This window comes from Caretta caretta, chromosome 3, assembly GCF_965140235.1.
Source record: "Caretta caretta isolate rCarCar2 chromosome 3, rCarCar1.hap1, whole genome shotgun sequence".
Lineage (NCBI taxonomy): Eukaryota > Metazoa > Chordata > Testudines > Cheloniidae > Caretta > Caretta caretta.
This window is the reverse complement of record NC_134208.1, coordinates 48,028,830-48,893,040: the sequence shown is the minus strand read 5'-3', so window position 1 is coordinate 48,893,040 and position 864,211 is coordinate 48,028,830. Positions and strand designations below refer to the sequence as shown.

At 42.1% G+C, this 864,211-nt stretch overlaps 9 protein-coding genes across 45 annotated transcripts; 4 read left to right on the top strand and 5 right to left on the bottom strand.

The window, feature by feature from the left end:
- Positions 1-22,588: 22,588 nt before the first annotated feature.
- Positions 22,589-25,103, top strand: LOC142071394 (uncharacterized). Its single transcript, XM_075126187.1, has 2 exons — positions 22,589-23,906; positions 24,494-25,103. The coding sequence occupies exons 1-2, from the start codon at positions 23,324-23,326 to the stop codon at positions 25,012-25,014; spliced, it is 1,104 nt and encodes a 367-aa protein (XP_074982288.1). The 5' UTR covers positions 22,589-23,323; the 3' UTR covers positions 25,015-25,103.
- Positions 25,104-38,819: 13,716 nt separating this feature from the next.
- On the bottom strand, positions 38,820-40,330 carry LOC142071473 (uncharacterized). Its single transcript, XM_075126216.1, has 2 exons — positions 39,751-40,330; positions 38,820-39,363 (listed from the first exon to the last, which is right to left on the bottom strand). The coding sequence occupies exons 1-2, from the start codon at positions 40,328-40,330 to the stop codon at positions 38,837-38,839; spliced, it is 1,107 nt and encodes a 368-aa protein (XP_074982317.1). The 3' UTR covers positions 38,820-38,836.
- A 23,017-nt stretch (positions 40,331-63,347) lies between these two features.
- On the top strand, positions 63,348-87,252 carry RAB23 (RAB23, member RAS oncogene family). 4 transcript variants are annotated; one of them, XR_007355929.2, is made up of 8 exons: positions 63,353-63,675; positions 69,328-69,537; positions 70,568-70,653; positions 74,310-74,466; positions 79,797-79,879; positions 81,142-81,234; positions 82,114-82,334; positions 83,819-87,252. XR_007355929.2 is itself a non-coding variant. In XM_048845215.2 (7 exons), the coding sequence occupies exons 2-7, from the start codon at positions 69,383-69,385 to the stop codon at positions 82,251-82,253; spliced, it is 714 nt and encodes a 237-aa protein (XP_048701172.1). In that variant the 5' UTR covers positions 63,348-63,679; positions 69,328-69,382; the 3' UTR covers positions 82,254-87,252. The 4 variants fall into 4 exon arrangements, 3 of the variants coding, with proteins under 3 accessions (XP_048701172.1, XP_048701171.1, XP_048701173.1); XM_048845215.2 differs by having other exon boundaries at positions 63,348-63,679; positions 82,114-87,252; XM_048845214.2 differs by having other exon boundaries at positions 63,355-63,675; positions 82,114-87,252.
- A 3,348-nt stretch (positions 87,253-90,600) lies between these two features.
- Positions 90,601-114,062, bottom strand: BAG2 (BAG cochaperone 2). Its single transcript, XM_048845218.2, has 3 exons — positions 113,612-114,062; positions 96,474-96,583; positions 90,601-93,996 (listed from the first exon to the last, which is right to left on the bottom strand). Exons 1-3 carry the CDS (start codon positions 113,746-113,748, stop codon positions 93,596-93,598), a joined length of 648 nt encoding a protein of 215 aa, XP_048701175.1. The 5' UTR covers positions 113,749-114,062; the 3' UTR covers positions 90,601-93,595.
- Positions 114,063-124,610: 10,548 nt separating this feature from the next.
- On the bottom strand, positions 124,611-203,115 carry ZNF451 (zinc finger protein 451). 7 transcript variants are annotated; one of them, XM_048845222.2, is made up of 16 exons: positions 202,778-203,114; positions 202,509-202,526; positions 201,449-201,535; positions 179,502-179,585; positions 172,611-172,736; positions 166,774-166,885; positions 165,813-165,963; positions 165,177-165,303; positions 161,055-161,208; positions 157,603-157,750; positions 152,384-154,035; positions 148,900-149,034; positions 147,417-147,547; positions 146,939-147,125; positions 135,829-135,900; positions 124,611-125,451 (listed from the first exon to the last, which is right to left on the bottom strand). In XM_048845222.2, the coding sequence occupies exons 1-16, from the start codon at positions 202,778-202,780 to the stop codon at positions 125,399-125,401; spliced, it is 3,240 nt and encodes a 1,079-aa protein (XP_048701179.1). In that variant the 5' UTR covers positions 202,781-203,114; the 3' UTR covers positions 124,611-125,398. The 7 variants fall into 7 exon arrangements, with proteins under 7 accessions (XP_048701179.1, XP_074982596.1, XP_074982597.1 ...); XM_075126495.1 differs by having other exon boundaries at positions 202,936-203,114; XM_075126496.1 differs by having other exon boundaries at positions 203,037-203,060.
- A 12,250-nt stretch (positions 203,116-215,365) lies between these two features.
- On the bottom strand, positions 215,366-256,473 carry BEND6 (BEN domain containing 6). Of its 9 annotated transcripts, XM_075126491.1 has the most exons (10): positions 256,330-256,417; positions 249,786-249,910; positions 239,704-239,932; positions 239,450-239,631; positions 238,815-238,913; positions 238,270-238,447; positions 236,201-236,418; positions 230,270-230,462; positions 226,467-226,605; positions 215,366-218,050 (listed from the first exon to the last, which is right to left on the bottom strand). In XM_075126491.1, the coding sequence occupies exons 3-10, from the start codon at positions 239,897-239,899 to the stop codon at positions 217,774-217,776; spliced, it is 1,482 nt and encodes a 493-aa protein (XP_074982592.1). In that variant the 5' UTR covers positions 239,900-239,932; positions 249,786-249,910; positions 256,330-256,417; the 3' UTR covers positions 215,366-217,773. The 9 variants fall into 9 exon arrangements, with proteins under 9 accessions (XP_074982592.1, XP_048701201.1, XP_048701203.1 ...); XM_048845244.1 differs by lacking the exon at positions 249,786-249,910 and having other exon boundaries at positions 256,335-256,473; XM_048845246.1 differs by lacking the exon at positions 249,786-249,910 and having other exon boundaries at positions 256,330-256,468.
- Positions 256,474-257,262: 789 nt separating this feature from the next.
- DST (dystonin) lies at positions 257,263-743,105 on the top strand. Of its 18 annotated transcripts, none has more exons than XM_048845239.2 (104): positions 257,263-257,443; positions 257,920-257,954; positions 283,006-283,194; positions 337,018-337,225; positions 436,903-436,964; positions 466,957-467,046; positions 467,584-467,682; positions 470,023-470,100; positions 472,668-472,760; positions 508,230-508,396; positions 525,260-525,372; positions 526,524-526,630; positions 527,355-527,474; positions 528,168-528,263; positions 528,520-528,647; positions 532,984-533,077; positions 533,400-533,554; positions 534,574-535,036; positions 535,130-535,258; positions 535,482-535,559; positions 535,648-535,809; positions 535,913-536,017; positions 537,897-537,992; positions 539,446-539,571; positions 539,947-540,099; positions 540,354-540,508; positions 540,749-540,875; positions 543,146-543,329; positions 548,147-548,304; positions 548,652-548,830; positions 549,140-549,278; positions 550,111-550,304; positions 553,458-553,620; positions 556,895-556,978; positions 558,428-558,535; positions 559,684-559,782; positions 572,320-572,454; positions 580,637-580,725; positions 583,543-583,678; positions 584,796-590,702; positions 590,932-591,081; positions 591,276-591,491; positions 591,684-591,830; positions 592,707-592,940; positions 594,052-594,204; positions 597,117-597,350; positions 597,634-597,918; positions 599,871-600,416; positions 607,702-607,878; positions 613,265-613,388; positions 615,415-615,623; positions 618,314-618,631; positions 618,818-618,984; positions 620,562-620,718; positions 621,216-621,342; positions 624,766-624,828; positions 628,563-628,798; positions 631,214-631,343; positions 638,882-639,081; positions 641,062-641,557; positions 642,430-643,898; positions 658,824-658,985; positions 660,255-660,425; positions 662,216-662,382; positions 664,574-664,733; positions 664,971-665,297; positions 665,483-665,567; positions 666,854-667,095; positions 668,151-668,357; positions 674,001-674,120; positions 674,290-674,397; positions 678,036-678,254; positions 687,512-687,715; positions 690,818-691,049; positions 691,431-691,657; positions 692,518-692,640; positions 692,852-692,953; positions 694,590-694,691; positions 695,895-696,068; positions 696,902-697,057; positions 699,518-699,715; positions 700,269-700,397; positions 702,820-702,990; positions 704,242-704,397; positions 704,628-704,834; positions 706,167-706,286; positions 710,784-710,953; positions 711,473-711,632; positions 712,879-713,073; positions 714,063-714,191; positions 723,006-723,149; positions 723,847-724,035; positions 724,784-724,913; positions 726,323-726,486; positions 726,800-726,962; positions 728,187-728,341; positions 728,520-728,594; positions 729,471-729,488; positions 732,847-732,964; positions 735,697-735,765; positions 736,537-736,736; positions 737,199-737,309; positions 740,014-740,137; positions 742,049-743,105. In XM_048845239.2, the coding sequence occupies exons 1-104, from the start codon at positions 257,263-257,265 to the stop codon at positions 742,312-742,314; spliced, it is 23,871 nt and encodes a 7,956-aa protein (XP_048701196.2). In that variant the 3' UTR covers positions 742,315-743,105. The 18 variants fall into 18 exon arrangements, with proteins under 18 accessions (XP_048701196.2, XP_074982579.1, XP_074982581.1 ...); XM_075126478.1 differs by having other exon boundaries at positions 257,920-257,981; positions 467,584-467,619; XM_075126480.1 differs by lacking the exon at positions 467,584-467,682.
- On the bottom strand, positions 322,562-336,610 carry LOC125634460 (E3 SUMO-protein ligase ZBED1-like). Of its 3 annotated transcripts, XM_048845241.2 has the most exons (3): positions 336,521-336,597; positions 335,888-336,261; positions 322,562-326,915 (listed from the first exon to the last, which is right to left on the bottom strand). In XM_048845241.2, exon 3 carries the CDS (start codon positions 326,513-326,515, stop codon positions 324,758-324,760), a length of 1,758 nt encoding a protein of 585 aa, XP_048701198.1. In that variant the 5' UTR covers positions 326,516-326,915; positions 335,888-336,261; positions 336,521-336,597; the 3' UTR covers positions 322,562-324,757. The 3 variants fall into 3 exon arrangements, with proteins under 3 accessions (XP_048701198.1, XP_048701199.1, XP_074982591.1); XM_048845242.2 differs by lacking the exon at positions 335,888-336,261 and having other exon boundaries at positions 336,521-336,610; XM_075126490.1 differs by lacking the exon at positions 336,521-336,597 and having other exon boundaries at positions 335,888-336,503.
- LOC142071357 (uncharacterized) lies at positions 486,118-487,059 on the top strand. Its single transcript, XM_075126165.1, has one exon. The coding sequence runs from the start codon at positions 486,256-486,258 to the stop codon at positions 487,057-487,059; it is 804 nt and encodes a 267-aa protein (XP_074982266.1). The 5' UTR covers positions 486,118-486,255.
- Positions 743,106-864,211: the final 121,106 nt, after the last annotated feature.

The following is an 864,211-nucleotide window of genomic DNA, read 5'->3' as shown; positions in this document are numbered from 1 at the left end:
GTGGCAGGTGTAGGGCTCCAGCAAGGCCTAGGCATAACTAAGAGTATGAACCACAGTAGGCGTTGGCAGAATAGTAACACCCTAGGTGTCAGCTAACCAAGTAAGCATATGCCTGACCAGAGAGAATGGTACAAGAACACACTGACCCCTCTTAAAGATAAGGAGGGGATGACAGGATAATGGATGAGGATATTTTGTTTGAACTAGCGGGAACAAGATACAAGGTGTAACCTTTGTAATGTAATAAGTACACTCGTTTATATCAGTGTTTAAAAGGAGAAGTCATAAATCTGGCCAAGTGCCTTTGCCACCAAACTAAGCCTGTGGTCTTTCCTTATGAAAAACATGGAGGTCTGCTGAATCAACACGCTGCACTATCTGCTAGTTCAGCTAACACCGACGCTCTGAAAACAGCAGCATTAACAACTCTGCAGTGCTAGCAACACTCCGCAGCCCTAACAACACTGGTGACCTCGAACACTGATTTGGTAAGAGGCAAGCTGTTCGTGCTTAGGGTCACAACCTGAGATGGCAGAAAACTTGGAACTAGGGAATCCCCTCATCCCATCGTCAACAAATTCCCACAGAGTTTGATAAAGTATGGACGCACTGGGTAACAAGTAAAGGCAGTCCATGTGAGTTCTAAAAAGAAAGTGGGGAGACATGGACTGAAATTTGTAAGGCAATGGCAGAGACTATAGCAAAGAAGAAGAGGGAAAAGAGGAAGAAGAAGAAATGTAAAATATTACAAACTGTGGCCATGGCTGTTAGATGGGTAAGACAACACCACAAAATTGGCAGGGCGAATAACAGAAACAAAAATAGTTAGAAGAAGCAACAGAAGCAACAGAGCACTGAAAAGCAGCCCAGACACATGATATGTTACAGCAGGCACTGGAATAGAATAGAAAATTCGAAACCACTGTAGAGAACCTGCAAAAAAAGAAGTGCCAACCTCTGCTGTAAAGCTTGGTGGATAACAATAAGCTTCAGGTACTTAAATAGTGCCTGAAGGACGGGGACAGAAATGGAAAAAGGTGGCCCTAGCAAAATGGAGTAACTCAAAGCAACAATCAGCAAGCAGTCCATGGGCAGGGGCCACCACACTGCAACCACCACCATATGATGAGAACCAGGTTCTGGAAAAACTTAAGCTGAAACCTAGAGAGGTACCTGTAAGAACAGAGAAAGTAAGTGCATAGGGAGAAATCAAATAATGTGACTAGATTAGTAGATAAGATGGATGAGGAAACAGTATGGTTAACAGAGCACCTCAAGAGAAAGGCCGTGACTTCTTTGCGGGTGGTTGGAGGAAAGAGGATATAGAAATAATAAACCGACTGCGAGCAGGTTAGAATAGATGCATTAACATATGGAATTAGGGTTCACAACCCTCCAGGATTGTCCTGGAGTCTCCAGGAATTAAAAATTAATTTTAAATTAAAGATTATGTCATGTGCATGGGTGGTGAGTTCTGTGGGCACCACAGGCCCGGCTCCAACACTGCTCTCTCCCTCGGCCCCACCTTCTCCCCCACCTGGGGCAATTTAAAATGGCCCAGGGCCCCCACTCACCACCGGCAGCACAGTGGAGCTGAGCGGCTTCCTGCCTGCTCTCTCCATGTGGCTGCCAGCCCCTCCCTGCAGCCCCTGGGTAGGGTAGGTCTGTGTCCCGCCCCAAGCGCCCCTGCAGCCAATAGGAAGCTGTGGGGGCAGTGCCTGGGTGTAGCAGCACACGGAGGCCCCCAGCCTGCCCTGCCTAGGAGCCCCAGGTAAGCGCTGCACCCCCACCCCTTTTCCACCCACCCCTTCTGGCCCCAAACTCCTTCCCAGAGCCTGCACCCACTCCCGCTGCACCCCCTCCCACCCACAAACTCCCTCTCAGAGTCTACACCTCCTCCCCCTTCCCACACACCCCATCCCGCTCCCAAACTCCCTCCCAGAGCCTGCATCCCCACCCCTTTCCCACACACCCCCTCTGCCCCCAAACTCCCTCCCAGAGCCTGCACTCCCTCCTTCTGCACCATCTCCCATCCCCAAACTCCCTCCCAGAGCGTGCACCCCTCACCCCCTCCTGCACCCAAACTCCCTCCCAGAGCCCCCAGCACCCCCACCCCCTGCCCCACCCGGAGCCTGCACCCAGTATCCAAACTCCCTCCCAGAGCCTGCACCCCAGACCCCCTCCCCCACCCAAACTCCCTCCCAGAGCCCAACCTCTCACCCATCCTGCACCCCAATCCCTTGCCTCAGCCCAGGGCTTGCACCTCAGACCTCCTCCCCCCAGCCAAATTCTCTCCCAGACCGGGGCAGCAGGTGTGGGTGGAGTTTGGGGGGGTTGCAGTTTGGGGGTTGGGCTCTGGGTGTTCTGGGCACCACCAAAATTTCTACAAACCTGCTGCCCCGGTCATGTGATGAAATCTCCAGGAATTCATCCAACCAAAGTTGGCAACTGTACATGGAATTGCCCAGAAATGGTTAACTGCAAAAGAGAAGGGCACTTCTGTAATCCATTTGACATGCAGACAAAAGCAACAGGCAGTGAGAGAACAAATTCAGTTTTGCGGGAGCAGGTAGCAACCCCAGTTCTCTTCCCAGAGACGGGATAAAAACCATCGGTCCAGGTTTCAAAACCCCCTGCTCCAACCCACAGAACCCCACTCACCTCTCAGATACAACCTCCTTTCTCAAATATTATATCCTCTATGTTTTCTAAACTCATTGCTGCTGCTGCCTATACTTTAAATTGACCTCACAGAATTAGTCACTCTCTCTTGGCTCATGTCTCCCTCCCTTCTTAGGTTGCTCTACCCCTCAGCCCCACTCCTTCTGCCCTCTTTATTTTAAAAGTTAGAAGTTATAGTTATTACAGAAACACCCATTGCAGAAAGAGCTAAAGCAACTGAAAAAAAATACAAAACAAAGAAATCAAACAAAGTAAAAACTTAAGATAAAAACATTACCTTTAAATTAGTCCAGTAAATTAACTATTTTAACCCTTCAGGAACAAAACAGCTGAAGAGACTGTTGAAGATATGGTTGCTAAAAAACAGAAATGCTAGCTCTGCTTCTAACCCTAGCCATTAAATAATATCTGAACATGGGTTTCCCTTATTTCTAAATAGTAGCATTTCTAAGATAAAAGTAAAGTAACATAAAGGAATTAAATTAAAACAACAAAGCAGGCAAACAATTTAATAAGAATTGATAAAAAATCCTATTAAAAGTTTTAAATAAAAAGGTAATAACTTGCTTACTTGAAAGTTTAACTCTTTTGTTCACGTGTTTGTTTTCTAAAATGCATTGCCTTAATAACTTGTATAGTTATAAATGCAATTCTGGCACCATTAGTCTTTAAATGTAAGTTTGTCATGTATGTTGTCCTGTGTTATGTGTTGTGTGTGTGTCACATGAGTATTTTTTATTTTGTTTTAATTTTGTTGCATCAAAAGCCAATATTGTACTCATTTTTTAAAAAATATAAGTGGTATCACACTATTTTAAAATTTTGGTTGTTTGATAACCATCATATACCTAATTAATTTTTTTTGCAAAGCTCAAAAAGGCATCAGTCATAAGTATATGTACATATATATCTGCATCAACAAACAATGCAATTGCAAACAAAAAGGGTTTTCTTTTATTAGTCACAGGCTTATTATTCAAAGGGAAAAAAACAGCTGACAACAGACAATATCAGAGCATGATAAAGAAAACCCCAGGCATCGTAAGAAGAAAATATTAAGTGCTTTTAAATAACAAACTGGCCAATGATACATTATTCTACCCTATATGAACAATTAAGTATGCAATAAACTATAAAAATTAGCCAGGCCTGGTCCAACTGTTATTTAAATTGTATATTATTAAGCAAAGTGGCTTCATGTACCTGTGCTTTTAAATCTTTCTTACTGAAACATGGCTGAATTTGGTTATGGTGTAAAGGCAATGTCTCATTACTCTTCTTCTGCTTGCATGGCAAATGTGTAACTACTAAGGATGACAGGCTTCTAAACGATGACGCAGTATAGTTTGTTTCTACCATCTTCATCATAAAGTTTTGAACCTTTAGAGTAGAATGTTTTCTACTTGTTTTTCCTTCCCTAGTGTTAGCTAGATAATACTTAGCCTTTCCATGAGTGCAGGGGACTGGACAAGATGACTTCTCAAGGTCAGTCCTATGATTGTTGCAGAGTTTGTGGAGGAACACCACCCTTGCCACCATGGGTGTATAGGGATGTCAGCTCTCTATACACCGAAATCTCTCCAAACGGCATAGCTGCCTGCCTCAAATATTTACAAGACAACGGACAACCCTCAGATATCCACCCGAACACAGCATCAAATTCATCCATTTCATCCTCACCCATAACACTTTTATATTAAACAATAAACACTTTGGCTAAACCATAGGAACAGCCATGGGTACTAGGATGGCTCCCCAATATGCCAATCTCTTCATGGGCCACACTGAAGAATAGTTTCTGGACAAATGCTGCACAAAACCAATGATATATGTGAGATACATCAATGATATTTTCATCCTCTGGACAGCCACATTAAACTCCCTCATAAATTTCCATCACTAATTCAACAACCACCACTCATGTGTTACACTCTTTCTGGAACACTCCCCCACCACCACCATCATCTTCTTGGACACCACAATCAGCTTCAACAGTGGAACCCTACAGACAACTATGTTCAAGAAACGCACAACTTGCCACACCTGCCTTCAGATCCAGTAACCACCCCAAACACACAGCCAGGCACTAAGAAACCACAGAATATGCTCCCAGGAAAAAGTCCATGATATACATCTTAACACACTCAAAACTGCCTTCACCAAGCAAGGACACTCCACCAGAGAAGTAGATCACATCATGGAAAGTGTCACCCAAATACCCCGAGAAAACCTGCTTCAATTCAGAAATAAAACTCCTTCCAACCACACACCTCTAGTTGTCACCAACGATCCCAAACTGGAACCCATAGGGGTATCATCAAACAACTACAACCCATACTTGATGGGGAATCCCATCCTGAAACAAATCTTTCCTGAACTGCTCTTCTGACCTTCAAACAATGCCCCCAACCTCTCCAAGCTCATCATCAGAAGCAAGCTCCCCAGAGATCAGGACAAACCAACTCAAAGGGTCAGGACTTCTACAGTTACAACATCATGAAATTTCAGATTTAAATATCTGAAATCATTAAATTTATTATTTTTTAAATCTTATGACCATGAAATTGACCAAAATGGACTATGAATTTGGTAGGGCCCTGTCTATAACCCACTAACAACTCCCCCGCAGCTTCTTCCCCCAGCTTCTTTTCCTCCTTATGACTGGAGGGGTGTTAATGGGCCACTTCACCTTGAATGGTCCCTTGATATATGTGTTACCTACTTATGCTAAACAATCTGTTCCATCTTGTACTTGGCTGTGACACTCTGAATTAGTTTCCCAAACCTGAAGAGCTCTGTGTAAGCTTGAAAGCTTTTCTCTCGCACCACAGAAATTGATCTAATAAAAGATATTACTTCACTCTTCTCGCTAATATCCTGGGACCAACATGGCTACAGCAATCCTGTGTATTACAAAAGCAAATTACAAACAGGACAATCTGTGTGGAGCCATGTTGGAAGTTTTCCTTTGAACAACCAAACCTTCCTTGTACTTAACTTGTACCAAAATAGTTAATATTTTGCTGAAGTTTAAAGTTTAGAAGTGGAAAATTAATAGTTTTGTTTGCCTTTACTGCAGGAAATCCAGTAGCTCCCTATCCTCTCACTGTTGGTTTGATTAGTACATTTTTAGAACATCTAGTCTGACCTTCTGCATATTATATTCTACCAAATTTTCAGTTAGCCCCTCCATTGAGACCAATAACTTGTGTTTGACTAAACCCAGAAAGCATTCAATCTTGATTTGAAGACTTCAAGGCATGAAGAATCCACCACTTCCCTTGGTACTTTGTTCCCACAGTTAATCACACTCACTGTTAAAATTTTGTGACTTATTTTTAATTTGAATTTGTCTGGCTTTAACTTCCAGCCCTTGCTAGTGATGACCATAGGCTCAGTCCTTCAAATTGAGGGATAAAGTAAAGGGGAGCATGAACTCACTTCCCTCCCTCCCTTAGATAAACAGCCTTTCCTTCAGCATCCCCCTGCTAGATGGCTGGTGTGGTGAGAACACCAGACCCCATTGCAATCTATTTTAAACACTCCTTCAAACCTTGACTGACACAGACAGACCCACTGAAATCAGTGGATCAGATTCTGATCTCAGTTGTTCTGGTATAAGTCTGAGGTAACGCCTCTGAGATGGATAGAGATCAGAGACTCCAGATTTGGGCCCTTATGCTACAACTTGTTGCACACAAGCAGAGACCTTCATGCAACAGAGCCACACTTACTTTACTGGGTATCTGCATATGAACAAGTGACAGGACTGGGGCCTTACACTGAAAAGCAGAAACTTGTCCCATGGGACCAGATGAACAAAAGATATTTAAACAGATTATCAAGGGCACTGAGGGCCACTTTTATTAGTTGTAGGACAGAATGAGATTTTAAAATGCCTATTTCTTAGAAGACATTAAAATCTATAGGTCTTCATTTAGTTTATACTCAAAAAAAAAACTTACACTGAGGTGAATGGGAGTTTTGCCTGGGCAAGGACTTAATAAGGCCCAAGGATATTGCCCCAAGACAATACTTTGGAAGACTTTAAATTTCTGAAATTCTCAGCAAGAGCTTTTGGATATTGTCCTTGAAACTAATTTTTATTGGTGCAAAATCTACCTCAATTATGGTAGACTTGGATCTGAATATTTCAGCACTCCATTTTCTTGTACCTAAAATACTGCAGAATTTAGTTTTATTCCTATAGATCAGCTATCACTTCTTATACCTTCCAATTATATTATCCTGCTACTTTAAATTGAGGATGGCTTTTCTTAAATTAAATTACTTTCCTCTTCTGCTTGCATAGTAAATGTGCAAGTACCAAGGATGGATGGCTTCTAAACAATGATGCAGGATACTTTATGTCTGCCATCTTCATCATAAAGTTTTGGAACTTTTAGAAGTGACTATGTTTTCTACTTGTTTTCCTTTCCCTAGTATTAGCTAGCTCAAAGTTTCCTGCCTTTTTTTCTTTATGGGTGTGAACCTGGATCTGGTTTCCATGTCTGCAATGACTTGACCTCAGTCTGACAGCACATTATGAGAAGTTGCAAGATTTATTGGCAGGAGAGAGTCCATTGGAAAAAAAGAAGCAGGCTAGTGGTAATTGGAGACTGAGTCTGTGTCTGGAGTCCAGCTGTGCCTTACCCACAGAGTTCCCTATAGATGACTTATTCCAAATTGTTCAACTATCCAAAGCTGACTTTTTTTAAATTATAGAAGAATAGACTGAACGTATGCTGGATACCTTTTCATTTAACAACACAACTAGATATTCTTCTTTAATACAACTGAGTTTAGTTGTACATAAAGCAGTAGAAAGTAATTATTATTCTTAATTTGTACTGCAGTAGCAGGTAGGAGCCTGAGTCATGACCAGGACCCTGTTGTGCTAGGCACTATACAAATGTAACCCTTCTGCCCGTCAGAGTTGGCAGCAACAAGGGCTGGGTTCAGTATCTAGGGGTTCCGTTTCAATAACACAATGCAAAACCGGCTCGAGCCCCCATCCAGTGACCTGGGACAATTACATACCACCCCCCTGAGTGCCTCTTACAGGCAATACTTCCCCTCTCGCAAGCACAGAGTCTGAGAGTAACAAAAGCCTTTTAATAAAGGAGGGAAACAATGCGGCATTATGTTGAGGAAACACCACAAACAAGATTCATAACACCAACCATGAGCAAACGACCCACCCCCAAGTAAGTTTGGCAGTGTCCTTTTCCCCTCAGGATCTTAAGTCCAGCAACCCAATAGTCACCGTCACCCCCACACACATACAGTTTCTGTCCTTGGTCAGTGCAGCCCCCCAGAGTTCAGAAGTTCATCTGCAGAGTTTACCTCCCAGCCTGGATGGAAGAGGAGGGAGGTATGGGGGGGCATCTTACATGCTCCACTGCTCAACAGCCAAGTGCCACGCCTCTCTATGGGGTTCTGCTGCAATCTTCACTGCCAGCTGCACCTCTCCACTAGCCGCCCTGCTATTCACTGTGCTCCACTCTCCCCACCTTTCTGCTAGCTATCCTGCTGTCCGCTCACCAACTTGTTTTCAGGGCCTTCCCTACTTAACACAGCTTTCAGTGATCTCAGTTCTTAGTAACTTCAGTTCTTTAGTGATTTCAGCTCTCAGTGATTTTTATCTGGTAGTAGGGGAGCCCCAGTGCTGGTACACCACTAGCCCAAAGAAAGCCTAATGCTTAGACCTAGATATTAGTGATTTCAGCTCTGCTGCATGTAACAAGACTTCTAATGGAGCCAAAATTAGCTCTGTTATTACACAGTGAAGAGGTCAAAGTAGTATTTCAGACCCTCAGAAGAGGACCCACATTACCAGGTATACATGCCCACCTCCAACCTCTCACAATTCACTGGGTTTTGGAACCCATGTCCCTTGCCTAATGAGTGCTACTTAGTGCCTATTATCTGTTTGACCTAACCATCAGCTATGGTTCAGTTCTGTGACCTCTAATTTAGAAGACCTACAGCCTGATCCTATGGGGGTAATGAGTGCCTCCTGCAAAGGGCTAAGAATCCTCAATTCCTATTGCATTTGCGGGTAGTTCCAGATGCTTAGCAACTTCGAGAGCAGGCCCCAAGTCAATATTGTTATACTTGACAACATAAGACAAATCAGAAGGCCTACTTCATCAATATTATAAAAATTACAATTGCAACCTACAGAATTCATAGTACTTTAAGCCAAAATACTTTTAAAGTCTTTAAAGGAGTATTACCAACTTGAATTTTGATATGTTGTAAAATCAAGCTCTTATCAAGCCAGAGACAAAAAGGTTTCCATGGTGTTTTTTTCTTTTAACATTCTAGTGGAAACATTTGTTTCTAAACAAATAAAAGAAGCACCTGCAGTTTTTGCAATCCAAGCATGGCAGCACTGTGAACCTGCAAGTGAAACTCTGTCTGTAAACAAAAGTGAAATTGTCTTAATTTCATTGTCCCAAACTGAGAGAAAGCAAAAAGTAAATAAACAGTATAAATAGTGAAAAGTAGGTTGGACTTCTAAATTTATTTTCATTTTAATGATTTAAGGCACAGTTTCTCAAACCATGGTTTGCAACCCAAAATTGGGTCACCAGAATATGTCAAAGGGGCATGTGGGAGGCCCTAGCCTTGGTGAGCGGGAGGAGAGGGGGGAAAGAGACGCATCCTGCCCTGGGGAGAAGGATGGAAGGTCCTGGTGGAATGGTTGCAGACCTCCCCCACACTCCCTCTGCAGTGGCAGTTTCTGAGGCTCCTGTCCCACAGGGTTGGCTGGGCTCAGCTCCCTGCTCTGGGCATTGCAACCTGTTGCATGAGGTCGCAGCACCACTCAGGTTTGGCCCAGCTGCTCCTCCAGTGAGTGGTGCTGCAATCCTATGCACCTGGTCACAATGCCACTCGCACAAATTTGGCCTGGCTGGCCTGGCACTGGGGGGCCGGGCCAAACCTAAGGGGCACTACAACCCCAGATGTTCCAATGCTCAGAGCAGGGGAGCTGATCCCTGCCAGCTCCATAGGACAAGAGCTACCACTCTGGTATGTATGATGTGTGTCATATGTACAACTTTGGGTGCTACTGGTCCACAACAACCAGTGATTGTAAAGGCTGGTTCACAGTTTGTCTTGGCTGGGGAATAATTACAAAGGCCATTCATTGAATTCATATGGTTAGCATAGCAGTTGCTGTGGCACATCGACAATTTAGAACCTGAAGTTCTTGCAACAAAAGCTCTATAATACAGTTATTTGAGCAGAAGCAGGTGTCAGTGATTAGCCAATCAAATGCAACATTCCATCATTTTACTTGCAGTGGAGAGTTTGGAGTGTATTTTAGTCAGAAAAGTGAGTCGTCTAATCAATGAAATGGAGACATTTTTAAACTGTCCTGTTGCACATAGCAGTGATAGTGAGAATTCTTCACAGTGTGAAAGGAAAGTAATCATAGGTAAGATCCTGCTTAAGTTTGCGGTTTTGTTTATTGAGGACTGAAAAGGTGAACCTAGGCTGCAGTGCATGATCTGCAGTGACCATTAACTAACGAAAGCCTAAAACCGTCAAAATTATGCAGGCATTTGGAGGCAAAGCACCCAAGCTATAAAGCCAAGGCAGTTGATGTTTTTCAACTAAAAAGAAAAACTAAAAAGATTTGGAAATGTCAAAAAAATTCTTGAATGTGAGTATGCCCTCCAGGCATACTGCATGCCTCTTACCTTGTTGCACACCACACTGCCAAATGTTTGAGCTTTTTTACAATTGCTAAGGAGTTACAAATGGATCCTGAGCCCCCAAAGGGTGAGACCCACTGATCTAAGGTAGTATTAGCAATAAGAAATTTGCTTATAAGATATGGTTTTTAAAGATGTGTCCCTTTAAACAAACAAAAAAAAATCCAGTTGCAATTTTGTGCTGCATAAGACTGGGCCAAGGAGGCTGCAGCAGTGCTGGATAAACCAGAAAAAGTTCACAATTAAATTTCAAAGTACAATGGATGAAGTGGTTGAGCTCTCATGAGATGCAGAAAAAGAATTTATAGAGTCAGCTGGGATTATCTGTTCTGGAAGAGCATTTTGAGGCTTCACACAGATATTCAGGCTCATGTAACTGCTAATGGGATGAAATATGAGTCATTTTCAGTTTGCAAAAGTGCAAGCCATGGGTGCCTACTTTCTTCTTTTACTTTTTGGTTTGGCCATGGAATCTGTCACTGTAGCACCATGTCAGAAGAATAGAATTAAAATTGGGGACCATAAGATTAAAGAACTGTGGTATGCTATATTTGTTACAGGCCCAAATTAACACCATTTCTGGAATTTTAGACCTAATTGATAATTGTAATAAATAAAACCAGACGGTAAAGAAAAAAACAAAGATAATGAGTCCAGTCATCTCCAACCACCTTGTACCGCTCATATGGTGCAAAGTGGTCAGATTCTAGCTGTATGTAGCCACTGGAGAATTTTCATCAAAGAGCAAGTACCCACAGGTGTAAAGCCTCTGTAGGCAAAGGGCCAGAAGAGATCTCAGTGCCGGAGAAAAGGGACCATCACCAAGACTCCTGCTACCCACACAAAAATATCTGCCACCAGATAAAAAGTGGAAGAATTAGTTCCTCTAATCAGCCTCCTACCACCTATGTTTTGAAATGTCCCCTCTCTGAGGGGAGGGTTCTAAACTACCCTTTCCTCAACTTGCTAAATAATTTAGTTAGAGTTCAGTTCTAGCCTGGATTTGGCCAAGTTTCAGTGCAGGAGTCTGTCTTGATTTGAATCAAGCTGGTTTGCCCATTCCCAATGGACACAACATGAACATTATATAGCACTCTCAATTGTATAAGAGTTATGTCTGGGAGAGAACACACGCACACAAGAGGGTCAAATTCTTCCCTCAGGTAAACAATTGGAACACTCTTGATGTGAAGTGAGAGCGATTGCACAGATGTGAGTAAGGGCAGAATTTCAGACAGACAGTAGGCTTCACACAAACACAAGTTCTCACGTCACCGTACCCACCCTAGACTGAGCATAACAGCAGCTTTAATTATTCCAAATTCACACCAACAAGGGAAATGTGAAATGAGTGAATTCTTTTATTCAGTGACAAAAATGTATCCTCACATTTCTCTCTCTAAAAACCAGAGCAATACTGTGTTTTAGGAGAGAAATCAGTGCTCTATGTTGTTAGAGAATGAGCAGGGGGACCCAGAGGCGGATTGAGTAAATGGGCTTCTTTATTGCGGTACTTGTTCCCCTCGATCCAATTGTCGAGTAAGCACTGAGTTAATTACATCACACTCTTTTATCTAAGTTAATTTGTAAATATTTACATTCACTACAACACCCCCAAAACCCTTCTTGAGTAATATGAATGCTCATATAATGAATATTAATAGCTATATACTGAATATAATTATCCCCACCCCTGATTACTATTTACAGCATTAGCATATTCTACAGATAATTGTACCTTGAAGATACATTTCTTTGCAGTAATTGCAGCCTCAAATTCGCTTGATCAGCAGTTTGCAGGGAAGGGAGGAAGGGGCCATGACCCCAAGCTCATTTATGTGGCTGGGAAAGGAAAGGAAAGGAAAGGAAGGGGAGATATCACTGCTTTACATAAAGAGTATTCTTTAGATCCCCATATTCCTTATGCAGCTGCAACACTTATCAATCCTCAACAAGGGGCCTCGGGTGGAAGGGACAGGGCTGGGGGGTCAGAGCCAGCCCCGGCCCACCCTGTACCAGCAAGTGCCTCCTTCTCCCTCCCTGGGATAACAGTGGCAGCTGGGGGATCTGGCAGTGGTTTAAAGGGCTCAGGGCAGTAGCGGCGGCCGGAGCCCTGGGCCCTTTAAATCGTCCCTGGAGCCCCACCGCCACTTTCTCAGGGCTCCAGCAGCAGGGCTCCGGGGACAGGGCTCCAATTGCCACTACCATCCTGGGCCCTTTAAATCGTCCCTGGAGCCCTGGGGAAGCGGCAGTGGGGCTCCGGGGATGATTTAAAGGGCCAAGGGCTCGGCCACCACTACTACCCCAGGCCCTTTAAATCGCCCCCCAGCCCCGCCGCCGCTACCCCAGGGCTCCGGCAGCGGGGCTCCAGCTGCTGCTGGGAGCCACAGGCCCGTTAAATTGTGCCTGGGGAAGCCGATCCACCCCGGTACGGCGCACTGGCTCTTGCCGGTACACCGTACCAGGGCATACCGGCTTACTTTCACCTCTGCTAATACCATGTTAGCGGTTACCCAGGTTTTAATTAACCCTTACATACCCCAACATATATTGCTCAAGGATAGGAGAGGCACGCTTCAAAAAGAAAGACAACATAATAAATCGGAGGATAAAAATAAACTTATACCAATCTTAAGATAACAATCAGTTACGTAGGCAAGGAAACAACACAGAAAAGAAACCTAAAATGCATTCTACAGGGGCTACAGCACTAAACGTTAATCTGAGATAAGGAGGTCTCCAAGCACTAGCCTCACAAGTAAGACATTGCATGAAAATAGCAACTGTCACCAAGGACATCGTAATTATGTAAAAAAACCGCAAAGAAACACAGATACCTCAAAAGGGAGTGAAGCAGCATTGTTTTCCCATTGCAACACTGACATATAAAGTACCGAGCCAAATGGTGACAGCCATCACAAACCACTGACACATCCTCCACAAACCTCCTCCGACATCTGATATTTACCATTCCATGACCGTGATACTGACAGAGCAGGTGCCAGCTCATGCCAAGGCCCCTAGGTTTCCACAGAACACTGAGAAATACATAGCTGGAACCAGTCTTGCTCACCTGTGCGTTAGTATTGTTAAACTAGATATTAGAATTATACACATGTTGTTAGTATTTAGAGTTTATGAAATGCTTGTATGTTGCTGCTGCATTAATCTCACTTATAATATCTGTATCTCATTATATAAGGTTATATTTAAGTGTTTGAATTATAATCCTCTGTATCTGTGTAAATCACCAAACAGAAGAAAGACATTAGCTAGTGTGAAATGCTAGCTCCCAGCAGGTGTTACCTCCTGCCCAACAAAGAAAGCTCATCAACACCAGATGAACTATTGTGGACACCAGAAGACAAAAGTCTTTGTTGATTGCTCCCCCACCCATGAAGAGGAGATGTGCAAATGAATTCCTCCCATCAGCTGAACTGACAGCTCAGTGAAGGGGGAAAGGGAATAAAAATCCTTGACAAGGAGAAACTGGATCTTTATGCTGCTTGGCCTCTCACGGGCAAGGTTTTCTAGGCATAAGCAAGAGATCCCCAGTGTTTAGCCTGGGTTAGCCCTAAAGGACATATAAAGCTTGACTATTATAGAAGCTTCTATTGCCTTTTGAAACTTCAGACTTCATGTTTTGTGTGTTTACCTGCTTTAACCTTGTAAATAACTCTATTTCCTTTTCCTATTAATAAATCTATATATAGTTTATTATAGGATTAGCTATAAGCATTGTCTTTGGTGTGAGATCTAAGGTACAATTGACCTGGGGTAAGTGACTGGTTCTTTGGAACTGGGGGTAAACTGAATATTGTTGTGATTTTTGGTGTTAGGGACCATCTATCACAAAGGCAAACTTGCCTAGTTGACAAGATAGATCAGAGTACCCAAGGGGACTCTCTGTGACTCCATAATTAGACTGTTAGCGTGCCTGAGGAGTTTACACTTGATACTTGACTGGTGAAATCTTAGTATAGAACTCACAGCCAGTTTGGGGTTTTTGCTGTGCCCCTTAGCAGCCTGCCCTCGGGTTGGTACTCACGCTCTTGAGCCACTGCAGGACAGCAGGACAGTGGGGTGGGAGGAGGTATTGTTTCATGATCTCTGTGTGTATATAATGTCTGCTGCAGTTTCCACGGTATGCATCTGATGAAGTGAGCTGTAGCTCACGAAAGCTCATGCTCAAATAAATTGGTTAGTCTCTAAGGTGCCACAAGTACTCCTTTTCTTTTTGTGAATACAGACTAACACGGCTGTTACTCTGAAACCATCCATAGCATTGTACCTGATAAAGTACCCAGCAAGCAAAGTTATTTATCTATTTGTTATTAATCTGCTTTAGAGCAACATACGTTTTATTTACAGTGGGTTTGGGTTGTTGGTTTTTTTGCTAATCATATTTTCAAAGTGTAGAACTACAACACTCTAGTTAGGAGTGGATTATTATAGGGTACTATTGTGATGGGGTATAAGGGAAATGGGTGAAAAAGTGTGAGGAAAAAGAGGCATCCTCTCTCACCTCCTCCCCATTTTAGAATAAAACATTGTAGCACTTTACCATAAAGGACAGCATGGCAGAAAATAAAATTTTTCCCTATGTGAATCCTTTACTGTTTTCTCGTAGTCCCAACTGCTCCCTTGACAACCTAGTTTTTACCTCACAATTCTTCCACCTCCCCCAAACACACACCTACCACATGACTCCATTTTCCCCTGCACTTAACCCTGCCCACCAGCTCAGAACGTCCCCAAGCCCTTTCATCTCCCTCTAAGTCAACCTTCACCAGCTCAGAAACAGCCCCCACACACTGATTAATTTATAAACTGAAAACTCTTCCTCTTCCTATCTAACCTCTCTACACGTCAGAATCACTTAATGAGCTTTGAGCTTTCTGCTACCCAGCACCCCAGAGGGACAGAACACTGCTTCCTGCTCATCCCCAACACACAGGTTTAGGGCAGGGCTGACTTCATTGTCTACAAAGAAGTCTGTATTCCATGTTCTGTGTCTCCTTCATGTGATGCAATAATTCCAAGGGACGAAGGCTATAGGAAGCATGTGCTGAGAGCTTTGTACTCGGCCTTTGTGAGACAAGCCTGAATTAGGCCTATAGAAGCCTCTATATTCTGCTCTGTGCTTCCTCACTATGCTATGTGCAGTCCACGTGCTACACAATCAGATTCCTCCAGTGGTAGCCAAGTCTGCTGGGTCAGCTGCAATACCACTGACATCTACGATATTATCAGTTGAGCTTAGCCCCCTTTGTCCCCGATGACCAGCAGCTCCCAATTAATCCAATACAGGGAACATTAAATTGCATATTCTGCACTGGTATTGCCTCTGTTCCCATCCATCACCACTCAAGGGTATTCACTACAGCCCATTAATTTCTGTTATGTGACCAGAATGGCATGTAAGCATAGCCTTTTCTGAAGACTTGGAAATACTGCAATTGCAGGGAAGTGCAGTTATAGTTAACAGGCATAAAAATGCTTCCTCATCACCCAACAAGGGACACTCTTTCATAGGCATAAGTCAAGGAAGCACTAGCCTAAATTGGGAAGCTCAGTAATATCATTTTTAATAACAGGCAGCTGATACATTTCCTGCATGTTTGGAGTTTCAGTGTGTTAATTTTTGGTTTCTTGGCATGCCACAAGAGTGTATGACAAGCTGTATCCAAAATAAGGTATGAGGGGGAGGAAGAGGGAAGAAATGAACAGCTGTGTGTTTTCTTTGCCAGTCATTTCATCCTATCTTCTCCATTTGTGTCTATTCAGTTGTATGCTTTTCAGGGCAGGAACTGTGTTCTTTTTGTATCTTGTACAGCACTGAGCATACTATTGGTCCTTAAATAATAACAGTCACTCAACAGGAAACATGAAAAAGGGACAAAGAATCTTGGGTATCATGTATTAATCATTCTGATTAATGGTTTTGTTTTTTTCTTGAATTCATTCAAACAAAATAAATTAATTGTTCAACTTTTTTTTAAGAGTTGGAAAAAGAGAAGAGACAGTTATTTCTAGCAATGGGTTTCCCACCAAATAAGCCATGCTAGGCCAGAGAATGAAATAATCAAAGTTCATGGGGGACAGCTCAGATTTGGAAACATCTTTTTACTTGGAATTTGTCCTTGGCAGGCACAGACTTGCACTTCGGGGAGGTGCCGAGAGTATTGGGAGAGTCAGGGCCATGACTTGCCTGCTCTTCATCTTTCCCTTCCCTGTTGGGGAGACAGTTTGCACCTACAGAATACATCTTGAGCAGTGCAGGGACTCCACTGCTGAACAGACAGCATAAAATTCTTCAACCCTGCCACCATTAAGTACCTATGAAGTGGTTATGTACAATGTGGCTCCCTATGCGCCAATAAGTTAATTCTCCTTCAGTCTGTGACAAAGACCATTCAGTGTCTTCCAAATTTGTTTTAATGTGTAGCTGCATCATAAGAAACATTATTGAGTTTAAAAAATATTACCATCAGTACTCAAATTTAAAGACTAAATAACAGATGGCAAGGGAGAGAAATTAGTTAAGCTTCAAAATCTTGACAGGTTGGCTTATGAATAAAGCTTATCCAATCCAAAACATTTCATATGTAAAGAGCTAAACCAGAACAAGAACAGCCCACAAAGCTGAGATGCCTCTTCAAATTATCATGTTAAGAGCTGTTGAATGGCTAGATCCTATGGACATGAAGATCCTGGCCTGTACTGTAGCTGTTTAATGGCTTGATTCTATTAGCATAGTTTTGCCTCCATTAAGATTGAAAGATCAGGATGGTCAGGATAAACAAGCCATAGCTAAGGCTATTTCCCCCATCCCCATTCGACAGCTAACCATGTAAGGGTTTACTCTTTCTAAGGAAGGATACCAAAATTAGCCCCAAAGCTTTGCCTACACAGAGAAATCCTACCAGTTTAAGTAAAATCGGGGTCATACTTTATAGGTACATTTAGAAATAGTTTATAAAAGGTTCATGAACTATTAATACATGTTTTAATAAATGATTACTAACAACTGATTGATTGGCTTATAACCATCTATAATATTTTGCTGATGTGCTTATAGCCATCATTGTCACACACAACTTATATCTATAACATGTTTATAGCATCTATAATCGTTTACCAGTCCTCTTCATAAACAATTTGTAAATGTGCCCTTAATACAAAGTGCAATCACAATCTGTTCAAAATCCAATTTAAACTGGTGCAACATTCTATGTAGACACACTTACATCATGTAAGTGGCACAAAGTGGTCTCAAAACAGATGCAGATGGCCAGCAGAGAATTCCCCCTGCACAATGTCTATCTCTTCCAGCAAAAGGCTGGCACAGTTGGTTCTGCCACTTCATGTGCTAGCCAACTTTCACCTCCAGTTTAAGGAGAAGGAAGGGATGTGTCAGATGTGGGGTCTGGGAGGGATAGGCAGAGAAGATGCGTGGCAGAGCAGAATGGAGATACACCTAATTCTCCACTGATGCAAAGTCCATTGGAGAGTTCACATCACTGGCATAAGCCTTTCTTTCGCTTTTTTGTTTCAAAATTTGTGAGTCATTAAATTGCACCTAAAACACTGCATTGGCACAGCTGTATTACACTTAAGTGAAGACACCCCTAGACCATTGGGAAACCTCCCATCGGTGTAATCCACCTCTGCGAGAGGCAGTAGCAATGTCGATGGGAGAAGCTCTCCCACAAACATAGTGCTGTCTACATTGGAGGTTAGGTTGGTATAACTGGATGTTTCACACCCCGAGCAACATAGTTATACTGAATTAAGTCTGTAGTGTAGACCTGGCCTAAGAAGCAAAGTCAAGAACATAATTTTTTTTTCTTCTATATACCATGTATCACAAAACTATTCTAACCATTATGTACCCTCACCTTCCTCTAGGTCAGCAGTTCTCAAACTTCATTGCACCATGACCCTCTTCTGACCAGAAAAATTGCTACACGACCCCAGTGCCCTGTGTTACTCAGAATAGTTAGTATTTTAAATAAAAAAATGCATTACAAGGCTGTATCCACAAAAAGCAGCCACTTAAATATTTTAATTCACAATATGCTTGCAAGACAATCTTTATAGCCATCAGTAAAAAATAAATATGCACCTAAAGGGAGGAGTGAGCTTGTGTGGATGAACACAAATCCTGAAGCGGGGCTCTGTGTGGCTGAGATAAAGAGGGAGGTCATCTTCAACAGCGAGATGGGCCCTGTATTTGTTTTTCAGTAAAGTCAGTATTGAAAATCCAGCTTCACACAGGTAGGTGGATGAAAATGGCATGAGCGCTTTCAGTGCTGCAGATGACAGCTCTGAATATTCTTCTTGCACAGAAATCCAGAAATTAGCAAGAGGTTGCTCAGAAAATCTCAGCATCAATGTCTCATCATAGGAAAAGTTAATTAATGTTTCTTTCACTGTCAGCAACATATTAGCGCTTGCCGTCATTTCTGCATTAAAGGGATTTCTAATCCATGCCTCTGTTTTCAGGGAAGTATTCCTGAAACTGCTTTCCAGGTGGTTGATGATAAAGGGTTGCCAGTAATGCTTTGGCAAGGCATTTTCATTCAAAAAGTCAACTAGTAAAAAAAAGCTTCAAAACTGCCACTGTCCACACGAGCATCCCACAAGGAATGGCTGCTAAGTAAGCTTGCAAAGCAAGTCCCTTGATAACTGCAAACTTTTCAGCCAGCGGGGAATCTTTGTCTGAAAGAAAAATTCTCACTTCCACTCTGGGCTCAAATGAATGATTGAGAACCTTTCCCCGAGACAGCCGCCAAACTTCTGTGTGGTAAAGTAACTGATGGCACTCAGCTCCGATCTCATCACACAAAACTCCAAACAGACATACACTTGTTGAGCTACTCTTGATGAAGTTGACTGTGCAAACAGCTTCATTGAGAACTTGTTTTAGAATGTGTGGCAGGGTGGGTTTTTGTTTTGGGGGTTTTTTTTGGCAACTAGAGCTTGCCAGTGTATAAAACAGGGAGTCCCAACTGCTTGTGGTGCAACAGCCTGCACTTGGGTGACTGGCCCGCTGTTTCTTCCAGTCATTGCACTGCAAATTTCTACACAGTGCTGCCATTCCAAGCCAAAATCAGAGACAAAAGCATCCAAAAGTGGCAAGAGCTGTTCCCCTGTAGCACACGGTGGTAATGGCCAGCAGAACAGAAATTCCTCTTGGAGAGGGGAAAAAAGGACTTTGCTTGATTTTGGCAATCACTTGTTCAGTCCAGTCATTTGCCATACTGTGAATGTGCCTGGCAATAGTGTAATTAGAGACAGGAATCAAATCAAATTGAGTTGCTCTTACTTTGCCCCAACATAATCAAACCCATTTTCTTGGCACATGGCAGAAAAAAGAATCTGCAATAGTGTGCGGTTTCCCAGTTTTAGCAATCCAGTATGACACAGCAAAAGATGCCTCAAGGGCTTTCTCATTTGCTGTAGCTGCCATTCTCCGTACTGTTTTCTGGCCCTTTAGCTCTCCCAGCTTTCACTGAAAAAAACAAACAATTTTGTTTGGAGGACTGTGCCATGGCTGCAAGTGCTACAGCATGCTTTTAAAGCTCTCCTTTGCCAGAACTTCACCACACACTGTGGCCATGGGTCCTCCTGAAATCCAACTGAATTAAAAAAAGAATAGCATATGTTCCTGGAGGATAGGTCCATCAGTGGCTATTAGCCAAGATGATCGGGGATGCAACCTCATGCTCTGGGTGTCCTAAGCCTCTTAAGTGCCAGAAGCTGGGAATGGATGACAGCTTTTAATACTGTCTCTCACATGACCTTCTCATAAACTAACTAGGGAAATGCAACCTAGACCATTTCCAGAGAGTAGTCATCCTTGCAGGGCATAATGAGTGGGGTCTGGCAGAGATCAGTTCTGGGTCCAATTTGTTCAATATCTTCATCAATGATTTAGATAATGGCATACAGAGTACACTTATAAAGTTTGCAGATGATACCAAGCTGGGAGAGGTTGCAAGTGCTTTGGAGGACAGGATTATAATTCAAAATGATCTGGACAAACTGGAGAAATGGTCTGAAGTAATGAAATTGATGAATGAAGGATGAAATTGAATAAGGACAAATGCAAAGTACTCCACTTAGGGAGGAACAATCAGTTGCACACATATAAAATGTGAAATGAGTGCCTAGGAAAGAGTACTGCGGAAAGGAATCTGGGGATCAGAGTGGACCACAAACTAAATATGAGTCAACAGTGTAATGCTGTTGTAAAAAAAGTGAACATCATTTTCAGATGTATTAGCAGGAGTGTTGTAAGCAAGACACGAGAAATAATTCTTCCACTCTACTCCATGCTGATTAGGCCTCAACTGGAGTATTGTGTCCAGTTCTGGGCACCACATTTAAGGAAGGATGTGGACAAATTGGAGAGAGTCCAGAGAAGAGCAACAAAGATGATTAAAAATGATTAAATGATTAAAGGTCTAGAAAACATGACCTATGAGGAAAGATTGAAAAAATTGGGTTTGTTTAGCCTGGAAAGGAAAAGACTGAGAGGGGACATGACAACAGATTTCAAATCTGTAAAAGGAGGAGAAAGAAAAATTGTTTTTCTTAACCTCTGAGGATGCGACAAGAAGCAGTGGGCTTAAATTGCAGCAAGGGAGGTTTAGGTTGGACATTAGGAAAATCTTCCTGTCTGGGTGGTTTAGCACTGGAATAAATTGCCCAGGGAGGTTGTGGAGTCTCCATCATTGGAGATTTTTAAGAGCAGGTTAGACAAACACCTGTCAGAAATGGTCTCGAAAATTAGACTAGAAAAATCCTGCCATGAGTGCAGGGGACTGAACTAGATGACCTCTCGAGGTCCCTTCCAGTTCTATGATTTTATTATTCCATGACAGGAGTTGGATCAATTGATAATTTCCCTGTTCTGTTCATTCCCTCTGAAGCACCGGGCATTGACCAGTGTCAGAAAACAGGATGCTGGGCTAGATGGACCATTGGTCTGACCCCGTGTGCCTTTGTATGTTCTTATTCTTATGTTCTTATGGGAGGGGAGCTTTAGCCTTAACAATGCTACACAGTGGCCCCAACACTAGTGGCTGTCCAGGACATGCACTAATTGAATTCAGTGGATCCTTACCCTTGCAGTCCTGCCTACACTGGAGGCTGTGTTGACCAGGTCCATTTTCCCAGTGGAAAGGAGGTTGAGGATGGCTTGTGCTGCTTACCAATGTCCTGCCCAATCTGCAAGCTCTTCAATCTCAGGGATGCTCTGCAAAAATGCAAAAAGAATAAAATGTCAATGGTTGGTACTGAAAAGGAACTACCCCAGATTCCCAGTGATGTTTGGTCCTGGCACAGGAAAGCCTTTCTAGTTTGCCTTGAATCCCTATTATGACTCAGTGGCTATGTCTAAACTGCACACTTTTTTCAGTGGCATGTAGAGTATGGACCTAGCACAGGTTTAAGAGACAGTGTAGGTGGCTTAAGCGAGTAGAGTACAGACACGCCTGCCTTCCCATCTACAGCTCCCTGCTGCTAGAGCAGTGGTGCTCAAACTTTTGTACTGGTGACCCCTTTCACATAGCAAGCCTCTGAGTGCGACCCCCCCCCTTAAAATTAAAAACACTTTAAAATATATTTCACACCATTATAAATGCTAGAGGCAAAACAGGGTTTGGGGTGGATGCTCACAGCTCGTGACCCCCCCCATGTAATAACTTTGTGACCCCCCTCAGGGGTCCCGACCCCCAGTTAGAGAACCCCTGTGCTAGAGCCTTCCCCCACTGCAGATAAGGACTCAGACAGCAGGGAGGCAGCAGGGAACGGCTTTGCCAGATCCCCATTGCTAGAGACCTCTTTCCCCTGGCTCCTCCCAGCCAGAGCCTTTCGCTGACACATGTAGCTACACACTGCAGTGTGGATGCAGCTTGCTTTTCACTGTGGTATATAGCTGCACATTTCCTACACACCGCCAAACCTGGTGTGTAGTGTAGATGTAGCCCAAGTGGCTAACTAAAAAAAATGCACATATTAAATGATACTCATAATAGCCAGCACCCTGAGGATGGGGATAAACTCCATTGTAGTCAGTGGGAATATTCCCATGAGTAAAAGCTGAAGGATCAGGTCATTAAATCTTTCTCGACGAAAAGCCCAAATTAAACACATTTGGAAATTCCATGATTGGGCTCGTGGTCTCTAACCTGAAAAGCTACCCAGAGCAAGGACAGTGGGAAAAACACCTTTGTTTTTGGACTCTTACCCTCTAGTATAATTTTATTCAGTGTTTAGTACCACAGTGACAAGTGCTTTGTAAATACCTAATATTAGACAATTTTTTCTTACAGCTTTAATTTTCTTTAGAGTATATTTAGTTAACTGCACTGCAGTGCTTCACCAGGAGTTCTCCATTCTTTCTATGATAGCCCTATGCTACAGCCACTATTTCCAACTGAGGAGCTTGCCATCACAGCTCAGGGCAACCACACCAGTATTCTCCCTCCGTAGGCCATCAATGAAATCCACTCTAGGCTCCCAGCTCCTCAGCCGTCACTTCTCTTAGCCCTGGTCTACACTAGGACTTTAGGTCGAATTTAGCAGCATTAAATCGATGTAAACCTGCACCCGTCCACATAATGAAGCCCTTTATTTCGACTTAAAGGGCTCTTAAAATCGATTTCCTTACTCCACCCCTGACAAGTGGATTAGCGCTTAAATCGACGTTGCTGGCTCGAATTTGGGGTACTGTGGACACAATTCGATGGTATTGGCCTCCGGGAGCTATCCCAGAGTGCTCCATTATGACCGCTCTGGACAGCACTCTCAACTCAGATGCCCTGGCCAGGTAGACAGGAAAAGAACCGCGAACTTTTGAATCTCATTTCCTGTTTGGCCAGCGTGGCAAGCTGCAGGTGACCATGCAGAGCTCATCAGCACAGGTGACCATGATGGAGTCCCAGAATCGCAAAAGAGCTCCAGCATGGACCGAACGGGAGGTACGGGATCTGATCGCTGTTTGGGGAGAGGAATCCGTGCTATCAGAACTCCGTTCCAGTTTTCGAAATGCCAAAACCTTTGTGAAAATCTCCCAGGGCATGAAGGACAGAGGCCATAACAGGGACCCGAAGCAGTGCCGCGTGAAACTGAAGGAGCTGAGGCAAGCCTACCAGAAAACCAGAGAGGCGAACAGCCGCTCTGGGTCAGAGCCCCAAACATGCCGCTTCTATGATGAGCTGCATGCCATTTTAGGGGATTCAGCCACCACTACCCCAGCCGTGTTGTTTGACTCCTTCAATGGAGATGGAGGCAATACGGAAGCAGGGTTTGGGGACGAAGAAGATGATGATGAGGAGGAGGTTGTAGCTAGCTCACAGCAAGCAAGCGGAGAAACCGGTTTTCCCGACAGCCAGGAACTGTTTCTCACCCTAGACCTGGAGCCAGTACCCCCCGAACCCACCCAAGGCTGCCTCCTGGACCCAGCAGGTGGAGAAGGGACCTCTGGTGAGTGTACCTTTTAAAATACTATACATGGTTTAAAAGCAAGCATGTGAAAGGATTACTTTGCCCTGGCATTTGCGGTTCTCCTAGATGTAGTCCTAAAGCCTTTGCAAAAGGTTTCTGGGGAGGGCAGCCTTATTGCGTCCTTCATGGTAGGACACTTTACCACTCCAGGCCAGTAACACGTACTCGGGAATCATTGTAGAACAAAGCATTGCAGTGTATGTTTGCTGGCATTCAAACAACATCCGTTCTTTATCTCTCTGTGTTATCCTCAGGAGAGTGAGATATAATTCATGGTCACCTGGTTGAAATAGAGTGCTTTTCTTCAGGGGACACTCAGAGGAGCCCATTCCTGCTGGGCTGTTTGCCTGTGGCTAAACAGAAATGTTCCCCGCTGTTAGCCACAGGGAGGGGGGAAGGTTGAGGGGGTAGTCACGCGGTGGGAGGAGGCAAAATGCGACCTTGTAACGAAAGCACGTGCTATGTATGTAATGTTAACAGCAAGGTTTACCCTGAAAGACTGTAGCCACTGTTTTATAAAATGTGTCTTTTTAAATACCGCTGTCCTTTTTTTTTTTCTCCACCAGCTGCATGTGTTTCAATGATCACAGGATCTTCTCCTTCCCAGAGGCTAGTGAAGCTTAGAAAGAAAGAAAAACGCACTCGCGATGAAATGTTCTCCGAGCTCATGCTGTCCTCCCACACTGACAGAGCACAGACGAATGCGTGGAGGCAAATAATGTCAGAGTGCAGGAAAGCACAAAATGACCGGGAGGAGAGGTGGCGGGCTGAAGAGAGTAAGTGGTGGGCTGAAGACAGAGCTGAAGCTCAAATGTGGCGGCAGCGTGATGAGAGGAGGCAGGATTCAATGCTGAGGCTGCTGCAGGACCAAACCAGTATGCTCCAGTGTATGGTTGAGCTGCAGCAAAGGCAGCTGGAGCACAGACTGCCACTGCTGCCCGTCTGTAACCAACCGCCCTCCTCCCCAAGTTCCATAGCCTCCACACCCAGACGCCCAAGAACGCGGTGGGGGGGCCTCCGGCCAACCAGCCACTCCACCACAGAGGTTTGCCCAAAAAAAAGAAGGCTGTCATTCAATAAATTTTAAAGTTGTAAACTTTTAAAGTGCTGTGCTTAAAGTGCTGTGTGGCATTTTCCTTCCCTCCTCCATCACCCCTCCTGGGCTACCTTGGTAGTCATCCCCCTATTTGTGTGATGAATGAATAAAGAATGCATGAATGTGAAGCAACAATGACTTTATTGCCTCTGCAAGCGGTGATTGAAGGGAGGAGGGGCGGGTGGTTAGCTTACAGGGAAATAGAGTGAACCAAGGGGCGGGGGGTTTCATCAAGGAGAAACAAACAGAACTTTCACACCGTAGCCTGGCCAGTCATGAAACTGTTTTTCAAAGCTTCTCTGATGCGTACCGCGCCCTCCTGTGCTCTTCTAACCGCCCTGGTGTCTGGCTGCGCGTAACCAGCAGCCAGGCGATTTGCCTCAACCTCCCACCCCACCATAAACGTCTCCCCCTTACTCTCACAGATATTGTGGAGCAAACAGCAAGCAGTAATAACAGTGGGAATATTGGTTTCGCTGAGGTCTAAGCGAGTCAGTAAACTGCGCCAGCGCGCCTTTAAACGTCCAAATGCACATTCTACCACCATTCTGCACTTGCTCAGCCTGTAGTTGAACAGCTCCTGACTACTGTCCAGGCTGCCTGTGTACGGCTTCATGAGCCATGGCATTAAGGGGTAGGCTGGGTCCCCAAGGATACATATAGGCATTTCAACATCCCCAACAGTTATTTTCTGGTCTTGGAATAAAGTCCCTTCTGCAGCTTTTGAAACAGACCAGAGTTCCTGAAGATGCAAGCATCATGCACCTTTCCCGGCCATCCCACGTTGATGTTGGTGAAACGTCCCTTGTGATCCACCAGAGCTTGCAGCACTATCAAAAAGTACCCCTTGCGGTTTATGTACTCGGCGGCTTCGTGCTCCGGTGCCAAGATAGGGATATGGGTTCCATCTATAACCCCACCACAGTTAGGGAATCCCATTGCAGCAAAGCCATCCACTATGACCTGCACATTTCCCAGGGTCACTACCCTTGATATCAGCAGATCTTTGATTGCATGGGCTACTGGCATCACAGCAGCCCCCACAGTAGATTTGCCCACTCCAAATTGATTCCCAACTGACCGGTAGCTGTCTGGCGTTGCAAGCTTCCACAGGGCTATCGCCACTCGCTTCTCAACTGTCAGGGCTGCTCTCATCTTGGTATTCATGCGCCTCAGGGCAGGGGAAAGCAAGTCACAAAGTTCCATGAAAGTGCCCTTACGCATGCGAAAGTTTCGCAGCCATTGGGAATCGTCCCAGACCTGCAACACTATGCGGTCCCACCAGTCTGTGCTTGTTTCCCGAGCCCAGAATCGGCGTTCCACAGCATGAACCTGCCCCATTAGCACCATGATGCATGCATTGGCAGGGCCCATGCTTTCAGAGAAATCTGTGTCCATGTCCTGATCACTCACGTGACCGCGCTGACGTCGCCTCCTCGCCCGGTATCGCTTTGCCAGGTTCTGGTGCTGCATATACTGCTGGATAATGCGTGTGGTGGTTAATGTGCTCCTAATTGCCAAAGTGAGCTGAGCGGGCTCCATGCTTGCCTTGGTATGGCGTCCGCACAGAAAAAAGGCGCGGAACGATTGTCTGCCGTTGCTCTGACGGAGGGAGGGGCGACTGACGACACGGCTTACAGGGTTGGCTTCAGGGAGCTAAAATCAACAAAGGGGGTGGCTTTACATCAAGGAGTATTTCAGGCAGGACTTCACGGAGGGTTCCAATAAGAAATGGTGCACCTAAGTTATTGTCCTTATTGGAACAAGAAGGTTAGCCTGGCCTCTGATTGTTACATGGCTAGATTTACCTCGCTGAACCTTCTCTGTGAGTGACTGCAGTGTGACCTAGAAGAATGAGTCCCCTAGACAGGGGAGGGGGGGAAGCAAATGAGTACAAAACAAATCTGGTCTATTTCTTGTTTTGATCCACTCCATCTATCTTTTACATCTTTGGCTGGCAGCAGACAGTGCAGAAGGACTGCATGCCATCCACATCTCATGGCTGCTCGGCAGAAGATGGTACAGTACGACTGCTAGCAGTCCGTATCGCCTGCCCGCTCACCATAAGACAGTTTAATAGGACTGACTGCAGGACTAAAGAGAATGACCTGGTCAAGTCACTCCAAATTTAGTCCCTGCGCCCATGTCTGCCCAGGCGCTCCCAGCCGACGTGGCCAGGAGCACCTCGGACATGACGATGACGGCTACCAGTCGTACTGTACCGTCTGCTGTCACAAGGCAAGGGGTTGCTACTACTGTGTAGCAATGCCATACCGCGTCTGCCAGCACCCAGGAGACATAGGGTGACGGTTACCTGAGCGGGCTCCATGCTTGCCGTGGTATGGTGTCTGCACAGGTAACTCAGGAAAAAAGGCGCGAAATGATTGTCTGCCCTTGCTTTCACGGAGGGAGGGAGGGAACGGGGGCCTGACGATATGTACCCAGAACCACCCGCAACAATGTTTTAGCCCCATCAGGCATTGGGATCTCAACCCAGAATTCCAATGGGCAGCGGAGACTGCGGGAACTGTGGGATAGCTACCCACAGTGCAACGCTCCGGAAGTCGACTCTAGCCTCGGTACTGTGGAAGCGCTCCGCCGAGTTAATGCACTTAATGCACTTAGAGCATTTTCTGTGGGGACACACACACTCGAATATATAAAACCGATTTCTAAAAAACCAACTTCTATAAATTCGACCTTATTCCGTAGTGTAGACATACCCTTAGGCACAGACTTATGTCTCTCTCCCTCCTCACCAGGGTTTTTCCAGGCTGCACAGTTCCCTGTTTACACAAGAGTTCCCTGAAAGCCAGACTGCCTAAACAGGCCCACATCTGTGCTTTGCTTTCTCCTCAGAGGGTATAAACAGCATAATTGCCCACAGTTATAAGTTATCACATATCCCTGTCTAAACAAGGACATTTATTCTTAAGGTGAAAACATTACAGAGAAAACATTAAAAACAATAAAAGCACCTACATGCATGCTCATAAGCTTATCAGAGATTGTTCCCCCTCCCGACTCCAGAAGGGGCTCTGGTCAATGTCAGTCCTTCCAACCCTTCCTCAAAACAGACTGGAGCCCCTCCTTGAACAGAAGGTCTTGTCCGTTTAATGAATCAGAAAGAAGGCCCTGTGTCAGATTCAATTCAGGCTATTTATCCAAAAGTCCTTTCTTTGTCTGTTGGTCTCTGGAGAATTCAGTCTGAACCAGCATATGCGAGCTTCTCTACGTGGTGGTACCTCTCTGGAGGTGTTACAACCTGAGTGAATTTGCCTTATTACTGTTCTTAGTTCCTGGAGGACTGTGGTCACCCTCCCACATGGAATTACACACAATCCCTGGCCCACAATGGTACATAAATTTAATACAGTAAGATTCCCCAAAGATATTGCAGGATATTGCCATATCTGTCACACTTGCATTCTTAGGAATACTCCTCCCAACCAAAGCTGCTGGTAGATATAATACACTCCTTTTCCTCCAGGTTTGGGAGTATCTCCTCTTCAATACTTCACTTCATGTTGGCTCAGGAGCAAGATATAAACCCAGCTCCCCTCACTGCAGCTCAAGATGATGAAATTCATCCTGATGTACTGGTCTGTGTTAGGGTTGCCAATTTTCTACTTGCAGAAAACAGAACACCCTTGCCCCACTCCCATCCCCCTCCCATCTGTTTCTCGCTCTCCCCCACCCTCGTTCACTTGCTCATTTTCACCAGGCTGGGGCAGGGGTTGGGGGGCAGGGCGGGTGCTGGTGAGAGCTCTGGCTGTGGGTATGGGCTCTGGGGTGGGGCCAGAGATGAGGGGTAGGGGTGCAGGAGGGAGCTCCAGGCTGAGGCAGGGGGTTGGGGTGTGGGAGGGGGCTCTGGGCTGAGGCAAGGGGTTGGGGTGTGGAGGGGATATGGGCTATGGGCTGGGGAGTGTGCTCCAGCGTGGGGCCAGAAATGAGGGGTTCAGGGTGTGGGAGGGGGATCTGGGATGAGGTAGGGGGTTATGGTGCAGGAGGGGGTGAGGGCTCTGGGGTGAGGCTGGGGATGAGGGGTTTGGGGTACAGGAGGGGGATCCAGGATGGGACAGGAGGTTGGGGGGGTGAGGGCTGGGGGTGTGGGCTCTGTGGTGTGGCTGGGGTTTGGGGTGCAGGAGGGGACTCCGGGCTGGGGTCAGGGGTTGGGGTACTGGAGGGGGTGGAGGGGAAGGCTCCAGGTGGCGCTTACCTCAGGCAGCTCCCGGGAAGCTGCCAGCATTTCCCTCTGGCTCCTAAGCAGAGGCGTGACCACGTGGCTCTGTGCACTGCCCACGCCTGTAGGCATCATCCCCTGAGCCCTCACTGGCCACGGTTCCTGGCTAATGGGAGCAGTTGAGCTGGCGCTGGGTGTGGGGACAGTGTGCAGAGCCCCCGTGGCCATCCCTCTGCCTAGGAGCTAGAGAAGATGCCGACAGCTTCCTGGGAGTCATGCAGAGCCGAGTAGGGAGCCTGCCTGCACCGCCAACTGGACTTTTAATGACACTGTCAGCCGTGCAGACCAGAGCCACCTGGATCCCTTTTCGAATGGGCTTTCTGGTCAAAAACCAGACACCTGGCAACCCTAGTCTGTGTAGGCCTTCATGGCACTACTTTAACCTCATGAATGGGCTGTGCTGTGAGGTCTATGGGAAGAACAGCCCTGTGGGAGCCACTGCAACCCCTGTGCACTATGAAGGGAGGTCTCTCTATAGGTTCTGTACAATATCTCTGCATGAGGCAGTGCAGAGGGTGGACTGTGGGCAGGGTGAACTTTGGCCTGGCTATGGGTGTATGGATTTTGTCCACCCCTCACAACCCTTGGACTCATAGACTATCAGAGTTGGAAGGTGTCATAAATATAAAGGGAAGGGTAAACCCCTTTGAAATCCCTCCTGGCCAGGGGAAAGCTCCTCTCACCTGTAAAGGGTTAAGAAGCTAAAGGTAACCTCGCTGGCACCTGACCAAAATGACCAATGAGGAGACAAGATACTTTCAAAAGCTGGGAGGAGGGAGAGGAACAAAGGGTCTGTCTGTGTGCTGCTTCTTGCCAGGGACAGAACAGGAATGGAGTCTTAGAACTTTTAGTAAGTAATCTAGCTAGGTATGTGTTAGATTATGATTTCTTTAAATGGCTGAGAAAAGCATTGTGCTGAATAGAATAACTATTTCTGTCTGTGTATCTTTTTTGTAACTTAAGGTTTTGCCTAGAGGGGTTCTCTATGTTTTGGAATCTAATTACCCTGTAAGATATCTACCATCCTGATTTTACAGGGGGGATTTCTTTATTCCTATTTACTTCTATTTTTTATTAAAAGTCTTCTTGTAAAAAACTGAATGCTTTTTCATTGTTCTCAGATCCAAGGGTTTGGGTCTGTGGTCACCTATGCAAATTGGTGAGGCTTTTTATCCAACATTTCCCAGGAGAGGGGGGGTGCAAGTGTTGGGAGGATTGTTCATTGTTCTTAAGATCCAAGGGTCTGGGTCTGTAGTCACCTAGACAAATTGGTGAGGCTTTTTACCAAACCTTGTCCAGGAACTGGGGTGCAAGGTTTTGGGAAGTATTTTGGGGGGAAAGACGCGTCCAAACAGCTCTTCCCCAGTAACCAGTATTAGTTTGGTGGTGGTAGCGGCCATTCCAAGGATAACGGGTGTAATATTTTGTACCTTGGGGAAGTTTTGACCTAAGCTGGTAAAGATAAGCTTAGGAGGTTTTCATGCAGGTCCCCACATCTGTACCCTAGAGTTCAGAGTGGGGGAGGAACCTTGACAGAAGGGACCTCAGGAGATCATCTAGTCCAACCCCCTGCTCAAAGCAGGCACAATACCCAATTTTTTTTTGCTCCAGATCCCTAAATGGCCCCCTCAAGGATTGAACTCACAATCCTGGGTTTAGCAAGCCAATGCTCAAACCACTGAGCTATCTGTCCCTTGCACAATTCATTTATTACTTCTAGTTCAGCTTGTACAGCTTCTCTTCACTTTTCAGTATTTCTTGTGTAAAGTAAAATAGCACAGATATTTTTCACTTTTAGAGTTTTGTTCTGCGCTGTACCAGCAAAAAAAAATCAATCATCAATTTAAAATGTAACTGCTTCAATGGTTCAGCTACTTTATGACTCTCAAAGCACCATAAAGCTTGCTCTAATGAGCAGGTAGATATGGACAGTCAGGACAATGTCTGCCAGATTTTATCCATATCATCTCACTCCTCAGGATCACTGCATGATTCCGTGCATTTATTTGCAACTTGTACATTTTCTGCAGCTACGGAATGTATAGAAAGAGCATGCATTTTCTCATCCATGTGTGTGATATCTCCTTTCTAACTTTCACTTCTCAAATTAGGGCCACCACTAAGCATTGGCCCAATCCTGGCATTTGCAAATGCCTTTCACCTGTGCTACCCCTCAAGAAAGCTTTAAGGGCCACATCATCCACCTTCCTTTCTTACCTATGTAGTCCGACTGACCACAGTGGAGTTCAGATCCTGAGTTTCCCTTAGATAGATGTGCTAGGCAAATTGGGTGCTGTTTTCTTTACTGTAAGTGGGTTCTTGCCCCTTAAAATTCTGTTGCTATAATACAAACTTTCAATAGTTCACCTTTGCCTTACATATTTGGAAAAGGAAAGTAACCTTGTTGGTGGAACAAGGTTAATTACTTGAAAGGACGGGAAATGGCCTGTTCATAGTTCTGTCAAAAGGAAAATGTTACTGTTGTAACTTCAGCCATATTTTCCGTGGCAAGAGACTGACTAGCACGTACAAAAATATCACAAATATATGTACAATGGGGTATTTAAATGCTCACATATTCATTTGCATATGCAATTCTGCTAAATGTGCACATGGGTGCAGCCATGCAAATGCACAGATTTTGCGCATGGACCTCAACCAGCCCTCTTTGAGAAGAGTAGCTCTCAAGGTTCTGCTCATACTTGAGCCATATGCACAGTCTCTGTTTAAAGTGAGTAATAAGGGAAAGAATATGGGTATTAGCAATCTAATGAACATTCTGATATTAATTCAGTCATTAAGGATCACTGCTCTGCAAACAATGTGGATGGTTATTGTGATCGTTATAACTATTCAGTTTTCTTTCATATTTGATACCATGTTGTGGTTTTTTGGCAGGACAAGTCAAATATTCAAGGAAAAATATGCTTTTAGTTTTACAAATAGTAATAATGTCCTTGTACTATAAATTGTGCTAGTTTGCAAAAAAAAATAGCTTTAGTTTATAAAGAAATTATCTGTGTTGATGCATTTCATAATCTAAAAGTAAAAATAGGCAGAGAATTTATAACTGTGTATGAATCATTAATTTCACTGTGAATAAAGGAAGACATGTAGTCCATTTAATTTCTCTCCTAAGCCTTCACCCCTCTTTTCAAAATATGACATTTGCCTTCAGTGATTTAGCTTCTTGATGAAGAAGTGGCAGATCAAGATATATGTGAATGTGTCCTATATTGTGTCTCTACATTGTCCATCTTCCTATTTCATAACTTCTCTATCTTTATTCTCTTTGACTCTCTTTTTTAAAGCGTTGCTATGACTGTTGGCTATAAAAACCTGGTAGATGAAGCACTTCATTATCCCTCTATTAATTCAGCTACTGAGAACATTTAACAGAGACATTTTCTTTTTTCTCCTGCCACTCCTCAAGAAAAATAGACTCTTTATTTTCCCAATCATCTTCTCTGAGACCAAAATAATGAGGGAGAGATTTATCTGACTCTTATTCTCACAATTAGCTAGTATATTTCCCTATTATTTTTTCTCCTGGGGTAGCCAGAGATATGCAGTAGAAAAAATCATTTAAATATTTTCAGTGTTGCCTATTTTAAAAGATTTTATTTAAGAATATTTCACTGACTTATTAAAATAATGTTTTATTTATGGTCCATACTGTATCATTTCCTATGCTGCTAATGTAATCTTTTACCAGGTTGTGCAGCCACTGATACAATTAAAGACTAAAACAGAAAGTAGACCAGTTCTTCAACCCTGGCACCGAGGCTCCAGACCCACTTCGGATCTATGGGCCATATAAGCAAGAACCTCCACAAGCTCCTCCCATGGTGAGGCCATCTTATAAAATGACCCCAGAAGGAAGAGACCCTGGGCAGCTCCAGGTGCAGCAGCAGAAACAGGATGTCAGGCAGGGAATGAGAAAGAATGAGCAATAAGGCCCTTCTTTCTTCTCTGGTCCCAGACCTAGCTACCCAGGCACCATGTAGGGTAGAAACCCAGTCAACACCTCCTCGGGTTTGGCCTATGAAAGACCCCTGCTGGGAGGAAGAGGCTGCTGGTGGTAACAGCATAAGAAGGATTTGAAACACAATATGGTCCCCAAGAGCCTGTTCTCTCCAGTTGATGTCACTAGAACTTAGCTCAGAAAGGTAAATTTCTCAGTCCTGAAGTCAAGGAAATAAGTTGAATAAGCCCCAGATGTTGTGCACCTATGTTCTCACAGGAAGGGTAGAAAATTTAATGTGCCCAAGACATTTAAATCAACAACAGAAAAGAAAGCTGGGTTCCAGAAGAAAATCAGGATTTGGATTTAGATTTGAATTTTGAACACCTCAAAATTCAGGGGGTTTAGTTCATGCCCATCTCTAATAAAAATAGTAACAAAATTTTCAAGCAGTTAAATCCTTCTGTATAAGCACATATAGATGGTAACTAAATGTCTAAAGATGTGGATATCCAGTTCAAAGGCTAGGTATGCAACTGGCTACTAAATTAATTGGGATACTGTAATTTTTCTTATCTTGTAAAAAAAAAATCATGTAGTTATAATTGGCCAAATTCAAAGCTGTTTGAACTCAGCTGAATGTCAGTTGAGGGAGAGAGGATTGGCTCCATGGATTTCAATGCATTAATAAAATGTGGATTTTCACAGACACTTTCTCTACAAGTGTTTGAAGACACAGCATAGCTATTTAGCAGAAATTCAATGACTCGTGCTATTAAGAATTCAAGCACTCAATTGTATTCATTTCATCAAAGCTAGTTTCAAGGAAAGCCAATCCCTATGTTGATAGGTACTTTTTAGACAACCCTTTTCTATAGATAAGCTGGAGAACTATACTGCATTACCACATCTCTAGATAAAGGGCTGTGCAATAGTTTCCTCCTCTGTTCATTGACATTTTAGTTGACAGCATATGAATTTTATCCTTCCCTTTTGAAGGATAAGTTACACACTGTGCCTAACAGAGTTTGTGGGAAAATACTGTGAATTTGCTCTAGATTTACAGAAAGGTCTCAAAGGTCTCAAATTATATGCATGCTACAGGAAAATAAGGAGACAAGATCTCTGACCAGACAAGCTTACAATATAGACAGTGTACAGATGATGGATAGGAAGCAACAAAAGTAAGTGATTGAGCATTGCTGTTCAGCGGTGACTTGCAGTTTCTTGGGATTTTTTGTTAGTTTGCTTTCATTTCCCTAATACCAGTTCCTTGAACAGATATTTTCACAAGTGGTAAGAGTTTCACTCCATTGATATGCCACTTGTTTTCTAATTATATTTATTATTATTTACTGAGCTCACCTGGGTAAATATGATCCCAGTTCCAGTCCCAAAGAGTTTACAATCTAGTTCAGACACACACACACACAAAAACCAACATTCAGGCAAAAAATTGTTTACATACATATACAGTACTACATTAGGAGAGGATAAAAGTCTGAAATTGCAGAGAAATCCGGCACTGGTCATTGCTGCACACTGTTATTGTAGCCGTGTTGGTCCCAGGATATTGACCTCTGCAGGACTTCTCCACTACCTCTATTTTGTATCCTCCCATGATGTATTACATGTTGCATAATCAGTTCCCTTTTCTAAATTTTGAATAATGGACAGGCTCTGCATCTAAACTAGACCTTAAGTGTAGTACAACTCATTTATCTTGTTGTGGTTATGTGTCGGGCTAGGTGCAGACCTCGTATAAGTCATAATGAGACACATGCAAAACTGGATACCATAACTACCCAATATAGCATCCGAGGGGAGGTTGCAGGCACTTAGGGTATGTCTACACTACGGAATAAGGTCGAATTTATAGAAGTCGGTTTTTTAGAAATCGGTTTTATAAATTCGAGTGTGTGTGTCCCCACAGAAAATGCTCTAAGTGCATTAAGTGCATTAACTCGGGGGAGCGCTTCCACAGTACCGAGGCAAGCGTCGACTTCCGGAGCGTTGCACTGTGGGTAGCTATCCCACAGTTCCCGCAGTCTCCGCTGCCCATTGGAATTCTGGGTTGAGATCCCAATGCCTGATGGGGCTAAAACATTGTCGCGGGTGGTTCTGGGTACATATCGTCAGCCTCCCGTTCCCTCCCTCCCCCCGTGAAAGCAAGGGCAGACAATCATTTCGCACCTTTTTTCCTGAGTTACCTGTGCAGACGCCATACCATGGCAAGCATGGAGCCCGCTCAGGTAACCGTCACCCTATGTCTCCTGGGTGCTGGCAGACGCGGTACGGCATTGCTACACAGTAGCAGCAACCCCTTGCCTTGTGGCAGCAGACGGTACAGTACGACTGGTAGCCGTCATCATCATGTCTGAGGTGCTCCTGGTCGCCTCTGTGAGGTCGATCAGGAGCGCCTGGGCAGACATGGGCACAGGGACTAAATTTGGAGTGACTTGACCAGGTCATTCTCTTTAGTCCTGCAGTCAGTCCTATTGAACCGTCTTATGGTGAGCAGGCAGGCGATACGGACTGCTAGCAGTCGTACTGTACCATCTTCTGCCGAGCAGTCATGAGATGTGGATGGCATGCAGTCCTTCTGCACCGTCTGCTGCCAGCCAAAGATGTAAAAGATAGATGGAGTGGGTCAAAACAAGAAATAGACCAGATTTGTTTTGTACTCATTTGCTTCCCCCCCTCCCCTGTCTAGGGGACTCATTCTTCTAGATCACACTGCAGTCACTTACAGAGAAGGTGCAGCGAGGTAAATCTAGCCATGTATCAATCAGAGGCCAGGCTAACCTTCTTGCTCCAATAAGGACAATAACTTAGGTGCACCATTTCTTATTGGAACCCTCTGTGAAGTCCTGCCTGAAATACTCCTTGATGTAAAGCCACCCCCTTTGTTGATTTTAGCTCCCTGAAGCCAACCCTGTAAGCGCCCCTCCCAGCGTCAGAGCAATGGCAAACAATCGGGCATCTGAGAGTGCTGTCCAGAGCAGTCACAATGGAGCACTCTGATGGGGCTAAAACATTGTCGCGGGTGGTTCTGGGTACGTGTCGTCAGGCCCCCGTTCCCTCCCTCCCCCCGTGAAAGCAAGGGCAGACAATCATTTCGCACCTTTTTTCCTGAGTTACCTGTGCAGACGCCATACCACAGCAAGCATGGAGCCCGCTCAGGTAACCGTCACCCTATGTCTCCTGGGTGCTGGCAGACGCGGTACGGCTTTGCTGCACAGTAGCAGCAACCCCTTGCCTTCTGGCAGCAGACGGTGCAATACGATTGGTAGTCGTCCTCATCGTGTCCGAGGTGCTCCTGGCTGCGTCGGCTGGGAGCGCCTGGGCAGACATGGGCGCAGGGACTAAATTTGGAGTGACTTGACCAGGTCATTCTCTTTAGTCCTGCAGTCAGTCCTATTGAACCGTCTTATGGTGAGCAGGCAGGCGATACGGACTGCTAGCAGTCGTACTGTACCATCTTCTGCCAGGCAGGCAAGAGATGAGGATTGCTAGCAGTCGTATTGCACCATCTTCTGCCAGGCAGGCAAGAGATGGGGATGGCTAGCAGTCGTACTGTACCATCTTCTGCCGAGCAGCCATGAGATGTGGATGGCATGCAGTCCTTCTGCACCGTCTGCTGCCAGCCAAAGATGTAAAAGATAGATGGAGTGGGTCAAAACAAGAAATAGACCAGATTTGTTTTGTACTCATTTGCCTCCTCCCCTGTCTAGGGGACTCATTCCTCTAGGTCACACTGCAGTCACTCACAGAGAAGGTGCAGTGAGGTAAATCTAGCCATGTATCAATCAGAGGCCAGGCTAACCTCCTTGTTCCAATAACAACGATAACTTAGGTGCACCATTTCTTATTGGAACCCTCCGTGCAGTCCTGCCTGAAATACTCCTTGATGTACAGGCACCCCCTTTGTTGATTTTAGCTCCCTGAAGCCAACCCTGTAAGCCGTGTCGTCAGTCGCCCCTCCCTCCGTCAGAGCAACGGCAGACAATCGTTCCGCGCCTTTTTTCTGTGCGGACGCCATACCACGGCAAGCATGGAGCCCGCTCAGCTCACTTTGGCAATTAGGAGCACATTAACCACCACACGCATTATTCAGCAGTATATGCAGCACCAGAACATGGCAACGCGATACCGGGCGAGGAGGCGACGTCAGCGCGGTCCCGTGAGTGATCAGGACATGGACACAGATTTCTCAGAAAGCATGGGCCCTGACAATGCATGCCTCATGGTGCTAATGGGGCAGGTTCATGCTGTGGAACGCCGATTCTGGGCTCGGGAAACAAGCACAGACTGGTGGGACCGCATAGTGTTGCAGGTCTGGGACGATTCCCAGTGGCTACGAAACTTTCGCATGCGTAAGGGCACTTTCATGGAACTTTGTGACTTGCTTTCCCCTGCCCTGAAGCGCATGAATACCAAGATGAGAGCAGCCCTCACAGTTGAGAAGCGAGTGGCGATAGCCCTGTGGAAGCTTGCAACGCCAGACAGCTACCGGTCAGTTGGGAATCAATTTGGAGTGGGCAAATCTACTGTGGGGGCTGCTGTGATGCAAGTAGCCCACGCAATCAAAGATCTGCTGATATCAAGGGTAGTGACCCTGGGAAATGTGCAGGTCATAGTGGATGGCTTTGCTGCAATGGGATTCCCTAACTGTGGTGGGGCTATAGATGGAACCCATATCCCTATCTTGGCACCGGAGCACCAAGCCGCCGAGTACATAAACCGCAAGGGGTACTTTTCGATAGTGCTGCAAGCTCTGGTGGATCACAAGGGACGTTTCACCAACATCAACGTGGGATGGCCGGGAAAGGTACATGATGCTCGCATCTTCAGGAACTCTGGTCTGTTTCAAAAGCTGCAGGAAGGGACTTTATTCCCAGACCAGAAAATAACTGTTGGGGATGTTGAAATGCCTATATGTATCCTTGGGGACCCAGCCTACCCCTTAATGCCATGGCTCATGAAGCCATACACAGGCAGCCTGGACAGTGGTCAGGAGCTGTTCAACTACAGGCTGAGCAAGTGCAGAATGGTGGTAGAATGTGCATTTGGACGTTTAAAGGCGCGCTGGCGCAGTTTACTGACTCGCTTAGACCTCAGCGAAACCAATATTCCCACTGTTATTACTGCTTGCTGTGTGCTCCACAATATCTGTGAGAGTAAGGGGGAGACGTTTATGGCGGGGTGGGAGGTTGAGGCAAATCGCCTGGCTGCTGGTTACGCGCAGCCAGACACCAGGGCGGTTAGAAGAGCACAGGAGGGCGCGGTACGCATCAGAGAAGCTTTGAAAAACAGTTTCATGACTGGCCAGGCTACGGTGTGAAAGTTCTGTTTGTTTCTCCTTGATGAACCCCCCCACCCCTTGGTTCACTCTACTTCCCTGTAAGCTAACCACCCTCCCCTCCTCCCTTTAATCATTGCTTGCAGAGCCAATAAAGTCATTGCTGCTTCACAGTCATGCATTCGTTATTCATTCATCACACAAATAGGGGGATGACTACCAAGGTATCCCAGGAGGGGTGGTGGAGGAGGGAAGGAAAATGCCACACAGCACTTTAAGCACAGCACTTTAAAAGTTTACAACTTTAAAATTTATTGAATGACAGCCTTCTTTTTTTTGGGCAATCCTCTGTGGTGGAGTGGCTGGTTGGCCGGAGGCCCCCCCACCGCGTTCTTGGGCGTCTGGGTGTGGAGGCTATGGAACTTGGGGAGGAGGGCGGTTGGTTACAGAGGGGCTGCAGTGGCAGTCTGTGCTCCAGCTGCCTTTGCTGCAGCTCAACCATACACTGGAGCATACTGGTTTGGTCCTGCAGCAGCCTCAGCATTGAATCCTGCCTCCTCTCATCACGCTGCTGCCACCTTTGAGCTTCAGCCCTGTCTTCAGCCCGCCACTTACTCTCTTCAGCCCTCCACCTCTCCTCCCGGTCATTTTGTGCTTTCCTGCACTCTGACATTATTTGCCTCCACGCATTCGTCTGTGCTCTGTCAGTGTGGGAGGACAGCATGAGCTCGGAGAACATTTCATCGCGAGTGCGTTTTTTTTTTTTTTTCTTTCTAAGCTTCACTAGCCTCTGGGAAGGAGAAGATCCTGTGATCATTGAAACACATGCAGCTGGTGGAGAAAAAAAAAGGGACAGCGGTATTTAAAAAGACACATTTTATAAAACAGTCGCTACACTCTTTCAGGGTAAACCTTGCTGTTAACATTACATACATAGCACATGTGCTTTCGTTACAAGGTCGCATTTTGCCTCCTCCCACCGCGTGAACGGATTTTGGTTGAATGCCAGCAAACATACACTGCAATGCTTTGTTCTACAGTGATTCCCCAGTACGGGTTGCTGGCCTGGAGTGGTAAAGTGTCCTACCATGAAGGACGAAATAAGGCTGCCCTCCCCAGAAACCTTTTGCAAAGGCAGAACCGCAAATGCCAGGGCAAAGTAATCCTTTCACATGCTTGCTTTTAAACCATGTATAGCATTTTAAAAGGTACACTCACCAGAGGTCCCTTCTCCGCCTGCTGAGTCCAGGAGGCAGCCTTGGGTGGGTTCGGGGGGTACTGGCTCCAGGTCTAGGGTGAGAAACAGTTCCTGGCTGTCGGGAAAACCGGTTTCTCCGCTTGCTTGCTGTGAGCTATCTACAACCTCCTCATCATCATCTTCTTCGTCCCCAAAACCTACTTCTGTATTGCCTCCATCTCCATTGAAGGAGTCAAACAACACGGCTGGGGTAGTGGTGGCTGAACCCCCTAAAATGGCATGCAGCTCATCATAGAAGCGGCATGTTTGGGGCTCTGACCCAGAGCGGCTGTTCGCCTCTCTGGTTTTCTGGTAGGCTTGCCTCAGCTCCTTCAGTTTCACGCGGCACTGCTTCGGGTCCCTGTTATGGCCTCTGTCCTTCATGCCCTGGGAGATTTTCACAAAGGTTTTGGCATTTCGAAAACTGGAACGGAGTTCTGATAGCACGGATTCCTCTCCCCAAACAGCGATCAGATCCCGTACCTCCCGTTCAGTCCATGCTGGAGCTCTTTTGCGATTCTGGGACTCCATCATGGTCACCTGTGCTGATGAGTTCTGCATGGTCACCTGCAGCTTGCCACGCTGGCCAAACAGGAAATGAGATTCAAAAGTTCGCGGTTCTTTTCCTGTCTACCTGGCCAGTGCATCTGAGTTGAGAGCGCTGTCCAGAGCGGTCAGAATGGAGCACTCTGGGATAGCTCCCGGAGGCCAATACCATCGAATTGTGTCCACAGTACCCCAAATTCGAGCCGGCAACGTCGATTTAAGCGCTAATCCACTTGTCAGGGGTGGAGTAAGGAAATCGATTTTAAGAGCCCTTTAAGTCGAAATAAAGGGCTTCATTGTGTGGACGGGTGCAGGTTTAAATCGATTTAACGCTGCTAAATTCGACCTAAAGTCCTAGTGTAGACCAGGGCTTAATGACATGGCAGTAGAGTTTTCTCCAAAGTGAAAAGCAGTCAGAAGGAAAAGCTATATGTGGATCAGGTGTCTGAGGTGGAATATGGCCAGAGATGTATGTTGCAGACACTGTATGACATTAATTTTGAAATTTGCTTTTGTTCCAAATTGAAACAAAAACAAAAGTTCCAGTGAAACAACGTTTTTGAAAACATTTCATTTCAGGTCCACTGAAATGTTGCATTTCACCTGTTTATTATAATTTGCAAAATAATAGACATTTTTTAAAGTTGTTTCAAAACAAAATTCAAAGCGTTCCATTCTGAAAATGTTGAAAGAAGAAGTTTCAATATTATCAAAACACTTCCATTCATTTTCTAAACAAAATTGTGTTGAAATAAACACGTTCCTTCAGGAAGTTTTTATTTTGCCAAAATTGCATTTTCCAATGGAAAAACATTTGATTTGAAAATTTTCAACCAGCTCTAATATATATAATATATATTAAATATAAATCTTCCCCAAAACTCACCCTGTTATTTAACAGTAAAGGTTGTTCAAGAACAACCACCACCAACCCAAATATAAAAAGCCCTGCAGGAAATCCATGTCAAACACAATACAGCAACCAATCAACAATTTATGGAAAACACAATGTTCGTCCAGCCACATTCAAAACATGTCTCTTCATCTATCACTCCCCCCTGATACACAGAACAGCCATCAGGACAATTGTGTTCAACCTCTACCAGGTAACTGTGTTTGATGTTCTTTTCAGTGATCACATAATATCGGTTTCACATTATATTAAGGCATAAACCATAATAGTATAAACAGTAATAGATGTAACTACATAGGTACAGGGAGGCACAGCTACAATTGCTGTGGGAAGCATCTTGGAATTTCATGTCTGTTGTGCAGTTATAGCTTCAACCATAATTTTGCATTAATACTGTTTTTTTGCAAAGAATACTAAACAAGCCAACGGAGAAACTTTAGCCATTCCTAATTAAAACACTAAATCAAACATGTCAGAAAACAAATGACTAAAATACACTACTACTACTACAGTAAAATTAATGACGCTGTGCTTATTGTAGCAATATTTCAACTGTTACAATATGGAGCTTTAAGACCCAAATAAATTCTTTCTATACAATTTCCTAAGCTTGAAGTACATTGGCAATGATTCAGCTGAAATTAATATCATCCATTGAATTTTTTCCCATTTATATAGTTTTCTATTAAAATTTAAAATGTTCCTATGAACAAAGAAGCTTGGACTAGACAATGTGGAACCTTTGTATGTAATCTGTATGCTATCATGGGCCTACCCTTCAGTTATGTTTAAACTGGAGAAAGCAACAAACTTTTATAAGTTCTAGTACAAGTGAGAATGAAAATGGTTCACTTGATAGACAAGAGAAATGTCCCAAAAAACCCAAACCAAAACCTGCTGAGTTCTGTAGAATGTGCATACATTTACTCTGGGAAAACTAAAGAGATCTCTTCCTCTCTACTTGTTACGTCATAGTTTACACACACAATATGAAGTATTGTATGTGAACTTTCTCACTGGGTACTCAGCTAAACAGTGCCCAGTCTGTGCACTACCAAGGGACATACTTGTAACTAGTGAGGAGTTCAAAAGACCTACTTCAATTGCATGTGTTATTCATATAAATTGTTTTCATATTTAAGTGCACACATCCACAATATGTGTTTGTACCTTCCTTGGTAAACAAAGACAAATTGTTTGTTGATTGAGTTCACCTACAATAAAAACCTGCCATTCTTGTCCTGACCTAGTAGTTACAGGTATAGGGCTGGGGAAGGCCATGTGTTATGGCTCTGTGGGCTGCTTTCGACCTTTGTTCCACAAGACAGATCCATGCATGGAATAATGGATGGCTCAGGGGACTGATAACAGGTGAGTTAATACATTTGTCCCCAAAGAGTCTGACAAAATTATGGCTATATAGCAGTTTGATAAAATCACAGATAATCAAGATTAGTTAATTGCATTATTTTCTTAACACTTTCCAGGTTCTGCATTTTCACTCCTGTAGAGATACAAGACAGTCTATCTATCTAGAGTCGTACAATATGCACATCACATGCACATCCTGGAAGCAGCGGCTGCGGGGGAAACCAAACTCCTGGGAGTAATTTCCTCACCATAGGAGAATAGGAATGCCCTAACACAAGGCTGTCTCTTAAAGTGTGACCAAGATTTGATACTATCTGGTAACTGCTCGATGCCATGTGAGAAAGAAGTTAGTGGAGTTTAATTCAGTTGCTCTTTTGGATTGGAGAGGACATCATAACTGGCACAAATTAGAGCCTATATTGATAGCCTCCACAGAGAAGTAGAAGACTGAAAAAGCATGGAGAAAAAATTACCCGCTCAGTTCTAGATGAGGGTTCTTTGGGGCACGGTTGAATCAGTGGTGTGCAAATGTGCACTGCTAATGTTTGTATACATTAGTTCTGCAGATAGAGAGCTTCACTCTCCAACACTCAGTCTGGAACTCTTTATAAGCACTAAATTCAGTATGGGATTGATCATGACCCCTCTTAGGCACCCATCCAGGAGAGTAAGGAACACTCTTATGCTCTACCATGACATAACATCAGTGGAGGCTGCTAGCCTGGGGAAGAGACCAGCTGCTGCCAGACATCTATTGTCTCTCTGCAGGTGAGTGAGTAGTGGAGCCTTGGTTCTAACCTCCAGTGTTCCAGACCACACACTGGAGCGAGCAGAGAGGAAGAAACAAAAGTGCTGGGGCAGGTATTTCCCCCTGCAACAAGGCAGAGCAGAAACCAGATTGTGATTCAGAGCCAAGCTACATGATGCCCTTTACCTGAGCTGGAATGTAAGATATTGGAATGAAGCTACTTCCCTCAGTCATTACTGTGCATCTTCCTTCCACCCTGGCTAAGCAGGAGGGATAGAATCCAGTCAATGGAATCAATGGATGGCATTGTGTTACCTAGTTTGACATCCAGACAGGAGAGGGCTCCATAATCCCCTGAGTACAGGAAAAAGGATGTAACATCTTAGGGTTAGAGAGACCCTGATCAGGAGAGAGCCAGAGGCTGCAGGTGAGAAGGAGCAGCAGCTTGAAAGCTGGCTGCAGAGGGAAGGCTGGGTTGCAAGCAGCCTGAGAACTGGGACTGAAAGCTGGACGGGGAACCTCCTGTTGCTGATGGAGCAAGCAGTAGTTGTAGCAGGGGGATACAGAAGTGTGGCCTACAAACAGAAGGTGTAAGGGGGTGACTGCACATATATAGCAGTCATCAGTGTGGAGGAGACCGCAATGAGACTGTAACCTCTAAATGTCTGGGTTGGACTGGCCCTAGGGTCTGGGTTAGGAACCCTTAGGAGGATTTTTAATTATTTTGCCCACTGTAACACAACATTTGGTCTCATTTGCCAAAAGTATTTAAATTTTAGTCAATAAATGAGAATAAAAGTAATTACATATAAATAATTGCAAAAGGCTCCAATGTGATTCAGTTGCTGCTCTATCCCTACTGTGAACGGCACAGTACCCTACTTGAAAGCTTTTTGATAATTATTATAAAGACTTATGCAATTTGCCCTGCACCACCAAGTATTTGTTTTAGCATAATCATTTATATCTGACTGTACTGGATCTGTCTGAGCAGTGCAAAGGGGGAAAAAGTAGAATTCAATTCCTTGAAATAGACAGGTTTTTGTATTTTTACTTATGTATAAAAATATGTCTACAAATCAGTCTAAACCAAGTTTGAGGACGCAGACACAACTTTGTGCATAACTTCCGGAAGTTTTATACTACTGAAAAGATGGCACATGGCTGCAGGCAGTTTCTCTTACTCAACCCTGAGGAACAGAAAATCCAAAGTCCTAACATTGCCCGTCGCTGACTGGATTCTTTCCCTCCAGCTCAGCCAGGGTGGGAGGAAGATGTCCAGTAATGTTTCTGTAAAAACTTGAGAAGCACACTTTCATGACTCTGTCACTGGCATATGTGCTTAATGGTTGCCATGTGGTCCACATTCCAATCTCTATTTGTATTCAGTTTAAGAATTTGATAGAGCAAGATATTCTGAATCTCATAAATAAATTAAATAGTACAAAATATCAGTTTTGTACATAAGTCAAGTGCGCATAGTGATAAGAAGGCAAGGATGGGGAAGTAGGATATGTGGTTTCTATTCCTGGCTCTATTAAAGACATCCTGAAGTGTTGGGGAAGTCAGTACTTCTCATTCTTCATCTATCTCATGGGTCATTGTGGGGCTTAAGTCATTAATGTATGGAGAGTGCGCTGACTGATAAAAGATGCTGTAAGTTCAAAGTATTACTAAGTCTCTGAGAGAGGAAGTGGTGTTTCCATAGAATCTAATAAAGACTAGTCACTGCACCAAGAAGAGCTTACAATTCTTTTTAACCAACAATATCAGTGTGATGGGTTGCCTCCCTTAAGGTGCCATCTGATGTGCTGAGATACCACCGAGCCTGCCTGTTCTGCCAGCCTGGGCAACCCTCTTACCTGTCTTGCTGAACCAAGCTATTAAGCCTCCTTCAGCACACACATAGGCAGGGCCACACCCAACTGCAGAACAAAACAGACACTGAGATAAGGTCTGGGAAGACTCAGCTTAAGGGACTTGCCCCAGCACTCAGGTGTCCACCTCCCTTGGAGTGCAGACCCAAAGGTATATTATGAAATCCACCTCCGCCCTCAATGTAGAAGAAGGTATGCACAGCCTTTTGCCCCTTCCCCCCAATTATTAATTGTACAAATGGGGTTATAGTGTAAAAAAGAAATAAGTTTATTAACTACTTAAAGTGAATTTTAAGTGAATATAAGAGATAACAGACAGAACAAAGCAGATTACTGAGTAAATAAAACAAAATATGCAAGCTAAATACAATATACTTAAGAAACAGGTTACAAAATGTAATTTCGTACCCTAAATGTTGTTTTAGGCAGATTGCAAAGTTTCTGTGGTTTAGAGTTCCAGTTATATTTCTTTTCAGACTGGACCGCTGTCTCAGTCTGGACTCCCCCCTTGCCTTCCCTTCAGGTGTCTTTAGCGGTCTTTCTTCTTGGGCAGACAGGCCATGGAGAGGAAGAGTCCCATTAACCTTCCTCCCCACCCTTAAATAAGATTTACATAAGGCGGGAATCCTTTGTTTCCCAAACTTGACACACACACACCCCGTTCCCTTTCTGTGGAAAGTTACAAGAAATCGCAGATAATGTTTAATATCCAGTGACAAGCCACCTGACCTAGGGCTTGGCTACACTTGCAGATGTAGAGCGCTGGGAGTTAAACCAGCCTTTGGAGACCGCAGCAGGGAAAACGCAGCTGTGTGTTTACACTGTCAGCTGCACGCGCACTGGCATGACCACATTAGCAGCTCTTGCAATGCCACAAAGAGCAGTGCATTGTAGTAGCTATCCCAGTGTCCAAGTGGCTGCAGCATGCTTTTCAAATGGGGGCAGGTGGAGTGTGACAGGGAGTGTGTTGTGTGTATGTGGGGGGAGAGACACTGTGTTTTGGGGGGCAAAGAGTGTGTCAGCATGCTGTCTTGTAAGTTCAGACAACAGCAGACCCTCCGTCCCCCCACCTCTCTCTCTCTCACACACACTCACAGCAGCAGCATTCCACAGTAATGGTTTGCTTTGTCCCAAAGCAGATGAGCATGCCAGCTGTCAGAAACGGAGCTTTAAAAGGGGATATTCGCATGCCTGCAGCCGAGTTCAAAACAATGAGAAGAGTGGCCACTTGACTTCAGGGGATTATGGGATGTTTCTGAAGGCCAATCACAGCACAGTAATGCAACACATCGTCCACACTGACACCCGGGCATTTCAGCCTGGGCGCAGCAAGCTTTATGCATCTCATGGAGGTGGATTACCAGGAGTGCTCCAGCTGCAGAGTCCAGGCACTCTAAGTGCCTTGACAATGTGGACACCTCAGGAGTTAGGGCGCCCAGGGCTGATTTAACGTGCTCTAACTTGCAAGTGTAGCCAAGCCCTTATTAGTGTCACAGTTACATCCCCAGATGCCTCCCAAAATGGAGAGAGATTAGTATCTTCATGATCTTGTTGTTCCTTCCTGACAGCCCATCAGATCTGATGGCCTGTTGTCTGGTGGGTGTCTTCCCAATACACACCCAGCTGTAATTGTTACATAGTCCACATTCCTAACTTTAGATCCAGAAATGATACATTCATGAAAATTGGATAGTCACATTCAGTAAATCATAACCTTTCCAATGATACCTTATAAGACCCATCTTGCATAAAATATATCTCAATTATATCATATTCATATGATAAGCATATTTTCATAAAGAATATGGAGTGTAGCATCACAATCAGATTATTAATATTCAACTGTTTTGATATTTCCATATTTTGTTATATTTGCAGCCCAAGAATCAAGGTATCCATATGTAAGTTGAATAAAATAAATTGGGTACAAATCCAAACAGTGAATAATTCCACCAAATTTAGACTACATGCTCACAAATCTTTTAGAAATTATGGAGCTCAGCAAACATACTGTTAACCTTTAGATTTTGAGTACAAGATTATACTATACCAAATGGCATTTTATACTGAATAAATCTGAAGGTGAAATATTGTGTAAAAAAAAACCCTGCAACATATCCTAAACTGTATAATGCAAGACTTCTACTAAATGTGGTAGAACACATTAATGTTTTCCTCAAATACCATCTGTCATTCTGGAATGCAGCAGTGCAAGATCACTGTGTCTTTGGTTTACCAAGAGACCAACACTGTAGGCACATCACCTAAACAAATTGTTTTTAGATGGTCTAGAACAGGGGTGTCCAACCTACAGCCCACGTAGTGTACACAGCCCACCAGAGCATTTCATAAGGCCCTCAGCCTGCTTAAGTACAATATACTAACGGTAGATTCATTTGCGTTTTGTTGTCATGTTTATATCACTTTACACAAGCGTGTAAACAGACAATGCTGTACATAGGTTTCAGAGTAGCAGCCGTGTTAGTCTGTATTCGCAAAAAGAAAAGGAGTACTTGTGGCACCTTAGAGACTAACCAATTTATTTGAGCATAAGCTTTCGTGAGCTACAGCTCACTTCATCGGATGCATAAAAGTGGAAAATGCCTTTTTGTACATAGGTTGTTTCTATCTCAATATGTATGAAACAAGCTGAACTTAAAATATAAATCAATACAGGCAACTTTAAATCTTATTAAAATATGTAGAATCTGTTTGGCACACAAAAGTTTGGCACACAAAAGTTTATGTGGTCCTCCTGTGTAAGGAGGTTGGGCACCACTGGTCTAGCACATTTCAATTGCTCCATAATTGATTTTTCTAAAAATGGATTAGATTTCACAGGCTGAACAGCCATAATACCCAGTAATCCAGAGAATCCTTTCCTCAGTGGAAGTAAGTCCCACAGAAGCCCCACTGTTGAGATCTTTCATGGATCGGGACCATTTCATATCCTTCTTTAATTACCTCATCCATCACCAGGTATTTGAGCTGCCAAAGTTGAGGGCTGATATCAAACAGCCTCCTGAGACTGACATCTGAAGATCTCCTAATGCCAATGGAAAGGCAGAAAAGCATCGTAAAAAGAACTATCCTCCCCAGGTGCACCACCTGGGGCTTTTGACTCCTGGCATCACAGAGAGATGCAGGGAAGGGCTAATTGAACCTTTTCATGGAACCCCAGCAGGAGAGAAGCCGAGCACCTCCTGCTGCTGCAGGTACCTGTTCCCCTTCCCTATGCAAAACAATGGACTCCCACCTCCACCTCCTGTCACCCTGGGGGTGATTTCCGTTGTGATTTTTAAACAATTTTCTAGAAACAGGTGTGTGTAAGAAAACAATCTAGAAGCAAAATTTGTGATGTGGCGAACAGATGCTTCCAAGGATGAGAAGAGTATGCAGTTACATCTTGAGCTTTAATAGCGAATGCAGTAAATTAATGCAACCAACCTAGAGAGCAGATTTGCAATAAAGCTAACCAGCCTCACCTACTTCCAACCTTAACCCTCCCATGTAGACAGCACTATGTCAGCAGGAGAGCTTTTCCTGACGACATAGCTACCACCTGTCATGTCTCCTATGACAACAGGAGAGCTCTCTCCCGTCAGCATAGGAACATCTTCACTTAAGCACTACAGCGGCATTTTTTGACCTGCTCTTATATGCCTAACTATAGGAATCCAAGTATTAAGATGTTGTCACTGGGTGCTGCCATTCCAAACCCTGGATTCAAAGAGAGCTGAGGTCACTGAGCACCTGGCAGAATCAGGCAACAAAGGGACAAAAACTCACAATGGAACTTCTCAAATTATGTATTTCCTATCAAGCCTTTCAAGATTCAAAAGAGAATCAAAACTGTTGGGGAGCCAAATGTTTCATGATTGACAATGTTAAGTTTCTACAAAGAAAGGAAGTAAATTACCATCTTAGTAAGAGCCATAATAGCCTAGGAGAACTAGATCAGTGCAATTATTTCATTCTCATGATTAAAGTTCCCAAATGACATTAGTTATAACTAGAGAGCTTCCAAACTTGATATGAACATTTTCCTGTAATTTCATATGAGAATTAAAATATGACTGTGACACTGGCAGGCCAGATCTTGCCAGGCATTAGCTAAGAATGGATAACCTCATAGCTGGAGACCAGACCATGTCACTTCAAAATATGTGTTAGTCTTATAAGACTGTATTTAGTGTATAGACTCAATGAAATGCTTGTATGTTGCTGCATGCATTAATCTCACTTATAATATCTGTATCCCATGTTATAAGGAAATATTTAACTGTTTGCTCTGTAACTGTAAAAGTGTTTGCTCTGAAACTGTAAACCCCCAGAGTCAGGAGAGACACATTACCAAGTTTGCACAGAAGGTGTTATCTCCTGACCAACAAAAGAAGGGCCATAGACACCAGACAAACTATTGTGGAACATCAAAGGACAAAATACATTGTTGATGGCTCTCCCCCAAACACAGGAAGAGGAGACATGAATGTGAATTTGTCCCATAATCTTGAACTCTGGGGGAAGGGAATAAAAATCCCCGACAAGAAGAAACTGCATTTTTTTTGGCGGTTTGACCTCTGAAGGGCCAGAGATTCTAAACCGAAGCCAGAGATCCCCAGGGGCTGCCTCCTGGGTCTGCCCTGAAACACACTTGGAACAGACAGATTACTACAACTCTGTCACTCTTAGTATTTAGATTGTAACTCATGTGTGTGTATATTACTCCTGGGGGAAATCTGCGCCAAAAATTTTAAAATTCTTAAACCAAAAATTGAACATTCTGCACACAATATTTTCAAATTCTTCAAAATTCTGCATATTTTATTGTCAAAATAACACAATATAATCACACCAGTTTTGATTTATTTGGTCATTTATTTAAAATACCTGTCAGCAAGTATGTCTGTAACAATACAGACAACAAAAAAGATTCAGGAAATGTTTTTTGACAAATAGATTCCTTTCTAGGCATATTAATATAGAACGCTGAGTAATAATTCATTTAAATTACAATACACAACTGTATTTCCCACACCCCTCAGAAGCAGTGCAAAGGCTTGAGGGTGTCAGGGGTAATGGAGGACCTGAGAGAGAGGGAAGTAATTGCTGGGAAGGAGCCTGGATGTGAACTTGAGGGTTATTCGGTCTGTGGGAAAAGTATGGAACAGGGTTGGGGGGGGGGCTGGGAGGAGGCTGAGCCCTAGCCTCTCCCATTCAGTCAGGCGGCACATCTGCCCCTGTCCACATGTATCCCTCCACCCCCATTCAGACACCCACTCCCTCCATCCCCATGTGGCCCTGCACCCCCTCCCCTTGCCCCCATGTGTCTTTGTGGCCCCACTCAGCCACCCCCTGTCCCTATCTGGCCCTGCACCTCCCTCCCCCCGTGGCCCTGCACCTCCACTCTCATTCAGCCCCTGCCATAGTCTGTCCTCCCTCCCCCACTAGCCTTTATGAGCCCCTGTCTGACCCTCCCACCAACAGTCACATGCTCTTTGTCTCCCCATAGCCCCTGTATCCTGACCTGACCCAACAGGTGCTGTGAAGAAGGTACGTTCTTTCTCTTCCCTAGCTGGCCAGGAGCTGCTGCTCTGTCCTATCACCACAGATCCCTCTGGTGGGCAAAAGATGGAACTGCAGCAACTTTCCAGCTGAAGTTATTTTCTGCTGAGGCGGATCTGTTCTAGTGCCATAGTGTCCTCTAAAAAGGTGGAACTGCAGCAACTTTCTGGCAGAAACTTTTTTCTGCACAAAAAATTAAAAATATGCATGGCTTATTCATTATGCATGTGTGCAGTGGTGCAGAATTTCCCCAGAAGTAGTATATGTTTGCTTGCTTTAACCGGTAAATAACTCGGATTCATTTTTCCTAGTTAAAACCTTTAGATAGCTTATTACAGGACTGGCTACAGGCATTGTCTTTGGTGTAAGATTTAGACTACCAATTGATCTGGGTACCAGTTGCATCTGATGAAGTGGGCTATAGCCCACAAAAGCTTATGCTCAAATACATTTGTTAGTCTCCAAGGAGCCACAAGTACTCCTGTTCTTTTTGTGGATATAGATTAACATGGCTGCTACTCTGAAATTGATCTGGGGTAAGTGACTGGTCTCTTGGGTTTTTACCCACGAAAGCTTATGCTCAAATAAATCTATTAGTCTTTAAGGTGCCACCGGACTCCTTGTTGTTTTTGTGGGTACAGACTAACATGGCTACTCCCTGATACTTGGTCTCTTGGGAGCAAACTGAATATTTTATGATTTTTTTGTGTGTGTAAGTTACCATTTATCACTAAGGCCAGCTGCAAGATAGACTGGAAAGTCTAAGGGGACTGTCTGTGACTCCATGGTAAGACTGTTATAGTAATCCAGGAGTTCACATTTTTTACTGGCTTGGCGAAATCACTTTATGAAATTATCACTTTAAACTTTTTTTTCTCCTGCTGATAATAGCTCAACTTAATCGATTGGCCTCATTAAGTGTTGGTATGGCAACTCCCATTTCTTCATGTTCTCTGTATATATCTTCCTACTGTATTTTCCACTATATGCATCTGATGAAGTGGTCTTTAGCCCATGAAAGCTTATGCTCAAATAAATTTGTTAGTCTCTAAGGTGCCACAACTACTTCTCGTCCTTTCTCAAGCAGACACTCATTGGATGCATCAGTACTCAAAATCATTGGAGGCAGAGCAATAGCAGGAGGGTCTGAGAATATTGCATAAATCCCTGCCATACGAGATGTTTCAGTACCTCTGTAGACATACCTGTCTTTGTGGACCATTCTTTCAGCACCTTCCTCATTTTCTTTCAACATACATGTTTGTGTCTGAAGTACACGGTAGCCAATGCTAAAGATGGAAGCAAAGATTTCAATAATCCTAACCAAATTTGTTAATTTCTATTGTGTCAGTTCTAACGCTGCCTTTACACACTGCCACATCTCTGCTATTTTCATTTTCAGCCCTCAAGAGATATACACTGCATAGAACATGTATTTTGAATCCTAAATTTTCTATTGCCCTCACTAGAGTTAACAAAGATCTCTCCATATTTATAATAAATACTACTTTTATCAGTAAATGACTGATTGCCTGTACTTGATAATGCAACAGCTCCTCTGAATGAGCTGCTATCAGCATGTCATCCAGTTGTATTTACGTCCTTTCTACCTAAGAATAGGAGCACAGAAACTACTGCCTTCAGCAGAATGAGAAATATTTTTGGAGCTGCCGATAACCCAAAAGTTATTACCTTCCACTGATAAATCATATCCTTCTTTTTGAATCCAAATTATTTTTTAAAAGGGCTCTGTACTGATACCCTAAAGACCGCAGTTTGAACATCTACAATATCTTTTTCCGAAAATCCAGTCTCTCTCTCATATATATAATAAGCACATTTACAGAGTTACCATAGTATTCATGGAAGACACAATTATTCCACGCTCAAGCTATTGGTAAGAGTGTGGCTGCCAATGCACCTCTATCTTGACCTTCACTGCTCCTGATATTCTAATCCTGGCCCTGACTGACAATAATATCAAATTGTACCATATGATCAGGTGGGTTAGGGAGTTGTGTTCCATTTTATGAGGACAAAGGGAGATTATTATGAAGCTTCAAAACTCATTTTTATTCACAAACCTGTGACTCTGGCCTCCAGAGGTGAACAATTCTTATACTTCAACAATACCTTCTATCTTGGATAACTACCTTTAAGCCCCTTAAAATGTCCATCCTATAAAAATACATTTCATTTTCTTTCTGTCTTCCCAGCAAGGTCAGGGAGGGCACATAAGTCCTTCTTCCCCTCCCTTGCATAGTCAGGCAGAAGGAGATGTCTCAACAGCATTATAACAAAGCTGGGAAAACAACTAGTATAAAAATGTGTTAATAAAACAATAACAATACTTTGCACTTCAAGAGTACCTTCCTTCAGGGGATTGCAAAACACTTAACAAATATTAATAGGCTAAACCTCACAACCTGCCCTCTAAAATTAATTAGGTTTATTACCCTATTTTATAGGTGGGAAAACGGAAGCACAGATTGACTTGCCCAACACAGGAAGACCCTGGCAAAAGTCAGTAATAGAACTCAGATGTGAAGGACCTGGAAGACACCTGTAATATTTATGACTATTATATGTTCCATTTGCTCACTTATTGTGTTGTTGGCAATGTGATTACCAAGGGTTAATTCCAACAGGAGCTGTCTTGCACACAGGACAGGAAGGGAGACAATAAGCATCAGATAGTATCATTCACTGGTACTTAAAAGCACAATGCAGATGCCAATTCCTTTTAAGTTTACCTTTCACCATGCTGGGTTCAACACCACTGGCTTTGCACAGGGAGGGGGAAATCCAGGTGGGAAACTGAGGCCAGATCTCCACTAAAAAGTTAACACAACCCAGCTTCAGTGCTCAGGGGTATGAAAAATCCACACCCCTGAATGACATAGTTAAGCCAACCTAAGCCCTGGTGTAAACAGATCTAGCTTGATGGAAGAATTCTTCTATTGGCCTAGGCCTTGTCTACACTACGGGGGTAAGTTGACCTAAGTTACGCAACTCCAACCACGTGAATAACATAGCTGGAGTCGACGTAGCTTAGGACCTAGTCCATGCTGGGTCAATGGGAGACACTCTCTCGTCGACTTACCTTACGCTTCTCATTCCAGTGGAGTACCGGAGTCGAAGGAAGAGCAACTTGTGGTCGATTTAGTGGGTCTTCACTAGACCCACTAAATCGACCCCTGGTGCATCGATTGCTGCAGCATCGATCCCCGGTAAGTGCAGACATGTCCTTAGCTACCACTTCTTGATAAGGTGGATTAACTACAGTTATAGGAAAACCCCTCCCATCATTGTAGTGAGTGTCTACACTGAAGTGCTGCAGCAGTACAGCTGTGCCACTGTAGAAGTTTAATGCAGACATACCATGAGGCAAAGAGCTTTGGAACTGCTAACTAGACAACTCCTGAAAGCACAGGGAAGAAAGACATAAGTACAGACTGTCCTCCCAGTCCTAGAAATGGGGTGGATGGAAAAGTTAAACCTACCTACATTTTAGGTAAGAAAAATGCATGTAAACTATTGGGTTGTGTTAAACCCTTCTTATTTATACTTTGTTCCTTCTGTTGAGATTAAGTAATATTTTGTTTGGCAAGGCTGTTTTAGGTCAATGCATTGTGTCACAGCTCTCAAAGGGAAGTCTTGCAGGGCAGCCAAATCCAGCTGGCCCTGCAAAACAATGATAGTGGGTACACAGGGGTTGCTGCACCTGCAGCCCTGTCCAGAGGTGCTGACTTTCTACTGTGTCAGGCCGGGGGTGGGGGGGGGAATAAGTTCAGTTGGAATGCTCAACCCTCTGCTCTGCCCTGGGCCCTGCCCCCACTCCACCCCTTCCCCCAAGGCCCCACCTGTGCCCTGACTCTTCTTGCCCCTGCCCCGCGTCTTCCCACCCCTGCTCCATCCCCACCCCACCTCTTCCCACCCCATTCTGCCCCTTTTCGGTGAGTGCACCCCGCCCTTGCTACTCCCCCTCTCCCTCAGCACCTCCTGCATGTCACAGAACAGCTGATCTGAGGCAGGCAGGAAGTCCTGGAGGGAGGGAGAGGCGCTGATTGGGTTGCTCAGCACCCACATTTTTTTCCCCATGGGAGCTCCAGTCCCGGAGCACTCACAGAGTTGGCACCTGTGGCCCTGTCAAAAGACTAGGTGAATCGTAGAATTCTGCCCCAGAGGGTAAAGCTCAGTGCCTATCCCCTGAAGGGAATGCCCTCAGCAATACTTTAAGGAATCAAAGGTGCAGCCAGCCTTGAACTGTGACATCAGGTCTCCTGATTTCCAATCCTCTCCATTAGTCATGAGACCATCCTTGTATTCTCTGTTCTTAAGCTGAATCTACACTACAAAGTTTGGTCAACTGAAGTTTTTTTGGTGAACAGCTGCTGGCTTTTGTTTGCTCAAGCGTGTGCAGACTTGGCTGCTTGCCTCAGTGCTATGCATCCTCACCACAAGTAGCTGTGTCAACAGAAGATGTGCTGTTCCATGGGGAGATATCTCAGTGTGCCAGAATCATAGAATCATAGAATATCAGGGTTGGAAGGGACCTCAGGAGGTCATCTAGTCTGACCCCCCTGCTCAAAGCAGGACCAATCCCCAATTAAATCATCCCAGCCAGGGCTTTGTCAAGCCTGACCTTAAAAACTTCTAAGGAAGGAGATTCTACCACCTCCCTAGGTAACGCATTCCAGTGTTTCACCACCCTTCTAGTGAAAAAGTTTTTCCTAATATCCAACCTAAACCTCCCCCACTGCAACTTGAGACCATTACTCCTTGTCCTGTCCTCTTCTACCACTGAGAATAGTCTAGAACCATCCTCTCTGGAACCACCTCTCAGGTCGTTGAAAGGAGCTATCAAATCCCCCCTCATTCTTCTCTTCTGCAGACTAAACAATCCCAGTTCCCTCAGCCTCTCCTCATAAGTCATGTGTTCCAGACCCCTAATCATTTTTGTTGCCCTTTGCTGGACTATCTCCAATTTATCCACATCCTTCTTGTAGTGTGGGGCCCAAAACTAGACACAGTACTCCAGATGAGGCCTCACCAATGTCGAATAGAGGGGGACGATCACGTCAGGCACCACCATCTAGCCCAATGACTTGTGGGATATTTTTGCAATGCTTTGTGTTATACCAGCAATTCACCCAAAGATTTCTGTGAATGAGGAGTTAAGTTCCCACAATGCCATTTTCCCCATCCCATGTTTATTCCAGCCCATTATTTTCACGCCTTTTCAAAAATTCCCAGTGTTCAGCGTACCACTTTTCAGTCTCCACCATATCTGTGGCAGAAGCATGGACCCTGCACAGCTCAGTGCAGTTCTCATGTCCATTGCTAATGCAGGATGCAGGATTCTCCTGTTTCTGTAGGACTTCAATGACTGCTCTTACAACTGATGGTGCAGTGATGAAGATGAGATACCCAAGGATAGGGAATGGATTACAGAGACAGCAGATAAAAATGTCAGTTTGCTGCTGGCATTCACAGAGTAGCTCCACACAGGGGATAGGCAATTCTGGGTCCAAAAAACGAATACTGAGTGGTGGGATCGCATTGAAATGCAGATGATGAGCAGTGGCTTCAGAACTTTCAGCTGTAAAAGGCAATAATCCTGGATCTGTGTACTTTATTCACCCCAGCCGTAGAGCACAGGGACCCCAAAATAAAAGCTGCATTGACAGTGGAAAAGCCAGTGGTGATCACACTCGGAAGCTTGCAGTGCCAGATTGCTATTGGTCAGTGGGCAATAAGTTCAGTTGCAAAACACACAGTAGGGACCACTGTCCTCCACGTATGCGAGGCCATTAAGCGTCTGTACAGGACTGTGAATATTAGCAGTGTGCAAGAAATAGTAGCTGGTTTTGAAGCAAATGGGGTTCCTGAACTGTGGTGGGACAGTAGATGAGATGCATAACCCTATTCTGGCACCACCTCACCTTGCCAGTGAATACATAAACCGAAAGGGATATTTTTCCATGTTTATGCAAGAGCTAGTGGATCACTTGGGACTTCACTTCACTACATTAATGTAGGATGGTCAAGGAAGGTGCATGATGCTTGCATCTATAAGAACAGAGGACTCTTCCAGGAGCTACAAGCAGGGACATTCTTCCTTGACCAGCACATTCACACTGGTGAGGTTGAAATGCCAGTAGTGAATCTGAAGGACCCAGCCTACTCCTTGCTCATAAAACTGTATACTAGCTACCTAAACACTGTGACCAGAGACCTCTTTATGCCAACTGTCAGAACGCACAGGGGATACACAGAGATTTACAGCAATCTCCTGGGTCAGAAATATGCATAATAGTTCACCAAAGGGTGGCATGCGAATCTCTACCAAGAGACTTTAGCCCACTAGTCATCATAATCATTGCAAAATGTCTGGATGGATACTAATTAAGGAGTTATGTATCTATACTGCAAATTATGTTCTTAAGATCTTGGAATTAAGGCCGGTCACCAGCAGATGACATGGCTAGGACATGTTCCTTTCAGGCAGGAGATAACAGATGCTTATTTCCCTTCTGGTCATTTGTATATTGTATGCTTCACAAGGAAGGCATATTTGCACACTGAGCTAAGTGCCAATAGAAAGATACAACATCTACAAGCAAGAAAATCTACAGGAAGAAATAAAACAGTGGTGATGTGTCCTGTTTTTAAATGAAGACAAAGGCTGGAACTGATATATCTTGGGGAGAAAAGAGACACACTGGGTCTTTAATCTAGGAGGCAAGCTGTCAGTGTGTCTGTCTCATAAAAGAAGGATCACAGCCAAGCCAGCAAAGTGCTGCAAGGATTTTGGGTTAGCATTATGTTACAATACATGAGAGTATCTAGTTAATTAAGTCTAGGTTCTAGAATGCATATTATGATTTTATTTTATATGTAACCATGTGTTTCCAATATTTCCACTCACTGTTTCTTGAATCTCTGTGCTTTGCTGAATATTCTTATACCTGATTTCACTATAAATATATTAAAATGCTGTGTGTTAAGCAGAGCGGTAGCTGACTGAAGTGACAACTATATATGCATTCCAAAACATTCATTTTAATTGTATTTTAAAAAGGCAACAAATCAAAAGTAAATTCTTTTGTGCTCTAAGTAGGCAGATTGGCGCCACTTTTAAATAAGGGAGAAGGGTCAGGGTAGAGGTGGTTTTAGGCACAGAAAAGAGAAACAAATATGCTTATAGGAACAGGTATAATGCGTAAAGTCAGTTGATATGCATGCAACAGTTTCACTGGTTGTCTTGGGAGATTAGTGTGGATTTCTGCAGGTGGTGAATGGAGGAGGGGTGTGCTGTGGTGGGGGCTATATGAGTTTGCAGTTATTATGTGTGCTGATTACGTTGTTGCGTGGGTGATTTGAAGAAATGTGGCAGTTGTGACATATAATCCAGCATCCAGTCTCCCTCATACTGTTAGGGGAAACACTGAGATTGCAGCAAAACGCCCAGGCCACTGCCAATAATTGGAATATCAATTGCTACACTTATTGCCAAAAGCAGCGAAGCTCATAGGCCTTTGTAGCAGGCCTTACCATAACTAGGCAGGCCAGGAGGAGAGGGGAAGTGACAAGAATTGCGCATGACCCTGTGCCATCCTGTCGGGCTTTCTTTTAAACTGCTGAAGCATGAGGTATTGAAAGACAGGAAGTCTATCTACATTTGACTTCTGGTGTGTGTTTGTTAGGGCCCATGAGACCGTAGACTCTGCAAAAACACATCTGTATAACAGCTTGAAACTTCTTAACAGTTTGTGTTTGCTCCATGGTTATTGGTGATTGACAAGCAATGTGACGCTTTGAGCGTAAAAAGGAGAAAGAGGTCAAGCAGACTTTGCTGTGAATCCATCTTAAGGTTCCCAGCCGCAGATGGAAGGCTGGACACCAGAAGGCTGTCGCTGACCACTCCAGACCTTTGGGATAACTATTGATTTGGGGTTCTCAATAACCTATTGCATTTGTATGTGCTTGAGACTAAATAAAGTAGAAGCTTTAAGTGAAAGCCCTCTTGTTTGTGTTGTTTATATCAATCACGTTTCAGACTGATGTGCTGTGTCCCCATTGATTTATTCCCTGACAGCGCCTTGCAACAAGTAAAGTTACCCAAAGCTTTGGGTTCAGAAAAACCCTAAGTAACACTACAATCAATAAAACTGTTGCATGCAAATTTCCTGTGGAGTAAGGGTGGTGATTGGTTGAATTACCTCTGATATCATAATGATTGTAGACTCTTGGCATGGTACAGATACATGCCTATAGAGGAAAGCCCATGCTCTCACAGGGTGTAATTCATAAAGTCAAAATGGTTGAGAATGTAAAAATTGGACAGTAAAAGGCCATGAATCTCAGTGATGATTGAATTTAGTGGTATTCTAAACAAAAAGAGCTCTCAACCATGCTTGCAGCAGTTTCCATTGCTTCACACTGGCTCAGCAGACATTCTAGGCTTCAGAGTGACACACAGACAGTGACAATCCTGGAACCTTATTTTATATATATTATATAGATAATGCATCAATACACTTACTTTAGCTTCTTTCCCTTTCATCACCAGACTCATATAGCACTCACCTGGTAGGACTTGCTCAATTCCAGTGAAGTTTCAAAAAGCTCCAGGATTGCATCCCCCTCTGCATTCCCTACCCCATCTTCCTCTTTGCTTTGCACAGCAGGGGTTTCCACACCCAGCTCTCACAAAGAGTTCACAGTCATATTTGGGGTGCTGGTGGGGTCTCCACCAAGTATGGCATGCTTGGCATATTTCTCTGTAGAGGCAGCAGGTCTGTGGGGCAGCCCCATATTTCTTGTTGTCCTCCCTTGCCTTCTGATATGCCTGCCAAAGTCCCTTGGCTTTCACTTGGCTTTGCTGCTCATCTCTCTTGTGCCCCAGGCTTAGCATCCTGTGACGGGTTGGACCCCCCTTCTGGGATGCCACCTGATGTACTAGGATTTCACTGAGCCTCTCCCGCTCAACCAGCCTGGGTTCCCTTTCCCTGCTTTGCTGAATTAGGCTCTCCAGGCTCTTGCAGCACACACATAAAGGTAGGGCCACACCCCGCTGCAGACAGAGACTGAAGCCAGCTCTGTATGAGAGGACTCCCCCAGCACTCACGTGCACACCGCTTTTGGGAGATAAACCCAAAATAATACCGTCTTGCGCTGTATTGAAAAATCTGCACAGTGCAAGCTCATAAAAATTTGCCCTCTTCCTCAATGTGAAAAGAGATGTGCATGACTTCTTGCCCTCCCCCCCATTAGAAATTACATAAACTGGGTTATATTATAAACAAGAAATAAGTATATTAACTACAAAAGGTGGATTTTAAGTGGTTAAAGAGATAGCAAACAGAACAAAGCAGATTACTAAGCAAATAAAAACAAACATGCATACTAAGTTTGTTTCACTAAAGAAATTGGTTACAAATAGTAATTTCTCACCCTGATATTGTAGCAGGTAGATTACAGAAATTCTTGAAAAGGCAGCTGCACTGGTCTCCAGTTTAAGACCTCAGGTATTATTACTCACAAGCTAGACGCCCTTCCAGCTTGGGCTCAACCATTCTCCCCCCCAGTTCAGTTTTTGCTTCTAGGTGTGTTTCAGTATCTCTTTGGGTGGGGAGTTAGAGGAGAGAACCATGAAGATGTCACTCCCCAGCTTTATATAACACTTGTGTAAGGCGGGAACCCTTTGTCTCCCAGTGGAAGAACACTGGCATTCCAAAGGGTAAGTCCAGTACCGGGTGACTCAGACCCATGTCTCTGCAGGGCTGTGGCAGCCATTACTTGTAGGCTGTCTGGAGGAAGACTAAGCACTTTTACAGTCCACTGTCTCTTCTAATGGCCCATTAGCACTGTCTGGCCTTTCCATTGTTGTACCTGAAGAGTTGGTTGGGGTGACACCCGAAGTAACATTTTTGAAATACAGATACATAGTTAATATTCCTAACGTCAGATACAGATATGATACAGGCATACAAATTGGATAATCACATTCAGTAAATCCTAACCTTTCCAATGATATCTCACATGAGACATCTTGCATAAAGTATATTTCAGTTATGTTATATTCATTTTATAAGCATATTTTCATAAAGAATATGGAATGAAACATCACACATCCCTTGCACAATATGTGTGTACATATCTATATTCCTTCTGTTGCTCCATAGTTGGGTTTGCACAGCCTCTTTCCCCACAGGCCAAGGAGATCCAGGTGGAAGGTCTAGGTGGAACTCTCTTTGTGCAATGAGTCAGCATGGCTGGATGCTTGCCAAGGTGGGCAACCAGGAAAAGGCATTTCCAAAGCTCCTTGAGATTTTTAAAGGGGAGAAGGGGACTTCTGGTATATGTGACTCCACCCTAGGCAATGGAGTTAGAAAGTGTGATCAGAGTAGCCACTGTCATGGAGATGAGCCATTGTGGGATAGCTGCTAGAGGACTGTTAGAGTCAACACAGATAATGTAGTGTAATGTAATGTCTACATTAGTACTACTGTCATGGGTGACTTTGGCCTACTTGTTTGGGGAAGTGGTGTTATTGTGTTGGTGTAACAGGGTACCTATGTCAGTAGGAGACAAATTTAGATGTGGATGCATGCAAAACTAAGTTGAAACAAGTCAAATTATGTTGACATAACTGTGTAGCGTACTACTCCTACTCAAGATTCTCCTGTTTGTGCATCTCAAGACTGCATTAGCTCTTTTTGTCACAGCTTACCAGTGGGAGCTCATGTTTAGTTGATTATCTACCACAATCCCCAAATCTTTTTCAGTCACTGCTTCCCAGGATAATCTCCCCTTTACAGTAAGTACGGCCTTCTTTCTTTGTTCCTAGATATATATAGTTACATTTAGTCATATTCAAACACAGATTGTTTACTTGTGCCCCATTCACCAAACTATCTAGACTGCTCTCAATCAGTGATGTGTCCTCTTCATATTTACCACTTCCCCTATTTTTGTATCATCTGCAAACTTTATCAGTGATGATTTTATGTTTTCTTCCAGGTGATTGATAAAAATGTTAATTAGCGAAAGGCCAAGAACCAATCCCTGCAGGACAGCACCGAAAACACACCCACTCAATGAAAATTCCCCATTAACAATTACATTTGGAGACCTATCAGTCAGTTTTTAATCAATTTAGTGTGTGCCATGTTAATTTTATATTGTTCTAGTGTTTTAATCAAAATGTTGTGCTGAGAACTAACCATGACAATTGGAATCACAATGGGAGTGTTGTTCTTTACATAATAAGTGCTATATAACATATAGTCTGAAAACTCAGGCCCTAGCTATCTCAAATTGGGCACCCAACATTAACAGACTCTTGACTTTAATCTCTCTGTACTTCGGTTCCACATCTGTAAAAGTGGCATAATAATACCACCTTACTTCATGTGTTGTGAAAATAGATTCATTTGTATCTGTACAGCACTGCAATCCTACAGTAATGAGCACCATAAAAAACATAAAGAAATTAATCATTGTGATTTCAAAGCAGGGTTTGAATAGTGTGCAAATAAGGCTGAGGGTCACACACCAAACAATGTGGATAATCACACATTTTAATAGCATAACAACACAATTCTTCACTTGTCTCTATGTTCAGAAATTAGCACATTTGAGATTTTAGTCATAAAACAGTTTCTCTCCCCTTGTCTGGTATTTTTTAAGGGTCATGAGAGTGAGCGGGTTCAATATGATTCTCCATATTGTTTACTCTGGAGCCAGAAAGCATCACAGGGTTTATATCTACTAGACTTTTGAGGGGCCCTAGACTGGTCCTTACATTTCACACATGTGAAGCCTAGAAGGAAGGAGTCTCAGTGTCCAGATTAGCCTCTACAAACGCATTAGGTGCCTTGTGTTCACTGATAAGAGGATGGAGCTCAGCTGTTTTCAGTGCTGGCAGATGACAGAACAAGGAGCAATGGTCTCAAGTTGCAGTGTGGGAGATCTAGGTTGGATATTAGGATCCACTATTTAACTAGGAGGGTGGTGAAGCACTGGAATTGGTTACCTAGGGAGGTGGTGGAATCGCCCTCCTTGGAGGTTTTTAAGGCCTGGCTTGACAGAGCCCTGGCTGGGATGATTTAGTTGGTCCTGCTTTGAGCAGGAGGTTGGATGGACTAGATGACCTCCTGAGGTCTCTTCCAACCCTAATCTTCCATGATAATCCATTAATTCAAGGCACAGTCTAGTGAGTGCAACCCCATGCAAGCCAGTCCAGTCCACCTGTACCGTCTCACTCTTTTGGATGGTGAGGTAGAGTCGGGAGACCACTAGACTGGGGATTAGGCAGGGCTCACTCTGACTCTACCTCTGGCATTTGGGGAGGATTCATCTACCTTTGGGAGAGTTTTCAAGCATTCTGATCAGCTCTCTCCATGCCCCAAATACCCAGCTGTGAGCAGCGCCCGCCCACCTACTCTCCTCCATTACTTTAGGGGCTGTTGTAGTTTAATGCCACACTCCACAGCCGGTTCTAGTTTATATAACGGGCCTGCACCAGAACCCTGGAGCCAACCTCCTCCGGAGCCACAACCCAGGTCCACCTCAGGGGCTAACCACAGCGAGGGAAGCCCAGGGGCCCTGCTCCACTTTACTCCCTGCGGGGAGGCCGCAGGGGCCGCCGCCGCCGCTGGACGAAGACGCTCCGGCAGGCGGAGGCAACGGGCGGGGACCCCTCCGCGCCGAGCCCGCGGCCCTGACGGTGTTTCCGGGTGCGGGAGCCGGGATGTGCGTCCGGGTTGGGTTGCCTCCGCTGCGCGGCTTCCTCCCGCCTCCGGGTCTCGGAGACGGAGCCGCAGCTGCTCAGCCTGCAGCGGCCCCCCCGCTTCCCACGGCCAGCGCCTCCGAGCGGGTCGGTGAGCCACGGGGGCGGGGGGCGCGGCTGGGGTGCAGCACCGGAGGGGCGCGGAGCCGGGTTTGGGGGAGCGGGGTCGGGGCTGGATTTGAGGGGGAGAGCGGGGCTGGGATGCGCGGAGCCGGGTTCGGGGGAGCGGGGTCGGGGCTGGATTTGAGGGGGAGAGCGGGGCTGGGATGCGGGGAGCCGGGTTCGGGGGAGCGGGGTCGGGGCTGGATTTGAGGGGGAGAGCGGGGCTGGGATGCGGGGAGCCGGGTTCGGGGGAGCGGGGTCGGGGCTGGATTTGAGGGGGAGAGCGGGGCTGGGATGCGGGGAGCCGGGTTCGGGGGAGCGCGGTCGGGGCTGGATTTGAGGGGGAGAGCGGGGCTGGGATGCGCGGAGCCGGGTTCGGGGGAGCGGGGTCGGGGCTGGATTTGAGGGGGAGAGCGGGGCTGGGATGCGCGGAGCCGGGTTCGGGGGAGCGGGGTCGGGGCTGGATTTGAGGGGGAGAGCGGGGCTGGGATGCGGGGAGCCGGGTTCGGGGGAGCGCGGTCGGGGCTGGATTTGAGGGGGAGAGCGGGGCTGGGATGCGGGGAGCCGGGTTCGGGGGAGCGGGGTCGGGCCCGCTGGGATGCCGTGGGGAGCGCGGAGCCGGGTGCGGAGGAGCGGGGTGACGCTCTCGGGTGCGGGGTCGGGGCGGGGATGGGACGGGAGTAGGTGGAGGAGAAGCGGACTGGGCGCGCACGGCTTGGTAACTCCTGGGTGGAGGTGGTGGGGGTGCTGTTGCTGCCGCCTGTGGGGTTGGCAGGCAGCCCCCGCGGGGTCGGGTTGCCCTGCTCTGGGAGGATGCTACACGGCGGTGGGGATGGGCGCTGGTCGCCGTGGGGTCGCACTGTGCCTGATGGGCAGGGCCCTGCCTGCCATGCAGTTTGGGCGGACGGGGCGCGGCGTGGTGTACGCTGGCTGGCTTGCCCTGGACTCGGTAGGGAACGAAAGTGGCTTGTGTGGGGTGCTTGATTTACCTAGGGAAGGGGAGCAAGTGAGTGTGGAAATGCCCTGAAAAGAACAACATAGGGAGGGGTTAAGGAGACCGCATGTATTAGACCGGCTGCGATCATCCTGTTCCCGTAATAGCGGTATTGCTGCAATGGGGAAGCGTAGGATTTATCACAGTTACACTTGGGACCAGCCTAAGCATCCTTTAGAAATCCAATAGTACAAGCGTTTGGACGCTACAGTTTTGTTTGTGCAGATACCTTGATAGTTCTCCCAGATAAATGTCTTTCTGTATAGAGTATAAGCAGTGACTGAAAATGACAAGACAGCTTCCAATGTCTTCAATTTACTTGGAATTTTAGTTATTCTTTGTGATTATTCCCTAAAAATGTATATATGTGTCATAACTATATTTACTACAGTAAGAGATAGTATAGTGGTACTTAAATACTGCTTACATGCAGGGGTGCTGGAGATGGAAGAACTAAAGAGCCATCTCTTCACACTTTTTAGATGTGGGGCATGCCCCCTATTTTGAGAACCTGAACTCAGAAGCAGCACAATGGGGTGGAGGCCAGGGGTCCTGCCCCTGTCCCTTAGCCCCTGACCAGAGCTGGGTGGTGTAACAACTGACACTTTCCCTTGGCCTGGCCACCTTTCTGCCATGTCAAGGGGGCGGGCGCTGGGCCAGTTTTGAGTGGCGTTGCAAACCTGTGCACCGGGTCACCATACCACTCACTGAAATTTGGCCAAGCTGCCTTATGGTCATGATGGGGGGCAGCCAGGTCAAGTTTGGCCCCCAGACTTTTGCAATCCTTGTGGCACCACTGCTTACATGGATGAGAAAAGGGGAAGGGATCAGGCATTCCAGCTCTGCCAGTGTGTGGTCTTGGACAAGTCCCTTTATCACTCTATTTTCCCTTCTTTAAAAATGGGGAAATACTTATCTCACAAAAGGTACTTAATATTATAGAAATGCTAGTTATTCATTTTATAATATCCAAATACTGCAATAAGCAGTGCTTTCATTACTCATAGGAGACTTTGCATTTTATGGGTGTAAATTCAGATTTGTTCATCACCACCCACTGCTAATTTCAAGTGTTTGTGAAGTACTCGTTGCCACCTCAGAATGAAGCATGTTCAGAACATGTTTAACTTTAAATTTTTCTGTGCTTTCACATTAGAAATTTAGTTCATGCAAGAGCTGCACGTTACTAAAAATCTGTCTGTGAGCTTTGCCCATTTACACTAGTAATTTGGTCCTGTTCACAGTTATGGAAATTTGCATCATTGCCATTATGCTGGTGTAAACTCGTAATGAAGAGCTGCTGCCCCAGAGCAAAGCTGATTTTGCAGTGGTGCAGCTTATTTTGGTAACATACCAAAGTTACCTTGATTTTTTAAAAAAACTTTCTAAAGGGAGGGGCAATCTGTGTATAGTGGGCAATGCCTAGCTCAGTGTGGGTGCTAACAGAATATAAATAATAACTTTCACATGGGTTTACATGGTAATTATTCCTTAATCACTTCACTTTTGATTTGAACTTTGTGGAGAGGACATTCTTTAAATTCAAGTCTGACTTCAGTTATTTTCTTGATATAAAATAATTCAGAATTCCCTAATATTTTAAAGGAAGAAAATACAAAATTGACAAAGCATAGAAGCTATTGTGAAGTAAGTGCAGTATCATGATAACATTATAAAAATTGTTTGATAGAAAATTCTGCTTAATATAAAACTGCTGTACAAACATGACAACACAATCCCACATATTATTTTTAAATATACTATAATAAATAACTTGAGTCTTAGTGAGTGCTTATTACCATGTCAAAGGATAAGTAAACCATTTCAGTGCCTAAACTTGCCTGAAAGTGGTATTTGTTCATTCCCTGAGAAAGAATTGCTGTTCAGACTGATTAACAAGAATCAGTATAAGGCACATGGCTTTGGAATCAAAAACTTACTAATTGTATAGTCAAACATTTCCTGAGGAATCCGTATGAGATACATATGTGGGTATTAGAAGCAGAGATAGGGGAAATAGGTGTGAATTTAGGTCCTAATCCTGTTCTTATTGAGGTCAAAGGCAAAAGTCTAAATGAGTTTAGTGGAAGCAGTAGCAGGCCTGGTATACCGATTAGAAATGGAATCTGAGGAGTATAAGCTAAATACATCTCTTGTAACCAAAATGCAGGTATTTGCATAATAGAAGAATATGGTTTCCCCATTTACACAGCCTGCTGAGACCAAAAGATCTTTTTTTCCGTAAACTCTCATTTTAGGCAGCTGTTGGCTTTGAGGCTGCCAAGGAGAAATTCTGTCAATAGGATACCACAAATTCAGTTAAGTTTCTAACTGTAAGAACAAAAGACACCAAAAACTCATGTATTTGCCTGTGTTTATTTTGGATGCATATTTCTTCCTTGTCATAAGGTAATACATTGTAGATTGTGTATTTGCCAAATAGCAGATTTGTAAAGTTCCTTAAGACTAATAGTAGCTCTAGCTTCATAAGCAGCTTGTGGCACATAGCAACATAACTTATTTTTAGAGTTTACACAAAGTACATGTTAGAATAGAAATAATGCTAAACTTTTATCATCTTTTGTAAAAACTGTGTGCTTTCAGCTCTGCCCTGTTGTTACTACGGCTATGTATTATTTGTATCATGGTAGTGCTTAGAAACCCAAACAGAGATAGGAGCCCGTTGTACTGGGCTCTGTACAAACATAGTAAGAAACCATCCCCGCCCTTAACAGTTCAATCTAAATAAGCAAGACAAACAAAAGAAGTATTTTTATTAGAGTTGTCAAGTGATTAAAAAAATCATGATTAATTGCACAATTAATCACGCTGCTAAACAATAATAGAATACCAGTTATTTAAATATTTTTGGATATTTTCTACATTTTCAAATATGTTGATTTTAATTATAACACAGAATACAAAGTATAAAGTGCTCACTTTCTATTTATTTTTGATTAAAATATTTGCACTGTAAAAAACAAAAGAAATAGTATTTTTCACTTCACCTAATACAAGTACTGTAGTGCAATCTCTTTATCATGAAAGTTGAACTTACAAAAGTAGAATTATATACAAAAAAAACCCTGCATTCAGAAATAAAACAGTGTAAAACTTTAGAGCCTACAACTCCACTCAGTCCTACTTCTTGTTCAGCCAATCACTCAGAAAAACAAGTTTATCTCCTGCAAATTGTAATGTTTCCTGCTTCTTGTTTACAAAGTCACCTGAAAGTGAGAACAGGCATTCACATGGCACTGTTGTAGTTGGCGTCGCAAGTTATTTATGTGCCAGATGCGCTAAAGATTCATATGTCTCTTCATGCTTCAACCACCATTCCAGAGGACATTCGTCCATGCTGATGATGGGTTCTGCTTGAGCGAAGCAGAGTGGACTGACGCATGTTCATTTTCATCATCTGAGTCAGATGCCACCAGCTGAAGGTTGATTTTTTTTTTTTGGTGGTTCGGGTTCTGTAGTTTCCACAATTGGAAACGACTGTTTTATTGGAGTGTTGTTCTTTTAAGACTTTTGAAAGCATGCTCCACACCTTGTCCCTCTCAGATTTTGGACGGCACTTCAGATTCTTAAATCTTGGGTCCAGTGCTGTAGCTATTTTTGGAAATCTCACATTGGTACCTTCTTTGCTTTTTGTGAAATCTGCTGTGAAAATGTTCTTAAAACGAACATGTGCTGGGTCATCATCCAAGACTGCTATAACATGAAATGTGGGTAAAACAGAGCAGGAGACATACAGTTCTTCCCCTAGGAGTTAATTCACAAAGTTAATTAACAGTATTTATTTTTTTAACGAGCATCATCAGCATGGAAACATGTCTTCTGGAATGGTGGCCAAAACATGAAGGGGCATACGAATATTTAGCATATGTAGCACGTAAATACCTTGCAATGTTGGCTACAAAAGTGCTATGCAAATGCCTTTTCTCACTTTCAGGTGACGTAAATAAGCAGCAAGTAACAGTATCTCCCATACATGTAAACAAACCTGTTTATCTTAGCGATTGGCTGAACAAGAAGCAGGACTGAGTGGACTTGTAGGCTCTAAAGTTTCACATTGGTGTTTTTTTTTAGTGCAGTTATGTAACAGAAAAAAATCTACATTTGTAAGTTCTACTTTCATGATAAAGAGACTGAACTACAGTACTTGTATGAGGTGAATTGTAAAATACAATTTCTTTTATCATTTTTACAGTACAAATATTTGTAATCCAAAATAATAATATAAAGTGAGCACTGTACACTTTGTATTCTGTGTTGTAATAGAAGTCAATATATTTGAAAATATTTTAAAAATCCAAAAATATTTAATACATTTCAATTGGTATTCTATTGTTTAACAGTGAGATTTAATGGCGTTTGATTTTTTTAAATCATGATTAACTCAAAAAAAATTAATCACGTGAGTTAGCTGCGATTAATTTACAGCACTAATTTTTAGCCCTATTTTATAGCTGGAGAACTGAGGCGCAGAGATACAAAGTGATTTTCCCAAAGTCACACAAGAAGTCTGTAGAAGAACTGAAAATTGAAACCAGATCTTGAGAGTCCAGCCCAGTGCCTATTTACAAGACCTCTTTCTATTTATGATATTTTTATTAACATAATATTTACTTCAATTACAGATTTGGGAGATAAAATTCATGCTCCTGAAGTAACTAGAGGTTCTCAGCTGCAGAGATGTTGGAGGAGGATATGGAGGTGGCCATCAAGGTGGTGGTGGTAGGAAACGGAGCAGTTGGGAAGTCCAGTATGATTCAGAGATATTGCAAAGGAATTTTTACAAAAGACTACAAGAAAACTATTGGAGTAGATTTCCTGGAGAGACAAATTCAGTATGTATTCAGCAGATGTCATGCAACTTATGCCTTTATTTTCTTAGTGCTGTTGTGATTAGCAGGCATGTGGAGATTTGGAACTCAAACCATCTCCCAGACTAAAGCCTGGGGGATTTTTTGTTTTAACGTCTTGTTCAGAGAGTTAAAAGTGAAGCATATGCACAGTAATTGGATCACTCAGTTTTCCACGCAAATACAAGATTTATAATTTGAAATAAAAAATAAAACTCAACCTTTCAGACATACTTGATGACTTGTCTAAGAAGGTTTGTTTGTATATGTGGAACTACTGATTTTTATTTACATTCCTTGTTTAAATACAAGGAAACATTTGTTATAAGTTATGTGGTTAAAAATGAAAGCAGGAGTTTAGTATGTGAAATGGTTTCAAATAGCTGTTTCAGATTCTTACACTATTGATAGTGTAAGCAGATGATATCTAATCATATTTAAAGGAGGGGAAGGTATTAAGGTAATGAAAAACATAAGTTCACAGATCACCTAAGTAGATAAAATAAATAAATGTGTTGAAGGAGCACTGTCCAGGAGCATAGGTTTTCTTTTGACACCGGATTTACAAAACCCAGTATGAATTTTAAAAAACATGATTTTTGTCTGTTTTTTGTCTTTGAACATTTTCTGTACTATTGGAAATTTGAGCTCAACAGCATTGCACTATTGCACTCCATGCATCTGAAGTGGGGTTTTTACCAACGAAAGCTTATGCCCAAATAAATCTGTTAGTCTTTAAGGTGTCACCGGACTCCTCTGAGTCTCTCTATGGCTCATATGATTTAGTGCAATGCTAACGAGACTCGTCCTTTTTTTCTCTGTCCAAGCAGAATGAAGTGCAAAAAAGTAAACAGTATCAATGATGAAAAATAAATTTTTATTTTCCATTCTCATCCAAAATACATTATAAAGAAGAGAAATATTTTAATACATGTGTGCTTTATTCTGAGTGTCTCTTTCATCTTGAGTCTCTGTATTCAGTGTGTTGATGAAATATTTATTCCATTTATTTCAGAGTAAATGATGAAGATGTCAGGCTGATGTTGTGGGACACAGCAGGTCAAGAGGAGTTTGATGCAATAACTAAGGCCTATTATAGAGGTAAAAAACCCTATATTTTACATCTTGATCTTTATTTTTTATAGGTAACTTGAGAAAAATGTAATACAGTTGGCCTAATCAACTTTCTTTTTTGAGTAGTAGGGATGTTTTATATTTAACGGCAATGCGAAGACCAGTTCAGTTATCCACACTATTCCTCTTTTTTTCAAATGGGAGGGAACCTTTTCAGATTCTTGAGCATTTATTTCCAGACATGCAGTATATCAGACTTCATTAAGTGCCATTGAATGCAAAATTCACAGAGCTCCCATTTAAATAGGATAGAACATAATTAGTCTAATGGCTGGATAGATTTCTGAAGCCAGAAGGATAAGGTGAGGGGGGGAGAAGGGAGGATTTGGTGTCAGAACCTTTTTGTGTATGTGTAATTACACAAGTCCTTCTAACACCAGAATTTATCATGGATAAAAAAAGAAAAATTAAAGTGGAAATAATATAGCTTGCTCCTATATCCCACTCATTTAAAAAATAAGTCACTCTAAAAGTACTTAGTGTATAGCGATTTTAAATGGACTTCAGAAAGAATTCTGGTGAGCCATAGCACTCAGTGGAAAAATTGAAAGACATTGGCGTAGACACTTGTTTGATTCTATAGCCATCTTTCTGCATTATCCTGCTATGTGGCTGTTGTTATTGGTGTCATGTCATATGGCAGTTTGCCATCCAGTTCAGGTGCATCAAAATGGATGATGATCTGCCTTGAGATGTGTGAGTGAGGAGTTAATCTATATCTACCTACTTGTAATTTTGTATTTGGTGAGCAGCTCTGTACTGTCTTTTCTTTATAAGGATTATATAGCATTTTGTATACCTTGGGGAGAAATTCTAAGGGTCTCTACTTAATTTTTATTCCAGCCAGCTCTTTTTGACATTAATAGGAATTTGCCTGAGTAAGGACTATATCTGGCCTTTTGTAGTTTTCAGTGAACTCTGATGCCAAGTTAAACTTTAGGCTGTATTTCAGCAATCTTAAAGAAAAATCATGTCTTCACTTGAGGACCCTTCCCTCCCACATTCTCCCTTCAAAAACATGTTGCAAGTCACCTCTGTGCTTAACATTCAGAAGGAAATGGTGCAGGGGTCTCCCAGGAGTCTAATCTGGATGTGGGGATATCTTAAAAGGCTTCTGTAGCCACAGTAACTGTGTTAAAACTGAGCAAGATGTGGCTTCCAGAAGGTGGTGCCTGCCCTGTAGCATTTCTGAGCTTCAAAGACCCCTAACTAAGGTAGGTGAATGGGCAACAAGGCAGATGAAATTCAGTGTTCACAAATACAAGGTAATGACACATTGGAGGGAATAATTTGATCTACACAAAGAAATAATTTAGAATCAAAAAAGTGTATCAGCTCAGGAAAAAGACCTGGACATCACTGTGGATACCTCAATTAAGACCACTGCCCAATATGTAGCTGTGGTCAAATAAGCAAACGAGATGATGGATACATAAGGAATAGGATAGGGAATAATATGGAAAATAATATAATGTCATTATATATCTCAGTGGAATGCCCTTACCTGGTATACTGTGTGGAGTTTTTGTCACTGTATAGGAAAAAAGATATATAGCAGAAATAGAGGGGTGTTGAAGATGGGTGATGAGGATATTTAGGGTCATGGAAAAATCCTCAGGTGAAGATTAGACTGGAAAATTTGTGCCTGTTTCACCTTAGTGAGAAAATGAATAAGGAGGGACCTGAGAAAAGTATACACAATGAATGGTTTAGAAAAACTAGATTGAGACATTCTACTTGCTCTCATACAATAACAAAAGGATATTCAATGAAGCTGAAACTTGGAAGAGTCACATTGATTAAAGGAAATATTTTTCCACAAAGTGCCCAGTAAGATATCTGCCACAGAGTATCCTGGAGGCCAAGCAGAACTCACAAAAATATTAAATATTTATGTGGATAACAAGTATCCAGCATTATAATCGTAACTATTAAACAGAAGTTTTGAAAGGAATATAAATCCTCAAGGTTCCCTATGTGTTCAAGCTTGCTGATGCCTTTGGGCCACTGGATAATCAAAAGACCATTGACTCATATTTTCAGTAATGACTGTCAGCCACTTTACCAGTAACACATTCATTAGCCCATTGACAATCTACTGGCAGTACCATCACAATAGCAAAAGAGTTGCTGCCACTGTGTATAAATGTTGTAAAATTTTGGTCATTTCCTTCCAAACGACATGAGGGAAATGTGCATGAATTAGAAATTAACTTTTTTTTAAAGCTCTTTGGGAAAAATATTCGTTCATAAAACAAAACAGAATCCTGAAAATTTTAACTTTTCAAGCAAAAAACCTCCAAAAAAACAAATTGCTACAGCATTTTTTCACATGAATTTGTAATCTAAATGACAGGTTTCAGAGGAACAGCCGTGTTAGTCTGTATTCGCAAAAAGAAAAGGAGTACTTGTGGCACCTTAGAGACTAACCAATTTATTTGAGCATGAGCTTTCGTGAGCTACAGCTCACTTCATCAGATGTTTACCGTGGAAACTGCAGCAGACTTTATATACACACAGAGAATATGAAACAATACCTCCTCCCACCCCACTGTCCTGCTGGTAATAGCTTATCTAAAGTGATCAACAGGTGGGCCATTTCCAGCACAAATCCAGGTTTTCTCACCCTCCACCCCCCCACACAAATTCACTCTCCTGCTGGTGCTAGCCCATCCAAAGTGACAACTCTTTACATAATCAAGTCGGGCTATTTCCTGCATAGATCCAGGTTTTCTCACATCCCCCCCCCCACCCCCATACACACACAAACTCACTCTCCTGCTGGTAATAGCTCATCTAAACTGACCACTCTCCCAGCAGGAGAGTGAGTTTGTGTGTGTATGGGGGTGGGGGGGGATGTGAGAAAACCTGGATCTATGCAGGAAATAGCCCGACTTGATTATGTAAAGAGTTGTCACTTTGGATGGGCTAGCACCAGCAGGAGAGTGAATTTGTGTTGGAGGGTGAGAACCTGGATTTGTGCTGGAAATGGCCCACCTGTTGATCACTTTAGATAAGCTATTACCAGCAGGACAGTGGGGTGGGAGGAGGTATTGTTTCATATTCTCTGTGTGTATATAAAGTCTGCTGCAGTTTCCACGGTAAACATCTGATGAAGTGAGCTGTAGCTCACGAAAGCTCATGCTCAAATAAATTGGTTAGTCTCTAAGGTGCCACAAGTACTCCTTTTCTTTTTGTAATCTAAATGTAACAATCTCAGAAGTAGATGGCATACTTACAGTATGAAGTATCTTTACAGATATTAAAGATTACCTAGGTACTTATATGGCTCTTACTGTAGTATCTGAGAAGCCTCCCATATTAGTAAAAATGAGCAACAGACAAACACATCTCTTCCCCCCCTCCCCCACCTTTCTCTGCCTGCTGGAGTAGCTTGAAAGGTAGCAGAATGACAACTATCTGGAAGAACAGTATTAATGACAAAATAAGATGACAGTCTATTAATCTTACTTTGAGGCTCCCTAACCATCATTTTGACACAATACAGAAATAAAACTCTGCCCTTCTGAAATGAAATGAAAAGCCACCATATCCCAAATATCTTTTTATAGGTTTGTCTTTATTTTTGTCTTTCTTAATTGATAATTTGTCTTTGTTTTTAGGAGCCCAGGCTTGTGTGCTTGTATTTTCTACCACTGACAGGGACTCTTTTGAAACAATCCCCACCTGGAAGGAGAAAGTAGTGGCTGAAGTTGGAGACATTCCCACGGTGCTTGTGCAGAATAAGATTGACCTCCTGGATGACTCTTGTATAAAGAAGTAGGAGTTTCATCATATTGTCTTCTTAAATCGGAGGATTTATTGCAGTCTTTTATTTTTCAAAATCTATGGGAGTTGATGGTGAAGACTAATGTAATCATATGTTTACTAAATTTCCAAACCTAGGGCCTAATTCTGCAACCATGCTTGGATAATTCCACAAACCTTAGTGGTGCTACTCCCATGAGTAAAGTTATTCATGTACTTATGTGTTTGCCAGATTGGAGACTTAGTGCTCACTTCAAGTTCTCTTTTTATTTTCTGTTGTTTTCTAAGCACCTTCAAAAATGAGCAGGAAACACCACAAATAGTCTGGTTGGGCCAAAATGAGAAATTACTCCATTTTGTACTCAGGCAACTGTAAAATATGCCTTCTCTGCAGCCCAATTTTACAATAGTTGTTAAACTCAGTTGTAGCCCAACCACATTATATACTCTAGTTTGGTTAGTGAATGCACACAGTGGCCAAACTGTGTTAAACAGATTTTAAAATGTGCCTTTATATGTTTGCTTTTGTTTTCTCTTGAAATTGTTCTTTCATATACTCATGTTTTATCAAAGTACTATATTTCCATATTCTAGAAATTTACAACCCATTAACATCCACAAACTCAGTCACTCTCCGCTCCTTCGACTACAGACCCAGACCCTTGGATCTTAAGAACAATGAACAATCCTCCCAACACTTGCACCCCCCCCCACTTTCCTGGGAAATGTTGGATAAAAAGACTCACCAATTTGCATAGGTGACTACAGACCCAGACCCTTGGATCTGAGAACAATGAAAAAGCATTGTTTTCTTACAAGAAGACTTTTAATAGAAATAGAAGTAAATAGAAGTAAAGAAATCACCTCTGTAAAATCAGGATGGTAGATACCTTACAGGGTAATTAGATTCAAAACATAGAGAACCCCTCTAGGCAAAACCTTAAGTTACAAAAAAGATACACAGACAGAAATAGTTATTCTATTCAGCACAATTCTTTTCTCAGCCATTTAAAGAAATCATAATCTAACACATACCTAGCTAGATTACTTACTAAAAGTTCTAAGACTCCATTCCTGGTCTATCCCCGGCAGAAACCAGCATATAAACAGACACACAGACCCTTTGTTTCTCTCCCTCCTCCCAGCTTTTGAAAGTATCTTGTCTCCTCATTGGTCATTTTGGTCAGGTGCCAGTGAGGTTACCTTTAGCTTCTTAACCCTTTACAGGTGAGAGGAGCTTTCCCCTGGCCAGGAGGGATTTCAAAGAGGTTTACCCTTCCCTTTATATTTATGACACGCCCCCCAAATCCCAGCTAGGGTGAAACACTGGCTGGGATTTCTTCCTGGAGCTCTAGGAAAAACAGAGTTAATAAGACACATGCATCTCTAAATATACTACCAAGTACATAAAGACTAACAATATTTTCTACATCTCAAGGACGATTTTAACCAGTTGATTCTGGGAAACTTTCACGGGAGAGTGCATCAGCCACTTTGTTAGAAGCTCCTGAGATGTGTTGGATGTCGAAATCAAAATCTTGGAGAGCTAAACTCCACCAAAGAAGTTTTTTGTTAGTTTCCTTGACGGTGTGAAGCCACTTCAGTGCAGCATGGTCGGTTTGCAGGTGGAAACTCCGTCCCCAAACATATGGGCGTAGCTTTTCCAGAGCGTAGACAATGGCGTAACATTCTTTTTCAGTGACTGACCAGTTGCTTTCCCTCTCAGACAGTTTTTTGCTGAGAAACACTACAGGGTGGAATTCTTGATCAGGTCCTTTCTGCATTAAAACTGCTCCCACACCACGCTCGGACGCATCTGTGGTTACTAGGAACGGTTTGTCAAAGTCTGGGGCCCTTAGTACAGGGTCAGACATGAGTGTCGCTTTAAGCTTGTTAAAGGCCTTCTGACACTTTTCGGTCCGCTGAACAGCATTTGGCTGTTTCTTCTTGGTTAGGTCTGTCAGTGGGGCGGTGATTTGGCTGTATTGCGGTACAAATCGTCTGTAATAACCAGCCAAGCCTAAGAAGGATTGAACCTGTTTCTTTGACTTTGGGACAGGCCACTTTTGGATAGCATCCACTTTGGCCTGTAGGGGGCTGGTAGTTCCTTGACCCACCTGGTGCCCAAGGTAAGTCACTCTGTTTAGGCCTGCCAGTACCCCTTGGTTAAGTCCAAGGTAGAGATGAACTGGGCCCATCCCAGTTTCTCTAATAGTTCCTCTGTGCGTGGCATTGGATAGTTGTCTGGGCGAGTTACAGCATTTAGCTTACGGTAGTCCATGCAAAAACGTATTTCCCCATCTGGTTTGGGAACTAGAACCACTGGAGATGCCCATGCACTTCCAGAGGGGCGGATTACACGCATCTGTAACATATCCTGGATCTCCCGTTCTATAGCAGTTTTAGCTTGAGACGACACCCGGTAAGGTTGGACTCTAATTGGGTGAGCATTACCTGTGTCAATGGCGTGGTATGCCCGTTCAGTCAGTCCTGGGGTGGCTGAGAACATTGGCGCGTAGCTAGTGCACAGCTCCTTGATCTGCTGTCGCTGCATACGCTCAAGGGTCATGGAGAGGTTCACCTCTTCCACACCACCAGCACATTTCCCTTCGTAGTAGACACCTTCAGGCCACTCAGCGTTGTCTCCTCCCTGGGCTGTAAACTGACAAACCTTTAATTCTCTGGAATAAAAGGGCTTTAGAGAATTAATATGGTACACCTTAGGCTTTCGGTTGGAGGAGGGGAATGCTATGAGATAATTAACAGCTCCCAGGCGCTCCTGGACCGTGAATGGCCCTTCCCACGATGCTTCCATTTTATGGGCCTGGAGCACCTTTAAGACCATGACCTGGTCTCCTACTTTGAAGGAATGCTGTCTGGCATGTTTATCGTACCAGGCTTTTTGCTCTTTTTGAGCATCCTGTAAGTTTTCTCTAGCAAGGGCTAAAGAGGTTCGGAGGGTGTTTTGTAGGTTGGTTACAAAGTCCAGAATGTTAGTTCCTGGAGAAGGTGTAAATCCCTCCCATTTCTGCTTCACCAACTGCAATGGCCCCTTAACCTCACGGCCATATACAAGTTCAAATGGGGAAAACCCTAAACTGGGGTGTGGTACAGCTCTGTAGGCAAAGAGCAACTGCTGCAACACTAGGTCCCAATCATTGGAGTGCTCATTTATGAATTTACATATCATGGCCGTGAGGTTAAGGGGCCATTACATGTCATAAATATAAAGGGAAGGGTAAACCCCTTTGAAATCCCTCCTGACCAGGGGAAAGCTCCTCTCACCTGTAAAGGGTTAAGAAGCTAAAGGTAACCTCGCTGGCACCTGACCAAAATGACCAATGAGGAGACAAGATACTTTCAAAAGCTGGGAGGAGGGAGAGAAACAAAGGGTCTCTGTTTGTCTGTATGCTGTTTCTGCCGGGGATAGACCAGGAATGGAGTCTTAGAACTTTTAGTAAGTAATCTAGCTAGGTACGTGTTAGATTATGATTTCTTTAAATGGCTGAGAAAAGAATTGTGCTGAATAGAATAACTATTTCTGTCTGTGTATCTTTTTTGTAACTTAAGGTTTTGCCTAGAGGGGTTCTCTATGTTTTGAATCTAATTACCCTGTAAGGTATCTACCGTCCTAATTTTACAGAGGTGATTTCTTTACTTCTATTTACTTCTATTTCTATTAAAAGTCTTCTTGTAAGAAAACTGAATGCTTTTTCATTGTTCTCAGATCCAAGGGTCTGGGTCTGTAGTCACCTAGGCAAACTGGTGAGGCTTTTTACCAAACCTTGTCCAGGAAGTGGGGTGCAAGGTTTTGGGAAGTATTTTGGGGGGAAAGAAGTTTCCAAACAGCTCTTCCCCAGTAACCAGTATTTGTTTGATGGTGGTAGCGGCCAATCCAAGGACAAAGGGTGGAATATTTTGTACCTTGGGGAAGTTTTGACCTAAGCTGGTAAAGATAAGCTTAGGAGGTTTTCATGCAGGCCTCCACATCTGTACCCTCGCGTTCAGAGTGGGGGGAGGAACCTTGACAACATTATATGCTCTAGTTTGGTTAGTGAATGCACACAGTGGCCAAACTGTGTTAAACAGATTTTAAAATGTGCTTTTATATGTTTGCTTTTGTTTTCTCTTGAAATTGTTCTTTCATATACTCATGTTTTATCAAAGTACTATATTTCATATTCTAGAAATTTACAACCCATTAACATCCACAAACTCAGTCACTCTCCGCTCCCTCTTCCCTGTTCTCTCCTCCATAGACTGAATTGTCAATTCATTCTATTCCATTCTCTCCCTCACCCTGGAATCAAACTCAGAAACTGCAAGTCTCATTCCACCCAGCATCCACTTCCTCTACTCTTATTTGTGCCTGTGGAGAAAGTTGGATGACCATGCTGAATAATTCTACTATTAATTCAGTCTCCCCTCCTTTAGTTCTGTAGTTTTCCTGGTCTAGCTAAACTACTTCTCCCTCTCATTGTTTCCTACGCTGACTGTCCTCGCTTCCTGTTCTCCCCCTTTGATATCCTCCTAAAGCTCAACTTCCCCTTCCTTCACCCACACAGGATATTACTGATTTTCAAAGAGAAAATAAACAAGATCAGATGTGACCTCCTCTTTCATCCGTGTCACCAACACTGAGATTTCTCACTTCTTTTACTTCTGTAAACCTTCCTTCTCATCTCTTCCCACCTCATGACCTCCCTTGTCCCAGTTTTCATGCCCTCTCTCAACTCCTTAAAATTTCACACTCAAGTTTTCCCCTCACAATACAAACATACTATGGTCTCCCCTTATTTTAACAAACCAAAAAACCCACCCTCATCCCTTTCCAGCTACTGCCCTGTCTTCTGCCTTTCCTCTTTAAACTCATTGAAATGCACCCTGTTTAACCTTGCTTCAGGTTTATTTTTTCGAGCTCTTTGGTCCCTTCCAATCTGCTTTCTTTCTCTCCCCCCCCCCCCCCCCGTAAGACCATCTCTAAGATCTTACTTGTCTCTGTCCATATTACTAAAATTTTCATTCAGGCCATCCTAATCTGTTTTCTTGATTAGTTGCAACCTCCTGCCCTTTGGCTTTTATGACACCCATCTCACTACTGCCAGGGAGGTTTTTTTAAAACACAATCAAATAGACATGAAAATGTAACAACTCTTAATTGAAAAGGAATGCTCCAGCAAAACATCTCATTGTTTAAAGTGGACAGGTCATAAAGTAATTAAAGAGTAGCTACCTCCTCACCTGATCTTCTGACTAAATTAATTCCAAATAATTTTGTGTACAGTATTGATACACTGGTATAATATACAAATTAGTATTTACAAGTTTTTTCTGTTGTGCAGTGAAGAGGCAGAAGCATTGGCAAAAAAGTTAAAGTTAAGATTCTACCGAGTGTCCGTGAAAGAGGACCTAAATGTAACTGAAGGTAAGAGATGGCAAATATAGGATTCTGTCCTGTCCTCTGCCATGTAGCATTGCACATCTGTGTAGCCTGGAAACTAATCTACTGGTTTTATAATGTTTTTGGCCACTCTCATTTCCTGGCACTGCACTATAGTCACAGTAGGAATGACATCTTAAATTTGATTGTCACTTGATACAGTTATGTAACATTTTTTTTCTTTACTTGTAGTTCTTCTGTTTTTCTTCCACATTTAAGGTAAAAGTAAAATTTTCAAAACTGCTTAAGTGATTTAGATATCTAAATCCTATTGGCTTTCAATGGGAATTAGGCTCTGAAAATTTTACTGATAAAGCTTAAGTATTTATGGATTCCAAGTTGTTCAACAGTGTACAGTTGAACGTAATTGCTGAAAAACTTTGAACATGAATGCAGCTGTCTGTCAGTAATGTCGTACCAACTTCTATAATACTGCTATTTTTATGCATAAATTCAGTTTCATCATAGTAATATATTCCAGGCAGTGCCTTTCTAGCATTTATAGGGCATTCTGTCATTCTCATTTAATCTCATTTCTTATATCACCACACAAGATCCAGAAGTGCACTATTTCTCCTTTTCACTTAGATTTTCATCCTGGTAAACAAATTTGCAAGGGAAAAATAAACAAATTTAAAAATCTACCTATTTGTGCATTATTAAAGTACATTACTAAACTGCAGATATTTGTTGATACTGTGTATGGCTTCTGAAAATTCCCACATATAGTAGACTACTCACAGTCCTATCCTCATCAATGTAGCAACAGTTAAATTAGTACTGAGAATACTCATTGCCCAATTTTTTTTAAATTCTTTTTAGATCTTGTTTTACATGATTGCTGTTCTATTATAAACACTTGCTGTAAGACCTATGTGTAGTAAATGCTTAAAGATGCTACCTTATTTTAACAGTATCTACAAGTTGTAATCTTTATGACCACATGTATGTACCCGTGCACTGTGGTATAAAGCATAACAAACTATATATAACCCTGATCTTGCAAGTGACTATGGGTAGACCCATGTGGAAGTTAGTGATGCTCTGTATTGGTACAACGATCTGCCTACATGGAATCTGGGACTGGGACCCGTAGTATCAAATCAGGTGCTTATAACTCAGCTTTGTAATCAAAATGAATCTGTAATACTAAGATGAGCTCATCTATTATGAAGCTTTGCAGAGATGTCCATGTGGAGATCCCTATCTTGGATCTCACACTCTAAGTATCTTTTTTTGTATTTCAGTTTTTAAATATTTGGCTGAAAAATATCTTCAAAAGCTCAAACAACAAACAGCTGAAGATCCAGAAGTAGTACATACAAGTAGTAACAAAATTGGTAAGTATGCAACAATAAATTGCAGCAAGTCAGTATTTTATGCTGACGAAGCCTGCTATTAATTACCTACGGATCTGATCCATCTTCCATTGGAGTCACAGGGAGTTGATTCAGGCTCCTAATTAGCTTTTTTCTACCCTACTATGTTGTCTATTATCCTTTTGTAATGTAGTCAAACTAATGTACTAACAATGCTGGCCAATGTTTCTGAACTACCCTTTTTATTCAGTTCTTGGGAAAAACATTGTAAGGACTTGAGAATGGATGTTTCCCTGACACTTGCCTTTTTTTTTTTTTTTAAATGTAATTGGTATTAGTGTTAGTCACGCTGGAGCAGATACACAAGAGACTCACTGTGGAAAGTTCTGGCATTTAATGAGAAGGGCTTTGTAAACTTTGCCTTTTGTGAAGAAACCTTGAACTTTAGTTCTTTAAAGGACTTTTGAGTCCACTGATTTTTTTTCTCCTTAACGCACTCTTTTTATACTACCCTTTTCCTCTCCTTTATCCCAACAAAAGTTGCTAATTTAAAAGCCCTGTCATGTTTGTTTGTTGTATTACTCAACTAAACATAAGTTTGTTGCCATCTGATTAGCATCTGAGTAAGTATGCTACTCTCCAGTTCCTTAGCTGTAAATTTTGTGCTGGTATTAAACCTCACAGTGGCATGTATTTAACTCCAGCTGGCTCTTGTTCAGAAACATAGCTTATTGAACTCTAACTGCAAGTGACCACAAGAATAAATAACTGTTCAGGAATTAAAGAGCTTGTGTTTGAGATGTATTACTACGCATTAGTAAATGCTTTTGCATATTCAACATATAAAAGGTATAAAGAGATTCACAGAAATAGCTGCTTTTTTTTCTTTAAATTATATAGGTGTGTTTAATACAGCTGGTGGAAGTCATTCGGGCCACAATTCTAGTACACTTAATGGTGGAGATGTCATCAACCTTAGACCAAACAAACAGAGGACCAAGAAAAACAGAAGTCCTTTTAGCAGTTGCAGCATACCTTAGAACCACTTTTGGAAGGAAAACGTATGACAGTCATTTGAATGAAGTTGTGCAATTAAATACGGAATACAGCCAGCTATAGAGGTATTTTACCAGTGCTCTCGCAAACCTTGCACCTACAGGATCCTTGACAGATGGTGGATTTAAATAATATTGCTGTTGCAATGTTTATTTTGTATGTAAAGTGAGACCCCGGTGGCAAAAAAATATATATATCGAACCATTGTTGCCCCTGTGCATTTTGTTTAAATTGGATGAGCTTTTCCTGTTTGAAGGACTGTACAAAGCTATGTAATAGGTTTGGCTGAATTGTTAAGCATATTAAAAATGTAAGCATAGTGCTTACAAGTATTGGTACATACTAATATGACCCAAGGTGAAGTAGCTTCCTTCCAACTAAGTTTACCAGCAAATTTGATAGAAGAGTGGTAGTCAACCAGGACTCTGAAAAGTAAAATGAGAAGCAAAAGGCAGACATCATATTTGTCAGATTACACTAATACATATTCTGGCAATTTTACTGGTGCAATAAGTTTTGTATGTTATATGAATGTTAAGTAAGGTGTGCACGTAGATATTTGGTACAAATACTCAGACCACACAAGAGGATACAGTATTGGATTAAAATAGCATCCTTAAAATTATTTTCACTTAAAATTTTGCATTTCAAATAAGACTTTTTCCAAAGGAGTTCTGTTCATTAATTAATTAACTCACTACACTTTGGGCCTTTAAAGCTTAGGTTTAAGAAGAGGTGTGCCAAAAACGTTTTTTCCTTTTTATCTTGTAATGCACTACAGATATTTTTGTAAAGTTTGTTTGTGTCAGTCATAAAAGGGTAAACAGTTAGTATTGTTTCTGATAATATCAGTCCTCTAAATGGAACCCATAAAATTTCAATTGTATTCCTGTCTAAAAATATATTGCTGACATCTAATATGTTCATGCTACATGAACTATGAAAAGTATGTTGAATTTGCAGAGTGGGGTGTCAACAAAATGTCTTAGGTTCTATTGAGAAATAGGTGTAAACTGAGTTCTGGAGGATCCAACAAGTTGTAGCTGAAGACTAAATCACACATTAAACTAATGAGACCCTCTTCTCGTATTCGGAGTTATGCCGCAGGTTAAAAATCTAATTCTGCAATATCCGATCTAAGGGGTAAAGTTTTCAGAAGTGACTTGGGGCTTGCCTACACAGCGCACCAATGCACGTTAGAGGGGTATGATTCCTAAAGCACACCAGATTGCACCTAAGTGACCCATATTCCTGCTAGCATGAACTAAAAATTCCCTAGTGCGCATTAAGATAGACGTGCAGTAGGGAACTTTTAGTTCATGTCAGCAGGATTTGCATGCACAAGTTAGTGCACAACACATTGGTGCGCTTTGGAAATGACATCACTCTCGTGTGCATTGCCATGCTATGTGGACATTCAGGTATCTAAGTCTAATTGAAAGTCAATATAACTTAGGCTTCTAAATCACTAAGATGCTTTTGAAAATTTTCACCCAGTTCTCTCCAAACATGCATTTTAAAAATATCCATTTTGTTTGTTTTTGTGTAGTGTTGTATAATTTTAATTTTCTAGGATTTTCTACAACAAAGCTCTGCCAGCAACAAATGCAAAAATATTCTGCTTTAAGCTATTCAGAATTTTAATAGTTTTTAAACGGATGTACTAGAGTGAAAATTACATGACCTGGAGCTGTAAGTATTCAATATAGATTGCTACACAATTCCTATTAGTAACTGATTTTCATTGTACATTAATGGGTTGGTTTAATAGTTATACTTTCAGTTTAGTCCATCATTTTTCTACTTTTTCCCAATACCATGGGAGAATTTCTTGTGCAGTAAACATATAATGCAGTAAGTCTGCACTCTTGTTAGTACTTTGTATATATGTTGGAGGAGGGACTTACCTTTTCATTAATTCATATAATAAGCGTAACTTGCTAATTTCTGAGACCTTGAGCATGAAAACTGAAATGTACTCTTGGTACCAATCTGATATGTGGGTAAACTGTGTGCGTGGTGATACTTACAGACACTAAAATAATCTGAAGTGCTGCATTGTATGTTCATATAGTCTATTTCCTGTGAAGTATCTTGTTTCTGTGACAAGCTGTTGCTGCATCTCCCATTGCTGGCAATGAGATGGGCATTGAGGCACTCAATCCCTCTTCTATTAAAAAAAAAAAAAAAAAAGGTTCTTACTGCAGTGTTTCTTACATACTCTGTTAGATAAAGGCCTTTATTTTTTAAAAGCGCATTTAATCATTGTATGGATGTATAAATGGGGCCAAATTTTACCTCTTGTCAATTTCATGAGTAAGATAGCAGGATTTGGTAAGAAAGAGAATCAATCTCGTACATAATGTGACATCTCAACATTTTAGGATTTAAGTAGAGTGTATATTTGTGCAGAATTTTGTCAAACATTTTTAATGTTGAATTTTTTACATTATGCCAGTAGCCTGCCAGTTTTACAGTTTTAAAAAAAACAGGACTGTCTATAACTTGAGTTTTTGCCTTATTTCACTTTGTACAAAGTACTGAAGAATAAGAGCCTTTATTACACCTAATTGCCATTTGTACTGTTATGTTTACGGTCTGTCATTATAAACCACTTTTTTCAGGATTGAAAACTTGACAAAAGGTTCTATACCAGGCTGAAACTTGTCAGGCTTACCAAATATGAGGGAAGCTTAAATGTATTACAAGGAGACTACTTGCATGCTTAAAGTTAAGCACATGTGTAAGTGGTTGCAGAGTCAGGTAGTAAGTAGTGTGGTTATTTTCCTTCCCACCTCTCACTGTAAAGTGGCTCTTCATTTTATGTTTTAACGTTGTGGAGAGTCCGTTTGCAATATGGCTGGAAGTGATGCAGAATGCAACAAATTGACATTAGGATGATAGTCTATTGTGCATTTGTGCTAATTAAAAATTTAAAGGATTTTAGCATGCAGATATGCAGCAGCAGACTAGCAAGTTGCAGAGTTCCTTGGGCACTCAACTCTCAGATGTAGTTTCTAACTCTGAAACCAGACATATTTAAATTATTAGTACTCACAGCTCCATATGATTAGTTTATATTAAAAACTAATCTTACAAAAAAAGAAACACATTAATGTGCACTCTCAATTAAAATATTTTGGAGAGACAGTGTGGTTTACTCTCCAAAACTAAGACCTACAGAGCTGGTAACAAAATGCCATCAGTGCATCTCATTGTGACAATGTTGTAGAAAAGGATGTGGTCCTCTGTTAGAAACCTACAGCAGTGGGTATCCTTACGTACTGAATCATGAACAACTGTTCCCATCTCAACAAATGAAGTTCTTTTCTATAGGTACAGTAGGAACTAGGCTCACTGCATTCCAATTACATCTGGTGACCTCTCTTGAATCTCTGCACTGGGTGTATTACTTGCACCCTGTCACAACTGTTTGTGCTGCTATCAACTGATAAGGCCATTAAAGGAAAACTTCAGTAATTAGTTATGCCTTAGCTAAGTGAGTGTTTACTAAACTAGTCTATACACTACAGGAGCAATTTTTAGAAACATCTGTTACTATTTCATTGTATCCATTCAGCGAATGGGCTTGCTTCGTTAGTAAGGCCTGCCTTTTTAATGATACTTTTCAGTAGGGGATGCTATTTGATGCGAAGTAGGATGGCTATGATTCATTTTCCTTTGGAAATAACAAAGCTCTGAGTTACAATTTCAGTCATTTTAAATTTTCTCTTGGTTAACCCAACTTAACTTTTTAAAAATTATAGAATTTATAGCTTCAGAGCTTTCTGATTTTTTCATTGTTTCCTAAAGGCAAAGCTTATCCTTTCAGTCCAAATGTGCATCAGCATATTTTCAAGCTGATTCCCTGGTTTTTGTTTTATTACACTTGTTTTACTCTTCTTTGTAATTAGTGATTAGACTATAGCTTATATTACACTGTAGCTTTTTTGGTCACTTCTACAGATTGTATCTTTAAAGGGAATTCAGCAGTTGAACACATTGTACTGCTAAGAGCTTGTGCCTATATACAGTGCATAATGCTCAGTGAACATGCACTTTGAACATGTTAATTCATAAGTCTGATGGTTATCAGTTAATCAGTAATATGAGAATTCATTATTTGCACTGGTGAACCTGCTTGTGGGTACTCTCGCTTACAACTACACAATGTATAAGTTTATTGTATTCCAATGATAATACCAAAAACTGCATTAGGTTTCTAAATGCCTCTATATAAAATTTTGCTCAGTAACATGAAGAGCAATTATGGTCCATTTAGCTAGCTTCATTAAATTGCCTTACTATATTGCTATAAGGAAAAATCACTTGTACTGATCATTAATGTGTTCAGTAAAATCTGAGGCTCATAAATTCAAGCTGTACTGTATTGACAAATAGTATGTATTGTACTCCTAATACCTAATCAGAATGGGTAAGAAGAATTAACAGTGAGTCTTGCAAGAGTAATAAATTTAAGACTTTTTACACATTATTACAGAAAGATGAGAAGTCTTTCAAACAATTAAAATTCAAAGGTTAATTCCTCTTTGTATGATGGGAGAGACCATGACCTAAAAGCCAAGTGAACCTTATTTAGGTAATACTAAAAATAGTATCAGGTTACCAGTAGAATTAGGGTAATAGTGATATATTATATGTCTAGTGAGCATTCCTTCTCTCTCATTTGAAACAATAGGCTGCTGACTAAACTTGGTCAAAATATATTAATCAAAAAATTAGTTTGGGCCAAAAGGGATATTGCTCTCATCACTAAAATAAAAATCCATTGTTACTAATAAGTGACTTATCTAAGTTGCATATTTCTATGAATCTGAATGGTTAAAACAAATCAAATGTATAACCTTTTATCACCATCATGTACCCAAGTAAATGGAATATACTTATTTTTTTAGAAATTCATGTCAACATGACCTATAGTTCATACTCAGACAAGTGGAAAAATAAATGTTTCAAAATGAATACTTTGTGTGTGCTATTTCTATAAAACCACTGAAAGTTAATTTTAACCTGTTTTAAGTGACATTTAGCTGTGTCACAGCAGTTTGTAAACATTACTTACTTGAATAGTGTTTGGGCTGCATAGCATGTTGCTGCTTCTGTAGGTACATTAAATAGTTGAGGCATCAAATTGCTAGAAATTGCTATACCCCTGTGGCTGTGTAACCAAGTCTGCATCTCCCTAACAGTCCCATGTGAAGCAATGCACTCCAGAGTCTGGTGTGACTGATTCAAATTAATATGCTGTCAACAGTGGAGAGAAAAGGTAGTTATCATAACCATCTTAATGAACAAGTAAGTTTAGGAAGAGAATCCAATAGAACCACCACTTGCCCTTGATTTTAGATAGTAGAAGTTCTATGATTAGACTGGGATAAGACAATCGGCACAATGGAGGGGCTTAGATCACCATTTTAGATCTAGAAGCCTGTGACTGATGGTAGACGTTTAGGGATAAGAAATGTTAGAAATAGAACAGAAGGATGTTTGATTCACTGAAAAGATACCTCCAGACTGATATGAGATGAGCTAGCTGCTGAATCCCTGCTTGTTTTGAGCCTCCAGAGACTGAATAGGATCCAGGCACTGCTGCTGTCTTAGGGTACAGATCTCCTGTCAGGCACCCCTTCTGAGAGTTGCAATCAAGAGGACTGTGGTCAGGCCCTAGAACAGGGGTGGGCAAACTACAGCCTGGGGGCCGCATCTGGCCCTTCAGATGTTTTAATCCGGCCCTTGAGCTCCTGCTGGGGAGTGGGGTCTGGGCTTACCCAACTCCATACATGTCCCCTCTCCGTCTCCTGCAGTAGGGGTAGCCAAGGGCCTCTGCATGCTGCCCCACCCCAAGCGCACCCCCACCCCGCAGTTCCCATTGGCCAGCAACTGGCCAATGGCGTCTCCCTCCCGCCACAACCAAGACAGGCGGAGTAAATCAGGGGGTGGAGGTGGCACTGCCTCCCTGGACCCGCCATATGGAGCTGGCTTGAGCCCTGCTGGCCCCTGCCACCAAAATAGAAATCATACTATGCCTATGGCCGAAGCCCCTCTTCCCCCGGTGGGCCCTGGAGTTTTTGTAGCATGTGGGGGGCTACTGCATAGTTCTGATTGGTTGCCATTGAACTGGCTTGAATTTGAGCAGTTTTACCAGGTGTCCCATATTCAGCATAGGGAAATATGGTCAACCTAAAGACAACAGAGAAGACAAAGAGCTGCATCTTCAAAATGGAATTTGTGGCTTGGTAAAGGTACACAGAGTTCGTAATCTCACTTAGAGTTCACAAGTTGCACAGACATATTCCACAAATTTCAGAGTGACAGCTGTGTTAGTCTGTATTCGCAAAAAGAAAAGGAGTACTTGTGGCACCTTAGAGACTAACCAATTTATTTGAGCATGAGCTTTCGTGAGCTACAGCATCCGATGAAGTGAGCTGTAGCTCACGAAAGCTTATGCTCAAATAAATTGGTTAGTCTCTAAGGTTCCACAAGTACTCCTTTTCTTATTCCACAAATTGTGGAATAATTCCACTACCTTAAGAAAGCTAGCTGTGCTGAGTTCTAGGCCTGGCTTGACCCTGACAACCTGAGCGTAGGGTTGCCAACTTTCTATACACACACACAACTGAACACCCTCTGCCTCTTCTTTGTGGCCCCGCCTCTGCTCGCTCTGTCCCTCACTCTCCCCCACCCTCACTCACTTTCACTAGGCTGGGGTAGAGGTTGGGGTGCAGGAGGGAGCTGAGGGCTCTGGCTGCAGGTGTGGGCTCTCGGGTGGGGGTGGGGATGAGGGGTTTGGGTTGTGGGAGAGGCTTCGGGGCTGCGGCAGTGGGTTAGGCTGTCGAGGGAGGTGGTGGTGAGGGCTCCAGCTGGGGATGTGGACTCTGGGGTGGGGCCAGGGATGAGGGGTTTGAGGTGCACGAGGGGGCTCAGGGCTGGAACAGAGATTTGGGGTGCAGGGTGCTGGGGAGGGAGTTTGGGCACAGGAGAGGGCTCAGAGTTGGGGTTGGGGTGCAGAAGGGGTTCAGGGTGCAGGGTCCCAGGGGCGCTTACCATGGCTCCCAGGAAGTGGCTGCCAGATCCCTAGAGTCCCTAAGCACATAGGTGGCCAGGGAGGGTCCATGCACTGCCCCTGCCCCCTTGTCCTTTTCCAGAGTTAGCGTTCTCCTAAAATCAATAGGTACATTGTATGATGTACAAAACACCTTTCCTCCACTTCCATGGAATGTTTTAGGGTACTGCTCTGCTAGCTGCTTAGCACTTAATGTTGCTACTTGGCTCATTTTTTTGTTTGCTGCTGTTCTCTTGGTCTGTCTTCAAATAAATCGCTGTAACCCCTTCTTGTAGGAGATGTGTGACTCTTTTTTGTGAAATTCCACATTGCTCAGGGCCCTGGTTAGACTCCCTGGGCCAAGCAGAAACTGAGGAGTGAACCCTTAGAGAAGGCACCGTGACCTTTCTGGGGCAGAGCCACCGCTAGGCAGGAAAGTCTGACCCACAAACTGGATGGTGAGTCAGGAGGTGCAGAGGGTGCTCCCTCCCCAAGCCCCAACTCCAGGGGCCTGCCAGCCTCAGTTCCCCCACCCCCAAGAGAGCAGACAATTCCCACCTGCCAGGAAGCTGGCGGGCAACTCCTCTAGCAGTGGACTTGTAGCTCCTGCCTCCTCCCCCCACAGTGGCTGCAGGAGCCATGCAACAGCTGCAGATGAGAGCAGCGGGGTGTGCCACAGGTGGCAGATGAGAGCAGCAGGGTTCCCACCACTGCTCAGATTTGTGAGGCCCCCCACTGCGTATACCCTGGCTACCAGCAATGAGCCCACCCCCTGCCCCCGCTGAAAGCAGCAGCTAAGAGCTGCGGGCCCCACTGGCTGCCAGAGCTGCAGGCCTCCCACCACCAGCCCCAGCTCATAGCAACAGGGCCCCCACCATCCACCTGCCCTGGCTGATAGCAGCGGGGCCCCCGCCCATGGTGGCCAGGAGCTAAGGAGTCCGAGGGCTGGCAGCAGCAGGGCCCCCGCCAGTGCCATCAACTTAGAGCTACCACCCCCGCTGGCAGCTGAGAGCTAATGCCCCTTCATGACTGCTGAGAGCTCTGGGACCCCAGCCGCCTGCAGCAGCTGAAAGCTCCAGGGCCCCCTGCATCCTCCAGCCTCTGAGGGCTTTGGCCCCACTGCCCCAGGCACAGGGCTGGAAGAAGACAATGGCACAGAGGTATCTGGAAGTGACGGAATCCGTGACTTCTGTTACAAAATCTTATCCTTAGTGATAAGGTCACTGTCCTTGTGAGCAAAACCACAAACTGTGTATTATACCAATAAGTGGGGTAACAATGGAACTTAGTTCTTTATTTCATTCCCCACCTCAAACTAGTGCTATACAGAGATGTTATTGAATATTTTACAAGCCCTGTTACATATGTTCTTGCTGCTGGACGTTTCTAAAAAAATCAAATACAGAATGCATTACAAACATTACAACCTCAGTGCATAAAAGAGATTAATTATGTTACCTTATCTGTAAGTGGGAGGTTTGGGAACAAACCTATGTGCTGCAGACCATCATTAGCAGTGGGTTTAGCTATTTAAAAAAGCTGGACAAGCACAAGTCCATGGGGGCGGATGCGCTGCATCCGAGAGTGCTAAAGGAGTTGGCGGATGTGATTGCAGAGCCATTGGCCATTATCTTTGAAAACTCAAAGCAGGAGAGGTCCCGGACGACTGGAAAAAGGCTAATGTAGTGCCCATCTTTAAAAAAGGGAAGGAGGAGGATCCTGGGAACTACAGGCCAGTCAGTCTCACCTCACTCCCTGGAAAAATCATGGAGCAGGTCCTCAAGGAATCAATTTAAAGCACTTAGAGGAGAGGAAAGTGATCAGGAACAGTCACCATGGATTCACCAAGGGCAAGTCATGCCTGACTAACCTAATTGCCTTCTATGACAAGATAACTGGCTCTGTGGATAAGGGGAAAGCAGTGCACGTTATTCTTCGACTTTAGCAAAGCTTTTGACACGGTCTCCCACAGTATTCTTGCCCGCAAGTTAAAGAAGTATGGGCTGGATGAATGGACTATAAGATGGATAGAAAGTTGGCTAGATCATCGAGCTCAACGGGTAGTGATCAATGGCTCCATATCTTGTTGGCAGCCGGTATCAAGTGAAGTGCCCCAGTGGTCAGTCCTGGGGCTGGTTTTGTTCAATATCTTCATTTATGATCTGGAGGATGGCGTGGATTACACCCTCAGCAAGTTTGCAGATGACACTAAACTGGGAGGAGAGGTAGATACACTGGAGGGTAGGGATAGGATACAGAGGGACCTAGACAAATTAGAGGATTGGGCCAAAAGAAATCTGATGAGGTTCAACAAAGACAAGTGCAGAGTCCTGCACTTAGGACAGAAGAATCCCATGCACTGTTACAGACTAGGGACTGAATGGCTCGGCAGCAGTTCTGCAGAAAAGGAGCTAGGGGTTACAGTGGACGAGAAGCTGGATATGAGTCAGCAGTGTGCCCTTGTTGCCAAGAAGGCCAATGGCATTTTGGGATGTATAAGTAGGGGCATTGCCAGCAAATCGAGGGACGTGATCGTTCCCCTCTACTCGACATTGGTGAGGCCTCATCTGGAGTACTGTGTCCAGATTTGGGCCCCACACTACAAGAAGGATGTGAAAAAATTGGAAAGAGTCCAACGGAGGGCAACAAAAATGATTAGGGGACTGGAACACATGACTTATGAGGAGAGGCTGAGGGAACTGGGATTGTTTAGTCTGCGGAAGAGAAGAATGAGGGGGGATTTGATAGCTACTTTCAACGACCTGACAGGGGGTCCAAAGATGATGGATCTAGACTGTTCTCAGTGGTAGCAGATGACAGAACGAGGAGTAATGGTCTCAAGTTGCAGTGGGGGAGGTTTAGGTTGGATATTAGGAAAAACTTTTTCACTCGGAGGGTGGTGAAGCACTGGAATGCGTTATCTAGGGAAGTGGTGGAATCTCCTTCCTGAGAGGTTTTTAAGATCAGGCTTGACAAAGCCCTGGCTGGGATGATTTAGTTGGGGATTGGTCCTGCTTTAAGAAGGGGGTTGGACCAGATGATCTCCTGAGTTTCCTTCCAACCCTGATATTCTATGATTCTAGTGCATCTTACTGAACTATTGCTTCACTCAAACTTCAGAATGAATGCATTTAACAAACTCATTGAAGCATTTGATTTTTCTTGTTATTAAAATTTCATTTAATAATCAACTTCACCCAGCGTTTGACATTATGAAACAGGGTGTACAAATAGGAAGATCTATAAAAGCTTTCTCCTTTATAACAAACACCAGTGATGAACATGAAAAAGATGTCTGTGTTTTGGGAAAACAGGGTCTAACCTCCACTTTGGCATGAGCAGGAGCAATTTACATTGACTTTAATGAGACCAGCATCTGCTTACGTCATAACTGAATATAATCCATTTTAAAATGTTTGTAGATCCAGCTGTTTCACTTTGTTATGCTTCATAGAGGATTAATAGGAAAAAAAGTATCTTTGATTTGCAGGACATGAAAGCATTTCTGCATAACTCCTCTTTTAAGTTACTCTGAAATCATTAGCCCACAGTAGCCCCAAACTGAGCATTAGTTAATAAACAGGCTAGAAGGCAGCAGCATCCAGTGGACAGAGCATGGAACTGTTAGTCAGAAGACCTGGGTACTATTCCCAGCCTGCTGTGTGACCTTGTGCGAGTTATTTTACCACAATGTCTGTAAAATGGGGACAATTCTTATCCTTTTCTGTAAAGCATTTTAAGGTATAGTGCCAAGTACTAATTATCACTAACAAAAGTTACTCATTACTGAAAATAGAGTGTGGTATATCCATTTTTTCTTCTTGTTTATTGCGTGACTTGTCTTTTTCTCATAAGTCTGTTTCATACAAAGTATTCACCAAAGGAAAAAAAATTTTCTAGGTGAAATCTTAGTACATGACACATCAGCTTAAGTTTTCAAAAATTTAAGAGAAAGAAATTAGATTCTGACTAGCTTTAAGAGTGCAGCAGAAGTACATTAATTACAATTTGTAGCAGCAGTACCAATAAAGTTTAAGTCTAGGGGAGCAAACCTGATAGCAGTCTTAGATCACATCTTCATTGTGAAAGAAAATATCTATGTTCTTTCTGATACCTAAGGCAGTGCTATCCGTATTTATTTAATATTTGCACCCAGCACTCTAAAGTATTATTAGTTTAGTGCTAAAAAGTAACATTTTTCTTTGCATTCCGTGCAACCTTTATGGAGACTTAACTTTGATCTGCCCAAATAGCTATCACTACTTAATCCCGTTCGTTGTTGCAAAGCTGTTGGACAGTTGATTTTGGATGTTCTAACAACGTGATTGACTTTTCAGAGTTTTCTGTATTTCTAAGCAGGGTCTCTAGTCTCCTTTTGATTTTCTTTTGATCTTCAATAGCGCATCCAATTACAACAGACTGAAATTTCTGATCAATGGGTCCAGATGGTACCTCAGACGTGCATGCACCATAAAGTGACATTAAACGGCTTTTGGAATCTTCCAGATTGTCAAGAAGTTTATTGACTACTTCATCAATCATGCTTGTGGCATGCAAAAGGGATTCCTGCTGCTGTGGGTTTCGTATTGTTTCTACAGAAACCTCAACAGTGAGGGTTCGGCCCATCAGACGACTGGCAGTCAGGCAAAGTTCTTCTCTTTCACCTACATTTAAAAATAAAATGTTCTGATTTACAACCCAGCCCTTTTAGGTATGAACAATTTCACACATACAATCAAATTACCCTAGTGTACATAGTAGATACACATCTCTGCTGTTGGTTTGCAATAAAAATATTTTTAAAGCAGATCAGAAAGTTAAATTGGTGATTCTATTTTGAACAGTAACTAAAAATAAAGGAGTCCTAAATTTGTCTCTCAACGTTAGACCAAATGTGCTAAGTTTACAGGTACAATCTAACTGCCGGCCTTTCTATCACAGCCTGGTCCTTGAAAGTCAACCTTGGTTCTTCCATCTCGTGCATTATCTCCAATAATAATGGTTCTGCATGCTAAATTGGACCCTCATTGACACCTGGCCAACCTCATTCTTTCAGCTGGCTTGCATGCATATAACCGACTGGAACTTATTAGACAAGTCTGTTGATGATACACAACATGGAATAGAATCCTGCTTCTTAATATTAGCTGTGTTGGCTCTGCAGTGTAAACAGCAGTGAAAAAAAGCAGTAAAAGGTTATGTGTTACTGCAATGAGGCAGTATACTGCTTTTGTTCACTGAATAAGAGTGTGCCACTTTCACAGTCACTTTACCGAGCTGAATTACACTTCAGTGCTTATTTTTCTTCATGATAGGAAAACGTGAACTAAGCCACTAGTCACAGCATCTACGTAAGCTTCTAGCAGAGCTGCAAAAAAAAAAAAAAAATTAAATAAGTATTTTGCTACATAAAATAGAACTGGATAAAGAGCACTTTACTGGAATTATTGCTTTAGTTCTTGCATGCTATGCAGTAGTGCAACTAAGTGTGGAGAGAAGGGGTAGATTGGTTTCTTAATTTATTAATGTTTGTTAATAAAATGAAAATCCAGGAAAGGGATATGATCTGACCTTACGGTGGCTGAGTGAACTGTATTTTTAGAGCACTACTCACAGGAATAACATAAGAGATCCTTGTGGAACCCTACATGAGAGATTTATCAGGGCAGATAAATAACTGAGGCTTGGTCTACACAAGGAACTTATGTCGGCATAACTACGTTGCTCAGTGGTGTGGAAAAGCACTATGTGTCTACACTGTGTAGACAGCACTATGTCGACAGGAGGGCTTCTCCCATCGACATAGCTGCTGCATCTCGGGGAGGTGGTGTATCCACGTAGACAGGAGAAGCTCTCCCATCTAGCATCTTCACTAAATGCTACAGCTGCACCAATGCAGTGCTGTAAGTGTAGACAAGCCCTGACTCAGCATCACCCTCTGCAATCCTTCAATAAAAAGAATGGTACCACTAATGAGCCAGCCAGTTGGCCCCAGTTAGTGTCTGTTAGTTAGATAATATCCCCTCATCAGCTGCTGTTTAGATTTTTTCAGAAGTCCTTAGACTCCTGACTTTTCCTTTTGGCTACAGTGGCAGCAGATGAAATATTTTCTTCTAATGGTATACAGCATATTTTAAGTTTGAGAAGGTATTCCCTGTACTTATAATGGGGAATACTGCTAGCACCAAAAATATCTTACTTTATGTTTTTTACTAATAGGTACATGCACCCATTGTATGAGTGGGTATCTAGTACAGTTTCCATGACATATTCTGTTTAAAAAAACAAATAAAATTAAAGTAACCAGGAAACCAAAGGACGATGTCCAGGTGATATCAGCCTTGCTGTGTCACAACCTTCTTGATACTATTACATAAAAGAAGATGGTTAAAAACAGGGTGACAATCAGCAAGATCAACCCTGGCAAGAGACTTGTTTCTTTAGCTGTCTGCTTAACAACTGCTTGTTTGACAGAAGTTGGTACCCTTTCTGATATTGGAGGACAGTACAGATTGTAACCAATGATTAACAGAATACTTTCCTGCTTGACTTTTAATGAACATAGCAGGCAAGGTCCCATTCATCCAATGGATGGTCACCTGAATATCAAGGTAGGTCACCTGAATATCAAGATAACCTGTGAGGATTACATACAGGAAGAGACTGCTAAGAAACCTCTGTAATAGGAGAAAGGATAAATATGACTGCCTAATAGGCCAATTCTCCCCTTTAGAGACAGCTGAAACTCAATTGTGTCCATCACTTTCTATATGTCTAAATAAAGTTCTCCCTCACCAGGAGCACAGGTGAACTGACCCTGACTTTGAAAAGGTGGTGATGGGCTGGGCATGCCAAAAGGGTAATTTTCACATATGCAATAATGCTTACAGTAGTCCTCTACACTGAACTAGGATATGAATTTGAATAGTCAGGTGTAAAAGGCTACTAAGGTAACAGGATCCATCTAACTAACACTACATTAGCTCAAACAGATTTACATTTATTCTGTTGCCTCACCACTTTCAAACAGTTCAACTGAGCTGCATGTAAAACAGGTATACTAACTGTAATTTAGGATTGTATCCACTGATTTCTCCAAAACAAGTTTCAAATGAGAATCTAGGAAAAGGCAGGCTCTCACCTTCACTGATGTGCCTCATATCTTGGCTGTTCTGTATACCATGGATCATTTCTAGCAGAGTTTCTTTTTCTTGTTCCATAGCAGATGCTGCATCACGCAAGGCTTCAACCCTGAGTAAAGTTGAACCAAGCAGAAGAAAAAAAAATCTATAAATAATAAAGTCATTTCAGCCACATAACATGCTCTCAGTGTTTCCTAGTTTTTTTCCAATCAGCCTTGTGAGTTAGTTTTAGCAACACTGCAGTGTTGTTGGACAAGTCACATGTCTGCCAATTCAGGGCAATATCAGGTACACCTATACCATGATAAAAGACCCACAGCACACCCACTGCTAACCTCGGTCAGCTGACTCGGGCTTAGGCTGTGGGGCTGTAAAATTGCAATATAGATGCACAGGCTTGCGCTGGAACTGAAGATCTGAGGTTTGTGATGCGGGAGGGTCTCAGAGCCTGGGTTCCAGCCTGAGCCCAAATGTCTACATTGCAATTTTTAGCCTGCAGCCTGAGCCCAGGTCAGCTGACCTGGGCTCTGCAAGTTGGAGCCACAGGTATTTCATCAGTGTAGATGTGATAAAAGGACCATCAAGCCCTTCTACGTAAAAATGGGCTAAGAGAAAAACTAGGATTGCCAACCCTCCAGGAATTAAATATTAATCTTTAATTAAAGATTATGTCATGTGATGAAATCTCCAGGAATTCATCCAACCAAAATTGCAACCCTAAGAAAAGCTAGAGAGCTCTCTTCAATTTCCTGTGCAGAAATCCCAGGGTACTACGGGGATAAGGAGTTAGCAGCTGCATGGAACATAAGGATTCCTGGGGCATCTTGGTTCCTCCACAGTTCTCAAGGCATCTGTGTAGAGTCACTGTCAATCACAGCATGGCTCTCTCATGAATATTGTAATCCTTGGTATCTCAGCTACAGCAATACACCAACCAATCTCTCACCCCTCTCAAGAAGGAGAAAAACTATAGAGCCAAAGTTAATGCTGTTCAGCTTGGTATTAACTTCAGATGGAATTTCCTTCTGGATAACACACCTTTTAAGAGGGGAGCATGCTGCACTAAATGTTTGCACCCCAGCTCTACACACTGCCTCCACAATCACTGTTTCCTTAGCAGTAGGTGATGCAGAAGGCGATGAAGAAGGCAAGCAGTTGTAGGAAATGCATAGAGGCCTGTATTTGCCCAGTAGCAGCTTAGGCACGAGCTCACATTCCTAAACTCGAAATGAAGCAGCAAACTAAGTTCCTCCTAAAAAAAAGGAGTACTTGTGGCACCTTAGAGACTAACAAATTTATTTGAGCATAAGCTTTCGTGAGCTACAGCTCACTTCATCGGATGCATGTAGTGGAAAATACAGTGGGGAGATTTTATATACATAGAGAACATGAAACAATGGGTGTTACCATACACACTGTAACAAGAGTGATCAGGTAAGGTGAGCTATTACCAGCAGGAGAGCGGGGGGGGAGGGGGGGAGAGGCGGGAAGGAAACTTTTGTAGTGATAATCAAGATGGGCCATTTCCAACAGTTGACAAGAATGTGTGAGGAACAGAAGGGGGAGGGGAATAAACATGGGGAAATAGTTTTACTTTGTGTAATGACACATCCACTCCCAGTCTTTATTCAAGCCTAAGTTAATTGTATCCAGTTTGCAAATTAATTCCAATTCAGCAGTCTCTCCTTGGAGTCTGTTTTTGAAGATTTTTGTTGAAGAATTGCCACTTTTAGGTCTGTAATCAAGTGACCAAAGAGATTGAAGTGTTCTCCGACTGGTTTTTGAATGTTGTAATTCTTGACCTCTGATTTGTGTCCATTTATTCTTTTACATAGAGACTGTCCAGTTTGGCCAATGTACATGGCAGAGGGGCATTGCTGGCACATGATGGCATATATCACATTGGTAGATGTGCAGGTGAACGAGCCTCTGATAGTGTGGCTGATGTGATTAGGCCCTATGATGGTGTCCCCAGAATAGATATGTGGACACAGTTGGAAATGGGCTTTGTTGCAAGGATAGGTTCCTGGGTTAGTGGTTTTGCTGTGTGGTGTGTGGTTGCTGGTGAGTATTTGCTTCAGCTTGGGGGGCTGTCTGTAAGCAAGGACTGGCCTGTCTCCCAAGATCTGTGAGAGTGATGGGTCATCCTTCAGCATAGGTTGTAGATCCTTGATGATGCGTTAGAGAGGTTTTAGTTGGGGACTGAAGGTGATGGCTAATGGCGTTCTGTTATTTTCTTTGTTGGGCCTGTCCTGTAGTAGGTGACTTCTGGGTACTCTTCTGGCTCTGTCAATCTGTTTCTTCACTTCAGCAGGTGGGTATTGTAGTTGTAAGAATGCTTGATAGAGATCTTGTAGGTGTTTGTCTCTGTCTGAGGGGTTGGAGCAAATGCGGTTGTATCGTAGAGCTTGGCTGTAGACAATGGATTGTGTGGTGTGGTCTGGATGAAAGCTGGAGGCATGTGGGTAAGTATAGTGGTCAGTAGGTTTCCGGTATACAGTGGTGTTTATGTGACCATCGCTTATTAGCACCATAGTGTCCAGGAAGTGGATCTCTTGTGTGGACTGGTCCAGGCTGAGGTTGATGGTGGGATGGAAATTATTGAAATCATGGTGGAATTCCTCAAGGGCTTCTTTTCCATGTGTCTAGATGATGAAGATGTCATCAATGTAGCGCAAGTAGAGTAGGGGCATTTGGGGACGAGAGCTGAAGAAGCGTTGTTCTAACCCGACCCTCTTTCTCTGGTAATCATCATCATACTACACACAAACTGTGTAACATCCTTCTATTTGGGGGACGCGCATGTCACATAAGCTTTGCTCTGTGTGCTCTATGTTTAGTCATATTTGGCCGTTATTTGTGCTCCTTTATTCTCCCCTCCCCCTTTTGCTGTGTACAAGAGAGCTTGATCTGGCCTTCAGATTTGGAAATACTATACTGGAAACCTGGGTTTCAATCCTTCAGTTAATTTCCCAATCCTTCACCATGCCCTGAAGGTTAGGAGTTTGGAATTGATTAAAGTAATTGGGGAACACCACAAATAGACAGAAAATGCACAGTAGAGAATCATTAGCACTGGAGATAAGTGCCAGAAGATAAAATTTTCCCCACTCAGTCCTCCAGTTTCTGCACTTGCCTGAGTAATATTAATGTCATGGTGTAGAGCAGTGGTGGGCAACTCGCAGCCTGCGGGCCACACGCAGCCCATCAGGGTAATCCGCTGGCAGGCAGCCAGACAGTGTATTTACATTTGCATGGCCGCCCGCAGCTCCCCGTGGCCACAGTTCTCCGTTCCTGGCCAGTGGGAGCTGTGGGAAGCGGCGGACAGCATGTCCCTGTGGCCCAGGCCGCTTCCTGCAGCTCCCATTGGCCGGGAATAGCAAACTGCGGCCATAGGGAGCTGCGGGTGGCCATGCAAATGTAAACAAACTGTCTGGCATCCTGCCAGTGGATTACCCTGACGGGCTGTGTGCACCCCGCAGGCTGCCCACCACTGGTGCAGTGGGTTTGTTGAGATTTAACTGGCTGCTAGGATTGTGCAAGAATGATACAAACTCTGCTTTCCCAGTTCCCCCCCTGTCGTATGATGACCATCACATGAATGTGCTGACAGTTCTAGACTCTTCCAACAGACAAGGCAGAAATTTTAGACAATCCCAAATTGAGGTCTGTTTCATTGTGTCTATGGAACCCTTTGTAAAAACCAAGAGAATCCAGCTATCCTGCAATGTTTATTAAACATACTGAAAAAATGTGATCTATTCTCTCTGACATTCACTTGGATATTAGCTACAACCAGAGTGCCAATACCATTAATATTTTTACCTAAAAAAATTCCTATCCCCTGAAAAATAAATACAAAGTAATTTATGATACAATACAAAAAATGGGCAGGATTGCTAGGGCCACATAGCTCTGCATAAATGACCATATAAGTACAATAGGGACAGGTTCTTTTACTTTCCCCCTTATGTAACTGCTTTCTATTTCTAATTCTTCCATCTCAACTAAAGGTGGCAAAGGTAGAGAGATAGATTTTGCTTCGTGGCACTAAGTAACCATTTAGGTTCCAATAATATCTTGACCAAATTCCTTTACATAGTCCATTTTGCACAAACATGTGGCTGCAATTTTTCCGTCTTCTTTTCCTCAAAGTCTAAGTTTTTATTTGTTCTGTTTTTTTTTATTGGGTGCGGGAATTAAAATGGCCTCCCATGTATATCCCCATACTACTCTTGAGCCTAACTTCATTTCAACTCACCCTTCCAACTAAAGGCAGACAATGCCTGGGGAAAGGATGATGGGAGGATTACTTAATAGCAACATGATACATGCCTTTCCAAGAGAGATCAAATACACTATTTCTACAGATCTCCCAGTCTAGGAACTTTAGCTACGAAATTAAATCCCTGATGTTCCCTGGCCTTACATCTCTGAGGTTGCAGAGCATTGTACTAAAATTACACCACTAAATTGTCCTAATTGCTATACATTTGTGGCATTCCAGTCGTACTGCTGTTTTTATAAATCAACCTTCAGTTGTAATTTTACTGACAAATTTTTCTCATCTATCCCGATGTTCATTAACGATAGTACCAAGCACAGTCAGAACACAGCTCACTCTCTCTTTCTGACAGAATCCACCAAGCAGTCAAAATACTTTGTACTCTAGAGCATTACAGGTTGTAGCCACAAGATGGTGATCACTATTCACTGTTTATATGTGTCTGCAGTAAAAAAAGTTACGCTGGTTTAACTCAAGTGATTTAAAATGGAGTTAAAGCAGTGCAACCTCCTAATGCAGATACATTTAAACTGGTTTAACCTTTGCTCAAAAAGGGTTTGATCTGCATTTAATCAATTTTAAATTTAAGTTTAGTTAAAATAGTACAACTTTTCTAACACTCAAAACATTAAGTATATTTGTCTTGATAAACCTGTCATAGTACTAGAAGATGATATACAAATCACTCTTTTTACATCTTTGTAAGTTACAGCTAGGTTGTGTGTGTGTGTTTGGGAGAAGGAGGCAGGATTATGATATTGTCCATCAAAAGAAGCTTACTCAAAAAAAGCAATTTTTCAACATTATTCCCAGGACCATTGTGCAGATGATGAATTCAATCTGGATGTGAGTACATAGGTGCTGGAACTAGCGGGGCTGCTGCACCCCCTGGCTTGAAGTGGGTTTCATCACACACAGGGTTTGCAGTTTTGCTCAATGGCACTCAGCACCTCCCTGATACAAATTGTTCCAGCACCCCAGTGAGTACACACTGGGAGAACTGGAAGCTCTTCAGGGCAGAGATTGTCTGTTTGTATCCAATACAGTGGGGAAACTGGTGATGGTATTAAACAAACACTTTATTTTCTTAAGTTTCCTGTACAGCGAATTCAAAGATGAAGGCATTTATGGTCGTCTCTGAGATAAACATGCATCTACATCACTGCCCCAAAGATTTCAGCCAGAAAATGAGTTGAGAGCAAAAGATGGGTGGAAAAAAGATAGCTTAGATAAAGGAATAAGCAAAAGTTCATTTAGATTTTTTTTTCACTCTTTAAGAGGAGATAATAATAAAATAATCCTGCTATGATGAAAATGCAGAAATATTTAGATACAAATCTAATCATTGTCAGTGAAAGCATATGTTTAAGACGTACTTAAACTTATTTTATTTATGTTTATTGTAACTGGTGAAGGGAAAATAATTTAATATAAATTCTTGACAAAGGCGTTGATTTTTTTTGGGGGGGGTGAGGAAAGTATTGTAAAGTGACTCATTTTCATTATAATAATAAAGATAGTAAAGCAGTGAATTGATTTTGTATCTGAGTTGGTTCCATTTTTACGGCACTTTTACAAGGCCGTTTTAATGATTATATTAAATTACTCAACTATGCCTCTTTTAAAAAGACATTGGTTAAAGTATTTTTCAGAACTTTTGTTAAAAAGTATCCCTTCACTGTTGTTCCCCTTGGAAACTTGAAACTAAAATTAAGAAATTTGGAGAGTTTTTAACAGATTTTTATAGTAATTCAATTGCACGCATACATTGATTCAACACACTCAATAAGAGCCTGATCCAATTCCATCAAAGCCAATGGGATCTTTTTCAATTATGTCAGTGGTTTTTGGATCAAGTCCTACCATCTGACATTGAAAAACAGTGAACTGCATTACAGAGATGCATCTTGAATCAGTATAATTCTAAAGAGGATTTCTAAAATACCACTTCCTTAAAATACTGAGTGATCGTTATGTGACTAGAAGCTGACAGCTTAGTTTAGCAAGATTTTGTAGAGTATCAGGATAATTATAAACATTTCATATTATGCAGTTGATAAAAATGCTCTTTAAAAAGTAATGCCTTGATAAGTGTTACTATCTTATGTCAAATCTGATAACTAGATGTTGAGAATTATTTTATTTGCAATAATTGCTGTTTGGTGGCTACTCTAGACATTTGTGTCTACTACAGTATGTTGCACCACCACAAAGTGGCACTTGTCAGCGAGATTTTTTTTTTTTTGGTATTATCTGCAAAATGCAAGGAATGCATGGCCCTGCAGAGTAATTTATGGCCTTCTCACCTGAGAGGTGACCTCTTGGGGTCAGGACTGAGACATGTTGTGATATTCAACATGGTACACTGCTATTGCTGTTCATGCATTTATTCTTTGGATAAACAGAAGACTTCATTCTCCAGGGCTATTAATCTGGAATGGCACAGCCAAGTATAGGCCTGTCAGCCTTACATCGATTCTGGACAAGATAATGGAACTGCGGATACTGGAATCATTAAATAAAGAATAAATGTGGGACTCTGTCATAAATATAAAGGGAAGGGTAAACCCCTTTAAAATCCCTCCTGGCCAGGGGAAAGCTCCTCTCACCTGTAAAGGGTTAAGAAGCTAAAGGTAACCTCGCTGGCACCTGACCAAAATGACCAATGAGGAGACAAGATACTTTCAAAAGCTGGGAGGATGGAGAGAAACAAAGGGTCTGTGTGTCTGTCTATATGCTGGTTTCTGCCGGGGATAGACCAGGAATGGAGTCTTAGAACTTTTAGTAAGTAATCTAGCTAGGTACGTGTTAGATTATGATTTCTTTAAATGGCTGAGAAAAGAATTGTGCTGAATAGAATAACTATTTCTGTCTGTGTATCTTTTTTGTAACTTAAGGTTTTGCCTAGAGGGGTTCTCTATGTTTTTGAATCTAATTACCCTGTAAGATATCTACCATCCTGATTTTACAGGGGGGATTTTTTTATTTCTATTTACTTCTATTTTTATTAAAAGTCTTCTTGTAAGAAAACTGAATGCTTTTTCATTGTTCTCAGATCCAAGGGTTTGGGTCTGTGGTCACCTAGGCAAATTGGTGAGGCTTTTTACCAAACCTTGTCCAGGAAGTGGGGTGCAAGGTTTTGGGAAGTATTTTGGGGGGAAAGACGCGTCCAAACAGCTCTTTCCCAGTAATCAGTATTAGTCTGGTGGTGGTAGCAGCCAATCCAAGGACAACAGGTGGAATATTTTGTACCTTGGGGAAGTTTTGACCTAAACTGGTAAAGATAAGCTTAGGAGGTTTTTCATGCAGGTCCCCACATCTGTACCCTAGAGTTCAGAGTGGGGGAGGAACCTTGACAGACTCGATTAATAAAGAATTAAAGGAGAGTAATCTAATTAATGCAAATCAACATGGGTTTATTGAAAATGGATCCTGTAAAACTAACTATATCTTTTTTTTTATGAGATTACAAGTTTGGTTGATAAAGGTAATAGCGTTGACATAATATACTTAGGCTTCTGTAAGGCACTCGATTTCGTTCCACACCACATTTTGATTAAAATGAACAATATAAAATTAATACGAGACACAAGGTGGATGAGATAATATCTTCTATTGGACCAACCTCTGTTGATGAAAGAGACGAGCTTTTGAGCTACACAGAACTTTTCTGACCTGAAGAATATATTACCTCACCCACCTTGTCTCTCAAATATCCTGGGACCAAAACTGCTACAATGACACTGCAAACATAAAATTAACATAGCACATATTAAATGGATTAAAAACTGGCTGACTGATAGATCTCAAAAAGTAACTGTAAATGGGGAATCGTCATAGAGTGTTTCCAGTGGGTCCTGCAGGAATTGGCTCTTGGCCCTATGCTATTTAACATTTTTATAAACAAAATCATCACTGATAAAGTTAGCAGACGACACTAAAATTGGGAAAGTGGCAAATAATGAAGAGTACATGTCTCTGATTCAGAGCAATCTGGACCGCATAGTAAAACAGGCGCACACAAACAATATGCATTTTAATACTGCTAAATATAAATAGCTATATCTAGGAACAAAGAATGTAGGCCATACTTATAAGGTGGGAGATGCTATACTGGAAAGCAGTGACTGAAAAAAAAATTGGGGGTAGTGGTGAATAATCAGCTGAAATGGGCTCTCAGTGTGATGCTGTACCCAAAGTAGCTAAAGCAATCCTTGGATGCATAAACAGGAGAATCTCGAGTAGGAGTAGAGGGGTTATTTTACCTCTATATTTGGCACTGGTGGAATACTGTGTCCAGTTCTGGAACTCACAATTCAAAAATGATGTTGGTAGATTTGAGAGGGCTCAGAGAAGAGCCACAAGAATGACTGAATGATTAGAAAACATGCCTTATAGTGACTGAATTCTTTGAGTCTATCTATTTAGCTTAGCAAAGAGAAGGTTAAGGGGTGACTTGATTACACTCTACAAATACCTACAATTTGTAACAAATATTTAATAGTGGGCTCTTTAATCTAGCAAAGAAAGTTATAATATTATCCAATGGCTGGAAGTTGAAGCTAGGAAAATTCAGACTGGAAATAAGGTGTAAATTTTTCACAGTGAGGGTAAACAACCACTGGAACAATTTACAAAGGGCTGTGGTGGAGTCTCCATTACTGATTATTTTAAAATCCAGATTAGATGTTTTCCTAAAATATATGATCTAGGAATTATTTTGGGGAAGTTCTCTGGCCAGTGTTATGCAGTTCAGACTCTATGATCACAGTGGTCCCTTCTGGCCTTGAAATGTATGAATCTATGAGCTCTAAAATATGCAACTTCTCATCCTCACCTTCAAGGCCCTGCACAACTTTGATCCTCACTTTGCTCCATGTACTTTTTATGATGAATTTCCTGTCCTGCATTAGTGAAAGGACGGGACATCAAAACCTGTGAAAATTCATTCGAACACAAGGCACGGCTAATTTCTTCAATGCAGTGGAAATAGCAGCATCTCAACCTTCTGTAACAAGTGCACCGACTTTCATATTCAACTTGGAGAAGGGTGTGAATGTGTCTGGGAAAGAGGTTCAAAAAGGGAGACAGAAGCATGGAGAAAATGATTGCCCGCAAGTGGGAGGGACCTCAGTCTGACATGTAACCAGGCCAATACGAAATAAATCTTTCTAGCTTACTTAGATGCATATATCTGGAATATCACACATTCAAAAAAATACATTATATCTACTAATCTAATACTTTTATTTATTTGGCAGAGGAGCAGATTCTCCCTGTAGTGCAATATAATCACTGTCAGGGATCATGGGATACTAACTTATCTTTTCCCACAATTCTACTGATGCTCCATGAATTGGTCCCAAAAAGAAGTATGGAGTGAAAATTAACTTTTTTTTTTTAAACAGATAAGGTATTAGATTTCTTTTCTCTCACAACATCTTCATAATCTTACAATTCTAATTTTCCTTTCCTTTGTAGTATTTGATGTAAATCAACCATAAAAAGAATTGTGTTAATAAAACAATTCCCTGGACATAAATTAAGTACTGTAACAACACATTAATGCTGATTTGCTAACACACCCAGAAGAGCTCAACTAAGCAAATACATTTTTAATCAAATTGAATATTTGGTACAGTACTAAGAGTGAAAATATTAAGCTTTAACATGTTTGAAAGGGTTCTGATTAGACCTTTGCCACTCAACCAAAACCCAATGGCACCCGACTACAAGTGTTGGGTTTGGGTCTGGTCAGGTGTAATCTGACTAGCATACATTCTGAGTAGTCGCTTATCACTGACTGTGCCAACTATGCTATTCATCGGCAGTGAAAACTAACTTTGAATGTGTGTGCTAAGGTGCACATGGGGGAAGAAGGGGCAGTGGGAGGCCCCAGTTAGAAGCAGAGAGGAGCAGAGGGAGTTAAGGGGTAGTTGGGGTGGGAGGGGGAAAGCTGGGAGATATAAAGGACAGTGGGAGAGCTCAGGAAGGCCTAGGAGCAGAAATGACACCTGCCTGGAAGAGCCCTTCCAGTCCCTACCTCCCACCTACTTGTGCCCAGTTCCTCAGGGGGACAACTCCGTCTGGGTGGCCCTGCTTTCCTGCCCAGTCCTGACTGTAGCCTCCCCAGCTCCCTCTGTGCTGACCGCCACTGAGTGCCCATTGTCCAGGCCTGTTACCAGCACCTGACATCTCAGAGGACTCTCTGCAGCTGGGGAAAGAAAAGGGCTACCTGGCGCAGGACCAGCTCCCCACTACAGGCACTGACATCAGGGCCCTGCTTACCTCAGTTCCTACTCCCTGGTCTGATTCTGGGCATGGCTCTAGTCCCTCCAGTCCTGCTCTTGCCTCTGCCCTCATGGATGTGATGCATGGAGGCAGAAACACAGTTCAACCCCTACAATATTTCAACTGCAGGGAGCTAGCCCCCTCACCCCCCCAAGTTCTGTTGCCCCAGTGCTATTATTTGCAATTTTAAGCCAGTGAGTCCTTCCTTCTTCATTATTTTCTCAGGCCAGGTATGAAAACAACTTGACAGTCTTGGGATCAGGTCCCACTGGCTGTGGTCTAGTTGGGTTTAGTTCAGGATTTAACATTAGGCCTGAGCAGACCTTTGCTATTCATTGGTCCTTCACTGGAGGCATCTCAGTCAAAATAAAAAGGCTGCATAGAGTTCTCAAGACTTCTTTTCTGATCATTAGCTCATTAGAGATACAATAAAATCTTCCACTATGGAGCAGGAATCTAACCAGACTGTAAATCTATAAAAATACAAACTTGAACCCACTCTTTTTACATATATAAATTATTAAACAAAGTATTATACAGAAATGCCATTATACAAACTATAATAATATAAAGGTCAATAGTATACAAAATATTCTTATGCAGAATGAATATATATATGGATATATACACTATCATATTATTCCACTTACTTGTATATTCCATGATCACTTTTGTACAGCATCACTTATTCAAATATCAGTTTTTCACAACACTATAGAATGTAAATTAAAATATAAGTAAACTATGTAGATTGCAATAGTACCTGTAGATTTAGTGGCTTGGGGATTCAAGAGCCAAGTATTGGGAAGAATGAGAGAGGACAAGGAAAAGGGAAAGCACCCAAAACAATACCACTAGTTAGTTTTTGAGAGGTCTGAGTCGAAACACCTCACTTCACTGTCACCTGCTGTCAAGTATTTCATTTTGTATTTACTGGTTTGAGGAGCCATGGATTTTATTCTGAATTTCACCCATCGTTCCCCATATCCTGCTAGTATTTTCAGAAAGGTAACTTGGGCCCCCAATCCTGCAAATACTTATGCACTTGTTAAAAATGTATGTATGTGAACAGTCCCACATGTGTAATGTCAAACAGATACATATGTGTTTGCAGGATTGGGGCTTTGATGTTGATTAACAATTTCAAGACAAATTCTTGTAGTTACAACGGTGACACAGTGTTTTTCTTTCTGTATTTTGCACTCTGACTTCCAATTTATTCATTGTTTTGAATATCAGTTAAGAACACTACATAAAAAAACCCAGTTCTCCTTATTTCTGCTTTTTACTTGGCCTACAAGTGATTGAAAGCAAGTGCAGTGTCTTCCTCTAGTACAGGGGTGGGCAAACTTTTTGGCCTGAGGGCCACATCTGGGTATGGAATTGTATGGAGGGCCATGAATACTCACGAAATTGGGGTGAGGGCTCCGGCTGGGCGTGTGGGCTCTGGGGTGGTGCCAGAAATGAGGAGTTCAGGGTTTGGGAAGGGGCTCTGGTTTGGGGCAGGGAGTTGGGGGGTGGGGGTGAGAGTTCTGGCTGGGGTGCGGGCTCTGGGGTGGGGCTGGGGATGAGGGTTGGGGGTGCAGGAGAGTGCTCCGGGCTGGGACCGAGGGGTTCAGAGGGCGGGAAGGGGATCAGGGCTGGGTCAGGGGTTAGGGCACAGGAAGGGGTCAGGAGTGCAGGATCTGGGCGGTGCTTACCTCAAGCAGCTCCTGGAAGCAGCAGCACGTCCCCCCTCAGGCTCCTATGCGGAGGTATGGCCGGAGGGGGGACATGCCACTGCTTCTGGGAGCCATGGCACATGCGGATGTAGCCCCCGGGCCATAGTTTGCCCATCCCTGCTCTAGTACATGTCACTTATCTGACCACAACATTCCCCCATGGAACAGATAGGCCAGTCTGCACTTTCATTTCCAGATGAGTAATTTGACACTTGCCTTTTTACTGGAGCTGTAATACTTATCTGTATTTTAAAGCATTTTGACTTATTCGAATTGCTCTATATAAAGGTTATGCAGCAAAGTAAACTTTTAAATTGGTTAGTAATTGTTGGTAGGTTTTGTGTGTTTCACTGTGCAGCCTCTTTTGAAACAGTGATAAACACAATGCAGCAACACAAAGTGAAGCTTTTTCAATGTAATATGATGAACTATTTAGCACCTCTGTGTTTCTGTTCTGAGGTATCCTACTTAATAAACACCTACTTAAGAAAAAAAGTTCCCCTGTAGTTTCAGAAGGACAGAGACACACTTTAAGGGAAGCAATAGAGTACTGTAGGGAATGTGATTAAATACTTAGCTTGCATATATTTTTAGAGAGCTCTTAATTCACTTACTTATGGACACCAGAATACCATGACCTATATATAGATGCAGATGAGCTTTTTTGGAGGAAAAGGGAAGTCATGGCAATGGAAAACCTCCAGGCCTGTAGAAATAACAAATATCCAATTTTCTGGCTGGAACAATTCCTTGACAACCAAGCTAGCAAATCTAAGGCCTTGGATCGGCAGGTAGTGATCAATCTATCGGGGATATCCCTCTGCTGTCGATTCCGGAACTCCACCACGGCGAGAGGCGGAAGCGGAGTTGACGGGGGAGCGGTGGCCATCGATCCCGTGCAGCGAGGACAAGACGTAAGTGATTCTAAGTCGATCTAAGATACGCAACTTCAGCTATGAGAATAGCGTAGCTGAAGTCGACATATCTTAGATCGATCCACCCTCACTAGTGTAGACCAGGCCTAAACAACTTCTACCAATGGAGCCCAATTCCAACATATCCTCTCCCCTTTATCTCAGATTTACTAGCTTTTACTTTTGAAGCCTACCCTCAGAACTGGGGTTGGAATAAATGCGGGAAAACTAGTTATGGGTTAAGAATTATATGATTAAACTAATAATTTTATAGTTCTGTGTCCCCAGTGTCATCACTTCAGTGAGAATGGTAGGTTTGTACTGTGTTCAACTGCATTTCACCATTTATATTACCAAGAATAATCCAACAAATAGTTTTATTTCACTCAGTGCAATATGATGTATATTAAATTACACTCCCCAGCCACACTAACACCATTCAAAGAAAGATTGTTGGTGTTGCTGCCTAGAAGCAGCACTTCATTCTTTAAAGCAGTGACTTTTTTTTTAATCCACTGACTACTCTTGTATGCAGAAACCCTACTATTCTCATAGATTGGTGAGACGGGGGATAATCCCTAGTTGTAACAAAAGATGAACTAGTCAACAGTTTCATTTGTGGAACAGATTTTCTTGAACGCAGCAGGGAAGATGAGGAAACTGATATCACAGCAGGGTACTGTCTTTGGGGATGCGGGAGGCCAAGGAAAGAAATCAGTTGAAAACCGTATTCCTGTCTGACAATTTTCACTCCTGTAATTACAAGTAACATCTAAAATTACTACAACTAAAACAAATTGTGAAGTAATGCACACTGGAGGCAAAAACACAAACTACGCCTACACCTTGTACAGTTCTCTTTTAACTGGATCAACTCAGGAAAGGGACTTGGTAATCATTGTGGACAGCTAAACAAAAACCTCTGCTCAATGTGCAGCTGTAGTCAAAAAAGCTAACAAGCTGTTATATGCATAAAAAATGGGATGAAGAACAATAGGGAAAATATATTACAATATTGTATAAATCAATGGTATACCCTCACTTAGAATACTGTGTGCTGTTCTGATCACCCCACCTCAAAAAAGGATACAGCAGAATTAGAGGGGATTCAGGGACGTGGAAAAACTCATTTGAAGAGAGACTGAAAAGATTGGGATTGTTCAATGGAGCTGTCACTGGCCAAACTGCTCAGGACTGGGAGCTGCCTCCTGATCTGCTGCACAGAGGCAGGCAGGGGCTGGTGTCCCCCTCCTCCCGCCCATGTACCCTGTCTTCACTGAGCTGGGGTCGGGGGGACAGGGAGACTCTGTCTGTGCTGGTGCCTCTGGCTCAGGAGCAGGAGCTGGGGCTGAACTGAACAAGCCTTCAGGCTCCTGAGTGTTTGACTTAAAGCGACAGTGCACTCACACACACACACACACTTGTATTATAATTATTGTTGTTGATGGTGTTACTTCTTGATACTTCCTGTCGAAATGCACAATGCACATATATTCTCTAATATTATTCTTTCACAGTTCATTAAGGATTGCAGTACTGTTATTTTAGTTTTGTGACTGGTCTGTGCATTTCATAATTTTATTTCTCTCTTATGCTTAAATTTAATTATTTGAATAGTGAGTTCTAACACACCTAACCTGTCTTGGCTGCAGTAATTATCTTTATTACTTTTATTACCATATTGTGCTTTGTCATTCTTTATTTAAAGTGGTGTAATCAAACAATAGTATCCTTCTAGAACGTATATCCAGCCCCAGGGCACCCAGAGAGTCAGCGCCTATGAACATATATGCCAAAATAAAGAGAAAAAAAATGTAATCACATATGTTAAAGTAAATATGTTTTTAGTGGAGTGAACAACAATGGACTAAAATAGAGTAGATAATGGCAGCAACACAGAGTGTGTCTGTTAGAGAAAGTATGCATATTTTAAGCAGATATTTCTTATTTTTATTTCTCTCCACTAAAGATAGTGTACAAAGGATCAAACTTATGTTTTGATATCTTTGTTAAGGCTCCAAAACTGATACCTCAGGGATTGGGAATATTTTGCTGTATTATCTCCTGATCGTACATATGAACTTAAAATATGGCTTTAACTAGTGTTTGTATATCTTTTTCTTTACATAGGAATTAGATACAGTGCTCCTGACAGCTAATTTCTAAATTATCTGAAGAAAAAACAAAAACAAAAACCCATAATCCTAGAGTTTTCATGTGCCTAACTAGCCCCTGCAATCAGTTAAATTTGCCCTCTCCTACTAAAACCTGAAATGGCACCCTGGCTCCACTGGATTATTGTATCTTCTGTGAAACAAGATGATTCTCTAAGGAAAATGGAGCTCCCCTTATTAAGCAAAGGGCTCCCCTGCTGCCTAACCCTCCAAAATTCAAATATGCTGTGTTCAGTAAGAAGTGTGACCACATGTTTCAGAGTAGCAGCTGTGTTAGTCTGTATCTGCAAAAAGAACAGGAGTACTTGTGGCACCTTAGAGACTAACAAATTTATTAGAGCATAAGCTTTCGTGGGCTACAGCCTACTTCATCGGATGCATAGAATGGAACGTATAGTAAGAAGATAGATATATAGATATATATACACACATATAGATAAGTTGGAAGTTACCTTACAAACTGTGAGAGGCTAATTAGTTAAGATGAGCAATTATCAGCAGGAGAAAAAAACTTTTGTAGTGATAATCAAGATGGCCCATTTAGACAGTTGACAAGAAGGTGTGAGGATACTTAACTTAGGGAAATAGATTCAATATGTGTAATGACCCAGCCATTCCCAGTCTCTATTCAAACCCAAGTTAATGGTATCTAGTTTGCATATTAATTCAAGCTCAGCAGTTTCTCCTTGGAGTCTGTTTTTGAAGCTTTTCTGTTGCAAAATTGCCACCCTTAAATCTTTGAGTGGCCAGAGAGGTTGAAGTGTTCTCCTACCGGTTTTTGAATGTTATGATTCTTGACATCTGATTTGTGTCCATTTATTCTTTTACGTAGAGACTGTCCAGTTTAACCAATGTACATGGCAGAGGGGTATTGCTGGCACATGATGGCATATATCACATTGGTAGATGTGCAGATGAATGAGCCCCTGATGGTGTGGCTAATATGATTAGATCCTATGATGGTGTCACCTGAATAAATGTGTGCGACCACAGGGTCTCTATAATGCCAACTTTCAGAGTAGCAGCCGTGTTAGTCTGTATTTGCAAAAAGAAAAGGAGTACTTGTGGCACCTTAGAGACTAACCAATTTATTTGAGCATGAGCTTTCCTGAGCTACAGCTCACTTCATCAGATGCAACTGAGCATCCGATGAAGTGAGCTGTAGCTCACGAAAGCTCATGCTCAAATAAATTGGTTAGTCTCTAAGGTGCCATAAGTTTTCCTTTTCTTTATGATGACAACTGTGTCTTTCTACCCCCATGAGCCTGGAAACTATATTTAGGTCTCTCCCCAGTCCCCCCTCTCCCCCCGCACTGCAGTGGAAGCAGCTGTGCTCTTCACTCACAGCCTGCTTAAATTCCAGCAGGAGCAAACTTCTTTTTCATTCAAGTCCGGTGGCAGGAATAGACGCACAGATGGGAGACAAGAAATCAGCAACAGCATCAAACTCCTGAGGCGTCCAATACACTCACTCCACCGCCACTGGCTGAGCACATCTCTAGCAGGGCTCCTCTCCAATTGCAGAAACACACTTCAACAGTCCTTACTGCAGCATTAGCAAGATCCCTCAAAAAATGCCCTGCGCACTAGCAGGACATCTTCCCCCGCCCCGCCCCCATACCCTGCCGCACTAGCAGGACACCTTCTCCCCTCCCCAAAAAATACCCTGCCGCACTAGCAGGAGCCCCCAGCCCCCTCTGCACTGCCAGACCCCCGGCCGCGCGCCGGGCCGCGACCCCAGCCGGGCCGTACCTGAGCTCCAGCTCGTCCAGGTTCTGCAGCAGGCGGCCGGAGCAGGCGGCCATGGAGGTGGAGCGGAAGAAGCGCCCGCGGAGCTGCCCCGCCGTCTGTCCCTCGCTGGCCTTAGAGCTGACCCCGGCCTGGGCCATGGCGCTCCCGGGCCTGAGGAGCCGGGGCTGCGGCGGCTGCGGGCTGCGGCTCCGCCTCCCGCTCCCCCCAGAGCGGACCCCGCGCAGCGCCAAAGGAGGAGACCGGCCGCCGCCTGCCGCCGGCGTCCGCCCCCTGCCCCACTGGGGCGACCCCTCACAGGGGTGGGGCGGAGACTCGCCTCCCACCACGGGGAGATGGGGCTGAGACTCGCCCCTCACCCCGCAGTGATGTGAGCCGGTAGCCAGTCACCTCATGGGGGTTGCCTGCCTGCTCCCTGCCAGCTGGATGGGAGAGACAGACTCAGAGTCGCCCGTCCATCGCATCCACACCCCGTGGGGCCGGGCGGGGGCGTGGCCCACAGCACCCCTCCCCAGCCATGGGGCAGGACTCCTTCTGCTGGGGAAAGTGACAGACTCTCCACCCGGCCTCCTGTAGAAGCCCAGGGCAGGTACCCTGCTAGGCGGAGTCTCCCACTGCCCACCTGGAATAACTCTACCCACTGGGTGACGGAGGATAATCCCACCACCTCCCTTGGGACTAGGCGGAGATTTACTCCAGGGGATGAGCTCTAACCCAGCAATGCTCTTCGCGATGGGAGGGCAGATATCGGTTCACCCTGCTGCTCCTTTTGCTGCAGAGAGTTGGGGGCAGACCAGGGCTTAATTTACAATAAAAGGGGTGCTGGGGCTCAAGCAATTTTTTCACATTTATAACCCTTCTGTCAGTCAGAAGTGGCAGCAAGAAGGACTGGGTTCAGTATCTAGGGGTTCCTTTCCAACAATACAACACAAAAGTGACTCGAGGCCACATCTAGTGACCTGAGAATTACACACCACCCCCTGGGCATCTCTAAGAGGTAATACTTCCCCTCTCACAAGCACAGAGTCTGAGTGTAGAAAAAAAAAAACTATAAAAGGAGGGAAATAACTTAGCATTAATTTGGGAAAACACCACAAACAGGGTTCATAAACAGAAACCATGAACAAAAGCCTCACCCCCAAGGAGGTTGGACAGTATTCTTTTCTCTCAGGTTCTTAAGTCCAGCAACCAAAAGTCCCTTTAACATGCCTGTCCCTTCTCTGCACCCCACTCACAGTTACTGTCCTCGGACAGCACAGACCCAAACTTAAGAGGTGCATCTCCAGAGTTCACCTCCCATCCTGGGTGGAGAGGTATACCAAGGCACCTTATTCACTCTGCTACCCTGGCACTCGCTCGCCGCTCCTCTTTGCCAGCTACCAGACTGACACTCCATGCCTCTTTGCCAGCCGCCCTGCTGGTCAAAGGCCGATTGCCACACCTCTCTGTGGGGCTCTGCTCCAGTACTCTCTGCCAGCTGATTGCCAACCCATCAGAACGTCTTCAGGTCCCACCACTTAACACAGCTCTCAGTGATTTCAGTTGTTAGTGGAGGAGCCTCACTGCTGGTGCAGTGCACGCTACTCAGTCTCTTGTATTAGAGACACTATCCCAAAGCAGATCTAATGCTTAGACCTAGATATCAGAGATTTCAGCTCTGCCGTATGTAATAAAACTCTCAATTGAATCTAACTTAGCTCTTTTATTATGCAGTGAAGAGAGGAAAAATCAGATTATGTCTAAAACCCTGATGCTGGCATCTCTCCCTGTGGCTTTTGGAACCCATGTCCCCTGCCTATCAAGTGCCATTTAGTTGAGGGTAAGTCTCTCAATCAGGGTATGCCAAGTACAATTCTGTTGCCCTTGATTCACATAACAAAGATAACAGCCCTTTATTACTCCTGCCCCAATAACAAGGAAACAGGATCCAACACCAGCCAAAAGTGATAATTTTGCAAGCAATCCCATCATGCTAATGAGCACCTAGGTGTGCCCATGCAAATGAGATCAGCTCCTGAAGTCCTCTTCCACAACTCATTGCTAGACGACAGGGGAGAGCTCATTCAGACTCTGTATCAAGCCCATAGGTGCTGAGGCTATGAACTGCCAAGCCTAGAGATGCTGGGGCTTAGCCCTGGTAAGCCCTGGCACAAATTAAGCATTGAAGCAAACTGGTCCCTCTGCTGGTGTGTGTGGGGTGGGGGAGCATAATGAGCCAGACTCATGGCACTGGCGCACAGGGAAAAGACTGTCCCATATTCCCTAGTCCTGGAGGATCCCTCCAACCATACACACCAACTCCATGGGTGCTCCAGGGCTGGAGAACCCACGGGGAAAAAATGGTGGGTGCTCTGCACCTACCAGCAGCCAAGCGCCCCACCCCCGCCACCCCATCTCACCTCACCTCCACTTCCTTCCCTGAGTGCGTCGCTTCCCCACTTCTCCTCCCAGCGCTTGCCACTGCAAAACAGCTGTTTCATGGCGTAACAAGCTCTGGGAGGGAGAGGAGAGAAGTGGGGACGTGGCGCAGTCAGGGGAGGAGGTGGGGAAGAGGCGGGGCTGGGGCAGGGATTTGGGAAAGGGGTTGGAATAGGGGCAGGGAAGGGGTGGAATTGGGGTGGGGACTTTGGGGAAGGGGTTGGAATGGGAGTGGGGCAGGGGCGGGCGGGGCAGGGGTGGAGTCAGGGTGGGGCTGGGGGAAGAGGGGTTGAGCACCCACTGGCGCCTGTAAAAGTCGGCGCCTATGCCTCCAACCCCCAAAAGGGACAATACATTTTACCCCCTGTGAAAGCAGCAGTTTCCACTTTGAGTCCTGTCTGCAGCAGAAACATAGAGCTCACTATCCTCTGTAGTTACTGCTCCAGAAAGGGGTGGGAAGCAAAGTGTCTGGTGATTATTACTAAGGTGAAGGAAGCATATCTCTGTCTGTTCAGATGAAGTTCTTTCTGCCATTGCAGGTACCTCTTTGTCCAGCTAGTGTTAGGCCTGACTCTGACACACCTTAATGTGACTCTTGCTGCTTACCCTACAAAAATGCTCTCTGCACTAAGCACTTCAGGTCCTCTTAGCTCCCTCCCAAGGCCCAGAGGTGGCCAGGCCAAGATGACACAGCACATTGCCAAAGGAGGAGGCTGCTGCCTCCCCTGCAGCACCAGCCAGCCCCTCCTCAGTGACCCACTGGGACAAACTCCCCTGAGAAATGAGCCAGAGTCACCCCACCACCTCTGTCCCCAAAGGAGATGGGACAGAGACTCACCTCATTTCCCCAGAAACTCTCTTTCCCGTAGCTTCAGTGCAGAAACTTCTCAACTCTGCTCTTGCTATCTCTACTCACCTCCATGCCTGAAGCAGCAAGAACCAGATACCAAAGGGCCAAATCCTGGTCCCACTGAAGTCAGTGGGAACTTGCTCATGGACTTCTGGTGGACCAGAATTTGATGCAGAGTAGTATAAGGCTTTTAGTGACATCCTTAAAACCTTTGCTGCTTGTGTTGGGCTGAGTCAGGACTAGAGAGGGGAGCTATCTTCACAATAACATACTGGCCTTCCCAGACCAATTTTAAATTATTTTACCAAGGACCTGAATGAGTTATGGAGATTAAAAAAAAGCCCTGCCAAAAGGAGAAACAAGATCAGGCATCTGAAGGAGCAGAGGAGAAATAAGGGAGCGGGGGGAGGGGGAAGGGAAGACTTTAAAAACCTCAAATTCTGATGCAAGAGAGGAAGCTTGGAGGGAGAAGAAGAAAGAAAGAAAAGCACCAGTTTTGTGCCAACCAAGAAACAACCTCAAACTGTACTCCAGAAATAGACTTTATACTGGCTTGAAGCACTTTTACTGACATAAGTCTTTCTGATTCTAATTCTTAAGGGTCATGTCACCCTGTTAGTTAGCCACAAAGGAGAAGCATTATAATTACTAAATATTTCAGTCCAAGGGCCTGGGAAAGCCACCATCCTTAAAGAAGCTATTATGTAGTAGCATGCATAGTTTGGTAGATTGGGAGCCAGGGATCCTGAGTCCTACTCCCAGCTACACCACTGGTAAACTCTGAGACTTTGATTTAACTTCTGTGAGTTTCCCCATCTGTAAAGTGTGGGGACTCCAAAATGCTTATCTACTTCACAGAGACAGTGTGGATTAATATTTTTAAGTCATAAGAAGATAAGAATGGCCATACTGGGTCAGACCAAAGGTCCACCTAGCCCAGTATCCTGTCTTCTGACAGTGGCCAATGTCAGGTGCCCCACAGGGAATGAACAGAACAGGTAATCATCAAATGATCCATCCCATCGTCCATTCCCAGCTTCTGGCAAACAGAGGCTAGAGCCACCATCCGCGCCCATCCTGGCTAATAGCCATTGATGGACCTATCCTCTATGAATTTATCTAGTTCTTTTTTGAACCCTGTTATAGTTGTGGCCTTCACAACATCCTCTGGCAAAGAGTTCCACAGGTTGACCATGTGTTGTGTGAAGAAATACTTTCTTCGGTGTGTTTTAAACCTGCTGCCTATTATTACACCATACACCACAAAGCCACAATTAGGCTCCACTGCAGCACTTACATGACAGGTGGCAGCTGAAGTGGGCAGGAGTCAGGGAAAACCACTTGTGGTAAATTAATATTGACTAAGGAAACTAACTTCCAAAGACCAGTTTGTACACTTGGGTTCCTACAGTAACAGTGGTGCTGGTAGCTCAAGCCATGTGCAGGGCTCATTTGCCATCACTTTGTGTCTATGGAATATCTAGGGCAACAAGGGCTTGAAAACAAAGCTATCAGTAGGGGAACCCATCTAATCATTACTAAAAGCAGATTTGGGCAGATACTACTTAGCATTCCCTGCCAGACCAACTTTTGGCATTCAATCAATGGGTCTTGTGTTGCACATGGGTGATGTTTTCAGTATTCACAGTAGAATGAGCCAAAATAACTGTTCTCTCAGGCTTGTCCTTTCAGAAAGACATCATGTCCCAAGCTGTCTTGATTTAAAGTAAAATTATTGAGACATTTCTTTCACTACTTTTTATCCTATGTTAAACTAATTGTGCTAGTTTTCTATATACAACAGGACCACTAAGACTCTTTGTCTCCTTCTTTTCTACTACTTATTTATTGAGATTTGTACTAACTAAATAAAAGAGCGCTCATCCCAGGTGGTAGGTGCCTTTGACACACACACACTTAAAATACAACTCATACATAAAGTCAGCAATTAATTCTCTGAGAGTATACTCTGGCAGAGTAAAAATAACCACAATCTCCACCAAATCCTTGTTGGAGTGCTCACTGGTCTCCCAACTCCCTACTAGTCACCTACCCTAAAGGTTAAAATCCAACTGTTGCAGACTAGGGTCAAGGGGAGTGGCGAGTTCCACAGTTGGGTGGCTCTAGCAGTAAATACCAGCAACTCTTTTTTTCTTTTTATACCAATGGAATTTCAGCTCAGATGCCTGCTCTGATCACAGCAGTGGCCTTGTCTCATGAGGAAAGAGGCAGTATCTCAGTTGTCCCAAGTCCTATAGTCCTTTATATGACAAACCAACCTTAAAATCAGTCCAAAAATCAACTGTTCAGATCATAGAGCACAGGTTCTATATGTTCAACAAAATGACATGCTGAGTAACAATTGAGCTGCTGAATTCTGCACCAGCTGCATTTGCCAGAAAGATTTAAGATGCAGGCCCAAGTACAGTGCATTGCAGAACTCCACGGAAACTTGCAGAGGGTATTTTTACACCCTCTTTATTGTTTTTCCTACCTCTTTTGTTATTTTGACATTCTCCTTCTGTCTACTGAGAATGTAAGTTACATTCATTTTGCACAGATACCGATTAAGAACATAAGAATGGCCATACTGAGTGAGACCATTGGTCCCTTTAGCCCAGTATCCTGTCTTCCAACAGTAGCCAATACCAGGCACTTAAGAAAGAATGAACAGAACAGGCAATTGTCAAGTGATCCATCCCGTCGTCCACTCCAAGCTTCTGGCAATCAGAGTCTAAAGACATTCAGAACATGGGGTTGCATCCCTGTCCATCTCGGCTAATCACCACATCTGAAGAAGTGGGTTTTTTACCCACAAAAGCTTATGCTCAAATAAATCTGTTAGTCTTTAAGGTGCCACCGGACTCCTTATTCTGAAAACTGACCATTTATTCCTACCCTTTGTTTCCGATCTTTTAACCAGTTACCAATCCATGAGAGAACCTTCCCTCCTATCCCATGACTGCTTACTTTGCTTAAGAGCTTTTGGTAAGGGGACTTATCAAAGGCTCTCTGAAAGTCCAAGTACATGACATTCACTGGATCACTCTTATCCACATTTGTAACCCCCTCAAAGAATTCTAGTAGATGGGTGAGGCATGATTTCCCTTTACAAAAGCCATGCTGACTCTTAGATAAACATGATTTGTTGGCTATCGGTGTGTCTGATAATTCTGTTCTTTACTATAGTTTCAGCCAATTTGCCAGGTACTGAAGTTCGGTTAATAGTCTAATTGGAAGGATTGCCTCTGCAGACTTTTTAAAAATTGGTGTCACATTAGATAGCCTCCAGTCATCAGGTACAGAAGCAGATTTAAATGATAGGTTACATGGTGCTGTTAGTAGTTCTGCATTTTCATATTTGATTTCCTTCAGAACTGTTGGATGAATACCATCTGGTCCTGGTGACTTATTACTGTTTACCAATTTGTTCCAAAACCTCCTCTATTGACACCTCAATACGGGACAATTCCTCACATTTGTCACCTAAACAGAAGGGACCAAGCGTGGGAATCTCCCTCACAGCCTCTGCAATGAAGACTGATGCAAAGAATTCATTTAGTTTCTCTGCACTGGCAATGACCTTATCTTCTTTGAGTGCTCTCTTATTGTCCATAGATTGCCAAACTAATACAAAACACAACATTTTCTCACACCTTCACCACTGGATCTTACCAGGATGTTATAACTGAATTTTAATTTCTGCAAGAAATATTTAAGAAAACTAGAATCAGTTCAAAGATGCCAAGGAAAAGTAGATAAGATAGATTAAGAACAGACTCTCTTGATTAACTTAGAGCTTGTCTATATGAAGTTAGTTCGTGGCATGCTGGGATTTCAATCTACCTCGCCCTAGCATGCCACACACTGCATGTCCATGTACAGCCTGCTGACGCACCTTAGATGTTCCTTAGTGTGCTTTAACTGAGCCCAGTTTGAAACAGGGCAGATCAAAGCATGCTAAGGAACTGTTAGTGCACATCAGCAAGGTCCACACCAATAGTTACTGCACAGCCCGCTTCTGGGGGGTAGATTTGTGGTAAATACATAGTAGCTATTCATGTAGAGAAGCTGTTAGTGAAAAAGAGCCTTTGTGTCAGGTTCAGCTCCATCTGTTTTGTTTCTATGTTAAATGAATTGTAAAACAGAGATAGCAGTTATTGTAAATATCTCTCAGATAGCATGCAAGGATGATGGAAGACTTTCCTTTTATGAAAGAAAGTATGTTGTGACCTCATTAGTTCTGTAAACTTAACCATATTTGGTAAAGATCAGAAGGGCCTACATGTCGCACAGTATTTACCACATAGAGCCATCTATAGGGATTTCCTCAGACTCCAAAAGGATCTGACCCCTATAAGTAGCTATAGTACTTATTTCTGAGCATTAAGAAGTTGATACAAATAACCCTGTTTGTTACCTAGTCTACAGAGCTATTACATATGAGACAAATAACTCACAGTTAAAAAAAATCCACAGAGAAGAGGCAGTGATCTTAGTTTAATCTTTACAAAAGCAGCCAGAAAGAGATCAAGCTTTACTGGCCATAACAAGTTTCATAACAATTATTATAACTTATTTCTTATTTTCTCTTTGCTCCTGGCAGACAGAGAAATGCGTATGACCAAAGAAAAGTGTGCCGCAAACAAAAATTGAGCATCAAAAGGTAAAGAACCAGTGGCAGGGATTTTAAAGTCATAGAACTAAGTTAATACTCACCAGAGCAAATGTAGGTTTGCAAAACATCTGGAGTCACTAAATTCTTTTGGACATTATATACCATATCTATTCAAATGGCTGTAACAACATTCAATTGGAAGGCAGAGAACACCTATTTGAATGTTACAACATTAAAATGAAAGGTAGGAATTGGCAAGGCAGAGTGGGGCAGTTTTTCCTTTTAAATAGCTATGTGAAAAAGCAAACAAAAGGACTTATTACAAGTATTCTGAGGGGGTGAGAAATGAATTCTAACAATCTTGTAAGTAAATGTCTAATGAACAAGTCACTTGTACTGCTTTATGTTACAAAGGGAAAGGGGCAGTCAAAATTCTTTCACCACATGAATTGCCACCACAATTGCAGATCCAGACCCTTCAATGCTGGGTGTCCGCATTGAGTCTGAGTCAGCTACCTAAGATTTATCAAACAATTTACTAGAAGCAATAAATTCTGAATCAGGTAGATTACAGAACACCTTGTTCTGATTGAAGAATAAAGCAGAGTCCCTTGATATGAAAGTGAATAATCTGGACACACACATTTTGTTGTTTTGAGACAACATACTCGTGAGAATGGAAGAGCTGGAAGATTATGCTGAAGGATGCAGTAACTGAGAAAGCTTTGGAGTGAGGCAGGCAGTCGAGAACTGGTTAGGGATCTTGGAAACCATGGGCAGAAATCAGGATAACCATACTTCTTGACATTCTTTATAACATACATGGCTGCCCTAATTATTAGAGCCTAATTGACTAGGTAGAGAATAGAACCACATGTAGCTAATGAGAGGAAAGACTGTCCCGTTGTTAGGAAACTAGCCTAGGAGATGACACAAGAGGGTTCAACTGCCAACTATACTACAGATATTCTGTGTGACCCTGGGCAAGTCACTTAACCTTTCTGTGTCTTAGGTCCCATCTGTAAAATGGGGATAATAGCACTTACCTACTCATAGGCAAACAGGTATAGTCAGTCTTTATATTTACTGCAGCATTTGCTGGTGTGAGGGATAAAGAATGCAAGTTGGCAGCTGCTCAGAAACCAAGGTACCCGACTCTAGAGGGGAATAAACAGCTTATGTACTTAGGCTTACCCATCGCTAGGGCCCAGAAGAACAAAGTGCATCAGGTGAAGTAAGCTTTCATAATACTCCTCTATACAGTATATTCCCATGTATCTGAAACCCAAATGTACCAAATATCCGAATCCCTTCCTTGTCCCAAGTGTATCTCATGCTGGGGGAAAAGGAAGGGATACAGATAACATGAAACTTTGGACAACAGGGCAGAGACCCCTGGCCAGGAATTGGAGGAGGAAGAGGACAAGCCCCTGGCTGTAGGCCACCCTGCTGCTGAATGACTCCTACAGCTGTACAGGAAGCCTCTGCAGTCCTGCTGTCACAGAAGTGTGAGAGGAGGCCATTACAGCAGAGCTGCGGAGGGCTCCCTGTGCTGCCAATCCCCACAGATGCAATGTACAGAGAAGGCTATAATCCTGGTGGCGCACAACAGAGTCCTGTTCAGGGGTCTCTCTTTTGGCCCACATGGATGAGGTATCACCGGCCCTGCAGCAGTGCTGTCATGGGACTGAGTGAATGGGGCAGAGCAGACACCCCAGCCAGGAATGCAAGAAGGATGACGAATCCCTGGCCAGGGGAGAGGCCCCCCGCTGCTGAATGTCTCCTGCCCCGTTGGTACTCTGAACTCCCGATTATCCAAATAAAATCTATGTCCCCCATGTTATTTGGATACTCAGGAATACACTATGGTTAGAATGGGACTTTCAGCCTAAAATAATTTTACAACCCATTATCTTTTAGTTTGAAAACCTCTTTGGGATGAAAGACCGCCTTTGAATGTATTTTATTACGAAAGCTTGTTTAGTAAGACCATTTGTTCTTCTGGTGACTGAGTCTCATGTTCAGGAGGTTGAAGAGGAGTGTCCTGAACCAGCTTCAAGACTCAAGTGGCACTTCCCTCAGATGGGAGCTGCAGGTGCAGATTTAAATGAGACTAGAGTAAAATAAATTTACCTCTGCTTTCCTAGCAACAGGTCTAATAGAGTAGCAACGTTCTACTTACATTACTGTCACATTCAGAAATTTTCCCCCCACCAACAGCAGTGAAAACCCTTTCCAAAATGTTTACCAGGATTCAAATGAGTTGCATCTTTCAGCTACTTGTATGATTGTTAAAGAGCTGTGAGATTCCTCTCTAGATACTCTAGATGAATGGCTTCAGGTCAGCTTTATTTGCAACAGAGATATCAGATAGCAAACACTGAAGTCCATGTTGCTATTTCATAGCACATTTTTGAAGTTTAAGGAATTACAGCAGTGTGTTATTTTTACTTTTTGTAAGGGTTTACATTCAGTAAAATGTTGTGTTCCTTTTTAATACATCTGGCTCATTTTTAGAGAACAGGTATTTCTGTATATGATGTACTTTAGAGTTACACCAGTTACAGACAAGCTGTCAAGTGCTTATGCAAAAATAAAATGCGGAGATGGTATTTTATTTCACTAAACTTTCCTTCATCTACATCTACAATCAACAGAAGCGAGATAAACTGGGTAAAGCCAGCTGGCATGCACAGGTATTTTTTTCAGAGGAACAGCCGTGTTAGTCTGTATTCGCAAAAAGAAAAGGAGTACTTGTGGCACCTTAGAGACTAACCAATTTATTTGAGCATGAGCTTTCGTGAGCTACAGCACGGTATGCTTCTGATGAAGTGAGCTGTAGCTCACGAAAGCTCATGCTCAAATAAATTGGTATTTTTTTGTGGAGGAAAGGGGATCGAAAAGCTTGAGAAGGGAAAGGTAGAGGCATTTCTCTTAAAAAATTAAGGACAGCATACAAAAACAGTAATGTTTTTAATTATTGTCAAATATTGAAACACCACCTCTTTAAAAACCAACAAATGCATATTATAAAGAGGATGGAATACAGGAAGGACTTGCCTGCTTAAATTATTTCACTTGTACCTCAAACCAAGAGGGATTTTGAAAACAAACAATTTTTGCTTCAGTGTTTTTATTTACAAACTTTGCTTCAGCCTTAAACAAGACAGGGTATTCAGCTGACGAGATTTTTAAACCAACAGGAATAACAAGCTCTCATACTCAAATTAAAATATGCACACTCCTAAAAAATAAAAGTAAAGATAGCAGTAAACAACTGTACATTCTAGGACACCGACCCTGCAATTTACAACTTGTGGGCATACCTCTGTGCTCATGTGGAGTAAAGCTTTGTGCAGGCATAGGGGTGAGCCCATGAATCGTAAATTGCAGGCCTGGAGACTAAGCTTCTCTTTATAAAATTATCAGTAAGGCAAGGTGGTCTGAGATTAACTGAGGTTTACTATTTTTATCTGTTGTAAAGGGTACACTGAAAAAGTAAAATGAGACAATGACATTTTTACAATGGAAGAATTAAATGAACGACCCTTTAAAGATACCACAACATGTATAGGATCAACCTACCTCAAGTTACATGACTAGATCAGAACAAGAATTGAGCTTAAAGTTAGTCATGAATCATTAGAAAAGGAATGTGTAATGCTTTTAACAATTTATTTTCCTTTGTCATATACAGAATGTTGCAACACATACATCCATAAGCTCCATTTGTCAATTTAGTTGCATGACACGATCAGCAACATATTAATTACAAGTTTAACCATTAAAGGAATAAGCACATTTTTAAAGCAGTATTTTCTGACCCTTTGTTAAAGGATGAACAAGCTTCCGCTTCTGAAAGCAGCTTTGATAGCATGCTATTTGCATACAGGAGTATCTTCATTTACATTTCCTCCAGGCTTCTTTTGATAGCTTCTTGTAATTCCACATCTTCCTCTAAGTAAAAAAGATTAGAGTTTCAAATTGTGGTTGGCAACCAACAAATAATGTACATACTCTATGCAACTGAGGAGTAGTTACATCTTTAAAATTGTTGTGTTCAATCATTGTCAATCAAGGATAGAGTACAAAAAGGTGAGCAAGCTAGAAGATACATCATTTTCTTGTTATGCCTCATGCTATCTATTCATAATTCCAAAATATGAAAACAGCCTTTCACTAGATCAAACTAATCCTCATGTCAGGACATCTTTGGTTCAGGTGACAAGTACAAATATAACTATCTAGGTATTTGTTATAAATCATAGAATCATAGAATAACAGAGTTGGAAGGGACCTCTGGAGGCCATCTAGTCCAACCCCCTGCCCAGAGCAGGACCAATCCCAACTAAATCATCCCAGCCAGGGCTTTGTCAAGCCTGACCTCAAAATCTTCCAAGGAAGGGGATTCCACCACCTCCCTAGGTAACGCATTCCAGTGCTTCACCACCCTCCTAGTGAAAAAGTTTTTCCTAATATCCAACCTAAATCTCCCCCACTGCAACTTGAGACCATTACTCCTTGTCCTGTCATTTGCTATCACTGAGAACAGTCTAGATCCATCCTCTTTGGATCCACCTTTCAGGTAGTTGAAAGCAGCTATCAAATCCCCCCTCATTCTTCTCTTCTGTAGACTAAACAATCCCAGTTCCCTCAGCCTCTCCTCATAAGTCATGTGTTCCAGACCCCTAATCATTTTTGTTGCTCTTTGCTGGACTCTCTCCAATTTCTCCACATCCTTCTTGTAGTGTGGGGCCCAAAACTGGACACAGTACTCCAGATGAGGCCTCACCAATGTCGAATAGAGGGGGACGATCACGTCCCTTGATCTGCTGGCAATGCCCCTACTTATACAGCCCAAAATGCCACTGGCCTTCTTGGCAACAAGGGCACACTGTTGACTCATATCCAGCTTCTCGTCCACTGTCACCCCTAGGTCCTTCTCTGCAGAACTGCTGCCTAGCCATTCGATCCCTGGTCTGTAGCGGTGCATTGGATTCTTCCGTCTTAAGTGCAGGACTCTGCACTTGTCCTTGTTGAACCTCATCAGATTTCTTTTGGCCCAATCCTCCAATTTGTCTAGGTCCCTCTGTATCCTATCCCTCCCCTCCAGCGTATCTACCATTCCTCACAGTTTAGTGTCATCCGCAAACTTGCTGAGGGTGCAATCCACACCATCCTCCAGATCATTAATGAAGATAGATACCAGACAACGTGTATAGAGAGGAAACTAAAAAGGAAATATTGTTTTTAAAATTTAAAGTTCCATAAAATAGACAAGCTTTCATATGGTTCAGCCCAGTTCTTAGTCAACAAGTATTGTAATCACAAGACATATAATCTAAGTTGGCACCATTGTTACAAGCCTCATTAGAGAGGCACACGGATGAGTGGGGATGGAGACTGAACTAACTCTCTTGCTCCTAATGTAGTAGATCCAAATCCATCTCAGAACTTAACCACATTGGCAGGGTAGAATGAGAAAAAAAATGGTTACCCACCTTTTTCACAACTGTTGTTCTTCGAGATGTTGTTGCTCATGTCCATTCCATTCGAGGTGTGCGCGCGCCCACGTGCACGATCGTTGGAGATTTTTGCCTTAACGGTATCCATAGGGCCAGCTGTGGCACCCCCTTGAGCGCTGCGCTCATGCGTCAGTATATCAGGCGCCGCCGGCCCTACGGCCTCTCAGTGCCTTCTTGCCGACAACCCCAACAGAGGGGCAGGAGGGCAGGTAATGGAATGGACATGAGCAGCACATCTCAAAGAACAACAGTTACAAAACAGGTAGGTAACCGTTTTTTCCTTCTGCGAGTGCTTGCTCATGTTGATTCCATTCTAGGTGACTCACAAGCAGTGTCAATGCAAGTGGACTCAGAGTTCATGGTCTTGCAGCTTGCAGCACTGCTCTGCCAAAGCCAGCATCGTCTCGAGCTTGCTGGGAAGCGCATAATGAGACATGAGCATGTGGACAGATGACCAAGTAGCAGCCCTGCAGATCTCTTGGATTGGTACCCGTGCCAGGAAAGCCGCTGACAATGCTTGTGCCCTACTCGAGTGTGCAATCACAATCGCTGGCAGAGGCATTTTCGCCAGCTCACAGTAGTAGCGAATGCAGACCGTGATCCAGGATGAAATCCTCTGAGCAGACACTGCGTGACCTTTCATTCTGTCTGCCACCGCAACAAACAACTGCGTTGACTTAGGGAACGGCTTTGTTCTATCTATGTCGAAGACCAGCACCCTCCTGATGTCCAGGGTGTGTAGCCTGCGCTCCTCATCTGATACATGAGGCTTTGGAAAGAAGACTGGTAAGTATATGTCCTGGCCAGTACAAAACTGGGAAATGACCTTGGACAGAAATGCTGGGTGCAGTCACAGCTGGATCTTATCCTTGTAGGAGACCATATAGGGAGGCTCCGAAGTAAGCACTCTGATTTCGGACACCTTGTGGGCTGATGTTATTGCGACCAGGAACAAGACCTTCCAGGAGAGAAGCAGAAGAGAGCAGGAAGCCAGAGGCTCAAAGGGAGAGACCTCATGAGCCTCAACAGCATGACATTCAGGTACCGGGGGGGGGGATGGAATCCCAGACGTGCGTGTAGAAATGCTCCAGACCTTTCAAAAAAAACATGCCATCACGTTGTGAGCAAAGATGGACCTGCCTTGGAATGGAGGATGGAAAGCCGAGATAACAGCCAGGTGGACCTTGATCCATGACAGGGACAAACCTTGGCGTTTTAGGTGCAGCAGATAATCCAGGATCTCCTGCTTGGCCTGAATATGCCATTCCAAGGCCCAAAACATGAATCTTTTCCATCTGGCCAAGTAAGTTGCTCTGGTGGAGGGTTTCCTGCTACCCAGCAAGACCTGCTGGACACAGGCCGAGCAGGCCCGTTTGTCTGTGCTTAGCCATGCAGTAGCCAAGCTGTCAACTGCAGCGCCGCCAGGTTCGGATGTAAAAGACTGGTGTTGTTCTGTGATAGCAGATCCAGCCAGAGGGGCAGCTGGAGCAGGGCGGCTACCGAAAGGCTCAATGTGCCGAACCACTGCTGGTTCGGCCACGTGGGGGCTATAAGAATAACTCTTGCCCTATCTTGCTTGAACTTCACCAGGACCCTGTGAATCAATAGCACTGGCGGGAAGGAGTACATCAGTGCCCCCGACGTCTGACTAGGAGCCTCTGTCCATTTCCCAGATCTAAGAAAACACGTTGCATTTTCTGTTCTGTCTGGACGCAAGCAGGTCCACCTGGACAATCCCCCATCTCTGGAAGATTATGCTGACCACCTCCAAATGGAGCAACCACTCATGACGAGATGAGAAAGTCCTGCTGAGGTGATCTGCCAGCACATTCCTGGTTCCAGGCAGGTGTGCAGCTATCAGATGAATGGCATGCCGCACACAAAAATCCCAAAGGCAGAGAGCTTCTTAACAAAGGGCCGAAGACCTGGCACCGCCCTGTCTGTTGATGTAATTCAGTGGCAGTGTTGTCCATCAGGACCTGCACCACCCTGCCCTTCAGATGGCGCAAGAAAGCCTGGCAGGCCAAGTGAACTGCTCTGAGCAACCTGACACTGACATGGAGAGCCAGATCGTCCTGCAATCAGTGGCCCTGGGTGCTCAGCTCACCCAGGTGGGCTCCCCAGCCCAGGTCTGAAGCATCGGAGACCAGGGTCAGGGACAGGGTTGCGAAGAGGACTCCCTCCAGCACCGACCAATTCAGGAATGACCTGATGTGGTCCAGACCCTGACTACTCGATCTAGGTCATGGCCTGTTGGGGATGTAGATTGATGCCAGCCACGCTTGCAGGCACCAGAGATGGAGCAGAGCATGGCTGACCACATACGTACATGTGGCCATGTGGCCCAACAGCATCAGGCAGGTGTGAGGCATGGTGAATGGATTGTTCTTTACAAGGGAGATCAGGTCCGACACGGCCTGAAAACGCGCTTCCAGAAGGAAGGCTCTGGCTCATGTGGAGTCAAGAACTGCCCCGAGGAACTTTATTCGCTGGATGGCCATTAAGGTGGATTTTTTCTCATTTATTAACAAGCCCAGGTTGCAGCAGGTGCAAAGCACCACATTGAGACTCCTCTGCACTTGCTCCTGAGACCTGCCTTTGATGAGCCAGTTATGAAGATATGGGAAGACCTGGACCCCTCAATGTCTCAGGAAGCAGCCATTGGCACCATACATTTTGTGAACACCCTTGGGGATGATGAGATGCCAAAGGGTAGCATTGTGAATGGAAAATGGCACCCGCCCATTATGAAACGGAGGAAGCGCCTGTGGCCTGAGAATATGGAAATATAGAAATAAGCATCTTGTAAGTTGAGGGCAGCATACCAGTCTCCCGGATCCAAGGAGGGGATGATGGAGGCCAGAGAGACCATGAGAATCTTCAACTTTTTGAGAGATTTGTTGAGGCGATGCAGGTCCAGCATGGGTTTGAGGCTCCCTTTTACCTTTGGGATTAGGAAGTAGAAAGAATAGAACCCTTTTCCTTTCATGTCCCAAGGGACCTCCTCCATCGCCCCCAGGTGCGGGAGGTTCTCAACCCCTTAAACGAGGAGTTGCTCGTGGGAATGGTCCCTGAAAAGGGTTGGGAAAGATTGGGGGGTGGGAGAGAGGGGCGGACAAAAATTGCAGGGTACAGTCCCAAGATACTGTGTCTAGCACCCATCAGTCCGAGGTGACCTGCAACCAGGCCAAATGCTAGGGATGTAGACAGCCAAGGAAAGAACAAGGTGGTTCCTGGAAATTCATTGGCGTGTTGCTCTCGAGCCCACCTTCAAAATGAGCGCTTCTAACCCCTGGGATGCTTCCCAGGGTAAGTGGGAGGAGGAAGGGCGGCGATGACTAAAACATGCATCTCTATCCCTTCTCCTTGCAGACCCCTGATGAGGCTGCCAAAGCCTTGGCAGCGGGGGCAGCCGGAATTGCTTCCATGCAGATTGTGGCGTATGCATGCCCAGTGGGCAAAGGGTGGCCCAAGTGTCCTTTAACTCATGCAGCCTCGCATCCAGCTGTTCAAAGAAGAGTCCACTCCCATCAAATGGGAGGTCCTGGATCAAGGTCTGCATCTATTGGGAAAGGCCGGTGGTTTGAAGCCAGAAGGTGCGCCTCATAACCACCGCCGACATGATCACCCTTGCTACTGAGTCCGACGCATCCCATGCCATTTGGAGGGAGCACCTAGCCACCGCGGTGCCCTCCTCTACTAGGGTGCTGAATTCTTGGGCCAAACCGTGCATGAGGGACTCCTTGAACTTACGGAAGGAGTCCCATAAGTTAAAATTGTATCTGCCCAAGAGACCTGATGGCTTGCCACCCAGAACTGCAGGCTGCCAGTGGAATACATTTTTCTCCCAGAAAGATCTAGTTTTTTGGCCTCTATTTTTGGGAATTGAGCTGGTCTTGTATTTTTCGTTGGCTGCAGAGACAACCAGCGAGCCCAGAGGTGGGTGGATATAAATGCTTTGGCTCGGAGAAAGTACTTCTTTTCGGCCCTTTTGGAGGGGGGGAAGGGATGGATGACGGGGTTTGCCGGAGGGCGTTGGCAATTTTGAGGACCCTATCATGCACTGGTAGTGCAACACAGGCAGCGGTTGAGAGGATTTTGAACAAGGCGTCCGCCTGCTCGGCCATCTCCTCCACCTCTAGGCCCAAGTTCTTGGCCACCCGTCAAAGCAGGGCCTGGTGTTCTTTAAAATCATCAGGCGGGCTGGACCTCGAGGGTCCCACGACTGCCTCGTCCTGGGATGAAGATGACTGTACCACTGGAGGAGGCCCCGGAGCATCATCCCCCATGGGGGAGGGAGGTTTACGGGTGGGTTCAGTCTCCTCTACCCTGACCTCTGAACGCGACTCATGCACTAAGCCTGGTGCTGTTGTTGCCGCCAACTGTTGCTCCAAGTCAGTGGCAGTTGAGCGGTGTGAAGGGGGCACTGTCATGACCAGCATGTCCCATGCACTCCAAAAAGACCACTGTGCTGGTCACTGGCCGGGCTTCCAAGGCAGCTTCAGGTGCCCAGTCGTGCTGGTGGAGTCTGGGCAAGGGGCAGAACTGCCCTTCCGTTCCAGAAGAATCCCCTTCCGGTGACCATGATGGGGCCGCCAACAACTGTGTCTGCCTGCTGACCGTTGAGGCCCGGAGTAAGAGGACCGGCGCCAGTATTGAGGGGACCGGTGCCAGGGGGACCAGAGTCATGACGGGGAGCGCTCCCACGGGGCAGGCGACAGAGAGCTGCGCTGAGAGGACAACTGGCGGGAGGGCGAACGGTACTGGTAGTATGGCACTGGCGCCTCCCCCTAGGAAATCCGCATCGAGTTGGCGGGGACCACGATCACAGTGCCGGTGAGCAAGGGTGAGCCCAGAGAATCTGGGCTGTGACTCCGGAGATCTGCGGCGCGGAGGAGGAGAGCGCTGCCTTGTCTTGGGTGATAAGTGGTGCTCCACTTCCCCCTGAGGGGTATTAGTGGTTGGCTTGCCCTTGTAGGGAGCCTTTGCTGTTTCCTGTGGCACGTCCAGTGCCAGCGGGGCAGGTGCAGGCCACTGCTCTCTTGGCACCAGGGAAGCCAGGGAAGGTGTCGATGCCGTCAGGAATCTGGATCCCTTACCACTCCCGGGAGTCGTTGGTGGATCCTTTAAGGGGTTAAGGACCCCATCTGGGGAGGTACGTACACGTGGCTCCAGAGTGGCCGGGCGGCCCAAACTGGGTCCTTTGCTCCATGTCCCATTGCCCTTCTTGCCCAGTACTGGGGAGCTGTGCTTCTTTGTTTTCTTTTTGGGCACTGGCAATGGGGAGCGGTAATGAGCGGAGCCGGATGCCGGGGGGTGTGCGGAGCACCAAGGCCGATGTATTAGGTGAGTCTTGGCAGGACAGCTCAGAAGCCGGACGAAGGGCAGCCTCCATGAGGAGAGCCCGCAAACGAATATCCCATACTTTCTGAGTCCTGGGTCAAAAAATTTTACAAATACAACACTTGTCCTTCACATGCGATTCCCCCAAGCACTTGTGGCAGCTGCTGTGGGTGTCACTTACAGGCATAGGCCTGTTACAGTCTGGACAGGGCTTAAACCCTGGAGACCGGGGCATGCCCCAACTGAGGCAAAGTCCCCACTGGGACTCTAACTTCTAACTACAATTAACAACTACTTAACATAACTACTATAGACAAGCTATTTACAAGGCCCTAAGGCTCGAAATCAGAAGAGACAAAACCGCTAGCCCTAATCACCACAGGTGATAAGAAGGAACTGAGAGGGCATAGGGCCGGCGGCACTTGATATACCGACGCATGAGTGCGGCACTCAAGGGGGCGCTACAGCTGGCCCTACGGATACCGCTAAGGCAAAAATCTCCGACGACCATGTATGTGAGCATGCGCACACCTAGAATGGAATCGACATGATCAAGCACTCAAAGAACAACTTACATTCTTGTGGCCTGTGATTTGGATAAGGAGAAGACATTAGTTTTCAATGCTGCCACTGCAGCACAAAATTCACTAACAGAAAAACTGTGCTTGAGGTAACCCAAGGCAGTTTTAGTACTTGTTAAGATCACAGGTTAATGAAATAAACGACAATTTAATTTCTCCTCTGTTTAAGGAGGCCAGTCAGATTCACAAGCACATAAAAAATGGGACAAAGGTTGAATAATTTTTCACAGTGATGGAAATCTTGACTATTGCCACAAAAGAAGAGGTATTTGAATTACTATAATACAAGTTTAAAATGTTTTCATTTTTATTCAGTCAGGTTCAGGTTCTAACTAAATCTAATATCCTAGACCCAGCACAGTAGAGAATCAGGCCAGGCCATGGAGCTGAAACCGCTTTAGTGTCATAGATGGATGATCTCCTGCTGTCAATGGATAGAGGACAGACATCCACTCTCATCCTCCTGGACCTCCCTCCAGCATTCTACACTGTCACCCATATGATACTGCTGTCTCATCTGAGAAAGGTACCCGGGGTCCCGGTCGATGTGCTAAAATGGGTTCTGATGGAAAACTGTACCTCTACTACCAGGCCACTCATTTGTGGAATCCCACAAGGATCATTTCTTTCCCTGGTCCTAGTCAACATCTACAAGCAGCCAGTAGGTGAACTGGTCAGACTTACTGGTAAACCCTGATCATTCTCAGTCATTTTTTCTAGCCCTTCTTTATAGTGTGCCCTACAAATAAAGAATTGTTGACTATAGGAAAACAAAATCACTCCTCAGGGGATTTTACAATCTGTTTAAACAAAAAGAGCCTATTTCTTGTTCTATCACATCCCTAAGATCCACAACCATTTTCCTAACAATTTTATCTTGCTCTTAAGTATTGTCTACATGGCAAGCCAGAGTATGACTCTACAGCGCACCAGCTTGTCGTGAAGTACACTAAGCTGCTCTGGGACTTCCAGTGCACTGTAGCAGTGCCTACATGGTGAGTTACTGCACAGCAAGCTGGTGCACTCACCCTGGCTTGCTGGGCACTCACCAGCCGTTTACACAAGCCCCTAGTTTCTCAAAGGGAACCAGTACAAAGCCAATGAGCAACAAAGTGCAGAATGAACACACATATTCTGGAACTAAATTAAGAGGAAAACGAGCTTTACAACCAACTGCCTCCCAGAACTCCATATGCATTTAAATAAGTGATGCTAATATAAGTATTTTTAAAAACAAGTCTAGAATGCTGACCAAGTTAGACTTTAGTAACAACACTTGGTAATATCTGGTAAATCTAATTAAACTATATGTACATTAGATTCAATTACATCTTGACTTTGTTCAAGTCTCAATTACAAAGCGGTCTTATGTTACTGTGTTGTTTTAACTTACACGTATGTTGGAGGCAAGAGGATTGAATCAAACCTTTATGCAACATAGTACTTTGACAGTACATCAGTAATCAACAAAAATGAATAAGTAAAGTACAGCATGCGATGAACAGCAACAATAAGCATGACAGGGAAAGTATCAGAATTATTTACCAATAGGTAAGGTAAGATATATTAATTCAACCTGTTCATGTGTAACTGTGTGAGAGTTTACAGCTCCCCTTCAGGAGACTAGAGTGCCAAGCTGAGATATAGCAACTAACCCTGAACTGACTTATTAAGCCTGTGTAAATCAGTGGAAATAGATTCTTAGCCTGACACATATTTTTCTGGCTGGCATGAAGTTTTTTCTTTATACCTCAACACTATACTCACTACTCATGAGTGTTCAATAAAGCAAAAACAGATACAGTAACTCTTCGCTTAACGTTGTAGTTATGTTCCTGAAAAATATGACTTTAAGTGAAACGATGTTAAGCGAATCCAATTTCCCCATAAGAATTAATGTAAATTAGGGTGGTTAGGTTTCAGGGAATTTTTTTTCCACCAGACAAAGGACTATATTATATTGACAGTATAAGTTTTAAACAAACAAATAAATTTAATACTATACACAGCAATGATGATTTGTGAAGCTTGGTTGAGGTGGTGAAGTAAGAAGGTGGGCTATTTCCCAGGGAATGCCTTACTGCTAAATGATGAACTAGCACTCAACTGAGCCCTCAAGGGTTAACAAGTTGTTAACGTAGTCCCACACTCTACAGGGCAGCACAAATGGAGGGAGGGGAGACAGCATGGCAGACAGAGACACACACCGTGTGTGTGTGTGTGTGTGTGTGTGTGTGTGTGTGTGAGAGAAATGCGCATTGCCCCTTTAAGTATGCTGACTCCACTCTAAGTAGATCAGCAAGTTGAGACAGCAGCTGCTGCCAGCAAGCTCCCTCCATTGACCCAGTTGTATCCCCCCCGCTCTACAGAGATGGGGTAAGCGGGGGACACCCTGACATTAGCCCTCCTTTTCCCCCCGCACAGCAAGCAGGAAGCTCCTGGGAGGAGGACAGGAGCAGCACATGGCACTGGGGAAAGGGACAGCTGAACTGCCGGGAACTGACAGCCTTCTGGGCAGCTGCCGCACAGGGAACTTAGGGGAGCGGGAAGCTAATAGGGGGGCTGCCGGTCCACCCTGGTCCCAAGCCCCAGTCAGCTAGCTGCAGCGGGCTGTTGTTTCTGCAAGCAGTGGACAGAGCACGCAGCTCCCAAACAACGTTATAAGGGAACATTGCGCAACTTTAAATGAGCATGTTCTCTAACTGACCAGCAACGAAACAACGTTAACCGGGACAACTTTAAGTGAGGAATTACTGTACTTAAACATTTTGGACAGTATTCTTTATAGGACATGTCGCATAAAATTAAGTTACAGTTTAGTTTCTTGTACATTCTCTGTCAAAAGGTACTCACAAACACAGAAGAAAAATTAAAATTAAGACTACCTTCCTGTTTCTTTGTTTCTTGAAAACTCATTTGCACTGTTTTAATATCATCATCCTCTTCACTGTCTGAAACTTAAATATACAAATCAAACACACATTATATAGTGCTTCTGAGAAAAATCTTTCGAGCAAGCTAAAGAAAAGCAAACACAGGAACTCTACATAGTGTTCTGTGCTACATTCTCCATGTTTTCCTATGTTCATTCATTTAAATACTTGATATTATACTCACTGCAAACTGTACTATAAAAAATTGATCACAATGGGTTGAACAGACTAGATATGCATATACAAGCACATGCTGGTTAAGAAGGATATTTGCTGCCTCTGTTTCCCAGTGATTTTGAACTGTAGCCTATTATAATTCAATCTGCTAAAATGGAGCGAAGTGTTATCCTGCATTTAGACTATGAAAAGTGGTTGAGTTTAGCTAAGCCCAGTTAGGACAGGTTCTACGCAAATAACCTTCAAATTGCAAATGCACTGTAGGTGGTTTTCTTCAAAATTTGGGTCATTCAAGAGTGCATGTGCATCTTTTAAAATGTGACCCTGAGTGTCTAACACATATCATCATATACCTGGTTTGAATAACAACATGACAGACACTTTCCTAATTAGGAACAGCGGCTTCAACAGACCCGGATCAGGAGCCCAAAGTGATGGCTGAAATACTTTGCTGCATTTATGCATCAGGTACTTGGGGATGGAATGGTCTCTTGCTCAAGACACTTGGCAGACTTAATGGACAGCCCTGGAAAGGATCCAGAATATCTCTAGGTGGTGTCAAGAACGACTACCCAAAGTACAGCCCATTCCTGAGAAACTCATTAAATTCTTTATAAATGAGAGCTAGAGACATAGGAGGCATTGCAAACTCTATAGTGGCTTCTCATTTACCAAGCAACTCTTCTCTCTCAGACTGCATTGCATCCTTACCCATGCAATGTTTTTGGCACCTGCAAAATGGTGAAAGAGTGGAATCAATTTCCCTCTTCAGTTCTTAGGATGAGCGTTACATTAGAATGGAGATGCTGAAGGCTTTGGTTCACAACTGAGATACATAAGTAACTACTAGATCAACATCTTCTATTTCAAGTCAAAATTGCTTTATGATAGCTTTTGTGTGTGTGCGCGCGGGCGGGCAGATTTTGCTTGGGAAACTTGACACAAGATCCTGGTGTATGAATAGGGCCAATTCATGATCATAGGATTTTAAAAGTTGCAAATTTCATGATTTTAGCTATTTAAATCTGAAATTTCACGGTGTTGTAATTGTCGGGGGTCACAAGGTTATTGTAGGGGGGTCGTGTGGAGCACCGCTACCCTTACTTCTGCACTGCTGCTGTTGGTGGCACTGCCTTCAGAGTTGGGCAGCTGGAGAGCGGTGGCAGCTGCTGGTTGGGAGCCCAGCTCTGAAGGCAGAGTCACCGCCAGCAGCAGCGCAGAAGTAAGGATGGCAGGTATGGTATGGTCACCCTTACTTCTGCGCTGCTGCCTGCAGAGCTGGGCCCTCAGTCAGCACCCTCCACTCTCCAGCCGCCTAACTCTGAAGACAGCAGAGCACAAATAAGGGTGGCATGGTATGGTATGGTATTGCCACCCTTACTTATACTTGGTTGGATGCTGCCTTCAAAGCTGGGTGCCTGGCCAACACCTGCCGCTCTCCAACATCCCAGCTCCGAAGTCAGCGCAGAAATAAGGGAGGCAATACTGTGACTCCCCTTCAACTTCCTTGTGTGTCACGACCCCCAGTTTGGGAAACTCTGGTCTCCCCCAGGAAATTTGTATAGGATAGGGTAAAAGCACGCAAAAAAACAGATTGTGTGACGTGTTTTTCATGGCCGTGAATTTGGTAGAGCCCTATGTATGGGTGAAGCCAAAGATTTCAGACTGGTGACCTAAATGTAGGACAAAGGAGCAAGGAGCAGTACCAGTCATACTACAAAATGGTTCAGGTGGGTAGGGATTCGGTAGTCCCCTTTAGATACTAGCTGAAAGAGTAGGCTTGACAGGGCTGGCAGTGGAGTCATAGCTACCATTCCACCCCATAAGGAAGAGCCTTTAGTTCTTGTGTTGGAGTGGCAATCCACTGACATTATCAGATCATGGCTAACCTTTGCAAAATCCTGGCTTTCCATGGTCTTCCTGTGGGCAAATGGGAAATTTGCTTCTTTCAGAGGAATGCTGCAGAATCAGTGACTAAATGGGCTTTATTGATGATCAGTTGCAATAGAGGAGGAGAAGGTGGTACTTGGACTATTCCCATTCATATGTGCTGTCCACTGGCCTGGTAACAGTGTCTGATGTCAAGCGCCTAATGCTGTCCTGTTAAGTCCATCTTAAATGACAAGTTATCAAGACTAGGTGAATGCACCAATTGTGCATTCATATTTGCAGGCACAGGATTATATTCTGGAATATGAATTGGGTCATGCTAAGGAGAGACAGAGTTCATCTGTCGTTTTGTTTGAACATGACACATTTAGAACTTGTCTACATGAGAAAGCTTGACTAGTTATACCCATTTAGTTATACTGCCCTATGAGGACACTCATTTTGGTATAAAAGTGGCTTTTAGCTTAGTTTAACTAAACCCCTTCCCAAGCAACAAACTAAACCAAATAAAGTCACTCATATCAGAATAAGTGTGTCCAGACTGGGGGCTATACTGGTGTAACTATGTTGGTTTAAATTCACACCTTAGATTATACTGAAATATTTTTCCCATTTAGGAAAGGCCTTCCTTATGAAGGCCTCACGGGCACAAGATAGGGTCAGTAACATTTGGAAAAAACTTGTATTCTCTTGGAGCAAATCAGTCGTTCAAAATCTGTCTGATGGCGATTCCCACATATTCTGCAAATAGTCTTCCAAAGAATCATGTTCCTCCTGGTATGAATTGTTGAACTATGTGGGGAAAGGAGATACCTAGACCCAAATGCATCAAGTATCTTGGCATGATTACTAATCCAGACTACTTCAAGGAAACAAAAGGCTGCCGTCCCCCAAAAATGGCAAACCCTGGCATGTCAGCTTCCAGCAAGCTCAGTAATGAAAGTGTGCCTCAACTTCTCAGTGCATTCAGCACCTGTACAGTCCCATCAGCCATAAGACACACATTCCATAGACCACATACCAGTGAAAAGGTATTCTGAACTTGGTTTGACACATTGACTATGACAGGTCAATGGTGTCTGAAAAGCTCTAAGAGACTGGCACAGGTTGAGGACAGTCAAGATGTGCAAGGTGATCTCCAGTTTAGTGGGGGCGAAACCCAACCTAATCTCCAAATCAGAGTCAAATGTGACATGGGACATGTTAAACTCTGCCATTCCCAGAGATTCCATCTCTGACACTGATGATCTGAAGTTCAGTTACCACTTGCAAGACATCTAACCAGCACTGTGGTGCTTAACTTCATGGAAGCAGACTGTTCTGGTGCAGGATTCCACCTCCCAGCAGGGCAGTCATTTGATCATTTCAAATCTATAGGCCTATACAGTCAACTTCTGAGGAGGCCAGGACACACCTAAGGTGCTTTGCCTGGGAACTGGTGGCTCTCAGTGATATCCTGGCACTGACCTCAAATTGCATCTTCCCTGGTGCATATAAACTGCAAAGGGCCTTTTCCAAGCATAACCAATGCAGGAGTTAAAGCAGTTGAGTCAGGTATTTGGTAAAGAACAAGCATGGAAAAGTGCAGATTCTGAAAGGTCATCACAGAGGAAATCCTGAGACAGGACAGACAAACAGACAGGGTTTCTCCCATGAGCAGAAGGAATAGAGAGTTCTCTGTGTTAGAAATACATAAATAAATAGCAGTAGGTAAGGAACAACAACAAAGTACAAAAAAAAATAAAATTTCCATGAGGGGCAAAAAAAATTGCAGAATGGAGCTCATCACTTGTCAGAGTAAAGGAAATGACAGTTGGTTCCATGGATTCCAAGATTTTAAGGCCAGAAGGGACCATTCTGACTTCCTGCATAATAGAGGCCGTATTTCACCCACTACCTCCTACACTGAGCCCAGTAATTTGCAACTGACCTAGGCTATAGCTATTAGAAGGGTACACTCTTGATATAAAGGCTTCTAACAATAAAAAAATCCATCTCATGCCTTGATAAATACACTGCGGTGCCATTACTATCTTCTCCCATCATTTGATGGCAAATGATACCTTTTTGATGAGGAGGTTTAACTTGAGAAATTCAGGAACGTCCTGTGTTTGTCTTATTTTAAATATGCATATTCCAAAGGGACCATTCTGATCATCTAGTCTGACCTCCTGTATAACGCAGGCCAGAGAACTTCCCGAAAATGATTCCCAGAGCTTACCTTTTAGAAAAGCCAGAGCTCCAAGAATAGAAGCACTGAGCAGCTGTAACCCTTTAGCAGCCTGGATAATGTTACCGCAGGAATGACATTCCAGCCCTCGCTTACAGGCCTTCCATCAATAATGTAGATGAAGCAGCCCAACATAATTCCTCCTGGAAGAGTTACTGAGACTTACTCAATTCAGGAAGTGTTATAAGACAAAGAAAGGAAGACTTTTTGGGGGGTTTCTTTGGTGGGGAAGATTTTTTTTTGTTATTTTACACTTTTGTATCTAAACTGGTGTCTCCTAATTTATGTACAGAGCACCCACATGCTAGAAACGTTTAAACAGGTTGTGTTCTCTGGAGCAGGGAATATATCTTGCCCTGTGAGTGCAATGGACATTACTGCACAACATAAGTTATTTTAACATAAATAATAAAAGTCATATGATGAACATGAATCCAGAAGTATGGCTCGATTACACATCACTACAGGCCAGTCAGCCTCACCTCAGTCCCTGGAAAAATCATGGAGCAGGTCCTCAAAGAATCAATCCTGAAGCACTTGCATGAGAGGAAAGTGATCAGGAACAGCCAGCATGGATTCACCAAGGGAAGGTCATGCCTGACTAATCTAATCGCCTTTTATGATGAGATTACTGGTTCTGTGGATGAAGGGAAAGCAGTGGATGTATTGTTTCTTGACTTTAGCAAAGCTTTTGACACGGTCTCCCACAGTATTCTTGTCAGCAAGTTAAGGAAGTATGGGCTGGATGAATGCACTATAAGGTGGGTAGAAAGCTGGCTAGATTGTCGAGCTCAACGGGTAGTGATCAATGGCTCCATGTCTAGTTGGCAGCCGGTATCAAGTGGAGTGCCCCAAGGGTCGGTCCTGGGGCCGGTTTTGTTCAATATCTTCATAAATGATCTGGAGGATGGTGTAGATTGCACTCTCAGCAAATTTGCGGATGATACTAAACTGGGAGGAGTGGTAGATACGCTGGAGGGGAGGGATAGGATACAGAAGGACCTAGACAAATTGGAGGATTGGGCCAAAAGAAATCTGATGAGGTTCAATAAGGATACGTGCAGGGTCCTGCACTTAGGACGGAAGAATCCAATGCACTGATACAGACTAGGGGCCGAATGGCTAGGCAGCAGTTCTGCGGAAAAGGACCTGGGGTGACAGTGGATGAGAAGCTGGATATGAGTCAGCAGTGTGCCCTTGTTGCCAAGAAGGCCAATGGCATTTTGGGATGTATAAGTAGGGGCATAGCGAGCAGATCGAGGGACGTGATCGTTCCCCTCTATTCGACATTGGTGAGGCCTCATCTGGAGTACTGTGTCCAGTTTGGGGCCCCACACTACAAGAAGGATGTGGATAAATTGGAGAGAGTCCAGCGAAGGGCAACAAAAATGATTAGGGGTCTAGAACACATGACTTATGAGGAGAGGCTGAAGGAGCTGGGATTGTTTAGTCTGCAGAAGAGAAGAATGAGGGGGGATTTGATAGCTGCTTTCAACTACCTGAAAGGGGGTTCCAAAGAGGATGGCTCTAGACTGTTCTCAATGGTAGCAGATGACAGAACGAGGAGTAATGGTCTCAAGTTGCAGGGGGGGAGGTTTAGATTGGATATTAGGAAAAACTTTTTCACTATGAGAGTTATGGAATGCGTTACCTAGGGAGGTGGTAGAATCTCCTTCCTTAGAGGTTTTTAAGGTCAGGCTTGACAAAGCCCTGGCTGGGATGATTTAACTGGGAATTGGTCCTGCTTCGAGCAGGGGGTTTGACTAGATGACCTTCTGGGGTCCCTTCCAACCCTGATATTCTATGATTCTATGATTCACTCACCTTTAGAGACAGGTATTTAAACAGGTAAATCAGGGATAGTTCAGACTTCTAAAAAATGAGAGCACCCTCTCTCAATGTCATTAAACCTTTTAGCTTTTGAAAATAGTTAACTAGTTAAATATAGGTTTCAGAGTAGCAGCCGTGTTACTCTGTATTCGCAAAAAGAAAAGGAGTACTTGTGGCACCTTAGAGACTAACCAATTTATTTGAGCATAAGCTTTCGTGAGCTACCTGTAGCTGTACGAAAGCTTATGCTCAAATAAATTGGTTAGTCTCTAAGGTGCCACAAGTACTCCTTTTCTTTTTCGTTATATATATGGAATTAGTTATTTCAGCAGACAATTACAGTATAATCTTTTGACAACAGTTTTCAACCCTCACCCCCCAGCATTTTCTAGGTTTCGAAATGCAGGAGATGAAGCTGCATAGCCATCTGAAGGACAAAGGCCTTCAGTCTTTAGTCATTTAAGCATTTACATGAGTTTAGGAGCCAACATATCCCTTGTTTCCCTCAATTCCCCACCCTTCAAGGAAAATTTGCTTTGGCAGCTGCTAACCCTGGCTGATGAAAAACAAGATAATTAAAAAATATGAACAGCCCAGACTTAGGAAGGTAGAACTCTATTACTCACATCAATAAACACTTTAAACAGGTACATTTGAGCAGTACAACAAAGAAGCTACTGTATGAAAAATATTCAGGTTACTTTGGATGTGTAAGATTCCTTGTGGATTCAATTCTTTGAACAAGTTTAAAACAGGGTTATATAATTACAACACACATTGAGGCTATTATTCTTAGTTGTCTGTTACTCCCCTATAATTATGCAAAATTGTATAATACACAATCAAAGGAACAGAATGGGAATATTTTTGTATTAGTGTCTTAATAACCCAGTCCAGTTACTAAAAGATTTTTTTTCATGTTTGAAAGAGAAATAATAAGTCACGAGAAGGTTTTCTAGAAAACTGTAGGTGTTTGATTTGATTAAACTGGATGTTCTGAAGTTAGTTAGCAAGACTTTCTGTTGCTAAGCATTGTTGGAAATCCCTACTATTAGTGCCACAAAGTTAATTATAAAGACAAACTAAAAAGAAAGCTGGCACCACATTTGTTCTCTCCTTTTTAGCCACCCTCCCCATTGATGCACCTCTCCTCAAAATTTCTATCTCCTGTGATACAACCCTACCTAGTGTTCCAAGAGGAAGCAATCATAGAATATCAGGGTTGGAAGGGACCTCAGGAGGTCATCTAGTCCAACCCCCTGCTCAAAGCAGGACCAATCCCCAACTAAATCATCCCAGCCAGGGCTTTGTCAAGCCTGACCTTAAAAACTTCAAAGGAAGGAGATTCCACCACCTCCCTAGGTAACGCATTCCAGTGCTTCACTACCCTCCGAGTGAAAAAGTTTTTCCTAATATCCAACCGAAACCTCCTCCACTGCAACTTGAGACCATTACTCCTTGTTCTGTCATCAGCTACCACTGAGAACAGTCTAGATCCATCCTTTTTGGAACCCCCTTTCAGGTCGTTGAAAGCAGCTATCAAATTCCCCCTCATTCTTCTCTTCCGCAGACTAAATAATCCCAGTTCCCTCAGCCTCGCCTCATAAGTCATGTGTTCCAGTCCCCTAATCATTTTTGTTGCCCTTTGCTGGACGCTTTCCAATTTTTGCACATCCTTCTTGCAGTGTGGGGCCCAAAACTGGACACACTACTCCAGATGAGGCCTCACGAATGCCGAATAGAGGGGAATGATTACATCCCTTGATCCTCTGGCAATGCTCCTACTTATACAGCCCAAAATGCCATTAGCCTTCTTGGCAACAAGGGCACACTGTTGACTCATATCCAGCTTCTTGTCCACTGTAACCCCTAGGTCCTTTTCTGCAGAACTGCTGCCTAGTTGCTTGGTCCCTAGACTGTATCAGTGCATGGGATTCTTCCGTCCTAAGTGCAGGACTCTGCATTTGTCCTTGTTGAACCTCATCAGATTTCTTTTGGCCCAATCCTCTGATTTGTCTAGGGCCCTCTGTATCCTATCCCTACCCTCCAGGAGTATCTACCACTCCTCCCAGTGTCACTGGGTATTGAAATGTGGGGCCTCAAAGAAAGGAGGTGTGGGACAAATGTATTCATGAGTCCACGGCTTTTTCTTCTCAAAACATCACACACACAAAAACCTCATTACTTCAGCAATACGCCAGTTGAGCCACCAGATGTCTCTGTAGAATGACAGACACAGCGGATTACTAGGTATCCTCTTGCACCAGCTAGAAATTGTTACAGCAGGAGGGTTTTCTTGTTGGTGTTTATTGCTACCTTGATTTAACTGGGAGGAAAAATATAGACAGAAAACTGTGAATGAAAATTGAGTTATTTAAGGAGAGTTTATTAGATGGTCAAAGAGCCAAAATTCCACAACCAAGAGAACAACTTTGGCTAAAAGCCCATCCTAGTTCAGTAGCAAAGTGAAGGCAGCAATTAGAAATAAAGGAATATTTAATAATAAATGGAAAAAGAGGGAAGATAACTTCTCATTTATATCAACTGTTTTGAACTGCAAAAAAATTGAGAAGTGAAGCTCAAGATGTCAGGCAAATATCTCTGGATGGCAGGGCTAAAGCCAATAGGCTGTTTTTAAAAGTACATTGTTATGAACAAAAGAAATCATAGCAATGGTATAGAACCATTATTAGAGGAAGACAGTAAAATTGTTAACAATGATAAGATGCAGAAATGTTCGATAAATATTTCTGTTCTGTAGTTGAAAAGAAGTAGGATGATGTACCTGTACTACATGAGGGTGAAGTACTTTCCAGTCCATTAGACATCATCTATTAGAAGTAAACATTTAAAAATAAGCAGGTACAGATAGCTCGTACCCAAGAATCCTAGAAGAGATGGCTGAGGAGATCTCTGACTTACTGATGTTAATTTTTAATAAATCTTGGAATACCAGGGGAATTCCAGACTGCTGAAATGTTCAAATGTGTCGATGTTCAAAAAGGGCAAGTGGAATGACCCTTGTAAGTAGATGGGCTAACCTCACATCAATCCTGAGCAAAATAATGAAAAAGCCAATACTGGATTTGATTAATAAAGAATTAATGGATAGGAATGTAATTAATGCCAGTCAACGTTATATTACGGAAAAAAAAAATTCAGTCTTGCCAAACAAACCCGATTTCATTCTTTGATGAGATTACAATTTTGGTCGATCAAGGTTATAGTACAGATGTAATAAATTTAGACTTTTGTAAGGTATTTGATTTAGTAGCACACAACTTTCTGATTATGTTTATACAATAGAAACAGAGCACACATTAAATCTATTAGGAATTGGATAACTGACAGAGCTCAAAAAGAAGTCAGTGGGGAATCATCACTGAACGTTTCTATTGGAGTTGCACAGGGATCTGCGTTAGACCCAATGCTATGCCACATTTTCCTCAATGATCTGGAAGTAAATATAAAATCAGTGCTGATAAAATTTTAGCATGACAAAGTTTAGTAGAGTTGTAAATAATGAGACGGGCAGGGCATTCATCTACAATGATCTGGATTGCTTGGTAACATAGGCCCATTCAAACAACACACCCCAGATCTATTCTCAAACTGAAGTTGCAGAAGCATGTCCGATCCGTCTCCTCCCCCCTAAAGCAATCCCCACGCCCCCCTCCTTTATCTCCTCATCCGATCTCAGTCTTCTACCTCACCCCTCTCTGGCTCCTTTTCCCAGTTTCTTTGACCAGTGAGTCCGTTACCTAACTCTTGCCAGCTCTTTGTCTGATCTCTGCATTTCCTTCTCCACAGCCAAGTGGCTACAGAACCCCACTGCCCATGGGCTCCCAGTCCCAGTTTCCATGCTCAACGAGTCCCAGCCTCCCCGCACCAACCGGTACCAGGTTCCCCCTCCAACTTCCCAGTTTCTCTCTTCCCCTCTAATCCATGTCTCACAAGTCTCCTTGTCCCAATCTTCTACTCCTTCACAGTGATCCAACTTTTTCCCCCTCTGCATTCAAACTGGATAGATTCCTGTTCCATGGATGCCATCAGGAGGTCACAGAGCAAAGGAGAGAAAGGCTCTCTCATGTCCAGTGCCCTAGTCCCCCCTGGCCCCGAGGAGCAGCAATTACAGCTAAAGGCCTTCTGAGCCTTCACAGCCCTGGACTAGAGAAAGCATTCCTAATCACTCCGTGGGAATGCTGCATATTCATTCTGTTTAGCACTAGCGCTGTGAGAGGACCAAGTAAATCTTTGGAAACCAGAGGTGATAAAAGTCTACCGACCATGTGCCAACTGAGATTTTTTCAAAGGCTCATAACTTGGCCAAATTTGGGTGGATTTTCACATGGACAGTTAAAGGCACATTCTTAACCACAATGGCCACTCCCTGGCCAAATTTCAAGTCTCTGCTCAAAAGCATTTCAAAGAAAAGGTCTCAAGAAATTATTATTATTATTTTTTTTTAAAAACACAGGAAAAATATTTTCCAGAAGTATTCTGCCTGCAGCCTACACCCAGAACGAATGTAGGCCCAAATGGTTAAAGTTTGGCAAAGTAATATGCAACTGAAAATGGGGTCTTATAATGGGAAGCATTGGGCAACCTTAATAATAGGCAGTGTTACCAGTCCGTCTGTTATCTGTATCCCAGACCATTTCCTTCCAGATGTATTAGTGTGTGTGTTTTTCCAATTTGAATCTCATTTTATTTTCTGTCAATAATTCCAATCTCTAGGATATGTTGAACTATTTCCTTCCTCATTGTTCATGCCTCCCAGTTAAGAATCATATTAGTAAAAAGTGCAATTTTAGCTGTAGATCAATTCATTAAATAAGAATGCTAATTAAAGAAACACTGGGTAACTGTATAGCTGTTACTATCAGCAGTGATGTCTTTCTTTTATTGGTTGGATTCTAATTGTTTATGTACTACCTTTTGTAGTATCTGAAATGCTGTTTAGTAAGGCACACATCATATCTCCATCGATGTCATGAGGGTTTAGGATGTGAGCTGTCCGCTGAGTCTTCTTAAACTGATCCTCCAGTTCTAGAAAGCTTTTGTCTCCAGAGAGAATGGTGAAAGGAATTTGTTTGGGCAGGTGCTCATCCAGACGGCCAGCCTATGTGGGGGTGAGGGAGACATTAAACTAAATATTCAGTTACCAGGTAGCCTTTTGAAACAGAAAACTCCTCTGTAGAAGAAATTTTCCTTTAAGCATTATATTTATAAACCATTTCCCTTTTTCTCTGGTCAGATCCACTATCTGTTCTTCCCATCTGAAGTTTTATTACAGCAATTTTCATCATGACTGTTTTATAATGTACTTTACTGCACACAAATATACCATCCCCATGCACCTTATCACCAACAAAAAAAGTAAACCACAAAAATAGATAGAGCAATGACTTACATGCATGCAGAGTGCGAAGTCTGCTGCTTCCCTTCTGGTACCACAGCGTGGATGAAGGAAGAAACAACCAATCTTATTAAGGTAATTAAAGATTTTGCACTGTTCTGGAGGCTTCCAATTGCTGTGTCCTCCTAAGCAACAAAGGATAAAAGATGCATAACACCACATCTTCATAAGCAACAATCCAACAGTTCAAGGAGAGGAAAATGACAAAACAAATGAATAGGTCTGAAAAATGGAACATCTTATTTTTTGACTAAACATTATATAAAACTAAATACTATTCTCTATTCTCAAAGAGGTTGATGTAGGGGGTAAACTGTGTCTGTATGGTGCCTCTAATATTAGTTTTTGTAAGAGTTATCTTCTCAGGATCAGAAGTGAAGAAAGTCTGAATATTGTTTCCATCAGCATAAATAGATACATCTTGCATCAAAGGCTGCCTTCCACCACAAAAAGCGTTTAACACACTTATCTGAGGGTCATAATCAGAGGCTTCCACAAGAAAATATTAATATATTTGATACATTATTTATATAGGGGACCTCACTACAGTTACTATATAATGTGTACAGTCTGTTTCAACATATGCCTAATATAATTGGGGTATCTATTGGATATTAGTTTATGTCTCACATAAATCCACACATTCTGGAGTTTTCACAACCACCAGCTGGAGTACAAGAAAAGTTTTAATATTTTAAATAAGTTACGAGTACGCAATGCTGTGAGTCAAGAAATCCCTTATTGGTAGGTGTGAATTGTGGAAATGACCAAGAGGGATCCCACAAACCACTTTTTTTTTTACCTTCCTTTCACAGCTCTCAGCTACACATTTAAGTCAAGTCAAACTTCCAGTATGAGAGGGTTAGCTCAGTGGTTCTCAAAGCTAGTCTGCTGCTTGTTCAGGGAAAGCCCCTGGCAGGCCGGACCAGCTTGTTTACCTGCCGCGTCCGCAGGGTCAGCCAATCGCAGCTCCCACTGCCCGTGGTTCACCGCTCCAGGCCTATGGGGGCTGCGGGAAGCGGTGCGGGCCAACGGACGTGCTGGCCACCCTTCCCGCAGCCCCCATTGGCCTGGAGCGGTGAACCACGGGCAGTGGGAGCTGCGATTGGCTGAACCTGCGGACGCGGCAGGTAAACAAACTGGTCCGGCATGCCAGGGGCTTTCCCTGAACAAGAAGCGGACCAGCTTTGAGAACCACTGGGTTAGCTAATATTTACGTTTTCTCTTAAGGAAGTTCTCTAGCTAACAGGCAGCAATGCTCTTTATTAAGTGGGTTTGTGTGTTAGTATTTTAGAACCCATCATCTTAGTTTTCTATAGGTGGCTGCCTGGGAAACACTATGTTGATGCAATAGAAGGTCCACTTTGGAATACAACGAGTATCCTGTTCTTTGCCCAGTCTGGTTCTACGATGTTGTTAGTGAATTTCTTTGGGTTTCTGTTAAGCCCTCCATGCTATTTTCTTTGATAACTTTTACCTTGAAAGCCCCAGACAAATGTCCCTTGGTTCAGGTTGGCTGGCAGATGAATGAAAAACCTTCCCCAGTTGTCTAAGTCCACCAGCACGATGTGAGTCATGGTGCGCAGATAGTCAAAATCTGGCAGTTCACTGTCTTCAAATGGATAAAAATATATATTTTAAATTTACCTCCATTTTTATCCAGCCTGTACATCTCCCAACTCAATTGTGCTTTCAAAAGAAATCCACATAATTTGCTATTCTGTAAGAAATTCTAAGCAATAACTCTTAAAAACTATAAAATATAGTATGATCACTAAATGTAATTTTCATAGCAATTTTTTTAACCACTTGAGGTAACTTTTAGTAATCTGTAAATTTACTAGGCAGAGAACCACACTCAGGATTATATATTTGATGCATGTAATAACCATTTGTTTGAGATGGAACTGTGTTCACAAAGCGTAAAAAATGCCCTTTTTATGCTCTATCAAACTTCCTACAAGACAGTCAAGCTGTTGATCATCCATTTAGTTTTAGAATTTACAACACATTAAAACAAAGTTAATTTTTAACAACTGGTCAACCCCATGATCAGTAAAGACATGGCATATAAACAGGGAGTGTTGGTCATATTATAACAAAATATCTAACATGCATTTACAGAATGCATTTTTTAGTGGGCAAAGAAAAACCCATGCAGTTAATAATGTAAGCTGTGTCAAGTTATTACACGCACAAAACTATGTTAAAGGATCATTATTAAGATTGGAAAGTCAAGCACAGTGTGTGATCATGTAATAAAGGACCTTATCATAATGAACACACGTAAGCGGGCCCAATGAAGGTTACAATAGTCTTAATTCTAGTATTTCCTAACGTTTCAGTGCTTAACTTTGCAACCTTAATACTGTCCCTTTAACATAGGAAATCACCGACAAAAATTAAAAACTAATTAAAAACCTGCAAAACCAAATTCCATCATGTGGCTTCATCTTGACACCCACATGGGCCATCAGGTTGGAACCTTAAAATCCACTGCACAGACTTCTGCCACATGTGTTAACAGAGTAACTGCCAGCTATAGTAGGTTTTCATTCTCTATGTGGATCAGCTACTAGAGGGAGAGATCACAGACTTTGCTAACAAGATGAGGAAAGGAGAAACTCTGGAATTTTGGGTTCCACTCCAGGCGGCACAGACTCTTATACCTCTTTCCCTTAAGCTTGACCCTTTCTGCCCAGTCCCCTCCACATTGTTCCTGTCCCTTCCCACCCAACTCCTTGTCTCAGACCCATTCTCCTTACCTAGTCAATCCTACTCTCTACTCCTCAGGCTTCTCATCCCAGGCCCAGTCTCCTACCCTCCCATCCTACTTTCACCATCTGGACTCTGCATCCCAGTCTCCTTGCCAAGCCACACCCACTCCCCACCAATCCAGATCTTTTTGTTCCCCGCCCTCTCTCCTTGCCCAGCCAGTCCCAGGTCACCTATCTTGGCTCCTCATCTGATCTCTCTCTTCCCTGACCCACTGCCAGTCCCTAGTCACCGCCATACCCACGTCCCTGTCCCCACTGGCTTCCAGTCCCAGTTTCCCTCCATAAACTCTCCATCCAGTTTCAGCGTCCCCCACTCCCACTGTGCACTTGTTCTAATCTCTTAGCCCAGCCAGTCCCAGCTCCCTCTCCACATTATGGCTCCTGCTTGTGTCTCACCCCACTAGTTCCTAGTTCCAGCCTTCTTGCCCAGCCAGTCCCAAATTTCCCCTTGTTCTTCATCCAATCACGATCTCCTATCCCTCTATTTCCCTCCCTAGCTCCCAATATCAGTCTTCTCTTCCCCAGAGGCTTCTTGTCTCATTTACTACTTTTCATCTTCAGATCCAGCTCTTGTCCCCTCTGCATTTGATTCAGGTGACTTCCTCCTCCACACTCCATGGGCCCAGCAAGGGAGTCTCCTGCTCTTAGTTCAAGTGCCAGGACATGGACTCATCATGGACTGAAGCAGCCAGGAAATGCTGTTACTGAAGGGAAAGTCCTGCTCATCCTTCTTTAGCTCTGTGCTGGAGCATGCTCAGTGCAAACAATCTCTGAGGATTTTAGCTGTGACCCAGGATTAAGTGTCGACTGAGCACGTGCAATGGCTTATAAATTGGCTATATTAGGATAGATTTTCATGGGGACAGCAAAAGGCACATTCCTGACACAAAGGACACCCCTTGCTACATTTCAAGTCTCTGCTCAAAAGCATGGGGGCATTTTAAAGAAAAGGTTGCCAGAATTTTTTAATATGGCCATATTTCATTGCTTCATTCTCAGAAATAGTTACAGAATAATTTGTCAGAAAACGTCAGCCTGAGGCACACAACCTGTATAGAAAATTTCAGTGAAAGTGATTATAGTCTGGCAAAAGTTATAAGCAAATGAAACCAGTCTTATAATAGAAGGCATCAAGCAACCTTAATAACAGGCTGGGATACCCTGCATCAGAGTGTGTGTGTGTGTGTGAACACACAAACACACACACAGAGTGTGTGTATATATATATATATATATATATATATATATATATATGAAAATAGAAAAATCTCACTTATGTAGGTACACACACACTTTGTATTCTCATAGGAGACCTTTCTTTACCCACCCTGGTCTTCCAAGGACTTCTATTCCCTGTGAGGACTTCACATTGCAACCATTTGCCTTGGCCAAAGGGAGGGGTTTGGATAGGAATCTGTTTGGATCCCTTTACTGTTGGTCCTTTCATTATGGCAGTGAATTTTTAAGTGATACCAAATGCTACCAAGTCCCTTTTTATCTGATGAGCGATTCTGGGCTCAAGTCTCTCAAAGGGCATCTCCCACTGGGACACCAGCTGTTTGCTCGTTTTTAAACACCACTTAATAGTAGGCAGGGTAGATCAGTGGCGCAGGTTACAAGTAGCTGCTTACGTACACCAGGTTGGGTAGAAGGAATGCTTTTCCTGAATGACATCCATTTTGGAGTCAAAAGCTACCCCCTCTCTCTATGTGGTTCTCACAGCTTCCTTGTGATTTTCCCTAACTTTGACTTAACCTACTACTGAAGTGTCTTCTCCCTTCATAGAAAGGGTGATTGAGAGAAGAAAAAGAGGACGAAGAGCAGCATCTGAAGATTGCTGTCCAATTTCCAGCTAATTCCTGTGGTCAGTACAGAATTCCATGTTAAGCATGGTCCACAAATTCTTGGTAAATTATTTGTATTGTACAAACAAGAAACAGATTTGATAAAGCACTTAGTAATACAAAGTTCAACTTGAGTTCTCGGGATTTGGCACCAGAAACTTACTAAAGTTACAGCTTTAAACATATAACTGAGTTTACATTATTTCATATGTACAGACTGGATATAGGTGCATGGTATATTTACATGTTCTGTTGAACAATTTCTATATGAGCATATTACAACTGTATTTTTTTCCTATTGTGCATTAAAAAACAAACTAAAGACATAATTTCTACATACCTTCTTCACCATGCTCTTCAGAATATGCTTTATTCTCATTTCTTTCTTTCCTTCTATCTTCTTCTCTCTTTAGAGAAGGAGATTCTGACTTTTTTTGAACCTTAGTTCCATTTGCTGGAAACTTTAGTTTATCAGGCTTCTTGTCCACACAAGCACCAGTGGCTGTAAAGTTGAAGACTTTGCTTTCTGATTCTGATCCAAAATGTTTTATATTAGGCTTTTGCAAGAAGCAGTGTTTATCATGATAGTGTTGATGGGCACTCACAATATCGTGGAAATTTTTGTTGCATGCACCACATCTCACAACATACATCTCTTCATGGCTTTTCCTTGGGGTGTGACTTTTGCTGAGATGATCATTCAAGTCTGTGAAATTTTGTGCCGTTGCTGAACAGAAGCAGCAGCGAAACCACAGATTGCCTTTTTCCAGTAGGGCTTTCTGACAATTCCGGTGATCTTCCTTTCTATTTACTCTAGAGATATACTCTTCCCGGCAGCCGCAGGTTAGAAAGTCACCTTTTTCCAATAGTGTAAGGTCGTCTTTATTTTTTATTGACTCTTCAGACACAAACATGTAATCTGTGCTATGGAAACCCTTATAGTGGACTAGAAATTCTTCCTCAACATCGAAAAAGAGATCACCACAAAGGCCACAAAAATATTTAACCTGTATCTCTTGGCTGTGCTGCTCTTGGCAATGTCGGTATAGTGTTTCTGCTTTGTGAAAATGCTTTTTGCACAAGCCACAGCAATACCTGTGAAACTGATGGCTTCCTAAAGACATACAATGTTGTTTAACGCTGTCTTCAGACTCAAACATTTCCTCACAAATGCAGCATTGCCATTTTCCTAAAATAGGACTTCTCTCAAGGGACTGATCCACAGGGCTAGGAAGATGCTCTTCCCATTTGGAGATACTGCACAGTGTGTCAGAAGACGATGCCATAGGTTCATTCTCTAGAGCTTCCTGTTCATAATAGTAAGAATGTCCACCATGAAATTCAGTGACATGTGCCATAATGTTCTCTTCTCTCAGGAGGTCTGTATTGCATGCCCGGCACCAGAAAATGAAGTTAGTTAAGTGTGCCCCTCCGTGGAACCGACTCATATGCAGACGGATGATGCTTGAGTTTTCAGCAAGCTTCCCACATACAGCACACTTGTGACAGATTCTATTTGCTGACAAAACGTGCTTTTCAACTGACTCTTCAGTAGCAAACTTCAGAAGGCATTCACAGAACCAGGCTTTTATTTTGCCTGTGTTGTCTTGATGTAGGCTTACTCCAGCCTCTTGATTTTTTTCTTCTAAATCCTTTTTCCGTTTTGAAATGGCAGACTCATTTTCACAGACAGGCTCACTCAAAGTCAATGGTCTCTTAAGGAGTGAAGACCTTGACTGATTTATAATCTGCCTCAGCTGACATGGGTTTTTATTTCTTTCATTCATATGGCAAAACATCAAGATGGACTCTTCCATTGTGGTAATAATTTTAACTTTGTGTTGAGTTGCACGACTATGCTGGTTGATCTGGCTTTCATCTACAAAGAGTCTGTCACAGTTTTGACAGTGACCTCTTGCTTTAAATATTTCTGCAACCTGGGAGATGCTCTTTTCCGACAGTGATACAGGACCAGCATTACGACAACGAGTTCTAAATTGGATATAAAAACGACATGTTCACAGGTTTAATTATTCCAAACTTCACAGATGTAGCTACAAAGTGATCCTTTAAAATACTCCACAGACATCTCCCGCCACTAACTATATAAATTACTAAGGAAATACTAGAGAGAGACAAGGTGGGTGAGGTAATATCTTTTATTGGACCAACCTATGTTGGCGAGAGAGAGAAGCTTTCGAGCCACACAGAGCTCTTCTTCAGGTCTGGGAAAGGTACTCCCAGTTTCACAGCAAAAGGTAAGTTGGAACAGATTGTTTAGTGAACATAATTAGCTCATATGCTAAGGCAGTGGCTCTCAACCTTTACTGTACCCCTTTCAGGAGTCTGATTTGTCTTGCGTACCCCCAAGTTTCACCTCACTTAAAAACTACTGACTCACAGCACACTATTACTGACAAATTGCTTACTTTCTCATTTTTACGAGATAATTATAAAATGAATCAATCTGAATATAAATATTGTACTTATATTTCAGAGTATAGTATATAAAGCGGTATAAACAACTAATTGTCTGTATGAAATTTTAGTTTTTACTGACTTCGCCAGTGCTTTTTATGTAACCTGATGTAAAACTAGGCAAATATCTAGATGAGTTGATGTACCCCCTGGAAGACGTCTGCATACCTCAGGGGTACACATACACCTGGGTGAGCCACTGTTGTAAGGGACCATCCAAGGTAGAGTGGCCCGTTAACATCTCTGCAGTCATAGCACAAAAGTAGGGGTTAGTGGGTTACAGACTGTTTGTAATAAGCCATAAATCCAGTGTCTTTCTTCAGTCCATAATTTTTAGCGTCTCGCAAAGTAATGAATTTAAGTTCCCAGGCTCATTTTTTGAAAGCGCTGTGTAAGTTTCCTTTGAGGATGACGCTGGGAATACCTTTCCTGGACCTGAAGAAGAACTCTGTGTGGCTCAAAAGCTTGTCTCGATCACCAATAGAAGTTGGTCCAATAAAAGATATCACCTCACCCAACTAGTCTCTCTAATATCTTGGAAATGACACAGATACAACTACACTGCATAGGGAAATACTGCCCTTTTAAAATGCATAGTAACAGGCCCAGTAGATTGTCAAACTGTACAATGCCTACCAGTTATTTATGTAAAAGTCACTACACATTATAGAAAACGAAGTGCTCATTCCAGACAAGCGCCCCCAGACTTTTTAAAAATTGATATCATTTACTGTTTATTACATCAGTATTGAAATGTGGTAGGTGTGGTACATACACAAACATGCCCACTGAATATTCTACATCTAGTGGGTACTTTAAAAACATCTCATTATACATTTTTAATGCTTCAGTAGGCTTGAGAACGGCATACCCTCTCTTGCTTCCAAGACAGGGGAGCTTAGGCCCACAGCAGTGGGGGGAAAAAGACTCAAGGTCAAAGGAGAGTCACTTGCACTCAGTGGCATTGAGTTGAGTATGCCTGTCATTTTGTTGCAGGTGAATGTTTGGTAAACTGAATAGGGATGGCAGCTTGTCTGGGATGGAATAAGTCACTTGAGCAGGGGTGGCCAACCTGAGCCTGAGAAGGAGCCAGAATTTACCAATGTACATTGCCAAAGAGCCACAGTAATATGTCAGCAGCCTCCCCTCAGCTTCACTCCCCTACCCCCCGCTCCCAGAACCTCCTGCCCACCGCCAGCCCTGCCGATCTGCACCTCCCCCTCCCTCCCTGCACCTCCCAATCAGCTGTTTCATGGCGTGCAGGAGACTCTGCGGGGAGGGGGAGGAGCGAGGGCATGGCAGACTCAGGAGAGGGGGTGGGAAGGGGTAGAGGTGGGGCCTGTGGCAGAGCCAGGGGTTCAGCAGTGAGCACCCCCCCCTCCCCAGCACGTTGGAATGTTGGCGCCTGTAGCTCAAGCCCCGGAGTCAGTACCTATACTAGGAGCCGCATATTAGCTTCTGAAGAGCCGCATGTGGCTCCGGAGCCACAGCCTGGCCACCCCTGCACTTAAGTGTGAGAGTTTTGCTCTCCTTGCTACTGCAAGTGGCTTGGGGGCAAATCTTTCCTTTCTCCTGAATGCTATGTGGGAAAGGTCTTTTCCCACTCTAGCTTCTCCTGAAAGCGAGAGGAATTTGGAGTGGGGAAATGAGGAATAATTATACCATCTCATTGCCTGGCGGGGGAAGTGGTGGGATCATCTCCCTAAACTCTCCTTCCTTCAGATGTATAGGGTAGGAATTCCACACAGCTCTCCTCTCCCCAGAAGCTCCATGACTGTTAGGCCAGTTTGCTCACTGATATTTTACGTAAGTGAGCCATACTCTACTTTTTCTGAGTAACCCAGGAAAAGGAAGCAGTACATGAGCCACGGAACTTCAACTGATCCAGCTGTATAAGCAGCATGAGTAGCTCTCAATACTGGGCAGTGGTGGCGAAAAAAAGTCTTACCGTGGGCTAAAACCCCAGTTTTGTGAGATAGCTTTGTGGATTTCACACAGCCCTCATCTAAGGTGTTGGGAGGGATAGAAGACAGACTGTGGACTCTGTAGTGAAGGGCTAAGACATTTCCGAGAACTCCTGCAGCAAGATAGCTGTTTAGACTGTAGAAGATACACCAAAATCCATTCTACGCACCACTAGAACTCTTGTTTATTTATGCCTTATTCTTCTCTCACTTTTAGACTACTGTAACCTTTATCTTTCAGGCCTTTCTTTTTCTGAACACTCTCTCTCATAATGTATCCAAAATGCCTCAGCTAAAATCCTTCCTTTTAAGTAATTCTGACCTTCTTACATGTCTTTCCACACAGAATCCTTCCATTAGCTTCTCCTCTTCTAACCCAAATTCAAGCACCTTGTCCTCCCCACCATCAATGTCCTGTACAGTCTTGCTCTCACTTACATCACTGTTCTCCTTTCCTCCAACTGCTCCATGTGTCCCCTATGCTCTTTCAAATCCTCTCTTCTTACTGCTCCCTTGCTCTCTTTCATGACTTCAGCTATGCCACCCTCTGTGCTTCGAACAGCCTTCCATCTGCTGTCAAACAAGTCCCCTCCTGAAAACCCACTTTTCCAGGAACACTTCCTTTCCACTTCTCCCTCACTAATAACTCTCTTTTGCTTCTCCTTTCTTGAAAGGCGTTCCATCTTGTAACTGTATCTTGTGTATGCTTTCTGGCTGGGAACACGTATTACTCAGTAAAGCACTTAGTAAGGTTGTGGCACTATATATATGATTTGAATTTAAATTATACATAACAATAATTAGCTTTTGACCCATTTCAAAAACAGAGTATGTATTTTCCAGATCTAAAACTATTAGAATCACAACCTCAAATACTTGCAGCCTTTTAATGGCCCTGTGGTGCTCCCTGCCTATCCCCCGGCATTGGCAGTGACTGAAATACAATCCACCATCACCCCATTCAATTATCTGGGGAAAATGAGGAAAAAGGTGGAACTTGTGAGGAATTTGATGCTTAACAACTGTACTGGGCTACTAAGTATTTAAAAATCTCAGAGAAATAATACATACCTATGCAGTCAAGTTCACTGTATATAGACAATAGACTCTCACAAACCTGAAGTGAGCTGTTAGCTCCATATGTGAATGTAACTTCTGGTGGCAGGATGTGCACTTCACTTGGAATGGGACCTCTTTACATAAAGCTATCAGAAGTTTCTTTGCATAAGATGGGAAAGATAAAGGAAGTGGTGTCCCAGTTTCACCTGCAACATGAGATGGTATAAAATGAAGCCACATATCTCAAAGTCAACATGTAGTATTTTATCTCTTAGAACACAACTATTAACAATATGTTCCTTGCCGACCATTATGACCATGTCACCTCTTCCCATTTAAATTCCACCACTTGCTCCCTCTCCAACCCTTTTCAAATTCAAAACTTCTTGTTGCTATCATCAAGGGCCTTATCAATTCCCCTCCTGCTCTTATTAATGCGTTTTAATCAAAAAAGGTATATAATGTATAGAAAAAAAATAGGCCATTTTACATTTAACAAGCGTTTACATGTTTTGATTGTCTCCATCTCTCCCATCTTTCATAGTATTTCCTTCTTAGAGGGTAAACGTTATGGGGCAGGAGAATTGGTGGGTGTGTGCACAAAGTCTAACATGTTGCTGGCATAGAGAATGAAAATAATAGTTTTTAATGTAAAACAAGTAGGAATAGTTTATGAAAATCTTTGTGGCCATCATTATACATCAAAGAGGCAACAAAAGTAATCATTTTCCCCCTTTCAGTTCAGCTTTCACATGTTTAAGTAACAACAACCAATGGGAAGAGCATTTCATGGAAGTTGACACCAGGCCTAGAAGCATTAACTGCCCGGCATGGAGGCCAATATTGCTATTATTAACTACAAAGATATATACATTCCAAGAAAGGAGCTGAGTATTCAACCATTTATGTACCAAAATGTTTAAAATTGGATTGTATCTGATGAAGGATACTGTCTCCTCTTTACATTATTGGTCTTTTCATGGCAGTTAAAGAACAGTAAAACAACAGATTTGAAGATGGGTTTTCAGAGATAAGCACCTGCAGCTCTCATGAGCCTCAAACAGGCCATTAATTTCCAAGGGCCCATTAGATTTAGAATACCTATAAGAGATTAGTCAGTCAACAGCTTCATTGTTGAGTAGTAAGATTATATAACAGGTGACTGTACCAAATCACAATGGATTCCTTGTGACCATATGAACCTTAAAGTGCAGTTCTACCATGAAAAATAACTATATTAATGTGGCTACTTCTTATTCAACTAGTCAACTGTCCATGTGTGTATTCAGAATCTTATTCATTTACTTTTGTCACAAAATAAGCGTTTACTGCTTATTCCTTGTGTTAGAACTCTGAAACCAACATAGCACACATTCAATGAACGACCAAATCATTTCTTGTACATCAACATAACCGATGTCTAAGTTCCAATCTTTACATCTACGCAAGCCTACCTAAGACAATGGAGTTGCACAGATATCACGGAGGGTCTGATATTGCCTGCTAACCTTTGTTACTGGTGGTGTGTGACTAGGACAAAATCCAACTTGACTTTTAGAGACCAGCCTTATTTTGGAAGGTCTGGCAGTTAGAAAAAAAGCTATATTTGAAAATGGAGCACATTTGATATGGGAATCTCTCGTCCCCTAAAGCCCTTACTCTACTTGCGCTATATTGACCCATGGAAAAGAAGCCCTTGAGGAATTCCACCATGATTTCAACAATTTCCATCCCACCACCAACCTCAGCCTGGTCCAGTCCACACAAGAGATCCACTTCCTGGACACTACAGTGCTAATAAACAATGGCCACATAAACACCACCCTATACCGGAAACCTACTGACCGCTATTCCTACCTGCATGCCTCCAGCTTTCACCCTGACCACACCACACGATCCATCGTCTACAGCCAAGCTCTGCGATACAACCGCATTTGCTCCAACCCCTCAGACAGAGACAAACACCTACAAGATCTCTGTCAAGCTTTCTTACAACTACAATACCCACCTGCAGAAGTAAAGAGACAGATTGATAGAGCCAGAAGAGTTCCCAGAAGTTACCTACTACAGGACAGGCCTAACAAAGAAAATAACAGAACGCCACTAGCGGTCACCTTCAGCCCCCAACTAAAACCCCTCCAACGCATTATTAAGGATCTACAACCTATCCTAAAGGATGACCCAACACTCTCACAAGTCTTGGGAGACAGGCCAGTCCTTGCCTACAGACAGCCCCGCAACCTGAAGCAAATACTCACCAACAACCACATACCACACAACAGAACCACTAACCCAGGAACTTTTCCTTGCAACAAAGCCCGTTGCCAATTGTGCCCACATATCTATTCAGGGGACACCATCACAGGGCCTAATAACATCAGCCACACTATCAGAGGCTCGTTCACCTGCACATCCACCAATGTGATATATGCCATCGTGTGCCAGCAATGCCCCTCTGCCATGTACATTGGTCAAACTGGACAGTCTCTACGTAAAAGAATAAATGGACACAAATCAGATGTCAAGAATTATAACATTCATAAACCAGTCGGAGAACACTTCAATCTCTCTGGTCACGCAATCACAGACATGAAGGTCGCTATCTTAAAACAAAAAAACTTCAAATCCAGACTCCAGCGAGAAACTGCTGAATTGGAATTCATTTGCAAATTGGATACTACTAATTTAGGCTTAAATAGAGACTGGGAGTGGCTAAGTCATTATGCAAGGTAGCCTGTTTCCTCTTGTTTTTTCCTACCCCCCCCCCCCAGATGTTCTGGTTTAACTTGGATTTAAACTTGGAGAGTGGTCAGTTTAGATGAGCTATTACCAGCAGGAGAGTGAGTTTGTGTGTGTATGGGGGTGGGGGGGATGTGAGAAAACCTTGATCTATGCAGGAAATAGCCCGACTTGATTATGTAAAGAGTTGTCACTTTGGATGGGCTAGCACCAGCAGGAGAGTGAATTTGTGTGGGGGGGTGGAGGGTGAGAAAACCTGGATTTGTGCTGGAAATGGCCCACCTGTTGATCATTTTAGATAAGCTATTACCAGCAGGACAGTGGGGTGGGAGGAGGTATTGTTTCATATTCTCTGTGTGTATATAAAGTCTGCTGCAGTTTCCACGGTAAACATCTGATGAAGTGAGCTGTAGCTCACGAAAGCTCATGCTCAAATAAATTGGTTAGTCTCTAAGGTGCCACAAGTACTCCTTTTCTTTTTGCGAATACAGACTAACACGGCTGTTCCTCTGAAACAGAGAAATATGGAATTCTAAAACACCTTTTTATACAATCTCTGTCAGAATAGAACAACATATTAACAAAATATTAATCTCAAATGAAGATAACCTGGTAAATGTACACAGTTCGTGTATCTTTTCCCCAATTTCAGACATCTTAAAAGAAATACACGTTTTTTCTTTAATTCACAGCTGAAAACATATTCTCCCACATAGCGTAGATGCATTATCAGAAGGACCTAAAAGATGCTACACTCAAATTACAACGTACCACTCAATTTAAAAACCTGAAGGAAGTGATTCTTTCCAGACATATGCTGCAGGCATTCATCTCTTATGCTGAAAAGGAGGAAGCAGTATGGACATGCAAAGCACTGAATAAGCTGTGGAGGAAGATTTCTTTTATGCCCATCATTTTCATTTATCTGAAAAATAAAACAAATCTGGTTAGTAAAAGGATCAACCTGATTATAAAAATATTTATTTTTCATTTAATAAACACACACATTTTAATGCATATTAGAGATTCTTTATAATTTTATTAGACTTTCTAAAAAACTTTGGACAGAGTTATAGTCACCATAATACAGTCCAGGTGAGATTACTAATTCAATGGAAATTTCAGAGGGCAATGAGTTAAAAGTTTGCTTTGACTTTACTTTTTTTTTTTGTGAAGTCATATTATTGTGTAAATACAATATGAATTATATATTAAAAAAAAATCTACATTGAAAGAAAGAAAGTTAAGGTTACAAACTCAAGCATTCAAAAGTTAGGAAGTACCAGAATTAAGGTTGGTCATTCAGACTTAATTCTGCCCCATTGTGCATTATAACAGAGCCTCTAATTACATGATCATATTATTTCCACTCCCCTAGGACAGGCCCCCACCCCCAGGACCTATCCAGGACATTCAGTGCACAGGATAGAGGGTGCTCACTGAAAGCTATACCACATTTTGTTTTATCCTCATTGTTCAATTTTTATTGCACACTATTCAAAGCTAGTACTCACTCCAGAATTATTAATTTCCTCATGGTCTTTTCCATGGCACTCATTAACCATAACATGGGTGTTTCACTAACATTAATGAATTTGTCTTCAAGAAATACTTGCGAGTTAGGAAGATATTATTCCCATTCCACAGATGGGGTGGGGTGCTAAGACACAGAGATTAAAGCCAAAATTGTCTGAAATTACTACTAATTTTGGGTGCTCACTTTGAGATGCACAGGGCTTGCTTTTTCACTACTTAGCATTTTTATAGCTTTTTATGTATTTAAGATATAGCTCCCTTTAATTTAGTTGACATTGTGAGCTAAATTGACCACAGAATCTCATGTTGGTCACTCAGAAAATAAGAAACACACAATTAGTGGCCACCCTATGAAAACTTCGGTGTGGCAGACAGGGAAAATATCCAATTCTCCCAGGTAGCATGCATCTGTATAAACCACAAGTCCACCCTGTCTCTTTCCAGAATCCCTTGCCTCATAAAGTACACATCTTCCAACTTTTGCAACAAACAAAAGAGGAGTTCTACAAAAAGCCTCATTCACTACACAACCCAGATTGACTCCCTAAGCACCACCGGAGCGATCGAGAAGAGAGTTGTGTGGCTTCTGGAAAAACACTGGTAGATGGATAGATTTGTTAGAGTGGAACTCCAAGAGAGCCTTGGGTAATAATTTAGGATGTGAGCATAAAGAAACATTATTCTCGACGCATACTGTACAAGGGAGGAAGGGATGGAAAACTGGAATCAGACACTAATCTCCCAAACTCTACAGCTGACATGATGGCTACTGAAAAGGCTGGATTCATAGACAAATGGAGTAGAGAATACGTTGCTATACGTTTGAATGGATGTTTCACAAAAGATAGTTGAGTGCCAGATGGAGGTCCCAGGTCAGGGTGGGATCTCTAGTCTGGGGGTAGAGATTCCTGAAATCCTTAACAAATCTAGATGATACAGGATGAGCAAATACGGAAAACCCCTCTACATCAGATGAAAGGCTGATATTGCAGCCAAATGGACCTTAATTGAGCTAATAACCCCAATTCCTTCAGATTCATCGGACAATCCAGGATGACTGAAAGAGGCACAGATCCAGGCAGGAAGTGGCAATGACAGCACCAATGGGAGAATCTCCTGTTTCTGAAGGGAAGTAGTACAGGCTGACTTCTTTTTAGTATTCAATAACTCCTGTTGCACCTCCTCAGAGGAAGAGGATTTTAACCCTGCAAACTATCAAGGAACCACATCCAACAGTAGAGAAGTCCTAGATTGGGGTGAAGCACATGACCCACATCCTGTGAGAAGTGATAAGCAGTGGTCTTGAGAGGTGGATGTACACATAGCTGAGGCAGGTAAGGGTATCAAGCTTAGATCTACAAGCGAAGTCGGAGGGAACCCAAAGAACACACCCTACTTCCAGGACAGAAGTAAAGAACCTCCTCACAAAAATAGTATCTCAGACCTTCTCTTGAGCTGAAAAGAGGACACTTCTTTTTCCCGGAGATTGCAAAGAGACCCAGCTCCGGTAGACCCCTCTCTTTGAAGGACTTGAGCCTAGCTCCAATTTGTTGTCCAGTGAGAAGTGCCTGCTGAGAACACTGGCTGTGGTATTCTGAATGCCTGGGAGGTAGACTGCTGAAATTTGGATTTGATGAACTGTGCACCAGTTCCATAGGTTCGGCGCAGAGAGGGGAATATCCTCCCTATTTTTGATACACAACACGCAGGACATGTTGTCTGTCGTGACCCTGATTGATTCGCCATGATGAGGTAGGAAATGGAGGCAGGTGTTCCTGACAGCCCTGAGCTCAAAAAGATTGATGCGGAGATGTCCTGAGTTGTCCATCTGCCCTAAGACATGAGAGCACTGAGATGAGCTCCCCACCCCAACAGTGATGCATCTGTTGTTCAAGTTAGTGATAGAAGGCGGCAGAAGGGAACACCCGCACAGATTTTGAGTTGATATTTCCACCAATCCAGGGAGTTCCTCACCTGTAGAAGAACTGTCGCTTGCCTGTCCAAGATATCTCTGACAGGAGAATAGATCATTCTGAGCCAAAAAGCAGCAAAGGTGTACCCTTGCATGATTGGTCATGTGTCCCAGGAGTGGAAGATATTTCCTTATAGTGGTCCGAGGATTCCCCTGAATTATCTGTATCCAATCTGACAAGGTTACAAACCTGTCTAAGAGGAGATAGTCCCTGTCTGTCGAAGAGTCCAAAGAAACCTCTTTATATCTTCTTTATGGGGTCAACATGGATTTTGTTACATTTAGCTGAAGACCCAACTCTCGGAACAGAGCAAGGGCCGTCCAGGCAAAAGATAGAATTGCTTCGTAAAAATGGCCAGAATCTAGCTGGCAAGGGCAAAATCAGCCAAAGCCAGGACTATTGGTCCTTGGAGAACTTTCTCCAGCTTTCTCCAGTTTTGATTGGACTTCCTTTGCCCTGTGTTGACTGGCTCTTGGCTCCAACCCTCCCCTCCCTCACAGCCGCATCATCTCAGCTTCACTCTGCCCATGTCACCTTCTCCTCTCCTCCCCTTCCTTTTCCATTTTTCTGATCCCCTCCTAAAAAATAAAATATTGTGGAACTAACATGACCTTTGGCACCTTCACACTGTTCACTCTGCTGGTGTATCACTCCCCCTTCCCCCAATTCCATGGGCTGGATTGTGTTTTTTCTGTTTGTACAGTACCTAGCACAAACGGCTCCTGATCTATGACTAGGGCTCTTGAATGCTAAGAGAATATGAATAAATTAATACATCAATAAAAGGAGTGTGAGAGAAAGACTGGGACAAATGGCTTGCTTAGTTTTTCCTCATGTACCAAGCCAATTGACTTACATTCAGTAATAAATTAATACTCAAGAATTCTTTGGAATTCCCTTCCTTCCACAGACCAAACTGAGTTCCAGGCCCAATCTAGTGGGATACAAAGATCAATTAGTGGTGGTCCATGGAGGTATCAGTGGAGTAAGGATAATGTCAGAATCACCATAGTTGCTTCTCTTTTCCATTGTTTTCCCTCCTTTTTAGCAGTCTGCTTCTTCCCCTTCTCCCATTAGTCTGTACTGCCAGCATCAGAAGAGATGGGGCAGGAAGGAAGGTTTCAAACCAGGTGAACCAACTTTCACATCACACTTGGAATGCAAATCACAACTTAACTGTTAAGTTTTATGGCAATATTTACAGAAATGTTTTCAGGATAATTTGAACTCTAAGAGACACCACCACAATAAAAATTCTGTAAATTAGGAAGGCTTAGTGAACCAGGGGCAAATATAGGTTAACATACAAGATTATCTGTAGCTATAGTTTTTGGAAATTCTACATTATATTCAGTCAGGTGAATACCTATCCATGAGTTCTTGCCTTAGATAAAAGGTGATCACTATACTGCTGTGAGGTGACAAATCTTTTGCAGCATACCACACAGGCAACAGCATTAGTTGGAGGTCCATGCAGTGTAATTGCTGGGTCACATGGAGAATGATCAAACCTATAAAGAAAATAATTACCAACATAATTAGCCCACTCTGTAAGTAACAGAGCAGGGGGTTTTGAGAGAAAAGTGTGTAATCTGAAGAATCAGGCAAAACCACAACCCAACACTACTGACTTTCCATTAAAACAGTGAACATGACAAGACTTTTTAATGTATAGCTTCATTTAATATTGGCTATGTCAATTCAAATATTTGTCAAAGACGTGGTCACAATGGAAGAATATTCACTTTAGGGCCAACTGGAGAGGGAAAAAACAAAAGTGCTTAACCAGTGGAAGAAACCCCCTTTTTGAATTTTAATACAACTGCAGAAAAATATTGGAAAGTTCCTAGCATCAAGTCTGCATAATATCTGTAATAATACACTGACATCCTCTCTTCCCAAGGAACACTGGGATTAAGGGACAGGACGATAGAAACTTGATGCAACATAAAGCAGAGTGCTCTAGGATTAAGATGGATCAGTGGCGTTCTTTATTCTGATCTACAATAAATGTCCTTACCTTTTCAGGTGACCTAACAGAAGATGACCATTATCAAACTTCCTGTTGCAGTGCATTACAGGACATAAAATGGGATTGCTGTTGATTGGTGTTTGGCCAGTTCTGTGGGACACAGCTTTTCTTCCCATGTTAATGGTGCCTGGTTTGAGACCTACATTGTAGAACAAAATACCTAAGTACATACAATTTTGATTATATTTCAGAAGACTTTTTTTTTTTTTTTAAATCAAACATCCAAGGACCAGATTATACTGGCAATACAATACAAAGTAGCCAAGCTGCACAAGAGGAAGCTTGATCTCTTTAGGGCTTTTTTAATTCCACTATTTAGATTAGTTTTACAGTTTTCAATTTTTGTGAGAAAAATGTGATTTGTACACTCGTACTGTATAAAGTGAACCTCTCCATTCAATATACACCATATGATTTAGTAGTGTTGCTCTTTGAAATCTTCTTTGAACTTCCTTGTGTCTGAAGTGTACTTACCAACACTTACATTTATATAGACAAATATTTCTCTTCTGGGTCTCTTACTAGTGACAGTCACACAATATAAAGATTTCCATGCAACAATTCTGCCTTTGCAAGTAGCTATGTTACTGCAGTATTCTTACCACTGGGAATATCATATTCAAGTTAATTGTCTACAAAAACATTTTAGCAACCACTGTGTGGGAAATTTTAAATGCCACACTGCACAAAATTGATTTTGGGGGATCTCTTGGGAGTCATGTATCTGTTCATTGCTGACATTGTTAATGCAATTACTGGGTGATTTATTATGTAATGTAACATTTAAAAATAACCAATATTGACTGAAATAAAAGTGGTGTAAAACACATGTTGCTGATAGTTATTTGACTTCATATTACTGGAGCAATGTTCACTGCTCTTATGAGTATTCGCTGTTCAACAGTTGCGAGTGCCATATTTTAAATTCCCACCCTTTCTAATTAAATACCTGGCATTTTTAGCCACTGGTCTACACACAATCTTGCTGCTTCTGTGTCACTATGTCCCCGGATAAATTCCAACTCCTGCAATCCATGAGCATGCTGGGAGTCCACTTTTTCCTAAAGGGTGAACATATTAGATAAAAAGACAATGAATGGTCTTTATTCTGATTAGACACATTGAATTAGCTTAAGTTAACACTCAGTACTCAAATATGGATGAAAGTTTCTTGATTTACAAGGAAGAGCCTAGAATAACTACAGTCCACTGACAATTATACAATAGACTATAGGTGCTCATACCAAGGTAAGTGAATGACTTATGGTTAATTTCCATGTCCTCAGCAAGATAGGCTCTTGAAAGCTGACACACTCATTCATTACTGGCTACTGAATACAGGAAAAATGACCTCAATTTGACTGCCATTCTTTCCATCATCTATCAACACAGCCACCATCTGTGGTACACTCACCATATGGAATTTTCTCACCTAAAATCTATTATAGACAACTAGTGACTTCAAATGACCTTCATTTCTTCTGAGAGACAGACATGTTAGTTATGAAACTTTCAATTTGGAGAAATTAAGATCAGAAGTCAAAAACTCCATTTCACAGTTCTTAGCTAAGAAAATTATCTAAGGTAAGTGAATACACTGCAGGTGCCAATGCTGAAGAATATAATCCTGCTATGGAATTGGCAGTTTAGGTTTTTATATAACACTTATCACTGTGTTGGAGCGCTCTACAAAGGAGAAGAAACGTAAAATGTATAAATAACCTAGTGATGGTATACTGCTCTTCCTCGGTGATAGAATTACATCTACAATTATTTGAAAGGTGTAAACACCAAGGAGAGAGCAGAATTATTTGGGGCTGGATGGTGGGGGTATAACTAACAGTAATGGGATAAAAGAAAGAAAGGGAAAACTTAGGCTGTTGGTATATATTAGGAGAATCTTCCTGGCATCAAACGCCTGAGGTTGTTTACACCAGAAAGTTGCACTGGAAACATTTCCCCTCCAGGAAGACACTGCCTTGTGTCCACACACTAATTGTCTTGTGTCAGTTAATCTCACCACTCCATCTGAATCTACTTGCTTCTGTTTCTGTGGGAGTTACGCTGGTGTAAAAGCAATGTGGCTGCATTGCCATTCTGATATAACTACACTGATTAATTTAGTCTTCCCCATTGCTATGTGATACTGCATTGGTTCAGATCTGAAGTGATCTGTCTGGTCACGTGTCTGTACTCCATTGCTTCAGGGTAATCTGGACTGGATGTTCCCCTTCTATTTAAATGACACATCCGGGAGTCCCAAAGTCTCTATTTTGGACTTGCTTTTTGGTGCAAGTGCACAGATCCTGAAGCTGCTGCCACCACTACGGTTTGTGTTTCTGTGCAGTCCCATAGAGAGGTCCAGGATTCTTTTGTCCTCTTGGGAGAGGAGCACATCCAGACTCCTCTCTCCAAGAGCGCTAAGATTTAACTGCAGTCATCACAACAAATGAAGGACTTGGGTTACTCCCAGGACAATTTCCTGTGCTGAAGCAAAGCCAACGAGCTGTGACAAAAACCTGTAAAATAGAAAGGAACGCTACCTTTGGCACAAACACTACATGGGCCTATTCTGAAGAGCAGGATACGATTTTGCCTAGAAGGGCACCACTAATCCCTGGTTATACTGAACAGTCTCACTTGGGGCTGCAAGTAAGCCAAAATGGTAGGGGTCTGAACACCCCCTGGACTAGAGAGGATGTCACGTCCCCTAAATAACTAGGGCCTCCTTGAGACATCAGACAGCTCAGCAGCAACAGACAATGCTGACGAGGGGAACTCATCTTGTAAATGTCATTTTAATCAATATGCCCCACTGGTGTGGGTTTTGAGGGGTCCCGGGCACCTTCTTCTAGATTCTGACTGCGTAATGCCATACCTTTATAATCAGGTGAATTTAGCTACAGGAAAGGGCAGAAATATCCATCCTTGTGCACCTCCCTTAGAGTTCTGCTCAGTTGCTATTTTCCCTGCCTCCATCCTTCCCCCCTCCCCAATAGATTGGTCTCTAAAACAAAAACAAACAAACAAACAAAACAACCACCCTCATCACCATTATCCACTACACTCCCACATCGGTTAGGCTCCTCACGCCCCACAAACACCACGTGGCCAGGCACAAAATGGCATGAAAGCAGCAGGAAACATATGGTAAAACACACAACACATCAGAATCCTGTTTATCATGATCTCTCACTGGCCAAGGCATTTCATCACAATTTGGACATTGCCCTGAGCAGACATGGGATTTACAGGATTCAATACATTTATCATAGATAAAAAGTCATCTGAATTTATACAGGTTATAAAAGGCAACTGAGGGTATGCAGTTGTAATGCATAAATCAGTTATTGAAAACATACCAAGCAGTAGTATGGTGCACGTAATAGGCTACTTGTTAAGGTAGCTCTTGTATCCCACACGCTACACCAGGACCACGTGTTGGACCCAGATGATGTTCCTTCTTTTTAAAGAAATATATTACTTGGTCGCTTCCTTATAAGCGCTCTTGGACTTGTAAAGAAAGTATATGCCTGTACCATGAGCACCTTGGATACTGTGCAGTATCTTCTGAAGGGCGGAGGTTCTTCTGGTTGATTTTGTTTGAGTATTATCAACAAATGCTTCTTTTCATGGGAAGCCTGGAAATGTTGGCTTCCAAACTTGTAGATAATTTTCAAAGACATTTCAATAGCTTTGAAAAAACTCACATTAGTCTCACCATAAAAAGTTCAAGTATTCCCATTATACAATTCAGCAAATTCCATGCTGGCTGACAAATGTTGGAAAATAGCAAGGATTAGCAAGAACCAAGCAATGTCCATTCTGCCTGTTATTCTCTTGTAACTATTAAAACTCCATATCCTTCCCCCCCACTACTTCTGTGATTCACTGCTTCCCGTTAGTGATGAATGGAGGAGAGAAGCTGTGCAGCAGAATGAGACATTTCTTACCTCATCATTTTCTGCTAGCATGCTCTGACCTCATTCAACCTACCCTTGTAGTCTGGGAAATGACCAGAATATAATTGAACAAACTGAATTTTTTTCTAAAGATGACATGGACACACAATTGCCTAAAGGCTAATTAATATAGCGTATCACTTTGTTGTCTTAACGCTAAGAATTGGTTGCTTGAGAGTTAGTACAGCTTTGAAGAACTCGCCTGGTGGCCTGAGCTGAAAAGTGAGACTCTAGTTCTGGAGCCTCCAGTGTTGCTGGAGGCTCTAGAACTAGAGACCCACTTTTCAGCTCAGGCAGAATGGACACTGCCCTACATAAAACAAGAGCTTTTTAAGGAATATTGTGGGAACCAGCCCATTAGCACCTTTCTACCAAAGGACGTCTCTGCAGAGAAATAGAAACAAACGAATTGCTGTGCTGGCTTTGGAAGTGAGCATCAAGACACCTCAGCAATCTCAGCTGCTAATTCTCTAATGTTTCCCAGAACAGTTCTTTGCCTGTAAATTTAGATGCACAAGGTATCTACTTATGATGACTGATTGGTATTCATGGGTGTGATTCCTTGTAGACACAGAGTTCTGAGCCACTGCTCTTGTCTCAGATCAGTTTGACCAGGACAGAACTCGAGACATCTCACTTCAAGCAAGGATCAGACCCCTCCATGAAGAGGCATTTATTTGCCATATAATAGGCTCTCTTTAATGAAGTACAGGAAAAACTTTTGGACTGAATGGCTATAGCTGTGGCTTTGAAATTGCAGTGCAGTGTGTCTACATTTTCATGGTTCCTGGGATCTTTTGGAAGCAAGTCCTCTTCTGAAGGTGTGACTGTATTTCAATGGTGGAGCTACTGCTTCACCAATCTTAGGCTCCCAAAATTTATCAAATTTCATTTTTTTAAATGCAACATTTTAATTTAACAATAGTTTTAACCAGAAGATCTCATTTAGATTGAATGAGATCACCAAAAGAGGAGTCTATGGGAAACCAAGTATCCAATAAAATTTGAAGGGGAATATATTTTATTAATATTAATGAGTTCCTTGTAAGCCACAGGCCTCCTGTCCTGGAAAAGTCCTACACTTTTTGTTTTTGTGGGTTTGTGTGTTAGGGTTGGGATTTTTGTTGGGGTGGGTGTTTTTTTTTTTGGTCAGGAGAGTGCATAAGGTACAGCCGAACCTCAGAATTATAAACACCTCAGGAGTGGAGACTGTTCGTAACTGAACAATATGTTATGGTTGTTCTTTCAAAAATTTACAATGGAACATTGACTTCATGCAACTTTGAAACTTTATGAGACAGAAGAAAAATGTGCTGAACAGTATTTGCTTTTATTCTTTTGGGTCACTGCTGCGTGATTGCCTACTTCTGGTTACAAATGAGGTGTGTGGTTGACTGGTCAGTTCATAACTCTAGTGTTCGTAACTCTGAGGTTCTACTGTATTTCTCCTGGATGTTTACAGGAGGAGGTAACAAGCTGGTCTGGGGACCACTCAACCAAGGAGGGGTGCTGGGACAAATACCTCAACTGTGAGAATAGTCTGCTAGATAGCCCCAGGAGCCTGAAAGAGTACATTTCTTCTCCTCCAGGTTGGCATGTAAATATATTAGGAGTGACCTAATAGCACGTGGGGCTTCACTCTATAAAGCAGGAGCCATTTTGAACACCGGAAGGGATTTTTCACCTCCCTGTGATCCCATGATAGTGCAACTGCATGGGAAATAGAATTTCCATGTGCCTCTTCCCTGGTCATAGACTGCCTGAAGTATTCCTTAGGCTTTCACGTGGAGGTAGCGCATAGAGAAGGGAAGGGTTGGAGAGAGACCCCCTTTCAGATTCTGAGCTCTTTTCCCTGGCACAGTGAGGGGCCACAGGGAGGTACAATTCTGATTATACTGCAGCCTGGTGCAGGGCATCATAGGAGGAACAGAAAGAGCTGGGCAGGAACTGGATTTTCTGTTTTGCAGGAAATTCCACAATTTAATTTTTTCCCCTCATTCTGCAACAAAATAAAAAATTTAAAAATTTTTCATGAAATAAAATTGTTTGTTGATTGAAACATTTTTTTTGATAAAATAGAAAACATTTTGTTCTGATTTTTACTTTAAAATGTAAAAATTTGAGATGAAGTGCCATTTCAAGGTAGAAAATTGATATATTACATTACAAAAAAGTTCCACAACAGAATGTTTCAACTTTACAGGAAAGCTCCATTGCATTTTTTTGCCTGAATGAAGTTTTGCTGAAGTCAACTAATTTCTGTGAAACAGTTCACTTTTGACAAATCAGCATTTTCTAACCAGCTCCAGTGACAGGCTTATCTCCATGTACAGACAAGCTTCAAGGTCAGGCGGGGGGTGGTGTGCCTGCTACAAAGCACTGTCAGGGAGCCTCTGTGAGGAGAAAAGCCCCAGCAAACACTCCCTCAGGGTGGGATGGCAAAGAAGAATTTAAACCTTGATTTTATTCCACTATCTCATTAACAATACAAATTGCTGCCTTACTTTTGTCTTTTTTGGGACCTGAAGTCTCTGGAGTTTGTCAGACTGTGAGGGGTTCTCCTCTGTGGGAATCCCCAGATTCCTGATCCAACTTCCCACAGTGGAGTCGTGGCTTTAAGAGAGAACCAAATCCCAATGTGCCTTTTCAACTCAAAGCCCTGACAGAACAAAGACTGGTGGCTTTCTGAAGTAGGCCAACGATATGTCAATTTAAAATATACTTTTAAGTCTCTTTAAAATATTTAATAGATAAAAATGGAACACACACTTGGGGCTCAAACTGTGCAGCAAATGTCTCTATTCAAACAAAATATCCACTGTACCTTGAAAGCTTTGTTTTTCTCTTCTTTTTGTTGTTTCTCTACCTCCACGTGGCGTGCTAGGCGATCTAGGGTTGAAGCAACCCTTTCCTTCTGATAGTCTATGTGGTCTTTACGCTTTACATTTCTCTACAATTAAAAAGCAAGCTTTTATTTTGTAATCTCTAGACAGTAAAAAGCTATAAGTGCAGTCACGCAGAGGTGGTATCCAGGCACAAGACGTAATTCAGTGCAGACACACCAATTTAAGTTTCTATGAGATACCTTGTGACTGGTCTTATCAACTTAGGAGCACCTGTAATGTCTGTAAAAGAAAGAGAGTTTACCCGAAATTAGTATTGGTGATGCTTGCCCTCCCCTAAACTGGCCAGAGGACTGGAAAAGACAGTAGTTTCCAACCGGTGGCAATTTTAGCTTGAGAGAACTGTTGCCAACACCCCAGTAGAACGCAGTCAACCAGAAACAGAAGTTCAGACGTGATACAGTGAAGAGGCAACAGGTTCTCTTGCTTCTCCTTAAGAGGTCAATTACTTCATCTTTTTACTTCATTATACTGGTAAAAAAACAAAAAAAAAACAAACTAACAACAAAGACTAAAGAAAATCATAAGCTTGAAGTAAATGCTTCCCATTTCAAGAAGGTGAAAATCATCCACAGAAGAAGCGAGTAGGATACTTTTGCCTTCAGCTCAACAGTAAGAGGAATTGTAAGTGATTTTAGAGAGCTAGTTTAAACATTACTTGTCCAAAACCAAGATAATATCTATATGTTTTATGGAGTGTCGTAATCATTTTGGTCCCAAGATTTCAGAGACACAACGTGGATGAGGTAATATCTTTTTTTGGTTGGTCCAAAACTCTCTGGACCCCACCTACTAATAAAAACCTCAGAGAAGACTCCATGCCACTATTCACAGAGGAATTTAAGGGTATCATCAAATCCTTCTCCAAACAACTTCAGGAGAAACTCTACAACCTCACCCCTCTCCGCCCCCAATGAACCCGCCCCAAGGATCTTTCTACATGCTTCCCAAGATACCCAAACAAGGGAACCCAGGAAGACCCACCATATCTGATCATGGCAGTCACACTGTAGGAACATCAGGACTCTCAAAAACCATCCTCAAACCACTCACCACACAAAAGGCCAGTTTCCTTCAGGACACAACCGACTTCCTCCAGAAAAGCCGTAACATTAACAACCTCCTTCAAAAAAACCACCCTTACACCATGGATATCACCTCCCTATACACCAATATCTCTCTCTGTAATGGCATTGCTGACTGCCTCAAATACCTACAAGACAATGGACCACACTCCTATATCCACCCCAAACATCGCCATTTTATCCTAACCCTAACACTTTGTCTAAACCCTGGGAACAGCCATGGGTGCTAAAGGATGGCTCCAGGAAGAATTTCTGGAAATATGCACCACTAAACCAATGATATGACAGATATATCAATGAGATGTCCATCCTCTGGAGAGCTGACCTAAACTCCCTCATATATTTTTATCACATCTTCAACAACCAACACCCCCACACCAGCATCAACTTCCTGAATACCATGTTCAGCTTCAACAATGGAACCCTACAGACTATATACAAGAAGCCCACGTGTAAGTGGGGGATTTGTTCCACCACAGTAGGGGAATTTCTCTATTCACACAGTACCACAGCTAACTGAGTGACCAAAAGATCTGAGTCTCTGCCCCAATTAACTTTATCCTGGTACCCGCCCACCTTGACTTTCCCTCTCAGTCCCTGTGTGAGCAGGACTCGCACCACACAGGGAGGGCTGGCCTAGGAGTCCCTGGCTGTTTACCTCAGTCTCTCCATGGGCAACTCTAAGCAGGGACGAGGATGCCCCTACTCACTTGTTACCCTTTTAACCCATAATCAGTGTGTGACACATGGCCAGAAAGGGTTAAGCAACTTGCAGACGAATTGACCCAGATTCAACCTTTAAAGACATGTTAGAAAAATATGTGAATAGTAATTAGGGCCATTCCATGTTAAATAGGTGAGAGCTTTAAAATGTAAACTTGCACTGTTAAAGAATTTTAAGAAGATCGTAACTGTAGTCGTCTATGTTTACCTACAACTTTTTAAAATTTAACCATGTAACCAAACAATTCCTGTCTAGGGCTGTACTCAATTCAGAGATCAAAAGGAAATATTAACATTTAGATGAAACTTGGGTGAAATAATGTCATTGTCTGTATGTCTCTCTAAAGTTTGTGTTAAAAGGTCTATAAACCGCTTAATTGATAATTACCTTGTGTTAATCCATGTAGTTAATTACCACTGATGTTTAGGAAACCGGAGGTTACTTCAAAAGCTTTCACCGAGGACTCTGTATTGCCCAGGAACTGTATCAAGGACTCTTGGGACCCAATCCTTTCATCTCAAATCTGTATATGCTTCATCGGGGGAGCATGAGTTGCAAAATCGAGGTCTCCAACTTCACTTGGATCACTCTGGTATTGGACATTCGACTAAACCTATGGACTAATTAAGGTTGCCAACCCTCCAGGATTGTCATGTGATGAAATATCCAGGAATTTGTCCAACCAAAGTTGGAAACCCTAAAACTAATTCTAAGAACTCTTTGCGACTCCAAAGCTCAGCATCACTACTATGAAACTGATCTCAGAACTGTACTTATGTCTGGATGTATAATGATCTTTGAACCAATATTCTCCCTCTTTTTAAATAAATTTTAGTTTACTTAAAAATTGGCTGTAAGGATGTATTTGGGTAAAATCTGAATTATTCATAAACCTGGGAGGTAGTGTGTCTAATCCTTTGGGATTGGTAGAGCTTTTCATATGATGAACAAGATTTTCAATAATCTCCATCATATTTGACTTGGCTGTCTGGGTGGGTGCCTGAGGCTGTGGTTGCTTTAAGGCAGCTGTGTTTTGGCTTCTGTGTAACCAGTAAGATATTGTAGAAGCTGTTTTGTCGCTGGCTTGAATTTAAGTATTAAAATAACCACCAGTTTTGAGGGATTGTCTGTCCCATTCTTTGCAGTTTGCCCTAATTGAGCATTCCCTCCCACCCCCCAGGACTCTGGTCACACACTGCAGTTCACTTAAACATATATACAATTTATTTACACCAAAAACTATCTCTCTGGGGATTAAAGAGCACGTCACAGCATAAGCACTGCAAGGAAATGGCTTGGGTAAGGTTCAATGCAGCAGTCCCTAAAGTGCAATAGACTTTACATGAACAACAAATTTTCAAGTCTGGTGTCCTCTTCCTGGACCTGGATGTGCTGTTGTGATGCTGTTGGCGTGGCACTCACCCAGGATGGGTTTGGGCTCTGCAAAAGAACCTCTTCTCCACCTTTGGTTCTGGCCACATTCCCCTCTGGGTCTGGTGCTTATGCTCTCTCAACAAATTTTGGGAAAGGGCCTGTCTCCTCCTCATCTCCGCCCCTCCACTACACAAGTACACACAAACCTGCTACAAGAGTGAGAGACTCAACCCAGCACTATCACTCCAATGCTGCTTCATCTTCAGTTACTGCTCTGGTTCCCTGGCTCTGGGCTGCTCCTCTGGCTGTTGTACCCTCCCTGGTTCTGTTCTGGGCTGCAGCTCTGGCTCTGGCCTGCTATGCTCTCCTTGGCTCTGTCTTACTCTGTCCTGGCAGCCCCAGCTCACACAGAGGACAGGCCCTGGGCTCTTGACTCCCTGATTGGCCTGCCTACCCTCTCCATCCAGCTGACTTGGAGTGCTGGCCTCTCTCCACCGGTCCTGGCCTGGGGACCTGTCAGTCTCAAGATCCTGATTCCTCTTTGACCCTTCTCCTTGCTCCTGGTATTGGGAGAGGAGCAACCAAAAAGCCCCACTAACTTTCAGTAAGGGGCCAAAAGCTCCCTTCCACATGAATCACCATACTTACCTGCACAGATCCAGTAACCACCCTATGCACACCAAGAAATTTGTTGTCTACAGCCAGGCACTCAAGATACCACAAAATAGGCTCCAAGCAGAAAGTCTGGGATATACATCTTGACATACTCGAAACCGCCATCACCAAACAAGGACACTCCACCAGAGGAGTAGACTGTATCATGGAATGGGCTACCCAGATATCCTGAGAGAACCTACTTCAATACAGAAAAAAAAATCCCACCAACTGCAAACCACCAGTTGTCACCAATCACCTCACAATGGAACCCATATAGGGTATCATCTAATATATACAACTCCTACTTGATGGGGTCCACACACTGAAAAAACCTTCCCAACTGCCCTCTTCTGACTTTCAAACAACCTTGCCAATGTCATCAGCAGAAGCAAGTTCCCCACAGACCAGAACATACCAACTCAAAGCAGCACCAGACCATGTCAGACCAACAGATGCAAAACTTGCAGATGTATCTCCACCATTAGGTGGATCAACACCCCGCAAAACACACCTTTCAATGTCCCTGGGTCCTACACATGCCTAGCACAACATGTGGTGTACCTTATCCAGAGCATCAGATGCCCAAACAATAACTATGTGGGTGAAACAAGACAATCACTATGCTCTAAAATGCACTCTCACAGAAAAACGATAAGACAAAAATACCCTGTCACCCATGAGCAAGCACTTTTCACACAAGGATCACTCTGTATCTGACCTCTGAGTCCTCATCACAAAAGGAAACCTACACAACACCTTCAAAAGATGAGTCTGGGAGCTGAAATTCATAACTTTGTTAGACACTAAAAACCATGGACTGAACAGACACTCTCATTACGACAAGCCATGATCCACTAACTGTCCTTTGTCATGTGATTGCAAAGGTGTTAGTTGCCCACTTCATCCTGAATAGTCTCTTGCAACCTATGTTAACTCCTTATGCTTAATTGTAGGTTCCACCTTGTATTTAGCTATAACACTCTGAGTACCTTTCCCAGATCTGAAGAAGAGTTCTGTGTAGCTCAAATGCTTGTGTCTTTCACCAGCAGAAGTTGGTCTAATAAAAGGTTATTACTTCACCCACCATGTCTATCCTATGATATGTTTTAGTCTGTGTATTTTGGGAGTGCAGCACTGAAACATCAATAGGAGTAAAACTGAGGATAAAAAGCTATTCCCATTCAAAAAAAATCAAGCAGAAGAACATTCTACCCCCTGCCCATAAACATTTTCCAAAAGTGTAATGTACTAAATTGCAAACTTAAGTGCTGAAACTGAAATGTATTAACAAAGATTAATGACAATATAACTTTAGAATCTGTTACAGTACAACCATTTTGCTTTCCCCTAGTAATATTTTTATTTACACAAACAACAAACAAGCTGTAAATTTGCCATGTGCAAAGTCTTTTATGGATGTAGACTTCACAACATTTCATTCTCTTTATAGCATGTTACTTAAACGCCTTGCCTAAAATACAGTCAAATGAGATTCACAGTATATTACAGTTCTACAAACTACTTCACCTAAATATGTCAATCTGAGCCAGAAGCTACAGTTAGCATTTTTGGAGATGCTTCAGCTATTCATGCTGCTTGTGCTAATGGACTAGCCCTTCTGTCTCTCAAACATACCATCTACTCAGTTTCTACAGAGTTGTAGATGGAGATTTCAGTAATTCAGGGTACGTCTACACTACAACTGGTCGGGTGCCATTGTAGAACTGTAGTGTAGATGATTGCTACACGAACAGAAAGACTTTTTCCATTTATGCAGTTAATCCACGTTTCTGAGATGTGGCAGTTAGGTTGATGGAAGAATTTCTCCATTGACCTAGCCACACTGAGGATTAAGTCATCCTAACTACAGTGCTCAGGGCATGAAATTTTTCACAGCCCTAAGCAACATAGCTAGCTTGATCTAATTTTTAAGTATAGATGAGGCCTCGCTTTGCTCCTTGACTAAGCACTAAAAAAGGAGATCAAAGCTAATCAACCATGTCCTCCCCACAGAGAGTAGGTGCCCCAACTCACCTGTCAAGCTTAATATGAATTGAAGGAAAACAATTTCCACGTTAGAGAGACCATCTCTACACTAAGACATGGTAAAAAAACATCGCTTTTCAGCAAAGCCTTTTCTTGTACTTTTTCTAAACTTCCCTTTCTTTTATTAGTGATCACACTAACACACTTTTGCAAACAAAAGGTTCATCCTTATAATCAATTTTTACTTCCTGTTCAGTTTGTTAAAAGTCATACTTCAGGATTTGAGAAAATATTCCCATATAAGGAATTGATGCTGCAAAAACTGGACTGTGGACCAGTTGAATAAATCAAGAAATTAGGTATAGAAAGATGGGATTTATTCCATTTTGCACATAAGTATCTTGGAACAGTAGTAATGATGGCAAAGGAAATTTAGATAAAACACACAAAAAATTTTTTTTCTGCTTGTTTTTAAACTAGCAAATTATATTAAAAAATCCAAATAAGCAGCACCTCTTTTTAAAGAAAATATCAGCAACCATGGGGGAAGGATGATCAGGTTGCTTTACAATGGGGTTCTATAAATGAGTTACAGAAGACACAGTATTTTTATTTGCACAGCACCAGCGTACCAGGCCTACAACCAGTTGGGAGAAAATAGTGCAGTCTGGTCTATGGAGTAAAAACATTTTCATACAGGGAATGACCATATATTAGCACAAGCTACTAAAATTAATGTGATTCACAATACTCGTGCAGTTAGCTGAGTGAAATGACATCCCCAAGATTAGTATTTATTAACTAGACAAAAGACAGCTGTGACTGCAAATCACCTTACATGTTTTTACTTTGGTTTATACGCAAACACTGAGTCTAAAACTATTAAAATTCTACATAAAGAAAAATACAAAATCAGTTCTGAGTTTGTTTTGGAAGAATCATTTCAACTGATAATGCCCAAGAATGAAATAATATAACATACTCACATGAACATTGGAGCTGCTGCTAGGTTCTTCATCATCACTACTGACAAGGTCAATGCAGTCAAGCACAGGTCTTGAAGGCCCTTCCTAAAAGTGGTTTAAAAAAACATTGTTGTTTTTCTTGAAGTAAAATTTATATAGACTAATATATTGGATCCAGTATATCACATATATGGATACACTGGCCAGTCATTTCATGGCGTGTTCACAAATGCCATTAATGGGCTTCTCAAGCACATGCTGTAATATAATCTTTTTACTTAGCACCCAGAAGCCTGCAATTGGTCTTGGTCTTCCTCTTCTCCATTGCTTCTTCTGTATATAAAAGTCAAATGGTGTAATCAACTTGAAATTGTTCATTTTATTTATCACTCTTCTATTTGTCCCCTCACCACCTCACTTTCTATTACATTCCTTTTTATTGGTTTTTAGTTTACCATGTTCACATGCTTTAAGGAATACCATGTCAGTGAAACAAACATCCCTCCCTGTTTCTCCAACTGCACTTAGGCATCAGTCTATTATCAAGAGATGGAATGCTAGATCTCACTATACAAAGTGAAAAGGAGTACTTGTGGCACCTTAGAGACTAACCAATTTATTTGAGCATGAGCTTTCGTGAGCTACAGCTCACTTCATCGGATGCATACCGTGGAAACTGCAGTAGACATTATATACACACAGAGACCATGAAACAATACCCCCTCCCACCCCACTGTCCTGCTGGTAATAGCTTATCTAAAGTGATCATCAAGTTGGGCCATTTCCAGCACAAATCCAGGTTTTCTCACCCTTCCCCCCCGCACAAACTCACTTTCCTGCTGGTAATAGTCCATCCAAAGTGACCACTCTCTTCACAATGTGTATGATAATCAAGGTGGGTCATTTCCAGCACAAATCCAGGTTCTCTCACTCCCTCACCCCCCTCCAAAAACCACACACACAAACTCAATCTCCTGCTGGTAATAGCTTATCCAAAGTGACCACTCTCCCTACAATGTGCATGATAATCAAGGTGGGCCATTTCCTTAATTTAGGCTTAAATAGAGACTGGGAGTGGCTAAGTCATTATGCCCTTGCTATTTCCTACTTGCTATATACTATTTCCCCTTGCTTTTTCCTACCCTCCCCCACCGCCAGACGTTCTGGTTAAACTTGGATTTAAACTTGGAGAGTGGTCAGTTTGGATGAGCTATTGCCAGCAGGAGAGTGAGTTTATGTGTGTGTGTGTTCCCGGGGGGGGCGGGGGTGAGAAAGCCTGGATCTGTGCTGGAAATGACCCACCTTGATTACCATGCACATTGTAGGGAGAGTGGTCACTTTGGATGAGCTATTACCAGCAGGAGAGTGAGTTTGTGTGGGGGGGGCGGAGGGTGAGAAAACCTGGATTTGTGCTGGAAATGGCCCAACTTGATGATCACTTTAGATAAGCTATTACCAGCAGGACAGTGGGGTGGGAGGGGGTATTGTTTCATGGTCTCTGTGTGTATATAATGTCTACTGCAGTTTCCACGGTATGCATCCGATGAAGTGAGCTGTAGCTCACGAAAGCTCATGCTCAAATAAATTGGTTAGTCTCTAAGGTGCTACAAGTACTCCTTTTCTTTTTGCAAAGACAGACTAACACGGCTGTTACTCTGAAAACTATACAAAGTGATACTCAGCCCACAAAACAAAGACTTCTATCAGAAAAGTTAAGAGTTCAACACTCAGAGAACAAAGCATTACCACAGATTAAACACATAACACAGGAAATAGTACTGTATCACACAGTTGTCCTGCAACAGTTTTTTCAGAAGTCTCCCATAACCATCTTCTGGAAGTGATATACTTCTTACATAATAAGCACTATATATTATTTCTGTCTACATGACCTGTACCCTGACATATGTTTATGTACACAAAAGGCATTACATAAGCCAATGAATAGAAAAAGTTTTCTTCATTTGTTTTATTAAATCTTTATCAGATGTAAGAAGGAATTGGATGAGACACCAGTATGTTATTACAGTCAAAAGTGAGGATTCTGGAAAGAATGCCACTTGCCGATTGCCCACCATGGTAGATCTCTATCCCACAAAGAAAACTGACATGCCACTTGTGGCACCTTAGAGACTAACAAATTTATTTGAGCATAAGCTTTCGTGAGCTACAGCTCACTTCATCGGATGCATTCCACTGCATTCAGTGGAACACATCCGATGAGGTGAGCTGTAGCTCATGAAAGCTTATGCTCAAATAAATGTGTTAGTCTTTAAGGTGCCACTAGTACTCCTTTTCTTTTTGCGAACACAGACTAACATGGCTGCTACTCTGAAACCTGACATGCCACTGTGAGTCTGCACAATGTCAGCGTAACACAAACCAGCACAGAGATGCAGACTGCCAAGGAATGATACAAGTGAACTATCAAAGGGGACAGGAACAAAATTCCAAAGTACAATGCGGGAACAGCAATCAGTATCTTAAATAAAGGGAGTACGTCACTGTTTGAAAAAAAGGTCATCCAAAGTTAAGTCTCGAGCTCCAGGTCTTTCTTGTGACAAAACATTCATAGATTTTAAGGGAAAAGGACCATTATGATCATGTAGTCTGACCTTCTGAACAACAGACATACATACTGTGGTCTACAGTATCCCATATTGTTAGAATCATGCCAGAATAGGATAAGTAAACTTATATATGTAGCACATCAAACATTAATTTCTGCAGAATCTACAATCATTTTTTTTAAAAAGCGTCTAGAGCGTCTATATCTGAAATGATGCAAGATTGTCTTTTCAGTCTCCAGGCAGCTCTAGTGTGTCTGTAGCTATTAATAACTTGTCCCAGAACATTAGAATTTAATTAACAAAAAACTAATTAGTTTCACTGCTACTATTCAGAACCTTATTAGTGAAAAAAAACTCAGCTGCACTTTGCTTAGCCAGAAGGTGGTTAGAAAGACCCTGGAGCAGCCTCTAAGAACTCTAGGGCACCTCCTTTTCAAGACGTTTTTGGAATAGTGGGGTTGGGCTTCACATCATCATTGCCTAAAACTTCAGAGGTGCACTTCGGCCTCTCCCGTTTTCTATCAGCCTCCAGCTAGCAGGTGTCTATTATAATTTTTCAAACCTTTTTGAAAATGTATCTATGTATGCATTTACGTACGTCATCAAATTAATACCTCAGAAACAGCCAGGGTGGATAAAAATCAATGATTTAAAAATAAATAAATAAAATAAATGTTAGATTTTTTTTTTTATTTAAATCTGGTTTTTTTTTATAAAATGCTTTTTGAGGAAAAAAAACCGACCTAAAGATAGTTTTAATTAAGATACATTGTAGCTCAAAGATATCTCATCATGGAATAGGAATTATAAATTCTAATTATATAGTATGAGACAATATAGCACCTTATTTCAATGTGACTAGTTTGGAATGTGAGGAGGTGACCGGTTGCTTCCCAGCTTATGGCTGCCTCTGTTGCTTAGCCAAAGGCCTTAGCCTAAGAACAGGGCCTCAGACTGTCATAAGAGAAGGACCTTACACTGGCAGACAGTCATTTTGATTCTTTCTTTTATACCTCTATAACTAGCCAAGTGATAAGAATACACCTAAATTCTTAGAGTACAGGCCTTTACAGCCAGGCCTGAATATCTATGTGTGATTGGAATAACAGAGACTTGGTGGGATAACTCACATGCCTGGAGTACTGTCATGGATGGATATAAGCTGTTCAGGAAGGACAGGAAGGGCAGAAAAGGTGGGGGAGTTGCACTGTATGTAAGAGAGCAGTAGGACTGCTCAGAGCTCAAATATGAAACTGCAGAAAAACCTAAGAGTCTCTGGATTAAATTTAGAAGTGCGAGCAACAAGGGTGATGTCGTGGTGGGAGTCTACTATAGACCACCAGACCAGAGGGATGAGGTGGACGAGGCTTTCTTCCGGCAACTTCCAGAAGTTACTGGATCGCAGGGCCTGGTTCTCAGGGGAGACTTCAATCACTCTGATACCTGCTGGGAGAGCAATACAGCGGTGCACAGGCAATCCAGGAAGTTTTTGGAAAATGTAGGGGACAATTTCCTGGTGCAAGTGCTGGAGGAACCAATTAGGGGCAGAGCTCTTCTTGACCTGCTGCTCACAAACCGGGAAGAATTAGTAGGGGAAGCAAAAGTGGATGGGAACCTGGGAGGCAGTGACCATGAAATGGTTCAAGTTCAGGATCCTAACACAAGGAAGAAAGGAGAGAAGCAGAATACAGACCCTGGACTTCAGAAAAGCAGACTTTGACTCCCTCAGGGAACTGATGGGCAAGATCCCCTGGGAGAATAACATGAGGGGGAAAGGAGTCCAGGAGAGCTGGCTGTATTTTAAAGAATCCTTATTGAGGTTACAGGGACAAACCATCCCGATGTGTAGAAAGAATAGTAAATACGGCAGGCGACCAGCTTGGCTTAACAGTGAAATCCTCGCTGCTCTTAAATACAAAAAAGAAGCTTACAAGAAGTGGAAGATTGGACAAATGACCAGGGATGAGTATAAAAATATTGCTTGGGCATGCAGGAGTGAAATCAGGAAGGCCAAATCACACCTAGAGTTGCTGCTAGCAAGAGATGTTAAGAGTAACAAGAAGGGTTTCTTCAGGTATGTTAGCAACAAGAAGAAAGTCAAGGGAAGTGTGGGCCCCTTCCTGAATGAGTGAGGCAACCTAGTGACAGAGGATGTGGAAAAAGCTAATGTACTCAATGCTTTTTTTGCCTCTGTCTTCACGAACAATGTCAGCTCTCAGACTACTGCACTGGGCAGTACAGCATGGGGAGGAGGTGACCAGCCCTCTGTGGAGAAAGAAGTGGTTGGGGACTATTTAGAAAAGCTGGACGAGCACAAGTCCATGGGGCCGGATGCTTTGCATCCGAGAGTGCTAAAGGAGTTGGCGGATGTGATTGCAGAGCCATTGGCCATTATCTTTGAAAACTCCTGGCGATCAGGGGAGGTCCCAGATGACTGGAAAAAGGCTAATGTAGTGTCCATCTTTAAAAAAGGGAAGAAGGAGGATCCTGGGAACTACAGGCCAGTCAGCCTCACCTCAGTCCCTGGAAAAATCATGCAGCAGGTCCTCAAGGAATCAATTCTGAAGCACTTAGAGGAGAGGAAAGTGATCAGGAACAGGCAGCATGGATTCACCAAGGGCAAGTCATGCCTGACTAATCTAATTGCCTTCTATGACGAGATAACTGGCTCTGTGGATGAAGGGAAAGCAGTGGACGTGCTGTTCCTTGACTTTAGCAAAACTTTCGACACGGTCTCCCACAGTATTCTTGCCAGCAAATTAAAGAAGTATGGGCTGGATGAATGGACTATAAGGTGGATAGAAAGCTGGCTAGATTGTTGGGTTCAACGGGTAGTGATCAATGACTCCATGTCTAATTGGCAGCTGGTATCAAGTGGAGTGCCCCAGGGGTCGGTTTTGTTCAATATCTTCATAAATGATCTGGAGGATGGCGTGGATTGCACCCTGTCATAACTATAAAGGGAAAAGTAAACCCCTTTAAAATCCCTCCTGGCCAGAGGAAAAATCCTCTCACCTGTAAAGGGTTAAGAAGCTAAAGGTAACCTCGCTGGCACCTGACCAAAATGACCAATGAGGAGACAAGATACTTTCAAAAGCTGGGAGGAGGAAGAGAAACAAAGGGTCTGTGTGTCTGTCGGTATGCTGCTTTGCCGGGGATAGAACAGGAATGGAGTCTTAGAACTTTTAGTAAGTAACCTAGCTAGGTATGCGTTAGATTATGATTTCTTTAAATGGCTGAGAAAAGAATTGTGCTGGATAGAATGACTATTTCTGTCTGTGTATCTTTTTTGTAACTTAAGGTTTTGCCTAGAGGGATTCGCTATGTTTTGAATCTAATTACCCTATAAGGTACCTACCATCCTGATTTTACAGGGGGGATTCCTTTACTCCTATTTACTTCTATTTCTATTAAAAGTCTTCTTGTAAGAAAACTGAATGCTTTTTCATTGTTCTCAGATCCAAGGGTTTGGGTCTGTGGTCACCTGTGCAAATTGGTGAGGATTTTTACCAAACCTTTCCCAGGAAGTGGGGTGCAAGGGTTGGGAGGATTTTGGGGGGAAAGACGTGTCCAAACTACGTTTCCCAGGAAACCCAGTTAGAGTTTGGTGGTGGCAGTGGTTATTCCAAGGACAAAAGATAAAATTAATTTATACCTTGGGGAAGTTTTAACCTAAGCTGGTAAAAGTAAGCTTAGGAGGTTTTCATGCAGGTCCCCACATCTGTACCCTAGAGTTCAGAGTGGAGGAGGAACCTTGACACACCCTCAGCAAGTTTGCAGATGACACTAAACTGAGAGGAGTGGTAGATACGCTGGAGGGTAGGGATAGGATACAGAGGGACCTAGACAAATTGGAGGACTGGGCCAAAAGAAATCTGATGAGGTTCAACAAGGACAAGTGCAGAGTCCTGCACTTAGGACGGAAGAATCCAATGCACCGCTACAGACTAGGGACCGAATGGCTCGGCAGCAGTTCTGCAGAAAAGGACCTAGGGGTTACAGTGGACGAGAAGTTGGATATGAGTCAACAGTGTGCCCTTGTTCCAAGAAGGCCAATGGCATTTTGGGCTGTATAAATAGGGGCATTGCCAGAAGATCGAGGGACGTGATCGTTCCTCTCTATTCAACATTGGTGAGGCCTCATCTGGAGTACTGTGTCCAGTTTGGGGACCCACACTACAAGAAGGATGTGGATAAATTGGAAAGAGTCCAGTGGAGGGCAACAAAAATGATTAGGGGACTGGAACACATGACTTATGAGGAGAGACTGAGGGAACTGGGGATGTTTAGTCTTCAGAAGAGAAGAATGAGGGGGGATTTGATAGCTGCTTTTAACTACCTGAAAGGGGGTTCCAAAGAGGATGGCTCTAGACTGTTCTCAGTGGTAGCAGGTGACAGAACAAGGAGAAATGGTCTCAAGTTGCAGAGGGGGAGATTTAGGTTGGATATTACAAAAAACTTTTTCACTATGAGGGTGGTGAAACACTGGAATGCGTTACCTAGGAGGTGCTGGAATCTTCTTCCCTAGAAGTTTTTAAGGTCAGGCTTGACAAAGCCCTGGCTGGGATGATTTAGTCGGGGATCGGTCCTGCTTTGAGCAGGGAGTTGGACTAGATGACCTCCTGAGGTCCCTTCCAACCCTGATATTCTATGATCTATATCCTAACAAGGACCCCTAACTTAGCAGATTCACTAACTCTCAAGGACCTACTACTTGAGGTACTTTTTAAAGAAATAATTATCTTTATATATTTTGGCTATTCATTCTTCATATTCTTAGTCTCCCATCTTATAAATACTGTGTCCAGTAAGACTATCTCCAAAAGTGAGTGTTTGCAGGTTCTTTATGCAACTATCCTATTAGCATGACTTGGGATAGAGTTCCATTTTTAAAAGAATACTACATCCTGAATAACCTATTTTACTTTGCCATTCAAACAATGTTCATGATTTAACATATTAGTTCTACAGCACAATAAGTATGCACAATGCTTTACAGACAAATGAAGATAATTTCTTGCCCAGGGAAACTGACAGTGAGAATTAGACATAGCACTGTAAGGGCAGGTCTTCACTATCCGCTGGATAGTGATCGATCTATCGGGGATCCCCGAATGCACCCCCGTCGACTCCGGAACTCCAGCTCACGAGAGGCAGAAGCGGAGTCGACGGGGGAGCGGCAGCGGTCAGCTCACCGCGGCCTCACGGCCAGGTAAGTCAACCTAAGATACGCAACTTCAGCTACATGAATAGCGTAGCTGAAGTCGGTGTATCTTAGGTCACCTCCCCCCCCCCCCGCAGTGTAGACCAGGGCTGAGAGATAAATAATTGTTACGGAATTGTTACAGAACAAATTCTCTTTTGTGAGATACACACCTTGTTGATTCCTTTTTATTTTTCTTCTAATATATTATTTTTTGAGGGGGAGCTTTTCAAAGGCCGAAGTGGCAGTTAGACCTCAATTCCCATTTTTCAACAAGAGCTGGGTGCCTCACCCTGTGCTTTTGAAAAAGCTCATTGAAGAAGCAAAATCAGACAGTTCAGAAGACTTGAGTAGAGGTCACCACAAGCCAGCTCAATTAAGTTAATAAAGCTTGAGAAGGAATTTGAAAGAGAGTACCAAGGTCAACCTCACTGTTGTTCTGGAGTACACAAGTTTCCTGTGATTCTGGAAAACCTCCATGTAAATTCTATATATTCTGTCTTTGAGTTTTCATTCAGATTCTATACAACAGTTCCAACTACCGTACTGTAGAGCAAAGAACAAAGAAAGAATGGGAGAGAACCCAATGCCCCACAGAAGAGTTACAGTGTGCATTGTACAAATTCAGACAATTTCTTTCAGATAGGATCATATAGTGTCATAATTTAACGTCATATAGATATTAATTATATGTGGTGCTGCACAAGACGCAAAGGCCACAATCCTGCCAAGACTGACACACAATCTCAACTTTAAGCTGAGCTTCATAGGAGTACTTAGAAAATTAAACACGTTCATAAGTCCTTGCAGGATCAACACCAAACTAAGGCCTGTACTTGCTCAAAGAACTTCTAAACTAAAAGGTAAAGATTAAACAGATAGGATTCTAGAAGATGGAATAATTAAGCTGTGTAATTTTTTACTGTGTTTACCCTTTGCAAAGATAGTTTTTGTCAAGAAGCCCTTAATAGGAGTCCAAAGTTTTTTATTCCTTTTTCAATAATTTAGATATAATTGGTTTCATCAACTAAAAAGAAATACAAAACAAAACCTTCATAAATCAAACTGCACTTCATTATTTGCTTTAAGCAGAGCAAACAATGTGAAAGAGACTGGGGATATGTCTAAGTCAAAGTTTCAACTCCATTTTGTTCCATGAATGACATTTTTAATTGTAACCTTAATGGTGCCTTTCACTTTGCATTGTAACTTCCATGTTGGACTAAGACATCCAGTTTGCGTTGAAAAAACTAACTTGGTTGTGACAAAGCTATCGTAGACCCTATCCTCTTCATGCTAAGGCGTGGGATATCTCAGAGAGGTCTAACAATGAGAGCACCATCAAGGGCCATCAGTGTTGAATGACTTTCCCCAAGTCGAACAGTGGGTTTTCTATCTGTAGAGCCACTGACTTTGAATGACTCTCTGCAAGCCTGAGGGGGGCAGGACTGTAGCCTGGCATGTCCCCAGCTGAAACGCATGGGCAAAAAGGGGCAGAGACTGTTTTAAAACAGGGGTGTTTTCAGACCAAGGGGCCAGACCATCACAACATGCAAGACAACCAGCCTCAGGACACAAAAAGCACGAAGAACTACCTAGTCTAAAAAACACTGACCAAACCCAGGACTCACAGGAGGGATAAAAGTAAAGTAAGGAAGGGTGTCCGTTCAAGATTTTGTTGTTTTCCCAAGATCAGTAGCTCTCTAATATGCTTTATTGATAGTAAAGTGTCTGTGGTTAAGATATCCTTTCCTTAACCTGTGCTCTTCACCCTGCTGTGACACTGTCCCTGACGGATTTAAGAAACCAGAGCTTCCACAGCCAGGGTGACTCTGGAGGAACATGCTTAGCAACTGCAGGCCCATGGGGGGCTAGGGCACTAATTTGGAGATCTAAGGCAGCCAGATCACAGGGTCCTACTGCCCAAGAATATGGATATGGAGTCTACACATGGGTCTATGGATATGGAGTCAGATATGGAGTCTACACCTGGGAGTGCACTTGAGACACCCAGAGCTAGGAACAGTGACTGGTAACGACCAGACCCTGGGGTAGCTTAGAAGCACAAGGGGCACAGGATTCAGGTCCATTTACAAAAGACTGGTGACCGTCCAGAAGAGAGGAGTGGGCCAGGTTGTAATTATTGTAAATGGGTAAAAATCAATTATTACAAAAATAAAAGTTGGATTTTTTTTAATTGAAATTAAATACATTATCTTGTAAAAGGTGATTTAAAAATCAAATTTGAAATTATGACCATGTGTACTAAAGCCTGAAATCACCATAATTATTAAAATTATGTGACAGGGTCGGGCCAGATGGCTATAGGAGTGTAACAGAGGGCAGATATATTAGCCCCAGGCTAAGTAGGTCCCTTTTCCCTGGGTAAGGTAACAGGGAAGGTTTTTTTTTTTTTTTTTTTAGAAACAGAAAGAAAGTTTATTGGTAACGCTTACAAAATTACCAAAGGAAACAAAACAATTATGCAACAAAACAACGCAATCAGAAGGTATAACACAGCAGCTTTCAGGAGGGAGAAGTGTTCAGGCTAGCCTGGGCCCAGAGCGGGGGGGCTTCCTCGACACTCGTGGTCTTCCACCCTCCTGAGTTACCTGGTGGCCTAGAGCGGGGGGGCTTCCTCGACACTCGTGGTCTTCCACCCCCTCGAGTTACCCAGTGCCGCGCCCAGTGTCACCGATCCTCCCTCTCCTGAGAGTGCCCGGTAAGATGGGCACGGCTGCGGGGTGGGCGGTTTGGGGGGGGGATAGACACCCATGTATTATAGGACCCCTCCTAGATGACAGGAATGATGGTATCCACAGCGGCAACGGCTGGGGCTGGCGTCTCTCGCTCTTCCCCTCAATCAAAGGGTCAGACGCAGGGAACCGGACGGGGTCACCGAGCAGAGAACCCCAGACAGCGCCCACCGCTCCTCGAAGGCGTCAAGGGAGTCAGTGGACGCCGCCCAGAGGAACTCCGCCCGGATACGTGAATGTACTGAGGATCGGAAAACGGCCCCACAATCGCAGGACGTTTCATGGGCCAACCTCCTCTCTCTGGTTTTATAAATGGCTGTTTTAGCCAAAGCTAGGAGGAGGTTGACCAGAAGATCCTGCGACTTTGTGGGGCCACGGATGGGAAGTGTATAGATAAAAAGGTGGGGGGAAAAATGAAGCCAGAAGTGTAATAGAATATTTGTGAGGAGCCGGAAAAGGGGCTGCAATCTGGCACACTCTAAATACACGTGCGCCAGGGTTTCCCTCACATTACAGAAAGGACAAGTGTCCGGAATGGGGGTAAACCATGTCAGAAACACACCCGTGCTCACAGCTCCGTGAAGGAGCCGCCAACTGATGTCCCCGACAGGCCTTGGGACCAAGGTGGAGTACAGGCTGGCCCACCGAGGTTGCTCACCCTCCAAAGGTGGCAGGAGATCCCGCCACTTTGTATCGGGGCGGGACACCAGGGTGTGGGCTTGAAGGGTGTGAAGCGTAAGTGTATATAAGTATTTCCGTGGTGCAATTTGAAAGCTAACCGGCTGCAGTTCGTGCAGCCGGCTTGCAGTGAAAGGGTGAGGGGTTTGTTGGGATCTACGGGGTGGGGGCCCGATGGAAAGGTCCGGCGGGCCTGGGGTAAGGGATGGGCGGGGTGCGCCCTCGCACAAGGCTCGGCTAACGTAAGCCCGAGCAGCGGGGGTCAAGGCGGCCTTCACCTCCTGAAGTACGCGCCGGGGGGTACGGAGGCTGGAGAGCCCCATGCGCCGAGCGAGCGTCAGGGGATCCAGCCAGTCTCTCCGGTCGTAGTCCAGGAGGTCTCCGACCCTCGTGACTTCCGCCAGGACCAACCTCTGGCGCACCGAGCGGGACTCCGCCACCTGCACACGGAGTTGGGGGTTGTGTAGCAGGGGCTCCGTGAGGAGATCTGCTCCCACGGTGGCCGCCACGGACCTGGTTGTTAGAAACAGTTTCCAGGTCTGGAGGAGGTCCTGGTAGAAGACCGGCAGCCCGGAGAGGTCTCGCGGAAAACCCCTCGGAGAAAGATAAAAAAGCTGCCGGTCATATCGAAGCCCTTGGAAACGGCGCAGGAAGGCGTGCGCCAGTATGCTCCACGCCGAACTACGTGCACTATAAAAGAGCCTCTGCAGGGCCTGGAGGCGGAAAACGCGGACCTGAGTGTACAGACACTTCAGGCCCTGCCCTCCTTCCTTCAGGGGTAAATGAAGAACTCCAACACGGGCCCAGTGCATTCCTGACCAGAAGAACTCTAGAATCAATCTCCGGAGGTGGGTCAGGAAACCCGGGGCTGGGGCCAGGGTGTTGAGCCGGTACCAGAGCGTGGACAGGACTAGTTGGTTAAGCACCAGTGCTCTCCCTCGGAGGGAGAGACATCGGAGTAGCCTCGTCCATCTCCGGATCCGCTCTATCACCCCGCCCTCTAAATTTTGCCAGTTCTCCGGCGGGGAAGGATGCGTGGCGGAAAGGTAAACACCAAGATAGAGCAGTGGACCCGCACTCCACCGGATGGTCTGAAGTGCGGGTGGGAGGGAGCTTACCTGCCGCCAGTCCCCCACCGCCAAGCCAGAGCTCTTGACCCAGTTGACTCGGGCGGAGGAGGCTGCCGAATAGATGGCTTGGCATGCCTCCACTCGCGTCAAGTCGCCCGGGTCCTGGACCACGAGGAGTACGTCATCGGCGTACGCCGACAGGACCAGCCGCAGCTCCGGCTCCCGCAGCACCAACCCTGTCATCCTCCTGTGGAGGAGACAGAGGAAAGGCTCGATCACCAGAGCGTACAACTGGCCCGAGAGGGGGCACCCCTGCCGCACTCCTCACCCGAAGCTGACCGGTTCAGTCAGGGTCCAGTTGAGCCTAACCAAACACTCCGCGGAGGCATACAGCACCCGGAGAAAACTCACAAACTGAGGTCCAAATCCAAACGCCTGCAGAGTGCTCAGGAGGTACCCATGGTCTACTCTATCGAACGCCTTCTCCTGATCAAGAGACAGGAGGGCAAACGATAGACCATCTCTCCGCCCGAGTTCCAAAAGGTCTCGGACTAGAAAGAGGTTGTCAAAAATGCTGTGACCCGGGACAGTATAGGTCTGGTCTGGGTGGACCACGTCCGCCATCACGGACCCTAGCCGCAGCGAGATTGCTTTCGCTACGATTTTGTAATCCGTGCTAAGGAGTGAGACGGGACGCCAGTTTCGTAGATCGCGGAGGTCCCCCTTCTTCGGCAGCAAGGCGAGCACCGCTCGCCTGCATGACAGAGGGAGGACCCCGCTCTGCAAGGACTCAGCCCAGACGGTGACTAGGTCTGGGCCGAGAATGTCCCAGAACGCGTGGTAAAACTCCACGGGCAGCCCGTCCATGCCCGGAGATTTATTGGTGGGCATGCGACGGAGGGCTTCCAAGAACTCGGCCAGGGTGAGAGGCAGCTCTAGTCGGTCTCGGTCGCCCACGCTGACCGTGGGGAGTTCCTCCCAGAGCACCTCGCAAGCGTCAGGATCGGTCGGGTCCGGGGAGAAAAGGCTTGTGTAGAAGTCACGGGCCCTCCCACACATCTCCTCCGGATCCGTGAGGGGGGTGCCGTCTTCCGCAAGAAGGCAGGTGACATGTTTCTTGGCCCCCCTCGTTTTCTCCAGGGCATAGAAGAAGCGGGAGCCGCGGTCCATCTCCCGAAGGAGGCGGATGCGGGACCGAACGAAGGCACCTCGGGCCCGGTGGTCCTCAAGGGCCCGGAGCTCCTCCCGCTTCTCCCGGCACGCTCCGCAGAGGGACGGGTCCTTGGGATCGGCGGCCAGGCGCCTCTCCATCTCTAAGACCTCCCGTTCCAACTGCTCTATCGCCGCATTTCGCCGTCGGCTGGTGCCCCAAGTGTAGTCACGGCAGAAGAGCTTGGCGCGCACCTTCCCGAGATCCCACCATCGCCGCACCGAGGGAAAGGCACGCCACTGCTCTCGCCAGGCCAGCCAAAACTCCCGGAAGGACATCACAAAGCTCTCGTCCTCCAACAGGCTGTTATTAAAGTGCCAATAGGCCGGCCCCGGTCTCTTTGCACGGAGGGAGACCGTTACAGTGACTAAATGATGATCGAAGAATGGGGCCGGCTGAATGGCGGAGGAGTGGGCCTGTGAAAGATGGAAACGGGATAAGTAAATACGGTCCAACCGAGAGTGGTGTGACCGATGGGCCTCCACCCGGACAAAGGTGAACGTGGAGGTGTCATCTGGGTGATGGTCACGCCAGACGTCCACTAGGGAGTGATGGTCAACTATCCCTTGGAGAATATTCGCAGTGGCCGGGCTCGGTTCGGCCCCTGAGCGGTCCCGTTCCTCGAGGGTGGTGTTAAAGTCCCCTCCCAGGACCAGGCACTCGTGCGAATCCAGGGTGCCAAGAAAGTCGGACACCTGCTGATAAAATTGTGGCCGCCTGGAGCTCAGTTGCGGGGCATAGATGTTAACAAGATTAATCACGAGCCCCTCCATACGGACTCGAAGGTGCAGCAGGTGGCCCGGCACGGCCTCATTGACCCCTAGCACCTCAGGCCGTAGGTTGGGGGAGAACAGGGTCGCCACTCCAGCTTGCCAGGTCGCGAAGTGGCTAAAGTATACCCCGTCCCCCCACTCCAGCCGCCACCTATCCTCGGCGGCCGGGTCCGTATGGGTCTCCTGCAGGAAAACTACAGAGTACCTTCCTTCCCAAAGGTAAGAGAGCACCTGGGACCTGCGGAGAGCCATCCTACAGCCCCTGGTATTCAGGGTCGCAATAATAAGAGGCGTCATGCGGAGGGCTGGGGGCCTCGTATTGGCGGGGGGGTTCAGGGCCCCCGGCGGGTTGCACAGCAACCCGTGACCCATCCCGTGGGTAAGTAGATAGCGTCGGAAGCTGCGGGCTCGCTCGTAGGCCGCAGCACAGCGCCTTCCTTGCCCCCTGCCCTCCTTTATAAGGGCCCTTGTGGCCTGGAGGATTTGATCAAAGTCCCCCCATAGCTGAAGAGCCAGCTGTGCCCTATCGCGGGCGCCACGGGTGTGCTCTAGGAACTTCCGTAGCGCATGCCGCAGCTCATGGGGGGGTGGGGTTACAATTCCCGAGGTGTTCCCTGATGGGCCTCTTAATACAGCCTCGTGGTCCGCTAAGGCGGGTAGACAGGGTGCAGACCACCGACGGGGCGTCTGACAGGCTGGGGTTATTAAATTCATTTCACGCCTTGGGGTGGAGGGGGATGGCAGGGGAAAAATTGCCACTCCTAATGGGTCGCGGCTAGAAAGTGCAAAGACGGCTCCCTGGGGGGAATCTGCAAAAGGCGGAAAGGAAATAACCCCAGGGGCGGCATTAACATTGCAGGAGGAGGGACCTTGGGCAGGGGCAAGGCTCTGGGGTGCAGGAGGCAAGCAGCTAAAGGAAAGTGCCTCCTGAGCAGAGTCAAGGGTTAAGGGGTAAGGGAGGGGGCTCCCAATAATGCTAGGTGCTGGCTCCATGGTGGTCTTAGCGGCCATGGCATCAGGTGGTGGACCACCTTCTGCAGGGTGCTCACCCGGGAAGGCAATTAGGGGGAGGGAGCATGGGGAAAGGGAGGCTGGGGTAAGGCTGCCCAGCTCGAGGCCAGCCGGCAGCAGATCATCCCCTCCCTGGGTGACCGGGGTCAAATATAGGGCCTCAATCTCCGCGTACACGGGGGAGAGGCCAACTCCTGCCACCCCGGGGGCCTCTCCTCTAGGGCCCGCCTCAACGGTCGCCTCGGGGTCCGCGGGGGGTTCGGGTAGCGTCCAGACAGAAGGGGCGTCCTCAGAAGTCTTGGAGGGGAGGGTCTCCCGTGGAGGGGGGATTCTGCCCTCCAATGCCAGTCCATCTTTCCCTCCCGACACCAGCGGATGGATCTCGCTCGTGGCCGTGGCGGGAGGCTCGATAGCAGTGCCTCCTTTCCTGGTCTTCCGGGGGGCTTCCGCGTCGGGTGGATGCAGCGGAGCTCGAGCCTTCCGCTTGCCTCGCTTTCCCTGGACTAGGGTCCAGCCCTCCATAGCGTCATCTGGGGGGTGGTTAGCAGGGGTCGTGTCGGGGGGCGGAGGCGATGATTTAGGGGTTTGGGGAGGTAGCGGTGAGGCAACATGAGGGGCGGGGGTTTCTCCTTGGGGAGGGCCCTCTCCTATACCCGGTAATATCCTTGCCACACCCTCCTCCATAGGCTCTGTTGGATTGGTACTGGCAAGGGTGGAACTCCCTTGCTCGCCCGGGCGTTGTAGGGAAGGTATCTCTTGGGCCCGGACGGGAGCAGCGATGGGTCGAGTAGGAGGAGGGTTGGTTTCAGGTGCTGGGCAGCCAGGGGCATCGGCAGCGACGGGGCCGATGTCCTGCTGGGTCTCGGGGGTTTCGGGTGCCCCTCCCCCCCGGGCCAAAGGGCAGTCTCTGTGGACATGCCCCGCTGAACGGCAGAGGTAGCACCGGGCCTCTCCGGTAGAATAAAAGACCCGATAGCGGGCTCCCTCGTAGGGGACTAGAAAGGACCCCTCGAGCGCCTCTCCGTCACGTGCCCCTGCCGGTGGCAGAAGCTGCACTTGCCGGCGGAACGAAAAAATGTGACGGAGGGTGGGGTCCTTGCAGCCTAACGGGAGAGGGCTGATGACAGAGACAAGTTTCCCCAGAGTGGAAAGAGCGGGTAACAGGGCAGCATTGGGTAAGAAGGGAGGAACGGAGGTAAGGATGAGGCGAACGCCCAGGTCTTCTAACGGTTCTAGGGGGACAAACACCCCCCCCACCGTCAGGCCCCTCTCTACCGCCTCCTGGGCGGCATCCTCCGAGGCTAAGAAAAAAACGACCTTCCCATACATCTTGGAGGCTGCCACAATAGCCGTGGGTCCTACCACCTTCGCCAACGCCTGCACGTATGTCTCCACGTGTGGCGAGGCAGGCACCAGGAGGCAACGGACGCCGTGCTTCCTGGTCAAGGCGGGGAAAGGGCCTCGGCCGCTGGTGATGGTGGCGGAGGCGGGGGGGGGCGAGATGACGAGGCGGCAGGCAGGGGGGAGCCCGCTGCCGCCCAGGCATACGTCCTGGGGGCCGGGAGAGGGACAATCGCAGAGCTGGTGGAGGGAAACGCAGGGAGGGGCGCCACGGTTGATGACGAGGCCGCAGCGGTGGGGGCAGCCCCTGCCATGGAGGGCTCAGTGGTTTTAGCGGGGCCCTTTCCTTTCCACCCGCCCTGGCCCTTCCGGCGAACCGGGGGGGGTTTCCTAGAATCTGGGTGGGCGGTGGGTGCAGCAGCAGCAGCAATCACCCTGGTGCCTCCTGCTACCGGTGCCCCAGCAGGGGGGGTGGCAAGTATCTTGACAATAGTGGCAGGGGGGGGACCCTGGGGGTCGGGCAGGGGTGGTGGTGGGGGAGGGACAACTAATTTTGTTGAAGCAGTCTCGCCCCTCTCGTTCCCCGCCATTGTGAGCAGGGAGAGACAGGGAGACACCGGAAGGAGGAGGGGGGAGGGGAAAAAGCGGAGTAGCCCCTCCTTCCGCTAGGCTGCGGGCAGGAAGGGGCGGAAAGCCGAGGGGGGGGGACTAGGAGGAGGGGGGGAACAAAATCGGGGTCCAGTAATAGGGGCAAGTTGTGGGATAAGCAATCCGGGGGGGGGTGCAGACCCACACACGTTTGTCCAAAGAGTCTCGGTTGGTCGGCTGTTATGTCCGCTCCGGAAGGCAAAGTTCAAAGCGAACAGCTGGATCCGAAGGGAGATGGCAGGTTGCCAGCAGGGACAGACGGCGGGGGGGCCGTGACAGTTGTAATAACGATGGGGGGGTAGGGGCACCGATGGATCGGGGGTGGGGGTCTCCACGCCACACCCCCTGTGCCGCTACAAACGCAAGTAATCACAGTCAAACTCCCCCCCACGAGAGTATAATTCAGAAAATACTCAGTCTTACGGCCCCCTCACGATGATTTATAGCTCTCCTGAATTATTTCTTCTGTCTGCTGAAATCTTCTTCTCCGGCTGTGTTGGCTGTGTTCCAAGGCTTCCGGCATGTTAAGAATGTTGTAAAGTCCGAGCTGCTGGCAAAACGGCTGAGTCTGGGGGTCTCCACTCCCCCCTCCGGACAGCAAATCGGCAATCTTCCCCCCCCTCCTCCGGGGGCTCAGCTGAGGCAAGTAGCTGGCCCGAAAGCAGGCGTGGGGGGGGGGTGCTGGCGAAGGACGTAGACGGGAAAAAAAAAACAAAGAATCAAGAAAAAACAAAAAAGCGTCTGGCCCGGTCGGGGGGGGGACTAAGGCAGGTGCAAAAAGTAAGAAAAATCTGGGCCAGGGGGCTTTAGGAAAGAATAGAAAGCAGATAGCTGAGGAGCAAGCAAAAGACGTTCCGTTTCCCAACAGGAAAGCTTCCAGAACAATCAGGAACCTTCTGGAGACAATTAAGACAGGCTGATTAGAACACCTGCAGCCAATCAAGAAGCTGCTAGAATCAATTAAGGAAGGCTAATCAGGGAACTTGGGTTTTAAAAAGGAGCTCACTCCAGTTTGTGGTATGTGTGAGAGAGGAGCTGGAAGCAAGAGGCACTAGGAGCTGAGAATGTGGACTGTTGGATGACCGAGGTGTGCAAGCATTATCAGACACCAGGAGGAAGGTCCTATGGTAAGGATAAAGAAGGTGCTGGGAGGAGGCCATGGGGAAGTAGCCTGGGGAGTTGTAGCTGTTGCACAGCTGTTCCAGGAGGCACTCTAGACAGCTGCATTCCACAGGGCCCTGGGCTGGAACCCGGAGCAGAGGGCGGGCCCGAGTTCCCCCCAAATCCTCTGAACTCCTGGTCAGACACACGAGGAGTTGACCTGGACTGTGGGTTCAGAAAAACGGCCAAGCTGAGGGTTGCCGTGAAGCTCCAAGGCGAGCAAATCCGCCAATAAGCGCAAGACCCACCAAGGTAGAGGAGGAACTTTGTCACAATTATTTAAATAAAAATTAGTACGAAATGTTTAAATATTTAAATAATAATATAAATTAATAGTTAAAAGTTTAAATGCAAAATCTGTTTTGCTCAAGACAACTATTTATTAAGCAAAGGATGTATTATCTGTAGTTAATTGAACTGATTGTTTTGGGTCCTTCAAATTTTTAAAACTAGTGGATCTCATCCTCTCATACTCTTTTTCATTCATAGCTTGGAAAAGTAAAACAAGCATTCCTACTTCTTCAATTCCCAATTGTTTTCTTAACTTTGAATGAATTAGTCATTGAACTGAACGAACTGAAATGAAGAAAACGTCTCTCTGCACATGCAGATGAGACTACTGCTGCTAAAGGCTTGTTTTGAACTTCAACAAACTCTGGTTGCAGGAGCTCAGCCAGTGACTTCCACCAGTTCAATGGTTTGACTTTCTTTGAAACTTCAGAGAAAAAAAGTATGCAGGAAAAACAAGATTCAAAATCAATTATTTAAATCAAGGTTCCCTACTTGCTGGTTTAAATTATAATTTAATTTGGTGATTTAAATTGCTTTGATTTAAATCAAATCAATCAATCCACCCTGATGTACACATGATTTTGTATTAGTTCAGTGCTCTAGGCATTAGGAAGAGTTTCCACACAAATGCATACAGTATGATTTCAGAAACTGTGCTTAAAACTTTTAAAGTACTTTACATTTATTCAGCAGGTGACAACCCCACATTTACACATTGTAAATTAAGTCTCTGATGAGCAGCCAATCTAAGTCAAGGCCAATGAAAATATAGGATAACATCCTATATTTTAAAAGGGCTGCTGTCACCACCCCTATTTTTCATATTCTATAGTCCTTTTAAAATTAACCCCAAATCTGTTTGGTTTTGTTTTTACTTGTTGTCCACTGACTATTTAGTTTTTAGATCAAGTTTGGAGTTTGTGAAGCTGTCCGTCACTTCCTGATAGAGAGCAAGGTTTGCCTGAGCACCTACTCATGATGACTGGAGCAAGAGAAAGAAGCACCTGCAGACAGGTCAACACCTGCTTACCAAGCTGATAACCTATTTTAGAAAAACAAAACAAAAACAGTCCTCGTCCCCACCCCATTCATGGATCAGCTTGTGTAAGCTCAAACAGGAGGGGGTGAGCACTTCCACTAAACACAAATGCAGATTAGGTATGTGAAACCTGGGCCCATTGCTGGAGAATGGGCCCAGGTTAAAGTCTTTGATCCACCACTAGTGTACAAAGGGAAAGTAAATGCTCTTCTCACAGCTAGTAGTATCGCTTGCCCTCTCTGGGAGAAAGACAGGAAGAAAGATGTTGCCAGGTACCTCCCCAGCCTGACAGAGAGAAAAGCCTGGCTCCCGGACTGGGCTCCAAAGTATGTACCGGTGCCATCCAGGGGTGGGTGGGTAACAGCACAGGCAAAAAATAACATTCACTCTTTACAGAAGACACCCAGTGTGGTACCTCAGACCCTGCCTATCTGTTCCAAGTTACAGCTTCCTTCAGTACCAAACATCATTACTAGGTGTACACAGAGACCACATCCGCAAACAACTGAGGTCAAGAGTCACTGAAGAGGAGACTCATTAAAATCTACACCAGGGTTCTCAAACTTCATTGCACTGTGACCCCCTTCTGACAACAAAACTTACAACCCCAGGAGGGGTGATCAAAACCCGTGCTTGCCTGAGCCCTGCTGCCCCAGGTGGGGGCCAAAGCCCAAGTCCAACTGCCCAGGCGGTGGGGGGAAGGGGCCAAAGCCCACGGGCTGCAGCCCCAGGGAGCCTGTAATCTGAGCCTCACCGCCCAGGGCTGGAGTCCTCGGGCTTCGGCTTTGGCCCCAGGCAGTAGGGCTCGGGCTTAGGCTTTGGCCCCGGCAAGTCTAAGCCAGCCTTGGCAACCCCATTAAAATGGGGTCCTGACCCACAGTTTGAGAACTGCTGATCTACACTATCCACTTTATAATGTTGTGTATTACTGTTTTACTTACAGTTTCCTCACACCCAAATCTGTACTCTATTTCCTTATTGTGTGTGTGCAAGACTGGTCATAAGCTGTTGTCCTGTAAAGAAAAGTTGTCCCTCCATTCTTCCATATTTCCTTCCATCAAAGCATTGCTTCTTTGACAAAGGATTGAGGCCCACTGCCACGTAGTATTATACATGTCCCACTTTCCTCATAAGTTTAGCAATGCATGTTTCTAAAAGTTGTAGTCAGGCTCTGACAGCCTTAAGTAATATGCACACACAAACTACATCAGTGGTTCTCAACAAGGAGTCTGAGGCCCACCGTGGGCCGCAAACAGGTTTCAGGGGGTCTGCCAAACAGGGCCAGAATTAGACTCACTTGGGTTCAGGGCAGAAAGCCACTGCCCCACTGCAGGGGGCTGAAGCCAAAGCTTGAGCAATGTAGCTTTGCAGGGCCCCCATAGCATGGTGCCCCAGCCAACTGCCCTGCTTGCTACCCCTAACGCAGTCCCTGGCTTTTATATACAGAAAACCAGTTATTGTGGCACTGTTGGGCCCCTGTGCAAAATCTGATGTCACAGGAAGGATTCAGAGTCAGAAGCCACATGACAGCATTCTATAATCCATTCTGCACTGTGTGTGTTAAACAGTACTCCACATCCTAACTAAACTGCTAATAGGCTTCTACCCCTATTTGTCTCCCTTATCTCTATCAGGTAACACAGGGTGAGATTCTGGTGCCATTACACAATGAGCTGCACACCTTACTTCACAAGTAGTCTCATTGACTTCAGTGGATTACTCTTGGAGTAATATGCCATTCTACTGCATTAAGGGTATCAGAATATGAACCACAGTCTATCCATATGCACGTCTGACAAAAACTAGCTTTGTTCCCCGACTCTCCTATTCAGCTCTAGTTGAGATGGGTAATTCATTAGGGCCCCAACCTGTAATGAGGTGTGCTAAGGCTCACTGTCTCAGCAGAGCCCACTGAAGCCACCCTTGCCCACCCAGACCCATGTCATTGTAGGACTGGGGCCTCAAATCCAACCCCCTTTTTAATACAGATTCTCTTGACACAGGCATGTCAGCTCAGGTTGAGAATTAAACTGCTTTTTGAAAGCGAAAACTAAACTAGTATTTTCTTCTGCTTTGAAAAGCTGAGTTTTTAATGTAACACCAATATTTTATTTAACACACAGTAAAGATAAACAACATTGCATATTCAAATCTTAGAACATTTTATGTATTTAACTGGCAAAAGTATTTACAGTTATTAAGCCAACACCTACTTACACAGATAAACTCAATGTCATCTTCACTTTCATCCTGCATTGCTGATTCACACTTATGAGCCTTAGCGGAGCTGAGAGACTCCATTATCTGGACAAAAATAAACCAAAATATGCTTCATCATCGACTTGATTTTCTTCACTGCATAACCATACAGTTCTATAACATTTTGAATAGCTTTTCCCCCCATCCAATCTGTATCCCAAAACAAAAATGAACACTTCACATTGTTAAGTGGTAATAATTGAAGATAAACAACAAAAATAGAAAGTTGCAAGTGAACAGGAGAAAACACATTCTTTGAGCTAAAATTTGAACTAAGTGTCTATTCATATCTGCATCTTTCAAGAACTGTGTAAAATATGGCCTTTTCTACACAAGAAAAATAGTAACTGGTACCTGTATTCCAGTGATACCAATGCTGTAAGCTCTACTACAGACAAGGATTGGGCATTTCTACTACCATGTTATGAAAACTCACTCAGTCGTGTTTTCATAACATGGTGGTATAGAAGACCGAGCTCTATCTCTACTAGCAACAGCATCAGTGCAGTTGCATCCTTGCTACAATACAGATACCAAATTTTATAGTATCAATGCATCCTACAACAGCGAAGTTATAACAAGTTGACAGCTACCTAGTGGCTTCATGTTTCTCAGTATGACCACAGCCATTGTGAACTTTATGGCAACCGTCATTAACTTGGATAGCGACTCTTCTTGAAAAAATACAGGGTCTGGCCAGTTGAGCTAAAGGAAAAATTTCTCTATGAGCTTTTAGCAGTAGAGGCCTGGGTCACAAAGGTGAGCAGCTTTGATACTAACAGAACAGAAAGAAAAGGAGTACTTGTAGCACCTTCGAGACTAACCAATTTATTTGAGCATAAGCTTATGCTCAAATAAATTGGTTAGTCTCTAAGGTGCCACAAGTACTCCTTTTCTTTTTGCGAATACAGACTAACACGGCTGCTACTCTGAAACCTAACAGAACAGAGGTACAGATTAACCAGTGCACTGCAGTATTAAACAGCTATAGTGGAGTTTGTAATTTACATTCTCTTACCTGCAAGAACGTATTAGCCTAGAGGGAACAGAGGAAACAATATGATGTGACACAAAATAACAAGGCACCAATAGTTCCATTCCAGTTCTATCAAAACACCTAACACGCTTACTGGGAGGATAAGAAGAGGGAGGGAAGGAAGAGGACAGGGGCAGCAGTGGGAAAGGAAAGCATGAGCCTCTCGCTGCCAGTTAGACAGACCCCAAACTAGTGACCAGGGCAGGTTGCTAAGAAACTGCCCCAGAGTTCATAATGCCGGACCCTCTCACCATAATGCTACGGATGCACTTGGCTGCTGATCGTCAGGCCCTGTCCACAGCTCAGCAGCAGATACGCGGAGACCGGTGGCCGCTGTGCTACAACTACAGGGGACTTTGCAGCAGCCAAGGCTCAGAGAGAGATCACGGCCCCTTAAGCCATCGCTCACCAAGGCACAGTAGCGCCGCCAGGGCCCACCCCGCCGCCGGACGCAGCAGCTCCCTTAACTGCAAGCCCGCGCGCGCCTCGGCTCCCAAGCGGCCCACACACCCCAGCAGGCAGCACCTCCGCGTGAGCGCCGGCCAGCGCGCGCTCCGCTTCCTCCCAACCCCGGGCGGCGGAGAGCCGCGCTGCCTGCTGGGAGTTGTAGTTCCCAGCGCATCCCCGCCCCTCACCACGCTGGAGCGGCGGCTGTCAGTTGCGGTCCTTAGCAGGAGTGGCGGGGCGGGGGCGCTGCCTGCCACTCGCAGCTAGGGCTCCAAACAGCCTGCTCCCCTCCTCCCTCCCTCCCTGGCCCGGCGCTCTTCCCTGCTGCTGGGACTTTTCCTTTCCTAACGTGTTTCCCGTGAAGAGGCAGGCGCCAAGCCGCGGCCGGGAGCATCCTGCCTCCCTGCTGGGCGGGCGCTGCCCGCTCTGTGGGGCGCGTGGGCGGGGACCTGCTCTCCCAGCGGGCACAGACACCGCGCTGAGAGCCTCGTCGCCTAGGTGTGTACAGCTCAGACATCGCAATGCGAGCGGAGAGGTGCATCGGACCACCCTGCCCCGTGAGCTGTATTAACCTAGCCCTGAGGTGCCCCGCATAAGGTGAGCGGTGCATCCGAAGTCAGAACCCGTCCCGAGCTCTTAACTGTTGGTGCCGCTGCAGGATGTAAGCTCCCCAGTGTAGCCATGGATGTTTCTCTTTTGCTTACTACTCTGGCTCTGTCCCATTCTCTTCCCCGGGAAAATCTCACACTGTGGCCAGCAGACACTTTCTGTTCCCCACTATTATTCTACCAAACTCAGAATACATGGCACTGTGTCCACATTTGTTCCACACACCACTGAAGTTTCACAGATGCAGATCCTAGATCCATAGGATTAGAAAGGCTTGCACGAGTCATCTAGTCTAACCCCCTGTCAAGATGTAGGATTTGTTATGTCTAAACCAGCAGTTCTCAACCCCCAGCCTGCGGGCTGCATGCAGCCTAATTAGCACACAGCTGGGGCCAGCTGTGTGCTAAAGGCCACCAGGCCAGGGGGAGTCTGGGTTCCCAGATGCGTGGCCACCCAGTGCAGCGTCGTCCAGGCTGCCTGGCCCAGCGTGGCAGGGTCTGGGGCTGCCGGCTGGCCCTGCAGAGTTCAGGGTCAGGGGCTGCCTGCCAGCCCCGCAGAGTCTGAGGTCCAGGGTCTGGGCTCTGGAGCGGCCAGCCGGCCCCACGGTCTCTGGAGCCTGGAGCTGCCAGCCGGCCCTAGGGGATCTGGGGCCCAGGGGCTGCCCCATGTAGTAAACGGAGGCCCTGAAACATAAATTCTTGTATCAGAGGCCCAGTCTGAGGCCTGAAGCCTGAACTAAAGTAAAGCCTGAACCAAAGTACCTCCAGGCAGTGATAAGCAAAGCTGGGCTGTGAGCCAGAAGCAGGTCCCACTCACAGAAGTTGGCAAGAAAAGGTTATTAGAGGCACGTGCACACACACACATAAGGGCTAATGAGAGAAACTTATGCCAAGACGGTGGCAAGACACTCTGTAGACATAACAAGGAACAGGCAGGTGCATCTTAAAGACAGGATCAAAAGGACAACATGATGGATAGATTCGTTTGAACTATGATGAGTAATCGGTCCTGCAACGGTATAAAAGTAGGTCCCGGAGCGCATATATTTGACCAGCCTAGGGGGCAGTGGAGTGTCTCGCCGCTGTCTGAGCTGTGTCCATTGCCAGGGAGCACAAATTCGTAGTATGCCCCGTAGAGTCTATAGGGAACTATTACTGTGCTTCATTTGACAATAAACCTGTGTGACAAAGTTCCTGCTCTACCTTGGTGGATCTTGCGCTTATTGGCGGATTTGCTCACCTTGGAGCTTCATGGCAGCCCTCAGCTTGGCCGTTTTTCTGAACCCATAGTCCAGGTCAACTCCTCCTGTGTCTGACCAGGAGTTGGGAGGATTTGGGGGGAACCCGGGCCCGCCCCTCTGCTCCAGGTTCCAGCCCAGGGCCCTATGGAATGCTGCTGTCTAGAGTGTCTCCTGGAACAGCTGTGCGACAGCTACAACCCCCTGGGCTACTTCCCCACGGCCTCCTCCCAACACCTTTATTCTCACCATAGGACCTTCCTCCTGGTGTCTGATAATGCTTGTACACCTCAGTCCTCCAACAGTCCGTGTTCTCACTCTCAGCTCCTAGTGCCTCTTGTTTCCAGCTCCTCACACGCACACCACAAACTGAAGTGAGCTCCTTTATAAAACCCAAGTTTCCTGATTAGCCTGCCTTAATTGATTCTAGCTCCTTTGTGCCTTACTAGAGTCTGTGGTTTTGGGGAGTTCTCTCGGAGTCTGCTGTGTTAGCTATCTGTGCAGAGGTGGGGCAGCACACAGGGGGAACACGCACGCAGCTGACTGTTATCATCATTGAACAAGAGTGGAGCACCACACCGGTAGCTACCAACAACACAGCACGGGGTTGCGGGTTGAAGTCGATATCAGGGCTGCCGGCCAGCCCCGCGGGGTTGGGGTCCAGACTGCCATCCGACTGCCCTGCCACCTGGCCTTGCATGGCTGGGTCCAGGGTCGGGGCCGCTGTCTTGCCCTGCACAGCAGGATCTGGGGTCCCTGCCACCCAGCTCCCACCCAGGGCTCCACTTCTGGCCCCACTCTGTGGAGGGGTCTTTGGGCAGGTGGTGCTGGGCATAGGGGTCTGTGGGGGAGGGAGGTTCAGAGGGGCGTGCTGTGATTCTCAAACTGTGGCCCAGTTAACACATTGTGGGCCACATATGTGGCCCACAGTGATAAATAGGTTGAGAACCACTGGTCTAAACCATCCACAATAGATGGCTATCCAACCTCCTTTTGAAAATCTCCAGTGAAGGAGATTCCATGATTTCCCTAGGCAGTCTGCTCCATTGTCCTACTGTTATTACAGTTAGGACGTTTTTCCTGAGATTTAATCTAAATCTGCTATGCTGTAATTTGAACCCATTGCCTCTTGTCCTGCCTTCTGCGGCAAGAGAGAACAACTTTTCTCCATCTTTTTTATGACAGCCTTTCAAGTATTTGAAGACTAATATCATGTCCCCCTTAATCTCTGCTTTTCCAAACTTAAACATATGTAGTTTCTTCAATCTTTGCTCATATGGCTTGCATTCCATCCCTTTGCTCATCTTTGTCACTCACCTCTGGATCCTTTCCAGTTTCTCTACATCGTTTCTATACATCGGTAACCAAAATTGAACACAAGATATTGGGCTTTCTGAGACAAGATGATTGAGGTGCCCATGTAACACTTACCCTCCCATACAAGTCCCCCCTGTTTCCAGGGCTAGCTCCACTCTGCCAGGTTTCCAAACAGAGCAGCTGGGGCTGAGGAATGATATATGGGGAGGCACTAACCATCTACAACTGCTCCCAAGCAGATGGTGGGTACTATCTAGAACTGGTTGGAAAATGATAGGTTTTCTATTGAAAATGTTGATGAAAACGGAAAAAATGTTATTGTCAAAATTTTCTATCAGAAATTTCAATGCTTAAATAAAAATTCAAATACAGAAATATTTTGGCCAAAACAAAAATATTCTTGGAATTGCTGCTTGTCCCCATCCTCTATAAGTTAAATTTCCTGGTCAGACTGCATCTCCTGTACCCGCATGACCTCACAGTATGCCAACGTTTTTATGGCTGATTTAGAACAACGCTTCCTCAGCTCTCGTCCCCTAAAGCCCCTACTCTACTTGCGCTATATTGATGACATCTTCATCATCTGGACCCATGGAAAAGAAGCCCTTGAGGAATTCCACCATGATTTCAACAACTTCCATCCCACCATCAACCTCAGCCTGGTCCAGTCCACACAAGAGATCCACTTCCTGGACACTACAGTGCTAATAAACAATGGTCACATAAACACCACCCTATACCGGAAACCTACTGACCGCTATTCCTACCTACATGCCTCCAGCTTTCACCCTGACCACACCACACGATCCATCGTCTACAGCCAAGCTCTGCGATACAACCGCATTTGCTCCAACCCCTCAGACAGAGACAAACACCTACAAGATCTCTGTCAAGCTTTCTTACAACTACAATACCCACCTGCAGAAGTGAAGAAACAGATTGATAGAGCCAGAAGAGTTCCCAGAAGTTACCTACTACAGGACAAGCCTAACAAAGAAAATAACAGAACGCCACTAGCCGTCACCTTCAGCCCCCAACTAAAACCCCTCCAATGCATTATTAAGGATCTACAACCTATCCTAAAGGATGACCCAACACTCTCACAAATCTTGGGAGACAGGCCAGTCCTTGCCTACAGACAGCCCGGCAACCTGAAGCAAATACTCACCAACAACCACATACCACACAACAGAACCACTAACCCAGGAACTTATCCTTGCAACAAAGCCTGTTGCCAACTGTGCCCACATATCTATTCAGGGGACACCATCACAGGGCCTAATAACATCAGCCACACTATCAGAGGCTCGTTCACCTGCACATCCACCAATGTGATATATGCCATCGTGTGCCAGCAATGCCCCTCTGCCATTTACGTTGGTCAAACTGGACAGTCTCTACGTAAAAGAATAAATGGACACAAATCAGATGTCAAGAATTATAACATTCATAAACCAGTTGGAGAACACTTCAATCTCTCTGGTCACGCAATCACAGACATGAAGGTCGCTATCTTAAAACAAAAAAACTTCAAATCCAGACTCCAGCGAGAAACTGCTGAATTGGAATTCATTTGCAAATTGGATACTATTAATTTAGGCTTAAATAGAGACTGGGAGTGGCTAAGTCATTATGCAAGGTAGCCTATTTCCCCTTGTTTTTTCCTACCCCCCCCCCCAGACGTTCTGGTTAAACTTGGATTTAAACTTGGAGAGTGGTCAGTTTGGATGAGCTATTGCCAGCAGGAGAGTGAGTTTGTGTGTGTGTGTCCCCGGGAAAAAAGGGGGGGGGTGAGAAAGCCTGGATTTGTGCTGGACATGGCCCACCTTGATTACCATGCACATTGTAGGGAGAGTGGTCACTTTGGATGAGCTATTACCAGCAGGAGAATGAGTTTGTGTGTGTATGGGGGTGGGGGGGGGGGTGAGAAAACCTGGATTTGTGCTGGAAATGGCCCACCTTGATTATCATGCACATTGTAGGGAGAGTAGTCACTTTGGATGAGCTATTACCAGCAGGATAGTGAGTTTGTGTGTGTGTTTTTTGGAGGGGGGTGAGGGGGTGACAGAACCTGGATTTGTGCAGGAAATGGCCCACCTTGATTATCATGCACATTGTGTAGAGAGTTGTCACTTTGGATGGGCTGTTACCAGCAGGAGAGTGAGTTTGTGTGTGGGGGGGTGGAGGGTGAGAAAACCTGGATTTGTGCTGGAAATGGCCCAACTTGATGATCACTTTAGATAAGCTATTACCAGCAGGACAGTGGGGTGGGAGGAGGTTTTGTTTCATGATCTCTGTGTGTATATAAAGTCTGCTGCAGTTTCCACGGTATGCATCCGATGAAGTGAGCTGTAGCTCACGAAAGCTCATGCTCAAATAAATTGGTTAGTCTCTAAGGTGCCACAAGTACTCCTTTTCTTTTTGCGAATACAGACTAACACGGCTGTTACTCTGAAACCTGTGATTCACCACAATATCCTCTTTTGGAGGATGAGAGGCAGTGCATCATGGGAATCACTGGGCGTGCTGCAGCATGGGACTTACCCAAAAGTGAATTTGTGATTGTAACTGTGAATTTTAAGAAGAAATAAAGAAGGGAACCCATGTTTTGGAAAAAGAATCCAAAATCTCAATTTTTCCAAAATTTCCAGTTTCATCTTTGTAAAAGTCCTGGAGCTGCTCTGTAATAATTTATGAATACTGTATATGAGCTGATTATTGGAATGTTTACTGTATGAATATGTTGAATTAGTTTATTAGCAGACTGTTGGGGAAAAGAAGCAGGAAGGTAAGACAATGGCTCCACGTAAGACACCTCCAAGTAAACACGACCGGGGAGGATTAAGAGACAATGCCTGAGCTATTCTAGCGAAGTTACACAGCATGTTTTTCAGATGCAGGGAACCAACAGATGAAAATGACTATATATATTTACAATATCCAGAGCTGGAGGCTGTTGTTTGGGAGCTGCTCATGGGGAACAGACTGACAGACACAAACGCCCATGTGGAGTCTAAAAGAACTAGGCTTTCCTCAGTTTCCAGGAGGATGGTAAGCCTCAGGTGAGGGAGACGTGCAAATAGATCATTTGTTGTTTTAAAAATCCTTTTTCTCTTTTGTTATCCCTTGTTTCTAGCGTTAAGATTGAATTATACCTTGTTTTAAGAAGTCTGCTTTGGGTCATTGTATTTATCACTGGTCACACACTCCCAAATGGATGAATCACAGGTATTCAAAACAGTTGAACCTGTTGGGAGTAAACACAACTGATCCATAGGGTACTGTAACCCAGGACCTGGTCTAAGAGTGGGAGAATTGTAGCATTCCACCCCAGGAAAGGCAAAGGCATGAAGTCTGATGTGAATGGGTGCAGTCTGAGATAGCAGAGAAGGGGTCAGTGGTAAAGCTAGCTCTGTACCCATGATAATCATTATTGCCCACATCTGAGGAAATTGGAGGAGAGAGACTTTTCTATAATGGGAGACTTTTCTACAATGCATGAATGTATATTTTTTTCACCGGTCAATGAATACTACATATTATTGTCAGCAGTTTGTAACTCTACAAACTACAAAGTTAAGGAAAAAAATCCAAAGAACTTGAATCTTATATCTTAATAATTGTAAACAAACCTGTGAAAGTCTGAATGGTATTGTAGTAGTGCCTGAAAGCCCCATTATAGACCGGGACTAGGTGCTGTACAAACACAGAACAAAAAGATAGTCCTTGTCCCAAAACTGTTTACAATCTAAGTATAAGAAAAGAGAAAAGAGATGGATACAGAAAGACATGATTATTGTTATTGTGGGAAACATTGATAATATTGGTTAGCATGATAGGCTGTGGTATCAGCACACCAGCTTGCTATTTGTTGTCAAGTTTTTTGTAGGTATCATGGCAAAGGAGAGTTTTAGGTAGGAATTTTAAGATTTTGTAAATATTTATGAATGAAGTGTTTGTTTACAAAATCAGCTACTGTTATTGAAACTATAGAAACAGGATGACAGAGTTAATACTAGTTGTTCATATGGGCGTTTCATTATTTATTTCCTTTTAGGTGTGTATTGTTGCTGCCTATTAAAACGCTTTGTTAAATTGTTCTACTTCTCCCAGTCCTATTGTCCTGACCTCCTGTTTCACCCTATTGTGTTGGTGGTTACTCTTAAACACAAAGTAAACTTTGGTGTTTATGAGCACTAAACTTGCTCCAACAGGAGGTACTGACTACTAGGTAGAACTTCACCCTCTATCTGGCTGAATGACTCCTTGGATAATTCATAACCAGTAATGACCTTGCAATGCTTTCTCTCTTAACTGAAGTGCAAGATGAATGTGATATGCTGCTAAAGGCCTGATCTAAAGCCCACTGAAGTCAGTGACTTTAGGTGAGGCCCAAACTGCAGAGTGATATACAATCAGAGTTTGATTTACTGATCCAATTTAGGAAAAAGGAACAAAACTGAAAAGGTGATTCTACAATGGTAGATATCTTCTATCTGAGAGTGTGTTGAGGGGGAGGGAGGGTTGCGAAATCCAAATGTCAGTGTGAGTTAGCAGTAGCGTGCAAAGGCTTCCAATTACCCCCGGGCCAATTCTGCATTGAAAACCACACACCATGTTGTATTGTGGAAGAGATCTTTTCTTCCTATGTTTGTTTTTTTTCCCTCCTCTATAATAGTAGTTGCTGTGTCACAACAAGGTGATATTTAATCCAGTACCTGTCAAGTTAGTATGAGTTTCAAATACCCAACCTGAATATTTAGATACAACTGCTAGAGCAGATTTTACACATACACACAAAGGCAATTGGTTTTCAGCTACATAGGTGGATATGTATATTGTGGACTACCTCTGGTTGAAAACTGTAAGTAAGATGCCCTCCCTCAAAGTGTGACATATTCCTTTTAACAATTTCCTTAAATTCTAATAAAGATGTTTTGTAATTACTTCCACACCTATCTGGTAGGGTTACCATATTTCAAGTTCCCAAATAGAGAACATTGGTGGAGGGCAGGGGGGCTGAAGGAGGGGTAAAGTTTCTACTGTACAGTTTCTTTCTACTTTGAATATCTAACATTTATAAATAACAACTGTAATAGCCTCAAAAATGAAGGTAAATCACATTTTAATGTACCTTTTTACATGCAGTCAGTCCTTTCCAACTGCACTTCTTCCTGTTGTGCCAATGCATATTTCTCTGTAAAGCATATCTTTCTCAGCAGTGGTTGATTGCTCATCAAGCAGGCATGCAAATCTCTGCAAGATGCGTGCCTGAAGTTGTATTGTACAAGCAGGATCCCTTTCAAAGACTCAACAGTCAATACCGTGCTACCTTTACTTCTGCACTGCTGCTGGTGGCGGCGCTGCCTTCAGAGCTGGGCTCCTGGCCAGCAGCCACCGCTCTCTGGCCACTCAGCTCTGAAGGCAGTGCTGCCACCACGAGCAGCACAGAAGTAAGGGTGGCAAACCAGTAAACACATACGCCCCTATTAGGGCACACCAGGAATTGCAGATCTTCCAAAATCAATGTTGGAAAAAGGATGAGCAAGGAAAAATCACGGACATATGCTCATATTTCAAAAATCCACTCGGACAGAGATCAGAGGACCAAAATAGTATATCCGTATTAGACTTCTAAAATGTATTTACGTAAATATCTAGTGCCTAGTACACAAACAACAACTTTGCCACGTTCATGGACCAAACAGTGAACTTGTAAGTATAACCCACATGCCTCCTGTGTGTGATGTTCTGTCCCATCTAGTGGCACCGAGACCACTTAGAGTGAGAGAGATTAATTACCATATGTAGCCCAGACACCTCCTGGGTGTGGTATTCCGTCCCATCTAGTGATACTGAGACCACGTAGAGAGAGAGAGAGAGTTAATGAGTCTGCTCCACTGCCTGAGCTAAGAGCCATATGGCTTTTATCTCATGCAGTAGAGGCTCATGCATTTAGCTCCAGAGGTCCCGGGTGAGCCCCCACTTGTAACACCAACAGACCCCGGTGGTCGTCGGGTGGGATTGAACCTGGGACCGCTGGAGCTACAGTAATTGTATAGTAATTGTAAAGTTTTTTCTTTTTTATTTAAAGTTGTGCATGTGCGAGTAGTGTGGATGCTGAAACAACTGGTTTTGTAGTACACTTAAATATTTTATTTAATTGTCAATATAATACCCAGGGTGAGCTTATGTGAGAGCAGAAGATCTCAGAAGTCCCAAAGCCTATTTTGATTTTGTAAGATATAAATATATACTGGGGGTTTAGGCCCTGTGTTATATTCTTCATTTTAAAGGAAAAATAACAAATCTCTACTTAGTGATGTTAGTCTAGCTAGGGTGCATTGTAACTGCTGTGCTCTAACGGTTCATACTTAGAGTGTTGTACATAAAAAGGAATTTGAAATTTATTAATTCTGAGTGTGTGTGTGTAACTGTCTTATGGTGAAGACTGGTACTGGATTCCTAATAAGAGAAAGAAAGTCAATCCTGTTATAATTTCCACTTTCGTTTTTGAAAAGTTTCCTATAAAAAATCCAGCTGTCGTCTCTTGCAAGGATAAGAATTCATGGTCTGCGCAAATACTTTGTCAGAGAAAGAAACTATGTACACAGAATTGGAAAATAAATTGATTTTCCTCCCCTCTACATAGGTTACATGAAGGGAACATGCTGTGAGATAAGAATTGCTTCTTAGAAGGAGGGTATGTATTTTCGTATTCTGTTGCTTTGTCTTTAGACAATAAATGTAGCTAAGTTTGGTTACTGAGAATTAACTGTGAGTGTACTCAAACAACCTTTTCCTCAACAACTGTAACAGACAACAGCTAATTTGTGGCATTGCAATTATTATGGCATGAGCTGCTGATTCATGCTGTTTGGTGATGGAATATGACTTTGGCAAGATGTGTGAGCACATTGAGGTTATAGTATATGACTTTGGCTGTTTGGTCCATATTCTGCAGTGCCACCAGCCTCTTTTGTCATCAGTTGCTTTGTGTGGAAAGTGGGGACGTATTCAAAATATGTTACTTTTGGGAGTATGATGAGGACTGTGTGGGGCTAACAGGAGCACTCTGGCCAGTGACAACCAGTCAGAGGGGCTGCTGGAGCGACCAATCAGGGATGAGAAGGGCCACCTAAAAGGAAGCAGCAGCACCAGAGCAGTCAGTTGCTGCCTGGAGCTGGAGAAGAGAGCCGTGTGTTCCTGGTTGGCTGAAAGAGGAGCAGGACCATGGACAGCCCAGTGCTGGCAGGGACTGGGGGAGCAATGGAGCTCCTGGCTGGTTGCTGGGACTTAGCCTCAGACAGTTGCTGGCAGGGACCTGGGGAACAATGAAGGAGCTCCTGGCTGGCTGCTGGGACTGAGTAAGAACTGCGCCCAGGGAGGGCCACAGGAAGGTAGTGTCTCCAGGGAGGAAGTCCTGGGAGTATGGCCCCATGCCAGGGCTGGGACTACTTAAAGATTGAGTCTGGGAAGGGCTAGAGAAACACCGACCGAAGGGTACTGAGATAGGCCCCTGGGGGACTGTACACGCTGGAAGGCGTCTCTTCTGATTCACATACAGACAGTATGTGTGACTTGCCTGAAGGGCTGAGTCGCTGAAAAAACACCTGAGAAACCACCAACAGGGGTCACTGCAGACAAACCCAACTAGAAGGGAGCGCTCACGAAAGATTGGTGCCACCCCATTAATCAGATTATGAATGAATATATTAAATAACACTGGTTCTAATGCAAATGCTTGGAGGCCCTAGAGCTAACAACTTTTGCCATGATGAAAATTGACCACCTATACCTGCTTTTTGTTTTCAGTCGCTTAGACAGTTTCTAATGCATGACTATTTAGTTTTTTAATCATCTAGTGTAAGGAACTTTCTCAAGGGCTTGTTGGAAGACCAAATAAATTATAGCAAAAAGTTCTTCTTTATTCACAGTTTTGTTGTCATACTCAAACAATCATAGTAGATGGGAAAACACATTTTGTTTTTTTCCTCACACAATACCTAGATGGCCATAATTTAACTGCATTTAAATATCATTTCACCAATTTTTCTGGTACTGAAGGCTCAATAGTCTGTAATTCTCAGAGTCACCCCAACATCTTTTAAAAAATAGTTATAATACTTGCAACTGCCCAGTTCTTTTCTAGTGTAAGATGATTAATATGAGCATACTTTCATTTGCAGCTCAGCCACTACATTTTCAAATTTCTTCGGAACACTTTGTCTACCATTCATTCCTGTTGACGTTGCCATTTAGTATATAGGTTTGTTCTAGAACCTCCTCTTTTCGCACGACGATGTGATGTCACCTCATCTTTATAATTTGAAATGAGCATGTTTCTCAACATCCGCTCCATCAATTATCCTCCTGCCCCCCAGGAAAAGCTTGTGAAAAGGGTGCCTGTATCTTTCAGTTTGCCCTGAAGATCAGCAAATCTGGGTTGTTGTGGAGTGAGGAAGTCCTCCTGGATTCCCAGGACCCCCTTCCCCATCATTATTACAAGGGGAACAATGAAGAAATGTGAATAATAAAAATGTACTAACCATGAAGTTGTGTATGTTCAGAGGAGTATCTCTGGCACTTTATTTGAGAGGGAAAAGGAGCTGGCTTCACACATTACTTTGTTCCCTCCTAACCCCAGCGTGGAACCAAGAATTTCCCTGTACTTCCAGCTCTCTCCCTCTGTATCCCAGCATCCTCACTCTCTCACCACGGCCCTCCAAGTTTTCGAGCTCTCTTCCCTCTGCATTGCATCATTATCTCTTCTTTTGCTGCCCACCAGGCTTCTGGATTAGAAGAGCCCTTGGAAATAATCTTGTAGGAGTGTAGCAACATCTTTCAGGGCTGTTATCTGCCTGTGCCAAGAGAAAGTCAGAGCACAGCTATTTGTGTTTGACTCCATCTGTTGTGCTTACTGCCTTCAGATGTTGTAAAGGTCCTTGGCTGAACTGCTGCTGCCCATGTCCAGAAGCCTGGCTGGCAGCTCAGCGAACGAAATGCACCGCAGCCACAGGCAGCCTTTCAGGTCAGGGAGCCTTTATAATCCAGGCTAAGCCCTCCACTGGCCATGGATTTTGTGGGCCTCTAGTTTTGGGGCTTAGTAAGAACTACAGCAAATAGATGAGAGGAGTGTAGAGGACAAAGAAAGAGACTGATGAAAGGAAATAGCCAGACGTAAAAGGAGAATGCAGAAGAAGAACAAAATATGACAGTAAGAACATAGTACGTTTTCATTTTTTTATTTTATAGAAAGTTGCGTCAAAAATATGTTTAAGTATATACATTAATAATGCAATACATACAGGTTCATGTACAATATATACACAGTAGCAAAACATCCTTTCACCTATATTTTATCTCTGGTGGTTAACACCATGAGTCAGAGCCTTCTGGCATGTTGTTTTATCTGCTTTCATCTTAGATCTATCTACAAGGAAAAGCATAGATGTTAAAGATGGAAAAGATCTATTAGAACACCTAGTCCATTCCCCTGCATATGCAAAAATCTTCTTTACAGTGTATTTATTCGTGCATTGTCATATAAACTGGGCTTTCAGCACTTTCCTTGGGAGACCCCAGTTCACAGCCTAATACATCTTACTGTCAGGACATTTTTTTTTTGACGTTCACCCTAAATATTCTCTTTCTTAACTTCATCCTGTTACTTATATTTATATCCCCTTAAACCAATCTAAATAACTTCTCTATCTCCACATTTAGACCCTAACATTTGTAGACTATTAGTATATGCTCTGATCCTTAGTCACTGCTCAGACAGGAAAAAATATACAGCTCTGTTAGTTTTTTCCACTGTAAATGAGTTCTTCAATAACTTTGTTTCTCTTCTGTGAACTCCCTCCAATTTGTCAATATCTTTCTGGGAATGAGATGCTCAAAATTAAAAGTAGTATTTCTGATGTTTCCTGCACCCAAGCTTGCACTGGCCCATATGTCACTAACAGATTTCTTGGGAAGCCAGGAGTCAACAACAACAACAACAAAAACCCTGCAAAGAATTTTGGGAAAAGTCTGTCTCTAAGGTTTTCAAAGACAGAGGTCCCTTTCAATCCTACTATCCCTCCCTATCCTTTCCAAAGTCAAGCTGGCCTGCCAGCTGCTTCTCTTTGATCAGCCACAGTGGAACACTCATAATTCAGTGGACCAGGCTAAAGGGGGTGGTCAGCTCTCAAAGGCAGGTACCATGTTTACTGAGTGGCTACAGCACCCACAGCAGGAACATACTTCCTGTTGTACTGTCTCTCCAAGTCAGACACTATGGGGAGCAGCTGGTATCTTTGTCCTCCACAGTGCCTTCATCAAAAGAACTGCCCTCCAGGTCAAGAGAAGCAGGAGCCCCCCATACCCGCCCCCCTTCATAACCCGCTTTCTAGTCCCTGGAGAGAAAGAGAAGGGACTCCTCATGTTCAGTAAAAAAAGGGATATTTGGGATTTGTGAACCAACTAAACTTTGTAAAGCCAGGGCACTGGCAGAAAGGAGCCCTGAAGAGGAGGTCATCCGGTGTCCATCTCCTGCACCTCCTCTCATGAGGTAAAACGGAATAGGGCAGGTGCAGAAAGAAGAGCCAGAGGGGGCTAGGTGAACAGAGTGGGAGTTGTGGGAAATGTAGTGGAGAAAGACACACAACTTTGTTGAAGTGACAGTTTTTCACCTGAGTGGTGCCAGGTGATTTTATCGGCCTTCGGGTTACTGTAATTTGCGTTTTCTCTCACACCCTTCGAAGAAATACTCTAAAATTCACCAGACCACATATAGAACCCGGTGGGGGCTAATATGGAGAACTGCCCTGGCAAAATGCTTACATGCTGGCAACCACACCCCTAATGTCTCCAGAGGAGAAAAGATGCTCCAGGTCCCCCATGCATCTAGGCCAAAAGAAACCTGAGCCTCCTCCCAACCCCTTAGAGATAAAAGTGAGCCTTAGCTCCCTCTTCTCCCCGCCTCCCCTTAATAGGGCAAAAGAGCAGCAGCTCCTGAGGGAACCACTCCTGCTGATCCAATAGTATCCTCAGCCTGGATCAACAAAGGGAACCCCTTTGGGGTTTAGGTGCCTAAGTCTCTGTAGATCTGGGCCTTTGAGTCCCTGTTTTTTCATCCCTCTGAAGGCTAACACTATCTGCATCCTAACACTGCATTGTTTGTCCTTGTTTTAAACCACTCAGGGTCCCTTGGATTATAGTAAAAAACCTTCTTCTGTCTGGAAGACTAAAGATCTTTCTCTCATATGTATAGATGGGTGTTTGGTCTGGGCTGTGAAGCTCCTCTTGGTTTTATTTTTGGCATTATCTTAAATAGTGTGTCCATTATCTGGTTATTGAGAACATTTGTATTATTTTTGAACAAATGTTAATCCATTCTGAACTACAGTAGGACATGCATATATTTTATAATATCTTAAATCTGAAGATATTGAAGCATTTTGAATTTTTTTTCTATACTGTGGGATTTTAATTACAAATCAGAAAATTGGCCCCAGACCTCTATTCCTCTTCCAGTATCTTTGCCAACTGTTGCTAGGGTCTGAACAAACTATTAAGTGTCACTTCTGTCTGCCCATTTTCTACTGTCCCTATCCTCCAGTGTCTGCCTGAACTGCTATGAAGGGTCCACTTTTACTTCTTGTCAGAACTCCTGAAATCCTGTCTGGAGCCCTGGTTGGAAGTAGGAGCTGGTGAGTTTCTGCCTTGATGAGACTCCATGCTGAAAGAAGTTGGTGTGACACCACTTTGCTGAGCTTGTGTGCTGTGGGGAGGAGGAGCCAGAGAGCTGTCACCATGCTGAACTGGTGTGGGAGAAGCCAGTGAGTCATCATCCTGCTGCTCTTTTGCACTGGAAACAGGAGCTGATGGGATGGTGTCCTGAGTACTGGGAGGAGGAGCTGGCGAACCACTGTTGAGACAATTAATATCTAAACAAGGGGTTATTGAAAATAGTTTTGAGACTCCTACTGCAGCAGAGTCTGTTTGTTTATTTAACTTTAGCTCATGTCCTCCCTTGGCACTGTCTCTTTTTCCTTGTGTCTCCTCAGCCTGATGGTTTTCAGATGAAGTTTTTTTCTCTCCGCTTAGGACCCAGTAGTGAAGCATTTGTAGATCTGAATTGTGGCCTGGATTTTGATGTGGTTTTTTTTATTTGCTCCCTGCTGTGCCACCAGAATGAATTGGTTATTGGCCTGTGCATGAGTTGTTACTGTAGCATTGCATTATCTGCTCTATTTTTCTTGGACTCCCTTCCCGGCACTTAATTTTGGGGACGTGTACTGAAGGGGCTACAGGTCTACTGAGAACTTTTAAATCCCTCTTTTCTAATTCTGGAGTATGGTTTTACATTCTCAATTGATCATTTTGGAAATAATTATCCTGAAAATATTTTTTCCCTTTGGGTAAGCAAATTTTACATTAATGGAAATCTGGGCAGGGCAATGGCCTATATATATATAATAGGAGAATTCAGAGGTTCATCTTGTCCCTACTGCCCAAATATAATATTACTGGAAACTGGTATCCAATCTTTAGTTCTTAGAGGACACCTCAACTAACACTGTTATTTTATTTATGGCTTCTTCCTTCGTTGTTGTAACTGAATCAGTATAGACTTGTGTTTGACCATACAGATGTTGGAAGTACTTTTAAATCAGTGTTGATACAGCCGTTTTAGGGCCAGAAGACTTTAGGAACGAGTGGTCAAAGAATAAAAAAAGACATTTTCGTCTTTAATTTTGTGTATGGCCCAATCCATCTAGGATATTATTACTAAGTACTTTTTAAAGGAAAAATAATCTACATTATAAAGATACTGTGATAGTTAATTATATAATACTCTTTTTTGTTAATAAAATAAAATAACAGTACTTAGCTCTTATACATTCTGATCAGCATCCATTGGATTAGTGGAAATTTTACCATTGGTTTCAGCATTGTATTGGATATAAATGCATTTTTTAAAAGAGATGGTAAGTATTATTTAAAAATACTTACTGCCAAAAGATCTTCCCTTTTAATTATTAAAAAACAATTGGGAAAGTTATGATGGTATTATATCTAGCACTACCTGCCATAGTTTCAGGAATACTTGTATCTTTACTGCAGCAGAGGAAGCAAGAAAGCAGCAAAGTTTGTGGATCATCAGGCCAGAAAAAAGGGATGGATATAAAAGAATCAATTCCCTGCCATTGCAGGGGCCTTGGGCATTAGTACACTTTGATCCCTCCTATTCTCTGCCTGTGGCATGTGATAGATTAGTATTCTGTGGGCTGTAATACTTTGGTCTATTTTCAGTTCTTGGGTTTAGTGTACTGGACTGGGTGGTGTTGGTGACCTGTGATATTCAGGAGATCAGACTAGATGATTTGGTGGTCCCTTCTGGTGTTAAACTCTGTGAGCATTCAGTACTCACAATGGAGACCAAGTGTGTCTCCTTTTCTTATAATGTATATAGTGTTTATATTATTTTTCACAACCTGTGTGAATTTTTTAAAAATATACTTTCCAATTTTCATTTAGTTTTATAACATTGTTTGAGGCTATTGCTGCTTTCATGAAACAAAACAGAATATTACAGTGAACTGACACATGGTTTGTAATACAGCTAACAAAGGGCTAATCTACACATGAAGATTAATCCAGAATAAAGTAGTGTGTGAGTTTAAAACAGATAAACTATTTCTGATTATCTCCATGTGTAGATGCTAATATTCCAGAATAAGAGTGTTTTATCCCAAATTAACGTAACCCACTGTGAATCCATTTTGGAAGTGGATTAAGTTTATTTGCAATAAGGCACTATTCTTATTCTCCATCCACAAATGGAGTTAATCAGGAATAATTTCCCATGTAGACAAGCATAATGATTGTTTTAAGGGGCCTTCTCATCCTTGGGAGAAATAGCAAAAATATACAATACAGTAAGTTGTATTCTGTCCTTGCTGGTGTATTTATATTTTTTGGGTTATGTGTTGCCTTATTGGTTATCCAGTGAGGAAAAAACAAATATGGAAATTCTTTCACTTGCTATTATCTCAGTGGTTCTTAAGTAGTAAACTGGTGGTCAGTGGAGCACTTCCATGAGGCTTGGTGAGTAATAGGTATCATAATAGATTAGTGCAGTGTCTGTTAGTTTTCAAGCTTCTTACAATTTATAGTGCAGTCACATACTGTAATAGGATTTGGATTATTATTGGACCAATTAAACTACAAAATATAGAGTACATCTTTTTATCCTATATGGCTGCTTCATCTCTTTCTTTTGTTGAATATTTCTTTTAGCATAAATTCAACAGCGATCATATTTATAGAGGACACCAAAACTGTAGGGGCAGCAAATACATTATCCATACAGCTGATACTGTTAAACTCAAGCCTCCCTTCCTGGGGTTAATCTTTATTCATAATTAAAATAACAAAACCTTAAGGCAAGACTGCAGTTACCAGTCTAGTCCTGAGAACTGTGTGAGTAAACCCCTATGACCAGTCACAGAATTGCACGATCAGGGTCACAAACCTAAGTCCCAAACCCTCCTGAATGGGGAGTATGGTCTGTCTCTGCTGGAAGTCCTACTCCTCTGTGGATCCCCTCTTTTGTCTCAGAGAGACTCTGGCCTTTTCCATTCCTTAGTGAAGCTAATGAAATCCACTTGTTCTGGACAAAGAGCAGTCAGCAGATCAGCTCTACACTTCCGTACATGGTTTTATAGCCAGACAACAGATTACAGTTAGATTGCCTCAGAATTCTATCTTCTACCTGACTAGAACATTGTAGGGTGAGATCCTTACCTCCTCTCCAGCCCCTTTACACCAGATACAAGGAACAGTGCAGCATAAAGCGTTCCTAAGGCTATGTCTACACAGCAGTGTAAACCTGGGCTTGAGCCTGGGCGCAAGACTAATCCTCCTTGCACCCACCCACTAATTGTATTAACTTAGAGCTCCCAGGTCCCACTGGATGGTCCGAGACAGTGTTAAACTGGGACCTAAGGTCTGAGTCCCATTGCTTTCCTGTGTGCTTGACTCAGGTCCTGGAAGTCCCCTGGGTGTATCCCAGAGTTCCCTGCGGCAGAACAGCAGCACTGCAGGCAGCCAGAGCAGCGACTGGAAGTGCCATTATTGCTTGGCCAAGCGCGCTCCTCATTCCTGCTCCTCTCGTGGTGGTAGCTCCAGCTCCTCCTGGCTGCTGTGCAGAACTTGCCCTGAGCAGGGAGCAAAGCTGACAAGTGGGAGGCAACTCCCAGCTGCTAGGACGCTGGGGTCCATCGCTTCTTTGGCTGTGCTGAGCCAAAAGCTCCGCTGCTTCCCCCTCCCTGCAGGGGAACCACTTGGTTCCTGCTCCACTCTGTCCCTTGCTCCCGGACCCCCCTGGGGTTGTGTGTGCAGAAGGACCTGGACTGTATGCACTGTCAGGGTGGTGAGTGGGAGCCAGCCCCAAAACCTCCCCACAGCCTCCCCTGGTAGTGGCTCTGGCTCCACCTTGCTGTGAGGAAATTTGGGGGCTGGCTCTCACTCGCCTCCCTGGCAGTGCATGCAGTCCGGGTGCTCCTGCACACACAGCCCCCTGGAGGGCAGTGGGGGGGGCAGAGAGCGGAGCAGGGACCAAGCGGCTGCCCTGCAGGGAGTGGGAGCAGCCAGGATGTTGGGGGTCGCCCTCCTCCCGTGCTGAGCTGGGAGCTCTTCTCCCTCTCTCTGGAGGGCAACTGCTTGGTCCCACTCCATTCTCTGGCCCTTGCTCCTGGCCCACCCTGGGGCTATGTGTGCAGAGGTGTCTGGGCAGCATGCACTGTAAGGGCAGAGAGTGGGAGCTAGCCCCAAAACTTCCCTGCAGCCTCCCTGGGAATCCTTTATCCCTGCCTGCCGGGGTGCAGCAGGAGCAGGTATAAGGTTCCCTGGGGTGTGCTGGAGCACACTGTACTGCACCAGACTGGTGTGTGTGTTTTTCCTCTGTTTTTCCATGTTTACTTTGACTCATGCCTGTGCACTGCAGTGTGGACAACAGAGCCCTAGGTTCGAGCATGGGTCAGAAAATTCTTAACTGAGGGTTAAAATGCAATGTAGATGATCAAGCCCAGGGTTCCCTGACCTGACTTGAGTCCCACTTACCCTAGGCTTACACTGCTGTGTAGCATATCCTAAAAGTCTTGTATTTGGTTGCTGGAGTTCCCCTGGTGCAGATCAAAGACAGCTGTATGGCTGCTTTCTAAGGGCCCATTTGTAAGCCCTGGTGTAAAGGGCATGCCAGGGGTAGGACTGGTGAATGTAGAGATGTGTTAGAGGTGAGACCATAATGTACAGTATTGCTCAGATAAGATTCTGAACAGCACTGTGGTTCACACAGCAGCGTGGGGATGCTGCTGTAACACAGACAAGCTTCCAAGGTGGTCTAAATTATGCTGGGGGCCACTCCACTGGAGCAGCCCAGGATCAGGCAAGTCCTGGGCTGTGAATTCTGTGCTGTCCCTCTTAGAGGCGCAGCACAAAATCTCACCTTCAGTGTTTATTCATAGATAGGAGTTGACAATAGACTATATGTACTTTACTGTTAATGCTTTTATTTTTTCTCTGGGACCAGTGAGAATTTTGTATCTGTGAGTTTTTGGTGACTATGGATTGTGTAGTTTTGTTTGTACTACATTGTATGTAATCTCTGTTTTACTACCACACAGAATGTCTTGTAAAATATTCAGATCAATAAAAAGTAAAAAGCCCAAACCCTCGATTGTTTGCCGCTTTGATCAATGTAATATGCAAACTGGGCTACAGAGGATGAAGGTCTGAAAGAATGACTTAAGACTCAGAGATGGAAAGCTGAATTTTGAAGTGGTAGCTACAGAAGAAACAATTGAAACCCCTCTCCCAGATCGAAATATGCCCCCTCCAGCGCTACACTTAAGTGAATAAAAATAATTTTCTTATTATGTTTCAGATGTATTTACTGCCTGCTCACCTGCAGCTCCACTGTGATTCCCCAGAATCCCCTATCCAAGGCCAGAATTTTCATGGCATGGTGCCTCTGTCTAACCCTGTCTGTGAAACCCTGATTTTGTTTAGTGATACAAGTTATTAACATGTGCTGGTTGATATGATATTGAATTAGTTTCCAAGGTATCTGTTAGATTGTAAACTCTTTGGAGCCCGGCCCATTGTTTGGTTATAGTCTTAGCGTTATATATTATCTAGTACAGATGGCCCCTCCAGTCCATAAATAGGGCCTCTTGGCACCACTGCAATACAAACAATGAATAACAATTGAATAATATATTCAGCAAAGCATTTCTGATAAACTTTAGAACTATTTGAATAGAGCAAAATACACCTGGAGAATAAATTATGTGACAAAAACCAGTAAATTTGTCAATACCTTTCATTAATATTATATGACTAATTCTATTTGGTAAGGGGTTCCTTCTAATAATGAAACATAAATTTGGCTCATGGTGAACTTTCAGTCTGTGAAAACATATAACAGTGTTTCTGTCACTTTCTGAAAGGTTTATAGATAATGCTTTGTAGACTGTGATAGTTTGTAACTGCATATAGTTTTTGTTACACAGTATCTAGATTTATGTAGATATTACTGTTCTTGCATTATTAAGGCATACATTGTAATTAAGTTAGGGAGAAGAAAGCAGTTAACAGAAGACTGAATTCTGCAATAATCTACTAGATCTGAAAATGAAAAACATCTAAAGCAGAGGTGGGCAAACTACGGCCCACAGGACCCTCCTGCCTGGCCCCTGAGCTCCTGGCCCGGGAGGCTAGACCCTGGCTCCTCCCCTGCTGTCCTCCCTCCCCTGCAGCTTCAGCTCACTGCGCCGCCGGCGCAATGCTCTGGAGGCTGGGCTGCGAGCTCCTGGGGCAGTGCAGCTGCAGAGCCCGGCCTGACCCGGTGCTGTGCGGTGGCATGGCTGGCTCCAGCCAGGCAGCGCGGCTGTAGCACCGCCAGCCACCGGTGTTCCATGCAGCGCGGTGAGAGGGCAGGGAGCAGGGGGGGTTGGATAGAGAGCAGGGGAGTTCGGGGTGGTGGTCAGGGGGCGGGGGTGTGGACAGGGGTTGCGGAGGTTAGAGGGTGGGGAACAGGGGGGTTGAATGGGGGCAGGGGTCCCGGGGGGGGCAGTCAGGAAGGGGGGGCTTGGATGGGGTGATGGGTGGCAGTCAGGGGCAGGGGTTCTTGGGGCGGTCAGGGGACAGGGAGAAGGGGTGGTTGGATGGGGCAGAGGTTCTGGGGGGCCTTCAGGAATGAGAGAAGGGATTGAATGGGGCAGCAGGGGGCAATCATGGGCGGAGGTTCCGGGGGCGGTCAGGGGACAGGGAGCAGGAGGGTGGATGGGGCAGGGGTCCCGGGGGGGCTGTCAGAGAACAGAGAGGGTTGGATGGGGCAGGAGTCCGGGGGGGCGGGGTGTCAGGGTAAGAAGCAGCTGGGGGGAGGGGGCAGGCCATGCCTGGCTGTTTGGGGAGACACAGCCTCCCCTAACCGGCCCACTATACAATTTCCAAAATCCGATGTGGCCCTTAGGCCAAAAAGTTTGCCTGCTCCTGATCTAAAGTGAAGTAGGGACCCCTATAGGTTGCTCTCAGAAGGTGGCTGGAAACATAGTGAGTTTGCACTTGGTTTGGTATGCCCTATGGTTTTGGAGTGTGGTGATGCCCTGGTGAGCAGCTGTCCTCCCAGCCCTCTCCCTGGCTCCCTAGTCATGGTTCCAGTTCCTCATGGAGCTCTCACAAGAAGAGCTTCCATGAGGCTGGAGGAGAATGCCGAGGAGCCAGTTTCCCATGCCTGTGGAAAATGAGAGGAGAATTTTGACCTACAGATTTTATTACTCGGGTACTTTGTGGCAATCCTACTCTATCACTTTTAACCCAACTGTAACAAGGACAGTTACAGCGCTAAAACAAAAATCCTTATACCACAATGCATCACAATTAAAAATAAAATATTCCAGCATTAGTAACATATTTTTTAAATTGAATGCAAAATGCCATGCAAATAAACATGGCCACTCAGTTTATGATAGTGCTTTGAAGACTGCTTGAGGCATCAAGAAGGCCTAGTGGCTTGAAACACTGGGGTGTGAATCTTTGATACAATTCATCTTGTCGCTGCAATAACAAGATCTTTGGCACAATATAACAGCTCTGATAATGCCTAATCAATATTTCACATAAATTTAAAAGGTGGTGTGAGTCACAGGTATGTAGTATTGATGCCGAAAAACAAGAGGAGTTTGACAGAAGTACTGTATGCAACACAGATGTGTCTGTTCCATTGGGCCTTTATGTGAATTGACTTTTTAGTGGTTGACAGTGATGTAGGAGAATGTGGACCTTTGGGAGGATATTTCTTTCCAAAAGTCCAAACGTAAGGTCAATAGTTTTGTCCCTCGTTAAAGAGATTTTCTCCAAAAATCTCCACTCTTGTTGACTTACATAGTGTCATATAGGTCTCACTTTCTATTAAACTCTATTTGTTTTGAATGACACCTGAAAACATTGTAATAGAAGTTGGTGACTTCATTAAAAACAGGAACAGGTTTAGTATTTTTAGACCATACCTATATATATATTAACTGAGAATAATGCTAATCATTATTAATAGCGCCTATATGGCATTTTTATCAGTAGATCTCAAATTGCTTTATGAAAGAAGTCTGTGGAGTGGGCTCAGAGCAGGAGAAACTACACCTGGAAGGATGGTGTTTCTCGATGACATAATCCCCTCCTCAAAAACACGGGTCTTTAACACGTAAATTAATGCAAATCCTGTCAGTATTATCTTATCCAAGTAGCAGGGGTTTCCCTATCATAGCACTAGAAAATCTTGTTGAAGCACAGAACTTCTGACCCTGTGTCTTTTGGATGTCCTGAGATCTGTGCAGAACTTGAGATCCACTGATGTTGGGGGCTGAACCTTGTGGAAGTTCAAGTCTTATGCTTTTAATTCATATGAAGGGGACAAAATGGCTTTGTAATAGGAAGACTAAATAATGTAGACTCTATAATAGACATATTCATCAAATTAGTCTGTTACTGATTTTGAGGATGTTAAATCTTCTCTCTTTTCTTCCCTTAACTTACTTGCCCTGTGTGGTCTGTCTAGAATGAGAAGTCTGGTTGTGCTGCTATGTAAATAAAGAGTACTTTTGTATTTTGTAAAATTTATACAAGGATATGAAAGGATCTCCATATTGGGCAACTGTATCAATATGAACATATATATGAAAGATAATTTTGAGATGACTTTAGTTTCTGTTACTGCAATGACAGAGACACATATTGAAATACATTTGGAAGGCAGGCTTGATTTTTTTTTAAAGACTTACCAAAAGCTATGCTTCTGAAAAACAACTGAATTAAGATCTTTGCTTAAAATTGGCTTCTTGGTGCAATTGTTTAGCTTTTGCCCCATCATTCTCCTAATTAAAGCATCATCTGTATTTGGAAATAACTGTTTTGTGATTCCTGCAAAATAAAGAGATGACATTTATGGGATCTTCAGATCAGGGCCAAATCAGGGAAAATATTAAGTGTATGATCCAAGTTACATTATTTGGGCTTATGAAATTTAAACATCCAAAAGAGACTTATTCTACTCTTTTCTGTATTTGGCCTCTTTGCTCCCCTTGCCTGGTTTACCAATTTCCGGTCTGGTTTTCTCCTTCCATATTGCCAGTCCTGCTCTAACTTTGTTGGGCAACTCAGAAGGAAGTCCCATGACCTTGATGACTTCCTGTACTATATACTTCCTATATATACTCTGCCTTTCTTCCTTTATCTCTGTTCTCTTCCTGGCCAATTAATCCTAATCCTACCCTCTTATCCACTCTCATGACAGCTCTTCACCACCTTGGTCTCTGCTTACTTCTTCCTCTTCCATTTCTGTTCCTCCTGCTCTGTGTGCTCAGGAGCTGACTGACTTCTCTGAATGCAGCACTCACATGACCCAGCAGGAGTTCTCTACTTCCTGCTCCCCTGACTACCTCATCATCCTCACGTCCGCCTTTGATTTTATCTTCTTTTAACCATGTGTCCCACTATGAAAATCTTCTAGCTTCTATTTTCCTGAAAACTCTTTGATTGGCCAGCTTGTTCCTATCACCTCACACATCCTAAAACATCTGACTTGCTCCTCGTTCCTTCTCTGTCTCTTATCAGTTGCTCTCGCTATTTTGACTCCTTCCCATCTGCATTCAGTCATATTGTTTCCCCTCACCTAACGAAATCCTCCTTTGACTCCTGGTCTCTTTCTATAGTCTCCCCTTTATTTTTGAGCTGCTTGTCATCATCTTTCTTGCCACTTCCCTATTTGGGATCAGTGACTTTATAATCTTCTTCCAAAGTTCATCATTTTATGCCAGTCTGTCAGGCAGATTGATCTCTCTGAGGTACATTGATATTCAGTCCACATACTGAGTCTTTGTTCTCCCCCTTGGTCACCTTCCAGCCACAATTATTTCAGGAGCCATCCTACTGATATAACTCTCCGGGTTCTGCTGGATATGCCCATACTAAAATAGCCTAGTCTCCCTCAACTTGTCTTCAACTGGAGCAACTCACATTAAGCCCCTTCTAAGCTCATTTTGTTTCCTATCACAGTGTTCAACCATTTGACCATCTCAACATCTTCATTTCCGTGGTGGGGAGCATGCTAATTTCCTTTTCTGTGGCTGTCCAAGTCTCTGTTCTGTACATTAAGGTGGGTTGAATTACATTTTATACACTCTACCTTTTACATAAGAACAGCCATACTGGGTCAGACCAAAGGTCCATCTAGCCCAGTATCCTGTCTTTCAACAGTGGCCAATGCCAGGTGCCCCAGTGGGAATGAACAGAACAAGTGATCCATCCCATCGCCCATTCCCAGCTTCTGGCAAATAGAGGCTAGGGACACCATCCCTGCTCATCCAGGCTAATAGCCATTGATGTACCTATCCTCCATGAATTTATCTAGTTCTTTTTCGAACCCTGTTATAGTCTTGGCCTTCACAACAACCTTTGGCAAAGAATTCCTTTTAACTTTATTGGCATCTTTTTGTCATAGAGAACTGGGGTCAGTGCCTACCATTTGCAACATGCAGCTTTAGTACAATGCCTAGCATCTTTCAGGAAAGAACCAGAGTCAGCCATTGATCCTAGGAATTAAAATTTTTTCACCCTTCTAAGCTCTCTGCCTGTGATATCCTTTAAGGTGGGTCCTCCCTCCTCAGGCATTCTCTACTGTAGCTCTATTTAGCTTTGACTCTGGAACTCATTCCATCATACGTATCCTGGATAAGATGGACATATCCTTCTGGCACACTTCTCCATGATTGTACACTTTTTCTAGGTTCACAAAGACCTTACCCAGTGACCATCTCTTTTCTCTGAACTTCTCCATGAGGATTCATAGTGCAAATATAACATCAATTGTGCTCTTTCCCAGCATGTATCCATGCTGACTCATCCAAACCATTCCACATATCTTCAAGCTGCTTGTATAGCTGTCTATTCCCAGTGCCTTCATTCCCTCTCCTCCACCCCCCTTTACAATTCCTTCCTGTTTGACTTCTGCCCACTCCATTCCACTGAACCTGCCCTCACAACAATCACTAATAATCTTTCCCATTCCAAGTCCAAGGTCTGTTCTCCAAACTCACTCTGCTCAAACTTTGCTGCTTTTAACATAATCAAATACCCACCTTTTCGTAACAAACTCTCTTCCTTGGGCATGCTTAGCTGTCATTTTCTTCTTACCTGATTGACTGCTCCTTCGGTGCTGCATTTGGTAGGTCCCCCATCTCCTCTCCCCAATATGCTGGTGATTCTTAGGGGTCTATCCTTTGTCCTCTCCCCTCCTGGCCCTCTCCCCCCACCCACTGGCACTTGGAAAATGGATGAGGTCACCAAGACCTCTCCTCTTACCTCTGTTGATGGCTCCTCAATCTACCCACCCTATCTGTCCAGGCTTGCATCTCTTCCTAGCTCTCTGATACTTCAAGAATGGCCTCATGTTTTTTAAAAACAAAATATGGAAAAGACCTTCTAAATCTTTCCTCCTACAAACACACTTTCTCTATCACTTTTGACAACTCCAACTTCCCTGTCACCGAGTGCTAAAATCAAATAAACAAACAAACTTTGGAGTTATCTTTAGCTGCTCTTTTCTTCTTCTCAATTAAAACTAGGCAATTCCCTTATCTTGTCATTCCTCCCTCTATAACACTTCTAAAATTTACCCTTTCCTCTCCACATGTGCTGCCAAAATGCTCATTCATGCCATGTCTCTATCTCACCTACGCTACTATAACCTCTTTCTCTCTTCCCAGATTGCTTCTCCCTACTTCAGTCTAGCCACCACTTGACAGCTAAAATAACCTTCCTTTCCTGCTATTAGAACCAGGTCACTCCCTCAAGTCTCTTCACTACCTCCCTCTCTCTTTTGGCATACATTTCAAACTCCTTGTCCTCCCTTTTTAAAATGACAACCAGCTCTGCCCTGCCTACATCTCACTGCCTGTTGCTAACCATCTTTCCATCCTACACTTAAAAGAAACAAGGTAGGACAAATAGTTAATCTCCTGCTCCCTCTCTCACATTTGGGTCTTTTTTTTCCACATTACTCCTTAAACCTGAAATGAACCACCCTTTCATGGGCACCAACCATCTTCTGTCTTTAAACCCTTCTATTAAGCCCTACTTTGTTTGTCTTGCTTTCCATTCCTGTGCCTCACCCAATCTTAACCTCTTTCAAAATATCAGAACTTATCACGTTCACTCACTAAAGAATATAGTTGGCATTATTTATATTTATATACACTCTTGTCTTCTCTTTGCCTACCCTTTCCTTTGTCCATTATCTTCAGTCTATGTTTGACTACTTTAGGTGGTATTTTTAGTTTCTGTAGAGCACCATGCAATATTACAGTGCTATATAAATGTTTAATAATAAATATTAATAATCCAAAATCCACATAATAGGAACAAAAGATATTTTGCTTTTTACTGATTCTTCATTTTTAACAGTAATGAGATAAATGTGAAATGACCAAAATAAATAAAAATGAATTAGTAACATGAATGTGGCAGTTCAAAGTGTGATGAAAAATGAGACACAGTGCCATATCAAGTAATATAAACTAGTCATCACCTATGATTTCCTGAACTTCATTCTGATTCATTGCTGGTTTTGCTGCTTTATCCTTCGAAGAGGAGGATTTTGCACCTGTCAGACTATGCGTGGCCATGTATTCGTGTGTATAAAGGGCTTGCATCAAATCATTTATAAACTTTTGAGGCTTGCTCTTGTTACAAAGGGCAATCTGCCATTTTTCAATCTTGAACTGAAAAATACAATAGTCATAGACATGACTGTTCTAATCCTCACAAAATACAACCAAATATAATCATACTTTTCTTAAATTTTTTCCCCAACATTTTAACATTTTCAAAAGCAGCATCTACACCAGTGTACTCAAAACTGGGTGCCCAGTTGTGTGCACATCTAATTTTGGAACTGCACATATAAAATACATTTTGCAGATACAAGGGAGGGGCCAGATTGTGGCGCCTTACTCATGCTGGTGAACGTTTTCTCAAGCAGGCTCATTGGTTTCAATGGAACTACTTGCCTCCGTAAATGCTCACCAATGTTAGCAAGAGCTCCAGAATCTGGACCTAGGCTATTAGCTATCTAATACACCTGCTGTTTACATGTAGAAATCAGAGTACCCTGAGCATGTGGGCAAGATTCACCAGCCAGATACCCAGGAAAGAATTCTCTGTAGTAACTCGGATCCCACCCCATTTAACATCCCATCACAGGCCATTGGGCCTATTTACCATGAATAGTTAAAGATCAATTAATTGCCAAAATCATGTTATCCCATCATACCATCTCTTCTATAAATTTATAGAATTTAATCTTGAAGCCAGATAGGTCTTTTGCCCCCACTGCTTCCCTTGGAAGGCTGTTCCAGAACTTCCCTCCTCTGATGCTTAGAAACCTTTGTCTCATTTCAAGTCTAAACTTCCCGATGGCCAGTTTATATCCATTTGTTCTTGTGTCCACATTGGTACTGAGCTTAAATACCTCCTTGGTATTTATCCCTCTGATATATTTATAGAGAGCAATCATATCTCCCCTCAGCCTTCTTTTGGTTAGGCTAAACAAGCCAAGCTCCTTGAATCTCCTTTCATAAGGCAGGTTTTCCATTCCTCGGATCATCCTAGTAGCCCTTCTCTGAACCTGTTCCAATTTGAATTCATCCTTCTTAAACATGGGAGACCAGAACTGCACACAGTATTCCAGGTGAGGTCTCACCAGTGCCTTGTATAACGGTACTAACACCTCCTTATCTCTGCTGGAAATACCTCGCCTGATGCATCCCAAGACCGCATTAGCTTTTTTCACGGCCATATCACATTGGCGGCTCATAGTCATCCTGTGGTCAACCAATACTCCAAGGTCCTTCTCATCCTCTGTTACTTCTAATTGATGCGTCCCCAGCTATAACTAAAATTCTTGTTATTAATCCCTAAATGCATGACCTTACACTTCTCACTATTAAATTTCATCCTATTACTATTACTCCAGTTTACAAGGTCATCCAGATCCTCCTGTACGATATCCCGGTCCTTTTCTAAATTGGCAATACTTCCCAGCTTTGTATCATCTGCAAATTTTATTAGCACACTCCCACTTTTTGTGCCGAGGTCAGTAATAAAACGATTAAATAAGATTGGTCTCAAAACGGATCCCCGAGGAACTCCATTGGTAACCTCCCTCCAGCCTGACGGTTCACCTTTCAGTATGACCCGCTGTAGTCTCCCCTTTAACCAATTCCTTATCCACCTTTCAATTTTCAAATTGATCCCCATCTTTTCCAATTTAACTAATAATTCCCCATGTGGCACCGTATCAAACACATTACTGAAATCTAGGTAAATTAGATCCACTGCATTTCCTTTGTCTAAAAAATCTGTTACTTTCTCAAAGAAGGAGATCAGGTTGGTTTGGCACGATCTACTTTTTGTAAAACCATATTGTATTTTGTCCCATTTACCATTGACCTCAATGTCCTTAACTACTTTCTCCTTCAAATTTTTTTCCAAGACCTTGCATACTACAGATGTCAAACTAACAGGCCTGTAGTTACCCGGATCACTTTTTTTTCCTTTCTTAAAAATAGGAACTATGTTAGCAATTCTCCAGTCATACGGTACAACCCCTGAGACTCATTAAAAATTCTTGCTAATGGGCTTGCAATTTCATGTGCCAATTCCTTTAATATTCTTGGATGAAGATTATCTGGGCCCCCTGATTTAGTCCCATTAAGCTGTTCGGGAGTTTTGCTTCTACCTCAGATATGGTAATATCTACCTCCATATCCTCATTCCCATTTGTCATGCTACCATTATCCCTAAGATCCTCATTAGCCTCATTAAAGACTGAGGCAAAGTATTTATTCAGATATTGGGCCATGCCTAGATTATCCTTAACCGCCATTCCATCCTCAGTGTTTAGCAGTCCCACTTTTTCTTTCTTTGTTTTCTTCTTATTTATATGGCTATAGAACCTTTTACTATTGGTTTTAATTCCCTTTGCAAGGTCCAACTCTACTTGACTTTTAGCCTTTCTCACTTTATCCCTACATGTTCTGACCTCAATAAGGTAGCTTTCTTTGCTGATTTCTCCCATCTTCCACTCCCTGTATGCTTTCTTCTTTTTCTTAATCACCTCTCTGAGATGCTTGCTCATCCAGCTTGGTCTACAACTCCTGCCTATGAATTTTTTCCCCTTTCTTGGGATATAGGCTTCTGATAGCTTCTGCAGTTTTGACTTGAAGTAATTCCAGGCCTCCTCTACCTTTAGATCCATAAATTCTTCAGTCCAATCCACTTCCCTAACTAATTTCCTTAATTTTTGAAAATCAGCCCTTTTGAAATAAAAAACCCTAGTTGCAGATTTTTTTTTGTTTATCCTTCCATTCAGTTTGAACTGAATTAGCTCATGATCACTTGAACCAAGGTTGTCCCCTACAACCATTTATTCTATGAGGTCCTCACTACTCACCAAATCAAATCTAAAATGGCATCCCCTCTTGTCGGTTCAGCAACTACTTGATGAAGGAATCATCAGCTATCGCATCTAGGAAAATCTGAGCCCTATTATTATTATTAGCACTTGTCCTCCAGTCTATATCTAGGAAGTTAAAGTCTTCCATGATCATACAGTTTCCATTTGTATTTACTTCATTAAAAACATTAAAAAGGGCTCTATCCATATCCAAATTAGATCCTGGCGGTCTATAGCACACCCCAGGCACTATCACAGGGGAGGTGCTAGTAGTTTTCTTCCCCAATGTGATTTTTGCCCAGACGGACTTGGTCTTATCCATTCCATCGCTTCTTATTTCTTTACGTTCTACCTCATCATTGATATATAATGTTACTCCACCACCTTTACCTTTATTTCTGTCTTTCCTAAACAGCACATACCCTTCAATACCTGTAGTCCAGTCGTGACTACTATTCCACCATTTTTCTGTTATCCCTATAATATCTGGTTTCACTTCCTGCACCAGTAGCTCTAGTTCCTCTGGTTTGTTACCTAGGCTCCTCGCATTGGTGTAAAAACATCTTAATTTTTGCTGTTTGGCCTCGCTCACATTCTTTACACAATTAGGCACAGACATTCTACAGCCAGTATGACCTATTAGACTGGTATCCACACTGCCCTTTCTCCTTATGTCCATTCTCCTACCCAGGGCTGTATCCTTTCTTACTTTGTTTTCTTCCCTCTCCATGCTAAAATCCGGCGTGGAGATCACCTGGACATCTCCCAACCATCTCTTCCAAATTCCTAGTTTAAAGCTCTCTTAATCAGTTGTGCCAGCCAACCTAGAAGTCTATTTCCTTCCCTACTCAGATGAAGTCCATCCCGAGAGAACTGTCCTCTGTCCATGAATGCCTCCCAGTGGCCATACTTCCCAAAGTCCTTCTTATAGCACCACTGCCTGAGCCATCTGTTGATAGTCATAATCTTGTCACACTTTTGTTGCCCTTCTCTAGGAACAGGCAGAATCCCCTGAAGATCACCTGAGCCTTGATTTCCTTAAGTGTCTTCCCCAACCTGGCATAGTCTCCCTTGATACGTTCTAGCGAGAATGTACCGGTATAATTTGTTCCCACATGAAGGACGATCAGTGGATTCTTTTGCACTTTCTTTAGGATCCTCTTCAACCTCAGGTCCACATCCCGTATCTTAGCACCTGGAAGACAGCATACCCTTCTATTCTCTGGATCAGCTCTGGTTACAGGCCTGTCCATTTTTCTCAGTAAGGAGTCCCCGATCACGTAGACCTGCCTTTTCCTGGTGACGGTGCAATTCTCTGGTCTATCCCCTGTTCCCTCTGGCTGCAAGTTTTTTCCATTTCTATTCTCCCTTGTAATCCTCTTCAACACATCCTGTATCCTCCAGGGGCTCATATTTGGCATAGTCTGCATTGACTCTTCCCCTTTTCCTGTAGGACTAGCTGTTCTTCTCTTCTTCCTTGCCCTTCCACCTTCAGTGACCACCTGCTGAGTCCCTTCTTCATTTTCCAACTTTGCAAACCTGTTCTTGAGCTCTATTTCTCCTTCACTAGCCTGTCTTTTCCTCTGCCTGTTTCTCTTAGTCACATGCTTCCACTGTCCATTTTCTTCACCCAGCAGTATTCCCTCAGAGTTCTTCAGTCCTGCTTCCATCTGCAAGTCTGAGCTTTTCCCTTCAGCCTCCTCATGTCTTTGCTCCATAATCTGCTCAGACCCCCTTCTAAACTCAACCAGACTTTCCACCTGCATCTCCAATCCTCTGATCTTTTCTTCCATCAGCTCTATCAGGCGGCACTATGCAGATGAAACTCTTTCCAGGTACCCCCTCCAGGATCATGTACATACCGCAGCTTCCACATCCAGTCATCTTCATTGTGTCTTCCACTACATGGGTCACCCCCACTGCTGCCTCTGTATCTGTCATAGCCTTCTCACCTAAATCCTGTTAATCTGGGAAACACAAACCACACCAAAATACCAGCACCAACAGCAAAAACAAACCCCAAACAAGCACCGCAATGCAAACTCCCCTTTCAAACTCCCCTGTTTACCGCTCTGTTTGCTGGCTCTCGTGCCGCTGCAGCTGTCTGTGCCACTGCCTGACTGGCTGGCTACCATTATAGGACCCCTAGTCAGAGAAGCCCCACTCCCTAATCAGGGCTCAGCTTCTCTCCCAGCACATTTTGTACATAACAGTTGTCATATTTAATAAATCGTCATCTCTTAATAGTTTTGAATGGATTTTTCCTGATTTAGGGACATGTGAAATACAATCCATACAACTGATCTGTATGGATTGGCATGACTCAGTACATAGAAACGTTTATGTAAATTATGAATGCAGAAACTAATGGAGTTATTCTTTAATTAAATCTTTAAATTGATATTTCTCCTGTACAGATTCTGTGCCTGTGATCTCTTGATAATGCTCTATTACTATAATGGAGCATCTAGGACCCAGGTCGCTCCATCCAAAATCAGAGTAACTCCAATTAACTTCTGGCCAATCTCTTTAACATGGACAGAAAGACACCCTTTCCCCCTCATTTATTTATTTATTTATTATTTAAAAAAGAAAGATTTAGACCTTCTTTCATAACTTTAAGGTCATATTTTCCCCTCAGCTGTTTGAAGTCAATCAAAGTCCCCCATGTACAGCCAAGCATAGGATTTATTGAAATTGAATTGAAAAGCATTTCATACTGATCCATGCTCTCCTCACCCAAAGACATGAAAATATAATGAAGTCAAGGGAGTTGCAAAATTGCACCTGAGGGCTCACTGTGATTCACTGTGTCTAATGGGAAACCTCTCGCACACAAAAGGATAATGATTATTTATTAATAAATTCCTCAACTTTCCTAATTACTGTCTGATAATAAAATTATCATTACTGAGGTTTACTTTTCTTTACATAGTCTCAATAAATGTTGCAATATATCAACTTTTATTTCACTCTTATTGCTGAAATAAGCTTTCAGCTAACCTGTTTCTCAGGCTGTTGCTCCTCTTCTTCCATATTCAATGCTATCGGTGAATTGGAGTTACTGTGGATAGTTGCATATGAATCTGATAAAGAACTGTTTGATGCTTTCCAGACAGTGTGTGAATGAATACTGGAGGCAGATGTGGTCACTCCCCCTTTGAGCAGGGCCTCAGCCATACCTACCAGTTCCTCAAAATGTGTGACTGCCTGTGGCAACACTGAAATTAGAAAGAGTAATCACTAAGAATAGCCACTGATGCTACTAAACTTTGGTTTAGTTTCATGTATACAGGTATTTTTGTAACCAAACTCTTGTCACAGTAGTCAAAAGAACAGGACTTGCAGTCTCCTTCTAGACCAACCCCAGCAATCAGCAGAGATATCATTAGAATGCTACTTCCTTTTTTTAAAATTCCTTCCCTGCCCTGTCATCAAATGAACCTCACAATGGAGATCAGGTTTCCAGCATAAGCAATGTGCTAGCTGTCTGTGGATTGATAAAAGGAGCCATTGGTTAACACATGCCCACTGTAATGCTGACCTGGCTGTTTTTCTTACACTGTTTTCTCAAAATATGTACAGCACTACAAGATTGAAGAGTATGGGTGAAATTCAGAATAGTTAGAAGCAGGTCCAATTCTATTCACTAGAATGGAGGTATGTCTGGCTGCATTTGACCTTTTATTTCTTGTTATAAGAAATCCTTGAAAATGTCCCCTTATTTGGTCAACATATTATTTACACAGATGAGCTTTTCTGGAGTGAGTCCATTACAGAGATTACATTCAGTGGAGTGGCAAAGCATGATCTAATGAAACACTGTAAGAGATAAAGAGGAAGCAAAAAGCACAGTAATTAAACTAATAGAAATTATACAGCAAAGGGGAAATGTAAGCATTCAAGAGGAAAGTAGAAATTGACCTAGCAATTTAAATGCAATGGACAGATATTAACAGTCTTTTACTGGACCAATTTCTGTTGGAGAGAGAGTAAGCTCTCTCTGGGTAAGCGCAAAACTTGTCTCTCTCACCAACAGAAGCTGGTCCAATAAAAGATATTACCTCACCCACTTTGTCTCTCTACTATCCTGGGACCAATACGGCTACACCACTCTATTAACAATATCCGATTCAACCTAAAATATTAACAATATCAGATATTAACAATATCAGATTCAACCTGAAAAAATCCTACTGATACATTTAGAGAAAAACAATCCAGAACACAAAGGTCAAATGGGTGAGGGAAGACTGAAACAAAGTAACAATGAGAGAGGACTAGGCAGACAATGAACTGAACTGAATATGTGCTTGCAGCATCATATGGTGACCAAGGGGAAAAAAAAGCAATGTTATACTGGGTTGTATATTCGGTGGCATCATGTTACTGATAAGGCAGGTGACAGACCCTATTTAAGGAACATTTGTTCATTTACATTTTGAGTGCTGCATACAGTTTTGGCTGCCCATATTAAGAAAACAACAATGAATTGAAGAGGGATCTAGAGAAGGCCAACTAAGGTGACTAAAGGCTTGGTTAAAAGAGCTAAATGGATATAAATTGGTTAAAAGATTACAAGGCATCACTTAGAAATAACAGATGATTTTCAAAAGGAAGAAATTATTTGGTTCAGGGATGAATAATTAGAAGTTAGGGGATAGAACTAAGTAGGGGAAATTTTAGAATATCAATAATTGCCGAACAATAACATCAGTTAGACTTTGGTCAGTATAGACCCAGTTGCTGGAGTTATTCAAACTTGACCTACACTTATACAAAGCACATGAAAATGTTCTGTGAGGAACAATCCTGCTGATTTAACCAGTTTTTTTTCCATCTTTAAACTCAATGATCTCACAGTCTCTTTTTAAGTTGATTTCATCTATGGGCCAACTGGAATTAAATGCTGTAGTCATACAGAAATGACTTTTTTTTACTAATTTGGGGCTAGATCTTGACAGATGCTTCAGCACTCACAATTCTCACGTAAGTGTCCTCACAACAATCAGGACTTTATGTGCTTTCAGTTCTCCTCTTCATCAAAAAGTGTCCATTTCCCCACAGTTTACCTTGAAGCATGACCAGTGACTGCCGTAGGCGACAGTTTTCTCTCATGGTGTCTGTCAGTTTCCTTTTCAGACTTTTTATTTTGGCACGTAGTTCCACTTTGGATAACTGAAACAAGGGCTCCTCATCATCACTACTGCTTTCGCTGTACAGAAAAGCATTTCCAGAATACGGTTCTCTCTGAAAAAAATAAATTGGGCTAAAAAGCAACAACAGAAAATAAAAGTATCTACTATTAAACTGTTTGGCTAAAGGAGGATATTCTCTTTACAAAGACACACAAAATATAAATATGAGTTCACCTTAATAATCAACTTAACTAACATTGATACTGTAATTCAACTAACTGGTTGACTACAATATTAACAATACTTAGCTCTAATACACTACTTTATATCTCCCAAGCACTATATGAACATATACAAAGATAGCATCTTTCATCGGCACTAATTCACTTAAAATTTTAAATAAATTAATTTTTTTTAAATGTGAACCTCAGCTTTGTTGTGCTGCACAGCTGCAAATTACTGATGACAAGATGTTTTACCTGTTTGTTAATTAAAGATGTTTCAAGTTGACTCAGGATGTTGGCAGAGGCAGAGGCCTGTAATGATTTCTTTCTTTTTATACTCTTCATCATTTTCCCCTGAAAATAACCACATGATAACACATTTGCACTCACATAGTGTTTTCTATCAGAAGATTTCATTGTACACTACAAACATTTATTCATTTTGGCCTTACTATGTCCTTTGAGTAGAAAAAATATGTCTGTATCTTTTGTCAGTTCTGAGATCCATGGATTCTCCTGAGTAATTTGCAGATCTCACTCCATGGCAGACTTCAGAAGCCATGACCCTTGCCCACTTTATGGTGTTGTCAGAGCCCTTTCTCATTGGGGATGATGCAGTGTAGGTGCACAATATCCAAAGCTGTGAAGATTCTACATACATTTTATCCTTCTGCAACTTCTGATAAGGATGGAGGGAAGATCTGGACCCGTGTTATCAATTACCCCAACATGTCATTGAGCTAAGGCATGATGTGAAGATTGCCTTTGTCTCCACTGCCAACATACACATACTGAAAAGTCACGAGCAATGCACTGGAACATTATATTTATATTAGGGCATAAAAGTAACAGGTTCACACTTGGGAAAACAACAGAGACTGAAAACCCACCTGCCCTTTGTCCAGGTCACTATCTTCACTCTCTGAGAATATCATCTCAATCCTCTTCCTCTTGCCTTTTCCAACAACTTGTATTTTTGTAATTTCATCTGCCTGCAATATCTTCTGCATCATCTCAACTAGCTCTTGAGGGTCATCTGAAGTGGAGAAAAGAGAAGTCCAAGCAGATGATACTATTCTGCTAGTCAGCTAGCGACATCTGAAATTAAATTGTTATAAATGGGCTGCTTTGCAGATGGACTCACCACTCATGTACACTACTTTTACTAAATGTTTCTCTGTCTTCCTTTCTCCCACAGGCCAGTTAACTAGCACCTGCTCATTTGGTTTCAGGAGTCCTTCTAGTTCACTGTCATCATTGGGAAGATCCTGAATCCATGAAGTCTCCCCAATTTGTAGCGAATTATCATTTACAAAATCGAACAGCGTGAACTTTTTCATTTTTAAGGGATTTCCTTGTCACACAGCCACAGCCTGAAGAATTTCATAGGAAAAATAACTGTTATTTCATCATGTCACTGGTGTACATGAAGTTTTATAAACAGATTTTTTTTAAAAATCCAGCCCTCTCCTCCTAGAATCTTACAATCTGAGGGCCTCTCTGTGTGAAAATAACCTGTATAGGGGAAGAGAAAACTAGCCCAGTCTCCTGTGAACTCTTCCTTCAAAAGTGGAGAGGGGAAGAGTTTGCCCAGCATACATACAGCCACAGAAGTGGAAAGAGATTTGGTCTCAATGTGCAGCAGCAATCAAAAAAGCAAACAGAATGTTAGGAACCATAAGGAAAGGGATAGATAATGAGAGATAAAATATCATATTGTCTCCATATAAATCCATGGTACACCCACACCTTGAATTCTGCACGCAGATGTGGTCGCCCCATCTCAAAAAGATATGTTAGAATTGGAAAAGGTTCAGTAAAGGGCAACAAAAATTATTAGGGGTATGGAACAGCTTCCACAAGAAGAGAGATTAATAAGACTGGGACTTTTCATCTTAGAAAAGAGACGACTAAGAGGGGAAATGATAGAGGTCTATAAAATCATGACTGTGTGGAGAAAGTAAATAAGGAAGTGTTATTTACCCCTTCTCATAACACAAGAACATGGGGTCACAAAATGAAATTAATAGGCAGTAGGTTTAAAACAAACAAAAGGAAATATTTCTTCACACCATGCACAGTCAACTTGTGGAACTCTTTGCCAGAGGATGTTTTGAAGGCCAAGACTATAACAGGGTTCAAAAAAGAACAAGGTAAGTTCATGGAGGATAGGTCCATCAGTGGCTATTAGCCAGGATGGGCAGGGATGGTGTCCCTAGCCTCTGTTTGCCAGAAGCTGGGAATGAGTGACAGGGAATGGATCACTTGATGATTACCTGTTCATTGCCTCTGGGGTACCTGGCATTAGCCGCTGTCGGAAGACAGGATACTGGGCTAGATGGACCTTTGGTCTGACACAGTATGGCTGTTCTTATGTTCTCCAAACCTATACACTGCAGAGGATCCACTGAAGAAAAGGGGCATTCACACAGAGGATCTCTGCCTCCCCACTACTACCTGGTCTCCTTATCTGTCTGCCACAGACTGACATTATGCCTGGAGTTTGCCTCACCTTATAGTGTCCTGAATGCAGAGGTAAAACCTCTGTGAGATAATACAGACTCAGAAGGCTTAAAGGTACAAAGATGATAAAAACTTCAGACAGTAGTTTACCCTTGCAACTTGAGGTGTATGTATTGTGTATGCTATTTAAAGGGATGTATGACTAAAAGACTATTAATCATCCTTTGGGCAACAAGATGTTCAGTACAATTACAGTCATATAGGAGCAACCCAGAACACCAAGGATAAGGGAGTGGATGAAGTCTGACACATCCTGGCAATGGAAAAGTTGACATATATAAGAATTGACAGTCTCAGGACTATTAGACAGTTGGGCTGCCTTTTATGAACTACAGAATAAAAGCTATAAGGAGAACACAGAACCAACATTTGCATTCCCCCTCCCCCTTTTTTTTTTACACTAGACTCTTAAAACAAAGGAAGGAAAGGACTATTTTAATCCTCTTGGCTGTACTGAAAATTCATGGGCGGGGGAAGGGAAGGAACAAAATGCAAACTGAAGTAGTTTGTATTTTAGTTTGTTCTGTTAAAAACAATGTGACATCTAGGCTGAGAAATGGAATAAGAATTATCATCAGTACTCTGTGAAGAGTTTATCAGTAGTACTGTATAGGACTGGGTTGTACTTCTATTTTACATTTTTTCAAGGAAGTGCAATTTCATGAGATTATATTTTCTTTAATATGAATGCAAAGTACTCCACTTAGGAAGGAACAATCAATTGCACACACACAAAATGGGAAATGATTGCCTAGGAGGGAGTACTGCAGAAAGGGATCTGGGAGTCATAGTGGATCACAAGCTATATATGTGTAACAGTGTAACACTGTTGCCAAAAAAAAAAAGAAAAAAAAAAAAGCAAACATCATTCTGGGATGTATCAGCAAAAATGTTGTAAGCAGGACACGAGAAGTAATTCTTCCACTCTACTCTGCACGATAAGGCCTCAGCTGGAGCATTGTGTCCAGTTCTGGGTGCAACATTTCAGGAAAGATTTGGACCAATTGGAGAAAGTCAAGAGGAGAGCAACAAAAATGATTAAAGGTCTAGAAAACATGACCTATGAGGGAAGATTGAAAAAATTGGGCTTGTTTAGTCTGGAGAAGAGGAGACAGACAGTTTTCAAGTACATAAAAGGTTGTTATAAGGAGGAGGGTGAAAAATTATTCTCCTTAACCTCTGAGAATAGGACAAGAAGCAGTGGGGTTAAATTGCACCAAGGGAGGTTTAGGTTGGACATTAGGAAAAACTTCCCCATTGTCAGGATTTGTTAAGCACTGGAACAAATTGCCTAGGGAGTTTATGGAATCTTCGTCATTGGAGGATTTTAAGAACAAGTTAAACACTCCTCAGGAATGGTCTAATTATCAGGTAGTCCTGCCTTGAGAGAAGGGGACTGGACTAGATGACCTATTGAGGTCCCTTCCAGTCCTATACTTCTATGATTCTCAGAGCAACTAGAAAGCCCCAGATTATATGAAAACACCCAAAACTTTACACGTAAAGTCTGGGGAAAAGGAATCCCCAAGTCATGAATCACTAGGATCCTGATTCTGCCACCCTTACACACGCTGAGTAGTTCTTTAGTCCACAAGAAGGAATCACTCAACATTGGTGTAGGTGGCAGAATTGAGCCCTCAGGTTGTGCTCCTGCTCCCAGTGAAGTTTTGCCATTGACTTCAATAGGAACAGATGAAGTCCAAAATTCACACTAAAATCAGGCCAATGGAATAGAAATTTGGTCAAAGTGAGATATACGAAGTGCAGGGTTTAAAAGAGGTCTGAGTACATCTGCATGCTCTGACAAACCCACCCTGCCTGACAGGGATAATTAGAGCTTTATCACAGCCGTCATGGACTCTGTAGTTTATCATTATTTTAAAAAAATCTGTGACTTCTGAGGATTTTTGCAAGTGGTGGGTGGATATGAGAGTAAACAACTGAACCTATTTCACTGAGAGCCTGCCAACTTAAAAACATGGGACTCTGATAGAAATTAGAAAATAATATTCAGGGCTAGAGATTTGGCACACAGTCATGGATTGCATGACTCCTCTGGTTTTGGGGGGAGAAGTCACAAAGCTTTCACGGCTGCTTTAAAAGGCATCTGTGCTGTGCTGCTGCTCCTGCTGCTTTTGCAGAGGCTGAGGCAAGAAAGCAGTGCTGAAGAGGTGGCAGAGGCTCTCTAGCATCCCTCTGCTGCTACTGCAGCACTGAATCAGCATGCAGTCCAGCTGTTTTAAATATATTAGACATGAAATGGTTTAAATCAGTCTTATTGCAACATAAAGGACACGGAGTAAAATAACACAACCTTGGATTTCTTTGGTATTTTTCTTTCCCCCCACTGATCTCTTCACACAATTTACTGTGACAAGCTAGAGACCCTCAGGGATAAATACCTACCTGTCTGTTGGCATCTTCTTGAGAAAGTAATTAAAGTGGTTGGAAAGGTAGAACGAAACGTCTGTAATGAGGAAAAGAAAAAGTCCAAGATCCTCCACTTATAGAAGGAAACATCAGGGCCAGTCTTGCAGTTCTTTCACGTGCAAAACTCTCACTGGGGTCAGTAAAAACAACAAGGAGTCCGGTGGCACCTTAAAGACTAACAGATTTATTTGGGCTTAAGCTTTCGTGGGTAAAAAACCCACTTCTTCAGATGGAGTCTGTGGGTGTCTTGCTTGAGTAAGGACTGGATGATAGGATGCATCATCTCCAGGAGATGTTCTCTGACAAAACAGATCACCACAAATGTAAAACAAATGTGTACACACCCTGATTAGGGCATCTAGTTGCTGCTTGGGCAGAATAAGACAGAATAATAGTAAAAACTGCCAAAATTTTTCATTTTAAAAAAATGCTGAAATGTGACATTTTGACAATTTATAAACTTTTTTTCCTCAAAACCTTTTCTAAATGGGAGATTTGTTGAAATGGATCTTTTCCAGCAAACAGTTTTAGTTTCAATGAATCAGCATTATCCAATGAAAAAATGTTTAGTCAATAAACTCCAACCAGCTCAACTCATAAGCCTGCACTGTAGAAGAGAGCAGCTTTATAATCTGATCCAGCCTCCAGTAGCTCCACTGGTATAGAGCTCCAGAAAGCGGCTATTTATGCATCTCCCAGCTGACTTAGACCTGTGGTTCTCAAACTTTTGTATTGGTGACCCCTTTCACACAGCAAGCCTCTGTGTGCAACCCCCCTTATACATTAAAAACACATTTTTTTTTATATTTAACACGACAGGTAGTCCTCGACTTTATGATGTTCGAGTTACGACAAACAGCACTTACGGCGTTTATAAATTGTCATTGTGGTTTGACTTTACAACGTTGGTTTTGACTTTACAATGCTCAATCTGACATTGTTCCTCTGGGAAATGACATTTTTGACTTAAGACGTGATTTTCAGGAACCAATTGTGTCATAAGTCTGAGGACTGCCTGCTGGAGGTGAAGCGGGGTTTGGGAGTGGAGCCTGACAGCTTGCGACCCCCACGTAATAATCTCATGACCCCCTGAGGGGTCACAACTGCCAGTTTTAGAACCCCTTCCTTAGACTGTCCCATCCTGACAGGGTCCTGGCCACTTTTGAGGCTGTACCAGCTAAGTCCAGTGCCACCATTTCTGCTGGACTTTCTGCTTTTGGAGCCTGGCGTTTAGAATTTATCAGTGTAGAATGAATCTGGTCTTGTGTTCTCAATCTTTTTTTTCTCTGCTTTGGGAGGCTTTATGTCAGAGTCCTGACATTGAGAGTTTTGGTGGATTAAATCATTTTAACTGGGAGAGATGTAATTGTTCACTAATATTACAGTGTGGAGTTACTAACTACAGAAGGGGGTTTTGTACCATTTATTAAAATCCACACTTGCAGGCTTTTGTAAGCAAGATACTTTACAACTGCCAGATTCTCCATCTGAAAACACAAGCTACCCATTTCAGATCTATTGTTCCTTACATTTATTGTTTATTTCTCTTGAGAGACCCACATCTATCCCTAGTTTCTCTGAAATCAGATAGCCTGTAGAAGAAGAAAAAAGGTGGAAGCAGCCATTTACATGCTGTGTTGAGGAAACATATATTAATTGGATCCCTAATTTTTGCAGACATGCTCACATCTCACATCCTGAACAGACATTAAATATACAATTTTGCACATAGGATACTGTTACTAAGCAACCAGGAAAGCCAGAATAAGAAAAATAAATACAAAAGTCTTTGTAAAGACATCTCTCTCCCTGTGGCTGACACAGTCTGGTCCAGCTCCATTCAGCAGGAGAGCTGGCAGATACCACGATGAGATCACTACTTCTTTTTCCTCTCAGTAAACGTAAAGTATTACAAATTTACAACATGAGATTTTAGCCACTCACTGAATCTGAGTCTGTTCTCCCTGAAGTCAGTGAGAGCTTTGCTATTGATTTCAACAGAAACAAGATCAGGCCCACAATATACAATCCTATACTGTATACCTGTTTCCTATATTTCCAGGATTAATGCCTAGAAAGAAAAGACTGAAATCATGGTATTGTAGTGAAACGTGATCATTCTGAAATTCATACATACTACAATTGTTAACATTTTATATTCACTGCCTTCTGGGTCCAGCCTTTACTAATCCCAGTTCTCACTGGAAAGTCCCTCCGCTAACCAGTTATCAGCAGAAAGGGAGGAAGCTGGGTCTGCTGCAGCCAAAACCACTTCACTCCACACTAGGACACTGGTCCTATTTACAGAGTTTGGTTTTCATTGCTTTTTAAACTGAATTTCCCAAGAAAATTAAAGATATGGGTGCAAAATACCTTGGACTAAAATAAAAACTCAAGAGAATTTAAATGGTCTCATAACAAATTTATAATTAAAAATAAGGCCTTATTAACTATTTTATTTTTCCAGTTCTATGGTCTAATTCTGTTCCCACTGAAGTCAGTGTGAGATTTTATCATTGACTTCAGAGGGAGAAGAATTAGGCCTTTCATGAGGAATGCAGAAGTGCAGTTATTGCTCAAGAGCTTTATAGAGTGATATCATAGTCATTTTATGGGAAAGAATGACTTATGTAGAAGCAAAATCCACAGCTCTCAGGAAAGGTTTACAGAGCCCAGACTTCCCAGAAAAAACAGAGATATTGTGTTGCATATTTAGCTGTAAAATTAGGGGGAAATCTTTCAGAATATCACTACAGAACTTTAAAGTTTGTGTAGATACATTTAAAATTACCCCATATCCACTATCCCAGGGTTTCTCAAACTGGCGGTCGGAACCCCTCAGGGGGTCGCGAGGGTATTACCTGAGGGGTCACAAGCTGTCAGTCTCCACCCCAAACCCCACTTTGCCTCCAGCATTTATAATGGTATTAAATATATTAAAAAGTGTTTTTAATTTATAAGTGGGGTCGCACTCAGGCTTCCTATGAGAAAGGGGTCACCAGTACAAAAGTTTTAGAACTACCGCACTACCCCATATCCACTTTCTCTACATAAAAGAATAAATCAGACATCAGAAATTGTAACATACAAAAGCCAGTAGGAGAACACTTTAATCTTCCTGGACATTCTATAATAGATTTAAAAGTAGTCATTCTTCAACAAAAAAACTTCAAAAACAGACTTCAAAGAGAAACTGCAGAACTACAATTCATTTGCAAATTTAACATTATAAATTTGGGCTTGAATAGGGACTGGGAGTAGCTGGCTCACTACAAAAGCAATTTTCCCTCTCTTGGTGTTGACACCTCCTCATCAATTATTGGGAGTGGTCCACATCCACCCTGATTGAACTGGCCCTGTCAGCACGATACCGTACCACTTGTACGGTAACTCCCTTCTCTTCATGTGCCGGTATATTTATGGCTGCATCTGTAATTTTCATTTCATGCATCTGAAGAAGTGGGTTTTTTACCCACAAAAGCTTATGCCCAAATAAATCTGTTAGTCTTTAAGGTGCCACCGGACTCCTCGCTGTTTTTATGGATACAGACTAACACGGCTACCCCTCTGATATTTAGCAGGGGGTATAACAGTGAAGTAAATTTTCAGGGCAATGTGTGAGGGAATTTAGCTACACAATTCTTACTATCAGTATCTATCAACTGTACTTCTCAATAACTTAATTATAATGGATGGTTAGTCTGGTATAACTGGCTGTGAAAAATTTTGAGATACTTCTGTGTGAACTGATGCTATTCTCAGTAAGCCATATTATCTTATTTACACAGGTAGTCTCACTGATTTCAGAGTCCCATTGGCATTTGAAGTCTGCAGGGTTTGGCCTATACCTTGTACTGGTTGTCAAAAATCTCCTTGAGGAATCTGTGCGATGATTATTATTTTTCACTGGCGTTTCCTGCATGCTGTGGGCTTCAGCAACCTAGAAATACCTTGAAATATTAATAACTCCTAAGTATATTAATGTCCACCACAAGTACAATTCTGTTTTTAATTATAAGGTTGAAGGATTTTCTTTGAAAATGCTCTAGTTCCTTCACCAAACCATCTATCTTCTTTTGTAATCCTGAGAGATGACAAAGGAAAAATAATGGATTTACTAAGCAGAACTATTTAGTAGCTCAAGGATTATAACAATATTTTAAAATTAGTAATTAATTTAGCTAACAGCTCAATATGTTGTGCAGACTCACAGAGACTGTGGAGATGCCTTTACTGAACTCAGAGGTTTACTTTCATTAGTCGACTTTCAAAGAAACTATCAAGCAAAACTAGTAACACTACAAAGAAAGGGATGTGGTACATTATCTTAGTTCTGCATACTGGATAAATATCTTAAATAAATAGATATTTGACAGCTCTATGATGGTATGTCTACAGTCATGTCTACAAGTTCAACATGTATTTGCTCAGGCACAAATTGACAAGGCCATCACAAATACCACATGGCAATGGGTACAGACTGGCAACCAGAGTAACATTGTGAATAGGAGTGTGCAGATGTTCCTTCCAAAGTTCTTCCAGTGGAAGGGCAATGTCACCAGGAGAAGTTTAACCACAGCCAAAATCAGGCACAAGATATAAACTTAGCACTTGCTCTGAAAAATGGCCAATCAAGAGCCATTTCTCTAAACTACCTGTTATAGTATCTGTTCTGGAAAGATGAATAAAAGGCTGAAGAAAACATCAAAACATCTTTCCACACCCTACTAACATACTTTAAAATTTGTCTGGTAAGAACCTATGACGAGACTTTCTGAGGGAGTTTAAGGCTGGTACAGACTAAATACAGTGCTTACCTCCATCTTTCATATCCCACTACAAAATATAGGTGCTCAAATAGTATGGTGATGACTGCAGTACAAGAATATACATAGAACAGAACAGAATATTCTAAATGGCCCAACCCTGTTTTTACATGACAACAGACGCTATCCTATTTTGCTGAGCTACTCCATTTTAAAGCTTTATTAATAGTGACCTACTCCCTTCAATTATAAGAGCACTGCAGCAAAATAGGGGCTAGCATATTCAAGGGTGTGCTCATGTCAATATCAACAGTCCAATGGCACTTTGACTGCCTACACTTATGCATTATTTTTTTGGCTTCCCTTGGTAAGTGATTATACATTTAGAAAGGCTGCCTGGTTAATACTTCCAGTGTCTTCTCTTCTATTCCAAATCCCCTGTCCAAAAGTCCTCTTCATGGAACAATACCAGCAGTAGGGGATTGGTTAACTGGTGTGATCAAGCCTAAGAAAAAAATATTCTGTCCTAGTACCTAGAAGTAGCAAACTTTTTACATGGATCCAAGTCAAAAAATTAAACATAAAAGTGGTCACACTTTTGTTTTGCGCGACCAGAATCCTGCTTTTGTGGTGCATACATGGAGCAGACGCAGCAACGACCATCACTGTAACTTGATGGAACATAAAGGAGCCATATCCTGGAAAGTGTCATTGTAACAGGGTGGCTTGCCTTTAAGAGCTGGAGGGCCTAGGCCTACTAACCCTGATTACAATGGAGTCACGCCTGGCTATAAGAGTAGCAGAAAGCTACAATGAAGAAGCTACAGAGCGAGAAAGAAAGAGAAGATGCAGTGAAGGGAATTTTTGTGAGAGTTTTTGAGATTACCAGAGGTGGGAGGCGTGGCAGTATGCTGTGGAAGAGACACTTCTTAGGTCATAGATCACGACCTGCAGTGTAATTGCTTTGTTGTTGTTTTCAATTGTGTGTTGCTGTATTGGGAACATGAAAAAGGAATAAAAGTCTAGCCAGAAGGGCCTGGAGACTGAAGTCTGGCCAGATGTGGCTGACTGTTTGCTGGGCATGTAATGGGAAAGCCCCGGAGAAGGGAGAAATTGTTAGCAAAGTACTGCAATGGCACCTCTAGTCATGGGGTGTGCTGAGTAAACGGCAACCCTCTACAACTAGTGTAGCTGGCAAGATTCGCAACTCCCCTCCCACCAAAAAGGAAAGTGGAAACTGAAGGGGTAACAATAAAAAAAGAGATGAAGGACACTGTCCCATTATTCGCAGAACAGCAGCAAAAGACTCAGACCCTGCTGCTGACTTTTGCCAAGTGAACAAAAGGTACAGTTTTCCACCCAGCAGCAGTGGCAGGAGTCTCAGTGCCAAAAAGAGGAGCAGTTTCTGCAGTAACTGGAGACATTTACAGGGATGAGGTCAGGGCAGGCCTGGCCCGACATTGGCAAAGCTGGGGTTGAAGGACAATATTGAGGCCTTTCTCTGTACCTTTGAGCGGGTTCCTTGCCTTGCTGGCTGAGAAGACTCCACTTGGGTGGCGAGGGTGGTACCATTTTTGACTGGACAGGCTCAAACCACATTTAGAGCTTTCAGTGAGACAGTCAACTCATACCCTGAATGGAAAGCAGCTATCTTAGATTAGTATTGACACTAGAAGCGTACTGGCATAAATTCTGTATCAAGTCATTTCAGCGGAAAGCCCAACCCCATGTGGTAGCTCACAGGTTGCAGGACCTGGCTGATTGGTAGCTGCCAGAGAACTCTCTGGGGAAAGTCATGGACCTAATTGTTTTAGAGCATTTCTTGCAGGTTCTGCCCATGGGAGCTCAAACGTGAGAGAAGCAGTTTAAAAGCTAACATCAGTGGCAGAAGCAGTGGAAAAGGCAGAGATCCTAGAAAAAACGAGATTGCCTGTGTACTATGTTGAACAAACTGGAAGGGGAGAGAGCCTGGACAATACATTCACATGGTTGGCAACACACATAAATTGCAGGAAGATGGGGAAGTTCTCTTCAGGTAGACTTTGCCCTGGCAAGGCTTTAATGGGGTTGGAGTGGGGAGTGTAACATGGTGGCTAGATCTTAAGGGCTGGAGGGCCTAGGCCTAGTCAACCCTGATTACAAAGGAGTCACACATGGGTTGGATCAGGTGGTTCCACTATAAGAGCAGCAGGAAGTTGCAACAAGGAAGAAGTTGGAGTGCGGGAGGGCAGGCTACAGTGAGGGGGCTTTTGTGAGACTGCTAGAGGCAGGAGGCCTGCCAATAAGCTATGGAAGGGATACCCTGGAGGACAGAGCTCAAGACCAGCAGAGTAATTGCTATGTTGTTGTTTTCAGTTTTGGTTTGGCGTATTGGGAAAGTGACAAAGGAATAAAAGCCTGACCAGAAGGGCCTGGAGGCTGAAGCCTGGTCAAAAGGGCCTGTGAGAGACTGTTTGGTGGGAATGTCATGGGAGAGCGTCAAAGGGGAGAAATTGTTAGTAGGCCATGGCAGACACACCCCTGGCCACGAGGGGGTGCCCAGTAAATGGCAATCCTGCTACAGTCATCAAGCAATACTTGGATTTCCTTCTGAAGGTGATCAGCTTGTTGTCATATTGTCACTCAGTCTCTTAGAGCCTCATGTGTGTTGAAATCACTTTTCTCTTATCAACTACCTACTTAGTAGCATGTTGCAGTAACTGACAAACTTCCACATTTACAGATTTGGTGGAGGCATTATTCCATGCTGTGGGCTTAGTTTACGGAGCATTATCAGTGTCATCTGCATTTCAGGAATTTTGCAAGAGGCCAGCACTCCACTCACTAGTGACTACCGTACAGCTTTAAACCTTGCCACTCCTATCTAACAATTAAAAATCCTTTTTTAATATACCTCATTAAATCTAATTCAAATCAGTAAAATGGTATATGTATTTTATATTTGCTGTATGTAACTCCTTTAATGCTAAAGGATCCCAAAGCATTTTACCATTACATACATATGGTACTTCTGAAGTCCAATTGCCTTGGGGCAGACAATTGCGACAAATGAACATAGCACAATAACGTAGAGAGTGGACAAATTTTAACCAAGGACACAGACACACACAACTACCCTAATAAAAAAACAGCATAGTATCTTTAGTGGTATATTTTCTGCAGGGCTTAGACCAGCTTCTCCGTGTGGAAGCTTAACTTGTATCAGCATTTTTGCAGTCAGAAAATGAATTGTGGGTGCACAACTGTATAAATTCACCTTTATCTGATTTGCACCCATGATCAAGTTGTTAGAGGTGCTGCCTTTTAGATCTGCACCAACAACTGAATTGTGGGCATAAAAATTCTGGTACAAGTTCGGTGTGAGCAAATGGAACTTGCAACATAAGGCCACCTGTCTGAAAAGCTACCCTGTCATGTCCATGGAGAGTAGACAGGACCCTGTTTTTTAAAGTGTCATCTGGAAGGCCTACAGATTGTACTGATGGTTTTCCAGAGGCGCAGTGGTCTGGAGGGATGAGCAAATGTATGGTGTTCAGATTATGTGGCCTGGGGCAAGTCACCTAACCTCTCTGGTTTAGCTTCTCTGGCTGTAAACTGAGGCTGGCAATACTTATTTACCTACTTCACAGGGATATTCAGAGAGTTACTTAATGATTGATTAATTAATTAAGTAATGTGCTCTTTAAACATATAAAAACACTGCACTGAACCCTCAATTTAATTGTCTTGAAAGAATGAAGTGTTGAGGTGACCTTGCTGAGATTTGAACCTATAGTTTCACATAGCATAATTTTTAAAACATTAAGGACATTATTCAGTAATGTGAATGTTGGAAAAATCCACACAGAATAGCACTTTCCTTTTTTGTTTTTGTTGTTTGCGACTTCAGGTTTTCTAGAAGAAAGAAATGAGATTTTATTTAAATGATTAGATAATAATTCTACCAGGTAAGGAGTCTTTTAAACAGAATATAGTACAGTTAAGGGTATGTTAATGTTTACTGCTTTTGATAATAAATTACATTTTAGGCTTTGTATTTTTATTTCTTATCTGTTCAGCAGAAGTTGAATAATCAGAACTCAGAGAATTTCAAATTTTGGCAGTGTAGTTTTTATCAGGTCCTTTAAATAAAACTCCAAACACTCCCCCAGAGACTTACTATACAACAAATAAAGTCACAGTAATATATATGAAAGAAAAGGGTTGTACTTTTTCACTTACTCAGGTTTACAGTAATCTTAAACATATCAATTTCATACATCCAGGTCACCAGATCAGCCAATTATGTGACTTTTTTTTTTTTAGCAGAGAGTCTTATTACTGTAAACTGAAATATACAGGATCTGAATCTGTAAGATGCTAAGTGCCTCTTGTGAAATGCTGAGTGCCCTTATCTCTCATTGATCTAGCTCTGTGATGATCTTTGAAGGCACATGCATCCCTTCATCTATGTATAAATTATCAAGGAACACAGGCTAGACTGTGCCTTGGACTTACAGGCCATCATGTGGGGCCAAAAGGGCAGGGAAAAGGGTGGAAACTTGATCCCAACTTGTCAGCCAGTACTGCCCAGCCAGCAGAAGGGTATGTATGGGGGGCGGGAGAGGGGTAATAAATTGCAGCTGTTTAGGTCAGCAGCAAATTACTACATGTCTGGAGGCAGGAGGATGCAGGGAAGGAATCGTGCCCCAGCATCCCATGCTCAGGGCTGTACTTAAAGGCCCAATCTTCCCATACAACTTTTTTCCCCTTTTTCTTTTGCAAAGAAAACCAACTTTTGGATAAACCAACTGTGTGAAATTATCTAATGACAATGATTCCAATGAGGGGGCCTCCTCCACCACCATCCCATCTCCCTCCTCCATTAAGAACTTCCATTTGCCTTTATTATCCATAATAACCATGGAGTCCCTGGCTGGAACTTGTCTTGTCCTCTCACACTGCCAATGTGAGTAAAACTTTTATTGCCATGCATACCCCACTACTTCTGAACACCTCTGCTGAAATCTTCTCCCATGCCTTTGTTTCCTGTCACCTTGGCCGTTGCAGTTTCCTTTCTCTAGGACCCGCACTAGATGCCAGCTGTCCAGATTCCAGCATGTGCACAATACTACCTCCAACCTTATACATATAAAGAAGTGCAGCCACATCATGCACATCCTAAAACACCAGCTCTTCCCTCCCTTCGTTCCAATTCAAAATTGTTTCCTTGTTCATAAAACCTTTCACAGATTTGCTTCAGCCTCTCTCAAGGGACTTGTTTCTCAGTACTTCTTGTCCCTGCCCCCTCAGCATTGGCCTCTGTCATTCCACACACTGTTGCTACAGTTGGCTCGAGAGACCTTACCCTGCATCTCCTGTTCTGAAACAGCTTTCAGTATCCCTCCACCTAAAGCACTCTCCCTCCGATGTCAAATCTCACCTGAAAGTACAGCTTTTCTCTTGATTTCCTCCCTTTATTTCTGCCTCTTTTCTCCTATCCGATTCTAAAACTCTGTAATTGTATTAAGACTACCTCTCCAAAAAGCATTTTTGAGAAGAAGTTTGTATCAAAGCTGCTGTACAAATAAATATGTTCTTTTTATCTTTCAGATACACACAGGAAATAAAATGGTATATTTTCCAAATAACTACTAACCTTGTTTCAATTTTTTTTTAAAGTGAAATCCCTTCAATGACTTAATTCTTACTGACCATTATAAGTAATGGTAATAATGTTTTAACTCCTGTACAGAAAAGGAAAATGCTTAGCAAAAACAGAATAATGATGTAATATAAATATTGACAGAGGCAGAGCAGAGGCTAATGTAAATGAGGGGAATGACCCAGTTTGCTGGGGCTCAGAAGCCGACAGCCGTCACTATCTGACATTTGTGCATATATTTCTTGAAATAAAATATTCTCTTTTGCATTTTTCAAATGCAAAAGAGAAGTAGATGTAATGAAATGCATTATGCCTCTTTGGCAAAATAATATCCTAATGTGAGGATTGTGCAATAACCCTTAGGAAAAAAATTATAGCTTTTGCCTTCTAAATGAGCCAATATTACAGATTTACTTGCAGCCAGATGCCTTACTTGCAGCCAAATGCCATTTCTATCCAGAGATAACGAGAAAATACCAACATTCCATGGCTCTTATTCACATCAAGGCATTGTGTGGTCATTGTTACAGTACACTTCCAAGGATCTCCCAAGATCTTTCAATAAATCAATACAGAGTGAAAGGAAAAGTTTTTTTGTGACAGCAACATAGTGCAACAAGACATAACAGTAGCGCAGTGTGCTGTAATGGAGAATACATCAAGTTGTCTCGTGCAAGTGAAGCAACGTGGACCTTTTTAATAATCTCCAAGTAATCTGCATTAATACAGCCTTACTGCAGTGTACTGCGGTATCAGGAAACATTTCACTGTTGCATCATGATGCAATGCAACCTGATCACATCTGTTATTTCCCAGATAATGAAGAATGTACTCATGTACTCTCAGATAATGCCTGTACCCTATGCTGTTAAACGTTCTATTTATAATGTAATACTACAGAATAATTCTATCACATTATTAAAAAGGTGGGATGAAATATCTCATAACTAAAAAACCACCACCACTATTCTTTTTCTGGGTTAGACACACCACCCACCATCAGTTTTATCCAGAAAAAAAACCCTAGATCAACTAAAAATGGATTTCCACAATCTTAAAAGTCTACTAAGGAGTTATATAACAATTTAGTGATAAATAGGCTGAATTCCATACATTATTTTATCCATACTTACTCAAGGAATCACAATTAGGTTTCTCTCTATAAACTTAGATGATCTTGTAGTGTATTTTAAATCTAGGCACACACTTGTATCCATACCTTTTGTTATATAAAAGCATAAACAACACTGCAATTTGATTTACATAAAGTGCATTTGATTATTAATAAAAAGTTTGTAAAATATTTCTCTGAATTGTGTGTGTGCATGTAAGCCACATAAAATGAACACAAATTTATTTACCAATGAGTCCTAACTTTTTAGGATCATACTGGTAAATATTATTGCATAATGTTACCTAAATGTACATGTATTTTTCATGGTGTATTTTTACAATGTAATAAGAGATTTGTATTGTACTTGTGCATAATTTCTGAAAGATAATTCTTAAAGTATTATGCCTTCAGTTACAAATACTGAAACATAGTTGTTATATACATTAACAGTACATAGGATCCATTTGGTTTCTTCATCCCAACCTAACAGTGTGCAATGAAGCTCACTGGAGGTGACATTTGCTGCAGCATATTGCAGTTTACTGCAGGAAGCCAGCATACATGGTATTCTGATATAACTGATTTTGCTGCAGCACCCCACAGCACCAGGGAATTTCCCAACGGGCTTTAATAGCTAAAATATTTTAGCTAACTGTGTAAATTATACCTCTCTTACAATATACGCTGCATGTATTTTATAACACTAAAAAACTATATTCTGTATGAAGGACAGCTACACAATCTCTTCAGTACTCAGTCAGTTATTGCACTAAACCAGGCAACGGAAATAAACCTCCCTGCAAAAGATGAGGTATCAAAATGCAGTAATATACATAACAATTATTCATTTAAAATATTTTTTCAATTCCGTGTATATCGTTATAGACCTTTCAGGAAACTGGTTTTGACTTGTGTCCCTGCGTTTGCTCTGTACCCTGCACAGCAAACCTTGTAGCAGTGAAAAGAATACCAGACACTTAGTGAGGCTCTCCCCTCCCCCCAACATTTGCTTAAAACAGAATTGACTCTGAATCCGAATCGAAGTTCTTGGGAATGCAGCTCACACACCAGCACCCTTGAAACCTGCGAACACAGAGAGGGCAAGGGCAGACAAGCTATTTTTTTGTTTTGTTTTAGGATGACACCAAGATAAATCTGCCCCTACCAAAAGGAACTTCTCTTAACGCGTGCCAAAGGCAGAGAGTGGGAGACAAGCGGTCGTAGTGGATTTACTAGAGCAAGCAATGCTTTCGCTGAGCGAAGGGGGGAAAGGAATGAAGGGCGATACGCTACTTCACCGTGTTACTTTCTTGCTTGTGGTTCTGCTTCCCAGCGTCTTGTCTCCTCTTCCGAAGCCGCAAGTGGAAAGATTTTCACCTCCAGAGGGAAGGAAGCAGCCTGCGGGCAGATGCTTTGTCTGGCTGCTTCTCTCTCCACGCCTGGCGGTGGTTCCGCTCGCGGAGCTCTCCGGCTCCGGACACTGTCCCCACACCGTGCAGCGCGGCTCCCGGGAGACACTCCTCCTTGCACCTCCTCTTCATTCCTTACTGTACCTCGCCGCAGCCATGTTCGCTCTCCCCTCTGCAGCAGCTGCAGCTCGTGTGATGTCATCAGCCACCAGCCAGCCAAGTCCAAACCAAAAAAACAAAACCCCCTTGATGAGCAGCCAGAAGCAGCAGCAGCAAACTTTGGGATTCAGCCCCCTTCCTCCTCCTCCTCCCGCCCCTGCTGTAAACTGCCAACCGATGGGCAGCCATCGCCTCAGTGTCAGCAGCAGCATTAAAACAGGGCATTTCTGGGATGCAGGAGCTGGAGGTGCACAGCACGGTGCAATGCCGCGAGACCAGCACAAGCGGGGCCCCCCCTCCATGTTCCAGGGCAGGACTGCGGCTGAGGGCTGCTGATCCATCTGCATCGCCTCGCTCCGCTCGCCCGCTGCTCTCACTTGTGTACAAGCCAGCGGAAAAATCCCCGTTGCTGCTGCGGCTGCTGCCGCCGCCTCCCTCTCGTCTGCTGAGTCATGGACTGAAGCCCTCTCCCCGCTAACTCACCAGCACATCGCAGCAGCGCTGTGTGTGTCTGCTGCAGCCATTCCGGATCCTGATTTCAGGAGCGCGCGGACCAGGAATCATGCCGCTCCTGCTGCCTCGATAAGCAGCCTGCCCGGCGTTGCCCTCCGGGCTGCTTTGCGCTCCAGGCTCAGCCCCGCACACACGCGCTGGAACCATGATCGCCGCAGCGTTCCTGGTTTTGCTGCGCCCGTACAGCATCCAGTGTGCCCTCTTCTTGCTCCTGCTCCTGCTGGGGACCATTGCTACGATTTTATTCTTCTGCTGCTGGCACCGCAAGCTCCAGAAAGGGAGGCATCCTATCAAATCCGTCCTTTCAGGGCGCTCAAGGAGCCGAGGTAAGAGATGCAGCGCCTTCCTTTCCAAGGCAGGAGGAATCTAGTATCTTTAAATACAAATAAATCCCTCTTTCCCTTCCCAGGTGGGCTCATTTTCTACCTTGGATTTTGTTTCTAAAACGACCGCATAGAGCGCCTTAGCCTCAGTTTATTAGGGCAAAGGCTTTAGAGAATTCAAGCTGAGTCCAGGACTGCGGCAGCCTAGTCTCCACCCATCCCTTAACGAAATCTCAGCTGGTGGGAGGAAAGTAAGGGACTCGAACCTCCTGATTTCTCAAGTACACCAGAACTTCGCCATCCACTGCTAGCAGATGAATTAAATATAAACGCCTGAGACTGCTGCAAGTTGGGCTTGGAGACTCAGATCTCACTAAAGAATCTGCACAAGACAACAAGCACTGAAATCAAACTCCTTAATTTAAGTGAATCTGAAACTAAGCCAGATGCAGTCCTATGTCTTTCTCTTTTCCTTCCAGATGCTGTAATGAGAACTCATCACTGTCGCTCCGAGGTAATTTATTTAGCACGCAATTTCAAGGTCAGAAGAAGTTCTCTTACATGAGTACAAATTGTTAAAGTCTTTGTATAAAATCACTTGTTCACTTTTTATTTTGCACGAAAATCCCTATTTTGCATGGAAGCCTTTCACAGAATGTGCCAGTGGTTTATTTAATATTAATTGATATTAATTAATATTAATTGGCCTATTTAATGATCCCTAAGCTTACTTAAATAAGAGCATTGTTTGTTTCATGTACCTGTAATAAGAATGATAGGTAAATACATAAAAAACAGTTGATGCAGGCAATATGGAGATATGCGTGGCTGGTACATATTGACATAGCAGAGCTTCCATTTCTTTGCTGTATTGTCAGTGGTCACCTGTGTTTTGCTGACTTGATATTTCAGAGCTGCCCCCTTCACTTGAAAACTCAGATGGAGCTGAAGATCAGTACTTCAAGTTAGGAATAAGACTTGACAAAATTTTATTTTCAGTCACCATAATTGTATATTAATAGGTCAAGGGTCTCCCAGCTCTCCTGTTTTAATGGTACAGAAATTCAGAAAGAGTTGATTTCCTCTAGCCTGCTGGCACCTATTCATATACATCTTGCGGGAGGGAAGGAAATTCTGTTTCTGGCCCACCTCCCCATAGAGAACCTGCGTCTCCCTCAGACAGAGAGTTTCCACTCTCTTTTCTCCAGACAGTGCATGAGCCAGTGCTGCCGGCAGCTGAGTTCTCAGCAGAGTCCCCTGTTCTCTGCTTTACAGGAACAAACTCCCTGTGTGCTAGGTTGCATCTTCAGTTGGCCCAACTACCCATCTGGATAAGAGGGGCAATCAGGCCAAATTTGAGTGGTCTTGCAACCTTGTTCATCAGATCACATCGCTACTCATGGAAATTTGGCCTGGCTGCCCTTTGGTTTGTACAAAGGGACAGTCAGGTCACATTTCAGTGGCGCTGTGTCCATGCAGCCGCAGTGCCACTCCAGATTATTCCAACAGCAGTCATACTGGTTCACTATGAAACTACTGTTTAAAAGTGGTCAGGCCATGGCCCCTCTGGCTCCGCGGCCTAGAGAACATTGAGCAAGCACTCCTCCACACCTCAGTTGGTGCCAGGGCTCTAACCACAAACAAGGAACATTTTTAGAGGAAGGAAAATAGTATTATCCCTAAAGCTGCTCTCTCTGTGCTTCACTGTAAGGCTTCTGCCTAGAATCTTCCCCAGTCCCTCTCCTGCCTGATTTACTGCTACAGATTTAAAGAAACAGTAGACATAGCTTCATACCCACTTCTGAAGGTACTTGTTGGTTTGGAGCCCCAGAAAGAGTTTTGCATGGACGGACCTATTTTGGTGTTTGCATCCCCCTCAGCCCCCCCAACACACATTAAAAACATGGGTAAAATTTTCAAAAGCGCCTAGGTCTCTTTTTCATGAGGCTTGGATTTCTAATTCATATAGACCTGGTCTACACTTAAAAATTAGATCGACCTAGCTGTATCACTCAGGGCTGTGAAAAGTATAGCACCCTGAGCGCTGTCCTTAGGCTGGTTTACCCCCGTGTGGATGCTGCTAGGTCGACAGAAGAATTCTTCTGTCAACCTAGCTATCACCTCTTCATCCAGTGAAATGATTGGTCTCCATGTTTAAGTATGTCTCCCAGCTAAGACTGGAGAGTGGGTAGGAACTCCTTTAATGTTTTACATTGAATTGAGAGACGTCTTTTCAGCTTACTGTCTTCTCTGTTACAGTGGAAATATGTAGGTATTCAAGGGGTTGTAAGCACTACAGTAATACAAATAATCATAATAATTCACAGTGTAAAGTCAAAACAACAAGGAGTCCTTCTGGCACCTTAGAGACTAACAAATTTATCTGGGCATAAGCTTTCGTGGGCTATAATACACTTCATCAGATTGTTAATCTCTAAGGTGCCACAAGGACTCCTCCTTGTTTTTGCTGCTACAGACTAACATGGCTATCCCTCTGAAACCTGTAACAGTGTAAAGTGTTTAATGCTATTATATTAACCCTGCTGTGTCTATTTGCATTTTACCTCGTGCACAAACTGCATATTTTAAAATTTCCTCTAACTTTTTACTTTACTGGAATCTTATGAGCTGGAATATGAAAAGCTGTATTTTTTTTTTACCCCTTTCCATATATGTTATAATTCAATATCCCCATCACTACTGTTCAACATTATGTTTGTCAGTAGAAATGCTGTTGTTTTTCCTCTTGATCAGATTAAATTGACCTGAGATTTTGTAAACTGAATTAAATTTTAAGATTCTTAGAGAAATAAATTGATTAATTTGACATCATGAAATGGCACTATTTAAAAAATGTTTGAAAATAAATATTTATTTTAAAGAATATTAAAAATTGCTGAATTACAAAATATAATAAGGATCCTTGCACAAACATTAGCAATGCCATATAAAACAAAGTTTAGCATTCTCATTAGTTTAGCAAAGTTTAGCATTTTGTACGATAGCACAAAATATTATGGACTGTACAGATCAATTCACATAAAATCTGACAAAAGACAAAGAATTGTATTTCGCAAGTTGGAGTTTGTAGTTTCTTGCCCAAAAAGTGAATGTAAAGTCATACTACTATGGTTATAATTTTCTACTGCTATTGCTGGCTGGTTCTAGTTGTGATTAGTTATATATTAAACATAGCTATATATGCCTTAATAAATGAGGATGAAAGACAGGTTCTGTGGTAAATAGCAGAATGGGTTTACGCATTAGTTATTCACCTTCTGACATTTACATTCAAATGTGACTTACGTCAGACATGAACATGCATTTGGTGGTCTGATTGTAGTCCTTAGAGAATAGTGATTACCATAATCACAGAACTACTGGCAAATTTTGAATGATTGGCAGTCTTCCAGGAGAGACTCAGATTTGGAAAAATGGGTGTTGCAAATCAGTATTGAAGTTCATTGTCAGGACTATAGCTTGCATGGTACATGCCTATTATGACTGTCTCTAGTGAGCACTATTAATCCCTTGCTGTCTTTAGTACTAAATTAATAAGGACAGCACACTGTAAAGCACTATAATCACATCTCTGATGAGTAATGGAAGGGTAGATACTAACTTTGAACAGTTATTTATACTTCATAACTCATCCTATGCTGAATTTTGTGTTCTGCTGATAAATTTCGTGAGAGTACCGTGCTCCTTTTGGGGGGTAAAATTACCTCCAAGTTTTGAAAGTCTTTGCAAAACACATATCTCAGCAGTATATTATAAGCACTACACAGATATTTCAGATTTTTGTTGTTGGAAAAAAATTACATATTAGGTCAAAGTAGGACGTAAATTGGCATAAGTCCTCGTGAAGGTAAATTGGTATGACATACTCCCTAGGGGGTTAAAAGGAAGGATTGCAGCAGGAAAAGGAACCAGCTGGAAGATAGGAGTAGTTGTAAGATACAACAGATTCCTCTCTCCCCACCTGCCCTGCTGACACTCATTTACAACCAATTTAAGCTGATTTTCAGTTGTGCAACTTTCACTGAGCCCGATTGGCTGTTTTGGCCTTGATAGTTATTGGAACACCAGTTCTTTAAAGCTATTGTTACTGAGGTTGCCCTTAACAGTTTCACTCCGTTTTGAAGCTTCTACCAGTTTGAGTTGGACTCTCTGTTCTTAACATCGGAAACACCACTGGAACTGGAAATGGAATAAACTTGTAAATTGCCTCCTCTAGTCACAAGATCAAGAGAGACCAGCTAATTTCCAAGGGTCTGTATACTCTGCATGAGTGCAAAAATCAGGCACTCATATGCACTATCATATAGATAGGATAACTTGCTTGATGCAGTTATCCTATCTATATGCTTTAAGAAAATTTCAGAGAAACAGCTAGAGAAGCAAATATTTTGGGTTTCATCCCTGCATTCCTTACCAACCCAAACTGCCAACAAAGCTCAATGGGAGTTTTACCCAAGTAAGTATTGAGAAGCATTGTTTGTTTGTTTATTCGTTCATTCAAAACTCCAAATGACAAACCATTCACTTATTTAAGCCGGTTCTGTATTCAGTGGAAGTTTTGGGATCTCTCTCTAAGTAAATACTTCAAGATTGGGCCCATCAAGCCAGTCCATTTTATGCTAGTTTACTTTTTAAAGTTAGATTGGATATGGTAACCATATATTCAAGGATCTAAAAATCGATCATTTAATGGTTTACATTTGACTTGGTAGTGTTGCCAGCTCTTGAGATTTTATGCCAAGTTGTGAGGTATTTGGGTTTTTCTGATAGCTTCAGCTCCTGGAGTCATGAGATCATGTGAGAATCTCACCTTTCATTTTTGAAAAAGTAAGCATCTGCCTCTCATGGTTGTGGAGAAAAGCTTGAAAACATGAATCCCAAAGGCTCAAAAACAAGAAGGCAAATAAAATGAAACCAAATTTATTATTTTAAAAATCTTCTGATTTTTAGGCCACTGATGATATGTCTGGGGGGCTGGCTCATGATTTTTGAATATGTGTGGTTGGCAATACGGTAAAGGGAAAACAATCTTTGTGATAAATGCTACAGTACTGCTTGATGTTTTTCAAATGTAGAGCAAAAAGAATACCATAGATTTAAATCTTTTCTCTGAATATTTTCCCATTTTCTCCACCACTGAATTAGAAAACATGTGGCCTCCAAAATCCATAGTAGGGATAAATGTACTTGTGCCAGAAATTTCGGCATATAGGTAGCAATGCACTGGGTAGTATCACCTGTTCTTTATTTATGATGAACCATCTATCATAAAATATTTGGGGCCACTGGCCAGGGAGTAGCGCCACTGAAGTTGATAAGCCTGATCCTGGTCCTATACAAATCCTTTGGAGTTTTGTAATTCATGGGGAGTTTTGAGTTCAGTGGGATAAGGTGCAGGTCCAATGGAACTAGTCACAGGAGTAAGACAAGTAAGATTTGATCCTTTATTAAGAGCCTGTTTATGGAAGAAGGCAGCATATGTTAACCACAGCTTTAGCAACTGAATAACAATTTGAAGTTTTGATTTCACAGACCTTATATTTTCAGCTTAGAATACTGAATAGTCACTGTCGCTGCAGGATAATATATATTCAGTCTGTCATTTAGATAAGACACATGTGTCTGGTGCTAAAAATAGGTCAGCCAAGTCTAATGGAAATTTTTATAAGAAAAAAAACGAACAGAAATGTTAAAAATGCTTTTTAGTATTATGAATACATATTATACCAAAACAGTGAGTCCTCAGCAAATCTGTACATTACCTTTGCCAGCAACTGTTGTCTTCTTCATTCACATAAAGAAATCATTACTGTGTTTAAACATTTTTTTTTAATCACAATCATCCCACTGCTGAGTCTACTTGCAAGACAACTAGCTAAAAATACAGTTCTGGATATTCTTAAAAACTATAATGAATAGACTTTGAACACTTGTGCTATAATTCATCACAAGAGTTCTACAGTTATTTATAAGCTGCTGAAGATACACACTGCTCCAGTGAAGAGAAAAATCCACAGAGCCTCCGAGGTGAATTACAGTCTTGTATTTGATTGGAGGGAGTATATTCAAGGATAGACAGAAGCATACAATAATAGAGAAATGGATGGATTCACCTATTCAAAGAATGTCTCTTATCCTCGGAGAGCTGAATCAATTTGAAAATATTTTTTCTGTTGTATTTGACATGTTTTTCCCCCAGGATATTTAAACTATTTTATATTAACTGTTGAAGAGTCAAGGAATAGTGTGATGGGAAAACAAAATCAGAGACAAAAATAAAACATTTTCATACGCATGCATAAAAACATTTGTAGGTGGGAAGATGACACTGAGCAAATAACTAGCAAATTATGTACCATTGACAATATGCATGTATCTTGTATGTCCATTTTTGTTTGTCTGTCTTGTATAGATAGATTGTAAATAGTATTTGTATAGTGCCTATCACAATGGGGCCCTGATTTTGACTAGACCCTTCGGACACTATCATAATAATTAGAGTAATGATTAATAGCATACAGTCAGAGGGTTTTCTTATGTGAAGAATCCCACATAGAGGCCAGGAAAATTTGCAAGGTTCCATTTATGGAGTTTCCTCTGAAGGTTCCCATGGGGGAGGATGAAGTTTGCCTTCCTTTGGAAAAAGTAGGCAGTTCTGTGTCTCTGTGCTGGCTTCTAGCCTCCTTGCCTCCTGGAGTGCTCTCCTGGAATGCTGCCAGTGTGGCAGCCTGACCACAGCACGCTGAAACGCCGGAGGGGGTCTCTCAGTTGGCCCTTGTTAAAGTATTGGCATTGCATTACTGCAGCAGCAGCCCCCAGAGGTCTGCACCTCCCACCCTTTGAAAGAGGATTACACTAGAGATGCCTGAACCTCCGTCAGGAGTTCATACAGCCCCAGGATCCTTGCAGGTAAGGGATACAATGCCTGAATAAGGAGAAGAGAATCTGGCCCTTAATTAGCTGCTGTCCCTGTTACTTCATTTTCCATACATGCAGCTTTATAAGTGCCCTCTCCGGTTTTTTAGATGTTTTTACAAAGTCACGTACATCCCTCTAGTAAATCCCATTGTTTCCTTTGCTAGAAAGATATAATTTTGATGAAGTCACAACCTAAGTTATACTGCACACCAGTTGATAATACACACTGAGCTCCTAATACCACAGGTAGACCCTTGTAACACAGTGGCTACCACCCAAGCACTGCCTCATGGCCAGAGGTGCCTCTGCAGCGTCCTGCCTCTGTTTTCCCCTTCATCAGGGCTCCTTAAACAAACCTCCACATGGCATTGCTCATCCAATCACAGCCTTTCTGGGGGGTTGGTTTCTTTATTATCAGAGAGTTCCTAAAACCAAACACAAAAATCAAATCTACCACCCAGCCTTAAGCTGGGTAAAGCCCCTCCTCCCTAGGGTAGTGTCCCTTCCTGCTGTCTGGGCTGCTGGAGAAGATGGAAGGCCTGACCTGCCTTTCCCCAAATGAAAAACAAAACTTTCAGCTGGGTCTTCTTAGCTAATCCCAACTCCCTTCTTCAGGGACCACTGCAGGAGACCTTCTCTTCCTATACCTTCACTCTGCAGTTCCCCTTCTAGCTCTGCCTTTCTTTTAGAAAAACATGCAATCTTGATTTAAAAATTGCCGGTGACTGAGAATCCACCACCACTCTTGGTAAATTGTTCAGTGGTTAATTATTTTCACTGTAGAAAATTTGCTCCTTATTTCCAGTCTGCTAGATTGAGGAGTCCAATATCCAATATTTGTTCCCCATGTAGATCCTTATAGACTATAATCAAGTCACTCCTTATTCTTCTCTTTGGTAAAATAACTGGATTGAGTTCCTGGAATCTATCACTATAAGGCATGTTTACTACTCCTCGGGGCTCTTCTCTAAACCGTCTCCAAATTATCAACATTCTTCTTGAATTGTTGACACCGGACCTGGACACATTATTCTAGTAGTGGTCACACCAGTGCCAAATACAGAGGTAAAATAATCTGTTTACTCCTACTTGAGATTCCCTTGTTTATGTATCCAAGGATCACATTAGCCCTTTTGGCCACAGTGTAACACTGGGAGCACATGTTCAGCTGATTATCCATCCTCTCCTGAAATCTTTTTCAGAGTCACTGGTTCCCAGGATAGAGTTCCCCATCCTGCAAATATGGCCTACATTCTTTGTTCCTAGATGCATACATTTACATTTAACCATTCTAAAACATATATTGTTTGCTTGTACCCAGCAAACCAAGTGATCCAAATCACTCTGTATCAGTGACCTGTCATCTTAATTATTTACCACTCCCCCAATTTTTGTGTTATTTGCAAACTTTATCAGTGATTTTATCTTTTCTTCCCAGTCATTAATAAAATCACGTAACAAAGGGCCAAGAAACAATCCCTCCAGGAGAGGGACACACCCGCTTGATTATTCCCCATTTACAATTACATTTTCAGATTTATCAGTTAGCCAGCTTTTAATCCACTTAATGTGTGCCATGTTAAATTTTATATTGTTGGAGTTTTTCAGACAAAGTGTCTCCCCCGACTGTTCACTTACAATTAGGTGACTCGTCATATTTCTGCTAAATCTCGGGTGAGTTTTCTAGCCATTTTAGTCATAGCAGGGTTATGAGAGGCCACCCATATTTGCAAACTGGGGCATGATGAAGCTCCTCCCTCACCAATAACCTTTCAAAAGGGAAGTACTGGACAGAAGTGTTCCAGACTAGCCTGTTGGATGTGGGTAGCTAGCGCAGTAGCTATGTATTATTACATAGCTATGTAGTGCAGTAGCTATGTCTTTCATTCTGTGTTACATTTGAAATGTTTCCTTGGTCCCTTCCAGTGCTGTATTTTTAACACTTAAAATTCCAAGTTTAATTTATAAAAGGACAAGTTTGCTAGTGAATCCCTCACTCCTGTTTCATGATGCGTACCAGGAATCTCTCAACACTAGGAGAACAAAGAAAAGGGCAGTAACAGAGGACTGAAAGGCCACATTATAAGGGCCTGTGCAGGGCCAGCCAGTAGGCAGCCTACGTGCACAGGCCACATACCAAATTGTGGTCAGGAGATGTGTAGTGGAGTCAGGGTTGAGGGGGGTCAAGATACCAGAAAGTCAGGGTCAGGCACAGACTTACAGACAGGGCGCAAGTAGTGGAATCAGGAACAAGCTGGGTCAGGATGCCAGGAAATCAGGGTCAGGTGCTGAGTTGCAGACAGGAGACAAGTAGTTAAGTTGGGAATGAGCCAGAGTCAGGAGCTGGAGTTTAGGGCTCACAGCAAGTTCTGCAGCAGAGCAAGCAGGCTGCCTGCACTGTTGCAGAGACAGCTTCCTATGCTGTCTTCCTGGTTAATATACCAGCATGGGCCAATCAGTGGGCTGCTCAGTCCGCACTAGGCAGTACTTCCTGCAAGGTCTAGCTTCCCAGGGTCCCCCGGCAGAAACCCAGCCTCAGCATCCCGTGGCAATGCAGAAACGTTAGCAGCCTGGAATCCTCATGAGAACAGGTTCTTACAGCACCTCCTTCTTCAGGTCCCCCTCTTGGGGTGATGCCTGTTTAGGCTTGTTGGGGTGAGTCCTATTGAACACCCTGACTAGGTCAGGGACATGAACATGGGAAGCCGGAGCCCTCCAGTCTATGAACTAATACAGGCAACCATGTCTCTATTGGGAATCAAGGATGGCATGCTCCTCATGACCCTGGATTTTGACTAGTGAAGGCAGGGGTGTGGTTTGGTCGGGAAAGATGCTCTCAGTATAGAGCTACCAAAAGGAAACATAAAAAAGTGGGTGTATTTTGAGGTATTGGGGAAGCTGTAGTTTAAAGGTAACTGGGTTGATCTGTTGGCATATCTAGAAGGGTCCCAGGAACTGGTGGCCCAGTTTCCAGAAAGGTTGACTGGTCTGGAGATGCTTTGTGGCGAACCTTACCTTCTGGCCTATTCTGAACACCAGAGCTTCCTACATGTCTCTACATGGTCTACATGTCTCTTGTAAGCCTTCTTCACCTCTTCTAGGTGGTTCTTGAGCTCCTCCTGTATGAGATGGATGGCTCTGTTGGACCCAGTTGGTGGCGGCTGGGTTTGGGGAGGTTGCTTGTAGTGCCCAGTGAAAATGGGAGTGGAATCTGAGGAATGGGCTCTGACCTGTAGAGGCATGGTTGGCATTGTTATATGAAAATTTTGCATATAGCAGGAGTGTGGACCAGTTATCTTGGTGATAGTTCACGAAATGTCTCGGGTATTGTTCCAGTACTTGGTTCACCCTTTAGGTTGCCCATCTGTTTGGGGGTGGTATGTGGTGGAAGTTGATAGGCAGACATGCAGTAACCAGAATGCTTAGCTCCAAAAGTGAAAGGTAAACTGTGGGGCTTGGTCTGAAACTGTGTATTCTGGAAGTCTGTGAAGATGAACCAGCTCCTGGAGTTTGGCAGTAGCCTCAACAGAGGGTAGGTAGTTGCAGGGGATGAAGTGGGTCTTTTTAGTCAGACTGTCCACAGCAATTGCTGGGAGTTCCACAGTGAAGTCTAAGAGGATGGCAGACCAAGGCCTAGTTGGAGTCTCTAGTATACGAAGGTGCTGAGTGGTCTAGTCTGGAGCATCTTGCTGCGTGCACAGTACTCACAGGAGTCCATGTAAGCTTGGACGTCAGACTGCCAACAGAAAAAATGGGCAAACTGACCCGCCAATGGAGTGTCATGGCATAGCTGTAGCACCTCCAGGCAGGGGCACTATGGGGGGACATCTGTGTGCTTGTCAAAGTATGTTACCCCATCCCACATGGAGCAGAGCATCTTAGTCTCTAATGGCATAGACTAGATTCCTTGGATGAGTGGGTCTTCTTTCAGGGTGGACTGGATGGGGGAGCTCAGGTCTTGATGAATTGTGGCATTGACAAATTTACTAGGCTTGAGGGGGCAGGGGACTCAGAAATAGGTTCCTCGTTTCCACCAGCCTCTCTGGAGCGAACGTGATGTGGGTTGTCAAAGATGGTCAAGAAGGCTTGCAAGAAGGTGTCCCAGTCAGGGAGCACTGGGCTGCTCTGTGCTAATGTTGGGGGAGCCCAGTTGAGCTCTTAGCTGGTGAGAAGGCTAACTACCAGTCCCACCCTTGTGTGGTCTGTGGGGTACGATCTGTGGTGGAGCTGAAAGGACAGCCTGCATTGACTCCGATACCCCTGGAATTTCCAAAGGTTCCTGTCAAGCCGTTTGGGCAGTGGGACCATGGGAGCCTGTTCAGGCGATGGTGGTTTGCTCAGGTACCTAGTGTAGCTGCTTCTCCCTGGGAGCAGGGTAGTTGCTCATGCAGGGTCCGTGCTTCTGTTGCAGACTGTGTAGCTTGGCTCTGTAGTTCGAGGTTCTGTCTGCAGATTAGTGACTTGGTCTTGCAGGTTCTAGGCCCACGGGGAACTGCTGGTCAGAGGGCACCCCACCCCTTCCATCTTCTGTGAAGGATAGGGTTGCCAGGTGTCTGGTTTTTGCCTGGAATGTCTGGTCAAAAAGGGACCCTGGCAGCTCCAGCACTGCTGACTGGGCTGTTAAAAGTCCAGGTGGCGGCAGGGGGATGAGGAGGGGACCTGCAGCAGCTCTCTCTGTGGAACTTGAGGGTGGTGCAAGCCCTGGCGGGCAGGGGGTGGATCCCAGTGAAGGGGCTGGGAAAAGCATTCCGCTGCAGGCTGGGGCTGGCAGGCAGTGGCTGGGGGTTCCTTGCAGAGTGGGCATGGTGGCCTTTAGGAAGTGCCTTCAGCCCCCTCCCTGTCTGGCCCACTGCTCCCCGGGGACTGCTGCACTGGGCTCATCTCAGGGCCATGCAACTAGCAGATAAGGGGCTGTGGGCTTGTCAGACTCCTCGCAGAGATGAATGAGCTGCACGGAAGCATGGGACTAAAGTTGGACTGCTCTCCCTGGGAATGGGTCCGAGCAGAGTTGGACAGCAGCTGGGTGTGGAGGCCCCAGCCAGCGGCTGTCCTGGGGGGGATGAAGGAGAGGGGCTGCTGGTCATTGCAAATGATGTGGGGTTGAGGAGGGAGCCTGCTGCAGCTCTCTCCCTGGAGCTGCTGTGATTTGGGCTACACAGCGAGCCAGGGGCAGCAGTGGGGTATGTATGTGTGTGTCACTTGTGTGGAATTCTCTCCCTGTCTTCCTCCCGCCCTCCCCCCCGCATTCCGGAGAACAGAAAAAAAATTTGCCCTCAGTGCGCTGGCCGAGCCATGTGTCCAGGATTCATGGCAGACAGAACAGCCTCTGAGGCCTGGGAAATGGCAGGGCAGCACTGGTGTGGCTGCTATTTAAGGAGCTACCTGACATCAGTACCTCCCGGAGCCCCCGTGAACTGCACTAGCCAGAGCTGCCCAGAGCCCGAACCCCATCCCGCACCCAAACTCCCTCCTGGAGTCCTCACCCCCTCCCACACCCCACCCCCCTGCCCCAGTCCTGAGCCCCTCCCACACTCTGAACCCCTTGGCCCCAGTTTGGAGCCTCCTCCTACACCCCAAACCCCTCATCCCCAGCCCCACCCCAGAGCCCGCTCCCCCAGCAGGAGCCCTCACCACCTCCCACACCCCAACCCCCTGCCTCAGCCCGGAGCCCCCTCCCATACTCCAAACCCCTTGGCCCCAGCCCTACCCCAGAGCCCACACCCCCAGCTGGAGCCCTCACTCCTTCCCATACGCCAACCCTCTGCCCCAAGCCAGTGAAAATGAGCGAGTGAGCGATGGAGGGAGGGGGAATGGAGTGAGTGGGGGTGGGGCTTGGAGAATGGGCAAGGCCTTGGGGCAGGGGGCAGGACTAGGGTGTTCGGTTTCCTGCAATTAGAAAGTTGGCTACCTTAGTGAAGGAGTTGGAGGGGCAAAGGGGGTCTGAGCAAATTGTCAGGCCCAGAGTCAGGGCTGGGCGGTCGGTGACCTTGGCCAGTTACAATGTTGCAGTCAGGAGATAAGCTTCCTGCAGTTTGTAGCTTCCCAGTGTACCCCAGAAAAAACCAAGCCTGAGCTTCTGATTGCACTCCAAAAGTATGAGTGGCCTGGAGCCCCATGGTCCCAGCTTCTCATCCTGCAAATTCTGACTGATTTGGCTCAGGAAATACTCTAAGCTACTTAAATTCATTCTAGCTCATCAGTGGCCATTGGATCAACCAGATCTGACTCTTTGCTTTCTAATTTTTTAAAAAGATTGTACTGAGGGTAGCAATCCCTGATGTAGGTTTTGAATGCACCAGGGAAAGGGGGAAGACACTTGGACAAGCTGTAACAAAGTCAGTGAAGAAATAGGGGACAGGACACCCTCTCACCTCTGAGATTTTTTTAGGAATAACTTGAGAACAGGCCAGCTTCTAAAATGGCCACACATAGGTAGCTGCCTGATTATTATTAGGATAATTTTAAGTTACTTAGGAAGTATGCAAAAGGTGTGACTACCTGGTATTTTACCACCTGCTTACTCATCTCAATTTAAAGTAAAATTCCACTTCACTAGTTTTATATATCATGCTTATAAGGAATTTGAAATAGAAATGATCATATCCTTAGGGATTCACGTTTTCAGATCACATCTCTTACTGAAGAGTTTTGGGGTCAGGAGGCCGAATCTCATCTCACCCACTTTTTGCTCACTAAACTCCCTTGATTTAAATGGACTTCTTATTTACATCTCTGCAAATGCAATCTCAATAAGGACCATCAGCTCTACTTAAATACACATGTACTGTTCTGTACCTGAAAAATGCATTCATATCCCATTTAAACTTCTTGGCTTGAAGTGTACAGTGTCACCTCAGGAACTGGAGTCCTGATTTTCTAATAACAAATATACTAAGTGCTACAAAAGCATAATGCAGTTAAGCATCACTTCATATAAAGCACCTACAGGTGACTGTACTTCAGTGTGGTTGTTAAATAAGATATCCTAATCCAACAGTTAGATCCTCAAAGTATCCCATACCTTTGTGTTTTGTTTTTATTCACCCTGCAGACCCAGTATAAGTAAGCACATCTTCACTGCCAAAAAAGGTGTGTTCTTAAATAGCAGTGAAGACAGGGCAACTCAGCTTTTAACTTGTGTTAGCTGCTTAAGTTAAAGCCAATCGGGGAGCCTGGGGATGAACTTTGGCTACTAACCCGAGTTAAAAACTGAGTTGCTATATCTTCACTGCTCTTTTAATCCAAGTTAGCTAACACACATTACCTGACCTGAGTTAAGAGCATATATTTTTTGCAGTGCAGAGAGTGAGCTGGTTTCTCTTTCATAAATAGAATTATGTACGAAGTTACAATGTGCAAGCCTCCAAGCAATGGCATGGCCACTGGTGTCACTAAAGGCCTGATTTGGTTTGCAGCACCTTTATTATGAGTGACCATGCATGAGAAAGAAAGAATTCAGTTTGAATCCCAGATCATAGGTTGAGTTTGCAGGGCTGAAAGTTAGATACAATATCTTTCTATTTGTAAACCAAGCACATTCAATGTGTAAATCACTGAGGTACAATAAAGTGGGAAACCCAGAATGATATTTTTACAGTCACTTTTCAGAGTTGAACAGTTCTTTAAAATACACAAATGCACAAAAACTGTATATATAATGATAACTTCCTATGCACTTGAATGAATAGCAGGAAGGCTCTTCAAACTTTCAGTTGGCTGCAGAATATGGTACATTGGAGTTATTTAATAAGACTCCTGCCTTGTTAAGTAGTTACTTCAAGAAAAGTATTTAATTCCATTTTTGCCCATATTCAAGGTTGTTCAGAACTCTGGCGTCTTGAGAATTTTTATAATGGTATGCACATTAGTGTTTCTGGGTCTTAAGAATTTTTAGATTGCATACACATGAAAGTTTCTAGGCCTTAAATAGGCAATAACTGACAATTCAAAGACTGTTTTTGAGGCCATTAGTTGACAGTAATAATAGATAACAGTTCTCATTTGTGCATAACCACTGTCAAAAAGTGAAATCGCACTGTGCTGGGTATTCCATTTGACTTCCTTTGATTCATATATTCATTAGTGCTATTGCAAAAGTGGCTTTAGTCTGATGGGCTCACTCTGATGTCTGGAAAAGTATTTGCAAACACAATTGAGGTCTGTTGCCATTCTTCTTAGTGCCCTCAATGGGCCTGATACCAACCAGCCGTTTTCCTGTAGACTACTGAAGCTCTGCCATAAGGCTTGGGCCCTGATCCAATGCTCATTGATGTCAGCGCAAAGACTTCCAGTTACTTCAATGGACGTTGGATAATGCCCTTAGCGACTCTCCTAGAGTTAATGTTTAGTGCCACTGCAAACACACACAAGCTTAAAGTCAAGCATGTGCTAAATCAGGTTATATTTGTCTCCCATTCAGAATACCCCCCATGGAAAACCCAGGTACTCCCTGGAAAAATCTAGGAAAACAGTATAATTTGGTTTCAAGTCCAGAAATAACCAATAGCCTAAAATGAAGGGAAAGGAAATGGCTGAGAGAGAGAAAGCCAAAGTAAATAAATAAGATGGCACATTGAAAGTATGGAACAGACAAAGATGCAATTCACTAAAGCTACCAAATGAATTGGTGCTAGTGGTACATAGTCATCCTTGCTTCTTATGAAAGTGTTATTTAGAATGTTAGAAGATAAGAAAAAACATATAGTAGAAATGAAGGAGAGGGGGGAAAGGTACAATGCAATATCCAAAACGTCCTCATATGTAAAATATTAACATGACAGCAAAAAGTAAGATAGTTATGAGTCTTTCCACCAAGGTTTAGTGTTGTTTATTATATTTATTAATGATCTAGAAAGGGGGATGATAAGAGAGGGACCAAAATCTGTAGATGTATGAAATATGTGTCACTGGCCACTGAGACACTTCTGAGCTACTACGTCTTTAAGAAAGAAAGACTGTGCAGGTCCTTGTGCCTGTTCAGTCACTACATTAGTGTTTAGAAGAAAACTGATCTTTTTTTTCTCTTGTTTTAAAATACCCTGATACTGCTATGCTTAATGCAAAAAGGCTTCTTTGTTAAGAAACTAAGGAAGAAGCTGTTTGAAACGCTACAACTGCTAGCTATTTCCCTCTATCTCAATAATGCAATAAACAGGCCTCCTGTGTGTCAGAAATACATTATTTAACCTGAAATATAAGGCTTGCCCTTCTGGAAGGGAAATCACAGTGGAAAAATGAGAATCGCACAGGAATTAGTATATTAAAAACAACATGATTCTAGATGTTAAATCAGAGCTCTTGGGAATGTAGCAAAATGTCCCACAGCCTTCAGTGAGTTCATGGCAGAGGATGTCCTTATGTGTATGGGTCTGAGACCAAATCACCAGGGAAAAACGGAGATGCTAAGGGTATGTCTACACTACGGAATAAGGTCGAATTTATAGAAGTCGGTTTTTTAGAAATCGGTTTTATATATTCGAGTGTGTGTGTCCCCACAGAAAATGCTCTAAGTGCATTAAGTGCATTAACTCAGCGGAGCGCTTCCACAGTACCGAGGCTAGAGTCGACTTCCGGAGCGTTGCACTGTGGGTAGCTATCCCACAGTTCCCGCAGTCTCCGCTGCCCATTGGAATTCTGGGTTGAGATCCCAATGCCTGATGGGGCTAAAACATTGTCGCGGGTGGTTCTGGGTACATATCGTCAGGCCCCCGTTCCCTCCCTCCCTCCGTGAAAGCAAGGGCAGACAATCATTTCGCGCCTTTTTTCCTGAGTTACCTGTGCAGACGCCATACCACTGCAAGCATGGAGCCCGCTCAGGTAACCGTCACCCTATGTCTCCTGGGTGCTGGCAGATGCGGTACGGCATTGCTACACAGTAGCAGCAACCCCTTGCCTTGTGGCAGCAGACGGTACAGTACGACTGGTAGCCGTCATCGTCATGTCCGAAGTGCTCCTGGCCACGTCGGCTGGGAGCGCCTGGGCAGACATGGGTGCAGGGACTAAATTTGGAGTGACTTGACCAGGTCATTCTCTTTAGTCCTGCAGTCAGTCCTATTGAACCGTCTTATGGTGAGCGGGCAGGCGATACGGACTGCTAGCAGTCATACTGTACCATCTTCTGCCGAGCAGCCATGAGATGTGGATGGCATGCAGTCCTTCTGCACCGTCAGCTGCCAGCCAAAGATGTAAAAGATAGATGGAGTGGATCAAAACAAGAAATAGACCAGATTTGTTTTGTACTCATTTGCTTCCCCCCCTCCCCTGTCTAGGGGACTCATTCTTCTAGGTCACACTGCAGTCACTCACAGAGAAGGTGCAGCGAGGTAAATCTAGCCATGTATCAATCAGAGGCCAGGCTAACCTTCTTGTTCCAATAAGGACAATAACTTAGGTGCACCATTTCTTATTGGAACCCTCCGTGAAGTCCTGCCTGAAATACTCCTTGATGTACAGGCACCCCCTTTGTTGATTTTAGCTCCCTGAAGCCAACCCTGTAAGCGCCCCTCCCGGCGTCAGAGCAACGGCAAACAATCGGGCATCTGAGAGTGCTGTCCAGAGCAGTCACAATGGAGCACTCTGATGGGGCTAAAACATTGTCGCCGGTGGTTCTGGGTACGTATCGTCAGGCCCCCGTTCCCTCCCTCCCTCCGTGAAAGCAAGGGCAGACAATCATTTCGCGCCTTTTTTCCTGAGTTACCTGTGCAGACGCCATACCACGGCAAGCATGGAGCCCGCTCAGGTAACCGTCACCCTATGTCTCCTGGGTGCTGGCAGATGCGGTACGGCTTTGCTGCACAGTAGCAGCAACCCAATGCCTTCTGGCAGCAGACGGTGCAATACGACTGGTAGTCGTCCTCGTCGTGTCCGAGGTGCTCCTGGCCACGTCGGCTGGGAGCGCCTGGGCAGACATGGGCGCAGGGACTAAATTTGGAGTGACTTGACCAGGTCATTCTCTTTAGTCCTGCAGTCAGTCCTATTGAACCGTCTTATGGTGAGCGGGCAGGCGATACGGACTGCTAGCAGTCGTACTGTACCATCTTCTGCCAGGCAGGCAAGAGATGAGGATTGCTAGCAGTCGTATTGTACCATCTTCTGCCAGGCAGGCAAGAGATGAAGATGGCTAGCAGTCGTACTGTACCATCTTCTGCCAAGCAGCCATGAGATGTGGATGGCATGCAGTCCTTCTGCACCGTCTGCTGCCAGCCAAAGATGTAAAAGATAGATGGAGTGGCTCAGAACAAGAAATAGACCAGATTTGTTTTGTACTCATTTGCCTCCTCCCCTGTCTAGGGGACTCATTCCTCTAGATCACACTGCAGTCACTCACAGAGAAGGTGCAGCGAGGTAAATCTAGCCATGTATCAATCAGAGGCCAGGCTAACCTTCTTGTTCCAATAAGAACGATAACTTAGGTGCACCATTTCTTATTGGAACCCTCCGTGCAGTCCTGCCTGAAATACTCCTTGATGTACAGGCACCCCCTTTGTTGATTTTAGCTCCCTGAAGCCAACCCTGTAAGCCGTGTCGTCAGTCGCCCCTCCCTCCATCAGAGCAACGGCAGACAATCGTTCCGCGCCTTTTTTCTGTGCGGACGCCATACCAAGGCAAGCATGGAGGCCGCTCAGCTCACTTTGGCAATTAGGAGCACATTAAACACCACACGCATTATCCAGCAGTATATGCAGCACCAGAACCTGGCAAAGCGATACCGGGCGAGGAGGCGATGTCAGCGCGGTCACGTGAGTGATCAGGACATGGACACAGATTTCTCTGAAAGCATGGGCCCTGCCAATGCATGCATCATGGTGCTAATGGGGCAGGTTCATGCTGTGGAACGCCGATTCTGGGCTCGGGAAACAAGCACAGACTGGTGGGACCGCATAGTGTTGCAGGTCTGGGACGATTCCCAGTGGCTGCGAAACTTTCGCATGCGTAAGGGCACTTTCATGGAACTTTGTGACTTGCTTTCCCCTGTCCTGAGGCGCATGAATACCAAGATGAGAGCAGCCCTCACAGTTGAGAAGCGAGTGGCGATAGCCCTGTGGAAGCTTGCAACGCCAGACAGCTACCGGTCAGTTGGGAATCAATTTGGAGTGGGCAAATCTACTGTGGGGGCTGCTGTGATGCAAGTAGCCCACGCAATCAAAGATCTGCTGATATCAAGGGTAGTGACCCTGGGAAATGTGCAGGTCATAGTGGATGGCTTTGCTGCAATGGGATTCCCTAACTGTGGTGGGGCTATAGATGGAACCCATATCCCTATCTTGGCACCGGAGCACGAAGCCGCCGAGTACATAAACCGCAAGGGGTACTTTTTGATAGTGCTGCAAGCTCTGGTGGATCACAAGGGACGTTTCACCAACATCAACGTGGGATGGCCGGGAAAGGTGCATGATGCTTGCATCTTCAGGAACTCTGGTCTGTTTCAAAAGCTGCAGGAAGGGACTTTATTCCCAGACCAGAAAATAACTGTTGGGGATGTTGAAATGCCTATATGTATCCTTGGGGACCCAGCCTACCCCTTAATGCCATGGCTCATGAAGCCGTACACAGGCAGCCTGGACAGTAGTCAGGAGCTGTTCAACTACAGGCTGAGCAAGTGCAGAATGGTGGTAGAATGTGCATTTGGACGTTTAAAGGCGCGCTGGCGCAGTTTACTGACTCGCTTAGACCTCAGCGAAACCAATATTCCCACTGTTATTACTGCTTGCTGTTTGCTCCACAATATCTGTGAGAGTAAGGGGGAGACGTTTATGGCGGGGTGGGAGGTTGAGGCAAATCGCCTGGCTGCTGGTTACGCGCAGCCAGACACCAGGGCGGTTAGAAGAGCACAGGAGGGCGCGGTACGCATCAGAGAAGCTTTGAAAACCAGTTTCATGACTGGCCAGGCTACGGTGTGAAAGTTCTGTTTGTTTCTCCTTGATGAAACTCCCCGCCCCTTGGTTCACTCTACTTCCCTGTAAGTTAACTATCCGCCCCTCCTCCCTTCAATCACCGCTTGCAGAGGCAATAAAGTCATTGTTGCTTCCCATTCATGCATTCTTTATTCATTCATCACACAAATAGGGGGATGACTACCAAGGTAGCCCAGGAGGGGTGGTGGAGGAGGGAAGGAAAATGCCACACAGCACTTTAAGCACAGCACTTTAAAAGTTTACAACTTTAAAATTTATTGAATGCCATTTTTTTTGGGCAATCCTCTGTGGTGGCGTGGCTGGTTGGCCGGAGGCCCCCCCACCGCGTTCTTGGGCGTCTGGGTGTGGAGGCTATGGAACTTGGGGAGGAGGGCGGTTGGTTACAGAGGGGCAGCAGTGGCAGTCTGTGCTCCAGCTGCCTTTGCTGCAGCTCAACCATACACTGGAGCATACTGGTTTGGTCCTGCAGCAGCCTCAGCATTGAATCCTGCCTCCTCTCATCACGCTGCCGCCACATTTGAGCTTCAGCCCTGTCTTCAGCCCGCCACTTACTCTCTTCAGCCCGCCACTTACTCTCTTCAGCCCGCCACCTCTCCTCCCGGTCATTTTGTGCTTTCCTGCACTCTGACATTATTTGCCTCCACGCATTCGTCTGTGCTCTGTCAGTGTGGGAGGACAGCATGAGCTCGGAGAACATTTCATCGCGAGTGCGTTTTTTTTTCTTTCTAAGCTTCACTAGCCTCTGGGAAGGAGAAGATCCTGTGATCATTGAAACACATGCAGCTGGTGGAGAAAAAAAAAGGGACAGCAGTATTTAAAAAGACACATTTTATAAAACAGTGGCTACACTCTTTCAGGGTAAACCTTGCTGTTAACATTACATACATAGCACATGTGCTTTTGTTACAAGGTCGCATTTTGCCTCCTCCCACCGCGTGACTACCCCCTCAACCTTCCCCCCTCCCTGTGGCTAACAGCGGGGAACATTTCTGTTTAGCCACAGGCAAACAGCCCAGCAGGAATGGGCTCCTCTGAGTGTCCCCTGAAGAAAAGCACTCTATTTCAACCAGGTGACCATGAATTATATCTCACTCTCCTGAGGATAATACAGAGAGATAAAGAACGGATGTTGTTTGAATGCCAGCAAACATACACTGCAATGCTTTGTTCTACAATGATTCCCGAGTACGTGTTACTGGCCTGGAGTGGTAAAGTGTCCTACCATGAAGGACGCAATAAGGCTGCCCTCCCCAGAAACCTTTTGCAAAGGCTTTAGGACTACATCTAGGAGAACCGCAAATGCCAGGGCAAAGTAATCCTTTCACATGCTTGCTTTTAAACCATGTATAGTATTTTAAAAGGTACACTCACCAGAGGTCCCTTCTCCGCCTGCTGGGTCCAGGAGGCAGCCTTGGGTGGGTTCGGGGGGTACTGGCTCCAGGTCTAGGGTGAGAAACAGTTCCTGGCTGTCGGGAAAACCGGTTTCTCCGCTTGCTTGCTGTGAGCTATCTACAACCTCCTCCTCATCATCATCTTCTTCATCCCCAAACCCTGCTTCCGTATTGCCTCCATCTCCATTGAAGGAGTCAAACAACATGGCTGGGGTAGTGGTGGCTGAACCCCCTAAAATGGCATGCAGCTCATCATAGAAGCGGCATGTTTGGGGCTCTGACCCAGAGCGGCTGTTCGCCTCTCTGGTTTTCTGGTAGGCTTGCCTCAGCTCCTTCAGTTTCACGCGGCACTGCTTCGGGTCCCTGTTATGGCCTCTGTCCTTCATGCCCTGGGAGATTTTCACAAAGGTTTTGGCATTTCGAAAACTGGAACGGAGTTCTGATAGCACGGATTCCTCTCCCCAAACAGCGATCAGATCCCGTACCTCCCGTTCGGTCCATGCTGGAGCTCTTTTGCGATTCTGGGACTCCATCATGGTCACCTGTGCTGATGAGCTCTGCATGGTCACCTGCAGCTTGCCACGCTGGCCAAACAGGAAATGAGATTCAAAAGTTCGCGGTTCTTTTCCTGTCTACCTGGCCAGGGCATCTGAGTTGAGAGTGCTGTCCAGAGCGGTCACAATGGAGCACTCTGGGATAGCTGCCGGAGGCCAATACCATCGAATTGTGTCCACAGTACCCCAAATTCGAGCCGGCAACGTCGATTTAAGCGCTAATCCACTTGTTAGGGGTGGAGTAAGGAAATCGATTTTAAGAGCCCTTTAAGTCGAAATAAAGGGCTTCATTGTGTGGACGGGTGCAGGTTTACATCGATTTAACGCTGCTAAATTCGACCTAAAGTCCTAGTGTAGACCAGGGCTAAGGTTCATCCATGCAATGTAAATCAGTTGCACTCTCATTGATTAGCACTTTGCAACTCTCTCTAGCATGTCTGTTTTGGTTCCACTGTGCATCTTTTCTTGTTCTTTGGGATGAGCTGTAGTTGCAGATTCCTAGACAAAACCTCTACTTGTTTTTTTACCCTGTACATAGGAGGCCTGTTTATTGCATTATTGAGATAGAGGGAAATAGCTAGGAGTTTTAATGTTTCAAACAGCTTCTTCCTTAGTTTCTTGACAAACAAGCCTTTTTTTGCTATAAGCACAACAGTATCAGCTCACATGAAAAAATATGCTGACACTAAAGCCGGTATATTGCATTTTTTCTTTCTTCAATTTTATAACTAAGGAGCCAAATCTTGCAGTTCTTATCCCTTACTCTAGCAAAGTTTCCACTGCAGGACTGAGTAGGCACTGAAGGTTTTGGCTCAAGGACATCTCCTGTCTTTCACTCTCTTTTTTGATAAGGAATTCATTTCCCCCCTGCTTCGTACTTCCCACCTGAAATCATAGTCCTTTGCATTTATCACATCATAATCCTCTCGAGAGCAAGCAGTTGTGATACTGCAAACAGAAGATTATGACTTTAAGTGGAGAATAAGCTCAGAAGCAGATGAGGTCTTAAAGTGACAAAGATCCTGTTTTCTTGCTAATATCCCTACCAATAAACAAGGGAAGATACATATGAGCAGCATTGCCCATAAACAAAATATATTATAGCATTTTCCAAGAGGCATCAGTGGGTCTTTAATATTTAAACAAAATATTTAATTATTAAACCTAGAAGCTCTTTTGACATGAAGTCGTTCAGTGAGAGAGAGCCACACACTTAAATCCCTCTTTGGCACGCATCTCTAAGCACTTTTTGAGCTGCTTAGCTTTTACCAAATATTTGTGTTACATAAATATGCAATCCTGGAGAATTGTATCCGGCTCTGAGGGGACTGGGGGAATGGTTAATGTGCCCTGCATATGACCGGGATTCAACCAGTAGCCAGTCCTGAATCTGTAGCTAAAATTTAGCATATATTTGGAGTTCAAACTCATTCAGAACTCAGAATGGGTTCACTAGTCATATCATCTTTAAAGATTACTTTCCTGACAGTGGATTAAAATTGCTGATGCACATTCCTGTTTTTACAGAAAGAGAAGGTCCTCACCTGGAAACTAAAGATTTGAACAACTGTATAAATAGTTCTGTTTGTACTATATTATTTTTCCTTAATTCATTTAATTTTCACTTTGATTAATTTGACTAGATATCGTAAATTGTTTATATTTGTTATTTATTTCATAGGGCAGGTGAACAGAAACTGGGGCAAAAAGATTTTTCCCTTGCAATAGTATGACATAGCCTTATGGATTTATATCTTTTAATATTTGTGGATCACACAAAATCCACAAGTTTCTTGGCTGCATTACCTTACATTAGGCTGTTTTTTGCTAGCCACTATGGATATGATCCCTCTCGTGTTGAAGGAGTTGGGGACCAAATTCTGCTGTAACTTACACCCTGTGCAATTGGAATTGGATAGGGTATAATTAAGAGCAGAATTTGGCCCTGGTAGTTTTGCCTTTGACTTCAGAGGGAGCAGAATCAAGATCAGTGATTTTTATAAACACCCTGCCTACTCCACAGAAATGAATGTTCTTTAAAGGAAAGTTCCACAGTTTAGTTATAAAAAATCTCTCTTCTCTCACATGCAAAAACTATATTAAAAGAATGTCAGGGTGGCTATGTCAAGTATCTAAAAGTCAGGAAATGTCAGAATTAAGGTTAGCCATGGGACCTCATTTCAGCTCCTTTTGCACTTGTATTATGATAGTCTTGTTCCACATCAGATACGAAGTCTAAGGCTGAACCAAGAATAGAGCCCAACTCTCCAGTGTCCCAGTGGAGTGACTTAAACACAAGTGTAATTCCTTTCTCTTCTTTACAGCTCTCTGCTTCATTCACTGACCATCCTGTGCATTGAATGAGGCATGGGTAAGGGAAAACAAATAGTATGTGATCATGTAATGAAAGACTGTATCAGAATGCATAGGAACAAAGGGAACAAATTAAGGTTGCATAGGGATCCGTAATTCTGGTCTTCCCTAACTTTGCTTGGATTTGCCACCTAAATAACATTTTTAACCTCATTTTTATATGTAATAAACTTGGTTTTTAAAAAATAAAATTGAAAAACCAGACATTACACCCTATGGAACTTTATTCCCCACTCAGCCCTGCATGGGACAAAAGCAGGGTTGGAATCCAGGATCACAGTACAGACTTGCTGGTGGCAATGTTGTTTTCTACATGGGCCAGCCATTACAGGGTGATGAAGCACACACACTGGCATTAGCTCACACAGCTATTTTCTAGACATGTTAAGAATGTTGGGAATTAGGAATTCTTGGTTTTATTTTTGGCTGTGAAATGGAACATGGTCTTTTGATTACAGATAACACAGCCAAGGATGCATATGACACATGCATTGCGAAAAGCAGTGTGACTAGGTGGATGAGATGATAAATTAGGGACCTGGGTTCTATTCCCAGGCTCAGTAAGAGCTGGGGACATACTCAGTGCTGTTGGTGTGTGTTGGGTTGGAGCACGGTCAGTGTGATTGGCTTGTAGGAGCTTCATGATACTGGGAGCATGCTTAATGCAGTTGGCATGTAGGGATTGGGGTGTCAGCCTGGGTGGTGTAGTTGGGCTGTGGGAATGAAGCTTCATAGGGCTGGAAGCATGTTCAGAGATTTTCACAGCAAGCCTCTAATAAACTTTACTGAGCATGTCAAACAACAACTTTCAGAGGCCCATAACTTGAACAAATCTGGGTGGATTTGTGTTGTGACAGCGTAAGACAGTCTCTTTACCTGAGGAATATTCTGCTGCCAAATTTCAAGTTCTTCCGCCAAACCCTGGAAGTGGTAGAGCTCTTAAAAGAAATGGTTGGCAACAAATTAACATTAGCAAACATTGAACCATTTTTGCTGGAATTCTCCAAAACAATTCAGCCTGAGGCAGAGAGCAGGTATAGAAAACTTTAATCTGAATAGAGTTTGGCAAAGATACAAGCAACTGAAAACATAGGCTTATAATGAAAAATGTTAAGCAATCTTAATTAAAGATGTAACAACCAGCTCTGCCTATAATAGTTATAATCTATATCTATATATATAGAGAGAGAGAGAATGTGATGCCTAAACTACTTAACAATGTTCCTTTACTGCTGCATGGTAATTTTATTATTACAATATTTGTAAACCTTCATCGTCAGTGTGTTTTGTCTCTAATCCTAATAATTAATAAAATCCTCTACGATATTTCTTTTTGTTATGTTGCTGCATTCTGAGAATTGTCAAACATTGCTATTGCCTTTTCTATGTCATAGGGTTTTAGACCAAGTCCTCGTCATGCTAGAAGACGTGTAGCACCTCGCCTTGAAGAAACTCAGCCTCTAGCGGAAGTACATCACTTGAGTGAACAAGAAACTTCCATAAGGAAAAGAAAAATCAAGAAAAACAGCAGAGTTCAGCCAGAATTTTACCATTCTGTTCAAGTCACACCAACTCGAAAACCTGTGAGTATTCTACTTTTGTAGTATAATGACACACAAATGTCAGATTGAAGCATGGAATATATTTTTATTTTGTGAGATGTGTATGGGCATTACTCTGTTTATCACTTCAGAAAACCCCCAAATCTCATGACCAACAACTACATATATAAATTTGTTAGTGTTTTTAATGTCAATGCTTAACTGATTGTTTTAACCCAGCTGTGAAGGTTTTTATTTAGAATTTTGACTCTTAGTCAAAAATTAAGTACTGAAATCATCCTAACATAATTTTTGCATGTATTTTTTGACACATGACATATATTCTGATGAAATGCCTCGCAGGATTAGACCTGTCAAAGATTCTAGGTACTGTGCTGAAATTTTGTTTGGTCTCAACACCAGCTACATTTGTACAAAGACAATTTAGAGGTCTCTTCAGCTCTATGCTACGGTTGCCACTTTTCTGTTATGCAAAATTTGGATCAAGCCCCACCTTTCTTCACTCCAAGGCCTGGCCTACACACTTTTTTGTACCAGTATAACTATTTTGGTTAGGAGTGATTTTTTACTGGAATACTTATGCAGGCACAACTCCTAGTGTGGACATGATAGACCAGTATAAAGGTTCTTTATACAGATACAGCTTATTTCCCTTCCTGTATGGGAATGAGCTGTACTGGTGTAAGCACCTTTATATGAATATGACCTGCATCCACAGTAGGGGGACTGTACTTCTTTAACTAGACTGGTATTGTTAAAGCAGTACAACTTTGGTGTGTAGACAAGCCCTAATAAAGCCCCTGTCCTTGTTCCTCTTACTAAACTGCATCCCCTAGAATAAGCTATATATTTCTAACACAGAGCCGAAATGGGCGGGAATGGTATCCCTAGCCTCTGTTTGCCAGAAGCTGGGAATGAGCAACAGGGGATGGATCACTTGATGATTACCTGTTCTGTTCATTCCCTCTGGGGCACCTGGCACTGGCCACTGTCGGAAAACAGGATACTGGGCTAGATGGACCTTTGGTCTGACCCAATAGGGCCATTCTTATATTCTTATGTTCTTAATCGTTATTAAGCACGATAATCAGTGTGAGATCTTCTAGCAGATCTCTTAGTCCCTCCTATCCTCTCCCTTTTACCTTCCCCCAGTTAACTCTCTTATCCCCACTTGTTTCTCTTATCCTCTTATTTATTCTCCCTTTTCATACCATTTTAGTACTTCTCTTCTCCACTGTCCTGTATTCCTTTTTCTCTACTTTCTATTTACCCAAGTCCTTTTTGCTCCGAACACCATCTTGTTCTCACTCTCCTATGCCATACTCCCTTTGTCAATTGGTCTCCCTTGATTTACAGTCCTTTCCCGTTTGCCAGCTCTACCATTCTCTTCTCTTCCCCTGCTCTGTCCTCTTTTAGTCCTTTCCCCCCTTGTTCTCAGCCCTTCCTTCCTTCCCTCCCTCTCTTTCCCCTTTCATCTGCCCCCACTCAACTTTTCTCCCTTTTCCAGATTCCCCTTTCTGCTGCATCATTCTTTACCTCCTTCTAACCCACATGGTATGCTTGTGCTGAAGGAGCACTTAACTATGGTGCTCCTACATTTCTGGGGCTATTGATTGACTACCTCTGATTGCCTGCATGGAGAGCAGAGCACCAGAGGTGCTGGATGAGTCAGTGCCCAAATAAATTTGTTAGTCTATAAGGTGCCACAAGTACTCCTCATTGTTTTTGGACTAGCAATGTGAACTTGCATGAGCAGCAAGTTCATATTGCAAGAAAGAGTTTTCTATGCAAAACCAGCAACACACCATGGAGACCTGGGAACCAGACAAAGGGATACAACAAGACAAAAAACCAGACGAAGGGTAATCTTACCATGTGTCTTTGCCATCCATCTTATTTTAGTGGGTCTGTGCAATATTCTGTAAAACCAGCCATTATGACATTAATACTGTAAATCCCAACTTTAGAGAATATTTCCCTAGGTGCTGTTATGGTTATAGGATTAATTTGATATTATTTTTGTACCCTATAGCTAGTGCTGTGTCTTTGAACGGTGTCCGGTTCCATGTTTTCAGTAAGAACACATGATATAAACATAAATTAGCCCTTTAACTTTATTAAACTGCATGCTACAAGGAAAATTTAACTGACAAAATCAGCTTTTTCTCTTTCATCTTAAATTATGATGAAATTGTTAATAAGTTCCTAATGACATTATGAATAGGGTTGATGCCATGACATTGCATTGCAGCTTTGTGGTGTTTTATGGAATCCCAAAAATTACTTATGGAGATGGAAAGGCTTGTTATGCCATCCTGTCATGCATTTCCCCGTCAGTTCAGGCTTGTTCCCTACAGTACATTTTCTAATACTTTGTTCAGTTTAGTTTTTATGTCTCAAATACTGATGCTTTCTACCACTTCTCTCTCTTCTCTACCATTTCTCATTCCACATTCTAATATACAGTAATACTGCCAGGAGTTTTCTTGATCTTCAGCCTCCAGTTTTCTTTCTGTAATTTTTATGTTGTCGCTCCTAGTTATACCTACTTGTACTGCCCTTAAATAATTTTTCTGCCTTCTTCGTGTTTACACACTATAAATATTTGTAGACTCTTGTCATGTCTCCTCTCTTCCCCCTAGTATCACTTGGACATCTTATACATATTTACTGTTTTAATCTCTCCTCAAAAATGGTTTCCTCCAGCCCTCTGATAATTTTTATTGCTTTTCTCTTAACTTCCTCTACTTTGTCAATATATTTCTGTCAATGAGGTGCTTTGCTATGTGCACAGCATTTCAAGTGTGGTCATGCCAGAACCAAATAGAAAGAAACCACCGTAGAACTTTATAGAAAGAGATTACCAGGGCAGAAAAGGTTGGGGAGCTGCATTGTATGTAAGAGAGCAGTCTGACTGCTCAGAGCTCCGGTATGAAACTGCAGAAAAACCTAAGTGTCTCTGGATTAAGTTTAGAAGCGTGAGCAACAAGGGTGATGTCATGGTGGGAGTCTTCTATAAACCACCGGACCAGGGGGATGAGGTGGACGAGGCTTTCTTCCGGCATCTGACAGAAGTTACGAGATTGCAGGCCCTGCTTCTTATGGGAGACTTCAATCACCCTGATATCTGCTGGGAGAGCAATACAGCGGTGCACAGACAATCCAGGAAGTTTTTGGAAAGTGTAGGGGACAATTTCCTGGTGCAAGTGCTGGAGGAACCAATTAGGGGCAGAGCTCTTCTTGACATGCTGTTCACAAACCGGGAAGAATTAGTAGGGGAAACAAAAGTGGATGGGAACCTGGGAGGCCATGACCATGAAATGGTAGAGTTCAGGATCCTGACACAGGGAAGAAAGGAGAGCAGCAGAATACAACCCTGGACTTCAGAAAAGCAGACTTTGACTCCCTCAGGGAACTGATGGGCAGGATCCCCTGGGAGAATAACATGAGGGAGAAAGGAATCCAGGAGAGCTGGCTGTATTTTAAAGAATCCTTATTGAGGTTACCAGAACAAACCATCCCGATGTGTAGAAAGAATAGTAAATATGGCAGGCGACCAGCTTGGCTTAACAGTGAAATCCTTGCTGATCTTAAACACAAAAAAGAAGCTTACAAGAAGTGGAAGATTGGACAAATGACCAGGGAAGAGTATAAAAATATTGCTCGGGCATGCAGGAGTGAAATCAGGAAGGCCAAATCACACCTGGAGTTGCAGCTAGCAAGAGATGTTAAGAGTAAAAGAAGGGTTTCATCAGTATGTTCGCAACAAGAAGAAAGTCAAGGAAAACGTGGGCCCCTTCCTGAATGAGGGAGGCAACCTAGTGACAGTGGATGTGGAAAAAGCTAATTTACTCAATGCTTTTTTTGCCTCTGTCTTCACGAACAAGATCAGCTCCCAGACTACTGCACTGGGCAGCACAGCATGGGGAGGAGGTGATTAGCCGTCTGTGGAGAAAGAAGTGGTTCGGGACTATTTAGAAAAGCTGGACGAGCACAAGTCCATGGGGCCGGATGCGCTGCATCCGAGAGTGCTAAAGGAGTTGGCGGATGTGATTGCAGAGCCATTGGCCATTATCTTTGAAAACTCATGGTGATCGGGGGAGGTCCCAGACGACTGGAAAAAGGCTAATGTAGTGCCCATCTTTAAAAAAGGAAAGGAGGAGGATCCTGGGAACTACAGACCAGTCAGCCTCACCTCAGTCCCTGGAAAAATCATGCAGCAGGTCCTCAAGGAATCAATTCTGAAGCACTTAGAGGAGAGGAAAGTGATCAGGAACAGTTAGCATGGATTCACCAAGGGCAAGTCATGCCTGACTAATCTAATCGCCTTCTGTGACGAGATAACCGGCTCTGTGGATGAGGGGAAAGCAGTGGACGTGTTGTTCCTTGACTTTAGCAAAGCTTTTGACACGGTCTCCCACAGTATTCTTGCCAGCAAGTTAAAGAAGTATGGGCTGGATGAATGGACAATAAGGTGGGTAGAAAGCTGGCTAGATTGTCGGGCTCAAGGGGTAGTGATCAATGGCTCCATGTCTAGTTGGCAGCCGGTATCAAGTGGAGTGCCCCAAGGGTCGGTCCTGGGGCCGGTTTTGTTCAATATCTTCATTAATGATCTGGAGGATGGTGTGGATTGCACCCTCAGCAAGTTTGCAGATGACACTAAACTGGGAGGAGAGGTAGATACACTGGAGGGTAGGGATAGAATACAGAGGGCCCTAGACAAATTAGAGGATTGGGCCAAAAGAAATCTGATGAGGTTCAACAAGGACAAATGCAGAGTCCTGCACTTAGGATGGAAGAATCCCATGCACCGCTACAGACTAGGGACCGAATGGCTAGGTAGCTGTTCTGCAGAAAAGGACCTAGGGGTTACAGTAGACGAGAAGCTGGATATGAGTCAATAGTGTGCCCTTGTTGCCAAGAAGGCCAATGGCATTTTGGGCTGTATAAGTAGGGGCATTGCCAGGAGATCAAGGGACGTGATCATTCCCCTCTATTCGACATTGGTGAGGCCTCATCTGGAGTAGTGTGTCCAGTTTTGGGCCCCACACTACAAGAAGGATGTGAAAAAAATGGAAAATGTCCAGCAGAGGGCAACAAAAATGATTAGGGGACTGGAACACATGACTTACGAGGAGAGGCTGAGGGAACTGGGATTGTTTAGTATGTGGAAGAGAAGAATGAGGGGGGATTTGATCGCTGCTTTCAATGACCTGAAAGGGGGTTCCAAAGAGGATGGATCTAGACTGTTCTCAGTGGTCGCAGATGACAGAACGAGGAGTAATGGTCTCAAGTTGCAGTGGAGGAGGTTTAGGTTGGCTATTAGGAAAAACTTTTTTCACTGGGAGGGTGGTGAAACACTGGAATGCATTACATAGGGAGGTGGTGGAATCTCCTTCCTGAGAGGTTTTTAAGGTCAGGCTTGACAAAGCCCTGGCTGGGATGATTTAATTGGGGATCGGTCCTGCTTTGAGTAGGGGGTTGGACTAGATGACCTCCTGAGGTCCCTTCCAACCCTGATATTCTATGATTTATTAATTCCTCCTTGTTCCATGATATTTCTGCGTATTCAGCCCTAAATTGTATTGGCCTGTTTTGCTGTCATATTTCAGTATGTGCTCAGGTGCATTACTGTCTGCTATCCCCGATAGGAGTCTTGCACTATTATTGCATTCCAGATTTCTTGTTTCATGCCTACCTTCACAGAAATCAGTTGGAGTAAGGGGGATAGAATGACTCTATAGTTTGGTGGTAAGCGTACTCGCCCAGGATGTGGGAGACCCAGGATCCAGTCCCCTAGTTCTAGTGACCCTCTAATTATTTATCAAAAGTGAAATGCCTTCAACAGGAAAGATTGAGGGAGCCCCACATTAGAATATCCCACAACTCAGTAGTTAGGACACTCACCTGAGAGGTGGGAGACCCCTATTCAAATGCCTTCTCATTAGACAGAAGAGGAATTGAACATGAGTCTCCTGCATCTTGGGTAAGTACCCTAAACACTGGGCTAACAGTTATAAAGAATGTCCTCTTCCCCTGGCCTCTTGCAACAAATGCCTGAATCCAGGAGAGGTTTCATAGCTGAAACTCCCAGGCAGAGATAGGCATCTCCCTCCTTCCTGGATATAGACACCGAACTCCCTGAGTTGGGCAGGGCTTAGGGAACACCCCTCTCCTCTACATCCCCCATGGGCTAGGTTAGGTGATTTCTTGCACAGCATGCTGGCTTTTGTGAATCCCACTCTTGGGTGCCTGTCTCCGCTTGTAGTATAGGGAGTCTGAGCACCTAATTCAGGCTTTGTGAAGCTCAGTGGTTTTCTAGGCACATAAAAGTTAGATGTTGTGATACTCAGTGTCACAATTCCTAAGTCCCTTTGTGAATCTAGCTCCAGATACATTACAACATTGTGTTGGAGGTTGGTTAACGTGCTTCTGTTATGGTGTAAGATAAACAATAACTTTTGTGTCCATTGTGACCCTTAATGGCATCAGTATTACCTTGTGGAGACATTCCGTAAAGGTGGCAGTATTATCTTATGTAGGCTTTAGGCCATGGAAAGCAAACATACATTTTGTTGAAGTGAGCCTTTAGTGAGGTTTTGGACAGAATGTAGAAATCTTGAAGAGAAGTGGGACCTTATTCTCAGGTAGTGTAAACTGGTATAGCTCCTTGGAAGTCAACTGAGCTATGATAATTTACATCTCCTGAGAATATGGTCTGTGATAGACAAGTTTTAAAAATGTAGGTACCTAAGTAAGGGGCCTGATTTTCTGAGGGAATTAAGATCATGCAAGAAGATGAAAAAGCCTAGCTGCTGCTGTGGATTTACTTCTCCGAGGGATGTCTTTTTCCTGACTACTTTGTTAGTGTTTTAAAATCTTTGTTTTTTCAATTACAAGGGGTTTTGTGAATCTTACCTACACTTGTAATGTTGGTACAACCCCATCCTATGATTTAAAAAGCTTTAAAAAGTTGAGATTTGCTTCTTTGTTGGCATGGATCCAAGATAGTATAGGTAATGAAGAGATTTCATGGCTACTGTGCTATGGGGCCAGCTGGATGTGCAGGTCTCTCAAATCATAGTTTCGTCTACATCACCAAACACTTCCCCAGAGATGGATCTCTTGGCTTCTACAGGCAATGGGAAGTGCTTACAAGATGCCTGACTCACATAAACCTAATCAGGCAGGCACCAGGCTCATTTGAAATCTAAAAGCATTGAAACAACACAAAAATGCATGCTAACATTTATCATAACAGGATAATTACAAGACCAAATACTATACAAAGGATGCTACACAAATAACAGTGCAGGCAGTGATCTTCCAAACTCTTAAGCATGTGCAGAAATTTACTGATGTGAAGAGCCCCACTGGGCATCAGTGAGGCTGCTCAGAATAGCAGAGTTATGTACGTGTTTAAGGATCATAGCCTAAAGCAAAGCTCACACCCAAAGGAGTATAGTGATTATGGTAGGGATCCTGACAGCAAGGCTTACCTGGTTGTGGTGTCTGTAGAACCATGAGCTATGCATGCACATCTTTATTCAGATACCCTGTGGTTTTGTTTTTATGTGTGAATTCAAGAAAAAAATTTGTAGATATTACGTGAGGAAAAAAATGTATGGAGTTTTTTAAACACATTGTTTGATGTCAAGAAATTTATGGAAGTGCTCAGTGTGTTAGTATACAGCTGACTTGTCTTTAATTTATTCATATATTACAATCTTATTAAGTTGTTGTAAAAGTTGGCACCTATCTGAATCTTTAGGTTCCTGAATACCTTTTGAAAATCTGGCCCCAAGTGCTTAATCCAAAGACTCCCCTTGACTTTAGTGGGCCAATTGGATCAGCCACTAAGACCTCCATGTACTTACAAAGAGACTCGTTATGTCAGTTTTCTTAGCTTGTATTGTTTTTCACAACTAATGACTCCACACTCAAAGTCTCCTCTCCTGACACTCTGTTTGCTCCAAGACTTTTGTTTTCCTGCTGCTCCGCTAGTGTCTGCAACCTCTTTCCTTGTTGCTTGTCCCTGACTTCCTCTCCAGCTGCTCTTTCCTCTCCACCCTGGAGTTCATTTATTGCTACTCTAACTATTTCTCTGCCATTCTTCCTGCTTTATACATTGCCCCACATTATCTCATCTCCTATTCCTGGGCAGTTTTAATTTTTTGAAGATACCTTTTTTTTTTTAAACTTGCACATGACTGTGGATTTTACTAGGCCAGAACTGTGGCAGTTTCTAGATATTGCTCTGTGATTATTTTTTTTAAATAAAAAAGAAGAACAACAAAAAGTCACATTTTGATTTCACTATCATTTATGGCTCCTTCCAGTATAAGCATTCCATGGGTGGGATACCAAAGCCACAAAATATAATGAAATAATAATAAATATGTTATACAGCTCAGAGGTTGGCTTCTGATCTCAATTCTATGAGTAATACATCTGGAGTAACTATTGACTCCAGAGCACTGGGCCCTACTCTACTAATGCAAGGTACAAATAACTCCCTTTGAGATCAGTGGAGTTATCTATATCTTGTGGTGGGAGAATCAGACATTAGTGGTTTTACTCCTCATTTACAGTGGTGGAAGTGAAATCAGAATCTGATCCATATTGTCTTTCATGCATAATAGCCTTAGTTGATCCCACACCTGTGAATAACAGAGAGGAAGTACAAAAGAATATGTTTTGTCCTCAGGAATTAAACTGGTTCCTTAGTTTCCATTGCTGTCTTTATCAGTTTTCCTTCTGGTTATGATCATGTATTTACTGAAAATGTGCTAAAATTTTCAACTAGAATTAACTGTGTGTGACCTAAGATGCTGAAATAGGGCCAGGCTGTCTGGCCCAAAGTTCCATCACCTTGAAGCTAATACTATTTAGGGAATTAAGGCTGCAGTATGCTCTGCAGGACATGACCTTGCGCTTCCATCATTACTTTGTTCTGCCATAGGTACTTCAGTCTTCAAAAGAGAGAGCTGGGTGCATTTTGACCTCAGTTACATTTCTGTAAGTTGTAGAGCAGTGTTTCATCTGAGTTGCACAGCTTTGATATCACATCCCAATGTAGGGTGATCAGATGTCCTGATTTTATAGAGACCGTCCCGATATTTGGGGCTTTTTCTTATATAGGCACCTATTACCCCGCATTCCCTGTCCCGATTTTTCACACTTGCTATCTGGTTACCCTATCCCAATGTAATGATTTGCCATTTTAAAACTGCTGATTATGTTATAGTTCAGGTTGCAACTTTGGCTGTGTACACTGTCCTGCAGATCAGTCTATAGGGGTGCGAATATCAGCACTCACCAAAGAGCTGTACTGTAATTCCCCCAGGTAGATGCTACGGATGTGAACTAAATGGTTTCTAATTTGCATTAATGTAGACTCTGAACTAGGAACCTTTTAGTTCACATCCACAGCATCCACACAGGGGTGTTACAGCACAGCACTTTGGTGCATCCTACTATTCACACCCCCATAGTCTGAACCGTGGGGGCAGTATAGACATAGCCTTAGGGCATGGCTACACTTGCAGATGTAGAGCGCTATGAGTTAAACCAGCCCTCGGAGAGCACAGCAGGGAAAGCACTGTAGTGTGTTCACACTGTCAGCTGCAAGTGCACTGGCGTGGCCACGTTTGCGACACTTGCAGCGGCATTGGGAGCAGTGCATTATGGGCAGCTATCCCACAGAGCACCTCTTCCCACAAGCAACACCACCAGAATGGGAAGGGGGTGTGGGGTGCGGGGCATTGTGGGTCCTGTCCCAATGCCCTGTGATGCATCGGTTCACATCCCAACAATCCCTGTGCTTCTGTCCACATTTGGCACCATCTTTCAACGTTTTTTTGTACTGTGTGCTCTGTCTTCCCTTTCGTTCGGCGGGAATGGAGCCCGAAGTGCTGAGGAGTATGCTGATGGGTCTCACCAGGGCATCACGTTTGGCAGTTGAGTTACTCCTTAAGATACAAACTGACAGTGAGGAGTCCGACGATGATGTCGACTCGCGTAACACATATGACACGAGATTGCTTGTGGCATTCACAGACATGCTCACCATCGTGGAACGCCGCTTTTGGGCTCAGGAAACAAGCACTGAGTGGTGGGATCACATCGTCATGCAAGTCTGGGATGATGAGCAGTGGCTGCAGAACTTTCGGATGAGAAAAGCTTCTTTCATGGGACTGTGTGAGGAGCTCGCCCCCACTCTGCGGTGCAAGGACACAGGACTGAGAGCTGCCCTGATGGTAGAGAAGCGGGTGGCTATTGCAATCAGGAAGCTGGCAACTCCAGACAGCTACTGATCAGTCGCTAACCAGTTTGGAGTGGGAAAGTCAACCGTTGGAATCGTGTTGATGCAAGTTTGCAGGGCCATTAATCGCATCCTGCTCAGAAGAACTGTGATTCCGGGTAACGTGCATGACATTGTGGATGGCTTTGCACAAATGGGTTTCCCTATCTGCGGAGCGGCGATAGATGGGACGCATATTCCAATGCTGGTGCCAGCCCACCTAGCCTCTGAGTATCTTAATCAGAAGGGATATTTCTCCATGGTTCTCCAGGTGCTTGTGGATCACCGTGAGCATTTCACTGACATTAACGCAGGCTGGCCCGGAAAGGTGCATGATGAATGCATCTTTCGGAACACTGGCCTTTTCAGGAAGCTGCAAGCCGGGATTTTCTTCCCAGACCAGATCACCCTAGGGGAAGTCGAAATGCTCATTGTGCTCCTTCGAGACCCTGCTGACCCTTTAATGCCATGGCTTATGAAACCCTACACAGGGAGCCTTGACAGCAGCAAGGAGCGGTTCAACAACAGGCTGAGTCAGTGCAGAATGACTGTGGATTGTGCTTTTGGCCATTTAAAAGGCCGCTGGCACTCTCTGTATGGGAAGCTGGACCTGGCCAATGACAACATTCCCACGGTTATATCCGCATGCTGTACTCTCCATAACATTTGTGAAGGGAAGGGTGAAAGATTCACTCAGGCATGGAACTCGGAGGTTCAACACCTGGAGGCTGAATTTGAACAGCCAGAGAGCAGGGCTATTAGAGGGTCCAGCGCGGGGCTGCAAGGATTAGGGATGCCTGGAGGGAGCAAATTGAGTCTGAAAGCCACCACTAATGTTTGGTGCCCTGCACGGGAGTGAAGTGCAGTGGTTCCAATGTTAGTAGGAATCTGTGTTTGCTACACTGACTTGCAGTGCCTGTTGCTTTCCTGGGCTAAGGTATCTTTTACTTAATGCAGTAATAAAGAATGTTTTCAAAGCTAAAAAAGCCATTTATTTAAAAGAAAATTCATTTATTGAAAAGAAACACAACTGCTTGGGAAACAGAAAGGGCAAGGGGGTGGGTTGGGGAACGGTTCAATCACAGATTTGCATATGTCCTGTTCTCATATTCAGCCTTCCCGTCTGGAGTGCTGTGCAATGAGTGCTGCACTTCAGGATGGCTATACTGCATGGTGATAGGGGTTGAGTGCAGTGGGTAAGGGTCATAGTTTTCAGGGCTGGGTGGTGAAGCTACAGGTTTTGGAGGCAGCTGATGGTGATAGAACCCGGATGTTGGGGAAAGTGGGTTGGAGGTGACATGGGGGCACAAGGGAAAGAGTTTTGGGACAAGGGCTGCAGGGCAGGGGGTGGGCGCGGTAGCCTGCATGGCTACGAGTGCCTGGATCGAGTCCGCTTGGCACTCCACAATGCTTAGCAGCCGCTCCATGCTTTGGTGCTGGCGCTCCGCATTCTGCTTGCAGAACCTCCTTTCACTCTCCCTCCACTCCTGCGCTTTTTGATTTTCATTCATACAGCGTGTCCTCTTTGCTTCTACATGGCCTCTTCCTAATTCTTTGGAGTCTTTTGGCCGGTGATAACACAGACAGCTGAGATCTCAAGGTTGCAGCTGTAAAGGCAAAATGCAACACTTAACAGAGGCAGATTGTTCACTCCAGACAGAGCAATGATTCGCCCATACTTAAAGACAAGCACAGTGTACACAATAGCAGAAATTACCATTACCAAAGTGAGAGCACATAACCCACAGGAGCCCCAAAATGGTGAGTAAGCACAGGGCCAAGCATGACTGATTGTTTCACAGCTGTACTGTCCTCTGGGGTTCTGTGCCTTGGGGAAGAGCCAACAGCTTCAGCAGGCCCCTATACTGAGCACTGTCCCCACATTTTCCACGGGAGTTTGTCCTGGAAGATATCTCACTGCTGAGGGTGACCTGGGAACCAAGGGAGAGTCTTCTACTACAGTGCATCTTCCGCCCTGGCCCATATGCAGCTTGCCTGTGTGCAGCAATGGTCCTCCTGCCCCCCACGGCACAGTGGTGTGGACGTGTTATCCTGACTGGGACAAGGAGTACAATAGTGCTCCCAAGGAACCTGCGGAAGCACATTGCACAGCTTCTGCATGAGACCTTTTAAGAGATCACTGAGGCCGATTACCATGATGTGAGAGAGCACATCAACACCCTATTCCACATCTAGGCATGCATGCAGCCCTAACCCTCCTTGCCCTAAGAGCCCACACCGAATAACTTCCTTCCCAAAATAAAAGCCACTTACCAGGCACCTCCTCTGGTATTTGTCCTTCTCCAAGCACCAGCCGCTGCGACGAGCTACCTTCCTCCTGGCTTGAGAACAGCTCCTGGCTGCATGCATCTAGGGATGCCGGGGTGTCTTCCTGCTCCTCAGCACCCTCGCTCCCGCTTTCTTCCTCCTCCTCCTGCCTTGTTGAACTGGGCTTTGAAGTGTCCATGGTGGTCCTCTGAGTGGAGGTGGGGATTGCATCCAGCTCTTTGTAGAAATGGCAGGTCGTGGGGACAGTACTGGAGTGGCGGTTTGCCTCGCGGGCTTTGCGGTAGGCATTCCGCAGCTCCTTCACTTTAATCCTGCACTGCAGTGCGTCCTGGTCATGGCCCCTTTCCATCATGTCTCTTGATATCTGCCCGAAGGTATTGTAATTCCTACGGCTGGAACGCAGCTGGGACTGAACAGCTTCCTCCCCCCAAATACTGATGAGGTCCAGCACCTCGCCATTGCTCCATACTGGGGATCGCGTGGTGCGTGGAGGCATGGTCACCTGGAAAGATTTACTGAGAGCATTCCACACCTTGCTGAGCAAATAGGAAGGGGATTTTCAAAATTCCCAGAGAATTTAAAGGGTGGGTCTGACAGTTGGTCACCAGAGGGCAGGGCAGTAGAGTTCAAAGTGATGACCAGAGAGGCTAGAACAGGCATTGTGGGACACTTCTGGAGGCTGATCAGAGTTCATTAACAGACCAGGGCGTCCACACTGGTGCTGCGGCGCTCCAGCCAAGGCGCACCAAGCGTTATGCCTCTCGTCGAGGTGGATTACTAGGAGCACTCCAGCCACGGAGTCCAGGCACTCTACATGCCTTGCCAGTGTGGATGCATTGTGAGTTAGGGCGCCCAGGGCTGCTTCAATGTGCTCTAACTCGCAAGTGTAGCCATGCTCTAAATTTCTATTATAAACCTGATTTTATATCATCCTCTCTAAAATCCACATTGAAAATCATATTTTGGTGTCAAAATTGGTAGGTTAGATCAGGGGCCGTGGTAGAAATTTTCTACAAAAATTAGATGTGACTGGGACAAGGTGCTCCTGAATTGTGACTCCACAAAAATAGAGATGTTAAACTCAGTTCCAAAAGACTTCTATTACTTTTCTGCCACTTTGTAGTAATGATTTCTAACAATTAGGCTTTTGTGCTCACTCAAAAATGAAACTATGCATTATGGATGGATAAAGTATTATGTTCTGATTTTCTCTGGATGTTGCTGCGATGGGGAGATGGAAGATAATTGGAAAGCCTTGTTGAGAGATGCAATTTTAACTCTGCATTTCCTGGATTCTTAAGGTTTTGTTTTCTTTTTTTCTAACTCTGATGTTCTTAAAAGATAATAGTATGCATTCAGACCACTGATATGTGCTTGCAATCTTATCTTGAAGTTTGTTTTGTTTCAGGGTGTATTGGTGTGAATAATCATCTGAGGATGATAAATGCCTTTCAGCAATAGAAGCCACAAACATGAATACAAAAATCTCACATCAGTTTTGATCAGACTGTTATGTTTAATGTTTTCTCAGCACACAATGGATGGCAATTGTTTTGCAGATGCAAAGTGACTACAGAGTCTAATTGCAGACGTTTCCTCTTCCTTGATTGCCATTGGCATCATTCTTTAGGAGTGGACTGTATAACATCCTATTGTAGCTTTTGAACAGTATCTCTTTAAACAGCAAAGAGAACACTTCATACTATCCACCCACGTATATTACATAATTAAAAATAATAATATTTACAAATGGTTAAACATTAATTAATACTAATATTAAGGCTCCAATCGTGCAACTTTTTTGTGCTTTGTAAAACTGGTTTGGAACAACTTCAGAAGAAAAAATAAATGCATAATTACAAAGGTAAAGCATCAGGTTTTGAAACCTTAAAATCCATCACTGAAAAGACCTGTTAAGGGTTTTCATTGTATTATTGCATCAGTTTCTTCAGTCTGCATTAAATTGTATTTATTATTTAAGCTACACATATTCTGCACACTTAAGAGTTTCAAACAACATTCTAAGATCTATTTTGTGCTTTTGTGTCCTATTATGATTTGATGTACTGGAATACACCTTTTATGGCAGAAACTATTAAGTTTACTGTTTAAAAAACCCACAGTTGTTTATTCTTTGGAGATGAACTGCTCTGGTGGGTTGAGAAAAAACCTGGAAGCTAGATGATTTCTGTTCCAGGCCCTTGCACTGTCCCTTGATCAAGTCACTTATATTTCTCTTTTGTAGTTACCTCATACGTAAAATTACAGAGTACTAGGGAAGACTGTGTGAGACATTTGGGCTGAGTATATGAAACTCAGTTCTGTGTCCTCTGCTCGAACCTGGGTTATACAGTTTCATTACCTTTCTAGCACCTGAGGGCTCATCTGCACTTACAGCCTTGCTGTGGCACAGCTGCACTAGTGCACAGTGAAGAGACTACCTATGGGACAGCTTCTCCCAGCAGCATAGGTACTCTGCCTCCCCAAGAGGTGGTAACTGTGTCAACAGGAGAAGGCCTCCCATCCGCAACGCACTGTCTACACGCGGTGTTAGGTCAGTATAAGTACATTGCTCTGTATTTATACTGACATAAGTTTGTAGTTTAGATCAGGGCTCAGATAGAGATCTGCATAGAAACAAATTGACTGCAATTCAAGAATAAGACAGAAATGATATTTGTTGGCAGTGGGAAGCATTTGCAACTGTAGGTGGAGATGGTGCGTGCACCATCTGTTTATGGTATGTGCCTGCCTTTTTGCAAAATGGTTCAAAGTTTTGGGGTCCTATGAGATCTATCACTGATTCAGAATTTTTAGATCCTTCCCCCATTCATATCAAAACGATATATTAATGCTGAAACCTAATAAGAGTAAATGAAATGACAGTGTTATTGCTAATTATGCTGCTGAGGATTTTAGCACAAATATCCCCCAGATGTTCCTATTCCACAATGCAAAACCACCTCCTACACTTTCCCAGGTGCTAAAAGCTCTGAATATTGTTTACCCACCTTCAGAACCTACAGTTTCTCCCAGGCAGCTTCTATAATGTAATTAGACAATTTCAACACCGCATTCTGCAAGTGCATTGAAAAACAGTATTTAGGGGCCGCATAAAATAAACTGAATTTGATATTGAATTAATAACATAGATGACACTATATTAATTATTCATTTTCAGATTTAATTTAATGACTTAATGACCTATTAAAAAAATAAGGCTGTTGCACAACATATAAAGGGCAAAAAAAGAGAAAGCTGGAGGAAATACTGTGGGAAAGTAAATAAAGATATCAATACTTCAGAAGTATACAAGAAACTTAGGAAAATAAACTGAATAAGGACTACGAGCAACAAATGCCAAGTGTTGCAGTGGAAGACCATGGAGTAATAAGCTCCAACAAAGAAAAAACAGAAATTCTGGCTGTCATGTTTCAAAAAGTCAGTTATGCTGAGGATCGGAGGATAGAAATTAGGGAAAGGAAAAGAACATTCCTTAATGATAATTATGAGATGATGAAGAGGTTGAAGGAGGATGTGGATCTTAAATGAACACTTTGGTATGAGGAAATTTCAAAAAGTGATGATAAGAAGCAAAAGCACTGCACCAGACCAGGATGAAATAATATTTGATATATGCAAACACCCAGGTGACAAAACCCTGAGGTTAATACTAAAATAATACAATAGCATATGGAGGAAAGGGAAAATTACCTAGGGACTGGAAACATGCAGTCATTGTTCCAGTGAGGAAACCAGGCAAGATGCGCTCTAGGTCTGAGCAATACAGCCCTGAAAGCACATTTTGGTAAAACTATGGAAAAAACTGTTGAGAGAGAGAGATTAGTACAGGGGTGGGCAAACTACAGCCCGCGGGCCACATCCAGCCTGCCAGCTGATTTTATCCGGCCCTCGAACTCCTGCTGGGGAGCAGGATCTGGGGCTTGCCGTGCTCCAGCCGGGGAGCACGGTTGGGAGGCACTCGGCACGGCTCCCAGAAGCAGCGGCATGTCCCCCTTCTGGCTTCTACACGTAAGGGTAGCTAAGGGGCTCCACACGCTGGCCCCAACCCAAGCGCCACACCCACAGCTGTGGCCAATGGGAGCTGCAGGGGTGGCGCCTGTGGATGGTGCAGCACGCAGAGCCGCCTGGCTGTGCCTCCACGTAGGAGCTGGAGAGGGGAATTGCTACTGCTTGTGGGAGCTGCTTGAGGTAGGCGCCACCCAGATACTGCACCCCTGATCCTCTCGGGCCCCAACCCTCTGCCCCAGCCCTGATCCCCCTCCTGCCCTTAGAACCCCTTGATCCCAGCCAGGAGCATCCTCCTGCACCCCAAACTCCTGCCCCACCCCAGAGCCCACACCCCCAACTGGAGCCCTCACCTCCTCCTGCACCCCAGCCCAGATCCCCCTCCTGCAAACCCCTCGGTCCCAGCCTGGAGCACCTTCCTACACCCCAAACCCTTCATCCTCAGCCCCACCCCAAAGCCCGCACCTCCAGCCGGAGCTGTCACCCCCCCACACACACACCCCAACCCCCAGCCCAGATCCCCCTCCTGCACCCTGAATGCCCACATCCCCAGCCAGAGCCCTCACCCCATCCTGCACCCCAACCCCAATTTCATGAATATACATGGCCCACCATACAATTTTCATACCCAGATATGGCCCTTGGGCCAAAAAGTTTGCCCACCCCCAGATTAGTAGCACACTCAGTAGGCTCAAAGATAGAACACAAAGTGGATTCTGAAGAGGTTGGAGTGTGACTGACCACATTGTATGGTTAGAGACAAAAGCACAAAAAAGCTTGAGAACTGAAGAGTACATGATCGTAACCTTCCTGGACATAGAAAAAGCTTAAGATGTGTTATGGAGAGAGGGACAATTATATCAAGTGGCAGTCACAGGTACTGCAGGACGAATGTACAGATGGATAAGGGATTTCCTAAGCAAAAGAACTGTACAAGTCTGGATAGGGAAGACCTTTTCCACTGTATATTCCATTACAAATGGAACTCACAGGAGAGTGTCATTAGCCCAACCTCTGTTAACATCATGAACAATCACCTTCCAAAGAAGATGAGTGCAGGAATAGGTTTCACATTATTTGCTGATGACTGTGACATATGCACCTGTGACGGGGCAGGGTGATAACACTAAGCTAATATATACTGATTGTTGGGAATTCAGTGGAGACTGGGCAGGACAAAATCTCAAAGTTCCTCATGTAAAGAAATGGATAAAGTTTCTCAATGAAAAGAAAGGCTTAAAAGAGGACAAAATGTATAGCTATGGGAAAATACTCTATCACTGGAAACCCCCCCCCCCCGAGACAGACATGGAATTATATAATAAAATAAACAAAAGGAGAAGAATGATAAATATAATGATAAATGATAAATACAAAATACAGTAAATCAATATATCTGCTATAAATGGGGACACTGTTGTCAAACGTGCTCCAAAGGGGAAGGAACAGGTTGAGTGGGAACAGCTTTCTGTGTGCCCACATTTGGACTCAAGAAATTAGCAAGTAACTAACTTTATCTCTGACTTCATGGCTGAGCTAACAGGGATATTGCTGGCCCTAACTTGGGCCTGAAATGGGCGGCCAACTGCTGTGGCCATTCAGTCTGATTCCTTATCAGGATTGCAGGCACTATAAAATGGCGAGTCTGACAGCAGAAATTATATACGTAATGAAATACTATTGCTAACAGCCGAATTGGTACAATTGGATATGATCATACGAATAGCATGGATCCATGCACATTCTGGGATAGCTGGAAATTAATTTGTAGACAAAGAGGCAATGATGTCATTAAGCATCAACAGGTTGACCTTAAGCAAACTAGAATTCAAACACTTAATCAAAAATGAGCTAAGGAAGGAATGGCAAGAACTGTAGGCACATGCAACGAAGGGGAAAAATTCCATGAAGTATGCCCAATAGTTGAAAATGCTGATATAATGCAAGGGCCTGAAAAGAAGAGCGGAGTGGTTCTATTCAGAATTTTAACAGGTCATTGTGGATTAAATAGTAATCTATTTCTAGTAAACAGCATAAGGATGATAGATAATCTCTTATGTAATTGTAAAGCCTGTGCCAGGGAAAGGAGCAATTTCTATGGAAAACTCAGAATCCTTGGAGTAACAAAATTTTCTTTGCAACTACTGTCCAGAATAGAAGGAAAATGAGGCCCAGTAAAAAAAGCTGTTCTTTAAGAATACTGGGAAGGGTGACAGACTTTAAGTCATAACCTATCTACCAAATTTAGTGAATGGTGGTCATCGACTCAGGAACTGAGTCTGCTGCACCACAAAACCCAAGAAGGAAGAGAATGGTGGGAGTTTGCCCAGTAGCAGGAAGGCTGCTAGGGACTACTAGTGAGCTCCAGTAGCAAGGGGAGCCCAGCCCAAGGCAGTGGCCAACATTTCCTTCAACCCTCTGCCTCCCCACACACACTTCAGTTAGGGCAGACTGATACTATGAGCTTGATATGGGCAAGTGGCCCTGGAGGGCTACTTCACTCCAGCAACCTAGAATGGGACTTGGGGAGCATCTCCAGTTACTCCAGACAAGTGAACTATTGATGAAGTCTAAAAAGACCCTGGGAGTGAGCTGAATTCCCTCTGGGAACAGTGAGATTGTGTAGGAGTGGGGCTCCCATAGGGGACCCAGGGTAAGAGACTCAACATGACTAGGGCTGAGCCCAGGCTGAGGGTCGGCCAACTACAATTTGTGGAGAATGCGAGCAGGAAGCCTTACACCTGATACAGGCCTGGAGACAGAAACAGTCCTTTGAGAGGGCTTGTGATGGGGTGTATAAACCCCTCATTGGCCAGGAAGGGGTTAAGGAGGACCCGTAAGCATGCTTGGACTGGAAGCGGGGTTTAAAAGCCAGCTAGGCAGCTCAGGTTGGGGCTGACCAGGCAGAGAGGAGGACGTACCCTGAGAGCTTCCAGGGTGGACTGGAGCGGACCCTGCTTTGTGCCAGTGAGCAGGAGAGACTCAGTACTGGGAAGCAGGGCACCCAGATGTTCCCCAGAGTCAGGCGGTGGCCAGATGGGACCCGGACTGGAGTAGGAAGTGACCCAGGGAAGCTGATGAGGGGCTGGACACCCTATGGAACAGGTTAACAGCTGAGTCAGCCTCCCAAGGCCCTGGGTCAGAACCCGGTGGAGTAGGGTGGGCCTGGGTTGTCCTATTCCCTCTGAACCCTTGTCATTGGGTGGGCCTGCTGCCTAACAACTCTTGCCATTGGGTGGGACTGTTGCCAACTATACTATCGCCATTGGGCAGGACTACCGAGAATTGAACTATTGCCATTTGGCAGGACTGCTGCCAATGGAACTCTATCCACTAAGCAGAATTGCCACCACTGGAACTATAATCACTAGGCAGGGGATCCCTGCACCAACACCCCCACGATCAAAGGGGGCTTCAGCCAAGATTGATCCTGAGCACTGGTGTAAGTGGATGGCAGAATGGCAACAACAGTAGCCCAACCAGAAACAGCAATTCCAGCAGCAGGTGTTGCAGCAGTGGACAGCCTAGCGACAGGCCAAGCAGTGCAGCAGCAGCAACTGCCAAAGGAGATTGTGTCCCAGCAGCAAGAACTCCAGAAGGACTTTCTGCAACTGTTAAGACGCCCCAGCCACTGCACAGGGATGCCCTGCAGGCCCAATCCACCAGGGGGAGCCCTGCCACCTGTGCTGGTGAAGGTAGCTAAGATGGGCCCCAAGAATGATCTGGAGGTGTTCCTCATCACCTCATCAGTGGCCTCTAAAGCATTGGGCCAAGCGCAGCTGGCCTACTGCAACTTTGATCCAGAGCAAGTTAGAGACTACAGTCAGGTGAAGGCTATTTTAGATTACCCGGATATCAGTGAAGAGACAAATCAGCAGTGCTTTAGAGCTGAGATGTACTCCAAATGGGCATGCCTCCAGAGGGTGTTGCAATGATTAAAAAGCATTGCTGGCAGTGGTTTTGCCCTGAGGAGTGCTCTGGGGCCTAAGTTGCAAAGTTGGTCCAAACAGAGCAGTTTGTATCCATATTTCCACTAAGGAGCTGGGAATGGGTGCTCTGGTATTGCCTGTAGTCATTCTCAAACATGGAGAATTTTCTCATGCCTGATGGGTTGCTAAAGATAGGACCCACACGGCACCTGCCCACTCACCAACTAGGGCTACTGACAATGCCAGGTGTCCACTAGGGGATGATGAACCCTGGGTACGACAGAAAACATGCAATCCAGAGACCCAAGCTACCTGCATAGAGAGAGAAAGGCCATGCAAGACACAGGGCTGAGAGGAGGTATTGCCTGGATAGCTGCTTGATGATACAAACAACAGGGCTGGAGCCCTTGAGCCGAGACACTCATAATTTAAACCCACTCCCCACCAGGAAGGAGCAGTTGGGATACTACTCCTGTGACCCACTACTCCTGTGGGCGAAAGGAGCATATGAGGAAAGAGCATTGATGAGCAAATATGCACAGGCTTGGATGGCAGGAGAGAGGGCACACAGAAGCATTCCCCCCAAGTGGACATTCCCAGTAAGGGTCCAGTGGAAGGAGTTACTGGGGCTTGTAGATTCAGAGTAGAGTGAAACAGTGATGCAGGTTGGCTTAGCGGGCTAGATGATCAACCCAGATAGGACGATTGGCTTGCATTATGTACATGAAGATGTAAAGCCCTATCCCAGTAGGCAACTGGAGCAGATAGTTCAGACCCACACCAATTCGAATTACAGTAGCACTAGCCAATAAATTAGCATACCTAGTGATCATAGGGCAAGATTAGCCCTCCCTTTGGCAAATCATTAATGAACTGACCAGTGCCACAGCCAAGCCCTGTGAGAGGCCCTGGTCTGCAAACACCATGGACCTAGCAGGCCTGGGCAACTCTGATGACCTCTAGAAGGGGACATCCTGGGGACGGGGCCAGCCAGAGATGTCTGAACATCTGGCACCTATCCTGGACCTCAAGGCCCTACTGCAGGTGGGAAGCTTCATCCAAAAGCAGCATGGTGAGGGGACGCTTTGCTGTGCCTACAAACAGGTGGTGTCCATGGAGGCAGCTGATCCCCAGCAGCTGGGACAGTACCCCCACTTTGTGCTAGAGAAGCTGCGGCTATATCATGTAGAGCAGAACCTGCAGTTGGAGGTAATAAGAATGCAGCTGCTGGTACCCCATAAGTACTGCTGGGCTGCAATCCAGCTGGCACACGATATTCCTTGCATGGGGCATCAAGGGCAGAAGACAACCCTGGACCAGTTACTGGACAGCTTTTTCTGGCCAGGGATGCAACATGAGGTTAGAGAGTATTGTTCTTCCTGCTCCAAGTATCAGTATTCAGCAGCTAAGAATGTCTCGAAAGCCTCCTTAGGCCTAGTGCCATTAGTGGAAACCCCATTTGAAAGAACAGGGATAAACACGGTTGGGCTTTTAAAAAAGAGCTCCTTGGAAAACCAATATATACTTGTAGTGAAGACTATACCACTTGCTGTCCCAAAGCCATCCCCTTACATTTAGCTAAGGCCAAAGCCAGCGCCCCTGAGATTTATGAAACCCTTTGCCAGGGTAGGGTTCCTGTGGGAAATATTGATTGCTCAGTTCTCCAATTTTACCTCACATGTGATGCACAAGCTATGCTCCCTCTTAAAATCAAGGCACTAGGAACATTAATGTACCACCCACAAAGGGACAGTCTTGTGGAAAGATTTAACAAGATGTTGAAGGAGCTGTTGAAGTGGTTGTTGGGACTGAGCCTAGGCACTACGACAACTCTTCCTGCTGCTGCTGTTTGCTGTGTGAGAGGTACTCCACACCTCGGTGGGATTATTGCTCTTCGAACTGCTCGATGGATGCCAGCCCTGGGGAATCTAGGAAGAAGATTGAGAGAAGAATGGGAGGAGCAAGATGCAAACATACTCGGTACAACCCAGTATATCATCTGCCTACAGGAGCATCTTAAAAAGTTGAGCATTTTCACAAAAGAGAACCTCATCTGCACTCAATAGAGGCAAGAATTGGGGTATAACCAAGGGGCAAGCCTACAAACTTTCTACCCTGGAGACAGTATTTTGTTACTATTAATATCCTTGATACCCTGGAGGCATGGCTGGGCCAGCTGCTTGTCCTTGCCAACCTGGACTTCTCCTGGGAACGCCTTCTCTATATGGAGGCATCCAATTTGGCCAGGGAGTAGGCTGTTCCAGGACTTTGAGGGTGAAGAGCACCCAATCCTACGTATAAGCAGAAAGTTGGTCCCCAGGAAGAGAACATATTCTATTATTGAGAAGGAAGCTCTGGCTATCAAGTGGGCTGAACTCCTGATTGCCTAGGAGTGGAGACCCAGGGGCAAGAGACTTAACAAGATTACGGCTGAGCCCAGATTGAGGGTTGGCTGACTGCAATATGGAATACAAGGAATAAGATCTCTCACTCTTCTGCTCCTTAAACACATTTCAGTGCAATTTGAGCTACATAAAGTGGAAAGCCTGTTGGCCCTTGCTATACCTCTTATTTTTTTATTTAGCCTTCAAGCCACAAGAGGATGGTGCCACTACAAACCAATAAGTATTTCAGGTTTGACATATCCAGTAGAGGGAAGTGGTACACAAGCTATTACAATACGTTATATAGTGCACTTCCTGCTACCTCCACTATAATTGTCTTTCATCTTTTTATGTATTTCTGTTGTGTGTCTCATTGCTGTGACTTGCAGGTCTGTTCTGGAATAACGTGATGGATGGTCTGTTGTCTCTTATATTAAAGTTAAGGACTGAAAATACATAGTAATTAGGGGGGAACCCTTCCCCCCAAACTAGTGACGTATAAAAACTAGGGCAGTTAACTCACAGGATTAACTCAAAAAAATTAATCATGACTAAAAAAATTAATCGCGATTGATCACAGTTTTAAATTGCACTGTTAAACAATAGAATACCAATTGAAGTTTATTAAATATTTTGGATGTTTTTCTATATTTTCATATAGGATTCTGTGTTGTAATTGAAATCAAAGTGTATATCATTTTTATTACAAATATTTGCACTGTAAAAATGATTAAAAATAGTATTTTTCAGTTCACTTCATACAAGTGCTGTAGTGCAATCTCTTAGTTGTGAAAGTGCAACTTACAAATATAGATTTTTTTATTTGTTACATAACTGCACTCAAAACCAAAACAATGTAAAACTTCAGAGCCTACAAGTCCACTGAATCCTGCTTCTTGTTCAGCCACTCACTAAGACAAACAAGTTTATTTGCATTTACAGGAGATAATGCTGCCCTCTTCTTATTTACAGTGTCACCAGAAAGTGAGAACAGGCATTTGCATGGCACTTTTGTAGCCGGAATTGCAAGGTATTTATGTGCCAGATATGCTAAACATTCATAGGTCCCTTCATGCTTCGGCCATCAAGACATGCTTCCATGCTGATGACGCTCGTTAAAAAAAAATGTGTTAATTAAATTTGTGATAGAACACCTTGTGGGAGAATTGTATATCCCCTGTTCTGTTTTACCCACATTCTGCCATATTGCAGTCTTGGATGATGACCCAACACGTCATTCATTTTAAGAACACTTTCACTGCAGATTTTACAAAACGCAAAGAAGGTACCAATGTGAGATTTCTAAAGATAGCTACAGCACTCGACCCAAGGTTTAAGAGTCTGAAATGCCTTCCAAAATCTGAGAGGGACGAGGTGTGGAGCATGCTTTCAGAAGTCTTAAAAGAGCAATACTCTGATGCGGAAACTACAAAACCAGAACCACCAAAAAAGAAAATCAACCTTCTGCTGGTGGCATCTGACTCAGATAATGAAAATGAACATGCGTCGGTCCGCACTGCTTTGGACTGTTATTGAGCAGAACCTGTCATCAGCATGGATGCATGTCCCCTGGAATGGTGGTTGAAGCAGGAAGGGACATATGAATCTCTAGCGCATCTGGCACGTAAATATCTTGCGACGCTGGCTAAAACATTGCCTGAGAACACCTGTTCTTACTTTCAGGTGACACTGTAAAGAAGAAGCGGGCAGCATTATCTTCTGCAAATGTAAACAAACTTGTTTGTCTTAGTGATTGGCTGAACAAGAAGTAGGACTGAGTGGACTTGCAGGCTCTAAAATTTTACATTGTTTTATTTTTGAATGCCGTTTCTTTTACATAATTCTACATTTGTAAGTTCACCTTTCATGATAAAGAGATTGCAGGACAGTACTTGTATGAAATGAATTGAAAAATACTATTTATTTTGTTTTTATATAGTGCAAATACTTGTAATCAAAAATAAATATAAAGTGAGCACTGTACACTTTGTATTCTGTGTTGTAATTAAAATCAATATATTTGAAAATGTAGAAAACATCCAAAAATATTTAAATAAATGGTATTCTATTATTGTTTAACAGTGCAATTAATCGTAAGTAATTTTTAATTGCGCGATAGCTGTAGTAAAAACAATGAAATAGTCAAAAGCAATAAAATTTTAAAATAGGCAAAATATAACAAGAACAAAAGGAATAGGGAAGGGCATTTAATAAACTAAAAATATACTATATTGCTGGAATTAATATCCTAGGTCTGCTGTCACCTTGATCACTGTACTTGTATGTTGTATCTCTTTACCCTGCCCTTTGCCTGTCTTGTCTACTTAAACTGAAAGCAGTGTGGGACAAGGACTTCCTTTTCCTATGTGTTTTTATTGTGCCTAATACAATGGGGTCCCTGATCCTAACTGGGGCCTTGGGCACTGCCATAATAGAAACAAATAGGAAATTATTATTATATACCCTTCATTCCCACATTATCTGCCTCCCCCCTCTTCCTTTTCCTCCTTCTGCCTTTGTCCTCTCAACTCCCTCTTCTTGCTGCCAGATCACTGCTGGGTGGTGATGCTGTGATTAAAAGGTAAATCAGTCACTCATCCCTCTCTCACTTCTTCTTCTTCTCTTTTAAGTTCATTTGTACAGCACAATCCTATTGGTTAAATCTTATTTTATTTAAAAACCTTTGATCAATGGTTTGCTGATGGCTGCACACTGACAAGCAAAAGGTCAGATTTAAATAAGCATTTTTAATCCAGACTACAACTAAACACAATACAAGAGGCAGCATCAACCACTGCATAAAGCACAGGAATGGGAGCCAAGAGGCTTGGGCCCTGCTGTTTCCAATTCTGTTACTGACTGGACAAGTTCAAGGCTTAACTTTTCAATAACATCCACTAATTTTGGGTGCCTCAGTTTCAGAGTGCCTGAGAAGGTCCTGATTTTTAGAGGTATTTCACAGCTGCTGCTTTGATTGGAATTGTGAATGCCATTGATATCTATAGCTGGACACATCAAAATTGAGGCACCTGAAATTAGAGAAAAGGAGTACTTGTGGCACCTTAGAGACTAACCAATTTATTTGAGCATGAGCTTTCGTGAGCTACAGCTCACTTCATCGGATGCATACCGTGGAAACTGCAGCAGACTTTATATACACACAGAGAATATGAAACAATACCTCCTCCCAGCCCACTGTCCTGCTGGTAATAGCTTATCTAAAGTGATCATCAGGTGGGGCCATTTCCAGCACAAATCCAGGTTTTCTCACCCTCCACCCCCCCACACAAATTCACTCTCCTGCTGGTGATAGCCCATCCAAAGTGACAACTCTTTACACAATGTGCATGATAATCAAGTTGGGCCATTTCCTGCACAAATCCAGGTTCTCTCACCCCCTCACCCCCCTCCCAAAAACCACACACACAAACTCACTCTCCTGCTGGTAATAGCTCATCCAAACTGACCACTCTCCAAGTTTAAATCCAAGTTAAACCAGAACATCTGGGGGGGGGGGGTAGGAAAAAACAAGAGGAAATAGGCTACCTTGCATAATGACTTAGCCACTCCCAGTCTCTATTTAAGCCTAAATTAATAGTATCCAATTTGCAAATGAATTCCAATTCAGCAGTTTCTCGCTGGAGTCTGGATTTGAAGTTTTTTTGTTTTAAGATAGCGACCTTCATGTCTGTGATTGCGTGACCAGAGAGATTGAAGTGTTCTCCGACTGGTTTATGAATGTTATAATTCTTGACATCTGATTTGTGTCCATTTATTCTTTTACGTAGAGACTGTCCAGTTTGACCAACGTAAATGGCAGAGGGGCATTGCTGGCACATGATGGCATATATCACATTGGTGGATGTGCAGGTGCACGAGCCTCTGATAGTGTGGCTGATGTTATTAGGCCCTGTGATGGTGTCCCCTGAATAGATATGTGGGCACAGTTGGCAACGGGCTTTGTTGCAAGGATAAGTTCCTGGGTTAGTGGTTCTGTTGTGTGGTATGTGGTTGTTGGTGAGTATTTGCTTCAGGTTGCGGGGCTGTCTGTAGGCAAGGACTGGCCTGTCTCCCAAGATTTGTGAGAGTGTTGGGTCATCCTTTAGGATAGGTTGTAGATCCTTAATAATGCGTTGGAGGGGTTTTAGTTGGGGGCTGAAGGTGACGGCTAGTGGCGTTCTGTTATTTTCTTTGTTAGGCCTGTCCTGTAGTAGGTAACTTCTGGGAACTCTTCTGGCTCTATCAATCTGTTTCTTTACTTCCGCAGGTGGGTATTGTAGTTGTAAGAAAGCTTGACAGAGATCTTGTAGGTGTTTGTCTCTGTCTGAGGGGTTGGAGCAAATGCGGTTGTATCGCAGAGCTTGGCTGTAGACGATGGATCGTGTGGTGTGGTCAGAGTGAAAGCTGGAGGCATGCAGGTAGGAATAGCGGTCAGTAGGTTTCCGGTATAGGGTGGTGTTTATGTGACCATTGTTTATTAGCACTGTAGTGTCCAGGAAGTGGATCTCTTGTGTGGACTGGACCAGGCTGAGGTTGGTGGTGGGATGGAAATTGTTGAAATCATGGTGGAATTCCTCAAGGGCTTCTTTTCCATGGGTCCAGATGATGAAGATGTCATCAATATAGCGCAAGTAGAGTAGGGGCTTTAGGGGACGAGAGCTGAGGAAGCGTTGTTCTAAATCAGCTATAAAAATGTTGGCATACTGTGGGGCCATGCGGGTACCCATAGCAGTGCCGCTGATCTGAAGGTATACATTGTCCCCAAATGTGAAATAGTTATGGGTAAGGACAAAGTCACAAAGTTCAGCCACCAGGTTAGCCGTGACATTATCGGGGATAGTGTTCTTGACGGCTTGTAGTCCATCTTTGTGTGGAATGTTGGTGTAGAGGGCTTCTGCATCCATAGGAGCCAGGATGGTGTTATCAGGAAGATCACCCATGGATTGAAGTTTCCTCAGGAAGTCAGTGGTGTCTCGAAGGTAGCTGGGAGTGCTGGTAGCGTAGGGCCTGAGGAGGGAGTCTACATAGCCAGACAATCCTGCTGTCAGGGTGCCAATGCCTGAGATGATGGGGCGCCCAGGATTTCCAGGTTTATGGATCTTGGGTAGTAGATAGAATCTCCCAGGTCGGGGTTCCAGGGGTGTGTCTGTGCGGATTTGATCTTGTGCTTTTTCAGGAAGTTTCTTGAGCAAATGCTGTAGTTTCTTTTGGTAACTCTCAGTAGGATCAGAGATGTTCTGGTTTAACTTGGATTTAAACTTGGAGAGTGGTCAGTTTGGATGAGCTATTACCAACAGGAGAGTGAGTTTGTGTGTGTGGTTTTTGGGAGGGGGGTGAGGGGGTGAGAGAACCTGGATTTGTGCAGGAAATGGCCCAACTTGATTATCATGCACATTGTGTAAAGAGTTGTCACTTTGGATGGGCTATCACCAGCAGGAGAGTGAATTTGTGTGGTGGGGTGGAGGGTGAGAAAACCTGGATTTGTGCTGGAAATGGCCCCACCTGATGATCACTTTAGATAAGCTATTACCAGCAGGACAGTGGGCTGGGAGGAGGTATTGTTTCATAGTCTCTGTGTGTATATAAAGTCTGCTGCAGTTTCCACGGTATGCATCCGATGAAGTGAGCTGTAGCTCACGAAAGCTCATGCTCAAATAAATTGGTTAGTCTCTAAGGTGCCACAAGTACTCCTTTTCTTTTTGCGAATACAGACTAACACGGCTGTTACTCTGAAACCTGAAATTAGAGACTACTTTTGAAAATTTGGGCCTCAGTTTCTTCATTTGCACAATATTATTACTCTGTGGCTCCATTTATAGAGCCTGGACATCCTTTGCTGCTCGCAGAATTTGTCCCCACCTCTTTAGGTCAAGGGTATATTTTCCCCATTGATGGTAATTCATATTAAGAGCTCTTAGATCTTGCTCCTTATTATCCCTCCATCTTCTTCTCCTTGACCAGCCACAAGGCTAGACACCATAAGGAAGTTCTTCCAAGAGATGCTTGGCTGTCTGTCTCCTATCATCCTAACCACATGACCTGCCCACTGACGTCATTGGGATATCACTACATTTACTAAATTTGGTTTTCCACAGATCTCCTGCAGTTCCCTATTTAGGTCTTCTTTTCCACACATTTTTCCCTTACTGGCCCAAAAATTCAGCTCAACACTTTATTTTCAAGGGTATCTAGCTAATTCTCACATCCATTTAAAGCACTAGGCCTTATAATGGTCTTCTATATCTGAAGATTGGCCTTTCTCAGTAGTTGTCTGGGGCTGAGAATTCTATACCGAGAAAAGTAACAAGCATTCCTGCTCTGTAACCATGCCTTAATTTCATCCCTCACCAAATTGTTATTGGTAATTCATGCTTCTAGGTATTTAAGATGTCTAGCTTGTTGATATCCATGGTTATTGATTGCTAGGTAAGCTTGTCCCAGATCTGCTTGTTGGTTTACAACCATATATTTGGTTTTATTTTACAAGTTTAATTTAAAAGTTTACAAAAATTAGGTGTGTATTCTGATCATATTCCCATGTTTTCTTGAGTTGACACACTTAAATATTTGATCTACAGTGGACCTATCCTTCTGGAATCCACACTGATAATCTCTACTATCTCTTCTGTGTAAGGATTGCCAAAAAGAGGATTTTATAAGGTGTAATGAGGAGAGAGATGCCACGATAGTGTGTCACCCTTTATTTAAAATTGGGTATCTGACCACCTCCTTCCATTCCTGGGGACTTTTTTCATACCTCCAAACTAACAAAATTAATGTGTAAAGTCTCTGACATAACTTATACCCTCCTGTTTTAATAATTCAATGGGAACGTGGTAAAGATTTGTGGTTTGTTATTCCTGAGCATTGTGATTGCCCCCTGGGATCTCTTCAAAGTTAGGTTCTTTCACAAGTGACTCACCTGTCTGGCAAATGGCCATTTGTGATTTGCCTTTATCAATCTGTTCAGTAAGAGGTTCATTAAAACATTCCTTCCATCTTTCTATAATTACATTTTGTGACTAAAAGACTTCCGTCTTTCTGCTTTATCAGACTCTCTTTAGGTTGAGGACCTTTCTTTCCTCCATTACTTTGATGGGGCGGAGGGGTTCATGCACGACACAGAGAGCTATGTCAGCAGTAGTTTTGCTACCAGTAGGATCTTCCGAGCTCAACAGGTTGTAGGATAGAGCTCAGTATAAGGAGCAATCCACTGGTCCTCCAGGTTCAGCAGAAAGTTAACACCCTTATCCCATAAAAAGTACAGCTGGTAAGAAACTCTCAGATCAGCCTTGGAAAAGCACAAATGATGCATCTGCAGTATAGTATTAAGTAATATTCACATACCTCTCCCAAGTGTTGTGACACTTAATTCATTCATGTTTGCCACAAACTGAGATCCTTAGAAGGAAGGCAGAAAAAATGCAAAGTATTGTCATAGAAGCATTCAGATGGGCCATTGATCATTATCATGTAGCATAATTTTATCATTGAACACCCCATAGATTTGCTTATCAGCAGCAAGCAATATGTCTTCATTCTTCTATATGTGTAATTTTCATGAAATTTAATTAGTCAGATTTTATTTTGTTTTTGCTGTGTGCAATGATGTAAACATTTTTGGCAATATCCTCTGTTAGAAAGCTGTGCGTGCATATTTCACAATTACCAGAGCACCTTCCTGTTTAATCAGGGTATGTATCAATTTGAATTCCCTCGGTTTGGAAGGCAGAATTAGGTGCCCTGGGTCAGGGTGTATCAAGGTTCCTTCCCCACTCTGAACTCTAGGGTACAGATGTGGGGACCTGCATGAAAAACCCCACAACCTTATTTTTACCAGCTTAGGTTAAAGCTTCCCCAAGGTACAAACTATTTTACCTTTTGCCCCTGGTCTTTATTGCTGCCACCACCAAGCGTCTAACAAATACATAACAGGGAAAGAGCCTGCTTGGAAACGTCTTTCCCCCACAAATCCTCCCAAACCCTACACCCCCTTTCCTGGGGAAGGCTTGATAAAAATCCTCACCAATTTGCATAGGTGAACACAGACCCAAACCCTTGGATCTTAAGAACAATGAAAAAGCAATCAGGTTCTTAAAAGAAGAATTTTAATTGAAGTAAAAGAATCACCTCTGTGAGATCAGGATGGTAAATACCTTACAGGGTAATCAGATTCAAAACACAGAGAATCCCTCTAGGCAAAACCTTAAGTTACAAAAAGACACAAAAACAGGAATATACATTCCATTCAGCACAACTTATTTTATCAGCCATTTAGAATCTAACGCATATCTAACTAGATTGCTTATTAACCCTTTACAGGAGTTCTGACCTGCATTCCTGCTCTGGTCCCAGCAAAAAAAACACACAGAGACCCCTTTGTTCCACCCCTCCAGCTTTGAAAGTGTCTTATCTCCTCATTGGTCATTTTGGTCAGGTGCCAGCGAGGTTATCTTAGCTTCTAAACCCTTTACAGATGAAAGGGTTTTTTTCCTCTGGCCAGGAGGGATTTAAAGGTGATTAGCCTTCTCTTTATTTTTATGACAGGGTGTGGGAAGAGTTTTTGGATCTTCTCACCTAAAACAATGTTAGCATGGAACCATTTTCCTAGGATGTTGAAAACAGCTGCTCCACCCCTAAATACATGGAGTGCTTATAATTTTTTCTTGTTCAAAGTATCAAAGTAAAAAACTGTTTTGTAACAACATAAACAGGAGGCAGTTTGATCTAGAACAGTAGTTTTCAACCTTTTTTCATTTGCTGACCCCTAAAAAATTCCAAATGGAGGTGTGGACCCCTTTGAAAATCTTAGGCACAATCTGGGGACCCCCGGTTGAAATCCAATGTTCTATGGTAACAACAACCTTTCGCAGATCCCTTAGACGTAGTCTGCAGATCCCCAGGGGTCTGCAGACCACAGGTTGAAAACCACTGATCTAGAAAATAAGATATTTCAGTAAGTATTAAGTGGTAGCTATCCTTAATGATTTAAAAATAATATACAATAAAAATAAAAATATATGTAAAATAACAAAATAAATTAATATTTTGAGTATTATACGTCATTATATGATGTAATATTATTATGTCGGTAGCAGTGAATTATAACACATGTCCATATTATGACAGCTTGACGTAATGTTAGATGTCTTCAGATGCATTACTACTGATGTGTCATGAAATACTGTAAAAATAATAAAAGTATTCCAAAATTAAGTTTTTTAAATGTAATTATATTTAAATTTAATTTAATTAACTCTTAAAATAACATTTTCCAAAACAAAAAATGTTCAAATTAAATTTTGGGGGGCAAATTTTGTTGAAAGGGATATGATTTCATGAAACATTCTTATTCAATCCAAGTAGCATTTTTTGATGGAAAACAGCTTTGTTTAAAATTTTGGAGCAGCTCTACTGTGCTCTTGACAGAAGATGCCATATTTCATCTTAAATCTGCTTTCATCAATTATGCCATTTGTTTACTTTTTGTATTTTATTCAGATTGGACAGTGAAAATAGATTAGTCACTTTCATTTTTGCTGTTAGGGTATTTCATTTTCTGGCTGCCATTTACCAGCAAAATGCTACAGTGTTTCAGCTGCAAACATTTCAGGGAAACGTTCAAATCCAAACCAAACTGTTTCATAATTTTTTTTCTAAATCCTATAAATATTTCTATTAAAATTTGATTTTTTAAAATATATATATATTTTTAAATCTAAATGGTGGCTCTAAAAGTATCTAAAATTTTCCCTTTTACATCAATTATTTTAGAAGAATTATAATTGAGAGCAATATAAATCTAGTAGCTGAAACACTGTCACACTGGTGTAGTTTGTAAAGTCATGTGTTAAATAAGCCGAAAATGACTGACAACTCAAAAACTGGATTCTTGAATCCCAGGGCTGATTAAACCTGGTGAAATTGTAAACAAAAAGAGGTCTCCATTATGTTTGTAGCTGTTTCCAGCACTTCATACTTAACAGGCATTCTAGCTTCAGAGTGATGTGCAGGCAGAGTGACAACCCTGAAATCTTACTTTAGAGATTATCTGGGACATAGATAATTTATTTTTATAGGCCTTTTTTTCCTTTTACAAGTAATTCTTACATCTCGTATTGGCTGTAGGCAACTGCTTATTTGTGTACACATTGTTCAAAACTCTGACACCCATGTGGCGCTTAGCCACTCACCAGACTGGCTGCTGGATCCAGTGTGTTTTAAACCTCCAGAGTCGAGTCACTGTCCCAGGGTTGGGGTCCCTGGGCACACTCTTGGGGTGCAGATCTTCTATCTGGCACCTCTTCCTGAGAGTTTAGATCACATAGCCCACTGCCCAGTCCCTGGAATCAGTGCTGACCCCTCATATTATCCTGTATCTGAAACACACCTTCACCTAGAATCCCACTGAAGATGTGAGCCTTCTGGATTATAGTTTAACTTTCTCAAGGACTGAGCAATAAGGTGGTGCACATAGCCATACAGACTTTTCCCTGGATTCTACAATGCTATTAATCACGTGAGAAATACACAGCTCTAAAATAATAAACCCTACATGCATTTCCTATGTCAGTTTCCTCACCACTCCAGAGCATTCTTTGGGATGGGGTCAGTATTGAATGGCATGTAAATACAAGAGTGGCAGCCAAAACAATTACATTAATAAACTGGAAGAGTGAGACAATTCTCTACATTGATTTGCAGATTACTGTCCTTCTGGATGTTGTCAAGGTTCCTCCCCCACTCTGAACATTAGGGTACAGATGTGGGGACCTGCATGAAAACCTCCTAAGCTTATCTTTACCAGCTTAGGTCAAAAACTTCCTCAAGGTACAAAATATTCCACCCTTTGTCCTTGGATTGGCCGCTACCACCACCAAACAAATACTGGTTACTGGGGAAGAGCTGTTTGGAAACTTCTTTCCCCCCAAAATACTTCTCAAAACCTTGCACCCCACTTCCTGGATAAGGTTTGGTAAAAAGCCTCACCAATTTGCCTAGGTGACTACAGACCCAGACCCTTGGATCCTGAGAACAATGAACAATCCTCCCAACACTTGCACCCCCCTCCCCTTTCCTGGGAAATGTTGGATAAAAAGCCTCACCAATTTGCACAGGTGACCACAGACCCAAACCCTTGGATCTGAGAACAATGAAAAAGCATTCAGTTTTCTTACAAGAAGACTTTTAATAGAAATAGAAGTAAAGAAATCACCTCTGTAAAATCAGGATGGTAGATACCTTACAGGGTAATTAGATTCAAAACATAGAGAATCCCTCTAGGCAAAACCTTAAGTTACAAAAAAGATACACAGACAGAAATAGTTTTTCTATTCAGCACAATTCTTTTCTCAGCCATTTAAAGAAATCATAATCTAACACATACCTAGCTAGATTACTTACTAAAAGTTCTAAGACTCCATTCCTGGTCTATCCCCGGCAAAAGCAGCAGACAAACAGACAGAGACCCTTTGTTTCTCTCCCTCCTCCCAGCTTTTGAAAGTATCTTGTCTCCTCATTGGTCATTTTGGTCAGGTGCCAGCGAGGTTACCTTTAGCTTCTTAACCCTTTACAGGTGAGAGGAGTTTTCCTCTGGCCAGGAGGGATTTTAAAGGGGTTTACCCTTCCCTTTATATTTATGACAGATGTAGTGAAATGTTTGAGAACTATCTTCATTCCGTTCTCACTAATAAAATAGCATTACAATCTCATCTGGATTTCCGGACTTCATATGAATGCTGCTTGGATCAGCATAAGCTCTGAAATGGATTTCCACTAGGAAAACCCCTACTGCTCCCTGGCCCTGAAACACCCTTTCCCAAACCTTGGTTGCTCTGATATGATTGTTCCAAGAGAAGAAACAGAGAGAGATAGAGTCTTTGTCTATTGTAAAAAGAAAAGGAGTACTTGTGGCACCTTAGAGACTAACAAATTTATTTGAGCATAAGCTTTCGTGAGCTACAGCTCACTCATGAAAGCTTATGCTCAAATAAATTTGTTAGTCTCTAAGGTGCCACAAGTACTCCTTTTCTTCTTGCGGATACAGATTAACGCGGCTGCTACTCTGAAATATGTCTATTGTAGGCTTCATATCCTCAAGTGCCCTTTTACTCTTTTAAATAGTTGCCTCTTTAAGACCATTTCCTGGGTGACTGACCTGATGCCATCTAATAACGACCCTATTTTTTCATGAAGAGGCCTGTGGAATTCTTTGAGCTTGCTTAGTGGTGTCTTTATGACAACAATTATAGAATAAAACTCCATGTTTGTTGTGGTGGAATAAGATATAGAATATTAGGGTTCAAAGAGACATCAGGAGGTCATCTAGTCCAATCCTCTGCTCAAAGCTGGACCAACACCAACTAAATCATCCCAGCCAAGGCTTTGTCAAGCGGGGCCTTAAAAACCTCTAAGGATAGAGATTCCACCACCTCCCTAGGTAACCCATTCCAGTGCTTCACCACCCTCCTAGTGAAATAGTTTTTCCAAATATCCAACCTAGACCTCCCCCACTGCAACTTGAGACCATTGTTCCTTGTTCTGTCATCTGCCACCACTGAGAACAGCCTCACTCCATCCTCTTTGGAACCCCCCTTCAGGTATTTGAAAGCTGCTATCAGATACCCCCTCACTCTTCTCTTCTACAGACTAAATAACCCCAGTTCCCTCAGCTTCTCCTCGTAAGTCATGTGCCGCAGTCCTGTTGCCATTAGAAAAGGAGATAGTAAATTCCCTCTACTGAACAGTAATTTGCCCATATGGCTGGTGAGCCTAAGTGGACATGAAAGTAATTTAATGTTGAATTAGGCCATTGATATTTATGAATTTTAATTTTAGCATTTTTTCCTTCTTTCTGCTTGTTGCTTTATTGAATAAAATGGAAAAATCTGTAGACAGATCTATATGGCCTGATCCTGAGCCACTCTGTGTCTGGATGTCCGTTACAATGATCAGGACACACATATGGAAGAAAAATAGATGGATATTCATATAACGTGATTGGGTCTCTAATATGTGAAGTTTTTCTACTCAGTGTTTTTATTATGCTTTTTTGAGAACAAGACCATTGGTTTTACATTACGCCTGTTTGTAGCCCTTGTTTGCACTGTAATTATTCCTGACACCAGGCATTTCCAGGTGGTTCACAAGAGCTGATCATACACATTTGCTGTTTTGTACTTTGCATCACCCTATCACAACCAGGATTTACGTGGTAAATATTTAACATCAGGAACACTCAGTCCTTCTTGGTCTCATCTTATATTTATTAAGCTACTTTAGCAGACATTTCTCAGTTTGAGATCTCAATTAAAATAAAAATGGACAAAAGTAACTTATCGAATGTTAACAGACTCACTATCCTCCAAACAGGAGAATTATGAAAATATATTAATTCCCTAAAATTATTATTCAAATATTAATTTTTATTTCACAATTCCTTTTATCTGTTTCATTCCTTTATTTCTGGTCGTACTTATCTATTGCCCTTAAAGAACTTGACAAAATAAAGGCAAAATTAAAAAAAGTGTTAGTGATTCCCCGTTAGTTCAATATTACTGAAATATAAATAATACAGGACTAGATTAAAGTTTTAGCCTCAGCCCGGAGTGAACGGCAGCGTATAGCTGTGCTTTCAGCTGATAACCGACAGCCTCACGCTGCATGAAGGGTCCCCCAACGATGGAAAGTCTGTTCGGAGGGAGGCTGTGAAGGTGCAAAATGCATACAGTACCTGCTCCATAATGAGCCTTGAGCCAGCACAACTCCAGAAGCAGTGACACTCCCAAAGGATGGGATGCTTGCATTGATTCAATACAGTCCCTGGACAGCTTCAGTCAGCCAGAATTAAAAGCTGCTCTCCCCTAACAGAATCCCCACTGAAATAGCAGTGCATAACCCCCCTTCTTTTTGGAAGGCTAATCATTGAGTGTGCAGTTTCTCTCTCTAACGTTTGGTGCTACGGTGCCTCAGTTTCTCTGTGGCTGGTTAAATGGATTTTGGTAATTTTGATGCTTTGGACCTCCCTTCCAGAGGGAAAAAAAGAGCCCAGATGAAGGCAAATCCAAATGAAACAAGTTCTTCTACCTTTAGGGGCTAGCTCAATTGGCTTGTCCTCCTTTAGCAGATAGTTTTTTTTGACCCTCAGGGCAGAGGTTTCTGCACTACCTGCCTGTGGGCATTATGAGGCATTGATCTACAAGCCGCAGCCCTGGACCCTAAATCTTGGGGTCTGTCCTAAACCCAAGATTACCTTGCTGTATAGTTTCCTAGAGCCACTTGCAACAGTACCCCTCTATGGTTAGACCTTTTATCTGGCCTTTCTCAAGCAGTCCTCTGTAAGGCCTTGCCCAGGCTCTGTCTCATGCTTCTGCCCCACAGGGAGCCTTTCCCCAAACCCTGGTTACAGGAAAACTCCTTACAGCCCTCCCCCTTACTGAAAACAGGCTTCCTTTTATATGTCCCAGCAGACCTGGCTCTCAGTCAGTTGTTCTTAGTCACATGGTTTCAGAGAAGAACTCAGGCACAGCTCAGAGCTGAGAATTGAATGCTTAAATGCTTGTTAGCCCCGAGACAATCCCACATGGGAAGCAGCTGCCCAGAATTTGTGTGTGCAGTTTGCATCCACCTGTGGTAGTGAAGGTGTATGGACCCACTGAGATCAACCATGCGCTTCTAATGCAAGCAGAACTCCTATTAGATTTGCCTGTGCATGGACTACAGAATTGGATGTGTAAGGAGTTAGATATATAATGAGAGCTATGCTAATTCAGTATTTCACCACTGTTCAACAGTAGACACCACAAATAAGCCTTCAGTCTAATGAGCAGAATGAATGCATAATCAGAGGCATAGAATAAAGCAGCAGTATCATCTTGGTCTGTGACCCCATCAGCTCTCAAGCTAAGCAGGGTCAGGCCCTGGTCCTCATTAAATCTCTAAAACTAAGTTGAGCAGGGATGTTCCTCGTCAATATTTTAATGGAAATCCTAAGGTTCTTCACTCACCTGCCTAAAATATTGTGTATTATTATAATTATTGTTTCTCAGTTGTGTAGAGCAAGGTGTTTTACAGATACATAATAACTAAAGTGACTATATATTTTGGTTTGATAGGACATCCTGATTTTTCATATACTGTTCTGATGTCCAGGGAACTTCTTTCAGGACACCTGAAATATGCTGGGTTTTTTTATTGTATCACTTTTTCATCATACCTACAAAATGTTTATTTAAGACTTATTGCTATGCCAAGGAGAATGTGCTTGCTGGGAACAAACAGTCCAGTGGAATGACTTTTGAGTTTGATGAACAGTGGCTGGGGTGAAGGGAAAAGTTGAATGAGTGTAGACTCCTATCAAACCTGTTCTTTTTCTCAAAGAAAATGTTAGACACTTGGTCAGTGTTTCATGATAAACTCCCTCAGAAAACCAGTACTGGAAAAAAATTCTCCATACTGAGAAATAAGCATATGTTGCTGTTGAGTCAGAAACTAGCAGTAGCAATACCAGACCAGCACACATTTATAGGTGTACATTTGTAGGACTGTTCTAATACCTAGACAAATCCTTTCCCCCAGTCATCCCAGTTTTATTTTGAAAATATGGTCACTTCAGTAATAGGACAGTTGTCCTGAAGAGTTTATATGCTAATGAGATAAAATACATGCACTTGCTGAACGACAGCTAATCAGAAGACATGCAAAGGGTGCCATGCCCCCACCTGTTCATCTCCATAGCTGAAAGGGTTGGACCCTCCTTACATGGGTGCTCTGCCTCCACTGTAGGGTTACCAGTGCAGGATGACTGCCATGTTTCACCCCAGGAGTGGATACGTTTCAGTGACATGGGGGGAGGGAGCAACGTTTCTAATCTCTAAGGATGGAAGGAACTCTAAAAGGTATTATTATTATTATTATTTAGGGCCTTAAGGGTTCGGGTTTTGAAGCAGAGAAAAACTGAAAAATTTGTCAGGGCTCAGTCTGGGAAACAGAGAACCCCGTGGGATTAGCAGGAAGACAGTAACTCAGCAATGAGTTAGAGCTTTTTTTTCCAGAAAGCAGCTATAATAATAATTAATATAATCAAATAATAATAAATATTCATAGCACCTATATTTCAAGCGCGGTACAAACAGTAACAAAAATACTATAATCCTTACAACACATTTGAGATTATAAATGAGAAATAAGGACTATGAGGCAGAGAAATTAAGAGTGAAATCAGGATGATAAAAACCGATGATCTAAAAAAATTTGACTTTTTTAATATAAATTGGGGATTTTGTAATTTAAATTGGATTTTGAAAAATTTAAGTATTTAAAATTAAATGTGAAGTTGCAACCTATGTTAAGGTCTAAACTTTTTAAAATCTTTTAAAATAATTTACATTAATGTTGGGATTCCCTCCAAAACCTCTTTCCAGTTGGCTACCCAAAAACTCCAGTTCAACTCCACGTTTCATCACACAGGTATTTTTATTTGGCATACAGCAAAGCTATGCTGTGTTGCTCAGACTCAAGTGTAGGAGGTGGGTATAGGGCATACCACACATCCAAAGTTACACAGAAAACCTCTTCCTTTATATACATGTACACATCACATTGCATTTACTATACTGTGCATCACATTTTGGGATTGACTTGGTTACTTTGTAGAAACCAATCCCTGTACAGCATGCTCTTTCCATGCATTCATGCATGATCTGACCTCTACCTTATCTTACATTTAGACTCGTTTATTAATACCAGGATGTTCCTGCTGATCTTAGCTAGCTATCCTGACTCCAGCATAATGATTGTTATGGCAACTTAACCTTCCCAATGATGCCCATTAAGAAGTGAAGCAAGATACTTATGTCAAGTCAGGCCTGCAATTAAATGCGAAAATAATATTGATCAGTACACGTTTGCTGTCAAGTTTTGAAGAAATACAACACACTAAACTGGTGGAAATCATTGGTTAAGAACCTGGAACCACAGGTTTTTGAAGTACTGAACCTGTTTTTGACAGTAAGTGTAGAGAAAATATTTTAAACATTTCAGTTTATTCATCTGGTTCAGTTCAATTACGTGTTCACTAAGAACGTAAGAATGGCCATACTAAGGTCAGGCCAATGGTCCATCTAGCTCAGTATCCTGTCTTCTGACAGTGGCTAGTGCCAGATGCTTCAGAGGGACTGAATAGAACAGAGCAGTTATTGAGGGATTGATCCATCCCCTGTCATCCAGTTCCAGCTTCTGGCAGTCAGAAGTTTAGGGATACCCAGAGCATGCAGTTGCGTCCCTGACCATCTTGGCTAGTAGCCATTGATGGACTTATCCTCTGTGAGCTTATCTAATTTTTTTAACTCAGTTATACTTTTAGCTCTGTAGGAATGTGTGGCCATCCCTTCCCTTCAGTCTTGGAAAGAGGCCACACCCCCTCGGGCTCGGGTCCCTACCAAGGCAAGGGTTATTGGGGCAATTAACAGTCTCTAAGACCCTGGGTGTCTAGCCAGGTCAGGTGACAAGCAGTCCAGGGCCATGGTCTCAGGTGGGGCAGGGCAGAAAGTCTAATGAGCTCAGGCCGTCAGGCAGGGTGGGGCACCAAACAGTGAAGGGGGCTCAGGCCCTCAGGCAGAGCAGAGTACAAAACACACGTCCTGATGTTCTGGCTCTTGCGGACAGCAGACAAACACAGGCCTCTTGGCCTAGAGTGGGGAGGTTGCCACCCCAAGGGTGGGATTGGGAGCAGAGGAGTAGGGGAACCTGGGCCCAGCCCAGGGCCCTAACAGTGGCGTAGAGTTCAGCCACTGGATCAGTGGGGATTCAGCTGAAACATGCTGACCTGGATTCAGGCAACGACACAACCAGACGATAGTCTAGTGTTCCAGGGCAACTTCCTACATGCCCTTAAAGTGTATCTGTGGCTCGAGGTCGTCCGCAATCTCCCTGGGGTAATGGCAGTCCTAGCAGCTCCTTGGCGTCCCTGGTGGCAGACAGCTTTGGCAACTTCTCCAGGTCCTCGGCACTGTAGCAGTCTCTGTCTGGCTCGATACACAGCAGTGGACGAGAGGCATCCATCACCTCCAGCGGATCCAACCCAACTGAGCTTCAGGCCCCACCATTTATACTTCTTGTCCTTACCCCTCTGCTTCCAGAGGGGTGGAAAGGGGTTCCTCCCTGTCAGTCTCGGAGAGTGGCCATGCCCTCTCACTATAGGCCCTGAAAACATCCTCTGGCAACGATTTCCACAGGTTGACAGTGCATTGTGTGAAGAAGTACTTCCTTATGTTAGTTTTAGGGCTGTGAAATTATTAAAAAAATGAATTGCTATTAATCACGAGATGAAAAAAATAGTTGCAGTTAATTGCAGTTTTAATCGCACTGTTAAACAGTGCGATTAAGTGGATGTTTTCTACATTTTCAAATATACTGATTTCAGTTACAACACAGAATACAAAGTGTACAGTGCTTACTTTATATTACTATTTTTGATTACAAATATTTGCACTGTAAAAAAGATAAACAAAAGAAGTAGTATTTTTCAATTCACCTCATATAAGTACTGTAGTGCAATCTCTTTATTGCGAAAATGTATAATTTTTTTTTTACGTAACTACACTCAAAAATAAAACAATGTAAAACTTTAGAGCCTACAAGTCCACCCAGTCCTACTTCTTGTTCAGCCAATCGCTAAGACAAACAAGTTTGTTTACATTTACGGGTGATAATGCTGCCCACTTCTTATTTACAATGTCACCTGAAAGTGAGAACAGGCGTTCACATGGCACTGCTGTAGCCGGCGTTGCAAGGTATTTACGTGCCAAATATGCTAAATGTTCGTATGCCCCTTCATGCTTCGACCACCATTCCAGAGGACATGTTTTCATGCTGATGACAGGTTCTGCTCGATAACGATCCAAAGCAGTGCAGACTGATGCATGCTCATTTTCATCATCTGCCACCAATGGAAGGTTGATTTTCTTTTTTGGTGGTTCAGGTTCTGTAGTTTCCGCATTGGAGTGTTGCTCTTTTAAGACTTCTGACAGCATGTTCCAAACCTCATCCCTTTCAGATTTTGGAAGGCACTTCAGATGCTTAAACCTTGGGTCAAGTGCTGTAGCTATCTTTAGAAATCTCATATTGGTACCTTCTTTGTGTTTTATCAGATCTGCAGTGAAAGCGTTCTTAAACTGAATAACATATTCTGGGTCGTCATCTGAGACTTCCATAACACTAAATATATGGCAGAATGCGGGTAGAACCACAGAGCAGGAGACATACAATTCTCCCCCAAGGAGTTCAGTCACAAACCTGCAGGGCTCAAGTAGTGTTTCTAGCTTTTGCAGTTTTTCGAAATCCTTACTTGTTGGCACTGATAGTTTTTGCTTTTGAAGAGCTAATGTGGCTGTGATAGCAGCTTTATTGCAAAGCAGGTGCTGAACCATACCCAATGTGGAGTTCCATCTGGATGAAATATCTTGAACAAGAGGTTCTTGTTTCTGTCCCTTTGCAGCTTGTTGTATTCCTAGCTCTGTACTGTTTATTGGACTGTGTTTGAAATGGCCCACAAGTTTTCTACATTTTTCCAGTATGTTTTCAAAACCACCATCACTGAGCGCGACTGTAATGGATCGTTGCAGACTGTGAGCGATACATGTCATGTGTTCAAAAGGCAAACAGTTGTCTGCTGCTATCATATTATGTGCACTGTCAGTACTAATTGTTGTTACTTTTTCCTGAATATTCCATTCTTTTGCAACATCCAAGAAACACTCTGCACATGATTCAGCATGTCTCTCTTCAGTATGCATTACTGTTAAAGCAAATGACTGCAGTGTCCATGAAGCATCAATCAGGTGTGCTGTGACTCCAAGATAGCTGTGATTGCTCAAGGATGTCCAGTGATCACCAGTCAAAGCAACAGCTAGTGCATTTTTCAAAAGCTCCAACTTGGTAGTCTTCTCGTTGTTATATAGATCATGTATTCGTGATGCAATGGTTCCTTCAGAGGGCAAGGTGTATAACTGATTGGAAGATGCAATTTGAATAACATCTCTTAGCCCTCTGTCATTTACAATGTTGAGTGGTCTGCAGTCCATAGCTATCCACTTTGCAATAGCATTGGTTAAGGTGTTGTACTTTGTTTGATCCATGGGCTTGTAGCGATCCTGAAACTCTGCAAGCGTACTCTGTTGCGGCTGGATGGATTCATTTGCTGTTGGTGGGTTATCTGTAGCACAAGAACTGGAGGCAAAAGCATGTTTAGCACGTAGGTGATACTGCAGACTTGAAGTACTTCGATGGTATTGGAACTCAGCCTTGCAATAGCTACAGATAACTGTTCTTTTATCCAGAGAACCATCTGAAAATTTTTTAAAAATAAACCTCCCATTCAAAAGACCTGATCTTTTGCTGCTTTGCTCCATTAACTTTTTCTGATATTTAATCACTCAGGAGCACAAGAACACAGTAAAACTGTGCCAATGTCTGGAATAATTCAATACATTCTATATAATCAATATATATTTGTGTCTTAGCTGTTGATATGGAAAGATTTTACCTCAGGATTTTAGCATTCAGTAGGGGAGTGAATTGTGCAGGAGGCTTTTTTCCCCTGCTGCTGCTGGATTAGCCTTTATTATTTATATATACTATTTTGTATGTGTCTCCTTTACAGGAGTCTTGGCTCCTTGAAGGGGTAAGATTTTTATCTGAGAAAGTCAGTATTCTGGAGCTGGGAGAGGTGTGAGTTGTGCAGGAGAAGGGTGGATTCTTGATGCTGCTCCTGTTGGGTTGGGTTTCTTCTGAGCTTGTCAGGCTCACCTCCTGTCCAAAGAGGAAGAGTTTCATCTTAGAAATCTGCATTCATTGTTCGGGGGGACAGGAAGGGTGGACTGGGGAGGAGGAGAAAAGGACAGGGAGGAAGCAAGTAATCACTTGTGCAGGAGGAGAAGGAGGGAGGTGTCCTGCTGCTGCTTCTGGAAGGGTGATTTCTGATACTGGGCTCATCAGGCTTCCCTGCTTTTAGAGAACTAGGTAGACTCCGTTCAGCTGAGTGAGCCCTTGTCTGCAAGGGAGGGTGGATTTTACTGCAGGGACTTGGCATGTGCCAGAGGAGGAGAGGCTGATGCCGGGAGGCTGAGCTCACCAGGCCGCTGTTCTCTATGTGGTACTCCTCACTTCCCCCTCTCAGGAGTCCTGAGCAGTCCCCTTCAGCAGCAGGGCCAGCCTTAGGGAAAATGGCACCCTGGGTGTACTTGTATTTTGGTGCCCCTGGCCGCCATGGGCATCCCCCCATTACCCTGGCACCCATGGGCTCCCCATCCCTCCGTTACCCCTGGTCCGCAGGGGTTCTCCAACCCCCATTACCTGCAGGCCCTGCTGCCTCCCCCCAGTGCTTAATTTGTATTGAAAGAAGTGGCAGGGTTCAGTCCTGGTCCAAATTAAGCACTGGCTGGGCGGCAGGTGCTGGCTGGGCACCCAGCTCTGAAGACAATGCTGCTGCCAGCAGCAGCCCAGAAGTAAGGGTGGCATGGTATATGGTGTATTGCCACCCTTACTTCTGCACTTCTGCTGTGGCTCATGGTGCCTGGCACTCAGCCTGCAGCTCAAGGTGGGCTCCATATTGTTACCCATGGCCATGTCGCAGCCCTGTGGTCACTCCTGCCTCACCGGGGGTGCCATTTCAAATTCTGGTTTGGCATGAGTGTGTGTGTGTGTGTGTGTGTGTGTGAGGAGGAGGGGAAAGTGTGTGTTAGGGGAGCCCTGTCTCTTTAAGCAGAGCACTCAGGAGCCTGAACGCTTTTTCAGCCAGCCGCAGCTGGTGTCAGCAGCACTCACTCCTGAGCCAGCAGCAGCAGCAGACAGACTCACCCTATTCCCGGAGCCCAGCTCAGCAGCAACTGGGTAAATGGGGGGGGGGGGGAATACCCTGACATCAGCCCCTTCCACCTCCTGCTCCCACTCTACGCAGCAGACAGGAGGCAGATTCTTGGTCTGGAGCAACTTGGCCAGGGGCGGCTCCAGGGGCGGGGAGGAGGCAGAGCAGCAATGGAGCAGGGCAGTGGGAGAAGAGGCACCTCTGCCCCAGAGGCAGCAGTGGCGCTCCCTGGGTGGTGGCCCCCCAGACCCACACCTAAGCCCAGCCGTGTCCAGCAGGGAGGGGATGGTGCAGGTGGCGGGGGGCTGGTCTCCTCTTTCCCCCCTGGAAGGCTTTTAACTGACTCTCCCAAATCACCCACAGACTGGAGGACCGGGTCATGATTGATAAGTGCAGCAGGAAGAGGGGGAGATGGCTAGAGACACCCAGGGATGGGGTCCTGTGGCAGTAGTTCTAAAGTGCCTTTTCCCTGCTTTGCGACCTTGTGACTGCTGGCTATTGCCCTTACCCCTCCCCTCATATCAATAGATCGTTGTGGGGGGAGGGAGCGCATCTGGTCTGCATATTATGGAGTCTCTTGTGTCTGGCTGCCTCCTGCTGGCTGCCACAACCAGTGCCTCCCTCCCCACCGGGCCGCCGCCTAGTCCCATCTCCAGAGGTGTGTCAGTAACTCTTGTTTAAAAAAAAATGCGTTAATTTGTTTTAAGTTAATTTCATCCGTTAATTGACAGCCCTAGTTAGTTTTAAACCTGCTGCCTACTAATTTCATTGGGTGATCCCTGGTTCTCGTGTTATGCAAAGGGGTGAATAACACTTCCTTCTTAACTTTTTCCACACCATTCAAAACTTTATAGATCTCTATCATAGTCCCCCTTAATTGTCTCTTTTCTGAGATGAACAGTCCCAGTCTTTTTAATTTCTCCTCACATGGAAGCTATTCCACACCCCTAATCATTTTTGTTACCTTTCTCTGTACCTTTTCCAATTTTAATCTTTTTTGAGCTGGGACGACCAGACCTGAATGCAGTGTTAAAGGTGTGGGCATACCATGGATTTATATAGTGGCATTATGGTATTTTTTGGTCTTATTATCTCTCTCTCTTCTAATGGTTCCTAACATTCTGTTAGCTTTTTTGACTGCTGCTGCACACTGAGCAGATGTTTTCAGAGAACTATCAACGATGACTCCAAGATCTCCTTCTTAAGTGGTAATAGCTAATTTAGATCCCATCATTTTGTAAGAAAATTTGGGATTATTTTTTCCAGTGTGCATTACTTTGCATTTATCAACGTTAAATTTAATCTGCCATTTTCATAGAATCATAGAAATTTAGGACTGGAAGGGACCTCAAGAGGTCTTCCAGTATAGTCCCCTGCACTCAAGGCAGGACTAAGTATTCTAGACTATCCCTGACAGCAGTGGGGGATTATCACATGGGCCAATGGGGCCAGTGCCCAGGGTTCAGTGCCAATTTAGGGCACCCGGAAAAGTCTCCCCCTCCTGCAGCCCTGGAGTTGCAGTGGGGGCGCTGAGCTTCTTTAGTCTCGGGGCTGCAGCGATGGGGGCTGGAAAGGAGTGAGTGGGGGAAGGGGCGGAACGGGGTGGGGTCATGGCTGCAGGGGAAGGAGTAGAAGGGGCTGGGGCTGTAGGTGAAAGTGGGCAGAATAGGAGCAGGACCACAGACCCAAGGGATGGGACGAGGCCACAGTTCTGGTGCCAAGGCCCCCACTTGCTCCGGATCAGGGCCCCAGGAGACATTAATCCGTCTCTGCGTGACAGGTATTTGTCTAACCTGCTCTTAAAAACCTCCAATGACGGAGATTCCACAACCTCCCTAAGCAATTTATTCCAGTGCTTAACCACCCTGACAGTTAGGAAGTTTTTCCTAATGTCCAGTCTAAACCTCCCATGCCACAATTAAACCCCATTGCTTGTTGTCCTATCCTCAGAGGTTAATGCCAAAAATTTTCTCCTTCCTCCTTCTAACAACCTTTTATGTACTTGAAAACTGTTACCATGTTCCCTCTGTCTTCTCTTCTGCAAACTAAACAAACTCAGGTTTTTTCAATCTTTCCTCATAGTCATGTTTTCTAGACCTTTAATAATTTTTTGTTGCTCTCCTCTGGACTTTCTCCAGTTTGTTCACATCTTTCCTGAAATGTGGTGCCCAGAACTGGACAAAATACTCCAGTTGAGCCCTTATCCGTGCAGACTAGAGCAGAAAAATTACTTCTTGTGTCTTGCTTACAACGCTCCTGCTAATACATCCTAGAATGATATTTGTTGTTTTTGCAACAGTATTACATGCTGACTCATATTTAGCTTGTGATCTATTGTGACCCCCGATCCCTTTCCACAGAACTCCTTCCTAAGCAGTCATTTCCCCTTTTGTGTGCAATTGATTGTTCCTTCCTAAGTGGAGTATTTTGCATTTGTCCATATTGAATTTCATCATATTTACTTAAGACCATTTCTCCAGTTTGTCCAGATCATTTTGAATTTTAATCCTATCCTCCAAAGCACTTGCAACCCCTCCTTGCTTGGTATTGTCTGCAAACTTTATAAGTGTGCTCTGTATGCCATTATCTAAATCATTGATGAAGATATTGAACAGAACTGGATTCAGGACCAATCCCTGCAGGACCCTACTTGATATGCCCTTCCAGCTTGACTGTGAACCACTGATAAGTACTTTCTGGAACCAGTTTTGTTGTCCGTTCACTCTATTTTGTGAGATCCCTTTGTAACTCTTCACGGGCAGTTTTGTAGTTAACTATCTTGAGTAATTTTTAGGGCTGTCACACGATTAATCGCAGTTTTAATTGCGCTGTTAAACAATAATAGAATACCATTCATTTAAGTATTTTTGGATGTTTCCTACATTTTCAAATATATTGATTTCAATTACAACACAGAATTCTAAGTGTACAGTGCTGACTTCATATTATTTTTGAATTCAAATATTTGCACGTAAAAAAGGTAAAACAGTATGAAGTGAATTGAAAAACACAAGTACTATAGTCCAATCTCTTTATCATGATGTTCTATCTCTTGCGGACAGCAGACAAAGTATGCCTCTTGGCCTAGAGTGGGGAGGCTGCCACCCCAAAAGTGGGATTGGCAGCAGAGGAATAGGTGAATCTGGGCCCAGCCTACTACACCAGGACCCAGCACAAGGCCCTTACAGTGGCAGACTGTTCTGCCACTGGGTCAGTGGGGATTTAGCCGAAACGTGCTGACCTGGATTCCTGCAACGACAGCTAGACATAGTCTACTGTCCCTGCGCTATTTCCTACACTCCCCTTAAGGTATACCTGTGGCTCAGGGTCATCCTCTGTCTTCAGTGTACAGTGCTCACTTTATATTATTATTTTTGATTACAAATAACTGTAAAAAAGATAAATAAAAGAAATAGTATTTTTCAGTTCACCTCATACAAGTATTGTCGTGCAATCTCTTTATCGTGAAAGTGCAACTTACAAATGTAGAATTAATTTGTTTTACATAATACTGCACTCAAAAATAAAACAATGTAAAACTTTAGAGTCCACAAGCCCACTCAGTCCTACTTCATGTTCAGCCAATCGTTAAGACAAACAAGTTTGTTTACATTTACAGGAGTTAATGCTGCCTGTTTATTTACAATGTCACCTGAAAGTGAGACTAGGCGTTCACATGGCATTGCTGTAGCTGGCGTTGCAAGGTATTTATGTATGCCCCTTCATGCTTCGACCACCATTCCAGAGGACATGCTTCCATGCTGATGATGGATTATGCTCGATAATGATCCAAAGCAGTGTGGACTGATGCGTGTTCATTTTCATCATCTCAGTCAGATGTCAGCAACAGAAGGTTGATTTTCTTTTTTAGTGGTTCAGGTTCTATAGTTTCTGAATTGGAGTGTTGCTCTTTTAAGACTTCTGACAGGCTATTTCACACCTCATCCCTTTCAGATTTTGGAAGGCACTAGAGATGCTTAAACCTTGGGTCGAGTGCTGTAGCTATCTTTAGTCATCTCATATTGGTACCTTCTTTGTGTTTTGTCAGATCTTTAATGAAAGTGTTCTGAAATCAAACGACCTATGCTGGGTTGTCATCTGAGACTCCCGTAACACAAAATATATGGCAGAATGCAGGTAAAACCACGGAGCAGGAAACATACAATTCTTCCCCAAGTTCAGTCACAAATTTTATTAACGCATTGCTTTTCTGATGAGCATCGTCAGGATGGAAGCATGTCCTCTGGAATGATGGCTGAAGCATTAAGGGGCATATGAATGTTTAGTATATCCAGCACTGAGTGGACCTGTAGGCTCTAAAGTTTTACATTGTTTTGTTTTTGAGTGCAGTTATGTAACAACAACAAAATCTAAATTTGTAAGTTGCACTTTCACAATAAAGAGATTGCATTACAGCACTTGTATGAGGTGAATTGAAAAATACTATTTCTTTTATCATTTTTACAGTGCAAATAGTTGTAATAAAATAATAATATAAAGTCAGCACTGTACACTTTGTATTGTGTGTTGTAATTGAAATCAATATATTTGAACACATAAAAACATCCAAAATATTTAAATAAATGGCATTCTGTTATTGTTTAACAGTGTGATTAAAACTGTGATTAATTTTTAAATCAGGTTAATTTGTTTTGAGTTAATTGCTTGAATTAACTGAAATTAATTTACAGCCCTAGTAATTTTGTACTATCTGCACCTCTTTTCCAGATCATTTATGAATATGCTGAACAGCACTGACCCCAATACAGATCCTTGGGGGACCCCACTATTTACCTCTCACCATAATGGAAATTAGCCGTTTATTCCTACCCTTTGTTTCCTATCTTTTAACCAGTTACTGATCCATGAGAGGACCTTCCCTCTTATCCCATGACTGGTTACTTTGCTTAAGAGCCTTTGGTGTGGGACCTTGTCAGAGACTTTCTGAAAGACCAGGTACACTATATCAACTGGATGACCCTTGTCCACATGCCTGTTAGCCCCTTGAAGAACTGTAATAGATTGTATCAGAGGGGTAGCTGTGTTAGTCTGGATCTGTAAAAGCGGCAAAGAGTCCTGTGGTGCCACAGGACTCTTTGCTGCTTGTAATAGATCGGTGAGGCATGATTTCCCTTTACAAAAGCCATATTGACTCTTCGTCAACATATCATGTTAATCTATGTGTCTGATAATTCTGTTCTTTACTATAGTTTCAACCAATTTGCTTGGTACTGAAATTAGGTTTACCAGCCTGTAATTGGCAGGATTGCATCTGGAGCCTTTAAAAAAAATTGTGTTATATTAGCTATCCTCCAGTCCTCTGATTTATACAATAGTAGTTCGCAGTTAGTAGTTCTGCAATTTCATATTTGAGCTCCTTCAGAACTCATGGGTGAATATCATCTGGTCCTAGTGACATATTACTGCTTAATTTATCAATTTGTTCCAAAACGTCCTCTACTGGCACTTCAGTCTGGGACAGTTCCTCAGATTTGTCACCTAAAAAGAATGGCTCAGGTGTGGGAATCTCCCTCACATCCTCTGTAGTGAAGAGTGATGTTAAGAATTAATTTACTTTCTCTGCAATGGCCTTATCTTCCTTGAATGTTCCTTGAGGGTGCAGTGGGTCCACTGATTGTTTGAGAGGCTTCCTGCTTCTGGCATATTTTAAATAAACTGTTGTTTTGTTTTTTGCTAATAGCTTTTCAAATACTTTTTTTGGCCTGGATAATTATGCTTTTACACTTGACTTGCCAGAATTTATGCTCCTTTCTATTGTCCTCGGTATGATTTGACTTCCAATTTTTAAAGGATGCCTTTTTGCCTTCTCACTGCCTCTTTTACTCTTTTATTTAGCTATGGTGGCATTTTAAAAAAATCTTCTTACTGTTTTTTTTAATCTGAGGTATAAATTTAGTTTGTGCCTCTGTTATGGTATTTTCAAATAGTTTCTGTGCAGTTTGCAGGCATTTCACTCTTGTACTGTTCCGTTTAATTTCTGTTTAACTAGCTTCCCCATTTTTGTGTAGTTCCCCTTTCATAGTTAAGAAACCAATTGGAAGTTGAGAAAGCGGGAAAGCTTGTTTTCCTCTTCCAGTCTATGAGAGGATGAGATATACTAGTTCTAAAATCTTGAAGCACATGGTGACCAGAAACAATCTTTTCAATTCACTAATTACAGATAATATTTCCTTTGGTTAATAACTCAGGTTTAAACGCAAATCATATTCTGAGAAAAAAAGTTTATATATTCAGCACATTTAGGATAGTTTATTTAATTTAAAAATTAAAGTGCACAAAAACAGCAATTTAAACTGAATTTGAATTTCTAGCCAAATAAAACTTGACAAAAATTACAGATAATAATTGTCATCTGGGACACAAAAAATTAATCATTCACCATTTTGTAACATCATCAAAATGTAAAAATTAAGCATCTGAATAAATGCTGATGAAGTGAGCTGTAGCTCAGATAAATTTGTTCGTCTCTAAGGTGCCACAAGTACTCCTTTTCTTTTTGCGAATACAGACTAACATGGCTGCTACTCTTGAAACCTTAAATAAATGTTTATCCTCCTGGTTATCAAAGAGAAGTACCAAATTTAGTGTAAATGTTATATTTAGTTGCAAATCGACATGTTTTAGTGGTTAGCAACCAATGAGAATCAACCTTTCATTTGCAATATAACTAAAAAGTACAAATGTACAATATGATTACAATCAAAGATCAAAATCAAGATTTCCTGCTTTTTGATTTAATTAATTATTAAAATAGGTGATTTAAGTCTATCCAGCCTGGGGTCAATCCTCTCCCCTTCTCCACAGCTGTGTGAGGAAGCTGAAACCGCTGCAGAAACTGGTGAAGGCCCAATGTGTGTAGGGGGAATGGGATATATGGACCCCATGCATGATGGACATGGCTAGTTGGAAACCATGGAGCTGAGGCCCTTGAGGACTTCTTTTCTTGTTAGTTTCAGAAAAGTCTTTGAAGCTAAGGTCAGGCCAGGAGAAACTGAACTCATGTGGACACAACATTATCTATTAAACCTCTTGTCTGCCAAGAATTGACTAAACCTCCTTACCCCTGCAAGGGGTGCACATAAACGGTAGGGGTAGGGCACCCGTACCTCTACTCTGTGTCCTTTTGGGAAGAATTCCATTTTCCATCAGTACTACAGGATTTCCCCTGCATCAACACCAGTTAGACAGAGAATCATAGCTCTGATTAGATCTTTGAAGCTTTCTGACTCCCAGCACTGTTCAATCTCTTACACCATCATGTTTTGGTGAACAATGCAAGAATTTAGTGAGAGAACTGTTCAGAATTATTGTTTTGAATTCAGTATTTTTTCTGTAAGTTAACAGATGGACCTGTACAATGATAGAAAAGGGAACTAGAGTACACTTGAATATGATCACCCACTGATGTTTGTTCACCCTTTATTAAGAGGATTATTTAACTGTGTAGGATTGCAATTTAGGCTGTAGCATAACATTTTCATTGCATTATTCAATCATTTATGATTCTGGGTTGTGCAGTTTTGATTTTTAAAAGATACCTAAAATGCCAATCTAATAATAATATATCTCGTCAACCAATGCATGATTACAGTGAAAACCATGGAAAAACAGTTCAGAACGTGAAAGAAAAATTATCACCAATAATAATTGAGCCGCAATAAATTATGTTTTAATTCAATAGGGGCACATCTCAAGCCCTTCTAGAGGAGGCAGGCGTCCAAAAAAACCCCAAGTTGAAAATATTAGCAGGCATTTATATCGTCACAGTTTCCTGATCCAAGAAACACTGGAGTCTAGAAGGGCTGAAAATGGACTCTACAAAATAAAGAATACTAATATATAACAAACCAGATTGAGAATAACATGCCACGAAAAATTACTGCCACTAAAATCATACCCTGGGTTGGAGCCAGATTACACAACGCAAGGACTATTGTAAATCTCCATCTTGAATCAGCAAGTATAGCCATTGTTTTCCAACCAGGTGCACTGGCAAAGCCCCAAACATCCTCAAGCAGGAAATGCAGAGAAACAAATAGGAAGGCACACGATCCCGCATCAGCTCCCCAGCACTTGTGTGCGAGGGTCGATCCTGAAGATTTGTTTACCAAATCACCAAGTGTAGACTAAACTGCCACCATTTAAGCATCTCATTTTCCCACTTCCTCTAACAGGGTAGGGAATCCAGAAATGGCACCGCCGGTTCATGTCCCTGCACTGCATCATTTTTATTCCCGGCAGTGATTCGGTTCTGCGTAGCTGCTGTCTACTCTGTTTATTAGAAAAGATAAACAGGCATAAAGGATATAAACGGAGATCAAACGTTTGTTTACTGAAGCTGTCTCAGCGAAGAGCTGCTGAAAACCGCCATTTGTGCACCCAGTGATTGGAGACGAGGCCGTTCGGAGAAACACACATCCTCTCTCCTTCCCTCCTAATCAATGCATTTTCTCTGGGAATTGGCTACTCTGATTAGAAAACTAGGGCTAGAAAAGGGAGTCCCGGAAGATCGCGGGTACAGGGGACTTACCAGGGTGTGGTTTCGGAAACCTACTTGCAGTAACAAAGGCTCAGCATCCTGCGTTTGTTGGTGGGGGTTTTTTTTTAGACAGAGTTACATTAATGATTTAACCAGCAGCCTGGTGATGGTAAATCTTTTCCTTGGCCTGGTGGGGGAGCCAAATGCTATCAGTTTGTAACCGGGAAGCTTTTTGTTGCTGCTGGGTTTATTGTTGGGCAAGTCCGAGATCATTTGTGAGCTGGTTGCCTGACCGCAGGCCACACTTCTTCCGCATAAACCCTCCTAAATGCAGTGTCACTAAATCAGGATATTTTGGGAGTACCATCTGTGGAGTTACACACATACCCATATAAATATACAACGATGGTGAGCGACCTATTTTGTTCAGTATTTTTATTTCTCTGTGGGGTGTTCGTAAAACACTCCAGGCGGACTGGGCTGGCTGTATGGCGACCACACTACATGTTGTATATCCATGCAGTTTCTGTGTATCTCTCTTTCTGTAGAGCTCCGGAAACGCCTCCTACCGATGCTCCATGTCTTCCTCTGCGGATTTCTCCGATGAAGATGATTTCAGCCAGAAATCTGGCTCCGTGTCTCCGGCACCAGGGGACACGCTGCCCTGGAACCTGCCGAAACATGAGAGATCCAAGCGGAAAATTCAAGGCGGCTCCGTGCTGGACCCAGCCGAGAGAGCAGTGCTTAGGATAGCCGGTAAGACCAGGCTCTAGGCAGCCAGTGAGACCCACCAACCCCGCATGTGCCCACACCGTGGGCTTGCATGAAAGAGATCATGTCAATTATTTATGCCGAGGGGGGTTGTTCATTGGAATTGTGAATATAGCCTTTAAAAATCCTGCAGGGCCGTGGAGAAGTGACTGAGCTATTTGGCCATGTTTTCCGGTTGGGTGAATTAATGCTTGTGGGAAAGGGAAAAAAAGGATGAAAAATGTGCAGGTGCGCCCATTAAACTTTCATGTGAGAACGCATTAGCAGTGAGCGGCTCATTCGCAATAACTCTGATTTCACATTGTGCCTACATCTTGATCGGTGTACACACAGGCACACTTAATTGTCTTTTGTATCTTAATGGCAGAGAGGCCACATTAAATCAATGGAGAGGCTGGGATCATCCAGCTGGGCTCTAAATATGCTTTTAGGCGTTGTATGTGGTAACAGTGTCTGTGTAGAACAGCTCTTTGTCCATGTAGGCACATTGGGGGCCGTGCCGCTTAGGAGCCCCTCGATTGAATAATGTAGGAGAGGCACTAATGTGTTCTGATATGTAGATGGTCACTTACAGTGGCAACGAGTGGTATTGAAACAGGGCAGATGCCTTGTTCTCCCCAGCTGAAAATTGACAACACCATGTAAATTAATTCTGGGGAAAGGCAGTGGCCATCTGTGTTATCCACAGAGGTTGTTTTTTTTGTCTCTCATCCCTTCCCTCTTCGGGGTTTATTTCAAAGATGTTTTCACCTAATGGGGCGATTGTGAGGATGCAGGGTCTCGGACCCTCTGTGGGGATGGTTGGTATAGCAGCCAAAGGTCTTTCCTCCCCATCCCGCTGGGTAATCGCTGCCCTTAGCCGGTGTAGTGTGAAAAACTGCTCTGTCTTCATTTGCACCGGCACAGTGCAGAGCCAAGGTTTCTCCAGACCTTGTGTCTGGCGGAGAGGTCTCGTAGGATCCCTGCTGCTGGTACCCGGAGATGGGAGAGGCAGGCAGCAGGGAGCTGGGAATCGTGCAGACAGATAGGCATCCGCGTGGGTCTCATAGGAGTCCTCGGAAATTCAACCGACTACGCCCTACCACGCGGCTGCCCCCCCCCACCCCAGGCCACGGGGGCAGAGCACCCAGGGGCTTGCGCTCGGCCTGGGTGAGGGAGGCAGCAGGGAGTAGGGCCGGACTACGGGCTCTGAGTTGATGGCGAGGGGGGATGGTTTGGACACCGCGCAGCTGCCCAGCCCGGCTGTACATTTCTGCGAGGCAGGGGGCGGTCTGGAGCCTGGGGCCGGGAAAGCCGCGTGCGTGTCGGGGGTGTTGCATGGCGGGGTCAGGGAGCCCGGGATGCGGCGCGGCGCCGACGCCCCCGTGAGGCTTTGCAATGGGCAGGGCAGAAGGGCCCAGCCCGCGCGGACAGGCGCGAGGATCCGGGGCTGGGGGAGAGGCCGGCCGGAGGCGCAGGCGCAGTTGGCGCTCCCTGACACGGCGGCGCGTGTGAGCGGCGGGGACACCTGCTGCAGCAGCAGCGAGCCCCTGGCCCCGCAGTCCCCCGGGCCGTAGGGGGAAATGGGCGCTGCTGCTGAGCATCCCTAACCCGGGGGGTCCCGGCCCGCGGGATTCCCCCCCCGCCCCGGCGCTGCGGCGCGGGAGGCATCGCGGGCTGTGCCAGCCTCTCTTGTCCTGCGCAGCCCACGGTGGTTCAAAATAGAAACCCCCCCCCCCCCCGGCGTGGCACGTCTCGGGGGACGGGGCCCTCTGGCAGAGCAGAGGTGCGGGCGGAGGTGGCAGCTTGCTGCTGTCCGGGCTGGGGCGGAGGGGGAAAGCGGCTTCCCGGGGGTTTGTATGGAAACCGAGACAAGGGAAAGGTCCTGGCCCGAGAAGGGTGCGCGGAGGGAGGGACCCCGGGCAGCTGGCGGCTTCTTAGCGGCACCCTAGTGAGCTTTGGAGAGAAAAGCCGGGCCAGGGCCGCCGAGCCAAGCACAACACGGCAGCTAAACCAGAGCCAGACAGGGAGCCAGACGCCCGGGGAAGGGAGGGCACACGGAGCAATCTCCGGGAAGGGCTCCTGCTGCAGCTCTCATTCCGGCAAAACCCTCAGTGCACTTGCACAAACGGGGCCAGCAGCAGAATCGGGCCCTGCGTGATCAGCCAGGAGCGATTTAACTATCAAGAGGGGTAGAAATGTCTTCATGAAGAAGGATCCGGAGGTCACCTCCGTGGCCGGGCTGTGGCGCCCATGGTGTCCTGGAGCTGCTGCGGCTCTGGCTGCCTTCCTGCTCTCAGGCCGTTAGCCGAGCGCAGGGATTTGCTGCTAATGAAATCCGAGAGGAAGCCCTTGCTATTGGAGCCACACACATGCTCACACACCGCTCGGGAGGGGGCATGGGCGTTTCCTCGGCCAGCTTGCACAGCACCCCTCCTTCCTCCCCCTAGCCTTTTTTTTTTTGCAGTTCCCAAGGCTTCGTGCTGTCTGCAGCCTTGGAGTGAACTGGTCAGTGTTACCCTCTAGCCATGGCTGGTTACCTCTCCCCTGGTGCTTACCACTATACCGAAGAACAGGAGTACCTACAGGCTTACGAAGATGTCCTGGAGAGATACAAAGGTACAGTAGATTAGCGCTGCAGCATGGGCCATGGGTTTATTGGGTATATGCTAATAGTGTAGGGCTTACTTTAAATAGCACTGGTGGTTGCAAGTAAACAAGGGTCAGAATCAGATCCTCTGGATATGTGCTATTCCAGTCCCCTACCAACAAGAGTTTGAAGTTGAAGGTACTGAAACGTCCTTAGACAAGATCCATTGCCTCCTGGAGCGGGTCATTTCTTATGGAGCAGTCTGTTGATTTCTTTCACTAAAGCTCTTAAGTGAAACCTGTCCTTTTCTTGCTGAGTGTGAGGACACCACTGACATTTCAATGAGATTATTCTAAGACTCTACTGACTGATGCTTGTCTGGGGTGAGAACTAGTAAATAAAACTGTATCCTATGGTCCTAATAAATCCAGTAAAACACACCACACCGTTTTTTGAAAGATCCTTTTGTGCTTAAAGCTCTAATATATGTTGTTCTTTTCTATAATTATGTAAGAACGACTGCTTCGTGCAACATTATGAAGCTTTTTCATTTAGTACAGGAAGAAAGATCTTTCTAATGTACATAAGATATAGACAATTCATTTTATTCTATTAGAAATGTTGCTTGTATTATTTTCTTATCCTTGATGGTATGGAAGAGGTACATAGGACACAATTCATTATTTTATATTTTAGTGCATTGTTAATATTAAACCTTAATTAAGATCAGATCTTAAACATTACTTTGATCTAGTTTTTAACAAGAGATGGAATTAAACATACTGAATCTTCATCCTGAAAATAGTCCCTGTGTGTACATTGCAACATATTTGGTATTTGCTGTTTGGAATGCTTTTGCAATACCTCGGGCCCTGATGGGCTAGGTGGTTTCAGTTTTATATCAGAAAGTCTTGACTTTGTGATTTTAAGATACCCAACAATAAATTTCCAAAAAGTTGTAAGGGTGTTAGCTACTGAATTCCCACTTAGTTTAATGGGAGTGGCATAGTTAAAGCAGTTTTATTTGAAGATGTGTTAATTTTATTCTATCCTGATTGTTAATGGCAAAATTAAAAACAAAAATTAATTATCTTCAAATGAGATTTATCAGGTCTGAGAGTGCCTGATTCAGTTGTAGATCATGTATCATTAACACTATTGACAAATGACTCCTTTGTGTCTATTGTGTCAATGTATCTAGGGAGCATGTACGCTATTTCTGTAATAAAATTCATTAGAACATTTTAAATGAGAAATAATTATTATGTTTATTAGATCCTTTAAAAAAGGAAATGTTTGTTCCACTCTGTTTTTTCATCATCAAAAGTGATTTATACACATTTCTGACTAATTTTTTTTCCAAATGTTGATTTTTAAAGCAGGCAGGCTGTGTTCAGATTATCAGATCAAAAGTGTTGAAAACCCTCAAGTGTATTTATTTTTTGCTGCTGTGATTTAAAATTTAGCTGAACAGATTTAAATTAATTTTAAAAAACAACAACAGCAAAAAAAACCCACCAAATTTGCTTCCAGAGACAGATCTGTAGGTTTCAGTCTAGTTTATATAGTCACTTGATAAACCCAGGACAATTCATAATGGATATATTATTTTAGGGCTTGATCCTACCGACCTAAGTCCCCTGATTTCAATGGTAGTTTTGCCTGACAAAGAGCTACAAGGTGGGGCTACCTATTTATTTTTTTAGTGTATTCTGTAATTGTTGAAGTTTGCTACCTTATCTGTGGGGAGGGGGATTGGACACATTCATATTGTATTTTAAAATATGGAAAACTCCTTAAAATGTTTTAGTAAGCATCCAGTTTCTTTTGCTTTCATTTTTTGGTGGTGTACTTAGCAGCTTGTTACATTCAATCACTAGGAAAAACGGTAAAGATTTTAGCTTGTTTTAATGATGAAACATTGAAAAACTGGAAAATTATTTTCCAATGTGTTTTCAAGCCGGTTATGATTTCCCATCAGAGTCCCAGTCGTATGACTTCACTACAGTGATTGTTATCCTGATGACTTGCAATGGGAGCTGATCTAATCAGAAAAGAATGGCTGCAATATATGCTTTAAACAGGGAGTGCCATTTCACAAAACTTTGAAAGAAACTGCATTTGTTGATTTTTTTAAAAAAACCTAACAGAGAAGGTAATAACTTCCGTTTTTGCTTTTTCAAGGTGAAGAGTTTTAATCACTTTAATTCAAACATTTTTTTTTGCTTACAGAATATGCTTGTGTTCATTTGGGACGTTATCAGGGTGCCAAATTATCTATGCCCCAGCTGTTGAATACTGTAACTAGCAGAGTCAGCTGTAGAAAATTCATTGCCTCTCTTGGAAGGCATGGAATCATATGATGCCGTATCATTAAGAAATTCTGGCTATTTGATTTAGAAAAAAGAGGAATCGAAAAATAAGTCCTGTTAAAGTGTAACTGCAAAGTTTTGATCTTCACCTTTTTATATAGCCAGGATAGACCACAGTTGTGGAAGACCTTACATAAACAAGAACTTGATCGCTTTAACAGTTGAAACCAAGGTATCTTGTGTGCCTTGCAAATGCTGCTGTTGACCATGTCTTTAGCTGCGACAGTAAATAATTGGGCAACTGTTCACTAAATCCGAGGTAGCACAGAAGAGCTGTTTGCTGTGGGAGAAAAGGGTGTTGTGTCCTGATTCTTGGTCAGTTCAGTCTCTGAGTAGTCAGTTGTCTCTGACCATCCTTTTTTCCCCATTGATCCTTTTAAAGCTGACTCACAGCAGAATTTCTAAAGCCTTCTGATGAAAAGTAAAAAATCACGTTACCTCAGCTGATACAGAAATCATATTGAATAAAGCCACTTATTCACGGGAAACATTGCTTCTTTGTTCGTAGTTCCTCTAGAAATGGTCAAAGGCAATGCCTTTGTTGTGATGGTGGATATAAAATATCCAGTACATTTTATATGGAAACATACAACAGATTTGTCTTGTTTGTGATTTAGCATGGAAGATGCAAAATGATACAGTATACGTACTGATTAGCATAATTACTAATAGCTATGGGCTTTGTCCTTCAATCCACCACTGACGTTAGTGGGTGTTCCATGTGCAGAGAACTGCAAAAGTGGTCTGTTTTTACCCTTTAAATTATCTTATCAACATGTCTGAAAATGAAGACTGATCAAATTAATCATCTAGTACATCAGTCCTAACCATATATAGTTAATTTGCCATGGTGGTGATTAACCTGTTTTTCCATTATCATTTTGTTTTTAATGAGAATCATTTCAATCTATACCAGTGGTTCTCAAACTTCTTTTTTCGCAGACCACTTGAAAATTGCTGAGGGTCTCGGCGGACCACTTAATGATCTTTCCAGATGTTGTTTGTACCATTAGCTAACTATTGTAAAGTGCTTTGGATAAAAGTGCTATTTAAAAAAAAACGCTTAATAATTTATTTTTTTTGTTCTACAAATAAAAGGACACAACTCATATTTTAATATCAATATTCTTACCTTTCTAATGCAATGGATGTTTCCTCTCTCCCCCGCCTCAGAAGTCCCATAGCTAGGGCCGGGAAGGAGGGGGGGTCTCTCCCCCGCCTCAGCAGCCAGAGCTGCTGAGGCTGGGAAGGAGGGTAGTCTCTCCCTGGCAGCTGCAGCCCTGGGGCTGGTGAAAGTCACCTCTTTCTCTAGCCGCCGCAGACCTTCATGTCCCAAATTCCCTGACCCCCTCTTCTCACCCCACTGCCACCTCCCACCTGGCTCCTATTTCCCCCAAGGCCACCACCTCACCTTACATGTGCGTCTTCTCCAGGGTCCAGGCACCTATTTGGGTGGGTGGCCCTTCATTCTCTCATGTGCGGCTGCCCAGGTGTGCACCTTAGAGGGAACTATTCGCGGACCACAGTTTGAGAACCTCTAATCTGTACATCCTATGTATATCATTTTAATTTACCAGACACTATCACTGTGAATTACTGGGATGGATTGTTCCATCTAACAAAAGTAGTTTAAAATGGGGTCTCTGTCTTTAAATGCATAGCTTTTGAGAAGAGTTACTTTGGTGTAAAACTGGAGTAATGCAACAGGGAATCAGGCCCTACATTTGTAATCCGTCATATTTTATTATCTTTTCTTCTCCCTCTTTTTTCTGGTATGTTAATTATAAATAATTGTTTCATAAAAATGAATTTAGTTTAGTTTTTACAACTATGTAGGAAAGTTTCCTCCCTTATATCACTGTTGAGGTTGTGTCATCTAACAGCTAGTGTGTGTGTCTATTCTGAAACAAAGAGAAAATTCTTAAAATGTTTATAAATACATCGTAATTATAAAGGAACATTCTCAAAAAGATATGTTTTTTAAATAAATGTACACAGCTTCCTGGGCCATGCAGACTCCAGAATGCCATGGATCTTGGCTGGAAAGGAAGCTGCTCTATGTGACAGAAAATTCAGCTTGACAAGGCCATCCATAGAAAAACAGTCCTGCTGCTCTGGGTCTGGAATTTGCTATGGTGATGGTGGTGTCATGTAAATAAGTTCTCAAAACCTTCAGCATTTGATTACTGCTTCCTTTAAAGTCCATATGAATGGCTGTGGAGCAAATAGATTTTTCCCATTTTAAACTGCAGTGTCTGTTCGGGGGGGAGGATCATGGATGGGGAGAGGATGGCAGAATTTAGTACACCATCCTACACCGTCAAAGACATCTAGCATCTAATCAACTGCTTTTCTAGATCTAGATTTGGACTCTATCAGCCTCAAGAAAATTGAAGTGTTTTACTGGCCTGCTCCAGGAAAAATGTTTTTTGCCCCCTAAATTGCAATTGATGATACATTGCTAAATGTGATAAGAAAAATTTTGCTATCTTGACAGCACTTTCGTAATGCCATGATCGATGAAGAAATCACTCAGTGCATTTCTAAAACCAGTTCTGCCTGTGGTCGATTTTGTCACTGCCTATAGTGTGTGAGAAGCATTCAACTTCACACCAAGATTAATGCACGCCTACCATGCAATTCTGTTAAGCACTCTTCTCTATGGCTGTAAAAATGGCACTTGAAGCAACTAGAAGATTTTCACATGCATTGTCTGTGTCTCATCTGTAGCATCAAGTGGTTGGATAGGATACCAAACACTGGAGTCCTGGACCAGTGCTGTATGAGGAGAGTTAAATCCCTAATCATACAGGCTCAACTTCGTTGGTCTGGTCACCTTGTATGTATGGATGATACGCAACTTCCCAATTAAAAATGGAAGCACATACGGTGGAAGGCCAATGAAAATGATACAAGGACACTCTCAAAGCTCACCTAAAAGCTGGGCGCTTCGACCCAAGCACATGGGAAGCTGCTGCTGCTGACAGGTCAGGTTGGCCGCAGACCTGTTGGTCTGTGGCTAAACCTATGTAGAATAGCAGAACAGAAAAAGCTAAAGAGAAATGTGAGCAAAGAAAGCAGGGTCTGGCATGAACATGTGGCCATGTCTGCCTGACATGCGGGACGCATCTGTGGATTCCTCACTGGTTTACATTCATACAAGAAGATGTGCTGAAACAAACTGATTCTCGTATGTCGACTATGTCGGAAGGCGCCAATAGTTCTGTGGGTCTCCATGTATGAGAAAAGTAATCAGAGTTTGGCTCTTTATTTGGAAAACTAATAAAAGTCTCTCATAGATTTTCTGGTACTTCCCAATTCCAACTGGCTCAAAAATACTAAAAGTATTTCATCCTGTCGTGTGCTTATGGTCAGAAAGAGGAGATGGAATGGCATGTGAAAAATTATAATTATAATTTCTCTTAAAAGGCGTGGTTTGGGCTCAGTGCACATTTTGGGTGACGATTTTGGCTGGTTCCTATATAGCTAATTCACTGGTCCCTAATGATAACATTTATTTTTTTTTCATACAGACTTTGATTAGGATTTTTTTTTTCCATTTCCATTAGTTAAAGTACACACTTAAATTTAAGTATGAGCTTAAGTTCCATTGATTTTTATTGTGCTTAAAGTTATGCACATGCTTAAGTACTTCGCTGAATAAGAACGCTTAAAGTTAAGTTTAACTACTTTGTTGAATTGAGGCCTTAAAGAATAATTTTTTTGTAAATGTCAGACATAAATGCAGCCTTATTGCTGCATGCCTGAAATGTTTCTTGAAAAGAATCATTAGAGGCTTGTAATTTAACAAAGCCTTGATTTTTCTGTAGTGGGTGAAAATATTCATCTACTGAATGCTTGTAGTCAACCAAGCTTTCAGACAGGTGAAATAATGCTTACAAAGACATTACAGTTCTCAAGTAAAATCTTGAAGTCCGTATGAAGAGCCAGATCCTGCAAGTAGATGGGTGTAGGCGGACTCTTGTATCTGTGTGGTGACCCAGGGACTTCAGAAGTCCATCTGTGCAGATCAGTTTGTAGGATTGGGGTCTAAGTTATTACTCAAGTCCTTATACATGAAAACTCACTTTGAAATTACTTGTCTTCAGGACATTGGAATATGACCCTAACTGAATTGAAAATGTATTAAAATAGCTCTACATTTCTTATAATATTATTAAATAATAATAATAATAGCATTTGTGCACAAGTCATTTTATCGGTTGATAAGTAATGTCGCAATTTTTAAAATCCTTGCATGTTAAGTACAAATATAGTTTTACTGATAATAATTAGAAATAATTTATTGAAAGGAAAAACGTGTTAAGGATTATATTCTGCTCACTGCAGTCACACAAGTAGTTCCATCAATGATATTGAAACTGTGGGAATAAGATGAGCAGGTGTAGGCTTCTGATGGGTCATATCTGTATCTATATTTTCTGTCAAATACGGCATTTCAAAAGAGTGGGCCAAAATCTGCTGTTAGTTGTTGAACTTGAAATGTCAGTATATTATAAGTGTAATTTCATAATTTATATGCAAAAGTAACTATTTTTCACTCATGTAATGTACCATATACATTGAAATAGGACAGCAATCAGCTATCCTTCGGGTTTAGTACTCTGATTGTGTCAGAAAACTTCATTGCTCTAGACTCAGATTCAGGTAGCCAGTAATCTGCCAGCTGACACTTTATACCACTTCGGTCTAAAATTAGTAGATGTCCTCTGTATTAGCATTAGCAGAAGAGTATATGTTATGGTTCACAAAATGGGTAAAAGCCAGATTCCTTTGTACATGTGTTTGAATTGCCTCTCCAAACAAATGCCATTTGAACATTTAGTGGGATAGAAAAGGGCATAAAAGCCGTGGAAGTGAAATGGGTATTCTTTCATCCCATTTGTGATCTTTTGCTCCAGCTGATCTGGTTACAGTCTAAATGTTCCTCATGTGATCAGATCTCTTCAGCAGAGTAGAAGCAGCTAAACATTGACAAGTGTCTGTGATATTTTGGACAGACATTTTGAAATAATAATACAACCCACAAAGTGCTACTAAAACAACTTTGGTGAAGCAAATGACAGTCCTGATCCTGCAGTCTGTAGTCAGGCAAAACTCCCATTGACTTCAGTGGGAGTCAGGATTGCAGGACTGGACCCCTGATGTTGTTTAATCTAGAGATTGGCAATTCACATATATACTGAAAATTAGGTGTGCCTAAAGCATTCATTTTAGAAGCCACTGCAGTAGAGTCACCCATTACTTATGGGGGTAGAGTATTTTTATCAAGATAGCTCTTGTAACAGAGGTGGATATTTTCAAATGCACAAATAGCAGTTAAGGGCCTAGCTTTCATTTACTTTCAGTAGGAGTCAGGCTCTTAACTGCCATTTGTGCCTTGGAAAATCTCCAGAGAGTATAGTTCAGATTAGAGCTTGATTCCTGAAAACATATTATATTCTGCTTTGCTGATTAATTGTGCAGTTAAGGCTAAGTTTGTTGGAGGGTTTTTAATCTTAAATTCCTCCTTTGGAGGAACATTCAAGATCATCTCCAGAAGGATGGTAGGTTTCATAAGGAAAAAGGGTATCAGAGTTCTCTTTGGTGTTTTAGAGGAAACATTTTTCTCATTACATGGCTTTATGAATTCTACTCGCTTGCTGAAATTTTCAACAAAATAATTAACTGTGGAGAAACATATTTTTGTTTAGATGTAGTTTCACTGACATAGTTATGCTAGGATGAGGATAGGATTTGGCTGTGTGTAGGAGGGAGGGAGGAATGGGCAAAGCTAATTTTATTGGAAGACGGTCAAAATGGATTAGGTTCCTTGATAAAATTATCTGATCATAAAATAATAATTGTTGTCATCATAATGACATTTTGGCACAGTGTTCTCTAGTTCCATTTTTTAATAGTTAACCTTTAATATACAAAAATTCATGCTTGAGATTTTCAAATCTGACTCTCTACACAACTGTAATTAATTTCAGCACGTGGCCAAATCACCTAGCCATCTTTGAAAATCTCAACCCATATGCGTCTTCAATACGGTTTTTTGTTAAGAATTCCATTACTGAGAAACAGTTCACTTTTTCTACATATCCGGTTTCTTCATGTAATCCTTATATATTTATATTTAAATTGTATTGTATTTTTTGCTTCTAGAGCAATAGGCATGGCTGTGCTTCAAGGCTTATATTAAATTGAAAAATATAAACTATTGTAGTTGTAAAGAAAGCCAGAGGTCTGATGTGTTGATTCAGAGTGGGTTTAGAATCATGTGTTGAACGATTGATTCTTGCTGCACATATCATGAGTTCTTTTCATTTGTAAAGATTATATTAGCGTGCCTAAAACAATGCATTGTTTATATGTCCTGACATTTACAGTGTCAAATTGAAACATTTGTTAGACTTTGGTAACCAAGTAGTACCCAAGGGAGCTTAAGGAATGCAGTATTTTTACTGAGGAGTAAATTTGTGTCCACATTGACTTGGAATCTGATATCAAATGTATGGATTAAATTAAATAGCATGAGAAAATAAGAGAGATTCCTTATATTAACCATGAAAGCTTTCTGAATTTGGGGGATTGCATGTTAGAAATGTACTGCTGAGGCTCCCCTGGCTTTAGGCAATAACTTCAGTGTACAATATTATAAAGAGCCTTTTGAAGATTTAGGCATCTAACTTTAAAATGTCAATGGATCTTTTCATATTTTAAGGACAGTGACGTTTTTGCTTATATCTCCACCAAACAAAGTATGCTTCTCCCTGACTGACTCTGACATGTCTCCATCCTCTTGTCCTTCACTTCCCTTCTCAAAACTTATTCATGAAGGTTTCAAACTGTAGTCTTCTCTTCTTAGAAATCATATAAATGAAATGTGGAAGAACAATAACAACAATATAATAAAAAAAAACCCAAACAGAAAAAACCCTGAAAAGCAAGACTCTGAACCTTGATAATGTGTATTTAAGATACAGTGTGACAACTTATTACTGTTACCCTTGTCCTCGACTCCCCCTTCCACCCAGGTTTGAGATCATTACTTTCAAGTTATATTTGGGGGAGATTTTGCACTGGCTTTCTCAGGTGCTTCAAAAGAGGCAAACTCAGCCAGGATTCCTCTTGGGAGCTTTCAGTTAGTGCACACTCACTAAGCCACTGTTGGGAACTGGTATCACAAATAAGGATCTGGGAATAAGGAACCAACCTCCCATCTGTTGGAGAGGGAGTAGCATATTTTCCCTCTGCACTGGTGGTTGGTAGGGAAAGGGGCAGACCCATATTCCTACCCTCACCCTGCCTTTTCCTGCCCCTCATAAAACACAGAGTGCGGGTGGAAGGAGGGAGCAGAAACCACAGATCTTTTGGCATTCTGGACAGTGAATCAAGCAGCTTGAGAAGCATTTAACCTCTTCCCTGTGCCTTGTGCCTCTGCAGAAGGGCTGGCCACAATCCAGTAAACTCAGCAGTTCAAGTTCCTTAGATCAGATTCTGATCTCCGTTACGTGGGTGTAAAGCTGGAGTAACTCCACAGACTTAAGTGAAATTGTGCCACCTCCACTCTTATCTACTTGGATCAAAATCTGGTTTGTCTATTAAATAAAAATTTCTGGAACTATATAAAGAATTACATTAAAAACACACAAAAAACTGTTAGAAGAATGTTAAGGTAGTAAAGTCAAGCACTCAAAAGTTAGAAAATGCCAGATTTAAGGATGCCTGTGCAACTTTAATTTGGACCTCTTGTGTGTTTGGATTATGATACAGTTTTTAATACTTGAACACATGCTGTTTTGTTCTACAGAGCCCCTGCCTCTCTCAGTGAATGAGTAATTATTAAATATTACTTTTCATCCTCATTCAGTGTGTGGCCACATGCCTTATTTACTGTACACTGTATAAACTGTACACTGAATACAAAATTATTAACCTCCTGGGGTATTTATGGTGGTTTTCAGCATAGTATATGGGAATACAGACACGGAGAAATTAAGGCCAGAATTATCAAAAAGCATCCACTAATTTTGGGTGCCCAACTTGAGACAGCTAGGGCCTGATTTTCTAGAGTACTTGCATATTTATAGAACATTATATGTTCAAATCACAGCTCTAGATGTCTTCAGTTGTGAGTGCTCAGCGCTTCTGCAAAACTGTCTCTTGACCCCAGTGGACACCCAGAAAATGAGGAACTCACAACTAGTGATTAACTGAACACTTTCAGTGAGTTGCCAGTTATCACACAGAAGCAGAGATAGAATTCAGTTCTCCAGTATGGCACTCAACTGCCTTAACCCTGGTTAATGAGGTAGGAGATTGCAGTAAGAGAAAGTTGTTATTGTTATTTTGCTCTTAAAGACATTGTCATCAGTCACTCCTCACATACCAGATGATTACTTGTAAATACATTCCAGTACAACCGTTAAAACTATCTTCCTGTAAGTATTCCCTGCTTCATTCACTACACATCTTCCAATTTCTGTAGCTCAGTGGTTCTTAAACTTTTGTACTAGTGATGCCTTTCACATAGCAAGCCGCTGAGTACAACACCCCTTATAAATTAAAAACACTTTTAAATATATTTAACACCATTATAAATGCTGGAGGCAAAGCCGGGTTTGGGGTGGAGGCTGACAGCTCATGACCCCCCATGTAATAACCTCACAACCCCCTGAGGAGTGTCGACCTGCAGTTTGAGAACCCCTGCTCTAGCTAATGAGATAGGGGTCTTACAGACAACAGCCTTATTCAGAGCACAGCCTGGATTCATTCCCAGAGCACTGTCCATATGGACATTGAATGAGGCGGGGTCCTGTAGAAAAAATAGTATGGGATCATGTAATGAAACAGTCATAATGTGCAAATTCAAGGTGTCCAAATCAAGGTTGCAAGGGCTAATTATCACAGCTGTTGTATCATAGAATCATAGAATATCAGGGTTGGAAGGGACCCCAGAAGGTCATCTAGTCCAACCCCCTGCTCGAAGCAGGACCAATTCCCAGTTAAATCATCCCAGCCAGGGCTTTGTCAAGCCTGACCTTAAAAACCTCTAAGGAAGGAGATTCTACCACCTCCCTAGGTAACGCATTCCAGTGTTTCACCACCCTCTTAGTGAAAAAGTTTTTCCTAATATCCAATCTAAACCTCCCCCACTGCAACTTGAGACCATTACTCCTCGTTCTGTCATCTGCTACCATTGAGAACAGTCTAGAGCCATCCTCTTCGGAACCCCCTTTCAGGTAGTTGAAAGCAGCTATCAAATCCCCCCTCATTCTTCTCTTCTGCAGGCTAAACAATCCCAGCTCCCTCAGCCTCTCCTCATAAGTCATGTGTTCCAGACCCCTAATCATTTTTGTTGCCCTTCGCTGGACTCTCTCCAATTTCTCCACATCCTTCTTGTAGTGTGGGGCCCAAAACTGGACACAGTACTCCAGATGAGGCCTCACCAATGTCGAATAGAGGGGAACGATCACGATCCTGGCCATCCGTTCCCTGAGGGAGTCGAAGTCTGCTTCCCTGAAGTCCAGGGTCCGTATCCTGCTGCTTACCTTTCTTCCCTGCGTCAGGATCCTGAACTCAACCAACTCATGGTCACTGCCTCCCAGATTCCCATCCACTTTTGCTTCCCCCACTAATTCTACCCGGTTTGTGAGCAGCAGGTCAAGAAAAGCTCCCCCCCTAGTTGGCTCCTCTAGCACTTGCGCCAGGAAATTGTCCCCTACGCTTTCCAAAAACTTCCTGGATTGTCTATGCACCGCTGTATTGCTCTCCCAGCAGATATCAGGAAAATTAAAGTCACCCATGAGAATCAGGGCATGCGATCTAGTAGCTTCCGTGAGCTGCCGGAAGAAAGCCTCATCTACCTCATCCCCCTGGTCCGGTGGTCTATAGCAGACTCCCACCACTACATCACTCTTGTTGCACACACTTCTAAACTTAATCCAGAGACACTCAGGTTTTTCTGCAGTTTCGTACCGGAGCTCTGAGCAGTCATACTGCTCCCTTACATACAGTGCTACTCCCCCACCTTTTCTGCCCTGCCTGTCCTTCCTGAACAGTTTATAACCATCCATGACAGTACTCCAGTCATGTGAGTTATCCCACCAAGTCTCTGTTATTCCGATCACGTCATAGTTCCTTGACATCACCAGTACCTCCAGTTCTCCCTGCTTGTTTCCAAGGCTTTGTGCATTTGTATATAAGCACTTGAGATAACCTGTTGATCGCCCCTCATTCCCAGTCTGAGGCAGGAGCCCTCCCCTCACAGACATTCCTGCCTGTGCTTCCTCCCGGTATCCTGCTTTCCCACTTACCTTAGGGCTTTGGTCTCCTTCCCCCGGTGAACCTAGTTTAAAGCCCTCCTCACTAGGTTAGCCAGCCTGCTGGCAAAGATGCTCTTCCCTCTCTTCGTAAGATGGAGCCCGTCTCTGCCCAGCACTCCTCCTTCATGGAACACCATCCCATGGTCAAAGAATCCAAAGCCTTCTCTCCGACACCACCTGCGTAGCCATTCGTTGACTTCCACGATTCGACGGTCCCTACCTAGGCCTTTTCCTTCCACGGGGAGGATGGACGAGAACACCACTTGCGCCTCCAACTCCTTTATCCTTCTTCCTAGAGCCACATAGTCCGCAGTGATCTGCTCAAGGTCATTCTTGGCAGTATCATTGGTGCCCACGTGGAGAAGCAGGAAGGGGTAGCGATCCGAGGGCTTGATGAGTCTCGGCAGTCTCTCCGTCACATCGCGAATCTTAGCCCCTGGCAAGCAACAGACTTCTCGGTTTTCCCGGTCAGGGCGGCAGATAGATGACTCAGTCCCCCGGAGGAGAGAGTCCCCGACCACCACCACCCGCCTTCTCCTCTTGGGAGTGGTGGTCGTGGAACCCCCAACCTCAGGACATAGCATCTCATGCCTTCCAACCAGCGGAGTCTCCTTCTGCTTTCTTGCCCCAGACATATCATCTGGTCCACTCTCCGCAACGATACCTGTGGAGAGAACATGAAAGCGGTTAGTTACCTGTGTCTGTGTTACTGGAACCCGGACATTCCGCTTACCTCTTCTGGAGGTCACATGTTGCCAAGCTTCTTCACTGGCCTCTTGGCTTCTCTGTGCAACCTGCTCTATATCTTTAGAGCTTTGTGCCCCTAGAAGCCTATCCTGAGTTTTGTCCAGAAGATCCTCAGTATCTCGTATGCAACGCAGGGTTGTTATCTGTTGCTCCAGACCTTCAATCTTCTCTTCCAATATGGAGACCAGCTTGCACTTTGTACAGACAAAGTCGCTTCTGTTGTGCTCCTATCTGGATGATATAATGAAGGATAGCAGAGGGTCCTCATTGTTTGAGCCATATATTGGCCTGCATGTGATCTGATTTATAAAAGACATTTTCTAGTAGCAAACTCAACAATCAGTTTCCACTCTTCAAAAAATACAGAATGAGTAAAATCTAATATAGTGACTTTTTTTTATGTGTATGCATGTGGAAATTTGACCTGGCCTTGAGGCTCCAATCAAGTTGCTCATGTATTTCTGCAATAATGAATAAAGTCACATTCTGAAGAGTCAATCCCTGCAGAGTTTAATTCAGTTCAATGAAAGCTGCAACAGAGCAAAGTGTTAACGATGCAGAAACTTAAGACAGGGAACTTGTTGTTCTTGCTCTCCCTTCTGTTTTAAAAGATCACAGTTTTCCCAGTCAGAGCTTTAGTACTGTAACTCATATATAGGAACATAGGGATTGCCATAAAGAATCAGACAGTTGGTCTGTATTGTCTGATATCTTGAATTGCTTGTACCTGACACAGCAGATGACAGAAAACATCCCCACTGAACTTGGCCAGGTGTACAATGCTCTGTAGAAATATATTCTGCTGAGGTATAGAAGGCATCAGCATAAGCCTCAAAGACGTGATTTTCTGTGTATTAGTAACTGAACATGTTAATACTGGTAAAATTACTTATTCATTAAAAAAATCCTGTTACAGTATTTATCTCAATGATCTCCCCATCCTGGCAATAAGTAGCACAGGTTGATTACATGCTGTGTTAAGAAGTATATTTTGTTTGCAGTTTACTGTTTTATTATGGCACAAAGTAAGAAAAATAGTCTGATTTATGTTTTCTACAGCTTCATTATTTTGTGTATTTGACTGAGGAGCCCTTTGGTTCTTCTCCACTAAAGGTTTAATAATCCCAGCTTTTGCAGTCTCTTCGCATATGTAAATCCCCTTGCACCATGAAGCTGATAATCATTTTACTTACACTTCTGTGCACTTTTTAATCTCAGTGATATCTATTGCTTGAGGTGAGGCAACAAAATTGAACACAATACTCCAGGAATTATTATTATTTTATAATGTAATACAACAAAATTGTCTTTAGTATTTTTAAATCCTTTTGAAATATAGTCAAGCATTTTATTTGCTTTTTGCATCTTTGCAATGAATTAGGTAATCAGCTTTACTGATCTACATGCAATGACTAGACACTGTTCCTATCAGGACACTATTAGTTCAGACTGTCAGTTTGCCTGAGTCACAAATTGAATGAGGTAATATCTTTTATTGGATCAGCTTCTGTTTTTGAGCTTAGATTCTGCAAAAGTACTGAGAGTGTTACTGCTAAATACAAGGTGAAACAGATCATTAAGCATAAGAAGTTAACACATGTTGCATGAGACTATTCAAGGTGAAGTAGGCAGTTAACATCTCTGCAGTCCTAGGACAAAGGAGAGTTAGTGGATTACAGATTGTTGTAAAGAGCCATAAATCCAGTGTCTTTACTGAGCCTGTGATTTTTAGTGTCTAGCAAAGTTATGAATTTTAGCTCCCAAGCTCAGCTTTTGAAGGTGTTTTCTTTCAGGGTGAAGACTGAGAAGTCAGTTATGGAGTGATCGTTTTGTGAAAAGTATTTGCCCATGGTTGATATGGTATTTTTATCTTCTCCGTTTTTCTTGGTGAGCTCATTCAGGAGATTGTCTGGTTTCACCCACATAGTAGTTATTGGGGCATTTAGTGCACTGGATGAGGTATACCACATGTTGTGATAGGCTTGTGTAGGACTCATAGATCTTAAAAGGTGTGTTGTGCAGGATATTGATCATTGTAGCAGTGAGATAATGTCTGCAGGTTTTACGTCTGTTGTTCTGGCAGGGTCTGGTGCCGTTTTGAGTTGGTGTGTTGGGAGTTTGCTTCTGATGAGCTTGGCAAGGTTGCAAAAGAGGGGGTTGGGAAATATGTCTTTCAGGATGTGGTTCCCACTGAGTCTGGGTTGTAAATTGTTTGATGATATCCTTTATGGGTATGTGTTCATATGAGTAATTTAGATTTTTTATTTCCAAGACTTGTTAATTTACATTTAAATTAAATTTCATCTGCTGCCTTGCTGCCCTATCCTCCAGTGTGAGCAGGTCCTTTTCAGAGTTTTACCGGTTCTTCGCAAATTTTCCCAATATGAATTGTTTTCTGTCACGAGCAAATTTTACCACTTCATTGTTTACTTCCTTCACATCATAAATATAGATAGTAGCTCTGGTGTCAGTGCTGCTGTCTGGGATACCTCAGCTTTCTTTCCATACTCAGAAACAGCTATGGTTTTCCTTTCTGTCCTGTGAATTAGTTTTCAGTCCATAACAGGATTTCACCCTACCCTTTTGTTACTTATTTTTATTGATAGCGTTTTGTGAAGAACCTTGTCAAAGCTCTTAGAAATCCAAGTAAATTATATATAGTGAAAACAACGAGGAGTCCTTGTGGCACCTTAGAGATGAACAAATTTATTTGGTCATAAGCTTTTGTGGGCTAGAACCCACTTCATCAGATGTGTGGAGTTGAAAATACAGGAGCAGGTATAAATACATGAAAAGATGTGAGTTGCCTTACCAAGTGTGAAGTCAGTATATATAGTGAGTTTTCCCTTCAGCCATTATTTTTAACTCTTTCAAAAAAGTCTAAATGGTTAGAGAAGCTTGATTTACCTTCATAGAAACTGTGAGGATTTGATTTTATAATAATATTTGTCCAAATGTTTTATTGTTCTGTCATTAACTACACTTTCAAAATAAAACAGAGTGCCTGTTTCTTATAAAACATAGTTTCCCTTGTTACCCAGATTGACTTCATTCCAAATTTTCCATACAATGTACAAATAAGATATATATGGGAGCACAGTTGTTTTACTTTTAGTTTCTATTGCTTATTTTGTGAGCGATGCACTTCATTTATACTATATTTTATGCTGTTGTACTTGAGTGTATCTATTTTGGCTTAGTTTTAAAATAAGCAATTTATAGACAAAAAAGCTTGTCCTTTTGAAATTGAGCACCATTCTTTTCTCTTTGGTAGCTAGTTCCGTTAAGGTTTTCAACTAAATTGCCCTGTGGTCATTGGTGCCCAGTGGCTGTCTCTCACATAGCCTCCTGAACCAATTTTTAGATTCCGTCCAAGATGAAGACAAGAACACCCTTTTTACTGTGCTCCAAAATGAGCTAATCCAAAATCAGTCATTTTAGATACGAACTATAAAAAATGGCTTGGTTAAAGTAAATCATTATTGTTTTGGTAAGTTTTGCTACATTAATAATCTTTGTGGGACACATCTTGAAGTAGTTTGACTCTGTAAAGTCTGAATAACAACTGAGTAAGGATCTCAAGATTTGGCCCATTAAGATTAGTAACATTATTTATTACTCTTCTGATTTGGAAGCCTATAGGGTAGTGTAACACACTATTTGCATTTTTATTGCATGCAATGACTATATATGCTGATTCTCCTTCACAGTTCCCCATGCTGAATAGCATACTTCATTAAAAATGACATTCTCTCATGTCCTAACCTGTACACCAGGAATTTCTGTATCCCATTAATTGTTGTTACATGAAGTCTTGAAAATAATGACAGTATTTGATTTCTTATGCGCAAACCAAGTTTTCTACCTCACCAATTTGGGTATTTAAGCTTGTGACATTAGTGTAAAGACATCTGAACATTTTATTCCAATTGGTATTGCTGTTCTGTGGCTATTAGGTTCATTTAGTGTGGTCCCAATTTGGCTTCATCTAGTTCCGGAATGTCATCTTTAAATTACCCTTCAGCTACTAATTATTTCCTTTCTTTGGCCTCTCATTTCATGCACAGTAGCCTTTAGCATTAGAGTGCATTTCAGCACCTGCTGGCTTTCTGCCAACTCCTAGTTTGACGGCATACCTTCCTCTAGCACCAGTTGTCCCTGATCAGCTCCTGTTTAAAGTCAGCCATCTGATGAAACTATTCTTTTCTTCTGTTGAAAGACTGTTTTCTGCAAACACAGTATCCATTTTGGATCATGTGAGAAGAATATATCGTTTGAGGCAGTTTCTGTAAATATGAAATGCAGTGAATTTTGAGATATCTTGATTGAAATTTTCTTATAAACAACTGGATAGTATCATTGGTATTGTTTCATATTCTCTGTGTGTATATAAAGTCTGCTGCAGTTTCCACGGTATGCATCCGATGAAGTGAGCTGTAGCTCACGAAAGCTCATGCTCAAATAAATTGGTTAGTCTCTAAGGTGCCACAAGTACTCCTTTTCTTTTTGCGAATACAGACTAACACGGCTGTTACTCTGAAACCTGGGTAGTATCTTCTGGATTAGATTATGGAAAGCTTTCAATTTGGGGGAAAAATTAGGCCTTTTTCCTTCTCTGGCCTTTTAATTTCAGGAAGCAGTATTAGAGATCTTAGTCATTGGACTGGACAGATTATATTCATAGATAATATACTTAAGGACATTTTTCTTGTTAGTCCCTGGAGAAAATGTATGAACAAATAACTTTTTCATCATTTGACCAGCTTTGTAGATCAGATAATATTAATCAGATAAACTAATCACAATGTTTTTGTTTGTCAAATAAATTTATGCGTATGCTTTTGCATTGCTTAGCCATCTCTAGTTAGTATGTTTATCTACATACGACCTCACAAAGGCTGGATACAATAAAAATTTGGCGTGTTAAACAAACTGATTTTTCTTCTAAAAGCATACTGGACAGCTGTTCCCCTTTTCTTGTCTGGTGGGGAGCGCAGTTGCATAAAACCGCTCTTGTGGTTTTTTTTAATTTTTAGGTCTTATGGGCACAGTTATGCAGTTGATGAAGAGTTTCCTGAATGCTAAACCTGATGAGCTAAACTACCTCGATTTTTGTGTATATATTGTACAGAGTGAAAAAACACAACAACAACATTAATGAAGTGTTTCATTCAGGAAGCTTAGATCTGTGGAGAGGTACTAAGAATATGTGTAAGGCAATCAAAGTCTAGGAGGAAATGTCAAAAACTTGAGATAAAGTACTGCCTGAAGGACATAAAAAACCTGTGTGTGGGAGCTTAACAGAAAGATCAAGTGAAGATATAGTTGAAAGTAATGGATGTTGTTGTTAGTGGAGATTAATTGCTTCAGACTAAGACAGTTACAGAGATGCAGCAGCTATAAATTTGAACAAATCCATTCTATCTTGTGTCGTAAGACTAATTTTAACGGAAAGGTGTGTAAAACTCAGGAAGCTAGACACCTCCCTCTCATACATGTTCATTAGCAATTGGCAAAACAATTAGTTAATGTTTAGAGAACACTGAGACCCTTGGAAAAAAGGCAAAATATAAGTCCAGTGTTTTATTATGCTAATTTCAAGCCCAATACTCACAGGCCATCCCAGGCATGGGCAATTCCTTCCTTGAATGGAGGGCTCTGAGGGTTGGTATGCCTCACAGAACTGTTGAGGCTCCTCTTCCGGGACATTATTCATGGTGCTGTGGCATCAGGCTTCAAAACCAGAGCTGAGACCTGACACTTCTGCATTGCCATTCAAGGAACAATACTACTCCTCACAGTCACCAGAGTAAGCCTTCTCCACAGTGTTGAGCAGGGATACTTTCCCACTACTATCTGAGAGTGACCTTAGATCCCGTACCAGAGCTACATTTGAATGTCCTGGAGCTCAGGGCTCTCAGACTGGCCTGTGTGGCATTCCTACCAGTCCTTCAAAATTAAGTTCCAGGACAACACAACATCTGTGCATTATATAAACAAACAAGGGGGCACCTGCCTCTCGCTCCTCACTCTCATGTCGGGAGGCCATTATGTTTTGGGCTTGGTACCATCAGAATAGGGGTGATTCTGATAGCCCTTCACATCCTGGGAGACAGCAACAATCCAGCAGACTTCCTGAGCAGACAATCTGTGACCAACCATGAATGGTCTCTGCACATATCTGTTGTGCAGATAATATTCAATCATTGGGGTTTCCGCTTGATAGACTTGTTTGCCACCAAGGACAAAGCCAAATGTCAGAACATTTGCTCCAGATGTGAACTGAGCTCAGGATCATTACCAGATGCCTTCTTCCTTGAGTGGAATAGAAGCCTTCCCACCTATTCTCCTGGTTCCATGGTCATCACCCAGATCAGGAGAAACAAGGCCGTAGTCATTGTCCCATATTGGCAGAGACAGTTTTAGCTGATAGATCTCTTACAAATATTAATTCAGCTTGTGACCTAGCTCCCAAACAGTCTGGACCTGATCTCACACAGCTTCATGACCAGATACATCAGATCCATGTCAGAGTAGCTGCCCCTGACAGCATGGTGGTTTGCTAGTTAAGTACCACTGCTAGCAACTGCTCCCCATTGTCCAGGAAATTCTAGTTCAGAGAATGAAAATATCTACCAGATGGATGTATTCATCTAAATGGAAGAGGTTCTTGATATAATTGCTAGCATGGTCTGGCCTCAGCTCAGGCCTTGATAGAGAAGATCCTTGAATGTCTTTTACTCTTGAAGCAGGCTGGACTTAAGTTCAGCTCTACTGAAGTCCACCTTGTGGTGATTTCAGCTTGCACCCACTTGTACAGTCCATCTTTTCTCACCCCACAGTGTTGAAATTTCTCAGGGGACTCTTAGATGCCTACCTACCAGTCAGAGGACCTGCTCCTGCCTAAGACTTCAATTTAGTCCTCCTGAGAATCATAGAACTGAAGAGGAAGAACTGAGCCATACGGAACTTCCATTTGAGCCTTTCAGAATGTTCCCTTCCCCTTCTCACTCTGCACTCTGTCTTCCTGATGGCTGTCACTTCAGCCAGGAGAATGAATGAACTTCAGGTGCGTATGGCTGAACCCCCCTACATGATATTTCATAGGGACAAGGTAATGCTGAGACCTCCCCTGAAGTTCATTCCCAAGATGGTCTCAGACTTCCCGCTTACACAGTCAATATACCTTGTCTTCTTCCCAAAATCAGACTTGGCTTTGGGAGAAAAGAAATGACACACACTCAGTGTTTCCAAGGTTTTGGTTTGTTATTGATAGTACCAAAACATTCAGACTGTCATCCTATCTCTTTCTAGTCATACCTGGACATTCTAAAAGCCAAGCCAGCTCCTCACAAAGAATATAAAAAGGGATAACAATGTCTTTTTCTGTGTTACCAGCTGGCATATATACCTCTGCCACTGAATCCAAGGCTCACTGGATCAGAGAGCAAGCAACATCATTTTCTTGTTTCAGGAATGTGCCAGTATCAGAAATCTGTAAAGTAGCAACGTGGAGTAATCCATTAACTTTTTTTAAGCACTATGGCGTAGACTTACCTGCCAGATGAGATGCCATATTCAGGAGAGCAGTACTACAATCACGGTTCAACTGATGCAGCTGGACCTTCTCATTCCCACCTGAGAGGATACTGCTTGCCATTCACCTACAGTGGGATCCACACTAACATGTACTTGAAGGAGAATGAACAGTTACTTATTTTACACTACCTATAGTACTTTGAGACAGGCAGTGTAGATCCTGCAATCTGTCCTCTGTCTCCACTTTTCAGAATCCTCAGCTGCCATGGGCTTCGAATTGTGAGGGAACCAAGGGAGGGTCGCAGCTACTCTGCACTTCATGCCCTTGTACAGGAGTATGAGGAGGCACAGGGTGCATTTGTGTGTGGCCCCAGTTGCTAATGCTACTCAGAATATGCTCTTGTTCTCCTGAGGTGCATGCGTGCCTATGTTGGGATCCACATTGACTATATCATCTCAAAGAACCACTGAAGGGTAAGGAATAGTTTTTTACTGTTTCAGAAAATATTAGACATATTTGAAACTGGCAAGGGGTAGAATCATGGAGTATGTGAAAGTCTTCACTGTGTTTTGAAAGCTGAATTACAAGGCATGGAACAGAAGCTGGTCATGTATAGCTTTTTCTTACAAGGAAAATACCACTATTAGGATATCATAGGGATTAGAGTTGGACATTTAGTTTTTATTCTGATTAAGTAATCAGTTTAAATGTTAATATTGAAACTGAGAGTTCCTGATTTCTAGACTGGGGAAAAGTATATTGTCAGATACAAAAAGGTCTAAAAGTTTCTATTTTGGAAACTAAGTTTTGAAAAAATATTTCCAAGTCAATAAAATGCTTTTTATTTGTTGTGTATAACTCAAAAAACACCCCATTCTTCTCACTTCTGAGGCACAGAAGATCTCTGTATAAGTTGGTTTTCATACCTTTGACTTTGGCCTAGCTATAGATATGGTCTCATACCTGAGGATATTTTAATGCAAGGCTGTAGCAAACTCAGTACAAAATGAGATGATGGGAAGTATTGCAGTAAGACCATGATATAAATAATGGGTGTCATGCCATTACTAAGTACTCTAAGTAATACATAAATAATAAAGAAATCAATATGTAATCATTTGGAAGAAAACAGCTTGATGAATAAGAATTAGCCTGGGATCATAAAGCATATTGTCAAACTCATGTCAAACAAAGGTGATGACTTTCTTTGATGAAGTTTCAGGTTTAATGGGCAACGGAGATGCATCAGACATAGTTATATAGATTTTAATAAGACTTTTCTATTGTCAGTAATATGAAATCTACAGGGAATTCGAAATAATGATGGCTATATGTGGTACAAAATTGGTTAGCAAGCCAAAAGTAGAGAGAAATAATTAATGATCTAGCTGAGTTCCCACAGAGATCAGTACTAAGAGCAATACCATTTAGTAGCAATTTGGGAGAAAACACAAAATGGTTATCAGTCAGATATACATGTACCACTAAGGTCTATATCCTTTAGTGACTTTCACAGGGTCAATGCTAATGAAGCAACAGATAAGTTTACTTATGTTGATTGTGATGCAGAAATGTAACTTCTTCACATGCTGACAATAAGAGGATTTTGCAGTCCGCAGAACACACATGCCATGGCCCAAGCTGATCTCCAAATAGGGCAATGGTGTTGGAAGTAAGAGAAGATTTTAGTCCACTGCCTAATTGATACAGATCCTGCTTTTCAAAAATTGGTGAGAATGGCATGTTAATCCTATACCATTAAAGCAGAGTAACTGCTGATCACAGAGGCAGAGAAACTAGGCACTTGATCACACGGCTACATACCCAGTCACCCTCCCACCCATAGATGTGCCATATTAAAGTCAGTAAGTAAACATTGTCATCTTCAAACCTAATTAATTTAACAAAGTGCAAAAAGTAATCTCAGGTACTTGCCTTTAACCCTCCTTTTCGCTTCTGCAAAATGTTTTTCTCTCTCTGGTTGCTGTGTGGAGGGGAAACTTTGTATCTAATTGACTGTACAGGGAAGTAGTGAAAATGACTATGCTCAAAGTGCTGTCAAATGCATAATGTAAATACATATATTCTATATGTTATACATAAATCTTCCAGGTATAGTATCTTAGAAGTTACTTGCAACAGTAGAAGGTTAAAAAAATCAGACGGAAGTGTGATTTTTTAATTTGATAGTGACCCATGAACAGTGAAGAATATTAAATTGATTGTGGACACTCCCTGTTTTCCAACAGCTTTCCCCTCTTCCTTCCTTTCCCTTCCTCCCCAAAATCATTTTGGTTGTCTGAGAAAATACAATTCCAGTTCTCATTTATCTCATGTTAACCTGCTGTAAAATACACTTGTGTTTCTGTCACTGGCACTCAGAAATACCCAGTTATTTACCTCTCAGCTTGCAGAGATGCAGAACAGTAGATGAAAATGACTGTGCATCATGAGTGAAATATTCACACCCTCGTGAGGAGCCAAATAGGGACAGTCGCCTGTAACTATTTTCATCCACTGCGTCTGAGGGAACCCCATGTTATCACAAATATTATCGGTAATATGACAGTTTCTGGGGGGAATGTGCCATGCATGCCAGTGAGCACAAAAAAAAATGTGGCTTTCCTTGCACTGTAAACTGTTACCTTCACCAAGTCACATTCAACTCACGGAATATAAAATCTTTGTCAGCATATTGCAAACTGAAATCACGCATTTCCAGTCAGTGATATGCCACATAATGCATATTACTATTCTTAGAGGAAGACACATAGATTGTTTTATAAACTACAATAAGTTTGTGTTTGGAAGCATTGTAACCATCTGAAAGTATCAAATGTTCAGCGAGGAAATATCCTGAGACATATTTAAAGAGAACAGTGTATCTTCTAAAGCAGTGAGAATGACCGTGTCATTTTAAAGAGATGTACAGGGATATTGTTTTCAGCTATGGGCTGAAAAATATCTGGTGAGAGTTTTGGATAGACTCTGAATTCCAGAAGAATTTCAAGTAGCTCTAACAAACTGCAGAAATGGCGTGACTCACACTTTGTTGTATGTGTAACAATTGATATCTTTAAGGAACATGTTGACTGCCAAATTAATATTTCTTTAAGTTAATGAAGTAGCACTATGTGGAGCATGTGTGTTTGCATGTGTGTGAGGACCCATACATAATTGAAGAATGAATCAGAAGAGGCCATTTTCTTTGGCACAGAGCCTTGCTGATATGTGTTGGGGCAAAGGTTTGCTTCCTGTTATGGTGGGTATTAGTTCATATGCTCAGTGTTACTTAGTTTATGAGATGCACAATATGTTTGATCTTATTGCTGAAATTTACTCTTTTTGTTTTAATTATGCACAATAATCAGTGTGTGCAAGGTTTTCAGCGACTGGATCTAAATATTTAATGCCAGTGACTGTACCTGATATACAGTACTGTATTTTTGTATCATATTTGCCTAATCTGGGATAAAAGATGTGTAGATCTTCTTTATAATGACATCACACTATTTATATCTAACTGTACTTGCGGACTCTTTTATTTAACCACAGGTAACTTGTGCTAGGTGTATGCAGGCTATACTGCATGTCTTCACTGTGGCATTAACTTATCTATACTCAAGTTAACTCCTGTTGAGTTAACCTAGTTCAAATGAAAGTGGCCACTTCACTTGAGTGACACAGAATTCACGGTCATTGTGTTAGCAGCTGAGGAATTGTGCTAACTCCTGAAGCCATACCTCCTTAACAGACCAATCAACTCGAGTTAAACGTACCCATCACATTTGAGTACCACCACGTTTGTGAGTTTGGATGGGACTAGAGTTAGGGGCAACACTTGAGTTAGAACTCAAGTTAACCCTGCAGTGAAGAGAAGCCATTCGTTGAGAGTGGGGGAGTGGTAACTAAAGAGTACATAATATATATGTGTGTCAACCAAAATACAGTACCTTATCAGAAACATATGTTAAAGATGGTTTCCAGATTGTAGGCTAAGTGTGGTTTGAATTCTGATCACCAGGCAGGCCAGGAAAGACATGGATTCACTTCCCCAGCCCTGCTGCTACACAGTTATTTCACTAACTTTCGGAAGATTTGTAGGCTTTTCTTCCTGAGAGGAGGCTATAGCCCAGGGGTGGGCAAACTTTTTGGCCCGAGGGCTACATCGGGGTTCTGAAACTGGATGGAGTGCTGTGCCGTCCCCATCCGCCTTCTCCCATTTCCCGCCCCCTGACTGCCCCCCTCAGAACCTCTGACCCATCCAACCCCCTCCTGCTCCTTGTCCCCTGACCACCCCCTCCCATTCTCTGTCCCCTGATTGCTCCGACACCCTATCCACACTCCCACCCCCTGACAGGCCACCTGGGACTCCCACACCTATCCAATCACCCCCTATTCCCTGACTGCCCCCCTGGACCCTCCTGCCCCTTATCCAGCCCCCCCGCTCCCTGCACCCTTACCATACCGCTCAGAGCACCAGGACTGACAGCCGCATCGCCTGCCCGGCCAGAGCCAGCCACACCACCGCACAGTCTAGAGCACTGGGGCAGACTGGCAGCTCTCGCAGCCACGCTTCCCTGCAGGAGCTCGCAGCTCTGCCACCCAGAGCACCGGCAGCACGGCGAGCTGAGGCTGCGGGGGGAGGGCGATAGCAGGGAAGAACATAAGAACAGCCATACTGGGTCAGACAAAAGGTCCATCAAGCCCAGTATCCTGTCCTCTGACAGTGGCCAATGGCAGGGACTGGGAGCTAGCCTCCTTGACTGGGAGCTCAAGGACCGGGCAGAATGGTCCCGCGGGCCGTAGTTTGCCCACCTTTACTATAGCCCTAAATTAGAAGGAATTGCCAAAATGGGCAGTGGGCGAGAGATCCAATTTAGATAAATGTTAAATTAATACTCTTGAGAAGAATAAACATGAAGCAGGAGTTCAAAATGGGAGAATGCATTTAAGAGGGCAGCAGAGAAGAGAAGGGTCTGAGAGTTGTAGTGAATATGGAGATATGAACTCAAAGTACCATGCTGCACAAAAAAGGCTAATATCATTCAGGTATGTATTTATAGAAGTGTATGTAGTAGGAGCAGGGAAATATTTTACTAGAGCTCTGTTACAGTTGTATTTGTAGTACTGCAGACAATAATATAGAAAAATCCCCCAAAAAGGGTAAAAACACAGTGTAGCTCAGCTTTAGGCTTTGATGGATTTTCTGTTTCAGCATAGTTAATTTTTTCATCAGTAGTTCTGTATTTTCAGAAATGACATTAAATGACATTCTTTGAGAACTGTGACAGGGAGGGCATCCCCTTGTAGAAATGCTGTGATCACACAAGTGCTTAATTCCTCTTTTGCCCAGAATAGTGCTCCAGAACTACACAGTTAACAGAGTTAATAACAGATATGCACCAAATCCTTAAAGAATCCTTATTGAGGTTGCAGGAAAAAAACATCCTGATGTTTAGAAAGAATAGTAAATATGGCAGGCGACCAGCTTGGCTTAACAGTGAAATCCTTGCTGATCTTAAACACAAAAAAGAAGCTTACAAGAAGTAGAAGATTGGACAAATGACCACGGAAGAGTATAAAAATATTGCTTGGGCATGCAGGAGTGAAATCAGGAAGGCCAAATCACACTTGGAGTTGGAGCTAGCAAGGGATGTTAAGAGTAACAAGAAGGGTTTCTTCAGGTATGTTAGCAACAAGAAGGTGGTCAAGGAAAGTGTGGGCCCCTTCCTGAATGAGGGAGGCAACCTGGAGACAGAGGATGTGGAAAAAGCTAATGTATTCAATGCTTTTTTGCCTCTGTGTTCACGAACAAGGTGAACTCCCAGACTATTGCACTGGGCAGCACAGTATGGGGAGGAGGTGACCAGCCCTCTGTGGAGAAGGAAGTGGTTCAGGACTATTTAGAAAAGCTGGACGTGCACAAGTCCATGGGGACAGATGCGTTGCATCCGAGAGTGCTAAAGGAGTTGGCGGATGTGATTGCAGAGCCATTGGCCATTATCTTTGAAAACTCATGGCAATCAGGGGAGGTCCTGGCTGACTGGAAAAAGGCTAATGTAGTGCCCATCTTGAAAGAAAAGGGAAGGAGGAGGATTCTGGGAACTACAGGCCAGTCAGCCTCACCTCAGTCCCTGGAAAAATCATGGAGCAGGTCCTCAAGGAATCAATTCTGAAGCACTTAGAAGAGAAGAAAGTGATCATAGAATCATAGAATCATAGAATATCAGGGTTGGAAGGGACCCCAGAAGGTCATCTAGTCCAACCCCCTGCTCGAAGCAGGACCAATTCCCAGTTAAATCATCCCAGCCAGGGCTTTGTCAAGCCTGACCTTAAAAACCTCGAAGGAAGGAGATTCTACCACCTCCCTAGGTAACGCATTCCAGTGTTTCACCACCCTCTTAGTGAAAAAGTTTTTCCTAATATCCAATCTAAACCTCCCCCACTGCAGCTTGAGACCATTACTCCTCGTTCTGTCATCTACTACCATTGAGAACAGTCTAGAACCATCCTCTCTGGAACCACCTCTGAGGTAGTTGAAAGCAGCTATCAAATCCCCCCTCATTCTTCTCTTCTGCAGGCTAAACAATCCCAGCTCCCTCAGCCTCTCCTCATAAGTCATGCGTTCCAGACCCCTAATCATTTTTGTTGCCCTTCGCTGGACTCTCTCCAATTTCTCCACATCCTTCTTGTAGTGTGGGGCCCAAATCTGGACACAGTACTCCAGATGAGGCCTCACCAATGTCGAATAGAGGGGAACGATCACGTCCCTCGATCTGCTCGCTATGCCCCTACTTATACATCCCAAAATGCCATTGGCCTTCTTGGCAACAAGGGCACACTGCTGACTCATATCCAGCTTCTCGTCCATTGTCACCCCTAGGTCCTTTTCCGCAGAACTGCTGCCTAGCCATTTGGTCCCTAGTCTGTAGCTGTGCATTGGGTTCTTCCGTCCTAAGTGCAGGACCCTGCACTTATCCTTATTGAACCTCATCAGATTTCTTTTGGCCCAATCCTCCAATTTGTCTAGGTCCTTCTGTATCCTATCCCTCCCCTCCAGCGTATCTACCACTCCTCCCAGTTTAGTATCAGGAACAGTCAGCACGGATTCACCAAGGGCAAGTCATGCCTGACTAACCTAATTGCCTTCTATGATGAGATAACTGGCTCTGTGGATGAGGGGAAAGCAGCAGACGTGTTATTCGTTGACTTTAGAAAACTAGTTAAGTAAGCAGTTTCAATAGTCAAGCAACATGTTCCTTCTGATTATCGATTAACCAGGTGTGGGTTTTTCCAGAGTTTGCAGCCTTGAGGCCCCAATAGACATTCCTGGGGCACATCCTGCTCTTCTAAGATGCATGTATCAGCAACTTCAACATAATTCTTATCAGGAAGGACGCGGGGTCAAGCTGCCCTCTCTGTGGCACCCAAAAACCCCCCTCCCTTCCTACCTTGGTTAAACTAAGCCTGCTGACTTGGCTAATTGTTTCAGGCACTTTACTGGTTTGCCAACGTCTCCCCGTACAAGGGGGCTGGAGCACATGACTTATGATGTGAGGCTGAGGGGACTGGGATTATTTAGTCTGCAGAAGAGAAGAATGGGGAGGGGGAGGGATAGCTCAGTGGTTTGAGCTCTGGCCTGCTAAACCCAGGGTTGTGAGTTCAATCCTTGAGAGGGCCATTTAGGGATCTGGGGCAAAAATTGGGGATTGGTCCTGCTTTGAGCAGTGGGTTGGACTAGATGACCTCCTGAGGTTTTTTCCAACCCTGATATTCTATGATTCTCTGAAATGAGATGTCTTCACTTTAGAGAGGTCACAATAATTCCAGCATGTTGCCTCTGTTTTGTCAGTTAGGATTATAATTCTAAATATGAATAATGTGCTCACTGATCAGTTAATACCTGCTTCTGAAAAAAAATCTCTGAAAAAAATGTTATGTACGGAATGTATGTAACAATAACAGGAAGCCAGTAGAACAAATGAAGCATAAAAATTCATGCAGTTGATTCCGTGAAAGGACTTAAACCCCCTTCTATATAAGTTACTGTAGTTGAGTAGACATATCCAGTCATTTCTGTCTCACTCTGCTTTTGGAGTTACACACAGCATAACTGAGAAATCCTCACGTTGTGTTGAGTGCATGTTGTAGATAGAGGCTCATTGAACTATGGAAAAATAGGCTGAACATTACTTGATACTTATGCACTGAGATTTATTGTTCGAAAAAGAAACAAATGCCTATACGTGCATCTAGGAGCCTTTAACATAGTAAAACACATTCAACTAATACGATATAATGAAACACAACAGCTTTTTAGAAAAAGGAGTAAAACATGAGAAATATACAGAAGTTCATTTTTGTTTTAGAATTAAAAATTGAGTTTTAGTCTCCTAGTCCAATGGTTTACATTAGAAATGGAGCGTTTATCTTATTGCAGTATCAACCTTATCATAATAAGCAATACTTTTTTTATTCCTAGATGTGATATCACAGTGAGCAGATATACAAAAAATATACAAGTATTTCCTTTATAATGTAAACCGCTGATTATATATATATATATATATGCAAGGGCCTGGCACTGAGGAACTTCCATTATAACATTAGACAAGAGACAGAACTGGTGACAGACATGGAGGAATGTGGGTAGGACAGCAGATAATAAGAGGAGGTGGGTACAGAATTTGATGGCATAGTTATCAGCAGAATTGAGTGAGAGGCAACTTGTTGGCAGCTTGGATTTTACATTAGTTAATGTTATTGTATTGTGGTATTTTAGAGTAAAACATGAGGGAATCATCTATATGACAGTGAATGATTTGAGTTGATAGGCATGGCAGAAGTTGTTAATTTTAAAGAGAATTGTACATTGTACTAGGCAACAGTTTTCATGCACTTGTTGACTGCAAGTCTAATTTACGTTATTTCTTAAGAGCATTTTAATGAATGTACAGAGCTTTTAAATTGAGGATTCTGAAAAGGATTGGAATATTTGCCCTATTATTAATTATTCTTGTTGTTGTAATGCTTAGAAGCTCTGATCAGAATCATAGTCATGTTATGCAAGGTGCTGTACAAACAGAGGTAAACATGGTCCCTGCCCTACAGAGCTTGCAATCTAATCTAGATGAGCAACAATCAAATAATTGGAGAGAGAGAGACTATCATACCCATATAGACAGATATAGTTAAAACACTTGTGGTTATATGAATAGATAACTATCAGCATTTCCCAACTGCCCGTTTCAACTGCTCCCATCCTAGCTATTGAAATATTGGCTGATTTCTCATAGTCATTATGGCAGCAGTGGATTTTGAAGTGAACATTCATAGTTAATGTTTGAGCTTGAGAAGTATATTTGTCTTTGATATTTCTTTGCAATAAGTTACTATAGTATGTGCCTAAATGTCCAATCTGTTTTCAGAGTTGTTATTGGTATATTTCATAACAAACATCTATTGTCAATTCAGTTTTGTTTATGGATGGAGGGTTCCTCCACATCTATGCACAGGTTTTCTGGGGCAAAGTATGTAAAGAGCTGTGTTTTGTACAAATGAATTTCAAAGACATGTATGCTAGAGTACAGGTGAGATATACAAGTCTTTTAAAGGTCTTTACTCATAATAAATAAAACATTAGTGAGCACTATTTCAGACAGATTTTTAAACTGTCTTGTTGCTACTTGTTCTAGAAAAATCAATTATAAATAATTCCACTGCACATTCTCTTCTCCCCACCCCCAACAACTGGGTTTATTTTTATATTGCCCTTTGGAATAAACATGGATATATGGGGATTGTCTTTTTGGTCAAGTTTACTTGGCAGTTTTGCTGGTTTCATTTAAGAAACATGCAAGGAGTAGCAAGGATAAAAGGTCAAATCCCACATAAAAGCAATATTAAGGTGGAAAATTCCAACACATTTAGGTTAAAAAAATTCCAAAACCTGAAGATTTTCCTCAGAACATCCCATGAGGTGGATTGGTTTGTCCCCTATCCCACTGAGCAGATGAGGTATATGGCCTGTTTAATCTATGGCTGTTTTGAGTACCATGGGGAAATCATAAAGATGTCAGGGCATATGCAGAGGGCTAGGGTCTTTGCATAGAGGCCCAGTGCCTCCAAGTTATTCCCCAAGCCTCCTATAATATTTAGGCTCTTATGAGAGCCACAAGCTTGCTGATTTTCCATGCATGGTTAGATCCATGCTCCTCCTTCAAGGGAGTTGTGTTTAAGAGGATGGAGGATAGTACAGACAGAGATGGCATAACATTATAGTGGGAAATAGCATGGGTTTGGAGCTAGATGATGTCACAAAGAGCAACACTTCTTTGTTTCATCTTCCTCCAGGGGTCTGCCCCCAAAGTGGTGGTGCCTCAAACACAGATTTTAGAATTTGTTTCTTTACAAAAATCCCTTGCATCACCAATGGACTTAGTGCTTTAATGGTTGTCAAAGAATACTTGGTTTCATTGTGCTGGTAACCATATGAAATAACAGCATATATTTTCAACAAATGATATAATGTGGTGGTTATTTATCTCACAGAAACATGGTTATACAGCAGAAAGGAAGATCAAAACCAGATGTTTTCACAATTCATCACTCCAGGATCATGAATTTAGAGAGTAGGACTCCAGGGATAGGAGGTGAGGGTGGCATTAAATTTTAAGCACAGGAAGCAGCTGATATTCTAAAAGCTTCTAGATATTTATTATAGAAACATAATATCAGAGGAAGCAGACTGTTAACCCATCAAGCTCCGACCCTAAAAGCCTCAGGATACCTTCCATCATCCCTGCTGTCCTAAAGGAGTAGATTCAGTCCCTTCCTTAGAAGCAACTTTCTCTCACCACTGAATTCTCTGCCCACTTATAGGAGCTTTTTCTGGTATGCTTTTCTGCTAGTAGGTCATTTAAACCTGGGGGAGAAAAGCAGTTGCAGCCCTTCGATGGCCATTTTACAACGGACTGCTGTGGACTGCAGCTCCCTCCCTCCCAACTGCCAAGTGTTTTTAGCTGCACTTATGTTTTTGATTTTCATTTTCCCTTCTTCCTGAGAAAATATCACATCCTCACAAGGCTTATCAGTGAGGTTTTTTTATTCACATTATTATATTATCTTTTTAAAGCATCCATGGTAATTAAGGTGCTCTAACCAACTGTCTGTCTGACTTTGTCTACCAAATATTATTGCAGTATGTTAAATAAGACTTGAAAATTCACTGTTGTTCTCTCAAAATATCTCAGGAATTCCTACAAAAAACATGGAGAAATGTTAATGTTAATGTTTGAGAGGTGGTGAGTTTTCATTCAGTGGAGCAATTTTACCTTTATTACATACATACAGTCACTTTGAAGCCTTGACATTGTACTGATGTAACTGGTCGTAGAAATTGGCCCCATATCTTTGGGCACATACTGTGCCATCCATTAAAAATAGTGGCAGCTTGCAGAAGAATGTGCGGGATACCCTAGTCTCACAATCACTGTCAATCCAAAAATTACATGACATGCAAAATTTGTACTTTTTTTTTTTTTAACAAGCTCCCTTCACTTTTAATTGGTTGCTCTGTATGTTTAAGATAGTCTGAACTGAAAAACAACTTCAGGCTTAGCACACACAGGATTGGTCATTAGTTTGGAGAACTGTGTTTTGGCGAAGACCTCCTCGTTCTCCCCCTCTGTCTGACTAGAGTTGCCTGCAATATTTACTGCCAATTGTTTGTGCCCCTTCATCAGTAGAAGAAAAATGGGTTGTGGAAAATAACTTTACATAAATTTGGCTTCAGCAAGTGCAAGTGTTTTCCATTTGGAAGTAAGGTATTGTAATTCATGCAAAAGCTTATGAGGAATTCTACAACTGGAAATTTTCCTTGTGGTGTGAGAAAGTGTGCTTCCAAAGGAAAGGCTTTTTCATTCTGAGATTTTCCACTGCCTTCTGAGATCATGGCATCTCAAGAGAATTTAGGAGGGAAATAGCTGAAGTGGACCAGGATGCTTCCCTCTGATAATGATGCGTCAGGAATATTTTAAGAAGGAGCTCCCACAACATTTTTTTTTAATAACTTGTTATTAAATTATGTCTGTCCACCTGCCTGTACTCTCAGAGAGGTGGCATAGGAGACTGGGGGAAGTGGGAATCTACTTGGTTGTTTTCCCCTTTAAACAAAATCTGTTTCCCATAACCATAGTCAAGGAAGAAGACGGCACTGTCAGATAAACAAATGTGTGGTAAGTGCACTTTGTTGGGAAAATTGATACTTTTGGTGTATCTGTTCAGGAAAGCACCTAAGTATCTGCTTACTTTTAAGCACATGCTTGAGACCCATTGAAGTTCCAGTCGAACTTAAGAACATTCATGCAAGGACTGTCTTTTTTTCTGTGTTTGTATAATGCCTTGCACAGTGGGGTCCTGGGCTATGACTAAGGCTTCTGGCGTTACTGCAATACAAGTAAATAATAGTCATTAATAAACATTCTCCCGAATAGGAATGGTTTCCCTGAAAATGGAGCTGGAGGCACATTACAGGAAAATATTTAAGCAAATGCCTAACTTTAAGCATATGAGTAGCCCTCATTAATAGGGCTACTCACATGTTTAAATGCTTTATTGGATTAGGGCTGGAATGCTGAGCAGCTTGCAGGATCAAGGCCTAAATAATTAGTGTCTACAGTATTATTAATGTTCAGGACAGATATCTTTACAGAACCAGAAGAAGAAAATGTAACTGTCGTACATAATAAAAACACACCACCGAGTAACTTACATTCAATAGTGAAAAACCTTTTTATTAGGATATTGATAATACAGTACTGTCAGCGTTATTGAGAGCTTCACTATTTTTTGTTTCTCTTAGTTTTCCTGGAATTTTGTTTCCTTTTTATGAAGATAACAAAAGAAACAGTGCCTCAAGAATATTTGTAACTTTATCCTGACTAGGTCATGCCAATTAAACATTCTAATATTGGTTCTGAGGGATCCCAGAAATCAGAGGTCAGTTTCTTACCCTAAATTTTCCATGGAAGCACATTTTGCTTTACCTTGTTTTTAATCTCTTCTTTCCTCTTAGCTGCCTACAATGGCTAGAATACCAGTGTTGAATCTTCCCTAAGGTTCTAAGATGATTTTGTTTTGTATCTGTGACTTCACTAATAGTGATAACCACTATCCTATTTATTATTATAAGAAAGAAGTAGGATATTTACTAATTCCTTGCTTTGCACAGGTTTCCGCTGTCAGTATGGAAGACAGCAGCCTTACATTCTTCTCTTCTGCTTCACTGCTTTGACTTCATACAGAGCTCTTTGACTTGATTCAGTGAGAAAGACCTTTTGACACTCACTACATGTAACTTAAGCTAATGCTCATTCAGCAAATATGAAACCACTTGTCTCATATTGAGTTTCAGTTTCAACTGGTAGCGGACATTACTTTTCTTAATAACCAATCTTTGATCAAAAGTTTACATATTTCAGTCGCAGAACTTGAAAATGTTTAGCTGTTTGAAGTGTACACTTGACAGCCAAAAGCATATAGTCAGAGAATATATCGAGCATTACAGAGCAGTTAAACAAGCACATCTTCAACATTTGTCTTCTCTATTACATTTGATAAAAAATTATTATTTAAAAATTGTAATATTTGATGTTATGAATTGCAGTATGCTGCTGGCAGAATTTCAGAGAAGCAGCTGGCAGCATTCTAGCCATAATATAATGTAAGTTAATTACATATTGTACTAAGAAAGAGAGGATTGCTTTTTGTGTAGGAGACTGTTCTCACTGAGTCAGTGAAAGTAATATCAGGCCATAACAGGAAAACATAAAGGTCAAGAAGCAGGAGAAAGACTGAGGGAGTTGGAAACTGTGTACATCATTGGATTTATGTGGTGTGTGGAAATATACTGTATTTTAGGACTGTTTCCAAACTTAAATTATAGCATTTACACATAGCACCTGGATAATAGAAGTTTGCATTTTTCATCTCTTTAATGGAATTAATGTTTCATCCTTTCTATTTATGCCCCATTTAAATTCAAAGGGCCTTATTCTCCACTCAGGAAATTAGGAAAGCCATCTTATCTTCCCCCTGAGAATTACTTCTGTTCAGGGGACTCCCCAGATGGCACCAAGTTACATTGATGACTTTATGCCATTCTCCAATGGCACCCAACATAGAGGCTTTGTTCTGGAAAAGTGGGCATGGCTCTGATCTCCCATTTCTGGAATGGCTCCTAGTTTATGCCAAGGTCTCGGCTGGTCCCTATATTCAGAGAGTTTAAAGTCACATTTGCTTACCACCCTCTGGTCCTCCACAGCGTGTAGCTGAACTGGAAGTTTTGCAGTGGCTTCAGTTAAGATTAAGAAACTGGCACTTTTCCTCTAAATACATGAATGTTTAATAAGCAGTGTTTATATTGGACTTTGAGATTTCACAATTTCACAAGTCCACAGACACTTTTTCACCTTCCATAGAAGTGCGCTTCAGCAAGTTAGGACAGCTGCTAACTTCACCTGACAAAAATAAACTTTATTCTGTAGTCAAAGAGATACAATATAAATTACGGTTAATAAGTGAAGAAAACTTACTAACTAACAAGACTTTCACCAATCTCAACTGACAGTCTTTTGAAATACACTGGTGTAAATCAATGACCAAAATCCTGCTATATGCAGGACCTGTGGCAAAGCCACAACGAAATATTTGTGGTTTTTTAAAGTATGTCTTTAATTACATTTCAATGCTATAGTCAGGATTTTGAGAAGTATTCTTGTTTTGAAAAAAAATCTATAGAGCGAATCACTTTGTGATGGAGTGTACAAAGCTCACACTGGGCCCAAAGGATAGCCCCGCTCCTCCAGACCTGCAGAGCATGCTCCAACTGGAGAGGAAGCTTAAAAGGGAGCAACTCAGCTTAGAAGGGAGAGGAAGACAGACCTACCCTGAGGACTACTGAACTAGGGTGCTGAAGAAGCCTCCTTGTGCAGAAGAAGACTGCCTGCTGAGCCTGATTGGGGATTAAGTTGTCTTTTCTTTTGTTATCTTATATTGGGCTTGAATCAGTGGGAAGAGATGGATGGTAGGAAGAGACCCAGGTAGGTAACTCCTAGGGCACTCCAAGGTGCTGGACACTGTTAGGCCCCAAGATGGAGTACGTTGGAGTGGGAGGGCCTGGGCTCCCCTACTAGCTGCCCTGGATGCAGGAGAGGTATAAGCCTAACTTCCACCCAACTCCTATTCTAGCAAGGAGAGGAAAGGACATTGAAAATCTGAGGTGAAGCTAAGCCCATACAAGGGTTAGGAACTGGACTGAAAGCCCTTCCTGCTTGGAGTTGAAGTTGGAAAGTGAGTATGCTACCCACTAGGCCACCTGTCCCTCCAAGGACTCTATTACACATTTTTACAAACCAATTGTGGAAGGATTTATGTAATGCTCTTGAAGTGGAAGAGTAATTGCATTGTCTAGATCCAGGCATAATGACTTGACTGGCACTGACAGTGCTTCCTGTTCCTGACACACTACACCTTTGCCGTTCTAACTCTGAAGCTCTCATTAATGGATGCTGCCAATCATGCAGAGTTGTGTGTTGCTTTTCAGGAGGACAGATGACCACTGGAGACTAGGATGAGACCACCAACCACACCTTCACATCATTCATGTGATCTGATTAGAATAAAAACAAATTTCTCCATGTGGGAGAGTCAATTCACTTCACCAACTATTCTCTGTTCTCCCTCTTCTCACTGATGGTGAGATATTTCTAGTTTATTTTTCTACATACATTCATATTTTAATGATGAGTATTTAAAAATAGAAAATACTAGAAGCTTCATTTAGAGAAACTGCTGTGTGATGGTTCAGTAATTTTACTGATCACTGTTAATAAGCCAATTCCCAAATCCATTTATTTCCATTGTAAACTTCCTTTTTGGGTAAGTATTCCTAAAAACTTGGGAATTCTTTAGTTCCCAAGTTCTGTTTAACAGAGATAAATTGGTGAATATCTTGTGAGAAATGTCACATTTAAAAAAATGTATCTTTTTTTCTTTCCCCTTGTGGGAGAAGATGATTTGTTTAATTCTGAATTCCATTTAACTGCCAGAGCAAAATGATAAAAATCACTATCAGCATATGTCATCTGCTGTATACATAACAGAGGTACTAAATGGACTGAACATTTTGTGGGCAAAGAGGAAGGACATTGAAACTCTATATTCCTATTGTGCTGTCCTGGGGTAGTGAATTCCCAGTACACTCATGAATAAATTAGGAAAATTGGAAGGCAGAAGCTGGCAGATAAATATAAAGACAAATATATTTTGGCCTTACACATGGCTAAAAGAGAGATCCTTAAAACTGGAAAGCAGAGAGACTGCTAGATAGAGCCATCTCATACCCCTGGGGGAACACCACTCTATATGACTAGATGCAAGATAGAGGATTTTTACTGTATCTGGGAAATCATTTATAGTCTATTACCATCGATCTGAGGATTCAAATGTTCTATCGCATGCACCTAATTTCCATCTCAGCCAACAAACAATAAATGAGACTCACATAGAAAGCCATGATCAATATTCATTTCTTTTATGCTGTGTTTAAAAATAGCATACTAATCTATACAGGGTTTTTATACCATGATCATCACCATAGCATCTGAGTGCCTTCCAGTAGTACATAAGGTGCTACTGGGGGAATTCTACTCCAAAAAGTTAAAAGTTCTGCATACAATATTTTAAAATTCTGCCTAATTTTGCATATTTTATTGTCAAATAAAACACAATATAATCACACCAGTTTCAGCTATTTTGGTAATTTATTTCAAAGTATGTAACAACAGACAACTAAAAAGATTTCCCCGGGAGTAGAGAGTTACAGAAACCCATACGACAACCCAGTTTCTATGTCTCCATTATGTTTTTGTTGGGCACCTCAGTCTGGGTATGTCACCTGTGCCAGCTGGGCAAGTCTTGGGGAAAAACTCTGCCCCTCTGGTTTCAGATACTCATGCCCCCTCCCACCCAGAGCCCAGATGCGTGCCCCCGCCCCCCAGGCCAGACAGTCACACCCTCTACCTCATAGAGCCCAGATGCAGGACACCCTCATCCTAGACACCCACACCCCCTACCCTCCAGAGCCCAGCTGTGAGGCACCCCCCTTCCTGGACTCATGCATCCCCTCCCCACAGTGGTGAGGCACCCCCCCAGCCCAGACACCCGCATCTCCAATCTCCCAGAGCCCAGGGTACCTCCCCAGCACAGACATCGGCACCATCTACCCCCACAGCCCAGCTGCGGAGCACTCCCCCAGCCCAGACACCAGCACTCCCTACCCCCTAGAGCCAGGAACCCTCCATCCTCCTCCTGCTTCCTCCCAGAAGTGAGCTGGAGAGTTGGGCCCTGCTGGGTCCAGCGCCCCTTAGTGGTGGCCAGCAGCTCTGAAGAACCAATTCTGCGGGGGGCAAATGAAATTCTGTACAGAACATTCATTCTGTACAAATTCTGCATTGCGCAGTGGTGCAGAATTCCCACAGGAGTAATTAAGCAGAATTACTATAGGCCTGAGAGCACATCCGTCCGTGTTGTTGTTTGTTCTCTGGTACACAGAGTTAAAATGGAGCCTGAAGTATTTCTGTTGAAGTTAACCTTCTCTTGATATTACTTATTTTTATCACAGCAGTCCATAGAGGATTAAACCCAGATTAGGGCCCCATTGTGCTTGGTTCTGTACAAACACAATAAGAGACAGTCCCTTCTTGAAGTGGGTTTTCTCAAACAGATTTTGAAAGAACAGCACAAGCTGAAATGGAGAATTCAGTTTTTGAAATTCCCATTTTCAAAAGAGAACCCGTACCTTTCTAGGAGGTGGTATCTCTTACCTTATAGCCTGCTTTTTTGTGAGTAAGTGTAAGGGACTGCGGAAGACTCTGTGACGGCCTAGCTAGGGAAGAACGCTTTCTCATGCAGACGGTTACTATCAGTCAGTGTTGGACACGAGGAACCAGTCGAAACTGGTCCTCAACTGGCCTTGACTGCCTCGTGGGGCCCCTTGCCAGTAAAGGAGCACAATCCCTTAGTAATTATACATGAGCTAATAATGTTAAGTGTATAATGCCTGCTATCCGCTCCTTCATTGGACTCTGTCCCAGGCATTGCTCCGGTGCGCTGGGCTCTCTGCCTCCATGACAGCAACGCTTGGTGTCCCCGTTGTGGGTGTGTCACTTACCTTCAATAAAGCCAATAATTTGCCGCTTTGCCGCGTTTGAGCCTCGCTTTTTCGGAGCACCCCTGCTAGGCCTCCCGGGCCTAGAACAGAACAGTAAGGCTATATGCAAAGTCATTTTATTAATCAATCTTGTTGTTATACCACCTTCTGCAGTCTCTGGAATCTATTAATGAAATGCACAAAGGGCATGATCTTGTGGCCATTGAAGTGATTCTCTTATTATTTTAATTGTAGCTTGGCCATTTTATTTGAATGGCACAAGATTAGGCCCAAAGTAAAACATTATAGACCATTGGATGAAGCCACATTACTCTCCAGATAGTATTAGATCACATATTCAGAAAAACAGAAGCATAAAAATGTTTGACTACTGGATCGTAATATGCTACTCTATAGTGATCTGTTATTCAGATAAAGTAACTAGGGAAAACTGCTCTGATATATTTTCATGATGGTTTGTTGGGATTTATACCTTTTTGCACCCTTGTATGCATGAAAGCATATTGATTTCATTAACCTTGCCGTGTGTATATTTCTGAACACACAGTACTGGGCAATTTCAGTTAGTCTAGAACAAAAGTATTTTTCATCATCTGTACTTTTATCCTGCTAGCCATACATTTTTACCCTCTTTATATTAATTTTATTCTAAGTATTATTTATATGGCTATTTGAGTGTTCAGCGTATAGCTTTGGGAACTCATAAAGGTCAAAGGATTTGCAGCTGTAGTTTTGTTTTACCCACAGCTGAGGTACAGTAGAGAAACCGTCCTCTGGCAGCCTATATTAGGGTGCGTTCCCACTCGAGAGGTAATATTTAATTGTCTGGTGAGGCTAGCTGAACTGTCATTTTGCTTAGCCAAGCTGACCATATGGAGCATATTTGTCATGACTGGGACGTGGGCAGTCTGACTTAGTGTCAGAGTGGGAGTGGGGCGCCAAGAGGCAGGCTGGGTCTGGATACCAGGAGACTGGAATCTGAGATGGGCCACAGGGCAGACTGAGAGTCAGGTGTCAGGAATTAGAGTCAGGTTACTAGGAGATCAGAGTCCAAGACAGGCCAGAGAGCAGACTGGGAGTCAGGGCCAATAGGCAGGCCAGGTCAGGATACCAGGTCAGAGTCAGGCAGCAGGTAGCACAGGGGAGGCAATCCTAAGTAGGGAAAAACCCAGTTGCACAGACAACTTCCTGCTCCTTTGCTTGGTTTAAATAGAAGCAGGGGACCAATCAGGGCCATTGGAGTTTTGCCAGTTAGATTCCAGGACTGGAGTCTTCTGCCAAAGCTGAGCTTTGAATTCTGTCAACAGGTCACTGAGTGGTGGGTTGGAACATACTTGCTCCAAAGAGCCCTGTGGAATAAGGTTTGAGACCCAGGCCCTCTGAGCTTTAATAGTCCAAAGATTGCACAGGCTTTCGCAAAAAGAAAAGGAGTACTTTTGGCACCTTAGAGACTAACAAATTTATTTGAGCATAAGCTTTCGTGAGCTACAGCTCACTTCCAGGTGCCACACCAAGTGTTGATCTTTAAAACCTTATGTGATTTAGATTATAGTTACCCGAGATATTGCCTCTTTCTCTGTGCACCATCATGACATTTGAGTTCAGCCGATCTGCTTGTGGTTACAGTCCCTAGACTTGAATGTATGGGGGCTGCTGGCCAGGAATTCTTCTGGCAGGTCTCTGGAAATTGCTTCCTCCCTATTCTGACAGATCCGGAGTCTGTTGACCTTTTGGGTATAGTGTAAAGCCCAACTATTTCCTTAGACTTTTGTGTGAGGGGGTGAAGGTGGGTTATATGTATGCTTCAAAGCTAAATTATGCAGATGAACCTATTTTGGTTTTTGTTAACATTGTTCAATATTTATCTGTGTTGTATTGTGGCTAAAGCTTTATTAATAGTTACCCACAAAGGATTTTTTTCAAGTGTGTTTGTGTCCTTTCTTTATGCTGTGTAATTAAGGTCTCAAAGATTATTTCCTGTTTGCATTTTTATTTAGAGACATCAGGAATGTCAAGTCTGGTCATCCCTAGTTTTGCTGGAAGACTTCTTGGAGGTCTCAGAGATACTCATCATGAGATCTAATTCCTTAGAGAGAAGGAACCAGAGGTGCTATATCTCTAACAAAGACATCCCTTCTCCCAAGGCAAACAAAAGAACAAAGAGTTGTAAAGTATCTGACTGAAAATCCCTTCTCCTTTTAGAAGATCAACTTTCAGTCAATTGTAATGCCATTTCATTAGTTCTTTGGCACAGTAGAGATTTCCATGATAGATAAGATCTGAATTTCTAATGGAAATATAAGCAGAAACTGCATATTTCCTTTGGCCTTCCCACTGCCTTTTTTTCCTGCTTCCATGACACCAACCATAGGATTTTTTGGAAGGAGGGGACTGTGTGGAATTTAGAGGTCAGGGATGGAGGTTTTTGGAGTGTGGAGAAAGCGAACTGCCAAGTTGCTAACAGATATCCGAGCAGTTCTCTCCACTGCTGCTACTGCGGAGCTATGCGGCTTCTGCCAGTGGCAGCGTGGCTCATGTAGGACTTGTGCTGCCTTCTGCCAATTCTGTCGTCCTTCAAGCCCCTCCCCTTTGATGGGAGGCATCTTAGAAAACTGTGTTAGGTAACTACACAGTCCATTTCAACTGTTTTTTCAAGAGAGTGAGTGAACTGGGTCACATTGACTTCTTTGTACAGTTGTGTATATCTGTTGCATTCATTACATGTTGTATCTTCTTCACTGAATCCACTTTTCTGGTGATACTGCTTCACATATGACTCAAACTGCTCAGATCAGGTTCTTGTACAAGGGATCATTCCCATTCCTGGCTATTTCTTTATCCCTTTCATTAGCATGTACTATGTCAGACCAATGCCAGATTTCCACTAGACTAAAACTTTTACAGTTTATAATATTAAACCCCCCAACTTTCTACATTAAAAATACTCAGCAGCATTTCTTGTATTTCATTTACAAAAATCTAAATAAAAGGTAGTGAACTGAATATAAATTTTGTAGATGGTAGCAGGCTATGCTTTCCTTTGTAAATGTTCTTGTTTTTATTTTTTCACTAAGCCATGAAATAACTGTGAAATAGATTTGGTGCACAGTAACAAAAAGTCTGCTATAAATATAAACCTTGTGAGAAGGCAGTGGGAGGAGGACTGAGTTTTTTGTCCATGATTAGTAGCTTGAAACATTTGAAAGATGAACAGTATTAAAGTTAAAAAAGAGAGGATGATTTCATATAGTGAGAATATTGTTGGTCACTATTTCACAAGAATGCTTTAAACTCAGGAAGTTCTACTTAAAGACCAATTTCTAAGATTTAAGTATTACTTTAAGATATGATTTTTCCATTGGGTTTCAGCTGCCTAATTCATTGTTTTCCTAGCAGACCATACGCCTTGTTCTGCTTTCCTTTTGCACCCAAAACTACTGTTGCAGACAATGGGAGTTTTAGGTGTCCAAGCATTGAACCCCAAATGAAAAGTACAAAGAATGCAGAATTAAAAACGAACCCATTCAAGATTGCTTTGAAATATATTTTATCTTTCTTTACCACCACAGTAGGTTTTGTCTGTGTGCTATTTGTTTATTAAATAATTTATGTGCATTTATGTAAAGATAACATGGATAAGGTGCCATCAATTAGGCGGATCAGATTCAGGTATTCTTTGCCTATTGGCTACCAGCGAACCAATAAAAGGTAGGTAGAGTGACTTTAATAGTCAGTCTGAAACTTTAATAGTCAGTGCTCCACTGTACCCAATCCTCCCCTAGCCTAAAGTCCTCGAGGCTGTGGCTGTGTCTACACTTGAAGAGTTTTTGCGCTGTCAGTTTCACCGGTGATAGTGAACTGGTGAAAGAAAAGCACTGGTTTGTGTACTCACTTACTTCCATAGGCATCAGAGAGTGTTTACATTTGCAGCACTTCTTTCGCTGATGAGAGCAGCGCACTGAGGGCAGCGATCCCACTGTGCAGCTCTCTCCATTTTGAGGATAGGTCTCGTGGGAAGGGGGTGTGTGATTGCGGGGCATCCCGGGTCCGTGCACAGCCTCCTCTCCCCAAACACTGATCAGCTCCAGTAGCTCAGCATTGCTCCAGGCAGGGAATCGTTTGCTACCTGGAGCAACCATTGTCACCTGGCCAGATGATAAGTGAGCACTTGCCAAGAAAACAGGAAGGGGAGTTTCAAAGTTCCTGTGGCTTTACGGGGGAAGGGCTGGATGTCTGTTTACCTGGCATCAGAGCAGCAGAGCTGCTGGCCAGAGTGGTCACCTAGGCACTGTGGGATGTCCTGTGGAGGCTAAAAGCTGTGTAAACAGGAAGAACGTGTCTTCACTTGCACATCACCGCAAAAGCATCACTAGTAAGAGCTGTACGCCTCTCATGGAGGTGGTTTTCTTTTTGCGGTGAAACTCCTGAGTTTCACCGCAAAAAGTCATTGGCAAGTGTAGACGCTCCCACAGTTTTTGCGCAAAAAAGGGACTTTTTCCGCTTTAAATGACAAGTGTAGACGTGCCCTGTAACTTCCCTCCCTGCAGCTCTAACTTCCACAAGGGCTGGGTGGTTCAAGATCAGAGAGCCATAACTTGCTCCCTACATTCTCCCCCCCCACCTCCCGATTGGGTGGGGTGGAGAATCTGCCCCATAAAAGATCAGTGGTAATATAAAAGGTGTTGTCATTTTCACCTTCCTTATTTGATTATAAAAAACATACTTGTAATAAACATGCTATTTAAATATAGATTTGAATGTCATTGCTGGGTTGTACACTTGTCACTACTCTTCTTCTCTGAATCATAACCTCATTTTCCAGCTGCTACAAAAAGGCTTATTGTGTGCCCATCACTAAAAATATAATCAATACTATTATCCTTCACTTCATAAGTGACTGCTGTTCTAAGAGAGACAAGGTAAGTGAGGTAATATCTTTTATTGGACCAACTTCTGTTGGTGGGAGAGACAAGCTTCTGAGCTACAGAGAGCTTTTTTTCAGGTCTGGGAGAGTGTCACAGTTAATACAAGGTAGAACAGATTGTTTAGCATAAGTTTCAGAGTAACAGCCGTGTTAGTCTGTATTCGCAAAAAGAAAAGGAATACTTGTGGCACCTTAGACTAACCGATTTATTTGAGCATAAGCTTTTGTGAGCTACAGCTCACCTTCATCTTTAGCATAAGTAGTTAACACATATTCTAAGGGACCATTCAAGGTGAAGTGGCCCATTAACACCTCTGTAGTCATAGGACAAAAAAAGAGGGTTAGTGGGTTACAGATTGTTGTAATACGCCATAAATCTTTATTAAGACCATGATTTTCAGAGTCTAGCAAAGTTATAAATTTAAGCTCCCAGGCTCGATCTAAAACTGTTAATAATTGACACAATATGCTTTTTCTAGTCACTGTTACTAAAAGGATACTTTTCTGTCTTCAGTGGGATATTTTATTCTGACACAACAGCAGAATTCGCAAAAAGAAAAGGAGTACTTGTAGCACCTTAAAGACTAACCAATTTATTTGAGCATGAGCTTTCGTGAGCTACAGCTCATTTCATCAGATGTATAATTGTTAGAGTGTGATATTGAGCTTCTGCTCATGTTGGAGAGTTCCTTCTGTTCCTCTCTCTCCCAGCACCTTTCATTCAACAGGGTCAGGTCCTTTCAAAGGGCAGTAGGACACCAGTATCTTTGGCCCATTTGAAAATAGTGACATTCAGTCAGCAGGGACAGAATTTGTCTCAGTGTCATTCCTATCATACCAATGGCCATATAAGCCTGGAATTTACCCCTGGGCAAGATTCAGTCTCTGTGGTTATGCAGCTGTTGTCACTGTTAATGGTAACTATGTCTGATGAATAATGAGCAGCTTCCATGAGGTGATATTTTTCTAAATAGAACAGTTAGGGCCTGATCCAAATCCTAATAAAGTCAATAGAACCCTTTCCAGGGCCGTCCCTAGACATTTTGGTGCCCTATGCAGGCCCCCCCCCCCCCCGAGGGTGGGGATGTGTGGCCCCAGGCCTCCGTGGGGGGAAGGGGGAAGGAGCAGGCTTGGGGGGCAGGGAGGAAACTGCCCCCCAGGACGAGCTGGCAGAGCGGAGTGGGTTGGGGCCGGGTCGCTCCACTTCCTGCCGCCTGGTGAGTGCAGGGCAGGCCCGACCCCACACTCATGGGGTGGTGGGAAGTGGAGTGACCCGACCCCAGCCTGCTTCGCTCTGCTCCCCTGGCTTGGGACTTGGGGGAAGGGGGGGGCAGGAAGAACCGCCCCCCAGCACTCACCGGTGGCGCGGCTGGCGGCGTGGAGTGGGCTGAGGCCAGGTTGCTGCACTTACCGCTGCCCGGTGAGTGCGCTTAGGGGAAGGGGTGGAGTGGGGGTGGTGTGGGAAAAGGCAGGGTGGGGGAAGAGGTGGGGACATGGGAAAGAGGTGGAGCAGGGGCCGGGGACAGCTTTCCTGGGTGGATCAGGCTGGCTGTTGGAGCAGCATGCAGCTGCGTAGGGCACAAGGAAATTTGGGGCAATTTGGTGCCCCAAATTTCCTGGTGCCCTACGCAGTTTTGTACTTTGCGTATGGGTAGGAACGGCCCTGACCCTTTCCATTGACTTTAGTAAGCTGTGCATCAGGCTCTTATTATTTTAAGGAAATAGTCATAGAAGGTTTCAGAGTAACAGCCGTGTTAGTCTGTATTCGCAAAAAGAAAAGGAGTACTTGTGGCACCTTAGAGACTAACCAATTTATTTGAGCATGAGCTTTCGTGAGCCACAGCTCACTTCATCGGAGGGTTTTTTTCTCCATATCAGGGTTTAGTGACAACTGTTGATAATAGAGATGGTATGAATACTACTGTTCAGCATTCAGCCAGATACCGAGGAATGATCTCCACAATGTTACAATTGTTTTACCTGAGCGTGACTCCACTGAAGAAGCTCCTAATTCCTGCTCCACCCTTTTGGCTTTCTCAGAATTTAATGGCAAAGCCTTCCAAACATAGACCCTGGTCCTTAGACCCTCCCTGTCCTCCTTCTCTAACTCTCTAAGTTCCCTTGTCTACCCCACCCCACCTTCACCCTGTTTCTCCTTCACACTTCCTCTCCTCCCATTTTCCACTCATGCAGTAGCAGCAGCTGCTTTTGCTGGGGCCCACTACTGCAACTCCATTCAAACACTCCAGTTCTCTGCAGCCCTCAGAGTATTTTGCTTTAGCATTTCATAACCAGGTTAGATTGTGCAGCACTATCCGCCCCAAGCATTCAAACATCATCAGGCAGGCCCTGAAAATCATGAAATTGGCTTACAAATCATAAGATTTTAAAAATAATACCTTTGGGATTCTTTTTATTTGCCTTCTGGTATTTGAGCCTGTAGAATTCATGTTTTCAGGCTTTTCTCTGCAACCATGAGGGCTAGAAACTTAGTTTTTAAAAAAACATAAGCTGAGATTCTCATGTAATCACATCGCTCTAGGAGTTCAAGCTTTAAGAAAAACACCAAATATTGTGAGACTTGTAATAAAACTGTAAAAGTTGGCCGTGCCAGTATAGCTTATACTTATAGTTCTTCTGAGCAAAATAAGCTTTACCCGCAAAACTGCCTCTACACTTGGACAGCACAGTTGTGTTGGTTAGGGATCACGCCTCATCACTGCCCAATTGATACAGTTTTTCTGGCAAAAGTTTGTAATGTAGACCTGGCCTGAGAGAGTGCCTGTGTGTCCGTAGAGTCTGAGGGTATCTGAGAAGCTGCCTTATTATCTCCCGCAACTTTGGGGCCAGATATTAGCCCACTGCATTTCCCCACACATAATAAAGAACTAAAAGAGTTGGCATTGGAAATGAATATAAACAGCAAAATGATTTCACACTCGCTGTTATTACTCATTCCGAAAGTGAGAAGGACTATTTAAAACTGCAATAAATGTACAAAATATCAGACTCTGAGCAAACTTAGGTTAAAAAAATAGTTTAAATTTATATAATTACACAATTGTTTAATTTAGAAACATTATATGAAAAACATTACACATTTTAGAAACATGCTGGTGACGATGGGGAGACTCTTGTTTATTTTAGTGAGAGCATGATGGGCCCATTATCTAGGCCCTAGATTTTCTGGGTGAAGTAGAAAATGGTCAAGTTATTAAGCAAAATTAAGGGAAGTCAAAGTTTCACCCAGCTATTAAAACAGGTGCCTATTAGTTTAAGTTCTGGAATAACATAAAGGCACACTGCCTAAACCTGCAGCAGTAAGTTTGTGACTAGCTCTTCAGCCCTATTGATTGATACTAAAAGCTGCATTAAACCTGCCCTTGCTGCTGATGCCCACCACTAGACTTCAGTAGTCTGGATTAATAGTTGTCACGCATAAGAAATTTCTGCAGTGCTTTAAAATCTATATTCTCATCTTACGTGTACATATACTGCCATGTACGCAGCACACCTCAGGCCAATCTCTGCATGCACCAACAACACAATACATGAGTCACTAGAGCTTATATGTGCCCTTCCTTTAGGTTGTATGGAGGGGAGTAAATGGGCCCAGCCAAAACGAATAAAGGGCTAAGGAAGAACAGACTGAGGATAAAAACAGCAAGATGGTGTCATCCCATGTATTATGTAGCCACCACCAGCTGCTTCTTTTTTGGCCTGCCTAATTATATTTCCACACTTGACTTGCCAGGGTTTATGCTTCTTTCAGTTTTCCTCAGTAGAACTGAACTTCCAATTTTTAAAGGATACCTTTTTGCTTCTTTCCCCCCTTCTTTTCTTCTGTTGTTGAGCCATGGTAGCATTTTTTTTGATCCCTTACTGTTTTTTTGGGGGTGGGGTGGGAGGGTCGGTTGGTTTTATTTGGAGTATACATTTTAGTTTAAGCCTCTATTATGGTGTTTTTAAATAGTTCCCATGCAGCTTGTAGGCATGTCATGCTTGTGATTTCCTTTTAATTTCCTTTTTACTAGCTGCTTCTTTTTTGTGTAGTTCTCCTTTTAGAAGTTACATGCAAAGGCAGTTGGTTTCTTTGACATTATCCCCTCTACAAGGATGTTAAATTTAATTACATTGTGGTCGCTGTTACTGAGCAGTGCAGCTATATTCATCTCTTGGACCAGATCCTGTGCTCCACTTAGGACTAAATCAAGAATTGCCTCTCCCCTTGTGGATTCCAGGACAAGCTGGTCTAAGAAGCAGTCATGAATGGTGTTTAGAAATTTTATCTGTGCATGCTGTCCTGAGGTGACATGTACCCAGTCAATATGGGGATAGTTGAAATCCCCGCCACCCCTATTATTGGGTTTTCTGTTTTTGTAGCTTCCCTCACGTCCCTGAGCATTTCACAGTCACCGTCACCATCCTGGTCAGATGGTCAGTGGTATATTCCTACTGCTATACTCTTATTGTTCAAGCATAGAATTTCTGTTCATACAGATTCTTTGGTACAGTTTGATTCATTTAACACTGTTACTGTGCTTTACTCTATGCTTTCTTTTATATAGTGCCACTCCCCCACCAACATAGTCTATTCTGTTATTCCTAAATTTCAGAGTAGCAGCCATGTTAGTCTGTATCCGTAAAAAGAAAAGGAGTACTTGTGGCACCTTAGAGTTTTTTTGTTGAGGAATTGCCACGTTTAGGTCTGTAATCGAGTGACCTATACCAGAAACCTACTGACCGCTATACTTACCTACGTGCCTCCAGACCACACCACACAATCCATTGTCTACAGCCTAACTCTACGATACAACCACATTTACTCCAACCCCTCAGACAGAGACAGACACCTACAAGATCTCTATCAAGCATTCTTACAACTACAATACCCACCTGCTGAAGTGAAGAAACAGACTGACAGAGCCAGAAGAGTATGCAGAAGTTACCTACCACAGGACAGGCCCAACAAAGAAAATAACAGAATGCCACTAGCCATCACCTTCAGCCCCCAACTAAAACCTCTCCAACGCATCATCAAGGATCTACAACCTATCCTGAAGGATGACCCATCACTCTCACGGATCTTGGGAGACAGGCCAGTCCTTGCTTACAGACAGCCCCCCAACCTGAAGCAAATACTCACCAGCAACCACACACCACACAACAAAAACACTAACCCAGGAACCTACCCTTACAACAAAGCCTGTTGCCAAGTGTGTCCACATATCTATTCAGGGGACACCATCATAGGGCCTAATCACATCAGCCACATTATCAGAGGCTCGTTCACCTGCGCATCTACCAATGTGATAGATGCCATCATGTGCCAGCAATGCCCCTCTGCCATGTACATTGGCCAAACTGGACAGTCTCTACATAAAAGAATAAATGGACACAAACCAGACGTCAAGAATTATAACATTCAAAAACCAGTCGGAGAACACTTCAATCTCTTTGGTCACTCGATTACAGACCTAAAAGTGGCAATTCTTCAACAAACAATACTTCAAAAACAGACTCCAAGGAGAGACTGCTGAATTGGAATTAATTTCCAAACTGGATACAATTAACTTAGGCTTGAATAAAGACCGGGAGTGGATGTGTCATTACACAAAGTAAAACTATTTCCCCTTGTTTATTTCCCCTCCTACTGTTCTTGTAAAGTGCTGGAAATGGCCCACCTTGATTATCAGTACAAAAGGTACACCCCTTCCTTTCCCCGCTCTCCTGCTGGTAATAGCTCACCTTTCCTGGTCACTCTTGTTACAGTCTGTATGGTAACACCCATTGTTTCATGTTCTCTGTTTATAGAATCATAGAATATCAGGGTTGGAAGGGACATCAGGAGGTCATCTAGTCCAACCCCCTGCTCAAAGCAGGACCAATCCCCAATTAAATCATCCCAGCCAGGGCTTTGTCAAGCCTGACCTTAAAAACTTCTCAGGAAGGAGATTCCACCACCTCCCTAGGTAACACATTCTAGTGTTTCACCACCCTCCTAGTGAAAAAGTTTTTCCTAATATCCAACCTAATCCTCCCCCACTGCAACTTGAGACCATTACTCTTTGTCCTGTCATCGTCTACCACTGAGAATAGTCTAGAACCATCCTCTTTGGAACCACCTCTCAGGTAGTTGAAAGCAGCTATCAAATCCCCCCTCATTCTTCTCTTCTGTAGACTAAACAATCCCAGTTCCCTCAGCCTCTCCTCATAAGTCATGTGTTCCAGACCCCTAATCATTTTTGTTGCCCTTCGCTGGACTCTCTCCAATTTATCCACATCCTTCTTGTAGTGTGGGGCCCCAAACTGGACACAGTACTCCAGATGAGGCCTCACTAATGTCGAATAGAGGGGAACGATCACGTCCCTCGATCTGCTCGCTATGCCCCTACTTATACAAAATGCCATTGGCCTTTTTGGCAACAAGGGCACACTGTTGACTCATATCCAGCTTCTCGTCCACTGTCACCCCTAGGTCCTTTTCCGCAGAACTGCTGCCTAGCCATTCGGTCCCTAGTCTGTAGCGGTGCATTTCCAGCAGATTGAGGGACGTGATCGTTCCCCTCTATTCGGCATAGGTGAGGCCTCATCTGGAGTACTGTGTCCAATTTTGGGCTGCACGCTACAAGAAGGATGTGAAAAAATTGGAAAACATCCAGCGGAGGGCAACAAAAATGATTAGGGGACTGGAACACATGACTTATGAGGAGAGGCCGAGGGAACTGGGACTGTTTAGTCTGCAGAAGAGAAGAATGAGGAGGGATTTGATAGCTGCTTTCAACGACCTGAAAGGGGGTTCCAAAGAGGATGGATCTAGACTGTTCTCAGTGGTAGCAGATGACAGAACAAGGAGTAATGGTCTCAAGTTGCAGTGGGGGAGGTGTAGGTTGGATATTAGGAAAAACTTTTTCACTAGGAGAGTGGTGAAGCACTGGAATGTGTTACCTAGGGAGGTGGAGGAATCTCCTTCCTTTGAAGTTTTTAAGGTCAGGCTTGACAAAGCCCTGGCTGGGATGATTTAATTGGGGATTGGTCCTGCTTTGAGCAGGGGGTTGGACTAGATGACCTCCTGAGGTCCCTTCCAACCCTGATATTCTATGATTCTATAAACAAATACTAATTCCTATGAAAGATTTTTCCTTAATATTTGCAGAATAGTTTTGATGAATAATTTGCAGTCTGTGGGTTGTTCACAAATGGTTTGCTTTGAATATTTGGTGTTCATTATTTGGGTCATGTGATTGGTCACCCAGGTCCCATGTTATTTCTGCTCCCTATTTGGACACTGTTTTTAATCAGGAGAATGATGAGTAATTAACAACACACTTGCAGTACGCATTTTGGATGGATAGTTATTTGTGCTACAATTCATGACACTTTCTGGATTCATTGAAAGGTTGAGGAATGCCCATTGGTTGTCTGAGTACCATGACTCCACAAATCATAGCAAAATAAACTTGGTGATTTTATTTGAAAAAATATTTGAATCTGTTTTTTTATTCTGTTCATAGGAATGTCATTTAAGAGTTTAGGCCCCAATCCTGCAAACTACTCATCTTGGGTGGCCAGATGATGCCCCACTGGCTTTTTAAAATTTATGTTTTTCTGTCATTCCCCTGAAAAAGCACAGGATAAGGTATGAATCCCCTGCATGTTTTGTTCAGGGGCAGAATTAGCACCTGAATATATTAACTGAGGCTTTCTCCATGAATCTTTGAAAAGAAAAGGAAGCTGTTCCCTCATGGTTTTATTTGGATTCTATAGTAAAACATGCCTTTAGCTTATCCCCTCTTACGGGGCTCTCCTTCAAAGTTATGGTCAGGTAGGCAAAAATGTGCATTTTGGTTGATCTTTTTAGTTTTGTTTTGTTTTGTTAGTAACAAGTGTAATTGACCAGAGTAAGTTGCAGTAAAACAGACTGTTGATGGCTATATATAGCCCTCTTCTGTCTTGTAAACCACATAATCAATATTTAGGCTGCAAATGAAGCAGTTTTAAGGTTTAACAGATATTGGGAATATGTTTAATTCTCTGAAGAGGTGAATAGAGAAGCCAGTACTTCATACCAGTCATTGTGAAACAGATTTGTGTTCTAAGTGAAGCATAGATTTTTTTAAAAAACAAGTTTTGGGTTTAGTACTTTTGATAATGTGACAGCATAAGGACAGATTCTGCCAGCCTTACTTACACTGAGTAGTGCCTTACTCTGTAGATTGTCCCATGGAAATTAAAGGGACTATTAGAAGAGTAAAATACTACTCAACTTGAGCAAGGCTGGCAGAATCAGACCCTGTGTGAAGACCTTGGGGGAGGGATAGCTCAGTGGTTTGAGCATTGGCCTGCTAAACCCAGGGTTGTGAGTTCAATCCTTGAGGGGGCCGTTTAGGGATCTGGAGCAAAAATTGGGGATTGGTCCTGCTTCAAGCAGGGGGTTGGACTAGATGACCTCCTGAGGTCCCTTCCAACCCTAACCTTCTATGAATCTATGAAAAACCTCTTTCATGAATGGAATTGTGCAAACTAATAATTTGCATTTACAGAGCATCTTGTGTTCAGTATCAGAGTACTTTACAGAGGTGGGTAAGTATTATTGCCCCATTTTACAGAGAGGGAATCTGAGGAACAGAGAAGTAAATGAATTGATCCAGGTCATGGAGACTACCAATAAAGCTACTGTCACTAAGAAAGAAAAGGACTACTTGTGGCATCTTAGAGACTAACCAATTTATTGGAGCATAAGCTTTCATGAGCTACAGCTCACTTCATCGGATGCATACTGTGGAAACTGCAGAAGACATTATATACACAGAGACCATGAAACAATACCTCCTCCCACCCCACTCTCCTGCTGCTAATAGCTTATATAAAGTGATCACTCTCCTTACAATGTGTATGATAATCAAGTTGGGCCATTTCCAGCACAAATCCAGGTTTTTTCACCCTCCGCCCCCCCCCCCCCCCCACAAACTCACTCTCCTGCTGGTAATAGCCCATCCAAAGTGACCACTCTCTTTACAATGTGTATGAAAATCAAGGTGGGCCATTTCCAGCACAAATCCAGGTTTTCTCACACCACACAAACTCACTCTCCTGCTGGCAATAGCTCATCCAAACTGACCACTCTCCTTACAATGTATATGATAATCAAGGTGGGCCATTTCCAGCATAAATCCAAGTTTAACCAGAACGTCGGGGGGGGGGGGGGGAAGGTAGGAAAAAACAAGGGGAAATAGGCTACCTTGCATAATGACTTAGCCACTCCCAGTCTCTATTTAAGCCTAAATTAATAGTATCCAATTTGCAAATGAATTCCAATTCAGCAGTTTCTCGCTGGAGTCTGGATTTGAAGTTTTTTTGTTTTAAGATAGCGACCTTCATGTCTGTAATTGCGTGATCAGAGAGATTGAAGTGTTCTCCGACTGGTTTATGAATGTTATAATTCTTGACATCTGATTTGTGTCCATTTATTCTTTTACGTAGAGACTGTCCAGTTTGACCAATGTACATGGCAGAGGGGCATTGCTGGCACATGATGGCATATATCACATTGGTGGATGTGCAGGTGAACGAGCCTCTGATAGTGTGGCTGATGTTATAGGCCCTTTGATGGTGTCCCCTGAATAGATATGTGGGCACAGTTGGCAACGGGCTTTGTTGCAAGGATAGGTTCCTGGGTTAGTGGTTCTGTTGTGTGGTATGTGGTTGTTGGTGAGTATTTGCTTCAGGTTGGGGGGCTGTCTGTAGGCAAGGACTGGCTTGTCTCTCAAGATTTGTGAGAGTGTTGGGTCATCCTTCAGGATAGTTACCTATTACCAGCAGGAGAGTGAGTTTGTGTGTGTGGTTTTTGGAAGAAGGGGGGGGGGGTGGGTGAGAAAACCTGGGTTTGTGCCGGAAATGGCCCACCTTGATTATCATACACATTGTAAAGAGAGTGGTCACTTTGGATGGGCTATTACCAGCAGGAGAGTGAGTTTGTGTGTGGGGGGGCAGAGGGTGAGAAAACCTGGATTTGTGCTGGAAATGGCCCAACTTGATTATCATACACATTGTAAGGAGAGTGATCACTTTAGATAAGCTATTAGCAGTAGGAGAGTGGGATGGGAGGAGGTATTGTTTCATGGTCTCTGTGTATATAATGTCTTCTGCAGTTTCCACAGTATGCATCCGATGAAGTGAGCTGTAGCTCACGAAAGCATATGCTCAAATAAATTGGTTAGTCTCTAAGGTGCCACAAGTACTCCTTTTCTTTTTGCGAATACAGACTAACACGGCTGTTACTCTGAAACCTGTCACTAAGAAATAACATAAACTTGGTCCTTATGCCATTAGAAGCCTGGTGTTGCTGCCTTATTCACTAATAGCAGTGTGTCAGGAATTCCCAATTGATGTTTTGTTACAAGAAGTTACATCCAATGAATCAAACAAATGAGCTTCCAGGAAACATTACTTAAACCATCCACAGGAAATAGAAAAGAAGGAGGGTGAACAGATCTCAAAATGATTAAAAAAATAAGCTTAAAATTGCTTGATGCAATCAAAGGAAGAATTGGAACAATACAAATTGTGCTATTGCTGGATATAATATTACTAGGTATATTTATATAATTAGGCATATTTGTAACTTGACTGCTGACTGTTTGCACAGTGCTGTAAAACCTGGACAAAGACACAGTGTCTACCTTCAAGAGCTTTCAATTAGAATTTGACATGAATGGGACAGTTTACACACAGACTATACAAAGATTAAAGATACAGAGATTGCATTTAAAAAAAAAAATTATCTTAGAAGCGGAGCTTTTGGTGTCATTGACAGTTAAAGTTGCCTGACACTTTGCATTATAAGATCCCGTTTTCAGTTGTTTATAATTTTTCCAGACTTTAACCATTTGGGCTGAAATTTTCCAAGCTACAAATCTATTTTGGGTTGAATTTTGAAAAATGTCAGATAAAAAGTTTCAACTGTTTTCCAAGAATGAGATTAGGGAAAATTACATTGCTTTGTTTCTATGAAAAATAATCTCACAACTGTTTTATTGAGATGCTCTAGTACAGTCGTTCCCAACCTATTTATCATTGTGGGCCGCACATTCAACCCACAGTGTGTTACGTGGACCACAGGTTGAGAACCACAGTGCCCCCCCACCATCCTCACACAGTCCCCTATGCCAAGTGCTCCCCACCCAGAGACCCCTCCACAGAGCAGGCCAGGAGTGGTGATCTGGGCATGGGGCCGGGCAGCTGGGACCTGAGGTGCGGGGCCAGGAGTGGAGCCCCATGCAGAACCTGGGGGTGCTGTAGCACCCCCACAAGCCCCTAGTTCTAGTGCCCCTCGCCCCTTCACTGACCAGAGCACGCCCCCCCCCCCCCCCCAAAAAAAAACCTTCCCAGAGACCCACTCTCCCACATCCTCCCCCCTGTGGCACTCATCAGCCTCCTCCTGGCAGGAGTGCTCCACCAGTCTGCCAGACGCTGTCTCGCCCTGAGCCAGCCCGGCCCCCTTTCAGACCAGAGCAGCAAATTTTGATTTTTTTTTTTTTTAGCTTATAGCTGAGCTTCAGCTGTGTGCTAATTGGGCCACCTGCGGGCTGCAGGTGGAGAACCACTGCTCTAATACTTCTCTGTGTTAGAGGAAGGTCTGGAAATATGTCAGCGAGGTTGCCCTGTTGTCAGGGATGTGCCTTTTGCTGTCCTCATGAAAATTTGTCCAAATATGGCTAATATATGAGCCTCTGAAAAATCTCAGTTAGCACATGACCAATAGAGATTTGTCAGAGTTTGGCAGCTAAAGTCGCCCAAGATTCCATCTGCACTGAACATGGTGCAGCCCCGGGCGACAGTGGCTGAGTAGGACTTTCCCTGTAATTGCTGGGGGATGCTGGGGCATAGGAACTGATATCACGGAGACAGTTTCTCCTGGGCTCTCAGTGCTCCTCCAGTTGATGCCCAGGCAGCATGGAGGAGAAGAAAGAAGAATCCTGATTGGAATGCAGAGGGGTGAGCAATGATGCCGTGGTGGTGTGTGTGTGTGTGTGGGAGGGGAGGGGCGTTGGAGAAGACAGAAGGTGGGGAGGAGCAGGGGGCATGGAAGGATGCGGAGGATCCAGAGACAGACCAGAGCTTGGGAAGGTGCAGCAGAGGGTGAGGAGGTCAGGAGCTGGTGAGAGTGGTAGTGTATAGGAGCATAATGGGAGGGGCTTGGAAGGTATATAGGTGCAGAGGCAAGGGGGCAGGAACCAGGAGATGTGGAGGTAGACAAGAATGTGGAGGGTAGGAAAGGTGGACAAGAAAACAGGAGAAGGGGTGGCATGAGCCAGGACTTGGGGGTGGGTGGGTGGATAGGTGCAAAGGAGCCATGGGATGGGCGGTACTACATTATTGTAAATTCGTGACCTTTAAGTTCATGTCTGCAGCCTCCACATGGGGTGTAACAGTGCAGCACTGCGGTATGCACTGCCTTTCAGACCCCCTTAGTCCATACCGCAGGGCAGTGTAGATGTGCCCTATGTAAGAGTCTCACTGTCCTATGGACTTGTTCCAGGGCATTTTTCTGCTGTATCAGACACTGGAGATGGGTGAAGCTTGAGAAATTGCAAGCGGGTAAACTGCAAAACTGGGAGGGCATATCTAGTGGGGTCCCACAGGGGTTGCTCCTGGGTCCAGTGCTAGTCAATATTTTCATTACTGACTTGGATTATGGAGTGGAGAGTGTGCTTATAAAATCTGCCACAGACCGCAAGATAGGAGGGGTTGCAAGCACTTTGAAAGAGAGGATTAGAATTCAGAATGACCTTGGCAAATAGGAGAAGTGGTGTGAAATCAACAAGATAAAATTCAGGAAAGACAAGTGCATAGTACTACACTTAGGAAGGAAAAATGAAATGCCCAGCTACACAATGGGGAATAACTAGGGAGGTGGTAGTACTGTTGAAAAGGATCTGGGGATCACAAAAATGAATATAAATCAACAATGAGATGGAGTTGCAAAAAAGGCTAATATCATTCTGGGGTGTATTAACAGGAGTATCCTATGTAAGACACAGGAGGTAACTGTCCCACTCTACTTGACATTGTGAGGCCTCATCTGGAGTATTGTGTCTAGTTCTGTGCACTTTAAGAAAGATGTGGACAAGCTGGAGAGAGTTTAGAGGAGAGCAATAAAAATAATAAAAGGTTTAGAAAACCTGACCTATGAGAAAAAGGTTAAAAATATTGGACATGTTTAGTCTTGAGAAAAGAAGACTGAGAGGGGACCTGATAAGTCTTCAAATATGTTTAAGGTTGTTATAAAGAGGATTGTGATCAATTGTTCAGCAATCTGCAGCAAGGGAGATTTAGGTTAGATATTAGGAAAAGCTTTCTAACTATAAGGGTAATTAAGCTCTGGAATAGACTTTCAAGGGAGGTTTAGAATCCCCATCACTGGATGATTTTACGAGCAGGTTAGACAAACACCAGTCACGGCTAGTGTCTAGGTTTACTTGGTCCTGTCTCTGCACAGGGGGCTGGACTTGATGACCTCTCGAAGTCCCTTCCAGCCCTATATTTCTGTGATTCAATGAAATTGCAAACAGGACACTGAGCAGAGGCTGATTGATTGTCCATGTCTAGTCAAGGTCAGAGCAAAAGTAGATGGCAAGATAGTACACATAGGAATTGGTGCTCTGGGGCTTATGGCCCCAGCTGCATGCCCAAGGCGCCTCCCCCCTGAGACTGTCACTGGTCACTCGAACCCTGCTGGCCCCCCACTGGAGGCTGTTGCTGGTCACTTGAACCCTGTCGGCCCTCCAGTTTATATCCATTTGTTCTTGTGCTACCGTTGGCCCATAACTTAAATAACTCCTCTCCCTCTGAAATATTTATAGAGAGCAATCATATCTCCATTCATCTTTCCTTTTGTTAGGCTAAACAAGCCAAGCTCTTTAACTCTACTCTCATAAGGTAAATTCTCCATTCCTCTGATCATACTAGTAACCCTTCTCTGCACTTGTTCCAGTTTGAATTCATCTTTCTGAAACATGGGAGACCAGAACTGCATGCACTATTCCAGATGAGGTCTCACCAGTGCTTGTATATTGATGATAATAACGCTTTCCTGTCTCCCGTGGAGTGTGTGAAGGAGAAAACCCACAGTTGAGCTCAAGTTAAGTCTTCAGTGAAGACAAGCCCACAGCCTGTGTGGGCAGATCATGGCCACATTCTGGGGACACCAGCAAGTCAAAAGTAAAAGTGGGACAGTGTCATGCTGTCTGGAGTGGTTCATGACTGTGAGTGCCAACCTCAGGTAAACTGTCAAGAAGCAGGGCAGAGACCCCAGACTGGTTGTGTTCTGCAATTAGATTGCACCAACCCAGTAACAAATGTCCCTGGGGCATTCCAATCTATCTTGTCCCACAGACAAGCTGAACTTAGTGATGGTTGGTTGGTCACAAAATATTCAAGTTGCTCCCAGTTCCAAGAGACCAGTCACTTACCCCAGGTCAATCTGTACCTTAGATCTCTCCCTAAAGACAACCCTTGTAGCAAATCCTATAGCAAACTAACTAGAGATTTATTAACTTGGAAAAAGAAATGGGGGAGTTACTACAAAATTAAACCAGGCAAGCATACATACAAAAATGAGTTACAATCTATGGTTTGAAAAGGTGACGGAGTTGTAGTAATCTGTCAGCACTGAATGTCTTTTACGGATAACCCAGGTTGACTTTCTGGATTTCTGCTTCTCTTTCATAGCTCCAGCCCAGTGAGAGTCCAAACAGCAAAAGAGAGATCACAGATTTTCTTGTCAGCTATTTTTATTTCTTTCTTCCAGAATTCAAGCTGATGGGATGAGTCCTTTTGCATGGGAGCCTCTTCATGGGTATAAAGGGGCAGTTAACAAAGTCTTTTGTATTGTGATGTCCCATAATGGCTCATTTAGTTTTGATGGGCCTTTGAGCAAGACTGGTTTCAGAGTAACAGCCATGTTAGTCTGTATTCGCAAAAAGAAAAGGAGTACTTGTGGCACCGTCGAGACTAACCAATTTATTTGAGCATAAGCTTTCGTGAGCTACAACTCACTTCATCGGATGCATACAGTGGAAAGTGTAGAAGATCTTTTTATACACACAAAGCATGAAAAAATACCTCCCCCCACCCCACTTTCCTGCTGGTAATAGCTTATCTAAAGTGATCACTCTCCTTACAATGTGTATGATAATCGAGTTGGGCCATTTCCAGCACAAATCCAGATTTTCTCCCCCCTCTTCCTCCCCACACAAACCCACTCTCCTGCTGGTAATAGCTTATCTAAAGTGACCACTCTCCTTACAATGTGTGTGATAATCAAGGTGGGCCATTTCCAGCACAAATCCAGGGTTTAACAAGAACATCTGAGGAGGGGGGAGAGGGTAGGAAAAAACAAGGGGAAATAGGTTACCTTGAATAATGACCCAGCCACTCCCAGTCTCTATTCAAGCCTAAGTAAATTGTATCCAACTTGCAAATGAATTCCAATTCAACAGTTTCTCACTGGAGTCTGGATTTGAAGTTTTTTTGTTGTAATATCGAGTTTCAGAGCAAATTTTTTTTACAATTATAAAGGTATAATTATTACCTTATAGCATGTGATAAAGATATTATAAGTGAGCCTTTAGGGTGCAGTGCTAATGTTTTCAAGCTATTCTCAACCATAAGAGCTAGGAACTTCCTTTTAAAAACAATGAAAGCTGAGATTTTCATACAGTCTCTTGATTCTTGTAGCTGGGAGTTCTAGAAAAACATCAAATATTGTGAGACCTGGAATGGGGATTTGCAATACTGCTATTGTGATCTGATCCAAAAGAGCAGGGTAGAGGTTGATGAAAGAAAATGTTACATTTTTTACTTTGTTCTGGGGACAATAAAAATAGCTAAAATGAGTCCCTTTGTTTTATTTTACCTGGTAGAAAGTCCCCTGAATGTAATGGAAATAATAGATACATTTTTGAAGGCAGATGCACCAACAGTCAGATTTCTAAAGCACTGGGAGTTTTTTTATAAAGGTACGTCCACTGTCAGGCAAGCATTCTTGCTGAGCTGATGTAAAACTGTGGATGGAAATATCGTCAGAGCAATAAACCTGTAGATCTTCGGCATAACACTTCCATCAGAGAACATAACATGAAATAATTCCTGCTAATAGGGTCATATATATATATATATATATAGAGAGAGAGAGAGAGAGAGAGAGAGAGAGAGAGAGATCAGTACAGGGTTCATGATGAAGTTATGTGAAATAGTAACTGCAAGCTATGAAGGTTTGCATCAGGAATTGGTATAATTGATATTAAAGGCCTCTGTTGTTATTTTACAGCCAGAACTACGATGTATGAGTCTGTGGCTGAGACAGACCAGCAGCAGTTGCTGAAGGCATTCTGCCTGCTGACAGCTGAGGTGGTCAGAATACCTCGAGGAATACTTGGTGCTCCTCCAGTAGCAGTATCCAACTGTCATCAAGGTCACAGGACACAGGGCTTTGGGTATGGAGCTCCGCTGGCCACATGGGCTTGTTTGCCCTTTCTCCTCAACCAGCAGTGGCATTCAGAAGGGAAAGGAGGCCAAACTCACACTGGCTTTAAAAGGGCCTGTGTGTTCAGCATCTCTGAAAATCAGGCTAGTTTCTATAGGGGCCAGATTTAAAAATCTTGGGTTTTCGGTCTAATGCTGTATTTCTTAGGCAAGCAAACCCGTCATTGCTTGCCACAGATCTTCAGGAAAAGGCACGCTGCAATCATAGGTTTGCTTTATATCTCTCTCTCTGATTTCACTGGATAGTGCCAAGATGTTAAAATATACATCTTGTTTTATGCTGTGTCGCCTTGTCTAGTTTTATTTCATGATATTCCTTTTTATTATTTGGCAGATTGTGTGGTAGTTTGGGGATGAGTACAAATGGAGGCTAGGAGATTTATTGTCACCTTTATTGTAACCTTTCCTGGTTAGAGGACATGGCTTAAAGAATTTTGGTTTGTGAACTTATTTGTCCAAAGGTAAAAAACTCACTGGGGTAGGAACAGTCTTGTTCTGTTTGCACACTGTCCCTAGCATAATAGGGTACTATTGTATGACTGGGGCTCCTAGACACTACTGCAGTACATAACTAATAATAAAGTAAAAACGAGGAGTACTTGTGGCACCTTAGAGACTGACAAATTTATTTGGGCATAAGCTTTTGTGGGCTAGAACCCACTTCATCAGATGCATGGAATGGGAAAAAAACAGTAGGCACGTAAGATGGGAGTTGCCTTACGAAGTGGGGTGGGGGGTCAGTACTATCGAGACAATTCAATTAAAGTGGAAGTGGGCTATTCTCAGCCGTAGAATACCAAGGGAGGAGAAATCACTTTTGTAGTGGTAATGAGGCCAATGTAAACAGGGTGGCCTATTTCAAAACATTGACAAGAAGGTGTGAGTAACAGTAGGGGGAAATTAGTTTTTGTAAAAAGAAAAGGAGTACTTGTGGCACCTTAGAGACTAACAAATGTATTTGAGCATAAGCTTTCGTGAGCTACAGCTCACTTCATCAGATGCATCTGATGGAGTGAGCTGTAGCTCACGAAAGCTTATACTCAATTACATTTGTTAGTCTCTAAGGTGCCACAAGTACTCCTTTTCTTTTTGCGGATACAGACTAACATAGCTGCTACTCTGAAACCTTAGTTTTTGTAGTGACCCATCCACTCCCAGTCTTTAGTCAGGCCTAATTTGATGGTGTCCAGTTTTCAAATTAATTCCAGTACTCCTCGTTGTTTTTGCTGATACAGACTAACACGGCTACCACGCTGAAACCTGTAATAAAGCAGTATCTTACTCTGGTATCTATGCTCATCCTTCTCCCCTAACTTAAAAAAATCACCCTAATTAAGTTACATGAAAACAAGTGTTAAAAGAAATACATACTATAGTGTTCCATAGGACTGAGCCTAACAATGAAGCAACAGATGTAGACAAATCAAAGTTACCATAAAAGAACAATAACAAATACAGCCAGGCATAAATATAACAATCATGGTTTCCAGGAAAATGTTCAATGAATTTGTGTGCGTGCATGCGTGTGTGTGAATGCTCTTGCTTCATTTAATATCCAGCTAATAATAATAAATGAATATTTGTGTGAGCCTATCATAAGTTGTATGAAAGAAAACAAGAGGATCTCTACATGTTTGCTTTCCTCAGTTGTTTGAGAAATAACTTGTCCTGAAGGGGTTAGTTTAACTTTCAGTGTTTTTTGGCTCAACCTTGGCAATATTAGACAAACACTTTGACAAAAACTGTAGCTCATGAAAGCTTAGGCTCAAATAAATTTGTTAGTCTCTAAGGTGCCACAAGTCCTCCTTTTCTTTTTGCAGATACAGACTAATACGGCTGCTACTCTGAAACTTTTTACTCTGTTGACAAAATATTGTAAAATCATTTTTCATAGCCACTAGTTTGCGCTGTTGTATCAGTAGTTTCATACATATTTACTACTGATGACCGGTAGGATATTTGTTCAGTAAATTGCAATTTTCCTGCAAAATAGTAGATTGATAGCTAGGTTACACTCAACACTTTTCAGAGGAACAGCCGTGTTAGTCTGTATTCGCAAAAAGAAAAGGAGTACTTGTGGCACCTTAGAGACTAACCAATTTATTTGAGCATGAGCTTTCGTGAGCTACAGAAGTGAGCTGTAGCTCACGAAAGCTCATGCTCAAATAAATTGGTTAGTCTCTAAGGTGCCACAAGTACTCCTTTTCTTTTTACTCAACACTTTATTCCTGTTCCTCCTCTGACTCCCTCACCTCAATTTTCTGTGTTTATTTTGGGTCAAATTATGGGTCCTTTTTAGGATTATATTGGATATATTTTATATTTATGTATATTATATTTAGGATTATAACATGATTATAAATCATCCTTCTGTCTATATATATCTCTTCCTTGAATATGATCTCTTTGAATTCTCACCATCGAAAGACCTGAATTCCCAGTGAGTGTAAGAGGTTGTTAGCAACCTCTGATTCTTCTCCAGAATTTTTAACATTGCAAAAATGATAAATTTCCGGTCATTTCAAAGTGTCTAGTCTATAAAATGCTATTCTCAATTTTTTTGCTTCAGTAGAGTTTCATATTGTTTAACCTAAATCTGTAAACCCTCTTGATTATTTTAACATTTAGTTTTGTTATATTGTAACTGGAGCTGTTAACACAGTACAACATTTTCACGCTATATAAGTAAGGAGGCTTTATGCAGCTGTCCTGTGTGGGATTTGATCACACCTACAGTGACTATGTTCCCCTGAAAACCGGGTATGTCAGCGTTACAGGCTAAACAACAACAGGGCACATCTCTGGAATTTGTGAACAGAAAGTTCCACTGTCTGAAAATGTATCCACAGTCACACAGACTGCTTCAGATTGTGGAAGTGTCTTCCCCCAAATCACTACAAACTAAAGGATTAATTAAATAAATAAATAATTGGGTCTTCTGGCCTTACCTTCCATGAAAGACTGTCAGGACAGCTTGGCTACCTAAAGGTGTCTCCAAATATTGTGCAAAGACTATATTTATAGGCTTCCCACACTATAAATCATGCTTTCCCAGAAGGTAGGAATACTAACATGGCTGCCATTGTAAACTGCATTTCCCAGCCTGCCCTGCTTTCCAGGGTCTCAGTACAGTTTCCATGAAGTGTGTTCCTCTCCCCCAGTATTGGCACCCTGTATCCCACAGGGATTTTTGAGGCAGCCCTGGCACAAAGTATAATTGCTAGGGAAAAAGAAAATGAGTACTTGTGGCACCTTAGAGACTAACCAATTTATATGCTTAAATAAATTGGTTAGTCTCTAAGGTGCCACAAGTACTCCTTTTCTTTTTGCGCATACAGACTAACACGGCTGTTACTCTGAAACTTGCCAGGGAAAGGTTTTCCTGATAAGTCTCAAGGAACTTATACACCCTGTCACACTGTCACAGTTCTTGTTCTTCTGACCTGCTCTTTAAACCGTGTTAGTTTTACAAAAACAGTGTTTTTTGCCTGCCCCTGCTGACTGGCCACCTGAAAGCCTGGAAATAAGGTGTAAGTTTTTAACTGCAAGAGTATGTCGATGCAGGAAAACAAAAAGCAAAACCCCCCCGTGGCAGCAGGTCTCAGAGCTGGATCAACTGACTCAGGCTCATGGGGTTCACAGTATGGTCAACTCAGTTAATTCAAAAATCATGAGTCGCACTCCCCAAAGCCCATGAAATTGTCTTAAAAATCATGTGATTCTTATAAAAGATTAAATCATGATTTTTTAACCCACATTCTGCCTTTTGATCTCCCCGTCTGTTCCCAGCGTGTGTGTGACTAGCACAGTACTGCCTATTCAAACATATTTATTGAGAGGAAGAGGATTTTGACTTCTGCTGCAGGAGCTCTCAGAATAATGCAAAGAGCTCTTACCTTTATGCAGTTATGATCTCAGGACCTGCAGGTCCCACTCCATATTTCTTGCCCTTCATGGCCTGGGCAGTCACCTGGTCCAATAGCTACCAAAGTTTGTGCAGCTTCATGCACAGTGTGAAGAAGTCACTAGCCTCCCCTAAATGGTCCCTGTCACTGTTTATGGGGAGGGGGGCAGGACAACTACACGAGGAACATTAAAGACTTGCTCACTCATGAGGAGCTTCATGCATGGAGCTGCAAAAAGCTTTACTTCCCCCCCCCAGAAGTCAATGAATGCCCCATACCTTTTGTGGCCCTACCGTTGCCTCATATCTGCTGCTCTCCTGCAGAAAGCCCTCACAATTGGGGGATGCAGAGGAAGGTGATGGAATCTTAACTCTGCCTTGCTCCTGATCAGAAGCAGCAGCAGTGCTCAGAGCCGGAAGGAAAACTTGGGGGAAATGAGGAGGTGGTGTTTGTGGAAGCTGAACAATTTTGGCAGCCCTGCTACAAGCAGCTTCCAGGAGAGTAATGTGCAACCATGGCAGAGGAGGTGTATTAAAGTGGCTCTCCAAAACTGCGCCTCAGGGCAGTGGAAAGAGGTGGGGGATGGAGGGTTGAGCCAGAGCAGTGGGGTGAGGTGGGAAGGGGCAGAGAAGCTTACCTGAAAGTGGGAGCCCTGCGGCTGGAAAAAAGACACCTGACATTTGAGAGTTCTATCGTGAGCATGAGTCAGGCTTAATTTTACTTAGAAATCTTGTCTCTCGCGATTAATTTGCAAGAATTGGCATGTCTGGATTCAGGGGTCGGGGCTAAAGATAGCCGTGTGGATGTTCAGGCTTGGGTTCTAGCCTGGGCTCTGAGACCCATCCCCCTCACTGTGTTTCAGAGCTGCCAGGGATTTTTTTTTCTTTTTTTCTGTGTGGACATACCTAGTGAGCGCAATTAACCATTGGAACAATTTATCAAAGGTTGTGGTGGATTAGCCATCCCTGGCAATGTTTAAGTAAAGACTGGATGTTTTTCTATAAAACATATTGTGTCATTCACGCAGGAATTTTTTCAGAGAGTTTTGTGGCCTGTGGTATCCAGAAGAGCAAACTAGATGATCACAGTGGTCTCTTTGGGCTTAGAATCTATTAAAAGAGACAATTGTTCTCAAAAATGTTGCTATCCTGCCCTCCTTGAAGTCTCCCAGTCAGACCAGGCCTGCCTAACCTCCAGTGTGTGGAGAGGAGTGGGCACCCTTTTCTCTCTTCCCCTACTCAGCTGCTAAAACCTGCCTATATGCACCTCTCCGATCAAACACAACCCCTGTTCCAAAAACCTGATTCCAATACATGTGTCCTAGTTTTTCACTTGGAAAATCTGGTCACCCTAATTACACTTCAACACAGCAGCAGGGCATGGGGCACTGTTGTAGCCGTTGCTCCTACATGTTCTCTTTTCAGAGTCTCAGAAATGCCATGCATAAGTGTGGATAAAACATTCTCTTTCCTGACTCATGCCAAATACTTTCCTGCTCAGCGGCATATGTGGAACTAGCGCGGAATATACCTCTTCAGCTCCAGGGTGCAAAATCTCCCTGTGCATGGGCTCTACCCAAACTGATTCCATCCCTGGTTCATGGGCTATCTCTGACAATGGGCAAATTTCACTTACCAAATATTTTTATTTGTATTAGCAGAAAACCCCTGTGATGCATACTAAAGCTGTGATATTGAAACTACTGCTTCCATGCTGTGAGCTACCTAGGAGCATAAAGGGGCAAAAGTTCATCAATGTGAATCTGACCCAGATCAGTTTTCCTACTTGTTGATTACAAAATCTCATTTTGTTGCCATTATTTTTTTCAGTGTTAATGGTAAAGTTTTGGATGTATCTGATGTGTTCTTTGCACAAAGGTAACAACGTTGTAAAATTAGCCAATTCATAACTTGTCAACAATTTGTAGCTCAGCAGACTAGCTTCTTTGGTTACAATAATTTCAGATTAATTAATTTGATCCTTTCTTTTCATACAGTAACTATTTGAGGCATACAAGCCAAAGTTTGGGTCTTTTGCCAACTCATTGTGTAATATCGTCTCTTCCCTTTTTTAGAGGAAGAACCATAGATTCATTGGGCACAATCCTGAATCTCTTTCTCGTGTGCATAATGTCACTGAAATCAATTGGACTGATTAAGGGCTAGATCGTGCCTATAGCTACAGCATTGCATAGGGGACAGAGTGAGGCTGCACCACCTCAGTGGTACATTTGGAAACACTGCCTAGGGGAGTTCCTGGTGTGCATAGAGCCACATGCTGCTTCATACCTTTAAGAGGTTGTGTGTCCATCCCCCAGCACATTGCTGCCTGGCATGTATCGGTTGCAGACATGGTTCCATCTATTCCATATCCCTCCCCGTCCTCTGCTGGCTGTATTGTTCCTGAGCAGCACCATCAGTGCAGGAGCTGCACTTCTGGCCTTACAGAGGCTGTGCATGGGTTGTGAGGCTCCTGCCACCCTCTCCACACTGCCTGGCTGCAGGTTGGTCCGTAGTCAGGCCTTAAATGAAGATGAGCTGCAGATCTGAGACCACAGGAAATAGTTAGAAAAGACCTATGAGCCCAGACCTGCTGCCATTAACATCAGTGGAAGTTTTGCTACTGATTTCAGTGCGGGGGGAGGGGGAATCAGGCTCTGTCACTGAAGATCATCTTGTCCATCTCTCTGCCCCATGATTGCTGGTACAGCTTATTAACAACTTTAGTTTTGTGCACTGGAATATTGTTGAATATTGGTCCTGTCTAATTTTAAGTGACCTTAGCAGTGAGATCTCCACCACTTTCTTTGGGAGTCAGGTCCACAGGCTACTAGACCATATTATTAAGATGTTCTCCCTGATTTTAAACCTATATTTTCACAAGATGATTTTTGCCCCCTTGTTCTACTTCCTTATCATCTTACACAATTGTTGTTCTTTACACCCATCAAATACTTGTAGACAGTTACTAAATCCTTGCCTTTTAAACCAGCTGTATGTGTTTAGTTCTGTACATCTTCCCCTCATAAGTCTCGACCTCCACCGCCATAATTATTTGTATTGCTCTTTTTTGAAGTCCCCACACTGGTCGACTTCTTTCTGGTACTAACAGACTCAGAACTTCTGTAGGACTTCGTGTTTGGAACTTCATCTGTGTGTAGCACCCAGTGTCCCACAAAACCCACCTCCTGGTTGCAGGACATCTTTAAGCATCCTCCTAAAGATGTCCCAGCAGCTCAATTGTACTTGCAGTTTCTTCTCTTCGCTAGACTTCTGGAGTCAGTCTATATTCACAGCAATGTAATTATACTGCAGCTGTGGTTTTGTTCCATCAGGCACTACCTTCAGGTATACTACTGTTTTCCAAGTGGGAAGATCACATAGACATCCACCCCAAAATGTGGCTATTTTCTGTTGCTGCATGTATCTTTTCAATGGGTATCTTCCCTTTAAATCTCATTGCTAAGTGGACACTGCTTTGTATTTTACTGATGAACGAATACATGCTTTTACAAACTTAAGGCCAAATCCCACTTTCATTGAAGTCTATTAACACTTTACTGTAGACTTCAATGGGAACAAGCTCTTTGTTTAAGATTTCATTTTTCTTAAGTCCACGTTGATGTGTCTGTTCAGTGTTACAGTAATAATAAAAAGCTGTTAGAACAAAATCTACGTGTAATTCAGTAGTAGATGCAAAGACTAAAATATATATCCTAACTTGGACAGAGGTTCAATTTCGGTTTGACAACCCTATTCTCAATCAACCCCTCTGTCTGAAATAGATTAGTTGCGTGTATGTGAGTGAATCTGAACTTGGGCTTTTACCCTATTTCTTTCACTTTCTCTCTGTCTTAGAGTACATTTGGCTTGTGAGGGTTGTATTTCATGCTTGCTAATATGGGAAATGTCCTTTGTGTTATAGGTCTCTAATGATTTACAGAAAGCCAAGAGTAGCACAAAATAACTGCATTATTCTGGTAATACCGATAGTGATGTCTGTATTCAATGTTAAAGAAGAATTTCCATTCTACCACTGTTGCTATATGCGCATAACTTTCTGAAATAGTCACCTTTTCAGCTGTTTGTTCTCTGTCCAAAAAGTGTGTTAAGTTCCTATAGCTTTTATGGAGTTGTGAAAGAGTTACAAAACATTTGTCCACCTTATAATTTTTTTCTGACCACGCTTTCTCCCATAAGGATAATTCAAATAAAATCTGAAGTTTGACATTTCAAAGTTGGGGCACAGTTCTGCTCCCATTGAAGTCAATTGCAGATTTTCTGTTAATTTTGTGGGAGCAGAAGTTGGCCCTTGGCATGTAACTACTCTAATGAACACTATATATTTCTCTAAGTTTACTAGTATTACTTTTAAAATACATGACTGAGTATGTGGAGCAGGAAAAAAATTGGGTACAGGAATCTACAAGCTCAACTGCTGAAGCAGGAGACTATAGGCTTATGCTGCTTAATAGATTCAGAGCAAGAGGAGGTGGAGCTTGAAATTGCAAACAGTCACTTAACCTCCAAACAAAAAAAGAAGCTTACCTTTGTACTCTACTAGTGCATTAGCTGTGCAAAAAGGGCCGGGTAACATCTGCCAGTCAAACCACTGGAACTTATTAGCTGTGCAGCCAAATAGCTGTACAAAAGAGATGGTGTTAGTTGTGTATGCAGAAATTGTGTACAGGTAAACCTTTGGCCAGCTAGCTCTAAAGTAGGAGCCGTCAGGGTATACTGGAGAAGCTACAGATGATATTACTTGAGAAACACAATATGGTGCAATGAGCTGATTTTTTTTTAACCAATTGAGCTGATGCAGTTTGTGAACATTGCCAGCTGATTAATGCTATGCTAAGGATATCATAAGATATGCAAGACTTCTTCTGAAGTTTCAGTCCTATGGAACTCAGAAGTTCTGCATGATCTGAGCTTCTGTCAAACCTTGGGCTTTGGATACCAGAGTTTTGGTTAACCAGGGTTCACATAATTGAGGTTTGTCTAGCTGCAGTTTAGGGAACTTACAGGGTCCCTTGGTTAAGTTTTACAAAGCTACATTTTTCCTTTGATTTTAAAAAATAAATCAAACAATAGCCAGAGAAATAAAAGAAAAACACCGGTATTAATGTAACTTTTTAAGCTTGCAAAATCAAACATTCAGAAGTCAGAAAATTCCCCGAGTTTCTGTTTCTCCTGCAAATTAACATGGCCTCCTTACACAGATGCAGTGTTTCATGTCTTTATCTTTGTTAAATGCAAACAGTAAATTATTGGCATGTTATTAATGCATGCCATGAAATATGTAAGTTGGGCATTGCTAGGAAGTGGAGGGACTGGTGATGCAGAATCAACATGGAGGCACAGAGCCTCCATGAAGATAGTCTTACTGTCCTCCTCAACCTGAACGTGATTTTTGGGGTTTGTGAATGGACTTCATGCTCTCTGGCACAGGGATTAAAACCCTGCCTTCCCTGGAACCATTAAGGACAACTCTTCAGGGGGAGCACTTTCTTGAAGAGTCCTCCTCTTTAGACTGTTTCTGCAGGAGAAAACAATTTTGGTCTAGGTTATTAAAATGTGAAGGTAAAGCCACCTTCAAGAGGATTTTAGATATGTGACTACATACCTTAATTATTGCACTGCAGTTACGGTAGCTCTTAAGTGACCCAGAGTTCCCCTGTTACATTGCAGAGTATAGAGTGCCATCCTGGCACCTGCTTTTTGCAGACTCATTTGGTCATATACCAGAACAAGGATTAGCTTGGAATGAAAACAGTGGCCATATATGAAGGGATATCATATAAAGAAATGCACATCGTTTATTGTTCATTTAAAATTGTTTTAGGTTCCAAACTTTCTTGAACTCGTAAACAAACTGTAAGAACCTGCAGTTATTCTTGTAATGTTAAAACTGTTTAAATGTAGTTTATCCCAATTTATCATACCTTTTTAATAGTGGTGCTTCTGTATGGTACAGTGTGTGTGACTTATACACTTCCACATTAACCATGTCAAACCTATGGGTATTCAAAGATTAAATGAAAAAAGGGTTATTTAGAACATCATAAACATATCTTCTGCTGTGTTCATATTCTCCGTCCCATAATTTGTTGACATATAGGGTGAAATCCTGGACCCAATGACATCAATGGGAGTTTTGCCATCAACATCAATTGGGCCATATAATACAGAGTCAGCCTGGATGGTTTAGAAACTTCTTTTATGAGATTTCTGGCATTGTCCACACATTCTTTTTCATTACATGCCTCAGAAAGTGTTTGTGGCATGATCCATCATATATTTTTAGTTTAAAATGATACACTGTTTAAAAAAGTATAGGAAATAGTTTAGTTTTGCAACGACACTCAGACCCCGTAGAAAAATCTAGGAGCTTGACCCAAAGCCATTAGACATCAGTAGAAAGCTTCTGAACCTCCCACGTGTATTAGAGTGTTCAGAATTCTATTTGTTGGTTGAGTATTTGCCTATTAAGTTCTGATGTATTTTCTTCACTCAACATCCCCAGAACTTGCATGAATAAATATGCCTCTTCGGGTACACTTATACTGTCATTAAGTCATTAAGTATTTATTTGCATAGTAACATGTGGATGAATGCATTTGAGAATCCAGGTGAGTCTATTTGCTCCTCAAAGCAGGATAAAGAAGCTTACTCATGAGTAAAATGGGGAACATTTTTTTTAGGTGCTGTAATAATGGATTGCCTTTTTTTTTTTTTTTTTTGGGACAGACATGACCTCTGTTTCCCTTCCCTAGATTTCAAGTATTAGATTACCTGCTCTGTGTTTGTTTTTGCAGTATGATAGGTAGAGGGTATTTTGATTCTAGCACTTAGCTATTGATGACTGCTTTCCACATGAAATGTATAGTAGGTATTTTGTTTTATAACTGAATTAGCACATTTTGTGAATGTTTGCTGTATCTATGTGAATCACTAGTATATTTGCATATTTTGAAATGAGCTGTTTTATACTTTTCTGATCAGGCTTCCAACTGCTTTATTTGAAATAGACCAGAGAAATATCATAGTGAGTTATACACAGACCACAGGAAAGAAACCAGTACATTACACAGCTGGACTGTTTATGTAAGACATGGATTTTATTTTATTTTCCATCCATTTTTTGCACTGTTGCTTAGGAAATTACTGTGGTCTTGTATTTTTATTCAATAATTTGAGGAAACATACATTAAGGCTGATGACAAAATTGATATAAGAAAGGAATAACATTTATTTTGTCTTGTTTTTTATTAGCTCTATGCAATAACTAATAATAATGATTTCTGTATGGAATTATAAAACATTTGGGGAGGGAATTGCTGTAGTTAGGTCTTGCTGTGGTGTACATAAAGTACTTACAAAAGCAAAGGTTCTGTATCTTGAAAAGAAATTTAGGTTCATTTTTCCAGACTGTGCTTTATCTTTACGTCAGTGCTTAGTCAGCCATAGTATTACCAGAAAGATCTGGATCTTTGGAGGGTAATTTTGTTGGTTGAGAAGTAGCAATACAAAAATATCAGTCAGAATGACAGTAGTAACATTTACCATAGCTACAATTTTATGACTCCTCAATTGTAATATACACAGCTTATTCCAATGAATGACAGCTTGGTTTTATTGCTGGCACTGGGAAATGTACAAGTCCAGGAAGTGCTATTGTATATGTCCTTGTTTTAAAACCATTTCAGTATTTCAAGTGTAACTGTTTCTCTGTTTTAGAAGTTGCTACTATTAGTCAAATATGGCGGTGATGGGTAAACACTGAGCTCACTGTGCAGGGAGTTTGGTCTTTCAACATTTACATCTCAGCAGTTTAATCAAAAATATTAAACAAATTAAATGTGTTCTTACTCATCAGTTTTTTTGTTTAAAAACATTAAAATATATTTTTAGAAAACTTAAGGCTTAGATGTAATTTTCTGTGTGTATTCTGTTTAATGTCATCGAATATTTTGGCATGTGATGATACGTGTCACTGTCAAAACTGAACTCCACATCAGATTTTTCCTCCTAACTCAGGATTCCTCTTCATTTTTCCTATTCTCTTTTCACTGTTGACACTGCCTTTCCATCATGGAAATCATCTTTGACTCCTCCCTTTCTCTTGTCCCACAATTCCAAGTTGCATCTGTATGTTACAGCTACATAATGCATCTAAGATCTCACCTTTTCTTTCTGTCCACACAGCTAAAACTCTTACCCAAGGCCCTTCTCTTCTCTTGTACTTACTACTATGGCCTCCTTCTTTATGGCGTCCCAAACACCCATGTAATTGCCCTCCAATCAATTCAGCTGTAGCTACTAAAGTCATCTTATTTGTCTACTGTTGTGACTATTTTCACCTTCTCCTCTTCTACCATAGCAGGTTCAAACTTCTTGTCCTTACCTTCAAGAATCTTCACAACCCTGTCCCTCACCACTTATCAGGTCTTATTTAACTACACCCCCTCTCTTCCAGCAATGCTGTTCTTGAACCCTGGGTTGTCCATGACTCTAACATCAATGTTCACCTCTGAGTGATGTAGTTATACCAATGTAAACTTATAGTGTAGACCTGGACCTGGATCAGTCCCAAGTCAGTTTTTAAAAGGCTTTTTCCTATTTTCTTCTCTCAGTCCATGGTGAAGCATGGTTATTCAGAGTGGGGAGATTCCCTCTTGGCTAGATAGCCTAGGTATCTTCAATATCTTCCCATTAACTGTAATGGTCTATCACTGTCTTTTCCTGGGCTGGACAATGGATGGTTACTTGGAGCCCATTTTGTGTAAATATTTGGCTTTGGAGGTTTTCTTTCCTGATGTGAGGTATAGTTGAAATTTTAGTGCAGGGTTTGAGCACAGTTTTCTATATACAGTCTGTATGCATATCTCATAATGACCATCAAGTCCAAAACATTACAAGCTTTTATAAAATACTTTACTTAATATACTTCTATAGTACAAGAATGCTGTATGCAATCAGTTGGTTCTGCTGCTCATTTTGGGGATTGAAACCTTTTGCTCCCCCCATGGGGTGTCTGAATCCTGATTGTCACACTTCCCAAGATCCACTTTTACTGGGCACCTGCAAGAAATTACAAATGGCTCAGTAGAGGGACTGTTACAGATAGTTTATTTATATGTTGTGTTTTATCCCGGTGTGTCATTCCCCAGGGTACAATTTGGACTGCTCAGCAGCTCTGTCCCCTCAATTCTCCAACCTGGGAGTGCCCTTTACACTGCTTCGCTGAGAGAGCAAACACTCCTGGCCTGCTCACACACAGCCTCTAGCATATAAATTACTTCCAGCTCAGTTATATGAGTACATTTAGCCAACCGCTCCTGAATTATATTGCAGAGTGACACCAGCAAATTCCCAGTCCCAGATTTGTTCCCTGAAATCTGTATCTCGTACTTTCCTCCTGGACAATACAAGCTCATAGAAAGTCCGTCATTTTAGTAATTAAAAATGATATGCACAAACCTTGTTATCTCAAATGGAGTTTCCCAAACACTTCAATCCAAACCCATGCTGGTTTAGATAAAACAATAAAACAAGTTTATTAACTACAGAAAGATAGATTTAAAGTCATTGCAAGTAATAAGGAATAAAAGTCAGAATTGGTTACAAAGAAAAAAGGTAAAATGCGAACTAATACCTAACATAAGCTAAATGAATTCAAAGCAAAGTGTCTCATCACATGATTCTGCTGTCTTAGGGACTGCATGCCTTTCAGCCAGGATCCCTCCCCCAGTACAATGCTTCTTTCATTGTGCTTCAGACGTTGTGGATGTCTTGATGGAGATGAGGGGAGAGAGGTGATTTGGGGTCTTTATTCCTCATTTTTATGTATTTTCCTTCTCTTTGAGGAGCATCTCCTGCTGGGATTCCAGCACTAGCAAGTCTGTTTGCAGTCTCTAAGGTGGCACAAGTACTCCTGTTCTTTTTGTGGATACAGACTGACAGGGCTGCTACTCTGAAACCTGTCATTGTCAAGATGTAAATTTCTCACTCACTTCTTTCTGACAAAGATAGTCCCTTTGATTATGCTGACACCTGGCTGATGTGCTGGCTAGCCTTTGTCTCCAGGGAACTGGTTTGAAGCTGTTTCTCTAGACTTGGAACATATCTTATGCAGTGGAATTTTATAAGTTTACATACAATGTTGCCACACATATTTTACCAGGACAATAATGATCAGCAAATTTTGAATTTTCAAATGATATTTTCAAGGCATACTTTGCACAAAATTTATCATAGTCTTATAAAAGTGGTAAACATAAGGCTACAGACTATACCATTCATATATTAGTTTTCTTCTTAGATTGCAAACTCTTTAGGGCAAAAAATATGTGTATAACATCTAACATATTGTGATAGCTACTTTGGTACAAACATAGTAATGGTAAAAATAATATGAATGATTTTGGAGTAAAAGATTCTGAAAGCTAAATTTCATCCTTAGGTATATCTGTGCAATCTGTTTGTGCTCACCTGGCACTTGTTAAAATTTCTGTTGATGAATCCCAGGTCAGAAAATAATCTAATACACCCTTCTATGGCTGTATTGGCTTTCACAGAATCATAGAATATCAGGGTTGGAAGGGACCTCAGGAGGTCATCTAGTCCAACCCCCTGCTCAAAGCAGGACCGATCCCCAATTAAATCATCCCAGCCAGGGATTGGTCAAGCCTGACCTTAAAAACTTCTCAGGAAGGAGATTCCACCACCTCCCTAGGTAACGCATTCCAGTGTTTCACCACCCTCCTAGTGAAAAAGTTTTTCCTAATATCCAACCTAAATCTCCCCCACTGCAACTTGAGACCATTACTCCTTGTTATGTCATCTGCTATCACTGAGAACAGTCTAGATCCATCCTCTTTGGATCCATCTTTCAGGTAGTTGAAAGCAGCTATCAAATCCCCCCTCATTCTTCTCTTCTGTAGACTAAACAATCCCAGTTCCCTCAGCTTCTCCTCAAAACTCATGTGTTCCAGTCCCCTAATAATTTTTGTTGCCCTCCGCTGGACGTTTTCCAATTTTTCCACATCCTTCTTGTAGTGTGGGGCCCAAAACTGGACACAGTACTCCAGATGAGGCCTCACCAGTGCCGAATAGAGGGGAACGATCACGTCCCTCAATCTGCTGGAAATGCCCCTACTTATACATCCCAAAATGCCATTGGCCTTCTTAGCAACAAGGGCACTGTTGACTGATAACCAGCTTCTCGTCCACTGTAACCCCTAGGTCCTCTTCTGCAGAACTGCTGCCTAGCCACTCGGTTCCTAGTCTGTAGCGGTGCATTGGATTCTTCCGTCCTAAGTGCAGGACTCTGCACTTGTCCTTGTTGAACCTCATCAGATTTCTTTTGGCCCAATCCTCCAATTTGTCTGGGTCCCTCTGTATCCTATCCCTACCCTCCAGCGTATCTACCTCTCCTCCCAGTTTAGTGTCACCTGCAAACTTGCTGAGGGTGCAATCCACACCATCCTCCAGATCATTTATGAAGATACTGAACAAAACCAGCCCCAGGACCGACCCTTGGGGCACTCCACTTGATACCGGCTGCCAACTAGACATGGAGCCATTGATCACTACCTGTTGAGCCCAACAATCTAGCCAGCTTTCTATCCACCTTGTAGTCCATTCATCCAGCCCATACTTCTTTAACTTGCTGGCAAGAATACTGTGGGAGACAGTGTCAAAAGCTTTTCTAAAGTCAAGGAACAACATGTCCACTGCTTTCCCTTCATCCACAGAATTAGTTATCTCGTCATAGAAGGCAATTAGATTAGTCAGGCATGACTTTCCCTTGGTGAATCCATGCTGACTGTTCCTGATCACTTTCCTCTCCTCTAAGTGCTTCAGAATTGATTCCTTGAGGACCTGCTCCATGATTTTTCCAGGGACTGAGGTGAGGCTGACTGGCCTGTAGTTCCCAGGATCCTCCTTCTTCCCTTTCCAGGCATCTGCAGTTGTAAAAATTTGTTAGCCCATAATCTAAACATATAAAGCTCTGAATACACAAAGGAAACAGATCTGAAGAGTAAGACAGAACCCTTTTTATATAGTCCTTTTCAGAGTAGAAAAACATTTGGTACTATCTTAAAATAATTGTATTAGTGTCTTCAGATGTAAGTGAATTAAACGTACAGTATTTTTCCTGTCTCTTCATATTGAATTTTCATCGTGTGCTCCTAATTAGTTACAGCAGCAACACAGCTACACACAGAAATTAAGTTATCTGCCTCTTCTATTAGGGCATATAGTGTGTTGATTTCATAGAGACCAGGAATTCTGTGATCATACAAAGTCTCATGTGTCAGCTAGCTGTGAATGTTAATGGCAGTGGTACATTTTCACTGACAAGGGGGTGGCCGTTCCTGTGGTACTAGTAAAAAAGGGTGATCGGGAAGCTGGAAAATTGCTCAGCAACTTACACATATTGGAATTCTTGAATCACAGAATGGAAAGGAAAAATGGAAAAGATCATTGGGTCCACCTGCTTGCTAGTGTAAAGTTTTTCCCTAGAGCATGTTTGTAGTGCTGCGACTTTAATTATGTTGATTTATATTTGTTTAATTCTGTAAAAGCTTTCTAGTGGTTTGGCTCAAGGCATCTGTGTGACTATATACTGTCTGAGCAGACTCGCTGATCAGTGGCAATAGTGGTTCTGCTGAAATGTCTCTAAATCAGTACCGTAACACTCCGTGCTTATGCCATAACTAGTATGAGATCATTCCTCAGTCCTCTAGATAATAATTCACATAGTTGTCCATTCAGCAGAGGCATTTTGCCCATTGCCTCAGGGCGACTCAATTAGCTGGTTCCTGTTTAGTGACAGGAGCTGATAAATAATGATCTGTTCGTTGCGCTTTGTAAAGTGGATTAAGAACGTGTAAATACTTTTAGTGAAATAAAAAATGTGTTTGAAACATTTCAGATCGGTGACACTGTTCACTTTAGTTCTGTGTGGTAATCAACAGTAAATTGGACAGGAATACTTTCTATGTGAACTGGCAATAAATCTGTATAATGCATGTGGTTCTGATGATAATTTCAGGCTGTATGGTGTTCTTTGTCTGCCTCTTACACTGAGAAAGTCCTAGTATTTATTTTTACATTTCTTTGTTATACAGCAGAATCTTTTTCATGAAGCTGAAAGAAGAATAAAGAGTGAAGTGGGTTGATGAAGATTAGTGCAGCAGGAATAATAAAATATGTATCTGTGGGATAAATAGAAAAGGAGTACTTGTGGCACCTTAGAGACTAACCAATTTATTTGAGCATGAGCTTTCGTGAGCTACAGCTCACTTCATCGGATGCATACCGTGGAAACTGCAGCAGACTTTATATACACACAGAGAATATGAAACAATACCTCCTCCCACCCCACTGTCCTGCTGGTAATAGCTTATCTAAAGTGATCATCAAGTTGGGCCATTTCCAGCACAAATCCAGGTTTTCTCACCCTCTACCCACCCACACAAATTCACTCTCCTGCTGGTGATAGCCCATCCAAAGTGACAACTCTCTACACAATGTGCATGATAATCAAGTTGGGCCATTTCCTGCACAAATCCAGGTTCTGTCAAGCTTTCTTACAACTACAATACCCACCTGCGGAAGTAAAGAAACAGATTGATAGAGCCAGAAGAGTTCCCAGAAGTTACCTACTACAGGACAGTCCTAACAAAGAAAATAACAGAACGCCACTAGCCGTCACCTTCAGCCCCCAACTAAAACCCCTCCAACGCATTATTAAGGATCTACAACCTATCCTAAAGGATGACCCAACACTCTCACAAATCTTGGGAGACAGGCCAGTCCTTGCCTACAGACAGCCCCGCAACCTGAAGCAAATACTCACCAACAACCACATACCACACAACAGAACCACTAACCCAGGAACTTATCCTTGCAACAAAGCCCGTTGCCAACTGTGCCCACATATCTATTCAGGGGACACCATCACAGGGCCTAATAACATCAGCCACACTATCAGAGGCTTGTTCACCTGCACATCCACCAATGTGATATATGCCATCATGTGCCAGCAATGCCCCTCTGCCATGTACATTGGTCAAACTGGACAGTCTCTACGTAAAAGAATAAATGGACACAAATCAGATGTCAAGAATTATAACATTCATAAACCAGTCGGAGAACACTTCAATCTCTCTGGTCACGCAATCACAGACATGAGGGTCGCTATCTTAAAACAAAAAAACTTCAAATCCAGACTCCAGCGAGAAACTGCTGAATTGGAATTCATTTGCAAATTGGATACTATTAATTTAGGCTTAAATAGAGACTGGGAGTGGCTAAGTCATTATGCAAGGTAGCCTATTTCCCCTTGTTTTTTCCTACCCCCCCCCCCCGCCCCCAGATGTTCTGGTTTAACTTGGATTTAAACTTGGAGAGTGGTCAGTTTGGATGATCTATTACCAGCAGGAGAGTGAGTTTGTGTGTGTATGGGGGTGGGAGGGTGAGAAAACCTGGATTTGTGCTGCAAATGGCCCACCTTGATTATCATGCACATTGTAGGGAGAGTGGTCACTTTGGATGAGCTATTACCAGCAGGATAGTGAGTTTGTGTGTGTGGTTTTTGGGAGGGGGGAGAGGGGGTGAGAGAACCTGGATTTGTGCAGGAAATGGCCCAACTTGATTATCATGCACATTGTGTAGAGAGTTGTCACTTTGGATGGGCTATCACCAGCAGGAGAGTGAATTTGTGTGGGGGGGTGGAGGGTGAGAAAACCTGGATTTGTGCTGCAAATGGCCCAACCTGATGATCACTTTAGATAAGCTATTACCAGCAGGACAGTGGGCTGGGAGGAGGTATTGTTTCATATTCTCTGTGTGTATATAAAGTCTGCTGCAGTTTCCACGGTATGCATCCGATGAAGTGAGCTGTAGCTCACGAAAGCTCATGCTCAAATAAATTGGTTAGCCTCTAAGGTGCCACAAGTACTCCTTTTCTTTTTGCGAATACAGACTAACACGGCTGTTACTCTGAAACCTGTGGGATAAATGTCAGCTAGTTTGTCTGATTTGTGTCCTAATTATCTTGATACTATATTTTGAAAATAAGTAAATCTGAATTACATTGACTGCTGCCTTAGGGCCATATCATCTCTCTTTTAATGTCAGTAGATCAGGGAGAGATGCAGTGAGTGGAGGAGAGCAAGGATCCACTGATTTAGCCAGTGCCCACACCAGGGATGTATGGCCTGACCCCTTCTCTTTCAGTCCTGTCACTTCCTTGCCCCTGCTTGCCACACTGATATACTCTGCATGTGGCATAAGTGTCTCACTGTGGTAGCTGTTGCTCTGAGAAAATAACACTGTAATCTATGCTCTTTTAAGAGGGCAAAGTGCCAAATTGGATCATGGCTGTTCTCCATCTCCTCCTTCCATGCCTGAAGGATGCTTGGAGATGAACAAATTCACCACAGACATGGAAGATCAAAAGGTGGCTATGCATTTGATGTGCGGAATACTACTGTGTAGATACTTTTCTTCTCTCATGAGCTTTCCATTGATTTCTTGGAATTTAGTTCCCTTCTGTATGGTAAATAAAGGAGAATGTGAAAAATGTGCCATGGCATGATGTAAGGGGATGAAAAAAGGTCAGAAATCATTATTTGAAGTTAAAGGAGAGAGAACAATATGAAGAAGGAAGAGAAAAAAGAGGCTGAATAAAGAAACACAATTAGAAAAGTGTCTCAGAAAGAAGGAAAGATGAGAGAAGGAATCCTTTAGGAATAAATACATGGAGAAGAAGCAAAGTGGAATGAAAAAGCAAAAGAGTATAAACAAACACACCAGAAATACTGGGCTTGATTCAAAGTCACTTGAAAAGCATCCATTGACTTGACTACAGGTTATTGTGTGTTGGGTTTACACCAGAATGGTTGAACAGAATATGGCCGAATAAATTACATTGTCTGATTGTTTATGTGTAGTTTAAATTCAAGTGATTCTAGTGGAGAATTTTAGGTAAATAGGATCACTTGTTTATTGTTTGCATAAAATATTTTTTAAATATATTTAGTTTTTAAAAATACATAAAATATCATCTGGAATTTCAAAATGGTCAGAGGGAGATTCCCTCAACTTGTCAACTGATTTTGTAGATTCCAGTAACCTACCCCAAATTTCTTCTAGTCAACTCTTAAGTGTTGGCCTGTGTGGTTATTTGACAAGGGGCTATAGGTATAGGTCAAAAGAAGCAGTAATATGCACCCCCATATCAGAGGACAGTGTTGAGTCCATAGCTAGTTTTTGTTCCTTTAGATCAGGCTTGAGGACCATGATTTTACACCGGTACTACAGCGGTGCTACTCCATTGACTTCAGTGGAGTTATACTGGTGTGAACCTGGTGTAAAGGAGCAGAGAATCAGGCCTGTTATGCCAAGGAAAAAGGTCAGAGCCAAACAAAAGGAGATACAGATACCTTAAAGTCTATGAGCTTTAGTAATTTTGCTTACAGAGTATTATGCTAATACAGCAATTATGTTGTTGTAGTTCTCTAAAGTTAGGGTTTGTCTACACCAGGGATTGGCAACCTTTGGCACGCGGCCCATCAGGGAAAGCCGCTGGCGGGCTGGGACGGTTTGTTTACCTGAAGCATCTGCAGGTTTGGCCGATTGTAGCTCCCACTGGCCGCAGTTCGCTGTTCCAGGTCAATGGGGGCTGCGGGAAGCAGCGGCCAGCACATCCCTCGGCCCACGCCACTTCCCGCAGCCCCCATTGGCCAGGGACAGCGAACTGCGGCCAGTGGGAGCTGTGATCAGCCAAACCTGCGGACACTGCAGGTAAACAAACCATCCCGGACTGCCAGCAGCTTTCCCTGACGGGGTATGTGCCAAAGGTTGCCAATCCCTGGTCTATACTCTTACTCTCAATCCCCCCTTCCTCACCCACCTCACCTTTCTGTGGCTTAGACCTCCCCCCACTCACCTTTCTGTGACTAGTTTTTTTTTAACTACACCTCTGACATGAAATTTCTGTACTTTATGATTAGATGGCATGGTAGCATTGCAGTTTGCACAAATGCATCTGTCTAGCTGGTAGACTTGGACCAGCTTCCAATGCATATAAACTTTCTGAGGAGTTCCCTGCACAGCCCGACAGCAAGAGTTCTCACGTATGGGCATGGAAATGCCAAAGTTGCACCCATGTGATTCAGATCAGTATTTGGCCTGTCCCTAAATATAAAGGGAAGGCTAATCACCTTTAAATCCCTCCTGGCCAGAGGAAAAACCCTTTCATCTGTAAAGGGTTAAGAAGCTAAGATAACCTCATTGGCACCTGACCAGAATGACCAATGAGGAGACAAGATACTTTCAAAGATCGGGGGGAGGGGGGACACAAAGGGTCTCTCTGTCTGTATGATGCTTTTGCCAGGACCAGAGCAGGAATCTAGGTCAAAACTCCTGTAAAGAGTTAGTAAGCAATCTAGTTAGATACGCGTTAGATTCTGTTCTGTTTAAATGGCTGACAAAATAAGTTGTGCTGAATGGAATGTATATTCCTGTTTTTGTGTCTTTTTGTAACTTAAGGTTTTACCTAGAGGGATTCTCTGTGTTTTGAATCTGATTACCCTGTAAGGTATTTACCATCCTGATCTCACAGAGGTGATTCTTTTACTTTTTCTTTCATTAAAATTCTTCTTTTAAGAACCTGATTGTTTTTTCCATTGTTCTTAAGATCCAAGGGTTTGGGTCTGTGTTCACCTATGCAAATTGGTGAGGATTTTTATCAAGCCTTCCCCAGGAAAGGGGGTATAGTATTTGGGAGGGCGGGGGGAGACATTTCCAAGTGGGCACTTCCCCTGTTCTTTGTATAACACTTTGGTGGTGGCAGCTTTTAACCTAAGCTGTTAAGAATAAGCTTAGGGGGTCTTTCATGCAGGTCCCCACATCAGTACCCTAGAGTTCAGATTGGGGAAGGAACCTTGACAGGGCCATTGGTTGTAGCTCTGTTCACTGAAGATCCAGGTAGAATATTTTCCCTGGATTTTATAGGTCTTGCCCTTTTCATATTACGTGCATAATAAGGATCAGTTACTGTAAACCTATGCATGCTCAATGCAGATCCTGTTCTCTTTTTTCCCACGAGTAGTCCCATTGAAGCCTTTATTTTGCACATAGGATCTGATCCCACAAATAATTTTCATAGTAGGTGAGAATTTGGTCCAAAATGCATAAATAGAGATAAGTGCAGTTTCATTTTGGGCCAGCTGGGTGTGCAATTAGCAAATATTTCGGAGAGCTTGAATGATTTCAGGGCACAAAGCATCTATTTATCTTGTCCTTGAACTGTGGTTTTATTTCTCCCTTTCACACTTGTGACATGGAATACAGTGCACTATATCCCATCAAATGCCTAATAGTAAATTGGTCACTTTGTGTTTTTTGTTTGTTGCACTTCTTTCCTCTACGATTTGTCCCTCTGTTTGTTTTGTCTTTTGAGAGTAAGAGTGAAATGCTGGCTCTACTGAAGTCAATGGGAGTTCACCCTAAGTTCTTTGGAGGAAGGACTGTGTATTCTTTTGACTGTACAGTGCCTAGCACATTGTGGAGGCAATAGAGAAAAAATAATAAGAATATTCCATTGTATGCAAACACTCCTCTCTTCATACAAATATGTATCCCCAGTGAATGTCAGACAGAAGTGTAAGTCTGCACTGACAGTAGGCTAGACTCTACAATATGTAATTTAGGACAGGTCTGGGTAATATGGAGGTCTAAATTATAATCAATGTGCTAGATGCGTAACTGGTGTACATGTAGTGAAACTATGCTGATCTACATCTAGAATCTGGCCCTCTGTTTAAGAATTAATCTGTGAGTAATGAGGGTATATACAGCTGGTGGGAATGTATGACTAATCTTGCATGTCTTTGTGACTTGTACTTGCTACATTGACTAAATGCTTGAATCCTAATAAGCACATCCAATCATGTAACAAATATTTTGTGGTTATATAGATGAAAGTGTTACATTATATTTTATTGTATAGCTCAGCAACAAAATTGCATACAGACCATGGTCTGTATTTTACATAGTATTTTACAAGACTACTGTGAACAGGATGGTTTATATAACTCAGGACACCATCTTATAAACAGTGCTTTTTTTTTTTCTGTTGCAAGGATATTGTTAAAATGTGGAAGCAATTAATTTCATATGTGTATTCCACCAGGTGATGAAGCCTTTTTAATAATAGGGTTGAAGTCTTTGGACCACCAAGGATTACATTTTTGAAAAGTTAAATGATATGATATGATAGCAAAATAAAAACATTTAAACTTTGATCATAAATTAATCTTCTCTCTCTGCAAGTTAAACTGCAATAGAATTCCACTACTGCAGTGGCTCTGCTGGGAAGCTGCTGAAGTCAATCATTGCACTCCAGAAAGCAAGAGGACAAATAGATACTAAATAAAACTGTGATGAAAGAATAATACCTTTGGGCCCCTTTTGCAGCTGCTTCAGTCCCATTGACTTGATCGGTGGCCCAATACAAGGAGGGACTGCAAAATAGGGATCTATGAAAGTAATACATGATAGGAAACTCAAATTGTCCAACTTGTTTGCAGCCCACACATTCCCTTAAAATTACATTTTCTGGTACTGTAGCTACTTTATATGACACCCCATTGCCAAAAACCAGGGATCACCTGATGAAATTAATAGACAGCAGGTTTAATACAAATAAGGGGACATACTTTTTCACACAATACACGTCTGACCTGTGGAACTCATTTCCATGGGATGTTGTAATGGCCAAAAGTATAACTAGGTTCAAAAAAGAATTGGATAAGTTCATGGAGGATAGGTCCATCAATGGCTATTAGCTAAGATGGTCTGGGACATGTCCCCATGGTTGGAGAAACACGATAACTTTTGACCACCCGAAGCCAGGAGTGGAAGGCAAAGTTGGGTCATTCCATAATTACCCTGTTCTGTACACTCCACCTGAAGTTCTGGTATGGGCCACTGTCGGAGACAGGATATTAGGCCAGATGGACCATGATGTGGTAAGTATGGCAGCTCTTATATTCTTATAAAATATGAGTACCTCAGAGTCTTTATTGTATTGATCTTCACAACACTCCATGTGAGGTGGGGACAAATTGTTTTCCTATTTTGCACATGGGGAACTGAGGCACAAAGAGAGTGACTTGTCCAGGGTCACACAGGAAGTCTGTGGTGGAGTAAGGAATTAAACCCATGTCTATCATGTCCCATACTTGTACCCGAGCCATTGGCTGGATGTTTTTGTTCTGGAGCTTCTCTAGACCAGGTTTTCTTTCCCTACTCTGCTTTTAAAATCATGTATAGGAGTTCTACTGTGTGGATTGCAAGTTACAGCAAATCTCTCTCCCTAACATTTTTCAGTTCAATACACTTTCTAACAGCAAATGAAACCAGTCATTATGCTAAGGAAAAGGGATATGGATTTTTTAAAATATTTAAATGGTCATAGCTAGATATACTTTCATAAAAATAATATGATTTAGAGAATGCAAACATAGCACGATAATCTATGAATGGCAGAGAGGCTATAGAAATATGTTATTTGAAGAATTTTTTGTAGATCATGAATATCCATTGGGTTTTTGTAGTAGAGGCCAAATCCAAGTCCCTTAGAGGTCAATGGGAGTTTTGCCATTCACTTTAATGAGCTCAGAATTGGTCCTGTATGACATTACCTTTAATTCCTGGAACAAATAAGGAATTGTCATTTCTAATTAACTTAATAAAGTTCTTCTTCAACCACAGATGGTTAACTATACAGTTTTACATAAGTATAGTGTAACAGAGTGTCAGTTTTTAGGATACAGATGCAGAGCTTTTCTGCAGACTCATCCCTAGAGCCAGAACTCACGGGTACATCTACACAATTAAACTCCCAAAGCTGGCTGAGGTCAGCTGACAGGGGCTTGCAGGGCTCAGGCAGCTGGCCTGTAAAATTGCTGTTTAGACATTTGGGCTCAAGCTGAAGCCCGAGCTCTGGGACCCCACGATGGAGGAGGCTCCCAGAGTCTGGGCTCCAGCCCAAGCCCGAACTTCTACACTGCAAGTTTTAGCCCTGCAGCCTGAGCCCTGTAAGCCTGAATTAGCTGAATTCCCAGTGTAGATGTACCCTATGTGTGTAACTGAATTCCCAGTGTAGATGTACCCTATGTGTGTGTTAGCTTTCACCCTATAGTATATACAGTTTTGATGGTTTCTCTGGCTCAGAGGGAACTAGGGAAGAGGGACAGTAAGATCTTTCAAGGAACAATCTGAGGAACAGGCAAACTCAAGAAAAACTTGCGTGGAGGTTTGTGTTCTGTTGCTTTTGAAGCTAACAATGAAAGCAAACCCCAGGAAGGCAGTAAAGTTGAATCATCTCCAGTACCTGTACTGTGTTACTCAGTAGTATAAAGCTGTAGAATTTGTTTAGATTCACTAATAAAAGACAGGAGTCTATCAGGTAACACATAGATTCATGAGAATAATTTTCTTCTAAAAGTAATTTGATACTTCCTCTCACACAATTTTGGGTATATATGATCATGGTTACACATAAAATGAAGTCCAGTGAGATGTGGCAGCGCATCTAACTACACAAGAATGCACTGGGAGCCACCCTTTAACACAGCAATGAAGAATCAATGCATACTTCAGTATTTAGAGACAATAAATGGCTAAGATGCCTCTTCTGGGAGGGTACATGCCAGATCTTGGCAATTGCCAAATATGCCCCATTTATGGTGGTAGCTGTTGGCTGTGGTACTTGAAAAGAAGAGAAGTCAAGAGGTTCAAGACTGCAATGTAAGAAATTCTCCTAACATTTATATATAAAGGGTGTATATTTCTGGTTTGAGAACAGTTCCATTAGTCTTCCCAGTTTTTGATGGGAGGTCTTCATATGTTGCATACATTTCCTTTATGTTATTACATTCACTGCCGTTTTAGACGTTTTGAGTAGCTTGAGGCTGTTTTCCAACTGGCCTACTGAGAGAAACAATTTGTGACACTTCTTTCTTTCTCTGAAAGGGTCCATTTCTATTTGTGTTCCGGTATAGTTATTGACACAATACTACGGGTGTGTATTGCACTTCGCAGAAAAATAAAAAGGCCAGGTCCCTGCCCCAAAGAATTTAAACTAGACATAAAAGAGGAAGAAATGGCAATCGAGAAAGGGTGAGGGGAAGTGTAATGGAGGAGGTTTATCTAACTGATATATAAATTTAAAATGTAAGTTAGATCACCTTTCTTTATTAAGAAATGTACCTAAATCAGGTGGTACATTTTCATATTCTGCCTGCTAGTTGTTAGCATTCATTTTTGCATGCACATCTGTGCTTAGTAAGGCAGCCCCTTTGCCTTCATGGGCTGTGTTTAGTCCTACATCTCTCCATGACTTTCGGATAGTTCCTCCTGGAGGTCTCATCTCTCTTCAAAATCAATATACATACCCTCAACATTAAAGTTCTTCCCATCACATAAACTCATCATCTTGTTGTCATCTCTGACACTTCACTTAGCCTCTGCCCCTCACATCCACACCATCACCTTCCTCCTTGCCCTATTTTTTCCTCTTCATTTTCCAAAATTTATTCCTTCCAGTCTGCCTCTAATGCAAAGACATTACTCCATATTCTGCTAATTTTCTGTTTGGCAAATGAGACCTTCTTCCCAACAGCCTTCTCCAGTTAATCCAAGTCTTTCTCCTCCATTCAGTCCTTGTAAAAAAGAAGTAATGAGGTGCAGTCTTCACTCTGTGCTGTGCTAACAATGTTGGAACATAAGGAAAAAACAAACAACCTTGTGAATTTCAACTCGATAAAGTGGGAGGTGGGGGGAGGAAAACAGGTGAAAGAGGAAAATGTGGTAGGAAATAAAATGTTATTTTGAAGTTCCAAGACCTCCTCTTGTACTGCAAGAACAGCAGAGTTTATAGTGTGTGTATATATATATACAGAATACACCCGTGTTCGAAGAACCCGTCACAGAATAGAAAACTGGACTGTCAGATTGGATAATTACATGTTGTTTTTTGGAACATAACAAAAGGAACTGGCTGCTGATGTTCTTTAGAGGAGAATCCAGTCTTTCCTGACAAACATTGCATTTGTATAGACTTGTTTATTACTTTTGAATGACTAAGCTGTTGAATATTTTATAGAGGCTTATTTTCTTTAAAGATAGAAACTAATTTGAAAGTGTCATGTGGTTCTGTGTTTTCCTATAACACTTCTCTCTAAAAATACTTCATTCCGTATAGCAAATGTTAATCCTACCTACATAGGGCACAGTCCTGCAGCCCTTACATGCGCAATGCTTCTTTCAGTTTTGATGAGGGCATTGGATGTGCAGGGATCACCACATCAGACCCCTAATTTATTTTCAGAAAATAGTTTTGAGCTTTTCCCACAAAATCTCCAGGGCACTGATAGTTTGTTAGGTGTGTGAATCCCAGTTTATTTCAGATTTTACTAGTGAGCAAGTATACAATATGGATTTTGATTGTTGCAAAAATATACAGGATTTGGTCCATATGTGAATTAGAATAACAGATAATATCTCAGAGCTGCATTGCACAGATATGTATTTATTTACTTTACCATTCAGTGTGTGTTTGAGTTTTAATTTGATTCAAGTTTGTCCAGTTTAGAATAGCAGATGGGAACTAATGTGATTCCAGTACTTCATAACTATGGTAAGTTCAATTGAATCACTGTTTCAGATAGGTGGTAAATTTCCAGTCCAAGGAGTTGACATACAAGGCATGTAGAAAGACTGTACATAATAAAACTCATCCTAGAATTGAGAGTACTCAGCAAGGGATAATAGGCAGGGATAGTAGTGCCACCTATTAAGGTTTCCCAACATAAAACCCTGTGTTCAGTAGCTTATAAATATCCCTAACTTTAACTGGTCAAACTTTAACTGGCGCATAGGGTCGCAATGCCACTCCTTCCGATTTGGCATGCCCTCCACCCAGGGGCTTGGATCAATCCTGAATGGCACTGAGAACCAATGCCCAGAACGGGGAGCCAAGCCCAGCCCTTCAGGACAGGAGCCACTTCAACCAGGATGGGGGTTTTGTGGGACAAAGCAGGACAGTCCTGCAAAACTTGGAACTGTTGGACAGGAAGAAGGCAGTTGGTGGGGGGGGGTGGGGGTGGGGGGAGAAAGTGATGCTGGGACTGGTTGGGCAAAGAGCCTGGGGCTGGGAAGTCATGAGAAAATGGGGGGGACTGGCAGGACCAGGATACAAGGACTAGAAACCATTGGGGCGGGGGGAAATGGAGGCAGGATCGTGGGGAGACAGATCTGACCAAGGAGTTGGTGTGCAGGGGAAGAACAGGGACTTACTGGGCAAAGAGACTGAGACGTGATCAGATAAGGGACCAGAACTAGGCCCCACAGTTCTCTATAACTTATCTGATCAGTCCCATCCAGCTTCCTCTTCCTGGTATGATGGATGGCCATCTTGGCCAGCACCAGGAGGAAGTTGATGAGGCAGTCCCATGACTTCCTGGGGGCCATGGATGGGGTGTGCATAAATGAGGACATGGGGGAGAAGTGCAGCCAGAATCTCAGTAAGAGGTTCCGGAGGAAGGGAAGAGGGGCTGCAATCTGATGCACCCTATGTAGATGTGTACCAGGGTCTATTTCTCACTGCAGAAGGGACAGGTATCATGGGAGTTTATGAACCACGCCAGGTACATACCCATGCTCACTGCTCCATGGAGGAGCCACCAACTAATATCCCTGGCAGGTTGTGGAACCAGGATGGAGTACAGACTAGCCCACAGGGGTTCCTCACCCTCCTTAGGTGACAGGAGGTCCTGCCACTTAGTGTTGGGGAAGGAACAATGGCGAGGAAGTGGATGGTATGAAGCACAAATATACAAATGCTCTCTAGGGTCATTTTGGAGGCAGACTGGATGGATGTCGCTCAGCCAACTCAGGCAAGTGCCAGATTATGAGCTCCAAGGATGGGGGTGGGTGAAGAGCCTCGTCCAACAGGACTCACTCATGGAAGGCAAGAGAAGTAAGAAGCAAGGCTGCCCTCACTTCCTGGAGCACATGACAGGTGACATGCAGGATAGGCAGCCCCATGCATTGGTCAAACGCAACAGGGTCCACCTAGTCCCTCCGATTGCGGTCTAAGAGGTCTCCAAGTCTGGTGGCACCAACCAGGACCATCCTCTGATACATCAAGGTTAAGGCCATTGAATGCTGCTGTGGAGAACTGGATTCTACTCCTGGTTCTGCCATGGAGTTCCTGAGTAATGCTAATCAAATCACTTAAACCAAACTTTTCACAGGTGGTCACTAATTTTGTGTTCCTCATTTTCTGGTGCCCAGGTTGATACTCTGAGGTCTGATTTGAAGAACTGCTGAGCATTCACAGCTGCTGTTGAAGTCAATGAGAGCTGTGCTTTGAAAGTATAAATTGATAAATAATGAGAAATATTCAGAAATATCAGGTGGTAGGTATCTCAAATTGGGCACCCCAAAAGAGTGGATACTTTTGACTGTAATCTCTTTGTACTTTAGCTTCCTACCTGTAAAACTGGGTAACAATACCTCCTCACCACTCAGGAGTGTTGTGAAGATAAATTAATGTTTGTGAAGCATTCAGATACTACAGTGATGAGCACCCTAGAAAAATCTATGTGGAAATTAATAATTCTGTCTTCAGAGCAGAGCCCTGAATGAGGCAGGGGGTCCTATGCCCCTTGCACAGGCAATGTTAATTCTGGAATTTCCTAGCTTCTGAGTGCTTGAATTTGCAACTTTAATAATGTTCTTTTAATATTTTTGTGTATCTATGTATATATATGTAATTAGAAATTAAGGTTGTATATGCAGAAAAAATGGGTGATGTCATACACAAGTAAGGGAGAAAGGGGAATCAGAGCTCTTTACATCACTTGGATGAATGCAGAAGCTCCTGTTCTCAATCTGAGCATTCTTACAGGTGAGAAGAAATCCATACAGCAGCAGAATGGTTGAGCGAAGCAAGGAGATGTCCCGGAAGTGATTGGGTTTTGTTTGCAGATCTGTGACTGGTGGGGGTACACTGACTTTCAATCTCTCTTCATCAGTAGAATGAAGAAAGAGGTAGAGAAAGTCTTTAGTCAGTGTTGAAAAATAGAGATTAGGGGCACTTTTTAGCTATGCCCTCCTCACTTCCTAATTACAAAGTCTCTAGAAAATCTAAGACTGATCATACTTATTTACCCTGATCAGACCTGGTTCACAAACCCTCTGTCCAACTCTTTCAAGCTGTTGTCCAGGTTGCCTCAGATTCTGGGTCAGTTTGTTATTTGGCCTATCATTGAAAGCTCGGTGGATAAATTATCACAGCCTGCCAGAAAGCTTGGCCCGGCATGCTGAATATGTTATATCTTAAGAAAAGCTACCTCCTGGATTAACTCAGAATCTTCCTCTGAGAGGGAAATTTGGTCTTTTTCTATAGTAGACCCTATGGGTCTCATTGTGGATGCATTCTTGGATGTGACTGGGAAAGAGTACAGAGTGCTGTGATATTTTATGCCTTGCCAATTAGTTCAGTTCTGCAGCTCTCCCACCGTGTTTCTCATACAGAATATTAATTTAGGGTCAGATACTTGATTTCTGGTAAGCCCTTTACACTACTGCCTTGTCTTAACACATAGCGGAATCCTCAGCTGTTTCTCCCTATGCTGGCATCAGGGATATTCTGGGAAGTGTCAGGTGGGGGTGATCCTTGCTTGTGGGATAGCTTCTTGGGAAGTTGTTCTAACTTTCAGCAGTGGCTGTTTAAGTCCTAGGCCGCTCCCGTGACAGTTGGAATGGAGCAGAGAGATGGCAGAAAGCTGCACTGGTGTACCTGGGGATAGAGTCATAGAATCATAGGACTGGGAAAGATCTCGAGAGGTCATCTAGTCCAGTCCCCTGCACTCATGGCAGGACTAAGTATTCTCTAGACCATCTCTGACAGATATTTGACGAACATGCTCTTAAAAATCTCCAATGATGGAGATTCCACAACCTCCCTAGGCTATTTATTCCAGTGGTTAACCACCCTGACAGGATATTTTTCCTAATGTCCAACCTAAACTGCCCTTGCTGCAATTTAAGCCCACTGCTTCTTGTCCTGTCCTCAGAGGTTAATGAGAACAATTTTTCTCCCTCCTCCTCAGAACAATTTTTTATGTACTCGAAAACTGTTATCATGTCCCCTCTCAACCTTCTCTTCTCCAGACTAAACAAACCCACATTTTTTAATCTTCCTTTATAGATCATGTTTTCTAGACCTTTAATCATTTTTGTTGCTCTTCTCTGGACTTACTCCAGTTTGTCCACATCTTTCCTGAAATGTGGTGCCCAGAAGTGGACACAATACTTGAGCTGAACCCTTATGAGAGCGGAATAGAGCAGAAGAATTACTTCTTGTGTCTGGCTTACAACACTCCGGCTAATACACCCCAGAATGATGTTTACTTTTTTTGCAACAGTGTTACACAGTTGACTCATATTTAGCTTGTGATCCACTATGACCCCCACATCCCTTTCTGCAGTACGCCTTCCTAGGCAGTCATTTCCCATTTTGTATGTGTGCAACTAATTGTTCCTTCCTAAGTGGAGTACTTTGCATTTGTCCTCATTGAATTTCATCCTGTTTACTTCAGACCATTTCTCCAGTTTGTCCAGATCATTTTGAATTTGAGTCCTATCCTCCAAAGCACTTGCAACCCTTTCCAGCTTGGTATCATCTGCAAACTTTATAAGTGTACTCTCTGTGCCATTATCTAAATCATTGATGAAGGTACTGAACAGAACCAGACCCAGAACTGATCCCTGCAGGACCCCACTTCATATGCCCTTCCAGCTTGACTGAGAACCATTGATAACTACTCTCTCAGAATGCTTTTCCAACCAGTTTTGCACCCTCCTTATTGTAGCTCCATCTAGGTTCTATTTCCCTAGTTTGTTTATGAACAAACTAAGGGATCTGGCCCTTTGAGTTTATCTGCATTGATTAGTGGATTTGATGATCAGATGCATCTTAACTGCAAAATCTGTGGTTTTTACAGATCTCCTGATGTGAAATCTATGCAAAATGCTAGTATATTGTAGCTTGGGATAGTTAAGGTGGATGTTGGATGGATCATTCTATAGAAATTTTTCCTGGAATTTGTGGAGAGAGAAACTGAGGAGCCTTTCAGGCATAGAAACTCATCCGGTGCTGTGGATCTATATACCTGGTTATTGGGGGGACACGGAAAAGTCTGTCCACTAGAACTGGTGAATTTGTAGAAACTCAGTTTAATTTAATGAATTATTATTTATTTATCTATATTATGGTAGTTTCCACAAGTGGCTAGGTACTGTTCATATGTACAGGAAGACACAGACCCTGCTTTGAAGAGCTTGCAAACTGAACTCTCATTTGTAATTACAAATTTAAAGTTAAAATAAGAAAAATATAAATATATTTAATTTTCTTATGAATGAAATTCATAGGGCTAGTATTCTGCCTGCTCTAACAGCAGTCAGGACGGATGTTTGCTATGTTTGTTTAAAAAAGGGGAGTTGCTATGTTTCTGTCTGCCAGGAGTAGCTTCAGTCGTCGCTCTGACTTCTCTTTCCTGCAAAGAAAATACAGAAACCCTTTGACGTTTGAAAGTGAAGTTTCGGGAACTTATCTGCAAGTTTTCCTAAAGAATGATGGGACAGCTCTTTAAACATGGGGAGGAATGGAATACAAAACTGTTGGAACTAATGTGCTGTATGGGTTAGTAGTACAGTATATATGATGGTTTGCATTTTCCAGACTTATAGTACTATGTTTGCTTTGGAAAGGAAAGTTATAAGACCTGCATTAGGAAGCATAGCAGAGCTGTTACACTCTGCAAAATTTATCAGAAATCATGAAAGAGCAAGTGCTATCACTCTTTAGAGACTTTCATACAGCAGGTTTAATTTCATTTCTGAATTTTATATTTGTACCACAGTGTTTAAAGTTGTCATAGTCTTTAATCATTGCATACAGTATGCCTAGTTTGCTATGTTTTGTTTTGAGATCAGGTAAGTTAAATGCATTTCTGAAGAGGTTGGCCTTTACCAAAGCTAAATTACAGTTGTTTGCCTCTATCTTTTTCATGTCTTTAACAGCTGACAGTTTTCTATCACACCACATTTTTGTGTTCATCATAGCTGAATTGACAATACATTGGTACACAAAATGTCCCTTAATTAAACAGTTTCCTAAGGAGTATATATTATAGGCAGCAGTCTTTTACATGTTTTAATATTTAAAATAGACTTAAAATTAACAGGCAGTACAGATTGTAACAAGGAACAAAGTACTTTTTTTTGTCATATTGTTGTGATGGTAGCATTGTCCTAAAATACAAACTTTTGTTGTAGTCATAACTGGTTCATGCAAACCAAAACAACGACACGTCTTTTAACCTGGGAGCTGGAATATTAAATCGTGTAATCTGGAGAACTCATGTTAATTTTAAATAGCTATCCATAACAAAATAGTTAAAACTGTTAATATTTCTGATTTTGTATCATTTCTGAGTCATGCAGTTTTTTATACTCTACATTTACCAAACCAGGGCTTCTTGCTTATTATGGTAAATTACTGACACCAGGAATGCTGAATTGCTAAATGAAGGTTATAAAAAAACTTTATATGTGGGAAAGAGACCAATTATTTTGCCAAGGTTTTTCCCTCAAATACTGTGTGTTGTGCCCCTTACTTTCGTCACACATCTTGGGGGCCCGTGTTGTGTGCACATCAGGGTCTGGAAAGCTTGAGAGCTTTGTATGAACTTTACCTATATACCATATATCCACATTACATTTCAATCCCCACCATAATCACCTACATTTAACAGTGTCTGTTTCAACACTCAGAATGTTTCATTCTCTGGGTTGCTGTTGTCCAAGTGGAATGCTTTGTTTTCAGATGTTACTTAAGTGCTTATATGTCAGTTCTGGTGCCTTTGACTGTCAGAATCATAAAGACTCTCATTAGCCCTCTTGGTCATGACAGTGGCTGAGGAACAAACCGTGCTCTGATATCGGCCTCTCTGCTTCACACCCTCAAACACACTATGAATGGTCCCAAATCAGTGAATAAGCGGCAGTTCCATTGTACAGGGGGCTCAAGGGAGAGAATCTCTGAAGCTCGCACAGGTGGTATGCATTCCTGTCCACCATGAAGCTCCTGCTTCATGGGACCCCCCCTGCTGTGTTGGATTGTGGATGGGGCTGACGAATCCACCCCGAACAGATCTATTGGCCATTGACCTCACATTACGGCTGTGAAGGATACATTCGCTCTGAGGCTAGACTAGTGGTTGCAGGACAGCTCTACAGTCTTTGGTATGTGGAGAAGGAGTTCTTCACCCCGATTACTGCCAAGACACCCAACTCCTGGGTGGGCCCTCTCATTAGGCAAGACATTATGAGCAGCATTTGCTGTAATGAATAAGAACATTTGCTACGTACATAGCGCCTTTCACGTGAAGATCCCAAAATGCTTTATAAAGGTGGCTAAGTATTATGATTCCTGGTATAACCTGACCCTGATGCACACACAGGAAAATGACTTTCTGAAAATCACGTTATCGGTAAGAAGTAGAATTCAGGTCTCCTAATTTCCAGACAGGATTCACTTTCCCTAGACTAGAAGATAACTGAGGTGATAATTTACAAGTCAAGGTCTGAGCTGTGGTGAAACTAAACATATCTGATTCCTTGTTTTTCAGTTCTATAGTTTATTATTTTCAGGGTAAAAAGAGAGAGATCCTGCTGTACATATACATTTTATTTCCTTCTAAGCACAATATACAGATCATCATCAGTGTATACATTGGTTATGCTTGTTATTTATTAATATGTGGCTTTCTTTTCAGAGTTGCTGAGCACCCACAAATCCCACTGATGTCAATGGGAACTAAAGGTGCCCAGCTCCTTTGAAAATCAAGCCAATGATCTAAAATCTCAGATCACGTAATTAAAATTAACTCAGCTCTGCATATTGTTTTATGGCCAGTTGAAGTCAGTGTAGATTTACACTAGCAAAGGTAAAATCAGATCATGTCAGGCTCTGAATAGGATATGGCGTAGAGCCAATTTACACTAAGGGAAAGTCCAGCTGGAGCATATCTTCTGTGCAGCCTGCTCTCCCATGGTAGGCCAGCTCCAGTGATTGGTGCATGAGAAGTCAGCTTCACTGCTTCACCCACCTTTTGCAAGAGGGCAGCCACCGCCCAAAAGTTATAACAAGGGTAACAACTGTGTCCTTACCTTGTTCACGGGCTGAAAAAAGAGGTAGTGGCTCCTGGCACCCGCCTCCATTTTGCAGGCCTGCTCAGGCCAGAATAGTGTTGTCTAGTGATTACACAGTATGTTTGAGTCTGCAGTTCATATTAGATTTCTGCTTGGATTTTAGTTCTATTTTGTATTGGTCGGTAAAGTCAGTGATTGAGGTGGGAAACCTTATCTTGCTCTTTGTGCATAGATGTAGGAAATCTGTTCTGATCAGTGATGTGAAAGGGAGCAAACATTAAAGTGAGATTTGAACAGTTTGTTTTTGCTATCTATCTTTTTAGGAACCCCCCTCACCAACCACATACCTCTTTTCCTTTGTAGCCCAAAATGAAAGATCCTGATTCTTTAATGTGACCATTTGGAGTGCCTGTTCATGCTTTCCATCTGTAGATGGGATAAAATCTTACTGTTCTATTCTGTTGCTTCTGTCCTGTTGCCTCAGTCTTTTGGGGAAATCTGCTAATACTAACAGCTCCCACCTAAGAAAGTACTGGCAGCTGGAGCATCATGCTAGTGTAGTGAAATCCATGCCTGCATTTAGGGATGGAAGAATTCAAGACTATACAACCTTTAAATGAAAGCGCCTCACACCCCTGCATATTGGAACAGGAGGGTCCCATGATCAAAAAGTATTTTGTTGTCAAATAACTACTCAGTAGTCTTTCTGTTGGTAAATGGTTTAATGATTAATTAGATTTTACAGGACCTACCGCAAGTGGTCATGACTCTTAAGTGCACCTCAATCCCTTTAGTGGAACCTTGAGAATGGAAGGCCAAAGTCTTTGTTCTGGGGAGTGATCTTCCTGATAATATTACTAAGAACAGAAGGAGACATGCTGATTTTACTGTAGAGGAGACCTGATATTTTGCATACAAAAAGCTTTAACTTGACTTGGCCTAACCAAATATTTTGTATTAAAATGAGATATTGCAAGAACATTTGTACACAAAAATACTGCTGTTATATATAGTGCCACTTAAATTAGTTAATGTATCTGTCTCAAAGATTGTTCCTCTGTTCTAACATTACTGGAGTGTTTATTTATAAATATTAATAAAATCAGCCATGCGGAACCTTTTGCAGTGCTATGTTATTTTAATGAAAACTCTTTTTTTCCTTTTTCCTTCCCCAGATGAACGGGACAAAGTACAAAAGAAAACCTTCACAAAATGGATAAATCAACACCTCATGAAGGTCAGTTTATGTTTCTGTCATACCAGTGACATGGAATATTACCTTGGGTGAATGTGGGTTTTACTAAACATTTGAAATGAGACTGCAGCAGTGTTGCTGTGGAATAAATAACTTGAGAGAGGAAGATTCCGAGGTTTTGGGGGGTAATAGAGAAAATGAAGTATCACTGTTGTTAACTTTTTTGGTCCTAGCAAATGCATTTGCCCTAAGTGCTAGAGAATCTCAGATGGCAGGGTGATTTATTTGAGTGTCTATGTATGAAATTAAAATGATTCAGTTTTCTTTGGAGAAGGAACTAAATTGGTTAATTTGTGAGGAGGGAAGTGACCTTGAACTTTATGAATTCGGACCACTCGAGGGGCATCAATGTGCTGTTCACTAGAAATAAATGCTTTCTAAAGATTAAAATATTTTTCCAGCAGCTTTCTTGTGGATGGCAGTGAACTTAGCCCCAGGGATAGCACATATCATTTTAGCAACATATGCAGCTTTTAGTCAACGGAGAGTTGAAGGCTGTGAGTTCACCTTCACAGTGTTGCCCTTTAGCTCTAAATTCAATCCGCTGTTTCATTGCCAACCGTCTAGCCCAGACATTTCTTTGGAGGAACAGATTGTGTGGTTGTTTCATGTAACTTTTTTTGCTTTTAGTGTATGGCAAAGGTTGAATTCATGTGTGAGTCACATTAAATTAAAATGCGTCTGCAAACTGTCAGAACTAAGGTTTAATTAGTGTAATATTGAAACACCATTGCAAAGGTTTGCTTATGTTCACATTTTGTGAAATATGTCGTCTAAATTTTTCTGGCTTATTTAATCATTTTGTCATCTCTCTTTGCTGTGGCTGCACTGAGGGTACTGGTGGAGTATTCGACACTTTCTGCCACAGAATTGGAAGTGTGTTACCAATCTTTGCAATCGATGCCCTTTATATTTTTTCACTTGGGCTCCCCGAGTTTTTAGAAGATGTAACTGAAACCAAACCTGCTGGTGAATCTGAACACGTGAAACTCTGAATCCTAATCGAGATCTGTCAAGGTTCCTCCCCCACTCTGAACTCTAGGGTACAGATGTGGGGACCTGCATGAAAAACCTCCTAAGCTTATCTTTGCCAGCTTAGGTCAAAACTTCCCCAAGGTACAAAATATTCCCCCCGTTGTCCTGGGCCTGGCCGCTACCACCACCAAACTAATACTGGTTACTGGGGAAGAGCTGTTTGGACGCATCTTTCCCCCCAAAATACTTCCCAAAACCCTGCACCCCACTTCCTGGACAAGGTTTGGTAAAAAGCCTCACCAATTTGCCTAGGTGACTACAGACCCAGACCCTTGGATCTTAAGAACAATGAACAATCCTCCCAACACTTGCACCCCCCCTTTCCTGGGAAATGTTGGATAAAAAGCCTCACCAATTTGCATAGGTGACCACAGACCCAAACCCTTGGATCTGAGAACAATGAAAAAGCATTCAGTTTTTTACAAGAAGACTTTTAATAAAAAATAGAAGTAAATAGAAATAAAGAAATCCCCCCTGTAAAATCAGGATGGTAGATATCTTACAGGGTAATTAGATTCAAAAACATAGAGAACCCCTCTAGGCAAAACCTTAAGTTACAAAAAAGATACACAGACAGAAATAGTTATTCTATTCAGCACAATTCTTTTCTCAGCCATTTAAAGAAATCATAATCTAACACATACCTAGCTAGATTACTTACTAAAAGTTCTAAGACTCCATTCCTGGTCTATCCCCAGCAAAGACAGAATATAGACAGACACACAGACCCTTTGTTTCTCTCCCTCCTCCCAGCTTTTGAAAGTATCTTGTCTCCTCATTGGTCATTTTGGTCAGGTGCCAGCGAGGTTACCTTTAGCTTCTTAACCCTTTACAGGTGAGAGGAGCTTTCCCCTGGCCAGGAGGGATTTCAAAGGGGTTTACCCTTCCCTTTATATTTATGACAAGATCTGTTTTTTGTATCTTCTAAAAAAATTGAGCCACACAACCTCCCATTAAGTGAGCAACCTGGCAACTCAGTAGAGCCCAGACATCCACAATAAAATCTGATCAAAATCCTGTGGAACCCAATCTTTACTTCAAAGCAGATTTTTCTTCTAAGCTGTTCCGTAAGTCCTTCCTGGCACCATGACTCCCTCAGGAGCTGTTCTGTCATTAGCTTCCCCATTGCAGCTGTGCACTACCTCTTCCTGAGTAGGGTGGGATAGAAGTCATGAAGGCTGGTCATGCCAACAGTATATTGCGGCTGGATGGCCTCTTGTAGATGTGCTAGACTCCGAGGAAACATGCTCCGGATAGCAGCTGCTTCACGGCTCCCCGTTCACTCTGACACCTCAACCCCACAAATCCCCAAATGAGCATGTGTCCCTGCAAAGGGACTTCTGCCAGCTAATGAGAAGGGGCAGCATGCTGCAGAGTGGCTACTCCCCCTTTTGTGATGTTATTGTGTATGTGAATGTATAAGAAATGTGCCCATTGTCCCAGGGTCTCGGCAACCCCAACATACGTTAGTAACAGACTGCCAACCATTGGCAGCAAAAAGGCAATTCTCAGATTAACTGCCATTCATTTGTCCCTACAATTTTAGATAATTGCTGCCTTGTTTCAGAGGCTGTTAATCTTTTTCGATACTAGAGATGCATTTTAAAGATATGGTTTTAATTTTGTGTGTGGGGTGGGGGAGGAGAGAGTTTGTATCTGGGGTCTCTTCAAGAGTGTCCTTTAATACAAAATTTAAAGTAATCTCTGTTTGTATTTACAATATCTAGTAAACAAATGTTTATCAGAAATTGTAATTAAATACATCCTACTATATCATTCTCTTTAAATGGGCCTTAAAGTTTAAGACCTCAAATTTGGAGTTTGTAAACATAAAATTTAAATAAATAAGGTTTTAGTCGAAGCTAATAAGGCTAGAAATAGTGGAAACAGTTTTTCTTTCTTTAGCTGAACATTCACTTGCAGAGCTGTTACCGTTGTAGTACTTTTATGGGAAGAATAATGACTTGGAGATTTATAAACTACCTCTTGGAAAGATAAATTTGAAGTGATTTAGGCCCTGCTTCTGCAAAGGGATATGAATAAGCAGGCCCAATTAGTCCAATTGAGAGCCTTTGCGAGGTCAGTGGCCTTAGGCCATGATCTTGCAAACACTTCTGCAGGTGACAAACTGTATGCATGTGTGATTACAGCAAAAGACGCTTAATATACATAAATACAATATTTGCCTATATATTTTCTGTTCACCTGAACTTTCTGACATCATCTCCTTCATAACTCAGGTGATATATTGATCAAATTTATCAAAGTTCTGTTTTTACTCCAGTATTTCTAAAGGCAAGTGCTTGCATGCAGATATAAAAATAAAGAGTGACATAAAACATTCTCTTAGGACAGCACAGACCCAAGAACATGTTTAGGAAATCTTTTGTGTGAAGGAAATGCAGCTAAATGTACTGGCAGCGTACGTGGATATACCTTGAGTGAAATCATAGAATCATGGTGAAGAAATGTTGCCTCACTAGTCTTAGAATCATAGAGTATCAGGGCGGGAAGGGACCCCAGGAGGTCATCTAGTCCCACCCCCTGCTCAAAGCGGGACCAATCCCCAACTAAATCATCCCAGCCAGGGCTTTGTCAAGCCTGACCTTAAAAACCTCTAAGGTAGGAGATTCCACCACCTCTTTCGGTAACACATTCCAGTGTTTCACCACCCTCCGAGTGAAAAAGTTTTTCCTAACATCCAACCTAAACCTCTCCCACTGCAACTTGAGACCATTACTCCTCGTTCTGTCATCTGCTACCACTGAGAACAGTCTAGAACCATCCTCTCTGGAACCACCTCTCAGGTAGCTGAAAGCAGCTATCAAATCCCCCCTCATTCTTCTCTTCCACAGACTAAACAATCCCAGTTCCCTCAGCCTCTCCTCATAAGTCATGTGTTCCAGTCCCCTAATCATTTTGGTTGCCCTCCGCTGGATGTTTTCCAGTTTTTCCACATCCTTCTTGTAGTGTGGGGACCCAAACTGGACACAGTACTCCAGATGAGGCCTCACCAATGCTGAATAGAGGGGAACGATCACGTCCCTTGATCTGCTGGCAGTACTCCTACTTATATAGCCCAAAATGCCGTTAGCCTTCTTGGCAACAAGGGCACAAGTCAAGAGAGCTGTACCTGCTTATGCATTATGGGCGAGTTTGACCCATAGTTTCTAGCTTTGTTATCCTGGATTCAGTACAACATACTTGCATATATACCTTCCATAATCTGTTGCAGAAGGTAGCTATATACTTTATCTATTGCCATATCTGGCCCCTAATTCAAACTGAAAAGAAAAGATGAAGAGAGGCCAAGAGAAGCATTTGAATGTGATAGTGGTATGGAATCCTGACGATAAGTGAGGGGATTTGCCACACCTTTCTTCATCTCCTCCTTTCCCCTTCTTCTTGCTGCTTCCTTTCTTCCTTCTTTTCCCTTCTCCTCTGCTCACTTATTGCCATGCTATCCTCCTCCTCCTTTCTCCCCAGGAGAAATTAACCAGAATGTTCTTAGTGGAATGTCACACTTTTACCTGCTCAGTGTACATCCCAAACAGATTCACTAAGAGTAAGTCAAAAGTGTGATCCTCACACTAGCATCAAAATCCTGTTATCTGTCATCCAATGGAAATCCCTTAAAATTTGGTAGGACTCTAAGGAGAGGGTGGGAATCACTGTCCCTTTCATTATGTCCAGGTATGTAAAATCTTGGCACTTAGGCCTGGATTCAAAACACCTAAGGACACGCTGAACTTTAAGTCTGAGGGCTTGTCCACATGGAGGCTTAAGGCAGGTCTACACTATTGCTTAAATCAATCTAACGTACATCGCTCAGGTGTGTGAAAAAGACACCCCCATGAGCGACGCAAGTTACAGCGGCCTAAGCACTGTCCACACCAGTGCTATGTTGGCAGGAGACACTACGTTGGCAGAGCTGCATCAGTCTTCACCAGACACACACACATCGGTGCAGCTGCGCCAATGTAGCACTTCTAGTGTAGACCTGCCGATTAGTGTGTGGCAAGCTAGGATGTGAATGTAAAGTGCCGTAGCTTGCCACACAGCAGCAGCGTCCACATGGTGACTTACTGCTTGGTGTGCTAGTCAGCTGTAAATATACCCCCAGGCTTGCTCTGTACTGTCTGCATATGGACACGTTCTGAGAGTAATCCCATCCCTATTCAGCAGAAAACCTAGGCATGTGCTTAAAATTAAGCATGTGGTTAAATGCTTTGCTGAGCTAGGGACATAGTTATTACCAAGGTAGGCACCTTAGAAATTCCTGAGATAGTTTAGATTTAGGTTCCTAAATAAAATAATTATATTAATTGCAAATGTAAAGTAAACTTTTCAGAACATTGACATATTTCACAGTTACTAGAGCCAAAGGGATCGCCATACAGTATTTTGTAATGCTGACATTCCTTTCGTTTCAGTTCATTATCAATCTGATAGAGGTGATTAGAATACTGTTTAAAAACTAATGGTGGGGCTTTGTTTAAATATTATTTTTTAAACTGTTGACATACATTCTGAAGAAGTGAAGACTTGGACTTTATACTCAACTAATACCATGGAATATATTTCTTTAACAAAACTCACATTATTTGTTAGTTGTTCAGAGGAGTATTCATTTTATCATAGAATCATAGAATATCAGGGTTGGAAGGGACCTCAGGTGGTCATCTAGTCCAACCCCCTGCTCAAAGCAGGACCAATCCCCAATTAAATCATCCCAGCCAGGGCTTTGTCAAGCCTGACCTTAAAAACTTCTAAGGAAGGAGATTCTACCACCTCCCTAGGTAACGCATTCCAGTGTTTCACCACCCTCCTAGTGAAAAAGATTTTCCTAATATCCAACCTAAACCTCCCCCACTGTAACTTGAGACCATTACTCCTTGTCCTGTCCTCTTCCACCACTGAGAATAGTCTAGAACCATCCTCTCTGGAACTACCTCTCAGGTAGTTGAAAGCAGCTATCAAATCCCCCCTCATTCTTCTCTTCTGCAGACTAAACAATCCCAGTTCCCTCAGCCTCTCCTCATAAGTCATGTGTTCCAGACCCCTAATCATTTTTGTTGCCCTTTGCTGGACTCTCTCCAATTTTTCCACATCCTTCTTGTAGTGTGGGGCCCCAAACTGGACACAGTACTCCAGATGAGGCCTCACCAATGTCGAATAGAGGGGAACGATCACGTCCCTTGATCTGCTCGCTATGCCCCTACTTATACATCCCAAAATGCCATTGGCCTTCTTGGCAACAAGGGCACACTGCTGACTCATATCCAGCTTCTCGTCCACTGTCACCCCTAGGTCCTTTTCCGCAGAACTGCTGCCTAGCCATTCGGCCCCTAGTCTGTAGCTGTGCATAGGGTTCTTCCATCCTAAGTGCAGGACCCTGCACATATCCTTATTGAACCTCATCAGATTTCTTTTGGCCCAATCCTCCAATTTGTCTAGGTCCCTCTGTATCCTATCCCTGCCCTCCAGCATATCTACCACTCCTCCCAGTTTAGTATCATCCGCAAATTTGCTGAGAGTGCAATCCACACCATCCTCCAGATCATTTATGAAGATATTGAACAAAACCGGCCCCAGGACCGACCCCTGGGGCACTCTACTTGACACCGGCTGCCAACTAGACATGGAGCCATTGATCACTACCCGTTGAGCCCAACAATCTAGCCAACTTTCTACCCACCTTACAGTGCATTCATCCAGCCCATACTTCTTTAACTTGCTGACAAGAATACTGTGGGAGACCGTGTCAAAAGCTTTGCTAAAGTCAAGAAACAATACATCCACTGCTTTCCCTTCATCCACAGAACCAGTAATCTCATCATAGAAGGTGATTAGATTAGTCAGGCATGACCTTCCCTTGGTGAATTCATGCTGACTGTTCCTGATCACTTTCCTCTCATGTAAGTGCTTCAGGATTGATTCTTTGAGGACCTGCTCCATGATTTTTCCGGGGACTGAGGTGAGGCTGACTGGCCTGTAGTTCCCAGGATCCTCTTTCTTCCCTTTTTTAAAGATTGGCACTACATTAGCCTTTTTCCAGTCATCCGGGACTTCCCCCGTTCGCCACGAGTTTTCAAAGATAATGGCCAATGGCTCTGCAATCACAGCCGCCAATTCCTTTTGCACTCTCGGATGCAACTCGTCTGGCCCCATGGACTTGTGCATGTCCAGCTTTTCTAAATAGTCCCTAACCACCTCTTTCTCCACAAAGGGCTGGCCATCTATTCCCCATGTTGTGATGCCCAGCACAGCAGTCTGGGAGCTGACCTTGTTCGTGAAGACAGAGGCAAAAAAAGCATTGAGTACATTAGCTTTTTCCACATCTTCTGTCACTAGGTTGCCTCCCTCATTCATTAAGGGGCCCACACTTTCCTTGGCTTTCTTCTTGTTGCCAACATACCTGAAGAAACCCTTCTTGTTACTCTTGACATCTCTCGCTAGCTGCAGCTCCAGGTGCGATTTGGCCCTCCTGATTTCATTCTTACATGCCCGAGCAATATTTTTATACTCTTCCCTGGTCATATGTCCAACCTTCCACTTCTTGTAAGCTTCTTTTTTATGTTTATGATCCGCTAGGATTTCACCGTTAAGCCAAGCTGGTCGCCTGCCATATTTACTATTCTTTCGACACATCGGGATGGTTTGTCCCTGTAACCTCAACAGGGATTCCTTGAAGTACAGCCAGCTCTCCTGGACTCCTTTCCCCTTCATGTTAGTCCCCCAGGGGATCCTACCCATCCGTTCCCTGAGGGAGTTATGCAATAACAGCCACAGTTATTGACATTTGGATGAAGGTCTTGAGCTTTTACTACTTGAAACATTTTTGTGGTGTAGCAGGTGTTTTGTCTTTTCTACAGGAATGAATAGTACATGGAATCACATTACTTTTCTATAGTGAATAGTCAACAACTGATACGCCAAAGTGGCTAAATTTGTCGGACTCAGAGGTTTCCTTCTCAGACATCTGTAAAAATGGCTCTAGACATCTGGGGTGAGAGTCAATGTACTTTGGAGCCAAAGACTGTTTCCTGAGTTTAGTGAGAGTTGGCTCTGAGGCCCCTGATGTCTCAGGGCACAGGGAAGAATTAAAAAAATAGGTGATATGACAGGCTTGAAATGAGAAGGACGGGGAAAAGAAAAAAATGAGTAGGTAGGGGCAGAGAGTAGGATTAAAGGAAGGAGTAAATGCATGAGAGAATAAGACCACTTTGTCTCCCCCTCTTCTCTCTCTTTCTGTATCTCCTTTCTGAAACACATATTTAAAAAAAATTCTGCAGCAACACGCACCTGCCCCCCAAGAATAAATGTGTTATTTTTAAATAAGGTGCTCCCGGGTTTCAGCATCAGAAATAATGACCCAAGTATCGAAAAAGAGGGCTTTAGTGCTAGATAACAAAGAGCAATTAGACAAATATTTTCAGAGGTCCTTAATTTCAAAGCAAACACAAACATATAGCACTTGAACGCCAAAATATCCTCTCCAAAAAACAAAAACCAGAGAAATGAAACACATTTCAGTCTTACCATTTCTACTAGGCGAGGAGGTTGTAGAGCACCTCTTTACAATCCTTGAAGAAGCAGGGTGGGACCCCTACTTCAGCAGAACACTTGGGATGGGAACTGTCTACCACCTGGCTAGAACACCACATCCCCAAGTATTGCTACCATGTGACCAGAACACAGGCTATCATTGACAGTAGTCACTTGTTAGGTGCACACACAGTAGAGTGAATTATGCTTTATGTCCCCCCTGGATTCTCCATGGATTGTGCCCCAACCAACAGGATCCTGGACATACTAGCTACCGTCCCTGAACAGATGTGATAGAAATTGTCCCGCAAATCACTATTTTAGGTCTTAGTGACAGTCAGGTGTACCTGTTGCACAATATACTTATAATACTTGTTTTGTGATTGTTTTTCATAATTATAAAAAATCTACAATTCCACAAAACACCATCATTGTATCATACCAGAAGAAAGAAAGAAGTGCTTTGTAGATTGTAGTGGCAGTCTGTAGTGCTGCAAAGATTGAATGAATAATAGAAATGTGACTCTTTTGGTTCCTAATACCCCTAATATAGCACATGGATTGTACCAGAGCACTTGGATTAATGACTTCATGGAATGTGTTGGTGGACATTTAGCTTCATAGCTTCGAATACGATGTAAACATTTCCTTGCTGAAAGTTTGCATTGCAAGTACACTGCAGCTTATCGAAATGGATAACATTGGTCAGCAGTATTTTCTTTTTAATAGCTTCATTTTGAAAATTCCAAATAAATACAAACGTTCACTTTTTGGCTTTGCAAATATTTATATTGTACTTATTTTAACGGGTGGGGTTTTCCAACACACTCAGTGTTGGTCTTACTCTGAGGACCATGTTTCAAAAACTCCATCTCATAGCTCTTCATCTTCTAAATATGTTTTATAAAATCAAGTTTTAATTTTGTGTGTGAGGAAAAAACGGATACGAAAGACTTCTGGCTATGCAACAGGAAGAGAAAGCTACCCTAACTGAGCAGAGAAGGATTCTTCTCAGCTGGTGTTGCAGCGGTGTTGGGGGTGTGGCCTGAGCATGCTGTGCTCTTGTGACCCCTGTCAGCATAATGGCCTTGTCAAGGTTCCTTCCCCACTCTGAACTCTAGGGTACAGATGTGGGGACCTGCATGAAACCTTCCTAAGCTTATTTTTACCAGCTTAGGTTAAAACTTCCCCAAGGTACAATTATTTTACCTTTTGCACTTGTACTTTATCGCTGCCACCACCAAACGTCTAACAGATATATAACCGGGAAAGAGCCTGTTTGGAAACGTCTTTCCCCCCAAACCTCCTTTCCTGGGGAAGGTTTGATAAAAATCCTCACCAATTTGCATAGGTGAACACAGACCCAAACCCTTGGATCTTAAGAACAATGAAAAAGCAATCAGATTCTTAAAAGAAGAATTTTAATAGAAAAAAAAGTAAAAGAATCACCTCTGTAAAATCAGGATGGTAAATACCTTACAGGGTAATTAGATTCAAAACATAGAGAATCCCTCTAGGCAAAACTTTAAGTTACAAAAAGACACAAAAACTGGAATCTGTATTCCATTCAGCACAGCTTATTTCCTCAGCCATTTAAAGAAAACAGAATCTAACGCATATCTAGCTAGATTACTTACTAAGTTCTAGGACTCCATTCCTGTTCAGTTCCCGGCAAAAGCATCACACAGACAGAGAGAGAGGCTTTGTTTTTCCCTCCCCCCAGCTTTTGAAAGTATCTTGTCTCCTCATTGGTCATTTTGGTCAGGTGCCAGTGAGTTTATCCTAGCTTCTTAACCCTTTACAGATTAAAGGGTTTTTCCTCTGGCCAGGAGGGATTTTAAAGGTGTTTACCCTTCCCTTTATATTTATGACAGGCCTCTTGAGGACTGTTACAAATTGGCATAGTTCATAGCACTCCCAGGGCTGCTATAAACTATGCTTGGTATAAGACCAGTTGAAAACTGATCTAAGGAACAGATAGCCCACATATAGCTCTTTGTGCCTATCCCCTCCAGCTCTGCTCCCCATTTATTTACAGGGTATAGCTGAGAATTCAGCTTTTTTTTTAGTCCTTTCCAATGTTTGAATAGTTCAGCAGGACCTACTGGCCTCTAGGCAGATGGAGAAAAGTTTTAGTTTCTCTGCATTAACTTATCTATTACGTGGTTGGGCTTCACTTCAGAAATCTTGTCTGGCTGGAATTATTCCCTTTGAGTGCCATCTTCTCCCAAAAGAATGTAAGAATAAAGTCCTGAGCAAATTTGTCATCAGCTGTTATTGGTTTAAGGCATGTTTGCCTTGCTCTTTCTTTCTTTTCCCTGCAAATTTGCAGGCTGGTCTCAGAGTAGAGCACCACATTGTGTATCCTAGTTATTCAATAGTCTGTCACTCAAAGTAAAATCAATAGCATCTCCATTTTGTTTCACAGAATGCATGTCTGTTTGAGACGCAGATGGAGAGCAACCTCAGAACTTTATTGCAGGTTGATGGATCTTCAGCATTTTAGAAAATATTAAGGAGGATGATTGGATAATTGTGAGGCATTCCTATAGAATGCCAGGGGCTGATTCAGAGTGTGAGATTATACAGAATTGCAGAGGCCTGCAAATTATAACACACATCCGTAACATCTGCCTACACACCAAATAAATAAAAATTATGCAGTCAATCAGAGGTTAATTTTATCATCTTTAATGTATGCAAACTCAATTAGGAATTGGGATTAAGATGGAGTGACTGAAGGAGAGATGTTAGCTAGCCTTATAAAATGTGTTAAATAAATGTATATTTCTACAGTGTGCAACACTTTTGCTCCATTTGAGTGTCTTATGACCCTTGTTACTGTTTTCTTTAATAACTATTTTTATGTAGGTGCTCAGTTGCTTGAATGAATTAGAATTGAATTAATGTATATTCGATGCACAAGCATATCATGTAATTGATTAAAATCAGATGGGACAGAACCTTCAGCACAAATAATATTTTTCACCTGATTGTTGGCTGTGTGCTTAGCTGCTGTGTGGAAGGTTCCTAGGTAGCAGTTAGCCTGGTGTCTTTGCTCTGTAATGTCAGTTTCTTTGAACATAAAATGTACCCATTACATGGATATGTGATTATAGAATCATGTCAGTAACTTCCTTATAACCCAAGGTTCTCCCTTTTAATTCTAGTAAGTGTAAAAAATAAAATACTTGGCCAAGTGAAGAAGTACAGCAATACTTTGAAAAGGAATGTAAATTCTTCTCCACCAAAAATACCTAAAGACTTCTGTAGAAGCTTTGAAAGATTTCCCTACCCGACGTAATATTGACACCAAGGGCTAAATGAAGCTCGATGGCTGTACACGAAGGAAGAATTTGGCCTTCAGTGTTCATTCACTGGATTACTTGTCTGTCTATACCTCCTTTTTCCATTCTGTGATCTCAGCTAATTAACCTGCGTTTGATTTTGACAAGTATCAGCACTCCCTGCGAGTGACCATGGACCAATAAGAAGGTCATATTATTCACATCTAGGTGAAAAGTGAGAAATTTGGAAAGTTACATTATGTTATAAACAAGAATGTTTGTTTCAGTGGGTACAGTAATTATACTCCTACTGGGAGTTAAATTAACCATTTTGAAATATTAGTTAATTGTTTCTTATTTTCTCAGCACTAATATACTTATCTATAGCAGGCTAAGATATTAATTTATTAATTCATTCTCTTTTCTATGCATTTATTATTTGCAATTAAGACTTGGTTAGCATGGAACTTGATTAAAATTTAATTATTTACCTTCTGTGGTTTTAACAGATAAGATATAATTGTACCATCTGCAATTAAGTGTTGGTTTTTTAATTAATTGTTAAATTATTTATTGAGTTATACTTTATCTATACACTTCTGATCTATGCAAATGTAGCTACTCATTTATTTATTAGTTTAGAAATGTACTGTCTTGATCCTGCTCCCACTGGAGCCAATGTGAACTGTGCCACTGGTGCCGTTGGGAGTAGTATAGGTTGTTATATTAGTACTCTGTAAAAAGTGACATCGAACATCTAACATTTCCCATACCACAGTATTTTACACCGCAGCTATATTTCCTAGACTTAGAGGGCCCGTTTTTGTTCTCAGTTACCGACTGTAGAAGTGAGCATAGGGGAAGAATGGGGCTCAGTATTAAACACATTTATAACCCATGGAGAAGTAAATATTGAATTTTTAAGAGTGCCCACTGTGACTTTAATTTTCCTGATATCTGCTGGGAGAGCACTACAGCGGTGCATAGATAATCCAGGAAGTTTTTGGAAAGCGTAGGGGACAATTTCCTGGTGCAAGTGCTAGAGGAGCCAACTAGGGGGGGAGCTTTTCTTGACCTGCTGCTCACAAACCGGGAAGAAATAGTGGGGGAAGCAAAAGTGGATGGGAATCTGGGAGGCAGTGACCATGAGTTGGTTGAGTTCAGGATCCTGACACAGGGAAGAAAGGTAAGCAGTAGGATGCGGACCCTGGACTTCAGGAAAGCAGACTTTGACTCCCTCAGGGAACGGTTGGGTAGGATCCCCTGGGGGGGACTAACATGAAGGGGAAAGGAGTCCAGGAGAGCTGGCTGTATTTCAAGGAATCCCTGTTGAGGTTACAGGGACAAACCATCCCGATGTGTCGAAAGAATAGTAAATATGGCAGGCGACCAGCTTGGCTTAACTGTGAAATCCTAGCGGATCTTAAACATAAAAAAGAAGCTTACAGGAAGTGGAAGGTTGGACATATGACCAGGGAAGAGTATAAAAATATTGCTCGGGCATGTAGGAATGAAATCAGGAGGGCCAAATCGCACCTGGAGCTGCAGCTAGCGAGAGATGTCAAGAGTAACAAGAAGGGTTTCTTCAGGTATGTTGGCAACAAGAAGAAAGCCAAGGAAAGTGTGGGCCCCTTAATGAATGAGGGAGGCAACCTAGTGACAGAAGATGTGGAAAAAGCTAATGTACTCAATGCTTTTTTTGCCTCTGTCTTCACGAACAAGGTCAGCTCCCAGACTGCTGCGCTGGGCATCACAACATGGGGAATAGATGGCCAGCCCTTTGTGGAGAAAGAGGTGGTTAGGGACTATTTAGAAAAGCTGGACATGCACAAGTCCATGGGGCCAGACGAGTTGCATCCGAGAGTGCAAAAGGAATTGGCGGCTGTGATTGCAGAGCCATTGGCCATTATCTTTGAAAACTCGTGGCGAACGGGGGAAGTCCCGGATGACTGGAAAAAGGCTAATGTAGTGCCAATCTTTAAAAAAGGGAAGAAAGAGGATCCTGGGAACTACAGGCCAGTCAGCCTCACCTCAGTCCCCGGAAAAATCATGGAGCAGGTCCTCAAGGAATCAATTCTGAAGCACTTAGGGGAGAGGAAAGTGATCAGGAACAGTCAGCATGGATTCACCAAGGGAAGGTCATGCCTGACTAATCTAATCGCCTTCTATGATGAGATTACTGGTTCTGTGGATGAAGGGAAAGCAGTGGATGTATTGTTTCTTGACTTTAGCAAAGCTTTTGACACGGTCTCCCACAGTATTCTTGTCAGCAAGTTAAAGAAGTATGGGCTGGATGAATAATAAGAATAATAATGTGGGTAGAAAGTTAGCTAGATTGTTGGGCTCAACGGGTAGTGATCAATGGCTCCATGTCTAGTTGGCAGCCGGTGTCAAGTGGAGTGCCCCAGGGGTTCGGTCCTGGGGCCGGTTTTGTTCAATATCTTCATAAATGATCTGGAGGATGGTTTGGATTGCACTCTCAGCAAATTTGCGGATGATACTAAACTGGGAGGAGTGGTAGATACGCTGGAGGGCAGGGATAGGATACAGAGGGACCTAGACAAATTGGAGGATTGGGCCAAAAGAAATCTGATGAGGTTCAATAAGGATATGTGCAGGGTCCTGCACTTAGGATGGAAGAACCCTATGCACAGCTACAGACTAGGGACCGAATGGCTAGGCAGCAGTTCTGCGGAAAAGGACCTAGGGGTGACAGTGGACGAGAAGCTGGATATGAGTCAGCAGTGTGCCCTTGTTGCCAAGAAGGCCAATGGCATTTTGGGATGTATAAGTAGGGGCATAGCGAGCAGATCGAGGGACGTGATCGTTCCCCTCTATTCGACATTGGTGAGGCCTCATCTGGAGTACTGTGTCCAGTTTGGGGCCCCACACTACAAGAATGATGTGGATAAATTGGAGAGAGTCCAGCGAAGGGCAGCAAAAATGATTAGGGGTCTGGAACACATGACTTATGAGGAGAGGCTGAGGGAACTGGGATTGTTTAGTCTGCAGAAGAGAAGAATGAGGGGGGATTTGATAGCTGCTTTCAACTACCTGAGAGGTAGTTCCAGAGAGGATGGTTCTAGACTATTCTCAGTGGTGGAAGAGGACAGGACAAGGAGTAATGGTCTCAAGTTACAGTGGGGGAGGTTTAGGTTGGATATTAGGAAAATCTTTTTCACTAGGAGGGTGGTAAAACACTGGAATGCGTTACCTAGGGAGGTGGTAGAATCTCCTTCCTTAGAAGTTTTTAAGGTCAGGCTTGACCAATCCCTGGCTGGGATGATTTAATTGGGGATTGGTCCTGCTTTGAGCAGGGGGTTGGACTAGATGACCACCTGAGGTCCCTTCCAACCCTGATATTCTATGATTTTATTACTTGAATATCTAATCACTTATGTCAATGTATAGCTTCATTATGGGTTGGCTTTACAGAATAAGAATCTCAGTTTAAAGAAAGACAAATAATATTGGAAATCTAGCTTCTAATTTCTAGCTAATTTCCCAAGAAAAACTACTATTTAAGTCAAGTGCTTTAACCAGAATAAAGTCTTATCTGTTGACCTCATATTGTACCTGTGTAGACCTCAACAAAGTTACATGTTGTTTAGCTTTTCAAAAATGAGGCATGGTTACAGTATTCAGCCATTTTCTAATTTCACAGTTGCTTTTTCATGCTGTGTGAATACCACTAAAAAAGTAAATGCCCTAGCTATTGTGCTGCATATTCCAGGGGCACGTTCCTGCATTTCTTACATACATACACACACACCTCTTGTGGAAGGAAGGAAAGTTTTGGGTACGCAAGGAATGCAGTATCAGGCCCTATATATGGGAAATATTGTGTTCAAGTCAGTGCGGTATTTGCTTTCTTCTTAATGGTGTCCAGTCTAGCCATGTAATAATATTTGCCTTACGTCCTTTAAAGTTCTCATAACGTTTAGCTTTTGATAGGAGTCCATTAACATTCCAGTTTAGTAATTTAAACAATTCGTTTCCAATTAGTTACGCTATTATAGGCCCCATCCAGCAGTCCTCCTCTGGCAAAACAGTTTTCAAACATTGAATTCTCATAGTTCCTCTCTGCAAAGATAGTTTGTAAGACTTACATTAGTAATTTTGTTAACACTAGTTAAGTCATCCTCTTTAGTGATCTTCAGTCCCACGATTTCTCTTAGAATGTCCTAGAGGACCAGAACAACAGGCTGGGCTGTAATATGAAACCTGCTGATGTTTGCATAGGTGTTAGAACTAGTGTGGGTGTGCGGGGGGGAGGGGTGCTGCAGCACCCCCTGCCTGGAAGTGGATTCCATTATGTACATGGTTTACAGTTTGGTTCAATGGCTCTCAGCACCCCCATTATACAAACTGTTCCAGGACCCCTGAATGTTTGGTTGACATTCTTTATTAATCTATTTATATGTCCCTTTTTTCTGCCCTTGTGACTAACACACATTTTAAAAGGGGCAAAATAAATGTCACAGTTCTATCTTTGAACCTGATGGCATCCCACACTTCACTTATCTTCATAATCAATATGCTGCAGGTAATCATTAAACGAGCAAGTGAAAAGATGTACACGTGAAGTGTATACTGACAGCTTTATAATCCAAATGTGAGATAAAGTGGGGGATTTTTAACAGTAGCTTTATAAACAGATATGCAGCTGAGTATCTGAAAAAGGGACTATGAAGTGAGAATCAGGCAATGGGGGTGCACCTGCTGGGAAGAAAATGTTGCACCTTGTAAGCATTAGTGATGTGAGTTGGGAGCACTGGTAGAATTGCACAAAGTCACCAAGTGTACATGCCCTGGCATACTTCCTCCATGCCTCATGTTCAATCAGAACTATTTGTAAAGTAGATGCTGTTTTGGTGAAGTCTGCTGGTACCAGAGCTGGTGGGATGCTTCTATCTCACACCGAAATTAATATTGTAACACTTTGGTCTATGGATTTTTATCCATTGCATTTATTTATTTCAGTTAATAAAAATATACCAGAATAAAACATACTCTATGGGAATCAAGACTTTCACACTTCTGATAGCATTACTATTCTTTACAGATTGTGGGGCAGGGAATGTGTCTTACTCTGTGTTTGGAAACTGCCTTGCACATGTTAGGTTCTACTGTAGTATATGTAATAATTAATAATCTTATGAGAGTTTCTATAAATACATACTCAACAAAGAGTCCTTTGGTTCTGCATAGCCTTCATTAAGCGCTAAGGGGAGGGGAGTATTTTTACTGAATAAGGCCCCAGTCCCACAATTGGATCCATATGGGCAGACCCCATTGAGTTCAATGGAGTCCACACAGGCAGATGTCTGCTCATATGTGGAATCCTACTGAATTCAGTGCGGTTCTTCCCAGGGAATGAGGCCCACTCTCATAGATCTGATTATTCCAGGGCCTGTAAAATTATTAGTATTTATATTGAGGAAAAAATGTGATGGTATGTGACTTGTCTGACTCACCAAAGTCGAGGCTAGCTCAGAATCTCTCTCCCTTGCACTTTAGGTCTGGGATCCTTCCACCACCTTTAAAAACAAAAACAAAAAACCACAACCCCCAAAACCTGCATATGAGATACAGGAAACAATTGCTAATTGATTCAGTTAAAGGGCTACCACTATCTTAAAAATCATACTTCTTTCTATATTTTTACCTACTCTTGTTACAGACAACTTCTAGGATTACTGTAGCTGAAAGAGATGAGAAAAATATTTTCCCCTATTTTTTTTCACGTTGCTTGCTTTGTGCATTTTGTGTACAGTTAATTTCACATTAGCATCATATAGTCTTTTAGTTAATTTTCCCTACATCAGTGGTTCTCAAACTTTTTTTTCGCGAACCACTTGAAAATTGCTGAGGGTCTCGGTGGACCACTTAATGATCTTTCCAAATGTTGTTTGTACCATTCGCTAACTATTGTAAAGCGCTTTGGTTAAAAGCGTTATATAAAAAACCTTAATAATGAACTTTTTTTGTTCTACAAATAAAAGCACACAACTCATATTTTAATATCAGTAGTCTTACCTTTCCAATTTGATGGATGTTCCCTCTCTCCCCCACTGCAGCAGCCCCCAAACTGGGGCTGGGAGGGAGTGGGGTCTGTCCCCGACCACAGCAGCCACAGAGCTGAGGCTGGGAAGGAGGGCCGTCTCTCCCCGGCAGCTGCAGCCCTGGAGCTGGGGAACATCACCTCTTTCTCTGGCCGCCGCAGCCCAGCACGTCCCAAATTCCTCCCACCCCCTCTTCTCACCCCACTGCCCCCTCCCACCTACCCCCTATTCCCCCCAAGGCCACCACAGCACCTTACGTGTACGTCTTCTCCAGGGTCCAGGCACCTAATTAGTGGAGCCAGCCTGCGCGGCTCCACTAAATTAGGTGGGTGGCCCTTCATTTTCTAGTGTGCGGCTGCCCAGGTGTGCACCTTAGAGGGAACTATCCACGGACCACCTGAATGGAGCTCGTGGACTACAGTTTGAGAACCTCTGCCCTACATTAATGGGTCTTTCACACAGGATGAGGGGAGAGAAAAATATTTTTAAATACTGGAAAATGTGATTGTGCTATTGTCAGAAGTTGGCAGTGGGATTCAGAGGCATGTGTAGTAATTGAAACTTCTTTTACCTGATTTTTAAATAGATTAGGTTGCAAATTGAATATGTAAGCAGTATTACATGATTTTATCTAAGCAATGGATAGTGTCTGTAAAGATAATTGGCATGGATTTTTGAGCAACAGTGCTTGTTAACTAACTTGAATTCCTAGAATGTATTATTATTATTATGCTATATTTTAAAAAGACTTTTGCTAATTTACAACATCAAAGCATATGTGCTAAGGTGAAGAATTGCAGAAAAAAGTTGGAAGAGATTGTTGTGTAAAACCTAAAAACAAAGCATTAATAACTGCAGCTTGTCCAGCAAGTCAAGGATGACAAATGGAGTATTTCAGTGGTTGGTTTTGGGAACATTATTATGATAGTTTTAAGTTATTTGGCTGACAATAAATAACTAATGCAAACTGTGCTAACCACTTACATAATGGTCCTGTTTAGCCTGCCGTGGTTCCCAGGATTTCCAGGTGCTGATTTTGACCTACTAATCTCTGTGTAGTTTGAGTCCACCTCTCCCCCTCAAGTACCAGGGCAGTTGAAATCAACTGAGCAGCTTGCAGTCTTTAAATAGAATGGGGTTTGAGAAAGCATTTTCAATTAGTAGACTTTGACTCTGGAACTCGCTGTCTTGACTGGTTCAACAGAACCGGAATTCGTTGATCTTTCAAGCTCTCTGCGTAAAAAAGGTTTAAGATATGTGAATTAGATGGATCTGAGGCTCTTTTTTCTGTAGGTGAGCTAGGGAATTGGAATAGCTGTCTTTTTGACATGCAGCCAGCTGGTAAAGCTTTTGCTTTGTTTAATTATTACGTTTCAGATATCATACGTGTACTAAGGCCCTTATTCAGCATGGTCCTTGTACACGGTCATATATAAGTTCCATTGACTACTCATATGCCAAATGTGATGTGTATGCTTAAATTCTTTTGCTGATTTGGGGCCTCTGAGAATATCTGATCTCATTTAATAAATCTAAATAAATGTAAGAACAAGATTTGCTAACAGCATCAATGTTGGAAATAGAGCAAGGGTGTATTTACCTTAAGGCACAAAGATTTGTATGTTTTGTATGAAGGACTTTGTAAGAGAGATGCAGAATAATGGAGAAAATGCAACATAATAAGATTGGAGGCAACAATCTTAAATAGAGAGAACAACAGAAATGGAGTAGTCTGGCAGTAAAGTGATGTGCAAGGGATGTAGAGGTTACTGTAAAAAGGAAAAATCTTGAGCTATCCATGCAAGACTACTGTGATGGATTGACGGGGGGAAGAATGTAAATCCACTGTTGCAGATGTACAAGACATTGGGTAGGTGAATGTAAATTGGGGCAACTAGGATCATACCTGTCTTATAGACTTCGTTATGAAGAAAGGTCGAAGACATTGAATTTGCACTCATTGTAGAGGAGAATATTTTAAAGATACTTAGTAAAAGTATTTGGAATTACGGAGGGATTTTGTGAAGTGGAATGAGATTAATTGTTCATGCTGTTGAGGAGTTCAAGGGACAGAGTCAAATAGCTAGGAAATTACTCTTAAATATGGAATTAAGGCAGAATGATTTTCACTCCCTATGTATTTTAAATACTCACTAGGGACTAGGTTACCAACTCAGTCTAGGACAGACAAATAATGCAAGTGAGTTTAAAGAGACACTGTCAAGGCCACCAGGTCTAAAATTGGACTGATCAAGTTTAGCTCGCCAGCATGTAGGCATACAGAAAAAAAGGTGAGCATGTGTGCCCTTTGTGCTGTCTCCTTTGCCCTACCTGTCTGTCCTGTTCTTGTGAACAGATTGGAAGAGCAGGATTTGTGTATATTTCAACACCTTTATTGCATGTAAGATCAGAACACAGTCAAAGAGTGGAGAAACAGCGCCATCTATACCAGTTTCCACAGTATGCATCCGATGAAGTGAGCTGTAGCTCACGAAAGCTTATGCTCAAATAAATTGGTTAGTCTCTAAGGTGCCACAAGTACTCCTTTTCTTTTTGCGAATACAGACTAACATGGCTGTTACTTTGAAATCTATACCAATGTGCACTTATCACATTCACTCAGACACCTGCAATGGTGGAGAAATCCAGAGCCTGGGTTTACTGTTCTGGGAGTGCACCCAGCAGTTTAACTATGCTGCGGGAAAGGTTTAGATTAGGAATGAGTAAAAACAAAATGTAGTTTTAAAAATAATGTAAATTTGGAGCCTGTCAATCCTGACTGTATCCCTTGTAAGAGAAATGTTGATGGTTGGAAAAAGGGATTCTCTCTGGCACAGCTTCAGTATGGTAATGGAAAATGGCAAGGATCTTAGATGTGCTAAAATTCTATTGGAATGTAAACTAGATGGATCAAACAGCGCTACTGTATAATGAACTGTACTTATGTACATCACCTAGAAAAGTCTGGGCAAACCATATAGTAGATAGGCAGCAATCAGGCCTTGTCTAGCAAACTAGTTATGCAGGAGTATGTTGGCAAGTGTGATATTCCCACAATTACATGCTGAATTTAAAGCTAGGATCCTGTTACAGCTGGCAAGCAGCTTTTTGAAAAAAATCAGATAAATCATGCCTTATGTCCTGGCATGATAAGCCTTGTTTGTATAAAAGATCAAGGAGATTACTTGGGTCTGAATCTTCCTTTTCTAAATCCATGTAAAATAGATTTATCTGTAGACTTGTAACTAACGTCTCTACTGGTCCTTGATTGTCAATGTTCAAGAAATATGACTCTCTGCAGTAGCGGCATTCAGTTCTTTGGCTTCTGGTCCAGTATTTAAATAATTTGGTTCCACTGTTTTAAAAATTTCCTTTGAACTTAGTGAATTCAATTTTCATAGAGGATTGTCACAGCCAATTTCATAGCATTACCATACCTGGTCTCCTTTAATATGTAAAATAATTTCTTTCTAGTCTGGAGGGATGGTTTGATCTCCGTTTTCACTGGGTTTCCTCGCTGATCCTGAAATGATTCAGGATACTAAGTTTGTTGGCAATGTCGGATTGAGTGATTTATCTTTCTCCCACATAAATATATCAAAGAAATGCTCTTTAATTGCCTGTTATGCTGCTGGCGTCTTTGGCTTTTTGACTGCACTCTGTTGCTTGTGGCGGCATAAGAAGGGACATATATATATATATATGTTTCTTTTTGGTTCTTCCTTGTTAGTGATATTAACAGTAATAATAAATTTTGTGTTTAGTTGCTCTTTGTTGGAAATAGGTTTAAGGACATACACTTTCCGGTTTCAGAGTAGCAGCCGTGTTATTATGTATCCGCAAAAAGAAGAGGAGGACTTGTGGCACCTTAGAGACTAACCAAGTTATTTGAGCATAAGCTTTCGTGAGCTACAGCTCACTTCATCGGATGCATGCAGTAGAAAATACTGTGTGTATGGTAACACCCATTGTTTCATGTTCTTTGTGTATATAAAATCTCCCCACTACACTTTCCGGGAAGTTGTGGAATGAGGGAATCCCAACATGATGTTAGGAGCTTTCTGCAAAGGCCACACAAGTTTCTCATCAGAGAGACTTGGCTGTTGGTGACATTTTAAATTGAATGGTGTAATTATAGTAGCCTTTGTAAGTGTCCATGTGAGCCTTATCTCAGAGAAGCTGTAGCTGAAAGGTGGATGACTTCAGTATGTTGCCTGTAACTACTGTTCTGAGTACTGCACATAGGGCCTGATCCAAATCCCATTGAAATGAATGGGAGTCTTTCCAGTGACTTAAATTTACTGTGGATTAGAGCCTTAAAAATTAAGTTTAAATCTGTTGTAAATCTAACAGTGAGAGGGCAATAATTGGTCTGATCTAGCTGAAGTCACTGAACTTCAGTGGATGTAGGTTTGGACTCAAAAATCAGTGCCAGTTAAGTGTTCACATTTTTTTCCAAACCAACCCCTTATGGTTCTAACTTCTTGAGTTCTAATCTAATTTGCCTTTGGCAAAGTGGGAAAACATTTTGAAACCATATTGTGCACTTAGTTAACTTTGCTTCCAGATCTGTTGCTTGTAAAGAATCCCAGGTCATCTAGTCTCAAAAACCACCTCAACTACTTTTTTAGCCAGATATTTCCACTGCATAATTCAGATTCTTTCAGGAAACGTGTTTTTATTTTAAATCTACATTTTTATTTTTAGTTTCAATTCACTGTTTTCTCCTTTAACCTACCACATTCACTCCATAAACAATGCCAAGAGGTATTTGAAATATCTGTGAGACATATGGCAGTACTCTGGAAAAGGTGGTTTATTTTGCAAGATTACATTTTTTCTCTCTCAGAAAGAGCCACCTGAGTGATCATTTGGTTTACATGGCAAGTACTGAATATTTGTTATATCATTATCGTAAATTAATTTTCCAGATAGATTCAAATTGCCTGTGGGTTTGCATAGATAATTTAAATCAAACCACTCTTCACATTAAAAAAATGCAAATACATACCGGATTTCAGCCTACTGTTTTTTAATAACTGGGTTTTGATGTAGTTGCTGTGTCATGTACATTCTTTATGTATCAGGTACAAGAATAAGCTATAGAACACAAGCTAGAACTATGCACCTATTTATTTTCAGCAGTTTTGGGAATTGTATTTGTCTGTCCTCTTCTGGTGACTCAGTTCATGACGTGTGCTTTGCATGCTTTAGTTCTGACGGAAATAAATTTTATTTGCATCTTGCAAAGTGCTCTTCTTCTTTGCCTTGGCTGCTGTCTAATACATACTTTGGATTGCCACTTTCTGGTAAAAGAATAATATGGTTTCAGTTCTTACGAATGATCATGTGTTCGCGACTGTGGCACCGGAGGAGGAAGCCCTCTGTGTCTTAGAGAGCTTTCAGCATAGCACAAGAAGACTAGAGTTCCACAATCTAAGAGCAGTCAAAGTACAGCAATTGAAACTAAAAAAAGAAAGGGAAAATGAAGTACATAGATTTTAGGTGAGTTCCCTTATAGACCACACAGTATGTTTGTGGTAGAACTGAAACAAGAACCTTCTGATACACAGTCCCTTTTTTCTCACCATTAGACCACACTGTCTCTTTGTGCTTTGTATAGTTCTGCATTTTGACGATGGGTGAGAAGGCGGCTCAGGCTTTGTGTAAGTTGGGCACAGGTGAGACAAATCCACAGGAAATAAGAAATGAAAGAAGAAATAGGAGACAGTAAAAGATTAAACAGGCTTGTGTTGGGGGAGAGGGACTGGAATAATACCCCCCGGTCCCTCAAAGCCACAGATATACTCTGTTAAGTGAAAAAGAGCAAGTGGTTGAGGTGAAGAATTAACATCAGTATGTTCTGGTCCCACTATTAGCCCACTTATAAACTGGGCAGCCCTGTGACTCTGCAGAGTACTGCTGAAGGGAGTGTGTATGATATGCTGGTGCCCCTGACTTTTTATGTTTCGTTCCTCTCCTCCCAGCGTGCACCATCCCTTTTGGCTGGCAATACTGCACAATAGATCTGCTCTGTTCTGGAGCTCTGTTTGCACACTGGAATAGGGTGTACTTGCTTGTGGGACCATTCTCTTCAGGAGTGCAGCTACATCTTCCCCCAAAATTATCTGCCTTTGCCACAAACAGTTTAGGAAATAAGAATCGGCCTTTTCCACCATAGTATCTTGAAAGGAAAATAAAACCCAAAGTTCATGTGTTGATTTAATTTAATATAAAAAGCATTGCACATGTGCAGCACAGCATAGTACGCCCCAAACCCCCTGAAAATCCTCTAGGCTCCGTAGACCCTGTCACGTATTTGTCCCTGTCCTACACTGTTGGTGTCAGACAGACACAACAACATCATTTATTTTGAGACTGATAGTGATAGAACAGCTGAGAGAGGTTGCTGCATGTTCTTTTAATAAATGAGCTTACTGACTGGTAGACCGAGTTCGGTTTGATCTTGGTGAGAAAATGAAATAATATAATGCTTGAACTTGAAATTCAGTTGTTTAGAACAGGGGTTCTCAAACTTCATTGCACCGCGACCCTCTTCTGACAACAGAAATTACTTAACGACCCCGGGGGGGGGACTGATGCCTGAGCCCACCCAAGCCCCATTGCCCCTGATGGTGGTGGTGGTGGGGGCAAAAACCCGAGCCCCACTGCTCTGGGGGGTTTGGTGGGGGGGCAAAGCTGAAGCTCAAGGACTTTAGCCCCAGGTAGGGGGCCTGCAACCTGAGCCCTGCTGCCAGCCCTCGGGCTTTGGCTTTGGCCCTGGGCAGTGGGACTCAGGTTTCAGCCCTGGGCCCTAGCAAGTCTAAGCCAGCTCTGGCAACCCCATTCAAAGGAGGTTGCGACCCACTTTGGGGTCCTGACCCACAGTTTCAGAACTGCTGGTTTAGAATGTTAAAAGAAAATCTCCAAAAGTATATTTCTGTTTTATGCATATTCCAGCAAGGTTTAACTCACTGATCTCAGTGGAGTTCCTCCTGATCAATACTGGTGTAAATGAGATCAGAATTAGCTCTCGTATTTCTGGACTTGTAGGTTTTACTGTAAAAAAAATTAGTTGTTTGATGATATTCCCTGCTGTGTGAGGGGGGTATTCTCTTGGGAAGTTTTTGGAAGCAGATTTCTTCGTGTGGACACAGAGATGGAAAAAATAGGTCTCTCTGTGTTCCTTAATGAAAGCAAATAGAAGAATGGATGAAAACTCTAAACACAGACATTTAACTAAAGGCACCAAAATAATGACATTAGCTATATGCTGTGAATTGTGATTGGTGATGGAAGAACCCTAAAAGGTTTGTAGGTTCATTTTCCAAAAGTTTGGAAGTTTTTGCCTTCCTGTCTCTTTGGTTTGCAAAAGGGTCCGGTGGATAGGATGCAGGACTGGGGCCAGGAGGCCTAGGGGGAATAAATGCTATGTTGTGCTGCCTTTACACCAGCTATGCAAAGTGTCTGTATGAGTGGGATCAGAGCCATTCTTATAATGTAAATGTAGACTGACCTTTCATTGGTCTCCATAGGAGAGGTCAGACAGAGGTCCATAATAAATATGTGGTCCAAACTTCAAAATTTTAGCTCAATAGAAACATCAAAAAATTCAGACATCTTGTTACAAACATTGATTTGCATGATGTTATATTAGTAGATACCTAAATGTGAGGCACACTGTCTTCACGGAAGGGGATGGGGGGCGCAAAATGGACAAGACTCTCCAGAGTCTCTAGAGCAGTGACACTCAATTAGATCTACTTAAGGGCCGATTTGAGAATTTCATGACTAGAGGCAGGCCATTTGTGCAGAAGCCTGACCAAACCCCTTTCTTCCCCCCCAAAAAACAAACTTCAATTGCCAATGAATAAAGACCTTGATTGCAACATAAGTATTCGTGTTTCTATCTTTTAACAAAGTTTATAAATCAAAATTTTTACCGCGTTTATGGCAATATCTATTGGAGAGGTGATATGGATGATCTCTGGTAAGCTTTGTGAAGAGTGGTTTGTAGGAGGTCATGGCCATAGGTGCTGACTCCATGGGTGCTCTGGAGCTGGAGCACCCATGGGGAAAAATTAATGGGTGCTCTGCACCCACCAGCAGCCAACCTCCCGTCCCGTCCCCGCCTCCACCTCATCCCCTGAGCGTGCCACGTCTCTGCTCCTCTGCCTACCTCCCAGCGCTTGCTGCTGCGAAACAGCTGTTTGGTGGCGTAGCAAATTCTGGGAGGGAGGGAAGGGGGAGGAGCAGGAACATGGTGTGCTCAAGGGAGGAGGTGGGGAAGAAGCAAGGCCAGGACAGGGATTTGGGGAAGGAGTCAGAATAGGGGCAGGGAGGGGGTAGAGTTGGGGCGGGAACTTTGGGGAAGGGGTTGGAATGGGGGCGGGGCCGGGGGCAGAGGGAGGTCGAGCACCCACTGGCGTGAGTAGAAGTTGGCACCTATGGTCATGGCAAGGCTCATGCACTGATGAAGATATTCCTCTCTTCAGGCGATTACAGTATTGATTTTTTATATCGTTCGTGGTAGAAAACCTAGATTCGCAGAGGTACACTGAGCCCAACATCATTAAAAGATCTAAATGGCTAAATTCTGGCTATTTTGGAACTGGTCAGCATATTGAGTCCAGAAATCACAAAGTCCCACTTCTCTGAATTTTGCCTTCAAGACATCTGAGCTCTGGAGCCTTACAATTTCTTATTGAAAGGCATATTCATAAATTGAATCAAGAATGTTCTTTGCTTCAGGAGGGCAAGGTCCATCGGCATAGACAACAAATGGCTCATGAACAAATAAAAGCAAATTCTTTGGAATTTTAAAATTTTTGATCAAATTGTTTAGAAATTCTTGCAGCATTTTCATCTGTAGCAGCAACACACAATGTTGGAAAGTGCAACATCTTTCCTGTTAAGACTGTTTGAAAGATTTTCAAGATTCCTCTGAAAGGCACACACTTTTTCAAACAGATCCCCAACACTGCTTTCATGGCCTTGGAGCTGCAAGTTGAGGGAATTCAAGTGACCAATAATATTGCACAGAAAAGCTAGTTATGACATAGAGGGGACATCATTCATAAATTCCAGGAACTCGCAAGCCTTATTGGTCTTGTGGTTTCAAAGAAATTCTATTATTTCTTTTTGAAGGGCACAAAATCTCTCTTGCGTGCACCCCTTACTTAACCAGGGAACGTCATTGTGCTACAACAGGTCACTGTATTCAGCTGAAATGTCTTGTAAAAGAGCTTTTAAAAGACGATGTTGCAAGCTAGAAGTTGAACGTATGTAGTTCACTAATCTCATCACAATATCCATTTTTTTTTTTCAAGTCCCCAGACAATTTACCACACAAAACAGTCTGGTGAATGACGCAGTGAAGTGTGTTTAATGAAGGGTGTATCAGTGCCAAACATAAAAAGCCCTTCTTTTTCCCTGTCATGGAGGGAAGCAAGTTTGTAAGAAGTAAGTTTACTTTCTGCAGATCTAAATCATTTTTTTCAAAAAGGCCTTTTACCTTTGCAAAAATGCGCTCACCTGTGGTGTAGGGTTCTAATCGTATTAAGCACAAAAATTCTTCCTTGAAAATTTCAGCATCGTAAAATCTAAGAAACTGCAAAAGCTAGATCGTGTCACTTATGTCACTTGATTTGTCCACTTCAAGAGACATGTATTTAGTGTTTTTTAAATCGGAAAGCAGTGCTGACAGACAGTCCTCGTAAATTACCTCCAGTGTTCCCACCTCTGTGGAATCGGGCAGAGGAACTTGCTTCACATGGTTCACAATGTCATCTTTGTTTTTATCTCTAGCAAAAACCTCCTTCAGCATTTCCCACTGCTTCTTAGGTTCGGCATCCAGGAAAGGCTTTTTCTTTTTAGCTAGTATGAGAATTTAACCTCCTTTTACAATTGACAATATATCTACCTTGATCTAATGTCCAGAAGTAGAATTATACTGCCTTTGCTGTGTGGATGTGATACGCAAGTATCTCGGAAAACATCAGCAGTAATTCATTATGGAAAAATCTTCCAGATGGCTTGTTCGGACTAGTTTTCAACATAAACATAAATGTGCTTCTGTTGTTAGTCCCACTTAAGATGATAGTCTTTGTAAATTGCAGTAGGAGCAAGGTACCTTGAACTAAAATACATTTATTTAAACCTAGCAACAAATATGTTAATTATTTGTTTCATAACAAGGATATACAAATCTCTCCCACAGCCCAGATCTAGTTCCCTACTGCAAGCAGAAGAGGAATTGGATTGATTCCTGATGCTCTTCTCACGCACACAGATGTGCTGACAGTTGAGAGATCATCTCATAGATCCCATATTGGCAGAAGAATTTAGCCCCTGTGGCAGGATTAAAAGCCTAAGAAGAGCCTGTCTGCCCTTTTGCATGCCATAATCAGACAGTATTCTGGAAACTCAGAAAGCTTTCTGTAAGACAGAGGTCCACAAACTGTGGGGCAGGCTGCCTGGGGGGTGCTTAGGAACTTTTTGGGGGGTGCAGTGGGGCCCAGGCCAGCCCGCACAGGGTGCAGGGAGGGAGTGCCACCCAGCCACTCCCCGCCCCCAGCTCTGTTCCGGTCCCGCCTGCAGCCTCATCCCTGGCTCCAAGCCCTGCGCCTAGCCCCGTCCCCAGCCTCGGTGGGCCTCTACTCCTGGCCTTGCCCCAGCCTCAGCCTCTGGCTGCAGCTCCATTCCCGGCCCAGGGCTGAGACTGGGGACGGGAACGGGGCGGGGCTGGAGCCACACCTGGCCGCGAGGCTGGCTGCTGGCCCTCACTGCAGTCCAACTGTGGCTCCGCTCCCACCCCTGGCTGTGGCTCCGGCCCCACCCCAGCCCCACTCCAGGTCCCACATCCACCCCCAGCTGAGGCCCCAGTGTCAGCCCCCTATCTGCATTCCCCTGAACCCCGGCCCCACTTCAGAGTCTGAAGGGGGGGGCAGTGCAGACAGGGTAAGGTGGGAGGACTCTCAAAATTTTGGGGAACGCTGCTGTATGGTGTTTTAATGGGGACCCAAAATGAGGACGTAGATGAAAGCCCTACAACCTCTGCCGTGGCAGGCAATGTCAAAAGTCTCTGCCTCTATGAGAAATGAGAGCCTCTGTGTCCCAATTTAGTAGGTTGGATGGCCTCTCTTGTGCCAAAATAATCCAAAATCAGAGCAGTTAGAAATGTTGAAAGTCCTCTCAGAACTGCTGAATCTTAAATTGTGGCCAAATTCTACCCTTCTTTATACTTGTGCAGCATAGTTGACATTGTTCTTTCATGGATGTAACTGAAGGCAGAATCTGGCCTAAGGGAGAGCGTGTTCAGGTTAAAAGTTACTTTTTGAAGTGGTGCTAAAAGTACTGTTTGAGGAACCAGAACTCAGTGGGTTAGTTGAATATAATGATTCATTATAGCAATGGGATGGATAAAAAAAGCGAGCCTTGGGTAGATACACTGTTTAAGAGGGAAAGCTGAGAATGATGAGATACATTCTTGTTGATTAATGAGTGATAGGTTTCTACTAATTTTTTGCTGTATTTGGTTCAGGGGCCAAAATATGGGTTACATTTTTGCCTGGATCCAGCCAGTTTGCACGGGCTGTAAATCAGGGCAGGATTTAGCTCTGTCTTTTTTTTTTTTCCTGCAATTTATTCTGACTTGGGTGCGAACTGTGTCCTCCTTAATTGATCCTTATGTAGGCCAAAGTAGATAGGTATTAGGCCTCAGTAAACATGGTAGGGATTACGCCTTTGTTACTTTGACAATTTGTTGCCTATCTTGTGGCTTTTCCACTGTTCTTCTTTCCATATTTAATAAAATATAAGAATATGGAAAATGTGGAAGAGGGTTGAATATAAGTTTACATTGCAGCTAATTTTGTTTTTGTATTTCTCTTGGCATAGTGACTGAACAAACCAAGAGTGGCATGTTGAGATATATAAGTGTGTGTACATTACAGAAAAACAGCATTAAATATCGTGGTGAATTCTTGGAAAGATACAGCATGTTAAATTTCATTTCTCTCTCCCTCTCTATTTCTGCAGGTTCGCAAGCATGTGAATGATCTGTATGAAGACCTGAGGGATGGACATAACTTGATCTCCCTTCTAGAAGTCCTTTCTGGGGATACCCTGGTGAGCTTTTTTTAATCACTGTGCAATAATTTCAGGCCATTATATACCCATTTATGCAGTTTGCTAACTCTTCAGACGTGGGCTGTTAGGATTCTCTTTGATATATCCCACACTATGCGACTGTTGATCCCAGAGGCATAAGTTGTATTTCTGTTGATACATACCACACCATGAACAGTGTGGGGAATATGAACTATTTTTGTCAGTCTTCTTCTGTGATCATGAAACTTCTTTCTTTTTATAGATTAATGTACTAGTTCTTTATCTCGTTTCCTTTTTTTCTTGGATTTTCTTTAGCAAATGTTGGATGGTTAATATTATTTCACATTAAAGAAAACAAAGTACAAATAGCAAGGAAAAAATGTCCCTGAAATTGTCTAATACACTCCTCGGGTGTCATTTCCTTTCTTTGTGAGCATTACTTCCCTTGCTTGGTATTTGTTCTCTTCATTATGTTCTTCTGTTCATGCTCTTCTCTTCATTTGTGGTCTGTCTTGTGTCTTTGCTGTCCTATCTTCTGTCTGTTATATTCATTAGCCAAGGGAGCGAGATTTTTTGAAGACCTTACGGTTGGTGAGTTCAACAGAAGCATGCGCGTATGAACAGCATGAGGATGTGGAGGATGAGGATAAGGGGGTACGTGCCGACCCCCATAACTATACTAACTTAGTATTTGAAGTGTGGTGACTGCTAACTTAAAAGTAACCTGTTAGTTTGGTGTTCTGCCGTAGTTCAGTGGAAAGGACAAAAGAACTCATGCTGATCAACCAGGATATACATATTCTGGAAAAGACTGATAAGATGGAGATATGGACAAAGATGTTTTTTTCATTCAGTTCATTTGCAAACAGTGACATGCAAAGCTTTAAGATCTCCATTTATTTTCAATCACTACACTTAAAAAAGTTGTACAAATACAACACTATGTAGGCGACAATCAAAATACTATGTAATTATGTTATTTTATATTCAGTTACACTAAGATTTCTTTTTATTTTCAATCACTGTAATTTATGTAGCAATTATGCAGACAATATAAGCAAAGGGTAAAATCTTGGCTCCATTGAATGGAGTAAAACTCTCATATACAACATTTGTACAACATAATATTATGTGGAATTATGGAATTTAGATTAATTATGAAAATATTCTTTTATCGTCACAAAGATGGTTGATCTGATTTAACTATGTCACTTTTCAAAGTAGATAGTGCACAGTGGTAGTACTCATAGCTATGTGTAGTGCTTCAGCTAGTAAATATATTGATTGCGTGTAGGGCTTATTTTATGGCAACAGATGCTGAATTACCAATTTTTTGACTGATTTATGTCATCCAGAAGGGAAGTATCTACTTCAAAACTGTAAAATGTTGAGTATTGGCTGGTCCAAAGGAAGTTGTTTCATGCCTCTGTAGAACCAGCATTGCTAGTGTTTGCTAAAGCAGCTTTGTATGTTGGGGTCCAATTTCTATCCTTGGATGCGCAGTGTGTCATGCTGCTCTTATGATTTCATTGGAATTTGTATGCTTTCATCCAAGGGCATAATGTGTCTCAAGATACTTGTACTTTAGCTGTATAATATTTCCCCTCTGTGATCTTATATTGTTACTTTTTGACAGTCTGGACTTCAGCAAACTCTCCTTGTTTTGGAAAGTAAGATGCCAATTCTGTAGTCCTTAGTCCCACTCATGGAAGTTATTCTATGATAAAAACTGCAGGGATTGATCCAAACCTTTCAGTAGTTTTAAAACAGATTGAAATCTTATATGGTAACGTAAAATTCCATTTTTGTGTTTTAGTCTCTGCTTCTTTTCCAATTGCATTTCATCATGTTTCCTCTTGGCAAACACGTGATATCCCGTAGGGGGGAAAATAGTTCAACTAAGGAAAATCTGTGACTGTCTGACTGTTTCACAGAGATTGTCTGAGGAAATGCTCATATTCATCGCTGAGCTGTATAAGTGGTTTGTAGTATGCTTGAGCATATTACTGTGACAGTTTGTGAAAAATCTGAAATAAGGAAGAAGGATATTATATTATGATGACATAAATTTAACTGCTTTCCTATTGTTGATCTCTGACAGCTAAGTAAAAAACTCCTTTTCTGTGTAATTCTTCCTGCTGGTGATTTTACACTAACTGAATGCTGTTTTGCCATGTTGCCATTAACACACCATGCATAATTGTTTTATAGTTTCTTCTTTGTTGATTTGTTTTTGCTTTGGGATGAGGGGGATCCTTAAGTTTCCTCATGCCTCACTTGCATAAGTGTTCACATAGTAGATCACACAGTTGTGCTAGAACAGAAGTTAATGAAATCCTACCTGAGGAGGGAGTACACAGGCACTAAGACTGCAGTTATAGGATTTCTATTGGTAGGAAAGAGTTTATTTTCATGACATGTTTCTAAATATATATTTATTAATATGTAGTTAAAACACAAACAAAATCTAAACACACATCACACCTGCATACTAAGGTAAGTTTTCTTATTACATTATTGCCAGAGTCATTAATTGGACAGCTCAGAGGTACACATGATTATTACTTGTGATTTGGTTTAACTGAAATGTTGTAAATCTTTTATTATGATGCAACATCTAGTTATTTCCCACTATGGCTTCGATCCTGCAATCTGGTTCATATGGGTAGGCCCCTGTGCCCATGAGGAGCCCTCTTGACATCAGTTGCACTTGGCCGGGACACAGGCACCTACTGTAATGATCAGATTACAGGATTGGGCCCTTTGATTCTGCTCTCCAATAGTTGTGCAAATAAATTTCAACTGCAATGAAAACAGGCTTTCTATAAATTCATAGCTCAGTTACTTTTCCTTAAGTTTCAATTACACTTTTGTAATAGATGTAGAAACATTAGTGTTTTAAGGATTTAAAATGGAAACTTTTAAATCAGATTTTTTACCTTGTAGGAGTTTTGGTCTTTGGAAAATCTCATAACTTTCATTTTCTAATTTTAGCCCCGAGAGAAAGGTCGGATGCGTTTTCACAGACTCCAGAATGTACAAATTGCACTTGACTATTTGAAAAAACGCCAGGTATGGTAATAGTTTTAATAAATAAAGCTTAAGTGAAAATTGCACTTATACAGTTAATAGAAGCTTGATGGGGGAAGGAACAGCTATGCTATTTGTTCTTTTTTAAAATGCACACAGTAAAAATGGTTAGAAACAAGGATCTGATTTATTGTGGTGCCTGAACTGATGGTGGTGGACATTTGGTGATAGGGGAGATGTCGAGCAAAGGTGTAAAGCCACTTTTGTTCCTCCCTTGTTCTGAGGGGGCCCTCAGTGTCATCTCACTCCCAGCAAAGCAGCTGCAGATATTGCCCTAACTTACACCCAGCTGTCGATGGCCCCAGGTAGCCATTCTCGCAGCTGAGAATAGCTGGAGCACAGTAGCACTCAGGCCAATGCTCCCTTTTCACAGGAATTCCCCCAACCTGCATCCTATGATGCCTCCATGTCATGGGGCAGGTAATTTGTGAGAATTCCCCAGTAATCACTTATGGCGGCTTTACAGCCCTTTGGTGCTGGCAGAGCTGGCATGAAGAGTCGTGAGTTGTGAACTGGTGCTGATAAGCGTTTTTTGCTGGCTTTAAACATTGGCTGGAAGAATAGAAAAGTGACACAATAGCAATACGTTCGTTTTAAATAAGAAATGCCACCTGCTGACATCTGCGCAATGAGGATTCAGTCCCGTACCGCTGGAGTCAGTGGGAGCTTTGCAGCTAACCTCAGTGGAAATAGGATCTGCACTAAGAAAACGAACGGCCACACAGGCTGACAATCAAAAATAGCATATTTGTGCAGCCTAGACGCTGGTGGTTTGGTAGTGCTATAGCTTATTTCTAAATGGGAGACCCTGGTTCAATAAATCCATAAGAAATGCAATGCGCAGCCATGTTCCTTTTTATTAAGGTGCAGCAGTCAATGGAGATTATAGGTTTCAGCATGCAATGATCTGTTATGATCTGAGTATTCAGGACTCTTGAATCAAGGCAGAATATTGTATGGTGTCATCGGTGGTCTTTTCATCCTGCATGTCCGTATTAAATAGGATGGCTACTGTGCAGTCTCCTCTATTTTACACAGCTTAGGTGCAGCTCTTGGGACCTTGGCAAGTTGCCAGCGTGACCCTGATTTGTGTAAGGTTTCAGTGCCCCTGCCAGAGGGACTGCCAGTCTGGAGGAAGATGATACTTGCACATAAGTGGTTATCACAGACTTCAAGGATAAGGGAACTTTGCCAGCAGTTGGGGTAGCTCCCAAGAACCCTGGAATAGAGAAGGCACATTTAAAAATGATATTTGGAAAACATATTGCACAAGATTGGTTGGGTGACTTCCTGTTGGAAATAGTGTATTGTGATTTAGGTTAGATAGGCCCCAAATATCCATAATTGTGAGGGTTAACTTTGGAAAGGCAAATGAGTAAAATAAAAGCAATATGTGACTGTAGGGTACATTTTTGTCAAAACTGAACAGTTTTTATAATGTAATAGGAGGGGGAAAATTAGGATCTCTTAATTTTTTTTATAACTGTGGGATATATTTGTGTGTGTGTGTGTATATATATATATATATATATATATATATTGTTCCATGGGGAATGCCTACTGACAGTAGTTATACCTATGTGGGGAGTCAAGAAGAAAATATGGCCTTGCACATTAAATGTTGATGCAGTGTGTATCCTAAAGAACATACACAAATAATTATTGATTAATATAAGCATCAAGTGCATTTTATTTGGGTCATCTTTCAGTTGACAAACTAAATAGGCACATTTTATACGTACATACATATATATGCACTTGATGTTTATATTATATATATATATATAAATTCATATATATATATATATGATGAAGTGGAATAATATATATGAAGATGATAATAATAGGTTACCAAAAGGTGTCAGTAACCCATTCTGAATAAGAGATTATTGGAGTTGCAAATATGATTGACCATTGATTTTGAAACTTCAGTTAGTAATTTTAATCCTGTTCATTAGTTAAGATGTGAGAAACAATTTGAAGGTGTGAAGTGCTATATATGTGCTTATTTATGATTAATTATTATTAGAAATGTAAACATTATAAAATATTGTCATTGGTTTAGTGGGCCACATTCTCTCCTGCAGCTGAGCTCTCTTTGGTGCAGGAGAGTGGGTGGAGGGGGAGGGTGCCAGGGAGCCAGTTATAGTTCCCTCAGTCTAAGGGCTGTCCTGTGCTGCTCTCGGCCCTGGGATGACTTACAACAGTCCACTCTTGTCCGTACCCTGATGTACTACACCCCTAACACAGCCTCTCTATTTCTGACATGCCCTTTGCACCGGGATGCGGGACAGCTGGCACAAGAAACTTTCTAGCTGAGAGTTCGTCCCCACTAGGGTGGTTCTCAACTGGCCAGTTACGACCAGAAGCTAGGTCCTTTGCACTGCACAAAGGAGACAGATTGTATTGAAATGTGGTCTAATATGTTTGTTACTGAATACATTACGGATTCAAGTAGTGTTTAGTTTACAGTCAAACCCGAGTGGTGGAATAAACGTTTTCAGCACCAATTTGTTTCAGCTTTTACATTTATTTTTCCACAATGGCAGGTGAAACTGGTAAATATTAGAAATGATGACATAACAGATGGAAATCCCAAGTTGACTTTGGGGTTAATATGGACCATAATTTTGCACTTTCAGGTAAGCCTTGTTTCTCTTGACAATATATGTTCAGTCAGATACTGTGTTCTCTGGTAGGCAATTATCATGAGTGCACGAATCAGTTGCAGTAGGAATCTGTAGAAACTGTATAATGTGGGATCTCTCTTCTCCAGTGTTTGAAAATTCTGATGACTTATATGATCAAATATACGCACTGAATCATAAGCTACTTAGTTAGACATCTCATTCCCTATTTGTAGAGAGATTACAAAAATAGCCAATTTTATGGTTAATTTTATAAAGAACAATGCTTTTTGTGCATTTCTTTCAGTTCTAATAAAAGGTTCTTGTTTTGTTGCTCACATACAGGCTTGTTTTGTTGAATAATAAGATCAGAAAAATACAATTGTTTTTGCATCTTTTGGAGTTTGTTTTCTGCTGATTTTGAGAACTGAAAAAATGTTACTTCTAACATTTTCTAAAAATACGAATCATTTTAAAACATTTAATTTTGAAGGCAATACATTTGATGGTAATACTGGATCACACTAGGCTGGCACTAAAATTTTTCCACAGTGATTGGATTGTGTACAGTATAATTCATCTTTACAGTATGTGGTATAGAATTGCTTCTCAAAATTAGAGTTAGACAATGGCACTGGAGGTAGATGATGTAGTGCAGATGACTGTTAAACCTTATTTAGTGTGACTACTGCAGTATTGTTAGAAACCAATTCCTTCTGGTGCAGGCATTTTAAATGATCAGAAGCCTGCATAATCAAATAACAATATGTGGCATAGCATCATACTGTTACTGTTTAGGATTTTTGGTTAAAAAACTGTATTACCAAAAGCCTCTTACAGTGTAATTTAGCTTTCTAACTATAAATCCTAAACAGGAATAGGAAGGAGCATAAATATATAGGAAAAATGCTATGTTTAAGTATATGTATTTATGAAAATTGGAACAAGTAGGGGTTAAGTATACTTATATTCACTGGAACTACTCATGTCGTGTGCATAAGCACTTTCAGAATTGGCCTGTTGGTTATCTTGTTATCAGTATTGTGAAGCACCGAGGAGAGTTTTGGGTGTATGTAAAAAGACAATGAAAGTAAAACCCTCAAGTAACTGTCTCTATCTATAAAGAATAATGAGGGAAATAAATTTATAAATTACGTGAACCACTTTGACAGGGTGTTTACCATTATTTTCCATGAGCTATTTTCCATTGCACAAGACTTAAATAGAAAACTTCTTGAGTTGCAGTTGTAGGTCTAATTCAGTCTCATTTAATGTTTGTTTCCACCAACCTGTATGTTATGTCATACCAAAATGCACTAGCTGTGATCTAATGTGTGAGACTTGAACAGAACTAGAGTTTTAAAAATAAATAACTATTAAACCACTCTAGGAAATATGAAATAACTAAAAATTAGAAAATCATATTGTTGGAGTTCTGCCTCTTTACACATGAATGGGTGCACTCTCTGGACCAAATTCAGAGGTGATTTTTAAGTTAAACCCCTTTGCTCTAATATAGACTTCTTTACACATTGGAGCCTGTTCCTCTCATCAGTTGCCTGCATGCAACTTCTTTTGGAGTCCATGGTAGCTTGGTGCAGTTGATGGGATAACCAGGTTCACTGGATGTAAACAGATCCAAGGGAGAGCGAATGTGAGGGATCTGACTTATACACCTTACACATTATTTTTGGATTTTACCTTGTCTTTTGTTAAGAAAGTGCGCTGATGCTGGCTGAATTGGAATCAACAATTCTCAGTGTGAAGATATTGCACTATGCTCTGTTATTTATATTGTTTTAATTACATTGCAAGCTGGGAGGTTTGCAAGGTACCAGGGATTTTTTGGCTCTGGTTAGTGATCTAAGTTGTTTGCCACAGTCATGATGCTTGTTTGGGGGATAATGAGATTTCACCAAAACATGGTTCTAAGGGCTTTTATACTAGAGGAAGGCATCATATGCAAAAATAAAACATACAGTGTACATTTGAGGCTCAGTTCTCTCCTGCATCTGAATTATGCTTGGCTCACTGGGAGAGGAGATGGCTGTAGTGCGCTGAGTCAGCACCAGCCTAGTCCCAGATCAGCATAAGTTCTGCTCTAAAATATGTTACTGCCTTCTGCGGCCTGTGCAAATCAGAAGGTTGCAGGTATATTCTGCTGGATGGAGCCCTTGGTAATAATACATACAAGGGGTAGAAATGGTAGCATATTGCTTTCATTAATTTCTTCTGCATGCGTTGCTGGGCATGTATGTTGCAAGTTATTCTGCCCTTTTGGTGTGGAAAATACACAAAGCATATATATTTCCAGGATATAGTCTTTGTTTTATTTGTGCATTTCACATATTTTTTGGGGGAAACAGTTTATGGTTAATTTTTAAATTCAAGTACAAAATGCAGTGTGGACTATTTTGTGTGGTATTATGTCTAGAACATTTAGTCAAACTAATAATGTGCAGAATTATATACCGTATATACACTGTGCAAGATTAATTATAATTGTATAGATTGTGTAGCAAATTCTTCCTTCATACCTATACACCTCCACTGAAAATGGAGTTGCACAGGTATAAATAAAGGTAGAATTTGGTCCTGTAAAAATATGTACACATTTTGCAAAATAGCATCTACATAAATGCATGAACTTTTGTTTCCAAAGCCCTGCATTTAAAAATATTTTCAGCTGACCTGCACTCAGCTTAGTTACATCTGATTTAAGAAAGAAGGAAAATAACTTCCAGGTTAAAAAATCCCAAATCTGCCAAACTTCAGGAGTCTCAGGCACTTCCAAACTGTCAACCAACAGACTTTATCTTCCTCAGCTTCCCATTGTCAGACTCATCTTCACATGCCACACATATCCTTAACCTTTGTCCCATCCCAGCAGCCCATGTTCCATCCAGCCCTACACACCCTGAATGATAAAATGCAGAGAATGCACCATTCTCTCAGATGCATGTGGGCTGGCATCATCTCTTTCCTCTAATCAGCAAGCATGTGTTTTTGCCACTGGTGTTCTTGCCTGTTAGGGTATGTCTACGCTGCAGCTCGGAGTGTGCTTCCCAGCACAGGTAGACAGACAGGTGCTAGCTCTGCTTGAGCTAGCATGCTAAAAACAGCAGTGTAGTGGGAGTAGCACAGGCAGTGACTCAGGCTAGCCCGAGAACATACCCTGAGAATCTGGGTGGCTTTGTACTCAGGCAGCTAGCTTTGAGCCGCTGCCCATGCTAACCCTGGCTACACTGCTAGTTTTAGCATGCTCGCCTGAGCAGAGGTAAGGCATATCTGTCTGTGTGTTCTGGGAAGCATGCTCACAGCAGTAGTGTAGACATACTCTTACTCTGGTCTCTGCTCCATGCTAATCTGTTCGCCAGTCAATCCTTCCTCAGTCTGTCTCAAGGCAGTCTGTTAGTCTATTGGCTCAGTTTGTTAGTCTATTGGCTGTTTTTCTTGCAGGCAAGAATAGGAATGCCGGTCTCATGCAGTGGTTTTCAAACTGGGGTATGCATATCCCTAAGGGTACGCAAGCTCCCGTCAGGGGATATGCGACAAAAATCCTGTAACGGCGGACAACACACTTCATTTAGTAAGATTTGGCATTCTAATCATAGGTATATTATGACCCTGCTCAGATGGGGATACACTGTAAACTACATTATTTGGAAAGGGGTACGCAGCCTAAAAAGTTTGAAAACCTCTATTGGATACAGCACCAGGCTGAGATGCAGGAGATTCGCCCCATCCCCTTGAGCAGGAACCCTCTTTTTGTTCTGTGTTTGTACAGCAGCTAGTACAATGGAATCTCGGTCTATGACTTGGGCCCCTAGGTGCTAGGGTAATACAAATAATAATAAAGATAAGGAGACCTGTGTCCAATTCCCAGCCACTCTGGATTCAGCTTCCCACCTCAAATACAGATTTACTGTATGATGCCATCCCCCATCTTTAAAATGGGGATAATAATCCCTTACCTTGCAGGGGTGTTTAGAGGATGACATCCACTGATAATTGTGAAATGCTCTGTTGTCATTGTGGTGAAGGACATATGAGCACCTGAATAGACAGACACACATGAAGACTGCCCAGTTACTGTGGTCTTCCCATTTCCTTTATCAGGTTACTAAATGGTCATAAAGTGAAATTTTGACACCCAGCATCCATGTGGCCTCTTCTGCTTTGGTTATTCTGACTCCTCCTCTTGGCTGGCAGCAGTCTATGAGGCATGCTGCCTGCTTTTCTGCCCTCTCTGCTTTGATCACATGAATATCGGGGGGAGGGATAGCTCAGTGGTTTGAGCATTGGCCTGCTAAACCTAGGGTTGTGAGTTCAATTCTTGAGGGGGCCATTTAGGGATCTGGGGCAAAAATTGGGGATTGGTCCTGCTTCAAGCAGAGGGTTGGACTAGATGATCTCCTGAGGTCCCTTCCAACCCAGATATTCTATGATATGTGATTGAGATTCTGGGAGTTGGGCTGTTCCTCCTTTCATGCCTATTTTTGGTCTTCTAGCGGAGTTGGCTGGCCTTGAACTCACCCCAGACATTGGGCTACCGTCACTAGGATTCATGTTTAATCTGCTTCTGATTTAAAACAGCCAGTGGAAGGTCAAGGACTGATCTTTTCAAAGATTTAAAGATGGAGTTAATACAGTCAGTGGTCTAATCTTTGGCTGTTAGAGGGGATAAATTAAGCTACATACCCTGGGATTTTTTTATTCCCAATATGAAGCATTGGAGCATAAAAGACTGCTTTTAAAGGAGATACTTGCCCTATTTTTGTCCCCCAGAAGAACTCACCTCCAGCAACTTGTCATATTTGCTAAACCTCAGCTAAAAAAATTCGTCTGGATTTTCTGGAGTTGTTGCAGCTATCAGAATCACAACAAAGGCAATATGCAATGAAGAAGAGCTCTGTGTAGTTCAAAGTTTGTCTTTCTCATCAACAGAGGTTGGTCCAGTAAAAGATATTACCTCACCCACCTTGCCTTAGCAAAGGCAATAGCCACTTGAGCTGTTGGACTGGACAGTCATATTTAGACTGCGCTCCTAAACATGGTACATTACATTGCCATTTGGCTCATCTGGTTGATTCTCTCCAGCTGTAGGTGGGTAGGCCTAATAAACTCACCCACTAAGAGCATGTTCCTTTTTTACTTTGCCTAAAGTCATCTCATTGGATACCTTTCATATCCCTCTCCTCGGTCCACCTCTGTTGCTGACGTATGTGAACTGTTGGGTACCTGCACAGTGCCCACAAGCTTAACAGCTCTTTCTGATTTTGAGGCACTAATTGCATGAATAAGCTGACACAGCTGTGGAGATGAGCTTCTGTTTATGTTGGAACCTCTTGGTTTCCTTTCTGGAGCCCTTCTTTGGTGCTCAGATAAGCAATTTTAAGATTCAGGTTGTATTTGGCATAAGTTTAGCTCTTTGTGTGGAGTCCTGTATGTGGTCTGCTTTGTGCTGTGCTACTCCTGACTGATTTCTGATAAGAAGGTTGCTGTTGAACTGAGAACCAACACTTTTAGTTATCTGCAGCAAGGTGCTGATTCTCCACTTCATCTGCTGTGCTGTAGAGGCAAAAAGAGACCATAAAGAAACAATTTAAAAGTCTATCTTCACTTATTAAAACCCAGTTTTGCTCTGGTTATTTAAAGACGGTAGACTCTGGAGTCAGTTTAGGTGCAACCTGTGTCTACTTTATTCCTGCTAATGACAGGCAAGGAATTACAAAGAATAAATCAACACAGGAACTCTGTGTATAAAAACTGGGTGAACACAGTGCTGCAAACTAATGAACCAATGGCTTTCTGCTGGTGATGTCACCATAAGCAATAACACAGCAATTCAAAGTCAATAAAAGAATACAAGTTAGGCAATCACATAAGGATATTCTTGATTATAGTAAAAGGAGTCTGTGTTTATATACCAGTAAACAGATGAATGCCATGAGTTAAGTAATAACCTTCCATGGCCGTTTGATATCTTAATCTTAACCTCTTGTTTGCACACAAGCCTGGCTCTCAGACACAAATCAAGTTATAGTTAAGTATATTGAGGTTAATAGTTTAAAGATTTTATCTAATCCTTTTGTCACCTAGGTATAGTTTTCACCTGTTGATGGGTTCTTGTGTTTCAGATAAACTCTGTCTGTAGTCTCTCTTTAATACTCTCTGGGGAAATTCATCCTTAACTCTAGTGAGTTTGAATTTGGCCCTTTGCTTTGTTTTTATCTAACATCATATAGCCACAGGTGGCCATTTGGGTACCTGGGTCTTCATACTTGGTGATGGTGTTCAGCTTCACTTCAGGTGTGGTCAGCTTGTCATCATGGTCCTGGTTGGCTTCTGTCTAAGGTCTTGTGACTGATATCATCAGGGTCCAGGTTTATTCCCCAGGTTTTCACTTGGAGTTCAGTGGTAGCTTCCTGTCATTCTTTAGGATAATCATATTTCTAAGTCTTTGCTGTTTGGTTTAGAGGGAAACAGTTTCCCATTTCTGAATCTCCAATTTAACTGCACGCTCTCTGTCACCTTCAGTGACACAAGTCTCAGGAAGCAATCAGCCTTTTTTTTCTGTTGTTTCAGTCTTTGTCATTTTATCTTTGACTCACTTACACTTTCATTTGTCCTGTGTTAAGACAGGATGGCATGAATGCACAGTTGTGAAAGCTCTTTTTACTTGTAATGGCTGATTGTAAATTATCTTTGACCTTGACTGTTTCACTGGTTCAATGAAAATAGAAAACCTATGTAAGAGAGTGCTCTTAATGTTACTCTTTTTTAGTTTATGTAGAACAAAGAATAATAGAAAGTATTGTAAGTGGGGAGGTGATGGCCTTGTCTCTCACTCAAAAATATTGTTAGCTCATTATAAAATGAGTGTTGAACACGCAGGTTTCTTGTCTATCTCTAGGAAGATACTTTAATACATTCAGCAAGTATTAATAATAATCACTTCAGTTGTCTTTGCAATGCAGCTATTTTCATTAACATTAGAGAACAGTAGATTGTTATACATAAGTAGTACATTAACGAGCAAAGCAGCCACATTAAACCACAATGTACCTTGCATATTCAGCAGCACTTGACAGTAGTCAGAAACACTGAATTTCTTAGCCAGTTGTCCGTATTCTTTTTTTCCCCGAAACCTTGATCTCTTCTTAGGGAGTACAAGAGGATAGCCTGCTATTAGGAAATGTGTGTGCCAGATAGGGTGAATTCTTAATTCCTGAGGTCAAAGGGACTCCCCCTGAGTGGGGCAGAGTAAGAACAGATAAGGCCTACTTTTATTATTCAAGCAAAAAACCACAATGGCCAACATTTTCAAAAGTGACCATTGATTGTGGCTACCTTAATTTTTGGATTTCCACTGTAAAGGGGTCCAATATTCAGAAAATGATGAATACTCAATTTTTGAAAATTAGATGAAAATTAAATTGAATAACTAAAAATCACTGGTCACTTTTGGAAGTCTTGACCAGTATGCCCACTGGGTGGAGGTGTAGGAGGAGGGCTTGTGATGACAGCAAAAGCCATTATGTGCTCTTTTTTTTTCCTACTGTCTCAACGTAGATCTGATTCTACATTCTCTAGACATCAAAAATGCCCATTGAAGCTGACTGGCATTTTGAGTACCCAAGCAATGCAGGAGAAGGCTTTCAGTTTATAAGAAGATGGCACCAGTGTGCTTATTCAAGAGATTTTAAAAAATACATAATATACAATATTTTAAAATTCTGAAAATTTTATTTGTCAAAATAACACTACATAATCACGCCATTTTCAATTATTTTGATAATTTATTTCAGAATACCTGTTAGCAAGTATGTCTGTAACAATACAGACACACACACAAATTCCTTCAGGAGTAGAGAGTTAAAGAAACCCCTATGACAACCCAGTTCCTGTTTCTCTGCCCCCTACTTACCCCTCCCCCACCCAGAGCCCAGCCACAGGCCTGCCCGGCCCAGATACCTGTACTTCCTGCCCCCAGAACCCAGGAATCCAGAGGGAGAAACAGCCTGATGCTCAGTCCCAGGCTTGCATGGAGTTTCCTGTGTTCTGCTGTCTCCTTCCCTCAGGGTATGCTGGGCACTACAGCTGCCAGGAAACCTCTAGCTCAGGGGTGGCCAACCTGAGCCTGAGAAAGAGCCAGATTTTACCAATGTACATTGTCAAAGTAATACATCAGCAGCCCCCCATCCGCTCCCCCCCACTCCCAGTGCCTCCCACCCACCAGCAGCCCTGTCAATGCCTCCCCTTCCCTCCCCGCACCTCCCAATCAGCTGTTTCAAGCCATGCAGGAGGCTTGGAGGGGGAGGGAGAAGAGCAAGGGCATAGCAGACTCAAGGAGGGGGCGAGAAGGGATGGAGTGGGGGCAGAGCCAGGGGTTGAGCAGTGAGCACTCCCCAGCACATTGGAAAGTTGGCGCCTCTAGCTCCAGCCCTGGAGTCAGTGCCTATACAAGGAGCTGCATATTAACTTCTAAAGAGCCACTTGTGGCTCCAGAGCCACCCCTGCTCTAGCTCCCTCTCCTTCCCCCCAGCAGTGTCTTCTATGTGCAAACTGGGCTCTGCTGGGTCCAGTGGCTCCTAGTAGTGGCCAGCAGCATGGCAGCTCATTTCTGGACGGGTGGGGGTGGGGGGGAGAAGGAAATTATGCGCAAAACCAGTTAATTTCTGCAAAATTCTGCATTGCGTAGTAGCGCAGAATTCTCCCAGGAGTAGGACTCCTTATACCCCATAGCTGCTGGATTAATTGACTCATCCAGCTTCCCAGCCTGATCAGCCAATTAGCTTGCACCATCCTCCATCAGCTTTCTTCAGGGAAGCTGATAAGTCACCAGAGTGCTGGCTCACCTGCCAGCTTCCAGCACTCTGTCCCAAGATGGTATTGGTGTTTTATTTGGAGTCATACCATTTTGCATTAGAACCGATTACTTGTCGGTGGATAAGCCAGGTTTTATATCTAATTGTGCTAAATGAAATAAGTGCCAGCCAATCAAATTGCTGAATCTTGAATCTTCTTTCCTGAGAAAGGAAAAGATGGAGGGTTACATTTGCAAACAGTAATACAGCAGTTTATTCATATAAATATATAATCCTTTTTACAAGGACAATACTTCTATTTTTTAAAAAATTGAATTTCAGTTCACAGTTGTGCAAACCCCCCTCATGGAAATGGTGTTGAAGCCAGTGGGTCTTCTGTGAGGCGGGGGATGCAGGATTAGGCCCTATGTCTGTTTTGTAAGATAATTAGAATACAGCTTTTATAACCAGTAAGTGGAGCAACAGTCCATATGAACAGGAACCATATGAATGGCTGTATTCATATACACCAGACTAATTCCCCCCAAACATGTGATGTATAATACAAATACAGTGCATGGAACAGGATGTTGTCACAGTATAAATATCTCCCACTTTGAAAATAACTCTCTTGGCATTGCATCTACATTTATTTTTGATAAATGTCTTCTTACCTAGCAGCTGATCAGCATTATCTCATGACAGCATTCTATTCCACCATGGTTAGGGGGTAAATTTTCTAAGCATTGCTTTCAGTTTTTAATCGAGGCACTGCTTGTTAAGATTTGTCAGGAGTGGGGCAGCTATATCCTTGTCCAATTCTTTGAAAATTAGTAGCATCTTTTTAATATTTCATAGGATGTCTTCAGTAAAATATAAAATGATGTAAAGTGCTTAGGGTTATTGGCAGACATGCCAAACCCGTGAAAAAAATGCAGATATTGGGCTTGTTTCTGGCTTAATTGGTTTGTGAGTTGCTTGTTGGCTAGTTTTTGGCTTTTTGCTTGTTTGGCTTGTAGCTTATTGCTTGTTGTACCTTGTTGGTTCTTTTTTTTGATTGGCTGCGGCAAGCAGGGCAAGGAGGGGAGAGGGTCAGGGGTGCACAATGGGCCCACCACAGTCCCAGACTGCACGCCTGGGTGGATGTAGTCACATAGAGCTTTGGGGTTCTTAGGGTTTGGGTTGTTTCTGCCTTTGTTTTGGCCTTGTTTTGGCCTTTGTTTAGCTTGATTTTTGGCTTATTGTGAAAGTCGGGGTGCTCATTGACCGCTTGAAAGTTGGCAACTGTGGTTATTAGGGATAAATTTTGAAACATTTCTTGGGTTTTAGCAATGCAATTCCTGTTGAGGTAAAAGGAGTCACTTGGCTGAAACTGCTAACCTTGTTTTTAAGTGTTTTTTGCACCTTTGTCTCACTATAAGAAGCAAACACAGCTTAGCCTGTTGATAGGTTTCCATCTAAGTAAGTTATTCTGCAAGTTGATTGGAAAGTTCTTTTACTGGGTGCAATATTTAAGCAAGGTACTGAAGTTCTCACACAAATAGTTTTAACTTGTATTACAACATGTCATACAGTTTGGGAGACCTGATTTTCACAGTGGAACAATAAGATAACAGCAGTAGGAGAGATGGAAGCAGCATAGAGGAGGTAGAGTCAGAAAAGCATCCACAGTAAAGGACACTTGCTAGGGGTGTGGGAAGCTGACTGGGTGGGCTTATGTGGTCCTGGAAGCGATATGCAACAGGCCCAATTAGGAGTACTTGGGAATTGCATATGCATTCAGTTTCACTGACTTAACTGGTATTCAGAGTTTGTAGGCATCCAGACAGAACACCTGTTCTTGTAAACATTACAGGGTCACTGGCCAAGTCCTGAAAACCGAGATGTTCTCAGAACATAAGAACTTGACACTTGACAAGTCTTAAACCCGTTTCCATTATAATACTTTACATTTCTGCCTAGATTTGTTATATAGCTGTAAATTTAGTGGGTATTTTATCAGAGCTATTCTGAACAAGTATACACTCACAGAGTAGGGGGAGGGGAAGAGAAAATATATTTTTTTTCAACTGAAAAACCAAAGGAGATTATAAGATTATACTTTGCTCTGTTTTGCAACAACTTAATTGATATTTTTCTAGGCAGATTGACTCTTTGAACTTTCACAATGTTTTTTGGTTGAAGAATTGCCACTTTTAGGTCTGTAGTCGAGTGACCAAAGAGATTGATGTGTTCTCTGACTGGTTTTTGAATGTTATAATTCTTGACGTCTGATTTGTGTCCGTTTATTCTTTTATTTATTTTAAACTTTGTGACTTTGTCCTCACCCATAACTATTTCACATTTGGGGACAATGAATACCTTCAAATCAGCGGCTCTACTATGGGTACCCGCATGGCCCCACAGTATGCCAACATTTTTATGGCTGACTTAAGACAACGCTCCCTCAGCTCTCGTCCCCTAATGCCCCTACTCTACTTGCGTTACATTGATGACATCTTCATCATCTGGACCCGTGGAAAAGAAGCCCTTGAGGAATTCCACGATGATTTCAACAATTTCCATCCCATCATTAAACTCAGCCTGGACCAGTCCACACAAGAGATTCACTTCCTGGACACTATGGTGCTAATAAGGGATGGTCACATAAACACCACCCTATACCGGAAACCTACTGACCACTATGCCTACCTACATGCCTCCAGCTTTCATCCAGACCACACCACACGATCCATTGTCTACAGCCAAGCTCTATGATACAACCACATTTGCTCCAATCCCTCAGACAGAGACAAACACCTACAAGATCTCTATCAAGCATTCTTACAACTACGATACACACCTGCGGAAGTGAAGAAACAGATTGACAGAGCCAGAAGAGTACCCAGAAGTTACCTACTACAGGACAGGCCCAACAAAGAAAATAACAGAAAGCCACTAGTCTTCACCTTCACCCCCCAACTAAAACCTCTCCAACGCATCATCAAGGATCTACAACCTATGCTGAAGGACGGCCCATCACTCTCACAGATCTTGGGAGACAGGCCAGTCCTTGCTTACAGACAGCCCCCCAACCTGAAGCAAATACTCACCAGCAACCACACACCACACAACAGAACCACTAACCCAGGAACCTGTCCTTGCAACAAAGCCCATTGCCAATTATGTCCACATATCTATTCAGGGGACACCATCATAGGGCCTAATCACATCAGCCACACTATCAGAGGCTCGTTCACCTGCATGTCTACCAGTGTGATATATGCCAGCCTGTGCCAGCAATGCCCCTCTGCCATGTACATTGGTCAAACTGGACAGTCTCTACATAAAAGAATAAATAGACACAAATCAGAGGTCAAGAATTATAACATTCAAAAACCAGTCAGAAAACACTTCAATCTCTTTGGTCACTCGATTACAGACCTAAAAGTGGCAGTTCTTCAACAAAAAACACTTCAAAAACAGACTCCAATGAGAGACTGCTGAATTGGAATTAATTTGCAAACTGGATACAGTTAACTTAGGCTTGAATAAAGACTGGGAGTGGATGTGTCATTACACAAAGTAAGACTATTTCCCCATGTTTATTCCCCTCCCCCTTCTGTTCCTCACACATTCTTGTCAACTGTTGGAAATAGCCCACCTTTATTATCACTACAAAAGTTTCCTCCCCACCCCCTCGCCGCCCCCGCTCTCCTGCTGGTAATAGCTCACCTTACTGATCACTCTGGTTACAGTGTGTATGGTAACACCCATTGTTTCATGTTCTCTGTGTATATAAAACTCCCCACTGTATTTTGCACTGTATGCATCCGATGAAGTGAGCTGTAGCTCACGAAAGCTTATGCTCAAATAAATTTGTTAGTCTTTAAGTTGCCACAAGTCCTCCTTTTGTTTTTGCGGATACAGACGAACATGGCTGCTACTTTGAACTTTCGTTTCTCCTTTAGCTATCTGCTATTTTAAAACCTCTGCTGAATTCCAGTACCTTGTGCATAATGCTGCTGACCTGAGCAAGCTGTCATGCCTTTATTGCAATAATGAAATTTAGGACTATTTATATCTGAACTATCAGTGATAATTTCCTACCAACTTCTTGAAAAAACCCCTACAAATAAAAATCTGCACCACAATGCACCCTCTGTTCATTAATCTTAATACACATACCATTGAGTAAGAGGTAGAAGAATATTCAAGGTTTTAAGTTTGCAATACAGTTTGCTAATTAAATCCTTCGGTATTTGCTTTGCTGTTTGTTTTGGATTTGCAGCTCTGGCTAATAGTTTCAAAGGTTGCTGCACATTTTTCAAGTTTATCTTATTTGAAACTACCAAATGGAACAGGAAGTTAAAATGCAGATGAGACTTTTCCATTGCCCATAAGTGCTATGTCATCTCTGTGGAAGGCCATGAGCATTGCAGTTTAATGCTGAGGCAATGATGTTTGTTTAAGAGGATTGGTGTCCAGAAATAAGCCACAGTGTCTAATCAGACACAGGGCCTGCCTGGGCAAAACGCCATGACATTTATTGTGTGTGCATTTCTCATAAGCAAAATGGCTACTTACTGAGGAGGATGGAAGTGAAGTCTGGAAGAAATTAGGATGCAAACCGGAGTTCCTGATTTCCTGAGAAGGATTTAAGTGTACGTAAATATACTGAAATAAATGAGTCTGTGTGGCTGTAATTTACTGTGAGCCAAATGGGGAATGTCTGTGGATGTGTAAGGGCTGAAAAGGAAGAACAATGTTTAGATCCTGCCAAAGCTCCCTTGAGTCCTGCTAAACATTCCCCTGGAAGAAAATATTTCAGAAGGAAAACGAGAAAGAAATCAACTGAGGAGGGAATAGAGTCAGAACAGATTAAAAACAATGAAGAAAAAGTCCAGAATGAAACACCGATTTCAAAAGACACAGAAATTCTTTCCTGGGGGATGGCACTGGGCGATTCTTTTACATGGAGGATGCCAGTGGACAGTAATGTTCTGCCTGTGAGTACAGACATTTCAATTGATGTTGTTAAAGCAAAAGCTTTGCCGAGTGAAGCAAGGAGTGATTCTTTCAATGGGGACAGTTCTTATGTTGAAAATCAGAGATTCACAAAGTCTGATGAAACAGATACATGCTTAAATGAACAAGAGGAGAGGAGTTTACAAAAAGGCTGTGAACAAAAGAGGAAATATTTGCATGATGACAACACAAGAGAACCAATATTCCAGAAGAAAGTCGGTGGTTTTCATTTTGCAAAAGCAGCTAGCTTGAACTCTGTTAACCACAGTAGACAGTGTGAAGAAATTGGGTTCAATGAAGTTTTTTCCAGAGTTAATAGAGATGTCCCTGAAAGGAAAAACTTTGAAAAGTTGCGCCAGTTTCTATCTGAAACCAGAATTGATCCACAATTTGAACAAAAAGGATCTTATTCTTCTGATGCTGGCTTTCCTCAAATACTAAAGGAAGTGGCATTTTATAGCATTCCACCAAACAGGAGCAAGGTAAATACCTTCTAGCATTAGAACATTAAAAAGTTAGCTCAGTAGAAAATACTTCAACAATGTCTTTATTTAGTTGCTAAGAAATCTTCCCATCCTCTCTGTGTAGCTCTGTTATTACACACACTGTCACCCTGCATACCATCATAGTACAGTACACAGTACTTGATCTTTTATCCATTCACTTAAATAATATTGTTCTAGTTTCGTACTAGTTTTCTGTCTGTAGGCTAATTTCAGATGTTTCCTAATTTTGATTTTTGAGAGAGGAATGAAGTAGCTTTTAATATCCATAGTAAATTTTCTTTTCTGTTCTTGGGAGGCAGTAAGCTTATGTGTTACATCAAGGATTGTAGCAGATGGATTGGAGCATTTATAACTGATTTCATTTACTGTCTATTGAAAGCCTCTTATATATTGCTTTTAATAGAAAAGGTCAGTGCAGATTGTATCAACATTGCACTTTTATCTGAGAATCTCAAGATGCTTCACAAACATTAAATAAACTTTACAATACCCCTCTGAGTTAAGAAAATTATTATTATACTCATTGTACAGATGGGGAAACTGAGGTACAGACTTAGTCTAAGGGAGTCGGAAGCAAAGCTGAATTTAGAATCTAGGGCTCCAGATTTCTGGTCTCTGTGCTTGAACCACGTGACCTTTTGTCCCACCCTGTTCAACAAATTGAAACATACCTGTATGGGCCAATTGGCAGTCAAGGATCTGAGTGCAGGGTCACAGTTAGCTCATTGCTGCTGAAGGTTTGAGGGGTTTGTCTAGCTGATATAACTGGAAATGTTCTTGGACTGCAGAATTAGTCTGATTCCCATTTGTGAGAGGGAGTGAATAGGGACTTTGAAGGTGTGTATGTGGGGCTGTTAGTGAATGAGGAAAACAGGAATATCCTCGGACTTCTTTCCACAAAGAACTAAATATGAGCCTATAGTTTGTGTAACTTACCTTTGTAAGGAGTGCCACTACATTACTCAAGATTTTAACAAAATGCCATTATCGTTCTTGCAACGATATGGGATTCAGTCTTTGTCAACACAAACAGGATGTACTGCTTTAACTATATTGTTATCGTTAAAGTGGTAAAAGCTCCCTGGTGTGATCTCAATTATACTGGTATAAGTTTACTTATGGTGGTATAACTTACTCCTGTATGGATGGGGAAGAAACTATATTAGTGTAAAGCATTGTTATATGGGTACAAATGCATCAACACTAGGGGTTGTGCCCCAATAGTTATTTTGGTAAAAAATCACACCACTCACCTATGTAGTTATACCAGTACAAAATCTGTGTGCAGAGCAGGCCTAATATATGATCTCAACAGAGCAGATGGGTTGGTGAGGGAGATTGTTTATGTTCAGATGTCTGGCGGGACTCTATTGCAAAACAATTTGTAACCACACCTGGCTTTTACCTGAAAGCAGGTCCAGACAGGGGCACAACCTTCTTCCAACTTGCATTCTAAAGCCACTCCCATTTCCCTCTGATTACCGCTTATCACTAAGGAGGTGCTTGGACAAAGGGGACAGGTGTCTTTAACACAGATGTTAATATAAAATAGTCTATTAGTGGAATTAGACAAGCAGATTAGAATCAGAAATTAAATATATTTCAGTATGCAACACAAGAATTGTTCATTGCACAAACCCACCAGCGCCTTACTGTCACCTCTAGCAGATTTTGCCTGCATACTATTAAAAAGAAAAGGAGTACTTGTGGCACCAATTGGTTAGTCTCTAAGGTGCCACAAGTACTCCTTTTCTTTTTGCGAATACAGACTAACACGGCTGTTCCTCTGAAACCTGCATACTATTAGTGATCTTAGTGTGCAACTCCCATCTGAAATCATTCTTCATAGTATCTAGTGGGTCTCAATGACAGGCTACAGACTGCAATACGTGTGTGTGTGTGTTGTTTATGCCAGCAGGAGAGAGAAAACCTTTGGCCCCTTTAAGGAGCACCCCATCTTCCTTTTCGGCATTCAGTCCCCTTGTAGTCTTGAGGAGCAGAGAAGGGGGATTCTAGGTTGATTAGTGGGACACAAAGGTGTACTAGAGCCTATTGACATCTGCACACCTCACAGGGGGCTTATAAACCCTTCCCCAAGCCCTGGGGGCCATTCTGCACTGAGAGAATAACTTTCCTCTTCCCTCTCGGAATTAGAGTAGGACTGGGTCTTTTGAGCTTTGCTGTGAGCATTATGCTAGGCTTGGAAGGAATTTTAACTCCTTTCCAGTTTGGCCTGGGTAGTGTGGGGGTTACACCTTTTTCTCAGCAGGCCAGGGACCTGGTAGGTAGGTTAGGTTGTAAAATTCATTTTTTTTGCAACTTGCCAAGTGCCCAGTGCAGGCAATCATTTGATAGGGGGTCCCGGTTCTCTAACAAACTAGATTTGGAAATAGATTGGGAGACGGCATTTCCTAAAGAAGGTGAGGAATGAGGTTGGGACTCGTAATTAGTGGTATGGCAAAGAAGCAGGCCCTTCCTCCCCACCCCATTAACCCTCAGATAAGGGAGGGCAGGAGTCTCAGCAAGGGTGCTCGGATGAGGTTAATTGTGTAAGGGACTGATGACAGCCTTGGTGGTGTGGATTACAAAGGAAGGATAAAGAAAAGGAGTACTTGTGGCACCTTAGAGACTAACCAATTTATTTGAGCATAAGCTTTCGTGAGCTACAGCTCACTTCATTGGATAAATTGCATTGGACAAGTTATTGCCAGATAGCTCCCAGATGTGTTACTTAATAAAGTTGCAGCCTAGTTAAAGCACATTCCTGGTGTCCAGGACAATGTGGCTCTTGGCTCTAATGCAGAGGGACTTAAGCCAGTTGCTAATTATATTAAGCTTCCTTGCACTGTAACCTAGATCCAGTATTTTACCCGCTATAGGATTAGAACCTTTAGTTTGGATCCTGATTTCCGGGACACTACTCTGCCTTTTCCTAAATATGTATTTGGAACAATATCAGTCTTGTAGTTAAAGCACAAGATTAAGAATGATAGATTTGGTTTTGATTTTCAGCTCTGTACTTGGTCAAGTCACATATCCTCTTTGTGCCTCAGTTTAACCACCTGAAAAATGGGGGATAATACTTACTGAACTGGCACTGTTAATTCATTAATATTTACAGAGCACTTTGTTATGGAAGTATTGTTATATAAATAATTTTGATTAATTTTATTTCAGTCATGAATCTGTATGTAAATATCATATGTTGGGCTGTATCTGATATGAATGTATTATCTGGATATGCTTTATATTGTGCGACATGCTGTCCAAACAATATGCCACAGTAGAAAAAGTTTACAGGGATAATGATGACATTTCTCACCAGATCCAAGTTACTTTTAAAAAGAAACCTCAAAACTTTTTTTTCTCACATTTGGAAAGTTCAGCATGGGATCCATGACAGTATACAAGCTGATATCTCTGTAGAATTTATTGTCTCCATAAAAGATAAATTCTTCTTGGCCCAAAACTTCACATAGTTTTTTATTCATTCGGTTCTTTTTCGTCATGTGTAGCTGTATGGCACTTTAGACATGTATGCATCAAGTATAGAGCCACATGGAATTCCAAACAAATAATTTCATTTGGCCAATTTAATTTGACCAGAAACCATTTTTTTTTAGATTTTCAGGTAGCTGAAAAAGTAAAAAAACAAAAACAACCCCCTCGCCGCCTGATTTCACATTGACCTGAAATGATTTTTGTCTTCAGTTTTTCAGTTCAGCTACCAAACCAGAAAATTTGGTTCTATGCAGAGCTCTAGTTTGTACAGTGCCTAGTACAATGAGACCCTAATCTAATTTGCAATACAAATAAATAATAATTATTATTTTTCAGGACAGAAAGAATATCAGGACAGAGGTAGTATATACCTGAAATACTTTTATTTACAATACGTGTTGCTATTAAATAAAAGTTAGTGTTTACAATAGCAACCAATGCATCTGATAGAACAAATAGTTCTGGGATAGTATTCAGAGTAACAGCCGTCAAGTAGCAGTCAAAAAGAAAAGGAGGACTTGTGGCACCTTAGAGACTAACAAATTTATTTGAGCATAAGCTTTCGTGAGCGACCGCTCACTCCTTTTCTTTTTTCTGGGATAGTAGTAATGCATTTATTGCATAGGTCACACATCATTGCTGTCAAGGTTCCTTCCCCACTCTGAACTCTAGGATACAGATGTGGGGACCTGCATGAAAACCTCCTAAGCTTACTTTTACCAGCTTCGGTTAAAACTTCCCCAGGGTACAAATTATTTTACCCTTTGCCCTTGGACTTCCACTGCCACCACCAAACTTTATCTGGGTTCCTGAGAAAGTGTAGTTTGGACACGTCTTTCCCCCCAAAATCCTCCCAACCCTTGCACCCCACTTCCTGGGGAAGGTTTGGTAAAAATCCTCACCAATTTGCATAGGTGACCACAGACCCAAACCCTTGGATCTGAGAACAATGAAAAAGCATTCAGTTTTCTTACAAGAAGACTTTTAATAGAAGTAAAAAGGAATCACCTCTGTAAAATGAGGATGGTAGATACCTTACAGGGTAATTAGATTCAAAACATAGAGAATCCCTCTAGGCAAAACCTTTAAGTTACAAAAAAGACACACAGACAGGAATATTCATTCTATTCAGCACAGCTATTTTCTCAGCCATTTAAAGAAATCATAATCTAACACATACCTAGCTAGATTACTTACTAAGTTCTAAGACTCCATTTCTGTTCTGTCCCCGGCAAAAGCATCATACAGACAGTCACAGACCCTTTGTTTTTCTCCCCCCTCCCAGCTTTTGAAAGTATCTTGTCTCCTCATTGGTCATTTTGGTCAGGTGCCAGCAAGGTTACCTTTAGCTTCTTAACCCTTTACAGGTGAGAGGATTTTTCCTCTGGCCAGGAGGGATTTTAAAGGGGTTTACCCTTCCCTTTATATTTATGACAATTGCAAATAGCTCTGAGATAACAAAATACCTTTCAAATATTTCCACTATCATGCCAACTCCTGTTATCTGCTTTTACAGTATTACAGTTTAAGTGATGAAAAAGTGCCAGTATTTGTCCTCCAGAATCAGGTGTAAAGCACAAAGTGCAGGGTTCATTGATTAAACTTGTTGACGTGAGCTCTCCAGCTTACTCATAACCTGACATTGCTCAACGGAGATCATCTGTGGAAACTCCTGAGTGCCAGCTGGTAACCTTGGGGTCACTCTCGAAGTTACACCTATGTTTGATTTTTGTGCATATATATCCATGCTTACCTAAGCACAAGTCATTGTCATTCACATAAGTGTTCATTTTTTCTTTCTGAATCACATGCCCAGTCTGCTCTTTAACTCACATGGAAAATAACTGTGGAGAAAAAATACCCACAGCCTTCTCTCAGCACTGAGTAATGCTCTGGTTCTGGGAGAATCTGAAAATCTCCTGTTGACCCCTGTATATCTGTCTTCTCTCTTGTTTTTTGGTTTCCTCTTCTTCAATTCTCAAGTTTCAGGGTATAAAGACTTCACATTATATCAGGGTTCACACTTTCCTCTGTATGTGTTGGCAAAAGGATACTATATTACACGTACCATCCGTGCACTTGGACATTTAAAGTCATTTTCATCTTCACTTCTTCTTTGTTTAATCTTCCATAAAGAGAATAAAGAAAATGTATTCCCAGTCCTCCAGCAATGCCCCTCTGCCATGTACATTGGTCAAACTGGACAGTCTCTATGTAAAAGAATAAATGGACACAAATCAGACGTCAAGAATTATAACATTCAAAAACCAGTTGGAGAACACTTCAATCCCTCTGGTCACTCGATTACAGACCTAAAAGTTGCAATTCTTCAACAAAAAAACTTCAAAAACAGACTCCAACGAGAGACTGCTGAATCGGAATTAATTTGCAAACTGGATACAATTAACCTAGGCTTGAATAGAGACCGGGAGTGGATGGGTCATTACACAAAGTAAAACTATTTCCCCATGTTTATCTCCCCCCCCCCCCCCCCGGTTCCTCAGACGTTCTTGTCAACTGCTGGAAATGGCCCACCTTGATTATCACTACAAAAGGTCTCCCCCCCACCCCTCCCCCCGGCGCTCCTGCTGGTAATAGCTCACCTTAAGTGATCACTCTGGTTACAGTGTGTATGGTAACACCCATTGTTTCATGTTCTCTATGTATATAAATCTCCCCACTGTATTTTTCACTGAATGCATCCGATGAAGTGAGCTGTAGCTCATGAAAGCTTATGCTCAAATAAATTTGTGAGTCTCTAAGGTGCCACAAGTCCTCCTTTTCTTTTTGCGAATACAGACTACCACGGCTGCTACTCTGAAACCAGTCCTTCAGTGCTACTCTTGGTTGGGCCCATGTGTTGTGATCCTCCTTTTGGAGTTGATGCTGAACTAGGGTGACCAGATAGCAACTGTGAAAAAACGGGACAGGAGGTGGGGGTAATAGGCGTCTATATAAGAAAAAGTCCCCAAAAATGGAACTGTCCCTTTAAAAACGGGACATTTGGACACCCTATGCTGAACCATTGAAGCTAATGGGAGTTTTGCAGTTGACTTCAATGAGAGCAAGCTCAGGCCCTTTGACCTATTTACAGCTGGTGTTTTACTGTGAAATGCAGAGGGAGGAACTTACAGGCAGGATCAGCTGCAGCAGTAAGGGTGAATCAGTTCTCTCAAAATGGTAGAATCAGGAAATAGGCAGCACATCACGAGGTGCCCCAAAAAGTCATTGTCATTGGGAGGCCAGGAATGTCCAAAGCATGAGCCATAGCACTTTATCTCTGTCTTCCCCTCTTAGGAACCCTGCTGCTGCCTTTAAAATCTGTTTAAGCTTGCATTAATCCAGGATTTGTTTTCTGGTCCTGTTTGACAAAAGCTGTGTCACTGGATTGGTACTATAAACATGAAGAACTTCTCCTTTAATAGTTTATATCAATAGCACTTTTGGGGGATATAAAAAATGGATGGTGTGCATACAACATTTACTGTTGAAAGAAGAGTTCTTCTTCGAGTGCTTGTTCATGTCAATTCCAATCAGGTGTGTGCGCGCTGTGTGCATGACCGCTGGAAGATTTTTCCCCTCCGTAGGATCGGCCTGGGTTGCCCCCTTGAATCACACCTTCATGGTGCCCAATATAGGGCCTTGCTGATCCCCCGCCCTCAGTTCCTTCTTATTGCCATTAACAGCTACCTGGAACTTCCCTTGCTCTTGCTTCTGCAAGCGCCTTTAGCATTTTCCTGTGGTATTTTGTATATAGTTAGTTTTTGTCTTAAGTTAGTAGTAGTAGTAGGCTAAGTTTTCATTGTGGGGGTTTCCCCCTCCCCACGTTTCTCCCCCGCCACCAGGGTATGCCTCAGTCACCGAGGTTCAAACCATGTGAAGTCTGCAGAAAGTTGATGCCAAAAAGTGACCTGCACACTTCTTGTCTGAAGTGCCTTGGTGAGAGTCACCAAAAGGACAAGTGCCACATTTGTAAAGGGTTTCAGCCAAGGACCCTTAAGGATCATGAGCAGAGACTCAGGCTTATTCTTATGGAGGCAGCCCTCACCCCGCAATCTGAAACTGAGTTGGTGGAGCCCGTGCTGACCACCTCCTCCTCAGTGCGCAGTGCACTGGTGCAGATGGGGCGCGAGTGGGCTCCTAGAAAGGAGACTAAGGACTCCCAGCACTGACATGGCGCCAAACATAAGACTTCTGGTAGGCACTGATCTGTATCCCCAGTGCCCCAGAAGAAAAAGAGGCAGGAGACAGCAGCATGGAGACCTCAACCCACCCAGCCTACTTCGGGCCTGGCAGCACCAAGGGGCTTGTCGACTCCTGCCCTACAAGGGGTCCAGTTGAGTTCGGCCCACTACCATTCTCTGGACCGTCATGGTTGGGACATTCAACTCCCCTCCACTCCGAGATGTTTGAGGCAGTGCAGGACCTTATTCGCCTGACGACTCCGCCTTCTCCAAGGAGGGACCAGGCACCAGTGTTAGCCAGGCCACCTATTCCACCTAGGGGCAAGGCAGCAATGATGTCACAATGCTCCCCATCTCCGGCGTGCCAGTCCCCGGCACCGACTGCCCTTTGGGGGAGCGGGGGGAACCGCATCAGGAAGCCCTCATGCTGTGGGACTTTTGAGTAGAGCACTCAATACACCTGCAAGCATCGTACTTCCCTGAAGTACAGAATGAGTTGGTGGACCATCTCATCAAGTTGTTCCCTGGCCACGAGCAGGGTGGATTTGATTTAAATCACTAGTCAGGAAGACTCAATTTAATCATGGATTTCTACATAAAAGTGCATTCTTGTTGGTTATAACCTTACTATGTATTCTTCACAACTCAGAGATAGATGTAGGTTTCATTTTTAGAAGGTAGACCCTATACATTTTTTAAGTGATTTATTTTGAAAACTTTTCGGAGTAGTTTTACAGCTATATCAGAAAATGAATGATTGTTTGGTTATTTCATTTACCAAAGGTACCTGAAGCTGATATTTATGAAGTCATCGGGAGCTGAACTATCTCCAATTCAACAGATTAATCATTAATATTTAGAGGATTTTCTTGCCATGCTGTATTAGGAGGAGAACATCACCAGACAGACATTTAAATTGTTTTATTTAACTAAACAACGTTATGTATTCTGGATTTTTTTCTGCAACAGAAAACATATAATATTTTAACAAAACAAGCACATGAAGTTTTGAATTTTAAACATTCAAGTATTTTAAAATCAGGTTTTTGTAAAAATTGTTTTTAACTAAAATAGTTAAATAAATTATTTCAAAACAAAACAAAAATTAAATTGACTGTGTCAGCCAGGTCAACATGAGAAACTTAAAATATTGGCTTCTGCAGCTAACTCAGTCATCTTCACTTTCATTTTACTGTTTGTTCATAATTTGGAAAAGAAAAAAAGCTTTCCTGCTTTTTCAGGTCCCAAACGATTTCTCAATTTGGAATGAGTTAGTCCAAAGGAAGAAAATATTCTTTCTACACCGGCAGAAGAAGTTACTGCTGTTAAAAGTGAGATTATCACTTCAACAGTTTCTGAATCCAAGTGCTTAAATGTGGTGTGACTTTATTTAAAACATCATCAGCAAACATGTATTTCTTGAATGGTTCACCCTTAGCTCTGAAGTTTATCATAGTTGGCATTATGGTTGGGGGATTGCTGGATGTCCATGTCATAGCCATCTCCTCTTCTTCAGCAGTTAAGGTTTGACCCTGGTACCGAATATTAAGAATATGCAAGAAAATAAGCTGGAGATAGTGCTTGTCCCATTTGTAATTTAACTCAGTCATTGCATATTTTTTGCATTTTATATTGTTCAAGGCTACAGAAATAGGCTTCAGGGTACTCAGCCTGTGTTCAACATTTCTCTTAAGCCCAATGTTGAGAACTTTGGCTGTGACAGTGCCATCTATTTTTTCATGATTTTGTTACAAACTGTCATCAGATTAGGCCAGTTCTTGATATAGTGCTCAAAACAGTCCACTGCTCAGTTCCATCACACGTCTTATGGGAGAATTAGCTTGGTTCCTCCCACTTTTTTCAGAGCAGCTGCTGCAAAGTGGTTGTTATGGAAGTATTTTGGAATTTTGTCAACATTAGCCTTTATTTCTGGAACACTGAAGTCTTTGGCTAGGAGGTGCATCAAGGGGGGAGGTTGAGCATTGGCCTGCTAAACCCAGGGTTGTGAGTTCAATCCTTGAGGGGGCCATTTAGGGATTTGGGGCAAAAATTGGGTATTGGTCCTGCTTTGAGCAGGGAGTTGGACTAGATGACCTCCTGAGGTCCCTTCCAATCCTGATATTCTATGAAATGAGCACTGCAACTGTATGTTATTAGCTTGGGACTCTTTTCTAAATAATTTCTTCTCATCTTGGACACACTTGCAGCATTGTCTGTGACCAAGCTGCATACGAGACATTTGAATTTTTTTTCACAGTTTGTTATAGCTTTTACTGCTACTTCTTGTAAGTATTCTGCTGTGTGTGCATTTCCTGATGTATCAGTTATTTCTGTAAGGAAGACATTCCCTTCTTCTGTAGTCACACAAGCACATACAACAGGATCATTGTGGACATTGCTCCACTCATCAAGACTCAGATTAACAATTTTACCCTCTAGACCTTTTGCACACTGCTCAATTTCTCTTTCATACACTTTATCCAGCAATTTGCCTGCGACATCTGCTCTGTTGGGTGGACTGTATCATGGTTTTAATGACTGAACCATGTTAATGAAGTGTGGCTTCTCAATCATATGGAAAGGAGAGTTTGTTGCATAAACAAAATTGCATAAACAAACCGGGCAATTTTTTCATCAATTACCTCTTTTTGTAATCTGCTGGTTCTTATCACAAATTTATCTGTGGCTGTTTCTGGAAGATGAAGTTTTTTTTTCTTTTTGCTGCAGGTGATGTACTGTGGCTATGTGACATACATGATGTGACTGAAACACTGTCATTGGCAGATAACTTTGAAACTATAGAAAATGATGGTGATCTTGAAGGTGGATAGTCAGAATCCTATATGTTGAGGATGGATTCTCCTAAACAGAATAAGTCAATGCAGTTATTTAATTATTATTACGATAATGCTCATTTAGTATTACTCATTGCATTCACTGACACTCTTTACTACTTTAAAGGTGAAATTGTAAAAGGAAGATCTGCCTATTTCAGCTATTTATTTTTTATCACAACTGCATCTAAAATGATAGTACCATCGAGTCACAACTATATTTTTTGCTCAAACATGAGAATTCAAGAATAGTTCAGAAGGAAGATAGGCAGTCCTTAAGAAAGAAGTATGAAATAAAAAAGTTTACCAGCCTGAAGATCCTGAATGTTCAGATATGTTCCTTTTCATCATCTTCAACTCAGTTTCCTCCTGAGAAGGAACACTTCTCATGATGTCGTTTCATTCGAGCAACCAGCATTTGCATTTCTTTGTTGCACTGTTTGCATTTTGCATGCATGCCTGTCTTCCCCACAGACAGAGGAACTTCATTCAAATATTCCCAAATTGAGTATCTTTTACGGCCTGCTGCCATTATAGGTTTTCCCTTCTAGTGAGAGAATGGTATGGTAGATCTCAAATCAATGAAGGCTACACTCAGAAAGACCTCAAGTCTTCTGGAATATGCTGCTCAAACAGTTTCTCTTTTGTTTCTACTTCCTGTCCCTCCCTTCTCACATTTATCTCCAGACTTCTTCTTCTTCAGATCTATTCCGCCCCCAATAATCTTCTATTCATTGAACTTTTTGAAACTTTGCATTTTTAGAGAGGGTAAGGGATTGACTCTATGTACACAAATTTGCAGAGGGACAGTGGGGTTGAGGTCTGTTATTTCTCACCTGTATATATTATTTATTTATTTTAAAACATTTTTGCTGTTAACAAGCATGTTATATCTGGAGATTCAAATCCACAGTTTGAGAACTGCAAAACTAAGCATCTCTGATGGTATCTTCTAGACTGAGCACCGAGTCCCATTGGGTAGATAGAAAGATTAACCTAAATAATCTATACAGAAGCCCCTGGAACCCCATAAAATTGAGTCCCTAATCCATGAACTATTGGAACTCATTTACAAAACTTTTCTTAAACATTACATTAGAATTTATAATCCCTATTCCATGATGAGATATCTTTGAGCTACAATGTATCTTAATTAAAACTATCTTTAGATAGGCTTTTTCCTCAAAAAGCATTTTATAAAAAAAATCTGATTTAAATTAAAAAAATCAGTTTTTTTTTTTTAAAAATCATTGATTTTTATTCATCCTGGGCATGAGTGGTCCCTTCGCCCGGAAGTTGCGAACTCAGTCTTCCATCAGTGGGGCTTTCCTGTTCGCCACGTGACGCAACAGGAAGTGTCAGCAGTTTTGCTCCTTCCTGAATCACAGCCCAGACTCCATCATGGATGCATTCCTCCTCCTATGGCAGGCCATCTCCTATAAGTGTTCCCTCCCATCCCTCTCATTCACAAGATGCTCCTCAAGATTCAGAGGGAATGAGATTTGATGATATTGATAGCTCCAGCCTCGACCCACCAGCACGGTTACACATCACTGCTGGAAATGTCTGTGGAAGCTCCAGTCACCTTGCTGCTTTTCCCAGACTTAATAATGCAGAATCACGGCCATCTCCAACATCCAAACCTTGAGTTGCTCCACCTCACGGTGTGCAAGCCCCATGGCTGAACCCAGTGGAGCTTTCTTGCTCTGATCAAGTCAGACAAGTTCTCCTTGGCAGCAGGAAACCCTCCACAAGAGCTACCTACCTTGCCAAGTGGAAGAGATTTTAAATCTGGTCAGCGCAGCACCATTCGTCTCCGACGCTCACCTTGGTGCCACTAATACTGAACTACCTTCTCCACCTCAGTCAGCAGGGACAACCTATGTCATCAGTAAGAGTTCACTTGGCTGCCATCTCTGTCTTCCACCCAGGCACAGAGGGACGCTCAGTCTTCGCCAACCTGTTGATCAGCCGTTTACTTAAAGATCTCAGCTTTACCCGCAGGTCCGGCAGCCTGTCCCAGTTTGGGACCTCAATTTGGTCCTATCCAGACTTAAGGGGCCACCCTTTGTACCACTGGTGACATGCTCCCTGCTCTATCTGTCTTACAAGGTGGTGTTTCTGGTGGCAATAACCTCAGCTAGGAGGGTGTCTGAACTCAGGGCCCTAACGTCAGAGCCCCCTTACACTGTATTCCATAAGGACAAAGTTCAGTTCAGGCCTCATCTGGCTTTTCTCCCGAAGGTTGTCTCCCAATTTCACTTCCTCCCTCTATTCTACCCTAAGCTGTACTCGAGCAGCAGGGAGAAAAAGCTTCACTTACTGGATGTCCACAGAGCACTAGCCTTCTACATTGAGAGAACAAAATGGTTTCAAAACTGCTGACCGGAGCTGCCAGGGTCCCTTTTCAATCGGGTGTTCCGGTCAAAAACCGGACACCTGGTCACCCTAGCCTTGAGGCCTAAAGTGCAGAGGCTGCCACCCCAGGGGTTGGGTTGGCATCAGGTGGTAGGAGGACCCTGGCCCACCAACTCCACCGGGTCCCAGCCCTAACAGCAGTGGATGGTTCCGCCACTCGTCAGCGGGGAATCCAGTCATAGCACGTTGTCCTGGATTGCAATGCAGCTGGACTATATTTGGCTTTTCGTGGGCTACTTACAACCCTCCCCTTGGGGTATATCTGGATCCCAAGGTTATCCTCCATCGTCCTGGGAAACACTGCCCATGGCAGCCCAGCAGCTTCTCAGCGTCTGGGGTGTCTGACAGCTCTAGTAAGTCTGGCGAGTCCTCAGCACAGCAGAGGTCCTCTTCAGGTTCCCACTCCACCAGCAGGCAGGAAGCATCTGTCTCTTGGTGGCTCCAGTCCAATTGAGCTTCGGGGCCCACCTTTTGTACTTCCTGTCTTGCCCCTCCACTTCCAGTGGGGCAGGCATGGCCTTCCTGGCCCCGCCCACCAGGAGGTAGTCTGTGATTTCTCTTTGTCAGTATCAAAGGGAGGCCATGCCCCCTCACTCCAGGCCTATTCAGTCATGTTCCTTCTGCTGAGACTGCCAACCAGGGTGGGGGTTAGTGCCAGAACGTTTTTTATGATGAGAACACCTGGCCTCTGGGAAGTGGATTGAGACAGCCAAATGCCTTTCTCATCCTTCCAGAATCTGGACAACACTGGAAGCATGAGTGTCAAACAGTCTCAATTTAAAATAAGATTTTTTTCTCTTTGGTTTTGTGTCCATGGCTACACATGCCATTTGTACATGTCACAGATTTAAACATGATCATAGAATCATAGAATCATAGAATATCAGGGTGGGAAGGGACCTCAGGAGGTCATCTAGTCCAACCCCCTGCTCAAAAGCAGGACCAATCCCCAATTAAATCGTCCCAGCCAGGGCTTTGTCAAGCCTGACCCAAAAAACTTCCAAGGAAGGAGATTCCACCACCTCCCTAGGTAACGCATTCCAGTGTTTCACCACCCTCCTAGTGAAAAAGTTTTTCCTAATATCCAACCTAAACCTCCCTCACTGCAACTTGAGACCATTACTCCTTGTTCTGTCCTCTTCCACCACTGAGAATAGTCTAGAACCATCCTCTCTGGAACCACCTCTGAGGTAGTTGAAAGCAGCTATCAAATCATAGAATCATAGAATCATAGAATCATAGAATATAAGGGTTGGAAGGGACCCCAGAAGGTCATCTAGTCCAACCCCCTGCTCAAAGCAGGACCAATTCCCAGTTAAATCATCCCAGCCAGGGCTTTGTCAAGCCTGACCTTAAAAACCTCTAAGGAAGGAGATTCTACCACCTCCCTAGGTAACGCATTCCAGTGTTTCACCACCCTCATAGTGAAAAAGTTTTTCCTAATATCCAATCTAAACCTCCCCCACTGCAGCTTGAGACCATTACTCCTCGTTCTGTCATCTGATACCATTGAGAACAGTCTAGAGCCATCCTCTTTGGAACCCCCTTTCAGGTAGTTGAAAACAGCTATCAAATCCCCCCTCATTCTTCTCTTCTGCAGGCTAAACAATCCCAGCTCCCTCAGCCTCTCCTCATAACTCATGTGTTCCAGACCCCTAATCATTTTTGTTGCCCTTCGCTGGACTCTCTCCAATTTATCCACATCCTTCTTGAAGTGTGGGGCCCAAAACTGGACACAGTACTCCAGATGAGGCCTCACCAATGTCGAATAGAGGGGAACGATCACGTCCCTCGATCTGCTCGCTATGCCCCTACTTATACATCCCAAAATGCCATTGGCCTTCTTGGCAACAAGGGCACACTGCTGGCTCATATCCAGCTTCTCGTCCACTGTCACCCCTAGGTCCTTTTCCGCAGAACTGCTGCCTAGCCATTCGGTCCCTAGTCTGTAGCTGTGCATTGGGTTCTTCCGTCCTAAGTGCAGGACCCTGCACTTATCCTTATTGAACCTCATCAGATTCCCCCTCATTCTTCTCTTCTGCAGACTAAACAATCCCAGTTCCCTCAGCCTCTCCTCATAAGTCATGTGTTCCAGACCCCTAATCATTTTTGTTGCCCTTCGCTGGACTCTTTCCAATTTATCCACATCCTTCTTGTAGTGTGGGGCCCCAAACTGGACACAGTACTCCAGATGAGGCCTCACCTGAGATTGCCCTGAAAACCACTCTCTTGTGGCCCGGGGAATCTAATGTGCTGCATTTGTGCTCTGTGTTGTTCCAAATCTACGTAACTGTTGCAACTCAATTAACCATGGAGTGGGCCAAAGGTCTGAGTTTGTATGTAAAAATGGACAGAGAAAAATTATAATGTCAACTTACTCCTTTTTTAAAGAAGTCATGTAAAGAATAGAAGAGAACTAAGTTCAACAGAAATTGTTTAAAGTGACGGGAAAAAGACAACTGTATTTTTAATATCAGACATTAGGCCTTTCCAGTTGACATCACCTGTTTAATAAACTCTCCCCAGTAAAGTGGCAGATGTTTGATTTGATTTATAATGTGGTCTGGTTGTTGTGAATAGAAGCTGAGGCTGCTGAAAAAATATTTTGCTTGCTTGCATAAAAGAAAGGGATCTTGTATTTCAGACAGTACTTTTCCATACACCTTAAAAATAAAGGAAACAAACACAGGTATTTTAAATTAGCCTTTTGTCATGTAGGCTTCTCCATTTTCTTTTATATGGCACTATTCGTCTTTATATAGGCACTATACTTTCACCTCTCTTCTAATTTCACACTGTCATATGACATCTGGAAGTAAATAGAAACTCTACTCAACATATCTTTTCTATTGTGTGTTTTAAACAAATACCATAGAGTGTTGCCCTTCCTGTCTTTTCTGTGGCCTTCCATTAAAGGCGTTTCTACACAGCAGGATTCTTTTGGCAGCATGAAGTGTACATACATGCATAGCCCCCTTAGCATGGGTATAAATAGCAGTACAGATGGTGAGGCACAGATTAAGCCAGTAAAGTAAAGGCACATCTGAAGGGTGTGAGTATGTACACATTCTCTACTGGCCTAAGTTGTGCCTCCTGGCTACACTGCTATTTTTAGCAGTGTATAGTGTCCCACTGCTGGAGCCTTTTCCCTCTACAGGAAAAGGTTCTGGCAGCAGAGGGTAGTGGGAAAAGACTGTCATCTCTCTGCTGCTGGAGCCTTCCCTCTCCCCAGGGAGAGGCTTTGGAAGTGGGGGATGTGGGCAGCGGGGAAGCTCACCAGTGTTCCCACCAGTAGATCATAGAATCATAGAATATCAGGTTTGGAAGGGACCTCGGGAGGTCAACTAGTCCAACCCACTGCTCAAAGCAGGACTGATCCCCAGTTAAATCATCCCAGCCAGGGCTTTGTCAAGCCTGACCTTAAAAACTTCTAAGGAAGGAGATTCCACCACCTCCCTAGGTAACGCATTCCAGTGTTTCACCACCCTCCTAGTGAAAAAGCTTTTCCTACTATCCAATCTAAATCTCCCCCACTGCAGCTTGAGACCATTACTCCTTGTTCTGTCATCTGCTACCACTGAGAACAGTCTAGATCCATCCTCTTTAGAACTCCCTTTCAGGTAGTTGAAAGCAGCTATCAAATCCCCCCTCATTCTTCTCTTCCGTAGACTAAACATCCCCAGTTCCCTCAGCCTCTCCTCATAAGTCATGTGTTCCAGTCCCCTAATCATTTTTGTTGCCCTCCGTTGGACTCTTTCCAATTTTTCCACATCCTTCTTGTAGTGTGGGGCCCAAAACTGGACACAGTATTCCAGATGAGGCCTCACCAGTGTCGAATAGAGAGGAACGATCACGTCCCTCAATCTGCTGGCAATGCCCCTACTTATACATCCCAAAATGCCATTGGCCTTCTTGGCAACAAGGGCACACTGTTGACTGATATCCAGCTTCTCGTCCACTGTAACCCCTAGGTCCTTTTCTGCAGAACTGCTGCCGAGCCATTTGGTCCCTAGTCTATAGCGGTACATTGGATTCTTCTGTCCTAAGTACAGGACTCTGCACTTGTCCTTGTTGAACCTCATCAGATTTCTTTTGGCTCAATCCTCCAATTTGTCTAGGTCTCTCTGTATCCTATCCCTACCCTCCAGCGTATCTACCTCTCCTCCCAGTTTAGTGTCACCTGCAAACTTGCTGTGGGTGCAATCCACACCATCCTCCAGATCGTTTATGAAGATATTGAACAAAACCAGCCCCAGGAGCGACCCTTGATACTGGCTGCCAACTAGACATGGAGCCATTGATCACTACCAGTTGAGCCCGACAGTCTAGCCAGCTTTCTATCCACCTTATAGTCCATTCATCCAGCCCATACTTCTTTAACTTGCTGGCAAGAGTACTGTGGGAGACAGTGTCAAAAGCTTTGCTAAAGTCAAGGAACAGTGCATCCATTGCTTTCCCTTCATCCACAGAACCAGTTATCTCGTCATAGAAGGCAATTAGATTAGTCAGGCATGACTTGCCCTTGGTGAATCCATGCTGACTGTTCCTGATCACTTTCCTCTCCCCTAAGTGCTTCAGAATTGATTCCTTGAGGACCTGCTCCATGATTTTTCCAGGGACTGAGGTGAGGCTGACTGGCCTTTAGTTCCCAGGATCCTCCTCCTTCCCTTTTTTAAAGATGGGCACTATATTAGCCTTTTTCCAGTCGTCCGGGACTTCCCCCGATTGCCATGAGTTTTCAAAGATAATGGCCAATGACTCTGCATTCACATCCGCCAACTCCTTTAGCACTCTCGGATGCAACGCATCTGTCCCCATGGACTTGTGCACGTCCAGCTTTTCTAAATAGTCCTGAACCACTTCTTTCTCCACAGAGGGCTGGTCACCTCCTCCCCATGCTGTGCTGCCCAGTGCAGTGGGAGCTGACCTTGTTAGTGAAGACAAAGGCAAAAAAAGCATTGAGTACATATGCTTTTTCCACATCCTCTGTCACTAGGTTGCCTCCCTCATTCAGGAAGGGGCCCACACTTTCCTTGACTTTCTTCTTGTTGTTAACATACCTGAAGAAACCCTTCTTGTTACTCTTAACATCTCTTGCTAGCTGCAACTCCAGGTGTGATTTGGCCTTCCTGATTTCACTCCTGCACGCCTGAGCAATATTTTTATACTCATCCCTGGTCATTTGTCCAGTCTTCCACTTCTTGTAAGCTTCTTTTTTGTGTTTAAGATCAGCAAGGATTTCACTGTTAAGCCAGTCTGGTCACCTGCCATATTTACTCTTCTTTCTATACATCGGGATGGTTTGTCCCTGTAACCTCAATAAGTATTCTTTAAAATACAGCCAGCTCTCCTGGACTCCTTTCCCCCTCCTGTTATTCTCCCAGGGGATCCTGCCCATCAGTTTCCTGAAGGAGTCAAAGTCTGCTTTTCTGAAGTCCAGGGTCCGTATTCTGCTGCTTTCTTTTCTTCCTTGTGTCAGGATCCTGAACTCGACCATCTCATGGTCACTGCCTCCCAGGTTCCCATCCCACTTTTGTTTCCCCTACTAATTCTTTCCGGTTTGTGAGCAGCAGGTCAAGAAGAGCTCTGCCCCAGTTGGTTCCTCCAGCACTTGCACCAGGAAATTGTCCCCTACATTTTCCAAAAACGTCCTGGATTGTCTGTGCACCGCTGTATTGCTCTCCCAGCAGATATCAGGGTGATTGATAGATGGGGAAGTCCCTGCTGCCTCCTCCAGCCAGAGCAAAGGCTCAGCCTTTCCCAGCTGCCTTTCCCACTGCCGGAGTCTTTCCTCACTGTAGTGAAAGGCTCTGGTAGCGGGGAGCAGCTGAAGCCTTTTCCCCCTTTCACTTAGTCTGCTTATGCCGAGCACTGGCTTTGCACAGAAGTACTGTTTGCTTTCTACCTGTATCTGATCTGTATTTGATACCTGTATCTGTCGCTTACATAAAGTAAAACAGTATCATTGTGATGATCTTTTATATTTATCTGACCAGCTGGCTACACAGTGCAATTTGGTGGATACTTTGATTAGGGAATAATCTAAATTAAGTTTTTACTGGAACTAAATGAACCTATAATTTAATGTTTAAATCAATACTTGTAAATTCACATCTTGCACTTAAAGTAAAGAGTGTGTAAAACAAAAAAATCAAACAATACATTGTGGGAGCCACTCTTCACTAACTTCATCATTAATATCACATTATGATTAAATGCCCCTTCCCCTCCCATTAGCCTAGCTCCAAGCGCTTGGTACATCCATTGTTCTGTGTTAATTTAGTAATGTTTCTGGGAAAGCCACATACTTGTTTCTACCACCACTGTGGTTCCACTGAAAGAAGAAAATTTCAGTTTGCAGCAGGTTCCATAGGTGCCCTCTTGGCAGAGGCTAGCTATCCAGGACACATCCTTGAATTTAGAAGAAACCAGTGTGATCACCTAGTCTGACACCATTAATGCAACTCTCTGGGTTGCACTTGAATAGATGTGTTTGAATTAGGGCTTGTCTACACTTGAAATGCTACAGTGGCCCAGCTACAGTGCTGCAGCTGTGCTGCTGTAGCACTTCAGTGTAGATACTACCTATGCCAGCAGGATGGGTAGGTACTCCACCTCCCTGAGATGCAGCAGCTAGGTTGAGGGAATAATTCTTCCATTGACCTAGCACTGTCTACACTGTGGGTTAGGTCAGCTTAGCGTATGTTGCTCAAGAGTGTGGATTTTTCACACTCCATAGCCACGTAGCTGGGTCAGCCTAACCTTTTCATGTAGACCAGGCCTTTGTGCATCTCCATGGCTAAGCCTCTTCCTTTTCCTCCCTTCCTCCCCAAATTGATTCTGTCATTCGGCTCTCCATCGTAGTGTTGTGTATGGCTTCTGCTCTCCTCTTAGGGTGGACTTTCCCACAACCATGCCCTGAAGGCCATTGGTGAAAATGAATGGAGTTCATTTGGTATTACATCCAAATCTACTGTATTTAGGTTCTTTTATGGTGGCTACAACCATGGTATTTGAGCACCAGAATATGTTGTTTCTTTTCATATGATTGGAATATTCTTAATAATATCAAGATGTTATTATATGAGCAAGATTAACATAAAATCAAAGTTCAGAAGTGACAAAGTATACAGTACTGTATACAATATCCTATATATAGGCTTTTATCCTCTCTGATCCATCCTGCAGTTTTGCTATACACATGTTCCATATGCAGACTGGGGAGATGTCTCTTGGGTGCTGTGCTTCACTAGCTACTTTTCCTCGTGGGAGAAAAGAAATTAATTATTTTCATGACCTTCTTGTGTATTTATGCACTGATCATTTTCTTTGCACAGGGGTTAGGCTCCATTAGAGACTAATTAAACCAATTTTTAAAATTTCAGCATGCAAAGATTTTTGTAGTACAAAATATTTTTTTAAATGTAAAAAGCACAGGTTTTTGGGGTTTTTTTGTGTGGTTTTGGTGCTGCCTGTCAAAAGCCATCCCTAAACTAATTATTTTCAGATAGTACAAAAACAAATCTCCCAGATTTGGGGAAAAATTCTCTGATCCACACTCTCTGATCGATATACTACTGTGTATTATACACATTTATATTCCATATTGCACATATCTCACATACAGAACAGTTAGTTACTATATATCAGTGGGCAACGTAAAAGTGGAATGTATGCACTTTGGATTCAGAGTAAGGATAACAGATCCAAAGTGCTTATTAGAGTAGAGAATTTTACACTTTGAACCTTACTGTTAGGTTTCAATCTGATTGGATTATTGTCTTGAAGTGATATATAGCCCTGGACATTAGAGGCTATAATTCCAGCTCTGTTTATAACAGAGCTATTAAATATTGTTCATGTTACCTATATAATGTCAAAATTAATATTGTTTTGGGATAATTTGTCTTATATAACAATTTCTAATAAAAGTTCAAAACAAGGATATTATATTGTCAAAAGAAATTCAGATGTTGATGATTTAGTAGTTTAGAAGATTGTGAGTCTAATAATTGTATATTTCATAATGAAGACAGCAAAGATACATAACAATTTTAACTGAAATAAAAGTGTGGTATACATTTTGTACCCTTCTCCTGACCCAAAGATGCACAGTAGAAATATCCATAATAAGGAACGGTTGAGAGTTTCTTCTGTAATATTTTCAATCTTTTTTTAGTCCTTAATAAATGGATTTATTATATTTATATTCATTATGTTTTAGATATCTGACATCCATGTTACTGGACAGTCAGAGGATATGTCTGCTAAAGAGAGGCTACTCCTGTGGACACAGCAGACAACTGAGGGTTATTCTGGAATCCGTTGTGAAAATTTCACTACCTGCTGGCGAGATGGAAAATTATTTAACGCCATCATTCATAAATACAGGTAATTGCACAGTTTACTTTGTTTTTATCTTTACACACCTGGAAATATTTATTTGGGCATTTTAATATACATGAAGAGGCCATCCAGCAGAAAATGGGCTCTGTGGCTTTTGTCTTGCGGTAATACTACAGATGTGGAGACTAAGGGCTTGTCTACGCTATCCGCCGGATCGGCAGGCTTCGATTGATCCAGCGGGGGTCGATGTATTGTGTCTAGTATAGACGTGATAAATTGACTGCTGAGTGCTCTCCTGTCGACTCCGGTACTCCACCAGAATGAGAAGTGCAAGTGGAGTCGACAGGAGAGCGTCAGCCGTCGACTTACCGCAGTGAAGACGCTGTGGTAAGTAGATCTAAGTACATCGACCAAAGTTGCGTATCTTAGATCGACCCCGCTTGGTAGTGTAGACAAGCCCTAACTATGAGTTCTCTTGGGAAATCCCTCCCTTCGGTAGCCAAGAGACACATCTTTCTCAGAGCAGTGTTAATTCCAACCAGCCTACCTGAAAATATACCATGAGACCCCACCAAATATACTCAAAAGAATGCCCATATAGCCCATAATGCATTCGTTCTCAACCTTCATCATCCCAGGGGCCCCTTTTGCCATATAAGAAACCTCTGAGGCCACCATCTCCCATCTAGCCAGGTTTCCCCTCCATTTAGCAATGTGTGACAAGTCGTGTGGTGTTAAGCATTCACATCTGTTCATAACTTCCTTGTTCATAAGACTCCCAAGCAGAGAGCTTGTCTGCATTTACCGGGGGATTGACGTGCGGCAGTTGATGCATCCGTGATTGATTTAGCGGATCTAGTGAAGACCCGCTAAATCCAATGCAGATCGCTGTACTGTACTTCCACCTGAATGAGAAGTGCAAGAGGAGTTGACGGGAGAGCGTCTCTCGTTGACATAGCGTAGTGTGGACCCCACAATAAGTAGATCTAAGTACGTCAACTTCAGCTACGTTATTCACGTAGCTGAAGTTGTGTAACTTAGGTCAGTCTCCCCCCGTAGTGTAGACAAGGCCTGAGACACATAATCTAATTCAGGGGGATTTTGTACTGACTAGATGACACTCAACCAGGAAATAGTTTTAAAAGGGCTATGGACAGAGTTATTTTCTGAGTGTTACTTCCATTCAAGTAGATAGTCAGAAGGAACTGCATAAATCATGCATTTCTCTCTATTTCTTTTAGTAACATTGGAAAGGTAGAGGGAAATAACCATAAAAAAGCTGCCCTGAATGACTTTTAGAGCAAATGAATCAGGCAGGATAGAGCAGTAAGAAGAACATGCATGGCCTGAGCATGTATGAGAAAAGAACAAAAAAATCTCAGAGATACTGGAAGACCCAACGAGTGGGAGAGGAATGAAATAGGGCTGAAAGGGAGGAGTTTAAAGAAACAGAACAGCAAATTTTGTAAAATGGAAAATACTTCCAGGATCTTCTTCCAAGTCTCACATCACCAGTGCTATTGAACAACATTTCAGCCTCCACAGCTTATTAATTATTAGCTGTGATACAGTTTGATTAATAAATGGTTAAAAACTTGAAAAATACATTGCAGTGGTAAAGCAACTTTTTCCTATTTTGGTGGAGGGCTGCCTCTGGCTCCAGGGTCAGCATTTTCCTTTAGTCACAGGGTTTCAGTTGAGAATGGGGGAACAAGGGCCTTTGTCACACATACATTACATAAAGCAAATTACTCCATTTTTGGAGTCCCTTGGACATATGCAGAGTTTTATTGCACTGTCCTTTTTCAGCTATTTTCCCTTTATGCTATGCTCCTCCTATATTCAGACATACTGTGTCTACCCATATACATGCCCTTCCCAGGAGTGTTTATGGGACTAATTTTGTTGCTAAGAGGGTTGTTACACTTGTGGGACCTATTCCTGCTCCCACTGAAGCCAATGGGATTTTTGCCACTGACTTCAATGAGCTCTGCACCTCTTTCACTCTGTATTTTAAAGCATTAAAATAAATATCCTATAATGTCATTCTGTGTTATTATTCACAGGAGATGAACGTTTTTCCCAAATATATACTGGAGCTTCTAAATACACAATTTCAGGGAAGTCTGTTGAAACTCAATAATAGAGTGGCTGCCAGCTGAAAGTTAGGCATTGCCAACAGAGAGGCCAAGCAGTGATTTCTAAGACGTTGCAATGCAGGCCGAGTAGGGTGCAGTACATAGCTGTGCTGCAACAGGAGTAGGGCAGAGACCAAATTGTGATTCAGGTCCTTTCTGCTCCTATGCTCCATGGGAAAAGCGAGCTATGCCAGTCTTTTTCCTGGAACAGCTTACTTGCATTTTTTCCAGGCACTGGCTCAGGTTTTCTATCAGGAATGTGGTGGAGGAGGAATCAGGTATGATGCTCCTCAAGGGTACCCAGGGTTGTGAAGCAACTCACCATCATCTGCCCTTAATATTCAGCAGTCTTGTCTCTGCCTGCTGTGGATCAGCTCTAAGTTTATAATCAAAGAAATAGAGATTCAAGTAATGATGAGTAAAAGTATTGGAAACAAATGATTACATATAAAACAAAATCATAACAGGCTTTCTAGAGACTAAACTTTATTAAGGAGTTATTCTCTTGGCTAAAGAAGTTTTTCTCCCCAAAGTTCTTTTCTGCATTTGCAGCCAAGCCTGGTGGAGACCCCCCTTTCATGAAGTAAAAGTGCTGTCTGTTTACTGCCTCTGTGAAGGGCGCCAGGGTGTCTTCTTTGCCTCCTAAATATAGTGGAACAAATCTTTGATGTAAATCTCCATATAGTCTTAGTGGAAATTGAAGGTCAAAAATTGTCTTGTTACTTTAGAGATATAGCTAAGTTTTATTAGAATTAATAAAGAATTAGAATTATTAGAATTAGGGATACGTATGAGTATAAGAGCCACCTACGTGGATGCTGTTGCAGGATTTGGGCCTTGTTTTTGTAAGTAGTACTCTTATGATTTTTTTAAAAATAGACATATCAAATATCTCCCAAATTAGGCCATTGATTAGTTTAACATTGAACTTTGCAGTGTTTATTAGCTGGGCATGCATTTTAAAATACAGCTCCTTTGTAGTTATTTTTTATTTGAACCTCCCCAAATTTACATGAATGTGTAATCTGGTACTTTTGTAAAATTCGCTTATTGTTTCCCATGAAGCTCTGGGATATTTCAGTGTCCTGTACAGTTTTATAATTGGACTTTTTGTTTTTAAGTTTTTGGTTGAAGATGTGTGTTATTTGCTTGAGTATATTGTCTATAAAAAGGCAGGATTATACTTGTTCCATTTCAAGATGTGTTCTGTCACACAAGGGCTAATAGAATAAATTATGGATTTACAGTATGGCTAATAAATGTATATGTCTAAAATCAAAGCTAAATTTCAGTTACAAAAGTAACACTGAATGGTAAAAATTTAAAGAAATATCCAACGGAACTATGTGTACATAATCATAATTTTATTGAAGATTTATCTTGCATGAGCGCCTGGAAACTTCTGTTACCATCGTGGCCCCTTTGTGCTAGGTGCTGTACAAATACATGGGAAGACACAGACACGGTCCCTAACCTGAACATCCTACAGTTTAAGAACAAAAGTGAGATAAAGAGTATAGAGAGAGACAGTCAAATATGTACAATGCTCATAGATATACACAAACACATGAAACTCACCCTGAGTTGCTGAGGATCAGTTTAAAGCCCTATGAAGCATTTAGGGTGAAATTCGTCCCTATGCAGGAGGCCAGACCTATGTACCACGTAAGCTATGTTTTGAAGGTTTATGTGAGACTGAAGTGATGCATGGGCCTTGTGATTTCCCACAGCTCAGGGATGAATTTTACCCATCATATGAAATGAAAAGATACTGGTTAGGAAGAGAGTCTGGTTAAACATAAATTAATCAACTCACTGTCTGGTGGCAACTAGAAAAGCAAACAGAACCCTGGGATTTATAAACAAGGAAATAGACCATGCAGGAAAGAAGATCACTGTGGTGCTACACAAAGGGTTTAGGAGACTACACCTGGGTATTGTGCACAATTCTTGGCATGACATTACAGGAAGGATCTTGAAGGATTGGAAATGCTATTGAAGAGGGAAAAAGAATGAGAAGAGCTCCAGGGATTGCATCTATAAGGAGGAGTTAATAAAAATAGGTTTATATAAAATTAGGAAAGAAGCGTTAGGGTCTGATCAAAGGCCATAGAAGAGAATGGAAAGATATTAATAAGCCCTTAGCAAGGTTCATAAATAGGGCATATAAAATTTTGGTGGGCATAGGGAAAGTGGCTATCACAAAATAAAAGGAACTGAAGCCAACAAGGACCATACACAGAAGGTATCTAGGAGAAACTTATTTACACTGAGTAGTTCACACAGGGAACAGAGTAATACAAGCTGCAGCTGTGAACATCTTCAGAAAGGAAGTAGGAGTAAGATATTACAAAGAACAAATGCTAGATAGAGAGGGTGGGATCAGTTTACATGTGCCATATGACTTTGTTTTGAAATATTTCTGTATATTCTTTCAAAACCAGTTTGCTGCTGATTTCAAAGTGGGATAAAGCATTTAACAGGCTGAATCTTCTAAATTCAAGCCTTGTTCTATAGCGAGCATTTTCAACTCTATGAAGCAGAAGCTTGCCAGGCAAGTGTTGTTACAAGCTAAGCTACAGGACAACAGTGCACACGGCACCACAGTAATGTTAAAACATGTTGCAGGTGATCAGGCACTGACATGAATGCGTTCCTTGAAGGTACAAAGAGTGGTGCCAGAATGTGCAATAACATGCTGAGCAGCTTGAGGGGATGATTTGAAAAGAAACTAAATATTACATAGTGTCAAGCCTCAAAATGCTTGGGGGTTAAGTTTAAAATAAAAAAAAGATTATTTGTATCTTCTAGTTTCTGCTTGCCATTTTCTAACTCATAATTTATTGTTACCTTCTTTTTAAAAAAAGAAAATCTCAATTTTTTAGTTCATTTTGTATTCTCAGACTATTTTTTTTATAATTACCCTTCATAGCTCAGATGGAATTAAAGGCCTGACAGTTAATATTGTGCAGTTTGGGAAAAGAAAAAGAGTTTTAAGAAAGATTTTAAAAATACTTAAGTGGGCAAACATTCTTACTTTTAATGTATTACCTGAGTAAATATGATATAGCTCAGCATTTAAGCTATTTTGTTTTAACTTAGATTTCTGTATTTTGGAAGATAGCTGCAGCTTTAACAAGGCTGCCACTTGATGGTTAAGTTGATAATGTTGCGACTTCCATGTTTAACCAATACTGCTGTGTCTATGTCTAACTGTTATGGTTATTCACTCTTAAATGTTTGGGTTGCTAACAAAGGTGGAACTCCTGATATCACACTGGTTTCTGAAATACTGTTCTGGTAAATGTAGAGAAATGCAGAACGGAAAGTGTAATCTGAACAGGTCATGTATATTGCTGGGCTCTAAATTAATTGTAGCCAGTTTGGAAAAAGACCCAAGTGCCCTTGTGTTTAGCACAGTGAAAGCATCACTTCTATGCCCACTGGTAGTCTTAACAGTAAACAAAGTGTGAGGATGTCTAAAGAATAGGACAGGAAATATTTCTGAAAATACTGTATGGGCATTATGTGAATGGATGGTGCATCATCACCTGCTATACTGTGATCTGATCACCGCATCTCAGAAACGATACCAAGAAGCAGGGGACATCCAAAGATGTACATCAGACTTCCATATGAGGAGACTCTGAAAAGATTAGGACTATTTAGTTTAAGGAAGAGATGAATAAGAGAGAACGTGATAGAGGTAAATGAAGTAATGAATAGCATGGATGTTTGTAGGAAGGTTTTTTTCTTTTTACAGTACAAAGGAAGACAACAACTGACAAAAGGAAAAACCTTTACACAAACACACAGTGAACCTGTGGAATATACTGGCTCAAGGTCTCAGTGAGGCCAAGGGTTTAGTAGGATTCAGAAAAGAATTAGACTTTATATGGTCAAAGATAAAATCCATGGCTATATCATGTACCAAAAACAAAGACCATGGGCTGTGAACCCTCATGCTTTATGGCATAACCCAACCACTCACTGCCTAAGGTTAGGAAGACGCTTCCCAAATGGGCAGGTCCATTACGAGGTTTGCTGTACCTTCTACAACAGGGATGGGCAAACTTTTTGGGCCAAGGGCCACATCTGGGTGGGGAAATTGTATGCAGGGCCGGGGCAGGGGGTTGGGGTGCGGGAGGGAGTGCGGGGTGTGGGAGGGGGTGCAGGAACGGGCTCAGGGCAAGAGATTAGGGCAGAGGAGGGGTGTGGGGTGTATGAGGGGGCTCAGGGAAGGGGGTTGGGGTGCAGGAGGGGTGCGGGGTGCAGGAAGGGTGCGGAGTGCAGGAGGGGGCTCAGGGCAGGGGTGCAGGAGGGGTGCCGACTATGGAAGGGAGCTTAGGGCAGGGGGTTGGGATGCAGGACGGATGCGGATGCGACAAGGTGCTCAGGGCAGGGAGTTGGGGTGCAGGAGGGGTGCGAGGTGCAGGCAGGGGGCTTAGGGCAGGGAGTTGGGGGGCGGGGTGCAGGAGAGGTTCGGGCTCCAGGGTGGCAGCGGCTTGTACTGCAGCCAGGGCAGGCTCCCTGCCTGTCTGCCCTGGCCCCATGCTGTGTCACTCTGGGAAGCGGCTGGAACCACGTCCCTGTGCGGCCCCTGGGGGAGGAGGGAGCACAGGGCTCCGCGCGCTGTCCTTGCCACGCCTCCAGGTACCTGCTCCGAAGCTCCCATTGGCCACAGTTCCCCGTTCCTGGCCAATGGGAGCTGCAGGGGGCGGTGCCTGGAGGCAAGGGCAATGCAGGGAGCCCTTTGCCCCTCCCCGCGGCCCCAGGGACATGGTACCGGTCGCTTCTGAGAGCGGCGCAGGGCCTGCAGCACCATGCGGGGCTATCCCGTGGGCCGGACCCAAAGCCCTGAGGGGCCGGATCTGGCCCGCGGGCCGTAGTTTGCCCACCCCGTTCTACTAAGATCTCAGGTACTACTCCATTTCAGAGATGCAGCACTGGACTAGATGCTTCACTGGTTTGATGTGTTATGACAGTTTCTTCGTTCCTATATCTTGTGGCTCAGAGTTAAGAATATTATTGTAATGTGTAAGACTGAATGTTCATGTCAGTATTGTCTGTAAGTCTATCGATAGTATTTTCCTTAGCACCCATCATTGTAATACCTAAGTACAAACCAAAACTTATTCCCAGGCCAGAAGGGATCACTGTGGTCATCCAGTTTGATTTCCTATATAACACGGGCCACAGAATTTCCCCAAAATTATTCCTGGAACAGGTCTTTTAGAAAAACATCCAATCTTGATTTAAAAGTTGTCAGTGATGGAGAATTCTCACTGTTAAAAATTTACACCTTATTTCCAGTCTGAATTTGTCTAACTTCAGCTTCCAGCCATTGGATTGTATGCTGCCTCTGTAAAATACTAGAGTATTTATTTTTACTTGGACTAGTACTTGGAAAATTTTTATGACTAGTTTCTCTTGATTTGGTTAAAATATAGGGTTTCAAAATACTTTGAACATTCTTTCTGATTTTAAACCTACAATTAGGATTTTAAAATAATGAGCTCCCAAGTCACATATTAGGCAGGTTTATTAGTTTAATGGGGCGCACTCCATCCCTGTCCCTGGACTCTGTCTGTGGAGTGACAGCTTCCTGTGATTTTATTTACATTAACATCACCAACACCAATACAATCTCAAGCAGCAATATCATATACAGCGCTTCTCTACCTTTAGCTCTTTCCTGCAGAGCCAGGGAGGGACAGAGGTCTCCCTTCCTCAAGATCTCTGCACACAGAGCGTCAGTGAGCTGTAAGCCCTTATGATTGGACCACCTTACATCTCCTTTCATAGTAATAAGGGAGTTCTGAGAATACATCCTAAATTCATCTATGAATATTGGTGTCAGAGTTTCACCTAAATTAAACAATTAGCCTTCCAGTCTTCTTCTCAAACCTGCATTTGTTGCTAGGAGAGAAGAAGCTACATACTTTGTATGTTTCCAGAGCCTTGTTCTATTACAATGACAAGACTAAACCTTTCAGATTGTCTCCCTGCTTCTTTATGACTATATCCAACTTGTTGAAAGACGAAGCCATCTTGTCACAGAGAATCTCTAAATGGATTACGTTCTGGGTCTCCCCCAGTTATTAACTGGCTGGTGAGCCCCTCCCTCCAATCGTCAAAACGCATTCCATCAGGGCACAAGTAGCATTGTCAGCATCCTTCTGGAATGTGACACTATCGGAGTTGGGTAAAGCAGTGATTTGGAGCAACCTACTGACCTTTGTTAATCATTATGCCTTCGACCTGGTATCTAAGTCTGCTGCCAGGTACAGTGGTATTTCAATCTCTGTTTGACTGATACAGTTGATGCTCCTCCATCCCACCATCCAGAGAGGATGCTGCTTGGCAGTCACCTTCACAGAGAGCCACACTGACACACACTTGGAGAAGAGAGAAGAATTACTAACCCTACAGTAACTGTGGTTCTTCGAGATGTCACAGTCAGTATGGATCCCATGAGCTGCCCTCCCCTGCTTTTTAGGAATCCTCAGAAATTTGAATTGCAAGGGAACTGAAGGGAGTGGGTCTGGCCACCCTACCCTTTATGCCCTTGAACGAAAGCACATGGAACCACAGGGCACATGTTCAATCCCTCCAGATGCTGCTATTCAGCCCCCACCCCCAAATCTCATGTGTCTGAGGTGCATGCACACCTCCGGGGGATCCACACTGACTTCTGCAAGAACCACAGTGTCTGTAGGGTAAGTAACTGTTCTTTATGATACATGGATCTTGTAAGAGTGTTCTAGAGCTGTCTAGGAAATAGTTCCCTGTCATAAATATGAAGGGTAAACACCTTTAAAATCCCTCCTGGCCAGAGGAAAAACCCTTTCACCTGTAAAGGGTTAAGAAGCTAGGAGAACCTCGCTGGCACCTGACCAAAATGACCAATGAGGAGACAAGATACTTTCAAAAGCTGGGGGGAGGGAGAAACAAAGACTCTCTCTCTGTCTGTGCGATGCTTTTGCTGGGGACAGAACAGGAATGGAATCTTAGAACTTAGTAAGTAATCTAGCTAGAGATGCGTTAGATTCTGATTTCTTTAAATGGCTGAGAAAATAAGCTGTGTTGGAGGGAATGGATATTCCTGTTTTTGTGTCTTTTTGTTCAAAAGATCAACATCCTTAAACCCCTCCTCCCCCCCACCAAACTAACACCTTTGTCTCCAGGCAAATAGACAGAAAACCCCTCTAGTTGCTCTTAGGTAAAAAACAACTTCACGTCTACGAAGACTTGTGAATTTCCCTGCAGGAGGTTAACTACCCTGCCTTTAGGTAGAGAAAACTCCAGCTCACAAAAGACAATTCCTTTTTGTCTCTGCTCTGGCCCCAAAGCAGAGAAAAAAACCCTCTAACTGCTTTCAACCAAAAACTTGCTTTTCAGCAGCCCAAAGGAAAAAAAAAATTTCCTTTTCCAATCTGTGCTTCTGGTTTAAAAAAATCTCAAATTGATCTCAAAATGATTTCAAGTTAATCCCACCGCCCTGCCTCCATGTCAAGGTTCCTTCCCCACTCTGAACTCGAGGGTACAGATGTGGGGACCTGCATGAAAACCTCCTAAGCTTATTTTTACCAGCTTAGGTTAAAACTTCCCCAAGGTACAAACTATTTTACCTTTTGCCCTTGAACTTTCGTTGCCACCACCAAACATCTAACACCAGTTACTGGGAACAAGTTTGTTTGGAAACGTCTTTCCCCCCAAAATCCTCCCAAATCTTATACCCCCTTTCCTGGGGAAGGTTTGATAAAAATCCTCACCAATTTGCATAGGTGACCTCAGACCCAAACCCTTGGATCTTAAAAACAATGAAAAAGCATTCAGTTTCTTAAAAGAAGAATTTTAATAGAAGAAAAAGTAAAAAGAATCACCTCTGTAAAATCAGGATGGTAAATACCTTACAGGGTAATTAGATTCAAAACATAGCGAATCCCTCTAGGCAAAACCTTAAGTTACAAAAAGACACAAAAACAGGAATATCCATTCCCTCTAACACAGCTTATTTTCTCAGCCATTTAAAGAAATCAGAATCTAACGCATCTCTAGCTAGATTACTTACTAAGTTCTAAGACTCCATTCCTGTTCTGTTCCCTGCAAAAGCATCACACAGGCAGAGAGAGAGGGGCTTTATTTCTCCCTTCCCTCAGCTTTTGAAAGTATCTTGCCTCCTCATTGGTCATTTTGGTCAGGTGCCAGCGAGGTTCTCCTAGCTTCTTAACCCTTTACAGGTGAAAGGGTTTTTCCTCTGGCCAGGAGGGATTTTAAAGGTGTTTACCCTTCCCTTTGTATTTGACATTCCCCATTAAGGAACTTCTTCAAAAAACAAACAAAACCTGGGAAATTGAATACCAACAACAAAACGCCTCCATTAAAAGTCCATTAAAATTGCATTGTGAAGCACTTAAATTCTGAAAATTCTAAAACCAGTTTTGCTCCTGGTGCATAGGCATTATTTTGCATTATGTGATAATGTTCTATTATTCTCATAGGATACCTATATCATTCCATGTGGAGGGTGCAGTGAATGAGACAGGTGTCCTCAGGATCTGTACCTGAATGGGAGGCAAATTGTGCATGTAGGGTAAACTTCCATGGACTTACTCTGCATGTACACTGGTGCGATGAACAGCATTTCTGAACACCCTTTAGTGGACAAGGTAGATGGTGTACAGTGAACGAGGTGGACTACGTAGTGAATGAAGGAAGAGTTCAGACACTGAGTAGTGAGGATAAATATTAAACATCTCATTTACTCTGCATTATCTACCCAACACAATGAATGAGACAGAGGTGCTTTATGGCAACTAATAATATTATATAATCAGATAAGTAAGGTTTATATTGAAATGTACATGTATAAGGGGGATGAAGCTAAATTTACTTGGACACCCTTACCATTACCATTCCCTAATTTTTCAATTATTTTCTGTGCAACCATAATGTTCTTTAATATAATTTTCAAATTATTTGCTAGGATTTTTCTTTTGCCACTCCCTTCTGAAATGCAGGATGGACCCTACCTGATTCAGAAATCTTGCAATACTTAGTCGTTGTTTTATGATCACATGTTCTGACATGATCTTTAATTATTTTAGTAAATTTTCTTCCTTCCCTGAGGAATATATGGCTCTTTCTGGCATCTGTCCTTTGTTATTGTCTGTGAACACCGAGGAAAGAATTCATTTAATATTTATAAGCGTTTTCTCATTACAGCAATTAAAAACCTAGCTAGATTATACTTAGATTTTCATTTAACTCTACATCTCCTGTCATTTCCCCTGTGTTGCTACTTAGTGAAACTCATACAGAAATATAGCTACTTAATATAAGACAGAGGTGGGTAAATTATGGCCCGTGGGCCACGTCCGGCCCGCGGGACCGTCCTGCCCAGGCCTTGAGCTCCCTGCCGGGAAGGCTAGTCCAGCCCCTCCCCTGCTGTCCCCTCTCCTCTGCAGGCACAGCTGCCAGACATGCTGCGCTGAGTGGCATGGTAAGGGGGCCTGGGCTGCGGGGTTCCAGGGGGCAGTCAGAGGACAGGGAGCAGGGAGAGGTTAGATAGCTGTGGGAGTCCCACGGGGCCTGTCGGTGGGCGGGGGTGTGGATAGGGGTCGGGGCAGTCAGGGGACAGGGAGCGGGGGAGTTGGAAAGGCGTGGGAGTCCTGGGGGGCCTGTCAGGGGGCAGGGCTGTGGATAGGGGTCGGGACAGTCAGGGGACAGGGAGCGGGGGGGATGGATGGGGGTGGGGTCCCGGGGGGGCGATTGGGGCGGAGGGTCCTGGGGGTGTGTGTCAGGGGCCAAGGAGCAGGAGGGGTTGGATGGGTCGGGATTCTGAGGGGGGAATCAGGGGGTGGGAAGGGGGAGGTGTCGGATAGGGGGTGGGGCCAGGCTGTTTGGGGAGGCACAGTCTTCCCTACCCGCCCTCCATACAGTTTTGCAACCCCAGTGTGGCCCTCGGGCCAAAAAGTTTGCCCACCCCTGGTATAAGACAAGAAATATACCTCTGTTGTCTTCTTCTTTACTGCTATGGTTTAGTCAGATACCATTTTGATGATTTTATTAAATCTGCGTTTCCCAAGAATTAAATAATTTAGTTTCTGTGCATGAGATCGTTTCAGACATGAGTTGTTCTGTTGAACTCATTGACACCAGTGACATGTGTGAAGATACTCATGTGCATAAGCATTTGCAGGATCAGGGCATAACTTATTTTATTAAAGATAAACAGAATTGTTGACAGTAAAGTTGTCTTAAAACAATGAAAAAGAGGATATCATTTGTACAGTGTAATTGACTAGGGAGACTAAAGATAGATAAATATCTTTTCCACATTGAAATACCATGATTCCATTTAAAATTCCCCAAATACTATAGTTTCTAGTGTGGATCTTGACATTTATTTCCAAGGTTTATTAGATTCCAGTTATACAAAAACCTACATGCTGTGGGTAGCTCCATTGATTTCAGTAAGGCTACTCACAGACTGTAAAGCTTAACACATGTGTGAGTCATCCAGGATAAAAGCCTTGGTTTACTTGCAATGTTATTGAAGTATTATTCTCTTATTCCTCTTCATGGACCTATATATTAAAGTTGTTTTCTTGAACAGGTATTAATTTTGTCAGTTTTTAACACAAATTATATCTAATTCTAACACCTACTCTAAAATCTTTAGTGGTAGAAGAGGTGCGTTTCATCAATAAAATAATTAATGACTCACTATTTGGAAGCTGAGCACCTTGATTTGGGTGTGTTTCTAGCAGAGGCATCTGTTTTGTATGGAATGTTCCAACTTTTTGCATGGTTTGTATTGTTTATGCATCTTTTCCAATGGCAAGGACCCAGCTCTGCTGAAAAATCAGCCATAAAATGAGTCACAGTATTATGTTTGAAGGTGAGGTCATTATCATTTTTTGAAGTGCATTTAGTTTCATTTGGTCTATACTATGTAGAAAATTGCTTAATAATTCTACACAAAATTATGTCACTTTATATTTATATAAACCTTTATACTGAATGCAAAATAACATATGCGTTTAAAGCTTATGGGTATTTTTATTTATCCTGTCTATTTTATTTGTTTTTTACTTTTAGAAACCAAAATGCTTGTCTCCCCCCTGATGCTGTCTTTAACCCACGGATCCTCCCAGATTAAGCCAGTTAAATTAATCTAAATTAGTAGGATATGCATTATAACTGCAGTATAATCAGTTCAAGTTAGTAATGATTAAGAACTCATTTGAGAATAAATTATTGTTTACATATCAGAAACATACATAACATATATACTCTAAAGCTGTACAAAACACTGCCCTTGCTTAGGAACAGATTTTGCAACCCTTACTGGTGCAATGTAGTACTTTACTCCACAGAGAATTCACAGATAGATGATCACGAGGGATGACACACAGTATCTCTACAGCTGGAGCTGGGGAGACATACTCACACTTCCTCCCATCATGGGTTTCTAAGATCTCTGATGGGCATGTACTCAGGGTAGCTAGCCCATCCTGCAGCTCGTGTTGCTGTGGCTACATTCTGTTTTTAGCACACGAGCTCCGTATGCCTTCTTGAGATGGGAGTCACACACCCCACTCCAGGTGTACACATACTCTCAAAAGGAATCTTCTGAGCTTGCCCAGAAAGAACTGCCATACACTAGGTTGAGGAACAGGGGCTTTTGGTGAACTGAATGGTAATAAGCTTATGTCTGGAGAGCAATGAGGTACTTAAAAACCACAGGAGGAACTCTCTTTAAAGAAAAAGGCAATTTTTTATTGATTTCATGGCTCTTTTGTTCATGTAGGGGCTGGGGTCAGAAGAAAAGTCTAACTGAGATGAGGATGTAGGCACCCTTTTCCCTGGCCCTAAACTTCACTGCAACTTTTCCTGTTTGGAAAGAAGAGATGGTGACTGGCTAGGGATGGAGGCTCCATCTCCCCTCCAAAGTTTCAAAATATTTCCATTTGCACTTCTACTCCCCTATAACAGATGCACCCTTGCTTTTCAGTTTTAAAACCTGTTTTTTCCCTTGTCCAAGTACCAAAGGAACTCATTTTCAGTTAATTAGCCTCCTAGCTATGTTTCTGTTTCAGTAGGGGAAACAAGGACAGAGCCAATATGCTGTCTTCTGCAGTCTTTTCCGCTGAATGGAGCCTTTAGATAAATATAGATTTCAGAGTAACAGCCGTGTTAGTCTGTATTCGCAAAAAGAAAAGGAGTACTTGTGGCACCTTAGAGACTAACCAATTTATTTGAGCATGAGCTTTCGTGAGCTACAGCTCACTTCATCGGACGAAAGCTCATGCTCAAATAAATTGGTTAGTCTCTAAGGTGCCACAAGTACTCCTTTTCTTTTTAGATAAATATAAACTAGTTATTGTAGGTAGACAAAAATGTATGGGATATACAGCTGATTAAAAATAGGATGACTTTCATTGCAAATTTGTATTTTCATAAAATGAGGCTATGTTGTCTAATGGATAGGGCAGTGGAGTAGGACTCAGGAGATTAGAGTTCTTTTTCCAGTCCTGCCACTAGTTTGGTGCATCACGTCTCTCCTTGTGCCGTAAGTTTGCCTATCCGTAAAATGAGGATAATTATACTGACCTCCTTTGTATAGCCCTTTGAAATCTAAGGATAGAAGATGCTGTATAAGAGCGAAGTGTTATTATTTTATTTTATTCTAATGGGGATATATGAGTATCCATGTTTTGTGCAGGATTTTGGGTATAGGACTGTATGTATAAAATGTGTGGTATTTCACATAGATGGTTGTTTTAAGTTTTGGGATGCAGTAGCAGCATTTATCCAAAGTGATTGATGAACGCTACAACAGTTGTTTTTATTAATTTAACTATGTCACCATAAGAGACATCTTCCATTTGAGTACTTCATAGCTTTTAGTCAGTGTATTGGAGTTTATTTTTATTGTGAAAAAACAAGGCTTTCACACCAACTTGCCTGATCTTGTTCTGCAAGTTGACAGCTGAATAGGTGTCCTTTTGTATTTCATGCTGGTTTTACCAGCAAGTGTGAAATGCTTGGAAAGAAAGCAGAATGAAAAAACCAACAATATATGTTTATACAGAAAATATTTTTTCCTACTATATGTTGTGAAGTAAATCTTTATTAATCCATAATCTGCAGCAGTGTGACCATGACATCGATTAGTGTGTTCCTTTTTCAATAATTATTTATACCTTTCTGTTAATTGTAGTGAAATTCAAAGAATAACGTGAGCCTCATTCTGCTCTCATTAAAATCAATAGGGAAAACAAACTCCATCAGGGTAACAGTAGTTTAGGATTATGATCGATTTTTTATGAATGTGCCCTCAAGAAAGCACAAGAAAAACTGTGATTCTCACTGTCTGCCAGAACTGTCTTTTCGGTCACATGGGGTGTAGCAAAGTTAATGTAGCTTTTGGGATGGGGGGGATTGGTGTGCTGGAAAAACACATGATGTAATTATTAGTTTTGAAAAATGTGAAACATTTTGAACCTTTTGCTTCAATTTGTTTCTATTGCAAATGTCTTCAAGCTTTGCCTTTTGGAATTGTATGAAAATGGGCAATTTCTGCCAGGTAGCATTTACATTTCTCCCGCTCAAGTATAAAAATGAGAAAATTGAGGGAGGGAGCTGATCCCTAAAGCTGACCCTCACATAATTTGTTCTACGGGCTCTGGGTATGAAAAAATATAAATGTTTTCATATTTTGAAAGACTTGGGTGGGCAACTCCTCTTTTAATGTTAACTTTCTCCTCCTGCCATCAGCACCATCAGCTTTATAGGAAGCCATTCAACTGAATTTCAGAGATACAGCTATGACAAAGACATGGTTTCTGCTTCTGGTTTATTTCTTTCTCTCTCTTGCTCTTTCCCCCTCCCCCCATCTCCCTCTGCCGCCGTTTGGGTTGCTGATTTTTGTTTTGTTTTAAACATGGGCCTGGTTTTTTGGTGCAGAGCACCTATTACTCCAGTTAAGTTCAGTGGGAGCTGTGGGTGCTCAGCACGTTTGAAAATCACCTCTTCTTCTCATTTGCTAAGGCTGGCAGTGTTCTCCGTGCTGTACAAGGCAGACACTAATGAAGACCGTCCCTGTGCTGAGGAATTGACAGTACATACGTGGGAAAGCGAAGGAGCAGTGCTAATTTTGACATGTAAAACATAAAATATGGGGATAGCAATGGTCTGATGTTGGCATGAGTTAGTATTTGTGGACCTCATAAAAAATGTGGGCTTACAGGAAAGCTCTGAACAAGAGATGGAATTGAAAGACATTAAAATAGGGATGTTGTTCCAGGAATGAGGGATTGGGTGGCCCATGAAAGAAGACATGAGAGAATGAGGGAAGTGCAGCAAAGGGAGCAAGATGGAACACGATAATAGACCAGAATAGATATGTAAGCAGGAGTATACAGACACTTAAAGTGAGGGCCAGAGTCTTAAGCTTGCTTTGGTAGGTGAGAGGGTGCCAGCAGAGGGGAATGATCAGGTTGTAGTTGTCTGCTGCACTGAAAAAATTATTGTTCAGTTTTTATAATCTAATAAACAGAAAGTTTTTTTTAAAAATGAGAAGCAAAAATGGATAGGTGTACACAGCTGTACTTATTATTAGTTACCACATGCTCTTAAAACAGTTTTTTACACTCTACACTCATTGTAGAGACCTTTTAAAGTACTGCACTGTTCTGTTACAACAATTATATTTTCAAACACATAAATACTTACGGTAATTGTTGTTTTTGTTTTACAGGCCGGACCTGATAGACATGAATACCGTTGCTGTTCAAAGCAACCTTGCAAATTTAGAACATGCTTTTTATGTAGCAGAAAAACTTGGTGTCACCAGACTTCTGGATCCGGAAGGTGAGTTGATTCTTAAAGACTTCACTGCAAAACAAGGTGGCATCTCTGCAATGCTTCCAGTTCTGTGCTTAAGGCCAGTTAGGTAGAACTGCAGGGTCTTGATGTGTGGGTGAGACAATGGTGTTCAGAGAAGGGATTTAGGTTGATTAGGAACTGGGGAACCTTTTGGGAAAGGAAGAGCCTACAGAAAGGATAGGCTCCACCTAATGCAAAACAGAACAAGATTGCTGACCAGTAAAATTTAAAAGCTCACAGAGAAGTTTTTAAACCAGGAGCTGGGGGAAAGCCAACAGGTGCAGAGGAGGACATGGTTCAGAAAGAGACATCCCTTAGGGGAGTATTTATTAAAGGGGATTCTCTATATCCCAGTAAAAAGGTGAGTATAGAAGTTGATAAAGTACAGGTAGGAACTGAAGAGAAACAATCAAATAAAAGAGTCCCATTCCATTACGTCACATGAAGGCAGACAACTAAATATTGATACATTTTATAAGTGCTTGTATATGAATGCAAGAAGTCTAAAATGGGTGAACTCGAGTGCCTGGTAATAAATGAGGATATTGATATAATAGGCATCACAGAAACTTGGTGGAATGGTGACAATCAATGCAATATGGTAATACCAGGGTACAAAATATATAGGACTGAGCGAGTAGGTTGTGTTGTTGGGGGAGTGGCATTACATGTGAAAGAAAGCATAGAGTCAAATATAGTAAAAGTCTTAAATGAATCAGACAGTACCATGGAATTTCTATGGTTAGAAATTCCATGCTTGAATAATAATAATAATATAGCAGTAGGAATATAATACCGACCATCTGACCAGGATAGTGACAGTGATTGTGAAGTGATCAGGGGGATTAGAGATGCTACAAAAACAGAAAATTTAATAATAATGGGAGATTTCAACCATCCCCATATTGACTAGGTACATGCCACTTCAGGATGGGATGCAGAGATAAAATTTCTAGGCACCATTAAGGAATGCTTCTTGGAGCCACTGTTGGAAGACAGGATAATGGGCTAGATGGACCATTGGTCTTTACCCAGCTGGTCATTCTTATGTTCTTATGTTAAAATATAATCTAACTATCTGCAGGCTGTAGAGTATTTGTGAATATTCTTCACCACAGACTTTGTTCTGTTCTTAGATGTTGATGTCTCCTCTCCTGATGAGAAGTCAGTAATAACTTATGTGTCATCACTTTATGATGCATTTCCCAAAGTACTGGAAGGCGGCGAAGGCATCAGTGCAAATGTAAGTAAGCGAGTAACACCTATGAAGCATGGCAGCTTCATTGACAAGGCTTGATTTTAGAAGGTTTCAACTCAATACTGCAGTTAGCTACATTCTCCATAGACTGGTATAACAATAATAATAAACTAATATTACAAAATAACACAATTGAAAGTTTTTTCATGTTGTCAATAACTCGACTCTTGGTTTCATGATTTAACTGGGAGCTCCACATATTTAAAAAGACTAAACAAATACTGTATTTGATTTATAACAATACTGCACTTGCTTTACAGATGAAGACATTGAAATCGAGAGCTTAACTAATAAATAATGATTTGCCCAAAGCCACAGAGAGTGCTAGAATCAGAGCTGGGATCATAACTCAGAATCTTTTGGCTCCCAGTCCTGTGGTCAGACCATTAGGTTACACTCTCTGTTTATTATCTCTCTTGAATGGTATTAGAACTGGGAAGCTTCAATGTCATCATTAGAAATAGTTGAGGCCAAATCCTATTGGCCTTTCTCATGCAGGTTTCTCAATTGATTTAATTGGGATTTATTTTATGTTAGTATGATAAAGGGACCAGAATATTGTGAATGCCATTTTGGAATTGCTAAGCTTGGGAATTTATTTTGCTTTATGCGTCTGAAGAGCTGCATCCTTTTAAACCGAGACTATAAAAGAAAAAGAAAAAAAGTTGTTCTTGCTTTCTGATCTGCTGACTGTGATGTGCTTTTCTAGGATGTTGAAGTCAAGTGGGTTGAATACCAGAATATGGTGAACTACCTCATCCAGTGGATCAGGCACCATATCACAATAATATCTGACAGAGCATTTCCAAACAATCCTGTAGAACTGAAGGTGAGACACTGCGTCATACATGTACTTTGTTTGAAGAACAGTAGAAAAAAAATGAAGATTCTTATTTTATGCAGTTAAATCAAAGAGCAGTGTAATAACGTGGGTTTTCATATTTTTTTTAAATTTAAGAAACCTTGTAGCATTCCTGAGACCCTGTGTTCCCAAAGTTAAGCATGGGAGACTATAATATGGCGCTGTTCAAATTATTCACAGGACTCCAAATGTTTATATTTTAAAAAGATAAAATGATTTAGGCTTGGAAATATGAAATATGCAATACATATGGGCCAGATCCTCTGAGCTGCTAAGGTTCCTTTGTGTCCCTGGAGCAAATGAGATGCTCAGACGTGTTAGGTTTTATGTAAATTCTGTCACCCACCTGCCAGCCACCTTTCCTACCCCCCGATGTTAGCTTGTTCTTTGCATGCATGCATGCAGATGGTGGCCAGGATGAAACCCATTGAAAATCCTACCCTTTGATTGTCACCCCTCTTCCCATGCCCCAGCTACGTGAAATGTTTTGCTAGTGTCTTAACCTGCACAAGCAGATTTTTCACTGGTGGGCAAAGAATTTTTTATGCAAGTCTTTAATAGAACAATATAAGTCTATTAAACATAATGGAATGTGGTGAAGAAGTAGTAAAATACTCCCTTTTAGGAAATAGCTGGTGATATGTATTTATATTTTTCCAGGCACTTTATAACCAATACTTACAGTTTAAGGAAACAGAAATTCCACCAAAGGAGATAGATAAATCAAAAATTAAACGTCTTTATAAACTGCTGGAGGTAAGTTGTACTTTTTGTGCTTTCAGAGTAACAGCCGTGTTAGTCCGTATTCGCAAAAAGAAAAGGAGTACTTGTGGCACCTTAGAGACTAAAGGATGATGAAGTGAGCTGTAGCTCACGAAAGCTTATGCTCAAATAAATTGGTTAGTCTCTAAGGTGCCACAAGTACTCCTTTTCTTTTTTTGTGCTTTATTATATTCACTCTATTGTATTTCTGGTTTTTTGTTTGTTAACCAGCCATTATTTGTTTTTGAAGGTCTGGATAGAATTCGGACGCATCAAACTCCCTCAAGGCTACCATCCAAATGATATAGAAAAAGAGTGGGGAAAACTTATTATTGCCATGCTGGAAAGGGAGAAAACCCTTCGACCTGAAGTAGAACGGTATGCTAGTGAATGTTTGACAGGGGTGGTTTATTTTCTTTCTGCTCTTTTGCCTTACTTTGGAAACTATATTGGATGTCTTTTCCATGCTAAAAACTACATTATTGTTTTAGCTTGAAGAATGCTCACAGATTTTTTTCAGCCCTGTAGATCTTTTTCTGATGTGTAGTTTCAGGATCCATATGGTAATGAGTTGGGGGGTCTCAGCCAGTCCAGAATGAATAGTATCTGTGCCTCAATCAAAGTACTTAACTTGAATGAAATTCTCCCTATGCAAAAGGTCATGACAAGGTCTGTGCACCACTTAAATTCCATTTAAACCTTATTCTGAGGGCTGAAGGAGAATTTAAGTATGGCTCTGGCTTTTTGCCTAGGGATTAATTTCAGCCCATGCACACAAGCATATCTGAAGCTCCGTTTTTTTGGGTCAAGTAAAACTATATTGCACTCCAGTATATACAAAGCATTTAAACATACAAAATATTTGAGAGCAATCCTGCGTGAGTAGTGGAATATGTGACCTGATGTCTTTTCCATTACGAATGTCTGTGATTATGTGTATGTTGAACATTACTGAGATCTTGGGCCAGGCCTAAGAACAGATTTTGTTTTTGCAGGTACAATTTTGAGACCACAAAAAATTGCACTGGCACAAACAGAGTCCATCACCAGAAATCAGGCCTATTGTGTTTTAGAGGAGTTTTCTAACCTGGAATGGGCTCCTGGCTACTAAGAGTTTGGGTTAAACTCGTCCAAGTGTATGCATAGACCCCTGCAGCAGAGAGTCTGCAGGAGAGAGATTAAAATGGCAGAAGAGGGGCCAAAGGCAGCCAGGTTTGACTGACATATAAGGCTGCTGAATGAAGAGGGAGCATGGCTAAGGTGGGTGAGGATGTGCTGATTCAGAGCATCCTCTGCTGGTGTGGTTCCTCTGGAGTGGAATGTAAAGCTGCCCCCAACGGGCAGAGCAACACGTAGGAGGACAGTGGTGGAAACACTGACCTGTTCCTGATGTGATTTGAGGGTGACTGTGCTGAGGTGTGAGGGTGTGTGAAATTGGCCTATAGTTGTATTCATACTCACAAAAAGCTTTTATCATATTTTCAAATTGATTAAGACCTCATAAACATAAACTTCCCTCCATCTCTACGTATTTTATATTCATCAAATATATTTAAATATAATCAGATTGTCAGTTATGGGGCTCACCACTGCAAGATAAGGAGAGAAATTAATAATCTGGTAGTATTAGATCACTGAGACATTTATATTATTGATTGGGCTGGGAAACAGGAGTTTGCTGCCTCATAAACTGATAACTAGTATGCATGGCTGGGGCATATTGCTCTTTGGTACAAGCATGGACCACTGCAGCCTGAACTGCAGAATGGAATTTAATTGTGGCAAAAATGATAGCTGGGCTGATACTCAAATACAGTTGTGAATGAGTGACCACCTCCGGAGCACCCCCTCAAGGCTTGGGCTTACACTATAGGCATCCTGCCTCAGTTTCCCCCGAAGGGGATTCTTAAACTCCACACAACCCATTTCGTCTATTCACAATACCCTTTGCCATTTCTTGGAATCTGAGTTTAATCAGACAAAATCTTTATTAATGATCTGGATGATGGGATTAATTGCACCCGCAGCAAGTTTGCAGATGACACTAAACTGCGGGGAGAGGTAGATACGATGGAGGGTAGGGATAGGATATGGAGGGACCTAGACAAATTAGAGGATTGGGCCAAAAGAAATCTGATGAGGTTCAGCAAGGACAAGTGCAGAGTCCTGCACTTAGGATGGAAGAATCCTATGCACCGCTACAGGCTGGGGACCGACTGGATAAGCAGCAGTTCTGCAGAAAAGGACCTGGGGATTACAGTGGACAAGAAGCTGGATATGAGTCAACAGTGTGCCCTTGTTGCCAAGAAGGCCCATGGCATATTGGGCTGTATTAGTAGGAGCATTGCCAGCAGATCGAGGGAAGTGATTATTCCCCTCTATTCAGCACTGGTAAGGCCACACCTGGAGTATTGCGTCCACTTTTGGTCCCCCCACTACAGAAGGGATGTGGACAAATTTGAGAGAGTCCAGCGGAGGGCAACAAAAATGATTAGGGGGCTGGGGCACATGACTTACAAGGAGAGGCTGAGGGAACTGGGGTTATTTAGTCTGCAGAAGAGAAGAGTGAGTGGGGATTTGATAGCAGACTTCGGCTACCTGAAGGGGAGCTCCAAAGAGGATGGAGCTCGGCTGTTCTCTGTGATGACAGATGACAGAACAAGAAGCAGTGCTCTCAAGTTGCAGTGGGGAGGTCTAGGTTGGATATTAGGAAACACTATTTCACTAGAAGGTTGGTGAAGCACTGGAATGGGTTACCTAGGGAGGTGGTATAATCTCTATCCTAAGGCCCGGCTTGACAAAGCCCTGGCTGGGATGATTTAATTGGTGTTGGTCCTGCTTTGAGCATGGGGTTGGATGGACTAGGTGACCTCCTGAGGTCTCTTCCAACCCTAATATTCTATGATTCTATGAAATAAACTCAAAAATAAAACTCAAAGTCCCAAAACAAATTCCATCTGTTTTACCCTCTTGTCAGGTCGCTCCCAGGTCTTTCCTGCCTGTAGTCTCAGTCCCACATCCCAGGACTCTCTGCTGGAGCATGCTCACTTCTAGCAGTCTCTAATCTCCCTAAGCATCCTTCCTTCATTGCACCCACTGCTGCTTTCAATAGGGAAACCACCTGATCTCTCTCCGGTGTGCCTCTTCAGCAGTTAGGGTTGGCTTGACCCAGGCCTCCAGATGTAAGGGGCAAGCCACCCTGCTACAATGGTAAATTGCTAAAACCCTGTCCCTTTGGCTGATAACCATTAGGAAAACATCAGTATGCATGGGTAGTTAGTGGCAGGTTGGAACGTGGGATCCCAGTTCATATGTGGTGGGTGAAGAAAGCCTGGTAGCTTGCCTGTAGTGGTCAAGGGCCAAACTGGGGTTCCTATTTGTCAGGCTAGTGGGATTGAAACCATCATAGAGATAAGCCTGCTCAGTCTCTGCAAGGGTAGCCTGTGTCCTTTATATTCTTAAAGCAGCAGCGCTGTAATACGGATGTAGTTTTATAGCGGGCTGGAAGCAGGAGTTAAAATGGGGAAATATTTAGTTAAGACTGAAAGGCTGAATGAATTTTATATACATGTATTTATACATAAAAACCAAGAAAAAGATTCGTTTTGCCTTCTTTGCCTTATGGTAAGAAAGCCTTGGTGCTGTCAGGTCAGAATGCTGAAGAAAGTAAGGTGATGTCTTCAGGATTACAGCTTGGTGGGACAGGGGAATAAAATAAACGGGCTTGTCTGGACAGCAGAATAATAGTAATGGATTGGACAGTGTACAGGGGTATAGAGTTTACCAGTTATGGGCCTGATGGGTTACTCCTGTTTTACACTGGCGTAACTCCATTAAAATCAGGGGATTTACACCAGCATAAATCTGGAATTATACAGTGCTGAACCAAGCTCTTTTTACTTCTCTTCATATAACCTTTAATTCAATATTTGCACAACACTGTAGTGAGCTTGTAATATAACTTTTGACTGACTATTTGAGTAACTGATATTTTCACCTTTTCTGCATTTTTTTTCTGTAGTTAACATTTCTGGAAGAGAGTACTGTACATTACCTAGAATTCAATATAATATAATTATAAATATAATTTAGCTTGTTGAAATTGGTTGAGACTTATATTAAATATTTGGCACCTCTGTCTCCCGGTGACGCCCTCGTCGTTTTGTTTAGTCCATACTTGCAGAGCTTTTTAATGCAACGTAGGGAAGCCAAACTCAAACGAGCATACATAGCTCTAGGTAAAATCCTTTGAAGAGCTATCCGAGTATTACTTGCTGGGTGTTGGATGTGCATGTTGAAACCTATTTAAAGAAGGAATGCTGGGGGTTTCAAAAGCCAGTAGAGAGATTTCATCCCTGGAAGCTGTACATTTTGCTGGAGTTTTTACCTTTTCCATTTTCCAATAGATGTAAATGGCCAAAGGGAGAGTGCTCCTGGTGTAAAAATGAACAGCAGTAATTATGGCTACCACAGTAGCGATTCCTTGTTTAGCAACAGCACTGGCACTCGAACCAGCATTGACTCAAATGAGAATTTCCTTTCTGTGAATTGTGGCCCAACACTGATTAATTCTTGTATCAGCTTTAGCAATGGCACGTTAGAAGAATCTAGGTACACTGGCATAAATACTGGCGTTTGAGGCAAGATATTTTCTTTTGCATTGCAATGTGGATACTAAAAAACGTTTTTTTAAATAGTCTGTGGTGTCTTTTAGGTTGGAAATGTTGCAGCAGATTGCAAACAGAGTTCAGCGGGACATCCTGGGCTGTGAAGACAAACTGATACTTGCTCGGAATGCTCTGCAGTCTGTAAGTCAAATATGAATTCTCTTTCTGGGTGTGTTTGTGAACCTTTTGGCACTGAAACCTTTACAGTTTTTTAAATCTTACTTTCAGAACTTTTGATTGACTATTTGAGTAACTGATATTTTCACCTTTTCTGCATTTTTTTTCTTTAGTTAACATTTCTGGAAGAGAGTACTGTACATTACATAGAATTCATTCTGCTAGGATTTTACTAGTAATTATTTAAGATAAAAAAATAGCTTACAGAGAAAGTGAAATCTCTACAAAGTACTTATCCAGTTAGCTGTAGGATTTAATTGCTGGTATTTATCATTCCAAAACACAGGATGCCAAGCGATTAGAATCAGGGCTACAGTTCCAGAATGAAGCAGAGATAGCTGGATATATACTTGAATGTGAGAATCTTCTGCGCCAACAAGTAATTGATGCCCAAATTCTTATTGATGGAAAATATTATCAGGCAGATCAACTGGTACAGAGGTATTTCATACTTTTATTTCAGTGTATAAATACAGATTGTGTATGTGTATTGTAGCCCAGAGTGTCGCACCTAAATGCCTGTAGTTAAGCTCCTAAATCCATAATTGGCAATCCAAATAAAAATAACTGGATGTTCAGAGGTGTTGAGTGCCAACTACTTTTATTGAACTCAATGGGAGCTGCATGTGCTCCTATGCTCAGCACCTCTGAAAATCAGGTCACTTATCTGGGTGCCATTTAGGTGTTTAACTTTATCAGACACCCAAGTCTGAACATTTTGGGCGTTTTTATTGTGCTTAAAATGATTACCCTTAAAATGTACTAATTTTGTTCTAGATAAATAGAAATATGATTTGCGTCAGTAGTTCCAGCGTACCCGGAAAGGTAGTAGCAGGCTAACGTCAGTTCACAAACAGCAGTTTGTGCAACCAGAAACCCTCACTGTAGTAATAGGGTGTCATTTTATGGAAAAGCAACATGTTCCCAAAGAGTGGCAGAATTTAACCTGAATCTGGTGAGAGCAAGCACAGGATATCTGAGTGGTAAACAAAACTTTGCAGCTAATCAATCCACCCCAGCATGTAGTATCCTGCCTTGCAACAGCAAGATTTCTCTTTTGCTGGTTGTGTCTGGCTTTGCATTTGGTACATGCTACTGCACATGTTAGGTTGGTTTTCTGCGTTATTGCCAGGATTTTGTCCATACTAACACACACAAGTATGCATGTATAGGGTGACACAGTACATACAAGTTACTTTTAGAGCTGTTTACTAGATAATATAAATATGCTAATATAGAAAGCTTATATAGGAACTAATGTAGTAATAAGTAAAGTCTATAGTAAATAATAGTACTGAGGTACTAATAGTGTAAATTTATGTTTAGAATATGTAAAGCATACAAGATAGCTTTCATTTATATTGCTATAGTTCAATTAATTATATTGTTTCATAAAAATGTGTTCACAAACTGTCAGTGAGATTGTTTTGTTTTCTTTAGTAAATGTAATTTCTTTATAGGGTTGCTAAACTTCGAGATGATCTTATGGCCTTAAGGACGGAATGTTCTTCAGTATTCAGCAAGGGGCGCACACTGACAACAGAACAGACAAAGCTGATGATTTCGGGAATAACACAAAGCTTAAACTCAGGATTTGCACCAAACTTAAACCCTGATTTAAACTCTGGAATGACCCAGAGTTTAACACCTACTTTGACTTCTTCCAGTCTGACATCAGGCCTTTCATCAGGTCTTACTTCAAGACTGACTCCGGCAATCACACCAGCTTATGCACCAGGCTTTCCACCACGGCTAATTCAAACCTGTGTAACAGGAGTTGACACCAATGCACTGCAAACACTCAAGCTGATGCAAATCCGAAAGCCCCTCATGAAATCAGCTTTTGTTGATCAAAATTTAACAGAAGAAGAAGTCAACCTGAAATTTGTCCAGGACCTCTTGAACTGGGTAGATGAAATGCAGGTAATGTCTTTATGCAAACACCTCTTAGTCTACTTTAGTCATTTCCTTTATTTTCTGAGGAGCTTTGGTTAATTTTTCGCTTTTGTCTATAAGGTTCAACTCGATCGAACAGAATGGGGTTCAGATCTGCCAAGCGTTGAAAGCCATTTAGAAAATCAAAAAAATGTCCATAGAGCTATAGAAGATTTTGAATCAAGCCTTAAAGAAGCTAAAATCAGTGAGGTACGCCACTGTACTTTTTATTTCTTGAGGTTACTTTTTTTAATTGAATTACTCATGAGGTGACTACTGGTTACACAACTGCACTTGGATTTCAGAACCTTTCTTTGGTTTTATGTATGATTGCCCGATGAATTCGCATTATACAAATTAATCTAATATTTGAGAATAACTGTTAATGTGGCTAATCTTTTTGTTGTCCTTTAACCTTATCTACTGTACACAGATCCAAATGACTGCCCCTCTTAAACTCAGTTATACAGAAAAATTGCACAAACTGGAGAGTCAGTATGCAAAACTCTTGGTAAGATCATTATATCTCTTTGATGTTCAACTTTTAAATGTGTGTTGCTTTGATAATGGCAGGGTTTTTAAATTAATTTTTTTTTAAGAATACATCAAGAAATCAGGAAAGGCACCTTGATACCCTGCACAATTTTGTGTCCCGTGCCACTGGAGAGCTTATATGGCTGAATGAAAAAGAAGAGGAGGAGGTTGCGTATGACTGGAGTGAAAGAAATTCCAGTATATCACGAAAAAAGGAGTACCATGCAGTAAGCATTGCTAATGTAATCTAAAAGGAAATAATTAATTAAAATACATTTAATAATTTAACAAGTTTCTAAAATATCTCATTTTTTATTTAAAAAAAAAAAGGATTTAATGAGAGAACTTGATCAAAAAGAAGAAGTTATTAAATCAGTTCAGGAAATAGCAGAGCAGCTACTCCTTGAAAATCACCCTGCAAGGCTAACTATTGAGGTAAGTCAAGAAGTATAGCACACAAACCGGAAACCAATATTGTGATTTAAGTCTTCGTGACTTTTTGCTGATGGGATATTTGTTAATAAGTTCAGACAATAAGAGTTTTTTTCTTTTCTATGTCCTGGTGTGGCTCTGTGCCTCACTTTCAAAGAAATAAGTGTTTTTAAACATTTATGACTAAATCCTGGAGTCCTACTTGGTTTTTACTTGGGGCTAGTCTACACTACTTCTTAAGTCGATGTAATTTACGTTGCTCGGGGATGTGATTACGACCTGAGCGATGTAAGTTACAGCTTCTTAAATCGGTGTCCACACCACGCTATGTCAATGGGAGAGCGCTCTCCCATCACCATAGTGTGTCTTCGCTAGATGCACTACAGCGGTACAGCTGCGCTGATGTAATGCAGTCGATTAGATTTGCCCTTAGTCAAAGCTCCCATTGAAATGTAAGAAGAAGGATTAAGGACTCCACGATGGGCCCTTGCAACCATATTTTGCCTTCAACTCTCACATGCAATTTCCATTGATGTTAATGGGATTTGCACATGCAGATTGAAGGCATAGAATAGCCCTCAATTTGTTTTTCTCTCCCTTTGAGCTGGAAAAGGTATCCCTAAAGCATTTCTAGTCACAAATAGTTTATCATATTGCTTCCTTTTAAGGTCTGGGGTTTGGTTTCTTGACCTTATTGTCAATAAATTACAGAAATTGTATTGACATTGGAATGTAACAAAGTGGATTGATTTATTTTGGACTTGAATCAGGCTCTATATTGTAGGTAATCTGTTTACATAAAAAATATTGTAGCTACTGTAGGTGCTTTTACAAGCCTCCAAAGGAGAGTGTCAGATTGTTTTCCCTTCAGAAACTCATGTCAAGAATAGACAGTAAAGTGGTGCTACAATAGGACCAATGAAAACAGTTATAATACAGGAGGATGAGCTAATCCATTCAGGGATCAGTACCAACTCTGGATTTTATGATTCTTTGATTTAAAGAGTTTATTTTTCATAATATGGAAACAAATGAAGAAAAATCCTTCCTTACCTTTACTTTCACTTGAATGTGGGTAATGAATGGTATTTTGGTAGTGTGGGAATTATTTTCTCTAAAATGGTATGCTGTTACTAATATATGTATCACTCAGTATCAGTCTAATAAACATATATGCCACAGAGACAAAGCAGTATGGTGGTAGATAGGTATGTGAACATTATAGTCTTTACATTAAACAGTACAGGGTGTGTGTGTGCGCATGCGGGCACACATCTGTAATATATTTAAAATTACTGCCTTCTTAATTCCCTAGTATGTGCAGATAACAAGACTTCAGAAACTGTCTTTTCATATTAATCAGGCACACTGGGGTGTTCGCCAAGCATTAATGGATCAATCCACCCAGTCACTGGAAGACCTCTCTGCCTTCTGTGCCAGTCGGATGGGTCTGGCTCTGGCTCTAAGTGAGACACTTCTGATTGACTTAAAAATATTTAGAGCACCCTCTGCTGGCAAATGTTAGGGCAATGCACCCAGTTTTCTATAGAAGTGGTAGTAAAAACATTGTTTAAGAGACAAAGACATTAGTAAAGTTAAACTTATTTTTAAATGTTATGAAAAAGCATATATATATGCACACATTAGGGCTTCAGAAAACATTTTTTATTGTCCATACAGCACCACATTTTATGTCTGATTTTTTACTCTATACTTAGGCAAAACTCCTACTGTCTGAAGGACAGTTGTGCCTGCACAAGGAGGGCAGGACCAGACTCTTTTGTTTGTAACACTATTCTTATTTTTTCCTAAAGTCTGCAAGAATGTACATGTTTTAATTTCTGCACTCATTCCTAAAATGCTTTCTTTTTTCATCTTTAAGGCCTATAGAGCTGCAATGCAAACACAGTGGAGCTGGATTTTACAGCTCTGTCACTGTGTTGAACAACACTTGAGAGAAAATGCTGCTTATTTTGAGGTAAGTAAGTCAAACAATTAAATTTGTAATACTTTAAAGCATGATTATAGTCAGAAAAGTGACAGGAAGAACAGTCAGTCTAGAATATTGGTTAGTCTTTCTCAGTAACTTTCAGATCAAATTCGCTCAATTTTTCCATTTATAACTCAGTGCATGGGACAGATTCCAAGGTAGTGTAAACGGGTGTTGCTCCATTGTCTTCAGCAGAGTTATGTCAGTTTACACCAAGGGAGCATTGGGCCAGGTTGTTTTTTTTTTAAATGTCAGAGCTGAAAATAAGTCCAGGATCTGAAAAAGAGGCAGTGTTCTTTCTTCCTCGGACATCATAATAGTTAATACAGCTTCTGCAACTGGATTCAGGTTGTCAGGTTTGTTGATGATGGACCAGGTAGAACAGAATCGAACTCATTCTTTCAGGGCTGCACAGACAACAGCAGAACACACGTTATTATCAGTACAGGGCAAAGAAGGCCCACAGGGAACTGATGAGTTGACTAAGTTTTGCCATTTATAGTCACCTTTCTCACTATAGCTCCTCTTAAATGATTAGTAAATGATCATTAATCTACTAATTATTATACACGGTAATGGAAGGTCTTAGTATGCATTGTCTGATTTAGAAAGAACTCTGTTATTTTTTATATTTAATATAGAGAGAGTATTCTCAACAGTCTTGAACCTTGTGGAGTCATTTATGCTAGTGCACATGAGAGCAAAATGAATGTAAATTGCAACAAATCAGAATGGTAGGGCTTTATAGCTCACCCACTTTGTATTCATGTAAATGGCTACAAAAGGTAAAAAGGCATTGGAGAATCAGGTTCCATCTAATCTGTATAATGTTCATAGGGACATACTACTTTGTATAGCTTGTTTGCTACATTTAATAACTTCTATTTTATAATCTGTTTTTTAAAACTTAATAGCTGTAAATTCCAGGAGTAGCAGAATCACTGTTTGAAAATCATTTTCACTCAGAGTAGCAGCCGTGTTAGTCTGTATTCGCAAAAAGAAAAGGAGTACTAGTGGCACCTTAGAGACTAATCAATTTATTTGAGCATAAGCTTTCATGAGCTACAGCTCACTTCATCGGATGCAACTTCATCCGATGAAGTGAGCTGTAGCTCACAAAAGCTTATGCTCAAATAAATTGGTTAGTCTCTAAGGTGCCACTAGTACTCCTTTTCTTTTTTCACAGGAACAGTAATTAACTAATGTACAGACATAGGGATACTGATTTTGTTTTCAGATAACATGTGCAGTAACTGATTTTCCATGATGTTTCAGTGATGCATGTCTGTCTTTATGAGATCAGGAGCAGGTACTTAAACTGCAAGAATATAAAACAGCTTTAAAACCATTTAGTGGTTTCTTCAAACAACAATTTTGGCTTAACACTTAGTAAACCTTTCAGTGTTGTTCTTAATTAATCAAAATACGTGTCTTACCTTAGTTTTTCAATGATGCCAAAGAAGCCATGGACTATTTAAAGAATTTAAAAGATGCCATACAGCGAAAGTACAGTTGTGATAGGTCCAGCAGCCTTCATAAACTGGAAGATCTTGTTCAGGAGTCCATGGTAAGAATTCAAGAATCTTGTTGACAAAAAAATAAGATTAAACAAGAGTTGTGTAACACCTATCTGGATTTAAAAATCAAATTTGTAAACAATTTACCCAACTAAAGGGAAGTAATAAAATTATAAAATTTAATTTCAGAATGTCTAATTAAACGAGTTTATCCATTTGTCCTTGTTTACGGAATACTTCCATGCCTTTAAAATATACGTTTTTAAACAATAGTGCATATTAAAGGAAACTGATTACTTCATGGAGTTATTTCTGTTCATGTGAAACATGTTATTTTTCAGAGACAAAAGCTTTAAAAGCATTAAAGAAGCAGCATTGAGTTCTGGCCACCTCTGATTTTTGTTATTTTCTTAATTGCTGTTTAGGAAGAAAAAGAACAACTCTTGCAGTACAAGAGCACAGTAGCTGGCCTTGTGGGGAAGGCAAAGGCAATTATTCAGCTGAAGCCAAGGAATCCTGATAGTCCACTCAAAACATCCATCCCAATTAAAGCCATCTGTGACTACAGACAAATTGAGGTTAGAACCTTGAATTTCCTAAAATCAATTACAGACGTGAGGAGACAGCTAAAGTTTCATTAATTACATGTTCCTGGAAAACACAAGACTGTAAATATCTTCCACCCTAGTAAACAGAGCAAATGCTTGTGTTCTGCATTGTTGTTTTTTGTTGTTGTGTCACTTATTTGGTGACACCATTTACAAAAGTGCTTTGTAAGAATAGTTTATAATGCTTAGCTCATTAAATTATTTTGCTTTTCCGTTAAAACTAGATAACCATTTACAAAGATGACGAATGCGTATTAGCGAGCAACTCCCATCGTGCCAAATGGAAAGTCATTAGTCCAAGTGGTAATGAGGCCATGGTTCCATCTGTGTGCTTTACAGTTCCTCCACCAAACAAAGAAGCAATAGACACTGCAAACAGGTAGAAGCAAACTAAAAACAGCTGAAAGTGTGTAGTTCCTGTAATAAATATCTTGGTTGTTTTTAGTTTTTTAGGGAGGGAATATTGTCTTGTGATTAGGGCAGAGGAAGTCATTTTCATTTGAACTTATTTGTGTAGGCAGCTTAAAAATAATTCATGCTCTTTGTGTTTTCTCCCCTTTTCATATGGGAGTACAATTTCAGTCAGTTTTTCTAATCTAACTGTGTTTGTACGTTTCAGAATTGAACAACATTTTCAGAATGTACTGGCCCTTTGGCATGAATCACATATAAACATGAAGAGCGTGGTTTCCTGGCGCTACTTGACAAATGAAATTGAAACTGTTCGAGCTGGTAATGTTGCTTCGGTAGGTACTGCACCAAACTATGTCCATCTGAGTGTACACTGGTAACTTACTGATACCCAGAAGACTGCAACTACAGAAACTATTGTAAACTGGAGAAGTTTTTAGCCGCTCACAACTTCAATGTGGAGAGAGACAGCTTACAGTGCCGTCTCCATTTTACTGTGTGCAGTACTCCATCTTGATCTAAGCAGCCTTCACTCTGACATATAGTTTTCTTATGCTGCAGCTTCACCTCCTAATGATTGGGGCAATTGCAAGCCCCATGTTCAGTCTCTGAGGCCTGCATAAGGGTGCATTTTAGTTACTCCATGCTACAGAATTGTACCCTGTTAGATAGTCTATATTATTTCATTATTAAAGAGCTGATTAAGATTAGTTTGTTCTAAACAAAATACTGATTTAAATCAAAATATCAAACACTTTGGCTAAAACAATCTGTCAGACCACTGAACAACGTAGTGTCTGCTTCTGTAAATCGTGTTTTACCTTTATATTACCTGAGACTGTTTATTACACAATGCTTAATATATCTTTCTTCAATTTGCTGCAAATAACATTTGCAGTACACATATTGAGGGGTCATCCGCACACTTCTCACCCTTTCTATTTGATACAAATGAACCAGCAACCTCCACCGAAAATGCCCTGCTTCTTACCCATGTTTGGGTCAGTAACCATTTCCCCATTGATTGCCACATGGCATGGGAGGAGAAATGGTCTCTGGTATAACATAGGCCTATCCCATTGCTGGCATAAAAGATCAAATATGAATTTGGAATAGAATGCATGAACAGCCAGCTGTTGTTATGATTGTGATTGTTGTTTTGTGAGGGCCCAGGAATACCAATGGCTCCAACAGAATCTTAGAACTGCATATTACCTTGACACTACCTTATTCACACCCAGATGTAGCTTGCGTTCGATGTTTGGATCCAGTTTCCTGTGCTGGAAGAGAAAGAAACACAGAGCTGTGAATCATGAGTGCACTGAAGCTTTGGAAGCCCATGTAATCTCATGGGTGTCCATTAGCACGTTTACATAGTCATTGACACAATTTCCCCAAGAGATGGCAGGATTGACTTCCATATGAAAATGCTTGGGGAAGAGGAACAGCTGTCTGTCTGGGATCTGTTGAGGGGAATGAGCAAAGTCAGATTAATGCAGCTCCATCCTTTTATGGTTTAGTAAGTGGGTCAGCAGCACCTCTGATAAATAGTGGTAAAGGCAACAGATAAATAAAGCATAGATGCTTCTCCTCTATCCATGGACATGTGTGCTGGAAAGCCAAACGTTCAATTGGACTGTAACTTGACCATCACACATCCATATACAGATGATGGTTTGAGGGAAAAATGGACAATGAGTTGGGCTCAAAATATTTATCTCAGAATATGAATGGGTTTTGGATGCTTAGTTATGGTGCTTTTTGCTCATATGCAACTGGTTACAGTATTGCCCAATTTCAGACTGGGAAGGAATTTTTGCTCAAGTCATATTAGTAGGGTCCCTGAGCTTTTCCCTACGTTTTGTGGAGCAGGAGACATCTGTTAAGATCAGGTGGGCCTATCCCACACTATCTATGATGGTAGGACAGGACATTGATGAATCTAGGGTTTATATAGGTTCCTCCCCCCATGTTTCTAAAAGAGAAAATGTGAGTAGTGCAAACTGCCAGAGTTGATCTCAGCTGTGCTCCCAAATTGTATTTGCTCTTCTGAATCCTGAACATAGGTGATAAAAAGCATGTGCTCTGTTATGAGAGTAATATGTTCTGTTATTTGTATTATAACATGATCACATTGAGCCCATGACAATTTGTGGTACATAGGGTGCTTTAGCAAACACTTGAATAATTTTTTACTGACCTATGTGTGTTGGCTCTCAGTGAAGCGTTTGCAGAGGAAGGACACAAGCAACTGTTACTATACAAGATCATTGAAAAGGCTAGAATATTTTAGAGTGCTTCACAAGAGAAGCTTTTTTTTCCTGCATTTTCTACTCCACTACTTATGTTGCATTGGTATCTCACAAATTCCTCAGTCCAGTGGACATACAATCCTCTTCTACTTCATAATGCACATTCCCTCCTGAAGCACCTTCTAGGGTGATATGGCATTACAATCCCTCAACCCTGCAAGTACTGTAATGGCTACATCTGCCCCAAACCATGTTGAATTCAGTATATGTAATTAGAGAAGTTGTATCACCTTTATCATCTGTACACTTGACAAGAATGTCTGGCATTTATACTGATCTGTTCTCTTTTTTAGATAAAGACAATGTTGCCAGGAGAACATCAGCAGGTTTTAAGCAATTTACAGTCCCGCTTTGATGACTTTCTGGAAGACAGCCAGGATTCCAAAATCTTTTCAGGCTCAGATATAGCACATCTGGAAAGGGAGGTTAATATCTGCAAGCAATACTATCAGGAGCTTCTTAAATCTGCAGAAAGAGGTAAGAGCAACTCACTGGGAAATATGTAAAAGTTTCCTTAAAAGAGGCTTTATGATACCTGATGAATCTTTTGCTTTCCAAATGTGAACTTCAGTGCACTGCATGTTTTATTATGTTAACATCATTAAGACAGGCAGCTACAATAAATGAATAAAGAGCGATCATTTAGACAGGTTGCGCTGTAAATTCTACTAGAGTTGAAGGTGATTTATTAGTACTACTCAAAGGTGTGTAAAAAACATTTTTCCTGGAAGAATAATTTACCCTCTGGAGTGCAGCTCATCATTTGGTCTAGCTTTTCATAGTCTTATTTCTGATGGATTGAAATATATCTTGAATATCTTACTGAGCTCAGAACAGAATTGGAATAGTATTTGACTCATTACACAAGAAAAATGTCTTACACATTCTGTCCTAGTGTTGCAAAATATCCCATCGCCACTCTTTAAAAGCTACTATCATAAGGCTGCTTTTAAGATGCAGAAATATGAAAGCTTAGGTAATCTGAAAAGATACCTTATGCTGTCAAGTAACTATTGACTTACAGAAGTGAAATAGTTTATAAAACTGATTAAATTGCCACTATAGTTTGCTAAATAAGCAGAGACATATTGTACTTAGTAACTAGAATACTAGATAGGTGATTGTAGTGCGGTGGCCATTTAATGAGCCCCCATTTGTGACCAGGCGTCACTTTGCAGGCACCCTGCCCCTTTTAGCCCCCTGTGTTGGGCCCCTGAAGAACTACATGCAGGCTTTTACATAGAATCATAGAATCATAGAATATCAGGGTTGGAAGGGACCCCTGAAGGTCATCTAGTCCAACCCCCTGCTTGAAGCAGAACCAATTCCCAGTTAAATAATCCCAGCCAGGGCTTTGTCAAGCCTGACCTTAAAAACCTCTAAGGAAGGAGATTCTACCACCTCCCTAGGTAACGCATTCCAGTGTTTCACCACCCTCTTAGTGAAAAAGTTTTTCCTAATATCCAATCTAAACCTCCCCCACTGCAACTTGAGACCATTACTCCTCGTTCTGTCATCTGCTACCATTGAGAACAGTCTAGAGCCATCCTCTTTGGAACCCCCTTTCAGGTAGTTGAAAGCAGCTATCAAATCCCCCCTCATTCTTCTCTTCTGCAGGCTAAACAATCCCAGCTCCCTCAGCCTCTCCTCATAAGTCATGTGTTCTAGACCCCTAATCATTTTTGTTGCCCTTCGCTGGACTCTCTCCAATTTATCCACATCCTTCTTGTAGTGTGGGGCCCCAAACTGGACACAGTACTCCAGATGAGGCCTCACCAATGTCGAATAGAGGGGAACTATCATGTCCCTCGATCTGCTCGCTATGCCCCTACTTATACATCCCAAAATGCCATTGGCCTTCTTGGCAACAAGGGCACACTGCTGACTCATATCCAGCTTCTCGTCCACTGTCACCCCTAGGTCCTTTTCCGCAGAACTGCTGCCTAACCATTCGGTCCCTAGTCTGTAGCGGTGCATTGGATTCTTCCATCCTAAGTGCAGGACCCTGCACTTATCCTTATTGAACCTCATCAGATTTCTTTTGGCCCAATCCTCCAATTTGTCTAGGTCCTTCTGTATCCTATCCCGCCCCTCCAGCGTATCTACCACTCCTCCCAGTTTAGTATCATCCGCAAATTTGCTGAGAGTGCAATCCACACCATCCTCCAGATCATTTATGAAGATATTGAACAAAACCGGCCCCAGGACCGACCCTTGGGGCACTCCACTTGATACCGGCTGCCAACTAGACATGGAGCCATTGATCACTACCCGTTGAGCTCGACAATCTAGCCAGCTTTCTACCCACCTTATAGTGCATTCATCCAGCCCATACTTCTTTAACTTGCTGACAAGAATACTGTGGGAGACCGTGTCAAAAGCTTTGCTAAAGTCAAGAAACAATACATCCACTGCTTTCCCTTCATCCACAGAACCAGTAATCTCATCATAAAAGGCGATTAGATTAGTCAGGCATGACCTTCCCTTGGTGAATCCATGCTGGCTGTTCCTGATCACTTTCCTCTCATGCAAGTGCATCAGGATTGATTCTTTGAGGACCTGCTCCATGATTTTTCCGGGGACTGAGGTGAGGCTGACTGGCCTGTAGTTCCCAGGATCCTCCTCCTTCCCCTTTTTAAAGATTGGCACTACATTAGCCTTTTTCCAGTCATCCGGGACTTCCCCCGTTCGCCACGAGTTTTCAAAGATAATGGCCAATGGCTCTGCAATCACAGCCGCCAATTCCTTTTGTACTCTCGGATACAACTCGTCTGGCCCCATGGACTTGTGCACGTCCAGCTTTTCTAAATAGTCCCTAACCACCTCTATCTCCACAGAGGGCTGGCCATTTCTTCCCCATTTTGTGATGCCCAGCGCAGCAGTCTGGGAGCTGACCTTGTTAGTGAAGACAGAGGCAAAAAAAGCATTGAGTACATTAGCTTTCTCCACATCCTCTGTCACTAGGTTGCCTCCCTCATTCAGTAAGGGGCCCACACTTTCCTTGGCTTTCTTCTTGTTGCCAACATACCTGAAGAAACCGTTCTTGTTACTCTTGACATCTCTTGCTAGCTGCAGCTCCAGGTGCGATTCGGCCCTCCTGATATCATTCCTACATGCCCGAGCAATATTTTTATACTCTTCCCTGGTCATATGTCCAACCTTCCACTTCTTGTAAGCTTCTTTTTTATGTTTAAGATCCGCTAGGATTTCACCATTAAGCCAAGCTGGTCGCCTGCCATATTTACTATTCTTTTGACTCATTGGGATGTTTTGTCCCTGTAACCTCAACAGGGATTCCTTGAAATACAGCCAGCTCTCCTGGACTCCTTTCCCCTTCAAGTTAGTCCCCCAGGGGATCCTGGCCATCCGTTCCCTGAGGGAGTCAAAGTCTGCTTTCCTGAAGTCCAGGGTCCGTATCCTGCTGCTTACCTTTCTTCCCTGCGTGAAGAACATGAGTAACAACACCCTATGCCTGGGGCTGATTTAATAACAGAAATAGTTCTTAACAGTCCAGAGAGTCCCAAAATAAAGTCCATCACCACATAAAAATCCATTCTTAGCTCTGGTGTCTTCTGTCTCAGGTGGAGCTCTTTTTCTGTCCCAGTCTGTTCTCACAGCCAATCCTCACAGCTTTTTCTAGCTGGAGCTTAGCCTTCTGGCACTAGCCGCTAGGTCCCCAAACTTCTAGGTTCAAATGCCATCTGGTTTTCCTCACAGGAGGTTCCTGCTCCCTGGGATCCTGCTGTCACAGCTCCCTTGGTCTCAGGGTCTTCCATGCAGGAGTCTTTCACACTGCAGTTTTTTGACAGTTTCCTGAGCTTCCCCCCTTCATTGTAGCCTCCTGCTGCTCTCTGTAGGGCAATATCCTGATCTCAGGTGTGACTCATTCTGTAATCAGGGTTGGCTAGTCCTTTACTGTATCCCTGTTTACAGTGATGAAGAAGAAATCCATTAGAGGTTAGCTACAATAGCAGTAATGAAATCACCTGTCTGGAAGAAGTATAGTCATTCACTTCATCAGTGTGCATGCAAAGGGGATGATGGTAGCCCTGATGGTTGAAAATGGGGAATCATCATTGAGCAGGTCTGTTTTCAGTGGGGTCCCTCAGGGATCAGGTTTTGGCCTTACATTGTTTAACATCGTTATCAATGACCTGGAAGAAAACAAAAAATCATGGTTGGTAAAGTTTGCAACTGATACAAAAGTTGCTGGAGGGGTGAATAACAAAGAGGACAGGTCACTGGTTCAGCGGAATCTGCATCATTTGGCAAACAATATGCAAGCAATATGAAAGCAAACAATATGCGTTTTAATATGGCTAAATGTAAACATGTACATCTAGGAACAAAGAATGTAGGCTTACAGGAACAGGGGGTCTATCCCAGGAAGCAGTGACTCTGAAAAAGATTTGGGGGTTGTGGTGGATAATTAGCTGAACATGAGCTATGTGGCCAAAAGAGCTAATGCAATTATGGGATGCATAAACAGGGGAATCTTGAGTAGGAGTAGAGAGATTATTTTACCTTTATATTTGGCACTAGTGCAGCCGCTGCTGAAATACTGTGCCCAGTTCTGGTGCCCACAATTCAAGAAGGATGTTGATAAATTGGGAAGAGGGTTCAGAGAAGAACAATGAGAATGATTAAAGGATTAGAAAACATGCTTTATAGTGATAGACTCAAGGAGCTCATTCTATTTAGCTTAACAGAGAAGGTTAAGGGGTGATTTAATTATAATCCATATGTATGTACATGGGAATAAATATTTAATAATTGGCTCTTCAATCTAGGAGAGAAAGGTATAACACGATCCAATGGCTGGAAGTTGAAGCTAGGAAAATTCAGACTGGAAATAGGGTGCAAATTTTTAACGAGTGTAATTAACCATTGGAATAATTTACCAAGATTTGTGATGGATTCTTCATCACTGACAATTTTTAAATCAAGGAGGATGTTTCTCTACAAGTTGTGTTATCAGAATTATTTTGGGGAAGCTCTATAGATTGTGTTATATAGGAGGTCAAACTAGATGATCCCTTTTGGCCTTGAATCTATGAATCTGATAGACATTAATTTTGGAAGTGCAAGGAGATGATCTAGTAGCAGCTAAGGACTACGGGTTTGATCCAATTCCCATTAAAGTCAATTCCTGTTGGCTTTTCTGGGAGTAGAATCAATGCCTGAAAGAGCTGTAATATTCTGAGGTATTACAAAATCTGTTGTTAGGAGGAGGAGAAGTATGGCATGGCAATTTAGATTCATTTCCTAAACAGCGCCTTTGGTTACTTCAACAGAGGAGCAGGAGGAATCCATTTACAATCTGTACATCTCAGAAGTCAGAAACATCAGACTTCGCTTGGAGAGCTGTGAGGACCGTTTGATCCGACAGATTCGGACTCCGCTGGAGAGGGATGACCTACATGAAAGTGTGTTTAGGATCTCGGAACAAGAGGTGAGTCATTCGGAAAGAATGGTTCAACTAGGAAGTGGTGGTTTTCCAAAACGAATAGTTTTCTCTTGAAACAAACAGACCCAGATCCTTGCATGTTATGGTTCAGCTCAGAAGGGTGGGGTGACTACATGATTTTCTCGTATATCGGTGGAGGTAAAGGAACTAATCAATAGCCAGTCTTCCATCTTTCTATGCTGCACATACAGTCCTCACTTTTTCAACAAAGAGCACAGAAATAAAAATAATATTAAGAACAGAAGTTTACTCTAAGTAATGTCTAGGATATATGAACACTGTCAGGCTGATGTAGAATAAATAAATACTGTCAATTGCCTTCCATTTTATAGACGCTAAAGAAAGAGCTGGATCGACTGAAGGATGATTTGGGAATGATCACAGATAAATGTGAAGAGTTTTTCAGTCAAGCTGCTGGTTCACCTTCTGTCCCCAACCTGCGTTCTGAGCTCAATGTCATCATTCAGAATATGAATCAAGTTTACTCTATGTCTTCCATTTACATAGAAAAGTATGTAATAAACCGTCACTTCCTACTTGATGCATTTTAATGTACACCTTTTTTGCCCCAAATGAAAGTAAATAAAAAAAACAGTAAAGTTATAAAATGACTTTATAGTCATTATATAGTATGAATAATACTATAGTATAGTAATACTTATAGTATGAATAATACTGATCAAGGGTAAGAGAGTTATCAAAGTCATTACAGTGAAAAAAAGGATTACTAGTTATCAGACATCACAGAGCAAGACTGAAAAATGTGAGCAGTTTGAATATTATCAATACACGATTAGTTAACAAGAGGTTACTGTTTCAGGTTAAAAACTGTAAATTTGGTGCTGAAAAACACTCAAGGAGCTGAAGCGCTAGTAAAACTTTATGAGACTAAACTGTGCGAAGAAGAAGCAGTCACTGCTGACAAGAATAATATTGAGAACCTTATGGGTACATTAAAGGTATGAATTTGCTATATTTTCTTTATAGGTAAATTGTAAAATAATGTATAGTAAAATAATTGTCTTTTTATAATAACCCATTGGTTAGACTACATTTGTGGTGCAGCCAAAGACTTCTTTTCTACTTTTAAGCAGACTGTACATTTTAAGATTGCTACATTAGACAAATCTGTATCCTTTGGGCAATTAGGATAAGAAAATAAATGTATTATTTGGTAGGTTAAAATAATTCTCACAGACACTTTATACTTACAGAAGTTTGCATTTTGCATACACGTATAACTCTGGAAATGTTAGTATGAGCTGTGCACATAACATGCAAAACAGGAGTGCTAATGCACCTCCCAAGTGCAGAGAGAAACACTGCAGAGTAAGTGTCTTGGAATATCTGAGGCTCCAAAAGTGTGTGGTTGCAGCAACAAAAGAGTTAGTGACTTTTGTCTTTTTTTGGAAGATTCCAGGCAACATTAAGACTGGCTGCCCTAAAAACTTTGCCACTTTCTTAAATAAATAGAAAAGCTTCCTTCAGTATTTGTACAGTCCCTTATACTTTCTATTTAAATACTGCAAGCTAATGTTATTTTACAATTGACAGATTTTTTAAGTGACCTCTGTAGTTTATTAGACAAATATTAGCTTGCTAATTTGCAAGCCATGTGCTTGATTTGTGTGGGCATTGGGACTCCTATACCCAGAATTTTCAGTTCACAGCTGTTTCATAGTCATTTCGGTATTGGAGCAGACTGAACAACCAGAAAAAACTGGATATGCAATGTGTTGATTTACACACATAGTGCTATACTTTGTTTACTTATCCTTTATTACATATTAGCTGTGGAGGTCTGAAGTGGATGAGAAAAGAGAGGTATTCCATGCCTTAGAAGATGAACTGCAGAAAGCCAAAGCGATCAGTGATCAAATGTTTAAAACGCATAAGGAACGCGATCTTGACTTTGACTGGCATAAAGAGAAAGCTGATCAGCTGTCTGAGAGATGGCAAAATGTTCATTCTCAGATTGAAAACCGGTTCGTACCACTTCATGTTGTAGTGTGTTCAAAGCATCTTTTAGGCTATTGATGTTGTTTCTTAGCTAATTTATCTTCTGCTTAAGCAATAAGAAATGAACATTATCGTGGGTTGAAATGTATTTCTTAACTATTTAGGAAACTTGCTAACATGGTGGATGCTTATCTTTTCTGTGCTGCTGCCATTGTTCACATGATCCCCTGCAGTTTTTTCTACAAGAGTAACAACTTTAAGTGTGTGTAACATCTTCAGTTTAACACTATGCTATATAGGCTTTACCATAACACTTAGTAGTTAGCGAGATACAGCACAGATATGCTGCCCTTTTCCCCTAGCAAAAATGCCTGCATATCAGGGCCTCCTGTCTTAGGGAAATGCTTTCTGCTGCCCCCTAGTTAGTACTGATAGGTGGGAATGATGAGATAACCTTCACTTGTGAGTTGCTGGTCAGATTTATGTTTACTTCTTGATAAAGAACATTGGGCCTAAGACCTCAAGTCCTTAGTCCTTAACTCCCATTGACTTCAGTGATAATTTTGTCTGCATAAGAACTGAAATAAGGACTTTAGGTTTTGGCCAAGAACCAATAATTTGCCCCTGGAGTATGTCCTGTTGACCTTCCATTATGTTCATGCAATATCATGATGCAACTCGAGTTCATTTGTTCTATGAAATGTGACTCTTTGATTAGATTTTGGTGATGTCCCTGGATAATATTACTCAAATATTTTTATACACATGTACACGCGCACACACAGACAAACAGTAATGTGTGTGTGTTATATATATAATATACACACCCACACACAGTATTCTGGAATGCGCTTATCCATTGTTCTCACAGGGAAGAAGTTCACATCTTAATGCTTTCCCAACCAACCTCATATCCTTTTGTTTTCAATCTCTTTAATTCTATCTGTCTAGAGCTAAGGACAAATTAAGGGAGAACAACATTATTTGCAAACTAAAACTATTTTCTTTATTTTAATTTATGACCCTGGAATCCCTGAAGAGAAGTATCAGAATACTGCTGTTTATTTGAAACAATGCTGTACAAGGCAAACTTTCATATTTCTCCCTTCTTAAAAGCAGATGTCCTTATGTTATTCCACCAGTTCAAAAAAGAACTAGATAAATTCATGGAGGATAGGTCCATCAATGGCTGTTAGCCAGGATAGGCAGGGACTGTGTCCCTAGGTTCTATTTGCCAGAAGCTAGGAAGGAGTGACAGGGACTGGATCACATTCCCTCTGGGGCACCTGGCAATTGGCCACTATCGGAAGACAGGATACTGGGCTAGATGGACGTTTGGTCTGACCCAATATGGCAGTTCTTACGTTCTTAGTCCAATCCATGCAGGAACTGATAATCAGTTAACTAATCGGATACAATTAACTAATTTTATTGCCTCTACCTCTAATTGCCAGAAACTAAAGAAGGGATTGGCAAGACCTGGTCAAAAATGCATCTAGTCAAAGAAAACAGTTTGAATGTCAGTATGATTATTAGCCATCAAGCTACTGGCTTTCACAAAAACTATGGGGAAGAGCACTTTCCTTCTGTTTTTGAGTATAAGAAACATGCAATTGGCATGTGTAGCCTTTTTTGGCTGAAATTAAACTGCAGTGTATGTATCTTTAAATTTCACTCTTAATTTTTTTGTTTTCTGGTAGGCCATGTGTAAACAAAGTGATATTTTTAAATGAAAAAACAGTAGCTTTCTGAAAAGCTTAAGTGTCCCTATCTGCTCACAAGGCAAACATGAACCAAACACTCTCCTCACATGACATCTGTGTAGAATATGCTGACAGATTATTGTTAACACACAGTGACTTCTAGTGTAAATATGACAGCTTGTGGTCGTTGCAATTTGTGGCAGTAAACAGACTGTTTTCTGCAAATGTTCACCCTCCTACTTCCTAACTGTTTGACAGTGATACTCACTATACACATATATTTGTCAATATTGGCTCCAATTAAACATCTTTCCTTTTTTTTTCCCCACCATTTATTGTTATTTTGTTTACTCTGTTACTTGTTTATATGTATACCAAAATATAATTCCTCTAATGCAATACATAATCACTGTCACACTCGCTCTTTTTCACACACATACATGCACAGAGAATGCCCTTAGCATTGTTGAAAGTAAGGCAGATTCAAAAGTAGGTATTACAAACCAGAATACCAGAGTTGTTAAATATACGGTTACAGACAGGCAGATTGCTCTGAACCCACGTCTCTGCTGTCTCTTTGGTTAGTATATTTGTATGGGTTTTAGGCACATTGTTTGGACTACAGCAGATGAGTCTCAAGCACTCTGAGCACTCCAAAATCAGTTTGCAGGAAATAACACAGGTTGCCTTTGTTTGCCCCTCTGCTCCCATTTAACTGCAGAATAGAAGAGTCTTAACCAGTTTCCACTTCAGTCTCTGTGCCTGTTTGGTTTAAATGGCAGGCCCACAGACTTGAGTGAGTTTTCAGTAGTTTCCAGAATCATATGGTTTAAAGAGGGATTTACCCCAAAAGGATCATTGACATTAGCATTTTTGGACAGCTAAAGACTTTGCGTTTGTGCCAACTCCTACTTGGCTTGGGAGGAGTAGAGGATGTGGTCTGCTGGTCTCCTTCAGTGCAGGTTTTGGCCCTCTTGACTCGTGCTCAGAACCAAACCCACTGGTCACACCTAAAACACACCCACTTCTCATCCTTCTGCATGGCAGTGACAATTGCTTCTGCAGAGGCTTCCTCACAGTGTGCTGGGGAATGTTGTGTCTAGTGCATGGTCTTTCTGCTTCTGGGCTCATTAATTTAGGAAATGCGCAGTGTTTCTGCTGTGACTGGACCTTCCCTGAACACAAAAGCCCATTGAAGGCTTGACCCATAGTCAGTTGTTTCTAGTATAAATGTTCTTTCCCTCTTCCAAGTGTTCTCTAGTGTGAAAATCCTCTTTAATCTTTATGGAATGTCATTAAGCTGGGGATCTCTGTGGTAGAAACTGCCATTAATATATTTTAGTAAAAATTATTAAATTTCCTGTTATGATGATAGATGGTGCTAGGACACCTGATATCTTAAAGGCTATGTTGACTTACATAATTTTTTACAGTACCTTCTCCCCAATCACATCTCTTGTTCTCAAATTAAACCAGGTTGCGTGACTTAGAGGGTATCAGTAAATCTCTGAAATATTACAAAGATACTTACCATACACTGGATACCTGGATTCAGAAAGTGGAAGATACTCAGCGAAAGATTCAAGAAAACCAACCAGAAAACAGCAAAGCTTTGGCTAAACAGCTGAACCAGCAAAAGGTACAAAAAGGGAATCCCATCCTGGGGAAAAGTATTGAAACTAATAACTGGAGCCCCGTTATTTTTGAAAATGCAGAATACAATAAAACAAAACAAAACAAAGTATAAACCAAACTGAAATGAAAAAGTCACCTCACAGCAGCAGCTCCTGTCCCTCAGATCTGGGCCCAGCTCCCTGCTTCAGTTATGTAGTGTACAGGGTCACAGCATCACTTGTGTAAATTTGGTCCAGCCGCCCCTCTGTCATCATGATGGAGGGGAAGTGCCAAGTGCCACATCGCAACACCTGGAGCGGGGAGGTGGGCCCGGACCTATGGACAGGAATCGTGTGCTACTGGGTGAGTGTGGGACAGGCTCACTGTACAACAATCCTTCCCCCCTCCAGGGCCTCTCATCTCCCCCGGGCAGGACCCCTTTCCTCCTCCTCTTCGCATGGATAAAATCGTAAAAATGAAATTCCCCAAAATATAAAATATAAAAAAAATTAATGGGACTCTAATAACAAAAAAATATATATATAAAGATCATTTTAAAGCAATGATGTCAATCTCCCTTTAGCTATCTCAGATATCTCTGTGACCCCCTAGTAACCGAGTATGCTAGTCTTTTACCTTCACAACACCTCTTTGAAGTAGGGAAGTGCTGTTAATCTTATTTACAGATGAGGGTCTGAGGCACAGAGAGTCAAAATGACTTGCCCAACATCATGCAGGAAGTCTGTGGCAAAGCGGAGCTCTCCCAACTCCCAGGCTAGTGTCCTAACCTCTGGGCTATCCTTCCTCTATAATGCCATTGGGAGTGCATCCCAACTTGCCACACACCAGTGCTCCATAGACAGTTGCCATTCAATAGCAAACACAGTTAGCAAAAACTAATCACATTCCTGGAATGGCATTGTCATGAAGGCTACTCACCTTGTGTTGTGACTTCAATAGGACTGCTTGTGTGCTTACAGTTAAGGGAGTGCTTTAGTGCTTTACTGGTTTGTCACCAGAGTGCTCAGCACCTTACAGGATTGAGACCAGGAAGGACAGCCATTCCCTAAATGTTAGGCAAACAGAACCACTTTGTGTGAATGTTCAATAATAGTGAATAATAAAGGGGTATGAACATGCCACAGTCAAACAACTGGCTGGCAACCAAATGTTTATGTAATCCCCTGATAGTGTGTATTTCAGGTCACCATCTGTGCCTGATCCACAGAGGAAGTGAGTCTGTGACAGCCCTCATTAAAGAATCTGTCTCTTTAGCTAAAAATGTAGCAGCTTTTAGCCTTGCAGGTGTCCAGGATGCAGACACTATTTTTACAGTATTTTACCAGCGGCCTGGATCTAAATCACATGGAACTCAATAAGAACATAGGAACGTCCATACTGGGTCAGACCAAAGGTCCATCAAGCCCAATACCCTGTCCTCTGACAGTGACCAGTGGCAGGTGCCCCAAAGGGAATGAACAGACAGGTTGTCATTGAGTGATCCATGGCCTGTCACCCAATCCCAGCTTCTGGCAAACAGAGGCTAGGGACACCATTCCTGCCCGTCGTGGTAATAGCCATTGATGGACCTATCTTCCATGAATCAATCTAGCTTCCTTTTGAACCCCGTTATAGTATTGGCCTTCACAACATCCTCTGGCAAGGAGTTCCAGAGGTTGACAATGCGTTGCTTGAAAAAATACTTTCTTATGTTTGTTTTAAGCTTGCTACCTATTAATTTCATTTGATGGCCCCTTATTCTTGTATTATGAGGAGGAGTAAACAATGCTTCATTATTTACTTTCTCTATACAACTCATGATTTTATAGACCTCTATCATATACCTCCTTGGTCACCTCTTTTCCAAGCTGAAAAGTCCCAGTCCTATTAATCTCTCCTCATACGGAAGCCGTTCTATACCCCTAATAATTTTTGTTCCCCTTTTCTGAACCTTTTCCAATTCCAATAGATCTTTCTTGAGATGGGGCAACCACATCTGCACGCAGTATTCAAGGTGTGGGCATACCATGGATTTATATAGAGGCAATATGATATTTTCTGTCTTATTATCTATCCCTTTCTTGATGATTCCCAACATTCTGTTCGCTTTTTTGACTGCCGCTGCACATTGAATGGATGATTTCAGAGAACTATCCACAATGATTCCAAGCTCTCTTTCTTGACTGGTAACAGCTAATTTAGACCCCATCATTGTATATGTATAGTTAGGATTATGTTTTCCAATGTGCATTACTTTGCATTTATGAACTTTAAATTTCATTTGCCATTTTGTTGCCTAATCACACAGTTTTTTGAGATCCATTTGTAGCTCTTCGCAGTCTGTCTGGGACTTAACTATCTTGAGTAGTTTTGTATCATCTACAAATTTTGCCACCTCACTGTTTACCCCTTTTTCCAGATCGTTTATGAATATGTTAAATAGGTCTGGGCCAGGTACAGATCCCTGGGGGACAGCACTATTTACCTCTCTCCATTCTGAAAACTGACCATTTATTCATACTCTTTGTTTCCTATCTTTTAACCAGTTACCAATCCATGAGAGAACCTTCCCTCTTATCCCATGACTGCTTTTTTTTCTTAAGAGCCTTTGGTGAGGGACCTTGTCAAAGGCTTTTTGAAAATCTAAATACGCTATATCCACTGGATCTCTTTTTTCCGCATGCTTATTGACCCCCTGAAAGAATTCTAGTAGATTGGTGAGGCATGATTTCCCTTTACAAAATCCATGTTGACTATTTCCCAACAAATTATGTTCATCTATGTGTCTGACAATTTTGTTCTTTACGATAGTTTCAACCAATTTGCCCGGTACTGAAGTGGGGCTTACTGGCCTGTAGTTGCCAGAGTTAGCTCTGGAGCACTTTTTAAAAATTGGCGTCACATTAGCTATCCTCCAGTCATTTGGTACAGAAGCTGATTTAAATGATAGGTTACAGATGACAGTTAGTAGTCCTGCAATTTCACATTTGAGTTCCTTCAGAACTGTTGGGTGAATTCCATCAGGTCCTGGAGACTTATAGACAATGGGAGTCTTTCTATTGACTTTCTAGGATTCCGATCAGGACCCAGGATTCCAACTACCTATAGGACAGTGAAAATGCAAGCAGTGCTATAAATAGTTTGATGGTGGGAAACTTAGAAATTCTTATAATAATAATACTTATCAGCCATAACAAAGGGAGAGAAAAGCATTATTATTATGATTATTATTTCTATTATTATTATTAATTATTATTATTATTATTATTATGCTGAAGATATACACATATATTTTACAGATGCTGGTTTCTGAAATTGAAATGAAACAAAATAAAATAGATGAATGCCAGAAATATTCAGAGCAATACTCAGCTTCAGTAAAGGTAAGAAAAATTATACACATATAATAGAGTTTAATTTGATAATAAGTACTTGTAGCACCTTAGAGACTAACCAATTTATTTGAGCATGAGCTTTCGCGAGCTACAGCTCACTTCATCAGATGTATACCGTGGAAACTGCAGCAGACTTTATATATACACAGAGAATATGAAACAATACCTCCTCCCACCCCACTGTCCTGCTGGTAATAGCTTATCTAAAGTGATCATCAGGTGGGCCATTTCCAGCACAAATCCAGGTTTTCTCACCCTCCACCCCCCCACACAAATTCACTCTCCTGCTGGTGCTAGCCCATCCAAAGTGACAACTCTTTACATAATCAAGTCGGGCTATTTCCTGCATAAATCCAGGTTTTCTCACATCCCCCCCACCCCCATACACACACAAACTCACTCTCCTGCTGGTAATAGCTCATCTAAACTGACCACTTTCCAAGTTTAAATCTAAGTTAAACCAGAACATCTGGGGGGGGGGGGGTAGGAAAAAACAAGAGGAAACAGGCTACCTTGCATAATGACTTAGCCACTCCCAGTCTCTATTTAAGCCTAAATTAATAGTATCCAATTTGCAAATGAATTCCAATTCAGCAGTTTCTCAGACATGAAGGTCGCTATCTTAAAACAAAAAAACTTCAAATCCAGACTCCAGCGAGAAACTGCTGAATTGGAATTCATTTGCAAATTGGATACTATTAATTTAGGCTTGAATAGAGACTGGGAGTGGCTAAGTCATTATGCAAGGTAGCCTGTTTCCTCTTGTTTTTTCCTACCCCCCCCCCCCCCCGATGTTCTGGTTTAACTTAGATTTAAACTTGGAGAGTGGTCAGTTTAGATGAGCTATTACCAGCAGGAGAGTGAGTTTGTGTGTGTATGGGGGTGGGGGGGATGTGAGAAAACCTGGATTTATGCAGGAAATAGCCCGACTTGATTATGTAAAGAGTTGTCACTTTGGATGGGCTAGCACCAGCAGGAGAGTGAATTTGTGTGGGGGGGTGGAGGGTGAGAAAACCTGGATTTGTGCTGGAAATGGCCCACCTGATGATCACTTTAGATAAGCTATTACCAGCAGGACAGTGGGATGGGAGGAGGTATTGTTTCATATTCTCTGTGTATATATAAAGTCTGCTGTAGTTTCCACGGTATACATCTGATGAAGTGAGCTGTAGCTCACGAAAGCTCATGCTCAAATAAATTGGTTAGTCTCTAAGGTGCTACAAGTACTCCTTTTCTTTTTGCGAATACAGACTAACACGGCTGTTACTCTGAAACCTGTAATTTGATAATGTGTCCTTTACATGTATACTGGTATTGTACAATGGATATAACATGCAAGCAGTGGTGCTCTGCTGCTAAATTGCATTATAAATACGTTATTTAATGTCAGTGTGATAGAGAGTGCTGATAACTTTTCTGACTGCATTATTTTTACAGGATTATGAACTGCAGACAATGACATACAGGGCTATGGTTGACTCACAACAAAAATCTCCAGTGAAACGCCGGAGAATGCAGAGCTCATCTGACTTCATTATACAAGAGGTAACTGGATGTTCTTGACAGGGAAATGTGCATTCATTTAGCAGCCTGTTGTAGAGTGGAGGAAATGCAACACTGGAATTTATTAATAATTAAATGTAGTAACCCCACACATGATCTTTACTGTACATAGACAAATCCTGATGTAAATATACTCTTATACATCTCACAGTATCTGATTATATATTTGAATGTTGGTGTTGATAAACAGTTAACAAAAGACCCATGAAAAGCTTGGATGAGAAACATGGAAAACAGAGAAAAATAAAACTGTTTATTAACATGGTGAGACAAATCATGTCTCAGGCTGCCACCCCATGGGTAGCTTTCACCATCACTGTGGTGCCCCAAGGCTCTGTTGTAGCAGATTCAGAGGCTATGCCTCCCTGCAGCCCATTTGTGCATGCAGAGGTGCAATTTTGTCCCCAGAGGACTGATTGAGTACAAGAGTGAATGGGGCAGGTTGGCCTGGAAGTGACTCTCTCTAGCTGACAATTCTGAAACAGGAGCTGACAGCCAGAAACAAAGACCTAGGCTGATAGGGATGAAGATGCTCTATCTATCCATCCAGCTATCAAGGGGTTAAGATTTTGAAGCCCCTCCAACATAAGATAGGGACCTTAGGTCCTTTCACTCAGGCTGGAGTACGATTGGGGATACTACAGCTCTAGGGGGTGGAATTTTCCAAAGCCCCAGGGTGACACAGGAGCACAAATGTCATTCAAGTTACTTTGGTACTTTTGAAAATTCCACTCTAGTGCTACGGTACCAGAGGAGTTAGGATCTTTGTGATTAGAAAGATTATTTCCTTGAGTTTGTTCTCCCCACATTCTTTTGTCCCCAGAGTTCCACCACACCAGTTACCCACCTAGCAGATGCAGGTCACTTCCATTCAGCCTCTTACATACCAGGCTGACCATTCTTAGGGTCAGTTGGTCCTCTGAACAGACTGTTTATGTGGTTCTTTGTGACTATTATGTTCCTGAAACCAAGATCAGGATTTGTCTTATTACGAGCTCTGTGCCATATATAACTTTCGTAAAGGCCAGTTTAAGTCTAGAACTAGTTCTTGGACATTATTGGAATGCATTCCAAGTCACTGTGAGTGGTACCATTTTCCTCTTCCCTTTTCCTCTTTTGTTTCTATGCAGTTCATGGATTTACGAACACGCTACACTGCCTTGGTGACCCTGATGACCCAGTATATTAAATTTGCTGGTGACTCTTTGAAAAGACTGGAAGAAGAAGAGGTAGGTCGCAGGAAAATAGAAACCTTTTTGTTGGGGGAAATAAAACAGCTATTGGACTTGGATCATAATTTTAGCTGAAAATACTAAGAACTGAAATTCCTTATATACCTCACATACATGGGAATATATGGATATTGATCTGTGCGGCTATTGTTCGTATGAACACTGATGTCTGTCTGCAAAGTCCTCACATTCCATCAGTCCTTCCAGATGGGAGGGTCACATTACAGGGACCCACTGTGATTCACTGAATTCTGCAGAGAAGGAAATTATCTGTAGGACAAGAGAAATTATAATGCACCGGGACAGTTTTACTTAAGACCTAGCACAAATTAGCTGGTAGTGATGGGTCCCTTTGAGTCAAACATTTTTTTAAAACTTTTTTATTTCTAATAAACAAGGAAAATATAAAAGTATACCTCTGTAAAGAAAATAATTTAAATTTCCACCAAAAGCTGTCCATCTTTATAAATCATAATTCATCATCTATGTTCAGACATAGACAATACTTGCTTTTTAATTTTTGAAAATTTAATTTGCAGTTTTATTTTTACCACAGAAACCACACTGGATGTTTGGAATGTGAACTGTATTTATTTGGTGTATATTTGAGGGCTGGATATATGCTGTACTTACAAATGCAAGCTGAAATTTGCCCCTGTGCAGAGAGCCAGCCCAACTCCCATGCACTATTAATGTCCTATTTAAGTCCTAGTTAGTGTGCTTAAATGGGACCTAAGTGGTGCTTAGGTCTTCCATTATCCCTCTGCACAGGGTTGAATTTCATCTGCAGCATGCACACAAGCTTGCTTTTAGTGCATAAGGAATTTCTTATTTAAATAGGGGAGTGCAATAACCCCTTCACTAATTTCTTAAGTTTGTTTTGATGCCTTTTAAATGTTTAGGCTTCTTTTTCTTTTGTCATTCTTCTGCATTGATTCTTTGAGGCAAATTAACATTTTTGACAGTGAGTATGAGGTCTCGTTAACAAGAATAAATGGAGACTATAAAAATTTGTTCAAAAATACGCAGTTTAAATCAATGCTTTAAAGATTTAAACAGAGAATATTATCTACTCTTCACTTTCTTTAAAAATATCATGTGTTTCTAAAGCAATTATATATTTACTCTTTAAGGATGATAGGGTCTTAATTTATACACTGTATCCTCATAGTTTTCTGCCAAATCATATACTGAACGATTTGTCCAGTATCAAAAATACATAAAACAGGATTGGAGTTATTTTAACAAGTTTTAATTTTTAATATTTATTTACGTAATCATTGGACAAGACGCTGGATCCTTAAAGGGATGTTAAATAATCTTGCTGCCATCTTTGTCTTTGCTGCATGTTCTTTCTGTCACACACCTCTGAACAGAATAGCATAAGTATGAAAAGTGTACATCTTTTTTTTTTTTTTTTACCATGTAGCATCTGTTGCATGAGATATTGGTTTTTCACAATCTAAGGAGGCTTTATGTTTATAATTCATGCTGCTGTTAAAAATGAAAACAAAAAAGAAAAATATCTAGAGACCAAGACATTTGTCGGGTTTGACTGGTTGGTTTCAAGTTTCTCAAGAATAATTGAATTTTATAAACCATTTTTGTCTGTTCCGAGCTGTGTCTGCAAGACTGTTTTTTGCAAAACATATGCAGAGTTCTACTTCCTTGATAACTTCTTAGTAGATAATTTAAGGTTGCTTTCTAATTGCAAAGCACTATATTAATTCCTTTTGGAATCAAAGTAGCGTATCCTGGAGCTTTTCCATTTCAAAGCAGAAACAGTCATCAATTTTTCTGGGATTATACTTCTAATTTCTTCCTCTGACATTCAGGACTTTATTCTATCCTTGTCTTTGTTAAGAATTCTGAATGATGTCATTAAGAGTTTGGTGCATAGAAAAAGGATAAAATAAGGTCTTTGCTATGAAGTCTTTGACATTTAAAATCTAAATTTAAACCTGTGTGCTGTCAGCTCAGAGTTTATCCACTGAGCCTGAATTCCAGAAAACCATGATGGTAGCTGTAGTTTTTGAACCTTTGGGATGTGATGAAACAGTTGAACAAAGACAGAAAAACACAGTAGGAGAAAACCCAATAGATGACAGATTTGCAGAAAGATATTTCTCATAGTATATCTGAGAGTAAGTTGGAAATTCAAAGAAAAGAATTTGATACTGACATACATGATAAAATCATAACGGACAGAACATCAAAGCAACTGTTGAAGCCTCATGGTCAAGAAAGTGCTGGTAAAAATAATGGAGAAGAGCAGCTACATACAGGAAAGGAAGTAACCACCCTTTCTGGTAAACAGCATCAAAACACAGAATGGTAGAAATCTCAAATTTGTGTCATTGTTAATATAAATGACGATTCTGGTGAGGTGTAAAATCAGCCAATTGTTGATGGAATGAGACAGGAAACGGGGAGAGCCGAAGAAGTTTTATGAAGTATTAGTGGAGAAAATGCATGAAATCAAAGAAAAAGATGTTTTAAGAAGAGCAAGGGAAGATGCTCCAACAAAGGAGAAACATGGGTTGTATTCAGAAACTAACTTTAAGCTAATGATGAAGAGAGATGATGTCATTCAAAAGACTGGAAGATATGCTGTGGGTGCCAACCCAAACAGGAAACAAGAACATCTTTCAACGAGACCACTTGCTGAAAATCTACTATGCTAAATGCTAAAGATCATAGCCTCAACGGAAGCAGTGACAATGTGTCTTTAAACTTTGAAGACGAGTTGCAAGAGAGTGTTGAAACTATATCAACTGTAAAGCAGGAAACCACCCCCAGAGAGATGAAAGTGTTACAAGGGAAGTGAAAAGACGACAAAGCTGAATTTGCAGCCTGTGAGGAAGATAGCATTTCTGATGCAGATGAAGGGAACACAAACAAACTCCATAATGCCCCTTTTGGATGACAGCTGTTTTGTAGCAGAAAACAACTCTCCAGAAAGACGAACTCTAAATCCAACTCAAGCACAGAATATAGTTCAAGCAAATATTGCATACCTGTTTGGTATTTCAAAGGGAAGCAGCATATAGAAAATGCTTCAGAACGACTTATATTAAATTTTGAAAAGTCACGAATACACAGTGGTCCAGGTTTAGAGGGACAACTTTTAGGGGAGACAAATGTAAAAATAACCAGTTCAATGAAAGAAGTAATTCCAAGGGAAGAGAATATTTTTCCAGTTTCAGAAGCTGAATTAGCAAACATACAATTTGGAAATGACAGTAGAGAAAATAAAGAGAATTTGACACAGACTAAGATTCATAGTTTGGCCAATACAGGCATCAGCTTGAACAAACAGGGTGCAGAAGATGAATTAGATCAGTACCAACAAACGGAAGATTTATTGCTGTTTGCAGAAATGCAGAGTAAAGGTAGGTTTCAGAGTAACAGCCGTGTTAGTCTGTATTCGCAAAAAGAAAAGGAGTACTTGTGGCACCTTAGAGACTAACCAATTTATTTGAGCATAAGCTTTCGTGAGCTACAGCTCACTTCATCGGATGCATACTGTGGAAACTGCAGAAGACATTATATACACAGAGACCATGAAACAATACCTCCTCCCATCCCACTCTCCTGCTGGTAATAGCTTATCTAAAGTGATCACTCTCCTTACAATGTGTATGATAATCAAGTTGGGCCATTTCCAGCACAAATCCAGGTTTTCTCACCCTCCGCCCCCCCCCCCCCCACACACACACAAACTGACTCTCCTGCTGGTAATAGCCCATCCAAAGTGACCACTCTCTTTACGATGTGTATGATAATCAAGGTGGGCCATTTCCAGCACAAATCCAGGTTTTCTCACCCCCCACCCTCCCTCCAAAAACCACACACACAAACTCACTCTCCTGCTGGTAAAAATCCTAGCACCAAGGTACCTGAAATAGACAATAAGCTCCAGACAGTAAAATGAAAACACAGAAACGGAACATTAATTCTGGGGAAAAGCAAAGCAAATAAAAAGTAATGACATGGGTGATGAAGAGAAAAAGAACAGAAAAAAATATTGAGGTACCAGAAGTATTCTCTTAATGCAAATCAAACACCAATTAAAAATAATTACCATTCAAAAATCAATCTAACTCAGTATTTGAATCTTGGACAAAAAGATCTGAAGGTGGAGCTGATTTAAAGTTGATTGAGCATAACTATAAATTAATATGTTGTTGTTCTATTAATCAGTATAAATTCAGAGATGGCAAAACAATTGATTTTTTTCAATAATTTTGAATTTGTTTCATCAAATTTTAATGTCACAATGTTATACTAGCAGGTATACCTCCCAGCTGATGCCTCACATTGCTAATCAGAAAGAGTGCAAGATTGCATAATAGCAACATTTAATTTGTGATCCTAGATGCAACTGCAATCAGATTCTCAATTTTAATTGTCTAAAAACACTTTACATTTAATACGTTTGTTGTGTAACTGTCAGCATAAAAGGAGATGCTCCTAAGATGATCCAGTTTAATCCCAACATCTGTAAGGGTGTGTCTGCACTGCAATAAATGACCCACAGCAGCAAATATCAGAGCCTGGGTCAACAGACTCAGGCCTATGGAGCGCATGCTGCAGGACTAAAAATAGCAGTGTAGATGTTCTGGCTTGGGCTGGAACCCGGGTTCTGAGACCCACATCTTTGATGGGGTTGCAGAGCCTAGGCACCAGCCTGAACCTGAACTTCTACAATGTTGTTTTTAGCCCCACAGCTTGAGTTGATCCAGGCTAAGAAACTTGCTGCTGCAGGTTGTTTTTTATTTTTTTTTCAGTGTAGACATTTCCTAAGTGTTTACTTAAAATCATCCAAGTGAAGGAGGAAAAGAGGGAATGAAGCTGCCTTTTCATTAGTACTTCTTGTGATATGTAAGTGTAGTCTCATTGCAACTGAAATCAGGCAAGTTTGTTAAAATAAAATAACCTTCTGTCTATTAGAAAAATTGCTTGCTTTTTACCTCACACTAGGCCTTGCCTTCACTAGGAAGAAACCTGTGTTCTTACCTCATGTTAGCGAACATGATAAAATTCTAGTGAAGACAAGGCAATTGTAGTTTGAACACGTTAGCAGGTCGAGATGAACCCTCTTCTCCCTCCTAGTGTCTACCTCCATCTGCTAATGTGCGGAAACTACTTCCTCCATCTGCTTATGCATGGAAACTACTATCTGCCCTCTCTTCATTAAGAGTTTACTATCTCCTAGTTGACATGTATTAGCTAACACATGGTAAGAAAACACCTTTTTTCCTAGTGTGGACACATCCTGAGTGCAGCTTCATGTATTATTTCTTTTCTTGGGCAGATTTCCAAATTTGTGTTGTATTATGTTTGTTGTAAACATAAAATGCTTTAAATTCCTACTGAACCAAACTGGAAATGCTGAACTTCCTTGACCTGTGTGATCCTTGCATATTGTGTTTTGTTCATTACTTGTTATAGCTATTTGTTTTGAGCAAGATCATATGCAAGTGGCTGTCTGACTTTTCTAACCATTTAGTGCTTGCTGAGTAACAAAAGAGATTCTTTGGGACTTCTCCCCTTTGTGGATTCCTTTATGAAGGATTTTTTCATCGTGAACTAATGATTTCTTGTCTGAAGCTTACTATGTAAGGAGAAGGTGATGGTGGTGGGAACTGCTCATCCTACTGTATTGACATGCCGAATATACGTTAGTAAGTATTTTCAACTATGTTTTGAAAATAATACAACAGATTTCACATGCTATATTAAAAAAGAACAGATTTAAACATATTTGTATATTTTAAATTTTCTTATAGATTATAAACAATGAGGCGGAATCAGCACGTGCAGCATACTCAGATCTGATGGCGCAACAGAAGTCAACAATTGATGAGAACAGAAAACTTATGGGAAAGATAAATGAGCTTGAGAAAATGTTAGAGGAGTTGAAGAAACAAAAGTTCCATGTAGAACAGGAACTCCCCAAAGTGAAGGAAGCTGCAGACAATGAGCTGAAGAAACAGCAGAAGTATGTGGAAGAGATATCTTTTCAGAAAACCAAGGCTGAGCAAGAGGCAAAGCGGTATCAGATAGAACTTGAGAGCATTGCTAAAGAGAAAGTATCTGCAGAGCAGGAGTTAGAACATGTAAGGCAGCTCATCTTGCAGGCAGAGGCTCAAAGAAGTGTAGTTGAAGAAAACCTCAGAGCTTTTAGAACTCAAATAGAGGAAAGTACTGCTGCTAGAAGAAAACTTGAAGAGCACCTGAGAAGGAAAGACACAAATCTTCAGGATTTAGAGCAGCAGAAAAAAGCTTTAATGGCAGAATTGAGGAAAAAAACAGAAGGAGAGGAAAAGCTTATGAAACTAATAAAGCAAATGGAACAAGGTTTTGAGTATCAAGGGAATCTAGCAGAAATAAAGCTCCAAGAGAAAGAGAAAACTGAAGCTAGAAGGCAAATAGTTGAAAGCAGATATTCCTTAATAAGAGAGAATGTGCTGCCAACTTGCACATCTGTGCAAGACAAGCATTATCGGGTTGATTCTGAAATTACAGGTTTCCAGAAAAAACTAGAAATAAAGAAAGTAGAGGAGCTTATACAGCAGGTAGATGAGCTGACTATTGCCAACAAAAAGGCTGAAAAAAACATTAAAGATCTAAAATACGAACTGAATGATCTTGAACTTCAGAAAGCATCAGCTGAAGAAAAGGCTCGTTTACTAAAAGAGAAATTAGATGATGCCAATAATACACTTAAATGTCTGAAAATTGAGTTGGACCAAAAAGATCAGGTAGAGCAGGGATATTTGCAACAGTTGAAAGAACTTGATAGGCAGCTGCACAAAACCACAGGTAAAGCTGAAGAGGTAATGCAAGAGGCCATAGATCTTAAGAAAATTAAAGTAAATTATCAAGAAGAGATGAAATCTCTTCAGCAGGAAAAGGCACAGTTAAAAAGGGAAGTAGAGGAATTGACTAGATCACACACACAAATTGAAATCACTATTCAGCATTTAAATTCACAAATCAACTCTCTCCAGAAAGAGAAGATGATAGCTGAACAAAGAACACAGTCATGCAGAGGAGAAGCAAATAATCTGCAAGAACAGTATAAAAAAATCCAGGAACAGCTGCTTCAAAAGACAAGAGCAGAGAATGAAAATCAACAGAAGATTCAAAAGGTGAAAGACGACTTGGCCAAAAGCCATCATTTGGCAGAATCATTGAAACAAAAGGTAGAAGAGCTTACCAGATCGAATACTGAAACCAAAATAATGATGCAACAAATTCAGTCTGAATCAGAGAGGATAATTTTGGAGAAACAAAGTATTCAGAGAAAAAATGATGCCTTAAAAACCCTAGCAGATGGTTTTAAAGAGCAGCTACGTACCACAAATGAACAGTTGCACAAGCAGATAATAACTGAGCAAGAATTCATAAGTAAAGTCAAAGGTCTAGAAGATGACCTAATAAAAACAAAAACATTAGCCAGTGAATTTAAGCAGAACTGTGATAAGCAGGGAGCTTTCAAACTGAACGCTGAGATAGAGGTTAAAAATCTAAATGCACAACTAAATTCTTTCACTGTTGAAAAGAGGTTGAGTGAGCAGAAAATACAGCTACAGCAAACTCATATACAAGAGCTAAATAGTAAACTGAAGAAGCTGCAGGATGAATTCCATCAAAAGACCCTAGATGAGCAAACGGCACGCAAAAAGATGGCTCTGTTTCAGGAAGAGTCCATTAGGTTTAAACATTCTGCAGAGGAATTTAGAAAAAAAGTTGAAAAACTACTGGAATCCCATAGCATCACTGAAAATGACATTTCGGGTATAAGACTGGAATGTGTCACTCTGCAGCAAGAAAAAGATATGGCTGAAGAGAATATTAAATTGTACAAGATGCAAATTGAAGATCTGCAAGAAAGACTTCAGAAATGTCGTGAGCAACTACAACAAGGAAATCATGCTGAAATGGATTATTTTCAGAAATATCGGAAACTTGAGGAGGAATTGGAGGTACAGAGGCGCATGGTGGAGACCCTAAAACAGGATATGGACATGCCAATGAAGGAACGTGAACACCAGTTCCTAATGTTTCAGAATGGAGTTAAGCAACATAATAACATCAAAGATTCTATATTCAAATTGGACTTTGAGAAGAAGGGAAAGGAGTTTAATTACCTGGGAGAAACCTCACCTAGAGATTTAGAACAACTTCATCCATGTGCAAAAACAACTTCTTCATTGTTCAGACAGAAACAGGAGAGACAGGTTGATATAAACATTCCGGGGTTTAAAATGGATCGATTAGGAGAAAAGGAGCTGCACCTGGGTGCTGATGATACAGAACCAAAAGAGGCGCAGCTCCAGTTGTCAAGAACAAACCAATCCCGAGATGATACAGGCCAACAGTCTTTTACAGAGTTTGTTTCTCAGACAAGCACCCAGCTCCAGATAACTTTTGATAAAACAGACCCCATGACAAGAATATCAGAAATAGACAAATTAAGAGATAAAAACTTTCACACTTCCTGGCAAGCTACTAGGCATGAAGAAGAAAAACATGGAACAGGACTAGTAAAGCTCATGCACCCTTTGGAGGTATACTCTGAGTTTTGTTGACATTTGCCTTGCTGGTGCTGGTTTTTATTATTCCATTCTTTAAAAGTTGGTATTGCTGTTCTATGCTCTCTGTTGTATACTCTTTTTATTCTGGTGTATGGGGACCTCTTCTGCTTATCTATGTACATTATAACAGGTTTCAGAGTAGCAGCCGTGTTAGTCTGTATCCGCAAAAAGAAAGGGAGTACTTGTGGCACCTTAGAGACTAACAAATTTATTTGAGCATAAGCTTTCGTGAGCTACAGCTCACTTCATCAGATGCAGTGAGCTGTAGCTCACGAAAGCTTATGCTCAAATAAATTTGTTAGTTTCTAAGGTGCACAAGTACTCCTTTTCTTTTTATGTACATTATAGAAATTCACATACAATGATTATACTCAGTTATGGTTAAAAGTGCATTGAGTGATATCAATAAGTGCAGGTAATAAGCACAGAATAAAATTTCTACCTTGCATTTCATCCACATTCCCATTAATCTATCCTTTCTGAAATGAATATTTGAGGTGTACCATTTAAAAAAAATATATAGTTAATAATATTCTGTGCAGTCCATGCTAATAAAATTTCTTATTCATGATTTCTGCTGTTCACTTTCTCCATTGCATTCTTCTGGTGGTGGACTTTGGCCTGAATTATGTAAAGTGCAGATTACGTTCTCCAGCTCTATTGCTCATTGTGTCAAAAAATTCCTGTTTACAGATAGTGAAGAGCAAGCAATATGATGTGCTTGTTGAAGTTACAACATTAAAACAAGAAAATGACAAGAATCTTGGTAATGAAGACAGGATGTTTGAGGGATACCAAACGTCTGAAGGTTTAAGGGGAGAAGATTTTCCAAAGATTAGCTCTTTCTTAGAGGGCAAGGATGTGAAGAATGTTGATGTGGTTCACTATGAATATTCTGCTGGGGAAGATTATCTTAAATTTCAAGGTCTCCGACATGGTGTAACTGCCAGGCAGTTGATTGAAGTTAAGCTGCTAGACAGGAGCACAGTTGAACAGCTTCATTCAGGGCATAAGTCAATTGATGAGGTTCAGAAAAGTCTTGAAATGTTTTTAACTAAACCTACTGCTATAGCTGGGCTGTACTTTGAATCCAGCAAAGAAATAATCTCTTTTACTTTAGCAGCAAAGAAAAGAATAATTGAAAAAACATTAGCATTAGCATTTTTAGAAGCCCAGGCTGCCACGGGTTTCATCATTGATCCCACAACAGGTCAGAAATATTCTGTCGATGACTCAATTGTTAAAGGACTTGTAGATAATGAGTTCAAAGGTAGACTACTTGAGGCAGAGAAAGCAGTTTTAGGATATTACTGTTCTGGTAAAATAATATCGGTGTATCAAGCTATTGAAGCTAGAATCCTGGAAAGACAAAAAGGTAAAAATATTCTTGAAGCCCAGGTTGCAAGTGGGGGAATTATTGACCCTGTAAGAAGTGTTCGTATTCCTCCAGATGTCGCAGTGCAGCTAGGCTTACTAAATAACACAATTTTAAAATTTTTACATGAACCTTCTAGTAATGCAAAGTGTTTTCAAAACCCAAATAATAGGCAAGCCATGTACTACTATGAGTTGCTGAAAATTTGTGTGTTTGATGTAGATAGCAAATGTGTTCTGCTTCCAGTTGGGGACAGAAAAATTACTAGCCCATCAGCAGAAAAAGTTAATAAAATTTCCATAGTAGACATCAAAACTGGAACAGAAATGACTTCATATGAAGCTTATCAAAGGGATTTAATTGATAAAAGTACATATCTTGAGCTATTAGAACGGGAATTTCAGTGGAAGGAGTCTACATGTTTTGATTCCTGTGGAAACTCTTCTCTTTTGCTAACAGATCTCAAAACTGGAATACAGTTTAATATTGAAGAGTCATTAACACAGGGTACAATTGACAGAACATTAGTCAATAAATATAAGGAAGGCCTCATCACAGCTAATGAGTTTGGTGATATTTTGCTTAGCAGTTCACGACCATGTAAAGATATGAACAGCCCTATTGCAGGATACTGGCTTTCTGACACCAATGAAAGAATTACAGTTCTAAAAGCCTCACGCAAAAACTTGGTGGATAGAATTACTGCCCTAAGGTGTCTTGAAGCTCAAGCCAGTACAGGAGGCATCATTGATCCATTTACTGGGAAAAAATACAGTGTTTCAGAAGCTTTGCAAAGGGAGTTAATAGATGAAATAAGTGCTAAGCAAATTCAGCAGTGTGAGTTAGTCTTTACTGGGATCATTCATCCTGTAACAAACAAAATTATGTCAGCCATTGAAGCTATGAATGTAAATGTCCTGAACAAAGACACAGGCATTCGCTGCCTGCAGTATCAATACTTGACTGGTGGACTGATAGATCCAAAATCTCAGTGCAGGTTGTCTATGGAAGATGCTATTAAGAATGGCATTATTGATGCTATCACAGCTACAAAAATGAAAGATGACAAGTCACATGTTAAAGCCATTACATGCCCCAAAACAAAGAAGAAGTTAACATACAAAGAAGCCTTGGAAAAATCTGTTTTTGATTGCCACACAGGGCTACGATTATTAGAAGCAACTGAGCCCATTAAAATAGGAATTTCTAGTCTTTATTATGCTTCGTAATAGAACAGTGATTTTGGTACTCACTTTTGGGCCAGATCCAGAGTCCATTCAATGAAAAGACTCCCATTGATCATTGGGCTGTTGGGGGGGAATTACTAATACTATTGTGTAATCATGTGAGAGTGATAACATACTATAGCAGTTAGACACAATAAAGGAATAAAGTTCATGATAGGCATGAAGTGCTTCAGTGTTTACATGATTTCATTAGGCAAAAGTCCCATTGACTTCAAAATAGGAACTGTTTTGAGTATAATATTACAATATTTCATCCAGCCATGATGGCTTCATTTAGCATTTCAAACTGCTCTTAAATCTTAAAACAAGTATTTTATATTACAAAGGTATCAAAATGTGGTACAGAGATTTCGGCTTAAATCTTTGGAACACTTACGCATACGAGACTACTCACATGCATAAAGCTACTCACATATATTCTGTTTTTGCATAATTAGATCATGCATTTGTAGTCTGGAGTGGTATTGTTTAAATTTCTCATCAACATGATTTTCCACTGATTTCAGAGGAAACTTGAATCAGTGCAATTAGTTTTTTATAAAGCTCCAGTATGTATGAGATAAGATGTATTGATATGAAATGCTTAGGGTTTTTTTATCCATTTTAAAATGTTCTTTCCTTTTTTCTTGTGATAAGTGAAAGCGTTTCAACACATTTTTAAGTACTGGAAAGTTTCCAACTACTATAGAACGCTGGATAAAAATCATGTGCTATTTGACACAAACTACAAATTCATAATATATTTATTGTGGACAAAATAATGACACCTCTGTGATTATTTTTCAGTATATCTTGGTTCAAAGTCTATAATAACACTGTACTTCCTCTTAAATGTAATTTAGTAACCTATCCTAGTGTACTCTGGCAGTGTGATACCCAGTGCTGGCTATATGCACATAAGGCTAATGCAAAGGCAGCAATTCAAAGATGCTTTAGCTTTTCTGACTACAAGCATTATTTAGATTTTAATGACTGGGCTGGGAGGGTTAATATGTTTCTGTACTGTCTATAAAATGGTTTGTGTGTGTGTGAATATGTATGTACTGTAGCCATTTTAGAATCTGTGCAAATATCTTGGAGGAATCACCTCTATTAATGTCTTCAGTTATTTCTCATATACATATATATATTTTCATATAGGTGACAGTAATGCATAAGGTAAAATAAATAAATAAAACTACTCAAACTATAGTAGCTTTTGTGGTAATAGTGGCATTGTGAGAGGATTGAGAGTTTGTAGGTCTTGCAGTTTAATATCTCAACAGTTTAAATAAATGTATTTTTTACGATGCACATTACCCCCCAGAAGTCAATGGAAGAGGAAAAGAAAGAACATGTTGAGAAAGCTGGGGATTTACTGAAATGGGTGTCAGACATCAGCAAGACCCTCAGCAAGGGAGAAGGAGAAAAGGCTGAAAAGGCAGACTTGCCTAAGCAGCAGGTACTCAAAGATTTCTTGATAGAGCATCACTTTTTTTTTTCTCTTTGTCCTGGTTAATATGCACAAGGATTTCCATAAATATTTTTGTGATACTAGAAAGATTTAATCTCACATTTGTTTCTGAGGGAAAGCTTTTAAAACATTAATAAAATACATTTACAAATATGAAAACATTTAAGAGAATAAGATATTTTGGAGCACTCTTAAGAAAAAAATATAGGCTGCCCTCTGGGATGTGAAGATCCTGAAAAGCGACATGTTCCGACTATAGAAGGCTGACATATCCAGAGGTAAAGTCAGGGCACAAGGTCACATATATAGAAGGAACACAACTCTGAACCTGGGAGCTGCAGAACCAACTGGGTATACAGCTTATATAAATGATCTCTGCCTTCTGCACAATGTACATTCAATTCTGGGTCTGTTTCCTCATCTTGCAGGAGTTACTACAGCGCTAGTAATACCCACGCTACCTTCAGTAAAGAAGAAATGGGAGTGGGGAAGGGATGGGATCCCAGACCAGTTTTCATTTTCTTAAAAAATAAAAATATTTTGAGTTGGAATAGGTGAGGGCTACTCTCATCCATTGAGCATTGGAGACAGTACATGAGTCTTCAGTTGAAGGTGGCTTCTTTTCTGCCTCCCACAAGAGTGCTATTTTTAGGGAAAGGTGATACAGAGTGGGTCTGCTGGGATCCTTTCCTATCCCACACTGCGCTCTTTGAGTGAGACTTTGATGGTCAGATTGCCTCACTTTATTTGCATTTGTTCCTTTGCTTGACTGTCAGTTAGCAAAGGAAGAACCCATTAACATGTTAAGACACCAGGGGGAGACAATGAGTAATATTTCAAAGCTTTTCTGATTGTCTGTCTAGGACTCAACCAGTGGGACGGGGACACATTTGAGTGGCCACATAAGGGTCAATGTTTGTATTGTGTGTAGCTGGTTCTTTTTCGAGTAGTGTCCCTATGGGTGCTCCATTTCAAGATGTATCCATACCTGTGCACGCTGGATCAGAGATTTTTCGTCAGCAATGTCCGAGGATCCATACTTCCATCCTAGACATCCTGGTTCTCCAGTATGAGGGCATATAGTGAGACGTGGAACTGCTGCCACTCCAGTTCTCTCTCAACTGCGTGCGGCTTGAGATGAGCATTGCAGTGTCCTCCAGCTAGCCTAGTGCCTTGCTATACCTCTCACTAACATTTCTGTATTTTCTAAGTATTTTTTCTTTTTTTTTATTTAGCACAATTTTCACTTAACAAAAGGGACAGGGGTTCCACTTCCCTTTTTTTGGCCTGAATTGTGCTTTTGTTTTTCTCAGGCCTTTGATCCACGGTCTTGAGTGCACGCTGTGCCCAAGAACTCAGGCTTTGAACCCTGCCATAGGTCTTTCCAAGGCAGCATTGGACATTAAAGCTGGCTTGAGTTGTCTCACATCCCCTCCAAATTCAAGATCTACTCAGGGTATAAGAACAGGTCTAATACACTGATGGGGGACAGGCTCAAACTCTTGTTAATGGAACACTCACTGACACCAACAGGATCTGAGTCATCCCCCTGTACACTAGATCCTCAGAGCTGTGGTGACCATCTCCATTGCGATGGTAAGCAAAGACCCAGGGTGCCCTTCAGAACCATCTTAACCATCAAAGAAGAGAAGGGTTCCTTCCCCAGAACAGGAAACGAGAAAGGGAAAGTCACCCGCTCGATCTAGGTCTCAGGAGACCTTGCATCTCATTATGCGTACTGCTGAGGCTCCCATCCCCTCTGCTATTGAGATCATGGCACTGGCTAAGAAGACCATGCCGCATACCAAGAAACTGTCTGGTAAACTGTTAAGCAGTACCTACATTGGCACTGAACTCTATGGCTTCAATAGATAAGGACTCCAGAGCCAGGCTGAAATCATCTATACCATTTCCAGCAACCAGACATAAAGGACGTACTGATTGTACTTCAGCACCATCTATGGTACCTCTAGATAGTCTGACTCCCGATATTTCCTACTCAGAGTCCCTGGTACTGTCCAGTCTTTTGACTAATGTGGAGCTTCAGATCGTGGAGCACCTGAGTCACCATTGCTGAGGAGTACGGAGAGAGACTCCGCACCAATACCGTCTCACCTGCCAGAGCCTACTTACCCTCTCCTACCATTTTCAATGATGTCTTGGCCCCCAGTCCCTGATAAACTCTTTGAGGGTACACAGACACATTTCCAGCCAATCCCAACTCAGCACCATCTGGTATCTTCCTATCAACAGTCATAGAATCATAGAATCATAGAATATCAGGGTTGGAAGGGACCCCAGAAGGTCATCTAGTCCAACCCCCTGCTCAAAGCAGGACCAATTCCCAAGTCTCTGATACCCATGCATTTACATGACCCCTTTGGGGCCCTGGTGCCAACTTAGCCACTGGTATTGACATCATTTGCCCCTCCAATTGGCACAGGACATGACTCCTCATTAGATTCTGAAGTATCTATACAGGATTTCCCTTTTCAACCTCCTTCACTCGGGGTACACTCTAGCAAGGAATACACCCAACCCTAGCAAGGATAACAATGGGGTCTTGCCCCAGTCCCTTACACCCCACCAAGGTGGGTGTATTGGAACCTCTAGGCCCCTTATGGTGATTAGTTTTACAGGGTACCATCTCATAAAAGGATACATCAAGAGCAACAAATGCCGCACTCTGGTGCCTCCACACAGCAGAATCATACAAAGGACAAGAGCTGTGGAGGATGAAACATTAGCTTCCCACAAATCCTCCTCATCACCAAATGAAGCTGTCATGCCTCCCTCACCATCTTATGCTGATGATTTCAAGGCCTTTCTGGACCTTACGACGTATATAGAGGAGATCCTATATATCCCATTGAAGGAGAAAGAACCCCAATACTCCTTGTTGGACATCCTTCATACATCTTGTCTGAGCAAAATCACCCTGCCCATTATTGATGCTCTGTTGGCCTGGGCACGTACGTTGTGGCAAACCCCAGCTACTGCACTGCCTATGTGTAAATGGTTGGACAAAAAGTATTACATCCCACCCAAAGGATCAAAATATTTATTTTCCTATTCTGCACCCAACTCTCTGCTCATGGAAGCAGTCAATGAATGGAATAGACAACATCGATTCCATTCTACACCTTCTGATAAAAAGCAAAGAGGATTGGACCTTCTGGCATGGAAAAACTTACTCCTCTGCTATGCCACAATTCAGAGTAGCCAATTACCAAACCCTGCTGACGAAACACAATTTTACAAACTATTCCAAATTTTCACCCTTTGTTGAACACTTGCCCCAGGGTCAGAGGGAACAAGTTCAAACTCTCGTAGCAGATGGCCAGACAATTGCCAGGACATCTCTTCAGCTCTGACTGGATGCCCCCAACACACAGCTGCTTGCTCCATGGCTGCAGCAGTAATCAGGTGCAGAGCTTTTTGTCTGCAATCCTCTGTGAGGTACAAAACATGATTGATGGTCCCACCCTTCAAGAGACCCAAGTTATTCAGCAATGCCATGGATGGGTCACTTCACTTTCTTAAGGATTCTGGGTGAAGCTACGATCTCTGGGCATGTTTACACTTATGGCAAAGAAAAAGTACAGCAGGCCACAGACGGCTCAACGATCTCACTCAGTCCACTACCAGCTCATGAGACCAGCCGAGCCCTTCAGGAAGAAGCCCAGGTTCTAATAGAAAGGACTGCCCTGTACTGCAACCTTCCAATTGGCAACATCTTTGAATGACCATTTTGACCCACTGATGAAGGGTCACAAACTCTTTCCTGTTCCAGATTTTATGCTTCACATATCCCCCCTCCCCCTGGTTGGGCCTCTCTCTCTCTCTCTCTCTCTCTCTCATTCCCTACCTTCCTGAGAGCTCATCATCTAAGAGAGGTGGATCTTGGAAGTGATATTTACAGATTACTCCATCTGGTTCAGCTTACTTCTACCTCCTCGCCTTCTTCTCTCTGCAGGGACCCCTCTCATGAGAATCTCTTGAGGCAGCAGGTGCAGCCCCTGTTAACACTGGGGGCAATCAAACCTGTGCCACCTGGGGACTAAGTCAGGAAAGGATTTTATTACATATATTTCCTGGTTCCAAAGAAAAATGTGGGATGGCAACCAGTTCAGGACAGTAAACAGCTTTGTCCACACTTAACAGTTCAGAATGGTAGCAAAAATTAGCAGTGATCAACAGGAGCAATAATTCCCGCTCTGGACCTAGGAGATTGGTTTGCTGTCCTCGACCTTCAGGGCACTTATTTCCATATAGCTATGCCTCCTTCACACAAATGTTACCTATGTTTTATGATGCACAGAGACCGCTACCACTATTGAGTTGTACCTTTTAGCCTTTGCACTGCTCGAATGGTCTTTATCAAAGTTCTGTTGGCTGCCACATCCCATCTTCGTCAGATGGAAATAATCATTTTCTCCTGCCTGGATGATAGGCTTCCGAAAAAGCTGGTCATTTCTCGAAGCACAGACAGCAACCAGAAGATTTTGTCTCTGTTCCACTCACTGGGCCGTCGCTTCAGTGTGGAAAAGTCTACTGTCACTCCCACCCAATGAACAGATTTCATCAGAGCTACTCTGGACTCCTCTACAGCCAGAGCATTCTTGCCCAAGGATGAGAAGAAGAACTCTTGCTTTTTACCTAGACAGGACTAGGTCCATTAGGGCTTCACCCAGACTTTTTATCTCTAGTGCAGGGTGCATGAAAGGACAGGCGACTTGCACTCAGATGGGTTGCATGATGCATTTTAACCTGGTACAAAGTCTCAAGGGTTCACCCACCTCCAAGAGTTATTGCTTACTTCACCAGGGTTCAATCTACCTCTCTTTCCCAGCTGAGAAACAAACCTATCCCAGAGATCTGCAGAGAAGGCACCTGATCTTTGATATACACGGTCTCCCAGCTCTACTGTCTTGTGACTCTTTCCAGAGCTGATGTGGCTTTTGGTGACACTGTTCTACAATCTTTGTCGAATCCACCTTCTCAACACTCTTCTCTATGATGGAAGTACTGCTCGGAAGTCTCCTGATCTGGAACACCCATAGGGACATCACTCGAAGAAAGAGAGGGTACTCAACTTATGTAGTAACTGGAATTGTTCGAGATGTGTGTCCCTGTGGGTGCTCCATTGCCTGCCCTCCTTCCCCTCTGTCTCAAAGTCTCTCATGGGACTTTCTTGGTTGAAAAAGAACTGGAGTGGTGGCAGATGCACCCCTCCCTATATACCCTTGTACCGGATCATGAGGGCATCTAATGCACAGGTGCGGACACTGCTGACAAAATACCTCCAATCCAGAGTGCACAGGCATGCACATATCCTGATGTGGAGCACTCATAGAGGGACACATCTTGAAGAACTCCAGTTACAATACAAGGTGAGTCATCTCTCCTTCAGAAGGAGAAGTGCACTTTAAAATAGAGAGTGATCTGTGCAGCCCTTTGGTGTTCATGGAAGCAATCCTGGGCTGGGCCTGGCCCTTTATGAGTCAGGTGACTACAATTTTGAAAAATCACAATTCGCTAAAAATTTCCACACCATTGTCAGAGACCTTATTTTAACCCATTCATAGATTAGGAAACCACTCTTGTACCTCAGGTAGCACTCTTAGATAACTGTTGGCAAATATTGGCTATTTAATGGCAACCAATGTATCTTCATGTCTTTCATATAGGGGAAAAAAGGGAGGGAGCAAACCTGGGGTCTGTTCTGTAGACCATCTTAACTACACCAGCTCTGTCCTATGCCCTCCCCTCCTTCTACTCACTTTTCAGAAATAACATGTACACTTTAAAGTTAAGAGGTTCCTACTTTTCTTGCTGGCCTGCATATCTGCTTCTCTCCATCCATTATATTCTGAAGGAGAGTCTCTTACAAGTGAAATGCTAATCAGTACACAAGAAGAGGTTGATAAGTGGGTAGTAGGAACAGTAGAAAAATTATGAATATTATTGTTGGCAACCAACCCTAACTTTTAAAGGAAAACAAGATGGTGAAGAAATGCATGGTTCTTGCCATATGCTTTCTTCTCAACATGGCAGTGAGTAGCTTGGACTCTGTCCAGATTAGAATCAGCATTATGCTAACATGGTTTCCTGGAGTAGTGTAGATAACGATAATTCATTATAAACCTGTTATTGCTAGTTTGTAAGCTACCGTGTTATATATTATATTAATATTATAACATGGTTGTAAGAAAACAAGAATCTCTCTCCACTCTGGTCAGAGACACTGTGCTACACAACCTTTTGTCTGTTCTTAGTGTTAAGAGACCTGATATAGTTTTTGACTTGCTTCATTATCAATTGCCACATTGATTATGTTCATAAAGTCAGACATAAAAATAGAGCACCTGGTCATCTGTACTGGGGTGTAGTGTAAGAAATATAGGGTGAAATCTCCTTAGTCAGCACCCTAAAAAGCTTCACTCCCAGTTAATTGTAAAATTTCCAGGGGGGGAGGGAGGGAAGCAATAGTTTTTTAATATATTTAGCTACCAAGTTGCTCGCTAGCCTCTGGAATGGGCCTTTGTTTCAGACATTTATTTAGTGCAGTTAATGGATGTAACGTGGTTTATGTGAATATAAATTTCCAGTTGTGAAGTCCCTTGTTCACTGCATGCTGCTTCCCTGCTCTCTTGGGGCTGATCTGGCTGGATGTCGTATGAGCAGCCTCAGGGTCATATGAATGTTTTATGACTTAGTTTAGTTTATTTAATTATCCTTTTAGATCAGAAAACACATAACAAACCAACATCAAACATAAAGCTTTGGCACTGTCCTTATTGTCGAGCTCACAAAGCTGTTCATGTAGGATATGCCGACCATGTAGTACAGATTTGTTTGTGTAGGACCAATGCTAGGGGCTTGTCGACACTACTGGTTGGATCGACAGGCATCGATCAGTCCAACTGGGTTGATTTATTGTGTCTAGTATAGACACGATAAATTGATCACTCTAGCATTGATTCCGGTACGCCACCTCAACAAGAAGCACAAGGGGAATCGACAGGAGAGCGTCTCCCATCAGTACACCGCAGTGAAGACACTGTGGTAAGTAGATCTAAGTACGTTGACTTCAGCTACATTATTTACGTAGCTGAAGTTGTGTAACTTAGATCGATTCCCCCACCCCACCCCACCCCGGATAGTGTAGACCAGCCCTAAGTGTTACTACGGTTTCATAGTCCCAGTTTAGTTTTTACTATTTGGTCTACGAAGTATCAGTTTGTAAAGCAGTGAGCTTAATGGGTGGGATTTTCAAAAGCACTCAGTGTTGGCATATCCTCCGTTCCAATTGAAGTCAACAGTAAAAGTCATTGGCAGAATAAAGCCAATGCTGAACGTGTTAGTAAATCCCAATCCACATTAATAACTACAATTTTGGGGTCTATTGTGACCTGTAAGCCATAGCTTGTAGTTGTGGCGGTTACAGAGGTGCACTATCCTGGGGATATTATGCATGTAGAAGGCATAATGTCCCGTCAAGCACTGAGGGAGCGCACACACAGCATCAGCCACTGCTACACTTCGTAACAAGGTGAAGCATGCAATCCCATGCCAGCTCATCTCCACGGGCTCATGTGGAAGGGGACTGGGGGCTGCTGCCCTGCCCCACCCTATCCCCTTTGGGTTTTTCATAGTTGGAGCCGGTACTACATTCCTCTTTGTCATAGCCATGATATTCAGGACACAATCTGTGACTTTCAGGTATTTTTTCTGAAGTCATGATCTTTGTCATCTCGGTCAGCAAGCTACTGAACAAGACTCTTTCATGAAATCTGCATAAGGTTGGCTTTCCATACGTCAGGTGTAGGTGAATACAGTTTTAAATAATTAGTTAAATGCTATTATATACTTTTAAATAAATATTGTAAAATAAAGGATATTTGGTTTCCCTAGTAATTGTCCATGACAAAGAGCTTAATTCTAGACAAAAAGATTTGTGCTGTGGGTTTCCACTTTTAAAAATGACAGTATTTTTGCCATGACAAACAACTAGCCTTATCTAGGCCTAGTCCACCCAGAAATGCCCAAAGTTTGCCCAGCATGGCTGGGTCAAAGTAATGGAGTTGTGTGTGTTGGTTACTTTTCTATTCTCTCTTTTCAGCCATATGCACTGTGGAGAACTGAATTTTGGTTGTATATTTTTCAGATTTCCGCTGATGAAATAGCAACCAGGAAAGAACAAATATCTGAGGCTTTGCAGACTACACAGTCATTTTTGGCTAAACACAGTGAAAAGTATGTTAAATTTTATCACAGCATTTTGTTAATATAACTGTAACTGAATTAGTGCATCATATTTGCTTATAAGGAACAGACTGATATTCTCATCTTACAGTTACAGTGGGTAATATTTTATTTGTTCTTTTTGTTTAGTTTAAATGTAATTGTGAAGAGAACTTGTTTAGGTGTATAAAAGATTGTACAATTGTTCAATTTAGATGGAAGTAGGGGGCTCAAAGCATTAAAGGTGTCTGTCCAATTATTAAACAATGTTAAACAAGGTTCAAGGTTTGGTATATAGAGACCCCAGTCTACTTAGTACCATGGCAAACACATCTTTAAAATCCATTTAAACTTTTATTAGAGATACAGATAGAAAACGAAGCTTCTGTCTCTGATGTTGACTCTTACTTGCAGCCTAACTGCCGGAAAAACACAGGCACAGCACAGGGTCATATCAGCCTCTCCCAAGACCTGGCAAACTTGTACCAGCATTGGGCTGTTTAGGGCATTTCTTTTAGCTTCCTCTTTCTGGTAACAGGCTTTCAGCAGTGTTTCAAAATATGCAGCCTTAGTGGCTACGCCAGACTCTTATTATACAGAAGGCAAAAGGAAGGAGATAGGAAAGAGAAGAAATAAGGTGGGGAAGGAAAAGGACACAGGGGGCAAGAGAGGTATGTGTAACAAATGTCTCACATCCTAAATGGTGTTTCAGGATTTAGCTGTAGCCGGTGGAATGGGAGTGTCATCTGGCTCCCTTTCTGTGGCCTGGTCTGTCAGGACATTTTTCAGGATTAGGATGAAGAAGGTCCAGGGTCCCAGGAGACTCTGGGGGTGGCAGCCATGATGGTGAAGCTCTCTCCAGTAGCCAATTTTTCTCCCTAAAGTCTCTTTTTGAGGATTGCAAAAGGGGCGCAACGGGGGGACTAGCTCACCCTCTCGTTATTTTGTCTACCTATTAGGAATAATTTCTGACACACTGATTTGGGTTTATTGGTTTCTGGGTTCCTCACTTTTCTTATCTATGAGGCATGATTTTAACACAGCCCTTGCATTATATCAGTAGGCATTTTTTTTAGTCTTTCTGAATTGTTTTTGTACCTTTTCCCATTTCCTATTAATATTTGTTGTTATAGGTTATTGTGACATTTCATGAACTTTCTCACAGTTTTTCCAGTTGAGCCCATAATTGAGGTAAATTTGGAAGCCCAATTTTCACAACAGCTCCCTGGATTAGGTGACACAACACATGACAATACTTTTACATTTATACAGCACCTTTCATTTGAAGGATCTCAAAACACTTTAGAATATTAACCAACTAAGATATAAGTTATATAGAGAAGGTTTGTTTCATCCATCAGGGAAATTAGTAGATGTAATATACTTGGATTTTAGTAAAGCATTTCCCATGGTTCTCATGAGTGCTTGCTATCAAAATGAATTCACATTGGCTTGTCTGATGATCAGTAGACAGTCAGAGGCATGGAAAACTGGCTGACAGACCATAAACAATAGAACTGAGGGAATAATTCACTAAAAGCATTTTTCAGTTAATTTTGCCTCATTTTCTGATCACAGATTGACTTGCAGTTGACTTAAATGTATTAATTATTCAGCTGTATCTGATGAATTTTTTCATACAACTTTTTTATCATATGTCTTAATATTGGCCCAAAAACACAAGTCAGATTTTGTTCTCATTTCTAAAATAATTATAGTATCTAGCACTTTTCATCAATAGATCTCAATGCACTTTGCAAAGGATGTCACTATCATCACCCCCATGTTACAGATGGGGAAACTGAGGTACAGGGAAGTGAGGTGACTTGTTCACATTCACCCGGCAAGCCAGTAGCTAAGCCAGAAATAAAACCCAGGTCTTCTGAGAACGAGTTCACCATTTGACTTGCTAGATCAGAGGTGGGCCACATCCGACATGCGGAACCGTCCTGCCTGGCTCCTAAGCTCCTGGTCCGGGAGGCTGTCCTTCCTCCCCCGCAGCCATGCCGCTGCGTGGTGCAATTCTCTGGGTGGCAGGGTTACAGAGCCCGGCCTGACCCGGTGCTCTGTGCTGCGTGGTGTGGCACGGCTGCCTGTCCTGGTGCAGCTGCGCTGCCAGCCACCGGTGCTCCAGGCAGCGCGGTAAGGAGGCAGAGACCGGGGGCGGTGTTGGACAGAGGGCATGGGAGTTTGGGGGGTGGTCAGGGGCGTGGATAGGGGTTGGGGCAGTCAGAGGGCAGGGAATGGGGATTGAATGGAGGCAGGGGTCCTGGGCAGGGCAGTCAGGAAGGAGAGGAGGGGTTGAATGGGGTGGTGGGGAGCAGTTAGGGGCGAGGGGTCCAGGAGAAGGGGTGGTTGGATGGGGCAAGGGTCCCAGGGGGGCTGCCAGGAAGGAAGGGGGGTGGGGCAATGGGGGGCAGTTAGGTGCAGGGGTCTGGGGGTGGTCAGGGGACCGAGAGCAGGGGATGGGTGGGTGGGTGGGGCAGGGTCCCTTTGGGGCCGTCAGGGAATGGGGGGGTTGGATGGGGCAGGAGTCCCAGGGGGGCCATCAGGGGGCGAGAAGCAGGGGGGTCGGATAGGGGGCGGGGGTCCGGGTCATGCCTGGCTGTTTGGGGATGCACAGCCTCCCCTAACCAGCCCTCCATACAATTTCAGAAACCCGATGCGGCCCTCAGGCCAAAAAGTTTGCCCACCCCTGTGCTAGATCATTCTGCCCCCCGAACACACGTACACAGAACTCACAACCAACAGAAAAAGCAGAACTTTTCATCAACTGAAGTTTTCAAATCTGATAATAATTGTTATTGTATCTATTTTTTTTTTTGGTAGAATGACGGATGGAGAGAGAAATGAAATGGAAAAACAAGTGAAATCCCTACAAGAAGGTTATAACCTATTATCTAATGAAGCTTTGAAACAACTACAGGGGGCACAAAATTTAGGGGATGAAAAGATGGAGGAAAAGGTAATAGCACAGAAAATGTTATTGTGTTTCTAGCTGTAGTACATTATTCTTTTGAGATTTACTGCATGGTTGTGGAACAATATATTAACAATGAAAGGAGAAACTGTATTTGATTGTACGTATCAATAAGCTGAAATCTGAATCAAATGACTGCAGTTTCTATATATTTGTATAATATATCGTAGTTTTACATGTGCATATGAACATTCTGTTCATCAGAACTTGCGTGAAGAGTCTTAATACCATGTGCCTTGCATGAATAAAGATAAACAAATCATCCATCTCTTAACTCTTCTCTTTAAAAGCCATCCTCTGATTGCTAGATAAGTTTGTGTGCTGCAAAAATATGACACCATAAAATAATATGGGTTAATCTCTGCCATGTACTCCCCCAGAGATATCCCAGAAGATATACAGTGTTCCAGATTTTCCTTAAATTCCAATTGGGTATATGGTTGGGACCACATACAGTAACTAGTTATGAGGTACCACAAGTACATTTTTTATAAACCAATCTAAATCTCGAATATGGAATTATATCAAAAAGGTATTGTAAAAATATGTGTGCGTATACAAGTAGAAGCAATGTCTTGTATAATTATTTTAAAATAATGTTGCCAACCTGATTACATGCTTTCCATGCAAACTAGTTGAAGTATTTGGGTTCTATAATATCCAATTCCATATGTTTGGGTGTCTGTGCAAAAGTGCTGTATGCTGTAAACATGAGTAGCATGGTCATTTTGTATCACATACTATTTTTGAATCTTCTAACCTTTCACAGACACTTAGAGCATGACAGATTGCCTTCCAGGTATATGTCTTATTGTTCACTATATAATCATCTATTCTGCTGCCTTCCACTAACCCTATTTATGTATGCAGAGCATAGGTTTTCAATTCACAGATGCATGTTGATTTTAAATCTTTTATTACATCGTGTGCTGTTGAATCACTGACATAGATCACTTGCGCATTTGAGCTGCTAATACTCACAGCATTGTCCCAGTCCTGGTAAGTATATGATTTTGTGTTTAATATGTATTCAAAAGCAAAAAAAAGTTTAATATGTACAATTATAAAATGACTTAAAATCATTCTTTATATTCCTTTTTAGGTGGATAAAGTTATTGCTGGTATCATTGATCAAACAACTGGAGAAGTCCTTTCGATCTTTCAGTCTGTTTTAAAAGGTCTAATTGACTCTGATACTGGCATTAGATTACTTGAGAATCAGCTGATTTTATCTGGGCTAATTTCACCAGAGTTAGGAATATGTTTTGATCTTGAAGAAGCAAAAATCCATGAACTTATTGATGAACAAACTCTACTGCAACTACAGGAATTAAATAATGCTAAGAAAATTATTTCAGAGTCATCATTCACAAATCTTCCAGCTGTAGCTGCTTTAGAACAAGGTATAATTCCAGAGACTCTTGCCATTAAAATTCTTGAGATTCAGCTTTCCAAAGGATATCTAGTTATGCCAGCTACAGGGGAGCAACTCACTTTGCACAAAGCTTTCCAGAGGAACTTGGTTTCGGCATCTTTATTTTCAAAGCTATTGGAAAGGCAAGACACATGCAAAGATCTCCTAGACCCCAACACTGCAGAAAAGGTTTCCCTGGAGGAGATGGTTCAAAGAAGCATAATAAGTGAAGAAACAGGGTTAAGACTTCTACCTGTAAGACCACAAGAAAGAGGTAGAATAACACTAAAATGTGGAAGGAAGTTAAGTATTTTGAGAGCAGCCCATGAAGGTCTCATAGACCGTGAAACCATGTTCAGGTTGCTGGGGGCTCAACTACTTTCTGGAGGTATAATTGAACCAGACTCAGGGCATAGAATGTCTGTGGAAGAAGCCATGAGACAAGAGTTGATTGATCAGGACACTGCTTGTGGTATTCTGACTCATCAGATTCAGACTGGTGGGATACTATGTCCAAATTCATCCAAACGCTTAACTGTAGATGAAGCCATACAGTGCAGCTTAATTTCATCTAGCAGTGCACTCTTGGTACTAGAAGCACAGAGAGGCTTCATTGGCCTCATTTGGCCTCATTCTGGTGAAATATTCCCCATATCTACTTCTTTACATCAAGGGATGATAACAAATGAACTGGCAAGCAAAATACTAAATGGCAGGCAAAAAATAGCTGCAATTTATATTCCAGAAACCTGTGAGGTACTCAGTCTGGATAATGCTGCACAGTTAGGGGTAATAGATGGTAATACTGTATCTGTTTTGAACAATATAATTTTACCTGATAAAATGCCTAACATGGAGGATTTAGAGTCCTCTTGTAAAAATGCTGCAAGATGGTTATCATCTTATGAATTCCAGCCATCTGCATTTCATGACTACAGACAGGAACAAGAAGTGTCAGGTACAGAAGAGCCCATGCCTCATAGTGTAGAGCAAACTAAAAAATTATTCATGTCTTATCTGATGATAAATAGTTATATGGATGCAAACACAGGGCAAAGACTGTTGTTATATGATGGAGACCTGGATGAAGCTGTCAGCATGTTGTTGGAAGGTGATGATTCTGCGTCCAGTACTGATGTGACTAAAGAGGGATTTAGTAACACATATGTAAAGTCAAAAAGAACTGATCTGAAACAACCTGACAATGTCATGTTTAATAATGTCACAAGCAATGTCCTGCATGAGTATACAGGTGTACAGAATACTTTTACTGACAGCAACTTAAAACAACCTGAAGAAGATACTCAGAATAATAAATGTTCGGAGAGAAATGATTTTCACAGTACAGCAAATGTCTTTAATGCTAATGGTTTTGAACAGTCAGAATGTACATTGAATTCTTCGTTGTCTAAACCTGAAGCAGAAACTGGAAATATAGTGTGTAGTACTCAAAACCCTGAGAAAGAGAATGCATTCAAAAGTTTTCAAGGATATCCTGAACGAACACAGATGGAACAGTGTGAGCATGTGTATCAGCAAGCAAACTCTGGAAGTGTAGAAAGGCATCTTCCAAAATACTCACAAGGATACTCTCACCTTATTTCAGGAATAGATCAAGACATACCCAGCATGCCTGATGGAAGAGAGAGCCTGGGTAGGGAAAGCAGGACTTTTAAAACTTTAGAAAATCCCTTGGGTGTGGATGATTTGTCTGTTAATAGTGAAGTCAGTGCAGTTCAAGAAAACAATCCAAAGAGTGGTCCTCACATTTTGCAATCTGATGATGAGAGTACGTTAACTGATAAAGATATGAAAAAAATTGATTTTCAGAGAAGTCTCAATTCATTCAGCCTCACAGATATTGAAAACAGACTTCTAGGAGAATTTTCTGGTAAAGTATTAGTGAGTCAGAATGTTTGTAATGAGCATAAGCATGGCATACCACAGTCTAAAGAGAATGAGTATGGCAGGCCATCCCTTGGGGACTGTACCAATATGTCAGGTGGACCACTCCTGGAAGACAATAGTGATGTGCATTACAGGCCTCTGTTGAAAAACAGTACTGATACATGTGTCAGGTCACCACTGGGAGACAGTACCGGCATGCAGGGTGGGCCCCCCATTGAGGATACTAGCGATGTTCATCGTAGGGCTCTGCTGGATGACCCTACTGATACACCTAGGGGGCCATTGCTGGGAGACAGTACCAGCATGCATTGCAGGCCACTTCTGGGAAACAGTATCAGTCTGCACAGTGGGCTACTGCTAGGGGACAGCGATGCTATATATGGCAGGTTACTACTGGGAGATAATAGTTATAAACCTGGTGGTTTGCTGCTGGGAGAGAGTGACGGCACTCCACAGTGTGAAAATGACTGTTTGCATCATGAAGATGAAGATGATGCCTACGACACTCCTCAGGTTGATGATGAAGATGACGATGCCTACGACACTCCTCAGGTTGATGATGAAGATGACGATGCCTACGACACTCCTCAGGTTGATGATGAAGATGACGATACCTCTCAGCTTGAAGATGATGATACCCCAGAGCCTGACAACATACCCTTAGGTGTCCAAGAAGAAAGAGACAGGCTACTAAATGTGAGGGAAGAACTAAACACTTTTCAAGATGTGAGTAACACTGGAGATAGTGTCCTGTGTATTAGTGAAGTAAATCAGACAGATTCCTTTGAGATGATAAATATGGCTTCAGGAAGTGCTGGAATGTTGGAAGCCATCTCTGAAGAGGAGACAGAAAGCCTAGGAAAGGTGAAAGATAAGGAGCAGACACTACCAGTCATGAGAGAGAGTGAAGAAAGTGAGGAGAGCGGCTTTAGTCCCTTATTGAGATTGCATGAAACTGAAGTGCAACGAGACCGATATGAGGAATGTGAAACGCAAGCAAAAAGTGACTCTAATGAGGATGAGCATGAAGAAATTCAGGAGGAGGAGGAGGAAAATTATGATTATATGGATTATGAAAGTGATAGTTATGGAACTGATGACGATGACGATGATGATGATGAAGAAGAAGAAGGAATAATGGATATTTATTACTCACAGTGTCAGGATAAAAACGTTCGTGTCCAGCTGTTCTCTTTTTCCAAAGAAATGGAAGATAGTGATGAATGTAATCAGAATATTGATGCCTTGGATGGTTATCTTCTTTTAAAACACATGGCAGGTGATAATATTTTGCAGTTAGATTCCAACAGTCAAAAAAATAACCTATGCTCTGAAAAATCCAATTTAAAAAAATATAAAAATGTGTCTGATGTTTCTGAAGAAGGATATCTTGATCTTACAGATAAAATCAAAGAGGAAGGACAGCAAGAAACTGAAAGTGCTTCTGAGGATTTGGTAGAAAGCAAACATATGTTAGAAGATATCACTGAAAATATCCAATCTGAAAGCATCATTGGCACTGAATGGATGTTATCTAACAGTGAAGAAAGTAACCTCACACAGCATATGACTCTAATGCCTGATCTTGGCACGAATGATACCATGGCAATAAACCAGGCAATCATTCAGGAGGGATGTGTGTGCGCATCCCTGTCTACTATTGCTAAGCAAGCTGCTGCCGCAAACATTCAGACTCAAATAGACTTCCTCCCTTCAGAAGATCTGTTACCAGTTCATATCATAATGAAAAACGAGAACAATATATCTGTGCCATGTTCAAATTATGAGCAAAGACAGAACACAGAGGAAGACATATTCATGAAGCACATGTCAAATAATGTGACTGGCAGAGAACTGCTTAAGGTAAATTCATCCCAAATGGATAAGAAAGTAGTCAGATATGTGCCTCATGTGAATGACAGTGATGGTCTAGGTTCTCTCACTGACTTAGTACACCCAGTCACAAATAAAGAACTTGGTCAAATAGAAAAAGGTATTGAAATCCCTAAACAAAATATAAACATGGCGACTATTATAAAGGAAAGTCATATCCAGGAATTAAGTAAAAGTCCTATTCATATGGAAAGCCTTGGAGAAATATTTGATGGAACTATTAAAGCAGATTGTGAAATTGCTGTTTCAAATGAAGAAAAAGTAAGTGTTAGACAAGCCTCCAGTGATGCTAAATCAGGACATTACAGTGACTTTGATACAGGGAAATCAGATGAATTTATGGAAGAGTTTGACCTTTCTTCTTATTTAAAACAATGTGCAAAAGGCATAAAAGCAAAAGATATTTCAGAACTGAATAAGGCTGATTCTCCTTACCTTAAGGAAGGTGAAACTCACGAACAATATATACAGAATGGAAGAGAGTTAGTGATACCTGACTATATTATTGATATGGGAGCAGGGCATCCAAACGAATTAAACTCTAATGCTCAATCCTCTCCTCTAACAGTTACAGTAAAGTCAAAGGGAATAAATGTTACCAAGGAAAATGAGGCTATCATCTGTCAAGAAACTGATAAAGTTCTTAAAGACACTTCAGAAAATGACATGATATTTAGTCATGAATTTGCCTTTAAGAAAGCTGACACAGAAGGAAGTACTGAGAATGTCCAGGAGTCAGAGGACAGGGCTGAAACCAGACATTCTGGGAACCATAGAGGGGCAGCAGACTTTTCTTCTAGATCTTTGGGTAACAAAGGTGATAGATTGGATAATATTGTGCAGAAGAAATGTGAAACACTGGTTTGTTACAATGGAGTAAAAAACATTACGGAACAGAATACTTTAACCAACAAGACTGATTTAATTGAAAGTGGTGTCAGGAAAGAAAAGCCTGTAGAATCATTTCACAAAGAAGTGATGCTCCCGAAAGACTTGCAAATAGAGGAGGGTATATCACATTCTTCTGAAGTATCTGACACATTAATTGAAGATTTAAAGAATACTTTGAAAAAGAAATTGAAAGATGGCCATGTTTTCTGCAAGCAGGAAGGTGAACCTTTAAATTACTCTGACACAAAAGTTTTAATGCAAAATTTACTTAAAATGATTAGTCACACACACTTGGAGAATGAGACTTCCAGTGAGTCAAATATCAAGCAAACACATGATGACATTAGCGCTACACTTATGGCTATCCCTTCGTGCATAGATCAAAAGGACTATGATAATCTTCAATTAACTTGGCATGATAACAGGAGTCCTGACCTCCTCCTTGATATACTGAAGCAAAGCCACTGCAACCAAAAGACTGATAATCCATATGAAACAACAAGTGAAGAAGCCCGGAATGAAAGAGACCAAGAGGTAAAAGCTACAGCTCCCAAACTTATTACTTCTCAACTTGAACAAATCTTCCAAATCCCACCTGGAGATGAAAGTTCATACAGATTGGAGGAATCGATGAGTGATTTGGCAAAAGACTTGTTTACCATCTCACAGGCTGCTGATATCCCCACAGATGATGAGTGTGTAGGCAAAGCAGAGGAGCTTTTCTCAAGAGAACTAACAGAATTTGGATCAGAAACTCTCAGAGGGAATTCACTGGTTCACAGCACAGCTGTTATTTTGAAAAATAACCAGCAGCCTGAGAAGTCAGACAGTCCATCCAAAAGCTTTTCTGAGGATGTTCTGCAAATGAAAGAAGCTGCCCCAGAAGACAACCCAGTAGGCGTGGTAAGTAACAACTGGCACAGTTACACATTTTTTCTTAAAGGAGTTGCATGCATCCTTTTAAATATTGGAGATCATTATTAAACCAAAACAAAACCAAACAAACAAACAAAAACACACCCACATATCAAACACTCCAATTGTAAATTTAAAACAAATTGTAATGAAAACAAATGTTATGTTTCTCTATTAGATCAGAAAGCATTTTCTGATTGTTAAAACTTATTTTCAGAAGTTCAGTGGAGTACAGCAGTGTTTAAAGTATACAAAGAAACTGCGAGGACATTTGACAATGGTTCAGAATATGAAATTCCACTTAGATAATCAGCAGCCTATTAGTAACAACTTGGAAATGCTAAAAACCCAACTTGAACAATTAGAGGTAAGTATAATATATTTCTTATTTCTATGGTATACTAAGAAGCACATAGATAATACAGTGCAGGATGCTATAGAAAGCCCCAATATAAAGAGAGAGATCATGTGGTTCAGATTTTAAATACAATTACATGAATTTACTTTTAAACCTGTTTCTCTTAGTAAATTTAATGCATCTTGCTTATATTTTGTTTGCAGTCATTTGAATCAGGGCTGGCTACTTTTGCTGTTGTTCTAAAAAAAGATATGAAGTTGACAGAAGAGTTTTTAAAGTCTCTGCACAAAGATGGTCCCAAAGAACAACTTAAAGAACTAAAAATAACCTATGAATATTTACAGAAGGCCTTTTTTGTGGTCTGTGATATGTCTTCAAAGCGTGCAAAACAAATAGTCTTTGCTGTTGACTCTGAAATGGTATGTTTCTATTAAACGATTTTTTGTGTGTGTACTTGCTTCACTTTACTTTAAAGTAGTTCAGTTAAAAATAAATATTTTGTTTTGGTTTTATTTTAACATAAATTAGGTGTCAGATTTTCTTTCATTTAATATCAGATTTGGCTGTTTAGACAATAATACTGTAAATAAATATATAACTTTCCTTTCTAGTCTAAGCTTGCAATATTGCATCAGGAACTTCTAAGCAGACTTCAGAAGTTTTCAAACTGGATCACAGAAAATAGTAAAACTGTGAACAACCTGACAGTGGATATTAGTGGTATAGAAAATGTGAAGCAAAGATTACAACTGCTAAAGGCAGGTATCATTGATGTTTAATGATAAAATAGTGTAACTAATTATCAGAAAAGATAATGTAATGTTGGCTCTGCTTACATCTATTGTAAGAAATCTGGCCCCATCTGAATGTGTAATGCAGGACTGCAACCTATCCCAATTACTATAATTACATCCAATGCTTAAACTCCAATCTCTTCAATGAGTTTAATGTACATTCCCAAAACAGCTATGGAGGGTGCTTTAAAGAAACAAAAAATCCAAAACCATGAATTCACGTGCCTCCTAAACACCCTCTTCATGTGATACCCGTTAAGACGTGAACAGAACCAACTGTTCAAATGTATATATGGAATGTAAAATGTACAGTGACTTAATTGGGGTTTGAATAGGGTTGCATGGGTGTAACTGAGGGCAGAATTTGCCCACAGGGTGGGGAGGAGAGTGGGGTGTCACTCTAGGTTGCAGAGGAAGGCAAGAAAGCCAATTGCAGGAAATACCTTCAGTAAATATTCTCCCATTTCTAGTTTTTGCAGAACTGCTCCTCCAGTTAGGTGAATGACTCCCCAGTAGTACCTGTTCAGTGTTGATGGTCAGTCAGTCAATCCTCTGATGTGCAAAAATAAAAAGGCAAATAAGGAGAAGACTTTGAGCACCATCATTATTTGGAACTTGATATATAAACCCCTGATCAAGAAGGCAAAACATGCGAAAACCCAGCCAGTTGCCTTGTCTTGGAATACAAGTTTTTAGGTTAATTCTTTCCTTTGGTTAAAATTTTCATCAAAAACATAGTTGAACATTGAGCTAGGGATAGTATTATTTCTCTCTGAAATATGCTTTATGAACACTGAAACTTTCTTTACGATCAGTCATTTCCCCTTGTTTTATTTACAGAACCATTCAAAAGAGCTTGGCTGTATGAAGATGCAACTGGACTCCATAGCATTTGATGTTCAGTTCTTCATTTCTGAACATGCCCAGGATCTTTCTCCTAATCAGAGCAAACAGCTGTTGAGGCTCTTAAATAGCACTCAGAAGTGTTTTCAGGAAGTACAGGAAACCATCACATCTCAGATGGAAAGTTTAGAGGGACTATTACGGACAGCACAAGATCTTGGTGATCAGAAGGTTTGCCTTTCTGTGACAGTGTGTGCTTAGTGTTTTATCAGTATAGATGAGGAATTTGAATATTAATGTGTGATTATGTCATACCAGAAATGAGCTGCTTGGGAAGCATTGTCTATAGGGTTAAATATGTTATAATATCCTATACATTTTATTATATTTGCCTTCATTATTCTACAAAGACTGTATCAATCAAGTTTGATAAATAGTTGTTATGGTCTTTCTGTGTTACGCCCATACTTTTTAGTGCTATCATATTAGGAAGTGGTTGGATACTTGAGTTTTCAGACATCATTATCGACACAAAAGCGAGGGGATCAAGTCTAGTATTTCTGTCAGACTGAAGGAAAAGTATTTGTGATTGCTTATAATCATGAATAATGTAGCAATTGTGTTTGTAATTAGCTAAATGATTACAGTCAGGGCTGACTTAGAGGAGGCCTCAGTATACCTGTACATCCCTTCCTCTCATAGAAGCACAAATGTAAGTCTCAGAAGTCAACAATTCACCCACTACTGATGCATTAGGAAAAAGTTACTTAGAATCCTGAGGCTTTGTAACATTCTAAGGAAGATGTTGCCAAGGTGCTATGGCAGAGAAATATATAAAAATGGGTGAATGAGAAGCATCTATAAGAATTTGGTAACAATAATGATCCTGCATGTTTTTTTCTTCTGTATTGCTTAAAAGATGCAAGCATTTTCTGCTCAGGTAACATGCATACCAACTGAACTAACACACCCGTCACAACTAACCTCTGTTTTGGTATCCTTTTTCAGAACTAATAGTGTTTATCACAGATTTCAAGCAATTCAGAGATGTGGATTTTCACTTCTGTTGGTTGGAGGTTTCATTTGTACACGTATGCATGGCCAGATTTCTGCTGGGCAATTCCATCAATACATGATCTCTTTTTACTTACAGCATATGTAAGGTTTATGATCCATAACTTCTATATATTCACCTTGCTCAAACTGTGTACCACTGCTATCATGTTTACAGCATACTTTTAAAACGATTGCCTTGCAATATTGTTGTTTAAAAAGTAGTTTGTAAGGGAGTTTCTGATGATTCCTGTGCAGAATTTTGTGTTTTATTTTTGCTCCAAATTAGGATGTGGCTGAGCAGCAGCAGGAATACAAGGAGAAACTACAGGAAATATGTGATCTCTTTACACAAACAGAAAATCGACTCATTGGTCACCAAGAAGCTCTTGTTATCGGAGACAGCAAGGCTGAGTTAAAGCAATACCAAACCAAACAAGAGGTGAAAACTTGACTAAACAGCAGCAACCTTAGTAATCTTATAATGTATTTTTGATTAGTTACAGTCCATAAAGAAACAAATCTGAGATTAAATTAAGAAGACTAAGGCAGGTTTTAGGTCAACAATAGCAAGCACTGACTGCATGGTGGAAATGTAGAAACAGGAACTGGCTCAGGATCTCATGCTGGCCCTGTGCAGAAAAGAATTATGGCACTACTGATAATGTGCTTGGTTCTCTGCAAGGAGAAGTATTGAAGAGTGATTTCCAGGTTTGTTATGTAACACCCTGAGTCAGCCAGTTCACACAGAAATTTTGACAGCAGCAATGGAGGTGGCCTCTCAGTTTGCCCAGTGATTTGGAAATCAGCACAATACCCCTGGGGACAGAAAAACAGGACAGAGAGGGAGGGAAAGAGGGAACAATAAAAAGACACAAAACCATGCCTTGTTGACTGAAGCCAAGGGATTGAACCTGTACAGTACTCCCATTCAGGGTGGCTTGATAAAAAGCAAATGAATAGACTGTCCTGCGATGTACTGTATACTTTCAGAAACAAACTTGTAGCATGCTTCAGATCTAACATGTGATTCTGCAGTTCCAAAGCATTCTTGTCAGATGTGAGAAAATCACATGTAAGTGAGCCCAAGCTTATTATGCCAAAATCATATGTCACCTTTATAACTGGAAGCATGGAGTGTTTATTCTGCTCACATCGTTATTGAAACTTCTTTGTAAAAGGATTCTGTACCATCTTTTTTTCCCCATAAATGCTGTCCCTCTGGTGATGGCAGCAGATTTCCTGGGTGCCTTTTTATAACTTTTTTCACTGTGACAAATTTCCTGCTCTGCCTTGGTGGGTCTTGCGCTTATTGGCGGATTTGCTCGCCTTGGAGCTTCACGGCAGCCCTCAGCTTGGCCTTTTTTCTGAACCCCCAGTCCAGGTCGACTCCTCCTGTGTCTAACCAGGAGTTCAGAGGATTTGGGGGGAACCCGGGCCCACCCTCTACTCCGGGTTCCAGCCCAGGGCCCTGTGGAATGCAGCTGTCTAGAGTGCCTCCTGGAACAGCTGTGCGACATCTGTGCGACAGCTACAACTACCTGGGCTACTTCCCCGTGGCCTCCTCCCAACCTCCTCCTCCTTTATCTTCACCATAGGACCTTCCTCCTGATGTCTGATAATGCTTGTACTTCTCAGTCCTCCAACAGTCCACATTCTCACTCTCAGCTCCTAGTGCCTCTTGCTCCCAGCTCCTCACACACACACCACAAACTGAAGTGAGCTCCTTTTTAAAACCCAGGTGCCCTGATTAGCCTTCCTTAATTGATTCTAGCAGCTTCTTGATTGGCTGCAGGTGTTCTAATCAGCCTATCTTAATTGTCTCCAGAAGGTTCCTGATTGTTCTGGAACCTTCCCTGTTACCTTACGCAGGGAAAAGGGACCTGCTTAGCCTGGGACTAATATATCTGCCTTCTGTTACTCTCCTGTAGCCATCTGGCCCGACCCTGTCACATCACGTTCAAGTTATAATCTTGTGACAATATGTACATCTGAAAGCTTTTTGTTTGGTTTGTTGTTAGGCCCTGTCCTTGTGCCAAAACTTAAACTTTTACTCTGTTAATACTGAGGGAGAATTCCCATTGACATCAGTTAAGATCTTGCCTCAGTGAGGACTTTAGGATTTAGCATTTTATGTTTTTTATTATTATTTAATATTTATATTATAGTAGTGCATAGTAGTCCCAGGGAGATCAGTAACCCATTTTGCTGAACAAAGGTAGACTCATTCCCTGAATCTAAGAGTTTATAGTCTAAGATTACCAGCAAAATTCCAAGGGAAAGAAAGAGGGATAGACCAAATTATTATGTACAAATATGTATTTGCTTTATAAATATCCTCTATCCACAACTGGCCCAAAGCCTAGCCCTCATTTCTTGATTGATGTCTTGTGGGCATCATGGTAGAAGCAGATCTTGGGAGGGGATTTGAAGGAAGAAAAGGTTCCTTATGGATCAGTTCAGGGAGAGCATTCCATGTATAAGGTGGGGTATGGAAGAAAGCTCAAAGATTTTGGGGGGGAGACGCTGTATCTTATTTAATATAAAATATTTACTGTGCCCAAAGGAAGGGCATCCAAAATATTTGTTAGTGCATTAAAATGAACTGCTCTTTCTCAAACTAAGTATCAAAAAACACTGCAAAACCCACAAACCCATGTGAGAGTCCAAAACTTTTTATCTGGTGGCACCATAAATATCACCCTGCTCTTAAGGCCCTTTGGCTTATGATTCTCCCTATAATCCTTTACATTAATGTTGACCTACTGTGCCAAATTCAGAAATGAGGTGTAAGGGTTGAGATGTAATTACATGTTGGTAATTGGATGTGAATTTAAGTGAGTCTAAAACTCTCTGTGGCAGTCTAGAGGGAGTCTAAGTTCGTGCAACACACATATTGAGAGGAAGGGACCAAAAGAAGGTAGACATCAATCAGTTTAGACTCCCTCTAGACCTGCTTCAGCTCTGGACTTGTCCCAGGACTATTATGCAGAAATGCATTATTACTATGGTCTATGGAATATTTGACTTATCCCACTCCAGATTGTTAAATGAGTTTGTCTTTAATACTTTTAACAATAGACTTCTTTGCTCTCCAAACTAATGACTGTTACCACACTTTTAATCTCTCAAGCTGCCAGGGCTCAAATATGAGATATTGTGGGGGGTCAAAATCACATCTGAGAAACAAAAGCATAACTCATCTGAACTAATTTATAGTAATAAAAGTGCATTTACAAGAATGTGTGGGATAAGATGAGTTAGGCTGTCTCTCAGTGAAGGACTTCTGAGAAGTTTGAAGTGAAGTACAGGTAGATAATTTATCTACCTTCTTTTGTTGTTTTTCCCCCCAAGGAGTTACAGAAAGATATGCTGGCAAGTGCACAGGCACTGGCAGAGATTGTGAAAAACACTGAGATGTTCTTGAAAGAGAATGGAGGAAAGCTGTCACAAGAAGACAAGACTATTCTTGAACAGAAACTTAATGAAGCTAAGACAAAATGTTTGCTGCTTAGCCAGAAGGCAGAAGAGTCCAAAAAAGTGCTGGATAAAGCTGTGACAACAGCTATTAAGCAGGAAACAGAAAAGGTTCTTATGCAACAACTCTACATCTTTATTTGAATTTTTAAAAAGTCTTGGGGGAATAGTCTTTCCCCTTATTACATAGAGAGATGAAAGTCATATTTTACTTGGGTGACTATCAAATAATTAGTGCATATTTGTTTTACAAATACAGCAAATTCTCAATGTGTGAATTAACAGTTATTTTCAGATTTTAACAACATATTTTTATGTTCAAATATCCACATTTGAAACTATGTAAAAGCTAAAAATGATTTCAGATTTCAAACTCTGAGCTTTCAATGTGTAGGTTGCTGCCATAGAACAACTGGAAGAGAGTAAAAATACGATTGAAAATCTCTTGGATTGGCTGTCAAATGTGGATAAGGCAGCAGAGCATGGGGACGAGAAATGGACACTGGCAATAGAACAGAATGGAACCCATATTAAAGAAGGGGATGTAAAGGCTTTGGAGGGAGAAGAGGATGAAGTCAATGGTAACCTGTTGGAACTTCAGCAACAGACTGAAACCCATGTGGATGGCAGAGTAAAACCTACAGACAATAACCTCAACCAGCAGTATCAGAAAGTCAAGGTACTATATGCACATGTTACCAGCTATGGCAAATATTCAGCACTTAGGTACTATGGTAATAGGTTCACTGAAGTCAATGAAAGCCTTTCTATCGGGCTTCAGAGAAATACATAATGTACATTGATAGATGTTATATGGAGACGGCATTAAAAAGTGTCAGTGTTCGTCAATTACCACACAGGTACCCAGTTATTTCCTGTTGTAAGAATGGGAGAAACTGCAGTGTTCTCAGTGGCAAATGTTGACATCTTAATGGTGATCACAGTGCCCTTTATTTTCCTAGGCTGAAATGAACACAGTACAATGTTTACTGTAGATAAACAAAGTACTGTAGGCAAAAATACAGCTTCATAATCTTTCCTGATCCTTGTCAAAGATAAATTATTTGGTCTGACATGTTTCCCTTTGCTGACTGAACACTGATTGCACACTGCTACCGTTATTGGATTGTTGAGATTATTAATCTACATTATTCTCACTTTAAAAGTGACAAATTCCCAGAGGGTAAAGCACCATATTATGAAGGCTTCAGCAGGAGTTGCAAAACTCCACAACACAGCAATATTGAGATGTCTGCTTCAGCCAGCATATTTAATTATGACAGCCTTCTGTATGCTTAGATACAGTTTTAACAGCCCAAAGCCCTTTTAGATTCCGAGTGATGGAACTGATGAAGGATCTGCAGAAATTGATCAAAGGAACACTCCGTATTTTGGAATAGCTTCCATGTAAAACCTTCTTAAAGAAAATGGAAGTATAGGTGGTTTTGTTTGTGCCTATTGGTGCTCTTTAGAAAATAGCATTAACAGAGGGCTCAAATCTGATCTTCGATAACTGTCTACCGCACATATATGGAGAAGCACCTTAGCCCATTTTACAAAATACATAGTCATTGTTTCTATAGGAAATGAGGCACTTCAGGAACTGAGGTGTTTTAAAATATATGGTCTTTTTTCCCCCAGAGCCAAACATGTTTTACATCAGGTTCTATTAGTGTGTATTTATAGCTCCTGTCATTTATTAGTTTTAACTTGGTGAAATATATATGGTATGTAATGTGTATGGATGTTTCATGCCATAGAATGGCAATTTTTCTGTAAGGAAAGATTTTTATAAATCTTGAGAACTATTGATTAAAATCCAAAAATGGAAATATAAAAATTAGCAATGACTTTTATTCACTCAAAATACATAGGAAATATCTATTCTCCCTTTGGTATATCTGACCCAAAACTACTGGTTAGAACCAGTAGCTACTGTGTGTGTGCAACAGGTAAAGGAATACTTACACTTATTAAAAGCTGCCCATCATTTAGCATGTTATATAATGAATCCTATCTTGAGTGATCACCCATGGAATGAGGAAAAAAAAGATCTGGGGAAAATTTAAATTGGTTGTTTCTGATGGGGTTTGCCTGTCGATGGCAATCCATGCAAGTCACTTCACTGGGTTGTGTTAGAAATATAGGGCTGGGTCCTCCGCTGATGTGCATCAGTGTTTCTCCAAATTCCGTTGATGTCAAGAGGGCTTTACCCATGTATACACTAGGGTCTGATCTGTAATTACCACTAGTTATTTCTTACCATTTGAAAATGCTATAGGTAAACAATGAATAAGAGTGGCATTTTTAATGAGCATCTTAGAATGTTCAAGGGCTTTATCACATCTCTTCTGATTGATCAGATAACAATTTTTGAGTAATCTCATTTAAACATCCCTTCTATTCATTATTTACATTAGTCACAAATTGTTATCTCATCAATCAGAAGAGATGTGGAAAAGTCTTCTAACATTCTGAGTGGCTTTGTAATTTTGGTCCGTGTTGTGCTATCAGTTTCTAGACAGAACTCCTCAGTCATTTCAGTGGAGATTTCTGATAAAAAAAAAATGTGCTTTGTTGGAACCCTACAGGAGGATACCAGTCATAAATATTTTAATTTTTTTCTTATAGGCTCAACATGAGAAAATTATTTCTCAGCAACAGGCTGTTATAATAGCAACGCAGTCTGCCCAAGCGCTACTTGAGAAACAAGGCCACTACCTTTCCCCTGAAGAAAAAGAAAAAATGCAAAGGAACATGAAAGAACTGAAAGTCCAGTATGAAACCGCTTTAGCTGAATCAGAACGGAAAATGAAGTTAACGCACTCTCTGCAGGACGAACTTGAGAAATTTGATACAGACTACAGTGAGTTTGAAAGCTGGCTCGAGCAGTCAGAACAAGAACTTGAAAATCTGGAGGCTGGTGCTTCTGACTTCACTGGTATCATGACCAAGCTCAAAAGGCAAAAGAGTTTTTCAGAAGATGTTATTTCTCACAAAGGTGACTTACGGTACATTACAATTTCTGGACACAGGGTGTTAGATGCTGCTAAATCTTGTAGTAAAAAAGATGGTGTCAAGGTTGACAAAGATGGTATTGATACTTCAGCGACTTACACAGAGGTGCAAAGTAAACTGGATGGTGCTTCAGATCGATTCAAATCTCTTTATACTAAGGTATGTTTTATTTACATCTGAATGTGTAAGGGGATAATAGTTGGCTCACCAAATATTTATGTGAAAGATGATTTACCCTTAGAGCAAACTAGAAAGGAAGTGATAGATTCTCCATCTCTTGAAGTCCTCAGCTCAAGGCTGGATGCCTTTCGAAGAGAGATACTTTAGTCAAACACAAGTTATTGGAGTAACTGGGTGAATTCTATGGCCTGTATTATACAGAGGTCAGACTAGATGATACTAGATGATATAATGGTCCCTTCTGGTCTTAAAAATCTATGAATCTATGAAAGCAGAATTTCTGAATATCATTTTGGAATGGAAGGAAACTCTGTGGTTCCTCTAGATTTGTCTACCTAGTGCATCTGCCTATCATTTGTGCCCTGTAATTTTTCCTTCCAAATGAAAACCAACCTCTAGTCTCATTAATAAAACAAATACAATAAAAGCCAGGGCCTGCCACGATTGCATTTGAAATATTAATTTGATAGAAATCTTTAATCTATCTGTGGCCCATTCTGTGCTTAAAGAATCACACTAAGATTTTTAAATTTGTGTTGAGTGTTTGAAGTAATTTTCTATGTGCATTTTTAAGTGGAACTCAGTTACTTTTGAGAGGTGTTAGATTAACAGTATCTTAGATTTGTCTTTCACTAGTCTACTGGAAAGGTATAGCATGGGCGGCAGCAGTGGTAGCTTCTCCACGCTACCCTGCCAGCATGTCTCAGTGCTGTCCTGGAAGGTTAATTTCTAGAGGAGGGAAATGAATTCTGTGTCTGTGACTTTCACTCTGAGGACACCTATTCACCAGGAACCACACTAAATCACCAACTCATTTCACATCTGACCTATGAACAACCTTCAGATAGGAACAAATGTCACTCCATTTACTGTTCAGCATGGATAGCACCATTATAATTTTAACCTTCACAGCTGTAATGCAGAGTTGCATTGATCTGTTTAAGGGAGATTTGTGTGTCACTGTAGCTCTGTTCAGCAGTCTCATCCCTGTGCCAGATGTTCATAGGCTTAACCCTGAGCACAAGCTGCTACTGCTGCAGTGTTGCATGGTAAAAGGTGCCATCTTTTGGCTGGGATGTTCCTGTCACTAAAGGCATGTCTACACTACAAACGTAAGTTGACCTATGTTAGGTCGTCTTACAGCCATTGCAGTAATTACTGCGGATTTACATGTCCACACTACCCTCCTGCTATTGGTGGTGCATGTCTTCACCAGGAGTGCTTCCACCAAGTGAAGTGGGGGATTTAGAGCCCAGGCTCTCAGCTCTGCACGGAGCTCTCTTCTGGGAGCCCAAGCCAGGTTCTCAGCTCTCCAGTCTTTGTTGGGAGCCCAGCTAGCACCCAGGCTCTCAGCTGCATGCGGAGCTCCCTGCTGGGAGCCCAGCAGCTGCCCAGGCTCCAGGCACAAAGGTCCCTGCTCAGAGCTGGGAGCCTGGGGGGACAGCCAGGCTCATGATGGGGAGCTCTGTGCCTGGAGTCCAGGAGGCTGCTGGGCTCACTGCGGGGAGCAGGGAGCCCAGACAGCAGCCTGGCTTGGAGCAGGGAGCTGGGAGCCTGGGCGGCAGTTCAGTTGGGAGCGGGGAACTCGGAGTCCAGGTGGCAACCCCGTTCAGAGCGGGGCGCTGGGAGCCCAAGCAACAGTTCAGTGGGGAACGGGGGAGCTGGGAGCCCGGGCAGTAGTTCAGTTGGGAGCTGGGGGGCAGCTGGGCTCTAGCTGGAGCCCCCCAGCTGCCAAGGGTGACAGCCAGAGCTGTGAGCCAAGCGCAGGATTTTCAGCAAGGAGCCTACCAACCTTTCTTGTCAATTTCACAGCTCCAGAAGGGAGCTGTGAAATTGACAAGAATGATGCCAACAGCTGATGTAAGTAACACAGTGTCTACACAGACACTGTGTGGTTCTAACTACACAGACATAAGCGCTATGCTGGAAGTGGAGTTATGATGTCGGTGTTGTTGGGCATTTACATTGGCAGGACCAATGCTGTAGCATAAGACGCTGACACAATTAGGTCGACATAAGCTGTCTTACATTGACCTAACCCTGTAGTGAAGACCAGGCCTAAGACTCATTCTTGCTCATCACTTTTTGTTCTCCAGGTAGGTGTTATATAATCTCTAGCACTTTTCAACTTGTTTTTCTGGCCAGCATTCCTTTTCTCAGTAAAGACTTTGTACGCAAGATTTTCAAGAACCTCTGTTCTGGGCACGCACACAACCTACATCCCAGGTGCAGATGGACATTTGTGTGCACATGTGGGTAACTCACCAAGCTGCCCTGTGCATATGCACATTTAGAACACACAGCCTGAAGGCTCTTTGAGTGTTTGACTCTAAATGTTCAGAACAAAAAAAGGCCTAGTATATCTTAGACATTTCTTCATTAAATTATGCTTTCCTAAAACTGGAGCAGTGGAACTGAACGCTGGGTCTCCACAGCATGGGGGAGTGCTCTAACCACCAGACTACATAGTTATTTTCAGGTGTGTCCTCTCTCTCTTTCTCACAAATGACTCTTCAATTATTTATCCAAAGTGCAACAGCTTCAACAGGTGAGAATGAAGGAGCCCCACATCAAACTATCCCATAGCTCAGTGGTTAGGGCACTCACATGAGCGGTGGCAGATCATTGTTCAGATCTCTTCTCCCACTCATGCACAGCAGGGACTTGAACCAGGAGTTTCCCACATCCCGGTACTCACCTCTGGGCTAAGGGTTCTGAGGGTGCTCCCTCACCCCCCAGCTGTTTTGTGTGAACTTGCCTCGGGGTATGATCAAGTGTACTCAAGAGGCTGTCTACTGGATTGGGCCCCACACATGACTTAGGCAGCCGAACACCTATCTTCCCTAGTTTGTGACTCTCTCTAGGATTTAGGTGGGAGATAGGCATCCAGACTGGAATGAGGAAGCCATGCACATGCCCAGAGATAGAAACATAAGTGCCTAGGGAACTTTTACTGCAAAAAATTAGGTGCCAAGTTTGTTCAGGCACTTGTAGGGTTCAGCAGGAGTTTTGTTCATCACAGTGGTCCCAAAACTGGGGCTAGGTGCCTAACTTCTTCTGTGTATCTGGGCCAGAGGGTCTTTTTAATTGAGACTTTCCAAATTTTGTTTGTGTAATTGATGGCAGGAGTAACTAGAGCCTTGGAGAGATGCTTTTTATTCTTTGTATAAATCTAAACAAATAAATAAATCAAGTTATAGATCTATTTTTAACATACACTGTTTTGTACATAATTATACCAAGGGCTCTAGTCTCCTTTCAGATAAAAGGAATACCTTGTAATGTTTGGCCACTAGGTGGAGACTAAATACCAGGTGTAAAAGATACAATTGGAATGTCGTTTTTCTAAGCTTCAGAAGATAAATATTTAAAGCAACTATTGGTAAATATTATTCTCACTTTAAAAGTGACAAATTCCCAGAGAGTAAAGCGCCATATTATGAAGGCTTCAGCAGAAGCTGCAAAACTCCACAACACAGCAATATTAAGATGTCTGCTTCAGCCAGTAATCCCAGGCCTCCTCTGCCTTTAGAGACATAAATTCTTCAGTCTAATCCACTTCCCTAACTAATTTCCTTAATTTTTGAAAGTCAGCCCTTTTGAAATCAAAAACCCTAGTCGCAGATTTATTTTTGTTTATCTTTCCGTTCAGTTTGAACGGAATTAGCTCATGATCACTTGAACCAAGGTTGTCCCCTACAACCATTTCTTCTATGAGGGCCTCACTACTCACCAAAACCAAATCAAAAATGGCATCCCCTCTAGTCGGTTCTGCAACTACTTGATGAAGGAATCCATCAGCTATCGCATCTAGGAAAATCTGAGCCCTATTATTTATTATTACTAGCACACGTCCTCCAGTCTATATCTGGGAAGTTAAAGTCTCCCATGATCACGCAATTTTCATTAGTATTTACTTCATTAAAAACATTAAAGAGGGCTCTTTCCATATCCAAATTAGATCCCGGTGGTCTATAGCACACCCCAAGTACTATCACAAGGGAGTCTCTAGTAGCTTTCTTCCCCAATGTGATTTTTGCCCAGACGGACTTGGTCTTATCCATTCCATCGCTTCTTATTTCTTTACTTTCTACCTCATCATTGATATACAGTGTTACTCTACCACCTTTACCTTTATTTCTGTCTTTCCTAAACAGCACATACCCTTCAATACCTGTAGTCCAGTCGTGACTACTATTCCAGCATGTTTCTGTTATCCCTATAATATCTGGTTTCACTTCCTGCACCAGTAGCTCTAGTTCCTCCAGTTTACCTAGGCTCCTCGCATTGGTGTACAAACATCTTCATTTTTGCTGTTTGGCCTCGCTCACATTCTTTACCCGATTAGGCACGGTCATTCTACAGCTACATTCTATACGGTCATTCACGGTCATCATACAGATCCAGTATGATCTATTAGACTGGTATCCACACTGCCCTTTCTCCTTATGTCCATTCTCCTACCCACGGCTGTATTCTTTCTTACTTTGTTTTCTTCCCTCTCCGTGCTAAAATCCGGTGTGGAGATTACCTGGACATTTCCCATCCATCTCCCCCAAATTCCTAGTTTAAAGCTCTCTTAATCAGTTGTACCAGCCTCCATCCTAGAAGTCTATTTCCTTCCCTACTCAGATGAAGTCCATCCTGAGAGACCTTTCCTCTGTCCATGAATGTCTCCCAGTGGCCATACATCCTAAAGGCCTCCTTATAGCACCACTGCCTGAGCCATCTGTTGATAGTCATAATCATGTCACACCTTTGTTGCCCTTCTCTAGGAACAGGCAGAATCCCACTGAAGATCACCTGAGCCTCGATTTCCTTAAGCGTCTTCCCCAGCCTGGCGTAGTCTCCCTTGATACGTTCCAGCGAGAATCTAACGGTATCATTTGTTCCCGCATGAAGGACAATCAGTGGATTCTTTCCCTCTCCCTTTAGGATCCTTTTCAACCTCAGGTCCCCATCCCGTATCTTAGCACCTGGAAGACAGCACACCCTTCTATTCTCTGGATCAACTCTGGTTACAGGCCTGTCTGTTCTTCTCAGTAAGGAGTCCCCGATCACATAGACCTGCCTTTTCCTGGTGACGGTGCAATTCTCCGGTCTATCCCCATTCCCTCTGGCTGCAAGTTCTTTCCATTCCTATTTTCCCTTGTAATCCTCTTCAACCCATCCTGTATCCTCCTGGGGCTCATATTTGGTGTAGTCTCCATTGACTCTTCCCCTTTTTCTGTAGGACTAGCTGCTCTTCTCTTCTTCCTTGCCCTTCCACCTTCAGTGACCACCTGCTGAGTCCCTTCTTCATTTTCCAACTTTGCAAACCTGTTCTTAAGCTCTATTTCTCCTTCACTAGCCTGTCTTTTCCTCTGCCTGTTTCTCTTAGTCACATGCTTCCATTGTCCATTTTCTTCACCCAGCAGTCTCCCCTCAGAATTCTTCAGTCCTCTTTCCATCTGCAAGTGGGAGCTTTTCCCTTCAGCTGCCTCATGTCTTTGCTCCATAATCCGCTCGAACCCCCTTCTAAACTCAACCAGACTTTCTACCTGCATCTCCAATCTTAGGATCTTCTCTTCCATCAGCTCTATCAGGCGGCACTTCATGCAGACAAAACTCTTTCCAGGTACCCCCTCCAGGATCATGTGCATACTGCATCTTCCACATCCAGTCATCTTCATTGTGTTTTCCACTACATGGGTCACCCCCACTGCTGCCTCTGTATCTGTCATAGCCTTCCCACCTAAATCCTGTTCATCTTCTCCTCCGACAGAACTCCCACTCAAACCCCTGTTTACAGCTCTCTTTGCTGGCTCCCGTGCCGCTGCAGCTGTCTGTGCCTTTGCCTGACTGGCTGGCTACCTTTATAGGACCCCATAGTAGAATTACACCGGTATAAAACCAGTGTAGATCAGAATCAGGCCCAGAATCAGTGTAGATCTGATCAGTGAGATCAGAATCAGGCCCAATATTAGCAGATCACATAAGTGTCATCTTATGTGTATTTTTGTGCACATTAGCTAAGGTCTCAGAGATCCAACTGGGCAGACTCTTGCACCTGCTCAGATCTCAGTGCAGATGAGGGCTTCATCACAAAACTTCTACTGATTAATCCCTAACATTTTATCTTATTTGCAGCATGTGGTTTAGGCAATCCCAAAAACAATTATCTTGCCCAGCAACACCCCCAGACAAAGCATCCATTTACTACCAAAGCAAACTTAATTGTTTTTATTTTAATTTGTTTTTATTTTATTTTTATTCTAGTAATTGTCTAAATTACATTTATTGTAAAAACTGCTTTAGCCGCTGGTCAGAGTTTGCAAACTTGGGTACTTGAAGCTAGGTACCTACATCTGTATTTTTATGCACATAGAAAAGGAGTCTGGTTTTTTTGAGATACTGAATATTTTTAAAAAAAGAAAAGGAGTACTTGTGGCACCTTAGAGACTAACCAATTTATTTGAGCATGAGCTTTCGTGAGCTACAGCTCACTTCATCGGATGCATACCGTGGAAACTGCAGCAGACTTTATATACACACAGAGAATATGAAACAATACCTCCTCCCACCCCACTGTCCTGCTAGTAATAGCTTATCTAAAGTGATCATCATTGGATGAGCTATTACCAGCAGGATAGTGAGTTTGTGTGTGTGGTTTTTGGGAGGGGGGTGAGGGGGTGAGAGAACCTGGATTTGTGCAGGAAATGGCCCAACTTGATTATCATGCACATTGTGTAAAGAGTTGTCACTTTGGATGGGCTATCACCAGCAGGAGAGTGAATTTGTGTGGGGGGGTGGAGGGTGAGAAAACCTGGATTTGTGCTGGAAATGGCCCAACCTGATGATCACTTTAGATAAGCTATTACCAGCAGGACAGTGGGGTGGGAGGAGGTATTGTTTCATATTCTCTGTGTGTATATAAAGTCTGCTGCAGTTTCCACGGTATGCATCCGATGAAGTGAGCTGTAGCTCACGAAAGCTCATGCTCAAATAAATTGGTTAGTCTCTAAGGTGCCACAAGTACTCCTTTTCTTTTTGCGAATACAGACTAACACGGCTGTTCCTCTGAAACCTGAATATTTTTAGCCCCCAGTGACTACATTTTAAGGTGGCTAACTGTAGACATCCAAATTTGAAATATTGGGCACTGTAGATTGAGAAAAATCTTTTTATGAGCACAATATGTTACTGTGAAATCCCTAAGAAATCCCACTCAGATGAAATAAAGTATACATTTTGATGTCTGTTTTTTTCCTTCTACTTTTTTTAGTGTGGTATCCTTGGAAATAACCTTAAAGACCTGGTAGATAAATACCAGCATTATGAAGAAGCCTCATCTGGGCTTTTGTCAGGTCTCCAGACCTCTGAAGTAGCTGTGAACAAACAACTGTCTGAGCCAATTGCAGTGGATCCTAAAAACCTCCAAAGGCAACTAGAAGAAACCAAGGTAAAAAGCCCCAACAAACTCAATAAATCACCGCTTATAGTTGGAAGGACAGAGTAGTCTAACATAATTTAAATGATTAAGGGCCAAATTCTTGTATCTTATGTATATACGTAGCTCCTATTGGCCTTGAATTTGACTGTCTGAAGTCTCATCTGAAAATCTTTGTGTTAAGAATAAAGCACATGGCAGACTTTTACAGAAACTGGCTTACGTGATGAGGAAAAAATGCCATTGACGGTGGGAGCAAATAACTTCTTAGTCATAGTTGTCAGGTGAGGGGGTGAAATCTGGAAAACTTAGCAGCTTGGTGGAAACTCAGTGATTCTGATAGTTACCTTCCCTGGGGAAAAAAAACCCATGTTTTTGCATTGAGATAACTAACTCAAGATATTTGTCTCGATGTGAAATCCTAGTGGAGATAAGGCAATATAGTTTCCTAAGTTGTCTCTAAGCTGAGTGGCCGCGTGGCCGTGCAGCAGCCTATTAAGCGCCACGCAGGTGCTTAGGGCTGCAGTGGGGAAAGATGCCTCTCCCCCAGTCCTGGACCTGCTACGGTGCCCCTCCCACGGCCCCAGCACAGCCCAGCCACTACTGGGTTTATAATTGCACCGCGCCCACGCTCCACTTTACTTGTGCTGCAGCCCAGCGGCTGCAGTGCTGGCTCCTCTCCGGCCCCTCCTCCTCTAGGTCTGCCAGCCCAGGGCTTCTCTCTGCTCCTCCTTCCCCCCCCGCTCCTCTCAGCTGGCTGACTGAGGGCTCCTCTCTCTGCCCCCACTCTCTGTCACCTGCAGGCAGCAGCCACCAGCTGCCTGCTAGTGACGGGGAGGAGGGTGTGGGGAAAGGAGCCCACAGCTGCTGCTGCTCCTCTGAGCCACCAGTGAGGGACTGTCCGCTGCTTCGGGCTCCCCAACCCAAACCCCTCATCCCCACCCCCATGCCAGAGCCCACGTCCACCTGCACCCATGTCAAACCCCATATCCCCAGCTTGCACCCTCATTTGGAGCCTTCACCCCCCCCCGCACCCCAACACCCTGCCCCAGCCTCCTCCTGTTGCACCCCAAACCCCTCATCCCCAGCCCCACCCCAGAACCCACACCCCCAGCTGGAGCCCTCACCCGCTTCTGGACCCCAACCCTCTGCCTCATTCTTGAGTCCCTTGTCCCACCCCAAAGCCCACACCCCCAGATGGAGTCCTCAACCCTCTGCTCCCCAACCCTCTGTCCTAGCCCTGAGCCCCCTCCCACATTCCGAACCCCTCAGCCCCACCCCTGCCACATCACCTCCATATTGGTGCACATAACAAAATTCGTTCTGCACATACGTGGGAAAAATTAGAGAGAACACTGGTATATTAGAGGGAACACTAATATAGCTAGTTGAGGTAAACCCCAGGCTGCAGGTTGACCTTATTAACTACACTGAGGTAAAAAAGACCTGTGACTGACTGAATTTTTCATGCTTTATACAGCAATATGAAAGGAATCTCATGTGGCTAGGTATAGTAAGTACAGTAGAACCTCAGAGTTACTAACACAAGAGTTACAAATTGACCGGTCCAGCACACACCTAATTTGGAACCGGAAGTATGCAGTCAGACAGCAGTAAGGTCCCACACCTCGCCAAAGGCAAATACAGTACATTACTGTGTTAAACATAAACTACTAAAAAAATAAAGGGAAAGCAGCATTTTTCTTCTGTCCAGTAAAGTTTCAAAGCTGTATGAAGTCAATGTAAACTTTTTGAAAGAACAAGCATAACATTTTGTTCAGAGTTACAAACATTTCAGAGTTCTGAACAACCTCCATTCCCGAGATGTTCGTAACTCTGAGCTTCTACTATAAGCAGTTTTCCACAGGAGCTGGTTCTGTCTCTGTGGAATCACAGGTTTGGGAGCCGGTATAAGGTACCTTGTACAAGGGATGATGAACTTTGTCATCTTTAAATTTACGACTAAGGGTTGGATTGTCCTCCGCTAGCACAGGAAGGGTGCACTTTGCACCCTTTTACACCAACACAGGCAGCTGTGCTCAGGGTGTTCACCACAAGGTCAGAACAGGCAGTGATTGTTCTGTGGCCCTGTCTGGGGGTTCTGCCAAGCAGGTTGACTTAAAGTCATTGCCAGGACTCCATAGTAGCTCTGCCAGTGAAGACCAGGGAATGTACTGAATCAATGGACCCCAACAGGGCTATGGTTATGCTCCCTCCTTAGCCAGCACTGCTCCCTGCTGGGGTGGTGCTGAGTGGGTCCAGGTGCCTGACAGGGCTGTGAGTGCTTTGTACCAATGTGACCCACTCTCTAGGCAGATGTTCTGTCACCAAGAGACTCAGGCCCTTGGTTACATCAGCAGAAGCCAGTGGTAACCCAGGCGAAATCGAACTCTTAGAATTCGCATATCCAAACTATTGCCACATGTTTGTGCTTCTGTGAGATACAGTGAAATCTCTCCAGGGCAGGGACAGTGTCGTCTTCTGTGTTTTGTAAAACATATATTTATAAGAATAAATGCATGTTCTTAAAATAGGGTGAAATCCTGGCTCCATTGAAGTCCGTGGCATAACTCCCATTAACTATGGTGGAGCCAGGATTTTATAAAAATTGTTAAACTGTCTCATAATGTAATTATAATTGAACTGGAATATTCTTCATTCATTTTCCAACTGGCAAGATAACTGCTTGGCTGTAATTTCTCTCTCTTTCTTTGTCTGTCTATCTCTGTCTGTCTGTCTCTTTCTCTGCCAGATGGAACATTCAACATACATTTCATAATATAATTATGAATACCTCAGGATACTAGTAATCATGTATGAAAGCCCCAATTGAACCTAGATTACCTTTCTTGCACTTTACAAATAGTTGTCATACCAGCTAAGTGTTTCCTTGAGTTAGAAATCTGGACAAGCAGGCTTTATTGAGGCACAATAGAGTCACCTTCCTCCTGGGAAGTGAATGCTATACCTGTCGCCCATCAGAACGGCCTGGGAAAAAACTTGTCTCTCCCACATGGCAGCACTGAAAACTGTCACTTTGGCACACCAGAGCAGAATGATAGATGACACTGTGATATTATAATGATCATCATACTTTTAAAAAAGTAACATTTGTTATTTTATAATTAAAAATGTACATTTTGAACTCTGAATTTCAAACTGATTTAGTTACATTTGTGCTTCTGAGTTTTAGAAAAATAGGAACAACACTGATTACAATCTGAAGCTGTTTTTAAACCCTTTGTTCCCTAGTCCCAAATGAATTATATCCGGTATAATGCCAATTTTCATGCAACTGACACAAAAGAAGTGCGGACTGTGGCTCCTTTATGAAACTCCTACATGGATTGCTTGCAGCACAAAAGAACACTCAACCAGTATGTGCTGGGAAGGAGGGGGAGGTGCACAGGTTCAAAAGAGTCAGAGGAAGAATAAAAACACGAGGTTCAGACTAGAATGAATAAAGAAGGCCAATTAGTGAATGCAAAACAAAAGAGAATTTTTGAAAAAGTTAGGTGTTGTAAATTAAAGCTGCCCCTTTCATCCGACACATGCAGCTGATAATCCATCCAGACACTGACCTTTGCAGCACGAGGATAATCTTTTTACTGGGATTAACTGTTCTTCAAAATATTCTTCAGTGCCTTAGGCACAAGCTTTCTTTCTTTCTTTCTATCACCATCTAACGTCTTCTGATTCATCCTATTTTTTATTTTATTTTTTTATTTTGTAAACACAATATTTGTGGCCAGTGCAAGGAAAATACCTCTTCATTTATGTTTGAGTTTCTCTATAGCAACTAGCATATCAGCTGCCACATTGAACTATATTGATGACATCCTCTTGATAGCAATGCCTAAACTAAAATGGGAGTGTGTTCTGCACCAGAATGATTTCCTTGTTTTGGTATGGAAAGAACTAAAGTGCACCTATCTTCCAGCTGCCTGAACGTGTGTGGAGGTACCATCAGTAAAGGATGTAAAGGATGATTAATGTAGCATTGTAAGTGTATGTAACATTGCAGAATAGGTAGGACATGCCAGCATCAGAGTTCCTGCCTTTCAGAGCTTACCCTCAGTCTAAAAGCATGGGTGAGCACAATAGAGTATAAAACAATACAGACCATTATCATATAGGTAAACTCAGGGTGTGTGTTCCACTGTCAGTAGAAGATTCATGGCACCAGGCGAGGCAGGGTAAAGTCCATGAAGTGTTCTTCCTGATTCAAGGCAATTTTGTGGGTTCCCTAGTACCAGGTTGTGTTCAGTACAACCTGATGGGGACTGTTTCTTGATTGCCAAATGCTGTACATTCTTCCTTGTACTCTTAAACTTGCACAGTTCTTTGATACTGTGTTGATAAATTCATTTGTTTTTCTTTTTGATAACTGATATAAAGGCAGTGCAAATGGTCTTAAAAGAATTCATCAAAAGGTATATAGCAAAGTTCTACATCAGAAATCAGTGACTAAGATAAATGTCGTAAAACAGAAGGTCAGTAGGATGTTGGATATACTAGCACAAGATGAAAAGTTTTTCTGTCAGGAAGGGATCACAGATTAGATCAGTTTTATCTCAGAAGTAATTTTTTTATCTCTCTCTAGTCATAGTTATAGCAGGAGTGGTGTCAACTGCTCTAATTAAGGGTTGTTGACAAATTACAATCCACCGATGTGGCATATTGTGTATATTAATGGTCACTGTGCAACAGGAAGAATGATATTGCCTTTGGAATGGTGCAAATAAGGATCATTATTATGATACCCAGTCTCAGAAATCTACCTTACAAGAAAAGATTTGAGGGTTTGAGTTGTACTTCTTGTAGAAAACTAAAACTGGCACTTTGAAGTTAACTAATAATTCTCAGGACGATAGAAGGGATTGAAATATTCTTAGCAATGCATTGTTCACTATGTTTGAAGACTTCAAAAAGTGGGAAACAAAATAGGAACATTGAGAAACTATGAGTGAATAGAAATGCCCTGGAAATGGAATAAGCTACATGGTCAGATAAGTGAAGTAAGTTTATAAAGGAATTCCACAGGCATCTAGATTTCTAGAAGAGAGGGATAAAACTGGCAAAAAAGCAGGAGTATGTGCTTAGGACAAACCCTAAAAGGCATCCTGTTTTCCTGTTTCTAAAAATAAAGATGTGTGCATGAAACAATCCTTTAAGAACTGACCTGTAAGTAGCCTGAAGGCTATTGCAGCTCCCCTTACCGCTGCTCTGTTCTACTTTTTGCTTGCTCACGTCAGGCATATTCAGCTATTTGTATGATAAATAAAAGTTCAGCTCTGTCCACCAAATATACCTCATTGCAGTTTTCTCTTGTGTGCTGAGTATGTGACTTTTAGCTTTAGTGAACAGTATTGAAATTTAAAGCAATGCAATTTTACAGATTCTACAGGGGCAGGTGTCTAATCACCAGGTTGCTGTAGAGAAACTGAAAAAAGCTGCTGAAGTGCTTTTGGATACCAGGGGAACTTTACTACCAGACAAAGATAAAATCCAGAGAACACTGGGTAAGAGTTTTATTATTTCCCAATCCCGTCCTTTGTCTCTCAAGTCTGCACCCACGTGCTGGAGGAGATAAGGAATGAATGTTCCACCCTCCCTTGTCATTTTTCATTTCTTTGTCTTATTGGGCCATATGTTGCCACTACTTAGTGACTTTATTGTAGCTCTTAAAAAAAAGAAAATCAATTCACAAATGAAATAATATTGCCATAGTAGTGTTCAAATAAAGAGCTTACAATCAAAATAGACAGGGCAGACGAAAGGAGTTATTGTTGTCCCCATTTTGCAGACAGGGACCTGAGACAAAGAGTGACTTGTCCAAGGTCACACAGGAAGTCTGCAACAGAGGGATAGTTGAGAATCACGAATATCCCCCAGTGCTGTGTCATGACTCGAATTATTTAAAAACTACTAATTATTTAAAAACCAGCGAAAACATTTCCCCCTTCACTTAAGTATTTTTCTGTCGATTGCACTGCTAGAACATGCCATTTACCACAGCCTGGAACTTCAAGACCTATGTGTGTCTCCCCATTATCTCTTCTAGTAATTTCATAAATAAAATGCAGAGTAGAAAAACAAATCATAGAGTGCCTGATCCCACACCCACTGAAGTCAGTTGCAAAACGCTGTAATGCACATTTATTTATGTGTCATATAGCTTCATATAATTTAAAATCCCTGTTGTCTTTCAGCTGCAATAACATCTATTCTTAAACAATAAAAAAAAATAAAACCAGAATGGCATTCTTTCCCCTATCTTTAAGCACATGATTAGTCTCAAATAAAGTATCGGGGGTAGGCGTGTTAGTCTGTATCCACAAAAACAACAAGGAGTCCGGTGGCACTTAACAACTGACAGATTTATTTGGGCATAAACTTTCGGGTGGGTAAAAAAAACCCACTTCTTCAGATGCATGGAGTGAAAATTACAGATGCAGGCATTATTATACTGACACAGTGAAGAGAAGGGAGTTACCTCACAAGTGGAGAACCAGTGTTGACAGGGCAAATTCAATCAGGGTGGATGTAGTCCATTCCCAATAACTGATGAGGAGGTGTCAATTCTAGGAGAGGCCAAGTTGCTTTTGTAGTGAGCCAGCCATTCCCAGTCCCTATTCAAGCCCAAATTAATGGTGTTAAATTTTCAAATGAATTTTAGTTCTGCAGTTTCTCTTTGAAGTCTGTTTCTGAAGTTTTTTTGTTCAAATATGGCTAATTTTAAATGCCCTATGCTTCACTAATCCCTAGCTGCTGTTTCAGTCCTTTGGAGCTGTTAACAGCTAGCATAAGTTAGAGTACCCAGGGACCAGCCCTGCAAACAGTTGCTTCAGGAATGGGAAGAGCAAAACCAAGCTTTAAGCCACCTTTTGCCCCACACCCTGAGTTGTCCTATGTGCTCCTCGGCCATAACTGAAGATCCAGCCTTTTGATTGTGTATTGTCAAGGGGCAAATCCTGAGGTCCTTATCTTGGCAAGTTTGCAGTGAAGTCTGCCTCATAAGAACATAAGAATGGCCATACTGGGTTTGACCAATATCCTGTATTCCATCAGTGGCCAATGCCACATGTTTCAGAGGGAATGAACAGAATAGGCAATCATCAAATCCCACCTCATTCTTCTCTTCTGCAGACTAAACAATCCCAGTTCCCTCAGCCTCTCCTCATGAGTCATGTGTTCCAGTCCCCTAATCATTTTTGTTGCCCTCCGCTGGATGCTTTCCAATTATAATATATATTTTTTTGAGATGGAGTGACCACAACTCCATGCAGCATTCAAGATGTGGGCATACCATGGATTTATACAGTGGCATTATGATGTTTTCTGTCTTGTTATCTAGCCCTTTCCTAATGGTTTGTAACATTCTTTTTAGCTTTTTTGACTGCCACTGCACATAGAATGAATGTTTTCAGAGAACTCTCCCCTGACGACTGAGCAAAAACAGAGTTAGAACTGTAGGTTTGGGCTCAGTGATTCTAGGAGAAGTAAAGAGAACCTTTTAGTGATTTCCTTTCTGTTTATTTCTTTCAGATGACATTGTTGGCAGATATGACAGTTTATCCAGGTCTGTGAATGAACGGAACGAGAAGCTCCAGATAACGCTGACTCGTTCTCTTAGTGTGCAAGATGGTTTGGATGAAATGCTTGACTGGATGGGAGGTGTTGAAAAGAGCCTTGAAGAACAAGGTCAAATGCCTTTGAATTCTGCTGCTATTCAGGATATCATTAGTAAAAATATTGTAAGTAGCATTCTTTGAAGGAAACATTTGCCTGCTAATTGAGATAATGTTTAACAATTTCAAGAAATAATTTTAGTCTCATTAATCCTTTAATGGATACAAAATAAACTTTGAAATCAGTGAAGTTACCCTGGTTTACATCAGGATCTGACTGTAACTATTTCTTCTTAAGTGCTAGGTAGGTATTGTTGTTGTTATTCCTCAGGATTACATCATGGGGATTTTAAAAAAACCAAAACCAAATATCTTTCACATATTATCCTTGAAGCATAAAAGGGGGAAAGCGACTGTCAAATTCCCCATGAGCCACCAATAAATCCTGACGAGGCGCTGGCTCCATAGGTTTTGGCGGCCAAGAGTTTTGGTAAACCCTCCATGCACTTGTTCTACTCTGACTTTCCTTAGAATTCTTACATTGCCTGTGAGCACTGTCTTCCGGAGGTCACTGATCACGATACCTGGCACTTCTAACATGTAGAGCCCTGTGCAGATACAAATTTATATCCGTGGATGGAAATTGGTATCTGCTGATCCGCAGGGCTCTCCCAGGAACTGCAGCAGGGAAAGGAGCAGAACGTGGGGCCGTCGCTCCCAGGAGCCAGCTCCCCACCCTGGCAGCTCCTCCGGCACAAGTGTACCATCCCTTCCACGCAGCTGTCTTCATAACTGCATCTCCTGTCTGGGTCTGTACAGCCACGCCGGAGATCGGGGCTGGGAGCGGCGTGGTACAGCTGTGCCGAAGGAGCTGCCAGCACAGGACGCTGGCTCCTGGGAGCGACGGCCCCATGTTCTGCTCCTTTCGCCACTGCAGTTCCCAGGAGAGCCCTGTGGTTCAGCGAATACTGATTTCTATCTGTGGATATAAATTTGTAGCCATGCAGGGCTCTACTAACATGTTCTTGAGCTGCTCATTCATATCTTTAGGGATCGCTCCAAGAGCTTCAGTAATCATTGGGATCGTCTTTATTCTAGTTTTCCATAACATTGCGCTTTTTGACAGAGTTCTTCGTACTTTGCTATCTTCTCTTCTTGTTTCTTTTGTATATTTCTATCTGCTGCTATGGCAGTATCTATTAACATGGTCTTGTTTGTCTTCTGTTCTGCAACAACAAAGTCCAGCCTGTTTGGTTTGTGACAATTGCCAGATCCCTAAAATATTTGCCTCTTCATTTTCTAGAGCACTTTCAATTCAGTGGTCATAATACCACATGGTTCATTTCCATACTTGCCACATAGGCTCCGCTGAATATACTTGACGACCTCATTGTGTCTTTTCATATATTGTCTCCCAGCCCAGCTCCTGCTGCTGCTCAACACATGCTCCACCATCTCTTCTTTTTCGGAACACATTCAGCAGTTCAGGAAGCAGTTCTGTCAGTCAATTTTGTTTGGAAAGCAATTAAACCTTAACAGCTGCTCTTGTGAACTCATAATGCGGTTCTCTTTTGACATACCCTTCTACAAGTGATGTGTTTGTTAAGCTTCTATCACGAATGGGTTCGATCTCTCTCCACTTGTGTCCTTGCATTGATTTCTGTGTAAACTTTCAATCTGTCCTCACTTCTTCTTTGACTTCTTTGTGTTGGAACTCTGACAGTTCCCTGATTCCAAGATACTGGTAGGAGCCATGCTGACTTACCTTGGATGGTGCCTTCTTTAACTTGTATGCCACTGATTGCACTGGTTTGCCCCTTTTTACAGCTGCTGACACACATTTAGCCAAATTAACCTGTAGCTTGATATCTTCACCAAATTTTTCGACATGTGATCAGTCTCTGTATATCCTTTTATGACTGTCCATATAGTTTCAGGTCATTTATTTATAATGACTGGTTAAGTGATTGTTGCACTTTGCTGGTATGATAATCACAATTTATCCCACAGAGCATTCATTTCAGCCACACTGTGTTGCTACCATGAACAGCACTGGCGATAAGGAATCCCCTTGAAAGATTCCGCCTTTAATTTGGACCTCATCAATGAGAGTCCCCTCCAGGTAGAGTCGAGTGTTCCAATTAACCATAGATTGCTGCAGAAGAGAAATGATCGTTGGATGAACTTAATGCATTTTCAGTGTCTTGATGATCCACACATATTATGTGATTTTGGGTAGCCTAGCCACACCATTTCTAAGTTTTCTTTTTTTGTTTCTTCTGTGAGCCTCCTTTTCAGTGTGAGGTGGGTGTTTTGTCCCTTTCATGTTTACTGTGCAACCGTTTTGCTCAGGAGGCAGCATTCCATTACAAGCTAGTGTTATCCAGATCTTTTTTGCGAGAATTGCCAGTAGAAGTTTCCACATAGTTGGTAAACACATGATTGATCTATAATTCATAGGGTCACTGCTGCCATCTTTCTTTTTTATAGAGGACGGTTCTCCCTGTCTCCATCCATCTTGGACATCTGTTCTTCAAACATTTGTTAAGTTGTTCAAGCCACAATCCATGCACCCACCTGGTCTGGATGCTTTCCAAATCTTCATTCCTCTCAGTGCCTCATCTATTTCTTTCTTTGATATTCCTGTGTATTCCTCTATTTTGCGATTTTTAAATTTTTCTGTCACATTTTTAATGATTATTTGTCTTACTGTTCTTATATTATTATTATTATTATTTTATGGTGAACCTGAGTTATCAGTGTCATTTCTTAAGACTTCTTTATAACCCCTCCACAATAATTGTTGCTTGTTTCAGATGCTGGAACAAGATATTGCAGGTCGCCAAAGCAGTATAAATGCTATGAATGAAAAAGTGAACAAATTCATAGAAACAACAGATCCATCCACTGCATCCTGTCTGCAAGCTAAAATGAATGAGCTCTCTGTACGGTTTGCTAAAGCATGTACCAGACACAAAGGGAAACTTGCAAAGATGGAGGAATTGAAGACCAAAGTGGAGTTGTTTGAAGGCCTGTCAGAAAAACTTCAGTCATTTTTAGACAAGAAAATTCAGACTCTCAACGAGACTGATGCTCCAGGAAAGGATGTTACTGAAGTGTCTCAATATATGCAGGTATTATACAGCTCCATTTGCACATAGTGTAGATTTGTGCCCTCACTTACTTGCCTCATGGTTGCGCAGTCAATATAACAAGCTGGTTCCCCAACTTTAATAGAACAGCTAAGATCAAGGATTGAATTTTGAACAACTGACCATAGAGCCCAATATAAAACTGGCACTTTCTGTTCATTTCTGCAGGAAACTAGTACAGCGTTGGTGGATCATAAAAAAGATCTTGAAGTTTTGCATCAGCTTCTTGAAGAGCTTTCTGTTCATGGTCTCCCTGGGGACAAAGCATTGGTTTTAGAAAAGTTAAATGCCTTGACAAAGAAGTTCAAGGAAGTGGAAGAGACTGTGAAGGAAAAGTTAGTACAATAATCATTAACATATTTCTTCTTATTATATGCAAGCGATACAATATACATTTTGTAATGAATGTCATGCTTTTGTACGTAGTGCATGGTGCTGATTAAGAAAAAGATAGCCCTCATGTTTGAGAGCACACTGTAGGTTGTTTGAAGGTAAATTGTTCAAAGGCGGTATTGTCTACAGAAAAGAAAGCAACCCTCACCTCCTGCCATGATATTTGCAGCAGTGCTATCAGTTCTAATAGTAACTACTGCACTGCTTCTCAGATGGAATACAAGGTTCTGCATGTGCAAGCTGCTATAAAGTTACGATTGGAATGCAGAGGGTGAACAGAAATCTAAAAGAATGAATTTTCATTATGATTGGGCCATATGTACAGAGAAATTAGATTTTCCAAATGTTGCTCATAACCACAAAATATGTTTGAGATCAGATTAATGAGACAAGGACACAAATGCTTCTGGTTCTGGTCCAGTCCAGAAACTGGAAACCAACCAAGTTGCTGAGGCATGTAAAATTCCGTTCTAAATGAACTGATATTCAACATGATGTCACAAAAATAAAGTAGTTACACGATGGGATAGTGTCTCCTCTGTGTGCACATGTAATTGATCACAATGACAGTATTGGGTATGTTTCAGAGTAGCAGCCGTGTTAGTCTGTATTCGCAAAAAGAAAAGGAGTACTTGTGGCACCTTAGAAACTTAACAAATTTATTGGGTATGGAAATCATGCTTAGATATTGTACACTATAGCCACTATAAAAAGATAGCTAAGCCTTCCCAAGAAACAGATTTTTAAACATTGTTACATAGTGATTTTTCAGAATCCCAGACTTTCTGATGATCTAGACATCACTCACTCAGTTCTCTGGTTGTTATTTCACAGTGGTATCAAACTGCTGGGATATGTACTATCACACGTTTCCTTCTTAGAGCAAAATTCTTATTTGCTCACTACTCTCTCTCCTTGTTTAATCTCTCTGTATTGCTGCTGTCAGTGACACTTTTTCTGTTTATTTTATGTATATCTCCCTTTTCCGCATCCCTCCTTCCACCGTTGAGTTTTCTTGCAACAGCACAGAATGAAATTGTGATCTTCAAAGCACTGGGTCTCACACTATCCTTGCTTTTATTGCATAGGATTATGTATACTTTATCAGCACAACTGAAATATCACTTCAGGATTAACTAATGTTTAGCTATAATGTATGTAAGTTACAAAGTATATTTAATAAGTTCCAACACAAGAGGATATAATGGAGTCCTCATAAGTTTTGCTTCCCAAACTCTCATCATCTCAAATTGGATCACTGAGGTTTTCAGCTCCACTGTTAATTATCTGCCTAGCTGAGGCAGTTAACGTTAACAAAATTTTACAGTTATAAGAGTAGTTTTGAATTATACTATAAATTCATGGGCCTCTTCCATACTCATTGAAGTCAATCACTTAGCTCTCATTGTCTTCAATTGCAGAAGGATTGGGTCAAAAATTACTTAGTTCTGTTGATATAATTTCAGAATGATTAATGTTTTTCTGCACTCAAGTTCTCTTGCTGTCTTTAATTGTCTAGAGAAGAGGATGTATCATCTTGTCAGGAACAAATGGATACTTTCAAACTCCTTGTAGAATCTTTAAAGAACTGGATGAACGAGACAACAGATAGGATTCCAGCTGTGCAACCATCTTTAAATACAGAGGATTTGAAGAAACCATTGGAAGATATTAGGGTGAGAGAGTGTATATAAGAAGGGATACTATTGCTAATGGAATTTTGGCAGCTGTTAATAACATGACAGCATGAAGTTAAAAGACAAGATTTTCAATTTGTTTCTAATATTGTGCAGTGTCATTTATATATATATGTTTTGGGGGGGAATATTCTTTTAATTGGCAGACATCAGGTGTTAGTATTTTCCATGCTGATACCCACTCCCCCATAGATTTTGTGGTGTCTTATATGCCACTTTCCCCCTTTTACTCTGCTAGAGTGAGGAGCTTGCCATATTCTAAAATACATAGCCGTCAGGATAGTAGAGCATGCAGTCTCACTGACACTGCCGGTAATACCATTCTTTGGGTTTTATGATGCATGACACAGGCCAAGAGCCCAGTATCTTCCCTAAAGACCTTGTGCATCCTTTTCTCCATGCTAAGTATTTCACATTATTTTTTTCCTTTTAAAAATGTAATGAACAAACTGAAATATTACATTTTGGTTACTCAGAAATTAGAAAAGGAATGGACTTTAAAAGCACCTGAAATTCAGAAAATGAAGAGCAAAGGAACATCATTATGTAACCTAATCAGTGCTGTGATTTCCCCTGCCAAATGCAGGGCAGCTTCAAAAGCAGGTATGCATTTGTATGATCAGCTAACCCCATTTATTGTAAATGTTCAATTTAAAAATAAAATTTCTTGCTTTTTGAATAAATGTGACATCATTGGGTTTGCTTAGTAAACTTCGTGCTTTTGTAAAATCAGTCTCCCACATGGATACATTGATTGTCCTGAGTGCTATTTGGCTTGACTGTCATTTACACTAAGGTTCTGGCAGTTTACATTTACTTTGACTCCTTTACACTCGCAGATTGATTTAAAGGGGCCTTAGTGTAAATGAGAATCAGGCCCTAAAGTCCTTGGTGTATTCACAGAACAGGCACAAAATGAGCAGTGGAAGTGCAAGCTTCTTCATCCCACCAATAAGCCTGTGTCTTATTAGTGGGACACTTCTGGAGGTAAAAGAGTGGTTTAGTCTGCATGCCCATTCAATGCTTGTCAAGGCTCCTTCCCCTCTCTGAACTCTAGGGTACAGATGTGGGGACCTGCATGAAAGACACCCTACACTTATTCTTACCAGTTTATGTTAAAAGCTGCCACCACCAAAGTGTTACACAAAGAACAGGGGAAGTGCCCACTGGGAAACGTCTCTCCCCCAAATTATCCCCCCAAACCCTACACCCCCTTTCCTGGGGAAGGCTTGATAAAAATCCTCACCAATTTGCATAGGTGAACACAGACCCAAACCCTTGGATCTTAAGAACAATGAAAAAAACAATCAGGTTCTTAAAAGAAGAATTTTAATTAAAGAAAAAGTAAAAGAATCACCTCTGTAAAATCAGGATGCTAAATACCTTACAGGGTAATCAGATTCAAAACATAGAGAATCCCTCTAGGCAAAACCTTAAGTTACAAAAAGACACAAAAATAGGAATACACATTCTCTCCAGCACAACTTATTTTATCAGCCATTTAAACAAAACAGAATCTAATGCATATCTAACTAGATTGCTTACTAACTCTTTACAGGAGTTCTGACCTGCATTCCTGCTATGGTCCCGGCAAAAACATCACAGAGACAGAGAGGATCCTTTGTTTCCCCCCTCCAGCTTTAAAAGTATCTTGTCTCCTCATTGATCATTCTGGTCAGGTGCCAGCGAGGTTATCTTAGCTTTTTAACCCTTTACAGGTGAAAGGGTTTTTCCTCTGGCCAGGAGGGATTTAAAGGTGTTTACCCTTCCCTTTATATTTATGACAGTGCTTGATATCACCTCTGAGTCTGCCAGGCAGTGCTAATTTAGACTCTAATGCTGCAGACACTTAGGCACATGCATACCTTTGCTCCATGAGTACTGTTGACATCAGTGAGATTGTTCATATATGTAAAGTTAGGCATGTGCTTGAGAATTTGCAGGATCGTGGCCTTTGTGGTGGTGAGAACACTTGTCCGTTTAAAAGATGAACTGAGATGAGCACACTCATTTCACATGCAGTAGAGCACTTAACAGCAACTAGATAACAGCAGTTTTCAATAAACATCAACATGAGTTGGAGCTGAACCAACAATATGGAGGAGAAAGGACTCCCTATCATATTAACATTCTCCTGAGCCAACCTATCCTGCCAGGTTGCAGCTTCAGCTTTTCTTTGTAATCTAATTTTAAAGAGAGAAAATCTCTGTATTTCAGAGTTTGAAGTACTACCCATCACAGTAGCATGTCAGTGCTTAAATGTTGGTTTGTTTTACAGATACGGGTAAATATTGTTAACCGGAATTTAAACAATTTGGGCAGAATATACATAGGGTGCCATAATGGCAAGAAAGACATTCTCAGTCAGGGCCCCTGACTTTCTGAACTTGCTTCTGGATATGGTCGAAAGAGGCTCTGACTTGTCAACCTTCAAAACATATCTTCTTAGAGCGGCTAGTGGGGAAAGGTGTATTGCTTGTGGGGCAATGTTTGGCAAGAGTGGGGCATTTTTTCTTCTCCTTTGCTGAAAATGGCGGTAGTTGCTTCTGGTTTTATCCTGGTTTGGTTTTTCAGTAAACTGTGAAGGGTACCTAGATCCTGGGATGGGAGACCTTTTTTTTTCTCTTTGCCCATGCATCCAAATAAATACACGGGACAGCAGTTAACAGCCAGTGTATTCCTCTGCTCTCACCAGGCAAGTGCAGTGTTGCAGATTACTTATAAATAACTGTAAATGCAAGAGCCCCTTGATGAGCAACGCTGCATATTCTCGGGGATTGTGTGGCAGGAGAGGAGTACGGGGATAGAAAACCTCTTTCTTAAGATGGTCAATACTTATTTTGTTGTATGTTTTATTTTGGAGAGTGCACATATATGGCCTGTTTCTGCTCCCCTTGAATCAACGGGAGCTTTGGCACTGGGAACAGAGTTGAGCCCATAATGGGCAGAGGTGCAGTCGTTAAATATCTGCAGTTCTTGCAGTCCAGATAAAAGTTGAAGCCCTGTTGTTACAAAAAAAAATTGTGAAAATGGTGTTCACTTGTAATCAGTATACAGTTTTATCAACTCATTGTTTTTCCTGATGAATATGGTTTTCTGTATGAAAAATGCAGATATCTGATATTCTGTTTATACTAGTGAAAATTCTCCAGGCAACAAAGCATAGACAGATCCCATCATTGTGTTATGGGGGCAAACAGTTTTCCTCCCTGATTTATTTTTTCTAACCATCCCACAGCTGCCACTGTTGTGGTACTCACTTTCCAGCTGGTGGTCAGGGATGAATGCACAGCCTTCTCCAAGGCAACCATTAATTCTGCTCCATTAATTGGTCATCTGGGAGTACTCCGTATACATGTAGTAAATACTGGAGGTGACTCTCCTTCCCCTCCTCATTTCTGTTTTGTGGTTTTCCTGCTTTCCAGAGGCCCAAGGTGGTTCCCAAACCTCTTTGAACAGTTTACAGAGATAATCCCACTGAAATCAGTAGGACTACCTGTGTGAGTAGCTGCTCATCAGTGGGAGTAAAGGCTCCATAATCTGGCCCTGATTGTGGGGTCATTTGCACAACACCTGATCAAGATGAGTAGTATCTTACTGAGAGCCTGGCTCTGAGTGACTTGTCACACTGAAATCAATAGAAGTTGCCAGTAGACAACCTGGACTCAGTGTGAGTAAAGGTATCAGAATCTGGCCCTAAGAAGTAGTCTCTGATTTCAATGGGATGATGTGTAGGGTTCAGTTGTGCTTATAGTGCACAATCCACAGGAAAAGGTGGTGCAGATCAATGTAATAGATATGGAACAAACTAAATCAAAGATATATATCCCAAGTGTGATATGTCTGTGTGGCATTCCATGTTGTTTTAATATGATAAAGAGAGCTGCATTTCATATCTGAAACTGTTATTTTGTAAAGAATTGTGATTTTGGTGTGAAAAGGCCTCAAATATTCACAGAGGTTGGAGAACTGAAATTGCAGCTCCTGTGAGCACTGCATTGCTAATTTTCTCTCTCTCATCTGTAGGTGGAATAGTATTAAATGGTGAAGGAGCAACTTCAGGAACTCAAGGTTTCCTGACAAATAAAGGTGAATAATTACTAAATAAGATTTCTCATATGTGACAAAGACGTGATTGTGCACTATTGTGTTTAGTCATTGGCGTGGACCACTCTGGAAGATTAGGGTTTTTCAATAAGAAAAAATTACAATGTAATCCATAAATGTAAATAATTTAAACCAGAACTATAATGAGAAAGCAGATTTTTTTTGCAAAACCGTATTATCAATAACTATTTTTAATATTTCATTAAAGATGGAGGGCCAGATTCTCACTTCCCATTGCACAATATGCATAGCTCCAGAAAAGTGGTGTAAATATATATAACATACCTATTTAACATAAGCTGCAGTGTTCAGAAGAATCATGCAAGTGTGTCCATGCATAAATGGAAGTTTCAAAAATTGCTTAACAAGTACATCCACCCACCCTCCCAGCATCTACTTGTACCGCGTGTGTGATGTACCCCAACTCCAGAACAAACTATTTTATTTCGATTCTGCGTACAAGAGTTATATATTCACTTTGTATGTAAGCCTGGATAGAGCCGTACTCCGTTTTACGTCTACAGTGTCCACTCTTACCAAACTACCGTCTACTCAGCTCTCTCAGTAACACAATACTTCCACAGCGGTTCTTGTGTACATAGGTGCCGACTCCGTGGGTGCACCAAGACTCAAGCACCCATGGAAAAAATAGTGGGTGCTCAATACACACCCACCACAGCTGTTTGGCGGCTGGCGGGAGATGCTTGGAGGAGGGTGAAGAGCAGTGGGTGGGTGGCAGGGCTTTGGGGGAGGGGGTGCAGCCGGGATGGGAAGAGGCAGAGCGAAGGCAGGGCCTTGGGGGAGGAGGTGGGAAGAGGCGGAGCAAGGGCAGGTCCTCAGGGGAAAGGGCGGAGTGGGAGCGGGGCCTTGGACAGAGCAGAGGTGGAGCACCTACCAGGAAAAATAAAAGTCAGCACTTACACTTGTGTATGATCAGAATTAGGGAGCAAATGCTTTCTGGAGGCATTTTCTCCGCTACATTTATGATGTTCAAGTATTTGTGAGTTTCAAACCAGAATTTGGCCCTAAATATTACAATATTACAATACTCCTTAATTTAGCTACTAAATATTTTACTTTTTCAAAAATGAAATGTAATCACTATAATGTTAAGGATATTTTATTGATAATCGAACTACGTCCAAACATATGTACAACTTTATAGTTTGAAACTTTAAGATAAAATTTGCCATTTCAGAAGCTCTTATAGAATATGTACTAAAATGAGGTCATTCATAAGTAAGGTTACGATTTGGTCATGGAGGTCTGTGACTTCAGCCCGCAGCGGCTGGGAGTTGCAGGGTACCCCTAGCTCCCGTGGTGGCCTGGAGCTGCAGGGGACCCCTGCCGCCCGCAGTGGCAGGGGTCCCCCACAGCTCCCCAGATACCGTGGGCGGTGGGGGATCCCTGGCAGCTCCTCAGCCAGCACCAGCAGGGGAATCCCCCACAGATCCGCAGTTCCTGCGGGCAGGGGAATCTCCCAGAGCTCCTCAGTCCCCATGGGCAGCGAGAGATCCCCTGCAGTTCCTCAGTCCCCTCAGGGGAGATCCTCCATAGCTCCCCAGCTGCTGCAAGCAGCAGGGGAACCCCCGCAACTCCCCCACCTCGGGGGAATCCCCCAGAGCTCCCCAGTCCCCAGGTTGCGGGGGATCCCCTGCAACTCCCCAGCCGCCACAGGCCGGGGTCCCTCCCAGCCATAGGGGAGGGGCCGCAGCTCCCAGCCACAGCAGGGCAGGATGCAGGACCTTCCTCCCTCCCCTTTTTGTCATGGACATTTTTAGTAAAAACAGGTCATGGCTTCCATGAATTTTTGTTAATTGCCCATGACCTGTCTGTGACTTTTACTAAAAATGTCCATGACAAATCTGTAGCCTTATTCATAAGTAGTGTTGCCATGTTAAGTTTAAACTAGGGCTGTTGATTAATCACAGTTAACTTACGCGATTAACTAAAAAAAATTAATCACAATTAAAAAAATTAATCGCGATTAATTGAAGTTTACATTGCACTGTTAAACAATAGACTACCAATTGAAATTTACTAAATATTTGTGAATGTTTTTCTACATTTTCAAATGTATTGATTTCAATTATAACACAGAATACAAAGTGTACAGTGCTTACACATTATTTTTTATTACAAATATTTGCACTGTAAAAATGATAAACAAAATAATTCTGCATTTACAAATGCAGAATTATGTACAAAAAGGTACAAAAATAACTGCATTCAAAAATAAAACAATGGAAAACTTTAGAGACTATGAGTCCACTCAGTCCTACTTCTTTTTCAGACAATCACTCAGACAAACAAGTTAGTTTACAATTGCTAAATGCTGCCTGCTTCTTATTTACATTGTCACCTGAAAGTGAGAACAGGCATTTGTGTGACAATTTTGTAGCCGGCATTGCAAGGTATTTACGTCCCAGATACGGTAAACTTTCGTATGCCCCTTCATGCTTCGGCCACCATTCCAGAGCACCATTCCATGCTTACGTGTTGATGACGCTTGTTAAAAAAATAATGCATCAGTTAAATTTGTGACTGAACTCCTTGGGGGAGAATTGTATGTCTCCTGCTCTGTTTTACCCACATCCTGCCATATATTACATGTTATAGCAGTCTCAGATGATGACCCAGCACATGTTCATTTTAAGAACACTTTTAAAGCAGATTGGACAAAACACAAAGAAGGTACCAATGTAAGATTTCTAAAGATAGCTGCAGCACTCGACCCAAAGTTTAAGAATCTGAAGTGCCTTCCAAAATCTGAGAGGGACGAGGTGCAGAGCATGCTTTTAGAAGTCTTAAAAGAGCAACAGAGCCCAAACCAGTTTCTGTGGAAACTACAAAAAAGACCAAAAAACCACCAAAAAAGAAAATCAACTTTCTGCTGGTGGCATCTGACTCAGATGAAGAAAATGAACATGCGTCGGTCCGCACTGCTTTGGATTGTTATCAAGCAAAACCTGTCATCAGCATGGACGCATGTCCTCTGGAATGGTGGTTGAAGCATGAAAGGACATATGATCTTTAGCACATCTGGCACGTAAATATCTTGTGATGCTGTCTATAACAGTGCTACACGAACACCTGTTCTCACTTTTAGGTGACATTATAAACAAGAAGCAGGCAGCATTGTCTCCTGCAATTGTAAACAAACTTGTTTGTCTGAGTGATTGGCTGAACAAGAAGTAGGACTGAGTGGACTCACAGACTCTAAAGTTTTCCATTGTTTTATTTTTGAATGCAGTTATTTTTGTACATAATTCTGCATTTGTAAGTTCAACTTTCATGATAAAGAGATTGCACTACAGTACTTTTATTAGGTGAATTGAAAAATACTATTTCTTTTATTTTTTACAGTGCAAATATTTGTAATCAAAAAGTAAGATAAAGTGAACACTGTACATTTTGTATTCTGTGTTGTAATTAAAATCAATATATTTGAAAATGTAGAAAACATCCAAACATATTTAAATAAATGGTATTCTATTGTTTAACAGCAGGATTAATCGTGATTAATATTTTAATTGCTTGACAGCCCTAGTTTAAACTACAAGTGGTCATAACATATTCAACTGTCTCAGTGTATTACATAGATTTTTTTTCCATGGCTTAGCTATTGTAACTTTAGATATTTCTGAAGTCCTGTACAGAAGTCCTTCAAAAGGCCTATATTTTTTAACATATATTTCCCCCACTTCCTCCCACAGAACTGACAGCTGTTCAACAGGCTATGTCAGATGTAAATCACAGTTACGAAGATTTGGGAGCTTTACTGAAGGAAAAGGTTTCAGAACTGGAAAGCATGCTTTCGAAGATGCAAAATGTTCAAGAAGAATCAAACTCAGTGATGCAGTGGTTGCAAAAAATGGATAAGACTGCTGCAAGCTGGGAAGCAGCTCCTACTGATAGTGAAGCTGTTAGAGCACAAGTAGAAGAACATAAGGTACTCTGTGTATATGAAGCAAACTGTCAATTAAGGACCATGTGAAATTTTAAACAGAATTCCCTGTTGAAATTAGTGGGGTAGTTCTTCTGAATAATTGATGCCACAATACAGCCCCATATTAGCACAATATAGAGAGATTTTTTTTAAGTCCCATAAATATGCCAAACAAGGGCAGAGCAAATCTGGCAAAATGTATAGCTAAAATAAAAGAAGAGGAATTGTTCATGTCAGAATAATTTTGAATACAAATTTAAATAGATGAGGGTGTACTGATCATGCAACATCCCTTCGATTTTTGCATGAGTTTATTTGCTTGCACATAAGACTTGAAGGGCTCTATCTAACAGAAAGCCATTTCTGCAACTGCTAGTCCACTACAGCTCCACAGATCTTTTACACTGTGGTGCTGCAGAGACTTACTCTACATGTAGGCAGCGATTTCCTCGCAGTCGTCGTGTCATACTTGTTAATTTATATGGCCATTCAAGATCCCCCCCCATTAAAATTATTATAAGAGAATTGCTAAAGCAGCACTAGGCTCCCAGCCCTCCTCATCACTGGGGACAGAAGTTCCCCATCTCCTCTCTGACAATGATAGGTAGGGTAAGAGCACGCATATTGTGTATGGGTGCACATTTAAAGGGAAATGCACTCTGCCTCTGTGTACAGCTACTAAAAGGAAAAATCCTGCCTTCACCTGTGGCTGTGAACATCCAGTATTTTACTGAGGTTGCAGTGAACGAAAACAAAATTTGACCTAATTTGTATACTTTTTCAGAATTAGTTGGTCAGCATTAAATGTTCATAACTTTACATCTGGTGACCAGAATTTCCTCAGATTAGACTGGTATTCAGCCCTAAAAATGAAACCAAGCTTTGAAAAGATGTGCTCATTTGTTTCTAAAACTGAACATTCAGAAATAACAAGCACTGGGGCCTCCTTAACTCATGTGTACTTAAAGTAGTGTGTCTGTGCGCACATAAATAAATGAGTACTTAGCCTGGATGGAGTCTTGCCATTGGTTTCACTGTGCTTTGAAGTGGGCCCTAATTACAGAGTTTACTAAAGACAGAGAGACCTCAGCTTGTCCTTGCCGACTTTGCCTGGAAGGAATAGAATCAGGGACTTTTCTTTTGTCTTTTTCTTTCTTTAAAAATGGGTGGAAATTTAATGTAAAAATCATTCTAATGTTGTGTTAAGCACTCAAAAGTCAGGAAATAGGAAAGATAAAGCTGAATGCACAATTTTAACTCTGGTTACTTGTAGTTTTAGACGCAGTTTGGGGATCACACTGACCAGTAATGGGTTCTGTCACTGCCTGCCTTCTCCCCTGGGTGTGTCTGGACCCTGATTGTCATACCCAACTCACATTAATATATATTCCTTCTTTTGAAACGTTTCTTTTAGTGCATTTAGGTAAACAACATTTTGCACTATAATACAACGTTTTGGCTATTATAGAATATTTATACTAGAACCCTTTTACCCTCTTGGGGCTAAGTATAGGGATTACTCACTTTTGTCATGTATAGAAGCTCCTGTGGGGATTTCAATCTCAGTGGGGGGAGCAGGACTTGTTCAGGTTAGGAAGTTTGCCACATGAGGAGAGATTAATAAGACTGGGACTTTTCAGCTTGGAAAAGAGACGACTAAGGGGGGATATGAAAGAGGTCTATAAAATCATGACTGGTGTGGAGAAAGTAAATAAGAAAGTGTTATTTACTCCTTCTCATAATACAAGAACTAGGGGTCACCAAATGAAATTAATAGGCAGCAGGTTTAAAACAAACAAAAGGAATTATTTTTTCACACAACGCAGAGTCAACCTCTGGAACTCCTTGCCAGAGGATGTTGTGAAGGCCAAGACTATAACAGGATTCAGAAAAGAACTAGATAAGTTAATGGAGGATAGGTCCATCAATGGCTATTAACCAGGATGGAGAGGGATGGTGTCCCTAGCCTCTGTTTGCCAGAAACTGGGAATGGGCAACAGAGGATAGATCACTTGGTGATTACCTGTTCTGTACATTCCCTCTGGGGTACCTGGCTTTGGAAGACAGGTTACTGGGCTAGATGGACCTCCGGTCTGACACAGTATGGCCGTTCTTATGTTCTATGGGGATTTGAGGACCTAGTTTATATGAGTTCTCCTCATTCCAGGGTCCTCTGCCACTGTTGTTAATATTAGGGATTATACAGCAGTCCACTGCTTGTTTTTAATAAAATGGCCTGTCACTGTATACATGACCAACCTTTGTAAAGTTCTTTGAGACTTGAAAAGCACTGTGTAAGTCCTAGATATAATTATGAGGATTTTTGTGTTTGTCATAATCATATTTTGGAATTAAAAAGATCTGTGCAATATTTTTAGTTTTCTGCTTACTTAAATTTATTGTTTTACTTCTTTGTAGTTATTTGAAACAGAATTGAAGCAAAGTGAAAATAAAGTACAGGAGCTGAAGGACAAAGTGACAGAGCTGTTGGAGAAGAATCCAAATTCTCCTGAGGCACCCAAATGGAAACAGATGTTTGATAAAATAGGTATTGCAATGTACTTGTACTCGGGCTCAGACTGATTTTGAAATTGCTACATTTTTAGTCATTTCAGCATACCACCAGTCACTTTTGATTATCTTGAATTATCAGAATTTTGATTATCTTGCCTGTTTTCTCATAAACGCTGCTCAAAATTCCACTTTCTGCACAATATTGTAAATCTAGAGTCTGAAGTCAGTGAACTTACTCTGATTTATACTGGTGCAACAGAGAGCAGAATTTGCCCCCCTGTTCTCAGAGGCTTTATAATTTATCCATTTCAAACTCTGTGAGGCTAAGCTTGAAGGTCAGTTGTTGATGCGTATACTGACACCTTTTGTAAGGATATGAAGAAAATTAACTTGGACAAATCAATTTCTAGAGCATTAGTATAATATAAAGAGCACTTGGGGCTGTTTTTAAAGCTTTCCTTCATGCTGTTTTTCCATGCCCTAGTGGGCTTTTGTCATGTATGGTTTTTAGTGGGTTATTGCCATTTTCCAAAACAGATTCCTTAAATTTTGCCCCCCAAAATTTAAATTTCCAATTTTGGACAATAGCCACTGAAGTTATGCCCTATATACTTTTCACATTTTTCAAAAAATGGATTTTTTATGTTTTAAAATAAAGTTTAGTTTTGCAATCGCTCACTGATTTTAATATACATTTCTATAATATCAGTATTTATTCCAATGGTGGTAAAATGTTAGATTGGAAAAATTATGAAGGAGCTCAGAAGAGATCCAAAGCCCATATGATTTGAAAGAGAATTAAAACAGCGCAAGCAGGGCTCAGAGAGAAGTGGCACAGTAGGAAGGTGGAGCAAAGGCATTACATATAGGCAAAGATGACGTGAAAGAGGAGAAACATAAGGTAGATTTGAGCGATTACACAAGGAGCATAAGAAGAATCCAAAGAACATGAGTAGGAAATAAAACATTAGTGCCGAGTAGGAAATAAAACAGCGCCAAGAAGAAAGCATAGAAAGAATCAGAGTACCACAGAAGGAGGTGACAGAGTAGAAGAGCTACACAAAAGGGGATAGAGAAACAAGAGCTGGAGAGGGATAGGAATGGCTTATAGGAGCAGAGAGCGTGTCCGACATAGAGGAATTAATGTAACACAGAACTGAACCTAGTAATAGCAATAAAGCTACGCTGTTTCACACCAACTGATTTGGTACAGCTACTTATTTTGAGTTCTTACTCATTAATTTTAGAGGCATTTTTAATAACTTCCTTATCCCTTATTTTATGTTAGCCATAGGTCTTACTAGTGCCTGGTGGAACACTGGCAGCTCCACTAATGAAAATTGCCATGATACAGGAACTCCTCATTTAATGTCGTCCCGGTTAACGTTGTTGTTTCGTCCCTGATCTATTAGCGAACATTCTCATTTAAAGGTGCACAGTGTTTCCTTATAACACTGTTTGGCCGTGGGGGGTTGAAACCAGGATGGGCTGGCAGCCCCCCAGCGCCTCCCACCCCGCAGCCGGTCCCATGGATCGGATCAGAAACTCCCCCCTCCTTCCCCGTACCTCCCACCTGCAGCCATCAGCTGTTTCACGGCTTTCAGGAGGCTCTGGCGGGGGGAAGGGGGAGGAGCGAGGATGTGGTGCACATCCTTCCCCCTCCCCCCCAGAGCCTCCTGAATGCCCCGAAACAGCTGATGGCTGCAGGTCGGAGGCGCGCAGCCTCCCCGCTCCCCCAAACCTCCTGCCCACAGCAATCAGCTGTTCCATGGTGTTCAGGAGGCTGGGGGGAAGAGGGAAGGAGTGAGGAAGCGGCATGCTCGTGGGGAGGGAGTGGAGTGGGGGTGGGCCTGGGGCAGAGGCGGGGGTTGAGCACCCGCTGGTACTTTGGAAAGTTGGCGCCTGTGCAGCCGTACATGCGCTGTCCGGAGGAGGGAGTGGTGCGCTCCAGCGGGATAGCGTGGGTTCATCATCACATTAAGTTTCCTCAGAGAAGTGTTTGCAGCCTCTGCTGTGTGTCTGTTGTGTCTCCTCCCTCCTGCCTTCCTCAGTGCTGCCTTGTAGAGTGTGAGGCTACATTAACCCTTGAGGGCTCAGCTGAGTTCTAGTTCACCATTTAGCAGCAAGGCTTTCCTTGGGAAATAGCCCACCTGATATCAACACGGTTGCTTTAGGAGAAGCTCAGGGAATTCATGAGCAGGGCCGCAGACAATCCTCTGATTAGTGACTGCAGGGAGATTTGGGGAAAGGGGAGTTGCTGCTAACATGCATGAGCAAGAAACAGAAGGGGCTCAAGGAACTGACCTAGGATATTGTTGCAGTGGCCCAGTGCAAGTCTGTTTTAAACGTAATGGTGGAGGGCTACGTATCACTCTTCATTCAGATTGGGGCGGAAACTACTATAGGAGATTATAGTAAACAGCCATTGTTGTTTACGTTGCGTCAGTACAAGTACAGTTTTCCCTGAACATTTCTAGCTCGTTGTGATTGTTCAGTATCACCCAGCATCATGAGTCAAAAATGCCCAGCAAGTGATAGTGGAGTGCCTAGTAGTAGTACCACTAGCCGTAAGAAAACCATTACTTTGGGTACTAAATTAGACGTTTTCATAGAATCATACAATATCAGGGTTGGAAGGGACCTCAGGAGGTCATCTAGTCTGACCCCCTGCTCAAAGCAGGACCAATCCCCAACTAAATCATCCCAGCCAGGGCTTGGTCAAGCCTGACCTTAAAAACCTCAAAGGAAGGAGATTCTACCACCTCCCTAGGCAACGCATTCCAGTGTTTCACCACCCTCCTAGTGAAAAAGTTTTTCCTAATATCCAACCTAAACCTCCCCCACTGCAACTTGAGACCATTACTCCTTGTCCTGTCCTCTTCTACCACTGAGAATAGTCTAGAACCATCCTCTCTGGAACCACCTCTCAGGTCGTTGAAAGCAGCTATGAAATCCCCCCTCATTCTTCTCTTCTGCAGACTAAACAATCCCAGTTCCCTCAGCCTCTCCTCATAAGTCATGTGTTCCAGACCCCTAATCATTTTTGTTGCCCTTCGCTGGACTCTCTCCAATTTCTCCACATCCTTCTTGTAGTGTGGGGCCCAAAACTGGACACAGTACTCCAGATGAGGCCTCACCAATGTCGAATAGAGGGGGACGATCACGTCCCTCGATCTGCTCGCTATGCCCCTACTTATACATCCCAAAATGCCATTGGCCTTCTTGGCAACAAGGGCACACTGCTGACTCATATCCAGCTTCTCGTCCACTGTCACCCCTAGGTCCTTTTCCGCAGAACTGCTGCCTAGCCATTCGGCCCCTAGTCTGTAGCTGTGCATTGGGTTCTTCCGTCCTAAGTGCAGGACCCTGTACTTATCCTTATTGAACCTCATCAGATTTCTTTTGGCCCAATCCTCCAATTTGTCTAGGTCCCTCTGTATCCTATCCCTGCCCTCCAGCGTATCTACCACTCCTCCCAGTTTAGTATTATTCGCAAATTTGCTGAGAGTGCAATCCACACCATCCTCCAGATCATTTATGAAGATATTGAACAAAACCAGCCCCAGGACCGACCCCTGGGGCACTCCACTTGACACCGGCTGCCAACTAGACATGGAGCCATTGATCACTACCTGTTGAGCCCGACAATCAAGCCAACTTTCTACCCACCTTATAGTGCATTCATCCAGCCCATACTTCTTTAACTTGCTGACAAGCATACTGTGGGAAACCGTGTCAAAAGCTTTGCTAAAGTCAAGAAACAATACATCCACTGCTTTCCCTTCATCCACAGAACCAGTAATCTCATCATAGAAGGCGATTAGATTAGTCAGGCATGACCTTCCCTTGGTGAATCCATGCTGACTGTTCCTGATCACTTTCCTCTCATGTAAGTGCTTCAGGATTGATTCTTTGAGGACATGCTCCATGATTTTTCCAGGGATTGAGGTGAGGCTGACTGGCCTGTAGTTCCCAGGATCCTCCTTCTTCCCTTTTTTAAAGATTGGCACTACATTAGCCTTTTTCCAGTCATCCGGGACTTCCCCGGTTCGCCACGAGTTTTCAAAGATAATGGCCAATGGCTCTGCAATCACAGCCGCCAATTCCTTCAGCACTCTCGGATGCAACTCGTCCGGCCCCATGGACTTGTGCACGTCCAGTTTTTCTAAATAGTCCCTAACCACCTCTTTCTCCACAGAGGGCTGGCCATCTATTCCCCATGTTGTGGTGCCCAGCGCAGCAGTCTGGGAGCTGACCTTGTTAGTGAAGACAGAGGCAAAAAAAGCATTGAGTACATTAGCTTTTTCCACATCCTCTGTCACTAGGTTGCCTCCCTCATTCATTAAGGGGCCCACACTTTCCTTGGCTTTCTTCTTGTTGCCGACATACCTGAAGAAACCCTTCTTGTTACTCTTGACATCTCTCGCTAGCTGCAGCTCCAGGTGTGATTTAGCCCTCCTGATTTCATTCCTACATGCCCGAGCAATATTTTTATACTCTTCCCTGGTCATATGTCCAAACTTCCACTTCTTGTAAGCTTCTTTTTTATGTTTAAGATCCGCTAGGATTTCACCGTTAAGCCAAGCTGGTCGCCTGCCATATTTACTATTCTTTCAACACATCGGGATGGTTTGTCCCTGTAACCTCAACAGGGATTCCTTGAAATACAGCCAGCTCTCCTGGACTCCTTTCCCCTTCATGTTATTCCCCCAGGGGATCCTACCCATCCGTTCCCTGAGTGAGTCGAAGTCTGCTTTCCTGAAGTCCAGGGTCCGTATCCTGCTGCTTACCTTTCTTCCCTGTGTCAGGATCCTGAACTCAACCAACTCATGGTCACTGCCTCCCAGATTCCCATCCACTTTTGCTTCCCCCACTAATTCTTCCTGGTTTGTGAGCAGCAGGTCAAGAAAAGCTCCCCCCTTAGTTGGCTCCTCTAGCACTTGCACCAGGAAATTGTCCCCTACGCTTTCCAAAAACTTCCTGGATTGTCTATGCACCGCTGTATTGTTTTAAGGCATTTTGATGCAGGTGAACATGCAGTAGACATTGGCATTGCTGTAGGTCTTACTCCAACCACTGTGAGAACAATTCAGAGTAATTCTGACAAGATCAGGGCTAGTGCTCAGTGTGTAATACCACTTAGTGCTATTAAAATAAGTCAATCGTGAAGTAGTTTGATGGAAAACATGAAGCGTCTTCTCTCAGTGTGGATAGAGGACCAAAACCAGCAGAACATACCTCTAAGTTTGCTAGTGATACAAGCTGAGGCAAACAGGTTGTATGACAATTTGAAGAAAGACCAAGGTGAAGGATCACAGACAGAGATGTTCACGGCAAGTCGGGGATGGTTTGATCGGTTCAAGAGGCTCTTCCACTTGCATAACATCAAGATGTCCGGTGCGGTGGCTAGTGCCGATACTGCAGCAGCTAAAAAATTCCCCGACTATCTCAAGAAAATAATTGAGGAAGGTGAGCCTTCAATGTTGATGAAAGCAGGGCCTCTACTGGAAGAGGATTCTTGAACGGACTTACATTTCCTGAGAGGAGAAGACAGTGCCCGGATTTAAAGAAGCTAAAGACCGCCTAGTCTTGTTTCTAGCTGGTAATGCTGCCGGAGACACGAAGATGAAACCACTGACAGTGTACCAATCTGAAACACAACGAGCTCTCAAGGGATTTTAAAAGGAATACCTTCTGGTCATTTGGAGATCCAATAAGAAGGCATGGATAACTGGAGCTATTTTTTCAGAATGGCTGACTTTCTATGCCGTCCCTGTGTGGAAGGAATACCGTGCCAAGGAAAATCTTGATTTCAAGATTTTATTACTTATTGATAATGCAGTGGCTCATCCAATCAACATGGAGGACCTGTGCAAAAATGTCAAAAGTGTCTTTCTGCCACCTAACACCACATCACTCATCCAACCCATGGACCAAGGAGCCATTGCTGCATTTAAGGCTTATTACTTACGCTGTACTTTTGACCAGCTCCTCAGAGGCACCAATGGGGAAGGCATGCCTACAATTCAGCAATTTTGGCATGACTACAACATTCGCAAGTCCATTGGTAACTTCGGTGAGTCCTGGGCTGAAGTCACTCAGGCACGCATGAACAGTGTGTGGGGGAAGCTGTGGCATGAATGTGTCAATGACTTAACAGGATTTAAAGATGTTGTCCCCGTTATGAAGAAAGATATCCTCAGCTTGGCCAAGAAAGCAGGTTTTGTTGAGGTGGAAGAAGCCGACGTTACACAACTTCTGTAATCACACGGAGAAGAACTAACCAATGAAGATCTGATGGAACTAGAGGTGATGAGAGCAATGGAAGAAGTGGGCCAAGAAGTAAAAGAAGACCAACCCATCGAAATTTGACTCCCAAAAACCTTTCTGAAGCTTTCCAAATGATTGAAGCTGGCTTGCAAATCCTTAGCGAAGACTATCCTAACAGGGAACGCAGCTCTAAAATGATTAGGGGAGTTTATCATGTAATGAACTGCTATAAAGAAATTTACCAAGGGGGGAAAAAAAAGGAAAGCAAAATAACAATCTCTAGGTGTGTTTTTTCAAGTTGGGAAACTTCAGCAAGAGGAGCACCTGGATGATCCCCCCTCTTCCACCCTCTGACTCCACCACCTCACCCACATTTCACAATCATCATTGCTGAGTACAGTATTAAATTGTTTAAAATTGTTTAAAACTTATACCTGTATTACATTGTTGGTTTAAAATCGTTTAAAACTTTTACTATATATGTATATAATGTCTTTTGTCTGGCAAAAAAAAATGTCCCTGGAACCTAATCCCCCCTATTTACATTAATTCTTATGGGGAGATTCTATTCGCTTAACATTGTTTGGCTTAAAGTTGCATTTTTAAAGAACATAACTACAACGTTAAGCAAGGAGTTACTGTAATGATTTCTGCAGAAATAAAGTACCTATATTGTTTTACTTCAATTGCAGTGTAATTCAGAAGTTAGTAATAAAAAGTTCAAAGGAGCATTTATATCCATCTGTCTTACCTAGCTAGCTCATCTCTGTTTAAGAAGAAAGACTAAGGGTAACATTTTCAAAAACACCTAAGTGACTGAGGAACCTACGGTAAGTCCAATTTTCAAAAGTCACTTAGGCACTTTGGCTCTTAAGTCTCATTGACTTTCAGTGGGGACATAGGCTCCCAGGTGACTCACACTTTAAAAATGCGACTTCGGCTTTTAGGTCACGTAGGTGCTTTTGAAAATGTTAATATTTAAGTCTAAATTTGAGCTCTTGGATTTATTTGATGGGATGGTGACTTAGTCCTGCAGATACATGTGGTATTTACAGTGCTGAAAATTCCCCACATAACTAAATTAATCAGAGGGCTTACATTGAGGTATACACTATGGGTCTAATCAAAGAAGAGTGCAAATATATTGTATATTCTGAGTCATTGCACCAAGGAATCTGGTGTTAATATGCACAAAGCATGGTAGTGTTATTAGAAAGAACTGTTTATATATTTTGTATACAATCTTATATCTTACAGACATACATGCAATATGTTATTAAAATTATCTCTATTTTATGATAGATTCCAAATGGAAAGAACTCAATCAGGTTACAGCTGACAGACGACAAAATCTCGAAGAGTCCTCAAATTACCTGACCCAGTTCCAGACAACAGAAGCTCAGTTAAAGCAGTGGCTTATCGAGAAAGAGCTCATGATCAGTGTGCTTGGACCACTGTCAATTGACCCAAATATGCTGAATACACAGAAGCAGCAGGTCCAGGTGAGTTTTGGTTGCTAATATATGTTAAATGAATAACACTTTCTGATCCCTTTGCTAAGGTGCTTTTCATTTGAACTTAGTGTACACCACAGCAGAAGTTTGTTACAACAAATTATCAGTAAACATCATAACTAACTTAGTTCAGATGGCTACAATATTCACACACATACACACAGACAACAAACAAAAACAACAGTAAATATTGTAACTAATTTAGTTCAGATGTCTACAGTATTCACACACACACACACACACATAGAAAGACAACAAACAAAAACAAAAAACCCCAAAAGAACAAAGAAAGATCAAAAGATGTAAAAAATGTGCAGAACACAGGGAGATACCTGATAATACTGAGCCTCAAATAAACGTTTCTGTTTTAACCATGTTGTGGTTTAACCATACTGTTGTCAAATGGTCTTTTGAAGTTTTATTAATTTGAGTGTGTAAGTTGCTAATAACTTTTTATGACCAGTTCTCTTACAAAATTTATATTGTTTAGAAAGTGCTCTTTTGAGGTTTTGTTCCTTTGATTGTGCCTGTAGCTAATAAACATTTGAAAACAAGTAAAATGCAGGACTGAGAAAAGGCAGTTATAATTTACACACTGAGAAACAAAGAAGGAAGAGAAAGTATAGGGAAAATCCTCTAGTTACAGAAATAGAGTGAAATGTGACCGCATACACCAGTAAAAAGAAAGCATAGTTAAATCACACAAAGGACAGAGTAACAGCCATGTTAGTCTGTATCCGCAAAAAGAAAAGGAGTACTTGTGGCACCTTAGAGACTAAGGTGCCACAAGTACTCCTTTTCCTTCTTCACACAAAGTAGCAGAAGCTAAGAATTTTGATTCAAAACATTGCTGTTCCTGCCAGTTAATCTAAACCATGAGGAGATGTTATAATCCTATTTTGCACAAAATGTGATTGAAACTGACATTTCCATGTAAGTTATCAGTGATTAGAAGAGAGTTTAAAAAATGAACTTTCTTGTAATACCTTTATGAAAAAAATTAGTCAGTCTGTAAACAAACAACAAAAATTAAAAATCTAGACAGCCAGCATGAGTCTATTAGGTATCACTTAGCAGTCATTAAAAGTTGAGCCTTATATGCCTTCAAAAGGAAAGGTTTGCAATATCTGTAAAATGAAACTGTCATATATGTCCCTTCTTCTCTAAGCATTGTGACTTATTGCCAAAAAAATTAATACTAAGAGCCACAGATATAACCTTTAATAAATCTTACAATATACATTCAGTACTTCTGTGAGTCAATTCAAATGTTCTCTGTTCTAAAAGAATATATTCCAGAATTATGTTACTATACGCCTACTTTGATGTTAGGACAAATTTCAAAACTGCCTGGGAAAGAAAACACCGTTTGAAACAAAATGCTGATTATTTTACTTGTTACTGTTCCTTAATTTCTATAATATTAACAAAATTCAATGTTTGTGTCTGCTGATTGAACTCCCATTTCGTAATGAGGTAGACTATGAAAATGTGCCTTATTTTTTCTATAACTCCTGAAAGTTTCCTCTCTGTAGCGATAGAATTGGCTGCCCAATCGATTACCTTGATGTAATACTTGTAAAACAACACTTTCATGGTGTGTATTAGAAATTAATTCACTTGCTCTTTAAATTGGGAGATTTGTGGCTTAATAATGCACACTAGCTACTGTTAATGAAAACAAATTTAGTTTGGTTGCAGAGGTTTTTACTTAACATTTTCTGAAGTTAATGACAGGTTTCAGAGTAGCAGCCGTGTTAGTCTGTATCCGCAAAAAGAAAAGGAGTACTTGTGGCACCTTAGAGACTAACAAATTTATTTGAGCATAAGCTTTCGTGATGCATATGATGAAGTGAGCTGATGCTCAGGAAAGTTCATGCTCAAATAAATTTGTTAGTCTCTAAGGTGCCACAAGTACTCCTTTTCTTTTTTCTGAAGTTAATGAATCTTTATTTACTCTCTCCTCAGATTCTGCTTAAAGAGTTTGATACCAGAAAGCCTCAGTATGAACAGTTAACCACAGCTGGTCAGGGGATACTGAAGAGACCAGGTGAACATCCTCCCTCTCATGAAATTGTGAAAAAGCAACTGGCTGCTGTGGCACAAAAATGGGACGGTCTAACAGGACAACTGAGTGACAGATGTGGTCAAATTGACCAAGCCATTGTCAAAAGCAAAGAGTATCAAAGCCTTCTAAGAAGCCTGTCTGATAAGCTAAGTGGCTTGGATAATAAACTGAGCAGCACCCTGACTGTGCGTACACACCCTGATGCTGTGAAACAGCAGTTGGAAATGGCTAGAGAAATGAAGCAGGAAATAGAACAGGAAATGAAAAATATAAAAGTGGCTCAGGCCCTTTGTGAGGAGCTGTCAGCGCTGGTTGGAGAAGAGTACTTGAAAGCTGAACTTATTAGGCAATTGGAAGGCATCTTAAAACCATTTACGGATATTGAGCAGAAAGCAGGTTAGTATTAAGGGGGAAGAAAGTAATGTAGAAATAAAGCAAAGCACTAATGGTTAAAGTTTTCTGGTCATTTAAAAATATCTTGTGTTTACCAAAATGAGCCTGAGCCATATTCCTAAATACAACCAGCCGCCCAGTGTTTTGGATCCAAACTTTGTAGCTTGTTCCTGTGTCTATAAGAAGCTAAAACAATACCCTGGATCTTCAGGGGGCCAAACTGAGGTGCAGGGGAACCAATAGTTGTATTTTTTAAATCTCTGCCTGCAAACCCAGCTCCGCCAACTTGAATCACCAGAATGAGATGCCATTCACAGTAGATTCTGCATATATTCAGAACATTAGCCAAACACAAGTTATGCTTTAGTTAAATATAAATCAATACAGGAGTATCAGGGTGATATGTAATGGCCTGTGATATACCAGAGGTCCAACTAGATGATCTAATGGTCTTTATTGGCCTTAAACTCTCTGAAGCACGATCATCAGTGGGGCTCAGATACCTTGCCAGGTTTTGATGCACTCCTTAGGCTTGGTTACCCCTTGGTAGGGGGCTTGGTTGCCATGATTGGCTCTGCAGAACTCTCTGCATCATGGTGGCCTCAGACCTCGGCTGAGATCCACTCCTCTGGAGTTTATTTCTGATAATGAGACATTTTATTATCCTATACACTATTTTGTCTGAAATTTGACTCTCCGTGTTAACCAGCAATTTCTAATGAAGGATGATGTGTAATAAAATAAATTGGGCAAACTACTATAAATATATATTACTCAGAACAAAAATATTTTCTTTTGGTTAGAAATTACTCACCACAATTTTGGTCAGTAGCTAGTTGTAAAAATGACACTGTATATTACTTTGTTTCTTGCAGCTAGTCATGTTCAGCAACTTCAATCAGCATATGCTACTTCTCATCAGTTCCAACAAATGTCTAAGGACTTTCAGACCTGGCTGGACAAAAAGAAAGAAGAACTGAACCAGGCTCACCCTATATCGGCCAAGCTTGAGTCCTTGCAGTCATTAATTGGCGAGCAGAAAGATTTTAAGCAGACCTTGTCTGACCAGATTAGTTCCTATGAAAAAATTATTGCAGAAGGTGAAACTCTCCTACAGAACACTCAAGGAGCTGACAGAGCAGAGTTGCAATCTCAGCTTGGCATGCTCAAAAATAACTGGGATGAAATGAATAAGCAAATAAGAGAAAGGCAAGATAAGTTAAATAATTGTCTGGAGAAAGCCCTCAAGTACAAAGAACATGTAGAAAACCTGCAGCCCTGGATAGAGAAGTGCCAAAACAACCTGTCTGAAGTAAAGATTGTCATAGATCCTGTCGAAATAGAGAATTCTATTGCTCAGGTGAAGGCTTGGCAAAAGGACTTGGACAAACACCATGGCATGGTGGAATTATTAAATAATGCAGCTGACAGTTTGCTCAATGCCAGTCAAATAGATAAAGAAAGCATTACAGAAGAGAAAGTGGCATTGAACCAGAAAGTGGATATGGTCACAGAACAATTACATAGTAAGAGGGAGTCCTTGGAAAACATGGCACAAAGGCTAAAAGAGTTTCAGGAATCATCCAGGGAAACCCAAAGGCAACTTAAAAGTGCCAAAGAGCACCTGGGAGCTCATGATGCTCTTGGACCCCAGGCTTGTAGTAACAAACACTTGACAATGTTGCAGAGCCAGCAGAAAACACTTCAGACTTTAAAGCCTCATGTGGACTTGGCAAAAAAACTTGCCCAGGAACTGGTTGTAGAAGCATCCAACTCAGAAGGTGTTTCTGACCTCTTGTTGCAAGCTGAGTCTTTAGAGCAAGAATACAGTACAGTCAGCCAGCAGGTTGAAGGCAAGTGTTCATTCTTAGAGACCAAACTTCAGGGAATTGGCCATTTCCAAAACAACATCAGAGAGATGTTTTCTCAGTTTGCAGAGTTTGATGATGAGCTCGATAGCATGGCTCCAGCAGGAAGAGATCTAGACACTCTGCGGTCACAAAGAGAGGATATCAACAATTTCCTCAAAAAGCTGGAAGATCTTATAACAAGTAATGAAAATGCCAATAAAACCTGTAAAATGATGTTAGCCACTGAAGCGTCTCCTGATCTAGTTGGTATTAAAAGGGACTTAGAGGCTTTAAGTAAACAATGCAATAAGTTATTGGACAGAGCAAAAGCCAGAGAGGAACAAGTGGAAGGAATTATTAGTCGTATTGAAGAGTTTTATAGTAAGTTAAAAGAATTTTCCAGTTTGCTTGTGGGAGCTGAAGAACATGAAGAATCTCAGGGTCCTGTTGGAATGGAAACAGACATTATTAATCAACAGCTGAATATATTCAAGGTAAGAAGAACACTTTCTTATTATTAGAGTACTGTACTACAAAACAATTTCTGAGTAGAACACTCTGCAATCCTTCAGTTAATGTTGTGAAAGGGATTGTTTTAAGATTGGAGCTCGAAGGAGAAATCTTCCTACTCCATGTCAGTCCCATCACTATGCCCGGGAGCTGCTGTTTCTGTCCGTCCTCGGGTCCTGCCTTTCCTCTTTGGCACACCTTGGTGAACTCTCATCCCCCTGCAGCCCAGCTTGCCATTCCTGCATGCCAACTCCTGTTCCCTGATCCGTTCTTTCTCCAGGCTCCAGTGATCCTCACTATCCCTATTTCCCTATCCATGCAACCCACCCACCTCACCTCCCTAAGAGGCTTTATCTTACTGACCTCCACACAATCTCCAGGTAGGTGCTTCACTAGACTTACCCATACATCACATGGACCCACTGCCTCCCCCATGGCTGCAGTTAGCTCCAGTCCTACAAACATGCATGTGCTCAGCTTTACTGTCATGAGTAGTCTCATCACTTGAGTGGGACTAGTCACAGTAGTACAGTTAAGCATATTCTGTCCTCAATTCCAGCCTTTCACTCCAACTGTCCCTCCAGCTGGGCTCTACTGACATCCTCTTCTCTTCTGCAAACATCTGCAAACCACATCCACCACTCTAGCCAGTGCTAAGTTGGAATCTTGTGTAAATTAATTCAGGAAATGTCATTAAAATCTCATTTTCTTCCCATAAAATTAAGGTGTTTATCTTGAAGTCCTTATCCAAAATCCCCTTCCCCACTACTATCTATAGTTGTACTGTGTTCTCATTGGTGGCTGTTGTCCAGGTCAGAAAAAGCTGCATTTCAGTGATGTTGCATGTATATAAATTGTAAAGTGCTTTGTGATGAAAGGTGGTACATACAATATTATTATTATTAAACTTCAGCAAATGATATTTCAGCACTCACGTAGTTGGATAAAAGTGGGCACCCTTGGAAAAACATGGCTATAGAACATTATATGAATCATATATTTATAAACAGTGTTTTAAAAGGTCATATATTTTCTAGTGGCAGTATGGCAACATTCTTAATTTTCTGTTTAGCTTTGCAACATATGGTTTCAAATTCAATCCAGTATTGACTGCACAGTTTGTATGACTTATGTTTGCCTTGCTTGCTCTGGTTTACTTTATCATAAAACAGTCCTCTATAACATGAACTAAGTTGTATTGTCAAAAAGAGAACTAGAATGGAAGAAAAGTAATTGTACACCTTTCCCAGCAGAGGGTGCTTTTTTGCTTGTTTGGACTGAACAAGACTGTGTCAGGATATAAAACTGGATTCATTTTACATGCATAGTATGAGAGTTTCAGTTTTACTGTTGAATTACTTTATCTTCTATGAACTATGCTGATCTTTCAAAATGTATAAATGCATACAAAAGTGTTGAAATAATAGTTATATTGTGAAAACATTCTAGCAGATTGTTAGGATTAAAATTGTTTGCAACTCTGAAATGACCAGTATATATCAATTTAGAAACAGAAACAAATTGCTTCTCTTTGAACAGGATTAGTAAAACACTTGGAAAACAATAAGCAAAAGGATTGCGCTGTAATTGCTATGGCTTAGATTGGTGCAGTTGAACTGGAGCTATGATTTGTGATCTATATCAGGGGTTCTCAACCTTTCTCTTTCCGAGGCCCCCCTCAACATGCTATAAAAACTCCAGGGCCCAGCGTGGGATGAGGGAAACGGGGGGCTCCGTGACAGGGGTGGGCCCTCAGGCATAGGCATAGTTTGACTTCTATTTTGGGGGGACAGAGGCTGGTGGTGGTTGGGCGAGCTCCACACGGCAGGGTCCAGGGTGGCAGAGCCACCTCCACCCCCTGACTCACCTTAGCAGACCACCCAGCCTGTCTGGGATGTGTGCGGTGGGGGGTTCAGCTTGAAAAGTTTGAAAATCATTCAGGGTACAGGGAAGGGGTAAGTAGGGGCTGTGAGTGGGCAGGGGGTAGCTCAAGGGACAGGGAAGGGGTAGCTAGGGACTGTGAGTGGGCAGGGGGTAGCTCAGGTTTCAGGGAGTGAGTAGCTAGGGGATTTGTATGGGCAGATGGGTAGCTAGGAGCTGTGCGTGGGTAGGGGATAGCTCAGGTTACAGGGAGGGAGTAGCTAGGGGATGTGTATGGGCAGAGGGGTAGTCAAGTTGCAGGGAGGGGGTATCTAGGGGCTGTGTGCGGGCAGGGAGATAGCTCAGGGTGCACGGTGGGGTAGTTAGGAAATGTGTACAGGCAGAGGGGTAGCTAGGGGCTGTGTGCAGGCAGTGGGTAGCTCGGTGCAGGGACTGGGTAGCTAGGGGATGTGTGCGGGCAAGGGATTAGCTCAGGTTGCAGGGACTGGGTAGCTAGGGGCTGTGTGCAGGCAGGGGGTAGCTCAGGGTGCAGGGAGGGGGTTGCAAGGGGCTGTGTATGGGCAGGGTGTAGCTCAGGGTGCAGGAAGGGGGTAGCTAGGGGATGTGTATGGGCAGAAGGGTAGCCATGGGCTGTGCACCAGGAGGGCTCCCATGCGGTTACTGCTCCCCGAGGGCTCTGCCAGCCACAGAGCTGGGTCCCCCTGCCTGGGTGGCTCTTACCGGCTGTGTGAGCTGAGGAGCAGCCACAACCAGGCTGCCTGCTCCATGGCAGGAGCCAGAGCAGCAGCTGCCTACACTGCAGACTCCGGCTTCTGGCCTCTGATCTGGCCAAAGGGCGGGGCCCTGGGGGCAGGGAGAGGAGAAAGTAGGGGTGTGCGGAACTGCCCTCAGGACTGCTTCACTTTGGCATTGCAGGAGGAGGGGCAACCAGTGCTTGGGGCTCAGCCCCGTGGTTCCCGGCTTTAACCCTGCGGCGGGGGGCGCCAGGACTCCTGACTTCAGTACCGTGGTGGGGGCGCCAGGATGGGGGCACTGGGGCTTCCGGAGGGGGGGCCTGCAGGGGCGAGGCTCAGGCTCTGGGTTCAAGCTGCAGGGTCCCACAGCCTCCCTGAAATGGCTTGAGGTCCCCCAGGGGGCCACGGACCCCCAGTTGAGAACTGCTGATCTATATGATATTTCTATATCTCTGCAACTTTCAAAAGTGGTCGCCATTTAAATGGCTCCAGGTCTCTTTAACCACAAAAAGTCTACACCCTGTGGTACAACTCTGAACAAGCAGGGCCTTCATGTGGAGGCAATCTAACGTGCAGAAAGAAGGGAGCGAGAAGATAGTACTCTAGGTCTTGTTTTTTGCACTCCTATATGCCTTGTGTCATTTTTACACCTCTGGGCCAGTGGGCTCCATACCACTACAGTGGAACAGCAGATATCCTTGTAGAGCAACTGTAGCAGCTTTGGACCACTTTATAGCTGCTCTTGCACAGGTGTATGATAGGTAGGCCCAAGCAATCCTTCACCTTCAGGGTGCAGCCTAAATGCCAGTGCTTGTACTCCCTGAGAGGAAGAAGCAACAGGCTAATGCAGCCTGGAGCATTCCACACTCCAGAGACACTATACAGACCTGTGGGAAGACAGAGTCCTTGCCCTGAACAGCTTGTAAACTGAAAAAGTGTGATAAAGAAGTAGAAAATAAAGTATCTGCTCAGGGTGATAGCTGGCACAAATACACACAGAGATATAAGCTAAAATTTTATATGTAAGCTTGTATATTTTACTTATAACAATTAGTTTTATGTTTGTTAGTTGGTTTTGGGTGGGCACACATTAGCATTGAAGTGGGAGTGAAGAGTTGTGGAAAAGATTAAGGGATTATGGAAATAAGAGCTGAGCATGAGTGCGGGGATTAGGAAATTTGAGGGGAGAGGAAATGAACAAGAGAAAAGGGAGAAAGGAGGGTAAGAAGAATGGGCAGGGAGAGTGAAGCTGGGCAGTTGAAGGGTTGCACTGGTAGGAGAGGCATTAGTAGTGGCATTAGTAAATAATAAGAAAAATAAACCTAAATTACAGACCTGAATGAAGATTAGGATTGGTTGGAAATTTTTGATCAAAACTTTTGTTATTGGAAAACTGAATCCTTGAGTAAACAAAATGTTTTGCAGAAAGTGGGTGTCTGCTTCTGTCAGATTTTTTTGATTTTATGTCTGAAAACCAAACACTGAAAAATTGTGTTCAAAAACTATAAAGTTTTCAGCAGTTTGGGAGGATTTCCAAAGGTTCTGCCCTTTTTGCAAGCTCCTTCACACTGCTGGTGGGGTTACACCTATGAATTTTGAATAGGAAATGGGAAGCTGTTCGGCTTGATGCCCAGGGCAGGACCTTCTGGTTCTGGTCTGGGGCAAGAGGAAGCAGGAACAAGAAGGCTTCCTTGGTGCTTCGAGGAAAAAGCCCCATGGGCCTGGAGATTTCTAGTCTGCTCCTGCAAGCTCCTCCTGACTGCTGCTGTTGCTCCTCTTGTGGAAAGAAGGCTACTGAGTCTGGTGCCCCAGTGTCCAGCAGGAGTGGGAGCAGGGTTACATGAACCTGACTGGGCAGGGTAGGGGTAAAGGTATAGCCATGCCCAAGTCCCCTTTCACACCCGGTAATATTTAGGGCTGGCACTGTGGGCTATGTAAGCGGCACCATTACAATTGATGGTGTACTTGGTTGTCCTCACCAGGCTCCCATAGGGCTGTTCTCCCTGACTCAGCAGTCCATAGGCAGAATGGCTCCAGCAGCAGCTGCTTTGAATGGTGGTGCGCTTTCAGGCACATCCACATCTCGTCACCTCCTCTGAAGTGCAGCTGTGGCTGCAAAACCACAGTCTCGTTCTTCATGGCTTTAGCTTCTGTGGTGGACAGAAATTTGCTTCTGTGTGGATAGACTCATTCACTCCTTATGCTCTTGATGGAAGGATCTTGCAGAAAGGGCCAAAAGGTGCTTCTGTGGTTTGGCCAACTTTTGCAAGTAAAGAATAGAGCTTTGTGATACTTTCTGGTATCTGATATTAAAATTCACAATTGTTAAAGAAAAACTTATTGGTGAAGTGACTCATATTTGTATTTCCTCTTGATAATCTGCTTGTTTCAGTCACTGTGTAGTGTGATATCCAAAATGGGTACCACCAACTTTAACCGCCACTAGCAAATGGAAGTATGGCTTGCATTAACTTGAAATCATGTAGTTTATTGCTTACTTTTAATGTGAAATGTTTACATTTTGGGTGAAAGATTTGCTTTCTGTATGGCAGTTTTGTAAAGTCTAGTGGAGTTCATTAGAACACAGTACCAGAATTGCTGCTTCACAGAATAAACCAGGAGAGAGTTATTTTGGACTTACATCAGTGTAACTGAGAGCAGAATTTGGCCCAGTGACAGTAAAACAGGCAAAGAAGATTCCAGTTGGTATTCAGAGAAAAGTGATTAAAAAAGCAACAACAATTTGGTGTTTCTGTTCGAAGCTGTTTTAATCTCTTACAGTAGCTGTCATTTTGTGTTTTATGGCATTTGTTTCATTCAGCTTTGTCACAGATTTTTGTTTCAAATAAAGGATGCAATGAATGGATCTGAAACAAAAGGGAATTCCAGTAGGTGGACTTGCTGTATTTAGTTACGCTGATTCTACTTTCTGTTTTCTTTAAAAACAAAACAAAAAAACTTTAAAGATGAGCCTAAACCAACCTCCTGGCTTTGGGATCACCCAGAACTTCTAGCATTTAGATCTGAATTCGTAGCTAGGTGTCATCTAAAAAAACAAAAACAAAAACCTCATTCAGAGAACCATCAAATTATTTCACTCCTCAAAATCTTTCCAAAATGCTTCATTAATTTAATTACCAAACCTTCCCTACTTTCCATTGAAAATACCTAGAATTGTTGTTAGCTTTCATCAGTGGATGGTTCTTCCCCTCCCTTTCCCCATCCCCAAAAACAATAGTAGCTGCAACTCTTAAAGGTTTTCCTTCATATTTGCACAGTGTGCCTAGAAAAGGGTGGTTTCTAATTGGACTTCATAGAAATCTTAACCTTGTTGAATATTCTTGTTGATGAGCTTGAACTAAGAGTTTAATTGGTTTCTGGTGGTTGTGTCGACTGTGTTCCCTATGACATTGAAGCAAGATAGTGTTTACTCAAGAATCTGAGGTTTATTTTCGTATATTTAACTAAACAGTTAAAATCTAGGGATTTTTTTTAATGTACTGATTTGCAAATATTGCATAAAACATCTTAGATCCCTTTCATAAGGTTGACCTCTCTTTACAACATATGGTAAACAAAGAAAATAGGGTAATTAATTGATTATTAATCAATCCAATTTTCTAAAAACAACATGAGAAAGGAACTAATACTTATGGATGTAAGTTATTCAGAAAAGGTCTTCATTTTACCTGGTCAAAAATGGGAAAACCTTTTACAAAAATGTTCACAAAAAGTATTCCTATTTTTTCCATTGAAAAATCAAAACTTGGAAATTCCAGTCCTGCTTCTGCCCTTTTAAAAACGGTACCTTTTCCTTTGAATTCAGTGGGATTTTGTTTGTGGTTGGTCTGGGTGGGAATACACACTATTGGTGGTACCTCAGAAGAGTAACCATGCAGGTTACCTTTTTCTAATTTAGATAAACCTGAAACTTCAGTTTTAAGATTAATCTCTCTTTGACATAATTTAATATGTCATGGCAGTGTTTAATTTTATGGGCACTGGAGACTTTATTTTCTGTGATAGCTGTACTTACCAAAAACAGGCAAAATGTATGAAAGAAAAAGGACAGAATTTGTTTCATACCCTTTTACCTTTTGGTAGATAGCTGATACATATCTTTATGACATTTTTTTTCTTATTTTTAAAATGCCCTTATAACAAAAATTTATGTACTGTTTTTATTTCCTGTTCACTGCTTATTTAATACAACTTTGGTAGATTTTTATTCAATAGTTCACTGTTAAGTTTTAATACCAAATGCCATATGCTGCCCTTAATCTATGATTAAAACTCTCACTAAAGTTGATACCAAATATCAAGAGCAGTACAGGGCCCTGGTCAATAATAGTATGCAAATTAGTGCTAATGAAGAAGCATCTTCTACATAACCTCTTTAATCAGTGTGTTATGTGCCAATCTCCAACCACTTTGGATTTACATTTGTTTTAAATTGACATTGTCAGGTAGTTTAGACACAAAATGTAGGATTTCCTTTAATGCCTGTTTAGCTCTTTGGGAATCAAGACCCTAATATTAAAGCAAACATTTTCACTATTTTTTATTTTAGTTTCAATAGAAATAGGCTTTTTTTTGTTCGGACTTAAAAGTTCCCCATACAGCATTTGCAACTCAGACATTGCAACACTGTGCAATTGTAGGAGAGTTAGAAAGTGAAAATGAATAGAAACAAAGCTGAAATTGATGCTGATTTATTTCTATTTTCCAGTTTGAAATATAAAAATTATACAGACTAAATAAAGTCGAACTTGATTTTTTATAATTTTTTTGTTATTTCAGATTTTATAAGTAAAACAGAGAAAGACACATGTAAAGATTTAATTTTTAACATAACAGTATCCCTTTAAAAGGTGACACTGTTGGGCTGTGTGTTGAACTGCAGACTGTGCTTAAAAATTATGCATATCATCACCAGAAATCCTTGATGAACAAATGAGAGGTTAGATTTCTGTTAATTCAACATACTGCACTGGATTGTATTTATATAATTAAGCAAAATAGTGCTGTTTCTGGCTGTTAGAAAAAATGTTCTGGAAATTTGGTATGTGTGGTGTTAGGTTACCTAGCTAAGCTGTGCCTTGTCAGTTTCAACATTTTGAATTAATTAACAGTGTTTCATAAGCAAAACCAGGTCCTCCACAATTAAAGAATGCATTCTAATTTACATGATGTCATCACCAGCTAGTTTGTTATAGTTTGGTATGTTGAGTCTGGAGGTTCCTCCCACTGAAACAGCTCAGTCTGTTTCAGAGACAAGACAAATGGTAAAAGTGAAAAGATGACTAAGAAGTTAAGTAATGTGGGGTAGAAAACATAAGGGGGTAGAGCTAAGAGGTCAGTCACCTACTAATGCTTGGCCAGAGTAATATTCTGAGAACGAATGGGATAGTAGCAGATGTTGCCTAAAGAAAAAAAAAGGGTGTTTCTTTAAGCTCCGTGTTGGTAGGATGCCTGTCAGTTCGTGAGAAACCAGGGAGAGCTGGAAAGCTTATCAGCTACACTGGATGGTACATGCAGGCGTTCATTGTTGGATTTCCTTTTATGCCTTCTTCTCTACAGCTGCACTTCAAAATGAAGACAAAACGGTGACCACAGTCTGCCAACTACGGTTTATAGTTAAGTCTTGCTGAATTTAAACGGAACATAAATCTGCTGTGCCTTAGGAAAAGAAATGCTGTAGTTATTCTGCGCTGCAGTTGCCTTAAACAGGATAACAACTTTCCAGGAGGATATTTTGAAAATGAATTAACAAAATTTGCTTTTCTAATTATTAGTTTAAAGGACTGTTTGATTGCATTCGTCTGACTACCTAGAAAACTGTTTTTCTATGGAACTTCTGAATACGCCACAAAGAAACTTAGTACAAGAAGAAAATACACTGCCTTTCAGATTAAGGTTATTTATAGCTACTGCCAAAAAAAGTAAAGGACTGTTTTACTGTTCTTAGTATTCTGGATTTAACTTATTTTTCCCTGAAGATTTTCTTTGTGCCTTGGTCTAAACTGTACACAACTACTGTGGGTTCTTTCTTTTGAAGCTTCTGCACCATGTCTTATTTATAAAGGGAGATGGAATTCTGCAAACGATTTAAATGGATTATAGTTAATCGGTCACCTAAAAAGGATAATGTGCTGCCTACTATAATGCTTATTCATTTGGAAGGCTTAATCTGGAGATTTAAGATACAAATTTCGACCTGCAAAAAGAAATGAAACGTTCTATGGAATGTTATTTGAATTTGAGACACTGTTGGGTTTTTGCTTTGTTTTGTTGTTACATTGACAGACTTCTGCTCCTTACTTACAAAAGCACTTTATGTTTTAGGAATAAAAATTAAATAAATCACAGCCTGGTAAAGTTGTAGTTGCTTTTGCACTGATTATGACCTTAACCACCTCATAAATTATGACGTAGATTTTGTATATATGCTAACGGCAAGTTGACTGTAGTTGTTCAGTTCAATAATGTTTTTCATTATATGTCACACTTCCTGAAAGCAGAGGCATAGTAGTATATTTCTGTAAATACTTTCAAAATGGGGAAGCCGCTTAGCAGGCCAGACTGTTTACGTCAGAATCCTCCTTGTGTAGGGAAGGGTGAAGAAGATGAAGATCTAAATATTGAAGACTGTTACGTTCCTCAGAGGTCAATCTATGACACAGTGAGACTTAATGAACAGATTGATTCAGGCTCCAAAGGCAGCCTCTCCTCAAGACATTTCACAGATCGGACTTTACCATATAGTCATAGAACACTGGATATTAGTACTTTGTGCCCCAATGGTGCCCTTACTTCTTCCAGTGTATTTGAGCTCAGAGGTCGCGAAGTTAACAAATTAGATGAAAAAATGATATTTGATGCACTTAAACTGAATAGTGACATAATTCGAACTGCTGGATTACCCAAAACAAAATCTCACACAGAAAAGAAAGAACATAGGAGATCATGGAGAATGTTTGTTCCACCCAATTTTGCAGACTGTGCAAATAAGAGTGAATGCTCATTTGTTGAAACTGCTGATAGATCAGATACAGCAAAAGCAGGCAAGTGCAAATGGGGTACTAATTCCCTCACCTCAGAAGAGGATGACTCTGGTCTGTGCAGCCCTCCAACAGAAAGAGAAGAAAAACAAGACCCATTATTAGCAGGAGAGCAAAGTCAAGTCAGAAGTATACCTTCTGCAGAATATATCCATGTAGTAGGTCAATTTAGACAATTTTTCCCTGCTATTTCCAGTAGTGAACAGCACATTCCATTGCTTGATTGCAGTAGTGCCCCTATTGAAGAGAGCTGCAGATTGACTTCACATAATGTTTCACAAACAGAAAAAATAGTGCAAAGTAGTCCTCATAAATATGAAAATGAGGAGACAGGGACCAAATGTTGTTACTCACAGAGTTCTTTGAAAGAGAATATCATGTCAGATGCAGAACATCTCCAAGGTCATGGAGAAAACCATTTTACCGCAGACAAAGGAAAGGTGGAAAATGAGTGTGAAGCTGAAGAAATGAAAACACATGTCACAATGATAGAGGGGGACTGTGTGGATGATGCACCTCAGCATTTAAGCATGTATTATGCAAGTATTGCTGTTAATGCTAGCGATATAGATTTAGCAAAATATGAGATTTTGTCTGATACAGAGGAATCTAGTATAACTCATACAGATTCAATGGAAACAACATTTTCTGCTCAGGAACTGGAGTTAGATAATACCATAAACTGTCCACAAGCTAACCCAATGAGAATGAAAAGGAATGTCTGGACTACAGGAACCCACATGGAAACCTTGGATACAGTCTGCAATGGTCTGTTGTCTAATAAGGTAATTCAAAACAAAAGGGTCTTGGAATCATTGCAGCAAAGGCCAAAAGCTGTTGGTTTTGTTATCATCAAAGTGACTGGTAGAGTTTCTGATTATTAATTATTAATGCATCTAGAATTTTATTTTTTATTTACTAAGAAAATCTGGTTACTAGCATAATTTGCCTAACACATTACAAGATATCAGAAACTGGTGAGATGCTCACTTTAGTAAAAGAATGAGGGGCAGTTTCTGACAGGGATGATTTCTTCCAGCTGTTTGGTGCATGGCTATTATTGTCCAGATGGTGTTTGTTACTCTTCATTTGGAATGCTTCCACTGTGCACTGATGTTACCATTCAGTTTTTACACAAATTGTGGTTACAGTCAATGCTATGCAGTGACAGTTCTGCCTGATTTATTCAACTTGACCAGTCTTACTCATAAAGGTACAAATAATGGTATCAGATTATTGTGGTTTCCAAAGTACCTAGATTAAAGATTTGTTGCATGTACTGAAGCCCTTTTTCCTGAAGCTGCATGCCAAAAAGTGGATCTGACGTTCCAGTAGTGTTTTACAAGCACAAGATCTTATAACATTTTTTCTAAGTGGTGGATGAGGAGAGAAAGTAAAGAGTAAAGCTTTGTAATAAGTAAGGGGTGTTTGTCAAGTCTGTAATCTTTTTCTGCCCACTCTGCTTGATGTTTGAACTATTTCAGGGTTTGTTGCTGAACCATTCTGGTAAATTACCCTCAAAGATCATTTTAATTTATTTTAAGCTTCTCTTTGTAAACAATGTATATGTTTTTAAAGGACAGGTTAAGGCAAAAGGCTCAGCCATCCGTTGTAGTGCACTGCCTTTGAAAGATAAGGAGCTTTGGAATATAAAGGAAGTCCTCGTTATATATACATATATATATAGTGATTATCCCAAAGTAGGAAGAAATGCTTGCTACTTCCCTTATCTTGCAGCAAATGGGAACAGCAAGCTTGTTGCTAGTTGTAAATATTCACCAAACTGCTGTACAAAGTTTGTAGTTTGCTTGTCCATTGTGATTAAGGTCTTGGAAGGTGAGTGTAGGCCACCAACTGTCTGGTATTGGACCGACCTGGCTGTTTTTTTTATGGTTTTTCCAGTTGCAAAAAAATAATTTAATCTGCCGGGTTTTTTTATAACTTAATCTGCGTGGGTCTAAAGATTTGCATTATAACCACAATACACTGGGATATCTAATGTTAAAAGTTTCTGTGTCCAGCTAAAGATGCTGCAGTGCTCCCACTTCACAGGTTAAGTGATAACAGATCAAAACGGTTAAAAATACAGCAGCTGTCTGCACACCAACACGCAAGCACATCCTGCATATGTGTGAGAGAGGGTTTGTGTCATGGGAAAGTGAGGAGACGTGCAATTTGTCAATCTTATCTATATGTGTTATATCTCTAGATATTATATAAGTGGCTATTGAAAGGAGGCTCTTGGAGTTGCCTTGTGGTTGAAGTTGCATTGGGCTTGCCGTGTGTGTGTGGTGGGGGGGGGAATACCACGGTTTTTGCATTTTTGCATTTCAAAGGTGGTAACCCTAGGTGTGCATAGACCCCAGTGCTTTCTCCCAGGTGCTCAGTGTATTTTCTGCAGCCTCTACAGTGGCATGTCAAGCACATAGAAATTTGCTCCGCCACGTGATATCTGTATCTTTAAAACACATAATTTACCACAGGGTTCTTAGTGCCAGAAAAGGAGAGTAACTGGTATGCTGAAAGAGCTTCTTGCTCTTCAGGCAGCTGAAGAAGGTTGCTTTGAAAGCACTAAACCTAAAACAGTACTGCTGCTGAATGCCACTATAAAAGGATTTAGGGTCAAAAGTTGAGCATTCTTTACCATTGTTTGTTCATCCGTTATTTTTCACTTGTCTGTGTAATTAATTCAGCGGCTTTTGGCCAGTTTCTGAACTCATTGACACTGGAGTCACTTCAGAGTAATTCAACTGAAGTAAATTGAGTTAGCCTGAATTTACGCTGGTATCACTATGATAATAGTCTGGTTCTGCAAAGCTTAAATACAATCATAGAGAATAGAACTGAGAGAATTACGCAGAGCCCATGCAATCTGCAGAACTGTCCTGTAATATATAATAATTATGGCTACGTTTTAGTCACGAGTATTTTTAGTAAAAGTCATGGACAGGTCACGGGCAGTAAACAAAAATTCACGGCCCATGACCTGTCTATGACTTTTAGTAAAAATACCAGTGAATAAAACTTGCAGGGGGTGGGGGTGGCTGCCAGGGACCCCGCGGGTGCTGTGGGAGGGCGGCCTGGCTGCTGGCGGGTGGGTGGGCATGCAGGCAGCAGCACATGGCCTGGGAGCCTGCTGGGCTGGGGGAGGGTTGGCGAGGCCGGCAGACTCCCTACTTGGCTCCACGCCTTCCCCCCACCAGCAGCAGCAGAGTTTGTGTGTGGGAAGGGACAGTGGGGTGGGGCATGAGACGGGGTGAGGTGAGGTGGGCTCTTGGGGGCACTTACGTGGGGGGCTTCCCGGAAGCGGTGACATCCCCCTTGCGGAGGCATGGCCAGGCAGCTCTGCGCGCTGCCTCCGCCTACAGGCATCGCCCTGCAGCTCCCATTGGTTCCCAGCCAAATAGGAGCTGCGAAGCCAGCGCTCTGGGTGGAGACAGAGGGGGCGGGGATGGTGGCCCAAGACTGCCCCAGCAGTGGCCGGTGCACCTGGCACAGGGGCTGCCTGAGCTGCCCCTGAGCCAGGCGCACTGGCCACTGCAGAAGTCACGGAGATCATGGAAAGTCACGAATCCGTGACAAACTCGCAGCCTTAATAGTAATCGGTATCTGCTGTTGTGCTGTGCACCCACCTCCATATTCTAGAACTTATTTGCATTTACTAAAACCTAACCTAAAATGTTTCCTTCCCTAACTTTAGGCTGTGCTCCTTGTCCAACGTTCAGAGACTTCGCCCAGTTTGCTCCCTTGATGTATATTGTTAGTTTTCAATTCTTTTACTTGCTTACATTCTTTTACATTGTCACTTTATCTATGGACTGTGTTTCTCTTTCTCTGAGTCTGCTTTATTATTTTCTAGATGAATCTCCCACTGTCTCAGGAGTTCTTGTATCAGTTTGGTTGCCCTGCTTTGTATGTGCTCTAGTTTTCTATTCTCCTCCTGAGCTGTGTTAATGTGAACTACATACAGTGGCCACATTATGCCTAGGGTTGCCAACTTTCTAATTGCAGAAAACTGAACACCCTTGCCCCGCCTCCTGCCCTGGCCCTTCCCGAAGGCCTTGCCCTTGCCTCACCCCTTATCCGAGGCCCTGCCGCGCCACTCACTCGGTCCCCACTCCTTCCATAGCTTGCTCTCCCCCACCCTCTCTCACCACTGGGATGGGGCGAGGGCTCTGGCTGGGGGTGCAGGCTGTGGGGTGGGACCGGGGATGAGGGGTTGGGGATGCAGGAAGGGGCTCCGGGCTGGTGGATGGGGCTGAAGGTTCGGAGTTTGGAAGGGGGCTCAGGGCTGGGACAGGGGTTTGGGGTGCGGGGAGCGGGCTCTGGGAGGAGTTTGGGTGCCAGAGTGGGTTTTGAGCTGGGACAGGGGGTTGGGGCATGGGAGGGGGTTTGGGTATGGGCTCCAGTTGGCCCTGGCATTTCCTGAGGATGGAGGAGGTCCGTGCGGCTCCCAGGAAGCGGCAGCATGTCCCTCTGGCTCCTACATGGAGGGGCTGCCAGGAGAGGTCCGTGCGCTGTCCCCCACCCCCAGCGGCGGCTCCACAGCTCCCATTGGCTATGGAGTTCTCAGCTAATGGGAGCTGTGGAGCGGCACGGGAGGCAGTGCGTAGAGCCCCACTAGCCGCCCCTGCACCTAGGAGCCAGAGGGTCATGCCGCCACTTCCCAGAAACGGCACTGAGCCACCGGCACTGAGCCTGCCTGTCCTGCTGCAGCCAACGAGACTTTTAGCAGCCCGGTCAGCTGTGCTGGCTGGAGTGCTAGGATCCCTTTTTGACCGGGCGTTCCAGTCGAAAACTGGATGCCTGGCAACTCTAATTATGCCTCATGAAGGCAGGCACATTTGCACTGTGGAAGTTGCACTATTTATACCAGGATTGAATTTGTCCCAGTGTCCCAGCTGCAATCAAACCAGGGTGGTTGCTCACATCCTAGTTTTACATGAAATCTCCCTCTAAACAAAATACAGCATTTGTTTTTTTAGGTACAGTACTATAGTTGGTTGGTTGGTGGTGTACTGTCAGCTTATATTTTTTTCAACTTTAATGGCATTGATTGTTTTTAGGATTTTCTTTACTTCAATAAATATCATTTCTTTTTAATAATGCTATATAGCTATATATTAGTTTTCAGTACTAAGATTTTACTTCTAATATCCACATCACAGTTGCTTATATTCCACGTGTTATCAAACATAATAGTTCAGATGTGCCTTTGGTTTTCCACCTGCAGGTATTCCAGAAAGAAGAGATTGAACCTCTGCAAGTTAAACAACAGGAGGTAAATTGGTTAGGTCAAGGCCTTATTCAAAGTGCTGCTAAAAATGCTAGCACCGAGAACCTTGAGCATGACCTTGAAGATGTTAACACCCGATGGAAGACTCTCAATAAGAAGGTTATTATTTTGCATTTCACAAAATCAATGTTTGTCTTTCTTGTTTTGTATTTCCCCCTATTTATTTGGTGTCATCTTTCAAAATACAGAACATTAAAATATGTTCATGATGGTCATGGATTCTGTTACCTTAATACAGTAACTTTCTTCGCAATTTTCTTTAAAATATTTGTGTCAATAGCTACCAAAGTATGGTTGTCATTTCTACAGTTCTGTCCATTTTTCTGTAGGTTTATTCCTGGCATTCTTAGCCAGGAAAGGTTCCCTCAGGACTCTTTGCTCCCTTCTGCATATGCAGAGCAGGGAGGAGTTTAATAGCTCAAGTTGTGTGGAGAAGGGATGGAGGTGAGACACATACATGAGAAAGGTAGCTACATGGATTTTTCTCAACCACGTTATAGTCACTTCTCTCTCTCCTTCATCCACTATGATTCTTTTTGTATTCACATTCACTATGGTATCAGAGAGTCTTTTCTATCATGCTCGTATTCACCATGGGTATCTGAGCATTTTCCAGTAGTGCACTAAGCGGCAATAGGGCTCAGCTATGTGTTGTCAGTGGCATGTTCCCTTTAATGCGCATCAGGGTTTATGGTGCTTTAAGAATTGTAAGTTACCCTGATCAGAGGAGCAACTTCCCCCTTGTGTCTTTCCTATGCCATGAAAGGTTCTTGGACAGCAGGTGAGGATGGGATGTGGCAGGCGTGGGAGGCAGGAAAGGTGCACATTGTCACAGGCTTCACCTCGCAGGAGCATTGATGCAGTGGAGCAACAGATGTCCATGGTTCATGGTTATGTCTTCTACTTTCATGCCTTTTAAACTATGAAGGGAGAATTGTCCCTAATGTGGAGTGCAATTTGGGTCCTTGGCTGAGTGCTGTTACAAGGAAGCCCTTGTAAAACACACAGTTCCTAGAGGCATGTTTCACACCACTGTATTTCACCATAGTATCACTGTAGAACATAACTGTACAACACAGGAGTATTATTTCTACTGCATTGTTGGGGTAATATAGTTTACTGGGAATCAACCTCATGCCTTTAAATGGAAGACCACAGCCTAAGAGATGAGTGCCCTAGTTCATAACTACAGTGGTGGAATTTTAAAATGATGAATGTGAATTAACTTCTGCAAAATGATGAAGAGGTATAAAAATGAAAATACACTACAGTAATAAAGACAGCCATTCTGGAAACCTCGGTTAATTGGCAGAAGTAGGAGGGGAAAAAAAGGAAAAGTGATTAATACTCTCTCTGTCTTTCTTTCAGGTTGCTCAACGAGCTGCTCAGCTGCAAGAAGCTCTTCTCCGCTGTGGAAGGTTCCAGGATGCCCTTGAATCTCTGCTTAGCTGGCTCATTGATACAGAAGATCTAGTGGCCAATCAGAAGCCCCCATCTGCCGAGTTCAAAGTTGTGAAGGCCCAGATACAGGAACAGAAAGTAAGTGAAACTTATTATTGTACATTCAGATTCTCTCTCTGCTTCAGTGATAATAATGAATTCCCAGTCTTCACTGAAGCAGAAAATCTGCTCAAGTGTACTGTATTACAATCAAGTGTATTGAAGTATTTAATGCAGCTGTGCTTTCCATACTTTATCTTCTGGAATTATGTGGAGGGGTGTGACATTTCATTTTAGAAACTGGGCTCTGATTCTCCTTCATCTGTACTTGGAGGCAAGTGCAAAATCTAGCAAGTTAAAAACAAAAAGAATCAAGGCATTTTAGACACAAAGCAGGAGGAAAAAAATCAATGTTTGGTTCATGGAGAAGCAGAAAATGAGAAGGGGTAGAATTTTCGTTTTAAAATTTGCAAAGCGGTATTACAAACAGTGGAGCTAACCACTCTAGGCATGAGCAGCATGGAGTAAGTGCCTAAATCCCACTGTCTTTGCATCCTCAGCCAGAACGCTGGTACCGCAATGTTGGTCCTCTCCAATGTAGGCAACACTATGGGCTGGTATAAGGAGGTTATAATCGCTCCTAGAATTTTCATAACTAGAGAAGAAGTGGGCATAATGCAGCTCAGGGACCAAACCACTGCATGGCATTCTACAATATGGCCCAAAGTCATTCTCATATTTAACATAGAGGCACAGTCTATGAAGCCTAAAGGTTGCATCATGCAGTAGAGCATTGTGTGCTGGGAGTATTGCAGAGACAGAGAGATGGAGTCCCTCCAGCCAACAAAGGAATGGTGGAAAAAATAGGGGGATCATCAAGGTTTAGACAGAAATATGGAAGATTCTTGGGGGAGAAACTAATTTACTGGGTGATGTCAGTGAACCCAGTTTTCAGACATCCCAGACGTGATCAGTGGAAAATGTAACTGTACATGATCAGAGCAGTTGAATTCCATTTTTTGACATAATTTTTCAGATAATAGTGTATTTTGAAGCATTTTTTCAATTGCTATTGATTTAAATTTTTAGTTACACAAACTTATGGGTTTCAAGCATTTTATTTTTATTTTTATCATTTACATGTTCACAACTGTGTGAAGCAATGCAGGGGCAGACAATAATTAATGACAGTAGATGTTGAGATTCACCAAGTTAAAGCTTTATAACCATTAAAACACAAATTGCATCACTTGTCAAAATATACAAAGTAAACAATATCCTTAAATCAAACTGCAGTAAGTTCTCAAGGAGCATTTTTCTTACTTTGCCTGTCTGTAAATTTCAGTTATTATCAATGGAAATATTTTTTCATCTCTTTGTGTATGTAGGGTGAAATCAACAGTTACGGGTAAACATCTAATCCTTCCAAGCCTATATATGTTATCTGCACCTCTGCAAACATGCAGTTTTTCTATAAATGCTCACACAAATTATAATAAAAGCTCATTAGCAAATACAGTGGATGTTAAATGTGACATTTTCCCATATGTGTATGCACCAGTGAGGGCTGCCACACATCTTCGTCACACAAAAACCAATTAATACACTCATTTACAGGGAAAGGTCTTTTGTGGGCGAGGACTTTGTGGACGTCTGCCACTTTCAATTTACAGAGAAAGAACTAACTAGCTCAAGTCAGAATTAACTCTTTTTACAATATTGGCATTTTCATGGTAGTACAAGCATCTAATATTTCTTTGCTATTGTCCTTTTAAGCAGAGCGTACGTTATTAACAAGATCTTGACAAATCTGCCTCCTTACATTTCCACAGCTTTGTGTTGATTCAGTTGTTTCCTAGCAATTTGATTTTTGATTGCTTTATCTCCAGCTTCTCCAGAGGTTACTGGATGACCGCAGACCTACCGTTGAGGTAAGCAAGCGCGAAGGGGAGAAAATTGCAGAGTCAGCAGAACCTGCTGATAAAGTGAAGATCTTGAAGCAGTTGAGTCTCCTGGATAGTAGATGGGATGCATTGCTCAGTAAAGCTGAAACAAGGTATTTGACATTCTTTCATTCCTTTGAGAAATATGACTATTTTCTTGTTGCTATGTCAAATGTATTGTGCCTTGACGATGATATATATAAAGCTGATTCGTAAGAAAAGCAAAGGAAAATAGCTTGAACAGGTCATTAGCTATTAAAAAAAAAAGTTTTACTGTCCTGAAAAGCTAAAATGAGATACTTTAGTGAGATCAACTGCACATGCATCTTCTGATTATCTGGAACACTACATCTGCATTAGTATAGGCAGAATGTAAATTCCTTGGTGGAGAAACCAGATTCTTGCTGTTCTGTATGGCACAAAGCACACAATCAACTCTCAATAAATAATGGTTCCTTAGAACTCTTTAAATCCTGAATTGTGGCTACAAAGGGAGAATATTGCACTTCTCATTTTCAAATCAGGGTTATCTGAAGAATTGGATCATTGGTCCTGATCCTGTGAGTTGCTGAGATCCTTATGTAAGGTGCTGGGCTCCCTCAACTCCCAATAAAGTTAAAAAAAAATAGTCCCACCATCATGCTCAGAGCTGTGCAGACAAAATAAGATAACACAGTTCCTTCCCCGAACAACTTCCAGTCGTATTCTAATATCACTACAAAATTCAGATACACATAACACAGGGGAAGACAAGTTAACATGAATAGTGCAAGTGTCTTTGGAGGGCACAGTGTTTGAAGGGTTTTGCTGAAGAAGTGTGCTTTCAGAGGGAAGATTTGAAAAGAGGTCACTTAGTGCTTGAGAGGAGGAAGAGAGGGTGCTGTAAGCATGGGAGATGGCATGGATGAAGGCACAAAACTAAGTGGGGAGACAGAGGCAAGGAGGGTGGTTAGGGAAGACTGAAAAGAGTTTAAATCTATAATGTTATGCATTGCAATGCTAAACAATGAAATGCTTTTATCTGTATACTGTATTATTGGGATTGAGATTCTGGCATTAAGTTTGTTTGGACTCTTCTGACACTTCCTAATCTTTTTGGCTGCCCCCATCTATGCCTATTGTTATTTAAGCCCTCAGTTGTACACCCATAATAATAATAATAAATAATTAATAACCTGATTACTTAAAGAAATTAGTAGATTCAGTTATTAGGCTATTATACCATTCTGTGTTTAAAAAAATACAAGGATCCATGACTCATTAATTGAAGTAAATGTTAATCTCATTTAATTTAATATTATCATACGAGTCTGGTGAAATTTATTTTCAAATCAAATTACAAGTCTGTTCAGTCCATCTGTTTAGATACAGGTTTGTCTCCATAATTCTTTGATTGCACTTCTGAAAACTAAAATGACAAAAGACATATTTCTTTTTCTTGGGAGGGAATTACCATTATTCATAACTGGCCCTTAATGTTTAACACAGGATGAATTTTTCTAAAGTCTTAAAAATAGAAAGCACTAAAATAGTCTGCCTTGGGTGAAATGTATAGGCGAGTAGGACTGAGAAAAATATTTTTGTAAGGGTGGAATAAAGAACAGAACAGAACCCCATCAAAAACGTTGGACATCTCAGAGATGTTGTAGAGATTGCCACCTTGCATTCGGGAGCAAATCTATATCCTTATAAGGTAAAACTGGCACTGACAAAAATGAGAGTTTTTAACTTGAACAAGGAGTGCAGGATTGGGGCTGTACAGTTCATACAACGTCACTGAAAAGATATTTAAAGAATTTATTTTACAGGTTGGAGTGAGCATGATTACATGCCCTGATTCAGCAGAGTACTTCAGTATGTGCCTAACTTTAAGTATATGTATAAGTCCCATTGAAGACAATAGGACTTAAGCATATGCTTAAAGTTAAGCAGAAGTTGAAGTACTTTCCTGAATAAAAATGAGCCCATGTATTTAAGTGCATTACTTAATGGAGCCTTAGGTTATTTTTAACCAAGTGCATATGAATGCAGTAAAATTTATTTTATTAACAAAGGATATCAAGTATTGGACTCTCTTGTTCAGCCAATATGATTTTTGGAGTCTTTCTTATTAACTGTACTTTTATATGGTTGTTGGTTTACATTGTTTTTCTTCCTGTACCGTGGAAGTATATCTGTTTCAGCTTGTGGCTGGCTTCTACAATAATGTGTAGAATATTTTTTAGCTGAGAGGATGAAGGGTTTTATTGAATCTCTCACACGCACTTCATCGCAAAAATGACCTTTATCTTGGCATGTTTACAGGAATCGTCAGTTGGAAGGTATCTTAGTGGTAGCACAGCAATTCCATGAAACTTTAGAACCCCTGGTTGAGTGGCTGACCACCACTGAAAAAAGGCTTGCAAATTCTGAACCCATTGGAACACAAACTTCTAAACTACAGCAGCAGATTTCTCAGCATAAAGTAAGATATAAACCAGACATTTGTGTCATTCATATGGGGATTTTTTATATGTGAGATTGTGAAATACAGTAGAACTGAGATCTCTGTTTTTTCCCCATTAGTCCAAATTTGATACTTTTTTATTTATAATAGACAATAAAACCATTATATTTCTGTTGTTCTATAGTTCCATTTGTATTTGCTTTTGGTTTGTCCATTTTTCTTTTCTTTCTTCATTATTTTAAAAACTTCATTTAGGTGTTAGAAGATGACATCCTTACTCGCAATAAAAGTTTACATATGGCCATTAGCATTGGTCAGTCTCTTAAGACTATGAGCTCCAGAGAGGATAAAGATATGGTGCAGGAAAAGCTAGATTCTTCCCAAGCCCGATATATTGAGATTCAAGAGAAGAGTAACAGCTGGTCTGAGCTGCTCCAGCAAGCCTATTGCAATGCTCAGATTTTCGGGGAAGATGAAGTTGAATTGATGAACTGGCTGAATGAAGTACATGACAAACTGAGCAAACTGTCAGTCCAAGATTACAGCACAAACTCACTCATGAAACAACATGCTGACCTACTGGTATTTTTATTTCTTTTCCTTTAAATTTATTTATTTATTTATTTATTTATTTCTACTTCATTTTTATGTCCACCGTTTATTTATTTCTCATTAATATATTTGATTTGAAAGGTGATACAACTATTTAAACTAAAAATAACTTGATGTGTAACCTCAATGCTTACACAAATGGCATCTTCTCGTAGGTGCTTCAGGAAGAGATTCTGCTCAGAAAACAAAATGTTGATCAGGCTATACAAAATGGCTTAGAGCTTCTCAAGCAAACAACAGGTGAGAGCTTTTAGGAAATTAATGATTCATCAGCCTTTTCCTCATACTTGTAAGTGATTATGGGAAAAATAAGCTGAAGCTTGTAAATATTAGCCTTTAGTCACTGGCTAGATTTATTCACTTGATTTAATTGTTTATTCTAATAACTATTGAAGTCACGGTACATTACGTCTTTGGGCCAAATTCTCTGCTGGTGTAAGTGAGCATTGAAGTCAATGGAGATGCACCCATTTAGCCACACAGAGAATTTGGCCCTTGATTTTTTTTTTTTGGTTGATGGAAAATTATTTTTGTGAACCTCCATTTTGTTCCTACTCGCAAGTTATGAACATTACTCATGATGTAGGACTATTTGGCATAGGACACAGCCTTTTCTCTATAGAAGCCCAGAAATAAAGATATTAGGCTACCTTTTGCTGTTAGAGAGCAGATCAGATCAGATCCAGATCAGAGCTAGTATTGCGGGAAAAGTTGTGTTCCAATTGCACACAACATGTCTGGTCTGCAGAGGAACATCTATCTAAATGTTCCAGTGCTCCGAGTATTTCAACTCTCAAAGACAGAAGGGAAAACCCTCCTCTGTTACCCAGTTAGAAGTTACGTTACGGGATTAAATCTAAATATATTGCAATAGGTCTATTACAGGAGTCTCTCTGTGCATTTTGACTCTTGGGCTGTGTGTGTGTGTGTCTAATGATTGATAATTAGACTGTATGGTTCAAAGAATAATTCAAATTATTCTTTGAACCATACAGTCTAGTTATCAGTTAATGATAATAAATAAATTGTAAATTAATAATGTAAATACCATTTGGTATTTTGCAGCTCCATTCTTGCACTTTTATTGATACATTTCATAACCTGTGTCAACCTATATAAAAATGAATGTAAATTTAAGGTTTTTATATAGTCTGTGTTTGGGTAAAAAGTATGTAAATTTTAATGTTTGCCTTTTAAAGAAAAAGAGAACAAGAACGAATTTTTATATCTTCAAGGAATAACACTAGAGATGGGCCCAATCCTCAAAGCTTGGGTCCAGATCTCCACTTGTCCAGAGTTTGGAGTGGTAAGAGAAAAAGGGACAGATCCAGAGTTGGTGTAAAGTGTCATAGCTCCACGGCTTCACTGGACAATTTTCACCAGTCTATGATCTGTCCCTGAGTCTTGTTTGGGTCATTCTGCACATAAGAAACTAAAAATATATTAATTATTATTGAGGTTTTTTGTTTTGTTTCGTTTTTGGTTTTTTTGCATTCATGTGAAATTTCATCCCTTTGAAATTTTAGGTGATGAAGTTGTAATAATTCAAGATAAATTGGAAGGCATTAAAGCAAGGTACAAAGATATTACTAAATTGAGTTCTGATGTATCCAAGACTTTAGAGCAAGCTCTGCAGCTTGCAAGTCAACTGCAGTCCACTCATGAGGAACTCTGCATATGGCTTGACAAAGTGGAGGTGGAATTGCTTTCATATGATGCTCAGATCCCCAAGGGAGAAGAATTAAGTGAAGTACAAGAAAGACAAAAAGTATGTTCTAAAAGCTGTAAACTGTATATATTGCTTTGTTATTTTTCATGTAAAGATTTGAACTAGTTAAGTGGGTTAGCTTCTCTTTGGCTGGAGGATGCCTTGCAAACAATCATAATTTGGCACCAGATCAGCTCTCTGACTAGGAATAAAACAGTAAAGAATCACAATCTCTTTCTAGCAGTCACAGATGAGATTTGGCTGAGGTTTATTATTAGGTCAACAGGAGAAGAGCTACATTTTGTTCTAGTTCAGTAAGCTACCGATCACTGGGAAAACTCTTAAATCGTCAAACAAAGTTATTTTTGTTCTTTAGTTGTGTCACAGACAAATACAAAACCTTAAAGTAGGAAAAGAGCCTGTATTTAAGAGACAGTATTAATTTCAGGCTAGTAACAACTATTTGGAAAGAAACTGTAGAGTGTTAGTAGAACACTAATAACACCATTACATGAAATAGGTTACTAAATTGCTAAATAAATACACTTATTTTGGAAACCAGATTAAAAAATAACAGAAAATCAAAATATGGTTGCATGTGGGAATAAAAAGGTCATTTTTCACTGCACTTGTAATGATTTTGATTGAATGGATTGAATTCAAATGTTCATTTAAAAATTCACTTGAATTTAGACAATATTTTACGTTATTTCACATTTGATTTTACTTGCTGGTGAATTTGTTCCATAGAAAGATGGTTGCAGAGTGCAAAGAATATGTGTTTGCTTTCTTCTCTTTGTTTGCTTGATTAAAGACTGACAACTGTATTGAATACCAGAGAATGACAGTCTACCATGCTGATTGGAGGAATATATTTCAGTTCTGTTCTGTAGAAACTTCCCTTCAGGAATCACCTGCTTTTCTGTCAAACAACTTAACAATAACAAAGGCTAATGTAACTGAGCTGAAAATAAGTGTGCCAATTTATCCCTTTTGTTCGCCTGGAAAATGTTCCAGTTCTTGCTTCTTAGAGTAGACAGAAGAATAAAAATATGTGCAAGCTGTGTGTGTTTGGCTCTCATGCTGGCATGTTTACTTTAAATGGCCTTTTTCAGGAGTTGAAAAAAGAAGCAAAGAACAACAAAGGCTTATTGGACACTCTCAATGAAGTCAGCAGTGCCTTGCTGGAATTGGTGCCATGGAGGGCAAGAGAGGGGTTAGACAAAATGGTGACTGACGACAATGAGCGGTACAGATTAGTGAGTGACACTCTAACTCAGAAGGTGGAGGAGATTGATGCTGCCATTCTAAGATCACAGCAGGTACTAAACAGCGGTTTTTGTTCTTTGGGCAATAAAAAGTTTGCCTCCAGGAATCTCTACCTGAACAAAGGTTGTTCGTTAACAACGTTGCCGTATATTTGCTGTGCTTGAGCAACTAAAGGTCTGTTTGAATAGAATGTGACTGCACTGTTCAGACACAAGTGCCAGAGCAAAACTAATCTGTACATTGTTGTAGCCATCTGCCTCATTGTTAACACAAACCTTAGAGATCAGTCTTGTAGCCAAAATCATTGGGAGTATGCACTTGTGGGGATTTCAGTGAAAGTTTTGACTGAGTGAGAACTACAAGCTCAGTCAGGTCCTGTATCATTTACATTTTATGCTGTAATATATACAATATGGCCCAGATCCTCAGCTTGTTTAAATAGGTGCAGCTCCTCTGAAGTCCATTTATACCAGCTAAGGATCTGGCCTTGTGCTTTTGTATTTTCTGCAGCTAACATGTTGGACCAACTTACCTTAAATTGCACTGAAGGACTGAGTTAATGGTGTAATTTGCATGCAGCTGCAAGAAATAAGTTGTTGAATATATGTGTGTGTTTCTAAAGTTTGATTAGAAAATAATTGGGTGATCTTTTAGAATTGGCACTTACATTTCATAGATGTAAATCTGTGTGGTCTCACATCTAGCTACCTGATGATGAGAGAAAAGCAGAGCTGCAAATTCTCCAATTTCTGCCTGAAGTTAATTTTACAAACACAAAAATATGGATGGAATTTTTTTCCAGTGCCCATAGCACCAACAAACAGAATTGGCTTCAGCGAAGCTGAAAGTATATAGGGCATAGTTTCAAAACATTGTGGAAACTGACTGTAAGAGGGTTGGTGATAATGGAGGGCCCTAAGGTTATAAGTAATTTATAAATATTCTGACTATCTTTTATGGCATTCACTCTGAATATGTATGTTATCTCAGCAGACACCTTTATAAAATTGAGGGCTGGATCCCCAGGGGCATGTGACCCATGTGTATATGTGGGTTTCTACCAACTTTCTCCCCCACATTTATCGTAGGGAGTAGTCAGGAACCAAACCAGCCCATAGCGCAATTTAGACGGCTTCAGGGCTGCTCTAATTTGCACTAGTGAATAATAGTTCCAAAGGGCTGCTCCACCAGACAGCATCATGAGGACACATTGCACTCCAATCGTGATCCCTCCTCTCCTGCCACACCCAGACCACCTCAGACTTTCTTATGTTGGGGAAGCCAGAATGGGCTGATGTTAGGTATGGTAACTCCAGGAGCTACGTATGAGGAAGGATCCAACCTCCTGCTCAGGGGAGTAGCCACAGGCAACCACCTGAAGTGTTATTTGGGCAGAGATGTTGGGGAGGGATGATTGTAGTCGTAATTTAACAGTGCTGCAAATACTTAGAGGTTTTGCAGAGAGTCAAAGGCACCGAGAACATGTGGGCTAGAGCATAGGTGCTGACTCCCTGGGTGCTCTGGGGCTCAAGCACCCACAGGAAAAAAAATAGGGGGTGCTCAGTATCCACCAGTCACAGCTGTTCAGCGGGGTTGTCGATCATCTGTTTGGCGGCTGGCAGGAGACACTTGTGGGAGGGCAGAGAGCAGCGAGTGGCAGGCAATCAGGGGGTCTCGGGGGAGGGTGCAGAGCAGGGGTTGGAAGAGGCGGGGCGAGGGCAGGGCCTCGGGAGAAGGGGCGGAGTGGGGGCAGTGCCTTGGATAAGAGTGGGGATGGAGCTCCCACTGGAAAAAATAAAAATCAGCGCCTGTGGGCGAGCGGGTAAGGAGGCACTGGTGTGGGGTTGGGGGGACATTTTTGGTCAGTGACAAAAGAGCAAGGCATGAGAAGAGGGCACCTCAAAGATGTGAAAGAAGAGTCCTGACATGAATGTCAGATTGGAAATTAATCCTAACTGGTCCAAAATGATCCCAGGTGTAATGCAACAGAAGTTTATGGAAGTACCCCAGATATCACTTCAACTCCCAATATTGAAACTGTTTGAGTCAAGTTCTACCCTTGTTCCCTGGGAGTTCTGTGTAGAAATAGAATATGAAATTGCCCATTATGTTTGCACTCTATGGGTTCAAAAGGAAGGAAAGATTTATTCTACACTCTTCTACTCTAGTTCTGCCAAAGAGGATGCTTTTCAGAGTGTTAACAAAGGAATTCTTAATTATTCATCACATTAACAAGTTCTTCTTTTCTGATCAAACAAAATAGCAAATAATGTGCATCAGGAGTATTAATTTGATGGTATCAAACTGATGAATTCTGACTTGCCCAAGGGTAATTCAAAGCTCAGAATTTACTCTGTCGTCCATAATGGAAATAAAATGCCATCGTGAAATCCTGATACAAGCACTACCATTTTTTCAGTGTTCATTCTTTAACATACTGTGCATACAAATCTCACCTAGAAACTCAACCTGAAAGAACCATTTAATCAGCAAATGGAGCTGAAAAATTATACCAGATACAGGAAAAACTCAGAGTTACGAACACCTTTGGAATGGAGGCTGTTCGTAACTCTGAAATGTTCATAGCTGACCAAAACGTTATGTTTCCGAGTAGCAGCCGTAAAAAGAAAAGGAGTACTTGTAGCACCTTAGAGACTAACAAATCTATTAGAGCATAAGCTTTCATGAGCTACAGCTCACTTCATTGGATGCATACAGTGGAAAATGTAGTGGGGAGATTTTATATACACAGAAAACATAAAATAATGGGTGTTACCATACAGACTGTAACAAGAGTAACTTAGGCTTGAATAAAGACTGGGAGTGGATGTGTCATTACACAAAGTAAAACTATTTCCCCTTGTTTATTTCTCCTCCTACTGTTCTTGTAAAGTGCTGGAAATGGCCCACCTTGATTATCACTCCAAAGGTCCGCCACTCCCCCCCCCCCCCCCCCCCCCCGCTCTCCTGCTGGTAATAGCTCACCTTTCCTGATCACTCTTGTTACAATCTGTATGGTAACACCCATTGTTTGCATCTGATGAAGTGAGCTGTAGCTCATGAAAGCTTATGCTCTAATAAATTTGTTAGTCACTAAGGTGCCACAAGTACTCCTTTTCTTAAAACGTTATGGTTGTTCTTTCAAAAGTTTACAGTTGAACACTGACTTAGTACAGCTTTGAAACTTTGCTATGCAGAAGAAAAATGCTGCTTTTAACTGTCTGAATTTAAACAAGAACAGAGTTTCCTTACTTTCTCAAATCTTTTCTTTAACTTTCCCTTTATTTTTTTAGTAGTTAGCGTTTAACACAGTACTGTACTGTATTTGCTGCTGCTTCTTTTTTTTTCTTTTTCTTTTTTTTTTTTTTTTGGTTTCTGCTGCTGCCTGATTGCGTACTTCCGGTTCCAAATGAGACAAGTGGTTGACCAGTCAGTTTGTAACTCTGGTGTGCGTAACTCTGAGGTTCTTCTATAGTTGTGTCACAGCATTCAAACACTCCATTGCCATGTTTGCATCATAACCTTCTTCAACTGGGTATTTATTCAATATTATGACATACCCATGGCAATGGTACATTTCAAGTAATTTGTAGTTCTCTATAAGTCCATTCACTGTCATCTGCCCTTCTTCTGACCCCCTACTACCATTGCACACTTTTAGAGGAAACAAAGCAGCCTCATTATGTTTGCTTAGCATATCCTGAGATGCCTTGCAAAGCATGTCAGACAGTGTGAGACACACACCTGTGATAACATTGAGACCCCTGCAGAGTAAGATGAGCTTTAATCAAGTGGGTGGACTTCAGAAGAACGGGGCCCAAAGAGCCACATGCAGCTCTAGAACCATGACTTGAATACCACTGGTGTAGTACACTAGTTTAGCAGTAATATCATAATGCAGACTGAGTGAGAGTATACTTTTTTATAAAGTAGTTGCAAAATTTAGGACAAATTTACCTTCTATCGCTATAAATGAGAGATTACATCTTGTGGAAAAATGTTTGTGCTCTCTTTAATATAACAAATGGATTAAAATAAGGATGAAAAAGACTGACTCATAAGGGAAAAATAAATCTCAGGCCTATGCATGACTCATAATTAAGCATTAAGACACAACAGACTTAGTGGTTAAAGTACACCTGAGGTATGTTGGAGGTGCAGTGCAATGGTGGGTCTGCAGCTACAAACTTGTAAACTGTCGGGTTTGTCAAACTAAGTTGGTGTGGTCAGTGCTGGAACAGGGAACCTACAAGGAAAGCTTACAATGCATGTGACAGATTATGACACAGTACTTTTTGATCGGTTTTCAAAAGAGCGCAGGGAAAGAATTTCAAATGCTCAACACCCACAACTGGAGCTGGATTTTCAGAAGAATTCAGCCGTCATTTAGGGTCTGGCTGTCCTGGAGTGCAAAGGTGTAAATTCCAGCTCAAGGAGACATACCTCCACTAGCTCTGACTAAGCTAGCACCCTAAAAACAGAACTATTGCAGCTGCAGTGTGAGTGAGGGGAGGGGCTAGCATGTACCTATGGTCTCAGACAGGATCATTCTCAGGGTGGCTAGCCCATCCTGCCCTTGCACCACTGCCACTACACTGCTGTTTTTCGCACACCAGTTCAATCAGCGCTAGCATGGGTAAGCCCCCTCAAGCTGGGATTTACACCTTCCAGCGCTAGTGTTGACATACCCAGCATCACCTAAATATAAGCCAGATTTTCAAAACTGCTCAGGACCCACCAGCTTCTACTGTGACACTTGTGGACAGATTTTCAAAACAATTCAGCATCCAGCGTGTTGCTTCTCCTGGGCTTCACCTCAAAAATACCCTAAAACTGTAGTGTCCAAATGCATGTTTGCCCAGAGGGTCGTGTAGACATGGGTTGATTCTGGACTATACTGTGTTTGATCTACTGTCCCCTTTCTACAGGCTTTAGGGTCCCTTGTACCTCTTTTCCTGGTCCATTGCTCCTTTCTGCACAATGTAACAAAACATTGCCTCCTACTCAGAAATGCTCTGAGATATTTTTTTAAAACATCAAAGTATTAACTAATTCTAATGGAAAGCCAATTCTTCAGGAAAAGAACAGGCTGTGCCCAAATTCAAAAAGAATATTTTATCACTTAATCCACCAGCAAGTCTTCAGGTGAAATCCTGTTTCCACTGAAGTCAATGGGAGTTTTGCAGTGGGGCCAGGATTTCAGCCTGGTCATCTAATATTGCATTAATTCTTCTTGGACTCATTAAACTTCTTAATGTCATAGGATTATATTGATTTGTCTTCAGATAATTGCAATAAAAACATTTTTAAACAGATGGAAAAGACAAGTGAAAGTTAGGGTCATCACTATCAAGGACAAGTAATGTTCAATGAAAAATTCTAAATGTACTACATTCTCTTTGATCTTCCAATGTTGTCTAATAGAGGTTTGTACGTTTGAGGAAAGTATGTTATGCTTCTCTTATTTTGCTGCTGCTTTGTCATGCTTATGAATTAAGCTGATTTTATTAAAGCCCTCAGTACTATTTTGAGCTCTATAGTTCACATATAAGTGAAATTATATATAGGTATGGACTGTTATCTTTTTAACAATTCAGCATTTGCATTTTTTAAAAATGTGGCTTAACTACCTAAAACAGTCAATTCAAGCTTCATAATATAAAACTGCTGAACTAATTCTTGTCTCCTTTATTTAGTTTGATCAAGCAGCTGATGCAGAATTAGCCTGGATTGCAGAAACAGAAAAAAAATTGATGTCTCTGGGTGATATTAGACTTGAGCAAGACCAGACTGCTGCTCAGCTACAAGTTCAAAAGGTAAAGAAATACATTTCCAACTGTCATGTTAATTATTGGCCAGTGCTTTCTTGGTCTAGAAAATGTACTAGCGTGATTTAATTTTCAGTCCATCATAATGCACTTCGAAAATAGTTTTCGCTTCATGTACTCAACCTTTATTGCTGACCAGTATTTATTGTGTCACAAGGCATTTACCATGGAGATTTTGAGGCACAAGGATGCTATAGATGAACTTGTTGAAACTGGGGATGCGATTATGAACACATGCGCTGAAGAGGAGAAACAGTCCATGAAGGTAAGGTACCATAACTTACAACTGGCATGATGGCTTTGAATCTCTGCATTTACAGAGCCACTCCCACAGGATCACCTTTCTTTTTCCACTATTATTGATCGGGCAAGTTAATCAGTTGTGAATAGGAAATCATTTGATCTGAGCAAACAATGATACATGAAGGGATACTCTTGAGACACAAATTCCCTTGAGACTTCTTTCCTTCGAAATGTTCGGCAAGTAAGCACTGAGTATTTACTTCATTGTCTTCCATTGATTTTTAGGCCTGATTTTGCCACCTTTACCCACCTTTGAGTATTATGTAAGACAATGTGACTATCTGCGTGACTAAGTAGCGGTCAACATGAGTAAGTGCGGCAGAATTGGGCCCTTTATAATCCACAGCAATGTGGTAAAAGCCTGTTAGGAATCCTTTAACGGTGTTACTATTTATTAACGGCAGTCTGCATTACAGCTAAAATCCAGATCCCAGGGTTTGGCTTGTGTTGCTGGATTAGACAATCAGGAGATGCGCCAAGGACAAGTAAAGAGGAATCTTCCCTCAAAGGCTGTGGAGCCCTTCAGCCCACTGATTCAAAGCCCACTGAATGAGAATCTTTCCATTGATTTAGTGGGCTTTGGGTCAGGCCTCAAACAAAGGGTAGGAATAAATGGTCAGTTTTCACAATGGAGAGAGGTGAACAGCAAGGTCCCCAAAAGATGTATGCTGGGACTCGTGCTTTTCAACATGTTCATTAATGATCTGGAAAAGGGAGTGGACAGTGAAGTAGTGAAGTTTGCAGAGGAAATAAAAGTATTCACAATAGTTAAGACCAAAGCTAACTGCAAAGTGTTGCAAAGTGTCACAAAACTGTGTGACTGAGTGACAAAATGGCAGGTAAAATTCAACATTGATAAGTGCAAACTAATGCACATTGCAAAGAATAATTCCAACTATACATATATATGTGTAAGCTGTTATCACTCAATAAAGAGATCTTGGAGTCACCATGGATAATTATCTGAAAATTTCAACTCATTATGCAGCTGCAGTCAAAAGCCTAACAGAATGGTAGGAACTATTAGGAAAGTGACAGAAAATAAGACAGAAAATATAATGCCACTGTACACATCCATGGTGTGCCAACATCTTGAATTCTGTGTCCAGTTCTGTTCACCCCATCTCAAAAAGTATATAATAGAACTGGAAAAGGTTCAGAGAAGGGCAACAAAGATGATCAAAGGTATAGAGCAGCAGAGAGACTAAAAAGATTAGGGTTGTTCAGTTTAGAAAAGAGATGAATAAGAAAGGTATATGGTACAGATATATAAAATCATAAAAAGTGAACAGGGAAGTGTTATTTATCCTTTCCCACAATATAAAAACCAGGGGTCACCTGATGAAATTAATAGGCAGCAGATTTAATACCAGTAAGAGGAAGTACTTTTTCAAACAACACACAACCAATGGAACTCATTGCCATGGGAAGTTGTGATAGCCAAAAGTATAACTGGGTTCAGAAAAAGAACTAGATAAGTTCATGGAGGATAGGTCCATCAATGGCCATTAGTCAAGATGGTCAAGAATGCAACCACATGTTCTGGGCAACCCTAAACCTCTGATTACCAGAAGCTGTGAGGGGAATACATGAGTGGATCACTCCAACTGCCCTGTTCTGTACACTCCCCTGAAGCTCTGGTACTGGCCACTGTTGGAGACAGGATACTGGCCTACATGAACCATTGAACCTAGTACGTAAGTTCTTATGTTCTTATCTGTGGGGGCTACTTCAGCCAAGTGGCTAAAAGAGCCTGATAGGGATTTTTCCGCCTTCTCTTCTACAGTTCTGGGGATGGGAGGATCTGCATAAGGTAGATTCTCCAAGCCTAAAGATACTCAGCTCCTTTTTTGCTGGACAGTGGTGAGCAAGGGGGAGCATGAGTGCTCACACCTTGCATGGTCCCCCCCACTTCCAATGTATCTCATCCTTCTGCAGCAGGAAACCACCAGTTCAGTTGCACGAGGGATCTCTGCAGCTGGGAAAAAGAAGGCTGATTTGCCCCTAAAATAAATAAGGAATTCAGTTTGCTTAAGTAAATGGCTGTAGAAGTAAAAGAAGATGATTTCATAAGAGGTTTTGTTAAATATTTGTAATATACTTAGTGAAAATTACCATTTATCTGTGCATTAGACTGTGCATTGTCCTCTGGATAGCCTCTTTGTAACTTAATTTACACACATGACATAATAAACTTAGGATAGCTTGTTTGTCCAAAAAAAGACACACTATTTCACAATCAACAGTTTATTTATATATTTATTTATTTTCCGGGCTAGCTCTTGTGTTCACTGTCTCTTATAATCTTTCACAAGAATGATAACGTGGACAGGTTTCCATAGGAGAAATGGATAGCTACTTGGTATCTTAATTTTTTTATTACCACTTACTTAAATGTGAGAGATTTATACTTTAAACTGTATATGTTTAACTGTCACATTATGAATGTGATAACATCACCATTAGTTAATATAAGCTAAAATATAAAAGAAGAATGTCACACATTCTGCTGACTGTGTATAAGACCAGCCGTGCCAGCTGAGCCTGTTGCCTCATCAAGTCTTGTAAACAAAGGAGTTTTGTGCCTAATCAGTAACACTTTGATTTGAGAGGTCCAAGGAAAACTCAGGCTCTGCCAAGAGTCTTGGTGTTGATTCTGTAGATGACAATCTTCTCCCAGACTGAGCTGTACTTGTGCTGCAGTACTGTACTAGTAGCCAGTGTGCTGCTATATCTTTCAGATAAAACTTAAAACCAAGGTCCTGACTACCTATAGTCACTTAAAGGTCATATGGCACTCTTCACCAGAGCAGGGGTTTAACCCAGGTTTTCTAGCCAAATTTAAACTTCAAATTACAATCCACATATCTAAAATTCCACTTGTAGTTTCAGTTGCACAAGCTATACTTCATATTGCCTTCTAAAGCTGCTGTGCAGTGTTGCTGGTTCAGAACAACTGCCATGTTTTATGCTAGAGGTGGCTGAATTTCAATGGAGAGTGAAAGATAACTATTTATTCAGGGCCTTTAGGAGCCTATGTAGAGGGAGGGAATAAGGAACCTCCTTCCTCTTTGCATTGCCTGCATAAGGGCTGGCTAGAATAACAGTCACAGCTATGACTCTAACCCCATTCCTCCCACGTGCCAGCCAGTGGGCTGGGTGGACATTCAAAGGAGAGTATGCTACACTCCTGACAGGATGACATGGATTGCTTACCCCAATGCTCCCCAGTGTTCCCTTCCCGTCGGGGTGGTTTGGTGCCAATGCAGGGCTGTGCCTAAGAGTCACGATCAAGCCCACAGTTTGTAAGTTGTTCTGGAGCCATCCGAATGAAGCCTAGAAAAATACAAGACATCACTAAAAATGTGTTTGTCTTGAAAACAGTGTTGTCAAAATCTGTGTAAATTGGATTAACTCTATTAACTTCAAGTACCATTGATTTACATTAGCATTACTAAGAGCAGAATTTGGGCTAGCTTTACTTAATGGTGGTATAATAAATATAATAAGATGCTTAGATACCTGGGTAACAGACATTCTGTAAATACCTAAGATTGAAAGAGAGATAAGTGCTGCTATTTCTTGCTAATGTTGTTTTAGAGAAAACTGGAAAGCCTCTTACAGAAATATGATATGGTCTGTCAAATGAACGCTGAGAGGAACCTCCAACTGGAACGGGCTCAATCCCTGGTTAACCAGTTCTGGGAGACTTATGAAGAGCTTTGGCCGTGGTTAACCGAAATAGAAATGGTCATCTCGCAGCTTCCTGCTCCAGCTCTTGAATATGAAACTTTAAAGCAACAGCAAGAAGAGCATCGGGTAAGCACACTGCTATTTTATAAAACAAAGCTTACACAAAGATCCAATACATTGCAGCCTGCCTCCTTAGTACTGTCGGATTCTCAGATTCAAATGCATTTGATGCAGTTGTACACTATTAAAAAAAAGTTATGTAAAATGATAATCCAAAATAAGTACTCTTTATTTAAATCCTGTTACTGTTTGCCAAACTGCTTATATAAACAAGGTTTTCTAGTAGAGGAAGTGAACACTAGAAACACGAAAGAGACTTGTAATTATAGCAGCAGATTTGGAATGTACAAGAGTTAAAGAGCTAAGAAGTAAGTTTAAAAAGTTCACACAGATGTTGGTGTTAGAACAAAGTGAAAACATAAACAGATAAGAAACAGAATTGGGAAAGAATAGGCAAGAAACAAGAGAAGAGACGTCTTGACTATCATAAGAACTAGAGTACCTGCTCTGAACCAAACTACCAGACTGATCCAATACAAGTAGAATCTCTCAGATGTTTTCTGAACTATGAGAATACTGTGGTCTAAAAAGGTTTAGTAAGCCTGTTCAGGGGGCTCACTTTGAAGATGTCTACTCAAAATGAGTAGATTTCTCATAAAATCGCAGGATACTGGGAAGTCATTTTTATTTCACAGTAGCAGCAGTGTTAGTCTGTATCCGTAAAAAGAAAAGGAGTACTTGTGGCACCTTAGAGACTAACAAATTAATTAGAGCATAAGCTTTTGTGAGCTACAGCTCACTTCATCGGATGCATACAGTGGAAAATATAGTGGGGAGATTTTATATACACAGAGAACATGAAACAATGGGTGTTACCATACACACTGTAACAAGAGTGACCAGGAAAGGTGAGCTTTTATCAGCAGGAGAGCACCCCGGGGCGGGGACCTTTGGAGTGATAATCAAGGTGGGCCATTTCCAGCACTTTACAAGAACAGTAGGAGGAGAAATAAACAAGGGGAAATAGTTCTACTTTGTATAATGACACATCCACTCCCAGTCTTTATTCAAGCCTAAGTTAATTGTATCTGTTAGGGGCTTATTCCTTCACCCGCTTATTTCCCTGGTCCTTCTCGCATGAACAGAGAGCAACAATACCCGAAGTCCAAAGGTGCAAACAATTTGATGTTTATTGGGGTGAACTTCCAGCAAGCATGATTCCACTTTCCTTCCTTAGTGTCCCCCTTTCCAACTCTGACACCACAGAGCCTTACCTGTGTCCTTGTTCCCATTCCTCCCTTAGCAAAGCATGATTCCAATTCCCTACCCCCATTCTCTGTTCCCATTTCCCCCACTTACTTCCTGATTGACTGCAGACTATATAGTAAAACTTGAGTTCTGTTTAGCTATACCTTAACCAATCATTTTACTGAAATTTAACTAACCAATCCTAACATATTGTAACATGATTATTTAACCAATTATATCCCACCACCTTAATTAGTTTACACCCAGCAAAATTAATTATGCAGCAGATCAAAACAATCACAGAACCAGACAGAGATTGTACAGACAAACAATGGTGAAATGGGGACTACAATGATAGAACAACACAGAAATGAGGATTTCACAACTACGTCTATAAAGACATAAGGGTTTCCCAGCTGTGTCTATTGATAAGTGAGTTCTTGCCAGACAGGATGCTATCAAACTAAGTTTCCTTTTACATTTTCTAGGCACTTCCCTTTCTCTAGAGGTGATAGGCATGATCAGGACAGGAATGTATTCCTAACAGCCCAATAGCACCTTATTTCAATGAGACTGGTTTGGAATGTAAAGATGAGACCATTCGCTTCCCAGCTTATGGCTGCCTCTGCTGTTAGCCAAAGGCCTTAGCCTAAGAACAGGGCCTCAGACTGTCACAGTAAGAGAAGGCCCTTACACCGGCAGACAGTGGTTTTGATTCTTTCTTTTATACATCTATAACTAGCTAAGTGATAAGAATTACACCTAAATTCTTAGAGTATAGGCCTTTACAGACAGGCCTCAATATCTATATCCGAACAGTATCCAGTTTGCAAATTAATTCCAATTCAGCAGTCTCTCGTCGGAGTCTGTTTTTGAAGTTTTTTTGTTGAAGGATTGCCACTTTTAGGTCTGTAATCAAGTGACCAAAGAGACTGAAGTGTTCTCCAACTGGTTTTTGAATGTTACAATTCTTGACATCTGATTTGTGTCCATTTATTCTTTTACGTAGAGACTGTCCAGTTTGGCCAATGTACATGGCAGAGGGGCATTGCTGGCACATGATGGCATATATCACATTGGTAGATGTGCAGGTGAACGAGCATCTGATAGTGTGGCTGATGTGATTAGGCCCTATGATGGTGTCCCCTGAATAGATATGTGGTCCGTACTACTGTTCTTGTAAACTGTTCTTGTAAAGTGCTGGAAATGGCCCACCTTGATTATCACTCCAAAGGTCCCCGCCCTGAGGTGCTCTCCTGCTGGTAATAGCTCACCTTTCCTGATCACTCTTGTTACAGTGTGTATGGTAACACCCATTGTTTCATGTTCTCTGTGTATATAAAATCTCCCCACTATATTTTCCACTGTATGCATCCGATGAAGTGAGCTGTAGCTCACGAAAGCTTATGCTCAAATAAATTTGTTAGTCTCTGAGGTGCCACAAGTACTCCTTTTCATTTTTATTTGTTCCTTAATTTCAGATTAATAATGCCTATCAGTAGTTTAGGTGCTATGTATATATAAAATATTATGTAGATATGCAACATTTCTCTCTTTTTTTTGTTAATTCCTTTGGAGAGCTAATCTTATTTTTTTAAGGAGCCAAGAAGATAATGAGACAACTAGATTTTCCAGTGTTACAGACAGAGAGGGCCAAGCATACAGCACTTTGGTTCTCGTTGATAATTTACGTGATTTCTAATACATAAAATATTTTTAGACATTTGCTATGACACTGAATGCAGGACTCAAGTGTGGATAATAAAGTCACAAAATAAATGCTACGTATTAGTTTAGTGAGCTGAATATGATCTTGCCTACAGACAAGATTGTTTGCATTTGGTATAGAATATATCATGTTTTGTACATTAACTATTCAATGTTCATATTATATTCCTCAGTGCACTGATTTTACAGTGGATAAATGTACTTAGTTCCATAGATTTACCATTTTAGCGACTCACTGTTTTGTTTTCTCTGAGACTTTAATGCAAATGCACAGCTCAAATATATTGGTTGATATACAGTGGCTTCACCTAATTGCCTTCAAACTATGTGTATTGTCCACCAGAGACAAACATTTTCCATTAAGAGATTAAGACTGGGTATATTACATCATCTTTGCAAAACATGTTCCTTCGTTACAAGCCTAATCTTGCTCACTTTTCTCTCGCAATTAGGCTCATTGACTTCAATCATTCTGCTTGCATGAGGCCCGTCATTTGTATTTTTACTAGATCATTTGAAGATTTGTTTGTTTAGCAGAAGACTAATGTTATACAAGTTTTTAATGAATAATGGATCTAAACTGAAATACTGATTTTCTGGAATTGTTTCCAAAATAGTTTGCCATGAGAAAGACCTTCTAAATCATATCTTGCCCTATTTTATTTTTATTTTAAAGTTTTAAATGTTACTACAGTGAACTGTGCTCCATTTTATTTTTTATGTTATAGTTAAATAGCATTTGTTTTATTACATCTAGAGTCATTTACTGCATTTAGTTAATCCTATTTTAATAACACAGTAAATCAATCTGGGTGAAATTTACTCCTGAACAAAGAGCTGCCTCAGCACCTGTGCACCATTTAAAGAGAACTTAAGTGGATGCATGGATCTTGTGGTATTCTGATGCATAGGGGTAAACTTCCCCTATGAGTATGCAAAACCCAGATATCTGAAATTTTGTAAAACCCTTTTCTCATTACTATAGCATACCCACTTATTCACTGCTTTATATCTTTTCTCTACCACTGCAGCTTGTTGCAAAGGATAGGAGTGCAACATACAGTCACTACTGATCTGGAGAGACAAGGTGGGTGAGGTAATAAAGATTTGCCTCACCCACCTTGTCTCTTTAATATCTTGGGACCAACGCAGCTACAGTACTGATATGGAGTCAGTTTTATGGAATGATTAGGATTGAGACAATTGGTCTCTTTGCTGGTCAGTTACATAGAATCCAGTGATAGGCAAAACCAAAAGTGTTCCCTGTGGATAGTCATCCAGAAGTTCAGACTTTACTGAACTATCTGAACTTTTGAGGACCTCAATCATGCCGAGCAATCCTCCTTCCCCAGATCCCACATTACTTGCCTCTCCTACATAAGCTTTGGCTTTCATTGAGACATCATTATTTTGGGGAAGAGACCTGGTTGTCTCCTACCCCACCCTAGGTCTCATTCTTTTTCTAGGGAGAGCAGATGAGGTACAATTCAGGATTAAGATCTCCTCTGCTGAAAGGGAAGAGATTTATTTGCAGTCTGACCTAGCTACCCCTCTGTTGGGTCCTCACAATGCATTTTAAAATGTAAAAGAAAGCTGGGAATAGGAGCAGTGTTTTTGCTTGTTCCTGGCTTTCTGTCAGGGGACAGCCTGCAGCTGAGCCAGTCTCCTGGCAACCCAGTGAGTGAAGCTGGCCCTGATGGAAGCTGTCTGTTTGACCGCACTACCTGGTGGATGCAGGAATCTGCAGGCTGATACTTACGCTCAGGAGCAGTCTAGTGGCTGCTTGCATTCCTAGCCCACAGCTGCACATGGTCCTGTACCTGCCTATACTGTCTCTAGTCTTGCTCCTGCCTCTGCCCCAGCCTGTACATGCTCTAGCTCCAGCCACCAGCTCCTTCCTAATCTCTGACTGCTGGCTCAGACTCTCTGCTTCAGACTGTGACTCTGGCTAGCCATTCAGCTTAGGCTTTGGTTTCTGACTTCTGGTTCTGACCCTCTCCTCCACCTTCTGACTGTGACTCTGGTTAACCCTTCGGCTTGGCCTTTGGTCTCTGATGCCCAGCTATAACCCTGGACCTCCCCCATCTGGATTCAGCTCTGTCTGATAGGCCAGACCCTTGCTTCAACCACTTGGCTAGATCGCCCACGACTCAGTCGCTGACACTTTGAGTAGCCCAAAAGATTGAACAAGGGTGGATAAGCAGCAGTACTGCCTTCAGATGGATTCCACAGAGGCAACCATGCTCCTGCTGGACACGGTGGGATTCCTGCAGACCCTACAGGCCCAGGTTATGGTTTTGTAGGTACACACTTGAGACCTACAGGCTCAAATCGTCCCACCCATAGCTGTTGCCCCAGCTTCTAGAAACTGGAGATTCCAATGCTGGATAAAATTGATGGGGACTGTAACAAGTTCTGTAGTTTCATGAACCAGTGCCGGCTCCTGTTCATGCTACAGCCCCAGTCATTCTCCACTGACCAGACCTGAATAGGACTTATTATTAGTCTGCTAACTAAGGAGGTCCAGTGTCTTCCATCCTGGAGACTTCTAGCCCCATGCTGGGGTAGTTTGGGGTAGTTTGTTCGAGCTGTGACATTTGTGGTTGATGATCTGGATTGCATGGAGTCCACCAAGAATGCACTTAGAGGGCTGCATCAGGGACACAGGTCAGTTGCCAAGTTTTCCAGAGAGTTCCATTGCCTGGCAGTAGACACTTAATGGGATGAGGTGATGCAGCACTACTGTTTCTGATATTCCATAAGCAAGGAAATCAAGGATAAGCTGGCACTGGTGGAGCAGCCACCTGTCTTGGATGTCTTGGTCAAGTTGTGTACCAGTATTGATGATTGCCTGACTGAACACCTCTTGGAGAGAGAGTCGAGTTCCTGATCCCCTTCCATGTGCTCATCACAGGGGCCCAGGAAGATCAGCTGGGTTCAGACTTGCCTATCTGATGCAGAGAAGGGCTGGTGGTGTGTTTCAGATCTACACCTGTATTGTGGAGAATTTGGACACTAAGCCATGGGATGCCCTGCTAAGAACTGAGCTGACCACAAGAATTTTGAATATCTTTGAACTGCTTGTAACCTTAACCAGCGACAAGTGGCAGATCACTTTTCTTTGCCAGATTTGATTTTGTCATCATGTACCACCCTGGATCACGGAATGGGAAGTCAGATACCCAGTCCCACAAGCACATATTTGCCAGGTCAGGCACTGCTCCCTTGGCTACCATTGTACAGCTGTCAAATTTTATTCATGGGACAGCAAACAGGATTGGATGTTCCTCATCCCATCCGTGTTTCCCCCTGACCCAAGCTACTAAGGTCTGTCAGATCCCCTAGATGCTTCTAACATTCTGCCCAGCTCATGGTTTCATTTGAAGGATGGTCTGCTTTATCACGGAAAGTGACGTTATATCCCAGAGGTCCAGCCCAGACTTGAGGTGTTAATGATGTGTCACAATATGCCAATTGCCTGCCATTTTGTCTGCTTCAAAACCCAAGACCTAAGTGTTATGGAATTTCTGGTGGCCAACATTGACTGCTGGTGTTAAGAGGTACGTTAATTCATGTGATCTGTGCTGTCGAAGCAAGTGCCTATGTACGGAACCACTCGTCCTCCTTCATGCTTTGCCCATCTCAATCCTTGTCCTCGGTATCCCTGGACTTTATCATAGGCTTGCACCATCATCCTTGTCACCATTGATGTCCTCACTAAGATCGTGCACTTTATTTCCATTCACACTCTCTCAACCACCCAGGAAAGGGCCCACCTTTTTCTTTTTCTAGCTCATGTTGTTCTGCCTCCATGAGCTGCCAACGATAGTCTGAGATCAGTGTTTGCAATTCACTTCCCATTTTTTGGTTCAAACTCTTGAGAATGGAATTGCTTACCTCCTCACCTTATCTCCCATAGACCAACGGGCAGACAGAATAAGTGAACCAGGTCCTCAAACAATACCTCCATTGCTTTCTGAATTATCGTCAAGATGACTGGGTCATCCTTCTGCCATATGCAGAGTTTGCATACAACAATTCCACTCATGCATCCACCCGAGATAGCCCATTCTACACAAACTACGGTTTCCATGCTTGACTTCATTCAGCTGCACCTCCAGACTCCCAGGTCCCTACCACAGCAGATCTAGTTGACCACCTTCACTGGGAGCACCAAGAGCTTATTGAATCCTTGAAGGTTCAAAGGAGGCATACAAATATCATACTAACCAAAAATGCCAAGTCACACTGACCCTAGCAGTAGGAGATACAGTCTGGTTGTCCTCCAAACATCTAAAATCCACCCGTTCCCAAGCAAATAGGACCTTCTGTACCTAGGCCCATTTAAGGTCATGGAACAAATTAACCCTATAGTGTTTTGGGAATGCTGGAACATTTGAAGGTCCACCCAGTTTTCCGTATGTTTCTTCTGACACCGTACATGGAGAATCTCTTTCATGGCCACTCTACTCCACCACCACCTCCCATCAGTATCCAGGGACAAGAGGAATATGAGGTCCGGAAAATTCTAGTCTCCAAATGAGTTTGAGGCAAACTCTATTATCTGGTGGACTGGGAGGGCTATGGACTGGAAGAGCAATTGTGGGAGCTGGCAGAAAATGTCCATGATCTAGAACTCTTATATGTCTTCCATCGGAAGTACACCCTGAAACTAGGTCCTACGGTCCCTAGGAGGCACACTTGAAGTGGGGGGACTGTCAGGAACTGCAGCAGAGCCAATCTCCTGGCAACCCAGTGAGTGCAGCTGGCCATTTTACAATCTGTCTGATTGACTGTGCCACCTGATTAGCTGCAGGAATCTGCAGGCTGAGACTTAAACTCAGTAGCAACTGCGGTCCAGTGGCTGCTCAACGCATTCCTAGCCTGCAGCTGTGCTTGGTCCCATCTCCGGTTCCACTGTCTCTAATCTTGCTCCTGCTCCAGCCTGTGCCTGCTCCAGACCCCAGCTCCTTCCTCACCTTATATGCCTGGCTCAGACCATCAGATCACCCTTCTGACTGCAACTCTGGCTAACCTTCGACTAAGGCTTTTGTTTCTGATTCCTGGTTCTGACCCGCCGCTACTCCTTCTGACCCTGACTCCAATTAACCCTTCAGTTTAGGCTTTGGTCTCTGACTCCAGTTATGATCCTTGGGTTCACTCCTGGATCTGCCCCATATGGATTCAGTTCTAACTGGTAGGCCAGACTCTTGCTCCAGCTACTAGGCAAGACTGCCCATGACTCAGTCGCCTACACTTTCACAGCTCTGCACAGTGTACTCTGGAATGTAACTCCAAGGATCTTTTCAGTTTCAAAGTAGCTGATCAGTGGGACCTTATCAGGAATTACTAGGGTTCACTGCAACAGGAAGGAGTGAGTCTTCCCTGCCAGAGGATGGGACCTGATTGGACAGGGAGAGAGTGAGCCTTCAGGCAGGATAAGAAGTCATATAGGTGGGGAGAGTGGGATACTCACACAAACCCTTTCACCCACTATCCAGAAGATCTGTTGTAAAAAGTAGTAGAGAGAGTGGGAAGGCATAGGGGCTAGGTTGGGACTTAGTCCCAAAGAGTTTAACTGATTTTTCCTAAACGACTGGATTTTATTTTCAGGGATAGGTCAGTTGGGGCCAAACTGATGTGCTTGTCTCTGTCAAAAACCTAGCATGTATTTATAAATCCTGGGGTTGGGCAGACTGTGGTCTTGTGACTGAAACAGAGAACTGGGAAACAGGATATGTAGGTTTTATTCCCAGCTCTACCAGTCACTCATTTTACCCTCTCTGTTCTTCAGTTTTTCCCTCTGTAAATCCAGGATGATAACACTTTCCATATCTACATCACAGAGTGCTTTGATGCTAATATAATGTTAGTGCGGTACTCTGAGGTTGTTCGATGGAAGGCACTATGTAAGTGATAAGGATTAGTACTAACCTCAAGGTGCATTATGTCAAGAACAGATATCCAGTGTTTTTATGCACATATCTGTAATATTACTGCCATTGCAAGAATTACAGACTTTAACATGAAATGGAGTGTCCATGGCCAGTATCATATGCACAGTTAGCATCTTGGATATAATAATATGTTCTACATTATTTACTTCATCAAGCTTCCTAGTATATCTTTAAATGTAACATTTTGTGCCTGGATAGCTATTCAGTGTTGGAAAGAGAGCCATTACAGACAGGCCAATGACTGACTATATTCAATGTGATTTGTGCTGTACTTTAGGATGAAAAGTATTTGTTTAGAATTCTTTGCCAGCTGGATGTGTTAGAAGTGCAGACAGCTGTAATGTGGAGGTGTAAGCGTAAGAAACTGATAAGTTATTTGGTTTGTTATAGCAACTGCGTGAGCTGATTGCTGAACACAAGCCTCATATAGATAAGATGAACAAAACTGGCCCTCAGTTGTTGGAGTTGAGCCCAGGAGAAGGTTTTTGTATCCAAGAGAAATACGTGGCGGCTGACACCCTTTACAGTCAAATTAAAGAAGATGTCAAAAAGCGAGCACTGGCACTGGATGAAGCCATTTCTCAGTCTACTCAGGTATCAATTTAAACTCAAAGTAACTGGGTTCATTCAAATATATATATATTGTTATTAGGCTATCGATTAACCATAAATGGCAGGTTTATCTGCAGTACCCACCCACATGGCCTGTGAATGCTCAGATCACTGCTCGTGGCATTGCTTTTCTGTTAGTCAGGGGATTATAACTTTTTATATTGATCAATGTACTTATGCTGTCCTTGCAGCATTTTATTGCCACATGGCAAATCATTTAGTCATTATTTAAGGAACATCTGAATGCTAAATATGGGATGTTACCTTCACCTTTGTTCTGGGCAAACATTTTCTCTTCCATGCATATTAGTAATCCATGCTGCCCCCAATATAGGGACACCAGAGTCAATCAGCTAAGTCACACATACACAGTTGGAACTCACAACATTCAGCTACCAATGCAGACCTCTGCCACTGAAGGTGAAGGAGAATCTCCATTCAATGTTAGTAGTAGAAGGGTTTACATCTTCTTTGTAGACCAGCCATTAGAGAATGAGATAATCACAAGCACTTGAACATATGTACAAACTGCTACCCAGTGTTTTATAATTGGAGTTTTTGTGCAGTCATAGAATCATAGAATATCAGGGTTGGAAGGGACCCCTGAAGGTCATCTAGTCCAACCCCCTGCTCGAAGCAGGACCAATTCCCAGTTAAATCATCCCAGCCAGCGCTTTGTCAAGCCTGACCTTAAAAACCTCTAAGGAAGGAGATTCTACCACCTCCCTAGGTAACGCATTCCAGTGTTTCACCACCCTCTTAGTGAAAAAGTTTTTCCTAATATCCAATCTAAACCTCCCCCACTGCAACTTGAACCTCCCCCACAGTCATCACAATGGAACCCCCAGATTTCACATGCCATTACAAACTTAAAAAACTCTGATTGGGTTCCTAGGAAAATGAACTAAGGTTCAGTGAACCTGAGTTGGTGTATTATTATGCATCAAATCCTTGAGACATTTGAGATTTTGCATGGTTTCACTTTTGAACTCGCTGAAATTCTGTGTTTTTTAGTTTCACTTTGACATTTTTTTTTAGTTCACTCAAATTCAAAACAAAACTCGCTGTGTGTGTGTGTGAGAGAGAGAGACAGACAGACAGACAGAAAACATACAGCCCAAAGCCAGAATAAAACCACTACATTTTATACAGCTGTACTGACCGACCCTACAGCTTCTCCCTCCTTCCCATGCACTGGGGAACAAATAATAGTACTGATAGTCTCTCCAGATCTAGAATACTTTCCCAAATGCTTCTCTAAGTAACAAACTTTAAAATGCTCCTCAGGATATGTCTTTATATACTTTTTTTCCCTTGGGTCGTCTCACTATGTTCCCAGACTGCTGACGGTGTGTGTAAAAGCCTATGAGCAGCCCATATCACCAGGTGATATCTTGATGTACTCTTTCCAGTTATTATGTTGGCCTGTCATACTTTTAAGCATTCTAAAGCAATCAAATTACACATGCTGCTGAAATACAACCAATTATTTTAGATGGAAACATTGTTCTGTACTTTAAGGGTTCAGTCCTGCTGCCATTACAGTCCATTGGAGCTTACCTCTATACCTTTAAAAATCAGGCTACTCACTTTCTATTCCAGCCCCAATGTTGAGTGCCAAATATATAAACACAAAAGAAGACCATCATAGATGCATGCTCCTTTGTAACATCCAGACTATCAGTATGTTGAAAAGCTGCTTACATATTTTAAAAATGTGTTGAGATTAAACTTATATATGTTTATAAAAATGTATGTACACATGAGAAAAAGAAGACAATAGAATTTGTTTTGATATAATCCCTTTTTATTAAGATATACCAGAGGCTATTGTCATAAATATATAATATGGTGGAGTTGTAAGCATTTGCTTATACAGTCTTGGAAGTATCAGTATCTAACTCATCAATGTGTAAAGTGCATTAGGCTATCTTATGCATGAAAGGCACTGTGTAAGCCCAGAAGATGTATTGTTTTATAGACATACTGTATTCCCTATAAAAGTTAAGGGCAAATGTCTCATTCACTTCAGTAGGAGCAAAATGAGGCCTAATGAGTTCATCGGAATTTTAATTTTTTTGTATAATTAGAGCAGAGTAGAGCAAATTAGAGAAGAGTTAAACTAATTTAACTTCAGTTTTTATCACTTATATGGGATTTGGTTTCCTAGTGTCACAATAAATGTAATAGACATCTGAATATAGTAACAGCTGCATCTCACCCTTAATATATACTTCACAAGCATGTAGGATATTCACACACATTCTAACAAATACACCACAGTTTATTAACATCATTCACACATTCTGTTGAGAAGTCAGATGTACAGTGAATCTGCCACAAGAAAGGGGAAATTGTACTTTCATTGGATCCATGTTCTTTTCAGTGTAAAGGAATTGCTCTTTGTTGCACTTCAGATGACCCTGCTCTCTCAGGTTCTTCCACAGTTCTTTCAGGTGTGTTAGATGCTGCTTATAAGAGAGATCTGGACTTACTACCACCACTCAGTTAGTTCATAGCAATTACCTGACACATCAAACCCTTGTCAGTGTTTCCATGCACAACATTGTTCCCAATGTGAAGCATTATAATAATACATATCCTTAAAATAACACAAAGCTTTGTATTGAATACAATCACTTCATATACATGTTAAAAGATGGAAGTGGAAAACCCATGGTTCTCTAAAATTTGGAACAAAGTAATCTATTAATTAAACAGGACTATAGTCAGGTAAATGTTGTTGGCAGGTGTAACAATGCCTCTCTATGGGTGAGCTGCAGGGACTGTACCCAGGACCTGTGGATCCAAAAGGACCTGGTCCTAAGGACCTGACCTAAGGACCTGGTCCATTTGCTTAGAGGCAGTAAGCTCTCTCTTACAGAGCTCTCTGTGTAGTGTAGTCATTAGAAAGGGACAAAGAGCTGCATGGTATTAGAGCACACCATGCAACTAGGGGTGTTTAATATGTTAGTTTATCAGTTCCTTTCTTTTCCAGGAAATGATCAGATGTAGATCTTTTGATTGTTTTGTCTTTCCTCCAATTTCCTTTCCTCCTCACCCGTCCCTCTTTTATTCCCCCAGTTTCATGACAAGATAGATCCAACCCTTGAGAGTCTGGAACGCATAGTTGAACGTCTGAGGCAGCCACCTTCAATCTCAGCTGAGGTTGAGAAGATTAAAGAGCAGATCAGCGAAAATAAGAATGTGTCAGTAGATCTGGAAAAACTTCAGCCCGTGTATGAGACACTCAAACAGCGTGGGGAGGAAATGATAGCTCGCTCAGAGGGAGCTGATAAGGATATATCTGCTAAAGGTAATAATTTATCTGAGAGAGAAAATTTCTTTCTAGTTGAAATAAACAAAGATGTGGTAAATAAAATCTTCATTTTTTTGGTTATCAGCTAGCTTATTTTTGAATGTTCTCCTGTAGTAGGGCCTTAAGATTTAAAAAAGCAATCTACCTGCTTTATGAATGGATGTCATAAATCAGACCTGTGTTTGTTTGTTTTTTTGAAGTGCTATGTTAAATTATTCTGTTTATCATTGTTGTGAGTATTTTACAATCTGAATTAAAAAGCTAGTTGGTTTCCTCCATAAGGAGTATACATTTGAAATATGTATGCATGATGTATCACTATAAAAGTAAACATAAATGTTGGTTGCCCATGTAACAGAGTCCATTTGCCTTATTTAGCTGTTCAGGATAAAATTAAACAAATGGTCTTCATCTGGGAAGACATCCAGGCCTTGACTGAGGAAAGGGAGGCCAAATTGCTGGATGTGATGGAGCTAGCTGAAAAGTTCTGGTGTGATCACATGGCTCTTGTAGTCACTATTAAAGATACTCAGGATTTCATCCGAGAACTGGAGGGACCCGGAGTTGACCCCTCTGTAGTCAAACAACAGCAAGAGGCTGCAGAGGTCAGTAGAAAGTTGGTTTTTTTTAACGTTTAAAGGATTTTTTTTCCAATACAGAGAGGAAATGTGATATTTTTACAAAATTACCATGAAATACAACAAGAGAATTCCTTCAGAAACCAACAGGGATAATTACATAGAAATGAACTATAACAGTATTTCAAGACTGCATGGCAAACAATTAGTATATCAGCACTTTTGCTTTTTGTGCATAGATGTTTCAACATGTGAGTGCCTATAGACTTATCTGTGTCTCTCTGTATGTATGTTAAATATATAATACATATTTTAGATTCTCTGAATATTATGTAGCATTTAAAAGAAATGAAATTAATATGCTTTCTTCCAAGCCCGCAATCAGTTATACTGATTATATAACAACTTAGCAGCAGGAATGGTGACCACTGAAAAACAAAAACAGCAGGTTGAAGAACTCTAAAGCTGTAGCTCATGAAAGCTCATGCTCAAATAAATTGGTTAGTCTCTAAGGTGCCACGAGTACTCCTTTTCTTTTTGCGAATACAGACTAACACGGCTGTTACTCTGAAACCTATCTAAATTATTAAAGCTTTCTAGGCTGTACTTTTTACTTTTGTACAAAATCACTTATTCTTATAAGCCCTGGTTTTCATTTAAATGAAGGCCACTTTACACCACTCTGTCAGTGTAAAGGGGCATTATAAGTGCGCATGCATTTATGCTTACTTCAAGGTCCTTTCACATTGCCGGAGAGATGTTACACTTGTGATCTTAGTATAAATAAGAATCAAGGTCGATAATGTTGTGCCTTAAAAGCAACTGTGTCTACGTTCTTGAGTTTTAAAATATAGCAACATTGAAAATTTAATTTTTTCTCCTTTTAGGCTATCAGAGAAGAAGTTGATGGACTGCAGGAAGAACTCGATATGGTGGTAAACTTAGGTTCTGAACTTATAGCTGCTTGTGGAGAACCTGACAAGCCTATTGTCAATAAAAGCATAGATGAGGTACAAGTAACATAAATGCATAATACTAATATGTTATAGTGTTTGTGTACTGTAGAATGGATAGTCCATCAGAAAGTACTTAGAAGTAGTGTAATATTAAAGTTTTGGAGCCAGCTGAACTCAGTGACAAAATCCATTGGCTTTAATTAGAACAAGGTTTGGCCCTGAAGTATCCAAAATCTGACTGAAATATTTAACTATTTAATTGCAGCTGAATTCAGCTTGGGACACTCTAAACAAAGCATGGAAAGAGCGGATAGACAAACTTGATGAAGCCATGCAGGCTGCTGTTCAGTACCAAGATGGATTGCAGGTAAGATGGTTATGATGTATCTAACAAAGTCTTGAGTAAGAAAGGTTATCATGTTTTATGTCTTAGAAAAAACACCATATTACTGGGTAGCTGCCAATTGCTGTCATCTGTAGAATTATGGTTAACATTTTCTTCAATAAACTGAAGGATTTTCACAGATTTGTTGCATAATATCATAAATATGCTGGTTTACATTCTTTGTGTAATTATTTACTTTTCATATTGTGTTTAGCTTTTGAGTTAAAGTTTCATTGTTTATTACTAGAGTGAGAGCAGATTTTATTTGTTACCACACATTTTGCATGGTAACTCTGCTGATAGGCAACATTCCATTGTGATACATTCAGTGCTTCAGTTAATATGTAAGTTGATGCTGTGTCACAATGTTTACATGAGCTAAAAGGGAAGAAAAAAAACAAATTAAATAGTTCAAGTCCTAAGTGCTGCAATTTTCCTGGGAGAGAAGACAAATTCAAGGAACTCCATTTTACTGCAGATCTTTCATTTATACAATAAGTACAAGATTTTGCATTTTCTGAATTAAATATGTTATTCATTTCTGTCGTGCTGTGTTTATATAGTTTTTTTAGTATATCATTTTATCCAATCAGAACACCTCATGCATGTAGCTGATTTACTTTAAAAAGTCTACAGATAAATTGCCCATCTACATACAAAGTCTGTCTGGATTTTTGTCTGCCACGAGTGCAGGATTGCCCATTCTTGGGAAACTGTCCTATGGTGGAGAGCCATCCTCCTTCTTGGCCAATGGCATGGGGGCCATAATACCAGTTCACAGCTGAGGCATTCTTTTCCCACTGCAGGCCCTGGCTGCTATTACAGCCCTCCAGGGCTGTTGGCATAAAGCAGAGCACCCTTCAGGCTTTTCTACATTATGTCAGGAACGGACAAATTGGCTGGAAAGCCTCAATATTCGGAGGAGACATAAATGTAACTTGAAGTTACTTTTGCACTTCACTACTGAGTTTGATCAGTTGCAGCTCAGACACAGCCCAGCACGGAGCCTTAGATGTACCAAATGGGTCTAATTCCACACTCTGTATACAATTAAAATTCTCATTGACTTCAGCGGGATTTGTGCCTAATTAGTCATTAATAAAAGCCAAATTTCATTCAGTGACATCAACTATAAAAATCAATCTCAATAAAGGATGAGAACACTACAGAAATAGCAATTCTGTGCTGTGCATTTGCTGTAATAGAGGTCTCATTGAAATCAGCGCAATTACTCAAAGTAAAGTACTATGTAATATAAGTAACTATGAGAGAATCTTGCTGTTAATAAAAGTTCAATCCTGTATCTCTTACATGCATATTCCTGGCACTGAAATCAGTGGATTTTTTGTATATTTAGGTGTTGCAGGATGTCAGTGTAATCAATATTCGCTGCCTTGGATTGTCAACACACTTTTTAATAACTTGATTTTTTTCCAGATTATTTTCTTATGAAGAGAGTAATGGAGTTATTTCCTGCAGTAGCAGATAAACTCATCAATATGCACATGAGAATTATACTTGTATTGTACATAGCTTTCAAACTGTAGCTCATGACAAGATTTATCATACTGTTTCACTTATATTATCTTATACTGCAATTTAATGTTGTGATTTTCAGGCAATATTTGACTGGGTAGATATTGCTGGCAGTAAATTAGCTTCAATGTCACCAGTTGGAACAGATCTAGAAACAGTGAAGCAGCAAACTGCAGAACTGAAGGTATGAACTAGCTGTTTATTTTTCTTATTTCATCATTCTACGTATTTCAGCAGCCAAGTGTAGTTCTATAAAAACTTCCAAATATTATAATGCTTTTATAGTAAGTAGCTTATTGTGTCTGAGTGAAAACCTTTCCCACTGAATTCAGCAGGGCCAGATTTTACTCTATGTAAATATGATTTGAGAACTCTGAAAAAACATGTGTTATAACATTGATTTCTGTTAAAAGGTTATTTGACGATATTTTTCCCTTCACCTTTTATTTTTCTCCCCCACCCCCCCCCACCCCCGTGTCAGCCACCTTTGGGGCACTTAACCTCCATCTGGTATGTGGGTGGCAACTTCCTCCAAAGCCTCTGACTCCTGATGTCATGGACCATGCCTAAATACACAAACTGAGATCACATCGTTTCCACTAGACCCCACTGGGCTATGAAATAAGGTTCTAAGCCAACTCTGAATCCCACTGTAGGGAAATATGACTCATTATGGTCATGACACCAGCATGTTGTTCTGCATGTTTTAAATAGGAAGCAGGGATGTGCAGTGGCTAGTGTGGGAGTTGGGAGTCAAGAGTCCTTGGTTTAGCTCCTGATTGTTACTGACTCAAGGGATGGCCTTAGCCAAGAGGATTAATATCTTTCTTTCGTTCTTCTTTTTTCCAATATCTTTTCACTTTTTGTATGAATCATAACCACGTACCTTGCACAAATCTGAGTGAAAAAAGAATCAGCTTGTTGTCTCAGTTTGCCTTTCTGTAAAACAGGATAACTGACTACTGAAATTGCTTTCAGATTTTTCAGTGAAAGGTTCTATGTTAAGTTCAGAGTAGTATATTATCTCAGCCCCAGTAGCCAGAAGTTAGTTGCCTTTGCCGCAAACCAGAATGCATGATAATAAACAGTCTTACATTCTGTATCTTCTTATGCACATGATTACTAAAGGGAAGGAGAGTATTTTGGGGAACTTTAACACTTATCTTTGTCTTTTCAGTTAGCTAGGATCTTCTTGATTAAAAGCATACTGTATATAAATATTGAATCAGGAAATACATTACCATGGTTTGACAATTATTACAACACATGGAACAGGAAAAAGAAAATTTTAACATCATGGCAGCTGACAGTGCTGCATGTAAATATTTCAAGCACTAGTATTTCTACTGTATACAAATGTTTTTCTGTATGTTTGTATTTACATCAGCAATTTAAGACGGAGGCTTATCAACAGCAGATAGAAATGGAAAGGCTAAATCATCAAGCAGAACTGTTGTTGAAGAAGGTTACTGAAGAAAGTGACAAGCACACAGTTCAAGAACCCCTCTCAGAGCTCAGACTGATGTGGGTCAATCTAGAGGAGAAAATTATTAACAGACAGGTGAATGAAGTTGGGATGGGTGTTTGTCAATGTGATGCAGAGATGCCAGCATAGCTTTTTGTTATGCACTGTGTTTGTACCAGCCCATGTAACATATTCTTTCTTTTAGGGATTACAAAATTACAGAAAGAGTGTTTCACATTTTACTGAGTTTTACTTTACGATTTTCAAACACTTGGCAGCATATCACTTCCTGTGTCGAGTATCAAATCAAATCCTATTTGTTTTTTCATTTTGTTTTTTGATGGCATTTTATTGGCAGTTGAAAACTTGTAAATACTCACAGGAGACCAAATACAAAAATAATGTGTTGAACACCTCTTTTTCAAACTTACAAATAAGTCACTTCAGCGTTCTTTCCAAAACACTAAATTATCAAAGTGACACAGGCAAATTGAAAAATGCAGTGCTTAGAAAAGTGTATTCATTTCTAAATTGAACCATTTCATTTAAAAACTAAAGCTCATTAAAAAGACCTCGGACCAAGTAGCATTTAAGTTCAAATCAAAATCTAAATAATGAAAAATAAAATTATTTCTGTGCTGAGATAGCCTACATTCTGTACCTTGTTTTATAATAGGATCTGGAATGGCCAAGAGTTTAGAGCTAGAATTTAAGACTGTATAATGGAACTGCCAACTCAGCTTTAGCTATAGAGCAGTTGCTTGAGCTAGGATAATGTTGCTGCTCTCTGATTAGTGCTCTGACTATTGGACTTAGGCTCCCCATTCGATGAAAATGGAGTCTAGTGGCATTCTATGCAGTTTAAGCCAATTGGATCATTAGCTTCATAAAACAATATCATTGTTATTTTTATTTTATTTTCACTATAGCACAAGCTGGAGGGTGCCTTGTTAGCTTTGGGGCAGTTCCAACATGCCCTGGATGAATTACTGACATGGCTGACGCACACAGAAGACCTGCTGAATGAACAGAAACCTGTGGGTGGGGACCCCAAGGCTATTGAAATTGAACTTGCCAAACATCATGTATGTAATTATACTGTGTTCACTGAGATATTATTTTGATGTTTATCTTAAGCTATGTTTCTTATTGTAAAGCTTTGTACTTGTTAAATAATTGTCTTAGAGGTTTTTCAAGAGACAGATTAAGACTGAAAGTGCCCATCTAGAAGCTATAATGACTGCTGCATGAATAATGTTACTGTCTCTCCTCTGGTCTCTGTTCTTCCTTAATATAGGTGGCATGTGTTCGAGCACTGAGCCTGGCACTCCCTCCAGCTCCCCCTTCACTTACGCCAGGCAACTCAGGAAGGGATTGTACCTGGCACTTCCCCTGGGGCTGAATGATTCCACATTGACCCTTATTCAGGCCAGGGCCCATGAAGTATACTTCAACCCACACACAGCTATGCCCCAGCCTCAGAAGAGAACAAAGAATCAATATTTTTGGAACCTACAAAATTGCACCTCCTTTGGCTCAGACTATCAGATGCTCTGCTGCTCCCATACACCCACCGGCTATAGGGGAACCTATACCTTTGCCACTGTCTCTGCAAAACATTATTGATTGTTAATTATTGTTATAGCACCTTTGGACCCCCATCAGGAGTCCATTGCACTCGGTAAATGTGAAAGATCCTTCACTTTCAAGAGTATCTTCTTGGCGGAAGAATTCTCAGCTCTTTTGTGTGGCAAAATACTGTTTCTGAAGGCATGCTTTCATAGGTCATGCAGATTTCATATCAGGTTCCAATCCTTAAGTGTCACCTCTCCTTCCTTCAGAATAGCAAAAACATGCATCTTAAATTATGTTTTGCAAATAACTTCAAAAACTACTCAATATTTTAGTTCAAAGTCCTCTCAAGACCAGACACAATGCACTAAAACTGAATGCATCCCATGAAGTGAGTTGTAGCTCACGAAAGCTTATGCTCAAATAAATTGGTTAATCTCTAAGGTGCCACAAGTCCTTCTTTTCTTTTTGCGAATACAGACTAACACGGCTGCTACTCTGAAACGGAACTAAGACATTTTTCTCATATACATGACCAGTTTCAGAATGGGGCCCTCTTACCATTACAGAAATCAGAGTCTGCTCCATATGTCTCTCGCCTTCTCAGTGGAAGTGTTTTACTACCTTAATAGCACAGTGACATCACTGATTACTCAATCTACCTTGAAGGAGTTCAGCAAACACATTACACAGTATTCTTCTTGTTCTTAAACTGGAGTTTATAGGCTAGGGAGTTCACAGAGCGCTGCTTCCTGTTTTAGCATGCAAAAACATCCATCTCTTGGAGAACTTGGGAGAGAATAACCTTTGTCCTGAGTGAACTTCATCAGGAAGGAAGGGATAAGAGGCATCTGCTTCTGGGAATAACCCTTTATTTTTCCTGTTGGGGGACTTATTTAAAATAACTGTGGTTTCCCCCGTGCTTAAACAGAAATAAGAGTGATAATATGAGACCCTTCCTATACACATGGACCACCATTGGCTTAACGATTCTTCCTTCCACTGAGTTTGTGCGATTGACCTCTCCAAGTATTTTGTTTAAAGATTTTTTCAACTTTTTATCTTATCTCCATATTCTAACACTTTTGGAGGTGGCTGGACACCTGGATCTGAGAAAACTCAAACTTGCATTTTGCAGTTTGGGCCCATTGTTTACTTTTTTACCCCTTCTCCCCACCCCCACTTTCTAATTTTCCTTATTTCATGTTTTAAAACAATTTCCCTCAATTTTAAAAACAAGTTTTTTCACCATCTGAAAATAACATGCCTTCCCAGAATGCATTGCCAGTGCCATACATGATTTCAGAAGGGAGGATGTTCTGTGTTCTATTTACCAGCCTGGAGTAGTTGATAGGAAGTTATATTACCATTCCCCAGCTCTCAGGGAAGTTTTAACTGCCATGCTAGTTTGGTATAACATGAAAGATGACACTGAGATATGGAAAAAAGGCAGCCTCGCAACCTCGGCACTACAGCTAGTGCTGCTATGGGAGCCATCAAAGGACCTACCTCTTTTTGTTCCTCTTCCCCTTGTCCTTTCTGGCAGCCATCAGCAGTGCCCACCTCACCCAGGTCCTCATTAGTCCCAGGTCTTGTCCTCCAAAACCACAGGCACCACAGAAAAGTGCCATTAGAGGCAGGGTCGAGGGAGGGAAAGAGGCATGAAGTGACACAGCAATCTGAGTACTGGGTATCAGCAGTACAAAAAACATGTCCTAACTTTGCATTGTTATTCAGAAGGAAAGGGTTATTTTATTTGAGTATAAAACTGAAATGTGTTGCTTGGCTCAATGGCTTAATATTGCTTTCAGTCAAAGTGAGATTCATTTATACTGCCTTAATTAGGTGCTAAAACCTGCGTTGATTGTGAATACTATCTCTAAATCATAGCTGAAAGACTTCAGTGACTATGGGCACCTTAATTCAATTAATTATAAAAATGAACAGGCCTATGTGTTGTTTTTTTCCTCTAGGTGCTACAAAATGATGTGTTAGCTCATCAGTCCACTGTGGAAACAGTTAAGAAAGCAGGAAATGACCTGATTGAATCAAGTGCTGTTGAAGAAGCAAGCAATCTACAGAGCAAGTTGGAACTTTTGAATCAGCGCTGGCAAAATGTGTTGAAAAAAACAGAACAAAGGAAACAGCAGCTGGACAGTGCCTTGATCCAGGTGAGCAGGAAATGAAAACTTAAAGGGATAACTAGGAAAAAGAACTACTTGCATTAAATATATAGATCTGTGTATTACGTGTGGGTCTAAATCAAAACCATGGATGCAAAAATACCTGTTTGGGGGAAAGTTTGGATCCAGATGTGTATGTCACAGGTGGCCACTATCCTTTTACAATGCTGACCCAAAATTCTGAATTTTGGCCTGCACTTTTGAGAATTGTGCACACTATCTGCACAGAAGTGGATTTCACTCTGTGTATGTGAATTGGATGTTAGGCTTGGTCTCAGAATTATTTATGTAGTCTTTATTTATGTAGTCTTCTCTTATATAATAGTTTTATATGTTTGGGGTTTTCAGGGATATGTTCAATGATACACCATCTTTTGAATTTTATGTTGCAACTTTAAGTGCAACTTAAAGATCTTTGTTTAGGAATTTTCTTTACTTATTGTAAACCTGTGATTTAGTCTGTTGCCAAGCTTCTGTGTCTGAGCTGCTATCACAATTAAAAACATTTAAGTATGTTCTAAAGTGACATGGTGTAATTTAGGCCCAAGGTTTCCATGGTGAAGTTGAAGATATGCAGCAATGGCTGACAGACACCGAACGTCAGCTGTTGGCATCAAAACCTGTTGGAGGTTTACCAGAAACTGCAAGAGAACAGCTTAATACCCACATAGTAAGTATCTTAATATTAGAAAGTTTTGCAAATGGTCTGTGTTTCAGAGACTAACAAAACTTCATGGGCATTTATAGACAATAGAAGGCATGTTTTCTATATCAGAATGTCTGTATGGAATATTAAGAACTTCTACTAGCAAAAACTAAATTGTAATTTGCAGGGTTGCAAAAGAAATCATTTAGCAGATGCTCAAAGTTAATTAGTTTTCACTGTTCATTAACGTTGTGACAGTAGTGAAAAGGGTTTTGGGGGCTCTGGTTCTCAGCAATAAATGTAGAAATGTTTACTGTTTTTGCAGTAAAATTTACATTTCTTCTTTCCTCCCTTATCCTCAAAATTGTATCTTTAATTTCCAAAATAAATATTCTTAAACAGAGATATAAAGGATGAATATGAGAATCATCTACATTTTCTATACACAGCCTTGAAATAGCTGGCTCAGTCTTGCATTCTTTACCCATCCAAAACTCTCACTGAACTCAACAGCAGTTGGGATTGACTAAGGACTTCGGGATCACACACAGAGCCTATTTTATTTAGAAAGGGAAAGTTAGCCATGATGCCTGAATTCTTCCCTTCCTCCCTTCGTTAGAGAAATCCTATGAAAAGATTTTTCCCCACATAGACAACCAGTAGAAGTTAGTTGAAAGGTGCCTTGATTTAATACCTCACTCCAAAGGATGGCATCTCTAGTAATGCATCATCTATGTAATGCATCTCTAGTAATGCATCATCTGTTATCCTGCATTGTTAACAGTGGATATGAGCCCAAGTCCTAATGTTTAACTTGAACTCATGATCTTCTAGCTCAACTGTGAGAGTGATACCTATCGATCTGTATATACTTAAACTATTATGTGTCGACCCAGTTTCCATTATAAATCCCTATTGTCATATGTTCATACTTTGACTGTAAGAATTGTGAAACAATATAAAATGTCTTTTCCCAGGAGTGATTTTTGTTTCAAAATGTGATAATTTGTTTTTGTATGTTTGTGAGATGGTAAACTATATGAGAATATTGCTTTTCCAGATTATTTATAGATGTGCACAAAAATAGCTTACTATTTTAGAATTGATTGTCGGAGACTAGAAGATAATGCAAAGTAAAACATGGTATTCTGAATAAAAGAAATACAAACACCCTAATAATTTTCTTTATAAACAGACTAGTATCCTTTCTGGGCCTGATCCAAAGCCTCACACTCCACATTTAAAATGGCTTCCTGTGTCTTTACCAGATCATTATATCTGTTATGGGTTGCTGTGTAAAATATATGAGTGACACATATATGTATATCATAAACAGGAAAGTAATAGAATATTTCACTTGAGGACTTCAAATTACAATTGAACCTTACAGCACCTATGTGAGATATATTTAGTGTTATCCTCATTTCTGCAGATTGAGAAAGTGAGAAACCGAGGCCAATTATTGTTGTTATTATTATTATTGATTATATCTTGCAACCTCCAAACCTGCCATTGTGTGATACAAACCGTGGCAATTTGTGACAAGTGATCATGTTTGTCACACCAAACCCCTTTTTTAAGGGCAAAGCCCTTTTTTTAAGGATGTGTATAAAATAAACTAGTTCAGCTGTGGGGGATAGAGAGGAGCAGGAACCCCAAAGCTGCCAGAGGATCATCTCCTCCTCCTCCTTCCCCACCAGCAGCTCCTGCTTCTTGTCCTGTGGAACTTTTGCCCTAGTTTGGGAGGGAGAATCTGCTCTGATGCAGCACATGTGTTACAGTCCAAGTGTGTTACACTTGAGGGGCCTATTATTAATTATTTGTATTGTGGTAGTGGCCCCGCTGTCATATGTATGCAGTGTTAGGAGAATAGGACCCTAAATATAAGTTGGTCAGAAAAGAAGAGTATGTGGTAGGTACAACTATGTTACTTATGCTGATATGGCATTCAGTAGATGTGCACAATTATATGCCTAGTGGGTGAAGAGAGGTGCAGAGAGTAGAAGATAAAGCAACCCTTCCACGCTGTCCAAACCCCTTTTGGGGATATGTTGGATTGCTTCAGGCCTCCTTAGGGTTCCAGGTGGCTTACTTATTGTGTTCCTGCTCCACACGTACTTTAAACAACAAGAGACCTAGCAAACCTTGCCCAGTGAGTTAAATGCATATGATATGTCTGCCAAACTTAGGACCTGAGTTAGGTCCTAAGTATATATATCCTGGAAAAAGCCTAAAAAATTATTGACGCCTCATGCAAATTCTCATTTCCTGAAGAATTGGGCTCTTTTTTTCTGATTTGGCCTTTTATGCATTATATATGCTTTCTGCCCTAATTTGAACAATAATGCCCCCAATATATAATTGATTTTAGATGCTAAACTTTTTTGAAGGGTATTGAATTCCTACCTGACTGATATTTATATTTCTTGTTTTTTCCTTAATATAGGAACTCTGTGCTGCCTTTGAAGCCAAAGAAGAGACGTACAAGTGTCTGATGCAAAAAGGCCAGCAGATGCTTGCAAGATGTCTAGGGTCTGTTGAGACAAATGTTGAGCAAGATATAAATAACTTAAAAGTAAAATGGGACTCAGTACAAACAAAACTCAGCGAAAGAAAGGTGTGTGCTTTAGAATAAGGATAGAAATGTAAATAACATATTAAGTACCTTAATGTTGAATGATTTCATATGTAGAATATCTATACTTGATAGCTGGGACCTGGAATTTTTTGATGTATGACAATGATTCAGATTTCACTAGTGCTTTGATCAGGAGTCATGGACCTACAGGATAATGATGTAACATCATTTGTGTGGTGGAAATCTGTTTGATAAAAATGTATGTAAGTATACTGGTACATATTTATTTTGCAGAGTGAGGATACTTCTGGTTTGTATTAGAGATCATAGATGTAAGAGAAGGAAAAGTCTGATTAGATCATCTTGTTAATCTCCCTGTCAGTGCAGGATTGTGGCATTAATTTTACTAGAGTTATGACCAGTATAGTTTTAAAGGTTTCCAGCAACTGGGCTTCTATCAATTGCTTTTGGAGACTATTTCTAACTTCACTACTTCTCAGCAGAATGATTTTATTGATATTAAGCATAAGTTTTCTTTTCCTAGTTTCATTTAGTTTTCATTACATCATGAACCATAGCGGAGTTGTTTTATCTCAGTCAAACTGTAAATAACATTCATTATTACAAACAGAGGTAGCCGCACGCAAATGAATAGCACTGACATAATTACAAAGAAAAATATAATTAACAAAATCAGCTTTAATTTAAAACAAAAATGTTTCTTAATGTGACTGTATAATGCAACGATATCAGAGTAATTAGTTTGCAGCGTGAGGCAGCCTCCTTAGGGCAAGTTATAGGGCTGAATGGAATGCTTGGCGAGCCCCACAATCTGATTAGCTGAACATCTCTGAATGCTTTTCTAATAGCTCATAAACATTCAAATGGCAAACCTAACAGCATGGCCTGATTCAGGCAATCAGACCAAAATCTGAACATTACGTTTGTTTCCTGAGTTCTGTCTTGAAACTTGTTAACTGTGTTGTTCCATTATGTGAACTGTTCAACACCAGGAGATGGGATGTTCTGGTGTATAGAAACACACCCTTGGAATTGGATATTGTGTTGTCTGCTCAGTCACCACAGTTCTGTGCCTATTTTTCCATTGTAACTCCTTTGCTATTCTTTATCTATATGCTGTTATTTTGAAATACAGAACACGTCAACGCTGAGTTGAAATAATATGACAAAAATAGGGGCTCTCTCCAAGATATATTCTATTAAAATGGTTTATTCAACAAAGGACCAATTAAACATTAGCTGTTACTAAATAACTATATTTCTTTATAGGCCAAACTGGAAGAAGCCCTGAATTTGGCTATGGAGTTCCACAACTCACTTCAAGACTTCATCAACTGGCTTACCCAGGCAGAGCAGACTTTGAATGTGGCTTCTCGGCCAAGTCTTATCTTGGACACTGTCTTGTTTCAAATTGATGAACACAAGGTATGTAAAGAAACAGATGTGTTGTGTTTTCCTCCAGCTCTTTGGAGGTACTGTATTAATGTCCAAAGCAACCCTGTAATGCTGTCACTCAGAAAATCTTTTTATGTCTTTTAAGATGTACTTTATAGTCTCTCCCACCAGAAAGTCCAGAACCACATCATTTTTTTTCCTGTGTTTGTTACGTGAGTGACCAGTGTAACATTTAAGTGTGGTTTTCTTCCTTTTGCAAGGTCTTTGCTACAGAAGTGAATTCTCACCGAGACCAGATCATAGAGCTGGATAAAACTGGAACCCATCTGAAATATTTCAGCCAGAAACAGGATGTTGTCCTTATTAAGAATCTGCTGATTAGTGTACAGAGTAGATGGGAAAAAGTGGTTCAACGCTTAGTGGAAAGAGGAAGAGCTTTGGACGATGCAAGGAAACGAACGAAACAGGTAATTTGACAGTTGTTCTACAGCTCTTTGAATTTAGCTCTAACTAAATCCAGACCCATGACGTATATGGTGCTTTAAAGCATTGTTAAGGAAGCCTGGAGTTAATGTAACAGAATCTATTAGCCTGAGCTAGCGGAGCCATTTCTGTGATTCAATCATAGAGCACTTCATTTGGAAGGTGAAAGCTTCACTTTCAACCCAGCAGCAACTTCTGTCAGCGATGTAATATAGTCTGTAAAGGAAGAGAGTTGCAGTATGGCTTCCAGATGTATAGTAGTGCCTTCTGCCTTCCAGAAGAAATTACAAAATCAACTTTTTTACTGGGAAGAGTGTGATGGACCCATTTCGGTATTAGAGAGCAAGATATTGTCCACTGTTTTCTTTTTAGTGGTGTGTTTTACCCTAATAATGTTTAATTCTCCCTGCCCTTATATTGACCGCTGTAACAATATCTTCTGTCTGGCAAGGACACTCTTCTGACTTACTGTGAGGAAGAACTTAAGAAATGGGAATGCTCATACATAATTCACCTCTCCAGGAATTGGTCATTTAATCTCTGATTCATATGTCCCTCAGCAAGGGACATATGTGATAGATGGGGAAGTGGAGTTTAGTGTGTTTAAATTTCAACAGGGAAGTGTTTGTTTACTTTATTGAAATGGAGTCGTGTCCATGATCACAAGCCAAGACACATTCCTGTGTTAATTGTTGCCACCACACAACTGGGATGACACAAACTGTTAGATGTAATAAATTGTGCAATCCTATAATAAAATACCATTTATTTTCAAATAACGTCTCTCTCACTCACACTCTCTCTCTCACAGACACACACACACACAAATCTGCAGGAAGATGTATGGTCGAGGGAGAATACTTTGCAGAGCTGGTCACAGTGACTCCCAGACAATCAGAAAGCAGAAACAATATCGGGAGATGGAGAGTAGTATAACAGTATAGCTGAGTGCTGACATCAAGAGCCAGGTCCCCAGCCCCGACCAGTGCAGGGCCCAAATGGATGGAAAGGGATTCTAATTGTTCTATGCTCCCACTCCTTGGCCAGCTGGGTGAGGAGACAGACCGATGTCAGGGAAAGGAAACAAAAACAGGGATTTTCTGTACAATCAAGAAGATTTAGTACAGGCAGCTCAGAAGAAGTGGGGGCCATGAAGAGAGGACGTCTCCTTGGATTTGCTCCTTGATTGCACCTCTCTCTAGCAGCTGGTCACACTCTGGCCCTGAGATGGCATGTCAGGTTTTAATCTTTTCTGAATATTTTATGTACTAACATGTTTATACATTTGTGTGAATCCAAGTCATGCTTTTCCACAGTTCCATGAAGCCTGGAACAAACTTATGACATGGTTGGAAGAGTCAGAAAAGTCATTGGATTCAGAGCTCGAAATTGCAAATGATCCAGACAAAATAAAGTTGCAGCTTACACAGCATAAGGTAAGTCATGAATGATGAAATGCAGGATGTCCAAGTCCAATGGCAGGAAAGTCTATCAAGCCTGTACTGTTTAATCAGCAGAGAGCAATAGATTTATGGCTTTGCTATGCTGAAATGTTTGCCAGCATCAAATTAAAATGCTGGCTCATTTCCAGATGGAAAAATTAGTGGGAACGAGAAGGGCTCTTCCCAGTCACTGTTCATCTCTGGAGAAGAAGTTAACTGTGAAGAGGAAAGACAAAATAATAGAGAACCATGGAAACTGTCAACAAAGAGAGAGAGAAATATTTGATGAAAAAGGAAAATATCCAAAGAGATTATAGTATATGCTTCTTTGGTCTTTAAAATCACAGTTACCAAAATTACAGTTACCAACAAATTGCTTTGATGTGTATTGTGTTAGGATGATTTAAAATCTGCTTTTCACATTTTAGGATTCCCTCAAAAGTAAGAAATACTCTTGTATTTTGACTGGCAAATCCTTCATATGTCAAGTAGAAAGATTAGTTAAATAATTTGAAAAGCATCAAGTACAATGGAATTGACAGTAACAAGGGTGAAATGTGTAAGAGTAGGAGAGAGAACTCTCTCTGCTTGGGAACCACAGCTCTGAAACTCCTTTCAACAAACCCAGCTGCTTTCAGCTGTAAATGTAAATCTCACCTGATTGATTTGGCTTTTCCATAACTAATAATAGTAAGGTGAAAGGGAAAAAAATCAACTTCAGTCCCCACAAAAGACAGAAAAATCCCTGAGGAAATCTTTACTTTGACTTTATTTTTTAAACAGCCCAGGTAACATGATGATGGGCATTGCATGGATGGATGGTAGAATCCTCTAACGTAAAGTTGTGTGGAAAAGTTTAACTTGGAAGAATTTTCTCAGCAATAAAGGCATGCTTGTGACTGTAGGACAGTTGGTTTTTCTGCAGTGTTGATATAGAATTGTCCTGCTCTTTTAAACTATTTCCATGGTGTTCCCCAGCCACTGCTATTCCTTTGTTCCACATGGTGTTCTCAAGAGATTGCACCTCCACATTTCCGCCCTTAGTCTAGCTCCTTATAATGATCGCTTTATATCCCCTTAAAGTCCTTGCACTATACTATTGTGTTTGTTTTCCCCTACAGTCTCCAATTCATTTTTTTATCCTCTCTTATTTTCCATGATAGCTTAAGCTTTGCATATCAACATGGAAAATATTTTCCTTTACTTTTAGAAAGTTGGCAGCGTGTCAAGCAACACTGGCTTTACCTTCATTTGCTCTTGAAAGCTTCAGCTAAACTTGTGCTAATGTTCTTGCTAGTTCTGCATTTTAGTATGCTCTGGGGTTTGCTATAGTTGCCAAAATTTAAAATCATATAGAATTAGAGCAAAATGCAGGCATTATGATCATCCTTTTTGCCTGTTCTGATCACATCATCCCCCTACGAATCCCTCCACTGCTATCCTTCTCCACATCATCAAGTTCAAACTTCTTTTGGTGTCCTTCAAGGCCCAATGTAACTGCCCCTCCTACTTCCCTGCTCATGTCTTTTATTGGGTTGTCTGCCATCCCTCTCCTCTCCACCAGTGAAACTACCCTCCATGTCCTATTTGTCTGTTTCTCCCACAAATAATATGGCACCTCTTTCATGTCTCCACCTGGTGGGCAAACTCACTACCCTCCTTATTTAAATGCCTCCTTCAAGTCCCCCTTCTTCCAAAATGCCTACAAGAAACTAGCTGCCTAAGTCATCTGCTTATTAATTTTATTTAAATCTTATGAATCACATCTATGATGAGGGATGGAGTGCAGTGTGGCATACAAACACTGTGATTGAAGCTGGCAATTGTTTTGGAGGCTAGTGAGGGATATAAATGATAGAAGGAGGACAGGAGATGATTTCAGTGTGTTTAATCATCAAGAAAAACAAAAAATTCAACCAAATTTGTATTTAATAAGCCAGGTGCCTCTCATCATCCTGCATTTCATCCTGCTCATATGTTGTCTCTTTCCTCCCATCCGAAGTCTGTCTTTGTCTTTTCAGACCAGGAATCTGTGAGCCAGCCTTTTCTTGTTCTACTTAGTTAATGATATTATTATCTGAACTGATGGTGTGCACTGAAGTTGTGTGTGTGTTGTCTGCAATAACTCTGCTTCACTGTTTGCCAGGTTATCACTGCAAAAAAATTAATAATAATAAAACTCCCCACAACATCCCCCACGATAAAATGTTCTCTCTCTCTCTCATATATTTATTTATGTTGCCAGGGATTTTGATGGTTATTCATGGTCTGTTTATTAGTTATTTTTTTCTCCTTTGTATATTATTTTTAGAAGTCAGAGATGGAAAAACCGTATTAGGTCATCCAGTCCATCCTTGACCTAATGCATATTTATTCCTTACATGATTTGGCTCGCTTAACCTGTGAATATAAGTACCAATCTGCCATGGAAAGAAAGTACTGTAGATAATTAAATATTGAAGGTTTCATTCACCGATCTACAGTTAATATCTGAGGTGACTTAAACCATGGGCTAAAAAACTGCTCTCAGTTACACCTCAGTGAAATCAAGTGAAAGTGGAATTTGGCATTATTTATCTAGGCTAACCCTGGAAGAATGAATTAATTAAAACCTTTTGTTCATCTCTGACTCCACTTTTACTGTATAGTCTTTCTCTGGCAGCTATTTCATTTTGTCTGTTTGTGAAAATCAAGCAACACTACATATGTAGCGCTGGGTGATTAACAGCCCCCACCAAAGAAAATATAAATTCACGAACAGTTTAAACTATTTTTTAAAATTTCATATGAAAAGGAGCTTTTTTATTCAGAGTTTTTTGTCTCCCTCATACTTCCCCTCCACTTTGAAAGTACTTTGAAAAGATCTTAGTTTATCCTAGGGAAAGATTGTGTGTGTGTGTACAAGATTGTTTCTCAAAGGGTGCAGGTAGACTACTTCAGGTTTCTTAAGGGGTGGAAAAAGAAAGGGAGATGAAATATTAAATTATAAAATAAATGCAGCGGTAGGGCCATGACCTTGATTTCTTTGTGAACCCCAATTTGCCACTGTCATCCAGGAGAGTTTGGGTGTTGACGGAAGGTACACAACAGGACCTTCCAGTAGGGGGTTTGAATATGAGACTTCAGAACTTGGTGGACTGTTACATCCAGGTTGAGTAGTGTACAAAGCTCAAGTCAGCAGTGACTACAGGGCTTTCTCCCTATCCTTTTCTGTGTTCTGAGAACGTCTGGTTCATATCATACTTAGTAGTAATTCCATAAGGAAAGTTGTAGCATTATTTCTATTGTAGGCCCAGATTAGATTCTCTTTCAACAAGCTCTGCCCAAAAGCTCTTTTTGGTTTGTGATTCTCTTGACACAGAAAATTTGTTTGATTTTGAAGGTGTGAGTTTAATGAACCACAGCCCCTCATTTGTCACTGTTTGTCCATACATAATTCAAAAAGGCATGGGTTAAAACATAATCATCTAACTGATTTTAAACCTTGCTGCTGTCAGAAAATTGCTGGAGAGCGTTGTGGGATCTTTTGGCAGTCTCCTTTTAGTTAATTATTTACTATGATGTTCTATTAACCGTTGTGGGGTACCAGGTGATTTGCATTTGCCCATGTTCCTTTGCTGGTGGCAAGACATTGCCAACTGCAGAATGCAGCTCAATAGAGAAGGCACAGTCAATACTGACCAATCTGATGGGAGCTTTAATCAGGTCTCACAGTCCTTCTTAGTCCCTTACTCACAGACCTGCCACCAAAAGGCATAATTCCCAGCCTAAACGACATTATTCAGATTCCACTCGTCTTTCCAAGGGGCCTGTGTCTGCACTTCCTTTGCACACAGAACTCCCAGTGACGATTCTCTGGATCAAATGACCGCAAGATTAGGCCCTTTTATGTTAAGAACTTTGCATCTCTGGAGCCCATATCCTCCAGTCTGGACAAGATACGCTGGGCTAATGAACCCCTTTGCAGCCCCTGGATCCAGTCTACATGAGCCTGGGCCCTCAACACAAATTAGTGCAGATAGAGTAATGCTCTATTTTAATCCCTCTGTCCATACTCCCGAAGGGTTGTTCCAGATAGCAGGGTTACTCTGGTCATTCCCCTTTCCTTGTGCTGAGGGATAGGAAGGTGGTGGTGTAGCAATTGCTATGGCCAGCTCTGCTATGGCCAGTTCAGGAGGAATCCTCAAGGGGTTAGTTAAATCAGATTTCAGGCTGTTCATGCTTGCAGAACAGTACAGAGGAGCTAGAGCAGGGGAAAGGATCTGGCTCCAGACCTCTAGTACTTTAAGCTTCATCATAACACTAGCAGACCAGAAATCTTTTAATTTCACTTGCATTTTAATATGATTTATGGGAGATATAAAGATTTTCTTACAGTGTCATTTATAAATGTATTTATTGGTTCAAAAATTATATGAAAAGAAAGAATTAGCGAAAGCTCACGAGTACCTAGTACTATACAGGTGTTTACTTTTCCTTCTACTCCTACAGGAGTTCCAGAAATCTCTTGGAGCCAAACATTCTGTGTATGACACCACAAACAGGACTGGACGCTCCCTCAAAGAGAAAACCTCTCTGGCGGATGACAATTTGAAACTGGACGATATGCTGAGTGAGCTCAGAGACAAATGGGATACGATCTGTGGAAAATCTGTGGAAAGGTAAAATGAAAGGCCAAGTTTCCTTGTTTTAAAGGAGACTTGCAGAGATAAAGAAGAGGGGGTTGTGTTCTTTTTGTGCTTCTCTATGCTGAATAAAGAGGAACAGAAGTTGCTTGTTTGGAGTCTTTTAAATGGGGGAGCACAAGCACTGCTCCTTCCTAGTATTCCTGGTGTTCTGGTCACCTCAAAGGGAAAGATGGGCTGGGAGATGGCCTTGCTTTTCCCCGGCACCAGGCACCCTTGCTGAGGGGAAATGCACTAAAGTGAGCTCTACTCTGCATCCTTTCAAGAGGTGGTGCAATGTGTATGCTCTCCTTGCATTCCAGGGAGCTCTGAGAAGCCATGCCCATCCTTCCTCTCCCCACAGACTCCCACAGTGACCCTACGGGTTTTTTTTCTTTCACTAGCTGCTGAAAAAAATCGTTATCTATTAGCGACTGTTGGATGCTGTCAGTTATATTGCAGGTTTCCTTAATGAATGTGATTGATTTTTTTCTTAGTGGTTTTTTTTTCCCCCAGACAAAACAAACTGGAGGAAGCCCTGTTATTTTCAGGACAATTTACTGATGCTCTGCAGGCTCTCATCGACTGGCTATATAAAATTGAACCTCAGTTAGCAGAAGATCAGCCAGTGCATGGAGACATCGATTTGGTGATGAACCTGATTGACAATCACAAAGTAATTACAAAAATATTTTTCTAATTATTATTAATTAATATCAGACTGTGGGCAGCTACTTCAATATAATTTTTATTTGGTCCTTCTGTAATTGTAAAAAGAAATGTTTTCTTAGAATCTGAAGAGAACCATTTAACCTGGAATGTTTGGACATCACAAAGCTGCTGACTACAATGGAAAATGCTATGAAATCAGCACTATTAAGTGCTACCGAGGCTCGATCCACTGTAGCTTGGAGAGGGGTTTTGTGAAGTGAAGCTTGACGTGGATCCAGGACATAGCCAGTGAATCTGTCACTCTGCAGGCCCGGCCCAGCCCAGCGCTATGGTGGAAAAAGCTGCTGTGGAGGCCGTTGTAATCCAATCATTGTAGCTGTGGTGCAGTTGAGTGTGGAATGATTCCATTCCCTTCACATCAGCCACCATTGTGTCCCATTGTCAGAAGTCTGTTTACTCAGACTTTGGGCAGAGGAGAAAATATCTGGCCCTCGCATAAGAGATGTATCTTAGAAACATAGACATGTGTGTCCTGGAACCAATGCTGCAGTCACATTGTGCCCTTTAACTAATATATCAGTAGTAATGCAGTGCACTGTAATTGTCATATCATGTAAAAGGGTCTTGAAAGTGGATATTTTTCCAGCTGTGAACCTGAACATGCAATCACTTAAATATGTGACATAATCTATAGTCCATCCAGTCAAATTACCAGATGGACTTTTATTTATATTTTACTATTTTAACCCTGCTTCTTGATGTGCACTTTATCTGACTGCACTGTGATTTGGGACATTCATCATTGCACATTCATCATTGTGTCAGTGAATCGATTGCTTTGAAGGGCTTAAAGCCCGTATGTTAAGGTGACCATCTTTTTGTGCATCGCAGTGGGTCAGGTAGTTCAGAGGGTCTAACTACAAATATACTTCCATGTTTCACGAGGCTAGACAACTTTTTCAGGTTGAGTGAGCCTTTTTGCCAGTGTAAATGAGCCAGTGTTGAAGCGTAGAGGGTTTTCTTGCAGAAAATGTGCAAAAATATGGAGCCATTTAACCCCAGTTGAGAAGAAAGCCAAATGTAGGGTGTAAAAATCTTAATGTGTGCATTTTAGAATGTTTAGATTGAGGTATTTTCTGTGAAACTAAACCCTACTTTAGTCTTCTCCATATCCCCACTAACTAGGTCACACATGAGACACTGAAGCCATGATAAATTGAACATGTTAAATGTGTGTGCGTGGTCCCCAGGTCTTCCAGAAGGAGCTGGGGAAGAAGACAAGCAGTGTCCAGGCTCTGAAACGCTCTGCTCGAGAACTCATAGAAGGCAGTCGTGATGACTCCTCCTGGGTAAAGGTCCAAATGCAGGAGCTAAGCACTCGCTGGGAGACTGTCTGTGCCCTGTCCGTATCCAAGCAAACGCGACTGGAACAGGCCCTCCATCAGGTAAAAAGGCTAGGAGAAGCAGAGAGAAAACAGACAAATATACTGCTTGAAAACTTAATGTTATAATTAAGAAAATGGTCAAAAAAATTCAAATATTTTTTTCCCCAATTTTATACTTTTTCACTACAGGGTAGGTTGTGCCTTTTCTTCTTTTTTCTTATTATTATTATACTGGGTTAGCACCTGGGAGCCCCAGTCATGGACCAGGGCCCCCATTGTACAAACAACCAGCAAAAAGAGACTGTCTGCCCCAAAGACGTTACAATCTAAATAAAGCCTTTTAGGCACAGCCCTGAGTAAGGGCTGGTGTGGAGATGCCCCACCACAGAGGACGCTTAAGTGGGAAATCATACATTCACTCCTTGAGCGTCCTGGTGCTCAAGAGGGTGCATCCTTTAGCAAGGGACAGCTTGTTCTCACTGTGTGCCAAGCCCACTGTACCCACTGCCTTCTTTGGGGTAATATGTTCCCCCAGGGAGCTCAAAAGAAGTAGTAATGTGCTACCTCTAACCCAGGGACTATGAATAGAGGTAGTCTTTATACGGGGTGCCCACGGATGGGCTCTCCTTGTCCTCTCTACCCACATAAGACTTACTCTGTTAATTTTTCTTAAGTAATGATTAAGGCTACTCAGAAAGTATCATTCCCATCTCTCCAGCTGATACATGAAAACACCTCCTTTGGCATTTTTCAGAATGAAGGCATGACATTCTGAGATGAGCTGCACATACACTATAAATCAGAAGGTTAACGGCATGAACAGGCTTTTAGGCTTCCTACAATTTTTGAGATGCATGAGACATTTTTACAGTCATGGAAATGTAGTGCTGTATATCATTGACTTTTTAATGGAAAGTTAATGTGCCTGTACTGCTACATGATGAATGACTCCAAAGCTGGACTCAGCTTCATTGTTCAGGGGAAGAATCCAAAGCCGAGTGATTTCTGTCAGATTCCCTCAGAAAGGGCTGTGGTTTTTTTCTTAACAGGCAGAGGAATTTCACTCTGTTGTGCATGTTCTTCTGGAGTGGCTGGCTGAGGCAGAGCAGGCCCTTCGTTTCCATGGCATCCTTCCAGATGATGAAGAGGCTCTGCGGACACTAATAGATCAGCACAGGGTAAGTAAGATAATGGAGAGGATGCTGACTGCTGGACTTGATTTACTGAAAGGAAATAAAATGAAACAAAGCAAAGTATCTCTAGTATAATCACGTCCTGCAACAAGACTTGTTTTCTAGAATAAGAAATTAAAAGTTCTGTAAATTTGAGGGTTCAACACCCATTTTTAGTTCAGGCTATCTGTCTATCAGGGTAACATCTCACTAGGCTTTTAAGCCATTTTGTCTTACTAAGAAAATAATGCAAAAAATTGCATTTTTAAAGGAGTTGTTTAAAATTAGAGACTGGTTCAAAAACTGTCTTGCAAGCAATGTAATTTGGTAAGCTTTGTTGATAGGCTGTTTTAATACCAACAGTGTAGCTGTTCTCCTAGCAATTCTGAGTGAAACCACCATACACTGTTTTTGTCAAGGTCATCTATATATGTCATCAACATGACGTATTCAGCCATTAACCTTCTGTCATGATGAAACACCATGTTGACATGCTTCTCATGCATTAGGTATTGAAATATTACAGTGACAAAGATACTGGAGATGTTAGGTTACAAGTCATCAAACTGGATTTCAACTAATGAAATGTGAAAATAACTAAGTTAATGACACAGCTAAGGAAAAATTCAGGAGCATATCTCTTCCCATTGAGAAAGTTACCTCCCAAAAAACCAAAACACCTTCCATGCAGTTGTAGTAGTAATAATAATAATAGCAGCAATAATAATAAAAACTTGTGTGCAGTTAACATGAGAACATAAGAATGGCCACTCTGGGTCAGACCAACGGTGCATGTAGCTCAGAATTCTGTCTTCCAACAGTGGACAATGCCAGATGCTTCAAAGGGAATGAACAGAACAGGGCAATTATCGAGTGATCCATCCCCTGTCATCCAGCCCCAGCATCTGGCAGTCAGAGGCTTAGGGACACCCAGAGCATGGGGTTGCATCCCTGACCATCTTAGCTAAAAGCCATTGGTGGACCTATCCTCCAGCAACTTGTATGGATTTATATGGTGGCATTATGATATTTTCTCTGGTATTATGTATCCCTTTCCTAATGGTTCCTAAAATTCAGTTAACTTTTTTGACTGCCCCGTACATGGACAAGTTTCAGAGTAGCAGCCATGTTAGTCTGTATCCGCAAAAAGAAAAGGAGTACTTTTGGCACCTTAGAGATTAACAAATTTATTTGAGCATAAGCTTTCGTGAGCTACAGTTTACTTCATTGGATGCAAGCAGTGGAAAATACAGTGGGGAGATTTTATATCCACAAAGAGCATGAAACAATGGGTGTTAACATACACACTGTAATGAGAGTGATCAGGTAATCGAGTGATGTCGGAGAACACTTCAATCTCTCTGGTCACTCGATTACAGACTAAAAGTCGCAATTCTTCAACAAAAAAACTTCAAAAACAGACTCCGAGAGACTGCTGAATTGGAATTAATTTGCAAACTGGACACCATTACGTTAGGCTTGAATAAAGACTGGGAGGGGATGGGTCATTACACAAAGTAAAACTATTTCCCCATGTTTATTCCGCCCTCTACTGTTCCTCACATGTTCTTGTCAACTGCTGGAAATGGCCCACCTTGATTATCACTACAAAAGGTTTTTTTTCCTCTCCTGCTGGTAATAGCTCACCTTACCTGATCACTCTCGTTACAGTGTGTATGGTAACACCCATTGTTTCATGTTCTCTGTGTATATAAAATCTTTCCACCGTATGCATCCGATGAAGTGAGCTGTAGCTCACAAAAGCTTATGCTCAAATAAATTTGTTAGTCTCTAAGGTGCCACAAGTACTCCTTTTCTTCCAGCACATTGAGCGGATGTTTTCATAGAACTGTCCACAATGACCCCCAAGATCTTTTTCTTGAATGGTAGCAGCTAATTTAGTATGTATACATTTTGTATGGATATTTGGGATTATGTTTTCCAATGTGCATTACTTGCATTCATCAACACTGAATTTCATCTCCCATTTTGTTGCCCAGTCACCTAGCTTTTTGAGATCCCTTTGTAACTCTTTGCAGTCTGCTATGGACTTAACTATCTTGAGTAATTTTCTATCGTCTGCAAATTTTACCACTTCAGTGTTTACCATTTTTCCATATCACTTATGAATATGTTGAACAGCACTGGTTCCAGTAGAGATCCTTGGGAGACCCCTCTATTTAGCTCTCTCGTGTCTGAAAAATGACCATTTATTCCTAACTTTTGTTTCCTATCTTCTAAGTACTGATCCATGAGAGGACCTTCCCTCATATCCCATGACTGCTTACTTTGCTTGAGAGCCTTTGGACAAAGTATAGTGTACTTTGACTTTCAGAAAGCCTTGTGAAAGGCTTTCTGAAAGTCAAAGTACACTATATCCACTGGTTCACCCACATGTTTGTTGACCCTCTCAGATAACTCTAATAGATCAGGGAGGCATGATTTCTCTGTACAAAAGCCATGTTGATCTTCCCCAACAAATCATGTTTATCGATGTGTCTGATCATTCTGTTTTTTGCTATAGTTTCAACTAATTTGCCTGACACTTTAGTTAGGCCACGACAGGAATGATAATAGTAATGTAATGTAATAGTAATGTATTTCTTGACTACTGTGAGGGAGAAAATTGTAACAAAACTTCCATACAACTGAGGGTGCAAAAAAAGCATCATGTTTTTACCACTCCTTGTGGATGCTGGTATCAGCTAACAGGGCATGACTGTCTAACTATGCATAACTCAAGAATCCTCAGAGTATCCTGACTTCAATCAAACAGTTCTCATGGCATCCACATGTAGTATCTGTCCCTTCTAGTGCCTGTCATCACCACTGGCAGCATGCCTTGTTCACTGTTGTGCTGCCACTGGTTCCCTTACTGTGCCTGTTTACTGCTTTCCCACCTGAAGGATCTTCAACACAGGAGGGAAAGTTTCAACAACTGCCACTGAGTTGTGTGGCAATTTGCAACTTAATTTGGGGCCACTGGGAATTTAGTGCTTTGTGCTGTGGCTCCCTAGCTCCATCCTCCTCTCTCTGGCCATACCTTCCCCACATATGTCACCATTCATTCATAGAATCATAGAATTGCAGGGTTGGAAAGGACCTCAGGAGGTCATCTAGTCCAACCCCCTGCTCAAAGCAGGACCAATCCCCAACTAAATCATCCCAGCCACGGCTTTGTCAAGCCTGACCCTAAAAACTTCTAAGAAAGGAGATTCCACCGCCTCCCTAATTAACCCATTCCAGTGCTTCACCACCCTCCGAGTGAAAAAGTTTTTCCTAATATCCAACCTAAACCTCCCCCACTGCAACTTGAAACCATTACTCCTCGTTTTGTCATCTGCTACCACTGAGAACAGTCTAGATCCATCCTCTTAGGAACCCCCTTTCAGGTAGCTGAAAGCAGCTATCAAATCCCCCCTCATCCTTCTCTTCCGCAGACTAAACAATTCCAGTTCCCTCAGCCTCTCCTCATAAGTCATGTGTTCCAGTCCCCTAATCATTTTTGTTGCCCTCTGCTGGACGTTTTCCAATATTTTCAAATCCTTCTTGTAGTGTGGGGCCCAAAACTGGACACGGTACTCCAGATGAGGACTCACCAATGTCGAATAGAGGGGAATGATCACGTCCCTTGATCTGCTGGCAGTACCCCTACTTATACATCCCAAAATGCCATTGGCCTTCTTGACAACAAGGGCACACTGTTGACTCATATCCAGCTTCTTGTTCACTGTAACCCGTAGGTCATTTTCTGCAGAACTGCTGCCTAGCCATTTGGTCCCTAGTCCGTAGCGGTGCATAGGATTCTTCCGTCCTAAGTGCAGGACTATGCACTTGTCCTTGTTGAACCTCATCAGATTTCTTTTGGCCCAATCCCAAATTTGTCTCGGTCCCTCTGTATCCCATCCCTACCCTCCAGCGTATCTACCTCTCCTCCCAGTTTAGTGTCATCTGCAACCTTCCTGAGGGTGTAATCCACGCCATCCTCCAGATCATTAATTAAGATACTGAACAAAACCGGCCCCAGGATCGACCCTTGGGGCACTCCACTTGATACCAGCTGCCAACTAGACATGGAGCTATTGATCACTTCCCGTTGAGCCCGACAATCTAGCCAACTTTCTTTCCACCTTATAGTTCATTCATCCAGCCCATACTTCTTTAACTTGCTGGCAAGAATACTGTGGGAGACCATGTCAAAAGCTTTTCTAAAGTCAAGGAACAACACGCCCACTGCTTTCCCCTCATCCACAGAGCCAGTTATCTCATCATAGAAGGCTATTAGAATAGTCAGGCATGACTTTCCCTTGGTGAATCCATGCTGACTGTTCCTGATCACTTTCCTCTCCTCTAAATGCTTCAGAATTGATTCCTTGAGGACCTGCTCCATGATTTTTCCAGGGACTGAGGTGAGGCTGACAGGCCTGTAGTTCCCCAGATCCTCCTCCTTCCCTTTTTTAAAGATGGACACTACATTAGCCTTTTTCCAGTTGTCCGGAACCTCCCCCGATCACCATGATTTTTCAAAGATAATGGCCAATGGCTCTGCAATCACATCCGCCAACTCCTTTAGCACTCTTGGATGCAGCTCATACAGCCCCATGGACTTGTGCTTGTCCAGCTTTTCTAAATAGTCCCGAACCACTTCTTTCTCCACAGAGGGCTGGTCACCTCCTCCCCATGCTGTGCTGCCCAGTGCAGTAGTCTGGGAGCTGACCTTGTTCGTGAAGACAGAGGCAAAAAAGCATTGAGTACGTATGCTTTTTCCACATCCTCTGTCACTAGGTTGCCTCCCTCATTCAGGAAGGGGCCCACACTTTCGTTTACTTTCTTCTTCTTGTTAACATTCCTGAAGAAACCCTTCTTGTTACTCTTAACATCTCTTGCTAGCTGCAACTCCAAGTGTGATTTGGCCTTCCTGATTTCACTCCTGCATGCCTGAGCAATATTTTTATACTCTTCCCTGGTCATTTGTCCAATCTTCCACTTCTTGTAAGCTTCTTTTTTGTGTTTAAGATCAGCAAGGATTTCACTGTGAAGCTAAGCTGGTTGCCTGCCATATTTACCATTCTTTCTACACATCGGGATGGTTTGTTCTGGTAACCTCAATAAGGATTCTTTAAAATACAGTCAGCTCTCCTGGACTTCTTTCCCCCCCATGTTATTCTCCCAGGGGATCCTGCCCATCCGTTCCCTGAGGAAGTCAAAGTCTGCTTTTCTGAAGTCCAGGGTCCATATTCTGCTGCTCTCCTTTCTTCCTTGTGTCAGGATCCTGAACTTGACCATCTCATGGTCACTGCCTCCCAGGTTCCCATCCACTTTTGCTTCCCCTACTAATTCTTCCCGGTTTGTGAGCAGCAGGTCAAGAAAACCTCTGCCCCTAGTTGGTTCCTCCAGCACGTGCACCAGAAAATTGTCCCCTACACTTTCCAAAAACTTCCTGGATTGTCTGTGCACCGCTGTATTGCTCTCCCAGCAGATATCAGGGTGATTGAAGTCTCCCATGAGAACCAGGGCCTGCGATCTCGTAACTTCCATTAGATGCCGGAAGAAAGCCTCGTCCACCTCATCCCCCTGGTCCGGTGGTTTATAGCAGACTCCCACCACGACATCACCCTTGTTGCTCACACTTCTAAACTTAATCCAGAGACTCTCAGGTTTTTCTGCAGTTTCATACTGGCGCTCTGAGCAGTGCCATTAATGCCATGGAAGGGCTGCCAGCTGCTTTTCTGGTATCTTTGAGGGAGTGAAGTATGCCTGTTATCTGCCTGTCCTCTCTAGCTGCTCCAAATGGTTCCCTTTTGGTTTTTTTGCTCTCCTCTGTGAAATCCTGATCCTGCTGAAGTCAGTGTCAAAACCCCAATTGATTTTAATGGGGCCTGCATGTCATCCTGTGCCACTAGACTAATAAAATAATTCCCACAAAAAATAAAACTTAGCTAAGATATAGTTAAGATTGCTAAGTCCACTCTAAGAGAAAATGTACCATTAATCACATTATTTTTTGTAAAAAAAAGAATAAACATTGAAACTATGGAGTTCACAATCTAAGAACAATTCTGACAGCATCCTTAATACCCGATGCCCACATTAATAAATTGAAAAAATTCTCACAAGGTAGCACAGTACACTTTTGGGCTCACCAGAGTTACTGTTCTCCAAACGTTAATAACCAATTTTCAAATGCCACTTTCCGATGAGAGGTTAGGAAGGAAGGGGCTTATACAGCAGCTCTCACTGCAGCCTTAACCAGGGGGCTTCAACCAGTGCCTTCATAATAAAAAATACCGTAACGGTTTTAGAGCTGCTTACTTAGTCTCGTTAGATGTTACTTTACTGGGGGGTTAGATTCAATCTTTTAATTACTGTCTATTGGTGATGATGTAAATTTCAAATATGTACCTAAGTACCTAATTTGTCTCCTAAACTTGGTATAAAGAAAAGAAGTACTTGTGGCACCTTAGAGACTAACAAATACTTGGTATATGTGTTGTACCAATTAATATTGCAAAGGATGACTTGCTTTTGAAATCTGTATAGCATTACCATTTGTGTTATACATTGTTAATTTGATCATGAGTGTGATATCTCCAATGTATATATGAAATTTTTAGGAGAAAAGATGAAAGGTAGGTAAGTGTGGTATGTTACATAAATTTAAAACATCATCTCTCTTCCATCTGTGTTGCTACAATATTATCCCAAATCACTTATTAGATTATAATGACTGCATTATTGAGGTAAATGTTAAATGTGTCCTTTATTCACAATGCATGTTATAATTCCTGTAAAATGATTTTAATACCTTTGTATCGAGCCACATATTGAAAGCTTTTCATTTTTAGGCATTTAACCTCAAAGGTCCATTTTTATGTCCCACTATTTAGCTTTTTTTTTGAAAACTGTACATGATTTAATGAAGGGTACATGTCACAGCCAATTCAAGTTTTCTACCACTCATCACAGTGTCTGGGGACGAAGAGGTACAGTAGGTTAATGCACTACATTAGGTAATAAAAAATATGAATTTGCTCTCAATCTGTCTCTAGTGTATCACTAAATGACCACAGAGTTCAGCACAGCTTGGGGAAGCTCAGTATTCCAAACATCTAGGCTGTTGCAGATCAGAGTTTTGAGGTTCGTTTATAGAGTTGTGTAGGGAAGGTTGCATTATGTTTGCCAATATTCTGCCTGGCTCTTGCCAATGCTGCCAGTTTCTCAGTGTAACAAATACTAAAATACACTGTATATATACAGAAACCATTTTGAGCTGAAATTGCAAGAATAGCTCACAGGATTTCAACACAACCAGACTGGAAACATAACTCTGATTTGGTCTTAGAGTCATATACTTGTTTAACTTAATCCAGATTCAGGTACTGCCTACTCTGCCCAAATCAAGTCTAACTACACAATCTGCAAGTTTCAGGAGGTAATTAGAAATTGACAAGAAGCTGTTGGAGCCTAAGCACCCAACGCTCAGCTTTCCCCCCAGGCCCAGCTGCTGGAGATGCTGTGGGACATGTGGGTATCCAGGGCTCCCAGCTTCCCTGCCATTTCCCCAGCCCATCTGTAGCTCCCCAACTGCCTACTAGGAAGGTTCATGTCAATTTCATTTTCTCCCTGCAGACAAAAAATGAAATTGAGGAAAGCTTTCCAGGTGGGCAGCCAGGGAGCCATCATTTCAGTTTTCCTGATGGAAAATCAAATTTTTCTGATAAAATTGAAATTTTCTTTGGGGAAATTTCAATTTTGGAAAAAGATATTTTTCCATTGGAAAATAATTCTCATGGAAAATTCCCAGCCAGTTCTGCTGTCTGGTTCTTTATAGTTTGTTCCTTCAGCACCTGTTAAGGAGCTTTTACCTGGGTATATTGTAGGATTAGTACTGATAAACAGGCTAGGTCTCCTGAAAATTTTCTAGTTGTGACTCCAACCCCACAGCACATTTGATTTACAGTATCTTATCGAGTGGTATGATTTTTTTTAATAGGGTCATATATACCACAAGCATATACAACGTGTTGCATTACTAAAGAGTTGCAGGCTAATATGTTATATATTTTAAATCTTAATTTAGTTCTTTATATGGAATAGGTTTTTTTAAATGTTCTTAACTTTTCTTGTATGTAGTGGTGATGTAGCAGTGTTGGTCCCAGGATATTAGAGAGACGAGGTGGGTAAAGTAATATCTTTTATTGGATCAGCTTTTGCTGTTGAGAGAGACAAGCTTTCAAGCTACACAGAGCTCTTCTCCAGATCTGGGAAAGGTACTCAGAATGTCACAGCTAAATGCGAGATCGAACAGAAAGTTTAGCATAAGTAGTTAGCGTGTATTCTAAGGGACCATTCAAGGTGAAGTGGCCCATTAATACCCATGCAGTCATAGGACAAAAAGGGGGAATAGTGGGTAATTGTTGTAATAAGCCATAAATCCAGTGTCTTTATTTAGACCAGGATTTTTAGTGTCTAGCAAAGTTATGAAGTTAAGTATCCAGGCTCATCTTTTGAAAGTGTCGACAGTTTCTCAGACCTTAAGAAGAGCTCTGCATGGCTCGAAAGCTTGTTTCTCTCACCAACAGAAGTTGATCAAGTGAAAGACATTACCTCACCCACCTTGTCTCTCTGAACTTTTCTTATAAAAATTGGACTTGTCTCATCTCTTATTCTTTTTCCCTCTGCCCATTGAATCAGTTCAGGCTTTGAATGATCCAATAGAGAACTTTAGCCTTCCAGATTTGGCCAACACTCATTGAAGTTACTCAGATTTTTCTTTCAACTGGTGCCAGCAACTAACTGAAATCTTTGTTTCTGCTTTAGGAATTCATGAGAAAGCTGGAAGACAAAAAGGCAGAATTAAATAAAGCAGCAGGTATGGGAGAAGCCATCCTGGCTATCTGCCACCCAGACTCCTTCACTACCATTAAGCACTGGATAACAATCATCAGAGCCAGATTTGAAGAGGTCAGTATGTCTCATGCAGCCTTCATAGTAACAGGCAATCTTTGATAGTTTGAAACATAGCTGGCAATTAACAAGTCTGTTACATTGGAGGAAATGATCCAGCTGTTGAGAACGCAACTATTTAAAATACCCAAGCTGATATATATGAAGAGGCCAGGTTTTACTCTGCTTTTGAGAAGTAAAAGAATAACTACAGCAGCTGGTCAAATTTTTTTTTTTACCACCCCTCATTTCTCCTCAGCAAATTCATAGTCTCAAGAGAGAGACTATAATGCTTTAAAAAACAACAATCAGGGCATGTACAAAGTAGTCTAAAGAACGAGGAGTACTTGTGGCACCTTAGAGACTAACAAATTTATTTGAGCATAAGCTTTCGTGGGCTAAAACTCACTTCATCGGATGAATGCAGTGGAAAATACAGTAGGAAGATATATATATGTATACACAGAGAACACGAAAAAATAGGTGTTGCCATACCAAGAGTAATCAGTTAAGGTGAGCTATTATCAGCAGGAGAAAAAAAACTTTTCTAGTGATAATCAGGATGGCCCATTTCCAACAGTTGACAAGAAGGTGTGAGTAACAGTAGGGGGAAAAATAAGCATGGGGAAATAGTTTTACTATTTACTATTTAAGTAAATATTGGAAATATTTAAGTAAAGATGTGGAAATATTCATGGATTGACTTTTTATCAAGGTATTAGCATGGGCAAAGCAACATCAGCAGAGACTGGCAGGAGCCCTGGCTGGACTTATTGCTAAGCAAGAATTGTTGGAAGCCTTATTGTCCTGGTTGCAGTGGGCAGAGACTACTCTTAGTGAAAAAGATAAAGAGGTCATCCCCCAGGAGATCGAGGATGTTAAAGCACTCATAGCCGAACATCAGGTAAGGCATGAAAAATGTGAAACATGTCTTAAGGATTTTGTACAGATACACGCATCTTAGATTTGCTACATAATCAAAGATGAGCCTGTTTTAGTTCTTTACAGTATGTTTAATGATCCAGTTTCCAGATTCCTGATTGTATGTTCCCTGTCCCTGTGATTGATCCCAGCCTTGCTCAAACAAAGCAAACAAATGAAAATGCAGCGATGTTTTAAAAACATGCACCAACTTGTTAGGAATAAGGACACTGAACATTTAAAAAACACCAGGCAGTTCTGCTGCCTAGAACCAGCATTGCATTGTCTGCTTTGCTAAGTGAATTTCAAAACATGTTTTATGCAAGTGACCATCCTTGCTTTATGTCAGATCCTAATTGACTCTCCTCTGAGCTGTTGTCGATTAGTCTGGACAGTAAAGGACCTAGTACTGCTCTTGAATTCAGGGTCTTTTGCATATCACACCCGGTGCACAAAGTTCAGCCAACGTATTTTTAAATGTAGACTTCCTTTAGCAGCTCTGCCATAATGTAGATAGAAGTTCATATAGGTAATATTTCTTAGCCACAAAATATTTATTTTATATTTAATTGTAATGATAGGATTATTTTAGTGAAAGAGAAATGTCTCTTGTGTCTTCTGCTGTAATTTTCCTGACAGGTAGTTGCCCTCTCTCTGTAACTTAGTATTCTGTTTTCTTTATTTGTCTTTCTTGTCCATTGATAATTAAAGCAGCTACCATTTAATTGCAGACATTTATGGAGGAAATGACCAGAAAACAGCCTGATGTGGATAAAGTCACAAAGATCTACAAAAGGAAGGCAGTTGAACCCACACCAATACAGTCTCATATTCCTGTGCTAGATAAAGGGAGAACAGGAAGTAAGTAATGGGATTTTTTGGGGCGGTCGCACGTATCATTGCTTTTCCAATATAAATGATTGATTTCTCATAAACTAATACTGTTAGGTGTCATTACTATCAGAACAGTCTGGTAAAACAAGGTGAAATTATTCCTCCATTGGTTTTTCTAACTACTTTGTCGTATGTTTTTTTCATTGAGAGGAACGTGTCTATTTGGTAACAGACTTTGTAGCTAATTGTGCCAAAATATAACAAGGCAAACATGTCACCTACTGTAATTGTGTTTGTACTAATTCCTTCCCAAAATATAGGGTGAACTATTTTAATTTCTCTTCAATAAGACTCGAATACCTCTTAACTTTTTACAAGCGACTGTCACAAGTGATCAGTGTATCTTTCCATTCTCACATAGTGGAAGAATATGATTTCTTTATTAAAATAATTGCAGAAAACCAAATTTTCATTTGATAAATAAAAATAATGAGGCATTCCAGTATTTGTGCTTCATTTCATCACATTGCTACTGATTTTTATGATCTGATGCTAATTTTATACATGCAGTTTTGTGTGCACTGTGCTTTCCTGTGCTAATGGTAGATTTTTGTAAACTCAAATATAGAATTGACACCTGCAAAGCATATGTATATGCCAATTATGTGCCAACATATGACCATTTTGGGAGTGCTAATCGTTTTGCATGCAAAATTGTGGAAACAAAATTAAAGGCTGGACTGAAGCTTCCTTGAAAATTGCACTCTTAAAGTTTATTTGTTGTAACCCTGTTGTGTTTTAACACTCCCACTCTTGCAAAAAATGCCAAGAGACCTTTAATGGTCTTTAGCTGGTAAAGGTGGGTTGTTTGTTGTTGTTGTTTTTTGCTGACTCATCCAAAAGATGAAATACCAAGCTGCACAAGCAGCACAAGACAGTACTGATAGGTTATGAAGAACACCTAATGAGTTCCCTCTCTCCTATCCTGCATGAAACGACATGGATTTTAGTAGGTCTCCCAACTGAGTTTCACGTAAAGTGAATCCTTAAGTGAGGAGATGGTTTAAATTTCTGTATCTCTACCTCTGCCTCCAAAATGAGGCTGTTTGTTCCGCAATGCTCTCTCAGACCTTGCTTGCAGTGGGAATATTTATAAACATTTTTCTGTGATGGTGCCGATTCACAAGTATGGCCAGTAGCGGAAGGTATCATGTAGACAAGGCCAAGTTGTTTTAACCATTGTGTTGTCTTTCTCTGGCTATGGCAAAACTCCCATTAACTACAATGGGGAGGCTAGGATTTGGCTCATTATTAGTTGCAGAAGGGAGTCTTTTTAAAGAGGATGATCATCATTCACATGAAAATATGCTGTGTTTTAAATTGGTTGGGACTTGGAGAAAAATAAGCCTATGCTAACTTGTATTCTGTTTTAATAGGAAAACGTTCCCCAACAGCAGGTATGTATCCATCAGGAACACAGGCACAAATAGAAACCAAGAATCCAAGGGTAAACCTATTAGTCAGCAAATGGCAGCAAGTCTGGCTTCTGGCTTTGGAAAGAAGAAGAAAATTGAATGATGCTTTGGATAGACTAGAAGAGGTCAGCACACAGCATATATATTATATACTATGTATATTTTTGTTTAACCCTGCATTTCCTGTTACAAAGCGAAAGTAATGCCAGTCTTACATTTTTGTTATATGATGTATAGTTAGATGGAAACATCTTGATATGTGCATGCAAAAAGCAGCTAGTCCTATTTTAATAGTGAATAGAATCAAACCATTTCAGTACAAATGTGGGCATTTTAAAGAGCCAGTTATTTAAAAGCATGCTGATGTGACCTCTCTTACCTATTCTGTAAGCGATTCATTTAAACTTGAAAAACATCTCTCATCTCTCTTTCCTCAAGCTGAGGGAATTTGCCAACTTTGATTTTGATATCTGGAGGAAAAAGTATATGCGATGGATGAACCATAAGAAATCTCGAGTAATGGACTTCTTTAGGAGGATTGATAAAGATCAGGATGGAAAGATAACGAGGCAGGAATTTATTGACGGAATTCTTTCTTCAAGTAAGTTCTAAATTAAGTTACTGATCAGATTATGAGATGCATCTAATATATTGGCAACATATTGTATCTGAGGTAAGTCTTGATGTGGTAAGAGATCAGGTTTACCTTTAAAGAAATTATCACTCTGTGATAAATGTAAAGTGGTAATAGTTGCTTTACTTAAAAACATTGATAAAATTTAGACACTCCTTTCTTGAGTGAGTCAATTATGACACAAATTTTTGTCCCTATGTTGTGTGTATGTAATACACTGGCTAAGTGTGTGTGATCATGTTTCCCTCTAGTGGCTGGCCCACATAAAAGATAAGAGCCTTCCACTTCTAACAACTCCTTTTGCTCAGGTGGTGGAGACCTGCACTTTTTGTGTCAGAGTGTCAGGGTTCTGTTCCTGCTGACAGCACCTGGTCAACACAAATGGTAGCCCTTGTGCAGATAAGAACTCCTCTGCACCTGAAATAATCAAAATGAGCTTCCACAAACATGGGGTGTGTGTAACATACAGTATATGGGTATGATCATGTCTGCCTCTCATGAGTGTCCCACACCTGAAGATAAGATCCTGCTACTTCTACCAGCTGAAAGAGCTATCCTGTTAGCTCAAGTGGTGTAGGCCTGTAGTTGTTGAATGTCCATGGCACTACTGCTGTTGATCAGTCATGCTGGATGTTTATATATTGTAATACTTTATTTATCTCCCTGTACAGTCTGTAATTGAGCAATGAACATGCTGCTGCAAGAGTTCTCAACCAAAGAAGGGTTTCAGATTATAGAGTTCCATTTTTAAAACAATATCAGAAGCTTCTACGCATTGCATTCTAAATGTTGAATTTGTCTTTAAATTCTTGAATGACCTTGCCCCAGTAACAACTTGACTTGTTGATTTGTGGTATTCTTTGCACTTTCGAGGTCAAGCATGCTACAAGACTGTAGAACTGTATGTCATTTGAAAGCTTTTTCAATGTTCCATCTGTTGCTAGGCGCATTCAGTACTGGGCTTCTCTCCCAAAAATGCACTCGTGTCTTCATTATTAACCGTAATCTAGCCAACATTGGAGACACACCACCTCTTTTCAGAGATTTGTTTTCTCTGAGCATACTTGGTGTTTTAGTATACATTACCTGTCATTAATGCCTAAAAATTTTGAGATTTGTGATAAATCCAGTCACTCTAATGGGATTGAAAATCCATAAGGTTTACCTCCTGGTGATGTTTTTGGCTTACAGAATTCCCTACCAGCCGGCTTGAAATGAGTGCAGTGGCAGATATCTTTGACAGAGATGGTGATGGGTACATTGACTACTACGAATTTGTTGCAGCACTTCATCCAAACAAGGATGCATACAAGCCTCTTACAGATGCTGACAAAATTGAAGATGAGGTACTCTCTCTAGAGTTATAGTTCTCAGATAACTAATATATTCTACTGGAATCACACACTTAATAGTATAATTAATTTTATTTTCCTTCCTATATAACTTGAATTCTGCCAATTATTTAAGGCTTCAGAAATGTGATCATTAGCATTAAAATAATTATTCCAATTGTGTTTTTGGCAGGTTACAAGGCAGGTAGCTAAATGTAAATGTGCAAAACGATTCCAGGTGGAGCAGATTGGGGATAACAAGTACAGGGTAAGTCTTCACAACACCTCCATGGTTCTTTCGGTCCAAACATTCTCAAGGCAACAGGACTACGTGGGCATTTGGGTTACTTTAATTTACAGAAACTTTGTATCATATACTTATGTTTGCTCAAAGTCAACCTGGAAATTATGTAGTTTCAGCTTAACTAAACTTTACATCAGTAATTTGTGTTAGAAAATATAGGCTAATAACGTATTTAACTTTCCACTGAACCTACAATAAACCATTTTTCTCAGTATTTAGAGAGATTTGTATATCTAAATAGCAAAATGATTTAAACAGTAGCTGGTCCTGCATACCAGTATATATTGATTTGTGAACTGATTGATTTTTTACACCTAAGTAAAAATGGATTTTTCCAAACAGATTCAGATTAAACACATGGGACTGTATTGTACTTAGAATATACTTTGGTCAAACATTTTTATCATCCTCATGCCCTCTTTTTACTTTATTCCAGCATACTGTACCTTCATGTAGTAGCTAGACAGGAAATGTGCCAGGTATCCTAAAAACAGTTCAGGTACCAGAGATGAATCTGCCATGTTGCAGACAAGGTCATTTGTTACCCTCTGGTTCAATAACAAGAACGTTTTCAGATGAGGTGCTCAATATTTGGCTAAGGCAGACTATGGAACATCTTCAGATGATTTTAAAAGGAAAAAAAGGACCAGGAAGGTAACAAAGGACTTATGAATCCTTCCAAGTTCATACTCTGGATAGCTAATTACCTGCACATCTCTAAACTAGATCCTGTATTTAGAAGTTTCAATGTGTGTGTTAGTTTGCATGTGTTCTCGAGTCATACAGAGAATTTCTTGTTAAACTAATTGTGTCTTTCTTCCATTTTTCATTTCTTATCAGTTCTTCCTGGGAAATCAGGTATAAACCAGCATAATGTGTTCTGAAGTTTCTATTTTTTTCTAATGCATAGTCATTTAAGCTTGCAATGGCCACTCTTTTTCCCATACTTTCATCCTGAGCTAATTCACTGTTGGTCAGCTGTGGTGTTTCTGTAAGTGCTCTAAAGTGTTCCTGGTTTCAGGATCTCCCCCTCCCTTTTTGTTTTGCCTTTTGTCTCATTAAGGAGATTACTTTTAAGGGAACCAGATAATGGACAGCTACAATTTGTATGATAAGTGTCTTTGCATTTCAATTGTGATTTATGAAGAGTGTTAATTATTCTACTATCCAGAGTTTTTTATATGTAATATATTACAGCAATATGCCTCAGAATTCTGTTGTCATATTACTCAGTCACTTATTACCATTCCATTTTCAAAAATTGCAGTGCGTTAAATTAGAAATCAAATGAATAGATTGATTAAGAATCAGTTCACAATGTTTTGCACATATTTTTAATACAAAACTGTATGGACTGAGTTGGCAGAATAAACTTGAAGTTCAAATTTGGACTGCTTCTTTCCATTTCCCTGCCAAAAATATTTTTTAAACATGCCATCATACCAATGCTATGATGTACAGTAATTGTGTTTAAAAATACATCTAGCTTGTTAGTTTGGTCATCAGTATCTCTGGTTGTGAAAGTGCCATACAACACTAATTGGAAGAAATGCAAATAAATGATTCCTTCGTAGGATGGACACTGAAACACAACCTGTTAAAATATAGAATCAGCTTGCCTGCCTTGTAAATACATGAAAATATCTAACACTAAAGTTACCACTAGCATCTTATTCATGTTCTTGGAAAAATAACTATATGAATAAATGATTTTAGGTGTTCTAATGCTACAGGTACTACAGAAATTGTAATTTTGCCTTGGCTTTTAGAATGTTCTTAGCAGAGATTATTATAGCATAGTGTGTGCTCAGCAAACAATAACCTTCACCACCTACCTTTGCCAACCTACTTCTGTGCTAACCTTTTAAAATGAGTTACTGTATAGAAAGAGAGGGCCTTGATTTGGTAAGTCTATTTGAAAACTATGCTCATCCTGTGTCTGAGAAAGGAAAAGTAGAGTATCTATTGTGATTAACTGAAGTTTATTGCTGCAAGAAGCTTCAAAACATTATTTCAGCAAAGGATACTAAATTTCCTAAAGACGCTTGGCCAAATTCTGTTCTGGTACCAATGGATTTACATGGCTGTAACCAAGAGCAGAATTTTTACTTCATAGACACTACACAACCTATAAACTAATTTATTAAACTGCTTGTGTTTCTCATTTCAAGTTAGGTGAAACAATAATAAATATTGACCAAAGAAAGTCTGTACCCAAAATATTTTAATAAAAATCTGGAACGGGATCATTATGGAAGCAGCACGTTGGAAGTTGTGCTATTTGGCAACAGCCATGCTAGCTGAACAAGTTGCAGTATAAATAGGTTTCAAAGGAAGTATACATGCCTCAGTCTGGCTGCAATGCAGAGCCTAAATGCGGTATTAAAAAGCTGAAAGCAAGGGGATCTTTAAGATTGCACAAAGAAAAGAAGAAACCTCCTCCTTAATAGGCAAAACAAAATAGTTAGTGTAGACTTGTGGGCTACATGCTGTCTCATTGATTTGCATATCTAAGAAAGTGGTTCCTCATTATAAAGCCATTTAATGGTTTAAAAAACCTAACATAGAGCTCATTTAAATTTACATTTTACTCATTTAGAACACAATTTTCTTTGATTATTAAACTTGTAAGCTTCCTATTCTTTGGTTCCCAGAAGTAATATTCCTTCTGCCCTCTCTTGCCCACTTTGCTTAAACAGTGCTAAAGGTCTTTTAACAAGTAAGGAGCACATTTGTGTGATTTGGCTTTAACATGTTTCCGTCACTTCACTGGAGCAAGTAGGTACAGTTACTCCAGCAGTCAGATTCTACCCAAGATGTGTGCATTTGACTACGATTGACTTCAGTGAGATTCTGCATGCATGCAGACCGGATGTCAGGATTTGGCCTCAGGATTGGATATCTAATTAAACATATGCCATCAGCTAGAAGGTGCTGGATCCCTCTGGTTCTGTTTTCATGAGATTGTGAGATCCTTCAGGAAATTATGAGTGTTAAGTTAATTTAGATCTTGTGGAAAGTTTTGGATTGATAACACTGGAAAGCACAGTCTGTTCTGTTTTCCACATAACAAGTACAGCATGTTGTCACAGTTGTGCAAACCTCTCCACAATAATCCCTCAGCTAAACAAAAGTGCTTCAAACCTGTTTTGAGGTTAAAACTTAGTTCACTCCAATGCTAACTAAATGCTCGGCCTATGCTGCAGAGACTGCCAGCGGATGTGCCAGTTGTGAAGGCAATATTATTTGATGATGTGAACATTGGTAGGAACTGGATCAAAGCAGCCAGCTGTTTTCACAGAGGTCACCAAATAATTAGAAGAGCATATCTTTTGGTCACTACTGACTTAATCCAAATTTGATCCAGTGATGTTCAGAGGATTCTGCAAGGTTTTGAAGGTATTTCATACAAACTACACTGAACATTTTTCAAGACCATACTACACTTTAGGCCCAGTCTTCAGCAGCACGAAATAAGCACTCAGTACCACACAGGAGGGGGTGGGAAGGTGGCTTTAAGCCACCTTTGTGCTCCTGTGAATCATGGGTGTGCTCTGCACACAGATCAAGATTGTTCTAATTTGTGCTAGGGGACAATATAGCAACCCCAATTGACAGCCCCTTTTTACCAGCTACGCCACCTTCACCCAACCATGAGGAGGAGGATGGCTTAGAGCTGTTAAAATGACTCTGTAAGGTGTTCCTGTGCTCAGCCGACGAGTGGAGCAATGTAAAGATCCCCTGATTTATCTGTAATTCTAGCCCACTGATCTATCATTTGAATCGTTTTCCCACACTTTTCAGCTGAAAGTTTCATATCTTTGAAAACTGTATCCTTGCTATTGCAACAAGAGTTCAGTAAAAGTTTTCATGCTGATTAATTCACACAAATGCAGAACATAACCAATTATTGTATTACTAATTTTGCTGCTTTCACAAGATTAGACAAAATCTTGAGAATCAAGCATAAAGTTAAACCTGGCAGCCTTTTTTCACAATCCTACCATATTTCTTTGGATTAATACAGTGGTGTTCACCTTGAAATCCTAACAGCATTGACAATTTTCATAAAAATTCATATTTTAAGAGTTTACTAATGATTAGAAATTAAAACAGAAATTTTGAATGGATGATTTTAACCCATCAGAGCTGAAATGCATATTTTATGTGTGGAGAACTATTGAAAACCTTAGCATTTTGTTTCATCTTTTTACAGTTTGGTGACTCTCAACAGCTGCGTCTTGTTCGCATCTTGCGAAGTACAGTAATGGTTCGTGTTGGAGGTGGCTGGATGGCACTGGATGAATTCTTAGTGAAAAATGATCCTTGCAGGGGTATGTAAGAAGGTTGTTTTAGAATGGACATTAAAATCATTAAAGTCACTGTCAAGAACTGTTTGGGATTTTTTTTGCAGGATAGAAATTGAACAGTATAAAACACCTGTTGTTTATTTAAACAATGACTCACTGCATACCTCCTAGTTCTGGTTTTGTGTATTTTAAAATCCGAAGGGCCAAACGCAGCTCTATAACATCTGTATAAATCCAGAGTGACTCTGATGCCTTCAGTAGAGTTACTCCAGGTTTATACTGGTGTAACTAAGAATGGAGCTTGGCTAAGTGCAGTACACGGCATGTGCACTGGTTGTATGATTAAGCAGAAACAAAATGTAGCAACAGTTTTTAAAATCTGCTCAGTAGGAGTGCAGTTTTAAAGCCATAAATCAACACAAGGTAATCAGAACCAAAGAATCACAGCCACAAGTTCTGACAGACCTAGGGACTTATCCTTTCCTCAGAGTCTGCTTGTGTAACGCTGCATTCTCACTGGCATTCTCCCCAGAAGCTCTTCTTATAGCTCTGAGCCTTGCGTAGAGAGCGAAAAGAGCAGCTCTGTGCTCGGAACTGGAGAGTGACCCTTCACCTTTCTTCTGGCAATTGTATACAACATGTTGCTTTATCAGATTTTACTTCACAAACTGGCAACAGCTTAATGAGGGATGGATGTTTGCAAGAAGTCCCATCTCAATGGGATAGTGGGTTCTCTGTGGCCAAGAGGAAGTTAGAGGCTGACTCAGGAATAGCAGGAGCTAAAAGAGAAAGGGGTGAAATAGCTAATTGAGATAAAAGACAAATAGTAGCAAGAGTAATAAAGTTAGAAAATTGTAATAGTTACTGTACCTATTCAGAGTGAGTTAAAAGCAAGTAACTTTTTGTAGTTCTTTATGTAACGAGTATAGTTGCTAATGTAATAGGATCAGATAACAATAGAATAGGAAAGTTAAAGGGAAAGGTGAGGAAAAACATAAGTCACTAAGGGTTGGAAGCATGCTCATTTTCAGACTTACACTGATAAAACTCCTATTGGTTTGCCTAAGAACTGCTAGGTTGGACCCAGGATTATAAAAGTTTAATAGATAAATACCTTGTGCAAATAGATGACTTGTATTTTGTAGTTACTTTTGCAGTAGGGTAGGTAAAGTAGACAAAAAGAAGAAACTTCCAGGGAACAAAAAGTAACCCATAAGCCATAACAGTAGATGCCATTCACAGATGGAAATCTTCACCACAATAACATCATTTCCTATTTTAAGTACTGTAAATGGAGTAAGACAAGCGGAGTAGAAAATGTCAAAACTGAGGTGCTGTAAAAGTCTGTTTTTAATGGTATTCCAAAAAAGTCCTGCTGCCCACCAAAACACAGGTATTTCATATCCCAAGGAGAAGTGAAGTGTATTGAAGTTCCAGCTGAGACTGAAAGCCTGATTCTGCACTGGCTGGAAGTCAGTAGGGTCATTTACACCTTTGCTACCATTCTTATTTGCTAGCATTTTACCCTCACTCTGTATAGGGTAAACGACTCCACAAAGTGCAAGGCAGTGGAGAATTAGGTGCTGCATGATTTCACAATGTCCAACAGCATTCAAGAGATACCATCACCACATTTCAAACTCTACTCTCAGGACTCTTGTGTAGGGCTGGCCAGAAAACAATTATATTTCATTAAAAATGTTTGGGTTTAAAAATTGTTTTTGTTCTAATGCAGAATGAACAGAGACCTTTTGAAATATTTTGCAAAGAACAAAAAAAAAAAAAAAAACTCATGAAATACACACACACACACACCAGCCAATAGGAGGTGGGAGAGTCACTGCTCCCACCTCCCATGTGAGAGCCCTACCCCCCCGGCTATGTAGTCACTGTGTCTCGCTCTCACCAGAAATTCCATCCTGGACCTGAGAAACCTTCCTGATGAAACTTCTGTCAAAATGGATACATTTTTGCATAACTTCTTGATATTGACAAAATAGCATTTTTCAATGGAAAAAGGTTTGTCGAAAAATGTTTTGACCAGCTGTATTCTTGACATGCTGTTCACTGTGGTTCCACGTCCTACTCAGTTTGTAATTGACTGCTATCGTAATTAATAAACATCTGATTATTAGAATTCTTTATTACTTCCCCTCAAAGAGCTGGTGCTGGTCCTTGCCTCTCCTGCTCCCTAATTCGGACGTGTGTGTGAAAAACCCTCTGTATAAGTCCTACTGCAGGTGTCACTGTGCTTGGGCCCCAATTCTACAAGGTGTTCAAGTACATGCATAGCCTAAAGCATGTTAATTCTGAACTCTTTGGGATGTTCACCTGCTTAAAATTACACCACCCATTGAAGTCAGTGATAAAGCTGTCATTGACTTCAGTGGAGCAGGAGCAGGCCCCTCCTTAAGCCTTAGTCTCTGCTAGGAGCTACTCACACACTGCATATTTCATAATGCTCTCATTATATACAGCTTAAAATGTATGGTAACTATATGTAAAACAGTTCAATCTTATATTACCTTCTTATGATGGCAGATAACCCCCTTTCTTACACAAGGGGACTTGTCACTGCAGCTAAGTCTATTCAAGCACAATTTTTTGCTTAGGGGAACTTTTGAGAGCCTTTACACTCAGTTCTGTCTTTTGGCTTGGTGCTCTGAGTCTCTTGCATATGCAACTGCTGTACTTAATTTCTTCTCCTGCTAACAATTTTCTTTAATGTGATCCATATCCTGTGTCATTTTTTCTAGTTCATCATCATGGGAGTAAAATGTTACGTTCGGAATCAAACTCTTCAATTACCACTCAGCCTACCATAGGTTGGCAAACCTCTCTCTTTGTCTTTCCTGCTCTGTCTTTGTCTTCCTTTCTTTCCTACTCTTGCTTTAATATATATATATTTTTAACAATATGTTTAACTCATCACATTTGGCTTAACATTTTTCTACGTGGCCTGATGCTTTACACACTAATTTTTTTTTGACACTCTTGAAAAGTGTTTCAAAAACAATTGTCATTCATGCTGATACAGTAAAATACCAACATGCTACGCATCTGGTTCTTCTGGAACGTTCTCTCGTATGTGCCTGTTTGTCTGTGTGCGTGCTTAGCCATCGATTACCTCATTATAGCTTGGGTTTTGTGGTCATTATTGCATGTTGCTAAACTACTGTAATGCATAGTTTAGAATAAATATATTTGCTGCTTTCCTGCCATTTGTTCTTGGCCGTTTTTTCTGGACCATCCAAGCAAGTGTTATTTATTATGAGTAGTTGTAGTGTTAGTTAAGCAGATCATCAGGTTGTGTCTATGTGTTAATAGTTGGTTGATGAACAGTGACTTAGCATGTTGAGCATTCCAGTATCATGCTCACTTACTTGGACAGTGGTTCATTCCTGGTAGCTTAAGATGCTAGAATAAGCATGTTCTACACATGAACTGTCGTGCGTCCAAAATGAATGCATTACGCAGTAATGCATTCTATTTGTTGTCATACTGTGCTGGAGATGGCATGACAAAAGAGGAGACAAACGGACATGTGACTGATCTGCATAGCTGACTTCTTGCCCCCTCTCTTTGATGTGCTGCAGCTAAAGGGAGGACAAACATGGAGCTGCGTGAAAAATTCATTTTGGCAGATGCTGCAAGTCAGAACGTGGCTGTTTTCCGACCAAGAGGTCGTAGATCACGACCTTCTTCAAGGGGTGCTTCTCCCAACAGATCTACTTCTGTATCAAGTCAGGCTGCCCAGGGAGCTTCACCGCAAGCAGTTGCTACAAGTACACCCAAGGTATGACTAAATACATAACACTACATTAATCAATGAACGGGATATAGATTGTTCCTTTTTTAAACACTGTTAACAAAGAAGAGAATTTATAGGAAAGAAATATCTATATTTTGCATCTTCTTCTTCTTCCTGAAGGGTGTTTTCAGTGTTGCTCTCACACTTGCTGCTCTCTTGCAACACTGGAAAAGACTCCCTTACGTTTATGGTGCCGTGTGGGCAAATCAGCAAACAAACAATGCATTTTGAAGGAGCAAATATGCACCTCTCCACTGCATTTCAGAAATAAATCATACATCCTCTTTTTATGGATTGTTTGTCATCAACTCTTTCTGCTTTGTTTTGATTTGGTTTTTTTTATATATTAACTGTGAAATGTGGTCTCTGTACCCTGGATATCCCTCTCCAATACATTGTTTTCCATCTACTGTCCTTCATATTTTGATTTGCCATTGTTTCATACAGACACCCCATCATTTAACACGCAATTATGGTAAACCATGGTTGACAAACAGCAAAACGTCAACTCCTTCTAAACCATCAGAGTCCTCAGAATATCAAGGGTCATCTTCAGAGGTACAGTAAGGACAGAGATTCTAGTCTAATGAACTTCCTTCACTAAAACTATGAACTCACTAACAGTCATTACAGTTCTCTGCACAGCTGCACTGTACCTTGCATATTAATACACTCTCTTTTAGACCGCTGTCAAATATTTTATATCCTTTTTTCTGAACTTTGATTGATCTTTTATTTAGTGTGTTTAAAATATTAGAATCTTAAGAAAACTCTCCCTATGATTCTTTGTTGAGGATATCCTTAAAGTATAAATGATCAATAATATTAAGCTATAAAGTGGCAATTAATATGGTACCAGTTGGGATGATGAAATTTAGAAAAATCCCCGTACCTTTCACTTTGGTTTATAGATGGCATTTCATGAACTCCTTACTCTGAAAAATTTCAGGAAACAGCCGTGTTAGTCTGTTTTTGCAAAAAGAAAAGGAGTACTTGTGGCACCTTAGAGACTAACCAGTTTATTTGAGCATGAGCTTTCAGATGCATCCGATGAAGTGAGCTGTAGCTCACGAAAGCTCATGCTCAGATAAATTGGTTAGTCTCTAAGGTGCCACAAGTACTCCTTTTCTTTTTCCTGAAATTGTTTCCTCTGTGCTTCTAGTGTACTGTGCACTCATACTGTGCAGACATGAGATTAATAAATTATGATCTGCAGCACGAAGTTTCTGACTGAGGAAATGCCACTCCCTTGTGATCAGGATGGCACAGGAGACTGGTAATTGGATCCTTTCAGCAGCTGAAATTCACTTTACAATAGTCATGACCCACAATTGCTATAATGAAATCATGGTTCGGTGACTCATGGAAAATGAGTCTGATGGTCTCGTTTCCTGTGCACATTACAAGAAAAACCCACTAACGTAATATTTAGCACCCAAGTTGGCAGTCAGACTGGTTTGAATGGACATGGAGCCTAGGTACCTGGTCCAATACCAGTTGAAGTCAGTGGAACAACTCCAGTTGTATCAGACCCCACATTGTCTTCTCACTCCTAAAAGTTGTCATTCTAGGTCAGGGTTAAGGCACAGTGATTGGTTAGTGTATGGAAACTGGGACTGCCACTGCATCTGGTATATCTGTTCTAGACATAAATAGAGTCATCAATAAAATGAACGTCCAATGCTGTCAGCCTGGCACTTTTCAATGCTAAATTCACCTAACTCTGTATGGCTTTGCTCAGTGATGCATAAAGCATATAGAGATCCTTTTCACTCATTCCTTGTGTAACATTATATATTACTGTAACATTTAGGTCTATTGCTTTAAAATATTAAAAATATTTAATCATAATTCAGAATTTAAACAGCTGTTAATTTCTAATACATTTGCTTTCATTTTCTTTGATCCCTTAGTTGTTAACGGAATAGCCATATAAGGTTGATTGATGGTACTTAAAACCACAGCTGTGGGAAGGAATTTGTAGTACAGGAAGACCAATGAAAATTCATGTTTTTGCTGAATTTGCAATCAAATGACAACCCATGGCATTAATTTAAGAACTTCCCCGTGTGATAACTGCCACTAGCAGTGGCTGGAAAAACATTGCAGGAAGTGTTATTTTATTTCTTAGTGATAGTGCCCTGCAGCCCTCCAGGATGGCTGTCGACTTGTTTATTCTGTAGGTCTTGACTCCCTGGTGGAGTAATGGGATGCTACATGGTGTCTCCATGGCCAGTGGTATGTCTGGGACAGAGCTGTAATGGCCTTTACTACATCTCCCAGCTGTTGCATGTACTGTCTATAGTTTCAATGAATTTTTTTAAAATAAATATTTCAAAACCCAGTGCTTTTGAGGTTGCAGGGGGTAATGCGGTTCTCAGGCATTCATAGTGACTGATAGGCTACATCTTTAGCCTGTTTTAGTGGGTTAGTCCTTTTATGTTGACTAAGTCAAAATGATTGTTGTGGTTTTCCCTAATGACTGGTGTGATGTGCAGATTTCATTAAATAAGGCACACATGGCAATTAGATGGACTACTCCAGTTGTGCCTTATCTCCCCCTGAATAAACAAAACAAACTCCATCCAGGGCAGGCCACCAACAGAAGAGTTACTGCAGGGCCCCTACTAGTTCACGAGCTAGAAAACCAGCAATACAAGAGTATGTATGGGTAGAGACATTGTGAACAACATAAGGCCACGGAGAGAACAGTTATTTTTAAACTAAATTAGGGTCTCACAATTGCTTGTGCTCTGGTGCAAAGAGGTTCAGAATCTGGTGATTTGGGGCTTTTCAAAATTTCATAAGTCTATGCTTTTTGCACCAAAATCTTAAATGAAAACGAAAGCATTCCACACCTATAACCGTGGGCGGATGGTTTAGGCCAGCTAGGCAAGTAAAATTAAGCTGCTTCTCTCTAGTAATATGCTAAGTACTATACCTTCAACTAACCTAATATGCTAAGCTAATTAAAATATACAGTGGTAACATCTTTTTAAAAAAAATACATTGATACATATGTAAAGAATGTTATAATGTTGATGCTAAGTAGACTGAATGATTTTATAGCTGGACCATTGTAGGCACTACATGTTAAAAAACGGTTCAAGTTATTCTAATTACTGAACATTTCTATGGTGATTCCAGCCAAGACTTGGTATTTGGCGTGTATGTTCTGAAGATGACGATAGAATTTCAAATTCAGAGCCGCTCAATACATCTCAGTAATGACAGATGAAACAACTGTATTTGTCTTATGTAGGGAACACCAATACAAGGGAGTAAACTCAGACTGCCGGGATATCTGTCAGGGAAAGGTTTCCACTCTGGAGAAGACAACAGCCTAATCTCAACAGCAGCAACCAGAGTTAGAGCGCAGTTTGCAGGTGAGTGATTTGAGAACTTAACACAATGTACGCTGCAAGGGTTGCCACCACTGGAGAGAATACCTCGGGACAAACTGAGATTTCTCTGTGACGTGCCCATTTGTGCTAATGTCTGAATTGCAACACCTGTAGTTTATAATGGTTCCCCAAGCAACCACTAAGGAAATATTTAAAAGCAAAAGAGCAGATTCTTGACTATATCTTTGCAGAGCTGAGATGCATTGGAGAGTGGCTGGACATCAGGGATCTAGCTGTGGCCCCCTGATCATGAGCCACCTGGCCCTGATGAAAATAAGAGTTGCAGGGGAGCAGCTGCAACTTGCACCACTGGTGTAAGGGGCCTCAGGCATATTACACTAGTGGATAAATGGGAATATCTGAGCTCTATTCTGCCCTGCTGCCCCCAGCGCACCTCTATGCAAAGATGAGGTTGAGTGGTTGGCATAGGAAGCAGCAGAGCCACTTTTACCTGCATTCAGCACTTACAGAGTACAAAGCGGTTCCTTACTCTTAAGCTGTTACCATTTTCAAGAAGAAATAGTGTCATGCACATGTTTAGACCAGGCTTTCTTTGCACTTACAGTAAGCCAGATTTGTTGATTATTTAATAATTTAAATGAAGCTAGAAAAGGAGGACTTGTGGCACCTTAGAGACTAACAAATTTATTTGCACATAAGCTTTCGTGAACTACAGCTCACTTCATCAGATGCATTCCTAATAATAATGCATCGGAATGCATCCAATGAAGTGGGCTGTAGCTCACGAAAGCTTATGCTCAAATAAATTTGTTAGTCTCTAAGGTGCCACAAGTCTTCCTTTTCTGTTTGCGGATACGGACTAACACGGCTGCTACTCTGAAACCTTAAATGAAACTGTTACTCTATATAACTTTATTCCATTTAAGATTCTTGTTGTGATTTTTCCACCTGACACATGAACTGCATTGCCACAAATGGAGGATGTCATGCATGTATTGAATAAGCAAGATTTCACTTTATCAGGCCTTGTATACATTGATTTCTTCATCCACTGGAAAGAAGGAAATCATTTTAAACAGTACGAACATATTGCATGGCTTATTGCTTGTTTGTTTATTTCCCGGGTACAAGTGGTGCATTGTGTCTTACAACTGTATATCCTTGGAGTGAAGAAGCAATTTACAATTCTGCTAATGCTTAATACATAAGTCAGAAGAGGGGACCACATTTTTAAAAGGGTGGGCAATTCTTTTTCAGTATCCATGTTGCCTGTGTAAAATTCCTGATGAGCATGTAGAAGTCAGAGACTGACCACATCTAGATTTGGAAAAACTTAGAAAGCCAAGGATTGGCAATTAGCCAATGGTATAATGTAAGACTAATGAGTTGATGGAAGCTGCCAGGATAATGTGTTTTTATGAGAAAAGCAAGCAGCTGAATTTATTACACCTCAGTATTTAATCACACATTCCTTTCTCTTTATTAGGAGAAATAGCATTGTTTTATAGACTCATAGATTTTCAGGTCAGGACCATACGGATCATCTAGTATGATCTTCTTCATAACACAGGTCAAAGAATTTCACCAGTAACTTGTGCATCAAGCTACATGAGCTAGAGCACCATTTTCAGAAAGATGCCCTGTTCTATAGGATTATCAGAATATTTGCCTCTGTGCTCATTTCCTCACCTTAAGGAGCCAGCCATGCAATCCCTCAAGCAGCAGTGCTCAGCACAGGCGGCTTGGAGGATCAGACCCTACCTCTTTTCCCAGAGGGCTACATACTGACCTCACTTCCTGTGTGCCAGTGGGAGTTCCAGGCGTGGCTTATGAAATGTTTGAGGTCCTAAATGTGTAAAAACACCCACTAAATGTCACTCGTTCAATCCCATCTCCCTAATGCCAATGGACATCTTTCCCCTCTCCTTACAGACACCAGAAGGACTCCAAGTAGACCTGGAAGCCGAGCAGGAAGCAAGGCTGGCAGTAGGTCAAGTAGTCGCCGAGGCAGTGATGCATCTGACTTTGACATTTCAGAAATCCAGTCTGTGTGTTCAGATATGTCAGAGACTGTTCACAATGCAAGCAGACCACAGCCCCGAGCAGGTTCTCGGCCAGCATCAGGCAAGCCTTCCAAAATTCCAACTCCCCAAAGGAGACCACCAGTCAGCAAATTGGACAAGTCCTCTAAGAGATAATGTGATCAGCTTTGTAAAGGTCTTTGCCTTGTGCATTAAATATTTAAGTTTGTAAGATGTAAAATATTATGTAGAAATTATTGTGAAATATTGCAAGAGGTGGATTTTTAATTCTGCAGATGGCCTTATTTGTGTATTTGTCCTTTTATTTTGTGTGTATAATTTTTGTCAGATTTTGTTTGTTTGTTTATGCCATATCCTATGTGAAGGGGGAAAGAGTTTTAATGTAAACTAACAGTTGTACACAGTAATGTGTAGAAAGTACACTAAAACAATTCCCAAATGTGCAGTGTACTGAATGTACAGTTAAGTCTCTGCAACCTCAGTCAAATAGGCCTATCACTCCATCGTTAGTTAACAGGAAAGGATACCTCATAATTTTTCTTTAAAAAAAAAAAAGTAATGAAAAGCCAAAAGACACAATTACACATTTTGACTAACTAAACGAACACTAAAGGATGTATGTCAGACTTACTAAGGAATAAAAAACACATTCACACGACAATTATTTATGCAGCATCTCTTGGAGAACTCACAGAAAGTTACTTAAGCACTTGCCAGTCATACAATACTCCAATATCTTGCAGCATTTCTGTGCCATTGCTTTAAATGAGGCCAGACACACTCTGGATATTAGAACTACTATACTGTAAGAATTCAATATAAAGTGCGTTCATGTAAATGTGAGGTTTTCTTTTGCTTGAGTGGACGGTAGCACTGTATCATTGAACTCATTTTGTATCAAAGCAATTTTGCTTGCAGAAAGCTATGAAATAAAACATGTCCCTTAACTTTCTTGCCATTGTATTTCTTTATTTCACAGGGAATTAGTGTTCTGCATTATGTTTTAGGGAATAAATCATTTGAAATGACCAATAATTACCTTAGAATCATACACTCTAATGCGATTTTCCATTTGCAGCAGTCAAATTTTGGTCATCTACTGTATTTATTTAATAAAACATTAACTTGTACCTGTCAAATAACATGAAATTATATGTAATTTATTTTGTGTTGAGAGTTATTTTCTTTGTATTGGAATATGACACCACTGTGCCATGAATGAAAAGGAGGGGAGCTAGGAGAGTGTCAAATAATAATTTTTGAATTAATTTTGCTATTCAAAGATCACTTTAATAGCCATAACGGTCATTTGTTTTAATTGGAAATGGATGGAACTTTTCCCATAAACAACTGCAGAATAACAGACAGATGTTACTGTAACTATTAACTAAATTCCTAGAAATTTCAGTTGCCTTTTAAGGACACAATAAGTTGCCACTGGAAGCATGGGCCTGGATTCCTGGCCAAGTGGGTGGTTTAAAACTCACTGGGATGCTGGGATTCTATACAAGAAAACTCTGTGCCTTTAGAGTGCCTTCTGTAAGGCAGGACTGAACTATACCCAGTCCTCGATGGAAACCTTGTCAGAAGTGAGCCACCTCTCAGGTGAGCCTGCCATTCAATGATATAGCTGAGAACCACTTGTGGCTATTGGTGATGCTATTTGGACTCTGATCATGTGTGCAGTTGGGATATAAAATTACATCAGCTCCTAAGCTGATCTTGCCCATATTCTCACATGGGCTATCCACAGGTACAGAAGTTGAGTCACAGAATCAAAGTTCATAAAAGATGAAAGAATGTAATAAAATTCAAGCAGGGTAAATCCTGGCTGCATTGAAGTCAGTAGCAAAACTCCAAGTGTGAGTGCATAGGCATCCAACTAGAAGTAATGGTTATGGAACAGAGATAGTTAAGCACACCTATAGAAAACCCTAACAGAGGAATGGAGAAGGAGACACAGCAAGCACAAGCCTTGATTCCTTAGGGAGGAGGCAGGGAATGCAAGCTGGGAAGAAGTTCCACTACACTTCCTCAGTCCTTCATTTAACAGGTGTAACAGCTACTCCAGGAGCAAATGGACCAAATAAGCAAAGGAATTTGTGTAAGTGGTTCTGATGGTATCTCAGCCAGGAAGTGAAACAGCTTTCACAAGAAGGGGTGTTTTGCACATCAGACAGGAGACTTCAGGCCACAGTGCTCAGGCCTGATTACTGGCTATCACAAACCATGGCAAGAGTGGGCCTTCCAAACTACGTGGATGTCACAGAGACAGATAATCACAAAAGATGGGATGCTTATATTACAGACAATGAGTGTAGTGGCAATTCAATTCCTGCTGCAGCAGGTCTGGGAATAGATACATCTATTCCCCCAGCTCTACAGCTCACCGTCTCCTGTGCTGCGTTAGCTTTCCCCATCTGACCTGCCCTACTGCTGCTGCCCACTCAGTCACTTCTCCTCCTCCCCAAAGCACTGAAGACAAATCAGAAGCAAGTCTAACTACCTTAGGAACTTACATGGCTCTTACTACTTGCATATCTGAGCACCTCACCATCTTATGTTTATCCTCGCAATGCTTTTGAGGTAAGGAAGGGCTCTTATCCCCATTTTACACATGTGGAGTTGAGGCTCAGAGACACTAAGTGACTTGCTCAAGATCAAACAGGAAGCCTGTGGCAAAGCACTCAACCCCCATCCCCCAAGTTCCACAGTAGTGGCCAGAGGTGCTGGAACTAGGGGTGCTGCCGCACTCCCTGGCTTGAAGTGGTTTCCATCATATACAGGGTTTACAGTTTGGTTCAATGGCTCTCAGCCACCCCGGTATAAAAATTGTCCCAGCACCCCGGTAGTGGCCTTGCCACTCTTCCTCTCTGCTGAATGACGATGAAGAATTGTCAGCTTTCACTCCCATTGCTGTGTGAGTCATTTCTCAAACTCAATGAAGGGTATTTATCTGAGTTTGGGCTGAGCTGCTCAGAAAAGAATATTAAAAGAAGGAGGGAATTTGAGTAGACTCCCTTCTAACCTTATCTGTAGAGATCACTAACTATAAAGTAGCCTACCTAGATAGGTGGTAATACTCCAGATGAGACACTTTCCTTCCTGCCTTCTGGCACATTTCAACTGTTTCAGTAATTTGAAAATATCCCACATTTGGGATTAGCATACTAGGCGGGAAGTGCTGTCCTGAAGTGCAGGGGGGAAAGAGCTCAACCCCCACCACCAAATTCATCCTCCATTCAGTCAGACTAGAAGAAGAAAGTGGAGAAGAGAGAGACTGGGTAAAGATGAGCTCTGCTGACAGCTTCCAGGGCAAAGATGCATTTTACCCATTTGTGTTCCCCCACTGCAGCAATGGTGGCTGTTCTCATATCCTACCAGGCCCTGAGGTGGCTAAAGGTATCTCTTTTGCTAATATTATTACATATATATCTTGTGTTCCTCCTGTGCACTGAATGAGCTATGAGTCCTGTTGAAAAAAAAAATCATTGTGGGAGATAGTGTTGCCTAGTGGTTAGGACATTGGACAAGGACTCAGGAGACCTGGGTCACTACCTTGCTCTTTGGTTTGGTGGGTGACCTTGGTCAAGCCACATCCCCTCTCTGTCTCCCTCTCTGTAAAATGGGGATGATAATACTCCCCTCATTTATAAAACATGTTGAGCTCTATGGATAAAAAGCACTAGGTATTATTATATGAGCTAGGCATTCTTATAGCACCATAGAAATGAAGACTCGTTATATACATGAACTGGTGGGAAGGTAACTTAAAATTAGCTTGTATGCATTATGAGACCATCTTTATTTACATGATAATATATTAGGCAACCTTAATTCTAGCATTTGCTAGCTTCTGAGTGCTTCACTTCGCACCCTAAATGATTTTCTTTAATCTTGGGAATTTGTGTACATAATGTTGATATTTTTTTTAAAAACATGCCCCTCCTACTCCCATGTAGCATCAGGGTTGGAACTTTGAACCTTTATCATTCCAACACCTGCAGCTGTCTCTTGAGCTGCAGGACTAACTAGCTAGTACTTGGAGAAGGCTGCTTTCACAGAGGAGAGGCTGGAACAGTCCTTGTATGCAGAACACAGGCTGAGCTCCCTCTGCTCACCTCTTATCTCCCCACTACCCTGGGAGGTAGGAAGCTCCTGCTCCACATGGCATCTAGAAATAGAGGATGGGCTTCTAGGGTCATATGCATGCTCTGGAGAGGGAGCCTGGTGCAGCCCAGCCCTCTTCCTTCCTGCTGACATTTCATTATAGCTGTACAGGCAGCTCCCACGTGTTTCCATTGTAGTATCTGCTGTTGCTACTTGGGCAGTAGCATAGACCCACCTTTAAAATGTTTGCATTCAGTTATTATTTTGGCAGCCTTCCAAATTTTTGATAAAAATGCAAATCACAGTAGGAAAATGGCAATGTTACAAGTTCATATCTCATATCTCAGCCAGACCTGAACAAAACTTCATGGGAGGGGGAGGGGGGAAGAAAAAAAATATCTCTCTCTCTCTCTCTCTAGCACAAAAGGACTTTCTCTCTGCAGAATTTCAAAGGCCTTCTGCAAACTTTGGAGTGTGAGAGCACCTAGAAAAAAAGGTATCAGAAATCTGTTATAAGGGACCTGATAGGAAACCTGAATATAGTGGCTGCTACCAATTCAGACAATAAGTTTTTTATGTTTTGTTACAGAAGGGAAAACTGAGCAGAAGAGGTAAAGTAATCAGAGACAGTGCATGAGATGTAATCATTCAAATTATACATAGTTTGTATCAAAATGCTTTGTGCCTAACATTGCTGAGCTATTCTCCAAGCAGTTTGGTACTCCTTGCATTAAGACATGCTCAGCATTTGGATCTTACTCCTAAGACATAGGGACCCGTAACCTTAAATGGAATTTAGTAATTCAGTGATTATTTTGTTTTGGATATGATTGTTTGTAAATTGCCTGAATTGCAGCTTGTAATGATAAGCCTTGTATTTGGAGGAGGTAATGGGTTGTGTGATTCAGCTAGCATCACATCTGAGTAATTGAGGCTAGGGTTAACAGACAGCTTGATTGAAAACTAGTGGATTTTTTGCTTAGGCACTTTTGGAAATACAACTCCAAATTTAGAGATTTATGAAGCAACCTTCCTGTTGTCATTTAAGCTCCCTGTCACACCCATATTTAGTGTAACACCAGAGGAAATTTAATGGGAAGTTGTGTTCCTAAATCCCTTAGGCATTTTGAACATCTCTCCCCCCAGGACTCTCAGCAGGAAATTCAGATCAATGCATGGCCACATTCTCTACTGCTTTGCTCCTTGACTAGTCTTTGACACCTGCACAAAGTGGCTATGAAATGCTACTAACTCTGGATTCTCTATTCACTTACGCTGATGGGAGCAAGTATGCACCCACTTTACAGGGGCATACATGACTACACAATGTGCAAGGCAGGGAGCAGTCAGCCTCAGGTGTCCAGAGGACCTGACCCACTCAAAGTTTTATGTCACTGAAGGGGTTACCTCATTCTTTTCAAATGTCCTATAAAAGCCCAATGAGCTACAATAAATAGAATTCCCCAAAAGCTTGAACAATTAATTGCATTGTTTGTTTCTGTTGGGTCTTTTAGGCCCAGTTGACCTTGGGCTGTTGATAAATGGCTCCTGCCTGGAAGGCAGACAGGGGAAAACAGAGAGACAAGGTGAGTGAGGTAATATCTTTTATTGGACCAACTTCTGTCGGTGAGAGAGACAAGCTTTCCTTCACCCACCTTGTCTCTGTCATATTCTGGGACCAACATGGCTACAACTGCACTGCATACAACAGGGGAAACAGGTTGGTTTAAGTTCTGGGCACAATTCATATTTACTTTCTCTGTATTGTACAGTACACAGCATCTGAGCGAACATTGGCAGAAGACGGCTGCTAGCAGCAGAGCATGCTACCTTTCCTCAGCGAGTTATTGCATTTCCTTTACTGAATCTATTTTCATCATTTGGTGGGTTGGTTTGAGCTTTACAGTGAACCTGCAGCATTTTGAATTTAAATGAGCAAACAATTTCCCATCCCATATGTAAAAAGAAAAGGAGTACTTGTGGCACCTTAGAGACTAACCAATTTATTTGAGCATGAGCTTTCGTGAGCTACAGCTCATTTCATCGGATGCATACCGTGGAAACTGCAGCAGACGGTATGCATCCGATGAAGTGAGCTGTAGCTCACGAAAGCTCATGCTCAAATAAATTGGTTAGTCTCTAAGGTGCCACAAGTACTCCTTTTCTTTTTGCGAATACAGACTAACAAGGCTGTTACTCTGAAACCCATCCCATATGTGTTGCTCTGTAACAAAAACACAAATGATGTTTTCCACAAAGAGATGGCCGTTAGGCTGGGTGAGCTTTGCCGTTCCTGAACCCATGCTGAACTTTGCAACTTCAGAATGACTCCACTCTTTCTGCCCTGGTTGTACTATACAGCTGCCTGCTAGTTCGGGATGTCAAAAGTGGCCCTTCGTGATGTGGTTGCTCATTGTTTCAGATAATGCTCTAGGGGATTGTTAGGCTGACTGCAGAGCTTTCAGAATTTGAAAGGCCTCCTTGGGTCCACTGATGTGGTTACTTACTGAGACAGACAGAACATTCTCTGTGGTTTCCTTTCACAGCATCGTGCCCCACACAGTATTCACCTGTTGACTGATCCTGAACATTGGGGATATGAAATAGCAAAGAAATAAACCTTCCTTTTAATCTCATTTCCTTTCATATTGTTTCCCTTGTTGTATTGTTTTTGCCCAGCTAATGAAGTCTTGTGCTCACTGATTCTTTCCATGGTTTTGTTTCTGTTCTTAATAATGCAAACAGATTTGTGAGTTTAAGAAGGCTCTGGCTAACAAACAGGGTGTACTTCATCAATGGTGAAAGTTTAAACCCTTGAATGAGCCCTTTTGTTTTTTTCCATGCAAAGGAGAGGCTTCTCCGCTGAGGTCTCACTCTGTGTAAAGTAACGTGCTGTAAAACTCCAATAATACATCTGTGATCTCACCTGGTAAAGTAAACAGGGGTAAGACTGGCTCAAATTCTCAATTCTCCAGTAAGAACATATGAATGAAACATTGGCAGGACCCTTTGCTAATTGCAGGAGGAATACCCTGTTTTCTGACTTGCTAACAGCAGAATTCCCAAATGCGTAGATCTGTTGGACAAGACAAGATATACCTGTGCTACCTACCTGGTTATGAAGAGAGCTAGTGCTACTGAAGCAGACTAGGAGATAGCAGAGTGAACCTGGCCCACTTTTTGGGCAAAGTTTTGCAGGACTGGAGGCTCTGTCATCTGCTGTTTTGGCCCTTGCACTTAGGATTTGATCCCGCAAGGCGTGGGGTGTCCTCAACTGCCAGGCAGAAGTCAGTGGCAGCTGGGAGTGCTCAGCACCTCTGCAGGGGTACCAGCACCTCAAAGAAACAGGCCTCCTGCCAGATCACTTTAGAATGGGAAAAGCCTTCCACCTTGTACCCTCCATTTCTGCCAGTGAGATGGCCGGTTCAGAGACACAAGCTGCTCTGGTATGCTGAGCAATGCCTTATTTCAGCTTGTTGCTGGATTATTATGTGATAGCAGCACATAGCTCCATAGTTCTCCTGGCATTTCGGAGGTTAATGTGAGAAACTGGCCAGTGAACACAACCCAGCAACTTTTCCTGCATCACATCCCTGGCAGAGAATCTGGATTCCATCGAAGTCCATAGGTGACTGCCTTGTGAGAATTTAGCTCCAAGTTCCTTATAGGGAGATCAGTTTAAAGGACTCAAATAACTCGTATCTTGCTTTTGTTATTTACAGTGGCTGGGTTGTGTTTTGTTACTGTGGAGGGTCATTGAAGAGGTGATGTACTAGAGGTGCCAGGAAGTGTGGAGAGAGGATGCATTGTCTAGAAATACAAGATTTTGCTTTTTGCTCTGTAAAACTCAAATTCATTTCTCTCCTCCTTTCTATTCTCTTCTATACAGGTTTTTATCCCTCCCTCATGACCATAATATCTGAGCGCCAGCAATGCAATAAGTGACTTAACTAATGTCTGTCATGTGTGATTCATTTTTTCCCTCACTCTCTCTCTCTCTCTCTCTCAGGGGAGAATTGTGTGTGCAGTGTAGAGTTTTGTTTTGGTAGGACTCTCTTTTGCTTTTGTTAGTTTATACTAGAGAAGGCAGGTCAACGAAAAAGATGTGGACCTTGTTCTTGGAGTGGAAGGTGGTGAGATATTCAATGGACCTTAGTTGCTGTGGAGTTCATATCACAGCCTCAGAGCAGCTCCTGAGAAGGTGCTGTCTCCTGCAGAGGTGAGCTTTTCCTTTGCTGCAGAAAGTTCGATTGTTCCAGAGGAATTGGGCCTCATCATGGAGCTGTAATTTGAGTTGGATTAGCTTTGGTAGAGTGCAAAGACTGATACGATATGCTAATGTAAGCCTCACACCTCTGATATGTGGTGTTCTGTCCCATCTAGTGGCACTGAGAGTACTTAGAGAGTTTGCTCTACAACCTTAGCTAACAGCCAGTTGGCTTTTAGCTCATGCGGTAGAGACTCATGCACTAAGCTCCAGAGATCCCAGGTTTGATCCCGCCCACTGATGACCAGGGTCTGTCAGCGTTATAAGTGGGGGGCTCATCCAGGATTTCAACTCAGAAGACTCTGAAGCTTGGGACGTGCTTCCTCAGCTAGGGGAAGTATGTAACCCCTACACCTCCAGGGTGTGGTGGTCTGTCCCATCGAGTGGCACCAAGACCACTTAGAGAGAGATAAAATGAGTCTACTCTACAGCCTTAGCTAACAGGCAGTTGGCTTTTAGCTCATGCTCTAGAGGCTCATGAACTAAGCTCCAGACGTCCCAGATTGGATTCCGCCTGCCAATAACCGGGGTCTGTTGGTGTTACACTAACTCTTTCTTTTGATTTCATGATTTTCTCATAATAGCACATGGAGACATCTGGGAGAGGAGATGCTAGCCAACTTGAGAAGACTACAACAGCTCCAGAGGAGGAAGGAGAACCGGCTGCTCTGCAACAACTCTTCACTATCTTAGGCAGTAGATAGTGCTCCACCCCCTGCTCACATCTTCCATCCTTTGAGGTCAAGAAATCAGTGTGCTGTACTGGCTTTAGATGGAGAGAAGCAGATCCCAATGGCTGGGGAAGAGGAGCCACCCAGTCACCAATGCTAGGAGGCTTATGACTCGCACCCTTACAGAGAGGTTTCAGAGTAGCAGCCATGTTAGTCTGTATCCGCAAAAAGAAAAGGAGGACTTGTGGCACCTTAGAGACTAACAAATTTATTTGAGCATAAGCTTTCGTGAGCTATATCTCACTTCATCAGATGCATGCAGTGGAAAATACAGTGGGGAGATTTATATACACAGAGAACATGAAACAATGGGTGTTACCATACACACTGTAACAAGAGTGATCAGGTAAGATGAGCTATTACCAGCAGGGAGTGAGGGGAAACCTTTTGTAGTGATAATCAAGGTGGGCCATTTGCAGCAGTTGAGAAGAACATGTGAGGAACAGTGCTGGGGGGTGGGGGAGGGAATAAACCTGGGGAAATAGTTTTACTTTGTGTAATGACACATCCATTCCCAGTCTTTATTCAAGCCTAAGTTAATTGTATCCAGTTTGCAAATTAATTCCAATTCAGCAGTCTCTCGTTGGAGTCTGTTTCTGAAGTTTTTTTGTTGAAGAATTGCCACTTTTAGGTCTGTAATCGAGTGACCAAAGAGATGGAAGTGTTCTCTGACTGGTTTTTGAATGTTATAATTCTTGACATCTGATTTGTGTCTATTTATTCTTTTATGTAGAGACTGTCCAGTTTGGCCAATGTACATGGCAGAGGGGCATTGCTGCACATGATGGCACATATCACATTGGTAGATGCACAGGTGAATGAGCCTCTGATAGTGTGGCTGATGTGATTAGGCCCTATGATGGTGTCCCCCGGATAGATATGTGGACACACTTGGCAACAGGCTTTCTTGCAAGGATAGGTTCCTGGGTTAGTAGTTTTGTTGTGTGGTTGCTGGTGAGTATTTGCTTCAGGTTGGGGGGCTGTCTGTAAGCAAGGACTGGCCTGTCTCCCAAGATCTGTGAGAGTGATGGGTCATCCTTCAGGATAGGTTGTAGATCCTTGATGATGCATTGGAGAGGTTTTAGTTTGGGGCTGAAGGTGATGGCTAGTGGTGTTCTGTTATTTTCTTTGTTGGGCTTGTCCTGTAGTAGGTAACTTCTGGGTACTCTTCTGGCTCTGTCAATCTGTTTCTTCACTTCAGCCGGTGGGTATTGTAGTTGTAAGAACACTTGATAGAGATCTTGTAGATGTTTGTCTCTGTCTGAGGGGTTGGAGCAAATGCGGTTGTATCGTAGAGCTTGGCTGTAGACAATGGATCATGTGGTGTGGTCTGGATGAAAGCTGGAGGCATGTAGGTAAGTATAGCGGTCAGTAGGTTTCCGTTATACGGTGGTGTTTATGTGACCATCGCTTATTAGCACCGTAGTGTTCAGGAAGTGGATCTCTTGTGTGGACTGGTCCAGGCTGAGGTTGATGGTGGGATGGAAATTGTTGAAATCATGGTGGAATTCCTCAAGGGCTTCTTTTCCATGGGTCCAGATGATGAAGATGTCATCAATGTAGCGCAAGTAGAGCAGAGGAATTAGAGGACGAGAGCTGAGGAAGCATTGTTCTAAGTCAGCCATAAAAAGCAGTCGGAGAACACTTCAATCTCTTTGGTCACTCAATTACAGACCTAAAAGTGGCAATTCTTCAACAAAAAACTTCAAAAACAGACTCCAGCGAGAGACTGCTGAATTGGAATTAATTTGCAAACTGGATACAATTAACTAGGCTTGAATAAAGACTGGGAGTGGATGTGTCATTACACAAAGTAAAACTATTTCCCCTTGTTTATTTCCCCTCCTACTGTTCTTGTAAAGTGCTGGAAATGGCCCACCTTGATTATCACTACAAAAGGTTTCCCCTCACTCCCTGCTGGTAATAGCTCATCTTACCTGATCACTCTTGTTACAGTGTGTATGGTAACACCCATTGTTTCATGTTCTCTGTGTATATAAATCTCCCCACTGTATTTTCCACTGCATGCGTCCGATGAAGTGAGCTGTAGCTCACGAAAGCTTATGCTCGAATAAATTTGTTAGTCTCTAAGGTGCCACAAGTACTCCTTTTCTTTTTACCCTCAAGGAGAGGAGATGAAGGGTGGTGGTGACTAGTCCCAATCAAGATTCATCCATCTGCAAACTGACCTGACATCCCAAGATGTGTGCTGCCTGCCAGGAGCCTGCATCCAACGCATTATCGAAAGGTTGCCAAGGCCCATCCATCCTTCTGACCACCATCCTATGCTGCTCATCCATCTGGGCACTAATGATACTGCCAGGTATGATCCTGAACAGAGCAGCAGTGACTTACAGGCCTCTGGAAGTGAGGGTGAAAGAGCCAGAGTGCAGGTGGTGGTATCGTCCAGCCTGCTGGTTGAGGTTAAGGGCCCCGGCAGGGACAGACAAATCCTGGAGATGAATGCATTGCTGCTCAGATAGTGTTGACAGGAGGGCTTTGTCTTTCTCAACCATGAGATCGTGTTCTGGGAAAGAGAACAGTTGAGAAGAGATGGAGTCCACCTGCCAGAGAAGGGAAGAGCATCTTCTGACACCAATTCACCAACCCTAGTGGGACGGGGGAGGCTTTAGACTTGGTTCAAAGGAGGCAGGTGACAAAAGCCCGCATATAAGTATAGAAAAATTTGACCTTGACAAAACTTGCCTGGAAGTTAGGGGGCAGAGAATGCAAAATTACAATAGGGTAATAGGAGCAACAAGAGGAAAAATAGTGCAGGAATCTGCTCAACATCTCAGTGAAAGGTGGTGAGACATTTTGCTTGAATCTAATATAGTTCAAGTCAGTGGTTCTCAACCAGGTACCTCGTACCTCTCGGAGTACGCAGAGGTCTTCCAGTAGGTACTTCAACTCATCTAGATATTTGCCTAGTTTTACAACAGGCTACATAAAAAGCACTAGCAAAGTCAATACATACTAAAGTTTCATACAGACAATGACTTTATATGCTCTGTATACTATATGCTGAAATGTAACTACAATATTTATATTCTAATTGATTTATTTTATAATTATATGGTAAAAATGAGAAATTAAGCCATTTTTTAGTAACAGTGTACTGTGACACTTTTGTATTTTTATGTCTGATTTTGTAAGCAAGTCTTTTTAAGTGTGGTGCAACTTGGGGGCACTCAAGACAAATCAGACTCCTGAAAGGGGTGCAGTAGTCTGGAAAGGTTGAGAGCCACTGGTTTAAGTTATGCACTATTAAGCGGGTTCATCTTTATTTTTCTTGTAACCATATTTGACTTTTATTCCTTGTATTACTTATATTCATTTAAAATCTATCTCTTAGTAGTTTATAAACTTGTTATTTACTGTTTTATCTAATCCAGAGTGTTTAAGCTGAAGTGTCTAGGTAACACTTTAAGACAATAAAATGGCATATTATTCCCTTAAAGCAATAGTGGACTTAATGTATTTGTACTGTCCAGGAGAGCATTGGTAAGTACAGAACATACATTTCTGGGGGAAAATCTGTGACTAGGAGTGTACTGAGGTCACTTGCAGTATAACCAAGGCTGGTGAGAAGCAGAGTGTAGCTGGAAGTCTGCAGTTACACATAGGCACCCAAGGTGTGGCTTGCATGCTGGAAGGCTGTTTGTGAGTAGTCCAGGTGGGAGCTACTTCAGCAAGGCTATTGTAAGGCACCCATAAGCAGGGGTGACACAGTTCCCCACTGGTCTGAATTGTACCCCATTATCTCAAAACACAACCACCAGCTCTAACACATTAGGAGACAGCAACACGCACTGGAGCTCCGTTACCCTTAATGAGGCACTCCTTGGCACAGCAAAGAGTGTCTGGCAAACTCCTGCTACCATTCATTCAACTTGCAAATGGGCAGACAAAAAATATTATGTTCCCTCCAAGGATTCCGCTTTTTATTCTCTCACCCACCATCTAATTCTCTCATCATTGCAGAGGGCCCGTTATTAGCCAGGATATCTTTTCAAGAGTCCTTGGATACCACAGACACTGCTGTTAGGTCCATTGCTATACTGGTAGTTATTCACAGTGCATCATGGCTCCAGCTTTTGGGATTCCTGAGAGAGCTTCAGAACACCATTGAGGACCGCCCCTTTGATGATCAAAGGTTGTTCTCAGAAACCATGGACAAGTCTCTTCACACACTAAAAGACTCCAAGGCCCTGTTAAGATCTCTGGTTATATATACTCCTATGAATAAAAGATGATTAGTAGGCCACAAATTGCCCAGATGTCACTCTGCTCAGATTTCCAGGTTTCATGGATCCACTGAACTCCCTAGGAAGAGACATAAGTTCCAGAGAAAGAGGCTTGCTCATCCTCTTTCCATGAGTATCTAATCATCATTGAAGCAACATATCTTCAATATGTTGGGTCAGTTGAGGGCTTAAATTCTCCCATGGCTCCAGTTCAGCAGCTATAACCCTTGGCCCACCTCCCCCTTTTGAAGACTGCCTTTCTCATTTCTAATGTGCTTGCAGGCAGATCACTACAGACAAATGGGTCAGAGAGGTCATAAAATCGGGCTACACCATCCACTTTGTGTCCCTCCCTCCCTTCCATCTCCCTTCCCCATCCTTCTTCAGGGACCCATCTCCTGAGCTTTTACTGAGGCAAGAAATAGACTTTCCTTTTCAATTAGGAGTGATAGAACTGATCACAGCTCCTCATTGAGGAAAGGGGTTCTATCAGAGTTATTTCCTTGTGCCAAAGAAGGACAGAGGGTGGGGACCAAATTTTGGATTAAGACTACTAAACAAATTCACAAAATCTCAGAAGTTCAGGATGGCGCCTGGCAACTATAATCCCTTCACTAGAGGCAGGCAGTCGCTTTTCAGCCCTTGATTTACAAGACACCTATTTCCATATAGCAACACATCCAACTCACAGAAAATACCTATACTTTACTATAGGCCAAGAACATTTTCAATACCAAACACTTTCCATCAGCCTCTCCTCAACTCCAAGGGTGTTCTCAAAGGTCCTAGCAGTAGTGGTTGCTTACCTTGACTGGGAGGTGATTTTAGTCTTCCCATACCTCAACCACTGGTTGTTCAAGGATCTATGTTATGAAGCAATACAGTCATCCACTTAAATGGCCCTTTCGCTTTTCCAGGAATTGGGTCTTCAGTTTAGCAGAATGTAAGAAAATCCAAGTTAAAACCTGTACAGAGAATACAGTTTATAGGAGCGTACTTGAACTCTGACAGCCAGAGTCTACCTTCCCATGGGCAAATTCATAACTTTATCAGATCTAGTCAGGTCCATTCAAGGGAGTCCTTGAACCTCAATAAGGAACTATCTCCAGTTACTGGGTCATATGGCAGGTTGCACCTTCATGACCAAGCATGCAAGAGCATGCCTCCGTTGCTTCTGGGACTAGCTCAGAACAATCTATTCACCAATCAGACAGTCTGGACAAGCAAGTTGCAGTTTCCCTTCATGTAAAGAACTCTCTAGATTGGTGGAATAATCAACTCAGTGTTGGTTCAGGCATTTCTTTCATTTGCCCAACTCCAACAATAACAGTGACAATGGATGCATCCCTGTTGGGAGGGGGTGTTCACCTCAATACTTTCGCCGCTCTGAGCAGATAGTCATCTCAGGGAACCACATCAATCTGTTGGAACCAGGGGCAGTCAGGAATGCTTGCTTTCATTTCCTGCCCTTGATGAGGGCCAAATCAATCAGCAGCATTGTGAACAATGTGGCCTGCATGAAACAAACAAGGAGGAGCAAGATCCCCCTTCCTGAGTGCCAAAGCAATAAAGTTATGGAACTGGTGTTGAGCCCCTCAACTCCAAATTTCAGCTGTCTACCTCCCCGGTGTTCAGAATAATACAGCTAATACTCTCAGCTGGCAATTCCCCCAGGACTATGAATGCAAACTGGACTCTCAAATTCTCCATGGTATATTCCAAAATTGGGGACTTCCAGAGGTGGACCTCTTCACTACCTACAGGAACAAAAAGTGTCCGTTTTGCTCAAGAGCTGGGTCAACACTCTCCGAGAGATGTCTGTGATGGGTTGAATCACAGAACTCCCCTGGGGGGCTGCCAACTGATGTGCCAAGACTACTTCTGCCCCTGCTTTCCCTGCCAGCTTGGGACTCCAGAGTTAGCCAAACCCTGCCTGGATGTGCCAGACACTCTTGCCGGCCACAAACACAGACCCAGGTCTGAACCATGTCCCACAAACAGCACACTTAACAGCAAACTTAACTGAAAGCAGTTTAAGAAGTGTCTTTAACACTCAGTGGGGGTCCAAACCCCAAATAAATCTTTGTAATCTGCCTGAAACAACATTTAGGGTGAGAAGTTACTATTTATAGCCAATTTCCTTAGTGTATTAAGTTTTATTTGCTCAGTGATTTGCTTTGTTCTGTTTGCTATCCTTTATAATCACTTAAAATCTGCCTTTTATAGTTAATAATTTTTTTGGTTTATTATTAAACCCACTTTGTGCAATTTCTGATGGGGGAAGGGGGGACGACAAGAAGTTGTGCATATCTCTCTTCACATTGAGGGAGAGGGTGAATTTTCATGAGCTTGCGTTGTGCAGATCTTTCTATACAGCACAACAGAGTATTATTTTGGGTTTATTCCCCAAAAGGGGTGTGCACATGAGTGCTGGGTGAATCCTTGCACACAGATCTGACTTCAGTCTGTGCCTGCAGCTGGGTGTGGCCCTACCTGTGTGTGTGTGCTGCAAGAGGCCGGAGAGCCTAATTCCTCAAACAGGGAGAGGGAATTCAGGCTGGTGAAGCAGCAGGGCTCAGTGAAACCACAGTACATCAAGTGGCATCCCAGAAGAGGGGGGTCCAACCTGTCACAACCTAGACTGTTTGTTTTTATCCCAAACAATTCAAGGGGGTCCACAATCTCTGCCTAGAGACTTTCTATGGCTCTCTGTGTGTATTGCCTTTTGTTACAATGCTGCTGGCCCTTTTGGGGGGGAAAATGAGTGATAGCACATTCTACCAGATCACTGGCAACGTCCACAACATTACTCAAAAACATTCCAGTATCTGAGATATGTGATGCCACTACATGGGCTTCAGTACATACATTTGCTAAGCACTGTGCCTTGATCCATGTCTCCAGATGCAACACTTGGTAATGCAGTTCTACCTTCAGTCCTGGATTCAATTCTGAAGCTCTCTCCTCCCTGTTGGGATATTACTTGGGAGTTACCTGAGGTATCCCATAGGGACATTACTCGAGGAACAGGTTATTCGCCCTGTGAAGTAACTGTGGTTCTTCAAGATGTGTGCCCCTGTAGGGCCTCCACTATCCACCCTCCTTTCCCCCTGCTTTGGACTTGTCTCCATGGTTGTTGAACTGGAGAAGATACTGAGGGTGGTTTGCAAGCACAGCCCTATATAGCCTCAGTGCATGGTACAAGGATCTATAGGCCATGTGTGAGTGCTGAACGGACACTGCTAAGGGGAAATCTCTGATCAAGGGCTTGAGAGGTACATATGCACCTAAAGTGGAGCACCCATAGGGGGACACAACTTGAAGAACTGGATGAGTAACCTCTTCTTTAGATGAAATTTCTATAAGGTGGGTGCACAACTGGTTGAAAAAAACATACTCAGCGTAGTTATCAGTGATTCACTTTCAAACAAGGAAGACATATCTACTGGATTCTCCCAGAGGTCAGTCCTGGGTCCGGTACAATTTAGCATTTTCATTAATGACTTAGTTAATGGAGTGGAGAGGATGATTATAAAATTTATGGATAACACCAAGGTGAGAGGGATTGCCAGTACTTTGGAGGACAGGATTTCAGTTAAAAAAGAACCTTGACAAATTGGAGAATTGGACTGAAATCAACAAGGTGAAATCAACAAAAACAAGTGCAAAGTGCTACACTTAGGAAGGAAAAATCAAATGCCCAAAATGGGAATTGACTGGCTAGGCAGTAATACTGCAGAAAAGGATCTGGGGGTTATAGTGAATCACAAATTGAATATGAGCCAAAAATATGATGCAGTTCCAGAAAAGGCTAATATCATTCTGGTGTGTATTGTAACATATGGGAGATAACTGTTCCACTGTACTCGGCACTAGTGAGGTCTCAGCTGGAGTACTATGTCCAGTTTTGGGCACCACAGTTTTTAAGAAAGATGTGGCCAAATTGAAGAGAGATCAGAGGAGAGCAACAAAAGTGATAAAAGATTTAGAAAACCTGACTTATGAGGCAAGGTTAAAAAAACTGTTAGTCTTGAGAAAAGAAAACTGGGGGGCGGGATCTGATATCAGTCTTCAAATATGTTAAGGCCTATTATAAATAGGATGTTGATTACTTCTTCTGCATGTCCACTGAAGGTAGACAAGAATTGAGAGGCTTAATTTATAGCAATGGGGATTTAGGTTAAATATTAGGAAAAGCTCTCTACCTGTAAGGATAGTTATGCTCTGGAATAGGTTACCAGGCTGTGGAATCTCCATCATTGGAGGTTTTTAAGAACAGGTTAGCCAAACACCTGTCAGGGATGGTCTAAGTATTTTTGGTTCTCAGCATGCGGGGATGGATTATATGATTTCTTGAGGTCCCTTCCAGCTCTACATTTCTCTGATTATATATGCTTAGTTAATATAGTTTTAGAAGAACACCAGTGATATTAGACTGTTGTATGGGAATTTCACAGATATCAAGATGGTGAAGGAAGGATGGCTAGGCACAAGCTAAAGAGTCTTCTCCAAAAAGGTGTCTTCCTTTCAGCACTATGGTTTGCTGGATGACCATGAACAAGAACAGAGTTTTTAAGGGGCACAAGTTAACAGCTCTGTTTGTGTCTGAAGCCTGCTTCTCCCCTTTCATGGCCTCCATGGCAGCATCCTCATCAGAGGAACTGAGGACAAGGATTGGCAGCAGCATCAGAACTGTTGCCTGCATGGCCTTCCACTGAGCTTCTAACACCTATAAGTTCCTCTCTGATTGCATCTTGGTTTTGGTTAGGTTTTCTAAACTGAAGACAAGTTTGATCAGTTGGTCTCTGCGGTTTTGTAGAACAGCCTGGTGGAGAGGTGGTCAATGCTGAAGAATCTAAGGTGATTGCTTGGTGATGCTCCGTAAAGGGGACCAAGTTCTAGACCTAGTCTTTGGGCCCTTGAAGCCCGACGGACTCCTTGTTTGACCCACTCAAATGTCATTGCTAATCTTACTTCAATTTGTAAGAAATATTCTCATCCCTTTCCATTTGGGAGATGACCTTTAAAATAGAGTATAAACCAACCAACCAGTAGGGTTGAAAGTCTGTCATGGTAGTTTTCCCTGAAAACCTTTGGTTATTCATGACCCCTTTCACTCTACAACCACTGAGAGTCCCTTATTGCGACCCAGGAATCCCATGAACATGGGTCACCTAATCCATCTGTGGCTTTGAGGGTTTCTGCTGGCAGTTCTTGCCACAGGTTTTACAATGTGGATTAAGATATATAACCCCAAATTGCAACACCATCTCTGCCTATAGCTGGGGCAATTTACTTAAGGAATAAGTAGGACTGGAAGGATTAGCTTTTAATCAGTAAAGGTCAGTAAACATGAATTTCATCATACACAGAAACTGATGAAGAAATTATTTCCTGCAATGATAATCAGAATTTACATATAGGCAAAGTAAGAAAAATGCTGCTTGAGAATTTATTAGTCAAACTCCAGTAATCTAGACTTTTGAATTAGGCTTGTTAAAAAAGGACTATCAAATGAATAGTAAAGACAGGTATGATTTGATTTAAAGCTATTTACTTCATATATTTTGACAATTTGTGGTTGAATGATTTACAAAGTTTTAACTTTTTGAATTACAACATCTATTGTCATTAAATAAATTGTCGGACCCCTCCCCATAATTTCCCAACTGTGAACATTTTAATTGAGAGAAAATAATTTTAAAAATGCTTAAAAATAAACATTGGTCTCATTCATCAAAATTATGAAAAAATTCAGATTCCGCCATGGCTAATAATAAGGCATGTCAGGGAGAGAATAATAGTATAATTTACTTATGCCCACTACACTCACAGAAATTAGGCTGAATTCCAGCCGCCCACAGTGACATTATTCTGTCCCTGCTTGCACCTTGAGGTGCCTTATCACAATTGCAAAATACTTTTCCCCAAAAGAAAATAGCATCAGCCTTATTAAAAAATATTTTCCAGTTTAGTTTTTCTGTTGTTTTACTAAAAATGGCACCACTGAGACGAATACTAAACCAGAATATGATTTTTTTTTAAAACTAGTGCTGACAAAACTATGTGAAGGCATAACCACAAAACACAGCTGGTTTTTCTTGATGCTCCCTGCTCTGTGGGGGGCATAGTGATTGATTGTATCAGAAAGGAGAAAGATGGTTAAATGGAGGTTCCTTCCGCATTATAAAGTAATGGTTTAGATGTATTTTCTGGAACAATTTTCCTCCACTCCTAGCTTTCATGAAGGGAGACAGGCCAACAAGAAAACAGAAAGGCTTACAATTAACACCATATTTTGTAACAGCCATTATTTGGCATGATCTAATCTGGCAGTAAAACAAGATCTGAACAGTGGTTCTCCTAATTGGGATAACATCAGGAGATTCTTTAGTTAACAGAAAGACATTGTATCACAGTGTAAAGAAGTTAACTAGCATTGGTTTCAGGCTGTGTGATACCAGGACATTCCTTAAGCTAATATTTCCTGACAAAGTTTCCAAATGTGCAAATATAAAGCAGTTGTGTTGGTACTGGTAGCAGATAATAATAAAAAAAAGGGACACCAGAAATTATCAGAAATCTGGAAAATACAGTATGTGGTACCCTCCCGGCCAGCCTTGGTTTGCCTCAGAAATGCTTTGATGACTCTTTGTGCTTCCAGCAAGCATTTAATGTACCAAATCCCACTCAGTTTTCATCATTTTTAATGGTGAAGGAATCTGTCTTTTGAATTGCTAACTTTTCATTGGCTGTGTCTTCTGAAGTGGTTATGGCTGTCTGCCCACACATTTTCCCCCTAAACTGAAGTCTGTAGCTACAGCAATGAGTGGTAAACTTGGTATATACATATACAACAGATGACATCTTTCTTAGTCACAGAGTACTCACCCCACCTAATACATCTTGGCTCTGGGTAGGACAGAAAAAAATTTAAGAAAGTTCAAGTACCTCTCACTAGCCTAAATTACTTGGAAAGTTTGTTTCTGGGTCCCACTTTGCAAATTCAGAGCAGTGTTGTGAACTAGGTTAGATTAAGCTACTCTTGTCTTTAAAAAAAAGTTGACATTTCTTGGGAAAATCCTCAGCTAGAAAGCAGATCAGCCTGACCTGAGTTTGTTAAACTCCAGTCCAAATGCACAAAGAACTACACTAATAATACACTTCACCGTGTATGTCAAATGGTTCTGCTATGGATTACAGGCTCAAAGGAAAAACAAGCATGAATGCAAATTTATCTTTCGGCTTGGAACCTTGAAATGTCCCTGTTTTAATAATGTTCTAAAAAAAAATCAAAACACTGAATGTTTCCCAGCGCAGCTATAAATAGAAATTAGGCACTTGTGTTGTATTATGCTCAGAGCTCAGCTGCAAGGGGACATTGTGCACGCAGTGAAAAAGTCCAATCATGATGCTAAGATTTTACTCGTATCTCAAAGCCATTACAATTTTTGGTAACAAGCAGCTGTTGTTTTCTCCTTTGTGTTTTCCACACAGTTATTTTGTTTCAGTGTGGATTGTTTATTTTTCTTTTTTCTGGTGGGAAGTGGGGTGTTGTTTTTTTTGTAATTGGAGGTTTTAGAATGTTGTCTGTATTTATCAGGTTCTTTTGGGGAAAAGATATAAAGAGCTTCCTATATTTGGAAGAGCTTTTTGCTGCTCAGTGGCTGCATTGAATTTTCATGGAGGGAAATACAGTATGCTATGAATACTGTTTTGAACACGGCTTGGGGATGAGGAAGGGGAGCATAAGCAACATCATGACATGGCACAAGCAAGAAAAATGAAAGGTGTCTGACATGGCTTCACAGTCTCTCCCATCAGACCAGAGGTGGAGACAACTCAAGGCCTAGGTCCCCCTCACGCAACTGGGGGACCTGCAGTGGAGTCTGCCCAGAGTGGAACCAATCTACTATGGACAATAGCCATGTTAGAGGTTTGCTCCTGACCTACATCAGATTAATTCAATATAAATACCAATTTGAGCCTGAACTTTAGAATCCCTAGAACATACTTTATTCTAGAAGATTATTATTATGTATTTGTGCTACAGCAGCACCTAGAGGCCCCAACAGAGATCAGGGACCCAGTGCTAAACTCTGTATGAACATAGTAAAATAGAGTCCCTACACCCCAAGAGATTACAACATAAACAGATAGATTTAGGGCAAACAGAGGTGAAGTAATTTGCCCAAGATCATACAGCAGAACTGGGACTACAATCATGGCTTCCTATCTACAGGGCCAAGATACCTCATCAAAGTATGCTCTGGATTCTTGAACAAGATCCTCGTGTGTATTGACTGTACTGATACAGATCTGTATATACCCATGAATCAGCCCTGCCTTCTTTATGCATGCACAAAACAGATAGCTCCATTCTTGTGAGAGCCACTTCAAAGCTATATTCACAACCACTCATGGAAAGTGTGACATCTCTGAACATGTGTGAGAGAAAGCTAGCTTCATTGGCTGTAAAGGTAACTGGGAGTCAGATTATGGCTGGCCTCCATGCAATGACTGGCCACAACTGCCGTCCCTGTGCTCAGAGTGCAAGCCAGGGCAAAAGGGATAAGTAGGTTGAGGTCATGACCTTTCTCCCTCTGGGCTGGTGACTAAAGCTGACTGGCATAGAAGACAGCACATTCTGAGCTCCTTTGGAGGGGATATCCATGGTCACTGTTCCACTGCAAGCTGGACATCTCTGGGAAGTTTTATGCCTAGCTGGCTATGACTACTCTGCAATTAAAGAAACACAGCTGGCCTAGGTCAGCTGACTTGGGCTCACGGCTCTTGGGCTAAGGTGCTGTTTAACTGCAGTGTAGATGTTTGGGCTCAGGGATCCTCCCCACTTTTGGGGTCCCTGAGCTCAGGCTCCAGTTCAAGCCTGTGTGTGTACACTGCAATTAAACAGCCCATTAGCCTGAGCCCCACAAACCAGAGTCAGCTGACCTGGGCCAGCGGCAGGTTTTTAACTGCAGGGTAGACATACCTTCTTCACGATATGGCAGTGTCCGTGTATGATACACTCCTATATAATGAGACTCTATATATGGTTAGTTCCAGTTGTTTCCATGGATAGTGCAAATTGTGCCTCTAGTTTTAGTGACTTTCTGCTCACAGCCTGTATCCTCTGCCCAGCACTACCCTGCATAACAGGGATGAGTGCTGGGGGACTGCAGAGGGAATCCTTCCTCAGGTCACACAGTGGAAGCAGTGTTGCTCCCTGACCTTTACTCTGCCTAGAAAGACCAGAGGATGGGCACAGGGATGATCCTCTGACCCCTCTTCTGCCTGCTCCTAAATCCCCACTCAGATCCAACAGTGCCTAGTTGATAGCCCATAGTGATTCCAAGCTGAGACCCACATCACACAGAGGGTATGCATGCCCCAAGTGGCCTCTCCAAATCGATCTTATGGAGACGAATTATATCCATTCAACTCTCTAAGTACAGCCCTCAGCAACTGCTGATGTGGTGGCTGTGACTTGAGTCACAGGCCACATTTTCACAATGTGAGCTCTATTTGTGTGTGAACAATATTTGAGTACTATTGTTTGTGCTTGCAGCAGAGAGGGTAGCACAGTAAACGGGTTTGGCTTATGTAAATTTTACTACTTTGTGTGCTCAACAGGACAGAGTGAAAAAATGCCTGCAAAGGTGAGACCCCTTGGAGTAGTTGGCTCTCCAGACTCTCCAGTATGCATCCTCAACTTCCACTGACTTCCAGGTGAACCATTCAAATACAAAACTTGGCCTAAGCTTTTTTTAGAGCAGCTTGCTTCATGACATAAGCTGGGAAGGAATAAGGGAGCATATTCTGCTGTGGCATACATGTACATAACTCCCATCCTCGATGTGGAAAAATTCATGTGTGTTCAAACAGAAACATGGAGTTTTAGTTTCACTCAGCACCTTTGCACACTTGCCATGTGGTACTTGATTCATTTATCTTTCCTTCCTAAAGGCTGTTTGTTGCATGCCTTCCTAATGAGGCAGATGATGGTTCGTAATCAGTAGTTCAAGAACACATCCATGAAGAAAGTGAGGTGGGATGGAAATCGCTACCATTTGACCATGGATGCACTTCCTTTGGTCTTTTAAAAATATATGACCCTCCATTTAAAAGCCCTGATTTTTCTTTGCCGTTTTATCTGTTGCTGTTGCATTCTTCCTTTGTGAAATGGAAGGAACTGATGTAATTGTTCTAAATCTAGTACAATGAAGTGCTGTAGAATCACTGCCAACAGTGTATTTCCTGCCAGTGTCTGCTCCTCCAATGAGTTTAATTATGAGCAATTGTTTGGAGTGCGCTGTGAAGAAATATTAGAGAATGGAAAAAAGAACATACTTCAGGCCTTTATTTTTCAACTGATTCATGGTTTGGCAGAAACATTAACTAGATTTTATGCTTTACAACACTGTAATAGTATCACTGTGGATCAACCTTCCCATATAAGCACATAGAGCACAAATCCACCATTTATTTTGACAAGGTTCTAATCAAGGCATTTGAAAAATGCTGAGATAATATCAGCCATTGACTATATTTTTGTGCTAATCATGTGCATGTTCTTATCCAAGGGATCTAAGTCAGCCATTTAAAACTGGCCATTGTTAACGCCTCTGCTATTTAGCTCTCATGTCAAACTTTAGTGATGATTTTTCTATTGTTTGACACATATCTCACTTCTTGCAGCTACATACCTCAAGAATTAATAATACAGTGTTACTTTGTAATCCTAGGCCAGTTTATTATTTTTGACTATATAAGCTTAGTGCAAATGGTACTTTCCTGACTATGCAGCACAGCTCTCCTCCACATTTTTGGATGCAGACCACTTAAAGCAGCCAGCTGGATTGCTCAAGGCGTGGATGCTGAGATACAGAACCCTTCACTGCGAGTTGAGTGGTTTGACTGCAGACCAGGTAGAGACGAAAAGTGGTTACTCTGCTAGCCCAGCACTAAACACGTCCCTGGTCTTACTCCAGCTCCCTAATGGACAAGGTTCCACAGGACGAACACCATTATTTGGCACCCTTGTTGGCAGTGTCAGGATAGCTGTTAAGCACTGAAGAAAAAAGCCTCCCTTCCAGAGATGGTGTGCTCCTAATAATGATGGGACAGTGTCAGAAGCTTATCTAGCCACACTCGGTGCTGTCCTTCTTCTGTGAAAAGAGGAGGTTAGTTTCCAGGGTTGTCAGTCTGCGATGTTACATGCGCTAACACAATGGGGAAAACAGTTCTGGAACACAGAAAACACACTCTTTTAATAGCTTTAGTCCTGCAGCAGGTGTTAGTTTTCATACACTGATGCCTACATGTGATGTAGGGGCATGTATAAGTAGGGGCATAGCGAGCAGATCGAGGGACGTGATCGTTCCCCTCTATTCGACATTGGTGAGGCCTCATCTGGAGTACTGTGTCCAGTTTTGGGCCCCACACTTCAAGAAGGATGTGGATAAATTGGAGAGAGTCCAGCGAAGGGCAACAAAAATGATTAGGGGACTGGAACACATGAGTTATGAGGAGAGGCTGAGGGAGCTGGGATTGTTTAGCCTGCAGAAGAGAAGAATGAGGGGGGATTTGATAGCTGCTTTCAACTACCTGAAAGGGGGTTCCAAAGAGGATGGCTCTAGACTGTTCTCAATGGTAGCAGATGACAGAACGAGGAGTAATGGTCTCAAGTTGCAGTGGGGGAGGTTTAGATTGGATATTAGGAAAAACTTTTTCACTAAGAGGGTGGTGAAACACTGGAATGCGTTACCTAGGGAGGTGGTAGAATCTCCTTCCTTAGAGGTTTTTAAGATCAGGCTTGACAAAGCCCTGGCTGGGACGATTTAACTGGGAATTGGTCCTGCTTTGAGCAGGGGGTTGGACTAGATGACCTTCTGGGGTCCCTTCCAACCCTGATATTCTATGATTCTATGATTCTATGTATAACATGCTACTGCTGCATGCCCCATCAGTATCCTGACCCAGTCAGGAGGCTGTTGCATCAGAAGACAAGTCCATTTGTGTTAAAATTTGCTAGTGAAAAATGTTTCTTTTCCACTCTCAACAAGCACCTTTGTGTTTGCTGTGATCTGAATTAATTTTGGGGAATCTAATACATCCCTACTTCCACCAGACAGAGTTGACTAAGGACAATGAAATTACATGTCTCCTCTTGCCCTGGATAAAGAAGCCATCTCCTTGTTGCTCCATGTGGCATTTTTAAAAGAGAACCTCCAGCTGAAGTTGCTGTGTAGTGTTGTTGGGTGTGGTTTTTTTCCCCCTCCCACAGAGATAGCCTTAACTAGCAAAGTTCAGAAATGGATCCACGTTCAAACTTTTACAGGGTTTGGGGGTATTCAGTTCTGTGGTGATAGTTTGCTCCATGGCAGTTACTAATGTGAAGTTTTGAACTTGTACAGACTTAAGGAATGGTCAGCTCTGGAGTTTTGGTTTGGACCTATCTTTAGTTCTTGATTTTCTATATACCCATGCAAATATCTGTGTTTGCAATCTACTTTAACCTGGAGGAGCTATAATGTAAGCATTATACAAGGAGATGAGGTCACATCTCTCATGGTCATGTGGCATAGCTTTAGCTCTTTAATACTGAGCAGAAGAGTCAGCATCCATGATCAACTCATGTTGAGCTGTTTATAGCTAAATAATTGGTAACTGCAGGGCTGTTAACTGCAGAGCTGCTTTATTTTTATACAGCCCTTTGCTAATAACATACTGGCTGCAAATGTCAATGTAGGACGGAGAGCTCGTTTGTGGTAGAAGAGTAATTTCACTGCTGGAGAAAGAGGAGAAAGCTTTCTCTTTCTGTAACATTGCTGCAGAAAGTGAAGAATTTCTGCAGTGGCTTTGGAAAACTGAGCCATAGCATTAGACAAGCTCTTGGGAAATTAAGCAGCAAATCAGAGAAGTAAGACCAAGAGGGCAATAGAAACCAAGGTAGGCAGGCTAGAGGTGTCTCTCGCAGTTATGACTGGAGTTGCAAGGTCAGAGGGGAGAGGCTAAACATGCACTATTTGGAAGACAGGTTAATGGAGTAGCACCATGACAAACCTTCCATGGGGGGGTCCAGTGAAACAACCAATCAGCAGTGGGAGAGCCACATAATCAACAGCAGTGCAAATACATTGCATTTTGACAACAGCTAACTAATTTAATAACCAATAAATATTGCTGTTTTTAGAGCTGCTTTTCATGTATTTTATGACATGTCAATCATGGCTGGCCTCCTTTCATCTGTGAGAGATGGTGGGAATTGCAGCCTATGATGTAGATGATTTGCAATGTCTCATGTGACTGATTAGTCCAATCCGAGATTTGCACGATCTTTGGCAGTTATTGCAAATGTATGTATCTTGGTTTGGAGCTGCTTGCTTCCTACAAGCTCTTTTCTCTTCAAGATATCAGAGCCAGCTCTTGTCAAGGACTTTGATGTCCTGATGGAGATGGTGGTGCCACTTGTTACGATCACTTGCCAAGATTTCCCAGTGGTCAGGATCAATTCCAAATTCCTTCGTATCTCACTTGCATGTGTCTTTATAGCAAAGCTTGGGACATCTTGTTGTTCTTGTTCCCTCTGATAGCTCCCCATGTAGCATGTCCTTGGGTATGCATCCGTCTTCCAACCTACTCACATGGCCCAGCGAACACAGCCGTCTTTGCTTGAGCAGGGCTGTCACACTTGGTAAATTTGCCCTTTAAAGAACCTCTGCATTGGTGACTTTATCCTACCATTTGGTGTTGAGTATGTGGCATAAACAGCATAGGTGGAAACTGTTTAACCTTTTCTCCTGATGAGCATAAATTTTCCATGTTTCCCCACCTTACATGAGACTGCTGAGGATGCAAGCTTGGTACACTAGCATTTTGGTCTTGATGGTAAGCTTTGAGTTGTTCCATGCTCTTTTAGTTAGTCTGCTAAAGGTAGTGGCAGCATTTCCAATGCAAACATTTAGTTCTTCATCCAGTGAGAGGCTGGCAGTCACTGAAGAACTTAAGTAGCTGAACTTTTGGACTACTTCTAGCTGGTTTGCATTTAAGGTGATTGAAGGATCTTGCGGAACCCCCATCCTAATACAACCATTTTCTTGATGCTGATGGTGAGAGTGAATGCCTGACAGCCACTTGAAAGGCAGTCCATGAGTTATTGTTGTAGATGTTCATTGTGAGCGATGAGGGCAGCATCAGCAGCAAATAAAAGTTCCTTGATTAGCACCTTTTTTACTTTGGTCTTTGACTTAAGTTGGGACAGGTTGAAAAGTTTTTCATCCGATCTTGTGTGGAGATACACTCCATCTTTCATGTCCTTAAACACGCAATTCAGGAGTACCCTGAAAGAAATTCCAAAGAGTGTAGGGGCAAGAACACATCCTTGCTTCACTCCGCTTTTTATCTCAAAGCTGTCCGAAGGGGACCCGTCAAACTGGACAGTTGCTCTCATGTTATCGTGGAATGAACATATAAGACTTAACAAGGTTGGTGGGCATCCTATCTTTTCAAGTAGTGTCCAGAGTAGTAGTGCACGATATGGTATATCAGGTTATATGGGAGCCAGAGGGGAGACTAGATCTGGGAACTGGTAAGAGAAGCAGGGGGACAGTTGCTGAGAGGAAACGCTGTGATCTTACAAGGAGCTGGGTGGAGGTGGGGTGACTGGGACTAGCTGAGATTAGGAGCCATCGTGTTTTGGGAAACAAGGACAGAGAAGAGAGGAGACAGACATGAGAAAAGACTAGGACAAGGAGCAAAGGAGGAGTGGGGAAGGAGAAAGATTGGACGAGGAACCCTGAAAGGGAACGTAGCACTGGGAACAGTTTGCAGAGGGAGAGGAGAGAGGAATCAGATGAGGAGCTTGGAGTGGGTAACTAGGCCTGGCTGGACATGAAGGCTGGGGACAAAGTTTTGGGGGGAATGTGCTGGGCCAATAGATTGAGACTAGATTTGTGGACAGGGAGATTGGGACTTTGACAGTTAGCCAAAGGCTGGGTGGGGTGAAGGGGGTGTCTGGGATTGGCTGGGCAAGGAGACTGGGCCTTGGTGGAGAAGCCTGAGTTGTGGAGACCAAGATTGGATATGCAAGGAGAATGGGACTGGGACAAGGAACTAGGGCTGGGTCAGAAGGCATGTAAACTTGGGGGGAAGGGGCAGAAGAGTCTGTGTCCACTTGAGCACATTCCCCTGCAGAGCCTGGAGTAGAACTCAAGGTTCCTGAATTTCACCATTCCTCTGCTGTCAGCATATGTCTATGAAACCCACTGGCAAAGTGTGTGTTTCATCCCCTTGTAGTGTTGGTCCATATAGAGGATGACACCCAATCATCAGTTATTCCATTAGTTGAAATGACAGATGACCATGCAGTGGATCTAAGGTTGTAACTCTGCTGATGACCTATGTGGGTGTCAATATGATGTCACGTGATGGAATTTGTGTTATTTTCAGTTTGCTTCTTTAAAAACCTAGGAAATTACACATAAAACTGTGTTAAATAACTTAATTAAGTCAAGCACCCAAAAGTTTAGAATTAATACCAGAATTAAGCTTGTCTTCCCCAGTTCAGCTTATGATCTGTGTGTCTATATTGAAGAGTGTAATAATCTGTTTGAGGCAGGGACTGGCTTTGTATTTGTCTCTTATACATTTCCAGTGTTTAAAAATGCTGCTGATTATTAGTAATAATATTGTTGCACTAGCCAGTTCTTCTTACCCTGTAAATCCCCCAATGACAATAATTCAAGGTTTCTGAAATGTTCCTACAATCAATATAACTTCACAAATAGTAGAAAACAGCACATTCTTTTACTAGCTGTGAAACATTTCCCACTAGCTAAGTAATGGAAATACTCATCTGGAAGAAACTAGTGTTTTTGCTTTTGGGGGGGGTGGTATTTCAGATTTAACTCCTCTGCATGAGCTCAATTCCTCTTGCCAGTTTGCCTCATATGAAAGGAATTCTCCCTTTGTTTTCAACCTGCTGTCTAGTTGGAGCTGAGCAAAGACCAGTATCCTGAATACAAGAGAGCGCTTTTTGTGATATCGCCCACAACTGGGTTTTTGTTCAGGTTTTTGCTTCACAAGCGCAGATCTCATTCCTTTTCTAGAAGGTATTGTGTTTCTGCAGTATCTTCTTTTCACCTTTGCTTGTCTTGCTCTGGCCTGATTCTAGCCAGGCTCAAAAAACATCCTTAGTTTTAGTCTTAGTATGTGTGACACCCACTCCTGCCCCGAGGGGCTTAGAACAGTCCTAGAGAGGGCTGTGGCGGGGGACAAGAAGCCTGGGCTGATTGGGGAAAGCAGTAACACCTGGGGCCATGCCCCAATCAGGGCCAGCTGGCCCCTGTAAGAGGCTACGAGCCAGGAGTCCAAACAGACTCTCTCTGCCTATAGAGAGAGAAGGGCCTGGTTGCTGGGGAGTCTAACTAAGTGCCAAGAGTGGAGCAGGGCTGACGGAAGGCCAAGGCAGCTGGGGAGCTCTGGCCTGGAAACCCCCCTGGCTGCGGCCTAGTTGGAGGCCAGGTAGGTGCTGGGGTTGCAGGGGGCAGCCCGTGGATAGGCAGAGGCAGCAGGTCCAAACCCCCCTTGCCTGTGATGCATGGCTTATATACTGCAGTCAGCCCCAGTGAATGGGGGCTAGATAGTGACTGGGCAGTAGCCAAAGACTGAAGTGAGGTGGGGATTCCCCTGGGTGGGGAGACCCTGCAAGTGAGGGGTTACTGCCAGGGGACAGCACCCCAGCGCACAAGGGGCACCAGGTCTGGGAGGGACACAGGGGCCTGGCCTAAGTGGGACACTGGCCTGCAGAGGATGCTCCAAGGCTGGAAGTAGAGCTAATTCCCAGGACACCAGCAGGAGGCACTGCAGGGGTGAGTCCCACATGCTTACATTATGTCATCAAAGACACTCCATGCTCTTAATGTTAGTGCTGAGCCAGGCTTAAAAAAGTGATTTTTAAAGTGATTAAAAAATTAAAATGAAATGTTGATATACTCTAATGTACGTCTCACAGGCTTCCACATGGCTACAGTAAGTTGTGCCAATATTGTGCACATGAGCTTTGTGAGCAAAAGAATCTTGGGGAGTCTTAAAGCATTTGTTCCAGGGTGCATTTCTACATCTGTTGCATTTTTTATTTTTACTTTTTCCTCCTCAAAGGCCCCTCCTTAAAGGCTATACAAAGGGGAAAAGTTAAAAGGTGCCAAGAAGTGATTGAGTGACAAGACATAATTGCAAAAAGAACAGGAGCACTTGTGGCACCTTAGAAACTAACAAATTTATTAGAGCATAAGCTTTCGTGGGCTACAGCCCACTTCGTCGGATGCATAGAATGGAACATATAGTAAGAAGATAGATATAAAAATACAGAACATGAAAAGGTGGAGTAAGAGGCTAATTAAGATGAGCAATTATCAGCAGGAGAAAAAAGCTTTTGTAGTGATAATCGAGATGGCCCATTTAGCCAGTTGACAGGAAGATGTGAGGATACTTAGCATGAGGAAATAGATTCAATCACTACAAAAGTTTTTTTTTTTTCTCCTGCTGATAATAGCTCATCTTAATTAATTAGCCTCTTACTCCACCTTTTCATGTTCTCTGTATTTATATCTCTTCTTACTATATGTTCCATTCTATGCATCCGATGAAGTGGGCTGTAGCCCACGAAAGCTTATGCTCAAATAAATATGTTAGTCTCTAAGGTGCCACAAGTACTCCTGTTCTTTTTGCAGATACAGACTAACACGGCTGCTACTCTGAAAAAAGACATAATTGGTAAAGCTTGTTCACCAAGAGAAATGCAGTGTAAGAGGTACCATATGTATGCAGAAGCCAATCATCTCATTTGTTGTACAGCACATGAGATCAAAGGGTTGCACGTTACATCCATTCCTCTTTACACCATGTTACATCAAAGACATACATGTTACACCAAAGATGCTAGTTATCCTTTTCTCCTCTCAAGGCTGGGGGTGGGTAGGATGCATTATACAGGTCACTTGTTTCTCTTTCCTATTCTTTTCTATTCTGCATACTGTGTGTACAGTCTTCCAAAAGGTGGCATGGTCATTTTCCTTAGTTGGTATCTTTCCACACAGTACAGTGAGCACGGGAACTCTTACCTTGCAAGATTTCCATTCTGGTATCCGTGTGGGATGCTTGCCCCAGTGGGGGATTACAGCTCCTTAAGGAGACTGTATTTCCTGTAGCTGCATTTCCAGTGGCACATGTTAATGAAACTAACATTCCATCTCTAACAGGCATGCACAGATAAAGCAGAATACATACTATATATGAAGCACTACTAGACATGGTATATACTACAGGTGTTTTTATATGCAGTCATATTCTATTCAGGTGAGCATTTCTTCTTGAGCACCAGAAGCTGGGAATGGGCAAGAGAGGATGGATCCCTTGATGGTTACCTGTTCTGTTCATTCCCTCTGGGGCACCTGGCATTGGTCACTGTTGGAAGACAGGATACTGGGCTAGATGGACCTTTGGTCTGACCCAGTATGGCTGTTCTTATGTTAATTTACTTTGTAAACATGCAGAATATCCACACAGCTCAAAATAAAACTACTGGCATGTAGTAGAGTCAAAATGTCACCCCTCCTGGGGTCTCTATTAGCAGAAAAGGAATCCCGTGATAACAGCATAAGCATAGGCCTGGCTGTTCTTGGAGCCTAACTCCCTCTAACAGAGGGTTAGTCCTACTTCCTTTGCATTCAGGAGGGTGCAACTGTATGAGCTTTGAGAGCCTCAGTGAGTCAGCAGTGTCGTCGTAGCCATGTTGGTCCCAAGACCTTTCTCAGACCTGAAGAAGAGCTCTGTGTAGCTCAAAAGCTTGTCCATCTCACCAACAGAAGATGAGGTGGTCCAATAATAGACATTACCTCACCCACCTTGTCTCAGTGAGTCAGCAACAGTTAAACTGCAGTTCCATGCAATGTGGAGCAACAGGAGACTCCCACCATACTGTGGCATACCCCACTTGTGTGGGTTAGTTTCTCTCCTCTCTGCACTACAGGTCCATTTTCCAATCCCTTTCTATACTTTCCTATCTGTATTCCAGCTTCTGCTGATTCTAGCAGCTGCCAATATCTTTGTACAAGGTATAATAAAAAGAAAAGGAGTGCTGGTGGCACCTTAGAGACTAACCAATTTATTTGAGCATAAGCTTTCGTGAGCTACAGCTCCCTTCGTCGGATGCATCCTTTTCTTTTTGTGAACACAGACTAACACGGCTGCTACTCTGAAAGGTATAATAAAAATCTTTCACTTCTGGGCTGATTGGTAGAGTTATATGTATGGAAGCTACTGTGTGGTATTACTAGGACTTGTAAATGAGGCTTCTTCCTTATAGTACCAATTGTATGATTGATGGGTTGCTCTGTCCTGTGTTCTCCACTGTACTGTATGACCCAGTCAAATTTGGTATAATCCTATTATCACTTCCTTATCCCTTTGAACTATTTGTTGATGAAACTCTGCGTATCAGCGACACCCAAATTTTCTAATTTAAGTTTTTTTATCTTTCTCATTCACAGAGTTCAAAATCTAAGCTTGCTCGAGATCTTCTCATTAGGAGGTCTTGATGTGCCTTATAAAACTCAGTTGTAAAGGCAGTATCCTCCTCAACCCAATGATTATGGCATCCGTTGCCCTTCTCGGCCAATTTGAATTCCACTGTTGTAGGTATTACCATCTCAGTATAAAGAATGAACAGATGCTGGGGCAGAATGCAGCCTTTCTTTGCTCCTTCCCTGACTTTAAACCATGTTGTGCCTCTTTTGTTCTGTCTGCTGCTTTAATGTCCCCAAAGAAATCTGTAGGAAAGCTCATTTCCAGGAGAACAGCCCAAAACATTTGATAAAAAGTCAACACACACACAGTCCTCTGTTAGAAATTTTTTATGATTTCAGCAATAATGATCTTGTATTCCACCCCTCACACTACTTATTTCATTTGTGTGTGGATGACCCTTAGCTGTACTTTTCATGAGACATAATATTAAAGTAATTCATATTATTTTAGAATAGAATTATACAAAAGAGTCTTGTACAAACAGCATAATGTCATAATAATGTGCTTTATACATGGCTTCTATTCTAGGACACAGACTTCAAAATGTCTTATTAATGTTGTTCAAACTCCCTTTTCTATTAAACAAAAGCTGAGATAACATATCCTCATAGCATATGATTGATGTAAGTTGATCTGTGAGCCAATACTGCTGTGGTGGAGAGACACTATTGGATATGTACCACTGTTCAATTAAAAGCAAGTTTTCCTCAGCAAGGATGCTAATTGGCTGCTGCTGGGTAGCACTTTACCACCCTCCCCACGACTCATATATTGATTGTCATCAATTATGAAAAATGGGAATGCCACAAAATTATTTATGCAGAAAATATTACTTTTTAAGGTATAATCTCTGCATGTGAAAATAGCCTTAAATATCCTAAAAAGGGTACTTCTAATGTCAAAAAAAGACCAAACAATCACATAAACCAAACAAAAAAGGATTTAACTCTTTCAAGCTTTTAGCATTTGTTGAGAGATGAAGCAACAGTAACTGAATAAGGAAGCTCTTTGTAAAATGCTTTGGTGCCCTCTAGTGGGACAACGTTGGAAAACACCTTGAATAATTTTGAGATCTGAGCAGATCCTTTTCCTTTCATCGCACTATTTTAAGATTGTATTTTGGAACAATGAACAAGATAACAAACAGGAAGAAGTTCTGCCTGCTACGGGTGAATGGATTCAGTAGATTTGGAACATTCATACCATGGACAAATATACTCTTTGCTTAGCAGACAAATATCAGACCAATGTGTGTGTAAGTCCTTCTGTAAGTATGTAGAAAAGATATATTCCACGATACAGAAAGACCTAAGGACTAAAAATGACTGTCATCTTTCTTTGATCATGCCATGCTATTGTTGTTAATGTCTTGAGATACATGAATATGATAGAATTGTCCAGGTGTTTTTAGTAGGCCCTATCTGTTCAGATGAAATTCAAACTTGGTGTGATTCAGTGAAGTCAACAGCTTTATCTAGGGACATGTGGCCATTCTGCTAGGGCATAATGCCTACTGCTGCTGCCATTGTGATGTTGGAAGGCATGTAGCTAAGGGCAATGCAGCTGGGAGCTGCTGTATAGCAGGAGGAAGTTCCAAAGTAAGGCTCCAGGAGCCACCCATCTCAGTCTCTTTGGTTCACCTATGCTGGAGAGAGAGGAAGGGGGGGGAAACAGAGAGGATGAATTCATGCGGAAGGTTTCCTGGCCCATATCACTCCCCTTCCAGAAGTGATTGCTTTGAAGCAGGGGAGCATAGAGAAAAGTTGGCTCCGGTTCTTTGCAAGGCATCTGCCCCTGATGCAGCGGACAGTAGGAGAGGCTACGATCTTTGGACAGAGTGGAAGACTGGGAAAGCCATTGAAGAAGGAAGGGTAAGCAGTTAACAAAGGAACAGGAGTGATGCGGTAGTGTGCAGAGAGGAAAAAACGGAAGTGGCACCAGCTATTGAGATGGGGGTGAGGCGCAGTGCAGCTATCTGGAAGGAAAGGTGACATGAAACAGATGTGAATTTTATGTGAATGAAAGGAAAGATTGGTTGTGGGGAACTGGCAAATTTCAGAGGGAAGGAGATTACTTCTAACTGCTGCTTGACTGCCCATCCAAATGGTACCAATGGTACTTTGATCTTTGTTTTTAACCTTCTGCAAGGAGTCCCATCTGAGATACTTGTTTCAGTAAAGTTATTCCTTTTGTATCTATTGCTGCTAGAAAGGTAGATTAGTGACCCTTTACTTGAGCAAAGTTTTCAGATTGTCTCTATATTTTAATTTCTTTTTATCTCTTATTCAGACAAGTGGCTTGAGGAACAAGGGAACACTCTCCAGTCTATTGGCAGATATAATAATTCTGGGAACAGAGTTTGTTATTTTAACTTTGAATGTTAAAATTCAAGAGATTAATTAAAATCATACTGCACCTGTCAAACTGCCAAGGTCATACAATGCAGGGCAGGCACTCAAAATGAAAACATAAATTAGGAGCCTCAAAATTATGTGGGCTTAATTTCTGTAGCATAATAATTTTCTGTTCTATCAAGTTTCACGATTGTGTTTTTTGCTGTAGATAATATCCAATAATAAAAGCAACGTGACACCAGGTGTGTTTAGGACAGTGGTAAATTGAGGTCTAAAGTGACAGATGTCACTCATGACAAGGAGCCACAGAGATCTGAAATATTCTATTCTGTGCTAATTGATTACATGGTCACAGAGGATGCTTGATTCATGTAATGCAGGGGAAGAGTGAACAGCTGTCGCGGCAGCAACCCTATTAGGGGCTTCATGCTAAGGAATCTGCTCTCCCAGGAAGAAAGTGTGTAGAATTTAAATCTTGCTGGAAGTTGACAGAAATTGCTGGTAGGTGTGTCGTACCCTAAAATATTTTAACAATGGATGAAAGCGAAAAATGCCAAAATCTTTTTATAGTTTGATTTTATCATTCTTTGATCTTTCTGTAAGTCATTATAGCAGCAAGCATGGAGATGGATTTCTTGAACTGATGAAAACAAGGTGCAAGTTAGGGTTATACCTTCCAGATATATAGTGGTTTTGAGTGAATGGAGAATGTCCCTTTTTCACATATTATTCATGTGTAATGTGCATAAAATAGGAAAGTGGGTGTAGCACTGGAATGGGAGTCAGGAGTTCTATTCCTGATTCAGCCACAGAATTCCTGTGGGGTCCTTGGACAAGTTAGTTGATCTTCCCTTTTGCCTCATGACAGGTTTCAGAGTAGCAGCCATGTTAATCTGTATTCGTAATCCATTTATAAAAAGGGAGTAGTATCCCACTCTCTCACAGGGACGGTGTGAGGATTAAATCCACCAATGATTATAGAGTGCGCTGATATTATGTTGATAAGCGCCATCTAGATAGATAACTAGAGTACAAACTAGACATCTAAACCCCTTTGATCTTTGGAAAAGTTTGGCTGTAGATCTGAACTTGGTTGTTTGGCCCATCTCAGCAACCAACTGGATCTGGACACCGACTCATCACTTCTGCTGCATACCTCCCAACTGATTCAGTGCAGAACTGGTACAAAGCAAATGTGGGAAAAATGGCTTTTGTACCTCTGCAATTACCAAGAGGAGTGGTATGTCAGCTGGCAAGTCACAGCTCCCCTTCTGCATAGTTCCAGAAAGAAGGCAATCCTGCATGTTACATCAGGGGACCAGCAATGTGGTTTTAAGGCCACCATATCCCAATCAAAGGAGACAGCAGGGAAATCGTAATGGCTGGCAGGAAGTCTGTCCATCTATTCTATCTCCCACCGAGATTCTCTGAATACAACAATGTAGGTAGCATTAGTAATATGAGCATGGATTCTTGGATCCTGCCCCTAAATTTCTCCTGCTAGTTGTCGTCTCTTTGGAGGAGAGGAATGCTGCTCTAGTTAGAGGAGCTGGGGAGAAGCTCTGTTCAGCTGGAGGCTTTAATATAGCTATGTGTCTACAAAGTTAGATCCTTGGCAGTTAGCAAAATACCTTAGCTAGACATTTCTATGGAGACTGAGGTGAGAACTGGGGAGAATTCATTAACCAAACCTCAGTGAAATAACTGCTCATCTATGGGGAAATAACAGGCCCAAATGTAAGCCTGACCAAAGGCACCAACTTTCTGCTTTCCCTGGGGATGCTTCACCCCCACTCTGCCCCGAGGCCCTGCCCCCCCCACTCCATCCCCCCCTGAGGCTCCACCCCCATTCTGCCCCCCTCCCTGAGCGTGTTCCGCCCTCGCTCCATCTCTTCCTGCACCTGCTCCTCCCCCTTCCTCCCCCGTGCCTCTTGCCCACCGCTGATCAGCTGTTCGGCAGTGGGCAGAAGGCACTGGTGGGGGCGGGAATGGGAGGAGCTGATTTTTTTTTTTCGTGGGTGCTCCAGCCCCAGATCATCCACAGATTTGGCACCTATGAGCCTGACCATAAGGATGTTAGATTAGGCCAGGGAGAAAAGGGTATAGCTAAGTAAATGAGATCAGTGAGGTCAATGCATCTACTGCCCTCCTCCTACCTGCTGCGTGTTCGTGTTTGTGTCCCTCTCCCTCCCTTCCCCTCTCTCTCCCTCAGTCCTCCACCCTTCCCTTCCAGAGAGAGACTCCCTTCTGCTTTGCTGAGCAGCCCTTTATATATGGCCCTGATTGGCTGCTCCAGCGAGCCTTTCCCCTGTTGGTGGGATCAATAAACCCTTTCCTGATTTATGGGTTCTGCACAGTCTCCCTGGTGCTGCTTTTAACCCCTTCTTCTCCCTGTGTGGAGCAGCCACCTCACCACAGCCTATGACTGGGGAAGTTTGGTCCCAGGCTGGAAGGTAGTCCCCATCCGTGTATTGAGGAACTGTAACTTGCTTGTACCATCTGTCAGGGTGAAAAAAGCTGTTAAATTCAACTCTTGCTTAGACTAAATTTAGGATTTGGAAAGCGTATTTATTTTTTATTTTCTTAAGGTAACTCTGCCCTTTATGCCTGTCTTTATGTCAGGCTTCTGACATAAGATGGATGTAGTGTAAGATGGATGTAGGGCTGCAGCTGGGGGCAATAGGCTGGAGCCTCCCTATTGATGATTCATATGTGGCTGGGAGACCATTCATGTAACATAGTTGGGTGTGTCGCTGCCTGTGGTTGGCTGTGTAAGTACAGTGCCTGTCAGAGACTTGTAGCTTGACATTAGCATCACAGTGTTAGGGATACCCCAGGCTGGTTGGTTTTGGAGGTCTCCGCTTTCCCACAGTCCAGTTTGCACCCTGGGATCCTGTCACACTCTCCCAATACCAGAAGAAAGGGGAAGGGCCAAAAAGAAGTCAGGACTCACTCCAGGGCCAATGGGGAGAAGCTTGCACTCTAAATCAGCTGGATTGACAGGGTGGGCAGATGTTAGGCAAGCCCATAGCCAGACCATGGCTGCCCACTCAGCTGCCATAACTCCCCCTCCCCGCCCAGAGGAGGGGGGACAGGGCCTGTTCTGCCTCCACAGTCAGGTCCATGTCTTCTGCCTCCAGGCCCTGCAGAGGTCCTTTATGGTACAGATCGTCTGGCGTGGAGTGCGCTGGCATACGCCTTTCTCCTACACCTCCGATGGCTCTGTTACGACCGGCAGCTCTACCTCCATCCGAGGAGTCTTCTGCAAGACCTTTCCAAGCTGCTGGTCTTCTATCAGGACCTCCTCCAGGCCTGGAAGCTGGTCTTGGTGACCAGTCCATGGCAGCCACCAAGGTGGGAGATCTCCTTATGAAGCCCCTGCTACACAACTTGGTGGTGGGCAGGTGGCAGAGTCCCCCCTCAGCGTCTGGGAGATTGGTCCTGGCAGATACCACCAGTATCAGAGATCTCTTGGTCTATGACTGGTGGGCCTGGGTGGACCCCTTGGTGCTCAGCAGTGCGTGGGGTTTTCCACCCCTCGTGTCCTCCAGCACATACTCCAGGAGGCGAGGGCGGGCTAACAGTCTGCCTCATGGACCTTCTTCAAGCTGGTCTTGCAGGAGGGTACTTCCCACCCATCCCTCACCCTTGGCCCTCCAGACCTCGCCATTGGGCCCTGCCCTGTGAGCCCCACTGGCCATCACCTCCAAATCACACGAGCTGGCTGTGCGACCTGCAACTGGTCCATTTATGAACTGTGAGAAGGAAACAACTGTATGTACTCGTGCTCCATGCCCTTCATTTCCTCACCCTTGTGTCCCACCCCAGCACCAAGTGGTGGGATCTCCTACCACCTGTGAGAGGTGAGGAGGCATGGTGGGCCAGTCTGTATTTCATCCTGACCCCCTGGCCCACAGGAGATATTAGTTGGCAGCTCCCTCATGGAGCCATGAGCATGGGTGAGTACCTGGTGCAGTTCGGCCCCCTCCCCAACATTTGCGCCTTCTGCAGTGAAAGGGAGACCCTGGTACACATCTACCTTGAGTGTGCCAGGTGCAGCCCCTTTTCCAGCTTCTACAGAACCTTCTCCTTAGGTTCTGACCGAACTTCTCCAATACCTCCTGATATTTGCACACACCATCCATTGCCCCATGAAGTCACGAGGTCACCTCGTCAGTCTCCTCCTGGCATTGGCGAAAGTGGCCATCCATCATACCAGGAGAAGGATGTTGGACAGGGAGGTTCTCTGTGACCACGGGACCTATTTCCGCTCCTCCCTTAAGTCACATATCTGGGCAGATTTCCTTTGGGCCACCCCCACTGGCTCCCTGGATGCCTTTTGAAGAGCAGTGGGTGCTGTCTGGGGTTTTCTGCTTGGTGTTCCCTTCTGGTTTCCTGATTTTGACCCTGTGACCTTCACTCCTGTCTGCGTTTTATCATTTATTGTCCTCAGTATTTACTTGGGATCTGGGTTCAGTAGCTCCTTGGGGGAGGAGGCCTTTAGATGTGCCCACATTCTCAATAGGTGCCAGCAGAACCTGCAGTTACTCATCACTGACACTCAAGCTGGCTGCAGCAACTCAGCTGCACTGACTCATCACTTAAACAGAGCCTGCAGTGACTTAGCAAGCAGTAACACTGTGGCTGCCTATTGCTGGGCAGGGCCCTGGTCAGAGAACCCCCAAGCAGAGGTAAACTGACCCTGCTAGAGCTGCAAGTTCATCTGTGCAATAGCACCACTTGGCTAGGAACCCTCCAGCTGTCTTGGTGTTACAGACTCCCTAGCCTTCCAGCTTGTTCTTGATCCTATTTCTGTTACTGCCCTGAGCCTTGCCTTGCCCATGCCCTACCCTGACTCCACTCCAGCCCTGCACCTGCCTCCTGACCTTTGGACTGACTCCAACCTGGCTTCACCCTTTGGCCTGCTTCCTGAATCCGACTACAATCCCAATTTATCCATGGACTCTGACCCCAGTTCTGACTCATGACCTGTCCCCAGACTCCAATTTCAGTATTGCCCTTGACCAAGTCCTGACTGACCATACTTTGGACTTTCAGCTGGTCCTTTGTTACTCTGAAAGGGGACTGAACTTAAGAGGTGACCTGGCCAGAGAGCCAGGTCATTGCAGGGCTGAGAAAGTGGTCAACAAGGGGTGCAAGAGAGGCGAAGACCCTGGCAACAGAGTTCCCTGTTCCCAGAGTCTCCTACGGTGGTAAGAGCAACTGCATTACAGGGCCACAGGCAACTGAGTGCACTTTAGGACCACGGTAAATTGCGGTGGGGCTGAACTTGGATTTCAGTTGGTCCCAGGACTGGGGGAATGCAAAGTCACCTTTGGACTCAACTCCCATCAGACCTGTGCTGAAAACATCATCTCAAGCAGAACAGACCATCTAGGCCAGAGAGTTCAATGAGAGGTCAAAACTTCCCCTTAGATATTTGACAGTCTCTTATCAAAGTGTGTGTTTTATGTAACCAAATGCTTGGAAAAATTGCATGAAATATTTCTGTACTGGTGTCTTAAGGATATTATGTACAAACCATATGATCACATCTTTGCAATATCCAAGAAGATATGTACTCTTACCTTCAGTTTCCAAATATAAACCCGTTGCAAAGGAGTATGTTCTGGTGCTTACCTAATCAGAAGGTAATCAGCAACAAAAAAGGCCACAGATGCAATTTGAATAAAAAGAGAAGCTGCTTTTTTTTTTTTTGGGTGAGCTGAACAGCCTTATATACTGTTATAAACAGAGATGAAAATAATATCAGAAGTTTGTCAAATTCACTAGGTCTTATACTAAACACAATGAGTTGGCTCCAATGCCTGCTAAAGTCAATGGGAGTCTTTCTACTGACGTGAATAAACTTTGGAGCGGGACCCGTTCCTTAGAGTGGGTACAAAAACAGCACGAAGAAGAACTCTTACTTCTGTGAAAGAAGTTTTTAAACAGCCTATGCACTATCTCTGGGATTCAAGCAGCATAACAGCTGCAGTATACAGGGGATGCTTCAGAATCCATTTTGTTCACTGGCGATATATTTGTCTTAGGTCTGTCAACTCCTTGTAAAATATAACACCCTGTTGCTATGTAGTGTCTCTCACAGCATGAGTAGGAACTTTGTTACAGCAAAGTTCTACATTAGCGAAGAGAATCTCAACTAAAGAAGAGAATCATACAGTATGGATACATATTGTAGTTCTGTATATGTCTTTCATATATGTCTGATGATTAATATCTATAACCTCTCACTAAACGTGTAACTAAAAGTTCTTTGAGTGGTCTCTGCATTGTAATGCTAGATTATTGAGGTTATCTATAATATATAGAAATGAATAAACAACCAAAGAATTTTAGTTACATCAAGTCTTTCAAGATACCACGAGCAGCAATTTTAAACGCTATACTAAAACTAACAACAAAACCGCATTTTGAAACACATTAAACTAAAACATATTTAAAACCCCCAAACCTAACCATTGTTTTAAGCCCAGTGTTTGAGTTTGCCATGATCAGAACCTTGAGAACAAATTTGTACATATTGGGCCTGACCCAAACCAGTGGGAGTCTTTCTCCAGTTTGTGGCACACTGTTCCATAAATTATGCAATTGTTGATTCATTTAATAATATTTTATCAGGTGACCAAATGGTGGATGCAATGGATTATACTTATTTATTTATACTGGTCTGAGATCATTTCATGAAGGGCTTTTATGCAAATATCTGTTTCTCTCATGAAGAATATGATCTTAGCAATAAGTAACAATCAGTATTACTTACAGGTAGATATAGCAGTCTCAGCCCTGCAAGGTGTTCAGCACTATGCAGACAATGTCCTTTATGTATAGGACTACAAGTGGAAGTACTTAAAAATAATATGAAAAGCCTTTTTTTAATGTACCACTAGCCCTGCAAATAAGGGAGAAATGGAAATCTTAATAGAAAATCTGATCAAATGAAGCTTAGAGATTAAGGGGATCAGGCAAAGCTGGATAAAACAAATCATAGAAATACTACACTTCTTGCACGCTAACAAATGTTCATGTATTCAGCCCCTCAGTAAGCTGTCACAGATTTGAAAGTTCTGGTGACAGGAGGTGGAGGGACAAAGAGAGGGAATCCAGACACTCGCCCTTCAGCATTTGTGAGATTTTCCAAGAAACTCTATTTGGGGAGTGACTGTCCTATCAGAGGCCTAAAAAGCTTGTGAGAGCTACTATATGATCAGACAGCAGAGCCTCTAGCCATTATAGGGGGAGCAAAGAGGTTACTGAAAGAAATGGCTGATATTGAAGAAAGTATTTAGTGTGAGGAATCTTTAGCTCTATTTTGTTCAGCTTCTCCACGTAATTTCTCTTGATATTCTTTGTGTTCCAGCAGAGTCTATCTAAAGCTTTGTGACCTCACAGCTACATTGCTCTTCATTCACAGTTGTTGCTAGAAAGAATGTAAGTTTTCTTCTTATTGCTTCAGTTTGGAATTGTACCTTCTTATGAGACTGAAGCACTTTATCCACTGTATCCATGTACCTGTGCTGTCTAGTTGTGATATGTAGAAGCATATTATGCACTATTTTTTTTTTTTACACACAAAACAAAGTGCTTGCTAACAAGTTTCATTATACCTTAGCTATGAAGCACTTAGTTTTCTTCCCTATGTTTTTTTAGTAACATGAGATTGCATTCAGAATCTCCAGGAAAAAGCAGCAGCTACTTGAAATGCAGTTTGTATAAACATGTCTTTTGAAATGTTGCAGCATACTAATGTTAGAATACATTGTCTGTCTATGATAATCAGGAACTAAATACCTATGCCACTTTTTAAAGAAAAAATATACTTTAACAAAGATGACTTTTTAAAATTACTGAATTTTGTAATTAACATTCTTACATGAAATAACAAAGAGAAAGTTAAGGGTGACTTGATTACAGCTTATTAGAATTTACAAGGGAAAAATATTTAATCGTGGGCACTTCAGTCTTGCAGAGAAAGCTGTAACATGATCCAATGGCTGGAAGTTGAAGCTACACAAATTCAGAGTGGAAATAAGACATACATTCTTAATGGTGAGAGTAATTAATCATTGGAATAATTTACCCAGGGTAGTGGTGGATTCTCAATCACTGACAATTGATTGGATGTTTTTCTAAAAGATCTACTCTAGTGATTATTTTGGGGAAGTTCTATGTGTTATACAGGAGGACAGACTAGATAATCATAGTGGTCCCTCTGGCCTTGGAATCTATGAATCTAAGAATAGAGTCTCTTGCTTTTATATCTAGTTACCAAATGTATGGTATATTACAAATATTGTGAAGGATTTGGTGTAGGACCTGATCCTTCAGCCCATACTCAAATAATTTCACTGATTTCAATTATGTTACTCACATGAGTAAAGGTTACAATATTAGGCTTTAAATGCATATGATTATTGCTGCTGATGTATCCTAATAATATAGGCATATTGGTATGCTGTCCTTGATACTCACTAGAATAATATGTGTAAGTGCCTTGCTCCTCTGTCTTTTGATTTCTTTTTTTAAGAAATAAAGGAAAAGGATAATGCATGGTTAGTTCAAATTAATTGTTGCAGGACTGACAATCGCATGGCTAGCAGACTTGCTAGTAAAAATGGTTAGGGATTAGCTGAGTAGCGCAATTTGCATCTAACTACAGATTTGAAACTTTCCCAAAAGTCTAGATGTCAGAAGACATGGGTTGGTTCTTTCTCCTCTTTAAGAAGATATTTTTTATTGATTTACTGAAAGTAATTAGAGTGACCAATGCGTGTAGAGTGACAGCGTGTTGTGAAAATCTTCAAAGATGCTAACAAGGGCCCTGGTCCTAAACCCCTTAATTTCAGTGACAGCAGGACTGGGCTGTAGATTAACAAATAGAAACATATTTCACTATGTATAATTTTGAGCCTCATCCTGCTTCAGGTGAGGTCAGTGACTAAACTCCATTGACATTGATGACTGTAGGATAGATCTTTAGATTGAAAACTGTAAGGAGTAAATCTTTTTAATGGGATGATGCCGTGTAGATAATATCATCCAAATACTAGTCTTATAATTAAATAATTAAAACATTAAAGAGAAAACAATCTATGTGAAAAATAAGACCATGAATTAATCACACATGCATACATCTAGTAAAGTAAAAAGCTCCATTCTTAGAATGGCCTTTCACAGCAAACTGTAAGGTTCAGTATTTATCTTTCTCACTCAGTAGAGGATGATTGAATTGCACATACAGTTCACCACTGTTGCTTGTATCCATAATGTAGTTAAAACTAACTAGCCAATATCTTTGTAACAAATACTTGTGCATAGCTATCTAGTTATAGAAGGTGATTTGGGGTCATTTGTGATCCTTTACATGATTGATAATTATTAGACATATATTTTGAAAATAATTACAATGCATATTTTAAGTCTTTAGTTTATGTATGCAGTGTCTGTGCGTATGCTTATTCATATATACTGTGTATATACACACTCCTATTCCCCAGCTGTTGTGGGGATTTCCTATCACAGCAAACCCAGTGATTTAGGGACTATTGAGTGAAAGTAGCAGATTAGCATTAATAACAAACAGATCTAACAATTAAATGTTCCTTTCATAGGTGCATGTATTCAAGAAGTCCTACAATGAAATTTCCAGTTCTGATGGTCCTGGTGACTCTCTCCAGCATTTTCCTATGTCAGGATTTACCAAATACTGTAGGTATGTGAACATACTCCTTTCATAGTTGATAAATTCAGAGCTGATTGAAAATATTTTTCATCAAATATGCTGACCAGCTTGTTACAGAAAAAAAATTGTGAAAAGTACCACGTATTTTTTCCTGTTTTTTTTTAAATCAAAATAAGTTTCAAATGGACCTTTTCTAAGCACTCTTTTACTAACTAACAATATATTTCTTCAGAGAGAATTGGCCTTGATTCTTGTGTAATGAAAGAAGTGATCCCCTCCTCCATTATAGTATTTTGCAGCGATTTGGCTCTGCATCGAAATAAGTGTGTGTGTGTGAGAGAGAGAGAGAGAGAGAAATGGAAGAACAGCCTGAATAACAACCTTCATCTCTAAGGTGTAATTTAACATTATGCTTATTTTATTTATTACATGCAACAGTACGAAAAAGTTGCCATATACAGCTAAAAATTATGCTATTGCTTATAATAAAGCGCACACAACGTAACAGTGCAATTTGTTCTCAAATCTTAAATAACTGTTAGTTGGAAAAGCATTCTGGATATCAACATGCAAATATACATAATAAGTGTCTCACTTTGCTTCATAATTCCTACAGTAGCTCAAATACTGTCACAAGGCGCAGTTTGAAATCTGGCGTACGATGACACCTGTATCAAGGCATGGGAAAACAAAGCAGCAGGTAGACACCTCAAATGGTGGGCAGTACTGAAGCTTAGCTGCTAAATAACTTCCAATAAGTGGTTGGAATTTTATTTTTATCTAGCAGAGTAAGAAACATTTCCTGACAAACCATTCTCATTACCTATGGAATAAGCAATTGTGTAAAATAGTTATTTTCCAGGAAGCCACTATTAAAATATGGGAAGGAAAAGGCTCATAGTTACCAACCAATCTTTAGTTTTGAAAAGACATGAATGTAGAATCAAATAGCAAAAATAAATAAATATTATGTTCCTATAAAAGATAGGTCTCTACTGGAAATACCTCGTCTGATGCATCCTAGGACTGCCTTAGCTTTTTTCATGGCCGCATCACATTGACTGCTTATAGTCATCCTGTGATCAACCAGTACATCCAGGTCTTTCTCCTCCTCTGTCGCTTTCAACCAGTAAGTCCACAGCTTATAGCACAAATTCTTGTTAGTCCCTAAGTGCGTGACCCTGCACTTTGCACTATTAAATTTCATCCCATTTCTACTACTCCAGTTTACAAGGTCATCTAGATCTTTTTGTATGGTATTCCAGTCCTCCTCTGTATTGGCTATACCTCCCAACTTTCTATCATCCGCAAATTTTATTAGCGCAAACTCACTTTTTGCGCCAAGATCAGGAATAAAAATATTAAATAATATTGGTCCCAAGACCACTAGTAACTTCCCTCCAGCCGGACAGTTCACCTTTCAGTCTGTCCCATTGTAGTCACCCCTTTAACCAGTTCCTTATCCACCTTTCAATTCTCATATTAATCCCCATCTTCTCCAATTTAACTAATAATTTCCCATGTGGAACTGTATCAAATGCCTTACTGAAATCCAGGTAGATTAGATCTACTGCATTTCCTTTATTTAAAAATTCAGTTATCTTCTCAAAGAAGGCGATCAGGTTGGTCTCACATGATCTACCTTTTGTAAAGCCATGTTGTATTTTATCCCAATTACTGTTTACCTCTATGTCCTTAGCTACTTTCTATTTCAAAATTTGTTCCAAAACTTTGCATACAATTGAGGTCAAACTAACAGGCTTTTAGTTTCCTGGATCACTTTTTTTCCCCCTTTCTTAAAAATAGGAGCTATATTAGCAATTTTGCAGTCATAGGGTACAATCCCTGAGTTTACAGATTCATTAAAAATCCTTGCTATTGGGCTTGCAATTTCATGTGCCAGTTCCATTAATTAAGATTACCTGGAGGCCCCAATTTAGACTCATTAAGCTGTTTGAGTTTGTCTTCCACATTGGATGTGGTAATTTTTACCTCCATATCCTAATTGCCATTAGCCACCCTGCCACTACTCCTAAACTCTTCATTTGCCTCAGTTTTTAATGAGGCTAATGATTTGTTTAGGTGTTGGATGATGGCCTAGATTATCTTTAATCTCCTCCCCATCCTCAGTGCTTAGTGGTCCCATTTCTTCTTTCCTTGTTTTCTTCTTACTTATATGGCTATAGAGCCTTTTACTATTGGTTTTAATTCCCTTTCCAAGGTCCAACTCTGCTTGGCTTTTAGCAGTTCTCACTTTATCCCTACACTTTCTGACCTCCAAGAGGTAGTTTTCCTTGCTGATCCCTCCCATCTTCCATTCCTTGTAGGCTTGCTGCTTTCTCATCATCACCTGTTTGAGATGCTTGCTCATGCAGCTTGGTCTGCAACCTTCCCTATGATTTTTTCCCCCTTTCTTGGGATGCAGGTTTCAGATAGCTTTGGCAACATTGACTTAAAATTATTCCAAGTTTTTCAGATCCTTGAATTCTTTGGTCCAATCCACTTCTCTAATTCCCTTAATTTATTAAAGTTTGCTCTTTAGATCTGCAACGAGAGTCCTTGATTTCAATTTTTGTTTATCCTTCCATTTAGTTTAAACTGAATTAACTCATGATCACTCAAACCAAGGTTGTCCTCTACCACCAGTTCTTCTGTGAGGTCGTCACTACGCACCAATACCAAATCTAAAATGGCATCACCTCTTGTTGGTTCAGCAACTATTTGGTGAAGAAATCTCTTAGCTATCACACCCAGGAAAACCTACTATTACTAGTAGCACTTTTCCTCCAATCTGTATCTGGGAAGTTAGTCTCCCATGATCACACAATTTCCAGTAGTATTTATTTCATTAAAAACATTAAAGAAGTCTCTAACCATAATCAACTTGGATCCTGGTGATCTGTAGCACACCCCAAGCACTACATCATGGGAACCTATAGTAGCTTTCTTCCCCAAAGTGATTTTGGCCCAAACAGACTCTGGTTTATCCATTCCATCACTTCTAATTTCTTTACAGTCTACCTCATCATCAACATGCAATGCTACTCCACCACCTTTGCCTTTATTTCTGCCTTTTCTGAACAGCATATACCCTTCAATACCTGTACTCCAGTCATGACTACTATTCCACTATGTTTCTGTTACCCCTATAATATCTGGTTTCACTTCCTGCATGAGTAGTTCTAGTTCCTCCATTTTGTTACCCAGCCTCCTTGCATTGGTGTATAAACTTCTTAACTGATGCTGCTTGGCTTTGCCCACATTCGTCGCCCAAGTGGTTACAGTCATTCTACAGCCTATCTGACTGGTATCAGCACTATCCTTTCTATTAATGTCCATTCTCCTACCTGCTGCTGTTCCTTTCTCTATTGCTGTATCCTTTCTTACTTGATTTTTCCCCCTCTTAAAATCAGGCATGGAGATTACATCAGCATCTCCCAACAGTCTCCCCTGAGTTCCTAGTTTAAAGCTCTTTTAATGAGTTGCACCATCCTCCTTACCAAAAGTCTATTTCCCTCCTTACTCAGGTGGAGTCCATTCCAAGACAACTGTCTTCTGTCCATGAATGTCTCCCAGTGGTCAGACATCCCAGAGCCCTCCTTATAGCGTCAGTGCCTGAGCCATCTGTTGATTATCATAATGTTGTCTCACCTTCATTCTCTCCTCTAGGGACAGGCAGAATCCCACTGAACATCACCTGAGCCTCCATTTCCTTAAGCATCTTCCCCAGCCTGGCATAGTCTCCCTTGATATGTTCCAGCAAGAATTTAGAGGTGTCATTTGTTCCCACATGAAGGACAATAAGTGGATTCTTTCCTGCTCCCATTAGGATTCTCTTCAGCCTCAGGTCCACATCCCTTATCTTAGCTCCCAGCAAACAGCACACCCTTCAGTTCTCTGGATCAGCTCTGGTGACAGGCCTGTCTGTTCTTAGTAGGGAGTCCACAATCAGGTAGACCTGCCTTTTCCTGATCATGGTGTGATTCTCTGGCCTTCCTCCTGTTCTTTCTGTCTGCAAGTCCTCTTGTCTTTTTATTCTCCCTTGCAATCTTTTGTAAGTCATTCTGTATCCTTCTGGGGCTCTGAATTCTGGGTATCTCCACTAGCTCTTCTCCTTACAGGATTAGCTGCTCTCTTCTTCTTCCTTGCCCTCCCTCCTTCAATTATAGCCTGCTGTGCCCCTTCTTCATTTTCCAACTCAGCAAACCTGTTCCTGAGCATTATTTCTCCGTCACTAGCTGGTCTTTTCCTCTGCCTGGTTCTCATAGTCACATGCTTCCACTGGCCACTTTCCTCACCCAGCTGTCTCCCCTCCAGGTTCTTCAGTCCAGCTTGCATTTGCAAGTCTTGACTTTTCCCTTAAGCCTCCTCTTGCCTTTGCTCCAACATCTGCTCAACCCCCTTTGAAACTCAACCGTAGTTTCCACCTGCATCTCCAGGCTTTGGATCTACTCTTCCATCAGCTCTGTGATGGGGCAGTTCATACAAATGACTTTCTTTTCAGATACCTGCTCTAGGATCATGTACATCTCACAGCTTCCACATCCAGTCATCTTCATTGTCTCTTCCATGGCTTCAGTCACTACCACTGCTACCTCTGTACCTGTCATAGCCTTTCTGCCTAAATATCTGTCAAGGGGAAAAAAACCCCAAAGACCCAAACAAACACCAAAAGAAAACCAGAACATCACAGACCCAACCCCCAAGTCCCCTTACAAACTCCTACTCAATCTCCCCTGTTTGCTGCTCCTGTGCTGCTGGCTGATTATTTGGCTTCCTAATCAGGGAAGCCCACACCCCCTAATCAGGGTTTGGCCTCTCATAGCACACTGCCCCCTACCATCGTCTACAAACTGAACAAGGAAAAAACCCACACAAGACCAAAAAAGCCCCACACAACACCCACAAAAAACTGGGCACTGCCTCTAAGGACCAGGGGCTTGTTCCTCCCTTCTCCTCCAACAGAACTCCCACTCAGACTTCCCTGTTTACACCTCTGTTTTCTGCACCTGGGTGTGTGGGCCAAACACAGGATGACTGTGAGCCACCAATGTGATGTGGTTATGAAAAATGCAAATGTGATCCCAGGATGTATCAGGTGCAGCATTTCCAGTAGAGATAGAGAAGTATAAATGTCATTGTACAAGGCACTGCTAAGATCTCATTTGGAATACTGTGTACAATTTGGTCACTCATGTTGAGGACAGATGATTCCAACTGGAACAGGTGCAAAGAAGAAATACTGGGATGATCAGGAGGATGAAGGGCATAACTTATGAGAGAAAAGTGGAAGATCTTGGCTTGTTTAGTCTAGCACACCAAAAATAGGCTTTCTATAAATACTCAGGGTGGGGAACACGAGAGGGTGAGGAGTTATTTAGTTATTTAAACTAAAGGACAATGTTGGCACAAGAATAAACGGGTATCAAATGGCCATGAACAAATTCAGGCTACAAATAGAAGAAGGTTGCTAACCATCAGAGGAATGACGTTCTGCAGCAGCCTCTCAATGGGAGTTGTGGAGGCAAATGACTTAATTAGTGTTACAAGAGAGCAGGACAAATTTATGAATGTGATTGTATGATGAGGTTGCTTGTGATGGCGTCACTGGTCTCACTTCCAGTTTATATCTTATGTTCCTAAGAGCTCATGCTTCAGGGCTTCAGCCAGCTGCCTCTAAGGCAATGGTTTTCAAACTTTCTTTTCTGGGGACCCAGCTGAAGAAAATTGTTGATGCCCGTGACCCAGTGGGGCCAGGAATGAGGAGTTCAGGGTGCGGGAGGGGGCTCAGGGCTGGGGCAGGGGGTTGGAGTATGGGGGGGTCAAGGCTGGGGGTGCAGGCTCTGGGATGGGGCCGGGGATGAGGGGTTTGGGGTGCAGGAAGGGATTCTGGGTTGGGGGGGCTCAGGGCTGGGGCACGGGGTTGGGGCGTGGACTTACCTCATCAGCTGCTCCTGGTCGGCGGCACAGCTGGGGGTGCCGAGACAGGCTTCCCGCCTGTCCTGGCACCGTGGACTGCGCTGTGCCCTGGAAGTAGTCAGCAGCAGGTCTGGCTCCAAGGCGAAGGCGTGCAAGTGGCTTTGTGTGACTCTCGCCCACAGGCAGCACCACCTCCCCCTGGTTCCCAGCCAATGGGAGTGCGGAGCTGGTGCTCGGGGTGAGGGCAGTGCATGGAGCCCCGTGGCCCCGCTGCCGAGAAGCTGGACTGGCTGCTTCCAGGGCGCAGCGCGGTGTCAAAACAGGTAAGCACTAGCCTGCCTCAGCTGAGCAGCACCGCCAACAGGACTTTTAACATCCCGGTTGGTGGTGCTGACCAGAGCGACCCAGTGCCTGACATGCCGGGACCCATTGCGACCCGAAGTTTGAAAAACGCTGCTCCAGTGGGTCACGAAAGGATTTTTCCCCTCTCCAGTATATTCTGGGCTAGGATTTTTTGTTGTTGCTCTTTTCTCTGAATCATCAGGGATGGCCATGGCTGGAGATGGGATACTGGGCAGGGTGGGCAGGCTCTCTGAGGCGGCACCCAGCATTCTGTCTCTTAGTTATTTGGCTGGCTGGTTCTTGCTCACTATATGGGGGCTGGGAATGCATTTTCCCCCAGGTCAGATTGGCCAGCGACCTGTTTTTCGGTTGTTGTTTTTTTTGCCTTCCTCTGTGGTGTGAGGGTGCAGGTCAGTTGCCAGGATTATTTCGATATATCTCACTTAATCATTCCCTGCTACTGCAGGGGCCTCAGGCTGGTGCACCTCAATCCCCCCGTTCTCTTTTTGTGGCACATAAGAGGCTAGTCTCCTGTTGGCTGTAATAATTTGGTCTAATTTCGGCTGCTGGGTTTACTGCGTAGGTGCTGTTGGGGGCCTGTGAGACTAGATGATCTGGTGGTCCCTCAGATCATATGTCAAGGGAATGCAAGCAGAAGTGTTCTGACTGCCCCCTTCACAGGTGCCCAAGCAGGAGGAAAGGGCTCTCTTTGTCTGCATCCTCCCTCCTATGATGAGCCAGAAACCAAACCTGACCACTTAATAATAATTGCACAGAACCAACAATGAGAAACCAGTTTTTCATTGGCAGCGCTAACAGGGTCAGTATCTCAGTGACCGTAACTTGGCTTCACTCCATTGGAGTCAATAGTTCTATGCCAATTTCCCCCACGAGAGTTGTTTTTATAGAAAAATACCAAGCAAATTAACTCTTTGGCAAATGAAACTAATTATAATTATAAAAACTTTTTAAAATTGCAGAGGTTGATCTTCAGGAGTTCAGATTGTCCAAAGCATTGGATCTAAACATAGCTGAAGGATCAAACTCAGATTTTTTAGTTTACCACATTAATCCTACCATACAGCTCAGGAAAAACACCAGGTACGCCATAAATTAAACTCTGTGTGCTTCTTCCTTAAAACTAAGATTTTGCTGAAGAAATGGATCATAGTTAACACAGAATGTGAGTAAGATTTATGGGCTATATTGGGACTGGTCTTTGTGCAGGTGCATGAGCGGAGGGTGCAAAGAGGTTTTCACTACCTTAGACCTACCATGCAAGAGTCACTGCACTCACTTGAGTTTCTCCCTGCACCTTGATGCTGGCTAGCTTGCCAGGTGCAAAAAATGAGTTGGAAGGAAAACACTGCACCTTGTGAAGGAATTGTGCAGTGGGTGCACTGTTGTTTTCAGTAGAAGTCTGCCTGAGAGCAAAATGTAGAATCTTTTTGGAAGTAATAAAGTGTGTGCTCTCATTAACATTATGTGGACAAATTCTTGAAATGCCACTCTTAAAGTGCACCCCTTAGTGACTCTCTAGCTGACCCTCTACCACACTACAGCACTGTTAAAATAATAAAGTTTAAATGCATTAGAGATGAAATTTGTTGAATGGGATTTGGTTTACATAGTGTCTCAATATGTAGACTTTAATTGGACTACATGTGTTCTTGTTTTAGTGGTGTTCATCCAGATTGCTTGCCTTCAGAATATTCCATCATTGTTACGTTTAAGATGCCAGAAGACACTCCACAAAATGTGCAAAATTTATGGCAAGTTAGTGATTCTGATGGCAAAAACAGAGTTGGTATTCGCTTTCTGGGAGACAAAAAATCTCTGGATTTCTTTCATGCCACTCCATCCGAAACACTCATGTTCAGGACATTCAGCAATGTGGACAAGACTTTTGATGGTTCTTGGCACAAGCTAGCATTAAGTGTGAAAGGCAAGGATACAAAATTATTGATTGACTGTCAGGAGGTCAGTGCAGTTCCAGGAAATGAACAGAGCGGTGTTTATGGAAATGGATACATTTTGCTGGTAAAAAGATCAGTTGAAGAGTCTCCTGTTTTGGTAAGTAGCTCTTCTAGCTTGAGTAATATTACTACACAGTGTCATCTACTGGAAATATAAGAGAAGAAAGCCATTAGGCTAGGTCCGTGAACCTAGTTAGTGTTCAGTGTTTTTCTTCTAAGTGTTTTTCTGATTCTTTTCCTAAATACAGTTGTTTATAATTGCTCATCTTGCTACTGGTGGGATTCCATTCAGACACTAACTATCCTCTGTGCACTCTCCCATAAGGTGAAGTTTTCCTTAGCTACAGTTAATATCCTTTTGTTTGTGAACCTTTCAAATGGATCTGTTGAATTTAAATTCCCTCTGCCCCTTAAAAAATTTAATATCTCCAGCAGGTTCCTTTTTTTCTCTCCACTTGCTCCCACTGAAATCAATGACAAAACTCTCATTAATTTTAGAGGTACAGGAGCAGGCTTTTAATTACATTTCATCTGATGAAGTGAGCTGTAGCTCACGAAAGCTTATGCTCAAATAAATTTGTTAGTCTCTAAGATGCCACAAGTCCTCCTTTTCTTTTTGCGAATACAGACTAACACAGCTGCTACTCTGAAACAAAAGTAGTAGTAACTTTTCATACAGTTATCTCTGAAGTTATCTACTCAATATTTTTCCCATAAGTGGCACACAATACTTTATTACTTTCACTAGAACTCCCTCTGGTGGTGAGCATGTGACTCTAAAAATTGTTACTATTTTGTGCAATAAAGATTTGTAGTTATCAGCATTCAGAATAGCAGTGAAATACTTCCTACATGTAAATATAATAACAAATACAATTACTGGCCTAGCACAGGCTTTATGCTAGAGGTAACTGTATTTTGATTTTGTATTTCTGTAGACTAGGAATGGAAGCAAACATAGAGTGAGAAAAGCCAATAAGATTTTTTAAAAAAATTTACCCTTGGTCATTTTATTAGTGGATAATAGAGCATACAGCAAGTATTTGACTTGAAATTTTGCCTTGTACAAGGAAATCAGATTGGGTAATTTAGAATTTAAAAAAAGAAAAGCAACAGAGATAGAATTTGCTCTTTTAATGGCAGTACTCCAATGTGAGCCGGATTCTGCAGCTACTCCGGATACAGAATTCATTGGTGAGGGGCGGAAAAGAATGAGGGTGGAGAGGAACAATTGGTCAATGTCTGTGGCTGTGCAAATGTGTCTGTGACGAGGAGCACAAAGTGGGTAGGTGTGAGTTTGCGCGCGTGTGCACTAAGTTTTCTTAGCACATTTTTGCTATTGCTCACATTAGTTTAATCCAATGATTTTGTGTGTCAGGTGGATTTACAACAACGGTAATGCAAATGTAATGCAGATAAAGCTTACTCAGAAGGCTGCTGTGAGCTTTTGGATATTGTGAGTAGGCTATGCGCTTTCTTTCATGAACTCCTTTGCTTCAGCACTAACCGACAGAGTGAGCACAGGTTTTGCAGTGTTCTGTACTAAATGAGATAGACAGGGCCGCAGGGAGACTTCCCCAAATCTCATGTTGCATGGGGAGCAGGGGAAATGTTTGGCAGCTGGGTGGATCAGGATGTGTTTTGCTAAGGAACTGAAGAAGGGATAGAATGGGGCTTAGGGTGTTGTCATTATTATGCAGATTCAGAAGGGTTTCATCATCTGGAAATGGGGCAGGGCATTAGTAGCTGAGAGTGAGCTTCAGGGGTGCTGGAACAATTTTTATAGTGGGGGTGCTGATGATGGAGACAACGTATTTGGTGTTTGTTATTACTACTTCATAGAATTGGAAGGGACCTTGAGAGGTCGTCTAGTCCAGTCCCCTGCCCTCAAGGCAGGACTAAGTATTATCTAGACAATCCCTGACAGGTGTTTGTTCAACCTGCTCTTAAAAATCCCCAGTGATGGAGATTCTACCACCTCCCTAGGCAATTGATTCCAGTGCTTAACCACCCTGACAGTTAGGAAGTTTTTCCTAATGTCCAACCTAAACCGCCCTTGCTGAAATTTAAGCCCATTGCTTCTTGTCCTATCCTCTGAGGTTAAGAACAATAATTTTTCTCCCTCCTCCTTGTAACTTTTATATACTTGAAAACTATTATCATGTCCCCTCTCAGTCTTCTCTTCTCCAGACTAAACAAACCCCATTTTTTCAATCTTCCCTCGTAGGTCATGTTTTCTTGACCTTTAATCATTTTTGTTGCTCTTTTCTGGATTTTCTCCAATTTGTCCACATCTTTCCTGAAATATGGCACCCAGAAATGGACACAATACTCCAGTTGAGGCCTAATCAGCGCAGAGTAGAGCAGAAGAATTACTTCTCATGTCTTGCTTACAATTCTCCTGCTAATACATCCCAGAATGATGTTTGCATTTTTTTTTTTTTGAAACAGCGTCACACTGTTGACTCATATTTAGCTTGTGATCCACTATGACCCCCAGGTCCCTTTCCACAGTACTCCTTCCTAGGCAGTCATTTCCCATTTTGTATGTGTGCAGCTGATTGTTCCTTCCTAAGTGGAGTACTTTGCATTTGTCTTTATTGAATTTCATCCTATTTACTTCAGTCCATTTCTCCCATTTCTCCAGATCATTTTGAATTTTCATCCTATCTTCCAAAGCACTTGCACCCCCTCCCAGCTTGGTATTGTCCACAAACTTTATTCAAGCCGGGGATGTGGCAGCACCCCTAGTTCCAGCTCCACTGGTGAGTCTGGGCTTGTAGAGTGTACCTCTCAAGGTATGTAGGGGGTTCCCTACAGGCCACTAAATTCAGGTTCTGGTTACTGTGAAAGCTGACGGAGCAAGAACTCTCGAAAGCTATGCATCTGATGTGTGTGCCTAGCACCAGCTCTGTTATATGATTCAGGAACATTTTCTAATGCCGTTTGCGGAGAACAGAGATGGCAGCTCCCCATGCCATCAAATCAGTCATGTTCCTCAACTCACTTTTTGCCATGCAGAAAATAAAAAAACATGTATCTTCATTGTCTATGCGGAGCAAGTGCTCAACAGGGTCTTACTGGAAACCCAGATTGTAAATGTGCCCATGGGAGACCAGGAGATCAAGGAGCAAGAGGGCCCAAGGTATAATTTAAAAATCAACTTTCTATTTGTGAAGATCATTTTTAATTTTTGTGTGGAAATGATGTCCCTTTTTCTACTCCTGTGCCAGGGGCAAAAAGTGGAGAAGGGAGAACAAGGAAAGTCTGTCAGTGTTGGAAATCTGGTAATTACGATTTATGCTTTGTCTTTCATATTAAATAAGACAACATGCCTTCATTTGTATAGTCTACATTGCTCAGTAATAAAGATAGGCGGCTTTGAAAACATATTCACCATTGCTGTACATGGTGGACAAAAGGGAGCTTCAACAGTAGTAACATGAGGGAGGGGCAATGATCTAGCTCAGGGGTGGGCAAACTTTTTGGCCCGGGGGCCACATCGGGGTTATGAAAAGGTATGGAGGGCTGGGTAGGGAAGGCTGTGCCTCCCCATACAGCCTGCCCCCCGCCCCCCTGACTGCCTCCCTCAGAACCCCTGACCCATCGAACTCCACTTGCTCCTTGTCCCTTGACTGCCCCCACCCCCTCTGCTCCCTGTCCCCGGCTGCCCCGCCTCCTATCCACACCCCTGCCCCCTGACAGGCTCCCCGGGACCCCTGACCCATCCGACCCCCACCCACTCCTTGTCCCCTGACTGCCCCCTGGGACCTCCTGTCCCTTATCCAACTCCCCTTCTCCCCGCCCCCTTACCTTGTTGCTCAGAGCGGCAGGATTGGCTTACTTGAAAGCCTGGGAGGTGGGCGGGTGCAAGCGGCGGGTGCTGCGGCGTGCCTGCGGGGGAGGGAGGACAGCAGGGGAGGGGCTGGGGGCTAGCCTCCCCGGCCAGCAGGACCAGCTCCAGGCACCAGCGTTCCAAGCAGGTGCTTGGGGCGGCAGTCAGAAAGAGGCAGCAGAGTTTCCGTGGTGGCGGCAATTCGGTGGCAGCTTCTCTGTTCTACCGGCTGCAGCGGCAATTTGGCAGTGACAGGTTTTCTCAGGGCTTGGGGCGGCAAAAACGGTAGAGCCAGCCCTGCCAGCTGGGACCTTGGGCCAGACAGGATGGTCCTGCAGGCTGGATGTGGCCTGCGGGTGGTAGTTTGCCGACCTCTGATCTAGCTGCTCCTTCCCTTTCAGGCCCCTTCCTAAACCTAGTGACCAAGGGATTTTGCAGGTTCCTTAACCAAAGTTTGTTCAGTAGTCTGTGGTTCAACCCTTTCCATCCTGTGATCTTATGTTACAACAGAAACTAGTTTCAGGACCCCTTTCTAATCTAGCCAAAAAGAAGAGGGTAGTCACGACCCCCTGGTATTGCTGGGGATCATGACCTGTGAGTTGAGAATCCATGTTCTATTGTTTTATGTTCTCTGAATACTCACAGAAGTTAGATAAAAGCATAAATACTATTGCTGGAAGGTTGCAACCTAATACTACTTTATTTCTTAGAATTCAGAACAATGTCACACGAACCCCAAAACAGAGAGAGAGAAAACAGGCTGCTCACTTAGGCAGCAAGGCATAGCTCACCTCATCCTGCTTTAAGCTGGCTCTTTCTTTACTGACTCTGTACTCCATGCTTTACTACAAGCAGGACCAGGAATGCCACCCCACTCTTAAAGTAATAACATGCAATTGTAACACAGTCCCACATATGGGAAATTTAGTTTGTCTCATTCCTAAAGTGCAGAAGTCCCTCTTATGACTCAGAAAAAAGACACATTCAGTTTCATGTCAGCTGTCTGAACTTGTCAAGTTAAACCTAAATATCACCGCTTTGAATTCCGTAGTTTTGGTGTCACTTTATGATGTCACCTCAAGAGAGTAGGCACTTCAGGAGCCAGTCCCAAAGTATTAGAAGATCGATAGTGACTTCTCTCTTGCCATCTGACCAGCTTCCTTCCTGCACCCAAGCTCCAATTCCAGTGCATGAACCCTGTTGAGCTTGCATTGTACCATTTGGGCTGTAACATGATGATATCCTCATGCTTTAACCCAACTGTGCAGTTAACACTGGAAATTCTTCTAGGTTGCCCACTCAGTCCCAATTACAATTGCCACTAGTTGCTGTTGCAAGATTCAGTAGAGAAGCTAAGGGCAGAATGAGTATAGAGGTCTTCAATCTCTTAGCTATAAAGGTATTTCCTTTAGGACTGGCTTAAAGATCTCAATTGGCAGCAGGGGGAAACTGGCATTGACTCTGCCCATGCTGTAACTTTGTGTGGATATAAAAAGAACTTCAGATCCCAATGCAGTCATTCCAATGACGCTCACTAGCAGGCTATTCACTTAAAATTAAACAGTGAAATTGTTTTTCTTGTTAATAGGGAGTTTGTGGTAACCAGGGAAATTATGGAAACACTGGAGAGCCTGGTCCAAAAGTATGACTGATTTATTGTTCAAGTATATAAAAATATCTGATTTTTTTTTTCATATGTTTATACCATATATTTTATTTTTCCTTCAAGGGTTTAGTGGGCACTAAGGGTGAAAAAGGAATGAGGAGAGGGTTACATGGTGAATGGGTATGTATTGCATTATATTCTGCATGAAGCCAAAGTTCAGAATCAAACAGGAAACTAAGCAGCCTATTAACTTTTTTGCTGTGTATTTGTATGTGAATTATTAAAGGGAAAATGAACAACATACTTGTGATCTGAAGGATCCCAGAGACATGTTGCCATTGCCAAAATATTGAACAGAACACTTCATCTGTAAATATGAAATGTTAACCATGAATCTGCTATCAGAAATAATTTAGGGCCATAGCTAATTTAGGGCATAGCTTCTTTAAAGTCAGTAGAGCTACAGTGATTTACTGCAGCTGAGGTTCTAGTCCATATAACTTGTTTATGATTTGAAGAAGTAATATCCATTGGAAAATGCTAGGAAATCAATATGGTTTACAGGGAAATCACCATCAAACTGATCTGGCAGCAAACTAGATTGATAAACTGACTTTATCTACTACCCAAGATCCATAAACCTGGAAATCCTGGGCGCCCCATCATCTCGGGCATTGGCACCCTGACAGCAGGATTGTCTGGCTATGTAGACTCCCTCCTCAGGCCCTACGCTACCAGCACTCCCAGCTACCTTCGAGACACCACTGACTTCCTGAGGAAACTTCAATCCATCGGTGATCTTCCTGATAACACCATCCTGGCTACTATGGATGTAGAAGCCCTCTACACCAACATTCCACACAAAGATGGACTACAAGCCGTCAAGAACACTATCCCCGATAATGTCACGGCTAACCTGGTGGCTGAACTTTGTGACTTTGTCCTTACCCATAACTATTTCACATTTGGGGACAATGTATACCTTCAGATCAGCAGCACTGCTATGGGTACCCGCATGGCCCCACAGTATGCCAACATTTTTATGGCTGATTTAGAACAACGCTTCCTCAGCTCTCGTCCCCTAAAGCCCCTACTCTACTTGCGCTATATTGATGACATCTTCATCATCTGGACCCATGGAAAAGAAGCCCTTGAGGAATTCCACCATGATTTCAACAATTTCCATCCCACCACCAACCTCAGCCTGGTCCAGTCCACACAAGAGATCCACTTCCTGGACACTACAGTGCTAATAAACAATGGCCACATAAACACCACCCTATACCGGAAACCTACTGACCGCTATTCCTACCTGCATGCCTCCAGCTTTCACCCTGACCACACCACACGATCCATCGTCTACAGCCAAGCTCTGCGATACAACCGCATTTGCTCCAACCCCTCAGACAGAGACAAACACCTGCAAGATCTCTGTCAAGCTTTCTTACAACTACAATACCCACCTGCAGAAGTAAAGAAACAGATTGATAGAGCCAGAAGAGTTCCCAGAAGTTACCTACTACAGGACAGGCCTAACAAAGAAAATAACAGAACACCACTAGCCGTCACCTTCAGCCCCCAACTAAAACCCCTCCAACGCATTATTAAGGATCTACAACCTATCCTAAAGGATGACCCAACACTCTCACAAGTCTTGGGAGACAGGCCAGTCCTTGCCTACAGACAGCCCTGCAACCTGAAGCAAATACTCACCAACAACCACATACCACACAACAGAACCACTAACCCAGGAACTTATCCTTGCAACAAAGCCCGTTGCCAACTGTGCCCACATATCTATTCAGGGGACACCATCACAGGGCCTAATAACATCAGCCACACTATCAGAGGCTCGTTCACCTGCACATCCACCAATGTGATATATGCCATCATGTGCCAGCAATGCCCCTCTGCCATGTACATTGGTCAAACTGGACAGTCTCTACGTAAAAGAATAAATGGACACAAATCAGATGTCAAGAATTATAACATTCATAAACCAGTCGGAGAACACTTCAATCTCTCTGGTCACGCAATCACAGACATGAAGGTCGCTATCTTAAAACAAAAAAACTTCAAATCCAGACTCCAGCGAGAAACTGCTGAATTGGAATTCATTTGCAAATTGGATACTATTAATTTAGGCTTAAATAGAGACTGGGAGTGGCTAAGTCATTATGCAAGGTAGCCTGTTTCCTCTTGTTTTTTCCTCCCCCCCCCGGATGTTCTGGTTTAACTTGGATTTAAACTTGGAGAGTGGTCAGTTTAGATGAGCTATTACCAGCAGGAGAGTGAGTTTGTGTGTGTATGGGGGTGGGGGGGATGTGAGAACCTGGATTTATGCAGGAAATAGCCCGACTTGATTATGTAAGGAGTTGTCACTTTGGATGGGCTAGCACCAGCAGGAGAGTGAATTTGTGTGGGGGGGTGGAGGGTGAGAAAACCTGGATTTGTGCTGGAAATGGCCCACCTGATGATCACTTTAGATAAGCTATTACCAGCAGGACAGTGGGGTGGGAGGAGTATTGTTTCATATTCTCTGTGTATATATAAAGTCTGCTGCAGTTTCCACGGTATGCATCTGATGAAGTGAGCTGTAGCTCACGAAAGCTCATGCTCAAATAAATTGGTTAGTCTCTAAGGTGCCACAAGTACTCCTTTTCTTTTTGCGAATACAGACTAACACGGCTGTTACTCTGAAACCTGACTTGTTGCAGTTAGTGCAAATGTATTTCCTGGGTTGATGATGTTCTTTTCTTTCAAAGGGTGATCAAGGTCCTCCAGGTCTCAAAGGATTATCAGGAGCAGAGGGCTTCAAGGTAAGTACATGTGTCTAAATGCTTTAAATCCTCATGGAAGTATCTCTGTGTGGTGCATCTTGTAGTGTATCATCTTTTCCAGGGTATCACAGAAAAGCAAGACACACTATGGCAATGTCTGCACTGCAGTGGTAATCATAATTGTAAATTTCTTATTTATTGGAAGCAGATGTTAGTACTAACTACATAATTTTTCTCTTAGGGGGTATCTGGAACACCCAGAAACAGAGGAGAACCTGGGGCAAAAGGAGAAAAGGTTGTTTTTTAATTTCTCTCTCAAGTTGAGCTTGCCATTTTCTCTGCTGTATCATTTCACTATGGCTGTGATCTCAAAAGCAAAGGAAACACGTTCCGACCTTGTTGGTACGAGGATGGGAAACCTTCATGGAAAAAACAGGGTGCTGCTGAAAATGACAATGATGACTCAAAAAGAAAAGGAGTACTTGTGGCACCTTAGAGACTAACCAATTTATTTGAGCATAAGCTTTCGTGAGCTACAGCTCACTTCATCGGATGCATGCATCCGATGAAGTGAGCTGTAGCTCACGAAAGCTTATGCTCAAATAAATTGGTTAGTCTCTAAGGTGCCACAAGTACTCCTTTTCTTTTTGCGAATACCGGCTAACACAGCTGTTACTCTGAATGATGACTCAGTAGATGGCAGCATTTTCTCTGAGTGGCTGAACCAATTTTCCAGTATGGTTCTACAGGGTAATGAACTGCTGATTGTTTGTGCTCTTTAAATGATCCCATAGTGTCTTGGCCAAATTCTTGGGTCACTTGTTAAGCTCTGAATAACTAAAATTTTCCTAATAATTTAAATTGAAAGCATTTTTTCATCCCTCCTCCTAAAAACTGCTCTGTTGTGTTGTTGGTTCAAAAGAGTTGCTATGTTCCACCCTATAGGCGGCTGCATTTCAGTAGTGAGTGAGTGATCCTTGCATAGACAATACATAAAGTGCTATAGCATTTCAATTATAGGCGCGGGATTCCTATATAAAGATTTCTGTGTAAAGTGCATTGGGATCCTTGATAACGCATTACTATTTAGTGCACTTCTGTTTTAGATTTCTGTTGGAGATTTACCCAGGCATACTACATGAAATAGAGGTTTTGTGTATTAAATGTTTGTGGCCAGTACTGAACTAGTTGTTCTGTTTTTTTTTTAACATTTCAGGGAGAACTGGGGCTTGTGGGAATCATGGGATTCCAAGGAGTGAAGGTACTATGCTTTAGCGAAAGAACAATATTACATACACACTGCAAAACAATCTTGCTATACCTAGAATTGAACGCTCCCTCACACAGTATTTTGAATGTGTTAATATGCTGTTTAGGTGTCTCTGCTATATCAATAGACAAAAAGAAACTATATATCTTCACCCTAAAATGACTTCTATTTAGGATTAAATTTCTCTAGGAAAAACAGAAGTGAAAATCTTACTGAGGTTGCACAGAATGTCTCCCCGATAATTAGGGTTGCCAACTTTCTAATTGCACAAAACGGAACACCCTTGCCTTGCTCCTGCTGCACCCCTTCTCTGAGGCCCCGCCTCCCGCTCACTCCATCTGCCCTCCCTCCCTTGCTCGTTCTCCCCCACTCTCACTCACTTTCACTGGGCTGGGGCAGGGAGTTGGGGTGTGGGAGGAAGTGAGGGCTCCCCATCTGCGGGTGCAGGCTCTGGGGTGGGGCTGGGGATGAGAGGTTGGGGTACAGGAGGGGGCTCTGGGCAGGGGCCGAGGGGTTCAGAGTTCAGGAGGGGGCTATGGGCTGGGACAGGGGGTGGGGATGCAGGAGGGGATGCAGGCTCTGACTGGGGGTGTGAGCTCTGGGGTATGGTGGGGGCCTCAGGGTGGGGCAGGAGTTTGGGGTTCAGGCTCCCAGAGGGAGTTTGGGTACGGGAGGGGATTCGGGGTGTGGGCTCCAGCCGGACAGCATTTATCTCAGGTGGCTCCCGGTCCAAGGCACAATGGGGCGAAGGCAGGCTCCCTACCTGCCCTGGCTCTGTGCAACTCCTGAGAAACAGCCGACATGTCTGGCTCCGAGGTGGAGGCTCGGCCAGGGGGCTCTGTGTGCTGCCCGTGCCCACAGGCACTGTCCCCACCGCTCCCATTGGTCACAGTTCCCAGCCAATGTGAGCTGCGGAGCCAGTGCTCAGAGTGGCAGAAGAGCACGGAGCCTCCCTGGCCACTCCTGCACCTAGTAGCCAGATATGCTGGCTGCTTCTGGGGGCTGCGCAGAGCCAGGGCAGGCAGGGAGCCTGCCTTAGCCCTGCTGCACCGCTGACTGGACTTTTACTGGCCCAGTCCATGGTGCTGACTGAAGCTGCCAGCGTCCCTTTTCGACTGGGCATTCTGGCTGAAAACCAGATGCTTAGCAACCCTCACTATAATAGACTTTGCAGTTGTTCTGGGAGGAAAATGGCAGCTGTCTAAAAATTTTGAAGTGCAGCGTACAGAAAACAAAGGCATCACTTTTCCATACCTACATACACCATAAGGTGATTATCTTACATGTTGAGAACTCAATTTTGTCTTTGTCTGTTGTTGTGCTTCTAGGGTGATGAAGGCTTCTCTGGGGCTGATGGTTTACCAGGCCAAGAAGGACCTAGGGTAATATTAACTAAAGCACATACTTACAAACATTTCTTTAAATCCACTGGTTAGGTTTAACGGTTAAGGTAATTAGCATTGGAACAATTTACCAAAGAAGGTGGTGGAAATCTTTAAATTAGGATTGTCTTCCGAAGATATGCTGTAGCTGAACCGGAAGTTATGGGCTTGATGCAGGAATCACTGAGTGAAATTCTATGGCCTTTGTTAAGCATGAGGTCAGGCTACATAGAATCATAGAATATCAGGGTTGGAAGGGACCTCAGGAGGTCATCCAGTCCAACCCCCTGCTCAAAGCAGGACCAATCGCCAACTAAATCATCCCAGCCAGGGCTTTGTCAAGCCTGACCTTAAAAACTTCTAAGGAAGGAGATTCCACCATCTCCCCAGGTAACCCATTCCAGTGTTTCACCACCCTCCTAGTGAAAAAGTTTTTCCTAATATCCAACCTAAACCTCCCCCACTGCAACTTGAGACCATTACTCCTTGTTCTGTCATCTGCTACCACCGAGAACAGTCTAGAGCCATCCTCTTTGGAAGCCCCTTTCAGGTAGTTGAAAGCAGCTCCCCCCTCATTCTTCTCTTCCACAGACTAAACAATCCCACTTCCCTCAGTCTCACCTCATAAGTCATATGTTCCAGTCCCCTAATCATTTTTGTTGCCCTCTGCTGGACGTTTTCCAATTTTTCCACATCCTTCTTGTAGTGTGGGGCCCAAAACTGAACACACTACCCCAGATGAGGCCTCACCAATGTCTAATAGAGGGGAACGATCACGTCCCTCGATCTGCTGGCAATGCCCCTACTTATACATCCCAAAATGCCATTGGCCTTCTTGGCAACAAGGGCACACTGTTGACTCATATCCAGCTTCTCGTCCACTCTAACCCCTAGGTCCTTTTCTGCAGAACTGCTGCCTAGCCATTTGGTCCTAGTCTGTAGCGGTGCATGGGATTCTTCCGTCCTAAGTGCAGGATTCTGCATTTGTCCTTGTTGAACCTCATCAGATTTCTTTTGGCCCAATCCTCTAATTTGTCTAGGTCCCTCTGTATCCTATCCCTACCCTCCAGAGTATATACCTCTCCTTCCAGTTTAGTGTCATCTGTAACCTTGCTGAGGGTGTAATCCACACCATCCTCCAGATCATTTATGAAGATATTGAACAAAACCGGCCCGAGGACTGATCCTTGGGGCACTCCACTTGATACCGGCTGCCAACTAGACATGGAGCCATTGATCACTTCCTGTTGAGCCCGACAATCTAGACAACTTTCTACCCACCTTATAGTTCATTCATCCAGCCCATACTTCTTTAACTTGCTGGGAAGAATACTGTGGGAGACCGTGTCAAAAGCTTTGCTAAAGTCAAGGAACAACACGTCCACTGCTTTCCCCTCCTCCACAGAGCCAGTTATCTCATCATAGAAGGCAATTAGATTAGTCAGGCATGACTTGCCCTTGGTGAATCCATGCTGACTGTTCCTGATCACTTTCCTCTCCTCTAAGTGCTTCAGAATTGATTCCTTGAGGACCTGCTCCATGATTTTTCCAGGGACTGAGGTGAGGCTGACTGGCCTGTAGTTCCCAGGATCCTCCTCCTTCCCTTTTTTAAAGATGGGCACTACATTAGCCTTTTTCCAGTCGTCCGGGACTTCCCCCGATTGCCATGAGTTTTCAAAGATAATGGCCAATGGCTCTGCAATCACATCTGCCAACTCCTTTAGCACTCTCAGATGCAGCGCATCCGGCCGCATGGACTTGTGCTCGTCCAGCTTTTCTAAATAGTCCCATACTACTACTTTCTTCACAGAGGGCTGGTCACCTCCTCCCCATGCTGTGCTGCCCAGTACAGTAGTCTGGGAGCTGACCTTGTTCGTGAAGACAGAGGCAAAAAAGCATTGAGTATGTATGCTTTTTCCACATCCTCTGTCACTAGGTTGCCTCCATCATTCAGTAAGGGGCCCACACTTCCCTTGACTGACTTCTTGTTGCTAACATACCTGAAGAAACCCTTCTTGTTACTCTTAACATCTCTTGCTAGCTGCAACTCCAGGTGTGATTTGGCCTTCCTGATTTCACTCCTGCATGCCCGAGCAATATTTTTATACTCTTCCGTGGTCATTTGTCCAATCTTCCACTTCTTGTAAGCTTCTTTTTTGTGTTTAAGATCAGCAAGGATTTCACTGTTAAGCCAAGCTGGTCACCTACTATTCTTTCTACACATCAGGATGGTTTGTCCCTGTAACCTCAATACAGATTCTTTTAAAATACAGCCAGCTCTCCTGGACTCCTTTCCCCCTCATGTTATTCTCCCAGGGGATCCTGCCCATCAGTTCCCTGAGGGAGTCAAAGTCTGCTTTTCTGAAGTCCAGGGTCCGTATTCTGCTCCTCTCCTTTCTTCCCTGTGTCAGGATCCTGAACTCGACCATCTCATGGTCACCTCCTCCCTGGTTCCCATCCACTTTTGCTTTCCCTACTAATTCTTCCCGGTTTGTGAGCAGCAGGTCAAGACGAGCTCTGCCCCTAGTTGGTTCCTCCAGCACTTGTACCAGGAAATAGTCCCCTACTCTTTCCAAAAACTTCCTGGATTGTCTGTGCACTGCTGTCTTGCTCTCCCAGCAGATATCAGGGTGATTGAAGTCTCCCATGAGAACCAGGATCTGCAATGTAGTAGTAACTTCCGTGAGTTGCTGGAAGAAAGCCTCGTCCACCTCATCCCCCTACATGATCATGAGGGTCCCATTTAATGTTAAACTCAATGAATATCCTCTATTTATTCCCATGAAAATCAATCTGTTAGAGTGTAAATCACTGCTCAGAATCTGTCTGTGTATTTTTCTACATTATTTAACACTTTCATTTGCTTTAGTTATTTGTTCTTCTTAAATTAGTGAAATAAATGTCATGGAGGTTTTCCGATTTACTCTTGCTAAACTCCCCCTGGTGGATGCTCACCAGACTGCTGCACTGGATCCAAACCTCTGGATCCCATGGGCTTTTCAATTTACTGAATTGCCACAGCATTCAGACACTTCTTTTCTATATCTGGCCTTTGAGGCATACTCCTGGTGTACAGTCTCCAAGTCTGGTATCGCTTCTCAGGATGGGGGACTCTGTGGTTCAGCTACCCTGTGCCCCAAGATCAGTGCTGACTCCCAAATCGCAAGATTCACAATTTGTGGGTGCTCTAGATTAGTATTTCTCCCTTCAGGGACTTTGTGACATTTAAAGCAAGTAGTGGTCATTCGGGTCCATGGGAGGCCAGTCCGCCTCACTATGTCTCTGGGCGTTGCCTGTATTGGGGAATTAGTGGCACGGCAAGAATCTATAGCTTGGGCCTGTATTCAGGGCCCAGCAGCAAAAGGCAGTTAGGTGGCCCAAGCCCTAAGGCAATGAGTCTATAGTTCAGGCCTGTTTCAGGGTCGAGCAACAATAGAAATTAAGTAGCCCAGGCCCTCAGTCACAGTGGGGCAACAGGAATCTAGGGCTCAGGCCCTAGGGGGAGACTGTCACCCCAGGGTTGGGGTGGCAGGGGGGTAGGGGCGCAGGCCCACCCACTCCACTGAACCCCAGCCCAGGGCCCTAACTGTGGCAGCAGGATTTGTCAGGGGGGATCCTGACCATACACTGATCTAAACTCAGGCAGTGCTGCAGTCAGTCTTGAGTCAGCTGCCCCTGGGCCACTTCCTAACTCCCCCTTGGGTTGTACCTGGGTCTGCAGAGGGTTGTCAAGATCACCAGGGTAGAAGGCCTGTGGTACTCCTGGCAACTCCTTCGTGGTTGGGTCGGCGTACGGCTCTGGCCAGTCCTCAGCCCATGACGGCTTGCAGCAGTCTCCCAGCTCCAGAGCAAGCAGGAGGCATCTGGCTTCCCTGGTAGCTGCAACCCAACTGAGCTTCCAGACCTGCCTTTTATACTTCCTGATCCGCCCACTGACTTCAAGCGGGAGGGTTGAGCGTGGCCTGGCTCTGCCCACCAGGGCTCAGTAGGGGCTTCCTCCCCCTCCAGGTCCGTGGGAGGCCACTCCGCTTCACTACACATATGGACTACTAAATCACACACACACTTTACTCTTAGACACAGCACAAGAGATATACAGATATAGGGAAAACAACTAACACCTGCACACAAGACCCTTCCTTATTCAGTGGGTCTTAGTGTCTTCCAGGGCACCTAAGATTATTCTGCATTCCTTTTTCTCCTATGCAGTCTTGTCCTCTGGTTTGGAACTGGTCTTGCTGCAGAGACACTTTTAATAACAAATTTTAACATCTTTGTCTCTTGATGCCCTCCCCCTGGGTTTTTTCCATTCTCCAATACTCTGTCTGTTAGAGTGGATCATTAAGAAGTCAATAGACTTTGGCCAGTAGTCTCCCCTTGGACTCTTGATACCTGTATTGCTTGGTTAAATATTAGTGAGTGGGCTGTCTGTATCCATTGTCTGCCATCCTGCAGAGGAGGACTCAGACTATGTCTATGCCATAATTACTTTGGTATAATTTACATTGCTCAGGAGTGTGAAAGAGTCACCTCCCCGAGCAACATAAGTTATACTGACCTAAGTGCCGATGACATAGCTACTGCTTCTCACGGAGGTGGAGCTCTCTCCTGTCTGCTTACAGCATCTTCACCAGAAGCACTACAATGGCACAGCTGCACTGATGCAACTGTAAATGATGTAGTGTAGACATAGCCTAAGTTAATTCTTTGTCCCCCTGTGGCAGACATCATGCTAGTCAATCAAATAGAAAAAGTTGTATATAATATTCATAAAAAATAATACAGATATCTCCCATGTTCTTCACACCCCTTTTATTGCTGTCCAATAAACACCACACAGATTATTACAACGAATGTTCCAGTGGAACCAAAATATTTCCCGTTATTCTTATAATGCTTACAGGCTTGACCCTGCCTTCCTTCTGCCTCCAAGACTCCATTATCTTCAGTGATTGTTTCATTACCAAAAATCTACTCAGATATGGAGTACCAGTCATTAAAGAATGGCATATGTTGTTCGTCACAGTAAAGATAAAAATGTACCAGATTTGTTATGAGCAACTTTTTTTAATTCATCCTTTTCAGCTTGTATATTCAGGTGTAAGATTAACTTTGTGCTCCTAATGGACAGCAGTGTATCTTGCTTGTATGTGGTAATTTTATACAGGTTACAGTTGCACTGATAATTCATAGTAGAAGTTAGTTGTTCATGAAAGCCGGTACCTCTTTTTACACAATGCAGGTATTTGTGTTTGTTAATTGCAGGGCCTTGTTGGTGTTCCAGGGGATTTTGGTCCACCCGGACCAAAAGGAGCTACAGTAAGCTATGTTTCTGCTTTTCAAGAACTAGCAACTCTACTGTATCTAAAGCTAGACTACTAAAGAGAGAGGGACCATGTGGTTTAGAGCAGTGCTTCTCAAAGCCAGTCCGCCACTTATTCAGGGAAAGCCACTGGTGTGCCAGACTGGTTTGTTTACCTGCCACATCCGCAGGTTTGGCCGATCGCAGCTCCCACTGACAGCGGTTCGCCGCTCCAGGCCAATGGGGGCTGCAGGAAGGGTGGCCAGCACGTTCCTGGCCCGCGCCGCTTCCTGCAGCCCCCATTGGCCTGGAGCGGCGAACCGCTGTCAGTGGGAGCTGCGATCGGCCGAACCTGCGGATGTGGCAGGTAAACAAACCAGTCTGGCACACCAGGGGCTTTTCCTGAACAAGTGGAGGACCGGCTTTGAGAACCACTGGTTTAGAGGATTGGGAAATGGAGTCTTTTACCGACAGGTCACCAGTTCAAATGCATCCCAAGCTGCTAGTGATTAGTCCCACAAGTTGTTTCCATACTGGCGTTAACTGACTGGTCTTTGAAATGAAATGATCTTAGTCCAATTCCCACTAGACAGTGATATCACAAGAACCATTATCATGATTTGCACTCATTAGCATTGATATTGGCAGCCTCAATAGAGAGGCTTAGAACTGAATAGATAGTGACCTCACTCTCCACACAAGAGAATCATGTAAAATTCACAAAAGAAGAACAAGGGGCTGTCATTGGGACATGGTTGCTCAGAGGTGCTCCCTGTTGGCCAAACATAGTGCTGTGCACTCCCTGCCTCAGTTTCCCTCCCCAAGGTGGATCTGCTTGGCTCTCTGCACACTAATCTGTGCTGGAGATGTGGCTTAGCCCTCCAGCCAAGTCACAACAAACAACGCCTTCTGGGGAAAGCAAGAGTCCAAACTAAAAAGTCCCACCAAACAGAAAAGTCCCTCACCTTCTGGGCTCAGTGCCTCATGTCCTTCCTGGATCTGGTATAGAGCCTCATGCTGGTTCCCCTGGACAACCCTTTTCCTTGCAGGACCTATCACAGAAGCCAGCCAACCTGGCTGAGTGCCTGCCTGCTTACTCCATGTGCTTTCAACTTTTGACTGAACTCACTCTCATTCCTTTTACAAGGGCCAGGTTTCCATTAGTCTATCATCTGACCCTCCTTAGTCCCGCCCCTCAGGCTGTGTAACGACTGGTGTGTCTGTTACCTTCCTGCTTATTGCCTCCTGCTCCCTGTTTCTGTTTGTTTTCCTGGTTCCTGCTCCCTGAGCTCAGTGTTCCAGGGTCTGTTTCTGTGCATGTACATAGTGTTGGGTGTGTGCAGTTACCCAGGCCCTGCTGCTACATACCTGACATTTGGACTGTTCTGTTTTGTTCCTACTGTTGCTAAGATAACTGGTTTATGGTTATTGTATGTTTTGATTGACCACTTACCTGCCTTTCTTACTTCAATTTCCTTGTGGTCTGGGATTGCTGTTCTGGGGTGCATTGGAGTGTAATATTATGGCAATGAGTGCTTCTGTTCTGCAATCCATGCTGCCTTCACACCCTCCAGCTGTTGACTGTCCGTACTTCATTCAGAATGTTCAGAACTATGTGCAGATCCTGCAACTCTCCAAAAGCTGTTAGGTTATCCTTGCTGCAGAACTGCTTAGGCCTGGGCCATGATAGCATTCTTATTTCTGATGGAGTCCTGGAAACCAAGTCCTCCTTTGATGCCACCATGTAGTGCCTTAATGAGTATTTTGGGACTGGAGATGCTGTTCTGCTTAAGAGGAGAACATTTTTTGAAGGTTGCCAGCAGCCCAATGAAACCATACATGAGTTTGCATGTTGTTTGCGGCAGTTGGCCCAGAACTGTGAATTTGGGGAAATTCTGATGATCATGCTCAGGGATATTTTTGTGATTGGTATAGCCAGTGACTGCCGGGGCAAATTGTTGCTGGCTGAAGATGCTAGAGTGCTAATTTTTGATACCATGGTTGCTAAGCGTGAGGCATTTGAGGGGATTCCAGCTGAAAGTGGTTCTATGTCTCAGACTGCTGCTACCTTTGTGTCTTCAATTAAACTGTCAGCTGCTCCTTCTGCTTACATTGCCCAGAGTCATGCAACACTACCCACTCCAACTCCGCAGCCTTGGCAGCAAAAGTTACTATCTCCTCAGTGTTTCTGCTATAGTACTACAGGTCACTTGGCCTATTTCCCTGCCTGCCTGCCTAGAACTGCTATGTGAGAAGGACAGCGCATGAAACATATTGGTATCATTCAGGAAGTGGAAGGGACTATGGACTGGAGCTCACACAGAGTTATTGTATAAAGGAAGAATGGCAACATTTGAATGTGCACAGATTCTAGAGCACTTAATAAATATAGGAAACCTGAGGAGTTTCAATTGCCAACCTTCAAAGGGGTGATATGCCAAGTAAGTGGATCCTGGACTTTCCCTGAGTTGGATTACTGATCCATTTATTGGCAAATACCAGTGGCTAAAAGTTCACCGTTTTTATTGACTTTCAGTACACCCTTTGGGAGGCACTGCTATCAATGGCTCCCTTTTGATGTAGTTACTGCTCCTTGGGTTTTTCTGAGAGTGATCTCTCAGCTCCTTGATAATATCCAGGATGACATTCTCATCTTTGCTAAGACCCTTCCTGAGCTTAATGCTATTCTGGACCAGCTAGACCAACTCCAACAAGTTGGCATACAGTTGAATGCAGCCAAGTGCAATTTAACAAAAGATGCTGTATAGTTTGTAGGGAATTCTGTCGATGATGTGAAACCAACATCTGAATGGCTACATGCTGTTGCTTTGCTACCATTACCCACTGATGGTAGCAGTTTATGTTCATTCCTTGGCCTAACTCAATATAGAGGTTGCCATGCTTTGCCACATTTTAGTATCTTTGTCAAGCCACTGTGGGATTTAACCGAGGGCCAGGGCCAGTTGGTTTGGACTAAAGAGACAAAGCAGGGTTTTGAAACCCTGCATCAAGTCCTCTTTGGGATCCAATCCCATGCTTAATTTGATCCAAGGAAGCCTGTAGTGACTCAGACTGATGCATGCAATAGGGACCTTGGCACAGTTTCCACGCCTACACTCTGTCAATGTTACAGATTATTATTCACTTTATCTATTTGCATTCATAATTTCACAAGACACGTGAAAGCAGCTCATTTCTTGCCTAACCATTTTATATGTGATGTTTGGCTTACCAGAGAGCCTTGTTTCAGATAATGGGACACCTTTGGTATCAAGATGGTTTGAAGGTTTTCTGAGGAATATTGTTAAAGTACATTATAAACCTGGTATGTACCATCCCCAAGGAAATGGGATAGTGGAGAGACTGCATGGGACTCTGAAGAAATGTGCAGCTTGCATACTGGAGGAATGTCTATTTTATTGAGTCATAGCTTATATGATATTTGGAGTATACCTCATGAAAGTACTGGAGAAACCCTTATCTATTGGCTCTTCACCAACCTATGAGAACCACGTTGCCTCTGCTGATGGAAAAGTTTCATCCCATCCCTTCCCCACCCTCAAAGCCAACTGATGGGACTAGGAAATATGAGTTTTAACAAGCGCATCTGTGCAAGACTCCATGTGTTCTATCCTGGACAAGCATCATATGTTAGGTGAGGGTCTGGAAGCATTTTTTATGTTTGTGTCATGATCTTGGAGGCTGAAGGGTACAGAGAATGGCAAAGGTGTTTATCACATGGAGAACATGTTGTTAACCAGCGAGATACACTGCATACTGAAAGGGAAACAGATAGGGAAGAGGACACTTTTTCTGTGTATGATGATGTCATATGGCTAATTGGGAAAGTTGCACCAGAGCAGCAGCATCCACCCACTGTATTTAATCAGAGGTATAACCTATGGCCCTGGGATCACCCCTAGTTACCAGCAAGGTACTGTTGAATGTTTGGGGGGGGGGGAAAGAAGGAAATTGTATGACTGGGGTGTGTGTGTGTGTGTGTCCTTCCTACTTATTGCATTCTGCTCCATGTTCCTATTTCTTTCCTGGTTCCTCTTCCCTGAACTCAGTTCAGTGTTCCTGTTCCTGTGTGTGTGTGTGTGTGTGTGTGTGTGTGTGCGTGTGGATGGTTACTCAGGGCCTGTTGCTACATATCTGCCATTTGGACTGCTGTTGTATATTGTTCCAGCTGTTGCTGACTTAACTGGTCCATGATTATACATTTTGATTGACCACCTACATGTTTTGCTTTGATTTCCTTGTGTCTTGGAATTGCTGGTCTGGGTGCATCAGAGTGTAACAGGCTGTGAAGCAACTAATTAATTATGGTACAGGTGTGGCTGGCCCCGATATACTCTTAAAGGGGACCGTCACCTTGTGATGGGGCCTATGCTGCTCCCATGGATCTCTGTGTCAAAACACCCATTGACTTAAGTAGAAGGATTGTGCCCTAAATAGTAATAGAAAAATACAATTTGAAAAATGAGTGGAAAGAATGACTAGGGATAGAGGGAACAGAAAACATTTACAGGGAAGAAGTTTTATGTATGGGATGTTACTTCTTGGCAAACAAACTCTAAAACAATTAGGGCCAGATTTATTAATTGGCTTCAATAGAGCTCCACTGGGATGAATTTGCCACTAAAATTTCTCAATAATGGTTTTGTATTAGTGTTGGAAAGACAAGCTTCCCATACGAGGCTGGGTTGACAGCTTGACCCAGTTGAGTAAGGAGCAGCACACAATTAAGTCCCTGCTTTCTCCTTGTTCTGTAGCGAAATAAGATGCACCAGTGTTTTTCCTGGTACTTCCTCCTTTTGGTCAGCTCCGTTCCACCTATTCTATACCCCTGCCTGCCTTTCCCTGCTCACCCATATGGAAGGGGAAATAACAGCCCACTAATGGCTGCTTTCCTACCATTGCTGAGATCCAGCTCAACTTGTCAGTACTCCACATACCCAGCCTGGGCTACAGCCCAGCCTGTTTGCCTCTAATCACTCCTCCCCATAAACTCAGTTGGTTCCTGGACTCCAAGGACCAGACTGAGGTTCTGAGGGATGGAGAGAAGAAGGGAACCAAGGGTCCCAAAGCTTTCAAGGAAAATCTTCTCTGCTTGCTCCCTTTCCTGTGGTGCAGTGGGGTTCGGAGGCAGAATCTTCTTCGACTTGGAACTTAGCACTTTATATGGTACAATTGAGATGTCTGGCTCTACCTCCCTATGAACCAGTCAGTGGAGTTGGCTGGACATGGGCAGCAGGAAGTATGCTGTGATCTGTAAAGGGCTGTAGTAGATTACTCTTCTTAGTCTCATTTCCCCGGTATAAGAAAGCTGTAACAGAAGAACTGTGCCCTCAAGGTTTGACTGAATTTGCTGGAATCTAGCAAGGTGGAGCAGCTACCCACATCCCATACTCAGGGTTGTGCCTAAAAGCACCATCTGGTCACATAATAATATACACTATGCCCATTTAATGTATTTACAGAATGGGGCCTTTAACTATGAAACCTTAGAATACAGTAATTGGGCTATTGATACTCAATATGTGCTAGTTTATTGTACAAGGAAAATATTATGGTTTTGTACTATTATTAAGGAAGCCAAATAGATTCCTCTGTGTGTGTGTGTGTGTGTGTGTATGTATGTGTGTATATATATATATATATGGCTGATATTTTAAAAATTGAGAAAATAGGATTAAACAGCCATGCCCTGTCAGAATTTCATTGGTTTCTCAAAAAGAAAAGGAGTACTTGTGGCACCTTAGAGACTAACCAATTTATTTGAGCATGAGCTTTCGTGAGCTACAGCTCACTTCATCGGATGCATACCGTGGAAACTGCAGCAGACTTTATATATACACAGAGAATATGAAACAATACCTCCTCCCACCCCACTGTCCTGCTGGTAATAGCTTATCTAAAGTGATCATCAGGTGGGCCATTTCCAGCATTGTGCTGGAAATGGCCCACCTGATGATCACTTTAGATAAGCTATTACCAGCAGGACAGTGGGGTGGGAGGAGGTATTGTTTCATATTCTCTGTGTATATATAAAGTCTGCTGCAGTTTCCACGGTATGCATCCGATGAAGTGAGCTGTAGCTCACGAAAGCTCATGCTCAAATAAATTGGTTAGTCTCTAAGGTGCCACAAGTACTCCTTTTCTTTTTGCGAATACAGACTAACACGGCTGTTACTCTGAAACCTGTCATTGGTTTCTCAGATACTAAATACCAATCCCTGCTTGTACACTGTCATAGTTATAATGACCACAGTTGGTTTTTGTGGGTTTTTAAAAAATCTAATAAAAACCAATGCATTAATTGTTTATCTAGGGTTTTACTGGACCTCGAGGAAGGAAAGGTACACCTGGTCCAAAGGTATCATATGAATAAGCCTAATTTGTCCATCTTGCTAAACTGCACAATCTGTTTTTGTATGTTTACTTGATGGGATTTTGTTCATTTACAGGGAATACGTGGAGATCCTGGATTGCCTGGGCGAGAGGGGGATCCTGGTATAGAGGTAAATGAGATGTGGAGTGTTGGGACTTTCTGGTTCCCAATAATAACCAAATGAGTCAGATGCTGGGCAGAATCAAGGGTCTTCAATACTTTAGTCAATTCAACAAGACTTTATTCAATGTGCACAAGGGGAGAGCCCCTGGTACAAAAATCAGCCAGAGTCCCTCCAGCAAGGAGCCCCTCCCGTTGCTATTTTATAGCACATGGCAGTTATATAAGTTACATAACACAGACCTCTAGCCAATTATATTTAACCTTTCCATTTATGGAGTTGTTCGTCACATGCTTATACTTCTCCAGTCCACATGTTGAGCTCACTTCCCTCCCCTTGACCTTTTCTAGAATGTTCCTAGGGTGGTGAGCCACAGCATGCTTCTTTATGTATACATACCTTCTAAATCACATTTTGTTTAAAATGAACACAAGCATACCCTTCAACTCCCCCATTTGGTTTTGGGGCTAAGAACAATTCTTAGACCCCACTAACACCACTTCCTTGTATTTATTAGGAGCAATAATTGACCTTATCAACACTTAATTGACTGCAATTTTGGTAACAAAATTAAATAATACAAAATAATATCTACAATAAAAATAAGTCCCCATACCCATTGCAAGAACACAGCCCAAATCATCCCCATGGAATCTCTGTTTCCACAATAGCAAACCCTTCTATTCACTGAATCACTGTAATTGCCCTACCCCTTCTTTCTTAATATCTTCTAATAGGCTTAACACAATAGGAAGAACAAAATGTTTAAGCAAGGCTTGCCTGCCAAAGTTAATCACCCAAATCCACACCAGGTAGTGGAGTCCTTCCTCACTGTTATATCATCCATTAAATTAAACATTACATGCACCATTAAGTCAGGTCCCAACGTTTGAGATGAGGCTTGTCCTGACTTCAGGTTTCCCATTCACAAAACCCATCCTCCCAGGATGGAACATTGGTCCCATAGGAAAGCTATATAGTTATATATTATTACATACCCAGAATTCTTGATGCTACACAGATGTCTGTGACATGAGAATGGGAGTGGGTGGACGGGCTGAGCCTCCAATTCAGAAGCCCAACCCACAGGAATTAACACTCCTCCAAGGATGGAATGACCATCCCAACATGCCATGTTATCGATAGGGACCACTCCCTTGTCATCATCCAAGGTGAAGACATTCAGTCTTTGAGAACTGCAGCTCTCACCCAACAGGGCACCTGTGACATGAGCAAGTCTCCTATCAGGGCTGCAACTTCCATGTTGAACACCATGCCAGAATGATAATACAATTCTTCCACATGCCTAGACCAATGCTTGCTCATATATTTTAGTAGTTTTTAATAGATGGCAGAGTACAACAGTGAGGACCTGACCAACTGTGTTGCTGAGTTAATGTGATATCTAACTTTGATTAGACATGAGCCCTACTCTCACCACAATAGACTGCCATCCCTGCTACTAACAAATTTTCAACCCAGTCCCTATTATTAGATTTGATAACTTGAGTAATGGCATTTACAACTGATCCACTGGCTCCTCCCCAGGTGATTACATCAATAAAATACTAAAAGCCACTGCAGCATTATTAAGATGAGACTTCTAAAAGAACTCTCAAGTCTCAGAAACCACTCAAAACAATTAATAGACCACAAAAAATTCCTACATCAATTTTAAACTGGGAACATCAAATGAAAACACTTAACAATATTGAGAATGGCTCTCCAGGAGTCCATAGGGTAAACAGGGATTATTGTGCCCCATGTTGAGTCTCACCTTTGTATACTTTTACTCGTGACAGGTGGACCCAAACTGGAATTCCAGTGACCCAGGCTGCTGAAGGAGTTACCAAGAGAACTGTGTGAGGTCCAGTCTAGGCTGGTTCAGAGGTTCATTTTCTATAGGCTTTCACCAACACCTGATCACTGGGCTGCACCTCACACGTGTCCTCTTTGCTGGCCTTTGGGTCTGGTTCAGTTCGGGGGTCCTGTGACACACACTGAGATAATTTGCAATATTCAGCAAGCTGGTCACCCATGACATACAATTCCCCCCCACACCCCAATGCACAGATTTCCTGCAGTCCTCATCGACCACATCAGCATTTCAAAAGGAGATAAGGAATGTGGATTAGTAGGACCGGCTCTCATAGACATGAGAACCACTTATAGGTTGGTGACCTAGTCTTTCCCTGTAACAGAAAACATCTGTTTGGTTAGTTTGTTTTGAATGGTTCGGTTAGCTCTTTCTACTAATCCCGAACTCTGGGGATGGTAGGGACAGTGGAATTTCTGTTTGACCCAGTGCCATGCATACAGTTTTCATCACCTTCCCTGTAAAATGGGTACGTTGGTTACTATCAATGAAGCATGGAAGTCCCCATCGGAGAATTATTTCTGTCATCAGTATTTTAGCTACATCAGATGCAGTGGCCTTGGCCACTGGGAAAGCTTCTACCCACTTAGTAAAGTGATCCACGATCATCAGAACGTATTGTTTCCCTCTGCACCTTGGCAGGGGCCCAATGAAATCTATTTGTAACTGTGTGAAGGGCTGTGTTGGTCTTGGGTGATGTCGCATTCTCACTTTCACTGTGGGAGCAGAATTACATTGAGCACATGTTACACACCTCCTCACATAATCATGCACGTTTGCATTAAGCTTAGGATTCCACCAGGTGTCCGACATCTGGTGGATCACCCTCTGTGCTCCATCATGTCCAACATGTGATACACTTGGATCATCGTTTCCATCGGCACATTTGGTAACACTAATGTGTTCCCTGGACCTCTCCAAGTGTTGTTATCACACAGTTAGCCCCCATTATCCATCCATAACCACTTCTCTGCCCTTGGTGCAGCGTGTTGGATGTCCTGTAATTCAAAAAAGTTTGGGGTTTGTACGAGAGGCTGTGTTGCAGCAATCAGTTGTGTCTCTTTACCTTCCACTGCTGCTTGTTTTGCTAGTTCGTCTGCCCTTTGGTTTCCCTTGCTAGAAGGGTCTGTCCCTTTTGTGTGGGCCCTCGCTTTTATCACTGCTACTTCGGTAGGTTTCTTCAGGGCTGCATGAAGTTTCTCCACTATCTCCCCATTTTGTATTGGGGATCCTGTACTTGTCAGAAATCCCTGATTTACCCACAAGTTAATATAATCATGTACAACCCCAAACGCATATCTAGAATCAGTATATATGTTTACAGCGTGACCTTTCGTAGCTTCGCATGCTGCAACGAATGCCTGTAGTTCTGCTACTTGGGCAGATGCCCCAGGTAAACTGCCATCTGCCACCAGCTGCCCATCCTGAGTACAAACGGCCCATCCTGTGTGTCGCTTGCTGTCCACATAGAAGGAAAAATCACCCACGTATAGGCAAGGGGCACCAGGTATTTCAGCTTCTTTTACCAATGGAATGTCCATGGGCTCTTCCTCAAGGCAACAATGATGTGGGTGTCCCTCATCTGAGGTAGGCATAAGGGTGGCAGGGTTTAGCGATGACGCTCATTGCAGATGTACCGAAGGCATTAGCAAACTTGTTCCCATCGAGTCCATCTTACCACATGGACTGCCGAAGATTTATTTCCTGATAAAATAGCAAGGACAGCTTGAGGCACGACAGTATTTACATCCTGTGAACCAATAAGTGGTGAAGCCTGACTTAGGGCCATAGAAGCTCCTTCCACTGCCTGGAGGCATGGTGGCATTGTTTGAGTGACAGCATCTGGTTTAGAAGAGTACTATGCTACTGGGCGCTGTTTGTCCCCATGGTTTTGTGTTAACACTGCTGCCCTATGTCCCTCACTGACATGCGTGTACAATGTAAAAGGCATTAATGGATTAGGAAGTCCCAACCCTGGGGCGGTACTTAGCCTCTGTTTCAATGTGGTAAATACCTGTTCACATTCAAGTGTCCATTCAATTGCATCATGTAGTTCACCAGCACCCGTCAGGAGATTATTAAGGGGCTGGACAATCGTTGAATAATTTGGGATTTGAGTTCGGCAGAAATTGTATAGCCCCAACACTTTCCTAACTCCCCTGACCATAATTGGTCATGGGCATGCATTAATAGCCTCAATGCGGTCTACAGTTAAACGCTTGTACCCTTTGGATATTAGACACCCCAGATATGATGCTTCCTCCTCTGCGATCTGAGCTTTTCTAGCATTACATTTTACCCCACTGTCTGCCAAGTGCTGCAGGATCACTTCTAAGTCTTTCATGTGTGTTTGCTGATCTGGTGAGCAGATAAGAAGATCATCTACATACTGTACAATACAATAAACCACGTCTGGAAGCTTTGCCAGCACATCAGCTAACACTCTGTGAAACAAAGTAGGTGAGTTATGAAAACCCTGGCTTAGGTGAGTAAAGGTATAGTGCTTCTCTTTAACAGTAAATGCAAACCAAAATTGACTGTCAGGGTGCCCAGGAACAGACCAAAAGCCATTGCTAATGTCCAAGGCTGAAAACACTATGTGATCATTAGGTATAGTGGAAAGAATAGTACTAGGGTCAGTGACTGGGGGGTGAGCCTGTCTGCATGCATGTTAATATTTCGATAATCAATGGTAAGCCGCCACGATCCATTTGGCTTCTTAACAGGCCAGACAGGTGAATTACATTTTGACTGTGTTTCTTTTACAACTCCCCTCTTCATCAACTCTTTGACTGTACTTTCTACCACCATCAGGGCCTCTGGCTTAATTGGATACGGACATGCGGGAGGGGGAAGATTTCCTGTAATCACCACTGGTGGGACATTCATCAAACCACAGTCGAGTTTATCGGCTGCCCACACTCCCTCTGGTCCTGGCAGCTCAGGGAGAACCTGTACAATGCACACATGCTCACCTGGAGAAGAATAGATCAGAGGCACATTAGCACTAGACTCTTGAGATGGTATTTGCAACGAAGGTGACTCACCCAAATTTAAATGAGACCCCAATTTTCGTAACATATCAATTCCCATTATTGAACCTTCTGCTTGTTTTGGCACATAATAAAATTGCCCCAATCCAAAAATGTTCTTCTGTCTCGATTTAAAAGGGGCTTTGTCAGATATGCTCTCATACTTGCTCCCCCCAACCCTGTTAAAGTAGTAAATTTAGAAGTCAAAGGTAATCCTGGAATATCAGTGATGGATACTGAAGCTCCCATATCTATAAGGATTTTACATGACATGCCCCCAACCCTAGCAATTAGATACGGACGTGCAGATGAGCCATAGTGGCTCGCTGCAATTGGGGCCGAAAGCCCCTAATTGGAGGATTTTTTTCATGGAGTTGAGGATTTTTATTAATTGGTCCCAAGACATAGTCTCAAGAGGGTCTTTACCCTTGTTACTAGAGCAACTCTTGGACCAATGCCCTGTCTGGTCACATTTCATACACCGATCAGCTCTTCCACCCCCTTTCTTATAACATTCCTTTTTGTTATGGCCCAACATTCCTCAGTTACTACAATTACCACCTCCTACATTTGCTGCTTTAACTGTAGCAACAAAGCTATCTTCCAAACTTATGTTCAATTTTCCTTTTCCTTTCTGTCCTTGGGTTTGCATTCTGTGCATCTTTTCTCCTGTACTCTGTTCCTGATTGTATTTGCTAATGTTTGAAGCCCATGTTAATAATTTAGCATAACCGGGAGGCTGAAAGCCAGTTTTCTCGGCTGTCTTATACAGACCACATACCCTGTCAAGTACCCCCTCTATGGATATAGCATCTTCACGAGTAGCATTCTGTTGCCCCCCCATACTGTTGAGATAACTCAAACTTGTCTTCCACACATTTTTCAAAAGGCTCATTTGGATGCTGTTTTCAGTTAGCATATAATGAGTACAATTTAGTACCCAGCCCCAAAGCCACCATTACCGCCTGTAGGAAATTCTGCACTGTGGTTTCCATGTCAGCTGAGGAGGCGAAAATAGCAGTTGCCCATGCAGAGTTATTAAAACCAATAGCAATCCTACTCCAGGCTGAGCCAGGACATTTTGCCTTTACCATGGTGAAAACATCAAAAGCATGTAAGCCTCCCACTACTATCCACTCCTGTACCTTTTCCCAGAAGGGTAGGTTTGGGTTATTAAGCTGACAAGATGGCAATTCTTTTAACATGCTCCGCAAGTCAGATGGACTCATAGGAGTGTGCTCTAGGCAACTAATAGGAGCAGGGTCCCCTTTACCTTGATTAGGATTAGGGACAGTGTGCACTCTCATCAGAGCCATGAAACTAGACTGATATCCCCATGTTCCACATGTAGGGTCCAAAGGTGCTGAGGGACAAGATCTCTTTCCCTGTGAGTCTGCTGCTTTATACTTTTTTGCTTCTGCTTGCAGTTTTTCTACCTCTGCTTCTAACTCTCCCACCCTTTCTTTTAGCATATTACACTTTCTAACCAGCTGTTCATAATCAACAATTAAACACATACCCGCCATTTTGTCCTTCTCTGTGCTGTTTTTTAACCCCACACACCAACAGGCAACATAATATGGATGTTTAGTCGCATAATCATCATGTGTTGGATATCCTTGTTTCAATGCCTTGTCATACTGAGACAGGGCAGATTTTACAGCCAGCAACCTTACATCTACACTGAGGACATTGTCTTCCTCTGATAAATATTGTGGTTTATGCACAAAATCAGTGTTGCCCACCTGTAATAGGGGTGGCCATCCTTCTTTATTTCAGTCATACAGCCAAAATATCTCAACAAGAAAACTAATAAACTTACTGCTACAGTAGTTATAAAAGCACTAATTATACACTCTTCATATTGTGGATCACTATATACCTTTATCTTTCCCTTTTTTTCTTTTTTAAACTAAATATCCTCCAATCTCCAAATTTTTAAATACAATTCTGTTTACAGACTAATAAAAATGTATTCAAATCAAACACCCCAGACTGGAATGCCCAGTCAGGAGATTGATCCTTTTTCCAATTTATTTGATCTGCACAATTACAATTTCTGATTAGGAGATCTGGGCCAGCCAACACATTAACTATGGCTATACCTGCCCCTACACTAACTGTTGGTGCTTATGGCCTCTTTGATTTCCCACTTCAACAACACTTAGTCAGAGGAACTTACAACTTAACAGCCCCCACACTAAGTACAATGTCTTAAGACTGTGACCTAAATGTTTCAGAACTGCAACAAACCCCTTGAATTCCCCAACACCAAGACTGGCTCACTACAAAAGATATGAGAATCACCAGTCAGGTCAGAGAGACACAACCAAATAAAAAATGAACAAACTCATCCTCTAATTTGATTGTAGGTCGTGATTCTGAAGGATATTTCTCACCCTGCTCGCTGTGCCAAGAAACTGTTGGGATTTTGTGGTTCTCAAAAATAACCAAATGAGTCAGATGCCAGGAAGAATCAAAGGTCTTTGATACTTTAGTCAATTCAATTCAACAAGACTTTATTCAATGTGCACAAGGGGAGAGCCCCTGGTACAAAAATCAGCCAGAGTCCCTCCCATAAGGAGCGCCTCCTGTTGCTATTTTATAACACATGGCAGTTACATAAGTTACATAACACAAACCTCTAGCCAATCATATTTAACCTTTCCATATATGGAGTTGTTCATCACATGCTTATATTTCTCCAAGCCACATGTTGAGCTCACCTCCCTCCCCTTGGCCTTTTCTAGAATGTTCCTAGGGTGATGAGCCACAGCATGCTTCTTTGCACATACGTAACTTCTGAAGGGTATGCTTGTGTTCATTTTAAACAAAATGTGATTTAGGAGTTATGAAGTAACCCGTATTTTGTTTCTGTAATCTTAAAAATTAACCTCTTTGTCTTAATTGCTTGTTTTCTTTAGGCCTATCAAGGATCTCAAGAGCCAGAGGGTGGTCAAGGTACTTTGGGTTTAAAGGTAGAGTTTTAAAAATCTGAATGTATTCCCTCAACTATCTATTATTCATGTATTTATACTTTTCTATGTAGATTAAAATAATCTATTTTACCCTTATGTAGGGAGAGAGAGGATTTCTAGGAGAAGCAGGTCCTGACGGCCCCTGGGGAAAAACCGTAAGTATCATTCTCTTTGTGAGGGGCCTGGTCTAGTTGCTCAGTGACATGGCTCTCTGGGATACACATGCATCAGAAGGCAGCATATGGGAGCTGTTCCTCAGTCAGATTGGTAACCCAGGGCTGAATCCAGTTTGCCTTTATTCACACAAGTAGTTCCATAGAAGTTAACTGGAATACATACTTGAGTAGGGCAATAAGGATTTGGATTTTGGCCCCTGGCCTCAATATGTAAAGACAGAAGCAAATTCAGATTCACCAAGCTAGTTGTCTATAGAAGTGAAGCTATTTGGGAGTAGTCTGTACATATAAATAATTTCCCTGTTCCATAACTAGTCCTAGACAATATTTGAGTTCCTCTCTCCTAACTGTTGGGGCTGTGCAGAGGACAAAAGTTGCTATGATTCTAGGACTCCTGTTATAGGGAAGAAAGTAAGTAAGAGAGAGAGATCCCTCTTGGTGGGTTCTTCCTCAAACACCATTTGCAGGGATGATGAGGAGGAAGGATTCTTCAGACTGCTACAGCATCCTTGCATCTGTCTGACTGACAGCTCTTTCTCTGTAAGGGAATGATCAGATAGAAGTTAATCTGCAGCCCATATAGCCCCTCTAAAACTCTTCCAAGTGACTAATCAATTAGCTAGGAAAGAACCCAGCCCAGCTTAGACATGCAGAACTGTTCTCAGTAGACTTCCAGCTCAGTTTTCACATCGAGGTTTGGGAAAACTTGGAAATGTCTTGGATAAATATCCAAACCCAGTAGCTGAGTCCCAACTCTGCAGCTCTTGAAGGTCACTCATTTCCCAGTCTGGATGTGGATTAAATAATAGATCTTAAAAACAGAAATCACACAAATAACCAGTTAATGTACTTGACTTCAGCAAAGCTTTTGATAAGGTCTCCCAAAGTATTCTTGCCAGCAAGTTAAAGAAGTATGGGCTGGAAGAATGGACTATAAGGTGGATAGAAAGCTGTCTAGATCATCAGGCTCAATGGGTAGTGAGTGATCAATGGCTCCATGTCTAGTTGGCAGCTGGTATCAAGCGAAGTGCCCCAAGGGTTGGTCCTGGGGTCGGTTTTGTTCAATATCTTCATTAATGATCTGGACGATGGTGTGAATTGCACCCTCAGCAAGTTTGCAGATGACACTAAACTGGGAGGAGTGGTAGATATGCTGGAGGGTAGGGATAGGATACAGAGGGACCTAGACAATTGGAGGATTGGGCCAAAATAAATCTGATGAGGGTCAACAAGGACAAGTGCATAGTCCTGCACTTAGGACAGAAGAATCCAATGCACCACTATAGAATAGGGACCGAGTGACTAGGCAGCAGTTCTGCAGAAAAGACGTAGGGGTTACACTGGACAAGAAGCTGGATATGAGTCAACAATGTGCCCTTGTTGCGAAGAAGGCTAATGACATTTTGGGCTGTATAAGTAGGAGCCTTGCCAGCGGATCGAGGGTTTGATCATTCCCCTCTATTCGGCATTGGTGAGGCCTCATCTGGAGTATTGTGTCCAGTTTGGGGCCCCACACTACAAGAAGGATGTGGAAAAATTGGAAAGAGTCCAGCGGAGGGCAACAAAAATGATTAGGGGGCTGGAGCACATGACTTATGAGGCGAGGCTGAGGGAACTGGGATTGTTTAGTCTGCAGAAGAGAAGAATGAGGGGGGATCTGATAGCTGCTTTCAACTACCTGAAAGGGGGTTCCAAAGAGGATGGATCTAGACTGTTCTCAGTGGTAGCAGATGACAGAACAAGGAGTAGTGGTCTCAAGTTGCAGTGGGGGAGGTGTAGGTTGGATATTAGGAAAACTTGTTCACTAGGAGGGTGGTGAAGCACTGGAATGGGTTACCTGGGGAGGTGGTGGAATCTCCTTCCTTAGAGGTTTTTAAGGTCCGGCTTGACAAAGCCCTGGCTGGGATGATTTAGTTGGGGATTGGTCCTGCTTTGAGCAGAGGGTTGGACTAGAGGACCTCCTGAGATGTTTTCCAACCCTGATATTCTATGATTCTTACTCATTATACCAGTTCCCAACAGTGGCTCAGTGAGTGTGCCAGTGTGCACTAACTAAAAGCTCCCAAGAGGAATCCTGGCTGAGTTTGCCCCTTCTGATGCACCTGAGGAAGCCAGTGCAAAATCTACCCCAAATATAACTTGAAAGTAATGATGTCAAACCTGGGTGGAAGGGGGAGTGCAGGACAAGGGTAACAGTAATAAGTTGTCACACTGTATCATAAATACACATTATCAAGGTTCAGAGTCTTGTTTTTCAGGGTTCTTTGTGTTTTGGGTTTTTTATTATATTATCGTTGTTGTTGTTGTTCTTCCACATTTTATTTATATGATTTCTAAGAAGAGAAGACTAGAGTTTGCAAGCTTCATGAATAAGTTTTGAGGAGGGAAGTGAAGGTCAAGAGGATGGAGGCATGGTAGAGTCAGTCAGGGAGAAGCAAACATTGTTTGTTTGGTGGAGATACAAGCAAAAACGTCATGGTCCTTAAAATATGTGTTACCTAGGGAGGTGGTGGAATCTCCATCCTTTGAGGTTTTTAAGGTCAGGTTTGACAAAGCCCTGGTTGGGATGATTTAGTTGGGGACTGGTCCTGTTTTGAGCAGGGGATTGGACTAGATGACCTCCTGAGGTCCCTTCCAACCCTGATATTCTGATTTTAGGAGGAAATGGCAGTACAATCCTCTGATCACACATGTAATGGAGAGCAATTGTGTGGGCTGTCCAAAAGGTACCATCCCTCAAATTCAATGACGGGGGCCAGATCCTCAGCTTGCGCAAGTTGTTGCAGCTCAATTAAAGTCAATGGAGCTATGACAATTTACACCACCTGAGGATCTGTCCCAGAGTAACTATTACCAGGATTTAAAATCAGAAAGACACACCCAGAAGAATATAGCGGAGTGGGGAAGGTATTCTGCTGCCTCCCATGGTAACGGATAGCATGCCTGCAATGGTTGGGCTAGGATTGGCATCTGTAACAGAAATGGCTTGAGGAAGACCCAAGACTGGAGAAAATATTCACCTGCTGTGTGGTGGTGGTGATTTTACAAGCACAGTAAGTTGGAACAGCTGGTAAAATTGCTGTAAATGTTTAAACATGACAAAAAAGCAATTGTAAACTGGATATTTTTATCTTTGAATTAATTTTGGTCTCTGGTCTCCCATGTCTAGTTTTCCTCCCTGAAATAATTAATATTTTATTATTAAAGATAATTTAACAAAAGACAAATCAGTGTGACAGTAACTTTCCAGATGCACATTTTAGTACCATAGTCTGTCCAGCTTAACATTTAACTTTATTATTTAACATGGGCAAACTATGTTCTGAATAACACATAAAGAGAGGATATCAGTCTTTAATAGAGGGCTTAATTAAAGAAGACTGTGCTGATTATTAGAGATCAATATTAACTGGATCATGATAGTGAAGATGCGATTATAGTAACATGCATGGATTAGTTCCTATTAGTTAAAATTACTGGACAGAATCGTAGAATATAATGAGTAGCAAACAGACTGGACTTTTGAAGAGAAAGCTAGGTTCAACCACGTTTTATATGTTGTGTTTGTGGGTGTGTATTATAAAATATATCTGTGCATGTGCGCGCGTGCACACACACACACACACACACACACACACAAAACCTTTCCAGCTCTGTTTACCCAGAGGTTTGAGAGGACACACATCTCCTTAGGTTGGAGATCAAGAAGGAGCTGGCCATCGGGCTCTGAACAACTACACTCTGGGACATCCCTGTTTGAATTGCTTGCACTCTGGGAACCAAACAGACAGAAGAAAATGCTGGAGGTTTTTTGCAGACTGGTTCTCATTGTGATGAGTATCACAGAAATCTCTTTATCTAAACAAAAGAAACAAATACTGGCAGAGATATATCTAAATTTATTTACCTGGGCTTTTTAGTTTCTCTTCCTTTTTAAATGTGTGATAATATAAAGCAATAAGAATGTGGTCAAGGTGGGTGAATTTATTTTTAATGATTCAATGTTTTCTGGACAGGGTGATACTGGTTCAAAAGGGATTGCAGGAATTCCTGGTAGGCCTGGCTTCGCTGGTCCCCCTGGAGCTACTGTAAGTTTCATTGTTAGTAACCGTGGGCATGATTTCCCACCCACTGAAACTGGTGGGAGTCTTTCCATTGACTTGAATGGGTAGTGCATTCAGGTCCTAATTGTATGTGGATGATTGTCTATATATTACTTGACAGTTGTCATTTTCTTTTCCTGCTCTCTACAGGGTCATATAGGGCTACCAGGAACTTGTGGATTGAAGGTATCCTTTTGAAACTCTTTTACTGGAAATCTTGCTTTTTGTTTAAGAAGTAAATTTCTAGTTTGATTCTTAAGGTTGCACAGTAAGCACAGGGCAGATTATGGTTACAGTAAAGGAGAACTTCTTTCAATGAGGTAAATAGATGTGGAAAAAGATTACAGGCTCCTGGAAACTTGTCCAAATTCTAACTTTAAATGCATGTGGGTGTAGCAAAAATTATAACTGATAATAATCGCAGCCTTTTTTTTAAAAAAAAATTCAACCACATTCCTGGAGCACCTATAAGCATCCAGACTAAGCAGGCGGTGTGCTTGCTACACTCCTCATTCTGGGATCTGACTTATTATCCCCCAGGCATAGGTCTCGAGCAGTAGCACTGCCTTCTTCCCACCTCCTCCCTTCCCAGCTCCTTTGGGCTGTCACGTGCCTCTGTGGAGAAAGGATGGGGCAGCCTTTGTGCCTCTAAGACAGGCGGGAAAGCTCCTTTCTTTCTTCCCTCATTGAATAACTATGGAAGAGCCAGGTTCTGCCTGGCTCTTAATAACTGGCAAAACTATTTTATTTCCATTTGAATCACAAAGAGATAAAGGTTTTAATTTTCAGATGGCCTCAGCGTTGTGCCCATGGAAAATTGTATATTTGCCAGAAAATCAGGTAACTGAACGTATAACGTCCTGCTCTGCATGCAAAATATGTGAGTTCTGCATGCACAAATGTGTGCAGCATGCAGGTGAAAATTTTGTGCAGGCACTGAATGATGGCTAGTTGAGAACTGAGCAAAAATGAGTTAAGAGGTAGTTACAGAACCAGAGTTGGTGGCTCAAACATAGAATACATATACAATTTAATGAGGCTTGGCAGAATTCAATTTATTTTTTTTTATAATTTCAACAGATATCTGTTTATTTTTAAGCATTTTTTTCTATTTTCATCTTTTTAAATTTTCACAGTTGCAGGAAACTAATGGGGGGAGACAATACTTATTTAATGACAGTAGACAATGAGATTCAACAAGTTAAAACTTTATAACCATTAAAAAATAAACTGTCAACATCACGTCAAAATATAGCAAGTAAATAGTGTATATCCTTAATTCAAACTCTAATAAGTTCTTAAGCAATATTTTACTTACTTTGGCTATATAATAATATTTGATTATTATCAATGGAAATATTTTTTCTTCAGTTTACTTGTGTATGGGGAAGCTGACATTTACTGATAAAAATCTAAACCTTCCAAATCTAGGTATAATGAAATATTTTAAATTAGGATAATCTGAGATGAAAAGTAGCAAGTAGCTTCTGAAATGTTCTTTTTTTATATACATAATATAGCTTTTTTTTAAAAAAGAATTTGTATTATTTTCTTAAATAGCAATTAGTAGCAGTAAAATGTATGATTCTGTAACCCTTGCTCATGCTTGATAGCAGCCTTCAGCTACCTGAAGGGGGGTTCCAAAGAGGATGGAGCAAGGCTGTTCTCAGTGGTAGCAGATGACAGAACAAGGAGCAATGGTCTCAAGTTGCAGTGGGGGAGGTTTAGGTTGGATATTAGGAAAAACTATTTCACTAGGAGGGTGGTGAAGCATTGGAATGGGTTACCTCGGGAGGTGGTGGAATCTCCTTCCTTAGAGGTTTTTAAGGCCTGGCTTGACAAAGCCCTGGCTGGGATGATTTAGTTAGGGTTGGTCCTGCTTTGAGCAGGGGTTGGACTAGATAACCTCCTGAAGTCTCTTCCAACCTTAATCTTCTGTGGTTCTTTACCTTAACTCTACAAATGGTCCTACGCTGGCTCTGCAACACCTGAGCATTCGGCAGGCCCCTTAATAGAGTCTAAAGGCTACTAATCACCTTATTGGTGCTGAATATCAGTCATTTGAAAAGAAGAGACCCCTGCTGAGATAGCAGTATTGTCTAGTCCAGGGGTTCTCAACCTTTTTCTTTCTGAGGCCCCCCATCATGCTATAAAAACTCCATGGCCCAGCTGTGCCGAAACAACTATTTTTCTGCATATAAAAGCCAGAGTTTGGAGGTAGAAAGCAGGGCAATTGTCCAGGGCCCCATGCCACGGGGCACTGTGACACTCCGTTGTTCAATCTTTGACTTCAGCCGTGGGTGATGGGGCTTGGGGCCCTGGGCTGCAACCCTGCGTGGTAGGGCTTTGGCTTTCTGCCCTGGGCCCTAGCAAGTATAATGCTGGCCATGCTTGGCGGACCCTCTAAAACCTGCCCATGGTCCCTCAGGGGGCCCCGGACGTCTGGTTGAGAACCACGGGTCTTGTCTAGCGGATAGGGGACTGAGACTCTGGAGATGTGTGTTCTGTTCCCAGTGGCCTCCTGAGTGACCATAGGCAAGTTCCTTCACCCTCTGGGTGTAAGTTTTCCCATCTGTAAAATGGAGATAATTGTACTGATCTCCTTTGTAAAGTGCTTTGAGATCCGCTGCTGAAAAGAGATAGATGTTGTTGTTTATTAACATGTTATGAAGACATTGCAGTGTGCCAGGAACGAGAATGATATAACTGTCATTTATTAGCATAGACTAGGTTGAAGAAGTGCACTTAGTATTTGAAATGGAAAGTGGTGAGGTTATTACGCTTTTGATAATGCTCAAAAAATGAATATACGAATTGAGTCATCTTGTAACTATTCTTAAAAAAATATAATTGTGTGGGGTTTCTTTCTCTGTGCAGGGAAATGTTGGTGTTCCAGGAATTAAGGGTCAAGAAGGCGACAAGGTACAGTAATTTATGACATATTTGTAATTGAATATTACATGTAACTGATTCATTGTTCACACTCTTGGCATTATTATAGTTTTTATAAACTTCTACACACTCCTATTAGTTTCCTATAAATCTTAACAACACCATAGCTTTTGACTTTACTGTTTTTATGGTATGTGGAACTTTGCACTGGTAAGTAAAATTAAAGGAAGACTCTTGCTAGCAACAAATATTAGTTACTGATGTGTTGGTTTGCTGTTGACTTCAGTGAGAGTGCAGTGCTCAGCCTCACTGAAAATGTGGCATTTTATTTAGGTGCCTAATGTTGGACACTCAAAATTTGAGAATATTGGCCTAAATGTCCCATGCAGAAACAAGTGGGTACTGCAGTCAAAATTGTTCATAGTCATTCAAATTTGAAAACTAATTGTAATTCAGCCCTATTTACAGCACTTCCACATTCACTTTCCACAAGCTTTCAAGCATACAAGTTTTACTAATGCAAGTGTTCATGAAATGCAGATGTTTAGCTTGTGTCCTTGAATATTCTCCATTGGTGATTTTTTTTGAATTTTATACTGGATTGTAAACTGCACAAGTTGCACTACATTATATAAATGTGATGGCATTGTTTCAATTCCCTGAATGACCTACGTAGCTAGTCAGTACAGTGCAGACTGTGAATATTACATTTCAATACACAATCAGATATAGGCCCAGATTTTTAAAGGTATTTAGCTGTTGCTGTACTCAGTGTTGCAATGCCTAACTGATTTAGGAGACTAAATCTCATTTTCAAAAGGGATTTAGGTACATCCAAGCTCAAGATCTTGGATCCTAAGTGCATGCATGACTCCTATATCAATTAGGCATTGCAACACTGAATGCCATAATGCCTAAAAATCTGGGCCATACAGTAGAAGTAATCTCAACAGTGTGTCTCAACAGCTGCTATGCAAACTTGGGTCAAAGATGGGTGCATGCTGGGCTGAGGATTTGGCCTTATGTGAACATACATTCTATGAACAGAAGTTTAGAATTATATGTCCAATGACCCCGTGTACTCATAGTTTGTAATTTGCAAACTGTGTTCTGGATCTGGATGAAAAGTGCTGTATAATTGTAAGGTATTAACATTCTTACTTCTACACAAGGATAACAAACAAAGCAATGGGAAATATTATTGTATGAATTTCAGTGCCAAAAATAGTATTTGTATTTATATTTAAAGGGAGAAAAAGGAGTTAAAGGACCAAAAGGAAGTGTAAGTAAAAACACCTTTTACCCCCTTGCTGTTCTGTCTTTATCTTAGTATATTTGTACTGCACTCAAAGTGTACAGTATTTGAACTTCTTCATAGAAAATTTGTGATAAAGCCATAATTGCTCAAAGACCATTCTAAGAAATCTTCACTTACAAAGTGTAAGTAAAAGTCAAATCTTTGTTTTAGGTTGGAGACAAAGGACCAACAGGACCAGAGGGTGTTATTGGTAAAAGAGGTCCACCAGGAGAGACTGGATCCCAAGGTCAACCTGGAGAACAGGGTGTTCCTGGAGATGAGGGTCCACCAGGAAATGTTGGATCAGTTGGACCTCCTGTAAGACTTTCAGTTCTTTCGACCTAAAATATAATAGAAGAAACTAAGTACTCAGAGTTGTGAGATGGTGTATCAAATTTTGCTCAGTTACATGAATGCTGTAATAAATATGCTTGAACATGTGTAAGTAGGATCAGAATTGGACAAGAAGGCCACATTAATTCCTTGTGTTAGTGGAATTATAGAAGGGATGAAGTTGGCTCAGTAGTTCTAAATTTTAATTTTAAAACTAAGTTAGTCCATCTGAGGTCCATCAGGCATTTTCTTGTAAAAATTGCTTGTTTTTGTAAAATAATTGTTTGACAAGGATAATTTGTTAATATGCTTGGAAATCATCTTTTTTAATGTCATCGTAAAATTAGCTGTACAGTGACAAAGAACAGCACAGTCAAATGTTGTTACATGGATAATTACAGGAAACTCAGGAGGTGTTTCAGCGAGTTATGCTATTAATGGAACTCAGCTGCATATTTTATTTTTCTGATTGTTCTCATGTTCTTCTCATGCAGGGGCTGCCTTTCCCAGCAGCTTATGTGATAGAAGTGTGCAAACGAATTGTCTTAGAACAAATGCCAATGTTTGCCAATAGTGTTGGGAGGAAATGTGCCCGCTTTATGGAGATGTGCCTGTGGGGCCTCCAGGACCTGTTGGTTTGCCTGGACCCTCTGGAGAAGAGGTAAGTATACAGGGGGAGAAAAACACAGCCATTTCAGAAAATTAACCTGTTATTGAAACACTGAAAACATTGTTAAATGAAGTTAACACATGAACTGAAAAAATAGAAAACGTTTTCCCATGTGGCAATATTGTGCTTGATCCTGCTCCCATAGAAATCAATGTGAGCTTGCTATTGACTTCAGGAGGGGACCCATTTTCCTCCAACAAGTACAACACTATTACGGAAGAAATTCACACATTGGGAAAAAAAATGAGATTGTTGCTCTGTTATCTTAAGCTTAAAAAAATATGTAGTGGAGCTATAGTAAAGTATCAGACACGTACATTTAATACAATTACAAGCTGAACAATAATTTAATGACCTTTTTTCACACGTAATTGAGCTGCTAAAAAGTGATATGAAACAGGGTTTTTTTATTTCGTGCTATCATGATGTTTGTCAGCTCCAAAGGCAAATTCTGACCCATAACCATGGCATTCATCACCCACTAATCTATGAAATATTGACCTTTGGAGGACCATAACTTCATTGTGTACAGCGCAGTAGTATTTTCCAGTACCTACAGTACAACAAATGCGTAACTGCCTCAGTAGTTCTTATATCATAGTTATCACGTTCATTATTGTGTTGCAGCCAATACCCTTTCACATCATCTAAAATAACACGGTAAGAAACTTTTAAAAGTTTAAGATTTCATGGTAATACTTCTGTGCTATTCCTTTTCATCTTCATGGTTCTTTAGGTATCTGTATTATTACACGCAAATAACTGCCTGCAGTATGAAGTATTCTAAATAAAGAGAGATTTAGTTTCATAACCTAAAGCTAAATATCAAGCTGGGGGACTGCTATATTTAGTAACCTTTTCCACAGATGTACAAATTAATCTTTTCTGAACAGAATGGATTAGTATGATGCCACACACAAAATTTGAATATCATGGCCCCCCCCCAAAAAAAATATAAAAGCTTGTTTCAATGTGAAAGTTTAGGTTAGTATGTTGGATAAAGGTTAATATCACCGAATAGAAGTAATACACAAATAATAAACAAATTAAAACTTACATTTTACTAATGCCTTCAAATATCTTTAAATGCCGACTTCTCCTTGCTGGTGACCCCAACTCCCAGAGTACAGTGCCAAGCTGCATGCATACAGTGTTGCCTCAGTTTTTTACCTTCTCTACTCCAAAGTATACAACTAAAGATCTGCCTAGTGTTTCTCAAATCTTTGTGAAGCCTTGTTCCATCTTATTTATTTGGCCTAATCACACTTTGCTCTCCCACTTCATTCAGTTGCCTCTGAACTCCTTTCAGTTTACCCCATTTACCCTTCATTGTTGATGTATAAAGTTACTTATGAAACACACTTCTTTCCCCTCCCACAATTCTTATCTTCACCTTTTCAAACTGCACTGGTGGGTAAAACATACCTCCCAAACACACAGCCTATTTTCAGTAGCTTTTGGGTTTTCTCCACTAGCAAATGTAATGATTTTAACAGTTGAGTTAGGTGACATGATATTTACCATTGCTGACTGGCTGATATGGAAAAGGCAAGTTGTGTTTAGAATCCACTCGGTTGTGTGTAAACCCTACTGGGACCAGTGTTTATCCATAACTAAACAACATAATACTACCCAACAATTTGTCCTTGTGCCCTGGCCCAGTCAGCTGTGGTCAGCAGCACCAAGTCAGATAATTTGATTGTTAAAAATCAAGTTTAAACACTATTTGATCTTTGAGTGAAATTGAGGCCTTTGTGGATGCCTTAATCCTTATCCTCGTATGACTTTTTATCTAGTTCAAATATTCTTGGCTCTCACCTTATTATTGTGGGCATAATTAACTAAAATAGGAATTTTCCTATGTAAAAATGGACTGCGTTTTTTTTATTTTTTACAGATTTTTCATTTTACTATTACTTTTTCGTAAAAGCAAGCAGACTTCTAATAACCCTTAGTTCTTTCTTCATTTATGAATCGAATTAAATGTTTTATTGTTGGAGAGTAGGAAAGTTTATTGAAGTCAAATACTTACTTTTGATTTTTAAGGTGACATTTGGACACTTCTGCTTTCCGTGTAGCTAATCCTTTAATTTTTAATTTTAATATAGTTACAGTATTTTATCTGATGGTACTGATTCGAATTCAACAACGCAAAAAAATATTGAGTAGTTTCATGTACTGTAATATTTTTAACATTTCTATAGGGCAAACCTGGGTTAAATGGAGCTGATGGAGAACGTGGACCTAAAGGCTTTTATGGCGATGTTGGTGACCCAGGAAAACAAGGACCAAAAGGTAGAATGTTTTCAAAATGGAAAATAATTTTTTTTGCAATATTCGGTTGAATAAATTACAGCAGACACAAGTGTGAAAGTGTTGCTGTTGAAAAATATGGTAGTTATTTAAAAACACTTATTTTTTTTAAATTTTAGGTGACCATGGAGACAAAGGAGATAGAGGTGCCAAAGGTTTTGTATTTGCTGGCTTTGAAGGCAATCAAGGCCTAAGAGGTACTCCTTTTTGCTCTTGTAATCTTTCTTGCTATAAGTATATTTCTGCATTCATGTTGTACAGTATGTACTGTTTTATGGTAGGTTTTGGTAAACACTTTAATGTGGTATGGATGTACGAGATGTGTCCTGTGAATTGATGCTCCTATGATCCTGTATATGTGCAATTCAAAACTGGGGCAAACCTCTGAGAAGATATATAAAAGGCACCATGTAAAGCCCAAATAGGTTGTATTTTGCACTACATCCTGTCATGGCAGATTTAAAAAAGTTCTTAACTGAAAACACTTTAGAGTAAATTATTAACATAGTCTGGTTATTTAAATAGTGAAAATTCTACATAATTGGTTTTCTCTAAATCAAAAGCAAATAAAGATCATGCAGCTTTTCTGACCAAATTGGATACTTTCCAAAATCCATATAAAGAACCTTCCTATAAAGGCTGTATCATGTCAGGCCAAACTGCACACAGCTGCTTCCACATGACCTTCCCTGTCCACCCTGCATATGGCCAGCCACACTTTGAGTCCTTGAGCATTAGAGCTTAATGGAGGTTGGTGGAGACTCAACGTCACTGCTGGTTCCAGATCACCAGCTAGGCGAGAGAGATGGGCTAGGGGAACCACAGGTCCTTTCCATCTCTAACCTCTATTTCTGTCATTGCCTTTTCAGCATAACTTAGAGATTTCTCTTGCTCACTGCCCCTTTCTTAAGGCGAATGTGGAAGAAGTGGACTAGCATTCGATGGACTTCCAGGTCAGCCTGGCCCACGGGGACATATGGGACAGTCTGGTTTGAGAGGATACCCTGGACTTAGAGGGCCTCCAGGTATATGTAAAACAGGGTGTGATCCTTATCTTCCAAATGATGTAGATCAGCAAAGTGAGTCGTCATCTTCTTTCGTATGGCAAGCAAAGTGAGTGAGAGAAACATCATGAAATCCTTTGATGTGGAAGAAAACAAGTGTAAATGAACAAAGTACACATTTGCTCCCTTTTCAAAATTGAAACCTTTTGAAAAATACATATGAATTACCGTTTAATTTAGAAGCCAGTTCACTTTGTGAATTTTTAGTGTAAACTAATAACATGATAATCCTACCTAAGAAGTGGTAAACCATTTCACTTAAATGGCACCTTATGGGGTTCAGATAGAGGATATTTGTTTTTAAAATACTGCATTTGCTTTTTAAATGTCGAGTACATTGTACAACTTATATTAATATAAAGCAATGCCATGTTTTATATTTGACATCCAAACAACTCTTTCTTTTTTGAATGTACCTAGGAAATGTTTTTTATAATAAAAGTTGAAAAACATTACACAATTGTTTTAATTTTATGGAAGTCAGTCTCTTATGGTGCCAAACCGTATTTCCATCCTAAGTAAAGATATAGGATCAGGGACCTGTATGAGGGTTCTTAAGCCTTTATACATTCCTCACAGTTTGAATTCATGACAGGAAGCCTGAAGAAGACAGCCTGAAATCAGTCTGCCCTACATTAAGTATTTATGACATCTGCTGATAAGCTAGTCCAGCGATTGCATATCTTCATGACCAAGCAATTTATGCACTAATTCAAGGAGTAAGAGATGCTGCTACTTGCAGCAGGGGCTAAATCCCATCTTGCAAAGAGTTAGCCAGGAATAATTCACCTTTTAGCCAAACCATAATATGCTTTGGCTTACTCAAAGTGGGAAGGGAGACTGTCATTTACTTTTCATGCTGTTCTTGCAAAAAAAATCTATTAATATTCGATTTGAGTCCCAAGATAGGACCGATTGTTGGTTTACATGTAGTTCCACTGCATCACGAAGCTCAGCTTCAGCTTGTATTTGGATCATAAGTTCTGTGCTCCCTGCCTCAATCTTCTTGTTATGTGTTGTGACAAAGCTCTGTCCTTGTCTCCGTGGGTCCCACGTTTCCTAGCAGATTTCGCTAGCCTCAGAGGCTCACTGTGACCGTCCACGTAACCCTTCTCTCTCTAGAGACAAGGCTCACAGTCTACTGAACCATTTTCATCGTAAGCCAGCGAGGGAGGTGAGGAGAAGCTATCCTCCCTTGCACAGCCTCTATCTCCCAGTCTCAGTGATTAATTGGGGGAGGGGCAATGCGGGGAGCCCAGGCCCACCCTCTACTCCGGGCTCCAGCCCAGGGACCCTAACAGTATCAGCTATGGTAGCTGACCTTTTAGAAACATGACACACACAATTCCCTGGGCAACTTCCCCACAGCAGCCCCCACTTCCTCAAGCTCCACTTCACCCTTACCTCAGGGCCTCCTTCCTTGTGCCTGATATGGTGTGTACTGCTCAGTCTCTCCAACAGCACAACTTCTTCCCATGGCTCCTGACACCCACCTGACTGACTGAGAGGCTTTTAACTAGTTTCAGACAGTCCCTAATTGGCTTCAGGTGTCTCAATCAGCCTAGCATTCTCCCTACCTTCTGGAAAGTTCTTAATTGGTCCCAGATTTCTTCATTGACCTGGAGCAGCTGCCATTTAACTTATCCTGGTACCAGGGATTTGTTTAGCCTGGAGCTAATATATCTATCTCCCACTACTATTCTATAGCCATCTGGCCTTGCCCCTTCACAGTATGTACAGCATTAAACCCATAGGGCCCCTAACTGGGGATTTCTATGTAGTACCGCAGTATAAAAAACTAATAATAATATGCTGACAGTAGTATGGAGGTCACCAAGACTGAGTGCATTTGGAAACTTTAGTGCTCACATGATAAGTCTTGTGAGTGAACTCAAGATTTCATGGCCTACAGTACATCCAAGGCATTGTCTCAGGCTATTTATAACCATACTTAAACTCCAGATCCAGTATTTGGGGTCAGACTGAAAGTGTAAGGAGTTGAGATCACACCTATGTGCATAGATTAAGCATTATCTCCATTCTTTTGAGATCAGGGAACGTCTAAGCTTTTGGAGCAAAGGACTTGTTCTGATGGTCCACCCGGAAAGTCTAATGGATCCTGTAGGATTTCAGAGGGCTTTCAGAATGAATACTCTTGTGCCAACAAACTACTTTTTAGATGGCTTGGTAGGACATTTTACCCAGTTTTTGTCCTCAACTATTGATCTAGTAGTTATTAAACCTTTTTTCATTGTCTCTAGCCTAATAGTTAACAATAGTGTTCAGGTGACCTGTGACTGAAAGAGGGGAAAGTTAGAGCACCAGTGATGGAAGTCTTCAGTGCAATGCCTGTTCAGGAAGAAAACAATCATATCTTTACCTCCACAACAGCATCTGTAAAGAGTAGCAGGACCACTCCAGGAGGCAAACAACTTGACTAATCCCAGGTTCCTTGCATCCAATAACAGAGTTCAGTGTTTCTCACTTTGAGGAATTTTCATAATTTGTGGATAAAATTACTTAGCTATCAGAGTCCATGGTAGAGGAGGAGTAGTGTCTTCTGACCTGCCCCCCCCCCCCATCTTTATTGCTTTGGCTTCAGTGCTGGGACTGTTGCAGACTATGGCCTACAAGTTACATCACCCCCCCCCTTGACTGGAGAAGGGAAGAGGAGGATATTGAAGTCAAACTGGAACTGATTATCAGTATTTTATTTTGGAAAGGCTCTTTTTAGGGCTTGATCCTGCAATGTGCAGAATGCACCTGTGAAGTACTGAGCACTCTCAACCTCCTCTCCCCGACAGTGTCTTTAGTGGAACTCGAGTGCTTAGTGCACAGCAGGGTTGCTCGCTTCTTAGGAAGATAGAGAGAGGCCTTTTATTCTCATCTCCTGACTCTCCAGTTAGACAGAGCTATAGTAACTTTTTTTAATGGAGGTCTATCTTTGATAAGTCTCCCCTGCTTTACATGATTCAAGGAAACTGCTATGCATGAGGGATAACATCCTTAATGTACCAAACAGCTTTTATATGCCAAGCCTATTGGCTAAGTTGTTATGGCTCCAAATAGAGGATTTTGAACCCAATAATGATACTAATGGCTTGTGGGTTGTGAAAAGCCAAACAGATATGCACTGAGCTACTGAGAGGCCCGAATGACTGCTAGAGCTTCCTTTTCCACGTGAGCATACTGCTGCTCAGTTTCTGTGCAGCTTCTTGATATGAAGGCAAAATCCCTCTGGTCTCCTGCCTGCTTTTATATGAACACTGCTCCTAAACCATATGAAGATGTTTCCACTGCTACTATTGGATAGTTTACCAAATATTGTGCCAAAACAGTTGGAGATGTCAGTAGTTTTTTTTTCATTTTATTAAATACACTTTGTTGTGAATTACTCCAAATCCGCATGTTGTGACCAAGATCTCTTAAGGGTTTTGTTAGATGAGCTAAATTTGGTAAGAATTTCACAAAATGATTTGTCGTGCCCAGGAAGATTCTTATGGCAAAAACATCTTTGGGTTTGGGTAAGGCGAATAATGCCTTCAGTTTGTCTGACTCCAAATTCACATTTCTCATTCAGAGTGAGGCTGGCTTGTTGGAAGTGTTTCTAAACTACGTGTGGTTGCTGATGGTGTTCATTTTTTGTCTCAGCCATATACCAACATCTCGTAGAATGCCAGGCAAACATGACACGGTCTGAGAGAGTCTCTTTTGGATATGTTCTGGTGCTGAAGATATGCCAAGTGGAAGACAATTGAAATAGTACTGTCCCTAAGGGATGATGAATGTAGTTAATGGTACAGATTCTTTAGCAAGAGGGATTTGCCTGAAGCCTACAGTCACATCTAATTTTGAGAAGACTTTTGCTTCTCGTAACACTCCAAAATGAAGATGGGTTGCTGATGCCAGGGGAGAGTGGCCCTGTGGCGGGTTCCTGGATGAGCAATAGGGGACTAGAATAATTGAAGAAAGGAGCAGGATCTGGTGCAGCCAGGAGGAGCAGGAAGACAAGGGTGAAGAGGGGGGGGAATGGTTTGGGGATGGTTGGGATTGGGGGACAAAGAGCAGGAAAAGTTTGAAGAAGTGGGTTTATTGGGGAATGGAGCCTGGGGGATGGTGAGCACTGGCAGGGACAGGTTTCCTCATGGTGGTGATTTATTGGGGCACTTGTTAGGGGGATTGTGAGATGGGGTAGGTTTATTTGGGGAGATGGGTTGGTGTGGTGGGGAGATGGGATGTGAAAGGAAGAGGTTTTGAGGAGTTTAGGTTTATTGGGGTGGGGCTGTGGGTTTATTTGATGTGTATATGAGGGGTTGAGATGGGTTTAAACTAGGATTGGGGGCTGAATGGGAAGATTATTGGGGGGTTTGATAGGGGCTGTGGGAGGGGGGTTGAGGGGTGGTTGGTGAGAGCTGTTGGAAGGATGGATTGGGGGCTATGGCTGAGGGCTGTGAGAGGGACAGGTTGGGAGTCTCTGGGGGGTTAGTTAGGGGTCTATGGTGGGGGGCAAATGCCAGTGGCTGCAGCTGGCTGTGGCAGAATCTGCCTTTGCCTCGCTTCTCTGCAGCCCCTTCCCCTCCTGTCTCATCTTGTCTCCTCTCATCTGTCTGGCTCTCTCCCTTCCCTCCCTCCTTTCATCTGTCACTGGTACCAGCTCCAGCTATGATCACAGGCACCAGGAGGCACAGACTCAGTGGATGATGGTCACACTTGGGACAGACTCTGCCAGGTCTACCATGCCAGAGCCCTGTGGACTTACCTTACCTTTCCCTGCTCATCCTGCTGCTGGGCAGCTAGGTGGCTCAGTGCCAAGCTGGCCCGGGTGCCACTGGGGACATAGCTTTTCTTGTTTAGCACTGGGCTGTACATATGGGCAGTGGAGTGGCTCAGATTTGGAGGGGGTGGCTGAGCCTCCCCAGCCCTAATCACCTGCTACCTATGACAAGGATTGTCATTTCTATATGTTCATACAGTGGCTAGCATAGTGAGGCAGAATCTTGTTGAGGCCAGTAGGCTCTACCACAATTATAAATATTCAACAAGTCTAATAATCTTCATCAAACATCAAGGCCTTAGGTCAAAATCTTTTCACTATGCTACATGCAGAATTACCAGTAACAAAATGAGACATTTGCTTAAAAATCAATAGCAAGATTTGGACTTTGGGCCCAAAACCTGTTTATTGAGCCCAGCCTCAGTCAGAAGCTTACTTGATCACAAGAGAAATTCTGCAATAGGATGGGGTTAAGGAATACTTTTCACCAACCCAAGGTATAGTGTTGCCCACAGAGCACCTCTGTTCCTATCAGTCTATTTATGTAGACTTTATATGGACACTTTTATGGCAAGAGTCACCAGATGTTGCTGTTTAAATATAGTCTTACAAGTTCTTAGAGTGTGAGCAAGTTTTTAGTCTTGGAAGAAATTCTGTAATGGTTTTTGGTGATAATTTCTTTGGACGAGCGGTGTTAAATGGTGAAGGAATATGTTCTCTGCCCTTGTCCATTTAACTGGAGTCAGTTCTTGAGACAGGCTTCCTGCGACTTGAGTATTGGTATTTGGGCTGAGATCCTAGGAACAGGAGATTATTCTGCATGCTTTTTATGATCACTCTGTTCCAGGACTGGTGTAATTAAAACATGTTAAATTTAAAATATACCTAGGCACCATGTCACTGATTTCTCCTCCAACAGGAAAGTAATCCACAAGGATGATCCAAATGCCTTCTAATGGATTAGATTAGGCTCTGTAGTCTTAATACCTTTCTCTTAGCTACCATGGTGAAGAAGGACCAGTGGATCTATGGCATGGTAGGCACCCCTCCCTCTAAGAGGTACCTAACCAATCAATGTAGTTAATTAAAACAAAAATAAATGCATATTTCAGAGATAGAAGCTTTCCTACATGGTATCAGAACATGCTAAAAAACACCAAGGAAATCCCACTTGTAAATCAGTTGTTACACGTGAAAAGCACATTAAGTGGGTTTTCATGTGAGTTCCCCACTGGGTGGCAGAAGCAAACCAGAAAAAGACACTAGCTGCATTAAAAAAAGAAGTAAATTTACCATATAATTCTCGCTGTAATTTAAGCCCTGTTTCATGACAATTCTGCATAAGTCTTCCACTGGGTGGCGGATACACGCCAAAAATATTACTGATTCATACATACATATCTTTAGGTAAGATACTAAATTATAAAATCTCCTTTCCTCTCCTCCTCTATCCTATCTACCCACTTCTCCAGGTGAAATGCTGTGAAAGGCCGGGTGCCCACCACCTCGGCAATCATAGAAGATTAGGGTTGGAAGAGATATCGAGTCCAACCCCCTGCTCAAAGCAGGACCAATCCCCAATTAAATCATCCCAGCTAGGGCTTTGTCAAGCCAGGTCTTAAAAGCCTCTAAGGATGGAGATTCCACCACCTCCTTAGGTAACCCATTTCAGTGCTTCACCACCCTCCTAGAGACATAGTTTTTCCTAATACCCAACCTAGACCTCCCCAACTGCACCTTGAGATCATTGCTCCTTGTTTTGTTATCTGCCACCACTGAGAACAGCCTAGCTTCATCCTCTTTGGAACCCCCCTTCAGGTGGATGAAGGCTGCTATCAAATCCCCCCTCACGCTTCTGCAGACTAACTAAGCCCAGTTCCCTCAGCCTCTCTTCATAAATCATATGCCCCAGCCCCTAATCATTTTTGTTGCCCTCTGCTGGACTCTCTCCAATTTTTCCACATCCTTTCTGTAGTGGTGGGGTAGGGGTGGGGCAAAACTGGATGCAATATTCCAGATGTGGCCTCACCAGTGCTGAATAGAGGGGAATAATAACTTCTCTCGATCTGTTAGCAATGCTCCTACTAATGCAGCTCAATATGTTGGCCTTCTTGGCAACAAGGGCACACTGCTGACTCACATCCAGCTTCTCGTCCACTGTCATCCTCAGGTCCTTTTCTGCAGAACTGCCACTTAGCCAGTTGGTGCCCAGCGTGTAGCGGTGCATGGGATTCTTCTGTCCTAAGTGCACTTGTCCTTCTTGAACCTCATCAGATTTCTTTTGGCCCAATCCTCCAATTTGTCAAGGTCACTCTGGACCCTACCCATACCCTCCAGCATATCTACCTCTCCCCCCAGTTTAGTGTCATCCGTGAGCTTGCTGAAGGTGCAATCCATCCCATCACCCAGATCATTAATGAACAAAGCCACTCCCAGGACCAACCCCTGGGACACTCTGCTTACTACCAGCTGCCAACTAGACATCACGCCGTTGATTACCACCTGTTGAGCCTGACAATCTAGCCAGCTTTCTATCCACCTTATAGTCCATTTATCTAATCCAAACTTCTTTAACTTACTGGCAAGAATACTGTGTGAGACCATATTAAAAGCTTTGCTAAAGTCAAGGTATATCACGTCCACCACTTTCCACATATCCACCCAGCCAGTTATCTCATCATAGAAGACCAGACTATCTTGTTCTCCCTGCTGCCTGCCATGATGAGGGAGGAAGCTGATATTGAGTTTGAGAGCAAGGGCCCCCCCCCCACATTTTGGTCGGTGATTGCTGCTGCTGAAGTTGAAGGGGAGACTGTACCTCTGACCATATTTGCCCATTTCTTCCTGCTTTTGGGAGTAGGCTAGGTCCTATCTTGCTTTGCCCTCCACTGATGCCGTATCCATGGGAGGTCGGTGCTACCATTGCTGCGGGTGGAGGATTCAGATCCTTTTTTTTTTTTTTTGCCTTTCCTCATGTGCTGGGTGCCTGCAGCTGAACCAGCTACTTTACTGAGTTCCTTCCTTAATAGAGGAGTCAGCCCAGCTGGTCAGTGCTTAGGGAGGAGATTTCAGTAGTCCTAGTATTGTTAACGACAGCCTGGTTAGTCTCCCAGTCTGGATTAGTCGAGAAGTAAATGAGAAGTCCAAACTGATTTACATGCACAAAGGCAGTTGTCTGCACAAATGCAGAGTCCTGGCTGAGGCAACTTTGAAAATTTGACCCTAAAAGTTATTTCACCAGATTCAGCCACTATTTCAACTGTAACAAAAACTATGAGCGGCACCAGAACAGTGTGAAAATACTGAGTTTGTTCTTAATTTTGTAATCATTTTGTATTGCAGCAGCACTCATTATATGGCACTTTCCAAACACAGAGGAAGAAATAGTCCTTGCCCTGAGAGATGGAAAAGACTAAAAACAGAGAGGAAATAGATACAAGCAACTGGTAAGGGTGCAGGTTGGCGTATTTTGTTAAATTCAGTGAGTTTGTGTGTGGGGTGAGAATGGAAGGTAGACAGGAAGTAGCGGGAAAGTAGAAAAGAGTAAGTATGGAAGTGTGATGAAAGGAGGGGGATTGAAGGGGAAAGCAAAAGCAGTCATAGGATCAAGTATGTGATCAGAGCAGAGTTCAAAGTCTGACAGTCCAAGTGTACATGCCCATTCTTATAATACCATGAAACTGAGGATTGGGATGCTGCTCTGGGGTTGGAGGGCTTCTATAGACCTGCTTTTGACACACCCCCTTCTGGTCACATGGGTGGCAATTGCTGGGGATCATTACCTGGCTGTGGTCTGGGAAGGGGAAGGGCTGGCAGGCCCTGGACTCATTCCTGCAGTTGCTTGTACACTCTTAAAGAATGGGACGCATTCTACCCACATCTGCTCTCGTTACTGAAAAATGACACCGAAGCATTTCTGAATCAATTTTTTTAATTTGTGGTTTGTCTGTCCATTGTTTTAAACTTCTTTTAGATGTTTGAAAATAACTCTTTCCCCTATTTATTCTGGTTATTTTTCCATTCAGTGAATATTTTCTCCTCCCCAACTTGTGTTTTGAAGAGCACGTTGCCAACATGGCTGTGTGGTATTGTCAGCACCACTACTGTCATTAGCCTTGGCAGCACAGTATTGCTGGTTAAGTGGTTTTCTTGTTTGTTGGCCCAATCCTTTATTGAAGCAAGGAATCAGCAACATGCTGAGGCCCAGATCCCCAAAAGTATTTAGGAGTCTAACTCCCTTCGAAATCAATGGATGCCTAATACCTTTGAGGATCTGGACCTGAGTGCCTACAACACTCCGTGATCTCAAGGACCTGCACTTTGCTGCTTCATGGCCTAATTCTACTTCCACTGAAGTCATGGATGTAGGAACAGAGAGCACACTAATCAAATTTGCAGATGACACAAAACTAGGGGAGTTGCTTAGACTTTGGAGGAAAGAGCTAAAATGTAAAGGGATCTTGATAAGCTGGAGAACTGGGCTAGAGACAACAAAAGGAAATAAAACAAAGACAAGTGTAAGGTGCTACACTTAGGGAAGAAAAAACAAATGCACAAATACAGAATGGGTAATAACTAGCTTGTCAGCAGCACTGCTGAGAAGGATCTGGGAGTTGTAGTGGATCACAACCTCAACATGAGTCACCAATGTGATGCAGTTGCAGAAAAAGCAAATGCAATGTTGGGTTGCGTTAACAGAGGCATAGGATGCAAGTTACGGGAGGTGATAGTACCTCCTGAGTATCTATTCAGCACTGGTTAGGCCTCAGTTAGAATGCTGTGTCCAATTTTGGTCACTGCTGCATAGAAAGTATGTAGAGAAACAAGAAAGGATCCAGAGGCAAGCAACAAAGATGATCAAAGTGCTGGAATGCAAGTCATCTGAGCAAAGGCTGAAGGAACTGGGAATGTTTAGTTTGGAAAAGAGATTAAGGGGGGGACATTATAGTGGTCTTCATATACTTGAAAGACTGCCATAAAAAAGATGGCGAACAGGTGTTCTCTCTTGCCAGAGAGGGCAGGACAAGAGGCAATTGACTCAAATTAAGCATAGCAGATTTAGCTTAAATCTTAGAAAAACTTTTTAACTGTAAGAAAAGTAGGACAATGGAACAGACTGCCTAGGGAGGTTGTGAAAGCTCCTTCACTGGAGGTTTTAAAAGGGGACTGGCTAGCCATCTGTCTTGGATGGTTTAGATACAACAAATCCTGCATCTTGGCAGGGAGTCAGACTAGATCAGTGATTCTCAGCCTTTTTGCACCCAGGACTCATTTGTAAATGTTTATGGCCTGTCACAACCCAGTAAATAGTCTGGGGGTGGAGGCCCTGCGGTGGTTTTGGTCAGCTCCCCCACCCCCACCCCGGGGGGGGGAGGGGTTGAGACCTGGCTGGGCTTGGTTCTGCGCTCTGGACATTGCAACTTCCAGGGTTGCAGCACCACTCGGGTTTGGCCCTGCCCTGCCTCCCCAATTGTACCAAATTTGTGTGAGTGGAGTTGTGACTTGGCTTATGGGGTTGCAGTGCCGCTTACTCACATTTGGCCTACCCAGACTCTTGTCATCATGATGGCTGGGCCAAACCTGAGTGGCGCTGGGACCCCAGAGGCTGAAATGCCTGGAGCAAGGAGGTGACAAGCTGCCACGCAACTTTGTGAAACACTATGGTAACCCAGTTTTGGGTCCTGATCCACGGGTTGAGAAATCCTGGACTAGAGAACCCTTGTGGGTCTCTTTTCACCCTATGGTTCTATATTCTATGATTCAACCCACATCCCTTTTTGCCATTAGCTTCAGTGCCTGTGAGGAATACCAATATGCTGCAGCAGCAGAATCTAAGAGCCTGACAGAATATGATGGGAGCTGACAGAGTTTCAGGACCTCACAAACGATGCTCAGCATTGTCCCCGAAAGATCAAGTAGATTGATGAATTCAAAATTAATCCGAGAAAAGCAACAAGAATGATTAGACGTCTAGAAAACATGACCTATGAGGGAAGGTTGAAAAAATTGGGTTTGTTTAGTCTGGAGAAAAGAAGACTGAGATGGAACATGATAACAGTTTTCAAGTTCCAAGGCGAAGGGAGAAAAATTGGTCTCCTTAACCTCTGAGGATAGGAAAAGATGTAATGGGCCTAAATTCCAGCCAGAGCAGTTTAGATTAAACATTAGGAAAAACTTCCTAACTGTGAGGGTGGCTAAGTACTGGAATAAATTGCCTAGGGAGGTTGTGGAATCTCCATCACTGGAGATTTCTAAAAGCAGGTTAGACAAGCACCCGTCAGGGATGGTCTAGATAATATTTAGTCCTGCCATGAGTGCAGGGGGCTGGACTAGATGACCTCTCGAGGTCCCTTCCTTTCCTGTAATTAAATGATTTTATGAAAATATATTTAGGTTACATGTATAGCATCTGAGGGTATCTCCCAAACATATTTAGAATCTGGTTTTCAGAGAACAAAGCATGCCAGATAATAATTAGAGCTAGATCATATATCAGGCCTAAGCTGTTTGACAGGGCTGTTTGAAACATGTGTTCTATGTGGGGAAAAAAAAGCTCTAAGCAGTTGAATCTTGTTCTGATGTGGCTTTTAATTTATTTTTTTAATTACTGTTGCTTGAGGCAGTCTAATTCCATTTTGGAACAAGGATATACATAATGTTTTGAACATTAAAATGTTGCAGTCAGAGTTCCTGAACCACAGAGTATCCGGTTGTTAAAAGATAATTGCTACAGTTAATCTAAACTTGAGTCAAAATTATATCAAAACAGTGAAAGTGAAAACTCCCTTTGCTCGTATGTGCAAGTTTCCAATTTTTCAAAACCAGACACTACAGGCTGCTCTGCCACTCGCTCTTCCCTTCCCTGGGACTCACCTGCCACCTGCAGAGCTGGGATGGGAGGAGCTGATGTAGGGTTGCCAACTTTGGTTGGATGAATTCCTGGAGGTTTCATCACATGACATTATCTTTAATTAAAGATGAATCTTTAATTCCTGGAGACTCCCGGACACTCCTGGAGGGTTGGCAACCCTACTGCTCATGTGGAGCCTGCCTGCTTGCCCAACTGGGGCATGGTGCAGCAGAGTGGGGGTTGGTCCTTGGAGTGAGGGACCAGAAAGAGTGAGGGTCCCTGGAACCTGCGAAGGCGGGATGGGTTGTTACAGGTGATGAGCCCAGCTGCTGGCTTCGCTCCTCAAACACTGCGTGCTTCTCGCCATTAGCTGAGCTCTTCTAGCAGCAGCTGCTCTTCCCGCCCTCCCAGTGATAGAAGCCGATTGCGGTTACTGTGGTAACTGGACTTTTGGTGTCCGATCAGCAGTACTGACTGGACACTGCACAGGTCCCCTTTTGACCAGACTTTCCAGTCAAAAACCAGACACCTGGCAACCCTAATATGTTGGCTAAATTGAATATTCTATATTTTATTTAATGTTCATATAAATGATGATGTACCACTGTATGAGACCCAATAGCACAGGTGAGCAACTAAAATTAAGCTGCCTGCAAACCTGTGGTGCTATGTACAAATGTCAAATAACAATAAACAATAATTAATTAATTACTTAAGAGTTTGTATATTTGCCGAGCCAATCAACAGAGTTCTTATTGGCCAAGTGGAGCTCTTGGAGCCACCGCTGAATTTGGTTAGCGGGTACTCCTCAACTATGTGATCTGTGCCACAGCTGCAGCTTGGCTTGTCTCGAAGACCATAACGGTGCTGGCTGGCTTCACGGAGGCCTTGTCCAGTCCGGAATTAGTTAAGAAGAGCCCACTGATGATGTGGCAGGTCAAAGCTGAGTGGGTGAACAGTAGGGTCTGTGACAAGGAACTGATTGGTGGTAAGCACCAGTCTCCTACCACAGGGACTCTGCTGTCATGTCCTGGCATGGCAGCCTTGACCGCAGTGGGTGTTGTGGTGAAAGACATGTGGCTGGTGGGCTAAAAAGGTTGTTGAACAAGGGTAAATGTGGGTTGGCATGTACCTTCTCAAGCAGCTTGCCAGCTGCAGTCTCCCTCCTGATGTAAGGGGGAGCAATGTGGCTCAGAACTGGAAGCCATAGAAGGTGAGTCAGTCAGACACTTCCTGTGATGATGCGCATTGTTGAGTTGCACATTAACAAGTTTGTTGTGTGCCGACCCACTTCATACTGGCGTATGAGTATGAGATGGCAAGGGCTGAGGTCCTTAGGGTTGGAGCATACACTCCCCATGAAGAACCTGCCAGTTTGCTGAGAAGTTTGTTGCATGTCTTGACCTTCACTGCTATCTTGCTCAGGGGGGCTTTTGTATCTCATATTTCGGTTGAGGGTCACAGCTAAATAAACTGGGTATGCTTCATGCTTCAGTCTCTGGCCACTCATTATGACGTTTAGTTCCCTTTTCACACTTGCTTGGTGGAGGTGGAGGGTGCTAGAGACTCTCTTGCTGGTGCTAGGCTGAAGGTGCCATGTGTGGCAATAGTCGGCTAACTTTGCAGCATCTTTGCAGGGCTGGAGCACCTAGGGGGGAAAAATAGTGGGTGCTTAGCACCCATCAGCCACAGCTGTTCAGCAGCGCCACTGATCAGCTAATCAGGGGTGCAGCCAAACAGCTATTTGGCAGCTCAGGAAGGGAGTTGGGGGAGTGCGGAGAGTAGCGAGTGGTGGGCAGGAGCCTCGGGGAGGGGGTGGAGCAAGGGCAGGGCCTCAGGCTGGACTGGGGGTGAGCAGCCCTGGGGGAAAATAAAAGGTTGGGGCTAGAACAGACCCTGAGGTAACCCATTCATCTGTTTTTTTCCAAGCACTTGTTTTCTCACCCACATGCACCCTGAATTATCTGTCTCGGAGTAGCAGGTCGATGGCATCAGTAATCCAGGATGGGAGCATTCTTGATGTTTTAACCGGTAGACCCATGTGCTCCACCGTATCATACGCTGCAGAGAGGTCAAGAAAAATAGTGCCTGTTTTCAGGTTTGTTTCTTTGACAACTTTTTTCAGTGAATGGGGTTAGTGCAAGTACTTGGTTGCATAATTAATGATCTCAGGCCTAAATGAAATGAGCTATAGAGACAATGCAAATTGTAAGAATATACAGGCAATAGGAAAGTACATCAGTGAGAAATTTGTGTGTGCACACAAACACTTAGGTATCTGGAGTATTTGTGCTCAGAACAGGCATAATTGATGCAGAATGCTTAGAACCCAGCTGACATATATAATACTTTGGAGGTAATGAAGTTGATTAAAAAAGAGAGAGAGAGAGAGGATAATAAGATTTAATCAGGGATTATAGTGCTCTTTGATTCTTCAGCTGTAGGAAATGCATTGGAATTACAGGTCATGTGTAGATTTGGTCGCAGCAGTAGAAGATTGAGAACAAGGAAGCTATTGACAAACTGCTTCTCTCTGACCATACCAGCTATTCTGTTTGCAGTGTTTGGAGGAGGAAAAGGCTGAAAGCTGCCTGCCCATCCCTCTCTTAGGTGGGGTCAGCAGATTCACGAGGGAGGAGGCTGACTTTTTTTTTTTTTCTTCAACACAGGTTTAAAAGGTAAGGAATCCATCACAATTTGCTGCAGAAATGACCCAAAATATTCTCCAGAGCACTAAGGGTCTTGGCCTAACGCACAGAATGTCTTTGATTTATTCCCCAAAAATGTTCCTTCATATATATATATATATATATATATTTTACGAAAAAGTAATCAAATTAACAAAGGCCAAATGACTTTTTAATTGCCAATTTGACCATTTTCACAAAGATAACAAAAAGTCTGTACATCCTGCAAGACGCATTAAAAAGCTGTAGAGAATACTTTGCTTCCACAAACGCTGCCTAGGTTTCTTTAGGTTATCTCCACATCTCTTGGATACTTCTTAGATAATCCCTATTTTTTAAATTTGAATGAAGACGAGCAAATTACTTTCAAACAAAAAACAAACAAAAAGTCCCAATAAAAATCACAGAAAGCAGATAAGAAGCATATAATGGAATATTTCTTTTGTGACAACACATTTTTGCTACAAACAACAAAGATACATTTCTATATTTAATGTTATGTGATAGTGTAGAAAAGTTTCATTGCATCCCTTGCCTTCGGTGAAAAGAAATTATAAGTTATTAGATGCTTTAAAAAGCTAGAGGACTTTAAATATATCAATAAAAGAAGAGAGAGGTCTGGGACTGATTTTATTTATTTATTTGGACTCAGAACAGGTGGAACACCCTACAGGATTTAAGTACTACCCCATGGTCAAATATGGTTTTCACCATGGTCTTTTGTAGTGAGGAATATATAATTTAAGACAAACCACAATGAATTATTGGGATGGAAAAAATAACTCCTTATTCAGGGAACGCAGGAAAATATTTTTATTTCTTCTGTTCTGTAACTACTTTTAATTTCCATTTGAATACTAACAGAAACAGCAACTGAAGACAATTAACGATGTTGGGGCTTCATTGCTTTACACAAAGTGCACGTTATTTGTGAAAGAATGCTCATGTGCTAACAATACAAGTCCTTAAAAATCATATGTTAATCATTTTGAACTGGAGGTAGACAAGGCCTATGGGAGAGCGCTAATACATGAAGTGCAAACCCACATATATGCACTTGCAACAATACACATATTCCATAGGAACACCCATTGTGTACTCAGAACTAGAAGTCATGTTGATTCTCAGAGCTTAATAAACTGTGCCTTTTCTTCAGTTTGCTACACTCAAAATGGTTGCCAGGAAGGAGCAACCACAAACGCAATTCAGCTGTTATTGCAGCATTTCACCAGTCTCTTCTGACTACATAGACAACTTTTACTCTTCGTTCCTTAAATTAGAACTGAACTTAGTGAGGTGTGATGTAAAACTCGCAAAAAGAGAGAGAGAAAACACGTGAGGATCAGATGAAGCGACCTCAGCAGTTTTTGAAAAGTTTATACAACAATTTTTGAGAAATCCCCATCCTTTTAAGATACATCTGACTATTATCCATGGTCATCACACCCCTACACATGTACCATTAGAACTCCCTCCTAAAAAAAATTGGTCAGTGCACCCTCAGAATATAAAGAGATCTGCAGACATATTTCCCAGATCCTAAAGAGCAGCCTTGAGTGACCATAGCAAGAATGTTAATAACCGTTGATCTTTGGGAAGAGTATTATTATTACAGGCAGTCCTCGGACTTATGACCCAATTGGTTCCTGAAAATTGCATCGTAAGTCGAAACGTCGGAACCTCAACACACTTCATTGCGGGACCGAGTGTCGTAAAGTCAAAAACAATTGTCGTAAGTCGAACCAGGGAGTCAATATAGAAATGTCATAAATGCCGTATGTGTTAATCATAAGTTGAATGTCATAAACTCGAGGACTGCCTGTATTTACATTTTTAAGTTCCCAGAATTGTGGACCCCAAAGCCTGGCACTGAAAAATCTTTGTGGGCTGGAGGAGTAATTCAGTTGAGTCACCGAATGAATATATTCCCTTGGACTGTAATTGGCAAGACTTAATTGTGCCTACAGCAGTAGCACTCAACATTGCAGAAATAAACAGGAAATTAGGGCATGTTCTCAGGACTTCTGGGGGTCAAGCACTTAATCCTCAAAGGAGTCACAGAGGATCACAAATAATCCTGGACTGATGTCTATATATTGAAACTTGTATGATGCAAACATTGCACCACAATGTCAGGATGTCATTTCAGGATTATTCTGTAGCGCTCTGACACTCTGTTCAGCATTAACTACTCTTTCCTCCTTCCACCCAATCTTCCTCAATCCCCACCCCTCCCTCATGTAGACTTCTTAATTTCTGAGAGAGATGAGGAAGAATCAATTTGCTTGGTGCAAACTTATGTTTGAATTAGGCAGAGTAAGAGAAGCACTAATCAGTTATGGAGGAGACTCCACAAGTAGGGCTGAATGAATAATAGATTTTTTTCAGTTCAGTCACTAATGGGAAAGATTAAATTCAGACCTGGGCCTTGAACATTTGCAATACAGCATGTCCTGGTTTTCTATCTGGGGGAGTTACTGAGTCACTAGTGTAAGCTGGTGTAAATATATTGATGCCAGTGGAGTTGTCTGCTTATCCCAGGTCTGAATTTGGCTCACAGAGTTTATATTCAGTAATGCACATTGTAGTGATCCACCAAAGGACGGGAGAAGGTAATTTATTGCCAGGTGGAGCCTTATGAGATTATAAATTCCCCACCCATTACCTCATGCAGCTGAATACTGGAACTTTCTCTGCATGTAGGCTTCTAATTGCAATAAAATGGTTCTGGTGTTGTGATGTGGTTTTTTGTTGTTTTTTTTTTGTAAACCTTAAAAAGAGACAGTCTGAATCACCAACTGAGGGACTACCTAAAGCCTCCACCCTAGGAAAGGAAAATACTTACGGTCAGATTCTGACACTCTTACACCAAGTATCATACTCCTCAAGAAGGCCTATCAGTTTACATGGGACTACTCAAAGATAAGGGTATCAGAATCAGTCTCTTATTTATATTTTAAAAAACTATAGAAGTACATCATGGCCCAGAAAATGAACCTCTCTTTTAGATTAAAATATTTTTAATAATATGATGCTGTATGTAATGATCACAATTAGAAAAAGTTATATGCGCTAGCACCAGATTCAAGATTTTTTAAAGGGGTATTTTTCAATACAGTGTCTGTGTTATGAAGACACCTTAAAATATATTTTGTTTTTATTATTTTCTGTACAACTTGAAAACAGTTTTATCTACATATAACAGCAACTGTCTCCCTGCCTGACTCTCTCTCTCTGATGGCAAGGTTCTTCAATTCTTACTGAGGAAATAAGTGCCACTGAAGTTAACGAAAGTTTTGCTCGAGTAAGGGAGGATGAGGACTGCAAATCTTACCATCTGTTTCAGAGAGAACAGACATAAAAGAGCAGGTTTTAAATGTAACATTTTAAATCTCAGTGAGTAAACCAAAATCCAGCAATATATCTAACACTGATTTAATTTGATATGCCAACTCCTAAATGTTTCCACAGAGAAGTTGTCTATTCATGTAGGCTTGGCTAGTATAATCCATTTGTGGGATAACCAGAGACTTCAGATGAAACCACAAAATTCAGAATTTAGAAAAAAAAGCCATGTATTTTATATATGATTTGATGAGTGTGGCAATGTAGCTGAGACTGATTCTAAGTGATCTAGTTTTTCATCTCCTGCACTCATATATTTGATTCTCTGGATCTCCATTTAATTTCATATAGATGTTCTCCACTGGACATCACACTCTGTTTTATATCTCACAGATATACCATTACACTAGCTACCCCACTCCTTTTAACATTCAGCACCTGGGTGAAAAATTATTAAAGTTGAGGGCCAAAACCTGCCATGTTGAAGATCTAATTGTGTGAGATGTTTTCATGGAACTCTGAGCAGCATGAGGACAACATAACTTACTTGAGCCTATATACTGAAATCTCTTACTCATGTATAGTACTGGCATAAGTTCTGGGGAATACTTAGTCCTGCCATAACTGGAGGGGAGTGGACTAGATGACTTCTCAAGGCCCCTGCCAGTCCTCCTATTCTATAGTCCTTACTAGCATGAATAGCCCCAATGAAGGCCATAAGGCTTCATTAGGACTAATCCGTCTGACTAGGTAATAGCCCTACTGAAGTATTGTTGACCTTCAGTGGGTCTATTCATATAAAAACTACTCAGTATTAGGACCCCTGGCTAGTTATCCTTTCCAGAAGGACTGCATTTATGGATCTTGCTGTAACCAGGATTTCCCTCTCCAAGCATTTTGCCATCTATCTCAAACGTTGTAATGTTTTAAAGTAGATTCTTCAGTGTAGGCATGATTTTTTATGTAACATACAGCCCTGTTGGAATAGAAGCATCATCATACCTCTTGTAAATGATTAATGTACAGACCTTTACATGATGCAACTTCATTATGCTTGAGGGTAGGGTGGAAATAATTTGATGCTGCTAAAAGATGTAAAGATACATTTTTTCCATTGGAATAATGACCTGGAGGTGCTGAGTATTAGTAATAGGAAATTAGGTATGCCAAATGTCCTAAATTGTAAAATATGTTCCAGTAAGGAGGGGGCCACTCTTACTAAATAAAGTGGACCAAATGTATCCCTAATCTAACTGTGCTGAAGGGATGAATCTCCTCTAATAAGGGGGAAAGATGTGAGCAAAGAGATAGAAACAAAATATGGGGAATAGTGTATAGTGACATAACAAAACCACCAGTGCAATATATAACCTGATATTTCAGGTTTCAGAGTAACAGCCGTGTTAGTCTGTATTCGCAAAAAGAAAAGGAGTACTAGTGGCACCTTAGAGACTAACCAATTTATTTGAGCATAAGCTTTCGTGAGCTACAGCTCACTTCATCGGATGCATTCAGTGGAAAATACAGTGAGCTCACTGTATTTTCCACTGAATGCATCCGATGAAGAGAGCTGTAGCTCACGAAAGCTTATGCTCAAATAAATTGGTTAGTCTCTAAGGTGCCACTAGTACTCCTCTTTTTTTTTTTTTTTTTTTTTTTTTTTTTGCTGATATTTCAGATTAATTCATAGGGCATACATCACCACCCATCAACTACTGCCTTGTCTCTAATCTCCATTCTGGGGAGACATTTACTGAGAAGGTTCTTGTAATATCTGGAGTCATCAGTGTTGATTGATGCCTGTCCATCTGTTTTTTTGCAGATTCGGTATAGTGAGGAGGCTGCACTGGTCTTCTTGTTGATCAACAATATCCTCTTAGTGATGAGCAAAGACCAGGTGTCCGTACTGACTCTATTAGATCTGACATCAACTTATTTTACTGCTGCTGTCGTGTGCAGTCCTTGGCAGGGTTAATGGCACTTGACTGATTCTTTTCTCTCTGAGAAAACTGTAGGGTAGTCATGGACTTTATGATGGGGTTCCCTCAATGCTCATGGCACCTCCTCCTCCATCCTGGGGATTAGCTCTGCCAGGTGCTGCACCCTCCTCAGCAGTCTCTATACCCATCTTCTTCTCTTAGTCTGCAGTCTCTCTCACTCTCAGAGTGGCAATTTCCGTCTGTGGCTTGGCCCTCCGACAGCCTCACAACTCCCTCCTCTCAGGGAGTGACTGCAGCATCCCTTCCTGCAGCCCCCCCTGCTGCTCATCACTCCTGGCCTTTATATAGGCCCCAGCTGAATCTGCTTCTAATTAGTTGCTTGCTCCATGGCTCCTCCTCTAGGTCTGGCCTATGGGGTTAATTGGCCTCCTTGGCCACAGACTTGTCCTCCCGAAGGGCTCTCTTATGTGAAGTACCACAAATTTCTATTCATATGTTCCTCCTTTTCAATATGTATATGAAGCCACTAAAGTAGTGACTTGGACTGATTTACAGTGTCACTAGCGCAGCTCTACGTTTCTGTTTCATTGGTCTCAGTTTTTCAAGTTTCTGACCAAGATCCGGACAGGAAGCAACTGGTAGTGATATCAGGTTCTTCAGTTGAAGGTTAAGTGACTATCCTTCTGTGATGAGATTTACAGTCTAAGGGCTTGTCTACACTTACATTTTATAGCTCTCTAATTTGTTGGCTCAGGAGTGTGAAAAATCACCCCCCTGAGCGCAGCAAGTCTGAGCACTTTGAAGCGCTAGTGTAGACAGGCTCAGAGCGCTGGGAGCTAATCCCCTTGTGGAGGTGGATTACCAGGAGGTGGATTACCACGCATGACCACACTCGCACTTCAAACCCCTGCCGCAGGAGCGTTCCCATGACAGCTCTTTGAAATTTCCAGTGTAGCCATGCCCTAAGTCTCTACGTAACTTTGTCTGGATAGCTAGGTAGCAGGGCAAAGGGTGATTTTTTTTTTCCTATTTGCACTTGGCTGGAAGGTAGCGATTCTTCCTCTCAGAAATGGATTTCACCACAGTTATCTAGATTGGATTACTACATTATGCTCTTGAGACTACACCTGAAGACCATTTAGACACTTCTGCCAGGGCAGAGTTTCGTGGTTGGAGCATGTAACTGCTGGGCTTTAGACACTTCACTGGCACTCAGTTTGTTTCAGAGTACAGTAACTCCTCACTTAAAGTCGTCCCAGTTAACATTGTTTCGTTGTTACGTTGCTGATCAGTTAGGAGCATGCTCGTTTAAAGTTGTGCAGTGCTCCCCTATAACGTCGTTTGGCAGCAGCCTGCTTTGCCCACTGCTTGCAGGAAGAGCAGCCCATTGCAGCTAGCTGGTGGGGGCTTGGAACCAGGGTGGACCTGCAGCCCCCCTATCAACTCCTCGTTCCCCCAAGTTCCCTGTGCAGCAGCCGCCCAGCAGGCTATCAATTGCAGGCAGTTCAGCTGTCCCTCCCCCCATCGCCATGTGCTGCTCCTGCCCTCTGCCTTGGAGCTGCTCCCTGGAGCCTCCTGCTTACTGTGCAGGGGGGGAAGTGGGAGGCTAATGTCAGGGTTTCCCCCTACCCCATGCTCCTGCACCCCGCTTACCCCTTCTCCATAGAGTGGGGGGGATGGGACATGACAGGGCTCAGGACAGAGGGAGCTTGCAGCTCCTGTCTCAACTTGCTGATCTATTTAAAAAGGCAATGTAAAGGGGCAATATGCATCTCTCTCTCTCACACACAGGGTGTGTGTCTCTGTCTCTGTCTGCCATGCTGTCTCCCCTCCCTCCATTCCTGCTGCCGTGTAGAGCGTGAGGCTACATTAACAACGTGTTAACCCTTGAGGGCTCAGCCGATTGCTAGTTCATCATTTAGCAGTAAGGCATTCCCTGGGAAATATCCCACCCTCTGACTCCACCACCTCAACCAAGCTTCACAATCATCATCGCTGTGTACAGTATTAAATTGTTTATTTAAAACTTATACTGTGTGTGTATGTATATATATATAAAAATAGAGTCTTTTGTGTGGGGAAAAAAAATTTCCCTGGAACCTAACCCCCCTATTTACATTAATTCTTATGGGGAAATTGGATTCGCTTAACAGCGTTTCGCTTAAAGTCGCATTTTTCAGGAACATAAATACAATGTTAAGTGAGGAGTTACTGTACAAATAGTGTGTTGATTTTAATCTGTAAGGTCCTTGTAGCTTGGGTCATGAGTTTCTGAGAGATTGCCTCTTTGTGTTTTTTCCCAGCAGTTGAGGTCAGCTGGGACCCTCAAGCTAACAGTCCCCATCTGGATCCTGGATGTTCTCAGTTAAGGCCCCTCAGATTTGGAATTTGCCTTCAGTTTGGTGTTCATTGTCCACAAACACACACATCTGCGTGTTTAATGTAGCAGGCACAAGTGATGCTGAACAGGATCCTGGACATGGGCAATGTTCTGAATACAGCAAAGAGGATGAGAACCCCCAAGAAGGGACAAGAGAAGAAGAGCAATCTTGCTGTGAATTGTTTCCCTCAATGCCCCCTAGTTCAGATGCAAACTGTGTATGGTCTGGAGAATATATGTTCTCTTCACATATTTGATTTCTTCCATTCCCTGCCTTGAATAAGCCATCAGAGATAGTGGGTATGCCCTGCCCCTCCCTGCTGTACACCTCACATATAAGGACATCATGTCAGCAAGCCAGGAGTAGCACCCAAGTCTTAGCTTCTCTACATCAAGGCGAGGTGCCCAGGGAATCTACTTTAATGAGCGGTGTAAGTAAGAGTCCACAGATCATTGTCTTTCATAACTTTTTTTTAATTTAAAAAGATACTGTCATATTTGTAATCCATTTCTAATTTTCTTCTCGGGTATTGCTACTGGACTAATGGTTTTCTCCTTTTGTGGTTCCTTCCTAGGTGCCATCCTTGTGAGTGATAATAGCCCTGCTCCTAAACAAAAATTGCTCACCCGGCCTCTGCATCCCACCCAACATGTTTGCCTTATATCCTTTCATTCCCTTCCAGTAATGTTCTCTGGGCTTATGTTGCTCCCTTTGGGGGGCAGGGGAGGAAGGTTAATGGTGTATGGGGCAGTGAGTACATTTTTTTTAGGATGTTTAGGGAGGGGTTGACTGGAGGTAATATTGTGTGTCATCCCTGTTCTGAGTTCTCTAGTTAAGCCCAAATTACAGGTGAAAATGTTTCTTTGAGTGGGGGTTGGACCATTTGGACAGTCCCCAGTAATTTAAAAGCAGTTTGGCCTATTGCTTTCTATTATCCCTTTGTTCTGGATGGATGCATAGAGTTTTGGTATGGGTAGGGGGTAGGAAAGGGTGAACCCATGTATCCCACCTGTGTGTGTAATTGCAGCCCTGTATAGGGAAACATGTGAAAAACAGCTGCTCCTCCTGACTTATGCCATGTTGTCAACTCTCACAATATTATTGTGGTTCTTGGGAGATTTGGTGTTTTCTTAGTCTGCATTCCTGGATGCATGTGATTAAGTAAGACTCTCTGCATTTATTTACAAAAAATGTAAGTTTCTAGACATCATGACTGTGGAGAAAAGCTTGAAAATGTGACCCAAGTGTATCCTAGAGTCTAAAAAACAGATGCCAAATGAAAACAACTCAATATGTGTTGTTTTTTCAACCAAAATGTGATTTTTTTTGTGGCTACACTCATCAGCCATGGGATGCTGTTCTGAGAATGAGGACTGCTGGGAAGAGATGGGATCCATCTGACCAAGAAGAGGAAGAGCATCTTTGTGTTCCAACTTGCTAACCTAGTGACAAGAGCTTTAAACTAGGTTCAAAGGGAGAGGGTGACAAAAGCCCACAGGTAAGCATAAAAAGATTACCTGAATAGAAGGCTAGATATGGGGAGGAGGCATGGAAAATTACAATAGGGTCAGGGGCACACAAGAGGGAAATCAGTGAGGGAATCTGCTCAACATCTTCGCTGTCTATCCACCAATACAAGGAATCTGGGGAATAAAGAGGAAGAACTGGAACTATTAGCACATAAGCTCAATTATGTCATAATTGGCATCATAGATAGGGGGATAAATCTCATGACATATTGGTATAGAAGAGTATATCTTGTTCAGAAAGGACAGGCAGGGAAAAAGAGAGATTTGCATTATGCATCAAGAGTATATATACACCTGTTTTGAGGTCCAGAAGGAGGTGAAAGGCAGGCCAGTTGAAAATCTTTGGGTAAAGTTAAAAGGGAGAAAAATAGGGGTGACATCATGGTAGGTGTCTACTACAGACCAGCAAATCAGGAAGAAAAGGTGGATGAGGCATTTCTAGAACAAACACCACAAATATCCAAAACCTAAGATCTGGTAGTAATAGGGGGGCTTTAACTACCCAGACATCTGTTGGAAAAATAAGGAAAAACACAAAATTTCTCATAAATTCTTGGAATGTCCTGGGGACCACTGTTCCCTCTAAGCTGTGTGTGTGTCTGCATGCACACAGATCCTAAACCCCGTGCACATGGCGGAACACTGCACGCACAAAAATTTGCACAGAAGCACAACAATTTGCACAAAAGAAATTTTTTGTGCACATGGCCTGTCAAAAATTAGAGGAAACGTTTCTGGGGACCATTTCTTGTTTTAGAAAATGGAGGAAGTAACCAGGGAGACAGCCATTTTAGACTTCATTCTGACCAACAGGGATGAATTGGTAGTGAATCTGAAGATGGAATGCAATTTGGGTGAAAGTGATCATGAAATGATAGATTTCATGATTCTAAGGATAGGAAGAAGTGAGAGCAGCAGAATAGGGATGTCAAGGTTCCTCCCCCACTCTGAACGCTAGGGTACAGATGTGGGGACCTGCATGAAAAACCTCCTAAGCTTATCTTTACCAGTTTAGGTCAAAACTTCCCCAAGGTACAAAATATTCCACCCTTTGTCCTTGGATTGGCCGCTACCACCACCAAACTAATACTGGTTACTGGGGAAGAGCTGTTTGGACGCGTCTTTCCCCCCAAAATACTCCCCAAAACCTTGCACCCCACTTCCTGGACAAGGTTTGGTAAAAGGCCTCACCAATTTGCCTAGGTGACTACAGACCCAGACCCTTGGATCTTAAGAACAATGAACAATCCTCCCAACACTTGCACCCCCCTCTTTCCTGGGAAATGTTGGATAAAAAGCCTCACCAATTTGCATAGGTGACCACAGACCCAAACCCTTGGATCTGAGAACAATAAAAGAGCATTCAGTTTTCTTACAAGAAGACTTTTAATAAAAATAGAAGTAAATAGAAATAAAGAAATCCCCCCTGTAAAATCAGGATGGTGGATACCTTAGAGGGTAATTAGATTCAAAACATAGAGAACCCCTCTAGGCAAAACCTTAAGTTAAAAAAAGATACACAGACAGAAATAGTTATTCTATTCAGCACAGTTCTTTTCTCAGCCATTTAAAGAAATCATAATCTAACACGTACCTAGCTAGATTACTTACTAAAAGTTCTAAGACTCCATTCCTGGTCTATCCCCGGCCAAGACAGAATATAGACAGACAGACACACAGACCCTTTGTTTCTCTCCCTCCTCCCAGCTTTTGAAAGTATCTTGTCTCCTCATTGGTCATTTTGGTCAGGTGCCAGCGAGGTTACCTTTAGCTTCTTAACCCTTTACAGGTGAGAGGAGCTTTCCCCTGGCCAGGAGGGATTTCAAAGGGGTTTACCCTTCCCTTTATATTTATGACAAGGGACAATGGACTTCAAAAATGCAGTCT

Excerpts from the sequence above, each read along its gene's own strand:
- ZNF451 (XM_048845222.2), bottom strand. Across the intron at positions 161,209-165,176 it reads GTGATCACCTTTTATCTAAG|ATAAATGAAAATGATGGGCA; the intron begins GCAAGAACTCAT and ends TTTATTTTTCAG. Across the intron at positions 149,035-152,383 it reads TGAAGAGCATGGTGAAGAAG|ACAGTGAACTGCCAGATTTT; the intron begins GTATGTAGAAAT and ends ATCCATTTGAAG.
- LOC125634460 (XM_048845242.2), bottom strand. The coding sequence starts at position 326,515 with ATGGAGCAAAGCAGCAAAAGATCAGGTCTTTTGAATGGGAGGTTTATT.
- LOC142071357 (XM_075126165.1), top strand. The coding sequence starts at position 486,256 with ATGGGGAATGTCTGTGGATGTGTAAGGGCTGAAAAGGAAGAACAATGT.
- LOC142071473 (XM_075126216.1), bottom strand. The coding sequence starts at position 40,330 with ATGCAGAACTCATCAGCACAGGTGACCATGATGGAGTCCCAGAATCGC. Across the intron at positions 39,364-39,750 it reads AGGCGGAGAAGGGACCTCTG|CTGCATGTGTTTCAATGATC; the intron begins GTGAGTGTACCT and ends TTTCTCCACCAG.
- BAG2 (XM_048845218.2), bottom strand. The coding sequence starts at position 113,748 with ATGGCCCAGGCCGGGGTCAGCTCTAAGGCCAGCGAGGGACAGACGGCG. Across the intron at positions 96,584-113,611 it reads CTGGACGAGCTGGAGCTCAG|GGTTGAAGCCTTGCGTGATG; the intron begins GTACGGCCCGGC and ends AACTTTACTCAG. Across the intron at positions 93,997-96,473 it reads TATGAGGCACATCAGTGAAG|GTGAAAGAGAAGAACTTTGC; the intron begins GTGAGAGCCTGC and ends TTTTAAATGTAG.
- DST (XM_048845239.2), top strand. The coding sequence starts at position 257,263 with ATGATCGCCGCAGCGTTCCTGGTTTTGCTGCGCCCGTACAGCATCCAG. Across the intron at positions 533,078-533,399 it reads CTCGGAATGCTCTGCAGTCT|GATGCCAAGCGATTAGAATC; the intron begins GTAAGTCAAATA and ends TCCAAAACACAG. Across the intron at positions 559,783-572,319 it reads AAAGACTGGAAGAAGAAGAG|AAGTCAATGGAAGAGGAAAA; the intron begins GTAGGTCGCAGG and ends ATTACCCCCCAG.
- BEND6 (XM_048845244.1), bottom strand. The coding sequence starts at position 239,899 with ATGAAAAAGTTCACGCTGTTCGATTTTGTAAATGATAATTCGCTACAA. Across the intron at positions 238,448-238,814 it reads CATCTTTAATTAACAAACAG|AGAGAACCGTATTCTGGAAA; the intron begins GTAAAACATCTT and ends TATTTTTTTCAG. Across the intron at positions 236,419-238,269 it reads GTCACTGGTCATGCTTCAAG|TGTTGCCACAGGCAGTCACA; the intron begins GTAAACTGTGGG and ends TTCTAATTTCAG.
- LOC142071394 (XM_075126187.1), top strand. The coding sequence starts at position 23,324 with ATGCAGAGCTCATCAGCACAGGTGACCATGATGGAGTCCCAGAATCGC. Across the intron at positions 23,907-24,493 it reads AGGTGGAGAAGGGACCTCTG|CTGCATGTGTTTCAATGATC; the intron begins GTGAGTGTACCT and ends TTTCTCCACCAG.
- RAB23 (XM_048845215.2), top strand. The coding sequence starts at position 69,383 with ATGTTGGAGGAGGATATGGAGGTGGCCATCAAGGTGGTGGTGGTAGGA. Across the intron at positions 70,654-74,309 it reads AACTAAGGCCTATTATAGAG|GAGCCCAGGCTTGTGTGCTT; the intron begins GTAAAAAACCCT and ends CTTTGTTTTTAG. Across the intron at positions 79,880-81,141 it reads GGACCTAAATGTAACTGAAG|TTTTTAAATATTTGGCTGAA; the intron begins GTAAGAGATGGC and ends TTTGTATTTCAG.